We start from the raw sequence: 1,094,739 nt of genomic DNA on the forward strand, positions 1-1,094,739 counted from the left end.
TTCTTTGTTATACGGAGCGTGACCATATACTATTATTATTTATACTGAGTAATGATAAAAATGCAGCTAATAGGAGGTATATTTAAACATCATTGTTAAGTGCATTATATGAGGCATTAGCTCAGTCATTAAAGCTCATGACTAGGTTAAAGTGTTTTTAAAACTGCTGTGGGTGACTCACTAAAGTAAACTAATCAGGTGAAATTACTGGAAGACACATTTCAGCTCAGTATAAACAAGATCTTTCCAGCAATTAGTGCTACTTGCAGTGGAACGTGGCAGCCTCTCAAGACATTGTGTTTCCTGTTGTTGAAAGGAAGCTGAGAGAAGGGGAGTCTAAACAGGCAGAACACATCCGGGCTCCCTGTGTGAAGGGACATGGAACTCACTTCTCTCAGGATGCTGGAACAGCTCGCAAAGGCATTCAATGCAGTCAGTGAGTCGAGCCCTCACTGTCCCATGCCAAGCTTCCTGCTAGTGATTCCAAGAAAACTACAGTGGGAATCTACCTTCAACACAGGAGGCTTTCCCCGGTGTTGCAAGAAAGAAAGAAAGAAAGAAAGAAAGAAAGAAAGAAAGAAAGAAAGAAAGAAAGAAAGAAGGAAGGAAGGAAGGAAGGAAGGAAGGAAGGAAGGAAGGAAGGAAGGAAGGAAGGAAGGAAGGAAGGAAGGAAAAAGAAACTGAATTGCGCAGTACTTAGAAGCTTATAGGAATAAAGTCCCTACAAATCACCTAAATTTAATTAAATTTGCCCCTCATAATCTCATTTTTGCAAATGTCATACACTTCTATCCAATTCCATTTCATCCCTGTCATCAAGGGAGATAAGACCAAGTTTAACTATTATTTATTTGATTCTCTAAAAAGAAAAAAAGAAAAAAAAGAAAAAAAAACAAAATAATCATGACACACTAGCATGAGAAGACAAGCTGTTGCCAAGGAAACATAAGTGCACAGTTCCTTTCCTGAAATCCTGGTGGCAGCTGGTTATAGTCCCTCCCTGTTCTCATCTGACCTCACTTTTGTGTTACTGAAGTGTGAACGTGCTGCATTTCCCCTCCTTCCTTGACAAGTTCTCAAAGTCTCATTCCTTTACTTTCCTTCTGTTCTACTGGCTGATGCTTTGTAACTCGGGCAAACACATTTCTCTGCCTTGAAAGCAAGGATATCTTCACCCTGTTTACACATCTACCTTAAATTTTTCGATTACATTAAACTATATAGTAATGAGGAACAGTTCGGGAGGTGGTGGTGCACACCTTTAATCCCAGCACTCAGGAGGCAGAGGTAGGTGAGTTCGAGGTTAGCCTGGTCTACAAAAACTAGTTCCAGAACAGTCAGGGCTGTTACACAGAAACACTATTTTGAAAAACAAACAAACAAACAAACAGGAACAAATCCCACAATTAAAAAAAACCAAAACTATAATTTACTAAAATGTTTGTTTTGTCTTGGAGCTTGAGGGAGGTTCTTTTGAGCTTTTGTTGTTGTTAGTTTTGATTTTGGCTTTTTTAAAATGAGAAAACAATCATGAAGTAGGTGGGTAAAAGAGGTGGAGAGGATCTGGATGGACTTGGGTAGATGAGAACATATTGCATGAAAAAAATTAAAAGCTCATAAAAACAAAAAAAACCCATTCGTGTACATCTAAAATAATTTAGGTTGGTCAATGCATTGCATTTTTATATCAATATTGAACATCTATTTGAGTTTTCTAATCATTTTTTCACTTGAGAAGTTTCACAATGGAATTTTACTTGCTTCAATATACTTCAAAATGAATGTAATCATTTTTATTTTCCTTTGTGGTGCTAAACTTCATGTATCAGAGCTCTGGAAGCCCTTTCCAAGCCTGGCTTGAATGTTCTTTTTCCATTCATCTCAAATATTCCTGAAATCATCTTTGATTTCTGTTAAGATCAAGATTTTTCTGATATTAAGATAAGGAATTATCCAGGCTTGAAGGCTCATGTCTGCAATCCTAGTCTTCAGGAAGCTGTGGGCACTTTGCAGTGAATTCCAAGGCAGGCTAAGGTAGAGAGCAAGACCTTGTCTCAAAACAACAACTGCCAGAGAAATGAGTAACAGACATGACATCATGTGTTCAGCTATAATTCACAGTGCCCACCTAAGTTTGGAAATAAAGACTATAAGAAGCTACGATGCTTATATGATAGGTCTTATGTGAAATTGTGCCATGTGACAGAGAAATCACATAGGACCCCAGAGGACTTGCGATGGAGTTGCTAATGAGTGGACCGTGCCTTAGCTCATCACAATGGTGAACATGTTATGAGGGTAACAATAGTTCCCAAAATTTTCTTAACATTGAGACTAAATATAGGTGCCTACCAGAGTCTAGAGGAAGTAGGGAATTAGTTAACAATAGTGTTTCCTAGAATTCTACTTTCTACTTTAAAAAAAAAAAAAAGTGCAGCCAGAGGGAAGCAAACGGGCTTTTCTTTTCTAGAAAGTAGAAAATAACAGGATGTTTAAATGAGACAGTCAGTCGGGAAAAAGCTCAAAGGCTCTTGTCTGTTCTTTCTTAAATATATTAATCTTTTAATTAAGTTAGAAACAAAGATAGTAAACCGGCAGAGCAAGCTCATAGGAGACAATCTAACATTTTGTGGCTATAGTTCATGTCTCACAGCGAGGATAAAGGAGCTTTGTGGGTTTTTCTTTGGACTTTTATTTTAAATCACTGTCTAGTAATTAAAATATAAGTTTCAACAGATCAGTCAGCTGGTCTCCTCAAATACCATCTCCAACATCAGCGTCAAAGGCAGTGGAAAGAAAGCTCAATGAAATCTGAGAAGATTTATGCATGTACTTACTTCTGAATAAAACAAAAGGTAATGGTTAGTTCAGAATGACAGCCTTGGAATGTATCTTGAAGATATATTTCTTCCACAAAATAGAACTGGTCTATCTCTCAGGATGTGGCTCTGTGAGTGTAAGAAAAATGCTATCCCTTTTATGACTTCATGTGGAAACTTTAGAGACAGATCAATTATCGCCAGTCCAGTTACCAACCATTCATGTGATACGGTTTGTGATACTTTGCCCCAGAGAGCTTATTAAAGTGTTGCATCAGTCTAGAGTCATTCATAAACCTTAGCATCTTCCAGACCTGGTGATGCTCCCAAGGGCATCAGCTACAAATTTCCTACATCCATCCTCAGACACAACATATGCCGAGAATGCAAAAGGAGTCTTTACTTCCCTTCCACGACTCTTTGCTTTTTAATTATTGAGAAGTTTGCCAACGAAGGGGACTATCTGTCATAATTTTCAATTAGGACTACTGAAAACTTTGTTTTCTGCAGAAATATAATGGTTTTGAAGTATACTGTACCTGGGATGGGGAAATGGCTCAGTTAATAAACTTCCTGCCATACAACCATGAGGTGCTTAGTTTGGATCCCAGTACCCACATAAAAGGCTAACATGGTGATGTGCATGTATATACAGCCCCAGTATTGGAGTGTAGGTGGGAAACAAGTGGATCCTCATAACTCACTGACCAACCAGGTTAGTGAAATGGTGAGCTCCAGATTTGGTGAGAGAACTTGCCTTGAAAATTAAGGTGGAGAGCAATCGCGGAAAATATCTGATGTTGACCTCTGACCTTCATGCACACATGACAAATACAAACATGCAAGTACATGCAAGTACATACTATACCCAACACACACACACACACACACACACACACACACACACACACAAATAAGTTAAAAAGAAAGATGCTGCATTAGTAATTGTGTGTTGGAAGACAAAATCCTCATGGAGACTGTCAATGTGGAATCCATAAGAATTTGTAAACAAAAAAATTAGCATGAAATGCCAGCAAAGCTTACTGTGAGATGCAGAGGCATGGATACTGATCAAATTCTCACCTGTTTTTACTTTATTATCAATAATATGTACGGGAGGAACTTACATTTTCTTAAACAAATATGGGGAATAACTATATAGTATATGTATAGTCTCCAAAATTTATTATTATTGTACTAATCCTGTTAAGGAGACAACAGAAATGAGAATAGAAAAAAATCTGACCTTTCCTTCTAAGTCCAGTACAGCTTGAGGCAAATCTCAAAAGTATAAAAGTAAATTTTATGAAAGAAATAAGCACCTCAGAAGTTCCCAAGCCCACTGGCTCTGTTCACAACAGTTCTGCAAATTGGAACACTCATTTATTTAGGAGTGTAATGTGTGCTTGGTAAATCATTCACTTCATTATAATGAGGTGTCCTTCTTTATCTCTTTTGGTTAGTTTGAGCTTGATATCTATCTTTTTCAGATACTAGGATCGTTATGCCTGTTTGTTTCCTGATCTCATTTGTTTGGAATACTGTTTCTTACCAAAAAAAAAAAAAAAAAAAAAAAGGCTTTTGTTTCTTAATTCTTTCAGCCACACTGTATTTTAATTAAAGAGACCATTATTATTAAAAGTCATCATTGAGAAGTGTGTGTTGATTTTAGTCCTTTTGTTTTTTATCATTTTGGGGTTTTTTGTTTGTATGTGTTCTGTACTGGATATTTTAGTAATTATTGTTTCATTTGTTTTCGTTCTAGACTGTCTTAGTTATACTTATTCCTCTCTTCAGGCTAAAGAATTGCTGCTAGAATTCTCTTTAGGGTTGTTTTTGGGGGACATGAATTCCTTAGACTTGTTTGTATAGTAGGTTTTCTTTCTCTTTCAATTATGACAGATGGTTTTGCTGAGTACAGAGATCTAGATAAGCAGTCATGGATGTTTATGATTTGGAGTGGATTGCTCCAGGATCTTCTGGCTTTTCAAGTTTTCATTAAGAAATTAACTGTCATTCTCATGGGTTTTACATTATATGTGACTTGTATTTAAATCTCTTCTGACTTAAATGCTTTTCTTAGTTCTATATATTTAATGTTCTTAAATTATTTTATGTTCTGGGGATTTTTTCCAGCCTTTTCTATTTCATTTTCTGCATGCATCTGGTATCTGTGTTTCTTTTTTTGTCTTAGTTTGAGAACTTTTATTCTATGATACTGTTGAAGACCGGTTAGTGTAATTTACTTGGGATTCTTCTTCTTCATTTATGACCATAATTTGGAGACTTATTTTTTTCATGGTGTTTCACATGTTCCGTATGTTTCATTCCTCTCTGTGTGTATATGTGTGTATACATATGTGTGTATATTTTTATTTAATCTTTAATACTCTTTGTTTATGTTGCATAATTCCTCTATTTTATCTTTGAGACATGACATTCGATTTTCTACTTGATCCATTCTAGCAAGAATCTCCCCAGAGTTTTATTTTATTATTCAGTTCTTCGACTCCAAATTCCTTTCAGCTTGAGTTCTCTTCACTATTTCTACCTCTTTCAAATTTGTTTCTCAAATACTCGATTGTCTTTGTCATTGTGCTCAACCTTTGTTTGCATTTTCTTGGGCATCACTCAGGCATGCATTCTCTGCGAGTGTTCTCTTTACATTCACTGATCTGTTCATTTGTGGCTTCTTTAAACTCCTTGGATTCTTTGAAGATTATAATTGTTCTTTCTAGTTCTCCATCTTCAATTTCTCTTAGGTGATTCTCGCTGGAGAACATTTGGACTGGAGAATTTGGAGGGTGGGGCATACTGTCGACCTTTTAATTGTTTCTGCAATGAGATCTGGGCATGTGGACTCCTCATATTGGTTACATATCTGGTGTGGATATTGTAGACTATGGTGAAGCACAGAATATACCACCTGGGGCCAACCTGGGGTTTAAGAAGCACCGGTAAGGCTCGCTAGATTGGAACCATGCCTGTGGAATTCAGGGTAGGCCTGGGAATTAGGGAGCATATGGGAAGGATAGGGTGAAGCAGACTCACAAAGATGGGTCAGAGAACAGGATTTGTACCTGGAAGCTGGATCTAGCCTAAATAAGTATAGAGGGTCTGAAGTTTGGGGAAAGGGTGTCCCAGGGGATGCAAGCAGGTTACCTGCATTTCCATGCCATATGGACTGGCTGGACGGTTCCTGAGATTCAAGGCTCAGAGGGTCTCAAAAGTTACTAATGGAGGAAATGGCCCCAGAGAATGTCACAATCCCTTCAAGGAGCCACAGGAAAACTTGAGTTCGGCTCAATATAGTCTTAATCTCTCCTACAAGATTGAGGATGCCAGAGCTGTTTTTCACTAAGTTGTAACTGAGTAAAATTTTCTAAGGTACTGAGCCATGCTGATTTGCGGCATTCTAGACTTAAAGCTGCTGCTGACAGAACTGGGGACAAGAAGGAAAATGAGAACATGTAACTGCAATAGAAGATAGCCTGTATGTTCAGTGTGTAGCTGAGGCAATGGCGTATTCCCCATAATACCATGGGTGTTGACTAGAAATTATCTTCCTAGTACCTTTGATGCTTGCTCTGAGACAGGAGACGCCCATCCACAACAAGGAATGAAATCCATCTTCCATTGCAGAAAAGAGGGAGAGTGACTTACTAAACCAAGCTGTGGAACCATGAAGGAAAAGGACCCCCACATCCTGTACTCTCTCCAGAGTCAATAAGCATCTGGCATTTAGAAAACAAGCCTGCCACAGAGAAGAAGCTGCCAGTAACAAGAGAGAGAGGAGAGTTATCCACCTCGACTGCTTGTGAGCATTTAAGTGCTGTTTCTGCTAACAAATTAAATGATCACCAAAGAACTATGTACAGTCGTCTATGGAAATACAGTTTTAGGTTTTCATCCTTCCTGCTCCAGAACCAAAGTGAAGTCCTTGAAAAGAGGAAAACTAAGCAATGAAAGAGTTTTCTGTCACCATTAACCTAAGTCCCAATCCACTGGACACTGAAGAAACAAAAGTCGGAACGCAGCCCCAGGTCTCGGGTTCCAGCGGAGACAAGACTGCCCTAGCAGTAGTGGGTTGTGGTGTTAGTCTATGTGAAATGCTCCCTCCATCATTTCTTTTTTTTTTTTTTACTTATTTATTTATTTTTATTCTTTTTTAATTAAAATTTCCACCTGCTCCCCATTTCCCATTTCCCTCCCCTCCTCCCAAATATTGCCCTCCCCCCACTTCCCTCCCCCTATCCCCACTCCTCTTCTCCTCCCCCCACTCCATTCCCCCTCCCTCTCGATACTGAAGAGCAGTCCAAATTCCCTGCCCTGCGGGAAGACCAAGGTCCTTCTATCTACGTCCAGAAAGGTGAGCGTCCAAACAGGCTAAGCTCCCACAAAGCCAGTTCATGTATTAGGATCGAAACCTAGTGCCATTGTCCTTGGCTTCTCATCATTCTTCATTGACCGCCATGCTCAGAGAGTCCGGAATCAACCCATGCTTATTCAGTCCCAGACCAGCTGGCCTTGGTGGGCTCCCAATAAATCAGTTCCACTGTCACAGTGGGTGGGTGCATCCCTCGTGGTCCTGATTTTTTGCTCATGTTCTCCCTCCTTCTGCTCCTCATTTGGACCTTAAGAGCTCAGACCGTTGCTCCAAATTGAGACTGTCTCTACCTCGATCCATCGCCAGATGAAGGTTCTAAGGTGATATGCAAGATATTCATCAGTATAGGATAGGGTCATTTCAGGTTCCCTCTCCTTAGTTGCCTCCATCATTTCTTAAAGTTCTTCTTAGCGTGTAATTACATGGGAAAGGTGCTTTTCTCTCTATTCTTGCAATACACTATGTTAGTGTTCTCTGGCTTTCATGACTGCAGCTGCCGAGAAAGTAGTTGTTAATTTGATTTTTCTTGCTTTGTGATGGATCTGTTTTTACCCTGTGATGCTTTGACCAGCTCAACCTTAATGTCTTACTTCTGCTTTGTTTAGTTACATATTTGTTTTCATTTACCTCCTTGGAACTCATGTACCTCCAAAGTTCGATGTTTATGCTCTCATGGGTTCTGGAAGTATAAAAATTTTCTTCAATAGTTCCCTGTGTACTGTGTCTTCTATTATTTAAGAGCTGTCATTACAGGTATCTAAGAACTCATTCCTCTGTCCCCATTCTCATATTTTCATTTCCCTCCCTCTCTTTGATGCATCCTGGATCATTTCTCTGACTACATCTCACATCTAGAAACTCTGTCTTCACCTAGTAAATATGTTTTTCATGAATCATATTTTTATCTTACTTTTGTGTTTTAATTTTTAGAACTATTTTTAGTTTTTTATTATCAATACAATCTTCACCTTTGCTTATATTTATTATTCTCTTCTCTTTCCTAGAAGATTTCATAATCATCCTTTTTTTCCCTGATTGTTACAAAGCCAACAGTCTTTGAAGGTATATAGCATGTTTTCTGTCTGCTAACCTTATTTATTGCTTACTTACATTTTTAATATTTTACTGTAAGATGATAGCCATTTTAACTAAAAAAAAATGTGGGGAAATTGGTTTCCTAAGTTACTTCCTCTGCTGGAGGTTTCAGTTTCATTTTCTTAGGTCTTGGGGTGAACTCCAAACCCCTTCAACTTAATTATTGATTTGTGCAGTGAGATTCTTGTCTCATTCATATCCATGCATGTAATAAATGTCCTGTGACTAGGAACTCTTATGGGACTTTTGTTATTAATTTTACATTCTACTCCACTCAGGGCCAATTTATTTTAATATCTACCTAGGATTTGTTGTGATTAATGGATAAGATGACAGAAAGAGACAACCAATTTGAAGAGGAATTGGCTCCTCACAGTCAAAAGAAAGGGGTATTACTTACACCTCTCATGGTTGTGATAAAATGCCAAGGCAAAAGCAACTTAATAAACAAAGGAGCTATTTTGGCTCATGGTTGAGGAAAGAGTTCATTGTGACGGAGAAGGCATGACGCAAGGCGTGTGAGCCAACTGGTTGTGTTATGGTGACAGTCAGAAAACCAAAATAGGTGAATGCTGGTGTTCAGATGGTTGTCCTCTTTGTAGATAATCTGAACCCCAGTCTATGGAATGCTGTAGCCCACATTTATGGTAAATATTTCCTCTTTAATCATCCTCATCTCTGAGAAACCCCATAGGCACGTCTAGACTCTCCTGCGGGATTAGAGGTCCCATTGTCAATCATATGGTGCACCAAGCAGAGTCATTTGGGGAAGAGCCAGGGTCAGCCAGGAGGCCTCAGGGCCAGACAAGCACAGACTAGATCCTTGTTTTTTTCTTTTTTTTTTTTTTTTGGTTTTATCGAGACAGGGTTTCTCTGTGGTTTTGGAGCCTGTCCTGGAACTAGCTCTTGTAGACCAGGCTGGTTTCGAACTCACAGAGATCCGCCTGCCTCTGCCTCCCAAGTGCTGGGATTAAAGGCGTGCGCCACCACCGCCCGGCTAGATCCTTCTTTTGTGGCTTTTTCAGGATGGAAGAAGAGATGAAAGGAAGGTAAACTGAGTTGGTATATGACTGAAGAGCTTAAAAATTGCTCTAACCCATCAGGGTGATTGTCTGATTCTAGCTGTGGCAGTACTTTAGACCAGAGAGACTCCTGAGAGGTTTTATCCGTTCAAAGGAGGCTGGATAAGAAATCAAGATAATTGGCTTGTGCCTTAAAAGAATGCCCAGAGGCAAAGTGTTTGCTGTCTGTAGGAATTGTCACCTACCTCTTGGAGGGAGAGTCTCTCCAAGATCTTTGGGTCCTCAAGATGAGAAAGATCCATAAAATCTTCTAAAAGCATATTTAATATGTAATACTAAACAAGTTTTCCAGATACTTTCCTTGACAAAAACAGAATTCTCAACCCGCTTCAGATTCTGAGGAGCCCAACAGAACTCTGGGAGATGGAGGTTTGAGCTCACCAACAGCTCTCATCCAGTTTCTGTGGCTCAGGATTCCTGCTTTGCCTCGGGTCAGCTCAGACACAGGGAGCAAAAGACCCAGGGTAGAGAGTTTGTACAGGTGGCTCAGCATTAGCATCTGCGTCAGTCGGTTCACAAGTCTGTCTAACTCCAATTCCAGGGATCCAGTGCCCTGTTCTGACCTTTCTGGGTACCTGCACACATACGGTTCACATACACAATTAGAGGCATGCATAAACATAAAAATAACATAAAAATGTCTCTTAGAAAGTGAAAAGAATGAGTGTTGGGCCTACCAAGGAGCAGATGCCGTGCAAGCATCTCCAACTAGCATTGCTTTCTGCATTCAGGCTTTCCTGTTAACTACACTCCCTTCTAAAACCCTTATGGTTTTTCTTAACTTGTGCCATTTTTAACTATGATTTTTAAAGGGATCATTAAGACTAATACATTATTCAGACATTCAATACAGAGAGTTGAGTCTCTGCTCAGATAATTTTATTTTCTGTATGAAATTTTAATTTTTTTCTACAGTTATATATTCTGTTGTCAGAAGTCTAAATTAAAAATTAAATTAAAATGTCTGCTTCCTTTTCAAAATGGAAGCTAGTTCTTACAAGATATGAATATTTCTTGGTGTACTTACAATCCATTCAGTCTAGCTTACTAGTTACTTTATAATAACAAAGTCTCCAGGGTTATTTTTTTGAATATGCACTATGCCATAGCAAGAAAACATATTAAAACCAGCCAAAGAAGATTTGGCAGACAGTGGACATGAATGCTGATAATTCATAAAATGTATATAAAAACGAGATTTGCAACTGGTAGACTATCACATGCAATTTAAATGTCATATTAATTTATTATTTACTTTTAAATGCAAATAATACGGTAATGGTACTCTATCATTGCAAGAGGAATGTTCAGTAATATACTTAGCTATTCCTGTTTGTACAATAGAGCAGATTTCATTTTAATTCTTTCATTTTTAACTTATTTAAACTAAGTACATCAGAAAAATAATCTTAGTAAATTTTATTTTTATTGTTCCCAAGTTAAACAAATACTATCTTTAATTGATCATTATTCCCATTCTATAGAAATTTTATATACTTTAATCATTGTTAATCATTTTAATTAATATTGTTAATGTTTAATTAATATGTTAATTCTGGGAGTCAGGCTGGACTTGAGAAGGCATTAGCAAGCAGGAAGCTGAGGTAGAGCCAGAATGAGTCAAGGATTTGAAAGACAACATCTTATAGGTAATAGCCACATCAAGGTCACTTGCTAATTAGCGTGTATGATGGAAAAGCTAAAATATTCTGGACTGGTCTATATTAAAACTGGCAGAGAGAGGAAAGAGGAAGAAATAGTTCTGAAAAGTTTGCCTTGGATGAAAATGCTAATTTTCATCTGAACCTCGATGTTAATCATAGATAAGCAATTTAGTACAAGGTATCATTTGACTATCAGTATCAGAAGATGCATAATGTAATACCCAGGTTAGACCAGAGTGGAGGAAACTGGATGTTTCCGTTGCTATCAGCCACAGAGAGACAAATTGGCCAGGATAAACCAGAGTGAAGAAAACTCCAGAATGAAGCAATGATCTTTTCATTGCTACCAGCCAAGGAAGACAAATTCGCATTGCACGTTATTAAAATCCTGAAAATACCCTGTATTCCTTAACCAACTAAATGCTCAGAACATTCTTTTAAAAAAAATTTGTGTGAAAAAAATGTAACTACATAAGTGTTTATCACACCTCGAAGCCACTACCAAACCTTCCTCTGCCTGCCTGGCTAGAGTGAGGTTGGGATAGTTTTCCTTCTCCAAAGGCTATTTCTGTGCTTGATCATCTCAACATAAACTTAAACTTATTACTAATTCACAGGATATTTTTTCCTAATTTTTATTCTCAGTTCAGGGCTTTATTTTTATGTTTTATGAAACAAATGCCTACCTTTGTTTTTCTTAACTTAAATACTATTCTACTTTTTTAATAAAAATAATATGACTTTATTTGACTATTTGAAAACATCCTGCAGGTCTTTATAACCTTATTTGTGAGATAGTTTTCTAAGAACTATGGCTTATCATTATTTATCATATCTACTTCCACACATTTAAATTAAGATTTTCTCTTTAGGATAAGTTCTCTTTTACTGAAGACATTTTTTTTACTGAAGTACATTTTTTGTGTCATGTTCAGACTCATATATGTCTCCGTCTCCATGTACTGCCTTGGTTTTCCCGGGAGAATCCTTGCCCTGTCCAATGCTAGTCCCTTGGTCTCCCTACCTGAAGAGGAAAGCTTGCTATTGCTTCACCCCAGTGATGCCGAACCTCGGCTCCCACTAAAGCATGCCGATGCTGTTTGCCACCTCTGCTGACATTAATTCAAAATGTAATTGGTAACGTATCATTCTAACACAATTCCTAAAACAATTTCATTTGAAAGTTTTGAAATTGGTTGAGGATTGTCTGAAAAGAATGCAGGCCTCCCCAAACTTTCTAGGGACCTCCGAATCCTTGGCTTTAGTCAGACCAGGACAAAGTTTCTGCGTGAAGGACTGTGGTCTGCTTCCATACATAAGTTCTTGAAGGGCTCTCTTTTCAGGTAGTAAGAGATTAATTGACCTAGGAAGAACATTAATGCATTTACTCTGGAGAAGACACTCACAATGAGGTTTCCTTGGAGTTGTTACATCATAATGATTTTACACCTATTGGTAAGGTCACTTTTAGCTTAGTGACCCTCTAAACTGAATGAGCCTTTTTTTTTTTTTTTACTCTTACTGGTTAATAGAGAACACAGAGTCAAAATCATGGGCCAATTCCAACAAGCACACAGTAACTCTTAGCAAGCAAGTTATGATTTCCATGTTTATTTTCTTCTCATTTCAACACAACGTCTTTGCATGATTTTCGTAGTTACATATACTCTTTGGGCAAAAACAGACACGTTATGATATTCCATCTGAATAAATTTTTAAACAAGAGCTATACTGAAAGAAATACAAAGAGAAACAGGGATGTCAATTTATACCTAAGAGGAAGAAGACAGTGGAATGATAGGCAATTAGTTGGTAGCAGACATGGAACTTAACAGGCATCAGTGGGGTATGAAAAGGCTTCAGTTCCAGAGCCCTGAAGACATAGTCTGTGTTGCTATGTTATCATTGCCAGCTTTCCATCAACACCAGGATCAACCAGCAGTCACAAATAGTCAAATTCCTTGTGCTGTTTCTGTACTTTATTTTGAGTAATATTAAAGTTCCATGGATACATCAGCCTAAGCAAAGCCAGTAAGGACACAATCAGCTCTTACTTCCACACCATATGCTCAGAAAAATCTCCAAGTTCAACTGGATGCTTCCTCGGATAAAATCACTTCACCAGTGGGTGAGGGATCAGCTTCAAGTCCTCAAGAACTGTCAGGGTTATCTGAACAACCATAAAATAATACCCATTTCATTATTAAAGTCCACTTTACTGTGTCATACTAACGTTTCAAAGGACACTGATGAAATATTTTAGGAAGTGGGATGAATTACTCTGACAGACACCATTTCTAAGCCACAAAATAGTCTGAAAATCGGACTCTGTTCCATGGTATTCTATATTTATTTTAGAACACTGTTCTGTGTTTGTATTTATTGGAGAGTTTTCTACAAGATTCCTTTTGCTTTGTTTTGTTTAGTGGATATAAAAGTAACTTTGTGTTCTAGAAAAAAATGGAAGGAGTGTAAAGTACAGAAAAAAAGTGAAAATCAAAATTTAATGTCCAGAGAAGTAATTATAATTAACATTTATTAAGAACTGACTTTGTGTACACAAAGATAGCTACCAGTGAACATGTGTGTGTTAATTACTGTCAGTCGTTGTGGGGAGACATTGTGACCAATGCCACTTATGAAATAAATCATTTAACTGGAGGCTTGCTCACAGCTTCAAAGGGTGAGTCCATGTGCATCACGACAAGGATCATGGTAGCAGGCAGGCAGTCACAGTGCTTAGCAGCAGCTGAAAGCTCACATCTTGTCTTTAGGTTATAAGAAGAGGGGGAGGGAAGAGAGACAGAGATGCACAGAAAGAGAATGAGAGACACATAGAGGGAGAGAGACTGATAGATGAACAGAAAGAGAGAGAGAATCACAGACAGAGAGAGACAGACAGACTGACAGACAGAGAATAAGAAAGACAGAGACAAAGAAAGACTGACATACAGAAAGAAAGAGAAAATGAGAGTTAGAGAGACAGACAGAGACACAGAGAGAATGAAAGAGAGAGAAAGAGAAATAGAGATACACACAGAGAATAAGAGATGCACAGAGAGGGAATGAGAGACAGAGTGACAGAGAGAGAATGAGAGATAAACATGGAGACAGAAACTAACAGAATGAGAGAGAGAGAGAGAGAGAGAGAGAGAGAGAGAGAGAGAGAGAGAGAAACTGGGCCTGGCATAGGCTTTTGAAACCTAAAAGTCCACTGCCAGGAACACATTTCCTCCAAGGCTTCACCTTGAATACTTTCCAAATGGTTCCAGTAACTAGAAACCAAGCATTCAAACATACAAGCCTATGAAGGCCAATGTCATTCAAACCACTACAACTTGCTGCATACTTCCCAGGAAGAGAACAAGACAGACACACTGTTTAACTCTGTTTTATACCTGAAGAAAACAAGGCTCAGTGAGGTTCATTAACTGAATAGGACCAATAATAATAAAGTTGAGACATTTGGTGTACTATTTCACAATTTTATTTATTTTTTAATTTGTGAGATGTATAAAAGCATAAACAACAGAGAAAGATGCTTTTCTCATTATTAGTAACATTACAATTGAAATCTGATTCTGCTATATGCGGTTATGAGGTTGTAACTTCTGAATTTTTGTGAAGTATTTAAAATCCTGCTGGCTTTCTCTGGATTGTGCTCAGCTAGGAGATAGATCATTTTAACGTGAAAAACAAAGAAAAAAAAAGAGTAAGTTCCATTAGATGTAGACTGCCTTGGCGGGTCAGTTAGTCTAGGGATTGTAACCCACCTGGCTGGTCAGTTATTCCAGGGTCCCCGAGAGGCGCTACCTGAAAGACATGGGCGGGAGACAGGAAGGAGGCCAAGCAGGGTTTGTCAAAGCCTCCGTTTATTAGCGTCATGGTTGTGGCTTATATAGCCCCTGGATGAGGAATTTGGGTTGGGATGGGGGCAGAGGCAGGAAGGGATCTTGCCGCGATGGTCCGGTCACGAGGTCGTCGGCCAGGAGGTTACAATCGGTCAGGTCACGATTCCTCGGTCAGGAAGTCACAAGTTGACACAACTAGTTCTCTAGATAGTTGGAATGTGAGGTGGGTTTTGCTAACAGATAGCTCTCTGTTAACAGATAATTGGGTGTGGGGTAGGCTCTGCCAATAAAACAGTTCTAAATACCGTTAGGGTGTGGGGCTCTCTGCAAACTCCCCAGGGCAATGGTCCCTGCAATAATTTTGGGGGAAAATGGCTCCTGACAATTAGAAGAATTAATGGGGTAAGCAAAAGAGAGAAGACATTATTTTGGAATGGATGAGCGGCGACCCAGTCATCTTTCTTTTCTGTCATCCTTAACATACAGGTCTTAATCCCCCTGCTGTATTTCTTGCCATCATCTTTTAGGAATGAGTAAAAGAAGGGGAGAAAAGATCAACAGGGCGTGCCTATGGTCTCTAACCCTCAGAAAGCCCTCCACACTATTCACATCTGATTTACATAGTATTTCTGCCAAATGCTGCTGCATAGTAAAGCTCCCAAACACTGTACAGTCAAGAAAATGACACAATTCTGCCCTCTGTGTAGGTGTCACGAAGGGGAAGGTTAGTCTCTAGCCCAGGCAAATGTTAGCTGAAGCAGCAAAGTGGGCACTAAAGGATACAAAATGGCTGCCCCCACAAATATTTCACCCACAGTAAATGACTGGCTGGACTTCTCTTATTCTCTTTGTAATTTATCATCATCTAAGGTTTTTCTTCACTTTAGCCCTTAGGCAGACTCTTCAGACAAGGGCATAAAACAAACAAGGCTCTGGCTCTACCCTAGCACTGCGCTCAATAAGCAAATCATTCATTTTGCGGGCACAGAGCCTCTCTCAGAGCTACCATCCTTTTTGGGATACTGTTCCCTTTGAGCCTGATGCTTCTCAGGTGACTGCTCTTTCTCAGCTCCTGTTATCTTGTGGAGGAATAGATAACGGCCTGAGCCAGTCACTTATTTTTCTGCCTCACCTGTGGAAAACAGGCTGACAAAACCATATACGTTTCTAACTTCTACCAGCAGATGGTTGAATTTAAAGAGTTACACGACATGGATTTCCACAGCTGCCGCCATTTTGTTTGAGCTTAAGAAAGGAGGGAGCCACAGACTTGTGAGATTCCACCCCTACCTAAAGGTGCCTGAAGAAGGTTCTCCACATGAGGTCCCACCACTAGCCAAATGGTGCCAGTGCCAGCAGCCTACTTGATTGCTAACAGGCAAACACACTTCGATAGTGGTTTGGCTGCCACCAGCTACATGATCTGTCACCAGCTACCTTTATTAGTAATGCTTTCTATAACTACTTTTATGCTCTATTGTATTTGGTGTATTTGCATGATGGTTCACCTCAGCAGGGCCCACTGAGGCTCTCATTACACACAAAGAACCACCTGCAGTACATCTACTCCCCTGCAAAAACTCTCCCAATAAAAACGTCAGTTGCCTCTCGCTCACTTTTCATTTAACTTAATACAGTACTTAAATTCAACTGTGTGTAAATGTACATAGACTTACTGTCAAATGAGACTCTGAAAGCAATAAGTTTCAAGTATTCTAAATTGCTTTAATCTCTTACAAAATGCCGTGTATATAATCCAACACTGCTTCAAAATATAGTAAGCTGTTTTCCATTAGTCTAAGCTTCTATTATAAACAATTTTTTTCTTCTTTGTCTTTCACAAGTATAAATTTTTCCTGTTACGTTAAAAACCAGTACAGTCAAGCTTAGACCCAGCTCTCCAGACAGATCCTATATTGTAGTCATAACTTTAAGTATATGCTGGATAAATAGCCCTCAAATGCTCAGAGATCTGGGAATGTGGCATTTAAATGTTTTCTTATTAAAGGGTTTTTCATAACAGAAAAACAGATTTGCTCTTATCAGCAGCACCCCTTCTCCTCCAAAGAAGAAAGAAGACAAATGGGCACAAAGCAACATCCATATGCAAATTGCTTCATCAAACACTGAGCAGAACTGCCTTTCATTTAAACTCCTGAAGATCTCTAGACAGTGGAGAGAATATCTGGAATTGATAGCCTAGCTGCTCAGGGCAAGGCAGGCTTATCTTCCTCCAGATTTCCTGACCCACAGGATTTACTGGAGCCTGGCAGACCCTGCTTCTAATAACAGAAGGCAAATACAAACACAGCTCAAAAGTCCCTGCCCTCACTGACCACGGAAGATCCTGAGGAGTGGCTCTAGGTAGCCAATCAAGTAAGTTCTCTGTCATTTTTTAAATCAATAATTCAAGTAAAATTTTATCCTTCTCAAAGATCTCTGATACAGTTTGACAGCTGAGAGGTTAACACCAATTTTGTATAACTTCTTACTATGTTTTAAATAAAGAATGTTTTAAGATAAAAATCTCAAACCAAAAAAGGTATCCCTGAACGAAGGCCTAGTAGAGAGACCATTGAATGAAGCTGTGAAATAGAAGCCTGGATTGCCTTAAAGAGTTCAAGACATTATAAATGCCAGAGCTGTGGAATACCTGCCAAGAAGAGCTGCAAACGGAGTGGAACCAGCCAAAGAAAAGGAAGTGTGTTGCAGTCAACAACGCTGAACAAAACTGGAGATGTGGAGAGTGCTTTGACATCAGACATAGAGATGCAGAACTTGGAGTTTGCCTGGCTGGCTTTTGGTCTTGCTTTAGTCCAGCATTTCGTCATTATGCTCCCTTTCCTACATTTTGGAATGGTAATGTATATCCTGTGTCATTATAGGTTGAAAGAATGTGATCTGGTTTCTGGTTTTTATTTTACAAGGGATTACAATTAAGAGATTATATGACTCTCAGAAGAAACTTTGGACTTTTAAACACTGTTGAGACTATGAGTTCTTTTGAAGATGGATTGGATGCATTTCTTTGCATTATGATATGGCTATAACTCTTTGGGGGCCAGGGAGTGGAATGTGGTGGTTTGAAAGACATGTCTCCCAAAGGGAGTGGCACTAGGCACTAGTAGAAAATGTGGCCTTGTTAGAGGAAGTGTGTCACTGTGGGGGTGGGCTTTGAAGGCACTTTTTCTCACGCTTCCCTCAGTGTGACAGTCAGTCAACATGTCGTTGCCTTCAAGATGTTAGACTATCTGCTCGAGCACTATGTCTGCCTGCATGCTGCCTTACTCTCCCTCGTGATAATAATGGATTGAACCTCTGAAACTGCAAGTGAGTCACCTCAATTAAATGTTTTCTTTATAAAAGTCATAATGGTTATGGGGTCTCTTCACAGTGCTATGCAGGATGTCTGAGGAGAAAATAATCATTATTCTTACCCAGTTATGAACCCTGAAATCTATAGGACATGCCCCCTGGTTCCATACTAGCACAAATACCATGCTAGGGAGTAGCCAACCTATTTCTGACTGGATTTAAATACCTTTCCCCAGCAAGAAAAATGGAACCACTGTTGAGCGAACAAACTGTGACTGAACAGGCCCTAACACTAGGAAAAAGCATACTACTATTGTAGTGCTAGGCAGGCATAATGTTAAACCAGTTCCTGGTGGCTTAATTATCATTATACCTATAGATTGATGCTTCTTTCAACTTTCATCAGTTTCTATTTTCAGTAGATGGTACTAACACAGAGACCCATAACTAGACAAAGTACAAAGAAAGCAACTGTGGAATTCTGAGCCCTAAATGAAGCTCGTGGATCATTGCAGAAAAGATGGTATAAAGAATGTGAGACCCAGAAGTAGTGGGCGGATGAGAAAAACAAAACAATATATTCTGGACACAACAGGGTAACTGCACGTAAGAACTCACAGTGTATGAGTAAGACCTGTGCATGATCAAGCCGGACCAAATCTCAACATAGAAAGAATAGACATGAAGCCCCACCCCTTGCTGAGGAGTTATTGATGATTGATAGTTACTGGGTATGGAAGAGTCAATTTCCTTTACAAGCATACGCCCGGTAAATAAACCATGCTCCAGTGGCATGCACAAGTAAGACTTGATGAGTGCAAAACAAAACAAAGAAAACAAAACAAAACAAAACAAGATACAACATTGGTTGGGTAAGTAAATGAGGTTGATCTTTAAATACATTGCATGAAATTATTAAAGACCTAATACAAATTAATATTAAAAAAAGAAAAGTGGACGATTGCCACTCTGAAAACTTCTGGGAAGGAAAAATACATTATCTCATTAAAGGAATAATTTTCACCCTATCTCTTTACCAGAGCTTAAGTATCACATGCCTTTCCAGTAGTGAAATCACCTTAGCCAGGTGACTGACCTGCCCAACTGGATTAACTCTTAAGGGAGGCAATATTGGCTCATCACTACTTAGAGGTAGATTCCATTCTTTTGGCTAGAAGCAGCAGTTTTCATTTATTGGGCTTTCAATATTATGACAACAAATTTTTAACATTTCCTGATCTTTCATAATAATAGTTATAACAGAAAATAATAAGTGCACAACTACAAAAGCTAATTTTTGTCTAGTTGTAGACAGAAGTTTCTGTCCTGCCTGGTCCTGCAGACATTCAATCCCAAATAAACATACAGGTGCTTGTATTAATTATAAACTACCTGGCCTATTAGCTCAGACTTCTTATTAACTAGCTCTTACAACTTAAATTAACCCATAATTCTTGTCAATCTTTAGCCATGTGGCTTGGTACCTTTTCTCAGTGAGGCATTCTCATCTTGCTCCTCTACATCTGGCTGGTGACTGCATCTCTCTACCTTTTCTCTTCTTAGAATTCTTAGTCTGGTTGCCACACCTATACTTCCTGACTGGCTACTGGCCAATCAGTGTTTTATTAAATCAATATGAGAAACAAATCACTACAGTTTACAAAAGCATTATCCCACAGCAACTAGTGGAATAGTATCACATTTTCTAGTCATCAAAAGTGGTTTACATAGTTCTTTATAACTGATGATTGAAGTTCTTAATTATTTTCCCATTAAACTATGCAAAGATAAGCAAATATCTATAAATATACAATTATGCTCTTAGAATTCTATTTTACAAGAAATAATACTTTCATTTAAACTTTGACCAGAAGTGTATAAGGCAGTCTACCCACTCACTTCTTCAGCAATACTGAATTCATCTACAAGCCGGGCGATGGTGGCGCACGCCTTTAATCCCAGCACTCGGGAGGCAGAGGCAGGCGGATCTCTGTGAGTTCGAGACCAGCCTGGTCTACAGAGCTAGTTCCAGGACAGGCTCCAAAGCCACAGAGAAACCCTGTCTCGAAAAAACCAAAAAAAAAAAAAAAAAATCATCTACATTTTTTCCCTTCCTGTAATGTTTTCACTGCGAATTTTTATAGTTTGTGAACCTAATATTCTATAAAGGAAATTTTGGCCATCAGTATATACTAACTAAGTAAGCCATTGGCAAAACTATCAGTTTTTCTGTTAGAAACCACAACATTTCTTTCATTGGTCATTAGGCCTTCATATGATAAGCATATTTTCTTGTTGCCTGTAATCCACAGTATTTTTCTAGTCTCTTGTTTGCCTTTATAATGTTTGTTTGAGACAAAAGTTTATTGTTATTGTATTTTTTTGTTTTTGAAGGATATTGATAGTTTTCATTGATATTCTATCTCAGGGCATATATGTTTCCAAGTATACAAGGTGATTTATGAAAAATCAACACTTACTAATTTTCGTATGAAAACTTTTAGTCTGTGTATGGTGGGAATTGAACTCAGGTCATGCACATAACACAGGCACACAAACTTCTGAACTATACCAGTGCCCTGTCTTAAGAAATATTTCATGTCTTTACAGTGAGACAATGGGGATCTTTCCTCTCTCCCTTCCTCCCTCTTTCATTCCTTCCTTCCTTTCTTCCTTTCATTTCTTTCTCATTTTTCTTTTTTTAAAGTAAACCTTTATAATTTTCTTAATGGAGAACATATTATTTATTCTTTGCCTTGTCCTCTTACAGTATTGGGAACGAAATAGCACACTCACTAAGAGCTAATTATTACTTCTGGAAGTTATTGATTTTTCCATTGTTCACATGACTGAACCGTTTATCATACTATTTTCCTCCTATTACAGTTTCTACTCATTTTCTTGGGAACTCTTCCTAGACATCATATTGCTAACAAGCAAATATGTTTGTCTTATTTGCTACAAAAAAAAACACTTTGTTTTTCTAACTAACATCTTATATGTTGACTTGAATCCCAGAACACTATCCTATGATTTCATTCATTCACATAATGGCTAATGTCCAGTTTCCAATCTGTGCTAGAGTCAGATCATTTTCCTATTTTAAAACTTTAAAAGAATTTGACATACTCATCCCATTTTTCTAATTATGTTTCTAGAATTTTTTGAGTGGGAAATCCCTCCCAATCCTCCCTTGCTCTTTCCTTCCCTCTCCCTTTCTCTTCTGTGTGTTGGTGGTGGTATTTTTGTCTTTATGATCCTAACAGCTACAAAGCTTCAAACCTTGGCCATTCATTAGCTGTTTCAGCAGGGGATGGATGAATGACGTAGTTTGCAGTCAAAGACCTCTCTACATAGAGCAAAAGTATGTGTTTGTTTAGTAAAAACGTACAGTGGTTTCCCTGTCCTGTTTATTGCTCAAGGTCACTTTATAGGCAAGAAGTTTCATTTCCTGTGGATGAGAACTCTTACCTTACTTGTTTCCAAAGCTTACTTTATTAAAACAGTAACCCAGAGAGTGTTGGTATCTTTATTCTGAAATACTTAGAAAGAAAAATCAGAGAAATAGGAAGTCATTATTTCCCAAAATCAGTGGGGTTACTTAAGAAATTACAGGATCTGGCTACCTTAAGAGTTCAGATCTAATAGTACCTTTTGTCTTTCTTTTTTTTCAAATCTGATCCATCTCAAACCTTTAAAAACAAAAGTATTGAATAGCAAAGGCCAAGGCAAGCTTCTTTCTCAAGTATTAGGCAAAAAAATGTTGCATAATTATCAGGGTACTTCTGGGCATGGCTCCAAAATATTACTCCTTTAAAGTAGAAAATAAGTGTGTTAGGTATTTATGATGAAAATCTAGTGGTTAATCGCCACTGTAAGCTTGATTGGATCAAGAAATGCCAAGGATTGATGGAGGAAGGTTATTGGTAAAAAAATAAACTGCTTGGCCCTCATAGGTTAGAACATAGGTGGGAGGAGGAAACAGAACAGAATGCTGGGAGGAAGAGGAAGTGAGCTCAGACTCGATAGCTCCTCTCAGAGACAGATGCCATACTCCCCTCTCCCGGGCAGACGCGTGAAGCAAGCCGCCAGGTCAAGCATGCTGAATCTTTCCGGGTAAGACTGGTGCTACACAGATTATTAGAGATAGGTTGATTGGGATATGAGAATTAGCCAGTAAGGGTTAGAGCTAATGGGCTAAGCAGTGTTTAAAAGAACACAGTTTGTGTGTTGTTATTTTGGGGCATAAGCTAGCTAGGCGACCAGGAGCTGGGGCGGCAGGAACACAGCCGGCAGCTCCTACGTCAAAGGATGCTAGCGAAAAGCACTCAGAGTGTACCTGTGATGCCTTCCCTAGGGAGTTGACCCCAGTGATGATTAAAGTTTTGAGCAGAATATTGGGGGCTGGGAAAGGATGAAGTCTGGGTGAAGGAAGTGGGTCACTGGAGTCCTTGGTTCCCAGAACAGGCCTTGCCATTATTCTGCTATGTGTCCTACTGTAATCATGTGAACTTTTTCACATGGCACAGCTTCTCTGAGATGATACCCTGAAACCTCTGAGCCTGCCGTCTTTCCTTCCTTCCTTCCTTCCTTCCTTCCTTCCTTCCTTCCTTCCTTCCTTCCTTCCTTCCTTCCTTCCTCAGCATCAATAGTTTCCCCCACAGCAATGCAAAGCCTAATATGGAATAATTCGGGAGTGTCAGTCTCTGACATGTGAATGGTTTCAGAGGGAAGGAAATCTCATTGTATTTGTTACATATAAATTATTAACACATAGAAGTTACTTTGTATTAATGCTAGTGCTTCAAAAATTACGGTAAGGGAATGTCTACACTGATATGGTGATAGATAATAAATAGAACTTCAAAGAGCAGATCACTCAGGTGTAGGATTTTAAGTTAGGCATACATATGTAGAACTTAGGAAAGAAAGTGGAGGCTAAATTAAGAATTTTCTAATTCTGCATTACCCACCAGAGGGAGCCTAGACAGTCAAGAACAATATAAAGAATAACTAAAGTTGATCAGAAAACTAAATAACTTGTTCCCTGGATTTGGTTCTAAAAATAAGTATAACATTTTCTAACTGACACCGGCATTCTTTCATAGAAACAAAATGTCAGAAGAAATCAGATATCATTTGTGAACAATGTTTCTGTGACTATATTTATATTTTGAATCAGGCCTTTCATCATAACAGATTATAAATAAAATATGAAACTTCTGTTTCACACATTCATAGCAAATACATATACAGTGAAAGCCTAAATTAGTTTTCACTCTGCACAATGAATCCGGGCCTGATATGAAATAAGTACTTGCTATTTTAAGCTCTATAGCCTAGTTTAGTTGAAACTAACACAAGCTGGAGAGGAATAACTTCGAAAAGATGGCAAAGCTCACAGACAGCAACAAAACGTAAAGAATCTCTTAGAGAGCAGAATCTGGCATCCCACCAGCTGATGCTGCCTCCTAGGATCTCTGTAACTCAGTCGTTTCAGTGACTATGGAACTCACTTTCAGAAATTCTAGAAATTCTTGGGTGACTTTCAAGACCAAAACAGAAATAATCTCAGAGCAGTTTTCAGTATTAAATTTTCCTTTTGTCTATATTTGTGTGTGTGTGTGTGTTTCAACTGTGTTCATATGAGTATGTGCACATTTACACATGCATCCACACGCCATTGTCATTCACCCTGAATATTTATCATCCTAGAGCTAAAAAGATGTTGACTATAATTATTAGAGAAGTACAACTTAACACTTGGTAGCACTCTTTTTATAATGCAATATAAAGAGTTAATATATGAACATATAGGGTGTTAATTCTTATATACTGAAATGCTTATTTCATAGTTTTAATATGTAAATGCACATATATATTATATAAATAGGGTACACACTTACTATACTGTGTACCTAAATTATTTTCATGCCCTTTATATATATTAACTAATTATTAAAACATTTCTGTTTATTATTAATAAATATTATTGTTATTTCAGCTTTATTATACAGGAAACTAAAGAACAGACATTTGATAACATGACCAAAGTCAAACACATAGTATTGATGGACCAGAAGGATTTAAATGTAGGCAGTTCAGTGTGCAATATTCCTATATACTCTGTGAATATGTGTCACTATGATTGGCTTAATAAAGAGGCTGACTGACCAATAGCTGAACAGAATAAGATTAAGCAGGAGAGTCAAACTGAGAATGCTGGGAAGAAGAAGGGCATAGTCAGAGAAGTTGACAGCAGATGCAAAGAGAAGCAAAATGGCATGCCTCACCAAGAGAAACCACCAAGCAAATAGCAAAACATAGATAAGAAATATGGGTTAGTTTAAATGTAAGTGTTATCTAGTAACAAGTCTGAGCTATTGGCTAAGCGTTTGTAATTAAGCTTCCATGTCAGTTATTTAGGAATTGGTGAGTGGGAAAGGAATGTCCACTAACTGTCCAATATCAGCAGTATACTCCTCACTACTTAAAAAATGTGTTTTGGGACACACATACATGCACACACATACACACATGAACAAAGTTGTTATCATGTTACAGTTGCTGTTCTTGGTGTTTTCTGTTCAATTGATTTAGTTTCCTTTATGGTTTTTTCTTTTCTTTTTGAGACAGTCTTGCTATGCTGTACCATATATATACTTCTACTCTTGTTTAAGGTATTGTACCTATACAGATAATTTAAAAATGTAATGTATAATTAAGAAATACAGATTACTAATTAGTCATCTATAATAATCAAACTTATAGTCATGTTAAGTGTGTTTTTAAGGTTAAACAGAGAAATATTTTAGACACATAGGTCGTCTTCAAACACTTCAGAAACCTACAGAATATGGCATTTAAGATGTTTTGATATCACAAGGATTTTCATAGCCGGGCGGTGATGGCACACGCCTTTAATCCCAGCACTCGGGAGGCAGAGGCAGGCGGATCTCTGTGAGTTCGAGGCCAGCCTGGTCTAGAAGAGCTAGTTCCAGGACAGGAACCATAAAAGCTACAGAGAAACCCTGTCTCGAAAAATCAAAAAAAAAAAGAAAAAAAAAAGGATTTTCATGACAGTGAGACACATTTACTCCTGGCAGCATCAATTTACTTCACAAAAGGATGATGGGAATTGAAGAAACTCCATATGGAGTTTGCTTTCATTGCGGCAAAGTTAACCACTGGGCAAGAAACTGCCCTTGAGTCAACTGGTGACAGTACGGTGTCCAAATTGGACAGGCAGGATATAAAAGAAAGCGACTGCCAGTTTGCCAAGACAAAGCAAGGCAATCCTTCAAAATTCCTGTTTTACAGTAAAGACTGTCAGCAGCTCTAGGCCTGTAGGCTGAAGATGAACGCCCCAGTGCTGCATAGGAATCTTTGGTGACTGTCCAGGCACCCAGCTGTTTCTGTTATTTTTATAGTTTTGGAAGTTGCTTGTGTTGTACTTCCTATTTATCAGGAAATATAGTATCCTTCTTGGGTCTCTGTTGGGGTTGAAGAATAGGTAGTATAGTTACTATTTTCCTTGTTACCAAATTCAGAAATGAAACTTACATAAGAAATGTAAAGTTTATAAGGTTAAGAAATATAAAAGCTTAAGTTGTTTATCTAAGAAGATCTTTTAAGGTCTAAAAAGGTATTTTTAGGATGGTAATACAAGTAATAATAAAAAATGGCTTTGGTATAAAACTTTAACTTTCTCAAGAGATTATAGATAATAGATTATTTTCTCTAAATATGCCAACTACAAATTACTGGACTTTGCAAATGTGATTCTTAACATGATAGTTGTTCTTATCATATATAGTTTTGCTACTTTAAAGTTAAAGTTTTAAATTTTATATAGACAAAAGAGAAAAAGTTGTGGGATATTTGTACACTGTGTGAAGATGAGTCATTGAGATTGGTTTAACAAAAAGTCAAGCAGCCAATCGCTAGGCAGGTTAGCATATGTTTGACTGCAAGACAGAGAAAGAACTCTTGGAAGAAGAAAGGTGGGTCCCAGACTGACATGGAGATGAGGTAATGAGCCTTGTGGAAGAACACAGATTAAAAAGTTTATGTTAATATAAGTTATGAGGACTAATTAAGAACAAGCTTAAGCTAAGGTGGAGCTTTAATAATCAATAAGTCTCTGTCTCATTCTTTGGGGCTGGTGACACAAAGATAGTCCAACAAGAAAGCTTGCTACACCTATTACATTATTAGCTCCTAAAAGTCTGAACAGCAGAGTATGCATGTCTACATGTGTGTTTTCCTGTACACACATGTCTGCATACACACTTGCTTGTACATTTTTCTGCATGCATGCTTGCCTATACATGGGCCTGCACATGTGCTTGCCTCTACACATGTCTGCATGTGTGCTTGCTTACGCATTTTTTTAGTTTCATCTGTAAAGTGTTTGAAGGTAAACAGAGAATTTTAGGGAGAATGATAGGCTATCTAACTTACAAAGCTGATCAGTTTTTTTCTACCTTTAATGAGAATTTTGGACCCTAATGTCAATTTGCACATTTACATGGACATTCTTCATCCAGTCACATAACCAATTCCTGGATTCAGCCCCTATCCTTCTATGTCCAATCTTTTTTTCTATATCAATTCTCATGAAACATCCTTGGGTAAAATTCATCAATAATTAAGATCTCCTGTCATGTGAAATTGACTTCTACTTTGTTTGCCAATACCGTACAATATTTTGAATTCTCATCTCTTTGCTTAGAACAACAACAAAAAAAAAAACCCTTGGAGGACTTTTGCTTCTTTCTATAACCCACAGAACAAGCTAAAGTGCTTTGTATGAGGAATAAATATCAGTTAATATCATTGTTGTGAGATGACCTGCCTCAAATCTTTCATTTTACTGCATGCTTTCATGTCAAAGGAAACCACACCAAATGTCATTGCTGTCAGTAACACTTTCAAAGTTGAATGTGGGCTTCAGGGCACTAAAACTTGAAAACGTTCTAAAACTTAGGAAATGTATTAAAACAGAAGACATATAAATTACATAAAATAATGGTTTCATTTATGCCTCCAATAACATTTAAATATGGATATTTTATTACACATTAAGTGATATTACTTTTTCTCATTCTTATGCTTGAATTTCATCTCTAAGTAGCCCCTGGGAAAGAACACAGTATGGCCAAATAATTTGTAGAGTAAAACTAATCATTAGTGAATTCTCCAAGGAATTCAGTTCTTAATATTAACCTTTTGTGTCACACATTATAAAAAATAAATCCAATTAAATTGCATAGCCTCTATAAAGTAATTTCCCCTTGGACTTAGGATATCATTTCTTTATCTCCAGAGAAAGTGATATTTTTTAAATTTAATGTCAAACTCAAGATATTATTATTTCAAACCTTATAGAATACAAGTATATAAGCTTCATTTAAAACTGTTATAATCTCATATATTCATAATGTGAAGAGTTCCATTTAACTGAAACAACCTAATAATATGCTCCAATTTCAGTGCATAAACAGGATGTGAATAGCCTCAAGAAAGAAGTGTCTCAAGAAATCTTGAAACTGTCACTCTCTTATTCTTTCAACTCATTTCTCTTTCTTCTGAGGATTGATATCTTTTGATAAGGGGAAATTGGATAAATAAGATGAGTCAAAGAAAAATATGAGCAATAAAGCATAAATGAGAGAGGATTAAATTCTGTTTCAGTCACACTTAACAACATCTTTATGTGTTTTAGGCATTTAATATGGAGATTATCATGGGTTGAACATTAAATTTCCCCAATAGGGTAATGTGTTGAATGTTTGATCCTTGGTAGTGACAGGAAGTGGGGAGTGGTAGAAACTTCAGGAAGTGAGGATTAGCTGGAGGAAGTTGGTTGATTTTGAGCTTTGGAGGAATACACATGGTATGGTGATTTGAATAGAAATGGCCCCTCATAGGCTAGCAGATTTGGACGCTTGGTCACCAGGAACTGGCACTATTAGAAGGTATGGCCTTGTTGAGGGAAATGTGTCACTAAGGGTGGGCTTTGAAGATTTTATTGCTCAAGCCTGTCCCAGAATTCCTCTCACTTTCTGCTTTGTGTTGATCCAGATGTAAGGCTCTTGGCTCCTTCTTTCGTACCATGTCTGCCTGAGTAACACCATGCTTCCATATATGATGATAATGGAATAAATCTCTGAAATGTAAGCAAACCTCATTTAAAAGGTTTTCTTTATAAGATTCGCTGTAGTCATGGTCTTTCTTCACAGCAATTGGACATTAACTGAGACATATAGTCCCTAATTCCTCTATCTGTCTGTCTATGTCTCTCTGTCTCTATATCTCTCTGTCACTCTCTGTATTAGCCTGTCTCTCTCTCCCTCTTTCCCTCCCTATCTTTTCCCCGCTTCTGTCTATCTTGACTTAAAAAAACTTCTACCACACACTCCCATAACCATATAATGTTCTGCCTATGTGCATAATACCAAGCAACTATGGGTTAAATCTTCTGAAGTTATAATACAAAACAAGTTCCTCTCCCCTCAAGTGGTTTATGTGTACGAAAATTGATACCAGATAAATGAGTCATTTCTATGACTACCTGACCACTTGCTCCAGCAGCCTCTGAAACAGGTTTGGAGATGTTAGTTAGATAGACTTGGATAGCTATAGCACAACTTAACCAGTGATACTGGTGTGGGCACAAAAGATCAGAATGCTGATAAAAATACAGGCAGTGAAGTGGAGTTCATGAAATTTCAGATGGGAACAAGGACGCTTCACGTACCTGGACGAGAGATCCTTCATTTTATATTCTGGCAAGGAGCATTGTATCAAGGTCCTGAGACACTGAGGAAGGCTGAATTTGAAGGTGGATTATTAAGTAAGTACAAGAAATCGCAAGACTTTTAAGCTATGACATGTTTTGCTGAGTATTTTAAGACTGGCTCACTTACAATCAAAGTGAGAAGCTTTTTAAGCAGAGGGGAAAAAACTTAAAATGTACAGTCTGGTCAGAAAGCTGGTGTAAAATTGAGGCTATGGAAGGCAAAGTTTCTGAAAAGATCTACACCAGCACAAAGCAACCAAGTTCTTTGTGTTATTACAATAGGAGAGATGCTTTGAAGGCATCTCAGGAATTACCTGACCTGCTGCAACAACTTCCACCCCAGAACCCTTGTCGACAAAACAGCCATGGTCCAGAGTGGCACAGCTCCCATTGGAGATGTCCACAGACTTTGATACACTGATGCCAGTTTTGCAGCCATACTAAAATCCAGCTGTGGAGTCATGAAGATTTAAACTAAAATTTTAAAGGAAAATGTGAGAAATAGTGCAATGTGGGATAGCTTCAGGTTCCTGCAGGAGATTCCTGAGAAGACAATGTGTGATAGCTTCTGGTTCCTGCAGGAGATTCCGGAGAAGACAATGTTCCCAAGAGAAGCCCTAAACAACCCAGTCTGACGCTAAGACAAAGGGTTGCTCTCCACAAATTGACAGCAGGGTTTGCATTGTCTGGAAGTTATTCCACACACTGCTTGTGTGACAAAGGACCTAGGGTAAATACATACACAACTGATATATAGACAGATGGATGGTAGATAGATAAATAATATAGAAAAATTGAAATATATATATAGATGCTTCTAATGATATTCTGCTATATTCATAGATCAGTTCCTTATCCAGTCTTCATAAGAGAGGCTTCCTCTGGCAGCAGATGGGAACAGATGCAGAGAGACATACAAGACATTACAGAGAGAGAGAAAGAGAGAGCGAGAGCGAGAGCGAGAGCGAGAGAGAGAGAGAGAGAGAGAGAGAGAGAGAGAGAGAGGAGAGGCTAACTGTGAGGTCTCCATCAGATCCCTCCCCTCAGAGCTCAGGGAATCTTGAGGTAGAGGAGACTGAAAGATTTTTAGAGCCAAAGAAGATAGAGGACACCAGAAAAACAGGGCCCTGTGAATCAACTAAACCAAGTGCATCTGAACGCACAGAGATTGAAACAACAAGCACAAGGCCTACATGTGTCCACCCCGGTCATTGGTGTATATATTCTAGAGATTAGCTTAGTGTTTTATGGGATTCCTGGCTGTGAGAACAAGTGGATCTCTGACTCTTGCACCTGTTCTTAGGACTCTTTTCCTCCTGTTGGCTTGCCATGTCCAACTTTGATATATAACTTTTTGCTTCATCTTTTTTTTTGTCATCCTTGGTTGCTATTTCTTAGAAGCCTATTCTTTTCTAATGAGGGAGTGGATCACAAACAGAGGTGGAAGAAACTGGGAGGAGCAGCGGAGGGGAAACTTTAATCCAGGTACATTGTATGAGGAAAGAATATTTTTAAAAAGAAAAATCATAATCATATTTTATGTTTGAATTCCAGAGAAATGATTATATTTCAGCACTTGGCATTTAAACATTCTTATTGAATTTTAACAAGTTGAATTTGAGCATTGGCTGTATACTGTGTATTATCTCTGATACAAGTGTACCAAAGTCAGAGTTAGCCAATCCTCAACCTTCAATTTAGACCAAATTATTTAAGTCTTGCATGTGAATCCATAAAATGGGAATAAAATATTTTCTACCCATTTCAGTAAGAAAAGGTCATAATTGTCTTTCTTATTAAAAGAATTGTCTTTCTTATTGAAAAAAAAAACATAGACAGTTCCAGTACCCAGGAGGCAAAGATAGGAAGTTTAAGACCAGTGGGAGCTGTATAGCAAATTCAAGACTAGTCCGGGATACTTGAAATGCTATCTCAAAAAGCAAATGAACAAAATCGGCCCAGAGAGATAGTTCCATGGTTAAGAAAACTTGCTACTACTCTGGCAGATGACTCAGGGTCATTTTCAAGAACCCACAAAGCAGTTCACAGCTGGCTGTAATTCCAGTTCCCACAGATCCAACACCCTAAACTGGCCTTTTTGGGCTCCTGTGTACATGGGATGCTCATCTTCTCATTCAGGATTACATGCGTACACATAGATTTTTAAAAAGTCTTTAAAAAGTAAATAAATAAACAAACATAGACAGATGGATATTATTCTCATACCTGTAATACCATTTATGTCTTGCTTGGTATGATTTTCAAATTTGTTATTTTCTTTTATGTATATGGATGTTTTTCTGGCATACAACTCTGTGCACAACACATGTGCCTGGAAAGCAAGACTGAGTCCTCTGAAAGAGCAGCCAGTGCCCCATTACCTTTGAGCTATCTCTCCAACCCTTTGCTCGGTATTTTTAATCCCTTAAGCTCCTTAGGAAAATGTCCATCATGTAGACTGTGCTTAAAAGATAATGAATATAGAAAGGTAGCTTGAGTTAAAGGACTAAAAAAAAAAATATTGCCAAAATGCTCATACTATAAAAAATACTACATACTATAGCTCCTGTGGAAATCTCTCAATATTCAAATGATTTTTAATTATTTTTATGTATTGATGTTTTGACTGAATGTATGTATGTGCATCAACTGTATGCAGTGTCCTCAGAATCCAGAAGGGCAGTCAGATTCTCTGGAACTGGAGAGTGCTCCTAACTACTGGGCCATCCCCTCAGACCTCCAGTGCCATGTTTCCTAGAAATAGAAAAATAAATCTTACAATTTGCATGAAATGGAAAATAATTCTAAATAACCAGATCAATCTTAAAGAAAAAGAATAAAGCAAAGTGTCACGATAATTTCAAAATCAACACAAAGATGTCATAATCAGAGTATCACGGTAGTGCTATAAAATCAGATACATAAAAACCAAGGAAACAGCATAGAGATTGAGAAACAGACCCATATAGGTAAAATCAGCTGGTTTGAGACCAAGTTGTTAATAATACACCATGGGAAAAGGAATATCTCTCTGATAAGTATTATTTGGAAAACTAGATATCCATGAATAGAAGGGTGAAATTACACTCCTCATGTTACAACATAACAAAGCAACTAAAATGGGTTAAAGTTATAAATGCAGGATCTGGAAATTTACTTCCACCACAAGACATAAGGGACAAAGGAAATTCTTGTGTCAATGTTCTAGATATAACTCCAGAGTCATAGACACAAATAGACAAATAGAGTAATATCAAACCAAAATGTTTCTGCACAGCCAAGGCAACAACAATCAGCAGATTAAAGAGGCAAACTAAGGAATGGGAGAATATTTGAAAATATAGTAAGCATATAAGTATGTAATACACCTGATAAGGGGATCTAAACAGAGACCAATTTAACTCAATAGTTTAAAAAATAAAATGTCAAGTAGCCTGATTTTAAAATGCACCAAAGACCTAAATAGATATTTCTCAAAAGAAGACGAATATCTGGTAGGTATATGAAAGCATGTTCATCACTACTAACCATCACTGAACACAGTTTTAACCACATGGGATTTTATTACACATTCTTTAATGGCTGTTTTCAAAACGACAGAAGAAAAGCATTGAAAAGGGTAAGGAAAAAAGGAACCCTTGAAAACTATTAGGGGAAGAGGGACTTTTAATTTGGACCTAACATTAATGTGGCAAAAGACTTGAGATAGTGGAATTTTTTAAATTTATTTTTATTCTTTAACAGTCTCATATACATCTAACATGCACTTGAATGCTTTTCACTCCTGAATTTAGCAGAACAGCATTAGCACATTTGCATACGGATGTGGCTCAGATTGCTTCTAAGACTGAACCCCTCATATCTCTGCTCACTTTGTGATTGTTCTTTCTACCTAAACAACAGTGGTTTTAACATCAATCAGTGTGTTAAAATACAGTACATCTAAAGTCAGTAGCATGTCCAGCTTAATCATGCTTTGTGCCGGAGAGAAACACATGCTTCCCATATGCACTGGGGTGATGAGTACAGAAAGAGGTCCCCAGGCTCTCACTGCTCTCCTGCTCCTTGGCTCCCTTATTTCCCAGTCAGACGTTTGGCTGCCATTCCAGTTCCAGGCTTTGGCCTTCACTGCGGGATTTGGAACCCTAGCTCTTCCTCCCAACTTCACTGGAAAGTATTAACCAACAATGATTTCTTTTGTGTAAACGGCCCCAGCCCTTCATCAGCATGTGCTGTTTTCCTTGTGGCTGAGATTTCATTAAGCCACATGAGATATTGTTGCCTTGGCATAGCTGCAGCTGGTTATCCTTCTCCACTGGTGGCCTCCATGTTGTAGAAACTGGCCATCTGACCATCTCCAGGCCTTCCCAGGCACTACTCATTATAGAGATCCTGTTTCTGTAAGTGCCCAGATTCACTATCCCTCTCAGATTCCAGGTCATTTACTTTCTGTCCAAATCACCGACTGACCCGGAGAGTAAGAACAGTCACACATTCAAACAGACACACGCCTCATTCAGGATAGTGAACTTATTCACCTCAGAAAATACTTAAACAAAAAGAACAGGATTTGGAAACTTGGCACCATTCAGCACTAAAAGTTTGCCAATCTTTGTTATGCTCAAATACACAAACAATCCAGAACATTGACAGAGACTCCTAGAAAAACCCTTAAGCCTTCATTCTTCAGTTTAAAAACCTGACAAGACCTACATAGAAGGGGAAAAAATGAGGAAAAAAATCCTCTGAAATCAATACTTTTCATCTGCAGAAGACAGAGAGTGAAGGAGAAAAACCTGGCCCTGGGCTGGTGTTTACCTCCTTCCGTGGTTGCTCTATTCCATAGGCTCTAGAGGCCATCTGGAGCAGCAGGCAACGAACAGAACCTGAAACTCATGCAGTTTCTTCTTTCATAGACGTTATAATTTAAGCTTTCACTATGTTCTGGGAACATCAAGGTCGCTACCTTCCCACAGCTTATAATGTCACGGAGGAGACAGACAAGAGGCATATAACTAAGTTTAGAACACAAGGTAAGTTGTGTTAAGTGGTGAGGGAAAAAAGTAAGCAAAACAGATTAAAAAGGAACATCACACATGCTAGTCTATTAGACACTGTACGTGGGGGATGCCTGTCTGCCTTTCTCTTTCTTCTTCTCTTTCTGTCTTCTTGTTTGGTTTTGAGACAGGGCCTTGTGTATAACAGATGACCTCAAACTCCCTAAGCCAAAGAGACGTTGAACTCCTGCTGTTCTGTGATTTACAACGGTGTACCACTTCATGGGCTGCTATGAGGTGCTGGAGATCAAACGCAAGACTCTCTGCTCTCCAACATCTGAGCTGCCTCCCTAGCCTGAGAACATCTTTCTTAGGAGATAACATTGAGTGTGGACAGAGTCAGGCAAAGCTCTACGGATGTATGAGAGGACACTCTGGCAGAAGGAATGTGCCCTTAAGAATGTGCCCCCTAAGAATAGATTCGAGCATCATACAAAGAGAAGCAGGGCATGCCATAAAGAGTGAACATTGAAAGCTGACAGGAAATTTACTTGAAAATTATCTTATTTTAAATTGATTTTTATTGAGCTCTATGTTTTTCTCTGCTCTCCTCCCTGACTCTCCCCTCCCCTTCAACCCTATCCCAAGGTCCCCATGCTCCCAATTTACACAGGAGATCTTGAAAATTATCTTTTTGTAAGCTCTAATAATGTTGTGATCATTTTTCCCTTAAGTGTGAGAAGAAGACATTTTCTGGAGGCTTAATTATAGGGCCCAATATTTCACTTACATGTGGTATAACTATACACTTAAACTCTTGACTACATTCTTTTTTACAGTGTCCTTCCGTAAGCTTAGAAGAGATTCTCCCCATATTCAACAAATGACATTTACTTTGGTGAAGAGAATATTATCAAATGTGACATGGAGACCTTAAATATGCTCACATTAGTTGTCTAGGTTTCTGAGATATTAGCCTGGTGACTACTAGAGATTAAACTTCAGATACTCACTGCCTCTTCAGAAAAAGCTCAGAGTCAGATGCATGGCGCACAACAGATCCATGGAAAAACCCAAAGCAGAGTCAGCCCAACTGTCAATTCTTACTATATACATAAATAAATAAACAAACCTCTGAAGGTTAGGATGCTGTGTTAGGCATTCTTGCTGAAGCAAGAGCTGACTGGTGCACCACAGGAGAGTTTTAATCAAAGGAATAAGGTAGCCCGGGTTATATTTTTCAAAGACTATCGTGAACTGCTGTTAAAGAGCTTTATAACAAAAGAAAGACAAGTGGGGGAGTGGTGTGGTGTGGAGGCTGCTAAAAGGTCAGCGTGAGGCTTGGTAGTGTTTTTGGCCATGGGAAGAGCAATGGAGTTGGTGGGATTTGTTAGTGCTGGAGACTGGAGAGGGGAGGAGTGAATTAAAAAAGCATTAAAATGCTGCCTTCCAGTAATTTTATCATCCAGCTTGTTATTTCATCCCACCAGCCCGGCCTACGTTTCTAAGCATAAAAATCAGCACATAAAGAGTGTTTTTGTCAACTACCATATATCCAGGGACACAGTTGCTATGGCAGCCAAGCAATTCTCTTTAAGCAGCCAGGTGGAAACCAAATAGTTCTGAAGACTCCTAAGCTGAATAGGTTGCTTTTGTCAACATAACACAACAAACTTCGTAACTGCCTTTAAAAACTAAGAATATCTAATTCAAGCGCTCGGCTTTGACATATAATTATCATTGGGGCAAATCATTCTGTTTTTCCATTTTTGCATTTTGTGCAGGGGATTTTAGGCTGCTGTCAATCTGTCCTCGGGCCCTCTAATGGGAGTACAGCATGTCTCTCTTCTCAGCTGAATAAATTCCTGCAATGTACCCAGCCAACGTACTTCACTCCTTATTGGCCAAGGCATTGCCTCAGACCTCTATCCTCTCTCCTAGCCCATGTCAGAGAATATCAGAACCTTAAAGGCCATCTGGCCGCTCTCTGCTACTCTTCCTCCTGGCTCTCCATCAAGGTAATCTCGGGAGTCTCAAGCTCCTTTTTTTTCCCAGAGAGCATGCCTCCACTCAGCTTGCCAGAACCACTGTCTCTCATATGCACAATGTGCACTCAGCTCAAATCCTTCTTCACCAGATGACGAATGAATTGACATAGTTTCCATGATTTATAATCTCTTGTTCATATCATAAATTCTTAGCTTTTAGTTCCCATAATCTGAAGGATGCTTTATCCTGCATTATATTCCACTGTATTCCACTGCATATGGATATGACCATGTTGGGTGCTCCCATGACTGTTCCACAGTGGTCTTCACAGGCATCTGAGTCCCTCCTCTCTGAACAACATAGTATATTAAGCATTACTTTACTGCTTGTGGTGGTTTGAATGAAAATGGCCCCCAGAGGCACAGAGGGAGTGGTACTATTGGGAGGTGTGGTCTTGTTGGAGTAGATGTGGATTTGCTGGAGGAAGTATATCAGTGGGGGGTGAATTTTGGGATTTCAGAAGCCCAACCCAGGTCCAGTCTCTCTCTCTCTCTCTTCTGGCTGCTTGCTGAAATGTAGAACTCTCAGCAACTTCTCCAGCACCGTGCCTGCCTGTGTGTCACCATGGTTTCTGCTATGACAGCAATACGCTAAACCTCTGAACTGTGCACCAGGTCCAGTTATAAGAATTTCTTTTATAAGAGTTATGGTGGTCATGATGTCACTTCATAGCAATAGACCCCATAACTTACATACCGCTGTACTTTATAACATTCAGAATCAAGTTTAAAATACCTGATGTCCAACTTCTAGGCAAAAAAAAGAGTTGGTATAGTAAAATGGAACAAAGAACTAGTCCCCCAAAGCTCTTCGCTATTCAAAATAGACAATACCAATGTGAGAAAAGACAGCCAAACAATCCATTAAACTCATTAAAGTCCTGAGAAACTCTAGAGTACTTGAAATAAATTATATTTTGGCACAGAAATTAGAGAGAAATCTCTCAGGAAGGAGTTTAGAACTGTTTGTTATCTGTGGGACTGTGTTTCCTGTGTTTTAAGAAGCCTTGCAAAAAGGAGAGATTTGTTTTCTGATTTTTATGGAGCCAGTAAGTGCTTGGTAAATAAGATAGCCTACTGGAGAGAAGGCTGTTGCCTGTTCTTGCATTTTGGTAAATGTGAGCTTGCTATTTTATGACAATTAAACATGCATTTGGAAACCTATAGGCACAGAACTTGCATTATCCAATCATATTATTCAAGGAAATGACATCCCCCTGCCATATACTTCATAATCTTCTCCATGCTTGTGGAAACACATATCACTATTTGCTCCTCTAATTTATTCAAATTCACAAAGGACATGTGGCTCTAAATGTCTCAATTAGAATCATTAGCATCTAGATGAAGAATTGATTTCATGATATTCCCTGGAAAACAATATCAGCAACACATCTCCTGATACTCTAGATGAGAGTGCAGAGGTAGATTCTTCAGCATCTTTGGAGAACCACAAGCTATATATAAAAATGTGGGAATTCAGAAAATGTATCTCAGCCCCATCGTGAATTCCCATAATACCTGGAGCAAATTTCCATTTTTGGCTCTGTGGCCCTGTTGCTTCTGTCCTTGAGGGTTGTATACACTCCTCCTCAATGAAGAGCATTCAGCAAAAGAGGGACAAGGAACTTGTGAACTTAACTTTCTCATTCCTGATCTTTCATATGTAGTGCTGGCTATGCTGTAGTTAAATAACGGTAATCATTTCAGGTCTTTGGTTCCCTAGGTGTCCACAAGTTGAGATTGTCTCCAGTAGAATGATAGGAGGTGCTTTGGAACTTTTAATAGATAGAGCCTCCCTAAGAGTATCCGTAGGTCATCGAGGTATCCTTGGGATAATCCTTGGAAGGGATTAGCAGAAACAAGAACAGTGGGTCAGAGAGTGATGATGTCTGTGCTGACATGCCCGAGAGCAGGTCTCAGCTCACACGAGAAACTGACAGTAAGAAGCAGTGGTACTGCCATTAACTTGAAGTCAGCCAAGTCCTTTAAAGTGAGAACCTAAGAACAAGGTGTCTGAGGACTTAAATATAGACAGCTGAAGAAAATTAAGATGAAACCCACAGGTACAGAATATTGGAAAAGTCAAAAGAGGAAAACCATTCCGAAGGACAATGACTAAGACTCACTCAGGTATGCACTTAGCCACCTGCTCAGCCTCACTTATCATGGTTCTCTCTCCTCTTTCCCTGTCCTCGTCAGCCCTTGTGATATCAATAAGAAGAACACTAATAGTAATAGTTCAGTGCTTTTTTCTATGACAATGTAAAGACATGTTTTATCCCTTGATATTTAGCTCATATAATTCCCATGCTTTATAGAAATGGCACTGTTATTAGCCCAAAGTAGTAGAGAAAGAAATCAGTGCTAACAGATTAAGGTATCCTTCCATGATAAGAGTGCTAGTAATACAGCCTAGCTTTTATTTAAATCCAGACATATTTAATGCACTAAACCATTTGCCAGTCCCAAACATAGCCAAGTGTTTTTATGTCTTCCTGACTTTGTACTTGCTTAAAATAACCTTTCTACACCCACCTTGTCTGGTGCAGTTGCATTCTTCCTTAGAAACACAATTTGTGTTTAACAAGTCAAGTTATTTCTTTGATGAAGCTTTCTCTGTGCTACCTTTTTTCAGACAACACTGTCATTCCCTTTCTCAGGATTATCCTTAACATTTCATTCATCCTATAGTCACATGTGTGATAAGAAGGTGGACTCTCAAAGAGATCCTTACTGTAATCCTTGGATTAGAATATGATACCTCACATAGGAAAAGGAACATTTCAATACAATAGTTATCATGAACTACACAGATTAACCGAATCTCATGCCACAAATTCTTAAAAGTAGAGAGCTTACTCTGGCTAAAATCAGAGACATTTGGGGAAAAAGAGAAGTGATAGAAACCTGCAAGGAACATAAGGGGAAAATGCATGCAGTCCAAGGAGGAAAGATTGACAGCCAGCCAAAATAAAGACATTAGACCTGCAAGCAGAAGGGAGACAAGACAGCCAATCACCTGGGTAGTCTTGGAAGCTGTCTTCCCCAGTTCTTCAAGTAAGAAATTCAGCCTAGTCAAACCTGAGACTCTAAGTAAAGGACCCAACAATTTGGCTTATTGAAGTTTTGTATTATCCTTGAGATATTTGTTCTTACAGTTGTGAATAGCCCAGAGAACAAATATAGTCCTGAGTAAATTGAATGGACTAGAAGATATTTAGGATGATCATCTCCATCACAACATGAATCTCCATGTTGTGATTATTTTTGTTCTGGGTTGCAAATGACTTTTCTTCTACTTGAAGATCATCTTAGTACCAAGTAACAAAGAGAATATGGGCTGCCATTACTTCAAGATTCCCAGAATTTGCCACTTAATGTCTGTTCCACCAAGTTGAATTAGTTTGTTTTCAGTGATGGCCCTAATCTGGACCCATTCTATAGCATGCCCATTTTATTGCCTGACTAAGGACTGCCTGCCTTGCTGTCTTCTAAAGCATGAGGCATGTTAATGAACATGGAGTCTGTTATTTTGGCAAGGGCTTGGAAATTCTACTCCACTGGGAGTGTGGTATGCACTGACTGCATGCAAGCTCTTTGACCAAATATTTGGGGCTTTTAGTTCAATCAAGGTAGCATAAAATTAATAGTCACCGTGGTGAATCACTTTAGCTTTTGTAACACAGAGTTCTGATTTGTTCTCCCGATTTAATACTATAGAGAAATATAATTGCTTGCCACAAATCATCTGTTTAACTGTGTGTGCCTTTTAGAATGTTCCCTTCATTCTCTGCCTTTTGTTGTTTTAAAGCATTATTTTCCTCACGCCATGCATATTTATCTAGTGGTTGCTGAACCTGAACCACACAGCTTTCTGGGGAGACTTCAAAAGCATCTCCTTAAAACACATCCAGATAGTCCATGTTCTTGCCCTCGAAGTAATTCATAATGAACCCACCAGAGGATGCACACCAATGGACATCCATTCAGATTAGATTTCACCGCTTCATGATGTCTTGCATACAGTATTACTGTCTAGCTCTGGGCAAAGACAGAGAGGTTCCTGCTGCAGATGATGGAATCTCTGTCGAGCTTTCTACTGTGAGATCTTTTATTTTCCTTTAGCTCTTTGGTGAAAGCCACTGTTGTCATCCATTAACAGACTGTAGGGCAGCTACACCTCTGGATGTTCTGGAGAAAGGAAGTTCCATTTCTTTACTCATCATGCTGTATCTTCATTCTTCTTGTAAGGATCTCTAGAGCCTCTGTCAGTCCCAGACAGTACCCTAGTTTTGAGACTAGTGTCCTACAAAGGCAAATTATTTTTTCATAATCAAGGTGTAGGGTAAATTGGACATCAAGTCCAACAGCATAGTTATTTTCTGACTTGCTAACTAAGGGAAAGTTCTTTTATCTGGGATATTGGTGTTAATTTTAAACATCATTTTTTTTTCAAAATATTTTCAACTGTGAATTTCATAGGTCCAGTGTAGCTAGTGACACAGAGAAAATTTATTAGGAGAAAGCCAATCTTCTCTCACGGTCTCCTGAGGAGACTAACATCAACAAATAGATGTGCATCATCTAACCTTTCCCTAAGGTGAGGTCAACACACAAAGGTATTCTAAAGTTGCTTAATTTTATGAATGATACAACAAACACTAATCCAAAAAATTGATTTTCCTCATTTAACAGTTCTCTCTGAAAAACCCTATAGGTTAACACACATACACACACACACACACACACACACACGTGGTTAGTTTTATCCTGAGTCACTATAAAGATCCAGAGGCAAGAGGCTTCCGTGGTCAGTTTATTTTGGAAAGGAAGCCCTAGGCCAAGAAGTAGAGGACTGAGCCAAGTGAGGCAGAGGAGGCACAAAGTCATCCAGTGTTGATCTCCAAGATGACCATAACTATAAGTAGTAAGGCGTGTGAAGAACAGACATAGAACAGTTTAAATCAACTCTGATATGACCCCCACTCCCTGGTGGTCAGGGCATTACTTGTACCCTTTGCAATTTCAGGTCCCCATGTATACTGGAAAAGCTGAAGTCCCTCCTGCACATGTCACAAGTTGACTGAGCATCTCACTGCACAGTGAAAGATATGATGCAGCTGAAGCAAAGTATTGTCAATTATACCTACATGCAGTTGGTTGCTATAGCAACAGTTAGAGAGCAATATGGACTGAGAGGGATGGGAGATGATGCCCAGAGATGTGTAAAACAATCATGACTATAAAATTTCATGTATCATATTTGTTTAACCATACACAGTTGAGCAGATGCTCATATACTGATTTTATGTTTGCACCATCATAATACTACAATGTATATCCTTATTTCCTAGTGTATTTATACCTATGTAATGTATTTCTCAAAGTGAACTTGCTGTTTCAAAGCACTTTTCATCTATTAATACATCTGTGCCTTCCAGAGCTCAGCCATTATTCTGTCTGCAGTTTTCAAGTGAGGAACACAGGGTGTGAAGACAGTTTGTTCAGTGTCATATGAATTATTAAATTCCAAACTCATCCTTGGACTCTGAAAAATAAAATGCTTTAACACTATTAATTTTTATTCATTCATTTTTCTGTTATTGGAAATTGATCACCAGCTCTGATAGATGCCAGACAAGCACTCTACTCTTGAGCTAAGTGGTGGTTTGAAAAAGTTTGACTCCCATAGACTTATGTATTAGAATTCCCATAGGGAGTGGCACTGTTAGGAGGTGTAGCCTTATTGGAGGAAGTGTGTCACTGTGGAGGCACATATAAGACTTGAGGTCTTGTGTGCTCAAGCTACACCCAGTGTGGGACACATAGTTTACTTCCTACTGCTTGCAGATTATGTAGAACTCTCAGCTCCTTCTCCAGCACCACATCTGCCCTATGTGCCACCAAAATTCCAATCATGATGATAATGGACTAAACCAGCCACAATTAAACATTTTCCTTTATAAGAACTATCATGATCAGTGTGTCTCTTTGGGGCAATAGAAACCTTACCTAAAACAGGATACATCTGTAGCCCTGTGCTCATTTCCTTAATCTTTATTATTATGTTTCCTTTCAGCCATTTCAATATCATAACTCTAGCAAATGGAGGCTGGATACTGTAGCACAAATTCTAATAGATCTTAATAATAAAAGCCCAGAGTCAGTTATAAAGAAAAATGCTGAGAGATCAGAGAAATGAAGAAGCAAAAAACCACAACTACATTATATGCTCAACTTTCCAGCTGAAAGAGACTAAGTTTCTGTCTTCTTCCTCCTTATCACTTCCTGTCTGTCTGTACAGATCTCCAGACCTCTATGGTTAGCTAGTGGCTAGTTTCTGCCCGCTGATCTTTAGACAAGTTTTATTTGTACAAACAAGATATCACCACTTTTCCTTTTTTATCTAAAAATTTAAAAAGAAGGTTATAAATAATATAATAAAAAGTATACACAGTAAGTATTAACTATATACAATATATACAGCAATAAATACATCAACGGTTTCTAGTCCATTAGCAACTGACAGACTCAGAGAAAACACTCCATATCTATCCTGTCTTGGTGAATTCAAAAGCTTTACCTAATTCACTTTCTATTCTAACTTGCATTACAAAATCTATCTTTTGGCTGGGCGGTGGTGGCGCATGCCTTTAATCCCAGCACTCGGGAGGCAGAGGCAGGCGGATCTCTGGGAATTCGAGGCCAGCCTGGTCTAGAAGAGCTAGTTCCAGGACAGGAACCAAAAGCTACAGAGAAACCCTGTCTTGAAAAACAAAAACAAAACAAAACAAAATCTATCTTTTTGTGTCTCTCAATCTTATACACTTTACATTTCTTTAGTGAATTTCTTTTCTGAATCTGGTAACAAGGAAAACTATAATTATAATTATAACATCTCCAACTCCATCAGAGCCATGATAAGAAAATTATGTTACCTGAGTAAACAAGAAGTGTCACCAAATGACTTCCAAAATATGTAAGAAATGACAGAAACAAAAGTCTGCCTGCACAGTCACCCAAGATTCCTCTAAAACGTTGGGGCATCCATTTTCAGTCTATACACCTATCATATCTTACAGACTTTTCTGTAATGCAGGATATTCTGAAGGGCTGTTCTACATTGTCTTGGCAGAGTTCAATAATCCTCTCTTTTGTGTCCTGCTTGTCCAATTTGGACAGCATTCTGCCTTCAATCGAGGTAAGAGCACGTTCTTTACCAGTGCCTTACTTTCCCACAAAGAAACTCAACGTCATATAGAGTTTCTTCAATGTCCATCATCTTCTATGAAGTAGATTGGTGCTGCCAGGAGAAGACATGTCTCATTGTTATAAAAAAAGAAAAGAAAAGAACCTATGTTATGAAAACATCCTAAATGTCATAATCTGTAGATTTCTGAAGTGTTTGAAGATGACATCTGAAATGTATTTCTGTTTAACCTTGAAAACATACCTAATATGACTACAAATTCGATTATAATAAGTGACTAATTGCTAACCTGCATTTCCTTATTATTCTAAATAGTTGGCAATAATAACATTCAAGAGCTAGAAATTTGCATTACATTGTTAAATAAGTTGCAAAGGAATCATTGCTTGAACAAGATTTAAAATGTATGTACAATATGTTCTAACAAAATAATATCAAATATATATCAATATACAAAAATCCAAGGCAATATAAAATAATTAAAACTAGTAATCACTTTTTTGTTTAAAAGTAGATTCAGCAATCTAGCTTTTAATCCTGTTTCTATATCCCCCTTATTTCTTTTCAGAATTGACTCAATAAGCTACCCTTATATCCTATCCTATCTATATTCCCTTTTTTTCTTTTTTTCAAAACAAGAACTCTGAATCTAATCTCCTTTGTTCAACTTTCTTCCTGACTGTAACCAATAACAACTTGTAAACAACTCCCTTAAACAATGACAAATACCAATAACCTATTGAACAATCAAAATCCATCACCCCACCTCTTGGGAAAGTGGATATCAAATTACATTAAATTTACTTCCTCCCACGGAGGGCAAACAGCATCTTTTGGGGAAAAGAAAAATTTGGGTTAATTGTCAAGTCTGAGAGAGGTAGCTCTATCATTTGTTGTCCAGTCTTTGGAAACTAGTTAAAGCCTTTTTCTATAATTATTTAGTACCATTGATATGACCATTAATATCATGATAAAACTTTCAAATTTATATTTTAACCTTATAAATTTTTAGATAATTTATAATACCTCAAGGAAAGCTCCAAAAACTAAAAATAGAACCAAAGAATTATGAGATTACTGACAATAAAATTGTCCTTTAATTTTTTTTTTTCTTCTGTCCCATATCAGGATATCATTCCCAGAAGAGAATGCTATGGTCTAGCAGAACTCTTCAGACAGAAGGATGAATAGGGAAACCCTTGACTGTAAGAATGTTTTCCAGGCAGGGCACCTTACAGCAAGGTGGCGAATATAATCTTCAGCTGAGAACGGCAGGATTGACATCTTGAGCACAGCAATATGTATCTTTTATAAAGGATAAGCCCAATGCCTTATCTATGCCTGGATTATTGGTTTTAAAAGTTAATCATCAGGGTCAGTCTGTGGTAAAACTATCCCTAACAAGTACCCTCTTCTTATCTCCCACCATACACTGAAGCCAAAGCATGCAATCTATTTATAAGAAATAACACCTTTTATACTTAGGAAAATTATCTTTAAAGATATCAAAAATATACACATGAAGGGTTACATGAAGCAGGAATGCATCTTATAATTCTAGCTATAAAATTTTAATAAACCCTATCAATAAAAGCCTCTTACCCCTTGGTCTACTTATGATGTTAAAGATTCAGTAATAACATCTCTTTATTTTTTTATAAAGACAAACAGAACTCAAGATAATTAACTTTTTTTTAAGACCATAAAAAGTAAAGACACTCCAGGGAAATTTTACCAGCTGTTTCCAAAAGGAAATAATTGCCAAACTTTCTGAAAGCATGGATATTATTTGTCTTGATTTAAAAGGAAGAAAAACAATGTTAATAGATTTGTCCAACTGAAAAAAAAATAGAGTAGATGGAGCTGGAGAGATGGCTGAGAGGTTAGGAGCACTGGCTGTTCTTCCAGAGGTCCAGAGTTCAATTCCCAGCAACCACATGGTGGCTCGCAATTATCTGTAATGAGTTTTGATGCCCTCTCCTGGATGCAGGCATACATGCAGACAGAACACTGCATACATAATAAATATAATAAAACTTAAAAAAGAAAAAAATACAGTGGAAAGACTTCTCAAAAGTAAAATACTTACCATAACAAAAACCTTCTTAAGTTCTGAAAAGCAGTTGAAATGGAACTGGAGTTGCACACATTTGTGAACCACCTAACAAGGCTGCTGGAGTCCAAACTCTGGCAGAACTGTAAGTGCTCTTTAACTGCAGAAACGGCTTTCCTGCTCCACAAGTTTTTCTACTGGTGAAGGTGATTCATTTAAATTCAGAGAAGTTTTCCCATCCTCATTGTCACCTCCCTCGTATCACCTAGAAAGTGAGCAATTAAGAGTGTGCAACCAGTGTCCAAAGGCCTAGTTCTGCCACTTGTAAAGCAGTCAAAGTCTTGCCTTGCTCGTCTGAGGTATGGAAGGGGTGTTAGCACCTGCCTCTCTGGGTTCCCGTGGGGAGAAAATGGGATAGTACAGGAAGTACAATAGGAACGAGCTTTGCACATTTGACAACCAGGGTATATCAGGTGTTCCTGTCACCTCGTTCATCACAGAAGAAAAAAGCATAGTTCTCTCAAGGAAGCAATTATAGTTATTGAGGAAGAGGATATTGCCGTAGCTGAGAGCACTGAGCATTTACCTGGCCCAGAACTCAGAACAGCAATAAGTTTTAACTTCAATAGAGTGAAAGAGAAGCTTCCAATATGAATCAGAATGTACATTCCCCTACAACTTCCTTTATAGGTAATTCTAGACCGACTAGTAAATGGTAAGAAAAGAACACATTGAAAAATAGTGTTTTCCAGAGATTTAGTTCATAATAAATTACTATATTTAATGTGCTAGTGTTATAAACTAAAATCTCTGATGAATAGAAACACTGTTCACAATAACCCACAACGTTGCTTAGCACCTTTGGAATCAATCCAAAGGTTTTAGTTACTTAAAGTTCCATAATGCTTTATTAAAATATGATTATAACTGTCAATAGTCTTCATCTCTGAAGGTGGCATTCTAAAGAAATATAAGACCATCATAGAATCATATGATATATAAATTAAAAACTACTGCAGAATTCATCATTCAGTCCTGTTGCTGTATACCTAAGGAAACAGAGACACTGAGAAGTCTACTGTCCAGTAATTTTTTTAATGTAAATACAAAACAATATAACAATGATAGGGCCCCAGTAAGGAATGACTTTTTTCTGAAATGGCATCAGCCTGGTAACAGAACAGGACAAGGCAAGGGTAATGTAATGACCCTGGTGAAGGCATAACAAAATTCTTAGCAGACACATCTGTTCTTTGCCTTTAATCATATTCTGCTGATCACATTATATGTTTGTGTTTTCTTAGTTGACTCAAGCCTTAGCTCTCTCATTTAGCAGTGACCCTAACGGCTGAGTGATGAGTCATGTCGGTAATAACAACTTCCTACCACCAGGGCAGATTCCACCAACATAGCTAATGAAGCTGACACAAGCCTTGCTTCCTGATCATCACAGTTCTAATCATCATGTTTAGCCTGTCTCTGCAAGAAAAACAAGAATAGGAAGTGAAAGATGTCCTAAGTGATGTATGCTGTTGACATGGGCAAAGCCACACAAAGAACCCCAGTGTCTCAGTCCCATTGCGCGGCAAAGCCTTGGCTGAATGAGGCTTAGAGGGATGGCAAAGCCTTCCTTGGATCCACGAGTGGTTATTGATAGTGTGTAGAGAATGTCCACCATAGCTTCTCCATCTGGAATAATGCTCGGAAATCTTCTCTTCTATAGAGATAGCTCCAACCAAACTCAACTAAATTTATATCTTTGTTAATCTGTATGTAATAAACCATGTCTGTGTTTCTCCACCCCAGAGCCCAATCCATCCAAATCCCAGATTTTTTGTCTAAAGGTGTCTGTCTTTCCTTCATTTCCTCACAAGCCCTGGTTAAGGTTTTGGGACTCAGGCAAGGATGCAGCAAATGATAGCATAATAACACTTCTCCTGTGTTTCTCTGTACTCTTAAAGATGATTGTTACATTCCTGGGCTACACTTATGTATAAGTCATCATTGAAAAAAAAACACTTTAAAGCAATAACAAGGTGGGATAATTTAATATTTCCTTCATAGAGATGCAAAACCTGAGGCAAAACTGTCGATTAGAATGGCCTAAAAGCAGAAACTAATATCCACACCCAAGGAATCTCATGTGTGACCCCTTAATTCTACAATAGTTCATTCAACTCCTCCCCCTAAAAAATTGAGGTGTCTTTAACACCATGAAGGATTAGTGAAAAACTGAGGTTTAAGGAGTTAAGTGTAATTTGGGAATTTTTATTTGGGAATTTTTATCCTTAAGCCACTATGTTTCGAGGTAACTACATGAAACTGGGCAAAGTAATCCAGTTACATCCATTTACTCTGCTAACTTCAGAATGCTTTCAATTAGCTGTGTCTGCTCTGCTGTTAATGAACCAGGTGTCCTTGAAATCAGCCTGCATCTTATCATCTCGTGCTTCTGTAGAAGAGAAGTCTAACAATAACATGGGCAAAGCACTAGAAAATGCCCTTAAAACTACTTACCATTATTTGTATGCATACTTGTGGCAAAGAATGAATCATTGACAAGATATTCAACATAAGGCATCAACCAGGTGCTGCCAAGCGTGAGAGAGGTTCCTGGCCTTAAGATGACTTCTTTTTCGTTTTTTTGGATGTCAATGTAGTCTGTATTATATCCCTAATGTAAGATTCTGTCAAAAAAAAAAAAGAAAGAAAGAAACCATTCCTTTGAGTTTCCAATGTGTAATTAACTTTGGTGTGAACAGAATAAATAAACAATTAAGCTAATGCCAGTTCTGAGAGGGCTAATTGTTCAAAACCACTTTCCAACATTAGAATCCACAGTTTTCAAGCCCTGAGTTGCACATTTTCCAGCCATACTGTGAAGGTGTAGCAATGGCTATCTATTTACTCTTACAAATGCACTTTGGCATAGTTATGCAATCATTTTCCAATACACTGTCACCTCTGAACCAGAATGACCTTTCAGAGGTAGATTATTACAATGATTAATATGTTTCACACTGTGTTCGTTTGAATAGGAATGCATGCCCCCCCATAGACTCATGAGTTTGAATGTTTGATCCTCACAGAGTGGCACTAATAGGAGATATGACCTTGTTGGAGTATATGTAGCCTTGTTAGAGAAAGCGTGTCACTAGGACTGGTCTTTGGGGTCTCAGAAGCTCAAGCCATGCCCAGCATGTCATTTTTTTCCTGTTAATTGCCTATGTGGATATAGATCTCTCAGCTCCTTCTTCAGCACCATGTTTGCTGGCAGGCCTCCATGCTTCTCACAATGACTATAATGGACTAAACCTCTGAAACTATAAACCCACCCTAATTAAATGCTTTCCTTTATAAGAGTTGCCATGGTCATAGTATCTCTTAGTAGCAGTAGAGACCCTAGCAAAGACAACCACCAAAACCCTCCTAAATATCATTTTTCAGAAATACATTCATCAAAAGACTTTTAACTTAATCAGACAGGAAAGTTAAAAGATTTTGATATATATCAATTGCATACTTTTCACATTAAAATGAAATATTGTGATTTTTTTAGCAATGCCATGTATATCTAAGTCTCACCATTAAGAATATAAATGAAGAAAAATAACACCATGTGTTCTAGTTTGCTTTCCATTGGTATGGTAAAACACTGACAATATAACAACTTAGAGGGAAAAAAAGGGGTTTATTTGCCTTATGTTTCTAGGTCATAATCTATTATTGAGGGAAGTCAAGGCAGCTTGAAGCACAAACCATGGAGTGGTGTGGGAAGTCCTTCTGTATATGTATTGCTTTTGTTGGTTAATGAATAAAGACACTGCAGTGGCCTGTAATAGGGTAGAATAGAGCTAGGTGGGAAAGACTAAACTGAATGCTGGGAGAAAGAAGGCAGGGTGACTAGATGCCATGTAGCTGCCCATGGGAGACATATGCACTAGAACTTTGTCAGTAAGCCACAGCCACGTGGCAATACACTGATTAATAGAAGCATTTGTTCACATCTCTCCAACAATAGAGTCACACACAGACAGATATCTTACACCTTGAACAGACTCAAGTTTAAGGCATAAGGTGTGACATAGGTTTCAGCAACAGTGAGTCATAGAAAAGACTGGCCTTTACAGCCAGATAAACCTACATATGAATACTGGTTCTTTATTCCTCCATGGGTATCATTGGTCAAGTACTTGTGTTCTTTCAGGCTCCAGATTATCAGAAGCATGTAAGAAATGTGCCTGCTGTTTTGTAATTCTGTTACCTAATCCTGCTACCTACCTTACCTTTTTCCTGTTTTTTGCTAGTCAAAGTACCAGAATCTTAACTATAAAATGTGTGTCATTTCTGTTAGAGTCCTAGAAAAGTCCCACAAAAGATCACCATCCACATATGTGATCAGCAAGAGTGCTTATTTTTCCAATGTGTCGAGGCCAACCATCTTACACAAAGGTAAGATGGTGACAACCCCCAGAGGAGCTCACAGGCTCCTTTTAAGCACAAACAAGGGGAGGTCATAAGGCAGGTTATGTTGAAAGGAGGCTGTTCATTTGTTCCCAGCTGCTTAGACCCAAAATAATGACATACAAACTATATTATTTAAATCACTGTTTGGCCCATTAGCTCTAGCTTTGACTCCACCCTTCTTTCTCCCAGCATTCAGTTTAGTTATTTCTGTTCAGCTCAGTTCCCCTATAGCTCTACTATAAGCCAAAAGCAGTTCCTTTATTAACCAATGGTATTCACAGCATATGGGGGGGGGGATCCCACATCAAGGTTAGCTTGAATAAGATTGGCTCAAGCAAGTGGCAATCATATTAATACATTCTAATTGGCTTGGGCTAGTTAGGGGCTGGTCAGGGTTACAGTTTTCCATTTCGAGGCAGGCCTGGGCAGCTCAGACTCAGGAAACTAAAATGGAGGCCTAGATCTCCAAGAGAAGACTGAACAGCTTGCTATGGCATCTGCTCATTCTTTTCAATTTCATGTAAAAATCTTTATCTAACAGGATTTTTGTCTTAGGGCTTTAGTGATATGAAGAGACACCTTGACAATGGCAATGATTATAAAGGGAAACATTTAGTTGGGGGTGGCTTACAGTTTCAGAAGTTTTGTCCATTATTATTATGGTGGGAAGCAAGGCAGCATGCAGGCAGACATGGTGTTGGAGAGATAGCTGAGAGTTCTATATATTTATCTGCAGGCAACAGGAAGTGACTAAGTGAGCCACTAGGTCTGGTTTGAGCTTCTGGGATATCAAAAGCTCAATCCCAGTGGTGTACATTCTCCAACAAGACCACACCTACTCCAACAAGGTCACACCTCCTAATAGTGCCAATCACTAAGAGCCTATGGGTTCATTTTCATTCAAACTTCAATAATTTCTAAGGCTCAGTTCACTAGAAATTATATGAAAATATTAAAAAAAGATTATTCAATTTAACTGTGCCCACATTCCATAATGAAAAATATACTAATGAAAAATATAACCTTTCTGTATAACCTTAAATAGATGATCCTTAAAGGGTATATCGGTGCATTCCCTGAAGGATTTGCTGATGTTTTCACTAAGAGCTTATATTTCTATGCTTTTTTTGTGGCTCACTAACCAAGTAGATTAGATCTAATGTATCTGCTTCCTTCTTCCAGAGTCTTCTAATTAATAGGCTGTTGTTAGACTGTTTTTTTTTATCAAATTGTTGTAATAAGAGCGGCGGGGCTGCGTCCCCGGCACCCGGCCGCCCGCATGGCTTACTTATGCCCCGAAATAATTACATGGAAACTGTATTCTTTTAATCACTGCCTGGCCCATTAGTTCCAGCCTCTTATTGGCTAGCTCTTACATATTGATCTAACCCATTTCTAATATTCCATGTAGCACCATGAGCTGGCTTACCAGGGAAGATCTTAACCTGCGTCTGTCTGGAGTGGGAGAATCATGGCGACTCCTTCGGCTTCTTTCTCCCAGCATTCTGTCTGTTTACTCCACCCACCTAAGGGCTGGCCTATAAATGGGCCTAGGCAGTTTCTTTATTATTTAACCAATGAAAGCAACAGATAAGATACAAGAACTACCTCCATCATCAAATTATAATTTCGAGGGGAAATCTGGGGAGATGGCTCAATTAGTGATGTGCTTGCCAAGTCACCATGAATACCTGAAGTCATACTTTGACCCCCATTGAAAAAAGATGGGGGCAAAGGTGTGTGCATACCAGCGCTGGGAGGCAGAGAGCGGAGGTTGTCTGGGGCTTGCTGATCTATGTCTATGTGATCCCCAGTCAATGAGAGTTCTGTCTCAAAACACCTCATGTTGATGCTCCCCCACAGGACACCTGGGCTCCCCCACAAGACAACTGGGATCCCGCACAGGACATTGATCCCTGGCCTATGCACATGTACACATGCAACTGCAGAAATATGTGTATATAAACAAACATAGACTCTCACAAGTAACATTGGACTTTCTTTAACAGATATTTACTTAGCCCTGCTATGCATCACATACTGAATGCACCAATATCCTCAGAGTCAACAGGTTTATTGCTCTCTTGATAAGCCCTAACCTGCAAGCTATATAATGTGAGGCCTTGTTTGCACCATAGTCTGGCATCCCTTAAATCATCTCTTCCTCTCGGCAGGGCCACTTTTCTTTCCCATGCTGTGAAACTTCACAAAAGTTTAAATTCCTCTAGGCAAGAAAGTGATTTCCTGTTCGGAGCATAAAATGAAACCATATCCATGTGCTGGATGCCCGTCAGGCTTACGATGCACTGTGTTACCCACTCCCGGAAACAATAGTTCAAAGACATTTCTGTTTAATCATTTCATGCTTGCCTTCTCTTTGTGAGCAGGAACTGTTACAAGGCATAATCCTGGTAAGATAATATTTTAATGTTAAGTGTAAAGCTCTTAATCCCTCCTGCTGGAACTGAGAGACATGTGATGGCAAGTGGCAGGAAGCAAGGAAGCAAGCAATGGATTTTGAGGAATCTGAGGGAGAAGAGACTAGAAGAAGGAGGAAAAAAAGGTGACATTAGAGAAAACAAAAATGAACCTTTCTAAACCAAACTAGAAGGTGTGTGTGTGTGTGTGTGTGTGCGCGCGCGCGTGCGTGCGTGTGTGTAGCATGAATTGCAACTGGTCATTATAATAAAAAGTCAGAGTCAAATCAGGGGGTGAAAGCTGGAGGATCAGAGAAGCAGAGCAGCCACTAGAGTTCTTACTTCAACCAATGCTCAGACCAAAGGGGCCATTCTGTCCCTACAAAACCTCAGACTGAATTCTCAGATTGCATCTGTTTCTATGAATCCTCAGACTGCCTTGAGCGCCAGTCTTCCCCCTCCCCTGCCTTTTATTCCTCTCTCCACCCAATGTAGCACTCCTGTCTCCATCTCCCTAGTGCTGGGTTTAAAGGCATGGGATCCCAAGTGCTGGGATCACCTTTGTGTGAGCTCAGTTTCTCGTTTAGACAGATGCAATCGCCTGTAGTCCACGGTGGATTTGAACTAACACAGATCCGTCTGCCTCTGTCTCCAGAGTGCTGGGATTAAAGTGTGTGCCACCACTGCTCCTGGCCTCTGTTGGCTAAGCTCAAACAATACCTTAGGCTTGTACCTAACTAGCTCTTATATTTTAAATTAACCCAGTTATGTTAATCTCTGTTCTGTCTTGCCGCAATACCTCTTTTCCATCTTACACCTTCTGTTTCTTTTCCATCTCTCCTCGCGTTTCCTGCACACCTAGATTCCTCCTCCTCTTCCTTTCTCTCCCCAGAAATCCTGCCTATGCCACCTGCCTAACTATTGGTCATTTAGCTTTTCATTACATCAAACACAGCTATATATCTTCAAACAGTGCACAAATATCCCACCACTGTTTCTTTAATAATTCTTTCTTCCTTCAGAAATATTTTGAAATTTCAAGATTTTAAACATCATTATGGATTCTGGTACACTTAGCTCGTGAATGTGTCTAACGAGTAAAGGGCTACCATGCCAAGCATTTTGTGAGCAGCAATGAGAATGAAGAAGCCATTAACTAAGATGTTTTTGAAGAAACAGATGAGATCTTAGAAAGACTGGTAGTGCTGGCAGTGGATAGACTTCAAGAATAGGAAACTGTTCCCATATGTGAAAATTATTTTAAAATGTTTTGCTACACAGCTTTCAAAACAATGAGCTCCTAAGTAGGCATGAGATGACTTGAAGCGAACAAAGTCACAGTGTCAGCTCTCTGTTGCCCATCATTTATCTCTCTCTCTAGCACCTAGCTTTTGACTCCAGTATTTGTATATTGCTATCGATCCATCTCTATTTCTCTACCTTGCCCATTACCTCTCTGCGACCCCTCATGGCCTCATATCCAACCACACTTTCTTCTTCAATCAGAATAAACTCTGGATGTGTTAACATCTGACTATGCTAATCAGGCCTGGCCCTCTTCTCTACCAACCTTATAATTCTTTATTCTTTGAAGTTTGGTTTAACTTTTGTATGCTCAACACCTGAACTAAGCATCCTTTCCTCCACACATCCTTGTCTTTAGTCCTGTGCTGTACTGCATGTTTTTTAATTCCTGCTTATAAATATGTATTTACCAGTACATTACACAAATATTTAAGTAGGCCTTGTATATCAATGACATTTCAGCATCTGGTATTTGTTCAGTCCATACCAAGGTATAGGTTGTCAATTGAAATATCGAAAGATAAATTTAAAAGTTCATATATGTATCAAGTGGTATAGCGTTCAGTTAGTTCAAGCTCCCTGGGATTTCTCTTCTTCCTTTGTATTCCAGGGATACCAAAGACGGTTTGCATTTCGTCGTGGGATTGTTAGGGGAAATCACGTAAGATAAGGGATGTAAAGACACTTGATGGCAGCTCCAGAACACAACAAAGAATGACTCTTGTTGTGAAATAAACTGTGTTCTGGCCATGTTGCACAACTGTTTTTCTGTAAAAGTGGGTAAACTTTACCATACTTTGATGATGCCATGGAAAGAAGTAGCTGCAAAAATTTTGACAGGTCGTGTGGAGAATGAAGTCTAACTCTGCCCTAACCTGCCCCCAGTACCAGAATCTTTGGCCTCCTGCCCTTCTCACGTCTTATCCATTCTGCCAGGATGTTTTCCCTGGAATTTTGGCTACAATGCTTTAAAAAGCCAAAGCTACATGGATATGGAGGCCCTCAGACACATACTGTGGATATGGAGGCCCTCAGACACATACTGTGGATATGGAGGCCCTCAGACACATACTGTGGCTGAGACTGTTTTTCGGGTGTTTTAGCTCAAGAATGTGATGCGCATGAAGACAGCTGAAGTGACTTTGACAGATGCAATTCTAGAGCCACCCCCACTGGGAACCAGAGTAGCCACTCCCAATTTGCACTTCAGAATTGCTGGCCCATAGAAGACAAAAGCACAGTAGCAGCATCATTCATGCCACTAAATCTTCATCTTATAAATAACTGGGAAAAGGTTTTAGATATGCCATGACATCTTTACCTTTACTATTTATTTAATGTGTTGCTCAGAACAGGCTAGGTAGCTGAGGAAAAACCAGCAACCAGCGGTCTCGGTGATTTTAAGAAAACTACTACATTCATCCAAATAACAAAATATTATATCTCAGATTATTTAAAATGACTTATATTGCAAATACCTGGTAGGTTGATGAGAAGGCTCACCTCATTCTGGTTAATCAAGGACTCAACAAATTGGCACTACTAATCATTGAGATAACAGGTACCAGAATTGTGTGAAGTCTTATACCAGTAGCTGCATGTTGGACCTGGAAAATATACATGTCATTTCTGCTCACAGTTCATCCCTAAAAACTAAGCCAGTGTCTCTCCCAACCCATCCGCCAGAGAACACCAGAATCATTAGTCTTGTCATGAACTTAAAATAAAGAGACCCAGAAAGACTCCAATATTTCTTTGGTTTTACGTTTTGTTTTTTGCGGTATTGAGGATCAAACCTAGGGCTTCATGCATGCTAGACAAGCACTGTGCTATAGCCACAGCCCCTAGAAATAATTGGCAAATAGATATGAAGATTATCACATAAAGATATTGCAAGACTGGCCATTCGAGCCCAAACCGTCACCTCAATTTCTGGGTCCAAAGTATTACCCGTTTCTCCTTAACAAAACCAGTGCCTTTTTATTGCTACCTTTTTTTTACCATACTGAACAACATCTGCATCTAATCTTACCTATCCTGCGGCACATTGTCTGCATATAAAGCAGTGGTTTAGTGGTCTCCATGGAAACCAAGACGATTTGCTGGTTCTGCTAAACCTCTAATCACAGTTTGGGATCCTCTCTCTCTCTCTCTTTCTCTCTCTCTCTCTCTCTCTCTCTCTCCCTCCCTCCTTCCATCCTTCCACCCCTCTCTTTCTGTCCCTCCCTTTGTCTCTCCATGTCTGTCTTTTTTTTATCAGAGACAAAATCAGATTTACATAAACAATTTACTGTCCTTTTAACCTCATATAAATAATATAGCTTAGGCATACATCCCTAGCATAAGAATAGCTAAGAAACATTAGAATAAAAGAAAAGATTTTCATGAAGATTTTTAAAAAGGAAATATGACGAGTAAAAATATGTATATTGGTGCATATTTGAATGGGAATTCTATGCTAAATTCAAGCACCTAGAGGTTTCACTTACTCACTTTTTAATATTGGAAGAGTTTTACATTTGCATATACCATAGTACGCTACAAAGCTTCTTAATAGTCAGATGGTTGGTTAAAGGGATAAAATGGCTAGGTTAATTAACCAAGTAATCCTGAATTAAAATAAAAAGTACCAAGCATTGGTATTATATCTGCTTTAAAAGAGAGTATTACATCTGCTTTAAAAAATGGTGGCTGCTCAAACGGGTCTCTGATAGGTCTTGAGGGTTTGTAGAAGGGTCTAGAAATTCCCAACCTATAATACATGTCATCTTGATGCTTAAGTGTCTAGCTATAAGATGAAAAATCAGCAGCATAAATGATACAATGGGATGGCCTATCACCAATTAAGCACTTTCAGCAAAGTCTTGCCAAAGGCAAGAAATGCTCACCTGACAGAAATGCCTTCCAACACTACCAGTGTCCTCAATATCTTCTCTCAGCATCTCTTCCTCCTTGAGATTTTAGCAAACTCTGATGAACCCTGTTTCCCAGTTCCTTTAGAAATGTACTATGTCGTATTTACTAATTTATTTTTTTCTAAAAATATTTAATTACAAGTAGAGAGTAAACGTTACTAAGTTTGCAATGTAATTACTACCGAATAAGCCATCCTTCATGTGTTGGCTAGTTCTATGTTAACTTGACACATGCTATAGTCATCTTCGAGGAGGGAACCTTGAATGAGAAAATGCTTCCATAAGATCTGGCTGGGCACAAGCCTATAGAGCTTTTCTTAATTAGTAAACTGATGTGAGAGGGTCCAGTCATCAAGGTGACTGATGCCATCCCTGGGCTGGTGGTCCTGGATTCTATAAGAAAGCAGACTGAGCAAGCCATGTGGAGCAAGCCAGTAAGCAGCACTCCTCCATGGCCTCTGCATCAGCTCCTGCCTCCAGGTTCTTGCCCTGTTTGAGTTCCAACCTTCCGTGATAAACAGTGATGTGGAAACAAGAGCCAAATAAACCTTTTCCTACCCAAGTTGCTTTTGGTCATGTCCTGTCACCACAGCAATAATAGCCCTATTAGGACAATTTGCATGCCTTTACTTTTCTTAATTTACTTATTTTGCTATAGGAAACAAAGTGGTGCATTTTAGAACCCAACAGGCAGTGAATAGATCAAGCTTAGCAGCACCCTTCTCTTCAATTGTTTTGTGTATTTGGAGCTGAGAACTTTATCAATTTACTCTGTCGGCAGCATTAAAACACACAGTGTTAAGTCATTAGCTGCAACAGCTTTCTGTCCGTGGCTCCGGCTCCTCATTCTCCAACACCTTTAAAGGATCTTGCTTGCTGTGTCCTAAATGAGCAAACTTCCTCTGGTGCCAGTCTTGCTTCAATACCAGGCAAAACCGTACTGAGACCCCTACCTTCCTTCGTCGGCAAGTCCTAAACTTAGACTTCTCCCTGCTCACTAACAATACTATTAAAAAAAAAAAAATAGCTGACTGCCAGTGAGCCACAGCACTCTGAGGGGGCTTCATCCACACGATTTCATTTAACCCACACAATTATATTTCAGTACCACAGCTATCTCCATTCTACAGCCAAGGACCCTAAGGCTAGAGAGATGAGGAAATTTTCCCAAATGTGTGGTGGGGAGTAATCAAGCCTGAGTCTCCTTGTGCCTATAAGTAACATTTCTTCTTCTCTGATTTTTTTTTCCCTGAATCGCTGGAAGCATCTCAAAATCAAAAGACCTAAATTCAAACATCTAAAACAAAAGTTTTTCCTATTTCTGTTAATATTTTTACTAATCGCCTAGCTTTATTTATTGTCATACATTCCATAAATATGTTTACATTGTCTTATCAAATCACACAGTTTAACCATATTCAACACCCACCGTCTCCTTTCTCTCCACTTCTTGATCCTTGTTTCTTCTAGATAGTCCCTTTTCTTTCTTCTGCTTTCCTGTCTTATCCACACGTATAAGGAATATATACATCTCAAATCCAGGACCAATATAGGAGAGATAAGGCTCATTTCACTCAATGTGATGATCACTAGCTGCATCAGTTGTCATGAAATTCGCATAATTTCATTTTTCCTTATGGTTGACTCAACTCCACAGTACAGACATGTCACATTTTCTTTGTCTGCTGATCTGTTGACAGACATCTAGGCTGATTCTAGAACTTGCTGTGGTCGATAGTGCTGTGATAAATATGGACGTTCAAGTACATCTGTAGCACACTTGAGGGGGTCTCTGCAGGTGTCATACGGGGAAACGAACCACTCGAACACGTAAGACTAAAAATCGGGTGAGGATTGACTTCATTAACCTGGATCAGGCTTTAAGGAGTCTAATAGCAGGTGATTTACTCCCAAAGTATTTAAGCCCACTATAGTTTGGAAAAAAAAGTTTCTGGGTGTATTACAATCCCCATTGAACACGGAATTATAATGACATGAAACTCAACTCAGGGAACATGTCATTTCTTTGAAGAAGACAGATTCTAAAAATAGGCTACCTATTCTAGCTTCAAGGCCTAAAGATCTGCCCTGGTTTCTGCCATACAGATAGCATAGAGGTCATTTGGGCTGTTAGCCACCTCTGTTCCCGGTTGTGGGAGACTGGATAAGCCTCTGGCTATCAGAACCACTTAGATTACTAGCCATGTCTAATCCTGGTTGTAGGAGCTTGACATGACCTGACCCAAGAGATAACACAGATCCCCAAAATGTTAATCACTTCCAATTCTCAGCTTTCTAGATGGAAGATTAGATTTTTCATCCTTCCCGTTGGAAAGACAATCTTGTATGTTTAATATTCTTGGTTTCTTTTGTTTAAAAAAATATTTACTTATTTTATTATGTATACATTGTTCTGTCTGTGTGTATGCCTGCAGGCCAGAAGAGGGCACCAGACCTCATTACAAATGGTTGTGAGCCAGCATGTGGTTGCTGGGAATTGAACTCGGGACCTTTAGGAAAAGCAGGCAATGCTCTTAACCACTGAGCCATTTCTCCAGCCCCCATTCTTGGTTTCTCTGGGCTCAAGAACCCTTTTGCTATGCTCCCAGTTCACACTGACTTAGAGGCCTTCAGATATAAACCCAGAGAGTAATGGCTGGGCCATGTGGGGCTCGTGGTAAGATTTCTGAGGAAGCTCCACACTGATTCCGTTAGTGGCAGACCTAATTTATATTCTTATACACATCCTCACCAACATTTGTTGGGTTTTGTTTTCTTAGTAACAGCCATTCTGACTGGAGTGAGACAGATCCTCAATGTCGTCTCCACTAGCCTTTCCCTCATGACATGTTTTATTGCCATTGGTACCTCATCTTTTAAAAGCTGTCTGCTCATTTTATTAGTGCAGTTATTTATTGGATTAATTAGGAGTTTTTAATTTAGATTTCAAAGGTTTTTTTTATACATTCTAGATAATAATCATCTCCCAGAAGGTAGAGCTAGCAAAAACTTTCTCATATTTGCAAGGCTGGTCCTTCCCTCAAAGAATTGCTATCTTTCCTGATCAGAAAAGTCTTCATTTTATGCAATGCATTTATCAATTCTTAGTATTATTTTTTGAAGTTTTTTTTTTGAGCCCTTTTCAGAATGGCCTATACCTACACCTTGAAATATTTCTTGTTTGTTTTCCTCCGACAGTTTCTTCATTTCAGGTTTTATATTAAGGCCTTCAATCCTTTTTTAAAATGGCTTTTATATAGGGTAAGAAAGAAAGAGCTGGGTGGTGGTGGCAAAGGCCTTTAATCCCAGCGCTCAAGGAGAAAGAGGGAGATGGATCTCTGTGAGTTCGAGGCAGGCCTTTTCCACAGAGTGAATTCCAGGATAGGCACTAAAGCTACATAGAGAAATCCTGTTAAAAAAGAAAAAAAGAAAGAAAAGAAAAGAAAAAAATGAAGATGTAAAAAAAAAAAAAAGGAAAGAAAGAAGGATCCTACTTCATTCTTCTACATGTAGATAATCCAGTTTTCTCAGCACTGTTTATAGCAGAGGATGTCTTTTCTACTCTACAATGTCTGTTTTTATCACATCTGTCAACAATTAGGCAACTGTAGCTGTATGGGTTTATCAGGGTCCTGTATTCTGTCCTATTGGTCTACATGTCTGCTTTTGCTCCAGTACCCTGCTGTTTTTGCTACTGTAGCTCTATAGTATAGTTTAAGGTGAGAAGTTATGATACCTCAGCTATTGTTCTTTTTGCTTAATAATGGTTTAGTTGTTAGTGGGCTTTTTCACTTTGTTTAAAATTTTAGAATTTTTTCCTATGTTTGTGAATAATGTTAGAATTTTGATGGGGATTGTGTTGAATCTGTAGGTCACCTTTAGTTGGTAACATAGCTGTTTTCATATTAATCCTATTAACCCAAGGCCTGGGAGGAATTTTCAACCTTTAAAATCAATTATTTTCTTTAGTGTATTAACATTTTCACTGTAGGTCTGGGAAGATGGCTCAGAAGGTAAAGCTGTCTGATAATTCACATTTACTGGCTCCCAGGGAAACAGGTGAAAAGTTGGTTTTGGCATCCCAGCATTCCTGCAGGAAGGTGAGACAGAGACAAGAGAATCACTCAGAAACTTGCTAGCTAGTTAGCTAGTGTATATAGTGCACCAATAGCCACAAAAGGGACCCCAGATCTGTCTTCTCTCTCCTTGCTATGTCTCTCTCTCTCTTTGTTTCTGTCTCTCTCTCACTCTTGCTGGCTCTCTCATTTGCTCTTTATCTCTTCTGCTCACATGCACATGCACACATACAGACAGAATAAAATAAAACAACAAAAAAATGAAAACTATAATAAAATTTCATCATAGAAGTCTTTCACTTCCATAGTCAGCTTTATGCTAGGGTGATTATTCTGCTTTTGAAACTTTCATGAATGGAATTGTTTCTACTTTCTTCCTCAGCATGTCCTCTGTCGGCACATAGGACAGCTATCTACTGATTTGTAGATTTTGTATGTCTTGTTTTGCTTAGTGCTCCCTATCTTCCTTCCTCACCACCACTCCCCCAGCACTGCATTCTGTGATTAGGGCTTTTTACTACCCTTCACACCAGCCCATGTCTGGATGTTGATCCCTGTGATTATACAGCATCTGTATTCTTCCTGTAGCTCCTCATGTTTCACGTCTCTTCTGCTAGATACAATTCTCAGAATGTTTCCTTCATCCTCTTCTAGTCCAGGCCCCTACACCGCTGCCGTCAGCATGTGCTCAATCTGCCAGCAGACTTGATCCACAGGGTTCCTCTGTAAGAAACTCAGCTGAGCACATCTAATCACAACAGAGTATTCTTTTCTTACTTCTGCCCTTTTTCACTCCATAAAAATCTATTAACAAACAACATTGGATTACTCAAACACTTGTAACTCCCATATGAGTTCAAGGCTACTACAGGCTGCATACCAAGGTTCTCTTTCACAATGCAATCAAAAGTAACCTGCAACACCCCAGTTTACAATGAGATCCTTCCCACTAGCTGCAACCGTAGTCAAAGCTGTTTCTTCCTTGAAGCCCAACAGACTTTTCCCAACAAGATTCACTTCTCTGATTTCATGACTTTTTTTACTGATACTCTTATGAATGTACTTATCAGGCATGCCTTTGAGTTCTAGCCCTCTGTAGTTACCTCATTTGCTGTTCTAGTACCATGGTCACTATGTAGGAAAGCAATTTGTTTTCTATAGTGCTGCATGTTCATGGTCCTAATGCTGTTTTGCACACTGAGTACTACCTGTGTAGATAAAAAAGGAAACTCAGACTTGAAGCTTATCTTCAGAAATGTGCCTTATACATCACACAAACAAGCAGTTTATGAAGTGGATGGTGCTGTGTGCTGGATGGATACTGTGCCATGCATCACAGTATATATTAGTCATCAGCAACCGCATCCAACTGTCTACCTTCCAGAAGCTACATCTCAAGCAGAAGGGACATTGTTTTAGAGATCTTGTCTTAATTAAACTTTGGCTCTCTGACAGTCAACACTGGAAAGAAAATGAAGTGACTATTTCCAACTCTTTGTATTACATTACCTAATACAACTATGCTACATGCCAAAAAGCAAAGGGAAAAAAATTTAAAAGCATGATGATTATTTTGTGCAAAATGACAAACTGAATTATTTGGCTTATAATGCAGTTGAGAACTAAACTGCTGTGAATCCCAATGCCCAAAAATAGTATTTTGAAATGCTAAAATGTTAAAAATAGATGACTGTCTACTTTTTTATTCAGTCTTCCAACACCATTTCTGAGACATACCAACCTACTCAATATAATTTTTATTATATTTGTTTTTTTATGGGGGGGAGTGATGTGTGCCACAGCAACCTCATGGAGGTTGGGAGACAGTCTGTGGGGTCCAGTTGTCTCCTTTCACCATGTTGGTTCCAGAGTTGGATGGAGGCAATTCCTTTTATCTGCTGAGCCATCTTGATGGCCTCAACCATCCATGTTCAATGTAAAACCTGAGAAATCCATCACAATTTAAAGCTAGGATGAGTGTATAATGCGCCACATTCTACTTTGGGTCTTAAATGTTTTATGGCTCCATTTATTAGATCAGTTATTTTATATGAAAAAATAAGCCAGTAGCATCTTAAGACTTCGGTTGGGACTGTTCAGAAATTCTTTGAGTAATGAAGCAGGAGGCAAGTTAAGAGGCCATTTCAAGCTTGTGGCTGATGCATGAATTTCTGTTGATGCATAGCAGAAGGCCAAAAAGTCTCCATTGCTTTCCACACAAGGTACCTCACAAGGTAATCAATTCTATTTTTATACTGAAGCTGTCTTAGTTAGATTTTTCATAGCTGTAAAGAGACATCGTGACCACAGGAACTCTTATAAAGGGAAGATTTAATTGGGGTGGCTCACGTACAGTTTCAGAAGTCCAGTCCATTAGCGTCATGGCAGGGAGCATGGTAGCATGCAGACAGTACTGGAGCTGACAGCTCTTACATCTTGACTCAGAGGCAATAGGAAGTTGACTGATTGTCACACTGAGTAAAGCCTGAGAAAAAGACCTCAAAGCCCACCCCCACCATGATACACTTCCTCATACAAGACCACACCTACTCCAATAAGGCCATACCTCCTAATAGCGCCACTCCCTTTAACAGCCATTTTCTTTCAAACCACCACAGCAGCCACTGCCAGAAAATTATTTGACAAAATTCTAACCAGTATTTCAGACTAAAGACCTAAGGCTACTTAATTGAATGTCACTTCATTGACTTGAAGACAATTATAGCATCTGCCTTCATCCAGATAAAAAGTGTAAGAGGATATGGGCTTACTTTTAGCTCAAAGGATGTAATTATATTTAGTACCTGCTATTGTGGGAGTTTGATGAGCTTTCTGCAGGGGTTTAGGCTTTAGTCGAGTCTCTGTAGGCATGCCTACAGATATGTTCATAGAGAACAGTCCTAACCCACAGTGGATGCTTTAAACTACAGACAATTATAGAAGTTGGTTGTGGTCTCTCGGCATTTTCCTGCCCTCACTCTGCTTTGTGATGAGATGGTACACTGCTGCACCTGCCACAGGTAATAGAAAAGGCTGGCAAGGGGCAACTAACCATGCTGTGATGCGTTCCTTTTACACGAAACTACTCACTAAGCTCCACTAATGCAGTTGTAGATCCATCTTGTTATTGTCTTCATTCTTTTTTCATGCCACAAATCTATGTCATCTCAGATATATTGATCACTTCAATCACCATCCCATTCACAAGCAAGTCAGTAAGATGCATTCCTCCATGGTTGTTTCTTCAGTTCCTGCCTTGAGCTTCTACCGTGGCTTTGCTGAATGATGACCTATTAAAACGTAAGATGAAATAAGCCCCTTTCCTTACCAAGTTGCATGGGTCATGGTGTTTATCACAGCAACAGAAACCAAACTAGAACAATAGGCATCTCAAAGTAGGGAGAAAGAGGTGGAGAAATAAAAGCTTCTGGGGAGTAGATGAGATCTGTCAAACACTTGTGGGTGTGGAATGGGTGAACACTAAGCAGGAGAAAACTCTTATCAAGGGGGCTTTTGACTCTTAGCATCACGGAGGATCTGCAGTCACCACCAAGCAGCCATGTCCAGGACTTGGAAAAGCCCACTGATGAATGTTTGCTGGGGTGTACTTGAAGAACTGTGGTTTTTACATTTGTCTATAATTATTTGATTAGTGTTGTCTCTGTCCATCTCAGACTAACACCACACAAGAACAATGTACCCTTTGTATTCAGGTATGTAGACTACTGTCTAACATTTAGTAAGCACACAATAAAGGTTTTTTTATATGAATGAAAGATGAAAATAAATGATGCTAGTGTAAGAGAGAGTGTAAAGTCATCGAGAATAAGTAATTAGGTCATTGTAGTCACACTTTCTGCTGTTTCTTATGGAGACAGGATCTCAGGTGTCCCAGAATAATTATGACTTGGTATATAGTCAATTAATTAATTAATGTAGCCAAGGATGGCCTTGAATTCTTGGTCCTCCTGGCTTCACTTTTCACAAGCTGGATTACAAGCAAGTGCCACCATGCCTGGCATTATCTACGCATTCCTAGCTATTGGAGACACTGGCATAGAGTTTACAATCACAGTGCTTGCATTTTTCTTAGCTAGCCATTTTACAGTTAACAGTATTTGCAGTACTCTACTAAGTAATCTTTGCAAACACTGGAAGCCAAAATGGAACAAAACAGACACATAAAGATCTTTGAAAAAGATAAAAAAAAAAAACAATGTGCTACTTGGAGATCACCAACATAGGATTCAGTAGACAACCACAGCACTGGGTCCTGGCAAGAATAACGGCACACATGGCATAGAAACGTGGACTGTTTCAGGCTTGAACAAGCCATGCATTGTGTAATAAGCAACAGTCATCCAGGGCGGGTGTTCCAAAATGGCACCCCTAGATTCTGCTCCAAGCTGGAAAAAAAAAAAGCCAAACAAACAAACAAAAAACATCTCAATGATTTTTCTTTTGTCTTTTCTGCAGCCAGTTTGAACAGTCACACTAATAGAGCACTCAGAATGTTAAAGCTGATTCCACTCCAACTCTTTAGTGATGCACTTAGTTAGCTGATTATATACAGTTTCTTAGAATGGGCTAATTGGAAAAGGATTGAGTGCCTGCGCTCCCTCTGAGGCAGCTGAGGGCACCGTTTTGACCTTGAAGCCTCATGAACTAGAACAGTGGATTGCTCTTCTCAGCAATGGTTCAGGACTGGTAGGACTGGCAGAGATCTCTTGGACTTTCAGAGCAGGCAAATTGCCAGTGCTTAGGCAAATAATCCATAATCCATGCTCCTGTAAACAGCCCTAATTATACTCATTGGTGCCTTCATTAGTGCACACACGTGCACACACACACACATGCAATAGTTTTACTCACAAGCTTCAGAAGCAAGAAACAATTCACAGGCTCTTCATTCAATGAATAAGTCAACTATAGGAAATATGTCTTCTAAAGTGGAATTAAATACTTTAAGAAAAAAAAAACATAAGGATACATTTAAAGAACCAGTGACTGGCAGTGTGTCCTCACAGTGGCTTGTGGATGAGGACACAGAATTTTTAAGCTGTATTCAATCTGCTATTTGACACTGGCTCATCCCTGGTAGCTGTACTTAGTCCCTCGGAACAGTAATACTCCTCCATGATATTTTTCTCATCAGTCAACATCCTGAAATGAAGTAGTCTGTTGAAAAGTAGTTGTGTTATAAACACCAACAGGACTACAATCACAAGAGAGAATAGATCATGTCCTCTATCCCTAAGAATAACTTAATTTAGAAATTAATCTCTATCTAATGATGACAAAAATAAAGTTTATTGAGATTACACTATATATATATATATATATATATATATATATATATATATATTACACACACAGTTGGTGTTTTTACTGTGCATGAGAGAGATGCATTCTGGTGGATGACATCTCTTTTCCTAGGTGGGTATTTTATAGTATTATAAAAATTAGCATCATTAGCACCCATTAGCATCAGGAGGATTGCATTTCCATTGAAGCAACAGAACCAGCCAAAATACCTTTGCCTAGATTAATAGACAATTTATTCGATAATTAAAGAAATTCCTGAGAACATTTTTAACCTATTAAGGTTTAACTTCCAGCTTGTTCTAATTATCAGTTGTATAGTTCTAATCACTTGGAGCTGTTCCCCTGTAAAGACACAAACATTTGACCTCCAATTTCCATTGTCTTTCTCCAGCATGTCTAAGAACATTTGAGCAATGTGTCAGCAGCCTATGCCTCACTTTTCTCTCTTCCTTCAGGATGGCAACTTTAATTAGGTAGTTTCACCTCCTACCATCATCGACTCCATGCTCGGCAATATTTTACTTGCAATTATCCTAGGCCTCCCACTGGTTGCCTTAAAGAGTAAGCAGAACTTCTCTGACTGAAGTTTTGCTTTCCCCTTTGTTTTTCCTGGCAGATACAGTTTGCCTTATAACATGTAACACCTACGGTAATTGCCGCTGCTTCAAAAACTCTGTGAGCTCTTTTCTGAGTGCTACTAAGCCATGCAGAAAGAGAGTTCACAACATAGAGACATTACTTTATTTGTATTTCAGCATTCTCAGAGGGAGAAGAGTGCAAAACCCTTCACCCTGGTGTCTCATTAATTCTGACAATATCCCTGGAGGCAGGGAAGTGACGAGAGCCATTATTCTTGTTATAGTGGAGAAAACATTGAAGAACCCAGAGAGGTTAGCTATCTTGCTGAAGGTGACATGCAGTTATTTAGAGCCCAGAGGGGAATTTTTTTTAATGCACACAAACTTCACGTTTCTGACTCTTAAATGGTTCATCCTTTCTCAGCTCTGCTTATGTGTCTGTTTGTTAAGGCTGCTTCACTTTAAATTAATATGCACAGTTGCCTCTGAAATTTAATGTAGAAGCCCCAGAAAAATCTCAGATAACTCTAAACAACCTGTCCATGTCCAAATTTACCAGTATGAAGAATCCTGTGCCTAAGCAAGTATTCTGGCATTAAGTACAAAAGGCAACTGAAGGACCACACACTAACAACTAGATTGCTAAGATTTTATTCTGTTCTCCTGGTGGTAGCATTCAGAGGTTAGAAACCTGAGAATACATTTTCTCAGATTCCTTGGCAGTTAAAACAAAACAGGCACTGGCAGTAAGATGTCCTTGAACAGTTTGAAAGGCAGAAATGAGGAAGAGGGTGCTTTTTGTTTCCGTGGCTTGCTGTTTCTAGCAAAGATTCTTATGCAGATGCTTAATATTTTACAGAAGAACCCAGTGGTGCAGACTTGAGTGGTGCCTAGGCTGGCCTTGCCAGCCATGCTCTTCACAGAGCCATCCAGTCACTTATTCTCGCAGCAGAAGCAGTTGTCACCACTGGGCAGCTAAGTGTTTCTGAATCCTGCTTGAAAGGCATAAACGGTGTAGCTGGAAAAGGCAGGGACTTAAGAAAAGCCTAGAACTAGAATGCCTTCTGCCATTGCCTCTTATTTACATTTTAGTCATTAGCAACTTTCTCATATGATAAGGCAAGGGCTCTGTAAAACAATAATAATAATGCTGACATTAAGCAGGTATGATGACCATTAGAGAACCTAGACTGAAGGATTAGGCACAGTATCTAGAACAGGCACCCATTCCATCAAATCCAAAGTCACAAGGCAGAAGGAATGACTGTTTTCATCTTCTTTGTGATTGATGTCAATAATATGCCTATGCATGGAAATGTCTAAGAGTAATTCTGGCCAAACAATAAAATATGACCTATCATTTTCTCTATGAATGAATAATCTTGCAGGCTATGATGACACATGTCCAGAAAGACAGCACTTAACAGGAAGAGGCAGGAGGATTGATGTAAGTTTGAGACCAGACAGATCTATGAAGAGAGTTTTAGGCCAGTCAGGATTATATAGTGAGACAATGTCTCAAAAACAAACTAAAATTACAACAACAAAAAAGAATGAATAATCTTATTAGGTATGGGTATAGGAAATGGGTTGTTTTTATATATAGTTCTCAATAATTCCCACATTGCCCCTGTGTTTTGGGGTTGGGAGAGGCTGCTTGTTTGTTCCCAGCTTCTCAGACCCAAAATAATCACACAGAAACTGTATTAATTAAATCACTGCTTGGCCTATTAGCTCTAGCTTCTTATTGGCTGGCTTTTACATTTATAATTAACTCATTTCCATTATTTTATATTTTATCATGACGCTCGTGGCCTACTGGCAAGGTTCCAGCTGGCAGCTTGCATCTTTCCCCTCTGGCAGCTCCATGGTATCTCCTTGACTCTGCCTACTCTTTCTAGATAAATCTCTTCCAGCCTTCCTATATTCTGCCAAGCCACTGGCCAAAATCAGCTTCTTTATTCACCAATAAAAGCAACAAAAATGCAGAAGGACCACCCATACCATTTGTGTGTAAAAATGAGACCATAATTGAATTCTGAAAGATGCTTCAGTGACAGCAGTATGTTTTTTCTTGTCTGGCAGATGGAAGAGTCTTATTGCATGACATTTGCTCATCACCTATGCAAACATCATTTATAGACTGCTTTATCCAGGCCTCTTAATATTATTTTCCTCTGTCCAATGTCCTGAGTTTCCAGTAATCTTCTAAAGATGTCCTTCTCCCTCTGAAATTATCTTATCTTGCTCTCAGTTCTCAGCCATGCTTAGGTTTTAGAGATGATTTTTACCAAGCTCATCCTGCAGCAGCAAGCTGAAACTATAAAGTTTAATTTTTGAAAACAGCTACAGCAAAGTATCTCAGAACACAGGAGAATAACAATGTTATAAGAGTATCTTTAAGAACAAGACTGAATGTAGCCCAGATTTCAGAAATACTAGAACCCAGAAATGCTAAGCAATTGTGTGAATCATAAGAATGCTACCTTTGTGTGTCTCATTCTTGTTCCTTTGCAAGCCAGATTTCCAAGACTCCTAATTGATAGGAGAGAATTTAGCTGTCAACAACCCTGACTCTGGTTGTGTAGCATCTGCATCCTTCTCTAGTTCTGCATCCCACACTCCTAAATTGGAAATTCCAATTGATTCTGCTATGAACTGGGCACATTCACACTGAGCTGTGAAACTCCACAAGAACAACAGCTTCATGCATTTTGCTAATTGTTGCACAGTGCACATGTTGAGTTTCAGTACATTCTTGAAAACTGTGCAAGTATATTTACATACAAACATGGCTGCTGGGAAGTATACCCTTGTGATTTGAGCCTGGGAGTAAGCTAAGAATGTCCTTGTGAGGTTGGCTGGCTCTCTAAAATGTCCCATTGTACATACTTCACAATCTGTCCCCTGGCTTCCTTTCCAATTTCCAGTCACAATATTTCACTGTCTTAGCCCTTGAAAACAACAGCTTTGACTACACAATCCTTTCTAGTTTCTATCCTGCCCAGAATTCACATTTGCCTTTTACACAGTGACACAGTCTCCTCTCAACTGCTAAAACAACTAACTATAGGAGGCTCATAGCCCTACATCCAGTTATCCCTTCATAGAAAACACCAAAATCTATAAGCATCCTCTTAATTTACTTTTTCTTGTCGTTTTCTCTCTTTATGCCTTTGTCCCTTCCCCAGCCCTAATAGCTAGTATAGCTTCTGAGGTTTATAGGGTTCCACACACGCTCAGTGAATCTGTGTGGCAAGATACCAAGCTCTCTCCATGGCTGCTTTGTCTGGAGAAATTACAGAATCAGGTGACCAAAACCTGAACTCATGGATTTACAACAGAAACCTTCAACTTGTGGCAATCAATTCAGTAAATGGTTTTCTACTTTCTCATTATGGATGAAAAATAACAGCATTTTTATACTTTTTCCTCATAGGCTTAAGCAAAGAAGAAATGATATGCTACATAAGATCTTTAGCAGTTAGAAGGTGAAAGGTTAATGCCATGCATAGCACAGCCCTTAGCAGTGGTAACTGACATTCATAGTAAAAACCGTGTCTGTCTGTTTACCAGGTGTCAGGGCTGAAACTGTCCTGAGTTGATACAACAGGAATTTGTGCAATTACCGTAGGATAACACATCATCTCTCCGTGTATTTCTAGAAGGCAAGTGGACCACAAAAGCTGAGGAATTTTCCTTGTTTCCCTAGCAAAGTTTCCACAGACTGTCACCAGTGAAGGGGGCTTCTGTGCACTTACCTTGGCCATTCCCATTTCCCATAATGCTCTTCTTTCCACCTTTGCTCATATCTATCACCATCACCTCAGAGTTTCTACCTGTAAACATTTATTTCCTTGACACTTTATTGGACTTCCCATGGGCCTTTGTTTGTTAGCAGGACTTATGTGTTGGAAGTCTGAGGGGATGGACGAAGGAAGGTGAGCGGGCTTGTGAATTGGGAGTTTGAGAAAAAGGGAGCAGGAGGAAAAGACAGTTTTGTTGTTGCTGTTGCTGGGTTGTTTTTCCCTAAGGAAGAGAGAGAAAGGAGTGGTCAGTGGCAAACAGGAAGGCATGAAACATATCACCTAGAAAAAGAAATGACCCATGGGAACTCTCTATTTTTCAGTCTCTTCTACTCAGCTCCTTTTCATTTTTCCTTCATAAGCCTATGTTCACTTTGCTTTAAAAAAAAATATGTACATTAAAATGTAGAGTAAAGTGACTAATATTCACTCTAGAAGTCAAAAAAGAGTATCTGCTATGTTTTCTGACAAATTTGAAGAAGCACTAAATTTAAAAAGACTATTACCTATCAATACCTTATGTAGACAACAAAAGCATAACGATGTAGCAATCTGCTGAACAACGTACCAAGAGTTTTATAAATATTATAGCCTCATTTAATTCTGAAAGAATTCTATATAGCTGCTATATCCATATTATAGATTAGAACACTGATGCCCATAGATGATGTAGGATTCCCCTCTGTATACTGTAAATATGTTTTGTTACCATTGGTTAACAAAGAAGTCACCTTGGGACTATGGAAGGTAGAATTCCAAGGTAGGAATTCCAAGCAGAGACAGAGGAGAAAAGAGGGCAGAGTCAAGGGGACATCATATAGCCTCTAAAGGAGAATGACATGAGCTACCAGCTAGAACCCTACAGATAAACCATGAGACACGTGGTAAAATATAAATAATAGGAATGAGTTAACTTAAGATGTAAGAGTTAGTTAATAAGAAGGCTGGACAAATAAGCTGAGCAATGTTTTTAAGTAATACACCGTCTGGAGCATGATCCACATCAGACCTAAAAAAGCTTAAGAAAACAAAAGAGGGCTTCTAGAACCACAAAATTGGGAGCCAAGCACAGCTTTTTAGGAGCTGCACTTTTTCACATAGACTCTGTTTGCTGACGGCAAGTAGAGGCATGGCTCCTTTAAGAAAAGTCTTCCTGACTCAGTGTTCGTGGCAAAAAAAAAAAAAAAAAAAAAAGCATTGCTCTTTACGATCAAGCTCTCTCTGGTTCATGCTGGCAGAATGAACTCTGACTCTTTCAGAAAGTCATGCACTTAAATGGGGTCTATGAGCAGCATGCTATAAATTGCTTCAAGGTAGCATAGACCTGCTGTATTCCTGGAGCTGGGGCAGTGTGCATGGTTCCCAGGGGTAGTGAACATGCCTCCACCATATTGGTGTGGTTGAAGCAAACAGGCAGGGCTGCAGAGTTGGTCCTAGTGATGCCCACTTAGCATGCTTATTTATTTTTTTTTAAAGAGGTGTTTTTGGTCAGAAAATGATTACATATAAGCAACAAAGACAAATTCAGATTTAAAAGATCTCTAACTGGGTTTTGAATAAATGTGCTTGGGAGAGAGAAGAAATAGTTATAAAAAGAAGTATTTTTTTTTAAAGAGACCAAGTGGAGAAAATGGAAACTATGATCAGGATGTATTGTATGAGAAAAAAATAAATAAAAAGAAAGGGGAAAACATTGGGTTGGGCTGCATTCATAGCTACCCTGAAATGGCTGCAGGCTGGAGTTGAGGGTTGGGCAAGCCTGGTAGCGATTATTCTCAGCATCAGAGATGGTACACCCTCTGAATGTATGCACATAATTTACCACCATCTCCCTGTCATATTGTTCTTTGTGGATATGGTTTATAAATACGCGGACCAGTTTGAAGCTCGTTTATACTTTGAACAGTCTCAGTTGAGTGAGGAACTTAACTCCACATCCTTTACACCCTCTGTGTATAACTAAGGATTGAAATGTTATGAAAATTAAATTTGTTTCCTTAAACTATTCTGTTTTGTTCATATAAAAATTATAATAAAATTTCTCTTCGTAGTTATGATTATTGTTAATAAAGTCTTAATATGTAGGTATCCAGAAGTGAGAATTCAGGCTGGGCCCATTCTGCCCATTCTCTTTCTTCACCAAGAATTTTGTTGGACTTAGCAGGTGTTAGTAACTAGAAAAAGAAGAACAGAAGAAATGGGGCACTTACTTCAGCAATAATTAGGTTCACTGTAAAAACAGTATTCTTCACGGTCTACTGTGAGAGTTATTTGTAGGCATACCAGTTCTTACATAAAATAGCACTTTTAAATCATTTATTTTTATTGCTACTGCTAGACCTACACTATAGGTATGTCATACTTTTTACATTTCTGTACTTTGCATACCTAGAAGTTAATGAAATATTTACAATATTTATTCTTTAATTATTCAAATTTAATCAGCTTTGTGGGTAGATTGAAATCATGGAAATAATAAACATCTCCTCAGCTAGGGCCTGCATGTGACAGAGCATCAACTCCCATCCGGATGTTGGCAGCTCCTCACATTGCTCCCCCACAAAAAAGCACAGATCTGAATTTTGGTTTTGGGTTTTTGTTTCCAAATAAATAGGTTAAAATTCTTTGCACATACTCACACATAAGAAAGTATGGTACACAAACATGTTGCCAATAAAAATTGATGTAAAAATTAGCACAGAATCTGTAAGGAAGTATGACTAGGATAACAGCACAATAAAAATAGAACAAAGCTGTGGGTAGGTGCTAAAGGAAGCCCTCCAAGAAAGGTAGTCAGCTCACACAATTGCATATTGAAGTATAATTTTAGGATCCATTAAGACGACATTGCCAGCAATTTTGTACTTTATTCTATACTTCCTTCTCTTGGTAGGTAGCAGCCATTTCTCTGTGTGTTCAAAGGTGCACAGAAAGCTGTCTGGTGTCTCTTCTTTTATGAGCACTGATCCGACCAGGAAGTCCCACCTTCATGACACTGTGTCAGTGATCATCTCCCAGAGGTCTAATATCCCAAAGTCATCATTTCAGTATTAGCATCCCAACCTATGATCTCAAGGAAGCACAAGCTTTCAACCTCTAATGTACAAGACCCACATGACTTTAGCCAAGCTTTATTTCATTTAACCTTTACAGTGACCCAATGAGACGTAATCAAGTCAATTGCTTTTGGTTTTCAGAAATAAAGAATCTGTACTCTTGGGGTGAAATTCACTTATATAATATTAACACCATCCATAAATACACATTTTAAGGTCTTCACAAAGAGCCTTTCTATGATTTGTCCACTCATCTAGCTTTAGCTAACCAATTGGTCTACTGGTTGGGTAAGTGGGTGAGGATATAGAAGTTTGGGTTTGTTTGTTTTCCTTTAGCAAGTGTTCTGAGTCTTAAGACATGAATATGTTGTAACTTCTTTTGCTAAGAACGGATTCTAGAGATGACTCACTTTTCCTCATATGTAAAATGAAAGAAATGCTAAGTCATATTCAAGTTTTGCTTCTCTTTTCAAATATTTTTTTTATTTTTAAAGTGTACATACTTGTAAATTACAGCAGCATTCTTAGGAACACACAAAATACATAAATTTTAATTCTATGGATCAAAACTCTAGTTTTTCTATGAACTGATTTTATGCTCTGAAGGGACATCGTAATCTTATGAAGCATACCTCAGATCACAGCAGAGACACTACTGCTTCCTTCGTCTCCATGCCCACTTATCAGTTTGCCCCACAAAGGAAATGTGTTCTAGGGTGCTCTCATGACCAAGAATAAAATATTGAACTGAGAAACAGCGTGGGTTAAGCAGAGTTTGGGGTTGTGTGCTTTTTTGTGTTTATTCAAAGTGTTTCTGAAAACACACACATACACACAAACACACACCAGAGAGAGAGAGAGCACGAGAGCACTAGAACAACTGAGGAAGCCCAGAGACACATAGCATGTCTCCCAGTCAGCCACACTCAGTGCAGGACGCTCCTCTGCTTGTTCCCTTCCCTCAGAGAATGCTGACCCACTGTGTGGCTTCCACCCAATCCACCATACCAAGATGAAGACTTGAGCACATGCTTAATCTACAATATCTGGGAAATTCAAATAAAGCCTGGAACGAAAGATGCTCACCCTTTGCAGAATCCAAGCGGGCCTTGTGAGAGCAAATGTTTTAATGCAGTGCCCCTGGGTCTCCAGGAAAGGCAGAAAATCAATGATCAGATGCTGTAACTTTCCACTTCAGAGGGTGCAACGTGGGTCTTTATTACTGATGTGTGAAATGTCTTAATCTTTAAATGCTGACAAAATGTCCTCATCAAACGGATTGTGATTCAACCTGACTTAAAAGTGGGCCTAACAGACAGGCCCATTGTTCTCCAGCTGCTTTCCAAGCAGTGTGTGAAATATCAACTCATAGAGAAACTTTTGCCACTATTGACCCCTTTACTTTAAACTCTCCCTTTCATTGTAATTCCTTCCTTGATTAAACAAAACATGTAAACAGCTTGGTGTGTGCAAACCATTTCTGAAATGCTACCAGAATGTGTTCATATTTCCAGCACCCTTCGGATGAAGGAAAACAGTTCACGACATGCTGTCGACAAACAGCACAGAAGGAGTCTTTCTCCAGAAGGGAGTGTTGGTCCATTCCTAAATGACTCTCACACATTCATCATGTAGATACCTTATGTTGAACTTTATTCTTGCCAATTTTTTTTCCAACGAAATATCACCAGAAACTGCAAAGCAGAAAATCTGAGAGGGAAACTCAGAGAAAGAACTCTGCCATGGCACATAAAGCCTGCTGCGGCGCAAGGTCATCCCCAAGCTGGTTTGATTTCTGGAGCAGGCAAAATACTACCCTCATCTTCAGTGAAGCCACATCAAGGGCTAATTCTGAGATTTGCTGTCAGGCATTTGGGAGAATTTTGATAGTCTTGTCATCTCAGATCCAAAGGAAGTACAAGCAGAAATATAATGAATTGTTTCTACAAAAAGACAATTTTAGATTTTATGTGATATACTTGGTTGAATAAAAATATATTTAAGAAGTCCTGATTATATGATGCTAAATGCCTTTGCCAGCTCTCTCTTTCCCTGAAGCATTTCCCTGACACTTTTGTTCCCAAATCCTTTCCCCACAGTAAGTACTCATTTCACTAATTCTGGGATGGCTCGGCAGTATAGGTATGAGGTCATCAGCCCAGGCTTCTTTCCAAAGCTCCAATTTGACTCACCCCTTATTTGAGCAACTTTCAAAGAATAAGGATTTGATTCGTGACTTTCATTTCTAGCAAACAGCATGTTTAAAAGGCATCAGGAACGTGGCAACTCAAGATCTAAAGCTCTAGGGGTTCTTTCTTCTTGGGAATTGCTTGCTAAATTCTTTCTATAAATAACAGCATAACAAAGAAGCATATATAGTTGCTGGGCAAGGCAAAGGGGCCATGTTTTCTGAGCAGACGGTAGGAAATCAATCAAGGAAATTGCTTCTAGTGCTGGTTCACATTTACCTTTCATTTGAATTGCAGATCTCACACATGCTGGGACGGAACTGGACCATAGGGCCACACCCCTTAGCAGTACCTTTGGTATCTTTAAATTATTTTTTGAACTACTGAGTTAAAATGAATATTATACGTTAAGAAAATGAATGTTTGTCCAAAAGGGAAATACATTTAGTACGGAAAATGTTGGTTCTTCTCTAAATTATTTCTAACAAGGCGATAATCAAAAGTTTGGGTTACTGAAGTGAGGGTTCTTTTATTTCTCTTATTTGTTGACATTATAATATAATTACAACACTACCCGTTCCCTTCCCTCTTCCCAAAGCCTCCCATACACCACTTCTTGTTCTCTTTCAAATTCATGGCCACTTTTTTTCATTATCATTGCATGCACATACTTATAGACATATACATTCCTAAATATATGAATACAAAATGTTCAGACTGTATGATGTCTCTTGTATGTATCATATCAGGGCTGACCACTTGGCACTGGATACCCATTTGGTGTGTTCTCCCCTGGGGAAGACTGCTTCTCCCACTCTCAACATTCCTTAGTTGCCTGTCGTTCTTGGTGCAAGATTAAGGCCTCTATTTGTCTTAGCTTATGTATTGCTGTTAGCATATGCAGCATTGTCATATAGAACACTACGTAGTGTTGTTGTTCTTGACCAACTCATGCTTGGAGAGTCGTGTTGGTGAGACTGGGTGGGTGTAGCTTCTGACATCCCTAGAAGATACTATCTCACAGCAAACTCCCTGATCCTCTGACTCTTACAATCTTTCCTCATCCTCTTCTGCATTCTTGGGCCTAGGTGTAGATGATGGAATTGCATTGTATATGGATCCATTGAGATTGGGCTCCACGACTCTGCATTTTGATTGGTTATGGTTTTCTATGATGATTTGTCTGCTACAATAAGAAGTTTTCTTAATAAGGGGAGAAACTGCATAAGTGAAGGTTTAAAAAAACAAAATAGTTATCACTTCCCAACCTTTTAGCTGCAATCAATTGTAAGAACAATGGAAAATAAGAGGAAAAGAAAATTGAACTTTCAATATTTGATCAACTAAAAAAATTCAGGTATGGGAATACTCTTTCTTAATACCATTACAGCTGCCTTTGGCCATGTAGATTCTGTCAGCACTGAAAGCCAGTGGTTTCTCTAAAGTTAGTATTCAACTTCAGGATGCAACTCACTTCACTGAACAATAATACACAGTATAAAAATAAATTAAAAACTGAGCACGCACACACACACACACACACACACACACACACTTAATTGCAGTAGAAATCGATGACTCCAGAAGGAAAGGTGCAGTGAATCCTGGAAATAAGATTTCTGGCAATCAATAAATTACATATTTCCATCATTCAATATCTCATAAATCTTCATGCAGCTTTCTCCGTCAGTACTAAGATGAATATTTTTAAATGTATCCTTCCCTACCGCAGCACGATGCTACAAATCAGACTGAACACTTGCAAAAGGAACCCGTGGGTCAGGAACTTCTATTAATACCCAGATAATCACCACTAATGAGGTGATTCTTTAGTGCCATTATAATGAGACCTGCAGTAATTTGAATTTTGTGCTTTCCATTATTCAAATGTATGAATGTTACACATTACTCTGCAAAAAAAAAAAAAAAAAAAAAGCCGAAAAGGGTCTTCTTTTCTTCCCTTTTTGCAAAACATAATAAGACATAAAGAATTCTATCAAAAAATTTAAAGATAGATTAGAATTTATTTTAAACCTTGGTTTCTATAACAACAATAATGCAATAGCAATCCAGACACGGTATTCAAGTTTGGATTTACATTACAATTTATTCTAAGGGACTTTAGTGCTCATCACCCACCTTAAGATGCTATTTAGATGAACAACAGCAGCATTTATTGATGGGAGGGACAGAGAACCAGAGTTGGTCCACCACAATCTCGTCTTTACCCTTTCATGATTTTCTTGAGAATGTAACCAAGACTAAGAATCCTTCACTTTGGGTGATGAAGTCGATTGCACAGTTTTCCTGAATCTTTCCAGATTTAACTTTCCATGACCCTAGAGCTCTTGACACTGACTCACTGGTGAGTTGTAAAATGGAACCTCTAACAGTACGAACTTGGCAGCGAGTTTGAGGCTGGTGCCGTACATAAAACTCTGGTCAGTTTTTTCCTTTTCTGCCTCATGTCAGACCAGTCCTCAATTTGACAACAATAATGGGCTCAGGATCACTTAAAAGATTTTTTAAAAAATTAATCAAGTGAAAAAGTATTTCTTGACAGACTATGCCTGTTGAAGATGGAAAACTACTAGTCCCTCACAAAGGACCACCCTAGAGATTATGGGTGGCGGGAATTACAGCCTAACATTTAGGCTAGCAGATGAGACACTTGGCAAGGACTGCTTAAGAGTATGTAGTTTGGGTATTGGGGAAGCTTCTCAGCATGGGAAACTGGGGAGAGAACTGCGCATGAGCAGGCACTCTGGCAACAGGATGAACTACTATAAGCCTGCCATGATGCATTATTCAGAACGGGAAGAGCCTGAGATCACAGCCTGTAGCAGCGACCTTTCTTGCTTCTGCTAAGGCTTTTTTAGAGTTCCATTTTCAAGGGCATCCCGGTAGCTAGTTGGAGGCAGTCTGTTGCTGGGAATTCCAGCTTCCAAATAATCACACAGAGAGCCATTATCAATCATGAAAGCTCATCCAATAGCCCAGGCCTGGTTTCAACGAGCTCTTATAACTTAAATCAACCCATTTTCATTTATTTATGTGCTGCCCTGGGGCTCGTTTACCTCATCTGTGTACTTCTCTTGCAGCTTCTTTCTGTCTGGGTAGAGACCCCAGACTTCACCTTCTTCTTCCCAGAATTCTCTCTGCTCCAAAATACCTGCCAAGCTACTTGCCAGTTAGCTTTTTTTTAATTAAACCAATCACTGTGACATATAATCACAGAACATAAAGGAATATTCCACAGCTAGTAGCTTTGAGGAAGAAAAATTTCTTTAGCTTCGTAGCTGGAGTTATTTAGGTTTCCTCGAAATCATAATAAACGCCACCATCTTAGTTTTTGTGTTCGTCTGGTTGTTTTTTTTTTGGGGGGGGGGTGTTAGGTTTTTGTTTTCAAATACAGATATCATACAAGGGTAAATTGTGTAAAGAAGACACAATTTATCTCTGCATCCTTAGGGTTTTTGTCTTGAACTGATGACAAAACTAACAGAAGACATTAGAGAAGAAACAGGACGAGAGATATGTCAAACTATGACAAGAGAAAGAGACTTAAATTAGGAGAGTAACTGGAGTAACAGCAACTAGACAGGTGAGATGAGGACTTTAAAAAGATTTATTTGTTTTAACTTTATGTACATGTTTTGCCAGAATATATATTCGTACTTCATGAAAACCTAGTGTACTAGAAGAGGGTATTTGATCACCTGGAAATGAAGTTACAGATGACTATCAGGTGTCATGTGGTGCTAGAATTCAGTTGTGTATGTGTGCACGCACACATGCACATGTGAATGTGTGGGTGTTTTGAGATTAGTTTTATAAGGCATGTTTATGCTGATTTTTTTCAGCCTCATTCCCCATTCCCTGATGTTAACGATGCAACTTTCCTCCCAGTAATGAAACAGCCTCTAACATAAGGTTTTTTATCTTCTGCTTTCAGAAAGCCCTGAAGGTCACCATGCCGTTCTTTTCTGTGTGCTGTTAACTCAATATCCTTCCCATGCCAAAATGTCATATTTTGGACTGGTGTTTTCTGTCACCCTTAAACATCATTCTAAGTTTTATTTATCCTGATATCAAAAGGAAATGGGTGTTTGAAGCAGATGTATCTATCATATCTGATAAAAATTATAGAAAAAAAAACTTTTTCACTTTAGTTATCACTAGAAATTGTCTTCAGTATTAGAAATCATTTAAATGCAGTTTTTTAAAAAGTATGTTTCTTAAATTCTAGTTATTTTATACATCTTCAAAATTAATATATTCCGTTGAAAAAGACTATACTTGTGGGATGTGTCCATGGTAAAGATGCTTACCGACAACTGATGACCTGAGATCACCTTGGGATCTACATGCTAGGAGAAGAAAACAAACTCCTACAAGTTGTCCTCTGAGTGAGTTTTCTTTCTCCCTATGCAGTTGGAGGTTATTCAGTTATTGGCTTTAGGACACCAATAAGACAATCACACGAGAACTTACCAGAGAAACAGGTTCTACTTTGTCCTACATTCAGCTAATGTCCTAAACCAAAGGGATAGATCCAGAGAGTCTCTGACTACACTAGGATTCCAGCACATTAGCAATAGATCTTAGACATTTGCCTAAATGAACTATAACTTTGTAAATACAACCATGAAACCATTGAGAACAAAAAGTAGACCGTCTCAAAAGTTCTCAAAGCCCACTGATGCCTCTTCCTCCATAGGTTTTCACTATTCTGACTTCTACAACCAGAGATGTGTTTTTGATCTCTTTTTGAACCTGGGGAAATTGTTCACAATATTCTATTTATGTTTCACATCTGTCACTCAAAATGATGTTTGTAGTTATCAGCTATTAGTTTGAGTATCCACAGTTTATTCTTTTTTGGACATTTTTTCTTTTATTTTCGAGATCATAATACATCATTTTACCCTTCCTTTTCTTCCCTCTAAACCCTCCCATATACTCCTCCTTGTTCTTTTAAATCCATAGCCTCTTTTTTTCATTGATTATTACACACACACAGACACACAGACACACACACACACACACACACAGGTTTTATTTAGGTCTTAAAACCTGCTCAGTCTATATAAGGTTACCTGGATGTGCTGACCATTTGGTAGTGGATAGCCAGCTGGTGTGCTCTTCCCCGGGGAAGACTGTCTCTCTCCCACTCTCAGCATTCCTCAGTTGCATGCAGTTTCCAAAGTAAGACCGATGGGTCCCCGACTCCGTCCCCAGTCAACTCCAGCATGTCCTCTGCTGTTTACCTTGTTCAAATCATGCTCTAGACATTCATGTTGGTGACACTCCGTGGATTCAACCTTCAACATTACCAGAAGACAAAATCTCACAGAAAACTCCCTGATCCTCTGGCTCTTAAAATTGCTCTGCCATAGCTAATTCTTTCGTTGTTGTTGTTGCCATATTGTGTGTTTTGCCCATACTTCTATTGGTAAGCATGAGTTGCTTCCAGTTTCAAGTATTAAAGTCATTCCAATACGAATATCCTTTGACATGTTGCATTTCATAGGATTTCTGAGTCACTGAATAATGTGTTCATGGTTAATAAGTAATGTCTAAGCATTTTAAAAAGTGATTTACTAAAGTATAATCTCACCAATTCATCTTACAAATTGTCAATGCTTTAGATTAACAGTTTAATTTTGTTTAATTGTAAGCATTCTCACAAAGAAAACTCACAAAGCACTGGGTTCAAGATTTGGAAAGCATTTAATCTTCAAAATAATTGGGAAACAATTAGATTATTTACAATATTGAGTCTTCTGATTCATCAGCCCAGTAATAGATAAATAATACAGACTATACCCATGACAGGCAATATTATCTTCCACAGGTAATCCGTATTTCTAACTTTTTGATCAATGAACAGTTCCTACTCATGTAGGTTGTAGTAGAGATGCTTCACATACTTGGTTGATACATCCCATGGCAATGTTGAGGTTCCTATGTTTACATTTCAAACACTAGAACCAGAAGTACTGAGTGGCCTGGATAGCCTCTTGTTGATTTGACTCAAGTCAGAGTCATCTGGGAAGATGGAAACTCGAGTGAGAAAATAGCTCCATCGAATTGGTCTGTGAGCAAGCTTCTGAACATTTTCTTGATTAATGACTGATGTGGCAGGCCCCAGTTGATTGTGGATGGTGTCACCTCTGGGAAGGTGGTCTTGGGTCATATAAAAGAAAAGTGACCTGAACAAGCCCTGGCGAGTAAGCAGCACTCCTCTACGGTCTCTACTTCAGTTCCTGGGTAGGTTTCTGCTTGAACTCCTGCCCCAAACTCCCTAAATGATGGACTGCGGAGTGTACATGTACAATAAAATAAACCCTTCCCTTGTCAAGTCGTTTCTGTTCGTGGCGTTTATCACAGCAATGGAAATTAAACTGGAACACTAAGATGAAGGAAATTTTATTAACTGTAAGTTTGCAGGTTACTGTGTCAGCTATAGATGACAACCCTAATAATCTCACCACGAATCTATTTGGTTGTATTTTAACATAATTCCCTCTAGGAAAGAATAATTCCTCTTAAGATTAAGCTGTAAAGAGATTGATCGTTGAATTGCACTGCACAAATCAATTGCAGAAGCCAAATGCACGATGACTTCACTATAAAGCCTGATTGATAATCATTGTAAAGATAGAAAGTCATTGATCCTTAAGGCCGTACATACAAATGCTATACTTATTTTTTCCACCAAGCCGTTGACTATTGGTATCTAATATTAACTTCATTTATTACATACAAATTGGGGCTCCTTTCTATCATTCCTGCCCAAAGCACTTTGATCTTTTCATGTTTTTATATATGTTTTGCCTTCTCTAAGCAACATTTCTAGGAGAACAGATCTTAAACTATTATTATGCCTAAATACACACTTTCATTGATTATTGAATTATTGATTATGGAATTATTATTTTACTTATAGTTCTAAAATAACATTGATATGTGATAATGTTTAAGTTATGTAGGGTATATAAGATTACTTTGAATATTAATAACCGTACATAATTCCCAAGAATAACAGGGTGTGAATAAAACTGGGAATGAAAAATAAATTATACTCTATGTCCTCACCAATATTTCTTGTTAAGATTCATATCAGACCAGGATCTCAGTCTGGCCTCATTTGGTGCTCAGGTCTTTATTCTCTGTCAAATGAGTTCAGACCTGATTCAGAATAGGGTGCAGAAGGCAGCATTGTGGGTTTTTTTTTTTTTCTTTCTTGAGGAGACAGTAGCAAACCTCTACTCACCACAGACAGGTGGAGTAGATAATATATGGGTAAATATCTTGTGTTGTTTGATCTCACAGAGAAACTACCTACAGAAGGGGTTTCCTCTCCCATTTAAGACCCAAGCATGTCTGCCTCCAAGTGTCCTTTAGGCCCTTTCCTGGGGTAATGGGGACCTAGCCCCACTGACCCTATGACAGGGAGGGAAGAGAACAATAAACCAGCCCAAGAATAAAACACTCTGTCCTTGAGAACACTTACAGGGTGAACAGTCTTTTCCAACAGTAGTTGTGAGATATTAGTTTAATGATGCAAAGATGTGCTGCATTCTTTCATGTTGCATTTGTTTAACTCTATAAAGCTGTGCTACTTTGCCTGTCTAAAACACCTGATTGGCATAATGAAGAGTTGAACACTTTATAGCAAGGCAGGAGAGAGAAATAGGTGGGGCTGGTGGGCAGAGGGAATAAATAGGAGGAGAAACCTAGGCTCAGGAGAAGAAAAGGGGAGGAATGAGAAAAAGAGGAGAGAAGGACACTAGGGACAAGCCACACAGCCAGCCATAGAGTAAGAAAGGAAGATATATAGAGTATAGAAAGGTAAAAAGCCCAGAGGCAAAAAAGTAGTTAAAAGAGAAACAGGATAATTTCAGTTAGAAACATAACTTTAATGAAAATAATCTTCCCTAAAGCTCTATGTGTTTCCTTATATTTTTCATAATTATTAAAAAAAAATTGTGAAATGAAAACTACCAAAATGCTCATAAATTCACATAAGGATTTTCTTATCTCTGTCACAATCTTAGCTGATGAGGCTTTCCTCTGAGCAAGAAAAGTACAGATATACACGTGGTATGTCCCTGGTAACGAATGCCATAAAATACATATTTCATTTTGGGGCCTTCACAAGCAGCAGTTTTTAATTAGATATCTCCAGTGCTCGCATAAATTTAAAAGCACAACCACCATGACTACGAAACTTTCTGAATCAAAACCTGTGAACCAGCTATCAATATTTTCCTTTTTTAGAACAAGAGGACTCAATGTTATCAGGGAGTCAGGCTGCTAGCCAGCCAGTCTAAAAGTGCTTGCTAAAAGGAGGCAGATTGTTAGGGAGTTTGGCTAGCCATTATAGTCACTGGCAAATAGGAATCATCAACAGAACACTAAAAAAATTGGGTTGGCTACTGGATTTATTACCCAGCTACTCCAGGAATTACCTGGCTTCGTCGAGTCTGATAAGGCCAACAAGTCAGGTTGAAAGGCAGGGAAAAATATAACTTCCCAGTTCTAGCAATGAGTCTTAGCAATATGATACTTTCAAAAAAAAAAAAATAGCTACCTGAGGTCACTTAAAAAATAACTGTCAGTAATTAAATGCATCTTTCCAGTGTCAGTGAACCTTTCCAACAACAAGGGATGTCTTCAGTGTCTTAGCTCACTTCTGGCCTTTGCAAACCTCCAGATATGAATAATGCATTCCTAGGAGCTGCTGCTGTTTTAGTTCTTGATGTCTAGACTGGCAGAGGCAGGAAGCACAGTGCTGCTCTGTCCCTACAGCAGCTGGAGGAGTTCCCCTAGTCTTTTAGGAACCGCTGCAACTTAGTACAAACTGGAATCCGCGGCTTTGCTGCAGAAAGAATTTCAATGCATCCCAGTGTGAAAAAACAATTAAAACAGTTAGAGTTTATGGGAATACATTTTTAATACAGATTTTAAGTGTGTGAGTTAAGTACAGGGGCTGAGAGTGGGCATGAGCTTCTCTGAGAGTCCGACATTTCATTTTCTTTAGAAAAGCTACGTATAAGATATTGATGGGTTAAAGATCTTCCCTTCTAGGGGTAGTTCAGGAACCTAGATAATATCACAGTATCATTCCTGAGGGGCACCTGACAGGATTAAAACTTATAAATAAGGTCAAAGTCGGGATCACAAGGCTGCTAAACGGTAGGAGATCTTACTCTAAGATTTAGAAATCTTGTCTGAGGATTCCCAGAGTATTTCTGGGGAAAGGATTAAGGCCATACCTAAGATCATTTATAGCCAAGCCTGGGCCGTTGCTGTTAAAAATAAAATGTATGTCTAAGAAAGAAAACGCATCAGCAACCTTCACAGCAAATGTTAACTGTGTTGCAATTCTGGCTTCTCACATTGTTACCAAAGGGGGGTTTAGGATGTCAGATGAGACATTAGGTTCTTTGTGTCTTAAAAACTATGCAAGACCTGTTACCAAGGAACTGGGGTTATCTTCCACACATTCTTTGTCTCCTTGATAAAAGAATTTAAAAAGTGACTCAAAGCTTAATGGCCAATTATTAAAGTTTTCGAGCAAAAGCACAGAGCAAATATGGATATGGAAGAGAAAACGTCATGCTTTTGAGTTTTGATCAGAAATAGAGGTCTGGAAGCAAGCAGATTTCTAAGAAAAGCCCACGGTCTCAAGACCAGCAAGGCTGAAGGTTTTGATTAGCATTAAAAGAAGAAATGCTGTGGATTATTTGAGAGCTACAGAGCCTTTCTCTACTCTTGGTAAACATAAATTGAGGGTTAAGGTGCTGGATGATCATGGTCACCAAAGTCACAGTGGTTTCCAAGTTCTTCATCTCACACTCAAGTAAGGAATGAGAAGTAATCAAAGGGTCACACCTCTTGAGGCTAGTATCTAACATGCAGAAGCCTCCTGAGACTGGCAGGGTCTAGGAGACATTGATATGCTGCCCTGACCAAAGGTCATCTGTGGGACTCATGGTGGGAACTAAACAAAGATCAGCTGTATTGGGATTGCCCATTTGTTTGTTTGTTTGCTTGTTTGTCATGGTAATAATTGGGATTGATCCCAGGACCTTGTGTAAGCTAGTCAACCACTCTTCCACTGAGCTATCTCCAAGTTGAGACTGGTCATTTTTTGAGTGCATCATGGCTGAACAAGTAAGCAGTTCAAACAGCCTATGCATGCTTCCTCAGTCCAACCTCCAGCCATCACACAGGACGTGTGACTAGCACATGATCTACTGTGGGCCCTGCTCTTATTGCCAAAGACATGCTAACTAGTCTCCATCACACGGTGGAAGGGGAAAGAGTTTGGAAGAAAGGTCTGAACTGGTCTTGTATAATGGCGTTGATCTCCCCAGTGGGGTAGAACCCTTATAACACAACCACTTCTTAAAGTGGTTAGACTGTTAGGTAATATGGTTACAATGTTAAATAAATTTCACCGTGTTGAAAAGGACAAACCTTCAAACCTTAACACTTTCTTGGAACATAGATAATTTACTCCTTATATTTACCACTTGACTTAAATGTTCAGATTGAAAAACTCTAATGAGACCAGGCTTTTAATTGCCTTTATGTTGCAAATTCTAGCCTGAATGTATGACTATCTTTAATCCTTGGACAGAGGTTTCTAAAGTCTTGCTTGAATGAAAATAACAGCTTTTCAAAGGCAGTAACTTTTGAGCAGGCCTTAAAGAACCTGTAAACCTGTACTATTCCATCTGCCAAGAAAGGCATCCCTGGAAAGAAAAGTAACAGAGCCAAAGGTCTAGAGGAGCAAAGGCCTCGTTCCGTGCAGAACCCCTATTTTATAGCTAAAGACAGGTTGACTGGAGTGGATCTTAAAATGAAACAGCTTCCATGCTGTTGGTCTTGGTTCTTTAAGGTCTGGAGAGCAATACATATTTTTTTTTTAAACAGCAGTAGCACGTGTCAACAATTGGCTACTTACACACAGGAACAAAGGAGTCACATAAAGAAAACAGAAGAGATCATTGTGGTGGTCTGAATGAGTCTGGTTCCCATAAACTCACAGATTCGAATGCTTGCTCACCAGGGAGTGGACTTTCTGAAAGGGTCAGGAGGTGTGGCCTTTGTGGGGAGATTGTGTCACTGAGGGTGGGCTTTAAGACTTCAAAAAGTGCATTCTAAGGCTAAAGTCTCTCTTCTTGCTGTCTGTTGTTGGAGACTGCTCATTCCTTTCCCAGCTGCCCTGACTTAAAATAATCACACTGAAACTAGATTAATTGAAATACTGTTTGGCCAATAGTTTAAGGGTATTTCTGGTTAGGTCTTACATCTTAAATTAACCCATTTCTATTATTTTATATTTTACCACAAGGCTTGTGGACTACCGGCAAGGTTCCAGTTGGTGATTTGCATCTTTCTCCTCTGGCGGCTACATGGCTTCTTCCTGACTCGCTTCTTTCTCCAGCATTCAGTTTAGTTTTCCTGTCTAGCTCTACTCTGCCCTATCACAGGCAAAAGCAACTTCTTTATTCATTAACCAATAAAATCAACACATATACAGAAGGAGCTGCCACACCAGCTATCTTCAGATCCAGATGTAGAACTCTAGGCTTACTTCTCCAGTGCCATGTCTGCCTACAAGCCGCTATGGTCCCTGCCATGAAAACCCTGGGCTAAACCTCTGAAACTGTAAGCAAGCCCTGGTTAAATACTTTCCTTTGAAAAAGTTGCCATGGTCATGGTGTCTTTTCACAGCAATAGAAGACTAACTAAAACAACCATTTAAACAGATAGTCAAAGAACAGTGGTAATGATATTTTAGGCAGAAATCCAACTGAATTTTTTTCATTTAATTCCTGAAACCACCTTTTTCTAGCCAGTAGCCTATACCTTTTGCTAAATATGCATTATTTTGAATTTCTATTTGACTCCTGTGTTTAAAATCAAAATAATTATGAACATCTACAGATTCTCGTCTCCTTCAACACTTTTTATATGTCTATCTGTACTATGTATAAGTCTATATAATGTGGAAATACCAATAGAAATCAGAATGCATTTACCTGGTGTCTATTGAAACTGATGTAATTTTCTTCTCCTTGACATCAGTCTTCTCTTTGTATCTCACTTCTGGCATGATAGATTTTCAGTCATACTTAGAAGAAATTCTTTGAATTTTGCCAAAGAATTTATTTGTTGGGCACAGCATAATTTATTTGAATTGCCAAGGAAATTCTAGGCAAATAGAGTCTGTCCAAAGATGTTATGAAGTAAAGCATGTTCAGCCAGGACAGCTGTTTCTATGTCTGTCCTACAACTTCAACAGACTTCTCTTTCATCATCAACAGGGCAGTAACAGCCAGAACAACCCAAGGAAACAGGCCAGAGAACTGAGCAGTGTGTGTAAGGGACTATTCCAGATGGTTTAATTATGATATAAGTCAAGTTGGATCAAATTGAAGGCTGGCAACTAGTCAAAGACATTATCTAGAGTCAGGAAGACACTGAAGTCAACATAGGCACTGGACCAGCTTCTGAAACCTGGGACCTAAGCCAGTAAGCCAGAAGTCACCACAGTCCAGTCCCTTAGAGAGTTTCTCAAATACACAGATCTAGGAAGGACATGAATGCTTCTCAATAAAGTGACATTTAAATAGAAACAAGGAGAAGGAAATCTTGCCCTGACCATCTATATTCTAGGGAGAGGAAATGATAAGTATAATTCAGTAACCATTTGGTGAGAAGCAGATGGCAAAAGCCAGCAATGCTGAAGCACAGCGAAGGGAATGGAAAGTAGGAGCGCACGAGCCCAGAGAAGTTCGGGAGCAGAGAAGACTTCAAGGATGAGAGACCAGACTTTTGACTTTGGTGGACCCAGGGGGGCGGGGGGGGAAGGCATGATCTGAATGTACTGAAAGTTTCTCATTGTTGTAGAAAGCAAATACCACGATTTTAGGTCAAATGTAAGTAGACTAGAGAAAGAGCCTTAAAGTCACCCAAAAGTTGATGCGGTATTGATGGATCTGAGGAAGCAAGAATGAGTTTGGAATTTTGCTAAGATCAACTGAGAAGATGAGAGTTTTCACTGGCATTACAGTGGCATGTGAAGAGGACCAGGAAATCCTGGGGAATGGGGTCAGAGGGTCTGCTGAAATGTGAAATGTGAGACGCCCAGCTCATGTACAATTGGAAGCACCAAGCTGATATCTGGACATGTAAGATTTAAGTTTAAAGGGGAGATGTAAGATGGAGCTTTGAGTTTTAGAATCTGTGTCATTTAAAGCACAAAATTATATTGGAATTATAGGAAGTGAGTGTAGAGAAGAGAACTGTTGCCAAGATCAAGATTCAGGAAATTTCAAATCAAAAGACTGAAAAAAAATGAAGAAGAGCCTTTTTGAGACAGGGAATAACAAAGGCTGAATGAGAGAGAAAATGGGTGTTTCAATGTTCAAGAACAGGAATTCAGATAAGAGAAGCTAATTAATGGTAATTCTGATTATACAGATCAGGTAATCAGAAGACTGAAAAATGACTGTCGGAATGGTGGACATTGAGTCAGACGGTCTTGAGAAGACTCTGGTGGAATAGGGAAAGAAAACTCAGAGAGTAGATTCAAGAGAAAATGAAAACAGAGAGAATTAGAATACACAACTTCTCCTTGAATGTTTCTTAAAATGGAGTAAAGCACAGAAGAGATGTGAAAAGCGGATGAGGTCTGTTAAGGCAAGTGATATCATCGAAAGTGGTCCAGGGTAAAATCCAGTGCTGTGAGAAGGGTGTGGCGCTTTAGTGCGTGGAAGTGAGTATGGTCTGGAGTAGTCAACAACTTTGTTGAGGACTGGACCCTGCCATGTAACCAAACCTACCAAACTCAAGTTTCTAAAAGCATGCTATAATGTCTTCCCTCTTTCTTTCTCTTTTCTCTGACTATGTGTTGTCCCTGTTACTGTTGTGAGAGCATTCGTAAACTTTAACTCACATTTATCATTATAAAGCCTTCCTCCTCCTTGCAAATGCCCTTTGCCATTACTACCATCACGGTAAAATACCAGGAAATGGGAATATACATTCTGAGTACCTTGAGCAACAGCATATTTGAATTTTACTCCTTTGGCTCTATTGTCAGTCAGATTTGGTCTTTTAAAGGGGTTGACTGTTGACAGCATCTCTAGAAAGACTAATGACAAAAAAGATGCATAAAGACTGTCCAAAATTATGCTGCATGCTGAATACACTCTACACCATGACCCTGATGTTAGGCTACACCCCAGAACCACTGCCAATCCAAGCTATGCTCTTGTGTTCACATTCCTACTGCTCCAGAGGGGATTTGCAACTAGGCAGCAACTGGGGTTTTTACCTTTCTTAGCACAATTAGCACAGTTTGTGTGTGAGGGGGGAAGAACAGAAAAATAAGTAGCTAATATTTCAACTCTCTGTACCTTGGTCTTGGAGTTGGCCTAGTTTCTGATTCCTAACCTAGAAAGTTCCATCAATTTTCTCTCAGTAACACTGGCATGTGCCCTGGGAAAAACAAATGGAAGGACAAGTGTTGTTGGTGTCTAACTTCTTGATCAAGTTTTGAATGTCTGAAGTTCCAAGTTTGTCCCTTTGTTCCCAATGTCCTTAAGGACAGTCAGTTTCACACACACTGTTCCTGGAGCACCTAGTCATACTGCCTGCTGGCTGTGAGACAGTGACCGCAGACTTTCTGCAATCAGACTTTTGTATCCTTTGAGGAACATAGAATACATTTAATACTGCAAAATGAGGCATGCTTAACTGACTGACGAAGAAGAATGGAGGTTATCTCTTGTTAGAGACTGCTGTGATGCCGAGGTGGAGTCAGACACATTTCACTGTTATCACAGTAACCCTTAATATTAAATATTATAAAAGTAACTAAATGAACTTAATTTAATCATTCACATAGTATATGATGGAAATAAAATACAAACCTAAGAATCTCTTTCTTTTTATTGTCTTTATTTTTTTCCTTTCTTTCTTTCTTTCTTTCTTTCTTTCTTTCTTTCTTTCTTTCTTTCTTTCTTTCCTTTCTGTGATAGGGTCTTATGTAACCCATGCTATCCTCCAGTTCTCACTAAGGAGCTGAAGACATTGTTCTTGAACTCTATCTTCCTGATTCTACCTCTGAAGTGCTGGGGCTATTGACATGTGCCACAACAACCAGATCAGAATTCTTTTGGGAATCCTATGTGTAGGAAACTGTCTGACTCTTTGTGGTGGTTTGAATGAGAATGGACCCTCCCCACCCCCAAAGTCTCATATATTTTAATGTTGGTTCTCAGTTGGTAGAACTATTTGGAAAGGATTAGGAGGTGTGGTCTTCTTGGGAGGGGAGTGCTTCTGGGAATGGGCCTTGAGATTTCAAAAGCCCAAGCCGAGCCCAGGTCCAGTTTCTCTCGCTCTGTCTCTCTGTCTCTCTCTCTCTCCTTACATATTTGGATGCTATCTCATAGTTACTGCCCAATACCATGTCTGCCTGCCTGCTATTATGATTTCCACTATGATGGCCATGGACTAACCCCCTGAAACTTTAAGCAACCCCAATTAAATGTTTTTTTTTTTGTAAGTTCCCTTGGTTACAGTATCTCTTCACAGAAATAGAACAGTAACTAAGATTCTCTATACCCAACATCTTATCACTCCATACAAGTCCCCCTGCATCTGGCTTTTACATCTTATTTAAAATAATAAAACTGCTTCAAATAACTATTACTCATGATAATGTTTTATAACTATTTAGATGACACTTTAGACTCTGGCCCCTATTACATGTGAGTTGAAGTACTTGACTCCTCTACATTCTTGCGCTGACTAGATCTCACCATTTTGTCCTCAGCATCTCAGTCTGATGTATTAGTCCTACAATATGGCAGTTCTAAACACTTAATGTTTTTGCACTGTCCTTCTGGTTCCAAGTTGGCCCGTATACACAGTAGCTTGCATTTCTGTTAACCTATTGTCCAACTTCATTCCTATCCAGCCAACTCAAATTTCATCCTATTCCAACACACTCTGTACATTCAGGAGCCATCTCAGTAGGATAGCTGATTTTAGGAAGTGATCTAAAGCTCTGATGAATAGATTCCATAACTAGCTCTGAAGTAATCAAAGACCTTCTGAGAATATCATTGATAACGTTAATAACCTGTGAACAGCCCATGTCTCTTTTTTTGTGAAAAACTTCTGATATTCAAAAATGAATTCTACTGAGATTTGTCTAGCTTTCTGTGTGCATGTGTGCCTCATCTGATTTGTTCTACACTGCAATTACGGGTTATTCAAACAGTTCAGCTAAGTACATCTGAAGGTTGAGAGTCCAGCAGCTTGGGCAGAGTAGTCAATGAGCAGTAAGTACTGTTCTTTCAGAACACTCTTATCCACACAGTTAAACACTAATTTCATCAGCCGGGCCTCTCTGAGAACCACTTAATTTATAATCAACCTACCATTGCCCTGTTTTCCTGTAAACCCCAAGATGTTTATGCAGTAACAAATGAAGTGAAGATTTACCAATTTTCTGACTATCTGAATGTTGACCATCAAGCTATGTAATTCAGAACTTGGTGTTTTATGGACTTTAGTTGTTTCCTTGAATTATTTGGCTTAGCTGGCCACTTCAATCAAGTTAATTAAATACACAATACATTTATTTAGTCTAAAATCTAATAGCATTTTCAATTTCACGAACACACTTGCTGTTGATGCTATTTCTACTGGCACCCCAGGGAGAGTCACCAAACTGTCGCAGAACCGATGCCAGTCAACGTTTTTCTCACTATTTGGGATACTTTGATTTTTCCAGACTGGATGTGATTCTTCTGTCAAAGCCCTGGAAGATAAACAAATATTATTCTTCGTTGTTTCTAAGATTTGAAGATTTGCTAAACTTTTTCCTCCCTCCAGAAGGTCAGAGAGCTGTCTTCTCAGACCTTTTATATGTGAGCTGCTACTAGAGAAAGAACTTGCTAGGATTCCTTCTGCAGATGAGAAAAAAATGAGTAACAACAGTAGTCCTCTAGGACTCTGCTTCAGACAAGTTCTGCATGGACCCTGGTCATTCTTTGGTACTTTCCTTAGGGTAAAAAAGTGTTACAAACTTAAAAGCACATGAAGCTAGTTGGTTTCATTGGGGAAAAAGGTATTGCAATTTTTTATTTTTCTTTTCTTTTTTTTACTTTTTTTTTTTTTTTTTTTGGTTTTTCGAGACAGGGTTTCTCTGTAGTTTTGGAGCCTGTCCTGGAACTAGCTCTGTAGACCAGGCTGGTCTCGAACTCACAGAGATCCGCCTGCCTCTGCCTCCCGAGTGCTGGGATTAAAGGCGTGCGCCACCACCGCCCGGCTCTTTTTTTTTTTACTTTTTAAAGAAAAAAACAAACTATCTTTTTTTATTTTATATACCAATCCCAGTTCCCATCCCCTCCCTTCCTCACATTCCTCCACCTTCCCCCTCACCACACCCCCATTCACTTCTCAGAGATGGTAAGGCACATTGCTCCCTACTATATCTAGGCTGAGCAAAGTATCCATTCAAAGAGAATGGTGATGGAGGAAGGTCATTGGTTAAATAATAAAGAAACTGCCTAGGCCCATTTATAGGCCAGCCCTTAGGTGGGTGGAGTAAACAGACAGGATGCTGGGAGAAAGAAGGCGAGTCAGGAGTCGCCATGATTCTCCCACTCCAGACAGACGCAGGTTAAGATCCTCTCTGGTAAGCCAGCTCGTGGGGCAACACAGAATATTAGAAATGGGTTAGATCAATATGTAAGAGCTAACCAATAAGAGGCTGGAACTAATGGGCCAGGCAGTGATTAAAAGAATACAGTTTCCGTGTAATTATTTCGGGGCATAAGCTAGCCATGCGGGCGGCTGGGTGCCAGGGACGCAGCCCTGCCGCTCATATTACAACAGAATGGATTCCCGAAAAGCTAGAACAAGCAGTAGGGATAAATCCTGGTCTCACTGCCAGTGGCCCCACAGTCTGCCCCAGCCATACAACTGTCACCCACATTCGGAGGGTCTAGTTTGGTCCTATGCTGGTTCCCTCACTGTCAGGCCAGAGTAGGTGGGTTCCCACTAGCTCAGGTAAATTATTTCAGTGGGTGTCCCCATCTTGATCTTGACCTTGTTGTGATGTGGGATTTCCCTCTGTATGCTGTGATCACCATTGATTAATAAAGAAACTGCTTTGGGCCTGTAGCAAGGCAGAATTTAGCTAGGCCGGGAAAACTAAACTGAATGCTGGGAGGAACAGGCAGAGTTAGAGAGAAGCCATGTAGTTCCACTGGAGCCAAATGAAACTTTTCCTGGGAAGCCACAGCCACGTGGCGATACACAGATTACTAGAAATGGATTAAATTAAGATATAAGAGTTAGCCAATAAGAAACTAGAGCTAATGGGCCAAGCAGTGATTTAATTAATATAGTTTCTGTGTGATTATATCAGGAGTTTGGGAGGCTAGGAAATAGATAAGTGGCCTCCCTACAACATCTTTGCTTGTATTCTCACTCTTCCCAGTCTTCAACAAAACTTTGGGAGCTCACCCCAGTGCTCTGCTGTGGATCTTTGCATCTGTTTCCATCAGTTGCCAGATGAAGGTTCAATGATGACAATTAGGATAATCATCAATCTGACTACAGGGCAAGACCAGTCCAGCCACACTCTCCACTATTGCTTAGGGTCTTAGCTAGGGAAGTGTTGCAATTTTAAGGACTTAAATGCAGAGCAGAGCTTCTAATTTTACTCTTTATTTCAAATTTACTGCACACTTCATGACAATTAAAGGTATTTGCATATTTCTTTGGAACTAACATTTGAGAGTTCTTTGACTATTCATAAACAGGTTTATAATAAAACAATATACTTTCCATATTTTTTCTACAAACCAAAATAAAATTTGATTGTATTCTAGCCATTTTTCTCTTTAATTCTAGAAAAACATCTTTGTTTTAATAGTTACCTTAATAAATGAACTGGAGATATAGCTTAGTAGTTAAGTTCACTTGTTGCTCTTCTAGAGGACTGGGGTTCAATTCCCAACACTCACATGGTGACTTACAACTGACTGTAACCCTAATTCCTGAGATTCTGAAACCCTTTTCTGGCCTGTAAAGGCACTGTATGCACATGATATACAGGCATACATGTAGAAAAATGTCCATACACATTAAACAAACAAATAAATGAATGAATAAATAAAGACAATGGAATTAACACCATACATTCATTTTCTACATTTACTCTATGACACTCGTGTCTTTTAAAATGAAAACATGAACAGAGTTAAGATAACACCTACACAACCAGATTTACATAGGTACACCACCTACCAAAATGCTCACTCAGAGGAAACTCTCGACAACTAGCACTAATATTGATATAGTTGATATGGTCTTTGTTCAGTCACTCCTCAAAAACTAGTAACTACCTCATAGGTCCTGAGTTTGTGACCCAGTTCATAGACACTATCCACTCTGTGCCACAGGAAAATCTAAGCCACATTCTGGGATTGAGTGAGTCAGTGCATAACAGAAAAGTCAGGTAAGTAATAATGGCATGTAAATGTCACCCCAGTTGAGAGCTCTTTGTGTACAAAGCTTCGAATTATTATAGAGGGAAGACTGTGGGGCGAACAGATCTGCAAAGGGGTCATAGAACAAGGGACTTCAGGGTTTAAAGGTTCTGGGAGAGATTTTCTAGTTACTAGAGGCACTGAAAAGACCCTTGATAGAAAGGAAAGGTCACTGGGTGACATTCATTCTCTGACCTTTGAGACCAAGATTTCCACATATCTCTTGCTCCAGCATCTCAGGGATGAGACCACCTCCTCCCCCTACTCTTGTTCCAGCTGTATCAGCTAGGCTACACCATTGCACAAGAATGTTATGTGGTTTCCAAAGCACAACCCATGGTGCTTCCAGTGCCAGGTAATACCACCGGCCACACGGGTTCTCCAGGAACTCAGTTTCACAGACGTTTATCCCCACTTTCTCTCCCCAGCAATCAGTTGTTATCAAATGGTATTTAATTTCCTATTAGATGTCAAATACACTGATCTCATTACCTATGAGTAATGCAGCCGCCTCTGTGACTTTTGCTTTTTCCGGATTTTTAATGCCAGTAAATTCCAAATTTCAATTCTTTTGAAGAAGCTATCAGCTTTATCAAAAAGTTGTTGTGATGTAATAAATTGCACAGTTGTAAAGTCCTGGAATGTATTAAGCATCCTCTAAAGGTTATATCCATAATAATTATTATTTAGTACATTCTCACCTCCTGGCTTCCTATTACCAAGCATTTGCTATCCACCCAAGAGGATACTAAATGTGTTGTTACTGATTTATTTGTTTCCTTTGCTGTAGTTTCTCTTCAAAAGAATCTCTTCTAGTCTTCTGCTGACTACTTGTATGCACAAGTACTCTAAAGTTCTCCAATGTTTCCCACCAGATGTCACTTCACTTGCATTATCTTCTGCTTTCCCCATGATGGTCTGACAAATTCATCAAATGATAATTGGAAAAACCTACCCTGATGGTAGAATTGCTTACAATCATTAACTGTTTCATTTTACACAAATTTAGTTATAACACATTTAACATATAATAGCCATGGAGTCACTATGCCTGCTTTTTGGGACCCTAGTCTATTTGGATGCAAAGCTTCCTGGGCCTGGATATAGGGGGGAGGCCCTTGGACTTCCCACAGGGCAGGGTTCCCCGCCCTCTCTTAGGGAAGGAAGGGGAGGGAGGATGGTGAGTGAGGGAGCAAGAGGGTAATGGGAGGAGGGGAGGAAGTGTACATTTTTGAATGAAAAAATAAATAAATTTTTAAAAAGAGAAAATTCACTAAAGCCCCCTGTGAGAGGGCAGTGAGGTCCCCTAGAATACTAAAAGGAATCACGTACTTGGCCAGCCCTCTAGTGGTGGGCATGGTTGCACATTCTCTTCAAAGAGTGAAAAAATTACTTTTACTCAAAAAGGTATTTCTGCCCAAAGGTAACTGGACATTTTTCATACCCTTTAATATGCTGTACCACAGCAGAGGTGAATTCTTCTTTGCACCAAAACCAATATTGGTTACTAATTCCAGTTAATTCTTAAAAGTGATGCTTATCTTTAATAAAGCAGAGAATCATGAAACCATGAGTATCAATCCTTCTTTTCTTGAAAGTTGGCCAAATAGTTTAGAAAAAGAGTAAATTGGCTGGGCAGTGGTGGTGCACGCCTTTAATCCCAGCACTCGGGAGGCAGAAGCAGGCGGATCTCTGTGAGTTCGAGGCCAGCCTGGTCTACAAGAGCTAGTTCCAGGACAGGAACCACAAGCTACGGAGAAACCCTGTCTCAAAAATCCAAAAAAAAAAAAAAAAAAAAAAAAAGAAAGAAAGAAAGAAAAAGAGTAAATTTATAGGTTTTAGGTCCAGCTGTAACCTCCTTATGTATGTTACTCAGAGGAAGTGGTAAAAAACCTCTGTGCTCCCATTTCTAACAGTGTTTTGATTTCGATCATGGCAAAGTTATCCTTGGTAAATCAGCTTGACTGGATTTAGAATTTACCGTGCAATAAGCATCTGAGCACATTGGTATGAAATTTTCTGAATTGAAGTGGGAAAACCTACCCTTTATGTGAGCAATAACACCCAGCGACTTCCCAGATGTAAAACAAGTCGCAAGGAAAAGCTTTTGCTTTTCGCCACTTGCCTTCCGGTCCTGCTGGTGACTTTATCTGCGTTTGGTGACACCACAGCACTGGCTTATCCATTACTGGTATCAGGACCCACTTTCTTCAGCCTTCCAACATGGACTGACAACCCGTGACTCCAGATCTTTGGGCAGATTGGAACTGTTGAGTCAGTTATGGTCTGGGCACGGACCAGTTCCCGTAGCCTCTCCTATGTTTAGTTATCTAGACCATGCGGTGTAAGATAATCTATCTCCTTTAATACATCTACCTACTCAGTTCTGCTTCCCTAGAATCCTTATTAATATAATCATAGTATGACCTGTTAGGAATCACAATCATAATTTGGTTGTTGTGGTGGTGGAGGTTGTTGTTTTCGACACAGGGATTTTCTGTGTTAACATCCCTACCTAGTCTGGAACTCACTTTGTAGACCAGGTGGGCTTCAAAGTCACAGAGATCCACCTGCATCTGCCTCCCAAGTGATGGAATTAAAGGCATGTGCCACCATGCCCAACCAAAAATAACTACATTTATATATAAATTTATAAGTATATATATGTACTAATATATTCCATTAAACATTCAAGTAAGTGCTTATTGACTTACAAAATAATGATGGTGACTTTAGTTTTGAGTAATAAGCAAAAATAAGTTATTTATTTAATTTATTAAGATATTATACTCTTAATAGAAATATGTGAGTAATTCTGAGTTCTCATATATTTCTGTATTGTTAAATAACAACTTTCATGTTGCATGAAATTTTATTAGACACATATCCTTCAACTTTTTAAGTTAAACACCATGGTGCAATTTTCAAAAACTAAAGACCATTCACCTTCCTTAGTTTTGATAACAACAGGCAAAAACAGATGTTCTTTGGTAATCATTTTGTTCACTGTAAAGATGTGTCATTGTAATTGGTTTAATAAAAAGCTTAATGGCCAATAGTTAGGCAGGAGTTGGATTTTTGGGTAGAGAAAGAACTATAGAAAGAAAAGTGGCAGGGAGACACTGAGGAGGTCATATATATGACTCAGAGCAGAGGTAACTAAATCGTGCCACACAATGTAGATTAATAAAAGCAGATTGATTTAAGTTATAGGAGCTACTGGTACAAGCCTAAGTGAGTGGCCAAGCTCTCATAATTAATAAGAAGTCTCAATATAGTCATTTGGGGGTTAGCAATCTAAAGATAGTGCATAATGAAAGCTTGGTACATTTGGTGTTCCAACTTGTGGCACAATCAGGCAGAAAGAGAAGCCACATCAGTCAAAACTGCCACAGTCACCACCTGGGACTATCTGTGAACACTCAAAACAGTCGGCTGCTGCTCACTCATGGGAACTCCAGAAAGTGGGCTCAGCAACTTCCCAGAGATGGGGCGATAAATGTGGCTCAGGGTATTGTGGGGGTGGGGTGGAGACAAAGATAGCTGCTAAAGCCACAAGGCAGAGGGCCTAATCACTACCACCTACCAGTTTAAGCTTTGACTCACATGGTCAGAGAATGCTGTAGGCACTTAGTAAAGCAAAGTCAGGGGAGCAGACACTTCTAATAGATGCAGGATGCTTTAAAATGTGCTTATATGATAAAAAGAAAAGAAAAATAGAAATAGATAGTCATAGAAATAGTTTAAAAATAATAGTAAATTCTTTAAAAATAGAGTAAAATAATATAAAATAAAAAATAATCCACATAAAGACGGGAAAAATATATAGGGTGTCTGGATCCAATATTGTGCTTTGTTGACTTTGAATTTTTAAAATGCTAATGTACAAAAACAATAGCTGCTGAAAGGCATTGGATTATAAAACGTACTAAATTAAACTAGACTTTGTATTTTAAGAATATATTAACTTCAAATTGGAAAATAGAAAATATGTTGCAGTGGTAGAAAGAATATACCTTTGTTTCTACAAGAAACAAAAAGCTATGGACTTCTACAAAATTAATAAAGATGAGATTTGACCCGGGGAGACTTCTTACAATCTTGGCTGCAGACATGATGGGGAAAAGCCAGGAAAGACTGAAGGATGGGTGATGTACGTGATGAGTCCCTCAATATGGAGACAGCTCTGAGATTTGATAAGATATGATAAATATGCTGGGGGGTGGCGCACACCTTTAATCCCAGAACTCAGGAGGCAGAGGCAGGCGGATCTCTGTGAGTTAGAGGTCAGCATGGTCTACAAGAGCTAGTTCCAGGACAGGCTCCAAAGCTACACACAGAAACTCTGTCTCGAAGAAAAAAGAAAAGAAAAGAAAAAAAAAGATATAATAAATACTTTGGCTACAGAGTCCTCATAACTTATTATTACATGCCATCCTTTCATATGACATGGATGGAGATTTATATTACAGTTTGAGTATATAATCCAAGTGGACTTCATAAAATTGACAGTTGACTTTTACCTGCTAATACATAAAACAAAGAAAAATCATCTTTAGCTGACTTGTGTATACTACATATTGTATATTTATGTTAATGCTGATATGTATGTTATTTAAAATTTTGTGTGTTTCCCAAACAAAAAGACCAGACATCAATAAAGACAAGACAAATAGCACCAGGTGATCTAGGATCTCAGAATGCTTCTGCTGCAATTTCTTCAAAAATCTACATCCAGAACAGCTTCAAAGCTACTACCTGAGATGGTCTAGCCTCTCAGACTATTCTACCTAGAACTTCAGATAAGCAGTAAATGTTCCCATCACACAGGGACTAAACAAAACAAAACAAAACAAAACAAAACAAAAATACAGCTAGTTATTCCAGGGCTTAACCATTATCTCAATTTTCTCAGTGTCCCCTAACGATGGCACCATAACCAGATAATAGGAAGCAGTCTAGAGGACACAACTCCCACATCCCCAAGAGATAGGGTGGGTGGTTTTTGGTCACTTGGTGGATGTTTGTCATTGTTTAGTGTGGGTTAGTTGCAAGTTTTTACTGGTAATGGAAAAAAAAAAGCTAAAATAGTTAGATTCAAGGATCTCTTTCTGCAAAGGAAAAGAGGGATATGATTTGTGAGTCTACTTTTAGCCTCAAATATTTTACATTGGTATGGATTTTTGCATATTTATACAAATATAAGGTTATTTTGCTTCACCATACTGTATATATGTTTCTACCCTTGTTAAAAGTACCTATGCAGCTCAATTTAAAATATAATGTAAATTTCTATTCATAAAATTATTATTGCAAACTATTTAAGATAATTAAAATGCAGGTTACTGCAATCAAATGTGTGCATATGTTATCTATACTTTCAAGGCTAAACAAAAATATATTTTAAAAGACAGATGGTCTTCAAACTCCAGATATCTACATAATATGGCATTTAAGATGTTTTAATAACTTAAGACTTTTTGTGACAGTAAGACACACCTGCTTCCGGTTCTAGCAGCACCAATTCACTTCAAAGAGGATAATGGGCATTGAAGAACCTTCATATGGAGTTTGTTTTGATTATGGCAAAGTTAACCACTGGACAAGAAACTGCCTTGCCTTGACTGCTGACAGAATGCTGTCCAAATTGGACAAGCAGGACATAAAAGAAGGCCACTGCCAAAATTTGCCAAGACAAGGTAGAACAGTCCTTCAAAATTCCTGCTTCGCAAAAATGTTTGTCATATATTCTCACTCTGTAGGACAAAGATGGGTACCCCAGTGTTACAGAGGAACCTTGGGTAACCGACTAGACAGCCAACTCTCTGTCATTTCTCTAGTTTTGGAAGTTTTTTGCTCTTCACTTCCTGTTTACTTAGGTAACATTTTGTCCTTCTTGGGTCTCTGCTAGGAGTTGATGACTAGATAGTTATACTGTTTTCTTTGTTACCAAGATCAAAAAAGAAGCTTAAAAATGAGCTGTAATGTTTATAAAGTTTGAGAGACATAAAAAGCTTAAGTAGTTTACCTAAGAAAATGTTTTAAGGTCTAAAAAGATATTTTTAGGATGGTAATACAAGTTATGATAGAAAGTGGTTTAGGTATAAAAATTTGGACTCACTAAGATAGGATATATAATACAGTACTTTCTCTGAATTTGCCAAATTAAAAATGGAATAGATATTGTGGATGTAATTTTTACCTAATAATTATCCTTATTGTATATATTTTACTGTGTTACAGTTAAAAACATTTCCTTTTTATTTAGACAAAAAGGAGAGATGTTGTGCAACAATTTTTTGTACAATGTGTCACTATGATTATTTTAATAATAAAAATAAAGAGAATGGACAATAGCTAGGTAGGAGAGAATAGGTGGAATTTCCAAGGAAAGAGGAAAGGTGGGGAGAAGGCAGGGAGACACTGAGGTAAGACATATAGCCCAGGTAGCACAACATAGATTAATAAAAGTAGATTAATTTAAGTTAGAAGACAAGCCTAAGCGAATGGCCAAGCTTTCATAACTAATAAGTCTTGGTGTCATTATTTGTGAGCTCGCAGTTTAAAGGAGAAAGTACTCCTACACCCAGATTATTTTAAATGGCTATCTATAAATAATTACAGTGATTCTATGTAGTTAATTTAATATCATTACAATATTTGATATAAATACTAGTACGAAAAGTATAAAAATATTAATGGAAGGCTATATCATGTGCCTTATTTCCTCTCTGAAAAGGAAGTTATCTCACATTATTTAATCATATTTAAAAGTAAAATATTATTCTTTCACTATCATTGAAACCATATATAGTACTAGGAAAACAAAGTAACCTGTCATTCTTCTCTCATATTATTTAAAGAAAATCTATAGACATTTTTATTCATACGGAATAACTCCATATCATATTTTAAATTAAGTCACCAATTAACGACTTTTATGTGTGTGTGTGTTTTTATTTTCTTGACTATATCTTCCAACTTAAGCTGGATCTGGAAGTGGTTCAAAAAGGACCAGAGCATGTCCTTTAACAACTATGGATTCTTAATTAGATTGAACTTCTGAACCTAAGGACAGATTAACTAGAGAAAATTAAACAAGAAAAACAGTATGTCTACTTCATATGTGCATGCCAGACACCCAGAGAATGTGTATCTCAGAAAAATGGTGCAAGAGTGTAGCTGTGATATACTGCATGGAACACATTTGCATACATAGTTAACAATTCTCTGAAATTTGCATGTTACTGGGGATATTTCATTTTACCTGACAGCCTTACTGGCTTTTTAAAAATATGTATGTAAGTTGAACTCTACACAGTTACACTCATCATTCACATCATTTTCACAGCTTTTGGCAACTTTCCCACCCGACATAAACGGCAGAAGTAATTGAGTGCTAGAAACGTCTACGTTGGAGAGCAAACTGAAATTGTTCTGAATAGCTAAACTTTCCTTCAAAATCTATACAATTGGCAACCAAAACGCAATAAACTCAAATACCCATACCTTGTAAACAGAAGGAGTTGCACATTCAAACAAACTCTCTTGGGAGGGTTAAATTTTCTTTTCTTTTTTTTTTCTTTAAGAATTTCTTTTTTTAATTAATTAATTTAGTTATTTATTAAAGATTTCTGCTTCCTCTCTGCCACCGCCTCCCATTTCCTTCCCCCTCCCCCAATCAAGTCCCCCTCCCTCGTCAGCCCTAAGAGCAATCAGGGTTCCCTGCCTTGTGGGAAGTCCAAGGACCACCCACCTCCATCCAGGTCTAGTAAGGTGAGCGTCCAAATTGCCTAGGCTCCCACAAAGTCAGTACGTGCAGTAGGATCAAAAACCCATTGTCATTGTTCTTGAGTTCTCAGTAGCCCTCATTGTCCGCTATGTTCAACGAGTCCGGTTTTATCCCATGCTTTTTCAGACCCAGGCCAGCTGACATTGGTGAGTTCCCAATAGAACATCCCCATTGTCTCAGTGTGTGGGTGCACCCCTCGCGGTCCTAAGTTCCTTGCTCGTGCTCTCTCTCCTTCTGCTCCTGATTCGGACCTTGAGATTTCAGTCCGGTGCTCCAATGTGGGTCTCTGTCTCTGTGTCCTTTCATCGCCTGATGAAGGTTAATATTCAAGAAGATGCCTATATGTTTTTCTTTGGGTTCACCTCCTTATTTAGCTTCTCTAGGATCACGGATATATACATATTAACGTACTACTCAGCAGTAAAAAACAATGACTTCTTGAATTTTGCATGCAAATGGATGGAAATAGAAAACACTATCCTGAGTGAGGTAAGCCAGACCCAAAAAGAGGAACATGGGATGTACTCACTCATATTTGGTTTCTAGCCAAAAATGGAGGGTTAAATTTTCAAGTGTATTTATTTGGGGCTAAGGACATGATTTAGACTTAAAATATACAGATCCACGACAGTCTGATGGGGACTCCACTTGGCCATATGCTTCCTTTTAGAAACTGGGAGAAGAGTCCTTTCTAGGTCAGCTCAGCCTGGAGGGTGAGAGTTTAGCTGGCAGAAGAAGATTATGTTTAACTCCCTCAGCTGGACATCCTTTTGCAGTGAGTGAGCCACCTCTATAACCTTAAGGGACAACTTCCCATTTGATGCCATTGAAAACAAAATGTCAAGCTTGGAAAGAAGCACAAGTATGAAAATGTTGATGAATTCTTAGATCTTCGATGCTCTTCCAGTTCCAAATCAGAAACCTCTTTGAGACAAAAGTTATTGCTCCTAATGTTTGCTTCTATCAAGCAATCTTGAGTTCTTATAAAAAGTTCTTTGGTTTTGCTGAAGGTAGTTTTAGCACATTCCTGTCACTTGAGAGAGAAAGAATGATTGCAATTATGTAAACACTGACTCTAAAGTAATGTCTTAGGAATCACTGGGAAAGCCTGGTAAGATTCCAGTAATAACACATATATTGAATTGACATTTGCATATACCAAAGTGTCTTTCTTCTGCGTCTATGTTGGGCTTTTGAAATGTCTTTCAGGTTCTACATCTCTTATGGTTTCAGAACTGACAAATCTCTCTGGAAGACACGGAACACAAAGGATTGCCTTCTACTGCACAGAATAAATTTAACTTTCACCCGCTTCTTGTGTATAATGGGCTCTTTAAGATGGACAATAAGCCGCCTTGTTTAGTATAAAATGTTCTTTCTGTCTTCAGAAAACTTTGTAAATGTAGAATTGAAGAGGTGGTATAAAAACAAGGGACAAGAAGTTTCCAGAACAACACAGTCTAACAGGAAGAAACGAAGCTGGAGGCTAAGGGATAGACAAGCATTTATGATAGAATGATTCAATGTTGAAAATCCCCATCTGGGCAATGGCTTGGGACTTTGTGTTTTTAATTTCTGAAGCTTGCTATGTTCTGCCATATTTTATTTTACTTCTATGATTGTAGAGAAAGCTTTCCTTTTTCTTAATCTAATCTGTGGCATCCCAGGTATTTGACGAGTCATCTTTGTGTACGTATTTACTTTCCTTCCAGCTGAAGAAATAGCAAGTTGTCTCTTATTTTCTTTATCACTGTGCACAGGGGCCAACTCACTTGAGTACATAGTTCACTAGAATGTCTTTTGTACTTAAGTGTTTACAAGCATCCATTTTACGTGACAACTTCCAGAGGCTGCCCCTGCCACCGTTTGCCATGTATTAAATTGGTTTTCTTTCTTACAGTCGTCTTCACACTTACATCTAAATAAATTCTTGGTGACCTAGAAATGACCATCTCTTGAATCGGAGAAAATAGATTTAGACTAGATTAGAGCATTAATACCCATATTTTCATATTAACATTTAATTTTATTCTCTGGCATTAATGGCAGTTTCTGTCCCACCCTGATCCACAGCCATTCAGTCCCAACAAAACACACAGAGGCTTATGTCAATTATAAACTGCTTGGCCTATTAACTCAGGATTATTAATTAGCTCTTACAACTAAAATTAACTCATAATTCTTACCTATGTTTAGCCACGTGGTCTGGTACATTACTCAGTGAGGCATTCTCATCTTGTTTCCTCTGCATTTAACTGGTGACTGTAGACTGAGTCTTTCTTCTGCCCAGAATTCTCCTTGTCTGCTCGTCCCACCTATATTTCCTACCTGGCTACTGGCCAATACACATTTTATTAAACCAATACAAGTGATAAATCTTTACAGGATACAGAACATTATCCCACAGCAACCTTGGATAAACACCATTTAGTATTTGGTGGCAGAGCCACTTAAAAGAGCCGTGAGATTTTTGCTGCTAACACTGAGTCAAGAAGCCTCTCTTAAAGGAGCTGTGCCTCTACTTGCCTCTAGAAAACTGAGTACACCTGAGAAAATGCTTCTACCAAGAAGTCATGCTTAACTCTGTTCTTTTCTATCTAGAATCCCTTCTCAAGTTCTTTCAGGTTTTATGTGGATGTACATTGCCCCACATTAAGCACCATTTTGTAAACAGAGATTGTACCTTCATTTCCTGACTGCCCAGACCCAAATAATCACACAGAAGCGATATTAATTACAACACTGTTTGGCCAATAGCTTAGGTGTATTCCTAACTAGCTCTTACATCTTAAATTAACCCATTTCTATTAATCTGTGTTTCACCATGAGGTTCTGGAGCTACAGGTAAGGTTCTGGTATCTTTCTCCTTTGGCAGTTACGTGGCATCTCCCTGATTCTGTCTTTCTCCCTGCATTCAGTTTAGTTTTCCTGCCTAGTTCTGTTCTGCTCTGTCATAGGCCAAGGAGCTTCTTTATTAACCAATGGCAATAAAACAAATTCACAGCATACAGATGGGAATCCCACATCACCTTAACAATAAAAATGCCTATGGAGTAAATATCCTAGCCTGCTTAATTTTGTTCCAGGAGCTGATTTCTTAAGGTTCAGAATAGTAGACAGCCAGCTAGAGATAGGAGATAGAACTCTGATCATGAGCAAGTCAGGTGGGCAGTCTCCCAAGCAAAGATAGAGAGGAGGGGCTACAGGAGAGGTTCTCATCAAAAGTTTTCATCCTGCTCCTTTACGCAATCAAGGAGTTCAAACTTGCAAATAGAGCCTAGCTCCAAAGGCTAACATCAGGTCCTTTATGCAATAGCAGATTCAAGTTTGCATAATGTGCTTGATCCCAAGAGTTCAATGAGCTTAATGGTGGGCAGCTCATCTCTGCTTCAAGAGTAAGATAGGTTTGGGGGGAGGCTGGCTCTGTTTAAACATGTGTTAGTTGAATGAAAATGAGTACATGACTTGTCCAAGGTATAGTTGAGGAGAAAGTTTTTTATTATAGTTATGAAGGAGAGAACAGCCAGATGCATCTTGAAGAGTCCAGACTGAAAAGTGGCTATCAGCATAGACCAGCTCCTGGGAAGAGGAGCGAGCTCAAGAGAAGAGAGAGGCGATAAGAGAAGGATCCAAGAACTAAGAGCAAGTCAAGAAGGCAAAAGAGAACCAAGGAGTCAGAAAAGTGCCAAAAGAGCACATGGCCAAAATGGCTGAGTTATATAGGCATCAGAAGCCAAGGGAAGGGATGGTCTGGAGAGGTTTAAGAGGGTGGGGGCTAGGGGTAGTGAGAAGTGCTGAGAAAAGCCAGGACTCTGGAACAGGTACCTGCTCAGAAAGCCTGGCAGCCAGGACAGCTTTTGATATGTTAATAGCATTTCAACCCTTTGTTCAGGCTTTCTTAGAAGCCTAAGGTTAGTAGGATATATGCTATCTGTATAACTGTTACATCTTTAACTGAGGGTAGGGGTTGCATGTGTGCTCTGCATGTGAGCCCATGTGATCCCTACAGTGTTCTTCCCCAGTATCTGATTATCCATACCTTATCTAAAAGACTTCAACCGTCTCAGACTGAGTTTCTATGTTTTTCTAATATAGTAGCATAAAACAAATAATTTCATTTAATTAAATAACATTTGTCTTACATGTGTTTCTGAGATTATATATAACTACTATACACTATATATACATTTATACACACACACATATACAATCTCAGAATAATGGGCCTTGAATTAAGAGGCAGTCAACATTCTAGTATGACCACATGAAAACAAAAATACCACTGAGCAAAATTAGTTTGCTCAACTATACAAGTGATAAAATAAGCTTTACTTTTCAAGGCAATCATAAAAAAGATCATTTAAAAATAAACAGTTAAAAAACAGAGATTAATGGGAATATTGCTAGCCACATGCTTAACAAATGCTAAAAACTAGTCACTATGGATGAGCTGTCTATAGCTTTATATCTTAATGTAATCTCATTTTCAATATATAAAGCAACTACTATAATTTGTAGGAGGCTAGAGAACTGGGCTGGTGTTTTGAAAAAGGGAACCCAGTAAATGGAACATATTGGTGACAATGTAGCCCCTGAGTATACTCTCCTCTTAGGGTTTCCATTATGACCAAAAGCAACTTGGTGAGGAAAGGGTTTATTTCCCCTTACACTCCACACCACAATCACTGAAAGAAGTCAAGACAGTAACTCAAACAGGGCAGGAACATGGAGGCAGAAACTGATACAAAGGTCATGGAGGGGTGCTACTTACTGACTTTATCTGCATGGCTTACTCAAGCTGTTCTTGTGTACCTCCCTGGACTACCTGCCCAGACATGACACTACCCACAATGGACTGGGTTTTTCTGCTTGTCTTAGTTATGGTTTTAATGCTACCACCTGAATTCAAGCTATAATTTTTGTTTCCTTATTTTCAAGTCAGTCACCATAGATCAATAAAATCAATAAAAAAGCCATAATGCAATATGATTCAGAAACATCAAGTTCAGCCATTCTTGAGTAGTTTCTCTATCCCCACATCATTGCTTGTACTATTTAAAGGGTTCCCCAAGATCCTCTCCTGCCTACTCCAGTGACTCATTCTCCTCTTTGTACCTTAGCCACACTGGGCCTCCTTCCATTCCTTGAATTTCTGAATTGATATGTTGCATCTCCTAGAATGACTTTTTTTTACACCTCACCTAGTTATTTCCTACTCGCCCTCTAGATCTAATTTTGTTCATCCTTTCTCAGAATAACCTGCTGTGCCTGTTTCACCAGAAAATGCTATGCATACTTTAAAAAGATTTATGCTTATTTATGTGTGTGTCTGTGTGTGTGCATGCATGTGTGTGTGCATTTGTGTATGTGTGTGTGCGCGCACAAGCATGTGCATGTGTATCTGTCACATGTGTGCAGATACCTATATGGGCCAGAGGAGGACATCAGATCTCCTGGAGCTCGACGTATAGGCAGTTGTAAGCCGCTCACTGTGGGTGCTGAGAACTGAATTCGTTAGAAGATATGCAAGTTTCTCCTATTCAAATGTTGAGTCATCTCTCCAGCCCATTTTCCATTCTTATAGATCTTAGATTCTCCCGTATATTACTTAAATTTGTTGTATTAAAAACGATGTAATGCCTATTTGCCCAACTCGAAAGTAAATCCTGTAAAACTGAGTTATCTACTTGTCTGGATACCATATTCTTAGAGTGCTTATCTTAGTAACCCAAGTACAGGCACACAGACACCACAGAAAACTCCTGCAAAACTAATGCCTCTCTTCTCCACGTTTAAGCTCCAGGGAACTCCGGTTTGTTTTCCACCGCTGGTCTCCTTGGCAACCTTTCCCCCTCCCCCCACCCAGATTAGTTGCCCTCCCATTCAAAAACACCTTTTCACACTGAGTTGAGAACACACCTTCTTCTCTCTGTCAGGCAGTTGTGAAGAGCGATGTTGTTCACAAATAACTACTAATTGAGCACTCTCACTTTCCTGCAGATGTAATAAGAGAAAGAGAAGAACAACATTCATTACAAATGAACCCAATTTAAAGTTAATGCGCTTGGTCCTTTTCAGGGATATTGTCATCACTTCTGGACCCTCTAAGTACCCCGTGATTTCTACTGCACGGTAATCTTTGCATGGAAAATACAGAGGGAAAGCATAGGCAGTGAGAAATAGAAACTGATTCTTCATTTAACTTGAGCTGCATGTGGATTTGTTCTGACCGGAGTTGGGTCATTCTCCAGCAGCCAGCTCTCAAATGGCATGCCAAAGGAAACAGGCATACTATGAAAAACATGTAACATGGAGGGAATCCAAACACATAGATCTTTTCAGGTATTAGCTGTAATTTTATCCCTAAATTTTGAGTTAGAATGATAACGCATTTGTCCCGACTTTTGATATAAACCCCACCACACCTCCTGCTATTTTAGATCTGGTAACCTCAAGTCGCCTAGGACACTCAAGTTTCAAGTCCTTAAAGAACAACTTTATGACTTTGGCCCAGAGCGGAGCTTCTGCGTTTGCAGCTTTGCTCTATGAAGTCCTTGCCCGGACTGGCAGCTACTTTTCCATCCTCAATGGGCTTCTTATAAGACTACCTTTGGCTTTACCATACCAGTGATTGAGAATCTGTCAGGAACAGCAAAACCATGAATGGGACGTTTCCACGGGCCAGGTCTGGAAGTGCAGGGTTACTTCTGTTCTCACACGTTTGCCAAAAATACATCCTCAAGTCAGAGATGTCTGCTGTGTATATATATTCCAGCTAAGTATGAAACTCCAAACCTATTTTTGTAGTGGGATGGAGCACATCTTGGTGAATGGTTTAGCAACATGTGTTGTGTGATGAGGCAAACAGATTTTGAAATTTTTTCTGGTTTTTGAAGGAATGAAAGTATAATTATATTACCAATGTTGGAAAACCCCGAAACCCAAGAATAAGAAACATCAGCATCTTGATGATCTAGGAAAGTAATACATAGAACCTGAGCAATAGTAAGTTAGCTGGATTTCTCAATATGCAAATGGGATAGGTTTGCCATAATTATATAGGTCTGGTGAGACCAGATTAAGAAAGAGGTCTTGTTTTAGTCTCATTATGTGGCCGTGACAATTAGCATGACCTAAATAGCTTCGAGGAGGGAAGGACTTATTCAATTACTTTTCCAGGCAATAGTCCACCACTAGGGGTGGTCAAGCAGAAACTCAAGCAGGAACTTCAAAGGCAGGCAAGCTTGCCATGTATTCCATGCAAAATTGTTTCTGACCAGAGAACTCACAACCAAGAGAGCACAGCAGAAACCATGGAAGAATGCTGCCAGATGGCTTGAGTCGGCTCTTGCCTAATTACTTCACTTATAGAGCCTATACCGCCTGCCTAGGACATGGTCCTGTCCACAGTTACATGGGCCCTCTTACATTACTGAACAAGACAATCCTCCACAGTTGTGCCCACAGGTCAATGTATTCCAGGTAATGAATCACTTGAGATTTGCTTCTCAGATAGCTGGAGAGTGTGACGGGCTGATTGTTAAAGCCAACTAGCCCACACCGAAGTAAGGTCTAGTCTCCATCCTGTTTGAATTATCTGCTTGAAACAGAGCATCCAGCCAATTCTGGCCATTGGTATGATGCAAAAGAAAATCTCAGCTTCTACTTTCTTTCTTTTTATATTTTAGGTTTACCTATTTTTATTTTATGTGTATAGGTGTTTTGCCTACCTGCATGTTTGTGCCCGGTACTCATGGAGGCAAGAAGGAGTTAGATCCCCTGAAAATGGAGTTATTGTGTGAGCCACCATGTGTATGTGGAATCCTCTAGAAGAGCGACAAGCGATCTTAACCATCGAGTCATTTGTCCCTCCCCATGATCTTTTCATGAAATTTTAAGTTATTTCCTTTAAAGTTAATTTTTAAACATCAACAGTCATGCTCTGCAAATTAGTAAGAAATTGTCACAAAAGTACAGAAGCCAACAGACAGAACATAATTGAGCACTGAAACAGTCTAGAGCACAAATAAATGCATGATTTCCTGAAAGCATCTTTCCAGTAAAAATGATGGGCTACTTACTTAATGTATTGGCAGTGCTGTGATGCTGTTTGTTGTCATTTGGTTCTTGAATGACAACAAATCCCACAGGTTGAAGGCTGGATTCCCAGCCTGTGGAGCTGTAAGTGAGACCTGTACTGGTATGGCAGGACACGCCTTTATCCTGACACTCACAAGCAGGTCTCTGTGATTTGGAGGCCAGCCTGTTCTATACAGCAAATTCTAGACCAGCCAAGACTACACAGTGATATGTGAGATGAGAGAGAGAGAGAGAGAGAGAGAGAGAGAGAGAGAGAGAGAGAGAGAAACCTACTTAAGCTCCTAGCAAAGGGTTGCCTTGCACAGGCCCAGGAGTCAACCAAACCTGCCCAGAGCATTAGCCATTTAAGGGGAAAAGCAAAGCAGATCCTTACTTACATCAATTCCCACACAAAAACCACAGTCAGGTTTAAATACTAACCACAGTCACTCTAGCATTAAAGGAGGACGTTTTTATGGCTTTTGGGATTTGGAACGTCTTAAACAACATAAGGCACAGACAGCTCACGTAAGGCTTTTTGAAATAGGAAAGATTTTAGTTTCCATGTTAAGATCATCAAAGAGGTGTGTGCAATACTTCAATATTTCAGAAGACAAGAGTCTCAGTTGTGCATAGGAACTGGGGATATGCAGAAGGATTAGTGCACTTCAGACGCTGCTCCCAGAAACTGGGTAGGCAGAGAAATGGAGAGTAGTTACACAATCTAGAAATCTTGAGGAATCGGGGATGGGGTGGAGACAGGAGAGGAGTATGAAACTAAGCAGGGCTCAGACCTCTAAATGCTTGCTTGATGTACTAAAGAAATTTGGATTACGTTCCTAAAGGAGCCAACAATGCTACCTACACTGAGATGGGGGCACATTAGGTTTCCTTAGTGAAAACTTTTGGGGGAAGGTTGACCTCTACATGTCTGAATTTAAGCAGGAATATGTGAAATAGTCTTGTGAGAAATAGTGGAAACATGGAAGACAGAGACCTGCACTTTCACTGAGCTAATGAAAAAGTAAGTCATGTTTATTTGTTTTGGATGTGTTTCACCAGAGGCAGAATATCAAAGAGGAAATTTCCAGCAGGGAGTGAACATAGAACTTGGAGTGCAGGGAGATATTGGAGCTGAGGTATCAACTTCAGGGCCACTAGCACGTGGCTGTCTGCCACTCTGTTGCTGCTGCCCTCCCCACTCTCCAGAACAGAGTTCTAAGACCACATACCAGTTCTGGGCTCACACCACTGTCCTGTGTTCACATCCAAATTCTAGAGGCTTTGCTTACATATTAGGGTAGCAAATCCTGGGGCTACTGTACCTAATTAGCCTGGAAAGTGGGGTGTCTGGCTCTGATATTGCAACACTGAACACTCATCTTCTTCAAGTCCTCAGAGCTGGCAACCAATGACTGACGGACAGGATCTGGAGTCCCTTACATCCCAAGAATAACACGAGGCACGTTTTATCTTCCTAAGAGTCCTTAAGACAAGCGGGCGCTGGCTCTTTACTTGATAACACTTGAAGCTCTGAAGAGCTGTTTCACTTCTGTGCAGTTTCCTGGGCTGCTTTGCTCACTGTCTCTCTTTGAATTTTATTTGGTTTCCTTCCAACCTTCTTCTCTGCCCTTGACTTGAGACTTCTGTATCCATCTTCCATGCCCAGCCTTCTCCCACAAGAATCCTCTGAGGTCAGGCCACCACCAGCATGCTTGCTGAGCCTGATGTTTCTTTCTTAGCAATGCTGCCTCATGCTCTCCATCAGGTCTGCTGTCTTTCTTTCTTTCTTTCTTTCTTTCTTTCTTTCTTTCTTTCTTTCTTTCTTTCTTTCTTCCTGTCTATCTATCTATCTATCTATCTATCTATCTATCTATCTATCTATCTATCTATCTATCTATCTGTCTTTCCTTCCTTCCTTCCTTCCTTCCTTCCTTCCTTCCTTCCTTCCTTCCTTCCTTTCTTTCTTTCTTTCTTTCTTTCTTTCTTTCTTTCTTTCTTTCTATCTCTCTCTTTACTTCCTTCCTTCCTTTTTTACTTTCTTCCTTTTTTTTTTTAAAATTGGTAATTGCTCACTCTCCCCCTCTGCAGTAATTCATATACTCATTGTGATGTCTTTCTGTCTGTACTGTAGAAAGTGTCATTGAGTTAAATGTTCTCCTGGTGCTGGTGAAAAGGAAACTCAGAGATAATAGGATTCTAGAATGGTGAACGCTAGCCTAGCAGAGGGGAACTAGCCTAGCACACACAGTGAACTTATAAAAGTGGTTCTCTTACTGTCAGTCATGACCTGTTGGGGTTGAATGGCTCTTTCACATTAGTCACATATCAGATATTTACATTATGATTCATAATAGTAGCAAAATGACAGTTACGATGAAGCAGCAATGAAGACAGTTTTATGGTTGGGGTCACCACAACATGAGGAACTGTATTCAAGGGTTGCAGCATTAGGAAGGTTGAGAACCACTGACTTGTAACAACCTAGTCCCTCTTGAATAGTGAAAACACTGAAAAAGTAATAAAAGTAAACAGAAATTAAAGACAAAAAGAAGTGCAAGCAACAATCTAGATCCAAGTGCTCAAGTCCAGGGGTAACACAAAAGTGACAGGAAAAGTCAAGGCAACATAATTCGTCCAAGAGTACTAATTCTGAAGTAATGGTATCCAGTGAAATTCCAAGGAGAAAATGAATTCCAAGGAGAGAGTGTGAGTTTGTTCACAGAAATCAGAAAAGAAAATAAACTTCTGAATAAATCTCAAGAGAACATGAATTGTTAAGTGAAATAAAAATATTGGTAAGACAGGGAAGAAAAATTCTAAAAGAGAAATGTCTGGAGAGGTGGCTTAGCAGTTAAGGGCACTGCCTGCTCTTGCGGTTTCACACAAATGGCAGCTCGCTAACATCTATAACTCCAGTTGTAGAAGACATGACCTCTTTTGGCGTCTGTGGGCACTGCACACATGTAGTGCTTATACATCATACATTCAGGAAAATATTCATACATGCACACTTGGGGATGGTGGTGAGGAATTATCAAACTGAAAGACTAGAAATGAACATGTTCAGTCAAACTAAAACTCTGTGGAAAGCCTCATCAGCAGAACAGGTCAAGGTGAGGACAGAGTATCCAAGCTTCAAGACCAGGTGGAAGAGTTGGGACATTCTGACAGTATGATGAACAAATAAGGAATAAGCAGTATTTTTCACAGTATTTAGGGCATTATATAAAGTGTTTGGAGTGCCCAGCACTTGTTCCCACAGATCACCAGAGAAAGAAATGTTAAGCATGCAGGATTGTCTTTATAATAGGAAAGATTAAAAACCCAGTTTTTTTTCATCCAGAAAGCTGGGGATTAGAAATAATTAATAGTCTCATGATTTCTGTTACCTGTTGGGTCAGGCAATAACAACCTCCCACAACCAGGACCAAAAGTAGCTAGTAATATGAATGACCCTTATAACCAGGGGCTCCCCAAGCTCCCACAACCAGGACTAGATATACCTAACAGGATAAAAGACCCTTATAGCAAAGGCTCCCCCAAGCTCCCTCAACGAGGACCAGAGGTGGCTAATAGCCAAAATGAACGCTACAATATCTGTATGACCTCGACCAGTCCCTTCCTAGACCTGTAAACTAGTACTAGTAGTGTATCTCTGGAACCCATACTCTCGGAAGAAATGACATATACCCTGTGTTGAGTTTTGATGTAATAATGCTTCCTTGTGCATTGGGGATTATATTACAACAGGAAACTTTTTTCCAAATTACACTGTATTTGAATTTGTTGGAAATAAACTACCTGAGACAAGACTCCTTAAAGCCTTCATAAAGGTTGATGAAGTCAATCTAATTGAGTTTTTATTCTTACTTCTTTGTCATTTGCTTCCCTGCCATGAAAACCTACAGGGTCCCCCTCAGAAAAGTACAAACCTAATCATAAAAATAAAGTGAAGAATTCAATTCTAAATTCTAAGATCTTCAATAAAATTTTCAGGAAAATGGATGGAACTCTAAACTAGTCCAATATATGGAGGTAACCCAGGCTCAGAAAGACAAATCCAGCATGCTTCCTCACCTCTGCTTGCCTGGCCAGAATCGGATTAGACCTTTAGTGATTGTGGAGAGGTTGGAATGGTGAAGGTCAGGGCCTAATTACACATCATCTTGGGCAATGTTGGCCCTCAATAGCCATTTGTCATTCACCTCTATATGTGACTATTAGATGAATCTTTGAGAATGTACAAGTAGACCCTTTGTTTCTGTCAATCAAAAGGCTAAGAATGACACCAGGCAGTGTCTGAGGCTCAGAACTGAGATTTCCTCTTTTCTGATATCTGCCCACCTGATATGTTCCATCAATGTCCTTGTAAAATGTTTTTATTTATGACTTACTTTGTTCTGTTACCATAAGACTTTATTAAACTGTTATTACTACATTGGAATACGGAATGGTATCCTGCATTCCTGGGCAATGGTCACCCATATCATAAATTCTTTGAGGTAAGATCTGTGTTTCTTGAAAAGTTTGTATGAAGAATAATTAATGAATGCTAAGTCTTAGTATACTAAGTACATTCAACACTTGTCCATTCTGAGAGAACTGAAGCATTGCAGCTTTTAATTCCAAGTACCAAATGAGAGGAGCAGAAGAAAATACTCAGTATTTACACTTCCTGGTCTCCACTATCCTACTTAGTTATAAATCTCTGCTTGTCCTCTTTTGAATCAGAGTTGAAAGATTAGGTTACACCATGGGTCCAGTTTGAATAAAATATCTTACTATTTTAATACCAATGCAGTGGATTATTACTGTGACAGACCTGATTATGCTTTTGGGAGGATTACGGAAGGACTTTGGAACTTTGGGCTAGATGAACCCAAGTGTTAAGAGCTCTGGGGTAACTTGGAAGATAAGAATGTGGAGAGCAGGCAGAGGATAGAGGCCTGGCTTGTGAAGTTTCAGAGGGAAGTTTAAAGACTCTATCAGGGTCATTTGTTACTTTGAATTAAGAGTCTGTGATTCCGGGTGGCTGGAACTGAAGAATCAGCTATGATTAACAATAACAGAAGTACTAAAGTGAAAACTTTACATGACTGGGACACATTTGATGCTGGTCAGGTGGAACTAAGAAGTTAGCAGTGATTAAGAAGATACCAGCATCACTGAGGTGACATCTTTGGGGAAGTGTTTCCTGAGAGCACAGAGCAGCTGTGTTTCAGAGGTGGCCATTGTACTTCATGTTGGCAGCAGGACTTGGTAATGTGTAAGCATCACCTAAGTGGTACTGGTTTTGAAGGCATGAAAAAGTCATGGAGAGCAGCTGAGGATTGGCACTGTGGGAGGTCAGAAGAGGTCACATTGGTGGAGGTGCAGCCTCAATAGCAGTTGAAAGACCAGGATTGAAGGGGTCAAGCAAAAAAGTTGAGGCTTGGCACCATGAAAAGAGTCTATGAGAGGCCATTAGTGAACGTACAGCTTAGTTGCAGCAAGAGACCCCATGTTTTGGAGATGATGGGATGACCATTAAGAACAGTAGCACAGTGGAGTGGAGTTAGCTAGATCCTAGAAGACAAGCAAGCTGTGTGTGTGCAGAGGGCAGAGGCAGAGAAGTGACCTGAGCCCTTTGAAGAGACTAGAAGATTGTAAGTGAATCCCAGATAATTGGATACTGAATTATTTGAAGCTTAGTTTTGCTTGGTTCAGATAAGTGATGGTGCCCTGATTTTTCCTTCCTGAAGAACATATTTAATTTACAATACATTTTGATTTTTAAAGGAGCCCGCATGTTGACAGAGGTTTCTGTCCCACCTGGTCCACAGCCGTTCAGCCCCAAAGAAACACACAGAGGTCTACACTAATTATAAACTGGTTGGACTATTAGCTTCTTATTAACTCTTACATCTTGAATTAACTCATTATCCTTGTCTGTGTTAGCCACGTGGCTTGGACCTTTTATTCTTATCTTACTTCCTCTGTGTCTTGCTTCCTCTGTGACAACTGCAGACTGAGTCTTCTCTTCCCAGAATTCTCCTCTTCTCATCACCCCACCTATACTTTGAGTAAGTCAGGGGAAGCAAGCCAGTAAGCAGTACCTCTCCATGGCCTCTGTATCAGCTCCTGTTTCCAGGTTCCCGCTTTGTTTGGGTTCTTGTCTTGGTTTTCTTTGGAGATGAAGAGCAATTCTGAACTGTAAGCCAAACAAACCCTTTTGTAATGAGCTTTTTCTCTGTCCTACCAGCCAGCTTCCAAATAACAACAGAACTTATTATTAATTATGAAAGCTCAGCCTTAGCTTAGGTTTGTCCCACTAGCTCTTATAACTTAAACCAACCTGCTTTTATTACCACATTTTACCATGTGGCTTTTTACCTTTCTTTCATCTTGTACCTCCTGTTTCCTCTCTGCGTCTCTTGGTATCTCACTCACAACTATGTTCTCCTCCCACTTCCTCTCTCTGCCCAGAAGTCCCTCCCATATCCTGCCTAGCTATCAGTCGTACAGCTCTTTTGGTTTGGTTTGTAAGACATTGTTTCTTGGTGTAACAGTCCTAGATGTCCTGGAACTTGGCTTTATAGACCAGGCTTGAACTCACTGAGATCTCCCTGCCTCCGCCTCCCAAGTGCTGGCATTAAATGCATGCATCACCACCTACTGAACAGGCTCTTTATTATACCTTCACAGCAATATATCTTCACACAGTGTACAGATATCCCATAATACCCTTTCCTCCTCTACTTGCTTTTGATCATGGTATTTCATCACAACAATGGAAACCCTAACTAAGACAACAAGCTTTGTGAATTATCTTTTGGTTTAACACCCTCCTTTCTTTGTTAGTCTTCCTCTCTTCTTTGTTCACTGGAATAGTCAGGAAAGGATGTTTGACTAAATGTAATAACCTCCAGAGTTACTCTGTTTAGAAGTTTATCTTCTAAAAACGTAACTCTGTTTTGCAGCTGTTCCTAAAGTGCTAAAGTAGAATAAAAAGAAAATAAAGTCAATCTGACTAGTGTCTTAAGCAGGTCTGAACTTCAGAAATAACTGGAATAAAGTTAAATAAAAGGAACATTTTAATGAGACCACAATGCAGATCAAACAACAGAACAAATATAGATTAAATACTATTTGTATAAAAATGTGAAAGTTTATCATCTAATAATACTAATTTGTTACTGATATATCAAATGTAGTCACCTTCTTAGTTGTGCTAAAAATATTCTAACCATTTACAGTTGCCATTTTCTAAATAGCTGAGGTAATTTATATAACTGTATGTATGTAGACTTCACTGAAGCAGAATTTAAATAACTGTATGTATGTATGTAGACTTCCCTTGGTTGGTATTTAAATAACTGTATATACATATGAAGATGTCCCTGAATTCATATTTTAAGAACTGTATGTACGTAAATCGACTTCACTGAGTCAGTATTTAAATAACTGTATGTACGTATGTAGACTTCATTGAGTTGGTATTTAAATAACTGAATGTACACATGTAGATTTCATCAAATTAGTATTTAAATAATTGTATGTAAGTATGTTCACTTCACTGAATTGGTACTTAAGTAACAATTCTCTTCCTAGTTGGAAAAGTTTTATTATGTTCATTCTTAAATTTTATTTTTTCCTTTCACTTTTAGATCCAAGGGAGGGATATTTAATTATTACATTATAACCTAGAGCCATATTTTTAAGCTATATATTTAAAATGTTGAGTCAAGACCAAATTATTTTTCTTTCAATTTTTAGCTTAATTGTTAATACTCCATTTATTTATTTATTTATTTATTTATTTATTTATTTATTTATTGTATCATCTTTTTTCTATATTGCTACATTAGTACAGGTGATCTTTGACTTTTATGGTTAGAAATTAAGACTGAAACACATTTAGATTTTGTTATTAAAAATGTTCAAATTAACCAGATGTGTTGGTGCATACCTTTAATCTCAAGGTTGAGGTGGCAGAGGCAGGGAGACCCCTGAGTTTGAAGGCCATCCTGGTCTAGATAATGAGTTACAGGCCATCTACAAGACCGCCCCCTATCACAAACAAATATAAGTGTTCAAATTTAAGGATGTCAAAGATAACATTTGTTTAAAACAAAACAAAAAACCCAAAGGAATCAAAGTTACATAAAAATCAGAGAACTTTCGAGAATCCTCCAACAGTGTTCCACAATGACAACCGAATAACAGAGGTCTCCAGGTAGGATACAGAATAGGCGGGACATGTGTAGACCCCATGTGCTTGGCAATGTCAAAAACCCGCACTAGGAATCTAATGCATGGGAAGAATAACAAAAGATACAAGTAAACCCGAGGGGAAAATTATAGTAAAATAGGCCAGCAATGACATTTTCATGGGTAGAACAATGCAGATATTGCATGATGACTCAACACAAAAACTATTTTCTTGTGGTGTTGAGTGGGAGAGGTCTATTGAAAGTATGAGCAATATTTGAAAAACCTACAACAGAAAAGCATTTAAAGATTTTCTGACTAGCTTGAGTACTTGAGTTCAGGCGGAATAGCATTCTTTAAAACAGGAAATCAAAAAATTAGGAACATGTGTGTCAGTGAGCAAAGAGCCTCTCAGAACTGGCGACAAAGTCTATACAGTCACCATAACTGAAAGTTATCTATCACCTTTCTGCTGTGAAATTTTAAGCGCCTGATGTAATTCTAAGAATGAGCAAATTAGCAATAGGAATGCAGGATTTCATGATATCCTGTAGAAAAGCAGGAAAAATAAAAAGGAAAAGAAAAAAAAAAAAACCCTGCTCATGATTCTTCTGTTTTCTGTAGGCCTCTATCTTTTCAATTGCCATGTTTATTAAATACCCAGAAATTATCCTAGCAACCAGTGACAACTTAACCTATCTTACAAGCTAGTGTTTTCTCCAGGCTAATTTTTAAACAACAGTGGCAGATCTGCCCAAGAGCGGGCACTCTGGCACTCTTTAGAGGCTTTCTGGAGAGCCACTGTCGGGGTGCATTCCTGTGCCCCTACCCGGCCTGCTCTGTTAGAACGTGAAGCCAGGAACTCACAAAGTCCCCTCTCCTTTTCCCTTCTCCCCTAGCAAAGCGAAACAGGCTGGCCACGCTCACGTGACGCCAATGACGTCAGCCCCCCTCTGGGTCGCGTGACCCGCAGCCAACCTTCCTACCGCCCCACCCCCTCGGCAGCCGAGTGGGACGTCTCGCGAGAGCCCTGCTTACTATCAGAACTTGCTGAGGTTACCGGGGAGTTTACTCGGGAGAGGCAGGAAGGTGTGGCGGAGTGCTGGACTTTCTGCTTTCATTATGTTAGGATTTATGGCCAAGCAAGGGCTTATGGGGTTTGCCCCAGTCAGGAAAACAACCGGAGAGCAGGGCGAAGAGGGGGACAGTAAAACCTGAAGTGAAACGTGGCTCCCGGGCCATCCTCGCCCCTAGCTGAGGGACAGCGGGGCGCAGCAGAGGTGGCCAGGGTTAGCATCGCTGCGACCCGGGGGGGACGTGGGACCCGGGTCTGGAGAGCAGTAAACGCCAACCGCGCCCTGATGCAGCGGCTGCATCCCTCCCTCGGCCTCCCCGGCACCGTGGCTGAGTGGCCGGCCTAGACATGTCCACGGTGTGGGAGCTGCGAGTTATCCCTCATCTTCCCGACCCCTCGTGGGTCACTGCGACATCTCGGTGCACCCCGGTCCCCTAAGTGCGCTCCCCCGCCGCTCCGCACATCCCCTCCCTGCGGTCTCCCTAGACGGCTGCAGAAGAGCAGCCCGGAGGGACTCGGCTGGAGTCGCTAGAGGGAGGTGTAGGGCCGGCGAGGAGGGGGCTTCGCAGGGCGGGGAGAGGCGGGAGGAGGCGCCGGGGAGGAGCTGCGGCCGCCAGCTTCGCCCGCCCGAGCCGAGCGCACTCTGTCGCCGCGCGGGTTCCCAGGCTCGCGGCCCCGTGGGGAGCGCGGGCCACCAGCGCCGCCTCCGCTCGTAGGTGCAGCCGGCCGGCTCTGCACTCTCGGTCGCAGCTCGTCCGCCAACCCGGGCGCTGCGCCAAGCTGCTGTGCGAGCCTCGGTGTCAGCGGCCACCCCTCCTGCGGGTCCCCCCTCGACCCCTTTCTGGAGCACTCTGCCCCGCAGCCGCGGCGGCAGGAGGAGAAGGAGGAGGGATCGCGGGCGGCGCGGGTTGGTCTGGCCACCTCGCCCCGCGCCCCGCCCCTGCGCGCACTCCCTCGCGGGCGAGCTACTTTCGGACAAGGAAAGTGAGGGCGGCCCCGGGTGACAGCGCGGCGGCGCCAGTCCCGGGAAGCCGCGTCTGTTCGCGTGTCGCCCGTCGCGCTGCCAGCGGCGCACTGCCCAGACCCCGCCATGGCTTCGACCACCACCTGCACCCGGTTCACCGACGAGTATCAGCTCTTCGAGGAGCTCGGAAAGTAAGCGTCCTTGCCTGGCATCTCCTCCCGCGACCCCCGTGTTCGCCGTGGGGGGAGAGGGAGCCCGCAGGCCGAAGCGGGGTGACGGACCCCTGACTTGGTGCGGGTGGGGCACAGAGGGGGGGAAATCCCTGCCCCACTGTGGCGGGTGCCCTGAAACCCCAGCCCACCTCCTTGGGTCCTCCACCTCTCTACGGGAGACTTAGTGAATTTATGATCTCTGCAGTTGTAGCTGTCATCCTGGGAAGTGTGCGCGCACGCGAGTGTGTGTGTGTGTGTGTGTGTGTATCTTCCGAGAGGAAAGGAGATGCATGCAAAAACGCAACATTTATCACATTTTCGGTAAATAGATGTCTCCTGCTCAGCCCGCGGTCGGTGTGTCTGCCGTCTGACCCAGGTTCGGATGAGCTGATGAGCACTGGCTCTCAGAGATGGTGCCATATTTATCGATGCCGAAAGTTCAGCTTGGCTTGGTGGAGAGTCTGGTTCGCCATCCAAATAGTTGTTCTGTCCAGGAAAGGGGCCACCCAACAGAACCCACGCCCCTGCCCCATATCCGCTATTCTTTGCACTAAAGGATTCGCTCACCATCATTCTTACAGGATTAAGTACGTGCACATCTTATCGGAGATTTATTTATTGAGGCAGCGGGAAAGCCCCCTCTCTGGAGCTCAGGAAAGCGCTTCCCAAGGTAGCCTAGCCTTGTGCTGCGTAAAACGACCTCCTCCACTTAAGTGCCAGAACTTCTTGTTAAGGAGGGACAGGGTACCTACAGAAGATCTGTACGGAGATCCAGCCAGGAATGCTGATTTGCCAAGCATCCAACCTCAAACCAGTTCTTCTATCGCTAATTTCAACAATTAGGGAAAAGATGCATTTCTGTGTGTGCCATGGGTTCCCACAGTTGCATAAAAGGAAGTGTAAGCATTTTTAATGGAATGAAAATGATATCTTTATAGATGATCTGCTGTTGAAACATGGAGACATGTCGGAAGAGCAGCTTAATTCAAATCTCTCCCATCCCCCAGCCTAAACCAGGCAGAGAAATCACCTTACCCCAGGATCTGGTAAAGCACCAGTGAGCCCCAGATTTATGTTTTAATGAAAACAATCACCATATTTACTTACTTGGAGCCACGTTAATTATTTTTCCTACCGAAATAAACAGGCAGCAGATTTTTTTTTCCCTCCCCTGTTCCCAGCTCTACTCTTGCAGGGTTTGCTCTGAGCATTTGGTGTTTTGTGAGTGTGAAAATGAAATGTTTTCAAATTTCGTGTGCAAACAAGAGTGGTCATAACTGGCATTTTCTTTTATTTTGTTGATTAATAATGTGTGTTTCCAGGCAATTAAAAACTGCTTTTTAATCCTCAACATTTAGAAATAATTGTTCATTTTCTAGATAATATTTTTCTTATGCTGATATTTCACAGACTGCTCAAGACTCACAAATATGCTCAGGTTTGTAAGTTTCTAAGTGGATACTGGATCTGATTCTGCTGCTGACTTGCTGATTGTTGGTTTCTAGGGGGGCATTCTCAGTGGTGAGAAGATGTATGAAGATCCCTACTGGACAGGAGTATGCTGCCAAAATTATCAACACCAAAAAGCTTTCTGCTAGGGGTGGGTATTTTAAACCACATTTATTTACACATGTTAATTTTGTATTTGTTGTGTGGATTGGTGTTGTCTTGTAAGTAAATATAGCATGTAGTTATAATTGAATTTTAAGCTTAGGTGTCATATTACCTACTGATATTTTTTCGTTGCCAAGTGTCTCTGGGTCTGTACACTTTGAAAGTAAATGAAAAAAAATGTAATTGTTATCAGTGACTGATCGAAATGCTGTCTTATGAGCAGTAACATAAATAAATATTTTGCAAAGCAAGTAAGTGCCACGAAGTGCATTTTGCTTTTAGTTCTAGTGTGAAATAACTTTCAGAAGGATCTTAGAATGGAAAAAATGTAAGTCTCATAACTGACATAATTCCCTTTCACTTCTGAGATGAAAAACAGGTCATGGTTCAGTTGAATGTATATTGCATTTGTAGTTACAGCTGAACTTAATACATTGAGGTATATTTAACTTCAGTGGCTTTGGCAAGATAAAAAAAGACCATTGCTGTAATCTAGGAAGTTAGCTTTATTTTGATGTGCATAGGTTAGGCCTTTAACTTGGTCTTCTGAATTAAATTTCCCACCAGATCATGCGATGTATTTTATACCTGCAGTTTATAGCCATGGAGATAATTCATACTTAAAGCTGTTGACATAAGTTTTTTAAAAAAGCAACTTGGAGCCATGTGTTCACGTTTTTTAAAAATCATTTTGTTTGAAATCATGCAAAAACATGTATGCTGAAATGTTGGGCGTCACAGTGTCTGCAGGCATGTGCCTAAGGTATTTCCATGAGGATTTATGGTTTGATGGAATTAAACTGAAATCAAAATGAGCAGAATACCATACTGCATCCCATCTCAGTGACCTGGTTTATTTTAAGTAATGAGAGGAAATTCCATTAGAGCTAGTTTTCCTCACTGAATATATCTTTTAAGACATGCCACTTAAGGATGTCTGGATATCATTGCTCTTGTCCTTCGCTGAGGTAAATGGATTTACAAATTCTACCTTTAAGGTGCGCTGTAGGGTTCAGTGTATCTCTTATCTTGATCTGATTTGCTGTAGTTCAGAGAAAGGTATATGCTAAGCTACCCGTGAGCACTATGGAGTCCTGGTATGAAAACGGATGAGGAACAAGCTATGCCAATTACATTTCCCCTTCAGTCTCCATTGGAAGGCTGAAAAGAATGACAAGGGGTGCAGAAGTATAAATGGCAGTTTAAGGGAAAGAAGAAGACTGAAACCAGTCAGACCTTTCCTGGTGTTTGTGTTATTTTCTCTGATGTGATAGGCACTTTGCCAGTGGTGGGCTGTCAGATTTGGAGAGTGTTACCATGCCTATTCCGAGTCTCGTAATGACTTTAAATTTCACCTCAGGACCAATGAGACTGGTAGTCCCTTTTACTAACTTTATTAACTAGAGTCAACACTTTTTATCCTCTTCATCCCATACTCCCGATATCAGACTGGCAGTCTTGCTCACTCTCTTCTCCTCTATGGGAGAAGAGTGCCCCGGACTGATTGGCTCCTTCTCTTTCCTCTCTGTGCCATTCTACCTGTAGAATGCCTTTCCTTCCCTCATCCGCTCAAGCTGAGCTTGTATGCATCTCCTTCCTGACCCAGAAGACATTCTTCCTATCTTCTTTGCTACTCTTCAGTTATTTTTTATTATCTTTAGTTTTATATATGTGTGTGTGTGTGTATGTGTGTATGTGTGTGTATGTGTGTATGCACGCACACGTGAGTGTTAGTGCCCTGGAGGCCAGACACATCTGATTCCCATAGCTGTGAACCCTCAAGCATGAATAGTAGGAACTAAGCTCCTACTCCCTCTTGGAACAGGAAGATCCTTTATCTGCTGAGCCTTCTCCAGCCTCTTCCTCTGCATTTTCTTCCCCTCCTAAGAACATCATCTGTCCTGGAATGATGTACTCTAGGCATCAGTCCTGATTCTTGTAGCTGCTAGCCATGTGATCTTAGGAAGTTTATCCATTTTAATCTGAGCCTCAGTGTTTTCATCTGCAAAATGGGGTGAGATAGAGGCCTTTCTTACAGGGTTTTGATTGTTCTGATTGCCTTAATGTATAGTGCAGAGTGGTGTCTATTATAGCGTATGCACTTAGTGAGTATCAACCACTACTGTCATATGATAGGAGTGTAGTAATGATTAAAGTGCTTTGCTTTTTTTGAAAGATCTTACTTAAAGTGAAAGCACTTGAGAATTGTCTATCTAGTGACAGTTCTGTTGTGGCCCACTTGAAACAGTGACTCAGTTGCCCAGTATGTAAATTTGGTCCAGACATGTACTTTTCTAAGATCTCAGATTCTTCATCAATAAAACAGTAAAACTTATACAATGAGTCCCATGGGGTGTTTCAGGGAGTTAGTGAATTTTGTGAGAACTATATCTTAATTTGGAAAGTGTTTGACTTATTACACTCATATGTAAAGAATATAGTCATTCCTTATCAAATGCTCTGCAACTTTATTTGATAGCCGCATATAATTGAAGGTGGTTATAGAATAGTTTTATTTTGCGCTGTATATATTTGTTTAAATTGTTTCCATATTGAATTACAGATTTTTTTGAAGGAAAATGCCATGCTTTTACCTTTGACTTAACATTCAAGTGTATGGCTTTGAGGACGTTCAAGCACTTCAGGACAAAGCGACTGGAATGAAGTGTGCTTACTACATTATTTGTAAAGTCATTAAGTACTTTGTTCATTTCTGAGAACCAGCCTGTACTGAAATCTGTCAAGTATATCCAGAGACTGTGTTTTAAAAAAACAAATTTTGGAAGCTGGAATGATAGCTCAGCAGTTAAGAGCAGTGACTGTTCTCACAGAGGATCCTGGGTTTGATTCCCAGCGTCCACATGGTGGCTAAGAATTGTCTCTAATTCCAGTTCCAGAAGATCTGAGGCCCTCTTCTGATCTCTGTGAACAATGCATACGTGGTGCACAGACTTACATGCAGGAAAAACATCTACATACATAAAAATAAATATTAAAAATACATAGCCTAAGTTTTCTTTTAATAACACTCCTTTTATAATAATCTGATATAAATGTATTTCTTGCAGGAAATTTTTACAGTGAGAAACATTCAAAGGCAAATATAGAATTCAGTGCAATATAGTATGTTTAATTTTTTCCAAGAAAATAATTTTTTGGGAACTCCATCAGACACTTGTGAAATGGACAGTTTTTTGTGCAACTTTTTGTTTATATTATTTGATATAGCATGCCTTTGTAAATCTAATCCTTAAGGCTGTGTGGTTTAAAGACAAGGATATTTCTACCACTCAACTAATATTTTTTTAAATTCCTTTTGTGCTGGGAATTTAATCTGGGGCCTCACACATGCCAGGCAAACACACTACCATTGAGCTGTGTTATCTGCTCTCAACTAAGGCTCTTTAGCTGTAACAGACAGAAAGAGAAAGTGCCACTTGTCAATAAATCCAGGGCATGAGGGAAAGTGCCAAACATTTGGCCGGATTCCTACACAAATTTGCACATCCCCCTCTCCGCTGTCACTCGGGCCTTTTGCTGTGCCTAGCCTGCACTGGGTTTTCAGCAGACAGTTGCAGTTACATTTTCTCTCACCATTAGTCACACATACCGTGTTTGGGAGACCCAGAGTCTGTTGAAGAATTTCTTTGTGTTTTCATCTGCATATGTGCACAGGACATTTGGTGTGAGTGTTACTGAGGATGTAGGTCAGTGGGCGCAGTATACTCATTTGGTTGCTTGTTAAAAACTTCTTTGAAAAGCTCCTAAGCATAGTCAACATATGATACCGTACATGTGGCTTACAAATCCTGAAGAGTTGTTTTAATTAAAGATATTTAGTATGTACTGAGTAGTGATGGTAGAATGTGTCTTAGTTTTTCATCATAGGAACTGGATATGCTTACATTTTGATCCAAGCCCTTAGGTTAGTATCTATCAAATGCTAGCTTGTTGCAGTGTAGATATTTTGTCCATCATCTGGGCATGTTTAGGGCTGTGAACTGTTACTAGGTGATGGGAAGACAGTGGTGTACACCCCAGTCAGCTGGTGGTGCCGATCCCAAGAGCCTTCAGGGACAGTCCATGTGGTAGATGGTGCATTTTAAAACTCTTCAGTCATGGTGATGATTCCTTGATGTTCGTTTCCCAATACGTGTTTTCATCCTTGGAAAGCCCTCACGACATCATAACCAGGCATGTCATAGTTACTGTTTTTACAAAAGGAAAATTAATTATAAGCTTGAAGTAACAAATGACATAGAAGTTTTTTTTTTACTCCGTTACTAAATTTGGCAAGTTATATTTCTGTAATGTAAATAATTTTAATTTTATTATCCTAATTCTGTTAGTTCCTAATTTCATAGTATTAGGTGGAGCATACATCAGGACCCTAGGAAACTAGTTGACCATGTATGTGAATTCAGTGTTGTATCTATACCCCAAGTAATATTTCTTTTTGTTTGTTTCAAGAAAGATGTCAGAAAAACTGAGGCTTGCTGCTTTTGTTTTGAACATCTAAACAGTTAAGAAATTATCTTAGTCTTAATTTTATGCCTACTTTCTTGAATCGCAAGTAAGACTGAGATTGAATGAAGCCTCAGTTCTATCTTATTGATTTGTCACTTTGGACCAATTGAACAACAACAACAATAGTAAAATATTGAAAATAATGATTTAAGAAGGCATTAAAAGTTGTTCTTGTTCTGTATGTTCGGAAAATAGTGTATGCTATTAGCATTACTTTGTGTCTTGTTACTATGGTTAGTCATACTTAACTTTTTTGTTTGGAAAGATTTTTTTTTTTAATGTGTGTTTTTCTCTGTATGTGTGGGGGTGAATCACATGCCCATCTGATGCAAAAGGCCTCAAAATTTTCTTGAAGCTGGAGATGTTTGTGAACTACTTTGTGGGTACTGGGAACTGAACCCAGGTCCTTTGTTTGAGCACCAAGTGCTCTTACCTGCTAGGCCACCTCTCCAGCTCCGTATCCTTTTATATACTGAAACTTTTTTCATACGATATAATCAGATCATGCTTTCCTTTCTCTTGCTCCTTCCAGACCCTCTACCTCCCCATCCACCCAGCTCCTACCTTTTTCTTTCTTCAGAAAACAAACAGTCAAAAACTATAAACTAGAATAGAATAAAACACACCACACACACATACAGGAACAAACAAACACACAACCCCTCTCAACCAAAACGCATAAAACAGCAAAATCAGAAGCTTCAGTTTACAAGCACAAACCAGTAAGACGAAAAATGTCCAAACAAAGCCATAGTAGGAAAAAGTCTATAAAAATACCATTGAGTTCATTTTGTGTTGGCCGTCTACTGCTAGGCGAGGGACCTGCCTTTAAGTGTGGTTCATCACCCAGTGAAACTCTATTGAAGAAAACTAAGTTTTTCCTTTCTAAGCAGATGTCCATTGCAGGTAGCTTCTTGATTAGGGGTGGGAACCTGTGTCTACTTCCCCCTCTTGGTGCTGGGACCTCCTCTGGCTTGAACCGGTGCAGGTCCTGTGCATGCTGCCAGTCTCTGTGGTTCATATATGCATCACGATTTAGAACACTATTTCCTTATGTCATCTATATATTGTTATGTGGGTCTTAATATTGGACATCTATTTTCTACAGTAAATGAATTAGGTTACTGTTGACAGTCAAACTATTTTAAATGATTAAAATATTTTAGTCTATATCCACGTTTTCTGCTTTCCAATAATAAGAGAGACTTAATAAACACTGTAACACAGGTACCTCTCTGTGATACTAAAAATATTGTCACTGTCTCTCTATATGAGACTGTTCACCAACAAAATACCTTTGTTCATACATTTAGGTGAACACTTCCATTTTCATTGAAATATTAAATAAAATCAACTTGAAAAAAGTTACCTTTTAAAAATATTGTATTTATTATGTGTGTGTGTGTGTGTGTGTGAGAGAGAGAGAGAGAGAGAGAGAGAGAGAGAGAGAGAGAGAGAGAGAGAGAGAGTTCATCCACAAGTAGCAACAGATAGTTCACCTACAAGCATGTGGGTGCTTGTGTAAATCAAACATTCAGGAGTGGGTTCTCTCCTACCAGGTAGTTCCTGAGTGTTGAACTCAGGTCATCAGGCTTGGTGGCAGGCATCTTGACCCAATAAGCCATTTCTCCAGCTTATAAGTAATTCCTTATGAATCTCTTTTATGTTGATCATGATATTCTAGCAATCCTATTGGGATTTTTACCTACATCTTATTTTTAAAAGTTTTGCCTTGAGCAAATGCATAGTGCTCAAGATTTGTCTTTTCCCTTCCTGTCCATTTTATTAGGGTGTAGTATATCTTACAGTGTGGTTTGTTTCTCACTGGCAATTGATTAATGGTTGTTTACATAGGGATCTGTTAAACAGTTTGCTACAAGACATTTAGTGAAATGCCCTGAAACACACTGAATAGATGGGGTATTCGCAGGCTCTTAATACTTAGAACCTGTCTATCTATTGACAACTTATAGTTCACTTCCTTCTACAGGCTATTAAATGTGTTCACATGATTTGCTTAAGCGTTGGATACGTTTCGAGGGTGATTACAGCATAGGAAACTAAAGATTACACACATAGACTTCATAGAAGATACAATGCGTTACAATCTAGTGAGAATAACATACTATAGGGTTTTAAAAGAAGAAAAATGGTTTCTTCCTCGGAAAATCAAGGGAAACTGTTTCTCCTAGAGTAGACTTAAAAGAGGCTTAAAGTCACAACGCCCCACTGCCAGGCCCAGCTCTGCAGTTTGAGGAAGTTGTTGAGAATGCTGAAATATCTGATTAGAAAGAAAATGGCATTGTATTACTGCAGTAGGTTTATTGAAATTATCCACGCATATACAAGTTTTTTTTTTTGTTTTTTTGTTTTTTTTTTAAATACGATCTGTTCTTAGTTTAGTTTACTTTTTGCTTTTGGGAGATTTTGAGACAGGATTTCACTCTGATGTCCAGGCTGACTCGAAACTCAGCACGTGGATTAGGGTAACTTCAAACTTTCGGCAGTCTCCTCAGTGCAGGGAAGATAACTATGAACCCCCACACCCAGCTACTTTATTTGTTTCCTTGTGCTGCTGGGGACTGAACCAGGGGCCTTGAACACACTCAGCCAGAAGATCTCTACACTGAGCTGTAACTCGGCTCTTCGGGATGGAATCACTTTGAGTAGAGCAGGGCAGTTTTCAGCTGACAGAACTGTTCTGATCCCGGTTCAGATGCGTTCTGTAGTTGTACACAAATGCAGGGAATCACATTAGTTTTGGCATTCAGCTGCAGCCCGTGCTATTCTGATACCCTCTTACTCTCCCAATCAATAATGCCATCTTCATCAATAATGATTTAGAAAAAAATAAGATGGTCTTAGCTGTTATTTAAAGAGTACCTTGTAGGTCTCACGGCTGCACATCCATAAGGCATTTGGTTTCATTTTGTTCAGTCTATATTGCAGACTACTAGAAGTATGCTGTTACCTCATTTTTTTTTTTTAAATTGGAAGCTGAACCTGTTGCATAAGGCTAAAGGTAATAAGCTGGGGCTGTTGCTCATTTGGTACAGTGCTTGCCTAACATGCAGGAAGCACAGGGATAAACCAGACAAGACAGAAGAGGCCTGTAATTCCAGGACTTGAGAGGTGGGGCAGAAGAATCTGAAGTTCAAGGCCATCCTTGTCTCTTTAACTAATTTGAGGTCAGCCTGGGCTACCTGAATGGGATCTTGTCTTAAAAACATAGTAAGCGCTAGAGTGAGAATTTCAAGCCGCTTCCTCTTGCTCTGGATGCTGACTCTTTCCATTGTCCTACCCCGTGGACTGCTGGTACCCAGAACTTAAGCCTTCTGTATTCGCTGGTACGTGCTTGGCTCTATGCTAAGCACCACGTCTTACACCTTTTTACATTTCTGTTGAAGTGAGGGCCTTGAGTCATACTTTTTGGAGAATACATTTAGAATTCCAACTTGTGAGAAAAGATAGCATTTTAATCGCTATGGTAACGTCAGATCCAGTTGAAGTTTCAGATGACTGTGTGGTCCTTTCGAGAAGGAAAAATAACGCAGTGGAAATGTTGTCAAATGCTAGGCAAGTGATTGCAGAAGAGTTTCTGATGGCCAGCAATGCGTTCCTAGGATCACTTCTGAACAAGGCACCTTTGTCTGCAGAGAAAACCAGCCATTTAACCGAAGGTAGACTAGAAGACAGGTACTTAGGAAGCCATTCAAGTTCTCTGGTTCATTTTCTTTAACCAGTGAGAAAAGGAAGACAGATTTGTTATTTTGCAGTTTCTTTTTCAGCAGTAGTATCGAGTGTGACAGACTCATACAGAAAGAATGGAGCAATTGAGAGGAAATAAAACATTGTATTCAATGTGCATTGTAAAAATAGGTGTAGCAGGAACAGGACAGTGTCCAGATGACCCACGATGATACTGCTGGTTAACAGTTAATCTACTGAAGGTGCTCAGCGGTTTCCAGATTACATAGGGCTTTAAATGTTTTAGTCCATAAACGTTGGCGCATGTGTGTGTGTGTGTGTGTATGTGCGTGTGCGTATGTGTGTATATATATATATATATATATACATATATATAAAATTATGAAACAATTATCAAGGGCTCAAAAGTCTCTAGTTGACTCTGACTGGGCTGTGTCCTGTTCTTTTGAGGCTGTCTGTTAGCTCCTTGCTCCTCTTTTATCTTTTCTCTGTCCAGCATCAGTTACTGTCCCTTGTGATTTTCGGAGAGAAACCCCTATCAGCCTTCCAGTTGATTTTTAATTAACTGGGAGATCTTCAGTAATGGAAAACTTACACACTCAAGATACAGGTTAATTGCCTTTTGTTTTGTGTTTTATAATATAGACTCATAAAATAAAAGGCATCTTTTTTATGTATTAATGTATCATGTTGGCCTGGTCAGATGCCTGGGTAGTTAAAGGTGCCCGTCCCACAAGCCTGGAAACTTACATTTGATCTGATCCCTTGACTCCATGTAAAGGTGAATGAAGAGAAACAACTGCACAGAGTTGTCTTCTGACCTTCACACACATATAATAATAATAATAATAATAATAATAATAATATTAATAATACTAAAATACCATTTAACCTTTTCCTTTAAGGTCTTCAAAAGATACAAAGTATTTGGAATTTTTATTAGTAAATTCTTTTTTCTACTTTTTGCAGAACTTTATTAATATGATGAATACACATTGAAAAGAATAATTTATATTAAATGGATTTGTTAAATATTAGGGCTGGAGAGCCATATCTGGAGTTCAGGTTCCAGTGTTCACTTTGGATTGTTAGCACCTTCCTGTAACTAACTTCAGCTCAGGGGATTTGAGGGTGACTCCTAGACCTCATGGTACCCACGTGCACGTATGCAGACACTCATATACAGAAATAAAAAAATAAATATTTCTACGGAAGTAATATAGCCAGAGCAAATTTATTAAAATATCATACTGTCCTGTCCTTTAAAGTCTCTGGAAGGTTGAGTTATACCATGTTACATTATTTGTATTTAATTTAAAATATTAAGTTTTGATGGGGGAACTAAACAGTGTGTGATATTTGGAGGACTGTGCTTCAGTACTGTTTCAGCCTCAAACTATGAAGGGGTCATCTTTCTTTCTTCCCTGAATGGTACCTGAATTTCCCCCAGCATCCCAAGCACAGGTGGTTGTCTTTTCCTTACCCCATCTCAACACACTTTGGTTTTTGTAGGGATTCATCTCAACTGCAGCTCAGTTTCCTTCTTGCTACAGCCCTCTTCAGTAGCTTCCCAATCAGGTTTTCTGTCGTTACACTGTTAGTCAGTTCCTCCTTATACCGTTCAGCAGTGACTTAGCTGTGGGCATCTTGATTAGTTCTTGCTAGTACGGAGTAGAGGGTTTCTGTCCTCTAATATTTCCTGGTCTGTTGGGGTGGATGTCAGCCTGGAGAATACAGAATTGTGAGAGGGCTATTAGGAGCTCAGGCCTTTGGGGAAATTGTGCTTAGAGTTAAGATAAGGACAGGAAGGGACTCTGTATAAAGGAACAAGAAAGCGGGTCCCACCCTAAGGTTGGAGTGTGAGCCCTCCGAACAGCACTGAAATCTTCCCCCTTCCAAGCCCAGCCCAGCTGCTGCCTCCCCTTCAGCATCACCTCCAGGATCACCTCTCCCTTCCTCCCCTTCCTAGCTCTAGCCAGAAGTGCCTTTGCCCCCTTTCAGTCTGTTATATTTTGAATTGTTTATAGTGCCTTTCCTTTTATTGCAATAATATATGCCGCAGTTTTGAAGCACCTTGTGGAGATTTCTTCATGAATCGTAGCATGTGCCCGCTGTGGTCACTGTTATTGTAAGAACTTGCCACTGTTGAATGAGTGGAGAAAAGAGAGGGAAAGAATCAATAAAACGCTGCCTCTTAGAGTAGACCTCAGAGAGACGATAGGCAAGGAGCCATGGAGCTGGGGCTTCACGTCAGATGACACGCAGTTATTTCAAAATTTAACTGCTGACTCACGAATTATTTCCTCAATTCTCTGGTTACAAATCCCACAGTTTTGTCCAATCTTGTAATTTTTTGAGCAAACTCCTTAAAGTCTCTCACTGGTGTTTCCCTCTTGCTCTACTCTAAATGTCTGCTACTCGGGAGTGTGGGAGCATTTTGATGCCTGTGAGCCCCATGTCAATACTGCCAGGCTCATGCCATCATTGCACTATTTGAAAACACATGAGCTTGTAAATTTTTGATCCATTCCACAAAGACCAGTAAATACTTACTTCTCCATTTATTCTTTTTTTTTTCCTTGCTGATTTTTTTATTAATTAATTAATTTAATTATTAAAGATTTCTGCCTCTTCCCCGCCACCACCTCCCGTTCCCTCCCCCTCCCCCAATCAAGTCTTCCTTCCTCCTCAGCCCAAAGAGCAAGCAGGTTTCTCTGCCCTGTGGGAGGTCCAAGGACCACCCACCTCCATCCAGGTCTATTAAGGTGAGCATCCAAACTACCTGGGCTCCCACAAAGCCATTACATGCAATAGGATCAAGAACCCATTGCCATTGTTCTTCAGTTCTCAGTAGTCCTCATTGTCCATTATGTTCAGCGAGACCGGTTTTGTCCATTTATTCTTGAAGCTCATTGTGAAAGCCTTTTGTTGAGCTTCAAATCCTGGGTGCTGTTTACTTAAAGTTTTTCTTTTTAATTTTAATTTTTTTTTTAAAAAAATTTACTAATGGCAGTTAGAGGCCAGCTGGTACAGTGTCTTGTCTGTCACTTCAGAAATGCGATGAAAGGAAAATGGCCTTATTTCCATGTTGCTGGCTCCGGAAACAGCTGTGTGTTGGCTAACATTTGTCTTCCATATAAGTTGTAAGACAACAAGAGTCTACTGTGTATTTATGCCTAAAAATTAAACATACAAGCCTAATATATTCTGATACAAATTATATGTTATATCCTGTTGTATATTTAGAGAATAAAAAATACTTTCATAGAAATATTTCAGTAATGTTTTTAGATGGTAACTTAGTGACTGCAGTCATGGGGAAATTTCAGAAATTAGTTTAGGCGAATGAATGTTTTAAGTATTTCTTAGACACTATCTAGACTGAAACCTTTATTATATTAATCAAATGATACATTCTTATATTCGATATATATTAATATTTGTTAAATATATAATTATAAATGTCTGAAAGAAATGATTAATTCTTATAGATACATTCAAAATTAATTATAGCATAGAATGCATATCCTTATGTAGAATTTAGGAAAATATGGAAAAACTAAAAACAGACCTATTTATGTCTTTGCAAACAAGCACTATAATATTTTTTATTAAAAATTAATTACATTTATTTTATGTTGCTTATGTGCAAATGACAATGTTGTATATGGAGGTTAGAGGACAGTTTGCAGCAATCCTGGTTTAGGATTGAACTCAGATCATCAGATTTGAGTAGAAGTTCATTAATCCACTGAGTCATCTTAGGTGACCCTGACCTTCCCCCAAGCACTTCTTTTCCTCGTTTTCTCCTTCCTTCCTTCCTTCCTTCCTTCCTTCCTTCCTTCCTTCCTTCCTTCCTTCCTTCCTTCCCTCCCTCCCTCCCTCCCTCCCTCCCTCCCTCCCTCCCTCCCTCCCTCCCTCCCTCCCTCCCTCCTTCCTTCCTTCCTTCCTTCCAAACTAGACATTTTGGTCTGCATTTTTATTTAAAATTATGACATGATCCTGGGTTGTGGCAGTTCCTTTCAATTCTTAATAACCGAACTATGCTTCACCGAGTGAGTGAACAGATCAGCAGTTCATTATTTGATATCATTGTTTACTCTTCTCCCATAACCTGTGCTCTTTCTGTGTGGACAATGGATACAGCCTAAGGCTTGGTTTTGTAAAATTTTCATCCTTATGCTTTTTCAGGAGTATTCACAGAGGAGAAGTAGTGAGACAGAGGGTTAACTGTTTTCAGAATCCTATATGATATTGTCCTGTTGCTTCATGAAGGCCTTGTCCATTTCCCCGGAGGACATTTAATTATAGTTGTGCTAACTAAATTGAATTTTGAAAATATATATATAAATTTTGTTTTCACCTTAATGAAAAACAGAAGTTCTTGCCAAGTCCCACTCCCTCTGCTAGGTAGGAAGTAAATAAAGGTGCAGGCAAAGTCCTCTGGAGGTGAATGGATACAGAGTGAGCTCCATTGCCAAGGTGTCTTCTGGGCTCCGAGCACCTCAGAGATAACTGTTGGACTGATGAATGGTCATGGAGACTTCTTTGAGGAGCTGGTACCTGCACCAGGCTTTGAAAATAATCAGTTTCGAATAGCTAGGAAAACAAGCAGGTGGGGAATTATGAGAAAATATTTGTGAGATGGAATCAAATTTGAAAGCCCCAGTGAAGGATTTAGCTTTCATGAAAGCACGCGGAACCCGATAACAGGAAGTGGAATTTTTTTTCACGTTCTGTAAGTCCTGAAGTGGCAAGCTCCCTGGGAAGGATGGATGGGGGATCATGAGATTTTATAGCCCTGAGTCATTAGGGATGAACAGCTGATAAGAGAGCCACAACTAACTTCTTATCAACCTCACATTCTGTTTTATTTAGCCTTGGGGCAAAATACAGAAAACAGTAGGCGCAACAAAGTAGAAAACAGAGTACTGAAAATAATTAGATTTTTTTTTTTTAAATCAAGCATCATAAGAGTGCCCGAGAGAAAATTCTGTTTGTGTTTATACATGTGGAAAACTAGTCTGCAGCTGCAAGTGTATTCTGTGTCCGGTTTGAGAACTATTGGAGGACTCTACTTAGAGCCATCTAAAACTGTATTGTGGTATTTCTCGTCAGAATGCTTGTGTCCAGAAGAAGGCCGTGCACTGGTCTTTACTGATGTGATGGAGGAGTAAATGCCTCCCGAAGTCTGTTCTCTTATAGTCTTGCTAGTACACGTTTACGGGATCAGAGCTTTTTCTTTTAGCTTTGTATACACTACACTTAACTGCCATCTTCTTCTTCTTCCTCTTCTTTCTCCTCCTTCTCCCACTACCCTCATCTGTGGGCTACACAGTGAGGGCAATTTTATCCCACAGTTTTGAATTTAGCAAACTGGTTGGAAAATAGGAAGTCTTTATTCCTTATTTCCACCACGTAAATAATGAAAAAAATCATTCATTCACTTAGACGACTTTGATTTAAACAATTAACCTCCCTAGGTTGGCTCAGCCATGCTAATTTTCCTCTGCCTTAAAAACAATAAAAAATTGAATAAGTAAGAGCTCTGAGTTTTATTGACATTAAGGTTTCATGATTTTAGTTAAAGGGGAAAGAAAGATCTTTGTTTTATCCAATACGAATATGTAATTAATAATAATTCAACATTTTTTAAAGTTGAAGTTGGAGCTTTGGGTATAGAGCAGAAAGTCATCTATTCACTGAAAGCACAGTGACTCAAGGTTTACATAGTCATTGGAAAGACCGAAAAAACTGTATTTCCACAAGTAGTGGTGGATTGTGAACAGCCAACACCGTCCTCCGCACTTAAGTAGAACCAAGACCCACTGTCTTTTAATTTCGGAAACAAGTTTTGGAAATAGCTTTCTTGTTCAATTTTGACCATTGCTCCCCATTTGTCTGTTATATGAGCAGGAAAAAGCAAAGTGAAATTTAACCTAATTTTATTTAATTCTGTTTGAAAGAAAAACGTTTGTAATGTTTTACCCTGGCAGAAAACTAGTTCTGAGATGGCCCCATTCCATCTACTCATGTGATAATCCTAATGCCAGTAATTCTCTAGTGGCAAATGGAGGTGGCACTAACATGGGTAAGGATGGCTCATGACACAGAAATCGCTACATTTTAACTGATAACAACTTTAAAAACCGGAACTCATTAGTTTACATGTAGAGGGTTTTTTTTTGTTTTTTGTTTTTTGTTTTTTGTTTTTTTTTTTTTTTGAGACAGGGTTTCTCTGTAGCTTTTTGGTTCCTGCCCTGGAACTAGCTCTTATAGACCAGGCTGCCCTCGAACTCACAGAGATCCACCTGCCTCCCGAGTGCTGGGATTAAAGGCGTGCACCACCACTGCCCGGCCCACGTAGAGGGTTTTAAAGAATGTTTTGAAATTATCCAAACCAAATAACCACACACCTAGAAACAGCGGTATTAGAAATATACCATGGCCACACACAGGGTCAGTTTTAAAAATAACACATAACTTTGAGAATGTCCTTCCTTTTCTCCTTGCATGTAAATGATTTATTCAGATTGTCTATAATAAGCTTAGGGGAAAAGGGAAGGAGGAAGTGAGAAGTGAGACTTTGAGAAATCCTTACAGCCCATACTAGGGCTCATTATGAGCACCTTTCACCCGAGGATCTTAAGACCTCCTCTAGCTGAGATCCACAGTTCTTCTGGAAGGAACAGGGATGCGGAACACTTAGGGAATTCCTGTGCCCACTGCTGTTTGCCTGCCTCCCCTCAGGGACTTGTCGCAGTTATATCCTAACACACCACATTCCTTCCAGGGTCTGGGAACAGATGACATAGCTCCCTACTGAAACAACAGAGGGATTATGGGAGCAAGAGTGTTACCTTGATGGGGATCTCATTGGTCTTCAGATCAGTTATCTTATTTCTGTAAAAAATGTTCTATCCTGGAGATGCTTGATATTCCACTTTATCTCCCCTAAATCAACTGGTTTAATTCTGGAAGACACATTGAAGGGGACATCAAAGACATCATTTAGGAAGTGGGAGTCAGGATGGTAGACTGACACAGATGGTGAAGGACACCGAGATCCAGAATGCTCAATTTAGTAAGGGGTAACAAGCAGTGAACACAAAATGATGAGTGGGGTTTCAAGTCCAAGACTCCTGGGGAGACCGCAGTTTTCATATAATAAGTTGAGAGGTGTCAGCTGATCTTAGCAAGGGGAAATGAATTGTGTTGGGGATACAAACACTAGATTTGTAGGATGAAGTTCCTAAAAGAACATGGGAAACTGGGTGTGGCCCTTTAGAAAGGACTTTGGAGGCAGTACGGTGCACACATAAGTTAACAACGCTGACTCTGAAATCCACTCACCAAGATTCAAGACTGCCTCATGCTCCTTGTGGCTTTGGGGAACCACATGACCTCCCCAAGCCTTGGTCTTCTCTATGGAACTTGAGTGGTCACTTCAGCTGCTGTCAATTATGATACACACAGCTGGAGAGTCCTGTAGAGCAATTCTGTGTTTAGTGGATGAAATGAAGAAGTGGTACTAGTTTGAGGAGAGAAAGGATTTGCCAGAAAGTAGAAAAAATGACAAGCATGAACTGCGCATTCCGAGGGAGGGAGTTACAAAGGCTAGTAAGTGTGCTATATCAATGCCATGAAGACCAGCCTTCAGCAGTGCAGGAATTGAGGGTGATCCACAGAGTCTTATGTGAACTAATCAATTGACTTGACTTTTCTATCTGAGGGAATAAAACTCTCTGGGACTGATGAAAAAGGGATAAAACACACACACACACACACCTTTGCTATGAAAAAGGGAAAACACAAACATATACCTTTAGGGTCTCTCTATTATCTTTTTCTGTTCTTTATTTCTTATTCCTGTCTCTATTGATATCTTCCTTCTAGGTAACTTTATTTTTTCCCTTATAGCCTATATATCCCAGCAAAATCTTTCAAGCAGAATGAAAATTATAATGTGGTTACATTCTTCTTCTAAGTGAATGATTACAATGAATACAAGTAAATTTTTTTCCCATTTCCCTTACATAACTAAACATCTTACATATTACAGAGTTATATGAAAAAACAAATTATCCCAAGAACCCACATACATTCATATCCAAGCAACTTGTCATGGATTAATGGAGTGTGAGCCAGCAAGGTATTTTTCTGAGCCAGTTCTTTCACTGGCAGGCTGCATTTTGGGGTTACAAAGAAAGAAGCGATCATTTTATTTTTTATGTCAAAAGGTAATCTTAGAAAGAATCTTAAAAGAATCACAAACCTAAACTCTATGTATAAAAAACAATCAGTTATCTCTATTTTAAATCCTCAGGATGCATACCCATTCCTCAACAGTTTTTTTTTATTAAGTCATATCAGGAATCTGAGGGCATTAATGGGTACAAGGAATTAATCATTGCCTTTGAATTATCCTAGCAAGAAAGACACATCAGCTAGCAGTAGCCAAGCTACTATTGTTCCTGTTCCCTGACCCCAAGGAGTTCCTCGCTCAGCTATTAAAGGTTGCCTTTCTAAACTTCAAATTGTTTCCCAAGATTTTCTACCTCAAAGTCATTAATAAAAATGTCTTAACCTAAACTTAAGTCATATTTAAATCTTTTTTCCAGTTATGATACTCACCAAAATCCATGAATACATCTCTCAACAAAAGATTAAAAACAATTTGAACTAACTTAGCTTCTGGGCCTCAGCTATTTTTCTTAACCATTAACCTAAGCCACAGTCTGTATAGTTCCTCCAGAGAAACTAGCTGGGTGACATTTCATATTCTTATTTTCTATCCACTGTAGCCCCTGCTCTATCAGGGGTGCGGACAACACCATATCTTGCTTTTACCTATAGGTACTCATATATACGTTTTCTCATTATGCTAACCTCTAATCATAATTCTTTACTATATCTATTAAAGACCCATAATCATCAAAATCCTATTTAAGCTAACATTATTATTCTATAAAATCATTTCTTCAATTAAACAGTACAATTTAAGAGGAAATCATCTTCATAATGATCCATAGGTAAAAGTGCCCAGTAGAATGGGATATTTCCTTGAGATAATCATACAACATTAAAGGTAGTGGAGACTCCCCGATATCCGTTCACATCATGCCAGATACTAGAGAAAAATGACAGGGGCAGACATGTAAAGGCACATCAGTAACAAGAGACATTCTGGGCCTGAAGCCCTCTGGACCTCGCCTGTCAGGCTTTGCTTCCTGGTGGGGCGACCTCACAATCCTCAATTGCCACCTGCTGGTCCTCTGACAGAGCCATTAGCAGTACAGTTTCTGTCACTGGAGGCAAACCAGAGACACCTAGGAAGAGGAAGTTTCAATTGAGGCATTGGCTCCTTCAGATGGGCAAATCTGTGAGGCATTTTCTTGCTTGCTAACTGATGGAGAAGGGCCTAGCCCAAGAAAAAGTGAAGACCAAGAAAAGGCTTTGCACTACCATGTAGTAGAGCTAGAATAGGTTCCGTGGACAAGTTCGTGTGGATTGAGTCCGTCTTAGTGTTTCTGTTGCTGTGAGGAAACACCATGACCACAGGACTTCTTACACAGGAAAAGGATTAATAGTTTCAGAGAATTAGTCCACTATCATTATGGTGGGAAGCTTGGTGGTGTACAGGTAGACATGGTGCTGGAGAAGGAACTTAAGAGTTCTAGGTCATGGTCTGCAGGCAAGAGGAAGTGAACTGTGTTCCACACTAGGTGTAGCTTGAGCATAGGAAACCATAAAGTCCACCCCCACAGTGACACACTTACTCCAAAAGGCCAAACCTACTTTACAAAGACACACCTCCTAATAGAACCACTTGCTGTGGGGGCCATTTTCTTTCAAACCACCAGAGGATCATTAATTAGCCATATGCCATCTTCTCATCCTCAGAACCTAGTACACTGCATGAAAAATACTACTGTTTTTTTGAGATTAAGTAATAAAGTGATATCCTGTAAAAAGCTTACTTATTTATGAAAATGGTGGCTGGGGTGGGGAGCATGAATAGCAGTGATTTCCTAAGTCAGAGGAAATAACATCAAGGATAAATAAAGCTAAAGTTTGTTGTTTGGAAGAGGAAAAAGAATGAGAAAGAGAAATGTCATATGAAAAAGATGAGAATATTCATGGCACAGAATCCTGGAGGAGGTGAGTATAAGAATTTGAAATTTGCCAAGTTGAGAGTTTGGGATGGCAGTCTTGGGGTAGCAATGTGGGACCTTAAAAGAAGTCTACCGGAAACAGCAGTTGTGGCAGCAGCCTGAATGACAGCAGGTTAGGCTGAGATAATAGGATTTGCACCAAAGGGCTCCAGGAGACACTTGCAACTTTGGACTTGGCAAGGTAACTGCAAGGAATCTGGCTCTTTTCTTTTCTTTTCTTTTTTTTTTAAAAAGACTTTGAGAAAACATTCGTTTTCTGTCTTACTTTATTTTCCTTAATTGGGATGGCTTGTGAGAATGAAGGAGCTGGAAATTCAGTGGAAGCCAGGTAACAGAAAAGCATGCCCCCCCCACACACACACACAAGGATGCTTTCTTCTGCTATTTACAGCATGCTCTTAGCGAGAGAGATGAAATAGCAAGAGAGGTGAAATCAAAAGCAGAACCCTGATAAAAAAATAATAATAATGAAGTATGTTTCCCAAGAGTAAGTGCTAGAATGGTGCCTTTGGATTTAAAAAGAGAACAAGAACAAAAACAGTTGTTGCCTCCACCTGAAAGCAAAACCTGGGAGATCTGTGGTTCATTATCTAAATGAGCCAGTTCCGTCGTCTACTCGGCTTCTCTCCATAGCAAAGGCCCTGCAGGCAGCGTTTGATAGGCCAGGGTTGTGCATAATTTCATCAGCAGGAAAGCTCTGTTTGTGGAGGGAAATGATTGTACATCAGGAATAATATTTAACTACTGTAAAGATAGAAGCTGGTTCATCCCGGGCCTGTCGCTCTAGTTCCATAGACTCATTACTCATACTTTATACTGTTCATTCATATTGACTCTCTCCTGGGCCCCCTGGGCCTTTCTAAAATAATTCTCTGGTTCCATACTTGTGATGATACCAACTTTTGATTCAGGAAGTTTTATCAGCCCTCTTGGTACCTTCAGTGGCTCTTAAAGACACTTGGTTCATTTCCACTTTGCTTTTCCAAGTTCACTAACAAAAGCTTGTGTTAAAAAGTACAGAGAAACCCTGTCTCGATAAAATAATAAAAAATTCCACCAAGGATTCTTATTGCTGGAGCTATGATTGAAATATGTTTGATTTTTTTTCTTTTTACATAAAACAGTTAAAAAGGTTTTTGTTCTACCACCATTCTTGACCCACTGTTGTTTATATTGAGGCTAATCATCTAATTATGCCTACGTTTTGCTTCGTGTAAGAACCCATTTCTCATGAACAATACAGGACCTTGAGTTTAGACTGCCATTTTAGAAATGAAGACATCATCTTTCTACTTTTCTTGGATCCCATATATAGCTTCTACAGAGAACTTGATTGTTTCTTATGGTGGAACTGGACTTTGTTTTCCAAGCGATATTGAGCTTTACCTTATCCCCATCATGTTACTCATTATAATCTAGTAGCTTTCTATTGAGCACATCCTAGCTGCAGCTACAGTTTCTGAGTGTAGCGATACAGTAGTGAAGTTAGGTAGGAGAAACACAGTGAGTCATTAGGGCAGAAAACTGCTATTTAATGCTATGAAGGAGAATAAGCAGGCCGTTTAAGCCCCATAGTAACTCATATTAAGATAGTCTAGGTTGGCCTCTCAGAGGTGTAGCATGTAAGATGAAGCATTAATACCGAGAGGGAATAAAACATGAGAAAATAGGAGGGAAGGTCATTCTGGACCAAAGGATGAAGGCGACACAAAACTTGCATAGGGGTATAAGGAAAGAGAACATGGCTGGAGTGTGCTGAGTCAAGAAGAAATGCATGATTGTGTTGGACAGTAGGCAGAGGACGGACTGGCAAGAGGCTCATACTATGGGAGATGTCAGTGTGGAAATGGAGTAACTTTGGGAGGAAGAAAACAGGACCAGCTGTTGGAAAGGAAACACGAGGCTTCATTACAAGGCCAGGATTCACAGGTAAAGGAACTATTACAGTGTGTAACTGTCAGGGAGGCATGAAGAGAGTTGGATTGAGGTGGACAACCAGGAATGCAGTCTTGGCATGCTAGGTGGAAACTTCATCATCCCCCAGAGAGCGATTTCATACTGCTACCTCTCCACTCCAATCTGGGAACTGCTGATCTGTTTTCTGACTTGATGGATTAGAATTATGCATCATTATGTAGTCTTCTGTGATTGGTGTTCTTCATTCTCAGTATAGTTCTTTCAACTCACCGAGGTAGCATGCTTTATTGTTAAACCTTGTTCTGTTCTGTACCATGTGCTTAGTTGTTCGTGTGTTTATCTGTTAGTCTGTTGGCAGTTGAATTGATCCTCCCACCCCACCGTCTGTATAATGCTGCCACAAGCATCTTGTGTACACTTGTAGTCATGGGTCTTTATTTCTCGTGTATATAGACCTAAAAGTGGAGGGGCTATTTTACATACTGACATTCATAAGTCAGGCATGGTGGCACCCTCCTGTAATCCTTCCCTGTTTTCAGGAGTCAGAAACAGGAGAATCTCTGCAAGTCGGAGGTCAATCTGATCAGTTTATTGAGTTTTAGGTCCCATGGGGCTGGCTATGATGCCAGAACTTACCTCAAAACAACAAAACAAAACAGTTAACTGGAAAACAGCACAAATCAAAGCTGTAGAAGATACTTTATAGGACACCATAGGAATTAGTGACCACTCCTGATTCAGTGTCCAGATTCAGTTAAAGCTCTGCAGTTTGCACAGCTTGGTATGTGAGAAAGAAATGGGTTTCAGAGTAAGAGAATGAAGTGTGGCTGTGCCCCTGGGACAAGGAGGGAGTATATTCTTTAGGCAGGGCTTCATTTAGTCATTATTTTAAATTAACTCTGACCGGAGGTGAAAGCACAAATGTCAAGGGTGCATCAATCTAGCCTGTTACTGTAGCAACTCGTCTTTCCCTGACAGCTCTCACTGGGAAGAATTTGGCACAGCCCCTTGTGCCCTGGCTCTTTGTTGTAGTGTTGATACAGATGCCCGCTTTTCTTTCAACTGAACGGGAAGTTGCCTAAGAGTCTCATTCCAGACTGATTCCCCTCCTTTTCTTATTGTGTTGGAGAAGTGTGTGCCTCTGCACAGTGCCTGCTGGCTGTAGCAGAGGTTCACAATATGTTGACACTGGCATAAAATTTGCTAGGCTTTTGCCTTCGCAGTAAGAAGCTGTTTGGGGCGTGATATGGCAGCAGCTGAGAGTCTGTGGACTTTCATTCTCTCAGGCTTTGGATTTGTATGAAAATCATTTTTTTTTAAAAAAAAAAAAGTTCCATTTTAATCATTGAAATTGAAGGGTGAATTTCGGATTTTTTTTGAAGCTCTAATAACACAGTACACTGCTGTTTTACTCTTGATGAATTTCAGTTATTTTGTAGCATTGTCTTTTCGTGGTTGGCCTGACAGAGTGAGATTAACACATCTGTGAAACATTCCATGGAATGTGGTTCTCATTTCATGAGCAGCTTGAAGATAGAAAAAACATAGTTAGAAGTAGATACTTTAATTCATAATTAATGTTTGTTACAAAATTAAAAACTCAGTACTGTTGGCAGGATATTTTTGGAATGGATTGTATACTGTATGTATTTACAACTAGATGCACATTTCCAAAGACAAATAATAAGTATGTTTCTTCATGTTATGTCCATCAGGAGATACTTTCATTAGACTTAGAGTAGAATGGTTTAATAGACCTTGAAAGATTCTCAGAATTGATTCTTCTCAGTAACTTATTCGTGACATGGAACCTTTCATATGGAAAAATTTGTCATTAGGAAATAGTGGGGACTGTGGATACACCTCAGTTGTCCAGCATAGACCTAGCATGTGTGAAGAGACCCTGTCACCACATGTACATGTGTGTGTGGTTCTAGTTACTTTTCGGTTGCTGTGATAAAATATCATGACCAAGGCACTTTATAGAGAACCAAGAGTTTATTTAGTTCCAGAGACAATCATGGCAGAGAATCATGGAAACAGGCTACAGATATGGCATCGGGAACAACTGAAAGCTCACATCTGAAATCTAAGCAGGAAGCAGAGATGATGAACAGGGAATGGCCTGTGTCTTTGAAACCTTAAAGTACGACTCCCGTGACATACTTTCTCCAGCAAGAACATACCTCCTCGGCCGGGCGGTGGTGGAGCACGCCTTTAATCCCAGTACTCCGGAGGCAGAGGCAGGCGGATCTCTGTGAGTTTGAGGCCAGCCTGGTCTACAAGAGCTAGTTCCAGGACAGGAACCAAAAGCTATGGAGAAACTCTGTCTCGAAAATCCAAAAGAAAAAAAAAAAAGAACATACCTCCTAAGCATCCCCAAACAGCATCACCAACGGGCGAACAAGTATCCAAACATCTGAGCCTATGGGGACAGTCCCATTCACACCACAACATTATATTTGCATAATACATGTACGGAATAGGAAATGCCTGTTATTGTTATATTTTACCATTGTGTGTGTGTGTTTAGTATAAGGATAAATATATCCCTTGATCCATTTCCTATAACTGAGATAAAACACCAAGGCCAAAAGTGACTTGGAGAGGGAGGGGTTATTTCATCTTACAGCTTATCTATTCAAGAAAGTCACAGCAGGAACCTGGAATCAGGAACTGATGCAGAGGTCACTGGGAGGTGCTGCTTACTGACATGTTCTCCATGGCTCACTCAGCCTGCTTTCTTATAACGTCCAGGAGTCCAGGACCACCAGCCCAGGGGTGGTAGCACTCACACTGTGCTGGGCCAATTTATATCCATCATCAAACAAGAAAATGTGCTATAGTTTTGCCCACAGACCAATCTGGTACGGTCATTTTCTCATTTGAGGATCTTTCTTCCTAAATGACTCTAGCTTATGCCAAATTGGCAGAAAACTAGCCAGCACAACTGACCCCTTTTGAACTTGACACACAAACATATTATTCTTTAACTGTAACCTTTCGTTTCTTACTCACCCCAAGAGCTCATATTAATAGTGCAATATAAAACTTTAAAAGTTCCACTTTAAAACTCTTAATAACTTTAAGAACTTTAAAAGTTCTTAAAAATTCACTCAAGAAGTTCAATCTCTTTAAAATATCCAGTCTCCAAATTACAAAGTTTCTCTAAAACTCTAAAGTCTCTCTAAAATTACAAACTTTCTCCAAAATACCTAAGGTCTTATAACTCTGAGTTCCCATTAAAATAAAAGAAAACAAAAGTTAAATACTTTCTTATTCCAAGGGGAAGAACAAGAGCACAACCACAATCAAATCCAGGCACTCCCTGTCCAATAGTCCGGACTCAGGGTTAGACTCCTGGAACTCACCACCTTCTGAGCGCCAGAGAAAGAGCTTGCCACAGCACACACAGCTTGGCCAGACTCAGTTGGTTCTACTTCACAACTGCAGTCGTCTTTCTTAACCTTCCAGTGGTATTGGCATCTCCAAAACATTGGGGTCTACATTGCAATTGGGCTGCACTTTCACCAATAAAGCCTCTCCTGGCCTCTCTTTGAGTACCCTAGCCCTGCCACACGATACTGTGCCTCCTCTTCTTCTCTCCATGACCCCTCAGTCCTGGAGCTTCTACTTCAGTTGAAGTTACACATTCACCAGTGGCCACTTTCAGCCCCTCACGGGGTCAAGCCTTAGCTGTTCTCTATGATGCCTTCGTGTCTTAAAAACCAGTGCCACCTGGGAAATTTGCCTACTCATTCCCAAGTTTCATTACCAGTGCTAGGTAAGCCCATGGTGCTCTCTGGTCTACAACTTCTGTGTTCTGACCCGCAGGAAGCACTTCCCAGAAGATTTCACCTCAGTGATGCTTGTCTCTTCTTAATCACAGAGCTTTCTGCAGTCTCAAATGGTCAGCATCCTGTCATTTGTCCCAGCAAAGCAACTTTTTAAAATATATATTACATTAGTGATCCTGATAGAGTCTGAGAGATTTTCGAAACTTTGCTCTAAAACTTCACAAGCCAGTTCTTCATTGTCTGCTGTGCTGTCAGCATTGTCTTCTAAGTTCCTACAGAAGAGGCCCATAAGCTCTGAGCACTCAAGAGCTTTTCCAGCTGAAAGTTCAAATGCTGCCACAGTCCTCCAAAAACACATGGTCTGGTCTGTCAAAGCAATATCCCGTGATCTGATGCAAATTTCTGTCTTAGTTAGCATTTCTATTCCTGTGGTAAAACACCATGACCAAAGTGACTTGGGGAGGAAAGGGTTTAGTTTGTTTTACAGCCTATAGTCTATCATGAAGGCAAATCAGGACAGGACCTCAAGGCGAGAACTGTTGCAGAGGCCATGGAGGGATGCTACTCCTTGCCTGCTCCCATGGCTTGCTCAACCTGCTTTCTTATTTCGTCCAGGACCACTAGCCAAGGGTTGACACTATCCATAGTGAGCTGGAACATTGCCCATCAATCATCAATTACAACAGGCTTGCCTACAGACCTATATGGTGGGGGCAGTCTTTTCAGCAAGGTTCTCTTTTGCTTAATGACTTTTGCCAAGATTATGTAAAGTCAGTATATCCATATGCATACTTGGTGAGTTCTTTTTTTTTTTTTTTTTTTTTTTTTTTGGTTTTTCGAGACAGGGTTTCTCTGTGGTTTTGGAGTCTGTCCTGGAACTAGCTCTTGTAGACCAGGCTGGTCTCGAACTCACAGAGATCCACCTGCCTCTGCCTCCCGAGTGCTGGGATTAAAGGCGTGCGCCACCACCGCCCGGCTTGGTGAGTTCTAAGAAGGAAAAAGTTCATAACTTGGACCAATTCTTTTTGGCCAGTATCCACTAAAAAGCATGATGATACGATAAAAATGTTTTGTATGTGTTTCCTTCTTGCATAATACTCTGCTTTCATACAAAAATAATGAACTGGAAATCCGAGGCTGGCTACGTTCCCCACATTCTTTTCCCCTGTGGGTTTTTTTTTTTTTTTTATGGGTATCTTTTAAAAGCCACCTGAAACTAGTATTTGTGGAGGATCAAGTAGAAGGGAGCATTCATAGAATGTCTTGAGTAATAGTCTGATCTACTTTAGGGAAAACAATTAGACCCCTAACGGTGATTTTTATGGACTTCCTTTAACTTACTGTTCCATGTGGCCTGGTTTTCCTCTGCACAGTAGTGATTTTCAAAGGACATACTTCGATGCTTTACTCATTCTTGTGATGAATAAAAGCTGGGATTTGTTATTTTTTTCCTAAAAAATGGAAACTTTGATTTCTAACATCAGCAAAAACCTTAGGTAATTTGCTTACCTTACTGCTATTTGCAGAAGCTCATTTATTGGAATACACAGGAGATGAGAACAGAAATTAGTACTACCTGGGGGGAAGGGATGGAGCCAATCAGAACTGGGGAGATTCATAGAGGAGGGCATGGTATGTGTGTATGGAGGGCGGGCATCATGGTGTACGATGGGGTTGTGGGGAAGGAGATGAGTTTGAACCAGGTGGAATAGCACGTTTATATGGAAGTGCTGTAATGAAGTAAGTCTATTGCTTAGTGTGCTACTGTTAAAAAAATAATAAGACATAATTTGTGGTTGTGAAAAATAATGAGACTGGAAATCATAGTGTCTTCAGCGTATATATATTTCATATGATTGGCTTCTCAGATGGAGAGATGTTCTGGAAGTGTATATTAGACTTTACCTGAATTCATTGTCCTGCAAGAAATCATCCCTGCAGTGTTTCCTATTACACATTCTCATTTATTAGAGGGCTTGATGTCTTGATTCTGATCTCTTTTCAAGTTCATTATAATAAATATTACTCCGTGAAAAACAGAACTTTATGTCATGAAATATTTACCAATTCATGGGAGAAATGATGTAACTAAAGTGTAAAGGAGAATAAAGGATAGATACAATTAATAAAGATTGTGTATGTGTGGGTGTGAATACCTTATTGAACCTACCGTTTGGCTGTTTGTAAGTGTGGTTCAATGGCATTAACTTACCCTGTCAGACAGTTGTCATTCGTATCGCTCTACAGAGGGCATTCATCTTCCCCTCTTGCCCCCGCCCCCCCGGCCCCTGTGGTCATTAACTGTTAACCCCTGTTCTTCTTTCCCTCAGTCCCTAGTAACCACCGTTTTCCTTTCTGTCTCTTCATTTGACACCTCTTGACACCTTGTATAGGTAGTATCATAGCAAGAGTTCCTTGTTTGTGATTTAACCAGTGACATGCTCTCAGGTTTCCTCCGTGTGGTAGCACATGTCAAAACTTCTCTCCCTTTCCAGGATTGGACAGTCGTGTCCCAATGTCTCTGTCTCACACTCCTTAATCACTGATCTGTTGCTAGGGATTATCGGTGGCAGGCATCAGTTTCTTCCATGTTCTTGTATTTGCTAACAGTAAAGAATTTTTAGAGTTCTGTCTTAAAAGCTGTATATGTTTATTAAATTCAATATGGTAATTGAAGGAAATAAGGGAAACAGGCAATGAAGGATATAAATTGTATATTGTACGCTTTTGATTTCTTACACACAGGAAAGTGTTAGGTATCATCGTCCACTGCTTCCCTTTAGTGTGCCGTCCCAGGGAAGGAGGGATTGGAGTCGTCATCTAGATGCATCCCTTACCTACCAGGGAAGGTGGGATTCTCCCTAATCTGCATATTTGATGATCTGCTGGGTTTGCCAGCTCTCAAATCTCATTTTCGTTTTGACTTCTTAGTATGTGGTGATTTGGTTTAGTACGTCTGGAGAAGTCAGAGAGATTTTTTTTACCCTTTTGTAAAACCCTTCACTTTCCTGCCCTACTCATATTTTTTCTTTTGCCCTTATGGTTTTACTTTAACTGATTTTATCACGTCAGCTTTAACGTGCATGCAGACCAGCCATGTTCGTTATATTGTCAAATCTAAAATACATTGTACTGTTGGGGAAACTGACTTGGTCTGTGGTAGGAAATGCTACCAATGCCCAGACTTAAAGAAGTTCTGAAACTTTATTAAAATGTTTTCAGGTACAATTTTTAAAATATTCATATGGAATATGTGGGATTTCATCACTCTTTTGTTCCTTTGTTTTACTTGTTTTAAAAGTAATAAAGCAAACTTTGCTTGAATCCAGCTGATGAATTTTTGCAGTAAATTGTCTTTCTAAACCCATGGTCTTTAAATGCTAGTTGTGTCTACTAGTTTTGCTTTTGGGGATTCATTTAGGGTTAAAGAGGTGTCCTTATGGCCTTACAGTTTAACACTAATGCACCAAAACTGTATTCACAGTAAATAAGCACTGGAGAATACCATCTAAAGGCTGGACTGGAATTAAGTAGTCTGCCCAGATTTCACTTGGTTTCAAGGTTTCAATGGGAAAGGAGACTTGAGAAAAGCCCTGGAGGTGAAGTTTATGTTTTGCTCTAGTTTTCATTTCTCTGTTTCTAAGTTCTCACATGTTTGAGGGATCATATCACAGTTCCGCTGCCTCTGTACCATAGGGCTGCCATTCAAAGAGAGCAACATGCATGTAATGTGCTTTCTCTAATGACATTAAGCTTTAGTCTGCCCAAGTCTTGTCTCTTTACCTTCCTTTCATTATAACTGTACTTAGAAAATAGAAATATTTCCTGGATATTTCTAATGAAATTGGTGTTCTTTAGTTTGCAAATTGGATGAATTCCCATATAAGAACACACATTCTTTTAAAGGTAGAGTTACATACATTCCTCATTTCTGACCCTCAGTTGACACTGCAATTTCTGTGATGGTCCAATGGGGTTTCATTTTATACCTGTGGTTTCGTTCTTATTCTAGATAAGTTGTGAAATCCAATTTATTCATTTGATTTTTATGAACTGTGACTTAGGACCTTGCTATGAACGACAATGACCATGTCCCCTTTTCCACTTTTCTAAGTCTGTTAGGAACAAAACCGGGTCACAGAATTCTTTTGAGATACTTGGAAATGTTAACTTTTATGAGTGGTTGTATTGTCTCTTTTCCCCCTTTATTTTCCTTTTGTATGAAATGAACCCAATGGTTGCATTTAAAGAAATGTGGTCATACAAGAATGTTTGTTCTTCAGCCACTTTTCAGGTTTGTTTTAAGGTGTTGATTCTGAAGGTGTTGATTTTAGTGCCCAACCTTTGGGGCTGCAGCTGGTTCTTAACATGGGTATCTGCTTCCAGCTTTAATATTTGGGCTCCTCACTCTCCTGCCATCAACACAGAATCCTAGACAATTAGCACCGTTTCTTTCGCATACTCTTTAAGTGTCCATCTATGCCATGTATTTGGAAAAATTACTATGAAATGGTCAAATCTGTGAGATTTCTGCAGAAAAGTAGAACAGCATAGCATATTCTGCTCCATTAGAGCATGATGCAGCATTTTACAAATTTTCAAGACATTCTGCAATCCACACTTCTGTAACTCTCCCTCTAATGTCCCCTTCAAGCGCCATTAAGTAAGAATCAGCAGAGGGTTTTTTAACATGCCCATTTAAAGTTTTATTACCTAAAGCTAAGAGAAAAACAATTAGAAATGAGTGAATTAATAATTGCTTGTTACTAATAATCCAAATAAGATGTTTAAGCTTTACTGATTTGTCTGTGTTTCTTTTTTAGTGGGCTTGTACATCCAGACTTTATTTTTTATCCTGTCTAAAAGCTGAAATATTAAAAAAATAAACAAGGAACTTTTTATCTTTCTGTGTATTAAAGAACTCCAGTGAGACTCCTTGTTTTTAATAAATGAAAGTTATTATTTCATGTAACGGCAGAATAGACATTTGCTCTCCTTTGTACATGTTAGGCCTCATCACCTGGCTTACCAGTGTTTGAATCAGGAACAAAGTGAGTTTATGTAAAACTCATCACTTTATGAAGAGACTCATGGAGAAAATACCACTGATAGAATTCTGTATTGGAAAAGCCATGTAGTTGAGCAGGGCTTATACACCTATATTTAAAAAGATGAAGCAGCTTTTTCTCTTTCTGTGAGAATATACAAGCACAATTTCCCACCACCATAGTTCTTCTTTCAGGATTGTTTCTGAACTTTCAATAGATGAAGTAGCAAATCAATTTCCAATAATTTAAGCATTGATGTATCAGGCTTCTGCACGTCTATTACTTTGACTTTTGTCTTCATATGAAAAACAGCCGAAAAAGGAAGGAAAAAGGCAGAGTTTAGCAATGAAAAGGATTTGTATTTGCTGAGAAGGGGTTTTTAGTTTTTACGTTGAGTCAGCATCTAGTTCCTCTTTGACGTTTCCTTTGTGGTATTTGTGACTAGACCTTTAAATACCAACTAAAGGAAGAGTGCATTAAGTAAGGCATTAGGGACCCAGGATTCCTTCCATAACACAGGAAAATGATGAGAGGCTTGTACCCTTCTCCTTACCTCTGATCCTCTGGATGACAACGTGGGGGGGGGCATTCTACTTCTCTGGTCTGTCTCCCAGAGCCTAGACTCCTAGGGACAGCAAAGTCCTCCCCCAGCTGGGGTGTTACATTGGTGTTTCTAGTGTTACAGGTTGGATTGCTTAGATTCAGTGAAACTTTTTTAATGAATCATAAGTTCAGTTAACTGTTAAACTTTGTAAGATTCTGAAATGCTACAAGGAAGACATGACAGCCCTGACTTAGCTGCGTGTTCGGCTTTTTAAAAAAGTAATCTAAAATTACTGTGGCTTCAAAATTAAATCATTTATTTTCCATTGTCCATTGAAAAGCAATTTTACAATAATTACTGTTTTAAAATCACAACTACAGTATCATGAGAGGCTTTTTGTTGTAACTTACTGTGGCAAGAAATTAGTTTTAGATGAAGAATCATATGTGTGCTTAGCTGTGATTGTGTTAGGCAAGTTCTTTGGAAAGCTTTGATTAGTAATAAGTTAATAATTATAGTGAAAATATTTTAGCAGACTCTATTCCATGCACTGTAGTGTTTTCTATCCTTTATCTTACACTACAATACTGTCATGTATGGCTGTTGCAGAGAAGTTGAGGAACTTTCCAAGGTCACAAAACGAAATTATGTAATCAGAGATTGTACTTTCTGGTATCACAGAATGCTTTAAAAAAAACCCATTGAGTATCTTCGTTGAGATAAAATTTAAATATAAAAATGCACAGATGTTAAATCTATAATCTGTTGAATTTTGGGATTTGTGCATCCCTGTTAGCTACCTCTCCAAACTAAATATAGACTATTTCTGCCACAGGAGAATGCTCTAGGGTTCATTTTCTCTGAGTTCTCTTTTACCCCATAGAGAACTTTTAGTTCATGTCAAAATTTGTTGGTTTTGACTTTCTTGGATTTCATGTGAATGGGATAAAAAAATAAAACATAAATTAGAAATTAATGTGTTGCTTGTTTTTTCTTGCTCATATATAGTATTTCATTCTGTTAGTATAAGTCAGTTCATATGTTGAGACATTTAAATATGCCCCAACCCTAGATATTTTATGTGTGGAGTTGTTATGAGCATTTGTGTTCAAGGCTATGTCCCATTTCTGCTGGGCTTCAGAGCAGAGTTACTGGAGCATGAGACCAGCTGTGTGTTTCCCTTTTGGGGAACTTGTCCAGTCACTCTGTGGAGTGCTGTGCCATCTTACTTTCCCATGAGCAGTATATGTACACCACAGCTGCTCACACTCATACCAACACTGGGCATTGATACTGTATTTTAGTCATTCTTGGATGTGAAATGTTATCTCACTGTGGTTTGAATACCCATTTCCTAATGGTATTTCAATGTATTTATTGGCCATTGGTGTCTCTCTCTCTCTCTCTCTCTCTCTCTCTCTGTGTGTGTGTGTGTGTGTGTGAAATGACCAAGATTGCCTTTAGTGTTTTTAGATTCCTTGATTTTTGTTAGCTATTTCTAAGGCTTCCTCATGCATTGTCAGTACTGCTTCTTGGTAGATGAACAGTGTCCTTAGGCTTGTTTGCCTTTTCATTGCCTTGGTGGTGGACTTCAATGAGCAGAAGTGAATGCCAGTCTAGCTTTCAGCTCTGCCTTCACAGGAGGGATGTCAGGGGCCCTGGGTCTGCCTGAGAGTCACAGGTATTTTCTCTTGTGTTTTCCTAGCAGGTTTACTTCACTTGAGCTTGGTATTTGCACCTTTGTTTTATTTAGAACTCATTTCCCTGTGAATGAAGGTAAAGGGCAAGGCTCTTTTTCGTCCGTGTTTATCCAGTTGTTCTGTTGTCTATGTTGATGTCTATGTCTTTTTGCCATGGGATGTTTTTGCTACCTGTCAGGCCAGCTGACCAGCTTCTAGACACTGCTCAGTCACTGGTCCATCCTTATGCCATCACCTCCTTGTCTTGTCCACTGTGGTGAAAAAAAATTCACTTTTTTGAAGCTAGTATGATCTATCCTAGATTCTTGTGTTTTCATTCAACTTTTAGGAACCGATCATAAATTTCTCTAAAGTATAATGTTTTACTTTTTTTTGCTGGAATAACACAGGATGGTTTTTGAGGTCTTTACTGAGTATTCTGACATAGAGATGTAGTTTCATCTGCATTGTTCAGTAGCCTAGGTTATATTATCACTTTCCTCCCTCAGATGTGGAATTGGTCTTTTTTCAATTCTGTCTAACGAAACACTGATTCTGAGATAACATAATGTGATTTTGGAAAGGCTGTTGCCAGTGAGAAGTGGGTGAGCTCTGCTTCTATATAGCTCCGTATAGCTGTATAGTCTGTAATAGGACTAGTTAGACCTTCAGCACAACACTTGTGTCTTAAGAAATACTGTTTCAAAACCTGTACAATTCTTTGACTAATATTACATACTTTTCTAATAATGCGTGACTTCTCATAGTTTAATTCGCCTATCTAGTAAATCACTTTATGATGATTAATATTATAAATAACCACATATGAAATGAACTGATTTAGGAGAACATAGTCAGAAAGGCTTTTAAAATGGCGAGCATGGCTGCATTCTTTCAACATAGGGGAAGTGCACAACAGAGCTAATGAAAACAACAACTCTCAGGGTGTGAGTTTTTCGGTGGTAATACTGATCCAGAACATTTGTCTTTGAACAGTCAGCTTTGGAGTTGTGACAGGTGTGCCTTGCAGGATGCTGTCAGGCCCTGTGTCAGGTGCTGAGCGCAGGGATTGGCGGGAGGTCCCAGGGTGAGTTCTACCGCAGTCGCTCCTCCCTGTCCATCTGTGCTCCTGTTTCCACATGCTCCTGCACGGCCTCATGCCTAATGGGTCTGCTAAGGTGTTGCATTTCTCAAATACTGCTTTGACTTTGAGTCTTACCTCCTTATTAAGAAGAGAGTACTGTACTATATGCCTGTGTGTGGACTCCTGTGCGCATCGCATGGCACCAGCATCCATTTTACAAAAAGGACTTGTTTCTCCTTTTGCTAGGCTTGGAACTACTGTTAATTTAACAGAATGGAGCTCCACAATTCTTAAAAAAAAAATCTGTGCCAGAGATGAATGATTTTGGACCCATAGCATTTGGTATTATTTTAATATTAAAATATGTATTGTTTTAATTGGTAATCCCTACACTAGAGCTAGGTTTTAGTATCTCCACCTTAGAAAGTAATTTGTTACATCAATTATATGCGTTGTTTGCAATGTGTGACTAATTGATAATATTATTGCTCATTCATAATGTAAATGACCTTCAATCTAGATATAGTCAGAGATAGGAACAAAATAAGGCAAACAGGAGAGGAATGCATGGGGATGGAATGTAATTAGTTTTTTCTTTTGGTTAAGCAATAAGTATTTGCTGCAGTGACAGCTTTCTTTAGATATTAATACCAAATACTTCAATGAGATTATGCATTGTTAATGAAATTAAACTTTCTTTCTGTGCTTAGGATGCGTATGTATATGAGTTCAGCTCCATGTCTTAAACATGTTTGTGCATATTTTGATAATATTGAGACAAGGCTTGGCTTAGCATTTTTTCTTTTTTTGGAACTATGCCACAGGACCCATAAAATATATGTTTTTCTAAATTCTGATAGTATTTGTGCCACAGGTTCTAAATCAAGCCTATTTAGTTTCGCAATTTTATTTTCATGGTTAAAATGTCTCTAACCAGCATTGCAGAGAGCTCTTTTCCAAGGAACTTGGAGTGTGCCAGATGGTGTGTGTGTCCCATCTAGGTCAGGAAACTGGTGATGGGGAAGTGTTGATCATTTCCAAAGCTTTACTGGGTATGGGGGTGGGGTTGGAAGATAGAATTCCAGGAGACCAACCCACCTTCTAGACAAATATTTTCATCAGATCTCCTTATCAGCCCATTGAGATAGACAAGCTATCACCACCTTAAGGAACTCACTTAGCCTGTTTTGTGGGTTCTTTGTTTCTCTTTCTCGAGGTTTGTGTTATATGCTCATAGTTTACTTTCAACATTTTTATATTGTTTTAGTAATAAAGAATTTTTAGGGAAAATCAGCCCAGATACATTCATGACACCACAAAAACCAAGAGTCACTGGAGGGTGCATGTGGAAGGCAGATGTGATGTCACTACAGCTGTGTCAGGCAGAGGTTTTCAAAAATACTAGCTGCTTACTGTCCTCAGTGTGGTGCGGCCTCACAGGGGCTGCCTTTCAATAATAATCAGCGATAGCTTTTCATTTTATCACAACTTGCTTTATAAAGTAGAGTTCTCTTTAGACCAGTGGTTCTCAACCTTCCTAACGCTGCGACCCTTTAATACAGTTCATGGGTGGTGACCCCCCAACCATCCAATTATTTTGTTGGCACTTCATGACAATTTGCTGCTGTTAGGAATTGTAATGCAAATATTTGCTGTGCAGGACGTCTGATATGCCATTCCCATGAAAGAAAGAGCCATTGAACCTGAAGAGTGTCACAACTCACAGGTTGAGAGTCACTGCGATAGACTATGCCAATGTTTTACCAAATAAAACTGAGCGTTAAGCACAGGGATTAACTAAAGCTATACTGGGAAATCAATAGAAAAAGAATGCTGTATTTGTGTGAGAGGGAAGAGCTGTATGCCCGTGAATACATTGTATACACATTATATTCCTGTGAATTCCTTGTTAACATTCGTTTGAAATAAAGTGCATTTTATGAACTTCTTTATTGCCTAAGGAACATTGAGTTTTTATTGTTATGTCCATTTTTTTTGCTTGATTTTTTTATTTGGCAAATGTAACAGGAAAGGCACTGGAGATCTAAGGGTGTACTGTTTCTGTCAGCAGTGTCCATGAAAATAGCTCAGAGGATTGAATTCTTTTAAGCTTTCCTTAACACAGTTATTTAGATTCACTTTGTTAATATAAATGAGGAAGTTCAGTGGCTCCTGAGAACACAGCATGGAATGCTGTGAGAAAAAGGGCACGATGCTTTTGTTTTTAGTAGCTCTGTGCGCTTCTAAGTGAGATGCGCATTGACGGACAGATGAGTTGTAGAGCAGTTTATGTTCAGAGCAAAATGAGTAAAACGCAGCAGGGAGGCTTGAGTGTTCCCGTGTGCACGGTTTCCACGTCTGTTCACTCTGACGTCTCTGTAAAAAATAAATGCCACAGCAGGAAGGCAGTTACCAGGCGGATTCAGGGAGGTATGAAAATAATCCAGAGAAGAGATAATGGTGATTTGTTATGAGGTAGGGAGGTGTTCTAGAGAGAGAAATGTTGGATTTTGATAAATTTTGAAAACAGAGCACATGGGGTTCTTCAGGGAGAAAAGGGAAAGAGTTGATGCTATAACCTCTCAAACTCTTTAGATTATCAAAATCTTATGTTGAAATGTCTTATTTATACTGAGAAGACATTGGTATCTATTAATGTTTTATAAAAAATTAAATTCCAAGCTATGCAACTGCCAAAACCCATGTCCAGCACTCTGAAGGCATTCTAAACATGTGTGTGTGTGATGCATTTAACAGGGGCTCCTTGTAAGCAGATTAACACCATTCGTAGCTTTTATAAGCTGCTTGTAAGCTATTTAAGGCAAGAGAGCTTTGTTTCACCTTGTTGGCTTAGCTAGAGAGAGGGAGGGAGAGGATATGGTTCTTTTCAGGCAACTTGAATTTGAATTAGAGGAGAATTCATATTTTAAAATGCATTTTTATTACTATGCCTAATTTACCTTCCATGAATAAACCACCACGGTGTTAAGGTTGAAAAAGGTGATTTTTGAAAATTGGCTTTATTGAAATGTACAGGTGTACGTATTTAATGTAGATGCTGGATGTTTATATACTCACGTGAAGATCACCAATTTAAAGGAAGTACTCTTTGTCAGCTTGTTTCACTCTGCAAAGATAGCTTTCTTTGTTTCTGTGAACAGTGACTTGCATCTCCTTCCAGAATTGTGGTGGGCATTTATCACCTCACTATTAATTTCTAGAATTTATACAAATAGTTAGATTTCAGTGTGGTTTTGATTCTCAATCAGAAACCCTTTCACGGCCGGGCCATGGTGGCGCACGCCTTTAATCCCAGCACTCAGGAGGCAGAGGCAGGCGGATCTCTGTGAGTTCGAGGCCAGCCTGGTCTACAAAGGGAGTTCCAGGACAGGGTCTAAAGATACAGGGAAACCCTGTCTCGAAAAAACCATAAAAAAAAAAAAGAAAAAGAAACCCTTTCACGTTGTAGCTTCAGAATTCTCACACTGTTCTTTTTTGTGTGGTGTAGGTTTTTTTTTTTTTGTTTTTTTTTTTTTTTTTTTGTTTTTTTTTTTTCTGAGTCAAGGTTTTATGTAGCCCAGACTGACTGTGACTTCAGCCATGCATGGAGTACTTTGGACAGTGTATTGGTTATATAAAAAATAAATTTGAGGCAAAAATCAATTACAAAGGAATAGCAACCAAACCTGAATCACAAACACGAAAGACTGTTGTAAAAAGAAAACCTCTCATAATCTTGAAAATGTTTGTTACAGTTAACCTGGAAGGTTACTGCACTACTGCCTAACTCTACAGTAAGGCTTTAGAGCAACAGAAATCAAACAAGGAGAGTTAGAGGAAACACTTATACAAAGACAGGTCATAGGAGAAACTCCGGGGTAAGTCACAGATCGGCCCCAAAGCTGGTTGATTTATACCGAGTGAGGAAGATTGGAGAAACACCAGCCACCGGGGATATTTAATTTTACTTTATTTGTTCTTCCTGCCCAGGGTCAGGCAGTGCCTGGATGTTAGTACGTCCCCTTAAGAGTTTGCTGATGTGTAATTATTTCTTGCAGTACTGTTTGGTTGCATTTTGCTTTGCTTTGTGCTAATTCTTCTTGTCTTTTGAGACATGAGCTCATGCAGTCCAGCCTGGTCTGGAACTGCTTATCCTCCTGCTTTTTACCACTCAAACACTGGGATTATGGAAATGCACGTGACTAAAGATTTCTTCTATCTTTATTTTTAATAGAATGCAAAATTTAGAAATGGGAATGAAAGAGAGAATATAAGAGTAATTATGTATTTATATGTGACTCTCTGAATTACACTCATAATTTCCAGCTAAAAATGACACAGTAGGTAGTAAAACTGAACATACCAATAATAATGAAGAAAAAAATTATTTGAAAAAATTCAGTAACAAACTGGTACGTTATGATTTTGTCATTGAAGCCTACAGATCTGTGTGAGCAATTCAAGACTTAGAAATGAAGAAAATTTCTGTTTCACTTTATAAAAGAAGTTTCCTAAACCATGAACCATCCTCATGAAAAAGTATACAAGATTGTAAGCAAATGGACACATGACGAGGGTTAATCTAAGGAGTGCACATCTGATTCAGTAGTAGGAATTTAATATATATCTCCTTGTTCTGTCAAAGATGGCTGTAGCAAAGACAATCAGTAATATTTAGTCCTTCGTCTCATAAAGAAAAAAGTCCTGAAACACAAGTAGGATTTAAAAAAGTCCTTTCACCTTGTCCAGCCCCATGAGTGTAGCATTCTGCAAGGTTCTTCCTCATTTTTTTTCTGTGCTGTCCGAATGCCACATAATCTTACAAACTGAGTTAGAAGCATAAACATGATGTTTTTATGAACAGTGTCATTTTCCATACATTGAGCATTGGGTTTGTGAACATCTCACCGTGGTAGGGAAAATTTTGTTTAGTAGATCCCAACACCACTGTTTCCTTGATAGTTAAATTTAAGAACTCTCTAGATTACTGTTAGAAACCATGGTAGATAATTCTTCCTGGTAAGTTTCTTAATTGCACAGCTTAGATTTATTTCTTCTTGCTTGCTCAGTAATGATATTTATAGAAGACTCACTAAAGTAAGTGTATACCTTCCTCCTCCTCCTCCTCCTCCTCCCCTCCTCCTCCTCCTCCTCTTCTTCTTTTTTTCTTTTCTTCTTTTTAATATGGGTTTCATGTAGCCTAAGCTGGACTAGAAGTTGCTATGTAGCTGAGGATAACCTTGAATTTCTGATCTTCCTTCTCCCTCCTGATTGCTAGGATCAGAGACCTGTGTCACCATACCAGGCTCTAGGCTTTATGAGGTTCTGAGGCTTGAGCATGGGACTTTGTATGTGCTAGGCAAGGATTATACCAACTAAGCCACATCCACAGCTCTTTGAATGTGTATTTCTCAGTGGATATTTATCTTTATCTAAACAGCCCACATACAACTAAATGTTTGTTTTGCCCTAGCTTGCCAGAAACTTAAAATATTCATTTATATTTAATACGATGCAATAAATTTTATTCAATAATATATAGACCTATAACAAAATTGGGCACTATATCTGTTTGGAAGAAATAGAGTCAGATAAATGTCATCACTTCTCTTTCATGTAATTGCATATTGAAAATATGACATATTTTGAAATCAGCATAACAGATAAAACTATTTGCATGTGCTTGAAATAATAATAAAGTGTTGATATGAAACTATGATTTTTTTATTGTCCAAATTATTATTCTTTACTTTTGTTTATAATGCTTATTCCACAGAAAGCAAAATGCTTCAGGCAGTAACATACTTTTGGTTAAACTAACAGCAGTTTCTGTGCCCTGCTGTCTAAAATTCTTTCTCCCACATCAACCCCAGGGAACCTTAAATGCTCAGTTAGTGTGCTAAACTTTGTGAGCCATGGATTTAACTAGTCAGCCACCAATTAAGTTGCTTCCTGTCCTATTTCAAAGCACTGATTTCAAGATTGTCAAAAGACAATAAATTTACTTTAATGATCTAAACTTGCCATTAGTACATGCTCATCAAAAAATTTAGAGAGGTTCTCAAGGTAGTGGGATAACTATTGTTTTCCATTTTTGTTGGTTGGTATGTATTAGATGTATAAAGTAATGAGTTTCACTATGACAGTTCTATACTTGCATATATTATACTTTGATCATTTTCACCCCCGCTTCCCTTTTGTATAACTTCCACCTCCCTCTTCCATATCTCCCCCTTTATCTCTGCATCCTCTTCCCCACTTTCAGTTCAAAAGAGCGAAAACACCTAAAACTTATATTGAAACAGTGCACGCCACATGGTGAGCTTCAGTTTCATTTTTCTACAGAGAACGTAATTTCATTCTTCTTTGTAACTGAATAAAGCTCCCATTGTGTGTTTGTCCTCTCTTCCTTACCCCCACCTCTCCCCCTCCCTCCCTTTTCGACACACACATACACTCTCACACATACATACCTACTTCATTTCTTTTATCCATTGAGCCAACTAAAGCCACTTTTTAGAGGCTAGATTGAGCAGGACACAGGAGGCAGCACGATATACAACAACGTGAACGGTGTGACATCAGGTGGCTTTCTTGTGAGGGGTTCAAGCAGAGCTGCTTTCCTCCCCATGCCGGGGACACTGACTTGTTCGTTCAGGAGTTGGTTGATCGCACTCTCCTGATCCTGGGAAAGTTGGATAACAACTTAGTTTTGGTTTCCTGACATGGAGTTTTCGCATTAATAATTCCATTTGGTGCAGTTTGTTCTGTCGGGAGCTAGTGTGGAGAACTCAGTCCAAAGCAATGGCCTTCCACAAATTTCACTTAGCAGGATCAATGGGCATCATTTTCAATGAAATTCTGAGATGACAGATGTGCAAGTCTGTGTCATCTTTTTAATTATCCAGAAACAGTTTGAGTTTGAATAGCCTGTATTTTTCTGTCAGTCCATTTCTTGTTTCAGGATAAATGTTAACACACCGTTTTCTCAAATTGTTACCTGTTACTTTTTTATTCTGAATCTAGACCTCCTTGGGCTTTTCTTAATATTTGACACTATTGTTTACTGTCATTAAAAAGAATCAATTTTATTTTACACTAAGATTTTGTCCAACATTGTATTTATATTCATCTTTTGATTCTATTTTTGCTTGAAAAACAATTCTGCTAGATTTTCTATAAAATGTGAACCATCTTCTAATTAAATCTTTTTGAACTTTGTTTTGAAATGTTAATGTGCACTTTGGAGCTTGCTGTAATATGGTGGAAGTGTAAGTAAATAGGATGTGGATCATCATCCTCTTACCTGGTTCTCAAATACCACCTTCACATGGTTGTAATCACATAGTTACAGAACCACAGGATGAAAGTTTAATTGGTTAAATAGAATCAGTTGTTTAAGATGGAAATAAAGCATAGTTAAGCATATGAGCAGTTTCTTAGCCAATAATAAAAAACCTGGCAAAGACCGACTCCATACTCCTCATCTCTAACTAATTTAAAGCTAGAATGTAGAGATTTAATGCAAGCATTTCAAGTGTTTATGAAAAGGCTTTGACTTTCCCTCAATACTCTCTTAGGAGGTGAAGATTTATTTTTCTTTTGCTTGTCACGGAATACAAGGTCAGTTGAAGTATAGTTTTGTAACTCCAAAATAGGTGGCATGCCACCCCCACTCATTCCAGCTCCAAGGGATCTGATGTCCTCTTCTCAGTTCCATGGGTTCACATGCTCGCATACAGATGACACATAATTAAAGAAGTAAATTTTGTGTGTGGGTGTGCATGTGCTTACACGTGGGTCAGTGGGTGGGTGTGCCCACGTGTATTCATGCCTCCCAGCCATTGGTGACTACTTGTGTCTACTGTAAAAGTTTATACAGAAAGGTGCAGATGACTGAGAATATATGATTAGTCTCATCTCCAAATGATGGTTGCAACTTAAGAATTTTCCAGAACTTGAAGTAAATAACAAGTTTCTAAAATCAGAAGTTAAGGCTTCTTCACAAATCTGTTGCCCCAAGACAACACCCACTTCTTACCTCAAAGACTAAATGAAGGGGAAAATTAATGCCGTGGAAATGACAGTCACTTTTTAAAACTACAAACTGGAGATAAATTAGAAATCACAAACATCCTTTGCCTTGAACATGTTTAGTGTAACATTCCTTGTACCCTGAATGAAGCATTTAAAGAGAAGCGGGTACTGTGATGAATTATTGGGGACCCTGTAATAGATTCTGTTAAGTGAACTGTGAGGTCTGTTTTGGTGCAATGAAAATTAGAAGGAAGTTGCTACATCATTATTCTGATGGAAAGACATGAAGTCTCTCTTTTTCTTTTTTCTTTTCTTTCTTTCTTTCTTTTTTTTTTTTTTTTTTTTTTTTTTTGGATTTTCGAGACAGGGTTTCTCCGTAGCTTTTGGTTCCTGTCCTGGAATTAGCTCTTGTAGACCAGGCTGGCCTCGAACTCCCAGAGATCCGCCTGCCTCTGCCTCCCGAGTGCGCCACCACCGCCCAGCATGAAGGCTCTCTTAATGCTGTTCTGCATCTTTGGTGAATGACCATCTCATTATAAACCAATACGATCATGTATTTCAGTTTCATTTTGTATTTTGCTTTGAGGCCAGAATTTCACTTACATTCAAACAGGTACACCCCTTTAGGTAAAATATATGCTCTTACTTAGACTAAGTAGACAGATTTTAAATTTATTTCTGTGTTAAATACTTTCTTTCAGGCTTCTTTTCAGACAGTTTCTGTAAAAACAGACATCTATTAGTGGTTTAAAAGTGTTCTGCATAGGGTATGTTGAGGTGTTGTAAAGTGTAAGTGAATCATATATGTACATACATGTAGGCACTCAACTTTAAATATCTGTGATAAAACAGTAGTATAATGTATCTTTAGAGATTATAAATATTATTTATATACATATCTTTTCTGTAAACTCAGTGACATGTAAAATTTCAAGTAGGTATTAGAACTTAAAACTACCGTAACGAAACTTTGTATTTCCATAGGATTAGAATTTTAAGGAGTGTGAGCCAGACACACTTATTATTTACAACACATTCAGAACTCGTGAGAGGATGGCATGTACTAGACAGGTGATCAATTTCTTACTACAGAAGCGGAGCACTTGATCAATTCCCTCGATGCTTATTAAGACATTTTCCATTTTTTTTTTTGGTCTCAGCTTGGTATTATCTAAAGTCAATAGCCTTTGAGCCTGTATTTTATCTGGAGACAGCACTTTCTTACCCCTCTACTTCTGATTGCTTTGCCTCACTGCTGAAGCCTTAGCAGTCGCGACACAGAGACAGCAGTAGCCTGTCAGTCAATGCGGTTGCTAGGCTGGAACTGGCCAAGGCTCAATGCAGACAAGTCGGCCTGCTCCACTGGCTGTATCAATGTACTTCCTTATCCCTTGGCTGTAGTACTTTTCCTTCACTCTTTCTTGACTAAATGGGGGTAATGAATAATTGTCATTTGTTACTGATGGTGTGGGTGTGTGTGCACAGGCGCACGCGTAACGGTAACTTAAGTTAGGTGGCTACAAAGCAAAGTTTGTCATCTTTAAGGGGCAGGAAAGCAGGACATCTAGGAACGTAGAATGTCTTTGTATCTATAATTTCAGCTCCTTGGTGTTGTTCCCCCAGTTCTAAAGAACACTACTTCAGTTTCTGCCAGATGTGGTATGTGCGTCCTGAGCTCCGCAGCCGTCCCAGTGAGTGATGGCTTACCAGCGTTTGCCTTGCTTTCCAGTGACTAAACACACCCTCTTCAGTCATGCCATGGCCATCTTTTTTGTTTTAAATGACAGAAATTTAATCAAAAACAGATGAATAAATCTTGCCAAAGGCATCCTAGGCTATAAGTATCGAAATACAGCTGTCGTAAACTCTTTAATCTGAGACTTGGTGGGTTCAAAGAGTGGTGTTTTAAGTGGTTTCGTTACAGGTACACTTATTCCTTCTCTTATCTTAGTTCTCAGATTAAAGTTAATCCGTGGAAACAAAATTAAGGATGGTTGTTTGTCTTATTCCCCTCCGCACATGGAGATTTCTACTTGCATGATTTTTGTTTCCTTTCTGCATGCTTAATATTCTGAGGCTCTTTCCTATCTTCCTGTGTCTCAGATGCCATTTTTATTCTACACATAAAAGCTCCCTTGAAGAATGACCGTACAGAACTGCTGTTTATCTATGTAGCTCGTTATCTGTGATATTGGATAATTTGGAACCAGATGTGTGTGGTGTTTGGAGTGCAGGCTGCAGTGACTCACGAGATCCATAAAAATCATCCTATAAAATATCTCAGGGATTCTACCTCTACCTTCCCCTTCTGAAGTGTAAATAATTACATGGCAAGAGAATCATTCCTTTTTCCAGTAGCTTTGCTGCTTTTTTTCAACTCCGAGTCTGAGATAATTCACATGTTTTAGCTCAGATTACAAACAAGTAACTCAAATTACAAATGAATAAATTCTAAATAAATGTAAATTACAAAAATTTGTTATGGTTTGGTTATGAAATGTCGATTTGATTCAAGTACCATGTGTTGGATGTTTAGTTCCTTGGCCACCACTGATGGCAAAATTGACAAGTGATTGGGTCATGGGGTCACTGGCATCATCAGGGGTTAATCTGTTGAGCTCACAGCTGAATGGGCTGTTAGAAGGTGGGGCATCGTTGGAAGAAGTGACTCACAGAGGGTCCACTTGCCTTCCAAGAGTATATCTTCTCGTTTTCCTCTCTTTCTGTGTCCACATCTTTCCTTCTGCCTTCCCGCTTCTCTTTCCCCCACTTTTCTTTTCTCTTCCCCCCTCCACTTTCCTACTTGCCATGTGCAACCACCTGCAATCATGCCCTTCGACTGTGATGTTTCTGCCTCATCACAGGCTAAAAGTCACAGAGCCAGCCACAGCCTGAGACCTCTGAGATGAGAAATAGAATGTTTGCCCCTTTAAGTACTGTCCCCCTCACATGGACGCGCACACATAAACACATGAACACAAAAGACCACATACAACAGCATAAAACGGACTACCCCAGAGACTATTGCTCTCAACTTCCCATGCATGGGTCGAGATAACATTTCTTTTTTTTATTACAGACTAAGATTTCTCTGAAATGAGCCCTAAGTTATACATCCTCAGACAAATAACGTTTTGAGACAATATGATTCGTTCCATAGATGGCTGGAACTAAATAGAAAGAAACTAAATAGAAACTAAATAGAAAGAAAAAGACTTTTCTGTTGTTATTCCTGGACGAGCTTTGTGTATTAATGTTATTCTGTCCTTTGGTTCATGTGGTTTGACTCCATCAGAAAGTGAGAAAACCATCTTTGAGTCTGAAGGGAAGAAAACAAATTCAGCTTGAGAGCACATTGTGGATTCAAATACAGACTTCTATAAGAGTTCCCAAAGTTTCTCCATCCACCTATTCTCTGGGCGATCTGTGTGCTGGAACGAAGCTGTCACTGCACGAGGTGGCTAGGGGATAGAGGCAAGCACAGTAGCCAGGCAACAAACAGACTAAAAATCTGGACCCGCACCAAAGGTTGCCAGCACTTTCATCTTTTCCTTTGAGTAAAGAGACGCTCCAGCAATGCAGGCCATGGCCCTGGAGTTATTTATAGTGTTAGATGATTCTGGAAGAATCCATTCCCATCGTTTGTCTGCTGACTGCTAGAATACCTTGGAAGCCTTCAGGTTATGACAGCATTAATCCTGTGGACCACCTAAAACATGAACTGTGTTATGGAAAATGTAGAATGCTATCCTCTGTGCAGTACGGTAACTTTGTGATTTTCGAAGCCAAGCTGTTGTCTGTGAACATCAGGCAGAAAGTAGAGAGGGAAGGGGTAGAGCGAGTGAATGAGTGTGAACTGAAATTAGAGAGTCCTTTTTTTGAGGGTCGATACGTGTGCACCTTGCTGCTTTTCAGTCATGTGAATAGTGTTAGCAAAGATTCAGGGCAGGTTTGTGGTGCAAATCTGTTGCTTAGGGAACATTCCAATCTTTCTGCATTAGCTCCATCAGGGAATGGAAGGGAACATCTTTTAAAAATAGAACTCTGAGGTTAAAGATCTTACTTAGTGTCTCATATTATGGTCGAAAGCAATTTTCTTTCAATTGTCTCCTTTAATTCAGAAAAATCAGTTCTGTTCAGTAAAACCTAATGCCTCTTGATACATTTAATGAGCATCTTGATAAAGACTATCCAGATATTAGCATTTAGAGGTACCCTGAGATGCAGTTCTCAGACCTGTCCCTTAATCACCACAGATGCACTGCGTGTCTAACCAGTTTTAAGTGACCTTTGAAGATTCTCCAATTTCCCTTAAGACCTGAATTTGCCATTTCTTTGATTGAAGCCATTTCATTCTGGTTTGTCCTTAGTAGCCATGAGAATAGCTGGTTAGCATCCCCACTACAATACTCCACATCATCTGGAACGTGAATAGGCAGTCCCATCTTTCCCTTCCCAGCTTGGACACACATTGTCGTTTGACCTGTCTTTTCCAACCATTTCATCCTCGGTGTGTGCTTCCCTTTCCTCTTCTCTGCATTCCCTTTCCGATGTCAAGATGGTCACCAGGCATGGGCATCTAGACAAGCAGCAAAGAATAAAATAAGCAGTTGAGTTTAGAGTTTCTAAGCAAGCCTTCTGTTTATGAATCTACTAGTGTGCCTCCTCCCCCCCCCCCCCGCTGCTTCCCTCTTGACATCCACAAGCAACAGCCTTATTTTGACTATCACAGGCTACTGCATTATAGCCTGGGTGTGTTGGTCCAAAGGACCTCTGCGCTTTCCGTTCCTAGAACCATGGCCTGCTTTCATATTTCACCCATCTCTGTTTTGGTTCAAGGTATTTTCCCAACTGTGTTACATTTGTTGCCCACAGCCAGCTCTCACCTGTGTTTGCTGGACGTTAGATTGTGAAACATTTTTGCAGAGTGAACAGAAAAGACCCAGATCAGTATGGTGAACGTTTTGATGAGTAAAAAAATCTTGTAATATTTTAATCCATTATAATAGTCATGTTACAAATGCTTTGTTATCTGCATATACTGGAATGTCAAAGAACTCCATGTATGTCTAAACAGTCGGTATTCCAGCTGTCTCCATCATTTTGTTACTTATGTATTGGCTTTCTGATATCCTAACCCCGTGTTGGAAATTATTGTAATACAGATGATTGTTTCTCTTATTTCTCTTGTGTTCTAAAGAGAATGTGAGAAGCTCACCATCTAGTGTACTCTGTATTTTTCTGAGGAAATGTTAATACGGAGTATGACGACAGGGTTCAATTACACACCCACACTCCAGAACACGCATCTTCCTGGAGTAGCCTCCACAGCCCACTTCAGAACCTTTCAAGTTCTAAATTCACAGTGCATCTTAGCCCCTTCTTCCATTTCACTTTCTCTACTTTATGTCAATAATGTATCTTTTTGAATGGTCAACCATAGTTTGCTAGTATCCCTTCAATTTTTAAGTGTTCTTAATTAATTAATTACCTTAATTGTGTGTGTGTATGTATGTATGTTTGTGTATATATGTATGTATGTGTGTGTGTATTTGTGTATACATGTGGAAGCCAGGACAACTTAAGTGAGTTGGTTCTCTTCTATCATGTTGGTTCTGAAAATTGAACTCAGGTCTTAAGGCTTGGCAGCAAGCACCCTTAACCCACTGAACTATTTCATTGGCCCCTACATCAATCTTAAAGAGAAATTAACTAGTTACTGGATACATCACTGAAGTCAGTCATTGTATAGAAAACATGTGGAAATTCAACACATTTAGAAAAGCCTTAACTAACTCTTAACTCGTACCTGCACTGAAGTTCTAGGTTTGATGAATATATTGCTTACTTTTTCTTCAGTGTGGTAAAGTGCCTGACAAGACACAGCTTGAGGGAGATGTTTATTTTGGCTCACGGTTTGAGGAAACATGGTCCCTGTGGTAGACAAGGCCAGGTGGTGGTTAGGAGCAGGAAGTAATTGCTTGATCACAGGCAGATGGATCAGGAAACAGAGTCATGCTGGTATTTTCCGGTCCCCCTTTTCCTCTTCCAGTTTTTCTCGGCTTCGTCCAATGGGTTGGTCCCACCTACACAGACACACTCAGAAGCGTGCCTCCTAGGGAATTCAAAATTAAATTGATAGTGCTGATTAACTCTTATAGTGGCCCCTTTATGACCCCTTACCTCTTTAACACTGTATAACACTCTCTGATTCACTAACACCTCTTGTTATTAGATATCTACCTGTAACCACTACTAAATACTGTTGGCTATGAAAAGAATTAAATCATATTGATCTATATTCTCATATTTATGTTAGATCAGTTCATATTCTTGGTAACTTGTTCCAAGTGAGTGTCCTTGAAATGAACACATTTGTATGTGTGGAAAACACCATCCCTGTGTTCTTCCTGTCCAGCATGGCAACCACTGCCCATGTAACCAAGTAGCACTCAAAATGTATCTATTTTCAGTTAAGATTAGATTTAAATATAAAATATAAACTCAGGTTGTGAAGATTTATGGGTATATATATATATAATTTTATATTGAATCAATTGAAATGAGTGTTCTAAAATATATTCATTAAACATATCATTAAATTAATTTCTTATGTTTCTTTTTAATTTTTAATGTATGACTGCCAAACAATTTAAAATTGAATCTGTGGTTTGCATCTGTGGCTTATATTAAATATCCTTTGTCAGAGCTGTCATTAACAAAAACTGAGAAGTGGTGAAACATAGGCTGTATCTGGCCAGTTTTCAAGTAGACAACAAGCTAAGAAGAGTTTTTCCATTCGTAAAGAGCTGTTTTTAAAAGTATGAGCAACAGTTACCTCATGTGCTATACAGGACTTACATGGCTACTGTCCGGTCTTTACTATGTGTCCATTGCTTTCTCATGTTGTGAAGAAGTTCTGAGGGTAGAACTTGAGGTTCTCACCCTCCAGCAGCATACAGACAGAAGGAAGTAACATTTTAAATGTAACTTAATTTGGCGATAGTATTTTGAATCTGTTCAGATATGGTATAAGTACATATGGTATAAGGCTAGAGGGGGACAGGAAGGGTGGTCTGCCCGGATTGTGCAGAAGAATGACAGGCACTTCAGACACTTGCTGGTGCAGCATCTGCTTTGTGAAGAGTGGCTTTTCCCATCCGCAGTCTGCTGCCCAGGCTCTACAGGCTGTAGTGGGTGAACAGCAATCTCACTCTCTGAGAATTTAGCAAACAAGGGACAGGGAGGAATAAGTAACAACTTCCCTGGGGATTAGTGAGATTAATTACCTGGGCAGTCAGTGTTTCTGTTTGGAATGATAAGCCATAACGCTGCCAAAAAGCTTCCTCCTGGGGAGAGAGGCGAACCTTTTGGGCAGAATATTGTAGTATGTGTTTAGGAAACAAATTGTTAAAGAATGTGCCTGTTTCTCTGCCATTTCCTTAAACCTGCATCATCCTTAAATCCACGTCAACAGCCGATCATGGCTGAGTGCAGTGCTTAACTAGAAGCTGGATTTTCAAGTTTGGGATTATTCTAAGAATAGATTTGGGAATCTTTCCTCAAGGCTTACTTGAGTTCCCTCTCTGTAGTGTATTTTGTTCCTAAGATAATAAGGGTGACCTTCTAGAGTGTACTAGGACAATTCACAGGGTCACCTGGCATCCACTCATTCCTGGTTACACACAGTTTCTGCCTAGTTACCCTCTTTTGCAAGGAAGACAGTAGCCCACATCTTGGAGCTCAGTGGGAAGCACAACCATGGCCAATGAAGGATTTACCTGGGATTCTGTGTCCTGAATTGCACCATTCTAGCTGCTTTGGAGGGACATGGTTACATTTTTATTGTTTATTCTGAAGGACTGAAGAAGGAATGGCTCTTTAAAGCTGCCTTTTAGAGCTAAGAAGAACCCCTTGTTCCAGGACTGGGAAATATGGCTTAAGACTGGGGTTTAGAAGCAAACAGAATTTATGCAACCTCCTCCCCAACCTGGGTATCAGGCTCCAGAACAAGGAGGAAAAAGTAATACATATTTTTCATCTGTGTGTGCTTATTCCAATTTTCTCAAATAAAAGAACTTTTTCCTCCTGTGACATTTATTACAATTGGTAGAATATAATTTGCATAAATTTCATTGACAAAAGTGAAGATAGGCAATGTTAAATTTTAAACTTCTTAAAAATAAAGGCAGTTGAATGACGCTTTGTTAATAGCATACAGAGTTTTGAAAAGTAGCCTTACCTTTCCTGGCTTTGGTCATTAACTTAGGTAAATTCAGTTTTAGTTGCCTGTTGAATGCTACACATTCTGTTTCCACATCAAAATAAAAAATTAAAATTGATATTCAGAGAGATGGCAGTATTAGAGGTTTCAGTACATATTCAGTTGGAATGAAATAAACAATCCAACCAATTTGTTATTATGAAACATATTTTCTGGGGAATATTTGCATTGTAAATGTGCCCAGTCATTTTATAAATCAGCTACTGCCACTTCTGCATAAATCTTGTTTCTAAAAGTTGGTGCTTTTGGTTTATCTAAATACAAACTTCAGATACATGATATATGGCATAATACATATAGAATGAATATAAATTACATACATGATGAATGAAACTATATATATGATAACTAAACATACACATATATAATAAATACATATTATATACATCATGAATGAAACTTTATATATATGATAACATCTGGGAATGAGCTTTTAATTTTTAGAATTAGTTTTGTCATGAAATTCACATTTAAGCTTACACCTTGGGGGTTTTGGAATGCATACATCACAATCATGATCCTAAACATTTGTAATAACCTCCCATTTCCTTCGTTCATGTTTGCATTCAGCTCCTTTACCCTACATTCTGGTCTTAAGCACCTGATGTTGTTGCTACCTCTTTGCTGTTTCTGAACTTTGATAGAAATGTAAGCCTACAGCATTAACTTTTTACGAAATCTCTTGGCTAATATAATGCTTTGTAAAAATTCAGTGTTGCTGCATGTGTCGAGAGTTGGTTTCTTTTTGTTGCTAAGTAGTGTTCCTTTGTGTGGTTGTGCTATACTTTATCAGTTTCCTTTACAGTGGATATTTGGTTTCTCTGCAGTTTTTGATTATTGCAAATAAACTATAGCGACAGTTCAAATGCACCTCTTTGTGAGGAAATGCCTTCATGAATAAGATATGGTAGTATGTTTCCATAAGAAGTTTGTCATGCATTCTCTTTCTGAGTCAGGGTCTTACTGTGTAGTCCTGGCCATCCTGAAACACACTATGTTGACCAGGCCGTCCTGGAACTCAAAGAGATTATTCTTCCTCTGCATCCCAAGCATTGGAATTAAATGCTGCATTCTTGTGCCTATTTTTGAACAACATATTTGCTTTAATCTCTCAGTTAAAACAAAAAGAACCACATGTCTTTGGATTGTTCCATGACATCATAGTGAATGGATTGCACAGTCCTTAAACATGTCAGTGTTTTTCCGGAGTGCATCATCTGGAACGGCAGGGTCAAGGCAGTTCAGCTTCAGGGGTGGCATTATAAATATTCTAGAAGAACAGGACTTGAGATAAGCAGAGTAAAAGCAGTATGTGCATGATCTTTTGGAGTTTAATTCCAGTATGAGAGTTGGTCCTGCTATTGCCTCTTCCAGTTACTTGCCAACAAGCATTCTTGCACCTGTTAGTAGCTCTTAGTCTACTTCATTAACTTTTCTCTGAAGGTATTTCTGCTGGTAGATAAAGCCAAACGTGACATCATATGTATTTTCAGCTAGTGAAATCCATCCATGTATTTGTGTTCTTATTATTTTCCAATTTAGATTAACTTGTTTTTAAGACTTTAAAAGTATGATGTACCTAAGGAGATTTCGCATTATTATTCTAATTTAAATATGAATGTAACCCTGGATCAAGGAGTAATATCTCTAGGCTTTATTATCAGGATATAATTCCAAAAGGGTGTGTGCTAATATAATATTTGTTTCTCTGTTATTTAGTAATAATCAAAGCTGATGGCTATCAGAGGTTATCCTGCAAAGAAATATATTTATTTAAAGCATGTTGCGGGGAGGAAGCAAATTAGAGAGTTGTTTATACAGTATGAATCATTTTACACAGTAACTGTTTGGATCAGGAACTATATCACATGAGATAAAATATACCTGGAAGAGCATACATGGAGATACCTTTGGAGAACAGGATTAAGAAATGGAGATGAAGATTTTCATGTCTAAATTTTTATCTAATAAGTTGTTTGAATTGCTTCAATATGAATGTGCTCGTAAAGCATTTTAAATTAAAATGCAAACCACTAAGAAAAAGAAGAAAACAAGCGATAAAGACCGATTTTCATTGAGTGCTTCCAGTGAACACAGTGCTGCTCTTCATGTGTTACATACTCACTCAATTGCTATAGGTGCATGACAAGGTGTATCTATTGAGAACTCTTGGTGCATGATGAGTCGGAAGCATAAGATTTTGGTTATATATCTATGTCAATGTTTGAGGGAAAGATTTCATGTAAAATGCTAACTATAGGCATTAGGGAAGATTAGTGATTATCAATGATGTTTTCAGCGTGGCCAGTACAACTCCAGAGATTGTGGCTGTCTCGTTGTATAAAGCAGAGGAAAAGCAAAGATGTGTTCTTTAGCTTCTAATGTCTCCAGGGGTTCATGGGATTTTAATTCAAGGAGAAAATTTGATATTTGATATATTCCAAGGACTCTTATCTGAGAAAGAAAGTTTCAAATGAAAAAAGATCTGCACTTTGAAGTTTGTCTTTTTTTGTTGTTCTCTCCAGACAGAAATATCTGAGTGCCGTCTTACAAGAACTGTATCACTTTAGCTAGAAAGAATTCTCATGTTTCCCAGGGTTATTGTGTTATTGAGAGAGGCTAACAAATGACTTCCTCTTTGAAATAGTTGCCTAACTACAGAAAGGAGAAAAACAGGCCATATGCCAGGACTTTGAATGCATTTCAGATTCTTTTCAATTTCAAAAATATTTGTTTCTCACACCTTTATTCCCAGCATGGCAGAGGCAGGCAGATCTCCGAGAGTTCCTGGCCAGCGTGGTCTACGTAGTGAAGCCAGGACAACCAGGGCTACACAGAGAAACCCTGTCTGGAAAAACAAAACAAAAACAAAACATACTAAGAGAACTTGTGCATACGTTAGTTAATATCTTCTTATAAATAATCTCAGTGTCTCAGTGTATATAGTCTTGAATAACCTCTTTCCTTTTATGTGCTAACTAACCCCTTTGCCTGCTGTTTCCCATTATACTCCCTGTGCATCTGTGATCTACTTGCTCTGATATTGTATCCTCACCCTGAAACTACCTATGCCAGCGCTTCAACTCCTTATCCTCCAGGGCTATTTCTTACTTTAGTCCCAGATAGAGTAATGTCAGTGAAATGAACACATTTCCAGATGTAGATTTCCCCTTCCAATTCTCCAACTCCTTCAGCCCTCAGAGGAAAACCACCAGCTTCCTATGCAGCCTCCTATTGCTGGCTACTGTACCTGATTCATCCTCTTTTGACGTTAACGGGACGTTATACCTACCAATATCTGTCTGTAGTTTCATGTGGTATCATTTCTGATATTACCCCAAACATGAATGTGTCATCTTCCCTGTGCCCCCAACCCTCTGGTTATCTTTCCTTTGAAGAGAATAGTGTAGTTTCTGAAAGGCAGGCCAGTTTCAAATTGCAACTTGTGAGTGCTTCTGTGTCTCAGTATTTTCTTCAGAATGAACCAGGAACTTGCATTGCAGAATTATCGTGAGGACTGAATAATCTTTTACAGCACTTAGAAGAGTGCCTGGTATTTTGTAAGCATGCCTGCATTCTAGGTTGTTTGTGTGCACTGTGTCTTCGGTGCTGGGAAGAGTAGGGGTGCTTTCATCCTCCACAATTGCAGTCACTTAAGAGCTGTTGTGAACAGATTGTAAAGTGAATTTCAGCCTCGAGCAGGAGTAGGGGAGACTAAAGATTCATCATGAGTGCTTGTAAAGGTTTTATGATTTATTTATGCGTTTTATTTATAAATTCACTTATTTGGCCCTGGGAATCAAACTCAGGACCTCGTACTCCATTTAAGCACTCTACCACTGGGCAATACCAGCCTGTACACTTAAAATCTCTCCTGCTTCTCAGCAAGTCCACTAATTGATCAATCTGATAATTATTGTTTGGTATGTGTTATGTGCTGTTTCTAGGACCTAGTGATAATTCAGAGGTTAAAAAAGTGGTATCTTTCATCATGGTGTTTAGACTTAAATAATAGGAAACATGTTGAGTATGTGAGATAGCAGGAATGCGAAGAATGAAGCAAGGAAGTGGGACTCAGGGCTGTGCGTGTATCTAATGGGTAGTAGATTACAATCTTAAGGGCAGATGGCTAGGAAACATTTCACTTAATACGCTTACCTGAGAAGTCCTGCCGGAGGGAAAGTAGAAGCCTTGGGCTCATCTGGGAGAATGGCTTCCCAAACCAGAGTTCAGAAGGCACGAGGTTCTTGAGTCTGGAGCATTGTCGAATGCAAGTGAAGGATGGAGAAAGAAGTTTGTGTTTGCAACCGTTTTACACACAGCACCCCAAACTCCAAGACTGAAGGAGTGGTTTGGAAGCTCTCAACTTTGTGACATCATTGCCCCCTCGGTTTGTCTATTTTACTTTTCTTTCCTGTCCACCCTCACATTCCCACGATCCCAGAATGACAACTTACAGTGTCATTATCCTCTAACTTGGGAGTGTAGAACAGTCTGTTTTCCTCACCTTGAGATGTCATCAATTGATTCCTCTCCTTGAGAGGCCTTTTTAAATGAGGACTCTTTTTGGTAGATGAGGAGCTGTGATTTGATTATATTCTGAATTGAAAGGTGCAAACTTACTTCTGCATTCCTTTTGTGGGTATCAGTTTCTTTTGCATCAGTTATACCACTCCCATCAATTTGCCTATAAACCTGTACAGAAGGAATCTACAGGCTAGTGCTGGATTAGTTCAGCCATGCCTATCTAAACCAACGAGAGCACAATGTTAGATGCTGCCAAAGTGTGCTTCAGGTCTCTTGATATGTAGGGAAAGCTTACTTTTTTTTTTTTTTGACAACACTCTGATGAATTTTCAGTATATAGATAAGAGGTAGAACATGCAGCCGAGGAGACCTGCCCTTCCTGTTTGTCCTGTCCCCACAGGTTCATGTGGTACCATGGGGAAACATTAAAGTCAAACCTGCTTCCTCTGTCACTCCAAACTTAATGAGCATGTGACCTACATTGTCAGAATTAGAGCTTTTGGGAACCTTGATGGTGGCTGTTTTAGTCATAAAAGTGCCCATCTTCTCTTGAAGTTATGTGTGTTTTAGTGGTCTGCAGGTACATTTTTTTTTTTGGCTACTCACTGTCAAAACAAGCACGCCCATGGCAGTTGGAAGGCAGCTTCATCGCGAGGATTGAAGGCATTAGTGGAGGTTAGTATTGAGGCTTCATGAATAACTCAGCGCAGGCTAGAAATTAGATCTTCCTTTTGTGAAGTCTTTGACTATGTCTCCACTCTCATTGGTCTAGAGGTCAGGAAACTCGCAGTTTGAGGTCAGTTGGTATCACATAGCACTTCCATTCCCTGGATACCGGGACTGACTCCTATACTCCTGGTGTATCCACTGGTTCACACATACCCTAGTCAGCTGGTATGGACCATGAATGTCCATTTTGTTTTCATACGAGGTTTTTAAAGACCAACAAGTAGAAGTGGTTTCTATGTAGAAGCAGAGTTTTGACTCTATCTTGACAATATTTCTCCAGCAGCAGTAAGTGAGAGACCTGATATAGTGAGGGAGAGGACTCTCAAAATCATTATTTTTTTTCTTTTAAGTCTTTTGTGAGTGTCGTGTGTGTGTGTGTGTGTGTGTGTGTATGGGGAGAAGTGCACTTGTGGTGTGGCACAATGTGGTCGGAGAACAGCCTCAGGTATCTGTCCTCACTTTTCACCTTGTCCTGTCACTCATTTACCCCAACCTCTCTCTCAGATCGACTTATTCACTGTGGTTAGTGGATGGTGCCCGTCTGCAACATTAGCTTAGTACCAGCATCTAGACAGCTGCTTTAGGCTGGTTTTAGTCAGTCCGAGGCTCACACTTAAGTAAGGAAGTAAAACTGCCATGAACTTTGTGACTTTGTGAAAACTGCCGTGAGAAGCTCTACAAATTATAGAAATGGAACTTCAAAAGATTTATTTCAGATGATCGGCAACAAAGGAAACCCTTGATCAGCCATGGAGGCATTCTACTGTAGTGCTGGCATTCAAGGCCGAGGCAGGAAGATCCCAAGTTCAAAGGCAACCTGAACATGATGAAACCCTGTCTCATAAAGTAGAAAATATTAAAAAAAAAAAAACAGTGTGACTTTTATAGATTTGTATACAGTATATCTATATATAGTTCCAAATTTGTGTATTTGTGTTTCCTGTGAATATCTAGTGCAACAAAAATTAACGCTCAAAAATCAACAAAAATTAAATGTAAATCATCAAAATGTTGTTATTCAACTGTTCACCAACATTGAAGATTATAGACATTTCTTTTTGTGTATGGAGTGACATTACCCACTTGATGTTACATATTTGAAGTGTGTATTTAAAGAGGTCTAAGGATGCCTGTTTTCCTCCCTTATGGATAAGGTTGAATTGGTGTTTTAACATCTGAATGGAATAAACACGATCAACAGAAGCTGTTAAACTGAGACAAGACACCAGGATTTGATGAAAGGACCCTGAGCGCGAGACATAATTTTTCCTTAGAGAACAAGAGATTGAAGATTGAAGCGCGCTGCAAGAGAACTCTTAAATTATTCAGTGACTTCCTTAGTGGCATTTTAATTCTTGTCTATGAGGTTGTTTCATGGTTGACTTTATTCATCTCTTGCCTTGCTATTTTTCTTTGTCTTTCCTCCAGAATATGAAGAAAAGTTCATTCAAGATTATGAATAAAATTGCATTAAGGCGCAGCACAGAATTTTATTTATTGGCCAGGCTTCATGAAAGATGGATCGCACAATTTGGCATTTGCCTTGTCGCCCATTTAAACAGTGTGGCAAATATAATTGGGACTTTCCCAACCACCCTTGAACATTTATTATTAATCTTTTGTAATGTAGACACAGGTCATGAAACTCTGCTCAGCCTGAAGGCATAGCCTATTTCTTCTTTTAACTGTATATGGGTTTGTACATAGTTTTCCAACTTGGACATAGTTACCTTTAACCTCTTTTTAAAAAAACACTTATTTACGTGTGTGTGTGTGTACACGCGCGCACACACATGTGCGTAAGTATATGTGTATGTATGTGTGTGTTTATGTGTATGTGGGTGCATGTATTTATGTGTCTGCGTGGGTGCATTGTATGTGTGTGTGCATGTGTGTGTTCCCTGGGTTGAAGTCAGAAGACAACTTTCAGGATTTAGTTCTTGTTTTCTATCATTTGGGTTTTGGAAATTGAATGCAGGTCTCCAGTCAAGTGTCATAATCCACTAAGCTATCTTTCTAGCCCCCAAAGTATTTGTTTTGTTTTTAAGTGTGTGTGTGTGTGTGTGTGTGTATTTGTGTGTGTGTGTGGTGGTTAGCTGTGTTTCATGCAGGTCAAGGTATAACTGTTGGGAGCCACTTTTTTCCTTCTACCTTGGGTTTCAGAGACTGAACTTAGGTTGTAGGGCTTGAGGCCAAAATCTTTTACCCAATGAACCATCTCACCATCAGCTTAATCTTATAAAGTGTATCCCTTCATTTCTAACTATGGTAGAACCTGTGTGATACTTTAACCTAAGAGTCTATGCTGGAATTCCATCTTCAGGTTTCAGGAATCCTTTTGTTTTTTAGTATTTTTAGTTGGATTGTGTGTATGTGTGTGTGTGTGTGTGTGCGCACGTGTGCGCGCTGATGGTGACTGTCTTCAAAACATCTGGGTTGTTGTGAGTATAGAAGACCTTAGCAGATAATCTTCCTGATTAAAGATGTGAATCTATTCTGATTCTTACTATCCGACATAATAACTTCTTTAGTCCTCTAAATTAATCTAAGCTTGGTTTCTGCTCAAGGGTTTTGGGTCTTGTGGCACTTACAAACACGCCTGTCATATTTCCTGTGTAATCTAGTAGAGAAGTGTTCAGAAAGAGGAGACAATAGGTTGAAGACGGTGAGATAATTAGTATCCAATGTAGAATGGCAGTACTTAGTTTCCAAGCAACTTGTAGGTCACTGTGGAATAAGTGAAGGTGCATTAAGTAAATAATGTAAATTAAAGGCTGCCTAGGACTGACAGAAATGGTTCGCTGTTAGTAAGGGAGCAGTCACTATTTTAAACGGAGGGAGAAATTGCACCTTCATGCATGGGAAAATGATAATTTGACTGTTGGGAAATTCCTAACAATGGGAAAAGTATTGAATGAATACTTTGAGAAATACAATTTTGGTTATAAAATAGTAGCAATTTCAATTAAATAGTTTCTCTGCAGTGGCAGCTTGTTTGAGGACAATTCAGTCTAGGTCTAGGGCCCCAGGAGGCTGCTGCTACCATTAGAGACTCCTTTATTTCACAGGTTGTCCACTGAAAACATCCAGAATCCCCCCGTCATAGTCTCCTTGCTATGTGCCATTGAACAACAGGTGAGATGTGTCACTGGTCAGGATGACAGGGCTGTAGACCTGCAGCCTTTTGTTCTGCTGTAGTTTTCTCAACACCTCTACCAGCGTGAAGTCAGGAAGACAGCTGCAAGGAGATGAATCATAAGTCATGCCGCAATGCACAATAATCTTCTGGTGCCACACTAGGTCATCATAATTTGAAATTTTCAAAGTCCAGCTCTTCTCTTTTTTTAAATTTCCCTTGCTTCAGGTTGTTATTCTTGGTTTGGCCTCATTTTGCCATTTTCATGTTGCTGTTTCTACGTGTGCCCTCCTCCTCTAATGTGACATCTAATGGTAGTTAGATTTAAAGTTAATGCCTATGTAGTATGTTCCTCATTCTTGAAACAATATTTATTGGGCACCTATTATGTGCCTGGCACTATTTTCGCCTTTGGAAGAAGACTGGAAAACACAATTCCATGTTCCCTGTCATTGAGTACTTAATGCTTTAGTAGGAGTGTAGGAATGTTGGAGGTGGCAGTAGGTTCCTTTTACCGAACTAGTCAAATGCGTGTGATCATTTGGGATTGTGAGAAGGGCTCTGATTTGCAGAATGACAGTGGAGCTACCTGAGAACAAACAATGAGGGACAGTTGCTAGCACTGATTCAGTCCTGAATGCTTAGCGGGCACATGGGAAAAGCCAAGGAGACACATATATGCCAGAGAGAAAGGAAGATGGACACTGAGACCAGGGACAACAATAAAGAGTAGGATGGGGTGAAAGAAAGGGTTTAGCTATTCATGAAAGAAGGAGACAACTACAGCGAGGTCAGAAGCAATGAAAAGAACCAACTTATGCAGGAATTTATCTTTGATCGAGTTCCGCACTCACCAGGGCCAGAGCTGGAGGTTTGTGAGCGAAGTGTTATTAGGGAAATTTGCTCTAGATCGATATCACAAGGGACTGATGTGAAGAACTAGACACAGCAAGGGGCTAAATCTGTAATGCGTCCCAAGAAAGGCCTCGGCCTGTCCTACAGTGAACTCAAAGTTAAGATGGCCCTTCCACATTTGTCCTTCGTTTAGAGGATGGGGCATGTCTTTACAGTAGCACAGAAACTACTACTAAATGCAAGAGTGACCTTCATTGAGAGTGTTTCCTCAGCTGGGGCAGGTCTTTCTGGACCAGAGCCTTCCCAGAGAAAAGCTGCGCTGAGAGCCAGCTGCTCCCTCAGCTGCAGCAGTTGGGCAATGAGTTCCCTAGCCCTGAAGACAGATGAAGCCAAGCATCCATCACACCACAGAAGGAGGTCAACGATGAGGCCCCAGTCTGTTTTCCTGAATGCTATTTTTAAATGGTTGGTAAATAATTGAAATGGCAATAGATCATGCTATCTATACACATTATTATATGTGTGTGTGTGGAGTTTTCTCATGTATATCTCTGTGTTTTTAAAGGACAGATGTGGTCTATGGAGCGTTAACTATTGACAGGAGAGTTACAGCTTTGTAACACATATAGTTTTGGACAGGCAGATCTCTGTGACCAGCCTGTTTTATAGAGCGAGTTCCAGGACAGGATCCAAAGTTACAGTGAAATCCTCTCTCAAAAAAAACAAAAAAACAAAAACCAATGTGTGTGTGTGTGTGTGTGTGTGTGTGTATAAATTCTTCTGGAATATAATATATGCAAATATATATATATTGACTTTTCTAGAAGATCTTTGAAGTTAAACTGCTGTTAAGAACTCAGTCATTATTTAGTCAAGAGATTAAATATTTTTTTTCTCTTGGCTGAGACTGTTGTACTCAATGGTTGCTTTATTGAATTAGATCCCTCCCCCCACCAGTGTGATTTTGTTCTTTTATGAATGTCAGCATTATTTGGTCATATCTATCCTGCATGGTCCTGTAACAGAACCATCTGATAATGCCTTGTTTCCGTGATGAGTGAAACAAGAACAGATAAAGGAAACAGGACCTGCTGATCTTCCATCTTGGGGCAAAGGAAGAGTGGACACTTCCTGTCTAGTTTTGGCTGCTCTACTATGACTGATAGGAACTGTCAGAAGTTGCCCAGACCCTCTGGCACAGGGGAAGCCAAAGAATTCTTGAACTTCTCGGTTTTCATAATGCAGATGCCAGTTGAAAGATCTCAGAGACTGAAAAGTTTCCTTGTTCAGCTGTAACAGGAACTCAGTAGTTGCTGAATGAAGCACACTTTGTCACTGCCTGCTTTGGGGTTTTGTGTTACTTCCAAGCTTGTGGACAAATCCCTCTGGTCCATTCCAGACATTCGTGCTCCAGTAAGGGGATTGGTGACTTTTAGGGATACTTCCTTTTTCATTCTTGCAGGTTAGACCTCAAATTGATTTGATTCATGACCTGACTTGCTTTTAAAATATTTTGTGTCCATAGTCTACAGAAAATACCATAGCTGTCCAGTCAGTATTAGGTAAAACATTTTGAGCCAACCATATTATATAGACATTGTACTTCTTGGATGATTCCTATTGATTATAACTTATTAGTGATTTGTAACAGAATACTGTGGAGCATAAAACACTGTGTCTGAATGCTCTTAAGTGTGTCTTCTTCCACTTCAGTGATACATGGCTGAAAATCTAGCATGACAATTATTTCCCTCAAATTGGGGCAGGGGAGAAGGGAAGGGTGTTAATAGTTTCATGAACTATGGTTTGGAAATAAAAAAACAATTGGTACAATTGAAGAAAATGTGAAATGCTCTTGGCTAGCTTTCTGGTGACTATTGTAAACGTTTTAATATATTGTGTGTGTTTCTGGGAAATTTGTATCCTCTCTTCAAGTTTTATATTTTAAAACTTTTCTATTTTTCTGTTTTAAAAAGTCTTTTTAAGATGGGTGGGGGTGTTGCACATCTTGAATCTCAGCACTTAGGAGGCAGAAGCAGGTGGATCTCTGTGAGTTCGAGACCAGCCTGTTCTACAGAGGGAGTTCCAGGACAGGCTTTAAAGTAACAAAGAAACCCTTTCTCAAAATCCAACAAGAGCAAAACAAAACAAAATTCTTTTAAGTTGAAAAAAAGTCACTGTTTGAGCAATTTGGTATATTTCAATACCTCTCATGAGAAAGAGAGCTTAACTAATATTTTAGCAGTTTTAATATTTTTAAAGTTCTCCATGACTAATTATTTAGATATTCGTACAAGGATTTCTATGGGGCACCTTCTGTATATGTTATTATTTGGGACTTAGAAGCATCTTAATAGTTTAAATTGTCGCCTAAAATTAAGCACACTTTAATGACTCAGCATTCGCTGTCATCATCTGTTTTATTTTTTAATTGTCATTTTTGAAATGGAACGATGACACACTGACTTTCAAAGCTGTCGGTTATGCATTCCAGTAAGTGCATGGTTTTTAGGACTATATCCCCATCAGGCTGAATTCTCCGTTTCCTTTGAAGTATCATAATTTTGATTGCTTTATCTGAGTTTTTGTAGTTGGTTAAATGAATCTACAAGCCTTCGTTGGCGCTCAAAATTTCAATTTGATAAGCTGGATGGATCTATTCAGTGATCCGATCAGGTGAAAGCCTTGCATTTGGTGGTGGTTTCAGCTTTAGGCAGATGGCAGATATTAGGAGAGACACCTAGCTGTTTTTGGAAAAACTGCTGGTTTGGGGGCCTTTGCTCTGCTCTGCTCTCCTGGGTGCCTCACCAAAGAGGCCCAGTCCTGGGGAATTTGAGCCTCCATCCAGAGACCTGCGCAGACAGTAGCAGCTGGCCCTCGGCAGATGGTGTCCAAAGTGAGGAAAAGCAGATCCGTCCTAGGGAGTCCTCTGCCCACTGTGGGACAGAATGGGGCCACTGCTCCTGTGGCTGCCACAGCACATTACTTGAAACTGACCTCAAGACTTTGATTCGTTCAGCTTATTTTTAGAAGTAATGACAGTGTAGCATTTTGAGGGTTAGATGTTATTTCTAAACTGGTGAGCAATGTTATTTTATTTTATCTCATTTTTTTGAGAAGTAGAATTTCAAGATTTTGAATGGACTTTTTTGGTAAAGGTTTCTGAACTTTTTCCAGTAATTGAGACTTTGTGAGCAGAAAGCAGAGCTGGGAAACCAGAAGCTACCCCGGTTCTTGCTGGCCACTGTTTCAGGCACTGTGACTCACTCCGTCTCTTAGTGGGTACACCGTCATCCTGTCCCTTATCTGAGAGTCTCCTGATAGACCAAGAAGAAAAAAAAAAAACATCATTTAAGTCATTTGCATTACAACTTACTACATTTCAAATTACTCATTCGCCAGTGGTGCTTTCTAGGTCGTGTCTAGGAAACACGTGTGTTTCATTTGTAAGCTACATTTAGGGCCTACATATGCACAGACAAAGCTGGAATGCACCCATAGCAACTTAGGCTGTATTTAGATTTTGTGTTAATTTTATGACATAATGAATGAGTATGGCTATCTGTACAGAGAAAGGTACTCAAATTCCCTTAATTTTCTCATATAAAATTTTCAGTAGCATCCTAATTGAAATCTTTCTCTATACTCCTTTCCCCTCTGCTTGGTACTCCACAATCAACTCTTTTTCTAAAATAAAATGGTATCCAGAATTTTTCTTTTAAATTTATTTTACTTATCTCTTTACTACATGTATGTATGCACATGAGCATGTGTGTGGATACAGTGTCTAAGTGCAACCTCGGTTTGGTCCTCGCCACCCATGTGGGTTCAACTCAAGTCGATGATGTATGTGGCAGGCTTCTAACTCTCATCTGGGAGAGAGACCCTTGCCTCCTTTTATGTACAAGGGTTTTTATATGGAAATCTCTCTTAGCAATCCTGTGAATAGATGGTGTTCATATTGTCACTTCACAGAAGAGGAAACGGAGGCCTGGTGACGTCAGAGGCTTCTCCTACGGGCATATCTCCTCAGTGCCTGCTAGAGATGATCTGAAAGCCCAAACAGCTTACCTCAGATGTCAGGACACTGAGCCATTGTGTTAGTTAGACTGCCTTGCATACAAAAATCTAGCTACCACATCCTTTCGATTGCATGTCCACTGTCAGTTCCGTGCGTCCTTTTCTGCAATAGAACATCCAGGCTATTTACTATGGGGATAAGTCAACTATTTCTGGTTCACATTTGAGGTTGTGGTCCACAGACAAACATTTCTTACTTCTTACTGTTCTCCAAACCCTCTGAGTGTGTTTCTTCCCGACTATGAGTCACTGTGTGCTTTTTGCCAGAGTTTCACTTCGCCACTTTCTAAGTGGGAAAACCTCTGTACTCTCTTACAAGGCCAAATCCTCCTCACCTATTCCTTGCTTCTAATTTTACTCTCTTGTCCCCACCATGGTTAAGTATGTTCCTGTACTGGGTGTTTCTTACGTTATGTACTGTTCATTGCTCATGCGGCTTTCCTTCGTCATCTCCTGGGCTTCTGTGAGGTAGGGTCTACTTGGTGTTGCTGTAGCTTCAGCACGGCTCACACAGTACATCGATGACAGTTATCAGTGACTTAACCTGTGTCTGAGGGAGCAAGGGCCTGAGCGACAATGTCCTGTATCTTAAGCCTGTCCCACTTGCTGATGTCATTCTACTGTGTGATAACTAGATGTGACCCTGGCCTTACTCCTCCTGCCCCCCATCCTTGCTGCCCCACCGGAGCCTGTCTGGTTTTCAGTCAGAGTTTCCTGTGCAGGTGGTGGAGGATTTTGAAATGCTTGAAACAAAGCCATTACACCCACTTGAAATAGTTTCTCTCATCTGTGTGATAAGAGGTGGGTAGGAAAAACGAGTTCACAGAGCCCATGACAAAGAGCTGAGATCACCAATTAAATGTCATGAATGGTGCATAAAAAAAGCTCAGTATTGGTTGCACTCCGAATATTTTCTCTGACTTCTGTTGCCTTTCATTTTGAAAGGCAGTTTTCGGATGTTGGAGGAACGCTGACTAACTCCCGTGTCCCCGCCTTCTCTGTTTTCTGGGTTTATTGATCATCTGACTCATGTGTGTTTAGGGAACTGGCAGATGACTGGACATGGTGAAGCTAGGAGCCCTTTAGATCTCCAAGGAAAACAGGGGCTCCAGTCATGCTTGTTGCAGCCATGCCCTTCGCCCTTCTTTGATCTAGCAGCTCCGGTGACTCACTTTAGCATGGTTGGCAGAATGTTGGGATGAAAACTTCATTCGCAATGCTAGTAGTACAGGAGCAGTCGTGTTGACTGAACTAGGACAAGATGCTAGAATTCCTCATTTCAAATAAAGCGGGCGCCAAATGAAAAGTCTTTGTGTGGTTCCAGCAACGAATGAGATTATTTGAGAAAGCTGGATGCTTGGCTGGAGTAGAGAAACAGGTATGCAGGCAAACTTGGCCTGTTCTTCACTGCATGCAGGACAAGATAGCAGGGAACTGAGTTAAAAGACCTACAAATTGTGAATATGTATAGGAATAGTAAATGGGAACATTTTGCAGCTTAGAAAAATGTCAGTGTAACTTTTAAAATCAATTCAAAAAATTTAAATACCTGTTTTGCTCATACATCTTGCTTTCTAGACTAGTATTTAAATTTTTTTTAAAAAAATGAATTTGCTGAAACAAAATATTGTTTATTTCTCTAAACTCAAGCTGCTGAAACCTTAGGCTTGTTAACTGTGGTACAAAGTTCTCTCTCTCTCTCTCTCTGTCTCTACACACACACACACACACACACACACACACTCACTCACACATGTTCTCTCTGTATGTGTGTGCTCTTGTTCCATATCTGTTTTGATCTCTAGGGGCTTAAGAACATGGTATTGCTGAGCATCAATTGATGGAGTCATTTACATAGGAGAAAGCAAAGAGACCAATGGAGATAGCCCAGCACACGTTGTAACTACTTGATCTCTTGGTAACCTGTGCATTCCTTTGATGCTTTCCTCTCTCGCTAAGGTGGTGTCTCCAATGACTAAACACCTCCCATCTCGTAAAGGTTCTGCCCTCTGTTAGTGTCAATCTTGTAGTCCAAGTATAGAGACCTTTCTAAGTGTGACCCATATCTGAACCGTAGTTTCCTGTTAAAAAACAAAACTTATTTTGTCTTGTAAACAAGGAAAAGAAAAGAAAGGGCAGATGCAGTTCACATGCCCCTGTAGTTTTTGTGTTTTTTTTCCCCTTTATGGAGACAGGGTCTTGATATATAACCCTGACTGTCCTGAGATTCACTATGTAAACCAGCCTCATGAGCTCACAGGGATATTCCTGCTTCTGCCTCAGAGTGCTGGGATTACATGTGTGTATCATGATACTCCGTGAAAGCTGTGGTTCTGAGTATAGCTATTTCTTAAATTAAGGACACATTTATACTGAAATTATAAAACCAACCAATTAGTGAACTAAAACTCATGAAGGCTGTTTTTTATTCTTTTAAATTAAGTAAAATATTAATTCACATGTCAATTATTTAAATTCCAATAAACCACTTAATTAAATGTACTTCAAACAGGTCTTTAGCCATCCCTTTTTTTTGTCACTCAATTTATGATCACTTATTGCAGGGAATTAACTCAGGATGTAATTTGAGATGAGATGTGTACCTGGTCATGAACTGAATTTTCTGGTGGTTAACGAATGTTCTCTTGGTACTGACTATGTCATTCATGGCATTTGGACTGAAAATAAAGAAAATCCAGTTTCTTGGTTTTTCACCTTGCACACAACAGTATCATACACGACAGGAAAAAAGGTGGAGAAGAGAAGGAACTTACATTCATGGGTCACTGGTAGGAAAGTGAGCAGTTGCTTCAGTAGTCACCAATGAGCTGAGAATTCCCTAGTCTTCCGCCAGCATTCTTTAACCCATGAATGACTGGAGGAAAATTGTGAGTGTTCTTATTGTTGAGGATCTCTGACTGTAATTTAGGGTCATGCTCTTTGTGGCCTACCTAGCTCATGAGGTGAAGGTAAAGATTATTTAGCTGGTGACAGCTGCATGCTTAGTCCCCAAGAAAGGTGTTCCATAGATCAGACCATTCACTAACAGGTCACTCTGTCTCCAGGTCTCAAGCAATGGGGCTTCACTCAATTTTGACCTTAGAACATTCTAAGGGGAGCCCCCCATGCTCAGGCTAAAGGCAGATTTTCCTACGACACCAGGGATGTTTGTTCTAACTTGATATGGCAAGGCTCATTTCCCCACTAAGTGCTATAGTCTCCTCATCTGTCAAAAGCAGCAGCCCATGACTAGATAACATTAAGAGGAACATATTCCAGACATGCCATAATCTATGTTCTTTTCATTCTCTTATCCTACCCATTAAACTACTGCTAAGGTATTTTTCAAAGCTATGCCCCAGGAAAGCGCTGTGACAGATATTCAGATCCCTTTCTAAGGAAGAACCCATAGTAGCTAGTATAGACTCTAGGTCAAGGTCAGTTTCAGGTGCACAGAGCTGGTCCTCAAGAGATCACATTCCTTCTGTGGCATTTCACATCTGCTGACCACAATGGGAACTTCGATTCTACCTGTGAGCTACATTAATGGAAACCTCCTTTAAAGCTCCCAGCTAATGCAAAACCTTTTTGGGTTTGCTTTCAGTTTGCTTCTTATATGGCTTGCCTTATGCTCTCTCTTTCTCCAGCTCGAGGGATATAATTTTAGAGGGTTTTTTCCCCCTCTAAAAATATCGTGCACCACACATGACATTTCAGCATCTGTTTCCACAGAATCTGACCTGTGAGAAGAACTTGAGCAGAATGTAGAAGAGAAGTAGCCGAGGGGGCAGTCTGTGTGCTATTCATTTGAAAACCGTATCTCTAAACTAAAACAAAACAAGACTAACAAGGGAAAAGTCAGTTGCTATTGGGCGCGTGGTACCCACGACACCTCTGGCAGGTGAGGTTGCTAGTCCTCGCAGTGCCGAGTATAAACCTTCTAACGCCTTCTTGATCATGAAATCCATCATTTAATTTTTTTTTAATTAAAAAGTATGTTTATTGAAAGTTTCACATAATTAAATAACGAATTTGGTCATTTGTCATCCCCCACTCCCCACTCTTTTTTTTTTATTCTTTTTTAATTAAAATTTCCACCTGCTCCCTGTTTCCCATTTCCCTCCCCTCCCCCTACCCCCACTCCTCTTCTCCTCCCCCCCACTCCATTTCCCCTCCCTCTCGATACTGAAGAGCAGTCCAAATTCCCTGCCCTGCGGGAAGACCAAGGTCCTCCCACTTCTATCTAGGTCCAGGAAGGTGAGCATCCAAACAGGCTAAGCTCCCACAAAGCCAGTTCATGTATTAGGATCGAAACCTAGTGCCATTGTCCTTGGCTTCTCATCAGCCTTCATTGTCCGCCATGTTCAGAGAGTCCAGTTTCAACCCATGCTTATTCAGTCCCAGTCCAGCTGGCCTTGGTGGGCTCCCAATAGATCAGTTCCACTGTCACAGTGGGTGGGTGCACCCTCGTGGTCCTGACATCCTTGTTCATGTTCTCCCTCCTTCTGCTCCTCATTTGGACCTTAAGAGCTCAGACCGTTGCTCCAAATTGGGTCTCTGTCTCTATCTTGATCCATCGCCAGATGAAGGTTCTAAGGTGAGTACTACTCAGTGGTAGAAAACAATGACTTCTCGAATTTTGCATGCAAATGGATGAAAATAGAAAACACTATCCTGAGTGAGGTATGCCAGACCCAAAAAGAAGAACATGGGATGTACTCACTCATAATTGGTTTCTAGCCATAAATAAAGGACATTGAGCATATAATTTGTGATCCTAGAGAAGCTAAATAAGAAAGTGAACCCAAAGAACAACGTATAGTCATCTGCCTGGAAAGGGAAAGTAGACAAGATTGCCGGGCAAAAACTGGGAACTTGCGGGTGAGGTGGCATGGGGCTAAGGGGAAATGGGGTGAGAAACGTGAGAAGGGGAGGATGGGAGGAGCTTGGGGGAATGGGATGGCTGGGTTATAGGAAGGGTGGATATGGGAGCAGCGAAGTATATATCCTAACTAAGGGAGCCATCTTAGGGTTGGCAAGAGACTTGACTCTAGAGGGGCTCGCAGGTGTCCAGGGAGATGTCCCCAGCTGGTACCTTGGGCAACTGAGGAGAGGGAACCTGAAATGACCCTATCCTATACTGATGAATATCTTGCATATCACCTTAATTTTTTTTTTTTTTTTTTTTTTTAGAGAATTTTGTCAGTCTTTGGAAAGAAGCATCGTACATTCACCATCACCAGATACTTTGGTTCATTTTAGAGATGCAGGTTTTTCAGATCACTCACCCTTTCTGCTCTCCGTGGCTTTGGCTGGTTATTGATGGTTTGGATTCGGTTGTCTTTCTCAAAAAAAAAAAAATTCTTTGACAGATGCTGCGAAGTTGACCTCTAAAGACTATTGTATGATGAGTGTAAGAGATTTGTTTCTTAATTGGAACGGAAGGTTTGTGTATCTTTGCTGCTACTCTTTCCCATTTAAGAATTTGGTATCTTTTTGTTTGTTTTTAAAATGAAAATTACCACACTTTACTGCTTAAAGTTATGTAACTTAAAATATTTTGCTTTTTCCCTTTCCCTGGGTTCCGTGATAAGACTTATCTGTGTTTCTATTTCCTCTTATGTGTTTTCATTTATTTATTTTTTATTCTTAACAAGCTGTATGGAAGTGGCCAACCTAAGCCTCTTTGGACCCCACCCTCTATTCATCTATTCTGCGATCACACAGTAAATTATATTTCTTATACCATGGTCTGAAAAGCTTTACCGCTTTAGCATTAGTGATCATTCACACTGCTTTCTCCTTCTGTCCACCCACACCCCAACATCTCCCAGCCCAAAGCATATATGCACACATGCCACACAGAAACACACACCACCAGTTTGCACCTAGCCCTGGGGCAAATGGGGTCTGGCAGCAATCTGGAAAGTGAGTAGTTGGTGGTAAAAGACTGGGAATTTTAACTTTCTGGTACAGGAGGAGGGGGCAAGAGTGATGACTGAGATAAAGTGGGAAGTAGATCTGCGGCGACAGGAAGGTCAAGGGACCCAGCGGCCGAACACTGGGCCAGTTCCCTATGTTTGTTAAAGTAGCACAGGGTATTGGCAAGCTTTCAGGGAAGTGCAATGCTGGCGGCATGCCAGGCCTTTAACAAATAAAGCAGGCTGAGTGGTGAGCAGTGAGAGATGGAGAACCACTCAGTGTGCTGAATAAGCCTTCTACAAGCCTCAGGTGGCTTGGGCAGCACAACCCCTGGATTCTCAGGGGGATTGTTTCTCCATTTTTCATCATCCTTTGGTTATTATCTTGATTGATCAAAATCTGAACCACAGGAGCTGTCCACTCTTGGTTGTGTATTACAAGGTGACAGGAATTGCATCTTTATTGCTAGCTTAGATCTTGTTGCTTTACCCAAGCAGTAGACACTGATGGCTGTGGCATAGTGATAAATTATGAAGGAAGTTATTCTTAAGAGAAGATGGCATTGTTTTTATTTTTGCTTAAGTCAACAGAATTTCAGAAACTTAATTTGGAATTTTATTTCTGCCACCACAAGGAACCCTCCCTTGTGCCTTATTAATGTAGTAGTTTGTTATCATTTCCTTAAAAATATTCCCTTTAGTCAGAATAATTAATTTTAATTCTACTCCATTTTTTCCCCAGTTTTATAGAGTCAATTAGATTCTGTAAATGGAGTTACACTTGGGAAGCAAGCAGTGAATTGTTATGATATGTTTCGCCTCCTCCCAACCCCAGTTTCAGTTCATGTGCCTTTTAATAGTTCCATCCTGCAGTTTCTCTATACCAAGAAACGATCCAAGGAAGATTTAGTTTACAAACATAAACAAAAGCCCATGTAGTGTGCTGTGTGTGCATAGGGAGACACTGGCAGGGTATGCATTGAAGCTGTCAATGACCATCTATTTACAAAGTAAAGCTTTAGGAGATTTTCTTTTTCATTTAGTTGAAATGCATTCACAATTTCTATGAAAATGTATCATTTGAGAGTCAAACTTCTCAAAGAAACAATAGGGGAAATTTAAACCGGTGTAGGGGAAAAAAATCTCGGGAATTGAGATCTGAAAAGGAAGGAAAAAGATTTACCTTGTGGGAGGCAGGCAGGCTGTAGAAGGTGGACTGTGCAGGTGGGAGGCAGGTGGGTTGTGGAAGGTGGGCTGTGCAGGTGTCAGGGAGGTGGGCTGTGCAGGTGGGAGGCAGGTGGGTTGTGGAAGGTGGGCTGTGCAGGTGTCAGGCAGGTGGGCTGTGCAGGTGGGAGGCAGGTGGGTTGTGGAAGGTGGGCTGTGCAGGTGTCAGGCAGGTGGGCTGTGCAGGTGGGAGGCAGGTGGGTTGTGGAAGGTGGGCTGTGCAGGTGTCAGGCAGTTGGGCTGTGCAGGTGTCTGGGAGGCAGGTGGGCTGTTAAACGTGGGCTGTGCAGGTGGGAGGCAGGTGGGTTGTGGAAGGTGGGCTGTCCAGCTGGGAGGCAGGTGGGCTGTACTGCAGGAGGCTTATGCAGAATGTATCACAGAGACTTCCGTCACATATTTCCAAGTCACCTGCAGAATTTTTAGTCTCGGGATTTAAGGAGCGAATACCCATTTGCACCTCCCTTGCTCTATTCCTCAGAGTTAGATAGTAATGGGTCTGATGTGCAAAACTCAGTGAAGGCCTGGCTTCCTCTGACTCTGCCCCGATGCTGAGAAACCTTATTTCCATCCTGCTATATTCGTGGCCTAACACAGATTAGAGATTGCTTCTGTTGCCATTTGCACTTAGGCAGAGAGTGGCTCTGCTGCTTTTACGGAGTGATTTCTAACTCTAGGACAGGTTCGCGCTTGCTGCCTTAGAAGTTTGCCACCCAGAAGGAAGCAGAGTCAATTTTGTTGACATTGATTATGTATGCCTCCTTATGAACTGTGATCTTGAGCCAGGCAGGGTTGCTAAAAGCTCTTGCTTTAGAGCTAACCCAGTTGGAATGCCACATGAATGTCCAACGCATGTTCTAAATGATGCAGCACTTGCTTGAGACACAACATCCTAGGCAGAAGACGGCTCATTCATCTCCAGTGAGTCAGATAAAGGATCTAGAACAGTGATGAAGATACCATTTTCTTGAGACTGGAAAAATGTCTTGGTGACTAAGAGCAATAGCTGCTCTTGCAGAGGTCCTGGGTGCGGTTTCCAGCACCCATCTGTAATTATTGTTCACAACCATCTGTAATTATAGTTCCAGTGGATCTGGCCCCACACTTATGGCCTCTGTGAGCACTATACATGCATGTGGCATGCGTGCATGTGGACAAAACCCACATTATATAAAGTCAACTAAATTAATCTAAGGGGGAAATGCCATTTCTTCAAGTCTTCTGACTTACAGTTTTAGCTGCTTATGCATTTCACCCTGTATGATTGTTTTGCCTCCGAAACAGACACCCTTGGGAATTGTTCTTTCCTTACAGGACAACCCTATCGTAAGAAACACATATTTTGTTTTTACTATTGCCTGGAAGCGTAGTTCAGCCACAACAGAGACTCCCGGCCTTGCAGTGTAAGAGAGCTAGCCTACCTTAATTTCATCCCTGTTAGTCGGGGGTAAAGTAATCATCCTTGCTCTTCTCAAGCAGCAGGAGTCACACTGATGCGTCTTTCCAGTTGTTCGCTGTTCAGAGCCAGGCCTTCCCGCCAGCTTTGTACCTTAAATAAACCCCTGCCCTGCCAGGAGTAGGAGGGGTGGCAGGAAGTCCTGGCCATTCTCTCCAGAGCAGTGCCCTCTGATGGGCTCATTATCCACTCTTACATAATTGGAAGTGAGCACTGGGTTCCTGATTGCAAAATGATTTGAGCACCCACCCGTCGGTTGGTTCCAAATGAATGATTTTGGGGCCCTATACCAGACAACCATTTAAATTTTACCCTTCAGGGTTTCCACCAAAATGAATGTTGTTTCACTTTAATATCTTGTCTCAGTAGGAAGTTTTGCATTTAAGTGGCTGCATTAGTCTTCCTTTATTTGTACAGGTAGGAAATAGAAGCACTCACAGAGTGTGACAGACCAAGAATGAATAATAAAAATACACAGTTTTTTGAAGTATGGTCTTACATAGGCATAGAAAGTGATGGGGTCCACCATGCCATTTTTATAAACATATGCCATTATACTCTGTTTTGATTTATCCCTGTTCCTCATTCTCCTTCCCCATCTCCCCTGTCTATCCCTTCCATTACCTAAGACTGTATCTTTTTTATAAAAAAATTATTTATATTTAATGCATGAAAGGATTTTATTTTAAAATTTTCAAAGTCAAACAACTTGTAGGAAGTAATCTAGAGAATGCCAAACAGCATTTTGTGTATTGTTGTGGTTTTTCTTCTTTCATTTTTTGAGATTCTAACTAAGCCTGCATCTTACTTACAGTGTTTTACCTATGCATTCTTCAAATACCTTCAGAATTTCAGGGCTTTCCTAACACTGTTTAATCCATTTATGAGTTGATTAGATTTGCAACTAATAAAGTAGGTAAAAGTTCAGTTTTCTTGCACTAACATGGGTAATAAATGCAGTCTGATAAATGATAATTTCACCTTCCTCTGTAGGGCACCTCCCCCACTCTGTAGTTTTCTCTCTCTCTCTCTCTCTCTCTCTCTCTCTCTCTCTCTCTCTCTCTCTCTCTCTCTCTCTCCCTCTCTCTCTTCCTCAACCCTCATGTGTTTGTGTCATGGGATGACAAAGACCGTTGTCACTATGTAGCAGAACCCAAGCTATCCTTCCACTTGGCAATCTTCCTCCTTCAACCTATCATTGTGATTACAGGCTTGTGATCTTATACCAGTCTTGTAAGTCATCCTTATTTAAACTATCACCTTCTGGTTTTATTACTAGTTTGTAAGTATGTGAACCTTTCCAAAACAGTTGTCAGAGGCTGTATTAAGTTGCTTCTCTTATTGCTGTGACAAAATACCCACATTTGGGGAACAGTGTCTTCTCATCCTATTTATCTTAACTTAGATAGTTCCTCACAGATAGGTCTAGAGCTTTCTTTCTATGACAATATTAAGGTCAACCAGTTTTCAATCAAAATTAACCAACACAATATCGTGACTCTGTTTGATAATGTGGTTATGAAGAATGACAGTTGTGAATGTGCTCTAATACCATGCATGACAGAAGTTATTCTCCCACTGATAATGAAGTTATATTACCTCAAATTTGTAGTATTTTAATGAGATAATTAATTTATTCCTCGCTCATTAATATGTTAATATGTTAATGAGCGAGGAATAAATACAAGGTTTTGGTTTCTTTGTTTTGAATTCATAAGGTTTTCTGTCTTTTGCTTTTGTTGCTGGGAAAGTCTTGCTGGAATCAATTTTTTTTCCTCTAAGTTTTCAACTTGGTATTTTTTTCTATGTGGTGGGTCTGTATGTATGACTGATGTAATACAGGATTAGGCCTTTGGTGACTTGTTTGACAAAATAAATAACTTTATTGACTTAAAGAGGACAGCAGATATATAACTTTTGTGAACTATCTTCATGTGCAAATCTGATCTTTTACACTTAGTATTGGAACCACAAGTAATATTCTATCTTCCATCATAAATGTAGCAAACCCTGAGCACTAGGTTTGGGTGGACCTGAAGCAGTGTGATTTATAACAGTCTTTAAAAAGTAAACAACCTGGGACTTAGAAAGTCAATTCAAAATAAATATATATTATAATGAAGATAGACAGAGGAAGTCCTATGTTTTCGTTTATTCGTTTTATTGTTTTGTTGTTTGAGACAAGGTCTCTGTAACCTAGGCAGGCCTCAGACTCACTGTGTATCCAAGGGTGACCTTGAACTCCTGATCCTCCAGCATCTGTCTCATGCACCCTATGCCCAGCTGAGTTTTAATGAGCTGACAAATTTTATGAAATATATAAAATCCAGAAATCATAAAACTAAATGTTTCTAGCTCTCTCCCCGTACATGTGTGGAGCAACCTGTAACGTGGGTCCATAATTATGACGCTATCAATGGGGTGTCAAATCCTCCCACTGAAGGCTAGATGCTGGATGTTATTAGAAACATTCCTACACTCAGCTGACTAGCAATAATTCTGCACAGATGTGGCCTGCAAGTCAGGTGCATTTATTTTGAAATTTACTTGCTAAATATCTTCAGCTCAGCTTCTCTTTGGTTGGCTCTCAAAGACCTTTGCTGTCATCCCAGGGCCACCAGACACAAACTTAAATGTGTTGGGAAGAGAAGAGGAGCAAGGGGGAAAGATTAATTGCTGGCGAAATACCTTGTGCTAAAGTTTTTGTGGAAGCATAGTAGCAGACTATGAAATCACCACATAGGCCAGTGTGGGAGCCCCTGCACAGAAGAGATCTTGCAACTGCAGCTTCTTCCATTCCTGTGTATTCTTAGGGGAATTGGCTGCTGGAATGAAAAACTCAGGTGCTTCAAGCATCATAAAAATTCACATTGCTTGTAGTTCTTTATTCATCTATGTTGTTATTCAAAATCACTTTTTATCTCTATTTTAAGTTGTTAATATTAAAACTACATTAAAATTGTCCCTTAGAAATCTGTAAAAAAAAAAGCCCATGCTTTTCACTTTAGAATAAATTGTGTATATTTAATTCTTAATTAAAGTAAAATACATTTATTTTAACACACACACATACACATGACCCAGAAAAAAAAATACACTCTTGTGTTACTAATCAACTGCCTGTATAGATTGCTAAAGTTGCTGTGAAGAGTGGAAATGTATGGATTATATTTATATTTAGTATGTATTATGTCCATTCTGTGTCCCTTTAATCTCTAGGCAGTCAGAGTTTAAAGGATTTTCATACAAATTATGTCAAACGGTTCAGCTCCATTGTGTCTAACATGAAAATGGAGTGGTATCTTAAAATCCCTCCAGCCTCACCGGTAACACCACACTGGAGGATTCTGGGAAACAGCAAATGTGGAAGCAAGGTAAAGTATTACACGGGATTTATCACGTAACTATTTATAGAACTGCATTGCTGGCGTAGTTTAAATACATACACAAAAATAAACCACTTTAATCTTAATAGGCGTCCCAATTATTTCCTCCTGTCCTTGTTTTTAAGGGCCTGTTTTTAAATGATATTGACAATCACTTGAGATGATAGTTTATACCATAGACAGACTTCTGGGTAAACACTCTCACAAACAAATTGTACTATAAATGCTCCACTTTCACCCCTCATCCACCTTCACCTTGGACTGACCTTGATATGACCTTCAGTCCACTGTTTCTCTTTCCCCTGTAGGGCCATGCCCTGCTTTGGGCCTGTCCAGGACACAATGCTCCTCCCATCAGAGTCTGTGACAGCCTTAGAAAGTCAAGTGCCCTGTGACGAAACTGCCCAAGATGCAGCCATGTTAGCAGAAGGCAGAGGAAGTCACTGAGGGGCAGTAGCAAAACCCTTCAAGGGACCCGGGTCAGGGTTGGCTAATCAGGCAGGGCTACAAGTTGTGAGCAAGACACACCACACATCCACTCTCTTGGTTTTATAGAGCAATCTACAGTCTGGTACCTGGTCCTTTGGACCCTCCTGTCTGCATTTAACTATACAACAGTGTTTCCACTTTGTTCCTACTGGATCAAAGTTGCTTCTGACCCAGAGTTCATCATCTAGAGGTAGTGATAGGCTTCCGTGGAGGTTCTCCTAAGGCTTGTTAGGTCCTGGCAGGTATCTTCATCTTCATATGTAGATATGCTTATACTCTATCTAGTCAGACCTTAAATACATGGCCATAGAAAAATGTTTTATGAGTTAATGTACACAGTACTTAGAACATTAAAGCCCAAGATGTACCGTGTCATTTGAATCGCAATTGAATAAGACCCCTAAAAGATACGGATTTTGCCATGTACCACCTCCCAGCTAAATAAAATCATTAAAAATTACATAACAGGCTTATATATGACATACATCAATTTAATTTGTTTAAAAAGCTTCACACATAGACTAAGTATTTCCCTGGTTTGGGATTTGCTTAGGAGGCAAAATATACTGTAAATATGAATAACTTTTTTAAAATGTTTTGATTTTTCTTTCTTGTTTTAATGGTGAAAAACAGAAAAATTATTTATTCAATGTGACCAAAGAAATCCAAGGAATATCCAATCTATTCCCCCAGCCAAAATCAAGGGGGTATTTTGCCCCTCACTGAACCATCGTTTTTTATTTGTTTGTTTGTTTTTGTTTTGGGTGGTTTTGTTGTTTTGAGACAGGGATTCCCTGTGAAGCTCTGGCTGTCCTGGAACTCACTACCTCTCTCTTAAAATCAACCCCAGATTTCCAGTCATGATTCTGATAATTTTGTAGTTCATGGAGAACCTACTTCAACCTAGGTGTAGTACCTGGTGCTCCATATGTCATGCCTATTTTGTATGTGAATATATATTTAAAATATACTTTTAATTAATACATGCTTATAGGTTTCAGTGTGATTTTTTATAACGTATTCAATGTATAATCATCAGATCAAAGTGATTTTCATATTTGTTATCTCAGAGATTTATTATTTCTCTGTATTGGGAACATTAAAAGTTTGCTCTACTCATGATTTTTAATATCCTATAAACTATAGTCAACTACAGTTGTGTCTTATATCACTGGAAGTTCATTCTCCTATGTAAATAAGCTAGCCCACAGTTCATTCGTCTCTAAGTCATATGATGTGTCGAGTGACTGAGGTCTATGGTGCCTGGTACAGAAACCAAGTTGTCTAGAGACCCTTCCAATCTCATAAGTAAAACTCCACATAGAAGAAAGCACAATACAGGTTAAATGGTGAAAGCTTCGGGGCAGGTCATTGAGGTATTCAACTGTCAATCAGTGCTAGAACCTGGGTAGCAACTCTTGTTCACTCTGCCCTGAAACCTTCTTCCCATCTCTCCGAGTTGCATTTTTTACCATGTGTGTAAGGTTGTACAACATCAGGGACTATATTTATCCAGAGTTAGTCCCTTTTCCTTTAGAGGCAAACATGCAGAAATAAGGCAAATCAAACAGAATGCCTCCTCCTTCTCTCCTTCCTCCTTCTTTTAATGAAACGAGTTACTAAATAAATGGAAGGGAAGACATCTCTATAAAGACTATAGAATCTGTTTAGGCTATGCTGATGTTGGATTGACATCATAACTCATAATTTAGTGTTTGTATGAACTTCCTGTGCAAAGAAAACACAGGGAGAGTTCACTTCTAAATCAGGAGAAACGAACATAGGGTGCAGGAAGATTCTCATCCTCATCATTGTAAAAGTGTCACTGACATGGTCAGGGTGTCATTGGAAATAATGAGGGTTTGTTGATACTCAGTGTCAGGAAGAATCTAGATCAGACGGTTAAGAGTTTAAATTTGTATTGTAACACATTCACAATAGAAGAATAAAATGAAAAACATTAATGGATTTTAAGACCTTTAATTACATGATGACTTTAAATCCATATTCAATGATGTGTTTTTTAATGTGACCTATTTAAATAGGCAAAATTTATATTCTTTCCAGAGGACTGCCTTAATTAGTGAGATAATTTTTTTTTCACTAGGAAAGCCTGTTCAGAATGTAATTCTGGAGCCTCCAGGAGTAAGGCACTGTAATACAGAACTATTTCTAAGACAGCTTCTCTCCAGGTTTCCAAACTAACAAGTTTATGTTTTGCTAACCTTGTCTGCCTTCATTTTAGCTCACAGAAGTTGCCATTAAAGAGTGGAGCATCCATTTTTTCCCTTTAAAAAAAACACCAAAATATTTATTTAATGCCTATTTTGTGCATCTGAAACTCTCTTATGTGTTTAACATACTTATAGCAGTTAGAGTGGACAACAAAACTTTCTTTAAATTTTTTACTGTTTTTGAGAGTATAATTACATTATCATCCCCCCTCCCCTTTTTCCTTCTATACAAACCATTCCATATACCTCTCCATTCTCTCTTTCAAATTCATGGTCTCTCTTTTTTTTTTTTTATTATTATTAACTGTTGTTACATTCATACGTACTGACACACACACATATCTATACATATACATACATATATTTCAAAATGCAGTCTGCCCAGTGTATATAATGTTACTCCTATGTATGTTTTTAGGACTGACCATTTGTTGCAGCCTCGTGGGCTTTCCCCTTCCACCTTAGCACAACTATATTGTCCTTGCCCACTCGTTCACACAGTCACGTTGATGAGACTTCATGAGTGTAGCGCCTGGCATTAGGAGACACAGTCTCCTAGGAAACTTCTTGATCCTCTAGCTCTCTTACATTCTTTCTGACTTCTCTTCGTAAATGTGCCTTAGGTGCAGGAGTTGTTTTGTAGATGTATCTGTTGGGACCGAGCTTCACAAATCTGAATTTTTAATTTAATTTTATTTATGTTTTAAAAAACAATATTTTCTCATTTTGCATACCAACCACTTCCCACTTTCTCCCCTCCTGCCACTCCCCCCACCTTCCCACCACCCCATCCCCCATCCACTCCTCAGAGAGGGTGAGACATCCCAAGAGGCGTCAACAAAGTCTGGCACATTATTTGGGACAGGACCAAGGCCCTCCCCACTCTATCTAGGCTGTGCAAGGTATCCCTCCATAAATAATAGGCTCCAAAAAATCAATTCATACAGTAGAGATAAATTCTGATCCTACTGCCAGTGACCCCACAGACTGCCCAAGCCACAAAACTGTCACCCACATTCAGAAGGCCTAGTTTGGTCCTATGTAGAGTCCCCCACTGTCAGTCTGGAGTCAGTGAGCTCCCACTTTCTCAGGTCAGTTTCTGTGGGTTTCCCCATCATGGTCTTGACCCCTTTGATCATATTATCACTCCTCCATATCTTCTATTAGACTCTGAGAGTTCGGCCCTGTGCTTAGATGTGGATCTCTCTCTGCATCTGCTTCCATCAGTTGCTGAATGAAGGTTCTAGGATGACAATTAAGATAGTTATCAATCTGATGACAGGGGAAGGTCAGTTCAGGCACCCCCTTCACTTTTGCTTAGGGTCTTAGCTGGGGTCATCCTTGCGGATTCCTGGGAATTTCCCTAGTGCCAGGTTTCTCGCTAAGCCCATAATGACTCCCTCCATCAAGACAACTCTGCATTTTGATCCATTGTGGTTGTCAGTAATGGTCTCTGTCAGACAGCAAAGCTTTAAAAGTAGGAAGATACACAGTGAACACATGCAACAGCACAGCCTTTGAAGTCCACATCACTTAATCCCCCCTCTTCTGGGAATGACTCACTTGCCACATTTAGTTCCTAGGAGTCAGGGGTGTCTCCTCTTAACTGTGTCTGTGATTGGTGACTAAACAAAGGCAACAGAACTGAAATTGGAGCCAGCCTAGTTGACCAGAAGCCAGAGGAGCATGGATAGCCTGAGCTCAAAACAGACAGACCCAAGAGATGAATCCCAGACTGGAGCATAGGGCCTCAGAAGGTGAGGACCAACCTAGGGAGTAAGCAAAAGAAAGGCAGACCCTAGAGCTGCTGTGTGAAAAGTCATTGGACAGAAAGTGGTGATGGAGGTAGATGTTCATCCCTTCATTTTCATGGACCTGATGGTTGAGATGAGACATCCACAATTTCATAGATTTGGTAGAAGTTATGTAAGAGTGAGCTTCTCTTTGTGTGGAGGGGGAGCTGGGATAGGTAAACCCTTTTGGCTGTGGCAACCCCAAGCCTTTTTCAGACTGCACATTCATATAAGCATGTAGTTTGTGTCTTCTGTGTATGTGCTGGCAAAATGGATGGTAACTGATGATCACGACAGAAGGCCAACCTCTTCCTCTGCCCGGCTGTCCCACAACACTGTGCTAAGATGCCCCACTGGACAAAGCTGTTGGTTGTCACACCTAAGATCCCCAGGGCCTATGCTGGATGAGAACCAACTGATCATGTTAAGTGATGACGTCACAAAGCAATGTGAGAAGTCGGTGACACTCCCGTCCCCCTGCCAGATTAGCACGTGGTCGTTTTCTATAGTTCTCATGGCACCGGTGTTGCTGCGGGAAAGTGGCTGAGGGCTAGCACTGACGTGTTTGATTAGTCCGTTTGCAACATACTAAAATTTCATTCTTGAACATGTGAAGCAGTCACGACTTCATGATGTCTGAATTTTAAGTTTTCATTTTGTTTGACATTAAGCTATCCTATTACAATATCTTAAGCAGGCAAAGGTAGATATGGGTACTCAGATTCTCAGAAACTCTTTCCCAGCCCATAGGTCTGTTATTGGTGGCGCTATTCCCCACCGCTTCTGTGTCAAAACTGGATGAAAATATGTTTTCTTTATGGAATTTTTTATGACAGCTCCTCAGTCATGTATTGATAGTGCTATGTGTCTTATCATATCGGAAAGAAATCACAGCCTGAAAGATTATATGGTTATTCATAAAAGTGTGGGTTTTAGCTTCACAGGAAGAGGGAAGCCCAACTGTTACCACTAGTGTGCTTTAATAAATATAGAATGACAAGAAAGACAGTTCTATATTAGCCTCGGGGCCTATGGCTAATAACATCTTCAGGTCTAGGGATGGAGCTGAGTCGATACAGTGCTTGCCTGTTATGTGCAGAGCCTTGGGTTCCATCCCGAGACCCACACACCTGTAAGTCCTGCTATGGAAAAGTGCTGCGAGTATCAGAAGGTTAAGATCAACCTCAGCTCTATAGTGAACTGAAGGTCAGCATGGACTACTACGTCTCAAAAAACAAAGCAGAACTTCCCAAGTTTTCAAATAGTGCTAAACAGTATCCTGAGTCTCTTGCCTTTTACAACCATCCGTGTCTGTTGCCGTTGTAGCTGTGAGTGTTGGGAATAATGAGGCAGGATGTAGGAGTTTTGCTGCTGACTGACTTAAAATAAAGGAAACTTTAAATGTATGATGAATTTATCTCTTTGGCAGGATAAATACAGACGTGCTTTTGAAGGAATAGGTACTTAATCCCTCCTCTTCAATTGCCTACTGTCTTTAAACGTAAAACGGTGAATTTGAATCACACCAGGTGATATGCATATCCATTATTATTAAATTCTCATTTTAGTGAAAACTAGGATTTACATAGATCATCATACTTTTTGGAGTGTCAAAACACGCTCCGGGTGGGAGAGTGCAGAATATCTGATGATTCACAGGAGAGCTCTAGCTTGATGACTGGGTAGGAGCAAAAAGTCAGGGAAGCTGCTCAAGGAGTGAAAGTGTGGAATTACAGTGTTGGAGAGTGAGCTGTGGTGGGCAGGACCATAGGAGAGTCCTCCCGCCGTTGCCGCCTGTTGTCTATGCCCTTGTGTATCCTCATCTCCATCATGAAGTTATGAATCTTGTAAGCATCTGACTTCCGTCTGCTTCCACATAAAACATTCTACTTGTGGAAGATAATGATAATAAGTACATTTTCAAAATTTGGTGTAACTTTCTGTGTTTACTTATATATTTTTAAATAATAATGTTTACATATAGTTAAGAATCAGAAGTTATTCAAGGCATCACAGCTTGAAGAATTTCCATTGAAAGATACAATGCTTTAGGTAGCGTAGACTGCTGTTTGTCGGTCTAGAGATAATGGTTTTAGTGCTCTCCGTACAATGCGGCTACTTCATGAAAACACTGCTTTTCTCACGTATGCATGTGCACACAAACACGCATGTGTGTGTACGCATTATTTTCTACAACTAAAGAAGAAAGTTTCTATGGGCAACAGCAGTTGACAGTTCTCAAAATATGACGGTTCTGGGGGAACGTCTGCACTTAGTGGATTTGTAGGGTCACATGTATTTTTAAATAAAACTAAGACCGTATTTATTTGCCTTTTGCAAACAAGCTGTGAATGTGTGTGTGGTGTGTGTGTTGACATGTGATGTGTCATGGATGCATAAGAAATGGCTAGCAGCATTGCTGGAATTTGCATGTCTTAAGGCGGTGGTACTTAACCATAGTTCCAATCTTGGTATATTTAGCACCGTTATCCCACTATGATAGATAGAAGAAGGGTTGATTTTTTTTTTTTTTGTATTATCTATGATGAAGAAATCAAAAGTTGTTAAGCTTAAACTGTTGCTGGTGCATCTTTGTAACATTCTACATGACGGCTGAACTGTATGAGGGAGCTCGGTGTTTGCTCAGGCAGATGTTCCACCAGCTGTTCCTTCAGCAACATCAGCGTTACTGGAGAAAACAGTTGACAAGCTAGCTGTGCTCAGTCAGACTCATGTGGACAGACATGATCAGAGAGCCTCTCATGTCAAGGAAGGCAACTGCAGCAGGCAGTGTTCAATGCTTGTATCATAAGCTTTAAAAAAAATTAATTAGAACTTAGGGATAAATGTATCTATCCGTGAGAGCTGACTGGTACCCCAAGCTAATGGTTCTTCTCATGAGAGTGGTGGTGATGTTAACAGATTCTACCTTTATGAAGGCCTATAATGAAATATGACATCATTAGGAAGATCTATATCATTTATTGAACCACTATTTTCCAATGAGAGTGATATCATGTGCTAATATTGTGTACGTCTTCCTAGGTTAAGAACCAAGAACAAAAACAAAAGATTTTAATATATTGGAATAAAATTTAATTATATTAGACAATATGTAATGTCGATAGTCCATTAGATTTAAACATTACATTTATAACCTCATTTGATAGGGGTCATAAATTTAATTTGTAAAGTGTCACCTTTCACATGACACCTAAGCTTTAAAAACAACAACAAAAAAACCTACCATATGTTGAATTTGGGTCTAATATTGAAGAACAATATTCATAGTTATCTGAGAAGCCCATTAAATTATGTTCAGTATATGCTTGTAAAGTAAGATGTTGGTCATACATTGAAACACCAACCAAATGGCACAGCAGACTGAATATCAAAGCTAACACGATGGTGTGATTCTTCATTTGTTGAACAGGAATCAAAGGGACTCACAAAAATGTAAAATGGATTCTCTATTTTCATTATTATATTTACCTGAGAAAATGGAATATGTTTCCCATGAAAAATATGGTGAACCGGCAGAGGAGGGTGGAGCTGAGCAACAGATGTGGATTGTTGGGAGTGTTACTGGCAGGGGGAACAGCTCACACATAGTGATGTAGCCAAGCCACTGTAGGGAGAACTCTTGATCACTCAGGAGCATCTGTGCTCTGCTAGGTGCTCCTCATCAGCACTGGTGGCATTGAGATGACTGCATCCTATACAAATTTGCTTATTTTGAGTGACTTCAGGTGTAATGAATGCTCGTCATCCTGGCACATGAGAGGCTGAGGCAAGAAGATCTTGAGCTCTAAGTCAGCCTGGAGTACAGAGTGCAAACCTGCCTCATAAAACCAGCAAATCCCAAACTCCCCTATAGAAAAAATAAATGCTAAACAAAATTCAAAGACAGAAGTGTTATTGTCTTGTGCCAGCTCCATTCTGTCCAACATTCCAAGTGTGCATTCCGCTGTGCTTTGTACCTTAGTAAAACACCCAGGCAACACAAGCTACACAGCACTAGGTTGCTGCAGTAGGTACTTTTCACCTAAATGCGGCTTCAAATGATCACTGTTTTCAAAAGAAATCAAAAGATGAATAAGAGCAAAAAGCTTCATGCCATCTGTAAGCTGCCTATTATGCCTTGACTTACTGTTTTTGGTTTTCTTGTAATTTCTAGTTTCTCTGTCATTTTTCAACAGATCACCAGAAACTGGAAAGGGAAGCTAGAATCTGCCGTCTTTTGAAGCACCCCAATATTGGTGAGGAAATATTTTCAATGCTACTTAAATGATATATGTTATATACTGTATGAAACTAAAGTAGAAATGTTAATTTCCATAATTAGAATATTTACAACTACTTACAAATCTCTTGATCTAATCTCTTGATCATGGTTACATTTGATTCTTCATAAGTTTATAAATGCATCTATATATTATTGAATCATTCTTTTTGATACAATTTTTGAAGCAAGATTGAAATTTTTAAAAAATATTTCAGTTAATTAGCTTCACCTTCTTTTTGGGAAATAAGCATAACAATGAAATAAATATTGTTTATTTCCTGTTGTACTGAACATTGATTGCACATTATTAGCCAATGAGCGTGCTGAGAATAATTTAGTAATGCCTGACTTTACTATTAATATTATTATTATTAGAAGAATAAGTAATGTCTGACTGTGACTTATTCACATTATTTTAACATGTTTTGATGTCTGCAATGTTAGCTCATAGTTTCCCTCAGAACATCTCTGAAATAAAAATGATGACCTTTTACCCAGTTAGGAAAGAAGTTGTAAAAACAGGTATAACTTGTTAAAATTTGTAGCTATATTTTTTTAAAGAAGTAATGATTCTACATAGACAAGCAGTGTAAAAACAATCAAACAAACAAAAACCCCACATCTGTTAAAACCGTTAAAGAGTTTAAAATTGAGAAAGAAGAAAAAAAAAGCACAACGAACAATGATACTATTTGGAATCTCAGTTTATGTGTGAGTGTAATTAAGAATTGTTCAGCCACTGCTGGTGAAGGATGGAGAGAAAGAGGCTCAGTTGCCTCTCACTTGCCCTGCCCCACTGAGAGATTCCAATTCAGAGATGACCTCCTGAGAAGGAGCTAGTCATGTGGCCTGCTGGAACTAGGAGATAGTCATTATAAAGAGAGGGGGAGGGGGTAAATAGCGAAGGGGAGGACCCGAAGGCAGAACCCTGCCCTCTGAATTCCACCAGCGTTTGTTTTCGAGTTGGAGGAAATAGGAGCGATTGAGTTTTTTTGCTCTATCTTAACTGTTATAATTGCTGGGTCCCTAATTACCTAATCCAACTCTCTTGTATTTGCTTATGTGAAGAACAGTGATTTAGAAACAACACTAGCAACTATCCCAGGGGAGTAATCGACTGCCAACAAACAAGGGATGTTTTAGCCTGAAAGAGGCATCAGGGTGGAGCAGGCCTTAATCCCACTCAGGAGTCAGAGGCAGGTGAATTTTTGAGTTCTAAACCAGCATAGGCTGCATAGTGAGACTTTGACTCAAACCAGCACTAAAGTAAATAAGTATGAGAGAGCACTTGAGCTGGAGAGAGCGGCGGGGTGGTGCCATCCAGCAGAGCTTCCTGCAGCTGCTGTTCCCTGCTGTCTAGACTGCACCAGGAGGGAGGCCCAGAGAGTCCTTGATTGCCCAGCAGCTGAGATGCTTAACCTCAATCTTATTACTTGCTCTTTTTCACTGCCTTGTTTATTATATCATTTAAAATTCTGTTGCATTTTGAAATTTCAAGAAAACAAACACTGTTTTTGACAGTTGTGAAATTTTTCTTTTTTCATTTCTTTTCCTCTTTTTATTTTTTTTTCCCTTAGACAGGCTCTCAATGCATGGTCTGAAGCTCACTATATATAGACCAGGTTGGCCTGGAAGTTACAGAAATCCACCTCCTTTTGCTTCTCAGCTTTAGGATTAGAGGCATATTCCACCAGAGAGGCAAGGCTTGAGGACTTAGAGTAAATAAAAGTGTTTTGTTTTTCCCTAAAGAGAAACATTTTAAATAACTTCAAGTCATTTAAAGACACAACCTTTCTTCAGTGCTTTTTAAAACACATGTTTTTTTCTGATTGTAAAAGTAATTTATAAACTTGGAAATAATGTCAGGAAAATATAATGATAATTAAATAAGAAACCAGAGAAAACAGTTTGTAATATTTGTTCATGTTTCTGACTTTTTATATGAACCTTCCGCATGGCTAACTTTCAACCTTCTTCAGTGTGCGTTCTCTTAGATTGTCATCATATTGTAAGAAGTGTCCCACTCAGCATGGTGTCTGGAGAAATGAGTAATAGGCTAGCAGTGTGCTGGGCTGTCACAAAGGCAGGGAAGCAGTAGTCAAGAGACATAATGTCTCTGCCTCCCAACCTCTCATTTGAGTGTGTAAACAAGCCAACCTCCTGATAATGTCATAGAGATTCCTTATGCTTGCAATTGATATAAGGTAATTGGATATGTGGAGACTGAGTGGCTCCGGTAACAAAAAAAAAAAAAAAAGCAGAGACAGATGCAAGGTAGAGATGAAGACAGATTTTACCCAGAACTATTATACTATGGGAAAGAAGTGAGCTGCACAGTCACATGCTAACATGCAGCTTGACTGACCGGATTCTTTTTTTTATTTTTTATAAAACAATATATTTTTCTCCACTCCCCTCTTTTCTTCCCCCCTTCCCTTTTACCCTCTCCCATGATTCCCATGTTCCTAATTTACTCAGGATATATTGTCTCTTTCTACTTCCCATGTAGATTTAGGTACATGTATGTCTCTCTAAGGGTTCTCTCTTTGTTGTCTAGGTTCTCTGGGGTTGTGAATTGTAGGCTGGTTTTTCCTTGCTTTATGTCTAAAAGCCACTTATGAGTGAGTACATATGATATTTGCCTTTCAGGGTCTGTGTTACCTCACTCAATATGATGTTTTTTAGATCCATCCATTTGCCTGCAAATTTCAAGATGTCTTTTTTTCCCACTGTGTAGTACTCCACTGTGTAAATGTACCATATTTTCCTTATCCATTTTTTGGTCGAGGGGCACTTGGGTTGTTTCCAGGTTCTGGCTATGACAAACAAAGCTGCTATGAACAGAGTTGAACACATGTCCTTGTAATACAATTGAGCATCCTTTGGATATATACCCAAAAGTGGTATTGCTGGGTCTTGAGGAAGGTTGTTTCCTAATTTTCTAAGAAATCACCATACTGATATCTAAAGTGGCTGTACCAGTTTATACTCCCACCAGCAATGGAGGAGTGCTTCCTTTACCCCACATCCTCTCCCTCATAAGCTGTCAGTGTTTTTGATCTTGGCTGTTCTTACAGGAGTAAGATGGAATCTCAGAGTTGTTTTGATTTGCATTTTTCTGATGGCTAAGGATTTTGAGCATTTCCTTAAGTGTCTTTTAGCCACTTTAGATTCATCTGTTGAGAGTTCTTTGTTGGCAGGGCAGTGGTGGCGCACGCCTTTAATCCCAGCACTCGGGAGGCAGAGGCAGGGGGATCTCTGTGAGTTCGAGGCCAGAAAAAAAAAAGAGTTCTTTGTTTAGATCTGTACCCCATTTTTAAAAATTGGATTATTTGTTTTTTTGATGATCAATTTCTTGAGTTCTTCATATATTTTGGAGATCAATCCTCTATCCTTTGTGGAGCTGGTAAAGATCTTTGCCCATTTTATAGACTTGGGGGAAAAAGAACATATTCAACAAATGGTGCTGACATAACTGGATATCAATGTGTAGAAGAATGAAAATAGATCCATATCTATCACCATGCACAAAACTCAAGTCCAAACGTACGAAAGACCTCAAAAAAAAAAGAAAAAAAAAAAAAACCACACTGAACCTCACAAAAGAGAAAGTGGGAAGTACACTTGAACGCATTAGCACAGGAGACCACTTCCTAAATATAACCCCAGTAGCCCAGATACTGAGAGAAACAATTAATAAATGGGACCTCCTAAAATTGAGAAGCTTCTGTAAAGCAAAGGACACCTTCAACTGTTCAACTGACAGGATTCTTTAGTCACAGGCAGTCCTCGGATGAGCAGCATCGAGGACAGCGCCTGTTTGAAAAGAAGAGTTTATCTAGGGTTTGATCAAGGAGAGCATATTTGTCACTGCCTGAAAATGGCTTGTCCCGCAAAATATGACTGTGGTGATCACATTGAAAGTAACATGTAAACAACTGTGGAAGCTTCATGAGCACACCCAGGGGACAGTTCAGAAGAGAGACCTTCTCTTGTCAGCAAGAGTGAAGGGAGCAGCCAGAAAAGAAGGGAATGAGTGAGCGGCTGCGTGGGTGTCTAGTCTCATGGGACTGCATATGCTGGCTTAGGGAGCTTGGCTCTCCTTCTAAGTAAGTACAAGGGGAGGCCAGTAGGCCAGTAGGAGGATTTAAATCTGATTGCCTTTGCCTTCTGTGTGGAAAGCAGATTTATAGCCAAGTGCTATATATATAGTCAGAGATCATAGTCTCCAATGTGTTACAATTCTAGCTTTCCAACAACAGGCCAAAGATTATGTAATATAAACTCATTTGTTTGTTTTCATAATTGAGGAAATATTGTTTGAGTCTCTGATATAATAATTCAGTCATAATTCTTAAATGAGTCTGAATTCTCAATTGCCTAAGTCTTCAATTTCCTTTATAAAGAGGCACTGGCATTTAGAGATGCTAACTCGAGGATTACAAAGATATAGGTGGTTTTGTTCCCTTTTTAAGCAACAACAACAAAATTGAGGTTGTGTACTTCATATAAGTTCCTCTATTTATAAGCACGGCATTAAATAATAAATTTCAGTTCCTAGGTAGGCACTGTGGAGCACACCTTGTAACCCGAGTGCTTCGAAGGTGGAGGCAGGAGGATTAGGGGTTCAAGTACATCTTTAATTACATAGTGTGGTTCAATGCCCTCCGGGGATGCATGACACACTGTCTCAATAACATAAGTAAACTAGGTCGAATACTGAAGAAAATCATCTTAATATAGAGCTGTTTCAAGACATGTTCTGTCGCACAGGTATTACAGGACACATACAGCAGGACAGGAAGTTCTACTTGCTGACAAGTGTTGACTTAATAGAGAGATGTTCCGCTCCCTACAAAAATGTTTTAAAAGGCCTCCTATTGCTAAGTACATTGAGAATCTACATAATCTTATTTTCCTAAACCATAAGCCTTGAAGTTTCCTTAGGAATGGTTTAAGCCTACTTTAGGTTCTTCAGATAGAGACTGAAGGTTCTAGTACCTAAGCATATGCAAAGGTCACACACACAGGGCCCTCATGGGAGTGGTTTGTCTCCTCCCTCCCCTGCCTCTGCTGGTTGGAGGCTTGCACTGCAAGCTGATGCTGTGACCCTCCTCCTCCTAGACCTTCGTGATCTTCACATCCTCCCATCCCTCAAGTTCCCACAAGACATTATCAGCAATGGTTTTTGCGCGTGTGTCTTCTTGCTGTTTTAGCAGATCACTTCGTCCAACTTGTAAATTCCATTTTTCCATTCTACTCAGCCAGCATTTGTCTTCCAGCTTCCTCAAGTTCTGTGGAGAACTAGTGCGGCCAGACACTGTGACTGTCAAGCCAAAATAATGCTGTCATTACTTTAAAAAGAATAAATAACCACCACTGTGGTATTTATAACTTTGAACCCTTTGGGAAAAAAAAGTAACACAGAGAAGACAAGCAGAGTTGAGTAAATACTGATTAGTCTCCAAGAAAAGGAATAAAAATGATAAAATTCCAGTGGTCCAGAGGCAGCACTGAACTTTTCCTTTTGGATGATTGAAATTCAAAATCTCCAAAAGCAACACTTCCCGGTCTTTCCCGTGTGATCATTCCTTTGTTATTGGTTATTTTAATATCCAAAGCATTTTATTTACACAGTGGGAATAATTTGTACTGCTGAGCTACTTTCTCTAATGATTTCTGACAGGGAAAAGAAGGTCACATATTGCTTAGTATAGAAAACAAAGCTTACTTCTTTTATGCTTAACTTTTATTTGATTAAATCTCACCTCTTTATCTTGATTATTTGGTGTGAAGGGCAAATTTCCTATTATATATTACTGTCTGAAGAATTGATTGTCTTTTCCAATAAATGTGAAAAACAGCAGGAAGAGACTTTTCCCCTTAAAATAAATGTTTTCAAAATTTATTTTTATCTGCATGCTTTCTCTGCCCTTCCCTTCTTTCTTCCTGGCTCCCAACTGCTCCATCTCCTTCCATTTTTCCTTCCCTCCCTCACCTCCTCTCTTCCTCCTTCCTCTTTCTTTTTCCTTCCTTTCCTCTGTCTTCTCTCCCTCCCTTCCTTGTTTATATCATGTTGCACCAGCGTTACAACCTTTATAATACTTGATTGAAAGTGAGATTTGTCATCCTTATGTAGTCAATTCAGTAGAAAGGCAATCCGAATAGAAAAGATACTCAATATGATACTTCAAAAGCTATTAAATGATAATCTGTTAATCTGAATGTGAAGTTACTTGCTTCTTTGTAGAGAAAGTTTTTTTTTTTTTTTTTTTTTTTTTTTTTTTTTTTTTTTAATTTTGGATTTTTTCGAGACAGGGTTTCTCCTAAGCTTTTGGTTCCTGTCCTGGAACTAGCTCTTGTAGACCAGGCTGGCCTCGAACTCACAGAGATCTGCCTGCCTCTGCCTCCCGAGTGCTGGGATTAAAGGCGTGCACCACCACCGCCCGGCATTAATTTTGTATTTTTATAAAAATTCTTGGAACTGGTAATATAATTTATGCATATTAATATTATTGTGGCACTGCCCTACCAATATTTCTGTATTATTGACAGCTAACAGAATATTACCTCTCACAAACTATCACACTAAGATTGGAAAATGGGCTTAATAACCACAAATAAATAGTGTTGTGTTGGAATTCCAAGGAACTTTGCCGCTAGAATTAGTAATAAAATTGTGTTCCTAGGCACTGATCTAAGGGCAATCTTCTTGTGCATTCTGCCCTTTAGTTTTTATAGCAAACACATGCTGTTGTTGGAGGTCTCTTGTTCATTTCCCAGACTCCCAAAATAATCACACAGAAACTATATTATTTGCAGTACTGTTTGGCCAATAGCTTAAGTGTATTGCTAGCTAGCCCTTGCATCTAGAATTAACCCATTTCCATTATTTTATATGTTACCATGAAGCTCATGGCCTATAGGCAAGGTTCCAGCACATCTGTCCCCAGCTGTGACTGCATGGTGTCTCTCTTAACTCTGCTTTCTTTCTACCTGCATTCAGTTTATAGTTTTCCCGCCTACCCAAAGCAGTTTCTTTATTAATCAATAGCAATCACAGCCTACAGAAGGAAATCCTACACCAACATGCCATTATTTTCTCAAATTTATAGACAAAAAATAGGAATGAAAGCCCTTAGAGATTGCAGAGTTTAACTTTGTCAGGTACAGAGGGTTGGAATCCACACGTCTGTACTCTAGTTTCACAACTCAGATTTTCCATGTTCCACGTTGGTGCTACCTGCTGTAGCAGTCTGTGTTAGTCACCCAAATCCACACATCTGTGCTCTAGCCTCACAACTCAGGTCTTCCATGCTCCACTTTGTGCTACCCGCTTGTAGCAGTCTGTGTTAGTCACCCAAATCCACACATCTGTGCTCTAGCCTCACAACTCAGGTCTTCCATGCTCCACTTTGTGCTACCCGCTTGTAGCAGTCTGTGTTAGTCACCCAAATCCACACATCTGTGCTCTAGCCTCACAACTCAGATTTCCCACGCTCCATGTTGCTACTACCCACTGTGGTAGTCACCCTGTCCTTTCAGACATATAAAAAAGAGTCTTGATCGGGGGAGGGGGAGGGAAATAGGAGGCAGTGGCGGGGAGGCAGAAATCTTAAATAAATAAAAAAAAAAAAAGAGTCTTAAGATTTTATGGAAATTGTTTGGACCAGTTCCTTTGCATAGATAAATTACTGATTTGGGTCTTTATCTTTTGCCAGAGGGAAATACCAGCATTAAATTATTTAGACACTAATGATAAAGACAGATTCTATAGACCCAAGTACAGTCAGAGGAATGGCTTCATTTCCTCTCTTGAAATATTCTTTCATGTGTTTCACTTAAGTAACATTTAAAATTCATTTTCTGTGAATTGACATAAAAATTATTTAGTATACTTATATATTACATTTAAAATCTTTTATAATTCGTTTTTTAAACTTTAGAATTTTGGTAATGAGTTTATTCACTAAATATTTTAAAAATAGTAAGAAATTTTTAGTAGCCTGAAAACCAAAGAATGTGGAAGTTTTGTGAGTATATTATTTTGAAGTATTTGTCTTTCATCTGTTCTTCTGAGAAAATAAATGAGTCTTTTGTGGTTCTTTTTACAATTATCTAAGAAATCTTGCATTCTTTAAATATTTCCTTTGTAAGCACATCCAAAATTATTGCCTTTGAAGCATCAGTATTTTGCCTATTTACATGCATTTGTATGGGACATTTATTATTAAAAAAAGCTTTTATCTTATCTATTTTTATATACATAGAACTGGTGAAACAACATTGTATTTTAATTAGCTCTTAAGTGTTTCTTAAATGATTTCAAAAATGCAATTTCACCACTTGTTAATTTGTTTATAATTTATTAGATACCATTAGATGGGTTTTATATACACATTTGATTTGGGAATTAAAGAAAATTAGATCTGTGTGAGTAATGGTACAAATGTGGCAAAAAGCAAACAGATGAAAGTGTATAAATAGTTTCAGAAACTGTCAACTGTTTCCAGTGAATAGAGTTTTGATTGAGTCTGGTAGCTAGCCAAATCACTAACTCTTACTGCTAAAGTACTGAAAGACCAGGAAGATAGAGGGGCATATGCCTTGATCCCAAGTAGAGAGCCAAGAGTTACTTATGGAACTATAATGTAGTAACAGTGACATTCTATAAAGAAGCTGTTAATTAGGTGTCGGTGAAGTTGATACAGTTTAAGAATATTAAAGTTGTAAAAGTTCTTATCATTCCCAAGTACAGAGAACTGGAATGATTTATTTTTTTTTTGTCATCCATGATGGTTGACTGGAAGTAATAGTGGAGAAATTCTACCTCCTAAAGGAAGGGATTTGATCTTTAACCTGTAGAAACTGGGGAGTTTACTAAAAATGTAACAAATTATCACTTTTTCAGAAGAATGCATTGGTAGTAAAAGACCAAGGTGTTTGGCATCAGGAGAAACTGATACAGAGCACACCACACCACATAACTGCTCAAACTTCTGGAAATGGGTGGCAACAACTATGATTGTCCCTCCTGGGTCAAAAGTGAGAGCTCCTCAGTGAGAGTCAAGTCAGATGAGTCTCAGTATAGATAAGGAATGCGAATGCATCCATTTAGATTCTCAGTGTAGATAGCGAATGCATCCAGTCAGATGATTCTCAGTGTAGATAGCGAATGCATCCAGTCAGATTCTCAGTGTAGATGATAGCCAATGCATCGAGTCAGATTCTCACCATAGATAACAAATGCATCGAGTCAGATTCTCAGGGTAGACAGTGAATGCAGAAACAGCACCATTCAGTCGTGACTTAGTATAGTCTCCCTGCTCTTCCATGCCTTTGCAAACTGCGTCTCAAATTAGCATAGTTGCTTAAATGTGTATGTTTGCATACTTGTGTTTTATTTCTGTGAGGTAAAATTGCACGGAAATCTAGAGAGCATTAATCTATATTTCCTGAGTCCCCATTACATACAAGAGGCAGTGAATGTGGGTAAGTTCATCAGCGTTGTAGTATAATTAGGTTTTAGTACAGACCGTAGTCAGATAAGAAGACTGATTAATAAACAAAAAGTTTTATAAAGAGCAATAGCAACATTTTTCTTAGATTGCTTTCATTCTGGATATGCTTAAAGCAGACTTTAAAGCACCTATTTTTAAATTTTAAATATATATGCTTGTTTTCCAACCTTCAGGGACGTTGGCCCCTCCACTTTCTTCTTCTTCTGCAGGCATTTGACAAAGCATGGAAGAATTTTTTAGTGTCACAACTGGAGTAACCTGATGACATCTTTGGAACATGCTGCAGGGCATCCTTCCCTGCACAAGACAGCATATAATAATCATTAATTATTAGGTCCACGGCTGCAAAACCTGGACCTTAAAAAAAAACTGCAACAGTAATAGAAAAGCAGCTGACAGTGTATTTTTTTGGTATACCTCCAGAATCATGAATCTTCCTTACGTATCTGAAGAATCAGTCAGTAGATCTCTCTCAAGTGAACAGAGTGAACTGGCTCAGAATAATATTCATTCACTAATTAAACTGAAGCGTAGAAAGTCCGGTGGAAGGCGAGAGCGAGGGAGCACAGCTGGGGACTGACATACTCTGACTCTATTTTTGCAAAACAGTCTAATTACAACCATACCAAGCCTGACTCTGACTGTCACGTACCAAATGGTGACAGCATTAATTTAAATAAAGTAGAATAATTCAAACTTCTGCCTAATTTTGACATGCCTTCTCCTCAGTTCATCTGAGTCAGTGGCTTGTCTCTGCAGTGTAACTGGGTGGATGGGATGAGCTACCTCAAAAAAGAAGAAAAACAAAAAGGGCAATGTGAACCTCTATGGGATATTTCTTTTTCTATAAAACAAAAACTATTAAATTTTTTGAGACAGAAAAGAGGCACAGTAGTTGAATGCAGTTATTTGCTTTTCCTTAGGGGAGATTTTAGTTTGAAGTGTGAGATGGCAGTGTCCAATTTAATTTTAAAAGATTGTCCTGGCTACTGAAGGCGTCACCTCAGTCACCCTCTGCTCAGAAACTCCCTACAGCACTCAGAACAAACCAGAGTCCTCAAGGGATAGCAAGACCACGTCCAGTGAATGGCTGCCCTTCCCCCTAACCATCCTGATATTGCAATCTTCGGTTTTTGACTGGTACTCCGCTCCAGTCCCTGTGAACGGCTTGTGTTTCTTTAGCTATAATTGAGTTCTGTGGCAGGGCAGGGCCTGACTCTCTTCTTGAGCATATTTTTCTCTTCCAGAACCTCAGCGTCACCTCTCACCTGGCAGGTCTGGGCTGACCCCATCCTGCTGGCAACGAAGGAAGGCTGCTGCTGGTAGCTCAGCTCGCCTCCTAGCCTAGGCGAGCATTGCCAACCAACCTTCGCATTTCCATTCCTTTTCTCTGTCACACTTACTAGGTTACTTTATAGTTATTCTTGATTGTTTTCCTCCTGGTTGCACATAAATCCCATGAGGGAGGAATTTGCCTGTGTAGTGTCATCTAAGTGACTTCACAGGCATGTAGGTAACAAGAAGTTCTATTAATACAGTTTAAGAAGTCACACAAATTTTGATTTATGACATGACCAGTTTATGCAATCACAAGAAAGACTTCTTTTTTTCTTCTGGCTACAGTGAATGCCAATGGTCTAAGTCTGAGCCACACCTAATAGAAGACTATCTAGTTTCGCCCTTGAAGAAGGATGGGTGGGTGGATGTCAGCATGCTTCTTTCATAAATCTGATCTTCAACAATTACTCTCACATTCCAAGAATCTGTCTCTCTTGGCCAGATTCTTGTTCTTTTTGCTGTCTCCTTCACTGTATAGAGAACCTGAGTCCTCTTGTCAGGAGTGTAAATAGTTCCTTGTCTCTTTTGTCTGATGGGCAACTAAAGCTGCTAACTGCTTCCTCATCCTTCAGGGAAGTGATTAGATGATCTCTCAGAAAGCATAACCATAAATTAAAGTTATGGACTTACCCCCCCTTCCAGACTATCTTTGAACTCAGCCTCCAGATTGTTGGGATTATAGCCTGTACCACCATGCTTGGATAAACATTTCTTAAAGACTTAGCATTTAAATAGACTGCCCTGTAATTTAAAGTCAAAACCTACTCCAGATGAAATCACAAAGCCAGTCACTAGAAAGAGGGTTGGTTGTGTCTCCCTGCTGTTAGCACCAGCTTGTCCTGCTGCATGTGATTCCTGGAAAGGATCTTGGAAGTCCTGGTGTGAAATGAGCATTGCTCAGTTTTCCAAGGGAGCCACTCTTACTAAACATCCCAAGCTTGGGTGCCTCGGCTCTCCAGTCTCATTTGTGTGACTTGGGTTGCTCAAAAGCTGTCATACCATTTTATAAAGGAAGGCATGAGTGATGGTGTCCTGGCAGAATCATGAATGGGCATTGAAAGCTGAATTTAATTTTTATATGTCATAAAATATTATTCTTCGGGGGCTGAAGAGAAGGCTCAGCGATGAAGAATGTTTGATGGTTCTTATGGAGAACCTGAGTTCAATTCCCAACACCCAAGTAACACATAGTGGCCTGTAACTCCAGTTCCAGGGGATCTAACATCCCTTTCTGGCTCCTTAGGCAATTGCATGCATATGGAACATATAAACTTTTGAAGTTTTATATACATATTTGAAAAAATAAATAAATCTTTAGAAATATTGTTTTTGATTTATTTCACACAATTAAAAATATGAGCCCATTGCCAGGCCACATCTAGAAGCATGGGTGGTGAACTGGGTTTGCCTAATCCCCGCTTCAGAGTCTAGAAGACTTTCCTGTGTAGGTTTCTTGAATCTGGGCTATGAGCTGACTCCTTGACTCTACAAAACAGCTCAGTAGCTCCTGGCCACTCCACATATTCCAAGAAGATAAACTGATGACTGCAGTGGTAACCTATCTGGCTTTGTAATTTGGAATTCTTCCTTTTCTGGAAGATGGTTCCAGTTTGTACATTAGTTCTGCTTTAGAGTCTCAGTGTAATGTGATCTGAAAGGCTTTTCCTCAATCGCTCAGTTTTTATTGTGTCTCAGGTTGATTTGCACTTACCTGTCCCAGGATGAAGTTATAGATGTCTGTTTCCCATCTCTTTATGCATCAATACTCAATTTCCACCCCTAGGTTACCTATGGCTTTGGGACTTAGTTTAGAGCCTAAGTTAATACCACTCCAGGTTCATCTCTATTTGTGTTTTGTTGTTGTTGTTTGAGATAGAGTCTCCTGCTATGGCCCTGGCCAACCTGGAACTGGCTTTGTAGACCAGGCTGACCTTGAACTCACAGAGATCACTTGCCTGTACCTCTCTAGTGTGGGGATTAAATGCATATGCCACCATGTCTAGCCCTCTATTTTTGTTTCTTACAAATCAACTATTTGATTCAGATGATCTTTGAATTTATACCTGATAGCACTAGGGTAATTTTGACTCTGGACTTTTTCCTCATAGTTTTAAGCTTTTGGCCTATATATAACTGAGACCAACTTTGTTTCCCGATTTAGAATTCATTCCCACCTCAGGTAGGAAACAAAGAAGACAGTTATTTATTTTCTCATTTCTTTCAGTTGTATTGATGCTGTCTTTTCCTTCCTTCCTTTTTTTTTTTTTTTTTATCTCTCCCTTCCCACCTTTCCCCAAATACCCTGAGTTCTCCAGTTGCTCCTCTTATGGAATTGACCTAGAATGGCCCCCATTGAGAGCTTGTCTTTATATATAACAAAAGCTAGTCTCAAAGCGATGGATGTACACCAGAATGAAATATCTTGCCACAATAAAAGCCCTTTCTAGGAGAGTACAGAAGAAAACATATTCATCTTCATTTCTTATGAGGCAATTCTTACTATCTTTTGAAAGTATTATTTTTATTTGTGAAGCTGACTTTAGTTTGTTTAAAAGCTCGTTGCAGTTTAATCAAGATGTGTAGTATGGTTGCAGGCAGAGACAGAAAAGAGAGAGAAGCAGTCAGGGACAGAGAGACAGAGAGACAGAGGTAAGGGATAGCCAGCTCTGAATGTGTCCACCCTTACCAGGTATAAACAAATTTCCCAAATGAAAGAAATAAGCAAATCCTATTGAGGCACAGAGCCAGAGCCAGCAAGTTATCAAGATGGTCAGTACAAGGAAAGGCTGATGGTGTCACTGCCAAGCGTGAGAGACTCTGACTCATAAACCTTCATTGGCTTAGGCATAGATAGGAACTGTGAGCTGCCAGAAAAGGAACAAGCCTTGCTTTGTGTAGGCAGTACAGCAGAGTCCCAGGCCTCATCGGCTGCCACTGCTCCAGATTCTCTCATCCTGCTAGTGATTGATACTGCTGTCTCAGCTCATGCTGGAGGTGTATGTCTAAGGCTCTGGACAGTTTATTCCATACAGTGGCAGGTTAGGCCCCTGAGCTCCTGTGCATGACTTCACAAACAGCCCTGTGGGTGACCTAGATCTGTGACAACTACTCCTGACCCTGTTCTTTTGCCCTCTGCCCTTACTGGACTTATCTGCCTTGTTTGTCTCACATCCTCCGAGATAGAATTCTTCCCTTCCCCTTGAGACGTCACATTTTTTTTTTTACTACTAATTGGGATGAATGTAAACTGAAGAAACACAGTATAACTTATCTCCAAGCAATGTTTTTCATTTCTCTGGATTTCGTAGCACTTTGATTGTTTCTCATCCTTGCTTGTATAGCGAAGAGATGCCCACCCCCCTCATTTTTTTGTGATAAATCTGTCTTAAAATAATTTACAGTTCTGTTCAGGTATTCTCATTCCTTGTTCTTAATTTTAAAGTGGAGTCTATTGCTTTTATTTTATGGGAATATCTTAACCTAAGCCAAGTGTTCATTTTGTAAGCCAAGAAATTTAGTGATCACTGTGAGTGACTAATTGTATAACATTTTCAATAAGTGGTCAACAGCAACCTATAGCATTATTCTAATTATTAGAGTTCTTGGTAGTATTTTGTCTTATAAATAACCTTTTAAATATAATTCTACAGAATACCAAACTTCCAGTTCTTTATTCTGTTTGGAAGATAAAAGCTTTAAGAAAGATAAGTATATTTTTAGACATTAGTAACCTGAATCTTATTGATTTTGAACATTTATTTTAATTATCTTACTGTTTTTCCCAATTACTCTTCAAGTCTTGGTAGACTTAATCTCCTTTTTATTTTTTTTTAACTATTGGTAACTGATTGTGGGCCTATATAAATGGAGACTCAGTGAGTTTCAAAGATGTTAATTAAATTTGGTTGAGCTTGCTTAGTTTACAGAGGGTGGAACCAAGATTCAAATACGTTTGTTTGATTCCGAAGTTCACATTTCAACCTTACAAACCTTCCATTGTTTACTTCCTCATCCATACAAATGCCCTACAGCTCTCTGTGTAAGAGTATTGCTTTTCATTTGCATAAAGTACTAACACACGGTACCAGCCATGTCATGAGGTTCCACCTTGTGAGTGATGTCAGGACAATTATACATGGCACCAGCCATGTCATGAGGTTCTGTCTTGTGTGGGAAGCTCGGACAGTGCATGGGAGCACGCAAAGGAAGTGCCTACATTAGGTATATGAAGAGGGTATGTCAGCTGTGGAAAGTTTTCTACAAACTTGACTGTCTCTAAGGACAGGAAGGGAAGAAACAACAATATAAAACAAACAAGTGGTGCTCCTACAACAGACCCCAAATCAAAACTATGCCTGTGGTCACTACCAGGTCATCATCTTTACCTTCAAAACGTCGCTCACTAGTTTTCTGACTCAGGCCCCCACTGTTGCTGAGTCAAAGAGCTCAGGATGACTCCATCACCTCCTGGTTACCAAGTCCACTGGAACCTCCTTGGCTCCAGTCTTCCTCAATGTCCTTCTAGATTTGAAAAGTGAGTCCCTTTCTCAGGCTTTTGTATAATACTTGGGTTTTTTAAGCTTTCATCTTTGTCTCTAACTTCTTATTTCCCATCTTCTTTATGAATTTCCCTTCCTCTCTCTCCCTCTTAAATCTACCTAGGGTATTTCATTAACATGCTGGTTTTCCTGATTTTCCTCTAGACATGGTCCTCATTGCCTACTGGAATATTCATATGGATTTGTATCAATACCTTCCTAATAAGACTGTTTGAAATGGTTCTTGATATGCACCGCTACCCAAGCCTGCTGCTGGGCTACTATTAGCTTGCAAAGCTTCTGCTTCACCTTAGAAACACTGCAGACATGGTGTCCTCTTGACCCCTCCTTTTTCCTGGGACTGAATAAGCATGGGTTGAAACTGGACTCTCTGAACATGGCGGACAATGAAGGCTGATGATGAGAAGCCAAGGACAATGGCACTAGGTTTCGATCCTAATACATGAACTGGCTTTGTGGGAGCTTAGCCTGTTTGGATGCTCACCTTCCTGGACCTAGATAGAAGTGGGAGGACCTTGGTCTTCCCGCAAGGCAGGGAATTTGGACTGCTCTTCAGTATCGAGAGGGAGGGGGAATGGAGTGGGGGGAGGAGAAAAGGAGTGGGGATAGGGGGAGGGGAGTGGGGGGAGGGGCAATATTTGGGAGGAGCGGGAGGGAAATGGGAAACGGGGACAGGTGGAAATTTTAATTAAAAAAGAATAAAAATAATAATAATAAAAAAAAAACAAATTTCTCTCCCTTTAACTTCCCCAATGACTTGTAAAGGGCTGCTTCTTCTTCTTCTTAATGCACACTCATTAGCCCAATCTCTGCTAAGCCCTTTTTAGAGCTTCCTTTGATTACTGAGTAAGGGATCTTTTATAAGGCAGACTCAATACCAGTTTTCTTAATGCCTTTCTACAGGTCCTTAGTTCCTCAAGGTAAATTCTAAAATCCTGACACTGAAAGCTTCTAACATTCTGAGTTCCTAAAGGTGTTTTCTCTATATATGTCTCAAGACACCCACAGCCGCAATTTCTTCTTCTCCTATCCTTTCTCAGTGCCTTTTTACTTGTACTTTTTGGGTGGTAAATATTCTTTTGTCCTTCTCCATCTCTCTAGTTGATTTATATTCATTCATTCTTTTTTGTTGTTTGTTTGTTTGTTTTCGAGACAGGGTTTCATTCTTTCTCTTCTTCCTCCCTCAAGCTAAGGACCACACCCTGGTGTTGTAGGCTTCCATACGTGTTCTGATGCCCTTGAGCAATACCACATCTCCCAACCTGTGTCCTCCTTTCTCTCTCAGACTCATCTCTTGACATCATCTCCAACTTTTTTGGATATCCCTAATTTGGTGTGTGGGTCAGAGATAGGAGGGAGCTTCCTTTTCTTATTTGTCTAGAGGTGTTGGGTATGTTGAGGTGGCTTAGGTGTCATGCCATCTGTTACATGTGGGGTTGCCCTAGACCAGGGATAAGCTCCTTGACCTGAGGGACTTTGCTTATGCTCTAGCTTCAGGGACTATCACACAAGTTGTCCTTAAAAGTATGGTACAAACTATACCAACCCTTTGGACACCTATGTTTAGCTTCAAAATTTACTAAACATTTTGATGGTTTGTTGTTTTTTATTATTATTATTATTTCTTTTTCTGAGTGTTACTAAGAAGTCTGGGAGAAGGGTAGGAAGGAGATTAAAATGGTACCTTTTTAAGTCACTTGAAAAGTTCTGCCCTCTTCACTGTTTGGTTCATAACGCAGCTCTGCATCCTTGGAATGTCTTTGTACTTATCTGTTATTTTTCCTGGTGGATGAAATTAGTACGAGACAGATTTGGAGGGCATTTGAGTAGTACTTTGCTTAGAGTTTCTTCTACAAAATGAGAGCAGGAACAAAGCCTTCCTGAGTGCTTATTAAAAGCCGTAACTGCTCACCGAGGTAGAATCCTAAGCCTCACTTTGCAAATGTCATAAACCAGCCCAGTTGCCTTTTACCTCTAATTCCAATCTGTTTTCTAAAAGCGCAGCTGGCAGAACCCAGAGCACATTCTGTATCTCGTAAGTTCCTAACCTTCCTTCTTGGGCGTTGCCCTCTGTGGGAGTCACACTGCAGAAAAGACAACAATGAACTTCCTGCCTGCTTCTCATTATTCACATATTCACATTGTCCAAATATCCAGCTCACTCCCCCTTACACATGGTGATTCTTGCACCACCCCCATACATGTAGGTACCCCCTGTGTGTGCACGCATGCACACACACACACACACACACACAAATGCAACTGGGACTTTTGGTCTAGGCAGAACTTTTTCTGTGTTTCCATTCAAGGTCCATAATTTTCAACATGATATGCTTAATCAGGCATACTCTTTCTTATCTAAACTTGTTTTTTTCATATTAGGTTTCAACAAATGTATAAAGTTACTTTACATAGCTTCTGCTCAGTGGACTGGTGTATCTAGTCAGGACAGGCACTGGGATTGCACTGGAATTGTATGGCAGAAGTGAATACACGACACAGTTATTTTCATGAAAGCAATAAGAAAAAAATAGCCCATGCTAGGTCAGAGGAGTAGGGAAGAGAGAGCAGAGTGCAGTCTGTCTGGGTTCGAGTGGACCAGGATGGGATGGATAGTAATCTTTTTCTATTGGTACCCTAACCATCGAGACCTAGGAAACCAGCCCGAGTGCTTGATTCCCTGTGATGAGATGTGAGTATTTCTAACTGCTTCAGAAGCACTGAGCTCTGGTTTACCTAGGCAGCCTGTCTCAGCCAATTCAGTAAAGGTTGGGAACAAACCTAGAGACTAAAACCAAGCAATTTTTATCCTTTTATATGTTTTGTGAAGAAGGATTCAGATGGTTTCTTTCTCAAGGGTTATTTTGTTGGCATCCAAGTTCATGACTCCGTAAATCTCGAGATGATGGATTTCAGTCTGCTGAATAGTTGGATTATTGTGTGCTTGCTGCTGAAATTGTTGGTTGTGTGCCCACACTGAAACAGAAGGATACTCTTAGCTTCCTCAGTGAGGGACTAGTGTAATCAAACACAATTGAAACCAAGGGAAGAAAGATAAGGGTCTGTGAGTTTCTGGAACTGACTAATGGTATCCCCCGTGGACTTTGCTCTCACTCAGCTTTCTTAACTCCTCTTGATATTTTTTTAAGACAGGCTCTCACTATAGAGTAAACCAGTCTGACCTCTAAATCGCAGAGGTATGTCTGCCTCTACCTCTCCAGTGCTGAGATTAAAAGCACACATCTTGTTCCTTGTTTTGTTGTTGTTGTTGTTGCTTTTATAAACCAAAACATGGGGCTTTACTCTATTCTTCATATAGAGCTTCTTACAGAAATACAGACTGTTCATTGTGGATTTAGAATTATATTATTCTTTAATAATATAATTATTATATTATATAATATAATCTGCAAAATCATATTATTCATTTCTCATTCATTTGTCATTTTAAAAACTCTGTCTTCCAGACACCGCAGTACAACCGTGACCCAAGCTGACAAGCGAACAGATGATAAAGCCACTCCTTGGTTAAATTGCTATAATGAGCCATAGTCTGAGGAAGGAAGGGATGGGAGAGGCTTTGCAGGCACTGGAAGTCATGTGAAATGGAGCCGGACTGGCTGGATGACGGTAGACATAGACACTGAGTAAGGGGATCAGAAGTCCTAGTAAAGGTAGCAGAAAGGCGCCAGAGTCTCTGCACCCTTTGAGAGAATCACACCTTTCTGTCTGTCTCCGTCAGATAGTACATGGAGTGAACATTTGCCCCTGCTCATATGTTGAAGCCTTGACCCCCAATTTGGTCGTCTTTAGAGGTCAGACCCATGGGTCTTCTGAAGAAGACTGGACCTAAATGAAGTGATCACAGGTGGGGTTATTCTTCTAAGATCAAAGAAGAGGCCAGAATGCCTTTTCTTCCATCTGAGGATGCAAGAACCACCAGCAGCCTGCCAGGAAGGACACCTTTCCTTTAAATCTTAGACTTTCCAGCTTCAGGCACTCTGAGAACTAGAGTGTTCTGTTTAAGCCACCAGCTTCTCCTTCCCCAGCTGCCCACACTGATTTGCACAGCCAAGAAGGCTTTGACTATTGTGAGGAGAGAAGGGACCTGCTCTGGGTTCTTGGTTGAGATGACTCTAACCACTGCGGTCTAAGGAGATGACAAGGGCCACGGCAGAGGCTGGAAAACTACTCAGAAGGCAGCTGCCATAATTCCTGACTCAGGCCGAAGAGGCAGCAGTGGAAATGTCTCCATCCTCAGATGCAGGGTGTGTTCTGAGGGTAGAGCTGAATGTACAGATAGAGTGTCTAGGACTTGTCGCAGGAAAGTCGGGGAGAGCATCCCAGAAACTGGAAGGATGGACTTTCCCAAGAGTAAATTGTGAAGGGCAGAGAAGAGCATTAGCTACTCATCCATTAATCTCTAAACACTGTCAGACCTCTTAATTGAGATGCCAAGAACGCTGGATACGAGTCTGAGGTTTGGTGGAGGGAGGGCAGAGCTGGAAATGCAAAAGCAGAAGCTGTCAATGTGCAAATGGAAATGCTATTTAAAATATTGACCAAATTGGTGTGGTCTGAGTATGAATCAATCAGAACAAATGCCCGCCTTGCCAAGAGACATGGCAGGACAGCTCTCTGTAGGCATAGTACTGGTCCAGCATGTGCTGGCATTGGCTGAGGACTTTGTTCTCATCTTGTCTAGTCTGAGTGCTTACAGACTACAGACTCAGAGTCCAAACCCAAAATGCGAGTTCCTCATTTAAAATGGTAAGAGGCACTGACATTTATGTCCTGTGTCATTATATTTCTCCACTTTTAGACTATGCTCACTTTCTGTTTTTATGTAGAGTTCAAATACAATGTGTTATATTTTTAAGACCAAGGACCGATTTGTAATTGCTAGCTTTGAGTACCTAAGAACTTTGAGTCCTAGGCCTTCTATTTTCTACTCGTTTTTACAGAAATAAGTGCTTTTCCTTCCCTATCTCTGAAAATCAAACCTGTGTAGATAGAAGGAACTTGAGCTCACATTGTTAAGAGGATACGAAGTTCCACATATGCAGGATTTACCTACGTGCCTACTAGCTGTGAGCAATAGCTTTTTGAGCTTCTAGTTGTATTCACTTTATATTTTTAATGATAGCTATTTCAATGATCTTAATAGTGTTGATGCCAGAGCTGAGGTATGGTTTTGTAGCCCTTGCCTAGGATACAGGAGGCTCTGTATTCAATCCTAGCAGTTGCAAAATCTAAAACAAGCAACAAAATGGCAGGGGATGGGAGGCGAAGTTTGTCTTACATCATCCAACATTCTATGTTGGTTTCAGAGAGAAAGAGAGAAATGTTCAGACTTAAACTTATACACATGTCCACTTTTATTTACTGAGAAGAAACATAAGTCATTATCAAGGAAAAGAATGATTTGGGTTACCCCTTTTTAAAAGTCATGTTGAAAACTCCAGTAAAAGTGTTTTCTCATGCTGTGGGATGTTTCGGTTATATTGTTCACTCCCCTTTCTCCAGGCGAGTGGCAGCCGTCCCCTTTATTGACATGCTCCTACAAGACAAAGATTCCATCTCTTTTCTCTGATTTTCTAGAACCCAGCCTATGTACTGTTATGTGAGGATGATTGCAAGTAAAGTTTACAAGTAATTATTATGTAAAACGTATAAGCAAATGTGTGTGCTTGGAGACGGAGAGCCTTGACCACCCACCAATGCCTGTGAAGGTCTGGTGCTCTCGGGGATTGATGCTTTTTGTTCTGGATAAAATGGAGAAGGCCTCCGTTGCATACTTCTCATGTAAATTATTCCCAAGGCTGTTCTGCTTTCAATTTATTCTCCTCATACCTCGAAAGTTTCCCAACATGCAATGCTGGGAAAACGCTCAGGGCACTCATTGAACTGATACATGGAAACAAAGCATTGCGGTTGTAATTATGTAACAGCGTCTATAGATTTTTATAGGAAACAGACATCACCCGAGCACCTCATTTCTGTGAATGCACTCGTGATTGATTTACAAATGGCATCCCTTGAAGCTGTGACAGACGGTATTGGTTTTGGTGTCCTGTTGCATTCAATATAGCTCTTTGTTTTTTCTCCTTGTTAAAATTGTGGATTTTGCTTACCAACTTTGCTCCACATCAAAGGAATGTAGAAGAAACTGTGCTCTCCAGGTTTCAATGAGTCATTACTAATTGTCTACTTCACATTTCTTTGAAAGCATTCTCTCCTGGGAGGCATCTCTGTCACTGTTACGGGCATTTACCTTCATTTTTCAGACAAGCTTGAATGAAATTGTCAGGAGGTAGAAGTGGATGGAGCCCAGAGTCCAAACTTTGTTCTGAAAGACATGCAATAAAAATGTGGGTAGACATACAGGATCAAAGAAGGAAATAAAATTTGAAAAATCGAACCCTTCTTTTTTTCTGAATGACATTGTAGAAAGCTAAAGAATGGCTGCCAATGTTCTTTCAAACTTTATTAATAGAGTTGAGACTCTGCTTTTCTATTTTTTTTAAAAGTGAGTAAAAGGGCATTGGTAAGATGAGTCTTCCAGAGGACCCAGAGAACATGGAACATGGGTTCCATTTACTACGCCCATATGATGGCTCACAACCTTTTGTAACTCCAGTTCCAAGGTATCCAACACCTTCTTCTTGCTTCTAAGGGCAATAGATAGGTATATGATTCACAGGCATACATCCAGACAAAGTACCCATACACACAAAATAAAGCTAAGAAAAAAATGAATAAATATTTTCTTTAAAAATATTCTCATATTCCTCTCTATATATCTCTCTGTGTGCGTGTGCGTACATGCATGTGCAGTCATGCATGTACTTGCATTTGAGTATGCATGAACCTGAGTACAAAGTCAGAGAACAACTTAAGGAATCAGTTCTCATCCTGCCATTTAGGTTCTGGGGATTAATTCCAGGTGCTCAGGCATGGAGGTGAACACCTTTACCCATGGCCCTGACTCTTGATTGTTTGATTTTGATGTTGTTGTTCTTGTTATCTTGGCACAAGCTAGAGACATCTGGGAAGAGAATCCTCATTTGACAAAATGCTTCCTTAAAATTTCCTATTTGAGTCAAATTCTATTAGTGATTGAAGTGGAAGGGCCAAACCCACTGTGAGTGGTGCCACCTCTGGGCAGGTGGTCCTGGGCTGTATAAGAAAATAGATGAGCAAGAAACAGGACCAAGTATGCAAGCAGCATCCCTCTGTGGTCTTTGCTTCTGGTCTTGTCTTGAGTTTCTACCGTGACCTCCCTCAGTGATAAACTAGAAAGTGCACGCTGAAATAAACATATTCCTCTCCAGTTGGTTCTGGTTGGTGTTTTGCTACAGCAATAGAAAGTAAACTAAAACATATACTGAGCCATCTCTCCAGCCTCCTAAGTATCTTTAATGAAATTTGCCTAGTAACTCTTTCCAGTTTTTTTATTCTAAATTTTTGAACCAATAACAACACTAAAAATGTTTAGGATGCATATATATGTCTGTCTGTCTGATATATATATGTATATGTATCAGCCAATGCTGAGTGCTCTATAGGATTCTTGAGTTTTTCATATCTAAACAACTGCCTAAGCAGGTACTTTCTATTACATTCATCTATATAGGTACAAAAAAGATGACAGAGGTACCGAATACTTTGCCTTCAAGTATTGTGTACACAGACCAGCTGGAAGTACTGCCACTACTGCCAGGCATTTTGCTGTCAGAGTCATACTCACGTCTGTGCTCTGGCTTTCAGTGACAGCTGAGGAAATCTGAGATGGTTTTGTTTATCCTATTAGAAATGACAATTACAGTAATGGCCAAACATACTGTGACATTAATTCCCCCTGGAAGTGTAATTTGATTATGTTTGGTTAACTGAATGAGTGTGTGGTATGTCTGGATGCTGCTTTTAATTGATTTACAAATGACATTACTTGGAGCCATGACTGCTGTATTGGACTGGGAGCCATGGCTGCTGTATTTATTGGACTTCGTGCTCAATGATGTACTCTGCATTGCTGATTTTGGTCTCCCTGCATCAGCAGTGGATTTTTTGGTGTTTTTTTGTTTTTGTTCTTGTTTTTTTTTTTTTTGTTTTTTGTTTTTGTTTTTTTTTTTATACTTTTTGAATCATAGACTTTAAAAGTAGCCATCTGAAGAGAACTAAGTCACTGTGGTACCCATGGTGAGCATACATTTGAGTGTGAGTAGTCCAAAGCATTATTTAAACTCTAAGTGGAGAAAATAAAGAAAAGGTTGACCACTATTGTTTTGTGAGTCAAAGATCCAGACAGAAGACTATAAGCAGGCCTGCTGATCACACTCTGAACTCCAAATAATACTGTTTCAACTATGTAAGTAGTGTATCTGCAAGTCCAGCATTGGGGCCCTGTTATTTTATAGTCTTCTTCAAAATGCCCAACTAAGATTAAACTCTAAAGGCATTTTGCTGTCAGCATTGTCATAGAAAAGCTTGCTGTCATCCAGGATGCTTGTCCTCTCATTCAGTGTTGAGGAATGACTGGCTCCCATGAAAATTATTTTTCAGATTCTTGATAACTGCCATCACGTCTATGGTCCACACTTTCGCGTTACCCTCTGTACTAAACTCAGCTCTGACACTGTAACTCCAAGGAAAAGCGAAGGCAGCATTGGTTTTGGCCTAGACATTTTTCTAGGACATTCAGTTTATTCTTGTGCATTTGAGTTGGCAGAAATGAGTAGAAGCTCATCATATATTCCAGAAGCTTGCTAGCTTGTAGACAGCATACAAAGTCACGAGCTAGCAGATTCATAGAGGTGAGAAAATGTTAGCCACTGTTGGATGTATTGGCTGCAGTGATTATAGGTACTGTTTAAAATCGTCAACTGGTTGGCAATGTGCCCCAGAGGGAGAGTTCTTACCAGGCATATACAAGACTCTGGTTGATGCCCTATACTGTGCTACATACACACATGTGCATGCACGCACACATGCCCATGCACACACACATACCAAGTATACAACCACTGATATAGTTCCATATGTTTTTGGTTGAGCCATTCTCTGTTGATAAATAATACTAGTGATAGGAGATAGTAAACCTCAGTTTTTACTAACCCAATAAAAGTATTACCTGCTTTATAATAAATATCAACTTATGCTGGAGAGAGATCTGTGTTTGTAAATACTTGCTGAACTAGCATGAGGATCCCAGTTAATCCCTAACACCCATATCAAACGGTGGGTATGGTGGCATGAACTTCTAATTCCAGTACTGGCCGAAGTGGGGCAAGCCAGGTGGATTCCTTGGGATCATTGGCCAGTCACCCTAGCGAGGGAGGCCTATATCCCAGTGAGAGAACCTGTGCCACTCAGTAGTGTAAATGGCTCATGAAGAATGGCTCTGCTTGTATATTTTATGTGCTCACTGTGCACACACATACACCTGTGCATATACATACCTACTCAACCACACACACTAAATAAATCCCTGTTCTTTAAAAAGAAAGAAAGAATACATCAGCTTGTGCTTTGGTTTCAGTTAATAAACAACTCTCCTAGACTCATTTATATAGCATGGAAATGAGTTATAATTGTTTGATAAGGTTCCTGTCAAATTTTATTTGCTGAGGCATTTTCTTTTTGATTTTAAAAAAGAAAATATTTTGTGTTTATGACATGATGCACAAAGTACAAGTAAGGTAGGCAAATTGCCATATCCCATTATATTATGAGTAGGCTATCTAAATTTATTAAAAGTAGAGCATTGCAACTCCTGTTCTCTTATTATAGGCATCAGAAATCAGTTTCCCTGAGTCGGGCATGTCATCAGTCTGACGTCCAATCTAGCAGTTGTCCTATTCCATCTGAAATTTGGTTAGTGCCAGAAAAAGGTTTGCATAGGTTGTCTTGCCTGTCAATGAGTGTGATGCTTCACAGCTGGTTTGAGACATCAAAGCTTTAAGCTCTCATTCTCATTTCACTGATAGCATTTGTTCTGATGACACTGACAGTTGGGGTTATCACTGGTGTTAGTGACTGGTGATCTGTGGTTGCTGTCTTCTCATCAGCTTTCCTGGACCCTTTAATGCTGAACTGGCCCAATGATGTAGGAAGATATTTGATATTAATTTAGGAAATTTATTAGACTAGATAGACTCATATCAAATGTTTGCTTTCAATATAGTGACCTGGAGACCCAACTAAGCAAATGCCTAAGTCATTTTCTCTAAAATTGCATAGGGTTAATCTTGATTAGAATGAATTAATGGCAGATTCAAAGTCACAATGGATAATGAGTTTATGGAGCCTCTTATTGGTAGAATTGTAAAATGTTCATTTCTTACGGGTGTTTATAACCTTCTATTTATACTTCTTCTCCCATCTCCCTACAGCCAAACAACATATAGGACTTTCCACTGAATATAACTAAACAATTATATTTTGCTATCTACAAAATGAATATTTGGTGTAGTAATGAAATTATGTGACAAGGAAGAAAGATAGTGGTATTGGTTGTATGTCTTCATTGTCTGGCTTTTGGATAGTTTAGAACTGATTCCTCATGATGCTAAATAAAGTCATTCCCATTAGTTAACATTGTGATGTCTACTTTTTGTGACTTTTTGTGAGCTCTTCAAATGTTGTGAGATATGCATCATATCCTCCATGGAAGTCTTCCAAAGCAAAGTTGCATTCAAGAACTACCAAAATAAAATTGGAGCATAGAGAGTTTGCTTTTTCTCTGTCTCTTGAATCATTATTCGTTTGTTTGCTTGTTTGTTTTAGGAACATAATTTAAAAGCCACTTATGAGTGAGTACATATGATATTTGCCTTTCTGGATCTGCGATACATCACTCAATAGGTCCAACCATTTGTCTGCAAATTTCAAGATATCATTATTTTATCTGCTGTGTAATACTCCATTGTATAAATGTACCACATTTTCCTTATCCATTCTTTGGTCAAGGGGCATTTAGGTTGTTTACACATTCTGGCTATGACAGGCAATGCTGCTATAAACAGAATTGAGCACCTGTCCTTGTGTACAATTGAGCATCCTTTGGTTACATTTCACAATCCTAGAGAACCTAGACAATGGTGAAGACACTAAAAGAGACATACATGTATCTAATCTACATGGGAAGTAGAAAAAGACAAGATCTCCTGAGTAAATTGGGAGCATGGGGATCATGGGAAAGGGTAGAAGCGGAGGGAGAGGAAGGGAGAGGAGCAGAGAAATATGTATGTCTCAATAAAATAAAAAAGAACATAATTTTTTTTTTGTTTGTTTTTTCGAGACAGGGTTTCTCTGTGGTTTTGGAGCCTGTCCTGGAACTAGCTCTTGTAGACCAGGCTGGTCTCGAACTCACAGAGTTCCGCCTGCCTCTGCCTCCCGAGTGCTGGGATTAAAGGCGTGCGCCACCACAGCCCGACTTTTTTGTTTGTTTGTTTGTTTGTTTGTTTTTAATTTATTTGACAAGAGAGAATTTATTTGACATGATTATCATCTAATGAACATAAGAGATATAACATTTTTCCATTATTAAGTAAATTCAATAATGCTAATACTGAGGGCCTGAACTTTTGAGTAATTATGTATAATGTATATTATACTTAAAGTCATTATTTGTGCTACAATGCCCATGTTTAGGTGAGATAACAGCCTTAGGCATCTATCCTCATTCTCTATTCTTTGTTTTTCATACTGGCTGGCCTGGGGGCATCAAGAGATCTTCCCATCTCTGCTTCCCGTCTTCCACAGAAGCCCAGGGATCACAGACACACACTGCTGCTCCTGTCTTTCTATGAATTATGTGAATTCGGGTCCTCATGTTTGCACAGCAAGCTATTTACTTCATAAACCTTCTTTCCAAACTATAATCGTTTTTCATTGAAAAAAATTAAGTTAGCAAGTATGAGTTAGATGACTGAAAAGAACTTTTGTCAAGGTACTTCCATCTTTGCCTTAAATGTTAAATTTTTGAAATTGTTTCGTGCCTGTTTTTGTTGTTTTATTTTGGTTTCAGATTGTATATGGCTCAAATGGTCACCTCAGAATTGTTCTAGTATTTTCTAATATAAATGATTTTATTTAGATGACTCTGGTATGTTTGTCATGGAATATCACTGTTCAGTTTGATACTTGGCAGTCTCTATCTCATTGTGTATCTCTCTCTCACACATGGGTATGTGTGCATGCGTGTGTTTAATGCACAGTATCACAGGGGAATCACATGCTTCACATAATGAACCTTAGTCTCTAATGGTTGTCAATATTCTTTCACTGTTTATGTTTTATCCAATTGTAGAAATGAAGACACTTTAGGCTAGTGGGAAGCTATTCCAACTGACTGTGCTGTCACTAAGGGTAACGTGTAGGGGAAGCCCGGCCCAGCCACTGGACCCGAGTTCTCAGAAAGTTTGCTGCTGGAGAGATATTTTGAATGTTTTTTTTTTTTTTTTCCCAAAATGATGCTGAACTAACATTTCATTTTCTAAAATTTTATTACCCTTTCAAAAGAAAAGGCAAAGGGAAATTCACCTTTGCTGGACAGAGCGTGGCCTTCATTCTCATTGTGTGATGGATCTTTCCTTTCCACCGCTGTCTTTACAGCATCATCTTTGGAAAGGTGCTTTTTCCAGCGAGCCCTAAATCTGTCATGAGATGACGAATGATTTGAACACGTAGAGGCTCTGTAGCAGGGAAGATAAGTCCTCTGAGAGGATCAGAGGGGGTGATAGATACCAGACTCATGGCGGACCTCACTGATGCGAGGCAGAAATCCAAAAGGGAGGTCACCTGAGCCTTCCATTTTTCTGCTCATTTTTAAACATAATTTACACATTAATGTTAAAGATAGTTCATATTCATATTCAAGGTGACCTTCTAATATTATCAAGGATATATCATATTCTATTTTTATGTGCCTTTCCTGTATGAAAAGTAATCTTAGAGTAGGTTTTAAACTGTAGCTTAATTTGCCAGTAATAGAGTCTTTTTATAGTGTTTATGATTATCCATGAAAAATTAAATATTTAGAAATTCAAATACAATAAAACATAAGTTTACAAAGCACATGGGTTATGCAGTAATTTACTTATAGAAAATTTTGTTTATGAATAGTTAACCCACCCTGTTTAATTTTTTCACCCACAAATAAGTATTTGTATTTATTAATTAATTAATAGTATGCTGATCATTGTGTCCAAAGCCAGAGAACTATGGAGAGCTAAAAGCAATGATCATGTGTGTTTGAACAGAAAACATCTGCAGGGTCACCTGTCTTGAACTTATTGACAGCTCTGTTAGTGTGTGAAGGGTTTTGATTGACACTCATGGGCATTCACAGACAGGAACCATGAAGTGCCGAAATATCCCAAATCTGTGTCCTTTTTCGTTGAGTTCTAACCCTCTGCCTTGTGTTAACTTTAAATAACACATCCTCTCTTTACTTGCTGTGGAATACAATGTGTTTTTGTCGGTATCTTTCTATTTGAAGGGGGCACCATGCATAATGTTTCTCAGTTCAAGAAGGCTTCTATGTGCTTTATGGAGGAAACAGATATGACAGCTAAGTTTCACATGTATAACTTATGGTGTTCTTGCCACAGAACTCAATGTCAGTGTGTCAATAATTTGTGTTAAATGAGCTATCTTTGTACAGAAACACAAATAAAACAAGTCTATATATTGATTAGTTGGAAAAAAATTTATGATGCAGGCCTATAGGATGCTAATCATGTGTTTTTCCAGAAAGCTGCAGTTTAGCATTGCTAATTCAGTGTTCATACTGACTATGTAGAATTTCTATAGACAACTACATGCACTAAAGGTCATTAAACTATCTGAATTTCTTGTAGTTAAATGTGATGGAAAATAAGGATTTGAGCCAAAGAAGCAGATTTACCTTCACTTTCATGGAAACAATCCTTTTCTCTTTCTCTCCATTGCCCAATATGGTTCTCTCTCTCTCTCTCTCTCTCTCTCTCTCTCTCTCTCTCTCTCTCTCTCTCTCTCTGTCTGTCTGTCTCTGTGTGTGTGTTTTTCTGGAATAGAGCCCAGAGCCTCCAGCATGCTGGGCGAGCACCCTATTCCAGAACTACACTTGAAGACTGCAAGTGAATATGTTTCTGTATAGAAATGTGTATATATTCATTAGCATCATAATTATTTTGAAAGAAATTTCTGTACCTCCTTTATTTTTAAAGTGAATATCAAAATACTACCAGTAATTAACAAAAACTAATGGATGTGGAGCAATGGCTCAGATAAGAATATTTGCTTTTTTGGCAGGGGGCCTGGTTTGGTTCCCAGAACCCACACTGCAGCTCACAGATGCCTGAAACCTTAGTTCCAAGGAGTCTGAAGTCCTCTTCTGGCCTTCATGGGCACAAGGCACACATGTGGTGCACATACATATGTTCAGGCACTCACATAGCCACATAAGATAAAAATAAATCCTTATGAACAAAAAAAGTGAAAAGAACTGATGTAATTTTTCCAGATGAGAATTTTCTACTTTGATTTAGGATGAAACTGCAGGTTGTTATTTAGAAACTTTGTTTTTAAAACTCCACAGGAAACTCAACAATTGCTTTACCTGTTTGGTACTGTTAGAAACATTGCTGAGTGAAGTTAGATGCCAGTGGATTGTTTGTGCTTTGTCCTCCTAACTCTGAGTGAAGAATGGATTCACCTATATTGTCCTGAGATTAGAGACCACGTCAGGACCTAAGAATGCTTTCTGACTCAGCAGCCCTGGCTTCAGCTCTTCCAGTGTAATAATTAGGCTAAGACTCCTGAAGCCATCTTATTAAATACCCCACCTCAAGTCTGCTGGGAGGTCTCATCCGCTAATCAATTCTGTATTTTGAGTTGTAGGGAGAGGAGATGGAGAGACATGAATGCAGACTCTTGACATAGGCACAGCCATGTTAAAGACCCAAGAACCTCAGACCCACGAAGAAATGGCAAAGCCGTCTTCCTGGGCGGAGGTTCAGAGACATAGAAAAGCCTTCCTCTGGGACCAGGTGCTAGTGTTGACAGTGTGTGCAGAATTTGTCCTTCACTGCATTCCCTCCTCCTGGATGTTTATGGCCTGGAGACTGTTTCTACGAAGAAGAGATAAAACTGCCTTTGCGAGCCAGCTCTACACCATAAACCGCACCTCCTTATTTATCTGTTGCCCTGCCTTCTTGTCTGGATGTATGCAATAACCCCACATCTGTGTTCAGCTCTATATAGGAAACATGCAGAACCCTGGTGTGTTGTGGTTTCTCCAGTTGAGAGCCCAGACTACCTAATCCAAAATGTTTCTGTCTGTGTTTCTCTTTCTTCATTCCCTCACCCCACCCTCTTGGTCAGGTCCAAGGAACATGGATACCACACTCAGGGTTACTTCCCTTCCTGAAGCTGTTACTCTCATCTGACACTTACAGGTGTCCCTGCTCCTCACAGTGTACCTTCAACACTTCTGTCGTGTTCTTCTTCTTGTTGTTGTTTTGAAAGAAGCAAAATACCTCATCTCCTCCTCAGAGCCCTACACCGAATTGCCATTTACCCCGGGGAGAAGCTAAAGCCCTTAATAAGACTCCCCACAAAAGCCTAGTGGATATCCTTCCACACAGGAATAGCTCTGACCTCATCTCCTGCCATCGCCTCTACTGCAAAGTGCTGTCTCCATTTCTCCATCGCGTCATACGCGGTTTTGTCGTGCACCTTTGCACACCCTTCCCCTTCCATCTAGCTTACGGCTTGTCTTCTCAGAGGCATCCCATAGCTTGTTGTCTGCATTTCCTTCTGTCTCCCTTTATAATTCACTTTATCAATGCTTTATTTTCCAACTACTTCTGTCTGCCTCCTCCCCATACGCTCTTTTCTCTTGCTTTATTGATGGCCAGACCAATTACACTCCTACCTTTATATTCACTTTAGTCAGTCTTTCCACATTTGAACATCAGCTTCATGGCATCAGTCACTATTATGCTTCCCACTATGTATAATATTTTACACAATCTGTGGGCTCAGTAAATAAATACTTCTTGCAGGAATTAACGAGTTCATCACCAACGGCTCATTACTGAGTTCCTGCAAACCGTCTTCATTATTCTAAACTACTTATTCCATATTAAAGAAGATGTGCTCAATGAATCGTAGGATAAGACTGATCTTGCTACACTCTCCTGTGTCTGCCCCATTGATCACCAGCCTGGGATTTGGCAGGACAGGCAGCTGGCCCTTTCCTTGTTACTCCACTTGCTTGTCCTTCTATGAAGGACATCTGTAAAACTTCTAGATAAGGCAAGGTTTGATAAAACATTTTTGTAGATGGTAGGATATTAATAATATTTATAAAATTTAGACACTTTCTAGGGGATTCTTAGCTTACCTGTATGATAACTGTAGGCCATTCCAGGATTGAGTTTCCATTTGTTTTGAGAAGCATGAGTTTATTGTATACAAACATAAAATTTGGTAAGGAATACTCAGAGCAAACCCACCAACGGACCAATATCTTATCAATATGTTCCTTCATAGTGCATTTACCTAAAAGGTTATATATGCTAAAATATACTATTCACAGAGAGTACTGATACCAGAAGTACAGTACCAGGTTTAGGGGCTCAATAACTTTGAGTGCCACTATCTTGACTGCCCAGTGAATTCTCTTGTGTGTACCAGGCCAATAAAGAACAGAAAGATGCTTAGTATATTTATATATTAAAATAAAAGCATAAAAAAAGGCAGCCAGCTTTTCTTGCAAAGTAAGCAAAAAAGTTCATTTTTACTGATTAAATAAAAACAAAAACCAGTTTTTTTTCCTTTTGTATTTTGTTTGTTTTCTTTTGGGGGGAGTTTATATATATATAGTTGATATATACAAAATCAACTATATTGTAATATTTAGTTTTTACATTTGTGTGTATCTTATATTCATTACATTGTTCTATTTGGTACTTTCTGATTGGGATTTGATGTAGTTTCTAATTTTCTTCTTTTCTCCCATCCTTCCTTCCTTTCTTTCGTTTTTTTTAAGATAGGCTCTCATTTAGCCCTGCCTGACCTAGACCTCTCTTTGTAAACTAGGCTGTCCTCAAACTCTCAGAGATCTACCTGCCTCTGCCTCCTGAGTTTTGGAAGTAAAGACTTGTACTACAATGAATAGTCATTTTCTGATTTTTTAAATCCTGGTTATATATTAGCCCAGCAGAATTTGTTACCTACAGGATGGTTCAGAATGTCATGGTTTTACTTCATTTAATAATTTCTACTAACTCTCCTTCCTTCTGTCTGAATGGAGGCCTGATGGGCAGGAATGAACAAGGGAAGAAGTCCTTCCTGTAGATCCTTGAATGACTGGCTATTGAGTTTCAGGAAGGTAGCTGGCTGGTTGGCTTTGTGAACTTGAGACACATAGGGTCATCTGTGAAGAGGAACCTCTATTGAGAAAAATCACTCCATCATTGCTTAGAGACAAGTCTCTGGGGGCATTTTCTTAATGACTATTGTGGGAGTAACAGGCAATTGTAGGTACCATTCCTGGGTAGGAGTTCCTGAAGAGAGCCATGGAGAGCAAGTCAGTGAGCAGTGTTTTTTCAGGATCTTAACTTCAGTTTCTGCCTCCAGTTCCAGCCTTCAGTTCTTACCCTGACCTCATTCATGATGAACTGTGATCAGGATGTATAAGTAAAATAAACCCTTTCTTCCCAAGTTTATTCTGGTCAAAGTGTTTGCCACAGCAACAGAAAGCAAACTGAGCAGAAGATTTCCAGAGTGACATTCTAGGCCTTAAACTCTGTAACTCAGTGATGGTATATGCAATTAACAGGTGTCATTAACAAAAGCAAGGTCCTAGGTTAAGTCCTCAGCACTAAACAGTTCTGATAACTGGCTAAGTGGACCATAGTACATCTCTATAATGTAATACTGCTCCCCAATTAGAACAATTGAACCTGCATATAGGTCTACATAGAGAGATATGAGATGCACAGTTATATTACCTGTTACATAAGACTCACTTAACTGATTTTTGAGGGAAATCTTGGGATTGTACAATTATAGGAATATCAGAAATGCTTCCAATCTCCAGCAGAAAGCAGGCCAGCACAGGATTGCTAAAAACTAAACTGATCATGGCTTTACACGCTATAGAGCTATAATCCTGGACAGTTGTTTGCTTTATCATGGACTTCCCAATTGTAAAATATCATAATCTAGACTTTTCTTTAAAGAGGTAAATATTTTAGGCTTTGTTGGATGTGGACTATTTTTTGCTTTGTTTTGTTTTCTGATTGTTTTACAACTCCCTAAATATGAAAAAGAATATCACGAGCATGATTTGTATAAAAGTAGGCACTAAGATTATAGGCCTTTGTTATAGACTTCTGATTAGAGTCTTAATTGATGACGAATTATGAAAATACATCTAAAACAAGATTCTTTTTCTAGAGAAGCTGTCCTCAGTCTGTGGTTTGGAGCCCCACAGGGTTGAATATCAGATACCCTGCATACCAGATAGTTCCATTACAGTTCATAACAGTAGCAAAATTACAGTGATAAAGTAGCAATGAAATAATTTTATGGTTGGCGGTCACCACAACATGAGGAACTGTATCAAATGCCACAGCATTAGGAAGGTTGAGAACCACAGGCCTAGAGATTAAATAATCCTTGGATGATCAAGTCAAACAGTTTCTCTATGACATTTTAAAAACATATGTTTATTCTGCTACAGCTTTTGAAATATATATATATATATATATTGCTCATTTTTTTTAACAGAGGTGTCTGAAAGTATTCACTAGGTTGCATGAGTCTTGTGAAAACAATCATATAAGGAAGACAATATTAATTAAATGGCCACAGGATCAAAAGTATTTCAGTGTGTCCAGTTCTATAAAAGACAGATGTCAGGGCAATGGAGTTGGTTCAGGGAACAAAGAGACGCTCCAGAATCAGCAGTACGTGGAAGATACGTTTGTAAGCATAGACAGGTTAACTTGAGTGGAAGACCAAGCCAAAGAACGAGCAGTGGAGGTGTGACTTAAAGCCAGAGGGGCTGAGAGAACCTGTATGGTGAGGGCCCTGATGTTGGAGGGAGCGTGAGTTGAGACCAGAGGACAAAAGGCAAGACTGGGTGACACTTTCGCCACTCTCGCAGGGCCCGTCCTGCTTTACTGATGTAAAATTAGTCATTCTTTTGCGCTCTCATAGTGTCCCAGTTTGGGTGATAAACTGAAGCATAACTGGGCCATGTTAAGGAGTTCATTCCCTGCCTTAAGTCAATAGGAAACAGAATTGTGAGCCCTGCTAGTGAAAAGTACAATCTGTGTTTCAAGAGGACATCTACTTCATGTTCAGTGAATCCGAGGCGGGTCACTGAGGACACCAAATGGCTGCTTACCATTATCTTTCAGATTAAACAGTTTATTAACTTTTCTAAATGTCAAGCTAATTCAGAAGCAACAACATTGAAAGGCTATGAAATCATTTGATTGAAAAGTCCTTATCTGTGGGTAAAGGCATTTGATATAGCAACTACATGAAGATATTTTTCTAATTCATTCAGCTATAGCTTGGCTATGCAATATTGATGCTCTAGGAAGATTAAAAAATGAAATTACTAGAAAAAGATTAAGCTGCAGATGTAAGAATATAGAATTTATAATCAAAATTATTAAGGGCATTTGTCCCAGAGACTGTGGAGGCTGAGACTTTACTCACTTATTGGTATTACACACCACAACATAATCCTCAATTAAATTTTCTGAATGACTGGAACAGTGTATCACCCAAGAACTTTACTTCCAATGGATGTGCTACTGTTCCTTTTTAAAAATCTTAGCTGTGACCATTTGTCCAGCTCATTAAACAATTTAATCCAGAGCCTTAGGGGTGCTGAGTGGAGAATCTTCTCAAGACTCCAGAGCTAAAATAATTCCTTACAATACTTAATACTCCTATTAATGTTGTTTCTTTAGGATCCTGACAAAATAATTTGTTTTAAGAGTAAAGATGATATTTTGAAATTTGCGGGCAAATGAATGGATCTAGAAAACATCATATTGAGTGAGGTAACCCAGACCCAGAAAGACAAATATAATATGTACTCACTTATAAGTGGCTTTTAGACATAAAGCAAAGCAAAACCAACCTACAATTCACAGCCTCAGTGAACCTAGACAATGAGGACCCTAAGAGAGGGATGAATATAAATAGAAAAGCCAAAAAGACGGGAGAGAGGAGAAGGGGAGAGGGGAGGAAGGAAAGAGAGCAGAGAAAAATGTGTAGCACAATAAAAAGAATTTAAAAATAGAAAAAAGAGTAAAGATGAAACATTTTCTTTTGTTGTCGTTCTTTTGGTGAGAGGTTTTTTATTTATCGCAGGTGTCCTCCTTTGAGTGCTGGTAGTATAGGCGTATGCCAACACATCCAGCGGCAAAGCAAACCACCATCTAAAAAAACCAAAACCAAACAAACAAAAAAAAAATTAATGTCATATGAGCGTTTTAGTGAGAAAAAAATGAAAATGTATTTTTTTTTCAGGCAAATAGGAACCAGAAAAAAAAAAAAAACGAGCATTGAGAAAGTATCAAGACATTAGCATCTTTATAACGTGAATGTTGACACCGAGTAAACACTGTGATAAAGTGATGCTGTGGGTACATGTGCTCAAAGGTGTAAAACTCTGAATAATACTTCAGTAAGACTGAGATTCCCCCAAGGCTTTACGGTAGTCAAGGGGCCCTCAGATTTTACGTTTCAAAGCGTATCTTCTTCAAAGAGGAAGTAATTAAAAAAAATTATCTGCATGAACGAATCTTTAGCAATTTTTCTAGACTCTGAGGAAATTGCTAAGTTTTAGCGACTCTCACCTCCCTTAAATTTTGAAATCCTGAACCTGACTTAATAGTTGTAATAGTTACTTCTCTCATTGCTGTGGCAGAATGACTAACAAGAGTTGCTTGACAGAAGAGGCTTATTATGGCCCACAGTTTAGGGGATAGTGCCCGTCTGGGAGGAAGTCACGGAGACTGGGACAGTCTTCTTCTGTTCTGTGTCACCTGTGACATCCCAATGGCAAGTGTGAAACAGGATGCTTGGGTCCAGGGGGCCTTCAAGGTCTGCCTCAAATGTGAGTCCCATGGCCTCCCCCAACAGTGGCACCAGCTGTGAACCAAGCATTCAAACACATGAGCCCTTGGGGTGCCCTTCACATTCAACATACAGAATGAAGATAGACTCAGAGTTAGTCCGTTTTATGCTGCTATTATATTACACGAGTCTGAGAGATTTCTGTTGATCAGAAACTTCCTAGCTCATAGGGATGGTTGTTGGGAAGTCCAAGTATTACATGACAGAAAGGCAAAGGGACAGACAGTGTGGAACAGCAGGGGCATTTAACTCCATTTTTAAAAGCAAGAATATTGTCCTATAATAATGGCGTCAGTCGCCGGGCGGTGGTGGCGCACGCCTTTAATCCCAGCACTTGGGAGGCAGAGGCAGGCGGATCTCTGTGAGTTCGAGACCAGCCTGGTCTACAAAGGGAGTTCCAGGACAGGCTCCAAAACCACAGAGAAACCCTGTCTTGATGGCGTCAGTCCATTCTCTCCACCTTCATGGCCTTCCCATCTCTCATTAGGCTCCACACGCTGTAGTGTTGCATTGAGTTTAAGTTTCAATACATTGGGGAACATATTTGCAGACTTTCTGGATGTCCCTTCCCGAGTCTCTCTGACTGGGCCTGCCTTGGCCTTGACTTGGCTGCTGTTTCTGCAGTGCTAAGCAATGGATACTGGTTTTCTCTTTGCTCTCCGCTCTTCTGTCCAGGGATGGGTGGCTGTTTCCTCGCAGTGCTTTGCTTTTGTAAAATAACTGCTAGCAGCCCCTCCCTCGGCCTCCTCGCCACCCATCCTTCCACCCCTTCTGAAGCACATTTGCTCACTTAGCACGTACGATGTTTCTTAGTACAGCCGTTTTCCGCCATTCTCCCAGGAAGTCCCCTGCTTCGTTTAATTGCACAGCAACTGACTGCTCCTACTTTCCGTCTTCTATCTCTCGTTCAGTGTGCTAACCATTGCAGGACGGAACCTCGCTTTCTCCCGCATCCCACCATCATTTTTTAGGGGTAGAATTAGGCACACAGGTGGTCATGCCTCTCCATAGCCCCTCCCAGACTTCCTTGGTCTTTCACCCGTTCTTGTCTTCCCTTCGGTGGTCAACATGCTCTTACGTAAAGGGCCAGATAATTAGTAGATTGCTTCCTGGAAGTAAATCTTCGCTGCACAGACTAAACTTTGCCATCCTAACTTGAAAGAAGCCGTATGTAAAACATATACAAATGGACACAGCAGTGTCTCAATGAAGCCATAAGAAGCAGGTCTTATGAAAAGCTCAGAAGTGGGAGCTGGAAGGGAATGAGACAGAAAGCCGTGGAAAAATATCAGGAAGAAGGATTTTCAGGAGGGAGCAGAAAGTTTAAAGATGTTCATCAGTATAGGACAGATTCTCAATTTGGAGCAACGGTCTGAGCTCTTAAGGTCCAAATGAGGAGCAGAAGGAGGGAGAACAAGAGCAAAAAATCAGGACCACGAGGGATGCACCCACCCACTGTGACAGTGGAACTGATTTATTAGGAGCCCACCAAGGCCAGCTGGTCTGGGACTGAATAAGCATGGGTTGATTCCGGACTCTCTGAGCATGGCGGTCAATGAAGACTGATGAGAAGCCAAGGACAATGGCACTAGGTTTCAATCCTAATACATGAACTGGCTTTGTGGGAGCTTAGCCTGTTTAGAAGCTCACCTTCCTGGACGTAGATAGAAGACCTTCGTCTTCCCGCAGGGCAGAGAATTTGGACTGCTCTTCAGTATCGAGAGGGAGGGGGAATGGTGTGGGGGGAGGAGAAGAGGAGTGGGGATAGGGGGAGGGGATTGGGGGGAGGGGGCAATATTTGGGAGGAGGGGAGGGAAATGGGAAACGGGGAGCAGGTGGAAATTTTAATTAAAAAAGAATAAAAAAATAAATAAAAAAAAAAAAGAAAAAAAAAAGAAGAAAAAAAAAAAAAAAAAGAAAAGTAATCTTAAAATTAAAAAGAAGTCTTAAAGGAAAAAAAAAAAAAAAAAGAAAGTTTAAAGATGAAGCCAAGGCCTGTAAGTTCTCTAGAGACACCCAGGAGACCAGGAGCATACTTGTCCAAGGGAGAGCAGTAGGGGTCAGCAGGCCATAAAGTACTGGTAACATCTCCCCTAAGGATGAATAATGGTCTAAGGAAGAGGGAAGAGTCTGTCATAATCATTCTGGGGAGTTAAGGTGAGATCTGCCTCTATAGTAAAAGGTGGGTGAGGTCTGCCTCCACAGACAGCAGAAAGATCACCAGGTCGTTAACAAAATGCATTCTTGGCTTTCTGGTAAGGTTCCCAGCTTTCTGGCTGGAATGCATGTATTTGAGTTTTGTCTCCTCTGTTGAGGAGATTCCCCTGTGTGGTTAACATTCCTGATTCTTTTAGTGCTTTTCTGTGAGTACAAGGATCTCTGCCCCCTAACAAGCCACTCCAGGAATCATGTTCAACTCCACCCTTTTTGTATACTTCTAGAATAACTTGTAAATTAATGTGCATTGAACTTCCCACCGAGATTTCGTGTAACAGTTGAATTGATTGCTTCAAAAAGTGCTCAATTACTTTTCAGTCTTTGTTCTTAAGGTACCAAATTGCTTTTAAATATAAGTGAATATTGGTTGATATTAATTCATAATTCTAAACTTTTCCTGGCACTACAAGAAAAAATGAAATTTTATTAATATTTTTGTTCTTTTGGAAGTAGAAATAACTTTAGTTGTTTTTTGGCATTTACTAATAACATAATACCAGATATTTTGTCAAAAATTTTCACTTTTTCGTAGCTTTAGAAAAGTATGTGTTCTCGTGTTGTCTATGAAGATGCGTGTCATAGTCTCAAGACTTTGGACACTGAGATAGGAGAAGTCTAATAGTGAGTCCTAGGCTACCCTGAGGTACAAAATAAGACCTTGTCTCAAAAATAGTAAGCAAAAAAAAAAGTTTAAGAAGAAAAAAGAAGTCCATGTGTTCAGATATCCAAATTTAGCAGATTATGGATTTTGTGCCTAACCTTAACCAGTGCAGTCAAAGTGCCAATTTATAAATGTGATGTTAAAAAAAAGAAACATAAAGGAAATCAAAGTGCAGATAGATGTTAGTGACTTAAACCACAGCCCCAATACAGCAGCAAACGTGTGTGTGTGCTTGTGTGTGTGTATTTACATCTAGCTATATTTTACTAACTAAAAATAAAATAAGGCATGTCCTTGGACCTGTATGCCAAGGAAATAGATTATGTATATTTTCAAACATATTTAATTAAAATCTTTTAATTAAGAATATAAAAAGTGATTCTATTTTGTTAATTTATATTGCTTATATTATAGAAAGATGGAGATTAAGTAAAGCAAGATATATTTGCAGATCTACCTACAGGGATTTTTTTTTGACAAATGTTAGACTTTGAATAATTTTTCAGTGTTTCTGTTTTGTTTTTGAAAAGTCTTCTTTCTAAACGGAACAACTTTATTAGAAGACCTGTTAGGAATGACTGAGCTGCAATTGCTCTAGAGTACGTCTGTTTGACTGTTAAATTTTCTCATATTAGCATAATTTTAAAAATTCACAGACGGACCAGGGTTGGCATCCCTCTCGTGGGGAAGGCCTGGCGTGTTGCATGACCTGACTTGGCTGGGACTTGCTCTAGCTGTGAATTATAATTAAACCACTGAGGGGACTCTAAGGAGGCTCTGGCTTACAAGCTGCCATTTTTACATCTCGGTATGTGAACCGAATCCAACTCCCTCCATCCTTGCACCACAACAAAGCTAAAAATGCAAAATCTGCCTCGTTTATAATCAGAACTGTGAGTCAGAGCTGACAAACAGTGCTTACGAGAACGCAATACAATCTGTTAGCTATGAAATTCTTTATTAGTATTGTGCTAACATTGGCAGCGTGTTGCCCTACCATGCTTAACTTCAGAGAGCTGTAGTAATTCGGGCTAGTTTTCCAGGCCAAGCTTATTATTCCTCCCTGAAAACTGCTTGTGATATGGAACCATCATTTGAGGGCCGTTACATGTTTCAGATTAAATATTTCCTACGTGTTTGTCTACCGTTGCTTAACTATCTGCATCCCGGACTCGGTGGTCTGAAATAGTATCCTCTTGTTATTTGCCATGGTTCTGTGAGCTGACTGCTTCATCAGATGGCTTTCTGCTCAGTTGGAGGTGAGGTCACTCATGCGGTTACATTTAGCTCTGAGCTCTGCCAGGGATGGAATGTCAGGGTGACCTCTCTTTCTCCAGGATATCTGTCCACTTGGCCTCTTGTCTTTCAGTAGTCTAACCACACCTTTCTTTTAGCACAGCAGGTGCTTTCCAAGAGGTCAGCTGCCATAGATAGAGCTCAGGAAGGCTCTGCTGCCTTCACACGTGCTTATCATGTAGAGCAGACTTCATAGCCGGACTCCGAGGGGTGTGGGGCACTTCTGGAAAAGACACAAACATGGATGAGTTCACTCGGTCCACCAGTACGACTGACTGCTCATCTCCATAATGGACGTTCAGCGGGGAAAAGTCCTGAATTCACGGTGTGAAGAAGAAGTGTGATAATAACAAGTTATAGTCATTATAACTTGAGCCAGAACAAGTTGCTTGAGTAATTTCACAAAATCATAATAATGGATGAATTTGATTTCATCTCATCGAGGATATGAAATGTGGGCATAAGGAAGTAGTACTTAAATGTTAACAAAGGATCTCATATTCTGTCAGGGATTTCATTAAGAAAATGCATCTCCCTAAGATAATATGGTAGTGGATATATTTGTGGGCTTGGTGGAGATTTACCCAAGAGTGCTGCACATGCTCAGTATGTTTTATGCCACTGGGCTACATGCGAAGCTGCTGTTCCTTCCCTTGACCAAACTGCTCTGTGTTTTAGTATGATGTGCCTAACAAGTAACCTTGACACGCTTTCTATTTAGACTAGAGTTAATTCTCCCACTTTCCCTCTTTCTCTCTACCAGGAAAAATATGGGTCGTGAAACAATATTATGTTCATAATACAAAGTATAAAAGTAACACTGTTCTTATGTATTGAGTGATATACGAAAGGCCAATGTGGCTTCACTGGCCCTGTATCTTACATGTCTTCTCTACATCTTCAAGCAGCATGTCAGCACATCGTAAACTGTCGCTCAGAACGACTTTCTCTCTTTGTGAAAATGTTCTTCACTCAGCACCACCTTTGCTTCTTTAGTCGCTGGACTGTTTTTCTTTTTCTTTTCCTGCTGTCTAAATAGTGTTGCACACTGACCTATTAATTTGCTGCAAGATAGTGAGGAGTTTGCTGATACACGAACACACACATCTGCACAAACACATAAGTACACACATACATATATATGTATATACATATATATATATATACACACATAAACAATACATTTGGACATAAATGCATACACACTAATAAACACACACACAAACATGTTTAACTATATACAGGTATGCACATACATATGCAAACAAATTTATACATAAGCACACATGAACATATAGTATGTGCACACAGAAATTCATGCATACACTTATCCACACATACATACAAATACATACAAGCATAGTAACATACAAACACAGGAAGCAATATACATACATGTGTATTAATACACACACCCCTCATATATACAGACATACACACACACACACCCCACACTCCTCACCCTTACACACATCATTTCTCATTCTACTAGAGTATCTGTGTATATTTGAGGAATTATACACAGTATGCTGAATTTGGGCCTAGCTTGGCCACATGCTAGCCATAACTGGATTTTTTTTTTTACTATCTCTTATACTATACACATTAACTATAAAAATCCATCACATTTATAGTTGTGATCCTTTCATACACCAAATACAATAACTCTTAAGAAAATCATTTGAATTGTGCCTGACATAGTAAGAATTATAACTACATTTTATCTTTTATTTCTTAAATAAAATTGATTCTTAAAATTAGTAGAAAATGTTACTTGTATTAAAATTTCCTTTTTCGGCCAGGCGATGGTGGCGCACGCCTTTAATCCCAGCACTTGGGAGGCAGAGGCAGGCGGATCTCTGTGAGTTCGAGACCAGCCTGGTCTACAGAGCTAGTTCCAGGATAGGCTCCAAAACCACAGAGAAACCCTGTCTCGAAAAACCAAATAAAATAAAATAAAATAAAATTTATTTTTTCTCAGCCCATACAGGGACATGGTCTGATATGGGCCCTTCTATCGCTCAGCTGGAATTGCTCTGAAATTACACAACAGCATAGGGCAGAAAGAAGAAATAGCAATGCCACTCTGAATGCAAACCATCAAATTTATGCAGTAGAGAGACAAAGAATATTAGGCCATAAAAAGAATTTTAGCTTCAGTAGCATTTTGCTCAAGTTCCATACTTAAAGTTACAGAACTTAAATTTTTATTCCCGGCAATCATAATACTGTTTTGCTTTATGAGAATTCATCTATTTATTCTTACACTTGATGTTACTTTTGAGAAAATGTCAAAAAGCAGTGACGTATTTTAATCTGTTTTCTCAAATGCTTTTCTCATGATCTTTAAAATTTCCCTCTTAAAAACGTTCAATTAATGTAATTGTGTGTGCCCATATGTGCGGCGTATGGCAGTTATAGAGCAGTTGAGGCAAGAATGGGATACAATCTGGTCCGGCACACAGCCGCCATCCTGCTTTGAGAGCCTGCATGCAATCAGGCACAGGCTAACAGCTGTGTGAACAGAATGCCATGCAATTCCTTTAGTTTGTAAAGGAATTAACTGTTATTTATAGGGAATAATTAATGTAACATTTTATATGGGTAAACACATTTTCAACCCTTGAGAATCTGTTAAATTTTATTTTTTTTTTAAGTATGGAAGATGAGGAATGCTCTCAGATGCCAACAAAAGGATGAGAACCAGTTTATGTGTAACTATAAAATAATTCTGCAGACTGTGGAGACAGATCAACTCTAACATGAAGCCAAAGAGTTCACAATTAGTGAAGAAAACTGACCCATTCTCGTATTTGTAGCCATATAAATACACTCATGAGAAAATTCACACAGCTCTGCTTAGAAGGGAAAATGCCAATGATTCCATGTGCTTCTGTCTTTCTATTTTTTTTAATTCTCAAAACAGAATGGACAAGGAACAGAAAGGGCATAAAAAATGAAAGAAGGAGAGCTACATGCACAAGTTAATCCGAGGAAAAGACAATGCTGATTTGTCTACCATAAGAGTAAGGTCATTTATCAACATTAATCGCCAAGCATCAAATTACTGGGTACTTTGGATGTGTGTGATGCTAAGCACTAAATTTGGGCAAATGGTTTGTCTTGATACACCATCACGTTTGTCGGCTAAATTCTTTGTGATCATAGATTTGATAATAAGGCTTTGATCTACTTGTGTGACCCGCTGACCTCTGAATAAGGATCATTTGCAATGATTAGATTACCTTTGAGATAGCAGTGAATCATTCTATGAGAACATTTCTTCTGCTGTGATCAGAAACTAGTAGTGTTTCTCAAATTGCACCTGAAATAATATTCTCCGAATAGTTTTTCAATCATCCAAATATCGAAGAGCTCACCTCCCCTTGAAGCTTTTCTCCGAAACAGCGGGAGAAAATAGTGGTGGTCTGCCGACGTGCAAGCTTTGAGTCAAGGAAATGCTATTGTAGTTTCTAAAGTAATAAAGACTTTTTTAAAGTAACCATATCATTGATTCAGTTTGTTTAAACACCAGCTGTGCAGGTATCTCAGGCACTCTCTTTGAAGAATTAATATTCTATGAATACTAATTACAATTAGTGGCCATGGTCTGTCTTCTTTCATTGTGCCAAATAATCATGGACAGGACAGGCAGTTCAAATCAATCTCTTCCTTTCCATCAGCAGGGGACATTTAAGCAATGGTATCTTTGGAAAACTGAAGAGCACTCTTGACACAATTAAAATTATAGGACAATCACTTTCATATCTGTAATTTTAGAATTATAGGAACATTGAGATTGGGTGACAGTTTTCCTCCCAAATCCTGATATGACTGTGAAAGACAGGGAACTGTGTGCTGACTTTCGTGGTGAGATGCAGGGATTTAGGAGTATGTTTTCTACTCCATGATACCAACAAGAAAGAGGTTCTATATTCTGAAGATGGAAAAGGTCTTTGATTTAAACAAGAATAATTCAAGAGTAATGACAAGCTGCTAAAATGGGAAGGACACCACAGTGTCTGTTGCCCTTCCATGCACCAAAGAGTAACATGTGTTGAGGTCTGGGACTGAATTAGTGAGCTCAATTTGTTGTCTCCATTTTAGGTTACATTCATGCTAATGACTATGGGAAATCCACATTTTTATAGATAATCATTTGTAATTTAGTGTTGGAAGAAAAGTTCTTCTTCCTCTACCTCTAGGGGCTACTGGAGAGGGATTTAAAAAAACAGTGGTTGCACATTGAAGCCTAAAGTGGATGGAGCAGTGTTATGAGGAGTGGCCATTGTAGTAAGTGTGTGGATTAAGAGTTACATCCCTAGTGTAGATTCAGGATCTAGATGCTTGTAGTTTGAGTCTACTTAAGTACTCTTCCTGGTGCACTTTTTCCATGTGACCACCATTGTCAATGAGGCCTGCGCAAAGTGTCTTAGTTAGGGTTTCTATTGTTGTGATAAAATACCACAACCAGGGGGTTGCAGTCTCTGCTTGTGATCTCCTGGACCTGCTCTCCCTGCCCCCTATTTCCCTTGGTCCCGGGCTCATTGGGGCCACCAGGAATCCCTGCATAGGTGCTGAGAAGTCCCATCTGGATGGGTGAGTGTGTGCTATCCTGGGGCGCACTGTCCCGGTAGAGAGCACAAACGCCCCCCCCCGCCCCCCAGCTCCTGCTGCAAGGCTTTCTTTCCTACACACCCGCCCCCCACCCCCACCCCCAAGCCTGCCTTGTCTGCAAGGTCCTTAGCTGTGGAACAGTTTCCTGCCCTTTCACTAAGGCTACCAACCCAGAGCAGTGAGGGCCTGACTAGAGGGCAGGCCTCAAGGTCCCCGCCAGGGAAAGCGGGCCCCCGCTGCTGGGGCTGCAGTCTCTGCTGTGATCTCCTGGACCTGCTCTGCCTGCGCCCTACTTCCCTTTGTCCCTGGCTCATTGGGGCATCCAGGAGTTCCTGTGTAGGTGCCGAGAAGTTTCATCAGGACGGGTGAGTGTGTGCTATCCTGGGGCGGACGGTCCCGGTAGAGAGCACAAACGCCCCTCCCCCAGCTCCTGCTGCAGGGCTTTCTCTCCTACACACCCGCCCCCACCCCCACCCCCAAGCCTGCCTTGTCTGCAAGGTCCTTAGCTGTGGAACAGTTTCCTGCCCTTTCACTAAGGCTACCAGCCCAGACCAGTGAGTGCCTGACTAGAGGGCAGGCCTCAAGGTCCCCACCAGGGGAAGCGGGCCCCTGCTGCTGGGGTTGCAGTCTCTGCTTGTGATCTCCTGGACCTGCTCTCCCTGCCCCCTATTTCCCTTGGTCCCGGGCTCATTGGGGCCACCAGGAATCCCTGCATAGGTGCTGAGAAGTCCCATCTGGATGGGTGAGTGTGTGCTATCCTGGGGCGCACTGTCCCGGTAGAGAGCACAAACGCCCCCCCCCCCAGCTCCTGCTGCAAGGCTTTCTTTCCTACACACCCGCCCCCCACCCCCACCCCCAAGCCTGCCTTGTCTGCAAGGTCCTTAGCTGTGGAACAGTTTCCTGCCCTTTCACTAAGGCTACCAACCCAGAGCAGTGAGGGCCTGACTAGAGGGCAGGCCTCAAGGTCCCCGCCAGGGAAAGCGGGCCCCCGCTGCTGGGGCTGCAGTCTCTGCTGTGATCTCCTGGACCTGCTCTGCCTGCGCCCTACTTCCCTTTGTCCCTGGCTCATTGGGGCATCCAGGAGTTCCTGTGTAGGTGCCGAGTAGTTTCATCAGGACGGGTGAGTGTGTGCTATCCTGGGGCGGACGGTCCCGGTAGAGAGCACAAACGCCCCTCCCCCAGCTCCTGCTGCAGGGCTTTCTCTCCTACACACCCGCCCCCACCCCCACCCCCAAGCCTGCCTTGTCTGCAAGGTCCTTAGCTGTGGAACAGTTTCCTGCCCTTTCACTAAGGCTACCAGCCCAGACCAGTGAGTGCCTGACTAGAGGGCAGGCCTCAAGGTCCCCACCAGGGGAAGCGGGCCCCTGCTGCTGGGGTTGCAGTCTCTGCTTGTGATCTCCTGGACCTGCTCTCCCTGCCCCCTATTTCCCTTGGTCCCGGGCTCATTGTGGCATCCAGGAGTTCCTGTGTAGGTGCCGAGAAGTTTCATCGGGACGGGTGAGTGTGTACTATCCTGGGGCGGACGGTCCCGGTAGAGAGCACAAACGCCCCTACACTAAGGCTACCCAACCAGAGCAGTGAGTGCCTGCCTAGCGGGCAGGCCTCAGCAACCCCCGAAAGGGAGTGCAGGCACCTCCAGCTTGTACTGCAGTGTCGCCTGTGTTCTACTCGACCCCGCCCGACCCCTTGCATTCGGCCTTCTTTACGCGGGTCATTGGAATACCACGCATCCATGTTTTGGTGTTGAGGAGTTCATCTGGAAGGGAACGGTTCCTGCCCCTACACTGAGGAGATACACCTAGAGAGTTAGTCACAGCAAAGACTGGTCCAAGACATCAGGCCTCTCCTGGCTCCATTTGAAGGAAAAGATGGGCAGGCGCCAATGCAAGAATTCCCCCAACAACTTGAAAGGCAACGTGACATCACCAGGATCCAGGAATCCCGAAATGAGAAGTGTACACCCTAATCCAGAAGAATTAGAAGAATTCGACTCAAAAGTGAATTTTATGAAAATAATAGAGGACCTTAAACAGGAGGTGAAAAACTGCCACAACCAATTAGAGATTACAAACAAAAAGGTAGAGGAAATGAATAAATCTCTCAAAGATACCCAAGAAAATCAAGAGAAACAAGAAAAAGTAATCAAACAGGTAAGGGAAACGGTTCAAGACTTGAAGAATGAAGTGGAAGTAATAAAGAAAACACAAACCGAGGGAAGGATGGAGATGGAAAATTTGAATAAACGAACAGGAACTACAGAGACAAGTACCACCAACAGATTACAAGAGATAGAAGAAAGAATCTCAGACACTGAAGATACCATAGAGAAAATAAACACTCTCATCAAAGAAAACAGCATAACCAACAAATTCTCATCACAAAACATTCAGGAAATCTGGGACACAATAAAAAGACCAAACCTAAGAATAATAGGGATAGAAGAAGGAGAAGAAGTACAGCTCAATGGTCCAGAAAATATATTTAATAAAATTATAGAAGAAAACTTTCCCAACCTTAAGAAAGATATTCCTTTGAAGGTCCAAGAAGCATACAGAACACCAAATCGACTGGATCAAAAAAAAACATCTCCTCGTCATATAATAATCAAAACACAAAACATACAGAATAAAGAAAGAATATTAAGAGCTGCAAAGGAAAAAGGTCAAGTTACCTATAAAGGTAAACCTATCAGACTTACACCTGATTTCTCTATGGAAACCATGAAAGCCAGAAGGTCCTGGATAGATATACTGCAGAAACTACGAGACCATGGATGCAAGCCCAGACTACTATACCCAGCCAAGCTTTCATTCACTATAAATGGAGAAAACAAAATTTTCCAGGATAAAAACAAATTTAAACAATACGTAGCCACAAATCCAGCCCTTCAGAAAGTAATTGAAGGAAAATCACAAACCAAGGAGTCCAACAATGCCCACAATAACTCAGACATCTAATGACCCTTCACCAGCACAACTTAAAGAAGGGAAACACACAAACTCTACTACAAAAAGAAGGAAAGAAAGAAAGAAAGGAAAAATGACCGGAGTTAACAACCACTGGTCATTAATATCACTTAATATCAATGGACTCAACTCACCTATAAAGAGGCACAGGCTAAGAGATTGGATACGAAAACAGGATCCAACATTCTGTTGCTTACAAGAAACACACCTCAACCACAAAGACAGACATCTACTCAAAGTAAAGGGCTGGGAAAAGGTTTATCAAGCAAATGGACCTAAGAAACAAGCAGGTGTGGCCATACTAATTTCTAAGAAAGTTGACTTCAAACTAAAATCAATCAAAAGAGATGGAGATGGACATTTTTTACTCATAACAGGAACAATTCACCAGGATGAAGTCTCAATCCTGAATATCTATGCCCCTAATATAAAAGCACCCACTTATGTAAAAGAAACGTTACTAAAACTCAAGGCAGTCATCAAACCACACACACTAATAGTAGGAGATTTCAACACTCCTCTCTCACCAATGGACAGGTCAATCAGACAGAAACCTAACAGAGAAATAAGAGGATTAAGGGAGGTAATGAATCAAATGGACTTAACAGACATCTATAGAACATTCCACTCAAATAAGAAAGAATATACCTTCTTCTCTGCAGCTCATGGAACCTTCTCGAAAATAGACCACATACTCGGCAACAAAGCAAACTTACACAGTTACAAAAAAATATCGGTAACCACCTGTGTCTTATCAGATCACCATGGATTAAAGTTAGAATTCAACAACAATGCTATCCCCAGAAAGCCTATGAACTCATGGAAATTGGACAGTCAACTACTGAACCACACCTGGATCAAGGAAGAAATAAAGAAAGAAATTAAAGTCTTTCTTGAATTCAATGAAAACGAAGACTCAACATACTCAAACCTATGGGACACTATGAAAGCAGTGCTAAGAGGAAAGTTCATAGCATTAAGTGCCCACATAAAGAAAACGGAGAAAGCACACATTGGAGACCTAATAGCCCACCTTAAAGCTTTAGAAAGAAAAGAAGCAGACTCACCTAGGAGAAGTAGAAGACTGGAAATAATCAAATTGAGGGCTGAAATCAACAAAATAGAAACACAGAAAACAATCCAAAGAATCAATGAAACAAAAAGCTGGTTCTTGGAGAAAATCAATAAGATTGATAAACCCCTATCCAAACTAATCAAACGGCGGAGAGAGAATACGCAAATTAACAAAATCAGAAACGAAAAGGGAGACATAACCACAGACACAGACGAAATTCAGAGAATCATTAGATCTTACTACAAAAACCTGTATGCCACAAAATTGGAAAATGTAAAAGAAATGGACACTTTTTTAGATAAGTACCATATACCAAAGTTAAACCAGGACCAGGTGAACAATCTAAATAGACCTGTTAGTCGCGAAGAATTAGAAGTTGTTATAAAAAACCTTCCCACCAAAAAAAGCCCAGGTCCAGACGGCTTTAATGCAGAATTCTACCAGAACTTCCAAGAAGACCTAATACCTATACTCCTTAATGTATTTCACAATATTGAAACAGAGAAGTCATTGCCAAATTCCTTTTATGAAGCTGAAGTTACTCTGATACCAAAACCACACAAAGACACAACCAAGAAAGAGAACTACAGGCCAATCTCACTCATGAACATCGACGCAAAAATACTCAATAAAATACTGGCAAACCGAATCCAAGAACACATTAGAAAAATTATCCATTATGATCAAGTAGGCTTCATCCCAGAGATGCAGGGCTGGTTCAACATACGAAAATCTATCAATGTAATCCATCATATAAATAATCTGAAAGAAAAAAACCATATGATCATTTCATTAGATGCGGAAAAAGCATTTGACAAAATTCAACATCCCTTTATGATAAAGGTCTTAGAGAGATTAGGAATACAAGGGTCGTTCCTAAATATAATAAAAGCAATTTATAGCAAGCCGTCAGCTAACATCAAATTAAATGGAGAGAAACTCAAAGCTATTCCACTAAAATCAGGAACACGACAAGGTTGTCCACTCTCTCCATACCTCTTTAATATAGTGCTTGAAATTCTAGCAATAGCAATAAGACAACATAAGGGGATCAAAGGGATTCAAATCGGAAAGGAAGAAGTTAAACTTTCATTATTTGCAGACGATATGATAGTGTACATAAGCGACCCCAAAAACTCCAGCAAAGAACTCCTTCAGCTGATAAACACCTTTAGTAGCGTTGCAGGATACAAGATCAATTCCAAAAAATCAGTTGCCCTCCTATACACAAAGGATAAGGAAGCAGAGATGGAAATCAGAGAAGCATCACCCTTCACGATAGCCACAAATAGCATAAAATATCTTGGGGTAACCCTAACCAAGGAAGTAAAGGATCTATTTGACAAGAACTTTAAGTCAATGAAGAAAGAAATTGAGGAGGATACCAGAAAATGGAAGGATCTCCCTTGCTCTTGGATAGGGAGGATCAACATAGTAAAAATGGCAATTCTACCAAGGGCAATTTATAGATTCAATGCAATCCCCATTAAAATCCCATCAAAATTCTTCACAGATCTTGAGAGGACAATAATCAACTTTATATGGAGAAACAAAAAACCCAGGATAGCCAAAACAATCTTATATAATAAAGGATCGTCTGGAGGCATTACCATCCCTGACCTCAAACTCTATTACAGAGCCTCAGTATTGAAAACAGCTTGGTATTGGTATAAAAACAGAGAAGTTGATCAATGGAACCGAGTAGAAGACCCTGATTTCAACCCACAAACTTATGAACACCTAATTTTTGATAAAGGAGCTAAAAGTATTCAATGGAAAAAAGAGAGCATCTTCAACAAATGGTGCTGGCAGAACTGGTTGTCAACGTGTAGAAGAATGAAAATAGATCCATATCTATCACCATGCACAAAACTCAAGTCCAAATGGATTAAAGACCTCAATATTAGTCTGAACACACTGAACCTGATAGAAGAAAAAGTTGGAAGTACTCTACAACATATGGGTACAGGAGATCACTTCCTACGTTTATCCCCAGCAGCACAGACATTAAGGGCAACATTGAATAAATGGGACCTCCTGAAACTGAGTAGCTTCTGTAAAGCAAAGGACACTGTCACTAAGACAAAAAGGCAACCCACTGACTGGGAGAAGATCTTCACCAACCCTGCAACAGACAAAGGTCTGATCACCAAAATATATAAAGAACTCAAGAAACTAAACTTTAAAATGCTAATGAACCCAATAAAAAAATGGGGCACTGATCTGAACAGAGAATTCTCAACAGAAGAAATTCAAATGGCCAAAAGACACCTAAGGTCATGCTCAACCTCCTTAGCGATAAGGGAAATGCAAATTAAAACAACTTTGAGATACCATCTTACACCTGTCAGAATGGCTAAAATCAAGAACACCAATGATAGCCTTTGCTGGAGAGGTTGTGGAGAACGAGGCACACTCATTCATTGCTGGTGGGAATGCAAACTTGTGCAACCACTTTGGAAATCAGTGTGGCGATTTCTCAGGAAATTTGGGATCAACCTACCCCAAGATCCAGTAATACCACTATTGGGAATATACCCAAGAGATGCCACATCAAATGACAAAAGTATCTGTTCAACTATGTTCATAGCAGCATTGTTTGTAATAGCCAAAACCTGGAAACAACCTAGATGCCCTTCAATGGAGGAATGGATAAAGAAAGTGTGGAATATATACATATTAGAGTACTACTCAGCAGTAAAAAACAATGACTTCTCGAATTTTGCGTGCAAATGGATGGAAATAGAAAACACTATCCTGAGTGAGGTATCCCAGACCCAAAAAGAGGAACATGGGATGTACTCACTCATAATCGGTTTCTAGCCATAAATAAAAGACATTAAGCATATAATGTGTGATCCTATAGAAGTTAAATAAGAAAGTGAACCCAAAGAAAATCATATAGTCATCCGCATGGAGAGGGGGATGTAGACAAGATTGCAGGGCAAAAACTGGGAACTTGCGGGTGAGGTGGCACGGGGCAAAGGGGAAATGGGATGAGAAATATGAGAAGGGGAGGATGGGAGGAGCTCGGGGGATTGGGATGGTTGGGATATAGGAAGGATGGATACGGGAGCAGCGAAGTATATATCCTATCTAAGGGAGCCATCTTAGGGCTGGCAAGAGACTTGACTCTAGAGGGGTTCGCAGGTGTCCAGGAATATGTCCCCAGCTGGTACCTTGGGCAACTAAGGAGAGGGAACCTGAAATGACCCTATCCTATACTGATGAATTTCTTGCATATCACCTTAGAACCTTCATCTGGCGATGGATCGAGGTAGAGACAGATTCTCAATTTGGAGCAACGGTCTGAGCTCTTAAGGTCCAAATGAGGAGCAGAAGGAGGGAGAACAAGAGCAAAAAATCAGGACCACGAGGGATGCACCCACCCACTGTGACAGTGGAACTGATTTATTAGGAGCCCACCAAGGCCAGCTGGTCTGGGACTGAATAAGCATGGGTTGATTCCGGACTCTCTGAGCATGGCGGTCAATGAAGACTGATGAGAAGCCAAGGACAATGGCACTAGGTTTCAATCCTAATACATGAACTGGCTTTGTGGGAGCTTAGCCTGTTTAGAAGCTCACCTTCCTGGACGTAGATAGAAGACCTTCGTCTTCCCGCAGGGCAGAGAATTTGGACTGCTCTTCAGTATCGAGAGGGAGGGGGAATGGTGTGGGGGGAGGAGAAGAGGAGTGGGGATAGGGGGAGGGGAGTGGGGGGAGGGGGCAATATTTGGGAGGAGGGGAGGGAAATGGGAAACGGGGAGCAGGTGGAAATTTTAATTAAAAAAGAATAAAAAAAAAAAAAAAAAAAAAAAAATACCACAACCAAAAGTAACTTGGAGAATAACGAGTTTATAACAGTTTATACTCTCAAGTTACACTCCATCACTGAGGAAAGTAAGGACAGAATCTCAAGGCAGTAACCCTAGGGCAGGCACTGAAGCAGAAGCCATGGAGAAATGCAGCTTATTGGTTTTTGCTACTGGCTTCCTCAGCCTGCTTTCTTACGGCATCCAGGACCACCTGCTTTGGGATGGCACCACCCACAGTGAGCCAAGCCCTCCCATATCAAACATTAGTCAAATCATATCCTACAGATTAAACTACAGGCCATGCTTATGGTGATATTCTCAATTAAAATTTCCTCTTCCTAGATATGGCTATGTTTCTTTCTTGGGATTGATTGGGTAGAAAACTTTATGTTCTCTCATGACTTTTGTGAAATTCGTTGTGTCCTTCACATTGGTTGTTTTTCTATCCTTCTTGGTCCCCAATAAAAATCAAACAGAAAGAATTACCACCAATGAGAGAAGAGAGGAGAAAAGGAGGACTTTGACAAACTAAATAGTAGATAGATAAAGCAGTAAGTTTACATGTGTGGTTTGAGCAAATAGTGTTTTGAGTTCCTTGGATTCGTATATAGGTTTAGCTAGTGTCACCTATGAGCCTACCCCACTGGGAAGTCTTCATGGAGTAGAGAAACTGGTTTATTTTTTTTTTTACCAGAAAATTCTAAGAGATGTATTTAGCTACTTTTGGTGACTTAAATAAAGAAGGCACACTGGTCATGGAGGAACTCAAGGACAAAGAGAAGGTCAGGGCAGGGATACCTCTTTCAAGACTTCCAATGTCCATCTTACTGTTCCTGGTGTGGTGGTGATCAAGACATGTTGATGAAGACTTGGATAAGGGCAGCATCAAGAGGAAAGACAGGGAAGCATAAAACGTTTCTAAACCTAGAAACTTTGGATGTATATTATAATCGCCAATGACATTTCTACAGCATTTACCCAGCAATATATGGATTATCTTTCTTTTATTTTCTCATTTAAATTCCAGCAATTTAGTACATATATGAATGTCATTACAACGTAAGTACATTTCTTAAGCTCAGATAGTTAATAATGATCAGAACCAAAGCCCAGATCTTGGATCTTTCTTCACCCAGACCTTGCTGTAAATGATATTGACATATCACTAGTTTGAAATAAGGGGATGCTCTCATCATAAGTATGACTTTCTGTATTGCGATTGCAATAACAACAATACAAACTTTCTTCTCTTTTCTTTTCTTCAGTGAGACTTCATGACAGTATATCGGAAGAGGGCTTTCATTACTTGGTGTTTGACTTGTAAGTACATGCTTAATATGTTTATATATTTTTGTCATATAATTGAAAACTATTTTGGTTCCAACATGATTCTTCTCATTACATAGTCCAAATTAAGGACTACTATAATATTTTAAGTGTTTTCTCAAGTGATTTTCCACTTTAATTTTTTTTTTTAAAAGAGAGAAGCTGCACCAACAGCGTACTGTTCACATTTCAAACTTGTGTGTGTTCTGCTTTGCATTGTCCATGGGAGTCTTACATGGACTGACATGAACAAAGTTTTCCATTGAATGTTCTAAGAGCTTCTAAAATGTATCTTCAATAAAAAGAAGAATCCAGAGATGCAACCCTGATATTTAAGGGTCATTTAAACTAAGTACAACTTAAATCAAGGTCCTGCCAACAAGAGTCAAGGGGAGATGTTGACTCTTGGCAGGCATATAGCAGAACAGCCCACAGGTGTGACTGGCAGGAGCTGAATAAGGACACACTTGAAAGCTGCTTGATACTAATTATTTAAGAGATTAAAAATAGTCGTATAATTTGATAGTAATTTGACTTCTGGAAAAAAAAAGTCTACAGAAACTATATCCAAAATCCAAGTAAAGTTTTATGCCCAGAGATATTCTGGGCATAAACTGTATCATGTTTATAGTGTGGGGGAGGGGAAAACCACTTTAAAATCCAACCATGAAAAAGAATTGTGCAATTACAGTACACTTATTTAATGAATGTTCTTTTGCATTGTGTTGTTTTGATCACAATGTATTTGAAAGTACACAACAAAAACAAAAAACCATTTCATATTAATCTAAAAGTAGTTTAGTAATAGGTTTAATTAAGTCGGATTTTACTGGTTTCATGAAATCATACTTCTATCTGACTTCTGTAACATGTGGGTTTGTCTTCATTTTAAACTCTACCTGTCCTCCAAAACTGATGGCTTTATTTTCAGGATGATGTCAAAACTATTTTATTCATTGAACAAAGCTTTCCCAGGAAGAGAGCTGACTCCCTGAGATCTTATGATATAGGCTATCACAGAAGGACAATTTATTATTGTTTTATTATTGTGATGATAAAAATTAAGACAAGCATGGATAGGCAGCCATGCACCCCCTTCTGTGATACTGGGATCCATATGTATTTAGAAAAACAGTAGTCAAAGCCTGCATAGACACATCTCTAAAATACAGGCTTGTCCTCACAGGCACAGGCGGTCCTTGGTGTCTATCCTCTGCCTCTTCCTAGGGCTTTTCATTCTTAACCTTTTCAGTTCTTCCCTCTGGCTTCCTCTTCCTCGTGGACTGAAGCCCTGCTTTATACTTTTCTCTCTGAACTCTCTTTGGCCATTCTTTTTTGTTGTTGTTGTTTGATTTTGATGAGGTGTAAATATATAGATTTTGCTCTCTGTGCCTCTCAGTTCCTGTATTACAGAGATGGTCCAGAACACCTTCCCCTTCAGTATTCCTTGAGAGCAGCATGCTAGCAAGAAATTCATAATTTTCTCTTTTTCGAATCTCTCCATTTGTTTCGTTTTCTATGATTATTGTTCATTCTCTCCCTCCCCCTTCTACACTGTGAATTAAGTATAGTGTCTTATGTGTGCTAGACAAAGACTCTACCCCAGCCCTGTTTCTTCAGCGATGTGGATGTGCCACTTCCTACTCTATATGTTACAAAGGAGAAATCCCATCATCCTAATAATCATCTTTCTCAAGAGTCTCCTTTTCTCTTGTTTTTCTGAAATGTGATTGTGTTCTGTTTCGACTTGTACTTCTGAATTTTTCTTATTTGTGGTTGGTTTTGTCTTTTGTGGGTTTCTGTCTGCCAGATTTGCACATTTTTTAGGCACTGTTTTTTGAATACGAAATTCAGCCTCACTTTCTCCTTTGCTCTGGAGCGCTGACAACATAATTGTTGGACTTTGTTGGTGTTCGTCTTCTCCCGTTGGTTTCTCGGGCTCTCCCTGTGCCAGTTTGTTTGCAGTCTGTTTGTTCACTTTAGTAATTTTTTTCTGTCCTGTCTTCAGATTTGAGGTTGATTTTCTGCCTCTTTCCTCTGTTTTGTTTTTCTTTCTTTCTGTTGTTGAGCTTATCAATTGAGTCTTTAAAAATTGCAATTATTCTGTAGTTTAGTTCTATGATGTGTTTTGGGGTTTTCTGTATATCCTTTGCTTTGCTCCTGAGGCCTCCTGTTGTTCCTCTTTGTTCCAAGCATGTTCTTGTTGAGTCATTAAAGTACTTTTATTTGACAGATTGACAGATTGACAATTCCTCTCTGTAATTGCTAGCTTTGTAGTGACGCTTTCTGCATCAAATTGAGCTTTTCTGATTCCTGATATGATTAGAGATTTGAGATTATATTCTCATTTTGTATTATTTTCCAAACTCTAGATTGACTTAATCTAGATATCACATGATATCACAGCAGCAGGGATGGGAGGAGGGGTAGACAATGGTAGGCACCTACCCTGTGGCATAGTTCTTTGCTATTGGTCAGGGATTGTGCTAACAGTAGCTTTGGAACAAAGTTGGGGCTATTTTTTTTTTTTTTTTTTTTTTTTTTTTTTTTGGTTTTTCGAGACAGGGTTTCTCTGTGGTTTTGGAGCCTGTCCTGGAACTAGCTCTTGTAGACCAGGCTGGTCTCGAACTCACAGAGATCCGCCTGCCTCTGCCTCCCGAGTGCTGGGATTAAAGGCGTGTGCCACCACCGCCCGGCGAAAGTTGGGGCTATATTTACCAGGAGCAATGCATCTATTTTATTTTTTCTTCCCTCAGTATGTGATGTATTGCTATTTATTGATGACTTCATTAGTCAATAAGCTTAGTTACATAAGACATGGCGTCGTGGTTTTCCTGTACTTATCCAGTTACTGATATCTGTGCTATTTATTTTATAGGCTTTTATATTCTTTATTAAATTAAAGAGGTGATAAGAACCTATTATTTCTCATAATTAATTTCCATAATTCAGAAAAATAACTGACAAAACATATAAAAACAGTTCACATTAAAACAATGCTTGTTATTAAATGCAGTTAAGCAATTGTAGTCTTAAAGGTATATGAACTCCTGTGGTATAAGCACTTGGGCAGTTGCTTCCAACATTTAAAAAAATTCTTAAAGAGGGAGTATGCCCCTTTAGATCCACTTTTTGAGGCCACTTCACTTGACTACTTGAACATTCATGCAGGCATGGATAGAACTCTATGTTCTCTATATAAATTAGAAAGATTATGTAATTAATAAGTTACATAATTCATTAGTTGGGGTCCTGTAATTTCCACTAACAGATAATTTAAGGACCTAAAAAAGCAAAAAGAATTTTGTGAACATGTATATCCCACGCCCAGAGACGAATAACTCAAACTGTAAACTTTTCTTCAAAAACATGCTCATTCGGCATCTCAACAATATAATATACAGTTTGGTTTTATGAAACATCTTGACAAAATAATCATTTTTTAGGAAGTCATGACAAAGGGAAAAAACATCTTGTGGGGCAGCAAGTTAGATGTCGGGAGAGCTCATGGCACATGAAGGTCACTCTAGTAAGTAAGGTCTGTTAAGGAGGTTTTTCAAGTGTAGAGTTCAAGCTGATTAAGACTGAAGGAGTAACAGGGCGAGACATCAAGGAAAACAACTTCACGAAATTATATCCTGCTCCTAGGCCAATGGAAAGTCAGAGACATTTCTTCTCAGTTGCATTCAATTCAAAGGAATTGCTATCAGTATTTAGAATACAGTTGGAAATGTTATTTGTTTATAAAAATGGCAATAGTAGGTTCTTTGGGGGCTAGGACCTCTCCTGCTATGGGTATTAAGCTAAGTTTACAGTATCAGGCATATTCTTTCTTCTAGATCTGGCCTTGAGTCCAGTTAGACAGCTGTTGGTTATCCTATGATAAAAGGGCCACTCTCTTTCCCTTGGGGTCTTTTCAGGCAGGTCATTATGTGATTGACCGGCTTTGTAGCTGCGTAGGACTCTTGGCTGCTCTTCCCTCTTGGCAGTTTGCATAGCATCTTCAGTCCTTGGGGAAGAGGCTACCATGTCAGTTCCTGCTCAATTCTTCCAAGTCCTATGTCTGAAGAGTGTGGTATTTTCAACAGCAGAATATTAATTTCAGGCTTACCAGAAGCTTCTTTATGCAACATATTGATACTATGACAGAGATACGCAAATGGTCAAAATATAGAGAGTAGGTGAATGTTGACCAAGTACCAATTGGTAACACCTGTAACCAACACTTACACTCAAGACTTAGAGAAAATTGTGGAAGAGGGAGTAAAAAGGTTGCAAGAACCAAAGGATCAGTTGCTAGATAGTCTCTTCTAGACATGATAGAGAGGCTGTACCCATGAAATCTCAACAGCACAGCTACCTAAACCATACCTGCATAATGATAACACCACTTGACGTGCTGAAGTGGGTGAGGGTCACTAGGTCAAGGTCACACCCCTATATGAAGAGCTATAGGCAATCAATGGCTTCTGAGAGAAAGAGAGTGAGTTTTCTTTAGGGACATGTTACCTGATAGGTTATCAGGTTCAGAGTGGTCAGCCTAAAAACATGTAAATATGAGCAACATTAAATGGACTCAGAAGTATGTGTGTATGTACGTATTTGTGTGTACACATGCATATGTATATATAGCAGTAATAATTACAGAAGAGGTCATGAATGTAAAAGGAAGAATCAGAATTCAGGAGGAAACGGAGAGGGAAAAGGAGGGGTGGAAATGATGCAAATATAATACAAATATATGAAATTCTCAAAAATTTAAATTTTAGATGAAAAATGTTATGACAGAGTGACATGTGTTGGGCGTTATATTTTCCTCATCTTCATTTGAGACATATGTGTATCGGGAACTGACAGGAGGCACACGCATTGTACGTCTGTGGATATGCTGTGTATGTATATGTTGGAATACACATTTGTCACAGCACTGTAAGGCATGGGAAAATGTGGTAGAGAATAACACTGGGGTCGAATATTTGCCGTCTTCTTACGAAACTACGCAGAGAGAATTGAATAGGTTTATGAAAAAGAGTCGATAATGAAAACTTAATTTTTGTTCTCAGAGACGCCCACGGATAACCATTTAGCATTGCCAGTCCTCTAAGCCCCTTCGTTTTTATAAAAAACGTGCCGGTGGGGCTCACTGAGAAACGTGAGACATCTCTGTCTCTCAGGTCCGTTCTGTTTTAGGAGCCTGGGAAGCTAGTTTCATTTTTTAGGCTTGTGGTATAATTAATAGGAACGCTTGGTGTCCTTTACAAATAGAAGAACATTTATTTCTTACATTTCTAGGCTATTAGAGAAAAATGCTGTTATTACTTCTAATGTACAAAAGGTCACTTTCTCCCTAGTGAAAACACTGCTTGGAACATAAAGTCCTCTTTATTTCTCTTATTTAAAGTGTTTCTATCAGTGTACCAAATATGAAGTTTTCTTCAATATGCAATGGCAGCCTATTAAATGCCTTAGTTTCCCTCAGATGTCTATAATAAAAGTGCCGTTTTCAAAATTTCGAAAAGGAGAATTTTAAGAGGCTGTGACACATTGTTTCTGTCTTTCCCATTTGATTTTTTTTTGCCATCCAAAAATAAAGCTCGTTTGGTTCCTAGTTATTAGGAAAACATATATTTTTCATTCTTAACAATAGAAATAATTTTTGAGTCACACTCTTGAAGCTATGGAACAGACGCTTTTCTTGGTGATATTAGAAAGAGATTAGTTGTCATATTTTTCAGGCTGCACATATGAAGTTCTGAAAGTGATTAGGTGACCTTTAAAATCCCAAATCTCAGGCTTAATGACTGTTTAATGATGAGAGCCACCACTTATCCGGTCAGAGTTGTTAGAAGACAACAGAAGGAGGGAAAACTGAGGTGAACACACTCATGTCCTTGGAAGCATTTCTTCACTGAATAAACATGTTCTGAGCATCTCTTCCAGTAGTTCCTGTTTCTACCTGACACAGTTCTTGGACCTTGCTGTGGTTTGTGTCCCCAGAGGGTCCATGTATTGAGATTTCATCTACCTTTTAAAATGTGAAGAAGGTAGAACCTTATTCCAGCCACAGTGTTTGGAAGTGATGGCTTTGGGAGCCACTTAGCATTAGATGGGTTTGTTGGGTGGAGCTTGTGATTTGATGCTAGGAGGTTAAGAAGAGGGATGGTCCAAAACAGGCTCATCATGAGACACATTGTCTATCTGTACTCTCTGCACCAGAGGGCCATCATCAAGTAGGGGTCTTTGAATACAGAACTGTGTGCTAAAGAAATGCCTTTCTAAAGTTACCCAGATCCAACTATTTTATTATAATGATGAAAAACAGACCAGGGAAAAGGTTAAGCTCATCAAAGTTTACGGAGACTTTAGCGAGACTTTAAAGATTGTGTTCCCGTGGAGTTTTTAATCTACTAATACTGCCTACCATGAACTTTACTAATTCATCAAAAATTATGATTTCTGAATTTACACTGGATTTGAGGAAGTGTTAACTGTCAGCTTCTGGGGTGGTAAACAATAATGTGCTATAGTCATTTGTCTGACTTTCCATACATAGAGCATGGATTTACATTGTAATTTCACTTTCAACGTGTCTACGAAGAGTTGTTCATTTCCCAGTTTCTTTATCTCTTTGTTTGTTATTTCAAAGTGATGGTTTCTAAGCTCTTCACACACTGGCCAAGTAAGTGGAAAGTTTCACAGTGTTGCTGTAATTAGTTAAATCTATTTTCTTCAAAACTTATAAATTGTTCTGATTCAAAAATACAAAGAAAATGTAGTTATTTATTAGCTAGATGTAAGAAATGAAAACCAAGAGTTTGAATTTTTACAGCTAATCTTAGTATATAGAAGACTAGGCTATATTTTCTCATACACTAAAAAGAATCAATGCTGATAAAATAGGTACTTTTTGTATTTCTGGGCAATAATGGAAACTAATCATATTTAAAAGCACACCAACACTGGTATTCAATTTCTAGATTCAATAAAGATGTTTACTCCTTCTTTGGTGCAGACAGATTCTGAAAGCACACTGTTCTCAAAAAAAGTTAATTAAATATAAAGTCGTGGATGGTTATTAATTCTGTCTTACTAAATAATCTTACTGCAACTCCTCCATCCAAAGTTTCACCTTGAAATAGACTAGAATTGTTTGCTATACTAGGTATAATTGTCATTTTTGAGGACAGTGTCTGGGGACTGTCAGTGATATGCTGCTATGTAGAGGATCTGGAAAAGTTACAGTTTCAAAGATGTTGGACTAAGTTTAGCAGACACCTTCTTCAGTGTGGGATATTTTCTGCTATGTGTTCATCCATTTCATCTCCCAGCCTGGACGCTGTGGCAGGAAGCCCAGCTCCCACCTGATCTCTGCTTACTTTTCAGTTCTTCTTGAGCCACTCAAACTTGGCAGGTTCTACTCTTGGCTCATGATTCAGAACCTCCCCCCCGCACCTCATACCTGGGTGCTTTAGACATTCTCCACAAATAGATTTGCTATTATAATACATTCATTCAGTGAATACTGACTGAGTGCTAATTGCGTGTACAACACTTTGCTAAATACTAGGGATAAACCAGTGAATAAGACACAGTCCCTGCCTAAGAGGAACTTACATGTAACCAGAAGGGGAGGCTTCAGGCTGTGGTGAGCCCCAAGCAAAGTAAATGCATGGGCAGCACCCAACAGCACAGGTGCTAACAAAAGCAGCATGTGGAAAGTACCAAAGAAGACTGGAAAGTTCTCGAAATGGGTTGGTCATGGTGGGTAAACCATTAAGTCTGAAGGTAGAAGGAGAGAACACCAATAAGGCATTGAGACTAAAAGGAAAGCAGGCTATAACAAGTTCCAAATGCTCCTATTAGATTATCTCTTCTTGCGCTAAAATTTCATCCCAACTTAAAAAAATAAAGGTAATAATGCAATATATGTAGGGGAAAATTCTACATCCAGTGAGGAAAGGTGTTGTCAATCTGATGCAAGTTTATAGATTATAGGGTCAAAATAAGAAAGGAGAATGATGGCAAGCAAACCATTTTTAGTAAGGTGGTAGAAAATAAATGTAAAACAGTGCATTAAAGGTGATGATCCAGGGAGTACACACTTACTAACAGTCACACTTCAAGAAAGAGCAAGAATGTAAACAGCACTGAAGCACACGGAGGTTTCAGAAGGATCCCCTGGATAAATGACTTGACGCTTTAAATAAATCAGAAAAAAAAAGGAAACAGTTGTAGATAACACTGCTTATGTGATCATATGCATTAACTGGCGATGCACAGACATCCTTACATCACATGCTTTCTCCTAGTGTGATGTGCAGCCGTTCTGTGAGGGGCCATATGCCCAATATCCAACTGAGCAGAGTCCTTTGTTCCTGGTAGTTGAGTCAAAACTTAGCACAATAGTACCATTCCTCATTTATTTGATTCTAAAGATAGAACCAAAATATATAAAAGAAGAAAAGTGGTTCCTGCTGGTTCAGAAATATCTCTGTGGTGAGTGCTGATAAATAATAAAGTTTTAGTACGAGGTAGTATTCATGCCTTTACATCCTTTTCATATGCTTTCATATTCATCTTTTAGTCCACTTGCTTGGTTGGTTGATTACCAATCTCTTTATCCATAGAGCAAGCCGTTTGTGTGTGTGTGAGTGTGTGTGTGTGTGACTATTATTGGTCTGTATGGTATTGTATGTTTGTATTCTTAAAGTTTACTATTTCATTTGGTAACATCAATTATTTTAAGATGTTTCTTTCTCTTTCAAAGAATACTTGGAAGAGAAATGCTAATCTGATTTTTCATAGGTGTTGCTAAATTAATAAGGTAATGTTATTTAGGACTTTCACTGAGCCTCCAAAACATAAAGCTTTCAAGAAGTGGGGAGTGGGACAAGACCAATGCATGTTATAAAAGTAAAGTATGTGTATGAAAATGTCATAATGAAATCTATTAATTCATACAGTTAATAAATGCTAATAAAATAGTGTTCTCAAAATAGAATTTTAATGAAAAGCCATAGCTTTTCTTCTGTCCCATTTTAGCATAATAATGTGCTTATGTAAAGTTTTATGTGACGTAGATTTAATGAGCTGGGATTCATGGCACAGTAGTAGAACACTTGCTTAATATGCGCAATGTCCTAAATTCTATCCCCAGCGTATGTGCATCACACACACACACACAAACACACACACACACGTACACACACCATACTACAGATTTTCAGTTGTATCATGACCCTTCGATGGTTTTCCGTATTTTATACTGTGTTTATTATATCTCGTTAAATGAGAAGGTGGGAAGTCAGATCTTAGCAAATGATATTTAAGAAGAAACTATCTGTTCCCTAATGCACATTCATTTTCATCTATGCATAGCATTTTTATATTAGCTAGTCCAATGCTTCCTTCATAACAAATGAAAGCGTGTTTTTAAATTCAGATATTGATTTTTCTTAATTTTTAAGATGCTTGAACATCCTGGTTCTTCATATATTTTAATTACCTGTGTTTAGTGAGCAAGCTAAACCAAACATTTAATTACCCTGAGAGCCTGACACTGGTGACTGTAATTATTGAAGCAATGCAAGTTGCCATTCTGGTTGTGAGACCCACAGAGTACTAGGGTGCTGGAAACACACAGTGTAAACAAGGCCTGGTATGATTTCCTCTTTGGTTGCATTTGTAATTGGAAAACATGGAAAGAAGGGTATTTAGGGGTTTTTGTTTGTTTGTCTGTCTATTTTTGGCAGCCTTTTATTTCAGAATTTGGAACCTATTCAAGTTTTTCCAGAAATGCTGACCCAAATGAGTCATTTTCATTTTATGGTCAATAGGAAGTATTTTGCCTGCTCTTGCTTGAACAAGGAAGCCATGAACATTATGATCGGCATTTGGTTCCTGCCTTAACATTGGATATTTAATTATTTGTGATACAGGCTTCTTCTGAGCCTCATTGCTAGGCAAAAAACCCATGGGAACTATATGCAGAAGAAATAGTGATGATTAGAAAATACAGTACCAGAGCTATGTAGCATTCAGACCCTTAAAATCATGCCTTGTGTACCAGCTAGCCTTCTGTTTCCATGACAAAATACCAAACTGAGATAACCAACTTCTAAGGAAGAGAGGGGATTTTGGCTCAGAATTTCATAGGCTTCAAAATCCTTTGGCAATTGACTCTGTTGCTGTGGTTCTTAACCTTCCTAACGCTGCGACCCTTTAACACAGTTCCTCAAGTTGGCGTAACCCCCAACCATAAGATTATTCTCATTGCTACTTCATAACTATAATTTTGCTACTGTTATGAATTGTAATGTAAATATCAGTGTTTTCTGATGATATCAGGTGACTCTGTAAAAGGATCATTCAACCCCAAAGGGTTGAGCCCCTCTGCTCCATTGTTAGACTTCACAGAATTCATGTATGTAAGAAATAGGTGATAATGTGGTAGCACAGTAGGAGGCCAGATTCCCTCAAGTTCCTCAGGAAACAGAAAAAATAAAATGGCGAGAGATCAGAAGGCCAATGACCCCTTCATGGGTGTGTGTGGCATGGGGGCATACCAGTGACCTAACTTCCTTCACAAAAACCTCTTTAAAAGGTTCCTGTCTTCTCAATATTACATTGCAGAAGAGAATTTTAAAAATTGTAATCTAAGGTTGATCCCCGATAAATGCAAGCCTAAGCCATGCAAATGATACCTAGAATTAAATGATGTTTGCTCACATGAAATTGTTAAGTGAATGCTATTGAACAATCCCTATCAACACATTGTGTTGTGGGAAATTTAGTTTTTGTAAAGGAATTTCTGGCTTTAACAAAAACTAACATTTGCTGAATAGTTAATCATGACTACTCTTTCCCAAACTGTTATAAGCATATTTCCAATGTTGATTTTTTTATAGTAACTCTGTAACATAATGTTGGTATACTTCTTATCTCTGATGGAGCGCTTGAGGCAAAAAAGCTAGGTGGCTCACAGGCCAAGTAGTTAGATTTACTTGGGTTTCCCTGACATGGAACACAGTGCTGTGGACTATTGAAGTCCTATTTTTTATTTATTCTTGATCAAAATTTAGATGGATAGTATCTTATATTTGCATTTAGTTTGAGTGATCTTATTTTATTTTGGTACACAGGTGAACAGGGTGGCTTTCTGAAACCTATTATTTTTTAATTCTTTCCACTTTTCGTATCCTCCCCTCCATGTGCCTTCCTACTTATCCCTGTGCCTGAAATGGAGCTAAAAGAAGTTCCATTTTAATTTCCTCATTTTGTTTCTTTAACAAGGAAATGTTCAAAGAAGTTTTCTGTAACTTCTGGATGTTACAGACCCACAGTCATTAGTATTGAAAAATACTTATTAAAACAAATCCAAATGATCCTCCTTAATCAGGTTGTTGGGTAAAGGAGAGCAGAACTAAACCTCAAAGTCTACACTGCTTTGTTGAGATATGGGAAACCCTCGGGAGTTGGAATGACATGGTAGACAGTCTTGAGGTATGTTTTGATGGAAAGTGATCCTTAAAGAGAAGTCACAGTTGGCGACTTTTCCAGGAGTGGTTATAGTACAAGAGGGAGTCATCCAAAATTGCTTCAAACAAGAGTTAACTTACTACCTTAATTAACTAAAATATACACAAGTATGTTTGATCTCTATTGTAGCCTATAGGCTGCTGAAGTTCAGGGGTATATTTTTCTTAATTTATCAACAGGCAAAGCCTTGCAAACATATACCCCAGCAGTTCAGTGATTAGGGCTTTTTTTAAATACATTTTTTTTTTCATGCATTATATTCTGATTGTAGTTTCCCCTCCCCTAACTCCTCCCAGGTCCTCCCCGCCCACAACAGGTGAGTATCTTTGCAAAGAGAATCTGTATCCAGTCATCATAGCATTTTCCATCTTTGAAATAATTAATTTGACTAAAGGAATTAACTCTCTGCCCATGGAGCTAAAAATGTGCTACAAAAACAGGATGGGCCACATGGGTCAAGAATTTGGGGTGGATGCATGTTGTGGGGAAATGGGGAGCAATTAACTCAGGAGACGTGATTATCTGGCAGGCAAAACACCCAAATCCAGGAAGATGAGAGGCTGATAGGTTTAGTCCATTATCATGACGGGGAGCATGGTGTCACATAGGCAGACATGATGCTAGAGAAATTGAGAATCCTACGTTTGACAGGTAGTAGGAAGAGGAGAGAAACACTTGGCCTAGCTTGAGCTTTTGAAACCCCAAAGCCACAGTGGCATACTTCCTCCAACAAGGCCACGCCTCCTCATTCACTCAGAGTCCAGCCTCAGGCTTTGTAATTAGTGCTGAGCCCATCAAAGCTTTTGGGACTGTTAGGCAAAGAAATGAGAAACTAGAGGACTTTCCCTTTTTTGTTCCATCCGCTATCTCTTCTTCTCCACTCCCTTCCCCCTGCCTTTTTCCCTCATTTACCCAGGAGAGCTCATCTGTTTTCCCTTCCCAGGGAAATCCATGGGAACGTCTTAGAACCCTCCTTGTTACCTAGCCTCTCTGGGGCTGAAGATTGTAGCCTGGTTATCCTCCACATCACATCTAATATCCACTTACGTGTGGGTCCATACTGTGCTTGTCTTTGTTGGTCTGGGTTATCTCACTAAGGATGATTTTTTTCTAGTTCTATCCATTTGCTGCACACTTGTTCAACTATGTTCATAGCAGCATTATTCATAGTAGTGAGAACCTGGAAACAACCTAGATGCCCCTCAACCAAAGAATGGATAAAGAAAATGTGGTACACTTACACCATGTAGTATTACTCAGTGGGGAAAAAAAAAGATTTTCCTATTTTAGAGATAGAAGTAGGTATCATGGATACCTTTGTTCTTGCTAGACTTCTGTTCTGTTGTTTTGAAAACAACAAGTTAACTAGGAGTAGCCATTTCCCTCTTTGTATAACTTGGGGCTCTGTTCAGATATGTTGTGTTCTCCCTTATCTAATGACCTGACTGAGCCATGAAACTTAGAGACTGGAAATCCTGGCTAGTGCATTCATGCTATGGTAGCCCATAAGAGACATCTGTGCTTCCCCTAGACCAGAAAGCATCCCTGCGTTGTGTGTTTCTCTGAGATGCCCGGTATAATGTCAAGAATCCCCTTCCTTTCTTCCATAAGCCACATACATTCCCTTTGGCTACAAATCCCTAGTTGAAACAGACACAAAATCAAGAAAAAGAAGAGGGGAGAATAGAAAGAAAACATTAAGAGGGCAAACCAACCCAAGATGCAACAGAAAGGACTAGGAGGGGCCTCGGTGTGATCTCGGGTAACTATCCATTTTTTGTTTTGTTTTTCTAAGTTTAGGAGGCTTTTACCTCTGACAGAGATGTTCATGTCAAATTAATGGCATGGTTGTTAAGCTGGAATCACAGGCCTGCAGACACTTGTGTAGATTTGGTCTCTGCTTCTACCAATTACGGCTATTCTAATTTTAAGCAGTCTACTCAAAAGCTCTTAGACCCTCAATTTTGTCGATTATTTAATCAAAATAGAAATACCACATGTTGTCTAGAAAAATTAACTCCACTGATGTAAAATTTGCCAGAGAAGTATTTGACAGAGAATAAGCACCGAATAGGTATTACTGTAGTTTAAGAATTCCGAGTTCTGTGAAAATAGAGAGTATCCACTCAGTTCATACCCTAATGTTTCAGAAATAAGTGTTGGTAGCCGATGGAATTGCATGCGATGAAGGAACTGGGAGTAAGCAAAATGAGTCCAAGGAGTCTGGAGAAGGGAAAATCCTTCCCAACTAGTAAGTGATAAACTGCTCTGCCCATGACTGGTCATGAAATATGCATGAATTTTTACCAACAGAGCACAGTTAGAGTCAAGATCTGCAGTCTTTGGACAATAAATAGCCTTTTGGGCTTTACACCCTTTCTCCTCTTCCTCAGAACCATAACAACAAAGCACTTGCCTCTACTGTGTTTTCTGTCCTGACTATCATTACTCAGAAAGAAGCCCAGAAACAACTTATGTCCGCTCTTGTCCTCCAACTCTGTGTCCACCGTGTTACAAACTCTTTAGTGCTTAAAGCATGCCATCTAGAAGGTGTGCTCCACATGAGGAGCTCGAACAACTCCTGAGCCACATTCTGTAGATAACAACAGGCTTCCATTGCCAATGGAGGGGCTGTGGGAAAGAACTGAAATTGGGCCTCATGGGAAAAATCGTTTCAGATCTTCAGGTCTAAGAAAATGTCAACAGCGTCTGCTGTTAGAATGGTGGTGACTGGTTCAGACCTTTCAGTCTGTCTCGTGTACACAAGAGCAGCTAATCTGGTAGTCCATGGTAGTAATAAAGGACATGACCAGATGATGTGAATCTTCCTTTTGAATTCCACAGTGCACTAAAAAGTAGTAAGGAGTCATGAACAAGTGAAATAACTGCTTTTGCTGGTATGTTTTGCCTGTATCCTTGTTTTATATAAAGTTAACTGTAGCAAGGAAAAGTGAAAATTGCATTCTTTATCCCCAAGTGTTCCCATTTCAAACCGCAGGTGCTTTAAACAGCAGTTAATAGATTGGGCTTTCCTGCTGGCAAAGTTAGTAGAAAATGTTGGATCTGGGCAAAGTTATCTGGAAGAATCCTACTGCCTAGCCTTGTAAAGGAGTTGAGTTTCAAAGTAGATGATATCACCCATTTTTGTGAGTCATGCCCCATCATAACGCCATGGCAATGCATTTCTCAGTGGCATTTGAAGAAGGATTCTAGCTTGTTATTCCAGGAATAATTGGTTATATTTTTTTTAATTTCCTTTTAGTGAGCTATTTTTTATCATAGAGAGTGATATCAGTTATGTTAGAATATTTAAGTTAAGTTCTCACGTGAAACATATCAAAACTTGATAAGGGAAGCTTTTATTCAGGTGCTAAGTCAGTTCTTATTGCTTTGTGACCCCTGTGGGCTGCCTATCACAGAGCGGACACTGGAAGTTACTGCCCTGGGAAATTCTTGTGTAAAACCAGAGGTACATCTGAACAAACTGGGCGGAGCTTCAGGGTGACACTTTGGAGAAAATTTAGCATGCAGCAATTTAAAATTAGAAGCCCTGATGAAAGATGAGCTCTGTCTGAAGCCACTTGGTGAGCCCCACCTTTTAAAGGCGAGACCAGACTCCAATGGATTGCTGACTGTCATGGGAGGACACTCTGTCTCTGCCCAGAAGGAATCTCTCTCTCTTCCTATTCAGTGTGCAATGGTGTTAAATAAAGCTGCGACCTCTGATTATCACCCAAGCGTTTCCATTGGCAGAGTGCCATGAAATAGTGCATCAAGAAGTTGGGTCTGAATTCAGACACCGTCTGGGCTCAGAACGCTAGCTAATGCATGTAGTGTACACGCAGTAAAAGAGACATTTTCCCTGAGGAGTAAGAGAAATTGTTGGGATCCCTATGCACCAGCAACCTCTTACAGATTGCTGGTTTCCTGAAGTCTTCTCGAAATTGGTTCCCTGAGTGTTTAAACGAGAGTAGGAGGGTGGTGCCGTCTAATCTCTTAGAATCTCTCAAGTATATTACATGTAAGCTGCCCCTTAAAGGAAGATTTTAAGTTTTAACAATTTTATTTATTTAATTTATGGGCAACTGAATGTGGACTAGTGTGTATATGTGGGTATCAGAGGACAGGTTGTGGGAGTCATTTCTTTCCTTCTGCCGTGTTGTCCAGGGCTAGGGGTGTGGAGGTCAGGTTGCCATGCTTAGCGGCAAGCACCTTTACTGGCCTGAGCCATCTTGCCAGCCCTGACTTTTGTGGTTGTTGTTGTTTATGGAGATGTACTAAAGACAGTATTATATTCTGTCTTAAAAGTGCAAAGGGCGATATTTAAAATATGTGTCCTTAAAAATGTTAAGTTATGAGTTTTCTGAGTTGGTCCCGTGATGACTGCACAACCACATGTTTTTCACACTTCATAGGCATGTACCCTGAAGAGATCATGTAAATTGTTTCTTAACAAATGAAGGTCGTGCAGAAGAAAAATCAATATGGGCCAGAAGCATGGGTCTTCAGTTAAACACTTTTATTTACTTTATGACTTCTAAACAAATTTTCTTCTTCCCGTCATTCTCTAACGTCCTGAACGTCACGTGATTCCAACCTCTAGACAACGTTTCCTGGGTCAAATGGGGAAAGCTTCCTGGCCAAGCTCAGTTAGAACTAAGATGCAGACTAATATTCCAAGAGCTTACAGACTTGGGAAGAGAGAGAAAAATGTATCCATGCCCCTAATGGCTGAAATGGAAGCTGCAGGAAAGGGTTATGCAAAAGAAGCCATGAGGAAGTGAGGGCATGGGACCAGGTCTTCTGGACAGCTGAGCAAACCCGTGCATTTTCATGTAAAAAGAAGGGAGAGGTGTGGTCTCATCACTTCCCATGTTCTCAGAACCTGAGCTAAACTGGGAACTGAATTCTCCGACTTGCCCTTATGAACCCACTATTTCTGCTTTTTATAGCTGGTGTGAGTTCCAGTTTTCATGTTAAGAGCAAAAAAAGATATATTTATACATTTTTTCTAAAAACTAATTTCTGAAAAATTGGCATTTGATATTTTAAATCAAAATTTATAGGCTTTATTAGTTACTTTTCTGTTGCTGTGATAAAATACCCTGACCAAGACAATTTATAGAAGGAAGGGTTTATTTGCGCTCAGAGCTCCAGAGGGACAGGCGTCCATCAACATCACGGCAGGGAAGCTTGACAGCGGAAAGGCAATGGCCAGGAGAGGAGCAAGCTGAGAACCCACTTCTTAAACCACCAATACAAGTTTGTCCAGAGTCTTTAAACTCTCACTGTCCACCTCCAGGGATGCACTTGATCCAGCAAGGCCACACCTCTGAAATCTCCCAAATAGCACCATCAACCAGGGACCAAGTATTCAAATGCCCAAAACTACGAGGGACATCACATTCAAACTACCATATAGCCATTATCCTCTCTCTTTCTCTCTCTCTCTTTCTGGCTAATGTCAGCCTTTCTATTCCTAAACTACAATAAACTACAGGCACTAACTGTGGAAAGAATAGACTCTCACAGAGAACAAAGTTATTTTTTCAACTCTGTTTTCACATGGAATGTACTTTAGTAGTAACCATATGTCCAAATAAACAGTTGTTCTTTGATGTGGGATGCCATCTGTATACTGTGAATGCTTATTTCCATTGGTTAATAAAAAAAAAAAAGCCGCTTTGGCCTATGGTAGTGCAGAATATAGCTAAGAAGGGAAATCCAAACACAAGGAGAAAGAATTCAGAGGCAGAGAGACACCAGCAGCCATCACAGAGTCAAGATGTGAGGTAACAAGCCATGAGCCTCATGGTAAAATATAGAATAACAGAAATGGGTGAGTTTAAGTTGTAGGAGTTACTTAATAACCCTGAGCTCATAGGCCAAACAGTTTATAATTAATATTAAGCCTCAGAGTGGTTATTCAGGAACTGATGGATGGGACAGAAACCTCCAGTGACAGTTATTGGTCCTTTCTATTTCTGGTATACATAAGCCTGACACTCAATATAATGATGTCAAGTTAAATGGTTGGACTCTATCAACCAAAGCAGATTTGTTACATGGAGTTATGATAACTGTAACAAATATTCACTGAGCACCTGTTGTGGACCTCATGCTGTTTATATTCTAATTTAATCTTCCATCATCAGTCTTTGGTATCTTTTTACCACATTGTAGAGTTGGACACTGAAGCTCAGAGAGGCTAAGTCACAGCTACATGGCCAAGTGACAGAGCCGCGATTCTGCTCCTAGCTGATAAGTTTTAAGTTAGCATTCTAACCAACTTCACGAGTTACAGTAAAAACATTAGAGTGAGGGGTGAGGGAGAATAAAATAACGTGGCAGTCAGAGGACAACTCGTTTGAATCAGGTCTCTCTCCTTACACCATGTGGGTTCTAAGACTGGGACTCAGAGCCTGGGGCCTGATGGGGAGCACCTTTCCCCCTGAGCCTGACTGGCCTGATTTTAACCAATTTCAAATTTTACCCAGAGTTTGTTTTGAGACATATAATAAATTGGCTGTGTTTAAACTATTATGAATGATAAAGTTAACAGCTGGAACTCTCCCTTGGACACCGGAGATGTTTCCCTCACTAACAGGTCAGTAGATAAGAGATCTAGCAATCTCACTCGTGTGTCTTGGCCCTGGTCTGCCTTCTTCACAGTTTCAATGTCAGTACTTCCGGCTGTGCATCATTAGCTAAGAAACACATACAGATGCTGCTAATGTTTATACTCGGCAAACCCTGGTAACACAGGCAGGAGAGGATGGAACTATGCCCCCAACCCAGGGAGAATGGATAAAAAATAAGTAAATATCCAAGTGAATCCACAGAAATCATTTTGGGTATACTGTGATTAATACACTTGAGAGATCCAGAGGGTGATGACGTGCTGATGGATGCTTAAAGGGGTACCAGGGTTTGGTCACCATGGAACATCAGGAGCACAGGCCTTCATACTGAGCTCTGTCCCTCAAGATTCCTTCAGGGTGAGCTACAGGTGCAACCCTAAGAGGAGCCTAAGTGAGGGTCATAAGAAAGGATGGAGTAGGGGACCAAGATATAAAACTGATGAAGTAGTCATGAGGCAGAATGCAAAAGGTCTCAAAGGCCAGGAAAGTCAATTTAAGGTTATCCTGTGTGCTGTGGGAAGCCATGGGCAGGCTTTTAAAATGGGAAAAGAAATAATCCGATTTCATTTCTGCAAAGCTCTTTCTTGTGGCGGTGTGGCAAAGGGATTACAGGAGCCCAAAATAGAATGAGGAGGGGAGGGTACTGACAAACTCAAAACAAACAAAAATTTTAAAAATGAATGCAATTCAGACATAAAAAGAGGAGCAGAAAAGACTAAAACTTTGCTTTTTATCTTAAAAATAAGCCAGACTTAAACCAGACTTTAAAAAATGCTCAAACTCTATGTGTATAACATAGACACTATGGATGTTGTACACCCAGAGCTTTGGAACAAAAGAGGGACTTAAAACAGGCTTTCCCAGTCCTGGAGCAGAAATACCCGAGCTGACTCTCAAGATGGCGGCCTCAGCTACTTTTTCCTCAGAGGGGAGAAAGGCTGAATCTTTCCTCTACCATATCAGCTACCCCTCTCCAGATTAGATCTATTCTCTTATGGAACTAATGATAACATTGGAAAGAAAAATGAATAACAAAGAAAATGAAAACATATTTTACAATGAGGAAAGCAGGTTGAATTTCTACTGATCATTCAATGTGCCAGAAAACACACACAAATGTCTTCTAAAGACCCAGAGCTCATTGAAGCCTCTGATGAACTGGTCACCATTCTGCTGAAAGTCACTCAGCAACGACACTTAAAAAGTCTTCAGGGTTCAGGGAAGCTCTTCTGTAGGGACACAGACCTCAAGTTAAGGTGGCTTTGTTATCCTCCAGCATCCTTGTCCTGTTTACGTTCATTCACTCTATGTCATAACTTCTGAGTGAAGAGCATTCCTGATTTTGACAGGCGTAAAATAGAGGCATTGTACCACATTTTGAATGAGCCTTTTAGAATTTGTGATATATTGGTGGAGTGGCTGCAGTCCGATTCCAGTCTCCAACCCCATACACAATGTGTTTGCTCTTCTGTACACTCTGGTGTGGGCTACGCCTATTTCTAGTCAGAGCGTTCATGGTACCATACTTGCTGTCTGAGTAAAGACTCATCACATTCTCTGTGTTAAAGCAAAGCTTTTGATGACTCTTTTTGTTGTTATTTTGATTTTATTTTATGTGCATTATGTGTATCTGTGCACCTTTGATGTGTCTTGTGCCTGTGGAGGCCAGAAGAGGGCATCAGATCCCCTGGAACTGGAGTTACAGAAGATGGTGGGTGCTGGCAATCTAGTTCAGGATCTGTGAAAGGACAGCCAGTGCTCTTCACTCATGGGCCATCTCCAATCCTTGAAGACTCTTGAATTATCTTAGCTGTTCTTTAGATGTTTAACTGATCATTCATCAATATCATTTACACCCTTATATACTTATATATACTTATACTTAAGCATGCATGGGCAGCTTGTTTACAGCCGTTCTCCAGTTGTTCCTATCCTGGGCAATCTTAGATGACTGTGTTATTGTCATACCCAGGGTTCCACAGTCTTCCTTTATGGTGTCTATCCAGTGTTTTTTGACCCCTCCTCTTCACATTATCCCGTCCACTCCTCCAAACAGTGTCTGCTGTCATTCATTTTCATAACATGACCAAAGTATCTCAAGCACTGTTCCTGTATCGTGTAGCTTACTTCCTTCTGCAGATGGAGATGTTTCTTAATGTCTTCCTTGCACAGCCTATCTCTTCTTGTGACGCCTAGAATCCTCCTAAGACATAGTCTCAAGCACGTTCAGCTGCTATTCTAAGGAGCGTTTCATTGCCCAGGTTTTGTTCAGAGTTGCAAAGAAGGCAGTCAAGACAGGTGCCTCATATACTTGTAATTTTGTCGTTGACATTATGTTTCTAGCGGATCAAACCTTTCCTAGTGCCTGGAATGAAGCTCTCAACGACTCTTGAATTATTTTAGTTGTTCTTTAAGTGTTTTAACTGCCTTTTTTTCTAATAACTAAATCTTTATCTTTTGAAGCATGAGTGAAAATCTTTTTATAATATCCCATTTCACAGTATATTTTGTTTTCTTTTATTTTATTTATTCATTTTTGTTGTTGTTGTTGTTATTTTTGAGACATGGTTTCTCTGTGTAACCCGGAACTAACTTTTGTAGGCTAGGTTGACCTCCCGAGTGCTGGGATTAAAGGCATGTGCCACCACCACTCAGCTCTTCACGTTAAGTGAGTGTAAGAGGAATGAAGTTGTGAATAAGTATGAAGGTTAAAATCCCCTCATAAAGGAAAATATCAATACTGAAAGTCCCCATAGTTTCACTTCCCATTTTAACCACTTTTATATTTGCATTGAACCTTCACACCTTAAGCTAAACAACGCTTACTGAGCAGCAACTGTGACTCAGGTAGTTCGTTAATTTTGGAAGATACAAAGGACAAATAAGACATGTCCCTGACCTATTCTGTGGCAAGAGGTATATAAACACATGGTCTCAATGTCCTGTGAAATATAAGTTCAGGAAACACAAAAGGTTGTGAGCATCTGGGAAAGGAAGTTTCAGAGACTTCCTGGAGAAATCCCAGGCCAGGCTCTTCCTTAACAGATAGGCACTAACATCATAATTAGGTTGTTTCAGCACTGCTAGCAGGAATTGCATTGAAAAGAAATACATGAGACTGGGCATGGGGACACATGACTGACATAAACATCCTCTGCAATTTCCAGACCAACCTCGTCGGCAAAACCAGCCCCTGTCCAAAGGAACAAGTAAATTAGTTAGGTCATGAAGATTTAGTATGTTACAGTAACGATTTAGAATCCATACTGTGGGAAAGTACAATGTGTGCAAATACACCTTATTCTATCACCAACTCAGGAATGAGTATGCATGTAAATACTTTAAGCAGGAACATGACATGGTCCGTTTGCCTTTTTGCAGTAGTAACATGGCAAATGACATAGACACGGAAAGAGAAAGGTGTTTTATAAATGACAGAAAATACATTCTTATTTATTTACGTTTCCAGTCATATATACTAGCTTGTATACATACGAGCTTGTATATGGACTAGCTTGTTGTATTCTCATGCTTGCACTTCTGTTGTAAACACATCTTTCATGGCTGCAAATGAGCCCCATAATCAGGTCAGTGTCAGCATCATGTCTCGTTGTGCTGTATCAAAATTACTAAATCAGTTTGCAATGATGAGTGCTTATATTACTTTTGTTCTTTATTAGAGATGAGGATTGTTGTCCTATACTGTAGGCAGTCCCTGTGCTCTAATCAGGATGCCCTCTACAGAAGCATTTTAGGAATTTGCAGAAGCATGTGAGGTTCCATTTCTCTCTCCTGTTTTACAGATTCTTGAGAGAATTGTTAAATACTGGGGTAGGGTCCTCCAATAGCATCATAATCTGTACTATTGTCTACTCACCCTCCTTTTCCTCTCAAGAATTACTAATGTTAGAATTTCCTTATGAAAAGCATGAATTTTGATCCTGTGGACATGATTCTGTGCCTGAGTATCTTGTTCTCACTGGGCTTCATACAGCAATAGGAGAGGACAGACCCATTCCAGACTCGAGTAAAGTAGCCGCACACACAGCTTGCAGGTTCTCAAGTGGAGCAGAATCCTGCCACATTTCTCCCCTTTATAGATTTGTCTTTCCTTATCCAAGATGAAAGGTCTGTGGTATGGCATCATCATCTGTGCATCCATCATCCCTCCACCTTCAATTTGGAACGTGGTCAAAACCTGAAGCATTTGGGGCTTTGCTATATAAGGTTCTACCACATCCTCTCCCTGTATTTCTGGAGAGGGGAAGATGGGAAGAGTGATACAGGAAGAGCCAGGAGTGAGACATGGAAGAGCCATCACTGAAGGGAAAGCCCAAGCCGGAGCCCTTCCACATGCATGCATACCCCAATATGACGCTCGCCCTGCCCATGCGGTCTGATCTGAACTGCAGCAACTTGACATCTGCATTCCAGGAGTCAACTGCTGTCAGTAATGGTGGCTAAAATACCTACGCTCATGGCGAAAGTGTGAATGCGTCTCATATTTGAACTCATCGCTGAGGGCTATATTTTTTATGGTTGAGTGGGTTGAGTGGTGACAAAACCACTAATTCTGTGCTGAGTAGATGAAGAAATTGTGTAATAAGTTAAGAACACAGTCTGTTTTTATAAAACATTTATTTCCTAGCAGGGAGTCTTGTGCATAAGTAATAATTATTTTCACACACACACACAGACTTATGAACAAATTAGTTATTAAAATCGGGCACATTTACACTTGCTGATCCTTATAAAAACTTAGAGCACTCGACAGTCACACAGATCTTCGTAAGTAGCAACTGAGCACAACATCTGTTACTTTTTTCATAAGAACCTATGCTTGGGGGCGTAGGAAGATGGTTCCAATAGTACAGTGAGTGAGAAAAGTTGGGTACACTAGTGCATCTATATGAGCATGGGCAGACAGAGAGAGACGGATCCTGGTGCTCTCTATCCAGCCACTCTGACTTCATTAACACCCTGACTTTGAAAATAATGCAGAGAGTGCTTGAAGATACTCTGACTCAAACTCTGGCCTCCACACGCACACACATGCACACTACATACCAAACATACACAGCCTCACACACAAATGCACAGGGAGCTCAGGTAAGAGAACTGGATAATTTGGAGACAATAAGCTGCTTCAAATCTCTTAAAGGGAACATATAATTTTTGATTGTAAAAATTTGCATACAATATTTTATCATGTTTCCCTCCCCTAGTTCCTCCCAGACTCACCTCATCTCTGTACCCATCCAGATTAATATGTTCTCTTTCCCTCTCCCCCATCTCTCTCCTTCATACCTCCATCTGTCCCTCTAAGTCAACAAAAAAGCAAAACCAGTAACTTTTTAAATGATAATGATTAGAAACACTTTGCATGTGGCAGGCTGACACTAAGCTATTTCTTAATGGAACTCTGGTAGATCTTTTAATTTCTAAAGGAGACTAAGTTCTCTGTTACATTTACTTTAGAAGAAGTAATACTCTGTTTTCTTAAGAGAAAATCTATAATTCAGCAACACAGATATTCAGACTAACTTTCTCTCTTCTAATTACCCTTGAAATAAAGCAGCATTAATGCAATGCTTATTTTTCATTTTGAAATTTATTGAACCCTCCATAGCCAGTAAAAGTCATGAAATTACTAGAGAAAATATGACTCTTTACTCTTATTAAGGAGCTATATGTGTGTGTGTGTGTGTGTGTACATGAATGTGTGTGCAATAGACCATGTAATTTGTAGCTTTCCAGACAGACAACTGGAATGTCCCTGAAAACAACCAATCTATTATCTGAGCACACTCAGGCTGCAGCATGGGAAATTTGTGGCTATAAAGACGTCAATCCTAGAAAGAGTTATTAAGTCACTAATTTGTTATTGAGTAAATCAAAAGCTTGGAAATAAAACAAGTGTTCCTCTTGATTGATATTTAAAGATGAAATTGCTCCCCAGGCATCCCTGCAGGAAGCATTATCTCTGTACTTCTATGTGAGAATTAATCTGTCAATGTCTTGATCGATTTAAGCCTTTGTTCACATAAATGAGGAAACATGATACCAAAAATGAGCGTTCTGCAGAAGCTCAGCTACTTGCACACACCAGCAAGATTGTTGATAGAAAGTAGGAAGCTGAAAGCATTTGAGAGAAAGTAGTTTCTAGAATGTTCTTTAGTAGTAAGACCTCAGAGACTCTGATTTCCAATCATTTTGTTCCCTTTTGCCCATGTTCCTCTCAAGCTGTTTCTGTCTAACCAGCTATTCATGTCTGTGGGGTCACCCTGGAACAGTACCTTCTTGAAAGAGACTCTGACCCCCATGGAGTACTTCCTTGTTTCTTAATCTTTGTGACTTTACCACACCCCCTGGGTTGCTTGTTTTGCTTTTGTTTCTTTTGTTTGTTTGTTCTTGGTTTATTCCACATATAGTATATGCTGTGGGACAATGGTCTGTACCCTGTCATTTGTATTACTTTTAACAAAATGCTGATTGGCAATAGCCAGGCAGGAAGTATAGGCACGGCAACCAGGCAACGTGCTATCTTAAAGGCTGAAGGAGTCGAAGGAGCTCCCATAGCAAGTATAACTTTTAGACAGTGATGTTCTAGAACCCTCTGTGTCACATTCAAAAATGGTGGGAATAACAAGGATTCTTCCCAATCTCTAGTTAAGTGACCAAAAGGGACAGAAGATGGGCCTTGTTGGCTGATTGGCTGCCCCCTTGGGACAGTGTACCAGGTGCTCCTCGGCCTGTTAATGCTGGGAGAGCTACCAGAGAGCCATTGGTATTTGTTTTCCTTATCTATCATGCCAAAGGGATGAGTGTAAGGTGAGACACATGTGCTCACAGTTATGTGTACTTCCTCATAAACAGGATGAATATCTAACTTGGGATTTGCCAGGCCTTAAGGATTCTGACTACAGAAACAGACCTATGCTTTAAACAATGTTCCTAAGAAACATTTGCAGTTGTTATTTTTCTCAGCCTCCTTGTGTTTTGTAATAGAATTCATAACCCAGTTCTCTATGCCCATCTATTAACATTGCCAAACTCATATTTATAGATACCATCTAGGAGCTTTGACAGTAATAGAATTAGTGTAAAAATTTCTACTCTACAAATAAGATTTGGGTATGTGTGTATATGTTTGATAGTAAATTACCAAAAATACTGATATTAGTAAATATTAGTGAATCTACTATATAACATTGTGTTATAAATATATAAAGAATAGCAAACTGAATAGTATGTGCAGTTGACTTGGGTAGCTGACGTAGGAAGTTGTGACTATAAATGTTCAGTTTGTCTCAATGGATCATCTAGATTAAAAACCAGTGAAGTCATCATCTCTGCCTTCGCCTCTTCCTCCTTATTTTTGTGATATGTGTTTGTGTGTGTATTTGCATGTATGTGGTGTTTGCATGCTCACATGTGCATGTTCACCCATGTTGGTATTTGAAGGCCAAAGGTTGATGTTGGCTTTTTTTCCTCAATATCTTCTTCGCCTTATTTCTTGAGACAGGCTTTCTCCATGGACTTAGTGCTGGGAGTTCCCTATTTTGTCTAGAATGGACAGCCTGCAAGTTCCAGAGATCCTCCTGCCTCTACTCCTCAGTTTTGGGGTTACACATGCATATTCCATGTCTGAGTTTCTTTCTGTGGGTGCTGGGGATTCACACTCAAGTCCTCATGCCTGTTCAGCAAGTCCTTTACCAGAGAACCATTTCTCCAGCTCTGTTCTTTCTCATATTGTCTCACTTTTTTAAATGGAAGATTATTGTTGTGCAATTTAGAGCTGAGACTGTACCAGACTCCAGGCAGATCCTTCACCTGGACAGGAGTGGCTCCCTCATTTGAGTGTGAGAGTGGCTTCCACTTCAGGACTAGACATCTGAAGGACCCAATGGAGCTTGGTGACCTGGATAGACTGTCATTGTTTACTGATGTTGTTTTTATATTTTACATCATAAAACACATGTATCTTCATATCAACTGTTGGGTCTTCCTGCAAAATGTTGTATATTTTTGTATTGCTTCATCCATGTTCATGGGTCCATCAGGATTTGGATAAGTTGAGCTAAGAGGAGGATATATAGTTAGAAGCCACAGGGTCCCTAGGAGGTAATATCTGAATAGATTGTCAAAAAAGTCGTGCTACACTCTGAGAAGACCTGGTCTACTTAGTCTTCAATATATAATAGCCCTAAATTCAATACTAAGATTTCTATGAAGGTTTGTGAAAGCATCTGTGAGTGACTCACACCTTAGAGACACTTCACCTACACCACAGAAACACCCCCCAAATACCCTTTGGTGTTGTTGTGGTGGTTGTGTTTTTCCATGAGTGTCTTATCCTTATGCTTATGCAGCAATCACATTATTGACTGACCCAACTCCCTAGCCTAAACTAAAACCACTAATTTCCAAATTCTATGTTCCCAGAGAAAGAACACGTTGCCTGCTTCCGTGAGCATCCTTGGGACCATAAAGAAATTCTGGGGCAAGGCTAGAGTTATATCTTGATGAGCTGGGGACACAGAACTAAATTATTCATGGAGCTATTTTTCTTTTTAATTTGTGTGTCACACATTTGGAAGTGCGAGAACAACTTCTGAAAGATGGTCCTCCCTAGCATGTGGGCTCCAGGCATGGAATTCAGACCATCAGTTTGATAGTAAATGTAGGCATTTATCAGCTGTGCCATCCCACTAGTGGAACTCAATTGAAAGTGGATGGAGTTGTGTGGTAGCCTATTTGCCGATTCGTTCCATGATAGATGGTTCTTGGTAAGGCCTGGCTTAGAGGGCCTGTGTCTTAATTACATCATGTCCACTGTGATTCTTAGTCTGACTCGGCAGACTAAGATCATTGAATCATACAATGATCAGTAAAAAAGAACTTGGGTTATTAAAGAAAACCTGTGGCCTCTTAAAAAAGGTATATTTTATTAGTGTTAATTATGCATATGTGTGTCTGTGTAGGAGCATGTATACCCAAATGCAGGTGCCCTCAGAGGCCTGAGAAATCAGTGTCCCTGGAGCTACAATTAGAGATGGCCATGAGTTGACCAGCATAGGCCATGGGACCTGAACTCAGGTCCTCTGCTAGAGTGATATGTGTTCTTGACCTCTGAACCATGTCTCCATCCTGTCTCTGTTGCCTTCTTGATTTTCATCACCCTACTTAGCATCCATCATGAGCATTTATCTGGACACCCTCTGGTAACCTACTACCTCTGAGGTATTGTAGAATGCTGGGTATTCAAATATGAAATAACTTGGCTGATCTTAGGTGGGGATGGTATTGGCTATGAAGCTAAAGAGAGCTGTGTTTAAAACCTTCCCTCTTTGCTTGTGTGGGACTCACACACCTGCTCCTGCAGCTGGTGTAGTACAGGCTAGCACACCTGATTCTGGCCTTAGCTAGTGATATTGCATGATACATGTGGAAAATCTGATTGTTGACGAAGAATGTTGAAACTTTCTAAACACATGAAATAGGCCAAGTTTCAAAGAGTCATTGAGTATAAAAGTTTTCTCTCTATATATATTGGGACATACTAAAAGAGACATGGGTTCCATTCATTAAGAAATTAAATATAAGCAGCTAATTTTCTTCCCAGCATCATAGAACATGTTCCCAGCATCATAGAACATATTGTTTTTTCATCTTGATCTATAATCTAAGGACGTAGCCTGTATTTGATATGATTTATGGTATGGGTGACCCTGTCAGGTCCCTCGGTAGATGGGAGACAGTGTTGGGTGGAGAGTTTTATTTAGTTGATATTGAGGGGGCATGGGAGGGTAGGGGATATTGGGGGAGAGAAAGGGAGAGAGAGAGAGAGAGAGAGAGAGAGAGAGAGAGGGAGGGAGGGAGGGAGGGAGGGAGGGAGGGAGGGAGGGAGGAAGGGAGGAAGAAGGAGGGAGGGAGGGAAGGAGGGAGAGAGAGAGAGAGAGAGAGAGAGAGAAAGAGAGAGAGAAAGAGAAAGAGAGAGTAGAGAGGGAGGGAGAGAGAGAGAAAAGGACAGAGAGAGGGGAGGAAAAAGGAGGGGGAAAGAGGAAGGCAGAGGTTACCTCTTCAGAAGAATGAACAGAGAAATAAAAAAAAAAAAAGGAAGAGAGGCAAGATCGGTTTGACTTGGCAGGAAGTGGGAGATTGGGAGTAGACACAGCTTGTCGCGTAAAGGGCCAGGGTACCCAGGTGACAGGGCAGGCCAGCGTAATTATAATTATAACATTCCCATCTTTTTCTTATGATAAAAAGGCAAGGTGCTAAGCATGGCAGATTAGGGAGATAAGGGCATCAAGTTCTAGAGACTGCTTCCTGCCGATTTGTGGGCATCTTGGGGGAACCTGAGACAGCTGGGATGCTGGTCATGTTCTGGGATATCTGGTTGCCTCACTCCTGTCCAGGATTTGTGGTGTGGAACTCTCCAGTGTCTGTTGGCAGAGCATAGGACAAGGTTAAGTTTAAGAAGAAAAAAAGTTTTCTTTAGGTCTTAGTAATTGAAGAGGAGGGTGTCGGGACCATGGAATTGAGAGAGGGATGACCTGTTTAAGGTGAATCCTTTAATTTGGCTCCCTGGACTCACAAAAATTCTTTGAGTTTGTGAAAACGTAAGTTTTAGACACATACATTGTATAAACAGCAGCCAGAATGACTGTAACAGATATTTTTGCACAATGAAAAGTATCTTTAGAAAATGATGAAGGATAATTTAAAGTCTTTTTTTTATTTTAAAATAGCTACAACACTTTTATTGAATGTTATATGAATTTTCATCATATGGGAAATTATTTTCCATACAACAGCTTCTAAGGACTGTTTTTGTAGTTGATAGTTCTAAAGTTTCTGTAATTTTCTTTTTCATAGGAAGTTCTTTTTTACCAAAGAAGCTAATATTGTAAATTTAAATAAATATTCACAAATTAATGAAAGTAGTTTGTGCATATCCAGACATCTACAGCATAAAAATTTACATGTAGCTCGGGACACCCTGATTTCCGAAGTGCATGATAAGTTGTATGTTAGGTCTTCCTTTACTCCCTTTTACTATGTCTTAGTTTCTCTCTTTGTGGCTATAATAAAGTGTGCTGACAAAATCACCTTTAGGGAGCAAGGGGTTTATTTGGTTTATAATTTTAGGTCACAGTCCATCATTGTGGAGAAGCGAAGGCAGGAATCTGAAGCATCTAAATACATCCAAAGTCAAGAGTACACAGAGAATGAATGTCTGCCTGCCAGTGTTCCACTAGCTCTCCTTTTCCCATTTAGAATTTGGTCTTCATACCCCAATTAATCAAATTACAAACTCTTTCTAAGGTACATCCTTAGATTAAATTTTATTATTGGTTGATATAAAATAGAATTCAAATATATAGCATTTAATAAGAAATGAAGGAGAAAAATTATTATATAAAAAGAAAGCATAAACAAAATCCAGAGATAATTATGTATTTGTTGTTTAAGTGAATTCTATGAGAATTACAAAATTAACAGTTTTTACTACTGACAGAACTCTCTAAATTAGGCAGGTATGTATCTCAGTGGATTTTAAATATTTTTAAAGTTTTAAAACATAAAGACTTCTACTTAGTAATACTGAAGTATTGTAGTTATTATCTTTCACTCAGACAACACAGCATCAGCCTTTAAACAAATGGTGTTTTCATGTTTTTTAGATGGTTTTTATTTCTTGTTTCTAATCATTTATAATAGATACATTAGTATTTACTCATTGTGACCCAGAGAGTAAATTTAGTTTAGCAGTAACACTAATTTTGTTTAGTAATTTTTGAACTTATATGGACTCCTCATGAAAAACATCACTTTTTGGTTTATTATGAAACTGTTTATTCTCTATTGTTTTTTCGAGACAAGGGTTTCTGGTTGTCCTGGAACTCTGTCCTAGAACCAGGCTGACCTAGAACTCATAAAGATCAGTCTGCCTCTGTCCCCAGCCCTGGGATTAAACACATGTGGTACCACACCTGGTGTTGTTTACTATCTTAAGAGAAATAGCCAGGGGGTGGTGGTGGAGGCCTTTAATCCCAGAACTTGGAAGGCAGGTGGATCTCTTTAAGTTTAAGGCGAGTCTAGTCAAAAAGAGATAGTTTCAGGACAGGCACCGAAGTTATTCAGAGAAACTGTTTCAAAAATTTACATACACACATACATGCATACCCACACATGCATGTATGTATGTATGTAAGATCCCTGAGTTTTACATATGCCAATAGCTTTTATTTAGAGTTCTTGTTGATCTTGCAGTAGTGGTAGTACTCTGCCAGAGTTAGATTAACTACTCATCAGTATTTTATTGATGTTAAAACTATGAATGGCATCATGAGAGGAAATGTGATAACTTGCATTTGTCCTCAGCAGGTACACACCTTAATAACTTGCATTTCTATACATTAAAACACCTTCTTGTTTTGATCTTTGCATCTTAAAGCACATTTCATTTAAACATGGTAAGAAGTTATGCTGAACTCTGTTTTGTGAGGTTGTCCTTTTTAAAATGGCAAGACCTCTCAGCCATCAAACTGCATCAGAGATCTTTGAAAAGGATAAAATTCTACTTGAGTTTTTGATTTAAAAAAATGACAGAAAATTCACTCAGTTGGCTACCTAGAGCCACTCCTCAGGGTCTTCCGTGGTTGTTGAGGGCAGGGGCCTTAGGACTATATTTGCTTTTGGCTGTTAGTGGCGGGCCAGCCAGGCTTCAGAAGATCCTGTGGGTTAGGAATCTGTAGGAAGACAAGCCTACCTTGCACTGAGCAGCCAGGCAATCGATTCCACTTCTCCTTCATCCACTGGATATCTTTAGCAGTTTGGATGCAAGGCCGTTCAGTGATTAGTGCTTTCACTTGCTGAAGCGAATTGTGGATGGATGTTGTTCTGTGCCCATCTGTCTTCTGTCGTCTTTGAAGGAAATGGGGTGGTGCTGCTAGAAGCCAACCTGTCTCTCTGTTACGAAAAGCCTTTCAATGATTAAACATTTAAATGTCATATTCCCCAGATCTCTGAGCACTTGAGGGCTGTTTATCAGATAAATATAAGTTATGACTACAGTATAGGATCTGCCTGGAGAGCTGGGTTCAAGCTTGACTGTACTGGTTTTTAACGTAACAGGTGAGATTTATAATTGTGCAGGAGAAAGAAGAAAAAGCTGTTTGCAATAGAAGCATAACAGCAGAACTGACAACAGTGGAGAACAGCTTACAGGAAAGCCTGTAGGTTCGTTGCATGTCGGAGAGAGCAGGTTCACTGCAGAGGTGGATCTTTGCATGTATTGGACGTCTCAGCATGCCCTACCAAGGCAGACCATCACGCAAATACAACATATGTAACAGAGCATAGATGTAATTTTTAACAGCATAGCTGATGACTTAAAGGCAGCTGGTGGCCAGTCATGTAGATTTAGCTAGGAGTCAGATAAATCACTACCAGAGTGCAGTTTCCTGTTAGCAGGTAAGCTGGCTGCAGATACCCTTTGGCTAAGAATAGGGAAACTCACATCAAAGTCTTTGGCTCCTCCCTTTCTTAAACTCAAACAAAATGGTGGCAGTTGCCCCTAACAAAGATAGTGGTGAGGTCACATGGCCCAAAGCATGGAGGAACTACGGGAATTGTTACCACTAATAAAGATAGCGGCAGTCATGTTATGCAAAGCACAGAAAAACGGCGGGGATTTTAAATAGATAGAAATAACAAGAGAGACATATATGACACATAGAACATACATTTAAAACAGAATCACATCCATGTGGCCACACCATTCACACATTCTTTTATACATGATGTGAACAGGAAACTTTCAAGCGCCACCAGCCACAGTGGAGTGGGAACAGGGACCCACTCTCTGGGCTAGATGGTGCTGCAGCAGCGGTTGTAGAGGCAGGGTAGGAGAGAGAGGAACAGGAGAGGGAAAAGGAGCCTTTACAGGTTGGGGAGGGGGAGTATCCTGCCCCAGACAGGCTTAGTATGCTGGATTTTGCACTGGGGATGAAAGGCAGACACTGGCAGAATGTAAAATGCCCATCAGCTGACAAGCAGCTATGCTATGTGGCTTTGATTTTTTTTTTTTGAGGGGTTGGAGTGGCTCAGTTTTCCATGATTCCAGTAGAAGGTCTTAAGCAAGTAGTCTTGGCATCCCAGAGACTAAAGGGAAGACAGGACATGATTGGCACAAACTGCCCAGGTGGATCCTCATTTATGGAACATGGCCAGGGGAGGGGGAGGATCTTACAGCCAGTGTGTTGTGGAATAGCAGGATCCCAGAGTGTCTCAGCCCGTGGGTAGGAGGAAACAAGAGGGAGCCTGACTGAGTCATACACCAATGTTATGATTTATGTTGTGGGTGACCCTGGCCGGTCCCACAATAAATGGGAGATAGCAGCTGGTGGGCAGTTTTGTTTAGTAGGTATTGGGAGGGTAGGGGTTATGGGGATGGGAGAGAAAAAGAAAGAGAATGAGTAGGAGGGGCAGAGAGGGGCTATGGGGTGGCAGGGAGAAAGGGGGGGACAGGGAGAGAGAAGAAAGAGGAAGGAGGAAGAAGGGAAGCAGAGGCTGCCTCTTCAGAAGAAGAATAGACAGAGAGAGAAAGAGAAAAGTGGTGCCCACCTTTAATCCCAGCACTTGGGAGGTAGAGGTAGGTGGATCTCTGTGAGTTCGAGACCATCCTGGTCTACAAGAGCTAGTTCCAGGACAGGCTCCAAAGCTACAGAGAAACCTGTCTTGAAAAACCAAAAAGAGAAAGGTAGGGAGAAAGAGAGAGGAAGAGAGGCAAGATCAACTGGCCTTGGCCAGGGGTAGATTGGGAGTGGGTGTAGCTTATCTCTTAAAGGAACAGGGTAACCAGGTGGCAGGGCTGGTCAACATAATTATAATTATAGCAGTATTGAATAGAACAAATAATTTCTGCATTTATAGTCAGACATGACTTTTTTCATAGATATACTTTGAGAGAAAACTCAAAATACTTGTCTGATCCTGGTTTATTTTGCTCAAGATGATCTCCAATCTTATCCATTTTCCTGCAAATTACATAATTCCATTTTTATTTGTGACTGAATAATACTTGGTCATGTGTGCATGCGTGTGTGCACACACATATGCGCGAGTGTGTGTGTATGTGTGTGTGTGTTTCTCCATTATTCATCTCATGACAGACATATAGGCTGATTCTATGTCTTATTTATTGTGAATATTGTAGCATTAAACAAAGATGTGTGTGTGTGTGTGTGTGTGTGTGTGTGTGTGTGTGTGTGTGTGATATTTATTCTTTTGGGCATATACCTAAGAATGAGCTAGCTACATTATGCAGTAGTCCTGCTTTTCATTTTCGCCGGAACTTCCATACTCATCCACACAATCGCTGGACTAATTTACAATGTTCTTTTTATATTCCAAAATATTTCTTGAGAAGTACATTTACAAAGTATAATGCATGGGACATGGGACAATTGCCTTCAAGTAGAAACTGATTTGGAGCCACATACAATGGTTTTTATGATAGCCATTCTAACTAGAATGAGATGGAATGTCAATGAAGGTGTACATGGGCACAGATGTACAAGGGCGGGCCTGCATGCTTCTGAAACTCAAGTGGCCTAGAGAACAGCAAACAGGCCAGTGTCTGAAGTCCATCCCTCTCTGGCCTATCTCTGCCTTCCAAGCTCTGAGATTATAAGTGGGTTCTTTTTTTTTGAGACAGGGTTTCTCTGTAGCTTTTTGGTTCCTGTCCTGGAACTAGCTCTTGTAGACCAGGCTGGCCTCGAACTCACAGAGATCCGCCTTCCTCTGCCTCCCGAGTGCTGGGATTAAAGGCGTGTGCCACCACCGCCCGGCTATAAGTGGGTTCTTAGGATGGAAATCTTTTCCACATATTTGCAAGACAAACACCATATCAACTGAGCCACCGAGCCAGCTCCCCCGTCCTCCCTGTAACTTTACTTGCATTTCCGTCATGGCTAAAGGTATTATTTCTTGAACACATTTATTGTCCATTTGTCCTTCTTTTGAGAATTCTCTCATCAACTCAGTTTTTCATTCATTGATTGAATTATTTGTGTCTTAGGTGTTTGATTTTACATATGCTGAATATTGATTTCTAGTCAGATGAATAGTTGATACTTTCCACAAGTTTTCTCCCATTTGATCAGCTGCCTGTTCACTCTGGTACTTGTTTCTTTTGCTGTGTGAAAGGTTTGAAATTTCACAACAATCCCTGTTGTCAACTCTTGCTGTTATTATCTGAGATTTTTGCCTCTTATTCTGAAAGTTTCCCTATATATGAAAGTGTTGTGGCTAATAGATTCAGAGTTTCAAGTCTAACTTTAAGGACTTTGACCCATTTTGTTTGAGTGGATTTTTATTCTGGTTAGTAGGTAGAGATCTCAACTTTCCAATCTCCTGAAGAGTCTTTCTCCTCTCTAGTGAATGGTTCGAGTGCTCCCACCAACAGTTAGAAAACTGCAGCTATGCAGCTCGTTTCTGAGTTCTCTGTTTCATTCATTTGATCTACTAAATGCTTTAACTTGTGCCAGTACCCTGATGTTTTCTTACTGTGACTCTGTAGTGTAATTTCAAGTCTAGCATTATGATACTTCTCACATTGCTTCTCCCCCCTTCAGGGTTATTTTTTTTTTTTCTATTTGAGGTCTTTTGCGCTTCCTTGTAAATGTTAGGGTAGTCTTGTCTCCTGCTGTGAAGAGTTTTGTAGAAATTCTAATTGCATTTAATCTATAGATAACTTTGAGTAATGAATGTAACTGTTTTCACAACGGTAATTCCTCCAACCCACAAACATGGGATGTCTTTCCATCTCCAGTGTCCTCTTCAATTGCTTTCTCAAGTGCTCTATAGTGTTAAGTGTAGAAATCTTTCATCTCTTTGGTTGAATTTATTTCTAGATAAGTTTGGAATGTTTGTAGCTTTTGTTGTTTTCTGTTTGAATAATATTTTCAGAGAGTCATGCTATTATGAATGGGATTCTTTTCTTGATTTCATTCTTACTATATTTATTATTGGCATATAGAAAAAAGTACTGGTTTCTGTCCATTGACTTTATTTTATAATCTGCAACTTTCAGTAAATGTTTATTAAGCTACCTCTAAAGGCTAGCCAGACACTATGTACAATACTAAATTTACAATGTCTCCTTTCTATGTCTTCCTAAAAGATTCTTATTTCAATGTTTTACTGGACTTAGTCAACATCTTAGATCTAACCTTTCCTATTGAATCTCCTCAGACTTTGCTTCCTTTGCACAGTGTTTCTTCAGAGGTTCTCAGGGGACCTTTGAGGTAACTGGGATTAGGTGGGATTAACACATTGGTTACGACATGATACTATAGTGCTGCTGGCACTCAGTGTGGGGACTGGGCTGACAGTCTTGCCATGTTGGGAACAGACACATGAAATAAACTCTCATCAGCTTTAGTCTGACCACTGACTGTTCTCCAATTCTACTCACAGTCCAATGGGCTGATGTCTTCCCTATGCATAACTGGGCCCTGATGTTACTTCATGTTTTCGAACTCTAGCCCAAGACTTCTGGCTTTCCTTCTACCACACTGGGAACCAGTTCTGATCTCCAACTCTGCTTTTTGGATCACTTTATCTTATGGGACCCCACTTTGATCTATACCAACTGTCTAATCTTGTTGTAAAAGCCATATTATTCATGAAATGTTATAAGTCAAGATGAAATTACTTTTGATCATTTCTAGAGAAATATATAAACTAGAAACAAAAGAAAAATTAATTCTGAATAGTAATACAGCATGAATCAAAATCACTATAAATAAAACAAATAGCAAATATATCTTTTTTATACACAGAACCTCCTATTTTGAGAAGTAAATTATCCTTTTTCTCTGTAAGTCTTCATGTTTTTAAAATTTATAAACAGTTATTAGTGCTTCAAGCCTATAATTGGTATGCTTCAGATCACAGCAGAACTCTGGCATTATTTTATTCACAAATGTCTAATTGGTTAATTAATCTAGCAGTTTATTTATGGAACTGATTTAATTTTTGGCATTATGAAATCTTACATGTCTCCCTAAAAATTTTCAAAACTTCAATAGCTTAATTTAGTGCTCCATTAAACAGTGATGTGAGTATGGTAACAGTATCTCTTTAGGACACGACATTTCATTATAACTCCCTTATTTTTCTTTTGTAGATGTTTGTCATGTGTGATGCTGAAAGAATAATGTGGTTTCATTGACAGAAAAATATTTTAAGGAGTGCAAAGGAGTGTGGAAAGCTGATAAAGAATGCTTTCCGAGATAGCTAACTATATGATCTAAACTCGACATTAAAAGCTCAGCATCTGACAGGGGATATAATAATAATAGCAGTGGAATGCACACGTAGCATGGGCAGGGTGCTGCATTTGTATCTATATCCCAACACCCCTCACAAACATTCTTCATTTCTGAAAAAACTATAACTGCTTAAAGCTGTCACCAAAGATTACCAGGGTGTCAGCTCTCCTGACTCTTTAATATCCCCCCTTAAGTACAGATCCCTTAATAAATAAAATCTATTTCAATACATAGCCAACCTTTAGTGTATGACGATGCCGTTACCCCATTTCCTAAGCCCATGCAATGGACTGACTTAGAGTAATTGGCACAGATAGTGTCCTTCTAACTCAGTTAGTTGATTTGATTATTATTCAAATAGTTTTTAATTAAACAGGCATTTTGTGTTAATGCTGGAGGGTACTAATGTAATAAATATTGAATAGATTTTATTAACAGAAACAAACTTTTCAATTTGTTTGTGCTTCTTGTCTTTTATCTTTTCCTTTCTGAACCCAGGGCTCAACATATGCTGAGCATGTGTCTCACCACTGTGCATACTACCAGCTCCTAGATTTTCTAACGAGTGTTTAGTGAGCACTTTTACCATCAAGTTGTAAGCATAGACAGAAAAATATAAATAAAAGTATAATTATATTATCCTTGATCATAATGCAGGAATAAAGTCCACAAAGTCTTACTTTACAACAGTAAAAGATTTGCAAGAAGTGCTTTTGTGTCTGATCATTTTACACGACTTTTTTCTAGGGCACATTATAATTGCATTATTAGAGATTCTAGCAGAGAGAAAAATAAGTATGTTAGTGAATTAGATTACATGTACCATTGTTTCAAGGGGAAAAATGTTGCTAGGGTACGCCATATATTATTGTTGGACCTCAAATGATATCTATGAAACTAAAATGAAAAATTTCTTAGAAACCCTTTTATATAGAAGATTTTGCTGTATGTATTTAGAAATAAACTCTAGACCTATTGATAACACAAGTGTGAGTACTAGGAAACTAAATGCCATACTGTTTTAAAATAGTTTGGTTTAACTTAGTATTGAAAAATAACACAGGGGAAAAATTCTGTGTAAACATAGAAACTTACTGATGCCCAATTCTTTTCTTCCTTCTATTTAAAATGTGTTCCTCTTGTTATCCCAGAGTGACTGGAGGTGAACTCTTTGAAGACATAGTGGCACGAGAGTACTACAGCGAAGCTGATGCCAGGTAAGTGGCTTGCTCTGAGCAAGATAAACTCACCCTTCCATCACTGACACTTGTTCTATATACACATGTGGAGCTTTGAGTACATCATGACCCAGCCATTATGAGAATCTCATATCCCCACCTTGGATTCTCGTTATGATGAGCCCTTCATCGGGGGCGTTTCTCTCCTCTAAAGATTTTCAGAATGACATTCAGAAAAAGGAAAAACTATAGTCTGTTTTAAATCTTATTTTTAATCAATTTCCACTTGAGCTTCCATGTTGTGATGGCTTAATAGCCACAGTAACTGTCGAGTGTGAGTGGAACAGAGTTTCTGTCACCACCGGAAGTTCCCCAGTGCAGCACAGGTCTAGTCAGCAAAGAGAAAGAGGCTGCAGACAGTCTTAGTGGCCCCTTTATGGTATATGCTAATAGTAATATTAGCATGCAACGCTGTTGGAGGTTTCATTAGAACCTTTGGAATGCTGATGTGAAAATTCATCTATTTTTCTATTTCTGAGGATTCACAAGTAACTTCCTGAATTCATTAATTAGCAAAATTTTCATGGAAATTTTATAAAGGGCTAGCATTTTATCTAATTTTAAGTTCCCTGGGTTATTAAAAAATGTTTTTGGAGTAAAATAGCATTAATCTACTTACCTAGACATATTAGACTTGGTGATGTTAATTTTCCTTCTGTATTCTATAATTTTTATTATGTTGAAAACCTGATGAAGAACAATTAACTTGCCATAACATAATTGATGCTATGAAACTTCAATCATAGGCTGTCTGCCCCATCTCTACTGCTCTCCAGGTTTCCCCAAGTTGTAGGGAGCCTCAGTGATACCCAGATGATTTTGAGTATCACATGGTATGTAAAAGCTCACCTTTCAACTAAGTGTGGTACCGGCATATAACCCTAGCTCTTTGGATATGGAGGCTGGAAGGTCAAGAATTCCAGGCCAGCCTGCACTGTAGAGTTGAAACACCGCCTTAAACTAAAAACAGACATAAATAAATTACTTTCCGAAAAGCTTAGCTTTCACTTTCTAATTTTTCATGGTTTTATGCCACTACATTTTCATGGCATAATACTAATGTTATGGTATTCTGTACATTTGACTGTACATGATTACACTTTAATCTATAGCATTTGTGTTGCTGTCAAGGTCAAGTAGAAAATTCTGTTTGACTGTGCTATGTTGATTAAATGCTTAGTTGCTTAATATACTCAAATCCTCATATTTATCCCCAGAAAAGGAACCTAGAGCCGTTCTAGAATAGCTATTTGCCCATTTGCCAAACAGGACCAATAATTTTAATTAGAGAATCAGTTGAAGAGAAGATTTAGCATGATTACTAAAACCTGCAAGACAGAAATTGGGGTTCAACCTGAAGGTCATAAAACAGAACAACTGATCAATGACTCCTACCTCTACCTCCATCCAAAATGGCGATCCTGCCTCCGAGAATCTCAGAATAAGACTGTGTGTGCAAGCTGTATCCTCTCTTTTATTTCTCTCTAGCGCTGGGATTAAAAGCATGCTTTTCTGCCACCAGCTTTCTAGTGTGGCTACTAGGACTAAAGATGTGTGCCACCACTGCCTGGTCTGTAAGGCTGATCAGTATGATGATTTTACTCTCTGGACTTCAGGAAAGCTTTATTTATTAAAATAAAAATGAAATATCACTACAAAGTTTAGCAATTAAGAGTACTTGCTGCTCTTGCAGAGGTTCAGTGCTTGGTTTCCAGAGCCCACATGGTGGCCTACAACTACCCCTAACTCCACTTAACAGGGATTTGATGCCTTCTTCTGACCTCTGTGGGCACCAAACACACATGTGCACATGCAGACAAACCTTCATACACATAAAATAAAGTAAATAAATCTGGAAAGTAAAAAGATCTCTAAAGGGAATTTTATCTACTTTGCCATTCTAAGTAAGAGAAACATGTTCTGTTTGAAAATTTGTGGTTGAAGTGAGATAGAGACTATCATAACTGTTGGCAAACAGTATAGAAAGCAAGACAACATCCACAGGTTGGGCCACATCTCATGTTGGTGTATATTAGTTGAGGAATTAATTATGGAATAATTTTATACCCAGATATAAGCACTAAGAGGCTATCTTTTCATATTTTCAGACTTTGTTTTCTCATTAGCCCTCAAGAGCTTAGGCATGAAATCCACCCTCACTAATAAAGAGTAGTGAAATTAATTTAATATGAATTATTACTTCTTAATTTTGGCCATAAGCCAAGTAAGTTATTTTTATTGTTAGACAAAACAGAAATGTTCCAAAAAGACTATGTGGATTTCACATTATGAGATGAGAACCACACAGTTGAAAAATTATGAGTAATAATCCAGGGAACTATGCAGTTGGCACCTCCAGTTTGAGTCTGTTTCAGTAGCCATATCAATAGATTTGTTATCAAAAAATCACAACCGTCATGGGCATTTTGGTGTATGTATTGTTAAAAATTAGACAGCGATTGGTTATTTTCAGTTCCGTATTTCTGGCAGAGTACCATGATATTGCACACCAAGTGTAGTTTCCTGTAGAGTATGTGTCATGTTTTTACACACCAAGTGTACTTTCCTGTAGAGTATCATGATGTTACACACCAAGTGTACTTTCCTGTAGAGTAAGTATCATGATGTTAAACATCAAGTGTACTTTCCTGTAGAGTAAGTATCAAGATGTTACACACCAAGTGTACTTTCCTGTAGAGTAAGTACAATGATGTTTGTTGAACACCAAGTGTTTTGTAGAGTGCCATGATGTTATACACCAAGTGACTGAAAATGTCTTTATCAGGTTATGTACTTTTCCATTGATTCAGGGAATGCACTTTTGTTCGTACTCAAGTTTGAACTACACCATAAATATGTAGAAGACTTGTCAGTATGTGTTCTGCCTTGTTGTGTATCAGATGGCAGCTTGTCGGGGTCTTGCTGCTGACAGTCAAAAAATTTCTTCTCTCATTTAATTAGCCATTAATTTGGTATCAGTAAGCTTCTAATAAGAATAGCATTAATGGTGCAATTTAACATGATAGATAATAAATTAAACTTCCTTTGCTAAAAGGTATGAAAATGGACTTAGCAAATTACCTGTCCCCAGGGGATTGTAAGCTTATTTGAAAGCATCTTAGCCCTTCCCTGGACTCGTCTTACTGTGAAAGGGGTTTATTTTATGTCATGGGTCAACTCTCGATCTCCCCCACCTCCTCCCTGTCCTCTTGAGCTTATACTTATTTTCTTATTCCTGTGTTACACAGGAGACACCCCTTCTAAATCACTGGTACATGTGTCTCTTTCTTTGAAATTCCTGTTTCACCTACCACTTCATCTGTGTTTACCCTCTTGTTTCAACATATTTAATTGTGACCTCAGATCTTAAACAGTTTAGATTGTGTATGACAAACACAATGAGATTTTTATATCTCTAGATAATCTTCCCAGAACATTTTGGGAATTAAACATCAAATTTTCTTCCTGAATATGGAGATCCAGACTTCTATAACAGATGACTTAATCTGTAGACTAACAAGAGGAAACACAGCTTAAATTGTTTTGTCTGAATATGTCACAAATTCTATGTTGGATGTCATTTTAGTAAAGATTGGAATTAGCTTTCTTCAGCATTATTTATTCCCAGTGTAAAGCTAAGAAGTGTGAATAAATATAATTTTGTCCGTTTGTTTTGTTTCATTTGAACCTTCATTTTATTTTGTATCCAATGTGATTATGTGCCTTTAAAATGTTCTCCCTTCCATTCTGCCCTTGTATCTTTGCAGTCATTGTATACAACAGATTCTAGAGAGTGTAAATCATTGTCACCTAAATGGCATAGTTCACAGGGACCTGAAGGTCAGTATATGGAGTCCATAAATCTGAATCAATGAAGTTTCTTTGGTTTGGTTGTTTTTCCTGGGGGGAAGGGCCAAGGTGGGGGGTTTCGAAAATGGTGTTGAAAATGCCTTTCCCAACTTGTTCTTGAAATGCATAATGAAATGACAATGCATGATGCCTCTTCAGTTTGCTCATCTACAGGCTAAATATACATCATAGCAGGAAGGGGAGAGCAGCACCAGTACAATCTGCTACATTTCCAAGCAACAAATTCCCAGAGTTGGTTTGAGGGCAGGCTTTCCTGAACTGTCCAGCACTGACCTGGAATGACCTTGGCCTGTGATGTATGTCTGCCTGTAGATTCAAAACACCACTTCTGTTCTGAGACCACGGGTTGCTGAAGCAGGACAACTGGGTACACACTGCTCACTTGAGCCTGACGAACCCTAGGCACGGGGTAACAACGGCCAGCCTGATGATTGTCAACAATTCGCTGTGTCCTCATTTAAACCTGATGGTTTCTTGTGTGCTAACAGGATAGCTTTGAAAAGAAGGATCCTGGGAAAATGGGAAATGAATGGGGAAAGAGTTTATGTGTGTAGGGTAGCGGCAGAGCAGAACAACTTCAGAGATTACATTTGTGTTCCCATTCATTTCCTGGAAGAATTTATAACCAGGAAATGAGCTCCAGAACAAAATGAGATATTGTCCAAATGGATCTTTTTTAGAACAAGTTGATGCACACCATGGCTCACAGCTGGCAATATCCTGATTGTTCCCAGGCAGTAGTCACTCTCCTTGAGCAATGTGTTACTCTGACTGAAGGAGGTGAATTCAACACTAGTTGTCCGCTAGCTTTGCTCTGTAACCCGGTCTCTCTAAGGGTATACAGACAGTGAGTGTACGCTTGGAACTAACACACGCCCCCTGGTGTTTGCATGCAGTCATTGCATTCAGCAGATCCTGGAGGCTGTGCTACACTGCCATCAGATGGGCGTAGTCCATCGGGACCTGAAGGTGAGTAATGCTGTTGGAGAAGATAAAGGAAGAGCCACAGAGTTGTTAGTGACTGTTCAGCTGCAGTTATGCCCGGAAAGGCAAAAGTTCGAATAATACAGATACGTGGACCCATTGGAACACACGTACCCTAGTGCTTCCCCTCACCGTAGCCTCTCATTTCATCTCCTAACATGTGCTTGAAACAGAGAGAAATAGTTCCTAACATTAACAATAAATAACTTGCTTCATTTCCATACTCCAAGGAATAGGCAAGTAGTTTAAGATGATAGTTTACATTTATACTGTATATCTAATATTGTATAAATGATTTTAAAAATTGTAAGCATAGACTTAGCTTCAGTGATTGAGTGCCTTTTTGAAGTCTGAACTCTTTCCCATACCAGCAGTTCTTGGACTTCTAAGACTGTAGACTTCCTGCTTCTTTTATTTGTATTTCTAGGGGACATACTATGATCTCATAAGAAATACATAAAAAATAATATCAGATCAAGCATATGAAACATGTTTGTATTTTTCCATGGGGGCCCACTAATAGCTGTAAGAGTTTACGCAGTTCCTGTTACCACCAAGAAAAAGAAAATTAGATTGCTTATAATGAGATAGTTTAGGGGACTCTTCCACTTATTTCCTGTTTCCGTTCTATCTTGATTCTAGTTTCACTTGTTATATTTCTGAGAAATACAGAAACGTACAATAGCAAATAAAATAAAGCCACAGAGTTAGGAGAAGGTAGCCGGTGTACATCACTGATATTCTAGTTTCAGTTATTTGTTTGCAATCTCAGCATTCCAGTTATTACTACAGAGGCAATGTAGTGGCCAGTGGAAGGGCCTGGACATTCTCATTCGCACTCTTCTGCAGCTTTAGAAACTATGAATTTGTAGTTTCACTGAATGTTCAACAAGAATATACATCAGAATCCCTAGTGCTATTAGTATGTGGAGGTATGATGTGTACCAAAACATTGACTTTGTTTTCCAGACACCTTTTCAATTTCAGTTGATTCTGAGAGTCTTAACTATGAAAAGCAAAGCTATGGTTAAGGGTATTTTCTTTGGAAGAGTCAGGATAGAATACTGCACATTTTCTAACACTTACCACATATGTATATTAGGATAAAGAGAAACAACAACATGTTCCTTTGAAAAGTCCTGTATTGGACAACTATGTCAAAAATTCATTAGTGGTCAAGGGAACAGTCAGAAGCCCTGTGTTAGCTGTCAGGACCCATAAGACTTTTTACCTTTCCAGGGGGCTTTCATGGATAGGCACATTCTTTGTACTGTTTATCAGATGCTGAGACCTGCTTGGAACATTTTACTGCATTTATGTGACCAAATGTATATTCTTATGCTAAACATAAAAAGTGGGAATTCTCTTCCCTCGGTTGTATGATATGTTTTATGGGGTCAGGATATGGATTGCTGCTATTGTGTCCAGACTTAGCCAAACCCTTCAAAATCTGGAATTTGAATCAAAGATGGCAGAGGTCCTGGGGCATTGGCTGTAAAGGAAACAGTTTCCTGATAAAAAGATCTAAACTCAGTCATCAAAATTCCAGGCAAGTGCTTTCTAGCAAGGCTGACTACCAAAAGAAATCGTGTACTATATGCCTTGGTTTCTCCATCCTGCCTCTCTAATCTTCAGAAAGGATGGAGATGACATTTTGAGAGCATGTTCTGTAATTTCTGTAATTGCTGACCTAGTTCTGTCAAATTGATGACTAGGGTAGACTCCTACAGAGTCTGCTTCCCAGTGCTTGTCAGCCAACCACTTCCTAATCACACTAATGGAAGCAAAACTTGTACAATAAAAACATCGTGTATACATGTAATCGTGTTAAACCTCTGACTTTGTTTTGTGCCTTTTTAACCAAATGAATACATTCTGTGTGATAAATACACACTGGAAGTGTCATATTGACCAATGTAATCAAATATAAAGGCATTCACCACCAGGTTTTAAACCAAGTTTCCCTCCTGGTTTCCATACCTCCTGTCTTTATTTCTTTATACTGATTTGTATGTTAGTTCACATCTAATTTACTGAATGTATGTGGTTTAGTTCATCTAAATCACTTAGAGAAGAACATAGGCTGCACTGTGTTTATTATCATTATCAAAGGTACTTGTGACTGCTGTGCATTATGTACTCCTAGACTAACATCCATGCCTAGCAAAGGACCTTAACCTAATCAAGGCTTACAACATGCTTCTTAAATTCAGGAACAGATAAAATTCAAACAAAAGAATAAATGTATATTAAGTACACGTTTATAATGTAAGAGTAATCATAATAGATTATCCATAAACTAGGAGGATAACTATATCTTAAAATCACTATAACACTCACTATTTTGAATACTTGATTAACTGCTAACCTCTTTAATCTAAAATTATGATACAAAATTATTCTGTCTAAGGCACAGAAGGCAAATTGGGGAAAAGAAACAGGAGATGGCTCAAAGATGGGGAGAGGAGATCAGTCACCACCAGACTTTTCTCAGTGGACATTTGGACAACAGTATTTTATGTCTTCAATAATGTTGGGGACCTAAATATTTTTTAAAAAAAATTAGGGGCTGGAGAGATGGCTCAATGGCTAAGAGCATTGCCTGCTCTTCCAAAGGTCCTGAGTTCAATTCCCGGCAACCACATGGTGGCTCACAATCATTTGTAATGAGGTCTGGTTCCCTCTTCTGGCCTGCAAACATACAGACAGAATATTATATACATAATAAATAAATATTTAAAAAATAATAATGTTGGGGACCATGCTTTGACAAGTGTACCACTTACCAGGAAGGGGGCATGGGGATTAGAAAAATAAGAAAAGAGAGCAAAGATATAAGTAAAAATAACAAACAGAAGCACAGGATAGCATCAGAAGTGAGTTCCAGTGAATACTGAAATAGACCTGTGTTTAATTTTCCATACATTTTATACCCCAATACAAAAAGGGGGAAGAAGGCAAAAGACTGCTTTAACATGATACAAAGGACAACCAGAACAGTTACGTGCTTCCTCAGTACTTGAGACATCAAGTCACTGGTTCTTGAGAAAAACAATCTTGTTTAGGCAGTGAACCCACACTAGATCAAATATCCTGAAGGCAGCCACTTCTTAGGTCAAACCTCTTAATTCAAAAGAAGGAACAGAAGTATGCTTGAATTTCCTGACCTTTGGTAATGATTGAGTGAATCTACCTGTATGGACCATCTTCATGTCCAAAACACTAAGCAACCATACCCTAGGTCAGGTTGTGTGGCCACACTTGTCAGCAACTTTGAACAAGCTAAAACTCTCTGACCTTCAGACAAGTTGGAAATAGGCTCACATTTTTGGGCATCCACACAGTAGTGGGACCATTGGTTCACATCTAGATAGGATTAGAGGTTCTAACAGTAATGCTCATATTATTGTGTTATTGGATAAGTAGGAAGCTTCGTGGCACAACTGAAGCTATTAACCACAAAAACGAAACTGTGTATCCGTCAGCAGAGGATGCTGATTTTCTATTGGCCTCTTTTTTAGTAGCAGGTAATAGAAGAATCATCAAGTAGGTAGATAAACAGATGAATGGATAGATTGACAGAGGGATATTAGTTAAGAGATAGATAAATGATAGATAGATAGATAGATAGATAGATAGATAGATAGATAGATAGATAGATAGATGATAGATGCTTTAATTCTAGAGATGTTTATGGCTACCTCATAGAAATTCATAATTGAATAGAAAGAAATTAGTTTTCAGACAGCATGGATGATGGAAAGCATTCAGTAAGTCTTTGCTAGTTATGGTATGTAAATAGAATTTACATCATATTGCAAATTCTAAATTTTGAATAGTTAGAAAATCCTGTTTTTCTCAGATCTGCCTTACAATAAAGTTCTTTAGATAAAGATCTGTATATCCTGTCTTTTTCAGACCTGTGAGTTCGAGGCCAGCCTGGTCTACAAGAGCTAGTTCCAGGACAGGCTCCAAAACCACAGAGAAACCCTGTCTCGAAACAAACAAACAAAAAAAAAAAAAAAAAAAACTTAAAGGACAGTCATTTCTGCATAACATTTGTCTAGTTATCTAAAATCCAGTACATGGGGGGTCCATTCTATCATTTATTGTGTGTCTGGGGTGTGTGAGGCTGTAGAGAAGCAGTGGCTGGAGTACAGTCACACCGGTGTCCCTCTGCTTCTTTTGATCAACTCGGCACACTTTCCTAGAGCACAGAAGTAAAGTAAGAGAGAAGAATGGGGTGCAGAGTGCTTCCAGTGAATCTGACTGTCTGTGCGTGATACTAGAAGTATGGTTCCTGAATGAAACTCACTTGCCTACATCAGTCGGAAGCCCCCTGTTCTCAATACAGGAAACCAGGAATTTGCTCCTGGAAAAAAAAAAAATGAATGAAAGCTAAAACCATCTGCCCTGGTGCACAAATGAAGCAAGTGTAGATGGCATTCAGGCTTTTCAACTCAGGCTAAATCCCACTGAGTTGTTCTGGGAGCTTTGCTCACACCGTCTCTGGCAAAAGAAAGAGTGACTGCAAACATACCAAAGCAGAGAACAGCCAGCTTCTAGTTAGATTATTGAGATTCTAAAATAAAGGGAAGGAAACTTAAAAGACCTTTAAAATTCACTGTAGCCCAAATAATAAAAACCCAGAGACAGATATTAGGGTTCAACCTGAAAAACCATGAAAGCAAAGCAGCCAAACCACTAGAGAAGACTAGAGAAGCCTTCCCTCTACCAAGGCTAGGCAACTGCAAGTGAGCCCCAAGCCTCTGTCTCCTCCCATTTTATATTCCCAGTTAGTGCTCAGATTAAAGGTGTGTGACTCTCTAGCACTGGGATTAAAGGTGTGAGTCGCCACCACCTTGATTTGTTGCTGCCTTGATCTTGTGTAGCCTACAGTGGCCTTGAACTCACAGAGATTCATCTGCCTCTGCCTCCCACATACTGGGATTAAAGGTGTGTGCCACCACTGCCTGACCTCTAGTGGCTTAGCTTTGCCCTTCTGATCTTTAGGCAAACTTAATTTATTAAACATAAATAAAATTTCACTATAATTCATTACAAATAATATCTAGGGGAATTTGACAATCAACACATCACAATAAAATCATGTCTTTTTATGATAAAATATAAAATATTTAGAGTAAACACTTATTTGTCATGTATCACATGCATGCTGGATAAACTCTGTGTCTAATGCTCATGTGATCACTGTCTTCCGATTAATCTCTTAATAAAGATGGTGCTAATTAAAGACTCAAGATTAAGATCGTGTCTTATGTTTCTTCGGTTTTCTCTTGCTTTATTTAGATATAAATGGCAATTATATTTTGATTACTTCAAAAGTGTCTTAAAATACCTACCAAATAGACTGCCTTATGAAAATGTACCATTTTTATATCATCAGAATGGAATACCAATACTTTCTTGGTCAATGTTCTAATGCTGTAAAGTCACCACGAGCGTAGGAACTCTTATAAAAAAGAAAGTATTTATTGGTGCTTGCTTACAGTTCAGACGTTTAGTTCATTATCATCATGGAGGGAGCATGGTGGCATGCATGCAGTCATGGTGCCAGAGAAATAACTGAGAATTCTACCTCCAAATCAATAGGCAACAAGAAGAGAGTGACTCTGGGCTTAGAATGAGCTTTATGAGACCTCAAAGCCCACTCCCAGTGACACACTCTGCTAACAAGGTCATACCTTCTAATCCTTTCAAATAGTGTCACCCCCTGATGACCAATTATTCAAATCTGCGAGCCTATGTAAAATATTCTCAATCAACCCACCACAAGTACTAAGTCTATAAATTATGGGGCTAAAGCGATGTCTCGGTGGGTAAAGTGCTTGCTGCCTGAGCATGATGAACTGATTCTGAATCACTAAGACCATATAAAAGTCTGGTTCTGCACTCCTGTGGTTCTACAGCTGTGGTGCATAGACAGGAGGATCCTGGGAGCTAACTGGATAGCCAACGTAGCCACTCACCAAGATTCATGTTCAGCGAAAGACCCTGTTTCAAAAAGCAAAGTGAGGTGTGATAGAACAAAACACTCCATGTTGGCTTCTATGTGAGCATGTACATGTACCCATACCCCCCCCACACACACATGTACACACACTTATGTGCTCCAAAACTGGGACAATTAAGATAACTAGCAGCAAGTCCTGGACTCTTTATTTTGGACATTTCTCCATTTATAAACTGAGGGGCTTGAGATTTATTTTCGTTTCCAAGTTTCCACTAGTTCTGAAGGCGGTTGCACAACTTGCTTAAGTAATTCAAGATATCTGAATAATTTTAATAACTCTTTGCATTCTCCTGGAAGCTATTGCTTTCATATCCATATGGAAACACAGAACAAAACTTGTACACAGTTGCTGCTCATTGCAGCTGATATGCTATAAATGGTTGTTGACACTGAGACCAGATGTCACGGAAAATCCTGCACCATTAGGAAGAAATGGGGTGGGGAAGGAAACCTATGTGTGAGAATGTCAGGAGACGCTATTTTAAAACCAACCTAAAAAGTGATCACATTGTAAGAGGGTAGAGATCATTGTAAAGTATACAGGCTAACCTAGGGATTAATATGAACATTTCTTCAGTTTTAAACACACATTACAGATTGAAAATGTTTCTGCATGTTGAAATGACCAGCCCAGGGAATTATAATACCTGATCACCAACATGTATATTGCTCTACAAAGTATGGTGTTCTTATGATTCACATCCACTAGCTATTGCCATGAGATACAATTCAGTAGCTTCATGATACTGTTTGAGAGACGAAGGAAGTGATCAGTCAACAGCAGGGATCCATGGGTTACCCAAGTGTGCAGCATCAAAATGAAAGTGAGGACATGAGTTTTGAATTCACATATTTTTCTAATTCATTGTTCTACCCACTTCACTCCTGTTGCTGAGTCAGTGTTCATATGCAGGTGTGTGGGAAGATCCCTGCGATCCTGCCCATCACATTCATCCTAGGAGGTCAAAACAATGGGATAGTAGCAACTGTTATGTGGTAGAAATCCTTCCTAAGGATTGCACTCACCACCATTCTGGTTGTTCTGTTTTGGTGTAACCTGGTAACAGATAATGTTCCTTTCTTAGGCATTTCTGAGTAGTCTTAACTACTCAGCAGTGGACTTTTATAGAACAATATAGTTTCAAGATGAAAGTTAGGAGTGAAAACCCAAAACAAATGTGCCAGTTCCCATTAGAAGTTTCTTTAGAAATTATTAGTGAGTCAGCCACCTGCACTCCCACAGACCATGACAGACAAATTATTCTAACTGCCCTTTCTAAAAAGTCGAAAGAAACCCTACGGAAGTAAAATGGAGTGACATTTTAAGGGTTTTATTAAAGCTAGCCACTTAAAGCAATCTTCAAGTGAAATAATAAAAAGCAGATTCCTGTAATAAAATCAAAAACTATTCTAACTTTTCAGCTTCCATTCCATATTCTCTATGTTATTTTTCCCAAATGATATACACAGAGGCAAAGCTGTCTGATTTAAAATGTATCTTAATTTTAATTCTTAATTTTAAAATGTATCCCATCCCTTGGAAGTAGGCCTGCCTTCTCCTGTCCATAGCTGCTGCTGAACAGTCTTCATGGGTGCCAGGTGAAACTCATATACAAATTCCCATTTTCTTGGATGACTCATGCGTCCTAGAGTGAGGCCTTTTAGGTCATCTCTAGCTAGGAATACTGCCCCAGTCAGAGACTTGAGTTTTCAGGGCATTGTGCATAAAGCCCTGCCCAGAAAATTTTTAGTGTAGTGGGGAGAGTAAAGAGTAAATTTTAAAAGGCTTTACTCACTAATGACACTGGCATTTGCTCAAGTAGCTTCTATACCAAAGGTTCTAAAACGACCTTGATTTCTTAAGTGATTGGACCATTTTCCTTGAATGAGTCTGTGGTTGGCAAAATTAGATTGGAGTATTATGAGCAGGCTTTTCTGAATTTTCAGTCCTTTGGAATGTGAAAGTTCCAAAGAAGGGGAATCAATTGTTGTCTACAGCTCAGTGTGCTTGGTCTAAGTTGCTTATCCCATAAATAAGTAGTAGAAAATTCTATCGATGAAATTAGAAAATGGAAAGGTAGTTAGTTGACCATAAATTTTTGTTATGAAATTAAAATGTCAAAAGTAAATAATTTAGCCTGATTAAATACATTGGCGCACTGATAAACTTTCAAGGTTCCAATTTCAAACATTAAATCATAATAAAAGTTACATCAGCTGAAGGGCTTTCGTATTCATGAAACATGTTCATATCAAACTCCAAATTAAACGATGTTTTTGATGTCGACTTAGTTCAAAACCACACTCAACCCTGAAAAGCTACCTAGGTCCTTTCACATGTCCAGTGGTCACAATAGTAGTGAATCTGATGGCAGTGGGCAGCAATTGCCTGAAGAATTCTGGTATTTAACTGAAACTTGCTTGCTCGCCCTCTAATTTCTTATACATTTAACCTAATTTCTTCTAAATTCTGCTTATGAGTGTTGCTGTCTTGCATGGCTGGCTTGATTAATAACTACTGGCTTAGGCTGTGTTTACACAAGTCCAAAACAACCATGAAACTGACAAATCCAACGAAGAGAGAGAAGTCAAATTGAGGAAACTTGTTTGTCAACATATAAACAAAATCATTTGGCTGACATTTTCATATTTATAGAGAACAGTTTTGGTACTTGGAAGGACCATTGTTTCCCAACTGTTTTGGTGGAGACATAGACTCAAAATTCATGGGTTCTTATCCAAAGCAGGAAGACCTTGGACCATTCTCCCGTGTGTATCCCTATCCAGATACCTGGGTGGGCAAGGCTTCATAATATTCAATACTCTTCTCCTAACCATATCCCCACTCTGTTCCTTAGAATCCATGAGGACTACCAGGGAAATTGAAGGCTCTATCTCGATGCTAGTTTTCAAAATTCCAGTGTGGTTGGGAAACAACGGTGTAGACACAGCCTCGTTCCAAGACTGCTTTGTCAGTCCTTGAGGAGGGATCAACAACAAAGAAAAATGTTTCTTTCCCGCAGTATTTTAGGTGGGAGAATAAGTATCTGCATAATATTTTAGTCACACTTTAAAGGAATGTAAGTTACACTATAAAAAGTGGCTTATAAATTTGTGTTTAAAGCTAACTATAACATTTGGCAAACAGTATATTCTTTCTGCCTTTAAGAATAAACAGATCCTTAAAGACAGCCATTTCAATACATAATTCAGAGTAAGTCTCTAAAATTTGTGCAGAAATTGTTTGGAAACATTGAGGAATCAAAATCACTGCATTTGAGTCCAAACTCTTACAAATCAAGTGGGATTTAATTTGCTGTTTCATTTGCCAAATGTCTGTATGTTGGTCCAACTCTGGTTATCATCTTGCCTGGTTTCCTCCTGCTGAAAATGTCTGTGCTTTGTTAGGCTTCTAAGTCCGTGTCAGTGGCCAAATGTGCACTTGAATGGTCCCTGGAGGCATGTGAGCAGGTGAAGCCAGCGGCTCTACTAACTGCGTCCCTCCCCATTGCCTCTGCAGTACCCAATGCATCTGTCTGAAGCCTGCATCCATGGTTCTTCTCCATAGTTTTCTAACCATCCTTTCCCTGGGATTTAGGAATGGAAATCTCCACAACAGACAACAGTGCATGAGTTTGTTTCCCAAACCCCCACCTCCCCGTTTAATCTTGTACAAATGTCGGTCATTTTAAGTAGTTGCTTAAAATAGATTCTCACTTTAGTCTCTCTCTCTTTTTCTTTCTAAATAAAGCCTGAGAATTTGCTTTTAGCTAGCAAATCCAAAGGAGCAGCTGTGAAACTGGCGGACTTTGGCTTAGCCATCGAAGTTCAAGGCGACCAGCAGGCGTGGTTTGGTGAGTAGGGCTATTCTCCTTCCTGTAACTGTGCTCTCCCAGCCTGGAACTCCAAGTTCCTGACACCACTTTCTAGCCAGAGGACAGGAGCAATGGTCATCCAGCAGCTTCTCCACTAATTCTAACACATGGAACCTGATATTAAATTAGTCATAACCAGAAAATATTGTAAAAACAAGCCATGTATACCTTTTCAAAAAGTTCACGGTAAAAGGGATTCTGTTCCAAGACTCAGTAGGAGGGTTTTAATACAGAATGTGACCTCCACACATGTGGTGCAGATGCATGCACTCTCTCGTCACAGTAATAATAGATAGTGTTTTTCATATTTAATCTAGAGATGGCAGTTCGTGTTTATAATCCCCACACTAGGGGGAAAGAGACAGACAGCAGGACCCCGGAGCTCACTGACAGGCCAGCCTAACCTCCTTGGTGAGCTCTAGACCATTGATTCACCCTGTCTCAGAGAGCAAGGTGGATGGTACCTAAGAAACTAAGTCTGAGGTGGTCTTCTGGCACACACATTATGGTGCATACTGAAAAATATAAATAAACCATTTATTTTATATTAATTCTCATTTTTAGTTCTACCAATTTCGTTCCTTTTATTCACTTTTCACTCTATAATTCTGGTCTCTTTAAATAGTGAATGCTATGAGAATTAGCATCCAATGTAGCGCATTTGATAAACTGTAAAATAAAATAAATTTCCACAGAAATATTCACGTACATCCCAGTTATCCTAAGGAACTGGGTGCAAAAGGTACCTACAATATTATTTTAGCATCATATTGTTGCTGTGGCAGCAGAGGCTCTACCAGAATCTTGCATCATAGAAGATTTTCTTAGTTACTATCATGTCTCTCATTTTAAATATTAAGTGATTTTATGAATGAGAAGACAATCTAATGGATATATTTCCGACAGGCGATATTTCTGTTTCTTTCTTTGTCTGTTTTGATACTCCTATTAGTTCTTTAAAGTAATAGTCATGCTACCTCTGGAGAAAGCAAGTTCTTATTAACCTTGATAGCATTTATCATAGTGATCCTACATTCCTAGTGCTACGGACCGGCTCAGGGGAGCCACTCAGACCGTGGGAGAAGCAGGGTCCTGGTAACAGGAAGGCACAAGTTCGGCGAATGACAGACAGACACAACACACAAGAGAGTGGTTGGAATCTGCTGCGATTTTACTGAATTTATGTTTTCATTATATAGTATTCAAAGAAAGAACAAATCAGAAGGTCATGTGTCATTGGTTGGCACAGTATGAAAATTTCTTTTAGTCACATCACTGATATTTAAGAAAAGTATATTATCAGGAACAGGTGTTAGACATAAAGCATCCTTAGAAGAGGAAATCTTGTCCTTGGGAATGTAAACCTCAGGCAAGTGGTTTCATCTTATGAATAGAAAGTTTCTGTCTCATTATCGCTATCATGGACCTTCCTCTTTCTAACCCTTTCTTTATCTCATCTAGTGACCAAATATGCCTAATCAGCTCTCTGCACCTGCTGAAATATACTTTTTTGCACCTTCTTATGCAGCAGACACCATAGAGGTTGGGTTCTAGCAAGCCTATCCATAAAGTTCAAAGTATAATATAACAGTCTTTGTCCATCAACATTAACCCATCTATTCCCTTACTGATCATACACCCCGTATATGACAAGAGTTCTGCTGTAGTCTTATACATTCCCATACTGTGCTTCCCTATCCCGGAGCTGTTCCTGAAGAGAATGATCCTTGTCTTGTATATATAAAGACTATCATTATTATGAAAGAGATTGTGCAAAGCTCATATCCTGCATAGCCAGCTAATCAAGAATCCTGTCTATGCCTCAAGGGCAGCCAATACCAGGCTGTCTGCCATTGACCTCCAGGAAGCCTGGTCCCATGGGACACGTAGCTCCCGTCCGGCATAATGACATATGTCATGTCACACAGACGACACTGGAGTTGGTGTGGCACCTAGGAGCTAAATTCCCTGATGAATAAGACCTTGTCTACTGTATTCCAGATGCTGTATTTATGCGGTCATTGTTCAGTGTATTGTGTATGATTTTGAATATTCAGGACTAGAACCAACAGGCAGCTCAAGTGATGGGGGTTCTCAGTAAGGATGATAATGATAACATTCTCATGGCACTTCAGTCTCAGACTGAGGGTTCAAATAGTTTATATCTGGAATACTTAATTATTTATCTCTTTATAACCCAGGTTGTCTTGAACCTACACTCCTCTGATCTCAGTACCCCAAAATACTGGGATTTTATACATGTGTGTTGCCATGCTCCACTTGGTCTTTTTATTTTTTACTCGCATGTAGTAATTTTCTTCTATGTTTTTTTTTTCCCAAGGAGAATATCATTAATTCTCCTGCACTTGGCCAGCTGTAAGGCAAATTGAAGTTGACTAGTCTTTAATTGTGGAATATATGTATTTCTTATAAAAGTGAAATCAAAGGACATAAATATACACATCTAATGAGACCAATGATGGAACAAAAAATGAGATGCAAATATTAGCATCATTTTAAGAATGAGAAGTTCATTTCCAAGAGAACCAAAAGAGGCTAGTCAGGTCATATGCTCAAAATCAAACCAGTCTGTGTGTTTTAGAAAGATCTGAATGCACATACTCAGGACACTAGTCTTCATCAGATTTTAGATAATTTTCTCATTGGATTCTCAAGAGTTGGAAAGGAGTGGTGAGCATGGAAAGGGTAAGAACCATATACCTGATCATTTTAAAATCACTTGCAACAATTGTACCCACCCCTACTTTGCAATGATACCGCATTATGCCTTTGTGTAATCCTTGAGCTACAGGTGGTGGAACCTCAGTGAATTCATGATGCCTTGTAAAACTTACACTGCACAGAGGGACCCTATTCTGGAGCCCTTTCTCATGGTCCATCACTTTCTTCCAAACAGATGAGGAAAGTACTAAAATGAATGAAGATTAGGCAAAAGAAAATCCTTTGGCTTAAATTCAATCCAATTTTGCTTGTTTCTGTTTTAAAGTAGCAAGTATAACTTCATTGCAGAAATGAGGACTCATTCATTTCTTGGATACTTTGCCTCCTGGTAAATAAACTGTGACTTGGCATTAGTTTGTGGTCAGAGGAACTTCTGATTGTGTTTTATTTTAAAAGAAACTTTCCATTTTCCATTTTTTGCCTTTTAAAAGAACACTTCCAAATGAACATAGTTACCTTTGTTATTTTTTTAAGTATTCTCTACTTGAAAAACTCATTTTCAGGAATAGAAAATATTTTCCACTTGAGTCTGTTTACAGATTTTATTGTTGCTCAAGCATTCCTTATCAAATTCTACACTGCTTTATAATAACACAAAGCTTTCTCTGCCATCAGCCGTCTTCATTGTGTCTTCTGGAGTCAGCAGTCTCATTGGTGTTCAGTGGTGATTCATCTGAGTGTCCTTGAGTCTCCTCTTAGTTGCCAGTTATTTATTAGTACACATTGAACTGATTTATTTCTGGGCTTATTTCTTCTCTGAATGTGAGTCTTTCAGTTACTGGTAGCCCTATCCACCTTCATGGTCTTGTATTAAAGGATGTCTCTTTTAAAAAATATTTTCTGAAGATCTGCTTTTGATTTGTCCATAGTATGTAGTTGTTCCGTCCCCATCTTTTATAGGTGACTGATTGTCAGAGGCATTTGGGTGTCATCTTTTGTGAAGAACTGATCTGCCTCCAGTTTTCTCATTATTTCTTTACAGTCATAGTTTAAACTTCAATATAAGTGATGTCAAAACATCTAAACAAAAGTAGTGTCAGCGTATTATAGTAGATTGACCTCCATACCTCCAGTGTGTGTGTGTGTGTGTGTGTGTGTGTGTGTGTGTGTTTGTGTGTGTGTGTTTTAAATAATCTACAAGGTAGGACAGACAGAGCTTATCTTAAGTTAAAGAAGTCCCTAAATCATTCTTTCTTAGCTGGCCATTTCCCACTGATGTTGTCATGCCAACCCTGACTCATGAGCATCTCTTTTTCCCTAGGTTTCGCTGGCACACCTGGCTATCTTTCTCCAGAAGTCCTGCGTAAAGATCCTTATGGAAAACCAGTGGATATGTGGGCATGCGGTGAGAAATTGTATTTTCAAGCAAATTTTTTAATAGTCCATTCGGGGTACAATAATAAAACATGAAAGACTAACTAACTTAAACAGCTAAAAAGTATTTGTAATGGTTCTAGAAGCTGGACAGATTATGGCCATGGTGTTTATGACTTGCTATCTAATAAGGGTGTACTTCTGGATTCATAGATATCCATCTTTTCTATGAGGCCACACATGGTAAAGGGGCCTTTCTCATAAGAGCTTGCTCTGAGTCCTGAGTCCTTTTCTCTACCAAAGGCTTCACTATTGACTTCATCACAGTAGCAATGAGGATTTCAGCATGGGAGCTGGGGGAAGGCACAAATGCTCTGTAGCAAGAAGAGCTGTTAGGCTTGAACTCAGTATGTCTCAAACTTTAGGCTTCTAAAGATTCATGGATAGGTGGGTAAGGGATAGATCTCTGTTTTCAATGAGGTCTGGAGTGGGCAGATTGACACTCCTCTCAGGTTATCAAGGAACCCTGAGGACAGAGATGTGGAGAGCCTTGTTTGCAATGTTGCACACTTACTCTCCTGAGCCACCCAGTCCTTCAGAAAGAAACCATCTGGCTAGGATGCTTGGCGAGAAGTACTGGAATGAGAGTCAGTCTTGAACATAGTGAATGAATGAGGTTTGATTCCAACCCTAACCTGTCCAGCCCTAATTTAAAACGAAACAAAACATCCTGGCCAAACCCAACCACACAATGGGGAGAACTGCAGCATCATTTCTTAAGAGTAAATCTCTATGTGTTGACTCATTTTTCAAATAGACAGAGGATTGGAATAAGAGGATGCTGCCAGTCATTCTGAAATGTTTTTCTAGTGAGGCTCTCTGCACAAGCCAGTGTCCCGTGCTCCACAGTCTCCTTTGTACTCTCTACAAACAAATATGAGCTGCTAACGTTTGGGAATAGCACTCTGTAGGCTTGTTTCAGTGCCCTCTTTGCTGGCAAACCAAGAAGACGTTGATTAAAAATTGATTCATAGGTTCTGGAAATAACTTCCTTGCTTCAGTTCTGGTTTAGTTTATGTTGGAATGATGAACTATACCATATTCTATTCCTTGTCAGATTTCAGATTTCCATTCCCCAAAGCAACTTGATATTGAATGCAGACTGATGGGATCCTGTGTGTTCTGAGTTCCCTCCATATCCAAAAAGGCAGCTACAAGGAGCTGGATTTTTGTCATACATGGCTGCCGGTCTTTGGTTCTCATAGGCTCTAATATATGAGCTCCCCCGCCCCATTTTGCTTTAAAAAAATATTATACCCTCCCAGAGTTGTGAGAGGGCCAGACAAGGCACATATTAAGGGAAAATGTTTTATGGTGGATAAAGCAGTATGAAATGCACACAGGTACCATTATTCTTGAGATTTAGAAGTGATACTTAATCAAAGACTAAGGCCTTAGATATATCCCAAACGCTCTCTTCCCCCTGCCTTCCTCAAGCTGGACTCCAAAGTACCTGTGAGCGAGAGCTGGTGCAAACTGTTCTTATCCACGTCTGAATCCTAATGAGGTCAAAACTCAAATATTTCCCTTATACTGAATTAACTCTGAGCTTAGATCTGTTTCTGCTGATGAACTTCCAGCATATTGGACCAAGATTCAGACTGACTGTCAATGGCAGGCCTTATGGAGTATAGTCATATTTTTGAAATATTTTAAAATATAATAGAGTCATGTTTTCATGAAATACGGGGCTGTGGAGAGGAAAGGTTATACTCTGATGTTAAACTCTATAGTGACTGTGTGGTCAGTTACTGGTCCAGAACAAGCAGAGAATTATTTCAGTATTAGGGTCAGGGTCCCTGTTCTGGGAGTCCTAAAAAGCTAGACTTGGCCACCTACTCTAAACGTTAGTTAGAGACTACTAGATAGAAAAGCATAGTAAGCATATTTAACCAAGGTGACCATGCTGACAAAAATGAAAAACAGGGGTCTGTGATCCCAGGTCTGTTTGAGGTGTTGGCATGAACTTCAGTTTAGGAGCAGGAGAACTGTAGCAAGAAGCAAGATGGATGCATGATTGAGAACCCTGGGTCAAAGTGTGTCTCGTTTACTGTCTCGGTTCTGCTTTGGCAGTGGTTGAAGAACTCTTTATTCTTAGAGGGACATGTTGGTCCCGTGAACTGCTTCAGGATGCAGTCTGGTCATCATGGATAATTGTCTCCCTTTAGGGGTAGTCTGTCCTATTGGACTTTGCTGCAATTGGAATCCAAGGTAACTGGAGGTGTAAGACAGTGGCTCTGGTTTGTGTGGCATTGGCCTTGATGAAGAAACATCTGGGTTGACTGTGGCAAGTTGCTAGATAGATATTCCACGAACAATTAACATACCTATGAGGAATTAAATGGGACTCTGACACATAGCACAGAGTAGAGATAAAATAGAAGGGAAGCGATGCAGGCTTTTATCCTGCTTTCAGTTACCTTGTGTGCCCAGAGGAGGAGGAGCGAGTGCTTTATAGGAACAGTAACCAGTGGTTGGCACAGGTGTATCAAGCTTTTGTGTGTGTGTGTGTATGTGTGCACCCGTTTCAGTAGATACTCATCTCTGGCTTGCCAATCTCATGTAATTCTTCCATCCTGGTTTTCCTCCATACTCTGCCATTTTGGTTCTCCCTCCCTCCTGTTCATTTGGTAGCATATGCCATGGTAGGAAGAACACACACATCTCTTCAGCTGCTTGTTGTAAGAGAGTCGAAATTCTTTGTTCTCTTTGTCTCAGCCTACTCTTAAAAATGGAGATAGCATAGGGCTTGACTCAGCACTGCCAAGAAGATGTGAGAAGATCTGCTTAGTGCATGCTCATTACTCTTACTATTGCTACTAGAAAGTTATTTTTTGTTTTTGTTTTGTTTTGTTTGTTGGGATGAACTTTCTGGATAACTGATGTAGCCTTATTTTAGAAACAAATTTTAATAGCTAATTTAACATTACAAACAATTCTGATAATTGGTTGAATACTATAATGACCTCATGATTTTCTGAATATCAAATTCTCTCTCTGTGTTTCTCCTCTCCTCCCCTTCTTTTTCTCCCGTCTTCTCTCTTTGTCACCTCACAGGTTTCAACGTCTTACTTTCTGTTCCCAGAGTCCCCTTCTGCTCTCCTCTGTGCTGTCCTTTGCTTTCTTCTCCCGGCTTTTTGCAAACAGCAGAATGCCTTTGCAATAAGCAAGGTTTCAGCTGAAGCATGAATCTGTAATCAGTTCCCATTTCCTTCAGAGACTATGGACAACCTTTAGTTAGAAATTCAATTTGATACTTTCATAGCACATATTTAGGGAAGTGACCACTACTGTACATAGCATAAGTATTATTATTATTATTATTATTATTATTATTATTATTATTACTACTACAACACTTCTGGGCCATTGTTATTAGTTTCAGCTGACTGCTTCACCATTTTATTCTGTCCTCTCACTCAGGTGACATGACAAAATGTTAAATTTACTTTAGTTATAAAATGTTGTCTTCTCCTTGCTTATCTTTTTTTCAGCTGATGGTTTACCTTGAGGGTAAACTTTTCATTCATCAGGTCTCACTTGCCAACTTGTTCTTTTCAAAAATAGGTACTGCATTGTGTGCTAAGAAGTGATGCTAGTCAATTTAAAAAAAAAAAAAACAACAACAATTCCAGAGACTAAGCTATGATTTTATGTGAACTAAGCTATAAACATTGGCCAAAACAGGTTTTTTGTTTTTTGGTTTTTTTTTGTCATACTAGCAGTTGACGCAGAATGGAGTGTCACCCAGCATGGGCACAGGGACTAAAGGAAGGCTGTGTAGTATTCGAAACATGCACTTATCTGCACTTGGGAATTCTCAAACACCGTCATTACCTTGCTTTTATGATCTCAGAGTATGTCTGCCTGATAACTGGTCTTTGAAAGCAACCAGTCCATTAGTGAGATGTAAATTGCAGACACGAAGGAAACTAGAACATAACACTGTGCTCTGCCATTACCAATACTAAATTGGTTTTAATGGTTTTCCTTGTATGAAGTGGCTTCCATAATTCCCTACTGGGATGAGCAAATGTTTATAGACAGCACTGGATTGCTGGATTTTAGTAGTGCTCCTTCCCGAAAAATTCCTTAAAACTAAAGAAGAGAAGGAAGAGGGGCAGGTCTGTAAGCATAGGCCTGCCTTCCAGAATATATTTATGCTTCTTACAACTTTATCTGTCTCATTAGATGTCTCTCTGAATGGTCATATATAACAGTATGTCAGTGACTGTCACAGAATGTACCATGACTTTGGCCAAACCCTTGGACTACTATGGAATATGTATCTTCTTTTCTTGCATAGTGAACTGTGTTTGTAACCACATAACTCCAGGGACATAGCCTTGTCAGGCTTCAGCTGAAATAAACTAACACTGGGCATTCGTTAGTCTGGCATCCCAACCCAGTTGATAGCACGCTACTACTGTCAGCTCTGTGACATCCTGACACTGGGCCACCCCTTGAGAGCTTGACTGCCTCACTGTTTATCACTATCATCAGCAGTCACCACCCAGGGGACCTTGCCTTCAAGTATAATCTCTACCGCCGTCCTCCTGCTCGTAACACACAGTGTTTTCTTAAATTTCTCTTAACTGAGTATGTGCAGTTTCCTGAATTTGGTGCCCTTCAAGACGTGAACCACAGATTATGCTTAAATGTGACCTAAAGTCTTATCAACACTTCAGCTTTCTGGAACATGCCCCAGAAATACTGGATGAAACTCTCTGAGGTCATATGATCCTGTAGTCCCACTCTTGGGTGTATATTCAAAAGGCTTGGAAATAGAGTCCTGTAGAAACGGTGTCTGCCTGTGTTCATAGCAGCGTTATATCTCCACAAGGTGGTGAAGATATCTATCGGCAACTCTATCAATTAAGCACAAAGTCATACACAACAGAATATTATATAGCCTTAATATTTATAATTATATAGCCTTAAAAAGAAAGAAAGTGTTCACAGGTGCTACCGGATAGATGAACACCAATGGCATTATCTTAGTAAAATAAAAGAAAGGTATAAAAAGAGAAGCCCTGCATGATTCTGTTCAGGTAAAGTATCTGGAGCACTCTCATTTACAAAGCCCGAAAGAGGAAAAGTTTCCCTGTTGCAAGACGAAAGCCTTCTGGAGAGATGCTCTTCTACTTGGCACCACCGAACTGCACCCTTGAAAACCATGCATCTAGTTCTTGTACACTTTCATATTCTGTTTTTAAATATAATGCTTTCCTTTGGAAAAAACTGTGATATAAAAAGTCTGCCAGGTAAAGTCCAGGATCTTGCGTTTTCCAAGCTTGCCACAGGATTCTGATGATCACTACATCTGAGTCAGCCAGAGTCTCCTCTGAGACAGCAGCTTTTAGGGTTTGTACACAGCACAGCAGAGGCAGCTGGCATCCAGGTTGCTGGGAGGAAGCAGCACGGAGCAGGGTGTAAACGGCACAAATGTAGGACTGACTAGTAGTTTTGGAAGCTGGGAGGCAAAGATGAGGAAGGTAGCATGGTGATTCTAGTAAGGACTCTTCCAAATTATATGTTATCATCTTCTTGCTCTTATTCTTCAGCTAGTCTTTGACCTACCTCTGAAGGGCACCAGTTCTTTTCCTGGGGTCTCGCTACCTTTCACTTCCAGAAAGCATCACAGAGAGGTTAGGGTTTCAACATATAAATATTTTTGAGAGGACTCGGGCATGCAATCCATTGTATGTCCTCCTCGATAATCTTGGCCAGATACCTGGACCTTCTATTTGGGGAAATACTGACACTTATTATTAATCTTTGCCAACCCTATTCCATGGCATAGATAGTTCTGTCCTCTGAGAAATGGCTTTTATCCTGCTGGCTTTCATTTTTCTACGGCATGTTCCACCCATCATTTCTGTTGAGCGCTTTATTTCCTTGAACTGTAGGTAGATGTTTTTTGCTTTTGTTTTTCTGGGGTTTTTTGTTTGTTTGTTAAGAGCATTGCAAGATCTGTGTGAGCCAAGCTTATCCCTTTGGCTAATTGTGCATGTCTAAATTTTCCTGTGGGCACAGCGAATAGTGGACTCCACTTGCCAAGATAAAATAGATGTCTTGGATGATTTCTCCCTTAACTTTTCCCAGCTTCTCAACTTTTCATCCTTTTTTCTTCCATGATGGCAGTCTTTAGAATGTGTGATCATTTGTGTGATTACAGGCTTAATCATTTTTTTCTAACATTAGCTTTCATTAAAATAAGTTTGGGATGTTCTTGATAATGTAGGCTTTCTGCCTAATCAGTAATCAGTGCTTCCCCAAACTCTAATTACTCGAGCATCTCTCATCTCCTCCAAGCACAAATTAACACATAAGCCAAAGAAAAATAGGCAGCGTCATTTAACAATGTTACATGAAACCGATTGTATCTAAAACAGTTCTTAAGATGTTGATTTTAGGACTATCCGAAAGGAGAGAGTAGCACAATGAACAGATGGCCAAGGTTACTTCATCTTACCCTCAATTATTCCACGATCTGAGATTGTTTTATTTTAAATCTAAAAGTCGTGCCAATGTATCTGTACAAAAAAAGAATTCATTTGTAAGTGTAGAAATAATGCAACTTGCTAAAAAATTTCACAGTAGGCCGGGCGGTGGTGGCGCACGCCTTTAATCCCAGCACTTGGGAGGCAGAGGCAGGCAGATCTCTGTGAGTTCGAGACCAACCTGGTCTACAAGAGCTAGTTCCATGACAGGCTCCAAAACCACAGAGAAACCCTGTCTCAAAAAACCAAAAAAAGAAAAAAAAATCACAATAATAGCTAGTATAACCATCTTCACATTTTCCCCATCACTTTCTTGGCTCACAAGTTTGTTATTCATTGGTTATCTTTAGTCTCTTCCATCTCTCTTGATACGTAGGTTCCACCATTGTGTCTCTCTTCACTCATTTTCAATGTCTTTGTCTCTCCACAGAGCACACGGAAGTGACCACCCTTACTACTATATACCATTTGCCCTCCTATCATTTACACTAGCTGATTCCACATCTTGGGTCAAGGAGAGTACAGGAGTATCTTGTCACTCGGAAGACAAGAAAAAAACTTACTGGTGTTCACCAGACCTAGGAGGCAAACTCATTTCCACCTAGGAACAAAAGTACCTGCAGGGATTTTGAAAGTTACTCTTGGCAAGCCTGCTAGTAACTCAACCTCTTTATCTCCTTTCCTTTGTCTATAAAATGCTATTAGTAGCATATCTACCATATGTAGGATTAAATGGAGTAATGCAATAAATAAATATGGTAAACATTACTTATGAAGAAATTTTATGAGGTAGCGTTATAATTATGCTACAACTCTGCTAACCATTCCTTATTAGACCAGAACGATGATTCAGAAACCCTTGAACTCTACTGAACAAACCCAAAGAAGTTTGCAGAATACTTTAAAGAAGCATTGACAATTTCACCTCAGTTATTCAGTAGTACTTTCTTTTCTACACCTTCAAGTCTAAAGCATTCTTTTTTTATTTCTAAGGTTTATACTACTCTATCAAAGGTCTATTTTCTGTAAAAACCCCGCTTATCATTAATCAATGGCTGAATCATGAGATTGTGTGACTTTCTGGGGAGTTTTCTAGACAAAGTTATGCTCAACTCAAATACAGCGCTAGTCACAGATGAAAGAAGGAACTACACCAGAGTCCAACTGGTGAACCGGTGAGTTTACTGGTACTACCTACATGAGCGTGGATGACTCAGAAGCATGTGCATCACCAAAATCTCACAAAAGCTGCAGTCCCTGAACTCTGCACCATGTGAAGGCGACTTGACCAGTGGGAGAGTCTCCTCTCCACAGCAGTGCTCACTGCTTAAATAACGTTGGCGAAAGAGGGCCTTGGGAATCTTTTAAGTTTTAGGGACTTCGTCAGATACGATTTGTGAGTTGCTTTCTTCCTGACCCTTAAAGAGCCTGCTTCCAGGATGGAGAGTTTTGATAGAGAACTTCCTGAGCCTTAGCAAGCCTGCCTGCAGTGTGGAGTGTTCTGGTCTTGAGGAAATTGGTGCAGTCTGTGCAGAATATACACTGGCAGCTCTCCCTTGGGCAAAAGGCCTCCCTGAGCTCCCGCTACCCAGAGAAGTGATGTCAAATGCCAGCTGAGTACAAAAGCCCCAGGAAAGAAAAGTCGGAATCAGAGTGCAAAATACCTCAGTTATGAAGTTGACTAATCATTTTGTAACATCTTAACTCTATGTTTATATGAGAAATTGTCCAGATACACCAGACTCTGTTGACATTACAAAGCAAACGTTTTTCTTCACTCCTTGAACTGTAGGTGAGACCTAAAACTACTTAAAGAGAGCTTCTTTTCCACTCATCCTAGAAAAATAAGTATGGTTATTGGTCATCACTGTCACCATCATCACTGTTGAAGCATCTGCTCCATGAGATAATAAATACAATATGAAAATTAAGTTTGTGCACATTAGTTCTATAATAGTACAATGTATGAAATAAATTTTCAGTCTTTGTGTAGTTTTTCTTAAATCAATATTATTTAAAATATTTTATTCCATGCTAGTGACCTTCCCATGACTAGGACAAATTGTCACAGATAATCAGCTTACAAGGATAACAGGTTTATTCTGGATTAAAGTTCTGTAAGTTGCAGTCCATGAAACAGTGGCCTCCAAAGCATTTGGGTCTGCCTATGGTGAGCAAATGGCTCGCTCATGACCAAAGCACATGGCAGAACAAAACCACTTAACTAATGAACAGAGAGAAAAAGAGGAAGGTGACCAAACTCCAACATACCCCAATCACTTGGAGATCTCTGTAAGCCTTACCTCTTAATAATAGCTCCTCAGGGACCAATACTCTCCACCTGGTAACATTCAAGATAAAGACCATCTGTTGCAAGGAGAGGGATGCTTGTTTGTCCCTGCCACCCAGAACCAAAATAATCACGCAGAAACTGTATTAATTAAATCACTGCTTGGCCCATTAGCTCTAACTCATTGGCTAACTGTTACATCTTAGTTTAACCCATTTCTATTAATCTGATTAATCTGTATATCGCCACATGGCAGTGGCTTACTGGCAAAGCACGTTTATCTCTGGCAGTGAATCCATGGTGTCTCTCTCTGACTCTGCTTTCTTCCTCCCAGAATTCAGTTCCATCTTCCCTGCCTACCTAAGTTCTGCCCTATCAACAGGCTGGGGCAGTTTCTTTATTCATTAACCAATGAAAGCTGCACATGGACAGAAGGACCCCCCACACCAGCCACCATCCTGCCGTGTGACTCTATAGAGTGTTGCTGTTCGGTTAGCTTTGCATGCATGGTTTGGTTATTTGTTGGTTTGTTTCACAGTTCTGAGCATCAGACCCGGCAGGGATTCACACAGCTAGGCAATAACTCCACCACTAAACTATTCTCAGGCCAAGTCTAGACTCTAAAAATCAACTTCAAACTCTATTCCTATGAAAGTCCCAGGAGATGAAACTGTTTCTTCAAAGCAATTTTAATTCAGTGGTGATTTTTTTTTTTTTTTTTTTTATAATTACGTCCAGACTAATTGACAAGAGCAGGGATAGGCCTCCTCAACCACGAGTTCTGGAAACCAAGGGACCACAGAACCCAAGGGGAAGAACATCTGAAGGCCCTGCTCCTCTCCCTTGGCCTTCCCAGGCTTGAGAAAGCAACAAGGTTGGCGCTCACAGGAGCAGCCAAGGGACCTCAGACTTTCCTCTAGAATGAAAAGAAACAAAACCCTTAGCAGGTTGGAAGTGTGTCAAAAGTAACAGAAGGATATTCGAAGGACTATAATTCTGTTTTTAGGAGAGCTGTATCCATATGTGGCTTCAGGTAAAGTTCTAAGTCTACAAGTATATTTTTAATTTAAAAGTTGTATCACATATTGACTGTTGGTGCAGTTACTCTTCGGTAGATGGGTTCTACATCTGCAGACTCAACCAAGCATACATAAAATATTTGAGGGGAAAAAATACAATCACATCAGTGATGTGCACAGATGTGTTCCTTGCCTCTAAACAGCACAGCATGGCACAGCAACTCTTTCAGAGCATTCGCATGACTTTCTAGGTTAAGAAGCCTATAGATTATTTCATATACACAGAATTGCATAGATTAGTGAATTCCACAATTCTATTAAACAGACCTGAGCATGCACAGACTTTGAGATCTGTGGGGTGATCCTGGAACCAGTCTTCTCTGTGTACCAACAATGCCTTTAGTTGCATATTTTTGCAATAAATTGCAAATTGTAGTACAACTGTGTACACATGACTTTGGACTTTTCTTGCAATTTCACCCTTCCCTTTCCTTTCACTTTCCTATAATATATGCATCTTTGGTGAATTCTAACTATTTAATAGAAAAAAACCTTTTAGTATTGAAAATTCATATTATTGAAGAGAAGACGGTTATGTCTTTTTATATAATATCTGCATTCTAAGGGGAACTGGTTATTTAGAGCATGAATTTGTAACCAGGACAGTACATTCAACAAAGGTCCACATTGTCAGACAATTAAATGAGTAGGAGTAGACAGTAGAAAGTAAAGCATCAACCTGTATAGAATCTATATGGAAAAGAATTCAGGGAGGCAAAAAATTTGTCCTTCAAATTGACAGAAGTATTCCACATTTAGGTGTTGTCATTTTACTTTACCTTGTTCCATGGAGTGGACTGACCTCAGGACAGGTCACGGTGTGTCTCTCTGGAGTCATCCCCACTTCCTCAATGTCTTAACACCACATCGGTCAGCCACATTTGACTCATTGTCTCTTATGATCTCCTCAGGTGTCATCCTCTACATCTTGCTGGTGGGGTACCCACCCTTCTGGGATGAAGACCAGCATAGACTGTATCAGCAGATCAAGGCTGGAGCTTATGATGTATGTAATAAGTATTCATACAGCTTTGGACAAGGGTTGGTTGGTTTACTGCCAGGGCCAAGGGTTGTCATTCTTGTTTCTTTTTAATAACAATTTTATATTCTGTCATTTGATAATCATTGTGAGGTAAATATCTCTTATCTTGTAAAGAACATTATATCTAATACAAAATATACTTATGTACAAGGAAGATTAACTATGAAAGTTAGTTATGACAAGCAATGGATTGGTATAAAATGTTTATAGTTTCAGACCACAAATTTAAGTCATTATAACTAAAACTCAAACACATCTTTGTTAAACAAAACAGGAGCCATTATAAGCAATATTTTTGACAGTGGGAAGTAAGTTTATTTTTGTTGTGTAAAATTCATGTTTCAGGAGTCAATGAATTTTGAGGAAGTATTTCTGTATTGTGTTGCTTGTAGAAGTGTTTTTTGGATGCCTGAAGATGTATGGTCAGTTGGGGAGAGTCCAGGTGGCTGAAACAGATGAGTTAACACGTCACAGCCCAATTTGTTCAACTTTTGAAACATTGTGCCATGTGTGTCAGGTGGGGGTTGTCATAAAGAATAGAGTAGCTAGAGGTACTGCATTTCTGGGGGTATCTCGTCAATTTTCTGAGCATACTTCTTAGATGTAATTGTTTCCTGGAGTTCAAGAAGTTGTAGTGGATATGATTGGCATCAGATGACCAAACAGTGACCACAGCCTTATGTTGGGGGGCGAATTTGGCCTTGGGATATGCTTTAGATCTGTTTCTTGGTACAACCACTGTTCAGCCAGTTCTTGTATGCAGTCTATACCCTTCTTCCTATCACTGTATGATGAGAAGTGGTTTCTAGTTGGACAGAATGAGAGATGATGGCAGCTCAAGATAATTTCTTTCTCCAGTCAGCGCATGGGGCCCATTTATGATCATGGCTGTCTTGCAAGCATTATTTCTAATTAAGTGTTTTAGAAATTCACACATTAATATTTCATACATGCTCATGTAAAAGCCAGTGGACCAAATTGAAAAAAAAAAAAAAAGAACCATGACCAGCTTTATCTTATTAGTTATTCTTTTTGTAGCACTAGCCATTGTTGTGAATTGATCTTTTTTTTAATAATAAGAAAATTTATGAAGCAATACACTGATTGCAGAAATGAGGAATATGTTTGGCTTTTCTCTATTTGACTCAGGGTGTGTGTTTGTGTGTGTTGTTGTTTTTTAAGACAAGATTTCATGCATACCAGGTTGTCCTTGAGCCTGAACTCTCTGTGTAACTGAGGCTTGACTGGAAGTCCTGGTCCTCTGCCTCTGCCTCTGCTTCCCAGTGTTGAGATTATAGACCTGTACCTACAGGCCTGGTCTGTATGTCTGTCTCTACAAATGTCTTACTAATTTCTATCTTTGAAGTTTCCATCACCAGAATGGGACACAGTGACTCCTGAAGCCAAAGACCTTATCAACAAAATGCTTACCATCAACCCTGCCAAACGCATCACAGCCTCTGAGGCTCTGAAACACCCATGGATCTGTGTAAGTCACTTTCCCATATGCCCTGGGAGCCAAACCAAAAAGTGAACTCTTAGTCGGTTTTTATAGATTTTAAATAATCTCGCAAAAAAAAGGTGAAGCTTAACGCATTTTTTGTCCCATGATATTTAAGAAATGAATTTTATAACAGTGAAAGCCACCCTTGCCTATAGCAAACTCAAAATTTTATAAATGGCTAAATAAGTATTGTTGGCAGTAACAGGAATGATTACATGCCAATTATTGATTAGACTCATGATCAGGGAATAAGAAAAGGATACTAGGATATTGTATCCTAGAAAGAAAATTTTGACAGAGTCCAAATATTTATCATTAAAGATCTTTAAAAATGTGTGAGGTTTAGAAGCTAGACGTAGTTTTAGGTAGTCTGAGTTTCTTGCAGAAGCCCTAAGGAAAAACAAATCATAAGGGGATCTATTTTGTTTTTTTTTTTTTTTTGGTTTTTCGAGACAGGGTTTCTCTGTAGCTTTGGTTCCTGTCCTGGAACTAACTCTTGTAGACCAGGCTGGTCTCGAACTCACAGAGATCCGCCTGCCTCTGCCTCCCGAGTGCTGGGATTAAAGGCGTGCGCCACCACCGCCCGGCCATAAGGGGATCTAAAAACTCCAGTAAGTTTCTAGGGTTGAGAATCAAATACTTAGGTAATGATAGAATGCTAAGCAGATGGAAAGTATTCTAATAGAAATGCAAAGGAATGCTTGCTGAAATGATGATCTGAGGAGTTAATGATCTTCATCTCTGCCCCTTCTCTTCATCGGTGTTTGATCAAAGTCATTCATAGTCTTTATGAAATCATGCTTTGTTGTAGGTAACTTGGGCAATTGGATCCTTGCAAGTTGCCTGTATGGGTGCAGGCGCCCTTAGGAAAGATTGGAGGAGACTCTTTATTGTCTTTGGTATGCTTTAACTATCCTTAAGTTCTCTCTCCCCTCTTCTTCCAGCAACGTTCTACTGTGGCTTCCATGATGCACAGGCAGGAGACCGTAGACTGCTTGAAGAAATTCAATGCTAGACGGAAACTGAAGGTAAGAAATTTGACAATGTTGTGTGGTGGCGTTGGGAAGATTGATTTGGTGAGGTAGGGAGAAAAGTATATAAGGGAAGTTTTACCAGAGCTCTTGATATTGTTGACCTCAACAGTTAGTCCTGCTGAACCTGAGGGAAACTGAGGGTGCTCCATAATCAAGGCCGGGGTGAGAAGTGGGCTGGATGTGGTAGTGTGTGCTGTGGTTTCTTTCCTTGGAGGAAACAGCTGTGCAGTTTGATCCAAATCTGACTCAGACCGTTAGAGCTGTCCCAGCATCCTGAGAACCACAGACTAGGGCTCTCAGGAAGCCAAAAGGAAAAAAACAAAAAGCAGACAGTCTCAAGTCCTGTATCAGAAAATAAAGCCAGGAGATTTGTTATGTATTTTTAGGTCAGAGATTTGTAGAGGCAATTATGATCTTGATCTCTGTTTTCTTTGATAGGGTGCCATCTTGACAACTATGCTGGCTACGAGAAATTTTTCAGGTATACATATTTGAACTCTGCACTTTGTCTTCGGTTCTTCTCTAGTATTTGTGTGAGTGTGTCTTGAAAGGAATTTAGAAAGTCTAGTAACTACAGGTAGTTATCACACACACACACATATACATACATACATACATACACACATATATTTAGAAAGAGAGAGGGAGGGGAGAGAGGGAGGGAGGGAGAGACAGAGAGAGAGAGACAGAGAGAGAGAGACAGACAGACAGACAGAGACATACAGACATACAGACTCCTTATGTTCCTGTGCCTGTCTGTAGGACTCCACCAGACTGAACATCCACTTGTCAAATGCTGGGATTGCACAAGCTTATCTATGTCTCATTTTAAAGCTGAGCATTTCAAACCTGGAATTTATTATTGATTGATGTTTCATAAATAACTATAAGGGTGTTTTATCTCTGGTTTCTATAAGGAATTGCAATAAGAAAGACTTTTAAAATAAGGCATCTTGTGGAACCCCATTCTTGTAAGCCTAATTCTTTTTGTGTCTTCACATTCCTTAAGACTAATTACAAGGGCCGAAACTGCCTAATGAGGAATTACAGGGAACCGACCACATAGGCACATGGGGGTGATATCCAATAATAGTATTCCTCAAAGTGATCACATCAGGGGAGATAGCAGGGAACAAAAAAATAAAAAGAAAAACTTGCATATGAACTAAATTCAGTCAAGATATTTCTCTTCTTTAAATATCTCCAGGATGGAGACACAGTGTGTGTTACTTCTAGAAAAATATTTTTAAGTTTCGGAGCCTTCTTTGATAGATTATCTAAAAGCAGTAGCCATCCAAAGTCAAATGTTAGTAGGTGCTAAGCAGACACGTGTGGAGTAGAATGAAGCAGCAACTAAGATCCTTTGATAAATTTAAAATTGGGGATAGGTCGTCAGGTGGTGCATATCAATCCCAGCACTCAGGGGGCAGAGGAACACGGAACTCAGTGAGTTCCAGGCCAGCCTGCTCTACATAGAGAGACTCTGTTTAAAAAACAAAAGGAAACCCTTTTAGTTCAGATGTTCAGTCTTAGAACAGTTATCAAAAAACGCGTAACTTTTGCTTTTGGATAGTGATGTGCAGCATTTGGTGACCTGTTCTGACTTCGTTTTGCCTAACCCGGATGTTAAAGAGATAATCAGATAGCCATCATCATATGAGTGTCAGACATCCTTCAGCCGATTCCTAGGTATTGCTTAGACCTCTGTTAACAGGTCAGCCCCCCTTCCTACTTAGAAGCAGTGTGAAACAATAGGCTGGTAAGCAGCGATCTCTCCCTGCCAGCGCAGTGCTACACATTTAGGGGCCGTGCTGCCCAGCTGTTACACGTTCTCTCTGATGTGCTTGGGCTGACAAGCCAGGCCGCTGCCTTTATCAAATCACGTGTTTTATAAATAGTTGGTGAACGTGATTGACATTTATATGAGTGAGTTTAATGTCAGTTCATTAAGCATTAACCCATATGTATATATGACCTTAAACTAAATAGATATTTCCCTATGGCCCGGAGCTCAGTGAATCATAGAAATATGCATTTATATAGTATGTATCATTTATATAGTGATAGTAAAGAACTGCCTTTTTAAAGATTTTTCCAGAATTGAAATAACATAGTTGGCTGAAGTTTTAAATACTACAGCCTTAAATTTAAATTGGGTCTTTATTAGCCGGGCGGTGGTGGCGCACGCTTTTGATCCCAGCACTTGGGAGGCAGAGGCAGGCGGATCGGCGGATCACTGTGAGTTCGAGACCATCCTGGTCTACAAGAGCTAGTTCCAGGACAGGCTCCAAAACCACAGAGAAACCCTGTCTCAAAAAAACCAAAAAAAAAAAAAAAATGGGTCTTTATTAATAGTGCTTATACCCATTGGTAGATGCTATAGTTTACCACATGTGTTTCTTTTCACCAATTCTGCAAACTAAACACCATGACAAATATGTGGACTTTGTAATGTCTCTGAATGGTTTTGCATGAAAAACCAACGTTTGTGCCCATTTCTTCTACATCAGCTGAACAGCACGAGACTCCGTTACATCTTCTAGTCCATCCTGTAGTTGCATTTTAGTCTCGAGTATCGATTATGTTCTTCATTCTGTTCATTGCCAAATATGCTCTTTAAAGTAACCGTCCATATTATGTGGTTGTAAAGCTGTTTTTATTTCTTCTTTTCTCCCTGAATGTGGAATATATTTCTTGTGAGGTAAGGCAGTAGTCACACAAGGGTTGGCTCTGCATCTCCCAAGCCAGACTGCTTCTTACCCCAAATCATTCTCTTCTTTTTGCTTGCCACTTCAATTCAAATTATCCTGTTTGTTTTCTAACTTATTAAGGGCTGCGGGAGTTCACTGGTGCTCCTTTTTAACTACAGGCAACTAGTACCATAACCAAGGCAACTAGTGAATCTCCATTGATAAAAAATTAATAGCATTGTTGCTAGAAACCAGACGAAATCCATATTCGTGTCTTTTAAATAATTTAAAGTGTTGCCAGATTGAAAACTAAAAGGAAAAAAATCACAAAGAAAAGGAATATAAATAAATGAAATGTTCATGTAGTTTAGTTACTGTTAGGTGGTTCATTTCAAATGTGCTCTGTGTGCTTAAATGACTGCACATTAACATTAAAGGGAACTGTGTGTACTTTGTCCTCCATATCTGTGAGTGCTCTGCACCAGTGTACTAATTATCATTACGGCTTTAACTGGCTGTTCACTGTGTATGTGCACATTTTTAAAAGGATGCTGTCTAGTTCTAGTAGACCAAAGAAATTTGTTAACGATGGAAGCCATGTTTAAGCCCCCTGGGAAAAGAAAGTTTCCTATGAGAACCTACACCCTAAAGATTTCATTTTATTTTAGATCTTGTTTCAGATGTTATGGTTTTTAATTTTTCAATTCAAAGACCTTCATTTAGGAAGCCTTTGTATTCTGATTTTGAAGTCTAAATGAACACAGAATGCATTTTTTTAATTATCATATGCTAAGCATTTAAAAAATTTGCTCCTGGTCAATAAGGTACCATTTGATGTTATATCGATATTTGCATATTCGATCCAGCTGAAGTTCTCTGATTTCAAAAATAAAGGAAGTACATTGTTTAGCCAGAGCAAATTTTTGTGAATGAGATTTCAACCTCTGGCAAGAGGGGCTTCAGTGGCAGAACTGACATGGTCACCAGACATGGCAGGAATGAACATGTAGTGGGTCTGCTGGCTGGTGTCTAGAGACCAAAGCAACTTTCTGGATTATGAAGGATGGTCCAGTAAAAGTTCCAGTATCCTTTTCAGGACCAACAGTGACATAAAGTCCAGTGCACAACTGGCAAAGTGTTCCATTTCGTGCCATGAACTATGTAAGAATTGATCTCTAAATTTGCTGTGGTTAAACCAGAAAAGCGATACTGTATTTCCGTGTCCTGTAAGCTCTTGCTCATCGGTGTGGCCTTGGAGGCTTGGTGTATGTTGGTCGTAGCTCAGCAAAGGTGGCAGGAGACGATAATGTGATTTGTCACCTCACTGTGGCTTTGTGGATAACTCACTGAGGCGATTTTTACTCTCATTTTGCAGCAGCCAAGAGTCTGTTGAAGAAACCCGATGGAGTAAAGGTAAGTTAAGTGGCTGTCTAAACCATCTCTGGCTTTCAGATGCTGGAGAGTTTAAATGTTACCTGCAAATTCCAAGTCCGTACAGCTTCTGTACTTTATGGTTCCCTAAAGAAGGTACAGGCTGAAGCACAAGATAGTTTAATACACAAACATGATTATCATTGATGCTAGCATTCAATCATTTCAATAGATTATATATTAAGTAGAAAAAGCAATACCTACTCTATAAACTGATGTCTAAGTATCTCTACCTCTCTACAGTTCCAAGCCACTCTGGTGACCTAAGAATCTGCAAAAACCAAATGCTTTTCTGAGTAATTATGATGTGCACTTGAAGCCTTCCAAGACCTGGGAACAAACTCAGTTGGCCTGAGAAATCAGGGTATCAGTGACTAAGTGCCCCTATTTGGGAAGAGTTTGTTTTAAAGCCCATAACTTTCTTGTGTTTCAGTCATAATTATTAGAGATATATTCAAGGTAACTACCCTGTACAAATATGAGGAAAGCCTTCCAAGAAAGATGGCGACAAAATGTTTTTACTTTCTTTGATTTCTAACCAATATAATACAACTTTCTTTTTAATGATAATATCTTTAATAGAGAGTAGCCTATTTTCATAATAATATTTGTTATTTTTCCAAATTATCACCTAAATGTCTTGTTAATGGTTTTCTCTCTTTTCCAATGGCAGATGCATACATTCTTCCACAGGTCAACCCTCCTGGGAATTAGTTAATAGTCTAACCGTTGAACTGGACCCAATCAGGTGGCCAGTTCATATGGAAAATGTAGCATAGAAAACCGTTTGTCAGTTGGTTCCTAAATTTATATGGAGTCATTGCTCTAGCACCTGTTTGTGTGTGACTTGAGAATTTTCAGCTCTAAGGTCACTATGCCCTGTGCTTGCTAGGTCGCCATTTTTTTCCATTCTTCAAGCTAACTGTACCTTCCTTCTGTTTTTGTCACTCAGTTTAGATTCCAATAATGACAGTGGCTCTCTGTCTCTTTCACAGTGTGACACTGGTGGAAATTTTAAATTTCCAGATGTTTCCCTGTGATCTTTCTATACTGCTCAGGGCTGGAGAGTTCACAAGTCCAATCGACAGTTAGTCCCACTGTGATCCTGATACGAAAACCTTTTGAGAGCAATTTCCCTCCAGTCAACTGACAACAGCTCTTCCACAGCAAAATGATTATGTATTCCCTGCTTTGGTCATGCTTTTGTTTTCTCTTCCTTTCTCTTTGACTGGTCAATTCAGAAAAGGAAGTCCAGTTCGAGTGTTCAGATGATGGTGAGGATCTGTGTCCGCCAGAGTTCTCCTACTGGGAAAAATACACACTTAGAAATGAAACAGTCTCATTTACCTGAGTTAATGGAGTAGAAAAGAGTAAGAGCGTCATAGGTCAGCGCTAATCGGCACGCGTAACATGCTCCTTTGCTTTCACATTACGTTGTGTTCTCTGATAGAATCTTTCAGGTAAATAACAAGCTGAACCCTTTTCCATACTCTGTTAATGAGTTTCATCATCTGTGAGATCAAAGCCCAATTTTCTCCTTGAGAATAAAGAAGCCAGGACACAGGGAATATTTCCTCGTACAGGAAGAAACGCTGTACGGTTATCTTTTAATTGATACTCATAAACAAATTCAGATATAACTTAATATACTTGCCATGAATTTACAAATAATGTGAAAGTGATTTCAGCATGGGTCCATTCTAGCTAAGCTTCTTTAAAAGGAGTATGTGTTAACTGAATGAATGCAACACCTTGTTCATGCCTCCTGAGGGTAATACTGTATCATTTAAATATCCGATTGCATTCAGGTTTCAAACAACAAAACTCCATTGCTTCCATAATATAAAGTACATAAATTTACATGTACATTTAAAAGACAACTATGGTTGAACATGGTGCTTGATAACTGACTCTTTAAAAGCTAGTTCTTCTGGCTTTTACTTAGAAATTAATTTATTATTTCAGAATAATATCATATATATCTCCAAAGCATGATGGTGTGTCTGTTTTCATGTATGAACGTGCACAGTGCTTAGAGTAGTCGGGCACTTTGACTGATAAGTTTGTGTGCGTTTAAATACAAATAAGTCACATTTTTCACAAGCAGTTCTTAGCAGCTATATCCTAGGGAAAAGTCTGTCTCCTCTCAAAACAGGAAGAAGAGTATTCCAGAGACTTTCTATCTCATTTGCATCTACTGATAAACCCTAAACCCATTAAGGACACGTGGCATTTTCATCACGTGTCCTCTTGGCTGGACAAAAAGTGGCTGTGCTTCAAGTACTCTTTCTGAATAGGAAGCTACTTGTGGTCATCCTTCTAATGTCTAATGCAGCCTGTAACAACATGAACACATTCTGGTCCCTCTGTAGCCGGCTCCCTTACACCCTTACCTCCCATATCTTTTGGACTGTTGCACACACAACAGCCTAATCTTCAATAAGTTATCTAAGCAAAGGGAATTTTCAACACTTTCTCTCATTTTGTGTAATGCAGAGCACTGTTTCATAGCTTAGTAAATAGTGCTCGTACCAGCAACCACACAATATGAATGAAAACAAAAGCCAAGCATATACCTGCTTTAATTTCTGTTCCCTTGTGTCTTTCTCTCAGTGACATCCCCCAAACAGCCTATAGGCCTAAGGTTAAACTAACGAGTAAACCCAAATAATGACGTGTTATAACTTATAAATAATCATTTGCTATGCACTCCATGTTCCTCTCTAAGCCCCCAGGTATATTTTCATTCATATTAAAACTATGGATGGATCCCTTTAGAAATAATATACAATGCAAATGCCTATATAACTTGATATGCAAAACTGGATGTGAATTTAAGTTTCTGTCTGATAAACATAATGTAATATGTCTTGCATGGGTTTAAAATAATATCGATTATTCCATCTCAGCATTTTATTCTTTAGTGTAAAACTCAACAGAGCTCCAAGCCCCCACATGTCTACACAGAGTCTCCTCTGTGGGCCATTGCCATATTTATCGGTCCCATGAGCTTCTTTGGAAACGTTGTTCCCACGGAAGCAACCACATCTCCTTTAAGGATAAACTCGCCTGTGTTGATGCAAGGGTTTGGTCCCACCGGATATACTAGGCAAGAATAACGGAACAGTCACAAGCTGCTGAGCTGTCTCTTGGGCAGCTGTGGACAAGAAAGTCCCTTCACACTCAGGCTACAGAATGCAGTTTTATTTCTTCCACTTATCAAAGAAGATGTATTCCTAAAGGAACCTAAACTTACCATTTTCAATAAAACAGTTTAAAATCCACACTTTGCCAGAAGAGTCAGGATTTTAATTGGATACCTGGTAAACAAAGTAATGGTAGCTCCCCAGGGAAAGCTGCTCTGTGTGTGACTTCAGGCTCAAGAAGAAAAGGAGAAGATAAAACTATAAGATAATAAAGGAACGTGTTCGTAGCAGTGAATAACTGGAAATGTGGAGACAGGATAGATCTAACTTGAAGAGTATGAAAGCGGCTACAGCCTCCTCATACTCTGCAGCTTGGTTTGGGCTTGCTGAAGCCCCGCAGAGGAGGCAGCATGCTCAGAGCAGCCACCGCTGATCTCATTCTCTCGTCGGAGAGTCCCAGGCTGCGTGGGATCTTCAGGGACTAGATGTGCCCTTTCTTCGTGTCCGTCATTCATCTCCAGTGGCTCTTTATTTTCATGTCTGTATTTCCATGTAGACATGCTCCTTGTAGACATTGGCTACTCAGAAGATTAAGGCATCTCTGTTTCTATTTTCTGCATATCCACAGATAAACAACAAAGCCAACGTGGTAACCAGCCCCAAAGAAAATATTCCTACCCCGGCGCTGGTATACCTGGACTCTTGTACCTTTCTTCAGTTCTGCACTGTTTGCTGTTGTTTCTCTCGTTTGCTTTCACTAAATCAGTATCTGTGTATCAATACTTCATTTGTTGTTAGGTTGTTTTGTTTTTGTTTTCTTTTCAAATTCAGAAGAAAAGTTTTACATGGTTTGATTTCCTTTTCTTGAGCTAGTTGTCAAGCAGTGTGCTTCTAACATGAGCCTTCTCATTTCATTGTGGGACCTCATGCTTTTCTCTGCAGTTGGAATTCTTGCATGCTGGCTTGGAAACGCAGCAGAATGCGCTTCAGTTACTCTTAGCTCTTCCGGTGATGGTTGCTACTGATCTTGCAAACAATGGTTTCTCTTTCTGCCAAGAAAGTGTTGACATCAAGGAGAGCTAACAGGATTCTTGCAAGAGGACATAAAAAGTAGACCTTATTCAGAGTTCCCATTTCTTTCGTACTGAAAGACAACATGGCTTTGCAAGACTTTACTTTCTGAGATAAAGAGGCACTGCATAAGTCAAAGCTTTCTGTTTATTGTGTTTCCAATTACTTGTCCAATTAAATTGTTCACTTTCTTCCACAGAATGAGAGGGTGTAACACAGAAGTTTAAACTATCAGTTTTGTCCATTTAAATCAAATATAAATAACTAGCAACTAAGTCAGTCAGTTCTCCACAGAGGAGTAGTGTTATGTTACAATGCAAAATCTGAATACTGGCATTTAGTACATAGGGATGTAAAAGATTTTCTTCAAATGTTTTCATAATTTGTCTTATGATTCCTAGAGATTATTTTTACTCATTACTATGCCCAGACTGGTATTGTCATTGACTTAAAGATGTTAGGCATTATGTTACTTGAGTTAGCCAATTGGAGATTTGATTTAAAAACATTTGAAGGAAAAGACAAGATAGACGGTTATTGGTGCTGAGAGCATAGCTTAGTGGGAGAATATTTTCTTAACTTAGAAAAAACCCTGGGGTTCAATCCCTACCCCTGTAAAAGGGAAAAATGTTTTCTTAAAAATGGGTAATAAAAAAGGGGGCCAAAAAAATAGTGACTTATCTACTAGTAAGGTCAGTTTCACAGCTTAAACCACAGAAGGGAAGGAAAGAAGCAACACTTGTGTTTTTCTAAGTGTGCAGTGCAAGCTGTCTCTTGGGGACATTCCTGTGGAGAAGGTTGGCCATGGTTACAGCCACTCACAGGTGCTAAAGTGCCCGTTAATGTAAGCACCAAGCACGCTGTCACTGTGTGAACACTCCGTCTATTTTTTTAACATCGGTATTTGAATATACTTTCCACTTAAGAATTTTTTTCACAGAAAACTATATGAAAATAATAGTTGCTTCATGGACAAAGATTACCTAACAACTTACTATTCTGCATATGAAGCTCATAAAGCAGAACTTTTCCTTTCCATGTGAGTAGTATAGAATAGAATATATCAACAGCATTACTAATGATAATGTTTTATGATTAGTTTTAAAAACACTTAAACTTTATAAGTATTCTTTAGATTTTTTTTTCATGAGCTTCATAATGTATTTGTTTGGACAGTTTTGTAGGGGTTTTTGTTTGTTTTGTTTTTTAAAGTGTGGTCCAGTATTTCAGGATTCTCCAAAGGGTATTCAACTATGAGTTGATTATAATAACCTCAGAGTCCAGTCCCAAGGCAATACAGCTGAAAAAAAAATACCTTCACAAAGAATTTGATGTCTTCTGAAATACTTCCATCTATGGCATCCTTGGCCAATTTTTGTGAGCTAGACAGCAACAGAGTATTCAATAGAGAAGAAAAGACAGCTCTACCTGGCTTAGGGCCTGGTGAAACAGCAGGTGCCTCTTTAGATCTCCAAACTGCAAAGCCCTGCCTGTTTGTTCATCTATCAGGAATAAGGTCTCCTGCATGCTGCTTCTGGGTAGGGAAGTGCCTGATCTCATAGGCTTACCAGGGAGGCCTCCCCAGAGATCCTGTCGACTGTTGACAGCCCTTGACATGGCTTTAGCTCTTATCACTCTTTAGTCTTGTCTGTTGGCTCACTCTGCTCTGTCCCACAGACTAGTTAGAATGTACTTACCAATACGAACTGTTTCTTTCTCTATTTTCTTCTCACTCAGGAGCCCCAAACTACTGTAATCCACAACCCTGACGGAAACAAGGTATTCAGAAAGAATCAACACCATTTGCTTTGATAAGATTGCACATCTCATCAAATGCCCTCTCCAAAACTGATTCATGATCTCAAGTGGGAAAGAAAAAGTTGGCCCTCTTTCCATCACGTGCTCTTTTGTGCCTAATTAGTTGAGAATTATACATAGAATTCTTTCAGATCAAAAAGGATGGCATCCTGAAAGAGAAGTCAGTGATCCCTTAGTTAATTAAAAAAATAAGGGTCAGGTTAAATCTTTCTGTTGAGATGACTGTACCTTAGGCAATTCCATGTGGTCTTTTTATTTCTCTGTGCCTGTTTGCTCATTGTGTGATAAACACTCATAGCATGAAATTTCAGAATTTCCTGCTATCCTTCCATTGTCTTCAAGTAGAATGACTTTGTTTCTTTTGTCCTAAAACTTGTTTCTGAGCTTTTCAATTGTCTTCTGTTGTCGCAGTGGTTGTGTTGTTGCTGTTGTTGTTTGCTTGTTTTTCTGTTCCCTGTTATTGATGACATTGTTAGTGGTGTTACCGTCTGCCATGAATGTGAAAAGAATCAGGCATTCCATTTCTTGTTAAATATGTTTGTTGTCTGTCTATACAAATTATAGTAACAGATATTAAAGGATTATGCTGAATGGAGACTAATGTGTTCTACTGTTTATAAATTATGTGTATACTGTGTTCATGCCAAAACTTGCATACATGTCTGAGGGATTAAAAGAAACATTTTTTTATGTGTGTTTTCTGTCCAGCTTATCACTTGCTATACACTATCATATCTAAGGGGAGGAAAAAAAGCATGACTTTTCTAAGGTGCTGAATACAGTCACAGGTCTTTCCCTTCCTGTAATCAACAATGTTGGAGGATCAGGAAATACATTTCATCTGTGGTTCAATATTTCATTGACCCATGTTGAAAATGAAATGTTTTGTGTCTTAATCGGAGATGTACGTTAGTGTCACGACACTGGAGGTGTTCTAAGTCCCCAGAAAGAGTTGAGGTAGTCAGGGCCAGCACATACGAGAGCAGTCTCCATTAATGACACTATCAGATGGAAAACCAGGCGTAGCAGCTGAAGTGGACACTGCTGTAGTTCTAGCTCGGGCATTTGTAAGAGTTACTGCATGGTATTATTGCCTACATGAACTCATTTCTTTTTATGTGCATGGTTTAACCTTCATTTTGTGTTTAATTCTGAATGCCACGTCACATTGAAGAAATGCATGAAGATTTTTTTCTTGGTTTTGTGTGCGTGGAGACTCTGGACAGTAGCTAGTTTATCTCTTTAATTTAAATATTACATAGGGGATTTATATAAACAGATAGCTTTCCAAAATTGCCCAATCTATAAATGGACACTGGCAGAGATTATTATTATTATTATTATTATTATTATTATTATTATTATTATTTTATTATTACCTTCCGAACCTGTTTTCCATTCGCTGAATATACAGCTATTGCCTGGAACTTTGGTCCAAATTATTTTCAGCTCTGGTCTTCAATCATTCCAAGTGAAAAATGAAAATTAATACTTACGAACACTGTAGCATGCCTTTGCTGGAAAATACTTCACTGGTACATTTTAATGTAACTACTTTAAGAAATGTATTTTAGCCAGCAGCGTCTGCAGCACACTTTAAGTGCTTATTACTCTTCACCTTTCTGTAGTTTTACAAAGAACTTTGTCTTTTCATTGTGGAAAGAGATTTTCTTTTGAATGACTGATTGTTTCTGAGTTAGAAAGGAATGAAATGAAAAAAAGTCTCGCTGACCTTGAAAATAAATGATTTACTATGATTCCACTGTCCTAAACATACACCCGAAACAGTTTCCGACAACTCTGATCAGCCTGGCTCAGCAATAGCCCCAGCTTCTGAATCAAATGCTGGAAGAATGTCTTTTCTTTACAAAGCGGGAGGGTAGACAGACACATAGCCCCAAATTCTGTGCTTGACATAGTGCCTAACACAAAGAAGGTGCTCTTCACTGATTGGTCTGTTAGAAATAAAACTATGCATTCTAAGTTTCAAGGTTATTTTTGCTAAAATATTCCATTTTTCCTTCTAAAAACACAGTGTGAGACACTAGAATATGAACTCATCTCACTCAATTCTTTCAATAAAGTACATACTTCTTCTCCTGCTTCTGCACCTCACCTGGGTTCATCCTGCATCAGTGACCAGGTGGCCAGAGTACTCCCTTTGACATGTCTGCAGCGAATGACATCTTGTTTCTGTTGAAAATCATGTGGTGCATTTGTCCATTTGCATGTCAGCGTATGCACACAGCCTGCTGAAGAAATTTGCATGATATGTATGTCCCACCAGCCAAGTTTGTCAGAAGAATCAGCTCTGTGTTGTGTGATGCTCTAAACTGTCTTTTCTTCTGAACAGGAGTCAACTGAGAGCTCCAACACCACGATTGAGGATGAAGACGTGAAAGGTAGGCTGGGGCCAAAACCTGGGAAAGCCCTAACTGAGAGCTCCACGTGCATTTAGCAAAGCTTATTCCAAGTGATCAATAAGTGTAGATCACACAGAAGGCTTATCCCAAAAGAAATTCGTTTTTGTTTTACGAATTCATTATTCTGAATAGTGAACCACTCACTATGAATATGTCAATGTTTTTCACATTTTATGTGTTTTAAATTGAAACATGTGATCTGTGAAACAAGCATACTGTTGACATCACAGCTAACGATGAGTGATGCTAAACAAATCAGTCAAACTCAGCATACAATTTGTATACAAGACTGTGTTCAAGATTATATTCACAGGAAGTGGTCGGAAATATACTAGTATTTTCTCAAACTTTTGACTGAATGACATTCTGTTGAATTCCTGTGGAACTTTATTTTTGGAAGTCTTTTGCCTAGGCTTTATACACTTTCTTTTTTTTATTTTTATTTTTCCATTCAAATATTTACACTTCCTTCCCTTCTCCCAATCCCTTCCTGCTCCCCCACTTACTCTCCTCTCCCCCCCCCCATGCTTGAGAGAGGGCAGGGAACCCTGCCCTGTGGGAAGTCCAAGCCCCCGCCCCACATCCAAAAAGCTGTGCATCCATACATAGACTAGGGTCCCAAAGAGCCAGAACATGTCATAAAAACAAGTCCCAGTGCCTTTATCAATGGCTTCTCTCTCAGTCAGCACCCATGTCAGCCACAACCAGAGAGTCCGGTTTGATCGCATGCTCGTTCAGACCCGTTCCAGCTGCATTTGGTGAGCTCCCATTAGAACAGGCACACTGCCTCAGTTGGTATACCAACCCCTCATGGTCCTGACTTCCTTGCTCATCTTCTCCCTCCTTCTGCCCTTCAACTGGACCTTGGGAGCTCAGTCTGTTGCTCTGATGAGGGTCTCTGCCTCTATCTCCATCTGTTGCCAAACAAAGATGATATATGGTGATATTCAAGATAATCATCAGTGTGATAGTGGGACAAAGCCAGTTCAGGCACCCTCTCCTCTGCTGCCCAAGGACCTAGCTGGGGACATCCTTGTGGACACCTGGGATCCCCTCTAGAGCCAAGTCTCTTGCCAACCCTAAAATGGCTCCCTTAATGTAGATATCTTCTTCCCTGCTCCTATATCCGCCCTTCCTCTATCTCCACCCTCCCACTCCCCCAAGCTCTAGCATATTCTTGACTTCTGTTTCATTTTGTTTGGCAAAACTTTCTAACTGTTGAAATCTCTCCATAAACACACTCGATATGCACTCCTACTTACTCTGCTTCCTTTGACTGGTTGTAAAGTGTTAATTTTCCTGCAGTTTTGTGTTCTTGTATTCATTATTTGCAGCTTCACCTTCAGTGGTCTGCTTGGCTAGAATGTATTCTGAAAAAGAATTATAATGATAAAGATATTTAAAATAAAAATTTTAAAGGATTAGAAATATTTTTGAAGAATTGAGAGGTGTGGTTCGTCAGTTATCTAAATCTTCACTTGGAAATACCTTCCCTATAAACATTACTAAATGCTGTAATTTTTAGGTGATATTAATATAATAAAGTCCCTAAGGGAAAAAATGCCCTTGTGCTATAGAACAAAGAAACAAGAAATCTCAGGTCAAGGAGAAATGTAGAGAGTTTAGGGAATGAAAATGACTGCAGAGTACAGTTAACAGTCACCTCTGCTGACTGTTTTCTTCTTGGTTTAGTGGAGTGACTAACACTATTAACACGCATTCTTTATATTATCAGTGCACTGCCCTACCTCTACTACAGGAAGCCCCTCATTGTTTCTTGGAGTGCAAAAGTGGATAGTGGTGTCAAGGATACGATTAAGTCTATTCATCCCACTTTAGCCTCTGATCTAAAATTTGAACAAAAGTAATCTTATGAATGTGTTAGATAAAGACAGTTTTGATAAAGTAAACAGATGTACCATTTAGCTTTCCAAGGAGCATCATCTTGTAAGTGTTTTAGATTCATCAGCTCTTCAACTAAATGAAATGTCTTATATGGTTTTGGTATCAGCTTATATAAGTGTTTGTGGGGATACCTAGAGAGGTTCTAGACTATCGTGTATCCGAACAAAGAATTAAGCAAAGGTTGATGCAGCTGAAATAGAAACAGAGAAAGTAGATCATGGGAGAGAAAGCTCACAGCTCAAATAGCCCTGCTTTATGGAGGATGGGAGTTTGTATGTCACACAGTGTGAGCTTTCAGGCTCATCTGCATACTCTAGTCTGTTTCACATATAATCTATTACATGCAGTTCTACATACAGCTTCATGCATTCCATGTTTCACTGGCGTCTGCAATCTCTGCTTGAGGAGGAGTGCTTTAATATTATAATAAGCCTCAACACTCTATGGTGTTCTGTGCCTGTTCAGTGCCAGGGTACAGTTGGCCTCAGCTAAGAGTACTCTTCAGCCATCCACTTTGCCAGCTAGTTTTTCTCATATGTTCATTGTTTTTAGCCTTTTTTGTGACTTACTAGATCTTAGTCACCACCCAATGCTCTGGCCTCAATTTTTCACCAAGTGTCTGAAAACCTATCCATAAGCCTCCAGAGGAACTGAATCGTTAAATAACTGAATATAATAAGGGGAATGCCAACACCTCAGTATATGGAGCTTATCCATCTAGGACGTTTTCACACCTTGGTAATTATGAGAATGGCTTTAATTTGTAATGTTTCTCATCTGAATTTGAGTGGAGCTACTAAATACTTGCTCAGGATAACTTACTTTAATTTACATAAATACCAATGTCTAATATGAGTCTCTCAGTTGGGCATGATAGTACACATCTGTAATCCCAGCACTTAAGAAGCTGAGGCAAAAGAATACAGAGTTCCAGGTCAAGTGTCCATATAAAACAAGTTTTAGATCAGCCCCGGTGGGCATAGTGAGATGTGCCTCAAAGAAATAAATCAAAACCAAACAAATCAAAGATTCCCTCGGGAATTTGAAAAACTGAAGAATGATTTTTTTTTAGAGTAATACTGAACTCACACACACACACCAAATCTTAGAGAAATTAAGTATAACATTAAGATTAAAAGCATAATATAATATTAAAAGAAATGCCTCGTTGATAATTGAACACAGGGTTTCATTTGTACTCTGGAGTCTAGTGAATAAATTACATTTCCTCGTGATCGTACTGGTGTAGAGCTAGCCAGAGGCATAGATAGGCAGGCATCACTGTCTTCTCTCTAAAACATGTGCAGCTGTTTGATAGCTGATCCTTTTAATACTGACAGACTCTGGAAACCAGTAGGACTAGAGGGTGCTTCAGAAGACCTCAGGCATCCTAGATGTAAGGGAGGTAGAAGATGAAAGACTGGACATCATTTTAATTTGTTTGTTTTGTTGATGATCTGCTTTTGCAGGAATCTCCCCCTTCTGTTAAGTCACTGCATAATTCCCCAAGAAAGGCCTGATATCCTTAATTCATGTGGTTAATTTTGCTCTGCTCACCCCAGGATTTGCCATATCTGTCTAATTTAGTAGGAAGTATGCTTATTGTTTTGCTCTGTTAGAAGACAAAGTTACATAGATATCTTCCATGTAGGAACCTTTAAAGACTATTATATAATTTGACCAAAATCATGTCCCTTATGCCTGATGATATCACATCTAGAACATTCCTTTCCTTCCTTCCACTGCTTATGTTGTCTGAGCAAGACTGAATACAGCATTGTTACTCAGGTGAAACCCCACACTTGGCATCTAGACCTTTCCGTAGCATAGTCCTAAGCACTAACACCTGTTCTCCCCTGAAACACATCTGGCAGCATCCCCTATGCCACCAATGCTGCTTCACTGAGGCGCATGGCCCTTGCTACCATATCACAGGACCAATGTGTGGTCCTGACCAGTTACCCGGGAAATGAAAGTTTCCCTCTCCTCTCCACTGCAGAGAGCTTGGGTGGCTCACACATAAAGTGGCCTAATCAAAGAAAGAAATGAAGTATATCAACAACACAGTTCCTCCTCTCAGGATCTTAGGGGTAGCTGGAATGTTAACCACCAGGCCAGCTGTTTGCATAATAAAGTCAGCAGAAGTAGCAAATAGATGACTGGAACTTTCTAGGCAAAGAATATGGATTATTCTAGAAGCCAGGTCTGGGAGAAAGAGTAGTTTCTTTTAGGTCTACTTGTTCAGTTTTCTTTAGTGGCTTGGGTTCTCCCAGGCTCCTGCCTACTTGTTACTTTTGAACTGCCTAGTGTAGGTTATCTGGGTCTCTTCACTCACTCAGCAAATACTCAACTGAGTATCTACTTTTCACCCGAGCTCCTTGTAAGCTAGTCATGGTCAAGGGATTTCAAAGATGCAGAGCCAACACCTCACGTATGGTGTACATGAAGCTCTTTTTCTGGAAGGCAGGCTCGTTTCTCCTAACTCAATAAACAGTAAGGGAACAAAAACAAAAACAAAAACAAAAACAAAAAAAAAAAAAAACAAAAAAACAAAAAAACAGTAAGGGAACAATAAGAAAGTGAGACTCAAGATCTCCCCATGATTGAGCCAAAACTTTTTTATTTGTTTTTTGGTAGGATTTTTGTTTTGTTTAGACGTAGTTAAGAATCTGAGTATGGTGACACCTTCCCGTAATCCCAACACTCGGGAGGCTGAAGTTGTAGGATCGCTAGTTGGAGGCCAACCTCTGCTTTGTAGAAATAGCCTGTCACAAAACAAAACAAATCTGAACAAATGAACAAAGCTAAAATATTACATTACAGCTATTTGTTCCTTCCCAAGCATGCAGTCATCCTGATGACTTCCCCTCTGAAGTGATCTTACAAATCTCCCAAAGTGCACTGTCCTCCCTCTCCAAAGGCAAAGTGCTCACATCCTAGTGCTGACATTTTGCACAGCTTTCTAATATTGTCTTGTGTTTGGAAGTCAAATATTATTTTTGATGCTGCATCAAGAAGTTCAGCAGCTGTTCATTGTCATGGAGAGTTAGCAATAGTTTGGAAGGTAATGGCATCATAACCATGGGCAGTTACTGCCATAGACATGAAGTGGCCATGGCCCATGCTACAAAATAAAATTTCTGATGCTAAAATTGAACTGTCTTCAAAATTTAAACTATTAGTCCAAAATTGTTGAACTAGCTGTCTGCATTTTGAATACATTCCTAACTTTACATTAATTTTCTAGTTTTATCAACCAGTGTCACCTGTAACCTTTCCCTAGTGGCTGGCACATCTAACACTGCTCCTTTCTATAGGCATGAGGGTGCGCTTCCACACTGTCTGCATGTGAAGACTATTCTTTGGTTTGTGGCTGTGGCCACAGTTTGCAGGGCCTGTCACTGTATGCCCCATTGCCTCTCCACCTCCTAATGCACCCAGCGTCACTGCTCAGCGCCAGCTCCTTCCTGATGAGCACACGTCTGTCTGCTGCACCCGATGCTCTTTCCCAGCATGCCAGAGTTGTGTGTCACCTATGGAAGCTGGGCTTCTGTATGTCCTTGTCATCTGCCATTCATCCTGCTTCCAGCATGTCACTTCAGCTCACCACTCAGCAGCCGCTCACTCGGATCCCTTGCTGCCTGTCATCCACCTTGCAGGTCTAGCCCAATGCAGCTCAGCACACAAGCAAAGATCCCTAGTTCCGGGGTCAACTGGCAGGGACTACATTCTTGCTCAACCCTTTCTCTATTTCCTGGGGTGGTGGTAAAGAAACTATATAGGATGCTTCCAGAAAGCCCTGTTAAAGACAAAGATCTTGAACCCTTTTCACCTGCATGGGATCTGGTGCCTGGTAACACCCCCTTTTCAGCTCCTGAGCTAATCTATCAATCTCCTGGAGAATGAATTTTGTGTATGTGTCTTTTAAATCTGCACATTAGTATACAGTGTGGTCACCAAGTGCTTAGACTCAACACCCAATGTGGACTGTTACCTTGAGGAAAATATTCCTTTCTGTGTGGGACTTCTTGAGGTAGACGATCAGATGCTGCTCTTCTTCAGATTTGCATCCTGCTTGTCATTCAGGACTTGTCTTGCTTGAACATCCCACTTCCAGAAGACATGTGAATCAAGAAACACCTTTGCTCAAGAGTGGGGGTAATTGCACCATTTTATCAGCCTAAAGTGTCTTAGACAGTTTGCAATATATATACTAATTTCTTTCAGATTTCTAACCTACAATTTCATTTTTGATGTCTGCAAATATGTACTTACCTGCTAGTCTTTAGCTTCTCAGAGGATCAGAAACGTAAGAGGATTCGTGCATGACTTGGCTCTCACCTGCCGCGCATAAGCCTTCTCCTTTTCTCTAGACGGCTCTTCTTTCAGCACGCTTCTGATTTACCTACCCCAGTGTGGACTCACTGATTTGCTCAGTACCAGCCGCCTGCTATCAAGTTTGTATCTTGAGTCTGTCAGTGACTGCCTTGTGCTTGTGTAAGTAGCTTTTCTGACAAAATGCAGGGTCAAAACTGCTGCCAGCCCAGTTCAGACAAAGAGAGAGGCAGGGAGAACTACATTTCTATAATAGAAAGCAAACGCACTCTATATTTTAATAAACTGTGGACTTAGACGTTCTAGAAATAGCTTTTCTTGCAATTTTATAAAACTCGATTATAGTTTAAAATAGCTATAGAGAGGCTGAGGACTTAATTCAGTGGTAGAGCACTTGCCTAACCCCGTGAGACTTTAGGTTCAACCCACAGTACTGGGAAATATATACATTTTGTGAAATTATATATATATATATATAATTTCACAAAATATTCTATGAATCATAAACAACACATAAAATCATAAGTCAGGTACCACACTCACATGGTACTCATCTGAAAATTCAACCAAGGATTCAAAATTTCTGGGGACCGGGGGACTCCATCCCAAAATAAAGTATGCCAAAGAAAATGAGACAAAACCAAAGTGAGCATGCTCAATGACTTCATCCTCTACCAGTGGTCCTCAGCTTCCTAATGCTGTCACCCTTGACTACATGTCATCATCTTCAACCTGTGGTCCCCAGCTTTCTAAAACTGTATCCATTGACTACATGTCATCATCCTCTACCAGTGGTCCTCAGTCTTCTTAATGCTGAGATGCTTTAATACAGTTCCTCATGGTGGGAAGACCCCAGTCATAATTATTTTTGTTGCTACTTCATAACTATAATTTTGCTACTGTTATGAATTGTGACCAAAGGGGTCAGAAACCACAGGTTGAGAACTGTCCAAAGACAACATTGTGGGTACAGAAAGGTTACATTTAAAATTATCCTGCTTTATATGGAGACCTTGGGCCTCCTCAGATTTCCTCTGCAGAAGTCTAGGAATTTCCATGGATGTGTTTTAAGATTCCATCTACCAGTTTCTAAACTTTGGTTAGGTTATGACTTATAAACTTTGAACTCATTTTAATCATTCAAAAACTTTGAATTCTAACATTTATTATTAATAGAAAGTAATCTATCTAAGTTTTAGAAAGATGTCGGATGTCATGGTACACACCTGTATTCCCAGCACTCTGGAGGTACAGGTTGGAGAGTACCAAGTTCTAAGCCATCCTGATCCACATAGGCAGGTCTCTGCCACCCTGGGCTACAAAAGGAGAACCAGTCTATAAAGAAATAAATAATAGATCAAACTCACCATTCATAGCATTAGACATTCTATAGGCAGTCCACTATCAGTTATTTATGATATAGTTGTATACATGTTTTATTAAGTACAAAACTTTCTTGGAGTTAAATTTATATATATTCATAAATTAACTTTCATCACATTCTGTCTCCTCCCTCAGTTCTTATTGTATCCTTACCACTGTTTTTAGGATATGAAATATAAATGGTCAGCAGTAACCTGGCTGGAATTGGGAATCTGCCATCTACTTCTAATTCCATCCTCCATTAAACTTGCTTAGAGCAGGTCTCTTAACTTCTCTGTTATTCCAGTTGTCTTCTGAAAGTACAGTTTAGATACTGAAATTACTAATACAGGAGTTTAACCTTTCCTCTACACTCCTGTGGTATAATACTATTATCAGATTGTTGTCAAATCTGTGGCGGCACATGCCTTTAATCCTAGCACTCAGGGCTGGGCAGTGGTGGCGCGTGCCTTTAATCCCGGCACTCGGGAGGCAGAGGCAGGTGGATCTCTGGGAGTTCAAGGCCAGCCCGGTCTACAAGAGCTAGTTCCGGGATGGGCACCAAAGCTACAGAGAAACCCTGTCTCGAAAAACAAAACAAACAAAAAAAAAATCCTAGCACTCAGGAGGCAGAGGCAGGTGAATCTCTGTGTGTCTGAGGTCAGCCTGGTCTACAGAGTAATTTCTAGGATAGCCAGGGCTTCACAGAGAAACCCTGTCTAAAATAATCCTAAGGATGAATGGATAGAGAGCTATAGAGATAGGGAAATAGATAAAGAGATACATAGATGATAGATTAAAAATATCGTAGATGTTAGTCATATAAGCGGTCCAAAATGACCATAGAAATTCATTTAATTCTAAGCTGAAAAGCACAAACAATTGCAATAAATTAATATAATTGTAGAGAATGTATTTATAATTGGAAGAAAGCTTCTACTGACATATATACATGTTATCAGTTGCACTATACAGTGAGTAGATACATTCTAGTACAAGCTCTCACGGGGAAATATTTCATTTTCTAAAATTATCAACCATGTAAAACTATAACAAAATCAGGGGCTAAAAATTTGGATCCGTGGATGATAGTGCTTACTGCATAAATGTGAGAACATAAATTTGAATCCCCGGAACCCACAAAGAAGCAGACACACAGGACGAACATCTGTAATTAACAGGGAAATGGAAGTTGATGACAGGAGAATCCCCAAAAGCTCTTGGGCCAGCTAGCCTGGTATGCATAGCTAAGGAACAACAAAGAGGACCTGTCTCAAGCAAGGCTACAGAGAGGACCAAAGCCTGAGGTTATCCTTTGACCTCATGCATAGCCATCTTATAAATGAAACAACTTTTCTGAAACCAGATATCTAAAAACACGAGTTGAATCCATTCATTTGTATATAGGAGTTCAATCTCAATAACTTATTTTTCTCACTGTAAATTTTGTATAATTCTTAAATTACTTGCTATAATGCAGTAGTTACTTAAAATGCCATCTTCTGATTGTGAACTGTTTTCTTCTTATAAATGTATCTGAAAATTCTGTGAAACTATATGATTATATTGTGATTCTTCCTATAAATTAAACAGTCCAAATTTATTTTCTACTATGAATTTCTGGAACGTTCTTTTTTCTATTTATTTAAAAATAATTACCTAGTTTTCCCCCTGCCACTCGTCCCTCCTGCCTCCCTCATGTACACTCCCCCCCCTCACTTGCCTTCCAGTCTCTCTTCTTTATCCATTCCTGTTACACATACTTATCAATGAGTGGGCATATAAATACAACCTGCCAACTCTGTTCAGTGTTGCCTGCACGTAAATGTTTCTAGGGCTGACTACTCAATATTAGGTAACCAATCAGCAAACTCATTTTTGGAGAAGACTAGTTCTCCCTCTCTTGGGAGTTGTTAATTGCTTGTAGTTCTTCATCTAGGAGTGGATCCCTGCTAGACTTTCTCTATCCATTTTAGGATGTCAGCTGGTGTTGGAAATATTCAGGTCTGATTTAAGCAGCCATACTGTTAAGAGTCGTGATTGGAACTTCCGTGCCACAGCTAGAAGGCACAGCCTTACTGCAGATTTCACGATCCTCTGGATATTATAGTCTCTCACACCCCTCCAAGATATTCACTCAGCCTTTGGTACTGAAGTTGTTTTCAGTTTGTTGTTCTCTGGGTTTTGACTTAGTTGTAGTTTTTGGCAATGGTCTCCTGCTGCTGCAAAAAGCAAAAATTTCTTAGTTTTATTCGTGTATGTTTTTCCCACTACCTAATTTAAAGCATGGTCCCATTTAATAGAAGCTAAACAGAGTTATATATAAATTATAAACTATTTTATCATGTTTTGTCTCCTCTGTCATTGTATGTTGTATTCTTATCACTGTTTTAGTGCAAAATGCAGCTTCATTCATGAGAGGTGATAGATACATTAACTCCTGAGCAAGCTCCTTGAAAATCAGACTTCTAAACTAGAGAAAAATAAGTAATTAGAGCTGGGTGGTGGTGGCTCACGCCTTTAATTCCAGCACCTGATAGGCAGAGGCAGGGGGATCTTGTTGAGTTTGATGCCAGCCTGGTCTACTAAGTGAGTTTCAGGACAGCTAAAACTGGTTACATAGAGAAACCCCACCTTGAAAAACAAAAAAGAGAAAAAAGATAAGTCATTAGCATGTAGAGAGAAAGTACACTGTTTTAGGAAAGCGATGATTGTAGTTTCTCCTCAGAGATTCTCATGGAGTTGCCTAGGTTTACAAATGGTTCGGGCTAATCTGGAATAAGTTCTGGAGACTCTAGTCTACTGTCAGTCAACAGGGAGTGAACTGGAATCAGAAGGTCTTAACTGGACCACAGGAGTTGTGTGCAGTTAGAGGAGAAGGCAACTTTCCTAAACATCTCCAAGCTTTAGAACGTTCATTGGAAATGAGGTCAGTATTGGGAAGTGCACGTTGTGTGTGAGGAATCATGGGAGGCGTCATAAATCCAGTCTCAAGATTTCCGTCCATGGATGAAATGGGTATGGTCACTATAGAACCCACAGGTGGCATGGCTTTAAGAAGCAAAGATTTTGTGTTTATTTGGCTTTGAGTTTTGCATTGCAGAGTTTTCTAATCTGTCACTGAACTACAGGATTTCCTTAAGAGGACTGCTGAGATAAGAATCGTCAAAGGAGAAACTGTTTAGTTTATTCTTTTGTGCTTTCCATTGGAAAATCGAGTCTGTAGGAAATCGCTGTCCTCTGAGGGCATTCATAATGCTCACTCCTCATTTCTTTATAGTAACTAAGGCACGGTTAATGTCACCAGTTTTATTCTTGGCCCCATCACCTACTGACTACAGGAGCTTAAAGAGAACTAAATTCACTGAAGCTTGATTTCCATCTGACAAAAGGATACAGCAGCATTATTTTCAGATTATGAGAACTAGATTAAAAGTACTTGTTCCTTTTGCAGAGGACCCAGGTTTGGTTCTCAGTATGAACACAGACATGTACAACTATCCCTAACTTCAGTTCCATGGCATCTTATCCTCTTGTCTTTAACCCAGCTCTAGCCATGCAAGTGATGCATGTCCATACATGCTAGCAAAAGGTTCGTATGCATAAATTAAAGACAAGTATCTGAAAAGAACTCTTTAACTCAGACCTTCAGCATCTAAGTAGTTTGGGTTTTTTTGGTTTTTTTTTTTTTTTTTTTTTTTTTTTTTTGCAACACTGAAGCCACAACAGCATTTTGACATTTTGAAGAGTTAGCATCAGTTCTGAGCACTAAGTTCTGTGTTAGGGAAGAGACATAGATGCAGCAATGCCACTATGTTCAAGATCTTCACAGGGGGTTGATGACACACTTACACTCAGTGTGTTATGCAAACACAGAGCCCAAACTCTTATTCAGACTGCAGTCTTCCCGAACAAGCTTCTTGAAGATCTGAATCCTGTTCCTAGCTTTAAGGGGTAAGGAATTCTCTTAACCAGAGAGGAAGTGAGGGAAGAGAAATGCATTCATGCAGAAGGCATAGGAACAGAGCACCATATGTTCAAACTATTCAGAATGCTGAGGATATTACTGCAGAGTGAAGTTCAAACCCAAAACATAATAGATGAAACCAGAGAGGAGGGAAGCTGTAGCCACAGGAGCACTGGGCCATGCTGAGGAAGACAGGCGACACACCCGGGGACTTGTCAGGAGGTTCCCTCAGGTGAGTGGTACAGTATGGTGTCCTTAGGGCAAACATTCTGGAGCTTTGTGGCATATGTGTAAGGGTGGGAAAAGGTGGGGGGAAAGAAGGACACACACAGTCAAGACAGAGTTGGTTTCTTTTGTTTGCAGGATGAGGGAGGTTGGATCATACTTGTAGACTGGTGAGAGCAGGCAGACAGAACGATAACACTTCCTGGTCTTTCTTGACTTTTTCACTCAGCTCCTCTTTCAGCAAGTGTGTATTGAAGGCCAAGGCCAAGCCCCGTTCAAAAAAAAAAAAAAAAGTAGGTAGCGCATTCCAAAGTGAGTATGAGTAGGAGCTGCACTTGTACAAAAATTGCCCTTTGTTAGGGAAAAGTAAATAAAATAAGATGGTTCATAGTTTTTATCTGACACAACCTTGTCATAAAGATGACCGCAGAGTGTCTGACTTTGCCTGACATTATCTTGCTGTAAATGCACCAGTAAGTAAATCTTTTTTTTTTATTATTATTATTTTTGGTTTTTTCGAGACAGGGTTTCTCTGTGGTTTTTGGAGCCTGTCCTAGAACTAGCTCTTGTAGACCAGGCTGGTCTCGAACTCACAGAGATCCGCCTGCCTCTGCCTCCCAAGTGCTGGGATTAAAGGCGTGCGCCACCACCGCCCGGCCCAGTAAGTAAATCTTATCAATGCGGTCTTTCAGAAGAACAGTGGGAGCTTAGGAAAGCTAGCTATGTGGCCTCAGAGCTGCAGCCACACTGTCAGCCGCTGCCCTGAATCCCACAGTTCTGAACATCTAGGTTTCTGAGCCTAACACGATGCTGTGTATTTGGAATAGCATATGAAACTCTTCCCTAAAGTGATGATGAAGACACATGCTTGGTAGGTTTTCTAGCAAGCATAAAGATTTGTAAGAGCAAACACTGGCCCAGGTTTTACAAATCTAAGCTTTTACAGGTAGAAAGAGAAATGTTAAAACCATTGCTGGTATAATAGTCTAACAGAAATGGGTGTAGATACTAAACTACCCATTAGAACTCTGCCAGGTTTGTTACTCTATGGCTGGTGGAGTAAGTGATGTATGATGTCTCATCAGAACCCTGACTTTAGGTTGAAATAGGAAAGGAGAGAACCTTGAGCAGACTGTGTACACAGGTTCGGGACTTACCTGCTTCAGTAAGAACTCCATGATTGGCAAACCTGACGCTGACTTGTCTCAAAATGCCTTAAGGGCATGAGCATATCAGTAACTTCCCCACCTATGCAGTTCAGATCCTGTGGAATCTTGCTTCTCTTGGTTCCTGCGTGTATTTCTGCCTTTAGTTTTGACATTTTGCTGTTTGCCTTTTAAGGCTTATTTCCGGCATGCAGTTTAGCCTCAAAGGACTTGACCTAATATTAGAGCTCGGAGTCATGAAAGATATAACTGCCCTTAACCATTTTTGGTCTCCTCTCATTTCTGAAAATGATGCATCTTAGGATGGGACAGGGTGGAATTTCCCTTTAAATATCCACAGCTTGTCTTTTATTTTCTAGTTCTCAGTTTCTGGATAATACTGAGATAAATCTAAAACAAAGAATAATACAGGCATTAAAATTTTAACCAAAAAAAATCTGGTGTTGTGGTGAGTCCTAAAATCATAGAACCATAGAGACTGAAGCAAGACAATTGGGAGTTGGTGGCTAATCTTGAAAGCCCAGAGAAACTGTCTCATGTCAAAAAGCAAAAGCAAGAAGTTCACATGAGGACATAACTCTCATCACATGTGAAAAGTCTAGATGCTTTGTAATTCCCACAGAGGATCCTATATTTAAACGATCTGAATTCATTCATTTTTTTAATGACTGAAAACCCCATGTGTGCAGGAAACAGAGAGGTAGGCAGGGGCAGGAGGCTGAGCTGTCCTGTTGGTCCAGCCCTGGACCCTGCAGTTCCTCACAAATGACCTTTTTGTTGTTGTTCTGCATTAATATTTTAGTCAGTATTAAAAATTAACTATTCACTCTGGTGTACAAATAAGTGTTTTCTTCCTAAAATTTGTGTGTTTTGCAGAGCATCTTCATTTCTTTTGACATATGCAGTATTCCGTTAGCCATTGCTGGGCAGAACTGACTGGTCTGTTTTATTGGGGGGTGGGGGGGTAGGACCGGTACAGAAGGGCTGGCTTAGTGAGGAGTGCTGGGAGTCACTTGACTGTGGCAGAAATAATACCTCTGCCAGAGCCATATTGTCCCTCTGATCACTTACATGTGATTACATTGGCACCTGCAAGACAGTGTTAGCAACATGCAAGTTTCTTTGCATGGCTGGTTTCATCTCTTTTGATTAGAACAGAAAAGTTTACAACTGTACTGAAATCAGACCATTCCTGAACTTTTCATTATTATTTTTGTTGTCTGTCTGTCCTTTCCTTCCTTCCTTTATTCCTTCCTTTCTTTTTTTCTTTTTTATCCAAGACAGAGTTCCTCTATGTAGTCCTGACTGTCACAGAACTAGATCTGTAGACTAGGCTCCTTGAATTCAGAGATACACCTGCCTCTGCCTCCTGAGTGCTGAGATTAAAAGGCATGAGCTGCCACCACTGGGCCTCCTTATTAATTTTATAGATACATAGGTAAGTAGTCAGTGTGGATGTATTTCACACCACATACACGATACGTAACACATTTTCAAAGTGCCAGTGTACATTGACACCCCACAAAACCACTCCCCATTCCTCCTTCCTCACATTATGAACTTGTTGCAGTCTACATGGTTTTGATCACATTTCATTATTCTGAGACAGTAAGTCACCAACCATTTCTTCCATATCTGTGTCCAAACGCATCTATACATTATAAATTGAATTTGACATAATTGTGTTACAGTCTAGGTTCTTTAAAATAGCTGAGTCATCAGTCTTGCTGATACCCCACATCCAGTCTCTGAGCTGGTCCTCTAGTTCCTACTTTATACCTCAGGACACATACTGTGGTGTTTCAGTTTTGTTAGTTTGAATTGGCTTTTTTTCTTTGCAGACTTCTCCATTGCTCTGGCCCAAAGTAACAGCGTCTTTTGCCTGCTTATTGGCACAGCTTCTCCTCTGCATTTTCTGTCCATAGTCTATTCTCGACACAGTATTCCGAGTACTGCTTTTAAAATATATCTGTGTTCTGCTTAGCATTCTCCAGTGCTTTGCCAAATCCATTACAATCCATTAAAAGCCTCACCCCAACAGCCCTCCCTCCCTGGCTGATCTCTTCTCTGTATTCCTGCACCACAAGAACACTCTTCCTGCTGTGTGAAGCCAGCTTCTACTTGGGTACCTTTGTGCTTGCTTTTGCTTCCTAGTGCATCCTAATATGCATTTCCTTTCTAGTCTCTCACCAGAGGTTGCCCTGGTGAGACCTTCCAACAGAAACTCTGATTACAGGGGAATGCCTCCAAAACCCAGCCTTGCTTGTCCCCTTTTCCCTTCCGCTTTCCTCCTAATAATGTATGATTATCAGAAATACCAGTTTACTGATTGAGTGACTGTCTCTCTTCCCCATACTGCAATACAAATTTCTTTATGGTCAATGTTTGTTTGTTCATTTGTTTTTGTAGAATCTGGGTAATTTTGGGTAGTAACAAGAATAGTTACTTAACAGATAAAGGAGGAAAGCAAATTATATACCAATTAAATCATGTCCTAGCAGCCATTAAAATATCCAGAACTTCTCAACTGTTAAATGTACATAACAGTATTTACTTCTCCAGGTTTTTGTATACTTGGCACTACCCCTCATAATCTTAGAGCTAAATCACAGAAGGAATGCTGCGATGAAGTTCAGTGTCAGAGCATCTGCTTAGCCTGCGAGTCCCAGAGTTTCATCTCAGCATACACACCAAGAAAGAACAAAAACTAGAAAGCACAGTTTCAAATAATAAGTTTAGGATCTTTTGCTTTAGGATAAAGCATACACTTTGGTGTCTGTTATGAGTGTGCTATGTCCAAAACGTAGGTGTACATGTTTGTGTTTTTCCACAGTATCATAATGTATTTATGAGCAATAAGTTCACAAGGTGTGGTGATTTCCATGGCACAGTACTTGCCACACTTTCCTTGATAGCCCAGAAGGCAAACACGGGGTGTTTCATTTGCATCTTAATTATTAACATCAACGCTCAGATCTATTTCACCCTGTTATATCTAGGTATCTATATATGTATAGGCTAAAAAATGCAAGGGTTAAGAGGCAACAGTTGCAAGGAATCTCCAAGAAGCCCGAGAGACAGAAGCTGGGAAAATAATAAAGATGCTAGATCATCGTTTTTGATGTGATGATAAACCAAACCAAGCTGGAGGTCTTGTGGGAAAAGCTGCTGTGGCTGTTGTCTGTAAGGTCAGGCAGATAGTGCTGCTGCTGCCGCTGCGGCTGCTACCACAGCCTGGGGTGGAGCTGCAGCATCAAGCCCAACTAAGGAGGAAAAACAAGACAAACACAGAGAGACAAACAGGTAGATAGACGGATGGTGTTTCCAGATGAGGCAACAGAAAAACAGACAACGGGATCCTCAACAGTGGGAAGTGAGTGGAGCGGAAGCCCCTTAACAGTCATTGTGTACACTAGAATGCCTGACAGGTCATATACATCAGACCTCATTTCTCATTGGCCAGCATGCTTGTACTAAGCCTGAGCCCTGTGAGAGACAGCCTTACAGGGTACTCTCACAAGTTCTCATCAGAAACTCCAAATAAGTGTCAGTCACCATGTTGTCCCAAAGTTCTTCTCTGTAGGGGACTCCTGTTATTACCTTACTCTCCGTTCATGTCAGGTGGACATGAATTTCCTGTGTGGAATATTAATCATTTGCCAAACAATGGCAGGGATATCTGATGAATGCTTGTCCTTTTAAATTTTATTTGTTTTTTATTTTTAAATTTTTATTGCATTATTTTTATTGCATTTATTTGCTTATTCATCTATTCATTCATTTAGTGCATGTGTGTCTTTTTTTTCCTATGAAAATCTCTGTCACTACTTTATACATCCCTTTCTTTTGTTGTTCCCTAAGAAAAGGATTCACCAGTGGCCCTTGCTCTCCTGGAATTTGCTATGTAGAACAGGCTGGCCTTGAACTCGTAGAAATCCACCTGCCCAAGTGTTGGAATTAAAGGCTTGTGCCCCTAGGCCTGGCTATACATCCCCTGATTTTTAAAATAGTATATATTTTGTTTTGTTTTTAGCTCAAAGATAACTTTAGGAATCTTAAAACTCTAATGTACACACTGTGTCTGTCATTTGTTGTCAGATCATGAAAAGCTGAGAGAGAGAAGGTGCTGGTATTTGCTCTTAAAGTTGAAGCTACTGTGTATTCTAGAGAAAATCCCAAGGATCCTTTGAGTAATTTTTCTGTTATTTTTGGGAGGCTAGAGAGATTGAAACACTGAGGAATTTTCAAATTTATCATCATTATCGTTATTAATGTATATGGATGTTTTGCCTGCATATATGTCTGTGCACCATGTGTATGTCTGGTGCCCTCAGAGGCCAGAAGAAGGTGCCCGGGAGCTGGAGGTACAGAAGGTAAATGAGCTGCCATATGAATCAACCTGGGTCCTCTAGAAGAGCAGCCACTGTTCTTAACCACTGAGCCATCTCCCCAGCCCTGAGAAGTGGGCATTTTAGCTGCTTCTATAGTAGAAGCTGGATAGTAACTTTTGAAAACATTCCTATATATAAATTTGAATAAAATCTTATAGATTACTAAACCAACCAGTCCTACCCTTTAATAGGTGTGATTTTTCAGTGATAAAATAATAGAAGTTATTTTCTGCAGTGTTAACTAACACAAAATTGCTGAAGGGAAAATAAAGTCATTGAGAACCAAGTTGTTAATTGCACAGAGAAGGCTAAGCATAACTGGGCTTATGAGTACCTTTTCTATGAAACCACCAACAGCGTGAAAATGATCCTAGTTTGTGTATTTGCCTAAAGTAACTGTTCCCAAGGGTTATTTTTGTTGATGGCAGCATGGAAAAAGACAATAAAGCCATGGGGCTCCCAGATGTGGGAAACTGGCACAGTAATTAATTGCAAACCTGGCCCAGTAATTAAATAGTCAGTCACCTTGTCAGAGTGAGTTCAAAGACATTTAGCTGGCTCATTTAGGTTTATGATTTCAAAATATTGAATTAAGCACTGTGGGCTATAAAGAAACAGAGGTTAGAGATTTGAATAGCAAGGGTGGGGGGTGACTGAGCCACATCAAGCTCAAGTTCTGGCCTAGTCTGAATGTACTGAGTGGCTTTAGCAAGTCCTTCTACCTCTCTGTCCTTCAAGCGTCTGGGAGCCAAATGAATTCCCGCTGAGAAAGATAGGCAAGGGTTAGACTAAACTGCAGTACACGGGTGAGAAAGACAGGGTAGAACTGCATAGTGTCCCCGCAGAGCAAAGACAGCTCCGGACAGACCCAACCACCGTTTTTACTAGGCAGCTTTTGATGACTGAGTAAGTAATCTTTAGACACAGCCCAGTAAAGCGTTTCAACGTGTAACAAATCTGCAAACATCCGGGAGTGAAAAGCCACATTTGCAGGCAGTTAGATGCCTGGGTCTGTTTAATCACAAATGTAAACAAATAAAAATCTCAAACCCATATAGTTAGGAAGTTTCCTTTCCGCTCCTTCTTTTCTTGAAGTGAAACATCTTTCAACATTGCCTGGAATCCCCTAGCTTTCCCTACTGTGCCCGTATGCACTGTATCTTCTCTGGCTCTGTCATGGAAACCCTGCAGCCTGATCTTTGGTCCTTCTGCTGACTCTGACATCCAGATTACTCTCAGAGCAGCAGCTGGGCATCTTCCAGGTGCCTGACATCTCCTTAATGGTTTTGAATGTACACTATATTTTTATAGACTGGGTATGTGTACACAAATACATGTGCATTTGGAAACATTAGCATAGTTCCAAGTGTTCAGAATATAAAATGGTCACATACTCATTGGGGAATGCAGCACAATCACAGTGAGATAAAAATAGCTGGGGGTGGAGCCCTCAGGAACAGCAGCCAGGCGGAGAAGGTAACCTATGAGCGGGGCATTGGAGAAGACATCCAGTCAAAACTTCAATGTGAGAAATAGAGGGAAGACACAATGTCATCAAAGATGAAGAGCTCAGTAAAGAACAGAGCCCCTGGGGTGGCTGAAGAATGGGTCAGAAAGCTGGAAAAGTACTGAGTGCACAGAGAAGGTCAGCCTTTGATTTATGAATAGTAAAGGCCCTGAAAAAATAAAGGGATTGGGGTGGACGGTTCTGCTGCAGTGAGGGGCAGAATGGAGAAGACTCTGGAGATGGGAACTCGTGAGAGCCTAGATCAGATCAAAGGCATGGGCCCAGAGAGAAAGGACTATCAGGAAGATTCAGCGGTGAGGAGACCCTCGTGTTACATTATATGAGGAAGTGATCCAAAGAGAGGTACCAAGGCTTCTAGCTGGAGCAACTCTAGACTATGTTGCCATTAGCCAAGGTGAAGGGTGCAGAGAAACAGCAGCTTCAGCCAGAAAGTGAAGCGAGTCTGAAATGCCCTACACCTAGGGATGTTTAGAATATGGCATGCCTACTGGAGAGATGGCTCAGTGGTGAAGAGCACTGGCTGCTCTTCCAGAGGACCCGGGTTCAATTCCCAGCACCTACCTGGCTGCTCACAACTGTTCAAGGGAATCCGGTACCCCCACACAGACATACATATAGGCAAAACACCCATACACATAAAATAAAACAGAAATAAATTCTTAGAATATGGCAAGCTATAAGAAAGAGGAACATCGAGGCTGGAAAGATGAGGACTCCGTGGTGGAGATTGAGCAGTCCTCAGAATGAGATTAAGGCGAGAGGAGCGCATGAGCTTGTCATGCGATGTGAAGGTTGAGAATATGCCCTGGGAAACATCACAAGTACCGAAGAAAATTAATGACTCATGGATGGTTGTGTATGAGGATAAAGGAACAGCAGATGCAAAAGTACACCCAGCTGGGAGCCTTGGTAAATTGTGGTTCCATTAGTAAAAAGGAGAAAATATGGAAAAGGAAAGGGGTTTAATAATCACTCCATGTGAGTCAGAAGGAAAAATCTCTTCTATCATTGTACAAAACAGGCTGCTTTCATCTAAATTGATTTCTATTAGGTTCTTATATTACGGATTTGGTTTTGGTGCTGAGGATTGAACCTGGGGCCTCCCTGCATGTTAAGCGCATGCTCTATTACTGAGCTGTAGCCTCTGTTCCCACTTTAAATTGATTAGAGGATTCATCAGACACCAAATAAGGCAATATTGTGCACTGGAAAGACCATTGGACTGGGGATTATAAACCGGGTTCATTCATTCAAATACTCACTGGACATTTCCTCTAAGACAGGAACTGTGTTAGATGCTGGTATTGCAATGGTGTCGTTAGAGACAGAGGAAGCTGACTAACTGGGTGAGCCTGTAAAGACAAGGGCACTAACTGATTTTTAAAATCAAGTATAACTGGGTGAACGTGTAAAGACAAGAGTACTAACTGATTTTTAAAATCAAGTATAAGACACGTGTAACTGTATAATATCCTTTTAACCTGACGTAAAATGAAGGCCAAGGAAGTTTTATTTTATTTAAAATATAATTAAATCATTTCCCTCTTTCCATTTTGTCCTTCTAACCCTTCCCATCCACACCTTGCTTCCTGTCAAATTCAGTCTCTTTCCTCTTCATTCCTGTTTTGTACACACACTCATACACACGAACATGTAAATTCAACCTATTTCATTCATTTACTATTACTTGCATGTCACTTGGTGTAAGATCACCAGTTGGGGGACTCCTCCCTCGAGATGACTGTTTCTCTTCCTGCCATCATTCCTTAGTTGTTTATGATTCTTTGTTTAAAGGTAACGCCCCGTGAGATTCTCCCTTCCTTATGACCATGCCTGTGGGTGCTATCGAGTCCTTTTAAAGGAAAACTAGTTGAGATCTGCTTTTTTAAACAAATGTACAAGCATGGACATGGGACAAGTTCACTAGGACCAAAGGACAGCGCATGTGCAGGGCTGGGGGTAGGAAGAGGTCTGATTAAAACAGCCTTTGATGAGATCTGGTGAGACGGGCAGGATTGAAGCTGTGGAAAGCTTTATGGTCTCATTTTGAATGCTAACAGCAGTGAAAAAACTCTAGAAGACTTCAAAGGGGACATTCTTCAAGAGATATGCATTTATAAGCATCTGAATGCTCCTAAAGAGAAAGGTGATGGTCTGAATTATTCACAGAAACTCAGGCAGCATATTAGGGAACCTGAACAGGAAGAGTACTCGGATTCACTGTGGTGCAGGAGAAATGGACCAATGTGGAACACTAGGAGATGAAAGCAGCATCATTTGATGGACTGGAGAGAAGGGGAGGATATGCCCTCTGGTTCTCAAGCTCTTTGTTTTTTATACATCTGGATAGAGACCCATGGAAAACCAATTATGTCTGTGTAACGGACTATGGTGACCCTATTGCTTGCCACCAGGAAGCCAATGAAGAGGCAGGAATTGAAATCTGTAAGCTATGCTTTCTTCAGTGTTAGTGACCTGAGACAGCAGCAGATCAGTATCACAATGACAACTAAACCTGCCCCTCTCTCCAACCAGCAGATTCTACAGGGAAGGAAGAGCTGAGAAACAAGGAAGGGAGTCACTGCTAGCTTGTTCCTCTGGTCAGGTGACCAGCTCTATTTCCTAGATTCACAGCACTGGGGTGTCTCTCCCACATCTCCTGCTTGGTTCCTCTTGTGCTCTCCCTCCTCAGCATCTCTGTGCACTTGGATTTGTACTCTCTCTTGAGACGTCACGTTCTGTCCAAGACATGAGCTTGTTAGAAGGTAACTCAGACTAAAGCAATTCATTATCCATGTGTAGGTGCTGAGATATTTCCGGTGTGCATATCCAGGCTTCTTTCCACATTGTGAGATGTGATCTCATAATATGAAACACACTCTCTTCTATCTGTCCTGCCTGTCTCTTCTCATTGGTGGTGGTTGAACTTGGCAAACTTAGTCCAGGTAGTTTGGTTTGAAGTGCATGATATATTCAAGGGAGACTTTGAATATAGACTTTAAGGTATAGATCTGAAGGAGAGAATTATGAAAGAAATCACAGACAAGAAGAGTACCTGTGAAGATACTCTCTCCTGTGAAGGCAATCTCTCTACACTAGATGCTAACAGACAGAGCTCAAAAGAAGACTGGAGTCTCTCACATAGGACAGCCTTTCAACCACTGGGGTGGGTACACAATCTTTAGGGGATCATTGGGAGAGACATCGCATTGTACAAGAGGCAACCTGTGAGGAGAGAAGGGCTTCTGTCACAAACCTGGCTAGACGCTTAGAGTGGAGGAGTAGGAGGCACAGCCTCCAGGTGCAGCAACAACTGAGCTCTTGAAAAAAGATATAGGCACTTAATCTCCACTCAGAAAACCGGGAGAACAAAAGAAGTCCTTACTTCTGTAGGTTTTCCAAGGGGTGGGGTAGCGAAAGTTCCACTCCATCTAATTTAGTCTGGACTAGTCTGAGCGCTAAGGGGCACAGAGGAGAAGGCGGATTATGATAGGGCCACAGACTTACCCTGAAGTTGCCACGGGGTGGAGCTGCCTTGCACCCCTCTGCTAGAGGGCTGTCAGATCTTTTAAGGGGCCAATGTAGGGAGGGATCTAGGGCCTGGCCTGATTTCCCATAGGGTGCTGTGCCTGGTCTCAGAGCATCCGCACCTTCAAGCTGTAGGTTCTTTATCAAACAACAATAAAATTTGCTCCACTGTAGTTCTTACACAGAAGTAACCCTGAAATCACCTGATGCTTAGCAATCATTTTTCCAATATTCACTTTGTTCTCTTCAGACAAGGAAGTAACTTTGAAATGTCCAGTCTTTGTCCTAGGGACTGAAGATTTTTTGATATCTAGATCAATAAATAAGTCAGAAGAGCTGTGACTTTGGGTAGGGAAAGATGCCCAATGTGTTTGTATGCCGGCATGGAAAGAGCCCTGAGAATCTGAACCATCTTTCCTGCTTGCTTCTGCCCTTCTATTTTTCCAAACTAGAAATCCTCAAACACTACTTTGGGTCCTGCTGACTGACAGTCAGCATTTGGAGATTAAACTGGTAGCATCCTACAGGTGGTGGGGAATGCCATAAGGCACTGCCCTCTCCTTTGGTGATATTTCCAACCTTGCCTCAGGGCTGTCACTTCTTACTTTTAGGAAGAAGGGAGAGCAAGGAGCAGACCCTCTTCATAGAAAACAGCTAGCCAGGGACCTGGCACAGTGACTGTCCCGTGGGCTCGCTGCTGTTGGGGAAGAGCTAACTGGCACCCACCCCACCCTCACACCCTAGGTCAGATGTTGAGCTTGTGGCAACAGCTCTAACTTCTAACCTTGGAGCCTTGTACAGGAGTGATTCATTTTCAGCCTTCTGCTTTCCTTCCAAGAGTCAGCTGTCATGTGCCAGGCCCAACTGTGACTCACTCACACGCCTTTGCCTGGAAGAAATGAACACTTTAGAGATTCCTGAGTTCCAGGCCCCTCCTAAATCAAGGCTCGGCTCATACTGCCTCCAGGATGCTGCAGCCCAGAAGCATCCTGCTTTGAGCCCTGTCCGCTTGTTGCTCGGCCAGGCCAGCTAGGAGGCCATTGTTTCCGAGAATGAGAACTAATCTGGAAGACAGTTTACATGACTCTGATATTGCAAAAACAAGCTTAAGCCACCGTAGCAAAACTCGAGAAAGTGAGAGAATATTTGGGCAATGGTGGTTCTGAGTGAAAGATGGTCACTCACTGCTGCTGCTCGTGACTCCATCCTGTGCTTGTGAGAGATTGTGGGGTTTTCGGGACCTCAGGAAGTGTTCCAGAAGTTTGCACACTCTGTGAATTGCCCAGCCTGCTGAAGTAGCACAGCACTTGACATTGGTCTTTATTTTCTCCTTTTTTGGTTAGTTTTTAAAGATTGTCATTGTTTTCTAATTATACTTTTCCACCCGGCCATACATACTTACTAAAAACATTATTAGTTTTAAATGCGGAGTCTTGTGTGAGGAGGGAGCTTGGGCAGAGCCAGGTCCTTACACTCCCCCTTTCTGAGCAACTTTTCATGGATGCTCTTCAGGCTCCAGAGTCAGGTTAGCTGTCCGGGCCTTTGCCAAAGCTTCACACTGCCAAGGCCACAGACAGACAAATCACCTAACTAAACTGAATGTGTCACTGGCAGTCTCCCTACTACAGAACTCTCGGCTGTTACCACTCCATCAATAAATCCTGAGGATGGCTGTGATATTCATACCAATCAGTCAAACAAACAAACAAACAAAAAAAAACCAAATATTATGTGTGTAAGAGGAGCTAGGAACGTTCATGTTCTGCTCTTGCATACAAGTAAGAAATTACACAACTACTATGACCTTCTAATAGTGATATTACAATATTTCATATTATCAGCATTTACATTGTTAGTATCCACTGTATGGGCTAATCGAATAATCATTTTATAAGATACCTGACTGATGTGTTTGGTATGAGATGGTATATAGTCTTCATGGAGTCAAATTAATCTTACAATTTTATTCTTCATTAAGAAATGATTTCACCTAGATCACTTGGATTTTGAAGGTGAACACACACTAAAGTTTGTGTTAAAGTATGAAGAACAGATTCATTTTAAAAAGTGGTTCCTGTAACCAATAAAGAATTAAAAGCAAAGGTTAGCATCTTCATGATGAATGAGAATGTCGCAATGCCTCACACAGAAAAACTGAGAAAAACTTTGAACCACCAATCTGATTCTGATGATGAACAGTGATCCTAAAATGAAACCTAATCAACTTAATATTTTTAATATAATTTATATTTAAATATGATAAATATTAATATTAGAACATAATTTCATGAGTAAAAAGCATTCTGAAATTAAGAAAATGTTGTCAGTAATCTCAATGGATCAAATTCACAAATATATTTAACATCTAAGAGCAAAAGTTTCTTAGGCAACTCAAAGAAATAACATGTTCTTTGCTCATAAGGAATTTTCTATTTAACTAGGAGGGCACAGCTGACACAGTTAACAAAGCTTAATAGCAACCAAATAAGCCATGTGCTTTAACTTAAGGAGGTGCCAGGGATACCCAGGGGACAGTTCAGGAACTATGGGTATTCAATAAAAGGGTAGGAGCACTCGAAGCACATGCAACTGGAAAAGAATTTGCTGAAAGAGTGATGTCTGAGCCAGACCCACCATTAATAATTTTACCAATCCTAGGTAGGAAAAGACACTGATGATGTTTGATGTTTGTTGGGTTTGATAGTTTTGCAAGGGGCTTCTGTCTACATTGGCAGCATTCCTATGTCTCTGTCTCAATTTTAAGAGTGTACTAATAGCCATTTACCTAAATACAATGGCCTATCACAGTGTTAATGCCCTCTTCTGGAAGGGCCAGGCAGGTTGACCTGAAACGTAAGAAGTCTGTAGTCACCTAATGTTGGACGTCTTGGTGCAACATACCATCTTCACTCTGAAGCTGGGTGTTTGTTCTTTGGTATTTTTATAACCTGACTTTTTTGGTGACACATTTGTTAACAGAGAGCATGTTCTCTAAGTCACGGTGATAAAGATAGCAAAAGTAAATTCAACCTTCCGGGTACCTGTTGTTTGTCATAAATGAGATGGAGTAGTATCTCCGAGACGACTGAGACCTGAGATCCCTGCTACAATCTAGATTCTGAATCTTCTGGTCTGGGCTGGGGCCTGGACCTCTGTGCTTCTAAGTGCTCCAAGGAGTCATAGTTGTTGTTGGCCTCCCATTTTGAGCTAAAGACTGTGCAAAAGGAGCGGCCATTTTTTTCCAGGAGAGATGGTTTATATGATACCCTCATTTAGCAGAGTAGCTGTATCATTGGCTGAAATCATGTGTGATCCTTGTCCTTTGTTCTCATTCAACTCTGTCTTTGCTTTTAGCACGAAAGCAGGAGATCATCAAAGTCACCGAGCAGCTGATTGAAGCTATCAACAATGGGGACTTCGAAGCTTACACGTGAGTAGAGACAGACACATTTGCTTTGCTTCCACACACTGGCCGAGTGCATTCTTTCCGCCGTTGTATTTTTCAGGGTGCCTGAAGTCCTGCCTGTTTAAGCCCTGCTTTAACATGTTGACAAGAGCTTTCTGTCGTATAAATGACAAAGGACACTCAAGAAAGAAACAACTTGTTTATAATTTCAGAGAGATGACTCAACTTCTGATCTAAAAACCGAGAACGGCTTTGTGAATGACGCTTCTTTGTAATCACCCACAGTTCTGAGCAAAAGTAGGCCACCAGAGAAATCCAGGAAGACTAGGATTTACAAAGAGTGAAAGCAGAGAAATTTGTTCCTTTGTAGTTGGGCCAGGGATTGAGACAGAAAAAGATGACAAACATTGATGTCAAGGGTTCTTTCCCCTCATGAATCAGTGAAGCTCAGCTTCATCTCCATCAGTTCAGTATGTTTTTGTATTAAGAAGATTTTTGACTGAAGAGGAGGATTTTATGCTTAATTTCAATAGTTACAGACTTCTGGGTTACATTTTTATCAAATGTGATTTATCAAAGGAAATCACTTTGCTTGGAAAAAAATAAAACATTTTATTTAAATAATATATGAAGTGTCGTTGCAATGCTATTTGGTGATGTAAATCCATGGTTTTTCCTTATTACATAATCCCACTATGTGAAAGTATTAAATGCAAAAACATGAATAAATAAATAAATAAAAAGAAAAGGATTGATTCTGATCTCTCGTTAGAAAAATGTTTCTCAGTTTAACAGCAGGAAAAATGATCACAAATGAGAAGATAAACTAATCTCCCGACTGGTAAAATTTGTACGCATCACTAATTTTAAAAGGCGAAACCAAAACCAGAGAATCAACTTAGAAAGGCGTTTACAAAATGTGTCAAAAGTTAGCTTTTATGCTGAGTGGATAAGATTGGAAAGAAACAAAATTTGAAAAGAATATGAGCTGGACTTTAATAGACAAAAATATCAATGACAAAATGAATATGGCCTGCTCGTGCCCCCTACCTAAGTGTGTGCCCAAGCAAAGCCTGTGATAAACTGAAGCCCTCAAAAACCGTGAACCCAAATAAATCCTCTTCCCCTTAAACTGTGGCAAAAGTAAGTAATAGAAGGATGTTCACTGTCCAGACACACACAAAATAGGCAATGTGAAATATGGAAAAGAATCACTCAGTCTACAGACTAAGCTAGTATCTTACACATACAAACATGTGCATACACCTGAATATGCGTGTGGGCAACCGCTCTTCATTAACATCTAATAAAGGACACTTGGTAACAGAAACACAGGGGTTGGAGCTTGGATCCCTGTTGTCCCCGAGCTCTCTCAAAAACTGTGGCTGATAATGCCTCCTTGCTGTATAAATTGCTTTTTTAAAAAATTATTTTTACCATTAAAACCTTGTGAGTCCTCTCTGCATCTCTTAAGAATTCTAAGACTCTTAAAAAGCTCTTTTTTTGTGATAGCCATCCTCTTTGGAAGACAAAAGTTGTGTCTTGCTTTTGTTTCACTGATAGGGTATAATTGTAACCAGTATATATGAGGTATTTACAGTTCCCACACAGTTCAAAGTAGGATATTTAAGTAACTCATTGTCTTAATAGCCCATCACCTCTTCTTTGCCTAGAGAGGCCTGTCATTTGGCCTAGATTTGTACTTCCAGGACCCAGGATAGATAATCCAATATTACTTCCATTCTTAAGCTTCTTAGGTTGAAGAACATGTTGGTGAGGCTCTGGCAGCTGGTCCCTAAGTTTTCCTCACAGTAACACCCACCAATATGTCAAGAATCCTGTCAGTCTTTATTAATCTGAGACCTATGATGAGAGAAAGAGTAATAGAGAAATGGTGGATAAGTGATAACTGTAGATGATAGATAGGTGGGTAGATGGAAGATTGATAGATGATAGATAGATAGATAGATAGATAGATAGATAGATAGATGATAGACAGATAGATTGATAGATAGATAGATAGATAGATAGATAGATAGATGATAGACAGATCGATCGATAGATGATAGACAGATAGATAGATAGATAGATAGATAGATAGATAAACAGATCGATCGATAGATGATAGATAGATAGATAGATAGATAGATAGATAGATAGATAGATAGATTATAGATGATAATGAATGACAAAGAAGCGAAAAAAGAGAATAACACTTGCAAATGCCAATGTGAGGTAGTATGGAGTTTGGTTTGACAGACTGACAACTAAGCCATATTTTATAGAGGAAATAATAACACCTGGCAGAATAAATTTTTGTTGCCATAGGAACACTGTTCTTCCCGCTTCACTCCTTAGGAAGAAATTATATATATTTGACTTGGGCTTAAAAATACCTGCCCAGCAGGCAGTCGGAGACAAAGTTCATTATTTCCCCTCTACCACCGCCTTCCTCGCAAAGGATAATTGCTGCGGTTTGAGACCTCAAAGTGTTCTCTCCAGGCCACCAGCTCTGCATTCCTTTGTTTGTGTTTTTTGAAGCAGGGACTCGTGGTGCCCAGGCTGGCCTGGGACTCCTGCTGAAAAACATGTGTGCCCCACCATTCCTGGTGTGCCAGCACCATGTTCCATGAACTGTGCTAGGCTCTGAAAAGCCACAGGGAGTTAGGCTTGCAAATTTGTTTCCCTGATGAACAGTTAAGAAAGTTTCCCTCCAGTATTGAGCATGTCCATTTGAAATTAAATGGGTTCCCACCCACTGCATTTCTCATTTGCAGCAAATTAATAAATAGGCCGAAAATGTTTTTATTTGTACCCTGAGTCTTTGCTGCCTTCCTCCAACTCGGGACCTTCCACATCCCTGCAAAACTCTGACTCATCCCTAAAAACCCAGCTCTAATTTTCTTTCTTTCTTGTATCATTTCCATCCATTATAACCTGCCTTTGAAGCATGTTGTGTTAACTTCTATTTTAGTATCAATGACTTATAGTTGCCTTTTACTATAGATCACATTTAATAGTTTGAATAAATAAATTTCTCCAAAGAAAGCCTATTGGTTTCTTGTGAATAGTTTAGAGATGCACACCCCTTTGCTGAATTCTGCTTCTGGAATTAAAGGAACTACTATGCCCATTGAAACACCTATTACTTTTCTTTTGAAAGTGAAATGAGCTTTAAGCATGTGCTTAAAGCAATCTTACGGGCATTCCCGGGAAATTCAGACTGACATTCTACTCTTCAAGTCACTTACAACGTGGATGTTTGAGAAGGATAGACAAAGTGGGTCCCTTAAAAGTCATTCCAAAAATTATTTCCCAAACCAAAGATGATTTGAAAGGACTTAGAGTATGTCCTCTACTTTGAGAAAACTTGAAACATAAGAAACTTAAGTCAAAAGTTAGAAAACTAAAGCATTAACTTTGGGGATTAAAAACCAAGAAATGATTGTGCTTGAGCTGGTTAACTTGGTTTTGTGCCTCTACAAAATGACAATTTGGAGTCTGCTTTTTGATCACCTTGTCAAGGTCTATGGTAGAAATTTCCTATTTGGGGTTTTTTTAATAGAATCTCTTTCCTTCACTGACCATAAGCAAGAATGCTTAGACTTAAAAGAACAAACCTGTCAGCACAGTTACTCATGAAATCTTTCTCTTGCTGCAGAAAAATCTGCGATCCAGGCCTCACTGCCTTTGAACCTGAAGCTTTGGGCAACTTAGTGGAAGGGATGGACTTTCACAGATTCTACTTTGAAAACGGTAGCTATTCTACGTTCTTTGCCAACTTCTCCTTGAACTTCTCCCAACACAGACTCTTTGGCTCTTTCCTGCAGTGGGGATTTTTACTGACATATATCCACCATGAAAATTGTGCTTTGGGGGAACCAAAAGATATGCACTTCATACCTAAATAGTCCTTTATGTTTTGGAAAATATGGAAACACCCATTAAGACCAAGTGAATGGACAAGATAAGCCATATAATGTTATGAACATGTATTACTTTGAGCTTTTGTCATATGGTTAATATGGGGAAGAGAAACCACAGCCATGATACCCACAGTGGCTGAGCACTGCTGGAAAGTCTAGAGGTCACTTTCAAGTTATTGCACGAACAAAGATGAACAATCAGGAAAATAAAGATAAAACTGAGCCAAAGGCCCGGCATTAGCAAGAATTCCCTCCATCATTTTACTTGGGCCTCACAGCCTTAAATGTATGTGAAAGGTACCTATTTCTATGGTATGTGAAAGGAATTCAGTCTTTTTGCCATGAGATCCTGTTGAATTAAGGAGGACTTGCATGATAATTAAGGTAATTAGGTTCACTTCTAGTGATCAAAAGCATTGACAAGTCTACATGGCATGTGTTTTTAGTGCATGACTTTCTCTCTCTCTCTCGCCATGTGTTAGGTGTTTGCAAACAAATAAGCAACAATAAGTAATTTAAATTAATTTGTGTTAACAAAGCTTAGTTAAATATTCTCATATTCCATATATTTTAGCATTTTAATGGAGGCATCTAATATTCTTTAATCTGCCTGTCGATCAACACCATTTTATTTCTAGTAAAATCGTTAATTAATCCATTAATATTTCACCCATTTCAGCATTACACTGTGCACTATTATTTTCCATAAGTGTGTTCTGTCCATAATGGGGTATTTTTTTATGTCACTAACATTTCAAGTAATTTAAAGAAGCATTGCCTGAGAATGAGAAGTGTTTGGGTAACAGCTAGAATAACACAGCCTCTTCTAATCTACAGAACACCATCAATAGGAATTGTGTTCAGAATCCACAAATCTCTTGATCAAGTGATTAGAATGGATATAGGTATTATCCCAACACCAGAGATTGGAGCCTGGTGAGGAACGTCTGTTCATAACCAGCTGTGTGATGAAGCAATGGATTGTGAAGTGTGACTAGCTGATCACAATTGTGTACATTCTGACCAAACTGAAGAGGCACCGGATTTGATGCAGAAACATATCTATTCAGGGAAACAGTGACTGTAAAATTGACACTTGGGGTACTTCCCTCATCCCACATGCTACTGAAGAAATACCACCGCAAGTCACCCCGTCAACAGCCCCAGTGGGAGTAGCTCAGGGTACCTGAGCCAGGGTTTCTCCTCTCTCCATAGGGTGGCTTCTGCTTCTAGCCCTTGCTTTATAACTGCATCTGTGTAGCTTTTCTGCCTAATTAATGAAAATTTCCAGAGTAGTACATATTACCTCTTAAGGAAATCAAAGAAGATGAAGATTATCCACTTTTGTTTCATTGTTTGTACTTTATACAACACCCAGCACTCAGCTGCTGCAAATTGGCTAATGCATTAAGACATGGATGAGTACCATTCCTCGTCGATCCCACCTGAAGTTAATCCTGATTTTAGTTTACTACATTGTGAGACCTTAATTTGTTTTCTTTTTATATCGTTCTCTTTCAGCTTTGTCCAAAAGCAATAAACCAATCCACACTATCATCCTGAACCCTCACGTGCATCTGGTGGGAGACGACGCAGCCTGCATCGCATACATCCGGCTCACACAATACATGGACGGCAGTGGAATGCCAAAGACGATGCAGTCGGAAGAGACGCGCGTGTGGCACCGCCGTGATGGGAAGTGGCAGAATGTTCACTTTCATCGTTCGGGGTCACCCACAGTACCCATCAAGTAAATATTTCTAGGCTGTCATATCTTGTTAATGTGCCCCTTGTAGTAGGCAAATTTAGAAAACAGTATTCAAAGAGAAAATATCAGGTGTTATCAGTATTCTTCCTCAAATGTTTAATTCCCAACAGACAGAAAATAATAATAATAATAAGACAGATAACTCACAACACACCTTGTGAGTGCCTCTCCTATGCTAGATGCAGGGAGAAAAGGCATTTTCCACGGGAAACATATATTCTGTTTTGGGAGGCAATTATTCACTAAGAGCGTGGAAAAAAATAAACTATGCGCTTGACTTGAGAGTTGGGTGCAGTGAACAACCAATGCATCAAAACATCCATACTCTGCCTAAGAGACTAAATTCTGAGCAAAATTTTACACAGGGAACAGAATCTGAAGATACAGAAATGGAAAAAGTACACAAGTGAGAGAGTCCAAGCTAGGGAAACATTGTGAAGTTACAGTGCTAGGACTTAGAAACATTAGAAAACAGGGCAGAACAGGACAGGCTGGCTTGCTGGCGTGTACGGGAATGATAGGAAATCATTTGAATCAGTAAAATGGGATGAGCTGAAAGTGAGAAGAAAGCAAAGTCGGGTGAAGCCTGGCCCACCGATCATCTCTTTGCAGCATCCCCTGGCACTGTTTGAAGATACCTGGTCTGGAGCCCAGGTCTCACAAACAGCCACTCAACACGCCCCAGCAAAGCCATTTCGACTTCTCAGTTTGAAGGCAGATTATCAAACACAGAGCTTTTCAAAGGTCCTCTCTGTCATTTTAGCCACCATCTAGCACTGTTGGATATGCAAAAAAAGGAATAAAGAGGATCAATAAAGAGAAAAATAAATCCTAATAACAAAAAATAGGTTAAAATACATTTAAAATAACGTAGCTATGTTATCAAAAGGAAGACACAAAGGGAGTGAAAAATAAAGTTTGTGTTAGTGTTTTTGTGGTTTTCACCCCAAAGAGGTAACCACAAATTGCCAGCTGTTCTAGATAGGATGGATGTGTTTTGTATTGGGCAAGGGGCTAGTTTTCTCTGCAGTTCTCTGAAGTGTTAAGGGATAGAGCCTATTTAAGAAAACTTCCTTTTATGCCAGGTGGCTTAAATGGGGCTTCTCTTAATAGGCCACCCTGTATTCCAAATGGGAAAGAAAACTCAGGAAGCTCCTCTTTGTGGCAAAACATCTGAAAACCATTCACATTTGGGTCTTGTAAGTAGCATCCTGCCCCACAGTTCTGTGTGATGTGGCTCTTGCCGGAAAAGCTGCATGGCTGGTGTTCTTCCCTTTCTGGACATTGGCTCAGCAATCTACTCAGTGGAACACAGAGGAGGTCTTTGGAAATCCATCGTGGCTTTGCATGAGTCCTTAGTTCTAGCGTTCATTTTCTATCATCACCACTATTTGCAAGGTAACATACGCCAAGGAGGACCTTTTCCCAACAGCCGGATCACACCACTTTCACATCCCGGAGTTCTCACATCATATCTGGGTTAATGCAGACAACTCTAAGTTATCCACAGCAATTTCTATTAAGCATTGAAATCCCTTGAGCTTTGCTGTCTTTCGGAAGTTGCAATGTTAGCTGTCGACGGGTTAATATGTACATGAGCTCACTGTGTCTGACTGAATGGAACGGCGGGAGCCTGGGGGCAGGGGCACAACTGAAAGTCCAGCTGAACTTGAACTTGAAACAAACACAAAGGTCATTCTGATAACAGACAGTTGACTGCAAGTAAATCCATGCTTGTGTTGTTGTTTTTAAAGGTTTAGGGTACAGACGTGAGTAGTTGTCACTGTTTCTATTTTCTATTCAAGATTAGAACCTTATGCCGGGCGGTGGTGGCGCACGCCTTTAATCCCAGCACTTGGGAGGCAGAGCCAGGTGGATCTCTGTGAGTTCGAGACCAGCCTGGTCTACAAGAGCTAGTTCCAGGACAGGCTCCAAAACCACAGAGAAACCCTGTCTCGAAAAACCAAAAAAAAAAAAAAAAAAAAAAAAAAAACCTTTAAGAAATGGTGCTCTTGGTTATAGCTTTAAAGACTTGAATAATAATAATCATTCTCTACTTTTGAGACTATATTCCTTGCTGAACTGACTTTTAATTTTGATTTCCCAAGGAATTTACGCATAATGAGCAAAACGCACAGAGTGAAGTTGAACTTTGATTCTGTTTCAACCAAATACTAATATGAATTTATTAAATTTGTCTAGTAAATATGAATACTTAAAACATATATTTATATTTAATAATGTGATTGAAGCCTGTGACCCCTTCTGTTCTTTTTTTTACAGCTTAGCTTTGTTTGAGCAAATACATAATATTGATTGCCTAGAATTGTCTTTGTTAAAGTGTGTTATTTTGTCTTCCAAAGATCACAGGCAAAGATCTCATACAACGTATTTCCAATCTGAGCTTGAGCTACGTTATAAAAATTGCACCTTAGTAACATCTGTGGCAAAAAGTCTCGTATTTTATAGAAAGCAATATAATTTATTTCTTCCTCCTTTTCAGCTAACTGTCAACAGTGCCACTTCTGCGTTCTGTTCTCACGGCACCTGGCGGGAAACCCTGGGACGTCCTCTCCTCCTCTTCATGCATGTTTCTGATGCATGAAGTTGTGAAGGTTCTCCATGTAATGCACATGTGACCCATCATCATATCATATATTCCTTCCTATGCGTTCTTTAACTGGCTACTGGATGGGACGCTCCATGCAAACTTAAATCACCGTTGGCAAACCATAGAGGGAGGTCAGACGAGAAAATTTCACAATATTCCAAGTTCAACTGATCCATCAGGTTTCTCTGTTTATGCCAAGATTTAGAAGGTTTCATTAAAATTATTGTTCTCGGAATGACTGTGAGAGAAAAGTAAATCTTTTTAAAACGCTGCCATTAATCTTTTGGAGCTTTTTGTTGGGATTTTGGGTTTTTTTTTTCTTGTTGTTTGTTTTTAAGGCTAATATGTATGTACCTTTAGTTCCTGGTGTGATCCTGGTAGAAATGAATGCTTTTCTCTGAAAGTGTTGGTGTTGTGTAAATGGAGTGGTTAGGTGGGCAGAATCTTGTGTGATTGCAGGGGCAAGAATCAGTTGGTGTTCTACCATCAAAGCCATGTTAATTTGAGTCAAACTGAATACTGGGAAACATTAACATCATTTACAAGTTTGATTGCTTTCAGATAAGCACAATTCTGGTGAACACTTGACACTGATTTTGCTTTTTTTCTTTCTCAAATTCTGTTGTTTTCGTTTTGTAATATTTGTTTTAATTTCTCTCTCTCTCTCTCATCTGTTGGTCTGTCTGTCTTTCTGTAGCTGGTAATGTGTAAAAATAACAGTAAAATTTGCATATGAAAGTAAAAATAGAAATCAAGGTCTTTTGGAGGAAGCTAAAACTAGCACTTCCTGTCTTTTCAGGGCCCGCAGAGTTGTTATTTTAAATAAAGGTTTTTAATTCAGCTTAGGCCACCACTTGTGCATAGGTATCCCACTAGGTTAAAAGCATTGGGAGTGTTGAGACTTGCGCTGACAGCAGTAAGAACCTGCAACAATGTCCTGGTTCTCTATTGACTAGGTACATCATCTGAAGACCAAGTTGAGGGTGACCAGGGTGATATGCAGAGCACTTGCTTGGACCTGGTGGCATGTGAGTGCCTTGACTGCCTGGCTCTCTCTAGCTAGTACCGTGAGGGATATTCTTCATTCTCCATCGTGTTTGAACTTGATCTTTATGACGTGTGCAGTCCTAGCTTCTCTCTTGAGTCACAGTGTCAACTTCCTGCCAGGAGCTAGGGGTTTTCCAGATTAAAGCCAAGAGGAACAGGAAATGCCCACGTTTTCTTTGTGGTTCTCATTTGGTCTTTGTTGATTCAGTCCCGGTGAGGCTGTTTCCCCACCCCGAAATGCTTTGTGGTGCATGGACTCTCCATCAGCATTGAACAACCGTAGCTACTCACAGTCCTCAGAAGCCTATTTTTAAAGCGGAAGCAAACAGCAAAAAGAAAACACACCCCCTACCCTCTTTTTTCTCATTTCACCTTTTGGTCTTGATTGCTAATCACTTTAGATATTGTTGCTAGTGAATGTATGGTAGATGGGTTGAAGCTTTTTCTGATAATTACATGATTTAAAACAATATATATTTAAAATGAATATATACAGTAAATGTATTGAGCCGTGTTAACCTGCCAATGAGATCTGTGAAAAACGTAATAGCCTCACTTTTCCCTTTTTAATTTCTTTTATCTTTCTGTGAAGCAGCTATACGTGGCATACATGTATTTAAAGACACAAATAGTGGTAGGATTTTTTTTTCTCTTTTTGTACACTTTGAACTTAGCATGTGGTGTTGAAGTATTACATAGATCCAGTCTGTCTTCTGCACTAAGATGCGAGGAAATTGTGACTTGCTCTCTCCAGCACAGTGGAATCACACGTTCATCACCTTCCATTGTTTGGAAAATACTGCAGTTTACCATGGGACACTGTATATATTTCTTGCCATAATGGTAAATGACTGATTGATATATTTAAGAGTTAATAAATTTGTGATTTCTGCTGACAGCGTGTCCATCTTTATTTCTTAAGGAATACTATATGCATGCATGGTGCTGGCCACTACCAAGGACATTATGTCCTGCCCTGGTCTCCTTCAGGTAACAACTTGCTGTGACAATGACAAGCTGTATGTTCTCTGCACACAACAGTGCTGTCTTTCCACAGAAAAGTTAGCGGAAAGGAAAGTGGTTGGCAACTGAGCATCCTAAAAGTTTCTCTATGTGCTCCGTTCCGTCCACCTCTTGCTAAACTGCTAGACCGTCTCCCTCTGCTAACACGAATCTGACAGACATCCCCAGGACACAGCCCTACCCCTCCACAACTACAGATTGGAAGAGCACTGTTAGTTAAATCACCACATGCAATTTCTCAAGTCCACTCATGTGATTTACTTTCTCACCGAGACTATTCTTCCTTCGTTCGATGAACCCAAACCTTGACTCATCCATTGAGGTTCAGAATAGATTTGTGCCTCTTCCAGCTATTTGCCTTGGCAGCTTCTAGGCTCTTGTTTGGTCTGTCGTGACTTGCATGGCAGCCTGCATTCACCATCCCTGCTAGCCACACTGCTTTGACAGTGTATTTTTTCATTGTCTTTACTGTGGCAGAGAAGTCGATACAGACTGTGTATTCATCAGTGTACCCCTCCAGCCAAAGCAGGGCAAGGAAGGGAGAGAGTGTTAATAAGCAGCTGTTGAACTGAGGCTTACCATACATGGCAACCTCAAGGTGAGATCAGACAGTCTAGGGTTGGGTGCTGGACTCGGTCATCATTATCTTCATATTTTCTGCAAGTTGCTTCTTCCCTCTGAACTTCAGTTTCCATAATTATAAGATGAATATAATTATAAAAGTTAAGTTATAACACCCTGAGCATTAGAAATAAACTATACAAAATGCCTAGAATACTATTTGGCATGTATTCAATGGACACCATTGGGCGTGGTATAAATGACTGTAATCTCAGCAGTTTTGAAAGTGGAAAAGGGAATCTAGAGTTCAAGGCCAGTGTAGGCTACATAGAAAGACCCTGCCTCAACCAAACTTACATATGAACCCTTGCTACTCACTGTGCACCCCTACTCTGGTGCTCATTGCTTGTTCGAGTTCAGGTGGGTGTGTAACTCTTGCTTTGCCCTGAGAAGTTCTCTTCAATTGAGGCTACTGTCATTGCACTAACAGTTTAACAGGATATGCTTGTATCCCAATGTCTCATCAAGATGAAAGTCACAGAGGGAGGGAGTCATCTATGTGAAGATGAGAAAGAGGAGGCAGAGTTGATTGGTACATTCTGGGGAGCCTTTCAAGAGTGTTAGCTTCGACTCGCTACAATTTTGAGTTTCTATGTAAATAAAAGAATTCAATCTAAAGTGAGGATAAATGTAGAAAACACAGCTTTTGTGTCATTTCATTAAATAAAATCCTGACTTCAAACTTTTCATGTCCTTTGTGTCTTCCTTTGTGTGATTTTTTTTATAATGATAACCTTATTTTAATTTTTGTTTTGGGGGTTTGTATATGTGTGTGTTCACCTGTCAATGTCTAGTAGGTTCCTTCACTGATCTCTGCCTAGTTTTCTTTTTGTGTTTGAGGCAGGATCTCTCGGTGAATATGGAGCTTACTGTTTTAGCTAGGCTCACAGGCCATCAAGCCCCCGAGATCCTCCTGCTTCCTCCTTGTTAGTGCTGGGGTTACAGTTGCAGGCTTCTAGACATGGCCTTTACAGGCAGGCTAAGGATCCAAACACAGGTCCTCATTAATGTGTGCCTAACCCTTTCCCCACTGAGCCATCTCCCAGCCCATTTTGACCTTTTGCAAATGAGTTTCCAACCTTTTATAATGAGACATTTCAAACAAAAGTCGTGATTTGAGCCTTAATTAGTTTCAAAAGTCATAAACTTCTGGCTGTCTGATCCAGTGCTCACTCCAGCATCCTCACAAAAGCTGATTTCCCGTGAAATGTCGGCCAGCTGGACTAGGCTGCCTAGCTAGCAAGGCCTAGGGGTATGCCTGTCTCCTTCTTACTGGTATTACAGGCTCCCACCACCACACCTGATTTTTATTTAAGATTTACCTACTCTATGTGTATGTGTGAGGGCCTGCATATTTGTTTGTACACCATGGGGGAGAGGCTGGTACTTGTGGATTCCAGAAGAGGGCATGAGAGCCCCTGGAACTAGTCACAGATGGCCGTGAGCTTCCGTCTGAGTGCCAAGAACTGAACCCAGGTCCTCTGCAAAAGCAGGAAGTGGTCTTTACGGCGGAGTCAGCTCTCCAGCTTTTCTCTGTTCAGGAAGCCTCCGCAGCTCACACTCAGATCACAGACACAGCCACTTTCCCTACTGTGTCAGCATCAATGTCACAATCAGCCGCAGTTCCTGAAAGTCTATGCTTGTCCAGGCCACGCCTCTGCCCTGCATAGCTCAAGCTGGCCTCAAATGTGTGACAGATTCCCTGCTTTGCCTGGCAATTACATAGGTCTCCCCCACTCTTTCTGTCTTAAAGATTCCAACTTCCCATCTCACACTGTGTTTTCTTTTTTCAGCCATAGTAACACAGTGACCATTCTGTTGCTAAAGCGAGAATAGATTTTTGGTCTTAATTTTACTTAACTATCTCAGCGGTACCTCACCCAGTGACTCACAGTCTCCATTGTGAAACACATGCTGTGTAGGTGACATTTGTCTGGAGCTCCACCAGCCTGGGTAAATGCTGCTTCTCGCTCTTTGGTTAATCCTTTTATTTAATTTTTTTTTCCGTTCTGAATTCTTCACTTATTCCCAGAATAATTGCATCTAATCACCATGACTGTTAGTTACTTTAATGATCCTCGAATATATTCTCCTCACCTAGATTATATTTCCCAACTCCAAACATATATGCCCAGCTTCTTATAGGAAATCTACATTATAGGAAATCTACATTATGCTCAGATAGTCTCAAGTCAACATTTTGTCCCATCATTCTGCTCAGACCTTCTCTTGCTGCTCATTCTATATGTCAAGAATTGACAACTTAGTTCTTACTGATCAGACTAGAAACCTTGCCTTCAATTCTAACTCTTTTTCCACTTTAAAATCCATCATCTTTCAAATATACACCAGACTGTGAGCACTAGCATCTGCTGTCTGCTGTCCTGGAATCCAGTACCATCATCTGGTTTATATTCCTGGAACACAGTCCTCACTGGTCTCTCCACTTCTGGTCTTACAGTTTCCCCATACCCAAAGCAGCAGTTGGAGTGCTGTGTTAAAATAGAAGTCAAAGTGTGTTCCTGCTCCATGCAAACCCATGGGATGGTTTAATGCTCTCATTCAGAGTAATCCCCTAGTACAGTCCCTACCTGACATGGATCTCCGTTGTCTGTTTCAGCACTTTCTTCCAGGATGTTCCTGTCTCAGCAGTTTCCTGTGCATGAAATACTCGTTCTCAGAGATCAAAGCAGATGGCTCCTTCATCCCTTTGCATACTAAACTTCGCTTCTTGGCAATATCACCCTGCTGATCCTGAGATGCTAAACTCCCTCCACTTGGACACTTCACATCCATCCTCTTTCCCTGAACATTTTCTCCTCAACATTTACTCTTTTTCATACCGATTTTCTCATTTGTCTTATTTATTATGTATCTCCTCTGGTCTGATATGCCCCAGCACTGAGGACAGGCATTCCCAGTTCCTAGAAATATCTGAACTATAAGAAGTGATCAACAGATGTGGCTTAATGAGTGAATTACCTGCCCCTCCCCCATCTTATACTCAATGTGTATTCCCTCATAGTAATCTCAAGGTTGCAGGTTGCTTGTATCACAGTTAATTGGGAGAAAATGAGGGGAAATAAGTCATTATTGTACAAAGGTAGAACACTGCAAAGAACAGAAAACTAACCTGAAAATATCATAAATATCATAGGTAAAATGATTTACCTTTCATTTGGTTTTCAGAACCCGAAAAGGGCTTGGGTTCTGCTCTTTTCTCTGAGTTAGGGAGTGGTTCCTCTGGATTACATGCTGATTTTAACTCCCAGAAATATTCCTACCTCAACCTCCAGAGATTCAGATTGCATACACCACCACCTGGTTCTGTTTTTCCAATTTGTCACTTCAGGGTGTGAACTATATCCCTCAGGTGAAGAATCCCCGTGGGTCTAGAATGGATCACTTGGTTCCTCATGTCAATACCCAGATAGAACTCAGCCCTAAAACAGGTCCTCTTGCCCTTCCTTCCACATGCTTCCCCTTGAGTGAGGAAACATTTCTGATAGCCCAATGGCCCAGAGCAGGGTTGCAGGCTGTGCCCTATTTGCTTTAGACTGATAAAGACCTCCCATGAGCTAGCTGGGCTACTTCTCCTGAGCCAGAGTGTTCAGGAAATAGGGGGAGGGGTTATATAGTCAGAGACTGGGTGTACTTCTCCTTGTTAGGAAGAGTTTAATAGGTGCACAGGCACAGTCTAGTAGTACGATAGGTACATAGAAATAGTCTAGTATGATAGGAACATAGGAACAGTGTAGTATGATAGGTTCATAGGAACATTCTAGCATGATAGGAACATAGGAACAGTGTAGTATGATAGGTACATAGGAATAGTCTAGTATGATAGGAACATTGGATAGTCTAGTATGAATGATAGGTACATAGGAAAAGTCTTGTATAATAGGTACATAAGCGTGGTCATTTATGATAGGTACATAGGACCAGTCTAGTACGATAGGTGCTGATTTAGTTCCCTTTCTATTGCTGCAGTAAAGGCCATGGTCAAAACTAATGTAGGGAGGCAAAGGTTTATTGAGTTTATATATCCTGAGTCATAGTGACATTAAAGGAAGCTAAGGCAGGAACTGAGGCAGAGACCATGGAGGAATGCTGCTTGCTAACTTGCATGCTCCTTGTGACTTGCTCAGCCTGATTTCTTATGCCATCTAAGATCATCTACTCATGGGTGGCACCACTCACAGTGGGCTAGGCCCTCCCACATCAATCATTAATCAAGACAGTGCCCTACTGACTGGTCTGCAGGCAACCTGATGAAATTCGTTTCTCACCTGAAGTCCCTCTTATCAGATAACCCCAATTTGTGTCAAGTTGACCAAAGAAAATAATGAAGGAAGGGAAGGGAAGGGAAGGGAAGGGAAGGGAAGGGAAGGGAAGGGAAGGGAAGGGAAGGGAAGGGAAGGGAAGGGAAGAGTACAGCCAAATAGAAAAAGTCAGAAAAAGCATTGTTTTTATTGTCCATTTCATTACAAAAAAAAAAATAAATGCAATAAAGGGTGAGCAAATAAGTCATTTTATCCACTCAAACTCTTCTCCCCTGATGCGTTTTGCTCTTCTTGGTGCCTTGGGCCACTTCTGTTGGCCAGCGTTAGGAAATGCACTCACCTCACAAAGTTGGGTCTAGGAATTTGAGACATTTTCCTCAGTTTGAAGTTATACCCAATCCCATCCCAAGCAGGGCCCTTTGTCCATAATCACACTGTGTTTCTTTGCTGATCTGTGCTCGTCGGTCATGTCAGGGGAAAGTGTTTAACAAAGACCTCTCGGTGCTTGAAACTATACTCCATGATCAGCCTTCTTCACTCCTGCTTTTCTTTCCTTTTCTGTTTTTCCTTTTTTTAAAATCAAATAAGTTTTTTATTTGTTGTTTGTTGCTTGTTATTTTTCTTTGTTTTGTTTTGTTTTTGTGGGAGGTAAAGGATTAGCAAGTGAGGGGCTGTTGAGATGGCTCGGTGGTTAAAAGCATTGCCTGCTCTTCCAAAGGTCCTGAGTTCAATTCCCGGCAACCACATGGTGGCTCACAACCATCTGTAATGAGGTCTGGTGCCCTCCTCTGGCCTGCAGACATACATGCAGATAGAATATTGTATACATAATAAATAAATAATTTTAAAAAAAAAGATTAAAAAGCGACAAACATAACAATCTCATTCACCATCCAACTAACGATTCCTCAGATGCAAAGCCAGGAACTGAGAGTTGGCTCCTCTGCAGAGCTGAACCACCGCACCCCTGAAGAAGCTTGTTACAGCAAGGGAGTGGTGTGTGAGGTGGTGTTCTGTGCGCCGCTTTCTGTGTGCTGTCCCTGCTCATCACAGGTGACTCAGAGGCTCCTCTGGGAGCTGTTTAGTCACCACAGTCTGGGAAAAGCAATCGTCAGTCTCATGATTTACTCTGCACTCATCTGAGTCCCTTCAATGTTATTTATTACTAGCAGCCTTTTTACCCCCATGCCACCCACAAAGGATCAGCCACTCCACTGTTTAAAACTCCCTGCAGGTCACAGACTTAGAGGACTTTTCCTCAAAACTGACAAAAAGTGTACTCTCCTGCTTTCCCTCTCTGCTAAGCAAACCACTCTACTAAAGGATGCCTTGATATACAGCTTCAAAGAATCTGAAAAAACGCAGGAAACTGGGTATTTGGGGATGCTGCACACGGATTTGGCTGATGCTTGGAGATGATGAGTATGAAAGATAACATAATGCCCCTAGTGTTAGGAACCGAGAACAGGAGGTACTGATGGAGCTTCTGTGACAGGTATTACAGGGGAAATGTGTACTATGGACTCGTGCCCGTCATGTCCTGTCCTGTCTGAGTCATGCTTCAGTCACAAATTCAGTAAGCGCTAAACAGATAGATAAGTTCTGCTTATGGAGGAGTCAAACTCAGCCAGGAGCAGCGGCTTAAGCAGACATCAAATCCTACCACACAACTCATTCCCCAAGAGATATTCCAAGGTTTCAGGGAGAGGCACTCAAGGCCTTGCACAGGATGTCCACTCTGCTGATGCCATGGTTCCGTTTAGAGGAAGTGGGCAAAGGGCATGAGAAGAGGGACCAGAGAGTGAGTTCCAAAGCCCCAGGTTTACCAGAAAGAAACAGCAGTGTGTCTCCATCAAATTAATCTAACCACTGAGGATTCTTTAGGACACTGTGGGTGTGTTCCTAGGAGGAAACTGTGGAACCCTAGCCTTTTCTTCCTTGTTGCTTCCTGACTGAGGTGAAGGGTTTTGCATTAGACACGCTACCACCATGCCAGGGGTCCAGAGCTTGAAGACTTCAATCTGAAAACTGCAAGTAGTTAAAGCATTTCTCTATATAATTTTCTCAGATTTTTAATATTGATGGTGAGAACTTGATTTGTCTAAGTATTATAACAGTGAGTTTTGATTCAGGGAACCTAAGGATGTTTTTAGGTCACATTTTAAGAATGTCTTACAGAGATGTTGGAAGGAAGACGCGTGGTGCACAACCAGAAGGGTGTTGCTAAAAGCATGACAGCCAGCAGACTAAGAGGAATCCACCTTCCACCCCCACATTTGGAATAAGAGACTGTAAGCAGGGATTGGATATTAAAGAGATAACTAAATGTAAGAGGAGAACAAAGTACAGGCCACCAACGGTGAGTTGGATTAAAATAGATTTGGAAAGAAACAGGGAGGAAAACACAGGAATTGGTTGCATGAGCTTGACATTCAGTAAATGGAAGAAAGGAGACAAGGAAACAGAGTCTTTTTGAAGAGCAGCGGTTCTCAACATGTGAGCCATGGCCTCTGGAGGCTGACTAACCCCTTTCACAGGGTCACATAGCAAACCCTTTGCATATCCGATATCTACATTCCAGTTCATAGCAGTAGCAAAAATGTAGTTATGAAGTAGCTACAAAAATGATTTTATGGTTGTGGGTCACCATAACATGAGAAACTGTATTCAAGGGTCCCAAACTTACGAAGGTATTGTGCTAGAGAGAAAATAACTGCTCGCCAGTGATGAGAAGCTTGAAGAAGGGCTTCTTTGAGTCTTCAGCTGAGAGCTAGTGAGGGAACCTAGGCAAAAACATCAAACAGATGAAAGGAAAACAAATGCCCCCGGGGCTCACAAAAGCCAAGAGAAAAGTTGTGCTTTCCCTTCCTGAGAGGAAGCGCTGTCCTGAGATGTGGATTTTTCGGTTTGCAGGACAGGGAGTTGCCATTTTCTTTCCTCTAGTTCCTCCTGACTGGTGCCCCTGCCATAAGGGTCAAAAGTGATAAAAACTTTGTTGACGTCATCTTTTACTTTGGAGAACAAAATTTTATCTAATTTCTTATGGATATTTTCTGTGTTTCAGGTGAAGCTAGCTTAGATGGCATAACTCAGGCAGAGTGAGTCAAAGAAGACTGAAATATTTATTTGGTGAAAGTATTAGGGGAAAATTAAGAATCAATGCTGCTTACATATAATACAAAAGTATAACCAATAAAAGTAAACTTGTTAGTCAATGGGACACATGAAGAAAGTAAAAAGGCAAATATGATATGGAAGAAACCATTTCCAATCTTGTGAAGGTCTGGGACACAAAATGTGCTTTTATATGCACACATATACTCTTACATCTCAAAGAAAAAACTCAGTTTTAAATGTGGAAAAGAATTTGAATGACCTGTGAGCACATGAAAAATTATCTTTAGGGAAATACACATCAAACAGACAAGATATCATAGTGTCACAGGTATAGTCAAGGATACAAAGAAATGAAAAATCCTTGTGCATCACTGAGGGGATGTAAAGTGGTCCAGCCACTAAGAAAAACAGTATTACAGGTTCTCAAGATCATAAGACGGTGTTTTATGACTATTGTATCCAGTCATTTTATACCAAACTCTTTACCCCCAAGCACTAAAAACATACATACATATAAAAAACCTGTACAAGTAATAATCACTATTCAATAGTAATATTCTTAGACAAAATATAGAATAGAGCATTGTGAAAAACTTAACCAAATGTGGCACAATCAACTAAAGGAGTATTATTCAGCAACAGGAAAGATTGTATTTAGTTAGGTGTTTGTTGCTGTGAAGAGACACCATCAACACAACAACTCATAGAAGGAAGTTTATTCAGGATTACATTGTCAGAGACTGAGTCCTCAACCATCATGGCAGAAAGCATAACAGTAGGCAAGCAGGCAGACACAGCGCTGGAGCAGTAACTGAGCGCTTACATCTGATTCCGAGGCAGGAAGGAGAGTCAAAGCTGATTTCAGAATGGCATGGACTTTTGAAACCTCAAAAGCCACCCCCAGTGGCACAGTTCCTCCAACAAGGCCACATTTCCTAATCCTTGCCAAGCAGTTCCAACAACTGGGGATCAAGCACTCAAATATGTGAGCATGGGGCAATTCTCATTCAAGCCACTACAGATTTTAAGAGCCGAAGAACTAAAAAGTCTGATGTGAGATTATTTTTCCTAGAAATGACAGGGAAGTCACACCCATGATACCTTAACAATATGGCTACCTAAACAATGACAGTATCAGCAGACATGCTAATATTGAAAGGGAAACTATCATGGAGTCTCACTCCTAGACAAAATAACTATAGGCAATTGATTACCCACAATGGGAGAATTGGCAAACCTGGGGGATGAGTTTCCTAATTGGTCACCCAATAGAAAGTGGTCAGCACTGAAAGCATGTACACACAGGCAAGAAAAACAAATTCAGCAGGCTATAATCATAAGTTGTGTGAGTGTGTGTGAGAAAGAATGTCATAAATTGTGTGTGTGTGTGTGTGTGTTATAGCAACTTTCACAGTGATTGAAACATCCTGCAAGGGAAGCTCTTTAAAACAAAAGATAAAAACTCAAAATAGCTTCACGAAGTCCCTGTAACTGACCAAATTCACCAGGCACTTCATTCCCGAAAGGAAACAAAAAATATGCCTGAGAGGCACTCTCAGACAAGCAAGACCTGAGACCAGACCAGCTGTCTGCAAGAAGCAGAAACCAGCCCAATTGCCTGGAAGAGGTTTAGACCAACTGAGTTGCTTGGAAAGGATATTCTCCAACCTGTTGGGATGCCTGCAAGCTGTGCAGTGTGCTTCTTTCTGATTCCCAGCTTTTGTGAGATTTCGCCCACATTGGGTTGGGCATTGGTAATGTAGCTGTGTTTCAGTAAGTAGTCACTCACTCATATTCCTATAAATAACCTCAAAAAAAGTCACTGGTTTACCAAATTGAACTTTGGTGATATCTATACTTTGGTACCTGTTGTGTGTTCTTGTATTGGGATGAATAGACATGCATATAGTGTTTCCCCAGAAAAGGTTTCATCACACAACAATATGTAACAATAATTATCAAAGAAGTTGAGGCCATCAGTTTGAGAGGGAGTGAGGAGGAAGATAAAGGAGGAGATGGCAGGCTGAAAGAGACAGGATGAGTAATTTAATATTTTAATTAAAATTAATGAATAAAAAATTAAAAAGAAAAAATATACTCTTGTCTCAGAGCTTCTCTTACTATAATAAAACACCATGACCAAAAACAGCCTGTAGACCATACTGAAGGAAAATCAAGGAAGAAACTCAGCAAACCTAAAGACAGGAAATAAAGCAGGGGCCATGGAGGAGAGCTGATTGCACTTCATAGCTTGTTCCATCTGTTTTCTTATAAGCCCCAGGACCATGTGCCACAGGGTGGACCATCTGTAGTGGGCTCTACTCTCCTGCATCAGGAACTCATTTAAAAAATGCCACAGAATTGTCTACAGGCAATCTGATGGAAACATTTTCTCAGCTGACGTTTCTCTTCCCAGATAACCCTCACCTGTGTCAAGTTGGCCAAAACCTAGCCATGGCTATGCTAAACTATGGATGAACCTTGAAAACATTACACTAAGTAAAATAAGGCAAGGGCAAAAAGCCATATTCTCTATGAGTTTGTTTATATAAAATATGTAGATTAGGCAAACCCACAGAGAGAGAACTTAGATAGTGGTCTAGGAATGGTAGAGGGGCAATTTACTCAAAAGCATTGCAAACATTGTGCACATATGATAGGAATTTAGGAGATGGTAGGTTTCTTAATTGATGCTAGAAATGTTCCAGAGTACATACTAGATTGTGTATTGTATAATGTTTACATTGGTGCATTTTATGGTACTTGAATATAATATAAGCCATGTTTGGTGCCCCAGGCCTTTAATTCTAGCACTCAAGAGGAAGAGGAAGGCAAATCTCTATGAGTTTGAGGTCAGCCTGGTACATATAACAAATTCCAGGCAAGCCAAAGTTATCTGATGAGATCCTATCTCAAACATAGAAAAAGGGTGTTGAAAACATGGACTGGCGACATGGCTCGCTGGCTAAGAGTGCTGGTTGATCATCAAGAGGACCTAGGTTTGATTTCCAGTACCCAGTTGAAAGCTCACAACCATCTGTAACTTCTGCTTCAGAGATTCAATACCTTCTTCTGGTCTCTGTAGCAAAAGGCATGTTGGTGATATCCATAGGCCAAACAGCCATCCATAGACATAAAATAAACTTTTTTTAAAGTTTTGAAAACCTATAATTCTATGGCTACCATCTTAAAATTCAGAATGCTCACCTGGAATAGAAAAAAATACTACTTGAAATGGTACAACAAAGAGGAATGGCACATCTAACATTCTAGAAGAGTCCTCTTTAGTGTGAGGTCTGGACCATTGCTCCCTGAGAGCGTTCACCTCATCACAGTGTCTAAAGTTTCATCTGATGTCTTTCTGTGGAAGACGACCTAAGAGTTTTCCTCAAGTGAGAGTAAGAATTAAGGTCAAAGATGAGCTGTAAGTGATGGTGAGGAAATATCGGGGAGGAAAATCATACAATCACAAAATTCAAGTCAAAGACAAATTCATCCAGCACTTCAATTAGGGAATTAAAAAGTCACCAGTGTTACACTGTTAATTGAAAAATCTGCACTTCTGTGAAAACATTAAAATTGATTGAGTAGCAGACACCATAGTGAAGAATAGGGCTAGAAAGATAATTCAAAGTAACCCTGACTTTTCTGTAATAGTTTTATTGTTGTAAAACTGGACAAAAGCATATGAAAATGCACTCTCCATATATTTCCATAATTCTCACAGAAGGACTGAGGGACTTTCCTCAAAGTCATCCCAGATACAGTCACTTGGCAAGGGCATGGAGCCAAGATCAAAAGAATAACTGTGGAATTCAAATCAGAAAGCCATTTTCTCTTCTAATCAAGGGCAATACAAGTAAAATTTCAAGTGAAAAGGCAGGTTTAGAACAAACTACAATGAAAGAGAATATGACCTTAATGGAAGCTAGCGTGCCTAAGGAAACAAGTCACAAGTGGAGTATTGACCAAGTTTCAGGGTCTCCAATCAAGCCATTCAAGCAAAGAATTGCTTCAGCAGAGCAAAGTATGCAATATAATAGGTAATGAACTACAGAATAATTTAACAGTATTCTATGCAAGTAGGAACAAGGTCCTAGAGCGAAGCCTCTGTGGGTAAGCCACTCTTGGCAGGTGAGTTACTTTCCCAGGTGAACAGATAATCCTAGAAGGAGAACAGTGACCTGTGGAAATTTCCTGAGGCAAGCCATAAAATTATTTCTTGATTTGCAACTTTTAAATCAAGTCTTATAAGCATTTTCTGATCAAACATTTTTCCAAACAGGCAACATTTGCGGCTCGCAGCATTGCTCTAAAGCATTTTGACAAGTACAATCTCAGATCTCACTATTCAACTCTCCTGCAAGGCTCTTCCATCCTGTGGGTGTTGGGATGCTTTGTAACCATTTGTTGGCATGACTGATAGAGCTGTGCTCATGGCCACAGGGCAGGACTGAAGAGTGTGAAAAGCAGGGGCAGTAGAAGCAAATATATTCTGTGTACTTTGTACATGGTATTGACTGCCCCGTTGAATGGAGTGTGCATAGAAACATTTAGAAACATTTAATAACCAACCTTGTGTGCTTCCATTCCCTTGTGCAGCATTATGAGTGGGAACGAGCTGCCCAGAAACAGACCGCATTTCCCAACTCCCTGCATGAGCCAGCAGGGCCTTGTGTACAGTTCCCAGCAATATGGACAGAAAGAATGTGGGTTCCTTTTAAACCTTCAATCTATAAAACAGATGTGATTTTTCTGTTTTTGCTTTCTCAATTTGGCATGAGAAGCAGAGGGATTTTGTAACTCTAAGGGGAGGCAAAACCACATGGGGACAAATTCTGGATCTACAGACTTCCACGTGTGAATGTTCACAGACCACAGCAACCCACACTGGTTATTTCATTTTTACTGGCCTGACTCACGGAGACTTGGCAGAAATTTATAATATTTATGATGGTGAATATCATGAAAAGTAGAATATACATGCAATCTAGTCATTTAAGCTGACAATTGGTGGATTAATTGAAGATGCAATTAAAGACATTTCAGAGTCACACTATTTTGATAAGAAAATGTATAAACAGGAATAATAAGAATATATAGTCCAACCCACCTACAGTTCCTAAATTCAGTCTCTAGGTACAGATCCAGGGTTCCCCTAGTTTTTCCTGAAAGCCCCATCCAGTCTTTCCTTCCAGCCCATCTCCATTCCTTTTTGACTCCCAGATGTTTTACAGAGCAGTTTTCTACCAGGATCCCCATAACCACCACACTTGGCTGGAATGTAGAAACAGTTTCTACCAGGGATACCACAGTCACCACAATTGCCTGGGACTTGAGGCTTCCACAACCAACGCACTTGGCTAGGACCCAGAGTGCGCAACAGCAGCTAAAGAATGGAACATCCACCCAACAAATCTGACACCAGATATCGATACCAAGAAACACTTCAACTATCATATTCTATCTAGGTACTGGGATTCCACTGTAAAAACAGCTACATGAAATAACAACATTCGCCTTCCTCAAGAAGTTCAGAAACAATAGAAGCAATTTTGCTAAAGTACAAGACAAATACTTCAAAATAGCAATTATGAATATGTTCAAAGATATTGAAGAGGATATGAATAAATGCCTTAATGAAGACCATGAAAACACAAACAGTTGAATGAATATTGAAAAAAATCAATACATGAAAGCACAATTTACCAAAGAAATGGAATCACTAAAGAAAATCAACGCTGAAATAAAACTGGAAATGAAAAACTGAGTACATCAGGCAAAGTAAGTAAGCCTCACAGGTTAAAAGACATGAGAAAGAGAATTTCAGATCTTGAATAAAAGATAGGAGAAATGGATATCTCCGTCAAAGAAATGTTAAATCCAAAGACATTCAGGATATCTGGAATACTATGAGAAGACCAAACCTATGAATAGTAGGCATACAAGAAGGTCAAAGGCACAGAAAATATTTTTAACAAAATCATAAAAAATTTCCTTACTTTAAAGAAAGAGATGCTTATAAAAGTAAAAGAAACATATAAAATATCAAATAGAAAGGGCCAGAAAAGAAAATTCTATGATATATAATAAACAAAACACTATGTATATAGAATAAAAAAAAGATACTAAAAGCTAGAAGGGAAAAAGATCCCAGTCACTTTTAAGGCCAAAAGAGCCTGGAAGGATATTATACAAGATATGAGAGGTCACAGATGCTAGCCCAGACTACTATACCTAACAAAACTATCAAGCACAATCAACAGAGAAATAAAAACATTAATAAACAAAATTTAAGCAATTTCTGTCTATGAATCCAGCTCTGCAGGAGATGCCAAAATGAAAACATCAGCCTAAAAAGAAATTTAACTATGCCTAGGGGGACAATGTGGAACAAATAATCCCCAAACAGTTAATTAAAAGGGGAAGAAAATCATACAACAATAACAATATAACGAAAATTAATAAACACTGCTCATTAATAACTTAATATTAATGGTCTCAATTCAACAATAAAAAGGCATAGGGGAACAAAGGGAATTGGAAAATCTGTTTCATCCAAGAAATATACCTCACCACCAAGAACAGACATCTCATTAGGGTAAAAGGAAGAAAAAGTGTATTCCAAAAAAATAGATTTTTAATATCTGATGAAATGGACTTTAAAGACTAATCAGAAGAGATAAGAAAGGATAATATATACCTAATAAAGGAAAAATCTACCAAAAGGATATTATAATTCTTAACATTTATTTGCCAACACAAGGGCGTCCAAGTTCATAAAAAGAAACACTACTACAGTGAAAATCACAAAATGACTTTAACACAATGATGGTGGGTGACCTTAACACCCCACCCTCACCAACAGACAAGCTATCCAGACGACAATTAAAAGAAAAACACTGGAGTTAATAAGGCAAGTGGACCAAAGAGATCTCTAAAAAAAGATTCCATCCAAACTCTGAAATATATACTTTTCTCTCCGAAGCTTTTCAAAATTTCTCCAAAATTGACCACAAAAAGCAAGTCTCAAGTGATAGAAAATAATTTAAATAATAAACTGAATCTTATCTGACCATATAATCAAAGCTGGACACCAACAATCATAGAAATAGCAAAAAGGAAACAAAGTCATGGAAACTAAACAGCACCACAATTAAAAAAAAAATGGGTCAAGATAGAAACCAAAGAAGAAATTAAAGCCGGGCGGTGGTGGCGCACGCCTTTAATCCCAGCACTCGGGAGGTAGAGGCAGGCGGATCTCTGTGAGTTCGAGACTATCTTGGTCTACAAGAGCTAGTTCCAGGACAGGCTCCAAAACCACAGAGAAACCCTGTCTCGAAAAAACCAAAAAAGAAAAAAAAAAAAAAAAAAAAAAAGAAAGAAAGAAAGAAATTAAAAGTTTTTTTGAACTGAATGAAAATAAAAACGCATTGTATCCAAAATTTGAGACATAATGAAAGCAATTCTAAGAGGCAAGATCATAGCACTATATACCTACCCAGAAACCCTGTCTCGAAAAAAACCTGAAAAGATCTCAAACTGATAACTTAAACACACACACTTGAAAGTTCTAGAAAAACATGAAATAATATTACACAGAAGGAGTAAATGGTAAAAGGATAAAGTCAGGGCGGAAGTTAATGAAACAGAAACAACAAAATGACACAACACATCAATAAAATGAGGAGTAAGTTTTTTGAGAAAAATAAAAAAGATTGGCAAACCTTATGCCAAATTAGCAAAGAGATTGAGAAAGAAAATCAAAATTAATAAAATTATGAATGAAAATGGAGACACTACAACAACACTAAAGAAATATACAACATAAGGACACACTCTGAAAATCAGTTTTCCACCAAACTAGAAAACCTAAGAGACAGGTAGATTTCTTGATCTACCAAAGTTAAATCAGGAAGAAATTAACAATTTAAACATGCCTCTACCCCTGATGAAATAAAAACAAAAGTGAAAGATCTCCCAACCAGAAAAGCCCAGAGCCAGATGAATTCAATGAGGAATTCTGCCTTACTTTCAAAGAATTAAGGCCAATACTCCTCAAATTATTCCACAATAGAAACTAAAAGAATATTTACTAGTTACTTTTACAAAACCACTATTACCCTAATAATAAGCACACAAAGACCCCCCCCAAAAGAGAAAATTATAGAAAAATATCCCTTTTGAGCATAGGTGCAAAACTCTAAATAAAATACTTAGAATTCAAGAACACATCAAAAAGATTATCCACAATGATCAAGTTAGTTTAACACAGAGATACAGAAGTAGTTCAATACATGCAAAGTAATAAATGTAATCTATCTTATAAAGAGACAGAAACAAAAAATTATGATCATCCCATTCAATGGATAAAAGACCTTTGACAAAATCCAACGTCCTTTTATGATGAAAGTTCTAGAGAGACCAGACTACATGAGATAATATCTCAACATAACAAAAATAATTTATAGTAAGTCCATGAGCAACATCATCCTAAATGGAAAGAAACTCAAAGCATTTCCACTAAAATCAGGAACAAGATAAAGATTTCCACTCTTTCCATACATATTCTATACAGTACTTGAAATCTTAACTAGGGCAATAAGACAGCCAAAGAAGATCAAAGGGATATATCATATTTAATAATAAGAATAAGAATAATGGTTCGAGGCCAGCCTGGTCTAGAAGAGCTAGTTCCAGGACAGGAACCAAAAAGTTACGGAGAAACCCTGTCTCGAAAAATCAAAAAAAAAAAAAAAAAAAGAATAAGAATAATGGTGATGATGAAGGAGGAGGAGGAGGAAGAAGAATAAGGAGAAGGAGAAGAGGAAGAAAGAAGGCCAGCAAGTTAACTCAACATGTCTCAACATGTAAGGGCTCTTGCAACTCAGCCTCAGTGCTTGAGTACATCCGCTGGTGTTCTCGTGATAGAAAGAGAGACCTATCTCCCACAAGTTGTTCTGTTACCTCTACAAAAACAGCACAGCATTTGTGCTAGTTGTAGTTTTGATACAGATGCCCCCCCCATAGGCTCATATATTTGAATACTTGGTCCCTAGTTAGTGGAACTGCTTGGTGTTTGAGAATGACTGGGAGTATAGCCTTGTTAGAAGAACTACATAACTAGGAGCCCATGCCAAACCCAGTCTCTCTCTCTCTCTCTCTCTCTCTCTCTCTCTCTCTCTCTCTCTCTCTCTCTCTCTCTCTCTCTCTCTCTCTCCCTGTCTACAATTTGTGCATCAGATATAAGCTCTCAGCTACTGTTCTAGCCCATGATTTTCTGCCTGGCATCACCCTCCATACTATGCTGATCATAAACTTACCTTCTGAAACTGTAATCAAGTACCCAATTAAATGATTCCTTTATAAGATGCCTTGGCCATGGTGTTTCTTCACAACAATAGAACAGTAACTAAGATGTGTGCTCTCTCACCACCAATAAATAAATGTAACAAAAACTTCTAACTCATTAAAATAATAAAAACAGGACTCTAATACACTGTATTAGCCTTTAGATTGGATTGAAAATGTCACAGAAGCAGAAGGTTTTATTAATGTTATTTAAAAAAAAACGATAATGTCACATCATTATAAACTTTCTAAAGCAAGCTAAGTGTGTAGGCTGTAACAGCAGCTTCCCAGACATGACTGACCTAATGCTGTGTCTCATAATTAAGAACTGTCTAATTGGTGTAAAAATTGGCTCCTGAAATCACTTGGGATCAGCATGGCATTGCAGATGATGGTGTCATTCCCCAGAGGAAAGCTGAAGTGCCACCAACTCTGACTACCTGTGCAAACATGCTCTCTGTCACCATGGCGACAAGACTGATGTCGTTATTAAACAGGTTTCTGTTCTCAGTCCCATAAGAGTAAAATCAGGTCTCGCAGACACCAGATAAATCGTTGCTTTAGCCTCGTTAGCATGCTATTGTCCCTTCTGTCTGCTAACAAAAGACATTTAACCTGATGGTTAAAGCAATGCAGGCAAGCAGCAAAGATCCCAGTAAGCAATACCACAGCCAAACTTAGCTTTGGAAGTAGAGGCAATGAAGTAAACAGCAAAGCAGATGAAAGCTAGTGAAAAGTAGCATTAACCCTTTAAATGTGCATATATTTTCTAAGAGCCAGAACCATCTAGTTATGACAAGTTAACACCAGGGTGCCGTATACAGAACCCCACAAGAATTTCACTTAGTCCTGAAGAACGGACAAGGTTTCTGGGACAAAGAACTCATTCCTGATGATTTCATATGGTTTCTTCCAAAGCAAACTGGAGCCAGAGGAGAAAATGTGTCCTCTCACTGCTGAAACAGAGGGCTGAGTGGACAGGAAGAAGAAAGTCTAGTGCCTACTTTTGTATGGAAAAGAACAAATTAAAACACTTGGTGACCTTCTGAAGTAACTGTTCATTTTTGAAACTGTAATCATTTTCCTAGAAGACAAATGATATTAAGCTGGATGCTAAGACTAAAATTTGGATCAGGTTTTCCCATAGTCTATACACATACACAGAGAGAGAGAGACAGAGACAGAGACAGAGACACACAGAGAGAGACACAGAGAGAAACTGAGACAGAGACAGAGAGACAGAAGAGCAAGACTTGAAGCTTCATTTTTCTAAGCAACATGCTACAATTTTGCAATCTTTAGATAGCAAGTCTTTTGACAGTCTTATATGTAGAGTGTTGATGAAAATCCTCATTATGAAGAGTCTATTTGGAATATAGTACACTGATAACATTATGTTTCTTCAATGCAATGGAAGGCAAGTCTAATGACTTGTCTATAGGAACTCTGAAGCGCTGGGGCCAAGGAGAGGGCTCAGGTGGTAAAGTGCTTGCTATTTAAACATGAGGACCTAAGTTTGGACCACCTGCACATATGTAAACACTGGGCAAAGTGACCACATCTGTAACAGATGCACTGGAGGAGGAGGAGAAGGGAGGCAAACTGATCCTGGACACTTGTGAGCTCCAGGTACAGTGGGAGACACTGTTTTAAAAAATTAAGGTTGAAGAACAATAGAAGACAATACCCACACAAAAGGCTCTTGTACACATGCTTGTCTCTGTATACATACACATACAGAGCACATATAAAAGTATTATTAGAGCTAAGAATACCTTATATGAATATGGTTGTCTTGTTAAAAAGAAATAATTTTTTATAAAAATTAATGACATCTTGAAATTTGCAGGCAAATGGATAGAGCTAGAAAACATCATACTGAGTGATATAAGCCAGAGCCAGAAAGACAATTATCATATGTACTCACTCATAAGTGGTTTTTAAACATAAAGCAAAGAAACTAGTCTACAAATCACAACCCCAGAGAACCTAGACAGCAATGAGGATCCTAAGAAAGACATATATGGATCTAAACTACATGGGAAGTAGAAAAAGACAAGATCTCCTGAGTAAATTGTGAGCATGGGGACCATAGAAGAGGGTTGAAGGAAAGGGGAGCAGAGAAAAATTATAGCTCAATAAAATCAATAAAACCACAATACACCAAAATATGTTCATAAAATAGCAATACTGAAGGAAACAGATTCATCTGGGACAGAATGGAAAGCTGAAAGGAGCAACTTCACTTGCAATTGAAGGTCAGCTCAGGCTGCATAGGTGCACTGTAGATGAACAACAGCAAGTGAGTCTGGGTTTCTCTGAACAACAGCCATCTTAGCTCCTCAGAGCACAGCACTGGAAGAAATCCAGTAGATTACACAAAGTAGATTTAGGCTCCAGAGAGTTCCTAACCAAATCGGGTTGCTAAGGGGAAGACACTCAACAGCCAATTGTATACTAACAAGGTCCGGAAATAAAGAGCCAGAGAACCCAGTTGGCCTGAAATGTACTAGTCAATTGAATTTCACAGTCCCTAAAACAGCCTCGTTTCCTGACTTACATGGGTACATGATTTTTCACCTACAGGAGCATGCCAATTGTTGTTAATGCAGCTCAGAGAAACAACGTGAGATTGATGGCAAAACCCTTAGGGCCTATAAAAATGTCTTTAAAATAAATGATACCTAAAATGTACTAATAGCCCCTTTCATTGTGTGTGCTAAAGACTGCTGGCTAATCCTTCTCTGATTTCTTTGGGAAATATGCTTTACCTAGGAAACAAATATGGAAATTTGTTAACAGTCTCTGTCTCTTTTCATTCCCCTCTTCATCTTAAATACGGTTCCTACTCGAATTCACTCATGCTTGTATGTAAATATTTAAGGCAGTGTTCATTACAACCCATAATTGAGGCCAACTCAGATGCCCCTTACCTGATGGGTGGATGAATAAAATATCTTGTGTCCACACCCTAAAAGAACATTTGGAGATAAGGTGAGGTCCTAATAGACAATCATTGGTGACCTTGAAGAGATTATGTAAAAGACCATGCACTCGAAGATTCCATTAATCCAAAAAGACATGGAGAACAGACTAGAAGTTTCCTGGACCTGGGGTTGGGGTGCTAGTAGATATGGGGTTATTTTGAGGGATTAGAACATATTCTAAGTTGGTGATGACACCCACCTCTAGATATAATACAATTATTGAATTATAATTTAAAGTGGCGAAAGTTTCTGGTATACGAAATGATTCTCAATAAAGAGATTCTTTTAAAAAGCCAGCATTAAAGTAAGGTAGGAAAAGGTACTTCCTACTCTGCTTTGAATATATTTAACTAATCACCATTATCACTACCAATATCGTTGTTATCGTTAATATTCATTAGGCATTTGTTCAGGGCACTTATTTAAATTTTATTGCATTCACTATCTCACCCTACAATTCACTCTTGCTATTGCCGTCCTATCCATAACAGAATATGTGATAGTTCTAGAAAGAACTGAATAAGTTGCCTAAGACTACAGAGCTAATGATATCAGAACTATGAAGTTTATAATTACAAACAAATTTTATTTCTATTTTTTTTATTTTTGAGGCAGCATCTTGCTATGTAGCTCAGGCTGTCCTGGAACTCACTGTTTAGCCTAGGCTGGTTTCAAACTCATAATCCTCCTGCTTTGGCAACCAGAGCACTAAAATTATAGGCCTGTATTCCTATATACTGCTAATAAAAAACATTTACATTATGCCAGTGACACTGCCCTATATAAACCACATGTGTCGTAATGATTATATATTTATATGTCCTGTGCTCCACGATGCTTAAAAAGAGAGTTTAAATCACATCTTCAATCTAATTAGTCATTTGACTTTAATTTAGATTATCAAGTTAATGTATCTCTCTACTAATGGGAGCTGATTAACAATCCTGCCCCAGTAAGATGGCTTCTACAGGTTAATCAGACAGTAATGTGGGGTGCTTTCTGCTGGAAGTTGCTACATTTTCTCCACATACTGGTATGACAAACTGTCCAGGAGATAAGGACAATCAATAAAAATGGGGGGACAGCAAAGAGTGTTTTGGGTCTTGCCGAACACACATATCAGTAATTGAGGGTTTATTTTTAAAGACAGTGGTAAAATGCTTAATGTGTGATAGAAAATGTTCTCCACATCAAGGATTTCTGAGTCCAGAAGTTAGACACTGAGTGAATGGCTTCCTGGAATACAACCTTACCAACTTCAGTTAGGAAGATGATAACTTGCGGATGGAGGAAGACTGCTGGAAAAGATGACTGCAGAATCTGTTTCAGGCACGTGTTTCATGCCCAGGAACAAAATCTGGTCTGGGCAAGAATCTAGATAAAAGCCTCATCCATTGATGAGGCTGACTCCAAGCAGCTTTATTTATAAAATAAAACAATTTTTGAACATTAAAGAAAAAGCTGATTATTTTGGATAAAAAGTTTTGATCTTTCCGAGTTAAAGCTATTGCTGCCAAGGAGGAAGAAAAGGTACACTATCAATGTCACAACCAGTGGTCATCGCTACGGATGCCCTGGATATCAGAAGCCCAATAAGGTAAAGCCATAGGCAACTCTGCAAGACTGATGGGAGAAACCAACAAATTGAAAAACAGAACGGACTACCAAAACTCAAATAAAGAGATGCAGATAATATGACTAATTTCGTATATATTAAGAAATTGAGTTAGTAATAGATAACTTTTTTAAAGTGACACTGGGGCTGAAGACATGACTCAAAAGTTCAGAGAGGCAACTGCTCATGCAGGGACCCAAGTTTATTTCCTAGCCCCCATGTGTGGCAGCTCACAACTATCTGTAACTCCAACTTCAGAGGGATCCAACACCTCTGGCCTCTTCAGGCATCTGCACAAGCACACATACACGCTCACACACACACATGCTCACACCCACACACATACAAATAATAAAAGTACTTTGCTCAGAATATTTTCTTGGTAAATAGTGTTAAACAGGGTTTCTGTTTCTGGAATAAAACACCATGATCAAAAGCAACTGTGGAAGAAAGAATTTCTTTCAATTTGCAACTATAATCCATCATCCAGGGAAGTGAGGGCAGGACTTTAAGGTAAGAACTTAGAGCCAGAAGTTGATTTAGGAGCCATGAAGGAATGCTACCAATGACTTGTTCAGCCTGATTTTTTTTTCTACCATCCAGGAGAACTTGCCCAAGGGTGACACCATTGCCTGTGAGATGGGCTCACTTACATCAGTCACAATCAGGAAAGTGTCCTACAGACTTGCCTATGAGTCAATCTTATATTGGCATTTCCTCCACTAAGATCCCTTCTTCCCAGATGACCCTAGCCTGTGTCAAGTTGACTTAAGAACTAGTCGACACAAACAGTTAAAAAATAATATACTTTTTCACAATTTCTTTGGTAAAATAGGAGTTGAATTTACATATTACATTATGTTTTATAAGTTCAAATTTATTCTAACACCAGAAGCAAATAAATACACTTGAAGAGATAAACCATATACCAATATCACTCAGGAGCATAGGTGCAAGAATTCTCAAAAAAAAAAATTAGAAAATGAATGTAACAACTAGAAAAAGAAGTATATGTCATGACAAATTGGGATTTATTTGGGGGTATGAAAGACTGCTTTAGTATTTAAAAATCAATTGAAGTCAGGTGGTGGCGCACACCTTTAATCCCAGCACTCAGGGAGGCAAAGGAAGGTGAATCTCTGTGAGTTTGAGGCCAGCCTGGTATACAAAGCAAGATCCAGGACAGCCAGAAATACACAGAGAAACCCTTTCTTGAAAGATCAAAACTACATAGATAGATAGATAGATAGATAGATAGATAGATAGATAGATAGATAGATAGATAGATATAGATGATAGATAGATAGATAGATAGATAGATAAAAATTAGTTGATGTAATTGAGCATACCAGTATACATATGTTTACAAATTATTTACCCGACTATTCAGAAAAATCTCATGACAAAATTCAATGTACAGCCCTGATATTAACCTTCAGCAAACTAAGAACAAAAAGACCTTTCTTAAATTAATAAAAACCATCTACCGAACACCAGCCCCTAACATCAGTGAGAAACTGGGCAGTTGCCAAGACAAGAATGAGCCACAACATCCTCTCAAAGCCTGTTGTCAGCCTAAGCAACAAAGTGCACCAGGACCAGGAAGGAAGAAGATGGAAGATGTCTGAAGACTGGACAAGAGGATCACCTTTGTCACAGATGACAAGGTTGCCTATGTCCCAAGCTTTAAACCATCAGGCAAACTCCTGGAGGAAGAAGAGAGTTCAACAGTTCCATAGGGTACAAGGCAAATATAAGAAGTTCAATTTTTTGTTTATATTCCAGCAACAAAGAACTGGAATTTTAAATTATAAGTATTTTAATAACATTAACAAATTAAATTATATAAGAATAAACCTGACAAAATACATGTAGAGCCTATTTGCCAAAAAATCTGTAATCTAGCCAGGCGGTGGTGGCGCACGCTTTTAATCCCAGCACTCGGGAGGCAGAGGCAGGTGGATCTCTGTGAGTTCGAGGCCAGCCTGATCTACAAGAGCTAGTGCCAGGACAGGAACCAAAGGCTACAGAGAAACCCTGTCTCGAAAAATCCAAAAAAAAAAAAAAAAAAAAAAAAAAAAAAAAAAAAAAAAAAATCTGTAATCTAGCAAAAGAACTAGTCAAGAAATAAATAATAAATTCACAATTATTCTTCATAGAGTTGAAAAACCAACTGTACTAAAATGTCATTTACACACAATTTTTTTCAAAACCATCAATGGCAATTTCAATAAAAACAGTCCAGGAGGCTGTTTTGTGGACATAAAGAAAATAATTCCTCAGTTTATATGACAAATCAAAAGGCCTAGTCAACTCAATATCCCTGAAAACACATCTCCAAAAAATTTCATTCCCTAAGATTCCATAGCATTAATTATATAGTTCTCCATCACATAATCAGTATCAACAACATATTAGTAAATGAAGTAACATTGGAACAGATTAGGGCACCAATAAATAGACCCACACCAATACAGGTCCCTGATCTTTGCTAGAAGGGCAAGGCAAGCAAGCAGGCATGAGCAGTCTTTCCAAAAAAATGATAGAGAAGCAATTGGATTCCCTGAAACAAAAAGACAAACTTAGACAAAGACTTCATGCAAAGTGAACTATAAACTTAAATGTAAAATACAGCGCATTAGTACTTTTTTTTAAAGAAATCATAAGAGTTGTAAAAGAAAAATAAATCTATGTGATTCTAAAGATCAATAGTGATTTCATTTCCTTTTTTATTTTTTTAAAAGGAAAACAAACTATCTTTTTTCATTATATATACCAATCCAAGTTCCCACTCTCTCCCCTCTTCCCATTTCCTACACATACCCTCCCACCTCACCCCCATCCACTCTTCAGAGAGGGTATTGCTGAGAAGAAGGTATATTCTTTTGTGTCTGGGTGGAATGTTCTTTAGATGTCTGTTAAGTCCATTTGATGAATGACATCTGTTAGTTCTCTTATTTCTCTGTTAAGTTTCTGTCTGGTTGACCTGTCCATTGGTGGTAGAGGAGTGTTAAAGTCTCCTACTATTGGTGTGTGGGGTTTGATGTGTGATTTGAGTTCTAGTAATGTTTCTTTTACAGATGTGGGTGCTCTTGTATTAGGGGCATAGATGTTCAGGATTGAAACTACGTCTTGATGAATTGTTCCTGTTATGAGTATAAAGTGTCCTTATCAATCTCTTCTGACTGATTTCAATTTAAAATCTATTTTTAAGGTCCATTTGACTGGAAAACCTTTTCCCAAACCTTTGCTCTGAGGTAGTGTCTGTCTTTGAGGTTGAGGCATGTTTCTTGTATACAGTAGAAGCCTGGATCCTGTTTTTGTATCCATTCTCTTAGCCTACGTTTTTTATAGGTGAGTTGAGTCCATTGATATTAAGAGATATTAATGACCAGTGATTGTTAATTCCTGTTATTTTTCAGCAGTACTGTTTGTGTGTTTCCCTTCTTTGGGTTTTGCTGATGGGAGTTATCTGTTGCCTGTGTTTCTGTGAGTACACTTAGATTCCTTTAATTGGGGTTTTTCTTCTAGTACTTTCTGTAGGGCTGGGTTTGTAGATGCAATCTGGTTTTGTCATGGAATGTCTTCTTTTCTCCATCAATGGTGATTGAAAGCTTTGTTGGGTATAGTAGTCTGGCCTTGCATCCATGGTCTCTTAGTGTCTGCAGTAAATCTGCCCAGGACTTTCTGGCTTTCATGGTTTCCACTGAGAAGTCAGGTGTAATTCTGATAGGTCTACTTTTATATGTTACTTGACCTTTTTCCTTTGCAGCTCTTAATATTCTTTCTTTATTCCATATGTTTTATATCTTGATGATTACATAGCAAGGGGACTTTTTTATGATCCAATCTATTTGGTGTGCTGTAATCTTCTTGTACCTTCATAGGGATATCCTTCTTTAGGTAAGGAAAGTTTTCTTCTATGATTTTGTTGAATATATTTTCTGTGCCTTTGAGCTGGAGTTTTTCTCCTTCTACTCATATTTTTATTAGGTTTGGTCTTTTCATGATGTCCCAGATTTCCTGGGTGTTTTGTGTAAAGAATTTGTTGGATTTAATGTTTTTTTGACCAATGAGTCTATTTCCTTTATAGTGTCTTCAATACCCAAGATTCTTCTATTCCTTGTATTCTGTTGGTTATGCTTGTCTCTGTAATTTCTGTTCATTTATCTGGAGTTTCCATATCCAGAACTCCCTCGGTTTGTGTTTTCTTTATTATCTTTATTTTAGTCTTCAAGTCTTGAAATGTTTGCTTCACCTGTTTGTTTTTTCTTGGTTTACTTGGGTTTCTTTGAGGGATTTATTAATTTCTTCTATTTTTTGTTTGTCTTTTCCTCCATTTCATAAGGGAGTTTTTCATTTCCTCTATAAGGGTCTCGATCATTTTCATAAAGTTACGTTTAAAGTCATTTTCTTGTGCTTCTTCTGGGTTAGGATGATCAAGTCTTCCTGTTGTGTGATCACTGGATTCTGGTGTTACTATGTTGCATTTTAAGTTGTTGGATAAATTCTTGCATTGGGGCCTACCTATCTCTTCCTTCAAATGAGGTTGGCAGTGTCTTTGCATCTTGGTCCAATCCTTGCAGTGGTTGTCTGAGTGTTTGGGAATTTTTCTTGGTCTACTCTGTACTGTCAATGTCTGTGTCTCAGAAAGCCTCTGAGGTCTCTCTAAGCCTGCTCTCTTAGTATTCTCTCCTGGATATCTCTCTTGATCCTCTCTTAGTCCCCTCAGTGTTGTAGTAAGCTCTTAATCTACTCAGTATTGTAGCAAGCTGTTAAGTGCCCTCATTATTGGAGCAAGCTGTGTTTCAGAGTTCTACTGAGGTTGCAGGAGGATAGGCAAGTTTGGAGGTGGTGTTGGGCTAGTAACTTGGAGGGTCTGGTGGATGGAGTTGAGTTTTGGGGGAGCCTACCTGCAGGAACCTCTCCTGCTGGCTGGCTAAAAAAGCCAAAGGAGTTGGGGGAGATCCTGGAGTTTTGTCCCACTGAGGAGGTCCAAGAGAATGGGGTGTCCCACCATGTGGCTGTTTACCCACTTCTTAAGTCCCCTCAGTATTGGGGCAAGCTATGTTTCAGAGTTCCACCGAGGTTGCAGAAGTTGTTTTTTTCTTTTGTTTTTGTTTTTGTTTGTTAGTTCTGATTGTCATGCTTGGTCAACACTCTGCCACCAAACTGCACTTCAACTCAGGAGACAGTCAGATACAACACAAGAAAGACAAAAAGAAACCTGTTCAGTTATACTTCTGCTTTGCCAAAGGACACTATGGAGAGGATGCTCAGACAAGTCTGAGTGGAAGGAAACATTCTCCAGAACACACTTTGGATAGAGGACTTGGATGACATACATATGAATAAATCCAAGAAGATAACAAGAAAGCAGAAAAAAATTAAAATTTATGCAAAATAGCTGAACAAATGCCTCACTCATAAATATGAGTAGGTGATAATTATGAATATAAAAGGATGGTTATTGTCATATGTGATTATAGAACTGGACTGCAGTGTGATTGCATGACAGGTCTATTAGACTGGAACAAACATCCCCAAGGTTTCCAATACCTTTTGCTATTGAGTAGTCACCTATTCAGCAAATGCAACTCTGAATTCTTACTTTGGGGAATATAAGAATATAGAGTGAGTATGGAGGACAGTTAGACAGTTTCTCCTCACCGTGCCAAATGCATTTGAAAACATGGTTGAAAGTTAAAGAGATGAAAATACCAGAACGCAAGTATTTATGGTAGCTGTGTTCACAATCTTCTCCAGCTGGAAACTATGTTATATGTAGGTCAAAGGGGACTAGAAGAGAAATGGTGGTACATACATGGAGTGATTTGAGGGGGGAAAATCCAGTCATAGAAAGTATATAGTCTACATGACAACTTCTTATTACATAATATAAAATTCTATTTGTGATAATAAAAATGATTTCCAGAGCCTTTTGGAGGAATTGTTAAAAGGTAAAGAACAATATTGTTACAGTTTGTAAAAGCAATCCAGTATACCACTGTAATGCTAGACACGTGACCATGAGAATGCGCCCAACTCAGTATTCCACATGACAAAGAACGAATCTTGATGTAGTTTTAAAACATCATATAGGGATCCAGAGGTGGAGCGAAAAATCTATAGGGAGAAATAGTGCTGACTTCGCAAACTCCGTAAACTCACCTCTCAAAAGACAGATGAAACCACATGCAAATGTAGAGCAGGTAGCTGCAAAGGCAACACTACGGATTAGAACTGGAGACAGCAATATCAGTTTATGCTTATCCTAGTAAAGATGCACCTGATCCCATACAACACCATATATGTGTGTGTGCACATATATGCATAAAACATGTATGGATTATGACATATGTATATTATTTCTTTCTCTATAGGCCAATGCTGCCACTGAGAAGCCAAGTCCCAGCGAACACTGAACCCGATATTCTTCCCTTTTCGTATTAGCTAATAAAAGCAACCAGAGATCTTCAGAACATTAGTTTATTCCAGAATTGGAAATAAACAAAATTTAAAAAGTCAGGAAAATATTTAAAACAAAGGCCAAAGCAGACTCACTCACAGAAATAGGAATATGTCAAAGGTTTACTGGAACCAAATGGAAAAATTCCCAGGAGACAAAACTAAAAGAGCTTAGTTGTCAAAATCGATAATCATTTTGGATCATAACCTAGGGTATAAAATAAGAATGACTGTTTTTATGCTGATATGAATAACTGGGAAAAATAGGCAAACGTTCTACACACAAGAATTCCAAACAATGTAGGCAGCTCTCTCCTTCAAAGAAGTAGAGCATCATTTTCCGTTCCTTACCTGTGCTCCGTGTTGGATGTCTTTCTTCTAAAATCTAGAGAAGGTCACTTAGTGGAGAAATCTGCCACTCACTTCCTTAGCCAGTGGCTGGAGACTTAATCTCAGTAATAATGTCATGTGATACAAATCATCTTAAACACAAAGTGATTAGATATCGCATACTCCCTGTGGAGTGTCCCCAAGCAAATATTATAGTATAACCAGGAAAAAAACCATGAGACACATTCTTATTCCAGGAAATTGTTTGAATGGTGCTCCTCAACACTGTTGGGGTCCTAAAGGAGGAAAGTATGAGAAATTGCCAAGAGGAGGCTGAGTGGTTATCAATAAATTTAATACGATATTTTGGGAAAGTGTCGGTCATAAGGTAGTGAAGAAATTCTTAATGAAGTCTGAATTTTAGCTAACACCTTGTTTGTGACATTGAGGCACTGTAACAAATGCAAGCTTCTAATATAATGTAATTTAATAGTCGGGGACCTTGCATGTGGCCTGACTAGACACACACTTCATGCTTCTCTAAATCTAAAGCTGCTTCCAAATTAAAAGCAGTTTCAAATTATTGCTAGAGATTATGAAATTTGCCAGTTGACACAGATGCAGAGCCTTGACGCAACTGCATGGGATCATATGTGCAGTTACTAGAGAATGCTGTTTTCTTCAATACCCAAACCAGTGATATCCGAGAAGAAATGCTTTTACTAGCTTTTACTGCCTACATTTATTGCCCTGCATTAAATCAACCTGCCCCTTTTATCCCATCTTTCATCTTATTAATGGCATGGCAAACCACAAACCGTATTTCTTATATCAAAGCTCCTAAAAAATTAAGGCAAGGTCACATTTGGCAGTTTTAGCTTTCTGGTTAAAAAAAAATAAAAGCTAAAACATTCCATCTGTGTGGTGGCACAGTTCATGAGTACTGATCTTCAGTTCTGATAGGAAGCTACCGTCCATATTAGGAGACTGTTGTATCCTGCATCCATATTCAACAAATCTTCCCAAACATGGAGACCTTACTATATGAGTCATGTTCGCCATGAAAGCATTGAAAACTTCCTATTCTCCGTTGTTATATAGAATCTTCTACTTAATTGAAGATTTTGAAAGACTCTTCTACATTTTTTCTTAAGTTTTGAGAAACTCATACATGTGTACAATGAAATATCCTACCTACTGCCCACAGCCCCTCCAATTCCCCATATTTCCCCATCATAAAAGACTTCAATGCTGTTCTCGTGGTTTTAAGTCACATCCCCCTTGCCACTTGTATTATTTTGCATTTTGTCATTGTGATGATACCTCAAGAAAACAGCTCATGGGAGGGAAGGTTTATTTTGATTTACAGTTTAGAGTGTGTGGCCGTGGTGAGCAAGCCTCACTACTGCGGGGACTGAAGAGAGGCAGAAGCCGGTAGTGGAACGGTTTGGCAGTCAGTCAGCAGAGACGGTGACAGCAAAGGACAGGATAAAGATACTCTTCGAGGACCCTCACCTAGTAACCCTCTTCCTCCTCCTTGCAGGAATGTCACGAACTGATGACTCCATCAATGGAGCAACACAGGAACGACATCAGAGCCCTTAGGATCTCTTACTCATTTCTAAAAAGCCCTATCAGCTGGCAACCAAACTTTAACACAAGGACCAGCAGGGGGCATTTTATATTCAAATCATCAGATCACCTAATAATAAGGGAGAGAAAAGAAGAAAGGAGGCAAGGGAGAGAAGAGGGAAATCTACATAAAATTTCTGAATCCAAGATTGATTGGCATTTCTGAAGTTGGTTGCAGTTAGGAATTTTCAACAATGGACAGTCTAGTTGAACTTCAGGGTATTACAAGACAGAAATATCAGGGCTGTTCCTCACATCCTGAACATGGATTAAACTCCTGCCCCCTTATAGTCTGCCTATTTCAAGAAACTTTCTCCTTCTTTCTTCCCTCCTTCTTTTCTTCTTTCCTTCCTCTCTCCCCTGCTCTTTTTCTTGCTTCCTACAGGGTAGCCAAGGGTCTTCTGAGACTCATCATATAGTCCAGGCAGACTTTGACCTCATGACAACCCTCCGGCCTCAAGCTCCTGAGTGAAGAGATTATACACATGAGTCAGCATGCCAGTTTACACTGCTTTCTCACACGGACCCTCTCCAGCAGTGCTTCCCAAAACGGTAGGTGAGGAAATTACTGAGAAATGCTTTACTATTTTTTTGTGAACAGCTAAGGGCTCTCCCCACAGACATTCTAAATCAGTAGTTTTTAATTGGGGCTGACCTACAGGTTCAGAGATTTCGTCCATTAACATCATGGCAAGAAGCATGGTAGCCTGCAGGTTGACCTGGTGCTGGAGAAAGAGCTGCCATTTCTACATCTGGACTGGCAGGCAGCAGGAAGAGAAAAAACCCTAGGTCTGACTTGAGCATTTGAAACCCCAAAGCCGACCCCAATGACATATTCCATCAACAAGGCCACACCTATTCCAACGAACACACAGAAGTAGTCAGATCTGAACCTATGGTAGCCAGTGTCATTCAAATTGCCATACAGACTTAGAGCACCGTGTCACTGACACTTGTCAGGATCCCATAATTCTCTCTCCTGAGGACTTATTCAAGCCATACCGATCTCCACTGCTCTCGGACAAATGCTTAACATGAGTGGACAATAAAAAGTAATATTCTAATAACTATATCAATAACCTACTGGGAAAAGTCCAGTTCTTCTCTCCTACAAGCTTCTGAGGAAACTCCTAGCATGTGTGATGACATGCAAGCCACACAGAGGTTGCATCCTAAAGCAAGGTGGCCTCTGGAGTTCAGCCTACATTGCATCTGTCTTACCAGAGTTGATATGAGGGATTAGTTGTACATAAGCCCCACATTTATAATCAATCACTCTCCTGCCTCTGATTTCTTCTGCACTTCTCAAATTCATGACCTCCTATAATTATTATTGTTACACACACACACACACTTAAAATACAACCTATTGACTTCATTTAGTTTTATTTGTATGTATATGTGATTAGGAAGGACTATTCGGGATTGGATCATCTATGCTCCGATCATAAGGTTGCTCTATAAACCTTCACACTTAAGGACACGTTTCTAGTCCCCATCCCCAGCAGCAAAAGGGACAGAGGACCCATTACCACCACAGCATCTTCATGTACCATTCCTGTACATAATGACTGTGACAGTTGGGCTATTTTCTACCTTTAATATAAAATTGGTAGGTTAAAAAAAAAATGAAGCTTCTACCTGAGGTTCTAGCTATAAATAGAACAGTATAGGTATAGCAGGAAATAAAACGATTATTCTTCACAACTGACCCTAACACCTAGTGGTTGAAAGCTCTGATACACAAAGGTGAAAAGGAACAGCCAAAACCTGGGAGAATTTAGAAGATTTTCTAAAGTGTGTTCTTCATTATAGATTCCCTCTTGATATTAGCTCAGACCAGAGCATCCATGAACCCTCCAGCAGCTAAGGGTTTGGTGATTCTAACGAGAACTTCTAGGGTCAGACAAAACTAGCCAGCTCTTGGAACTTCAGTTTTATTGCCCAGGAAAATGCAGGTTAAAATATCTCACAGATGAAAATACCTCCAGCTTGTGCCAGCAAGAACAGTATATCCCTAGATGAAAAACACAGACCATAAGGCTGTTTAGAGAGATCAATTGTGCACAGTTCATTGAAAACATTCCACAAAATCAGACTGCATTACATTTTGACAAATGCAAAAGACACAGAATAGACAAGGCTTCTGGATGGCCACTTACTGTGTTTTAATTATGTGTGTGTGTGTGATATGTGTGTTTGTGTGTGTATGTGGTATATGTGAGAGATGTATCTGTATGTGGTGTTTATGTATGCTGTGTATGTGTGATATACATGTTTGTGTATGTGTGTACGTGGTATATGCTGTGTGAGGGTGTATATGTATGAGTGTACTGCATGTGTATGTGGAGTATGTGAGGATGTGTGTGGGGTGTGTATGTGGTGCTTATGTATGGTATGTGTGTGTGTGTACATGCATGCCCAGATGCACAGAGGTCAGAAGACAACATTTAGTATTCAGTGTTTGCACCGCACAACGCCTGTCTGCACCCTATGCACTACCATAGGGTAAGGGGCTGGAAGTTGAAACACACAAACACACACAGACACAGAGAGACAGATACACGGACCTCTAGTCACTGGTAAAAAAGCCTTTACTCAATAGCACCATGGAGGCTTATATACCCAACAGTCAAGTGAGCCAACAGGTGAAAACCTTATCCTCTGATCCTCAAGGCCAAGGCAATACATGCTCGTGAAGCAGAGCTGGTAAACAACTTTGACACAGCTTTTAGTAACTCAAATCAGAAAGAAAGTAAAGATCTCTAGCAGGGAAGAGCAGCTGGAGGCCAGGACTCCAAATGGTCCCAACACATGTTGACCTTTCACACAGAGGCTGAGTCTCCTCTGCAGTTTCTACTGTTGAGATGTGCACCCCAGGCTGGCCGGCCCATGAGCTTCCTGGTGTTCTCCTAGCTCTGTCTCCCATCTTACTACAAGAGTATTGGGGTTGCAGGCACACCCCAGTTTTGATGTGGCTTCCGGAAATTGAAGTACGGTTTGTGTCACTGGGTAATTTAGGCCACTGCATTTTTTATTCTTTTTTTATTTCCTCCACTACTTTCAGTCTTCCATTTTGAGTCAAACTTTATGAAACTACCGATATTTCTGCATTTTTAACCTAAAAATTTATTGTACATGGTCTAACCAACTATCTTTATGCTGGCTAAAATTTATGGTACTTTTTTGAGAATTTTTTTCAAGCAAATACGCTGAATGGACTAATTATTTTCAGCAGGCTGAGATCATATCTGATTAGCTTACCTACTGAGTGTAAATGGTCCCTAGGACATGACATTCTACTCACTCATAAAAAGCAAAAACAAATACACAAAACAGCCCTCTTTAGGGCAATTTTCATGTTAAAGCACCTGTGATGAATCCCAGCAAAAGACTCCTCTGTTTCACAATCGAAGTATTATAGGAAATTACATGCGAGCTAACTAGGGATTTCAACAACACTTTTTTCTATATAGAATCCCAAACCGCTTATTTTGCTTTATCATCTATGAAATCAGAGAACTGCAAAGAGATTGTTACAGAAAGTAAAACCCTCCCAGGCAGCAATCACATATAATAGGAGAGTAATCTGATGGCGGCAGGAATGGCCCCTTGGAAATAGAAACTCATTTGTTTTGCGTTCTCCTGTTACAGCCTCTGGTGATCAGGGAGTGAGAAATAGAGAGAGGAGACTGCAGAGAATTCTTAAGGACACACTAGACAGAGCTCACCCGGTTAGAGACAAATCACATGGTGTGGTTTAGATTAAAAGTAAACAAACACACAGAAACAGTCAGGTCTGAAGTCATTGCTGAAGAGCGTGTGCTCTGTCGGAATCCTGACAGATTCCTGAACTCTCTACAAAGAAGAGAGGCTGTTTCCGTGCTCTCGTTCAAACAGTCACATGTGTTAAAGGAGTTAAAGGGGGAAAGGGAGAGAACACAAGCTCTTGGCTAGAATTTGGAAATGTCAAGTGAGACTTTGAAAGCGTCTGGTGGCTCTCGACACCACGGCTTTCAAGGGATGGGGCTTCTTCCAGCAGAAGCAGAACCTCTGTGGTCGATACAGAGCTGAGCACTCTGTCTGATCTGGAATTTTCTGTGCATTGCCAAGGCTTTCTTTGTGTTGTCCACTTAACATCACAGAGTCAATGCTTGAACTCCAATGAATCACTGTGTCCACATGGAAGAGTTTTCTGAATTCTTCCTGAATGTCAAACATGACCTGATTTTCAAGAGACTTGCAGGTGTGATGTTCCCAGGGCAAAACCAAAATAAGCCAGGGTACTTGGAAGACTTATGATAAGTCCTAAGGGCACCATCTTCTCTTTCTGGGTGATGGGGAGTGCTACCAGTGAGTGAAAATACACACTAGCATTACAGTTCACTCCCTTCCTGCCTTTTACCACATCTGAGAACAAGATTATGATTGTATAGGAGTTGAAGGTTTTTCCCATGGGATTTTGTGTTGTTTTGTTTTTATTGATTTTTATTGAGTTCTACATTTTTCTTTGCTCCCCTCCCTGCCTCTCCCCTCTCCTTCAACCATCTCCCAAGGTCCCCATGCTCCCAATATACTCAGGAGATCTTGTCTTCTTCCATTTCCCATGTAGATTAGATCCATGTATGTCTCTCTTAGGGTCCTTCTTGTTGTCAATTGGAATAACGGCATGAGATTTTTTGAACTAGAAACGTTTGACTAGTTTTCCTCATTCACACTAAAACTAGCTCAAAGCATTTCTTATTAATAGAGGGATCAAAAAGATGAATTATTTCAGACTTTCAAAAGGAAAGTCTCCTGAATTGTTAGATTTGATTAGCTTGATTAACAAAAGCAGGGTAAACAAAGGTTGTATGTATTTGCCATTGACAAAAGACTTTTGCCCGGATACATTGCTGACTGAGAGAATCATATCTTCTTTACATTTTCTCTGCACACAGACTCTTTCCTCTTGCAGCAAACGTAAGGATTCATAAATGGCATGTAATTAAATCAGGTATTTGTTAAAACCTTTTTGGTTTTATTTTATCTCAATGCAATAATGCTTTGAAAAAAACTAATCTGTTTATGCAAACAAAGCCACTTAGACAAAAGCTCTCGAGAGGTCTTCACAATATGTTTGATTCTGCAAAACCAGTTACCACAGTTAAATGTCCAGTCTTAATCAGAAACAGGAGTAGTCATTGGACAGCTAGTGTCTACAGCACAAGGGTGAACTAGAATCAGCTGGCTGTCCATCACCACAGTAGCACTTAGTCTGCTCAGATTTTCTCCCGAAACATTACTTTGTTCCCTGCTGCTTAAGATCCACACTCTGTCTGTGGAAAACTAGCCTCTGAGGTCCTACGGGGCCTCCTTGATCAACACATCCCAATCGGAACTTTATCTCATGTACTGTTATGTAAATATAAATTCATTGTATTTATGAAGGCGTCTACAGAAGGAGGGAGTCTTTGCCTCTGTTGTTGTATGAGTTGTAAGTGACAGGCAGACGGTGAGTGGTAAATAGAGCCTTGCTGGATAAAGCAGGGAGAATTATGCCCCACAGTGTGCTTTGCAGCCATCTCTGAAAACACTCAATTTGAATGGAATTAAATTTATCTCTGAGAAAATTCCTCATTAAAGACCTCTTCAGGAGAAATCAAATGTACTAAAACGAAGAGTGATGGTGAATGAGATCTGCTAGTTTGGGCCATTAGGACACAAAGCAGGAGAAAGCATTCCCTGGGGCAGAGACAGAAAGTCTCTGGAGGGACACACTGTCCAAAGTGCCCCGCAGTGCTCAGGCACTATAATCACCTACAGTGTGAGAGTCTTGAATTGTTCCGAATGAGAGGAAGGTGTTTCTGTCTCCCAGCACTTGGGAGGCAGAGGCAGGCAGTTCTCTGTGAGTTTGAGGCCAGCCTAGACTAGAATGAGAGTTGCAGGATAGTTAGGACTGTTGTATAGAGAAACCCTGTCTTGAGAGAAGAAAAACAAAAAACAGATCCACGTGTAAAAATCTACCTGAGCAAACAGGCAGTAAACCTATGTGTTAGCGATCAGGGCAGCTCCTCTCATAGGCAGGTAAAGAAGGGGAGGACAAGATGGGCCTGTCAGGATTGTGTGGTTCTGTTTCTTGACTGTATACTGGCTACAAGTTCATTCTCATTTTGAAAATTTTATAAGAGTTATATTTACATTCTGCAGTGCTCTTTATTTGTGCTTCAGTGATGAAGTTTATATTAAGGCCTCTGGCTGGAGTATACACTTGTAATGTTTTTTTTTTGTTTTTGTTTTTGCTTACCTTGGCCTTAAGTTGGTGTTCTGTTTGATGGTCTCTATTGTTTCATGTGTGAAGGTGGCTGCATTTCAGAATTAACCAGCCAGTTAGTTGCATCCCTTAGTTCAATCCCATTTAGCACAGTAAATGTTTGTAGAGAATTCTGGTTACAGTGAGAGATCAGCATTCTTGGTTGCTTTGCAGACTTTTCAGACCTCGGCATTACCAGTATTTTCCTGTTCATCTGTCAATGAATATCTAAGCTAGTTCCTTTTTTCAGCTATTGTGAAGAATGCAACAATGTGCAAGTATCTCTGCCATATCCTCACACAGAATCCTCAGTTGTACACCCTGGGTTGTATAGTAAAATCCTATAATTTGATTTTAGGGTTTATCTTTTTTTTTCTTTATTTTCCACAGCCTTCCTTGCCATCCTCAGTGTAAAGAGTGTTTCTCTCCCCGCATCCATGCCAGCATTTGCTATCACTTCTTGACTGGGTTCAGACAGAATCACAAAGCTCATTCTAATGTTCTGTTGCTTGTTCTTCCCAAGACTCAAAGAACTATTTTTAAGATGCTTAATTTTGTAGAGCAAAGTGTGTTAATTGCCTTCTGGAAAATAAGACACTGAATATTCCCGGTGATTATTTTCAGCTCTTTGTCCCTTGAAATGAAGAACTTTCTCTCCACATATTTCTTCATTATTGACCATACTCAGGAAGATTCAAGTTCAGAAAGACAGGAAAGACTTCTATTATCGCAGGAGCTGGGGATGAATGGGACTTTGAACATTTTGAAGAGATAGAGTGAAAGAGCCCTTTTTCCTCCCATTTTTTTTGGGGGGGGGTTATTAGTGATAAGCCTTCCCCAAAGCTCTCTGGCCTTGATTCAAGACAAGATTCTTGTCTTCTCATGGAAAACTCTTAGTACACAGCAAATTCTGGCTCTCTACACAAAAGCTTGGACAATTACTGAGGACTACAGTCCACACAAACAAGGTCACTGTACATTCTTGTCCCGGTGCTGCAGAGCTAACGTTTGTTTCATTCAAGGGTAGCTCAGCTGTCAAATCTTTCTCCAATAGGGAAGCAGAGGACACCACAAGAACCTGTCTAATCCATTAATTCCTGAGACAAACAGGAAGAACAATAAGCACATTTGTGCAGATTTTTTTTTGTTTTTGTTTTTGTTTTTCAAGACAGGGTTTCTCTGTGGTTTTGGAGCCTGTCCTGGAACTAGCTCTTGTAGACCAGGCTGGTCTCGAACTCACAGAGATCCACCTGCCTCTGCCTCCCGAGTGCTGGGATTAAAGGCGTGCGCCACCACTGCCTGGCTTGTGCAGGTCTTTTGAATGAGGGTCTTTATTTTACAAACCCTCATGATCTCCTCCTTTCATGCTGATGCTTATTAATTGAACTCTTTCCATCCAAAGCAAAAACAAAACAAAAAACAAAACATTAATTCTTTAGCAAAGTACTATTAAAAGAAGAACCATATAACAGACATGGTGGTGCAGGTCTGTAACCCAGGCACGTGAGAGAATGATGGAGAAGGAACTCATGCTTAAGCTGGAACTACATAGTGAAACCAGGTCACTAAAATCAAAAGCAAAAGAACCACCGGATCATGAGAGACATGATCCATCAACCATCTCATTTTACCTGTAGAGTAGGTAAGGGATGCTTATCAGTAAGCATGACATTTATTACTGTGTTAGTTTGAATGAAAATGGCCCACATAGTATCATATATTTGAATGCTTAGTCATCAGGGAGAGGAGCTATTTGAGAAGGTTTAAAAAAGTTAGGTCATGTGGTCTTATTGGAGGACGTATAACACTAGAGGTAGCTTTGAGGTTTCAAAAGCCCACACCATGTCCAGTATCAGCTGCTTCCTATAAATTCCTATAAATTAGGATGTAAAACTATCAGCTACTTCTCTAGCACCATGCCTGCGTATCCCACTGCCTTCCTCTCCACTAGCATGATAATGGACTAACTCTCTAGAACTAAAAAGAGGCCCCCACCTAAATTGTTTTTATGAAAGTTTCCTTGGTCTTTCTAGCAATCAAACCATAACTAAAAGAATTACTCTCTTCACATTTTCAAGAGATAGCTCTTGGTATAATTAGGATAACGCAGTGGAAGAATATTCAACTTCATCCCCTAACTCACCTGTAAGCCTGGTCCTTTCTTTGTTTCCTACAATGAATCTGATATTTACTTTACAAATTTTTTTCTATTTGGCTCAACAACTTTTTTCTTTTAAAACTTTCCGCTAGATGGATCACACAATCATAACACACAGGACAGAATATATTTATGAGCATCTTCAGACCACGTAGTAACTTGGAAGAAAAAGGAACAGATGGAAGAGGAATAGCAACATCCTTGGGCATAAATTCAAGTTTAGACTGGGTTTATAAAATGCATTTTAATCTAGGCATGGTGGAACCTTGTGGTGATATTTTGTTTGTGCTGTTACAAATAAAGCTTGCCTGAAGATTAGAGTGCAGAGCTAGCCCCACTAGTTAGCCATAGAGGCCAGGTAGTGGTGGCACACACCTCTAATCCTAGCACTTGGGAGACAGACAGATTTCTGGGAGTTCAAGGCCACCCTGGACTATATGAAATTGATCAAGTCTAAAAGAGAAACAGAGTCATGAAGTGATGGCCCACACCTTTAATCCCAGTACTTAGGAGTCACAGGCCTTTAATCCCAGCAGTAGGAAGGTTGGGACAGGAAAATATGTGGCTGGGTGGAGAGAGGTGTATAAGGCTGGAGGAGACAGGAGCATCACATTCAGTCTGAGGATTTGGAGAGACAGAGCCCTTTCCATCTGAGATAGAGGTAAGAACTGGTGGCTGACAGCTCTGCTTCTCTCATCTTTCAGCATTTACCCCTTTATCTGACTCTGGGTTTTTATTATTAAGATCAATTAGAATTCATGCTACAGGACTTGCCTGTAATTCCAGTGCTCAAGAAGCCAAGGCAAGAGGCTTGAGAGCTCGGGGCTAGGCTACAAAGGGAACCCAGCCATATGATACCGCCTTTGAAGAGTTAATTTTGAATGTAGAAACTCCAGTACCCCTTCAGAATGACCTATTGTATCTATGTTCTTCAAATTCAGGACCACCTGTGACAGAGTGACAAAGTGGATGGTTGACACCTCAGGTCCAAACTGAGATTAAATCCAGAGCACTAGTCTTGTGATGGGGAGAATTTCTTAATGTATGAGTCATGTATTTTATTGATACATGTGTGATTCAAAGTGTATTTTGTGATTATTCAGAGAGAAAAGAAAAACATTCAGTATTAATCAGATTCCGAAATAAATATTTATGAACCCAAACCACCTTGAATGAAGTAAAATGCTCCAAAGCAAACTTCAAATAGAGGTAAATCACATTCTTGCATGGCAACATTGTGAAGATGCATTGACTTTAATATATAACCAGTATTTATGCAAGGTTAGGAATAAGACTATAAATCATCATGACTAAGAGGGAACCTAATGGGCCATTTAAAGAGGAAACACACTTTCTCTGAGAAGCTTTATTAGATTGCAGCATGAGGAATACACAGTTTGCTTTGCTTATAGCTTATCTTGTAATATTTCTTGCTGTGTTCTGTATAAAAGCAACATATTTTTAAACATAATTTTTATTGATTCTTTGGGAATTTCACATCATGCATCGCGATACCACTTATTTCCCAGTCCCTCCATGCCTGCCCTTCACTCGTCAAGCATCCCTCCATAAAAAGAAAAATCAAATATATATCTATCCTTCCTACTTCTCCATTACCTCTTCATTCATCTTAGTGTCATTGGGAGCTGCAATATGTCGTGCACCCTTCTGTTCAAACAGCTTTACTTGCAATTGTTCATTGTAATGAGTTGTTGGTTTGGTTCAAGGCCTCTGGCTTTTGGTACACCATCAATACTTGGCCTTTGCCATAACTCCTCTTGGGTATCCTGCTGTTGCTCCAGGCATGGAAATCCTGCATGGTTACACAGGCCAGTCCCTCACACTCTCCAACAGGTCATACATAAATAGGGTAGATGTTGAGGTGGGCCAACGCAAAGCCTTGGATGTGGGCCTGGGTGAGAGCTGAGTTGGTCAGTCTGGGCCTCTGCGGGGACCACTCTCCCTCAGGTGAGGGGCAGAGTTGACTCTCCTTTGCCCATGGTGAGGGCTGGGCTTCTATATGTGCATCTTTTCCTACTGCCTTCTTTGGCAAAATAATGTTTACTTTATATCTTAGGAATATTTATTTAAAATTAAGCATGAGACAGCAAACCTGGCCACTCAGACAGATCCGCAAAACCCTTCTCCAAGGTCTATCTGGGTGGATTCTCCTGATCCCTGCTCCACACATACACACGAGCCCCCAGATCTATCCTGGGTCCCGCATCCAGTCGAGTATGGCCACCTCTCTCGGTATCACAACCAAACTCTAGGTTTCTACCATGAGCTTCCCTGGCTGTCACTGGCCCGCAGGCTACACCCATACCACATCCAACCTTTCCAGACAGCACATCTTTCTCCAGGGTCTGCCTCAGTGAGTCTGCCTGATCCTATTCTCCACATATACCCAATAACCCCCCAAATTCTAGACTTGAACCAACATCCACATCCCGCACACCATCCCAGGCCCATGTGTCGACCTGACTTCATTCCACTTAAGCCTTTTCAGCCCCTAGGCCCAACTTGACCCACAAATCCTTTCTTTTGGCCCAATCTACTCTACCCATATCTGATATAAAGCTAATAAAAGAAGTCCACATGCCAAGATTTCATCACAAAAATAGAAACAATATGAAAAATTAAGCCAGTATCTCATCTACAAGACCTACCAGTCTTATATAAATGTTTGCCAGTGAAATTACCTAGATGAACTCCAGAGCAATGAATTTAAAATAACAATTAATTATAAACTTCATCAAAGAATTAAAAGAATTTAAAAAAAGAAACATTGACAATATGGAACTGAAAATCCCATAATCAAACATGATAACTCAAGCATAATGAATCAAGCAAGAATATAGAATATCGGGACTTCAATATAACGTAGAGGATCTAAATAAAATAAAAAAGAATATGAAACTTTTTTTTTTTAAAAAAAGACCAGATGCCATCAAATCATAGGTATAGATGGGTGATAAAAATCCCAAGTCAATGACATAAACCAGACTGTCAATAAGATCGTGGGAGAAAACTCATCCAAACTAAGGAAAGATATAACTTCACAGGTACAAGAAGCACAAGGAACACCAAATAGATAAGATTAGAAAAGAAAATCCCCACAACATACCATAGTCATGATGCTAAGTATACAGAACAAAGAAAGTGTATTGGAAGCTTCAAGAGAAAAAAAGTCACATGTAAAGAAAAATTAATCAGAAAAACAACTGATTTCTCAATGAAAACTTTGAAAGCCAAAAGGGCTTGGGTCAATACATGCCAAGTCTAGATGAAGGAGAAAGGAAAGCTTCCAATGATCTAAACAAATTATATCCAACAAATCAAACTTAAGGAAACTACAGGGCACAATATTTCAGTATAAAAAGGGGAATGAGCACAGCTAAGAGATCGTAGAACACAAACACTGCTGCCAGAATCCAACGACGCAATGAACGCAATCTACATACACGTTTCAATAAGAACTTTAAATATTAACGACCTCAATTTTCCAATCAATAGAAACAGGTTAGCTGAATGAACCAAGAAACAAAGTTCATATATCTTTGTATATAAGAAAAACATGTTAATTTTAAAGATAGGAACCACGGTAGGGCAAAGGTTGGACAAATACTCCAATCAAACGGGACTCAGGAAGAAATCAGGCATCACTATCCCATTATCTGACAAAAACAGGCTTCAAAAGAAAACTATTTAGGAGAGATGAAACAGCAAACTTCATTCTAATCGGGGGAATAATTAGCCAAGAAGACATTAATATCCAAATTATATATGTACCAAATGATGGTATGCTTAATTTTATTTTTACAAAAGTCTACTGATTTTTTTTTTTTTTTTTTTTTTTTTTTTGGTTTTTCGAGACAGGGTTTCTCTGTAGCTTTGGTGCCTGTCCTGGAACTAGCTCTTGTAGACCAGGCTGGCCTCGAACTCACAGAGATCCGCCTGCCTCTGCCTCCCGAGTGCTGGGATTAAAGGCGTGCGCCACCACCGCCGGGCAAAAGTCTACTGATTTTAAAGACACAGACTGACTATTAGCATTCAGGCATTACATTGGCCTGCCCCCATCACCTGGCAAGATGCACCTAGCCACCCCCAGAATCTTACAGCGATACATGCACTTGTCACTATTCAGGCAATTATGTAATCAGTCCAGGGCCCTACATCTGTACATCATAGAAAGATAGTAAGTTCTCCCCTAGGACCTTTAAACCAATAGAAGCTAGCAAAGTGGACCCAAAGGAGATGTGAAATAACCAGTACCCAGACATCACACTCTTCAGACTCCTTAGGCTTTATGAGGACAAATAATCTGGTCATAGAATTAGCAGATATTTTTAATTCAATAGCTATTCAAGTAGTCAGAGTGTTATGAGGTTCCACTTCAGTCATTTGTTTAGAAACTAGTAAGGAAACATTGCCTCATGCAACTAAGTTATAATTCTGTTTCTCAGAGTTGCTTGCTGTAGTTAGAGACTTTTTGTTAATAAAGTATACAGTATTCTCTGATATCTGAGACAACACCTAAGATGGCAAGGAGAAACTTGTACCAGAGTGGTACTAACATCATGGAGTAACCAATCACTTTCTAATTGTATTTAAGGCCTATTCTACAAGATGAAAGCATACCTACACTATTATCTGGAAAAGAAGCTGTAGCTATGTGGGTTATTGCCCCTAGGGGAGAACTTACTATCTTTCTATGAAACGAACATAGTATTCAACTAACTTTTAATGACTTATTGCTATACTTACAGATTAATACAACTCTTAATCCTCATAAGAAAAGCTTCTATTTTCAGCAGATGGTGACACACACAGTATCTTACAACTGGTCAAAGTACAGAGAATAAGAGAGACTGTGGAATGCCTATCCCTAAATGAAACATATTTACTGGACCCCCTCCTCATAAGGCTCAGGAAGTGTTGCAGAAGAGGGGACAAAAGGACATTACAGCCAGACGTAGTGAATGAGCAGGGACACAGCATCCTCCGGGCTACAGGGCAGCTGCACATAAGAACTGATACAGCTTGTAACACACAACATGCACAAGACCTGTGCAAGATCAAGTCACACCAAATCCCTCCATGCATGTAGTGTGAAGATAAAAGTTTCCAACTTGAGCTGAGGAACTGCTGGGAACTAATAGCTACCATGAGAGGTCGTTGGTTTTCTTGAGGAGTGTAGACCCTGGTAGGTCAACCACACTCTTGTAGAAGACATTTGAGACTATATAGATAGCATCAGTTGGACTCAATGGGCATAAAAATAAGCAAAAACAGAAAACAGACACAAAGTTGGATGGGTAGAGAAGAGGGTATATATCAGGAAGGGGCTGTGGGAGAGGTAAGTGTGATAAAAACATTGTTTAAGTTTTCCAAAAACTAATAAAGCTTTTTTTTTTGAAAAAAAAAAAGAGATGAGCAAATCAAAATACAGAAACACAAAAAGCTGCGTATGAGGGTGTAAATGTTTTAATCCCAAACTCATGAAATAAAGAAAAATTGCTGTATTTTAGGACCAGCATGGTCAAGATGATATAAATAACCACGAGCCCATAGTGACACCGCTGCTTCTTCACGGGTATGGAAAAGGTGTGTCCCAGAGCAACTCACTTGTGAACTGCACTGAGACATAAGGAAGCAAGCTTTGGAGACAGGAGAATACCAGGGACACCCCCAGGCCTGTGTATGCTGTGTACGTATGGGATGTATATATGTGTGTTTGTGATGTGTGTGGTGTGTGTATCTGTGTGTATGATGTGTGTGGCATGTACATGTATGTGTGTGGTGTGTGTGTGATGTGTATGCGGTGTGCATGTATGTGTGTGTGATATGTGTGTAGTGTGTGTCGTGTGTGATTATGTGTGTGTATTGTGTGATGTGTGTGGTGTGTTGTGTATGTGCTATATGTGAGATGTGTGTATGTGATATGTGTGTGGTGTGTGTGATGTGTGTATGTGTGTGTGGTGTGTGTGCACTGTGTGTATGTGTGTGGTATGTGTGTAGTGTGTGTGTATATGTATATGTATATGTGATGTGTGATATGTGTGTGTGCTGTGTGTATGTGTGTGTGCTGTGTGTGTATGTTTGTGTGTGCTTTGTTTATTTGTGTGTGTGCTGTGTGTATGTGTGTGTGATGTGTGTGTGGTATGTGTGTGTGGTATGTGTGGATGATATGTGTGTGGCGTGTGTGTGGTATGCTTGTGTGGTGTGGATGTGTGTGATGAGTATATAGTGTGTGTATGATGTGTGTATATGTGTGTGGTGTGTGTGCTGTGTGCGAATGTATGTATGATATGTATGTGGCATGTGTGGTATGCATGTGTGGTGTGTGTGTGTGTGTTACATATATGTGTGAGGTACGCAGTGCCTGTGTATGTGAAGGAGAAGGAGGGAGGTGAGTAGGGATCAATAGCTGCCTATGTATGCACATCACTGTTCCTATGTCAAGAACATACCACTTAAGTAACCAAGTATGAGGTCCAATATGCAAAATGACTGTATTTCCTTGAAAAGCTCCCAAGAAAATAATTTTCCATAAAAGGAAAACTAAGGGTCAACAGACAGAAGCAATTATTAGCATTTGTTAGACATTTAGGTTGGCTTTTCCATTGGAGAGGCAGTTTCCAGGAGACTAGAGCCATGGGAACAGAGCACTGCTACTCTGATCCTACCCCTTACCTCTGTAATAAAGGAAATGACTGCTGTGCAAAGAACAACAGAAGCAAAGTGCTTGAAACAGTATCTGACTGACAGGAAGGTCTGAATAAATGCTGTGTATGTGTGTGTGTGTGTGTGTGTGGTGTATGTGTGTGTTTGTGGTGTGTGTAGTGTGTGTGGTGTGTATGAGTGTGTTTGTGGTGTGTGTGTGTGTGTGTTTTGCATGTGAATGTCCGAGGACAACTTGTTTGAGGAGTTTGATTCTCTCCTTCCATCAGGCAGGGTCTGGGGATGGGTCTCTGGCTGTCAGAGCTGGCAGCAAGTAGTCTTACTCAGCCTCTCTTAGCCCCCAGCAGTGCAATGCTTATTAAAAAGAGCAACTAGCTCATCCCATCAGATTTGAGCTAAAATAACATTTGTTGGTTCAGTGGTTAAACTTCAATAGTCAATACGTGAGTGTATTTTGTGTTTAAAATACAGCCTGTAGGCAAAGATGTTCAAGCTATAGATCTACAAATCACTCCATATTTTTAAGATAGAATTGTAAACAGGAAAGGTCCAGCCACGTTTCACAAGCCTGTGTAGTGGGTGATTTTGTCATTCCAGAGTCATGCATCTTCTACAGATGCCTGATCCCCTGCTGTCCTCTAGTGGTAGAACCAGGGATAACTTCACTTATACAGTAAATGGCGCTTTTGTGTCAATCACGTTGGTCTTCATAGATTGTACAACAAAATTAAAACTCCTTGCTACCTGTATTTGTACTAGCTAACATTCATTTACTAGAAATCATATTGCACGTGGTCCTATTTGGGGGAACAATCTATAAAGTTTTGCTATATTTAACTTATCTCTACATTGGTCAGAAACCAAAATATTATTCATGAGCTAATAATACCCTATCAACAGTATTTATCTTGGGCTTGCTCACCTATATAATGAATGGAACATATTCCCCCATCATACAGTATGTGGTAGGAATAATCAAAAGGAGGGAAAGAAAGAGAGAAGGGAGAGGGGACAGAGGGAAGAAGGGAAGGAGAGAGGAAGGAAGGAAGGAAGGAAGGAAGGAAGGAAGGAAGGAAGGAAGGAAGGAAGGAAGGAAGGAAGGAAGGAAGGAAGGAAGGAAGGAAGGAAGGAAGGGAGGGAAGGAAGGAAGGAGGGAAGGAGGGAGGGAGGGAGGGAGGGAGGGAGGGAGGGAGGGAGGGACGGCAAAGCATCCTCCATTTGTAGGCTGTGGAATCTTCCTGATGAACCCATGTGATTTCTTTTGTTTACCTTCTGTGCATGAGAATGTGACTGAAGACCAGAAATAAGTGTTTTCCCCTATTGCTTACCACCTTATTTTTAACTGTTATCATTGGTCTTTTTGTTCCCTTTTTCTTTCTACAATTTTACACATAAATGCTATGCAGACTAACCTTTCTCACCTCCTCTGCCTCACTACTACCCCTGCCACCCTTCCCCCAGATCTCTTTGTCACCTTCATGTCTATTCATTTTGTTATGTGACCCGCTGAGATAACCAAGGCTATCAGTGTGACCACAGGTTTGGAGTTAGCCATTGGATGCTGGATGGCTCAACAGCGGATACAAAATTGAAGACAGAGATTCTACCTCCACCAGATTCTATCAGGTGATTCCACCTCCCCTAGATTCTATCAGGTGATTCTCCCTCACCTATATTCTATCGTGATTCTACCTTCCCTAGATTCTGTCAGGTGATTCTACCTCCCCTAGATTCTCTCCGTAGCCAATAATTCTAAGAAGTGTAGAACCCCTTTAGCTGTTTCCCCTACCTTGCTTCCTGCAGTAATTGTTAATATGACCAGTTCGGGCCCTGCAGGCAATGGCAGTTGTGTGGTAGTCATGGCCATGGCGCCATTGAGTCTAGAGGCTCAGCCCTTCACCCTGTCTTCCGCTGCTCACATCCTTCCGGCCCTTTCTTCCACAGTGTTCTCTGAGCCACAGAGGGGTTGGTATCAGTGCCTGTTTATGGCTCGGTCCACAACTCTTATTTATTGTTTGTCTCTTTTGAGCCAATATTTCTCTCTGAAGCTGAAGCCACTAATTGAGCTTCCCAGTGCTCATCCTATCCCAGGTCCCGCACAGCTCCCAGGGTTGGAGTTAGAACTGCTACACCCAACTTTTATGGAGGTGCAAGGGTTCCAAACTCAGATCCTTACGCTTGTACAGCAAGTACTTTACAACTGAGCCATCTCCCCATTCTCTCCTTTGAAAACTGTCTTTATAGTAAGCATACAAAGTAATGAACGGGCTTTATCACAGCATTCTCAAACACATTTGTTACTACACCTTGTTCTCAATCGAATGCCTCTCTTACTGCCCTTCTCCACACCCAGTGCGTGACTTTTTAAAAATATTTTAATCATTTTGTTGTTTTTAGGATTTTTGCATTTTGATTCTTTAATGACAAGTTCTTATTCAGAAATATAAGCACAACTAACATCTCATTAATCTGGGGAGTCATACTGAAAATAATAAATCAACACAAATTTCCTTTCATTTTCTGAAATTACAATTAATCACATCATTTCCCACTCCCCATTTCTCCCTCATACCTTTCCATGTACCCCTCCGTGTTCTCTTTCAAATTCGTGGCCTCTTTTTTTTTCAGTAATTGCTGTTACATACGCTTACATGAGTGCACAGGGGAAGACTGTTTCCCTGACTCTCATCACTGAGAGCCAAGAAGGAGGGCAAATTGCTCTCCCTTCTCCTCATGCCATCAGTAGGGGCCAACATAGGACAAAGCAACTGAGAAAGACTCTCCTGTCCTAATGGCCTTCGGCTTTTCCTGTTGGGCTAACACAACTCTGGGGTGGGCAACAACATCAGCTGCCCTTGATCTCCAGTTTGCTGACTATGGAGTTAAGGGTTCTCAGCCTCCATAATCATGTGTGCCAATTCTCTACCAAACCCAAAACAGAAAATCCTCTTGATATCTATATATACATATTGGTTCTGCTTCTTTGAAGTCATTAATGGCCATTGACAATTACTTTCTTATAAAAACAAAGTCAAGGCCTTCTGGGAGCGTGACCCTGCTGTTTACTTGTTTTGTTTTGTTTTGTTTTGTCTTTATCGTCAGTTGGATATGATTCAGAGTCGTCTGGGAAAGGGAACATCAGTTGAGAAAGTGCTTCTATCAGGTTGCTCATAGGCAAATCTGTGGGGTGTATTCTCGATATTACTGAGATGGGGAGGCCTAACCCGCTGTGAGCATTGTCACTCCTGTGTTGGTAGCCCTAGCTTGCTGAATGAGCCATGGAGAACAAGCCAGTCAGAAGCTTCCTCCACGGGCTCTGCTTCAGCTCCTGCCCTGGCTTCCCTCAAGGATGACTAGACAGTAAGGTGACAGAAGACTTTTCTCCCTGAGCTGTTTCTGATCAGTGTTTTATCACAGAAAAACAGATTGAGGCAATGATGCAGGCAAGAAGTAGGAGGGCAGTTTGAGAACAAGGAAGGGTTTGCGTTCCTGTTTTAGGTTTTGTTTTGTTTTGTTTTACACAAGGAAAGTTAGAGCTAGTGAACTGGGCCCGTTCTCTTGTACAACAGCTATTTCTTCTGAAGAAAAGTTACTTTTCATTACTTGTGAAATGACTGCTTTGCTGTATTCTTTGGCAGCATTACAGATGGAAGGCATAGGACCTGTGACTTTCAGGGACAAAGGGCACCATTGGAGATACAGACTGGGGTTCTCAGCCCAGTTTTGTCATCTTCCAGCTACATGACTGTGGTGGTTTGAAGTAGTGACCTCTAAAGGGAGTGGCACTATTAGGAGGTGAGGCCTTCTTGGAGTGGGTGTGGTCTTGCTGTTGGAAGTGTGTCAGGGTGGAGGCGGGTTTTGGGTCTCGTATATGCTCAAGACACACCCAGTGTCTCCGACTACTTTTTCTTATTGCCTGCACACGGTGTAGAACTCTCAGCTACCTCTCCAGCATCATGTCTGCCTGTACATCACCACGTCCCAACATGATGATAATGGACTGAAACCACAAGCCACCACCTCAATTAAATGTTTTCCTGTATAAGAGTTGTCGTTGTCATGGTGTCTCTTCACAGCAATAGAAACCCTAAGACAATGATCTTACGCAAATTATTCAATTTCTCTGACCCCATTTCTCATCTGTAGCTTGCCCATTAAGATTTTGGTGGAAATCATAGAAGTTTCCGGGACACTTTGCAGTAGTAAGCCAGCAGTGACTGTGACTCACTGTGAGGATCCTGGCTCCTGCCTACCTGAGCACTTAGAACAATGGGTGGGGTCATCATGACGCATGAGTCACCGAACAGAGGAACACAGTGGTTCCCGCTGAGTTCCTGTTTAGTTGCTGCCCACCCAACCAGGCATTTCCTCTCAGTTTCAGTCCGCCAGCACGCTATGGGAAAGGCTTCAGCAGTTCGACAGTTTTGAACGCCTTTCCAGGGGCGGTGTGAATTCAGTTCTTCCAGTGGAAGATACATCATTTGCTGAAGATCCAAAAGTGAAGAGAAATAAAAAGGGGGGGGGGGAAGCCACTCAGAGGCAGCTGGAGAGGGGGTGTGCATGGCAGGTGTCCTTGGCAGAAGACTCATGGATGCTTTTGTAGGTAAAACTGGGCATTGCCTAAAGAAACACATATTTTGCTACTGCCCATCCCAGCAGCTTGAGCCCACCCTGGTAGCCTGGATTTCTGTGTGCAACTTGGGTAGACTTTCCCAGAGCAGCTTCCCTGGCTTTATTCTTAGAGGTTTTCTAATATTTTATGCAAACTTAAAATTCCATGATTAACTCCTTCCTGTTTAAAATGGCTAGACACGTCTGTATTTTGGGCACATCCCAATAGTTAGAGGCAGAAATGTCCCCCCCCCCCATTCATTTACTGAAGACCGAATAGTGGCTGCCCTTGAAAGGACTGCATTTAGAGACAAGGTCTTCCCTAACGGGCAGCTGCTGGTACCTTCACACAGTCTTTTCTCCGTATTCACACTTCCTGGAACCATGAAGCCTCTTCCTTTTGTTATACAGCGCCCAGTCTTCTAAAATCAGTATCTCTGCTGTGACTAATTTAAATTTAATTACATATTAAATGCCAAATCTTTCAGTACTATCACCTCGGGGAAACTCCAATTGGTTCATAATAATATTTAAATATTTTCATATGAAGCAATGCAAATCATTGCTAGGGCTCGTCCATTGTTTATTATTGCTATTAAATGCATTATACCAGGCAAGCTGTCTGTCATTTCTGATGGTTGGCAATTTCCTCCTTGTCTGTGGCCCTAAAGGTGTCTGCTTTGAAATTATAACCTCACAGAATGGAAAAGTAAGAATATCACCAACTCCAATAAAAACATTGAATTACTTGCTGTTATTAAAATGTACATATTAAGCTCAGACATTAACTTTATATTATATTAAAATTAGAATCTATGCAGAGATACAGATGACTAGATGCTAATTACTTTAAGATATGTTTTTGTAATACGGGATGCAACAATTCATTAGAAATGACTTACAGTCCTTATAGTCAATGTGCGTACCTGATAAAGTGGCAAATAATATATAAAATATTGTTATACATAGAGAGTTTGCATGAAACTCAATTTTATTTCATGTACTTATGGGTACAGTTCCTATGAGAAATAAAGCATTTTTCTTGGAAAAATAAATGTTAAGATAAAAAATGAGGGCAGGCCCTAATTCAGTCTGACTGGAGACCTCACAAGAAGAGGTACTTTGGACACTCAGAGACACTGGAATGGACACGTACAGAAGAAAGAGGCTGGGAGGTTACAGTGTGTATGTCCCAGGGAGGCTGCAGAAGAACCCAATCTTGCCAACACCTTGCCCGTAATTAGTTTAGCTTTCAGACATATAAGAAAATTGCAATGGCAATTCTGTCTAAACACCCACTGTCGTGGTCAAACTACATATCCTCTAATTGTCCCCTATCTTTGGCTGGGATTGGGGTACTGTGGGCAGTTCTTGAAGGTTCCACCTGTTTGCAAATCACTTAAAAGGGTCCTATAAAATCCTTCGTATGCAGAGGTTGTGGGTCTACAGCACTATGAGGAATTCCATCCTGAAAGATGTGGGAAGGTGGCACAGAGAAAAGGGCAGTTGCTGCATCATCGTGAGGACTACAGTTGCAAACCCCCAAACCCAGGTACACAAGCTGCATGGAAGTGGTGGTCCACCTGTAATTGTAGGCCTCCAGAGGTGGAGATGGAAATCCTCAGGGCAAGTTATTAGATTACCCAACCAGCTAGCCCAGCTTCAGCAAGAAAGCCTAGGCATGTAAAATAGAAGTCAAAGGCAGCATCTGAGGTATGCACACGTGTGTATCAGCATACATGCAAGCACACATGCACATAAGAGACATACGTGCACTCTCTCCCTCCCTCCCTCCCTCCCTCCCTCCCTCCCTCCTTCCCTCCCTCCCTCCCTCTCTCTCTCTCTCTCTCTCTCTCTCTCTCTCTCTCTCTCTCTCTCTCTCTCCTGACCTAGATGAGGGCTGGAGTTTTAATACACCCCAGGGAAAGGGACACAGGGTCCACTTTGTATGGAGGCTGTGCTTCAGTTGGATCTATCTAACTGTAAGGACTACTGTGCACATATCCACTTCCAGCCATCCTGGCCCGCAGCTCCCTCCTGGGGCTACTTTGTGGGGCTTATTGTTGTGAAGCACAGCTATTTAGGCAGGGATGTGACAACTTTATCCAATTCTGTACTCATTCAGAAAGACAAAAACATAAAATAAAAAACAGAGCGGTGAGTGCTGCTGGCAAGGGAATAGAAACGAGAGCTTCTGAGCACTTTGAGAAAGAACTCTTGGGGTCCCTCCCTGAATCACAGGAGGGTGACAGTGGACATGTGCTGCTGTCACAGGAAGTGGTTCAGCATTCTAACCAGGTCGTCAACACTTGCTCCGAGCTTACTCTATCCCAAGTGTGGACAGGCAATACGTGTGGGTATGTATCAGAACAGAGTCTGTGGCACACTGGCTTTTGTGGTATCAGGTCAGAGCTTACAGCTCTTGCTTGCATCTGCAGGATGATGCCCATGGAGGCAAGAACTATCTACTCTTCCTGGTGAGGAAATCATTTTCTAAGAGGTAGCCTTCACAAAGGCCAATCGGTGGGCAGCATCGCTGACTGGATTCCAACCCAGGCCTTAGGCAAAGCCACACATGAGCCAGGAAATCCAAACACGTGACCATAAACAACACATCTGACTGTTTTGTCGTGTGGCCTCTAGAACTTTCAAGTGCTCTCTGAATTCAACATCCCAGAATGCCCGAATCTGCCACTCTATAGAATTAGAAGAAACATCACTCCCAATGTGCACGTATGTCACAGAGAAGCACGGCACCCCAAGTACAGCTTTATATCCCAAGTACCTTAATATACTATTTGCTCCATCCTCTGGCAATAACAAAAAGTGACAGGGAATTTTTACTATTCCCAGAAAATCGGAGTATAAACAGGAATTTAATTTGGATAAAAGAAACTGGGAAGCAGGTCTTCTTTTTTTTTTTTTTTAGGTATTTAAAAGATTTTCTTAAGTGGTGTTTTTACACCGAGATGATGTTGTACTACATATTTAGTCATATGGTTCACTGGAAGACTGCAGCTGGATTCCATCTTGATTAGATAAGACGCTGAAATGGCAGCTCACCCGAAGGGAAGAAAGTACGGGCTTTCAGCAGAGATAGCCAATGACGCTCACAAAAAGCTTTGATTGGCTTTTATACTAATGAAGGCAGGCAGATTATCTTTATTCTGTTACTCAAGAAAACCTGGCAGTGATTTTGGTTTGCATTAAGTATTTGTTTAGTTTCTCTTCATCTGACTGATTCTCATGCCTGGCATTTGCCCACAAGAAGACTGTCCACGCCGACATAAACTGAATGACTCCCACGAGCAACCTTATTTTCAATGGATGCTGGCATCTGAGCACTTGCCTGCGATTCACACCTCCGTGTGACAAATGCAGGTCATTTACAAGCCATGCATCATCTTCCCTCAGATCGGAGCTTCTCTCCACCCACTTCTAAATATATTTCAGCAAAAGGGCATATGAGTCACCAAAGTTCATTTTTCACATTGGGGTTTGCACAGGAGATGATTAACCAGGAGGAGATACAGTGTTTCTCTTGCTGTTTAATGTTCTCCACAGAGACACAGGCAAAGCCCGCCTTGCCATAAGCAGGAAGCACAGCACAGTAAGCAAGTGACAGAGACACATTCACTGTGTCCTTTAAAAAAGAGAAGAAAAACAAAGCCAACTTCAATACTCTGTTTTCTTAGAAAAAACTGTCAGGCAGAATTGTTATGTTAATGAACCCGAAACAACACAGATCTAGTTGGCCTGCTGATGGTGTAGTGAGATTTAAACAAACCCACTTTGCTTTAAACATTTGCTTTCATTGTCCATACACACGAGAAGCATAGACACACACACACAGAAAGAGAGAGAGAGAAGAGAGAATGATAAAGCATTTTTTCTCATATTTTTTTCAAACCCAACCACTCCTCCACAGGATATCAGTTTGACATATTCCTGCCTTGTCTTCGTATGAATATATTCAATCAATTTCCTGTTCCCTGGTTGCAAAAGAGAAAGAAAACCCAGGGCTAACTGCTGTTCCCAGAGTCTCTCATGCCACTGTCACTGTACAAACACGAACCCAATCCTAGTGGCCTTGCCACCTGTGCTGCTGACGAGATCACCCAGTGTCCATGCTCCAAGTCCTTGAAGGCTCTGACTTTTCATTTACTAGAGACATCCTCGAAACAGACATATGTTCTTGTTTTCCCCAGGTGGGTGGCAGCAAGAATGAAAGTTCCTTGGGGCTATGACACACTAATCCAGGGCCTGCCACCGTCTGGGATCACGGGATATTCACCACTAAATAAAAACACTACGGAAAAAAAGGCAGTTGATGTGTTTCTGTTGGCTTCATATCTGCTTCACTGAACAACCTCGGATTCTCCTAACATCACAGACTGGTAATAAAGAAGGACAGAGCACTGCCGCCACATTTAACACTTGTACATTTTATTTAGTTAAATCAGCCATTGTACAACATTGTAGCTATGTATTGTTAGTGTTGTATTGTTTTCCATTAACTAATACATGCCCTCATAGATATATTCAATTAGTGTTATCACCATGGGAACAAGATGCTGATTCATCAACTGAAAATTCACTTCTTCTCACAGTATTCAAGTTTTTTTTTTTTTGATAACACAGAAAAAAAAATCAGAATCGAAAAAAGGTGAGTAACCATTATGTTGCTACACAGACATCATCTGCACTGCAAATAACACAACAGAAAGGCTTTTCATGAGCTCCGGTGAAAGTCTGACAAGATGGCCAGGGCATCTCTCAAAAAGGGCTGCCACCTGCTTCTTCTCTTGTTCTGGATGCCAACGAATGCTTTGTTTCTACTCTGGGGGCTCGGGAGATTTGGCTGATGGGAAACCTCTCTCCCAAGCAAATTCCTTTCTTGGCAATGTTACTTTAAAAGATGAAGTGCCGTTGTTTGTCTTGTTTGTGTTTGACATTCCGAGCAATGAGTCAGTTCTGCACACAGGAAAAGGCCAGATAGGATTGGAAAAAGTTCAATCTCAGGAGAGTACACTGTTTCCTTTCTTTTTTTTTAAATTTCATCTTCATTGAATATACTTTTCTTTAACAAATAACTGATTCAAAACGTATACTGTTTATATGAATATATTTGTGAATATATATATTTATATGTTAAAATGCTACACAGCTTCAACCACTAAAGGGATTAGACATGGGGCACGGGGATCACTCAGACTGTCGTCTCTTCTCTGAAACAAAGTTACACAACCGCACTTCAGTTTCCAAGGGTTTCAAATAAATATATCAAATAAAAAAAAAGAATTAATCAAAACCAAAACCAAATTTTCCAACGATTTCTCAATCTTGTCTGCAAGCTGAAAAGCAGACATAGCTAGAAAGTGAAAGCCCAGGATGAAAACCATTAATATGATAAGAAGGGCTTGTGTGTGTGTGTGTGTGTGTGTGTGTGTATGTGTGTGTGTGTGTATGTGTGTGTGTCTGCTTAATGCCACATGCAGGTACTAGAAAAGAGATACATCTGGAGGTGGGGTGAAAAAAAAAGAAAAAGAAACCACTCCAACATGGTGACAGCATTTAACGTTTTCTGTGGTGCGTACATCTTGTTTCCAATGAATTATCTACAGTGCAGTGGCCAGGAGAAAGTACCACCGGTAAGACAGCATGGTTTGCTAAAGCAGCAATGAACACTGGAAAACTACAGTAGTTATAGCTTTGAAAATACCCTGCCAACGTGTCCAAAATCGAAAACACCTGAAAGTGCCAGAACACCACCCGTGCAGCTTCTAGCACCAGAATACCTCATTGTTTCCATCCGCGTGTCTGTGCCCCCTTCGTCCCCTCCCTCAGGGTGGCAGTTGGAGAGCCATCAGCCATGGCTGACCAGTACTAGAGACAGCTCCTTGGGATCATTCTCCAAGATTATGACCTTGTCTTTCGGAGCAATGGCTACTCTGGAAGTGCTAAGGACGTGTCTAGGTCTGAAGTGTTCCCTCTGGAGAACTGTGTTAGCCTTCGACTGTGTTAGCGCTATCTTAATGAACCGCAGCTCGGCAATCCCGAGAGGCTTCTAGTCCGTGATGCCCAGTGTAATTATGACAGGCAGTGGTTTCAGTTTTACTGTTGTTCGTCTGAGAATTTCAGCTATGTACATTATACATGGATATCCTTGGGCGGATCCCCCTCTGTCGCTTGAAGAAGTCTGCAGGTGAAGTTCTTCTGATTAGTGGATTTTCATGGAGCTGGGGCAGAAGCAAAGAACAAGGGAGGCGCCAGTTCCCAGGTTAGCACAGATGCTCAAAAGAGTGGATACAGCATCCAGAATGAAGGATGCTATCTTTGGTCACAAATTAGCTTATAGTTAGAGAGGGCATGGGAGAAGGAAGCAAAAGAAAATGCCGTGTATTTGCCGAGACTGGAAATGTCACGGGATCCCAGGAATTAATTAGGTCACTTAGGTTACTTCAGTGAGGAAATGGGAAGTTGCATATCGAGTAGGTGTGTGGTTTCTGCTGAGAACTGGGCAGCTCCTCATTTGGCCTCTTGCGTTGTGTTCTCCTTGCAGAAATGTCGAAGGAGTTGCTGGAGATCTCTCTGGAGGTCGTCTTGGTCTAGGGCTCCGGGGACATCCTCCAGGTGCTCCAGGCTGATGCGTTTCCCCTGCTGGTCCTTCACCACAGCCCTCTTCTGTGTACTGGCTTTATTCATTGTTGTCCTACAGGGAGCAGATGAGAGAATCAGACCCCTTCCCTGGATGCCCGTGCACTTCCTGCCTTAGCCTGGCATCTATTCCTATTAGCTTAGTGACGGCAGGTCATTAAGACAGGTGTGCTTCTCACATGTGTCGTGAGTGAGACTCTCACGATAGGACTACCAGAAGCAACTCATGAAGCTTTAAAAAGTGTGTTTTGGAAAAGACATATTGATTTTTAATTTTTTTTTTTTTTTTTGCAATTACTTCAAATATAAGACACTATGCCTTCGTTACATTTTCTCAAAGAGAAGCCAGGCCATGACTCAGATTTTGGTCAAGAATCCAAAAGATCCTTGTTTAATCTGAAGAAATGATTCCAAAAGCACCGTTGACAAGCTCAGAAAATCATTTAAAATTCATTTAACTTTGTCCAAATTTTGTTTTACTAGAACTTTTCTATGAGGTTTAGTTCTCTAAAAATGGAAATATTCTTTTCTTTTATCTTTTTTTCTTTCTTTTTTTTTTGGATTTTCGAGACAGGGTTTCTCCGCAGCTTTTTGGTTCCTGTCCTGGAACTAGCTCTTGTAGACCAGACTGGCCCCGAACTCACAGAGATCCGCCTGCCTCTGCCTCCTGAGTGCTGGGATTAAAGGCGTGCACCACCACTGCCCGGCTTTAAAAATGGAAATATTCTACCAATCTTTGAAACAGGGGGTACCAACAAGAAGGCTTCTGATAGTTCCTTGAGAGTCAGCAAGAAAAGGCAAGGAGCTGGAAATGACTCCCAAGGTCAACACTTCTCGAGCATCCTCAGGATCTCAGCATGCCACCGTGCCAGGTAGCAGGCTGCTTTCTTCCCTGCCTCCTCACCCCTGGGGCGCCTGGAGAAAAGATGCTGTCACTTGCTATTTTATTTCATACTCTTATTTTCTTAGAGTCCCCATTTGAAAATAATATTGTAATTCGTTCTTTATTTCTTTCAGGCATTAGGAGAGGGTTCCATAGTTCTGGTGTCAGGGAGCAGACCTACAGCCTGGGACTTTTAAAAATGTTTGCTGCAGATGTGAGCAGATGTTTCTGCATAGGCATATATACAATAAAATGACTTCAATAACATATGCACTCAAGTGAAAGTTGTCCCTCACTGTCTGCAGCTTTGTGCCCACCACTGCAAGGAGACAGGGAGTCAACTGCCCTCTGAATCTAGTCTAGTTCAAAGATCCTGGGATGCCAAGGTTTGCAGAGGCTGTCTAGTTTCATCCAAATGATTGGGCAAAAGAGTTTAACATTCAGAATGGAAGAAGCATTTTATCCTCAATTCATTTGGCATTTGAAAGCTCTAGGCGACCAATTACGTTCTTTCCAATTCATAGCTGCTACTGTTTTTCACATTTGAGCAGAAGGCGGGACTGTGACAGAACCTTTAATTTTGCTCTTTTAATTATCATGTTCCAGAAACCTAAAATAGCCTGGAGGAATACTATAAAGGACAGTCTCTCTCCCCTTTTCAATGAGATGAGAAGCACAACAATAACTTGGGTTCCCATTGCATCTCCCACTGAGAAGCTGGGGGAGAACGGATGCTGACAGTGGCGCTAAGGGACCAAAGACGTGAGAGAGCAACCACGGAGGCAATGCCTGGTTCAGACAGAAGATCTGCAGTGGAGCAGGCAGCTCACCTACACACGTGGGGAAGGCTGCTTACTACTTGCGCATGCTCTTATGAAATCAGCTTTTGGCAACACTGTACATTCAGGACCTCGAACATCAAACTTAGGCTCCGGTTTCTTGCCACACACATGCAGCATCATGGGACTTGATAAGAGTGAAAAGCAGCTACCATCCAAAGCCAGAATAGAGGAAGCCTGAGCTGGATAGAGTTAGTTGCCAAGTTAATCAGTGTGCCATTAATTAGACTTCTCTTTATCCGGTCTTCAGATCTGACAACACAGTGGTATTCTCCACCAGCTTAGCTCCAACTGTATTAGCAATTTGCTTAAACCCAGAAAGTCAAGTTATATAAACAAATGGCTCACCACCGCTGTGTCTCAGTATTAATTTGTAAGTATCAGTGGACATGCTAGGAGGAACACGCTGACACACCCACACCTGACCCATGCATTTTCATACAGAGCAGTCGGCAGCCCAGAAGGGCACTACCTTTCCTTTCTAGCATTAGAAACTCTCTGTATCATGTTAGTTGGCAAAGCATCACCCCATGCTAACCCAAACCTCTTAATTACTGATCCATCCTCTTTCAGGATTTCCTTCTCTACTAAACTGGGGAAATGGACCTTCATGTGGCTACCTGTGTAACCCAACGCCTGAGGTAAGAAAGAGAGAAGACAAGACTTGACTCATAGACCATGGACGTTTAAGTAAACCAGTCTACTGCTTTACTAATTAGCATATTGCTTCACTAATTAGTCTACTGCTTTACTAACTCTGGTGGTACAGAAAGAGGTATCTGATGGGGCAAGTAACAACTCCGAACTCATATGGGTATTGAGTTTATTTAACACATCCTAAAATTTCCATTTGTGTCACAGATATTATTACACTCCTTGTCAAATGCTCGTAACTTACACCTATACTGACTGACTCTAAATTTTCTCCATGTTTGGCCACCTTCCTTCTGATTGTGGAGACATGAATGATAAATGAGGTGATCAAAGACAAAACCAGAAGTAGGAAATAGGGTCCAGTGTACCACTCAGACAGTTCACCTTGTGGACATCCAAGAAGTCAAATGTGCAGAACCAAAAGTATTTAAAGAAAGTTCACTTTTAAGATGCAAATACATTAAGGTGCTATTTAAATATAGTTGTTAATATTATTATGGTTGTTCTAGTAGCTAGGGATCAAACACAGTGCTTTGTGCGGGCTACACAGCCACCCTAAAATACAGCTGGATCCCCCAGGTCTATTGTGAGTAAGTAGAGGGCACAGATTATAGCATTTAACGTTAAGAATTTAAGATAATTCTGCAACTATTATAATTTTATTTATCCAGGCTGGCCTGAACTCATCTTGTGGCATAAGTTAGCTTTGAAGATATGGCATCCTGCCTTCGCCACTGCAGTGCCAGTGTTTCCAGCCTAAGCTACCACAGCTGCCTTTATAATTTTAACAGACATAGAAAATCATGCCCCAACTCTGGAGAGTCGGATTCTGCCCCAGCAGGAATGAATCTTAGCAACCTGAATTTTAAAGAGGCCCCTTAGTGACAGGAATGAACACTTCTGGGCTGAGGAAATACTACTTCACCACACAAATTGTCCAAGAAGGAAATCTGGTCTCTGGAATTATCCTAACCTCCCATGAATCTGGGCTTGAAATGACACAGTGACAAATGCTTTTCTTTCCAGACATAAAGCAACCATAAAATGCACATCGAAGAAAAACAAACACAAAATGAGACAAGACTTCTGTACCTCTTCAAAGTCATCTTTGGCTGAAGGAAGGTCAGTGGCTAAGCTAGAGTCCCCCAGGCTTTTCTCCATCCTTTCTCCGTGTACCACTGTTGTTTTAACAACTTTGCTCACTCTACGGCCTTCTACTGGTTCGGCCTGAAACTGTGAGGTACTGGACAAAATGCTGGGTTCAGCCAAGGTCATCTGATGAATGAAGGACACACAACAGACAATTCCCAATGGCCAAAATGGAAGAAACAATGACATTTCTGTGAAATAAAATGATTGTAATACTGGCCTTCTTAAAAAATAAAAACAGTAATTAGGAACAAATCTCATCAATTGGTCTCTTTAAGGATATATCACTACTGCACTGAACCAGTTAATTGGCCATTTGAATCAAGTCTTACCAACCACATTTTTTAAAGGCTGACAGTTGCAATGTAGATTAGCAACCTAAGCTTGGTTCTCTTTCCCACAATTAACTTATTTCTTTGCAACATGAAAATAAAGTCAACCCCTGAAGGGAGAGCTTGAAAATCTATAAGAAATGAATGTAGATTAGTATACAGCTTCGCGTCTATAATCATATCATTTTGAAGATGTAAGTAAAACAGAACCTTAAGAATTTCAAGTTCTGTGTCTAAGAAATCCAGCGTATGTGATGGTCTCAAGCCTTCAAACAGAAAGCGATGAAGTGATAAATCAGAGTCTCAGATCATAATTTTTTTTTCAGATTACGATTTTAATGACCCTGAGATACAAAAGCTTGGGCATCAAACACACATCTAAAGTGACCAGCGGAAGGCTGGTGTGCCAACGAGGACCAAGAACTCCAGTACATTTGGACACTGTTTCTTCACGACACATGCCTGGCCAGAAAATAGATTTAATTCTCTTAAAAGCTGACCTCGGATTCCTACCGTAACCAACCACGAATGAAATACAAACACAGAAATGAAAAGAACGAAACAAAGACAATGAATGCAATGACCACATCAAATCAGACTCGATGGGGACTGACACGCTTTGGCCTATGTTTTGTCTTTCGCTACAGAACGAGCTCTGCAGAGCTGGCTGCCCTCACCTCTGACTGCTGGGTGTCACTCTTCAATACCACACGCTTTATGACTTTGGAATAACTGTCCCCATCCTCAATGGTGACAGGCTCCTGTGGCGTTCCCTGCATTGTGATCTCCTCTTTCTCCACGCCATCAGAGGATATGTACCGCCTAATGATTTTCCGGGTAACCTGAAATACATTCCACGTGTCTATCTTATGTTTGAGTTAGGGTACCACACTAGTGATGGCATTTACATAGGACGTATAAAAACAGCCCCGTATCGAACCATGGGCCAGTACCTTCTTCACCACAGTGTGTCCATTCTCATCAACATATTCTTCTTCTGTGACAGTTTCTGGGGGTATGTCAGGCATATCATCTCCCTAAACAATAGGAGAAAAAAAAATGTTAATTGGCCCGGTCCTGGGGAGCTACATCCAAGTGTTTTTGATGTGAGGAATGTTAGAAAGCCAGAGGTCGTGTTGCTGCTGAGATGCAAAATCCTGTCAGTTTGATTAATTTTAAAAAAAGCAGGTAGAAAAAAAAAAAAAAAACAAACCATGCTCAGGAAAATCTCACCAAAGTTAGATAAAACTTAATCAAACAACAAAAATGAACAAGCAAGAAGAGAAGCAGGTGGATCTAGAAGCCAATCCTTCTTCTGCATGTTGGCTCGTGGAGGAGGGCTGCAAACACCCTTGGCTCTGCATTTCCTTACAAACGAAACAGGAAGACGGGAGCAACCAGCCATTCATGCACAACCTACAGAGCATGCTCAGTCTCTGCTGTCCCAGATCTCTCTTAGTAGAAGGACAGAACTGTCCTGATGTGCAGCAACTTAATAGTGGGTACCTGGATAATCACTCTCCGGCGGACAACCCTGGTAGTTACCATGGCCTCCTCATCAGAGCTGGCCTCCAGCTCCCCTAATTCCTCTGTTAGCTCCTGGTGGAAGCATGTAAGAATCATTGTTTGGGTTTTTTTTAATTAAAAAATACTTAATAAAATTTTTTATTTTATTTGGTCTTTTGGGACAGGGTTTCTCTATATAAAAACCCCCACTATCCTAGAACTCACCTTTCTTTTCTTTCTTTTTTCCTATTTATTTATTTATTTTTGTTTTTTTAAGACAAGGTTTCTTTTTGTAGCTTTGGAGCTTGTCCTGGAACTTGCTCTGTAGACCAGGTTGGCCTTGAACTCACAGAGATCCAAGTGCTGGGATTAAAGGCGTGCACCACCACCACCCAGATTCAAAAGTAATGTTTAAGATAGGGTCTCACTTGGTCGACCACCCTGACTTGAACTTGCAATCGTTTTGTCCCAAGCTTGTGAGTGCTGGGTTTACAGATGTGCGCCACTACACCTGGCTGCATCACCTTGTTTAATTCGCTATTGAGTGTCTTTACTGCTCGTTGCTTTATTTAGCCATATCATATTCTGAAATTTTATGCGGGGAGATGTTGGTGGAAAATCATCAGGAGAAATAAATGAGCGGTGATCTCAAGCCTCAACAAGTATGCAATCTTACTGTTTTCAGAATCATAATGAAATTCTGCAATCTGAGAGAAACTGGAGAAGCTACCAGTCAAAACTGGTCCCAAGGAGACATCCTTTCCCACATGAGTCCCGTACTTAACAACGGTTAATAAGTTAGGTGAAAATACAGAACTAAGTAGCACACCAAATACTGTGTGACCCAGGGACTCTAATCCCACACAGGGGACAGCTCCTATTTGCAACAGAGCTTTCTCCAATAAGTCAAATTTCCTGTAGCTATTGGTTAATGGGACATTTTCCTGGCATCAAAAATTGTAGGCTTTGAATAATATTAGACTCATTTTTCAGAGAAGCTGAGAGAATACTCGCATTTATGAGCCTGATCAAAAGCCAGACATGAGGCTAGCGACATAATTTTAGACCAGAAAATATGCCTTAGGAGTCCTAATCAGAGTCAGTTTTTCCTAAGGGAACATGATTTCCTTCCTCCTTTTCCCTCCCCTACCTCCACTCTCTTCCTCACTTCTTCCCTTCCAAAATTTTTTTTGACAAAATCAAGCAATGTTGCATCCCACACAGGTTCTAAACTTATGATCCTCCTGCATCAGCCTTCAGGGCACTGGGCTGACAGGAATGATCACCACACTTAGCTTGGCATGACATTTTTTTTTTAAGGGAAATAATACATTCAGTTGGCTTAATGTCTCAAAATACACAAGATATAACTCTGCAATCTTCTTTCCTAAAGAAAAAGATATAAATTAAAAACCAAATTATATATTAAATAAAGTCAGGAACCTACTGCTAGAAATATGGTCAGCAAGAAGAGGACCTGAAATTACACGTTCTGGTTAGTGTCAGAGGAAGTTAGGGGTTCACAAATGAAGCAGATGAGGGACAACTAGAAATTCACTGAGCTAAGAAGAGGCTGTGAAAACCCTAGGAGGCACAGTGGCTCGTCCCAATACATGTCTGCACAATCCAGATGGTAGGACTTTTGGGATAACCTTCAAGTCTGTATTTCACGTTGCCCATGACTTTTTCCATTGAACTTTGGTAACTTTTTAGCCTGACAGATATACAAACCTTTTTCTAGTATTCAGTCAGGACAAGAGCTTGAGATGGTAGTTTTGTGCAAAGACAAATGTGGAATAAAACTTCCCTGGCTGAATGAGCACATTCTTTAAGACAAATGCCAGGAGCCTGTGCCCGTGCACCCAGATCTCGCATTACTGTAGGTGTGGTTTTCGATGAATCCTGATCTCAGAGGTCACCCTCTGAGTGAACTCTTTTTGATAACGATAAAAGACGCACTATAATGTGCTCTCTCACCACAGGCAAGAATTTGGACAATAAAACATGTCAACACACTTAGGCACGATGTTATTCTTCTAGGTTATTCCTAAAACAAACCTGAAGAATCCTAATTTGAAAGCTGCACTGGTAAGATGGCTCATGTGGCACAGGCTCTTCTGTGGAGGCCTGAGGAATGGGTCTCCACACTCCTCAAGGGAGCAGGAAAGGACCAGCTTCAACTTCCATACTTGTACTGTGGTGTGTACAATGTACACACACACACAAACAAACACACATATGCACAAACTCAACCCTCACATACAAAAAAAATTAAAAGAAAGTTATTACTTTTTGCACTGAGGAAAGTTTGGGGGCTAGCCCACCAGGTGTGCCAGTGAGAGCTCTGATCTCTAGATAACGCACACAACCTGAGGGCCCAGCATCATACTGGCAGACTTTTGGTAGCTTTGGTCATCAACACCATCACACAAAACCCTACTAGTTTTTTAACACCAGGCTATGTTGGTGGCTACTACAGTTCATTTTTCTTAGCAGGATTTGCCATGATGAAATCTGGGCCTGCAGCACAACACTGGGATTGTGTACTGTTTCCTCTAGATCGACAGGTTCGCAGACAGTCACAGCTTAGGCATTTCCCGTGTCCCAGTTTAACTTATCTGACAAATCTTTTTATGTCCATATAAAAAAATAAAAAATTAAAGAACCATCAATAGAAACGGAAAGTTTAGAGCTTTGGCACAGGTGAGGAAGGACACTTGGAGGAAGGGAAGCCTGACCTTTTGAAAAGCCGCGTCCCCATCGAGCCTTTCCAAGACCTGGGGCTGGTCATCTGCTGACTCGACTATCACCAGGCTCGTTTTCCTTGGAGACCTCTCCTCTTTGGGCTCAGGAGCCTCCTCAGGTTCTTGCACAATAGGAGAACCACGCTCGCTAGTCACCGGGGTCTGGAGACAAGACTTTGCGTCCTCAGGAGGGGTCCTGGTATCCTCAGGAGGGGTCCTGACATTCTCAGGAGGGGTCCTGGCATCCTCAGGAGGGGTCCTGATGTCCTCAGGAGTCTTACAGAAAGAGTCAGGAACCTCTGTGGCCTTTTGAGTCTCTGCTCCTTCTGACCCTGGTGTTGTCACACTGAAACAGAAAAGTTAACTTGCCACTCAGGCACACTGGAAGGGAAAATGAAATTTCTCTTTGTGATAGCTAAGACGGTATGTCCTCAAGGATGCTCGCACACAGAGATGCCCATATGTGATAAGTATGGAAAAACAATTGAATTTCACAGAACAAATATTTATAGATAATGCTTTTGAAGAAAGCAAGAAAATTAGCAGAATGAAATAAACCCGTGTTAATGTAGTTAGTATAATTACAAACAAAGGGGAGCATAATTGTATATCTATTATTTGATGGAAGGACCTGTTGACACTGACACTTTCTGGTAGCCTCTGCAAACCTGAGAACTTGTTGCCCTTTTCTGCTCCTTTCTTTGTATCCAGCCCCCTTCTGTCCTGAAAACAAATGACCCGAGAGCCTCTCTGGCAGTCCTGGTGTTCCCTCATTTTACTTCCCCCAGTCTTCTTTCCTGTACCTTTTCTGAAGGTTGTCCCTTGGACCCTATAAGCAGGTGAAGGAGGAAGGGGCCTGGGAGGAAGAAAGCATTTCGTATCTATTCTCATGTTCTGGTGACAAGAGACCAAGACTCACTGTCAACGGAAGTACTGGGCTGTGAGCTCTTGACACACTAAGGTTGCTTCTCCTCAGCCGTTCTCTCTCCCCAGGCAGCTCTCCCCTTTACCTGCTAAAGTTCTGAGCTAAACAACTCTCCAGGGCTTCTTCCAGGCAGGCAATGCCTCCCTATCCTTACTCTAACTCTGCCCGGGTTCGAACTAGCACCACTGGATTCTGTTTGCGTGCTTTATACTGTGCGGATGGCTTTATATTCAGATGCTGCGTAGCTTTGCTGAGCACTCATGGGCTGCCTTTCCCACACCGTCACTCTTCAAACTCCTAGGCAGCCACGGCACCATGTGAAAGCATTCCAAGAAGATACAAAAATCCTACAAGACTGTAGTGACTGTGGTCTGCAAGGATCATTCTGCTAAGATGACTCACGCGCTTATCCCTGGCCTCCGACCCTGTTAAATAAGTAACCTGTATAAAATTTTCATGATCTTTAGATGTGGATATGGAAACTTGGAGCACCGAGGATTGTTCAAGGTCAGAAACTAGAATCTGGCTCAGGTAGGACGGTGCCACACAACACCATCACAATTGTGTATCTTGACTGTTTCACTTTTTCTACAGCACAGGTGAGTCACTGTGAGATTATTGGAACTTCCCTGTGTAGAACCATGCTCGCTCCCTGTCATGGCAGCTTTTCTTTGGAAATGCATTTAACAGGCTTTCTTCTGAAACTCACTAGCATTCCTGATGGTCTTGTATTTTCCCTGAGAAATCTTGTTGAACTGGTTCTTGGTGCATTTGGGGAGAGAGCACCGCTGCTGGGCTGTCCCCCTCAGTTTTGGGGATGCAATCCTGAAATGTGGAATAACCAACAGAAATGTCTTCTTCGGAGACCATAGGTGGGTGGTCGCTGGACTCGCTTTCTTTGGAAGTCGCTTGCTCCTCTTTCTGCTTGTGCCGGGCTGCACAGAGCTCCTCTTGAAGTACGGAAAACCCTGTAGGGAAGAATAATTGAAAATATTCAGAAATCTTACTCACACTAGGGGTCTGTTTGGTAAGGAATGCTTTGCTCCACACCCTGCTGGAGGAGATGTTAGAGAGATGAACAAGAGATGCTGCTGTGACTTTGGAAAGCTGACCACTTAGAGGAGCCCAAGGAAGATGCATGGTGCCTGTCAGTGAACTATAAAACCACTTCCTCAGTGATGTGTCTGAAGGAGCCCTAGTGGCAAGCAGTTATCTCCTGTGACAGAAGAGTCATAGAGTCTAAGCGGGAAGAAGAATCCATAACACCTTGCATTCAGGGCTTTTTATGTAGAAGTGCTCACGTGGGGCTAAGGAATCCCACGACATCCAGAACAATGCTGAGTCACTGAGAGACTGAGACGGATTGGGGTGTGGAAAGGAGATAAAAAAAAAAAAAAAAAAAAAACATCAAAATTGGGTTTGGAAAAAAAAGGAGAGAGATTAATTATTTTCATCATATGCTACCAAGGTGTGAAGGAATTTGAACATGGAGGATTTGGTGATGAGAAAACAATTACTGGATTTTACAAAGGGATTGGAATAGCACACAAAGGTCTCAAGAGACAGGAAGAAAAAACAGGACATCCCAGACTCTCCCTTGAAGAGATTTTCTACAAAATGGACAGAGAAACAAAGCAGACCCAGGGAGGGGGCTACGCAGGGTCAGAAGACCTATGCACTTTGTTTTCCCTTTAAAAATAGGACTCTTAAAGTGCAATGGCATTGGATATATCTCCAACTATAAGAGCCAAATGGATGTCTGAAGGAGTGAAGCCCTCCATCAGATAGAGGATAAAATTCAGCACAAAAGATGCAGCAGCTTTAGCAAATAAGAGAACTTAGCGTACTGTGGTGGGAAGAAAGGTAAAGTGTGCACACTTAGACACTTCATCTTGGTGGATTCTATGGTGAAAAAGTGTAGAGATTTACTTATAAATCTTTCTAGGAAATCTGAAGGGTTGCCCATCAAGTAGGAATAAATAAGGGGAAGAGAAATGAAATGTTGAGGAAGGGTTGAAGGAAGAAGTGAGAGCAGAAACCAGAGAGAAGGAGCAGAAGTAAGAAGGGTCGAAGTTGAGAAAGAATGGGGGAGGAGAGACAAGCAAGTGAGAATGAATTCAGTATAAATTCATACAGAAAGGTCCCATGGCTAGTGTTCAAAGGCTCCAGCTGGTCTGAAGAACTGTCCACTCAGAAATAAAGACCAAAGTGAGATGCTGATGTACTGTAGTACTTAATAGCTAAAGGGTGACTGGCAATGATGTTTTAGTGCAAAACATAAAATTCAGTGGTTAAAATAGATCAACCGATGTAAGCATCAGAAGTGTTCTTCAAGGGACTGAGGAAAAAGAAACTGGGTTGGGGCACCCATGGTAGGGAGACAATAAAGACTGAGTAGAGGGAGTACCAAATGGACAGGGAGAGAAACTGAGGTAGAATGGAAACAAATACATCGTCACCAAGGGCTATAGTCTGTTGCCTAAAAACAAACAAACAGAAAAAATGCAGGCAGCTCCTGAATTATCCCCTACCGCCAAGAGACATCACTTGACCTTCACTGTTGTCCAGTACAATGGTCTGTTCCATTTCTGCATAGCTGTGGCTCAGGCGCTCCTGGAGGGGTTCTGTGTTGGTCTCCAGGAGATGGACAATATCCATCCTGTTGATCTTGGTGAGGCATTCAATGAGGATAGTATCTGAGAGATTAGAGAAAAGGCGCATTCCTTACATGTGAGAGGTCGTCTCTGGGGGATCTTTCACTCAGTGGCTATACTAAGTTCTTGGTATCTATATCAGAACCTGGCGACGCCTAACTAGGCCCTTCGTAAAGAGAGGCAAATAGCAATGAGCGGACCCTACATACTCTAAACCCTGAAAGCAGAGTTGCAAGATGAGCCACAGGGCTCAGATCCATGTGAACTCTAGGCAGAAACAGAGACTTTAGCTCTATCTCAGAAACTGTGTGAAATTTAGTTATATTAAACTATATTTGTTGATCATATGGTTTCTTAAGTTCAATCGAGTACCCTCTTGTTTTTATTGGCTAAATATCCCAGTGCTGCTAAAAAGGGATATGGGAGAAAAACAAGCAGCAAATGATATGAAGGCAGATCTCCACAGAGACTTGAGAGAAAGGGCTGAAGGTGTGTGGTAGCCATGGTCTTTCTCCCTTAACTATATCATCATTAGAGTAGCTGCTTGCTTCCCTCCCCATATACGTAAACTGCGAGAGAGGAACAGGAACATGAGCTGCTGGCAGCACACCACTCATAAATAGCTATGACCACACCACTGTTCCCATTAACCAATACTTAGGACCTGCTAGGTCTCCGTGACCCTTCCGTTGGCAGCTGGCGCTGGTAGCATTGCCAAATACTTGGCATTGTTTGCAAACATACCATGCAGGGTTTCTCACGGAACAATATTATTCTACAAAATGATAGCAGCCTGTTGTCCTTCCCTAACAGTGGTTTTTAGAATGATGACATTCAGCAGTTTATCTTACTGATGTTGTGAGAATGGAATCTTTGGGTGATCCACTTTCGCCTTGGGATAACACCTCTAGCTGAGCGTTTCCCCACCTACCTGTGGCATGCTTCCCATCCCTCTCCAGCCAGTACTTCAGCAGTGCATGGCTCTGGTCTTGAAGGGAGTTGGGGTTCTCAATTCGAATTTGGTGGATCTGCTCCTCGGTGAAATCCAGTTCTCTTGCTAATTCTAAAACAACAACAAAAGGCTACATTGTCCACATTGTTAACACAATGACTCTTCATGTTTGATTCTCCACACCTTGCTTCACGATTTGTAAGTGATACTATCCTGTGTTGCTAAGAGCATTCAGGTTAGAAGTGACTCATACACACCTTTGATACATTAGCATTAACAATCTCTCTCCCTTAAAATTGGATACAGAATTAATTACAAAGGAGTGGTGTAACATGTAAATGGAGATCAGAACATTATCACTCATTTAGATTTTAATCGAGATAATGGAAGATAAATGACTGTACAGGAGAAACCGCATTTCCCACTTTTGTATACTTCCATCTTCTTCAAATCCTGTTTCTGGAAATGTGCGCAAACATTTGTTGTAGCTAATTTATAGTGGTCAGGTATGCTCCTTTCTTTATTTGATATCCATGAAGGGAAGGTCTGTGAAACATTAAACTGCCATAGGGTAGAAGTAAAATAGATTTTTTTCCAAGCTGGGTATAGGGGTGCACACCTTTAATCCTCCCCAGCACTCAGGAGGCAGAGGCAGGCAGATCTCTGTGACTGAGGCCAGCCTGGTCTATACTGGGAGTTCCAGGATGGCCAGGGCTACATAGAGAAACCCTTTGTCAAACGTATCTTCTACAAAAAGTTTCTTTATTTTACTATTAATACTCTATATGAATACTTGGTGCTTGTGCACACTATTGTAATGTGTAGGTATGCATTTGTGTGTAAGAGCAAATGACTTCTATTGTCTACCTGGTATCTTCAATATTAAAAATATCCTTGATCTAGTAATTCTATTTTACTGATTATTGGCTTTTTCTTTTCTTTCATTCTGTTTGGTTATAAGGTTTACATTTTTGCTACCTTTATACTTAACACACTTAGTACGTGTTATTACATACATATCCAAGGAAAATAATATATATCTAATATGTCAACAAGGGATATTTTGGTATCATTATCTCCTCCAAATCCTTACAGAATTATTCTAAAATTACCAAAAGTGAGAAAATGGCCATTTCTACTGCTTCCAGTCATTTATTCCAAGTTATCAATCGTCTTTGAGAATAGGTAGGTTCTTATTCTTTTCCAAATCTTTGAGAAACTGATAAAAGAGTATTTACTCTGCACTGTTTGTCTCAGTGAAGCATATTCAAGTAATACTTAAGAAACCAAATCAGAGTTTAAAATAATACATATAAAAGCAAGGTATACTATAATATTGCTGAATATTAAGTCACAGGCAGATGAAAATATATTTTAAATTTATAAACCATAATTTGTAAGTAACAATATAGATACTAGAATTCATTTTCTTTTAACAAATTGCTCAGCATATACTCGATACTTCAATACCCCTACTGCAAAAAAATCACATCTCATTTGTATGTGCTTTAACATTCTCCCACAACACATGCTAGTGTTATTTACTATGAAGACACTTGACATCAAACATCAAAAATAAGCAACCCTGGTGAAATCTCAAATGTTCCAAAAATTGCCAGACTTGGTAGCTCACATCTGTATTCTCAGCACTGAGGCAGAGGGGTTTACAATGAATTTAGGCCAGTTTAAGATATTTAGTGAGTTCCAGGTTGGCCTGGAACCCGTCTCATGAAAAAAAAAAGATTATAAAAATTGAATCTAAAATTGTGTGAAAAGTGGGAATCTTCCTGCAGTTTAGCTAACTATAAGAGGATGGGTAAACAGGGTTATTCTCAAAGTCTTCAAATCTAAAGCTCTAAACTCCAGAATTGTTGTGAACCCTACGCTCAGGCTGCACCATTAGTTATGGCATTGGATTCTTCAACTCATAGATTTCTCCTCACACTATTCCTTATAGTCTTCCTCAAGAAAGATAAAAAAAAAAATCTTTAACTGGGTGTTTTTTTGTTAAACAAAACAAAACAACAACTGGATCACATCTATTACCTGTCCAGCTGAAGCCAAGATGATCAGCAATATAAGCCAGTCTCTCTTCAATCCGCTCCTGCTCATCTTGGGGATCTACAGAAGGTCAAAAACAGAATGGCCAAAGAGTATCTGGGACAGCAAGGCAACCACAGTATTGATCATTCAAGGAAGGGAGTCACTGATATCTGATAGTTGCACAAATTAGCTATCATGGTTTCGGTCATATGAAGTGGTGTGTTTTCTGATTTCTGGGGTAGAATGGGAGAATGAATCCCATGTGGTGAATCGTGGGAACCATCTGCTTCCATATCCCTTTAATGAAGACTAATAACTGAGCAGAATGTCTAGTTATCTCAGGGCTTTCCTTTTCCAGTTTTGAAAAAAAAACAGCAAAAAAAATGGCCCATGTAAGCATGCTCATTTTGCACACGAAATACTAGAAAAGAATCACAAATGGGATATAGAAGTGGAGTGACTGGCTGGGCTCTACTAGTAAAGCCCGTGGAGGTATCAATCACCACCATGTCCCGCCTGAAAGAAAGCATGAAGAATTATCTTAGTTATGGTTGGACCAACCAGCCTGTCCAGGAACAACACTGTCCTACTGACCTTGAAAGACGACAAGATAAAGGCACTTTAACTTTGTTTGTCAGGCTGGTAGGATATTTGCTTCTGAGGCGGAGTTTCTGGCACCTGTTCCTATGTAAGGGCATGAGCGCTACCTCTCACAAACCAGAATTCATCCTAGTCCATTGAACTGCTGTAGATTGATGGGCAATATTGAGAAATTCTATGTCACCCAAATTTAGGAGTAAGTCTTCATTCAGAGATAGTGGAAGTCTGCCGGTGACCTCTCAAAGTCACCCATGGTTTCCTTTCTTCACAGTTTCAAGAGCCATCATTCCATTACATCGTGCAAAGTTTGAGATTTTGTTGTCTGCTGAATCTCATCTAAACACATTCACCATCTGTCTACTTCACAAATAAAGAGCGATTTTTTTTACCTTAGGTTTGTTTGTTTAATATGGTTACCATGGTATCTGAAAGCCAACCTCTCTGAATTGAAAACCAGACCCACAATAATTAGAATTTCAGGATGTGAGCAATCTTTTTGAGTAAAGGGCTTCCTAATCATGACAAAATTGAATGTACCAATTATTGAAAGTACATAAAGATAAGAAATTCGAGCATTAAGTCCTTGTGCTGTGAAACCCATATGCTCAGGTGTAAAAGCGAAAGTATTTAACTTGAGGTTAAGCCTGGAACTCCAGAACAACAAAACTCAAAGCTTGTATGGCTTTACGTGCAGCAGCTAAAGAAAGGCAAGGTCCCCGGTGCTTGGTTATGTTTATGTTTTTGATAAGCATTCTCATTACTCAATCTTGAGATTGTTTCATAGACAAGAGTATACAGAAAAAGCACAAAACACAAAAAGGGCTTACACAAACACATTAACCACTACAGAAAGCTTAAAGAAAAATGAGACACAAATCACAAAATAAAACAAACATTACACACCAAAAAAGAAAAAAAAATCTCTATTGAATTTATGACATGCGTAGCACAGGGAATTCCAGCGGCTGGCAAATACCTTCAGTACGGTCATGGCCATTTTCATCAGGGATGCGTTCAATCATAGTCTCAATGGACTCATCCCAAATAGGCCTTGTGTCAAAGATGTCCTCAGGAACTGAAAGCTCAGTCTCAATAGCTGGCAGGTTCTCAATGACTGACACTTCCAGGGCACTGCTACTCTCATCGTCTGAAGGAGGCTCCTGCTCCCTTTCCGACTGTGTGAGCCTGTCCACTAATTTGGAAGCCTCGTCACTAATCTCCTCAAAGAATTCTATGGAGTTTCTATAAAGGTCAAAGAAATGCTCCCTACTCTCTTTTGTGGGGCTTGTGCCTGTCCTGCTGGAAGATGGGGTGCTTGTGCTTTTAACTGGCAATCGGGAGGCAAACAACTTTGGTTTGGTGGACCCTTCTGATTCTGACTCAAACCCTTCTGCCCTCTCCCGACTCTCTGTTTCTGTCTCTATGTAACTTCTGGCTTTTACTGGGCATTTGGTCTTAGCGTCCAAAGGACTAGCATCTGATTCAGATTTGCTTCTACCATCTGGGGCTCTGCTTAGCATGTCTTGTCCCTGGGGAACAGCTTTCTTCTGGAAAGATGTGTCTGGATGGGAGAGCTGCCACTCGGTTCTTTGGGTGGGTGCTTTGATGGGGATTTTGGACTTTGGTTTTGTGTCATCCTCCTTACTTTCCTCATCCATACCAGATGAGAAATCATCAGAAAATGCGCTCTCATCCTCTGCAGATGGAGGGACTGGGACCGAAGCAGAGACAGTCTGCATAGGAATTTGAGGTTTGCTTTCAGCAGAAGGCACATGTTCCATGGGTGCAGTAGGGATCTCAATCACAGACTTCTGTTCCTCTGGAGAAGAATCTAGGGACTCATCATCCCGGTCTGAATGAACAGACCTAGTGACTGTGGAAAAGTCCATCTGAACAACAGGCTGAGGGAACGCAGGGCAAGACAGCTGCTTCACAGTGCTCAGGGAAGATGTATCACTAGACTGCATGGTGGGGAGGTCCTCCGCTGCTGTGGAGACGGGCTCTTTTGCGGGCAGTTCAGAGGAAGCGGGAGTCATCATTTCGGCATCAAGGTTAGCATCTGAGGCAGGTGATTCCTCTATTTCTTCACTCACATCATCAGGAAGTAATTCTCCCTCATCATCTACGGCTTCTTTGGAGTCTGAAAGTTCCAGTGACTCACTTGTGTTTTCCAGCTGTGGCAGCTCGGCCCCCGTGGCTCCTTCCTTCGAGTCTTCAGAGACAGTCTCTTCATTGGACTCTTGACCAATCTGGAAAAACGGTAAGCTTTCATCCGCATAGGACCTTTTTGTCATATCAATAGCACCACTTCGGGTCATCTCAAACAACTTGCCTTCCTGGAAGAGGAATGGGTTTTGCTCACTCGTTGGGGTCCCCTCTTCAGTTGGGGTCCTGGCAGGAGTCGTATCGGGAGTGGTACCCTGGGATTGTCGGTCTACCATCAAACCAAATATCTTCTGTTCCTCTTCCTTCACTCGAGCTTCAAAGGCTTCATCATCTTCGCGGATTTCACTCCAGGAGTCAGCATCCACATCGGTTTTGGTGATGATGACTTTGCTCACTTGCTCACCAGCGACGGCTGGTGCGTTTGGTGTCACAGGGGCTACAGATGAGGGAGGCTCGTCTGCCTGCATGCCCCACAAGGTACTTTTTTGCTCGGGTTCAGTTTCTAGGCCACGGCTCTCAAAATTTGACTCTTGGCTTGAGACATTTCTACTAGAGGAGCTTGTCGTTACTGCATCCTCAGCAGAGGACCTGATGACAACAGAATACACTTCCGGTGAACAAACAACTGTGGCGTGACAGGTATCTGTTTGGATTTTGCTCTCCTCACCAGAGAAAAATGATGAGGAAGGAACGTTTTCATACGGGCTGGTTATTTGAGGGTCAGGACTGTCATCGGTCTCAGCTAAGTCGGACACTGGAACGTTCATGGCAAACCTATCCTTTTGAGTTGTAGGAGAAAAATCTTCAGTCGGACAGTCCTCTGACGTGCACTCCAAAGTCTGAGTAGTTATTGTGACCTCTGCTTTTACAGTGGAAGATGGAGAGGGTATTTCTTCAGCTGATTCCTTTCTTTCAGACACTGCACAATGCGACAAAGACAAGCAAGAGCCATCACTGGGGAAATCTGTTTGCGCAGATTCCACTCCAGAAGGATCAAGCTCTCTTCCTTTTGGGTCATTTTCACAAGGCTTCTGGAGAACCAGTGACTCTTTATCAATGGCCAGCTGTTCCTCAACATCATTATATGCTGAAATCTGAACTCCTAAGGAGATAGGGGTGGCTGAGTCACCAGGGCTCACAGCCTCACAACCATGGCCATCACAGGTTTCTGACTGATGGGTCTCTCTGTTCAGATCATCGTAAGACCTATCAATACCATCAGTAGAAGGAGTCTGACGGTCTTCAGCTAAATGAGATTTGCCATCTTTGTCTTCTTCTGACTTACCCGGCTCCTCTTGAATATCCTCATTCATCTTGAAAGTGTATTGTTTGGTAACGATAGGCTGGAACTGGGATTCTTCAGGGCTGGAATTAGAGTCTATGCTGGATGGAAGGGGAGATGGAGGTTGCACTCGAATAACCGGCTCTGTCAGAAGTCCTGAGTCAGCACCTTTACTTAGGTGTGTCAGCTCAGGTTCACTTTCAGAGGAGGAAGAAGCTTTTCTGCTCTCTGAAGTCACCAGTACAGGGACCTCACCCTCATCAGCCACGCTCTCCATCTGTTTCTGTTCATCCACTTCTACTGAACAGTCGGCCTCAGGGTCTGAGGCCGAGGAGGATCCATCTTGCCTGGGTTCTTTCTTATAGTCCCTTTTCTGCTTTGCCTCTTGCTCAAGTTCATCAAACGTTTTAATTTTGGTTACCATTTTGAACATTTCCTCTTCTGGCGTGAATCTCTTTTTCTCCCCATTTTCAGAGTCCTCCTCCTCTGCGCATTCATGAATCACAGCTGGTTTCGGTGTGCTTGAATCTGAAGTCTTGGGTGTGACCTCATAGCTAACCTCTTCAGAGCTGGGTGTGTCAGGGGAGAGGGGGCTTTTCCCGGAGCTCTCCATGAGGGACGTCTGCTCAAGACTGTCATCCTCAGCACTACCATCAGGGTCTCGGAGCAGCCGAGAACGCATGGAAGCCACTTCAGCAACAAGATCTGTTTTGGTCATAGCTGCAGGGAGAGGAAAGTGACTTGGGAGAATTCCTGCTTTCATTTTAGGCTCCACTGGGCTGCTCTCAAGGGAGTCCCTGCAAGGGGACTCTTTCAGAGGACTGGGTTCCAGAGAATCGGGAGTCTTGTGTGAGGAGTTGTCTTCCAGCACAGGGCTGGCTTCTAGAGAGTCTTTGTGGCTTACTGCTAATGATTCATCAGCCACTGGGCTGAGGATCTCACTATCCCGGCTAGGGAGTGGAAGTTCTAACCCTTGGGGACTTCTAACGGCTCCCTGGGGCTTTGGTTCTGTTCCCTCACCTGTCTTCACAGAAGCATCTGATGGTGGGAAGGTCTTTGTCACCTCGGAGGGCATTGTGGATTCCTGAGTTTCACTTTCTGGTTGGGTCTTATAAGCTGAACTAACAAGTGGGAGCTGACTTTCATCACAAGATCCTTTCTCAGTAAATGCCTGGCGTGTTTCATTGGCTAATGATACACCGTGGCCGCTAGGGCAAACATCTTGTTTGGAGTATGCATCTTGGGAAGCATCTTGGGTGACCTCCTTCTGACCATGCTCAGTGGAGGATTCTGAACCCCCAGTTACCTCAGCACCTTGTGTTTCAGAACTATCAGGAGTGTCTTTAGCTACAGGAAGCTCTGTTTCTGAATGACTTTCTGTGGGTGTGTCTACCTTGGTTTCCTTGATATCTCCAATTTGTTCCTCACTTTTCTTTGGTGAAAAAGAAAGACTCTCTGGACTTGTCTCGGGGGTTTCTGCTAGGCCCTCATGTTTGTAGCTCTCTTCCGAACTGATCTGAGGGGTGCCCTCCATTAGGCTGCCACAAGGGGAGCCTGCTATAACTTCCTGCTTCAAGCTTTCGGAACTGCCACCCAAAGTCCCGCTCTGTAAAGACAGAGCTGGCAGAAACTCGTCTTTCATGTAATCTAGCGGAAGGGTTGTGTTGAAAGGACTTGTGATTATTTGGTCTAACTGAATCTGAGCCTTCTCTGTCTCCTCGGTGAGGCAGAACTGCTGGTATTTGTCATTGTCTTCTAACTCTTGCTTGATGACGTCAGAAAAGTCAGTGGACGTTTTCCTGTCTGGGCTGATCTGAAGATCCATGTCTCCTTGCTCATCTACTATCTTGTCTTGAAGGGTCTCACTGCCCCGAGGGCTTCCGTCTGCCACTACTGATGGAATTGGCTCAGGTGTTTTAATAACGCGGGCTTTCTCAAACCTTTCTCTAACTGGATCTTCTGTCCTGAGCCCAACAGTGATGGTGGAAGAACGGAACCTTCTGGATTCAGTAGGACCTGTCACTGGAAACCTCTGGCTACGCTTGACTGTCTGGCTTTCTGCTCTCTGAGTTACTGTGTGCCCCTTTTCTTTTTCTACCCGAGTTTTACTTTTGTCTTGTGGTTGCTTTTGCTTTGTTGATTTGTGCTCAAAGAGTCCGGTCTTGTGTTTCGATGGGTCCTGACCTGACTGAAATGCTTTCATCAACTCCCGGACAGACATTGTCTCCTCAATTCGTTCTGTTTTGGAGGTGGGAGATACAGGTGGCTGCTTTTCTGTCTTCCCAGGGGACACAGGCAGGTGCTTATCATTTTTCCCAGTAGTTGACATGGGGGCCTGCTTCTCTGCTGTTCTTGCAGACGGTGAAACTGGCAAGCGTTTCTCTGTTCTCCCGGGTGACACAGGAGGGTGCTTCTCCATTCTTCCAGATGACGGTACTGGGGGACGTTTGTCTGTTTTACCAGAAGGTGACACAGGTGTGTGTCGCTCCGTTTTCACAGATGACACAGGGGAATGCCTTTCATTTTTTGTTGACGGGGATCCGGGTGAGTGTTTCTCAGGCTTACCTGAGGATACTGGTGAATGTCGTTCGGTTTTTGGCGAGGGTGACACGGGTGAGTGTTTCTCTGTTTTGCCTGATGGTGACACTGGCGTGTGTCTTTCAGTTTTTGCAGAGGAAGAAAGGGAAGAGTGCCGGTCTGTCTTAGAGGAAGGAGATGACTTTGAAGAAGGTGACACAGCTGGCTGTGTCCTGGGCGTGGTCTTTTTAGGCACATCCTCTTTGCCTTTGACTCTGACTGGCAACTTGCTTCGACCTTTCTGCTCATCTTCTACTCGCTTCTGAAGGGCCTTTACTTTGTCCTTTATGGAACCAATAGGAGTTTCTTCTATCAGAGGAGAGGTGGCCTTGGCAGTGGGAACGGGTTCGGGGGCCAGGCCTCGCTCTTCATCTACCGACTCCTCTGAGCTACCTTTCTTAAGTTCAGTCGTTCCTTCACTGCCTTGGGAGCTTTCATCTTTTGGTTTCTGCTTCTCTTTTAGTTTCCTCCGCACTGGCTTCTTTATCACCAGGCTCGGTTTGGACTGCTTCTGGGTACTCTGTTTCTCCTCTGCTGCAGCCTTCCCTTTGTTATTCTCAGAGCTCTTGCCAACAGCTGAGGCCTGACTCGTCTCCCCTGACTTCTCCTGAGCTGTTTGTGGCTTCTTTTCATGAGAAGCATATGAGTTTAGGTCATCTGTAAGGTAATTCACTAAGCCAGTGGAGTCCTTCTCTGATTTGACCTTGGTCCCCCTGTCTATTCTGACTTCTACACATGGGCGTTCAGTGATTTCTACAGGTGCGTGCAGCTTGGCCTCTTCAATTTCCTCATCACTGACAATGACCCATTCCTCTTCTAGCTCTCGCTCAGACTGAGAACTCTGTACTCTGCCTTCATCTCTGACACAGGTGCCACTTCGCAGGATTGCGTTCACCTTCTCTAAGTCCTCCTTAACTCTTTCAACAATTTCGAACGGTTCGCCTGGCTCCTCGTCAGCAGCCTTCGCCAGCTCTTTCACTTTGAGGGAACCTGCCTTATCAGACACATCTGTGGTCAAGATGGCCGTCATTTTGATCAGATCTTGTTTCATCTCAGAAACTTCAGAGAGCAAGTCCGGACTGGCTAAGACGGGAACTTCATTAACCAGGTGGCTTTTCAGGACAGATGTTTCTGTCGACTCTGTCTCATCATCTTTGATGTGAATGAAAAACATTGAAAGTAAAATGGAAATCAAAAAAGATATCGGCAAAATGTAATCAGGACCAAAACAACACAGCGTCTTTTCCTGGTGGTGGAAGGGGCAACAGAATGGGCTGGGGATGGTGGATCCACAGGTCTCAAGGAACAAGAGCAAAGCAAGGCTAACGGAAAAAATAACTGAAAAGGAAAATGAGCAGGAAATAACTTGCTTAATTTTCTCACTTGTAACACATTCATACATACAACAAAGCTATCACAGATACTCAAGACATACATTTAAAAAAATCACAAATCAAAAAAGAAGAGCGCAGTGAAATTACACAGAGATATCTCAAGATTGTCCAGATATTACAGATCAATGCCAGAAAACAAAACAAAACAAAAAAACCATGGGTTAAAAAAAAATTAGGAAAAAAAAAAAGCATTGGAAATTGCAGAAACCCGATTTCCTCTCTGAGAAAGCCAGTCGGAGCCAATTCAGAGTTGCACCCAACTATATCCATACATTTTCAATCCCACGGGTCTGGAATTTGGTCAGTACCATCCTGCCAGCATACAGCAACGGCAGAACACACATCTGAGTCAGCTGCAGACTGGCATTTCATCGAAGGGAAATCCACACCTGACGATGACACACATCTTGTGCGGAGAGGCATGGCCCTTTCCTCGGAGGGACCTCCTTGTTTAGAGATGTCGTAGACAGACCAAGGAGGAGGATAAAGGAAAGGGAAGGACAAATGACGGAAACAACAGCTGAGACGGAACGTTTACGTGAGGCCAGAGTTAAAAGGTGATGCGTGGCAAACCCAAATTAGAGACAGTCACACAGGACACACACATAGTTGATGTAAGCCAAGTTATTTCCATGCAGAGCAAAGGTGGAGTAAAGCTGCTGGGCAGGGGTCACCTTGCAGGAAAGTGCAGGCAAGGAGGGAGGTGAGAAATTAGAACAAAATGGAAAACGTTACTGTGATGAAGCATAGTTACTCCCTACCAGTCTGTGCGGGGGTCTGTGCGGAATACTGGAGTCACAGGTGGGGTGGGGCTCCTTTAATCACGACAAACGCAAGAAACTCTCGGTGTTGGCTTACATAAAAACTTCAGTAAAGGCCTTACTAAAAGAACCCTTCTTTGGATGTTATTTTATGGCCATGTGAAAACTCTGTAGTGGTTGTCTTTAAAACAAAACCAAGCATGAATCTGCCTTTGAAATCTGGAAGATATTCTAAGTATCTAGGTGTCATTCAAGAGAACCCATGGTATTATAGCAACATGGGAACATTACTATTTTTTTAACTGACCCATACCAATAATTTTAACTCTGACTAGCTTGTACAAAGGAGTAAATGAAGGCGCCACTTCATTTACATTTCATTAAGTCAATACAATAGCCCTATAGAAGGAAGAGGAAGAGAAAATAAAAGCACTTAAAAAAAAAAAAAACCAATGAAGGCAACAATAATATGTGGAATAAGCAAAATTGTCTTCTCTAGAGAGAATTTGTATGTGTTTAGAGGCTAGCACATTTGATTAGACACATGTGCTATATATAAAATATATTAAAATCAATTTATAGTAATGCTGATATGTTTATCATATATATATATATATTTTTTTGTTTTTGTTTTTGTTTTTGTTTTTCGAGACGGGGTTTCTCTGTGGTTTTGGAGCCTGTCCTGGAACTAGCTCTTGTAGACCAGGCTGGTCTCGAACTCACAGAGATCCACCTGCCTCTGCCTCCCGAGTGCTGGGATTAAAGGCGTGCGCCACCACTGCCCGGCTTATCATATATATTATTGAAGACATCAGAATCTCAGAGTTTCGTCTTGAATGAGCTGGGACATAAGGATAAGCCCCAGTTAAAGTCAATCCAACAGGACACCAGTAAATTACAATGAACTAAGACTTCAAGGAGAACAGGCCTGTAGGTCGCCAGCGTGATGTTTTGAATGAGACCTGCCTTTATATAAAGTTTGGGGTACTTAGTCTCTAGGTGACGTTTGTTTGGTGAGGCTTAGGAGGTATGGCCTTGCTGGAGGAAGTGTGTCACTAGGACCAGAGTGCTCTCTCTGCCCGTTGGTGGTTTCCAGAGTCCAGCAGTCTGCCACCTACTACCCCTGCTCTGCTATCACAGACTCTAACTCTCAGCAACCGTAAGCCCCACAAAAGACTTTTCATTGTAAGTTGCTTTGTTCATGTGTTTTATAGCAGCACCACAAAAGTGACTAACCTAACCATCTAGGGCAAGATGACCACGACATAAGACTCTGTGTACTTTCCTTTCGGGAATGCTACCCTGGGGTAAGATGAATCAACATAAATCTTAATACTTAATAAGATTAAAAATTAGAATATTTTTCTCAAGTGTTTAAGGCATATGGTGGGAAAAAAAATTCAACTTGGGTTTCTACACAAGTGGCTAGATCATTACAAACCTCTGGTGAACTCAGGAATGCTACTATATTAGATCTTGTTGGGATTTTGAATTGTTATCTAAATATAACCACGCTGTGATCAGTAATTGCACCCAGTATTCTTTAATTTTTGCATTCTTTTCTTTTTGTGTCCCCCCCCTCCCCTTTGGAAATTTTCACAAAATTCTGTTAGCTCTCACCTAAAGACTTAGGTATACTTCACCACAGTAAGAGGGCAAGGAGGGTGGGTATGGCGGGGGGGGGGGGGCGCGTGAGCTTCGGCTCAGAACTCTGAGACAGTATCGCTTTTGTAGGCGTTCTTCCAGAGGCAAGGCTCTTTACAGAGGCCACTGTAGCTTTATGTAAAAAGTAATACTGTCATGTCAGTGCAGGAAAAAAAATGAGGTGGCAATGTTACGCTAACAGATGGACAAAACGGTGGGGTGGCTTTCTAAACAAGCTTGACAGCAATGCCAGGGTTACAGGAATGTCAAAAGAAAGTGAATGCTTAATGAATAATCATTGCATTTAATGCTAATTAATTCACAAATTAGGCATAGTTATGATTTAACTGGCCAAGCTGCTTTTATAAGTAAACATTAATGATTAATAAGAACTATATAAAAATGTAATTATTATAGTGGTTAGTAATGGCAACTAGCTTGCATCTTAATTCATGCTACTTTTCATTACAGCCAGCTTTCAAACAAACTCAATTTTATTCAAAGTCTTACTTTTTTCTGATGTCATACCGATCTGAAAGAAAACATACACAAATTCAATGGTTACAAACAGCTCTTGGCTCAGAGTCGCTTATGTGCATAGTAAAATCCTATTTGTGGTTATGCACATAGGAGTGACAACATATACTAAGAGAAAGTCAAAGACATCGGCTATAGTTTTGTATATATAAATAAACACATATTCATACATCATTTCTAGAAACTACAGGAAGAATATGTTACTCTTGGGAAGAGGCAACCCGACTGTGTTTGATGTAAGAAAATGCATATTAGGGAAAAGGTCATGGAAAAGGTGAAGTCAGTCTTAAGCAGTAAGTTCCAATTTAATGAGAAAAAAAAAAAAAGAATGGCAAAGCATCCTGGGTGATAAATTCTACAGAAGTCATTTCCTAACAACACTGCTCCAAACTGCTCCAGAGCTGTTCACACGTTCCTTTTAGGAAAAACAGAAACTTCCTGAAAGTATTTCACAGGAAACAACCACATATCTAATGGAAATGGCTCAGTTGTGAACATAGCAAAATTGGTTTCACCATTTTTTTTTTTTGTTTTGTTTTGTTTTGTTTTTCGAGACAGGGTTTCTCTGTGGTTTTGGAGCCTGTCCTGGAACTAGCTCTTGTAGACCAGGCTGGTCTCGAACTCACAGAGATCCGCCTGCCTCTGCCTCCCGAGTGCTAGAATTAAAGGCGTGCGCCACCACCGCCCGGCTGGTTTCACCATTTTTATGCTCTTTAAGGATGGGGTGGAGGTGTCACATCTCAGGAGCCAGGGAGACAGAACCCCTGAGCACAGAAGGACATTGTGTATGTGACAGTGACCCACACAGGAAATGACCAGTCCCACATCTGTTGGCGCATGTGACTGCCAGTTCACCTCTATTCTCTAGCTTCCTATGACAGAAGGGGGTAATGGTGGCAGTCCTCTGGACTAAGGCCATGCATTTGAAGTTGGTGGGCACAGAACATTTATTGTGCTTTTCTTTGTATTTTTACATTTCGGGCACATTAGCATAAACATTTAAAAATGAAGGCATATTAAAAATGTATGCACTAGTGATAATTAGTTTGGAAACAGTTGAGCACAGACAGGAAACAGGAGTTCTTATATTCATGGATGAATATAAGGAGTTTTTCAATAATTTCTTTCATTTCTGTTTTAATAATGGGTGTTTTCAGACTGTTAAAAAGAAGAGAAACATATATTTGCTTTAAGAATCTATAGGGATATCACTCAGATATCTACTTGTTTCAAGATGTCACCTTTAGAACTTGTTTTCTACATCTGTATGTAACTTCACACAGAAGATAGGTGAGAGAAACCCATGCTGGTGAGGTGGGTGGAACACTGAGGTCTGCAAATACACTTTATGAGGGATGCTAATTATAAATATATGTTTGTATCATGATCGTGGAGTCTAATGAATGGACTGAAGGTTGGCTAGTCTTGGTGATTCTCGGCCATGGTGTTAGGACCACAGTGCACTCGTAAAAGTACTAACTTTAATTTACATAAACTACACATGAACAAATCTGCACACTGCAGATTAGAGCCGAGAAGATTCAAGAACCCTCAAAATACACCAGCACACACCCTAGTAATTGCCAGAGTGCTGATGTCATCACAGGCCCCGCTTCAGGAAAACTTTGCTGCTAGTGAGGTTATGAGAGCTACAAAGCCAACCATGTGTCTGCTCACTGTCACCTTCAGACACCATCAGTCTAGCCTTTGTGTGTCACCAAGACAACGGCCTGGCCTTTAGGAGTGGCAGAGAAATACATACTATTACATAGAGAGTTAAAATAAAAACAAAAAAAGGAAACTGCGGTTCTCTGCCATTCACAAGATGAAAAAAAAAATAGGAGTAGGGAGGTCGACTAAAATTCTGCTCGTCTAATTGCTAAAATTAGCTGCCTACTCTCCAAAACTTAGAGGTCAACCACATGCTCATCTTAGCGGCTCCAGCAATGACAGAGCCAGGAATACGTGACGCTGTTGTAAAATTACCTCTTCCTCCTGCTCTTGATCTGACTCAGACTCCTGGATGCCCCAAGATGCCGTGCAAGATGGAAAAAAGGGAGAAGGAAGAAACGTTTAGAGGAAAAGAGTAAATACGTCCATCTGCAAGCATCAAGGCAGGCACACAGTACACTCAGGCTGCTTTCTTAAATAGTTTATAGAAGACAGCTAAAGAAGATTGATCAAAGTTTATACATTCAAAGACACACACACACACAAATGACAAATATACCAATTCCTGACCTGCAGTTACCAACAGCCCAAAGCTTGATATTTAATGTGTCTGGTGGAATTGATTCACAGGAAAGGTGATGATGACATTACCCCAGTTATAATGGGACTGACTGAAACTGTCAAACAGCATCAGTAAGTTTATGCTGCAAGTGTTTTCAATACTCGGGCACTACACAAGTTTTATTATCTACTACATTTTTAGTATATCTTAAAGATGCAATGTTTGGCATTTTATTCTTTTCATCTTGAGTGACTAAATAGAAAACCACCCCTGACCACCATAGCATTAATAACACTGTGTACTGTATCTCGTCTCAAAAAATACAGAATGAAGTAAATGCTTTCTCTCACAGAACATGGAGAGCCTGGAGACCCATCATAGCATGTTCATACTATATCTCTGGGTGGCCTGTGCAGCTCTCCTGTGGCTCTTAACTGCTACTCTGCCTCCAGAGGCTAAACACCAAGGTGCATTTGTGTCACGGGATTGCAATTAGATCACATTTCATGGTTGATCTATCTGCTGCTACATTTCAATGGCATTGGAACATCATGAATATCATATATGGAAATAGATACTCAATTTCTGTTTTTAATTATTAAGAAGAAGTAACAACATAAAACATACGCTAAGTGCCTTCTTCTATAAAACTGGTATCTATTTCCAAGACTGAATATTTAAACCAATACATTCTGTGGCAACTATGAGGAGGTAAAAGTAATATAGAGAATTCTTGGTTCTGCAGATTCAGGAGTGAAAGTTTAAGCATTTCCCTACTTCCCATCCATCACCCACTATTCAGTCCTTTGCCAAGTGCAGAACAAACTGAACATCTGTAGCAGCTACACACAGACTGCCGTCTGCAGCTGGCTATTTAAATGGTATTAGTTTAAAGGGGGGAAAAAAGCTTTCAGAATAAGATTCCCCATGTCACTTAACTGATTCAGCCACCTTTTTTGATACCCTAGTAATAGTCAACATATAATGCCATCAAGAAAGGGTTAGATTGAAAGTAATATTAGGTAGACTTGCATCAGAAATTAACGAAAGTCTTTCTGGTGTTGCATCAAATGTACTCCTCCTGTCAAGAGGATATTTTTATCCTGCTCATGTTAAATTAACTGAAAAGTTAGTTTAAAATTCTTACTCCATTTAAACAGGACAGGTTATAATATAAACAGGTAATTACTTCAGGCAAAGCTAAAACACGAGTCGTATGCTTCGAACCTTTAAGCTGACCCAGCTGAGTGGGTAGTGAGCAATAACTAGCACACTAGCATCCTGGTGGGAGGTAAGGCACCATGTGGTCTCAGGAATGCACAGAGAAACAAGAACAGAAAAATTGCCAATTGCTTTTTCTTTAAAACCCAGCTCAAAGGGCATTAAAATTAAAACTAATTTTTTTCCCTGCCATAACTACTATATAAAAATAAAAGCCTCCATAAAAGTGCATTAAATGCCAAAGAAGGCGAGAACTGATTTTTTCTTTACTGAATTGAAAAACAAAATCACTGAAGGGGCAGGATACCAAAAATAATGTGTACATGTTCTTGTGCTGAATATCTCTTATAAAGAAGTTGAAACTCAAATTTCTGGACTGCCCTGAGAACACTACAGAGTTCACAATACCTTCGCATAAATCGGCAGGGTGATGTTTAGGTTGCAAATGGCTTGATGCACCAGGCCTCTTGTGGATTTGGGTTCCTTCATGAATGAGAGTCGCCCGCAAGGTTCCTGAGTTGTATCACGTACCTTGAACAAGAAAGACATGGGTTTCACTGACGTCTGACATCAGATGAGGTTGAAGTGGGGGGTGGGGACATAATTACAATGGAGTGACACTTCAAGGAGGGACATAGGAGCCACAGACTCCTAGCTCTTCCCCTTTCTATTTTGGTATCATTGTTTGCAATCACACTTTCAGGCATTGCTGCTTTATGAAGTGTGACTGAAAAAAGTGTATTTCTACTAAGGTGGCTACCAGGATGGTTAGATATGTACGCAATGTCCAATGAAGCTAACCGTCATGCTAAGTCACATGCATGGGATTCCCTTCAGACCTTATATAAAGTTTCACATACAAAATAACCACTAACTGTGGTTACTTTTCTGTATATCAGGTTGCCAAAATGAATTTGCATTTCTTGAGATTGTGGTAAAATATACCTGTCATACAACCATACATTTCTATGATCTTTAAGTGCTATGAAGCGCATTCATGAAGTTGTACAATCACCACTATTTTCCAGAGCTTTCTATTCACCCAGATAGAAACTGTGCCCAGGACACATTTACCTACCACTCCTTGTCCCTGACAACATTCAAACAATTTTGGGTCTCCATGGATTTCTCTGCTTTGTAAAGTGGACTCATATAGTATTTTCCCTGTGTTTTACTGACTTAGGATATTTTTAAGTTCATTGCAACATCAGAATTTCATTCTATTTTAACTGTGGTTTTGTAATGGGAAACATCATTTCAGGTGTATTTAACCATTTTAGGTGTATAATTCAGAGGTGACAGTGCATGCATTTTGCTGTATAGCTGTCACCACCATCCATGTGCATGCAGAATTGCTTCTCAAACTGAAAGTCTCCATGTATTAAGCAACAGCTCCTCTTTCCCCGGACCCCTTTTCCATGATACCCACCCTTTTATTATCTGCCTTTTTACTTCCCTGGGTATCCCTTAGTAAATGGACCCATTCAACAGCAAACTTTCTATATGTTGAATTGATGAAAGTACATGGAGTTATAGCTCTAACTAGAATGATTTCTTATTGGACCATGAGATTCTGGGTCTTTGGAGAAATTACTACAAAAAGTTACCAGTGCTCTTTTGGTCTCAACATTAGTGATATCCATATACATTTAAAATTTAAGTATGAATATCTAAAAGTAACAGCAGTGAACAAACAGGAGGGGTGGGAGTTTAAGCCACCAGTAGAGTCACTGCCTAGTAATAGCTAGGAGTGAACCCTAAGTTTAATTCCCAGCAACACAGAGAGATGGAGACACAGAAAGAGACAGAGACAGACAGATCAGGCTCCATCTGGGGAACAGTTATTAATGTTTCTACTTGGTCATACTTTGTCCTCATTTCTCTCATAAATGTGCTCTCTCATCAAAATACACAGTTGACTTTGAACTTCAAGAATAAACTAAAATGAATGCTTTTTGTAAACATTTGTAAAATGTGTTTCAAAATCACTGGAACTGTTTGGAAAGCGCATATTCTCATTATGAAAGTAACTAAAAACAACCCTTGGACTTTATGTATGTATGTAAATGCATAATTGATTTTTGGTTTTATGTATACATTACCTTGACAAAGAGAGGAAGTCTGTTTTCTTTGAAGGCAAAAAAGCTGAATATATGATGTTGGCCACTCTTGGTTAGTGGTACCAGGTTTCCAAAACAATCAACATAAATTGGTTTTCCTTCTAATACCTAAGATAAGACAGAAAACCAACATGGACTAAGATAGCTATAATCATTTTCATGTTATTTATAACAAACAGGTAGTAAGTGTACTTGGAACCTTCAGTTCTTAGAATATACATACAACAATGTTCACACTGCTCATTGCCATCTGTCATATACATGACAAGGCCCCAGGATGCAGCAAGGCTATATTCTTACCTCCACATCCCTGCTCCTGGCCACCTCAGAGAAGTTTTCTTGTTGTTCAAGGGTCTTATCTACTTTATCATCTGTCATACAGAAGCACCGCAACCTGGCTTCAATGGGGTCGTGTGATTTGGCAAAGACTACAAATTTGGCCATATATGGTACACAGATAATTTCTCTATACACTTGCGATGCAAAGGAAACAGATTCCTGAATCTGTCGACAATCTATCAGCCAGAACCTACAAAAAGAGAGAAAACAAGTTACCTAAAGTTTAAAGTATGCCATTTGAAAAAAATTTAGTTCCTTTAATATGATCAATATAGCCACCAAATGTTTCTTGAAAAAGAAAGGAGAGAGAAAGAGATAAAAAAGAAACAAAGACAGAAATGGCAAGGAAGATAAGGGATGGGCAGTAAGTCTGGAGGCATCAAGAAGGAGAGATATATCAGATTTTTAAGATTGGTTACGATGAAGAGGGAATATGCTCGATGTACAATAAACACTTAGAACTAAAAGCCATTATGTAGCATACTACCATGCATAAGTAATAAACCCAGTAGAGATTATATATCTCCCAAAGCAAAATAAAACCAAACAAAAAGATTGACTTAAATGTTCTAGCTGTGTTTCTCTTCTTGAAAATTCTTCTTTATAATTAATTTCTTGACATATAAAGTGATGGCTTTTAGAATCTTTGGGAATAAAAGTTCAGTATCAAACAGTATGATAAAGATTTCTCTGAGTGAGCACTCTTTCCCTTGATTCCACTGCTATTCATTTAATCTTCTGACGATTCAACGCCATGCCCTCACTGCGTCATCATCCAAGGGACTAACTCGCCAACAAGACTGAATCAGAACAACCAGAAACTTGAAGATGTTGATCTATCCATCAAAGACTATACGAATAAAAATAAATATTAGAATTCAAATACTGTATGTAAAAGAAATAATAGAAGAAATAATGGAAGATACCTTCAGTCTCTTAAGGGTGTGTATCACACAAATGTGTTAGTGTGTATAACACATTGTAACTCTTTAGCCACTAAGCAAGGTACACTGACTATGTGTTTGTCAATCTACTGAAAAAGCAACTCTTCATATGTATTGTTGGCTAACAGGAAACTTTTCATTCCTTGGGGACTGGAAGTACCAGGAGCGGTTGCCAAAGCTAGCATCAGAATCCTACCACCAGAGCAGATAGACACGTGTTTTCCAAAGAATCTAATCTGAATGCCTGCAGGACTTGGTTATTGTAGTGTTACTATACAAGTCAAAATAAATGCAAGCCCAACTTAATATTAAACAACCGCAACCAAAATTCCCTTGAAAGAATTAAGAAACATCAAACAACAAAAATAAAAGATCATTTTGGGGAGGAAGAAAGAAATTCAGTGAGTGGGCTTTTCTGGGCTGCACACACATACCTGGCAGACACGTTGGTTGTAAAGGAAACACATTCATTGACGAATGTCAGTGGCGTTGTTCCTGTGATGTCTTCCCACTGCGCAGGCGTGGTTCCACCTGAAAGAGCATGATTGTGGAAGATGGTTGGGCAAAATGCCAGATACTAGCTTGTAAATAAAGTCTTTTTTTTTTTTTTAACATAGTTCTGACTATTTGTTTGTGTGGTTCCTCCACACACAAAAAGGCACAATGAGACTAGCATGAACTGGGATACAGGTTAGCAAACTTATAGGTTAGAGCATTTGCCTAGTGTGTGACCAGCCACATGTTCAATCCTCACTGCCAAGAAATAAAGAAAAGAAAAAAGGGAGGGAGGGAGGGAGGGAGGGAGGGAGGGAGGGAGGGAGGGAGGGAGGGAGAGACAGAGACAGAGAGAGAGAGAGAGAGAGAGAGAGAGAGAGAGAGAGAGAAGATAGCCAAACAAAACAACTTTCAGGGCTAAGAATACGTAGCTCAGGAGTAAAGTGCTTGCCTTTTCTAGCAAATAACATGTCCTAGGTTCAATCACCAGCACCACAAGCAAAAAATAAAATGAAATAAAATAAGAAATAAAAAAGTATATTTAATTAAATCAAAATGAGAGTACAAACTCTCAAAACTACATACTAAAAAAATGACACTTCAAAAAAGCAAATTTATGGGAATTTATTTGAATATCTGTTTACTAGGCATTGTGTATCTTGGCCTGCTAGAAAGACTGCTGAAAAAGAAAAAAGAATCAATGATTTTATCCAGTGCTGAACCCCACATGCTACGAGATTGATCTGGCAGGCACGATGTGCCCACTGGTGCAATGGTGACCAGACTGTTGATGGGGAACCAGCTGCTCTCTTGGTTGGCTTGAGACTGCTCCACTGAAAGAAATGCATGTATAGTTCCCTAAACATGGTCACAGAAAAGCCATAAGCCCTAGGAGAAAAACTATATCATCAAACGGCCTTCTAAATAGTTCTGTTTCTATCCAGAGCTGTAAACTTTGGTCAGAGAAGCTCCTTACTGGTGTAGGTCATGGTTAAGGCAGAGATGCATACCTTCTCTCAGTGCTAAGAACAGGACATTGTGAGCGGGACAAGTACATCACCCCGTCTCCCCCCCACCCCCAGGCAAGGGAGCATTGCGGAAGAGGAACAAGAGGAATAAGAAGAAGGAGGGATAAAGGGGTGGGAGGAGTGCTGTGAGATGCTGGCTGCTGAACACAGGCTGTTGGGCGGCTCAACTCTCAGAACTGGGTCACCTGTACTTGATTACCCCCAGGAAAGTTCCTGCATATACAGGAAAGAGCCGTCAAGACAACACTCATAAATGAGGAGATGCTGGCAATCGATGACTGCTGGAAGGAAAAAAGGTCACTTTTCTTCTTCGAGGGGCAGTCACTTGGTAGATTGGGTTGCCCACGTCTATCAGCTAGTGGGTGGCTCTATACCATGTACATATGGACAGCACTAATAACTCAGTAGGTTACAAATATTAAATTTAAAACATTTATTTTAAAATGACTATGCATATCAAGTATATATGCTTGATACATACATATATACTTGATATATACTATTATAATAGTTTGATATACAAATATGGCTGAGAAAATATTTTTTTAACCTTTTGTTCACCTAGTTAATTAAACATGCTTTCCCTGAATTAATGTATCTAACCACACAGCTTTTTGATACAAGGTCTTGTTATATTGTCCAGATAGGCCTTGAACTCATAATCCACCAGCCTCAGCCTTCCAAATACTGACTCACAGACATTTGCCTACATTCTCAGCTTTCAGGGCATAATTAACCTGGCATGTCCTTAGTTTTTTTTTTTTTTTTTACCATTATTTAAATGTCTTCTAGAACTCTCCATGCTATAGTCACATATGCTTCACCTGTAATGCTGCAGAGTAATCTTAGGGTTGGTGCATCTCCCCCAAAACCATTCAGCATGACATCACTTGAAGCTTTGGGAACAGGAATCGTCATGGTGATAGGCTTATGAAACTTCCTTCTCCTGGGTTCCAAAGTGACTATGGGACTGAAGGTGGCTTTATTGCCTAGGATCTTCTTCACCAACTCACTGTGCATGGGTTGAGCCTTTCAAGGGAAGAAGAAGAAGAAAAAAAAAACATTGAACTATATAGTATCCTACATAATGTCAACAAACACATCCAGACAAACATTGCTTATTATTTCACAAATGAGGTGAATGGATTTCGAACGTGGTAGCTGTTAAGTTTAGCACTATTAATCGCTCACAATTTAGAAAAAAAATTATTACATTTTATTTTTATTTATTTATTGCATGTTAGAAGTGTGTGTGGCTAAGTTGCATGCTATAGCCCACATACGCAGGTTAGAAGACAACCTGAGGAAGTCATGTCTCATCTTCCATCGTGTGGTTTCCAGAACTGCATTCAGGTAGTCAGGCTCAGCAGCCAGCCCCTTCACCAGCCGAGTCATCTCACCTGCCCAACCCTCACAATTTTGTGGCTCTTTGGTCTCTTGTGTTAGCCTTTGTTCACTCACAGAAACTTTATTTAGGTGATATTTCAACTCTCGTGTGAAAACCTAATTGCACCCCGGATAATAAAATCCCACAGTATCATCTGCCGCCTACATGTACATACCTGCAGACCTACACGGATGCGCTTGGTGAGCGCGCCCTCGGGGAAGACAGCTTGCACCTGCGACACCACGGTGCTGCTTAGCACTCCGCCCTCTGGGCCAATCAGGTTGCTGTCCTGTTTGATGCGCGACACCACCGCAAAGTACTGTGGGAAGTCACGAGTGATGATGCGGCAGATTCGTTTCTTTTCCAGGTCCTCCGGACTGTCCAGCACTGAGACAAGAAATGATCCATCCTCATGAAAATAGTGACTCCTGAGAACATTCTAGCAGACTCAGGGCACAGTTAATAGTAATCAGGGGGAGCAGCAAAGCTCCCCTTTGGTAAATGTTAAAACACAAGGCCATCCTTACACTAAATACATAAATACTGGGATCTTTTCTCAACTCTCGCAGTTTGCAGGTACACTTTGGGGGAACCTAGGCCTTTCCAGAACAGTGGGAAAGAAATGCATCTCGGGCCAGATGCGCCTGTGCAGTGCCGTGTCTGTGAGGGCATTTGCAGGCAAATCTGTAGCGGAAATGAACATATGTTATTCTTGGTTCACGTGATAGAGAGGAAGCTGCATGGGAACTCCTTTTCTTTGCAAATTTCAAAGTTAGTTCAAAGACCAATTCTTGTGATCTTAAGAAAATACATGGTCCTTTAGGTTCTGGGGGACCAGCCTAGTAATAAACGCTGCAGTGATTGGGTAAGTTTTCTGATTACCTATTCTGTCTCGTGACTTGGTTTGACTCTGTGATTGGCATCGGTAGTGACATCAGGCTTTCAATATTTCTCTGATGCCAATGACTTACCAAATACTAAGAGCAGAAGGTGGGATCATGGACTCTATGTTGCTCTAGTGTAGGTATTTAGAGAAATACAGAAAATTAGACTAAGTCTCCATATGAATAACTGAATGAACTTAATGTTCCTTTCTCTTTAATAGTAGAAAGCTGAAAGGTTTTGAGCAGAGTTGTTTGTGATGAAACAACATCTATTCTCCTGTTAGTTTTAGAGTCAACAGAAGTTTGCCTTAAAAGAATCACGCTGACTATTCTTGTTAAAGTAAGATATTTAATACTTTAAAGGGCTTTATTTTCCTGAATTGATCATAGACGCAGTTAAGAAAATGGATGGGCTGTGCATTGAAACTTGCTGCAGTCGGAGCCCAGCAGGCAGTGTGCCAGAGTAAAACACCCCAAGAGACACGCGTGTGCGCACAAGTGCTCAGACAGCTAAGGCTCTGAAAGCAGGGCAGAGCTGGCATGTCTCCACCTGAGATTTCTGTCAGTCCCCTTCACCCAGAGATACCTTCATCCATGCCATTGAGGATTTCGTTCAGTTCATCCTCCGTGTATTCACAGAAGTGTTCTTTCCAGCTGTCCCCATTTTCACTGCGCAGAACCACCAGCTCCCTCTCCTTTCCTCGAAGGGCAGCAAAGTGAGGAATCTCCACGATCACGGGGCTGACATAGCAATGCAGAACACTCAGTGTAGACAGGGTAACCCATTCCAAGACAAGCACCTCCACACTGTCTGTTGCAAAGTGACCTGGAATTCTGCTCATCCTGGGGGCAGGTACACAGTGGGCCTTCCTCCAGAGCCCAGTGACTAACAGAGGGTGACACAGGGGCACTGGTCCTCAGGTTCATGCTGCTACCTTAAGCCAAATGCTGTTTCTCTGTGAGTGCATGTGGCATTCTGGAACGTCTCCTTTGATAAATGTAGGTGTAGCACATTTAACCAAAAGAAATGTACATGCAGGTCTATGATGTATGCCAATCTCTTAAAACATGTTCTACAGGTGCAAAATGACAACATGAGTTAGGAAAGAAAATGGCTCATACATTGCGTAATTCAATGTGCTATAAATGAGATGTTAGGGAGGTAAACTACGTGTGCTCGTGAGCCATGCACGTGTGACTTTTGCTCAAACTGTCTTCATTCAGGAAAACAATAGGCATGTGCACACAGGGTGGCCCTAAAGAGCCACTCAGCCGAGAGTCCAGTACTGTCCAATGCCTATTATGCTCAGGATCCAGAACATGCACTGTCCTGTGATTTTTTTTTTTTTAGGTCACATTCATCCTCAACATAGACAGAGGCTTTCATGTTTGAGTCCAGGTTGCTTTGATACAGACTCCAAAATCGTCAGAACCACATCAGGACTAGCACAGAGTACAACTAGGCAAGTCTCATGCTTGAACGAAAATGAAGGTCACAGCACTTGAAAAGGAGAAGATATAAAAACGTCACTCGAAAATAAAAGTCACATACCACAAGGGTCAGAAATGGTCCACTAGAGATAGGTCATACAGAGTTCAAATCATAGAGAGGGACATGTCATGGGCACAATGACGAAAAGAGAAATCATATCGCAGAAGAAGGAGAAGAATGGGGGCCAGCAGCCATCAATTTGTTTTAAGTCGCTCCTACCCAAGGAATTTGGTTCCAGGAGGCCCCAGCTGAAGGATGCGGCTGACCAAACTTTCTCCCTCATTAAGTGGGGGAGGAGCCGTTGGCAGGTGAAGTTTACTGAGTACATCCAAAGCAGCAGTGAAAGAAAGAACAGAAGTAAGCTTCAGGTACCGTGTCCACAGAACCCCAGCATCACAGGGTGAAGTTTGCTTTCACACTGCGTTTGGTTCTGCCCCCTCCATTGGTCACAAAGAGCAAGGAAGCAGGAACTGAGACCCAGAGTGTACAATGGAGGTGCTTCTGTGCCAGGGGAGCACATGGCTGTCAAGTCTGTTCCCACTTAGGTTCACTGCCGGGGCACTAGCCAAAAGAAAAAAAAATGGAGGGGAAAAATGTCTCTCCTGGAAGGACAAAACTGTTGGGAATATAATAAAAACTCTGTGCAGCAGCCTGCTGTTTTCATAGATATTCCTCAACAGCTTTGAGGGTTACCGAAAGCCTTCAACTACCTGAGCAGGGGGGAGCTAGGATCTAAACGGAACAGCAAGAACCTCGAGAGAATCCAACCATAGTGACATTTTCTGAGGCAACCCAGAACTTCACAGGCTCTTTCCAAAGCTCTGTCTGATAAGACGAAGGAGAGGTGCCTTCTACACCTGGGAACTAGCAACACACCCCTTTTTAATTTGGAGCAATCTCTTAACAGTTTGTCCCAAATTACAAGCTTTAGAACGTTTTCAGAGTTCTAAAGCAAGAAATCTTCTCCCCCAGGGTGATGTTGACAACAATCAAACGGAATCCTGATTAGTAAGATTTTTTTCTCTCTCTGTTTTAAGCACCAAGACTTAAAGACAATTGATTTATTTCAAAATGATTTGAAACTCATTTCCCCCTCCAAAGTCTCATCATTTTGTTACTATTCAGTGGCAACTTTTCACCTGATACACTGAAGGGTCACCTCGTATGACAGTAGCCATACAAACAGACAGAAGGAAGAAGAACTGCTAATTTCTGCTCAAAATTGCCAAAATGAGAATGGCAGAGGTTAAATCTCAGTATTTCCATCTTACACCATGGCTTCAAGGCTGAAGGTAGCAGTTTTGATGATAGAAAACGCACACACCATTTAGACGGAACTTTAGATATTCTATGAAGGCAACACTCCGCTCCAAAGTGAAGGTGGCAACTGGATTCATAACCACACAAGGCGGTAAATGTGTGTTTCAAACAGAGCACTTTTTTTTTCTTTATACTTTGCCTTTTAGTCTCAGACAAGAAACATAAATACTTACCAAGGTCTAAAAACCATGGCTATCCCATTTGGGAATCTGATAGTTATTCCCACATTCAAGAAGCAAAAATACTAGCAACCTGCATTTTTCACTCACTGACACCTTATCATGGAAGCATGGAAGTGAAGTCAGGCATCAAGGCACTATGTCCAATGTTAAAAAAAATGTCACAGGAGCCTATTCGTTTTCAAAATGGCTTAACGTACCTTTGGCGTTTCATCCCATTGGTCTCGGGGTAGCGGGCATAAGCCCATCGGAGACTAAGTAGGAGGCTTATGGGAAACCCTTACCCAAGGAACTGAGCTCCAGAAGGTCCCACTTCAATGAGGCGGCTGGCCAGGCCTTCTCCTTCCACCATTGGCGGCATGGTTGCCAGTCTATGGCGTTTCACCAGGCGGCAGGTGACTCGCGTTGGCGCCGTGCATTTCCGAGGTGGGATAATGATTCTAAGCCCGTTGTGCCTGCATCCTCGCATGGCACCACCACGGGCATCCACCATAAAACTGACCAGGAAACTGAAAATTGAAAGAGAAGATTAGGCATGCTTCGAAGAAATATGGCAGATAAACACAGTCTGTGAGTTTGTTTCTTTTCTATACTCTTTAGTTCTTCTCAGAACAATTCTTTTAAATGCAAATGCCCCGTGGAAAAGTATCTCTCAAGTTTATGCTTAAACCTATATTTGTATTACTTATTTTAATTTCCGTATGATCTCCATATGCTACTGAAGAATAATTCAATTTTTGTTAGTAAGTGGCATTAAACTGCAAAGAACGTGGGCAAGCCTTCTCTCTTCTTATATATCCTATGTAATTCGTGTGTTCAAATAATATAAGGCTAGATCACACAGGAAAGACCAAATGTCATATGTTTTAAGTTAATTCAACTTAACTTTCCAAGATTACATCTGTCTAGATGATTTTAATATTATCTCATGACTGAAAAACGACCTTAAAGACTTTTTCTTAAGGTCAAATCCATGCCAGTGTGTCCTGCCCACAAATCATCATCACCGAGGTGCCGACTTGTTACAAGATGGGAAAACTGGAATAGGACTGATTTTCTGGTTAAAGCGATAGTTGGACTTTTAAGAGGTCTCAGAGATCAGCTATTCTAACTGAAACAGAGGGTGAAGAGTGGAAACAAACAGAACACCCTCTGCTCTGTTTTCTGCAGGAGAAGTCCAGCATGGGATGCCCGGACTCATGCTGATAGAGGCATGGCATGGTTTTGCCCAAATTATAATGAACTGGAATTGAAGAAATTCGTAATTTAAATTTGCAAAAGCATCTCTGTAACTTTGGCTTCTCGACTGGTCATCGATCATGACAAAAAGAATGGTAATCTCAAGTGACTAAGGCTGTGGGCTGTGCCGAGAGAAAGTTTAATGTCTCTTTGGGGTGGTCACAAATCCTGGAGCAGCTTAGCTTAGAATGCTTGTTCCTTCATTCGTCGTGACACTCACCAAGGTCCCTTGGGCACGCACCTCCTATAGGAGCAAAAGTTAAATAGCATAACAATCTAGCTGTCCTGTACTTAGACACGAGGACACATGTAAACAGCGTGTAGGCTCTTCTACAATCACGCTAGTGTTCTCCCATTTTCACTGCATTTGCAAAGTCTTGACAACAGCCACAAAATGGAAGCAACATATAGGTGTTTAATAGATCAACGAATAACCGCGCCAAGCCAGATCAACACGCCTAGATATTACTTCCATGACAACACTGAAAACATTTGCAAGGTATTCCACCCAAGTAAGTTGTGGGATAGAAACACGATACACTTAGGTTATTTTTTTTTTAGGCGAGTGAAATATCATAGCATCCTCTTGGCAGCAGAACACAGAATGCATTAGACATGCCATTAAACAGAGAACCTGTTGCTAGTAAGAGAAATGGGTGCGGAGGAGCCCAGAGAACCCTCTGAAGCACGTCATGCAGCGGAAACCACAGGAGCCACAGTCCTCCCACATGCAGTAGCCAGGCTGGGCCTCCCATTCTCCCCTAGCAGCTGAGTTTTCAGTAGGGGTAACAACTGCTGAGTACAAGCAACAGTCCATATGGGATTAAAACACCCCGAGGGGAAAAAGCTGTAGCTTTTCTCACTCTTAGTCTTTCATATGAATTCTGAAATATTTTCTTTCTGACTTTTAAATATAGATAGACATTCACTCAAGAAAAGAACTGGAAATACTTCCAGATGAATATGCGGATTTTCCTCTCTTATTTTTATTTGAGTACGTTTATGTTGATTTTCATTTGAAAGTGGAAACATGCTGCTGTTTCAGCTAGCAGTGTTTCCAGACTCGCTGCACTATTTCCAACTTATTTATAGTTAACACTAATGGTTCCTTTGATTTTTCTCCCTTGTCAACTTTTTGAGATAGGATCTCGTGTAATACAGGCTAACCTTGAACTTTCTACATTCAGGAGATTAACTTTGTACTCTTGATCTCCTGCCTTTAACTCTAAAGTTCTGCTACTATAAATTATCACCACACCAAGGGAATTTTTCAAGTCTCGGCTACTATGTGCTAAGAATATAGGTGTTGAAACTAGAAAAGATAATTATTAAGCATCTGCCTAATGTTACATAGAGTATCTATGTCTTTTGAAGAAAGAAACAAAGTTACTCATATCCCAGGCCTTTATATGTCCATGGTATTTTTTTTCCAGTGATGGCCTTTAGCCTCCAGGATATCAATTCTCTACCAAAAAGAACTTGTAGGATACTCTGGTGGTCTACCCCCAAAACAGAGAATCAGCAGCTAAGACCTTGACATATTCTATTACTTTCCCTGGCAGGCGCCACTAAAGCCCCTTTTTTCTGTATGACTTCCTCCCTGGTTTCTGCTTCCATAATCCTTTTGTGTGATCTGTTACTCTACCATAAATGTCAGGAGCTGTGCCAAGAGACTCACACTCTAAGCCAAGATGTCACTCTGTGCTTTCTTCCTTGCTTGGACCTCTAACTTCTTTGGTCAATGAGATTTGATCTATGGAGGTGTCATCAAAGGGCTGTAGCAATAGTGAGCCCAGTCTCAGCCCCCTAGTATTCGCTACAGTATGGATACAGTGCACAGTATGGAGTCATAAATAATTTTTGAGTAAGTGAATGAATCTAAAGATGAAATGTTAGGCTATGACAAGTGTGTGCACTTACAGGGATCAGAGAGGACAAGACATGAAGCTAGTGAATTCTTTGATGTCTGGTCAGCTATTATGATCAAGCATGACTCAAATCCCTACCTTCAGATGTAGCAAAGCAGCTGGAAAATACTGTGTCTAATTTTAAAGAGTCTACCCCATACTCTACCAGGAAATTTGGTGTAGTTATTTCCCTGGGTAGAGGATTAGTAGAAAATGAGAGATTATGAAAACTAAGAGTTTGAATCTAACAAAGTGATTTTTTTTTAAGTGATAAGATTGTATGAAGAAAGACTGTGGAAAAGGAGAATCAAAATAGCAGAACTTGAGCCGGGTGGTGGTGGCACACGCCTTTAACCCCAGCACTCGGGAGGCAGAGGCAGGCGGATCTCTGTGAGTTTGAGACCAGCCTGGTCTACAAGAGCTAGTTCCAGGACAGGCTCCAAAACCACAGAGAAACCCTGTCTCGAAAAACCAAAAAAAAAAAAAAAAAAAAAAAAGCAGAACTTAAAGACTGAGACAGCATATAGATACACTTCCCAGCAATCATTCCTGTGTCTTTACTGATCTAGAAAACAGTCCTAAGTACTGAATCAAATACAAAGCAAATTGGAAGAATTAAGAGCCCAAAATGCATAATCCAGGGGAAAGTGGCAAACTCCAGGGAGGTGAAACCTCCGTGTTCTACCAAGTAATGGAAGAAATGACACGGGCTACCAGAAAACTACAAAGTCCAGTGAAGACATTTTCCTGAGAAAGTGAGGAGAGAGAGGAGGGGAGGGAGGGAGGAAGGAAGAGAGGGAGAGAGAGAAATGAAAACTGCCAAGAAAAAGAAAGGTCTGGAAGACACAAAACAACTGTCATCATCAGAAGAAACAAAGGGCATTGTAAGTTTAGCCTAGCAGTAAACATTCTAGGCAAATTTGACTCATTATGTAATCATCAAATGACTAATTAAGACTGAACTTCACAGTGTATTCCCAGAGCTTCTCCTCTATGCAGAAAGAGTAGGAGAAACAGTGCCTGAACTTTGTACCTAGGTACCAATGGAGTTTACTTGTAGAGCCAGAAAGCTAAACAGTCAATCCCAATAGTTTCTAGCATAAAACTGGGTAAACATTTGAAGATTTTCATCAAAAGTGGAAGAATACCAAAAGGTGCCACTACCTGGGTGACTAAGGGAATTAAGAGCCAGTTACTCTGCCGTGTCTAAAGCAACTGGCAACTCCACAAGAGTCTTTTCCTTATAAGGACTGGTGGGAAAAGAGAGAGGACAAAAGGAGTGAGCAATGCAAGGCTTCAGTGCATCAGCTAGCCTGCTGGAGTGAACTGAATGAATACAATTCTCCCACGTTTGGGGGGGACATTAGAAATGAGACAATGTGATTCATTAACAGATGAAAAGAACGGAAGGAAACCAAAGAAGGCAGCTATGCGCAAAGAAGGTGAGAGAAATGTGAACTAAAGTTCAGCTCTGGAGTGTGGCTTGAAAGCATCCTAGTCTTGAGGGCTGGCCCTGTCATCATTTACAGGTATAGGGAGAAATAAATCATGAGTGGGTAAAGAATACAGCTTTACTAAATGGCTGCTCCCATGATCTTCTTTTTCCTGCCTTTTTATCTTTTTAATGTCATGATCATTGAAATGTACATCATATGTCACCTAAAACAGTGAAAAAAACCTTATTAAGAACCTTCAATGCACTCACACTTGCGCTACGGAGTTTAATATGATCAATAGAGTTTATGGTTGCCTTATGAAATTGATTATTCAAATAGGCTGTGAGAATTCTGTTACTACATACAGCACAGGGCGCTGTGGTACCATGTTCTTTCCAAGTCTATTATGAATTATTTCTGTAACCACAGTCAAGCAAGTTGAAAACTTCATTAGTTTTTATTTTTTATGCATCAATTAAGAGATTTAGGTGAATAAACTCTGTAGTGACTGCCTAATATTACAAATTTGATGCAGCTAATGGCTAACTAGATCAGTCAACCTACGTAAATATTTGATTTTAGCCACTCTGGAGGGTTTCCTAACTGGAAAGCAAACTGTTACTACTCCAATAAATATAGTTTCTGACCCATGGTTAAATAGATACTTTCTTGAAAAATGCATAGGCATACTGCATTAGACATGGACTTAAGACTACATAGAGTTGGGGGGGATAACCAGAGGACATTGGCTCTGATGCATCTAACTCTTCAAATGACAGCAGTCATGCAAAGTAGAAACTCTGAAGTTTTCTAAATTGTGAGATACAATGTTTTCACAATTTAAAAAGAAATAAAAGCAAACATGATTCACTTTTATTAGGTAGATGACTTGCTGATAAATATGCAATTTGATTAGCTGAACAGGTACATGCTTCAGAGGAGAGCGCAGAAAACAAGGATTTGGACTTTGAAAATGACTACACTGTACACCCCCAGAGGTACTGATACTTCGAATTTCCATTTAACTCATCTAGGACCATGGACTGGGAACAGGGAGGAGACTGCAGCATTCGGAGTTAGTCACTGGGTGAAGGACAGGAGAAAAGATCCATCAGGGTGCTTCAGTGATGCCGTGTGCACAGCAGAGGGCCTGACATCTGCTCTGATTCTCAGCGTGGTCTGAAACCACACCAGGAGCTGCCTGCTCCATCCTTCTCCAGTCGCTTCCTAGTTCTCCAAATCCCACAAACTAAAGCATGGGTTTAAAAAATGTCACTGGAAAGGGTGATTCAAATTTGTTCAAATCACTCAGTAATTGTTCACAAATTGCTCTGTTCGAGAATAGAAATGCAATATTTAGGGTGTGCCTGAGAAGACAGGAAAGGATGCTTACAACCTTCAAAACTGAAAATATACAGCCATCTTAATTTAGAGGGATAACCCATATTATCATCATGGATGGATAAAGAATATAAATACTATAATTAGTAGCCCAAAGGGAACTTTAAAATAACTTCATCTAAATAATACAGACCGATTGCTATATTTAGAATGCAGATAAGCCATTCTATAGCACAATTCCAAAATATCAAAAGGTTGAACTTGAAACAGAGGAGCAAGGATATGTACTATTATTAAGCTTTTAGCCTTTGGCTCACCTAGAATATGGCAAGATAAGAGCAAAACAAAGAAGAAAAGGTCTGTGCTACTAAAAAAATCACAACCTTTAATAAAACTTCAAAATAGCTCTACCAATTTGCGTAATTGTGGGAACATAAGATTTTACTTGGATGTAGCACTTTTCCTCACAAAGAAGCTGAGATGTGGAGGCCATGACCAAAACAGGAGTCCATTTTCATTTTGATCCAGCCAACGTCATACCAACTGTATTAAATATACCCACTTTTCCTTGGAAAAGTGAGCAATGACCTTGATTTGGAGAACGTAAGCCTCTGTCTATGTTTCACTAGACATCATCAAAACTAAAGCATCCTGAGGTGCGGCACAGGCAGAAGGAGATGGTGAGGGAGAGGAGAACATGAGACATGTTCAGAGAAGGAATTACGCAGAGGTTCACCTGCTGTTGTCTCGATCAAGACATGGAGAGGCACGGCTGCAATAGAATAGATACTTTAGCACAGAGAAGGAGTGGATAAGGAAATATAAAGAATGAAATTAGATGTGACTATGATTCAAATATTTAATTCATATACCAACACAGTGTTCACTGAAAAAAAAAAGATGGAAATACAAGTAAAGTATCACTCTATGCAAACATAACTGAAATGTCACTCTATGTACGCAGAGAGAAGAACAAGCTTTGGAACCTTCGAGGCCACTCCCAGCTTAGGAATCTAGGGATGGTACATAGTCACTCATAGGGAAGTGAAGCCTTAGCATTGCTTTGTGGGGACACTTAGCAAAGACGAAGTTTCCAAGAGCTAGGAAACACCACGTGATAATATAATGACAAGTACAAAGTCTTGGATTCTGTAGCTGTAGCTTCGATTCAACTGATGTCCATCTGCAATTCTTCTGAGACTTTTCTGGTAAGATAATTCCCTGTTGGGCTACAGCAGATCAAACACAAACTGTAAAGGAACAGTGTCAATGATAGCTTCTGTGACAGAGTATAAAGTCTACGGCAGAGTAGGTAACATTAATCACCTACTAGTGGGTAGTAAAGATCTATGCAGACTTTGTCTTCGTGTTTTCCTCAAGGTACAATTGCCTGCTTTGAGCATTGCGGTCATCCTCCTAATACCTAATGTCTAGTCCCACACTATAGCCCTACTCTTCACAACTCTTTTCCCCATGGAGTCTGCTTCCTTAACCCCACCCCCCGCCCAGGGTTTCAGAATGTTCCAATATTTGCTGACACATGTAAGTATATTTTATTCAATGAACCAGAAATTTAAAGTTCCAGATCAGTTGATTTGCTACTTTATAAAACAACCTTCTTTATCTGAAAAAATTAGCCTTTGTGGATATAAGAACTCCCAAGGTATTTTAAGAAACATGAAAAGCTAAATTAAACACTGGAAGAGCTTCTGTAAGTGCTTATATTATATTTGTCCCATGCAAAAGAAACTTGGCTGCCTTATGTCCTCAAACATTCTGTGATTTGAGCAAACAGTTTTGAAAACAGCTTTTATGACTTTTTTTTTTAAGTGTCGTGCAAGGTTCACAACAAAGTTGTCTTCAGTATGTTTTAAAAGATCATATTCTTGGGACTTTATTTTACTGTGTCTAACACCTCATGAGTTGGTATTTAATTAGTAGTACTTGGATATCACTAAAACATTACGAAGACTTTCGGAGTGGCAATATATAAAGTGAGTTGCAAAACAAATCATTGGTATAAACTGCCTTATATCAGACAATTTATTATGCATACAGTTAATTAAGAAGAATCGTGAAGTTCATATTTTCTTGTAAAAACTTTACTGTCATGACCTCCACTGGGAGCCTCTAAGAATAACTGCTTCTTGGAATCATTAGGAGTCAGTTACAAAACTCAAATAATAACAAAAAGTCAAGCCTCTCATTTGTCCAAATACTAAATGCATCCATGCAGGAAGCAGGGTTTAATCATTGACCCAGTCCTTTTCAGCCAAGAACATCTCTTAAAAATGAAGTAGAGTGAAGGTAAACAATCAGTACTGATTAGTGGTAGAAAATGCAGCTTGAATTTGATGCAGTATTATCCTCATGTATAAGCTAGGTATAATCATAAGCTCTCTTCACTGTTCCCTTACCGAAAAGTCACCTTTTCCTTACATTTTAAGTGAATTAAAACTCAGATCCTTGAAAAATATCTACTTAGGAACCTGATATATTATGAGTGATTAATAATAAATATTACAAGATACGATAAATGCTACTCATATATATTAATATGACAATTACTTTCAAACGTCACAGCTCTTAGAATCCTTAACTTTTCAAGAGTAATTTTCCCGCTCCCTAGAGTCATCTGTAGCCCCATGTTTGCTCAACCAACAGATCACCAACAGATGATGCTACCTGGTAGAAACGAAGCCATATTGCCATCATAGGCTGCATGCATGTGTACTGTCATTCAGAAGACTTGGGCATGTCTGGTTTAACTGATTTAGAGATTGTGGGAAATGTGGGATGTATCTAGGGAGAATGTAAAAATAGTGAAAGTTATTTTAGGCTGAGTCCTTATTGTTTCTAGGTAAAGTTTGAAGATATCAAAAGCGTTTACTTTTTAAAAATCCCCAATAGAATAAATATATAACACTCATTTTATAGAGAAGTAAACAGAAACTCAGAGAACTTTTCCCATAATATGCCCACTGCCATATAGCGAGAGTTGGTATCAGGGTCTGAGTTAAGACGGTCTGATGCCAAGGCACAGAGTTACCCAGAACAATCCTCTCAGTCACATGGTCTTTTGACTTCATAGAACACTCCCTGAAGTGCCCCTGGAAGGGATGCGGCTAGGTTTTCCTTCTCTACTTGACAGTTGATAGAGTCTAGCACTTTGCAGAGTTTAACAAATATGTAGAGAATGAATATATAAGTAGAAATGAGATGGATGAAATGAGGAACATTACAGAGAACCAGGTGTGTACTAACTACTCTTCCTGACCAAAGCGTCTTTACTGAGCAAAGTTTTTCCCAAACCTGGACTCACAGAAATACAGAAGCCTGAGATTGGAGATTCAGGCAGAATCCATCTGGGATGCGGCTTGGACTTTGATGTCTTTAAGGCCCCACAATGATTTCAATATACAGTCAGTGTCGAGTAACTGCGATCAGTATAATAAACGTTTGTAATGCACAAAAGATGGTTTGCTGCAGACCAATTTTTATAGGTTCATATCTTTTTTAAAAGGTGTGTATCTTAACTTATTAATCTTTAGCTGTTGGATGCTGATGTTTCATTACCAGTAGTCCAGCACAATGATGTAACCATTAGCCATGATAAACTCACAGATGTTAGTTTGGTGAAATAGATTGGATATTGATGAACTAATGTGTTTTTATGACCTTCAGTAAAAAGCTTAAAAATTCCCTTTTTAAGGCTAATAATTAATTTGAAAACTAAGCTATTACTCTTTTTGTTACATTCACTCTTTTTAAAAATTCAGCTATTGTTGTTATATTTTACCTAAAATAATGTTTTTATTTCGTGGTGTGGAGTCTGGATTCTTATCTTTTGTCATTAGAGGTCTAGACCTCTCTTCTCCCTTATTCATCATGAGGGGGACCCCAGTAGTAGAAGGCAATACTATTGTTGTTTTTTGACCAATTTATAATAGAGATGTTAATTTTTCCATTTTTCAGTTAGAATAATTAAATTTGAATGGAGTTTATTTTTTTAAAGCCTCCGAGCAAGTTGTACTGTACCAAGTAGTTGCAATTACTTAACAAGGAAAATAGGGTGTTTATTTTCAATATCTACCTAATTTTATATTCTATGGCATTTAGTAGACTATTAGACTAAAAAGTCCAAAGTGTTTACAATGTCATGGAGTATTTTCCTGGAAGGAGGCTTATTTTAAAACACTTCGAACAAGAGAGGACCCATTGCTCAAAACATTTACAGAGATTATACATAGGATTTTGGGATAATAATTAAAGCCAAAATAGTCCCTTTTGTTACATAAAATATAGGTAGAAATTTCACTTAAATATTACTAAAACATGAGGATAGAAAACTATTCAGAAAGTATTATATTTTAGATCTGTAAGAGATGTGGCCTGTACTTAGTTGATCTTATACTCCAAAGGAATCTCTAAAACCTTGAGAATGCTGGGGAGTCCTGTTCCAAGTATGGCTTTAACTCTTAGAGAGTGACAAGCAGGCAATGTGGAAAGACATTGAAAGGACATCTGAGAAAATCACCACTTGAATGTGAACTCTTTATTTCTACCCCTCATTGAGTGTATGGATCCATCTGTGTGTGCCTGTGGTCGTAACCATTGTATTAAATGTGTCACTATGTGAGGAAAGGCGTTTATTTCAAGGCCAGTCATTCCCCTTAGCAGACTGAAACTTTCGATCCAGCAGCTGGCCTGGCCTCCTTTTGAAAGACGGCTTTAAGGACTGCACACACAATTTGTGAGAAGGTGATTCTATTCCAGTTGGTTATGCTAAAACACCAGTTTTCTCTGCCAAACTCAACCTCATTTTGCTGTCTCATTGGTGCGGCTGGAACCATGGTGGAAAAAAAGCAAAGTCAGTCACAAGTTGAAACAAAGGTCACCTCCTCAGTAAGCTAAGCATCCACTAAAGCCGCTGGACAAAGCTGTGACTTTTCTCATCTCTTTTTACCTCTTGATCTGGATACATAATATTGATTCACTCACCCTGAATGAATAGGGCTGGAAGAAAGAGCCACGTTGTCTAAGTTTTCCGTGCCCCAGCTCAGACGATAAGAATTCCTTTCTGCCTCCTTGGCTAGAGCTGACACCTACACACAAAGAACATCAGATTTAATGAAAAACACTGCTTCAAAACTCAAGTAAAATACAATGAATTCTGAAAGAGCAGCAAACAATAGGTGCTCTGACAGAAATTTTTTATTTAAAAACATAAAATCAAATCATCTCTTCTAGAGCATTCCCTTCTGAATTATATTATAGCAAGAGTGATTTTGAAGAGAGCTACTGTTCCTCTATTCCCCTATATCCAGTCCATCAAGGGGAAAAACATTATACCTAAAGTTAATAGATTTCAAAATAAACTTTAAAGCCTTTTCTCATAGCTCCTTTAAATATGCAACAAAATGTATTTTACAAGGTACCATTCATCATATAAACATGTCCTGATTTTTTTTTCATAATGAAGATACTACTTATACAACACAAATTTTTATATAAAAATCTCCATAGAGGAATTCAGTGTGGCTAAAGAAAGAAACAGTGTATTATTTAGGGACCAAATGTTCAGTGAAAAATCTGGTGAACATTTGCAGATTGTAGGACACCCTCAAATCTCTTACCCTAATTTTTTTGTTAAGAATGAATTCAGGTTTTTGTTGTTCTCTCTCTCTCTCTAGAGCCCCACCCCCACCCGGCTTCCTCGGGATATCTGCGATACTAGGGCATTTGGAATCAGACATGAAGACGGAAAGAAAGTCATGTACCTGGTGGCTGGGAATCACAACCGTGTCGTCGATCATGGCACTGTCCCTCAGGTACGATGCATGGCTCAGGGTGTGAGACCTGTCGGAACTGAAGGATCGGAGGCTGGTAGGTTGGCAGGAGGTCATGATCATGAAGCAACAGCGGTGGAGGGTTGGGAAGATGAAATGAGCCGAGCAGGAGAGTGAAAAAAGCGTGCTATTAGCTAAAGTGCAACTTCCAGGGGACACAGGTCTCAGCGTGGCCCTAACTCTCTGCCCAACAGCTTAGGCACATCCTCAGACTCTGCTTCACAGTGAATGGCAAGGGCACAGGGGAATCCACAAGTTAAATGTGATACTCCTAATCTGATTTGTTTTCTTTCCAGAAATATTTGAAACCAGCATCCGTCATTTATTTGCCAGTAGAAGCAATCTATCTATACAGGTAAAAATTCTTCAGTCTGGGCAAAATAACCTGCCTGAAGCCATGGGAAAGTATTTGGTGGAAGGCAGACAGCGCTCAGAGAGCAAAAGCAAAACGAAAAGGCAGGTTTCGGTTTTTGCCCTTGACTTTCCATTCTCGTCCCATGCGTCTTTTCTCTCCACACTGGGAATGGCTGAACGTCAGTGTCCTCCCCTGGAAGGCACAGAGTGAAATGAACTGCAGCCAGATGTGTGCTTCCTGTGGAAGCAGAGTTCCTCTTGTTTATCTCCGGAGAGTCCAGCAGTGCTGTTATTTCAGAGGAGAGCAGTGTCCTCTCTGTATGCCCTGAGTGTAGTGCAGGAAGTCCTAAAGAGTGTTCGTTGCCATGGGGATGAGAGGCAAGAGCAGGGGGAACTCAGCACCAGCCCAACCAGACACACGCCAAAACATGGACAAATCGCCAAAGGACACTGCCCAAAAGTGATGTTGGACTTCAAAATGGAATTATGGCCTTGCTAGTCAATGCTTTATAATTTTGATAAATCTGAATTTTGTTATTCCAAATTATAGACTCAAATGTAATGGACAAGAAATTGTACTTTGCATAATTCATTCATTCTAACCAATCTTTATACTCAAATGGCATTTGGTGTTATCTTTTTTATTTTCCTGAAGGAGGGTCTTACTATGTCACCCAGGCTAGTCTGGAACTCACTATGTAACCCAGACTGGCCCTGAACTCTTGGTAGTCCTGCCTCAGTCTCCCAAGTGCTGAGATTACAGGTCTAAGCACCATGCTTAGCTTATAGATTGATATTTTAAATACTGTATCACATATAGATTTTATACATAGCCCAGAAATTAATAGTTTACATTCAAACTATTAGCCAAAAACCACAAATGGGTAAAACAAAGGATAAGCAAGCTTTCCTAAAACTATAGAAGCAAACTTCCATTTCCTTTCACCTAGTAGATACTGGTCGGTGAAGCATGGTAGAATTATGGACTGACTGGAAAACTCGCATTAAATAAAAGGAAAATAAGCGTGTGGATTAGTAGAAACAGTGTGATCTTACAAATGCATCAAAGTTTGTAACCATGTGCTCTGATACATGAGGTGTCGGTGATAACTGGCTATTTGAAGGATTAGTCATAGTAACATTTTCCTGTGGTTTGTCAGTAGGTTTCCAGAGCTCACACTTTAAAGAGTAAGTGATATGTCTAAAAGAAATATTGACTGTACTGTAAATCTATTTTTTCTTAATAAAATGAAACAAAATGTAATTTGAACTCCGTTCTTCCAGGCCTTTGGGGTAGACTGAGAGTCATAACACAGGGCACAGGCAGCCTGGGTGCCTTGGTAACTAATCAGCTGAGGTTTAAACTCTAGCAAGAGGCAGCAACTGAGCGGACAGCTGACTTTATAGCTGTGGAATTGGCTTTTGATGGGGTCTTGCTGAGGTCTTAAATTTAGGCTGAGATAGGAATTCAATAACCAGGATAACAATCTTTCAATTTAGCAAAAGTGTGTTTCTGCTGGTGGACTAAAGTGTTGCTCTTCCTTGCTTTAAGCCAGAACGACAGCAGAGATGCGCCAGAGCGTTTTGTCCCCAGCAACAGTCTGGCATGCTTACATTCTACTCTTTAATTTGTTTTGACTTTGGCCAAAGGCAGAGGGCCAAACTTATGAAATGATAGAGTCTGTGGGCTCAGTCATCTTCTTTTCCCATCAAGTGCCATCTACTGGGCCCAGATTTAGTAATCACATAATCTCTAGCCATGGTTTTATAATCTAAATATTCAGACCATAACTTTGCATAATAGAGATGTTAGCTGTGGGTGAATTAATACTACAAAAGATATAAACCCGCTAAGAACACTTGGTTCCAAAGGCCAGCTCATTTGCTAGGTAAAACTGACCTTTTAATGCACCCTAGGTAGAGAAGAAACACTGGTTTAAAATGGAAATTTATACTGTGAAATTAAACAGTGGTAACAAAGGCATTACACATAAAACCCTGTGACAAAGCTATCAGGATTGTATTATACCTAAACTGTGACAGAAGGCACTGGGTCTCACTGATCCCGGGAGCGACAGTGCCCAGTTGACAGGTCTATCTGAAGAGAGTGGCATGAAAGATCTCAGTGGCTCTAAGTGTAGCATTCCGCCCCCCAGTTAGCACCAGTACCAAAGGTGAGTTCCTGATGGCCAACTCCTGATTCCTGGGTCTGTCTCTCTGTCTCTTAATTGGTTTATTTACAAGAGGTAGCAAGAGAGTCTGGTGGTTTTACTCACTTTGTCTTGCCTTAAAACTAACAAGGAAAAAGAAAACGTATCCACAAAAAAGTGACTACAAAATAGAAGGGCAGATGTTAGGGTATATCGACTGGGGAGAAGGGCAAGGCCCCTTTCTGACCGTTCCTTTCTTCGTGGAACCTATGGAGCTTTCTCTCTCTGCTGCCAGCCTTCTGAAATGCTAACTGGATGGTGAACCAAGCTTTGTGTTTCCTAACTGTTCTTTTCTTCTTGATGTGATCACAGAATCTGCTTAACTGAAGTAAATATGGCTGGGATATTCTAACAGCAGAGACATAATTCTCTCTGACAAAATAATAGCAAGAATAAAATGTTGGAATACTTTGATGCTCTGGACTGTAAGTTGCCCACATTTGGCAGGAAGCATTACAGAAATGTTTTAATATTTTACAACAGAGTTACCATTAAAAAGAAATGACTTCGGGAACCGGGAACTCATTTTCAGTTAATACACCGAGAGTAATATGTCCAAGGAAATTAAATCTTACTTGTTCAGTTGGGGGATACAAGGAAGGACTCAATCACACTTTCCCCTTTACACAACTGACTTAGGGATTTAAATAAATGTAATAATTACTAGTTTATTAAACTATAATGGTAGATATTCAACTTATGGAGTTTGAATCTCTATTGAACAAGTATATACAAAATGTTTCTGTGGCTTTTCTGCTGTTTGGAGTTTTCTTTTTGAATTTGGACAGTATTTTTAAGTTGCAAGAAATAATAATAATAAATGAACTAAAATCCAACTGATTATAATTTAATTGTGTTTTCGTTCAGTGCACATTAAGTTGAATGTGTTTTAGGCACCAGAACGCTTTCTCTATCTTCTCCAAGTATATATAGATAGGATGCTTAGTGTGTCTGGGGAAGCCATGCTCCTGTGTCATTAGCCACAAGGTGGCACTGTAGGAATTAGACTTGGGCCTGGTTCTTGTGGCCCTGTCGTTCCAATAACAGAGCATCTCTTCCAACTCCAGCAGTTACTAAATTTAGCACAAAGGGGCAAAGATCCATAGTTCTAGAATGTAAGAAACTCTAAGCACCACACGCACACACACGCACGCACGCACACACACAAGTATATACACAGTGAGCAGTGAGCAGGGAATGCGGATGTGTACAGGCAGGCCATGGTTGCATGCTATGTAATACCTACCTGGGAATGGTACTATTGAGAGCAGACCAAATAAAGAAATAAATGAAAAAGGAGAATGGTTACCAAAAAAGTGGCGTGCCGAACTGCTCAAGCAAAACCAAAATAGTAACTAATAAAACATGAAAACGAGATGTTGCCCATACTCTGTTGTGGACTTGTTGTGTACATGTGGCGGTCAAGAGATGCAGGTGGGACCCTAAGACAAAAACATGCGGTATTTGTTCCATGCCTCTGTCTTTAAATGCTGGTAAGTTTCTTACTCTATGGAAAGGACACTATAATTCTCAAATCTTAGTTTGAAAAGGGAAAATATGACTGAATCAGGCATTTTTTAAATAATTAGAAACTGATAAAAATAAATTATTCTTTGGTTGGAGTGTAGAATATTGTGAATTCACACAAAGTCACAGAAAATGTTTCATGTTGAAACATAGTTTTGTTTTGTTTTGTTTTGTTTTGTTTTTTAAAAAAAAAACCTCAGATTATAAATCCAAATTTGTCAGTAGATGAGAATTTAATGTATGGAACACAGGTTCAGTCACCTCTTCCCCACATCCCCTAGCGGCTCCTCCTTGTTACCCTGACCTTAAGGGTCACCATCTACCTAAGTCACCAAAACCAAGGAGTCACCCTCCTTTCTCAGCTGCCCCCATAAAACTCTCCAACAAATCTCACTACCCAGGTTTCAAAATTGTTGCTGCTGGATTCTTTCCACAGCTGGCCCAGGGTTAGAATTCAGCTGGGTCGTAACCACCGAGCAAACAAACTCTGCAGTTGGGTGGTCTAGCCCCAGGGCCACTCTCCACGAGGGATTCTTATAAAACACAGGTGTCACTACCTCCCTTCACGCCCCCACTCCGGCCCACTGTACCTGTGTGTCACCGCTAGCAAAAGCCTTAGCTGCTCCCACAGTTAAGTGTCCCCTGCCTTTCCCAGCATCGTTGCTCTGTGTTCTGCCTGTGTTTGGGCTTCTGTCTGTCAGGAAGCTTGAACCTCTGTCCTGCAGAGGCACTCTATGCTCTTGTACCCTGGCCTTCTAGAGTCTCTCTTAGGTTATAAATTTAGTGCATGCATTTTAATCAGGTTGGTACCTCCAGGACTTACCAGCATGCTCAGCTCAAGAATGAACTTAACACAGTAAAAAAAGAAAGGAAAAAAAAAAAGGGAGGTACAAAACAAGAGGGGGAAAAATGAGGTAGGGGATCCTGGTACTCAAGGAGTACCAGATAGGTTGCCTTTAATAAATTATCAATGTAGAATTGATAATTCTGTAAGCTGCACATAGGTGGGAAATTCATAACGTAGCTGGCAAAAGAACCAGCTTTGTACCACGAGCATGCGAGTGTTGATGGGAGAGACATTACAGTAACATGGACAGGCAGACATGTGACCCAGGTTAGCAGCCATACTTTGGAAGAAGTACCTAGAATAAGCTTATTCATCTTGCTGTTGAGAGTAGCAAGAACCAGGTGTATTAGTTAGTGGTAGCCAAGATAACACTGAATTTCACAGTTCAGAATATTAGAAAGCCTCCTGAGATTTGTCTATAAAGTCGGCTCAGTGCACCTCAGAAGATCATGTCTTTGTTTCTTAATGGAAACATTAACTACAGGGCAGCTTCCCTTTGCACTGTTTTCTATGAGTCTTCGTTATTTTGTTGACACAGAAATTACAGCACCCATAGTTAAGTTAGAATTAGAGGTACCTGGAGATGCTAAGCACATCTGCCAGGCAAAACCGTCCTTAGAATTTGCCTACAGAACCATGTGGCAGCTGGTTAAATATATCACTTTGAAAGGCAGGGCCCCCTGCTCACCCTCACTCAGCTTCGCAGTAGGTGAACGACTCTACCACATTAATCGGTGTCTCTGAACTTGTTTCCTGTCCTTCAAAATAGGCTCTACTTAAAGGGTTAGAGACATGAACGAGATAGCATGTTAGCTGAAGAACATGGTGAGCTCCCCATTAAGTGTTCAATAACTGTGTCTACGTTAATTATCACCACTAGAAAAAGTAAGTGGTCAGCCAGGCAGAGTGGTACCTGCCTGTAATGCAAGCCCAACACCCAACAAGTTGTTCATCTGAGAAAGTTCCATGCCATTCTGGGATGCACAGTGAGACCTTATCTCTAAAAACCAAAATAAAAATAGGAAAGGGAAGGGGGTGTTGAGTTTTAAAAAAATGTGTTGTGCACACTTCTGTTGGACATTCAAAGGAAGTTTGGTGGATACCTATCAGATCTTCCTCCTTCCAGGCTGTACCGCAGGTAGTTCATGCCGTCCAAGAACTGGCTGCTGGGCAGCGAGTCATCACCAAGTTCTTTGAGATCTTCTGGCCTAAGGTATTCTCCTCCATCGCCGGTCATTGTGTCATCACCTTAAGGTAACCAGAGGATGGGGCAAGAAGTTACTTGTTGAATTTAGTGCCAGCAATGAAATATGCCCATAATTAAGAAGGGCCTTCACATGGCAGCTTGGATAACCGCAAAGCACTGCACAGCAGGAAGACACAGAGTACATGCGCATGTCTACACGGGGTTAAGGAATTGATCCATTTCCCTAAAATGCACCAAGAAAAAATAAATCTCTGATTATAATTAATTCTTTGAATACCTCTCAATGGACGTTGTTCATTATGTTTGTTATCACAATGGCTAGTTTAGCTTAAAGGTAAGCCTAGTGTGCAGACTACTAAAATTCTCGCAGTAGCTTCAATAATTCTGGGTATGATCCAGTATTAACAGACTCTTAATGCCATTGACAAAATGCTAAGAAATATCTATTGTTCTATAATAAATGAGAGATTCCAAATTTATTTATTTAATGTATATGTGTGTGTTGTTGTGTTTTGTGTGTGTATTTGCTTCTCTGTGTACGCCTCTGTTTTGTGTGTATACACAACACGTGTGAAAGAGGTCAGAGGAATGTGGTCTCTCCTTCCACTGTGTGGGACCCAGGATTAATTCAGTTTGTCAGGCTTAGCAGCCATCAAGTTACCTGCTAAACCATATTGCTGGTTGCAAATATGATAATAGTATTTTATAAGATTAAATACACACAACAGCAAAAGAGCACGGAAGTTGAAATAAATTCTAAGAACAGCACTACTAAAATCTAGGCATGCTCTAACTTGGGCATAAAACTAATCTTCTTTTAGAGAGTTTAATTAGCATTTGGGAAGACAGTCTGTGACCTATTTTCATGTGTGAGATGCAAAATCCATCACACAACAAAAGCTGTATCTTACATATCCCTTGAACAAGAAGCCAAACATCACTAAATTTTCAAAAGTTGACTTGCATCTTCCTCTTGCCCTTCTTCCCCTACCCCAACCCAAGGATCCAATACAACTGAACTTGACTTAAGTCCCTACTACTACACAGATTAGGGCACCCTGCACTTCCCAAGTCAGCTGTTTGCAGAAGTCAACCTGTCTCTCCTGTTTCCAATTTTGACTCTAATCACCCAGCAGCCAAGGTGGTCACAGGGAGCAAAGTTAAACTCAAAATAAGTTTCTGTTACTTGTATCTTCAAACTTCTCAATACTTCATAATAAAACAGGGCTGGCATTTTAGATTTTCTTACTCAACCTCTTTCTTGCTATGTCCTGGTGAGAAGAAGGTTCAAGAGGTGCAAAGAAATACAGGGGAGGGAAGGCAGAGTCTAGCTGCAGAATTGCAGTCTGATAGAGCAAGGCACTAGGTTAGCTGATCTGTGAGACCCTGGGAATGAACACATCCCTAACCTCCCTCTCTTATGATTATGGAATTGTGTTACAAATAGAGAACCAGCCATCTGAACAGTATATTTAAAATAAAATATATCCTTTTAAAAACTCTGATGACAAGCCAAGGCACTATTTGAAACCCTCAGATCATACTGAGTTCATGACACCTGTGGCTGTCCTTAATATTCTCCCCAATTCTCTGCCTGATGATGGATTTTGTGAGGAGAATGTCTGGCTCCAGCATCTGATATGCTCAGTGTATTAAAAGTGAGGCTTCAGAGTTTTCAAGGCACCCATAGTGAGCCTTAGGAATAGAGCATGACGTCCTAGTGCTAGTGAAACTGTCTAGAATCTCACCAACACTGTTAAACAGAAGGGGTACTTGTCTCCAGCTAAATCTTCTTGATGCTGCATACAATTTCTCTCCAGGTTATTTGCACATAAAAATACCATTGTTTTACCTATCATCACTGAATGGTAGAAAGTATGTACCAGGAGAAGTAGAAGAACTTAATGCTCATCTACCTCCATTTCTAGAGCCTTCGGGCTCCCATCTTCCTGAAAACCTGGTCTAGAATCTTATCCATATTGCCCTCCTCGGCCACCAATCCCACAAAAGAGTCTCCCCACCTGTAGTAAAACACTAACCTTTCTTTAGCCAGTGTTAGCCCTTTTCTACATCATACTTGGTCTCCTCTTCCTTTTGTAACCCAACTAATCAAATGAACGCCTTCTATTGTTAATAATTTTAATAATTCAACAGTTACCAAGAGGTAACTTCATTGAAAAACAATCTTCAATGGTATCTCTGACAGAAATCTCTTCAGGACTTTTTCCTATTGCTTTAACTCTTTCTTCCCAGGCTCCCTTGTCTGAAGTGCTAGTCCTACATGATCCCTGTTATGTCCCATTTACCACACATTATGAAAATTCAAGGACTTTATATACTATATATAATGTGTTCACAACTGGATCCATCTCAGATCCTTGTCAAACTCCACATCCGTATTTCAATCTCCTCTTCGAATTCCGCACCTGGACTTCCTGTAAGCACCTTATATTTAGCAGGTGATAAAACAGAACGCACCTTCTTTGTCTACTTCTTCCCCAATCAACAGGCTTCTCGACAAACTCTATGTGCCAGCAGTACAGCTGTCTCCATGCTTGGAGTCAGGGAGCTGGGAGAGATGAGGGTCTTTTGCTAAAATTAATTTATTTGCTTATTTTATGGATATGAATGTTTTGCCTGCATGTGTGTATGTGTACGTGTGCCTGCTGATCCTCTGAAACTGGGTCTATGAATGTTCGTGAGCCACCCCACCATGTGGGTACTGGGAATCAAACCCAGGTCCTCTGTGAGTGGTTAAGTGCTCTTAATAAGTGAGCCATCGCTCCAGCCCCAGGAGGTCTATTCTGCACAACATAGCGATTACAGAATAATTGCACACTGATATACTCTCTTTTATTACCATATCTGATATAGAAGGATCAAATACAACTATATTCCTGCATCATGTAACAAACTTAACGTGAGTTTCCCTGTTGTTTCCTGCACTTGGAACAATGTCTTCCTAAATTATAGATGTATTCATTTAATAAAACGATGACTCTCAGATTAATGAGTTCACTTTTTTGTTTTATTATGCAATTTTGTTATATTTTTCCAGACACATTTTGGGCAACTCTTCCCGACTAATTGTAATTCATCAGCATACTGAAATTTTGTTTTTTTGTTGCTTTGGTTTTTTTTTTGTTTGTTTGTTTCAATTTGGTTTTGTTTATCTTTCTTTTGTGTTTTTTTTTCATGGGGGGTTGTTGTTGCTTTGAGACAGTGTTTCTCTATGCAGCCCTGGCTGTCATGGAACTCACTTTGTAAACCAGGCTGGCCTCAAACTCATAGAGATCCACCTGCCTTTGCCTCCTGAGTGCTGGAATTGAAAGCATGTGCCACCACCATCAGGCTCATACTGCAGTTTTTTAATGTAAGATTAATTTTGGTTATTTGGAAGCTACAAGATTCTATATGAGGATGACTGGTACATCAGCCATGCCAAGACTCTGTTGAACAAAGAATCAAAAACTTGGGGATAAAGGAAAGTTAAATGGTATGGGTTGCCTATCTTGGTATCCTCTGTGATGCTCAGATAAAAAGACTCTCCGAAATGTCATTGAGCCGCTGCCCTTGCCCTTCCTACTGAAATACAGGGAGAAGTGAAATGAGGAGGAGGCTATGTGCTCACAAAAGAGAACATGAAAAAGCTGAAACTGGTTTCCCCATTTGTCTTCTCAACCCCTTCAAAACTTCTGCCGTTTGGAAGTTCTCTTGTTTGCTGGAACATGTTGATACAGGGCACTTGTGGAGAAGTGTGCATGAGCTGTTCACTAATTGATGGTGAATCTCAAGGATAAGTCATTTGTATTTGCCATCATACTCAGTAAAGGATTTCTCTAGCCTCAGATACATGACTTCTTCCTGTTCCCAATAAAACATCCTTTCTATGGACTACTATTGGATTAATATTCATAAAAGAGGATTTACATTCATCATTAGTTGAAATCTTTATGATATTCTAATTTCTCTAGACTCAGCTAAGAATTCAGAGCTCAACTATCCTCATAACCAGTTGTTATGCAACGGAGTGTGTGACTGAATCATTTTGCCACTCATTGTCACTCTGCTGCACATTCTGACATTGAGACCCCTATACTGATTTTTCTCTACCCCTTTACAACCTGGGCCACCCTCTGGTTAATCTCTCATTTCTTGGCCAATGCATCAGATTGTGTGGGTGGCCCCAGCTGTAGAGCTCCCTGAGAAGATATAAGAACTGACAGCACTGTGCCTTCATTTATAGCTCTTCATGCACTACTCCCCATATGTGCTTGTTGAAGGCTGGCCCTGTGCTCACCTTTGATTCCCTGTGATGTGAACTATCAAGCTCCCCTATCATAATATCACATTCACCAGCGATGTTTTCGCTGCGTGGGAGGATAATACCAACTGCTTTACCACATGCCACATTAGTCTGAGCAGGCATCTAAACTCATCTTAGGAATGCCTTTAGGTATTTGTTACCACCAGTAGATGCTGGAGAGAAAGGGGGTTGGCTAACACTTTCTGAACATACGTGGCTGCACTCCGTCCATGTGGATGACAGTAGGTTCATGAAAACATTCAACTGCACACAATGTTAGAGTTGGCAGTCAACTAACATTACCCTGACCCTTTGCATAAAAAGCAACTTTGCACAACTCAAATACATTATTTATATAAAAGTTATTAGATTTAAATTCTCTGCTGGCAATAAAAATGCTGTTACTTTTTTATTATTTCTAAAAATAAAACATTTTTCTTATCACAAGATGTTCTTGTTAACTAGTCAGTATTTCTGTCACAAGAGTTTTTAATCACTATCAAATGTCATTGTTTTACAGTTTGATTTAAAAAATATGTATCTACATCTCATTTTATATATCAGGCAGACATGAGAGTCTTACAAATGAAGTTTCTAGTAATTCCACAGTAAACACTTTAATTGTATTAGGTAATAAGTCCTTTACCAACTATTTTTTAAATAGTGATCTGTTTTGAAATCAAATGTATCTAATGTATACACTGGGTTTTCGTGTAATAAACTTGCTATGAAGAGATACCACATCATCTCTGGAAAGTGCATATCATATAGAACATTTTACGTCATTCATTTTTTTTCTCCAAATGCCAAATTCACACTGAATGCCTTTTAAAAATAATTATTTTGTTTTTATGTGTGTGCATGTGTGGGGGTGGGGTTGGGTGTATGTGTGTGCAAGTATATATAGTTGCCCCCAGAGACCAAAAAAGGGAATAAAATCCACTGGGGCTTGAGTTACAGGTGGTTGTAAGCACCTGACATGAATGCTGGGAACACTTGGGTCCTTTGTTAAGAGAGCAAACACCCTTAAACACTGGGCAATCTTATCCCTAGCCTTCTCCTCCCTGGATGATAGTTAGAGATCATTTTTAATCATGTGACTTACCTCTACTCTTGACTCTCTTTTAAAAACCAATCACATTATGACACTTAATTATATATTTGTTTTAAAAAGGATCTCACTGCATTGCTAAGACTGACTTTTTTTTTTTTTTTAAAAAAGAGATTCTCTCTACATAGCATAGCTCTGATTGACCTTAAACTCACTGCCTCTGTCACCTGGGTGCTGGGATTAAAGGTGTGTGCCACTATACTCGGGCTGACTTGAAAGTCTGTTCTCAAGTTATCATCCAGCCTGTGCCTCCTGAGTAATCATGACTATAGATACGTGTTACCATACTTGGCTTCTAATTTTTTTATATTTTTGCCTCATATAAAAGGAGTAATGTGAGCATTTGCCTCAAGCAACCTTAGCTGAAAGTGCATACCGTAACTAATAAACTAGTTACCAATATGTCATGCTTACTTTTGTATTAATTTACCAAAGAATTACTTTTCCTCAAAATCTCTATCCTAAAAAATAAAGCTATGCCTCTGGGGAAACATTCTTATAATGTACCTCAGATAGGGTAATGTTGTTTAGATGGTCTCCATATAGTTGCTAAACTATTACCAGAATAAGCAAACGTGGCTTTAAACTTACACAATAATAAAATGCACACATCCAATGCACACATGCACAATTCTACCCAGACTATACAAGCTGTTTCCAAAGAAACATTAGTATCAAGCACAAAGATTTAAGAATTAACAAGTTGCTTCTAGGTAGTTAAGAAAAATTAAAAGCAAAGAAAGGCAATCACTTTGAGTCCCTTGAATGGTACCTGAATCACTAAGCGTTTCCCCATCAAGAAAGTGGTCACCAAACTGCTTAAGAGCTGCATAACATATGAATGAGAATGAGAAAGAAAATCGCTTCTCGGCCTTTTGGCTAAGATCAAGTGGAGAATGAGAAAGAAAATCCCCTGAAATATGGCGTGCATATACAAATGCTCGAACTCAGCTGGCTGATACTAGAACAAAGCTCAGACTTATAATAAATACTCAGAATTACAGCCTTTGGCAGGACTTTTAAAATTACTCATCATCATACATTGATCCAACATTTGTTCGTTCTTGTCATAATTCTTATGTGAACTGACACAGCTCAGCGCCTAGTGCCAATAACGAAACAAGCTGGTTCCAAGAAAGACTTAAGAATATAAAGCTTGGCCTTGAGATTTCATGTCAAAGAACCTAGAGACATATTTAATATTTTTCATAGAGTCTTTTAATATCAGGCCTAGCACTGCCTTTGTGGCAATGATTTTGCAAAGGTGTGGATGAATGTTCCATGCACATATACATGGCAATAGGTTTTTTTAATCTCATATGCTGGTTCTACTAGTGAAGCTTGCATACTCTATGAGGGTAGTAGGTTCTTTTTTATTATTATTCAGAAGAAACAATACATGGAAATTTAAAATATGGAACAAAGAAGTCACTGGTAAAGTAAATAAAGAACCTCTCTGTGTCGAGCCTGGCTTCTGACCTCTACCCCCGTTAGTCCCTAGCACATTTTAGAGAAACAGTCGTTTTCAGGACTCTGAAGTCCACTGTCTAGATCAGCAGTTCTCAACCTGTGAGTTGCAAGTCCTTTGGCAATCACATGTCAGACATTCTGTATATCACATATTTACATTATAATTCATAACAGTGGAAAAATTACAGTTAGGAAGTAGCAATGAAATAATTTTATGACTGGGGGTCACCACAGCAAAAAGAACTGTACTAAAGGGTCACAGCATTAGGAAGGCAGAGGACCACTGGACTAGATAATTTTTATCAATTCTAAAACCATCATGAAAGTAAAAATCTTTCCTGGCATAAAGAATGTCTTACTCAGGTTGGGACTATTTTGTGCTGAGGTCCTTTTGTGCCTTTTCTAAGGTTCTTTTCTTCTGGGTTTTATATATATTCTGGATGTTTGAAATCATCAGACAGCAGAGATTTCTTAATATACCACTAATAAAAACTGGTTTAAGGTCTTTCAAGACATTTGAGTATGAAATATATTGGCATAATTAATATATGTATTAGTAATAACTATTATATCAGATAACTCTTTTAGTACATGGATAATTAGAAGCTTCTTTCTCATTCCCTAGTCTTACTTGGTACCAAAGATTAAAAAAAATGGGAAAAAGAAGGTAGACCTGACCTGCCTACTTCCTCAAAGTCAAGAGTAAATACAGTAGACATAGTTGGTGGCTGGGTTTTTAAATATTAGGATGCTATAATCTATACTACCACCTTTATCTCAAATAAAAACTTTCGTTTCCTCGTGTGGAACTTGGCAGCTGTTACCAAAGACTTACCCTCTTCATCAGAAACATCAAGAACCTCCGTCATTGTCTCAGGAACATTCAGCTTATGTTTTTCTGTGATAGTCTGGAAAGACAAAAATCATTCGGTGCAAAGTTTAAAATAAAATCAAACAAAACTTGAATGGAGTCATGGAGGTGCCATATGCTACAGCAGCAGCAGCAGCAAAGCCATCGGACCCCAAACATCGCATCTTATCCATGTGGGTGTGTTGAAATCTTACTCGCTTTCATGAAAATCCCTTTGTTCTTTCTGAAGACCAATAACCAGTGACTCCAGGAACATTGTCCACGAGAAGATTCATTACTGTTCCCAGTTGAAAAATGAAGTCTTTAGTAATGACATTAGTAATTAGTCTTATTGAAAAGGCAAACTAATGTCTTCAAGACGTCTCTAGCCGTTTCCAGCAAAACTTTACAATGAAGTAATAAACATGCAATGTATTAAACGCAAAGCTGTTACAGAGACGCTGCAAAAAAAAAATGGGGAGCATATAAATTATATGTGACACGTGTGGTCAGGGGTTAGAGGACCAGCAGTAGAGAATTAGTCATCTCTATAGTATTCAGACTGGTTTATTGCTCATGGGCCTTCTCTGGTGCTCCCTGAGTGGCCAAATCCAATGATTTCATTACTGATAGAGGATAAAAAGCTGAGAGAGCAGGCTCCGTTGGCTGCATGGCTTCCACTTCCAGATTCATCTTAGCTGTAAGGCCTCTGCACGTCCTTGAACTCAGCCATGCCTCAGTTTCATTGTTGGGAAACCAGAGAGCAATGTTTTATAAGCTGTTATGAGTATCAATGCAGGAGCTCCTAGGGAATAGTCCTTGGACTGTGGACTCAATAAGCATCAGCTGGAGTAACTGGTGGCTGTAATTGAAAATTACATTCAGCCTAGGCATGAAGGGTCTCAGAACATTTTAGTCACGTATGTAGCACGGAACGGGATGATTGTTTTACCCCAAACATGCCATAGTGATTTCCAAAATAAAAAAAAGCCAGACACAGAGAGACGAATATCATATGACTTCACTAATCTTCGAAATTGTTTAAAAGTCCAAATCCTAGAAACAGACAGTAGACTCCTGGTTACCAGTGGCTGAACCCAGGCAAGGGGGATGTGGGCTGGTTCCCAAAGGGTACCAAATTTCAGTCGAGTAGGGAAAAAATGCAAGAAATGCATGGTACCGTGAGGATCATATAATACTTTAGAGTATTGTATACTTGAAAATTTCTTTTCTCCATTATTTCCCTAAGACGCTATCATGTCCCCGAAGCGGGCCTCAATCTCCAACTCGCAAATCTGCTATGCGTAAGGACAGCCCTGGACTTCCAGACCTTCCATCTTCCTCTCCCAAGTGCCTAGATTCCAGGTGTGTGCCACCATAGCTTGTATAAGAGGACTGGGGATTGAGCCCAGGGCCCTATGAATGCTAGGAATGCACGGTATTAACTGAGCTACATCCCTATTCCCAATATACTTGAAAAAATTTTTTAGGAGAATTTAGCTTTTCTCATCATAGCCACTCACAAATGATAAGTTTATGAACTAACTAGTTTCTTTAGCTATTTTCACAATGTACATACATCTCACATCAGCACGCTGTCCATCATAAATATGTAGCATTAAAAGACTAAACTCTTGACATAAGCGGTAAATCTTCAACTAAAACACCAAAGCGCCATGAGTAGGTTGGATAGACTACCACACTCTGCTTTACAGATAACAAAGACTTGTTTCAGTGAGCACAATTACTCTACACAGGTCTTTCCCAACAGAAGGGACCCTTCCACAGACTGTCATACCAAGTAGCTATGAATGGATATAACAGATTTGTACTAAGAGCAACTGGACTGATTCAATCGTAACGCGCTAATGCATACGTCTTTCACCGATTGCTTTTCAGTGGACTTGACTTGTTTGTTTTCAGAACAAAATTAAAACAAATGGCTCAGAAGACCTATTGTGAGGACGCATACAGGGACAGGTAAGAGGCCGCACAGCCAGGTCGCTGCTAACCCCATGCTGGATGGTTTGTTTTATTGTCACATGGGTCCTTCCTCTTGTCTGTGGAGATTTTTTTTTTTTTAACACATTCCTTTCTCTATCAAAACCTTTTCCTTGGACAAAGGTTTTCTTGGATTACCACAGAGGAATACTGCCTGATGTTCCACCAATAACTTTATTTACTGAACTTTGCTACATATATCACACACAACTGTGTATGGCTCATCTATTTCTCTACCTCCCACAGAAGAGTGGGAGTCATTCCAGAGGTGGAGTGTTACCATGGAACCTGAAACAGAGTAGATGCCTCTCTCACATACACGAAATGATATAAAATTATGATGCTGTAAAATTATGTTAACATATACTTAAAATTCACTAAGTGGCAAAACAGATTTTCTTTTGAGTGGAATCTTTGTTTAAAGACAAGGCAGAAAGTACAATGCTAGAGAACCTTGTGGTGTGTAGGTGAGGGCACAATTGAAGCCCTCATCAATAAATCCAACTTGCCTACGTTTCTTGTGATATTTATGTAAGGCAACAGGTTTTGACTCGATGAGAGCAAGCTAAACACTGCAGTAAAGATAAAGCAAAGGCCCAATGATCTCCCACAGACTAGACAGCAGATAAATATTTGTGAAATGAACAAATTTAAAGGGCTTTCATAAGACACTGCTTTATTATTATTTCAGTATTTCAAACTTGAGTTATAAATTTAACTCAGTTAAATTATAATCTATATATCATAGAATTCAACTCTAGCAGTACACTAGAATTGCCAAAAAGTATTTTAAAATATCAATGATCTGAGCTGATAATATGGCTCAGATGGTAAAATGTCTGCTACATAAACATGAGGCTCTGAGTTCAGACGACTGGCACATGGTGACCAAGTGCACATAATTGTCACACTAGTGCTGGGAAAACAGGGAGACACCTAAAGCTCACTGGCCATTCTGAATCGCTAAATAAATGAGCTCCAGGTTCAGTGAGATTTTGCCGGAAACCTAAGACTGACAGTGATTGGGGAAGACACTGGATACATGGACCTCTGGCCTTAAGTGTACACACACACATACACACACACACACACACACACACACACAAATACTGTTACTTGTGTCTCAGCACAGAATAATAAGTCTGCATCTTGGGGTCCAGCTAACAGTATTTTTTATAAAAGTCCCATTTAGCTTGAACTCAGCCTGGCCTACATAGTGAGTTCTCGAGCTACATATTGAGATCTGATCTCTAGGACAGATGTTCCATTTTGTTATATTATACAACTCAATTTGAGGCTCATATTTTAGCCTTAGGGAGACAGTCATACAACAGGCATATCCTGTTAAATTTTCTTGAAACATTCTAAATAAGTATCTAAATGTAAATAAAACGATTTAATAATGTGACTATGTCTGTTGTGTTAGACTACTCAGGAAGTTCATTTCATATGAGAATGTTCTAGAGCAATTTCTACACAAAGAAGTGTCTCCATTAGTAAGTAAACGACTGTGTGGCAGCCCATGGTCCATTGCCAGAAGCTGGTAGTGTGAGTATACGTTCTTTTTCCTTGCCAGAATGAATAGCTAGGCTGCCTTGTTTGGGATTAAGTGCTATCTGTTATATTAGAAAATGTATATAGCAGGATAAACAGCAGCACACAATAATCATGTTGCTCACAGATGTTTTCCTGAATAATACTCACAATGCCCTCAATGTACAATGCAATATGTAGTTGCATTTGAATCTAATATTTGCCCAATCTTCACAAGGCATCAGTAAATGTTTGTTGAATGTATTACAAACAGATCTTTCTACTCACGAGGTATATAATTAGATATAATATACAATTTTCTTTTAAAATGAAATATCCTTAAGATATTTGGTTACTGGAACATAGCTTGCTTAAACAACTGCATTTGCACAATAGATGGAGAACAAAGCTATAATTCTAGGCTCATGTACTTTTGCTTTTGTTACAGAGTCTAAGATGTCATGGTCAAGATCTGAAACAACTTTAAAAGTTAAAATAAAGAATATGTTATGCACAAGATTAATGAGATATAATTAAGTCAGACAATGAGTGATTCATCATGCTATGGGAACACATAGAAAATTAAATATAAGCTCTTATGATGTTTTATAATTAGTGGATAATATCTGGTTTTCCCTGTGGGAGGAAACTGTACGCTAACTGACCCCACTTGGCCAACACCCCCTACCTAGTCATGCCTTGTATTCACAGACCTCCCAAGTCATCAGAGCATAGACAATGATCTCAGCCACCATGTCACCTTTCAACACCTTCACCTGTGGCTGTCATCAGAGCACTTGTAGGCTACCCTTGTTTTGTTAATGCCAACCATATTTGTCAATATAACTGTTGTAACTAGGCAAACTATTAAATGTATAATTGTTTTCATTTTTCTAGAAAGATAAAGGTAAGTACTCTAGGAAGTTTCAACAAAGACGTGTCCCCCCCAAATAACTGCTATCAAATTAGGTGTGGGTGAGACAATGATAAATGATTTTAAAAAATATATCAGACAAAGTTAAGGGTTCTGTACTCCACATGTTTCTTTAAGAACACACAAAGAATGCATAAATGTTATATAAAACTTTTGAAAATATTTGTTTATAATATGCATGAATATTTGCCTTTGTGTATGTACTTACATTGCACGTCTGGACCCTATGTAGGCAAAAAGAGGATTTTGGATCTGCTGGAACTGGGGCAATAGGCAGCTATAAACTGCCATGTGGAGAGCAAGGGCTAACCACCAGGCCATCTCTTGAGCCCCAGGAAGTGATAACTAGGTGTTATAAAGCACATACACACATAGTGACTATTGATAGTGTTTGTGCAAAGATGACAATCCAGACATTTGATCAAGGAACTATACTCACAGAAAAAAAATGATGATCAGACAGCATCAAAGAACATTATCTGTATGCATTGAATTTTCATTTCGATGATTCTTTTAACAAACATGGTATCAAATCAAATTTTGGACTTAGAATTACATTTTCTTTACTGCTTTAAAAAGCCTACCTAATAAGCGAAGGAAAATGTATCTAATACGATTTATATGTGGTGATTTTGGGTAATTTATTAGATAATTATGTTCTTTTTAGCAATGACTCTTTGCCATATAATACATTACTTTAAAATTACACCAATAATAAAAAAAATAGCTGATGATAGCAGATTGACAGGTGGAGGAATGAGTCATTTTTCATAGTTTTTCCAATCTTACTAGACTAGGACTGTTGGCTATTGCTGTTGGGAATACGCCCCCAGTTTTGTGATGACCATTCCTGCAAACACAGAGAACTTCATCCTAAGACAATGCTGAAATGTCCCACCTTCCCTGCTTAGTCTCTCAGTGTAAATTTAGAAATGCCATGGTTAAGGAAACAAGCCACAATTCCACAGTGTCTGGGCGATCTCGGCTGCCCCAGCCTCTCTCTTACAATCCACTGCCTCTATCAGCTCAATCACAATACCTTCATTCATGCTTTGGGGTAAAGGACTTGGGGAAGAAGTTTCTTTTCAAGAGACCTCACATGACTGTACAGCGGCACACCCTAGAAATGCAATGGGTGGTAAATGAGCCCATCACTTGTGTAGCTACAATTCAATGACTGCATCCAATGGATGCATCTAATCTCATCACATGAAATTCGATCCCCTTTATCTCATTATAAAATGCCGTGCACTGCTGGCTATCACTGTGGTGCTGGGTTTTGTTTTTGTTTTGGCTAGTCAGTAAACTTTAGAAAATGAAGTTAAATAGGACATAACCATTGAAATCAGTAAAGTATACATCTTGTGTGGCATTTGTGTGTCTGTGTGTGTGTGTGTGTGTAAAATTAGGCAGGAATAGTTCTTTCACAGAATTCTGGTTAAGCTACTTTTCAGCAAAACCAAGATTAATTAGATGGGAATGGTTAGGAAAGAGGCCTTTGCGATCCAGCAGCCTGAACTGCATTCCAGATGCACAATACTAATCTTACATATTAGCTATTTGAGATATCACAGATAGCGCCCTATAGGAAAAAGAATGACTGAGCACTATTTCCCACAGAGAGGTGTACTGCATGAAGACTTCCGCACTAGAAGAGAATGCATAGGTACTTTTTAGCTACAAAATTTCATATCTCAAAACAAACTCACAATTCTATCAGGAGCCAATTAGGAGAATCAGAAAATAAACATAAAGCAGAATCAAATCATGTAGCCATTGAGATAGAGAGATGGCTCAGTAGGGAAAAGCACTGACTGCTCTTCCAGGGGATACAGGTTCACTCCCCAGCACCCACTAATAGCCAACAACTGTCTGTAACTACAGTTCCAGGGGATCTGATGCCCTCTGTAGGCACCCGGCATAGACATACATACAAGCGAACTATAAATAAAACAACAACCCGCCACTAACACCACCCTCCAGATAAAGGGAATTGGTGGGAATGGTGGTTTATTTAATGTGAGTGACACACTGAATATGAAATCTGACATTCTATGTGTGTTATTTATGGCTTATTGGGTTTTTCACCTAGAAATTTGAATTTCAAATATAGTGAGTTTTTTTCAAATAATGCTCAGCTTTAAAATGAATATAAATAATAATATAGTAGTGAAAAATATAATTAAATATAAATAATTCAAAAGCAAAAACTCATAAAACATCCTAAAAACAGTTGCCTTGTGTTAGAGTTAACTGTCAGGGATAAGACTTTCCATATCCTCCCTGTATATCTGGTTTCTGGCAAACCATCTGCCTGCTTACTTAGAGATGGTAAATATTATTTTTTTTTAAAAAAATCAGCATGTGTGTATGTCTTTGGAGTTGGAGTGTGGCTCTCTCCTTCTCTAAACCCAAGCATGTTTAATAAAGTGAAATAAAAAAATCTCTGTCTCATGTCAGAAGAGCACCTGATCTGGGACATAAGATAAACAAATATTTAAGGACTACTTTATTGCCACTAATCTTATAATCTTTTGGTTTATATTGACTCTTTAACAGCTTTTCTTAAGGTTTAAAATTTATGATTATAAAATTTATAAGATGAATATATATCAATCTTATAAATATATTTTAAACATTTTTGTCACGATATTAATGGTCATACGGAGTACTAACAATTAAAAAAAATGTTTCACCTACCTTCCTGTACATGATTTCTGGTTTGAGTATAGTTTTCCACAGTGAATCATGAGCCTGCCTAACAACGACCTTTGTAGTCTCCATAAAGACACTGGGGCCTCATATTGGATGCCATGTAGCTGCCCAAGAAGCAACACGTGAGGTAACAAACCAACCACGAGCCTCATGGTAAAATATAAAATAATAGAAATAATAGAAAATAGGTTAACTTAAGACGCAAGAGTTAGTTAATAAGAAGCCTGAGCTAATAGGCCAAAGAATATGTAATTAACATTAAGCCTCAGAGTGGTTATTTTATAAGCGGCTTCAGAAACAGGAGGCAGAGGAAACTTGGTCCAGGGGGACCAGCGGGATAGAGAATATTTATAATTGTGTGTGTGTGTGTGTGTGTGTTTCACCTGTGTGACTGCAGAGCACACACACCAGTTAGAGAACAGCCTGGGATTGTTGCTCTAAACTTTCCACTTTGTTTGGAGATAGGAACTCACTGCTTGCTGCTGTGAAGCTCATGTTATATGGCCCTCCAGCTTCCAGGAATTCTCCTGCCTCCACCTCCTATCTGTCCACAGAAAGACCACAATTGCAGATGTACAGTACCATTGTGTGGTTCTGGGGTCCAGTCTTAGGTTCTCACACTGGTGAGGCAAGTGTGTTAGCCACTGAGTCAATCCCCAGCCTATTACTTAGAATGGTTAGAAACAAATTACCAAATGTTAGCTGCTTCTGTTTTAAAATATGGATCTTTTGCATTTAAAAACATTTGCTCTAATATTTATGTACCAGAAATCTTAATGAGATGTATAAGTTTCACCATGTTGTTGATGTAAAAAAAAAAAAAAAAAAAAAAGCATTTTCCTGTGGGTTATAACTCTCTTCTCCCCTCCCACTACGCTTGTGCAGAAGAACTCTTTCAACCACTGATGCTCTTCAGCTGATAGCACAGAGGCCCCACACATCTTTCCTTCCTTAAAGAAGAAATGTTACTTAGCAAACTGAATGAGAGCAAAATAAGACCGAGGAAAAGAGCCACAGCTCGCCATCTAGTGGCCATTCAGTAAAAATACACATCAAATTATTTCCAGCGTGGAAAAAGTACTGAAGTTAACAAAATCCAAGACTCTGACAGCACCCATGCTCAGCCAATCTTCTCACAAACACCTATGTTTCTTTGTGAAGTGCATGCCGCTCTGAGGTGAAATAGCTGTTGAAGTCTTCATACGAAGACTTCCCTGTTACGAAAAAACATTAGTTTTTAAAGTAATTAAGATTCAGCCAAAAAGATTTTCAAATATTTTCACCATAAGAAAATGAAAGTTTGTGGGGACAGGCATATCTATCTTCATTTGAGCAACACAGAACGGAAACACGCACCATACTATCCTGAGCAATCACAGAAGCCTGAGCATTTCCCACTAACTGATTCCAAATGTTTAAATAGAAGAAAATTAAAAAAAAAAAGGCCATGGCCTTATATCATGACCCGTAAGAAGAATGTTAAACATTGACAAGACTTTTCTCGTTTATAATTTATCAAATCTATATCTTTAAAACCACTGTGTGCGCTGGCTAAAGGAGATGGCTTTGCTTGCAAAATGAGCAGAGCAGCTGCCTCCCATCAAAAAGTTCAGGCGATATTGTTCAGTTCATTAATTATTCATATGCCACTCTATTTAAAACTGCATGTCACATCAACTGTGTTTCATCTACCTCAATGGCTGTCCATGGGGGCTTTTCGCTGGCCTGTAAAACAAAATTCCTTTCTTTTCCCTCCCCTCTATTTAAAAGAAACCAGTGTTCCCAAACTCTGTATGCAGTGGTTCTAGCTTGGAACATTTAGCACAGCCTTACTCTGAATACTTGGTTGATTTGTGGTGTCACTGTTTCCATGGAACATCTCAGATCTTGTTGCTTTTCCACTTTACAAAGATAAATTGAAAAGCTATTGTTCATAGAACTCGGGCTTAAATTAAAGTTTAAAAACTCCCCCTGGAGCCTATGCAGAGATAAGGATGCAGCACTCTCTGGATTTGCTCTTGGGATTTTCTCTGGCAAGGAGCCATGACTATCACCGGTCCCTTCTCAGGCATCATTAGGTGTTTTAAAGCAGTGGAAATAAAGGATCTTAGGCATACACCAGATACCTGCAATTTTTATTCTAAAAAAAAAAAAATCATCAGACATAAGAAGGAAAAGAAGAAATTTGAGGAGACTTTGTTGTCTGTAGAAGTGCATTTGACCTAGCCAGGGTCTCTTTTGAGAAGAAGCTGCTGACCTCTAGGCCAAATTCAAGTTGGTGACAGTGTGTGATACCTTTCTGCCAGTGGTAGGTGTCACACAACCAGAAGAAAGAAGCAGAAGAACCAGAAAATAACTCATAGGGTAAAGCACTTTTCTATAATTACAAAGCTATATTCATATATTTGATTTGGAATTATACGGACAGAAACCCTGCACCCATTGGTAAGCATATTTATAGCTGCATATTCCTGAGCCTATTCTACCATGCATGCAACAACAACAACAAAAAAAAAGTTCAAGCTGCAGACACTGAGCAAAACGTATGTGGCGGGAAAAGCAAGAGGACAGGAACAGACGGGTCATGGGTACTCACCGTGGTGGTGGTGGTGATCTCCTCAGTCACAACCTTCAGGGTATCAACCACAGAGATGTAGCCCAGCCGCTTAGCAATCGCCAGGGCTGTGTTACCATTCTGAAGAGAGAGAATGAGGGAAAGAGTGAGGAAGGCTACGGAGGACTGCCTTGGGAGCCAATGAGCTCAACCGGGGCTCGGCATGAGCCAGCACTTCCTTCCAAAACAAGGCAAGCTCGGGAAAATCACTAGTTTTTACCATTACGTCTAAATCTGTCTTTGTAACTTCTTTAGACTATAGCCTAGGTCACCATGGTAACACAACAAGCTTGCATCTGCCTGCTCTTTTTAATAAGAAGCACTTGATGCTTAACCCTGAGGTTGTCAAGCAGCTCCAAAGGCTGCCCTGGTCTTCTAAAGCCACTCCTGGAACTGAGGAGAGTGTCTGCCAAAACTACCAGGGTGAACCTGGTATGCTCATTGCTCACCAAGGGTCAGGCCATCTGCTGCAGGTAAGATGTTACCATAGGGACCCAGTGACAGATTTAGCTTCTGCTCCGTAGGAGCTCCAGGGCTGCAAAAACTACACAAGCCAGCAATTCCAGCCGCCTCCAGCCCAGGCCACTGGGGACCCCGTTTGTTTAATTACACCGCTTAGTTTACATTTCAATGGCTCCACATCCCAATGAGGCCCGTTCGAAGCCAGCAGCTCAGAAACTGGGCTCTGTTAAGAAGACGGGGGAGGGAGGAGCGGATATGTGCTCACATCTGAGAGCCAGCTGTAAGCAAAGCCCTTCCAGCAGTCCAAGTGGAGGGCCCCACTCCCCAGAGCCCCAACTGACTTCCTTCCCAGCAAACACTCCCCAGAAATCACAGACTACTAGAAAGGATTTTCCCCAAATCTGGGGCTTTCCACAGCCTGGGAGTTTGTTTGAGAGGATGGGTCACACTTAATCTCTGACTATAGGACACAGAGCAGGGCAAGGGAGGAGAAAGACGAAAGCCCAGCGAAGGGCCATAGGCATCCTTACCGCAGTGGTGGCATTTGGCTTGGCCCCATGCTGGAGTAGGACATTAATGATGTGTGTGTGGCCCTGTTGGGCAGCTTGGTGCAGAGGTGTGTAGCCATTCTGTAGATCGTGATGGCGCCGATTTACAGAGGGAGAAGAAAATCAGGTTAGCCTTCAGTCTCAGTTCAGTTGTCTTATTTACAGCAAACCCACCAAGCACCTCATCGTTTATTTGGAGCACAATTTTCCCAGCAACCCATGTCTCAGCAGCAAACACTCCCTCACACCTTATGGCGGACTAAACAAGAAGAGACGAGATGATGAAACACGAGATAAACAGACTCAATTTATAACTGTTATTATATTCTAACCAATTGACATTTAAAATGATCCTGCAGAGAGAAGATTTCAAAAGGGAAAGAACAAGAAAGCTGTGATATATCTCCTCAGGGAAGATGAAGAGTAACTTGGTGCTTCACCGAAGGCTGCTGAGGGTCACACAAACTGCTATCAACCCTCGAAGTTAGCTTTAGAAGATCTACGACAATAAAAGAATTTAACCTCAAGCTTAACCCAGGAGATAGCTTTGGTTAGAGAAGACTGCATGCGTAAGCTTCTGAATAGAAAACTCCGTTAGAAGCCCAATGCCCTGCCCCAGGAAAATGTGTCTAAAAACTAGAATTTTGACAGTGCGATCAAAACTTTCACGGAGATGAAAGTCGCTGGCTTGGAGTTGGTGTTGGGACTAGCATGAGGCCAGCCTTGAGCAGAGCTGTCGTAGATGGCAGGGGTGGCACAAATCTTTGATGCGGGAACGGGAGTCATCCCTTGGGCATTCATTTTGTGCTGGACCTTAGAGTGCTGTCCCTTCTAATCAACACCATCACCCTGAAATGACTTGCAGTGCTTAGTATATAAAAAGAATTTTGCAAATATTAGTTGACTAAAAGAATAGGGAACAAGTGGTTTATAAGTGTGTTTTTTTTCTCCCCATTGCAAAAACAACAAAACTGAAAATAACAGGGCTAACCTATTCCTCCAGTCGCTCTAGGTACAATTTCTATGCAGAATATCATGGACATCAGTGACTACTTGGCAATTCCCTGCAAAAAAATAATGATTTGTCTGTATGAGAGTCCACTGCATTAAACTATAATTTCTGAGTGGTATACTTGTATGTGCTTAAAAGAATATGCACACCTGTGTGGACATTTCCTGCAATGTCATAGCAGACAACATGCATACTTGGTCATTCTGACAATACAAAATGTCTGATTATATTCATGAGTGTAATAGGACCCCTTCCATACAGTCACAGTGGCCTTTCTGTGTATGGGAATGTCATCAAGTATAAGAGTCTTGCCGGGTGGTGTTGGCGCACGCCTTTAATCCCAGCACTTGGGAGGCAGAGGCAGGCAGATCTCTGTGAGTTCGAGACCAGCCTGGTCTACAAGAGCTAGTTCCAGGACAGGCTCCAAAACCACAGAGAAACCCTGTCTCGAAAAAGCAAAAAAAAAAAAAAAAAAGTGTCTTTCTGCCCAGGTGTCCTTAACTCTGTCATGTCAGGAGTCTGACAGCTGCTATAGATCCCCACAACAAAATAAACCCAATGTCCTGGAAATGCAGTCTATCTAAAAATACTCTTAGAATCCTACAGTTATTATAAGACCCTGTTCTCAAATCAGCCAATCCATGGACATTTCAGAAGGATAAAGTAAGTGGTATTTATTTTTCTAAAAAGTTTTCCTTCCCATTTGATTTATAAGATTCAGCCAAATGAATTTGCCTGTCTTTTTCATTATCACTCAAGTTAGTTTATTTAACAAGCCTTTACTAACCATGTGCTATGTGCTAAATACTTTGTTATATAAATAACATTCCCTATATTAAATAAACATGAATATACTTTAAAAGATAGATTGCCCACATAAATAATGCTAATATAATTAGTCATGGTGTAGACCATATTGAATGGAGTCCTCAGTGACAGACCGCTATGGTCTGGAAGATGACAACTGCGTGTGATTCAATCGGACCTTTACCTGAAGCTGTGATGACTGAGAATGTCCACTGGAAGCTGGAACACGTCTACAACTTTACCTTGACACTGACTTCATGTTTATGTGACTCTCCAACTCACTGGCACACCAGCCTCAGATCTACCCCTTCTACTGAGGATGAACAAGACTCCAAATCCTCCATGCTTCCATTTTTCTCACTTGTAATACAGAAATGGCTGAAGGTCTAAGCTCCAAGAAGGACCAGAGAAGTTTCCCATGAAGATATGTGTAGCTCATAGTAGTTATGTAAAAATGCCAGCAACCTGTGCCATTTCCTCATAGACAATCTTTTATCTTTGCAGTGTGTCTGATCAAAGAAATTTTCAGTTTGTACTAGAGTTTAAACACTTTTCACAAGTTAAATCCCTTTAAGTCCAGTTTATTTCAATCTAATATAACAGAGTTTTATTATAATTCTAAGAAAATAATGATTTCATTTTTAAAAGCTTACATTTCTTAATCTTTACATCAAATTTTATAAACAGTTATAGAGTAAAGGTAGTACATGTTTGCATTCTAAAAGCAGCTAAACATCCCTTTTTAAAAAATATTTATTTATTTATTTATTTAGTATACAATATTCTGTCTGTGTGTATGGCCAGAAGAGGGCACCAGACCCCATTACAGATATTGTGAGCCACCATGTGGTTGCTGGGAATTGAACTCAGGACCTTTGGAAGAGCAGGCAATGCTCTTAACCTCTGAGCCATCTCTCCAGCCCCTAAACATCCTTTAGTAACTATGGTAACACATAAACCATCAGGAAGAGAATGAAATTCCTGCAACATAGGTATCATATCATTCCATGTGAAAGAATTCTCAAGAACTTATTAACAGATTGCCTCTTAAGACATGCATCTGTCTACTACACTGAAATACACAGCAACAAATGTCACTGTAAAAGTTATATCGTTCACCTAAAATGTTAAAATTAGATTTTGTTTGTCTCTTAATCAAATGCTTGCCTAGTATAGATCTAATTCCACAGAGGCCCAGACAGTACCACACAGTGCTTGGCATCTAAATGCTGAAGCCATCTCAGTGGACAAACACCGCCACCACAGACTGTTGCTGACACTGCCTGTGTTCCCGATCGCATGGTGCATTTGTCCAGTTTACTCTGTCGTGACTGTGCCTCTGAGCCGGCTCAACAAAAAGGGTGCTAGAAAGGAAGCCTGAGGAGCCGCAAAGAAACCCTACAGTAAGCACCAACGGAAGCTTTGCAGAATTATGTAGGTCAGACACGAGACAACGGCCATCGTAGGACAAGCTCAGAGGTTTGAATCTTAAGTGCCCCAGGACTATTTATAGTTTACAAAATAAGTTTGTGTTAGATTAGTTTAGGAACATGCTTTTGCGCAAAAATGATGGTGTTTCTACTTCTAGTGATTTATTTCTAACTAGTACCACCTTGAAACGATGCCTCTAAAACCCTTCCGTGTGCTCGCGCTAATGCACCTGCGCTGCGGTGGGTCTTCCCGATGGCTGAACTCAACCCCACCGAGCCCCCACTTCTCCGTGGCAGTGAGTCACAGAGTCATACCGTCCATCAAGAGCAGCAGTTACGCCATGCTTTTCTCTTGAACATGGACCAATCTGCGTGCACTAAGATGCACTGACTTGCTTTGTCCAGCTGGACCTTTGACCTACATTGTGCAGCACTGTTAGAGACGTGTTATCCCTGAGAAATCCCTGAGAGCCTACAACCCAGGCATTTCATACTTTTGTCACTAAGCACTAACGCGCGGCGTTCCCGAAGAAATAGTTTGTTCAAAATGGGATCCATGCTGTGTGAGCTGTACAGGTCTGTATTTCCACAGGAGGAAATGTGGAGCTAGGGGACTAGGAAGTCTGGCAGGGCTTCAGGATGATCTCTGAGGATCAGCTGTATCCAGCAGCAAATTGGTAAGCCAAAGCTGTTTTCACTTTATAACACAAGAAGTTCTGAAGCTGACCTCCATGGCCACTGAACGCTATTAGAAGGAAAAGCTCGAAACAGGCAGAAAACTACACTGCCTCTTCAAAATGACTGTGAGAACTAAAAAGCAAAATTAAATTTAAATCAAAAAGCAACTTGCGGCTGTTGTCGAGCGTCCTTATTGTACCCTAGACAGGACGAGTTTAATTGCTGAGAAGGAAAATGAGTATATATTTTACCTTGGTTTTTGCATTGACATTAGCTCCCTGCTTCAGAAGGAAGTTGACCATTTTCACGTTCCCATAGTGACAGGCCACGATTAATGGGGTGTAACCAAGCTGCAACGACAAATCCCAAAGTACAAGTATTATACTTCTGGTAGTTAATGAACAAAGGAAGGTTCCAATTACTGCACTTGGTATCCTTTGGGTGCAAACACAGGTTGAGCAGCCCCTAACCATGCAGAACATTACAGCAGCAAGGGAGATAAGACACACAGGTAATTCAACTTAGTGAAAAGAACTGACCAGTGCAAAATGATAGGCTATGTCAACGGGAGGAAGAAGTCTAGAAGAAGCAGGTGGAGGTGAGCAAAAGGTGGCGGGGAGAATAGGAAGATGGGAAGATGTACAACAGGGAGATGTCTTCCGTCATGACATAGTCATAGCACTCAAACTCACGGAGGCTGTCATATCCGCACAAAATTTACACAGTATTGGACCCATCAGTATTTTCTTCTGAATGAGAAAGGGAGCCCCTGAGGCCTCATCCCTCCCAGAGGGGCTATCAGCAATTAACACTTGATTGGGGAACACTGTCACTGTCTTTAGTAGTGTAGCTATAAATAAGCTGCCCTGGCTCCATGGAATAACTTCCCACCTATGCTCAGAGAAGTTAGTCTAATTAAACTCACCGGTTCCCACACCAAAAGAAGGCAGAAGAGCTGCAGGGGGGGCATGTGGAGGAGAAGGGGGCTGGTGGGAGAGGGAGGGGCATGATAGGGAGGAGTGAAACTTACGACAACTCATTATAGAAACAATAAGAGGCACTGAAACAATAACAAAAAGAAGGGGAAAGAAAAGATAGCTCAGAGAGAACCAATCCTCCTCAAGTTCAAGGGCATGAAGCAGAACAAGGGCGAGGCAGATGCAGGAGTTGAAACTTAAGTGAGAGAATGGGCAACAACCTGCAGGACTGGAATCTTGGGCTGAGTCCTGAGGCCATTTTCTCAACTCTAATCTGATCCTAGCGGACACAGGTCAGCACGAGGCTTATACTTTGGAATGAACTTTTAAGAAGAGGGATCTCAGCAAACCAAGAATCAGCCAAGCCTGAACTGGGGACAACAGGGACAAAAGAAGTACTGTACCTTTGTGCAGGCATCCTGGTCAGCCCCGTGTTTGGTGAGAATGTCAGCGACGTTCACTTTGTCTTCTTGGGCTGCAAGGTGTAAGGACGTGAGCCCACTCTGCAGCAAGAATGGAAGCAAGGGAACACATCAGAGAGGGAAAGACTGTCATCTACAGGATCGTGTCTTCAAAGGAGCTGGAAATCTCATGGCCTCTCTCCAGACATCCATTTTCTCACATTTTAGACAAATCCTTAGAGCAAATGTAAGTTTTCAACCAACGTGGAGTCTCTGTAGCAAATGACATTTTCTGTTTTCTTCATTTGGTATGTATAATTTGAGTCTTTAAAATAGTTCAGCTAATAAACTCTCAATATTCATTTCAAACCTACCTATACCTCCTCATGAGTCTACTTATTTACTTAAATTAATGGAACTACATAAATATTGTTGCAACTATATACCTTGGCAATAATCAATATTTTCATCAATAAAGTATCATATTAATGTTTAAAATATATTGAGTTACTGGAAGTAGGCTCAGAATATTTTTTCCAGCATTCAGTTTATTTGGGGGGTTAAGGGTTGTCTTCTAGATGGTAAATTTTTAAAAATAACCCTCTCTCTCTCTCTCTCTCTCTCTCTCACACACACACACACACACACACACACACACATACATCACTGTAATATTTAACCAGTTTTATGGGAGGGGAGGTTTATCCTTTGGGCATCTAGTAATCAATGTGCTAATTTGAATACATGACTTAGGTGCAGTTTGAATTAATTTCTTTTAAAAAATTAATGGCTGGAGAGATGGCTCAGAGGTTAAGAGCATTGCCTGCTCTTCCAAAGGTCCTGAGTTCAATTCCCAGCAACCACATGGTGGCTCACAACCATCTGTAATGAGGTCTGGTGCCCTCTTCTGGCCTGCAGACATACACACAGACAGAATATTGTATACATAATAAATAAATAAATATTAAAAAAATTAAATAATAGAAAGGGGAGAAACAGTTTATTCACCCAGTGCCGCATCCCAGCAGCCTCACTATAGATAAGTAGCTCCCTCAAGCAAAACTTGATTCAAGGGTATCAAATACAGTTTTAGCAATTTTTGAGTATTTTTGCTATACAAGAAAAATCTCCCATGGTGTAGACATAGCTGTGAGCCACGTTCCTGCCTATGTAGAGTCTACAGTCTAGTTTAGAATACATGCATGCTATGTCTTCTACCTCAACTAATACTCCAATATCCTTAGTATTTTTTTTTATCTTTTTCTATTGTCAGTGGGTATTGGTGATTGAACCTAGGGCCTCCAGGATAGCACATAAATACTTCATTATTGAGTCAAAACCCCAGTTCCCTTTTTACTTTTTATTATAAAACAAGTTCTCACTAAAGGGACCAGACTAATCTCAAGGAGGTTTTGAGTGTATGCGTCTCCTGATTCAGCCTCTCAGTAGCCATGAATACAAGCCTATGCCATCAAACCTAGCAATGCTGCCACCTTGGTCAAGGTCAGTTAGCATCCTGGCTAATTGGTCAGCCCTATTGACCATAGATGGAAAGCTCATTTTCCCCATTAGCATGACCTTCAAAGCCCATTGCTTCTAGCATGACACTAATTCTAGAAATAGCCAGTCTGACCACTAAAAACAAGGGCGGCACAGATAGAGAGGAATATTCTGGAACCCTGCAGGGCTTTCAGTTGAGGGCATGATGCTTATTAATCCTTGAGCTACTGAACTCAGCTTTGAGTTTCATAAAACATCAGCCTGAGAAAGAAATATTTTTTAACATTAAAATTCTGTCAGTTATAAACAAATATCATTTAATCAATCAGCATGAAAACCTTAATATTAATAAGGAGAGGATACTTAATAATCTGAATATTGGATAAAAACAGAAGATTCTTCTTAGAGTTGATTTTTTTTCTTGAGGGAGAGTCTCTAGCCCAAGCTGGTCTCAAAGTCGGGATCTTCCAAAAACTGAAATAATTTTCTTCATGGTTGGGTTTGCAAGTCAAAAATCTTAAATATTTGCTAGCTGGCTGCTTAAATTCTTTGAAAGCAAGCAGTAATACATTGAAAATGGTACCATCAAGGAGATCAGAGTAAATCCACATATTTATTTTAAGAATTAAAAACCATACCATCGGAAGTATTGTGATTAGTTTCACTACCATCTAGAATGTTTCTCTTTGAGTTGTTAATAAGAAATGACCTGAAGATACCCTAAACAATACAGGATATTTATCTTGATTGATCATCAGAACTTGATGATGAGACCTTATCACTAAAGATACTACATACTTTGGTCACAGGACATGAAAAAAACCAAGTTGCTACTGGCCAGAAATATTCCCCTCTGATGGATAGTTCTCACAGTATTGAAGGTGTTATGCAGGCTGCTGGGGATGGCATGAGTCATCAAAATGCTCAGCCAACTGGGAACCTGTGTGTAGCATGATTAATACAAACTCAAAGACAAAAATTAGGGTTCAACCTGAAGACCAGCCACTGGTTCTTACCTCTACCTCAGTCCAAAATGGCAATCCTGCCTCCAGGAATCTCAGAATGAGACTGTGTGTGAGCGTTGTCTCCTCCCATCTTATATTCATCTCTAGTGCTGGGATTATAGGCATGCACCACTACTGCCCAATTTCTATGGCAAACTAGTGTGGCTACTGGTATTAAAGATGTGTGCCACCACTGTCTGTTTTTCTCTCTGAACTTCAGGCAAGCTTTATTTATTAAAGTACAAATGAAATATCACTACACCTGTGAATCTGTGTATTAAGATAAGTCCACAGGTGCAATAGTGGCACAAGTGTTATGAAGGTCACCAATTGCTTTATGAATGGATTTAAGGCTCACTCTGTAGGATAAACATGCATGCTTGGTACTGAAAAACTGTAGCTGGGTGGGGTTAGCTCACAGGCGCCATGAGTGAATTCATTATTTTGCTAAATGGACACAATATCAAATATCTATCTATATTATAAATGCACATTTCTGATCTCACCAGAGAAATTTTTTTTATATAATAGATATCGGTTAACATAGAAAATAATAACTGATTAAAGTGCACAAAATAAGTATCTGTGGATTGCTCAGCCACAAACAGGATACTGATAACATCCCTATCTCCAATATTCAGGGACTATCATGGAAGAAAGGACAAAAGGAATGTAAGAGTCAGAGGTTGGTCAGGAGTAGAGCAATACAAGGTCTTCTGGAAATTACAGGTCTATTGCACTTAGGAATCCATAGCAGCTTTAGATGCCAGCACAAGTCCTACACAAGTTATAGCTAACCCATACTCCTGCACAGAAACAGAAGAGGGACTCATGAGCCCCTAACTGGGGAGATATGGACAGTTTATAGCTTCTAGGGATGGGTAAGTCAGTTTCCCTTTTGGGCTATCCCTATGGGTAGGTCAACTCCCACCAGTAGATGGTGTCACACCCATTGAGTCTATGGGCAGCACAAATTGAACTCCATGGTTATTTATTTATTTATTTATTTATTTATTTTAAAGAAAAAGATAAGCGATTAGGAGGGGTTGGAAGACGGGAAAATAATGGAAGAAGAGTGAGGGGTGAATATGACCAAAATATATAGAATGACATTCTCAATGAATTAATAAAATATTACATATAAAAGGATTTTATTCTACTCGAGATAGTACTTAATATTTAAATAAGTTTCTCCTGACTATTTTCAAATGAATATGTTTTTAGTCATATTATAAACAATTGTATGCCCCGTATCACGAAAACCCTCACCAGATGCCACAGATGTGCTCACAGCATCCTGCTGGACTTCTCAGCCTCCAGAACCACAAGTCAATTCAAGCTGTTATTCCTTATAAAATCCCCAATCTCAAGTACTTTGTCACAACAAGAGACCACAGCATGACACATTAAGAAAGGATCTGGAAGGACTTTCAACACGAAGACGAAGAGTGCAATGGGGGCACTTCTGAGGGATGAAGTCAGGGACCAGAGCTCTAGACACACTGGAGACAATCTAAGGTATCACAGTTCCTCGAAAGGGTGCATGTTATCCAACCCCGCTGATGTTAGTAAGCAAATGTGTACTTGATATTCCAAAGATGCTGGTTAAGTTACTAGCCACACACGGAAAGCATAGTGCTTGCGAAAGATCCTAAGAAGTTTAATTTTTATCTTGCCCAATCACATGGTACAAACAAGAAGCTCCAAGAGATTCAAATAGCCAGGTAGGAAGCATAACTATAATTTTCAGTTTCCCAGCAGGTGTTTCCAGGTTAATATAAGTAAGTCAGTCTATAGTAGGCATACACCTTCATGTTTGAATAATTTTACCCTTATATGCTTGACTATTACATTATAAAAAAATATGGTCATCTACGAAGGCTATTCACTGGGAGGGGAACTTAAATTATTGTGGAGCTTTCTCTAAAATGGATTTCTAACCAGATCCACTATCTAAGGTGGGTTGAAGGTGCCTTGAAAGTCTGTATTTTACTAAGTTCTTGGGCCACAGTGCAGAGGTGACTGTCATTTGGCTTGGGTGGTAGACAAGGACCTGTTAACTCATATTCACCTGTTGAAGCCCAACTTCAAGTTGGAACCACTCTCTTATCTGTCTCTGTCCCTGGATCCCTAACGACTTTCTTACTGCAATTTTCAATTACAACCAGCAAAAACGAGGGCACTCTGGCTGCCAAAGTGCTTAGTTCTTAGAAACTATGGGCTAGCCTCTTGAGATGTGCACACCACGCTGAGAAACTGTGAACTCAGAGTGGTACAAAGAGATAATGAAAGAGACTTGAAAAGACAAGTATGGACCCACAATGCACCTTTGCACACACACACACACACACACAGCTCGTTTCTTTGCTTGGCTTCTGTTTAAATTTCTCTAGCGGACTTTATTGCAGCCAGGGTCTAGGAAACAATACCTTGGTTGACATGTGGATATTGGCTCCTTTTTCTAGAAGCAAGGTGACCATATCTGTGTGCCCCTCTTGTGAGGCCAGATGCAGTGGGGTGACCCCTTGCTTCGTCACAGTGTTAGTCTCAGCTCCGTAGCTCAGCAGTGTGGAAGCTATCTGCATCTGGTTCTTCTTGGCAGCAATGTGTAAAGGAGTGTAACCATTCTACAACAGAAACAAAAAGATGGGTGTGACACACACAGTACATAGACACACAGCACACACACAGCACACACACAGAGAACACTTAGTTAGTACTCAAATGTTTACCTCCAATGGAAATAATAAAGCATAACCAGCCAGAAAAGATAAATGTAAGCTTTTTAAATTCAAACTCTTACTTATGACATTTCCATCTAACCATACTCATCTTTGTAACCAAAGACAAAATAGCCCCCATTATACTCTAGAATAGATACAGACATAAAAGCATTATCATGTCTCTTCATTATTACATTCTCTTCCAAATAAGAAAGTATGGCAGATACCTCTTCTACTTCTTTGATAGTTCTTAAATACCTGGAGGTGGATTTCATCTCTAGCTAACGAATTCTCTAGAGTTTTCTCTCTTCTAGGCTAAGCATCTTATTCCTTCAATTCTTCCTCACTCTTTGGTCTCCCTGAAAGAAGACCTGCTCTGAGCTGACTATGATCTGCCTACACTGCTTCCAAACACGCAATTTCACACCACTGAATTCTATATATCAGATCCAGTTCTAACCACACAACTTCTATGGTATTGCTACAATGCTTGTATTCTAACTGGAGTGTTCTTTCCACTCCTTGAGCAAATGCTGTTGCAGTCCCAGAATAAGCCAGGCTCTGTGAGGGGTAAAGGAACACAAAGGCTGATAAGATTTGTGTTGTTAGGAACCTGATGTGACATTACTCTTTTCCAGTCATGATCAATATTTTAAAGATGTGATCCTAAAATATACTTTTTTAAATAAGTGACTGAAAGATGTGACATCGTGTATAATTTTCAACATAAATACATATTCATAAACAGCACAAACTAAGATAGTCTGTTGACAGGCAACCAGGCTTGGCAGGAGCTGTGTTTGAGTATAGATGAATGATATGCACCAAAAAGGGGCTGGTAGTCTAGAGGCCCACTTCAAAAGATCCACAATGCAGCTGACCCAGATGCACATTGAAAAGGCAAAGAAACAAGAGACTCTTTATAGGGGCAGAGTGAGAAGTTTGGTGCTAGAAGGAACGGGGAAATGAAATTTCTGTTTTATGGGCAAGAAGGAAAAACCTATATTGCCCTTGTCAGGTTACATTTCTGACTGCTAGGAAGAAGATTCATCTCCACAAACCCCTCTGCACTCTCAATTGATAACTTCCAACTCTAAAAATTGAAAAAAAAAAGGTTTTAGACAAAGCAATTGGCAATTGGTAGAAACAGAAAAAAAGGAAAACGTTATCAAAATTATAACTATTTCATTGCAGTTATTTGAAAGCAAGGTCCATGTATACTCAGATTATAGCTACATGGCAGCTGGGGCTGTGGTCCTCACCTTGGCAGTGGCGTGAGGGGAAGCACCCTTCTCCAGCAGCAGCAGCGCCACCTTCTGGTTGTCATAATGAGCAGCAACATGGAGCGGGGTAAGGCCATTCTGTAAGGGGGGTGTTTAAATCTCAGCATTAATACGTTAGCGTCAGCTGCTCTGAAGCTACCAGGATGCATGGACGGTGCTATCAATTAATTACATGTTAATTAATTAATATGGCCAATGGAAAGAAAAAACATAATATGATAATTTTCATATTAGAAACACAACTAAAATGGAAAATGTTTGTGCTGAAAATTAGCAAAGGGCAGCTTTCTTCTGGTCATGGCAAACAGAAGTTAAATTTCTGTGTACATCACAAGGATTCTTCTTGGCATAGAGGAGCCGTGGGCTCCTTAGGATAAGAATACACATTAGAGACACTGCAAGAAAAAAAAAAATGCTTCTAAATTGTAGTGTCCGACAACAGTCAGACCATGTACGTGTGTATTTGCTGTACATTTGCCTGGAGCATTCATCTTCTTTTTTGATGACTGTGGTGGCGCACGCCTTTAATCCCAGCACTCGGGAGGGAGAAGCAGGCAGATCTCTGTGAGTTCGGGGCCAGCCTGGTCTACAAGAGCTAGTTTAGGACAGGCATCAAAGCTACAGAAAAACTTTGTCTTGAAAAAACAAACAAACAAACAAACAAAAAAGTCAACAGAGTCGATGATTAAAACATATTATGGAAACTGTTTACCTTTCCTGCCGAGTCTGCGGCTGCGCGGCGCTGCAAGAGAAGTTTTGCCACATCCAGGCTTCCATACTTGGCTGCTACGTGCAGGGGGGTGAAACCTTTCTATAGTGCAACAAAGAAATATGAAAATTAGGTTTTATGGGTCTCTCTCTTTTTTTTTTTTTACTTCAAGTCTTTATAGAACTTTTGTTAACCCATTAAGCAAACACTATTGATTCTCCATTTGCAAAAAAAAAATGATTGCACGATATCTGTTACGTGGATAAGTAAAAGGGTTAGGAATGAAATTTAAAGCACTTAGGAGGCAGAGGCAGGCGGATCTCTGTGAGTTCGAGACCAGCCTGGTCTACAAGAGCTAGTTCCAGGACAGGCTTCAAAACCACAGAGAAACTCTGTCTTAAAAAACCCAAAAAAAAACCAAAAACAAACAAAAAAAAAGGAATGAAATTTAAGAGGAACTGGTAGAAGCTCTGTTAGACTTGATGGGGTGAACAACAAATGTATCTGAAGTCCTGGAGACTGAAACTTGCCGTTAACAGATTTGAGGTTCATAATATGCTCTGGTGTCAGTATACTGTTCTGATTTATGAATGGAAAACAAAATACCAAAAAGCCTGCCTTTCCTCTTGCCCCTAACGTGAACGCAACCAAGTAAAATGCTGCCTTTGATTTCTTTCTCTAATATTTTTCTTTAAAAATATTTCTTTAAATTTTAGAATATTTAGGAAGCTTGAGTTAAAAACAATTATTTGATTCAACTGACCTTTTTTTTTTTTGCAAAACTGGCTAGATTATCTACATAATAAAAATATTCTATCAAAAATATCTTTTTTAACGCTCTAACATTTCCCCCCTTTCCCAGAAGACCATGCTGTCCAAAGACCAATTTATCTAGTCAAATCTATCGTCCTGGTGTTCCATTGGCTGACCAATACCAGATACTTAACCACACTAAAGCTTCAACAATGTGCTTTTAAAGGATGCCTGTCCAAGTCTGGACCGACAACCAGGGAGCTTGCGTGGGACCAACCTAGGCCCTCTACGTATATGTGACAGTTGTGTAGTTTGGTCTACTTGTGGGACCCCTAGCGGTAAGAGTACAAACTGTCCCTAGCACTTTGGCTGGCTTTGGGCAATCTATTTCTCATTTTGGGTTGCTTTGCCAAGCCTTAATACAAGGGGCGGGGATAGTTTAGTCCTACCAAAACTTGGTAAATCATGCTTTGTTGATACCCATGAGAAGCCTGCCCCTTTCTGAACAGAAAGAGAGGAGTGGATTAGGGAGGGGGCAAAGGGAAGGTGGAGGGAGGGAATGGGAGAAGAGGAGAAAAAGGAATCTGCAGTTGAGTTGTAAAATAAATGAATAAATTTTATTAATAATAATAAGACGCCTATGCTATACATTTATATGCACACACTCATTGTCCTGTGAGCCTAACCAACAGGGGTACTTCAATGAGTAGCAAGTTATAGAGTCCCAGTCCTGAAACCTCCAGGTGGCACAGGTCCTGAGCTGTGATGTTGACCCATCCTCCAGGGCAGACACTTCAGTCACGTGCTTTTCTGGAACAGTAGTGGGAGTTGGAGAATTCTAACACTGACCAGGGTCTAGAAAATAAACCCAGAAAATACTTCTGCACTGAGCACTATTTAAGTCCCCGTACTGGCTGACTCTGTGTGTCAGCTTGACACAAGCTTGAGTCATCAGGGAGGAAGGAGCGACAGTCGAGAAAACGCCTCCATAAGATCCAGCTGCAAGGCATTTTCTCAATTAGTAACCAATGCAGCAGAGCCCAGCCCACAGTGGGGCCATCCCTGGGCTGGTGGTCCCGGCTTATATAAGAGAGCAGGCTGAGCAAGTCATGAGGAGCAAGCCAGTAAGCGGAACTCCTCTGTGGCCTCTGCATCAGCTCCTCCATCTAGGATCCTTCCCTGTTTGTGTTCCTGTCCTGACCTCCTTCAATAATGAACAGCAGTATAGAAGTGTAATCCAAAGAAGCTCTTTTATCCCCAATTTACTTTTTGGTCATGGTATTTTTTTCAAAGCAAAAGACCCTAAGTCCCCATCAAAATCTTTATTCAATGATTCAAATAGTCATCTCCCGAGAACCAATACTGCTCTTTCATAGTGTCATAAGACAAATTATTTTTAATTAAGATGTTTTTCTTTCTATCAAAAAAAGGAGAAAAAAATGGTCTTAATAGTTGTTGGAAGAGAGTGGATTGTCTGGCCTTTCTCCTGTGTGGGACAGATGTGGGAATTACTTCTTCCTCGAGCATCCATCCACAGAAATTATACTGCCGCCAAGGCTCCGCTCCATGAACCCTGTGCACACCAGGGCTGGATAGCGCTAGCCTGGGGTGAAGTTGATTTCTATGACACAATCTCACAGGGAGGAAGAAAAAGAAGCTCCTTGTCCTTACAATGCAGCTGAAGTTGGGCTGACCCCTTTATACAGCTGGAAACCCTTACCAGACAAAACTGCATAGTGGTGTCACTACACAGTAATGGGCAGGGGCAGGGGGCATCTCTTGAGTCACAGGGCCACTTCTCCCCATGTAAATCTCAGCAGCGCGTCATCTCCCTCTGGTTAAACACTTTGACGGCTTTAATGATGACGAGTCACCAACATCCAGCTGGCCTCAGTCACTAAACTGTTCTGTTTAACAACCGCTTCTATTTTATTACCCTACTGTACTATGGCATTGGTTATTTTTTAAATCCTAAAAATTCTTAAAAGACAAGAGACTATTTTCCACTCTTCTACCTTTACACATATTAATTCTATTCCTCGTCCACTGGGATGGCCGCCGTGTTTCATGGGTTACCATTATCCACCGTACATTTGTTGCTTAGGGTCTAAGTTCTGATTTTTTTTCTTTTTGAAGAACTTTTTTTTAACATTTGTTCACTTTTCAGGTGTCATAATTTGAAATCTTATCAATGTGTTCTGTCAGAACATTTTTAAAGATATATTATTCTTATTCTACATATCAGAGTGCATGCCTGAATGAACGATAGTGTACCACATGGCACTTCAGAGGGCAGTAGAAGGCGCCAAATTCCCTGGAACTGGAGTTACAGGTGGCTGTCCATTTCTTTGTGAGCAGCAGATCCTCTGTAAGAGCAGCAGGTGCCCTTAACTACTGAGCTATCTCTCCAGCCCCATTTCTGAACATTTTTGACAGTCATGGTCCAGTAGGCTTGTATTAATAGTAACTACTGGGCAGCTCTCACTTCTGAGGGCTCAGAGACCACACCGCTACTGCAGTCCACACTTAATAGCTTCCTTCTAGTCATGCACAGTATTTACTATGTAATTTTAATGCCATTTTAATGCATCTGAACTGCTACTGCATGTGTGGAAAGTGTTTTGCCCTGGGACAAGCTCATGTGTTCTAGGATTCTATGTGCCTCCTTTTTCTGTTCTTCTGCACTAGCTCCGTCTAATTTGCTCCAGCTATGTGTGCATGTTCACACTTTATTGTAACTCATCTCCATGTAGTGAATTTCTAGCAAATAAATCCAAGAGAAGGAAAAGCAGCCCTGCATCACCATGGAGCCTTATATTACAGTCTTTGTTTTGTATTAGTATCTGTGCTGATGTGCTCATGAGCTGATGTGCAAACCGTTTCTGTCTAGACACTGAGGTAACTTGGACAAGACTGAAGGCAGGAAAGGTTGCTGTGGTGGTTTGGATAAGTGCCCCCCATTGTCTCAGGCATCTGAACACTTGGTCCCTAGCTAGTCACACTCTTTGGGGCAGTTATGGGACCTTGAGGAGGTACAGCCGTGCTAGAGGAAGTATATCACTGGGGTTACCTTCTGAATGTTTACAGCCTGGCCTTACTTCCCATTCTTTTTCTGCTTCCTAGTGTGCTGATAAAATGTGGCCACCTAGGTTCCTTCTCTGGCTACCCCCTGCCATGTCATCCCTGCCATTGTAAGCATTGACCTTCTGGAGCCACAAACCAAAAGAAACTCTCTCTTATATAAGCTGCTTTTGGTCATGGCACTTTATCTTAGCAACAAAAAACTAACTGATACGGTCGGAGACTACAAAGGAAATGAGCTACCAAATGAGAGGTGATGGGGCAAATACTGGGAAAGGCGGGACGAAGCAAAGGGAGCTGTCACTCGGCTCTGTTACCCAGCAGAAAACAGTGCTAATCTAATGCAGTATTTTCTACTTCATCATTGATGCCATTTCAACATATTAGGGACCCCCCCTTTTTCCCCTAGAGAATATGTTTTATAGCTTTTTTACTATGAAAAGAAAAAGTAAGCTTTGCTTTGTGGTAAAGAAGTTAAGATAATCACATTTCTGGATGCTTATACCAAAAGGAACTAGCACTTTAATTAGAAGATGGGAATATGAGACTTTTCCTTGAAGATGTTACATAAAATTTTGCAATCCCGTCTCATCATTTAGATTACAGTCTAAACAACTTGAGGAAGACACAAGTCAGAGGCATGGCAGAGGTTTTCTCCTCCTAAAGCTTCTGCAGTTGAGCACGGCCTGGACTTGGCACTTGCGCTCTCTTAGCTGGCCCCTTACCTTGGTCGCTAAGGAGTGTGCTGCTCCCGCTTCCAGCAGGACAGAGGCCACGTCAACCTGTCCTTCCCGAGCAGAGATGTGCAGGGGTGTGTACCCATTTGTAGTGGCTGCATCTGGATGAGCCATGTGTTGTAGAAGTAGCTGGACAATTTCTGTCTTACCCAGTCGGGAGGCAATATGTAAAGGCGTCTGTTCCTCCTACAACTCAAGGCAAGAGATCAGTTAGCACCTGGCAAACCCAATCTTACTAGGAATGTGTGCTTCTCAAAACACTCAGTGATACCTTCTTCGAATCTCTACTCAGAAACAAAAATTGTTACTACCCTCCCATGGCTTCATTAGTATTTGTTGTAGAGTGATCAATTTGGTTACAAAATCTCCCTTAAGTTTTTAAAATGATTTTATATGTTTTTTTTTAAAGATTTATTTATTATGTATACAACATTCTTCCTCGACGTATACCTGCATACCAGAGGAGGGCGCCAGATCTCAGTACAGGTGGTTGTGAGCCACCGTGTGGCTGCTGGGAATTGAACTCAGGACCTCTGGAAGAGCAGCCAGTGCTCTTAACCTCTGAACCATCTCTCCAGCCCCTGATTTTATATGTTTGTTTGTTTATGTGTATGAGTGTACATGTATGAAAGTGCAGCATGCATGTGCAGTTCCCATGGAAGTCAAAAGAGGCATCAGATCCCCTGGAATTGGAGTTACAGACAGCCATGAGCCCCATGTGAGTGTGGAAGCTAAAACCAGTCTTCTGGGAGAGCAGCAGGTACTCTTTGACTACTAAGCCCCCCCTTAGATTTTTAAATAGGTTGTACTCTCATAAACTTGGTCATTGCTTGATGAACACCCAAAGAGCATCTCTTAACTACTTAAGTCTTCAACCCTATCTTATGCTTACTAGTATGCGAACTCGTGGTTTTGAAGGAGAAAGAAATTCAGTCGAGAAATCCTAAGACCTAGGTTCTCCTCCTCCAAGAGCTTTCACTGAGAGGCAGGATTTATTCTGGGAATGGAACCAAGAGAAAAGACCCAAGGAAACTGGAAAATGCTATTCCTACTTCTCTCCTGAGCCAAGGACACAACTGCTGGTCATTTTGTTCTAGGAGAACTGCGAATAAAGACAGCATTGTGACATGATTTAAAGAGAGGCTCTTCCAGGAAGCACCACATATGAGCCCACACCACACATCTAGGACCTCAAAGATGAAATGGAACGCTGGCAAAATGAAAATGGAGGGAACTCTCTGCCAAGTGTTTTTTTGTTCTAAAAGCAGAGAGGATGGAGCTGAGTAGAAGGGATAGGAAAAACATATCCAGCAAGGCTCATAAGATCACCTGACTCTAACGTGTAATCACAGATAATGTTCTCAGGGTTATAGAACTAGGAAAAGCCACTGTCTCTTATAAAAGTAAAACGGAGCATGCTGTTAGGAATGCAAAGGGGTGTATCTTTATAATCTTCCCCAGGGTAAGTCATCATAAAAGCAAGGAAGGAAAAGCTAGGGGAGCTGCCAGGAATAAAAATGAAAGGAGAAAAAATATAATAGATCCTGTCCAAATAAATATAATACTTTAACATTATTTTTAAAAAATATATAGGAAGAGATGAAATAGAATAACTCGAATTTCACAGAAGGGAGAAATTAATAAGTAATAGCAACACAATTATTTTACCCATCAAATTCAAATTCTATAAACATCCTCAGCTTATAAATTTCTTTTATGCATGATGCATATATGACTTGCCATAGTAGGCACCAAAAGGAAGCATAAAATGTACTATTTGCTAATTTTTCCAGTTAAAATGAACAAGAATGTAATGGGGTCAAAAGAGATACAGTAAGATGGTCAAGAAGAAAACAACCAGGACAAAGTGAGCAGGAATGAGCAGAAGAAGAATAAATGGTGAAGAAGCATTAGGTCAGGATGCTGAGAAGAGACTCAGCGACTGTCTACAGCAAGGGTCTCCTGTAGACCTCTGCCGGGAGAGCCCAGTGGAAGGGGGTGCAGAGAGGGACACACTCAAATGTAGATTTAAAAACTATTCTTGAAAGAGTATTGATTTTATTTTACATGTATGGGGAAATTGTGGCTTTCAGAGAGTAGGGAGAGGTTGGCAGATGGTGACGTTTGGAGCCCTCTCTAGTCAAGTGACAATCTCTAACTGGCAGTAGTTCCTGGATTAGTGATGTTAGTTAATTAACCAGTAGTTACTAGTTAAATGATTTACTGTGATTCCCTAGCCCTCAGACCCCAGAGTGGGAAGGGCTTGTCTGTTCACTTCTTTGTTGGTTTGTTTAAATAAAAGTTAATTATGCTTTATCTACTTTAAAAATGTTTTTGACATATTTCCATCTGAAAGTGAAAAAAATAATATAATTTTGTTATTATGAAAATCCTTCAATGTTTAAGCAGGTATATAAAGTCTTTTCATGCTTGGGCATTTATTTTTTTGTTGAATGGCAAAACTTGTATCTGCTTCCTTGGGATAAATTTAACCGAAATCAAGGCACAGAATTGGGAAAGCGCAGAAGACTCAGAAGAATGATAAAATTACAGAGGAGTTCTGGTCCCCTGACCCTTTCCAATACAGCCTTTTCACAAAGCATAAGGGACTGGGCCACAGCCCAGACGGGAAGCAGGTGGTCTCTGCTTCACTATGGAAGTCTACTATTTACTTTGCTCCTAGGCAACCAAAATTAGGGAGACTTGCTGAACCCAAACTTTTTACAAAAAGATAGAAAGAGCAGCAGCTGGGCCAAGGTTTAAACTTTTGATGAGATTCCTGCCACTAATGCTCCCCCAAACCATGTCTGCTGTCAGCTGAGCAAAATTTTAGGAGTTGAGCTTCAAATAAGCTTAAACCTGAGGATCAGGCCATTGCTCAAACCTAAAAGCAAAGGCCAGGCCCACAACTGTGCTAACAGAACACATCTCTAAACAAAAGGGATTCCAGAGGGCAGACCTTGATAGGCTTCTGACTTAAATCCACGAAGGACAAAGGACAAATAGGGACTTCCAGAAAGGACTGGCCAAGGTCAACACATTGGCTTACCAAGACACAAATGCATAGTGACCCCAAATCTGTCTAGAAAAATATGCCTCATGCCATGGCCTGATGAGAATGGAATACCTGTATTTCTGCTTTTTTGGGGGGTGGTGGTGCTGGGTAATAACTTGCTAGTCTATCTGGGTCCTCTAGCAATGAGCTCTACCTTCAGCCCCAGCTTACAGTTTTAAAATTAAAAATATTAATGTGATTACATGCATTTTCTTTTGTTACATATTGGAAGTAGGAAAAACATGACTTAGCCCCTGGCTATATGAAGATGGCATATTTCTTTTAAAAATCCAAGAGATAAAACTACATACCAAGAGTTCTTGAGCATGAGCCCAATGTAATAAATGAGCAGAATTTTAAAATATTTCCTCTTTGGGAAGGGATGAGTTCCAGAGAAGTGGTATCAGGTGAAGAAAGGTATTTGTCATAAACGTGCTTCCTCCCTGTCCAGTACCTGCCCACCTTCTTCTGAGAACTGTCCTTCCCCATTTGGATAAAGTAGACATCTCCTGGTCTTGTGGCTCTATAAGGGATGTCAATCATCACCTTCCCCTCCCTAAATAGGCTGATTCATGGGCAGGGCTCAGAGTTGATCCCAGGCTCAATATAGAATAGGATGAAAAACTACTTATTTTCTTGGGTAGGTGGGGCAGAAATGAGAGCCTAAGATCATAAACACAACAGTTTGTTGACTTCCTTCAGCAAGCCACACCCCAGTAAGCGGGACTTTGTTGGAGAGGAATTATTGTCTCCTGGCAGAACCAGTTAGGAGAAAAAAATCAGGGGTATAGAAAGTGTTTTATTTACTCTAATTATGTGATCAAAGTTCATCAATGAAATCTTGAGAAGTGGGCAGAGCCAGTTACTAAAGCCACAGTGGAGATCCTAGCCATACCACATACAAGTCAGTTTAAAGTCTCATGCACTCAAAAAAAGTTAAGAGGTATGCAGTAAAACAGGTCCAGATGGAGAAAATCTCGAAACAGGCTAGAGTGTGTTTAAAAATGTACATAGGCTTAAGAAAGAAAAGAGAAAGAATGTAGACAGATAAAGAGAAAAATAGCTTTAAATGATAATATATATATATGTATGCACGCATGTATGTATGTATAAAAACTAAGCATGTAAAGATAGAAAATACACATGGAGACTGGACCCTATACAGTATTATGTTGATTTTGAAATTTTGGATTGCTGATAAACAAATGACAACTGCTAAGAGAAATGGGATTGTGAATGAGACTGCTAAATTGACAAATTTAGATACTCTAGTGCTCTCTTAACTTTAAAAAAGAATTTTGAAAAACCGTCAAATGGAAGTCAAAAATGCTTTGGCAAAGAGATTTTGCATTTGTTTCTACAGGAAAGGAGAGGCTGTGGGTTCCTTCAGAATTAATATGGATCAGGTATGATTGGTGGGATCTTCTGAATCTTGACAGGTGATGTATATCAGCAAAAGTTATAGGTGATCTTCCCAGGACTTGACCAATATCTCAATTTTCTCTGGGACCCCTAAAGATGTTTTCTCCCACAAGCAACAAGAAGCAGGTTGGGAAACATAATGCCCACATTCCCAATAGATAGAGTGAGTGGCTATTGGCTACTTGGTGGGTTATGGATGTTTGTTATCATTTGGGGGAAAGCAGGAATATAGGATAAAAAGACTACTATTAATCTCAAATTTTGCATTGGCATGGATTTTGGTATATTGATACAAATTAAAAGTTGTTTTTGTTATACTGTATATATGTTTCTATTCCTGTTTGGGGTCTTGTGCTTATGCAGCTTATTTAAAAATGCAATGTATAATTAAGAAAGGAGTAGTTAATCATAATAGTCAAACTATTCTGTAAATTTAAATTATGTAAAATTAGTCACATGAGGTATGTTTTTAAGGTTAAGTGGGTATATTTTAGACAGATGTTTCTCAAATACTTCAAAGTCCTCTAGAATGTGGCATTTAAGATGTTTAATAATCCAAGGTTTTTCATGTCAATGAGACACATCTGATCCTGGCAGCACCAATTTGCTTCATAAAAAGGATAATGGCTATCAAAGAAACTCCATATGGAGTTTGCTTTCAATACAGCAAAGCTAGCCATTTGGATAAGAAACTGTTCTTGCCTTGACTGCTGACGGTATGCTGTACAGACTGGACAAGCAGGGCACAGAAAAAGACTGTTAAACTTTTCCAAGACAAGGTAGGACAGTCCTTTGAGATTCCTGCTACACAGAAGAGTCTGCCAGACATTCTTTAGGACACAAACAAAACCAACTGAAGAACTTTGCCAATACAAAGAAGGATAGTATTACATCATTCTGGGGTCTTAGACGGAGTTAAAACTAAATAAAGTTATAGTTTTCCTTAGTTAAGATAAAAGTAAATTAGTTACAAAACTTTGGAATGCTAAGATAAGACAGATAATGGACTATTTTCTATGAATTTGCTAAATACAAATGGACTGAATATTATAAATGTAATTCTTACTTGATAACTGTTTTGTTGTATATAGTTTTACTTTTTTTTTTTTTTTTTTTTTTTTTTTTGGTTTTTCGAGACAGGGTTTCTCTGTGGCTTTGGAGCCTGTCCTGGAACTAGCTCTGTAGACCAGGCTGGTCTCGAACTCACAGAGATCCGCCTGTCTCTGCCTCCCGAGTGCTGGGATTAAAGGCGTGCGCCACCATCGCCCGGCTAGTTTTACTATTTTTAAAGTTGAAACTTTTCATTTTTATTTGGACAATGTGGAAAAAGAAATAGAAAATATAGTAGGGCAAGGAAGCCTAGCTGTAATTAGGAAAGATGCAACACAAAGGGAGGGAATTAATTTTTTAAAAAAGAAGGAAAAAAAAACAACTATGAGGAAGTTAGAACTGACTGGAAATGGACAAATGTTACCAGGTGAACTTCAGTGCCTATTATTCTGGGAAAATAAATATGCAGAATATTCAAATATATAAACACCAAAGTAGAGAAACAGGCAGACATCATAACAAAAATAGAAGAAATAAAACAGGGAAAGGAAAGCATTATAAATTTGAAGCCATTTTGTTTTTCGGTAACTTGGAAACAGCAAATCTGATTGGCTCTGGTAGAAAGAAATAACGTTTAGTATGTATAGTGCCATATGATATAGACAAGACTATAAATTTACAGAATAATAAATGTAAAAGAGATTTTATTTGTTTTTCTTTTTTTTTTTTTGTTTTTTTTGTTTTTCGAGACAGGGTTTCTCTGTGGTTTTGGAGCCTGTCCTGGAACTAGCTCTTGTAGACCAGGCTGGTCTCGAACTCACAGAGATCCGCCTGCCTCTGCCTCCCAAGTGCTGGGATTAAAGGCGTGCGCCACAACCGCCCGGCTGTAAAAGAGATTTTAAAGACTAAAGACGGATAAAGTCAATCCCATACTTCTTGCATGCCAAATGTATCAAATAAAGCTATACTCCATTCCAATGTTCCCATAACTTCAATGTATTTTTTATTGTATGCACTTACATAGTATTTCTTTTTTCTATAGTATTATTGATCTGATGCTTTCAATTTAATATCCTACGGTAACTCCTACTGACTGTTAATTGAGAGATTGAGAAACACCTAGAAAATTGGTTGTGCACACTTCAGAGCATTTGTGGGGATATTCCCAGAGATGATTAAGATATGGGGAGTAAATCTTCCCTATTTGTGAGCATCAACATCCAATAGACTGGGTTCCCTGGATAAAGTGCACTAGCAAAAGCATGTGCCTGCATCCTCTTTGCTTCCCCAGTCATTGTGAAGTGTGTAGCTTTGCTTTGCTGTGCTAGTTAGCTTTACATCAAGCCCAGAAATATAGATTCATCCAATCCTAGTCTGTGAGCCCTGGTCCAGTTAGCCCCCAAAATTCTTTCCTTCCTCCAAGTTATTTTCTCAGGTATTTATCGCATTAATAAGAAGTTGATGGATATGTACACAGTGGAAATTTAAAACCAAGGAATTAAAGAAGACACCCCATCTTAATAAGGGGATCACGTGCTGCAATAGAAGAACGCTGGTGAGCTAGCACCTACCCTGGCTCTGGCGTCCACAAGGGCACCATTCCTCAAGAGACATCGGACCACTTCCACCTGCCCAGCCCGGGCCGCCATGTGAAGTGCTGTTTCACCACGCTGCCAGAAAACAAAGATTGCCCAATCATAAATAAACTCACTGCTCTTGATAGCAAAGAATAAAGATGTCCTTTTTGGTGAAATTCAGCAAGACATCCAAGTGTATAAATGATCTATGAGGAGGCATAATTACTCGGTTTAGAAAAACATAGGATTGCATCTTCTCTATCTTTAGAAGGATAAACGTTTATAAATGTTTTCCATCAATGGCAAACCAATGAACTTACCCAAACATCCAGGATGCCCTATGGTTTAACTTCAGGACAAGTTTTGTGTAACTTACATGGGGGTTAGGTGAAGGTGTGATCTTTCATCCTACAAACCTAAAATATTTCATCCATCCTATTCAATGAGAATCTCCAGATGTCAAAGGTCAAGTTAATACATTGCAAAAATAAATCATATCACTTATACCATACATAAATAATTTCCTTTCAAATTGCAAACCTTCCTTCTGAACAAAATCTCATGTCGATTTGTCTTTTTGTTCTGAAATTAAATCACAACTACTCATAGGAGAAAACTAATTTTTCCAGGAGGTACCCTGCTTATTTTAATGGTTGTATTCAATTATAAATGGTGATGCAGAAGGCTACCAAGAGGTAAGGGAGGCAGCTGTTAACAGTTTCATTTGCTGCACAGGCATCATGTCAGTCCTCGGTTGTCTATGCCACAGCAAGGTCTGACATATTCCTCAGGGGAAGATGAAGGAAGTGGTTAGAGACAAGGGATTATTCTCATAGGGGAACCTGTTATCATGGAAGGGGACAGGGATCTTATCATTCAAATAATCTCATAGTTAGACCACGATATTAGAAGAAGACAGGTTGACTCAGCACAACTGTTCTAGAGGGTAAGCCAACAATAAATAACCAAGCAGAGGAACACATCCAACGGGAACTAAATTGACTTCAAACTTGCCTATTTTGGGATGGGATATTTCTGAAAAAAAAAATCCTATGAATTTGCGGAAAACACTCTTAAATTTAAAAGATATAGTGTGAAATTAGTGGGGTTCATTGCTCACGGCCCCCTTTTTGCACCATGATGTCCTTTGCTTTGGGAGGCATGAGAAACTTGTGTCAAGTGATGTGATTAGAAAACATTGACCTAGAAGTTGACATGAAAATTCTCTTCTCACTGACAGTTAACTTGTCTTCTGTAGGCCTTATTTTCTGATGCAAAAATTTTGACTTTTAAAGCAAATGTATATGAAACTTGTTTTATAAAATGACATTAGTCAAGTTTGTCTGTAATTCTCCAGATAAAGAGTGAGAACTTTCTTCTTTAGGCAACCATGGTATTATTCTTTTTTCTTCTGTAATCCACACATATTATAATTATATAACTTATACCTTATAATTAGAGAATTTTATAATTGCAAAAAAAGAAAAATTCAAAATTTCATTTTTAGGTCTGATAAAGATTTGCTATTATTTCATTAATTTTTAGTAGAAATACAGGCAAGATGATTCTTTTTAGAAATTAAGTCAAAGATGCCCTTAGGAGTCTGTTGAATTTACATGTTTATTTTTAAGCTATATTTTATTATTATGTTTTCAAAATGTAAAAATATTTCTAATGCTAGTCTTAATATTTAAAAAAAAACTTTATTTTTATACCTATATTAAGTTGTCCTCTGGCTTCTACACATTTGAAGTGATGAATATATATATGCGCTTGACATAAGCCTGAGCAGTTGACTATATACTCACAATGGGTCACCCTACTTCATAAGGATTGTCTCCCTTAAGTCTCATTTAAGGACTCTGGAGTAACTGACATTTACTATAAACTGGTGATTACCTCTTTAAATTTAAATTCCTAATGTTTGTGCAGAAGGATAAGGAAAAGAAACTCAGCAAATATTGCTTATTGCCTTACTTGGGACCTTCTGTTTCCTGATTGTTAGGGATAGTCTGATATCCTATTTAAACAACTTAACTTTAGAGATTTGTAAATAATAATAAAATAATAATAATAATAATAATAATAATAATAATAATATAAAGTGGGAAATTAAGCATAAATCTTCCAATTGGTTATAAGGCGATGGAAATCCTTAGTGACCCATGTTGTACTCTCCAGAGCCCCCAAGTGCTTGCTGTTGTACTCTCCAAGCTGTCAGTGAATATGTCAGGGAGTTTTATAGAGCACAGGATACCAGTTAAAGTTCACATATAAATTTTATGGGAAGGGAATTTGTCAGGAAAAAAAATGTGTCTGCAAATGTCTGAGTTCTTGGTGCATCTTAGACTTGGTGTGGATTTTCAGGCAAAATGAAACTGCCAGGAGAATGCACATGTTCACGTCCAAAGCGAGCACCAAGAGTCATGCCCTCTTCCGCAGCTCTGAAACTGGCTCAGCAGACAGCTACATTGACTCCCACTTTGGTTGCATCTAATTGGAAAGCATCAAAGCACAAAAGACAGAATTGCATTCTGGATGCAACACGATGTCAGCAACACACAGAGGTGCCAAGGGTGGGCGCACTGGGGTCAGGACAGGACTGACACTGTCACAGCAAGCAGGCAGTCTGTGTCCACACAGCTCTGTAATCAAATCGCAAAGTTCTGGGTCCAGTAGCAATGTCCTAATATCTGGAGAACACACAAATCACAGGCACCACACTGCTATAGAAAATGACATTCTGTCTCATGTAGGGTTGCCAGATTTAGCAAATAAAAAGTTCAAGTGTTCATTTCAATTTTAATTCCAGACAATTGAGTAATTATTATTATAACACATTTCAACAGTTGCATGACATCTACTCACACGCAAAAAAAATCCAGTGTTTATCTGGAATGAAAATTGAACAAGGAGTTTTATATTCTGACCAGTAACTCTATACTGTCTCCTATCAGAAGGATATAGCTTTTAAAAACAAAATGAACAAACAAACAAACAAAAAAAAATCCAGGGATCCTGTAGAGAAGGGTGTGGGGGTTGACTGGTGTGTCCCAAGTGTTTGTTTGGAGGGGGCAGAAGAGAAACAATATAAAAGACAAAAGAAACCAGTGAAGAAATTTAGGACAACTGTCTTGTGAGAGCTAAAGAGTCACACGTCATTGCCAAATCCAACATTCTTACAAAGACTAAAGGTTGGGAACACTGGAAATCTGAGGGCAGTCTTACTTTCCGTGTCCCCGAGGAGACCACACGACAGTACAGTAATCAACAAATTATTCAGAATTGGTCACTTAAAATGGTTGGTTGTGGATTATTTTGTGCAGAATTTTCAAAACTGTCTACTAAAAGAAACTTCAGCTGGGCAGTGGTGGAGCACACCTTTAAACCCTGCACTCAGGTGGCAGAAACAGGCAGATTCCTAAGTTCAAGACCAGACTGGTCTACAGAGTGAGTTCCCGGACAGCCAGGGCAACACAGAGGAAACCCTGTCTTGGAAAACCAAAAAAGAAAGAAAAAAAAAAAGAAATTTCATCCATGCTCTCTGCTTAACATAATTGCAGACATCATTGCGGTGATATGGTGATATATTTTAACATATCACTATTGCTTCTGTGATTCCTGTAGGTATTGAAATGCAAGCAAGGAAAGTGGAAAAATACCAGGGGGTAAAAATAAAAACAAAAGAGCAAGAGTGGGCCGGCACACAGGAGTGCTTTTCTTGAAAGTTACTGCGCTGTGTGCAAGACGGTTCAGGTTCAATTTTTTTTTTAAAGAGAAAATAAAAATGAAATGAAAATTAAAAGAATTTATTTTTTAGGAAATGACAAATCCATGTAATGTAATTATAAAAAGGGAGAATTTGATATTGAGAAAAATAATTCTCACTACTGATCTGTCTCTGTAAACTTTTGATAAGAGTTTTTGAAAATAAAAGTAGCAAAAGGATGATTTTTTTTTTCTTTTTCTCTCTCTGTGTATGTGTGCGTGCACACGTGTGTGTGCCAGGGATTCAGATGACTTCCTTAATTGCTCTCCACTTATTTTTTTGAGACAGAGTCTTACAATAAACTTGAAGCCCATCAATTGCTAGACTATCTGGTCAAAAACCCCAGGAGTCCTATCTGTCTCCATAGTGAGCTCTAGGACTGCAGAAACACACAGGACATTTATGTGGAGTGACATGGATGGAACTTAGACCCTCATACTTACATGGCAAGCACTCACTGATTGAACCATCTCTCTGGCCCCATGATTCTTTAAGCATTCAACAACTATTCAACTCAAGTTGGCACATTAGGAAATGACTCTTGTACTTGGTGGTTAAAAATTGCCATGTAATGTTATATTTTTATAAGGCCAATATGTTATAATTAAGGAAACATATAAATACAGACCTTACGTTCTTTAATGGTTTTATATTCTCACTCTTGAGTAATATAAAGAGTATATCAAATTAATTGGGTTCTCCCATAAACTCTGTCCCAGCACCAGAGCCTTCAAAAACTGCATAAAGTACTGAGAAAGGAGAACACGGGAAGAGAGTGGTAAGAGAGAACCCAGGCATTCTGTTTCACTGCACACACGGGGAGAGCTAGCCCCAAATGAGCACACGCTGCAACCAACAGCTGCAAGTAGGTAAACTTTTGTAGTGACTGCTGATGTTCGTATGGGGAGAATTATTCTGTTGCATGTGCTTTTAAAAAACTGAATCCTCCTGCAGTCCTGGAGTGTCTATTATCTGAATAAAAACACACGGTGGGTTCTCCTTCCTTGGGGAAATTTTGTATCAGGTTAATTGCGATGAAAAAGTGGCCAGAGATAGTTTAAAGGGTGATTCAAGACAGCAAGAGAAATGCACATATCCAGTGAAAATCCTACTTTAGGCTGGACAGAATTCTGGAACACCCAGTACTTAGTGGCAAAAAGAAAGGTGTCCAGAAACTAGCATTCATTTCACAATATTGTTGATACCCACTTCAGGTGTGAGAAACCTTCACTGCACATATGAATAAGACAGAAGCTAAAACTCACTAGGAAATGGCGACTGTCATGTAGAATAGAGGATACTCTGATATGAAGAGCAATTATCCTCATTGGAGCTTCTGTCTGATTAGTCTTTGCCAAGACTGATTATGGAGCTTACCTAATGGAAATTACCTGGAATACAATGCATTCAAGCAAGCTAGGGTGAACCCTGCAGACTGTTTTGCAAGCCATCCTTCATTCATTTTCAGGGTGTGGGTTTGTGTGGGAAGCACACTGTCAAGGCTGCCTCAGACTCACAAGACTCCTGCCTCAGCTTCCTGATGGCCAGAGACCGCAGATGTGTGTTCAACCACACGCAGCCTCAGGGGAGTTTTAAAAACATACTCTGTTCTCCTATATGCATTAGATGAAGGTTTACTTCATCTGCACCAGGAAGCCTAAGTCATGTCAAACCCAGCTTCCATTTATTTTCCGACACCTGGATTCTGCATTTAGGAAAGTTCCAAATGTTAGGTTACAAAATGTCGTTTCAGAGGCCCTTCTCTGAGCTCTGATGACACACACACAGGCCCACACACACACGCCCACTCTGAATGTCTCATCCTTTCTCCCTGTGGTTATTCTGACCCAAGCCATACTCACAATGTTAGTGACATCTGGAGAGGCTCCGTTCTGCAGCAGAAGGAGGACAATGTTCAAGTGGCCCATGAAGGCAGCCACATGTATTGGTGTGAGGCCAGACTGCGAAACAGAGCAACAATAGTTTTACTCCTCTGCACGGTGGGCTTTGGGGGGCTTCTTCAGATAAATAAGACGAGTGAAGAGGACAGAGGATGGGCGAGAGGAAGAGGAAGGTGTAAGAGAAGGAATGTTTGGTGAGAAGCTGGAACACTTTTCTACCTCTGTTATAGCTTGGATTGAAGCCCCATATTTCACCAGCAGTTCCATGACTTTGATGCGGTTTTTCTTGCAGGCAATGTGCAGTGGAGTAAAACCATTCTGTGCAAAAGACAATCGAGTTAGTTGAAAACATGCAGAAACAATCCTCACGCAACTCCATGCTGGCACAGCACAGGCAATAATGTTGGATCGTCACATAATGTCTCCGTCTCTTCAAACCGTATTGAAGTGGAAATTTGGGAAGAGAAGTGGCGGTGTATGTGTGTGTGTGTGGGGGGGGGGTGAGCTGAATTTTGCTTCTGTCATTCTGAGTGCAGACAGTGGAGACAGACAAAAGCAGAGGAAAGTATGTGAGCCTACTTTTCACAGGAGAAAAAAAAATAGAGGGCATATATGCTTTAAGTGGCCCTAAGGTGTTTTAGGCTGTCTCGACTGGTCAGGTGAGGGAGAAAAGATGGGGGGAGTAGAAGAATATTTGAAAAGTGGAGGTCCATTTTCTCAGGGCATAAGAATTGTTCATCTACTTTCAAAACAACTAACAATATGACAGCTTTATAAAAAGTGTTTCAACTTTGCTATTTTTTTCCCTCGGGGAGAGTTTCAAATTAGCTGAAATCATTATGCTGACAATATTTATGAAGAGAAGTTAAGTTTCATATTATAACATACATACCAATCGGATGCATTCAATTTTATAAAGAAACAATTAAGTTCCCGGATATATTTTATTTTATGTGGAAATCATTACATCCCAGAGTATTTTCAAGAATGATATGGTGAATTTCGGGAATGGCTGTCAGACGACACCTAAAGCTAAGTTCAGTGATGCCTCTGAAAGGCACGTGAAGTTTTGTAAACTAGGCTACCGGTTCCAGAAACTGGAGAAATCGCATCAACATTTACCTAGCTCCGGGCTAAATTGTTATGTATTATACCTTTTGTCTTTTATTTGAACAGTTGCTCTTTTACAGAATGACACTTGTCTTGCCAGTTAACAGTTTTAAATGTCCTGGGGGACAGAGTGTCATTTGGAGTTCCCCTATGTTACCAGTTCTCAGGCGAACATATGGTCTCACTTAAGTGGTGACTTTGTGTTCTTCACAGTGGAGTGATGAGCAGAGTGTGTTGAGTCATGTTCCCTGTTTATAAACTATGTCATGAGCCAGAGATCAGTAGCCAAGTGGACAGGCGGCATTAAGATACATGCAACTGATCGCCTGTCGTAGTTTCTAAGCTCTTTCATCACTATCTAGTAAAAAGTGTTTTCAACTTCTTATGAGAAATTTAAGGCCTTTACGTATTTAAACATGACCTTGAAAGTATAATCACTTGATAAGTAATTAGTAATAGGTGAATTCCACTGAACTTTTTCAAATAAATCAATATGCTCTATTTTTCTTAATTTAATAGATCGATTATTTTGCTTGGTGATCACATGATTGATTGACTTTTGAGAAAGGATGATCGCATTTATCCCAGACTGGCCTCAAACTTACAATGTAGCCAAGGATGACCTTGAACCTCTGATCTCCTACCTACAGCTCCTGAATTCTAAGATTATAAGCATGTCCCATCATGCCTCATTTTTGTGGTGCTGGGGATGAAGCCTGCCATTCCATAGATGCTAGGCAAGTATTCTACAAATTCAGCTCCTATTCTAGCCCAATATTTAGTCATTTTAACAACAGACTCTCAAAACTGTTTGAAGGGAATTTTAGTTGACATAAATCATGTGAACATATGGGAAAGCAAAACAGTGTGCTTAGAGTGAGAATTAGAAAATGAACGACATAAATTAGTGCCTGCCTAACGTACTAATTAGTTAGCTATAAGTGAAGCAAGAAAGATTTGTTCCATATTATTACACCATGGGAGACACAAAGCTGCTCTGGGAATGGCTTCCTACAGGATCTCTTGAGCAGGTCCTGGAATGCTTTATTTACAATGCCTTGCAAAGCAGTAATATACCAAGCATCACCCAGCCCATGGTTGGGTAGTCCATCCATAAAGAAAATGTCCAAAGGACTCTCTCCAGCTTCTGTCTTAGACCTCCTCATAGAGTCAAATATATTCACCATTTTAAAATCTTTATTTTCCTTAAGAGATTCATCAAGATCAAACTTTTTATACCTGTATCCTAAATCTATCTAGAATTTAGAGGCACCTAGAAAGTACGTTTTCTTTCTTTCTTTCTTTCTTTCTTTCTTTCTTTCTTTCTTTCTTTCTTTCTTTCTTTCTTTCTTTCTTTCTCCCTCATGATGGGCTTTCCCTGTGTAGCCCTGGATGTCTTGGAACTAGTTCTGTAGACCAGGCTGGCCTTGAACTCAGAGATCAGCCTCCCCCTGTCTCCCGAGTGCTGAGATTAAAGGAAAGCACCAGCACACCCTGACATTTCTTATTTTTTTTAACATCTAGCTTCTATTTTAAAACACTTATCATCCCAGAGTTTTATACCATTTGCAACTTGTGGGTTTCAGAAATGACAATCTGGTGTTCTCCTAAATCTGCTCACGTTCATGACCACTTAGGAAACTATGAAAGCATAAAGTAGGCTGTCAGCTCTCAGGGAGTGACAAGCTTGGCAGTTATTAACTGTGGATCTATAACCACACATTGGTGTAGGTGCCGTTGGCCAATCAATGTGATTTTGCTTTCTCAAGCTATATTTGGTGAATGTGGACTGGGCCAGGTTTACCAGGGCTCTCGCATTCGGGTTGGCTCTCTTGTCCAGAAGGAGTTTGGTGACACGGTAGTGACCACAATGTGCAGCAACGTGAAGGGCCGTCAGGTAATCCAGGGTGACATCATCTACAGGTGCCTTGTGCTGTAGCAGGTGCTTCACACATTCCACGTGGTCCCCCTGTGCAGCCATGTGAAGTGGAGACAGCCCGTTCTGCACATCAAAACAGAAAAACCAAATCCATGTTCTGTTTGCATTCCTTTTATGTTCAGGACCCTTACAAAGTCAGTCTTGATCCTCAACACAGTTGGAGGCAGGGGAAATAACTCTTCCTTAATATTCAAATGTAAAGTAGATTATGTTAGGTAAGAGTGTATTTAAGTTTATAACCATAATAATCTTTAGGAAAAGACACTACATGCTTTTCACAGTATGTGTCAATTCAGCTTGATTTTACAAATTATGAGAACAGTATTAGATATATAGGAATGATGACTCAGGCATAAATCATTTGCATTTTATACTATAAAAAGCAGTCTACATTAAATTATCTCCCTACCTGCATTTCCCTTCCCACATAAACAGAGGAGTACTTGGATAAAGAAGGGAAAAGTGAATGCATTGGGCAAGAAAATAGAAAAAAATTCACCATATCTTAGGTTCAGGCTTTAGAAAAATTCTGAGATGCTTTTTTTTCCCAATAATAATACAAGACTTACATTAAAATATGAATGAAGAGACAGGTAGGTGTTGGAAGAGCATGAAGCCACTGAAGATCATGTATCAATGACCTCATGGCTCTCAATCTTGAGGACAGTCTAGATTCACGATATTAATATAGACTCAAACAGTCTTCACCTTTACTGGGAAGGCAATCAAGAGTAAAACTTAAAGGATAGGGTAAGCCATTCTTCATAATCAGTGTAAGTCAAAAACAACTTCCTATTTTGTGGAGTTCTATTTTGTAGTTGTCTCCTTCCACCTTTACATGGGCTTTTGAAGACTTGCTTGACAAGCGCTTTTTAACCTGCTGAGCCATCCTGTCCCATCCCCAATTTCTCCCTCCACCCCATTTTTTTTAAGTAGGCAAATAAATGCCAAAAAGAAGAACTCACACAATGTTTAGAAAAAAAAAATAGAACATTGTTCTTTCAAGAGACCATACTATTGCTAGTGCTTAATAACCACGCAGGAGCCATCAAATATAGTTTGTTGATCAAATAACTATTTTGGTAATCATGTTATCAATTCAAAGAAGTAAAAATCATGTTTACAAAAAGATATAAAAGGCCCACAGTCCAGTATTCTCAATATGAAAGGTGACTTCGAGAATGAGAAATAGCTACAACTAAACATATAAAAATCTTAACTGTAGTTGTTTATGGGTGGAAGAGTTCAAGGGAACTGAAAATTATGTTATTTGTTCCTGAAATGAACGGCATTAGGAATCATTGTTTTGATATTTAGAAATACATTAAATGGACTTTGAAAAGAGGAGCAGGTAGGTAAGAAAGTACATATTTCAGAGAAAGAAAAATGTCTAAGTACAGATAAAACAAACTGGTGTAGTGCTCATCTGAATTTCTGTCATCCATTGTTGCTGCTTGAAGGTTATTGATCCACTTGAATATTATGTCTGAAATTAGACAACATTTCAGTCTTTGTCTAACCTATAGTCCCCCAGTTATTTTCAACCCTCCTTTTCAACCTTCCCTTCTAACACATCTCCATTTCTTTGTGTTAGCTACCACCCTCAGGAACACTTTCTTCCACGGACCACCAGTGCCTACACTGGGCTGAGAAACAGTTGATTTTCACTATCTTTCCTGTCCTCCATTTCAGGACTCTCCAAAATTACTCATAGTCCTGCAGCATCCTGACTGCAGAAAGCTCTCCTCCAACCCTACTTCTGCTCCCTGGGAACTCTATCTCTTGGTCCACAGACCCAGGTCCTTCTAGCATTTTCCTGCTGTCCCTCTTGGCCTTTCTTCCTAGCCCCTCCACTCCTTTGTGCCAGTCACTGACCCGCAGAAATGGTCTTCGCCAAGGACCCCACAGCCACTACACTTGCTTCAGATCCAGAGGGGGCAACAGCAATGAACAAAACATCCACCCAAAAACCATAAGGACAGATATCTACAGCAGAACACAACTCACACCATTACACCAGATGCCCGGATCCCAGCACAAAAACACAAGCATGAGCAGCCAAGACAATACACCTCCTCCAGAAGCCAGAAACCTTATGGCAATTCTTCTCCCCACCCCAAATGTGATTTAGCTGAAGCACAAGACAAGGACTTCAAAACGACAATTATGAATATATTCAAAGAACTTAAAGAGTATGTAAATAAATGGCTTAATGAAGACTATGAAAGCACAAACAGTTGAATGAAATAACAAAAAAAACATTTCAAGAAATAAAAGAAATAGAATCACTAGAGAAAATCCAAACTAAAATAAAACTGAAAATCAGAACATTAGGATACCAAACAAAAACCTCAGAGGTAAGCCCCACCAGAGAGTACAAGCCATGGAAAAGAGAATTCCAGATCTTTAAGACACGGTCAGAGAAATGGATAGCTCAGTCCAAGAAGATGTTAAATCTAAAAAGTCCAAGCACAAAACATCCAGGATATCTGGGACACCATGAAAAGACCAAACCTATAAATAATAGGTATAGAGGAATAAGAAGAAACCTAGGTCAAAGAAGACTATAGAAAAAAAATTTCTCCAGTCTAAAGAAAGATATAGCGATCATGGTATGAGAAGCATATAGAACACCAAACAGACAGGACCAAAACAGAAACTGCCCAGGACCCATAATAATCAAGGCACTAAATGTTCAGAACAAAAAAAGGACATTAAAAGCTGCATGGGAGAAATATTAAGTCATGTATAAAGTCAGACTCATTACAATGACACCTGACTTTTCAGCAGGGACTATGAAAGCCATAAGGAGTCATATTATACAACCTCTAAGAGACAACAGATGCCATCCCAGACACTATACCTGATGATCTGAAGAAAGAATCCTATAAAACTATAGAACAGAGGAAACACAAAGGCAAGCATTCCATGATGGGAACACACGTGAAAGACCTCAACAGACAGGAAGGAAGCGGCTGTGTCTTAAGGTAAGTGGATTAGGAGGGTAAATAAGGAGAGGGGTTCAAAGGGATAAGAGACTTTGTGAGAGAGGTCTGGCATGGTTGGAAGGGCTGGGACAACATGATTTGCCTTGGGTAATGTGTTCAGAACAGCTGGGTTGCAGAAAAAACGAACAGAAACCAGTTAGGGATCTCTTCCACCATCCAAGTGGGACATGTGGTGGCGATGCAGCTCTTTAACAGCTTCTGGTCTAATGATGCATATAGAAGGAAGAGGCAAAGAACGGAGAGAAAGAAACAGAGTCTTGCATGATATGAAGGATCGGAGCAATTGAAAGAACGAGATGCCCATGAAGGAAGGTACAAGACTCAAGAGAGCTATATTTAGGGGTGGGCAAAATATCGCAGAATTCTAGAAATATCCACATGTGTGTCACTAAAGCGCTGGAACTGTTTAAAGATAAACTTCAGGACACGTCAGAGGAAGTGTGTATGGAGAGAGAGAGAACAAAGACAGAATGGGACCTCTACCACAGGATTGCTAACAGCCAGAGAGCTGAGGGATAGAGAAGAAATCGTCACGGAGACTGGGAAACAGATGCCTGCAATACAGAAGGAATCCAAAGAAATATGATGTCCTAGAAGGCAAATGAGGGAAGCGTTTGGAGAGAGGAGGAATGGGAAGTGGTGCCAGGTGACAGAAATAGGAAGGAACACAGATTCCACGGGCTCTGATTCATGGGCCCAGAGAGCTGGGAAAGTGGGAGTTTGCGGACATTGTTTGCTTCCCATCGTGTCCAGCTTGCTTCAGTTTTTCTCAGGGTTACATGAAGAAAAAAAATATGTCTAAGCAATTTAAAGAACAAAATGTGGCTTAGTTAGGTAGCAGGGAGCGAGATGAATCACTATGGAAATTGCAGTGTAATGTGTCACTGGGCTAAGCTAAGGTTAGTGACCACAGTCTGTAGGGACTACATCACTGTTGCCACACTCAGGTACGGGAATGTGACATGGATTTAGTCCCCAGAGGCCACAGGGAGTTGTTCAAGGGAGCACTAGAAAGGGAACTTCATTGTTCAGAGGTAAGGGACCAGGGGGAGGATCGAGACTGTGCAAAAGGCACAACTGCCTGGGGTTGGAGGCTCAGAGTGAGCTGAGACCTAGGAGGGTGGGTGGAGAATGTGAGGTTAGAGATGAGAATGACAGGGACCTTATAGTCAGGACACTGAGAATTCGGCATGGATTATAGTGAGGATTCATTCTGCTGAGACCCATAGCTTTCAAAGAATGGGGGGAAATTGCTTTGAGGAGGAAATCTGGATGACTCAAAACTGAGAGCTGAAGTGGGGAGAGAGGGAGGGCACGATGCTAGGCATGTGCAGTGGCTAGTCCTCCTCCAACCTGATCAGTTCATCCACTCAGACTCCTTTACCCTCACAGAGCTCTGCTTTTCCCAGTCTCCTGTCTCTGCTGCCCTGGAGAGTCTAAGCTTCTTCAAGATACTTTTTGATGAGAATTCACCTTGCTAGTTCCTTGGTAACCAGAACAGCACCTGGCACATTGCATCTTCCTCATACGTGATATATCTGGATGCAGGACTGGATGGGTTATAACCATGTGGTCGCCAATACTCTGTGCTGGACCCTTAAATTTAAATGACTCCTCCTTTGACAGGAAGCTGACCTTAAAACTCACACTCAGGTAATCCATATTCTCGCAGCTTATAAATCCATTGTCAGTGCAAGGTAAAGAAGGTAATTTGAAATTTTTCGTGTAAGATCACATAAGCTTCAGTTTTATAAGGATCTTTTAAAAATTGGGTGTAACACGACTGGACTGCAATTTTGTTTCCATTTAAATTGCAGCCTGTTCCTTCAACAAGCTCTCCATGATATCTCTGCAGAACCCAGTCTAAACTGTAGCATATTTTTAAGATATAATTTTGCAACATTCACCATATAGAATGATAATGAAAACAATGCAGGAAACTTATTTCACTTTGTGTCTTTCATGTATAAAGTCAATTTCTCTAGTGGCTGGCGGGGCTGGCTGGCGGGGCATATCTTTTAGAGAATGACTGAGTTCTCTATAAATGGTAAGTGTGTATGCTGGTTCCCTCCAAATGATACCAAGGAAATTATCAATTAAAGTAGAAATTGAGCCAGGCTTGGAGGCACAGGCCTGTAATCAGCACATGGGAGGCAAAGGCAGGCTGATTTCTGATTTGGAGGCCAACCTGGTCTACAGAGCAAGCTTCAGGACTATATAGAGAAACCCTGTGTCAAAACACCAGCGCATCATATACATATGGGAATTTATCTATCAAGGTAATACCATTAACATTTGGAAGACAAAGCTTTGCATTTCTTTATTCTTTTTCTTTTGGGTAGTACTAATTAGAACAATTACTTAATAGTAGAGTTGGCTGACTATATTAATTATATACATTATTTCCATTATCATTCTATGCTGTGTGTGTGTGAGTGTGTGTGTGTGTGAGTGTGTGTGTGAGTGTGTGTGTGTGTGTGAGTGTGTGTGTGTGTGTTGAAGATAAGTCATGCGAGGCCAGTATCCTGGTTTTCTTCATCTTGCCCTATTGCTAGCACCAGGGAATATCAGCATTATTAAGTGGTAGGAACAGGGTGGAATCAGGAGAAAATGCAAGAGGTTCACATCAGAATTTTTATTGTATTTAAGGATCTAAAATTTGTCTCATAGCCCATTAAATAACTCTGGGTGATTAAATGTCCATTTATGCTTCATAGTATTTTCTGATAGATATTAGAGAAATGCACAACAATAAAGTTTACACATATCGATAATGCAAACCTCCAAACAGTTCACTTACTGTGTGATTTTTTTTGTTATTCACATGGAAAAGGGTTTTCTTACCTGAACACTGTAATAAGGTGAGGCAAGAAAATGCTCATTGTATTTTACCATAAAGAATAGAATCAGCTTTAGCCTGCTTTGCAGTTCTTTATACGTGACTAATCTTAAGGTATGCTGTTCCTATCACCGTTAAATATCCCTAGTATAGTCAAACAGCTCTACTATTCAGTAAATATTCTAATTAGTGTTAACCAAAAGAGAAGTATTTAATAAATCCATAGCTTTATCTTCCAATGTTAATGGTATTGCCTTGAAAAATAATTCCACATGTGTTATATACTCATCTTAGAAAGTCATAAAAATTTTAGCTTATGCAATGTAATAGTCTCATATATATTAATATATTTAATATAATATTGTTAGTCAAGTTTCCATCTACGGTAAAATAATAGGTTTTAAAAAACAGTAGGAACCTAGAGGTATCCATTTAGCACATCTTGATGTATGCATTTGTTCGTTTTAATAATTTTGCAAATTTGGTATTTATTTCTTATTTTTAGCACGTTCAGTAAGTTTTACTGGTGCTTTAGTTTTAAGAAGAGAGACCACCCAAAGTGCCTTAAGTGTCCTCGGATGTCATCTTACTCACAATGACTCACCTTGGTCCTTGCCAGCAAGGGGGCACCCCGTTCCAGCAGCAGCTCCACCGCTTGGTCATGCCCACTTCGCGCAGCACAGTGAAGTGGTGTCAACCCATCCTGGCAAGAGAATGAAGATACTAAGCCTGAGTTCACACTCCTTTAAAAAGAAACAAATCAAAACAAGATTATGCCTTTTGCCACTGATAGGAAAGAGGCTGAAATTTGATCCTGATGACCTGATAAAAGCATAACAGGATGGCAGCAGCTTACCTAACAGAGAGAGGGGAGTGAAAGAGAGAAGACAGAAAAAGATTATGATGTAGAATTAGAAAGGGGAAACAGAGGCTCCCCGCAACTCTGCTCCAATATAGGCAGACTGTCTGTATTGGAACAGGTTGAATTCTGGTCAAATGTTTGCACATCCCAGAAGACGAAAAGGCACAGAGCACATTGATGTATAGCCTACTCGCTGGAAACCAAAGCTGTTGTTGTGCTGTTATGCCCTTTGATTCTGGTTTTCTTTGCATCAACAAGAGACTGTGTCCTTTGCTTTACAGAAGCTTCTCAGTTTCAGGAGGTCCCATTTATTATTTGTTGTTCTCAGTGTCTGTCCTGCTGGAGTAATATTTAGGAAGTGGTCTCCTGTGCCTATGTGTTCAAGGCTATTTCCCACTTTCTCTTCTATGAGGTTCTGTGTTATTGGTTTTATGTTGAGGTCTTAGGCATAAACCCAAAAGATGCTTAATCATACTACAAGGACATTTGCTCAACCGTGTTCATAGCAGCATTATTCATGATAGAAAGAATCTGGAAAAAACCTAGATGCCCCTCAACTGAAGAATGGATAAGGAAAATATGGCACATTTACACAGTTGAGTACTTCTCAGCAGTCAAAATTAGATTTAAAAAAATGACATCTTGAAATTTGCAGGCAAATAGATAGAACTAGAAAAAAATACTGAGTAGGTAACCCAGAATCATAAAGACACATATAATATTTACTCACTCATAAGTGGCTTTTAGATATAGCCAAAAATAGCCAGCCTATAGTTCACAACCCCAAAGAAACTAGATAACAAAGAAGACCCTAAGAGACAAATACATGGATCCACCTAGGAAGATCTAGACAAGATCTCATGAGTAAACTGGGAGCATGGGGGCAAGGAGGGAGAATGAAAGTGGAGAGGGGAGGAAGGAAGGTGAGTGGGAGAAAACATATAGCTTAGTTAAAAACAATAAACTTTAAAAAAAAATTAAAAACACCTTTGGACACAGTTGTGCGGGGAGGGTTGCCACATTATTTTCAAGATTTCCCAGCAGGAGATGAAAGGGAGATTGAGCTGGGAAAAATGGAAATGATAATGTTTTTTGTCTTGATACCAGCACCCTGTAGCAGCAATATAAGTTGTATAGTAAATGACATAGCATGGTTTCTCAAGTGCATGCTTGGTGGGCTTCATCTGTCTTCAGTTTGAGGAATGTCAGACAGTAAGCACAGGACTCTGTGCCTTGGACTCCAGAGACAAAAAGCCCTGTGGTGAATCAAAGATCAGAAGTCTTTGACCAAAGTCTACGCGGCGAGGACCCATGCTGTGCACAAAAAGAAAGCAACTTCTTTTTTTTATTATCTTTTTATTTTTTTTTTAGATTTATTTATTTATTATGTATAGTGTTCTGTCTGTATGTATGCTTACAGGCCAGAAGAGGGCACCAGATCTCATTACAGATGGCTTTGAGCCACCATGTGGTGGCTGAGAATTGAACTCAGGACCTCTGGAAGAGCAGCCAGTGCTCTTAAGCTCTGAGCCATCTCTCCAGCCCCGAGAAAGCAACTTCTTCTGTTTGTCTTAGAGCCTTAAGAGAATGGCAAAGGGAGAGATGCTGGTTTACATGCTTCAAGTAAAGGGAGATATATCATTTTGTATGAACTGCCTGAAATATGCTCTTTGTAAATAGGGAAAAATCCCAAAAATACCCTTCAGGAAACAACAGGAACTCTGTAGGGAACGTTTAGCATTCCCACAAGAGCATCAAAGAACTAGTGAGGACTAAGTTCTCAGTCTCGTGGTTAATGATGCGATGCACCTGCTCACACGAGAGCCCAGCAACTAGTGATGCTAAATTCATTGTCTTCCATGCTCACCTTGGCTGGAATTTGAATCTTTACTACAAAGCACACCATCAAATTATTGGCAATTCTTGTCCGGGTTTTATATTCCGGGACCTCTAAGTTATAGTTTGAAGGCTAAATTTCTCTGCCCTCCAAAGTTCCCTTCTTCATTTGCCCTTTCTTCTTCACTAAAACCAGACAGACACGCTGGCTTCTCTGCTGTGAGTGATTTGGCAAAGGCTACTCAGTTAACATAAGAGAGGCATCACCTCTCCAGCTGGCAGCTCAAAACTGCTTTGTTCAACCCTTGCTTCCCTTATCTTTTCCATTCTTTGCTCTATGACTGTGCTATTTTTTCCAGTAATGGATGCTGAAATCAGATCGTTGTTATAAAAATGCTGCATGTCCTAGCTCACGTTACATAATGGTGCAAAAATCCATTTCACCCTTTTAGCAATCTCATTTCTCAAATGAAGACCTTCATATTTCTCAGGAAAATAATGTTTCATAAGTTGTTGAGAAGAGGAAATACGGTGATATTTCTAGTCTATTTAGCAAGATGCCTAGAACAGCACTCACATATGATCGCTGGTAGCTGTTACCCTCTCTAATTGCCTCTTCTGATGTGTTTTGTTCAACATTCTTCAGCATTTTTGTGTACTTCTATTGGTGACAATGAAATATGTGTTTCAATATTTTAAATATAGTTCTCCTATGGGGGTAGCTCTGCATTTAAATAATAAATAAGTTTTAAAACAGGAAAGAGTAATGTTCTTAATAAAAACCAAATTATTAGTCTCACTTTAACTATCTATAAAATTTATAGTTCAACATTAAAGTCGGGGGGGGGTAGACATTATCAAAAGGCTGTGATTAAAACGCCTCTGAGTTGCACTCTAAGGCCTTCCAATGGTGAGGTTTCCAAGATGCCCAGCGCCTCAGTGGTTGCCAAAACAGAAGTGACAGTGGAGAGGAAAAGGCACAGATTCATTTTTATGCCAACAAAAAAACCTCTATAAATTTTGCTTTCCTTCAGATAATGGGACCCTCAAACATGTGAAAAGGAACCAGCAAATGAGGGAGAATTCTGGACAGAATACGTGATATTCTAATGATTTGTGAATATCTTTATTGTTAGAACTGAAAATAAAGATAATTAAGACTTTGAAATTATGTGTATAGAAACCTGTTTATAATAATAGTCAAACAATTAAGCATTTTCTATTTCAAAGATGCTTTAAGAGATCTGAAAGCAAACTTTACTTCATTATCTTCCGTTAACTTAGTAATCAAGTACTGTATTCCAGAATGGGCCTCTCACTCCACGTCACAATCCTTGAGTTCAGGCTTCACCTCGGCTTTGGTAAGAGGCGTACGATCCTTTTAGCTGTGGCCAGGGTATGGGACTCTAACAACACTGTAAAGCAGTGCTACTTAGGCACGAGGGATGCTTAGCTCCTGCTTGAAAGGCGTACCAGAGCAACACTGTGAACCATGCTACATGTGCTGAATGAAGCTAGCCCACAAGGAGCTCACTTTCTCATTCCATGCCACTTCTGCCTACAGCAACACCATGTTACCATCTCTCGGCAGATAATGGAGAGAATGTTTATACCACAGAAATCAGCAAGGGGAGACTACAGACTAAGCCATTTCATTTTATCTTGTTTTTAAAGAACCTGCTATTAAATGTTCACCAGCATACAGTATCCCTTGGGTACCAGTAGTCAATCCTTCCTCCCCACCACTGTGTGTGTGTGTTGTGTCTTTGACTCTGCCCCACACCTGCTCTCTCTTCTGCCCACTCTACAATACTAAGCATCAAGTGTGGCCTCAGATATACTGGGCAAGTGCTCTTTTATGAGCAATGCCACCAGCCCATGACTTGATCTTGGAATAGGGAGAGATGGTCTGGCTTGTTCAGTGTTGGGTCTCCTGAATTCATGGCACGAGCAGGAACTCAGAAAATTGTGCAGAGGATGAAAGAACAGAATGTCCACACTCTATACAGAACTAGAAAATCTGCTCTTTGCATCTTAATGCTTGATTCAAATTCCATTTACGTTCTCTCTCCAAAAGCTACAGAGGACAAAATATGGCCCCAGATTCACTTCCCAGTGCTTCCAAATTGACAACTTTCCTAAGAATAATTAAAGGCAAGACTATCATAAGAGTCCATGTCTCTTTATGTCTGAGCACTGTGATTTTTGAAAACAGTGCTATCGGTGTTAGACTTTGTTTATGCAATGCGTGCATGTGACCCTAAAGACAAGAACATCTTTGAAGAACCCAAGAAGTACTATAATGGCAAATGGAAACAAACTCAATTGTTCACTAATGAGTATCTAGTTCAGAACAGCATTAACAAAAGTAGTGAATATCCTTAATAAGCCGACTAGGATTTTTAAAAATTATTGCACTAAGGTTTAAAAACAAGGGATGAACTGGGGGAAGAACATGGACAGCAAGGCAGGAAGCAAGAAGCAGGCACAGCCTGAGCATGCCCAAATTCTCAAATTGCCCCCTTTCCTATCCACAGCACAGCAAAGGTTGGAACCAGGCAAAACTCCTATGCAAGAATAGGATACCACACTCTGGACAGACAAAAACCTCCCAAACTCTCACATGGCATGATGCTGCTACCCTGGATGAGGTTTCTTTGTTTTGTTTTTTAGCATCATTTTCTGAGTCTTTGATCTTTGTTCCCAGTAACTGAGCATGAAAAACTACTACACTGAGGGGCTAGCAGTCTGTTGCTCTAGGCATTTATGAACAAACATTAATTTTATTTTATCAGCTGAAACCTTTACATGTTGTATGAGAGTGATATCAAACCCAAGAGCAATCTCCTAGCAACACACTGCTTGTATTTGCTGTCTAGTGTTAGAAGGTACGGTGTGAGAGGCAGCAGGGCTTAAAGGGATGGAAGGCAATTCAAAGTGCAAAGATACTCACCCTTGTTTTGGCATCAATCTGACCACCTCGATCCAGTAGGAGCTTCACCATGTTGGTATTGCCCCTTTTGGAAGCCACGTGCAGGGGAGTAATTCCATTCTATACCGTAGAAAGAGCAAACAGAACAGGGTGGATATGGCAGGGTTAAGAGCATGGCTTCCTAGTAAAGAGTACCAAGGGGTTGTGACTTGTGTGTGGTGATTTGACCCATGATATCTATGGTTCAATAGGTTTGGTCATAAGAAACAAAGAAGCCCTAAACCATGGGAGACAAATAATTAGAAAATGAAAAATGTAATGAAAATGCATATTTGTCAAGAACTACCATAGACACATTGAATGTAAAACAAGAGACAGATGGGGGATGCCTGTGTGGCAGAAGCAAAGCCTCCAATTCTAATAGAGAGCCCAGTAAATGTCTCTATATAATATTCATATACTATAGAGTTTGAGATCTCCAAGTTTTATACGTTTAAAAATGGGGGAAAATACATGTATTAATATCCTGTTGTAATTATTCTTTAAGAGCCCCTCAGAATAATTCATAGAGAAAAACAGCTGGAAAATAATACAAGGTACTTTTAGAACAAAAGTTTTTTTTCCCCCAAACAGGATTTCACTACATAGCTCAGGATAGCCTAGAACTTGCTATATAACCTAGGCTACTGTTAGAATGGAACTCCTCCTATCTGAGTGTCCAGATTCCTAGGATTACAGACCTATACCACCACACATACAGAAGACTTCCAAGGACTATAATAGTGCACGCAAAATTTAGTTTGTCTTATGAGATATCAGGTGTCATCATAATGGCATGGATATGTGTCTGAGTTGTTTGTGTGTCACAATTTTCCAAGTATTTAAATATTGTATCAGTTGAATCATGTTAAAAACCATGCTACATGTGAATCTTATACTATCATGTAAATGAAATTTTCTAACAGAAGCAGACCATTATTATAATTCTATGTACTGTCTTACAGTAACTTTTACAAAGACATCAGAGTAAATTTTTAATTTTTTAGACCAAGAGAGGGAAAATCAAAACTCATCCCCCTGTTTGCCTACTTGTTAAGAATTGACCCTTACAGAGTTCATGCTCCCTATTTTAACACTGTAATCCAATCACTGGACATTGAGCATTTATGATTTTTATAATGTTTTATAATGTAACAGTTGAATGTCATTTAAAAATTAGCCTCCTCAACTCCTGACACAGTCTTTATTTTTTTATTGATTTTCATTTTCTGCGTGTTTGAGTGTTCTCTGCCCTTAGAGGCCAAAAGAGGGCACTGGTTCCCCTGGAGCTTGAATGTGGTGAACAACTCAGGAAAGGGTAGGAGTCGAACTCCGGCCCTCTGGAAAAGCTGGCTATAAGCTCATCCTTGAGCCATCTCTCCAGCTCCCAGGTTCTTGTTTAATTATTGGGTTATGATATCATCCTGTGATTAAGACAGTGAAAACTTCGGAATCTTTAGGATGGCGGAAGGGGATTAAATATGAGACCTATGAGAAGCCATTAATGTTCATATTTGCTTTCTTGAAATACACGTGCTTTACCACGTACCCTGGCCGTGAAGTCCACCGAGGCTCCCCGGTTTAGAAGAAGAGTCGCCACATTGACGTTTCCATAGTGCGCAGCTATGTGCAAAGGGGTGAAGCCACTCTAGGGAAAGAGAGAAATCGTGGGTAGGAATGTGCCTCACACTGCGGAAAGTGATCCCTAACTAACCAGAAATCTTACAGCGAAACCACCTGCCAAGTGCATGAGTGATGCCACTCATGTAACAAACGCTTTAATACAACTCTATCGCTTAGTGCTGTAAGGGAAAACAACGTACCCTACACTTGCTGGCAAATTTATTTTTAATTTATGAAATTAGTTGTCTATCCAAAACTATGTGCCTTGAGTCTCTCACAAAACCTGGATTCAGCTGGCAACCAGTAAGCATGCGCAATCCCGCTTCCATCCTCTTAGCAGAAGGGTAACAGGTTTCATATGTGGCCATACAAGGCTTTTTTGTTCGTTTGTTTTTTGTTTTTTGTTTTTCGAGACAGGGTTTCTCTGTGGCTTTGGAGCCTGTCCTGGAACTAGCTCTTGTAGACCAGGCTGGTCTCGAACTCACAGATATTCACCTGCCTCTGCCTCCTGCCAAGTGCTGGGATTAAAGGCGTGCGCCACCACCGCCCGGCTCACACAAGGCTTTTTGATACAGCTTCTGGAAACTGGAACTGGGGGTCCTTATGTTTGCACAGAGAGTGCACTTACTTACTGAGCCATCTTTCCCACCTCTTGATCTTAATTGTAAAAGAGCATTGGTTGGTGTTTTACCTGCAGGAGTGTGACAATTTCTCAGGAAAAATGTCTACTTCATCCTGCAGTATCAACGCTGACTTCCTATGCCCGTCACAACTGCTTAGATTTATAGTGAAAAAGAACTTAAAAACCAATATTAAACAACTCTTCCTCCTATTGGGTTGCCTCATCTTGCCTTGATATGAGGGGTTTTGTCTTGTCTTATTGTATGCTGTTTTTTTCATTTTTTGGTTGTTGTCTCTTGGAGGCCTCTTTTCCGAAGGGAAATAGGTATGGGGGAGAGGGGAGTTGGGATAATATCAGGAGGGATAGAAAGAGGGGAAATTGCAATCAGGATATATTGAATAAGAGAAGAATCTATCTTCAATTTAAAATATGTTTGGTATCAATATGATTATGAAATAAAAAATGGTTCAACTGTATCTAATTTCAAATATGAATTAAATATAATTTTATCACTAAAATAAAATATGTTAAAAATAACCACATCGATGAAATGATGTGGGCATCCGATAAATATTTTATTGCCCACATGCTTCAAAAACAAAGCCTGAGAACCAAATAAAGAAATCCTTTCTTTTTCTGATGAAGATGTGGTTAGATCTTTTTGCTGTTCTTCACAATAAATGCATATTAGCTCTTTCCTTATTGAAGTGCTCAAACAGCTGGTAATTTTCCCTACTCTGTAGTTTTCATAACTTAATAAAAATATGGGGAAACAAACAGCATTTGTTAGTTAACACAGACCACAGTTTGCAGGCTATTTCCTATTCTCTTGGACTTGGAAATGGATTTTAACATGTAACCAGTTGCTTAAAGAAATATTCTACAAGCCACAGTCAGTTTTTTTTTTATAGGCTTTGTGTATAGAATTTGGTTTTACTGTTTTCAAAATGCCAAGATAAGCATTGAGATGGCTCAGGTAACTGAAGGCTGCCGATGTTAGTTGCAAATAATTTTGTTTTGTTTAGCTTTGTTTTTTCAAGACAGAGTTTCTCTGTAGCTTTGGAGCCTGTCCTGGAACTCATTCTCTAGACCAGGCTGGCCTCGAAATCACACCTGTCTCTGCCTCCCAAGTGCTGGCATTAAAGGCATGCACCACTATCATCCAGCTAGTTGCAAATAATTTTTAACTGTAGAGAAGTGAGATATGAAAATAAGAACAGTAACTGTGAATTCTATCTCCACAAATGTGATCAAGATTATTTTACTCTGCATGGAGCTGCGGCATTCATGCCAAAAGTAAGGGGAAAATCACTATACAACCCATAATTATTTTATAAAATGTCAAATCCGCTTTCTATTTTCATTTTGAAAGTTCCTGTCACCCAGACATATTCTGAATATGTGTCTATTACTGTTGCAACAGTTATCTCAGAGATTGAAACATTTCAACTTGCAGGGGAACTCCTTAAAAGCAGGTAGGTACAAAACTCAAATGAGTTCCACGAAGTCCCTGAACACGACTAGATCCACAAGGCCACTCCCAGCCGGAGTAAGCAATAAAAGCTGAGTCCTGTGAGACAAGCTTCGAAGAAGACTGAGACCAGCAGCCTGGGAGAAGTGAAACCAGCTGAGCTGACTGCAAGGGGTGCAGATCAGAGCCACAGAGAAAACACTCCAGTCTACTGCTCCGCCTGCAGGCTGGGCAATGTGCTCCAGTTTCTCTGGTTTTGTGAGCTGTCGCCCATGTTGGGGTGGGCTCTGGTGATGCAGCTGCCTCTGGGTCATTTCTGCTCCTTTAAGTATCCCCTAGCCCAAATTCTTGTAAGTAGCCTCAATAAAACTCATTGGTTCACCAAGCTAGACTTCGCCAGTATCTGTACTTTGCTTGGATGTGGGATCCTTATCTGGGGTGAGTAGTCATGTGTTCTGTGCCTCCCCAGGAAAACTTTTGTTACACACAATTATTCAAGTTATAATTTAATTTCTAATAACTTTATTGAATGCTGGAAAATCATTTCCTAATTACTCAAGTATGCTAAAATTATTTTATCACTTATAATAATTAATTTATTTATTTATGCTTTTTCATTGGCCTTCATGATCATAATGCCTCAGGCTGTCACACTGCACAACTCTCTGCTGGTTACACCCACCATAATGCATAAAAATAATTCCCAAGGAATACATAAGAAAATAAAGTACTAAAATTAGTAAATAAGATCAATTTGTATGATTCCATTCCTGAACAATTTTACCAAGCATTTGAGTTGAAGCTCCTTCAGCCCCCAATGTCATGCACAAAAAAAAGGAAGAAACAAAAAAGCAGTGCGAATAATTCAAGTAGATTGCATCTCAGTAGATGAATGTGTTAATAAAGATTTGAGAAATATGATATTTTCTGTGAATGCCCAAAGACCTACAACTTCTCCAGAATTATTCTAGAGACCTGATCCACCAGAACAAAAGTCAACCTTTATAAACAGTCCCTTGCTTTTGAGTGTAGATTATTTTTATAGCATACTTTCAAAATGTTTATATTGTGACAAAAGAGAGAAAACACATACCCACTAGAGGCTCCCAAACTTAATGTTCTTATTTATAATGACCTATTTTATAAGAAGAAGATGATTTAATGGCAAGTATTTTAAGAGTTACAGGAAAAAAGCAATTGCTTTGCTCGTGATGCACAGAGCCATTATTGGTCATAAATAATGCACTAAAGGAAAAATGCAGGAAAGGGCCTCTGCTATTGAATAACCGAGAATCCGCCCAAATTTTTACTTCCCTAAATTCTAATCTGTACATTCTCATTAAGAGGAAAATTCATATCTCTTTGCAAAAGTTTCAGAATAAGGCTCACTCATTAAATTATAAGCAACAATAGTGTTTTATTTCATGCTGGACTCACAAACTATTTAAATGGTTGGTTTATTAATATATGTTGCATCAAATATATGTTGCATTAAATATATTTGAGTTACCAATCTCTCTCAATTACAAGAATTTTTCTCTAAATTATTTCCCACTAATAGAACTTTAATCATTAGTATGAATTAGTGAGCATTTATTCTGAGAAAAAACTAAAAATAAATAAAAAAAAACAAGGTAAATGTTGGTATAATGGCAATACTGTACCTCGGTTGTCCTATTCACCATCATCTGAAGCAGTGTTTGGTGGGAAAAAGAGGGAAGATGTTACACAATGCAAAATGAAAGAAACAGTAGATGTGCTGGCTGCAACTGAGTACCGTATCCCAACAAGACAGAGTGAGAAAAGCCAACTCCATTACACCGGAGTCACTCTTTCAGACTCTCTCTATAATTAACGGTGTAAACAGAATGTCTAACTAAATGTCTCAAAGATGGAGACTGGCTTTCTAAAGAAAATCGTTTAGCCCTAATATTTATTAATATTACTATCTCCCAACAGACAATCCCCTTCCATCTGAAGTACCCATGGAAACAATTTACATGTTTTCCTGACCAGGATGCTGCATTATCGGCAGACTGGGCCTTGATCATTACCCAGGAGGATGCTGGCAGTCAGAGGGGACCTCTCCACAGATACACCAGCTCTTACCTTGGATTGGACATCAGCGTTGTGATCATTCTGAAGCAAGAGGGCAGCGGACTTGGTGTCATCTTTCCGAGCCGCAATGTGCAGAGCCGGCAGCCTCACCTTCCCTTTGGTGTCATTCTCCAGGAGGATGGCCACTGCCTGGTTGTGTCCCTGCTGGAGTGCCACAGCCAGAGGAGTGAAGCCGTCCTAGAATATAATTTTCATGAATGAGTGGGACTAACAACCAGGGTGGAAAACTCACTGGAGGAGCAGAAACAGAGTGGACTCTGCCTTTCCCATACAGTGCAAAGGCTTTATCAGATTGCTTTCGTGATTTCTATTCTGCATCATAACAAAGCCTGCTGATTATAGAATGTGGCCATTTTACAGGAGTGGGCTGAATGTGCGTTCGTAAAAGGAAAATCAAAATTCGTGTCCAATCAACAGCGCAAGATAGACGACTGTCTCTGCATTGTCTCTGGGAAGGTGATAACTGCTGTGGATAGAGTAATTGATCCTATTTATGTAAGGATGCTGGAGATTTAATGGGACCTAAAGCTTTTTGGTAAATTAGAGTGGCATTAATTTTGCAATTACTTACATTTTAGATCACTAAGATCATTTCAGTATGAGTTTTTTATGCCATATAACATTAAACCCCAATCTCTCAATTGTCAACAAGAGAAAGAGAGAGAGAGAGAGAGAGAGAGAGAGAGAGAGAGAGAGAGAGAGAGAGAGAGAGAGAGAGCACTCATCTCCAGAATAAGATAGAAAACCATCCTACAAAATTTGGAAAGTCATCTCTATATCTTCATAAGCAAGTATTTAAGTCCTGAAAAGATGGCAAGCGTAATCCTCCTTAATTTCCTGAAGTCCACAAGCAAATGTTATAAGTACTGTTCATATAACAAGAATGAGGTGTTAGGCAAATTTAACTATTCAATTTGTTTTCAATATTAATTGTTTATGTGATAACTGTGGCCTTTTGATGGAAAATTTCTACTCAAATGTATTATACCATGTATGTAGCATGAATCGTTTATGCAATATGAACCATGTATGCAGCATGAACCATATATAAAGCATGAATCTTGTATGCAGCATGAACCATGTATTCAGCATGAACCATGCAACATGAACTGTAGTAATATTTTGGCTGTCCTTTGGAGTAAGTTTGAATTTTGAATATGGCACACTACTTCACAGAGTGGAGGAGGAGTGCAGTGTCTTACGGTAGAGGCCAGCAAGCAGCTGCAGTGTGTAGGTGTGTCTGAACAGGAGACTCTGGGAATGAAGGGCACACCCATCCTCGTGAGCATATTTGGGTTTCTTTTCCTTCCCACTCTGCAGCATGTGGACTTTGCTTTCGTTCTGTGTTGTTTTTCCTTAGAGACACGGTCTACGGAATGGACCAGTAAAAAAACTGTAGCCTAACTTTTGGCAGAATTCAGGAGGAAGGAAGGGAGAAGAGATCAATAAAAATTGTGCTGGCCAGACACCAAACTAACTCCCTCTGGAGGACTAAAAGCTGGATCCCAACCATGCAGAATTCATTCTCATCTCTATTTCAGGGAAGAAGGCTAAAAATGTGTAATAATTCATTAAAATCCCTCAATGAACTCTGTGAAAAACCAGCTAAGTTCAGCAGTTTTGGGTTCATCATTTATTTACTAATCTTATCTATAAAAAATTTTCAAACCAAGCATGTCTTCATGTGCATGTGTTTGATTACCATGTGAAAGGATTGCATCATTATCTGATTTTTTTTTTTAAAAGTGGTTGTAGTGGGCTGGAGAGATGGCTCAGATGTTAAGAGCACTGGTTGATCTTCCAGAGGTCCTGAGTTCAATTCCCAGCAACCAAATGGTGGCTCACAACCATCTATAATTTGATCCAGCTCCCTCGTCTGGCATGCAGACTGAACACTGTGTAATAATAAATAATTATTTTTTAAAAAAAATGGTTGTAGTGTTTGTTGGCAATTGACTTTTACACATTATTGCTGCTCACGAGCACAGAACTCCTGCTTGTGCATCTCACACACACTCCAATGGAACCAACGAAGATATTTCATGACAAAGCATTGGCACATCAGCTACTCGTCCCCGAAACAATATTCTCTGTTACAGAATGGTGCAGTTAAAAGGCAGCATACACAGGTTAAACCCATGTGAACCTGGGTAACTATTAGGATAGGTTATAGGCTCAGTACATTAAGTTTATAAATTTCCAATCATTATAAGAAAGTGGCTTCAGTTATTCAAAGATATTTTTTAAATCAAATGTAAGTCACACTCATGTCTAGGCTAGGCTTCAACCCCTACCCTGCTTTGTTGCCTTTGAAAAGTATTGTATTTGGTTAGAAAAGAGAGTTCTGCAGGCCACTCTACAGTATGGCCTTGGCTGAGGCAGTGATTACTAAGGGCTGTTTTGGGAATCACACTGCAACACTGTGATGATGAACTAAATCAAAGCAAATCTTCTGAGAAAGCCATGAACTGAGTTCAGCGAAAACCCATGTTAGACACACTAAGTCTCCTGGGTGGGTGAAAGAATCGTGTGAAGGTTTCATCTGATTAACGATTCAGCCTTCAAGGAAAATGAGGACAGATGGGTTCCCTGATGCCGGAACGTTTTTCTGAGATACAATTCCTTGGTTAGCTGAGCATTGTCTTGAGATAGTCACACTCTACGTGCAGACAAATTTACTGTCTCGAGGGACATAAAGGCCCCGGGTTATTAAAAAACTACATATCTATACTGCGAGTACATAAATTATGTCTGTTTTACTGAATACAGAACACTGATGCACGTCATAGGGGAAGTTGTGTTTTTTAGTTAGATGATGTAACTTACTTGATTGGTAACTTACTTAGCATTGAGAGTGACTTCCTTGTTACTGAGAACAAGCTGCCAGAAAGTGATGGTGAGTGGTTCCATTAAAAGTTAATACTCCCCCCCCCAAAGAATTAGAAGTAGATTTAATGCATTTCAGTTGACTTTTCCATCCAGTACAGCGTGGAAGGAAGTTTGTGTTCACTTTACCTAAAGACTTACATGTCAGAAAAAAGCTAGAAGCTATATTGAACATTAAGAAATATCAAGATGGCTTCTGGGTGGCTATCATGTTTTTCTGTGGACCAAGAGATGAGAAGCAGAAAGGCATTTCTGCATCAGAAGAAGGTGTGCATAGGAAAGAGGGGTGATGAACTGAGCTCCTCTTCAGATGTGCCGAACCCTCAGAACCCAAGCTAATGTCAAACATTCTTGACATCGTTTCCAGGATCACAGTCACATGTGTGTCATGATTTCTATTTTGTCATAAATAACATTGCTGTGGTAGAATCCCTAGAAAATTATACGAACACAGATAGCTATAAATTATTTCTGATGGTCAGAAATTGTTCCTTCAAGGAGTGCTTTGGATCTTATGGTAAAATATTGACAAAAAGCAACAAGGATAATTTAATTTTAAAATGCTGAAAACCCCAAAAGCAAAAAGTGTGATTCAATGATGTGTACTCCTATAATCCGAGGAGAACTGCAAATTCAGCCCTGACATGGGTTTCACCAAGAGAAAAAACAAAAACAAAAACCCAAGCTTAATGATAATGGAAATAAGAATGCATGATCAGGAACCTAAAATGAAGGTACGAACTAATGGTGGTGGCACAAGCCCATGTCCCTCACGGCCATGACGGTCGACTGTGAGAGTAACGTAAACTTTTCCAGCTTGCCATAGACAAAACAGTGAAGATCCTTTGCAACTGATAGAATGAACATGGACCTTAAAACAAAAGAGCCAGAGAGCAAGACTTACCTCCGTAGCAGTGCTCTGGTTAGCTCCGTTCTCTAGCAAATATTTTACAACATCGATGTGATTCTCCTGGGCAGCCATGTACAAAGGAGTGAAGCCATTCTGAGGACAAACAGCAAAGGCAGAAATCTCAACCATTTGTAAAGTTTTAGCAAAACTAAAGTTACACCTTGAGGGAATTCACACACTCTATGAAATAATGCCCACGTAATATCTTCTGTATTTATGATAAATGAAGCAAACCATATGAAATGCTTAAGATACAAAAAAACATGAACTCTATGGAATATATTTCTATAACAGATCCTTATTATACATACATATAACAGTATCTATAAAATATCTTCTGTATTTATCAATCCACAAACCATTTACAGACTACTATTGTCTTGGCTATACAAACTTGCTTTGCATTTTTTGGCGTTTCATTTATTATTCATAACAGATAATGCTGAAGGGATTATGAACCTGAATGAAGGTGAAAAAATCTATACTTTTGATCACAGAGGCATTGCTTATACTGAACACTTATACTTTATTTTTTAAGCTACTCTGAAATTTTATTATTCATTTGCTCGATTATTTACTGAAGTGCAGCTACCAGGAGCTGAGCCATCCCTAGGAAACAGTGATAAATAGGACAAACACATGCTCTCATGAAGTACATATCATAATAATATTCAATATTGTGTACTTATATAAAAAATCAGCAGAAATATTACGCCAGGAGTTTTAAATTATGTTTAATTGTCACATTTCTTTTTTATTTATGTATACTTAAAATATACCAACTTTGTTAAGGGGGAAAAACACATTTTTAAGAAATTCTCAAAATAATTGGGCAATTCTTTTGTCAGATTATTAAACATTGATGTTCATACTTCCCCTATATTAATGAAAATTAGTAAAAATGAGACAAACATGTGATTATCAACCACCCGCAGAAAGTAGCAAACATAGGTTTTAAGCTACTTTGTTGAAATAAAATTCTTTTGCATGCATTGTAAAAGTGAAAACATTACTCAAAGCGACCAATAACCACCAAAATACAAATACAAAAGGACAATAAGTAAAGAAATTTAACTTTTGTTTATGAAATAAAATATACAAGGTGAAAGTAATCTTTGATTTAAAATAGAAATCATCTCTAGTGTTATGATTTGTGACTAACTACTGCTAGCTGGAGAGTATATTTCCCAAGGCTTATCAAGCAGGTGAAACGCGATGTATTTTAAGAACACTGAAGAGGTGGCGGAAGGATGGAATTAGAGATTCGAAGGAAGGGAAAGCCAAGGAAGACTGTTCAAAACAACGAGTGGGTGTGGAATGAGGATCTTTCGAGACAAGTAAGAGGTAGGGATGCAGTAAGAGAAAAAGAACCTTAACAGAGCACAGCCATCACTAATGGTTTTCCTCTGATGGAATTCTCTAGGCAGAGCAAGAGAAAAAGACACAGAAAGAGGTCATGAATTCCTCAGGAAAAGAGCCACCATGCTTAGACCTTTGCCAGTAAGAGATTCGCCCCTGGGTCTTGAGCTGCAGAGAGACTTTTTTGCTAAACCATTTGAATTGTTCAAACTACCCAAGATTGATAGATATTATTTCTATAAAATATCATTCTGTGACATATAAATTCTCAATGTATATAGGACCAACATAAAACAGTATCTATACAATGTCTTCTGAATTTATCAGTTCACAGACCATTTCAATAGACAACCATTATCTCAAATATGTATAACTTATACAGCACTCTTATGTCTCAGACTACTATCTCTAACACATTAGACTAGACAGTACTACACACCTGACTGAAAATAGATAGGTTCAGCTGAACCAGGAGCCCCATGTCTCCTTGGTGTCCAGACTATGGTGGAGATGACCTGACACCAGACGCCTCATAGTGTTCCTAAGCATAGTCCCAGTCCTCGCTCAGACTGCTCTGTCGTCTGTTGTGGAATATTCCTTTACACTGTGTGAAGGTATGTCACTGTGATTGATTTAATAAAAAGGCTGACTGGCCATTATCTAGGCAGGAAGAAATATACATGGGACTTCTAGACAGAGAGAACGAAAGGCAGAGTCGCCAGCCAGATCCGGAGTAGCTAGGATGAGCATGATGAAGAAGAGATAACAAGTGCGAGGGAGAACATAGATGAAAAAGTACAGGCTAATTGAAGCTGCAAGTGCTAGTTAGAAAGAAGCCCAAGTTTCTTCATTAAGATAAGCCTCTGTTTCGCTCTTTGTGAGCTGACAGCACAAAGAAAAGGCCAACTGCAGTTGTCCTCTCAGACGGCCTTCGGCCAGCACAATGACGGCCTTACATATTCTAATCATTAGAAGCTGAAAAGTCTACAAAAAGAACTTTGTAGATGTGATTAAGTTAAAGATCTTGAGGAGCAGAGATGGCGATCCAGTGGGCTAAAGGTAACTATGAGAACCTTTACAAGACTTGTAAGGTAGAAGCAAAAGCTGAGAGCGGAGGGAGCAGCTCTATCTGCTAGATATAATGATGGAGGGAGGGACCATGATCCAAGGAATACAACTTTAGAAGATGGAACCAGCCAAAAAATGGATTATCACCTAAAGCTTCCAGAAGAAAACAGCCTTGTAAACACTACAATCTTAACCCTGGATTATTAATTTGCAAAACTAAGGGAGAATAATTTTCTGTTGTCATAAGCCACTGATTTTGTTAATTGTGTATGTTAATTTGTTACAACAAAAAGAAGAACCAAATGTCTTGGCTTGGGGTTATAGGAGACCAGAACAGACATTGGCCTTTAGTCAGATTTTGTAGCATCTGCAATAGTGTACATTAAAGACGGAGAACTGGAGCCATGATGTCCATGGTTAAGAGATGAAGAACTGGAGTCATGATGTCACCATAGTTATGATATGGAGAACTGGAGCCATGATGTCACCATGGTTGAGAGATGGAGAACTGGAGCCATGATGCTTCTGTAGTTATGAGATGGAGAATAGAGCCATCGCCCTATGCTGCCATGGATATGATGTGGAGAACTAGTGCCACAATGCCATCATGGTTAAGGAATGGGGGGCATCTTATTGTAAAACATGTTGAATAAGGAAATACGGATTTATTACAGATCCCAAATACTGGAAATATCCTTTTCTTTCCATACAATATTTATCAAGAAACATCTCACTTGGGAATAAGGACTACTCCTCTGAGCAATTAGGACAGAGCAAGGCTGTATACTCACACCTTTGTAAACTGTATAGGAAACTGTTCATTTCCACTCAGCACAGCATTCCTGGTCTCCTCACATCACATAAAAGTGCTATTAAATATATCATGCCCCTGTGGTTTTCTAAAAGGGTTTAAGTTGAAATAGTTATGAAAACATTTACAATTTCTCATTGCTGATATAAAGCGTTTCTGGCTTATCTTAGATGCAAGCAAGGAGAGTCGTATACAGGCGTTCTGGAATAGTGCATTCATACCCCTAGAATACAAATGGTTTCAATCCATATTATTTACTGATCATTGTTCGTGGTTCTCAGATTAGTTATAATGCTTTTTCAGACCCAGAAATCATTCTGAACTTTGGAGAACTCAGCATCAAATAGGACTCTCATCTAGAAGCTTTATTTTATGCTTACAGAAATGCCTTGCAGATGGATGCGCGGGTGACTTGACAGGTAAAGAGCTTACTGAGTGAGCAAGAGGACCTGAGTTCAGATCCTCAGCAGTGACATAAATGTGGGATACAACTGTGTGCCCTTGCTTATTAAATATTATGAGCAGTACCCCTGTCTATAGAAAAATATCAATTTTTTGTCATTCATTTATATTTATTTAACCAAAAAAAAAAAACGTTTGGTAACTATTTACTGCTTGGCATTGTACTCAGAGAGTGACTCAGAAACAAATACAAAACCTCTTTGTCACATCCAGAAAGACAACTTGGTCCTGGAAACTGAACTGGGGAAAAGAGGGAGTGAAGTACAGACAGACACAGAGACGCAGTTACAGAGAGCTGCCATCAGCTAGTTCAGGCTTGCTCTGATGAACACCACCAAGGAATGCAAAACCTCACGGGGATTATGATGTACAATCACTACCTACACAGAGACCAGAGGAAGACTTTGCCTACTCCCTCATCCTGGCCCAAGGAAGGCTTTGCCATCTGCCGTGGGTCTGAATCACTGGACAGACACCTGGTAACAATCCATATTCACTAGGAGTACAGCCGCTCTTTCCACCTTCATTCAAGGCTTCCTCTGCTTTCCACACTTCTTTCAATGAGAATACCCAGTCCAAAGCTGAGAGAACCAAGATTAAACTACCATAGACAAATTTAGGGACATATCTCACTACTGTTTTTTATTACATGTTATATAAAGAGAACACAGATAAGGGACACAAAACTCAACGGTGTGAGGAAATTCTGCCAGCAGGAAGTCACTGAAGTGACTCAGTGTAAAGAGTAGGGGAACCATGGAAGTGCAGAAGCAGAAAAAGCTTCTGAGATGAGAAAGGAGAAGGCAAATGGGTCTTGCACATCAATCAGTGCCAGATGGTGAGGGAATTGGGTTCGGCAGGACTTAGCCCTATCTGCCTCACTAAGAACTGGGCTCTTTGTTTTAAATGGATTGAGAGTCACTTGGGTTTTTTAAACAGGGATTTGGCAGAAACATATCTGCATTTAAGGAGATTACAATGCCAAGAATAGAGAGGAAGAACCGGAAAACACTATGATTACATAGTTACTTACAACGAAAGGAAGGGTTTTGTAATAATCTTGATGAGAGTTGAAAGGGAAAAATAATGAGATAATTTTGGTTCATCAAAGGCAAGCTTGTATTCAGATATTTATATTACACTCCATGACTAGAAGGGGTATAAGTGGTTTCAATCCATATATTTATCAATGTTAATAGTTTTCAATTAGCTATAACTCTTTTCTAGATCCAGAAATCATGCTAAACTTTGGAGACTCCAGATATCAAATAGGATCTATATTTTATGCTTATAGAAGTGCCTTGCAGAGGGATGGGTGGGTTGCTTGATGAATAAAATGTTTTCTGTGTATGAGGACCTGAGTTCAGATCCCCAGCTGTGCTACAAAAGTGGGGTTCACCTGTGTGCCTCTGCAACCCCAACCCTAGGGGTGGAGAGAGAGAGTGAGAGAGCGCTCTGGATCCCACCAGCCATTCAGTCTAGCTACCTGAGGAGCTCTGGGTTCAGTGAGAGGCCCTGTCTCAAATATAATGATGATGGTGATGATGATGTGGAGATCAACAGATGAAGGCGCACAATATCCAGCTCTGGCCTCCACATGTCCATATTCCCACATACAATGCTTATCCCACAGCAGGTGTTCAATTCATATGCCTTAAATGGACAAAATTAACAGAGCAAATTTCTTTTACATCTGTAGTGTTTTCAATTTATGTCAAAATTAGTCTCAAACACATAAGTCTGGTCCCTTCTTTTTAAATGCAGAATGTCTTAAGAGTTTGGTCTTAAGGCATCAATTAAGGAGGGTTTGGTGGTGGGTGGCTTCTAAGTCTAATACTTAAAAGTTATTGCTTTTTAGGATTGTGCCCTCTTCTAGGTCACCTTTTTTTAGGGAGAACGAATCTTTCTCATGATATCGTTTAAGCAGCCACATGCGACCCACAGGAAAAGGAACTGAGATTTCCCACCAGGGTTATCTTGCTAGCCATTGAAAAGTACGTGGAGAGTATATGCTCCAGCCCAGAAATGCCTTCAGGGACTGCAGCTCTGGGAGTCCTCACTGTGACCTCACGAGAGACTCTGGAGCACAGCCACCCAAGCTAAGCCCCTGCTCAGAAACTATGATGATAATACATGTGTACCATTTCAAGTGGCGAAGTGTGGTCACTAAACTATTTAGTGGCAATGCTTAATAAGCACAATGCCCAGCGAGGGACGTCCCACAAGCTCAGAGTTGGGTCTCTCTTGCCAGTTAGACCTCTTGCTTCATACTCCTTCCGTTATCTTGAGGAAAGAAATTATCTTAAACAGCTACCCTAAAATATTTTAGAAATATAACTTTGAATGCTAAAAATAAAAATCTAAACACACCGATCTTCTTGAGGATGAATGAGGTATAAGTGTCCTTCAGTATCCACCAACCCCCTAACTAAGAGGACAATGGTATTTAACTGTGCTGGATTCCGAAAAGGCACATGAGGGGATGCTTCCAGTAGGACCCTGGGATCTGGGTAAGCTATGAGTGAAAGAATTATGACCCAACAGCCATTGTATTCAGTTACCATCTATAGAGTACTTTAAAGTCAAAAGATTAGACCTTTGCATTGATAAGAAAGAATATATGGTACAGATAGCTAGTGTGTATTTGTCTATGTCAAACCACACACAGTCTGAAGCAGTATTTAAAAGAACTATAGCTTTCCATATTCATAATGCCCTAAATTCCAGTGTGTTCTTTGGATTTACTTTCTGTCCTCACAGGAAAACTCAGTGAACAAATCTTATAACCATCTCTAATAATAAAAAATAGGAATGGATACACATAATCTGGAGTCAGTGAAAGTCAAATCTCCCATCTGAAGAAGTCGTTTGTCTTTTGTAAGAAGGTGACATCAAGATTGAGGGTTTGGCATTACTTTTTGCACAGAGCAAAAAGTATCTTAGCTCTGTGCTAAGAGATTCTTCAGCACCTTGACAGTCTTTCAGTTAACACACACCAGGACCGGTTGGAAGTTACTCCCATGGTCATTCTCAGTGCCTCACATCCTCTTCTTCTATTGAAGCAGAATATGAGATGATGTAGGAAATAATCCTGAAGTTATCAGCAAGCTTGAAGGTCAGGGTAATTCAAATCCTATCCCTAAATACACCACAAACACCCAGCTGTGAAGGATGCAGGAAACCAATCTGGACTAATTTTAGTCATGTAAATAAAGCAGACTTTGGGTATTCTGGGGGTGTTCTTAGGGAAGAAGAAGGAAAAAATAGGATTGCAAATTATTTGATAGTAAAGTTCAACTGCTATGCCTATCTTCTAGGTTCAAAAGACACTCAGATCACTGACGCCGATCAACCCAGGGCATTCTCTAGGATAAGGTGGCTTCAAGTTTACACGACACATTTGAGCCACTCCCCTCAACCAAATTTAAGATTATTTTTTAGAAAATTGGGACAGAGGGACAGCAATTGTCTCCTTTTATACAGTGAAATTATCTAGAATAAATCAGATGTTCCAGGAAACACAGCAGTGACAGAGGAAGACTCTGAACCTTTGGCTGTGGAGGAATCATTCAGTGGCGACTCACTGACACGTCTAAAATTTATACCAAGAAAGTCAAGAAAGTTTTCTTTTTATTTAATCAAGGACAAGGTGATCTATTTTCTTATTTGCAATTGGAAACATCTTAATTAATACGGCATCTAGATAAAAATGCAGTTTTCAATATCACCATTAGTTTAAAATAAAGCACCCTTGGTTGGAGACATGACTCAGCAAATTAAGAGCACTTATTACTATTCAAGAGGGCCTAGGTTCCATTCGCAGCACCCACACGGTGGCTCACAGCCATCTGTAACTTCCAGTTCTAGGGGCCCCAGTACTCTCTTCTGGATTCTGAGGGTATCAAACATACACATAGTGTACAGACATACATACATACAGCAAAATACCCAATACACACAAAATGAAAATAAGTTAGCCTCTTTATTTTTTAAAAAAGTAAAATAAAACATTTTATCCAAGAAATTGGAAGAGTACATGAAGTGTAATAAATCACCTGGTGCAAGCAATGAAATTGATTATTATTATTTCTTTTAGTTTTTGAGATTAAAATATAATTACATCATTTTCCCTTCTCTTTCAACACTCCAAACAAATTCATAACCTTTTCACTAATTGTTGTGATATATTATATATGTATGTATATACATATATATTTTTTTCCTAAAATTCATAATGACAACTTGCTCAATCTGTAATGTTACTTGCATATATATGTCTTCGGTGCTGATGATTTGGTAATAAATAACCAATTGGCTGTTTCCTGGGGAAGACTATTCTTCTCCTTATGGTTTTCTTTGGTTGCCTGTCCACAACCTGAGTAACTTCGAGAATGAGGGAAGGGGCCATTGCAGGAGAGGAGTAATAAAGAGGACAATAGCAATGTACAAGTGTTCTGAATGGGAAAATGAAAAAAAAAAAAAACAAAAAAAAACAAGAGGCTCTAATTGGGGGAGGAAGGAGATAAATACAGAAAAAGAAAGGAGAAGGGTAAAACAATAGTAACGGTGCCTGGAAAAGTCATACAGAATCACACTATTAACTATCTAAAAATACCTATAATATATATACCTAGCAAAGTCATGGATCTTGGAGGAGAATCTACAAATTACCACTTTACTAAACCAGCATAATGCCTAACTACCTTCTAAATATTATCAAAATATATCCACAGTTAAAGATAATCATTACGCCTCAGCAAGGAAACGTCTCTTTGCAACAGTTGGAGACCATTACATAAAATCACAGTCAATCAAAATGCAGAGTTGTGGAGCCCAGTCACATGATCTGCTACACAATTCCTCCACCTAAGGCTCAGGGATCGCTGGGAAGAGGAGGGTGGAAAGATTGTAAAAGCCAGAGGATCCGGAAGTTGGCTGAGAGATTGTGTCTCCTAGGAAAGTCAGAGCCACACTCACGAATTCTCACCAACACGACTGCTACCACACACAAGTGGACAGGGGCTACACCAATAGAAATGCTAACAGTGGGAGAAAGAAAGGCTCACCAGGCCTCAACCAGGCACAAAGTGGGAAATTTTAAAATACATTTTTATCTGGTAGTGGAGAACACAAAATTCAGTAACAGGTTTGTTTCCATTGCTTTTTTTGACATATATAATACTAATTTTTATATAAGTTGTCAGTGATATGTTAAGCTTGGGCAGAGATGGTTTAGTAGATAAAGACAGATCGCTACCAAGCCTGAGTTCTGTCCTTGGGAGCCACACACTCTCAGGAGAAGACTGGCACCTGCACCTTACATCCTTCTCTGACACACACACATGCACACACACACACACACACACACACGCACGCACGCACATACGCACACACATACGCAGCCTGAGTACACTTCTTTAAAGAAATGTTATATTCATCTTGCAGTAAGTCCCTCTTATGATCTCACATTCATCTTTATAAGTACATGGATAAATTCCTTTCTAATGTGTACAGAACAAATACTTTTAAAGATATAAACTAGAATTATATCTTGCAGATGTTGAACCTGAGAAATGATAAGAGGAGCAATGAAAATGTCTGAGTGTGAGAAGCAAAAAATTTTAATGAAATCACTAAATATACGAGTATTGAAACTGGGTGGCCATTTATCCTCTGGCACGTTTTCTGGATTTCCAGATGAGCAGTACAAATTATAAGATCCAGGGGGTTTTTGTTGTTGTTGTTTTGGGGTTTTGCTCCATTTTGTTTTTCCTTTTCTTTTTTTCTTTCTTTTTTTTAAGTGTGCAATGTTCTCTGCCTAGCATTGTAGCAAGAGCTTTAAAATATCTGGTTTTGTACAACATCCTATAGGAACCTATGTCATATATATATAAAATCATCCATAGTAACCTATGAAAGAGAATGTGTTATATTCAAAAAGCAAAATATTGACTGCTCTACATATGCAATGAGAAATTTAAGTCAATAGCAACCACGGTAGGGTACTTTAATTTCCCCTACCAGAGTAAAAGCCCATTAACCTGAAATTCTCATCTTGAAATAAGTCACTGTGCTAATTTAATTAGTTATCATTATTTTATTTTTAAGTTGATGAAATGAGCATCAAAAATTTAACTTCAAAGATTAAATAGTCAAAAGAAGCTATGGCCCTTTTTCTTCTTTCATCCACTACACACACACACACACACACACACACACACAGATACAAAATTGCTTTTAATGAGTAACTGTTAAATGTGTTTCCTTTCATTTCAGAAAATAATATGCTGGTCCAAGCCTCAAAAGGCACACCCAGCATAAAGCCACTGCAGTATTCATGGAGAACAGCTCACAAACAGACTCGTTTCTTATGGAGCTGTAAACTGCAGACAGTGGCTAGGGCTTTGTCAGGAAATATAGCTGGTAACAATGTAGCTTTTCTTCCCCCTGAGATATATCCAGAAAATCTGAATCGTCACTCAAATAAAATTATTGCTTCCTCCAACAATGTCAATCATTTTGTCATTTAACGATTACTATCAACCTGAGAGAGTACTTGCAAACCAAAATTTACAATATGTGGTCTCACACATGCAGACACACAAACACACTGGGGATTCAAAAATATCTTTGAGTTTTTCAAAATAAAAATTCCCATTTTATTTGCATAATATTTGCTGTATCTTTATTTTCTGAGTCACATAAAAAGTGGCAGAACCATAGATATATTCTTATCCTACGTCTGTTATTAAAAAGCTTGGGAAGGCTACGACTGTGGTGCAGGGGTAGAGGCACCACATGTGTCTAACATGTGTGAGGCCCAAGATTCATCTCTGTACCGAGCCAAAAATCAAACAGACAAGAAATCATTTTTGAATATTACCAAGGTCCCATTTTATGTCTTTTTCCATGTGTTAGAACACCTGAGGATATTAATATAAATGGTTCAGCAATGTTTGAGGAAACTTTGTAGTTTAAGGCAAGGAGCCTTAGTACAAAGACTTTTCCAGGGTAAGTATTGGGACTGTGCAATGTGACCCGTTCAATTAGATTGCACCATCAGAAGCACGGAGACAGAAAGGGGCACCAACTCCAGTGGATACACCACTTCACAGCTGTTTGACTGTTTTACTTTACAACCTGTCACAGACAGACCCTTCAAGTGATGGATATGTTCAATAAAAATAATCCAAAAACTCTGGGGCTGGAGAGATGCCTCAGTGATTCACAGCACAGCCTACTCATTTAGAAGACCCAGGACAGATTCCTAGTATCCACATGATAGCCCACTGCTGATGTGGGATTCCCCTCTGTATGCTGTGAATAAAGAAACTGCCTTGGCCTGTTGACAGGGAAGAACTTAGATAGGTGGGGAAAATTAAACTGAATGCTGGGAGAAAGGGGACAGAGTCAGGGAGAAATCATGTAGCCCCGCTGGAGACAGAAACTGGGAACTTTACCCAGTAAGCCACAGCAACGTGGCAATACACAGATTATTAGAAATGGGTTAAGTTAAGATATAAGTGTTAGCCAATAAGAAGCTAGAGCTAATGGGCCAAGCAATGATTTAAATAATATAGATTCTGTGTGATTATTTCAGGGCTGAGCAGCTGAGAACCAACAAGCAACTCCTGCAACATACAACCATTTGCAATAACAGTTCCAGGCGATCTGATGCCTCTTTGGGCTTCCATGGGCACTGCACTTATACAGTATGCAAACATACATGCAGGCAAACCATACACAAACATTAAAGGAAAACCTAAAATAATTTTTAAAAAGTCCAAAAACTTGTATAAAGAACACACATACCCAATCATGTACTTATATTTTGTATCCTTTGGGTTGTATATTTATAATTTACAACTTGAAGTATATTAATAAGGGAATTAAGCCTCCTTAAAGTACTTTATACATACACATAATAAATACCCGTGTACACAGTACAGACACACACATACACACACTTAAAATAAGGGCATAAAGGTATACTTCAACAAATTTACTTTTAAATGTGTCAAACTGATAAACTGGCCAGAATGATGAAAACATAATAGCTAAAGAACTGGAACTCATCAATCACAAAAAGACAAGAATTGTGATTGACGGGTAAGCTGACACACTTCTAAGAAAAGAGAACGTGTTGATTCCATGTGAAGGATGGAGAACACACAGAAGCTAACACACTTAAGTATACTAAGTGCCCCAGACTACTCCCTAGTTCACATGTGAAGAGAAGATCCCTGGCTGGTGAGGCAGATAAATCCCCTTTCAGGCAATGAGCTCAGATCAGCTCATTATAATAACTGCAGAGTGTGTTGCAGCCATCCAGAGACAGGCTGCCCCATTCCAAAGAGGCGGTACTTACGACATCCTATAAATAAAGTGCCTTATTTACTTTAAAAACAAATCTGATATAGAGAATTTTCAATCCCAAAGTAAAAGCCACAGCTCGGGTCCCAAAGCCTAAGGAATTATGTTCATCCATGAAAGGACATATTTACACCTAACTAACATCATATCTTTTCATTGAAAGTCAGAATTTTAAGATGAACAACAATCTATTTTGATTGCCTTACTACTAACCAAAGAGATCCAAGGGGAGACTCCTAACGGACACTTAAACAGGACATACAGAAAAATAATTAACAGTGGTCAGCTTAGACAACAGCGGTCTTTCCTGAAGGACCAGATGAGGACCCTGGAAAACTGGAAAGCAACCCTAGCTGTGACAAACCAGCTTCAAGGCTTCCTGCCAAGGGAACATACAGTGTAGTCACTCTTCCTCCTAGAGAAGTTTTTAACTTTAAGGTCCTTAAACTCCTACACATATTCTTGTATCTCATAGTCTAATTATAACAGACTGAATTCAAGGTAAAATAGACTTCCAAGAAAAGCACGCCCCATTCCTGAGAGAAAGGAATAGAAAGGATAACATGGAACTAAAAGATGGGTCCCTGTCTCCTAGAATCAGGCTGCTGCTGCTTGGCTCAGCTCCCTCTTTTTCTGAAGAGAGTTCTTGAATTCTTCCTTTGAGAAGCACCAAAAGAAACACACACACACACACACACACACACACACACATGCATCAACAATGCTCCTGACGTCAGAATAAACTATTGATCGCCCATAACACTGCCTGGATGTACCAATGCCAAAATATAGCTGTTTCCAAATACAACCCCCCCACACATACACATACACATACACACACACACACACACACACATACACACATCTATTTAGATATAATTTCTGTAACATACCATCTAAGACAATAGTTGTCAAAGCCAATGAGACGATAATTATTATTATGCTTTCAAATGATGATGCCTGCATGGGGCCAGTTGTTCACAAGCCCCTACCCTTGTTGTTGGGCAGGATTTTTATCATGGATTATATGAATTCCATGAACACCAGTTCTCCTAAGGGACGACTCTGTTTCAATGTAAGTACTTTTACAAAGTCTATAATTGAAATTTGATCTGTCAATAAATAATGCTTCCCTGCCCCAGTGGCATAAACCACGCATGTAAACTCTTGGGGGAAGTTTCAGAGACTGTGACAGAACCCTGCAGCACGACCGTAGACAGATTCTGCCAAAGAAACACAGGGAGACAATAAAAAATGACTCTCAGAGATTTACACTGTTTGAATAATTTTCTCAATAAAACTGAAAGATTGTGAATATTAGTAATGAAACAGTTATCAGAAAATGCTTGCTTGTCACATAATGTATGGTAATGGGAGTTAAGAATTGAAATATATCTAGAAAATCTCAAGACAGCAATCTGGGCTAATAGTTGAGAGAGAGAAAAAAGGGAAAAAAAGGATTTTCCTCTATAAGGAATCTTTGATTTACATCTTAACTGTGCGCTCATATGAAAGAAACAAGAGGTGTCTTCATTCCCATCACTGGACATAAGCAGTTTGGCTCCTCACATACAAGGATTAAAAAAACTCTATGTGACCAAATCACAGAACAACTATAGGCAAGAAAACCGGGGCAGCCACAGAGGAAATAAGGGGAAGAGCAGGAGAAGGGAGACGCGCAAGAGGGCCATGGGGTGAACATGAGCAAAGGCGCAAGACAAAATTGTGTGTGAGGATGTCATAAGGAAACCCACTATGTTGTGTGATAATCTATAAGGTCATGATAATATTTAACAAATAAAAACATAGGTTTGATAAAGTGATAAAAAATTTAAAAATCAGTTATTAGAGATAACAAAATAAAGAGCTAACATCTTTTTGGATCTGTTGGTTTAACTACCAAGAGTTAATTGATAAGGGAACTAGAGAGATGATCCATTGGGCAGAGAATTTGCTATCCATGAAACTGAGGACTGGGGTTCAAATCCTCCATAGCCATGTAGAAAGCTAGGTATAACAATACACCTATGTATACATACATACACTTATGTCCCCAGTTCTGGAGGGGCTGGGGACAGAAGGATCATTAGGACTACCTAGCTGCCAGCCAGGTTTAATAAGAGACCCTCTCTCAAGGGAATGGAGTAGAAAATGTCAGAGAAGGATACCTAATGCTCTCAGAGGCTCTATCTTGCACATGTGTGTTAGTTCCCACACCACATGCATGCTACACATGCACATGCCTATATACCAAAACACACACAAACACAAACACACACACACACACATACACACACTTAACCAGACAGACCGAGAACAAAAGTAAACTAACAGAAAAAAATTAATAAAACAGAGACAGTATGTTGTACTTCAATGGTGCTTGGCACCTGGTGCAAACACTGTGCTCAGATCTCTCTACCTGTTTGTACCAAGTGCTTTTTTCAGAAGCTTTGTGCCCCATGTTTCAAAGCTGTTACCCCAAGGAAAGTTCCACACTCCTCATTACTGAAAGAAAAAATAAACTTCGACAGAGCTTTGTCCATCCTACCCCAGAGAAGAACAATCTTTCAACTCCAAAAGAACCATTAGTAAAAAATTACAAACGGCGTTATCCACAGCTCAAAGCCAATGATCTCTTTTCTGTAATGGAGCTAGATAACACGATCTGCCTAATAATTACATCTGCAGATGATATTTATTCTGTATTTTCTGTGAGTCAGGAATCTGCATCTATCTCATGTTTGCAGAAACTCTGTGTAGCAAATATTACTACCCATGGATCGGAGGTAAGATACAGAGCCGCTGAGAGCTTAGGAAACGGGCTTAACCACCCATAATACAAGCAGGTGAAACCACGGTTCTCAGCTGCTGGACCACAGGCACTTACAGAGAGCCTCCGTCTCTGGTGCCACACCCCTGGAATTTGCCTTGCCACTGTTTATCTCCCCTTGGTGCTGCCTTTCTTTTGCTAGTCTCTGAAAGGAGCAACCTGCCCCCTTTGACGTTGTTGTGTATGTGATTGGATAACTTAGGCTACTTGTCTTTGTTGGTGTCTGGTCCTTTTTTTCTGAAAACACAAACTTTTAAAGATAATATATAAATATACATATTAGGATATATAAGAATATATATTTTTACAGATATATGGATTGTGTGGTATGTACAAGACAGCTAAAGATATTTTTTTTTGTTTTATGTTTAAGCAGGTAAAAGGCATCTGTCAGCTTTACTTGGACTGTATAACCAAACCTCTAGCCATGCCATATGAAAAGATCCCATATAATAATAAATCATGATGATTCTGTTGCCAAAAAGATTTATCCTGTCTCAGAGCTACTCCCATAGTAGAGGTATCATCATATATGTCACCTGTCTTATAATCTTTTTTAATTTATTTTTTCATGTTTGCAGCCAAATATTTTAGTTGGTATCCCCCAATCAAATCTGATCTTCATAATTTTAATGAGAATCATAACTTTTTGTTTCCTGTGGAAACAAAGGCATAACCTATCCCCCAATGCAGCATATTTTTCAACTTCCATTTTAAAGTTAAGACATTCTTAAATATATAGGTTGGATTAACTGAGCAGTTTCATAATCCAAGGTCTCTCAGTACTTATTGATTTTCTACATTCACATTAAAAAAATTCAAAGTTAACAAAGCACTATATAGGATACAGATGCCCTGTGTATTTCCCATCTTTACATGACAAAATATTTTTTAATATTACTTTACTCTTTCTACACCCATTTTCTTTTCTTTCTTCAGTATCTAAGCACATTGTAAAACATACTCTACCTTTTTAGAGGTTTTCTCTGTCTGGACCTGACTTTACTAAGTGCCTGCAGCATTCTCTGACTGCATGAGAAAAATCTTAAAATGTCATGTCAGCCACTGTGCATCTCAGCTTAGTGCATGGCACTGGCACATGGCATTGGCAGCTGACTCCAGCTCACATGCCATGACTGGTAGCCCCACCTCTGTATGCCACCTAGTACCAGCCCTACTGAGAGGCTGAAGGTCTAGAAATCCACATCTGGCTCCTTCTCCAGAGCTTTTCTTTGCTTTCTTGGACCCTATGTTTGGATATTCAAGCCCCATATTGGGTGCATATGTAGGTGGATTTTTCTTTGGGCCACCAACTCACTTCCAAATAATGACATGAGAGTTTTTTTTATTATGAAAGCTCAGCCGATAGCTTAGACTTATTTCTAACTAGCTCTTATAACTTAAATTAACCAATTTTTACTAATCTACATTCTATCATTTGGTGTTATCTCTCTTCCTCTTACACCTCCTATTTCTTCTTCATGTCTCTTGGTGTCTCCTGTGCATCTAGATTCCTTTTCTCCCCATAAATTCCATCTATACCTCCTGCCTAGCTATTGACCATTCAGCTTTTTATTACACCCATCACAGCAATACACCTTCACATGAGTTACAAATATCCCACAACACACATCTGTAAAATCCAATTTTACCAAAAGACCCTGTAAACCATTTCAGTTCAAACTCCCGTCTTTGATACCTCATCACCCCCAGAAAATGAAGAGGTTATTCACACACCATATCCTCACACATGAAGAGGCCCTTGCTTCCTTCAGGAAGAAGCATGCTAGTCAGTTTAGCCAACCTGTCCTCTACCCATGATATTCCCACATAGTAATGATCTGTCTACTAACCACAAATTCCTTCTTGACTTTAAATTCTCACTTGCCAACTGATTTGTTCAGAGTCAAGACTTTTCTCTCTTCCATTGTATAACCGTATTGTAGCAATCTCCAAGAGTTTAATTTACGACCCGTTAATATAATATACATGGAGGTGTCATGCAAGCCTCAGTTTACATGATTAAATGCAGAAAACTCTAGAAATGCATACTCCTCCATAACTTATGAACTCTAGCAAGTTTACCAAATATTGATTGTTTGGAATTTTTTTCCCCTTCATATTTCAAAAGTAATTTTATTAACCTACTTTCAAATGATTCAGGTTAACTTCAGATGCTATATTTTGAATTAAGTTTTTAGAAAAATATAGAATACATATATATGTACATATATATGTATATATTGAATATAAAATTTAGGATTTGTGCTGTGAATCTGGCATCCCTACATCTTTTTCATGGCTCTTAAAAGGAAGTGGTGGTTCTATTTCCCTGAGTATGTTCCTCCCACCCTGGCCCTGTTAATCTAACACCAAAAGTTGGATACATAAGTCTATGTCAAGAGTAAGTAAGATAGAAATGAAGAAAATAAAAAGTGATGGAGGGTTCATATCAGCATCCATGACTTTAATCCCGTATCTTTTCAAATTTTCTAAGACACAACAGCAAGATACTTAACTTGCCTATATAAACATCTATTTTTAAATCAATCATAAAGTCTTAGTCAACTGATAATGGTGATTATCTAAATTCAATAATACCATCAGCCTCACTAAATGACTGAGGTATTTAGAAAAGTAATTTTAAGCAGGACGGTAGTGATGCAGGCTTTTAATCCCAGTGCTCAGGGAAGTAGAGACAGGAGGATCTTTGGGAGTTCGAGGCCAGCCTGGTCTACAGAGTGAATTCTAGGACAGTTAGAGACACACAGAGAAACCCTGTCTCAGGGGGAAAAAAGAAAAGAAAAGAAAAGAAAGAAAAGCTACTTTAAATTTGATTGTTTCCTCTCATAAATTTTCCCACAATATATAAAAACCATTTGGAACTGCTTTTCAGGATTCCCTGCCGTGTGACTCTTACAATGAATTAACAATGTGCTGTACAAATAAGGATTATTGTAATCTTGTAATGATGCCATCACCCTTCCTTTAAGGCCTGTTATAAGCTGATATGATTAGGACCACAAGGAAAAGCACCAGTGACTCCGAAAGTAAATGAATGGTGAGATGGTTTTAGTTTATTATCCCTGAGCTATCTCCAAAGCACATCAAGCACCACGTGATAACTAATATCACAGCTTCTAACAAGCATTTACTTTGCAACATTCGCCACGCGTCAACTTCTATCACATCGCTAAGTTCAATGAATCATTTGGAAACATACAACCCTGTTCTTTTTGTAGACTGAAATCTCCGCATTGCAGGTTAGCGTCCTGTCATTCTAAATGAAAGCCCCGGTGCCCATTCAAACATAATTTGCTTTCAGCTCCATGTTTTCTATGTTCACTACTGATTGAGACATAGTCTGGGGTAAATGGCACACCGGGCTTCTCTAGTGCCCTCTGTAGCAAGCGTGACTCCCAGACTGGCAGCACCCACATCATCTGAGAACTTACTGCTAGAGAGAACCCAGAAACGTAATTTAGCAAGCAAGCTATGTGGGTGACCACAATTCAGGTGAATGTTTGAGAACTCCCGCTCTTGAGTAAAAGGATGCTATTTTGCTATACACAAAAACATCTGTTTTGCAGGGCTAGGGAAAGAGCCCAGCGCCAACTGCCTGCAGTACAACTGCTCTGTCACTAAAGGGACACTTCTAGCTCACACCCAAAAGTTGTTATTGAAATAGTATAATTTAGTAGCATCCTGTGTTTCCAAGCCTAAGATGTTGTTGTACTGAACGGAACATACCAATGTTTCTTACAATGCTATCAATCTTTAAATAAAAAAAAATATTAAAGGTTTATACTAAAGTATGTGGCAATTACTAATAAATCATTGTTACAAATTTAGCTGAAAGTTTGAGTTGCAACCAAAACTGGAAGTGATTGATTAAAACTTCATATCATTACACAGTCAAAAATGGATGTCTCATCTGTCATAAATAAACTTACTAATCAGTGTAATCAAAATGAAAGAAGAAAACTAAGCTGATTCCATCATTTATTTTTAGTATTTCCTGGTCTGGAATGTGTGTCATCGACACAGTCATATGTCTGTAGACACGATGAGAAATGAAACGAACAGCATGGGGAGCAGGTCCTGCTACACAAAGGCAAGCTAGCAGGGATGTTCCAGCAAATGGATCAAAATGAGCTGCCTATATCGCCTGTACTATAGTCTGTGTGATTAGCATGCTAAAAAGAAAGCCTGAGGAAATAGAAAGATGTTTTTTGTTTGTTTTGTTTCTTAGTGTGGTATCAACCCCAGGACTTCCCACATGTGGAAGGAATGAATTTTATTAAAAAAGTTACATAGTGCAATTCCTACACAAAGACATCATAGACACCAAGAGTAAAGTGATGGCTAAAATATCATGCATACACACTTTCTACCAAAAGATATAGAAATCAGGCCTATTGTGTGATTTATATTGTTTCTTTTTTCTTAATTTCAATAGAATGATGAACTTTCTTTTTATGATTATATTTATCATAAAACTGTAAGGTTAGAATCTGTCAGTTTCCCTCAGCATTTTAATAAAGCCACAGTTGGGTATGAGATAAAAAATAAGGATAGGGAGTCCTGTACTGTAGTAGACACCTCCTTTTGGAATGGCAGTTTTTGATAAAGTTTCAAATTTATAGGAAAAAGCACCATCACAGAGCAGCACAGAACTTACATGAATTACATTTCACGTGCGTCACCGCCACCAGTTCCTCTTCTTAAAGGCCATATTTACTTACTTATTTGTTTTTTTATTTATTTTTATGTGCATTGGTGTTTTGCCTGTGTAAGGGTGTCAGGTCCCCTGGAACTCTAGTTACAGACAGTTGTGAGCTGCCACATGGGTGCTGGGAATTGAACCTGGGTCCTCTGGAAGAGCAGTCAGTGTTCTTAATTGCTAAGCCATGTCTCCTGCCCCCTAGTTCTTCTTTTTTAAGTACATAAGACAACAATGGACTAGCATTTGCCAACTATTTGGAAATAAGAAACTGAATTACATGATTTCATAGAATATTTCAGTTAAAATAAGAAAAAAGGAATTCAAAAGAATGCGAACCCATCAAATCAGTATCACAAAACCACACTAAAAACCTCTTCACAGCAGAGAAAATGCAAATGTAACAAATACCTGAGACTGTGCATTGATATTGGCTCCTTCTTTAACAAGGACTTTGACAACTTCCGCTTGTCCGGCCAGTGAGGCAATGTGAAGAGCAGTGTTTCCCTTCTGTTTTGACAAAGCAGAATAGAAAAGCGTTACAGGCTTCCAAACTGGGTGGAAACCAAAATGTACAAGCACTTTCAAGCTTATTCATATTTCAAGTTATTAAAATCTGGTATTTTGCGGAGGCAAAGCATTCACACTTTTATCAAGCTCACTTTGTAAAGAACTTTTTAACCCCAAAAAGATGGTTATAGCCGGGCGGTGGTGGCGCACGCCTTTAATCCCAGCACTTGGGAGGCAGAGGCAGGCGGATTTCTGTGAGTTCGAGACCAGCCTGGTCTACAAGAGCTAGTTCCAGGACAGGCTCCAAAGCCACAGAGAAACCCTGTCTCGAAAAACCAAAAAAAAAAAAAAAAAAAATTAAAAAAAAATTAAAAAAAAAGATGGTTATAATCTCTTCCAGCATAATACTGGGGCCGTGTTGAGAACAACAGAGGGCTGAATTTTAACCAAACCACAGTTTGTGGGTATGTGTGGATGTGACATTTCCTGTAGAATTCAAGGAATTTTACAAAGGAAAAAAAAAAGCCAGTACTATTACTTTAAATAAAAAAATACCAACTTGAAAATGTTCCTTGGAACATTGCTTATTTAACTGTACAAAAGTAGGAAGGCTGGGGACACAGCTCTGTAGTTAAGAACATATGCACACAGATCCCATCACCCACATTAGGATGTCCTACTATTGTTTCCTCAATGGATGTCCTGTTAGAGTCTCCTCAGGCACCTGCACATAAGTGCAGATATGCACAAGATGTGTACACACACACACACACACACACACACAATTTATAAAAACCAATCTTTCAAGAAGGCAATTTGGGGTTCTCAGTGAGTGAAGAAATTTTGCTCAGAGTTAGGTTTTGACCTACAACGACACATGCTTTTGCTCAAATCATTTCAGAAATTCAAAAGTAAATTCTCTATCAACCATAGAATTACTTATGATTTCTACCACTTGCCACATCAAAATTTATGAAACGAGTCAACACTCATTAAAGAAAATAAAAACGTGGTTAAGAGAAAAAATGAAAATAGGAAAATTTAAACAGAAACACAGATTTTTGAACCATAAAGTTCAATTCTCTTTCCCTTCTGCTACTAGATCACTGAGAGCCACGATCCACTCAGAGAGACTCCATCTGCTACTGGATCACTGAGAGCTGTGATCCATTCACAAGAGACTCCATTTCCTTCTTTTAAAAATCTCTTCTTCTCCAGAAAATTCTACAGCTCCATTATAGAATTAAAAGTAAATCTGAGCTGGGAGTGTTGGTGCACATCTTTAATCTCAGCACTCTGGAGGCAGAAGTAGGTGGATCTTCGTGAGTTTGAGGCCAGCCTGGTCTATAAGACCTAGTTCCAGGACAGGCTCCAAAAGCTGCAGAGAAACCTGTCTCAAAAAACAAACAAACAACAATAAAAAAGTAAACCAGAGGGGGCTAGAGAGATGGCTCAGAGGTTAAGAGCACTGGCTGCTCTTCCAGAGGTCCTGAGTTCAATTACCAGCAACCACATGGTGGCTCACAATCATCTGTAATGAGATCTGGTGCCCTCTTCTGGCACATGGGCATACATCGAGGCAGAATGTTATATACATAATAAATAAATAAATCTTTAAAAAAAAAAAAAAAAAAAAAAGTAAACCAGAACTGGGTGTGGTTGAACACACCTGAAATCTCTGCACTACCGAGGATGAGGCAGGGGCACCCAGAGTCCCAGAGCACCTGGGATCCGCAGTTGGAATCTTTTATCTTAAAAAGGCAAGAGCTGCAGATTGGTGGTAACACAGCTTCTTGGAATGTGCAAGACCCTGGGTTTGAACCCAAGCACTCAGTCCCGCCCTGCCCCACTGGTAAAAGTGAACACAAAAGAACAAAAACAAATCAAACAAACAAACAAAAAAACCCCGAGAACATTAAAGAAAAAAGAAAAGAAGAAGGTAGTGGAGGGGGCTAAGAAGAGAATAATCTATAATATTAAAATACCAGTAGACTTAAGAAGGAAAAATGGTGATAGGTTTAATGAATATGTTAGGTTAATATGGACAATTCAAGGGAGACAAATACCTTGACCTATATTAAAATCAATACTTTAATAATCCTAGTAATTGAGTCCATGACCCCAAAGACCCAAAAGTTCTCTCACAGTAGAGCAGAAAGGACCTGATATAGTCATATCAAACAGAATGAAGACGAGGAAGGAAAATCAGTTTAACCAAAGCATGAAAATGACCTGCTCATCTCAATTGAGAAGGTGAACTGTTTGTTTGTTTGTTTGTAATGAATTGATTTTAGGAACACAAGTGCAAGTGTCTACAGAGGATCATTTTGATCTAGGCCTCTTTTTGAAACAAAGGAAGAAAGTACATTAGCAACCAGATCTAGGGTTCCAGACTTCTTGAGTCTCACATCTAAATCCTCAAACAAAATGATCCAAATGCTGCTGGGTGATGAAAAAGGTTTCAGTTATATTCCTGAGCATTCAATAATCCCCAGAAATCTTGTGAATAACTGGAAAAGGTTTTAGACCTCTTCCTTTTCAAAACTGCCCAAATTACTATAAATTAAAAACAAACAAACGAAAAAGCCTCTTCCTCATTGTTACAAATCAAATTGTACGGGTAGGAGCGGTACCTTAGTGGCAGAATCCACGGAGGACCCTCTTCCCAGAAGCTCCTGCACGAGGCCCACGTGGCCTTCCTTGGCTGCCAGATGGAGAGCATTGAGTCCATTCTGAGAGAAGAACAAGGCAGGCTTAGAGGCAGAGAAATGAAAAGGAGATAGTGTGCCAATCATACTCAACTCAAACACAATCCAGAATAGACTCACACTCATATCTATCTCTACTTCCCTTTTCTTTCTGTTTTGTTTTATTTATTTACTTACTTTTTGTGTTAACTGGAGTCTATTCCCACTCAGAGAGATGAATTTCCAGAGACAGAGGTGCAGTGGTAATACACGTTAGGAACAAGGTCCAGAGAACTTCATTTCAACAAGCTTGTACTTCTCTAATTAAGAAGTGTAAAAACGTGGGGCTGGAGAGAGGCCTCTGTAGCAAGGGCACTTGCTGGGAAAGTGTGAGACTCTAAGTTCAGATCCCTGTCCCTCCAGCGCACACATCAAAAGCAGGGTGTCCGGACTAAGGATATGATTCAGTGGGTAAGAGGCTGCTCTTCCAAAGGGCCCAATTTGGTTTCTAGCACCTACATAGTGGCTCACAGCTGTCTGTAACTCCAGTTCTAGGGTTTTCCATGTCCTCTGCTGGCCTCTGTGGGTACCAGGTATACATGCAATGTACAGAAACACATGTAGTGTGTAGACATGCGTGAAGGTAAAACACCCACATGTTAAAAATTATAACTAAATATTAATATTTAAAAGCTAGGCAATACTACATACCATCTGGAACCCAAGTATTCATAGGGGACAGGACAAGGGGATCCCTAAGCTAGCTGGTGAGGAGCTAGCACCAGGGTCAGTGAGAAACTGTCTCAAAGGAATAAGGCAGAGAGTAGTACAGAAAACACCAGATTTCCTTCTTTGGCCTCTGCAGATACATAAGCAATCACAGGACACACAAATGTGCACATATGCCATGCACACACACATATGTGTGCACTCTCTCACACACACACGCACACACACACATATATATACACACAAAGCATAGAAGTGTTTTTCTAATGAGAAAATAAATATAATGATTCTGTATTATTTACTGTTTTGGCTAAAATCAAAACTCTGTCCAATTAAAGATAAGGTTTTTCAAAAAATGATAGAAAATCCCTTTTATAAAGTGGGTAAAAGACAAAAGCAAAAGACCATGTGTAAAGTTACAGAACTCTGCAATGATAGTAGTATACGTAAAATAACTTTAGAACCTAAGCACCTTTACTTTTTTAATATTTGTTTATTTATTATGTATACAATATTCTGTTTGTGTGTGTATCTACAGGCCAGAAGAAAGCACCAGACCTCATTACAGATGGTTGTGAGCCATCATGTGGTTGCCAGGAATTGAACTCAGGACCTTTGGAAGAGCAGACAATGCTCTTAACCACTGAGCCATCTCTCCAGCCCAAGCACCTTTTCTTTTCTAAAAAAAAAAAAAAAAAAAAATCCTAGGATCTCTGGTAAACCTGTTAAATCCAGTTTTCACCTACCTAAATCTCTAAAACCTAACTCTGTACTACAGCACTGAAAAAAGTTACCTGAATTGCCCTATAAATTCAATATGGTATTTGTTAAAGCTCCAATGGCATTCTTCACAAATAAATCCACATTTATTCAAATCTCCTAAAATTCAAGAAATCACAAAAGACCAGCATAGCCAAAACTGACCTCAAAATATATAACAGGGTTCAAGCAACCCAAACAGCATGATACGAACATAGAAAGACACATGCATTAACAGGACTGACTGAATAGAGAGCCCAGGAATGAATCACACTTCAGTCAGCTAATTTTGGACTAGTGAATCAAGAACACACATTTGGGAAAGTGAGCCTTTTCAAGAAATCGAACAAAAAGATTCAACAACACATAAATGAGTGAAGCAAGTCCCATATATCTCGCCCGTTAGAAAACAACACAAACGGAATTGAAGACTTAAATGTAAGACCAGAAACTATAAACCAATTAGAAAAAGTGTGGGTAAATGCTTTGTGACCTTGAACTGGACAGGATTGTTTTGGTAAGGATTATTTTTTGTAAATAATAAAAACTGATGTATTTGAAATAAAAAGATAATAGCCATTATAGTGATAAGATTTTGTATGCCAGGGTTTCATCTAAATAGGAATAGATATTTGGGGTTTGAAGATATTTTTTTCAGATACTTTTAGGTCTATTAATGAAACAAAGACTTGCTTTGCCAAAGACATCTCCTCTCTAAAGCATGAGGTCACACAATTCAGTAAGCCTCTAATTTGAGGCCCATCGGTGTGTTGACTCACAGATCTCTCACTGCAACTTTCTGTGATGGTCTACTCTGTGAATTTCCTTTCTGAGGACAGAGAAATGAACTATCACTTCCTTTTGTTTGCTCTCCTGACACTCTGTCTCTTTTGGTTTAAATATAGGATCTTCAGACTAGAGAGATGGTATGAGATCGTTCATTAAGGATTTGTCCTTAGCATCTATGCAAGAAGCTGTGTGTACCTGAAATCCCTCTGCTAGTGGAGAAGGGGTGGGGAAAGGAGGCTTCTCTGGAGTTCATAGGCCAGTTAGCCTAGTGAAGTCAATAAGGTTCAGTGATAAAACAGGTCTCAAACAGTAAGGTGACATCAACTAAGGAAGAAACCTAATGTAGAACTGCGACCTCCATGCACATGTGCATATACCACACACACACACACACACACACACACACACTGGTGTACTAATTATATTAACTCAGTGTTAATATTTTCAAGTTTAAGTAGCTCTTAGATTTATTTTAATTATTTATATTAAAATTTTAAGGATTTCTTTTAGCCAGAGTTTGTAAGCATTTCATTACTACCTTTTTTAAAAGGAGTCATCATATTGATAAAGTATAATTACTCAGATTATCAGCCCTAGGGAGCAGGGCTCATAACAAAACCAGTGTGAAAGCACAGCACATTGCTGGGCTGAGGTGAAAAAGGACCACAAAAGTCCTCAATAAATTATTGACATGTTTATAGTATGTATATATGCATGCTCACCGGTATTGTGATTATGATATCATTAAAAATGAAACTCAAAAAACAAGATAAGAAGTAGGAAGAGACAGAATACGGGTTCCTTAATTCAGACTGTATTCCATTTTCTAATAACTAGCCAAAAAGACAAACATTAAATTATGCTCTCTTTCAAAATGAAAGGACAGAATAAAGAAGCAGAGGGCCTTCTGTTCTCATTTTGGAGCACAGCAATAGTTAACCGAGAGAATGAACTGTGCACACAAAGCCATGAATGTTGCTCAGATGAACGTCCTTATCCACCTTATGTAAAAACCAAATGTGAAGTGCATGATATCCCATAATGCAATGAAGCCCTTTCTGCAGGGAATAGAGATAACATGTTCCAGACACAGAGCTTTCTGATGGCCTCACTTTGTGTCTATACTGATATCTGGGGAATGAATCTTTAATGTCTCAGATAAATAAATTGTCCCAGAAAATTCTTTGTCTCAGCCAAACTCAATAAACTTATGTTGAATGTTCTAATGAATGCAGAGACTGAATGTTTTGATGTGGAAAGAACAATTAGTCCTCAAACATGCGCATGAACCCCTGTTGGGAAAGTTCTAGGGCTTGCCTTGTGTTTCTTTCCAAACATGAAGGCTGTCCAGTCACTTTGTTGCTCTCCTTTCTGATCCCTGAGCAATGTGAAGCATATTTAGCAAAAGTGAAAAGTCCTGCAAAATGTGGCCAGTGTTGCCAGGTGTCTGTGCTGCACTGCAGAGGAATGAAGGCTCCTGCAGGACATCTGGTCCTCAGGAGGATGATCTACAGGACGTACAGCAACATTAGCAGCAGTGAATGTATTCACAATAAATTAACTGAGCTGTACGATTAAGTGGAATTCATCACTGTGCACTCTGATAACTTCAATGCTACCTCATGTTCATAAGATAAAATAGATAAATACTAGGTAGTTATTTCTTGTGCTATCTTGTCTGTGTATGTATGTATGTATGTATGTATGTATGTATGTATCTATCTATCTATCTATCTATCTATCTATCTATCTATCTATCATGTGTGTGTGTGTGTGTGTGCGCGCGTGTGCATGCACAAGTGTGCCACAGCAAACCTGAGGTTATCAGAGAACAGTTTTCAGGACTGTCTTCTTCTACTACATGGAACCCAGTGATTAAACTCAGGTTGTCAGGCTTGGTAGCAAGCACCTTAACTCACTGCGCCATGTGCATGTGCTAAGTTGCTATTTGTGGCAACATATATTGAACAAAAGCTGTTTCTGATTAATTCTACTTTTAGCTACAAGTTCCAATGCCAAGAGATCAGTGTAAGGGCTTTTAGCATCTACTTGCTATGGTTAAACATTTAAAGAGCTTGTGGTGAGAAATCCTCCTTCATTTTGTCTCAGCTGGTAATGCCATTTTAAAAATTGTGGGGGAAGGAGAAGCTGTAGTTTGAATGTTTAGCATGAGAGATGATTAACTAAAAATTTCAAAATAAAAAAATGTTTACCACTGGGAAAAAACCATTTAATATACTACAGCAAATCTGAAAGAAAATAGATGAATACACAGTAAAAAGAATTTCCAAATAATGATTGAAGTGCCAGCTGCTGCTGAGTTCATAGGAAAGGATAGGACGTCTTTCTGTCTCTGTTTTAAAAGGACAGTGGTTTTTTTATTTATGTGCAACTATTAAGCTTTTATTCTTTTTCTATCTTTTCTTATTTCCTCTTTTTTTTTATATTTCAGAAGTAGGAAGATGTTGCTGGGTTAAAGCAAAATTGCAATCTTTCCCTATGCTCCTACATACCAGCACTGTGGCTTTGGGCAACCTGGTCCTCTCAATTCTCTGCCTGCAATGTCTGCTGGAACATCTGTAAGCATTGGCAGTGGAAACATCTAACACCAGAGACCCTCTTTTCAACAACAAGATGGCAAACATAAAAGTGGAAGACCACCAGTTCCATGCTTCGTGTCCATTGTTTTGGACAGGGAAGGATGCAGGCGTTTGGGTCCTTGAGCTACCTGTTGGTCCACATGCTGCTGGACAAACACTAGCCCCTTCGTGCCCACAGCTGAAGCAGTCTGCACCAGGCACGGTAGTGCAACTTAGCCATAAAAATCTAAAGGAAAGGGATGGCTGGGCGGATGGCAAGGGAGGTCAAAATTTAGCCCACTTTCCTTAGGATAAGATCATAATATTTCCTGCAGTGATACATTGTTGTGAAAATATTCCTTGACCTCCAAAAGACTAAATTTTTGCTGAACTTTGTCGTCAAATTAATAAGTTTTGAGATCAATCATGACTATGTACTTAGCCTGCTATAGTCAGCCTGCTTAAATTTAACTTGCCTTTCAGAGAACAATGTAAGCAACGTTACTATGCCTTAGATTTTCTGTGCAAACAGTTTTCATAACCCCAGCACAGCTTTAAAATATTCAATTGTGTACTCTTCCATAATCTCAAAACAAATATCTACCCTAAATGTGACTGTGACTTAGAAACTCCTGTTCTCAGTGATGAGTGATATTCAGGGTCAGCTGGGGTCAGTAAGATGACTGTTTCCCTTGTAAAACTCTGTTAAAGACTTCTATAGAGCCCCTCCTCTCTTTCTTACAGCGTGTTTTCTGGGGCAGTCAATGAATGCCTTTGGTTAGGGGTGGGCATGGCAGATTTCTGACTTATAAATCAGGCAACGGGAACAGACAGATCAGACAAACAGCAGAGAGATGGCAGATACACCAGCAACCCCAACTACAGACTGCAGAAGGCAAGGCGGAGATCAGAGAATTCCAATTCGGGCTTGCTCTTGTTTAAACTAATCCCAACGAGAGCAATCTTTATGTGACATCAACGCATTTTGGTGCCCTCTAAGGTTACCTTTAATGAGTTAACTAGGGCAATTGGCACTGAATAAGTTTTCCACACACAAACTGAAATACCTTCTCTTGTACAAACCACGTAAACAGAGCAATCTAAAAAATGGTATTTCATGAATAATCTGAGGCTCAGAGTAATTAATTAGTAAGTAATGGTAAATGAATATAAAAATGACTTATACTATATCAACACTTATGTTCAAGAAATATTTACTTTACATACTTTATTTTAAAGATTTTTTTAAAAATTTATGTGTATGGTTGTGTGTCTGACTATATGTGCACCATGCGTGTGGGTGACCCCAGAGGCCAGAAGAGAGCATTCGATTCTCTGGAACTGGAGTAACAGGCAGTTGCGAACTGCCTGACACGGACACTGGTAACTGAACATTTGTCCTCTAAAAGAGCAGCAAGTGTTCTTAACCACTGAGCCATCTCTTTGGATGCTATATACTTTATTATACAAGAATATTTACATAATAATGATTGAGTGATATGTTAAGAGATAATGTAGCATTAAATCCTAACAAGGACAATAATAGTCCATTCTTAATAGTCCATATGACCCAGTCCACCAGGCAAGAGACTAAGTCTTATGATGCTGGAGTCAGGGATACAGGATATTCTTAATATCTGTGAGGAGAACTGCAAGTTTGAACATAAAGGAAAGAAACAGACACTGGCATGGAGTCTGATCAGTTGTGTGGATGCGGTAGTGATATGGATGAGACTCGTGCTGGATAAATACTTGCACCAGAAGACTTGTAACATGACTGGAACACATCACCTTAAGGTGTAGCTTCACTTCACCAATTACTTGTTCAGCTGTTGGTTTTACTGCAGCAAGTATAGATTTATTTCTAGCAACATTTTGAGCATTTGTCAATCATATTGAACAGGCACAATTACGCAGCATTCTCAGGATAAATCATTGCTAATGGTTTCATGTACATCGATGCTGATGAAGTAAAATGAACTGGGTTTTTTAAACAATCAACAAAGATTCACCGAGGTCTTACTTCAAGTCACTGGGTTCTGCAGCCCTTTGATCATCAAGAGAGCTGTCATTTTTGATAATGCACTTTTAGAATAATGCTATTTCTATACATCATGTAAAATGCCTAAATATACCTCTAGCAAGTGGTTAAACAATAAGAACATTCTGCTTCTCTGTAAAAGCCATGCACACATGGTTTCTTTGAGGCATCTCTATTTCTCTAAAAAGTAATATCATTACAGTATAATTATATCCATATTCTGTCTTCATGGAGATGTTGGTCATTTCAAAATGACTTAGTCTATTGCTTTTCTGTGTGTGTGTTAGAAATGTAACTAACACCCAGAGGCTCTAAAATTTTTTATTACTATTTATTCTTCTTGAGGTTTTATCCAGTAGTTTCATGCAAACAAAGAAAAGCAAGAAATGGACAAATAACTCATGAAGTCAGAAAGAGAAATAGTGAATAGGACATAGTGAAAACCCAATAGCAAGCAACGTGTTACCTACTGTTTAAGATGTTTGGTGGGTGTTCTAAACAAGAAGACAATATAACATAGTTTCTATCCCCTGGTAGCCTGTAAGTGTGGTGGTTAAGTAATAAAAATCAACTAACTACTACATAGACTTGTTAATAATTTCATTTCCATATCTTCGGATAATTTACTTTGTTAATCTGACAAGCCTTCTACTCTGGCTTTTACATATCAGAAAAACCCAACTAACTTGTATAATTTCTTTAATTATAGTAAAATGTAAACGCTTGATGGGAAACAATTAAAATGTATGCTTTCAAGGGAAAGTTCAGAAGAAATGGTCACTTGGTCATCATTGTTGTTGTTGTTTTTCCAGACAGGGTTTCTCTATGTAGCTCTGGCTATCTTGGAACTCATTCTGTAGATTGAGTTGGCCTCAAACTTGGAGATCCGCTTGCCTCTGCAGGACAATAATGGCTCTCACGTCCTCCAACTATGGGCATGGTACCTTGTCTACACTGAACAAGCTCTCTCAGAGCTACAATGCTAGTTTCCATTATGATGAGTTGAGTTGGGCATTTCTTATTTCCGATTATGTTTACCAACAAAAGTATTCATTTATACAAATATTTATTTTTTTAAAGTTTCTGAATTCCAACAGAACTGGGGAAGCAAGTGTATAAGAGAAGCTCAGTCCCAGGAGTAGTCAACTACTCCATAATTCAGAGTGCTGATGTCTGACCCTGGGAATCTGAATGCAGTTCATTTCCTTGCTAGTTTCACATAGTCTTACTCTGTGGTTAAATGATTTTTTTACAAGAAATTAATTATAGATAGAGTCTTTAGTGAATATGAAGTGTTCAAATAAAATAGTCACATGAATCTCAAAGGAAAACTACTTTATCTACTTATAAATGCCACATTTTAAAGAGTTTTAAATATTGAACTTAAAAAGAACACACTATTTGAATAATAGCCAAAGCTTACTCTAGCTTTCTCTTATGATTCAAGCCCTATGTTAAGCACACAATTGTATTAATTCATCTAATCTTGGAATTAAACCTAGACAATATGAACTAACTGGTGACCTGTGGTGAGGGACCAAACTCAGCCTATCCCTCCCTGGTATAATCCTATTTCACTCTTGAGAACTCAGTTTCTCCTTATCCCTATCTGCAATTCTAATTACTGAGAAGTAGCTCAGACTCTGAAAATTATTTCTTAAGCTTTTAGAATTACACCGCTCAAATGTGTCAATGTGATAAAATGGAATATTAAAGTGGATTACAGGGTTCTGTGGTATCAAATGAATACTAAACTTTCATTTAAAAGAAAAAAACGAAAGAATGGAGCTGAGGTGGCTGATTTCTTAGGTTTCTTACAGTAATCAAGTACTATGGTTCAAAGGTTAGGTGCTAATCAATGACAGCATCCTTCTCCACTTTTTAAAAAAAATTATTAACTTCAGTATTTGAAAAAGATGCAAATACCTAAAGACATCATTCACCAAATCTAACCAGTCCCAACTGGTTATACAACTCAAAGAGCTTTTCCACAATTAGAATAGGCATTCAAAATGGAAAATGTCTTCCATTTTATGTATTAATTTTATGCATTCACTGTCTAATATATTTTATTCACTTGTTCTACTCCAAACATAAAAAATCCATGATACTAGAAAACAATTAGCTATTTATCTTCCTTCATAACTCATGTCAATTACCAGCATTTGATCCTTCCTCATCTCCTACTATTTAGCCTTTCTTATTTTATCTCCACGTTTCACTGTACCTATCCCTAGACATAATTCATTAGACACTGTCTTATATTTGTCCTAACTTTTAGTTTATCAAGCAAAGTGTTTAAAATAAGGGCATTGAAAACCCGGGTTTTCTCCCTGTAAGAGAATCTATCAAGGTTGACAATAAGAGGCAGAGTGTGCATCTGCCTAGAACCTTCCTACTGATGGGAAGTCTTACCGTGTATAGTAGAATGACCAGATGTCTGGAAATGAATATTTTTTAAGAACAGTTTTAGAAAAATTTGGGGGAAAATGTATTAGCACTTGTCTGAAATCTGTACATCAGTAATTCTAGAATGAGTGCACTATCTACTTTCAGCCATCACAGTCAGGATTTGTTCTCCCAAGTGAAGGTGACTACAGCGAGATGGGTTGTTGTGTAATGTAGGAGAGGCCTGACATCCTTCCTTTAAAGAAGATCAGGATGCTGTGAACCATTTATGGTGCGTACAGTACAGTAATGAGTATGTAGTAGGCATGTAATAAAGATAATACCATTTGATATCATAGGTATTGTGGCTGCGACTCCATAGATATGTCATTTATTACTCAGAATGAGTTAAGCCAATGGTCCAATATCCAGGGCTGATTCAATCATGAATTTACTGAATATTAATTGGATACATATTATACATCAATACTAGGTCATTTAACAGTATACTGTACACTAAGAGTAACTTTTAATCTGTAAGATTTAGCTTATTAGTCATTGCAAGCTGATTGATGTAAGTCAGAGCTAGCCTCTCCCCACAAGTTTCTCTTTACCCAGATTTATATTGGCATATTCCAGAACTTTTCCTCATCAATCCCTCAATCTTCCTGTGTTGTTAATGTTTCCTTTTCCCAGGGTGAGGCACTTGCATCCTTTTCTGTATATTTCTACAATTTTAGCATTGGGGGCTGAAAAGTTGCCTCAGTGGTTAAAAACGCTGGCTGCTCTTCCAGAGGACTCCAGTTTGATTCTAAAAAGCTACATGGTGGCTCACAACCTTTTGTAGCTCCTGTTCCAGGAGAGCCAATACCTTCTGGCACCAGGCTAGTACACGATACACAGACATATACACAGGCAAACACTCATACACATAAGATAAAGAATAATAACAATAAAAAGAAAATATAAAATTTTAGCAGTGGATGAAATTTGTTAATAAGACTGAAAGCTTGCACAACAGTTTGAAAAGGAGAGCTGTGTGCTTAGTGTCTGGATAGCTAGTTCTAAGGAACTGGACTAACACATCTTTTGAGAAACTCCTTGCTGTCTTGGATGAGCAATTTTATTATTCCCAACTCCCTGGTTCATTTTTCTCCCTACTTTCCTCCTCAACCTTCACGGGCACAATTAGGCACTTTTCCTTATTTCTCAAAGGAAATATTATGACATAAATTATCTGACAAGCCTCTTCACAGGGGCAGAGACACCCTTCACTCAGCCCACCAATGACTGCACATCCACTAATGTTCAAGGATTCATTTCAGACCAACCATCACCCAGTACCCTGTACAAAGAGTTTCCTCAGGGTGTGTGCTGTACACACACACAGGCATATGCACACCCTTATACTCCAAGGTGTGCCCGTACTCTCTGAATTTCTCTCATTCTGCCCTTAAAGACCTTCCATTTCTTTTTTTTTTTTAAACTTCAGTTTAGTGAGGCCTAGTGTAACTTCCTGTGCCTGGCTTAAGTTTGGAGACCTGTCTCTGGCTACCTGACCTAGACTTGCCTCTGCCCAGCCACTGCTAGCATGACAAAATATTATTGGCCCTTATTCCTTATTCCACCCCAACCCATCCCAAGCTTCTCCACCCCCATCACAACCTTATATAAGGTCCTGCCTGATACCATTAAATGAGATCCTGCTTTGACAGACTCCGACTCTGTGGGTGTGTGTCTCCCCGGTGGAGGGCTGGGTTGTTCTATACTCACCATCCTGCTCAGCCCCAGGGAGTCTTTGGCGGGTCCAGCTCTGCCCCGCTCTTTCTGCCAGAGAATGTGGCACTAAATGTCTTCCCTGAATGTTCCTCTAACCCTTGTTTCAATAAAGCCTGAAGACACAGCTTTCCTGAAGACACTGAAGCTATGGATACTTATTTGACCCTATTGCTACTCACTGTGCTTGCTCTTTATTCTATCCTGTCTTCCTAATTCATCCTCCTTCTTCCTAAGCCTTCATGGGTGTTCGGCCTGTGTTCCCTAGCTCTCATTCCTCATCTTTCCAGAGATTGACATCACTTCACTGTTGTGCTTTCCCACTTACTCATATGTGAACTTACCAAAATACTTTAAGGTTCTAGAATTTCTCTCTGCGGATGATAAGTCTTCATCCTTACCTTGTCTACTCACTCCAATATCACACCCTAGTCCTTGCCATGTCAAAAAATAAGAATTGTCCTTCAAGATCTGCTTTACCATCGAATCCTTTGATCTTCACTCATCTGATGTCAACAATCCTCCCAGCTCTGATGTCCAGAATTCATTCATTTGTTTACCACAGTGTTCTCTTGTCTCTGCTCAGGACAAATTCTGTGCATGCTCTTTGTAATGATGTCATGCATTTCCTTCCAAGTATCCTAAGTTCACTTGCATGTCTGTAGCTTTCCCATACATGTTTGCTTAAACCACATTCCCAATCATAAGCAATGCCATCTTCTGCCTGAACTTGACTTCAGAAGAACACACATACATGTCACCTAGACTCACTAAAAGCACATGCTCATGAGCCTCAAGCAGGTCCTTAGCATTATTTGTCAATCACGACCATCACAGTTACCCTTGGGCATTCTTTCCTCCTTTCCTGGATCAATCATTTCACACCTTTCTCCACAATCCCCATCACCTCTCTCCTATAATTCAGATAACAACTTCAACTCATTTCACTGAAAGACCAGAAGGCAGCTTAAAGCTCCTACCCCACACCCCCCTTTCCAGCCCCATAGTCATTCTACTTCCTGCTTTACCCACATGCCCTTTGCCTCCTTAGCTAGCTACAGCCCCAGGAAAGAACAAATCTCCATTGTGTGCCAGCCCTCATCAATCAAAGAGCACTTGGTCCTTCTCCCATCTCTCTTTAGTTTCCAGCTGTCTCTTCCTTAAATCACCAATGGCTTTTCTTTCCCTGATGATCTTTTCCATCAATGAAACAAACATGCCGTCGCTTCTTTTACATAAACAGAAATGTCTCTCATGACCCTGTTTTCCTTTACAGCCACTCCCTTGTCTCTTCTGTGCTTTACAGAAAAGACCTGAAGGAATAGTTGGCCTGACCATTGTCCAGTGAATGAACTCCATCTGCCTCACTCCACCCGCCACTGAATTTATGCTATGAGATCATCTCTTACTACTACAATGCTTCAGATATTATTCAGTTCCTCAGCATATTTTCTCAAAAACATTCTATGAAGCTGACCATTTCATAGACCTGAAAATAGCTTTTTTATGTAGTTTTCAAGACATAAATCTCTTCAGGTTTCCCTCCTCCATCTTTGAGCACTCTTGCCCATTCTCACCCCCTGAGTGACCTGAGGTTCATCTGTCAAACACCCTTATTATCCATAGACACTCATAAATACTTCTCTTGGTAATCTCATCCAGTATGATGTTTTGAGAATTGTGTAGACATTGACTGAAGTAAAGCTTCTATCTTTGACCAAAGCTTTTTTTCTGAACTTCAGACTCAATGTGTCCAACTGCCTAATCTTAGGTACCACAACAACAAACTTAAAATGTGCAAAATTGGCCAATTCCTTCAAGCGTACTCATCTCACAGACTTCTCCATCAATAGTTTATGAAAAATCAACCCTCCCTTTTCCCACGGCAACCCCAAACTTCATTCTTCACCCCCTCCTCTGCCCTCATTTTGTATCAAATCCATCCGGATGGAGGACACAAGGTCCTTGTGCTTACAGATGGGCACTAGGGAAACCAGGAATGTTAAACATGTGACATCGTCTCTTCAAAAAAAATAAAGAGATGTTTGACCTGTTTTCTGCCCAGAAAGTTGGTAATGGATGTGCTTAGCAGATTAGTGACCTCTGTGCTGTCTCTATGACCAGGCCATACCTGGCTTCCCCATACAAACAAGGCTCACCACTTCTGTATATTGCCCTAATGTAAAACAACTCCTTGCTCACCTAAAGCAACTTAAGACCTTTTCCCTAGGCTGTCCTTGCTTGCTTCTGTCTGGGTGCTACTACCAGACCTCAGCTAAGTCAGTTTCTATCACTTCTTTCCTAAAATTTCTCTAGTCACTTTTCTTAATTAGAATCAAAGCCAAGGTTATTTCTTAAACTAACCTGCAAACATTCACGGCTGTAGCCTTCTGCTCTCCTCAACCTCCTGCTGTTCTTCTCCCTCATTTTATTTCAGGCAGGCTGGCTGACCTCCCTGCTGATCACAGGACACATCACCATATTCTACGAGCTCTCTCCTCAAGGATTGTAAAATATGCTCCTTGAGAATAATGCATGCCTTCACGTTTGGCTCTGCTGAGTATTCATTCGGCCATCTTGTCAGCCATGACACACTGCTCTCACCCATACTCTCCTCTCCTACTCTACATTCCTTTTCCGTGTCTTTTTACTGCTTTTGGTTTTCTGTTATTTTCCTTCATTTCAATATGGATTTTGTTATTTATTTCTAGTTGGCTCTGAGTTCACAGATATCCACGTGCCTCTGTCTCCTGAGTACTGAGATTAAAAGTACACCCCAGCACACCCAATGATCTACTGCTTTTCCTCTTTCCCTGTATATTAGTTACCATCCTATTGTTATGAAAAAAAAAACACCATGACCAAGGCAAATTGTAAGAGAAATCATTTTCTTGGGCCTATGGTTTCTGTGGGTTTTTGTGATGATAAGAGTAAAGGCATGTGGCTAGGAACAGCTGAGAGATCACTTCACCATCCATAAGGAGGCAGCAGAGAGATGACACCCTGGGAATGGAGCAATTCTTGATATTGCAAACCCTGCCCCGGTGGCATACTTCCTCCAGTAAGGCCACACCTCCTTTTTCAAACAGTTCCACCAACTTGGGACTGAGTAGTCAAATATTTGAGTCTATGGAACCTATTCTCATTCAAACTACAACACTATATATCTTGCTAACTTCCTTGCTCTTGTCTTTCTCATTTGAGGGTTTGGATTATAAACTACAAGATAGCAGAGGTCTTTCTTCCTTCTGACTACTGCATCCTCAGCACCAAAAATTTGTTTAAATAAACAGATGAACAAGTGTTGTGCCTGACATCAGATTGGAATACAAGAATTCTGTGGTTAGGATAGCTGAAGCAAGTTAAGGAGAAGGGTGGCTGCTGGGAAATCAAGCATTGCAATCCATGTCCTTTGGTCACAGGAAGAGAGGACTCAAGAGAATTCCCGGAATATAGAGTATTCTGTTCCAATCTAAACCATGCAGACAGTACTTAAGAGCACAGCCATGGAAATAATTTGAATAAGGTCACCCCTACATTTCCAAAATGAAAGAGTCATCACATTTCAAACCTCTTTCTCAGTACCGGGAGGTACAAATACAGTCAAAACCTTTTAGTGCTGGGGATGAGAACTTAATAGAATGTCTCCTAGAATTGCTTACCACTGAATAAACATCAATGCTGAACTTCAAGAGATTAGAAAGACCATATTTAGTTTGAATTTGAGTTGAAATCGTCTAATATAATATATTGCTTCTATTAAATGAGGTATCAGCAATAAACACGGGTTGGGTTTTGTCAACTTGATACAAGCTAGGGTCATCTAGGAAGAGGGAATCTTGACTGAGAAAATGCCCCCATCATATTGATCTATAGGTAAGCCTGTGGGGGCATTTCCTTAATGATTGATGTGTGAGGACCCAAGCCACTGTGAGTGTCCCATCTTTGGGCAGAGGGCATCTGTTTTCTAAGAAGGCAAATGGAATGAGCCATGTGGAACATGTCAAGGAGTCTTCCTTCATGGCCTCTGCTTTACTTCCTACCTCCAGGTTATTCCTGCCCTGAGTTCCTGCCCTGGCTTCCCTTCATAATGTAGTGATCCAGATGTGTAAGCCAAATAAACCCTTTTATCCACACGCTATTTTTGGTCTTGGTGTTTTATCACAGCAACAGAAAGCAAACTATGACAATCAAATTGATATTTGGCTATGTTTTACAAATATATTTACATCTAATTTAACTATTTCTAAAACTGTAACATATTCTATTGCTCTAAATTTTATGAATTCAATTATTTCTTATTCATTTTTATTGCCCTTATTAAGACCCAAACTAGTATTACTGTTCTTGACATTTTTAAAGACAGGGCTACACCAGATGAATCCAAATAGCATCTGTGAGAAACATTTTAGTTGCAGAAAAACATCTTAGTTTAACACAACCCTCTCTGATGGCACAGACCATGGACATGCACTTAAGATTCTGTCCTGTCTATGAAAATAGTACTGCTTCTGCCAACAGGAAGATTGAGAATCAATATGAGATGACTGCCCTAATCTATTGTAGACTGTCATGTTCAATAATATCCATGGAGTGTTTATTACACTAGGAATTTCTCAAGCATTCCCTCAAGTTATTTACAACCCTGACTTCAGGTGGTTATGATCAGTGGGGATAAGCAAATTCAGACATGAGGAGGAAACTTGCCCAACATCCTTTAGCCTGAAAAAAAAAAATGAGAAAATGGATTCTGATACCCACCTTTTTAACATGACTTCCAAAACTAGTCAGAGTCCCATTTGCTAATGCTATTATTGAATGTATTAGCTTATTGCTGAAGGCTTGTCATGCTCGAAACATCAATATTGCCTTAACATGAAGTTTTTTAAAAATCTGATCCTAATTTCAGTTTAAGGACCCTTAGCACGCCAACACATGTGATATTTTTAGAAAGCTGGTACAGTCCAAATTGTCTTTCATTGAGAAATACAACAGGGACAGAGAGTCCCGGCTCTTATACTGTATGTCACAATGTTTCCTGGAAACCCCAGCTTAGAAGACAAACACGGAATATGCTTTCTTCTCTTGGTCTCTATACCATAGCATGTGAATGTCACCTAATTAGAAACAGGATAATTTGGCTTCAATAACTGCAGCTTCCATCCACATATGTATTTAGAAATTATTTTCAGTTTTACATTTTATTTGAATTTTAGTAGAATTCTCAGTAACTGTGGTAGAATTTCTGGTGATGTCCCCTGCCTGCCACCATGTGGCAGATGTCCATGCCAGCTTAACTCTGCATGCCCTGCCCCCTCGTCTCTGAACACCTTCCTCCTGACAGCTGGATTTACAGCGTGCCTCCCTGAGCTTTGTTGTAACTGTAATCAAAGTGTCCAGGAGCTGTAGCTGGAGCCTGCTCCTGAGTTCCTTCACTAACAGGATGAAGACCCTAGAGGACACCTGAATGGTGACATGTAGCAACTCCCATTGGGCTCTCCCAATGCTTCAGTGACACAACTGGGGAAGAATAAATGGGAATTTAGGAATTTAATAATTAGTGAATGATAAATAACCAGGCTACATTTTAGAAAGTATTCAAGAGATTTATTGATTTCAATATTATAGAGCAAGACTTCTTAACCTTCTTACACCTTTGACTCCTTTCTACTCAAGTAATTTTCATGGAACTCTGAGTGCATATAGAAATATAAAGTGAGTACATAAACCAAGCATTTCCTAATAATGAAGCATGAGGAAATTTATTTTAAGGTAGTTTTGTATGTTACCATTTACTAAAGATGAAGGCACATCTGTGCACCACCGAGACAGATGTGCTTCTTTATGTTTACAGAAAAGCTAAATCTTGGCTGAATATTTGATAAATGAAGATCTTTAGATACTCTGGTTTTATCTATCATCTATCTATCTATCTATCTATCTATCTAATCTATCTATCTAATCTATCTATCTATATCATCTATCTAATCTATCTATCTATCATCTATCTAATCTATCCATCTATCTATATCATCTATCTAATCTATCCATCTATCTATCCATCTATCTATCTATCATCTATCTTATCTATCTATCTATCTATCTATCTATCTATCTATCTATCTATCTATTTGATTTTGGGGGCAGGGTTTCTCTGTTTGGCCATGGCTGTCCTCAGAACCTGCTTTGCAGACCACCTGCCTCTGCCTCCCATGTGCCACCACCACCTGGCAGGTACTCTGATTTTATAGTCGCCACTTCTGACAGCGTCATCTCACATGAGTATATACTGGAAAATTGGAGAAATACATTTGGTACCATTTCTGAAACCATTGAAAATTCTGTCCCTAAACACAGCTCAAAAATTCTTTTAATGCGTTTTTTTTTTTTTAAATGAAACTAAGGTCAGGAATTCATACAGCAATTTTAAAAACCAAACATTCTCATACAATATAATCCACAGACATACTAATTTGACACTGGCATGCTGAAGAGATAGCGGTAGGGAAATATTTAAAGTCTTCTTTTGATAATTAAACTATTATATTTCTTTATGAGAAGAAAACTTTGCATATGTTCAATGACGTTGCAGGCTGTGGCCGCTCCAGAGGCCAAAGTGCTCATGCTGTGTGTCTAGGACCAGGGCTGAAGAGAAGCTCTACCGCAGTGCAGAGAAAGCGTGAGACAAACGGCTTGGGTTCGTTATCATTTGATTTCAGTTGATGCTGGTTGTTTCACATCCCAAAGCCTTTTCTTGTTAAGGACTTTTTGTGACAACACATTCACTTCGATAAGCTTGCACTGGTCACAAGCCACAGCTTAGGGAGCTTGTGTCCAGAGATTTAAGAAAAGTGGCCAAATGCATAGGAGGATGGAGCAACAGCATCCAACCACTCCTGGGTCATTTGAAATAAAAAAAAATGAAAATGACCTCACATAAACATGATATTGATACTTAGCTTTGCCTCTCTCTCTCTCCTTCTCTCTCTCCTTCTCTCTCTCTCTCTCTCTCTCTCTCTCTCTCTCTCTCTCTCTCTCTCTCTCTCTCTCAGACACACACACTACCACCACCACCACAAACAACAACAACAAAAACACCACCAACAACATCAACATTTACAAACCATAGGATTACTGGGGTCTTCTAGACACTTTAACTTATGGTACAAAAACCTTCAACAAAATGTCAAGAAAATATCAGTACTCTTGGGGGGAAAATAGTATCAAAAATAAATAATTTTATCCCTAATTAATAATCCAGACACTTGATTTAAACTAATACAGTAATTTTCTATAGCCTCAGAACTAACCATATTTCTAAACCGGTGTTGTTTTAAGTTTTTTTGTTGTGTGACTTTTGTTTGTTTGAGACACTGTCTTATGTAGGTAGCCCAGGCTGGCCTTGACCTCACTGTGTAGCTGAGGATGAACTTTAACAAGTTATAATACATCATTCTTGACTAATTAATATATCAGATCAGGAGGGTCGCATCATTTCAGAAGAAAATACTGATACTGAATTTATTTTTTTTTCTATACTTCACTAGAAATAGCAATTCTAAAACCCAACCTTGACACTTCAAAATTGCTAAAAATTGGCTTGGATCAAGACCGACTTCCTGCTACCTCAGTAAATCGATATGAACAGAAAAGAGCCCTGTGCTCTGAGACTCTGCCTGGATCTTGGGTGCTTCCTGTTTCACGGGCCAAAGCCTATCCCCCCCCCCCCCCCGCTTACCTGGTTGCAGGTGTTGATGTCGATGCCCCCCTTTAGGTACTCCACAACTTTGTCCAGGTTGCCTGCTCTGGCAGCACGGAGGAAGCTGGCATTGCTGTCAGACTGGAAAAGAAAGAAAAGGCCTTTGGTGAATCAAGCCGAACATCAAATGCACCAGCTACAGCAAGGGTTGGTACTACACATAGGACAAGCTTTGGCTGAGAAAGGCTTCAGTGCCAGCTTTCAGACCCTGAGCTACCATTCACAGCATGAGGCAGCAATCACACCGTGGCTTGTGGATGTTGACATAGATGGGAAACACACTCTGTACATACAAGAATACAAAGGAACCGTTAACATGAAAAAGACCATTACTGCTTTGTTCCCAACCTTCGGCCAGTTCAAGGATGAATTTACACTATGCAAAATTCCACTAAATTCCACTGAATCTAAAAAATTATATTATTTTTCCATGCTTGAGTGTTGTGTGCAAGGGTGTTTACATGTGTATGAGTGGCCCTATGAACAGGTCTGCACAAAAAAATATGTGTTCACGGAGGCCTGGATTTGATGTGAGGTGTCTTGCTCCATCATCACCACCCTATGTTCTACTTTCCTTATGGAAGAAGGGTCTGGCCATTGAACTGAGAGCTCACCAATGACTTAATCAATCAAGCCTGCTTGCCCTGGGTTCCTCTGTCTCCACCTCCCCAGTACTGGTACTCCCATCATGCCTGCTAAGATCTTTATGTGGGTTCTGGGGATCCTAGTTCTGGTCCTCAGCTAGTGTGGCATGAGCTTTGTGCACTGGTCTATATCCACAGGCCCTGTTCATTTGCTTTCTCACTGGGTTTTTAGTAAATGCATAGGGAGCCTGATGGAAAATCGAAAACAAAACAAACAAACAAACAAAACAAAACAAAACAAAAATTCAGTTTATAACTAGATGCAGCGAAAGCTGTTCGGTTTCCTCTTTCTTTCTTTCTTTCCTTCCTTCCTTCCTTCCTTCCTTCCTTCCTTCCTTCCTTCCTTCCTTCTTTCTTTCTTTCTTTCTTTCTTTCTTTCTTTCTTTCTTTCTTTCTCTACTGTTAGATTCCAGATGACTCAGCCGAAGGACACTGAGTCGGGGTCACTCCAGTCATCCAGCCTCACATGGGAAGAATAAGGAGCTTTGCAGAGGAGGAAAGCATCAGTAGGCAGGTGTGGACTGAGCTGATGCAAATTTTGTCCTCCTAGTGATTCAGGGAAAACACTATTAAATGTAAACCAGCTGACATAATACCAGACTGAACTGTCCTGGTAAAGATGATAGCTCTCTGGATGGAGATTTTTGTTTTAAGGTTTTCATCTTCCCACAGTCTCCGCAACTCTGGTCCTGGGAAAATCAGCTGTATTTGCCTCGTGAAAAGTCTAGAGAACTGTTCCAAAGGCAGAGTTACAACCATCGCCCCGGGCTTGGATAAATATTCTGACTTTTAAACCTTAACATAATAATGACAAAAAACTTTTGTCAAGGTTAAAGACATTTATATAACTATTATAAATTTCTTGTGGTATAATATCTGACCAAGGAGAAGAGAGGCCTGAAGAGGGATGTAATTCACATATTTGGATGCGAGCGCTGAGTTTGATAACTTCTGTTTTCTTTCAGGTTTAACAACATTCCCCTTAGCAAAATGCATAGCCTCCTTCCCTCAAAGAAGACGACACTTGGCAGGGATTCTTGGCATACTCTGTCAAAGCTGTTTTTTAAATTTGTGAGGATGGGCAGGTAATAGAAATGGGAACATTTTCTCAGGGAGTTTCAAATACATGATTGCTTGCACATTGCTAAGTGATTTACACTCAGGAACCCTGAAAACCCAAGAACTGAATGATCTCACATCAGTCTGAGTATCTTTGGGTTACATGTTTCCGAGCCAGCCAGATGCTTAAAGGGGGAACAGCATGGCCGAAATCCAGACACCCAGAATCCATGTTCTGTTTCTTTGGAGATGCCTCATGGTGTGACTAGTGTGGGAACGTTCTCCTTCCCGGGATGCCTCGTTCTACATCCTTCCTGAAAGTCATGCCCATGGCAGAGTGCCCTGAGTCCATCTGCAATGCAGGGACTGAATTATGACTCATTTCAAAATGCTTCTTCTATGAAATTATTTTGCTGTTTTTAGCTAATATTAAAAACTCCTATGGGGTTTCCCCCTCTGAGTTTCTTGCTACAAGTAAGTAAAACTTGATGTGCCACGTGGCACTATGAAGAGCACACAATAAATCTTATTTTTTGCCATAAATCAATGAAAATAAAATAACATGAAGTCCCACATGTAAACTCTAAAAGTACTATTATGTAAACAAAAATTTTCCAAATTAGATTCATTATAAATTGTACTAAAAACTGAGCAAAGGAAATACTTACAATTTGTGCGAGAAGCAAACTATTGTAGATAATATTTACTGAGTGTTTACTGTGGGCCAAGAAAAGAGCTAATGGAGCCATATGCATTGAATAATCAAGATTCATAGTAATATTCTAAAGAATGGTGTATCATTATGAGGGAAGAGGTCTAGAAAGTTTCTTAGGTCATAGGATTACTCGGGGATGGGGGAAGATTCAAGATTTATTACACATTTATCAGACTCAGAGTCAGAAACCTTCTCTGCTATTACATCCCCAGCAATGCAAATTTCCGAAGTAGAAAGCAGTACAGATTCCCTACTTCAGCAGGACCACACACGACCTTGGTCTACAAGTCCTCCATAAACCCTGTCATTTATGACGTAAGTGCTGCACAGGAAATGCCTCCTGGCTTCACCTTGTACTATTTGCAACTAGCAAAAACTCAAGATCTAGGTGAGAAAGCCCCAGAAACTCCTGCATTTGCAAATGAGGGGGAAAGTGGGAAAGTAAAAGGGAGTCGATGGGGCTGGAGAGAGGGCTTCCTACTAAACAACACTCGCTGCTCTTCCAGAAGACCAATGTCTGGTGCCCGGCACCCACATTCGGCAGCATACAACCGTGACTCCCGTTCCCAGGTACCCCGTACCCTATTCTGGCCTTTGTGCGCATACACACACACACAGGGCATATACTCACACAAATACACATGTATACATAAACACAAATTAATCTTTTATTTTTAGGAGACATCTGTTACATGTCTCTACATGTCTCCAGGGCTCCAACACAGCAAAAGATCAAGCTGTTTTCTGTTCTTAGAGAAACAAGCAATAAATGTGGTAAACAAGCTGGGGCAGAGGGAGAGACCATCGCGAAAGCATAGGACATCAGGGCAGAAGCTGAGATAGACTGAAGACCACAGCGAACACCAGGAAGTCCACAAGGCCCTCTGCCAAACTTCTCTGAAGAATGGGCAGCTGGCAGGTGCTTTTGTTGTTACAGAGTATCAAGTGTTCTTAACTGGTTCTCTTTTCCCAGTTAAATTTTTTAAAAAGGATACAAGTTCAAGACTTCGAGCAAAACTCTGAAATCTTAGCAAATAATATTCCTAGTTTTAAATGTAACATTTGTGCCATCCTGCCAGAAACCTCTAAGGCAGTTTAATACATGCAAGATTCTCCTTCCACCCCATTGAAGAACTTAGTTTACCCCAAGTGAGGAAATGCATTAAATGAAACGGTTATTATCATATGGTTTAAGAGCATGAATTTTAGAGAAACCCTGTCCTGAAAACAAAAACAATAAAAACATGAATTATCAGGACAGAATTAAAATAAACTTCCAAAATTTGTATGTAGAAAAAAACTATTCTGAAGTTCAAATACACACCCTTACACAGAAATATGTATTCTCTTTCTTGCACAACACTGACAAATACACATGTCAATACACTGTGTCCTACAATGAGGTCAATCTGTTATTACAGTTCTTGACAAAATAGCTTTTGACAGCAGGAGCATGGTTACCTTTAATCAATAAGGAGATAAAAGAGGATTCAAACACACAGAGAGACAGAGACAGAAAGACAAGAGAGGGGAGGAGAAGACAGGAGGGAAGGGGAGAGAAGGGGGATTTTTGTCAGTTTGTCTGTCCCATCGCTTATGAAAAGAAAAGTAGAGTTTTTAAATCAAGGATGAGCATGAAGAAAGCAAACTTTCAAGACTGTTTACTTTATTCAGTCAGGAACATTCTTACATCAAAGCTCAATAAAGGAAAAAGGAAGCAATGGCAACTCCTTTGGGAGAAGGTCTAGACACACCAGGGACTAACCCCTCTTTCTGCTCTGCTACTTTGTGTCTGTCCCTAGGACCCTTACACCCTACAACCAACTGTACCTCAGCCTGTAAAGCTCCACTCCCGGGAAGGAAGTCAAATGTTCAGTTCTGCCTGAATATTTTAATAAGCAGCATATGGTTATCATTAAGTGCACCCGCTTTGTAACTCTCATGGGACATCTCCAGCCAAAAAAGAAAAGCTTCCTCTCCAATTTGTCTTGACACAGTTCCATTTTTGTATCTGAGCATCAGCAAAATAGAATTTTTCTTGCACCCAGTATGAGCATGAGGAAGAATGTGTGTTCCCAAGGCCGATTATATCCTAAAGGAATGCTCCAACAAAGGTTTGGAGCCCATGACTACCCAGATTTAAAAATAATTTCACTTATTATTAGATTATTTCCCAAGGAAAATAAAGCATGCTGCAGGTCATGTCGCTGGCTAGCCTATGACAGAACACAGCCAGATTATTTGGTATTTGTGCTTCTAAATCAGTGCCTAACAAGAGAAATCTAGAGGGCATATGTGGATGGTTTTGGTTTTGTATTCATTCATTCATTCATTCATTCATTCATTTATATTTATTGTGTGTGTGTGTGCGTGCGCGTGCACACATGTTTGTGTCTCTGTGTGTGTTCTATGTAAAAAGTTTTGCTGTGGTACAAAGAGAGAATGCTCTGACAGTCTGGTCCTGAGACAGGGCAGGATAGTCGAGAACCTGACAAACTGAAAGAGTCGGAAGGAAGTACAGCAGAAAGTGTGCACCGACATCAATGCTGACGTCACCTCTGCATGGGCAACTTGCACAAACTTAGCAGCAAGGGCAGAAGAAACCCTCTGAGAAACGATTCTCAGTTTCAACTTCTACTTAGAAGCTGCTTGGGGTGAAACTCCTGCTTGACAGGTATGATATTCATTCTCTGTACAACCTGTCTCACCCCTGGACACAGCTGTAAACAAGTACCCTAAATCAGTAGGCACCTTGAGTTCCAGGAACAGCCAAACCTGCCTGCCTGGAACGTCCAGAAGAGCGCAATGATCTGATATGACAAGAAAGTGCCCAGAATTAGAAAGTGCGGAATCAGAATGAATATCCTCAAGCAACAGCGATGACAGCTTTTGAGCCACCTTACAGAACTAGAACCAAGAAAATGATCAGTGGGGTGGTGACTTGACCAGCCCTTCTTAATTACAGGACCTCTCACCCCAATACGACCCCGAATTAAATAAAAAACAGGTGTTAGTACCTTGAAGATGAACTTGGATCCCTATTTTTTCCTGTACTCAAGTATTGATTAAATACCTCTGTCTGCTTTTGCTCTTTTTGTTTAGTTAGCATAGAAGGGCAGGAACCTAGGCTTAGGGGTGCAGGAGCTCAGGCTGTTGCCCGAAATTCAAGCTACCATCGAGTTGACTGAGTTTCATGGTTTTAATATTCAATTAACACTGAAATAACACTGGGGATCATAAATGGTCCCTTATACTTTAAAATGAATAAATCCATTACTTAAGACTGACAGAGACTGGGATAAGAGTGGGACTCAGGTGGCAGTCTTGAGCCTTAACAGAAGGACAAAGAACATCCATCCCCCTTCCATCTCCAGTAGGGATACATCCCACCACCCACATGCAAGTCTGTGCCGACTGAAGGAAGTCACGCTGTTTAAATCCTGTGGAATTTCACTCACTCATTTGAGAAATCATTATAGCTTAATAGAAAGACAGCCATTTACCAGGCAACCCTATGGTCGATGGCAACACAAAGTCAAGAAAACTTAGTGAAATATACTGGGAGGTAGAGGATAACAATGTGAACACTGAGAAAATGAGCTGTACAGTTAGGATTCTTGTTGTAGGTTCTTGGGTCTCTGTTTAGAAACAGGGTCAGCTAAAACTCCCATTTAATGGATGATGAATTGTATGATATTGGTTTTTTTTAATATACTTGTTTTATTTATGTTTATATGTGTCTGGGTGTATGAGAGTATACCACAAACATGTAGGAATCCTCAGAGGTGAGGTCAGAAGAAGCATCAGATTCCCCGGAACTGGAGTTACAGACAGTTGTGAGCTACCATGTGGGCACTGGGAACCCAATCTGGGACCTCGGAAAAAGTGGTAAGTATTCTTGACCACCAAATTGTCTCTCCAGGGCCCATGATGGTACCAATTTCTGATCAAAAAAACGCACTTCCTAGAACTGCAGGGAGGATGTAACAGCACATAGTCTGGCTACAGGCACGGAAGAAACAAGCTGTTTGTTTCACAGTCTGTGGCTTTTCCTGAAGGGGATGAGTGCAAAAGAACACAAGGAATCACATCACAGGCGTGCGTGCATGCTCTCATTTAAGTCAGAAGGTTTTGGCCATGACCAAAACAGAGCACATGGATACACTCTGAGGTATATGGGTACAAAGAAACGAAAGGGATCTAGAACACGGACTCTCTCTCCAGTAGGGACGATTCCACACACTCTCTTCTTAATATGTAGGCATACATTTGCACAAGGATTATCACCAGATAAAGCTGCTATGTTCAATGTTTTTAGAAACTGGGAGTGATCAGAATACCTAACATTTACGTTTGAATCCTTATGCAACACTTGAAAGTTTTGACTGAACTCAAAATGCTGTGTAAAGACAAGTAAAATGTACAAGTCCTAAACTGAATGTCATGGATTTCCTATAATACTCTCTAAGAGTTAAAATAACATGGAAATTTGTACTTCATGTACCAACACTATAAAAAAAATGAGCCTCACATTTGGATTTTTTTCATCTTTCCTTTCTTTATCTCTTTCTTTTTTGTTTGTTTCTTTCTTTCTCCTTTCTTTCTTCCTCTCTGCCTCTCTTTCTCTTTTTTTTTTTTTCCCTTTAGACAGTGTCTCCTTGTGTAGCCTCGGTTGGTTGTCCTGGAACTCACTATGTAGACAAGACTGGCCTCAATATTAAAAGCATATGCTACCACACCCAGATGGAAAAAAAATTGTAAGATTTCTTTTTATTTCTAGTGTAATTGCTTGCCTACATTTTTGTATTTGTAGCACAGATGTTCCTGGTGCCCACAGAAGGCAGAATGGGGCATTAGAGCCCCTACTAGTGGATTTTCCAACAATTCTGAGTTACCATGTGGGTGCAGGGAACTGAAAACAGGTTCCATGCAAGAGCAGCAAATAGCCCGGTGTGGGGCACTCGTTCGTAGTCCCAGCACTGAGGAGGCAGAGGCAAGTACACTTCTGTGAGTTCAAAGCTAACCTGGTTTACATAGCAAGATCCAGGTGGGCCATGGCTACAAAGTGAGACCCTGTTGTGGGAAAAGGGGTTGGCCTGCCCCGCTGAGCCACCCCTCTTGCCCCTATGCTGAAAGTTCATTAACATATCTACATTCTGTTGAAGTCTAAACAGCCCTCTGACATCAGCTAAGGGTTTTCAATTGATATTCTTTGGACAATAAGGAAATGTGTCTTTTTTCTTTTGTTTTAGGATCTTATGTATTGCAGGTTGGCTTTGAACCTATTATGTAGCAAAAAAAAAAAAAAAAATGCCTCCACTCCTGGATTGCTGGAGTCATAAGCATGGGCCACCTCACTTGGTTTATGGATTCTGAGACTAATCCTCATTACTCCTTGCATATGAGGCAAGCAGTCTATCAGCTGAGCTATATCACCAGCCCTTGAAATTATATATGTACAAACCCTATTCTTAATCATGCTCCTAATTTCTAATCAGTCAGGCATCTTCGCTAAGAAAGTTTTTACCAGCATCAACCCAACATGTATTGGATGAATGCATGAAAGTGTCCATCCAACTTCCATGAAGTGTATACAAATGTATACAAATTCAAAGGAATTCCCTTTTGGATGTTCACTGCTGGTTTTGTAGATGAATACTAATCAACTGTAACAGCTCTTGGTCAGGGATAAAGAGAGTTATGCTACAACAGTCGGCTTGACAATCTAAGATACGTGCGAATGAAATGCTTTCTGTTCCCTGACTAATCAGTGGGCTAAGATATTGCAGCGTATTTCCCAGACAAGACAATAAAGTTTACCCCAACGCAATACTTAAAGATGAGGCTAAATGGACCTAAATTAAGCTTCATCTCCCTTTATGTGCTTTACAATTCTCATGATATGAAAGAAACAGACCCAATCAAGTGAAAATATCTTTCATGGGTGTTTTATTGCACTAGACGTCCTGCGGTGCTAATTCACGACCGCCCCCTTGAGACAGGCAATGTGATTTGGGTCCCCGTTGGTCTGATTACTCTCTGGCTTCAGAAACCATCTGCTCCAAAGCAGACATCCATAGGCCTTGTGGTGCCGACCGTGCCCCACACACAGCTCAGTCTAACCTAGATTGCTCTTTTCACATTGAATTATTCAAGGTTGAACCAAGCATCAAGCTTGAACTTTTCTTGAAGGAAAAGTCGTCCAGTGACTTCCCTCACATTATCATCACCATTTTAAAAGAACCTGCACAGGCTTTTCCATTGCAATACATTTTCTTAGGTTCAGATTTCATGTGGCCCCAATGAGATGGACATGGAAATACAAACAGACTGAGATCTTCATTTATAACACCTGGGAATCTGCCTTTAATTACCAGTGAGACTGCCTTTTCTTGAGGGTATCACTTAATTACAGCTGAACAACCACTCATCATAATTGCAAGACTCAAAATAAAATTCTGAACTTAAATTTTAATCTTTGACAGTATTAATATTTACATTATTATATGCTATATAATATAACATAAAAACTCAAATTCATTATTTTTATGATATCATTTCTTGTCCCATAAAAATATTTTATTTTCTGGGAGTAATGAACCCACAAATTGTTCATGCAATATTTGGAATTCTTGACTTTTTAACTCTTTCTAATCATTAGGTATCTGAAGTTTCCATATGATAATTATGCTGTTTATTAGAAATCATTTGTCTCTAACCACATTCATGGAACTGTTATTAAGTTCATTACCTCTATAAAGTGTCGAGAGCCCATCTTTCTAATGTTCATTTAATTGTTGGAAACTTATTCATTTATCCCATTTTCCAAAGCATGCGGGCTTTACAGGAGGATGAATGGCTCTGAAATATTTCTACAAATATGCAAACATTCAAATACTTGTAACATACATATTTACATACTACAGTCCACATGGATGCTCAATACAAACAATGAAGACAAAACCAGAATCCTAGCATTGCCAGAATTATGGTAAATTAAACATATAAAATTCCTTTCCATCAGTTTCTTTACCTTAACCACATTACTCCAGTACAAAGAGATCTAACGCTAAGTTTAAAACAAAAAAAGAAAATCGCATACATGTGTTCCATATGACAAGGGAACTATTCTCCAGTGTGACTCACAAGTTAAGGTGTATAAAATTCCTGACAGGATTCATAGTTGTACCAATCTAAATGTACGCACATTGGAAAACAAGAGTATCCCATTTAGAAATAAAGAAATTAAGTTAATCAAGTAAGTATTTCAAGAGTAAATGGTTAAAGATAACTAGTCATTAACACCAAGTTATTTTGCCAATAGTTGATTATTTCCAAAGCATGTACTCTGTGCCAGATGGGTACATGCTCGAGGCTAAATGAAGAAGCGAGAGGATCCATCCTCGTGATGATCTGTATTTTCACATACATAAAAATAGGGACAACAACATTGTATTTGATTCAGGGTTCTGAAGATGTTGGGTGAAATCACGGCTGGCACAGAACCGGCAGGTGCAGAGTCACAGAAACAACAAAGGACTCACTGCACTGCCTCTAGAAGGGACCGCAGATGACCTGCCCGTACCTATAAGAGAGGCGGAAAGTTATGATTGACAGAACAGAAATTCTCCACGTGGCGGTGTGCATGTGTACCCGAGAAACTGAAACTCAGAACACACTGGGATTGCCACAGCTGTCATTTCCCCGTGAAGCCACGACATAACTGAGATACCACTTCCTCCTCATGGGGTGGAGCCTTCTCACTTTCCAAGCTTAACCCCTGTGCCATAAATTTCAATCGTCAGAAATGGCTTGTACAATTTAAATTTTACTCTATGCTGTTCCTGAAAGGGGGAGCATGTAATCTTACTCCCAAAGTGTAAAGGATAAAATGGGAAATTGGTTTAGAAAAGAATGTGTTTGGTAAATGACAATATGTAATACACGCAGTGGGTAAAATGCTTTGAAAATCCAGTATCCTAAACTCACAAAGCCTTCGACACCCCTCTCCTTTTAACATTTAGTTTATACTACAAAGCTAATTCTGTTGCAACTCAGTAAAAACCCCTAAAGTTTCAGTAGAAGGTTGTGGGAGGGGGTACTTGTTCACAACTAGTAACAAGCAAAAACTACACTCGAGGCCAGATTTGACTTAGTTGACATAGCTCATTTTCATTATTGAGCGCAGATGGAGAACAAGACAGTAGATCCGCTCTGTCCCAGTATTTTGTTAAAGTAAGAGATACTGAGAACTTCGCAGAGAGAGTACCGCAATCCTGTTATTTCTGGCCGGTGGCGTGTAAAAAGGGAAACCATCATGGGAAACATGGCCTGGCAAGGTCACAGGGCCACTCTTAGGCCTGTGCCGCTAGGCATGAGCCACTTGTATTTTCTAAGTTTCCTCACCAGTGGTATGCATTGTTTTCTAACTGTGTTTCCTCACCAATACAGCCATTAAGTCATTACTGACTGTGTCCAGCAGACACTAACATTAGTAAGATTTATCCTAACCGGTGCCGTCCTTCTGGGGTTTCAATTTTAAGCATAAAAATGAGAATTAATTACAATGTGTTTTATGTACTGAACTTGTTTTAAGGTAACACTCGCCAAACACCAAATCGAGCAATCATGTGTAATCACTTTATAAGACTGTGTGGGTGTGTGCAGATACAGATATATAGATGTAGATGCAGTTTTAGTGATTTGTTCGTGTTAAATATTTTCTCCACAAATGTAACATCCTGATAGAAGTCTGTCTTCCCTATAGCCCTCTATCTATCCCTGAGACTTGAGACGCAACCTGTTTAGTGTGCGAGCTTTGGCTATGCCACTAGATTCTCAGCACCTTGACAGAATAAGCAATACACACTCATGCATTTCTTTCTAGTACCCTGTACTATAACGTGAACAGCTAGTCTCACTACATGGAAATACATTCATAATCTTATTTAATCCTCATAAGCTTCTCAAGGGAAGAAGTTCAGACTCGGTGGAATTATGCCACTTGCCCGTGGATTGGAGTGGGGGTAAGAAAATGATAGAACTGAGATTAAACCCAGTCTTGCTGGAGGGACCCCCCATTCATCACCACCATCTCCAGATCCCTGCATAAGTTCTGACCATTAATCATCTGTTGACTGGGGAACAGGTGGCTACTACCACATTTCCTGGCTCAGCGTTCATTCTGATCCTCTGGTGCCTGATTCCCTTTCTCGTCTTGAAGCAGAGTCAGCAATTTCATCTGTATCCAGAATGAAAATATTTCCTTTTTTGTGATGAGGCTAACCCGAGTTGGAAATCCAAAGGACCCGATTGCCTTATCTCAAAATGCTACTGCGTGCTATGCTCACACATAGAACTAGAATGTTACCATCACAATTATCACTGTTACCCTGGAAAGAAAAACTTTTCCCAACTGTGTTGCACTGGTGGCTTCAAAGGCGCCAGTTAGTCCTCTGCTTCGGAGGCAGCATAATTTCTAGTGCACACGCAGAAGTGTTTTCCTGAGTGGGACTGCTTCCAGAAGCGTCCAGAACCTCTCTCAGCTGTTCTCAATTAACCGCTCCACCTGCTCCTTAAAGGTTGGCCACACTTTCAAGAAATGATAGGAGTAAATTTCCTTTTCTTGCTAAAAAATAAAAATGTATTTCTGTTAGTCATTCCTCCACACCAATTGAAAGTCTAAATAAAGGTGACATTAAATGAAATGGCTTGTTACAAGCATAAGAAAATATTTAAAGGCATGTCCTTAAAAGAATCTGTGAAGCATAGAAACAAACTTATTTCACTCACTTTTGCTTTTAATAATCTCCCATATCTCAAAAAGGGTAGATAATTATAAATATGCACACATACATACACACACCACTCATAGAACACTTAAAAACTGAATTTTTAAAAAGTGCCTAAAGTCACAATAGCCTATGACCTAATTTTAACAATTTATATCTTCATATATTCTTTTGAAAATTTTCTATAGATGTATTCTATATGTGTATAGTGATGTTTTCACAAATTTGGAGTGATAACATTCCATCTTTTACTTTAAAAAAATAAGTTTACCAAACAAGTAATGTATCTTCTATGTAAAAGCGTTGGAACATATTCTAAATCTCACAAATGTATTACATACAGATTATTATTTTTAGCTTTCTGCGAACATTTATACATAACTAGCTACTCTCATTGACTTTTATTATTTGAAACAATTTAATGACTAGAAAGTACTCGTAAGTTTCTCTCTCTGCTTGACTGTAGCCTCCTGACATCCTAATGATGCGACAATGATGTCAAGGGCTAGGGATGTGCACATTTCTGACCGGCCTTGAGCTCGTCCTAAGAAAGGCAACCTCAGCACAAACTCACATTGCCTTGCCCCACTGACATTACAGTCTTGTGATCTGACAGGGCCTTCTCATTTCTGAAACATTTGGAAACTTAGTCATAAATTTACTGTCAACTTCGTGTGGCTTCTTTGATTTTTGTCTGTTTCCTTAGAGTTTAAAATGCCTTTTGTTTTGAAAATATTTACAGAGACATTGTAAAATTCTGTTTTTTTATAACCAAATTAATCTGTTTGTTATATAAACTACAAAGGGTAAACTTCAACTTCTATGGGAGTTTGGTTTTTTATTACTTTTATATTTTCGAGACCTGAAATCAGTAAAACATTTCTCTATTTTCTTCTAGATTAATTTTTCCTCATTCTTATTTCTTTAACTCTTAATTATGTGTGTGTAGAGAGGGGATGAGTTACAAACATGCAATTTTTCAAATGGGTAGAACTTTCCACTGCCCACAAATTACACATGCTGTCTACTTTCTCTAACGTCTTCCTTCTTCCATTGCTCTTTGCTTAGAGGGCCAGCACAGCAGCAGGGCATGCTGAGAACAGCTTTCCTAATCCTGCTTCTGTCACTTTCCATGAACTGTGTGACTTAAGTCACCAAGTTCCAATAATCCTCACTTGGTTTATGATAAAATGGAGGGGGGGGCTGTGAGAATTAACGTAGTTAGTATATCTCAATCCTTGAGAATGTAGTTCTAGTGTAGTAGAGAACCATGAAGCTATGGTTTAAAACACGACTCACAAGGCTTTTGTGAGGAGTTATGAAAATTTATACTTGTTTAATTCTATACAGTGTACCAGAACAGAATCCAGGGATAACCAAGAATCAATAATCTGTAATTATTATGGTGCCCTACACACATTCCCACATCTCATGTTTTTATAATTATTTTCTTTTTACTTTTCCTATTTTCCACCTCTAGGTCACCTTGTGATCCTATGGAGAATAGATATAGTCTCAGTAACAGATCAAGATCTTAGACACAAAATAGGTGAGCACACTAACAACTTGGCTGAGCAATGCTCATGGCTGGGTTCTGGCACACAGCTGTAATTGAATGAATAATATGCAAAAATGAGAACGGCAACTGGCATGCACATCTGGGTTGCTGTGTCATTCCTTAAGCATCACCAAAGCCAAGATTAGCTCTTTAATGTATGTCTGTACAAAAGGGAGGGAGGGAGGGAGGGAGGGAGGGGGGGAAGGGAGGAATAAAAGGAGGGAAGGGGGCACTAAGGAAAGAGGGAGAGAAGGAAGAAGACTTAATGGAATTCAATATTTATTATCTTGTAATGCACTGATTCAGTATTTACTCTTACAGGCAATTAAAATAAATTATACAATTTAAAAATATATGGAATGGAGAATTAAGTAGAAAAGGGAATGGAAAGAGCGGGTAAGGGAGACAGCTAAAACTAAAGAAAATTTGAGAAGCTCATATGGAAACCTACTAAAGTAGAGGCATTTTAAAATATAGACATATATGCCTGGGAGGTGATGGTACACCCTTTAATCCCAGCACTTGGGAGTCAGAGGCAGGTGGATCTCAGTGAGTTCAAAACCAGACTGGTCTTCAAAGAAATTGTAGGACAGCCAGGATGGTTATACAGATAAACCCTGTCTCAAAAAAATCATCATCATCATCATCATAATAATATATATATATACATAAATGAATCTAACTAGAACCACCAAATAATAGAAGAGGTGTTGCCCCAACTGAACATCTCTTGCCACCAAATGAAACCTTCAGTGCCAGGAATGGGCTATACCTAATCAAGTTGTTGGCCAAAGGAGCCTGGAAACTCACAAACTGAGCTATATACAAAGCTCTTGGTTGCGCTCCACAAACTGATGGCAAAACCCTACTGCTGAAGTCACCTGCATAACTCAGTGAACACAGAGAAGTTGAGCTGATGACTACATAGAAGCTTCACTCTTACTGACTAGTCTTACCGGAAGCTACTCTGCACTCTACCAGGAGAAAAAGATAAACACCAACACAGCTACAAATCCTCACGTACAGTGGTGACCTGCATGGTACATTAGTGTAACGGTGACACAAAATGTGTGGAAATAACCAACCACTATCTGATTGAATTTAAGGTTTGCTCCATGAGATAGAACCCATACCCAACCCTGCTAGAGTGGGCCAAGAACCTAAACTAGACAGGTTACACAGACCTAGCGGGAAACCAAACACTCCTGCTCTGCTAATAGGAACATGGCAATAAAATGCCTCCTAATAACATTCTGCTATATTCACGGATTTGTGTCTCACTCAGCTTCACACCATCAGAGAAGCGTCCTCTTGCAGTAGGTAGGAATAAATACAGAGACTCACAGCTGCCTAGCAGTAGATAGCCAACACAAAGCACACTAAATGGTAGTTGTAGAAGTTTTTTTGTCTCATAATGCTTTGTATGTTTTTTTTTATCCTTATAGGTCTCCTGTTTATATATTATGGTTTTCAATTGTGTCTTTTTGTGGCATTTCTGTGTGTCTCTGTAACTGTATGTGTTTCCTATGCTTTTGGTTCTTTCTTCAATTTGTTGTTTGCTTGATCATATACAGGTTTATTGATGTTTTTATTTTATTATTATTTTAGGTCCCCATTTATTTTCTAATTATAGAAGGAAAAAAAGAGTATTTGGTGGGTGGGAAGGTGGGGAGGAACTGGGAGAAGTTGGTAGAAGAAAAAGCCTATTCAGAATATGATGTGTGTGTGTGTGTGTGTGGAATACTTAATATTTTGTTTCATATTATTTATATTAAATAAAGTACATTTTTCCCAGAAGTTTGTCTGAGAACTCTCTACCATGAGTCCCTCTGTAGCAAACTGGGATTTGTAACCCCCAGATAAAAACGTAGCTAACAGTATACTCTTAGAGCAATTGCCAAGTCCAGACCAAATGGCAGCTAAGTTTTACAGTCTCAGATCACTAACTAATCCAACCATGACCAGATGAGCAAAAGGCTCCTTCCATCGGACTCAAACAAGACCAATGCAGAGCTGTAGCCTTTTCCATACATGACCTTCTTTTTCCGTCCATACTTCCTGCCTGCCTGGTCTTCCTTCCAGTCCTGGCTCGGGGTTGATTCATCAGCTGTCTTTTGCTGGAACAAGCTGCTAACTCTACTACGTCCATGGTTTTGCTTTTAACAGTTCACGTGCTAAGAACTTCTAATGAGGCCAGAGATATTTGTTAATCATCTCTCATGTGCCATGTGACTTTTTGAGAAGTAGTATGGAGAGCAGCCAGGATAACGAACTGGACTTCAACTCAGAGGGAATAACGGGCAATTCTGAACAATCTTGTTATTCAAAGTGCCCGACAGTGGAGTCAAATTCTAATTCTGAAAGGTTGGGAACACATTTTATAACCTCTTTGGTGCCTCTGTGCCTGTACTTCTGGTGACAGCTGGCAAGGTCAAAGCACAAATAAAGGAACTTCTCTCTGTAGGTATGCATGAAATGAGTTGCTTTGGAGAGTGGGACATAAATGTCTTCGAAGTGCCGTGGTTTCAACCTCCACTGCAGCACAGCACAGAACCTTTCTGGCTGTTAAGGGGGATGCACAAACCCACAGGGGTGCAGTGGCGGAGCATCCTCTGTTCCTACATGTCCCGTGTGGCCTTGGTTTCTTTAATTACCAATAGAGTGTTGCCAACAAGTTCGACAAGAACGGCCTATTAACATTCTTGTGTCCTTGTGTGCTGACAGTACACACCCAGTCTGTCTCTTCGGGAAAATCAACCCACCCCACTTTCAACACCACGTAGTAGTTATCCTGCCAGATTTAACTTGTGAATTCACTTATGAGCTTTTTAGAGATCGTGCTTCAGCTAGTTAAACATATATTCCTGGCTACCACCTGAGATTCATGTTGAGGAGGTCTCCAAAGGTTCTGCCAAGTCTAAAACACCACAGGTGATTTTCAGATATGCTACTCATAGAATACACTTTGAGAAGAGCTACCTTTCACGGATTAATTAGACTTTTCATGCTGTGTACTTATTACACAATACCAAATAGGCTTTATCAACTAAGCCATCATCAACCATCAAAAATCATCCTGTAACGAAGCACAAGAAGTTAAATACCATGTGCCATTTCATTATGGTCTGTTTTGGTCTTTTTGATTGAAACAGGGTCTCACTATGCAACCCTAGCTGTCCTGAAACTCTGTAAACCCTGCTGGTCTCAGTCTCACAGCGATCAGCCTGCCTCGGCCTCTCAAGAGCTGGGATTAAAGGCATACACTATTACATTGAACCCCCATAATGGAAACGATGACTGCTCGTTCATTTCCCAGCCACCCAGGCCTTAATAATTACACAGAAACTATATTAATTATATCACTGTTTAGCCAATAGCTTAGGCATATTCTAACTAGCTCTTACATCTTAAATTAACCCATTTCTATTAATCTGAGTATTGCCATGAGGCTGTGGCCTACTGATTCCAGTGTCCTTCTCGGCAGCTACATGGCATCTCCCTAACTCTGCCCTCTCTCTCTCTCTCTCTCTCTCTCTCTCTCTCTCTCTCTCTCTCTCTGTTCTGATTTCTCACCTGGATTTACTCTGTTAGGCTAATGGCCCAAACAACTTTATTCATCAACCAATAAAAGCAACACATATACAAAAGGACATCCCACATCACCATAAGCTATTTTTGAAAAGAAATAATCACACAGAATACTTGTCTGAACAAATCTGTAAAATATTCACATTATTAACAGAAAATTGTTGATCATCTTTTACTCCTAAAAAGTCTATGGAGGTTTGAATAAGAATGTTCCCCATAGGCTCATGTACTTGAGCTCTTGATCCCCAGCTAGTGGTACTGCTGAGAAAGTTTAGGGGTTGTGGCCTTGCTGGAGGAAGCATCCACATGCGGGCTTTAAGAGTTTGAAGACTTGAGACACTTCTACTTTGTAACCTCTGCTTTATGCATGCAATTCAAGATGTGAGTTCTCAACATTCAGTGCCTGGCACTTGCTACCATGGTGGCGCCTTATCCCTTTGCAACTGGAAAGCTAAATAAACCCTTCCTCCTTAGGTTTGCCTCAGTCATGGGATTTTTATCTCAATGGTAAAAAAGTAATGAGCACACATGCCTTTTTCTTTATAACTCAGGGACCTATGTAACAACCGGGGCTTCAAAAATGTTTCAGAAATTCTCCTGGCCATGAGAGCCCTACCAGGAGTCACAGTGGATGCTTCCTCCTTTCCCTTAGGCGGCCAGTAATCTAGAAAGGTAAGGTACTGGAATAGCAGATTACAGGAAATAATAATACATTTTTTCCATCATAGCATAATTCTAGTTTCTTATATTTTTCCATGATAAAGTGAGACTTCTTCATTAGATCATTTATCAATCTTAACATTTAAGTTTAGTGTACTGTGTGTTTATTTAAGAAGGGAAACTGTGCCAGGCGGTGGTGGCGCACGCCTTTAATCCCAGCACTCGGGAGGTAGAGGCAGGTGGATCCCTGTGAGTTCGAGGCCAGCCTGGTCTACAAGAGGTAGTTCCAGGACAGGAACCAAAAGCTACGGAGAAACCCTGTCTCGAAAAATCCAAAAAAAAAAAAAAAAAGAAAGAAGAAGAAGAAGAAGAAAAAGAAGAAGGGCAACTGGGCAACTGTTAGACTGTGGAGACATCTACACTGTCAGACAAAAAAAAAAAAAATCTCAGATTATTTCCAATCCCCTTTTGTAACACATTAGTGTCAGGTAGGTAGAGTGGAGAAAAAAAAAGAAAATTAAGATTTTTAAATAAACTATATGTCAGCAGCACATATAATTCCTCAAAAACCAGTTTCAATGAATAATGTCTAATACTAAATACTCAGCTTTCACATAGCTTTAATACATAATTGACTTGCTCGGGAATGTCACTGCAAAGATTTCATGTCAGGTAATCATGCTGATGTTTGAGCTCTTACATGGGAATATTACAGAAAGATGCACAAAGACTTTCCTGTGCTTACAAAAGCCCACACAAATACGATGTGAATATAAGCATTGAAAAGTCAAACTGCTAAGATTTTTATAATGAAATGTGATATACAATGGCATAAATTTCAAAGGCACCCTTAGGCTGAAAATAAAGGAATCACAAAACAGGTGGATGTTTCCTGTGGCATAATAAATTTAACTAAGGAATTAAATCAGGAACTGGAAATGAGTAAGAATCGCAGCAGATGTCTGCTTGGGAAGGAAGCAAATGCTCAAAAAATAGGAGAGCTTTCTCTACAGTGAATTTCTCAGCTCCATCCCAGGCGGGTGACCTTGAAGAGACACTGTGGGTGGAGTGGAGTTCATCTTAGGAAATTCAGCAAAAGAAATGGTGCTTGAAAAATCAACGCGTAGCTCAAATAAACACAAATGTTTGGTTTGGACGTACTCGTCATAAGACAGATATAGAGTGATGTTCCAGATACGGAGTTAGATATTACTGTTTGCATTAAATTATTCCTCTTATAATAATACAATCTTTAAACACGTCTTAAAAATGCAAGTATTGATCTTGTTTGTTACCCAGGTAAATAACTGCCCAAGAACAGATCTATTTATTATTTTACAGGATAATACGTAAATCACTTCTTGAACTTAAGTTGACAGCAGAAACTTCTTAGTCCTTTACGTTTTTGTTTTTATCATAACTCTACCACTTTACCATCTCGGCCAGATTTGAGGACATGTTGCCTGCATCTAGAAAGCATCCACAATAAGATCTGCTTCTTTGGCTGACTTTCAAGCTAATTCTAACCACTTCTCCCCGTAAACGCCTTTGGTCTGTGATCTCCCTCTAGTACATAGTCCATGCTTTAAATCTTGGTTTATATTACAATAATGATAATATAATAGTATAATAATAGTAATATAATATTACTAGTATATAATTATTTTATATAATATAAAAATATAATATTAGTATAATATAGTAATGCAATAATAAAATAATAATAATAAAATTCTATGATTTTTACCCAAATTTCCTTGTTTCTGTGCCTGACAAGCAGGTGTTATAGCTAGAGAGGGTACATGGTATTTCTAAACCACTCTAATGTCACACCACTGACTCCAAGATTAACTGGATGGTCTTTACACGAGCTAAGTAAACTTCATATCTTTGTAGCTCTTATGGAAACTGGGTTGCCAATCTCAGAAGCTCCGTAGTACCTTCAAATCCTCTAATGGAACGTTTACTTTGTCCATCTTAGGACGTTCCTTCAGATCAGTGCCTGGCTCACTCATGCGTACTGAAAGCAGAAGTGTAATTTCTTCACACGGCAATCCAAACTCTACTTTCCAACAGCTTCCAAGATCTACTCCAAGTTCTCCTCCTCCATTATCAGGAGTGACATTCTGCATATTAAGAGTTAATTCCGTGTCAGCTTCATTGGATTTTGACACGATCTGCTAAGGCTCCATCGAGAACACTGTCAGAGAACACCATCTTTGCTTTGCCCTATATTCTCATTGCCCTCACTTATTAATTTACATATTGGTTTACATATACCCTATGTAATGTAATGTTATACCCTATGTAATTACATAATGTTTTGCATTATGATCATTCCTTTTGTACTTCATTACATCAAATTGATTTTTAAATTCATTCTAAGAGGAAACCATAAATGTGGCACTTCATCACGAATGTTGTTTAGATTACCCAGCTCGGTTGAGTTTGGAATCATCCTCACTTTAATGTGTTCCTTCTCAGAGGGTTCCATTTCCTTGCTTCATTTATTTTCATACCTTGCCCCAACTATAGCAGAAACATTTCAGCTTTTTATTTTGCACTTTGCATCGTTCCGTAGTCTGCTTATGACGTTGTACTGTGAGCAGTGAGCCCTGTGATATTATAAAAAACAAGCCAACACTCTTCTATTAGGTTGATGCCAAAACCAAGTCAACAGCAGCTCTTTACTGAGCGAGACATAGTTATTATAGGGCAGAACGTGTAGCTACAAGATGGAATCCTGCAGTATGGGGAGCAGATTCTAACCAAGCAGGGAGACACAAGCATGCTGCCTCACTGAGAGTGAAATGACCCAGTGTGTTCGGGGGGGGCAGGGGCGCAGAGGAGAGAGAGAGAGAGAGAGAGAGAGAGAGAGAGAGAGAGAGAGAGAGAGAGAGAGAATATTGTGAATCCTATTAGTATGTCAAGAGGGTTAAACTTTTCAGGTTTTTTATACAAAAGGAATAAAATAGGCAAGTTGAAATTATATAAAAGATAAGAAAAGTTATTCATGTAGTTAGATAGTAACTCCAATAAGAGCTAAAGATATAGTAAAAAAAATCCCATTAAAGTATTTCAAAGAATAATAAATGATACAGAGCATGGCCATGTACCTTTGGGATATATTATTTAATGATAGAGATCAGAAGTAAGACTTAGACACATAAAATCAGAGTGTAAGACAAAATTAAGCAGTGTCATAAGGGATGAAGTAGATCCTCTTAGGATGCTGACACGGATGCTGCAAGGCCTTCAGGCGATGTCCCAGACAGAAACATCCTGGGGAGCAGACTTGCTACATCTCTCACAACTGAAATTAAAGGATGCAAAGGCCACCTAAAAAGTGGGACTAGAGATGAATCTGAGAAGTGATACATTTCCCCTTCTGAAATAAAACATGAAATTAACATGACACAAAAATATAAAGAAATGAAAATCTTGGGCTGGAGAGATGGCTCAGCGGTTAAGAGCATTCCCTGCTCTTCCAAAGGTCCTGAGTCCAATTCCCAGCAACCACATGGTGGCTCACAACCATCTGTAATGAGGTCTGGCGCCCTCTTCTGGCCTTCAGGTATACATGCAGAAATAATATTGTATACATAATAAATAAATATTTAAAAAAAAAGAAATGAAAATCTCTACAGGACCTACTCTATATAAAAATCTATAGTAGTTGCTTTTGTCTCCACTCTCTCCTGCCCTGAATGTTTCTTCTTTTCAGAAGCTGAGAAGACAATGATGAGAATGGCAGATCTTCGAGCCCTATGTAGAGTAACGCAATGTAAGCAGCAGCACGATTCAGAGGAAATCCCTGCCATAAGCTAAGGAGGGGTGACATCTTCATTAGGAAGGCAGCCATGTTCTCAGTAGATCTGGAGGGACACTTTCACAGGTGGGTGATCTCTTGGACCTTTGCAGGATGAGTAGCTGCGGGAATGAATGGTCGGCTGTGTGGAGTTGGATGTGGTGCGTCTGTCTAGCCGGTGAGTCTGCCTTCATTCTCACTGCAAATACCTCTGGGTAATTGAGTTCTAAATGGCATTGACTAAGTGAAAATCAAGAATTGCAAACGAATGTTGGTATGTTTTCCCAAACTGCTTTCAAAATAACTTCTACAATTTATGTACCCAGAATGCCTTTAAGTCTGCACAATTTTCCAAAACTGAAGATCATTAGATTGTATACTTTTAATAACATAATAGATATATAGTAACTTTTAGTTTTTACTTTTATAAATGAGCAAAATAGTAACTAAAATCATTAATTACTGATTGCATCATTCAGTCAAAACTTTCATAACAGAAGGACTTTGTCACTATGTGACTATAGCTAAGTCCATTTGTGTATCTGTCACTATGATGACCAATGTAGAGAGGCATAATCTAGTCTACAATGGAGACCCTGTGCCAGAAGACTAGAGCATTCACTCACTGGACCTTTCCAGAGAGAGTCTGATTAACTGTACTCTAGATTTAAGCCTCCATCTATGGAGACCTTCTAACAATAATATACTACTTCCCAAATACAGAATTTTAAAAAGTTGATATCCCCCCTTTTTTTACTTTAATTTTCTAAAAATTTGCTTTAAAACTGAAGAGTTATCATCCAGCCAAAATAATGCTTAGACTGATGTTTGCAATTACTTTATATGTGTCCGTGCTTAATTAAACTAGCATCTGGCAATCATTTTGCTCTGACTTCCTATTTCTTAACACCTATGTAGGAAATCTCAAATGTAAATGCATAATAATGGTACTGAATAAGAATGTATTGTTTTTCACTATCACCAATATTTGGGAAACGAGGTCAGCCTGCAAAAGTCTCCTGAGTTTGGGGATTATAGGTGTGTTCCAGAAAAAAAGCACAACACTCTGAAATATCATTTGAGTGAAATTTCGAAACCTGAACTCTGGATGAATTTCTCATTCTAGCCCTGGAGTTTCAAGATTACCTTGTCACTTCCTCTTTACCTCAAAAATGATATCAACACCATAGAAACTCAGGAAGTTATCCCTTCTCCATCCTCTACATGTAAAGGTTTACCTTTGCTTCACTCTTGCATTTTAATTCTCTAGCCCTTATACTTAAAAGATAAATGACATATACATATATATAACTTAAAGGCATCAATGTAATTATTAACCGGTATTTTGAATTTCCTAAATTCTAAACTATTTTGAAAAGCTCATGAACATACAGAATCTAAGTAAGGTAATTAATTCTTACAGGATATATTTTTTATTCTGGAACAGGCACGCATGTGGTTACGTCTCACCCACCTTGTTTTGCCCCTTAGCTCCGTAGCATTAGAAGAGATCACTGTGGGATCCTCAAGGATCTTCACCTGGATGTGATTAATTTCAACTCTGACCCAAACGAAGCAACTCCCTGCTCTTGGCTCCCCCTCACTGAGCAACCTAGGGCCATTCTTGTCCCTATAGGAGGCTTTTGCTTCCCAAACCTCGCACTTCCTCCTGTCTGGGTGACTCCCTCACTCCGGGGCTTTCTGCTCTCCTTGGCCAGCTACAGCATTGCTCTGTGATTTGTTCTCAGTGACAGGCTCTAAGTCGAGGTTTCATTTTCAATACAATCTGACAGTTCCCAAGATCCAGGTCAGAGTAAAAGCCAAGGAGCCAGGCACACCTCACAGCCGGTGATCACTCCTGGAAACCCTTGTGCCAGCACTCTGAAATTCTGGTCAACATGTGACTCTTCCAGCACACTTGACAACCCGGGCAAACACTGACTGACCTTGAAGTCAGATTACGTCTTTGCATACCATGTTAGAGAATTATTAAAATCTGAAGGCCAACTTATCTTTCATCTCCCTGTTTAAGTTTTTTAACAAACTAGTATGATTCTACCTGGACCTTTATCTAAAGGCCTCGTGGAAGTTACTCACAAATAGCTAGAACGGGGATTCTAAGTTAGCACAGGTTTGCAAAATGTTCTCTGGCCTAATGAAAGAATGAAGTGTACAAGAATAGATAAATAGGAAAAAGAATTTGGCAGCCTGAATGTGAGTCTTTACAATACTACTGAAACTCACTTTATAATGGTGTATGTGTGCAAACACACACACACACACACATATCACATGTTCAGCCTTTCCGAGAAACTCCAAGCTAAGGAGACTATGCAATGTTCCTCTTCTCGTGTTAGTTTGTAACTACAGAGAAGCAAGAAGAGATAAATGCATGGCCTACTATGGCATACGGACCACACAGCAGCCGGGCCCTGAGTCCCAGACAGTCAGGTGGTGAAATCACTTTGATTTCACGCCAGCTTCCTTCCAGGAAGTTGAGAGATTTGACCAATGAGCACCACTGTGGAGTCTTAGACCGACATCCTCCCATCTTCCTCATCCGTGGCCTAGCACTTACCCGTGACACAGGTTCTTTGGCTTCCTCACTGTTACAGCCATAGTAGTCTGGAGCTGGATCCAGCTCCAGCATGTTGCCCTGTGTGCTAACGCTCTTGTTCGCATGGCAAGACGAGCAGAAAGCAGCATTGCCCATCTCAGCTCTACAGTGGTGATCTGTGGGCCTGCCCTGGCCCGGGGTGCGCTGGCCTGGGCTCCCGGGTATGCGCTAGCAGGATCAATCCATTCTCCGTGACCCGACTGCTCAGCTCTCCGACATATCCCTCGCCAGTTCTCCCCATCTGCTGCTCGGGTTTGCTGGTGTCAGAGAGAACTCAAAACCCCAGCAACTGTAGCCCGCATTCAGTGACCATTTCCAGTTCAGAGACTGCCGGTCTATTTTTACACCTACCAGGCCAGCTATGCATGTCAATGGAGTGGGGGGGGGGGGGCGACCGAGAGCAGGGGAGGGGGCGGCGTTGTTTTGTTTTTCACCATGCAAGCAGCCTGCCTCACACATGGGCTGAAGTCCCTGCTGTGTAAAGCGTCTCTCCATATGAGAAGTTTTGCATTCCTCAATAAATTCCTGGTAATCCTTTGATTTTTTTTTTCTCTGCATTCTTGTACTCACACAAAATACAAACTCTCTTAGTGATTTTGCTCCACTGACATAACAGACAACTATTATTTTGTAATGGCTCAAACCACGTGGCATCCAGAGTGGTCAAGAGCCCCTACCTTTCATCGCCAGAAAAGAATTAGCGCCCCCTTTAAATTAGTCGTGGAAACAGATCGGTCAAAATGGTTCATTTGAACCTTGTGTGGAGGTTTTAATTTTTATAAATAGTGCACAACTTGTTATTACCCTCTAGTGTCTGCGTGAGAGCCAACACTTTGATTCATTTGTAATTCTCGTTCGTTTTTAATATTTGAAAATATCCTCACAAACTGCATAAGAGAATATTCAACATGGCACAATCTTAGAAATCGTAATATAGGTTTTTGAAATATTTATTTTAATTCTCACTAAGGCAAATACTGTGAATACATGAGGATTTAGGGGGACCATTGGGATAGGATTTGAGGAGTTGTTTGTGATTACCGTGGAGTGGATACCTCTGACTCCATTAGGATTCCCGTATATAATGATTAGAATTAGTCCACCCCTTTCTTATCTGTCACCTGGTAGGATTGTGCACATGTGTGGATAAAAACCATCTCCAAATAACTACAAGTTATGACAAGTGGAGATTATTGTTTTGCATAGGACCTCAAGCTACCTCATTCCAGAGCCATGGGGATAAATTACATTACATATTATAAAGATCTTATCCCTCTACTCCAATTACTTAGAGGCATCACTAGTCAATAATATTTCTTTACTTTTCAACTATAAGAGAAGGTATCTTTTAAAACCAGATTTTTTTTTAAACTATTGACTGATGTAAAAGTACTCTAACAATCTGTGGGTCACATTCCCCACTACATTAAAGGGGAGTGGAGTCCAAACACTGTCAGTGCTAAAGCATTATGAGAATACCTGAAGACAGTACCTCGGTTTCAGCAACAAGGTTACACTGGGGGCTGAGCTGTGGCAGACAAAGGCTTTCGTGTTGCTTGGATAATTGGGGTCAGTTGAAATGCCTGACTCACAACAACACTGTAATTTCTCACCAAATGTTCCATACACTTGAGGCATGGGCTGCAGGAATCAAACAAGCTATGATGTTTAATTATGTGTTTAAAGTCTCTTCTCCAAAGATGTATCTTTCCTTTTTCTTTTTCTCTCAGGTTCTCAGAGCCTGGGGAGCATCTACAGTCAGCCCACAAAGGCTTCCAAGGGCTACTTCTTACATATGTATGAGCTATTCAGAATATAAGCCAAGATTTTTCTGGCTCCTAAAAGAGATGCACTCCCCCACACTTTACAATGAACATTTTCGAAATACAAAATTTCAACATTTGACCTAATGGTTAACATAGGATTATGCAACTCACAGGGTTGGAAGGAAATTCTACAAACCGTCTCTAGGTCTGTGCCATTCTGGAGCTGAGTTCTGGATGTGCACTTCTATAAATAAATGGACGGTTAGCCACTCCAGAGAGGGGCACCTGAGTTGTTCCACCTGGTGCCTTGCTTTTTTTTTTTTTTTTTTTTTTTGCTGCTTCTCCTCCTCCAGCCCCTGTTCACTACCCCTGCCTTCCTCCTCGGCTTACATTTCACACTCGCCTGAAGTTCCACACCACACCTTTGCACCTGTTGGCTCACATTTGTTCTAAAGTCTTCTGGAATAAGGTTGGAACCCTATCAGATTTAACTCCTTGTCCTACAGGCCTCTTCTCTCTCACTCGCTGACCCCTTCCAACCTAACGAAACACATTAACGCATTAATTAACACATTAACGAAACACATTAACGTGAAGCAAAGAAAAAAAACACAGCCTCATCGCACCTATTTTTCACTTAGCGATACTGACCTCAGTTTCTCCTCTCTGCTACAACAGTAGCAGACAGAATGATTTTAAGCGTGACAAAATTTTCAGTTCACTTCCTGCCTTAACAATAAACACCCCCCTTTCAGTATTTGAAAACTATTAACACTGTATGGGGCAAATTTTACTAGAAAAGAAATTACAGTACATTGTTGAGTCTTTTAACAGTCAGGCGGACAGTTGAAGCAAGAAATTTTAAAGGAGCCAGTTGCCAACTCTCAGATCCTTTCCCACAGAGACATTTTTATTCTTTTTTCAACAGAGAAACTTTCTGCTTCTTGAGTATCTCTATTCCTATCTCTAGGGTCTCCCAAAAGACAACATATGCCAGTCCCCAAATCCCACTGCTGAATAACAGGCAGAGGAGAGATCCATGAGTTTCTGTCATGGCTGAAATTCTCTAGTTTCTACTCATCAAGTTTAAATGATCAGCTCAGAAGTTCCTTGATACCTGTGAAAATGAAATTGCCAACAAGTAACTTCCTATTCGAAATCACTTAAGACTTTACCAAAAGTTCTAGTGCTTTCTAAATGACAACGAACCTGTGAGTGGCCTGCAGAAAAGCTCAGATAGCTCTCATTCTATAGCTTGGTAGCCAGCAGCTCAGAGCCAGGCAGGCATGTCTCCAAGGTGTCGGTGATACGATAATCTACACCCAACACTTTGTCAAGTAGAAGACAATGTTAATAATGTAACACCATGCCTTCAAACCACCCTGGCGAACTGTTTTCATCTCTCAGAGCATCTGACAAAAGATGTCCTTGCTGCCGGGGCAGAACAATGCCACCACTGTTCCTTAAAAATGTTTCCAAGTCATTAGGGCAAATTACTCCGAAAGCAAATATTAGAATGTTTGACCATGCTTGGAGAAGGATACATGAGCTCGATACATGATTTTGAAGGTGAAATTCAAGTCCCTCATGATGTGACATTTGCAGTATCCTCTCAAGTTCCTGGGCACTTTGCTGTTATTATTTCATCTGTATTGGTCTTTTGATCCATCACAAGAAGAGAACAGTGATGCACCCCAAACAAAGGCTGGCTTCTTCTCTTATCAAAGTCCTTGCTCAAGTCCCTAAAACAGCAAATCTGAAAAAAACAGCCATTGCTGTTTTCAGTTTCACCTTTTTCAGTGAGGGGGTCCCAGTTACAGAATCATCAGGAAAGTCACACGTTGGCGAAGAAATCAATGTCCCAATTGTGTCATTTGACTTAAAGACTTCTGCAGGGAGTTTTGAAAAGCTCTTGGTAGGCATTACTCATTGAAGTCCTGGGTCAACCACTACCTGACCTGGGAATTTGTAAAACATTATCAAATCTGCGCTTCAGTTTTCTGCTGTGGGAAGTACAGGGCTTCAACTAGATCCAACCAGATCTGTAAAACATTATCTGCCGTGGGAAGTACAGGAATCTGACTCAATTGCTAAGTTCCTCTACGGTCCCAAGGCTTTTGTCTTCTAGGACACAAAACCTGTTAACACCGAACCACTACTTAACACACAGTTAACACCAGAGTGGTAGCTGAAGCTGAACATCTTCTATTCAGACTCTCTTGTGGCTGGGGACATAGAATTAATTACATGGTGTGTTGCATCCGGTGCCATTTCCATGAGCTGTCTTTATTTACTCAGCTTTCTCTGGGGAACCAATGGCTATGATAGGACCGTGGTGGAATAGAATGGGCTCTTTCTGGGTCCACAGGAGGATGCTCTCAAGGAGAGAGCCTTCTTGCCCTGCCTTACTTAAACATTAACCAGATTGACAGTTTTGCTACGGTTCTCGGAGTCCACCACTATAAAATAATGGTTATATTGGCCTAAAGGTAGACTTCCTTTTCCAGACTGATGACAAAACATTACAGGACACAGTAAGGCAGGCCCCCAAAATCTGTGAAGGCTAAGTGGGGCCTTGGTGCCCCTCAAATATTTTGATTAACTTGTCCACAAAGTGTGAGTACTATCACATTAAAAAATATATATATCTTTTAAATTACCACAAGTCTGCTAAGGAGCAAAATAGAAAGAACGCTTCACTTAGAATTATGAAATTATTTTTTTCTTGGTGTTGGAGATATGGCTCAGCAGTTAAAATCAAATTCTGCTCTTTAAGAGGATATGTATATATTATACACACATACACACATGCAGGCAAAACACTCATATGCAAAGTATAAAAGATCTTTCTTTAAAATATATAAATCTTTTTTTAAAAAATCTGCTTATATTACAGTCTTCCCCCCCCACCATATTTTTAGTATAATTTGAAGCTGCTTTACTCAAATGTATCCATCTGATTAAACTAATATTTTGTCATTCCACTGCATGCAAATTCTCCCAGAACACTATCACGTGAAACCAAGGACAAGTTAATCCAACTTTCTGAACCACTGAACTAGGGAAATAAAGCTAGCTGTTTCCTTCAGCCCACTTGGTAGAATTTCTTTGGCTAAAAATGAAACCTAACGATTTTTGTCAGCTGCATCTGTTATGTAATGGATCAATAAGGAAAAGTGCATAACGTATGGATTTCCACTGGATTCCCTATATCAGTGGGTGGCTCTGCTTCTCTAATTGAGGTCAGCACAAATGACTTCTGTTTGTGCTTAAAACTCATTAACCAAAGTGAATATCACCAAGCTATTCCCGGGCCCACAAACATCAATTAGGCGGTTTCCTTGTACAATCCTTCCAGCTATTATTTCATTCCAGACTGCTGCCTCTGGGCTTGTGGCATATCAAGGACAGCATTCCTTAAAAGAGAGGCTAACAACTCATGAAGTTTTCCAAAGGCCACTCCGCTCTATGCCCAGTACAAAGTGGGCTTTCAAGAAATGTCACTTACTGACATTAAAGAGCCCTTGAGGCAAGAAAGGTAGGGTGTCCAGAGAAAGCCGTTTGAATAATTCTGTGTTCTGTGAAGGGGGTTTTGAAATGCAACACGGATAACAATGCAACCATTATGCACCCCCTACTCGGTCTGACGAAAAGATACGCACAGACAATACTTAGAGAATAGCCTGACATGGGAGTGTCCGGTGAAGAATCCAGAAAGTGATTAAAACCAATAACCAAAAACAGGCTCTGCCACAATATAGTTTTAAAAGATATTTTTAAAAATCAATCCAGTTTCTCTTTTCACTTTTCTAACCTTTTTGAACTAAGGGAAACAGCTGAGAGGAAGAAGCAGGGCTCTATGCTCTATTCAGTTAAAGCAAGCTTAAAAGGAACAGGAGGTGACATTGCTCTTGGTCAGTTCATGGGGTGGTGGCCAAAGGACCTCCATTCTTAGATAAGGTGACCCACAGGGGGAGTTAGGGAGAAAGCTGCCCGGGTGCGCTCTGACCTGCATGTCACAGCTGTCAAGTCCCCATCAAAAAGGAAACTAGAAAAACACATACAGCAGTAGCTAACCACACTGGGTAACAAAAATGGGTAACAGTTCCTTACTAGTGAGGGTTTATAGGGAATCAGAATCCCTGGAATAATGCCTTACTGTTATGTGTAAACTCAACTGAATGACCCATCACTGAGACCAACAAATAAAACCACCTTAGTTATTTACTATCCATTGTCACTTCACATCGTATTTGCTTTCCTTCAAGGTTCCTAGGCCTTGAGCCATAAGCATTGACACGCTGTTTGTACATGTATTTCGTCAAGAGAGGTCATTGCTGGTACATAATTTGACCTACGCCACAAAAAGCTTTTTATTATTTTGATCAATTTGATATTAGTAAAATTTTCTTTTCAGTGCAAATACAATGAAATTATGTATGCATAATATGTATTTCAATCTAACGTTATCAAAGTATTGTGTGTGTGTGTGTGTGAGAGAGAGAGAGAGAGGGAGAGAGAGAGAGAGAGTTCATGTGCATGAGGAAGTAAGAGGTATCAGGTGTCTTCCTCTACTTCCCTCCACCTTTTTAAAAATAAATTTTATTATAAAAAAATTCATAGCACTCCAGGGTAGGCATCATGTTCAGGAGTGATTGGCTAACATATAATGGACTCTACAGGTTGTTTGTGTGTGTGTGTGTGTGTGTGTGTGTGTGTATGGTTACAGTTTGGTGTTTGGTTTTGTGTTTGTTTTATTTTAAAATGTTATTTTATTGGTTTGTATAGTTTCTTGCTGTATTGGGTTTTTGTTTGTTGAGAAAGAACTTGAGGTTGGGAGGGTAGGGAGAAGGAGGGGCTCTGAAGGACTGTGGGAAAAGAAGAATATGACCAAAATAAACTTACACATAAAAATGGTTTTAAGTAATTAAAAAATACAATAAAAATTCACAGATAGACCTAAAATCTATATATCTCAATGAACCTCTATAATTTGAATAACAATTATGAAGCTGTGGAAGTTCACATTAAACTCTACACTTTCATTATTTTATGCACCTGTCTACCACTGAAACCAAAAACTTCATGACAAGGTTGGACCTAGAAAAACAACTAGCTTGGCAAAGCTAATTGGTTAGGGCTTTTGTTTTGGGTTTCCAGTTTTGCTTTTGTTTGTTTAATCAGTGTTTCTCATTGAAGCCGGACCTCACTAATGAGCTAGATTGGCTGGCCAGTCAACACTCAGGAATCCATCAGTCCCCACCCCTTTCCACGTTTTTCCCTGAGTACTGGGAAGCCAAACTTTGGTCCTCATGCTTAGATAGCAGGCACTTTACCAACTGAAGCTGACACCCTGGCCTCAGTTTTTGAGTATGTTAAGATAACAATCTCCCAGCAAAATACATACAAACCCACTTTTGAAATCAAACAAAAGATACAGGTGTTTGAAATATGCAGCATGCTGGACTAGGGACAGACTGTTTGTATATCGTGCACAAGGCCCTGGGCTCAATCTCTCGTACCACAAATAAATAAGTTAAAATAGAACAGATCCTGCATACAGCTCCCAAGTATTAGCCAATCAATAAAAAAATTCAGGTTCAAGATCAACCAACGTCCAATCTTGTTTGCACTGGACACTGGGAATATCCGCAGGACACTCTCTGGTTTACTGTGAGGAGAGCCACCATTTCCCTTGTTCTGTGTAATACAATGAGTCAAGCGAGTGTCTCCCACACTGCTCACTTTAGTGACTGGTTGCAAATAGGGTGTCTTTTATTTTAAATTGTGCATTGAGCTGGCACCTAATAGAGAACAGTAATGCTGAGACAATGGATTGATAGACTAAATTCAGTTTATTACAAACATGAGAACACAGAGTGCCAAAAAGAACCTGAATCTCACAGTCCAACCACTTTACACACTGTTTCAAGGTCTCTTTAGAACAAGCACATTTTGTGACTCTTTTTGTTTTGGTTTGTTTTATGTTTTTTTTCCCCCGAGACAAAATTTCTCTGTAGCTTTGGAGCCTATATTGGAACTCACTTTGTAGACCATGCCTCTGCCTCCCCAGTGCTGGGATTAAAGGCATGTGCCACCACCACCTGGCCATTTTGTGACTCTTAAAGTATAAAGAATTGTTTCTATTCCTTATACATATTATTCATTGTAGTATAACGATCATGATTATATATTATTTGTTCTCCCCCTGGAGAAGGGCAAAATTATTTTAAGTTTTCAATTACACTCTTCTTTAGCATTGAACTCACTTTACAGGCAAAACTCTGAGAATATACTCATAAGGCATAAAATATTATAAAATCAATACTGTCAATTTACTCTTCTAAAATTATTGCCAGTGTGGTCTCTGGTCTCTGAGCTAAGATATTCTGGGTATATGTTGTAAAGGGATCCATTTTGAACTTTAGTGTTCCCATCTGTAAAATCATGAGCCATAATATAAAAAAAAAGATTTCTGCTAATGTTTGTATTTAATCTTTAAGGTCAGATATTTATAAATCATGCTGTTAGATCAGCTTATACTACACCTTCTCTACAGGAAGAGGAAGGAAGGAAAAGGGGGAGAACAGGAGAGACAGAGGTAGTAAGAAAGATACACGAAAACGAAAAACTAACACTGACAACTAGGGGGTTTGTATTTTAAGAGCATTAAAGAATATTTTAAATGAAATGTTTTTCCTTTCCATTAGGTTTTAGGACTATTTAAACATGGCTTGTGCTTTCGTAGGTCAGTAGAGAGCCTGTCCCCTAAGCTGATGCCCTGCCCTCACCCGCTTCTGGCACAGCCTTCTCCAGCTAGAGAGGCAGTACAGCCTCTGTCTTGCTGCCTCAGATGGAGGGTGTGATGTTTGGGCGGTCCCTTCCCCATATACCCAGTCCTACGGAATATATGCTTTCTTATTCCATTGCTAGTTTAGGTCAGTCATCCTCCTGCCAGAATTACTGGGATTATCACCCAAACAATTTCCTGCTGCAGCCCTGCTGTATTTCATCCCATTCCCCCACACTGTAACCAGAGAGATCTTTCGAAGGTTCAGCAGTGTGCAGGACTGTTGTAATATCTGTGGCAGGGCTGTGTCCCCAGCACCCAGCCGCCCACATGGCGAGCTTATGCACCAAAATAATTACACGGAAACTGTATTTTTTTAATCACTGTCTGGCCCGTTAGTTTTAGCCTCTTATTGGCTAGCTCTTACATATTGATCTAACCCATTTCTAATATTCTGTGTAATACCACGAGCTGGCTTACCAGGAAAGATCTTAACCTGCGTCTGTCTGGAGTGGGAGAATCATGGCGACTCCTGACTCGGCTTCTTTCTCCCAGCATTCTGTCTGTTTACTCCACCCACCTAAGGGCTGGCCTATAAATGGGCCAAGGCAGTTTCTTTATTAAATAAAAATAACTCCTCCATCACAGGACACCCCTAAAATCTTCATGGCAGAAAACCTAATGTAGTACAGACCTGGTCCCCAATAATCACACCAGTCCAGAATCTCTGTGCCTTTTCTTCCATGCAATTTGCTTTTTGGGGCTTTTGTCAATGGTCCTCAACCTGGTCCCCTCCCTTTTCTTGTCAATGGGACCTTTGCTTTGATGCCCTTCTGGGCCAACGAGAGTAGAGGTCAGCTGTGGACACAGGGACAGCACGGTCATTGTTAATCCATATGCAACCATTTCATGTGTTTGGCTACTTCACTAGAATATGGATTCATGATATACATCGTATTTTATTATGCCTGCTTGTCCCTAGTACTTTGAACAATGCCTCTGCATAGCAGGCATGCACAATTACAGAAAAATGAAGTGAAAATATTCCTTCACATGTTTAAAATGATGGATTTCTACAAACATTTACTTCATTTATCCCATAAATATTTATTCAGCACTGCATGCTAGGTCCAAACCCATCATCTAAATAAAAAGATGAAAACGTGTGGTATTAATGATGTTCACACAGAAGCGCTTCAATGGATCTCTGAAAACAGCAATCTGCGGTAATTTATCCAATTACCATTAAACGTCCCTTTGTTTTGTTCTCATTACCATCCTGTCAGTTCTTGTTTGGCTATTTTTTTCAGAAGCTTGATTTTGTTATGAGATGTTCCAGACACTGAATCTATTGGTCATCATCTGAGTGTGAGGAATAATGAAAAGATCAAACATGTAAATGACCACAAGAGCAATAGCAGGCCCTGAGAAGGTGGTTCATCAGGAAAGGATGGGGTTGCTGAGTCCACGGTGGCTAGCAGGATAGCCTCAATATACACAGGAGTGGGGGATGTAGTCACTGTTGCTAACCCTGCAAATACAGTGTTTGCTATGTAAAGGATTATGGATTACTCCTACAATAAGGACACACGCTTTTTGAGAATTGGCTATCTGTAAAGACATTGTGTATGTTAAAACTCTAGTCTTTGTAGGGCTGTCCTGCGTTCTTTCATGGCTGGCTCCCCTCTGCCCGCCACACCCCATTAGATCAACAGGTCCTCCCTTACTGTTCACGCCCAGCACCTCCTAGTCCCAGTCACCATCTCTGTATGACCGCCACTTCTCTAAGATTGCGTCCAATTCCTAACCCTTTCCTTTTCTCCACCATTTTCTTTGTTTAACGTATTTCTTTACTTCCAACATTGTGCCTTCTATACAAATGTTAGCGGCTTACGCAAAACCTCCATCAAGAATGTAGGAACTGCACAAATACATCATAGTCATGCTACTGCTGCAAGGGCCAATAGAAAATAAGTACCTTTCTCATTTTGTCATGGATCAACAAAGTTACTCGCCGAAAGCCTTCTCTCCTTCACTATTGGATGTCATTTAGATGTCTACCTGCAGTAACTAGCCCTCTGAAACAGTGCCAAGTCAGTCTTGCTTCCTTTTTATGATGTTATAGTTTGAAATTACAGTTTTCAATTTTAAAATCCCTATGTTTATAAAACTTACTTTGAAAATACACATTGTTTAGGGGCTGCCACTCTGTAGCCTCAGCTGGCCTCAGCACACACAGAGGCCCCTTCAGCCTCTCAGAGTGGCTGGAATCACAGACACGATCCACCACAGCTGGCTCTCTGTATTCACATTTGATCACTCGGCTGGTTTAATTTGATTTTGCCCAGATTTACTAAACACATAACTTAAGTTCTATCTAGTGGGCCAAGAATATCATGGTCCTTTAATTTTCCCTAGAAAGAATCACCAATACGAGTGACTGTAGCTTCCATTAACCAGTGACATTTTAAAATGCCAATTTTGCTGAAATGTTTGATTCTAATAACAGCTGTTGCTGGTTGGGGTATCAAATGCCATAACCTATTTCTGAAAAAGTGCTCCCTTCTGCTCATTCTGGGACCTGATAGGGCTTCGTCTATTATTATCTCACTTTATAATGCAGGCAGATTATCTTCCCATGGTGCCAAGGTGTCGATAGAGCCTTGATCTCCCTCTTTAGCAGGGCCAAGGTGCCATTTGGATCCTTATATATGGCCCAGCATTTTATATCTATGCCTAGCAGCCTTCCTTTTCCTGTTTGTCTTGTGTTCTCTCTAGTTTCGACAACAGATAAGCAACACTAACAGTCAAACATCTCACGTGTCTACCTGTAGTCGGACGAAGTGTATACAGACTAACCACGCAAAGTAGATACCTTTATGGCTGGAGTACCTATTCACCTCTCTCTGGACTCTTGACGATTCCTATGGAAGATTTCTAGGATTTATATGGAAAACTTGCGTGGAAGCTGTTTAGGTCACTATAGCTACAGGTAATGCTGGCTCCAGAGCTGATAATTCTAAGTGTTCTATACTCCCTCCTATGACCTTATTATTGGAGACCTTGCTGTAGTATAAAAATACATGACAAATCACGAGACTGTCCTATAGTCTGCTTGTTCTTTTCCTTGAAACAGAGACAACACTTTTCTGTTTACTGATATACTTTCTCTGTTTTTATCATCTTTGCTTGAGCACTATAAGGTCAACTGGAGAAGCACAGAGGCAAGTTGTCCTGAGTCTTATTTGTGTTTTTCACTATTAAATCTCACTTTCTGCTTTTGACTGAAGAGTTCCTACGTTGGTGTCCCTGAGAAGTGCAAATAAATAGCACTGGGCCTTCTTGGACCAGTTCCTGATCTGTGGCTCTGTCCAAAGAGTCAGCTTAGATCACTGTCCCTCTGCTTTAATTTTCATTCTCTTTTGGAATCAGATGACTCCAAAATTTTGTTATCTTTTCTGCAGGTAATAATTTTAAAGTACAAAACATCCTATGTTTCATCTTCACAGACTAGGATAGTCTGGAGAAAAGACACAGGCTTTCAATCCAACACTTGTGACCTATCCTTTAAGACATTTATTTGAGATTTTGGGGGAAATGAATCATTTTCAGGCTCATTTTCCTCCCTGCCCCCCTCCCAAATAAAGGGAAGTTAAAAATATCCACCTCGCGGTGGGAACTTCGTGATACACTAAAATGCACAGTGCCAACATCTGCACCCAGTCTTCTCTCCAGGTCTCCTGATGCACCCCACCCACCACACGTCTCACCCCTGATTTCAAAATAAGTGGGGCGAAGCTCTTCAGGCTTCGGGTCGGTGGTGACTCACAGTGGGCTCATCCCCGGATTCGGTGCCCCCTGCTTTTCTATTCCACTCACAACCACTTAGATACAAGTCATTGTACCTTCGCCTCTGTCTAGGGACAACCAATAATTAAGTTGCTGATTCTCTTTCCTTGGTGCTAAGGAGGATTAACTCGTTTCTAAATTCAGCCCTATCCTGCTGGAGGGCTGCCATCCTGAGGGCTGTGGGGAGGATGACCCTTAATGCAATTCAACAGTGTGCTTTCTTTCCCAGTACTGAACCTTGTCCCGTAATAAACATGAGTTAGCAGTGATTGGCCAAGAGCAAGCATTAAGTCCCTTCTTGTTGACATCCAAATAATGCCGGAATTCCCCATTTCTGTAGTCCTCCCTGCCTGAATGAAATCCCAGTGTTGATGATTTCCAACAAGGACCAGGCAAATATGTAACACTATGATGAAAGAATTCATTTCTTCACCCCGTCCCAGATGTCCCCACACATGACACAGGAAGTAGTTCTGTTTCCCTACTGTAAACTGATACCTTTTAATTGGGAAGGTGGTGATGGTGGTGGGAGCAGAACAGGTAGATCTCTGAGTTCAAGGCTAGCCTGGTTTACAGAGTGAGTTCCATGACAGCCAGAACTACACAGGGAAACCCTGTCTCAAATAACCAAAATAATAATAACAATAATAATAATAATTTAATAATAGTAATCAAACTTTTCCTTTAATTGCTCATATTTACCAAAGGAATCATTCTTACTGATAAATCTTATTAAAATTATCACACTGATAAGTACATTTGAAATACAAACTATAATATAACTGCAGTATTGCAACTTGAATATGTTGAAAACTTAGGGAAAGAACTAAAAGGACAAACATAATTAAAACACATATTAAACTGAAATATAGGGCTAGAGAGATGGCTCTGCAGTTATTAGCAATGGCTGCTCTTGCAGAAGACCTGGGTTCAGTTTTCAGCACCTACAAGGCTTATTCTAAGTCCAGTCCCAGAGACTTCTGACTCCATCTTCTGGTCCCCTGGAGTACCACTCACTTGAGGTGTACATACCTACACAATTCAGGCAAAACCCTCACACATATAAAATAAAAATAAATAAACCTTAAAGTAAAATGCATTTAAAAATTATAGGCCACAACACATATCTATACATACACGCATATATCCATTATACCATATGAACAGAATTACAAAGATTTTTTTTTCCCCAAGAATCTGCTCTGATGTGAACTAATGAAGAAAGAAAGAAAAGATGTAACCAGGCTGCACAGATCATTAACACAAGTGAGAGGAGTCAGCTAGGCACCATTTTCTGTTTTCTCTCTCACATGTTGAAGATCTTTTCCTAGTCAACTTTATTACTCTGCTGGGTCAAATTCTTGGTCCCTAGGACCCACGACATTAAATGGTAATTGAGCTCAAAGAGGAAGGGGCATAAAAATGAAAGGAAAAGACTTTGAACGCATAAGCCTTTGTCTATATATGCCACTTTAATATCTTGCCAGATGTTTGTTTCTCTCCATCTTCTATGAGATTTCACATGATTTCACACAGAGAGAAACTGCTCCTTCAGGATAAATGGGACCACAAAGATCCCATTGACATCCACTGCGCTCTACTGTGCAAGAACGCCAGGGCGTTGAAAATCAGTCAATACTCTGCTTGTTACAGTGCAAGTGTTCCTTGGGTGCTCTCCTTTGCAGGTCTGTCTTCGCTTAATTGTCTGTTAAAACACTGACACGCCACGGCCACCAGAGCATGGTGAGCTCTGCACTCCTATTCCCTAAGTCACTGCTGAGTTCCAATGATGCACATGCTCCTTAGCAGCTTCCAAACAGGAGATACCCGCGGCCATCATGGACTTGAAAGTTTTAGAATTTGAAACACTGATATGTTTGTATCACAACATACAAATGAATGAAGGTTTGTATCACAGCCGACCCTCCGATCATCCTCATGCCTGGGTCAAGCAAGTGCTTTTTCATGAGAGAAGCTTAGGTGGCATTTGTCAAATCAGAGGAGAAGGAAGAGAGAAGCAGCAGAGCCTAGCAAAGCTTGGAGCGTTAAACATGACTGGCAATGTGGCAAACAAGCCAGGTTAATGAGAGAGGAGAGGAAGGGCAGAGGGAGTGGAGGGAGGACTGCCAACCTGTGGTGGTGGTGTTCACGCACCCCAGAGGAGAGGGTCACGTCCTGCAAATGGGAATTCTTATTAACATTTATAAAATGAGTAAACATGTTAGTGTTTTTACATACTGGTGTGACTATATGAAAGTGGAATATATTACATTTAAACTGATGTTATTGACAAAGACAAAAATAGATCTCGAGGGAAAATCTGTTCCAATCTTCAAATGTCTCCAATTTTATTTTGCTAATTTATAACATCAAGAACAAGTCTACATAAACAGCCTAAAGATTCTGATCCAGGCTGCTTGTGAAATGGCTGTTTATGCTTATTATTATCTGTAGTTTGCCTAGGAATCCTTTTTTCTCCAGGCTTGATTCGGAAGATTAGCCCACGACAATTGGAGTTTAGAACAGGGAAACTAGATGTTTAGAATCAGCCGGGTATCTGTGGCCTCTGAGGCAATGTTGACATGATATGGGGGAAATAAGTAATCATGGCATGATCAGGTCTCGGCACAGCAAGGCTTCATGTGACGCTCTGGGCAGACAGCTTTTCTCTGGTACATTTAACCTTCAGAGGACACGGGCTCAGAGGGACTTCCTAGGGCCTCTAAGGGAGACATGTTTAGCTATCTAAACCCCATCAGTCATTTATGGAAGGAACACAAATGTAATCTATATATGTATGTGTGTGTGTGTGTGTGTTTTCAAGGGATGTTAGAGCGATACATTTAGTTACAACTCAGAAATTACGCTCCAACGTGAATGAAAATAGCATATCTAAATATTGTACTAAGAAAAATTAATACGGACAAGTGAAATATTAATTTATATTCTAGTACTTAATAATACTGTATTAGTTATAATTTATATATTTTTGAATATCTGTTCATTGAGACGCTACTATTTTTCTTCCCACCAACTTTTTATTTGTTTACTTATATTAGGAAAATCTCCTTTTAAAAATGTGACTCACAATTTTTTATTTGTGCATTTGCTCGTATTTATCAAGCATCACCAAGAAGCTTTACAGACTGATGTGTCCCATCATCGTCTCTGCACTTCCTTACTTGAATCAGGCATTTTAAGATCTGGCTCCTTCTGGTGGAAATGGCATTTAGGAGCCCAGGCTAGGGCTATGTGGACTCACTACTGTCATCATATCAAAACTTCTAGAACTCTGAGTGTACAGAGACAGGAAAACAAAGCACATACACACACACATCTACAAGTTTCCTTTATATTTATCTGGACAGAATTTTAAACAGTAAGCTCATACTGATTCTTCCATGGACATTTTTAATATCTTGAATGCATTTTCTTTTCTCTCACAGAAAAGGAGGGGGGGAAGAACCTGTTGATATAATAATATTTAAAAAATATAGTGCATAGTGCTTTAACACTTTCATTTCAGTCTCTACAACTGCACTGTTTCATATATATATTTCATTCATATATAAACTATCATATCATTTATTAGCAGTTTATTGATAAGAAAGTTGTGACCAACAATCACACACCCAGAATGTGGTTTAGTTGAGACCTGAGTTAAGGCATTCCAACTCTAAACTATTTCTACTATGCCAAGCAGAAAAACAAAACACTTTTCCATGTAAAGCCTCTGCCATTGAAGCATGACCACCTGGTGCCTGTTCACACTCTCGCTACATAAAGTGATGTAGTCTTTTTTTCCCCCTGGCATCTTCTTGACATTCATTTGGGCAGATGATTGCCTCTCCTGACATCACTGAAATGTAGAGCCCTGCCATCATACCTTTTATTTAAAATTTTTCATACAGTTGATTATATTCTTTCCCCTCCCCCAGGCCTTCACTACCTCCCACCTATCCAACTTCCATGTTCCTTCTCTCTCTCAAAACAAAAACAAAAATTAGAATAAAAAAGTAAGACCGAAACAAACAAACCAAAAAAAAAAAAAAAGAAAAGAAAAGAAAAAGAAACTCACATACATACAAATACACACAAACACAAAACAAAAACAAAAACATGAACCTGGTTTGTGTTAGCCAGTTATTCCTGGACATCGGGACTGCTCTAACATGGTTGATACATCCATTGGAGAACACTAATTTTTCCTATTCTAGCAGCCATCAGTTGGAAATGTCTCATTGGTTAGGGATGTGTCCACCTCCCCTTCTCAGAGCTGGGACTTGACTGGGCAGGTCTTATGCATGTGGCCACACACAGTCTTTCGAAGTTCACACATGTGTCAGTCACGCTGTGCCTGGAAGACACTGTTTCCACAGAGGCCCCTATCACCTCCGGCTCCTATCATCTTTCTGCTTCCTTTTCTGTACAGATCTCTGAGCCTTGAGTGGAGAGGTGCAATACAGACATCTTAGAGATGTTCTTCCTTTCCCTAGAAAACCAACTCTGAAATAGACTTCCTAGCGATCCTCCTACCTGTCAACTGTGGTATGAGGCTCACAGTTGGGAAATGCTGCCTCCTGTGAGTGCATGGTTAAACATGCCCTGTTTCATGTACATAGGCCCGGCACACTTCAGCAGAGCACTGCAGTGCAGGTTTGGTGCCTTCTCCTTGCTCCTCTGTCATCTGCCTTCTTCCCACTCACGGTAATGTGTACATTTCTCCTCTCTCGCCCACACCTGGGCCTTGATGCCTGCTCCTCTGAGCCCACACTAAAGCCCTGGGATTAGCAGGTGACTTCCTCAAAGAAAAGCTCCTCATTTCCCAAGTTACTTCTATCCCAGAGGAATGACAGCTTCCAGCATGCCTGGCCCACTTGCACTTGGCTGACTGCAATCATTTTGTGATGCGGCATGCTTTAATTAAGGATTCTGACCCAGTATGAGTTAGGGGCCAGAAGGGAGGAGTCTGTGTCATCACCCTAGATTTGGAGAGTCCTTATGCTCACACAGTTGAGTGGTCCACGCACGCCTGGGTTTCTCTTCACGAGCTTACAAAAGTGCTTATCAGCGTGGTGTCATGCGAGTTCGAAGGCAGCCATCATTCCTGACGTAGATCTTTGTAAAGTGATTAATACCATTACAGTGATATTTCTCTGTGGGTTTTTTAACCTAGCATTATCAGTCCACAGGTCCTCTAATAGAAAGTAAAAGAACCACAATAAACTTCCTCCAAGTGACTAAGATCAACACAGGAGACACAAGATAACATCGCACACTTCACGGGGTGATCTCATTTTCTAAATGAGACCTCAGTAACTTTCAGAGAATGCCTAACACCACGGCAGGAACCATTTCTTCCCACAACATCAACTGCCAGGTAAGACCTTTTAAAGAAAATTTGCATCATACATACCAAAATAGACAATTGCAAACCAACTTAATGGCCCAAATGATGCTCTCTTCCTGCACTTGTGGAAGGTCCCATCACCACAGGTGGTCTGGGGGGATCTTCCAAGGACAGTAACTGTGTCAGGGACAGAGAATTCACTCAAAAAGAAAACATCATATTAAGTGAAGAAAACTTTGAAATACCACCAAACTATCTTACTTACAATAGTGAAAGAGGACAAAGATATCATCAAATATGTCACAGAACCACCAAAAACCAAAAGTGATGCTAATATATCTCAGGTCTCCATCTTGGCACTGTTTAAACTACAATCAGGTAAAAGAACCAGGGTCACCATTGGCAAATAGAACTGAGCACAGATTTCCCAATTTTGCTTTTCCGAAGCTTTATGGAAGTTTAGATGATCAGTCCTAAAGTAAGTCACAATGGACTGGTATGATGTCTGTTGTTCTGTTCACTGTCTTTGTTTTATGTGTATATGTGTGAGTGGGTGTGCACATGCATGCATGTGAAGATGAAGGTTAAAGGTCAATGATTGGTGTCTTCCTTAGTGGCTCTCCACCTCATTTTTGCAAGAGAGTCGCTCATTGAACCTGGAGGTCACAAGCTCTGCCACACCAGCGGGACAGCTTGTTCCAGGGATACCCTGGTCTCTGCTTTCCTAGGGCTCGGAAATTCAAACTCAGTTCTTCATGCTCTGCACAGCAAGTACTCTTTACCACTAAGCCATTTCATTTTGCAAGCCCCTGTTGCCTATTCTTTATAATCCTTTTTTTTTTTTTTTTTTTTTTTTTTGGTTTTTCGAGACAGGGTTTCTCTGTGGCTTTGGAGCCTGTCCTGGAACTAGCTCTGTAGACCAGACTGGTCTCGAACTCACGGAGATCCGCCTGCCTCTGCCTCCCGAGTACAGGGATTAAAGGCGTGCGCCACCATCGCCCGGCCTATTCTTTATAATCTTAAATCCCACATCCATCTCTCATTTTAAACAGTGTTTCAGAAGGGGTAGCAGCTGAACTTTATTCCAAAAGCACTTTGCATTTGAACTTTAGTAACAAAAGTAGATTCTTGGTCATCATCATTTTTGAGAGGTTGATACAAATTAAAATGCCCCTGAAAATCAGAAATTTTGGAAAACAGCCTCCTTGATCAATGGAAATTACGAAGCAAGCCAGGGCTTAAGGTACAGTCCCACAAGCCCACTAGGAAAGAAAGACTGTAGAGTCAAGGTCACTTTGAGCTATAGAGGAAGTTCAAAGCCTATCTGGGTAATTTGATAACACCATGTCAAAATGCAAAGCAAAAGGAAAGCTGGAGGTATCCCAGGGATAGAAGTCCTTGTTTAGAAAGAATGAGACCCTAGATCCAATTACCAATACACAGAAGAAAAAGATAAATTATTATATGCACAAAAAGTGATGATTTTAATTTAAACTTTTCTAACAGATATGAAAGACAAGTGAGATAAATTAGTAATGAACAAGTCCGTTTGCATACATACATATAACCAAGAAATGCATAAAAATAAGATGTAACACCATATTCATAACCAAATAAGATGATTCAATTTGGAGTCTTTATTTATAACAATTGTTCCCTGATGAGTCTCTTCCTTAATGACGCTCCTGTTGAAATGTTCCCCATGACAGAAACAGCACAACAATGGCAAACAATGAGGGGACCACAGTGGGTGAGGTAGAAGATATTTTCCTCTGACAAAAAAGCTAATGACAGAAAATGGGAGGTAAGGTTTCAAGTGAACATGCCCAAAAGATACATTCCAGAAGCCCGTGCAGTACAGAATCCCTTTCTGGCTGCCCTGGAAGCTGTCATAGCCAGTAAGAGAAGGAGAGAGCAGTTGAGAAAAAAAATATTCATGAAAAACACTAAACCAACAACAAAACAGAGAAGCCCTCACTATAAGAAGCTAGTGGGGGGTGGGGTTAAAGCTAGTGAGGGGCGGGGCTAAAGCTGGAGGCGGTCCTCCTCAGAGATGACCCACTTCTCCCTTGTTCCATTTGTACCGTTTTTCTCTGATTTCAGGATCAGCCAGACCCAAGCACAGGAAACAAAAGGCAGTTACTGACTTATGTTAGGAGCTGGAGGAACGTCAGCGCCTCTAAATATTTGAGGTCTCCCAGGCTGCTAAGTTAACGATTAAATCCCTAGGACATTCCGCCCAGTCCCTTCAAAACAGAACCAACTGTTGCACACAGAACATTTAAATCACGATTCAGAGCACTCCTTCTACTACACACACACACACACACACACACACACACACACACACTTTTGGACCTGAAGATTATCCAATTGAGGCAAAAATAGATAAAGTGGATCCTGAAGCCTTTTGACTTAACTCTTAAAAACATATTTCTTTCTCTCTGTGCTTAGAATTAATTGGTTGCTATATACACCAATTAGCCTTATTAAGCTTTTAGCAGCTTTCCTATTACACATGGAAATTTTTTCTCAATGGCAATTTAGAGTCACGCTAACTATTAGAAGGAAATAGTTGCTGATCTAGATTTCAAGATGAAGAACATAAGTTTGTGGAGAACTGAAAATGTTGATTCTCGTTTTAGCCTTGGTTTGCTATCGCTGAGGAGATTCAAAAATATGTAGGTTATAGGGCTGAAAAGATGGCTCAACATTAAAAATACTTGCTGCTCTTCCAGAGAACCCAGGTTTGGTTCTCAGTACCTACACGGTGGCTCACAACCATTGAAAACTATTTCCAGGGCATGTGATGCCCTCGCCTGGCACATCTGGGTACCATACACGTACAGGGTGCACAAACATACATGAAAACAAAACATCATATACATGAAATAAAAATAATGTTTTTGTTGTTTTAGTTTTTCAAGACAGGGTTTCTTTAGTAGTGTTGGCTACCCTAGAACTAGCTCTGTACACCAGAGTGGCCTCAAACTTACAGAGACCCACCTGTCTCTGCCTCCTGAATGCTGGGATTAAAGGCATGGGCCACCAATGCCCTGCATGGTTTCTAAGTGGAGGTTACGTTCTATCTTCCCTCACACCCCACCCTAAGGATGAGATAAAACCAGAGTAGTGTGAGTAGATACAATAAACATTTGAAAACATATTTCTCTCACATTTCAACTAGCTGATTCCACTAGCAACGTACAGAAGCCTCTAGGACTTGAAGCGCCTTCTTAATTATTTTCTATTTCAATGTATAATATCCCCCACTGAGAATAAAGCTAAGTGGTCTTGGTAAAGAATTTATTTTGAGAACTAAATGAAAAAGAATGACTTAGAAATAAAAACAAAAACAGTCATAAGAGATGGTGTGAGCAAGTCTTAATTTCCTGGTGTTTCCACAGCTCAGTGCACAGACAAAACATGCTCACTGTCCTGTTTGGATGGCAAAGTCGCTTTTCTAAATGAAGATTTTCCTTTTTCTTCAGTACCTGAATTTTTATCCCAAGCCATAAAGTTGCGACTATTTTTCCAACCACATGGATTTGGCAGCTGTAACCCTCAGCTGGCCACCCGCTCAGTGACTGAAGGAGGTTCTTCAGAAGTAAAACCAATAAAATCTCCAGATTCACAGGGCTGGCGGAGGGCACTCTTGTAAAGCCAAGAAGGGACTTGTGAATTAGGCAAAGAGAAAAGGCACAGGATGAATAACAAAGAAGAAAATGTATGCTTTCTGTGGATCTGTGGGAGTGTTCACATTTAAATAGCTCTCTGAACATTTTTAGTTAGACTCAAACGGGAAAGTGAATGCAACAAGATTTTTCCATATCCACTTACAAGTGGACACTAGACATGAGAACGGCATCTGTCCAGCAGAGTTCAACGACACCTCCAATCCACAAGCACCCCACATATTGAAGAGAGCTGTAGAAAGTTACAGATGACTGGATGTAGTTCTTTGAAAATGCTGATTGGAATTTTCCATGTGTGGAGAGTCTAGAATATAATGCACCATGCAGGGTCATGTTATTTGTTGTGGTTTGAATCTTTAAACCTATATTTAGTTTGTTGTCCAGAAGTCTCTGTGCATTTACAGTTCTGGACTAAGTGTGGCTGCTTCCAGGATGCAGCTGCCCTTTGGAACCTGGCTGCTTAGCGCACGAGCAGAAGGCGCAGGGACAGGAGGGATGACGAGTTTCCCCATTCTGCTCCTACACACACAGCAGCAGCTCTCACCCACAGACGGCGAGGAAAAGGCAATGCTGTTTGTCACTACGGTTTATGTTTATAGTCTCCCATTATCTTTGGAGAACACAGTCCAGTGGACACCTGAAATTAGGAGAGCACTAAGGACTATGCACACTGGAAATTTCCTCTACATGTAGACCTAGAGCAAAGGTTGGCTGATAAAGTGGGTTCAGTAAGAGACTGAGAAGGATGAATGATCAAATGAAGGCATTGAAACAATTCGTTTCAAGGAAGGTATGTGAGATTATCTTCACCGTTCTCTTAAAAAAATCACAGCGTATCTGAACTGTTGGCATCACAACTATTGCCCTTTGGGATCATTGTTAAGTAAGAAATTGACTACTAAACACAGACGTGTGATACACTGGCAGTCATCTAACAGCCCAGAGGACTAGCACATAGCTCACAGGCAGAAGTGAATAACAGGTGCCATGGACAAATGTATTCTCATCCCAGGAAGGGCAGGGCAGGATTCTGGAAGGTTTCACCACATCAATCAGAATAGCACACAACTGACAATTTATGAGCTGTTTGCTTCTGGAATATTTTCAAGTCTCATTTGACCTCTTGTAACTGAGACCATGGCAAGGCAAAATGGGCAACTGGGGGACTACTGAGTCCCAACGTATTCGTGCAACACAATTTAAAGTTCTAGAAAATATTCCTCTCAACTTACAAATAAATAAAGCATACTTCAATTTAAAAGACATCCCAATACCCCATTCAGAAACCTTCCTCTCTCCATATCCCTTCAGGACCTGATGAGTGACCCATTGCACACACCCATTAAGGAAGCTCATTGTCATCGAGTGCATGACCAAATGGGGAATATGGGAATAAAGACCTTAACAGGGGTGTTCCACTAAGGTAAGGGTACAAGCAGAAAGGCTTGTTCCTTCAACACCATAATTATGTATACTAAAATAAAGATAAGACTTGACCAGAACCTCTCCTGCTCCTGAAGAATTTGTTGAAAAGGACTTGATTTTAAATTCTCTTGGGTCTCACTTTGAAGTTTAATACATATAAATATGCAAGTGCAATGTTTAGATGGAATTATATTGAACCACAGTCTTAAATTTATGTAATTTCCCTAAAATACATTGTTTAATAGATCCTTAAAATGCCTAAATTTCTTCAATTGTAGAATGTCGCTTGGGGGTAAAAAAAATTTACAACATTTGAAGATTAAATGGTTTACTTACAGTCTTCATTGCTGGTATAATCATACTATCTGTTTCCCTGGTGAAATTTGGACTCAGACAGATCCGAGTTCAAATCCCAACTCAACTACCTAATAGCTGTATATGACTAAAGAAGTTCCACTTCTAGGTCTTGGCTTGCAGGTCTGTGAAACCAAGAGAATGTCTAATGTATACAATTACTATTAGACCTAAATGGCCACATGTATATATGTGTGTGTCCAATATCAGATCCATTGATACTTAATAAATTACATTTTTAAAGTTCTATAAGGTCTAGCAATTTTAACAATATAAATCAATAAGCTGTTTATCAAAAATAAATAAATACCTGGATATGGAGGTGCACCTGCCTTTAATCCCAGCACTGGGGAGGCAGAGCCAGGTAGGTCTCTGTGAGTTCAAGGCCAGCCTGGTCTACAAAGCAAGTTCCAGGACAGGTTCCAAAGCTACAGAGAAACCCTGTCTCAAAAAAAGAAGAATAAAGGAGGAGGAGAAGAATTTGATAAAGAGAATCTTGTATATGTACATAATTGAGTTTTAGAGAGAGAGAGAGAGAGAGAGAGAGAGAAAGAAAGAAAGATATGCTGGCATATGTACATGTTGGAAGGGTGTCGTACAAGCAGAGGCCAGAGGAGGACAATAAGTACCCTGTGCTACCTCTCTCTACCTTATTTCCCTCAGGCAAAGTCTCACTAAACCTAGAGCTAGGCAGATCAGCAACCCTCATGGACCAGAGGTCCTCATTTCTTTCTTTCTTTCTTTCTTTTTTTTTTTTTTTTTGGTTTTTCGAGACAGGGTTTCTCTGTGGTTTTGGAGCCTGTCCTGGAACTAAGTCTTATAGACCAGGCTGGTCTCGAACTCACAGAGATCTGCCTGCCTCTGCCTCCCGAGTGCTGGGATTAAAGGCGTGCGCCACCATCGCCCGGCCAGAGGTCCTCATTTCTTTGCCCCCGACAGTGTTAGGTTTACATATACACATATGGCCAAGCCTAGGTAATGAGATCAGAAACCAGGTCCGTCTTCATGCCTGAACAGAAAGAGGCTCTTATCCTCTGAGCCATCTCTCCAGCCCCTACAATGAAATTTTACTCAGCCTTAAAGAACAAGTTGTGCCAGGAAAATGGATAGAAATCATCGTTTAACAAAAATGAAGTAGACTAGAAAATACAAATAATTTTCTTTATGTGAAAGCTTTAAAAAAATGAGCTAGAACTCATTTAAAGCTATAACTTTAAAAAATGAGAGAGAACTACGGGGGAAGAGGAAGGAACTGTTGGGTCAGGGACAAGAGAGACAAATGGGGAGGGAGTGGATATGATCAAAGTACATGCTAAGCATGTATGAGGAATAGTGAGCAATGCAGACATGACGGATGAGAATGACTTGTCTATGCTGAGAAGCGGGAAATACAAAAGTTTCTTTGAAAATTCATAGTAAACTTAAGATTTAATGAAAATTATTTAAGTACATATACTTTGCTTTCAGCAATGTACTTGTGTTGCCACTTCCACTTATTCCTTATAAATTATTTATTTTCAAAATTTAAAAAGCACAGATGGGAAATATTATGCAGCTATAGTAAAAAAGATCTTATACTCGGAATCACTTTCTTTTTTTTTTTTGGTTTTTCGAGACAGGGTTTCTCTGTGGTTTTGGAGCCTGTCCTGGAACTAGCTCTTGTAGACCAGGCTGGTCTCGAACTCACAGAGATCCGCCTGCCTCTGCCTCCCAAGTGCTGGGATTAAAGGCGTGCGCCACCACCGCCCGGCTTTGGAATCACTTTCTAGGGCTAGGACTGTCTTGCCAGCATGAGAATTTTGGTCTCTCACTTAGCAGGTTCATTTGGCAGCTCAGGTCTCAAACTCTGGATTTCTAGTATAGGAACTAGACTTTGTACATATAGAGATTACTCAGTTACTACTAAGGTGATAGCAAGAACAGAATAGCCTCCTACCCCATGAATGGTAGATCAGTGACCATTTTACCAAACAAGTTAAATTACTTTGTTTCAACTACTCTTGAACTTGGTTCATTAGCTTAAAGCTTAGATTCATTGTATAGCTACTTAGTATTCACAAATACAATGGACGCCAGCCGGATACTATATTTAAACATTAATTACCCAGAGTATAGCCAAAGCAGACTGAACATTTTGTTTATTATGGGGTTGAAGTGAAATTCCTTAATATACCAACAGTTGCCTTTTTAAAAACACACAAATGGTAAGTTGGTGTGAGGGTTACAGTCAAGACAGGGTATGATTGAAGTTTACAAATAGCTAAAAATTAATTTAGAAGGTTTATATAATGTAAAATAAGTATTCTTTTAATTAAGAGCAAGTTTAGAAAGGCAAATTAAAATGAAGCCCAAATACAAGGCCACCTCACTGAATTATTTTAATAATCAACAACTGTATCTTAGTAAAATTTCCTTTTCAAAATCAGTGTATTTTCCCCCAAGCTCTGTAGTTTTATCTACACTGGGGATGGCTGGTCTCTGAACTCTTTGCATAAAGAGGTTTTTGGGTAAGAAACCTTCCACAGACATGAAAATGATACTCTATATACTCTTAGACTTACAACTGATACATTCCCTTACAACTATGAAATGGTATCAACTGAAAACATGATCTTTTAAAATGATTTTCTGAAGATGTTGTTCTAGAGTCCAGTTAGGCATTTTCATTTGTCCATGACCTGTCGTTTTCTAAACCTTAAGAAATAATTAAGAACTAGGCCTTTCTTCTTTCAGATCATATTTGAAACTGGGTTGGTTCAGAATGTGTATGTGGGGGAGGGAAAACTGTCTGTCTAGGAAAGAAATTTGATATAGTTCAAAAGTACGCCCATCAATTAGTAAACCTTTACTGTGCTATGGAATCCTACAAGCATTTGCAGAGAAGTAAGTGTATATGAAAACAGAAGAACGGGTATAAAGACTATCAGTTACTCTGGTTCTAGGTTAATGATATCTAAACGTGCGGAGATGAACTTGTCCTACGACCACTATGACACTACTAACCAGCAATCTTGTTGACAGGCTAGATTCAAGCTAAAGCAAGACAGCATCCAAGCAACTGAAGTTCTCGAGAACTACTGACACTTGCCATTTTAACAATGTAACTTTTCAAGCATAATGGGGTTTGGGGATATAGCCATGGACTCCATATGGAAACCCATCAGAGCAAAGGTTCCCCGTGAATGGAGTGCATGATGCTTGGTGGATGTTGTTCAGGCAACCCTGGCCAAGAACTAATACATGGTAATTGGCGGGGGGGGGGGATGATTTAAAAGGATATAAGTATAAGACAATGCTTTAAGCAGCAATATTCTATTTAGAAGATTAAAAACAAAGCTAGGGGAGCAGTAAGGGAAGTAGACAACCTAACAAAATGGCCAATAAAGCTTGGATACTGTAAAAAGAATCAAAGCACTCTTGAATCAAGGCATTTTAAAGGTCAAATAAACAGCATTGACTTTTTCCCAGAAGGGAAACCATTAAATATACTAATTTTATTTGTTTCTAGGTACCAATGATTTTGGAGAAGTAAAACAGAAACAGGATGAATGTCTATGCAGTAAGATCTCAACTCAGTGTGGGTTTTTAAGTTCATCCCCCTTTCCTCCAAAAAGAGGCAAAGACAACACCTCTCAAATGCAAAGGTGAATGAGGCTATTATGGAAAGAAGAAGAGGAGGTCCATGGAGCACATGGGTTAGTAAGCATGTGGGTCCCTGGTGCATCTCTAATCCCAGAGCTGTTTAAAAACAGCTTGTGTACAAGGCACTATTTGTACAATCTGCTAATATAAAATAGCATTTATCATCTGAAATTATTCAGTGGCCTACTTTGTTAATTAACATGTTTACATACAACAACTTCCTTTACAGATCTAGACCACTGGCTGGGTGAGTATTTCATTACTGTTGGCTTGTAAGATGTATGCTTTTGGAAATTTTAATTTAAAAAAAATGTTTAAGGTAAAGAGAGAGATTTGATATGTAGTGTTAGGAGAATCGATGATTCATTGCCTTGGTTAGCTAGATATTTCCATTTGATTGCCAAATTGAAAAAGTAAATTCCAGAATTAATAACAGAAAACAGAATTCTAAAAATGCAGAAACACCGCTCATTGCACCAATGTTTTTAGTCTATTCTCATGTAGAATAATGTCAACCCTCAGGAGGGCAAGGGCGCATACAGATCCTGTGGCTCTTTCCCAAACCGAGACCGTTATGGAATCCAGAGTAAGTGAGAAAGTGCCAGCGGTCCAGAGACAGAGAAGGTTGCCATATAGCAACCCTTCCTTCTGTGCAAGTGCTCAGAGGAAACTGGAAGACCACAGAACCCGGTTTAGAGATGGTAATAATCTGAGGTTAAAAAAAAGAGAGAGAGAAAATGAACTGAAGACGGCTTTTGCTCTGCTTGATCAAAGCAGAGGAAATCCATCCTGCTCAGGCATCTCCTCCCAATGCAGCAAATTCAGGCAAGAGCTCCGAGCTGCAAACTGAGCTTGGAAATGGTGCAGGGGAGTGATGGGAAAAGGGAGGATGAAGTTGTCAGTTCTAAAGGCTGATGATTCTACACAGCGCTGTGAAGCGGGGAGGGGACGGGGACAACCGGAGGCTTTCCATACCTTTCTTTTCCGCTCCATTCGATCCCTGGGGATTTTCCGTTGTTTTTTTCTCTCTCTCTCCAGATTTTTTTCCTTTTCATCCAGTTCAGCCTCTCGAACTTTTTTGATAGAAGCAGCAGCGTGAGCCATTTTTGCAGGCGAAATCAGCAGAGGATCACTTTCCACTCCCCAGCAATACAGGTGATTTTGCTGCTATGTGGAGATGTGATTTTTCCCAGCAGAGCAATGGCTGGCAGCCAGAACACTCACAAAATAATCCAAGACGCCCACGAGCTAGGTCATAATCTTGCTCCAGCCTCTGCAGCACCCATAATTCACTCGAGTGTCCCCCAGGTTGCCAGCCGAGCCCCACAGTAGCACACACCTACACACAGGCATGCACAGGTGAGCACCCAGGTTCAGCAAAGGTCCCAAGGGAGGGCGGGGCTCTGGACCCGGAGCTCCTCAGCAGTTGGGTGGCCCCGAGCACAGACCAGCATCCTAATAGTTGCAAAAGCCTTCCTCAGGCTCTCATCACCAGTTGGAACGGTCTTGGGGGACTCCTCCAGACAGTCTGTCTTCAGACCGGAGCCAGGAAGAGGCCACCTCGTTGAAAGTCCTAGGGGGTGGGGAGTTCGCCGCCGCTTGCAACCACACCTCTATGCAGGGCGAGAGAAAATGGTGCAGTCTCGCTAAGGACTCGCCGCCGCCGCGGTTGCTACGGGCAGCACGTGACATGGATCCCTGCGTCTTAAATCTCTCAGCCCTTCCCTTCTCCAAGGTACATTTCAAAAAAAGAATCAACGCTGTGGGGCCGAGAGGAGAGGAGCAGAGCTGGGAGTGACTCTTCTCTTACAAGGCAATGAGGGGAGAACGCGTCTGAAAAGGACTGGGAGTAGCCCGGGCTTCCTGATGCGGTTTACAGACACACGTGAGACAGTCTTAGCAGCATGCTTAGGCAAGGACTCAAACCCAGCTGTATGCCAGTGAGCACCGTGGCGTGGTTATCCTGACGGGCAAGGGTTGAGGAAGTCAAAGAGGAAAACGGGTACCCGGAAAACCATCTTCCATCTCTCCAAGAGGCGCTCGCATTGTACCCTCGGAGGCGCCTTTGTAATTCGCAAAGGTGTTTTTACCCACACATTAACATGAAGAGCAACGGAATGAAATTATGTAAAATTAGAGTTTCTGGATGTTCTCTTACATAGTCAGTAGGGAAATACAGTAGAAGACAATGTATATTATTATTATTCCCAGGAGGGAGCGAAAGAAAGAAGACAGAGAACGTCACCTGTAAACTCAAGATGGAATTCTCCAATCACATACACTGTCTAGTTTTCAAAGTTTGTTAAAATCAAGGACTAATTGACTACTGAGAATAGCACTCACTTCTCAGTGTCTCGTTTTCAGCTAGACAGTCTCAACGCTGTTAATCCAAGTGGATTGTCAAGGCCCTTCCTTTACAACCTTCATGTTTTAGAGGAACCGTTACGACTACTATAACAAGTGAGAGAAAACCCATATAATATGATTCTACATGTAACCTGTAAGTAGGGGAAAAAATGTTCAGGGCTCTTTAAAAATGTTTATAATGAAACCCATCACTAAGCTAACTTAAAATTTCAATAATAAATGATGTGTTTATGTTGCTAAATAAGACTCCAAAGGTCTCAATTTCTCCAATATGTGAAGAGAGTACAATAGTGAAGTTTTTGCTTTATTTTTTAAGAGAAAATGCTAGTTTAATTTTTTTTGTACTTTGGTCTTACGTGTTTTAGCTTATATAATGTACAATTTTGTTTCCTATTTGAACTCAGTTGAAGGCAGTGGTTGCTAAACGCAATATGTGATAGTAGAGAGACTTTAGCTCTTCATCTGATTCAAATGTTGTTTGGAAGCAGAGAATTACACTTGCAGTGGGCCATGCTGTATTAGTGTTGTGGTGGTTCCGGGTCAACCAGCTTACAACAGATTAAGTCGAGGGAAGGGGGGGGATCGGCCCTCTTACGTAAGAGGAGCATCATCCATTTTGCACCCCACAGCTGAGAATTCAGATCCACAAAACACAGAAAACCTTACCCACCTCATCATGCCTTCAGCCCTCCTAACCCTTCCCGGGAAAGTCTTTCATATATTGGCATAGAAACACGCATGTTTATCCAGGCTTCTTGGGAAGTTAACATGCATTTGGGGGAAGCTAGCTATCTCCTTGGCAAAGTCCATGGTTGTCCCCTAGTTATATCACACTCCATACATGCCCTCTACTTGGTCATGAAATCAAATCCATCACTACTCGAGGGTACTTCTGGGAAACAGCAAGAACTCAGCACTGGCTGTCTCTGGTGCCATCTGGCATTCCTTTTTCTTATAAATCCTCATTTTTAAAAAAGGTTTATAGCAAGCAAGCCACACCTCAGGCATGGATGTTCTTTTAGCTTTATAATTCGAGTCCTGATGGGATGTGGTTGAGCCTCCTGTAGTGATCTTCCCGTTGGGGAGGGTGCCTGGGGATTCTTCTAGGATGCATACATCTCTTCTGCTGTTTCAGTAGGGTCTGTTTCCACCATCTCAAACACCCTCTCCCTTTTCAGACTTCTCAGTAGAAAAGCCAAAATCACAACATGGCTACAGCAGAAGGTGAACAGCGCCTGTCGCCAAAACCATTTGCTTATTTCATTAGCTCTTCAGAAGCTCACTGCAGACCCACTTGGAAAATCAGCCAGCAGCAGTTTCACTATGTGTTTCTCTTATACCAGGAACATGTCACATTTTAAAGCTTCGATCTGATGGCTAAAAGCAAATCTCAGATATAGTTAACACTTTAGCCCCCTGGACTCTTTCAACTCTTATACTCTGTCTCGTCAAGAAAGAGCATGATCAGATAGTCATTAGCTTGAGTGACAGAGACATTACAGAAAGAATTGTATTGGCCAGGTCTTTAAAACCAATATTGACACAATTTTGCTTACGTTTTTCCTGGTTATCTTTGCATGTGACACAGAGAAGCAAAGGTACTGGGTATTTGCAGATGCAACTGGAAGGCAAATAACATTCTAGATAGCTTTCCTCAAGACACCATGCAATAACAGCAGGAAGGTTACGCCTCTGTCTTGACTGCCAATCCACCTCAGGGAAAGGAAGCGCCGAGAGAGCCACCAATTTCCAGTCATAGAACCAGAAATCTCAGACAGTTTAGCAAACATACTTTTAAGTAAAACTGATCCCAAGTCCTTTTTGTGTGTGATATTTTCATTTATCTTTTTCCCAACTAGGAAATGCATTTTTATTTTATTTTACTTTAAATTGCTCCCAAATGAAATGATTAGCAGAAGGCTATCCTTTCAAGAAAGATTCGACATGCCTATACAGTGCTATCTACCTACAGCTGACTTATTCAGCAGTGAAAACTGTTGACTTCTTAAAGACATCCCTTCTTGTTGCCTTGCTATTGTTCAACCTTCTTTATCATTTCTATTTGGGTGGGAAAAAAATCCCTCAATTTTCTTTGGAAAGGAAGCAATGCACACTCACCAGCTGACCTCTGCATAGACAGGGCACCAGGTTCCAGTCCCAGGAGCTCACAGCCATTTAAATGATGCATACACCACATTAAATGGGATCTTCCCCTCAAGCCTCCAGCAGAGATACAATACTGGCTGCATTTTGAATGTGTACCAAAAGCTGATTCCTTCCACAAAGCATCTTGACCGGTAATGAGAAATGCTGGTGTCTTGCCTTCAAAGGTGAGGAACACACGGTGGCCCTGTCGTTTACATTTGAGAAGCAGACTTGAGAGACTGCCCTTCAGAGAGGGCATGCTTCATTTTGAAGATAGGAGAAAAGCAGCCATTTGCTGTCCTCACTGTACAGCAAACCATTGAACAGAATCCAAAGAAAATCCTCTGCAACATCGGGCATCAAGTAAGGGCAGCGTTCAATATCAACTGAGCTGGCCATATGCAACTTAATCCCTTATCTCCCTCCTCCCTCTACAGCTCCACCCAGGAGAAGCAGCCATGCAACTGAAGAGAATAATCACTCTGTACAGCCCAATTGTGGGAGGCAAGGGGGTGTCGTGAAAATGAGCTGGCTAATCAGATGATGTTGATGATGATGATGGTGATGATGTGCCCACTTGGGCTGTGATCCAAGAGCTGATTCTTCACAATTTCATGGTGCTAGTCCATCTTTGAGAGTCTGTGTGTTTTCGGCAGATGATGAGTGATTGCCATAAGACAAAGCAAACTGAATGACTTCAGCGACGCATCACCTTCGATTTGTTTTACCTGAAGTCAAAGTCAGTTTTGATAGCCCAAGACTACTATGGTACAAAGTTTGTGTAAGGTCACATGACCCAAGAGGTACTACTTTCTTCTATTTCTGCCCAAGGAAAGAAGCAAGGACTCCAGTCTAAATCAAGGATGGAGAAGCAGCTGATTCAGGCCCATTACCATCTTGCCTCAGAAACATTCCAAGTTACACAGCACATTTCTAGCTAGTGACATTCATCAAAAGACAAGGCTGAATGGCTTCCCCACCTAGGCCTTTCTACATAAGGAAGATAAAGTCACACAATCTGGGTCATAGACAGTTACCATTCTGTCACAACAGACCTCTCTCGGCTCAGACCCTAACACTGGTTTCCATTAAAGGCTAGAGCTAAGTCTGTAAGGGGCAGAGGGAAAGAGAAAGCCAAGGAAGCCACAGCTTGGAAGGAAAGGAGATTGCTGGGCAAAAATCCTTGCACCTTCCCAAGCTCATCTCCAGTGCTAGCCCCTCAGCCACAAAGTGTGAGCCTCAATAGACAAGGAGCAAGCTCCATCTGTTTGTGGGAACAGGCTTCCTAATTAACAGTGTGTGTGTGTGTGTGTGTGTGTGTGTGATTTGACCGTTGATAAATTTAGCAAACAGAAACAGTTACAAAGAGGAAATCATTCTCTTTCTTTCAGCTTACACTGAAAACTTGGGAGTAACCATATAATTTTTTCCCCACTAACATTCTTTAAAATTGAAGCCTTCTGGCTGCCCTCATCTCATTGCTGTGCAGTCTCTAGCTGTGCCTCTGTCTTTAATCAAGCACCGTTCCAGGAGGCCCACAAGGAGGCATCTCCATCCCTCCAGAGATGAGCACCCAGCCTCTCCAATCTCTTGTGAGCAGAGCTCATATGCAGATCTTGGACAGGATGCTGTTTCAGAGTTTTTAAGCATCTGGACTCAAGTTTCAAATTACTTATAAATATCTTCAAGTGTTCTCAGGACTTCTCTCTTCCCAATAACGACATCTTACTCTATGACTCAGAGACAAATAAATATCCATAAGTAAATATAAAAAGATGTGCTGATTCTGAATAAAACTGTGACGGTGATTGTTAAAGGGCTGAAACTTTGACGTGGACCTCAACTCCTGTTGGAGATTTACTGTTACACCTGTTTTTGGTTTGTACACGATTTTTCTAAAAACTCTGGGGTTTGTTTTTTAGCTGTTTTGTTTGACCAAATAAAAATCACTGGGGCTGGTAATATATAGAAGCTCTTGGCACACAAGACTGGTGACCTGAGTTTAGTCCCAGAGATCTGCAGCGGAAGAAGAGACCTAACTCTAGGGTCTTTTCTGATTTCCACATGCCCAGATCCCCTGTCTGTTAAAAACCCAGGCGCACTCCTGTAATCCCAAGACTCTGAGGAGAAGACTAGTGGATCCATGGCACTCACTAGTCAGCCTGGTTGACTAGACCAGCCCTAGGCCAATGACAGAATGCCTCAAAACAAAAGCTTTTGAGGAATGATACTCCAGGTAATTCTCTGGCTCATACAAATATGCTCACCCCTGTATTCACACATCATAGAAAAAAAAAGAATAACTTCAGCATCTCAAAGGAAGCTATTGGTAAGGAAAAGAAAACAGGATCAATACTTGTACATTTCACGTTTATAAGTCAATTCAAAGTATTATTTGGATAAATGGCTTGCAAGATCCTCCAAAGAGAAAAAATTACATGGAGCAAAGTTATTTTTAATTTTTATTATTTATGTGATATGGAAGTTGTCAGATATGTTTTACATTTTTGTGAAATGTAAAATTGTAATATTTAAAACCCACTAAGTAAAGAATAACTGAGTTACTGCGCTATATTTTATAGAACATGAAGTATAACCAACCCTCTAACAATATTCTTCCAGAAAACAATTAATTGAAATATTTCAAACTTCTTCAAAATTAAAAATATGAATACAAAAATGTAATCTTAGAGTATGTCTGAATCTCCTGAGTTTAATATCAACTTTATGGTGATGTCACCAGTCTCTGATGTTTTAATCCAAATCTCATATCACTAAAATATGGACATAAATATTTTCAACAATTTTAGGAAAATAATTCTGTATCAAATAGATTCTCAATCTAGTAGAAACTCCAATAAATGTAAAAGATTTATTAAAAATATGTTTTAATTACACAACCACCCCTAAGCAGTCTCCTTGAAGGGGATTTCTCTACTGTTGACACCAGAAAAATGGCATTCTGTCACCTGGTCACTTTTGCCTTGTGGAAAAGACAGTCATATCCATGAGGTGCTAGGAATGAAGATATGAACATGTCCATTAGTTCTGCTTCTGGGTTCTTCCACAACCTTTTTTCCCTCCCAGAAATGCTTCCAGATCCACTTTCATTTCTTTAGTAGGTAGAAGATACTCTTTTTCTTGCAACCATGTTTAACTTACAATGTTATCATTTCTGGTTTTTTTAGATATGACAATTGTTTTTATGTTACATATTTTATGTGAATTCATATCCCATATGGAAACCAAAACTCAAGCCTTTTTTTGGAAATTACGTTTTCTGAGAAAAGCATCCTTGAATCTTTCTAATTAATAATCAAGACACAAGCACTAACATGCATGGTTTTTCCAGCTACTGGGAGAAAATCAAACAACATTATTACCGAAAACTAGAAATATAGAAGAAATATAAATAACGCCTTTAATCAGGTTTTTGCTTCACGTGAGTGCCTGTAGAGGCTAAAAGAGGGCATATGATTCCCCTTGAGCTGGAATTACAGGTAGATGTCAGTCACCTGATGTGGGTGCTGGGATTTGAACGTGGGTCCCCTAAAAGAGAAGCAAATTATCTCTTAACCTCTAAACCATCTCTCCTGTGCCCTAAAATGCAAACAACTTCTTAAGATCAATACATGGCTAACATGATAATTAGGGATTTCTGAGCAAGACCGAAAGAAAATGGAGCCACTAAGAGATGAGCAAGCACAGACAGTGTGTTTGTTTCCTGGGTGTATTTCCGTAGCAAATGTGCACTTTCTGGGGAAAAGGGCAAAAACCAATAGCCAGTATCTACACAAAGTGCACAGCCAGGTAGCAAGGCCCCTCCACAATCACCCGACTGGGAAGAGAGATTTTCAGAACGAGGACACAATGAAAGGCAGCCATCCCTCCAGCAGATCAACCACCACAAAGCCAACCTGAAGTCCCTGCACATCTGCTTGCTCTGAAGGGGTTATTACCATCCACTCCCAGAAATTATCGGTTTAAATAACATCTTAAGTACAGTGATCAGTATCCAAAATGACTGGTTGTGGGGCAGGGCAGGGCAGCAGATCTGTGAAGAGTGCCAGTATTTGAGTATGGACAAGACACGCATCACATAAGCGACACAGTTCTGATTCCCAAAGTGGGGTCACTCAAGGAGGAAGCTAAGGCATCTCAGTTCCTGGAGTGCAGACTGCTTTAGTGAGCCTTTCCCTTCACTGTTTTTAATAAGCTACACAACTTTCCATAGGAACAGAGAACAGTATCATTAAACCTTTAAGCAGCATGAGGATTAAGTGAATGGTGGAAGCGATATGTACTATGGCAGAAAGTCTTTCTCTTAATAAAAGCTTTAATAATGATACAGTAAATCTTCATTATTTATAGCTGCCTTTTAACCCCATACTGCTCTGGGAAAAGAGGATACCACGGAACACAGAGCCATTTGGGCTCTTCTCAAGGATCATGTGAACAGCAATGGGAGGCAGGCTTTGCAAAGCTGGGCAGGAGGACTCTCCAAGACACCTAAAGGAGGATGTGACAGCTTTGTCATAGAATACTGTGATAGGCAGGAGACAAAACTCACTACATGGGCATGAACAGGAACAGGGTCTCATGGCTCAGCTATGGAAGGCACCTAAGTAGGGCACCTGGTTCATTGGAGTGAGTGGGCAGAACTTCCCATTAGGTCATGTAGGTGCCTCTTAGTTCACCAGATTCCAAAGCCACACCTAAGACTGAGCTTTAACTTTTGGTCTTACACTATGGCATTCCATCACAGACTTGCTAGGTCAGTGGCAGCTTTCCTTCACAGAGATCTAGATGTCCACCATAAGCTTGCCATCAATTGCTTTCAGTCCACAGCAGATGAGAGAAGAAAGGCAGCAGACGTAGAACATCACCCGCTACGCTTATTTTCCTCCCACTGGACAACGGTTTGGGGAAGGTAGGCAATTGAATTCAAAGTCAATTCTTGATTGCAAGCGTCTGTGCCTTGTTCCTGGACTATCAACCAACCCGTCTAGCCAGCATCATCTCACTGTCTCACTATATTTTCAAGTAAATTATGAGAGCCTCCCAGCACTGTAAGAAATTGAAGTTTATCCAGAGGTAGATATGAAAGCAATGAAGAAAAAAAGGAATTACACTTGCAATATGAAACAATGCCTTTCATTTTTTAGTATTTTAATTAACACATAACTATACATGTTTATAGGTTATGACATAAATGTATACATAATATATTTTCATAGAAAATTGAAACTTTAAACCCTTCAGAATTCATTTTCACTGAGATAAACATGAAGTAGTAGAAATAAAATAGATTTTTTTCTCCGAAATTATAAATTTTATATGAAAAAAGACGGACTAAGTAAAAGCTCGGATCAATATTTAACTCAACTAGCCTTCTAAACTACAAACATCAATAGAGTCCTTTTCGGTTTCAGGTACTTTAATCATATAGCTTTCAATGTCTTCACAGAAAATGATTGGTTCTTTCCCCTGATTTACAGGAAAACAGAACAAAAAGCTTTGTCAACAAATGAACAAAATGTCCCCGTCTCCTCTAATGTCCACACAGTAGAAGCTTAGAGCTTGGTAACCACTATATATTCTGTGTATATTTTTCTCCTACTGTTAAGTTATAGTTTACCGTGAGTCTGGCATGTTTATTAAATTTTTTTGTCTCCATTGCACTTCTTATTTTAATTACATAAGTTAAGCAAGTTTTCAACTATCTAAAGAAGTATGAGTTGGAAAAAAAATGTTCTTTTTCAAAGAGCTTTCAAGATGGCTCTTTACCAATAGGTTGCCACCAAACCTATTGATCTCAGCTCAATCCCTGCAACCCACACTGTAGGAGAGAACCAAATTCCTCAGGTTGTCATCTAACCTTCACAGAGATGCCATGGCATGCATGTACTCATGCACATGTCAAAATATACAGATTACAAAATGTTTTTTAAGTTGATTCATGAAAAATAATACAAACATTTTGTAAGTACCCACTAAATTTAGTTCCTTATGCTATTGAAATACAATGACAGATATGATGAGATCCGCCGCCACTGGGGAGGCAACATCCTGGGTCCTAAATCTGTGGCTCGAATTGCCAAGCTGGAAAAGGCAAAGGCCAAAGAACTCGCCACTAAACTGGGTTAAATGTACTGCTGAGTTTTCTGTACATAAATATAATTATAAAACTTCAAAAAAAATCTGGGAAAGCATGAAGCAAATGTAGCATACTGATGTAGACCCATTAGAAACATCTAGAAATTCTACAATAAAATTACTTTCCAAATATCTTAACACATCTACTGCATTTAATAGATACCAAACCAGAAAAGCAAGGTAAGACCCAGGTGTTATTGTTTACAAAGAAGACAATGCCGCACCTTAAACAACAGAAAACTCTCAAATGTCAGGTGTTTTCACAAAGATCCTGATCTCAATCACCACTGCAAGACGATCCAGTGATGTGTGTTAGATTAAACAAAATGCTATGTTTCATTTTCAGACAAGACTGGTCTGGAGCTTACTATATACCCAAAGATGATCTTAAATTTGTAATCCTCTTGCCTCTGCCCCCTGAGTCCTGACCCTGCAAGGGTGCACACTCATGCCTAATTTAGTATTGCTGGGGATTGAACCTGGTGATTTCTGCATGCTAAGCAAGCATTTTACACACTGAACTGCATCTCTAGGCCTTAAACAGAATACTTAAATATATCATTTTTATCATTTTCCTTTCTAAGCATCCTTTTTACTAACTGAACATCACGGTTTTGATTCCATACTAAAAGCAGGGCTTCTTCATCCAATGACCTCTCTTTTGTCTCAACTTGAGCCCTATGTTGAATGTATTTTCTACACTACTTCAATGTCTGTTTACCACTAATGGGGATGTCCAGTTAGCAGAACCAAGTAAATGGGATGCTTTGTATATGTGCTAGGAACTCAGCAAATATAAACCTATAACTATTATTTTTTTAGAGGAAAACATGATATAAAAATGTAAAAGGGGGAAAGGCCAAAAACCGACAGTGAATGGACTAGGAACACAATAGAATCATAGCCCAAAATATTATGTAAGAGACAGCTGATGGCTAGCCATCACCTTTCTTCCAGTAGTCAACAGCTGTAAATTACTGGGTAAAGAGGAAACCTGGCATAACCTGCCTGTAGCATGGTGGACTTAGTCTTAAAGAAAGGCCAACATAAATGGGAAAACAGGCCAATCAGCCCTGATGGAGCATAGCTCCTAAGACACACTGGACTTATATGATTTCAGAATCAGAGATTTAGAGACAGCCTCAATCACAATAAAGGGTTACATCACAAAGCTTTGTTTGGAGTGAAAAAACAAAGAACAATTGCCATTTGACAATCACATAGGCATAATTCCAAGTGGAAGGTTCTGGAACAAGTTCTTTTTACAAACAGTGACAAAGAATCAGGCAGTAGAAGTCCTTTTCATTCCTATAATTGATCCCTAAATTCAGGTTTTAGTAAAAATCCTTCATATGGTCCCTTCATATAGACTTTACATTCACACCTATGAGATATTGTGAAGAATGTTTGTTAAAATAATGTTTTCTCCCTCATAACCCTAGAAATAAAATGCCACCTTTCTCTAAACCACAGCATAAGCACAAAATGGCTCGAATCACAAATATAGTGGAAATCAAAATGCAGCATGAGAAACCACTCTATTTATGTACTGGTCTATACTCTCAGATTTAGGGGGTGGGGATGTTCACTGCTTAATCCACGAAGATCTGACATTAGAGGTGGAAGGGTGCTTTTAGATAAATCAGAGTGAAGGGTTCCTTCTGGAACCTTCTGGAAAGGCAACTCTGACCTTTCCACATAAAGACACTGGTTTTTGGTTACAAATTATACAACTTCAAGGAAAGGTTCTGCTAAAACAAAACAAAAAAAAATCTGAAAACTAGCAAATAAACTCGAAAGCTTGACTATCATGTGTGTTCTTGGAAATTAATGGAGGTTGCTAGCCCTCTACTGGATGGAAGATAGTACAATTCAGTTGCTCTAAAATCACTTGAGATATTGTATCTTAAGGTTTAAAGGAATCCCTTTATTCTTGCTACATATATATTTTGTTTAGTGAGTATTTTGTTCTCCGTTCTACAGAAAATAGGTAATGTATTTTCCAACAAGTCATACAATGTGACATTAAGCTGTAAAACTCTTAATACAAAATATAAATTAATTACCATAATTTTCCAAGTAAAAAGGAACTTGAAGCACAGTGAAGCAAAGCCATGTAGTTACATGTAGTTATAGGATCTTGGGTATGATATATCTGCTTAAGATGTCGTTGACCTCATTTTAGGTTACATCAAAATATTTACAACTAATGTTAATGCGACCTCAGACTATACACTAATTTGCATAACATCAGCCCTCAAGTGTATACCCATGTGTAGAAAATACATTATGATCAGACTTTTTTGGATTAAAAATGTCCAAACATCACGGGAGAGTTAACTTAAAATAGTCAACCCCTAATCTGCATGCACAGACTCAATTTCTGGAGCTATAAAGTCCTCAGAAATTGTCTCCGTGAAGAAATTGTCTCACACATTGAGTCTTGGTGCTTATCTCAGACCCGGTGGGAAAATTAATATCCTGACATAGTCTCCAATGACATAGATTAACTTGGGGTGAGGATTATTCTACAAACGTAACTGTCTCAAAAACTTCGCTTCTTAATTATTCCAGCTCTGACTTTAGACCTTGTTCCTCTTTTTACAGTAGCCTTTGTCACTGTAGCACCCCAAACCAATCAACACGGCTTACCTGGTTTAGTCCTTCAGCTATCCAATTCCCACAGCAAAGCCCATTTGATACTCACTTAGGAATTCTGCTAAGTGATTGCAGAATTGTTTTCACAGTTTCCAAAATGCATGACCAACTCAATGGAATCTGTTCTGATAACTGGGTTAGACTCTGTGGTCAAGACTTAATTCCTACCTGAAGTTAGTGACACCCCAGCACTCCTCCACTTGATAAGACTGATCTGTGATCAACTACCAGTAATTGTACTGAATACAAAGACACCTCTCCGTGGGATTTCTACATTTTGCCTGCCAGCTGGGAAAACCTCACCCTGTAAGGTTAGAGCTTCTCTTCCTGATTGGGTTAGCATCTCTGTCTTGGAACCCTTTCTCCCCAACCACTGAGTTCACCAGCTCTAGCTAGCTCCTTCTCTGCTGTTCACTGTAAATAGATCTGCCCGGAGGAAACCCAAGGTTGACAGAATGATGCTCCTTACCCTCATCCGTCACCCATCACAAGTCACAGATGACTTTCTCTGTTTCTCTTTGCCTTCTCTTATGGTTTATATTCAAATTTAGATTTTTACAATTTTACCATCCTTCCTCTTCATCAAAGTAACTTAAGATCTCTATGGGAAAATGTGCTTTTCAGGTTTGTTTGGGTTTTTTTTGTTTTTTTTTGTTGTTGTTTTTTTTTTTTGTAATTAGAAGCAGAACAGCTGTATTTAGTACTCTAATTTCTGAGCCCAGGAACCTCATATGTCCATCAAAATCAAAATCGCAACACACACACACACACATGCACACACACACACACACACAGTGAGAGAGAGAGAGAGAGATACAAACACAGCATGTTTTTTTAAAAAAATACTATGTGTAGCATTTAATATATAGAATGTGAGCATTAAGCATTATGTTCTCTATAGTTTGTCTCTTAAATGTCCTCATAAGCCCATCTGTTGAACACTCAATCCCCAGCTTGTTCGACAGCTTGTGCTATGGAGAGATGCTGGAGTATTGGAAAGGTAAGCCAAGGGAGGAAAATGCCCTTGAAGGAGCTATCAGAACGGCACTTCGCTCCTCTGCTTCGTGTGCTTCCCAGCCACAAAGTGAGCAGCTTGACTCTGTCACATGAGATCGTGATGTGCTTCCTCCCTCATTGGCCTAAAGCAACAGAACCAACTGTGTGTAGACTGAAACCTCCAGGGTCATGAGCCCAGACAAAGCTTCCCTCTTCCTAACAACTTGGGATTGGTGGAAACCTGGCTAACACATCCTCTCGTTTTTACTTAAACCAGGGTCATGCTGGTGTATGATAACCTAAGAGGTTATCAGCTAAACTGCCAGGGGGTTAACTAGCACATAGCCAATACCAAGTTTCTGGAATTTCTTTGTACTTTAAATCATACAGCCTAACAGAATAAGAAAAAGGAGAACAAAAGTTATAATTGATATATTTTTAGTTTATTAAAATCAAAATATAGGTCTTTCATTGTAATATAAATCTCGGGTTAAGCATCCAATTCTTATATCTCAATAGACATTTAGAGGTGTGCTCATGCTTCACAATGAAGAATGACTAATGAAAATGTCTAATATGGACAGTGGTCAAATCGAGACAGCTGGCTTTTAAAACACTGACAGTAAAAGCCTCTTCTTTAAATGTTGATGCATCACCAAGGCACAAGCGAGGTTCAGTAATGCATTTTCAGAGTACCACCTCCCTCAAAGGGTCTAAAGCCATATTTTAACTCGATTTTGCTTAGTGACTAAGCAGGATGCTGAATTATTTTAATTTAAAATAAATTCATAGTGACATATCCTGGGGTGTTTTTTGACTACTTTGAAAAATGACCATTAAAACATCACTAACATTCATTTCTCTTATTTCCAAATACATTTTCCACTTGAAAGAAATCTGTAGTCTTGGGTGGTACAATTGTCAAAACAGTTGATGTTTTTATGTTGAGAAGCCTCTCAGTTTCTGGACATCAAAACCTGTGTTTGTTAGCATCTCGTGCCAGAGCTCTCCTTGCATGACTGTTATTTATTACAAAATAAAGCAAACAAATAAGGATGGAGTTCCCAAGCACATTGAATTAAGATGATATGTAATATTTGCATTCCATATGAATTCTCTATATTGTAACAAATGCTCTACTTTGGGACTAAACCACTTCACTTCAGGAGTAGACAAAATAAGGAGTGCTGTCTATGGGAACTTGATGCAATGGGTGACATAAAACATATATATTTATTGTGGGGGCTTTGGGTATAGTTCCATGGTAGTTCTCATTACACCACACTCAGCACACAGCAAATAATAGCAACAGTAGCAGAATCAATAATCAATATATGTTCTGCACCACACCGTGAGCTCCTGGCCAGCTAGGGCTGCAGAGCTAGCTGTCTCAAAACAAAAGCCAACATGAGGGAATCCCACCTGTGATCCCAGCACAAAGGGCTCTGAAGATCCAGTCTGGTCTGAGCTACAAAGTGAAGACCCAGTTTTCAAAACATAAATAAATTGTAGATAGATAGATGATAGATAGATAGATAGATAGATAGATAGATAGATAGATAGATAGATGATAGATAATTTTCCTAAGTAGGCAAAAGTATATATATATGTGTGTGTGTGTGTGTAGAAGTACAATAAAGACAAAAGCAATTGTATAGACTCAACAAAATTCAACTTCAACACCATGCTTTGGTAACTTTTTCCTTCCTCCTGTTTTCTACCCCTAGTCTTCTCCCTTTTCTACATATAATGCTTTCATCTTGGTTCAAAAAAGAACTACTACACAGACAGCAAAACCAAAACAAAAGCCTAAAGGAGAAGAAGGGAGTAGAGAAAGCCATGAAATCCAGGGACAAGGCAAACAAAGGAGAAAAGGAGAGAATGCCCTATAAAGGTGAGTCAAAAGATGTAGAAATACCTTGTCAAGCAACCAGCTACCAGATATAATGGAGATTTGTCAGTCCTTGTAGTACGTGACCTCAAAACCACTTCCCAGCTGAACATTCTGCCTCTCATGAAACTCCCTCACTTAACTCTGATACTCAAAAAATCTGATGCTCTTAATTTATCATTTTAACAAGCCTTCTCTTTCATCAGAACTCAAATGTGCAGCATTGTCCCGGTGAGGCTGGAGAGACAAGGAAAATGAAAGGGACATGGGAAGGAGAAAAACCCTTCACTATGGCTCCAGTCAGAAACTTCAACACAACTATTAAAACTGAAATTGCTATGGAAACCCTGCTTATCCTAAAGACGTGTCAAGCAAGGATGTTCTTTGGACTACAGCAATTGTGACCTTAAGCTTAACACTTCTAGCTTTCTTCTCACTCCCAAAGCTAAACAATATACCTCGTAAGAATACCTTATGTCATTTACAGGAAGAAATTCTTTAAGAGAATTAAGAAAACCTAAATTTTAAACTCTACTTAATTTTAAATAAATTCCTTTATGTTAAAATGTGTTATAAGTTTCTACCTTGTGAACAATACAGTATTAGGAACATACAGAGTCATATACACAACCATGACAAAGATACCTAAGCAAGATTTGGTCAAGAACCCCACCATGACTTGAGGGTGTGCAGTATCTTTCTTGTACATCTGTCTAAACTTACTAACTTTGCCTCACTGAGGTAAAACTCTCTTCCACAGCCTAGTGAAGGATCTGGCTTTGCCTAAGTGGAGGACACTACATGAGGGGACTAACAAGGCTGCTGGTGACTAGACTGTGTCTTCCATCTGCTCAATGTCAACTGTCTCCCTCTGTACATCCTTTCTATTCTTTCCAGCTGTAACATCCATTTCCACAACTTTACATCTCCTATCTGTGCCAAATATATAGTTCCTACCTCTGACTCTCATTTCTCTTCAATTACCAACTCCACATGCTCATTTGGTCAATCTTAGGAACCTGTGGATCTTTCTCCAAACTGCTTCCCCTCCAGACTTCAAATTTCACTAATGAGAACCCAGGCAAAAACCTAAGAATTAGCCACACAACTTCTTTTCCTGAATCTTGTAAATTTTGCTACTAAACTGTCTTCTATCTATACTTTCTCTTCATACCTTCAGACACTATACATTCCTCCTTCTCACTTGGTCTTTAACAAGAGCTTCCTGTCAGTTCCCCCACTCACACTTTACCATTCCTCCACCCTCCTCACTACAAAGATAGAAAAATGAATAAATGGCTACATTATAAATCTGTTTCTTCTTAGCAAAGGCCAAGACAAATACAATGAGTTTCCACTATGCTGAGAAACAATTCTAAATCCTTCACTATCTGGTCTCTCTCTGCCACCATCTCCTGGTCATGTATCAGCATACTAAACTTCCCCACTTCGGGACTTGCATGCATGCTTAGACTGCCATCATAGATAGACAGATGCATGAGCATATGGCTTGATGATAAAGAACACTGGAAGAATGTTGATGACTGAAAGTGTTGACCTTGTATGTATCTTGGAAGATCAGTCAACACCACTAATGTAGCTAGAGTTTTTGACGTCCCTTGACAAAAACAGAACCACGCATCCTCTAAATGATTATTATAGAATTGCTTCACTTCCCTAAGTTTCGAGTGTGGTGTTTAATATAAATGGGAGGAAGAGGAGTCTTGATTTGCTCCCAATTATAGGGGAAAGCCACTTGTTTTGCACCATTTTGAGTAATGTTAGCTAGAGGAATTTGTTTTGTAGACAATATTTGGCAAGTTGGAAAAAGCTCCCCTGCATCCTTAGTCTTCTGTAATTGCATTTTAAATCAATAGTAGGGGTATGTATTGGGAGCTGAGGGTATAGTTAGTAGTAGAATACTTTCCCTGCCATGCCTTAGACCCCCAAGTTCAATTCCCAGTACCACTACTATTAAAAAAAATGGATTTTGTTATTTAGGTTTTTTGTACAAATTCATAAAAGCAGTGCTTCCTTCAACCAATTCATTTATATCATAACACCTGACTTTCAAATGTTGAACTAGAATAAATTGATTTTGATAGTGGTGCAAAACCCTCTTTCATACAACATTGTATTCCGCGTGTTAATGTTTGCTAAATATTTCTGTATCCATTTCAACAAGAACTGTTGTCTTTGGTTTTCCTTCTTCCTCAAGTATCTGGTTTACTTTTAATTTTTTATTTGTCATGCTTATTCACTATGTGATATAAACAAGTGGTATCATTTTTTCTTTAAGTGTTTGATACGTCTGGGCCCATGCTTTCTTTAGGAGATTAATTACTGATTCAATGTCTTTCATAAGCATGAGCTTACTGATTAACTGTCTCTCTTCCTATGGATCTTGGTAGGTTGTGGCTACTAAAAACTGGTGCATTTCATCCATGCTGATTGCATTATTTATGGTCCTTCTAACGCCCATGATATCAGTGTTAATGGTTCTTTTCCCATTTCCAACATTAGCAATTAGCATTTTCTCTTCTTGGTTATTCTAGCTAGAGTCATGTCATTTTTATTAATTTTGCAAAGAACCAACTTTTTGTTTCACTGACTATTCTTCTCTGTTTCAGTTTTCTCAAATACATTGATATCTGTTCTCATTTGTTTATCTTCTCTTTTTTGCTTAAATTTTATACTGATCTCCTTCCTCTGGTTTTCTAAGATAGAAATCCTTTGGGTATTGGATTTTGGATCGTCTTTTCTAAAAATACACTCATTGATGTAAAATTCCCTTTTTAGGGAACCATAGAAAGGAAATATAAATTCTGAAACAGCCTGCCAAGCATCCTATGAGCAACATTTATTGACTAAGAAAGTATATCAGGCTTTAGTCATCATTTTGTTCAAATCATATCTGTGTGTATATATATGGCTATGCAAAAGAGAAGCATCAATAGATATTTTTCCTTTAAACAATCACCCTGATTTCAAAACTAGCTTCATAGAAAGTCAAATAACCAGTGGTGCTCAAATATCTGCATATGTGTCTCTTCGTTTTCTCTTCATTATATATAAAATATCAGTCAGAGCTAAACATGGTACGGTGCTCCTATAATCCCAACACTTGGGAGTCACCTTCAGAAGAGTCACAGGTTCAAAGCCAAAATAGACTATATTTAAGTTTCTATTTCAAAAATAAGTATATAAGTAATAAGCAAACAAGCAAACATTCCCACCAATAGAGTTAACCCTCATTAAAACACAGGAGGCTTTTCAACTACATAGTGCAGTAAATAAGCTTATATGAAAATTAGGTAACTTGAAACATGAGCTACCACCAATCAGGCCCATATTAGTTCCCTTTTGTTTAGGAAAATAGTAAAACTTCACTATAATAATAAACCACATACATCATGCATAATTTACATATCAAATCTATTGCCTTTACACATCATTCAAAGCAGCCATACGGACCATGCACAAGAACTCTAGGACTCAACCGGAAAAGCAAGAATTAAATTGCCAAGTGTCCTGACAAAAACCATAACCAATTTCTGGGAGTTCTATTAACTTAGATCCAGCAGAGAAAGTTCTGTTAGAAATAAACATAAGCTCATACCTTCTACAGGCAGAATTTAGGAGAATACTTATAATCAAAATACACGGTCTGGAAAAATTATTACAAGAGCCACAGTATAGACTATACCATCTCAATAGAAAAACTTTAAGGCTTACTTTGAGAAAAGTCCAATGAGATAAAAATGGTGAATGAGACTCTTTAACTAGAATGTGTAATTCAAGGAATAATAATGTTTGCATCAGAAAGGCCAGAGGACCATTCATCGAGGTTTTGGAAACAATGCTGGTTTAGCCCACATCACAAGCTATTGTAGCAAGAAACAAAATTAAATGAGGAGATAGACAGTACATTTAATTTGAGTGGCCTGGTGTCCTGGTTTTCCAGAAACTCACAAGCCCCATAGCAAGAGTGGCTTATCCCCTAAGAAGTGCTCACTGTGCTTCAAAAAATCATAACAACAACAATTGCACATGGGTCACTAAAGATTGTGATCCCCAATCTCACCAAAAGACAAATACCACATAATTATGGGACAACCAGGAAAATAATTTTTAAAGGGTTACTTATAAATTTTGGGAGTGTCCTTAAAGACATACATGAATACCACCCTTCATATAAGAAAGAATACTGTTCTTTGCTTCATATAAGAAAGAATACTGTTGCCTTGGGTGTTCATTAATTCAAGTAACCAATCAATGATCCATTAAATCAATTAATCACAATTGATAAAGACACCAAAAGCTTTTGGGGGATTGAAGGACCAATGCTGTTGTTTCGTTTTGCTTACTCATGTTTGGAACGGAACCCAGGATCTCTCACACGCCTGGCCTGTGTTACTACTACGGACTCATATATTCAGCCCTTCTGAATCCCTTCTGTGAAGACCATGGATGATGAAGCAAGTCATGAGAAGCGTGTTATCACACTCTTCATATTTCAAGAAAGACTGGCTCTCATAATGGGCATTTAAATCCTCTCACAGGCCAGAGGACCTCATAGTTGGTGAACTTTTATAGAGTTCAGATGAGCCCTGTAAGGCACACAGACAGGCCACTTTCTTGGCCTGTCAGCACAGTACCATGGGGAAGGTGAGTTCCTGTTAGATCACACGGATCTGTCATAGGTGCTGGGACCACAGTTGCTCCTGGTAGCAGAGCCGTGGGCAGTGAGAGAAAATGAAAGAGTCCTCAGTCACTGTATAGAGCTGGTGAGATGCCTCTCCAGACTTATCCATGGACACATACAAGACTGACCCGGAAGAGTTCTCTATAGACCAGGATGCTGAATGGAGACTTTCCCAAAGCAGACTTGTCTGGAGATGGAAAGCAAGCCACTATTAAATTAATTTTCTTTATATTTATTATAAATAAGGTCCAAGAAACTTCTGCATGTTTTGAATAATCTGAGTTCACAAAAACATATGTTGAGTATTGCTCACTAACATGACGGTGTTGGAGAGTGTTGGACCTTCAGGAGGGGTGCGGTCATAAGTGGGGTTAACACCCTTTTCTCAATAGCAGATGTTTGATATCAAGGAACTGTATTAATGAGTTAAAGTGAGTTAGATTTCCTCAGTGGCCCTCTAGTTTCACTCTTCATATGTGATCTCATGTTAATCCTTCTCTACCATCCATAAAGGAGCACACAGACTCTACCAGGGGCCAGCAGATCCTGCACTATGTTTGTAACTTTCCAGAATAGTGAACTAATAGAACTTCTTCTCTCTCTGAATTATCTGCCCTTGAGTACTATCTTCATCTTCCATTGCCTAAATCACAGTATTATAAGTCAATATGGAAACCTTGAGAACATGAATAGAACCATGCATAGACAGTGAGAAGCATAACACACATAGACAAAAAACTGAGGCAAAGAGTAAAGGTTATATAGTTCTTGGCACAGGATGGAAGACAAAGGAAAATGCAGACTAGGAGGGACCGGCTAGTTAAAAAAAAAAAAAAAAAAAAAAAAAAAGACAGGTAGAAAGGTTTAAGAATAATGTAGTATTCAAATTGTGATGTCTATATCAAAAACAGTCTTGGCCAATGCAAGTATTTGAAGTCTTCCTGTTTGTGTGAAAAAGAATTTGATTCTCTATGGATGAGCATCTTAGTAAGTATAATAACTAAAAGCACATGTCTGCTTCATTCTAAACTCCTTTCCTGGTCCTCATCATGTTGATGAGTTCTCTTCCTTTACAGAGGACAACAGGAGAATAATAGGAAGACATGCTAATGGATGTGCTAAAACATAGCAAGTCGAGATCTGGGCACCTGCTGTCTGTCTGCCTGACGCTAATCAAGGCAATTCTCACTATTAGAATAGCTTTACATTAAAAACCAATCAAATTGAAAATGCCATTTTAAGTACTTTCTCCAACTTTGTGTACAATTCTTCAATACAATTTCCATTTGTATAACTTCAGAGTTCTTGGAATATTTAGTCAAAGCTATAAGAAAAAAGGCACAAATCAGAAAAGCTAAAAAATATTTTGGAGTACCAATACCGTAGAAAGGAGAAAAGAGAAAAGAATCTACTTTCATAGAAAATGGAAAAGTGCATATAAATCATTGCAACTGAACGTGTAAAGTCCAATGTAAATCTCCACAGCTTCAGAATGGCCATTCTAAATACACAGAGCTCACTGAAATATATAAACATTGAGTTTGGCTATTCTCACTGTACAGTGCTTTTTTATTTGAAAGTTCTTTGCCACTGAATTATAAATTAAAAAGTAAAAACCAATATAAATCTGTGTGTTTTTTGCAAGAAAAACTCCTGAGTAATGTGTGCGTTAAAGCATGATCAGCCTCAGAATGTGTCTGCAATATAGGGCAATCCCAAGACAAGGGAGGCAAATCCCACTTCCTCTTATGGAGATCTAACTGTCTATTTCATCAGCCTCCACCAATTAAATGTGCGGCATGTGATTTTGATTTTCCGCTGTAGCTTCAGATGCAGCAAAGATGCTGTTCTTCAAAGCTGCCACTGGAGGCCACTCATGCTCTAGTATGTATCCCAGCCACACCCTAAATTTTTAAACAAAACAAAACCCACTCAGAACTACAGCAACAAAAACAATATTTTTTGAATAAACACAAATCAATGTACACAAATTTATACATATGTCTTAAAGTTTAGCATAAGGATAAAGTTTGGCTGGGAAAATACAGAATCTAATTCCAACCTATCAATTAAACACATCTATCCATCCCAAAGTAACTAAATATAGTTCATCTTAATCACAGTGATGGATTTACGGTGTATATTTAAATATTAAATCGTCCACTATATTTAATATAATACACTGAATATTTATGTCAGATCCATCTTACAAAACATGTAAATATAAAAGATAAGTGGAATCCACTGTCTTTAACTTTACAATAGCTATAAGCTCCTGTTTATAGCAGTAAATTCCTTCTGGTCCTCTTAATGCTAGAAATAATTGTTTTGAATCTGTAACCAAAGCTCTCCCTTTAGATCCATGACCACATTTTTAATCCTTATTATGTGGCCATGGTTCTCTCGAGACAGTCTCTTTCCTAATGACTTGGAGTCTTTGTTTCAGAGGTGTGTTGATAAGAAAGGTCATTATCTATTTATAAAACCAATGCTTAAGCAAAATAGCAGTCCCCAATTTTTTAAGAAACTGCTCTCTTTCTTCTTTCCTTTCTTCCTTTATTTTAACATGACAAGCCTCCTCAGTAGGATGTGATTTTCCAGACACAAAAGCAGGGGAAATTTTTGCTTAATTTAATTTACATTCCCTTCAACATGCAACTCAATTTAAATATTTATTCAATGTGTTGGCTGCCTGCTCACTAAGAAAATTTATCATCATCAATAAAGAACGAGAAACAAAACACATCAACTGGAGAATGGTCCAAGTAGGTTTATTCTTCTTTAAAGCATCCTAACACACATTAAGTCCAAGATAACTCGGAATTGGGAGCAGGTTTTCAAGCAAAGGAAGATTATCAAGTTCTTGGCTATCATAGAGTTGATACTTTGCTACAAGCTCTACTACCAAACAAGAGAAGAATCCAATCTTAGTGGATTTTTATTTTATTTTTGTTTTGATTTTTGAGATCAGGTCTTACTAGATCTCAGGTTGGCCTCAAATTTACTACATAGCTAAAGATAACCATGAAGTTCTTTTTTTGTTGTTGTTGTTGTTGTTTTTTAATTTATTTTTTTTATTTTATTTTTAATTAATTTATTTATTAAAGATTTCTGCCTCCTCCCCACCACCACTTCCCATTTCCCTCCCCCCAATCAAGTCCCCCTCCCTTGTCAGCCCTAAGAGCAATCAAGGTTCCCTGCCCTGTGGGAAGTCCAAAGACCATCCACCTCCATCCCGGTCTAGTAAGAGGAGTATCCAAACTGACTAGGCTCCCACAAAGCCAGTACGTGCAGTAGGATTAAAAACCCATTGCCATTGTTCTTGAGTTCTCAGTAGTCCTCATTGTCCACTATGTTCAGCGAGTCCGGTTTTATCCCATGCTTTTTCTGACCCAGGCCAGCTGGCCTTCTAATCCTCCTGCCTCTACCACCGTGGTGCTGTAATTGCAGGCACACACCATCCCACCTCTTCTATGTGGTGCTGGGATTACAGCACACACCATCATACCTATTCTATGTGGTGCTCGGGAAGGAAGCCAGGGCTTCCTGTATGCTGGAAGGACATTGTTCATGGCATTCTACCCCAGTCCCTTGAGTGAAGTTTTAAACGAAGAGTACTAGAGTGAAGTCCCTTTCTCTCACCCTGTCAGCCGTGATTTGGGAGAGTGCCTCTCTACCACGCAGAAAGGTGGTTTTCCAGAGAAGGCAGCAGCAATCTTCTTGAACAATCTTTTGTTCTACTATTTATTGAGATAGGGCCTCAGTGCATAGGCTAGGCTGGTATTGAACTCTACAAGTTGCCCAGGCTGGCCTTGAACTCGAAGTGCTTCTCTCAGTCTCGTGAATGCTGGGATTACAGACGTGTGCCACCACAGCTGACCTTTGTCTGAAGCTTTAAAATGTGTGTTAACCTCGTCACACATGGAACAGATATTCAAATAGCAATTGCTTCCTGTAGAAAAATGAACTCGGGAATAGAAACGAGCAATTTGGGCATGTGTCTGTGGCTAAAGCAGAAAGTTGATGATCTGAACGATTTTCTGGAACTTCTAAAAGTGCCCAGTCTAATTCTGTGTGAAACCTCAAGGTATCTGACCCTGCATCACTGTTCTTACAGATTTAGATAATGCATGCACAGGGCCTGGCCATTATTCCCCAAGAGACCTATAAAACTGTACTAAGGCAACCTTAGATATCTTATATGCTATACAGTGGTCACCAAACCTAAAGAAGGTCAGTGACCAATCCAGGGTCAAACGAACTGAGAAGGAATGCGGCTGGTTTAATCTGGCTCCAGGGTCTGTCCTATTGGGCCCTTTAAGTCATCTCAGACATCTTGCCTTCTCTTAAGTTTTAAAAAGTCAAATGTATGTATCTGCACATGAAGTTTGGAGACCAATTTCTTAATTCATTTGTCCTGCAATCTATAGGATAACATTGTGCACAGAGAAATCATAGCTAAACTAACCACTGCACATAGTTATTAGCCATGTCCTCAGTATCCCACATTCTTTTCATTTATTTCATTTAATTCTTACAATAATGTGAGGTAGACAAGATTATTTCTCTTTTTTATACAACTAAACGACAATATCAAATTAATTATCCCAGAATTAGCATTTAGTCAACAGCAAGTGATGAAGGGAACTGAACCCCATGATGTAGCGAGTAACTTAGTAGAGGTTACCCAGCCAATTGGAGGTGGAGTCCAGTCTCCTGCCTGGGCTTCTCTAACTTCAGTGGATATAGGATTTGCCGTGGGTATAAACAGAGATTCTGAGCCTGTAGCTCTAGCGTCTGGAGCCTGTCACATCTCAAGCTCCAACCCAGGTGCTCTCAGACTGCTGGTTTGAGAACAGTTGAATTAGTAAAGATTTATATCATTGCCATCCCCAGGGTGGCCGGAAAGCTTCTTCCCAGTATCACTGCTCACATTCACACACTCAGGTCTCAGCGTCAGACTATATTGAATGTTATAATGTGTTTGCTGTTTCACACAGTGAGACTTGTATCTTGTGGCCAGATGCCATCCTAAATAAACTCAAATATTCTCACCCTGATTTTCATCCTTGTACATCCCCACAACCTAAAAATACCTTTGAGTACGCTGACACAATTGAGACAGCCGAGATGAGAGCAGCCATGACAACACAACATATGTTTTTGTTTTATAAGGAAATTTTAATTTCCACCTATCTTTACTCTGGTTAATTTTGTTGCCTGTCATTATAATATCTATGATTATAAATTCTAACATTACTTAGACTATCAGAAAGCTCATTTAAAATGGCTGAAAAAGACAATTTTGGAATTTGGTGGCAGCCGTGATGTGTGTTTCAGAGTTGGAGGAACAGACCTGGAAACAAGGTAATGGTAAACAAAACCCTGCTTGTTTTTTTTTTTTTCAAAGTTACCCAAGGGTCATTGTGTCTCTGTCTTCCAGTGTCTCATCTAAGGACTGCTATCTATCTCAGGTGTTGGCACAAACACAGGTACTCACTGACATTAGTTACTGTAGACAAAAACAATCTGGGTAATTTTTCTATAATATTGACCCACTCCATTTCTCTGATTTCAAAACAGAAATAGACTTATTTCTATAGATTTACTTACTTTATTTGTTGAGGGTTTTTTGGTTTGGTTGTTTTTATTTATGTATTTATTTTATTTTATTTTATTTCTTTCGAGACAGGGTTTCTCAGTAGCTTTGGAGGCTGTCCTGGAACTAGCTCTTACAGACCAGGCTGGTCTCAAGCTCACAGAGATTCACCTGCCTCTGCCTCCCGAGTGCTGTAAATTAAAGGCATGCGCAACCACCGCCTGACAGTTGTTTTTTTTATTGTATTTTTTATTGTTTTTCTTGAGGGTAGCAGTGAAAAATGTATAGCTCAGAAGATTTACTTTTTAATCAGCATTAAATTTTCCAACTCCTATGAAAATGATAATTAGATTTTAGGTAAGTTTAATAATGACCAAGTTGTGGAATACACAATTTAAGAATATAAATCAGGAGGCTCAGCGATTAAGAGTACTTATTCTTACAGTTGTATGAAGTTCACTTCCCAGCACCCACACACTGGCTCACAAACACCTACAATACCAGTTCCAAGGGATCTGGCACCCTCTTCTGGACTCTGCAGGCATGGGGCATCCACACCGTGCATCTACACTGTGCATATACATTTATGCAAGCAAAACATTCATATGCATAAGTTGAAGTCAGTTTTTTTAAAAAATACATCATATATCAAAACTCCTAAAGATTGTGCCAGCCCAACACTTAATCAAAAGATTTGCTTATGATTGGTTTAATTTGTCTAAATTATTGAATTCAGAATTTAAGGTAATTTGGAATACCAATTATTTCCCCCCTCTTTCTAGCTTTACAAGGACATTAAGGGAAGTCAAAATTTTCAGGTTGGGTTGGCCGCAATAGCAACGTGCTGGTAAAGATGACTGATAGGAAGGATTTTTTAAGCAGCAGGTACAATCTGTGCTGGAGTATCACTGCCAAGACCGGCTTCATGATCATCTGCAAGCAATCTACAGCACTGTTTTCAGAGCTTGAGGAGGCAGAAGGTTCTGAAATTCAATCCTTTCCCCCCCACTCATCTACCTGAGAGTCTCCATTCTTATCACTGAGGTAAAATCAACATCCGTAATAGCAGTTCCCAAATTATCTTTAATTATTAAGCATCAGAGTCGTGTTTGGCTCTTTCTGGCCATTATTATTGCACCATTGGCTCAGACTCAAACACCAAACACAGCCAACCAGGTTATGTAAGCATGGGATGCAGGCGATGGTGACCGGGCTGTAAGTATCCCATCTCCATCGGAATCAGCTTCAAATTGTTATGTTCAAGCCATAAGGCTGGCTTGATGCTGCAGTATTTTTATACAGACACTAGAATTTCAAACATTTTTTATAGAAAATCTTCTGATAGTAAATTGGTAAACTCAAATTTAAAATATATTTTGAGCCGGGTGGTGGTGGCGCACGCCTTTAATCCCAGCACTTGGGAGGCAGAGGCAGGCGGATCTCTGTGAGTTCGAGACCAGCCTGGTCTACAGAGCTAGTTCCAGGACAGGCTCCAAAGCCACAGAGAAACCCTGTCTCGAAAAACCAAAAAAAAAAAAAAAAAAAATAAAATAAAATAAAATAAAATAAAATATATTTTGAGAAAACTGGAATGTGTTTGTGGTTTGATGTCTAAGTTTTTTTTTAAGCCCCAGGCTTCCTGGTAAAGGATGTAATTTGAGCAGATATGCATATATAACAACTCATTAAACATAACAAACCCTGAAAAGCCAGCTTTCTGTCCTTATGATAGTTACAGGTTTCTCCAGGTAATTGTGCAGAATCTCTTCCATTAAAGCTCTAAAGTCTCACCTACCCCTTCAAATAGGGAGTCCTGAGGAGGAGACCAATTTGATTACAATCTTTTAAGATTTTCTAACTCAATTTATCATACTGTAATAGTATTTTGATTTTTTTTTAAAAAAAGAAAACAAATCTTTTTTATTTTACATACAATCCCAGTTCCTCCTCCCTCCCCTCCTCCCATTTCCTCTACCTTCCCCTCCATCCACTCCTCAGAGAGGGTAAGGCACATTGCTTTGGGGGAGGTCCAAGGCCCTTCCTACTATATCTAGGCTGAGAAAGGTATCTATCCGAAAAGAATGGGTTCCCAAAAAGCCAGTACAAGCAGTAGGGATAAATCCTGGTGCCGCTGCCAATGGCCCTGCAGTCTGCCCCAGCCATAAAACTATCACCAACATTCAGAGGGTCTAGTTTGGTCCTATGCTGGTTCCTTCCCTGTTTGGCTGGAGTTGGTGACCTCCATTAGCTCAGGTAGACTGTTTCCGTGGGTGTCCCCATCATGGTCTTGATCTCTTTGTCCATATTCTCACTCCTCCCACTCTTCAACTGGACTTTGGGAGCTCAGCCCAGTGCTCTGCTGCAGATCTCTGCCTCTGTTTCCATCAGCTGCTGGATGAAGGTTCTATGGTGACATTTAAGATATTCATCAGTCTGACTACAGGGCAAGGCCAGTTCAGGCCCCCTCTCCTCTATTGCTTAGGGTCTCAGCTGGGCTCATCCTTGTGGATTCCTGGGAATTTCTCTAGTGTCAGGTTTCTTGCTAGCCCCATAGTGGCTCACTCAATCAAAATATCTATTTCCTTTCTTTCATCTTTGTCCTTCCTCCATATCAACTATCCCATTTGGTACAGAACTAAACAGAGAATTCTCAACAGAAGAATCTCAAATGGCTGAAAGACACTTAAGGAAATGTTCAACATCATTAGCCATCAGGGAAATGCAGATCAAAACACCTTTGAGATGCCATCTTACACCAGTCAGAATGGCTAAAATCAAAACCACCAATGACAGCTTATGCTGGAGGGGAGTAAGGGGAACACTCCTCCATAGCTTGTAGTAATCCAAACAAGGACATTTGTTCAACTATCTTCATAATAGCATTATTTGTAATAGCCAGAACCTAGAAACAACCTAACCCCCCCCCCCCAATTGAAGAATGGATAAAGAAAATGTGGTACATTTACACATGGAGTATTACTCAGCAGTAAAAAACAATGACATCTTGAAATTTGCATGCAAATGTGTGGAACTAGAAAAAAACAATATCCTGAGTGAGGTAACCCAGACCCAGAAATATGAACATCGTATGTACTCACTCATAAGTGGATACTAACTGTAAGGCAAAGTATAACAAGTCTATAGTTCATGGACCTAGAGAAGCTAACTAACGAGGTGAGCCATAAGAAAAACATATAAATCTACCTGGAAAGGAGAAATAGACAAGATCGCCTGACAAAATTGGGAGCATGGGGGTGGGGGAAGAAGGGAGGGTAGGAGAAGAAGAGGAGGGGTGAAGGGGAGGAGTGAGGAGAACTTGAGGGAATGGGATGGTATAGATGCAATAGTATTATGGGATGCCAAAGGGAAGCAGATTTTGGAAAGAGAGAATGTTAAGAGTAGTAATATATGATATAAAATGATTGCTTACCAGAGATCTTTATTTTTATAAAAATTATATTCAAGGCTAGAGAAATCTGTAGAAAGAGAAGATTTAAACTGAAAGTTTTTTTTGCGGGGGGACCTTTATGAGATAGCAGTGTATCTATATTAGTCAAAGTCTCTTTCAACTAGATGACTACAGTGACATCTTGTATGAGTGCTCCTGGTTCTAAAACTATTAATGACTCAAAAACGGAGATTCTTCAAACAATTCTTACTGTCTGCTTGATTTTACACACAAAAAAACTACCACATCATAGTGTATTTCAGAAAAACATTATTAGGGCTTTTCTTCCTTAAAAAAAAATCTAATTTTCAAAATCAATGGGGCTCTCTCTTCAACTAGGATCCTAGCACCTTTGAACTGTAATAACCCCTTATGTTACAGGTGGCTTCGTTGGTAGAGTTTTCAAAGCACTTTCATGATTATTATCTCTTTCCAAAGCATTGTCTTCTTCATAATGGTAAAATTAGGAACCACACTTTATGGATCAAGAGTCTATGGATTTTTTTAATATATAAGATGTTTATTACAGTTTGTTTATTTATTTATTTGCTGAGCGCATATATGGAGGTCAGAGGACAGCTAGCTTGTGGGAATTGGTTCTCTCACCATGTAGGTCAGGGGTTCAAATTCAGGTTTAGCAGCAAGTGCCTTCACTCATTGAGCCATCTCACCTCTTTGAGCACAAAAGTTTTATTTCCTAGCATTCTTAAGTTTGGACTAACACAAAATGGCACAACGTATTAGCAATTAAAATCAGTAGAGAGTCACAACAGATTTCATAGATCGTGAAATATTTACAAGTTCTTCCCATCAAGAAGGATCCATTTTTCACCAGGTGAGTTCGGGGTGGGCCTATGATTTCTGCTGGTTAGCAGATTGTGGAATTTCTAGAAACTTCCTCTGAGAATGCTGCCCTGAGCCCTGCATAAAGCAAAGCCAACCTAGCCCACAGAAGAATGAGAAAAGATGAACTGCCAGGGTTTCAAGCCATGGATGTGTCTGTCGTGTTTGGGGAATTAAATGGAGCAGAGCTCCGGCTCAGAAAGAGTCGGTGTTTTGGCAGAGTTCACCTAGTTACAGGAAGAAAGAAGTCACCAAAGCCGTGGCCCACCCACTTCCCTTAACCTTCTTACTCATCTCTAAGGCGTGATGCTCATGCTTCTGTGTGCCAGACAGAACCGACACCAAAGCTACCACTACAGACCAGTGACAGCTTCCTCCACCGCAAGTCATTGGATTTCTGCTTCATTTGTTTTGAAATTGTATTTCATGAAATTAAGATACCAAAATACTCAAGTTTTGTCATGAAAAGCTCACGAAAATGGGACTACAAGTAATAAGATGCCAGGCAGCTATGGCTTTGGGGGTCACAGGCGTTCACAGAGCACCGCACAAATCTTTGCTCTTTGAAAGTTGCTACTGACACTTTAAATTTATGCTTGAAGGGGTTGGGCAGATTGCTCGGCCACTAAAAGCACTGGCTGTTCTTTCAGAAGCCCCAGCTTCTTTCCCACTTGGTGGTTCACAATCATCTGTAACTCCAGTTCCAGGGGGACAGATACCCTCTTCTTGACTCCGAAGGCACCAGGCATACACACGGTGCACGGACAAAACACCCCAACACTCACAATTTTTAATTAAAAATATGTAAATAAAATTATTCTTGAGGAATCCATGAGAAAGCACCGCTTTCTTCTCATGAACATGTATATTCAAGAATGTTTGTGCAACCAGCCCAGCTCTTCACCGTTACTCCTAAATGAATTGTGAGGGCAGCCAGCCCCTAAGGAAAAGCCTTCAGCGCAGCCAGAACGGCACCTGTAAAAATTCCCAAGGGTGCTTCTCGGGGCTCCTTCAGAGCCCCAGAGCCTCCGGTTCCCATGGCACTGGCTCCCCATTCTAATCAAGGGAGCATCATCTCATAATTCATTAGTGAACAGCACTCCTGAGTCTGCTTCGGGTACCTAACAGAAGGCATCCCATGCTCTTCTAGGAAATTTAGAAACAAGGAATCATCAAAAGGAGAACCAATGGAATCAGTATGCAGTCTGTCTTTGATGGTCAGAGATTAAAGCAACATGTTAGGGATACACGTAAAACCTAGTATTTAGGGCCCCAGAGACGCTCAGCCGGTACAGAAAGGTGCTAGTAACCCAAGCCTGACATCAAAACTCCAGACCTGGACCCATAAAGGGGAGAATTAACTCCACCAAGTTGTCCTTAGACCTCAATCCATGTGATGCTGCATCCACACCCCCTACAGACAATCAATAAATGTAATAAACTTATAAAATATAGAATTTACCTATAATTTATTTTTTTAAAAGGTTCAGCCATAATGCAAGGCAACAAAGCAAGTTGATTTTAAGCAGTAATAACAGCCATACAAAATACATGAAATCTGCCAAAAGATTCTAAGAGCATGAAATAGTCACTAAGTTCTTTATTCTAGAACTCTGGAACCCAGGAAGGCAAGAAATCCTAGACACTTCCTATTCATTTTCAAAAAGTGAATAATTATCAAATGACATTGGTAGAATGTGGAGATTGAGATTTTTATCTCAAAGCCTAAAAATGAAACGGCCCTGTAAGTTCTGCTTAGAAGCACTGAGAAAATACACAAGCCGTTCCCTTGGTTGTTAGTCATTCTCCCTCCTTAGAGGTGTCACAAACAGTACAAAATGAAACAATCATTGAGTGTACTGGAATAGAGCCTTCAACCGGGGAATAAAGCAACTCAGATGCAAAAGGAGAAATGGTGCATCTAAAAGATTTTTCCCTCCCGTGGAACTTCCCTGTTTGGTTACAATTGATTTCCTACCCTGACTTCCTATATTTTTCCAGCGTCTTCAGATGGCTTTTATTTGATTTGTTGTTACATAAAACATTTTGACAAACACTGCAAAAGCCAGAACCTCTCACAACTCCTTGACCTTGTCGTGTGCTGCTCTCTGTTGGGAAAGACTTTTCCTCCTTGCTTTTCCTGAGCCCCCACCCCAACCCTTTACACCCTGCTCCATAGCATTCTCTTAGAAATGCAGTCGCCTACACTGCCCACTGGGCTTCACCTCCTTACAACAGCTCCTATCACAATTAGTTATAACCTATGGCACATTCATCTGGACATACTCCAATACAAACAACTCCACCACTACCGTTGCTGCCGCCACCGCCACCACCTCGTCCTTCTCGTCCTTCTCCTCTTCCCTTCTTGACCTCTACTCCACCCTTCCCCTCCTCTGCTCTCATTAGATAATCCCTAGCCCCAAATGTACAGTCCTCCTGCTTCTCCCCTATAAGCGCTGGATTACAGGAATCCACCAACATGCCCAGCCTAATACAAAGTTCTTGACGCTAAGGGCTGCTTCAGTCACCTCTGTTTCTACACTTAACGGCATTCCTCTGACTTCATCACAAGACTTCTTGCTCTCCAGACTCCAGAACTGCTGGCAATCCTACTCCTCGCTCACAGGACAGGCAATTCCCTCCGAGGGAACCCTGAGCTTGCCCAGTCCTTCACCAAGAAGCCACTCACTATGCCATCACAGAGGTGATTCCCTCCTGTTTCTCAGCCTCTAATCAAATATCACCTACTTGAAGAGGCTTCCCTCACTATCCTAGTCCACACAGTCACCCAAGATCTCTCCTTCTGCATTTGCCCTTTATTTTCTACACACACACACACACACACACACACACACACGTTGACATCTGTCAACTAAATAAAGGCATCTTTGAATATTTTTTAATCCAAGTTCCTCTAGAAATGCATCAGTAAAGCTGTGGGCTTAAGTAGGACTAGATCGAAGCTCCTGGTTTGATGACTTACACATCTTAATTACCTAGTCTTGACATTTTACTCAATACCCTTTAGAAGCCAATACATAAACTATGACTGTACCAGCAAAATGAAAACCCCACCAGGCTGATCTGTTGGTTTGGTCACCTTGGTAACTCTCACATCACTTGCATCAGTGGTCATTCTTACAGACTGTGTAAATGAAAAACCTAAACTAATGATCCTTTCCAGGGTCCAGATGGGGACCACTCATCACTGTGGGAAATGAAAAGAACATTACACAGTGTAAGCTCTCACTTACCTAACCTTGACCATCCAGAGAATTTTAGGCTAGTGATGTAAACAAGAAGGCTCATATTCTTCATCTAATGTGGACGGCTAATAATATCTATTCTAAGTAGTCAAAAAGTCATTGAGGGCCTCAAGTGCCATAGGGCTTGAAAGTACAAGTGTAAAATACAATAAAAGCATAGTTTCTGTTTTCTCTTTACTTTAAAAAAAAATGTTCAGTGTGAAACAGTCTACCTGAGCCAATGGGAGCTCACCAACACCAGGCGGACTGGGAAGGAACCAACATAGAGGCAAACTAGTTCCTCTGAATGTGGTTGACAGTTGCATGGCTGGGGCAGACTGTGGGGCCACTGGCAGTGGCACCAGGATTTATCCCTACTGCTTGTACTGGCTTTTGGGGAATCTGTTCTCTTTGGATGGATGCCTTGCTCAGCCTAGATATAGTAGGGAGGGCCTTGGACATTCCCCAAAGCAATGTGCCTTACCCTCTCTGAGGAGTGGATGGGGGTGGGTTTGAAGGGTACGTGGAGGGGATGGGAGGAGGGGAGGGAGTGGGAACTTGGATTGGTATGTATAATGAAAAAATGTTCAGTGCCTGTATGTGTGTGTGTGTGCATGTACAGGAACACACACATGTATCACAAGTGGAGGTCAAAGGAAAACTTGCAGGAGTTGGCTCATTCTTCTACCATGTGGGTTCTTCGGATCAGTTTCAAGTCGTCAAGGAGGATCACAAGCGCTTTTACCCCTGAGCCATCTCATAGCTCCATGGTTAGTCTTCAACACAGGAATGTAAATTAGCATCACAGAACACACATGCATTATAATCATTGTAATGAGGTGATGTGTTGCAAACATATATGTTCACAGAAAAAATGATCATCTCAGCAGACTTTTTCAGCAACTACAGAAAGAGATTTTTAGCTCTTTACTGAAAAAAGCACCACCAGAGGGGGAAACAAGGAAACAACTGCTTTAAATTTCAGACAACCAAACGCATCTCCCTAGTCATCAAAATGAGATTCTACTAGGCAGCAAAACATTTCTGCATATAAAGCAATATTTCTAAATTTATCCAATTGCGGGTTTAATACTTTTCAGTTCCATTTTTTTTTAATGGTCGCATTTCCAATACCGTCACCCAGGGATAATTTTCATTTCTGTCTAAATACAATAAATAATCACAGTAACTCTCCTCCCATGGCGAAGGAAGTCAGATGTCCACCAAAACTTCACACTGCCTTTCACAAAGAAGTATTGTTTGTGGTGTTTTCTATGAAAGACCTCATTTTCTAGCTCTTTTGCATTTGACTTGACCACATATTGGGGTTCAGTACATAAGCAGAAGGCACATCTCCTTCAGGCATGGCCTGTCGAAGTGTCCTGCGCTCTCTGTACTCTTACTTCCTCAGAGAGCTCCCTGGATGCCAACTACTGGGAAGATCACAGAAGCCAAATGTCTGTGGAAGCAGTGGACTGTCGACGTGTCTCTCAACAAACCAATGTAAACTTGACTCCACCGACAACTAACTACTAAAGAAGACACAGGAGTTGTTCATCTCCCTCAACACCGTCAACAAAATTAATCATCTTTTTTGCTAAACCATGAAGTTTCAGCCCTATGTGTTACAGCAGCCATAAACTGCTCTTATATCACCTAAATCTTTCCAAAACAAATAAATAAACAAAAACAAACTCAGCATTCATTAGACAGACATTCTCAGAAGAAAAAAAAAAACAGCCTAAGTGAATTAATTCAAAACACTAAATATAGTGCTGCAAATAGTGGCTGACTTCTGGTACTGGCTAGTTTATGTCATCTTGGCACAAGTTAGAATCATTTGGAAGACAGAATATCAGTTGAGAAAATGTCCCACTAGGTCGTCATCCAAGGTTGATCCCTCTCCTACATGCTTCCAATGTGTTAGAAACTTAATCACCAGGGCAGCCCTGGAGGTGTGTTTGAGAAGAAAGCAACTAGTAACTATTAGTTTGGGCAATTTTTGCTCTGATTCAGAGCTGGGCATGATGGCACACACCTGTGATCCTAGCACTTACAGTATGGAGGCAGGAGGATCAGAAATTCAAGGGCAGCCAGGAGCTAGACGAGACTGTGTCTCGACGGAAAATAAAGAAGCAATGGAAAAGAGAAATCAAGAGTGTGAGAGAGAGACTGAGTGACTCCTGGGGCCAACGGGAACAATTGTTGAGTTGGGCATACGCGGAACACTTAGCACAATGCTGGCACATAGCAATTGTTCCCTTCTATCTGCTGGATTCTAAGAGCATTGAGAGCCACTTCCTAGAGTTCCCCAGCTGTCGAATCTATGAGTCTAACGTCATCTTTATCCTTCAACCTACAGCAGTTGATTTTACTTCCAAAATATTTGTTCAATCCTTTATCTCCTCCTTAAAGAAACTCTGTCTAATGTCTGATACATGACTCCAACCGCCCACCACAAAGCTCTCAGAGTGGTTTTTGCAAACTGTAAATATTACTGATACTTTCTTTTTTATAAAAATATTTTAACTGTATGTGTGAGTGTGAGTGTGTGTGTGAGTGTGTGTGTGTGAGTGTGTGTGTGAGTGTGTGAGTGTGTGTGTGTGAGTGTGTGTATGTGAGTGTGTGTGTGTGAGTGTGTGTGTGTGTGTGAAAGAGAAAGAGAGAGACCCCATGGAGACAAGAGGATACCCAATTTCTCTGATTGAGAATTACAGGCAGTTATAAGGTTAGAAGCCAACAGATGAGGGTACTAGGACCCAAACATGCCTCCTGTGAATAAACACCACCGATTCTTAAGCTCTCAGCCATTTCTCCAGTCCCCATTACTCCCTCTCTTGATCAAAATTTCACTCCCTGAAAGATGATGCAGCTCAGTTTCTAAGGCTTTTAAACCACATAGTGGCCACCAGCTTCTCTTTACTCACGAAGCTTCAGAGAAAAAAAAAAAAAAAACATAAATCTTCTCATACAGAGAACCAGGAAAGATTTCATAGTGAGGCAGCATGAAAACCGAAGCAGTCTCAAATGTCCTTCCTCCGTCCGAAGAGTAACACTGATCTAGAGACTTGGGAACAAACAGTTGAACAAGGGCAGATGGCAACATGAACTCAGGCTTGGATATTTGGGGGGGGGGAGCCCAGGAGGTTTATCCTCTAGAAAGTTAATAAACTTTTTGAGGTTGAAAAAAAAAAAAAGGTAGGACTAACTCTCTGAGGTTTAGGCTTCATTTTGGAAAACTGTGATGTGCGTACCTCTGACAGGGTGTGCCTCTCAGGCACTGCTCAGCCACAGTTTCACCTGACTTGGCTACCTCAGACACCAGGGAGACTCTTGACCAGCAGCACCAAATCTGCCAAAAGAACAACATGAAGAAAAGTCCCTGGCAGTTCTGCCTTCTGGAGGTGCTGCTGCTGCCAATGGGATCACAGCTTGTTAACGCAATATGCCACCTGCACATGGGCTCAATTGGATGGCCGTAATGGATAGCACTGTTCTAGTCTTATTTAGCTCAATCACGGTGCACTCATGAAGGAAAAGGGATCACAAGAGAACTGTGAACATAAACAACTGGCAATAAATACTTTTCAATTTTCGTTTGCAAACCATGTATTGCATCCTTTGCAGGAGAAAACTGGCTCAAGTCATTATGATTCCTACTTTAAAGGTCTATATTGATGTCAGTTGAGCTTTCCAACTGTGCCAATATGAAGTGATCCTTGACATCCTTCATATTTCAGGAGTAGAAGCAGAAACACATGCAACCAGTCTGGGTTGTATGTGCTTTGTGTGAAGGCTTACACAGATAGATTGTTTGAAAATTGGACTTGAACCATCATCCCGTATGATAGCATGGTGATCGGCTACTGGCTTTGATTCCTTAGCCACTTGTAAAATGTGAACAACACTTTCACAGAAGCAAAGTAGAATGCAGCTCTCCTGGAAGAGAGATTGAACTCAATAACTAGCTCTATTTGTTTAAGGACAAACGTGTATGAAGATACAGAGAACCCACAAAGGCAGTTTCTCTTTCTACCCTTCCTAATTGGATCTAGTTCTCTTGGTGGACTGTGGTCGACAGGCATAGGTAAGAACTGAAGGGACGTGTCTGTTCACTTGAGCTATGCCTAATTCCTCTTAAGTAACTCAGGTTTTTAAGAATGCTCCTTTAAAATCTTTACATATTTACAGAACTAGCATATTCTCACTGAAAATATTTTGAGCCCTATAGAAAGCTATAAAGAAGATATTTTAATCATTTATATTCAACAGTTCAGATATGACCATTGTAGTGGTTTGAATAGGAGTGGTCCTCATGCACTCATGTGTTTGAATGCTTGGCCCATAGGGAGTGACACTATTAGGAGGTGTGGCCTTGTTGACGTAGGGATAGCCTTGTTGGAGGAAGAGTGTCACTGTGGAGATCGTGTGACAGTCTCCTTCTGCTACCTGCAGATCAAGATGTAGAACCCTCAGCTCCATCTCCAGCACCATGTCTGCACACTGCCATGCTTCTTGTCAGAACAGCATGGACTGAACCTCTGAAACTGTAAGCTAGCCCCAACCAAATGCTTCCCTTCATAGGAGCTACAGTGCTCATGGTGTGTCTTCACAGAAATAAAGTCCTAACTAAGACACCATTATGTTTTTTTTCTTTTTGGAGACAAGATCTCAGCCTAGACATGAGCCACCTGGCACTGTTGTTAATTGTTATGTATCTACCCAATGCTCATGTAGCTATTTTCATCATTGTCAAAATTCAACATTTAATATCCTATTTCTTCATATGGTAAATGTATTGCCTATAAGTTTTCTTATATTAACTGGCTACATTTTCCTCTTCTGTGGATGTCACAAAATACATGTTTGCTCATAATCCAGCAGGGGAATTGAGATTTTGACAAAGAATAAATAGGAAGGCTGGAAAGGAAAAAAAAATTAATCAAATAACAAACACCTCTGTTTGCAGATGTTTGTTTTGCTATTGATAAACAATGTAGCAATAATCATTTAGTGAAATAAATCCCCTACTCATAGTTATTATTTCCTTAAGACAAATGCCCAGGGACAGGGAATTACTGAGTAACAGTGTTCAGATTCTCCGACTTTTACTAAAATACTATTTTCTAGTCAAAAAGTATTTTTAAAAACATCTTATTCTAGCCATATTGAATATTCTTGTATTTTTAGATTGACAATCCAGAAATGCCTAAGTATTTTGAAAGATTTTATTTTTAAAGACATCCAGACAATGAGACTTTATTGTCGTTGTCCATTGACAAATCACTGTATGACTGATTGTAACTGGAGTACCACAAAAACTAAGACACTGCAAACACTATTGATGAAAATTTAAAAACACAAGGCAAGGTGATACAGAACATGAAGGTAATTTATCATCATCTGGTCACACCGTAAACCCTCAAACACGCAAACTGAAGATTTAATGGCAACTCCAATACCTAAGAATGTTATTCCCACATTTATCCAAAATGCATTCCAAGTTTTTCAAACTAAATATTAAACTTCATAGTTACATACATATACAAATATGTGTAACTTCACTTGCCCTATTACACAGCAGGAGTATGATGAAGTCAAGAGCCGCAGGTGCAGACTCCAGTAATAAACTGAGCATAAGAACTTACTGGAAAACAAGGTAAAAAGTTGCTGGCAGGACTGACATGAACTCCTGTGGAAAGTTTACAGCGAGACGACTTTGTCATGAAAAGCCAGGTACATCCATTACTTCTGTTGTTATCCCTCATATCTCTAATGCCATATGGCGGTAACAGGACACATGTTTCAAGTACCAAAATGTTGAAACTGCTGGCACTTTCCTCCAACAATTATGCCCTCAACTGCTCTCTGTAGATTATGGTTTTCCATAACAACCTCCAATTTACTTTTCTTTCCCTTTTCAAGTTGAACAGGTACTACAAACCATTTGTGCAATTTTCAACATCAGAGTACTCGAAATAACCCAAGGTAAGACATACTTTCTGCCAATATCAAAGAAAATAAGTCACACAGGTATCCAGCATCCTGAGTACGGGCGACCTGGGCACCAGGGAACAGAGTCTTTGTACATGCTATGTACCAGTGCTATCAAAGGTTCAGCTCCGCACCACTTCTTCCCCTTCTGGCCTCCATTCTTTTTTTTTTTTTTTTTTGGTTTTTCGAGACAGGGTTTCTCTGTGGTTTTGGAGCCTGTCCTGGAACTAGCTCTTGTAGACCAGGCTGGTCTCGAACTCACAGAGATCCGCCTGCCTCTGCCTCCCGAGTGCTGGGATTAAAGGCGTGCGCCACCACCGCCCGGCTGGCCTCCATTCTTATATGTTTCTGAAGGAAAGCTTCCTGGCATGGGGACCAGATCTATCCATGGAAGCAAGAGAATGGGGATCCCCTGGAACAACCTACTAGGAAAGGATTTATTTCAGCTCACGTTTTAAGACACACCCAGACAGCGAAGTCAAAGCAATGGGAGCTTGCAGCAGCTAGTCAAATCTCATCTACATTCAGGAAACAAGAAAGACTTCTAGCTCACCTGGAGATTGTTTTTTCTACTCTCTACAGCCCAGATTCCAGAACCAAAGAGATAGTCCCACCCACAACTAAGAGGGGTCTTTTCATGTCTATTAACATAAAACCCTTCTAGGCAAACCCAGAAGTCCCTCTCCCAAGGAGATTATGGATTCTGTCAAATTGACAGTTGGCATTACCCATCACTCTATGTAAAGATTGTTACAAATGCCATGTTTCATTGACTCCTTCACATCTTGGGCCACCCTTGAGTTCTCATGAAGCCAGAGTTCCACTCTTCTTGTATCAGCAAAAATAAAGGAAAGGAACAAACACCTGTGGGGAAATTTAACTCTAAAGGCCACTCAGGTACTTTCCTGTCTCTACTCTCCCTAGCCTTAGAATGATGCTCTCATCCAACATGGGGGAAAGATGTGTGCCTACTACCTAAGTCAGAGTAGTAATGTACTAATTATTAGGAAGCAAATAGAAGGTGGCAATGGGTTCTGATAGGATCGCGTGCGGTGAGTAGATATTCTAGTTTCATTCCATGGCTGTGATAAACACCATGATCAAAAGCAGTCTGGGGAGGACAGGCTTTATTTGTTTTCCACTTTCAGATTACAATCCATCATTGAGAAAAGGCAAAGCAGGAAGTCAAGGCAGGAACCACGAGGAGACAGAATCACAGAATCATAGAGACATGCTGCTTGCTGGTTGGTTCTTTGGTTTATGCTTATCTAGCTACAGTAGACAGCCAGGACACCCTACCCAGGAAATGGGGCTACCTACACAGGGCTGGGCCCTCCTACATCAGCTAAAACTATCCAATCAAGGCAATCCCTTAAGGAATGTCCATAGGCCAACCTGATAAAGACAAATACTCAATTAAGATTCCCTTTTTGGTAGTGTCAGGATGTGTCAATGATAGTTAATGCTAACTAGGACAGGAAGAAAAAGTTGAACATGCTAATAGTTAAAGAAAAAGGAAGTCTGGAAAATGTAGCTGGAGTTTATTTACAAAGGAGGTCACAGTGGGCTACAGTCCAGCTAATGCGTAGCCAGGAGCTATATGGGATGAGTTTATAAGATCTGTGCCTTTCCATTTCATTCTCTAACAAGATGCACAGTGCTTTTCTCACACTGGGATGCTGTCCCTATTACGCCTGGAAAGGCATCAGCTCTTATGTACTGCCACCCTTTCTCACAATGAGTTGTTGTCTCTCTTCTGACCTGAAAGGCATTTGTTCTAAGTTTTTGTTCACTCTCACAGCATTCAGACAAGTAAGTCATGGGCAAGATCATGGTAGAGGATGTATCATTTTAGCACTACAAGTTAGCTGTATCTCCTCTTAAAGTGAACCCAGTTTTATTCTGAGGACTTATCCTGTTACTTCAGGCCTATATAAATCTAACTTGACATTGTGGGCTCATCACTTCTCTGGGGTGTGAGGGTCCTCCTTATTCATCACTGTTACTGTCATCCAGATGTATTGTGACAGTGAGTAGTAGGGACTCATCAAGCAAAAGAAAATATCTCAAAGGGCTTATCACCTGGAGCTGAAAAGACCAGGCATAAGGGCTACAATGACACAGACCATAAATTAGTGCTTCAGAGTCTTCAAAGGACAGTCCATTCAGTGGCATTGAGTGCAGTCAGGGAGGTTGCACAAGGGATTGGGGTTGCTGGATATCCCCTGAAGGAAAACGTAGTATACTCTGAAGCTGAAGGAGTCAAAATCACGTTTCAGGGATTGATTACAAAACCACTAGTAGGACTAATAGAAAAAACAGACTATCTCCCATTGAACATATTGCTTTCAAGTTAGACCACAACCAGATTAAAGGATATTTTTTATATAAACTGAGACTGAGGTTCACCATGTTCTAAGGTAGAACAATGTATTTACGTGACTGGCTTTGAGTAAAGGAGGTCAAGTAGCCCAGTCCTGAGAGCATTCCCCAGCCCTTTCTGAGGAGAGCACCAAGGTTAGTGATCTGCCATGATGGGAACGGTAAGACTAGATGTCAGCAGGGCACAAGGGAAAACTCATCAGCTTCCTCCAGCAGGGAGCAGAGCACAGTGAGAACTGAGACAGAAACTAACAAAGGAAGCAACATCTCGTTTAGAGAAACAGGAGATGTAGTCTTTCAGGCAGAGAGGCACAGAGAGCAGTTAACACACCATTCCGGATAGTGTTCACCCGGTGTCAACAAAAAGATCTACAGACGGTGCTAAGACTGAGCGTGGACCAAGCTTACGCACACCGTGAAAGGACAGGTTGAACAGGACACCTCCCAGGCCTCAGGATTAGACTGTTCTGGTCAAGTGCTAGCTAACAGAGCAAGGGGAATATCAAGTAACATGATATTTCACTTCAACCTAGGTCTGGAAATTGAGATGAGGGAAGAGCTGGAGGCGCCTTCGGTAGCAGTAGGCTATGAGCTTACTGGAGTGTCAAGTGGCCAGAGAGCAAGACTGAACAGGAATTGTGTCGAAGGTACAAGTGGTGACTTCGAAACATCACTGGAGATTCGGGACCCAAAACGGCAGTGACTGTCAAGAGATCCCACAGGTTTAAAAGATGCAGGATTTCCCACGCAACTTTAGCTTAACTTTGTGACACAGACAGGGCATCTCTTTGGTCATCCCACTTAGTTTCATGTGTCAGCAGGGTGCTCAGGTTGAGACAGCACGCAGCTAAGCCAAGAGTCAATGGATTCATTAACTTTGAAGAGACTCAGCTGTGCCAGGCAGTGGCTACTGAGTGCTTGCCTAGCACATATGAAACCATGGGTCCTGTCCTCCACAGCACACAAACTGGACCTGGTACATATATCTATAATCCCAGTAGTCAGGAGATAGAAGTGGGTAGATCCAAAATTCAAGGTCATCTTTGGCTACACAGTTAGTTTGAGGCCACCTGGATAACAAGAGACCTTATCTCAAAACTGATTTTTTTTTTTTTGTACCAGGCAGGATGACAATTGCCGGTAACCTCAGCACTCAAGAGGATGAAACAAGAAGATGGGGAGTTTAAGGCCAGCCTGGGCTACAGAGAGACCTTGTCAAACAAACAAAACACATTCAAAAGACGGCTCACAATGTCCAGCACTCATAATCCTACAGTGATCTTCCACTTGCTTTGTGTTTCTTTCTGGAAACCTGTTCTCTTCTCTCTCTAATGCCTAATGGTCACTGCAGCCTGAGCTGGAGACCTGGAAGGCAGCCTGCTCTAATTTGGCTGACTCGATGGTTTGTGCCAAAAACAGTTGTTAAATTCTGCTCTCCAGGCGGCAAGGTGTTTTTATAATGAACTGCTGGCTAATTAGGGCATCCATGTTCTTTCTTTCTCCTTGACCTTGCCCGTTGCCTCCTCGCGGCTTCCCTGCTCCCGCCACTGTCTTTCCAATCTTTTACAGTCTCGTCTGCTCCTCACCTTGCTTCTCACTTCCAGGGCTTTTATCCCCATTTCCAGCTTTCTGCAGCTGTTGGGTCTGATGCTTCTTGTGTGGCTCCTACTTTTATGCTTCCTTAATTCTAAAGTGATTACTTGAGCTGGAGAGATGACTAGTGGATAAAGTTGATTGCCGCCAAGTCTGGTGATCTGTGTTCAATACCGGATCCCACATTAAGGTGGAAAGAGAGAACTAACTTTATAAAGTTGTCCTCTGATCCCCACAGGCATGCTGTGGTACATGTCTGCCTCTCCCAGACTCTCACACACAATAGTGACACAAAAATGTAATAAAATGCCAACTTATTTATCTCTTATTGTCTTTAACTTTTACTTTTAGCTATATCACTATTCTTCCTATAATACAAATAGATAATCTCATAAGTTATTTCTAGTTATTTTCTTTATGTGATATAAAATCCTATCTGAAACCTAGACAACACATTTAAGTGTTCCACTAGACAACTTACTAATGACCTACTAAAATGCTTTTATATTTTGTTTTAACCATATGGTAGAAAGTTGGAAATTTTTTCATTTTCTTTTTTTGATGTCCTTCATTATTTGGACTACTTGTTTGTTTTGAGACCAGGTCTAACCCTGTAGCCTAGGCTGAACTAGAACTATGTAGCAATCTCCTGTCAGCAATCCTCCTGCCTCAGTCTCACAAGTCCTGCCATTCCAGACTTGTACTACCATGCACAGGCTAGTTTCCAAGTTTTTAATGGGTTGTGAGTTTATATGATATACACAACCGATTAGGTAGTAGAAAACAAGTCTATCATACTTTGAAAGATCTCTAGAAATCTCCAATATGCAAATGATTTTTTTGTTTGTTTGTTTTTGAGAAAGGGTTTCTCTGTGTAACAGCCCTAGCTATCGTGAAACTAGCTCTGTAGTCTAGGCTTGAACTCATGGAGATCCGCCTGCCTCTGCCTCTAGAGTGCTGCTCATTTTTTTACCTATAATCTAACAACAGAGCATTAACACAGAGCACACTGTGTCAAACACTAGTCTAAGCATTTGACACTTGGTGACTTACTTAGCTCTCACAGAAACCCTCATGGGCAGGTCCCGTAATATTCTCCATTTTTATAGATGAGGAAACTGAGGCACAAAAACTTGGCTGTCTCTACAAAGTTGCAGATGCAACACAAGACCCCAAGTCTGTGTTCTACCTGGTATACCCTTCTTTGTTCAGTGTGATCCTTCTCTCTTTGCGGAGCATAGATCATACTCAGTCCTCTGTTAAAATGCTTCTTTCGTGATGTGCCTAGCTTCTCTCCCACCCATCCAGTCACGGTAGCTTGAGTTGTAGCCTAGCCTCTTCCCTTCTCAGAGGCCTTCCCTGTGCCACAGTAATAAGCTCTGTAAGCTTCCACTGCTCTAGTTCCCATGTGATAGAGCTTACAAGAGATAACACCTATTGATGTGCTCACCATCCTCCATAAACTCCCTGAAGCCAAGAATAGGTTTCTCTCCTTTTGATGGTTTATATTTGACCAGATATGAAAACGCAGAGCCCTTGAAATGGGTCATAAAAATGTGCTATGAGAAGAGACCATGATGTACAGAGGATAACGGCGACCTATCCACAAACCTCCCCAATAATAGAATCATAGTAACTGAACTTCAAGGGCTCACGATGAGTGTAACAGTCCCTGCAGTTAGCATAAGAAGACTGCAGGAGGCATGGGTGTGTGTGCTCCTAAGATATCTCGATAAAGGTAGAAAGGAACCAAAAATACAACTGCACACAATTAAACTTAAACCAAGCACCTTTAAATAATTAGGTATTAGTCAATAAGCATATGTTGTTTTGCCAAAATATTTATACTTCAACTACATTTTTAGTTTATTGTATGATTCTTTTTTTTTCTTTACGTATATTGACTTATTCCATACATACTGTATCAGTTTGCCCTCTTTTTTTAAATTTTACTGATTTTTATTGAGTTCTATATTTTTCTCCGCTCCCCTTCCTGCCTCTCCCCTTCCCTTCCTGCCTCTCCCCTCCCCTTCCTGCCTCTCCCCTCCCCTTCAACCCTCTCCCAAGGTCCCCATGCTCCCAATTTACTCAAGAAATTCTTGTCTTTTTCTACTTCCCATGTAGATTAGAGAGATCCATGTATGTCTCTCTTAGGGCATTGTTGTCTAGGTTCTCTGGGATTGTGATTTGTAGGCTGGTTTTCTTTGCTTTATTTTTAAAAGCCATTTATGAGTGAGTACATGTGATAATTGTCTTTCTGGGTCTGAGTTACCTCACTTAAAATGATGTTTTCTAGCTTCATCCATTTGCCTGCAAAATTCAAGATTGTATGATTCTTTATAGAGAAAGTGCTAAGGTATAAAACACACCTGAACAATAGTCCAGGAAGGCAGTTCTCACACATGACAGCTGAATGGAGACCTTCAGTTTGGGAGCACTTGCATGACAAGGTCTTCAGAAATGATCAAATAGGAAATGTAGGGAAGTGACCTTTAATGATGTGGCCTCACCCAGGAAATCTCAGTACACTCATATGTGCTAGAAAAACAGCTTGTCTTCTTTAAGCGGCTTCTGTGGCCCTTACCCGGGGAATTTCTGAAGCTGAGAATTATCTCTCTGAGAACCATCTCTTACATCCTCTTTGTCACTGCCGAGCTTTGACTGGATTCTACGATGATCACTAAGCAATAAGACTCATGTCTAGAGTACCCAACAGCTTACAGAATCTGAGCACTTGGCTTTTCTGAATCTCAGTTTCCTCAGATAAAATAATTGAATCTCAAGATTTCACACTACATCCAGGTCTGACAATGCATGCTCATAGAAGAAATCAGTGTGAGTCAGATATTACAATCATATTTGTGCACAGTATACACACACAATGTATTCACATGTACATTAACTTTGCAATAAGAAAAATATTATTTCCTTTATTACACACAGAATGGGTGTTAGGTGTTCCCCTAGAATTTGAGAGGTGCTGCACTTGTTTAAACATAGGCAACAAAATTTGTACATGTAAGGAGCTCTACATATGAACAAGAAATTTAACAGTCATTCATGACAAAAGTCTTAAAGTCTGCTTCTCAAAAAACCCAGGTGAAGCAGTAATGCATATAATAGTTCAGATTTTCCCTAACGAGCAGAAACGGTATTCTATGACACCACAGATTGGTTTTAGAGTGAGGTGGAGAAACTGGCACGTGGGAAGGAGAGGGATTTCTGTAGAGTGAAAAACAGGAGGTGGCTGTAGACCCAGTGGAAAGCACTGCCCCTCCTTTGCCTCTTCCCCTCCTCCCCTTCCCTTTCCTCCTCCTTCCCTTTCCACTTCTCCTCCAGCTGGCTGAGCCCCAAATGGCACCACCTGCTGTTTTGGGTGTGCTCCCATAACAATTGGCACCTGCAGATGAGAAAGGCAACTAGAGTAGAGGCAGAAGCCCATCCTCAGGACGGGAGTAAGATTCCTGGGGACCCACAGAGAGGATGAGGTCTAGGAGGAAAGGGCTTTTTCCACGATTTTTCACACCAGGGAAAATGTACTTAAAAGAGTACAACAAATTCTGGAAAAGAATTATGGAAGCAAACTTTCTCTACAAGGGCTATACAACTTTCACATCTGTGGGAAACTCAGCAATTAAGCTAGACCATACCACTGAAGTCTTCAAAACTGACTTTCAATGAGAGGAAAATTTTGCACCTGTGACTAAAGAAAACTATCCTTTTGTTTTTACAGAAAAATCAAACATGAGTCTTGGGGTTTAATTCAATCCCAAATAAAAAGGCAATACTGTGAAGTCGACTGAGTGATGACTTTTCCATGACATTTAAGTCACCAGATGAAATAAGATACTAGCGCATTTTCCCACTGCAATCTAAATAAATCAAAATAGACTGGGTCAAAATGATCAAGAAAACACCATGGGGTGCATGCCTATAACCCCCCCCCAACTTGAAGCTGAAGGCTACAGAGTGAATCTGAAGGCAAGTCTGGGTTATATAAACAAATCAAAACTTCCACAGAGTCTAATAAAATCACCCTGGCATCAGCTTGCAGCCTCACTTCCGTACTCACGTGAAATTCAGTTCCTTTATTGAAAATGCAGTCGTATGAGAGAAAATGCCAACTTTTACATTTCAGCTCCTCAAGTTCTACGCTTGCTGTTGATTTTCAGGTATTTTTAGAATTAAGTATATATAAAAAGCAACCAGCCACAACTTCTGGCCAATGAATGTAACCTGATGTCATTATGCATTCATTTACTTGGTCTCCAAACTAAGATTGTAGCTACACAAATACAGTACATCTTCTATGAGCTGGACAAAAAGCAATTATTTTTAAGACAGAAAACATCTGTTTTAAAATGTCACTGTGGGAATAGAACTTGAATCAAGCAAGAGGAAAAAAGGCAAACTCAAAATGTTTTCTAAGAAAAGGCAATACTGAGTTCTGCCTTTCCAAGAATCTCTCATTTTATTAATGACTATTATCAACTTTTTTATCTATAGTGTTGGCTTCAGGTATGAGACGTTTACACAGCTATAACCAAAGGCTTTCATTCCAGACACATTGCAAAACTGATGGTCTCTGTTTCTGTTTGGTAACATCCAAGTACAAATATTAGATTCCAAGGAGATAAAAGAACCAGAGCCATGGGTTAGCCATCACACAGGCACTTCTCTCTGTTGCCTAAATTGGTTTTAGTGCAGTAATTCCTCCAGGTCATTCTGGGGTCAACAGATACAATTATAAGAGTAAGCTAGGATAAATAATCAAATTTGCAGAGAGAAAAGGCAAAATATTCATCCAATTATTAAATGTCATAGCCATACAGCCTTGTAATTATTACTGGATAGAAAACAAATGAGCGTTTACTAGGTAACTGCTGGTGAACAGATGTCTGGGATCACTCTCACACTCAGTGAACACCCAGTGAATCAAGAGTGTTAGCCATAGCCGCTTCAGTGTTAATTATCGTTGGGATGCAACTGTTTCTATCAAAAATCTCCCAGCGGCCTAGCATGTGCAAGAACCTCTGCTCAATCTACAGTACAAACTCTCTCTCTCTCTCTCTCTCTCTCTCTCTCTCTCTCTCTCTCTCTCTCTCTCTCTCTCACACACACACACACACACACAAAGACACAAACACAGAGACACACTTCTAAAAGGGCCAATTTAATCATGCATCTTTGCTTTATGGAATTATTCACAACTGGTATCCAATTTACAAAGTATGTGATATCTACCTAAACACAGTTCTATGTGTTACCAAAAATACTTTCTGAGAGTATGCTGTAGAAGAACAGTAATTAGACATACAGCAATAGGGAAAGCTGGACAGTCAGAAAAGACACAGACCATAAGAAGGGCTTGTCCAGCACACTCGAAGCCCTGGGTTCAATTCCCTCACCACAAAAACCTAACTTGATAGCACACAGCTGTAGTCCCAGAACTGGAGAGGTGGATTGTCTGGACTGCATAGTGATACCTTGTCTCATAAAACAGAAACAGACAGAGTGATCTTAAAGCTGTGACTTGGAGGAACCTATGAAGGGGAGGAAGTTCACTATTTTGTGTGATGGCCCATGATTTGGTACTTCCTAATCTAAGCAAGGTGTTCTGTGAAGCCACACACAACCTGTCACTTGTCACTGTGATCAGGAAATGCCCTGAAAAGTCAAGTGTGGAAACCACTTCAGGTCACCAAGGCCTCTGACCCTCTCAGGAACATTCAGAGTACTGGTTCCTCTGTAGGCCAGAACACAGAATGGATGAATGCCCCACGTAATAAACCCGTCAGTCCCACTGACTTCTTAACAACTGGGAAGGGGCTCCTGGTGTGTAATGAAATTACAGAGCACATGATGGATTGCTGACCTTTCGATTTAGGACAAGCATCACGAACTCATTAACAAATTCACCCTTATACTGGCCAAGCTACGTGAAGAGAGTCAGGCATTTGTCAAAGGCAGTTGAAGCACAGATGGAAATACCAAAGCATAAAGTTTCATTCTCCAGTGTTCCACTTCAGAGAGTGGGAACTCACATCTGACTTCAAAATTCTGAAAGCTTCATGGTTGCAGTCAACAAGTACATGAAGACCACTCTCCCCATTGGGTTTCTACTTCTGCTTTGACTAGTATTTGAAAGAGGGGTTTTAAAATTAGCTTTTTAAACTCACTGTCTTATTTACTTTCCTATTGCTGTGACAAAACACCATGGCCACGCACTTTATAAGAGAGAGGGATTATTTAGACTTAGGGTTCCAGGTGGGAAAATAGGGCAGCAGGCTGGCATTGTGGCCTTGAACTGAAATCTCAGAATCTAGGGCTCACGCCTCAGCTAGCAAACAGAAAGCAGACAGAGTACACTGAAAACAAACAGTGCATGACATTTGACCTCAAAGCCCACACCGTGACATACTTCCTCCAGCACGGTCATACCCCCTAAACCTAATCCCACAGTATTACCAACTGGGGACCAATTACGCAGATGTCCGAGAACATCAGGGATGCCTAGTTTATTCAAACCTCTATAACGTGTCAATGAGATGAGTTTCCAATGTAAAGAAAGCCCCTTCTGTGACACTTTATTTCAGTTGTATGACACATGGAGCGTAGGGTGGGAGAGACCAGATTGTCAGTTTGGCCAGGAGTCATACCACAGCTCATCATTTAGTACCTTGATGGGTTCAGTCAGGGAAGATGTTTTAACTCTGTCTCCTCACTTTACGTAGGAGGATAATGGCTATAATGCTATATGAGGATAATGGTGCGTCTATGCGTGCATCCTAGAACCAAGGAGGCTGAATAAGGCAGGAGGGTTGCAGATTGAGACCTGTCTGGTCCAAAGAACTAGACTCTTTCTCAACCAAAGAAAACACACAACCCTCCTTACTAAAGAAATATGGTAGAGAGATAAGAAAGTATGCTTGATAAAAATATATGAAGATAATACAAGGCCAAATTAGATATTGAACTCAGCATATATATCAATGTATATTATCTATTGTTATCATAAAATAGTACTCCAATAATTTTTATCATTAAATGTCTCAGTCCATTGAGCAAAACATAATTTATTCAAGTATAAAGTAATGTAGGCCCTCCATCTTTCTTTAATTGCATTACTCTTTTGAGTCTTCCTATGTACCTTCCAAAAATATCAAAGTTCTTTCTTATATTTAGAAAATGAGTGATCGTGGAATAATCTCAACAAATAAAGAAGTGTCACAGAGAATTGTTTTAAAAATGTTTGTTTTAATGCTGAAGTTAGGTATGTCTATGCTTAGCATAGGTGTTTCCTCACTTTGACCAGCGGCTCTCTGCAGTTGACAGGCAGGCATGGTGAGTGGCACCTCTAACCACAACACTGGGTTCAAGGCCAGCCTATTCCACACAGTGGGTTCCATGCCAACATGGTCTACCCAGTAAGACCCTGTCCCAAGCAACAACAACAATGGAATTATAGTGGAATCATGGTATTTGAACAAGAAAATGATGTTTGATGAAACAAACATCTGGACAATATATTATATACACATGTATCAAAACATCACATGGCCTGTATCACTAATATATATAATTTTTGTTTCGTGTGTCCATGAAAATTAATTTAATAAAAATACTTGGAGCACTGCCATCTAAACAGACTCAAACTGCCACATGGAAATACTGATCAAAAATGAACAAAAGATGAACAATAACTTAAAGGGTTACACTATTGCCCACAGCACTGGCCAAAGCATTCCAGGATGATGCTCAAATTATTTTGGATTTCTTCAGACTCTCGATACCAACACAGGCCCTAGCAGTTGGCTCTGGTTCTGTATTTTGACTTCTAAAATATCTTACTTTCTCTCTCTCTCTCTAATCTTGAGTGTTCTCTGAAGAGGGGATAGATACATGCTCTTGTTTGGAGGAGTAAAGTAGAAAGGAAAAAATGGCCAGAGGTACAAAGATTACACATGAGTCACTCTGCCTTCCACCGAAGGTAAACAAAGAAGAATGCAAAATTTGGAGGCCAGATCAAGAACTACAGAAGAGGGAAGAGTCATTTGTTTCTCACTCAAAGATCATCAAATCCAACACGAGACTCAGGAAGAACTCAACCATATACCACAAAGGCACACTGTAACCAATAGTGTTTAAGTAATACATTATGATAGCATATGCAAACGGTAGACAAAGTCTTATATGAGTGTTCCAGATAATTGCCATCCTGGATTACCATGTCCCTTTTACTAAGCATCAACACTAGCCTGGTTAATCAGAAGATTCATTAGCTGGAATTTACTGCTAATTGCATGAGTAGTTTAAACATATAAATATATAAAAATATATTTGTATATACAAAACGTATAAATATACACAAACTAATAAGAAAATGAGTGACAGGTATTTTAGGAGAGGGGCACAGAGCAAGTTTCCCAAACAAACTGGATTCTGCATTGGAAGCCTGAGCTGACCCAGAGCTCAAAGCACACAGACAGCCATGTGGGAGTGCACCCACCCGTCTTACAATTCACCCACCCAATTTCTACATCTCTATATTGTAACTAACATTTCTCTTCATAGCTCCCTAACTCCTAAAGTAGCCTGGGAATTGTGTGGTTAAAAGGTGTCTGCATATCCAAGTTCTTCAAACTCAAGTATTTGTCAAAATCCCAGCGTTCCGCACTATTGCTCTTCCATTGAGATTGCCCTTTTAACAAATGCCCACGGACCTGTTATTCTGCAGAGCTCTCGAGAGTTTGTTACTCGCAAAGCACAACCAAGTGCTTGTTTATACTATCAGTCATAATACTTGTGACATTACATTTCATGACAGTATAATATTGCTCTGGATTAGTCATTATTTTATTTTTGGATGGTAACATCCAGTCAGATTGCAAAGTTCACGGAAGTATCTAATCAGTGACTTTCAGTTAGGTCCATAGCGCCAGTGAGTTACGCCCAGCAAATCAATGTCAAATTATTGTATCGAGAGGGCTTTCTTACACATGAGGAAGAAGCACCTACATTGGACCAGTTATGACGGACTGATTCTTGGAATTTTTGCTCATTACGCAAATGTTAGAAATCAAGGTCTTCATCCTAATGACTACAAACACAAACTAATACGTAGAAGAAAATAATGATGTGTGAGCTCAAAGAAAAACAGGAATAAAAAAGAAACAGATTTAAAGGGTTGGGTTTGCTAGCACAAGCCTGTAACTCCAGTGCTTGCGAGACAAAGGCAAGCAGATTTCTGTGATTTCAAGGTAGAAAATTTAATCCAGTCAAAGCTATGTAGTGAGACACTATTTAAAAAAAATAAATCAACAAACAAACAAACAGCCAGATCTGGGTTGTAGATTACTGGCAAAAAAAAAACAAAAACAAAAACAAAAAAACAACTTGTCTCACATACACAAGATCCTGAGTTTGAACCCCAGTACTGAAACAAAAAAAAATAAAATAAAAATAAAAATAAAAATTAGCTCTAATGGTTAGTATTTCACCCCTCAGACATGTGTGTGTGTGTGTGTGTCTTAGACAGAGTCTTACTATATTGTATAGTCCCAGATTATCTGAAAATTACTATGTAGGCCAGTCTGGCCTCTAGTTTACAGCAGTCTCCAGGCCTCTGCCTCCATCCCAAGTGCTGCTGTTACAGGCATGCCCCCACCATGCCCAGCCCTAGATTACGGAAGATATTAAATAGATCATATTTTACCATGTCACTCTGGTTTAAAAAGATTGACCTTCCTTCAAGGGATAGGAAGTACTAGTGGAACTCAGATAAAAAGAATCATTTATAATATTTACTTGTCTCGATTACACAAAAGATTTTTTTCTATAAAAAATACCTTATTTTGTGGCAATGCTACTTTGTCTTATCAAGTAAAAGAAAATTCAAATCGAAACTTTATTTGCTGTCAGGAATTCTTCCAGTGTCCACTGAGATAAAAATAAGCAGTGGCTTTGTTTTTGTTCCCAACAGAAATTATAAAAGAACACCCACAGGAAGGCAAACAAGCCGTAAGTGTTTTCATGATTCGGCATGCTCTGCACCATGACAAGACAAAGACATGCAGATTAAAAACGTGAAGCCTCTTTCAAAGTACAATCACGTGACTCCGTAGGGCGTTCATGAAGAAGGTAAGAGACCCTTAACACTTCAGAAGAGAGTGGGTGCAAAGGAACGGGTAATAGAACAAACACCGAGTGCCATGCGCACAGAGTTCCTCAGAAGAGCCCGAGACCTAGAGTCATGAAGGTAGTGTTACCCTTATAGGCTAGTGTAAGCGGGCGTGCCTAATCCACGCAAAGGTACCCACTTATTTATCTGTGCTGTTCTGCCTGTTTTACGTGCACATTCCGCGTCAAGCATGTCGTCTGTCTAGGCCAATTCCTAGGAAAATAAATAAGACTCGTGAGAACAAATGTCAATCCTAGGATTCAGACATAAAGAGAGGGGAAACTGCTTTCTTCTTCCTTGTGTCTGAATCTAGACAAAGAAGAAAGGTTGACTGTGAGAACCATGGAATAGCAATATAACAAATGTAACCAGAGATTCTTCTTTTCTTTATTCTCTAAATGTTAACTAACTGATTTTATTTTATTCTGACTGTCTTGACACAGGTGGCCTTCACTGCTACGGTAGCTGAGGTTGGCCTTGAACTACAAATCCTCAGTGTCTATGACAGATATGTATCACCATGCCCAGGTAAAGCATTCTTCTTATGAAGACAAAGCATAGTCCCTATGAACAACTCTAAAGTAATGACTAAACTTGAACGAGAGAAGAGATAGGAGCCTGGTAAATATCCCTAAACATTCTGATAACAGCAGGTTTGCAGATGGTCCAAAGAACAGAATTCTAGCAGTGCCCAGGTAGTCCTGGTAATTGTAGTGAGCAAAAAAATACTTCAGCACCTACTGCTTTTATCAGGATAGTATAGTATAAATTACTACCATAATATGAAATTGTCATTGCAAAGTGTCATAAAGATGAGTAGACAAAAGAAAAAGACACAGAAAACCTACAGAGGACAAGTAAGAAAGAATTTTTCCAGTACCAAAATTTCATCACCCCAACAGATGGTCATTTTAAATACCTTCAGTGACAGAGAATTGCTGTCTTCAGGCAACATAGACCATTTTGTCCTATAAATTGATGTTCTGTGAAAGGTCAAATTTTAAGTTATTTGGGAAATAAGAAATGGAGATATTACTCAGTACAAAGTATGCATGAAAACCTCTCTATGTTTGACTGAAATAGGAAGACCCCAGATTTAATTTAAAACCAGTTTGAGCTCATGAACACGTGAACATTCAAATGTTGGATTTGCTATCTGATCCATCAAACCATGCTCTGTGTGGCTGCTGTAAAAATAAGATCTTTAGCGCGTTCCTCATTGTGATTTCTATTTTCACTCACATAAATTATCTAAGGCTCCTTCAGCCTCTTCTGGGGCCAAGTCACTGCCGTCTTCTCACTATCAAGTTGGAAAGCATGTTGAGCCGAAAGACAACATGCTTCTAGGTTGTTTTTAATATAATCAGACAAGATACTACATGGAATAAGAAGTTCACTATTCTCTTCCTTTCCATACTTCTTTTTTTTTTTTTTTTTTTTAGATGCGGAAAAAGCATTTGACAAAATTCAACATCCCTTTATGATAAAGGTCTTAGAGAGATTAGGAATACAAGGGTCGTTCCTAAATATAATAAAAGCTATTTATAGCAAGCCGTCAGCTAACATCAAATTAAATGGAGAGAAACTCAAAGCTATTCCACTAAAATCAGGAACACGACAAGGTTGTCCACTCTCTCCATACCTCTTTAATATAGTGCTTGAAATTCTAGCAATAGCAATAAGACAACATAAGGGGATCAAAGGGATTCAAATCGGAAAGGAAGAAGTTAAACTTTCATTATTTGCAGACGATATGATAGTGTACATAAGCGACCCCAAAAACTCCAGCAAAGAACTCCTTCAGCTGATAAACACCTTTAGTAGCGTTGCAGGATACAAGATCAATTCCAAAAAATCAGTTGCCCTCCTATACACAAAGGATAAGGAAGCAGAGATGGAAATCAGAGAAGCATCACCCTTCACGATAGCCACAAATAGCATAAAATATCTTGGGGTAACCCTAACCAAGGAAGTAAAGGATCTATTTGACAAGAACTTTAAGTCAATGAAGAAAGAAATTGAGGAGGATACCAGAAAATGGAAGGATCTCCCTTGCTCTTGGATAGGGAGGATCAACATAGTAAAAATGGCAATTCTACCAAGGGCAATTTATAGATTCAATGCAATCCCCATTAAAATCCCATCAAAATTCTTCACAGATCTTGAGAGGACAATAATCAACTTTATATGGAGAAACAAAAAACCCAGGATAGCCAAAACAATCTTATATAATAAAGGATCGTCTGGAGGCATTACCATCCCTGACCTCAAACTCTATTACAGAGCCTCAGTATTGAAAACAGCTTGGTATTGGCATAAAAACAGAGAAGTCGATCAATGGAACCGAGTAGAAGACCCTGATTTTAACCCACAAACTTATGAACACCTAATTTTTGATAAAGGAGCTAAAAGTATTCAATGGAAAAAAGAGAGCATCTTCAACAAATGGTGCTGGCAGAACTGGTTGTCAACGTGTAGAAGAATGAAAATAGATCCATATCTATCACCATGCACAAAACTCAAGTCCAAATGGATTAAAGACCTCAATATTAGTCTGAACACACTGAACCTGATAGAAGAAAAAGTTGGAAGTACTCTACAACATATGGGTACAGGAGATCACTTCCTACGTTTATCCCCAGCAGCACAGACATTAAGGGCAACATTGAATAAATGGGACCTCCTGAAACTGAGTAGCTTCTGTAAAGCAAAGGACACTGTCTCTAAGACAAAAAGGCTTTCCATACTTCTTAATGATCATTTTTGACCCAGAATCTAGCCCAGAGTTGGCTAAGCCACTTATCTTTCTTCCCATATTACCCCTGAACATCAACCTCAGTTCTTCACCTGGTTAATACTGAGTTTGTGTGAAACAAGTGTGTCTTAAGGAAACTGTTCTTTGAAACATTAGTAGCATTACTAGCCACAGCTTATTTTACTCGGACCTAAATAGCAGGTAAGGATAAGCAGATCTGTCTCTCAGCAGAAGCAGCTTAGCGTTGAAGCTTGAGAGAGAAAACAGGAGCCACCAACTTCCAGCAGCTGGCCTTGGTGTCTTATGGAACAAGGGCAATTCCAGGAGCATCAACATCTCCCAAGGTTACTCTGTGTCCAGCATGGAGCGAGACAGAAGTAGCACCTCCCCGGTATCGTGTCTAAACACAGACAAAGCACAGACACAGCCCAAGCCACAAAATACCAAACACTTAAGATAAATGAAAGTGGTGTCTTTCATTAGTAACATTAAACTGTACCTACTTTCCGACAGTACACCATCCAGAGAAAGAACTGCTACTGCCTGGGAACCCGTTTATACTGTAAATCTGCCATCAGGGCCAATCCATAGCCTATGATTTCCTGGGTACCTCTCACTGCAACGATGCACTGCCCCTATGTTGTGTTTCTTCCTGCCCACTGCAGTAGGGCAAAAGCACCCAGGTCAACCTCAAGTCAATTCCTAGTGGTCACAGAGTGGAGGAGACAAACAAGCTCAATTGCTGAAGCCAAACAAGAAAGTCCCTGAAGAATTTTCTGTCCTTAAGGTACTGCCCAAAATTCTGCTATAAACAAACACTTTATTGAGCCTATTTTCTAACAGGCTCTTACAGTCAAAGACCCTCTGGTCCTTTCCCTCAGAACCACTTTTCATGATGTATAAAGATGAGGTCATGGCCCATCTGCCCTTCCTTTACTAGAGCAGAGGACCATTTATAAGAAACATAATGAGCAGATGGATCTCTACCTAGGCCAAGGCAAGCTGGTGGCCAATCATCCTGGAGACTCAGAATTCCACAACAGATCACAGTGAACCTCTAACAGAAAACAACAACATAAACAAAAATCCACTGCTAGGCAGGAGGGCTTGGCATGGCCTTCACTTCAGCTCTTGTTTTTCTCTGCTTGTATGTCATTCCCAGATGCTTATGCTTTGATTAGTATTTCCTAACCAAAGAACATTGGATAGTCTAGTTTTCACACAGGAAAGGTTTAGCAGCTGCTATCCAGTGGTAGAGAGCTTACCTAGAACACATGCCCCAAAGGCTAGCACCACAGGAAGAAAGCTAGGATAGGAAGATGGGGCTGGTTCAGTCAATAAAATGCGGCCCTGCAAACATAAGGACCTGAATTCAATCCCCACAGAGTTTTACAATTGTGTGTGTGTGCCCTGGGGGTGGGACAAGAGACAGGAGTAGCCCTTGGGATTACTTTTTAGTCACATCATTAAGAAGCACCAGGCCAATGAGAGACCTTCTAAAAGAAGTAGATAGATAGCCTTCCTAAGACACCACAGGCTCTTCTCTGGAGCCTATATGTGGACACACGTGCCTACACACACATACATGAACACACACCAAGTAAATAAAAAAGAGAAAGATGAGGGGAAGCGAGAAAAAAAGGAGGGAAGATGGGAGGAAGGGAGACATTTAAGTTACCTGCTACGCAAAATAATAGGAGACAATAATCAGCTCCATCACACACTCATATACATCTCAATGATTTAAAAATACATATTTTTTAAAAATAATTTCAAATTAGAGCAAATAACTTTCAGTATTTAAAAGACTTCTGGCTTTTCATCACTAATATTCTGTCATTTCACTTCTTTTAAAAGCACAACAGACTTCCTTCCCTTCTTGAAAGGCTTACTACAATGAACACCCATTAAGAAAACAATAACAACACACAATTCTGTCAACTACACACTACATGGTGTCCAAATAGTTTTGCATCTGTTATTTTAAATCCTCACAAGATACTCCTGCATGTGTACAACTACCCTGTTTTCACAGATGAGTGCTGATATATGTTCCAAATTCCAAGGGAGGCACGGAGGGTCACACCTACTTTCATCAGACTTGACATACGGAGGGTGTGTGGGCACCTCCTCTGCACCATGTGATAATGTTTCCAACAGCAATTCTTAGGTGAAATGGCTTTCAACACTCAATAATTCAGTGTTCAAGTGCATGCACATACAAACACACATGTGTGTACACACACATATATCTTTAAAACTTGCTACTAATTGCTACATTTTAGCTATAAAAAGAATAAGCTCCTAAAATCAACTGAGAAAAAAGTGAAATCTAAAAGAATATTATACTTGTTACACGGAGGGTCTAGTGTCTCACCGTCCTGTAATACTTTGAGATGGCTTCTGCCCTGTGGATTTACTATCATCTACGAGAGCTTAAAATTTCCTCCAGACACATTTCCCACCCCCTTAGCAATCCTGAGGATACTGCATACAATGCAGCACAGGGGCTCCAGAGAAGAACTAGCAGAATCTTGAAAAGATAGTGTGGATTACAGCAGATCCACACCCCACCCCCCAATCAGCTAATCCTCTATGAAAACACCCTGCTGTGAAGGGAAATCCAGAACTCTCAGGGACTGACAGATTCTGTGCTCACATCTCCCTGAATTATTTACTTGCCTCCTATCAAACATCACTGTCTTCGTGCTATTATTAAAAACTGTCATGTGTGGGCACGCGTGTTTCTAAGGCATTACATGACCACATGACACCATCCGACAAATACACCACTCTCTGGTTTGTTGTGTCTTTTGACTATCACAGATTTCAAATTATTTAGACTTTTATTAGGAGACATTTATTATACCACAGAGCTGTAGTTTTGAGACAACAAACACCATACAAATCCAACAGTGGTGAGATGAGAAACAGTCATTTGTTCAGAACTATGATTTTTTTGTAATCTGCTCTTTCAAAATCCAAAGACATCAAAGCGGTAGAAATCATCTCTGGGAGAATCAGAAGGAATACCCCGCCCATATTTTTGCTCCAGGACATGAAGGGATCTTAGAAGGGATCTGGGAAGCCTCTCTTTCAGAGGTGGGGCTCAAGAGCTCTGGAAGGCAGCAGTACACCAGGAGTCGGGCCATAAAGAAGTGCTGGCTTCGGGTGGGGCTGCCTAGTTTGTATTCCCCCCACCATACACATTGGTGTCATTTCCCTGAAAACCAAGGATGTGGGATTGTATCAGAGTAAGAAATCCTACAAACTGCTTTGTGTGCCCAACCCCTCGCCCAAGCCCATAATATCTTTAGCTGTTTATCTTAATCTTTGAAAGAGCCATCATGCTAATGTCAGAGTAAACTGTAGAAGGTCTAAGAAAGCAAAGAAATAGCATGCTGGGGAATCTGGTCACCACTCTTTTCTGCAGAGGAAGAACACACCAAGGGTGGGACCAAAAAGGCATCCCCTGTCTAGCCATCTCCAAGACTGTCGCCGGGCAAACACAGCTGGCTAAAAAATCTGCCTTCTGCTTCCAAAGCCACCTTGCTAAGCATTCTGACTCGGAATCTCAGTTATTCAAAGAAAAAATAATAATAACAAACGACTTGTAGCCAGTGAACACCCAAAGCATAAACAGGCGATGGAAAGCCTCAGTAATGCACCGAACACACCTTATCTGAGCTCACTTCACCGTGCGAACCTTAGAATCCCCAGAAAGCAGGCGCTTGCACCTGCCTCTTCCTAGACCAAGGCTTGGCACTCTTCCTGTCTATAGCTAGTTACTCCTAAGCCCCCACAGCTTCCCCAGCCTTGCAGTGGCATGTACACACATACACACACGCGCGCGCGCGTACACACACACACACATTTATATACAGACGTTCTGGAGCCTCCAATGCACCTTCTTGGGTCTTTTTCTTCTCTGACTATAGCCGTTGAACTTCTCGCCACTGTCGCTTTTCTGAGCTGCATCTTCGTTCATCATTTTCAGCAGTTTGGGAAGAAAATAGCTGTGCCATCCACCCCGGCCGCGGGAACAGACCACTGGCGAGCATGCACTTGCAGGAGGCAGGCAGGCGGGAGGAGGGGTGGGGAAGGGGCGCGCGCTAGGAGGGCGAGGACGGTGACGTTGCCATGGCAGCAGCTGCCACAACTGTTTATCTGACTGCATTGTTAAATCGGATTCAACCAATTACCATCAGGGGACAGACTACAATAAAGAACGCTGTGGAAAAAAAAAAAAGGAATGCCTGGGACAGAAGCAATTTGGGGAACCCTGCTGCTTGCCTTTCGACACACCCATTACAGGATCGGTGCCTGCCACGCATAAAACCTGCACTTCATTTTCTTCCTCCAGGTACTTCAGTGGGACAGACCCAATGCATACAGAGGAAATGATGACACTTGAATGTCTGAACCCAAAGGGGTGCATTGCACGTCCAGATAAGGAAATGGAGGTTATTCATATCCTAAAGTAATTATAAGAAAGTTACATTTTTACCACGCTATTCTCTTGGTTCAAGGCTATAACCTTTGAAAACCCTTAAAGACGGTTTCTCTCATAAAGCTTGCTAACAGCTTCAACAGCCATCAGCAACCTGACCACTCCCTCCTGGGCCTCCTGGCAGGGCAAGCTCTGAAGGCACCTGTAACACAGGAGCCCCACCCACTGACCACTTGACACAGGAGGATAGCGGGTGGGGGGATGGGGGAAGATTGTTGATTTTCTCAGAACCTTCCTTAACAGCAGTTGGCCAAGGTCTATTAAATATATAAGATGTCATGGAGGTAAAACATTTCATGCCTGTTATAGAGATTTTCTGAGCACAGTTCTACTGGCTGATGCATAAAACATAAGGTCTAATCTCACGGACCTTTTCATCTGATTTTCCACAGTCTTGGCTTGCTTATGTAACAAGAATCCTAATTTCATCTATTGGATCAAGGTGGCTATTTCTATATTTAATGTTAAACTGTGGCTGCAAGCAGAGCCAGATATATTTTGCACAAGCACACATGCTAAATACTCATCCTTATTCCTAGAAAACTCCAAGTATAACATGCAGAATAGTTAAGTGTAAAAACAGCAAGGATGAAACCAGGGAGATAATGTATGTGCGTGTGCTGGGACGGCTGAGAGCGTCTCTGGGTTCTCATTAGGAAGCCCATTACCACGGGCAAATGGGGTGTTTTCAACTCAGAAATGTCTTTCTTAAACATGGTTTCAACGTGACAATGAAGCCGCCTGCCAAGAAACACCTCAACAAAAAACACTCACACTCTTTTCTCAGTTCTCTTTCTCTCTGCCTCCTGTCCCAAGATGCTTCCACACGCCACACACAGCCACACCTTGGTGCCCTCACTCCCTCCCTTGCTTCTGTACCATCTAATCCATCCCACAAACACTGTGCCACAGACAGGGCAAAGACTCTAAGCGTCCTTTGTTCTTTGTCTACAAAAAGTTTCCAGAAGTTGCTTCCACTGACTGTTATCAGAGTCCACACCAAAATGTCCATGATGTCCCCTCTCTCATCCTTCCTTATCCCCCCTCCCCGCTTCCCTAGGGGAATTCCTTTCCTTTCCTTTTCTTGGGAGCAACTTCAGCTTCAAAATGTTTTCCATGTGGCAAAAACTAAGAACCAGGGAGACTATATCTGATCCCCCAGGGACACGGAAGTAAAACAAAACAGAAAGCATGTTTGTCACTAGATGGCTTATATTATAATAGGGAAATTAGACAAGAAACAAAAATATTAGCTGTAAATGCTATGTGGAAAAAGTAGAGCAAAGGGTGATGAGAGACAGATGCTGTTTAATAAAAGGTGCCTGGGCAGGTTCCCCAGAAACCTGAATGAAGTGAGGGATTAAGCCAAGCGACTCTCTGAAAGAAAAATATTACAGTCAAGGAGAATGACCATTGAAAGGCCCTCAGGGGGAAAAAAGACAACGTCTATGGTAGCTAGATCTACCAAAGACACACAACGAACAGTCTTCATTCACAGATTCAGCTTTTCAATCAGTAGAGTCAGTAGACAAATCAGAATACTTATTGCTCATTTCTGTATAAACCAGAAACAAACACACTGCATATTATAGCAGTTTATGAACTGATAACTTGTGAAAACATTTGGCCAACCTCTTGTGACAGTGCCTTCCATATCGGCAGTGAAGAACTTTAAATACCCAGGTTCATTCAGTCCTCTCCCTCAGAAAATCAGCCAAAAATGCCAGGGTGTTTGTGCTACTCCTTTTCTGGTATTAGATGATTCATAAATAATACAAATGTACACCTCACAGTTCCAGAGACTAGGAAATCCAAGATTGTGGCACAGTGTGTTTGGCTCTGGAGAGGGCCCGGTAGCTCCTTCCAAGACAGTACCTAAATGCTTTTGCTGTGGATACCTGATGGGAGGAACAGAAGGGCAAAGGAGAAGGCCCAGCTAGCATCCTTCTGAAAGTTCCCTGATCCCATCCACAGCTCTGTCTTTGTGATCCAGTCACCTCTTGAAGACTTTCCTCCCCCAAGACCATCTTACTGGGGATGATGTTTCAGCGCGAATTTTGGAGAAAGCACAAAAGTCCAATGCATAACATGGTTGTTACAGAAATAGAAAGCAGAAATAGAAAAATAGAAAATCTTACACACGCTTGTTTTAGAGAGAGAAAGAATGGCACTGTTACAATGCCGGCTCCTGACAGAGGTAGACAACTACATTAACCTACAATAAATATTTCACCCAGAAGACGATGTACAAATGTCTAAGGGAGTTGTTGTTCTTTAACCTTCTGAGGTTTTCAATCTGTGCCTCTCATCCAGAAACCCTTCCATTTCCACCATAATAATGTGTAGTGAACATGTTGTCCAAATGGACTCTAAACTCCTTGAAGGCAGGTTTTTTTGTTTTGTTTTGTTTATTTGTTTGTTTGTTTTTGTTTTTCGAGACAGGATTTCTCTGTAGCTTTGGAGCCTGTCCTGGAGCTTGCTCTTGTAGACCAGGCTGGCCTCGAACTCACAGAGATCCGCCTGCCTCTGCCTCCCGAGTGCTGGGATTAAAGGTGTGCGCCACCACCGCCCGGCTAAGGCAGGGTTTTATATGTACTTTGACATTCCATGTGAACCTGATACAGTGTGCAGTATCTGGTAGAGGCCAAGGAACTAACTAATTCTAAATACAATTAAGAAATACATTCAATAATGAGCCAGACATGGTGGTGCATGGAAATTGTCCCAGTGAATGGAAGGCTGAAGGAGAAGGATTGATCCAATTTCAAGGCCAGCCTGGGCTACAGAGTAAGACGAGCCTAGAAGAAAGAAAAAGGAGTATGGGGGTCCACTCCTGTAATCACAGCAGTTGGGAGGCGGAGGCAGAAGGGTCAGGAATTAAAGGACAACTTTTATCATTTGGGAAGGACATTTTCAATATTTACCATGAGTTTCAGTTTATGACAGGGCATATGTTTTCAAATCTTAGATTTCCCTTTTCTTTTATGCTCTTCTTGTTATCTAGAGGGTGTAAAAAATTTTCCAAATAAGATTTTTTAAGAATATTTGAAAATTGGAGCTGATGGATTCAGAATAGCAATGATAATAACACCTTAAACCTATAACACAGTCATAATTCATAAACTACTTGTTTTCTTTAGGGATGGAGCCCCACGAGCACTGGGCTCTCTATTCTCCCTCTACTGCACCCAAGCATCCACAGCCATGCACACAATAAGTACTTAGTCATTTTTAATGAGGCTCTCATAATCACAAAGGGAGAAGACTCATTTTAATTCCAATATGGATAAGAAATCCAGGGCACAGGCAGTTTGACTGACTTGCCCAAGGTAACAAAGTTAATACAACCTAGAGATTACATTCCTCTGGTCGAAACCCACTATTCCTTTACTAAATCATGATGACTTTCAATGAAAAGCAGCCACTTTATACAATAAAGTAAGATAGGCAAAGACTAAGATGGAAAATGCCAGAAGCAGACACCAGTCACATGTCAGCAACCCACAGAGAGAAAGCATAAGTTCTTGATTGGTTTTATACCACGTAATTTAAAGGCATGGAGATTTATAGATGCTTCTATTAATTTTAGTATGCCTGCTCTATTTTATTAAACCATTAGAGCTCAAAGTATTTTACAAATCTAACTCAGACCTTTTTTTTCTTAATCATAAGACTATCTGAGTGGAGTAAAGTCCTTTGGAGAATAAGCAATCATACCATCGAGACAAATCACCTTCCAAAGTTCATTTGTGAGTCAGAACTGTCTGACGTTGCAAATGCATTTTCAGACACAACGCTTAAAAGGTTCACTTCTAGGAAGTTCTAAAAATGCTTTGCTCCAGGGACTGAAACCCTTAACAACTTGGCAGACATAGGACGGGAGTTCCCCAGTCCATTTTCCACCTGGAGGAGCTATACAGGTATACCACTGCTACGAATAAAACTGTCAATCAATATCTTCATCTGTGAGGATGTGGCTGCATCTGGAAACTGGGTCTTTACAGAGCCGGTCACTCTTAGAGGAGGCTGTGATGGTTTGGAGGAAATCCTAATCTGCAACGGCTATCCTCTGTGAAAAGAGGAGATGCAAGGTGAGGAGGTGTGTGAGGACGGGAAGAGACTGGAGGTAAGCAGCTGCAAGGAGAGGAATACCAAGAAGTGCCAGACACCACCAGAACTCAGGAGGAGGCGGAGAGGCATCCTTCGGAGTTTCAGAAAGAACGTGACCTGACTACTGCCCCCCCTACCCCTCCTCCACTCCCTGCAAGGTCTTATGCAGCTTAGAATGGCCTCAAATTCGATTCGTAACAAAGAATTACCTTGAATTACCTAGGGAATCCTCTTACCTCTACCCCTCAGTGCTAGGATCAGAGCATGGCCCACCACATGCAGTTTTATGCTGTGCTGTGGGTGGGGAGGGGTCAAACTCAGGGCTTTGTGCATGCTAGGTAAGCACTCTAGCAACTAAGTTGCATCCTTACCCCCCTCCCCTTCCGGGGCACTGCTTAACTTTGGACTTCAGATTTCATAACTGTGAGGACAGGAGTTATAATGTCCTACTATTCTGTGTCATACATGGATTACCCCCTCAGCACTGAGGTGACAGACACACAGTCCTATATGCCTGGGTGCTGGGGATTTGATCTCACGTCCTCAGGCTTGTAGAGCAACCACTCCTAATCACTGATCCATCACCCCAGACCCTTGACAGCATTTAGAATTAATTAACCTAGATCAACATCTGGGTCTGTCTATGAAGGTGTGTCTAGAGCACATTAAAGGAGGTAAAAAGACACATCCAGAATGTGAGTGGCGCCACCTGTTGTCTGGAATCCTGAACTAGGTAGAAAGGAGACCGTGTCAGATTCCTGACTGGTAATGTGAGCCTCATAAGCCTGCTGCCCCTGCTACAGCAGTCCTCAACACAGCATCCCTGCCGTGATAGACAGCTTTCTCAACCTTAATGAACTCTTCGTTCCTTCAGATGCTTCTCTCGAGCATTTTTCCACCAGAAAATCCACTAATTTTACCTGTCTTGTAAATAAAGCATGCCCCTTTTGAGGCACTCTTGGGGTTTCTTGGTTCTATGTTTGTTTAATCTTTTTTTCCCAGAGGGAGAAACATAGCAAAATTCACACTAGTAAAGGCCCTGGTGTATGTAGTGCTTCCAGCTCCCAGGGCTGCCCACCTCCAGAGTTTTGTCCTGAATTTGCCTGCTGTTCTTACTCCATCCTGTTGTGCAGTGCTCCTCTTTGAGAGATGATCTGAAGACTCTGTACAGTATCACATCTACTCAGGAGCGAACGCCAGGCTTGTGGACCAGGCAGGGAAGCTCCCACGTTTCACTGGCTGTTTGTAGCTTCATTATCACCACCAATGGGAAGCAGCTCCTCTCTCTCCTTCGCGCCTTTCCCACCTCTCACTGTGTCTGACCCTTACACCACTCACTTATAATTTAATTCAAGGATATCCTAATGATGAGATGCACACATTGGGACCTTGGTGTGAATTAAGCCACTTTTCCCCCCACAAAGAATGCCTCTTCTAAACACGAGAGTCATCAGGGAACTGTGGATGGCTCTCTTTGTAAGGTGTAGAAGCACAGAGCAGGACACACAACCCAGACAGAGTAAAATGGGAAAAGCTGAGAGGAAGGAAGCTCCCTGTAAATGGAGAATATCCGCACCGAAAGTTTGGACAAATCTATGTGAAGAACAACGTTCGAGATGGAACAATGTGGGTGTGTGCCCTCTAATGGCTGCATCCTAAGCCTTAAGACATCACCATGTGTGACTCTGTAGGAACCGACACCGCCATGTGTGGTTCTCTGTCCCATCTCCCCTGGCCCATGTGGTTATTTCTGTGCCTCCATGTTGGTGATGCTTCAACCTTGGAATCCTAAGTGAGGTGGGCGCCACTTTCCAAAAAGTCTTCCTTACAGGCAGCTGCTGGGTGAGAGCTGAGCAGAAGAGTAGGGAGAGCTGTGCTTGAGTCTATAACAGACAGAATCCTGGGAGACATGATGGTGATGGAGTGGACAGACGCGTTCATTAGTCTGTCACCATTAAAGGTGTTACAATCACAGTTCAGAAAGAAGTGAGAAGGAAGAGGGATGGGCAAGAGGAGCCTTCTGGGAGACATCTTTGAAATCCATTTCATTTAGGAAAGGTGAGACCAGGACTCAGAAACATTTGCTACTACTCCCTAGATGCCAAAGCCGGTTAGAAGGAGAAAAACCAAGCCCAGCATTCATGCTACAGCCTGAGGTGCCTGACTGTGGGAATCTTCTTATGGACACATGTTAAAAAGCCTGAGTTAGACTTTTTCTGTGGCTATTTGAAATGAAGGAACCCTTAATTCTTACTTAAATAAGTACAGTGAATGGCCACTTGCCTTAGACAGTCAAAGGAGCATAAATCGTTGCTTCTGATACACTTACAACAGAGTGTGACCTGTCCTGATGAAAGCAGGCTCGGGAACCAGTTCACAGAGTGAATGCTGTTGTCTTCTAGACAGGATCTCACAAAGAAACTGAGGCTGCCCTCGAACTTTAGATCTTCCTGGCACAGTATATTCATAGTACTGGGATGCCAGGCTGGAGCCACCAAACCCAGCAAGATGAATTTGGAAGCAATATTACAGCAATAAGAAGCACGTTTTTATGTTATTCCAGTCAGGCATAAGATTTACCAAACAGGTATTTGACTTCAAATTTTATCTTTTTGACCTAAAAATAAAGGCTTTGGAACCCATGCTGTATAATCTGAGCCTTCTACCTTACCTCCAAATCCACAGTTACTGAAATCAGTATGAAGCTCGTTTTATGTCAATATTAGCCACAATATTTTAGATCAAATGTAGACTTTCACAGAATATCAGAATGTGGGTGAGCTCTCCGTGTGCATTTTCCTGGCTAGGTCAGTTTTTTAGGACGTACTGTTACCTGCTTGCTCCACTGTATCTCCGGTCTCTGGTGATATGAGTTCTTGAAAATAGATGTTTTAATTGGGTTTCCCTGTAGGTGCAAAGGAGTGGGGCTCTGAGGCAGATTGTGTCCTTGACAGACATTGTCCCAGGGTGACTTGACCATCCCTGTAAAGATTTGTAATCTCAAACGAGTTTCACTATGTGACAAAATCTTTTTCCTCTAACCTATAAAGAGAGGAACTGTGTCCATTGATGAAAACCCAGCACACAAATAACCCATAGCCTCCACATTTAATCCCTATATAAACATACATCATATGTTAAAAGCTACATGAGAACATGACATCCAAAGGAATGTGGACCCTCAGACCCACCCCTTTTCCAACATGCAGTAAGCTAGAATTCGCAAAATTAGGCTATCTATTCAAGGTTACACATTACAAGCTTTCTCATTCTGAATCCAGTGCCCACATCTTCCAGTAGGTGTCATTTTGCTAAAACGACCTTTGGGATTCCTCAACCGCAGCAAACATACAAACCCTTAAGTTGCTTAGATGTGCCAGGGTGAAAAGAGAAGCTATATAAATCACTAAGCCCCAGGCGCAAATGTTCGGTATTACACTCAAGTATAAGCAAAAGGTCAAGAAAGCTATTATTTTAAACTTTAGAAACATAGAGGCTGGGGCTGTAGCTCAGCTGGAAGAGTGCTTGCCTATCATACACAGAGCCCTGAGTTTGATCCTGGGTGGTTCCTGCCTGTAATCCCAGCACTCCCAAGGCTGAGATGGAAGAATCAGGTATTCAAGGTCATGTTCAGGTACATAGTTCTAGACTAGCCTGGGCTTAAAGAGTCCCTTTCTCAAAGATAGATAGATAGATAGATAGATAGATAGATAGATAGATAGATAGATAGATAGATAGATGTAAAATAAAAATAAAGAAAACAAAAGAAACAAAAAGCTAATAAGATAATTCCGCACCCCCCCCGCCCCCGCAGGCTCAAAATACTGGAAGAATAGGTGAGGGATCACTGACTGTGGTAACCAGATTGGAAAAGTCAAAAGAGAATTAACGTAGCGGTGAGCTAAGAGTTTTATATTATTACCTTTCCCGGGAAGAATACTGGGGAATCCATGATAAACAATACAGCTTCAGTCTGTATATAGTTTAAATAAATTTTAAAAAGGCAAGGGGTAGTAAAGAAAAATCAGTCTGCAATTTTACCCCTCTGATTGAATAACTAATCTTAGTGTTTCTAGTGCTGTGAAGAGAAGCCGTGACCACAGCAATTCTTATAAAGGAGGACATTTTACTGGGGCTGGCTTACAGGTTCAGAGGTTTAATACATTCTCATCACAGGGAGAAGCATGGCAGCACAGAGGCAGACAGGGTGCTCGAGAAGGAGCTGAGCATACTACATCCTGACCCAAAGGCAGCAAGGAGAGAGAGAGAGTAAGCCACTGGGCCTGGCCAGAGCTTTTGAAACCTCAAATCCCACCCCCAGTGACACACTTCCTCCAGTAAAGCCACACCTACCCCAACATAGTCACACCTCCCATTCCTTTCCAATAATGCTACTCCCTATGAGCTTATGGAGGCTCATTCAAACCACACACTAATTATGGGCCACTACTCTCCCTCCCGTTTAAGATTTGTTCAAAATGAGCTTCTACCGCCCATCAGTCCAAACTGACACTAATCCATTTATCCATTACTGTCACAAATTACTTCATAAACCTACTGCCTTTATTAATGCTTTTATTTTGCTCACAAATTTGTGGGTCAGGGACTCAGACCAGGATCTGCGATCTGGCTCATTCTGATTCATGTTATGTGTGCTGAGCCCAAGGCTACAGTGGATCCTTGTTAACTCTCCAGATCCTCAGTACTCATTACTCTGTCCTGCACATCAATTTGTTCCTCAGAGGTTCCCCAGATGGCCTGAGCATCTCTCTGTTTAGTGGTCCCAAGGTAGATCCATTCCTCCATGACAGCTGGCTTCCAAGAGGTAGGCAACAGAAACGGACGTACCATAAAAAGCTCTTCTATATGTTATTGGTCAAAACAGTCATATGGTGCACTTGAGTTCAGGGGGTGAAGAAGCAGAGTGTCCCTGTGCATGGTGTGGTAGGAAGGTTATGTCACAGAAGAGCAAATAGGATGGGGGCCTTCATAGATGTTTTCTTTGGATTGACAAATTCTTTCTGGGGAGCAGAGAGAATTTCCCAAGACTCGGGAAGTTCATGAGCTTTTGAGACCCAGGAGGCCCCTTTGCAGGTATGTAAGTGCAGTCATTTCTGGAGGAGCAGCCTGAAAGCTGAACAAGGAACTCTAAATCGCAGCTTCCCTGAGTTGTCATCCATGCATGTGTGCGCCGGTCCAGGATAGGGCTGTTTTGGGGTCATGCATGCTCCAGTGTTTAGCCTCTTCCCTGGGTACCTGTAGGTAACGCCAATAAACTCACTAGCTTTGCAAGCTAGACGAGGTAAGACTTGTTTCTTTAGTCTTTTGTTGGAACGCTATGTGGAGTGAACAGACATTTGTTCCAATCTCCCCGACAAAAAGTTAAGCCAACAAGAAAATTCTCTTCTTAAGAGAGCATTCCAAAGACTACAGGCTGCTCTATGTTTCTGCAATAACATGCTAAGCTGTCCTTTGTGCTTTCCTGTAGCTAAGAGGAAAATATATCTTTCCTTCACATTTTGTATTCTACACAACTGTAAACAATAATAATAAAAATAGGGCTGAAGAAATAGCCCAGTGGTTAAGAGCACTTGTTGCTCTTGCGAGAGGACCCAGGTCTGGTTCCCAGGACCCAGATCAAACAGTCACCACCACCTTTAACTCCAGCCCCAAGGGATCCAATACCCTCTCTGGCAGTCACGGGAACTGCATACATGTGGAACACATATAGGCAAGCAGGTATGCACACATACAAATTAGTAAAGTAAATAAATCATTCTTTTACACACAGTGAAGGGGACAATAATGGTCCATTTTCAAAAGTACCCAAACCAGCTTAGGTCCAGCTACAGATAAACAAGAAACACTTGGTTCTGCTGTCAGGCTGGTTTTGTTTGTTTGTTTGTTTGCTTGCTTGTTTGCTTGTTTGTTTTCCTTCTAAAAGTCGCTAAATCTATGAGCTTATGTTGTAAAGTAGGAGAAAAGGAGACTCACACAGAGATTAAAGTAGTTAAAAGACCAGTGCTCTACTATCAGACAGAACCTAATGGGGCTGCCTTTGCTTTAAATACCTTGAAGTTTCTTCCACTTGGAAAACAGGTGTTGGAAGACATAAGACATGGAAGAATTTCATTTTTCTCAAGGTCACCAAATAAGGCTAAAGAGTGAAGCCACACGGTGATGCTGACAGTAATTTAGACCTAGAAAATGATTTTGTCAGCTGACCAGGTGCTGCAGGGGCAATCAGTCTGGACAGAAACAGCCAGTGAGCCTTGAATTGATTACTCTTCCCTTTTCTCATTCCCAACATATCCAGGAAACACAGCCTTTTGCTTCTGCCTTAGGAACACATCAGACGGACCCCTTCTACTCTCTGCTGTCCCGTCTCTTTCCTTCCAGATTTGACACCAGACCCAACAAGCTGGGCCTTCCAGTTCTGTGCTCCCATCTAGACGGCTGTGCATTTATTCCTCAGGAACCCGTATTTGAGTCCCCACTATTTTCAGAATAAATTTCAAATGCCTGCAGCAAGTGCTCAAAAGCACCTATGCTTCTAAGCATTCTACTCAAAGGTATCTATAGAGGAAGATTGAAAGACAAATTAAATCAAAATAGAATGTATGATTACATTTTGTTAAGAAAAAAAAAGAAACGAGAGCATCCAGGAGAAATGCATATCCTAATTTGGTGGATCAGTAAAAACTCCCAAGATAAAAATTCCTATTCCTGCTGGGCGGTAGTGGCGCACGCCTTTTATGCCAGCACTCGGGAGGCAGAGGCAGGCAGATCTCTGTGGGTTTGAGGCCAGCCTGGTCTACAGAGTGAATTCCAGGCAGGACAGGCTCCAAAGCTACAGAGAAACCCTGTCTTGAAAATAAAAAACCCCAAAACAAACAAACTAACAAAAAAGACTCCTATTCCTGTTTTCTTTATTCTCTCTACAGTCTACCCTCTTCAGGCCTTACAATTGACTTGATTCTTTGGACGTATCAAGTGAATATTTTCCTTTTATGCTGTCTAAATGTCTATTATTACTGGGCACCGTGCCTGCTACAGAGAGTATGTAGAGGCCAAAGGACAGCATTTGAGAGTCACCTCTCTCCTTCCACTGTGGAGCCAGGGAATCCAACTTAGGTCATCTAGAGTTTGTGGCAAACGCTTTTCCCGCTAGCCTTCAGGTGGAATCTTCCAACAATGACAAACTTTGGTAAAAGCCTTTTCTAAGCCCCTCACTCTTTCACATCTTGTTTGCATTGATCACACAAGTTAGTATCTACTTAATGTGCATCTGCCTTTTCTTCCCTTGCAGATAAACCCAGAACAACTCATTCTCCTGGAAGACACCAAAGAAAATCTCCCCTGTTGATAGGCAGTTTTGTTTTCTTCAATGGTAAGATCAAACCCAAGACTTCTTGTGAGCCATGCAAGCTTTCTACCTCGAGCTACACCCTAACTCTAATAACTGTCTTTCCCATTTTGAGTTAAAGCTTCTGCTGTTGTTGTTGTTTGCTTTGGTTTTGTTCCCCCTTCCGCCAACTTATAGCATCTACAATGATAGGAAAGTCTGGTTTCCTTTTTTTAAAAAGTAGATGTCAGCCTGACTTAGAACAAAGGATGAGGATGAGTCCCAGAAGTTTGAAATGTTTAGTCTGTGAGATATTCGACATTAGTTCTTGGATGACCCACAGAAAGCCTTTGTGCCTCTCCACAGGGTTCTCAGATATGTTGCTAACATTTTAAATATTTATACAAGAAGATGAATTTCAAAATCCAGAGATGCCAAAACAACTTTTCTAATAAGGCATCTTACTCCAGAACTGTGCTAGAGAAGAGAAGGATATCATTGGGCAAAATGAATCAAGCAGTATTCTTGTTTTCCACACGTGCTCAGAAACAGGCCAATATGCCTTCAGCGAACACCACCATGAATTGCTGAGAGCCTGTCTCTGTCCTCTGCTAATCCTCCTCCTCAAACTTAAGCCACATTCAGGGTCTTTCTATTCTGGCACATAAGCCAACTCTTCTATTTGAGTTGAACATTTTTTTCCTCTTATTTTTTTTTTTAAATTGTCCCCAGCAAGCTACTCATTCCACTGTGTTAGCTGACTTGGCATAGCTACTGTCACACAAAAACGAAGTGAGGAGGACAAAAGGGAAGTGGACAGCTCCAGATTCATTTACTGGGACCACGGTCCTGGCAGACACTGCAGGCTCATCCAGCAGGCCAAGGAGCACTGTCAAGGATGGCGATGATGCTCGTTCTATCACTCAGGACCCCGAGCATCCCTGGAGCAGAGGCAAGGCAAGACAGCAGAGAGAATCAGGCCGATGACTGCTGGTGGCTGTCAATATCAAGTTAGCAATAAAAGGGTGGTGAAAGATTCTTTCAGCTCTCTGAGAAACCACCCTCTAAGAACAAAACATCCATCAATTTGGTTCTCAACATTCCCAGTTCGTTGCAGGATGAGATTCTTGATAATGTTCACAAAGGGTCCTAATAAAGAGAACCTCCGTCTTACCAAACTTGAACACAAAGGTGTCTTTCTCAAACTGTCAGCCATTAAGAGGAAAGACAGAAAGCTCACTTCTTCAAATCCACAATTATGCACCATTGGTGCATTTGATGGGTAAAGGAGAACTTTTGCTCTAACCTGGAGAGTTCTTAGTCCTTGCTATGCCACTGGAGACCCTAAGCTCAGGATGTGCTCCATAGCATAAATTACTAACCACACAACGACACCTTTCCTGGGTGGACCACTAACTGAATTAGTGACCATGGCCAAATAACTTTGCCTAATTTTAGTACCTTCCAAGACAACAGTTTAGACTCTACCTGCGGTTTCCAAGGCTCTGGCCCCAGCACGTGCTCAGCCATGCAGAGCACACTCATCTTCACATAATCCTTTTTGTTAAAGATTTGTCTTAAAAAGCTGAGTCGTGGTGTCGTATGCCTTTAATTCCAGCATATAGGAGGCAAAGGCAGGCAGACTTCTGTGTGATCAAGGCCAGCCTGGTTTACAGAGTGAGTTCCAAGACAACCAGGGCAGTGACACAGAGAAATCCTATCTTTAAAAACACAAAAAACAAAATCTTGTCTTACATCTTGCGTACAGGGAGACATGGGGCTGCCCAGAGGCATCAGATCCCCCAGAACTGGAGTGACAGGGAGTTGTGAACCATCTGACGTGGATGCTGAGACCTGAGCTCAGATCCTCTGCGTGAACTCTTACCCACCCACTGAATCATATTGTGATCCTGGGAATGTGTCTGACTTCCATGTGACTAGAAGTTATTTTATAGGGTATCCAATGTCAACTGAACTTCCAAATTTCAATTCCTCTGATGGAACTGCAGCTGCAAGAGTGTTTCAAAAAAACAAAACAGAAAAGATACTAATGGATATTCTTAGGAGACGTCTGTCTATATGGATTTGAGTACTAGGAATGCCACACCAGCTAAAGCACACAGTGGGTGGTTTGCTTGGGTAACATAAAACAAATAAGGCACATTTAATTGGAAAAAGAGTACTTCCCTTCTCGCTAAAAGAGTTTTAAATCTTTCATTGGTAACACTGACCTTGCAAAATAAAGGGAGCTATTTTGGAGCAATATTTCCTAGACATATCACAGCCTAACTGAAAGATTTGGGGCTCATACAAATATTTTCTGACTATTTCCAAAGCCCAACACCATCAGGATTACATTGGGCAATGTAAGAGTCTACACTGTGGCCATGGGATTCCTTCAAACTAACACTTAAACAAGTAAAAGTGAGAATGGAGACTATAGAAAAGGGCTCACGAGACAATGAGGATTGATATTTCATTACTCTGGAATCCATTTTAAAGCCCACTGGGGAAACCAGCATTCAATTTCCCAATGAGGAGGCAAACTGGTACTGCATTAGGTCGACACCTGACGTTCACAGAACGTCTTTATCGAGATCATTGGCCTCAGCTCTCACCATAGCCCTCTGTAAGAAACCATCTGAGGTTCTCTCTGTCTCTCTGTCTCTGTCTCTCTCTGTCTCTCTCTCTCTCTCCATAGCCCTCTGTAAGAAACCATCTGAGGTGCTCTCTGTCTCTCTGTCTTTCTGTCTCTCTGTCTCTGTGTGTGTGTGTCTCTCTCTCCATAGCCTTCTGAAAAAAGTCATCTGTGACTTTCTCTCTTACGATAGCCCTCTACGAAACCATGAGGTGCTCTCTGTCTCTCTCTCTGTCTCTGTCTGTCTTTCTGTCTCTCTGTCTGTCTGTCTGTCTCTCTCTCTCTCTCTCTCTCTCTCTCTCTCTCTCTCTCTCTCTCTCTCTCACACACACACACACCATAGCCCTCTGTAAGAAACCATCTGAGTCAGTCTCTCTCTCTCTCTCTCTCTCTCTCTCTCTCTCTCTCTCTCTCTCTCTCTCTCACCATAGCCCTCTGTAAGGCGTCACCTATGGCTCTCAACCTGCAGACAGCTAAGCAAGGTAAGCCTCGGTGTGTGGCAGAGGACGGCAGCCATGTTTTCCACCCCCGTATGTATTTAACCCACAGCCTTGAGTTTTCATACACTTTGTCCTCATGCCTAGACCAAACCTATCTAGCAATACATTTTCTATATGTAGAAACAGTTCAAAATGCCTAAAAAGGAGCACGTCAAATCATTTAACATTTTTCTCTCTCCAAAAACTCAACATGGTTCACACTGCACATGTCCTACAAACAGTATGTGTAGCTAAATACACTAGGCAGAACTATTGAGTGGAGCCCTTCTAATGCTTTCATCCATGCCGGACAGAATGGACATCCCTGCTGCAGATCCAGGATGCTTTAGTTTCAGGAGGTCTTAAAATGCAACTTGAACACACGCTCACTACATGCCATTGTCACTCCCTCAAAACACACTTGACTTAGCTTGAAAAAAAATACAAATATTTTGTCTTAGAGAAGAAAGGGAAGGAAAGAAAAGAGACATGCGCACAAAAGGGTACACGGTTTTCAGAGGCCTGAATTGGATACCACGGCCCGCTGCTTATTCATTCCGTGTTTCACATTTACTAACTGAGAGCACAGGGCTGTTCCAGAGGGATTTCCCCACCCTCCTGTAATGAGCGGCTTCCCTTAGCTGCCTCCTGCTCAAGACTGCAGTTACATCTGTCCTGTCCTGATAACAAAAGAACAAAGGAACAAACCCCCATCTCCTTAAGGTTCCATCAGGGATAACGCGGTCATCAAATGCAACCAGGATTAAAAAATAAAAGAGAAAGAGTATGGGAGAGTGGAAAGTGAAATCATTTCTTCATTTTTAATTACATTTTGGTGCCCAAGTAAATCTCATTGTAAGTGACTGCAATCCCTTAGGATGAAGTTTAAAGTCAAAACATCCCAGCTAACCAATAGGCACAAAATCAGCCCATCTGCCCATTACTGTGCGACAGTCCCCAAGGCATCTCTCTCCCCCAAGGCAAGAAGAGAGGAAGTCAGAGAAAGACAAATATCTACAAAAGAGAGGAACTACAGAGAAATTGTGAGCAACTTAATAAACTGATTATAAAATTAGTTCTTTCTACTGCATCTCTTACAGAAGTCTCCTAAACAATAATGTCAATCAGCTCTTCTTTGCATTTACTGGAAATTTCAAAACCTTTTTGGCCAATTGTGAATTATAGTCACAGAGCTGGCACACAACCTGAGCCATCAAATAAGTAAGTATTTTTCAAGCAAATGAATCTCTTGGGCCATAAGGAGAAACTAAGGGTGTCTTCGCCCAGCTTTCTATTATTGTTCTTGACTTTTTGAATATTTCTCACCCTTAAAATCCACAACAAAAAAAAACACTTTCCTTCTGTCTGTACAGAAAAGACCAAGACCCATCCCACTAAGAAATCCTTCTGTGTTTAAAAATATTTATATTTGCCACTTTCCAATTTACATTCTTTTTTAACTTAGAACTACCTGAAATGGTCAAACCTCTATGCTTTCTTCTTTTTTTAACATTTGTATGATTATGTTCACAGGTGTGTGCATGCATGCATGTGTGTATATGGGTGTGTATGTGCATGTGTGTGTTTTTGTGTGTGTGCACGTGTGTGCATGCACATGTGTGTGCACGTGCATCTATATGCATGTGTGTGATTGTGCATGTGTGTATGCATGTGCATATGTGTGCATGGGCATATGCGTGTGTGTGCATGTGTGTGAGTATACATGCACTGGCATATGGAATTCATAGCTGGATGTCAAATGTCCTCCTAATTGCCTCCCACTTTATTCACTGAGGCGGGCCTCTTGCTGAACCAGGAACCTGCAGCTTGACAAATGGAGTTAAGCTCACTTGTTCTGTGTCTTCCTCCTGCACTCTGGGTTTGTAGGTGGCTACCATGCTCACCAAGCTTTTATGTAAGTGCTGGGGATCCAAACTGTCTCTCACGTTTATGTAGCAAGTGCTTTATCCACTCAACCATCATCCCATCCCCTAATCTTTTCTTTACAATTATTTCGATTACCTTTTGTGGTAGTTTAAATACTTGAACCATAGGGAGTGGCACTATTAAGAGGTGTGGCCTTGTTGGAGTAGGTGTGGCCTTATTGGAGGAAGTGTGTCACAGTGGAGGAGGGCTTTGAGGTCTCAGAAGCTCAAGTCAGTTCTTTGACTGCAGATCAAGATGCAGAAATCTCAGCTCCTTCTCCAGCATCAACTCTGTTGTCATGCTTCTCACCATGATGATATTGGAGAAAAATTCTGAGACTATAAGCCAGCCCCAATTAAATATTTTCTTTTATAAAAATTGCCTTAGTTAGCAAGGCAGTGGTGAAGTATATCTTTAATCCCAGTATTTGGAAGGCAGAGACTATTGAATCTCTGTGAATTTAAGGCCAGCCTAATATACAGAGTGAGTTCCAGAACAGCCAGATCTACACAGAGAAACCCTGTCTCAAAAAGAAACAAACAAACAAAAAAAAAAAAAAAAAAAAAACCAGAAACAAAAAACAAAAAAGAATTGCCTTGGTCATGGTGTCTCTTCACGGCAATAGAAACCCTAACCAAGACACCTTTGAATGCTCTCCAGTTTTATTTTACAGTTTTTTTGGGTTTTTTGTTTGGTTGTTTGATTTTGGTTTTTGGTTTTTCAAGACAGAGTTTCTCTGTGTAACTTTGGAACCTGTCCTGGAACTTACTCTATAGACCAGGTTGACTTTGAACTCACCGAGACTTGCCTGCCTCTGCTTCCTGAGTGCTGGGATTAAAGAGATGGGCCATCACTGCCTGACTGCTTTATAGTTCTTTTTTTTTAAAGATTTATTTATTTATTATGTATACAACATTCTGCCTCAATGTATGTCTGCACGCCAAAGGAGGGCGCCAGATCCCAGTACAGATGGTTGTGAGCCACCATGTGGTTTCTGGGAATTGAACTCAGGACCTCTGGAAGAGCAGCCAGTGCTCTTAACTTCTGAGCCATCTCTCCAGCCCCTATAGTTCTTAAAGTATATAGACTGCTGTCACTCACACAAACAATACAATCCACACTCATTATGGTACAGACATAGTGCAAACAATGGCAGTGAATTGTTGATTCATATTTTGCTTATAATAGATTTTTTTCTTGTTCTTTTCCTCTGTTTATTGTACCAAATCTTATCCTGTATTTGCATCCCTATATTGGGCTATCATTCCTTATTTGTAAAGCTAACCTTATTTCTAGTTTTTGGATACTTGCCTAGTAGGTGCATGAAGGAAAATAGACATAGGCTAGATTGGTTTTTGCCAGAATGCTATTCAATCAGGCGGACCCAGATGCACTGTTCAGTGTTCCACAAGAAGGAACTAGAACTATTCCATCTATTAAGGCTTCAATGGTCTTTGCCTTGGGCCAGGCTAGAAGTGACCATATTCATTGGGAAAATATCAAGTGAGCCAAATGGAAACTAGCTGGCTGATCCCTTTCCTTATGTGATTTAAAAGACTATTCGATTTTGACTTTATTTTAATCCTACAATTGAAATAGTCTATTTTCAATGTTATCTGCTAGCTTTTGAATATATTTATAAATCCTAAAGTATTCTATACTTCTTCATTTGCATTTTATTTAAAAAAAAATAAATATTATCTTTTCATGTGAAAAGCTGTGCCCTTGTAGCAAGAAATCCAGAAAGTAAGTCAGATTATACATTTCAACTCTGAATAAGACAATGAGGAAAACATGAAAAATCATGTGGGTGTTGATTAAATAAGAAGATACAAATGTGCTACTACTTCTCAGGTATAATTTGAGAACAAATGAGCAGAGATATCCTTATACTTCTTGGCCTATCAAGATATTTGGACAGTGGTTGCTTGTTTGGTTTCTTGTTTGGTCTATTTTTATTTTTTTATTTTTGACTATCCAATTAAGTAAGTCATTCTTCATTAGTGAGGTTCAGAGGAAATGGTACAGAAGGAAATGAGGAGAGGGCATGGCAGGCTTTGTTTGGGACTGAGAAGGCCGTTCTGCCCATTCCAACCTATCAGTGCTCAGGGGACTTCAGACACACTAAACACCAAGCTTAAGTCCACAGAATAACTGAACAAACTGGTGTGTTTGCTTTCATGTGCTGTTCAGCTCAGTTCACTTCTGCCCTGTTCTGCTTCATTTGAGAAAGGGTCTCTCTGTGCAGCCCTAATTGGCCCAGAATTCACTTTGTAGATCAGGCTGACCTCAAACTCAATATCCTCCTGCCTCTGCCTCCCGAGAACTGGGCTCACAAGGATGAAGGACCGGTCTTAGCCTTGCAAAACACATCTCCAACCTTTCTTATAACCTGTATCAGAAGCAGCTGTTCTTCCTTTGACTTAACTGCATTCTCGGAGCATGGCTATGTTATCACTTACATAGACATACACCATCCTTCAATTTTTTAATGTGCCAACCTTATGTCCCTTAGTATTAAATATCATATGATAATCCCTTTACATTTTATACTTCCCGGTGTCTATCACTGTATTCAAAACAGGTGTGCAACGCATTTGCCTGTTGGATGAAGATGGACTAACAAAGGTCCTGCCAACTGTCCTGACTGGCTTCTGGGACATCCCCCTGCTCTCCCTCCTGTTCCTTCCTGCTCATTTGTTCAGCTATTCCAGAGGCCTCTTAGCTTTCAGGACACTTTGAGAAACCTCTGTCCTCTTAGGAGGGTAATTTACCTACCATCAGAATATTCTGTATTTCTCTAGCATGTCCCTTATCTCATTCTATTGCAGTTGCTTGATTGCCTGGCACCCTGCAAAATTTAAGCAAATCGTTGGCCATTAACAGGAAATCAGAATGTTCATAGCGAGTACTACATAAACACGTGTTGAATAGATGCCCCTCAGTTGCTAATGGAGAACAGCTGGAATAAGCAAATCAACAAGTCAGGAAACACGCACCATGAAGCTTCATAGTTTTGCTATATTTAACATCAATAAAATTGGGCACAACATATGGCAATATGATAGTTTATGGAAAACAATGATATAAATTATTTTATCCATGTCACCATTTCCAATTAAGTCCCCCAATCTCCTTCCCCTAGGAGATGTGTGTTTCTGTATTTTTAAGGAAATTTCAACAAAAAGACTTCGATTCATTCTCTATGCATGTCTCAAAAGGTAATTCAATGTCATTTTCCTGAGACCACAGACTTAAAGGAATTTTTAAGCTTGTAAAAGTAAAAATCTTTTAAACCATTCAATAGAGATGAAAGAAAACAGCTGTCTGACCCCTGGGGAAAAGAGCTCCTCTTTAGCTCTGGGTAACCTGATATAATGTTGGCGCCCCAGGGTCAGGTACCTGCTGTTCAGCTGTGGTAATGGTAGCCCCAAGAAAGGGACACCCACTAAGTTAAGCAGAAGTGTTGCATTCAAGCAGATAGCGATCAGGTTCTGTACAATCAGCAAAAACCACACATTCTTTGGGCTCAGAGTGAACCTGCAGTATTATAATTGGAAAAATAAGCCACAGTTAAGGAAATGCTATGGACCTGGAGCACTGTCACAAACTAGAGTGACATTCAAATACATTTTTTCCTGCAATCATTGTGGTAGCGATGGCACTGAACTTCCAAGCACCTGCAGATAGAAACTCAGAACTTTATGAATTATCCCACACAGAAGTTCCCAAGAAATGCTTTAGCTATTCCAACTACAGAAGAGTTTGCCTGTCACCAGATACTCAAGTCAGAAGAAAAGAATCACTTACTTTCCAGGGAAGCAGCAACCATGAAGATGTCGCATCACTGCCCAACTTCAAGCAAGTCCAAATACTCCCCATACCTGGCACACCATTCCTCACCCTCCCTGGCACAGATGGCTTCCTTCGATCTCAACTTTGCCTGCTTCTCTTCCTGTGAAAGGCATTGAGAAAGTGGCCTATCTCAGAGATTTCCACTTTCTGACCTCTATTGCTTCTCCAGTCTGGCTCCATGCCAACCATGGCAAAATGCCACCCCATCCAAGGTTTCTAATAACCGACACTCAGCTAAATCAAACTGGGTCTTCCCTGAACTAAGACATTCACTTCTTCCCTTCGGAAAGTCACTCAGCACGGCCCAGCTTCGGAATAGACTCTCTGCCCTGGCTTTTCATACTCCTGCATTTCCAGACAGGAGCCTGCCCTCCATGGCTGTTTCTTACTAATTCTTTTGCATGCCACTAAATTACTAGCCAGATTTGCCCTTTGCACAGCTTAGCATGTGTGCCTCTCATATAAATATGAGCCATCCTCATATTTACCAATGTTCTCTATCCACCGAAACCCTTGTAGCTCAAAACTTCCAGCTGTAAGTCAATACGATCAAAGCTCTGATGTGGTAAATATGTCTATAGTTGAGAATCGATAGTCCCAATGCTTGGTTGCTAAAAGGAGGGAAATTTAGACATAGCTACTGCTATCAGGGAACTTAAAATGGTAGCTCTCCTATGCACAAAGTGTCTTTAACTGGCCTGTCACCAGAATGCATATGGTGGGGGTCCTTGGGTTGAATACAGCTTGATTGTGTGGCTTGCTTCATCTCGTGGAGTTTGCCTCACACACTTGTTGTGGTGCTGTTAGAATGCACGTTAAAAATAAGATTTTATTTCAAATGTTTTACTATTGACTTCTGAAAACTCAGGTCTGGCAATAGGGTGCTACAACATACAGCCAAGTTTATAGTGACCTTTTAAGATAGTATATGTGCCTCCATGCCAGGTCCCTGGTGTCAGTGGTCACTCATCCTGGCATTCAAGCTGTTAGATTTCTTACAACAGGGTTGTAAGAACTCCATCAAATACTCGAGTCCAAATTGATGGAGAAACAAAGAGAGTCCTCTAATTCCAAGGGAGTTTCGCTCATTTAGTTGAACTGATTATTCCTGTTTTAAAGCTCGAATACTAGAAAATGAACACATGCAAAGGTTAACTAATCTACCTTAGCTGACCTTCATTCCTCTTCCTTAAAGCCACCTAGCTATTAGCAAGGCCACCTGTGCCCCCACATTAGCTGTAGCACCCATGCCCCTACAACTCCACAAATTTCAAAAGCTGCTGTTTTTTATTTCCTTTTCTTTATTTTTGGGGGAGGGTGTTTTGATTTGGGGGGAGTCTTGCTATGCACTCCAGGTTGGACTGGAATTCATCATGTAGCCAGGCTGGCCTCCAACTCACAATTTCTCTGCCTCTTTCTCCCAGCTGCTGCAATGATAGATAAGCCATGTCTGGCTAAATACTGCTTTTCCACCAAATGGTACCTCATCTGAGAGTGGGACCCCTTCCTTTAGCCCTTGGATCTCCTTAGCAATTTATAATTGCAAGTTTCCCAGAGAAAACCAAAGGTACTCGTCAGCTCTTCACAAGGAGCCAAGAAACATAACGTACAAAGCTAATTACTGCTGCACAGGACACAGGAGCATTCATTTTGAAAGCCTGAAGACGTGATTGAAGAGAAGCTACAGAAAGCTTCCCAGAGACTAATTTTAAGTAGGGTTTTTGAATAGAAGAATGTTACATGCATAAGGTACTGAAAGAAAAATACGTTCGCTTAGATAAAATGGAAAAAAATTCAGTGTCAATGGATCTATCAGAAAAGTAACGTGTGTGGAGGGTGTAGAAAGGACACGGTGGCTAAGAATCCTCCAGGAGAAGGAGGGTGTGGAGCTCCTGGGTCTGGAGGCAAAGGCAGAAGGATCAGAAGGAAGTTCAAGGGCATCCTCAACTACAGAGCAAGTTTTAGGCTAACCTGGATTACATGAGGCCCTGTCTAAGACAAACAAAAAAAGACAGAAGGAATCGGTGTCCAGGGAGATCCCCACAGTCCACACGTGAAGCCCTCCCTCCTCCCGTGAAGGTTCTCACAGCCTACGCTGAGGCGAGGGGTGGGACAGTGGATGGAGGCAGCCACTCTGTGGCCTTGTCGGGGGGAAAAGAAATGGAAGGGAAAAGTAAGGTGACTGGAGTAACAGCCAAAGACTGGCTCTTATTGTAATTAACGTAAATCAAGGCAAGCGGGACAGGAAAGAGCAATATGACAGCTACTTTGCCTAAGGATTATAAACTTAAGAATTAGGGGAAAATGTTTATCTAAAGAATTTTGGTTTTGCATGATGGTAGTAAAAAATTCTAACAGTAAAAAAAATCTGTTATAGGCTCTTATAATGATATCTAAATCAAATGCAATATATTTCAAATTTCCCTCAAACATGATTTTACTGTTAGCATGAACTTCTTTGGGTTCAAAGCATAAAAGAAAACACTGTTGGAAAAGATAAATCTACACCACTTTAACGAAAGTATCCTCCATACTTTTTCAAAACTATCACAAGGTCTGAGGTTCTGTGCCCAGCACATATTTAGAGAAATAATGAATCATGCTGTCTTTTAGCCACTGGATGCTGTTTGAAATGCCAGGTGGCAAAGATGTGTCTAAATTTGCATAATGTGATTGAAGTCTATGTTGGTCACTTTTGGCTGCTGTGATAAACATCAGGATCAAAGCAACTTACAGAATAGATAGAGTTTATTTGGTTTATGGTCTCCAGAGGGTGAGTCCATAGTGGTGAGGACTGGGAGAGGGGAGCATGGTGCAGGCGGTGAGGGGTGGGCAAGGGGAGGGCGAGGGGAGCATTGCGGCAGGCGGTGAGAGCGGGCGAGGGGGGCACGGCAGCAGGCGGTAAGAGTAGGAAGCTTAGAGATCACATCCTCAACCACAAACACAAAAAGAGAAAGTGAACTGGAAGTGGAGAATGCTATAAATTCTCAAAGCCTGCCCCCTATTGATGTAATCCTCCAGCAAGCCAACACTTCCCTATAATGTCTCCAAATACCAAAACTACCTGGGGATGTGTTCGGATGCATGAGTCTATGGGAGACATGTCTCATTCCAAACAACACAGACTCCTTTAAGAAACAAGCCATGTGGGGGGAGGGGGCAATATTTGGGAGGAGGGGAGGGAAATGGGAAACGGGGAGCAGGTGGAAATTTTAATTAAAAAAGAATAAAAATAAATAAAAAAAAATGAAACGTGCAGTGACTGGTATGGAAAGTGCACATGCTCCCTAGCAATGCAGAGTGGGAAACCCTGTGCAATGTAGATGTTAGGCCACAGCAACAAACACAGGCTATTTTAGGGTCTCAAATAAAAATGTATTTTCCAAAAAAAAAAAAAAGAAAGAAACAAGCTATGAGGGCTTTCAGAGACACGAGAGAGCAGATCCTCTTCACTCAGCTCAGGATTCTCAGGCACGCCACAAGCCATGTGACTATGGCCTTAGTTAGCTACAGAAACAGCAAGAATAGTTTGGTTGAATGACCTAGTTGCCTTGGAATTTTCCCCCCTTTTAGTGTTTCATTTGTTTATTTTTGTAGATCAAGGAAAAAAATTAATGTTCTGTTGAGCTTCTTCTCTGAGGCAAGTTGGCAACTTTAATGAGGGATATCTAATAGCCCCCAATTCAGCAAGGTGTCTCCCTGTGTCTGACTGAGACAGTATCTTTCATGTTAGTCATTTTCAGTAAGAGGAAGCCTGATTAACAACACTGCTGAGAATGAACTCCTGTCTCTGCCATGGAGGGGGATGCTGTGTTGGTAAACAGACCTCTTAGGGCTTAGGAGCCACGCTGAGGTAATGAACTAGAACACACGTGACATCACTACACTAGAAGATTAAACTTGATCCCTAGCAAAACAAACAAACAGAAAACAGATCTCAGTCCCATGAAAAAGAGGATTTCATCAGCTCCCTTCACTGCTCTTTTCCCAAATTCCTCCTCATGAAATCAATCCGTTGCATTTCTCAGAATTGCTCGCGACAAGTAGCCACTGAGTGCCAGAAACTGATCCAGGTGCTTGAGCTGCGGCATTGAACAAAGACCCTCTCATTGTTGTGGGAGGGACATGGAGACAGGAGCCTCATTTAAACAAGAGAGCGGGGAAGATGGCTGGGAGTGATACAAGTGGAGGTGACGGGTGATGTGGAGGTCACAGTATTTCATACGCGAGTCTCTGAGCGGTCACATTTGTTTAGGGACCTAAAAGGAGTTGGGGTAACCACATGCATGTTCAGAGTGTTCTAAGCAAAGGAGAACATTCAATGTACACGGAGGGGACCTGGGTGCCAAGGCCTCTGTGGTACCGTATGCATGTGTAAGGCCCTCGAGTAGCATCTGAGAGAAACAGACTGGAGCGTGGGAGGCTGACATTGCCCTTGCAGAACCAGAACCTTGCTCGATTAGATTATGTATAGGGAGGTTGTGAATTGAGACAGGGACTTCATGTTTCAGCATGAACCAAAGCAGTATGAAACTTAAGTTTTGACCCGATTTCTCCATGATAATATATTAGTCTTTGGTTTACATCTGTGAAATCGCTCCTTCCTCTCTTCTTCTCTTGGTCATACTCTAAATGTTTTTTTAGTATCAGGCATTGTGGTGATTTGAATAACAATGGGCTCCATGGGCTTCCATATTTGCCTGCTTGGTCCTCAGTTGATTAACTGTTTGGAAAGGATTAGGAGGAGCTGTCTTGTTGGAGAAAGTGTGTCACTGGGAATGGACTTTGAGGTTGCAAAAGAAAACAGCAGGACCAGTGTCTGTCTGTCTGTCTGTCTGTTTCTCTCTGACTACTCACTAGATCAGGGTGTACAGCGCTCAGCTACTGCCCTGGTGCCATGTCTGTCTGCTTTCTGCCATAATGATCAAGAACTAACCCTCCAAAACTGTAAACAAGGCCTCAATGAAATGCTCTCTTTTATAAGAGTTGCCTTGGTCATGATGCCTTTCACAGTGATAAAACAGTAACTAAGACATCCCCAGGGGCATAGATATGTACTTTTAAAAGTTCAGTCCTGACATTTATTCCTTTTACTAAAATTAAAGAAACAGAGGGAGAAGCCTTCCCTCTCTCTGTGCCTTCATTGTATTAGTGAGGCTATCCTGTAGATCTTCGGTAACATGCTCCCTCCGGGATGGAAAAATACAACAATGGGAACGTGCCTCAGTTCTCTGTCATCATTCTTGCGTCAGTCAGCCAAAGGAAAGTGATATGGCGGCTCCCCAAAATAGGCATGACTTTTATTACACCCAATCTACTCTCTAACACCCTCAAGGTTAAGTGAATTAGAGTGTCATCCAGAAAGATAGGGGAGGGAGCAACTTTATCTTGAGTTTAAAATTTCTCTATCATAGTTCATTCCAAAGAATACAACATACCCCAACTTTCTATATGCACTCAGTGCTGACCACAGGCAATGGCCAGCTGACCTCAGGAGATCACCTAGACTCTAGGGCCACCACCAGCAAGGCACTGGATCAATGTCTGAGTTGTTCTGAGTAAGTGTCCACATTGTGCAAAATGTAGTGTTTGAACTACAGCCACTAACAGATGGAAAACACTATTATCCCGGAGTTATCACACATAGCAAGAAATGCTCAGATTAACAATGTGAAACAAAAGGCTTTAAGAGAAATAATTCTTTTGCTCTTAGTTTGCAATCTAGTAAAACATACATTTAAAAAAATGGCAAGAACCGCATTGCTGAATTTGCCTAAACTACCAATTTATAAACATGTTTATATTTAAAAAACATACATGATCAATAACACTGTGCTAATGAAACTGACAATTTATCCAATTTTCTTCTTGCAGGGAAGGAAACACACACACACACACACACATTTGTAGAAACAACCTTGACCACCAAAGAATTTATTAATACATAATAAAATGCCTCACTTGGTAATTACAAATATTTATCTATATTTCATGAAGTCCTGTCTTTATACAGCTTTGGAGCTTAGACCACGATGCCCTGCAGCGTGGTTGGCGTCTTGTGCTGACAACTTTGCAGCAAAGGAGGTGGAAAGGCATGCGGAGTGGCCCCAATAAAACGCATGGCAAGACTGGAATTCTTCTCTGAAAGCTAGAAATACTTACAGCGAGCCAGTTCTAGGGCAGTCCCTTCCGGTTCCCTGGAGACTCATTCTAGAGAGAGTCCATGGGGAGGAGGGGATACTATAGAAAAGAAGTAACAGAGACTCTGACACACAGGCCCTATGGGCTCCCCATCTCTCTCATATACTCCATCCATCTCAGTTTTACACAGCTGATTATTGCTTTCGAAATCAAAGCACAAAAGCAGGCGGCTTTTTCCCAGCTCTTGGATATCCGTTTTTGAAAGCCCTACAACATAAAACAACATAAAAACTAGGGATTAAGTAAGTGTGTGTTAGACTGGTCCCTTGCTAGCCCATTGCTACAGGGGTGTTGGCTGTGATGGTGAGAAGGGTCCCATCATCCTGTAATAGCAAAGCTCCTTTCTGAGATGATTTTCTTGTTATCTGTAAAACCTACACTAATAGGAGCAAGGGATTTGACTCTATGGTAGTATTTCACCATGTATGTATGTATGTACAATAGCTTTCTACTGTAGCATGGTGCCTTAGTCAATGTTCCACTGCTGTGAAGAGACACCATGACCATAGTAATTAAGCATTTACTTGGAGCTTGCTTACTGTTTCAGAGGGTTAGTCTAATATCCTCACGGTAGGGAGCATGGTAACATGCAGGCAGACATGGTAGCCGAGAGTTCTACATCCAGATCCTAAGGCATCAGGAAGATAGAGGGCCGCTGGTGCTGACGTGGGTTTATGAAACCTCAAGTCCACCCCTAGTGACATACTTCCTCCAACAAAGCCACACCTTCTAATTCCTCTCAAGTAGCTCCGCTTCCTAATGGCATTCAACCACCACACACGGTGTATATGAAATAGAAAATTAGGCCTGATAACAACGTCTGAGTTAAAAATTAAGTAATTAATTAATTAATTAATAAAATGCCACAGCCTTTGTCCCTGTCCTCTTTGGGCACCCACCATGTACCTATTTGCTACAGCTTTGCTCTGATGTGTCATTGTTTTTTCCAGTAATGAGTGGTGACCCCAGCGCCTTATAAATATTAAGAACGTGAACTTCTAGCTATATCCCTAAAACCGCCTTTCACTGCTTTGTATTTTAAAACAGGATTTCACTAAGTTAAGACTAACCTCGAACTCTCCATCATCCTGCCTCAGCCTTCCAGGCAGCTGGCAATGGGTTAGCACCTACCAAGAGCTCTGCCGTGAATTTGCTTCTAAACCAATGCCGTCATGGGCACTCCCAGGATAACTTCCCCTGACAATGTAGAAGACATGTCACTCGCAGAAGGCATAAGTTTCAGCAAGTTAGGTTTATTTTTCTATTTCAGTACTAAGAAAGAAAATTCTGGCATGATGCCACTAATCTATAATCCTAGCATTCGGGAATTGAGCAAGAGAATGAGGAGTTCAAAGTCATCCTCAGTTCAAGGTTAATCTGAACTATATGAAAAAAAAGGAGCAGAAAGAAGTGAGGCATAAAGATGTATATGGGTTGGCACCTGGAACTGCCACTTGTCACTTAATGGAGGGTAGAACCAAGACCTAGTCATCCTTGTGGGTTCCACAACCTGCTACCCTTGACCTCTAATGGAAAAACTTGAGGTGCTTTGACTTCATCTATGGGTCCCTTTGTTTTGAAAAGTTCTTGACTTCTATAAATACATAGGGGAATTTTTTTTTTTTCAAATCCACGTTGTCTTGAAATGGGAAGGGAAACTGAACAGAAATTTATGAGACTCCATCACTGGCAGTCAGTCACATGTAGGAAGCTGGTCTCATTGGGACGGCTGGACAAACTGTTAACTCTAACCTGCAAGCATTTCAGGGTGCATTGAGGCAGGTTGGCCTGAATTCTATGGGTGGCCTAGTTACTCATGAATTATTTGTTTAGAGATGAAAAGCTGTGTGATTTTGACGTCAGTATTAGCGAGAAGTTTCAGAAAAGCCAACCGGCCTTCAATCGAAAAATCAAGAGAGGTTTTTATAAAGTACATCTGGTCTCCATCTTAGCCAGAGACAGATCAACAGCTGTCCTGGCAGCTGCCGAATCCCAGTGTGATCCTACACCAGGTGGAATTGCCGAGTGAGCTGTCTTTTCTACTGGGAATTGCCCTGGGAGAAGGACTTCAAATATTTTGTACTACAACATTTTTTTTTAATTGCAGCTTTAAAGAACGAGGACAACAAAATCAGAAAGCAGTGGGGGGAGGGAGATGCCATTTGGCCTGAGACTAAACTTGCTTATGGTGCTTCCCCCACGCCACTGAGAAAGAATTCATTTCCACTAAGGCATTACCATTCACAGCTTACTGACACCATTTCGTTAGCTTTTCTTAGAAGTCCCCATGAGGTAAGTAAGTGATGGCAGTAACACAGAGTAGGACTGGATTGAAACCCACAAACACCTCCTAGTTCTGCTCCTGGGACACTGATGTTCTTTACAGTTACTTCCAAATTTGTCTGGTGACCATGCAGAAAAATTATACACTGTATAATCTTGTCTACTGCTTTATTTTTCTTTTCTTTTTGGGGACTTAGCATAGCGCTCCACAATATAGTTTATTTTTAACGATTTTTGTTCCTTCCTGTTCCCTATCATAATAGAAAGCCGTAAGGACAGGAATTCTGTGTGGGTCCAGCTACACCTCCAATGTCAGGGCAACGGCTATGTACGAGGCATTCAGTGGGTGCCTTTTAAATTAGCAGGGTTAGATGCTTTTCTGTACTTTTTTTCCTATTCTGTGTAATGCTATAAGGGCTCCTCTCAGCTAAGGTGTCAGAATTTGAGAAACTGAGATACAGGAAGCACTGGGCACAATAGCAGCCTGTAGCTCCAGACAGGCAGCTAGCAGGGCATCAATGCCACCATTGTCTCATTGAAAACAAGAGAGGTTACTAACCTCTTACACCACACATCTGACCAACATCTGGTTAACCTTCCATCCTGGTACTAAATTAGTAATAGACAGGGTGTCACGTACCCAGGTTTGCCTCAAGGTGGTTATATATGTAACTGAAGATGACTTTGAATTTCTGACCTTCCTGCCCTCACCTCCCCAGTTCTGAGGTGACAGACTGGGCTGCCGCCATACCTGGTTTGTTCAGTGCTAAGGCTCAAACGTTGTGTTCACTAGGCAAGCCCTCTGCACTGGAGCCAGATCCCTAGACGGATCCTCGCGACATTTTTAAACAAAGGATATTTAATAGCATGTCTCTTTCTGCACACCAACCTTTTACAGAGTGGTGTTAGGACATAAAAATAGCCACCGCTTATTCAGTGGCTACTAAAAATCAAACTCTCTTTCCATGGATTCTTTTCTGTGACTCTGTGAAGTCAGTTCTATTGTTCATACCCACTGATAAAATAAAAAAAAAAAGTCTGAGTTATAGAGAAGCTGTGTGGTTTGGTGGATGTCAGAGCTGAGAGTTTCTCCTGTAACTCACAGAGATCCGCCTGCCTCTCTGCATCCCAAATGCTGGGATTAAAGGTGTAAACCACGTGAGCTGAGGGCGGCAATAAAACTCTTGCAACTCCGGAGTCCTTTAGTGGCACACCCCTACTCTCCACTAGCTCCGCCCAGATTTTCTCCACCTGGCACTGCTGTCTGTTTTCACCTCTGATGAGTTGCTGAAAACAGGTCCGGCACCCCATTTTGACTCTAGAGGGCTCTGGTTATGAGGGATTTGTCGAGTGACAGATTAAATAGCCATGTGCTACCAGAAACCCAAGAAGCCACGCCCACTAAGGACCCCCGAGGAATGATAAGAAGGGAAGAAATGAGAGGCTGCTCTCAGACTTGCTCCTCTGTACAAAAGACTCTTTTCATGGGGCTTAGAGAGAAGGAACAATGCCCTCTGCTCTCTCATCCTCAGAAGACCTTACATCACTGCTTCTCACATTCCAAGAATTCAGCAGAAACAGCTGTTCTCTGGCAGGCACCAGGCCCCGCTGCGTTCCAGAGAAAATGCTGCCTGCCACTGTCAACTATCAGCCTGTGCTGTACCTCAGCTTTACAATAAAAACCTGCAATAACAATAACAACAACAACAACAATGATAACATAAAAAAGAAGAGAAATCTCTTGAGTCCCCAATACAGCGCCCTGGTCTGGTATTCCCACCCTTCAAGGGAACTGCCTCATCACTCCCCTTGTTTTTAAATACATTCATTAAGATTCTTGCTTGTTCTCACACAGCAAGGTCTTTACAAATGTGGACATTAAAACTACTCAGGGCTACCAGATGGCTCCAGGGGCACTAAGTGCACAAGCCTGGAGACGTGGGGTAGATCCCCAAAGTGCACATTAAAGTGGAAAGAGAGAGAAGACCACACAAGTTGTCCTCTGACTTCTGCATGTGCACAGGGTGTCACAGGAATGTGCACATGGACACACACACACGCACACACACGTACTGACACATTAATCAACTAAATTCCCAACACGGAAAAAAAATAAAGTAAGATGAAATAATTTAAAAACTACTTTGAGACAAAAATGTAGGCTCTTCTTTGACTCATATAACTAAAAGATATAAACAAAAAATACAAAATGGAAGAGTAGATATGGGAGGAGTTAGGAGGAGAAGCAAATACTTTGTATGAAATTCTCAAAACAAAAACATTATTTTTTAAACGCTAAAACTAGGGAATGTCTTAATATGAAATTATTATTATACACATTTAAAATAACTTCTGTTCTACCCTTGTCACTCTGATTCCAAATGCTGAGCCCTGCTCACACTTCTGAAGCTCAAGGTTCCCATCTTTCCTGTGCTGGGCAGCGTCTAGTGAGCTTTGGCATCGACTACAGGGCAAGGTGGAGTTTTGTTTTGTTTTGAGACAGGATTTCTCTGTGTATCCCTGACTGTCCCGGAACTCACTCTTTAAACGAAGCTGGCCTTGAACTCACAGAGATCCTCCTACCTCGGTTTCTGCCTCCATTTAAGGCATTTGACACAACTACCCTGCACATTTCAGCTCTTACAGCAAACAAAAAAATCTCTCTCTCTCTCTCTCTCTCTCTCTCTCTCTCTCTCTCTCTCTCTCTCTCTCTCTCTCTGTATGTCTCTCTCTCTCTCTCCCTCTGGAAGATCCAAGTGTCAGATCCTGGCAGGCACCGGCATCATGTTGAATGCCATTATAACTTTTTCATGCACAGATGGCCTTTTATGCTAAAAATAATCGTTAATCTGTGTTCATAAATAACTCACCTCCTAGTTCATATCTGAGAATGAATTTATTCTTTCAAACAAAATTTAAAAACTAATTTGAACAAAAAATGGCTATAATTACACAGTCATCAAAAACAAGTCTAATTTTTTCCCTGGGATATTTTATGTGTTGACTGGTTTGTTTTATTTATCTATCAAAGGTAAATGATGCCATTTAATTGAAAACATAGATAACACTATTTAACTGAAAATATCTTTTTTTTAAAAAACTGACTTTTATATACCTAGGCTAATTATAAATGTAAAAAAGATAAATTCGCAACTTTATTTACATATGTAGTTTTTTTCAAATATTCTCTATGTATCGATTTCACACTGTAATGTAATGATGGAGAATTGGTAAGAACTTTTTATTTAATGTTTTTGAAAAATACTATGTTTAAACAATATGTTAAAATAAGAAAAGGCTTGCAGTGGATGGCTAGCCATCTTACAAATATAGCACATGTGTGTATATTCATGTATGTGTATTTAAATGCAAGAATAAGCAAAGGCCTTAAATGCATTAAATTTAAAATCCCTGAACCCTTATCTGAAATGCTCAAGGGAAAAGTACTGTACAGTTTTTCTCTTCCAAAATATAATTTGAGCAAGGGTCTCATAATGTAAAATATCTAGCTTCAATTTATAAATGTGTCCAAAAATAGAACTTTAGATGAGACATTTAGAGTTATAAGAGTGGGTCCCAGGGGACTATAGAAATGATGAATGAGACTGTTGTAAAGAATCAGCAGTCAAAATCAGTTATCCGATTGCACTTATTCCTACCCAACAAACCGGAAGACACAAAAGAATGGTGCCCCTCACCAGTCGGCCCTTAAGAGGAGGACAAGAGAATGCAGCTGCTTCCCTTAGCTGAAACACTGTGGGTAACGGCTGAAGGAACATCCTCACTGCCTGTCTAGGTCCTCCGCCCCTCGGGATGGCAGGAGGAGAAACTGCGCAGGCGCAGGGTCTGTATTTCTTAAGAGCATTGGCTTGGGCTGGTCCTGGCAACGACCCTGAAACTCATCTCACACACTGCATCTCAGGGACCTGAAAAAGGTGCTAAATTCAGGTCTGGACTCAAATTTCTGAAATGACAAGCTATGAAATAGTAAAAAATGATTTAATCTATCTCGCCCTTGCCCTGGCTCTTAAGAGAATGTGCCCAGCTCCTGTGACATTGATTCTTAACACAATGGTCCCTTAGAGATTTTTCCTTCTGAGCAAAACTAGGCATTTTAATAGTAAGCTGGTGTTTTGATTGATGCTCAGCAGCTAATATCTCTCAAACTATGGTCCTCACTCCAGAGCAGACTTCATTTCAAATTTTCTCCTACTCGCAACCACTAGATCTGGGAAATGACTTCCTGCCAAGTAGCCTGTGTTTTATATCATTAATTTTGGTCACTTGCCTTAGGCTACAGAGCACTAGTCTTGTAGGTCTGAACACAGAGGTGTCGAATCTGACTGACACCTAAAGCTCTTTGAAAACCGAACACATTGTACATTTTATCTTGTTATTTTTCAAGGGAAATAGAGTTGAGAATTGTGAGGAACCCCCACTGTCCTCACACCGAGCATAGAACTTTCCCTTTTTCCTATCCCCTTACATCCACAAAAGAAAGAATGTCTCAGCAGCCCTTTGCTCTTCTGCCCACCACAGCCAATTATTCAGAAAATGTGTGTCCTCAATAGCAGAGGATCAGGTCTGATGGGTCACCTGACACTAAAATAAATGGTAGAAGATAAAGCTTCTCAGAGCAATGGATCCCACAACATCATACGCCATTGCTTCAAAGTGTCCAGTTAATAGGAAACACCGTGAAAATGGAAGGCGTGAAGAACACTCCGCCTTCGCCAGCCAAGTTTTCCCAGTACATCTTCGATTGCACTTGATACAATTGGTGCATTAAAAACCATGTGAAAACCTGCATGCTAATGAGGGGTGCAAATCAACATTTGGATGGAAGACAAATAGCTTTGGTTTCTAAAGATTCATAGATGCTGTGTGCACCAAGAGAGCTGGTTAACACAATCATAGACTGGAAGAAAAACAGATGAATTACAACCCTAATTTTTCAGTGTTGGTTTAGTCTTCTCTTTGTATGACGGGCCAAATTAGAGACTTCAGCTTACACAATTTGTCCATCAAAGACCATGAAACTATATGTGCACTTGTCTGAAATTCACCTATTTTTTTAAGTAAAGAGTTTTTGCAAGCTGGGGGTAGAGAAACATATCTGTAATCCTAGCACTTGAGGGTAGAGGTAGGAATATCTGAGATATATCAAAGACAATATTATGACACTGGGCAGGCCAGAGGGTAAAGACACTTGCTGCCAACTCTAAGACCTGAGTTCAATTCCTGGATATCACAGTTTAAAAAAGAAAGGGAGGACAGAAGAAAAGAAGGAAGAAGGGAGGGAGAGAAAAAGGGAGGGATGGATGGAGGGAGGGAGGGAGGGAGGGAGGGAGGGAGGGAGGGAGGAAGGAAGGAAGGAAGGAAGGAAGGAAGGAAGGAAGGAAGGAAGGAAGGAAGGAAGGAAGGAAGGAGCACAGCCGTATGAGCAAAGTACTGGCCACTCAATCATGGAGATTTGAGCTGATTCCCCAGCACCTATGTCAAAAGTTGGGCTTGGCAAGGTGCCCTTGTAATCCCAGTGTTAGGGAAGTAGAGACAAATAAGATCCCTAGCACTTTCTGGCCAGCCAGCCTAGCAGAGTCTGTGAGTCCCTGGTCCCAATGACAGATGCTACCTCAAAAAATAAAAGATTGATAGTTCTACAGGAGTGATACCCATCTCCTATCTTTGCTTAAAAGGTTAGGGGTAAAAACAAGGGAAAAATGGCAACTTTAAATGTCATCAAAATGTCAATTTACACAACCCTTAAAGTAAGGGTCTGTGGTCTCCACACTCAGGAGGTAGAGGCAGGAGGCTCAGAAGTTCACCGTTATTTTTAGCTACACAGAAATATAATGAGTTTGAAGCCAGGCTAGGATACATGAAATCCTGGGTTTGGAGGTTTTGGTGTATGAGAAAGCAGATCGTTAATAAATAGCATGATTTTTCAACTTTCAATAAACTAGTATGTGTCAGTATTTTGAGTGTGCCTTTAAGTGGGGAGGGTGTTCTTTTGTTGTTGCTGTTGTTTGGTTTTTGTTTGTTTTTCGAGATAGGGTTTCTCTACATAGCCCCTGACTGTCCTGGAACTCACTTTGTAGACCAGACTGACCTCGAACTCACAAAGATCCACCTGGCTCTGCCTCCCAAGTGCTAGGATTAAAGTTACATACCACAACCACCTGGCAGGGGGAGTGTTCAAAACCAGAATAAGCATGCCTGAGATCCAGCTTGTGGATGCGGTGTAGCTATGGTAGAGTGCTTGCCTAGCACAAACAAAGCCTTAGCATCAAATCCTAACATCTCTCCCCATTTATGGCACAATTTTCAGTTCTGCTGGCTGAGCATGACAGCACTCATACAGTCCCATCGTCTCAGGACCTAGCAGGTAGTGTTCCAATAGCAGCCTCTGCTATTGAGACTTGGAGGCCAGCCCGGGATACATGAAAACAAAGCAAGACAAAATAAATAGCTACAAAACATGTGAAAAACCCATAATTTTGCCCTTTTTAAGACTGCCAAGACCATATGGGTGTGTATACATTTAGAAACTATAGACATACATAATTTTACAAAATGTTAAAAGTAGCTAACTAGAGATTTTTTTGAACTATCCATTTCATGCTTTCTAAATTGTTACTGCATTTTGAGTGAGTATTAAATATTACTATTGAATGAAAAAAATGATATGCTAGATATGCTAGATAGGAGGTGTTTTGTAGCTATGAGAGATAGCAGAGCCAGAGGCATCTGGAATGGTTCAGATGGAACCGGGCCATGAGGGGATGAAAGAGGGAACAAAGATAGTACCTGGGAACCCAGAGAACAAGAGACCACGTAGCCAAAATGGCCAAGGTTATATAAAAATCTGAGAAGTGAAGCTGTGTCTTTGTCACAGCTTCTGTCCTTCTGATTGGTTTAATAAAGACCGATTCTCCAGAGTTGTGAGCAGACTCAGAGAGAAGATGAACGAGCCATGCTGAAAGAAGGTACTGCCATGTGGCAGAAGGTAAATAAGAAATGTGAGTGTATTTAAAATGTAAGAGTTAGCTAGTAATAAGCCTGAGCTATCAGCCAAGAATTTATAATTAATAATAAGTCTCTGAGTAGTTATTTGGGAGCAGCTTCTGGAGACACAGAGAAACTCTGCATGAAGAGAAGCTGGAGGAAGGGAAGGGAAGCCCAGAGGTTGGTAAGGTTAGAGGCTGGGTGAGAAGTGTTGAGGGGAGCCAGGATTCTGAAACAGGTAATAGTGATATTGAAAGAAACTGGCTCCAGCGTCTGCATTGACATGTTAAACAGGCACCTCAGTCAGTCATTTGTTCTGAGTTTGAGACCTAACAACTATCAGTAGAAAACTGAAGCTATTTTTATTTCATAAAAGGAATAAATACCAACACTAATAAAGAGTTTTGGTTCCTTGAGTGTCCTGTTCTGTGACATTCACATGAAATTATACTCTTCCTTTTAAATAATTGATAACTGATGACTGATTATCCAGCAGCTTGATGAGCCCCTGGAAAAGTCTGATGAAATAGCCTTGAACTAACTAGGCTTTAGAAAATCAATGCACTTATACTGGAGATTGTATGTACTTAAGTAACGATAAATTGAGGTATACTTAGTATGTATCAGTTCCTTTTCAAAGTATAGGAGTCCTGCCTTGTGCTAGATAGGATCATGTTCAACAGTGTCTCTCACTTATGAATTCTGATTGTGGGGAAGCTTTAAAGTCCTAGCAACACTGTTGCCATAGCAACGCAACCTGATTAGCTATTCTTAGCAACCAGCCACAACTCACGCCCACACAGTCCCTTCATTTATTCCAAGAAGAATATTGTTGACATTCCAATTTCTAAAATATACAGATCTCAGTGATAGACATCCACAGATGAGAAGCCTGTGAGAGCCATTGGAATGGTGTGGCAATAAACATTGCCTCTTGGCCCTGACGATCTCATGCATACATCCAATAAACACATAGGAAAGTACACTTTGCACAGCTAGAAACTGCAGGATTCCATGGGACTCTTGAGGTATATGTAAATAATGCCAGACTCTTCGATTTCCTACTACTGTAGGAAATCAGCATGCTTCTCAAATAAACTACACATTCCTTTTTACTCAGCTACCAGGAATAGTGAGGAAAAAAATATTGTGTTCATCATTAATAATGAATTGGTTTTCTGATTCTAAACCGCCATCAAAACTGGCACCTCCCTCGGAAACCCACAGGTACTAGACACAAGCAAGGGCATATGGTTTAGCGAGGGGGTACAATAGAAATATGGCCTCAAACGTGTTTAGGACAGCTGGTGCCAGTGCAGACATACTATATTCTAAACAAAATTACCCTTGAGGATTAGATTCTGGAGCCAACCAGACAGACTTTACTCGGGAAGGTCAAATGCATGACCAGACCTACAAACATTGAGAAAGGACACTAACCCAGAAATGTGTCAGTGTGGCCCATCATTCTGCAATAAATAGAAAATGGTTTTCTGGATGTTTGGATCCCAAATTGTTATACTTTGATGAGAAAGGAAACACAATCTCCTTGTCAATGAAGCTTCTAATACAGGCAGAACAGAAGGGTAGAAAAGAATTAAAATTTTGAAAAACATGACCCCAAACATCACGCTTTGTTGTTCTTGGTTTTAAGGCTTATTAATTTTGAGCTATGAATTTAATACATTGGAACCAAATACCTTCAGTGTTATCATTTTAATAAATTATTTTAAAATACCAATCTCTATTTAAGAAATGCTCAACAAAAATGTGTTTATATCCCAGCCAAGCACTGGTAGTAATCCCAGAGCTTGGGAGACAGAGCCAGGCAGATCTCTGAGTTCAAAGCCAGCCTGGTTTACAGAGTGAGTTCCAGGACAGCCAAGGCTATACAGAAAAATCCTGTCTTAAAAATCAAGCTAACAAAAAAGTGTGTGCATCCGGATAAAGATTGACTTCATGAAAGGACTGGAGAACTGGCATATGGTGCTTACATAGTACCCAAGTTTGGTTCCCAGCACCCACATGGTGGCTCACAAACCACCTGTAACTCCAGTTCTGGGGGATCTGGCACCCTCTTCTGGCCTCTATGGGTACTGTAGTGACATGCACAGATACACACAACTAAAAATTAATAAAAATAAAGATGAAGTACTATAACACAGAACATGTCACTTTAGCTGAGCATGGTGGCACACACCTTTAACACCAGCACTCATGAGACAGAAGGAGGTGGATCTTTGTGAGTTCGAGGCCAGTCTCATCTACATAGGGAGGTCTGTGACAGCCAGAACCACATAGTGAGACCCAGTCTCAAAAAAAAAAAAAAAAGGTACTTTAGCATAAATATCATTTTGAGATAAAAGCATGTAACATTCATCAGGTAAACAAGGCTTACTGGTACACCAGTAACCTCAACTGGTCCAGAGACTGAAATGGGGCTCCCAGAGCCCCAGGCCAGCAGGGGCAACACAGTAAGACCCTTACCAAAAAGATAAGCTTAAGATTGACAGACAAGTAGATATGCTTTATAAAATAGCAGGTAGAAAGGCTCCCTAAATTCCAATTTAATTCTAATAAACAGGGTACCACCACACCCCGTGTGATGCCCTTTCTATACCAGAAGGAAAGTAGATTTCTTTAGAGTGCAGACAGAAAGGTCAGTGCTTCTGCCCCTGAGACCGTACAGATAAAGCCCATTAAACTGAACCTTTAACTCCCACGACGAGCTACCCTAGAGCAAGTCTTTAATCGTGTTTTCAGACTTTGCTAACTACTTTCATTTTGTTTGTTTTTTTGAGACTGGGCCTCTCTATGTAACCCAGGTTGACCTGGAACTCATGGGTAACCCTCATGCTTCATCCTCTTTGAGTACCTAGCAATTGTCCTTGCCAGCTATGCAGATTCTTGCTTTTCTAGGCCACTCAAGTTCTCAGCATCTAACACAAGTCCAGGTCCATAGTTTGTTGAATGAATAAAGGAGCAGGTGAGCAAATGAATTTTTGTAATCATATTGACCTTAAGAGAATTATTTTAAGTTCAATATTAAAACACTGGTGAAAAGGTCTAGCAGAGATGGGCTGAACTTGCCTGTAATCCCCATGCCGGAGAGGCTGAGACAGAGGATTGTGAGTTCAGAGTTATCCTGAACTACATAGCTACCACATGTCTCAAAAAGAAGAAATTAATAATAATAGTCCTTGAGGGATGGAAATACAGGTAATTCCCCCCTTTGCTTATCTTTACATTGAAAAGGTTCTGTAGGAGAAATTAGTTTTGGAGTTGACCAATTTTAAGTAGGTAGCACACATGGGACAGCATTGCCTCCTTCAGAGGACTTATTATGAAAATAGAGCCCTCAAGTTCAGTTCACACAGTAAGACTCCCTTAAAAAGAGAGATAGCTCATTAATTAAGAGCATTAACTGCCTTTCCAGAGGATCTTGGTTTAATTCCCAGCTCGCGAGTGTCTGTAACTCCAGTTCTAAGGAATCCTGTGCCCTCTCCTGACTTCCATGGGCATCGACAAGTGGGCACATACACACATGCCGACAGAATGTTCATACATACAAACATAAAAATAAATTAATCTGAAAGGGAGCAAGGAGGGTGTGTGTCTCAGGGTATTAGAAAACAGTCTCACAAAAACTTTGAAGGATTGAGGATGTAGCTGGCATAGTGCACACCTGTGCATTTGCGAAACCCTGAGCTCACTCTCCAGCAGGCGAAGATAACCAGGTGAGGTGGTACACACCCGCATTCCAAGCATTATCAAGGCAAACTCAGGGGTCAGCAATTCAAGTCTATGCTCTACTATATACCAAGTTTGAGACTAAACTAGGAAATACTTTCAAAAAAAAATGGAGCAGTAAATACATTAGCAAATAAATATAACCCTAAACTCACTTATGAGTATGATGTGGGAATTAGAACAATACAACTACTTTCCAAAACGCTAACCTATTTATTTTCTTATTTATTTATTGTAGAGATAAGTCCTGCCCCTTAGGGGGCGTGTTCGCCTTGGGCTAATGTTTACTGCGCTTGCTTCTGCTTTCCTGGTCTCCGCTGGAACGGTGGTTCTGTAAGTCTATTTCCCCATTAAAGCTGTATATAATTTTACAATCTGTCTGCATTCGTTTACGCCATTACAATTTATTTATTTATTTATTTATTTATTTATTTATTTATTTATTTATTTTGAGACAAGGTTTCTCTGTGTAACAGCTCTGGCTATCCTGGGTTTGCTTTGTAGACCAGGCTAGCCTCAAACTCATAGAGTTCCACCTGCCTCTGTCTCCCCAGTACTGGGATTACAGGCATGCACCACCACTGGCAAGCGCTCAAACATTTTAAAATACACAATTTGTAAAACTGGTTTCTCATACCACCGAGTTAGTGTGGATTGCTTTACAAAACACAGAGTCAAACGATTAATTCCAAACTCATGATCGCACACACAATCCTCCGTGGGACACTAACCAACCTCTAGCTAGAAAATAGGGAAGGGATTTTCAGGAATGAGGTGGAGCTGGTAGGGTTGAGAAGAAAATCAAAGGTGATGGGGGTGGGGAGGGGAAGAGGCAAAATACATAAGTGCAAATGTATAAAATTGTGAAAGAACAAAGTTTACTTTAAAAAAGAAACCTAACAAACAAAAGAGTCCTCTTGGTTTAGGAATGGCGGAGAGTCACTTCCCAGACGCCTGCCATTGTCCCTTCGTGGGCAGATGTGTGGCTTTGTCGTTCAACCCACACTGCTCATCCCCCTAAGTGAGGCGGCCACAGACCAGCGGTTGCAGACTTCTGTCCCCAGCTTGCCTTCTGTCAGCTCCAGTCCCTAAGCCCTTTGCCTAATGAGCAACCACAGCCGTGGGGCAGCTGTGGGGTAGCCATAAAGAACCTTCCCCAATCACCACCTAGACACAGACAGCAGAAGCACAGTGCTGCCTAGGGCCCTCAGTCAGCAAGAACCGGCCTTCCTCCTTTGGGGCACATTGTCTGCTCTGTGAAGCAGTAATGGGACCCACTAACAGTGTCAAATTGAGATGCGCATCTCCCTGTGATCTTCATGTCCCATCTGGGTGAATTCATGCGCCATACCTTTCTGCAGAGAAAACACCTGATTTCTTCTCATTCACATAGAAATATCAAAGATGTATTTCAACAGTAAGTCAAGCACAAATTGAACTGAAATTCTTATTTCACTTACCCTAATTTAATTTGAAATAAGCAAACTTCAGAACTTTAGTCTAGTAAGTAGCTTACAATCTGGGGGTCATAGATACGCTTTAGTATGTAATTAGATTCCCTGACCATAAGTGCTATTAAAACTAAACTAGTTTACATTTTAAAATTTATTAATACTGTGTGCATGTGTGCACATGATGTGTTTGGGGAATGCAGATACCACAGCATGTGTGTGGAGAGCAAAGGAGAACTCTGTGAAATGAGTTACAAGGCTTCCAAGTATGGAACTCTGCTGCCTGGACTTGTGCAAGCTAGTGCCTTTACCTGCTAGATCATCTCAGGCTCACCGACCCCTAAAATAATATTGCTATTGCTACATCTGTATGCCAGAACTAGATCCTAAAGCAACATTTGCAAAAGTAAATGGATTGTAGTCACGTGAGGTTTTTTTCCCCTAACTATAAATGCAAGACTTAGAATAGACCCTACACAACTGCCTTTAAAAGCCAGTAACGTGCAGTATGACAGACTTCCTGCAGGGTTCTTTTTTTTTTTTTTTTTTTTTTTGGTTTTTCGAGACAGAGTTTCTCTGCAGCTTTTGGAGCCTGTCCTGGAACTAGCTCTTGTAGACCAGGCTGGCCTCGAACTCACAGAGATCCACCTGCCTCTGCCTCCCGAATGCTGGGATTAAAGGTGTGCGCCACCACCACCCAGCCAGGGTTCTTTCTGTGCAATCAGGAAATTACAACCTGAGTCTATTTCCATCACAAACTTAGTCCATAAGGAAAAATAAGATGATTCTATCAAGGGGGTGCGGATGGGAAGACTTGGAAAGTGAATGGCATAGGCGTCATATGGTCAGAGTAAATAAACTCCCATAAAGCACAGCAATTCCACTCTACTGTGATGAGGGGTAGTTCCGGGAGATCTCCAGACTGAAGCTTGACTCACTGGTGTGGGTTTACCTGGGCTATGCAGTTTCACCTCAATGCCACGTCAGATGTCACCTCCTTCATGACTCTACAAGCCACGGCCACACGGGTTTTGCTTTAGTCGGTCTTGTTCGTAAAGCATGGCTTGATTTGTTCAGTTTTTAGCTTGTTTGCCTCTGCTTTGTTTTTGGTTTTGTTTGAGCCAGGGTTTCTCTATTTTGCCTTGGCTATCCTGAAACTCACTATGTGGACTGGGCTGACCTCATACTTACAGGGATCCACCTGCCTCTGCCTTTGAAGTACTGGGTTAAAAGTATTAAAAGTATATACTACCTATCAGCTGGGGTATCTGTCTTAAGACTCATTTAATTTTTAGATTCTCTCTCTCTCTTTCTCTCTGTCTCTGTCTCTGTCTCTGTCTCTCTGTCTCTCTCTCTCTCTGCAATACTGAGGATCAAACCCAGGATCTCCAGCATGCTGATAAAACACTCTACCATGGAGGTATATATCTCTAGCCTGCAGTGAATTTTAAAACGAGGGCAGACACTTGTGTGTAATCTGCCTCTTCCTATGAGCTTCAGATCTGGACATGCTTCCCATGTCCTCCACAGAGACCTGTGAGTCCAGGATTAAAGACATACCAGGGGCACAGTCCATTAGTATTGGTTCACAGTCCTTCCACAGAAGTGAGGTACAAGTAGAGAGTGAGTTCGAGTAGAAATAAGGACATAGAGGATTTGACTTGCTTCAGGAGGAAAAAAAAAGTGGGTGTGTGTGGTGGGGGAGGGGACAGAATTGCATTTAAAGGTATCCTGCTTTAAAAAAAAAAGAGTAAAATTACAAAATTCATCACCTGTCATTGGTAAATCAACATAAAAGGCATTACAAACAAGATTTAGCTTGGACAATGCTGACAAAATTTCTCTGAGTTATCCATGTATAAATACGTAAATATGCACACTACTTTTGCAGCAACAGCTTCTGAAAGAGGCAAGACTTCTTTGAAGCCCTTGTAGCCACGTTCCTTTCCATTCCAGCTGTAATTACCAGGACTCTCAAAAGCTGCCACAGCTAGGTCACTTTCACCCCAGCCTCCTTTCTAAGGCTGTCCCAGAGGTGGAAATGAGGTAGATCTGCCTCGGCCCTGATGCTTTTCCATTAATTCACTTCTGGTTGGAAACTGTGGCAGGTCTTCTACTTCAGTGCCGTCAGCCATTTCTATCACCTCATCCAGAAAAAAAGTCTTTCTTATGACTGCAACTCAGGAAGAGGTGGTTGGCCAAGACCATGGATAGGGAGAGCAACTGGTCCAGGTTTTATCGGGTGGGTCTTGTCGTCATGCCGATGGAGCAGGATGAACTCTATGCACGGTCTCCTGCTTTGGCTCTCTGAGTAGCAGCAGAATTGCTAAGCTAGGAACTGAAAACCAGCTCCTTCGCTGCATAGTTGCGTCAGCACCCACTTGCCCTCATGGTTCTTGCTGACACTGGCACCGAGGGTCACACCAGCCCCTTCCTTACGTCTTGATTCTGTACGTCAAGCTACAAACTCCCTCACTTTCAGTAACTTTAATGAAAATACACTTCGTTTATGGATTAAATAGTACAAATCTAAGTGATATTTCCTCATCTTGAAGTCTTTCAGAACTCTTTTTCTTCTTTGAGTCATGGTGGGTTGGGTTTTTTTGTTTGTTTTGTTTTGTCTTGTTTTTTTCTGGGGCTGGGCAAGCAAGCCAATATTAAAAAAACAGATGAGGAAAACTACAAACTATTGTGTCCTGGGAATCTGGTGCACCAGGCTTTCCTTTGATGGACTGCTGATTGTTTACAGTTTGTGAGGGCAGTTGCCAGGTAAGGACGAATGTTCAGTCACCAGTGGCCAGGACCTGGATGTTCACCCGCTTCTCCAGAACAACCTGTGTGGCTACATATGAGAAAGCTCCCTCCTGAAAAACTTAGGGCTTACTCTGCTCCACAAAGCAAGGTGAAGAAGAACATATTCATACCCACTACTCCATAGCTGACACTTTTCTCAAATGTGAACATTTTGTCTTGGGCACATGTACCCATGAGGGAGAAAGGGAGGAGGGAGGGGCGATAGATCAGACCTACATCTATAACACAAATATTTCTGAATTGTTGATTATTTCTTAAATTTATTTATGTTGATTTTTATATGTAGAAATTCTTGATTTTTTATGTCATAGCTGACAATATTCTCATTCTTCTAAGACTATGAAAAACTGTCTCCATGGCTTAGTAAAATATTTTCTTTCACTATTTCATTCTTCATATTTGAATCTTTTGGAGCATGGTGTAACACAATGCTCATTTTTCAAGATGGACCAGTTGTTCTATCATAAATTATGGATCCCTACATATCTATGTTATTTTGGTCATATACTCAATCCTCATTACATCCTCATTATATGTCCCAGTTTATTCTCTCTCTCTCTCTCTCTCTCTCTCTCTCTCTCTCTCTCTCTCTCTCTCTCCCTCTCTCTCTCTCTCTCTCTCTCTCTCTGGAATGGCAACCAGAGGAAAAGGTGAAATAACATTCAAGTGATTTTTCACCTAATCTGAGACATGAGGACACTGAAGTACTTTCCATCTGTAGGTGTGGAGCAGTAAGTCTAGCTGTAAATATTTATCAATCTTAAACTTTTGCGACTATTGAGGAATCTATAACCTTTTATCCCTTGGGTGATTTTTCTGCATAGTTCTTGTTTTTCTTCCTAAGAAAGGTATTCTTTTCTCTTTTTCTTTTTTTAAATTGTTTTTATTGAGCTATAAATTTTTCTCTGCTCCCCTCCGTGCCTCTACCCTCTCCTCTACCCTCTCCCATGCTCCCCATGCTCCCAATTTACTCAGGAGATCTTGTCATTTTCTACTTCCCATGTACATTAGATCCATGTATGTCTCTCTTAGGGTTCTCATTGTTGCCTAGGTTCTCTGGGATTGTGAACTGTAGGCTGGTTTTTCTTTGATTTATGTCTAAAAGCCATTTATGAGTGAGTACATATGGTATTTGTTTTTCTGGATCTGGGTTACCTCACTCAATATAATGTTTTCTAGATCCATCCATTTGCCCACAAATTTCAAGATGTCGTTATTTTTTTCTGCTATGTAGTACTCCATTGTGTAAATGCACTACATTTTTCCTTATCCATTCTTCAGATAGAGGGGCATTTAGATTTTTCCAGGTTATGTCTATGACAAATAATGCTGCTATGAACCTGTTCTTGTAGTATGATTGAGCATCCATTGGGTATATACCCAAAAGTGGTATTTCTGGGTCTTGAGGTAGATTGTTTCCTAATTTTCTGAGAAATCACCTTACTGATATCCAAAGTGGCTGTACCAGATTGCATTCCTACCAGCAATGCAGGAGTGTTCCCTTTACCCCACAACCTCTCCAACATAAGTTGTCATCAGTGTTTTTGATCTTGGCCATTCTTACAGGTGTAAGATGGAATCTCAGAGTTGTTTTGATTTGCATTTATCTAAAGGCTAAGGATGTTGAGCATTTCCTCGAGTGTATAAAGGTATTCTTATTCATAGAAAAGTTCAATGCTTTTAAGGAAGAAGAAAGGAGAGATGATGAAATGACAAGGAAAGAAAGAAAATGTTCAGTGACGCATCTGACATCTTGATTGTCAGACAACAGTTCAGAATTTCAGATAAACCATTGCTATTAACAATTGTTTCCTTCCTGTCTTCAATGACCATGACTTGAGCAGGAGGAAGACATCAACAATGTTACTACCATTGTCAGTGATGAGAACCATGACTAGGAGACACATCAAGGGGTGTGGCGTTTTGAGGTATCCTCTGGTCAACACTCTGGTCCCCTTCACCCCCTGGAAGTTGCATCTCCAAATCCAATTTTCCTGGTGTGCTCAGAACAGTTCCACTCACTGCGGTCAGCTCTTCCCAACTTCTATTTTCATGACTTTTTTTCAGTGTTCTACGTCCCTGGAAACCTCACAAACACTTATTAGATTATATCTCATCATAAGCCTTGGCTGGTATACTACGGCTGAGGAAAATATTGGCTAGTGAATTGAGACGTACAGAGTTCCTGTCGAGGGATCCAGACACAACCCTTCTTCACTGTCATGTGAATTACGTGGAGCTGGAGGCCGCTGGAAAGCAATAGATTCAGGAAGAATCCTGTTCGTTCTATCCCACTAGAGACAGAACATGAGTTCCCCATTGCAAAGCGTCCCTCAGGTTCCCCAGAAGACAGAGAGACGCTTACCCCAAGAAAAAGGCATCTCCCAAAGGAGCCTGCCCAAGCAGCCTTTGCTGAAATTTTTCTACCAGACTCTTTGCCTCTCTCACTCTGCAGTGTTACTCAGAGCCAGGCCCTGTCCGTTTGTTAAAGGTCACATCAATTCCTAAGTTTAACCTCTTCGGCCTGTACTTTCTTAAGCTCATGACAGGAAACGTGTGGACCTTTTCTTCTGCTCTCCTATCAGTTAAGTTTGTAGGCTCTTCCAGTAAACCCAAAGGGATAGAGGGTCTGCTTTCTCCCTGCCCCTCACAATCCCCACAGCATTATTCTGTTAAGGAATACTTCCCTTCATCTCTCTGGGCTTTGGGCATTAATCCTAAGCACTAGATATCCCGAGAGGCTGCCAAGAAAAATAAACATTTCCAAGGAGTTCCGAGCTGGCATTCTGAATACAGGGGATATTGCCTCTTTTATATGTTTACTTTTATTGGTTTTGAATCAGGATAGCCTAGGCCAACGGATAACTTGTGATCCCTCTGCCTCAATCTCCCACATTTAACCCATAAAGACTTTAAACACACATTTTGTCCCTTCCCTAATGTCAGATAATAGGCAAACGAGCAGACCTGGCTAAATAATGATCCTACAGCTGTGTGATCTTCGCTGAGTCTTTTAATCATTCTGGTCCCCATTCTTCAATGAGAGAGGAGGTCATGTGGGGCCTGTCTACTCTGCAAATGACCGTCACACTAATGAGCTCTGGGCATCTAGCTGTAGCACGGGAGAAGACAGGAGAGGAACAAAGCATGATCAGACGCTGAGTTTTCAATATTTAAAGGGCCAGGCATTATACACAGTATTTTGCGTGATATATACATTGCCATAGTTCATACATGTATATTCTTTACCCATATTCATGAAAACAGGGATATCCTGGCTAACTTTATAGCTAGCTTTTGAATATTTCCCTTTTTGATTTCTAATTAAAATGTATATTTAAAAAGATGCACAGTAAGCATTCTCTAAATTCATTTAGAACTATTTTTCGTTTTTGAAAAGTGGCATTTTTTAACTAAAAAACAAAGCACTATGATGAAATATCTTTAGACAATGCCATGTATTGTACGTATCTTAGGTATTCAAAAAATTCACAATATTTGAAAGGTTCTGAGGAATCCAGAAGCAAAGCCACCTACTCCACTTTAACATACTTTTTCCAGATTTATTGAAGCACAGCAATCTAATTTTTTGACCATTCACCTTTGAATATCTCATGAACCTCTGGTATCCACATAATACAGTTTTGGGGAAATCTGACAGATGATTTGAAGTGAGCCCCCACCTTTCCTATGCAGTAAGCATAAACCACCTTCCTGCCATGTATTTCTACTCTCCCATTCCTTCCTAAAGGTTTTCCCAAACCCCTGGAAAATGCAGCAGAACCGATGCTGCTGTGCCGGAGGATGAGAGAGAGGCAGGGACACTTCTGGCAAACTGCACGGCCGGCATGTTATGATCATGAAAGACTGTAGCTAATTTTAGGCACAAAATCTCTTCTGAATTGCACCCTAAGGGTCTCAAAGGTGCAGAGAAATCAAACTGACAAGAGGCAGACATAATTGACCTCAGGGTGGGAGTCAGCTTGCCTTCAGCAAAACAGTGAAATGTATCTTGAAAACAGCAATTATCCGTTGCCATTGGGTTATCTGCAATCCATGAAGAACATAGTGTGTCATATTCTGTATAAAAATTAAACTCTATTCATGGATGTGTTATCATTTCAGTGACTTTTGAGAACAAAATGTGAGGAATTAAAAATCTATCTTGTTAAAGAAGATATCCACATGAGATGACATTTGCATAGGTTACAATGTCCCATGTTCCTGTGCCATTATTAAAAACAGCCAATGACTTGAAAGTTTTGTGAAAACTGAATCCACAATTTGAGAATAACAGCCAAAATGCATAGTATATACATATACCAAAGTGTCTCAGTGTCAGTACGCAATGTCACTTGTCCATTTAAGTTAAATGAGTAAAATACGGCCAAAACTTCCATGTGCACATATTCTGTGACAAAAGAAATACTCATTTCTCCAAAGCCAGGGGAGTCCTGTCCAGTTTTTTAAGTATCCAACCTGAACAGGCTTCCAACAGTGGGAAACCCAGAGATGTCTCTGCACACAAAAGGACTGGAGCAAAGGAGATGTTCTTGGAGCATTGGTTGAACACACAGCATGCCAGGAGCTCCGAGGAGAGAGAGAAGAAAGACTGAAAGAAGGAAGGAAGGAATGTAAAGCGCACAGATTTGTCAGTCAGAGAGACCCCAGGCGCAGGGACAAGGCACAGCTCCAGCGCAGAGCCCTTAACCAGCACACCTGCTCGCCTGGCTTCCACCCCCAGCAGAATCTGTAAAACGTAAAAAGATGAGGATGTGGCGTGGTGGCAAAGGGCTCAGCCAGAACATGGGAAGCCCTGGGTTTCAGCCAAAGCATCGACCACAGTCATAAGACATCCTTGAAAGCTGAGCGTGGATTTGGGGGCTAGTACCACGAAGTACAAGAACATGAGGTAGTGTGTGTGTCATGTAAGTGTTTAGCTGCATCACAGTACCGGTCACTCTCAAACATCATCTTTTATATCACAAACAGAATTTCTGTTTGTCAATTTAAAAGACAGGGATGGCAAAAAGCCTTCAAAAAAAAAAGTGAAATCCCACCAAACACCAAAGCATATTAAGTCTGAAAAAAAAAAATCTTTGCACAATCTAACTTAGGGAAAACTAATGTCAACATAACCATGATTAAGAAAGACACCAGTGTGCACAAGCATGTAGAGAAAACACTGAAATCATTGCATGTGAGGGACAGAAGGACAAATACTGCTTCTGGAAGCCTGGGATGTCATGAGCAAAATTAATGCATGTTTCCCTTTCTTTGATGTAAGTTTATTGAGATATAATTGATAGACAGTGACTCGCATATATTTAATGCACAATTTGATGAATCTTAATACATGAAGATGCTCAGAAGCCATCACGAAAGTAAATAATGACCACATCCATCATACCCCAAAGTTTCCTCACTCCTCCCCTTTGTAGCCTGCCCCTGCCTAATCCTATCCCTGTTCCCAGACACACAGCCGCAAGTATAATGGGAGTCGGTCATCTATGCTCTTGTGTATGTCAGTAATTTACCCCTTCCTGTCTATCTCTTCACCAGCTAGTAGACATATACCAATCTCTATCGGGATTCACACTTTAATTTCGTTATAAAGGAATGACTGGGTAGGATAAATGTATGTCCAACTTGGTACAAATAAGTAAAAGGAAGAAAGAAAAACAGACAAATAGAGCCACTGAATCTTGACTCCAAACGGTAGGAGGAGCGTGAGTGAAGACTGCATTAGTGGTGGAGAATATTCCTAGCGCATCTCTGGAGACAGGCTGGAGCCATCATGCCATGGTTCCAAAATGCCCAGCAGCAGAACTCTGGGCAAGCTAGATATGGGGGCATAGGCTGAGGTGGGCTGGCACAGGATGATTGCAGCGAGTCTGAATTGAGCCTGAGACATATATATACCAATCTCTGTCTGGATTCACACTTTAATTTCAGGAAAGCACAAGCTAGTAGGGAATGTAGCTCCACTGGAAGAATACTTGCCTAGAATACCGCAAGCCTTGGATTCCCTTCCCAGCTCTGCAAAAATCAGATGTAGTGGCACGTACCTCGAGTCCCAGCCCTGAGGAGGTGGAAACAGGAGGACCAGAAGCTCAAGGTCATCCGTGGACTCTAGCAAGTTTGGAACCATCCCGAATGTGCCTCCAAAAGCAGAAATTAGAAATGCATACATACACAAAGTATTGTTTGCCTCCTCAGCAAGAGCACATGGCTATTGTGAAACCTTTTCTCTCCCATCAGAATTGTGGCTACCTTTTCATTTTGGTTACTCGGCAAAATTTTGCACTAGTCTGGTGAAAAGCTGTCACTTGTACAAAAAGTCTAACCTTCGTGGCACTCACAATTAGATACACATTACCTTTCCTTTCACCTAAATAACTGTGATGTGTATTGAACATCCCCTTTAAAACTCCTGCTGAAGTTCAATTGACCTCGGGCTTCCTGCCCTCCAGAGACAGAAGTCAATAGATTCCTGTTTATTATAAATCACCGGGTGAACACAGAACAAACCAAGACAGATTCTAATGAGGTTCTAATAAATTAAGGTAAGTGGAAGAAGACTTAAACTTTGGAGCAAGATGTGCACGTTAGCTGCTGACATGTGACTAAAGAACGGAGTCCCAGCCAGTCAAGAACTGTCTCTTTAGATAGATACTTTCAACCCATTCCCATCCTTGAATCTGGGAACTGGAGATGGCTACAAGCTGAACCATCTCCAGTAAAAACACTCTAGAAACTTTTATACACTCCTCTAGGCCAGACCTCTCAACCCAACCTTTCTTCTTCCCACTGACTTCGTAGCCCCTTGCTGCATTCTCAGAGTCCTCGCTGGAGGGTGTTGAGCAGAAGATAGAATGACAACCGTGTGTAGTAAGAAATGAGTCATCTACTTAATTATCCTTCAGCCATTATCCCGTAAGAGATCCGTAGGGTCACTAGAATAAGCACTGAAGTTCATGAAGGCCACCTTATCACACAGTCTTGGTGTGGAGAAAGCAAAGTTGTCACTGCTTTAAGACCCACTTGTTGAAACATTGAGACTGTGCCCAGCAGGCATGCGACAGCCATCATATAGTGAGAGGATGTATGAGCCACGCCGTCTCAATGATGTTTCCTCAATTTCTACATATTTTTTTGACATAGCACCTTTATTCTTGGAGCTGTTGTTGGCCAGCACATCACTGGAAACTGCTGTGCAGATTGAGTTCGGTTCAGGAAGACCTGGCAAGGGTAGTGCCATGATCCAACCCTTATCCTAAATGGAGCCTCTTCCCCCCTTGGTCATTATAGCTCTGTTCTGGAATTTGAGTCACCTTCAGCTTCCTACATGGATACTGTCATTTCCTGGTGTTAGAACAGATTATAGGAAATAACCTACTTGGAACATACTACATCTCTGAAAAAATGGTTCAGTGCTTCATGTTTGAAAGCTGGGCAACAGACAAGCATACTATAATTGCTTAAGACAGACAAAAACGATTTTAATCTGGGCAATGCTCTGGGATTAAGAGCATTGACTTCTCTTGCAGAGGACCTGGGTTCAGTTCCTAGAACCCACGTATTGGTTCACACCCATCTGTAACTCCAGGGATGTCAACCTAGTATGATCAAAACAGATCCAGCCATGGACCACAGCACCTAAAAACCCTGAAGTTGCCAACAAAGAGGAAGTTAGGAGACTGTGTATGCCAGATCCCTGTAGTTTGCCACAGCACACGTCAAGTGAAAAGCAAACTTACAAGGTTGAACACAACGCAGTCTTATCTGTTAGCAACATTTACTGAAAACTGCTATACCTACCTGCTACTTACAGTGCTATTATTCTTCTAGCAATTTTTTTTTCGCATCTGATATTTCAAAAATCTGAAATGCAGGCTGGAGAGATGGCTCAGTGGTTAAGAGCACTGATTGCTCTTCCAGAGGTCCTGAGTTCAATTCCCAGCATCCACATGGTGGCTCACAACCACGTGTAATGAGTTCTGGCCTACAGGGGCACATGAAGGCAGAACACTAAATACATAATAAAAAATAAACTTTTAAGAAAAAATCTGCAATGCGGGTAATGTGCAGCAGTGAAACTCCTCCAAAGCAAGCACTCTGCTGCTTCCCTCTGTAAGAATGTCCCCAGCAAGTTATCTGTTCCCATCACACGGAACGAAGAGCATGTGAGATGTGCTGGTGGCTCTGTGAATGGAATCAACAGTGCTTTACCACAGTCAAAAGCCATTTCTGCGTGTGTGCTTCTTGTGCCTCAGCCAAGGTCCCTGACTTGGGAAACTTGAGGCGAGAGTCTCTACTTTCTGCTATTCTGTAGATTGCACAGTTGGCCAGTTTCAAGAGCATGCATGTTGCCAAAACAAAAAACAAAAACAGCAACAACAAAAAATATGGCTTTGTAGAAATTCCTATTTCAAGAGCTTTGGGTTCTGTAAGCTTCAGTTTTTCAGATGAATGCTGTATGTGTTAAATCCTCAAATGGACTTAACATACACAGGCATGACTGACTGCAAGAAGAGCCTATGTTTTCCTAAACATAGTATGCAGTCCAATTAGTCAGAGAAGCTAAGGAGTTTGGCAGGCTCTCATGAATCTTGACCCCTGGTGATCCTATTAGCCCAAACCAGAGAACATCTCTTCGGTCACATCCTTGTACCTCTAGGCTTCCGCCTGACTTTCAAAGGAAGAGCTGTGGTTCTTGACCTGAACGTCTAAGGTATGCATCTAGACTGCTCAATTAGATGTGGATATTGTCCCTTTCCACTATTCCCATCAAGGAAGTGCTTCTAAAGCAACCAGGTCCGTGGTAGAGCTATGCACCCATAGGTCGTCAGATGAGAACTGCTTTATAGATACAGCTAATAAACGCTGCCCAATCAAAACTTAAGCTCATATCTTTCTGAAAAGACACAGGAGGGATCCGCTGCCATGAGTGACTTGCCTGGTGCTCTCGGTGACTACTTCTCACCCATCAGAAGTTGACTTGAGAGAAACGGGGAGAAGAAAACACTTCAAGCTGGCATGCTTAATATGTTAGCTCAGGTGGGTGTTGTGGGGAGCTCGATTGTAATGCAAATCTCTTAGGTGTCAGACTCAAACACAAGTTTGCTAACATAGTCAACTGATTAATACCTAGAAGAGAATCTCAGCTGAAGTGGTTTAAGGGCGGAATAATATTACCAAGTACATTTTAAGGGAGCCCCTTAAACAAATACAGTTGACATGCTAGAGAATCCATGCACCTCTACCTTCATATCAGCAGGCACAGCAACACAGCTCAGTTCGAGCAGCAGCAGCAACAGCAACATTATTTTTAAAGAGCAAGCCATATGACAACTTACTCTTTTATGGAGAGATGGCTCCATAGTTAAGAGCACTGACTGCTCTTGCAGAAGACCTGGGATCAGTTCCCAGCACCAACACGGTGACCCACTGGCACCTGGCAGTCTCTAATTCCAGGAGACCTGACATTCTCTTCCGTCTTCTACAGGCCTCGGGGATGTACATGGCGCACATACATACAAGCAAAGCACTTCTATCCATGAAATAAAAAGAACAGTTTTTAAAAGTTTAATTAAATAGAACTGGGCAGTGGCAGCACATGCCTTCAATCCCAACACCTCAGGAGGCAGAGGCAGGCAGGTCTCTGAATTCCAGACCAGCCTGGTCTACAGAGCTAATAGTATATGCTAAAGCTACAGATAGAAACCCTGTCTCAAAAAATAAAAAGAACTCTCCTCTCAAAGGAGTCTTTCAAATGAGCCACAGCCTTTATAGCCTTGAACGTATAATGAGTAAGATCCAGCCAATTACCCAGATGCCCACAAAGAACATTTCCTACTGCTTATATGCAAAATACATGCTTTCATTTAATGACACTACTCCTTCTAAAAAACATGCCTCACTCCTAGATTTGCCTAGACTTTTGTGAATTTTTAAAATATTGTTTTTTTATTCCTTTATGAATACCCTCTATTTTTCCTTTTCTTCTAAGGATATTATTTGTTTCCTTTCTTACTTAATTCTTTGTGGTTGCCTAGAGTCTACAGTTACTTTATATTTGCATAAACTATAATAATCTGCAATCAATTCTAGTATCATGTCTGGTTATTCTACCATATATCATCTATTAGATTAAATAAGGAATCTAAAGAGAATGAGAAAAAAATGAGGAATACAATTTTAGAAGAATCACAGAATTTAGTCTCCTGATTTTACTGTAAAACCCATGAAAGTGAGGCAGCCTTTCAGACTGAGTAGCCTTGAGCTTTCACTCTCATTCTTGTTCATGTCAGATGTATATCAGGCTTTAGTTATTGTTGTTTCACTAGTCCAGCAATTTAAACAGCTTGGCATATTAGAGCACCATAGTCTGGATTAGTTGTACAGACAAATGAAAAATGTTTAATTCTCAGAGTTCTAAATGCTTCCCTGGTGCTGGGCCATTTGGCAAAGATTTTGTCTAAGTACAGAAATCCAGGTACTCAGACACCAGTGCACCTGTGATCCAAAGGGCAAAATCTATTGCTTAGAAATTCACTGGAGCTTGTCATCATGAATTTGATGTTAGCTTTACAATCATACAGAATGAAACAATTATGGAGTCATTGTGACTTTCAACTAGGTTTCAAAGGACAGCCAGAGAAGGTAACACAGGATAAACATTGACATTCCATAGCAAGAAGAAGAATGGAGATGTGAGGGTAAAGGTGAACACACCCTGTAGAGATGACAAGAATGTGGTACATTTGCTAAAGAAATTTTTTTTTAAAATCAAGAAAAACCGTCTCACAAGTGGGGCCACCAATGGAAGGGGCTTCCAAATCATGTGAACTCCACACTATAAAAACATAATGCAGAAAATGAATATGGAAATAGTTTGAATGCTGTCCCCACTGAAAAAAAAAAGAAAAAGAAAAAAAAAGTTCAACTATAATGTCTGAGGGGTGGGCATTGGGATATTCACTACAAAACCATTTTAGTTTTCCATATTGTTATTCATAACAAAATTGTTATGAGGTTGAAGGAAAACTCAAGCTGTATAAGAGGGTTAGTCATTGAGCTCAGTTTATCACGTCCTACACATGACTAGCGACATCGCTGGTATAGATCTCACCTAGATTCAGATGGCCCAAATGTTCTATTTAAGGTAGGCGCAACAGCTCACTCCTGACCACTTTAACAGCAAACACCAAGCAACTTAAACATAGGTGACAGAATCATGAAGTTGTAGTATTCTGTAAAATGGGCTCAGGACAGAGAGGATCTACAGCTCATAACAATACACTCATATAATTTATGGATAGCTAAAAAGGGGGAACTCCAGATCTCTGAGCACAAAGCAATGGCAAGAAAATGGAAATGTGAATTATCTAGATTTAATCAACACAGAGAGAACACACATATGAAAATGTCATACTGTATCTTACAAGTGCACGTAACTGCTACAGTCTAATTATGCAAATGACCTTTATTTGATCACGGCATGCTGTGTACACATACCAAATTATCATAAGGTACCCCATAAATGTGTACAAATCAAAACTAACAAGACTGCACGCAAGTCCACTGATAGAGCATGTGCCTTGTATGTGTGGAGTCTTGGAGGTAATTTCCAGCAATAAAAACAAGCAACAATGAAGGAACCCCAGTGGCAAAAAGACCATAGTTAACCTCCTGTTATCAAGTGACTGTCTTAAAAGTCACTTTTAGCCTGCCAGATTTATCCAGATTCCTTTATACAGAATGCTGGAGAGACGTATAAATTTTATAACTGTCCACTAACATCACTGGACAGATCTACAGGGAAACACAGGGTTGTCAAGTGACAAGCTGCAAGCACATGCACTTTCTGAGGTGTGTGTTAAATCAGTTAAGTGCTGGGGATTGCAAGGAAAGAGGGCCGGCCGCTTGCTTTGCTCATGAAATCAGTCTCCACCTCAGCAAGCTGCCTTTTGTGCTCATCAGGACGTGGAGAAAGAAAAGCAAGCAGAAGACGCACTCTAAAGGGGATCAATTCTTCTTCAGCTCATACTTGGTCCTGTAGCATTAGAAACCTGCAGACTCAAGAAAGAGAACTGACAACCATCTATATTTAAGATGCTACCAAGACAAATATTTTTGTAACTATGTAATTATTTTGAGTTATGTATGTATGAGAACATAAAAAGTCTTGTACCTTCAATAAAAAGAAATACACAACAATGTGAGAAAATGCATTCATTATATTCAGAAATGCATGATAGTTTAAAATTCAGCATAAGGCTAGAGAAATGGCTTGGTAGCTAAGAGCACTTGCTGCTCTTCCAGAGGTTCTGAGTTCAATTCCCAGCAACCACATGGTGGCTCACAACCATCTCTACTGAGATCTGGTGCCCTCTTCTGGCGTGTGGGCATACATGGAGGCAGCATGTTGTATACATAAGAAATAAATTAACTCAAGAACAATGGCAATGGGTTTTTGATCCTACTGCACGTACTGGCTTTGTGGGAGCCTAGGCAGTTTGGATGCTCACCTTACTAGACCTGGATGGAGGTGGGTGGTCCTTGGACTTCCCACAGGGCAGGGAACCCGGATTACTCTTAGGGATGATGAGGGAGGGGGACTTGATGGGGGAGGGGAAGGGAAATGGGAGGTGGTGGCGGGGAGAAGGCAGAAATCTTTAATAAATAAATAAAAAATAAAAAAATAAAGAAAAAAAGAGAGAGAGAGAGAGAGCCAGGCATAGTGACCTATGACATTACTTCCAGCACTCAGGCAGAAGCAGATGCCTGTGAGTTTGAATACAACATGATCTACCCAAGTTCTAGGCCAATCAAATTTACACAGTAAAACTGCATATGGGGGGGAAGGGGGGGGGACTAATTGTCTGCAGAGTCAAGAGTAAATCCACAGGAATGGGCACATTCTATGTGACCAGACCACCCTCTCTCTAATGAAAAAAAAAAAAAATCCAAGGACTAATGAAATACATAGGTGTTAACGCATTTTCAAATTGCTTAAATTACAGTCCCAAAAGAATTAGGTACTGGGAATATTTTATACATCTGGAAATAACCTATATGTCTATCCATAAGTGAATAGATACACCAAACAGAATACACACACACACAAAATGAGACATAACGCGGCCTTTAAAGGAAAGAAAGTGATTACATGGCTCTAACCTCCATGAGCCATGCCACAGAAACGACAGGAAGGATGGTGGATGCCAGGGTATGGTAGGTCAAGAACTGAGAGTCTTTTGCTGTTTCAAGGGTCAAAGTTGGGATGTTGCAAAACTTGTAGACACGGGTGGGAGGGTGGCTGCTTAGCATTGGGAGTGTAACTTTTTATGTTGTCTTGGGTTTTGCTGTTGTTGGTTTGTTTGCTTTTGAGACAGGATTTTGCTGTAATCTACATTGATCTCAAATCTCTTAAACTGGGGTAACAGGCATGTGTCACTGTTTCTGTAAGAATATATTTGAGCCACTAAACTTTACATTGAAAATGGCTAAAACTATAAATTTTACATTAACTGTATCTTACTGTGGTTAAAAAAAAAATAATGATATTATATTAAAAATCAAGATTAAGGGTTCTGTTGTTGTTAGCCTGGTGGTAGTGGTGCACACCTTCAATCCCAGTACTCGGGAGGCAGAGGCTGGTGGGTCTCGGTGAGTTTTAGGCCAACCTGGTTTACAGAATGAGCTCCAGGATAGTTAAGGCTGTACACAGAGAAACCTTGTCTCAGGAAAAGAAGAAAAAATCATTTATTTTAATTTATTGTTTTTGTTGTTGTTGCGGGGGGTTGTCCAGGAGTGGTAGTTTCAAGACAGGATCTCACTGTATAGCTCCAGATGTCCTGGCACCGACTATGTAGACCAGGCTGACCTTGAACTCACAGAGATCTGCCTGCTTCTGCCTCCCAAGTGCTGAAATTAAAAACCACTAACCCAGAAAATGTTTTTAAAACATTTTTAGATCAGAGTAAAACAAACTGGCTTTTAGAGACTAGGTATTTTTCTCAGAATCTTATGAATAAAATCAGTGCACCTGTGTTTATTAGATATTTAAAGAGGAGCAGTACAAACAGATGTTATAAATCATCACAGTATTGTACCCCATGACCCAATGCACGCACGCACGTACACACACACCACACACACACAAAGCACTCATTCCACCACTAAGCTCCCCTCCTTGGCCTTCAAATTTACATTAAAAGTTCTTATTTCAAAATTTGTGTGAAACACTTCTCCAGCTGAATTTTTCAACGTATGTCTAACTAGTTTGAATCTTATTGGGCTTTGCTATTGTTGATTTCAACACCATCCTTTAAGAAAACAGGAAGCTGGGTGATGGTGGTGCACACTTTAAATCCCAGCACTCTGGAGGCAGAGGCAGGTAGATCTCTGTGAGTTCTGAGGCCAGCCTGGTCTACAGAGTTCCAGGACAGCCACAGACCTGTTATACAGAGAAACCCTATCTCAAAATTACAAACAAAAGAAGGAGGAGGAGGCAAGAAAACAGAAAAGTTTTCATAAAAAAAAAGCAATTGAAAAATATTTTCTGTGCTAAAAAAGGGTCAAGTACCTTATTGTTGGCTCATTGATTCTTTAAAGATTACAATAAAAATGAAAGGAAGGTATGGTATATTTTATTTAATTCATACTTATATTTATTCCTTTTGTAAAAATCAGAAAGCATTTTACTAATTGTGAGCTATTCTTTAGGAAGGCCAAACTTGCTGTCCGTTCAGGAAAGGAAAGCCAGCTGCATGACCCTGCTTCTTCATCTTCTGAACTAAACACATCCCAACCAGAGCTCGCATGAGTGCATGTGAGACCACATGCAACACAAACTCTAAGGCAGTCTATGAAGTAGCAACAAAAATAATTTTATGCTTGGGAGTCACCACAGCATAAGGAATTGTAATAAAGGGCCGCAGCATTAGGAAGTTTGAGAACCACTGCCTTAAGAATAGAAGATGACTAAGACCCCCTACACACACACACACACACACGTACACTTTCAAGGAATGAGTCCAGGAGGAAGAAAAGCTGTACTTAGATTTGTCTCTGTACTATGGACAGACTCTAAGAAATAGATTTAATACAAGTAGATAGAAAGTTTCACAGCAAAGCTGTTGACCCAAAACAGAGTTCTCTCTCCAAAGGAAACAGGAGGTGTTTTGTCATGAGCCAAATCTAAGTCACCATGGCCCAAAAATGCTAATGCAGGTTGCCCCACATGACGTGTCTCCCTATGGAAGTGATCATGGAAATTTTTATAATCACAGAACAAAAGAGCAGTCATAAATAATGCATTTGCCAAAGCCATTGGTGGGAACAGTAGATAATTGGGTTACAGGGAAACAAAAATAGTGTGCAAGTCCACGGCAGATTTCAGAGGTTGTCTGATGGCCTTCTTCACTTCTGGGTTTGTGGAAGGTAATGGTCTGTTAAGGATACAGTTCAGAAGCCGGGCGGTGGTGGCGCACGCCTTTGATCCCAGCACGTGGGAAGCAGAGACAGGTGGATCTCTGCACACACACACACACACCCACTCCACTTACACAAGTGGAACTGAAGAAAACCAAGATAATCTTGGCTTCTGAGATGTATCATTCCAACTCTTCACAATCAGGAAGCTCTCATCAAGCAATCCATCTTCTGATCTATCTATTATTTAGCTGGCTGATTTGGTTGGTTGGTTGGTTGGTTGAATTGTTGGTTGGTTGGTTTTAAAGACAGGGTTGCCATGTATTCCTGAACTTACAATGTACCCCAGGGCTTAGAACTTACTATGTGCCCCCAGGCTGGCATGTGATTCATAGTACTCCTCTTGCCTCAGTTTCCCCGGGACTGGGATTACAATCTGGGCCACCACACCTGGCACCGAAACTACAGTTAATCCATCCGAAGATGAAATAGTGATCCCCCTCATGGCAATTTCCCCATCTTTCGATAACTCTGCTTCCTTCCTCAGAACACCCACAGGCCACACCTACTCTCACTTCCTTCTTCCTGTTTGTACTTTTCCCAAGGCTAGGATGGGAGCTACACTGGAATGTAAGAGAAAAGAAAGAAATGGTTTCTACCGAGAATGAGTTCTCCATAGAACATTAACCAGATAAACTAATCAATTTATTAATCATTCTACACTACACTGCCGCCACCTCCAAAGAGAAACTAAGACATTCCTAAGGTCCAGGAGGAGGATGCACCTTCAATTCCTGACACCTCTGAGATGCTGCAAGCAGCTCCATTGTTGAGTATCTGGGGCAGAGGGGAGGGAGGGGCAGCACCCAGAGCTCTCTGCATCCTCTCTTTCTTGCCTTTTACTCTGTTTCCCTCTCCTCACAGACGTTTTTGCAATTCCCCTGCACACTGGAGTACCGAGTAGCATGCCAAGTTTAGATTAGCATTTGATGTTGTTGTTTCTCCCGTACCTCCAGGTCTCTAAATTGGACACAGGGAAGCAGCAGGCCACCTTTTAATGGGAGACGTTTCTCTTGCTAAATTTGTATTGCTTTCCAGTTTAAGCCCTTGCCATTGTGTTCCCACAAATGACACAATTTAACAGTGCAGGGGCGGATTCACTGGAGACTGAGCTGGTTCATGAAAATATTCATAAGAGAGGTGTGTCATTTTCCCTCTGCACTACCCACTGCTCCCAATTTAGAAAGACAAACTCTCGGCAGATGGGGCTCCTGGCCTCCTTCCAATACGTGATTTGAATTGTTTTTCAGACATCACAAATCAAGAGGCTGACTGAGGCTGCGAATAACTTTTTCTGTTGTAGAGACTCAAGCGACATGTTGGGGTGAGGCAGGGCGTGTGTTATTTTGCCTCTTAATGGCCTGTCAAAGAATGGGAGCTGGTGAAGCGAGCTGTTCGGGGGCTCCTCGGATTGCGGTCAGGTTCTTCTCATTTCCACTTATCTCTCCAGTCAGATGGACAGGGGCTGACCCCTAACAATAGCGCAGTGGCCCGGAAGAAATCAGCTTCTCCTTTCAGTCCAGTTCCTTAATGGTGAACCACCGACATTACATAGCCCCTCATCCAAACCATGACTATTTGGACAGAAGGAACAATGGCCAGCAGTGGGCCCCAATCTGCACTACTGAACATGTTAATCAACGTCCTTGGGGACGGCGCAAGGAACACGCTCATTAAGTTTACATGAGACGCTGGCTCAGAAGAGGCAAGGGCAGCCTCTGAGGAAATGGGATCAGCTCGCTGTGGCCACATCCAGCTGGATCCTTTGTCAACAGCAGGGTGACAAAACCTCAGTTTAAGGAAAACAAGGGCCACATCACCAGGGAGGAGAGACGCCATTTTGTCATTTCTGGGGCACAACAAGGTCTCAGGAATTAAAATGCCTCCAGTAAAAAAACTATGGGGGATATGAAGATGAACCACCCCACAAGAGCCCTGATGAAGCATGTACCCAGCAAATAGAAAAAAGGTTCCTTTTGCTAAAATGCTTGGACTCCAGTGAATGAAATACTGACACCTCCACCTTCTCTCTGTGCCTGTCTTCTTTCCTTAGGCTGACGACACAGAGACGCATCGTCCTTAGTCTCTCGAGTCACCCAGAACAGCAGGACAGACTTCTCATCCCACATACTCAGGAAGTTATCCCTAGTACCTGGGGTCACAGCCTAACATAGAAGTGATTAGCTTGTAAGAGTCAGGTTAATGGACTTTGGAGCTATCTTCCAGAGTGAGAGTTGAGACAACCCACATTTGGACCACGTCTGCTTAACTGGGCATAAGACCCCATGCCTCCTGCCTCATTTCTTCCTCTGGTTAAGCCTAAAGCTCACGAACCAGACCAATGACTCATTGTGATGATCACTTGCAAGTAAAGTCGATTGGACGAAAAGGTGTCCTGTGTGACACACCACAGCTCCCAATGCCACCAGGACTAATGAAGAAGCGGTATTGGAGAGGGCCGAGAGACAGAGGAGTGAGGAGGTTTTATATAATGCTTTGAAATATTATCCGTTGAGGACTCTTTTTTTTTCTTTTGAATGAAATAACTTAAGGTACCCTTCCTTAGCCATCCTCACATACAAGGTGCATTGTTTGAGCTCAGCCACCAAGTGGAATGGAATGTCCCTTTCTGGAGATTTTATTTCTTTTTATTTTATGTATATGGGTGTTCTGCCTGCATGTGTGTGTCTTAGTATCATGTGCACGCAGCATCAGAAGAGGATGCTGGGTCCTCTCGAACTAGATGTACAGATGACTATGAGCTGCCATGTATGTTCTGGGACTTGAACCCAGGTTCCCTGGGAGGAGAGGTAGAGCTCGTAGTCCCTGGATCATCTCTGACGCCCCCAATATTCTCATTGACTTCTTTCTTTTAGCTGTAATTTTGCATTCGTTTAACAAAATCTCCCATAGTCGTCTTTTCTTGTTTTGTCAGTCTGTTTGTTTGTTTATTTGTTTTGAGCCAGGATCTCTCTTCACAGTCCTGGCTGTCCAAGAACACTCTATGCAGAGCAGGCTGGCCTCAAACTCATAGAGATACACCTACCTCTGCCTCCCATGTGCTGAAAAAAAAGTATGCACCACTCCACCCGATTTCCAGTGCCTTTCTTGTTCTGTGTTTTTCTGAAAAGCTGGCCTGAAACATTTGAAGAAAGAAGCCACATGATAATAAAGTAAAATGAGATGGAATCTATATATGGACAGGTGAATATGTGTCTTTAATAGTATAATACAATATGTTGTTTATGTTTATGTCCTATAGTTTAGCAATTTAGCGAAAGAAAACAATATGGCAGGTGTTTGCCATTGAACAGTATTAGAATTAGATATGACAACCCTCATACCTTGGGAAGCTCCGCAGATATTATGAGTTGCTTCTTTGCCTTTTGGCTAAGTTCATTGCGGTATCTGAAGTACTACAAAGGGGTCAGCTATGAGAACTATAATATTTATCAAATATAAAAAAGGCTGCGGGGCTGAAGATGCAGCTCAGTGATGGAGTTAGGAACAAGGTTTAATGCTAGCACCGTGGCATAAAGGAATGGAGGGTTTAACTAAAAGAAACAGCTGTGATCCAGCTGCCCTTATTTACCAAGAACAAAACGAGAGCGCAGTATCTCCTTGCAAAGGCACCGTCTGGGTTACTTGGAAGAAGAGCACTCTGTAAGCAAGCTATCCTGGTCTTGAAAAGCCAGCCAGACGAGTTGTTCTCTTCTGTGCCATTCAGTTGGAATCCTGCTGTTCAGAGCATTGAATGCACACCGTTTCTCCCTCTTTCCCTTTCCCCTCCAATTCTTCCTTGTGACTCCTTTACCTTCAAACTTTCCCCCAAATCACCCACCTTACAACAGGATACAGCGTAAACATCGAAGTCCTTGGCCAAACCAACAACATTTCAGAAGTTAGCCTGGACTACATAACGAGACTCTGGGACAGTCAATCAAACAGTCAATAAACACATTTTTTTTTAAGTTTGAAAGAATAAAGGTTTATTTATTTATTTATTTTTATTTTAAGAGAGATTTGGAAGTAAGAAAAACTTGAGAAACGGCTCACCTAGACAAACCTATACAGGGCTACTCAGCAAGGAACAGCCTCTTTCTCGGGAGAAACACAATGTCACTCAACCTGATTAAGGACTATTCAGGGAGCCAATGGGCTGTAAAACTAAGTGGAGCCCCAGGTAGTTCTCACTAACTGTGGATTCATGAACAGTGCTACTGTCTGGCATGTGAAGGATTTAGATACTCAGTCTATTACCCATCAGCCTTGAGCAAAGCCTCCCAGACTGTGTGTTCTCATCTGCGGGATACAGGTCGTCACACCCACCTGCTATGGATTAGACAGTGTGGGCAGAACCTTCAGCACCCCTCCTGTGGATCACGCAGTGTCCTCGCCAAATGACCCTGCACTAATTACTGTTATGAAAGCGTGCTTTTCAGAATTGAGACTGTAGTGTTTAAAGACTGTTTCTCCCAGGGAATTACTGAAAAGGTATGGATGGGATACTTTTTTCATCTTTATTATAACAAGCACATTTGTATTCCTTATTGTAAAGAAGAGATTTCCTGTGTCTGCTGTTAATAGTTTAACATGTACACACTGTTAATGGTTGGGTTGTTCTGAGTGAATCCCCAACCCCTGTGTATGTCCCTGTGCCCAGGGCGGAGTAAAAGATTGAAACCAGCACACACAAACTACACTTGGCATTTCAAGAAGTGCCTCCTGCTTTGTGGGAGATAAAGATTAGGGGTGGAAGACATCAAAATTAACATATGAAAGAATCCAGTTAGCAGAGAAAAGGCCTGTGTTATGTAAGCATGGGAAAGACAGATGCTCTATAAATGGCCTATACAGGTCACACCTAATACTTTGGGGGCATTACCCTCAGTTACTAGCCCACTCCCCTTCTTAGGAGTGCTCTCTCTTCCTTATGAACTGTCCATACTTCTAACCATATACCCTGTTCTAATTCTTTGCTATGGGACACAGGAACCTGGACACTTCAACAGGCATCTTCGGGATATCCTTGCAGGTACTTGAGACTTAGATCTGGACCTGTTACTCCGGAGCCTAGCCATCCAGAGAATGAGGGAAGACTGGTACAAATGATAATGAAAGAAGCCCAGAAACATGGCTGGCCACCTGACCAGAGGGACAAAAAAACGAGAGAGCATGCTGGAATGAGCCTTTGTTCCCTACAGCCACCCCTGTAAAAGGCGCTGGTTAGAGAGGAGATGGCAGGCAGTTTTGCTGCTTATGTTTTTGTTTTTAATGCTAATCTGCTGCCTTCTAAGACCACAGGCCAAATTCAGTGCAACTGAAGGCTTCACTTCCTGTCTCTGCTCTTTGACCTTCCCAGGGACTGGCACCGTGAGCGCTGCCATTCCAAGTTACATTATTTGAAGGTTAGCGTGACAGAAGCAATCAGGGAAGATGGATTCTCATGGAGAAACTTTAACGGGCTTTTATAGAAAACCAGACACTCCTCATTTAGGACTGCAGGGTACCTAAAATCAGGACGGAAGTCTGCCTCCTTTACAGGGGGGCAGGCATAGCGAGAGTCCTTAATTTCATTTCTTGAGTCCCACAGGCACTCGGATGAGGCAAATCGTCTGCGGTGGTGATGCTGCACCCTAATGGAAATGACTCCGACCCTCTGACTCCCCACCCCTGCAACACATTTTCCCCTCAAGCAGACAGGACTTCTTCCTGGAAGATCCAAAGTTGAGACAAAGATGGGCGGCACTACATTTTGACCCAGGCTGCTTGAGTATGCAGACTGCTTGCTCCTTGCCCCAATTATTATTACTGAAATAGCTCAAGTGGGTACCCAATGATGGGCTTGGGGTCACTGGGCCCTTTTAGCTGTTCCTTTTCATAAGGCAGCCACGTGGACCAAATCTCACTTTGTGTTGCTCTTTTTCTGGAGTATCGGGACGGGTGGCGAAGCCTAGCTCACGGAGGCTGCTGGAGCCCAGGTGCTTGTCCTCAAACTTCAGATACTCAGCCACTAAAGGGCAGGGAAGGTAGCTCAGTCAATAAAGTGCTCGCCACACAAGCATGAGGACCTGGCTTCAACCCCCAGAGTCCATGTGGGCTTTCTGTTGCTGCAGTAAACCACCCTTGTTGGTGGAGACCCGAAATAACCACACAGAAACTATATTATTTGCAATACTGTTTGGCCAATAGCTTAAACATATTTCTAGCTAGCTCTTATATCCTAAACTAACCCATCTCCATTAATCTGTGCATCACCACGAGGTTGTGGCCTACCGGCAAAGTTCCAACATCTGTCTCCTCTGGTGACAGCTACATGGCATCTCTCTGACTCCATCTACTCTCTATTATACATCTTTTCCAGCCTGGCTATATTCTGTTAAGCCATTGGCCAAAAGCAGCTTCTTTATTAACCAATGGTATACAGAGGGGAATCCCACATCACACCCTGACCAAAAGCAACGTGGGGACCAAAGGGTTATTTCATCTTCAACCTTACAGAACACAGTTCATCACTGAGGGAGGTCATGACTGGAGCCCCAGCAGGAACTAAAAAGGGTTTCTCTTCAGCTCACACTCTTCCATCCTCCAGATCTACTGGCCAAGGGAGGCACAACCCACTGTGGGCTCAATTAGCAATCAAGAACCAATCACAGACCAAGCTGATCAAGGCAATGCTTCAACTGAGCTTCCTTCTTCCCAGGCAACTCTACTTTATGGCAAATTGTTATCCATTAACTGAAGGGGTGGAGACAAGGCGGAGACAGGAAGATTCCTGGGGGCGGGGTTCACTGTCTAGCCAGGCTACCCTACTCAGTAGCTCTCCAGGTCAGTGAGAGACACTGCCTCAGAAAACAACAGAAGAAACTACCCTTGAAGTGACCTCCGGCCTTCACATGAACTTGCACACAGGTCATATGCATCAGCTTACATGCATGTACTCACATGAACACATGAATGCATTTGCACACACACACCAAGTACACATTCTAGAACAGAGTTTTTAATTCTTTAACCCTATGTTAAGCTAATTAAATAATGAAAGATTATGTTACTGCCTAGAAAAGACATGGTTTCCAATTTTAGATCCCCTTACACTGTAGTAAAAAAACTTCTGTGGATGTTATATGTGGTTGTTATAGCAACCGCTGTCACATGCAATGACGCTAACGGGGAATTTGTTGTTGCAAAAATTTTCCATACCCCTTTTTAAATTTGGGTGGTGGGATAAATTTACCAAAAATGAGCAAGAGAAAAAACCTATCCCAGGATTTCATGTGCAACTCTTCAATCAAAGCCTCTATCTCCTCATGTTGGCCTTCCTGTCAGCCAAGGGTGTGGTAAAGCAAGCTGTCCAAAGAAACAAAAGTCTTCCTCACCAGCCTGATCTAAGGAGCCTGGTACATAAGGAGCTGACAGAACTTGCCAGATCACTCTGAGAGTAGATAGAGCTTATAACTGGGAGCCTCGGGGCTTCCAGTGTCCAGCTGACTCACGGTCTTTGAGCCTATGCAGTGATATGCATTTCAGTCCAAACACTAATGGCTCATAAGAAAGTTCCTCAAATAGATCATCACTGGAAGAATATTTGATGCTTCTGAGTTTGTATATTCTATGGGTAAATCTCCCTGAAATTAAAAATAGACAAAAGATCTGAAAATATTATAAAAATCACCTCAGTAGTCTATTCCCCCCCGGGAAAATTTTATGTATTATATATGAAATGGTACATTAGATTTCTCTCTGTGAGGGACAATGAGCTCCACAATTTTCCTTGCTACCCTCACAAGCTCCTTTGTCTACTTACCTCAAGCTGAGAGTGAAGTGATTAAATATTAAAATAAGCAAGCTGCTACCTGTTCCTGCCACTTGCACCAAGCTTTCTGTGTAAGGTCTGTTAGATGAAAGAGCTAAAACGGAAGGTTCTAACTAAAATAACATCAATATTGATGTTAAAATTTTAAACATCAAAAGATATGTGGATTTGACAGATTTTTTTTTTTTTTTTTGAGCGAGACATTAAATCACTAAACATTTCTTGGCTTACTACAGAATGCTATACTCTTGGTAATTGTTACTGTCCCATGACTCTGGAAGCGTAGGCTTTTCCACAGAAAACAAAGGACATGATGCTCAAGGGGAATTTTGGTCATCTTGAGTCCTACTTGAGCATCAAAGGAGAGGACCTCCAAGTCCTCTTACTGAATGTCAAAGTGGTTGTCACCGAGGCCCTGCAGATTCAAGGTTTAGCTCTAGCAGAGAATTGTGCAATCTGAGTAATCTAAATTACTTAAGCCTTCAGCTTCCCTGTGCTCACTTGTACGAGGAAAGACTTGGATTTAAGAATCAACTAGTCCTGACTCCATTCTCCACCCGAGGAGAACCAGGCCATAGCCCAAACTCTTCATCCTTGGAAAGCAACCCACCACATTCACTTAGAACTCAGGACAGTACCAGCCCTTGCCAGTATCAAACATTAACAAGCACCTACTTCATGAGGGGTTCAGTTGAGAAGCTTCTGAATTCTCTGTAGGAAGCCTATTCCCTCCCACCTCTTAGGATTAGCTAATATATTTTAATGGCATCGCAAATGGCTCTGATACCAGAATCCAGCCAATGCCCTGGCCCCCTGGCCCACGGTCCCCACTGAGGGTCTTTCATGTGTCAGCTGTGCTCGTTCAGGCTGCAAATGAAAGGTGGCAACCCAAGCGCATAGGATCAGGAGGGAAGCTTCAGTCAGTAAAGATTTGCCAGGATTGATGCCTCAAACACCACAGACTGAGAGGCATTAAATATTTATAAAACTTCATAATGGTGTAAAAAGCCGATGTGCAACATCTGGTGGAATACCGACCATCTTCATGGCTAGGGTCATGACTGATATTCAGTATGAATGTCATAGCTGCCTAAAACAAAACAAAACTCTAGTCCTTATGAACTGGGTATAGATATAGATATATAGATATAGATAGATACACTTTAAAAATTTTAAATTTTATTTATGTGTGTGTATGTGTGTTTGTTGTGGTCTGTATGGGCTTGCATGCCACAGTGTGTATGTGGAGGCCAAGGATGCCTTTGGGGAGTTGGTTCTCTCATTCCCTTTAACATGGGTTCTGAGGGTTGGATTCAGGTCTTCGGGTTTGTGTTGCGAGCTCTTTACCCACTGAGCCATCTCACTAGCACTCCCAAATAAGTAACAGTAATGCTTCAATCATTCAGAATTGGTTTTATTTAGAGATAAAAAAGACAGTGAAAATCTCACCCTGCCTACTAAACCTAGGCGCAGCGACCGCCTTAGATCCCATGTCATTCTGAGAATTTGAAGTTAGCAGGCAATAATAGATGCATGAAATAGACTGAGTTGTCAAAAGGAGAAAGTGTTTGCCTTACACATTACAGTTATAAAAGTGGACATGGATTTAGTGCAGCAAGATCATCAGAAATTGCTGTGCATGGTGATGCCAACACTGGGGAGGACGGGGATACAGTAGAAGTTCCAGAAAAGGCCATGCTGACCTACACTGAAAGACCCTTCCTCAAAAAAAAAAAAAAAAAAAGGAAAGAAAAGAAAGAAAGAAAAAAAACATGAATGAGCAATAGCACTATCTATGGAAACACACATATTTTTGAAAGAGAAAGGATGAAGTCTAAAAGCATTCTCCTGGGGTCTTGAGGAAGGGTTTCCTTGGGAAATGTGAGCCTGTGCGTGGCACAGAGGTAAAGCTAGCAGAACCTAGGGACATTCGGGACATACCATCACCTACAGAAGCATCTGCTAGCTCACTGGCTATCTCAGTAATGAGAAACAAGTCAATAATGAGAAAATATTCACCTATTAATTTAAAATATAGGATAGCAAATGAATACTCCATCATAAAAATGATGAGCAAGAACTACCCGGAGCGTCCTAGAGTAAATAACTCACTTCTCCGTCCTTCAGTGACTCCACACTAAAATTTATTCAAAAAATAATTAGTGGGGCTGGGGTTGTGGTTCAATTGGTAGAGTGTTAGCTTAGCACACGGCCCTGGATTCAGCACCACAGAAACTGGGTGTGGTGGTGCACACCTCTAATCTCAGTGCTTGGGAGGTAAAGGTAGGTAGATTGGGAGTTCAAGGTCATCCTCAGCTATATAGTGAGTTTGAGGCCAACCTGGGCTACATGAAACCCAGTCTCAAAAACAAAACAGAGACATGGTGTATCATATCCATCATCCTCATGCCCAGGAGACAGAGGAAGGAGAATGTATAGAAATTCAAGACCAGCCTGGCTTACATAGTTCACATCTTGTCGTAACACAACCCCTACACCTATGGCTCAAGAAACTTAGGGAAAGGGGGGTAGAGAAGCAATAAGAGCCCGAGGACCAGGAGAGTTGCTGGGAGACGGTGTCTCCTAGAAATGACAGGGAAGCTTCACACAACAACATACCCCAACAACATGGCTGCCTAAACAAGACCCAAAGAACACAATCAACAGACAGGCTAACCCAGAGGAGGGACACCTTAAAGGTCTCACCCCTTGACAAAAAACTACAAGCAACTACGGACTGCTGAGACAGGGACAAATTCTCCAGAGATGAGCCCTTGTATTGGTGACCAAAACCAAGAGGTCAGACCTGAAATCGTGTATGTACAAATAAAAACGGATGAACTCAGAAGGTTTTATATGTGTGTGTGTGTTTATTTATATACTTATGTGGAACAATCATAATTAAAGAAAAAGAGATTATAAATTTGATGGGGAACAAGAGTAGAATGGGAGGAGTTGAGGGGAGGATAGGAGAAGGGGGAAATGATAGTACTGTATTTTAATTTAAATAAATAAAATGTTTGTAGATGGAGCCGGAGATATAGATAACTCAGTAGTTAAGAGCACTGACCGTTCTTCCAGAGAGCTGTGTTTCCATGCCCAGAATCCACACAGCAGCCCATAACCCTCTGCAATTCCAGTTCCAGGGCATCCACAGCCCCCTTCTCACCTCTGAGGTCAGGAGGCATGACCATGGTACACAGACATACACCCATACACATATTTTAATCATGTAAATGGATCTGGAAAGTATAATATGGAGCAAGGTAACCCAAACTCAGAAAGCAAACACTGCATGTTCTGTCACGTGTGGACTCTAACCTGGCATTTGTACCTATATATACATGGATGGATATAAACATGGATAAGGTTTAAAAACCCAGAGAGGGCCTATGATGAAATGGCACCTGACTGCTGAGTTGTCATAGACAAGCTGACTTGTGTAATCCAGAAAAGCCCTTGATTTTCTTCATACACAATCCCCTGTCACCACAGGACACAAATAACATTCCCCAGGCTCTTAGCCCAAACAAGGAAATAGCTTCAGACTAGAGCTTTGGAATCTTATTCGTAGTCCATTTGTGTCCATTAGGCTTTCTATTAAAAATAATCATAGTTATGGACATAATTATAACATGCTTTTAAAGGTGATGCAAGATTGTGATACACCAGATTGCTATGGAAATGGAGTAGAACATAATCCTTACAAATAGTGGCACTTGTGTAAGCATTGGATGTGGCAGGGAGCAAACAGGAGAACCTAGAAGCAGTTTCCTGAGGGAGTGGGTTTCTAAACTTCAGTTTTATCTATAAAACTGGACTGATGACGAACTAAATACCCTGCTCGGGACGCTGTGAAAGTTCAAAAGAGCAAGGCACGCAAGGCAGCTTGGTGAACCAAGGTATTAAATCGATTGTTTTCTTACTCTGAAAATGCTGCAGTGAAAGCAAATGATGGCAAATGAGACTTTTTATATTAAAATTATCACTATTTTATTATTTAAAGAATAAACTTTAAGGGAGTATGGACTGGGGGATGCAGGTTGGTTGGTAGCATTTTTATTTGGCAAGTACAAGGCCCTGTGTCTTGTCTGTCTGTAAACCCCTCAGTCAGAAGGAGGATCAGAAGTTCAAGGTCATTCTCTGACACAGCAAGTGTGAGGCTGACCTAGGCCACATGAGACACTGTCTAAAAAAATTTTTTTCAATGTAAGGGAATTGTATTTAGTTATTATTGAATTTACTTAACTCTAGCACTCAACTGCATTTCATCTAATTTGAGCAAACACAGTATTCTCAAAGATTGAAAGTGACTGAGTTCTTTCTTTCTTCTTTAATTTACAGATTGTGGTGCTAGAAGTCAACTCAGAACCTTGTATGTAGCTTCTAGATTGCTGGGCCACATCTAGCCCCAGGAGATGTTTCTGGTTACAACATAGTGGTATTTTCATTCAATACTTCAGAACTTTACAGGTTTCTTTTACACTTTCTACTTTCTTAAAATCAGGGATATTGAAAAGCTTAAGAAACATATTGCACCAGGTTGTGGAGCACACACCTTTAGCCCCAGCACATGAGAAACAGAGGCAGGTGAACCTCTGAGTTCAAGACAGCCTGGTCTGTAGAGCAAGTTTCATGACAGCCAGAGCTATACAGAGAAACCCTGTCTCAGAAAACAAAAAGGAGGAGCAGAGGAGGAAGAGGAGAAACACCATCTTCCTACCCTGTACTATTTGTAGATGACAACAAATCGTATGCTACTTGGGTACAAGTTCAAAACTCGAAGAATAACTGTCTTCAGGGTTCTACAGTTGCCCCCGAACAATAAAGAGAATTCTGAGAGCAAAGGTGACGACTATGTGCAGTGGGAATGGGCTCTGCTCACACAAGCTTGTAAAAGTCATGTGCTAAACTCTCAATAATACTGCAGAGCAGTTGGTCAGCAATTAAGTTACAGAAAATTATAGTTAAATTATATCCCTATTGGTTTTATTGCATCGCTGTATTTTACTATGCTTTTTAGATCATTATCTATCACCCACACAGAGGAAAAACACTACGCAACTGGGTGCCTCGTGCCCAAATCCAGTTTGCTGCTTTGAAGCCCAAAAGTAACCATGGTGGGACTATCTAAGCAATAGAAATTAATCAGAGCAAGCCTTGGATAGCCTGCCCGAGGCATTCACAATGGCGAGGCTTATAATGGTTACTCATAAGGGCGTCATTTGGTGCTAATGCTGAGTGGAAATTGTGGGTAATATAAAATTTGTACGATGATGGGGAATGATGGAACAGTAGACGTTATCAGCTCTGATGAGCAGAAAGGTTGTGCGTAGAAACCTGGATATGACTCCCCCATCAAATCACAATTGCACTACAAGCACAGCTTGCTAACGGGCACAGAGTCATCTTGTGATAAATTAGTCACATGCGATTTTAAGGCAGAGTATTATGCTCTCATTTATAATTTTGCACGTTTTTAAATGAGACTTTTACAAATGTACAAATAAATGTTTGTGGAGATGTTACTTTTGGAGAATGGCTGTTAGGCATTTGCTAACATGCCAGTGAGTTTGCTTGGTCTTTTTGTTTTCTTTTTTTATTATTTTTTTCCACCTCTGAAAGAGCCATCCGCAGGGGGAAAAACAAAAAACAAGCTACAATTTCAAATAGTAAAACAGTAAAGGAACCATCACCCACTAGGTGGCAGTAACAACAGATAAAAATATCAGGGAAAAAAAAACGAAAAGGGAAAAAACAAAAAAAGCAATTACTTTGTTTTCTTTTTTTAAAAAAAAAAAATAAGCATTTCTTTAAAAGGAGATTGTGACCTTTAAAATAAATCTGTTTGGGGGGCTGGTGAGCCAGCTCAATGAGTGAAAGTGACTGCCATCCAAGCCTAGTGACCTGAGTTTGAACCCTGGAATGTTTGGTAGGAGAGAAGTGACTCTCAAAAGTGGTCCTCTGGACTCTGCATGTATGTTGTGTGCAGCTTGTGTACATTCCCATCATGCACGAGCACGCACACATGCACACACCCACATATGCACTCGTGTTCACATACACGCACATGTGCGCACCACACGCATGCACGCACACACACACACACACATTTGAAAGTAAATGCCCCCCCCAAAAAAAGTGATACTAGTGGGAGGTGTGGCCGTGTTGGAGGAAGTGTGTCACTGTGGAGGTGAGCTTTGAGGTCTTTTTCTTTTTTTTTTAATTAATTTATTTATTATGTATACAACATTTTTTCCATGTATGCCTGCATGCCAGAAGAGGGCACCAGATCTCATTATAGATGGCTGTGAGCCACCATGTGGTTGCAGGGAATTGAACTCAGGACCTCTCAAAGAGTAGTCAGTGCTCTTAACCTCTGAGCCATCTCTCCAGCCCCTTGAGGTCTTTTTCTTAAGTATTGTTCGGTGTCACAGTTCACTTCCTGTTGCCTGCATGATGTAGGGTTCTCAGTTACTCCTCCTGCCTCCTTGTCACCATGCTCCCCGCCATGATGAAAATGGACTGAACCTGTGAAACTGTAAGCAAGCCAGCCCAATTAAATGTTTTCTTTATGAGTTACCATGGTCATGATTTCTCTTCACAATAAAAACCCCAAGACAACAACTCTTCAAAATCTTGTACTAGCTGCTTATTCGAACTTCTATGATTTCTATAAAATGTTCAGACTGTGAAAATGAGCACATAAAAGTGGCCACAAAAATTTACTGTGGCTCCTATTTTAGCAGGTGACATTATTTTGCAGATTTCTTGCAAAAACAGAATTAAACTACATGCTGAATTTTGAGATGGGGTCTCATGTAGTCCATATTGTCTTCAAATCACTATGTAGCTGAGGATGATCGTGAACTCCAAACCCTCCTGCGCCTACTTCCCACGTGCTGGATTACAGGTGTGTGCCATGATATCTGATTGCGCAAATACCTTTGATAGCAACAGATATTGTTCTATAAAGTCACTTTTAATGACTAAGCAATATTTGATTGTCTTGTAAGTGTCAATTTCTGATTTATTAATAGGTGTTCCACTGAATAATAATTTTCCTTTAAAAATAATATATTATTAAATAACCAAGTGTACCTTTGTATACTTTATAATAATTTTTCTTAGGATAACTTTCTCTTTTAATATTCTATTCTGTGTATGGTTGTTTTGCCTACATATTTCTGAGTACAATATACATGCAATGCCCAGGAGGCCAGAAGAGGGCATCAGATCCCCTGGAGCTGAAATTACAGGCAGTTGGGCACCACCACGTGGATGCTGGGATTTGAACCCTGGTCCTCTGCAAGAGGAGCCAGTGCTGTTAACCAAGAGCCATCTCTCCAGCCTGTCTTAGAATAAATTTCTAGACATGGAATTATTTGATCAAAATGGTGCACCTTTCACTGATTTACACAACAAGAATGAGAACACACTAATTTTCCCACGCTGGTGTTTTCAGTTTTAAATCTTCTTCGATACAGAATGCAAATATATAAGTATTTCAATTTACTTTCTGTGAATTCTTTCATTTATATATGCATTCATCCCACACATGCATGAACATCTGCTGTGGGGAAGCACTGGATACGCAGTGGGGGACAAAATAAAGATGCTGTCTCTTGGAGGGAGGACAGTGTGACCCAGAGAGCGACATAAAGCTTTAGAATGAAGACTGCGAGAGGAGAGGAGGCAAGTGAAGTAGAAAGGTTATTTTTAGGGTTGAACACGCGATCACAATTGCTTGTGGAACAACTGATAGTCTCCTTTTTTGAGCTATTTATTTTTTATCCTTTATTCAATTCTGTCATATCTTCTTAATGATCTCGTTATATACTGAATACTATCAAGTACTTTCTGTACATTACTCTCACACTGTATGATTTATCCTTTGCCAATTAGTTTAGTTAGTACATTTGAATAAGAATCTAGCATAAAACCCTCTTAGCTCAGGAATTAAGCCAAAGCCTTAGGCAGTGAACATGGCAGACACCCATCCTGTGAGGAGTTCTAAAAATACTTTACAGAATCCTTTGGGATACTGTTTCAATTTTAGGTAGAGAATGCTGTGGGCTCACAAAGTAAGCCTCATGGGACAAAGAGGGACCAAACCTCTTTGGAGAAGTTTGTAGGTTTTCCCAGCTGTAAATAATCCAACTTCTTTCAAGATGAAAACAATAAAACTAACTTTGAGCAGTTACCGGGGCATAGGTCACGTGAGTGCTCACGGCTCAGAAGCTGCTGAATGCTGAGAGGCAAGCATTGTTTTGCAGCAGGAAATGACTATCAGGACCCGGCTGACTCTAAACGTACCAGAAACACTCTCACTCAAGTCCAGTGGCCTTAGCAAATGGACAGGAAAAGACAACATCTTGGCCTCCATTTCTCTAAGCGTTATCTTCGTGTCTCCACAAAAGACCCAAAAGCAAAAGGATGGGCAAGGACTCAGAAGGTGTAATGGCGGCTCTCTCAGTCTGACCACGGTCAGTCACAGGTCAGTTCTGAAGCATGAGGGAGACAGGACTTTTCAATTAGACATTGGAATAAAGGCTGGGTCTATTTGGCCAAGACATCTACTGTTTACAAATGAGACCATTTTATCACATTAAAGTGACCAAAAAAGGTAGAAGATTACTTGAGAAAATATCCAAGTCAAGGAAAGAGAAATGGCAGAATTTATTTAAATTAAATATTGAGACATAATCAAAGCTGTTTCCTGTTTGCACCCCTTCACTTATTCCAGATAGTTATTCATGTATCATATAATTTGATTCCTTTATTGACTCTAATATGGCTTATTAATTTGTCTCTTCCTTCACCAGGCCCATGAAACTTTAATTAGATATCACTGCTAGTTTTCATTGTTTAAAGACAAGAAAACAAAGCAGAGTAAATTTTAATCCAAGTAAACTTTTATGTGGTACCACTAGTTTAAAAAATAGGAAGATAGAACATAGACAAGTTCATAATTTCAAGATCTATATAAAATACATATATTATATTGTATATAATATGTATATATCTATAAATTATTTCTCTATCATGCTAGTTTTTGTGTTTGTTGGTTTGTTTGTTTTTCTAGCAGGGTCCTTTTGTGTAGCCCTGACTATCCTGGGACTCTCTGTAGACCACCAGACTGGCCTCAGACTCAAAGAAATTCACCTGCCTCTGCCTCCCGAGTGCTGGGATTAAAGGTGTGTGCCCTAGCGCTCGAGAGATAGCTCAGTGGTTAAGAATCCTGGCTGCCCTTCTAAAGGTGTGTGCCCCTACCACCCACCTTAAGATGCTGGTTTTTAACATAAGCCAGGGCAACTGTCAACCCCTAAATAACTGTTCAGACCACCAGTACCTAAGTATTGCATGGTCTGTGTGATCTACGTGATCAGTTTCCCCGTTACCTTCAACCTATAAGTATATCATCTCCATCTCCATCCCTCGTTTCTCATCTTATTTCTGATTTAGGTAGAAAAGGATGTGAAGACAAGAACGTTCGATGTGAATATACAGGTATACATTAGGAAATGCATGTAATAAAACAGTAAGAGTTGGGCTGGGAATGTGCCTCAGAAGTAGAACACTTGCCTTGTTTGCTTGTGGCCCCATGTTCAAAAGACATGTTCTGTGACTTTTCCTGGGAAGACATGAACAAACCTCTACTCATTCTTAACAGGGTTACAACAATGGACCCAAGTCTAATTTAGGGAGCCACTGGGTTTCTTGGGGTGACTCTAACTGACATCATCTAAAGTCCACCTCATCATGGGCAATAACTACTGAAAGCTGCATCCCTCTGGCTTCACACGGCTCTGAGGCAACTCTGCTGAGATGTCTCCTCCTGCCTCAAAACATTACTGTATCGCTGGAGGAGCCCTGTAAATCATGTACATTTCGGGAACTTCCTAACACTTGTAAATGTTACTTCCTGAGGCTTACTTAGTGAAATGTATTAATTTGGAGGGATAGCTACAAACTGACCTGCACCACAAAAGAAAACCAGTGCTGGGAAGGTCAGTGAGAGAGGAGTGATTCAGAAAAGGAGGAAACTAAGAATTTTAAATTTTCCACACAAGATTAGTGGCTACCATAAAAATCTGTCCTTGCCACAGTATGGTTTGTAGATATAAGGAGAATATGACATCTGTTCTAGGTTTGGCTTTTTGTGGCCCTGAAGACTGAACCAGAATATCACATGCTAGGCAAACTCCATCATTCAGCTATGCCTTCAGCCCTACAGTACATCTGCTGATATAGGAGACCTTAGTCCTGGTTCAGGGGCTTCGCCATGCTGAGGATAGCCATCCCTGCTCACACCAAGTCTACCTATTAAAATACATTTCATCCTCAGAAGACACCTACAAGTTAGGAACTCTGAACTCCATACAGTAACTATCCGGAAGTCGGTTTCTAAGTGATGATTTAAAGTGTTGAGTGTCTCATGGCTACTCTTGAGACGCCGTAGACAGGAACCAAGTCTATGTGACAACTTTGTCCCGTGTGCCTCACGGCTTCTCCCAAGTTGTCTTCCTGGGCACCAAACACAGCACCCATTTATTTTCATTTGATAAATTAATGTTTTGGAGCTCATCAGAATAGCAGCTTTGGAAAATACATGCCTTCAAGCTTCCTGGAACCAGCTAGCTAAATTATAACCTCTAATGTTACAGGTCCCAGCTGGCAACAGCCCTAATTTTGTAGGTTCCTCCTTCCCACATTTTAAAAGTGTGGAAGTATAGTTAAATAACTCTATACATTTGGGGGCCTAATTCAGAGCAAACTGTAAGCACCCTATATGATACGTGCTCATGAAACAAACACTGCCATTAAAATTTAAGGCATATGTCTTCTCTTCATGAGCAAAATAAAACGGCTAACCATAAAATAGGTGCACTTCCTAAAACCAGCCCTTAATTAAAAGATACCACATCGGGAGTAATGGGTCTAAAGCAAATGTTTAATTGTGGTTTTACAGAGGATCAGGTATTGTGTGACAGCAATGTGTGCTTGACAAACCTAAAGCCACTCATAAGAATGCTGCTGGGCTCTTTCTGCACCAAACCATACCGGTACTGACCAGGAACGTGGTCTGAAAGGGGGGAACAATGGGTGGAGATTTAAAGTTTTACATTTCAGTTTGTCAAGAGCCCCTCAGCTGAGCACCGTCACAGATAAGGGGTGTTTCTAAAGGAAGCAGATGTCCGACACAGAACACCGCTGTCACCAGCTCCACCGTTTAGGGGAAATAGGTACTCTCGCTGGAGTTCAGTCTGCCTCCCTCTAATTGAGATAATGACACCTACCTCCCAAAGCGGCACTGAAGATTCAATAACACAATCTGGGGAAGTGCTTGGCGTGGTATCTGGCACGCTTTAGTAGTCATTTCTAAAAGAAATTTAGAGTTTTATCGTCATGAGCCCACAAATTAGTTGACCCCATGCTATCCCTACTGTGCTAAGTAGACCTCACTTTTTTCATAAGTTTTTTCACAGCGAGTCAACTTGGTCTGTGACTGAAAATGCCATTGTCTGCCTTCTGTTTGTCTGAAATGCCACCCTCTGAATGTCATTGATTTTAAGCACTCCTTTCAGACCCATTAGACTCGGGGCAATGCAGACTAACCACCACAGGCCTGTGAACTTCCCCCGGGTTTGGACTTCTAAAAGCTGATGTACTCTCCACATTCGGGCATAGAGGCAGCTCTGCCGGGAACCCACCCAGAAGGGCTCTGGTGCCTTCTGGATAACCCTCAGCTCCCACCTCTGACAAAGCCAAGAAAAACAAGGATCACCAGGCTTCTAAAGCCAAAGCCCAGAAAATCATTAACAAAGTATTTGCTCACTCTGCTGCGGCTGTGTGCAAGATGACCACAGAATGCTCAGGTCGGAGACTCCTCCCCAAGGTCTACTGGCTAGCTGTTTAACTCTCTCCCAGTCATCCTCCTGAATCACGTGGGGTGCGGGCATCCAGCACCTCGGAGTAGAGAAGACAGCGTGCTTAGGGGTTCTGGGTAAAGCTCCGTTTGTCAACATCTTTTCCGTTGCAGTTTCGGTGCTCCAGATAGTGGAGGCTGTGCCAGGTCATGAGTCAGATGACAAGAGAGAGCAGAGACCACCAGCCCAAGGTGCACCCGTTGAAGAATTTTAAGCCAGGGAGCTTGTGGTTGTTACCACAGCGTCTGACTCATTCTCGCTGGTGTACAACTGCTTAAATGTTGTAAGTAAATTCTATGAATTTTTAATTGGCATACTCCTGACTCACAAAATACTGCTCTCTTGGTAAGATACTTTTCCCTAGTGGTAACCAACTCTGGAAGGTGGAGCTCTATGCATTAGATACTATTTTTTTCTTATGTCTAAGATGTCATCCTCTCCAGGCCAAGGACAGCTGTGTCACTCCAAGGGTGGCATTTTATGTCCTCTATTCTATGCTATCTACCTCAGTCCTACAGTAGAAACTAGCTAATCTAGTTAGTTTAGTTTTAATCTAACTAGCTAATCTTATTAGTTAGAATTAGCTAATTCTAGTTTTACTATGCTAAAATTGTAATCTTGGGGTTGTCATGTACAAACCACCCTCCTACTCAGGGACTTACCCATTCAGGTGTCTAGAGTGGGGGGAGGAGACAGACATAGTAAACAAAACTAGGCTTGTAAGCTCTGAGACTCCTAAATATGGAGACCTTTTACAGAATAGTCACTAAATAGCCCCATTATTCGTAGTCACTTGCCATTATCCTTCCCTTATCACAGAGAAGTCATATTTTATGACACATGATTTCGTGCAGCCCTAACTGGCCTCAAGTATGATATATAGACAAAAATGATCTTGAACTCCTGATCCTCCTGCCTCATCCTCCCCAGCACTGGGATTAAAGACATATGTCACCAGACCCAGCTGATGTATTTTTTTTTTAATTCCTGATAGTTGAATGGATAGTTGAATTAACCCAAATTAAAGGAAAGTACTGTCTGACAGGCCTGCCAACTTCAAAGGTCATTTCCTTGGTCTATTAACTACAAATAAAATAATTGTGCAGTAGTCTGTGGGTGAGATCATCTGAATAAAGAGATAAGAGGCTAGAGCAGAGCAGCTAATGCAATATATCATTTCTTATTAATTAGGAAAATAAAGAGATGCATGCTAGGCCTTCCCAGAACCATTAATAGGAAGGCTTGGCTGCCTAGCAGAGGCGGTTGATTTTTGCAAAGATAACCCTTACACATGTGTTCCTTGGCTCCTGTTAGATAAAAGTATTAGTGCAATGGACCAGAAAATAGACCACAGACTTCGCTATCAAGGCCACTAAAATCCATCCTTGTTTGCCCTATGTAGTCCGAAGCCATCTAAATCACATCTGACATACGAAATAGCTTTGATCCATAAGGCTTGTAACTAAACACCAATCTGAGCTCCCAATGAAAGCCCTTTACCGGGAAGTGCCAGGAGAGAAATTAAATTATATCCTTTCGCACTCAACTCCTTTCCCCACCCCTCAGATCCCGTTTTCTAAATGTCTACAATAACATGAGGTAGAGGAAAAAGGGGGGAGTACAGGTTCCATTTTACAGTGCTACTTTGTGGAATTTTATGAATCCCAACATTGTCACTTTGTCTACATACAACACACTCAAACCCCAAGATACAGAAGACATTTAGAGCCAAGAGCTCCCTGGGATACCTACAACCATTGTTTTGAACATGGGGAACCAGAATTCTACAGAAATGGAATCCAGGACTGCATAACACCAGATGTGATGGACAACCTGTAACCTTAGCAAGGCCGGTGGGTGGAGAAAGTTCAACCTGGGCTACATGAAACTTTGTCTCAAAAAAATAAACATAAAAATAAAGCAGCCAATTGTCTTCAAAGTATGATGCTAGTGATAAAAACATCAAAAGTAGCTATCATTATGCCATCCACTCTTCTAAGTGTTTTATTAATATTATTTTTGTTGGCTTTAGAGACAGGGCCTTGCTATAGACTTATAGAAATCCTCCTGCTTCTGTTTCTCAAGGGCTGGGGATACAGCTATAAACCACTATGTTTGGATGTTTTATTTATTTTGGGAAAATTTATAGTGTCACATCATTTCCCCCTTCCCTCACCTCTCCCATTCTTCTTTCGCTCCCTCTCAAATGCACAGCCTTTCCTTAATTGTTATTGTTGTGTGTGTGTGCATCCACATAGAAATGCAACCTGATGGGTTTGGTTAGTGCTGCTTGTGTGTGTATGGTTGCAGAACTAACCACTTGGGACTGGATCACCACTAGGGGGCATCCCTGCAGAGGACAAATTCTCCCACTCTCAGCAGCCCTTGGTTGCCATACTTCTTCGTCTCGGGGAGGGCCCCATGAGATTTCTCCCTTCCTTGTCTACCGGTGCTGTCTGTCAGGTCCTGTTCACTGTCATGTGATTTTAGAACAGTATAAATGAAAACTTAGATGTCTTAAAGATACACTGAACTTTGATGCCAAAGCAGCCAAACTCTCTACGCATCTCAGCATGCTTTCCCAACCTTTAAAACAATGCCAAAGTTCTGTTGCCAACAAGAAGGGCTTCAAAGTCCCCATTCCTCCTCCCAGGGACCTTAGATTCTAGAAATGCATCAGCAATTGCTCCACACATGAATTGCTCATACTCTGCTTGGCTAAAGGCTCAGGTCAGAAGCTGCATCTCAGGGACAAAGCAATCTACTTGAAGATATCTGACCACAAAATACTGTTCTTCCATGAGGAGTACATGCTCAAAGATAGCAATACGAGCTTTTCTTTGAAGTTCTTGAAAGGTAAATCCTGAGCTGGTGTCTTAGCGGTCCTGCTGTCAAATGGTGGCCCATCAGTCGGAACATATGGAGACCCTGCTCTACACTGCACAGAGTCTTGGACACCTGGAAAGCCCCTGAGACCTGATCACATCACTCTGCATTATAATCAATATTAGAAATGACCTCCATGGTAATATTTGGTAAGCAGTTAGATCTTCCTCGTATATGTTCTGATAGAATCAATTTTTAATGTCACTAATTCCTCAATATTCTCTGTCCTGCTAATGTTCTAAACAATTGGCTCCTTCTCCAATCTCTACCATACATTCTGGTTCATGAGAGTCTTGGCAAATGACCTATGGGTTACTAAGCTATGGTTTCTCTTTATCACTTTCTTAAAAGAAAAATAAAGAGGTGGATTTTAAAAATTTACCTGAGTAATGTTGCAAGGAAGGAGGCTGCTTGTTCTTCCCCACTGCCCAGCCATGAAATAACCACACAGAGACTGTATCAATTAAAACACTGAATGGCCCATAAGCTCTAGCGTTTTATTGGCTAACTCTTACATCTTAATTTAACCCATTTTTATTAATCTGTATATCACCACGAGGTCGTGACCTACCAGCAAAGTTTATGCATCTGTCTCCATGGTGGATCATGACATCTCTGACTCCGCCCTTTTTTCTCACAGCATTTAGTCCAGGCCTCCCCGCCTACCTAAGTTTTGCCCTATTAACAGGCCAAGGCATTTTCTTTATTCTTTAATGGTAATCACAGCACACAGGAGACTCCCACATCAGAGTAATGGGCAAGTAAATATTTTTAAAATGTAAAAGAACACACACAATGTTGTATATGCCTAACAGTGTTCCATTCCCAAACAAACATTTGGTACACAAGTCAGGAGTCCATGATTGTTCTGCACGTTTGCTGCTACGATGGTGACTGTTACTAAGGCCCTGGAAACAGGGGCCAGGAAGGTTACAGCCTCATAAAACTATCAGACCACAAAATGGGAACCTGTGGCAACGACTTTCTCTGCAAACATAAATCGACGGTTTAATTGGGAAGGTGACAGCCGCAGGCAAGGAGCAAGGCTCCGCAGGGAAGGGCGCTTGCTGCCAGAGTTGACGGCCCGAGTCCAGTCACTAGATGCTGCGTGGTGGGAGAAGGGTAACACTTCCAACAGGCTGACCTCTGACCTCCACACGTACACCGCAGTACAAATGTGTGTGCGCACACACACACACTCTAAATATAAAAACAAAAGTTTAAGTTTCCGGCTTTTTAAAAAAAAGAAGAAGAAGAAGAAGAAGAAGAAGAGGAGGAGGAGGAGGAGGAGGAGGAGGAGGAGGAGGAGGAGGAGGAGGAGGAGGAGAAGAAGAAGAAGAAGAAGAAGAAGAAGAAGAAGAAGAAGAAGAAGAAGAAGAAGAAGAAGAAGAAGAAGAAGTTGACAGCAGACATGGAGCTGCAACCCAAGCAGGGCAAAGACTGGGGCAGAGTGATGATAAAAGCCAACCTGTCCTATGTACAAACCAAGGCTGTGATGTACCCAAGTTTGAAATTGCAGATGTCACCACATAGGTCCAAAACTACCACAGTGGGTTTTTTAAATATTTTAATTTCCAAGAAGTATTGGCTCACTCACTTTGCAATAGGAGCTGGGTACAAAACTCAAAAATGAGCCTGGCATGGTGGTGCACTCCTTTAACCCCAGCACTCAGAAGGCAGAGGCAGGTGGATCTCTGTGAGTTTGAGGACAGCCTGGTCTGCTACACAGAGAAACTCTGTCTTAAAAAACAAAACAAAAAGCTTCTAAAATGCACAGGTTTTAAAAACATTTTTTCATATTTTTCTTTTATTTCTGATATTCTATTCTCATAGACTATTCTTCAGGAAGAAGTAAAAAATATGAAATAGAAATAAATTTTCATAGTTAATTCATTCATTAATTAATGAGTTCCTAGGGAATCCGCAGCAAACAGAAAGACCCCACCTTCAGGGATCACCCCACCAGGGTGACAGTCCACCTAGGGGCTTTCTTTATGCTCAACTTTTATGCCACCAGATTTTTATGGTCGCTGATATCTGAATGAAATCCACTAGGTGGCAGTGTTTCATCAACCAGAATAAAAGAACGTCCACGTTTCTACAGTAATTACTCTGTAGATTTGCTCGATTTTTAAATCACTTCTAAAGGACGAGAAGCTCTGTTACACAGCACAGGCATCTGGTAATCCCCACCTTTGAAGCCTTGAGATGCTCTGTCCTCTTCACTGTGAGTGCTGACCAAACCCTGGTAGCAGTGCTTGGCCATTTTGGTTTCTCTCTTGAGGTGCTGTACATGTCTGGGGATCCCATTTGTTACTCTTGTCTGCTGTCCTTACATATATTCTTGCACATTCCTGTGCGCACACACCCCACACACATACACACATATAGTTAGCACTCCGAGGCTTTCCTAAGTGATAGTCTTGCTCCCCCTATTTGTGATTACTCCCAGACAGAACTTTTCCAGCAAACAAGAAGGTGCCTGTAGAAGAGGGCTCTCTCCTTCCTCACAGAATCTTACTCCACTCTCGGTCCTCTGCTCCTTCACCACATCCTTCTCGCCAACTGTTTCACACGAGACTGGAAGCAATGACGCCCATTGTCTATCAAAATCAAGATGGTCATTCAAAGACACTGCAGTCCACAGGTCAGAGACCCCACCTCTTCCTCCTCACCAAGACACCTCTACTTACAGTAAATTTAGTAGGGAAAAGTTTCCCCTAACATTTGAATAGCTTGCCACTTCCTGAGAGCAAAGGGAAGAGCCTACCACAGCAGCCACACCTAATAGAGGGGAATTGTTAGGTCTATGATCCTCAGAAAGACAGAAGTCTGAATCTCAGGATAGACCTCTAAGTCTAGACTAATCAAGGAAGAGTCTAACTCGGAAAGCAAAATAGTTTCTCACCATAATCCAGGACTGCCTCTGCCTTCACCTGAAGACCATAACTTAAGGTCAAGAGACAGACGATTTCTTAGAGAACACTTAGCATGAGCAGCTGGTTAGTGCCCATACTGGCCATGACAGAAGCAAAGGAAAGATTAATGTGCTGGGCACACAAACCCAAAAGTAAAACGAATCCCCAAAATAGGACGAGCATTTGTCACAGCAAACCAGCTCGCTCCGGAGCGGCTGCCACGTGGCTCTTTCCGTTTCTTCCCTCTCTCATAACCTTGAAGCAATTCATCTTGTTCTTTGCAAGGCTGCGTTAGAATACACTTGTGTCGAAGTAGTAAATACGACGTGAGTTATTCTTAAACTGGCCACGATAGCTTATAGCACAAATTAGAGACGTCAGGGAACCAGAGGACTTTGAAGGAGGGAGCCATGTATATTTTGACCAGAAAATATACATTACCAATGTCCTATCATTCGATTTTTCAAAAGAAAGAAGAACTAAAGCTAGCTGCTTTAAGCAACAGACAGTTATTTTCTTACCATTCTGGATGCTCCAAGTTGAGGACCGTGATGCTGATAAAGCTGGCTTCTCCCGAGCCCTCTCTCCACCTTACTTCCCTCCTTCCTGTGTCACCATAGAGTCTTCTCTATGCTTGTGCTCAGGCCTCTGTCCTCCCCATGTCTGAGTCTCTCTCAAGTCTACTTCTTACAAAGACACCAGTGATGTGGGATCAGGACTCGTCCTGATGACTCATTTATTTAATACCTTCTTAAAGAGCCATATCCAGGTATGCTTGCCTTCTGAGACACCAAAAATGTAGACTTAAATATACCAATTCCAAGGAGAACCCGCTACAACCCCTAACAATCGTTATGGCCAAATAGTTGCATCTTTTAAGGAAAATGTGCATTTTATAGATGAAAAATGGGAATGTCCAGCAAAGTCTTTTCCCCCCTTTAATCAGAAGTGCTAACAAGATAACATATACATTTAAAAAACATGTTGTGTTTTTTGTTACAACATTTCCTAATTGCATCAACTTAGGAAAATAAAAGGGGCTGGTTTGGACAAATATTACTTCAGCTAGGTGTGAGGGCAGTTATGAGAGGCCAGGAGTTCAAAGCCAGCTTCAGAAACATAGTAGGTTCAAAGCCAGCCTAGGTGATGTGAGAACCTGTCTCAAAAAACAAAAAGCAAAAACAAACAAAGAACTGGAACAAGAAGATAATGCAAACTTCATGATTACTTCAAATCCTAGTTGAAAAAGCAGAACACTTAGGAAACGTATGTCCAGTCCTCACGACCACAAAATAAATTTTAAATATATAAGAACACACCGAATAATACTCTTTTCCCTGTATTTGTACTATTCTTTTTTTTCCAAAACAGGGTTTCTCCGTAGCTTTTGGTTCTTGTCCTGGAACTAGCTCTTCTAGACCAGGCTGGCCTCGAACTCACAGAGATCCGTCTGTCTCTGCCTCCCGAGTGCTGGGATTAAAGGCATGCACCACCACCGCTCCTTAAAATATGATTGCAATCATTACTTAGGAGAGAGCTTTTTATGATTTTAATTGCTATTATCAGTGCTATGTGTCTAAGGGTGTGTGCTGGGTGTGCGTGTGTAACTGGAGATGTGCGTGTGTGAAATCAAAGGACACTGTCAGGAAAGAAATCAGTTCTCCTCTTCCACTGTGGGTCTGGGGTTAAACTCGGGTAGTTGTGCTTGCAGATCGAGCTCTTTTATGGCCCAAATCCTCTTACCAATCCACAGTCAATATTTTAAAGCATAATAAATAAGTGAACCCAGACGATTCTACTCATTGAATATAGGATGATTTTTTTCTGATACCTTCCGAAAAGATGCATGTCAATTTCTTCTTTTTACATTTTTCAAACAAAATGAGCATAATGGGCCATTAGAAAAATCAGAAAATGCCAATAAACTTTATAGGGTAATGGCTCAGCAGGGACCTTCTTAATTAAGTGTGAAGAGGGTCTAGAGACAGCCTTGTCTTGCTCTGGTTATTTGTGATGAGAAAGTTTATTGGCCTGGAAAACACGTGGGAATGTGTTTGAATGATCTCAAGAACAAAGTCACACACCTACACAGTGAGCCAAAGAAATAATCACAAGTTGCACATAACTGTTACTGAGTCTGCCACTGTGGGCAGGCGACATTTTAGAGAGAATGACTACAGCTTAGCAAAAGATGGCAGCGTGACCACGACGCGATTAATGATGCCAGCCTAGCTATGGTGAAATTAATAGACTGCAGTGTGACTACAATGCCATCAATATCTGGAATATGCTTGACTTTCGTCAGCAAGTCTACAACAGACATGACGTATAATTTATAATTTGTTCTGGTTTCTCATGGTGTGACAAGAGAGTAATTTAGCAATGTATCACACCACCTTCCAAAAGAAGCAGGCTGGCAAGGAGGCTTTATCAAAAGTCCCCAACTTGGGCTGACTTCATGTAATCCAGGAAGGACACTCATTTTATGCTCTATAATTTTAATTAAACTACTCATTATATTCTGTCCCAGCTAGCTCTTCCAAAGTTCTTCAAAATTACTTCACCCAAATAGTCCCAAATGCTTACAGCATTCCTAGTACCTCATGATTTTTTGAATGATAAATTCCATTCAGGAACTTCCTTCTGTCCTCTTCAACACTATCCCAGACGGTCTGGTCTCATTCTGTCACTATTACAGGCACAAATGAAATGCAAGCTACGATCTACCACTGATGGAAGTCAGGGCGAGAGACCAAAGTAGACACCATGGGGAAATGCAAAGGCCAGATATTTTGTGCAGTGAGAACTCCCTGCCCAGGGCATGATGTTGCCCACATCAATGAAGAGTCAAGACAACCCCCATCCCAGAGAATCCCACCAGCCAATCTGATCTGGATAAGATCTCAATTAAGGCTCCCTCCTCAGATTACCCTTGTCTGCCTCAAGTAGACAGTTGATGCAAGCTAGGACACCATGCTTCATTTTATCAGGGGCCCATCAAATTAACGTTATTATTTTCTTTAAATCACATGAAGTTTTTATTCTAGAACATAACTCACAGTTAATTGGATCTGCAGCAGGCAGGTGTGCCTTCTATGTTAATAATAGAGCAAAGCTACATATTCCTAAAGCTGTGACACCACTTCTCATGGCCAGACGGAAAATGGCTGGCTGCTACTCTCCTAAGATATGGATTGCTGCACTTGAGTATGAGTCAAATACTTTCCAGAGAGTTCCAAGGTTTACCTGGCGCTTTCGCATCCTCTCAGCACAGTACTATCAAGACCTGGCCCTGCTTTGGAGATCTGACAAGATCAGGTGTGGTCTTCATTGCTCTCCACGTATTTCAGAATGAGTTTCTGTCCTATGCCATTGACAATCATTACAGTAGGGGCTGGAGAGATGGCTCAGAGGTTAAGGGCACTGGCAGTTCTTCCAGAAGTCCTGAGTTCAACTCCCAGCGACCACATGGTGGCTCCCAACCATCTGTAGTGAGATCAGATACCTCTTCTGGTATGCAAGTGTGCATACAGATAGAGCACTCGTATACATAAAATAAGTAAATATTTTTTTTAAGTTACAGTAACCTTGAAAATAAGTGCAGTTTTTTTTTAAGCATAGCTTTTCTATGAATTCAAGTAACCTGGGTGAGAACACGGTGGACAAGCTTTTGTTATTGTTTCCTGATTCTTACTTGTTTGCTTGTTTTCTAACAGAATCTCTTGCAGCCACATGTGCATCCCTATCTAGGCAAGGATGACCTGAAGTCCTGCCTCTGTCTTCTCATGGGGGACTGGGGATTGACCCAGGGCTTTCTACATGCTGAGCGAACATTGTACCAACTCGGCTACATGGAATGTTTTAGTTAGTAAGTTGCAAAAAATTTCATGACACTAAATTTCTCTTTAAACTACTTTGGTGTGTGTGTGTGGGCGTGTGTGTGTGTGTTTAATTCCTAGATTTTCCATAATTTGTCAAATGACTTATTATGTTGACTGTCTGGCAATTTAAGTCACTATAATTATGATAAGTCAGATTTTAATTGACTTATTTTTGTAAATTATTTACTATTGTGCACATGCATGACATGGAAGGGTCACGCAAGGTGTGCATATGGAAGTCAGAGGGCAGCCCTGTGCAGTCAGTTCTCTCCACCTACCATGCTCTCCCAGGACTGAACGCCGGCTTGTAGCCTGTCCTGGTAGCACTTTTACCTCCTGAGCCATTTTTGCAAACCAGTTTTCCCACCAAGCAGTAGCCAGAATGTGCACTGGTTGTCTAACACGAATGTTAGCCGCTAATACACAACTCAAATCTTTTGATGTTTCAGAAGCTCTACAAAGCTGCTAAACATCAATATAACCACTTTGTACCTTAATTTAAAGATTGATTTGCATATGTCACCCTTTTATTTTTTACACCGACGCTTGAGAGTACGGTCGTTTGAACCCTTAAAGCAGAGCTGTGACTAAAATAGTTCACAGCAGGAAGAGTCGTTTAAAGTCTATGCTCATGGTCAGAGATCCTTTCCTTCTGGCTTGAACCAAATTCTAATAATTTGGGCATTTTATTGTATTGCTTCCCAGATTCCTCTTTTCTCCTTACTCTGGTGTCTAGTAACAGAATAATGAGAATGACCAGGATTCCTCCAATTGCTGTACTCAAGACATTACTTAATGCTCATATTTCAGTTCCCATTTGATTCCTTTTACTGTTCAAATTCTAATACATGGCCCTTTGGGGTACCTAAAATGAACAGTCTAACTCTGAAGTCGTTATGAATTGTTGTTGAAGATCTAATTCCTATTAATCAGTGTCTATATCATATTGTTTTTTACCCAAATTAATTACCCTCCTCCCTCCAGGTGCTATGAATTGAACCCAGGGCTTTACACACTATAGGTAATCAATTTACCACTGACCACACCTTAAAAAAATAGAAAAAGAAAAACTGTCAACATTATTCTTATTTATGTTTATGTTTGTATTTCTCTGTGTGTGTGTATCTGTCTGTGTGTGTAGAGGGGCGTGTAAGTACCCATGGAAACCAAAGAGGGTGTTCCATTCCCAGGAGTTAGAGTCACAGGCAAATATGAATTACACAGTGCAGATGCTGGGAGCTCAGTTTGGATCCTGTGGAGAAGCAGCCTGGCTCTTAACGACTCAGCCGCATCTCCAGATCCTGAGTTTCCTTTTTAGAGTCTAGTAAAAACAACTTGTCTTTATAACAAGAAGAAAACAAAACAAACAAAAACAAACAGCTACCACTTCGAATTAGAATCAATTCACTCTTCTTCCTGTCACATCTCAGGTTGGGCTAAGTTGCTGTCAGTCATTTGCAATCATCAATATTTTTCTGGGGATTGTTTGTTTGTTTTGGGTGCAGGTGATGAACCCAGAACCTCATGCAGGGGAAGTATGTGTTCACCCACTGATCTGTCCCTTCCTAAGCCATTTTTACAGTTTTGTTGATTCTTACCATCAACATTGATCTTGTACTGTCTGAACTGATTCATGCATGAAGTAGATCAACATCGGACTTCTTTTTCATATTCAAGTAGGTTCTTGACAAACCCTTTGCTCAAAACAACAAACTTGAGTGCGTGAGGTAGCTCAGCAGGTAAAGTCAATCGACACACAGGCCTGGTGACCAACCTGAAATCAATCCCCAGATTGCAAATAAGGATGGAAGGAAAGAAGCCAATTCCACAAAGTTGTGCTCTGACCTTCAAACTGTTGTTATATGTGCAGTCCCCAACCACACACACATCATACACACAAAGAGACATAGATAGATAGATAGATAGATAGATAGATAGATAGATAGATAGATAGATAGATAGATGATAGATAGATAGATAGATAGATAGATAGATAATGGATAGATAAAGATAGATAGATAGATAGATAGATAGATAGATAGATAGATAGATAGATAGATAGATAGATAGATAGATAGATATTTTAAATAACTAAGTTATCCTATGTCTGTTTATCATACCAGGATCAACTTCAAACACTGCTCAGTCAAACTGAATTATTCATTTTGCACACCATTATTGTTAATTCTTGACTTGAACAAAAGGCAATAAATGTCAATGCTATGTGACATTTGGCAATGAAAAGGTAATACATTTTTCTTAGCTGCCATGGTAACAAACATTTAAACATAGGCACAAATAGAGGGACTAGCAAAGAAACGTATTTTAAATTCTACTTTTCTCCGGAGTGCTAAGCACACCAGTGAAGTTCAAAGCTGTCCATCAAACTGCCTAGCTAGGCTAAATCAGATAACCCTTCTGAATCCTTCCAGAATGTTAAGCAGACTTCATGCAGGTAGTAGGCAGCCCAGTTCCATACTGAGCTGTTGTGCTGCTTAATTTTATGTCACTTCGATACAGGCTAGAGTCACCTGAGAGGAGGAAAGCACATTTGAGAAAATGCCTCCATAATATTGGGCTGTAGGCAAGCCTGGATGGCATTTTCTTAATTAGCAATGGATGCAGGAGGGCCCAGCCCATTGTGGGTGGAGCCATCCCTGAGCTGGTGGTCCTGAGTTCTATAATAAAGCAGATTGAGCAAGCCATAGGGACCAAGGCAGGAAGCAGCACTCCTCCATGGCCTCTGCATCATCTTCTGCCTCCAGATTTCTGCCTTGTTTGAGTCCTGTCTTGACTTTCTCCAAAGATGATAAACAGTGATGTGGAAGTGTAAGCCGAATAAACCCTTTCCTCCCAAGTGGCTTTGGTCATGGTATCTCATCACAGCAGTAGTAACCCTCACACAGACAAGCATCAGGGATAGATATCAGGCTCTATAAAAATATGACTAACTAATCATCGTGAGTGTTGCAGTGCTGGCACAGTGTGTTGGAATATAGACCTACTCAAATATCATTCCCTTTCCAAAATCCTCCCCAAAAATAATTAGCCTCTCCTTGAAGCTTCATTTAAGAGGAACAGAGGTCCTAGGGCTGGGTACAGGACCAAGATCCGTCAGAGAAATCCTTCAATTTCATTCCCTGCAGTATTTAATTTAAAAGAACTTTAGAACCTTCAAAGTCATCCACACATTTTGCTTCTGTATTTATCAATTCAAGAAACTGAGTTTAGGGGCTGGAGAGATGGCTCAGAGGTTAAGAGCATTGCCTGCTCTTCCAAAGGTCCTGAGTTCAATTCCCGGCAACCACATGGTGGCTCACAACCATCTGTAATGAGGTCTGGTGCCCTCTTCTGACCTGCAGACATACACACAGACAGAATATTGTATACATAATAAATAAATAAATATTTAAAAAAAAAAAGAAAGAAACTGAGTTTAGGCTGCCTGTCATTGTCCACGGCCACGGTGCTAGCCAGTACTGGAGCTGATGCTAGCAGCCGTCTCGTGGTTTCTAGACAGTTCTCTCACTCTGCTGCCAGTCAGATAACAGTTCCCAGGCTGACACACCCAAGGGCAAAGATGCTGTGCTGAATTGCTATAAACCGAAGCGCTATGTGTAGAAGATCATGCTATTTGACACTTAGCCATGAAAACCTAATATATTTTTCTTAGCTGCCATGGCAACAAACATTTAAGCATAGACCCAAATAGAGGAAGTAAAAATGAATTGCCTTTTCTAATCTTTTCAAAATATACAAGCGCTAAGATGAAATGAAGCATGCTTGTGATCCCAGCACTTGAGTGAGGAGAATTGGATGGATGGCAAGGCCAGCCTCTGCTACATAGTGATTTCAAGGCCAGTCCAGACCAAAAAAGTCCTTGTTTCAAAACAACTGGAAATAAAAAAGAATAACTTGGATAGATGGCATCTCATAAACCTCAAAATGATTTCCTCATAATAACAAATTATAAAACTAAAATAATAAAGATATCTGTTGCAGATAAATGTTCCATAAGATTACATATAGAATCTTAAGAACCAGTAAAACATCCTGCTGATAGCATGTGTGTAAATAGTTATGGTTCTCAGAATAGTTACTATCCAGAAATTCCTGCTTTTAAATATAAATTTTGACTAGTTAATACTTGAAATTAAGCACAATATTAAACAGAAAATGGGAGATGGGGCAGAAGAGAGCATCCTTGATCCTCAAATGTGTGTGTGTACTAAGAGCTAAAGAAGAACTACAGAATGACCACAGCAACGCACTGGGTAAGATCTCCCCATGGCAAGAGGAAAATAAACAGGAATGTCTTCTTTATGTTAATCTACACATTACTCATGAGGAGTATGGGAATTTTCAAATTGTATTTCTACAGATGAAAATAAAGGATGCTTGATGTTATTAAAGACCCACAGCCAAGCACTGGGCTGAGCTCCTGGAGTTCAGCTAAAGAGAGGGAGGAGAGATCATATGACTAAGGGGAAGAAGTCAAGAGCATGATGGGGAAAACCACAGAGACAGCTAACCTGAACTAGTGGGAGCTGACAGCTGGGGAATATGCATGGGACCAAACCAAACCTTCTGTATGTGGGTGATAGTTACGTGGCTTGATTTGTTGGGGGGGAGGGCTGGCGGTGGCACCAGGACCTATCCCAGGTGCATGAACCAGCTTTTTGGAGCCCATTCCCTATGGTGGGATACTTTGCTGAGCTTTGATATGGAGGGGAGGACATTGACCCTGCCTCAAATTGGTATGCCAGACTTTGACTCCCCAAGGAAGGCCTTACCCCCTCTGAGGAGTGGATGGGGGATGAGAAGGGGGAGGTAGAAAGTGGAGGAAGTAAGGGGAACTGGGGTTGGTATGTAAAATGATATTAATGTCTCGTATCCCTACATGCATCCCGACAGACTTCTCTCTTCGTGGGAGTGTTATACCAGCAGAATTTTGCCTGCTATGTCTTCATGGAAATGAAAGAATCCAAAGCAAAACTGTTTTCAGCACATTCAAGGTTTGACTTGTCTGTTCATCAAAAGGAACTATGTTTGAAAGGGCCCCATAGCAGATTTCTCCTTGGGTGTTTTTTTTTCTTTGTCTGTCTGTCTGTCTTTTTGTTTGTTTGTTTGTTTTCAGAGACAGGGTTTTTCTATAGCTTTGTAGCCTGTCCTCGAACTCACTCTGTAGACAAACAGGCCTTGAACTCACAGAGATCTACCTGTCTCTTCCTCCCAAGTGCTGGGATTAAAGGCATGTGCCACCACTACCTGACCTTTGCTTTTTTTAAACATATAATTTTAGAATATTCATCAAAAAAGAGAAAAATATTTTGAACTAAAAGCATTTTCTGTTTTTAGCCCCTAACACAAAAATACAGATTTTTGCACAATAACCAATTAAACAGAAATATGTTTAGCTCGCTCTCTTCAGAAGCTTAAGCTATTTTTCTATTTTAAATAGTGCTCCAACTATTTGGCTCTCGTACCATTTTTCCTGTTCTTTAACCTGAATGAGCTGGAAGAAATACCTAGAGAAAGGCAGGTAACCTTCTCTCTGGTGTCACTGGCAGCATAATGGGAAAATAACAGTGTGATAATTTGTTTTAGACATATTAATCACAGTACATGACTTATCACAATAAAAAGTTATGTTGAGTTATCATGGTGGTACACACCTGTAATGGAGCCAGCATGGTGGCACACGTGGTACTGAACTAACATGGTGGTACACACGGTGCTGAGCCAGAATGGTGGTACATACACAGTACTCAGCCAGCATGGTGGTACACCTGGAACAGAGCCAGCATGGTGGCACACACGGTACTGAGCCAGCTTAGTGGTACACACGGTACTGAGCCAGTTTGGTGGTGCACACGATACTGAGCCAGCATGGTGGTACACATGGAACTAAACCAGGTAGCACACACTGAATCCCAGCACTGAAGAGGCTAAGGGAAGAGGATTATAAACCCAAGTCTGTGCTATATAGTGAGACCCTGCCTCATAAAACACAAGGAAAATGCTGACTTTATATGCAAGAGTCACATGACAAGGATTTATGGTAAACCCAGCATCCCTCCGGGTGGATGCTGATGTACATCCTCTCATAACAGGGCATTCTGTGAAATTCTTTAACTGCAAAGACTTGCTGTGTTGCTCACTCTGACTTATTGAGAAGATGCTAAATATTTGTGTCTGGATTTCAGACCATATTCATAAATCGCTCGCTCACACCTGGCCTCAAATGTATACAAAGCTTAGTTAACAACACACTTTTAGACAATTATACAGGTATCCATTGAGAAAAGTTAACAGATTTAGAAATGCACAAGATGTAATCAATCTTAGAGCCTGAGTAATTTAACCCATCCAATCAATCAATCTTACCCTGTGGATGATCTAATGAGTGCCCTTTAAAGTAAGAATGAGATCACTCCTCCTTCCTTTCCCACATATCTAATGCACATACCCTTTATTTCCACACCAAAAAAAACACTATGTGAAATTTTAAAACGTGTGAAATTTCAAAATGATTTTTGTTATATTACTAAAACAAATATGTTATTTACTAGTACTTTCCCATTATTTTTTACATTCATCTCCTGCGAATCCAATTTTGTTTATTCATTCAACTTTTCCACCTCACTGATGACCTACAACTTGTCCAGTTTGATTTTTTCCCTCTGTAGATTTTGTTTAACTCAGCAGAAAATAAAAATAAAATGTGATCAAAAAGAAAGCAAAGCCCTGAGTTACACAGTGTACAGTTGGCAGTGCCAACCCAGAAAGAATGTAAGTTCAGCCTGAGCATCAAAAGATTGAGATGAAAATCAGGTTGATCAACTTTGGTCCCGAAATCTAAGATTTGAAAATGCTCCCAAATCCAAGGTTTAAAGATCTGGTGAAAAATACTTCATCAGGAAACTTTGTTCTGTGCACAAAATTAGTAAAAAGTATTGTGTTAGTTAGCTGCCCTCTGGGTACACATACTTTAAAAAGCCAACACTAAATAATAAACCAAACTCTTCAAATCACAAAGATTTTGGCTTGGGCATCTGTTAATTATTATAAATAATTTGGGGAGCACAAACAGGTATTTCCAACTCTCTTTAAAAAGAGGCACACAGTAGGTTTGTCTTTAAACAGTTTTCAAACACTGCCTCTAAGATCTGTCAGAAGTATAGTGTCCTCCAAATATTATTCTCCTTCTAAAGTGAGGAAGACAGAGGATAATTGGTTCCTTTTGAAGTCTCAGTATTTGGCTACTCATACTGGACAGAAATGCATGCATTCAAATCTGGGAAGTTCAACGTATTTTAATGAATAATTCCCAAAGCATTGAATCCTTGACCAAAAGTTAAGTTGGGTTATTTCAAGTACTTTTTCATCCATCTGCAAAATTCTGCTGTCTCCTTCTGCTGGCTCCTACACACCCATGAAGCACACACTTATCCCCTATCTGCAATGAGTGTGCCCTGCTTTTGAGTCTTACTCAAGGGTAGCTCTTGGGAACTGGAGGACGCCATACCCTGTGGAGCTGAATAAAGCTTCCCTAAGATGGGCACTTCCTATAAGGTTTGCGATGCTTACAATTATTTGAGGTGCTCAAAAGCACTTCTGAAAACTGTTAATATTTGATAACATTTTCTTTGCACCATTAAGCAACTACAGCTGATGGAAGCAAAATGAAGAGGGCCAGATGCATGCTGAGGAGGGCATGAACTCTTCCACGAGATCTCTATTTCTGGTTTCTATCCTCTGATAGGCTAAAGTCATACTTTCCTCCTATGCTTTGTTCTAAATATGCTGCAGACTCAGGACTCGGAGACTTCTGTGATTCATATAAGTCCGTGGGAAAGTCCTTCTAATACGCCCCAAAGGGACATACATATTTGGTTATTTGTTTGCAAAATCAGTGAAGAATTTGGTTGGCAAGTCACACAGATCTTGTTCTTATTCCTTGTCTAATCATAAGACCAACACAGTAGCTCGTCACTAGTTCCTCTTAGACTACCTAACAGACAGGAGTTACGTAAATGAATTGTGGGCCATGGGAACGACTTTTGTTTTGAAAAAGTCATCAATAAACTTTTTAAAACTCTACTACAAACCACAATCCCAGAGAATTTAGACAACAATGAGGACCCTATGAGAGATGTACATAGATCTAATCTACATGGGAAGTAGAAAAAGACAATATCTCCTGAGTAAATTGGGAGCATGGGGACTTTGGGGGAGGTTTGGAGGGGGGAGGGGAAAGGCAGGGAGTGGAGCAGAGAAAAATGTAGAGCTCAATAAAAATCAATTTAAAAAATCTGAAAAAACTTCATTTCTTTCATCAGATCCCTATATTTTCCTTTTCACTTTGTGTAGATGTGTGTACATGTTCCTCTGTGAGTGGGCGCATGTTCGTGTGTACACATGCATGCACATCCACAGTCATGCACTTGCCAGAGGTTGATATTGCACCTTTCTCAATCATCTCTCCACCTTATTTTTTGAGACTGCATCTTCACTGAATCTTGACCTTGCCAATGCAGTTGGACTGGCTGGCCAGTGACCCTCTGACCTTACCAGTGCAGTTGGACTGGCTGACCAGTGACCCTCTGGAATTTACCAGTGCAATTGAACTGACTGGCCAGTGACCCTCTGACCTTACCAATGCAGCTGGACTGCTGGCCAGTGTCCCTCTAATTTCCACCTGTCAGTGTCCTCTTGCACTGGGATCAAAGCACACGGTTCTGGACTGAAGTTACTAGTGTCAATGGTTGTGGCACCAGCAGTGATGGTGACGGAACTGAAGTCTTGGTGCATGCATGACAAGCACTCTACCACCTGAGCTTTCATCCCAGTCCCTGCTTTCTCTGGATTCTCTCTTATACACAGCTTCACAACAAAGGGTTGGGGTCCCGGGTACGATAAAGAAAAACTCATCATAGAATAAATGCTTTTCTTTAAAAAGTCTATTCTTTTTCCATTTGTAAGAGTAGGTGGTGATCTTTAGCTTACCAAATTTTTAATTTTATCTTTTTTCCACAACAAAGAAAGAACACATTTTAATGAGGATTGTGAATGCCTTTAGCCCCAAACAGCGGGGGGGGGGGGGAATAAGAAATGAGAGTATTATTTTCTCTAGTCACAAAAACTAGATGTAAAATACAATTACAGTGTCATAGAAATGCTACATCTAATTATATTTAATGAGAAAACTATGTGCTCCCATTTGATTTATTGGTTAGAAATACTTAAATCAATCAAGACAAACAAATCTAATTCTATCATTATTAGCAACGATGTATGTGCTTCGGGGAGAAAATAATCACATAAAATGAACAGTTTGCAAGATGTAGTTACCTAAAGTTCAAACAGATTATTCATGGGTAGAAAGAAAGGTCAATGTCCCATTACTTTGGGACATGTCTCAAGGACTGCATCTGATTTATGTTTAAAGATACAAACTGGCATATTGACTTTTAGATGAAAATTTTTGGTTATCATGAGCAAACAAACAAAAAAAAAAGGTGTATCAATGACCATGTCAGTATAGACTACCCTACACCCTAATGGAGGAAAATTTTAGTCTTTGATATTTTCTTCCAGTTCTTAGATGTTAAGTAGGCCTTTTTAAAAAGGCATCTGAAGTCGATGAACGATATATCTGGACCACCTGGGTTCACACTTAACCATCTTAATTATTTCAATTTCCTTTTACTGCCTTCTGTATAACTAGACTAGACTTCACACTAAACATAGATTCTAATGTGGAAATCAGGGACATATATCTAAAATTTAGGTCCTAAACAGAGGTCAAGGACACAAGCCAGAACTGAGAGACGTCTCCCGTGGAAAGGGAAGCATAGGATGAAGGGATAAAGCTCCCCTACTGAGTGGGCGAGCCTTCCAAAGTCAGTTCCCGCGAAACAGTTCTGAAACGGTCATTCCCAAAGTCACCACAAATCCCTCGACTGCCCCACGGGACTTTCTCCAGCTCTAACCTGTAGCTCACACTGGGAAGGCTCGCTTGCTTGTACTTCAAGTAAATGAAATGATATTATTGGATCCTTTTACAAACCCTATTAGTCATCAAACAAGACAGAGTGCTGTCCACCCTCCCTGAAAACAGCCCAAGGAGAACGGTGTTCTCTCATTAGCAACAATAATAAAACTCTTCAAGAACTGTGTATAAAGCAATGCAAAGGATAGAAATTTATTCTAATTAAATGTCATCAAAGAGTATAAACATTCCGGCGTGAGGTTATTTCCTAAACTTTTTTTCTTTCAAACACGGCCTCAGACAATGCCTCCTCAGTGGCCAAACTTTTACAAGAAAATTTCTCAGCAAAACTAGAAGTTCTTTAAAATGGTAATTTTTATTAAAAAAAAAAGAACAGATCTTTTTCCCTCTTCTGTATCCCCGACATCATCTAGTCATTTGTGCTTAGTTATTAACCTTGTGTGCAGAGACATCACATACTTTTTAATAACCAAAACACTACAGCTACTAATGCTGTGACATACAGCTAGCCTGATAGTTCATAATGTAGATTTTTTTTTCTCTGTAATGAGATTGAGATAGTTTCTACACTATTTTGAAGATTGCTTCTAGAGAAAAAAATTCTCCTGGATATGATCATGTCTTTTAAAAAGAACATAATTCCAAACACCACATGTGGGATGTCCCAGAGTGAGGAATTTCACACTCTGTGGTTTCTCCATGTGATATGTTCCCTGTTTCCCTATATTTTCTTTATCAAAAAAATACAATTTCTGCGCACATAGTTCTTCCCCTGGAGAATTCTCCATAATGATGCGCTCTCAGTTAATTATACAAAAATCAAACACCCCTTAAAGCAATGAAAGCTGTCATTCTGAAGACAGTTTGGCCCCAGAAAATAAACCCTAAGAACATAACTGAGAGCTGAGTATGGAATAAATCCCAGTGTGACCTGTTCCACCTATTACAGTCAGAGAGCTTCCTCCTGCATTTCCCAGAAATGAGGCTTGAGGAAAAGACGGTTTCCCTTTCCATGCCCACGTAATATTAAATTGATAATAACTTCTCCAACACAGAAAAAGGGATCATCGTACTTACTTTCTTCATAATTTAAAATGATTAATGATATATCTTTATATCTGATTCACAAGATTTTCAAGCAAAGGAGTAGTGAGTTATATTCTAGCCCCCGTGTTCTTTTGATCAGATTCTTTTAAAATAACATTAAAATACCAAAAGTACCTTTTGCAACATGGTTGTCATTTGAAATGTCAGTTCTTCATGTCCCTGATCAGTTACTTACCTAAAAGGAAAAGAAGAGAGGAAACATTAGAAGTTTGGAATCATATGTCATTAATAGTAGTTAGATTTGAACTAAAAGTAAGTTTGTAGTGCACACTGAGACAACTCTAATGCAAAAGACTAAAACAAAACCATTATTTCAAGTACTCAAAAAGCAGACAAAATATAATATAAAAATAGCATATAATATGCCAGAGGCATAAATTCCAGAATATATGAGAATTTCCATCATTATATGAATTGCTAGGGGAATGTTTGAGGGGATTATGAGCAATGGAAATATTTGTGTTTACTCATACAAATGGCTCTCTTGGCTCAAGTTTAGTGTAGTAGGCAACACGGAACCATATACCTTGATTGACACTTGGATCACTTCTATGCACCCAAAAATATGTTAATATAACTTTAAAAACCCTTTAGGTAGCCAGTTCTGCTACTTTCATGCTTGCTGTTCACTTTGCAGTGTACTACAGAAAATTAAAACTTTATTGTTGAAGCACTCTAACAATTGAACTTTAGAAAAATTAAAATCTCTTATTCCACTGTTTAAATCCAACACTGCTTTTCCTTACTCATCTCCCTTCAAATCTATGAGTATTTCTATGTATTCCCTTATGAACCTGGTACATAAGCTTACACAGCATGTGATCAGTCCACCATAATGTATTCCACATTCTACACGACCTGCATGTCACTATTTATGATGTGTATGTGTGCGGTGCATAAGCACATAACTGTGTGCATGTGTATATGTATACGCCCTTTAAAATTCAGAAGTTCTTCCTGAACTTCCCATATGTGGCTTAACATCATGAAGCAGGCCGACTGAGAGACGCTGAATGATCTGGTGCTGGGGACAGTGAGGAGACCCAGATAATTCACTGAGAACAATACAAAAGCAAGCTTGGATTCACTGTGTGCATCCACTTGGAAATTGTGCTGCTTGGCACATTATATTCAAATGTTTTATACCTTTCAGAAGGAGCTTGTACATTCATCAACTTCAATGCTTTTCCTGGACAGAATCTCAAAGAAAACTCACTCCACAGTCACATCATTTGACTTCAGAGAAAGCTTTTTCAAGAGTATTTGCCTTGTGAGAGAAAAAGGGCAAAGCCTGTGGGCTGAGGTTTACCAGGAAAGGCCTGGCAAGGGCATCGAACTGGCCCAGCTTCAAGACCTGGCACAGCCGCTAGCCAACTACAGGCCTTGTACAAATTACTGAGCACCGAGCCACCAGTGTCTGCATGAAATGAAGTTACTTAAAGAATTATGGATAGTAAGTAGACTATGCCTGGCATAAATTAGGCATGCACACATCAGATATGTATTCTTAAATTGTTAGATTTATTGACATCAGGCTAGGTCTAAGCCTATCCCAAAGCATATCCCGTGTATGAACTCCTTTAGTCTCACAATGACCACATGACATAGTCCACATCTAGTCCATGGGGAGTAAATCGAGTATCTGTCTAGTTCACCACAATGAGAATGCAGGGTGTGGCTGGCAGCCACTGCTACTCTAATGCTAAGCCAGTTCTCTCCTTTGCGGCCTTCCATCTTCTGTCTCCTTTCCTTTTCCCCAGTAAGACTCAGTCTGTCACACTAAGATTTCCTTGTCATTCAAGATGCTTAGAAAAGAATGCCTTTACATTTACTAGTGAACAGCATCTATAATCTGCAAACTGTCTTTGAAAACCATAAATTGGAACATCTTCCCAATAGAATCTCTTTCATTCATCTTGCATCCAGACCACAGCTCCTTCTGTACAAGCACCTGATCCTATTTTCCTGTGCCTTTGATTCACCTCAAAGCATTGTTGTTGCTGTTGTTGTTGTTATTGTTGTTGTTGTTGTTGTTTGACAAAAGAAATGGCTGCACGTGCTGGTTACTTCCTAGCTCCAACCCAAGTGCATGTCTTTCGATCTGTGTTTACTTTTCCTCCTCTGACCTGCTCTTGTCCTAGGATGCTGTCCCTACAGATGTCATCACTTGAGCTCCGCTGCCCACTGAACTCCACTGGGTGTGACCAGTGGGCTGACAAGGCAGCAGATTTCTAGATGGAAGGGGAGAGAGATGAAGATATTTATTCATTTGTTCCCTCCTGCTCACACATGACTCTGGCAATGGCGGCATCTCTCTATCACTGCAGTTTCTATCAAATGGTCCCCCATCCATCCTCCAAAAGCATGCTTTTCTTACTGCAGTCCTTCTTGCCTAGGATTGATGATGGATGTCCTAAGGTAATGTACCACACTCCTTATTGGTTTCTACAATTTGACTACTTTGTATGTTCATTAAAGTTCCTTCAACAATCCTAGCTGAGTCTGTCTGTTCTTCCTCAGTGAGGAAAAAAGAGGAATGGAGGAGTGTGTTAGAGAAAAGGAGACTCCTTGCAGTTACCAAGCTTAAAAATGAATGCCAGAATTTTTTAATACACTCATATAATCACGAATTTTCAAATAACATATATTGATTTGGAACTGGCTTTTATTATTCTTATGGACTTTGGCCAAGACAAGATATACAAACACACCTTATTTTTTCAAATCTTTCATTAGCATTCCAGAAAATATGCATGCACCATGCCTGTTTGATATAGAAAGGAATCCTCTCCATTGCACAACATCGAAAAAAGTTGTTTTAAATTTTCTTTAATTTATATCTTCAAAAAGATTCCTAAATCTTACAGAAAAGACTCTTTTAAACTTAATCAAAATCCTTTCCAATGCTTTTGCTGAAATTGCTAGCTGAGGAGTATGATGTTGGACAGCAATCTTCACCTGAGAGTCAGTGGTGCAAACTAAGAAATGAGAGGCGTGTTATCTACCATCACTTCTTTTATTGGAATGTTTGGGATGACGTGAATGAGAACGGTTCCCATAGGCTCATATCTTTGACAGTTAATGGAACTGCTTGGAAGGATGAGATATGGCATTGCTGAGGTGTGTCACTGCAGAAGGCCTTTGAGGTTTCAAAAGACTGGCACCATTCTCTGTGTGTACTCTCTCTGCCTCAGGGCTGTGGATGGAGATGCGAACTCTCAGTGATTCTCGGTTCCACCATTATGAACTCTAACCCTCTAAAACCATAAGCTCAGTCAACCAGTCTTTTTTGTTTTTTGTTTTGTTTTTGTTTTGTTTTGTTTTGTTTTACAAGTTGCCTTGGTAATGGTGTTTTATTATAGCAATATAAAAGTGACTAAGACAATGGTTTTATTAACTCTTTGAGAATTTCATACATGTATACAATGTACTTTGATCCTATTCACTGCACACTCCTCCCCTGCCTCTTTGTTTTATAACTGTCTTATGTAACGCTCAAAGTGCATCGGAATCTACGCCACACATCTGACACATATAACACTCTTACTCTTCGCAGTGTGTGTCAGGAATTGTTATTTCTTTCCAGAAGAGAAAACCAACCACCACACCTTACCCAAGCAGTGTAAGTAGCAGAGTCGGTATTTATCTACCTCGAAAGTCTCTTCTTTTTCCATCACATTTTACTGTCTCCATTGAAAAACTTGGTTGACTTGCGAGCAGGTGGCATCAGATTTTTGCTAACCCTCATATTGAATCACAATTCGTTATGCAAAGTTATGAGATGTGATTTAGCCTATGGCACGATTAAGCCATTAAACTATTATAATGTTCCCACATGATTTTCTCTCACCCTTAAAAGATACTTATGAAAACATGAAGGGCTCATATCTAACGAGCTGTAGATATTCCTGCAGCTTAAAGTCTTCAGATCACTATCCTTGAGGCTGAAGTACCAGAATCACCATAAGGCTTTTTAATAGACATGCCAAAGGGTACAGGGGAGAACCCATGAGATCTCAACCTCATGTAAAGAACTACAGGCAACTAAGGAATGCTAAGAGTGGAAGAAATAATGCTCTCCAGGGATGAGAACATCAATTAATTATCCCATACCAAATAGTTAGCCCCAAAAACATACTCACAAGTAACATTATACAGACTGAGCAGGCTGTATTCAGGAATATATATGTATATGCATATGCACATATGCATGTAAGAATAATTAATAAAAAAGAGGCCATGAATTTTAAAAAAGAAAGAATATATGTGAGGATTTGGAATGAGGAAAGGGAATAAATAAATTATGTAATTATATTATAATCTCAAAAATAAAAGAAAAAAGTTATTTTTAATGATTTTTATTTATTTATTCTTATTTTATATGCATTGCTGTTTTTCTTGCATGTATATCTGTATGAGAGTGTCAGATCCCTGAAACTGAAGTAACAGACAATTGTGAGCTGCCATTTGGGTGCTGGGAATTAAACCTGGGTCCTCTGGAAGAGCAGCCAGTGTTCTTAATGGCTAAGCCATTTCTCCAGCCCCAAGGGGGAAAAAAATTAAATCACTGACTCTTGAGTACCATGAGATGTTCTTGATGGAGACTTTCTGAGCTCTCCAAGGTGATTCTTCTGCATAATAAATCATGAGAATAATTCTTATTTCAGAGGTCTCTGGATCTGCAAGATTGGCACAAGCATCACCTAGGAATTTAGACATGCGAGTTCTTAGCCAGCCCACCCCACTTTCATCTCTCGAATTAGAAATTCTCAAGTGGAACCCACTGCTGTGTGTTTTGATGAAGGCATCAAAAACATTCCACAGAGCACTTGTCCAGATCCTCTCTTCTATTCACTCTTTCCTATACAGACCATTAGGAGCCACCATGGAGTCAAGGACTGGTCATTCTCCCAGTTCCCATGGTGTCTCTCTGAGCACCCACAAGCATGCCCACCATTTGTCTTTCCTGGTCTATTTTATCTAAAATAAGACAACAGTTTCAACAGATGTAGTGTTCACATTCACAAAACCTTCTCGGAGCCATCAAAATCACAAACAAGTATTCAGATACTTAAATCACAACCACTCTTTTGAATTTCCTGGAACTGTGACCATGGATTTCAGATGGCTAGTCTTACGTTATTTTACAAAATGTTTCCACAGTTCACTTTGTATGTGGTCAAGAACCCTCTGTGTTCCTTAGCACCGATTTAGAAAGTGTAACACTTAGGCATTCACAAGGAGTTTCCATTGGTGGGGGAAGGTAATCACGGGGTGTGTTTGGGGGAGCATGGTCTCTGAGGATGAAAAGGATAAAACAAGTTCACAAAAACTTGCTCAATTAAAGTCCCAGGCATACTGGTAATGACATCACATCACAGAATCTTAATTGTGGACCAAGTTGTTTTTTGGCTCTTGTATTGGTGAAGTGCGGGATTCTGCATCTCACACAATAGGCCTGGACACAAGAGGAAAGTCGACACTGTATGCTGGCTGCTGGGCAGCGTTGCATCTGACATTTAGAACTTTTGGATGACTTTTAATTTTAGTTCCAGCTTCCAGAGGCTGACAAAGATGCAGAGACACTGCTCGAAGTCCTTGCTTTCTGCTCCCAATGTGCTCCCCATTGAGCCACATGGCAGAATCTCTGAGGGCTCGTTGCCACCAACAGAACAGGCATTATTCCTGTTATTTGCAGAATACCAGATAAACTCCGTCCTGGTCTTTCATACATATTTATTCTTCTCCGAGAGAGACTTGGGAGCCGAAGGACTCCCCTCTCTACCGTGAGTCTGTAACTCTCTCTGTGTTGATGTTGTCTTACACTTAGCTCCATTAAAAAGCTGCCTTTGCCTCCTTCAGATTTCACTATTCAACTCCACTCTCCTGCTTAGACTGGGAATTCAGATTCCATGGGAAAACTACTTCATGTCTCTTCATTTTCATTCTTCCTCACCAGAGATTTTGCTGAGTTTGGCAAAGATGAGACACGGAAAACCTCTTGCCACTGATGAAACATTAACTAGACACACATTTTCACCATCAGCAACAGTTTTCTCAGTATCTCCTCTAACCCTGAGCAAAAGAACAAAACAAAACAAAGATCACAACAAAAAGCTAACTAAAAAGCCAAGCAAACAAACAAAAACCCACCTCCCACTGAAAATGAAGACTGGCTGTTTTAACCTAGTTTTCCCCATCCCGTTATTTTTAGCAGCTGCCGGGATAGTGGCAATGGGCACAGTTACTGTTGCTGACTCTCCTTCACGGTCATTTCCAGGACAGGCTTCCATTCACACCTTAGTTGTCCAGCCACAACTATTAAAGCCCTAAGAGTTAAGGGATGCAGCTCGGTGGTAAGGTACTAGCCTAGCAGGTACAAAATCTTGGGCCAAAAATGACAAAAACCTCCTATTGGACCAAGTGAATGAATATTTAGTTGACTTTGTGGGGACCGCAGGAGCTGGAAGCACCATTACTGGCTCCCTTCCCTCCTTGATTCCCATCAAAAAGACATACAGTACTAACAGTGTGTAGGCAGTCTTTGTGTTTCAAGCTAGATAGAGATTTCACAGTTAAATAAAAAAGGTAATTATTATTAATAATAACTGTTGTTGGATATTTGTACACCATGTGAAGCCGTATTACAATGACTGGTATAATAAAAAGCTGAACAGCCAATAGCTAGGCAGGAGGTATAGGTGGGACTTCCAGGCAGAGAGTGAACTCCTGGAAAGAAGAAAGGCGGAGTTGCCAGTCAGACACAGAGAGGAAACAAGGGGAGCAAGATGGAAGAGAGGTAATGCTATGTGGCAGAATGTACATTAATATAAATGGCTTAAATTAAGCTATAGAATTGAGACAAGCTTAAGCTAAAAGCCATGCTTTCATAACTAATAAGTTTCAATGACATTATTTGTGTACTGCACTCAAAGATAGTCTGACAAGAAAACTTGCTACAAATAACTTACAACTTCTATATTCCTAATATTACCGAAATTATACTATGTTACATATATTATCCTAATTATTATTCAAAACAACACTATGAAACCCATCCTATGGTCTATATTCTGTAGAGATGGAAAATGAGGACGTAACAATACATACCCAAGACAACATTGCTGTGAACAGCAAACGCAAAGCAAAACTCCTTGCCTGGTGATGCCTGTTTTTGCAAATGTTTTCCCAGTCAAGCTACTATAACTACAGAAAGTGTCAGTGAACCAAGCATCCAAGAGCTTGGTGTTAAGGAAGCTGAATTTTAAGGCAGTTGAGAGAAGAAAACAACTGGAATGATGGAGAAGACTGTGAGGACCCAAATGGAAATGAAGCAGTATCACTACCTATGTAGACAAGTGCACGAAGCAGGACTTCTCAAGAGGCCAGAGAATATATCACTCAGGCTGAAGCACTATTCACATCGAGGTAAAACTGAACAATAAAACAGCTGGAGCTAGATCCTATATTCTTAAATTAAAACTATCAGCAATGGTAACTTACAGTGTTATAAGCTGTGCTGTTTGACCGTTACTGGGAGATTGCCAATGGTACCCAAGATGTTTAGATAAACGACATGATCAGTGGGGAGCTTTGAGGAAATTCATTACATGAGTGAACAGAGTGAACTGGAGGGGAAAAGAGATGTGGAAATAGAAAACTAGTGTTGGCCTAACAAGCTGGTGAATTTGCATCTCTGTTGCTTGGTGTGGAAAGTCCTTCTGTCTATGTGTTGCTTTTATTGGTTAATGAATAAAGCTGTTTCTGCCAGTGGGTTAGCAGACTAGGGCAAAGCGGGGATTCCAAGCAGATAGAGGGGGAGAAAAACTCAGAGTCAAGGAGAAGCCATGGAACTGTCACAGGAGACAGACACAGGAGATTGATGCCAAAAAGAACCTTACTGGTAGGCCACAACTAAGTGGCAATACACAGATTAATAGAAATGGGTTAATTTTAAGGTATAAGAGTCAGCTAGCAATACACTTAAGCTATTGGCAAAACAGTATTGCAAATAATATAGTTTCTGTGTGATTATTTTGGATCTGGGAGACCAAGAACGAATGAGCAGCCTCCCACAACAATTGCTGTGGGAAACCCACGATCCAAAGCAACTTGGGGAGAAAGAGCTTATTTCATCTTATAGCACTTAATGCCATCATCAAGGGACACTAAGGCAGGAACTAAAGTGGAGACTATGGAGGAATGCTGCTTACAGGCTTGCTCTCCATAGCATGCTCAGTCAATCTCCACAGCCTTCTTATACCAACCAGGACCACAAGGGGTAACACTGCTCACAGTAGGTCAGGTCCCACTGTATCAACCATTAATCAAGAAAATGTCCCCACAGATCTGTAGAGGCCAAGGAATGGTTTTGAGAAAATGCCATTTTCTCAATTGAGATTTGCTCTTCTTAGGTGACCCATGTGTTGTCATGCTGACAAAAAAAAAAAAAAAAAAAAAAAAAAAAAAAAAAAAACGCTAAACACACCAAGACAAAAAGCGTAGCCCCTGGCTCCTAAAGGACAAATGTGGTCAGTTAAGCCTCTGGGTTTATAGCTTACTTCTTTTCCCCACGTCAAAGCTGATGTCAGCAACAGTAGGCACTGAGCTGTGAGCTCCACAAAGCAGGGAGCTCCACAATTCATTCCTAACATGAATCCTGGTGTCTAGCCCAACAGTAGCCATAAACTTGGCGTTTGAGCATATTTACTGAATAACAGAAAGAAGGAATGAGTCAAAGTGATCATGGAAACACCAGATTCCAGCCTTAATGTAGTGGAGGTGGAAGGAAACCACAGAGGAGTAAAAATGGACATATATTCATTGCACAGACCATCACGGAACTTCATCATAAAGCAACCTCCCCTAATAAGAAGATTAAGCAATGTAATCTAAGGCAATGAAGAGACTGAATGGGGATGACTTGAACAAACCAGTCATTCAAAAAAGAGGCAGGCTTGAAACCATTAGGGAGATTTGGATGTATTTCTTAAGAATTATATTAAAGAAGTTTGAAGAACTGGGGAGATTGCTCAGGGGTTAAAGCACCTGCAGTGCAAACACGAAGAGTGGAATTTGGATCCACGGAACTCATATAAATGCTCAGCGGGGAGGGTATGGTGGTTCCCTATTATTTTAGCACTCATGATGGAGGAATGGGATCCCTAGAATAAGCTGGCTAACAAAACCTGATGTAACAGGAAGCTTGGGGCTCAAGTAAGAGAGTGAGACCTTGCCTCCGTGAATAAGGAAGAGAGCAATGGAGGAAGACACCTACCATCAGCTTCAGGGAGGTTTCTACACGCACAGACATGTGTGCATGCACCACCACATGTATTCACACCCATCTAGACACATACAATGGGCATTTTGGCACAACCTGTACCCTCAGTGATGGGAGAGGCAGAGAGAGGAGGATCCCAAGGGCCCTCAGGCCCACTAGTCTGGTCAATCAATGGATTCCAGGGTCAGTGGCATCCTGGCTCTTCAGCAAAATAGAGAGGCCAGGCATGTTGGCATAATAGCATTGACTTTGAAAGTGTGATAGACACAGGAATGTTTAAGATGCAATCTAATGCACAGACATCTTTTAATTTACTTCCACTATGAATGAAATAATTCTAAGGGGCCTACCAAGTGCCTAAATTCTAGAAAGAAAATTGTGTACTTTTACCCTACTGTCTATGTTAATGGCTAAGAAAATGTCTTTTTATAGGGCATGTGTGGGAAAAGAGGTTAATTGTACATGTGTGCTTATGTAAGTAATAGCATAAATGTTAAATTTCAAAACAAAGGTAAATGTATGAAGAAATAGATACATAATTTTTAAATTACTTTGCATGTCACTAATGAAATAGATAAATGCACATTAGTTTATGCAAAAGGTTTGGTTTAAAGGGAACTCCTTGGACTCAGATGCTGAGAACCCATCTATACAGTCCACTAAGGAAGTGACTTTTCTAGCTCCACTAGTATTAAAAAAAAAAAAAAGACAAATACCAAAGTCAGCATTACCTACACTACACTAAAATGCACTTTCCAGAATTTTTTTTTCTTTTTTTTTTTCGGTTTCTCAAAACAGGGTTTCTCTGTCGCTTTGGAGCCTGTCCTGGAAACTAGCTCTTGTAGACCAGGCTGGCCTCAAACTCATGGAGATCCGCCTGCCTCTGCCTCCCGAATGCTGGGATTAAAGACATGTGCTACCATCGCCTGGCTCCAGTATTTCTTTCAGCTGTTTTTGCTGTTGTTTTGGTTTGGATTTGCATGGCTGAAGAAGGAACCCAGAGCCTTGCACGTTCTAGGCTGGCGCTCCACCATTGTGCAACCTCCTCTGCCCTTCTTTTTGTTTTGAGTAAAAACAGCGACTCTGTGCCCAATGCCCAGGCTTTGCAATCCCATCCGTTTGGGCTGAGTCTGCTAGAAGGAAGTCTGCTAGTGAGAGTTAGGAAATATTTTTTGCTCTCTAAGCAAGACTTTCACAAAAGCTGAAAATGCCGATGGTGCTATGTCAGAGATCTCAGCGCCGGGGGAGCTATCGGAACTGACAAGCCTAGGTCAGTGTCCACAAGGCTGCCATTCCTCCACGGAGCTGAAGCATTCTGGAAGAAAATGTCACATCCCCCCTCTCCCTGCCTCCTGAGTGCTGACTGCAACCAGGGAGGCTGGCCTCCTATAGAGAGTGGTGGGAGAGAAGTTGTGAGCTTAGCTAATGAAGGTCTACGGTCTTCAGACAGAAAAGCGGGTGGGAGGGGCAGCATTTCAATCATTTTCATTATTCTCAAGACTATGTGTGTGTAAGTTTCCAAATTAACTTCTAAATCTGGAATCTAGAATCTTTGTTTGAAATACTAGTCAAGAATGGTTTCAAAATGGTTGACTTCCCTGGAAAACCCTCACTCACAGACAGTGTTTCAGCCAAACGGCCAGGCTCACATCAATGGGTGAGTCACATCAGTGAAGTTATCTCTAATGGGATGTGATGGAGATGAAACTCTGTTCTGGGATCGTCTTCCCCAAAGCATAATGTGGTCTTATTACGAGGAAAAAAAAATCACCCCACAAATTCTGACCGAGGGATAGCCCACAATGACCTCATTGCCTCAGCACTCCTAAACTGTTAAAGTCATTGAAAACAGGGAAAGCAATACACTGTCACAGCACGGGAGCCACTAAAAAGACAGGACCAAAGTGGCCTGCTGGAACAGAAAAGGGCCTTTAAGTTAAACACCAGGGAAAGGTGCTTGCCATGCAAGGTCACAGTCTGAGTTTGATCCCCGAAGCCCACATAAAGACAGGAGGTAAGAGACGCACACCATGGCATGTCCACACACAAATCACACGCATACACAGTAACAAATAATTTTTTTAAAAAAATAATATTCAAAAAAATTCACCCCAAAATGTCAATCAACTGTGCACCTTAATCATCACAATAAACTAATAAATGTAATGGTTAGTAAAGTGTGCCAGTTATAATATATGCACTAGATTAATGTGAGATGTTATCTATGGAAGCAAATGATAAAAGACATAATAATAGATGTTCAATTTTGTTTCTCTGTTATTATGATTGAACACTGACCAAAAAGCAACTTGAGGAGGAAAGGGTTTCCTTGGCTTACACATCCAGGTCACAGTCCACGATCAGGGATGCCAAGGGCAGAACCTGAGGCAGAAACCAGAGAGGAATGCTGTTTCCTGCCTTGCTTTCCCCCTTCTGGCTCAGCCGGATTTCTAATACCATCCAGAACCACCTGCCTAGGGGTGGCACCGCTCACCCTGGGCTGGGCCCTCCTCACTGAAGATCAATCAAGCCAGGGCTCCTCCATCGTGCCCACAAGCCAGCCTGATGGAAACAATTCCCCAATTGCAGGTTCCCTCTTCCCAAAGAACTGTAGTTTGTGTCCATTTGACAGAAACTAGCCAGCACTCTCAAACACCCCTACTTTTCCATCAACATTAAACTGCTTTGGAATAGAGAACAATAAAAGAAAAATGGTTGGCTTATTCCTTCATGAAACAAATGGAAGTATTTTCACCTTTTAAATCTGTGTTTTGATGTATGTTTAATAAATTAATGCTCTGATTAGACAGTCAATTTGAATATACGTAATTTGTCCATCACCCCTAAATAGAATCCCCTCTTTCAAAAAGAAAATACAGCAGAAATTAGCTGTCAGAGCTGTTGGATTACTGAGGCTACGGAAATTCCAAGCTACTGCAGAAATGTCAAGTTGAGTTGCCTGCTGGAGGGGCATTTTGCTGCTCCAAGCTAAAAGGGAGTGCTCTGGGTACTACAGGGGATGGCTCTTAGCAATCCCAAGCAGGTGTTCAGGCACTGACCAAGAAAACGCAATCTATGGGAAGACAGGCTTCCATATGTCCTCCCCTGTCCAAGGAAACAAAAGCTCATCTGTGCGTAGACATTTTTAGGGCTAGAAAAATCCCACAGAGATCATTGCTTCCATCCATTTCCACACACAAGGGAATTTTGCCAGCTAGTTCATCTCTTAGAACTTCAGCAATAGGTAAAAATAAAAGATATAATATATTGTGATATTTAAAAGTCAGCCTCTCTTTTAAATCATGTATCCAAAAATACTTGCTCGATAGAGATGATCTTCTCCGTTTAAATTCTGTCTTAGTTAAGGTTACTATTGTTATAGTGAAACACCATGACCAAAAGCAAGTTGGGGAACACTTTTTTGCCTTACACTTCCGGATCATAGTCCATCACGGAAGGAAGTCAGGACAGGAACTCAAACAGGGCAGAAACCTGGAGGCAGGAGCTGATGCGTAGGCCATGGAGGAGTGCTGCTTATTGGCTTTCTCACTCTGGCTTGTTCAGCGTGCTTTCTTTTTTTTTTTTTTTTGATTTTTTTTATTCTTTTTTAATTAAAATTTCCACCTGCTCCCCGTTTCCCATTTCCCTCCCCTCCTCCCAAATATTGCCCCCTCCTCCCAATCCCCTCCCCCTATCCCCACTCCTCTTCTCCTCCCCCCACACCATTCCCCCTCCCTCTCGATACTGAAGAGTAGTCCAAATTCTCTGCCCTGCTGGAAGACGAAGGTCTTCTATCTATGTCCAGGAAGGTGAGCGTCTAAACAGGCTAAGCTCCCACAAAGCCAGTTCATGTATTAGGATCGAAACCTAGTGCCATTGTCCTTGGCTTCTCATCAGCCTTCATTGTCCGCCATGCTCAGAGAGTCCAGTTTCAACCCATGCTTATTCAGACCCAGACCAGCTGGCCTTGGTGGGCTCCCAATAAATCAGTTCCACTGTCACAGTGGGTGGGTGCATCCCTCGTGGTCCTGGTTTCCTTGCTCATGTTCTCCCTCCTTCTGCTCCTCATTTGGACCTTAAGAGCTCAGACCGTTGCTCCAAACTGAGACTCTGTCTCTACCTGGATCCATCGCCAGATGAAGGTTCTAAGGTGATATGCAAGATATTCATCAGTATAGGATAGGGTCAACAACTTTGAGATACCATCTTACACCTGTCAGAATGGCTAAAATCAAAAACACCATTGATAGCCTTTGCTGGAGAGGTTGTGGAGAAAGGGGCACACTCATTCATTGCTGGTGGGAATGCAAACTTGTGCAACCACTTTGGAAATCAGTGTGGCAATTTCTCAGGAAATTTGGGATAAACCTACCCCAAGATCCAGTAATACCACTATTGGGAATATACCCAAGAGATGCCCCATCAAATGACAAAAGTATCTGTTCAACTATGTTCATAGCAGCATTGTTTGTAATAGCCAAAACCTGGAAACAACCTAGATGCCCTTCAATGGAGGAATGGATGAAGAAAGTGTGGAATATATACATATTAGAGTACTACTCAGCGGTAAAAAACAATGACTTCTCGAATTTTGCGTGCAAATGGATGGAAATAGAAAACACTATCCTGAGTGAGGTGTCCCAGACCCAAAAAGAGGAACATGGGATGTATTCAGCGTGCTTTCTTATGGAACTCAGGACCACCAGCCCAGGGATGACAATGCCCACAATGGGCTGGGCCCACCCCCTTCAATCACTAATTAAGGAAATGACCTATAGACTTGCCTACAGCTGGGTCTTGTTGAGGCTTCCTTTTCTCCAGTGACTTTAACTGGTGTCAAGGTGACATAAAACTAGCCAGCATAAATTTTGATTATAGAGATGGGGAGAAATGAGGAGGAGAACTTAAGTAGAGCAAAGGTACAAACAAGACAGAAATGGCAGCATTGAGTGCGTTCACACAGCAAAGCCAGGAAGGTGAAGGGTTTTCCCTGAGACCAGGAGCTATGGCCATATGGGAATTTTGAAAACAAAGTTGTCACTTTGCCTAGATGCAAATTTAAACAATCAGTCATTTCCTTAGTGCAGGGACTCAGAGAACTCAGTGAGAGCATTATAAGCTCACTAAGTCAGGTAAAACACATCCAGTTAGGCAGCTGGAAGAGAAAGTGTGAGCACACCTTCCTATTCTGTTCTATTTCTAGTGTGAGCCAAATGTGCTGTTGGAGAATAAATGGTTTTGCTCTCAACAAAACCTACAATCTGCAGTCTATATCATAAACAGTAAAATGAACAAAAACTTTGGAATTGTATTGCAACTCCTCCCCTGGTGGCTAGAAACACAGACACACCCAGCTAAGCACTCTGAAGAGCCAAGGGACATAAATTAAGGCAGTCATGTCCTGGGTCCAGGCAGTCTGCTGATCCTTTCAGGCACTCCAGGGTGAGTGCCTTTTCTCCTGGCAGAGTTGAGCAGAAAGGCCTGGAACTTAGGCAGTGGGGTAACGGGTGAGGGGTGATGAGACACTGAGAACAAATGCTTCCTTTGTGCAACTTCTGAAACGAGATGAGTTTGACTCACAAATGCAACACAGTTGCAAGGCTGCAAAGCTATGGTGCACCAACCCTGAACCATGGACAGTTCAAGTGCACAGTTCAAATGCTTTCTCTTTCACATATGCTCTCAGAGGTGAATGGTTTTCTCAAATTACTGTCAGCCAAGGATATTACTTTTTCACTTGCTAACACTTCTTTCTTCATCCATCCATTCATTCATTATGCATTCATGAGGTGGGCACATGCGCCTTGGTGACCGCAGGGGTCAGAGGACAACTCATGGAGTTTACGAAGTTAGTTCTCAGCTCCACCCTATTCCTGAGATAGAACTTGAATTATCAGGCTTGGAGACAATCCATGCTGACCCATCTCACTGGCCCACAAAACTTATTTTTAACCCGCTTTTGTTTGTATTTTGATTTCGGGGATTATAAATACTCAGGAGAGTGAATGAGGTCATTAGTCTGAGGGCAGGCTTTGCAGGACCTTAGGCAGGATGTCAAAGGAAGCAAGCTGTGGAGCCAAGATGTCCTTGCGTTAAGAGGGTTCCTTTAAGGTCTGCTGATGTGTACCTTGCCTGAGATAATATGGACACATCCACATCTGGGAGACAGCTGCTGCCTGAGCATCATGGAAAAACTGGGACCTCAGCAGAATGGTGAAAATTACCCCTGTGATTCTCTAGAGTAGACACCCACTCTTCAGAGAGAAATAGGGCACTCTGCACCAAAAAATTAAGTTGGTGGGGAATGTAATACTGACTGTCAATAATAAATGAAAAGTCCTTCTGAAAACCCCACTTGGAGTGCTTTTCTTTATCTAATTTGAAAATGGACTTGCCTACTGAAAAGTCTATGACAGACTACTAAAAGACTTTATGGTAAGTGTATCAAGTTCTCTCTAAGTACTGTACTGATGTCATCCACATGGTATTAGCCTAATAGACCTGTTTTTGGTGTTATTTGTATTTTTACCCAGACAAATGGAATATGGGAGCAACAACGATGCTAAGTGCTTCATTGCTTATCTTGATAAAAATTTCCACTAGGAAAATATGTCCTCCACCTCCCCAGGGCTGGGATTCCTAACAGGTGCCACCATGTCCATGAGATTTTACGCCTTGAATTCCACCCCAGAACCACATGCCTACTGCTCTCTGCTACACTCTGCTCTACAACTGAGCTACGTTCCCACCCTTGAGAGTCTCTGTGACAAATTAGGATCCCATGGACTTATGATCATAATCATACACTCACATCTGTAGGTGTAGTGGGCTTTTCTCAGCATTCGGACAACTTTATTACATTAATCCACTCAATCACTATAAGAAAAAGAGAACCTTGATTACATATGAGAAAATTGAAGGCAACATTCTTGTTGCTGCTTACAAGAATGTAGTTAAAATTAGTGCAGTTTTTGTTTCATTTTCCAGCCCCAGAAATTGAACTGTCTCCCATTCTGGCAAGGATTAGGCAAAGAGCTCTACTACTGAGCTACAACCCCAGACCAAGATAAAGTTAGAATATCAGAATGGACTTTTAAGAGAACATAAAAGCAATTAAGTAAAAGAAAAATTTTCCAAATATGTAGTTAATATAATCATACCCCAGGTATATCATCAGCTGTAATAATGAATTCATCATCATTTGTTGAAGCAAGGTGCCACTTGTTTGTATCACCATGAGGTCATGGCCTACCAGCAAAGTTCTGGCATGTCTCACTCTGGCAGTGGCTCCATAGCATCTCTCTGACTCTGCCTTCCTCAGCAAATTCTACCAGCGTGTGCCATTGGTAAACTATTAAAACCCCATATTCTATGAGCCCAGGACTCTAAAAAGATAAACCAAATACAAGCACAAAGAGAACAGTTATGCTTTACAGATTAACCTCAATACCCCCCCCAGCACAACCTTGATTGTAAATCTTTGCTGCACCTGTCGTGACTAGGAACCACTGCTGTTTCCTTGCTCCAGGGCACACAGGTCTGTGTATGGCCCTAGAACAGAGCCAGCATTCCCAGCCAATGTTTTACATCCCCAGAGCTTTTAAATACCTGACTTCAAGATTCTGAGTCTGATAGTGGCTAGATGTTTTCTTCTTGTTTTCTTTTTCTTTTCATTTTTCAAGGCAGGGTCTCACTATGTATCTCTGCCTGCCCTGAAACACGCTATGTAGACCCAATCTGTCCTTGAACTCATAAAGATCCACCTGTGTCTGCATCTAACTTTTCCTCTGCCTCCTGAGTGCTGGCATTAAAAGCATGCACCAGCGTGCCTGGTTAGAGCCTCAACAACTATAAAAATTGCCATTTGTTGAGTTTCTATTATAAGTAGGGAATTATATACATGCATGCACATGTACACATGTTTCATTCTAACTACTAGACCACCCTTAAAGATAAATACAGATAGGGTGGGGAAGTTGAATAGTATAGCACTTGCCTGCCATGCACATGGCCACAGGTTCTATCAGCAGCAGTGAAGGAAGAGGAGGAGGAAAGCAAGGAAGGAAGGCAGGAAGGAAGAAAGAAAGGAAGGATTATCATTCCTAGTTTACCAATGAAGGAATTAAAGCCACTTGCTCAGCAGATTTACCAAGATTAATAAAGATAGCGTAACTCCAAAGGCGAAGCTTTCCTCCCATACCAAAGTTACTCCCCTTGTCTAGCAAGCAATACCCTGATATCTCTGAGAAAACAGCGTCTGGCCAGTGGCTTCCTCCATTTCCACCTAGAGTGTCAATGAGTTTCTTAGCCCTGGCCTGTCTGGAGCTCTCACATCCCATCCAGCTGTCCTGCCAGGAGCTCCAGGTACAACACAGGAACAGTGCCTTAAACAGCACTTTTTTTTAATCAAAAAGATCACTGCAATGATTCTTTGGAACACAATTTTATTGTTCCTATATGCTATCTTCTGCCTTAGTGAAAATAAATTGAGGATTTAAGCAGCCTTTGAGTAGGCATACAGTGCGACAGAGCCCGTGGAAATGTGTATCAATTCCTGCCCAGTCTCACTCTTTAGTGCAAAGAGGATTATACATAAAATGAATCCATTTCATAATTCCATGCAAGACAACCCGTGTCGACTGCTGTAGGTGGCCTCACACATAGGCTTGGATAGTGGGATGACAGCACAGTCGTACATATTTATTTTCATTCCGGAATTTGGAACTTCAAAAAGCCAAGTTTCATGACTCACGTTGAGGGACTAGGAAGGAAATCCCAGAACAGTGATGCAACATAAAGGAAGCTCTTTCCCTCTCTCCCACCATGAAAGAACGAAACTGCTCGGCAAGAGATGCTGTGTTTATTTATATGCCTTGCGTTTAAAGGAAGAGAAGGAGAACGGAGGGGGATGCACGAATTACAACCCATAAATATTGGTACTGTCACGTGTTCTAAGCCCATCGGATGCTTGTTTCATCTCTTGTTAGTCTCTTCCCATGGTAACTTTGCAAGGCAGCAGTGAGGCAAGCTGCTGAAGAATGATGTGTTCTTGCTCAAAGGTTACAAAAAGGGTAAATAAATTTACATCTGCACTCAACTAGGCGAACACCACAGTCTCACCGAGAGTCATAACCCTGCATCCTTGAAGAGGGCAGCTCCATTCAGCTCTGGCTAACATAGAGAGTGAGTGTGCTTCCACAAATGCAAATAATTCCAGCCGATTACATAATTCACACAACTCCCAGTGGGCTTAGTGATTCCCAAACAGCTGGGACACGAAGTGAGGCCATTAACTCAGTTCTTCCCAAGGATAAAATAAAACATTTAATTTGTGCTGTATCATCACATGCTCTACTAATAAGAAAGCATCATGTTTCATTTTCTCATATAATTTTTCAAGGTAAAAATAGTCGCTTTTTTAAATTAAAAAAAAATCAGGAAATCAGAGGGGAAAAACAAATCTGGGTGAGGAGACAAAAAGGAAAACATGTCCAAGCATGATATTGCATATCTGTAACTCAACTTTGGAAGCTTCTACAAGATGTTCATGAGTTCAAGGCCAGCCTAGACTACCTAGTGAGACTCTGACTCAAAACAAAATCTACAAGAAGAAATAACAAAGTAACTGAAAGAGGTATCATCAACAATGCTGAAGAAAATATGCACGTTACCAACTCAACAGAATCACTGAACTCCAGGGTAGCAGAAAGAATCTAGCTGGTCACAGGAGGTGCACTCCTAAGTGTATAGAATGGTCTATAATAGTCTGCTGGTTGCCGAAATGGCACCACATGCCGCCAGACCTTGATGGTGAGGCCCTATTGCTACAGGCACCACAGATTTTGGTCACAAGACAAAAATCAAACTAGAACTGAACTTAAAGCTGTCTCCCTGATGGCTGTTTTCATAATGTTCAAAGGGAAGAAAATTCATCAACAGCTGTACCAAGCTGTGGGCAACAACACGGCCTGCCAAGATACGTGTCTGGTGCAGCTGTGGCATGACTCTTAAGGGGATAACCACTTGTTTTCTGATTGGAATCGAGGCCCATGCGATAAGAGGGAATCCCGATCTGGTGCTAGACATCTTGTCAGGAGTCCATGGCTAGGGAGGTCTCAGGGCATGGAAGGAACCTCTTCCTATTGTTTGCTAAACGGTCATGTCGTCAAACTGCCTTCCAAATATTCACGGTAAAATCCATAGATGAGTCCTGTGCTCAGCCTTCAGAGGGGTTTCTTCTCGCATGTGGTTAGTTCAGAGACTCTCAGCTGGTTGAAAGGCTCAGACCTCAATAGACATCTCTATCACTCGCTTCCCCAAGGCACAGAGAATATCATGGGAGAAAGGGGTGGAAAGAATGTAGGAGCCAGGGGAGGTCTCCTTCTGACTTCACAAAGACATCGTCTGGACATGATGGGCACTCCTAAACTCACGCAGCCATTGTTATCTGCACAAGGCCTGAACAAGATTGTGCCTGTCAACATCTCATCATGGATGAGGGAGGAGCTGATGAGGCCCCACCCTCCTCTGAGGGTCCATTGACAATGAGGCAATGAACTCCTCTTCATGCTGGGAGGAGGGGGTTGCTTTCTTCTGTGGTGTAGCCACTAGTAAGTTGCCTACACTCCAATAAAGAACTGCCCCATCCATCCTCATGCAAGCAACCCTAATCACAGGTAGTGAGCCCCACAAGAAGACGTGGGAGTCAAAGAGGAGCTTCAGTGGGAGTCAGTGGGACAGAAGACAGATGAAACAGGGTAACAGAGGAGAAATAACTAAAATAAGTACATTCACATATGAAAGTGTAAAAGAATAAAAATAAGTGAAAAAAAGAGCAGCATTCCCATGGAAGATGATGAACGGTGAGCATTATTTTCATGGGAACTTAAGGATCATTTTTTTATGAGTATCTTTTATAGCAAGATCATCACAGAATCCAGGAACTGTAGGTGTTCTAGTTTCTAACAAATAAACTCTAAAGGCTGACTGAAACTTATCTTGAGGACATCTTCATAAATTGAAATTTACAAAGCTTGAGATCATAACTCACGGTTTTATGACACGCACAATCCTAGCAACCGAATTAATGTGAGGTTTAGGTTCTGGCTTCCTTTCCATCACCTTAGCAAGCAAACCTTCCAAAGTTCCACCAGAGTTGATGAACTATACACCTCTCTGGCCAGAACACTGGGTCAGCACTCTGGCTCAGCCCTCTGGGTCATCCCTGCCTTTCTTTGGCTGTTCTGGCATGATGCATCTTGGTACCACAGAGACCGCTGACAATGGCTCTTCTTGTTTTGAAAGGACTTTGCCATTCAACTCGGACCAAAAACTTGGGCAAAATGTGGGCAGTGAATTAACTAAAATCAGCCCAGGCCATGGCGGTGCCAGCAAAAGCCAGACAGGACCTGGTGGAACAAAAGCTGACTTTTCCTCCAAGCACTGCTGGCTTATTTCTTTGGGAACAGAAAGGGAACGAGACGACTAGAGAATGGATGAGACTTCTGTGTTGTGTGAAGTTAAACGAAGAAAATCTAAGAGAGCTGTCTTTTTTTTTTAATTATGTATACAATATTCTGTCTTTATATCTGCAGGCCAGAAGAGGGCACCAGATCCCATTACAGATGGTTGTGAGCCACCATGTGGTTGCTGGGAATTGAACTCAGGACCTTTGGAAGAGCAGACAATGCTCTTAACCTCTGAGCCATCTCTCCAGCCCCTAAGAGAGCTGTCTTAAGCTATATGTTCTACTAAAACTTGACTATCAAAAGAAGATATTTGAATGTTGACTAGCTATCTTTTAAAATACAAACTTTCCTATTTTTAGATTCTAAAAGCTCCCTTATATTATTGGAATGAAAAGTAGATTTTAATTATATATGAATTTATTCTGACTTTGGACAATTTCCTTTAAGTTTCTGGAATGCATTTTTCATCATTTCTGGTCATTGGATACTCTAGCTTCATTCTAGCTATACAATATGATGACATTAAACATTTTGGCAGGCCTGCCAAATTACTCAGTACATACATGAACTTGTTATACAAGCCTGATAACCTGAGACTAATTTCTGACTTCCACAACTTATCTTCTGCCTTCCACATGCATACATGAGGTGAGTGCACTAGCACACACACACAATAAACAAATGTATCTAAACAATTTTGAAAAGAAGATAAAAAGATCCACTCTTTTAAAAAAAATTAGTGATGAGCAAGTGAAGCTAGGCATGGTAACACATGCCTTTAATTCCAGCACTCAGGAAGCACAGATAGGCGAATCTCTGAGCTTGAGGCTCCAACCTGGTCTACAGAGTGAGTTCCAGGACAGTCAGGGCTACACAGAGAAACTCTGTCTCGAAAGAAAAAAAAAATTCAAGAGTAAGAAAGGTGGGAAATAATTTCCTTTTCAAAACCCCTGACACAGCTAAATATTCATTGACAATAGTAAAGAACCATCACATGTTTAAAATTAAATATAAGATACTTCAAATGTTCATGAATAATATAAGCTGTTCATAACCTACTTAGACCTAAAACAGAATTTTAAGGCAATTTTTAGATTTATTTGTTTGTTTGTTTGATGTGTATAAGTGTGTGCTTGAGTTTGTGTATATGTAGCACACACATGGATGGACCTCAGGCCATCAGAAGAGGGAGTTTGGATTTTGCAGGATTGAAGCTACAGGCAGCTATGAGCTCCCACATGGATTCTAAAAATTGACCCTGGGTCCTCTGCAAGAACAACAAGTGCTTGCTCTTAGCCACTGCAAGCCATCTCTCCAGACCCTATTTCCGTTTTTATTTAGAAGGAAAATAAACGTGGCTTATACTAAAATAGAAAGCATTGTTTATTTTTAGTGCATATGTACCTGGGTTTTTAATCAATAAACTCTTGAAATCTGAAACAACAGTTGGAAGTGTTCTCTAGGAAAAGAAGAGGGATCATCCTGCCTTGCCCTTGGATGTGAAGAACCTCTTTAAACCCAGTAAGCTCTGAGGGAATTATTACAAAGTCACCAATCTCTGGTCTAAATAATTAAGGGGAAAGAGGAATATGAATGAGAATTAGAGGACTCAGATAAAGGTGCCCTTGTCAAAGTGGCATCTGCTGATTCCATGAAAGAAATGACCCTTTTGCTTTATTTTCCTCTCTCCATCAGACAAGCCCCTCTCCCCACCTACACAGCTAACTTCTCTCCTTACCACCAGGAGCTAATTTCCTGGAAGGAGACGGTGTTTTCCATTGGTATGTGACACCCTGTGCAACACTATGAACTTGGCATAGCTCTGCCGACCCAGCAGAAAGATCTCTAAAGCCCATCAGCCAGCTAATCCACGATGATCAGTAGAAAGAATTGTTTTCCTGTACTGTGAGGTCCTGGTGCTCACTGACTTCATAAACAACTGGAGGGTTAACTACAATGAAACAAAACAGGGTATTCTTCACAGCAATGATTCAATTCCCTTCCAACAAGAACTTCTATCATTATGGAGTTATTCTAGCATCTCTCTAGAGAAGTACTCTGAGGCATGAGGTGAAAGGGAAGGAGAGATTATAAAAGAGAACACAGGGAACTTTCTAGAATAAGAGATAAGTTGGAGATAATGATGATTCCCACATTTATTCTTAATTTGCTGAAGTATACGTTTTAAATATGTGCTGTTTATTTTACATCAGTCATAGCTCTGTCAAGTTGTGAACACATATGTGTGTGTACACAGAAAGGGCATCATGCTACAGATAAGGAGATGGTGCTTTTTGCTAAGGAGATTGGAGTTTTGTCCAATCTTTATTTCTGGAACTCAAAAGCCTTACAACATGATGGCAGTCAAGATGCCCCAACACTAAATGTCTACTGATTGGAGACAGAACAAAGAGGCAGGTGCCAGGCTGCTTAAACCGGGGAGGTAAGAGCAAGGAATCCCCTCCACCAACCCCCAGACAGGCTTTCTCTGTGTAACAGCCCTAGTTATCCTGGAACTCTCACTCTGTAAACAGGATGACCTCAAACTCACAGAGATCCACCTGAGTGCTGGGACTAAAGGTGTGCACAACCACCACCCAACTCCTGGAATTTCTATTTAATAAAAATAAGAAAGTAATGAAAAACCATCGAAAAGTTCAGATAAAGATTATATTTTCAGCCGGCATGGTAGGTAATACAAGCCTTTAATTACAGCATTCAGGAGGTAGAGGAAGGCAGATCTCTGTGAGTTCAAGGCCATCCTGATCTACAAAGCAAGTTCCCGGAAAGTTAGGGCTACACAGAGAGATTGAGTCTTGAAAAAACAAAAGAAAAAAAACATATTTTCAATTTTCTTTCTTTGTGGTATTCATTGATATATTTTATATATATATATATTACATATATTCCTATGGTTCCTATGGCTCAGAGGTTCAAACAGATGAGAATTTCTCTCTGCATTAGTTAGCTGCTGCTATAGAACCAGTAGCCACAAACTTAACAACTTAGAGCAATGGCTCCCAACCTTCCTAGTGCTGCGACCCCTCTAATACAATTCTTCGTTTTCTGGAAAACCTCAACTACAAAATTATTTCCGTTGCAACTTCATAACTGTAATTTTGCTTCCGTTATGAATCATAATGTAGATATCTGATATGCAACCCCAATGGGGGTTGTGACCCAAAGGTTGAGAACTACTGGCTTTGAACAACACCAATTGTTTTTCCCATTCCCTATGGAACAAGAGCTCAGAAGTGGCTTGGCAGAGTGGTTTCTAGCAGGAGTCTTTCCAGAACATACTCAAGATATAGGATGGGACTGCAAACACCCAAGGGCTTGTCTTGGGGGGACAGCTAAGATGGGATATACATATGGGCTGTTGTCTGGACAGGAAGGAACTTGTTGTCTTAAACAAAAATCTCTAACAAAGAGCAGAATCTCCAGACCAGGGTTCCAAGAGAACAGAGTAGAAGCCAAGGTATCGCTTGTGACTAAGCATTAGAAGGTCAAACTGTTTTGTCTCAGTGATGTTTGGAGACTGCACAAGTCAGCCCCGTTCGATGAGAGAACCAGTAAGAACACAAACATCAGGTCAGGCATGATGGCTCACCTGTAATCCCAGCACCCAGGAGCTTCAAACAGAAAGACTGTCATGAATTTGAGGCCAGCCTGGACTACGCAGTGGGTTCTAGGCCAGCCTGGGCTACAGTGTGGCTCATGAATATTCTCAGCACACACACAAAAATAATAACAAATGTCTGAAATGGTAGCTATGCCAATTAGCCTAATCTATCAATTGCATGTTGTATACATGTGTAGAAAGGCCCCACTATAACCACACCCTGTGGCAAGTTAAAGCAAAAATGTATTTTAAAACTAAAAAACGGTTGCTGAGAGGGAGTCTTCTCCGGGATGAGTCCCCTGTTGTTAGCCAATCTCGAGAGGTCAGCCCTAAGTACATGTGAGCAATACTAAATGATTTCAGCAGGTTGTATTTATAAATTATATAATATATTGAACAATTATAATTCAAGAAAAGGAAGCCATGAATTTGGGGAGTGAAAGGAAGGTAGGATGGAGAATGATGTAAATTACAGTGCACGCCTTTAATCCCAGCACTCAGGAGGCAGAGGCAGGCGGATCTCTGTGAGTTCGAGACCAGCCTGGTCTACAGAGCTAGTTCCAGGACAGGCTCCAAAGCCACAGAGAAACCCCGTCTCGAAAAACCAATAATAATAATAATAATAAATTAAATAAATAAGTGAAAGTGGAAAAAAGTAGCCAAATTTAAAAAAAAAGAAAGAAATGAAATCTATAGAGACAGCTCAGTGCTTAAGAACATTTGCTGCTCTTACAGAGGACATGAGATGGGTCAAAACCGTCTGTAATTCCAGGGGACCCACAGGCACCCAGATAACCATCAAGCACACATGTGCACACACACTCGTGCACATGAACACACACACACACACACACACACAAATAAACCTTAAAAAATAAAATAAAAATGAACCTTCCTAATGTATTTTCAATGTGCTAGCAATTTCCTGTTAGATATTTGATTGAAACACTATATAGTCTCACAATGACCCCTCAGGATATACACAATAGCACACTGATCCAAAGAAACATGTTTCAAGACTCAAAAGGAATTCCAAGCGGGACTCCCAATTCTACAAAGGAGACCCAGTGATTAGCTCCATGGTAAGTCCCAGGAAGCTGCTTTGTGCTTAGTGTATAAACCGCCTTCCAGTTTTCTCAAATTATAATCTTATCTGTAAAACAGTCTTAATGGCACTCGCTCAAGGAAGTAAATGGTTGGTAAGGCACAGAAAGTTCTACAGAGCCAGGTGCGGTAGCATAGTGTGTAATCCCCGCACTTGGGATGTGGAAGCGGGGGAATAAGGAGTGTATGGTCACCCTCATTTTCAAGTTAGGGTTTCTATTGCTGCGAAGAGACATTATGACTACAGCCACTCTTATAAAGGACACATTTCATTGGGACTGTCTTACAGTTCCGAGGTTTAGTCCATTATTGTAATAGCAGGAAACGTGGTGGCATGCATGCAGACATAGTGCTAGAGAGGTAGCTGAGAGTTCTACATCTGGATCAGCAGGCAGAAGGAAAAGCGTGAGACACTGGTCCTGGTTTGAGCATCTGAAACCTCAAAGCCCTTCTCCTTTGACACATTACCTCCAACAAAGCCACACCTACTCAAACAAGGCCACACCTTTAAAAAATAACTCTCTGTGAATCAATGGGGACCATTTTCATTCAAATTTACCACAATTCAGAATATTGCAAGCTGAAAACCTATTAATACACATAATCTTCCAAACATCAGAGCCTAGCAACACAGGACATCAGGGACATTTGTGGCTTGTCCTCCTGATCAAGTGGCTGACTGCACCTTGCAAACTCAAGAAAGAGTACTGTGAACATACATTTCTAGCTAATAAAAAAAAAAATCAAAGTCTCTTTCTAGTGAATGTATACTATATTCACATCACTATAAAATGGGAAAACTACCGTAATGTCATAATTGACTACACGAGTTCCCAAGTTTAGTAATACATAAAAATTGTACATCATAACTGTGTGGAATCTATCCCTGAAATGTAAACCTGACTCTATACCTAGAAGCCAATCAGTATAATATGCCACATCAATGTAAAAAGTATAAGCTAGATGACCATCTTAATTGATATATTAAAATTACTTAATAAAATTTTATACCTTGCATAATAAAAAAAAAACACTCAGGAAACAAGAGTAGCTGGAAAATCCTAAGCCTGAAGAAGGGCATCGATGAAAATCTCACAGCTAACATCAAAGGCAGTGGTGAACTGGTGTGAACTTTTCTGACTGGGGGTCTGGCAAGGGCCATTTGGACAGAATGGAAAGAAAATACATTCGGGCTGGAAGAAAAGGAAAACTATCTCTGTTTTCGTGTGTGTGTGTGTGTGTCTTGGCCACTTGAAGTGCTGGGGTCACGTGTGTGGGTAACCACGCCTGTCAAATGACAGACTCTTATGAATCAAACCTCCTAAAGAATCTACTTGTGTTCCTTTGGCTTTTGTTTAATTTTTTCAAGACAGGGTTCCTCTCTGTGGCTCTGGTTATTCTGCTAAAGCATCTTTAAATAAGTAAGCTAGTAAAGTTAAGAACAGCAGAATTGTTTCTGTGTATAAGATCATTCATTCCAGAGTATCAGCCACAGCCCCACCCATTTATGAATAATGAACAATTATGAACATTACTTCACTTATCAGCCTAAAAATAAGCAGATCTTTAAAATTAAAGTTCTAAGTTAAAAATAAATTTTTATGTAAGAACTACAAACCTTTTATGATTTTTTTATGTGTATGGGTGTTTGGTCTGCATGTATGTCTGGGCACCATGTGTGTGCAGTGCCCTCAGAGTTCAGAAGGAGGTATTGGATACTCTGGAACTGGAGAAAGAGACGGGGATAAACCACCATGACGTACCTACACTCATGGAAACACAACCACACACATATGCATAATTAAAAATAAAATCAAATATTTAAAAATAATGTAATATTTAATAATTAACTTGAAAACCATCTCTCACAACTGTTCAGCTCTAATAAAATATCTTGATGTCATGTGCTCCAATTTCTTTTAACTATGTATATGGGATTGTGCATGTGAGTGCAGAGCCCACAGAGGCCAGAAGAGGGAGCTAGGTACAAGTCATTTGTTTGCTTTGTTTGTTTAGATGAAAATCAGGGGACATGGCTTAGTGGTAGAAAGAACTTCTTCAGCACATGTAAAATACTGGAAAAACAATTTTTTAAGCTATTCTTTTTATAGAATAGCAAAATATAGGGCTGGAGAGATGGCTTAGAGGTTAAAAATATTGACTGCTCTTCTGGAGGTCCTGAGTTCAATTCCCAGTAATCACATGGTCAAAACCCATATCTAAGGAAGTCACAAACCCTAGGGAAGAACTTGCTGGTGATATTTTGCTAAATGGTCATGTTGCCAAACTGCACTCTCATTAAATAACTCGTGTCTTTTGGAACAAACATTGTTCATCCACACAGGATACTTTTAGCTTACAAACTAATGTGGTTTCCTATGGCCTCTCTCCCCACCCTGTTCTTTCCCAGTACACTCAACTGTTGAACTTGGTTTATATCCACCTCACAATTGCAAAAGGTCTCAATAGTAATGTTTACAGTCTAATTCAGGCTAAGATGTATTTTTGTTTTGTTTGAGGAAGGGTCTCCTTAGGTGGCCCTGGGTAAGCTGGAACTCAGAACATGGACAGGGCTGGCCTAAAACTCACAGATCCTTCTGCTTCTTAAGTGTCGGGGTTAAAGTCATGCATCATCACACCCAGTTTTAAAAAGTATTAACAGGGACTGGATAGATGGCTCAGAGGTTAAGAGCACTGATTGTTCTTCCAAAGGTCCTGAGTTCAATTCCTAGCAACCAAATGATGGCTCACAACCATCTGTAATGAAATCTGGTGTCCTCTTCTAGCCGGCAGGCATACATGCAGACAGAACACTGTAAACAAAATAAATAAATAAATCTTTAAAAAGTATTAACAATAACAACAACAGCAAAGACTTCTACATCCTGACTGGGTCCATGCCCACCTTCCCAGTACTTGAGTGGTAGAGGCAGGGGCATCAGGAGTTCAAGGTCATCCTTGGCTAGGGAGGGAGTTTGGACAGCCTGAGTTACTTGGAACCCTACCTCTAAACCAAACCAAGATATAACTAAAACTATTTCTAGCTTCCTGCAAAGCACCACGATATCATATGAGAACGCTATATTTGGTCCAAAGTTTTGACTTAATTACTGCCAGTTCATCAGTGGGAAGAAATTAATAAAGCACTCACAAAACAGACTGACAGTAAATATGGTGTGAGTCCCGTGATTTCCTGCTGCAGTTAAGAGTTTGGAGAGTGTCCTCTCCACAGTGATCTCAGCCAGTATCACCTAGGAGGGCATTTCTGCAAAACTGGAGAATGACAATAAAAAGATTGTCTGAATAAACACATAACAAAATGTCATTAGTTTGAGAATTCTCCAGGCACCTCACACGTTCTTGTTTACATAAGCTAGATTTTCTTTTTATTCTTTTATTGATGCTTGGTGTCATAGAAAAGAGATAAAACATTAACAGAGCAAAGGAAATGAAGGTAATAAAGTTGGGTTATTATTTAACCACTCAGAAATCAAATCAACAAGCATGGAATGTGTAGTGTGTACAATTCAGCTAAAGATGATTTTTTGTTCTATATTTGGGAAGGTAAAAGGCATCTGTCAACTTTATATCCATTTGGACTGTATAACCAAATTGTAATATACATCTCTATCCATGCCATGTGAAAGGGTAGCAGGTAACAATACGCCATGAGCACTCTGTAGCCAACAAGATTTATCATGTCTCAAGATCTCCTGAGTAAATTGGGAGCATGGGGACCTTGGGGGAGGATTGAAAGAGGGAGGAAAGAGGCAGGGGCAGGGTGAGCGGAGAAAAATGTAGAGCTCAATAAATATCAATAAAAATAATAAGACCTGATTTTTGTATGTCTGCAGTCTCCTCTGGCCCCATGGACCAAATCTTAACCTGCTAGGCTACTACTGCAAGGCTCGGCTTAGCTCATGGCATCCTGATGGCTGGGTCCACCCACCTCAGTTCTGTGAGAGCTTAGCCTCATACCAGAGGGTACCATCCTGGAGCTGCAATTACCCGCTCTGGAAATGCTGTGTGCACCTGCGGCAGGCATTTGTACCCAGGTCTACATCTCTGTTGTCCAGGTCTACATCTCTGTCGTCCAAGCCTACCCTTGGTCCCTAGGAAACCACTTGTTCAGAAGTTTATTTCACAGCTTTCTCAGGCCTTATGTGCATATGCTTGGCCAGTGTTGGATACCATATATAACGAGTCTTTCTCTGCCCCACCAACTCCAAAATAACGACACAGAGACTTCTTATTAATTATGCAAGCTCCATTTATAACTTAGGCTTGTTTCTCACTAGTTCTTATAACTAACCTGTTTTTATTAATCTACATTCTAACACGTGCCACGTGTTACCTCTCCTTCTGCACACCCTGCTTGCTCTGCGTCTCCTGGTGTGTCCCACATACCTAGATTCCCTCTCCTCTTCCTTTCTCTTCCCAGAAATCCCACCCACACCTCCTACCTCACTATTGGCCTAGCTATCAGGTTTTTATGACAGCAGACACAGCAAAACATCTTCACACAGAAGTACAAATGTCCCACCACAGCTGTGAAATATGTTGGCTTCTGGACGGGCCATGGCGGTTACCCACAGCTGGGGTTACCTGCACTGATCGAGCCAGTACATAACTCCAGCAAGGAGGGGAACAGGCTCCAGAGGAGCTAGCAGCAGCTGATGGCTGATGACAGAGGGACAGTCATTCTTCTTTGGGGAGATGACCATCAGTAGGTTGCCTATGCCCCAGTGGATGGCCCCACTCAGTGGGAGAAAGAAAGACAACGTGAAGTTGGAGGGGATTTGTTGTAGGGAACAGGAGTAGTAGGAGGGAGAAAGAGAGTGGTGAATATAACATAGATACATTGTGTAGAGGTACAGATTCTTCAAAAAATAAATAATAAAATTAAATTTTCTTCTATTTAAAATTTTTAAAGCTGGCCAGCACATGAAGAACAACATACAAGTTATCCTCTGGTCTGTAAACACACACACACAAACACACACACTCACACATTGCTCTGACAGTAGGGCAGGCAATGAAGGGTGTAACCTTCCTACAGACACTCAGACATGCCATTTTTTTTTGACGTCTGTATTTTCCTCTTCACAGTCACCTCAGACTATCATCATCTGCAACATTTTAGATGAAGAAGCCAAACTTCTGGAGGCACACAACCTGTCGCCATCACTCAGGAAGTAGCACACTCAAGATGTGAATCGTCAGCCAAGACGTGGACATGGTACCAATTCTTGAGGCCTTTAAGTACAGACAATTTTTCTTAAGTCATGTTTTTCCGTAAGAATTGCAACCCTAATTCCCTGGCCCAGGCGAAGACCACCCATCTCACCAATTTTCACTTCACTTGCATGTTTGTTTTTAACAAAGAATTAACTCAGTTCATGTCTATCATAAAACGCTACCGTGCTGTAAGAACCACAGTTTAAAACAGTATACCATGTTAGGGTTAGAAGCCCTTCAGTTCTCTGGGGCATTAACAATATCAGTCAATTTAATTTAGTCTTCAACATTCCACACATATCTCACTTTATACAAAAGCTCAGACAACTGGCCTCAGAACAAATATCCATTTATTATACAGATGAGCCCTTCTACAGCTGAGTCAGAAACCCACGGATGATTTACTGAAGAATCTATTTCCCACAGGATGAAAACATACTAACAAACTAGTATTATCGAAGAAGAAGTCTATGAAGCCCCTGGTATATCAGAGGCAGTAAATGTCTGGTTGGGTCTCCATCTAAGTCTGAGTTAGATAGCCCTAGCTTTCAAAAGAATTCCGCACTCATCAGAAAAGGGTTAAGATATGCCCGATTCCTTGGAATTCCAACACAAAAGGTGGCCCATGTGCAATTTCTACTTGTCCTTCCTCTAACAAGATACAAGCCCAAGAGCCTCAGTGCAGCCCGGCTAATTAGCTCTTTGCTAAACAATAGCCCTTTTCTTGGAGTCCGTAGCTTCTCACCCAGATGATAAAAAGCTATTTCAGTTCAAGACTTTCACTTAATTGATTTGCACCCTCACAGGGAACCCCTGGCACCTCTCACATACATACCCTACATCAGAAAGGAGCCCCAATTCTCTGCCTCCCAGCAAAATGCAGATCTCCTTAAGATTTATGCCCGACTTTCACGTTCACCCACTGAGTTAAATCCACAGCTCTGCTCCTTCCAGCTTCAACTACCTTCCCCGAGGAAAGCATGACTTTGGAAACTTGGGAAAGGAAGCTTGTTTTCCCTTAGAAACGTCCAGCGAAATTAACAGTGAAGCATTCTTTTGTGCCATTTGGCAGCCCCTATAGCTAAGGACTCCAAGTCACAATAGCCCCAGTCACCCAACCTTGACGAGCAAGACTAAGGCTCCCAAATAACAATATCTTTCTGCTTTAAAATGATGGGGTTTTTTTCTATACGCCACTGGCATTCATCAAAACCATGCCAGTCAGCAATTCCACACTAAGCAGCAACTGTCTTTTCCGAAATACAAGGTGACACAATGTTTAGATCTAAGGATATTAGATGTCATTTTTTCCAAACACTTCATTTTTCCAGATACTTAATTTAAGGCCCAGAGGGTTCAAGTGTCTTTTCCAGTTAGCAGCAGGGTGGGTCCCACTAAACAATCTTCTCAGTTATTTTCTAGTGTTCACAGAAAAACTGATTTAAAAGGAGAGCATTATGAGAGGAAAAAACAAAAAAAGAAACTTGGGTCACATTAAACGGCAAGTCTGGCTCAAAGTGACTGTGTGGATGAGAGCGTGCACAGGACAAGAATGACACTTAACCAAACGTTTTGTTCCCCGAGTGACAGTGCACAGCAAGGATACCACACTGTGAATTCTGTCTCCACTAGAGCTCTTTTTCACGTGGGGGTGGAGCCAATTTTCTGATGTGTGCCACCCTACCAACTAGACAGCGTCCATCCTTCTACTACAGACAACATCACTGTGTTGTTGGCAGAGCAGCGATCTCTGTGCGTTTGCATCTACTAGATTGCCAACAAGCGTCAGGCAGACCAAGACAAATTTAGCAAGCAACTGAAACTTCAACTTTTTATTCGTGTCTCTCAGGTAGTAAGGTCACCAAATCAGGAAATAAGATTCAATGAGCCAGTCTTCTCAGTCTCATGCGAAATCAGTCAAACATGGGGGAGCCTTGGGGAAATGTTATGCAGTACCGGTAGGGTGGCCCAGAGAAGCTACGGTACATCTATACCCATATAGACAGTACCATCTTATTTCTGAAATGGAGACTTTCTGGAAGATACTCTGAGCAGCAGAGCGTGGTCCTCTGCCTTTCTTCTTATGTCATTATGTTGTGAATTACCTTGCATAAACTGTTTAAGGAGTGCCACATATATCTTATATATCATGAATATTAGAGAAACATTACCAATCTTCACAGGTATTTATTCTTGAAACAGATAGCTTCTGAGAGAAATAGTTTATATTCCACAAAACTGAGAGGTTAAAAGCATGCACTACTCATACAGAGGACCTAGGTTCAGTTCTCAGCACCACACAGCAGTGGACAGCCTTCTATAACTCCAGCTCTAGGGGGCTGATGTACCTGTCCTCTTCCCTGAGAGCCCAAACACACACACATACACAGACAACACAGCACAAAAGGGGCTTTGTAAGCCAGGTGTGGGGACACACAGCTGTCCTCCCAGCCCTGGGGGAAAAGGTGAGCAGGCTGACGAAGGAAATGGAAATTTCAAGCTCAGCCTGAGCAATAAAGTAAGTTCCAGACTAGTCTGGATGACATAGCAAGACCATGCCTCAAAAAATAAGAACAGCCGGGCGGTGGTGGCGCACGCCTTTAATCCCAGCACTCGGGAGGCAGAGGCAGGCGGATCTCTGTGAGTTCGAGACCAACCTGGTCTACAAGAGCTAGTTCCAGGACAGGCTCCAAAGCCACAGAGAAACCCTGTCTCGAAAAACCAAAATAAAATAAAATAAAATAAAATAAGAACAAAAGGAAAGGGAAGGGGTGTGCTTCTGCAAACAGTGAAATTTATCTACATTGATAGCAGGTTCAGAAGTTTGTTTCCATACCTCCAAAGCACCTCCTCTCACCCAGAGTCAAACAGCATTTTACCATCTAGCTGCCTTAGTCCCATAACAATGGTGGTTTAGTCATAATTCACACAGAAAAGACGAACATATTAATCTCCTAGCTAATAAATTTCCATTTTAAAATGAAAGCCTGGAGGAAAGAATAATGAAACTTGCCCAATTATTATATATCTCGGCAGAGTTGAAATTCATATTTTTGTCCAGAGTTAGCAGCCCTCCAATTAATGTTTTGAAAGATTAAGGAACTAAATGGCATTGGGCATGGCAGCGTACGCCTTTAATATGGGAGGCAGAGCCAGGAGGATCTCTGTGAGCTTGAGGCCAGTCTGATCTACAAAGTGAGTTCCAGGACAACTAAGGCTGTTACACAGAGAAACCCTGTCTCAAAAAAACAAAAAGAAAGAAAGTAAGCAGAAGCCAAGGATTTGGCCCATGGATACAGCACTCGCCCAGTCAAGGAAGAAAGGGGAAAGAAGGAAGGAAAGGAAGGAGGGAGGGAGGGAGGGAGGGAGGGAGGGAGGGAGGGAGGGAGGGAGGGAGGGAGGGAATGAAAGAGACTCCATCTCACCCAGATTTTTCCTATTCTAAAACATTTAAAATGCTAATAAAGATGGGAGAGTCCTTCGATTATCTAGTGATAACTAATTTTTAATACTGAAATTCAAGAACAGCACAGGGTAGGGAACTAAGCACTTTTATTAAGTGAAAACCACTGAGGCAGGTATGGGTAATATAAAAGGTTTCTTATTGAAAAGCAGATTCTGAAGAGCTTTGTGGAGGTTTGTTCACTTTGTTTTTAGAGAACTGAATTATAGTAGTTATTTCTAGAGGTCCTGAAGAATTTTCCATCCTATGCTTTATACACAATCAATCCAAATTTTCATATACATCTTTAGACAACTCAGGGTAATTCTAAATAAATAATTTATTTTCTAAGAAGAAAGCCCATCAACAAAATGGCTTTAAATATTACAAATATTTTGTTTTTAAAAATCAATGAACCCAGATGACAATCTGTCTTTTTTCCAAATTCCTGCCTGATTTCTCGCAATGCTTTTTTGATGAACTCCATGTGTTATCTTAAGAGTATTTTCTTTTTTGTCAACATTCCACTCTAATTCTCTCAGCTGGGACTTAACAACAACAAGGTTCTTGCTATCCAACAGAAATGCATTAGGATTTTTAAATAAAACACAGGTAAATATCTACTCATTTATAGAAATTCCAAACTAGAAAATATGGGGGAAATTGTGTTGTTGTTGCTGTCTTTTCTAAAAAAAAAAAAAAAAAAAAAAAAAAAACACTCATATCTTAGATTCTTAGATTTGGGATTTAATTTAGAACGTATTAAATTATTTACATTACCCTAATATTCACTGCTGACAAAACTCTTCCTCGTCAAGTATTTACTATGTGCTTAACCTGTGTCACACGTGTTAGGAAAGTCATGTTAGTGAGCAGATGTATGAAGCAGAGAATTCCTCGTAGATTTAATGTATTAGTTAGAAATCCTTCTTAAACATCAACAAATAAAAAAAAGGTCTTTTTTTTTTTTTGATTTTTTTTGAGACAGGATTTCTCTGTCTCCTCGGCTATCGTCTAACTATGTAGACCAGGTTAGCCTCAAACTCACAGGGCCTGCTTCTGCCTCCCAAGTGTCGGTATTAAAGGTATGTACCAGGACACTCAAAAACTAAGCTCTTAAATTTAAACATATTTTTTAAATGTGATCAAACAGATGTGGATAGAAGATACAGCCATCTGGGGGAGACATGAATAAAGAACAGGAAATAGAACGTGAAAGGTCACAGTTTGCTTTTTAGGAAAAAAAATGGTCCTCGGGGGCCATAAAATGAGCATAATACCTCAAACATATCACCTTCCCCAGAGCGGTGCTGGCCTGCGCAAGCGTGTGTAAGAACGTGGGAAATCCTCGGAGATGGACGTGGACTTCAATGCCTGTTTCCCATCTAATCCAAAACACTGGATTTAAGAACAATCTTCTTTAGGAAACCAGAAGCCAAGGAAAACACAATTGAGAAATGTATTCCACCAAAATTAGTGATAGGCCTGGGCTGTAGCTCAATGGGGAAGCAGTTGCCTAGCTTGCACGGGGCCCTGGCAACAACACACACACACACACACATATGACAGAAACACATACACACACTCACCCACCAATCAATCAATTTACACACTCAGTCAAATAAAATTGACAGAAATGAATAAATAGGCCATGCATGTTGATGTAGACCTCTAATCCCAGAATTTGAGTGCAGAAGCAGGCCAGTCTCTGGGGGTTTTAGGCCAGCCTAGTCTACATAGTGAAATCCAAAGAAGCCAGAAATACATAAAGAAACTCTCAAAAAAAAATTTTTTTTTAAGTAATAATTTTTGGTTATGAGTCTATCCTTTAACAGATGAGCCATCTCTCTAGCCATGAAGTAATAATTTTTAAAACCTTATTAACAAACTGACAATGGTGGCACACACCTTTAATCACCATTTGGGAGGCAGAGGAGGGCAGATCTCTATGTTCAAGGCCAGCCTTGTCTACAGAGCTAGTTTCAGGGCAGCCAGGGCTACAGAGAGAAACCCTGTCTCCAAAAAGAGCAAAACAAACAAACAAAAACACACCTCATTAATATCCTACAGATGATGACATCATAGAGAGATGATTCCTTGAGAGGCAACAGACAGGTCAGAGTTGAAGGTCAATTCCCTTTAGTGGGTACAGAGGGCTAGGAGCTGGTGGTGAAGGAGGACTGGGTAGCCAGCTACTAGAGCTTCCCAGTGCCTCTCAAGGAAACAGACCCATGTGCAGAAGCCAAAGACAGAAACCTGGGGGAAACCCTTGGGGAGAAACTCTTTATTACTCCTCCAGAGAAACAGAGCTCGGGGATGGACAGATGGGCAGACATGTGTGAGGAGAGATGTATTATGGGATGTGGCCTACAGGTGTCTAAGAGCTAAGCAGTCCCATGTTTATATCATCTGCAAACTGATGAGCTATTAGTCTAAAGGCCCAGAACGCTGGTAGATTTGCTCCAATATGGAGCCAAAGGCCTAAGAATGGGAATGAGGTGGGTGCTGTGGTCTTAGTCTTGGATTCCAAAGGCTCAATAACAAGGGACTTCAGTGAGGTGAGTAACATAATAGTCTAGAAATAGCCCATTACCTAGTCTAGAGGCGGCATATTACCCAGTCTGCAAAGGCAATGGAGATCAAGGAAAGGCAGAAACCTAGAGACATGTGTTAAAACAGGTGGTAAATTGTGTGTGGGGGGGGGGTGCAGGGAGATTCAAGAATTACTTGGGCTTAGGCAACAAGTAATTATAAGGAAGAAGCAAGAAGAAAAACATAATTTCAAGATTTTTGAACTTGGATAAGACAAGACTAGTGATGCCTTGAAAAAGAATAAAGAAGTAAAGAGGAGGGTTTGTGTTAGGGACAGGGAGCTGGTGCTGAGCCTGATTTTGTAGATACCCACTCTGTGCTTAGTGCCAAAACGTCCTCTATAAAAACAGCAGATTGTGTTGTTGACTCCGAGTGCTTGAATATATCAATTTGTCTTACATGTCATTTTTTGGGACAGCGCCCCACTTTAACTCTGGCTCCCAAGCAGACGCTCCTGTAATCCTTTCCATGGTTCAATAAGCCTGGACTATGAAGCGACACTCTATCCCACTGATGCGAACACAAAGCGCTTCAGGAAAAAATGCCATTTTGCAGATTATTTCACAGTCCAGCAGCTGCAATCTCATGCTCAGAATCAGGAGACTGCTCCTTTTATTACAGAACACTACATGTGCATCCATCAAAGTCTTGTTCCACCCTTTATACAGAGGGCGAGTCGGAGCTAAGGAAGTTGGTTGGTATTTATTTTTTTCAAGTTTAAGCCCATTTTGTTTTAATTCAGATTGATACATAAGACTTTAACAGAAATCTGAAGCAGCCTATTTTTGTCAGGCACTGAAAACCAAAGGTGAGAAAGTCAAAATGCCTCCCTTTGCAGAGCTCAAAGCCTTGTAGATAGGAATAGAACATCACAAGTTAGTGATTGGGATGCAGTTCGGTAGGTGGAGCACTTGTTTCATTGAGCGTGAGCCCCAGCATCACTAGGAACAACAACCCCCAAAAAATACATAATAGAAATATTATTAAAATGCTGTAAAAATACAAGACTGGAGAAGAGTACTTCCTGCAATTCTCAAAAAGAAGTTACAGGGCTGGGCGTGGTGCACGCCTTTAATCCCAGAATTCAGAAGGCAGAGGCAGGTAGATTTCTGTGAGTTTGAGGCAAGCCTGGTCTACAAGGCCCTGCATCAAAAACAAAATAAAGAATGCTGCAGAATAGAGGGCATTTGAGGAAAGGGAGAGATCTCTCTCCTTCTGAGGCTCAGCCCTGACCAGGTGACTTTATGCAGATCCCCTTATTATCTTTTTCAGACAAGGCTTCACTGTGTACCCGAGGCTTGCCTTGAACCTGCAATCCTCTGGCCTTAACCTTCTTCAAATTCATTTATTTGCCTGATCATTTATTTGTTTAGAATCTGGGTCTCTCTACATAGCTCTGGTGGTCCTGGAGCTCACTATGTAGACCAGACTGCCCTTAAGCTCATAGAGATCCCCCTGCCTCTGCGTTCTGAGTTCTAGGATTAAACGCCTGGCTGCCCTTAACCTTCCAAGTATTTAAATTTACTTCTTTTGGTTTTATTTGTCTTTTTATTGTTTACTGAGACATGGCCCCATTCTGTAGCTCAGGCTGACCTAGAATTCACAGGTATCCTCCAGCTTCAGCCTCCTGTGTGTTAGGATTACAGATGTAATCTTAATCACCAACTTGGCTCACATTTTTTAATATTATTTGTTTTGTGTGTGTCCGTGGTGGGGAGGAGTGTGGCAGCACACACATAGCATGTGTGTGTGCACATCTTGCAGGAACCAGATCTCTCCTACTATGTGGGTTTTGGAGGTTGGACATGGGTGATCAGCCTTGACAATAAGCATCTTTAGCATCTGAGCCATCTCATTGTCTCTGGCTCATTGTCTTGATAAGGAAACAAAGCCTCAAATGAGCTCATCCCTCAGATCTTCCAAGCTCCAAAACTCATGTGTTTTATTTGAGCAATAGTGAGCTCAGTGGGAAATGGACAGTCACCAACTGTGACTGAAGGAATAAGAACCAACACAGACCCATGCCTGTGTAGAGCAGGGAAATGATGGGAACCCTGGATGACGGTGTTTGGAAAGTTTAGCCGAGACTACATTGGAATGGCTATGTAATGACCACAATCGATTTGACCTAAAACCCTGGAGGCCGGTGATTTTCAAACTATGTGGACTGGACAATGACCACTCAAGAAAGCCTACATTCATTTAATTTTTATAGACTGGAAGGGTTTGAGTAAGATTTATTTTAATAATAAAAATGTACCATTTCCAAAAATAATATTAAAAGAATATCCAGTAACAAAGGAAAGGTTGTTATAGATTAGCAAGAATGAAAAATGAAGCCTAGCCGGGCGGTGGTGGCGCACACCTTTAATCCCAGCACTTGGGAGGCAGAGGCAGGCGGATCTCTGTGAGTTCGAGACCAGCCTGGTCTACAAGAGCTAGTTCCAGGACAGGCTCCAAAACCACATAGAAACCCTGTCTCGAAAAACCAAAAAAAAAAAAAAAAAGAAAGAAAAATGAAGCCTGGGGATCTAACTCAGTGATAGAGTATTTGCTACCAAAAGAGAAAGAAGAGAGCAGAGGACAGAGCAGCAGCATCCCACAGATGCTTTAGGATACCACACATGACCACTGTACAAAAGACAAATGGAAGGAAACAAATAGATAGCTTCTGAAATGACACAAGGTAAAGCTTGTGAGGGCCACGAGACACCAACCACAGTACTGTAACAAAGCCAAGAGTTCAAATGAATAGGGTGGATACGTAGCTCACTGGTGGAAATATCATCTATCATATTCTAAGGCCTGGGAAAATAAATAAATAAATAAACAAACAAACAAACAAGGGGGGCCTGGAGAGACGGCTCCATGGCTGAGAGCACTGACTGCTCTTCCAGAGGTTCTGAGATCAATTCCCAGCAACCACATGGTGGCTCACAACCATCTGTAATGAGATCTGGTGCCCTCTTCTGGCATGTGGGCATACATGGAGGAAGAATGTTGTATACATAATAAATAAATAAATCAAAAAAAAAAAAAAAAAACAAGGGTCAACCAGAGGGTTCTATGGGTAAAGGCCCTCTCTATGCAAGCCTAGCAAACTGAGCTGGCTTCCCAAAATCCATGTAAAGGGGAAAGGAGAGAACGGACTCGACAATGTTTTCCTCTGACTTCCACACATGCATCGTGGCATGTGCACACAAGCATGGCACACGCACACATAGCAAGAATAAACTTCTCAAGTAAAGCAAGAAGAACTCAGCAAAAATTCGTTTCAAGGGCTAAGATATAAAGCAGAAACACAAGTAACGAGTTCAGACATCCAGGCAGCACAGCACTAAGCAGGGGACATAGGAAGAGCGAACGAGGCGACCATCAGCTTGGTTGTCGTTCTGTTCGGACACTGAGTGTGGGGTGTCTTCAGGGTCCATGGAGCGAGGCACCAAAAAGCAGTCAGATCCACAGGTGTGGAACATTGGAGAGTAGAGCTGAAGACATTTAGGAGAAATCTATCACTTTGCTCATTTCTGTCTTCCAGTGACTGAAATCAGTGTCCACGCTGTGTGTGCCCTCCCAGCCACCCTCGAGGCTCCATCTTTGTCCACACCTTTGTCTCTTAGTGTGAACAGATCTGTTGTTCACAACTGCTTTGTTACTCCTTAGATGTGAGGTCTTGACTTTCACTTCCTAGGACACGTCTTAAAGCACAGGCATAGAGATATAGAACAACGTGGGGATGTGCACACAAGAACACCTCTGGGCTGGGACTCCATAGTACAGTACTTGCTTAGCATGGATGAGGTTCTAGGTTCAATGCCCAATACCACAAAAATGATGTTTAATAATTTTGATAGCCAGTCATAGTAGTTCATGCCTTTAATACTCAAGGTTGAGCAGAAGGATGAGGAAATCAAGGCCACCCTTAGCTGGTGAGTTTGAAGTAAGCTTGACTTATGTGAGACCACCTCAAAAATAATAAATAAATAAACAAACAAACAACACCTTAGAGCCAGACATGATGACAGATACCTATAATCCTAGCACTCAATGTGCAGATGCAAGAGGATCACAGGCTGATATATATATATATATATATATATATATATATATATATATATATATACACACACACACACACATATATGTATATGTATATATATATATATATATGACAATGGATAGTGCCTTAGTAGGGGAGGAGGGAGAGAGAGAGAAGTTATTTGGTGAGCTCATGATACAAAATGACCCAGTTACCTCTTTGTCCAGCTCAAGCTGAGTCTGACCAGGACACAAGTCATTAGCCCATAACTAAAGCACAAGCCCAATAATAAAGAAGGAGAATTTAGGGGAGGGCTGGTAGTATGGATAGCATGCACGTGGTCCTGATGGTCCCATCCCTAGTGCGGAGATAGGGAGAGAAGATGAGATGAGAATGAACAATAGTTATGAACTTCATGACTGTATCCAAAGCAGTGCTGACATAATAATAAGGCAGAACAGAGTTTATTGAGAGTTAAACAAACATGGAGGCACACAACCATCATTCTAGCAGGCCAGCCTGGGCTACATAGCAAGATTTTGATCCAAAAGAAAATTTTTTTCTTTTCTTAACTCTGAAGGGAACTATCAGAAATAGCTGAGGAAGCCTGCCATGCTCAGAAGTAAAGAAGAAATAGCTGGAGAAAAGTCTCTTAAATGACTCCTGAGTCCAAACTGTGAGAGAAAGCCTGGTGATTCAAAGGAACTACAAATCAGTCCAAGAGATGGCCACCTGGATCTGGCTGGACACCCTGCCAGCCGCAATGTCAGAGTCAGGAGGCGCAAAATCAATTTGCCCTTGTTTTTGTTTTTGTGACATTAGCCCTGCTGGAGAATCTCACTTACTGTCATTCACAGCTATGTAAGTCCATCACCTATATTCAGAGCCCCCAACTAAAGCTTCAAGACCAAGCCCAGAACCTCCAGTATTAAGACAACAATCCCAACCCCCCCAAAAAAATGCCTCAACATTTAAAAGCAACTTTTGGAAATCCACATTTTTATAAACTATTTCCAGCAAACTTTTGACAGAATTCCCAAACTGATACTAGGGATAACTCTCATGCATAAAGTGATAACCTAAAATTGAAGAAGATTCAAATGAAAGGGAGAGGAGATGAATCTCCCAGAAGATGAACGGGCTCCATCGATCACATCCTCGCTGTCACAGCGCTCCTATCCAACATACCCAGCCCCAAGGGAGGGCTCCAGGTGCAGGCCTTTCTCTAATTGGTTTCTATTCCCACACCTTCCTTTTAGGTCATTCGTTTCTGGGATAATTGGTACCTATACATTCTTGCAAGAGTCAGTTTCCTTTTATTGAAAAGGTGCTTATATTGCAAACCTAAGGAGCAATTATAGCCTATGTTTAACTTTGCTCCTGCCGTTTAATACCTGGTGTCAGTTGCTGCACCCTGTAGTAATATTTCTAGAAAACAGACGGGAATACACCCGACTAAGTGATGATAGTCTTTGAGTCTCACTTTCAGAAACATTATCATACTAATAGATCATAATTTACTTATTCTAATTTGGCAACATATGTTGCATTACTAATCTATTAGTGACAATGTATTCCCCCGTGACTTTGTTAAGTGAACATCTTGCCAAACTGTTTGATAGCTCTTTTGTATTTTGTGAGCGTAACAGGATTGGATGTGCCACGGTTAACATCTTCCTACAGCAGCACTTCTTATTCGAGTACCTTCTGATGGTGGGGACCGGAGCTACCATAAGAAGCCCTTCTCTGGAATGCATGGTTGTGTTCAGTGGAAAGAAAAGCTAAATATGTTTTCCCTTACATTACGTGGTAAATTCCTTCTGCTATCCCACAAGATAAATTCTTGTTCCTGGTTCTAGAGGCGGCTGTTTCATTTAATCAAGTGGCATCGTGATTTTATGCACACTGCAAAAGCAACTTCTTGGTCTGCATATGTTGGCACAAGCCTTTAATCCCAGCACTCAGGGGGCAGTAGTGGATCTCGGTGAGTTCAAGACCAGCCTGATCTACATAACAAGTTTCAGGCCAGGCAAGGCTGAATAGTAAGACCCTGTCTCGAAAAGAAAAAAGAAAAAAAAAAACACAAGAAAGAATATCAATTTTTTTCTTCATTAGCTCTTAGGAAGCTTAACACCAACTCAATGTATCTCCCTGCAAATGCATAGAACTTTCTGGCTATATCTTTCATAACTCAGCTCACTTTTAAATCTACTTCATCTTTACCTTGGTCATCTTACCTATTTTTAACTTGCTTTTTAGCCCTTCTCTGAAAATATTATGATTTTCCTCAAGCTTTAAGCAAGTAAGAACATGGATGGATGGATGGATAACTAACTGAAAAATACACCTGATGTTGAATTGCTAGGATTCCCTTCCTGAGTCTTTTACCTGAAAACACTGCCTCAGCTCTAGTGATCAGGCATGCTTACTCTTGAGAACTTGATGTGTGATGAAATGCGACTCTCAGTGTAATAAACCAAAGAAGTACTATTAAAGTCTTACAGACCCACTAGGCCTGTGCTAAGGGCCAACCAAGAGCCCAGAAAAGAAGCAAGAGATCTCTGCACACCATGTCAGGGCTATTGTGAGTCAACAGCTATCAAGTTCTGTTCTGATCACTTTAGAACCAGCACTGTTCTCCACGGGGAAAAAGATCGTGGCAATATGTAGATGCTCTTCAGTCTCGTGGTTCCCAGATAGTTTTTTCATCAGAGATTGATGCTGAGCAGGTATTGACCATAGTCAACTTTCCAGCCATCATCCAACACATTCAAGATCCTATCTTACTTTTCAGAACAATTTTATGATGACAGTCACAGAATTGTTGCATATGTGTTATTCTAACTATGTTTTACATGCATGCGCTTTTCTTGGAGCTGGAGAGACAGCTCAGCAGTTAAGAGCACTGGCTGCTCTTACAGAGGACCCAGGTTCAATTCCCAGCACCCATGTGGCAGCTCACAGCCTTTTCTAACTCTACTTCTAGGGGATCAGACAGGCTCTCCTGGCTTCTGTGGGTACTGAATGCCCATAGCACACAGACATACATACAGGCAAGACACCAATACACAGTCAATAAATAAATGTAAACATGTATGTATGCACATGTGTGTGTGTATGTGTGCTTTTCTTAATGTGATGTTGGGAAAAATTATGGCTTCAAAGTCTAAAGAAACCAAGTTCCATATAAGTAGAAAAAGAAAACTAGAGAGAGGGGATGGAGAGATGCTTCAGCAGTTAAGAGCTCAAGCTGCTCTTCCAGAGGACCCAGGTTTAACTCCCAGCACCCACCATCTGTAACCCCTGCCCCAGGAGACACAACGCTGTCTTCTGGTCTCCTCAGGTACCAGGTACAGGTGTGGTACACTGTCAAACATGCAGGCAAAACACCTCTACACATAAAAAAAATAGCAAAAGAATATTTTTTAAAGACTTGAGAGAATTATCACTTAAGAGATGTACAGAATCAGCTCTAATATGCCTTCTTGATTTACTTTTTTAGGGACAATGTATTAAAGTTTTAGAGTGAAAAAACTCATTAAAGGCAAGATGCTTCAAGAATAAGACATCACCTTTGGCATAATCTTCATTTATTTCTTTTTCATTTATTTCTTTTTTTTCTTTTTTTATTTATTTCTTCTTTTTCATTTATTTCTTTTTAATCTTTTTATTTCTTCTTTTTCATTTTTTTTAATCTTTTTAAGCATATGTGTGTGTTTATGTGTAGGTGTATGGATGCAAATACAGCTGCACACAGAGACAAGAGGAGTCAGAGCTAGAGTTATAGGCAGAAGAGGAAAAATGGGCTAGGATATTGTCTAGTGTTATAGTATCCCACATGCAACTACATTCCAACCACAGCAACACACACAAACACACACACACACACAAACATGCACACACACATACACACACTTTGTAAGTGTGACAGGAAATATTACTCTAGATTTCCTTGTGACCCAGCCTCACCAAGGTCCTTGTGTGAGGGAAAGAAAAGAAAAAACTGGTATCTGGCCCAGAGGATGAAAGAAAAAGGGCCCGGGGCCAAGAAATGGGAGCAGCTTTCGAACCTGGTAAAAGCAAGGAAGTCTGTTCCGCTGAGGTCTGTTCCCACTGAGATCTGTTCCCACTGAGGTCTTTTCCCACTGAGATCTATTCCCACTGAGATCTGTTCCACTGAGGTCTTTTCCCATGGAGGTCTTTTCTCACGGAGGTCTATTCCCACAGAGATCTATTCCTGTCGAGGTCTGTTCCCACGAAGGTCTATTCCCATGGAGGTCTATTCCCACAAAGGTCTATTCACACTGAGGTCTATTCACACTGAGGTCTATTCCCACGGAGGTCTATTCCCACTGAGGTCTATTCCCACTGAGGTCTATTCTCACTGAGATCTATTCACACTGAGGTCTGTTCCCACAGAGGTCTGTTCCAACTGAGGTCTATTCCTACAGAGGTCTATTCACACCAAGGACTATTTAGGTCTGTTCCCACAGCTTTCAGACAGAGAAAATCTGAGAGTTTTAGCTCTCCAGAATGTACAATAATACATTTGTTTTATTTTAAGTGACTAATTTTTTTCTTTTTTATTTCTAATTTTTTATTTTAAGTGACTAATTTTTTTTCTTTTTTATTTCTTTTTTGTTGTCATTGTTGGAAGGTTTTTGAAATACGGTCTCACATTAACGACTCAGGCTGGCTTTGAACTCATGGCAACTCTCCTCCCTCAGCCTCCAAAGTGCTATGATGATGTCTGTCAGTACTCAGACTGGGAACAAAGAAAGAAAGGGCTGGAGAGATGGTTCAATCATTGAGAACACTTAGTGCTCTTCCAGAGGACTTATACTCAGTTCCCAGCACCCATGTAGCAATGCCCTATCTCAAAAGAAAAAATAATTCATGAAAAAAATAAAATAAATGAACTACCTCTTTGTTCTTGGATCTTTCCCCTTTTAGATTAATAATTAATTTTCTTCTAAAGTGCTGGGGATTGAACCCAGAGCTTTGAACATGCTAGGTAAGCACTCTACCACTGAGCCACACCCCAGCCCTCTCCTGTCTGCCATCTATAATTTCATTTCTATTAAGAAGCAGTACCATTTGGTGAGAGTTTGTGGCGTCCCATGTCTCAGTCAATCTGCCGGTTGGTACACATCTTTACCAAGCCACACTGAGCACTGCAGGACGGCCGCTCGTGTTTGTCAAAATATTTAGCACCAACCACTCGTTAAAGTGTCAGCACACATTTAAGATAACCTCACGTCAAAACAGACAGAAGGCACACGCTGGAATGATCAAAGGGAGCACTTGCCTTGCAGGCTGTTCCTAAAATATGTGTGTGCTCCTGAAGCAGACGCCACTAGGCCCAGCTTGATCCTGAGTGTCGACAGCCACCTGCTCTCTCCCAGTCCACAGGGCTGGCTCTCGGTCATCTTCAGCATATCCTTGCCAAGTCCTAGCCCTTTCTGAATGCTGCATACCTGAAACCCGGGAATGCTGGAATGAAAACCCAATACTTCCCAACTATTATGTAGGCACACAGGGAAGAGAAGTGAAGTAATACTGAGAAAGGCTGGCTTTATCCATTATACAGACAATGTTCTCCAAGGAGGAGCATAAAACTGCAGGTCAATTCATGGGCAAATGGAGCTCCTGAGAATTGAAAGATGAAAACAAGACAGTGAACCTGTAAGAGCAAGAAATACCAAGAAGGCGGGGACCTCCGGTTCTCATGAGTCATCACAAGAAATGCTGTGCCGTGCCAACTTTAAAGCAAATGCCACGTAGTCCCCAGGAAAGTTTGCGGGGACATTAGCACCTTGTGATCCCTTTGTGCCTGAGTTCCCACACTAGAAGAGACAGAACACTAGGGGAAAAAAAGCAATTCAGGTTTTTCTCAATAACTTTTGTATTGCGGAAAATGAGCCAGGAGCCATGATGAAGCTGGCGTGCGAGGCAAATCAAAGAGGAGGGACCCTCATTCGGTAGCCATGCTCAGGGGGAAAACAGTGCTGTCTGCATTCTACCTCTGTCTGTCTGAACCAAAGCATCCAGAACAGATGATATCAAACTCTAATCTGTTAAGTACTTGCTCTAATACAGGCATTTAACACAGATAGACGGGGATGATCAGTGAGGATGCTGGGAACTGAATAAATGGGACTGTGCATGCTAAGTATCCAACTGAGCATTTTATAGGATAGCTTAGTCCTTTGTTAACATAACAATTCCTTAACGTAATGAGTGCTGCCAGGAGCAGATGTGTCTCATTGTCATGAAAAGTTCTAAGTTTTTAAAATATTTTAAATGCCATATTCTGAAGTCTTTGAAATGTTTGAAGAATAACTATCCATCTGAAATACATTTCTACACATCTAGAAAACCTAACTAACATGACTGCAAGCTTGACTAGATGATTATCTGTTAACCTGTATTTCTTATAATGAGTGATTTTTTTTAAAGGGCTTCTGCCATATAAGTCCACGCTGAATTTTGTAGGTAAAATGATATATCTGAGCTGTTTGGGGCTTTGTTTTTGTTGTGCTAAGGAGCAGCCTGGCCCTCAATAGTATTCATTTTTAAATACTCCAGGAAAGCACCTCCAAATAAAGACACCTGTTGCCACTCCTGACAACCTGAGTTCGATTCCCAGGACTCACACAGTGGAAGGAGGGAACTAACTCCTGAGAGTTTTCCTCTGGACTCCACCGGTCGGCTGTGGCACATGTACACGCCTTTGCAAACCCACTAAACATTGCTGGGAAGTGAACTCAGGACCTCTGGAGGAGCAGTCGGTGCTCTTAACCACTGAGCCAACTCTCCACTTCACACTAAATAAAATGTAATTAAAAATTTGAATAAATAAACAAGTACTCCAGGAAGGAAGGACAGAAAAGGCTGAGGAGAGAGAGAGACTGAGACAGAGAGAGATGACAGGTGGACTCAGAAAGAAGATATAAATGGCACCAGAATGGCGAATGGATTCATTATTGTGGAAATTTTCCAAACTAGGAGACTGTTAGCTGTAGGCCAGTGTGGTCTACATAGTGAGCTCCAGGCCATCCGGGGCTGCATAGTGAGACCCTATCTCAGTAAATAAGCTAATAAGTCATTGAAATATGAATAAATTGTACCTATATTAAAAAACAGCTATAAACCAAGCATGGGGCACACATCCATACTCCCAGTACTAAAGTGATAATCAGGAAGGTCACCCTCAGCCATAACATATTCAAGGCTCCATGAGTCTCTGTCTCAAAAACATCAAAAGTAGGGTGAACAAGATGGCTTCACAGGTAAAGGCAACTGCCATGAAAGCCTGGTGGCTCGAGTTTAACGCTCAGAGCCCACATGGTAGAAGGAAAGAACAAATTTTCAAACTTGCCCTCTGACCTTTATGAGCACAACAGTGGCACACACAGCCACACTTACCTACACACACCAAAAGAGATTAAAAATCAACATAAATATATAGAAATTTCTTAAAAATCAAAAACAACTACCAATGATTGCTGTGTATGTATAATATATAAAAGTGGAAGCTGGCAGCATGGCACTGGAAACTGTTGCTGTCTTCGAGGAAGAAATAAAACTTATTTATCTTTTGCATTTTGAGACACTCTCTAGCGTGTGTTTTAAAATATAAATTATTCATAAAAGGCAGGGCATCCAGCCACTTGTGAGCATCAGGTGTCATCAGAACTAATCATTAACTAATTGATCACCAGGAATTGATGGTCAGCCACTTGGTACAGCAATCTCCTTTTGGTGTCTTGTTCCATTTACTTTACAAATTGCCCTGGCAACCCTAAAGCAGAAATCCCCAGCCATCTGTCCTGGCCTGTATTCTAGTGTTCCAGGCTGTAGCCATACCAGGGCCTGAAGATTGACATTCTGGGTTCCTGTGTTGTTCCCTTACCCTCTACCTCATGTTTCATTTATTCTGATTAAAACTTTTTACAGTTCTGCATCACTTGGCAAAACTGCTGGGGATTTTCTTCAGTGGGAATGGCAAAGGCACTCTCTGTTTGCTTTTCTAGTGCCTTAAACAGAAACTAAGACCCCTTCAAAGCCCAGATCCAAATGAGGCTTGTCACACCAACCCAGACACTAGGGATCACTTTGTGTCCTTCCAACCTAATTGTCTGAGCAAAGTCCTGAGGAGTTGGCAATAGCTGCTGGCTCACTTTAGGGAGATGTTATCATTTTTCCAACTTAAACTCTGAACACAAAAGTACCTGAAAACACACAGTATTTACTTATTTATAGAAGAAGAAAAAAAAAGATCAGACTGAAGCGGCATACTGGCATTTATGCAATGTACATCCTTTTAAAATATTTTTTTCCTGAAATTCTTTTTTCAATCCCAAATGGAAAATGAAGCAAGCCTGCATAGCAAATGCAAGGGCTGGAATGTTATTCTCTGTGTGAAATTTTACAGCAACTATTATTTTTAGTAACATCTGGGCCAAATGTTCTCACTGGACTTGGTTTATTCTGAAATTGGATACCATGCAATCCCAGGATGAAGCACACAAAGCTGCAGGTCGAGGCTACAAGTGCCGCTAGAATCAGAGCCGTGTGCTTTCCTGCATGACAACTAAGCTGCCGTGAGAAACGTATAGCGTGAGGCGGTCATCGTCTTTTCTGCGCAAAACAAAATATTCCTGTGACTAAAAAATAAGGAGAATCTACTTTTCAAGTGTGCTCGCTTCCCGTCGAGGAAGGTGTAATATTTCTTTCATTCGCTGTTCTCTTATGGATGGTTTAATGTCCTATTTGTTATAAAAGCCAATAATATCAAGTCCCCAGGGAAAGGCACAAATTACAGCGCCAGCACTTCAACACCAAATGGGGACATTCGTGTCCAATTTCTACAGCCTATTTTTCTCATTAGCACTTGAGTACCATAATTATGCTTATTCTAAAAAGCGATGCTGGGGATAAAGCCCAAGACATTGCTGTGGCTCAACCCTTTCATTTCTATGATGCAGAGTCTTGCTATATAGCCAAGGCTGGACTTGAAGTCAAGATTCTCCTGCTTCTGAAGATATTATTTCACATATCTAACATCAAGAGTATATTTTGCTTGTTTGTTTTTTCGAGAGACAGGGTGTCTCCATGTGTCCCTGGCTGTTCTGGAACTCACTCTTTAGACCAGCCTGACCTTGAACTCAGAGATCCACCGGCCTCTGCTTCCCACCTCATCAGACTCCAAAAGTACTTTGAAATGTCTAAAACAAGACCTCAATAAAGTGTGCTCTGAATGCATGGCCTGACAGACTTGAAGAAACTGAACTGGTAATAATAATAATAATAATAATAATAATAATAATAATAATAATAATAATACCCAAGCGGTCTGGTTCAAATCACTTAAGTTTTATTTTCTATTTTTGCTTACAATGGTAAGGACTCCTGGGGTAGAGTTTCAGCCCTCACTTCTCCAACTGGACTCTCAGTGTGGCCGATTTTGCCAACAACCAACACCCTAGCTCAGGTACTCTGGAAAGCAGACATTTGACCCTATCCAGAAACCTAGGGAAGCGCAGGGTGAGTGGGCAAGGAACTATTCGAGCTCGGGGAAATGGGGAACACTGACAAAGGAGGGAAATGGAATGAGCATGGCATTGCACCTCTTCAGACTTAACCAATAAGTATTTGCTCAGCATGTCAGATTATTTTGAGAAGTCTGCACTGTGAGCTAACTTGATGATAAAGCTGCCATGTTTCAAGCCCGGCAGCAGTAATACATGCCTTTAATCCCAGCATTCAGGAGGCAGAAGCAGGTGGATCTGAGTTCAGAGCCAACCTGATCTATAGAGTGAGTTCCAGGACAACCAGGGATTCATGGAGAAACCCTGTCTCAGGGAAAGGGGCGGGGAAGGGGGGGGAAGCTATCATGTTAGGAAGGCTGCTTAAAGAAGTCCCCAGGACACATTTATTTAATTCTATTATTTTCTTTTTTTGTAGGTGGGTAGGCTTTGTTTGTCTGTTTGTTTGTTTTGTATTGTTTTGTTTCCAAGGCAGGGTTTTTATGTATAACAGTCCTGGTTGTCCTGGAAATCACTTTGCAAATCAGGTTGGCCTGGAACTCACAGAGATCAGCCTGCCTCTGCCTTCTGAATGCTGGCGTTAAAGGCGTGCACCACCAATGCCTATCTGATTCTGCTATTTTTATTAAGACCATTCTATGCTGGAGAAGGAAAGAAAAAAGCCAACCCCCTCCCCCCCCCAAAAAAAACCACTAGCCATCCTGAGAAGAATCTTTTAGACACACCGAGAGCATAACTAAGATGCATATTTACATCTAATGACTTTCCATATATTTTAACAATATCATACTATAGTTTATTAGTCATGAAATCTAATCCAAAGGAAAAGCATTTTCTTCTGCAAGCCAACACCTCTTGCACTGCCCTCAGGAAGCAGAGGCAGGCAGAGCTCTGTGAGTTCAAGGTCAGACTCAGAACGGTTTACAGAGAGAGTTCTAGGACAACCAAAGCTACACAGACAAAAGAAAAATCTCTTGCACAAAACACCAAATGCATACTACACATGAAAAGGGTGCCATGGCAACTTCAACTTTGTGACTACAACTCTACAGCAATTTAGAATTGATAGGAATGGGTCTTAAGAAACGGAGTCTTAGCTGGGTTTAGTGGGGCATGCCTTTGAAAACAGAAAGATCCCTGAATTCAAGACCAACCTGCTCTACCTGGTCTACATAGTGAGTTCAGGACAGCCAGGGCTACATGGAAACACCCTGTCTCAGAAAATAAAATAAAATAAAATAAAATAAAATAAAGAAGGAAGGAAGGAAGGAAGGAAAGAAAGAAAGAAAGAAAGAAAGAAAGAAAGAAAAGAAAAGAAAAGAAAAGAAAAGAAAAGAAAAGAAAAGAAAAGAAAAGAAAAGAAAAGAAAAGAAAAGAAAAAAAGAGCCTTTGACTTACAGGGGCCTGTGTGGGATGGCTACTAACAGTCATGTGGCCAGCCAAGTCAATCTATCGTCTGTGAAATGACCATTAGAGTGAAGTGCTAAAACAGTATTTTGCAATTGGAAGTGCTAGGTACCCAACAGTGATGAGGCTCAGGAGACACAACCCCAAAATATAACACCTTGACATTTGAGGAAACCAAAGCAGAGAGTGTGTTCTCTGATATCGAGCCCATCTCCCTCCCAGGGAGGTTGGAGAAGGGAATTCTGTGACCTTCCCAGTTAGGTCTTAATCCTCCCTTGTGAGAGGTACCCACCCTGTGCCTGAAGGAAAGAAACAGTCTTGCCTTTGAAGGAACTTTGAAGGAATGAATCTTGTTACCTTCCCCAGGCCCACAACCTTCAGCCTGTACCTGCTGTGTCTCCCCTGCTTCTAGGCATCATTGAAGCTCTCCACATTTTCCCTTGTCACACAGCAAGGTGGGAAAGCACGTTTACCTGCTTCCTTGGGTCTTAGTTTCTAAAGCTCCTGTGCCATGTAAAACTTTTATTTATAAATTGGGTTTAAGCAGTTTCCTTGTTGGCTTATGTTTTGGTACAGGTGTTCAGTCATCAACCTATTAATAAATAGGGCAAATCTTTTCTCAAATCATTATTACTACCACTAACTCGTGATGCCTCCATGAAAGACCACTTAGTCTGATGCACAGAACTGGTGGAATAGAGTGAAGGATCTAAATATGTCAATGAAGTCAGTACTGAGTCTTAAAGGGTGGAATTGTCTTTCCAAAGGAGGACAAGGGTTATTTCTCTAAATCAATATGCACAGAAATATTTTCCTACCCAGGCATCTCAAAGGTCATGTTGTAGCTCATGTAGGAGTTTGAATGCCTTCTACAAGGACAAAGGTCAAAGGTAGGCTAAAGACTTACAGCACACCGAAGGTCCAAAAAGCGATAGACAGTCTTACAAGGAAGGACTCCATCTAAACAATCAAGACAGTTAGGTGTACATGAAATTTAAGAAACTGTTAAAAAAAAATCAACACTAATCAAAATAGACATATATATGGCACCTGTAAGTCCTGTTGATCCCAAACGCTAATCTCAGGTTTCAGGTTGAATCTGGGGAAGTCACCAGCACAGTGAACATATTTGGGAGCGTTGGGCTCTCACGTGGGATACTGCAGACAATGGGCTGATCCATAACTTCAGTCTACTCTAACACTTGGATGGATGGGCTAAGAGCCCAGTGTGCTGTAATAACCCTGCAAAGTTTTTGGCTCTGGCTGTGAACACATTAGCATGAACTTAAATCTGTTCCTTTGTTTGCAACAAGAGATATTTGCTTGCACTTTCTGCCCAAATGGATTGGGTAAAGAACCTAAGACCTCAAACAGCAAAATTCACAACTGGTACAGCAGCCAGTCATAGAGTTGAGCCCCAAATGAACTTTTTTGGGGGAGCGAGGGTGGCCTTTGTCCTTAGCTGTCCTTATTAAAATAAGCGATCTCTTTACGGGGTGTTTCTGTCCACATTAAGGAATTTGTGTTTTATTTTCCTTTTCCTGGCCCCCCTCTGCTGTAATCTAAACCTTGTTATATGTTATCATTTGGAGGGGTCCCTAACGATGTCACCATTTAGAAATGTCACACATCCAGCCATTTGTTTCTGAGCTAGAGTGCAGGCTGTTTAGAACAGGGTTTCAATCATTCTTACTAGGACTACTCAAAGCCACTAGAATAAACTTCTCTCAACATATCACTTAGCTTAATGTCTAGAATGAAAGGGAGTCCCTCACTCTCCCAATAAAAGCGAGTATTTACACAACAAACAGATAATCAGAGAACCTCTACATCGAAACTGAGGTTTGTATAAAAGGTAATTAAACAACATGCAACTTAATTTTGTGTTCGTTGTTTTTACATACACACAGATGAGCTACATGTGACACTGATTCATATTTACACTGATTGCGATGCAATAAGTGAATTTCACTCTGGCTAAAATTAGATTGAATAATTATCAGAGGGATGCTTATAACATTACGGAACACCATTTAGTCTTTGCTATGTAGGCCTGGCTGGCTAGGAACGATGCAGAGCAGGCTGGCTTTCAATTCATAAGGATCCACCTGCTAAGGCCTCTACCACCACACCTGGCGACCTCTCAAATGTCACTAAAGACGAGCATGTGGCTTAGCGGTAGAGCATGTACCCACTCAGCATGTAGAAGGCCTTGGGCTCAACTCCCAGCACCACAGTGAATGAGAGAAATACAGAAATGGCAAACTCATAAGCCGATATTGCAGTGTTGAATATATTTGTTTCATTAGTCAGTCAACAAGTATTTTTTTGTCCATTTTAGACCCAGCATAAATTTAAAGAGAGAAAAATTAGTCTGAAACTTTACAGCAAATTAAACATCATTTAAATGGTTTTAAATAAGTTGTCACCGTGACAGAGCTGCATTAAATGAAGAATATTGTATAACTCAGAGTACTATCCAGATAGGAGGCTCACAAATGTTGGTGGGTGTGGCATTTGCAGTTATTGTGGAATGATGCTTGAACTCCTTAATCAGGGTGGTCCACATCCCTACAAAGCCAGACCAGAAAACATTAAGGAGCAGGTGTGTACAATCTCATCTTCAGACCAGGAGAGACGTTTTTCCTTTCTTTCGTTGGTTGGTTTTGCAATTTTATTTTTTTCTTTCTTTTTTTTTTTTTTTTTTTTTTTTTTTTTGGTTTTTCAAGACTGAGTTGCTCTGTGTTACAGCTCTGGCTATGTTGGAACTTGCTCTGGCTGACCTCAAACTCACTGCCTCCCAAGTGCTGGGATTGCAGGTGTGCACCACCACCACCCAACTCTATCTTGTATTTTTGTTTTTCGAGACAGGACTTCCCTGCATATCCCTGGGTTTCTCTGTGTAGCCTTGGCTGTCGCGGAACTCCTTCTGTAGACCAGGCTGGCCTCAAACTCAGAGAACCCCTGTCTCTGCCTGCCAAGTGCTGGGATTAAAGGCCTGTGCCACCACTACCCAGCTAGTCCCATTTTTTTAATAAAGCCTTTGTGATCTTTTCCAAGACAACATTTGGGAAGGAACATGAAGTTTCAGTGATTTTACTATCCTGGGAATATATGCTTTAATAAAAGGCAAAATAACCGAAAAGAGAAAAACCATTTTTTTAGAGGGAAATGCTCTCCCCTGCAGCTGAGTTGGTGAAGAAGCTGTCCTAAGCTGGAGTCATGCACTCTGGATGCCAGAGCTGTCCCTCATCTTCATCCTCCCTGTAATATGGAGACGACTGTAGGTCCTCAGCTCTAGTCTAGTACCTTCCCTGAGAAGTAGAGTGTGGTATGTGTGCTGGGCCCTGATCTCACCTGCAGTTTCCTTAATCTGACAAGACAGCTGTTACACAAAGCTTACAGGAGACTGAAAAAAATTGATAACTTTCTTCCATCTTTTCATATTAACCTTTTTTTTTGGACCATGTACCCCTGCCTGCCCTGAAATTTACCATGCAGACCAAGCTGGCTTCAGACTCACAGCTGACCAAGCTGGCCTTGCCTCTCAAACACTGGGATTCAAGGTGTGCACCACCATACCACACCCAGCTATTAACATTTTTTTAAAAAAAAATCAAAAATCTAAAATACCCATAAGTGAGCATCTCCCTGAGGATCAGGTAGTAGGGTCTGGTCTGCAGGCACGTGAGGGTTCCTCAGCCTTATGCTTGGGGCATTAATGTGTTGAACGGTGGGCATTATTTTATCAGGCCCCCACATTCAGAGAGATTGTCTTGGCATGGGACCAAAAAGGGGGGTGTGGTTTCCAGCTTATCTCAGGAGGCAGAGAGAGCTGGCTTAGAGACCTTCTTCGTGTTGGGCTCCCCCGAGTGAAGTGGCTCGTGATGACCAGTAGAACCCTTTCCAGAATAAATCCACCTTCACTCCTTAGCGCGGAAGCAGGAAAAACCTTCACTTTAGTCTCGATTTTCTCTTGTCATAAGGCTTACACCTGTGGCACACCAGACTGGGAAGATGGATCCTAGCCCTGTTTCTGCGTTAGCTTATGCAATTCAGGGGGATGCGATGGGAAGGGAGGCCTCCATGTTTCACAGATCGATGGGTGGGGCAAGCTCCTGTCTGCTGTTTTGGTGTTCTGTGACTGAACCTACGGAGTGCAGAAAACTGTAGAGGGGGTCACCCACATCTAAAGAGACCTAGGCTTCCATGCCCAAAGTTTATCCCGTGCCTACATGCTTCTGGAATCAGTCTTTTGGCTCCAAAGTGTCAAAGCCTGTTGCTTATAAGAGGTTATTCCTTTATTTATTTTTTTTAATTGGGGAGGGAGGTACCATTGCTTAAACACAGAGCCTAATTGTTTGTGTATTGTCTTTCAAGGAGACACCATTCAGCTAGATCTAAAACTCTATAAAAAAGCTCACAGGAAAAAGGGGTCTCAGGCCAGAGCAAATAAACAAGCTGTTCTCCTAAATTCCCCTCCTATTGCCTTCCAAGGACACATGTTTATTTCCAGTCTCTGAAAGAGATTGAGAGTAATACGCCGGAAGGAACAGTAAGATGGTATTCCATCTCTGCTCTCCTACTCCAAAAAGACCACACCTAAGATGCTGGAGAGCTGAGGATAGAGCCTGAGGCATGAGTTAGCATTGCACTCCTGACATCAGGGGGAAAAAAAAAGAAAAAAGAAAAAAAACACTAAACAGCAGTGCTTAGAAATCTGCACTTCTAACTCTGCAGTACCTTAGTGGGGCTTTGGAAGCAAGAAAAATAATTTGTTTGCTGGGAAAGAGAGTGAGACCTCCATTTTTCTGCCGTTGTCTGGGTTCTGCCAGCTGACAATCCCTAATGCAAAATTTAACCATAAAAAAAAAAAAGAATCTCCTAGCAGCCCCACTGTTCACCAAAACTAACCAAGTGTCCTTACCACTGCTCCACCCTGCTTCTTTTTTCACCCACTCGCCCAAAGCAAGGATGGGTGGCAACCACTACATTTTCCTCTGGCATAACCACAACCTGAATCTTAAGCAGTGATGTTGAGGGAGGGAGCTCCCACCCTCTCCGCACCCCTCGCTTGCCACAGAGAAAACAAGTACACACAAGGTTAGAGAATCCAAAATCAATTCACTTTAATCAGGTCTAAACGAAAAATCTACCCCGAAATTACAAAAACAAAAACCAGAAACTGCAAATCAGAAAGAAAAAATAAACATCACATGAAGAAAAAAAAAAATCCGGACTGGGGACCATCTGCACATCGGGGCGCTGCCTTTGACCTCCCGGGATGGCATGTAAAGCCATGTTGCCCAGCCCAGATCCTGAGCACGATTTACAAAGGGCTTCCAACATCCCCCCCATCCACACGAACACTTCCTCCCGGCTTCCCAAACGCTCGGAACAAAGACCTTCTTGAAGCACTTACTGGAGCAGCAGCTTCTCTCGGCGATTGCCTGGGACCACGCAGCAGGAAGGGCCCTGAGCAGGGCGAGTCGGAGTCCCCAGCTTCCCCGCCCGCTGATGTGTATGAGACAACAGCCCAGGAACCGACTTTCCCATCACAGCCTCAGACTGTAATCCATGTGCTTCCCGCGGGCCAGTCCCAGCTGCCTACAGAGCACCACATGATCTGCTCTGACATCAGATCAGCCCGAGACAGCCCATCCGCCAGCCCCTTCCACGCTTGTGGGTTGCATCACTCCCCGTGCCCTGGCTCGCATCGAAGCAGGTGGTACAGAGTGGGGAACTGTTTTCTTACAAAATATTTTTTTGGTGGCCTGGTCCCTTCTGGTAGAAACAGAAGGGGAAAAAGCAGCATCAACTGCCTTCGGATTTGTTCGCAGCCTGTGTGTAGAAGAAGCACGGCAGTAACTGGAGACCCATTCCTGGTCTAGACAAGAAGGGGAATGAGTCAGGACGCCAAGCTTATGGGAGTGACCACATCTGCACAACCCACGGCCACTGCCCAAACCACCTTGCAACAGATCATTTCCTGAACATAAGTTTATGCCACAGGTGTATATGTGTGTGTGTGTGTATCTGTGTGTTTCTGTGTGCGTGTGTGCATCGTTTTAAGCAAGTCATCACATAGTATGGTTCATGGAGGACTCAGGGACATAAATTGGACTTGGTGCCGTATGAAGTTCTCATCGTGAAAGAGCTCACATTCAGTCTAACTAAAATACACTTACAGACCCAGACAGACAGACGAGCAGGGAGGAAATCAAGGCAGCCTATTCTCACTGAATGCATTCATTCCAGAGCCATTTATTTATCACCTATATTCAGCTGACACAAAAGGAGCCCATCCTCCTCCCCCCTCCAGCACCGAGGCCACAGATGTGCTGCCACACCCACATTTTATATGGGTGTTGGTGACTAGAACTCAGGGGTTCATATTTTCATAGCAACCACTTTCTCACTGAGCCATCTCCCCATTCCCACCCTGCCCCGCACCGCGCCCCCGTGTCTGTGCTCTGTGCGCTTGAACCCAGTTACCGAGCTTCGGGCAAGGGGGCTGGAAGATAAATACACAGACACACACAAAGAGACAGCAACACGGGTCATCCTTGAATTCCCCAAGAATGCCCCCTTTATTGTGTTCAGGGGCAGATTATATAGAGATAGCCATGCCCCAGTCAAACCCACCAGAAACCACTCTCCTACCATCAGGAACTCCTGAAGGTCTCGTGCTCAGAGCAGCTGTAGGCACTCAGATCAGGGGATTACAAGGATCTAGGGTCTCACTGCTCCCAACACCACCCCACCCCCTCTCTTTTTTGTTGTTTTTGTTTTTTGTTTTCCAAGACAAGGTTTCTCTATATAACAGTCCTGGCTGTTCTGGAACTCATTCTGTAGACCAGACTGGCCTCAAACTCCAGATTCACCTGCCTCTACCTCCTTAGTGTTAGGAGCCACCACTGCCGGACTCTCCAGTCCCTTCTTATCTTGGTTCCTTTGAGACAAGGTTTTACCATGTAGCCCAGGAAGGTCCCCAACTCCCAGCAACCTCCATGCCTCCACCTCCTGAATGCTGGGTTACAAAGATGAGCCACCACAACTGGCTTTGAATCGGAAGGTTTTTAACCAAATGGTTTTATCCTAATTTTATTACGGTACATTGCAATGAAAATAAAAATTTAAGGTAAGAAAATCCAAAATCATTAAGGTTTTAATGAAGCAAAATCATAGTCGAAATAGGCAGCGGTAATCAAAATGCAATTCAGCGGGAACTTCAAAGTTGTTCTTGTTAAACATGACACAAGGCACAAGCATGAACATCTAACATCACTACCTCCACCTCATCTGTCTGTTTCCTTTAGTATGGCTGAGAGCACAGAAATAACTCATTGTCCTAAAGCCACAGTCACCTTGACAGGACACACACCCTCCACACGAGGCACACATCCTGGTGAGGCCACAAATGGAGCAGAAGTGCTCATGTCCTGAGAATCCTCTGCCCCCTCAGGAACAATCTCTTCAGACCGCCATGAGGGGCCAGCTCTGACCACACCCTGACCGGGACTGCTTAAGTAAGCATAGCTCCCATTCTTGGCAAACCTAACCCTCGCATTGGTCTCTTAAAATTGGAGTTGGGGAGTCACCAGACCCCTTTATCATTTCTTCTTTCCCATGTGACCATACCAGTGCAATCTCCTCTTGTCAGTTTTTGCTGGCTAGCATTCCATTATTTCACTCTGACTGAAATGCTGGGAAGGGTGGCCAAGCCTCACCTGTCATGACTGCCAGAGACCAGGCTTGTCCCTAGCAAAGAATGCCACCCTCTATTCTAACTACATTTCCTCCCCTGCAGTTCAGGCATATGTGTGGAAACGGTCATAAAATCATTGAATTCCTTGTTCCCTGGTGCCATTTTTATTGACTTCCATATAACAAATGCCCAACGTATAGTAAGAATAAGAGAACTGTGAAAAGACAGTTATCAAAAGGAGAAATACAAAGATTCAGTAAATATTGTTTAAAAGTGTTCAACATCCCTCGTCATCAGAGAAATGTAGATTAAAACTACGTTGACATACCGCCTCACTGAATTCAGAACAGTGAATGTTGGTTTTCGAGAAACCTACCAATAGGCTGGACGGTGGTGGTACATGCCTTTAATCCAAGGACTCAGGAGGCAGAGGTAACAGGATCTCTGAGTTTGAGACCAGCCTGGTATACAAATCTAGGTCCAGGACTACACAGAGGAGAAACCCTGTCTCGAATCCCCACCACTAGTGTATGAGATCCTTCTGTCTGTGTTGCTTTTATTGGTTAATGAATAAAGAAACTGCCTTGGCCTGTTGATAGGGCAGAACTTAGGGAAGCAGGGAAAACTGGGCTGAATGCTGAGAGAAGGAAGGTAGAGAGAGGGACACCAGCGGAGATAGACATGCTGAAACTTTGCTCAGGCTACAACCTCGTGGTGATATACAGATTAATAGAGATGGGTTAAATTAATATATAAGAGATAGCCAATAAGAAGCTAGAGCTAATGGGCCAAGCAGTGATTTAATTAATACAGTTTCCATGTGATTATTTCGGGGCTAAGCGGTCGGGACAAACAAGCAGTTCCTCCTACACACCAACAACAACAAAAAGAAAAATACCAACAAATTCTAGTGAGGATGTGGGAAATAAAAACTCATATTTTCTGCTGGTTAGAGTACAAATGGGCTGGAGAGATGGCTCAGGGGTTAAGAGCATTGTCTGTTCTTCCACGGGTTCTAAGTTCAATTCTCAGCAACCACATGGGGGCTCACAACCATCTATAATGAGATCTGGTGCCCTCTTGAGAAATAGACCTGGTCAGTTGTCATCATCAACTTAGACCATAAAACCCAACATGAACATATTCAACAGAACCGCCATATCAGGCTGCCCATGCACGCCTCAGCACTGCTGGAGCATAAATTTCATTTTTTTTCCAATTTCAGAGTATAAATGAGTACAGAAGTTATGAAAATCAATTTGGAGGTTTCTCAAAAAATTAAAAATAGCACTACCATATGACCCAACTCTACCACTCCTAGGCATATACCCAAAGGACTCCTCCCTACCCTCAGAGACATCAATCACACCCACAACTTTTGCTGGTTTGTGCATAACATCAAAGAAATGGAACCAAGAGAGATGAATGGATAATGAAAATGTAACATGTATGCACAGTGGAATTTTATTCATTTAAAAGAAAACTAAAGCTTGTATGAAAATAAATGGATCTGAAGTATAATATTGAGTGAAGTATAATATTAAGAAACTCAGAAAAACAGATACAGTATGTCCTCTCTCAAATGCAGGTCTTAGCCTGTAATGCGTGTGCATATGTGTGCCTGTGGATGTGTGTGGAGATGTGTGTATGTGAGTGTGTGTGGAGCCTGAAAACCTAGGAGACCAAGAGACGGTAAAAATGGGCTATGAAGATGAGGAATGAGCAAAAGGATGCATGGGACACGCTAGAGAAAAAAAGAAACTGTGTGGAGTGAACACAAGAGAGAACCAAAAGGCAGCAGGCGCTGTGTAAGATGGCAGGGGAGGAGAATCATGAAAACATTTGATTGAAAATGCTATACTGATGTCTAAAGTCTTGTATACTGAATTTAAATCTTTTAAATGTCTTTAAGTTATAAAAAACATGAGTGTGGCTGGTGTGGTGAGGTGAAAAGTATATACAGTTGCCCTCTCGTCCTGGCTTCCAGCACAGAGAGCCTCAAGTCTTGAATTTCCCAGACGATGGGGTGAAGCAAGCATTTTGTTCTTTTTAATAAGCCCCTTTCACACAACCCTGTGTATTGTGCCAATGGCAGGACTGGAAAGAGGGGGCAGCCACATACAGCTACAGGGTGAGAGCCAGCAATCAAGGGATCTATAGGACTGAGGTTGGAAACCTTTCTATCTCCAGGAAGAAGACAGAGACTGGAAACTGACTGACTCACAGATGACCAGTGATTTGGTAGGGCACACGACGTCATAAGTCTCCCGGAAAGCCTAAATGGAGGGCCTTGTGGCTCCTGCCCCTAATCCCAGCAATGGAAGGCTGAAGCAGAATTGCCACAGTTTGAAGTCAGCCTGGGCTAAGCTGTAAACTTCAAGCAATCCTGAACCTGAGACCCTTTCTCAAAAAAATAAATACCAAATAACTGTAAACTTCAGGGTCAAGGGGCGTCTGGGATGGCAAAAACATTCATATTCCACAAGTTCACAAAGGTGCAAACCCTACACTAAAGACCCTTCCTAGGTCCAGTGTGGGTAGCGTACAACTTTAATCCCAGAACTTGAGAGGCAGAAGCAGGCGGATCTCTGTGAGTTTGAGGCCAGACAGAGCTGTTATACAAAGAAACCCTGTCTTTAAAATAATTAACTAACAATTTTTTAAAAAGACCCTTCCTAACATCAAATTACATACTCTTCACCAAGGTTTTTGTTGGTGGCCTTACTGGTATTTTTCATGTGTGGGGGACATGTTTACATGTGTGCATATGGAGTTAGAAGTCTCTTACCCAATAGCTTTCTACTTGTTTATGTTTTCTACATTTATTCATTATTTGTGTGTATGTGTGTGTGCACGTGTGTGTGTGTGTCTAAATAACTGCCACAGCATGTGTGTGAAGGTCAAAGAACAACTTGCAGCAGTCAGTTCTCTCCTTCTACCAAGTTCTTCAAACTCAGGCTTGGTGGCAGGCACCCTTACCCACCGAACCATCTCACTGCCTTATAATTTGAGACACAGTCTATCACAAAGCTTGCCATGTCGGCTCTACTCATTGAACAATGAACCCCAAAGATCCTCCCATCTCTGCTCCCCCAGATTTGGGGTTACAGGTCCCCAAACCTGGCTTTCATGCGGATCCTATGGATCTGAACTCAGGTCCTCATGTTTTATGGGCAAACACTTTATTGACTGAGCCTGCTCCCCAGTTCCCCTAATACTCTTTATGATAAGCCAGTAATGGTAAAGAAAGTACTTCCTTGGGTTCTGAGAGCTGCTGCAACAAATTAGCAAATGAGGGGAACCCCAATTTGTAGCCAAAGTGCACAGAAGTGTGGGCAGCCTAGAGACCCATTACTTGTCATTGCCATACGGAATTGAGAGCAACTTTGAGGGTCTGAGCTCTTAACCTCGGGTGCCTGCATTAACTCTTGGTAGTTAGCGTCAGAACTGAATGAAATTTTCAGACACCCAGTGGGGACCTGCAGAGAAATGGAGCAGTTCATGGTGTGAAAAAACCCAGAGGTGCTGTGCGGATAGAAAACAAAAATTACTGCAGTGGGAAGCTCACAAAGCTTCTTCTTTATGTGGCCAATTTCCTGTAGTGATCAAATGGAAATTAGTTGTCCCAAGGAACCTCAGAGTGAATCCCACAGTCAAAGGCATCTTCTTAGCTTCCTAAAAAAATACACTATGTGCTTGGTACATCCAAATTGATGCCTTAAATATTGTATGTATGTACGTATGTGTATAGATGGATATATATAGAAAATAAGAAATCAAATCTTGTTGATAATTACATACAAAATGTTATTTCCATTGCATAAGTTACCTGAATAAATGTTATTTAAATATGCCAGTAAGTGGTGGCGCACTCTTTAATTCCAGCACTCGGGAGGCAGAGACGGGAGAATCTCTGTGAGTTCGAGGCCAGCCTGGTCTATAGAGAGAGTTCCAGGACAGGCTCCAATGCTACAGAGAAACCCTGTCTCAAAAAACAAAAGACAAAAAACAAAAACAAAAAATGTTATTTAAATATGGATATCATAACTTTGATTGGATGTACTATAAAATACCATACTCGACTCTTTTATGGTGCTGGGGACCAAACAAGGGATCATGTGTGCTAGGCAAAAGCTCTTTCACTCAGCTACACCCTCAGTTGTTTATTTGCTTTTTCTTTTCTCGTGTGTGTGTGTGTGTGTGTGTGTGTGTGTAAGGGGGTTGTCAGCAAGTATGCCTGTGCACCAAGTTCATAGTGTCTGAGGAGTCCAGAGAATACACTGGATCACATGGAACTAGGGTTATAGACAGCTGTTAGCAGTCATCTGGGTGCTAGAAATCAAACCTGGGTCCTCTGCAAGACCAGTCAGTGCTCTTACTTCTGAGCCCTCTCTCCAGCCCCGGCCACTCACTTTAAATGCAAGGAGCAAAGACAACGGAATAAAAAACAAGGGTTTGCATTTTCTGTGATTTTTCTGTAAAAGACCTAATTATTAAGCAAAAATTTTAAAAAAAATTAAACTACAAGGAGTGTGTTTGGTTTGAATATCTTGAGATCTTGTTAACATTTATCTCATACATCCAATTAACCTTGGACATTTAAAAAATAATCCTTTTTAGATATCTGCCTGATTCTGTGATCTTTTGACACACTTCCTTAGCCAATGAGCTAAATCATGTGGGAAACTTAGCTCCAGACACAGAAGACTCACCCAAAGCATGTAGTTTAAAAAATCTTGAGTATTCAAAAGTCTAATCGTTATTTCTACTCAGAATCCCTAGTTTACTCTGTGATCCCTGTCACCTGGACTCTAGCAACTGCTTCCACTTGTCCTCCATACTGAGACCCCACTAAGGTTTCCTTTCTCATTTAATTCCTTGCTGGGGTTCTTAAAACTGCGTCAGTAATACTGTGCAGATGTTTCTCAGCGAGCGTCCTTCTCCAGAAAGCAATGTGCTTAACATCACTCTTTACTGAGTTACTGGGTTTTTTTTTGTGTGTGTGTGTGTGCGCGCGTGCGCGCATGTGTGTGTGTTCGTGTGTGTGTGTGTGTGTGTGTGTGTGTGTGTGTGTGTGCCCGTGCTGCGACGCACTTGTGGAGGTAGAAGACAGCTTTCTGCAGTGAGCTCTTGTGCTCCACTGTGGGTTCCAGGAATCAAGCTCAGGTCGTCAGGCTTACGCACAAGTGCTTGCACCTGCTGACTCATCTCATTGGCCTGAGTAACCTATATTAAATAACGAACAATTTTTTTTATTAATTAATTTATTTAATTATTAAAGATTTCTGCCTCTTCCCCGCCACCACCTCCCATTCCCTCCCCCTCCCCCAATCAAGTCTTCCTTCCTCCTCAGCCCAAAGAGCAAGCAGGTTTCTCTGCCCTGTGGGAGGTCCAAGGACCACCCACCTCCATCCAGGTCTATTAAGGTGAGCATCCAAACTACCTGGGCTCCCACAAAGCCATTACGTGCAATAGGATCAAGAACCCATTGCCATTGTTCTTCAGTTCTCAGTAGTTCTCATTGTCCATTATGTTCAGCGAGACCAGTTTTGTCCCATGCTTTTTCAGACCCCGGCCAGCTGGCCTTGGTGAGTTCCCGATAGAACATCCCCATTGCCTCAGTGTGTGGGTGCACCCCTCGCAGTCCTGAGTTCCTTGCTCGTGCTCACTCTCCTTCTGCTCCTACTTTGGATCGTGAGACTTCAGTCCAGTGCTCCAATGTTGGTCTCTGTCTCTGTCTTCTTTCATCGCCTGATGAAGGTTAATATTCAGGGGGATGCTTATATGTTTTTCTTTGGGTTCACCTTCTTATTTAGCTTCTCTAGAATCACGAATTATAGTCTCAATGTCCTTTATTTATGGCTAGAAACCAAATATGAGTGAGTACATCCCATGTTCCTCTTTTTGGGTCTGGCTTACCTCACTGAGGATAGTGTTTTCAATTTCCGTCCATTTGTATGCAAAATTCAAGAAGTCATTGTTTTTTACTGCTGAGTAGTACTCTAATATGTATATATTCCATACTTTCTTCATCCATTCTTCCATTGAAGGACATCTAGGTTGTTTCCAGGTTCTGGCTATTACAAACAATGCTGCTATGAACATAGTTGAGCATATACTTTTGTTGTATGTTTGGGCATCTCTTGGGTATATTCCCAATAGTGGTATTGCTGGGTCGAGAGGTAGGTTGAACCCGACTTTCCTGAGAAACCGCCACACTGCTTTCCAAAGTGGTTGCACAAGTTTGCATTCCCACCAGCAATGGATGAGAGTGCCCCTTTCTCCACAACCTCTCCAGCAGAGGCTATCATTGGTGTTTTTGATTTTAGCCATTCTGACCGGTGTAAGATGGTATCTTAATGTTGTCTTGATTTGCATTTCCCTGATTGCTGAGGAAGTTGAGCACGATCTTAAGTGTCTTTTGGCCATTTGAACTTCTTCTGTTGAAAAGTCTCTGTTCAGCTCAGTGCCCCATTTTATAATTGGATTGATTAACCTTTTACGGTCTAATTTCTTGAGTTCTTTGTATATTTTGGATATCAGACCTTTGTCAGTTGCGGGGTTGGTGAAGATCTTCTCCCATTCAGTGGGTTGCCTTTCTGTCTTAGTGACAGTGTCCTTTGCTTTACAGAAGCTTCTCAGTCTCAGGAGGTCCCATTTATTCAATGATGTCCTTAGTGTTTGTGCTGCTGGGGTTATACGTAGGAAGTGTTCTCCTGTGCCCATGTGTTGTAGAGTACTTCCCACTTTCTCTTCTATCAGGTTCAGTGTGTTTGGACTGATATTGAGGTCTTTAATCCATTTGGACTTGAGTTTTGTGCATGGTGATAGATATGGATCTATTTTCATTCTTCTACAGATTGACTTCCAGTTTTGCCAGCACAATTTGTTGAAGATGCTCTCTTTTTTCCATTGTATACTTTTAGCTCCTTTATCGAAAATCAGGTGTTCATAGGTTTGTGGGCTAAAGTCAGGGTCTTCTATTCTATTCCATTGGTCGACTTCTCTGTTTTTATGCCAGTACCAAGCCGTTTTCAGTACTGTAGCTCTGTAATAGAGTTTGAAGTCAGGGATGGTAATGCCTCCAGACGATCCTTTATTGTATAAGATTGTTTTGGCTATCCTGGGTTTTTTGTTTTTCCATATAAAGTTGATTATTGTCTTCTCCAGATCTGTGAAGAATTTTGATGGGATTTTGATGGGGATTGCGTTGAATCTATAGATTGCTTTTGGTAGAATTGCCATTTTTATTATGTTGATCCTCCCAATCCAAGAGCAAGGGAGGTCCTTCCATTTTCTGGTGTCCTCTTCAATTTCTTTCTTCAAAGACTTAAAGTTCTTGCCAAATAGATCTTTCACTTCCTTGGTCAAAGTTACCCCAAGGTATTTTATGCTATTTGTGGCTATCGTGAAAGGTGATGCTTCTCTGATTTCCCTCTCTGCTTCCTTATCCTTAGTGTATAGGAAGGCAACTGATTTTTTGGAGTTGATTTTGTAACCTGCCACATTCCCAAAGGTGTTTATCAGCTGTAGAAGTTCTTTGGTAGAGTTTTTGGGGTCGCTTATGTATACTATCATATCATCTACAAATAATGAAAGCTTAACTTCTTCCTTTCCAATATGGATCCCCTTGATCCCTTTATGTTGTCTTATTGCTATTGCTAGAACTTCAAGCACTATATTGAAGAGGTATGGAGAGAGTGGACATCCTTGTCGTGTTCCTGATTTTAGTGGGATGGCTTTGAGTTTTTCTCCATTTAATTTAATGTTAGCTGTCGGCTTGCTGTAAATAGCTTTTATTATATTTAGGTATGCCCCTTGTATCCCTAATCTCTCCAAGACCTTTATCATAAAGGAGTGTTGAATTTTGTCGAATGCTTTTTCAGCATCTAATGAAATGATCATATGGTTTTTTTCTTTCAGTTTATTTATATGGTTGATTACATTGATAGATTTGCGTATGTTGAACCAGCCCTGCATCTCTGGAATGAAGCCTACTTGATCATAATGGATAACTTTTCTAATGTGTTCTTGGATTCGGTTTGCCAGTATTTTATTGAGAATTTTTGCGTCGATGTTCATGAGTGAGATAGGCCTGTAATTCTCTTTCTTGGTTGGGTCTTTGTGTGGTTTTGGTATCAGGGTAACTGTAGCTTCATAAAAGGAATTTGGCAATGACTCTTCTGTTTCTATATTGTGAAATACATTAAGAAGTATAGGTATTAGCTCTTCTTGGAAGTTCTGGTAGAATTCTGCATTGGAACCATCTGGTCCTGGGCTTTTTTTGGAAGGGAGATTTTTGATCGAGGGGATGCAAATGTGTGTGGGTGACTGAGGTGGCCATAAGAGGGTGCTGGATCTCCTGAGGCTCAGCTATAAGAGCTGGTAGGCTGACCCACTTACAGAAAGACTGCCTTCAGACCCGACACACAGACTCTAAGGCAGGCTTAGCTGATGTTTTCTACCAAAAAGCAAGGGAATAATCTAGAGCGCTGAGATGAGGTCAAAGGTCAAAAGTGTTGCCTTAGAAGGTTCCTGAAAGCCAGCTTTACCACAGCATCATTGCAGGTACTATGACCTTTAAAAGGCCACACCAAACAAATTAAAATAATATTTCCTTTTCTGCCAGACCTGCAGTCAGAGCGTGGCTCAGTGAGTAAGCTGGTTTCAATTCTCTGTATCTCCGTACTGGCTTCATATACTCTGTCCACCACAATGGATTTAGTGGTTGGGTTTCACTAAAAGCCTGCTCCCAGGAGAATGTCTGGGAGAAGTGACAGAAGTGTCAACATTACAGTCTAAGAACATATGGGACATACATATTGCTGTCTCCTGCTTTGCTAAATGCAATCTGTCCCAGCATCACAAAGGAATTATAGCTGATTGACTTGCTTCAATACCGAAAAATTAAATGATGGCGAATAAAGTCGTGGCTTTATAATAGACAGCTACCATCATTCCACGGCTGACCTCGGTATTATAAAACTATCACAGCTCATATTGTACAGCTCTTTATACACTATAACACGATAGTTGCAGCACTGTGTACAGATTCCTTTGGGGGAGGGGAATGATGTGTGTATGTGTGGGGAGTATACATGTGCATGTTTAGGAGGTCATAGGTCAACATCAGGTATCGTCATCAATCACTCCCCATGCTGTTTTTTATTGATTTTTATTGAGCTCTACATATTTCTCTGCTCCCCTCCCTGCCTCTCCCCTACCTTTTAACCCTCCCCCAAGGTCCCCATGCTCCCAATTTACTCACAAGATCTTCTCTTTTTCTACTTCCCATGTAGATTAGATCCATGTATGTCTCTGTTAGAGTCCTCATTGTTGTCTAGGTTCTCTGGGATTGAGTTGTGGGCTGGTTTTCTTTGCTTTATGTTTAAAAACCATATATGAGTGAGTACATATGATAATTGTCTTTCTGGGTCTGGGTTACCTCAGTCAAAACAATGTTTTCTAGCTCCATCCATTTTCCTGCAAAATTCAAGATGTCGTTATTTTTTTCTGCTGTGTAGTACTCCGTTGTGTAAATGTACCACATTTTCTTTATTCATTCTTCAGTTGAGGAGCATTTAGGTTGTTTTCAGGTTCTGTCTATGACAAACAAAGCTGCTACGATCTTCATGCTATTTTTTTTTTTTTTTTTTGGTTTGTTGTGGTTTGGTTTTGGTTTTTGAAGACGGTTTCTCTGTGTAGCTCCTGAAACTATCTCTGTAGACCAAACTGGCCTCAAACTCACAGAGACCCACCTCCCTCTGTCTCCTGTGTGCTGTTATTAAAGGAATGTGCTGTCACCACCCAGCTTTTTTCTTTTTTAAACTTTGAACCTGGAGCTCATTGCCCCTCCTAGACTGGCAGTCCAGCAACTCGAGCAATCCTCCAGTCTCTCCTACTCCCAAGCACAGGTATGCGCTGCCATGTATAGCTTTTACAGGAGTAACAGAGATCCAAATTTGAGTCACGTTTGCAACTGTGCCGTGTTCCCAGCCCATGTTTTTTTGAAACATGGTCTTGCTGGGCAACAGTGGCACATGCCTTCAATCTTAGCACTCAGGAGGCAGAGGCAAGTGGATCTCTGTAAGGCTGGTCTACAAAGCAAGTTCCAGGACAGCCAGAGTTGTCACACAGAGAAACCTTGTCTTAAAAAAAAAAAAAATGAAACAGGGTCTCATTTAACCCTGATCGGATGGTGTTTTGACCTGATTTAGTCATAATTTTTATCAAAACTTCTAGCCTATAGGAGCTATAGTGTGAAGTTAATTAATGACAGCCAGAAACAGCAATCTTAAATCTACAAAGGAAAGTGTACCAGAAAATTTGCCCAGTCCCTTCAACAAAAATGACGAGACAAAAGAAGGGAGGAGGGGGTCGAGAGAGAGAGAGAGAGAGAGAGAGAGAGAGAGAGAGAGAGAGAGAGAGAGAGAGAAAGTAGGAGGGAAGGGGAGAAAGAAGGAGGGAGGAGAGTAGACCAAAACCATAGTTCTGCTGTGAGACAAAGTTTGAAGGATAGAAATCACTTAATGGAATCTAGTTCAAGCAACTTAGTTTTAAAAAAAACAAAAACACATTTTGGAGACAACTGAGAAAAATCTGAATGTATGCTGGGCATTAGAAGATATCAGAGATAGATGTAGTAATGATAACAGTGGAAAGCTTAATGAAGAAAATATCCTCATCGTAGAGTTATGAGGGAAGAACTAAAGAATGCAAGAGAAAGAAGAGCACGTTTGTAAATGCTTTCAAAAGAAAATAGAAAGTCAGGCATAAAGGTTCATACCCAGGAGAGGCGAGAGGGTGCTAGCATGGGGTAAACCATGAGTCTGAATTCAAGACTTCCCTGGGACATATAATAAGTCCTTTCTCAAGAAGCAAGCCAAAAGAAAGGAGGAGGGATTGGAGGAGGAAAGAAATATGGCAAGATATTAACAAATGCCAAATCAAAACAGACCATATATGAATTTGAATATTGTGCTATCTTCATAACTGAAATGTTCTATATAATGAACAAAAATTTATTTCCAAATTTACGTTTCTCTAAATAAACACTTCTAACTTTTTCTAAGTTTCATGGCTTAACTTTTTTAAAAAAAACTATTTAAGTGTTAATTTCAATGACTTGGAATATTTGGGGAGTTATTTTCTCTGTCCTCAGTTGTCTAGGCAATTTATTAAATAATCCCTCTGTTTCCCCATTTATTATTCTTTATTAAATTATTAATAAGGCAGGGCCCACTTCCGAGCTAACTGTTCCATTGGTTTGTCTATATCAGTGCCATTTTAATATAATCATAGCTTTATTAGTAACAGTAACAAACTAACCTCTCTTCAAATCTCAAAGCCATCATTATCAATTTTCTAAGTAATATTTGGAGCCTTCTTGGTGCCCCTCCAAAATCACATAGTCCTTTCTTTCTTGTTTTCTAATATGTTGTGATTAGAATCAAGCTGGAGGAAGTGTCGCGTCTAGAATCCCAAAATCCTGGTCTTTATTGTCTCTTAACTGTGGGTCCAGTTTGCTCTATTCAAACTCCCCAGACCACTGGTGTTCTTCCTGCTCTCCTCGGTGGCATAAAAGTTGTGTCCTCCTTCTTCCCACACAAATCTGAAGGGGACAATTTCATGGTCAGGGCTTCTGCTGCCACTTCCCCACTGACTGGGTTCCCACTTCATTATACTGTTCAACACTTCCGGATGTGCTCCGTTTTCTCTGCTTTCTTTTCAAAAGAACTTGTGTGTGTGGTCCCAGACTCACACACACACACACACACACACAGAGAAAAAATAATCCTCAAATTATTATTTCCCTTATTCTGGGCATTCAGCTGATACTTCCGCAGGCTATGTCTGTAGCCGCTCGTTCTGGCAACCCTCTTCATTGCTGGTCGCAAGCGTTTGAAATCACCAGCGTTTTCATTGATTCCTTCCTTTAATTTCCCAACGCAGGCACAGAGTGTGGAATCTCTTCCATACGCATGTATGGTTATCTGGACCCTTGTGAAGCAGTGGTCGGTCGTGTCAGCCTAATTCTTACTCCAGCTCCATTCTGCAAGTCATTAAAACTGAGTCATCCACACATTTAATAGCTACATACTTTTTGGTCCTGATGCAAAAGGTCAGACACAGAGTAAAGGACAATCTCTGTGGTGTGAGATCAAATGCCGCCTCAGCCGTGAGATCAACTGCTCCCTTCTGGGAGGATGTTCATCTGATTGTCTCATCATGATTCTGAGAGTTGGAACTTGCAGCAAACCTGTGAGAACTCATCAAAACTCTTCGTTTACATCAAAGTAGGACTTCGAAAGCTTACACTGCAACTCTCATGGGGAAAATATAAATTCTAAAAACATCATCCCTCCATCATTCCAGGTCTGCACCAAGCTCCCTGGGTGGGAGTCTTGTTTGGCTCCCTGTGATCCACATAGAAATGTCCATCACTCTTTAATGCCTCGATCCATGTGGAAGGATGTAGCACTCTTACCCTGTGCACACACATCCAGGCACCGGTAGCAGGTAGCGGAGCAGCACCACCAGAGGTGGGCTTTGGAGCAGGGCAAATATTTTAAAACTGCAAATGTAGGAACTGCATGATGGACATGGGGGAGGGCCTTGTACTCATCTCTCAACTGCTTAATATCCTTGGGGATTTCAGAGTTTAAAATGGCTTATAAAATTATCACATGATCCTGCCATTGTCCTAAGCCAATACGATTTCGAACTATATTCTTTTTTTTAATCTATTTTTTTAATATTTTATTTATTTATTTATTATGTATATAATATTCTGTCTGTGTGTCTGCCTGCAGGCCAGAAGAGGGCATCAGATCTCATTACAGATGGTTGTGAGCCACCATGTGGTTGCTGGAATTGAACTCAGGACCTTTGGAAGAGCAGGCAATGCTCTTAACCACTGAGCCATGTCTCCAGCCCTCGAACTATATTCTTAATAAGTATTTATTAATAATTATATTTATATTCACAGAGGAGTGCAACTCTCACCCCTCATCAAGAAAGCCCTTTGGGCAACAGACGGAGACTGCTACAGAGACTCACAATCGGTCAAAGTTCAGAGAACTGTGGGTGCTGGTAGAATAACACCCCTTAGGCATGGCAGCGAAAATGCAGTTATGAAATCTCAGCAGTGTGGTTGCCTGAGCAACACTGGCATCACGAATCTACTAGTTGACATACCAATGTGAACAGGGGACATTCCACATGGTCCCACCCCGAGATAAAGAGCTACAGGTGGTGAATAGATGCTGAGAGAGGAAGAATAGTTTCTTCCAGAGATGATGGTCAGTCTTGGGCAACATACAAGGTATGTTCAATAGACTCGGCACAATGCGCGCGCGCACACACACACACACACACACACACACGTGCATACATGTAGCAATAAAAAGACCATGACTTGGGAAGTGGGACACAGAAGGAGTGTAAGGGAGGTGGAGGTATGGAGTGTTGTAGATGCAATGCTTATGCATGATATTCTGAAAAGAAAAATAAAAGATTTAAAAGTATCAGGGCTGAAGAGATGGCTCAGCAGTTAGAAACACTTGCAGCTCTTGCAGACCTGGGTTTGGTTCTCAGCACCCAGAGAGTGGCTCACAACTACATGCAACTCCAGTTCCAAGGAATCCTAGCCCTTCTCCTGGGCTTCCTTAGGCTCCTGCATGCCCTCTGATGTATAGAAACTCATACAGGCTCACACATATATAAATAAGAACAAATAAATAAAATATGTGACTTATTTAGTAACCCAGTGTTCATTACTAAAAATTAATACAGAGATGGTTAGAAGCTGCTCTCTATTGAAAAGCCTGCCCTATTAAGTTTGATTTTCAGATAAATAATATGTAAATCAGTGTGACCTTGAATTCGCAGATAGCCACTGCCTCTGCCCTCCCAAATGTTCTGGAATTAAGGACATGGACCATCATACTTGGACTGGTATCATGGATTTTGGGGATGGAGTTGTTTTGGTTGGTTGGTTGTTTGGTTGGTTGGTTGATTGATTGGTTGGCTGGTTTGCTTTGGTATTTAGTTTTTCAAGACAGGGTTTTTCTCTGTAGTCTGGCCATCCTGGAACTCACACTGTAGACCAGGCTGGCCTAAAACTCAAAGATCTGCCTGCCTCTGCCTCACAAGTGCTGGGATTGAAGCTGCCTAGCCCAGGGATATTTTTTAATATATTTATAATGTTGTGTGTATGAGTGTTTTGCCTACATGTATGTGTGTGCACTGCTTAGTGCCTAGGACCCTCAAAAGGCAGAAAAGGGCCTGTCCTAGTTAGGTTACTATCAGTGTGATGAGACACCATGACCAAAAGCAACGTGGGGAGGAAAGGGTTTATCTGGCTCACACTTCCACGTCACTGTTCATCACTAAAGGAAGTCAGAGCAGGAACTCAAACAGGGCAGGAACCTGGAGGTAGGAGTTAATGCAGAGATCATGGAGGTTTATTGCTTACACGCTTACTCAGGTTGCTTCCTTACAGAACTCAGGACTACCATCCCAGAGGCATCACCACCACAAATGGGCTAGGCCCTTCCCCATCAATCACTAATTAAGTTCCAGACAATTATTTGGGCTATACAATGTCATACTCTAAAAAGCTAAAATTAAAAATGGACTTATCCGATGACCTCACAGTTTCACTACTTGGGATAAACTCCAAAAAAACTGGAAGCAGAGATCCAAGCTCATACTGGCACACCCATGCCCACAGACAGCAGCATTATGCAAAACAAGAAAAGATGGAAGCAACCCAACTACCACTGCATGGATGAAAAAATACACATGCTGGGGCTGGAGAGGAGGCTCAGTGGGTAAAGAACATGTAGTGTTCTTGCAGAGGACTCAGGCTCAGTTTCCACCACCCATATGATGACACATAATCTTCTGTCACCCCAGTTCCAAGGGATCTGATCCCCCCTTTCTGGCCTCCACAGGTCCTAGATGCACACGGTGAACTTACATACAGGCAGAGCTCTCATATACATGCAAATAAACGGGAAAGAATTTTTAAATTTACACGCTGGCATTTATTAGTTAGCTGGGAAAAGGAAGTTCTGGCAAAAGCTACAGTGTGGATGAGACTTAAAGAGAGATGCTAATTCAATCAGTCACTAAAGCACAGAATCTGTACGACACCCCCTTATGTGAGAGAGTGGGTGCATCCATATTCAGAGAGTGGAGAAGAATAGAATGCAATAATAGAACAACCGTCATGTAGCCCTGGTTCATACAGCTCTTTGGAAGGGAAGGAGGGAGGGAGGGAGGGAGGGAGGGAGGGAGGGAAGGAGGGAGGGAGGAGGGAGAAGGGAGGAGAGAGGAGGGAGGAGTGATGGAGAAGCAATTGCAGCTGGGTAGGCAGGGATACCCCTCCCCATCAGCCACGGGAGAGTAAGGGCTAGGCGACTATGTAGCAGCCCTGTGTTCCCTGCCCAACTCCTCTTGTCTCCAAAGAGAGACAAGATGGATTTGTAGGGGACGGAAAGTACACACGCAGTATGTGTGTACTGATCCTGCCATGGATGCATGACACGCATGTTCTCATCTGCTTCTCATAGCAAACATGTATTACCTTCATTTCATAGATAGCCAGCTAAGGCCCAGAGCAATTAGTACTTCCCAAACTCATAGTGCTTGCAAGAGTTAGGACTAGGATTCCAATCTACTTATTTTGTACGGTGTTACTCAGGCTCATCCGACTGTCTGGTACAGCCCACTGTGGTCTGTAGACTTGGTGCCTGTCCCTGCCTCCTCCTTGGAAAGAACTGTATTACCCTGAAATTAAAAATCTATGTCCAGACTCCCTTGCTGGCAGACAAACGAGACGCTTGGCAGAGGTTGATTACTGCATGAAAGCACTTCAGAGAGGAAGGAGGGCCCGGAGGAAGAAAGAGCCCCTCTCCTCTGCACTCAGCACCTCCCTGGCTCAGACAGCAAATGTATACATGAAAAATAAAAAAAATGAAACCCGCTGACTGAAAATTACTTGGTGCAAATCCCACTTCCTCCATGCAAACTTAGTGATACTTCTCCTTCAGGAGTGTTTGTTACAGGATTCACTTGGCTATATTATCTAGGAATAGACAGGGCAATAAACAAAATAACTATATTCCTGCTCCTATTAATCATTCAATCGGTGAGATTTCTTCCAACAAATGGGCCCAATTTTTCCAGACAGCCAGGAGACTTCTCTACCAAAATAGCATATTAAGTGCATAATATTCCTACATATGAGATGATAATAAACATCAACTTATTTTATATGATACTTAAAGCAAAGGCCTGGAGATATAGCTCAGTGGTAGTGAATTTGCCTATCACATGCAAGGTCCTGGGTTTCATCCTCAGCGCCACAAAAAGAAAGAAAAGACAAAGCAATAAGATTCTCCAATTAGAAATCAGTGCAAATGAACCATTACTTGTACAGAACCACTCCAAAGCACTTTGTTTAGCTTGTCTCAAAAACAAGTCACTCTGCCCTTGCTCTAGTTTTCTTTCTGTTGCTGCGATAAAATACTCCTGACCAACTCAACTTAGAGGAGAAGAGTGTTTCTTTCATTTACACGTTATTGTTTATCACTGAGGGAAGTCAGGGCAGGAACCGTGGAATCAGAAACCATGGAGGGCTGCAGCCTCTGAGTGAGCATAGGTTATTTTCTTATGTAGCTCAGGATCATCTGCCAGTGCCGCCCACAGTATGAGCCTTTATACATCAATTAATAATCAGGGTCGGCCCCTCTCACTTGCCATAGACCCAACCTGATGAGATTAATCTTTTTTTTCTAAGTGATTCAAAACTGAGTCAGGTTGATTGCTAATGCAAACCAGCAGTCAGAAAAGCACTTCAGGCGTCTGTGTTTGCATTGTTACGTGTGTGTGTTCCAACACATTAGAGGGGAGGAATGTTCAGGAATCCGTTACCTTAAACTGCACAAATAAAATCTGACGGTGCAGAGGAGGGAAGCAGCTAATTGCCCAATGCAAAAAAATTATTTTCATTTCTCTTTCATCTTGAGCTTTCTTAATTATGAAAGATAGAATAATCTCTAGTAAAAAAAAAATTCTAATGTATTGTAGTCTTGGAACTTCTAGCTTTTTGTTCCTTATTTTTTGTTTTCCAAAATATCAATTCATTTCTAAGATGGACCTAGTGATACATATCAGCAGCCCCAGGACTTGGGAGAAAGAGACTGGAAGGTTCCAAGTTCAAGGCCAACCTCAACAACGTGATGAATCGCAGGCCAGCCTGGGCTACATGAGACCGTGTCTCAAAAATACATAAATAAGATCAGGGGTGGCTAAGTCAATGAAGCACTGGCAACATAACCCTGATGACCTCAGTTCTCTCAACCCCAGAACCCACGTAGAAAGCAAAATGTAGTAATGTACGTCTGGAATTCCAACACTTCTACCATGAGATGGAAGGCAGAAACAAGAAATTTTACAAAAACTCACTGGCCTGCTAGTCTGGAGCATGTACATCCCAGCAGCAGAAACAACAAAAACCCTGCCTCATCAAGTTGGAAAACAAGAATCAAAGTATCTGGACTGAAGAGATAGCTCAGCAGTTAAGAGCACTGTCTGCTCTTCCAGGGGACCCAGTTCGATTCCCAGCACCCACATGGTAAATCACAACTGTCTTTAACTTCAGTTCTAGGAGATCTGAAAGACTCACATCAATGTACATTAAATAAAATTAAAAAGAAACGAATAAAGGTATCCCCCGGCCTCCACATTTGTGCTGTAGCATGTACACACATACACAAAGAACAATAAATAAATAAATAAAAATGGGACTATAGCTGAGGTGGCCGGCATAGCTTAGCTGCTTGAGGGCTTACACAGCATGCATAAAACCCTGGGCTTGGTCTCCATCATGACAGAAACCAGGTAAGGTGATTCACCACTGTAACATCAGCACTGGGGAGATGGAGGCAGGGAGAACAGAAGTTCATGGTCATCTTCTACAATATAAGAGTTTAAGACCAGCCTGAGTTGCCTAGGATTCTGTTTCAACAAGGCTTCTCCTTTGGCACATTTAATCTTGTTATTTACTTTTTTATTATATTTTTATTATTTAAAACAATTTTCAATTTTAAATATACTTTGATCATATCCTTTCCTTCCCCCAAATCCTTCCAGATCAAGGCCCACACTACCCAGGTCACTTTAAGTTTTTTCTCAAAAAGCAAACAAAACCTAAAAGAACAATAACCCTGCCATCCTTGACATTTAATTATGATACTTAACAGACATCTTTGCAATTTAAGATGACACTTTTAATATAAATTCTGTGATTTAAAAGTCTACCCCAGGCTGAGAGATGACTCAGTGGTTAAGAGCACTGGCTGTTCTTCCAGAGGACCCTGTTTCAATTCCCAGCATCCACATGGAAGCTCACAACTGTCTGTGACGCCAGTTCCAGGAGACTGGACACCCTTACAGACATGCAAGCAGGAAAAATAGCAATGCACATAAAAAGAAAAGGATTTTTTTAAAGTTTACCTCAAAATAAAATAGGATATAATAAAAAGGTTTCTAATGTTTAACAAGTAATGATATAATGAGATAAAGATCTTATAATATTTTCAAGATAAATAAAATTATTGAAATAGCATAATTACTTCTTTTGAAAAAAAATTTTCTCAGGGGTAGGTCAAGACAGGGTCTCATATAGCCCAGGCTGGCCTCAAAATCCTCTGACCCTCCTGCCTCCACTTCCAGAGTCCTGGGATTACAGGTGTGTGCTAACCCCCCAGATTAGTTTTTAAGTTATTGCTTAATAACTAATATGTCTTTAATATAATTGAATTATTTGAATAAGCTACTGATATTATTCCAGTGTTATTTTGACACTAGTTTGTCTTACCTTTCAAGTATAAGTTTTACTCGGTGAGGATTTTTTTAATTGATAGGACAAAAAGGTTTAACCAATAGTAACATAAAATGTAAATTTAATTTTTTAAATCTTTTTTGTTTGTTTCTTTGTTTTTTGAGACAGATTATCTCTACATAGCCTTGGCTGTCCCGGAGCTCACTCTGTAGATCAGGCTGGCCTGGAACTCAAAGATTAATTTTTAAAATCCTAACACTTCCGAGTTTAGGGGGTTTTGATTTTGGTTTTTTGCTTTTGTTTGTTTGTTTGTTTTGTTGTTTTTTGAGGCAAGGTCTTACTATGCAACCCCGGCTGTCTTAGAACTCGCTCTGTAGACCAGGCTGACCTCAAGCTCACAAAGATCCACCCTTCTCCGCCTCCTGAGTGCTGCAATGAAAGGTGTGCGCCACCACTTTAAAGTTTTTAAAAAGCAAAATTGAAACAATCCTCCAACAGAACCACATTCTTCTGTTTTCATTTTAAAATTGTGGTTCGAAAGGAATCATGAGCTCCTATTATCCAAAAGAGAACAAAGAAAGCTAGTTAAGAAGTAACAGATGGGAGTTTAAAAATAAGGTACTCATTTAAAACATTCTATAATAAGCGTGTATTGGTTTTATAATAAAACAATAGAAGCAATAGAATAGCATACTAATTAAATCCCTGTCTTCCTTTATATCAAGGGAAAATTCTTCCATTTTTCTGCTCTCTTTGGCTCTGTATTTTTCCATGTTTCTAAAATAAAAGCAAGGGGCTGGAGAAATAGCTCAGTAGTGAGGAGCACTCATTACTCTCTCAGAGGACCTGGGTTCAATTCCCAGCACCTGCATGGTGGCTCAGGATCTCCCATAACTCCAGTCCCAGGGCATCTGACTCTCTCTTCTGACCTCAGTGGGCAGGAGGCATCCATGTGGTGCAGCAGACATACTTGTGGGCTAAATCCTCATATACATACATAAAATAAAATAAATAAACCTAAAAATTTTTAAAGTAAAAAATATGTATCTTTAAAAAAAAATAACAAAGTGAAAGCAAACTGACTAGGCAGAGCTACAGTGTACGTGGATCGACTGAGCAGAAAAGGAAGAGGCATGCTTTGCATACTTTGGCAAAGCATTTGTTCTGCTGTTATTACCACAATGCATTTATTTATTTGTTTGTTTTGTGTGTGGTGCTATAGATTGGACCCAGAGCTTCTGCATGCTAAATGAGCAATGCTGTAAACCTCCAACCCCACGTGTGGACTTAGTGAGACTCACAGTGATACCCCAAAACCTACAACCATCCGCTACTGCTAGTAGCCATTTTAAAACTGCCAGCAACAGTGATCACTATAAACTGTCAGATCTCATCAATGCAAAATTTTAAAGTTTGCAGTGATACTAGCCTGCATATCATTAAGGGTGTCTTACATGTTTAGTTGTGCATTGTTCCAGTTCTGATACCCTGCCTGTTGCGAAATTTCTATCATCGCCAACTACAAAAGGAGTTAGTTACATGTTAGGACATATTGCAGGACGGAAGAAGCGAGTCCGTGATCCCTGAGAGTAGTTATCAGTGTCTATCCGTTACACAGGTCATCTGCAACATTATTCCAGACCTATCTTTTAAAGAGCCAGTCTCATATCAAAACAGGTACAGACATCTCTGGGAGCAAGAGGCTTGCTTCCTCTCCTCTTTCATTTTTCCGTCATCTATACACTCATCCCTAAGAAGCTCACAAAATAAATTCAAATCTCTTTTTCAAAAATGTGTACCCCCAGAGATGTCCATCTCCAGTGGCAGTGAGCTTGGGAGACCTTATGCCTCCCTAAATAATAAATTAGTCTTTATTACACTCCATTCTGGGCTAGTGTGGGACTGTTTTATTATAAGCATAACAGACCACTGAGAATTGATGGCTACTGGGAAGGAGGGAGTCGTTTCCTTCATTGGTATAAACCACTAGTTACTGGCCCGTGTGCCAGGAAATTGCACACACCACCCCCACCACATGCAACCCTAATTAAACTCAGTGTCTCAATTTAAAAAAGATATGATGGGCACGTCCCTGAAATCCTTTAGGAAGGGACTAGCTAATTGGCACCATGGCTTAGAAATCTCCAAGGCTGACTTGAGACCAAAGTGGAAATCTGACACTTCCTGGAAACAAGTGGGCGTCACCTGTTAACAAGGAATCCAGTAACTCCTTCCCAGGAGTCCAAGTTAATTCAGTATTTTATAGTGTCCCTCCTCTCCAAATTAGCCAGAGTATTCTCTGTCTCTGTCTCTGTCTCTGTGTGTGTGTGTGTATGTGTGTGTGTGTGTCTCCCTCCTTCCCCACCACACTTTCTCCTACAGACAAACAAGGCCTACAGTCAGCTTTCCCAACTGTGTTGAAAAAGTAAACAGCATTAATATGAGACCTTCTGGGGAGCAACCTTGCCTGCCACTCTCATGAGTAACTCTAATGCTACCCTCACGGATCAAAAAGACAAAGCCGTTCTTTTTTACATTGTGATAAAAGGCACAAAACATAAAATTTGCCAATTTAGCCATTAGTTTTCTTTTGTTCTCACAGAGCCCAGGCTGTCTTTAAATTTGGTGTGTAAAGAAAGCTGCCTCACTGTCAAAGGTGTTGGGATTACAGGCATGTACCATTGCCCACTCAACCAATTTAGCTTTTATTTTGGTTTGCGTTTGATTTGGGTTTGGTTTGGGATTGGTTTGGTTTGGTTGAGAGACCCGAGTCTCAGTTTGTATCTCAGGCTTGCCTCAAACCCACAACAATCCTCCTGTCCCATCCACAAGGGCAGGGATTACATATGTAAACCACCACACAGGGCTTCCAACGTAACCATGTTTTTCCTGTAAAGGCCCTTATCCATAAGCCTGTCTTACAGCCCTAGAAAAGGAATCTCAGGACATTTTCTCCTGTGTGTTTTCATCTCACTCTATTGTACTCCGTGATGCCAGCTCAGGCTGTCCATACAATGAACCCACACTGACAGGACGGGAAGAGATTAGCCATTCATTTTTCCAGATCTTTGAGCTGCACATCAAATCCGGGGATCATCCCACCATGATTTTTTAACCTGCCTGTGAGGGTCACAGTGATTTTTCCCAGCTCTGTGATCATCAAGGATTTCAAATTTGCTAACATAAACATGCTTCATCATCACAGCTAAGATCCAATCGTGACTTTGGATAAGGACCAGCTTGATAAAGACCTGGTGTTTGATGCTCTTGAGAGCATTCGCCAGGACCTTCATGAACACCATGATGACACTGTAGAAAGGTGGAGAGGGCTGCAGAGATGGCTGAGTGGTTCAGGGCATTGCCTGCTCTTCCAGAGGTCCTGAGTTCAATAGGAGCAACCATGTGGTGGTTCACAGCCATCTGTAATGGGATCTGATGCCCTCTTCTGGCATGCAGGAGTACGTGCAGCTAGATATACATAAAATAAAAACTTAGTTTTAAAAAAATGAAAGAACGCACCAACTTAAACATTTTTTGAGCACATAGATCAGCAGCGTACACTTCCACACCATTTAAGAAACAGAACACACCCCCTACCCTTCACCGTAATTACAAGCTACTTTCTTTTTCTTTTGTTTGGCTGGATTCTGTTTGTTGCTTTTTGAGACAGGGTCTCACTATGAAGCTCTTGGTGTCCCACATACATGCTGTATCTTTAAATTTAACCACTTTGGGTACTAGAAAGATGGATCAGTGGTTAAGAGCACTTGCTGCTCTTGCAGATGATGAGTTAGGTTCATGAGCTACATGGTAGCTCACAACCATCCAGTTCCAGAAAATGGAGGGAGCTTTTTTTTTTCACATCTAACTTCCATGGGCAACAGGAATGTGTGTTATAAATATACATACACGCAGGCAAAATATTTATACACGTAATATAAAATGCATAAATTTGACTACTTTGGATACCTCCTAAGTGAAACCAGGCAGTATTTGTCTTTATTAATTTATTTGGGGGTGGGAGCTAGGAAGCAATGGACACACGCCCCTATGTACTCGTCGAGGTTAAAGGAGAACTTTTTAGGGTTGGTTCTCTCCTTCCACCTTTATGCAGGTTAGATAGATTGAATTCAGGCTGTCAGATTTCGAGGTTAAGTGCTACCCCACCTTAATCATAGTGGCTAGAAAACAGAGTGGCAAGTACCCCAGGGAGGATGTGAGGGGAAAACAGTCCTTAGCCACTACTGACTGAAATGTAAACTGACTGAATATCAGAATTGAAGTGCCTCAAAAGATTAAAAATTAAGCTAGTCAGCACCACCACTCCCTGGCAAATTCCCGGCAGAGATCCTGGCTCATTTGTGTTCATTGCTGCCCTACTCACTAGAGCCAGGGAAATGAACCCAGCCTGTTTATCAACTGATGAACGGCTGATGAAAACATGTGGTGGATGTACACACAAAACGGAATTTTACTCCGCTGCAAAGAAAAGTGAAATTATGAAAATGTCACAAAATATTGTACTAACTGAGGCAATTCTGACCCAGAATATCAAAAGGCCCTCTCTCAGCTTAGATTTACAGGAAAGGAGACATACGAGAAGTAGGGGGGACCCCAAGCGGGGTAGTTTTTAAGCATGTATCAGTGTAAGAAAGAGGGGAAAGGCAGGGAATATAAAACTAAGAATATATGAGAAAAAGTCCTATAGAGAGCTACTGATCTGTAAACTTATTAGTGACACATTTTTTTAGAGCATGAACTAACCTTCTATTTAGTTGGGGGCTTCACCCAGCCCCCTGACATCCGTCTTTGAAATGCTGGGCAGAAAACTCCATTCCAAGCTCCCTCCCCTGGGAGTTGCCTCAGTCCAAACTCCACCTCCGAGGAAGCCCACCAAAGGGTGACCCCTCCCCAGGGAAGGTCAAGACCAGTCCCACAGACTACTTAAATTGCCCCCCAGAAAATAAACACATGGTCTCCCCTCTTCCTCTCTGGTGGTCATGTCAACTTTCCTTCCCCCCGCCCACCACCGTGTTTTCCCAGGACCACCCAAGAGCACAGGCATCCAATTAAACTTGGATATCATTTAATTCGGTTTGATTTGGTCTGATTGGGATTATTTGCATCAGTGGAGAGATTTGTTGGCAAGAAAATACTTAACACTACTATGAATGGTTCATTAAAGTTACCCTCACAAGACAGAAGTTATTAAATCAAAATCCCAAAGATAGATATGGTATCTCCCCCTATAAGTTGTTGCTTAGGGAAGCTTCAGTGCCCCTACCCCCCAATGATACAGGATATTGCCACTGCTTTTTATGCCCACCAGAACCAGATGGCAAAGACCCTATTGCTGAAAACATCACACACTTTGCTTCCAGGGTGCAGAGAACTCAACAGAACTGAACTGGGATTTCCTTTCTGTTAACTAGCTTTTGAAGTGCCAAGAGATGCCATTCAGGCTCCTGGAAGAGAAAAGTCAAACAGTCTTATCTAGCTGTGGACTCTGAGCTGCGATAACAATGGCAGGCAAAATGTCCCCACTGCACAATAGTGGCAGGACTTGCGAAGGGTAACCAACCACTTTCTGATCGGATTTGAGAACCACTCCATGGGAAGGAATTCATACTTGGCACTATAAACCTAGTCCAGAGTATATGACTGGGGAGAAGACAGGCCACAGAGGAATATCAACTATGGTTCTGTTAAATGGACATGATGTCAAGCTGTCTCTAACATTTATGATTATAGGGGCTGGAGAGATGGCTCAGCGGTTAAGAGCATTGCCTGCTCTTCCAAAGGTCCTGAGTTCAATTCCCAGCAACCACATGGTAGCTCACAACCATCTGTAAAGGGGTCTGGTGCCCTCTTCTGGCCTGCAGGCATACACACAGACAGAATATTGTATACATAATAAATAAATATTTTAAAAGAAAAGAAAAACATTCATGATTATATCCACAGATTATTGCTGCTTTCGGTCTTCACTGGAGAAGCTTTTCATTACTCCCACACCTCCAGTGGGCAAAGTCAATGCAGAGACTCATAACCAGTGCTGGAAAAAGCAACTGTTGAGTGTTCAGCCCTAAGGGAGACCTAGAGGAGGGGATAGAAAGAACGTCCAAGACAGAGAAAGATAGGAGCCCTGTAAACCATGCCTCTGGGTTTGAGAGGGCATTGCTCTCAGGAACTCACAGCAGCTGTGGCTACCTGCATGAGACACCAGTCAAGACCAGCCATGGTAAACCACACTTTCAGTCCCAACACTCAGAAAACAGAGGCGAATGGATCTCTGTGAGTTCAAGGCCAGCCTGATCTACATAGTGAGTTCCAGGACAGCCAGAACTACATACAGAGACCCTGTTGCAAACAAGCAAAAAGCACACACAAAATGACACGCCAGTCAACGTTTTGTCATCATGGACCTGAGGGGCACGAGAGGCCCCATTCCTCTCTGAGGGACTATTGGCATTCCCTACAGTGGAGAAGCCACTGACAAGTTGCCCTTGTTCCAGTAAATAAGCCTTCACCCATATTCATACAAGCAATCTGCATTGAACTCAGTGGTTCATAAAAAGGGTGGGGGGCTTTTGGCAGAAGTGGGGGTGGATAAGAACAAATAACACAAAGTGAAAATGACCAGCATTCATTATATACATGAATGATTATCAATAAACAAATAAATTTGGGCATGGTGGCTCACATCTTTAATCCCAGCACCTGGGAGGCAGAGACAGATGGCTCTCTGTGAATTTGAGGACAGTTTGGTCTATATAGTGAATTCCAGAACAGTCAGAGCTACATTAAAGAGAGACCTTGTCTCAAATAAATAAATTAAATAATAAATATTGTAACCATATAACTCAGCTATATTACTCCTTAGCATATATCCAAAGGACGATTTTTTAGGTATATAGCTGTTTCGCCTGCATTTATATCCATGAACCACATGTACCACGAGAAAAGGGTGTTAGGTCCCTTGGAACTGGAGTTGTAGATGGTTGTGAACCACCGTGTAGGGCTGGGAACTAAATCTGGATCCTCTGTTGAGCCGTCTCCCCATCCCCAAAACTCTGTACTTGCCGCAGAGACACCTGCACATCCATATTGATTTGGAGACTATTTACAATAGCAAGGAAATTGAACCAGACTAGATGTTCATCAGGAGAAGAATAGGTGACAAATATGTAACATATACACATAATGAAACTTTACTCAGTTCTAAAGACAGGTGAAACTGGAATTTGCAGGAAAAACAGGTAGACCTGGAGAGTATTATGTTAAATGAATTAACCTAGACTCAGAAAAACAAAAAACTATGAGTTCTTGCTCATATACAGATCCCAGCTTTTAAGGTTTGTATGTATGTAAGTGTGAGTAATGAGAATGAATACAGACTCTGAAATGAGAGAGGAGACCATGAGGAGAGAACAAGAGATACTGAGAAAAACGGGGTGGGGAGGGCATGAGGACCCATGTACCATGAAAGTGGAGAGAAGGCTATGGGTATAAGACAGTACAGGGAAAGAGGGCTGGGGTGGAAATACAGGGAGATGGAGAAACAACAGAAACAAACTATGTTTGAAAAATACCAGCCAGGCGGTGGTGGCGCACGCCTTTAATCCCAGCACTCAGGAGGCAGGGGTAGGCGGATCTCTGTGAGTTCGAGGCCAGCCTGATCTATAAAAGCAAGTTCCAGGACAGGTTCCAAAGCTACAGAGAAACCTGTCTCAAAAAAACAAAAAAAGAAAGGAAGGAAGGAAGGAAGGAAGGAAGGAAGGAAGGAAGGAAGGAAGAGAAGAAAGAAAGAAAGAAAGAAAGAAAGAAAGAAAGAAAGAAAGAAAGAAAGAAAGAGAAAAAAAGAAAAATATCATAACAAAACTTAACCTTTGTATGCTTATGCTTATAAAAAAAAGAAAGAAAAAGAATCAAGCCAGAAGGACTGGGAATTCATCAAAACCAGCCCAGGCTACAGAGATCAGAGAGAGAGAGAGAATATCAGAAACAGATAGCAAAAGAGTGAACACTAAAAAAAAAAAAAAAAAAAAAAAGACTAACCATTCCCAGCAGGGCAGATCCACAGACCTCCCATTGCTCATATCCACAGCCCAGGGGAGCCTCAGATTTATTCCTTTCTACGGCAAGCATCTGCTACACCAAAGTTACACTGACGTCACTCGTCATAACTTATTATAAGTGTCAGGAGTCCCTGCCCTCCCACGATTCTGGTTGGTTGTCTCTTGTTTGATTGTGCTGGCTCCAACGTCAAAATGGAGGCATCGCTTTCCAGCTCACTGTCTGCCTAGCCGCTGCATGCTTCCAATCGCCCTGGAAGGGAGCTAGCTTTTCCAGAAGTCAGCACACACAAGAATCAGGGAGAGTTACTTGAATATTTGGGTGGGGGTGTTTCAAATAAAATCTAACCTAATATGTTCTAAAAGGAAAATAACCTTTCAGATTTTTTTTAGCCTTTCATTTTGTATTGGTTTGAATAAGAATGGCGCCACTAGGCTCATTGGGAGTGGGAGTGGGCTTTGGGGTTTTAAAACCTGGTGCCAGCCCAGTCTCTCTCTCTCTCTCTCCGTCTCTCTCTCCCTCTCTCCCTCTCCCTCTCTCTCTCTGTCTGTCTCTCCAGTTCCAGTGCCACGCTTGCCACCATGCTCCCTGCCAGGATAACAAACTGACCCTCTGAAACAGTAAGCAAGCCCCAATTAAATGCTTTCCTTTATAAGTGTTGTCGTGGTCATGGTGTCTCTTCACAGCCACAGAACAGCGACTAAGACATATTTTCGTTTCTAAGTTGCCATTTTGATAAGGCTGTGTGAAGGTGACACGCTAACATGAGCATGTCATGTATAGTTGCAGGAGCATTGTCGTAACACAAGACTGGAAACCGTCAATATGGCTATCCGTAGGAGCCATAAAGCTGAGGATGAACTAGAACCCCTGAGCTTCCTGCCTGTACCTCACATGTGCTGAAATGATAGCTGACTGCTACACACAGAAACAAGAGTCCTCATATGTCAGTCCACTATGTATGTGGCATTCAGTTATGTGAAACAGCTGCCATTTGTCCCGGAGGAGTCATTATTAGCTCTGTGAGCTTAGAGACGCTACTTGACTTTCTTTCCCCATCTGTAAAATGAGGGGGTGTATGTATATGTGTATGTGTACATGTGTATGTATATATATGTGTGTGCATATGTATGTGTGTGTCTTTATGTGTGTGCCTGTATGTTTATGTGTGTGCGTGTATATATGTATAAGTATGTATGTATGTATGTACTGTGTGTGTGTATGTGTGCACGTGTATGTGTGTTGGGAGTACTGTGAGAGTAAACAAGTTAAGAAATAGAAAGGGCTTAGTCCTGGAACGCGGACAAACACAATTTGCTTTCACTGCTACTCTTTCCGTAGTTTTGCACAGCTTGGCTGTGTCTCGGGCGTGGTTTCCACTCTCAGGAGGAAACCAACTGCAGAGAAAGTGGAAGGAGAGTGAGGCGCTCTCACGCTCTCAGGCACTTAACCTTCCGCTTCAACAACCAGCAAATCCTGGCAAGAGGTGTTTCCAGCCTTCTTAAGCCCCCTGCCCAGAAACGTATTCGATCATTTCTGAAGAAAATTCTAAATTCCTTCATAAATATTGCAGTTTGTAAGTTTAGAACATAAGAACTTATAAAACAGCTGACAGTGGTGGCGCACGCCTTTAATCTCAGCCCTCGGGAGGCAGAGGCAGGAGGATCTCTGAGTTCCAGGCCAACCTGGTCTACAGAGCCAGTATCGGAATAGACAGGGCTACACAGGGAAACCCTGTTCAAAAAAAAGAAAAGAAAAAGAAGGAAGAAAAGGGAAAAGTCATTGAATGCTGAAAACAGGTTTAATTTATGATCATTAAAGTATGCTAGTTATAGACCCTCTGAATGTGGGTGACAGCTGCATGGCTGGGGCAGACCGAGGGGCCACCGGCAGTGGCACCAGGATTCATCCCTACTGCTTGTATTGGCTTTTTGGGAATCTGTTCTCTTTGGATGGATGCCTTGCTCAGCCTAGATATAGTAGGGAGGGCCTTGGATCTTCCCCAGTCGATGTGCCTTACCCTGTCTGAGGAGTGGATGGGGGTTGGACAGTGGGGTATATGGAGGGGATGGGAGAAAGGGAGGGAGTGGGAACGGGGATTGGTGTGTAAAATGAAAAAAAAAAGATAGTTTTTTTTAAATAAATTATATAAAAAGTATGCTAGTTATATAAGCATATATTCTTTAAATTCTACAAATACTTAATACTATCATCATATTTTATAGCTAGCTACTGTACAGAAAAGCCAATAGTTTGATTCCTCTTAGAACCCCTTGTCTCTTTCATAATTATAACAGCCTTCTTCCTTAACTACAGTGCCTCTGTCACTTAGGTTCCCAGGCTTGAGTCTAAATTGAAATGAAGGAGTTGGATTGATGTGCCGGCAATAGGATTTAAAAGTCTTTAGTCTGTAATATTGCAGTTTTGCAGACCCTAATGGCCTGCCCTTGAGTGGATGCCCAAGCAAACTCATTTCCTGTGGGGATCTCGGCTAATGCACTTCTGCCTGCAGCTGCGACTGAGGTCTAAAGCCTCCACCGCGGAGCGCAACGCCATCTTCTGGCGGACTTTCTGGGAGGAAAGAAACCTTGAAAGACCCACGGCAAGGAACTCCTGGTTCGGGAAAAGACACCGTTGGACTGCGTTGTAACTCTCATTTTCCTCCTGCTTTAGGATTGTGGCCATCTGAAGGCAAAAACGATCTAAAACAAAAATAGGTATAATGAACAGTTGGAATACCTCACATTCCAGCACGAGGAAGAGAATGCTAAACCCCATTTCAATTCTGAGACCCTCAGAGGCTGGAGAAATGGCTCAGAGGTTATGAGCACCGGCTGCTCCAACAGAGTCCTCGGGTTCAGTCCCAGCATTCCTAAAGCAGTTCACAACTCCGGCTCCAAGGGACCTGACATCCTCTTCTGGCCTCTGTAGGTACTGGACATGCACATGGTGCAAGTACATACATACAAGCCAAACACTCATTTACGTAAGATAACATCTGAGGATCTCTCTAAAGTTTAAATGATTCTGTAAGTAAATGAAAAAATCTGTATATTAAACTCCACTGTCAATAAAAATTTTAATTTTTGTTTTTTTACTTAATATAAATTTTATTTTGTGTATATAGTTATTGTGCCTGAATGTATGTCTGTGAACCAGGTATGTACCTAGTAATGACAAAGGCCAGAAAAGAACATAAATCTCCTGGACTGGAGTCACAAACAGTCATGAGCCACCATGTGGATGCTAGGGTTGACCTCAGGTCCTTTAGAAGAGCAACAAGTGCTCTTAATCACTGAGCCATCTCTGCAGCCTTAGTAGGTGATCTTAAAAAATAAATAAATAAAAAGCGGGCCGTGGTTGCATACATCTTTAATCCCAACACTCAGGAGGCAGAGGCAGGTGGATCTCTGTTAGTTCAAGACCAACCTGGTCTATAGAGTGAGTTCCAGGACAGCCAGAATTACACATGAAAGTCCTGTCTTGAAAATTAACAAACAAACAAATAAGCTACCAGGCTAGACAAATAGGTCAGCACTGAAGAGCACTAACTCCTCTTGCAGAAAACCAGAAGATCAGAGTTCAGTTCCCAGCGCCCATAACAGAAGGTCCAGGGGATCAGACATCTTCTCTAGCCTCTGTGGCATGTATACACACATGGCAGGCACACAGACACAGACACATACAAAAGTAAAATAAAAATAAATCTTAAAATATTCTATTTATCTACCCAGTTACTCATTTCGTGTTGCTATTATAAGGCATGCATAACTATGGACACTGCCAGGTCCCACCAGGAGGCTTGCCCCACAGTCCGGAAACAGTGCTGGCAACTGGGGACTACAGATCACTTGCACTGAACGATGCTAGGGTAAATTTCCCCAAGAGCAGACTTCAATTTCTGAACACTTTGGTACAAATTTGATTTCTTTAGAGGTTCCTGCGGGCCAGGAAGCAGAGGTAAGTGCCAGAATCGCCTACCAATGATAATGTTGAAAAGTCAGATACCATTATCAGAAGCTATTACGCATCCAATTTCCTAAACACACACACACACTGAAAAAAATTCAACAACCCAAGGTAGGTCCAGGCCACAATGCACTGAGTGATTATCTAAGAGACACTCCTCCATGGAACAGTAGCCCCTGAGCAAGCACACAAACAACACAGCTGACATACTTTTATGAGGTGTGTCCTTTCTTAAAAATTGGTTCCCAGGCAACACGCATAGTGCCCCATATCTAGATAGATAGATAGATAGATAGATAGATAGATAGATAGATAGATATAGATATTATGTACGAGTGCTCTGCATATACACCTGCAGGCCAGAAGAGGGCGCCAGATCCTATTATAGGTGGTTGTGAGCCTCCGTGTGGTTGCTGGGAATTGAACTCAGGACCCCTGGAAGAACAGCCAGTGCTCTAAACCCTTGAGCCATCTCTCCAGCCCCAGTGGTGCAAGCCTTTAATCCCAGCACTTGGGAGGCAGAAGCAGGAGCTCTGTGAGTTCGAGATCAGCCTGGTCTACAAAGTTTCCAGACAAGGCTATTACACAGAAAAACCCCTTCTCAAAAGCAAAACAAAAGAAAAGAAAACAAAAAAAAAAGACAAAAAACGAAGAATTGGTTCCCTGGCACTTGCTCCAAGGAGACTATCAAAGCACCAATATTGGCCTCCCTGCTCCAGGGGAGCTAGACATGACACACTCTGTAAGGCCATGGACAGCACGTTTGTCTGCCTCCCGGACCTCAGTGTCCTCCCGGACCACAGTGTACGTGATTTTGAGTCACCCACGGATGTTTGTCACTATGGATCATAAATTATATCTCAGTTTTATTTAGTTAGTCACTGCAGTAGCAAGCGCTGGCTGGCAACGTTTAACTAATGCATATTTGTAGCACAATAACGTATTATGGGTTCCTCCCCATACATACTGATGATGATTTTTTTTTTTAACTATAATCTTGAGAGCTAGGGAAGTTGTCATTAGACCAATTGACAGAAGCAAACTGGGAAACTTTACTAAAGACCCTGACGCAGGTTGCAGACATGGGTCTCAAACCGTGGGACTCCCTTGTCTGCTGAGCTTTTCTCCACACCTCATCTGCATTAAGTGATCCAATTTCAGCAACCACAGAAAAGAGGGCAGCTGATGTCTGTCAGCTTGAATGGCTCTCCCAGACCTCAGTGTGAGGGACTGGAGGGATGACGTGATATTTAAGGGTATGGAGAGATGGCTCGGCAAGTAAGGGCATTGGCTGCTCTCCCGGGGAACCTGAATCTGATTCCTAGTACCTACATGGTGGATTACGACCATCTGTAACTCCAGCTGCAGGGACTCTGTCTCCCCTTTCTATCCTCCAAGGACACCAGGCATGCACATGGAACACACATGCAGGCAAAATACATGTACATAGGTAAGTTTCTCAAAAATCTTGGCGTAAGTGCTGGAGAGACGGACCAGTAGGTAAGAGCACTTGTTGCACAAGCCTGAACTGGGTTTGTTTGCCAGAACTGACAAAAAAAAGCAAAGGTGCCTATTGGCACTTTGGAGAAAAGAGACAGGGAAATCGCTAAGACTCACCAGCCACCAGCCTACACCAGGTTTAGTGAGAGAACCCACCTCATAGTAACAAGAACAATGAAGACACTAGACACTCAGTGTCTCCATAGACGCATCCCAACACGTGATCACACCCCACTTTTGGTGACAATTTCATCATTGTTGATGGAGTTCAGAACACACTACTCCCAAATATAGCACCTGGGCAGATTGAGTATTTGAAGCTGGAGGAATCTAAAGACCATCCAACAAGAATTTTCTGACCTTCTGCTGAAACAGGCCTAAAACTTTCCTGTGAAGGATGACTTCCTAAGGTCAAGAGAGAACCACGCTGCTCCCTACAGACAGGGGACATGAAAGGAACCATACGGCAACACACTTGCTGTATCTCCCAACCTGTTCCCACTAATTCTGTGTTCTTCATCCTTTCATAGTCCTCCATGACTTTCCAATTCCCACCAAATCTAGCATTAAAGACACCAGGCTTAGGGCCAGTGAGATGGGCTCAGCAGATCTTAAAGGTACCTGCCACCAAAACAGATGACTTCAGTCCAATTCCCAGGAGTCATATTGGGGAAGAAGAGAACTAACTCTCACTAGTTGCCCTTTGACCTCCTAATACACATCACGGCATGCTCAAGCCCACAGATACACACACTGATTAGTTAATTGGTTCATTAATGTAATAAAAATCTCTCTTAAAAAAGGAGAATCTGAGGGCTGGAGAGATGGCTCAGCAGTTAAGAGTATTGCTTGCTCTTCCAAAGGTCCTGAGTTCAATTCCCAGCAACCACATGGTGGCTCACAACCATTTGTAATGAGGTCTGGTGCCCTCTTCTGGCCTGCAGGTATACACGCAGACAGAATATTGTATACATAATAAATAATAAATATTAAACAATCTTTAAAAAAGGAGAATCTGAACTGGGCAGTGGTGGCACACACCTTTAATCCCAGCACTCAGGAGACAGAGGCAGATGGATCTCTGTGAGTTTGAGGCCAGTCTGGTCTACAAAGTGAGTTCCAAGACAGACAGAGAGGAGAGAGAGAGAGAGAGAGAGAGAGAGAGAGAGAGAGAGAGAGAGAGAGAGAGAGAGAGAGAGAGAGAGAATCTCTGTACAGGGCTCAGCAATCTATTTTAGCAGCCCCTCCTAGTGATTCTAAAGCAGGTAAAGCTGTGTTCAGCAGCCACTTCTTTGGATTGGACATGATCACCACCATTTTGAAGCAAAAATGCCAGGATGACCCACACAAGGTACTCAGGAGATCAGGGCTGTTAACACCCCCCAGTAGAAGGAAACGGGTGAGTCGCGTGACTCAAGGCTTCCAAGACAATGAGATCCCCATGAGCTCATCACTCTCCAAGCTTCCAGGTTCCGGTAGCCACTACATAAGAGGCAAACACAGCTGCTGTGGGACTTCGCTGAGTCACCCGTGCACCGTAGGTAATGTCACTAAACTCATTGCTTCACCTGGCAGAGCCTGGATAGAATCCTTTCTTTGTCGGTGTCCTCTCTTCCTGCGATGAACAGATATTTCTTTAAGTCTATCCAGGAAAAGTCATCCAACGGTTTGAAAAACAGCACTAAAGGTAATGAATGGTGACTTGAAATGACGTATTAACTTGTGGTCTACGGCCAGGTGTGGTGGCGCACGCCTTTTTATCCCAGTACTCTGGATGCAGAGGCAGGTGGATCTCTGTGAGTTCGAAGCCATTCTGGTCTACATTGTGAGTTCTGGCATAGCCAGGGCCACACAGGGAGACCTTGTGGTCCAGAAAGAAGCTCCAGAAGTATAAATCAAATGCAGGAGAACAAAAAGCAATCAAACATTCATGAGCACACACAATGTATTGATACCCTGGCTCATTATGGGTATTTATGTCCTGCCAGGACACAGCACCAATGAGGCATTCTCTGTTCAGACACCGAAAAGCACCGGGGTTCTCCTGTCCATGGTCCTCCCAGTTTCCCCCTCTGCTGATCACTTTCAAATCACCCTGTCCTGTTCTGTCTAAGACACCTTGACATTCGTCTCCTGTATCTCGGGGCAGCAGACAAAAAAAGGCAGTGTGCAGAAAACTCATTTTCCACACAATTAATAAGCACTAGTAAACATAATTGCCAAAAAAAGATTTTGACATTAGATGTGTCACTTGCTCACCCCACCATGATGGGCCTCGGGCTACAGTGTGACCAACACCACCAAGACTAGATGGAAATAGAACAATAAGCTGCCCAGGGTTTTGTCCCCTTGGAAATGTGTCCATGCCACAAGCTTCTGTCCTACAGGAAGCCTGAAGGATAAACAGCATCAGTAAACCAACGCCCCAAAGGAAACATCAAATCACTGAGGTGATGTTTCCCAGCCAATGCTCCTTTGGTGACATTTCAACAACCGCAGAAGAGTTCTCCACTATCAGTTCCCAATACTGGGTCCTCCAGATTGCTGCCCCTATGTGTTCCCTGGGAATCCCATTCAGCATCATCCCCCTGCCAGGGATACAGAGAATGAGGCAAAAGCAGCTGGAATATTTTCTGATACTCTGTCCATTGTTAAAGGGACAAGCAGCACGAACCAAACACATTCACACCCGAATTTGTTTCTGTACAAGTCAGAGGGTGTGAGTGGAATAGGAAAGACAAAGAGACAGAGAGGGAGGAAGGGAGGGGAGAAGGGAGAGAGGGAGAAAGAGAGAGAAGGAGGGAAATAAACTACCTGTTGTTGCTACTTCAAATATCATTGGCTGAAAGGAGAGAAGACCTAGTACAAGCACTACTGTAGTCACCCAGGTAAGCTGTGCTAGCCTCAGTTCTCCAGAGAAATAAAATCAGTAGGAAAGACATACATGGGTGCACAGATGCAGAAACAGGAGTGAGATCGTGTGACCATATGAAGACTAGGCCCCAGAGACTTCTGTCTGCAAGTCAGAAACCCAGGAAAGTTAAGAGTGTAAATTCTAACCCAAATCCAGAGGACAACTCAAAAAGTCACACATTTCCCTAAATTCCTCTAGGGGGCAGTCTCACTCCTGGTCCGAGTGTAGCTTCGAGGCTTTAGGCCAGGCTTTCTAAGACCTGTGAACAGGAAGGTCCGCTGAAATCCTTGGGCTGGAAGGGGTGAAAAGGGAAAGGGAAGGGGAAGGGCAGAACTGACTTGCGCTGAGCCCCTTTCCTTCAGATCAAAGCATTCACTTTCTTGAGCTCTGTTTCGAGCCCAACATATGTCAGAGGTCCTATTAAGGTAGGGGAAGAAATAGAGAAACAGGTGTGGGCTCTAGAATTCAAATGCAAAAAGCAAATATAAATTTTAATGGACTTAAAAGAACAGGCTGAGTAGAGGATGTTTTTAAAAATAGCAAATAATCAAAGACCAACACAGACACACACACGAATAAAATAAAAAAGTTTTTTTTTTTTTAAAAAAAGTCTTATTCCTGACAGTTTAGCAATCTAGGGGATGGCAGCCCCATCCTCTCTCAACAGAGTCTGATCAAGGGTCTGGTACCCACCTATCGTCCAGGACTTGTATCTGAGGAGCACAACTTCAGCAACGGAAAATAAGATGAACTAGAACGGAGGGTCTCTCATTACATCCTAGGGTCCACAAAGATGTCGTGAATCATAATCTCTGATCCTAGTGTGGTCATTATCCTAGCTGACTTGATTCTGTAGGAAGAAGTGAATTTGATCGTCTGGCTTTTAGCAAAATGTGGAGGGAAGAAAAGGTGTATTTCCAAGAATCTGATACACCCTGGATAGTGCCCAGCAGACTGTACCAGAAATCACTGTCTACAGGATCTATCAGGACTGCTTGCTACAGCTCCCTTCCCCAGTACAGGAATCATGGCTCTCAATATGTTTTGTGTGCTGTAACCTTTACCTAAAGGTGCACATACTGAGTGTTAACCACTTGTTCAAGTTTCTTGACTGTGTCAAGCACTGATGTAGCTTTGCACCCATGGATCACTTGCATAGTCTTCACTGGTTAGTTGTAAGTTCAGGATCACAAGTATCATAACAAAAGTGAACATCTGGATAAGGCAATCAGACTGCATACAAGTCAACTGTTTGTCTTCCCCTTCTTTTCTTTCTTTCTTTCTTTCTTTCTTTCTTTCTTTTCTTTCTTTCTTTCTTTCATTCTGCCTCGGCAATACTGAAGCATGCCTGGGCAGTCTGTATATGGCAGTTCTGTTGAACTTGTCCATATTGGGTTTCATGGTCTGTTGATGAGAACGACTGACTAGGTCTCTCCCTCAAGAGGGCAGCAGATCTCACTGTGAGCCACCCCACAGGACCCTAAGTCTTCAGGACATTTACCTTGTGGGCCAGTCTGTAGAAAGCAGGGGCACTGTGTGTGCCAGGAAAACACACACCACAGGGTTACATCTCCAGGCCCTCACACATTTTTTTAAATGCTTTATTGTTGACCAAACTTGATGGGGAGGACTGGGGTAAAGACAGGACCTCTTGTAACTTGGGCTGGCCTGAAAGTCACTAATGCAGCTCTGGGATGATTCTGAACTCCCGGTCCTCCATCCTTCATAACCCGAGTGCAAGGGTAACAGGTGTATACCACTGGACCCAGTTTCTGTGACCTGGTCACTAGCCACTACTTTAATTTAGAGCTGAAATGGGAACTCTGGTCCCAAGAAGTAGTCAGAAGAGAGTCTTGGCATTTCCAGTGAAGAAGTGGGCTGGGAAATACCGGGAGACAGAAGAAAAGTGAAAGAAAAAATAACAATGCATTTAGATTTCAGTTTTGCCCCAGGTATGCTTGCAACTGCTATGCCCTTAACTTAATGATACAAATTATCTTTTTTAATATTTCAGTTTTTATTTGTGTGTACACGTTTGTGCAAATGCACGTGGATGCCCTGATATGTGACAGATACTCTCTTTTTTTAATTTTTATTTATTTATTTATTTATTAAAGATTTCTGCCTTCTCCCCGCCACCACCTCCCATTTCCCTCCCCCTCCCCCATCAAACCCCCTCCCTCATCATCCCTAAGAGTAATCCGGGTTCCCTGCCCTGTGGGAAGTCCAAGGACCACCCAGCTCCATCCAGGTCTAGTAAGGTGAGCATCCAAACTGCCTAGGCTCCCACAAAGCCAGTACGTGCAGTAGGATCAAAAACCCATTGCCATTGTTCTTGAGTTCTCAGTAGTCCTCATTGTCTATTATGTTCAGCAAGTCCGGTTTTATCCCATGCTTTTTCAGACCCAGACCAGCTGGCCTTGGTGAGTTCCTGATAGAACATCCCCATTGGCCAGAAGAGGGCATCACATCCCCTGGAGCTGGAGTGGCTGTGAGCTGCTGATGTGGGTGCCAGACACCGAACTCAAATCCTCTGCAAGAGTGGCAAGTGCTCTTAACCTCTCAGCCATCCCTCCAGCCCCAAGGTCAGTTCTTTTAATACTGAGACACAAGCAGGTCCCTGGACTGACTTCTGAGCTCCAGCTGAGCCTCCACCCACCCTTGTGCCCAGGTTTTTCATTAGTGGCATCAAAAGGAGCTGAGAGTGTGGTCACAAAGACTATGAAAGAGATTCAGGAAACGGCCCAGAGACAAGTCTGTGAACCCAGAGGGGATGTCAGGAAATAAATCTAAGTGAAGTTGTAACTTCAGCTCCTAGGTGAACGGACCTGTGTTCCCGAAGGCACTGAGGGTTAGCTCCTGACTGTGTTGCCTCCCATGGGAGCAGGTCGGTAGGAAGTCAGGCCTTACTGGCTAGATCCTCTATAAATTGTGGGAATGAGAAAATCCCTGTAAGATGCACTTTCGCAAAGTCCTAAGGATGATTCCCAGAGGAAAATACAAGTTCTACAGCTCCATGATGAGAACCCAGAGGAGACTATGAAGACAAGGCAACAATGAGCAGAGGGGTGGCCCCTTTGCTTTGAGAAACTAGACCCCAGGCCTGTCTGCCTTTCAGACCTAGCTGACTCTTTGCTCTACAGTCCTGCCCAGAATTTAGTGAAAACAACCACTCTAAATGGCTCTCAGTCTCGACAATTAGCAAATGCTGAGTGTGGTGGCACACACCTTTAGTCCCAGAACTCCGGAGGCAGAAGCAAGAGGATCTCTGTGAGTTCAAGACCAGCTTGAGCTATGTGGTGAGTTCCAGTTCAATATGGGCTGCACAGAGACTCCTTGTCTCAAGACAAAAACAAACAAACAAAATTTAGCAAATGTTTTAACTATACATTTTACTTAATTTGCAAGAGTGATAAATGGTAAAGGGTTAGTGTCCCCCACTCAACAAATAAGAACACTGATCAGCAGAGACTGGGGCCACAGCCAGCCAGAATCTCTCCTGCTCCTGTAACAAACACAGAGACTGACCTTGAACCAGAGTCCAGGTCTTCAAACGCGCTGAACTGCACAAGTACTTTTTCTTTATGTGTTTTCTTAAATGAACACTGTCGTCAGTGTTCCAAAATGATCCCACAAGTCATTATTTAAGTCCAATTGAGCACTTCCTTTCTATAATTTGCAAGTTTAATTTCCCCTCATGAGATATTGAATATGCGTAGAATTAAACTATATCAAGTAATTAAGCATTTGCAAAACAAACTTCATTTTAACGGTAAATTCCTGCCGCAAGATGGCACTAGAAGGTCAAAAGGCATCTAAAAAAAAAACCATTAATTTTCACAAAATCTTAAGAACAAGTTAGTGTCAAGTGTCAAAAGATATCGCCAGGCAGTGGCACAGGCCTTGAATAACATCCTTCAGGAAGCAGAGGTAGGTGGATCTCTGTGAATTCAATGCCAACCTGTTCTACGGAGAAAGCTTGTTTCAAAAAAACGGGGGGGGGGGGTAAATATTTCGGAACCCTGGAGAGATGACTTAGTGGTTAAGAACACTGCTACTCCTCCGGCAATTCCCAGCCCTCACACGGCACCTCATGTGGGGATCCTATGCCTTCACACAGATATACCTGCCCGCAAAACATAAAATTAAAATAAATACATTTTAAAAACTAAAAAAAAAAAGATATTTAGAACGGGGCCAGGTAGGAAGCTGCATAACATAATCCAAGCATTAGCATTCACTTTGGAGGTGGAGCCAAGGGGGGATCAGCACTTCAAGGTTATCCTCAGCTACACAGTGAGCTTGAGGCCACCTTGGGCTGCTTGAGACCTCGCATCTAATGATAATTAATAATAATAATAATAAATTTAGAACTGCTTTCATGTTACCTGATGTCTTTTCCAATCAATATTTTTATAAACTTATTTGCAAACACAGCCAGTAACTGTCATAAACTTACAAACGTGCACAACCTATTTCTTCGTATGCACTGTATGTCCAGTGATGTGTCTTTTATGGGGGTTTAACTCGGTCTTAGAGCAATGCCTGGAGGCACAGTAACCTGGATTTGACTCTTACCCCCCCATACAAAATTTTTAAAAAAAGAGAGAAGGAGGAAAGGAGGGGGACAAGCAGATTTTATGTAAGGAATACTTTGAATTCTAAAGAAACAGACTATATTGGAGGTCATTCTTGGATGCATAGCCAGATTGAAACAGGCAGACCTTGAGTTCAAGGTCAGCTTGGTGGTCCACGTGATAAATTTCAGACCAGCCCAGGCTATACAGTGAGACCCTGTTTAAAAAGGAGAGAAATAGCCGGGCGGTGGTGGCGCACGCCTTTAATCCCAGCACTCGGGAGGCAGAGGCAGGCGGATCTCTGTGAGTTCGAGACCAGCCTGGTCTACAAGAGCTAGTTCCAGGACAGGCTCCAAAACCACAGAGAAACCCTGTCTCAAAAAACCAAAAAAAAAAAAAAAAAAAAAAAAAAAAAAAAAAAAAAAAAAAAAAAAAAGGAGAGAAATACAACAATAGCAAAGCATGTATTTAGTTCATTTAAAAAGTGTCTTGGGCTGGATAGGGCTACAGGGCTGGGGTATAGCTCAGTGGCAGAGTGCTTACCCAGCATGTGACACCCTTCACTGCATCTCCAGCTGATCAAAGAGGGAAAGGAGTATATATAAGAAACCAGCTTAAAACACTTTGACCCAAGGCATCCTAGAAAAAGATGGGACATAAGAAATGACAGTCCAGTTTTGTTTGATTTAGTCAATCGTTTGTTTATAATGTTGGGGATCAACGCCATGGCTTTACATAAGCTCAGCAAACATTCTCCCCTCAGCCCTAACCCAAAGGGTACAGGAGAACATTTTCTTCTCATGTCTACTCAGACAGAATGAAATAACGGGAGGAAACAGCACTCAATCATCAGTAATTGATTTGTGGTCTGGAAACTAGGGAGTCACGACAGGGAAGATGGAAAATCTGTAATCTTACCAAAGTTATAACCTCATAACCTCATCAGATCTCAGTTTCTTCATTTACAAAATGGGAATCTTGTGTTAAACAGCATCTAAGGTTCTCTCAGTCCTTCTCCTTGCTGTAAATAGAGCAGTTGATGATAAAATACAGAGCTGACAGGAGCTTAGTGGTAAACTTAGGATGACAAAAAGAAGGGGTGCTGGGGATATAGGTGGGTGGCAGAGTCCTTGTGCATAGCATAGATAAGGTCCTGAGTTCAAGTCCCAGGACTGTCATTAAAAAAAAAAAAGAATAAAGACAAACACAAAAATATCATAGATATGGGGCTGGAGAGGTGGCTCAGTGGTTAAGAGCACTGACTGCTCTTCCAGAAAATCTGGGTTCAATTTCCAGCACCCACATAGCAGTGTACAACTATCTATACCTACAATTTCTGGGGACATGACACCTATGGCTAAACACCAACTCAAGACATCCATGGCTACACAGAGAATTCAAGGACAGCCGGAGCTGCATGAAATCTTGTATTAAAACATGTACGTATGGGGTAAGGAGGGGCTGGAGAGATGGCAAAGCAGCTACGAGTGGGACTGGAGAGATGGCTCAGTGGTTGAGAGCACTGGCTGATTCATCTTCTAGAGGTCCTGAGTTCAATTCCCAGCAACCATCTGGTAGCTCACAACCATCTCTAGTGGGATCTGGTGCCCTCTTCTGGCATAAAGATGCACATGCAGATAGAGCGCACACATGCATAAACCTTAAAAGAAAAAAAAAAAAAAATCAGCCAAGGGTGTGTGCTGCCCTTTCACAGGACCTAGGTTTCTGGCCCAACACCCATGTAAAGCAACTCACAACTGCCTGTGACTCCGGTTCCAGAATATCCCACTCCATGGGCACCCATGGGCACATATACACAAAGTCAAATATTTTTTGAAAAAGCATAAGTAGGAACAGCAGGTAAGCCAGGCCACCCGAGGTGAAGCCTCACAATGCATGGGAACACGGAAGGACAGAACTGACCCCACAAAGCTATCCTTGACCGCCTGACTCTGGCACTCTGATAGCCAGTGTGAGCTTGGGGCAGTCGGTTCTCATCCCTACTCCTCTACTTTTCCGTTCACAGAGTCGGTGAGATTAAAATGCAGACTTCAGAGTCAGAGCACTCAAGTAAAGACCATTAGTTCCTGTTTAGCTACACGGCCCATGTCGAATGATTCAGCCATCTTTCCAGCACTTTCCAGTTTTCTCCTATGTGAAATGGGATAATAACTTTATTTCTTGCACGGGGGGAAGTGAGAAAGAAACTTTCCAACTCTACCTAGAGCGGTACATTGTACCATCAATTTTTTTTTAAATATTTATTTATTTATTATGTATACAATATTCTGTCTGTGTATATGCCTGCTGGCCAGAAGAGGGCACCAGACCCCATTACAGATGGTTATGAGCCACCATGTGGTTGCTGGGAATTGAACTCAGGACCTTTGGAAGAGCAGGCAATGCTCTTAACCTCTGAGCCATCTCTCCAGCCCCCAATTTTTTTTTTTTAAGTGCTTAATAAAATTAGCTTTTTTGTTTTGTTTCTGTGTGAGGAGACATGGAATCACTCTGCAGCCCAGGCGGGCTTGGGATTTACTATGTAGCACAGCAGGCCTCAAATCCATGGCAGTCTTCCTGCCTTGGCCTTCCAAGAGCTAGGAGTACAGGCATGAGCCATAGGCATTGTAATGCCCAGTTCATCCTTACTATTCATCAGATGGGATACAGGACATGATCCCGCAAGACTTGCAACCTTGATATCTAAGTTTTTGAAGTGAGGCCCACTAAGTAAACTACAGAAAACAAAAGAAAAATCCTCAGGCGAAGTGTGGCCGCGTATGCCCCAAGGGGAGGAACGGCACACAGAGGGAAGGAATCTGAACAGGCAGGTCTTCCTGCATTGTCACCTGTCTAGGGCCATGGGTCACATCCCCCACCTCGTCCAACCATATCCCCTCCCTCTGTCCACTCTTCACCCCCAAAAGCATTAAAAAAAAAAAAAGTTTTCCTGGCTCTTTGAGCCTTCATCCCTAATGTCTCTTACACCATGTTAAACTGTTTGAATACATTTGCTCTTTCTGTTCATCTGCCTTTTAGGATGCACCTGATAAGGAAAAGATTCTGATTTTTCTCCCCTGCACGTCTAAGATTACTAATTGGAAAGAGTCTTCCGTTTCCTCTCTCTTCCACAGTCCCTGTTTCCTGGGGCCACTGATCTTATCTTCTACCATTGCACCCTTCCAGCTGTCTCTCTGGTTAGTGGAGGGGTAGGCACCTTTAGGACAGGGGCTGTGAACTCAGCGCGGGTCACAGGGCCTGTGAACTGAAGTGGGTTGGTCCTGATGCGTGGGAGTAGGGGAGTTTTCTCCAAGGAAAAGCAGGCTCAGAGCGTAATATTTTTCTTGACTGCAGCTAGACAAGAATACCTCCAAATAAAGCACTAAAACAATAAAATATAATAGGTTATATTAAAAATAAAAGATAACCTGGATCTACCTTCTGCTTTTGACTTGCAAAAAGCTTTATAGGGGTGGGGGAGAGCGGCTGTAGAGATGGCTCAGAGGTTAAGAGCATTGCCTGCTCTTCCAAAGGTCCTGAGTTCAATTCCCAGCAACCACATGGTGGCTCACAACCATCTGAAAGGGGGTCTGGTGCCCTCTTCTGGCCTGCAGGCATACACACAGAATATTGTATACATAATAAATAAATAAATAAATAAATAATTTTTTTTTTAAAAAAAGCTTTACGGTGGCTGGAGAAATTTAGAACCAAGAATCACTGACGTCAAAATTTTAACAGGAAAAGTAAATGGGCCAGAGGGAGGCTGTGGGGCAACGGAACAGTGCTAAGTGGGGTCCAATTACCGTTCCAGGCAGAGGTGGGTGAAGGTTTAGGGGAACAGAGAACCTATGACTATTTGGAAAGCAGTCCTAACTACACCCACACAATAATAAAAGACTGGACAAGGTGCAGAAATAGAGCAAGGAAGGCCGCAGCAATTCCCTGGCAACCATTTGAGTCTTTCATTCTAACCTGGGGCTCCAGTTCTCAAACCCTGAGCTCCAAATGCTGTACCACACTGCCTGGACATACTACCTGGAGCTAGGCCAGCCCCTCTGGTCATGAACTGTGACAGCAGGCTACGGAGGGCAACGAGCAGCATGGAGAAGGACATATTCTAGTGTCTGGCAATCTTTGGAATGGAAGAAACACTGACCTTAGTGACTGACTCCCAGGCCTTCGCCCCTGAGCTAAGCATCAGCCTGAGTCCTTTGTCATAAGAATACAGAAAGTTGAAGCCTTAGTGGAGAGAATCAGACATGGGTTAAAGAATGAGCTCATTATGCAAACCGAAAAGGTTAGACTAGAAAAGGCTTATGGTGCTGCCAATTTGGTGATTCTAGAAGTTTTTATGGCCGACCTCACTAAAGCTCAAAGAAGGAAGATAGCACTGTGTGGTCAGGAAACGCTAGAGAAAAGTTTGTGGCAGTCAGGATTAAGTTAGTCACCAAAGGATGAGAAGGATTAAGTAGCAGGGGGTAAAAGGAATGGAATTGGGGGTTGGGGGGGGGGAGACGACAGGAAAAAAAAAACACTTTAGCAAAACCCTAGGGACAAGAATGCACCCAGAGATATGCTAAGAGTGGAGGGGCTTCACACCAGATGGCAGAGATCTTAGGAAGTGACATCCATCTGCATATGGAGTCCCGGCAGAGGTGTTGGGGGAGTTTGGGGAGCTTCGCTTATGGGGGGTTGTGGAATGAGTGCTGGGGTCTCAGCCAGGAATGCTACAATAAGGTTTGGAAGGGCAGATGAGGTAGACTGAAATTTTAGCTGTTTTTAATATCAGTACAAAGCTTTTGTTACTTCTTGGAACCTAAGATAAAAAGCCACTCAAGCTAGAGACACATATATCTCCCTTTTTCTCTTCATCTCTTTCCTTCTGTCTAGTGCTGCGGGTAGAATCCGTGGTCTTCTCGACTCTAGACAAGTACTCCAACACTGATTTACACACACACACAATCAGAACATGACAGGGCAAAACAGGCCCCCTTACAAGGAATTTAAGCTTTGGTTTTTTGTTTTTTTTTTTCTTTGCTTTTCTTTTTTGGGTTTTCAAGACAGGATTCCTCTGTACAGTCCTGGCTGCCCTGGAACTCACTACGTAGACCAGACTGTCCTCAAGGCCAGAGATCCACCTATCTCTGCCTCCCAAGTGCCAATTAAAGGTGTGTGGCCCCACCACCTGGAAGAATACAGGTTTTTTAGGAGAAAGTCGGCATTTTGCTCTTGGGTCTTCTGAGTTTTGATTGTCTACCTGCCCCTGTGTCAGGAGCCTCGAGCTGTTCCTAGTCTTCAGGTCTTTACACATTAGTCAGTTCTTCACCAGACATTCACCCCACCAGCTCACCTCCCCGGGAAATACGCGAGGACATGCTCCCCCAGCAAGCACTAGCTTATATCCAAATGCAGGGTCCGGATAGCCAGGAGAAAAGATGACAACCCTTGTTTTCTAGGTCATCAAATAGTAAGCAATAAGGCCATTTTCTTTGAACCCCAACCCTAGAGGACACAGAAACTGGGCCTTTCTCAATCACTCTTCAAGGCTGGCTATGATTGTTCCTTCCCACTGCTGCCCTTCCTTTCATACGGGTACCACTGCTCTCCTTGGGTCTCTATCCTTCCTCCAGGTGTGGGCCTACTGCTTTAAATGCCCCCAGGGCTGCTTCTCCTAGACACAAAGAGCACTTTCCTGGCCTACTGCTTTACATTCCCCTGGGCTGCTTCTCCTAGACACAAAGAGCACTTTCCTCTCTTAAGTGTAGATATGGAAGGACTGTGTCAAGTGATGTGCTCAGCGCTGGGGACCACAGAGTAGGACAGAGTGAAGAGATTGCACTCACAGATGCTCCGGGTGCGCGTTTATAAGCACATGCATGGAAAAGGCAGTAAATGACTGGTTACATGGCACTCGCTGAGATTTCCGTTCACTGCCATGATGACTCATCAGATTTCAGTGCATAATCTCTGAAAGGTGGCTGGTGGGTATTTCCTACCTAGAGAGCATCTGTCTGAGACAGTCCAGGCTTTTTTTTTTAACTATTTTTTGTTATGTTCAGTCACAAACACAACAGGAAAGGGTGGTAGTGGGAGGGGGTCGTCCTGCAGCTTCCCCCACTCACTGATCCCGTCCTAAGATTGTTCCTTAGCTTACCTGAGATTTGCCTCTTAAATATTTGCTTCACTCTAATAGGAAGAAACATTCTCCTGATGAAACAAATCCCCAAGGCAGAAACAAACAAGGGTTTAAGGCTTTACATTGTCTGCTTGCTTGCTTACTTTTTATTGGAATTAATTATCCTAATGAATTTTGCTCATTTATAATCGCTGAGTGATATGTAATATTGGATTGAGGGCGATTTCTCTTTAAGTTTCTAAATCAAAAAACAGAAAGAGTCCACTGTTGGTCCTGTTAGGTGTTTGTGGTCTGTAATTCAGACCCACGGCCTTGAGAACACTAGGCAGGTGCTGCAGATGGGATTCTGTCCCAGCCACAAGCACTTCATTTTAAATCACTTTAATCACTTCAGTTCTGTCTTGATGGACTACCTGCAGTTCTTGATCATAGCAATGGAGAGTACTTAGAGATGCTGTGATAGCTGCACATAGATGAACCCGGCTTCTCTGAAGACTGAGGCTGGAGGAGCCAAAAATAGAACTCCGTTTAGGCAACATACAAAGACTCAAAAAAAATTTTTTTTAAACATGGCACGTGTTTAAAAGGCCTGTGAGGCAAATAGCTGTCCGTGATCCTGCTCCATCACACAATGAAACATATATTTTGAGTGGCTCACTGTTCTCAGGACATATCCAGAACAAAAGTGTGCTATGAGAAACTTCAGTCCCACCATCTGCAGGGGGTGGGAAATAAAACCAAGTCAGAATATTATCTACACATCAAGTTTATGTGATCTTACTGTTGGCCATGAGACAAAGGGGAAGCAAGCTGTAGAAGGAAGGGTTTCAGGAAAGAGGACTCTTATCCCTGTGAATGAACCCTCTTCAGAAAGTGAGGACCGATCATCATGGGCACAGATATGTTGGGCTGAGGATGGCTGAGACAGCAGAGCACTTGCCTAGCAGGTATGGGGCCTGGGTTCTTTCTGCAGCTATGGGGGAAGGGACATATGCCAGTTTTCTGAGGATCGCTATTGCTCCATTCCCGTAGCATGGCCAAGTCTTCCCAGTCTGAATCAGATCCACCAGTGCTAAACAAACTTGGATTTGGTTTCTAATCTGTGTCACTATAAAATCCATGGTGAGAATGTATCTTTTAATAATTTTTATAGGAGTATTTTTAGGCTTATTTTTATTAATGTGTATGTGCCTGTGTGGGGCACATGTGTGGGTGACAGAAGACACTGTCAGATCCGCTGGAACTGGAGTTCCACCACAAGGACCACTTAAATTTGCTGTGTCACGGTTAGTGTGTGGTCAGAATGCTTCTCCGTGGAGACAAATGTGGTAATGTGACTTTCAGATGAAAAACCCTGGAATTTTCCTCAGGTACACCTTGTAAATTGTGGACTCTTGGGGGAAAAGTCTTCAAAAACAGTTCTTGGGGGGGTAGCTTTGAACCCTAGCACCATCACGCACACTCAAGAAAACAAGTCGTTAATTGAAAGTCGGATTTAGATCCAAAATTGAAGACATTAAAATAATTTTAATTTGGAGAGGCGTTTTCAGTCTTGTACATTTCACAATATGAATGACATTTTCCTGACTGTTACCGATACTGATGAGTCATGCATAGGATGGCTCAACAAACACTTATGTACGAAAAGAGCCTTGACTGTAATGGCCGATGTAGAGCTCCGTTTATAGATTGCCAGGTCTGTTCAATGAAATAAAAACGAGTATGTCCATAAGATACGGAGCTATTGACCAGTTGTGCCCAGAATTTTCAGCCTTGGGAATTCCCCAGCTGCTTCCTTTTCTTTACTTCCTGCTATTGCTCCGTTCCACCCTAAGGCACCAGAGGGTTGAAGCCTGATCTGTCTTCCACTTCTTCTGTCCTGCATTTTTAATTCTCAACATCAGGAAGTTAGATTCCAAGAAACGGAAGCAGACATTAGCGAACCACCATTAAAGCAAGTCCCTTCCCATCAGAAGCACTTTGCTTTGCTATCCACACCTAATATTTAATGTACAATTTAAAAATAAACCCACGCTTTCGGTTTTAGTGCTTTTTCATGAAACTTTGCTCAGCTCCCCAAACCAACTGTTCCTCCAGCCCCAGTCCCCTCCACAAAAGGTATTCAGCTCACCAATTATGCACACACACCATCCATTTTCACATGCAAATACACAGCACATTAGCCCATTTGAATGTGATTTTTACATTTAAAATCCACTGGCTAAGCTTTAGAGATCCCAGCCAGTGGGCTACGGATTAAGATTTCTAATTATCATTTCCTTTTGGTGCTAATGTGTTTGTTCCTTATTAGTGCCACTCACTGGCTTGGACCTAAATCAGATTAAAAGAAATTCCTTTGATTTGCCTGGTTTCAAAGATACAAAAGAATTTCTCACTTTGCAGAATCCCCATGGAGTTTTGGGTGAAGAATGTATCACCTCAGGGTGTTGATGCTTTTCTATAATTTAGCCTGTTGGGAATTCCTCGACCTTCAAAGCTGTGTTTGGGCAGCTCCCTTTCTGCTAGGGAATGGGAAGGTACGCCGCTGTGAATCTCAGGCCATTGTTAACTGGCCTCAATTCCTGAAATAACAACACAAACTGCAATTGTTTTAGAAATTCTACAAGACTTTGTCTATAGCTGTAGCAGCCCTCAGGACTGCTTAGCATTGGCTATCTGAGCACATTGGAAGTATCTGCAGAAACAACAAAAGAATCATCTTTTGCCAGTGAATAAATGAAGGAATCATTTTATGAAGCTTCCTATTGTTTTTGGATTATGTACAATTAAAATTTAAATTAGCCCATTCAAACTATTTTGATTATAAAACTGAGAATCTTTGTTCAAACTTTTACAAATCTTCAGAATATTATTTAACATGAGAGCCTAGGTTTAAATGAGGGAGCATGCCATCTCTGTTGTGTCAATATAAGAAAAATAAAGATGTCCTTTACCCACAAAGAATGGAGAAGATCTAAACTTGGTTTCCAAGTCCCTCAGGAACTGCACCCCCACCACCTCAAACAACAATGCGTTTGGATACTGTTGTCATATGCATTGTAGGTGGCTGCTTTAAAAAAAAAAAAAAAAGCAATCTTTCTTTTCTCTCTCTTTTTTTTTCATACAAGTTTTTTATTGGTGTCTCAGAAAAACGGGGGTGGGGGGTAGAGATGGCTCTGTGATTAAGAGCACTTGCTGTTCTTCCAAAAGCCCAAGTTCCCACAGCCACATGGAAGCTCCCAACCATTTTAACTCCAGCTATAAGGGATCCAACACCCTCTTCTGACTTCCAAGGGCACCACACACAAATTGCATGGACACACATTCAGGCAAACCACGCATGCATATAAAATTAACTAATAAAATCAGTTGTATTGAAAAAAGATTGAATTATGGAAGAAGCAAAGAAGAAAGGAAGGAAGAGCAATGCTGACTCTGCTTGTTAATTTAGGGGGGACGAAGAGGAGGCAGGCGGTTCCCAAGGAGTACAGCTGAGAAAACTGTTCAACCACAGGCGAGGGGGAAAAATTCTGCCAAGTCAACAAACAGTAAAATACAAAGGAAAAAGCAAATACTGAGAACCAGACACTCACAAATAACCAAGCAGCAGGACTGACAAACTCCCAACTCATTAACCCAGTAAAAGTATCTTGTATTCTTTCCCTGTTTGTGTGTGAGAGAGGGTATTGCTGTGTAGTTCAAGCTGGCCTTGAACTCCAAAAACTCCTGCCTCAGCCTCCCCATTGCTGGAATTGTAGGCCTCCCCCTCTTCCTCCCTTTTAATTTAATTAACTTATTTATTTATATTTTATTTATTTTTGTAGTTGTTGCCATGGGCAATACTGGGCTCCAACTTAGGGACTTGTGCATGCTACCTAACTTTCCATCAAGGAAGTACTTCTCTAGCCCTAAAAAGTCTTTTGAACTATCAGATTGGCAAATACAAAACAGAAAATAAAACGATTTAAAAAAAAAAAAAAACTTGACATTAGTAAGTATGTGTACGAACATGTGCACACCCTGTAAGAAGCGTGCACACACATCCTCCCTGGCCCAACCCTAAAGGTGCTGATGCTGCAGACTGTGACATCCCATCAGGCCCCCTCCTCCACCCCATCCCCACACCCACACCCATCTCAGCGAGTCTCTGCCTCTGCCTCCCAAGTGCGGGGATTTAAAACCACTGTGTATGGCTGGAGAGATGGTTCTGAAGTTAAGAGCACTGGTTCCTCTTGCAGAGGACACACGGGTTCAATTTCCAGCACCCACATGGCAGCTCACAATGGTCTGTAATTCTAGAGCCAAGGGGACCTGATACCTTCATACCAATGTACATAAAGTTAAACAAATTAATTTTTTAAAAAATCACTATGTAAACCAGGTGGTGGTGGCACACGTTTTAATGCAGCACTTGGGAGGCAGGTGAATCTCTGTAAGTTCAAGGCCAGCCTGGTTTACAGAGGTAGTTTCAAGATAGCTAGGGCAGGCAGTAAAACAGAGAAACCCTATCTTGAAAACCCACACACCCCCGCACCGCCAAAAAAAAAAAAAAAAAAAAAAAAAACCCACTATGTAGCGAAAGATGACCTTAAACTCCTGATCTTGCCTCTATCTCCTGAGTGCTGGGATTACAAGCGTTTGCCATCATGCATAACTCAAATGTCAATTTTAACATCTCTTCCGTATATAGATCAAAGGAAGAATCATGAAATCTGAATGGGACACAAAGGGACACCAACAATTATAGAATTACATAACTAAACTAAGCTTATATTAATTACATGGTCCAGGCACGAGAGAGCCAGCAGTGGTATGCCGAGTGTGACGAACTGACGTGCCTCCTGAGGGCTGAAGGGAGCTCCTACTCATCCTAGACACAGGGCCCAGTTCCAGATCCAAGACAAACTATGCATCCAGCAGGCTTTGTCAAGATGGCCAGTTGAGAAGAAGGAAGCTCACTGGGGAGGTCTGAAAGGATGGATGCCCAGCCTGCTGAGAAAAGGAGAGCCTGCTAGTTAGAGAGAAGAACAGCTTACTGAGGGAACAAAAGTGTAGATCGCTCCCTGCATTTTGACAGGGTGGGTAAGACAGAGCAGAAGCTCTGGAGACAGAAGCACACAACAAACTGGTTGCTAGGGAGAAAGCCCCATTCCATGTAATAATAACCCTTAAGAGAATGATGATTTTACCCTTTGATAATAGCTGTTTGTCTTCGGTTTTTGGTTTTGTTTTTCTTTTCTTTTCTTTTCATCAGAACTACAACATTGATGGCCAAAAACATTTTAAAACAGCAGGCTGGTGGTGAGAATTTAAGAAATAAAATATGCTAAAAGAACCAGCATGCGACCAAGATTTTTAGGTGTTTAAAAGGCTCTCTCTCTCTCTCTCTCTCTCACACACACACACACACCACATACACACTGCTCCTTCATTTAACAATTCAGAAAGTGCATTTTCTGCCTTCCAGGCACTGTACTGGACACTATAGAGTAGATGAATGAACTACGGCCCATGCTCTACAAAACACTGCAGGAAAGCTGGGGGTGTAGCAGAACATTTTCCTGGCGTGCACAGGGCTCTAGGTACAATTCTTAGTACTAAAGCCGGCATTTTCTAAGTAATGAAGCAATTACTTATCACATTGGCAATAGAGATAAACGATTTTTTATGTTATAGATATTAAAGAAGTAAGCTAAAGATGGATGCAGTAGTGCACACTTGTAATCCCAGCACTAGAGAAGCAGAGGCAGGAGGATGAAGAATTTGAGGCCAACCTGCACTAAATAGTGAGATCACATATAAAAAAACGTAACAAGTCAGTTAAGCTGTTGCTGTTCGCTAGTAACAAGAACATCTGTTCAACCTGGGAGACTCGGCCAAAGCTCCATGCCAGGGTGAGAACTGAGATGCTCCAAAAAAGACAGGTAGCTACAGTTAGTTCTCTGTGTAAAGTACTCCCTTCTGGTCCTTCCTTGCTTGCTTCCGTGCTGAGGGATCCAGAGTTGTACATGCACCATCTCTTCTCCTCTGGTTCCTGAAAAAAATGTAGAAACCACCCAAGGATGCAGCTGCACCACAGAACTGATTCATTCTGTCTTCCTGTAATTTGGGACCCCTTACCCAATTGATCTCTGTGCCCTCCTCTCTGCATGTTTCCCCGCCTTGTACAAACTCCATTCTGCTCTCTACCTGCAAATGATTGCCTTTTCAGCCTTTGTTTGCGAGTTACAAGGGGCCCTGTGTTTCCACGGCTGGGATATTTCATCTAACACAATGTCCTTCAGGACACGATGTCCTTCAGGACCAACCATTGCTGAAAATGACAGGATTTCATTCTTACAGGAGAAAGGTCCAATGCCCCCCCCAAAAAAAATAAATAAATAGAGAAATAAATTTAATGTGTACTTTCCATTGATACAACCTTTTTGTTTGAGGGCTTTGGGAGTTTTGCTGCTTTGCTGTGGTCCTGGGGATTCAACCCAGGGTCTCAGACGCTACTTCTAGGCTGTACTTCCATTCAGCCCTGTACAAGGAGGGTTTTGGTTGTTTGGTTGGTTTTGTTTTTGTTTTTTTGAGACAAGGTCTCCCTGGGTAGACCATGCTGGCTTGAAACTCAAGATCCACCTGCCTTAGCCGCCTGAGTGTTCAGCATGCCCGGCTGCAGTACAACGCATTATACTTACTATTATTGTATGTGCATACATGGGTGCTCATGCCAAGCATGCAGAGTGTCAGCCAGCTCTCTCCTTTCATATATATGTGTGTGTGTGTGTGTGTGTGTGTGTGTGTGTGTGTGTGTGGCACACTTTCCAGGAGACAGTGCCCAATCTCATTACAGATGGCTGTGAGCCACCATATGGTTGCTGGGAATTGAATTCAGGACCTCTGGCAGTGCTCTTAACTGCTGAGCCATCTCTCCAGTCCCTCTCCTTCCATCTTTATGTCAATTTCAGGGCTAAAGTTCAGGCTCTCGGACCTGTGCTGGAAGCACCTTTATGCGTTGAGTCATCTTCTGGGCTCCAGTTATAATGTCTAATCATCCAGAACGTTCAGGTATTTCTAAACTTACACACTGAGTTTTCTCTCTCTATCCCTTCTTCCTTCTCTCTCTCCCAGATCACATGCCATGAATCCAACTCAGGACCTTATGTACTCCTGATCTAACACGTATCACTACATAACCCAGGCCAGTCAAAAACTAGAGGTCCTCTTGCCTCTGCCTACGGGTGCTAAGATTATAGGTGCCCACCACCAAAGCCTGAATATTTACATTAGTCAACACTGTAAATTATTAAGACATGGTGACCTTTCAGGAGATAAAGAACGTATGAGGGGAAAATATAAACATCATAACTGTATATCCTCCCTCACCTACGATACCAGTCAGGAAGTGTGTCAATGACATCTCAATTCCCTCTATACAAACCCCATTTCCCAGCCTCCCCTGATGGTGCTGATGGTCCCCATTAGACCTGAGGTACAAGGATCTTCATTCTTGTCAGCACTCTACTCAGATTCCAGCTCATCCCCACACATCAGCCAGAGTGCTGCTTGGTTTTAAGAACATAATGCAGATGACATCACCATGTGTGTCCTCGCGATCAACGTGATGGCTGACAGCTAGCAATCAACTCTACAGAACGTCTCCATCACGACAGTGACCTTCCCTTCCGTTCATCAGGATAACGGCTGCGGTGCACTTGTCGGCCCACGCGAGTGCCCCTCCCTTCTAATGTTCCCGCCTCGGCTGTTTGGTTTCCACCCCATCATTTTACTTTACAACGGATCTGAAAATGATTTGACCACAGGAATCTCACGGGTCACAAACTCCAACAGCGTTTTGATTTTGATTCTGGCTGCACGGCTGTTATTTCAAACGATAACCATCCAGGAAATCAGTATCTAAAGTGATCTGTGCATGTTATATACATTCAAACCCAAATTCCTGGAAGACCCTTGCTAATACACCTATAGGGGTGGTAGTTTGAGGGACTTTGACTTGTTTTGCTTTTTTTTTTTTTTTTTTTTTTTTTTGGTTTTTGGAGACAGGGTTTCTCTGTGTAACAATCCTGGCTGTTGTGGAACTCACCATGTAGACCAAGCTGGACTGAAATTCACAGAGATCCAACAGCCTCTACCTCTCAGGTGCTGGGATTTAAAAGCCTGCGCCACACCATCTAGCGATTTGTTTTGTTTTCCAAGGATGGAATTAATTAAAAAAAATATTCCTTGCTAAATTTGTTCTTTGACAGTTTCCTATGTGTACACAATGGTGCTCTCGCTCTCTAGCCTCTCCTGTCGCTCCTACTAGCCCTGCTCCTCTCCTAAAGGTCCCTCTCTCCTTCATGTCTTTCTGTTTCATTTTATGACTAGCTGGATGTAAACAAAGCCATCTTTGTGACCACAGATAGATTTGGAAGTGTGCACTGGAGCCTGCTGGACTCACCTGTACACAGCCTACAATGACTGCTCCCCTCCCCCAATCCACTAACAGCCAGTCACTTAGCAGGAGAGGACTGCGTCTCCTGAGCTTATCCCCAGTTCATCACTAACAGTGACAGGCCCAGTCAATGCCATTAACCGCAGCTCCTGGGAGCTCCTGACTGGACAGTTGTGTCATAGCCAGAAAACATTTCCCAGACTTTTCTCCCTGTCTATTTTCTGGCTTTTATATTCTTTCCATCAATGGAGGCCCCTGGGCGCATCACCTCTTCTATGATATTCCCTTAGCCTTAGCTAGGGTGCTAGAAAAGTCCTGTGCTAAACAAGTATTCCTGTGCCAAGAATGCCCAAGGAAGTATCAGAAGCCAGAAGAGAGCATCCGATCCCCTAGGACTGGAGTTAGAGATGATTATGAGTGGCTGTGTGGTTATTGGGTATTAATCATATCCTGGTCCTCTGGAAGAGCAACCAGTGCTTTTAACCATTGAGTCATCTCTCCAGCCCCAGATTCCCAGTGAGTCTGGAAGCAAAACCATCTGCTGAGAGGGAAGACGAAGAAACGTTGCAAGTTGAAGAGAAAGGTGATGCTAGCAAAGGATAAAGTATTAATCCAGAAACGGGGAAGATGTGTGGTCTAGGGTGCAGCGAACATGGTGCCCGTGTCAGCAGCACCTGTCTTACCTGCTAGCTACTAGAAATTATAAATGCCCACTCTGGGCCTCCCACGTCATGAACTTGGGAGAGGATATCTGCTCTCTGTTTTAACAAGGTGAACAATGGTGTTAGAGTCAAAATTTGAGTATCAAGGCCTGCTACATGGACCAGTGGATAGTGATGCTGGCTGTCAAATACAATGACCCTGACCCACATGTAGAAAGAGAGAAGTAACTCTGAGAGCAAATTATCCTCGGACATCCATACACAACTCAGCATGTGCATAGACACACACACATAGACACACTCACATGAACACAGAGAGAGACACAGGGACGACAGAGAGACAGAGATTAAAAATAAAGTACAGGTGTGTTTGATATATATTTATTCAGACACAAGTTCTCACTATTACAACCCAGGTTGGCCTTGAACTTGTGATTCTTCTGCCTCATCTTCTGGGGGCCTAGGACTGCGGATTCATTTATCAATTTTTTTTTTCTGTGCTAAGATCAAACTGAGAGCATGCTAAGCAACTGTGGTAACTGACCTAGCTGCAACCCCGGTCCCCATCATTTCTTTCCATCAGAATCATCCAATTGATGAGAATCCCTACTCTGAATACAAAATCAGGTGAGATATCCATTCCATGATGACCACTGGCTACCACTGGCTACGAAGCCACATTTTCTGGGAACATTTCAGCATATTTAATTGTGACACTGTCTCTTACCATTTTCTTGTAACAAAGTATTCAAAGTCAGTTTCATATTGAAAGGTATTAAGAGATAGACAGCGCTATGCTAACACTGTGGGAAGAAAAACAGATTTGTCAGGAAGACTGGAGGAGAAAACAGAGGAAATCCCAGCCATCACCCCAACACTGAATTAAAAGGGAGAGAAGATGGCTCAGGTGTCTTTCTCCCTGAGGAATTCCTTCATTGTTTTGCTGATTGCCTCAAGATTAAAGGTTAATCATAGATTCACTGGTAGTCGGTGAGCACCTTCCAGGTGCTGTTTGTATTGACTTGAAGTGAGCAAACAGGAAAGAGCAGCAGCGCCAGACCACAGACCACACACACAGGCACGCTCGCACGCACGCACGCACACACACACACACACACGCACCTACACAAACTTCTAAAACCAGCACTGGATTCTTTCTTCCGCGGGGTTTCTGTACTACATGTTGCCATTTTGAGCACTTCGTGTCCTGACAAAACGGATTTTTCCTTGCTTATTCATAGCTTAACGCTGGGCTGGTGAGATGGCTGGATGGGTAGGGCACTTGTGCAGCTGGCTGGATCGGTAGGGCACTTGTGCAGCGACGAGTTTGAGCCCTGGAATCTACATAAAGGTGACAGGAAAGAACTGGCTCCACAAAGTTGTCTCCTGACCTCCAGACTTGGTGCTATGCTGCAGCACACACACTAATAATTGATTTAAAAAAAAAAAAGTTTAACAGTTCTCCCTCCTTTTCCCCCTCCTGTTCAGAACTTTCCTGAAGGTGCTGTGTTCTGCCAGCAGATAGCCCTTACCGCTCTCACAGCACCCATGGTCATCACCGGATACAGAGACCACTTCAGTGTCTGTGTGCTCCGTCTGGACAAGGATCTTTCCCTGTGGCTCAGCTGTATCTTCTCAGTGTCTACTAGAAGTAACGGTACTAGGTGGACGCTCTGTCAAACATCAATAGGGGCTGAGTGTCTGCCGGGTGAATGATGCGGCAATCCGTCACGTCTCCTAGCTAAGTGCTTGTGCAAGGCTCCGAGTCTTGAGACACTTTAACCAACAGAAGACAAGACGAGTTACCTGTTCCGGCCTCCCCTTTGAGAACACTTGGGAGCTTTCTCTCTTGGAACAATTTGAAGTTAATCCCCACATTCATAGGTCAGCTACCTTGAGTCACCAGGCTAGGGAACACGCCCGAGTTATCTCCATACTAAGACCACAGGGAAGATAACAGAGAGCCACACTGACAACAAACGCAGAGGAAGTCAGCTAAGTGGGACCTGAATCATTACCAGGATCAAACTCCTGGCTAGGAGCTGGCGCCAAGGGACCAGTGGGAAAGGGCCACCAGGCGAGTGGCCACTCCAGCTGCCTCAGCTGATGCTATCTGTTGTCCAGATGAGTTGTTCTGCTACCCTTGCATGAATTAAAGAACAACTGCCAAATGATTGCTATTATTTTAAGCCACTAACTATTTGAATGGTTTGTTATGCAGCAGTTAATTACAGAGCAAGATGATAGATAAGCAGACAGCATCTGTTTATTTGTTGACTTTTATTTTTTGCAGGAAACCTTTGAGTAAACAACAGGTCTTTAATATCTGTGAGAGATTGGTTCCAAGATACCCGAAGGATGCCCAAACCTGCAGGTGCTCAGGTCGCTGTGTAAAAAGTGTGGCATTTGCATAGAGTCTATCTTCATGCTCTCTGATACCGGCATACTTACATTTCAGTGCTGGGGATCAAATTCACACTCCATGTATGACAGTGAGGCACTTCTGCTGTAAAGCTCCCCTCAATAAGATTTAAACCATTTCCAGATTGATTATAATCATATGGAATAAGTGGGTGTTATACTGTAGTTTACAGAACAGTGGCAAGAAAACTCAATTTAATGTAGTTGTAATTTAAAGAAAAAGAAAAACTTTATTAGTAGTAGTATTACTTTATTTATCTATTTATTTATCTGTTTTTGGTTTTTTCAATACAGGGTTTCTCTGTGTAACAACCCTAACTATCCTGGAAGTAGCTCTTGTAGACCAGGCTGGCCTTGAACTGACCAAGTGTTGGGATCAAAAGCATGCACCACTACCGTCTTGCTATTATTATCACATCAGTGCTTGGCCTGCATGTATGTGTGTATGCCACACGTGAGCTAGTGCTGGTGGAGACAAGAGGAGGTTATCAGGCTACTGGATCCAAAGTTACAGACAGTTGAGAGCCTCCATGTGGGCACTGGGAGCTGAACTCAAGTTCTTTGTGGAAAGCAACAGGTCTTCTTAACTGCTGAGCCATCTCATCAGCTGCCCCCCCAACCCTACCCCCCAGGACTTTTTTTTTTTTTTGATCTTTTGTTGTTTGGATCATCAAGTACAGAATCCATAGATTCCAGGGGACAGTTCTATGCTCAAAAATGTTGAGTGAGAGACAACAAAAACCATAGAAAAAATGTGTACATATATTATGAAAATAAAACAGTTTGATATGTTACTTGATTAACCATTGTGAAGTATTTGCCTACTCCCTCCTCTCTCAGGTAAACAAACAAACAAAAAAACCTGTTTGCTTGTTTGTTTTAAGTTTTTGTTGTTTGCTCATATTTTGGAATTTTGAAAAAGGTCTTACTATATAGCCCTGATTGGCCTGGAACTCAGAAGATCCAACTGCCCATGCACCACGCAACCAACATTCATCCTCTTTCTCTCTCTCCTCTCCTCTCCTCTCCTCTCCTCTCCTCTCCTCTCCTCTCCTCCTCTCTCTCTCTCTCTCTCTCTCTCTCTCTCTCTCTCTCTCTCTCTCTCTCTCTCTCTCTTCTTCCCCTACCCCTGCCTGAGTCTCACTGTGGATCCCTGGCTAGACTGGAATTTGCTATGTAGACCAGGCTGTCTTTGAACTCACAGAAATTCACTTTGTCCTTGCTCAAAAACAAACAAAAAAAGGAGAGAGAGAGAGAGAGAGAGAGAGAGAGAGAGAGAGAGAGAGAGAGAGAGAGAGAGAGAAAGAAAAAACTTAAAAGACCAACACTTATGAAGTGTTTTTTTGGGTTTTGTTTTGTTTTGTTTTTGTTTTTAGAGACAGGGTTTCTCTGTAGCTTTGGAGCCTGTCCTGGAACTCTCTTTGTAGACCAGGCTGGCCTCGAACTCAGAGAAATCCACCTGCCTCTGCCTCCCGAGTGGTGGGATTAGAGGCATGCGCCACCACCGCCCAGCTTATGAAGTGTTTTGTGTTGTGCATCATTCTGTAATGTGTACATCTGCACGCGCCCGGGGAGGATAAAGATTGATATCTAATGTCTTTATCAATCACTCTGTATCTAATTTTTGGAGTCAGAATAGAATCTCTCAATGAATTCAAGCTCACTGGTTCAAGCAGGCTGAGTAGCCAGTGAGCTACAAGGAACCAAACCCTGGTATCCACCTCCCCAGCACTGAAATCATAGATCCTGGAAGCATAAATCATTTTACAGCCATGTCGAATAACAAATTCAGTTCCTCAGGCCTGTGTAGCAATATTTCACCAACTAAGCCACTTCCCCAGGTCCCTTATAAAGTATTTTCTAGGTGGCAGTCAGTTTACAGCATTATACAGTTCTTACAATAGGGCCAATGAGTGGGCTTAGCCAGTGAAGGAGTCTGCCACCAAACCTGACAACCTGAGTTCAAGTCCCAGAACCCACAGAACAGAAGGTGAGAACTGACTCCTGAAAGTTGCCCTCTGACTTCCACACATGCCCTGTGACATGCATGCATACACATGCCTGTACACACACACACACTAAATAAATAAATGTAATAAAAGTGTTCACAAGGGTTCTGTATTACACACATCCTTTCCAATTTACAGACAAGGAGCTGGGAGGCATGGTAACCTGTGCTGCCAGAGGTTGAGCAAAGATGGGGGTTAAACCCAGATGACACATCTTCAGAAGATGGGATCTTTGCGTGTCTTTCTTTTCTTTTTAGACAGGGTCTCATTTATCCATTTACCCCTGGCTGGTTGGCCTTGAACTCACCACGTAGCTGAGGATGGCCCTGTACTTTTCTGATCTTCCTGACTCTACCTCCCACATGCTGCTGGGATGACAAGCCTGTGCCAGCATAGCCAGCTTATGCAGACCTGGGTACCAAAGACAGGGCTCATGCACGCCAGACAAGAACACTAGCATCTGAGCCGCAGCAGGATTTTGGTAAGTAGAGTGACTTTGTGAGGAGAGCCTCAGCTACCACCAACACCACAGGCTAACGCCATTTACTTGTGATCCTTAAGGAAAGGGATGCTGGGAAGCTGGAGAGATGGCTCAGCCATTAAGAGCATTGGTTGCTCTTCCAGAGGACCTGGGTTCGATTCCCAGCACCCACATGGCAGCTCACAACTGTCTGTAACTCCTGCCCCAGGGGAATCCAGTACTATTTCTGGCCTCGGTGGGCACTACAAAAACATGGTAGACACACACACTCTCAGAATACACATGAAATAAAAATAAAGGTTGGAAAATATTTGAAAAAAAAATGAAAGAGTTGCTTTCTCATTTTTTCTTCCTTTCTACTTTCAGCAGAGCTGGCTCCAGCTAACTGATGAGACCAGCAACCTCTCTGCAACACAGCCTCCATCAGTACACAGGAATGGAATAAGTCAGCCACCAGCGGACAAGCTGTAGAAGCTGGTTCTCTCCCTTCACCATATGGGACTTGGAGACTAATCTCGGGTCCTTGGACTTGGCAGCAAGCACCTTTACCTGCTGAGCCATCTTACCAGCCCAAGTTTCAGTTTTAGAAGATGAAGCTTGTGAGATCAAGGTATACTGGTGAGATTATACTAACATTACCAATTCATACACTTAGAAATGACTAAGTTGGTAAATTTTTGTTGTCTTGATATATTTTTGCCACAGCTGAAGAAAGTAAGTGGCTGAGAAGATAGCCCGGGAAATAAAATGTTGGCTGCGCAAGCATGAAGAGCCAAGTTCATCGCCCAGGCATAGGGGTGCACACTTAGACTCCCAGCACTGGTGAGGGAGATCCCTGGTGTTCACTAGCCAGTCGGCCCAGCCTCAGTAGCAAGCTGTTTCAAAAAATAAGGCAGATGTCTTCTGGCAAATGGAACCTAAGGTTGACTTATTGAAGCTGAACACACATACACACATTCTGTCACACACACGCACAGGAACACACACCCACCTGTAACATATACACAATAAGTAAACAGAAATAAACGTGGTAACAGCCAGTACTTAGCTCAGTGGCTCAGATGAGATGTGAGAGCCCTCCTCTGTGAATGAGGGGCTACGAGAGTAGGAAGCTTCCATGTATGAAATAAGATTGATATCAATACTTGAAGGTGACTGTAAGCTTTGAAAAATAGATGAGAAAAGTTGAAATGAGCAAAACCGTAGAGGTAGAAAGAGCCACAGCATGGGGAAATGGGGAGAGACACTGTTTCTTTTTGTTGTTGTTGTTGTTGTTTTAAAGATTTATTTATTTATTATGTATACAACATTCTGCCTCGATGTATGCCCGCACGCCTGAGGAGGGCGCCAAATCTCAGCACAGATGGTTGTGAGCCACCATGTGGTCGCTGGGAATTGAACTCAGGACCTCTGGAAGAGCAGCCAGTGCTCTTAACCTCTGAGCCATCTCTCCAGCCCGAGACACTGTTTCTTTTTCACACAAGCAGAATACGCAAAGGAAGAAAACCAAGCTTAAAGCCCCACAAGCCAAGGACTGGATTCATTGTAGAGTTATTGCCACTGCTGATCCTTCAGACCAAAGCACTGTATGAGATTGCCCTCGGGACGGAACTCAGTTGCTTCAGTTCTAGACAGCAAGTGCATTATGATATATCATTAGTAACAACTAATAACAGTAATAATCTAATAAATGCAACAAAATCTACGACACTTCACAAATAAACAAAAATTAAACCAACTGGGCACAATGCCCAGATGACTTCCCACACACTCCAGCAAAGTACTACAACTAAATATGGAAGCAACTGTCTTACAATAATGGGGAGAGTGGGGTGAAACAATGGGAGACACCCCTTCTTTGTATTACTGTTTATTTCTATTTAAAAATTTAGAATAGAGACTGGAGAAATGGCTCAGCAGTTAAGCACTGGCTGCTCTGCCAGAGGATCTGGGTTCTATGCCCAGCTCCTACAAGGCAGTTCATATCTGTCTGTAACTCCATTTCTTGGGGACCCGATGCCCTCTTCTTTCCGCGCTGAGGCACATACGTGGTGCGCCAACACCCATGCAGGCAAAATATTGACACATGTAAAATAATAAAACAAGTTTAATAATATTTAAGTCCAGGCAGTGGTGGTGCACACCTTTAATCATAGCACTGAAGAGGCAGAGGCAGATTGATTTCTGTGAGGTTGAGGCCAGCCTGATCTATAGAGCAAGTTCCATAGCTAGAAGAAATCTTGTCTCAAAAAAAGTAATAATATTTAATAATGTGAAAACATTTAATAAAACAAGTTGCAATTATTATCAGTGACAACTATTAGTGAACTATTCTTTAAAGCCCTATCAATTTAAAAAAAAAAAAAAACGAGAATCCCGCGTAGCTATGATGAAGAAAAGTTGGGACTGCCACTGGATGGGGATGACTAATTTATCTTCAATTGAAAATAAACTCCCTTAACTCAGTTCTTCACAGGGTTTCTCAGCAACTTCCCCTGACTGTTAGTCACTCTAAGCACTGCAGAAGGAAAGGCTCCCTCGGTGTATCCAAGACAGCCACACGTGTGCCAAGGTAGCCATGCGTTTGATCCAGCACAAATCATCAACTTAGTAGATTTTTCGTACTTTATTTATTTCATGCAGCCCTTACTGGCCTGGGATTTGCTATGTATACCCAGGTGGCCTCAAACTCAGAGATCACCTGCCTCTGCCTCCTGAGTGCTAGGATCAAAGGCATGCACCACCATTTCAGGCTCAGTGCAGCTTTACCATGCAATTAAAAGCCAAAACAAATAAAACTTCTCTTAGTTATAGCACAATGTATAATATTGAAGACAGCATAAGATTTAGCCTGAAGCCAGGCCCGTGATAACAACACATCGTTGATCTCAGCACTCAGGAGACAGAGGCAGGCCTGGTTCACATTTCAAGCTTCTTTAGGCCAGCCAGGGTTACACAGGGAGACCCTGTCTCTAAATACATAAATAAAGAAAAAAAAAAAAAAACTAGGGGCTGGAGAGATGGTTCAGGGTTAAGAGCACTAACTGCTCTTCCAGAGGACCTGGGTTCAATTCCCAGCACCCACATGACAGCTCACAACTGTCTGAAGATCCAGTTGCAGGGGATCTGACACCTTCACACCAATGCACATAAAATAAAGTTAAATAAACCATAAAAAAGAAAAAAAAATATAGGAGTTACATAACATATAGTGTATTTTATAATTAATCTATACTGTATAACAGTTATTCTCTGAATTATATATTATTTAATTTTACATAAAGTCTATAAACATAAACTGAGTATTTATAAACATCGAAAGAACACCCATCTCATCATCTATGCATAATTCTGATAAAGAAGTTTAGCTTTAGCTGGATGTGATAGCATACCTCTTTAATCCCAGCACTCAGGAGGCAGAGGCAGACAGGTTTCTCTGAGTTTGAAGCCAGCCTTGTATACAAAGTGAGTGAACATCCAGGGCTATATATACAAAGAAACCCTGTCTGGAAAAACAAAGAAAACAAAGAAACAATAACAAAACCAACAACAACAAGGAAAAAGATGTTTAGTTTTGATTTCTGTACTTTGGAAGTTTACTTTTACAATAATAGAATTCTTTTTTTTTTTTAAAGATTTTTATTTATTATGTATATCGGTTTCTTCCTTCATGTATCCTGCAGTACAGAAGAGGACACCAGATCTTATTACAGATGGTTGTGAGCTACCATGTGGTTGCTGGGAATTGAACTCAGGACCTCTGGAAGAGCAGCCAGTGCTCTATTCCTCTGAGCCATCTCTCCAGCCACCTAATAGAATTCTTAAGTAAAAGTAAACAGAGAACACATGTTCATTTCCCAGCTGACCAGACCCAAATAATCACACAAAAACTATATTAATACAACATTGTTTGGCCAGTGACTCAAGCACATTCCCAGCTAGCCCTTATGTCTTAAATTTTACCCATTTCTATTAATTTATGTATCACCACAAGGCTGGGGCCTATCTATTGGTTCTGGCATCTTTCTCCTTCAGCGGCTACATGGCGTCTGCCGGAGCCTGGCTTCTGTCTCCCAGCATTCAGTTCAGTTTTCCTGCCTAGCTTTATTCTGCCCTGCCATAGGCTGAAGCAGTTTCTTTATTAGCAACAGTAATAAAACATTTTCACAGCATACAGAGTGGAATCCCACATCAAGTCAGTTTAATTTCTGCCTCTAAAGATATGAACACAATATTCATTCTGTATCTTAAAATTTTTGCAATCTCTTCCTTTAGAAAAATATCAAGATAGGAGAAGGGGAAGAATAATACTGAACATAGTTTAAGAGCTCTATTTTGGGGTGGGAAGGATGGCTCAGCAGTTAAGAGCATTGGCTGCTCTTCCAGATGACCCAGGCTCCATTCCCAGCACCCACATGGCAGCTCACAACCATGTGTAAGTCCAGTTCCAGGAGATCCAATGCTCTTGTCTGGCTTCCTGACACACATGCAGCACAGATATGGATGTAAGCAAAACACATTTGTATAATAAAGATAAATACATCTTTATTTTGGTTTTTTGAGATAGGGTTTCTCTACATAACAGCCTCAGCTCTTCAGGAACTCACTTTGTAAACCAGGCTGGCCTTGAACTCACAGAGATAGCTTGTCTCTGCCTTCTCCGCCTCCTGAGTACTGGGAGAAAAGGTGTGTGCCACCACTGCTTAGCAAAAATAAGTAAATCTAAACAATGTTTTCAAAGTATCGATGTATGTGAATGTCTATATTCACATGTTAATAAAGATTTTAAGATTTTTTTTTTTTAAATTATAGCCATGTGGAGAAGGTGCCCTCCTGAGGCAGGGGCAAGCAGATTTCTGAGTTAAAGGCCAGTCTGGTCTACAAAACAAACTCTGGAACAGCCAGGGAAGAAGCCTTGTCTCAAAGCATGAAAAAATGAAATTAAATTATGGTAAAATTAAGCTGAGGATGTAGCTCAGTTGGCAGCAGGCTTGCCTAGCATACACAGAGCCCTGGGTCCTAAACCCAGCATGGCATAAAACTGCTTGTGGTGGTATATGCCTGTAAGTAATCCTAGTCCTTTAAAGGAGGAAACAGGAGTTTAAGATCATCCCATACACCAAGTGTGATGTCAGCCTGGGTTGTAAAAAGACTGACTCAAAAATAGATAAGTAAGAGGAGTAAAATAGGGCTGGGCGGTGGTGGTGCACATATCTTTAATCCCAGCACTCAGGAGGCAGAGGCAGGTGGATCTCAAGGAGTTCGAGGCCAGCCTGGTCTACAAGAGCTAGTTCCAGGACAGGAACTCATTACTTTTACGTTTACAAGCAATTGATAGCACTGTGCATTGAGTTCCCAAACATTCTTTTTTATGGGCTGAAGAGATGGTTCATGGGGGCTGGAGAGATGGCTCAGAGGTTAAGAGCACTGACTGCTCCTTCAGAGGTCCTGAATTCAATTCCCAGCAACCACATGGTGGCTCACAGCCATCTATAATGAGATCTGATGCCCTCTTCTGACCTGCTGGCATACATGGAAGGAATGTTGTATACATAATAAATAAATAAATAAATATTAAAGAGAGAGAGAGAGAGAGAGAGAGAGAGAGAGAGAGAGAGAGATGGTTCATGCAGTAAGGTGCCGCTCATGCAATCAGGGACCGAAGTCCAACTGCAGCTGCTATAGAAAAGCTGAAGTAGACAGGCATGGGGGCACGCATCTGTAAACCCAGCACTCAGAAGGCAGACACAGGCAGATCTCTGTGAGGTCAAGGCTAGTCAGGTCTACATAAAAAGTTCTAGGCCAGCCCAAGCTACATAGATAGAGCCTCTCTGAAAAATAATAAAGAAATAAAAAGCTGGGAATGGTGGTATGTTTATAGAACTCGTACTAAGGAGACAGAGACAGGAAAAACCCACGATTTGCTGGTCTGCCAGCCTAGGCAATCGGTAAGCTCCAGGTTCTTGTCTCCAAAGAAAGACTAGGGAGAAGGCTCATCCATCAGTTAAGATACATAATGCCCTTACAAAGGAGCCACGCCCAGTTCCCAGTACCCACACTCAGTGGTTCACAACCAGCTGTTTGTGACTCCAGCTGTAGGCACCTGCATACCCCCATAGACATACACATAATTAAAAATGGGCCGGGCAGTAGTGGCACACGCCTTTAAAATCCCAGCATTCGGGAGGCAGAGACAAGTGGATCTCTGTGAATTCCAGGCCAGCCTGATCTATGAAGCAAGTTCCAGGACAGCCAGAACTGTTACACAGAGAAACCCTGCCTTAAAAAACCAAAAATAATTAATTAATTAGTTAATTAATTAAAATGGTAAAATTTTTAGAAAAATAATAAAGCAGGGGCTGGAGAGATGGCTCAGTGGTTAAGAGCACTGCCTGCTCTTCCAAAGGTCCTGAGTTCAATTCCCAGCAACCACATGGTGGCCCACAACCATCTGTAATGAGATCTGATGCCCTCTTCTGGCCTGCAGGCATACATGCAGACAGAATATTGTATACATAATAAATAAATAAATATAAAAAAAAAAAAAAAAAAAAAAAAAAAATAATAAAGCAGAAAGCATAAGAGAAAGACACGGGATCTCAACCTTCTGCCTCCACATACAAACACACACGCGTGCACACATATGCGCACACACATAAATGCATGCATGCTTGCACACACACATATACTTGCACACCAAGCACATGCACGTGCACACACACACACATACACACACCTATGCATGCACATGAGCACATTTACACACAACCCATTAAATCACAATTCTCCACTCCCTCCCCTCATTAATTCCCTGGCAATTGCCACTTTTCTTTCTGTATGTTGTGACAGGGCAGGATAGAGGTTCCTCCATCTTGCATTCTTGCTGAAGCCATTTTAAGTTGAACTAGAATTGATCTCCATGATGGAGAATCCCATGGAAAATTACCCAGCTCTGTTCTAGGAACTGGAAGCCAAGATGTCTCAGCTAACTTAGCTTATGGGAAACTGCTTGGTTGCATAAAACCTCCCCCTGCAGCTGCCAAGGGACATACCAAGATGCGTTTTTTGTTTTGTTTTGTTTTTTTGCCTTTAAAAGCTTCGTTCTCTAAACTGTCAGGGCTACACTAGAGTCCCTGAATACCTGCGTGTAGTCCCAGCTGACAGTTGGCTATAACCTGTGTCTGAGTGCTCATCTCTGAAGGACTCCCGTTTTCTCTGAGCTCACCATAGAATGTAAGGCCTATGAGTGATAAGATTTGCTTAACACTTTGTCATTGTATAGTCTCAGAACGTTTAACGGTACCACAATCACCCCCAGAAAATTACAGCTTAAATATTCTAGGTTAGTATAACTATTCAAATTGAGAAAGAATAGCTGCTGTAAGAATTTCTTTATTTACCACCTTTAACTAAATCACATAGGAGTTTTATAGTCGACAATAAAAGCTCTTTCTTTAGCAGTTACATTCAAAAACTTACATACAGGGCTGGTAGAATGGCTTGTTATAGCCGGGCGGTGGTGGCGCACGCCTTTAATCCCAGCACTTGGGAGGCAGAGGCAGGCGGATCTCTGTGAGTTCGAGACCAGCCTGGTCTACAAGAGCTAGTTCCAGGACAGGCTCCAAAACCACAGAGAAACCCTGTCTCGAAAAACCAAAAAAAAAAAAAAAAAAAGAATGGCTTGTTATATATAAAGATACTTGACAGCAAGCCTGATAACCTGTTCAATTACAGAAAGCCACGTGGTAGAAGTGAACTGACTCCCACAAGTTTTCCCATCCGCCACAAGAGTACCTAACTCCTAACATACACACATGCAAACACTCACAGAAATCAGCAAATGAATGAATAATTTTTATTTTAATTTTTGTATCTCAGGTTCCCACCATGTATACAAGTATGCATTAGGTGTGTGTGTGTGTGTGTGTGTGTGTGTGTGTATCTCTGCGGAGCTATGTTTCAGGAAATTTCACAAAGAGATACACATAGCTGTCATACATTGTAGAGGCAGAAGAAAGGCTAAGTTAAAAGAGAAACGAAAACACCAACAAGGGATGGATCACAGCTACACAGTAGTCTTTGCTAGAGGTGACCCAATCAGGCTTGAGGCAATTATATTATACTAAATCAGAAGCTCTTTACAAAAGCTCACACTATATGACTGCAGAACCAGAAGATTTAATGCAATGAAATATTTTATGAGTTTACTTTTGTGTATTAAATTTGAAAGAGCTAATAATTAACATTTGATGAAAACACAGGCAAGGTACGGAAACTCCCTCTCTCGTGGTTACACTTCCCTCCAGAAGAGCCCTTTGAGAGATCTCTCTAGAGACCGTGGCTTTGGATCTGCATGATCCCAGGTGCTTTTGACGTATCTTTTCTGTTAATGACTGCAGTGTGATTTCCATCACACCTGCCTCTGAGTCTCTAGCTAGATACAACCGGCCTGCCACATTCATTTCAGGACTCACGATTGCATTGTTCCCCTCTCCTTAGAAAAACAGCGATAGCTTGAGAATTATTCCCCCCCTGCTTCCTGTTTCTCTCCTTCCAATTTGGAAGCTCACAGCCTTTCTCCCCTCCCTTGCCATAGCGCTGCCTTCTTAGGGGGCAGCCAACTCCCCTTGAGTCTGCTCCAGGATAATAAGAGTCTATTATCTTCATCACAATGGTGCAGCCCAAGAGTTAGGATGGAATTTTCCATCCTCAGTCCCACCCATTCCTCAGCATCCTGACTCCCTCTTATCTTTTTTTTTTTGGTTTTTCGAGACAGGGTTTCTCTGTAGCTTTGGAGCCTGTCCTGGAACTCGCTCTGTAGACCAGGCTGGCCTCGAACTCACAGAGATCCGCCTGCCTCTGCCTCCCGAGTGCTGGGATTAAAGGCGTGCGCCACCACCGCCCGGCTTCCCTCTTATCTTTTGTATACCCATCCCAGAGCTTGATCTGGAAGGATGGGCTTCTGGTTTCTCTGCAGCAGGAAAGGAATAAAGGGAGCCAATAGACTCCTACGTGGGGGCAGTTCCTAAACACCGACACACCTGGGAGCACTTAAAAATAAAATAATGATGATGATGCTAGCCTCTGTCCTCCACCAAAGACAAGTCCTTCAGTGCACAATAGCTTTTGTAATTTGTCCACAGAGTCTCTAGGCAGCAAACACTTGAGCAATGCAGCCCACAACAAAGTGCTGGGAAATACCTTCATTTTTAAAAGTACACTATAAAACCACCTATGTGCTCTTTCTACCCAGTTGTATGGGTGACTGTATTATCGGTTTAAAGATTAAACTACTCAGCCGGGCGGTGGTGGCGCACGCCTTTAATCCCAGCACTTGGGAGGCAGAGGCAGGCGGATCTCTGTGAATTCGAGACCAGCCTGGTCTACAAGAGCTAGTTCCAGGACAGGCTCCAAAGCCACAGAGAAACCCTGTCTCGAAAAACCAAAAAAAAAAAAGATTAAACTACTCACTGAGCACCTGTGATCAGCCATCCTGTTAGGCACCCGCTGTCAAAGAGGCTTCCTAGTATCTGAGGAAGCACACATGTGATTCCATTAAGCAGAAATGACATGATCAGACACGATTGGAGAGAAGAGGGCTTGTAAAGGGAGGGGCTAAGGGGAATAAAATCTATTGGGAAATATGGCAATGTAGCTGCAAAAGGGACAACGTAGGCTTGAACTTGAACAGTGAAAGTGAGATTGGAAGAAAAAAAAAAAAGCAAAAAGGAGGATAGGCCGGGCAGTGGTGGCACATGCTTTTCATCCCAGCACTTGAAAAGCAGAGTCAGATGGATATCTGTGAGTTCGAGGCCAGCCTGGTCTACAGAGCGAGTTCCAGGACAAGCTCCACAGCTACAGAGAAACCAAGAGGGAGAGAAATCAAAGGTAGTTCCAGGTTTCCTAATCAGATAGGTGTCTTCCATGAGGGTACCACCCAAGATGGGGAGCAAAGACGACAGCCAGAGTGGAGTCCACATAGTGAGTTCTATTCGGCCGAGTTCTGTCTGCAGGACCTGATGGAGAAATACACAGATAAAAAGCCTCGGTACAAAGAGGGGATGTCACTGAAGATACCTACTGAAGGGGACAGTAGTCTGTCACGATCACAGAAGCTGCAGGAACGGATGACTGGTCTGAGGAAAGGATATGAAGCCAAGATAAAAAGCAGAACCCGGAAAGACATCACCGGTTGGTGGTGACGGGGATGAGCGATAGTGCAGCAGGAGAAACTCTGGTGGGAAACCAGGGACCAGTCATGGTGACAAACACACTCTTTAGGCACTGGCCCCTCTTTGTGACTTCTGGATTCACCAAGCAAGCCAAGGGCCCCACTGGATTGGACCATAACTGGCACTATATCAAATCATGCACACTCTGTCAGTGTGTTCGATTTCCCGCTGCTGAGATATTTGCGTCTGTGTTTCTGGGCTCCAGAATGACAGCTGACATAAGGTGGTGGCATTCCCTGTGCTATTTAAGGATGCAGGCTCTCATGTCTAACATGTGTGGGTGTGGATCGCTTTTTCTGCAGTTTGCTTGTCTTTGATCTTGACAAATCTGCTAAGCCTGGGTTTCTTTTTTCTTTTCTTCTTTTTTTCATTCGCTGGGGATCAAACCCGGGGCCGTGCACAAACAAGGCAAGTATTCTAATGGCAAGTCGCATCACCATTATTCCTTTTTTGAAACAGGATCTCACTATGTAGCTTAGCTGGCCTCAAAAGGAAGATCAACATGCCTCTCTCTTAAAAGCTGGAACGGCAGGCTCTATTTTGTTTTATATTGATTTTTCATTTGGTTGGGGGGGGATTTTTTGTTTGTTTGTTTTGTTTTTTGAAGATGAGGCTTCTCTTAGTAGCCCTGGCTGTCCAGGAACTTTCCCTGTAGACTAGGTTGGCCTCGAAGCCCTGTGCCACCATGTCCAACTATTGTTTTCCTTTTAAAACAGGCTCTTGTTCAAATGGGACTTGAACTGGTAGCAATTGTTGTGTCTCCCAAGTGCTGGGATTATAAGCAGGCCTTATTACGCTTGACCTTTTTAGCTCTCTCTTGTGATAGCTATCATGGCTGAGAGTGAGGAGATAGTCCACATGGAGAGCAGAGCTTGCCCCAGAGAGTCAGACGCATGCCAGCTAAGGAAGTGCAAGCATCGGACTTCAAAGGGAGTGGAGGTAATTGCCTCATAATGAGTGGTGTCTACAGTCTTACCATCCTGAACCCACATTGATCTTATCTGACCGGATGAGTGGCGTTCTCCAGCCTCACTGGGGACAGCTTCAGGAAGGAAAGATGGTTCACGAAATTGAAACAGCTAAAGGTCTCATAGGATGAAAGATGTTGGCAAACTTTTTTTTTTTTTTTTTTTTTGGTTTTTCAAGACAGGGTTTCTCTGTAGCTTTGGAGCCTGTCCTGGAACTCACTCTTGTAGACCAGACTGGCCTTGAACTCACAGAAAGATTCACCAACCTCTGCCTCTTGAGTGCTGGGATTAAAGGCGAGCACCACCACCACCCGGCTGTTTGCAAACGTTTCAACCAAAGCATCCCTCTTGCTGGTTTAATCTCACTGTCAAGCTCGGTCTTGGCCCAGGTTCTATGAGAAATGAAGACCAACGAGTGGAGGTAAAAAGGAAAGAAAGCACACACAGCACCGCCAGCCTTGTGGGAGTCATTAGTTCGTGTGGTTTTAGAAGTGTACATACTTATACCCCTATTTTTAAAGATTGATCCTACTTGCCTTTGTGGAGTCTGTGTACCTGTCTGAGTGCATGGCACGGGTACGGGGCTGCCGCCAGATGCCAGGAGAGGGTGGACTGGGTACGAGGAGGGGGGAGCTGTCGCCAGATGCCAGGAGAGAGTGGACTGGGTACGGGGAGGGGTGGGGGGGGCAGCTGCCGCCAGATGCCAGGAGAGGGCTTCATGTCGGCTGGAGTTGCAAGCTGCTGTGAGACAGACTTGGTTGTTGGGAAACAAACCTGGGACCTCTGAGAGAACAGCGAGGGCTCGCGACTGCTGAGCCAGCTCGCCAGCCTGACCACTTCATTAGTTTTTAGAAATCATCTCACAGCATTGTTGCCCAGGCAGGTGTGGGGCTTGTAGACTCACAGCATCCTCCCACTTTACCTCCAAAGTGCTGTTAACTACAAGCCTGTCTCTGGGCCTGGTTCAAGTTCACATTTCAGGTAATCCCATAAGTTAGCATCTTCCTTCCTGTCTTGGCTACTCCACGGTGCAGCAGAACGCTTTCACCAAGCAACCATTTCAAGAGAGGGCTTTATTGAGCATGTTCCATCCCCAAATGAACTAGGGAGAAAGGACCTTATGGTATGAAAGCAGAGACAACTCCAGATAAACCCAATTTCCAAAAATTCTCTAAAAAGATTTTAGTTTTATTAGCCCATCTTTGGACAATCTTGGGGGTGAAAGGTCAGTCGAATCCAACTTGTACTGGATCATAAGTTGCAGAAAAATGACACGATTCTTCTTTATTAGAGCTGAATAAAGGTTAATGGATTTGAAAAATTGCATTTCCAGGAGTCTGGCTTTTAATGCCAAGTGCCTGGCAACAGGCCATGCATTCTATAGGAAAACAACAGATGGACAAGTCTGTGTAAAAGATGCTGTGGAAGATTCCCGGAGATTTGGTACGTCTTCAGTGAAACAAAAGATTTCTTTTTTTTACTTTTTTAATGACGTTAGAAAAGATTAGAATACAAAGTAGCAGGCTTCATTAAGGTGTTTCCATACACAAATGTTCATTATTACATACGTCCTTTTCACATGCCTTCCACATTCCTCACACCTCCATATCCTTGACTCCAGGAGGCAAGACAGGGATGGGGATCTGGAGGAGGTTCGGGGGCCCTGGAGCTAGTTCAAGCCTGGCCACCTTAAGGACAGTGTCTCAAAACAGTAAAAAGACAACCAGGGAAGTACCTCGGGGACAGAGTGCCTGCCTAATAGCTTGAGAGGCATTCAATCCTCAGTACCTTATTGAAGAAAAAAAATGAACAAACAGTTTTCAAGGACAATCAACAAAAGCAAAGTCATTGTGAAAAATGTCAAAACAGGATTCATTACTTTCTGTAACTCCAGTTCCAGGTTTTTCAATGCCCATCTCTGGCCTTTGAGTGCACCAGACGTATACATGGTGCACAGACATACATGTAGGCAGAACGCTCATCCACATTAAAAACACAACAACAAAAACAAACTATCTGGGGCTAAACAGATGGCTCAGTGGGTACTCCATGGTTATTTGCAGGGCCAGCCATGCAAGCCCAACAGCTTTGAGTTCAGTACTGAGGACCTGGTGGAAGAGACAACCAACTCTGCAAGGATGTCCTCTGACCTAATTTTAGCATTAGCAATTGAACTCAGCGTCTATCACTGAGGTCCAAGCCCCATCCCAACAAGCAACATTAAAGAGGAAGAAAACAAATAAGGAATTAAGAAATATAATTGTATACCTAAGTATATAGGTATACTGAAAATTGTATACCTAAGACCAAAGGTCACCGTTCAGTTTATCACCTTGAGTTTTCCACATTGCTGCAGTCAGGTGAGTAAGAAGTAGCCTTTGATGGAACAATGTCACTCCCAGGAATGATCTACCTGGTGACTCTTTCAAAGACCTATCTAGGGCTGGAGAGATGGCTCAGTGGTTAAGAGCATTGCCTGCTCTTCCAAAGATCCTGAGTTCAATTTCCGGCAACCACATGGTGGCTCACAACCATCTGTAAAGAGGTCTGGTGCCCTCTTCTGGCCTGCAGACATGCACACAGACAGAATATTGTATACATAATAAATAAATAAATAAATAAATAAATAAATAAATAAATAAATAAATATAAAAAAAAGACCTATCTATACGCCATTCTTACACAGTTCTTTTTGTTTTGATTTGAGACATGGTCTCACTGTGTAGACTAGACTGACCTTGAACTCATAGAGGTCAACCTGTTTCTGCCTCCTGGGTGCTGGGATTAAGACCATGCATCACCACACACAACTTTAGAATAGATTTTTATTTCATTAGCACAGTCTAGAGCACAGTAAAAAGCAGGTTTCTCCCTGTGTAGGCAAAGGGAGGCTTGTGCGACAATGAATTTTTCCACAGAGCACACTTTCCACGGGGATATTTGCAAAGTGGCTACCCTGGGACTGTGGGGTTGTAAAGACTGGGATTGGAGCAGTTTACTCTTCCCATTCACAAATTTGTAAAGTTATACCACATCCTTCAATAACTCCTTCAACTTAAACATTGCAGTAAGCTGGGCAGTGGCACACGCCTCTAGTCCCAGCCAGCATTTGAAAGGCAGAGACAGGCAGATCCTAGTCAGCCTGGTCTATATAGTGAGTTGTTTTTTACTCTTTGACTCTTTTGGGGGGCCTGCCACCCAACTCTCAAGTAAATGCACACGGAGACTTACTTCTCTCTTGTGAATGTCCAGCCTGGCTTGGCTTGTTTCTAGCCAGCTTTTCTTAACTTAAATAACCCCCATCTATCTTTTACCTCTAGGTTTCCACCTTTTTCTATGTCTGCATACCTTTCTTTACTTTTTACTCCATGCCTGGCTGGACCCCTGAAGTCCTCTCTTTGTTCTCTTGCTCCTCTCCTTAGCTCTTTTTCTCCTTCTACTTATTCTGTCTGCCTGCCAGCCCCACCTATCCTTTCTCTCTCCAGCTAGCTACTGTTGGGCTCTTTAATAGACCATCAGGTGTTTTAGACAGGCAAAGTATCACAGCTTCACAGAGTTAAACAAATGCAGCATAAAAGAATGCAACACATCTTTGCGTCATTGAAACAAATGTTCCACAGCATAAACAAATGTAACACATCTTAAAATAATATTCCACAACAGGGAGTTCCAGGACAGTTAGAGCTATACAGAGAAACTCAGTCTCAAAAACAAAACAAAACAAGCTGGATGTGGTAGCACATATCTTTGATCCCAGCACCTGCGAGGCAGAGGAAGGCTGATTTCTGGGAGTTTGAGGCCAGCCTGATCTACAATGTGATTTCAGGACAGTCAAGGGTGTTACACAGAGAAACCCTATCTGGAAAAACAAAACCAAAAACAAACAAACAAAACAACAAAATAGAAAAATAAAAAGCACAGTAAAATTGTTTTAAAAAATTTTAGTATAGTGAATGACAATTGGTTAACATAAGAATCAAGTAAGACTCAATAGTAAAAACTATGTGGGTTTCTTTTTTCACAACATTGACATGCGCAATGTTCATTTGTTGTTTGTTATTTGGAGATACGGTCTGTTGTATCCCAGGCTGGTCTCCAACTCTCTCTGTTCCCAAAGATGACTTCAAACTTTAACATTTATTTCTATTATATGTGCATTGGTGTGTTGCCTGCATGTATGTCTGTGTGAGGATATGTGATCCCCTGAAACTGGGGTGCTGCCATGTGGGTGCCGGGTATTGAACCTGGGTCCTCTGGGGGAGCACCCGATGCTTTTAACCATTGAGCCATCTCTCTAGCCCTGACTTTAAACTTTTGATCCTACTGCCTCGACCTCGAAAATGCTGTTATTACAGGCAGATGTGCTACCACTTCTGGTTTAAGTGCTGGAGATGAAAGTCAAGGCCCAAGGCATGGTGGGCAAACACTGTACCTGCCACCAGAGCGGCAGTCCCAGCCTGTACTATTACACTATTTCTAAATCTTTATAATTCTATAGCATTCAAGTATTTATGTGCTTGTTTTGTTGTTTTGTTTTGCTTTTTTTTTTTGGTTTTTGGTTTTTTATTTATTTATTTATTTATTTATTTATTTATTATGTATAGAATATTCTGTCTGTGTGTATGCCTGCAGGCCAGAAGAGGACACCAGACCTCATTACAGATGGTTGTGAGCCACCATGTGGTTGCTGGAAATTGAACTCGGGACCTTTGGAAGAGCAGGCAATGCTCTTAACCGCTGAGCCATCTCTCCAGCCCTGGTTTTTGGTTTTTCGAGACAGGGTTTCTCTGTAGCTTTGGTGCCTGTCACGGAACTAGCTCTTGTAGACCAGGCTGGCCTCGAACTCACAGAGATCCGCCTGCCTCTGCCTCCCAAGTGCTGGGATTAAAGGCGTGCGCCACCATCGCCCGGCTTTGTTTTGCATTTTTGATAGAATTTTTTGGAAGTGCTAGAGGAAAGGTGGATTAGTCAAGGCCACACTGTTGCCTATTATTGAACTACAAGTTCCATTCTTTTTGGTTTAATCATTTATCTCTGAGATGAATTATTAGATTACTAAGTGAATGTTCACAATTTACTGAGACTTATTCAGACAGCAACAGGCGAGCTGTACACCCTGATGCTGACTTATGTCTACTGCCCAGGAGAATACCTATCCCTTTTTCTTGTGTGGTCCTTGGGAAAGTGGAGAACCGAATATTTATTGAGCATTTATTCTATAAACAATAAAAAAGAATATTTACAAGGACCCAGGTATTAAGCTAAATTCATATGAATGCAATACTGTTTCATCCTTAAACAAATTGTCTTCAGTGAATACCAGTACGACCTCCACGTCCAAAGTGAAGTTAGGCACAAATTAGTTATGTAGCTTGCCTAGAGTTACAAAACCATTAAGTAGTGAAGCCAGATTTGAACCAAGATGTGTGGATACCACAGCCTTCGCTCTAGACCCAACAAACGACCACCACTGGGTCCTCGGGTATACATACTGGCCTCACAGGCTGCCCTGCGAAAACAACAAAGGGAAAGAAAGGTTCTCTACACCCTTGAGACCAGTTTGACAGGAATTCCATGTCCTGAGTCCTAGGGCACACCTGAGGAAAATGATGGAAGTCACACACGAGCGAGTCTCCCGTCTCTAGACACTCCTCATTCACTCAGCAGGAAAGGACACAGTCCGAAGAGACCCACAGTGGGTGGCTGTATATACAGGTGCTCTCCCACTTGAGCCTAAGGGCAGTACAGTCTAACACTGCCCAGAATTTTACCAGCAGACCCAAGTCCCGGATCTCTGGCCTATTAAAAAGATGGCCAAAATCAAGCACAATGATTCCTGAAGGTGTGAGAAAGTATCTCCGATGAAATGGTTTTTGACTAGTTCTTGTCACAAGGGCAAGCACCAGGATGAGTCTTGTTTGACATCAGCTTACTTTCAATCAGCTTAGCACCCACTATCTGCGGTAGAGCGTACTTTGAAAGAAGGCTCACACGTCATCCCACAGGGCTGTTCTTACGATGTAACATTACTCTCCACCCCTTTTGCATATCAAGCATTGACGTCCAGGTCCTTCTCCTTGAATCTAGATGAACTTGGACCACCTTGAGCAACAGATTAAGGCAAAGTAGCTCCAGAGCTAAGGCAGAAAGAGGATTTTCACCTCTGTGAAACTTTCCTGGAACTCTTACCCTTGGCGCTCAGTCACCACGCAGTGGGAGCCACGTGTCTACTTAGAGAAGATTCACCCAGGTCTGCTCCGGCCCCATCCAGCACTGGCCACTAGACGTAAGATGTGTCAGTGGAGACAGCTTACATGGTTCCTGCCCCAGCTGAGGGGTCACCGCAGCTGATCCTTCAGTCTAACCGAGCTGCAGACTAGTGATATAAAACCCAGGGGAACAGGCTATTGAACTCCAAGCTGCTATGTGTCACTAGACATAGGTAATTAGTTCCTCAATGTACCATGATCTGACCATCTAATAACTACTTATAAGACATAAAATGCTCATTTTCTTCACACTTCACAGTGAATGAAGCCTAAAGTCCCTTCTTTTTTCTCATTAATATTCAACAAAACTAACTTGGAAATTTTTTTTCCTCTCTCTTTTTGTTTTTTTTTTCAAGGCAGGGTTCTTTTGTGTAGCCCTGGATGTCCTGGAACTCACTCTGTAGACCTGGCTGCCCTCAAACTAAGAGAACCACCTGCCTCTGCCTCCCAAATGCTGGGATTAAAGGGCGTGGACCACCACTACCGGACTGGAAGCTCTTACTAAGCTAAACACACCTACTATATTGTCTTAGTTAAGGTTACTATTGCTATGATTAAACATCATGACCAAAATTAAGCCAAGGAGGAAAGGGGTTTTTGGGGTTTTGGGTCACATTGTAGTCCATCAGTGAGAGAAGTCAGGACAGGAACTCAAGCAGGGCAGGTTCCTGGAGACAGGAGCTGATACAGAAGCTATGGAGGGGTGCTTCTCACTGGTTGATCCCCATGACTTGTTTCACGTGCTTTCGTATAGAACCCAGGACCACAAGTCAAAGGATGGCACCACACACCATGAGCTTGGCCCTCCCACATCAATCACTAATGAAGAAAATGCCATACAGCTGAGATATCCAGCCTCGTTGACTGAACTAGAGGATTCTTGGATTTTCTTTTGGTAGACAGCTGGTGTTAGATTAGCTGGACTTCAACATGTAAGCCACTCCAAATAAATCCCATATATCTATATATGTAAAAAAAATGTATTAAACTATCAAAATGTTAAAAAAAAAAAAAGAAAAGAGAAGGAAAAAGAAAATGCCCTACAGGCTTGACTACAACCCAATCTTTTTTTTTTTTTTTTTTTTTTTTTTTTTTTTTTTTTGGTTTTTCGAGACAGGGTTTCTCTGTGGCTTTGGAGCCTGTCCTGGAACTAGCTCTGTAGACCAGGCTGGTCTCGAACTCACAGAGATCCGCCTGCCTCTGCCTCCCGAGTGCTGGGATTAAAGGCGTGCGCCACCATCGCCCGGCTACAACCCAATCTTATGGAGGCATTTTCTTAATTGAGGTTCCCTCCTCTTAGATGACATTAGCTTATGTCAAGTTGACATAAAACTATCCAGTACACATATGATCCAGCAATCCTATTCCTAGACAAAAACATATCCAAGAGAAACATAATCTTACACTCACACAAAATCCTACATACAAATATTTAATACCAACTTCATTCATAATTGCCCTAGCCTGGACACAACCCAAAATATTCATCTAGTGAATGGCCAGGAGTGTTAGACCACACAATAGATACAGCTCGGCAACAGCAAGGAATAAAATGTTGACACATGCAATAACTTAGAAGGCTTTACAGGCTGAGTGAAAAAAAAATCAATTTCAACTGGATATATTCCAGATAAGTCTACTCATCTGATGTTCTGGGAAAGGCAAAAATGTAAGGTCTTAGACTGCAGATATAGTGCAGTGGCTGAGCCCTTGTCTTCTTTCTTCTACTTCTTCTCCAGACATGGTTTCTCTGTAGCTTTAGAGCGTGTCCTGGAACTCATTTTGTAGACCAGGCTGGCCTCGAACTCACAGAGATTTGCCTCTCTCTATCTCCTGATTGCTGGGATTAAAGGCGTGTGCCACCACTGCCCACCCAAACCCTTGTCTAGCATAAATCAGCCCCTGTGTTCAGTGTCCAGCACTGCAGTAAACACACACACACATACACACTCAGAAAACAGCCTCTGACTACCAAGTGTCAAATGTGTGTGGAATCCTGGCCCACAAGATTAGCAGATGAAATATTATAGCGACAGAACTACTCTGTACCCAGATGGTGATCATTACACATTTAATAGTTATCAAAACTTGTTACGCTATATGTAAAAGAGAATTTTACTATACACAAATTAACAGCAAAATGTAAAACCTGGCATGGAGACCATGCTTGTAATTACAGCAGTAAGAAAGGCAGGAAGGTCAAGAAATCATGACCCTCCTCATCTTCATAGCGAGTTCTAGACCACCCGGGCTACAGGAGGCCCTGTATTCAAAAAAAAAAAAAACAAACAAAACCAAAAAAATTAATTTGAAATATAAATTTAAATGTTTAAATATTGCTATATTCATTTATTGTTTTTTCTCCCATCCTTTCACCGTCCAAACTCAATCGTCCTCTCCTAAAATGCAAATGTTTTGTAGAATATGAAAATTCAAAATTTAATATCCTTTTGTTCAGTTATGGGGGCAGAATATACAAGATGCAAGTGTGTGTGTGGGTGGATGGGGGGTAGCATGATGTGGGTGGGTGTGTTCATACAGATATACAAATATACACACCCAAATATACCTCAAGATACAACATCTTCATCTTGACAAGTCTATGCAATAATAGAAGAAATAAAAAAAAACAGAAAGTCTTGATGCTGAAAGTATAAGCACTTTAGGGGGAAGAGAGAACCTGTTCGAGAAGCTTCTCCATAAACCCAAATTATTCAAACTTAACATTTTTTAGGAGCGCAGTACAGAAATAACTGGGTAGTCCCCACAAGAGACAAAAACAAAGTGTGGCAGTCTCTGTCCTCAGGCACCCCGACACTGACTGCTGAAATGCTCTTTGAGAGAACAGAAAAGTGGAGAGAGAATTGAAGTTATTCTCATTTGATGGATTTGAGTAATTTCACTAAAACCCACAGTCAAGACAAGGCAGCTCAAAAGAGAATTTCATGAGAATAATTACGCCAGCTGGGAGCGCCGAGACGGCTGGAAGGGGCTCCCTTAATAGTCTCAGTGCTGGAATCAGAAGAGCAGGGCAGTAAACAGTGGCCGTGAGCTAAGCCACCAAGACCCATTTTAAATCCCCAGGCTAAAACTCTCTGTCTGTGAACTTCAACACATAGTACAGTTTTCCTGCGCTCATACTTCATCAACATGAAAATGAGAATAACAATATCTCTTTCCCAGGACTAGTGTGAGCTGAGCACTCCGACTGGTTCCTTGTAAACACTTTATTATTGCCACAGAAAATGTCTCTAAATCATCACAGCATAAACAAAAAGAATACCTTTTGGATGGGTGGTGGTGGTGTATGTCTTTAATCCCAGTACTTGGGAGGCAGAGGTGGATCTCTGTGAGTTTGAGGCCAACCTAGTCTACAGGAGTGAGTTCCAGGACAGTTAGGGCTGTTACACAGAGAGAAACCCTGCCTCGAAAAACCAAAAAGAAAAAAAAGAAAAGAAAAGAAAAAAAAGAATGAAAAACAAATACAGGGCCCATAATATGTATTCTCCTTGTCCCAGGTCTTTAGGAGACTGAACCAGCCAGAAAGTTTACCAGCTCAAGGCCAGCCTAGGTAATTTAGCAAGATCTGTCTTAAAATCAATGGGGGAGGGGGAGCATGTCAGTCCTGAGAGACTAGTTAATAAGATGCCTACCACACACAGGGTTTTGGGTTTGGTCATCTCATAAACTAGGTGTCTGGAAGAGAAGTTCAAGATCATCTTCAGCTGGAAAGCAACTTTGAAGCTGGCCTGGGATAACAAACAGGGCGGAGCAGGGATGGGAATGAATAGCTCAGCGACACAGTGTTGCTAAGCCCAGCAAAGCTGTGGAGTCAGTTAGCAGTACCAAAAAGAAATAAATAAACACACAAATAAATGCATAAGCAAACACAAGCTGGTGTGCAAGATATGTGTCTTCCTGGTTTGGTAATAATTTGGCTTATGAGTTTGAAAGGAGCAAATAACACTTCTGAATTTTATTTATTCTGAAAATAAAATAAGAGTTTTTGGTTTGTGGTTGTGGTTTGTTTGTTTGTTTAAGTGGAAACTCTAAAACTGGAAGCTAGAGGTTGTCTGCACTAGTTATACCTCAGGCACCAGCCTCTGTTGGAGCTCCGTCTGGAGTTCACTAGGTAGGCTACTGAAGCCGCAGATTACACCTGCCTCCACCTCTCAGGTGCTGGGAACACAAGTGTACGTAACATCTCACCAAGGTTTCTCTCTCGTTCTCTCTCTGTCAACAGGGGTTGTGCATATGGAACTTGGTCCCTTGGGAGCATTACAAGCACTTTACCAACTGAGCCCCCTCTCTAGCCCTGTTACTGAGCTAGGGTCTCATATAGCCCAGGCTGGCCTGGAACTCAATGTATCGTGGATGATGATGTAGAAGTAATGATCTTCCTTGATGCTGGAATTACAATTAGTGCTACCACACCCTACTTATGCATTGCTAGGAATTGAACCCAGGACCTTATGCATGCTAGGCAAGAATTCTGCCAACTGAGAGCTACATCCTCAGCCCTAAGATATGACTTTCATTAAAAGAAGGAAGTTGAGGGGCTGGAGAAATGGCTCAGTGGGTAAGAGCACGGGCTGCTCTTCCGGAGGACCCAGGTTCAATTCCCAGCACCTATATGGCAGCTCACAACTGTCCAGAATTCTCGTTCCAAGGGACCTGACACCCATGGCAAGATACCAATGTGCATTAAATAAAATTCAAAAAAAAAAAATAAAATAAAAAAAAAAAAAGAAGGAAGTTGAAGGTCACTCATCCTTGACTCTCATTTCATTTTAAACCACTTTATGTGAAAATAATAAGTATTTCAGATATTTCATGTTGTATCAACATTTTCTAAAAGCTCTTAAAAAAGAAAGAAGAAAGAAAGGAAGGGAGGAAGGAAGGAAGGAGGGAGAGAGGGAGGGAGGGAGGGAGGGAGGGAGGAAGGAAGGAAGGAAGGAAGGAAGGAAGGAAGGAAGGAAGGAAGGAAGGAAGGAAGGGATAAAGGAAAGGAAAGGAAAGGAAAGGAAAGGAAAGGAAAGGAAAGGAAAGGAAAGGAAAGGAAAGGAAAGACCTCAGTCTAAAAGTGGCCAATGGTTCAGCCAGTCAAAGCACTTGCTTTGCAGGCTGGTGAGCTCAGCACAATGCTCACAGCTGACTTAAAAGTGACCAGAAAGAAGCAACTCTGCACATGTGCACCAGAGTATGTGTGTCCACACTTACACTATGTGCATGCACAGGCACCAACAAACACACACATCAGTAATAAAATATAACCTTAGTCCAAAAGACCAAGTTTTAAAAATAACATCTGATTGATAAACATTCCAATAATATATCAAATTGTTAAACAAGAGCATAAATGTAACAAGTAGATCAAAAAATGAATTCAGTTACACTCGTACTTTAGATCTATGCAACCTTAGATATTATTTAGATATTATTCTCCTTACTAGAGAAATGATTAAAACAATGCTGAAAATATCTATTTTATCTAAATTTAAAGAATACCCCATAGACAATTCAAAATTCAAATACTGCTGGGGCTGGACAGATGGTTCAGTGGTTAAGAGCACTGACTGCTCTTCCAGAGGACCCAGATTTAATTCCCAGCCCTACACGGCAGCTCACAACTGTCTGTAACTCCAGTTCCAGGGGGATTTGACATAATACCCACATACTAATACACATAAAATAAAGTTAAATAAATAAAAAAGATCAAATAGTTCAATGCTTTCATTATAAAATTTAAAAATCCATACTAATAATGAGAAATTGTTTTGCCTTCTTTTCTTGCTTTCTTTCATTTTTTTGAGACAAGGCCTTGCTATCTAACTCCTGGTTGTCCTTGAACTCACAGCAATTTTCCTGCCTTGGCCTCCTAAAGGCTGGGTTTTCCAGGTATGTGCCCCATGCTCAGGTTGCCTTCTTCATTTCTCTACCTTAGGATAAAAATATTATTTTGCAGCATGATTGTTAATTCATCCCTGGACTCAGGAGGACCAAGGTCTTCCTCCATCAGATAGCAAATTGGAGGCTACCTGGGTTCTCTGAATGCTACCTTAAGAAAAAAGAAAAAAAGAAAGAAGGAAGGAAGGAAGGAAGGAAGGAAGGAAGGAAGGAAGAAAGAAAGAAAGAAAGAAAGAAAGAAAGAAAGAAAGAAAGAAAGAAAGAAAGAAAGAAAGAAAGAAAATGGAGTGGAACACAGGGAATATGCTCAAAGCTCAAAACAAGAATTTTTCTAACTTAAAAAAAGGAAAAAAACTTATGAATGAGTGCATTAAGTAAGTGAATTTCAACACAGTATATTTTCTTTCTTTGGTTTTGGATTTGTTCTGTGAAAACAGTGTTTCTCTGTGTAGTCCTTCCTGGTTGTCCTGGAACTCAATTTGTAGACCCTCACAACTCAGAAATCCACCTGCCTCTGCCTCCAGAGTGTTCGGATTAAAGTCATGAGCTATTACTGTCTAACTGCATAGCATATTTTCTTTCAAATAACTAATGAAATATGTTAATTTACCAATTGTACTTGTTATAAAAGAAGACCTACCAGACCTTTTCTTAAAAAAAAAATTAAATTTTTAATTATTTTTTTTCATGTGCTTTGATCTTTTGCCTGCATGTATGCCTGTGTGAGGGTATTGGATCCTCTGGAACTGGACTTACAGACAGCTGTGAACTACCATGTGGGTGCTGAGAATTGAACCTGGGTCCTCTGGAGGGGCACCCAGTGATAGATCTTAAATGCTCTTTCTAGACCCTCTAAAGTAATTCTATTTCTGAATTTTTATCATATATTAAAATTATGATTGGTGAGTTTATTGCTAAAAGCCATTTAATGTGCTTAATCATCATTTTGACTTCTTTGGACTTCAGTGTTTTTAGTTACATTTTTCTCTCAACATAGTTCAGAAAGAGGGAGAAGGTTTAGATTTTAAGTTAAGTCCAATTAAACCCAGAATCCACTGGAAAAAAAGACTAAAAGACACAGAGAACCCTGTCCAGCAAACAATGACACAGTCACAACACAGTGGGACTGGGACGTCAAATAGCTCACCGCTTAGCAGGACAACCCAGCTAGACCTTCTGTTTTGCTATTTTTAACTTGTTCCGAATAGCTTGCAGGCAAACGGAGGAGATTGGATTCTGCAGCCAGAGGTTGGCGATGTTTCTGTTCTACCTGACTGGGTAAGTCAGGTAGAGGGCAATGACCAATGTGAACAGCCCATTTCTACATCCTATGCAAATTAATGCACCAATCACTGGAAGAGTGCCGGAAGGTCAAAAGCATGGAACCCTGGACAGAGGACACCAGTTGGTGACTTCAGTGTTGCAGCATGATATCTTTTAACACACAGCTTTTAACGAGATCTTCTCAGGAAAGTGTCTACTTTGCAGAACAGCAATGACCTTTCATGCAAATTTCTCCAAGTAACTATTTTCATCCCCAGTATAGCTAAGGTCAGTAAAAGTGTTCTAAATATAGAAAAGACTTCACAGAAATGTGTGTGCATGCTTATATTGTATCTAAGTTAATCTATTTAACATTTTACTTCCTATAAATATTCATATCTGAGTGTTACACACATATTAACATATCTAGCCAATGCTGTTATAAAAATGATTTTTGCTTACAATGCGATTTCTCTTACATGGCAAAGAAAAATATCACATTCATTCTTCCATGCATAACTATCCCTAACCCAAATGTAATACTTGCTCTCACAATTTGAGAGGAAAAAAAAATAGCTTCAAGTGCAGTTTCAAACATTACTGTCATAAAACTGGAGTCCTGGTCCCCATAAGAATTTCAAATCCTAGCAATTGCTTTGGAAACAGACGGCCATAAAAACGAGTTTCACACCAATTTTTAGACATTGGATTTTAAATGCCCATTAAAGAAAGCATACCATCATACATAATACAACTCCATCTACAGATATTAGGTGTCAAATGAGACAAATTAAATGTCAACCAAATTTTACTATTACCCATGCATAAATTATGGAGTTAGGTGTTCTTGGAAATTTTCACACTGCTAGGGAAAAACATCATTTCTTTCTGTTGGGGGTTACCTTTCTGCCCAGATAGTAACCATGTTTTTACTGTTTCTAACTAGGAATCCCGTTCTCTCTGTTAAAAGAGCGCCTTGCTTGCTGTTAGCAAACCACGTCTCAGAATAATAATACATCATCGGAACACGGCTGGAGGACAATCGCAACCACTGTGATAAAATAATCCAACGCACTAAGGGTGGGAGTCCCGGCTGTGGCAGCAAGTAAAAGGCCTAGACACCTAACCTCAGATCCCTAGTGGATAGAGGACCACTTCCCCACAGCCGTACCACCACCACCACCACCACCACCACCACCACCGTGTTTTATAGAGACAGTGTCTTACTAAGCAACTCCCGCTGGCCTGGAATTCGCTATGTAGACCAGGCTGACCTCAATTAAATTCACAGAGATTCTCCTGCCTCTGCCTCTGCCTCTGGAGTGCTTGGGATTAAAGGCGCGGGCTGCCATGCCCGACCACTACTGCCTTTTAAAATTCTTAGCATGGAGACAGAAATCAGGACTTATTCAAACAGTCAGACAAGTACAAGAGCCCTTCTTATGAGGCTGGAGTGCTGGGCAAACTGTGTGAGCATAGATGTGGGCAAGCACGAACGTTTTTCCGACAATTACATGGCTGCAATGGTAGGGAATAGCTGTATTGAAAGTTGTGGTCCCTTCTCTCCTGTGGGTGAAAAGCCAGCGTTTGCAGCCACCCCTGGCAAAGGTCCTCAGGGAATTCCATTAGGGGGGGTACAACCCCATCCCAGCACCCTGAGTGGCTTCTAACGGTATAGCTCTGCAGTGGGTCATGTGACAGCTGGGTGTGTGCCTCGGTGCTGCGCAGAGGGAGCAGTTTGCGGGTGTGCCTGAGTGTGTACGGACAGAAGTTACATGCCTGGTTGGGGAAGGCGCGCGCCTGTGTGTGTGTGTGTGTGTGTGTGTGTGTGTGTGTGTATGGGGCGGAGGAGCGTGAGTGCATTGCAAAGGGGACTGTGAAATAGAGGTTTCGAGAATACTCCTGGGTCAGGCGAGCTGTCCAGGCGCGCCTGTGTGAGTCCCCTGCGGGGCCAGCCCCTGCCCTGAGGTCGAGGTCCCGAACCTTGGGGGAGGCGAGGACGTAGGGGGCGGCGGCCCATCACATCCAGCACCCACCTGACGGATCCGCGGTGGGTTCGTCGGGGTACAGGCCCCGCCCTCCGGGCCGGGGGAGGTGGGAGAAGCCATGTCCGCGCTCTCGGGGCTCTTTGCCTCGGTCAAGCCCGGTCGTCCCTCGTGTCCTCGGCTCCTCGGCTCCGGGCCTGCAGCGTTCGGGCTCACACGGAGAGCCGCGTGTTCCTGGGCGGCCGCGGCAGAAGGCCGGCTGTGGCCGCGATGGCCCGTGGGGCACAGCCGATCGCGCCCACCTACCTCCGCGCGGGGAGCCGCGGGGCCATGGCGCGCCGGGTGGGCTGCGGGCTGGGCGGGCGACTGGAGGCGCTGGGAGAAAGAGGAGGGCTCCTTCCCTCGCCGCGCGCCGGGAGGGCGATGAGCTCATGGACAGCTCCCAGAAATATGTCTATATGCACCACTGCCTGCCGGAGCTCGCGAGGTGGGTGGGGATAAGAAGCTCGGCGGCGCTCCCGCAGCCCGGGAGACGTCCCCCGGGAGGCCCGGCTGCGGCTCCTCCCTGCCCCGCGCGGGCCCGCTCTGCTCCCATTCACTCTGGCGCCCGCTACACGCCGGATCTCCAGTCGGCGTGGGCGAGTCACCCACCCACCTCTAGCGCCCGCATTCTTTGTCCTTCCAACCACTCCCTCCTTATGAGGAAGAATTCATTTATGTGGAGTGACCAGAATGGAGACTGTCGCTGTGACCTTAGCTCCTGTCAAATGTGGACTGAGGGGGCGGCGGGGTGTGTGTGTGTGTGTGTGTGTGTGTGTGTGTGTGAAATGTCACAAGCTGAGAATCTTTCTGGCTTTGGGCGTTTCCTCTTTTCCACCTTTTTCTCTATTCAAAAAAAAAAAAAAGAGAGAGAGAGCCTTTTAGCTTCCCTTCGGGGTGGTGACTTGGCTGCATCTTGCCTAAGGCACCCTGAGCACTTTCACAGATCCGGAAGGAGCTTGAATGAGAGGACCAGGTTTAGTGACCTACACAAGAGTTTGTGGTACAAGTCGTGCATACTGCAGGGGAGCTGACCTAACGTTGTTAACTGAGTAAAGCTGAAACTATCACTAGTAGGGAAAATTGCCATCCAAGACCTGATCGTTTCCCGTCAATGACTCTGCTGTCCCAGGTGAGGTAGAAAGTTTGTTTGTTTGTTTGTTTGTTTGTTTGTTTGTTTGTTTGTTTGTTTTTAAAAGCACCAAGGACTGGGATATATCTCAAAAGATTATCTATTTGTCTGTTATGAATGAAGCCCTGAGTGTCAACCCCAGCAGTAGGTAAACCAGGCAAGTCTGTAATCCCAGTACTTGGAAGGTAGAGGCAGAAGAACCAGGTCAAGGTCACCATCGTTGGCCGTACAGTGATTTCGAGGCCAGCTTGTGAAACAGGAGACCATTTATAAACAAACAAACAGATAGATAAATAAATAAATAAAGGAAAGAAGGAAGGAAGAAAATAAGTCTATCCAGGTGGCCTCCATGAGACTAAGTATCCCCTTTCCTCTTCCTTTTCCTATGAATCTCCACACAAATATATCTTCACCGTTCACAGCCAAGCTCCATATCCCATGTCTATAGTGGCAGCATTGGTAGACTGAACCAAGAAGATGCTTGAACACAGGAGTGGGGGGGCAGTTTAGTTAACATAGGAAGACAGAAATGGTCCTGCACCAGACAGACAAATCCTCAGAAATCTCATTAGTTATTGATTATTCTCATGTCCCAATTTTGATCATCAGTAGATCATTTTGATTTTACAGTTCAGGCTCTTCTGTATTTTTTTTTCTATTCCTCTAGTCCAAGCCACCATCACAGCTTAACATGCTAATATTCAAAGTCTAGCCAATCTGTGTGTTCCTACCCTTGTTCCTCACAGCTTAAAACAGGTCTAGAAAAACGAATTCCCTCCAGGAAATGACAGTCTATTCTCTGCCTACCATATACATCCGTCCCGCACACTTTGCTCCTGGTGACGGGGTTTGTGTTTACTTCTTTATTCATCCTGGCTCTTCCAGTTCTTCAATTCTACCGTTGAAGGTAGAGTCCGTGAGAACCTGGTTCTGTTTACCATTTCAAACCTAACACCTTGGCTATTATGTCCAATAGACATTGAATATCCAAGTATCTTTGCTAAGGTTATTTAAAAGATTGGAGAGCCATGATTTGAATTCTCATTCATAACTTAAAGTTCACACTCTTTCTACATGTGACAGTTTTCTCAAATGTGCATTAGAAATTATACATAGCTGGAACTGGAGGCATAGCTCATTGAAAGAGTGCTAGAGTGTGTACAGCCCAGGACTTGAATAAAAGAGCTGTACTTATTCAAAACAACACATTCATAATTAAGAGTAAGGTATATTTATATTCAAATATAAAAAAACTTCATGGTGTTGCATCATAAAAACTGGTTTTAGCTGGCCAGTGGTTTGGTACACACCTTTAGTCCCAAACTAAATCTCTGTGAGTTCGAGACCAGCCTAGTTTACCCTGGACAGCCAGAGTTACACAGAGACACCATGTCTTGCAAAAACAATAAATAAATAAAATAAATAAATAAAATATAAATAGATAGATAAAATAAAAACTGGTTTTAATCCCCAAAAGTCATCTTCTAACTCACCCAACAGGACTGATTTTCTGTATGTGCTTTGGAACAGGAACCCATGTAGCCCAGAATGGCCTGGGCTGAAGTCTGCTCCACTATGTAGCTGAAGATAACCTTGCACTTGTGATCCTCCTGCCTCAACTTCCCAAGTGCTGTGATTATAGACATAAACCACCCACTCCTATTCATGTGGTACTGGAGATCAAACCTAGAGTTTTCTGATGGAAAACTTTCTACCAACCAAGCTCTGTCCCCAGTCACAATCTGACCATTTGCAAGGCAGCAGCGTTACCTGATTTGTACCATGAACGGAAGTCAGTTCTTAACTCCGAGATCCTGATACGCCACAGCTCTATATTTTATTTTTCCTTATTTGCGAAAGAGAAATAGCAATCATACTTACTTTGTACAGAGTTGCTATGACTACTAGTAAGTGAATTGTATACATAAACACTGTAAGCATATTGTATAAATACTCAACAAAGGAGCTATTGCTGTTTATGGAACGGCATCCACCCGAAAATATGAGACCAGGGATGAAGGTGCTTAAAAAAAAAAATTAGTCACTTATTCCATGAGAAAATTAAAGGAAACAAGGAGCAAATTCTGAGAACTCTGCTATGGCCCAGATGCTGTGGAGTGTGATGGGACTCGCACAAGCCCCAAATCAGCATCTTCCATTCCAAGTCATTTGTGTGCCTTATCCAATTCGACATCAATAAATGACATTTAAAATATTAATGGACATGACGCTGGGCTGTAGCTCTGATTCATCCTTGCTCACAACTGCTTGTGTCTCCTTTTCCACTACAGAACTCAAGTCCTCATCCAGGTTTGGTGGTGGCATACACATATAATGCCACCACCGCCCCCCGCCCCCCAGTACGCACACGTTCAAGAAGTGGAGGAGAACCAGAAGTTCAAGGTCATCCTTAATACTGAGTTTGAGGTCAATCTGGGCTACGTGAAAATCTATGTCAAGAAAAATAAGTAAAAAGTAAAACCTACACAAGCAATGTCATGCCCAGTGGTCTTGGCCTCCAGCCCACTCTAGACAGCTGTTATCCTCTTCCATGGTGATACCCTGGAGTTATTGATAACTACATATCTCTGACCTCAGCATTAAGCATCCCATTTTCTGATCACTATTTACAAACTTTCCAGCTGACCTCATAGATATCAACAAGAATTTTTTTGGAGATGGTGAGGGATTAAAGGCAGGATGTCTCTGTGTAGCTCTAGCTGTCCTGGAACTCACTCTATACGCCAGGCTGGCTTTGAACTCACAGAGATCTACCTGACTCTGCATTCAAGAACTAGGACTAAAGGCATGTGCCACTGTGACCTGGCTTCACCAAGAATTCTTTAGTCTTATTGAAATCTCTACTCAATTCTACTTCCTTCAACTTATCTCTTTTTCCTTTTTTTTTTTTAAATATTTATTTATTTTATGTGTACAGTATTCTGCTTGCAGCACCAGAAAAGGGCCCCAGATCTCACTACAAATGGTTGGGAGTCCCCATGTGGTTGCTGGGAATTGAACTCAGGACCTTTGGAAGAGCAGTCAGTGCTCTTAACCTCTGAGCCATCTCTCCAGCCCTATCTCTTTTTCCTTACGTGTCCTCCTTGTCTTACTAATTTATTGTGATTCCATGTACCGATGTTATACTGTTATAGCCATAACTGTGTATAAACTTCAACTTGCCCCATTAGTTTATGCCATAATCAAGGGGCTGGAGAGATAGCTCAATGGCTATTAATACATATTACTCTTGCAGAGGATCCGAGTTCAATTCCCAGCACCTACATCAGTTGGCTCACATCTTAATTAAATTGAACTTTCTGTCTACCCTAAGCACAAAACCATGCCTTGTGTATCTGGAGAAAAATGAAGAAATCTCTGTTATCAATGGTCGTTCATTTCAAGCACACCTTTGGTAGAGTGTGGCAAGCCTACCATGCTTACTGATCAACTTACTCTCCTGCGCAATAGTTAGCAAGTTCCCACTCTTCGAATTTCAGCTTTTCCATTCTCAACTATTGACCTTCCTATTTCACTGAGCAGACAAGCAACCCAAACACAGTCCCATCATCATTTCTCTCAGTCTGCCAATATTTTGAATGTCATCTTCTATCCGTGTACTATGATGAATTAGGCATGTTGTCGTGTAATGTTAAACCCTCCACTTGGACATTTGAGAGTATGTACTCTCATCCTTTCAAACATACTTGCTGATATCGTTCTGACAGGCCCCCTTCCTCTCTCTTCCTCTCCCTTTCCATCCCTCTTTATCTCACCACGTACTTTCCCTCTTTACTCAGTCATTTCCCACACCCTGCATTAACAGAAAACCTCTGAAAAGCTGTCTGCACAGTGCTTGGCACCTCTCATTCCTCCCCACTGAGATCTCTTGAAACCACCCTATTAGGGTTTTCCCTTAACATTTTGCAAAAGCTAACCTTGTCAGGGTTGCCAGTGACCTACTTGTTGTCCTATGCTTGGGTGGATTTGGCGAGCTATTTCCAGTTCCTTGACTCCCAGGACTCCTTCCTGCCTTGGTGTTTCCTGTAATGGAATAAAGGGGGACAATGAAAGAGCCCCACAGTCCAGTATTCTTCCTCTCTACTTCCCAGCTGCCACCCCATGCCAGTGGCTCTACTCTGCCATGCCCTCTCTCCCCTCCAGAAGGGAGAAGGCAGAATCCTCTATACCGTGAGCCAGGTATTTGCTCGCCCAGATATTTGTCTCAGTGCTGAGAGCTTTAATCCCGGCTTCCAGCCACTCTCAATATACTGTGATTTCTTGATGCTGGCTCTCAAAGCTCTTCCTATCCTAGAACATCCTGCATAATTTATTAAGAATATCTTCCACTAAATAAATAAATAAACTCCCACTTAAAAAGCTTCAACGTCTTTGCCTTGCATCCCTTTGCTTTGAAATAAAAAGCCAAGCCCTTCTCGATACTTACATGCTTTCGCTGTTAAGGGAAGCAGGGAGTATAGTACTGAGATGAACAGCTCTAAAGGAAGGATAGAAAAAAAAAGATTATTTTACAATAAAAAATGCATATCATCTTCATATTAACAATTACCCAAGGGCCAGAGATCTAGCACAGCTGGCAGAGTGCACGTCTTCTTATGCCCTGGTTTGTCCTCTTTGGCCACACAACAACTTGTTCTGTTTTATTTTTCTATTTTATTTACTTATTAATTAATTTATCTGTTTTTGAATTTTTTATTTTATTTTATTTGCGTGTGGTGTGTGTGTACATGTGCGTTCTTATATTTTTGGTTGTGAACCTAGCTTTTAACGGCTGAGCCATCTCTCCAGCCCACATGTGCATTCAGGTATGTGTGTGAGAGTGTGTACATACTACGTTCATGCCACAGAGCCTGTATGGAAACCAGAGGACAGCTGGCTCAAGTTGTTCTCTCCTTCCACCGTGTGGCTCCCTGGGATCAAACTACATCATTAGGCCTGGTGACAGGCACATTTACTCACTAAGCCATCTTGCCTACCATTTTGCTTGTTTGTGAGATTGCGTCCCATGTAGTCTAGGTTGGCCTCAAACTCACTTTGCAACTGAAACTGCTGTCCTTCATCTCTCCAGCGTTTGAATGACAAGCATTCACCGTCATGCCTAGTCTGTGTGGTGCTGATAATCAAACTCAAGGAAGGCCTTGATGCTATGCAAGAACTCTGCCAACTAAGCCATATCCATCTGCCCACACAATTTCTCCAACCTGACTATGAGCAATTATTTTGTGATTCCCAATGTGCATGACAGTTCTTGATATTTAACAACTGTGAAATAAAACTTACGATTTGAGAAAACACAAGTTGGGATAATAGTGACCCCCCAGCTAGGTGCCAGTGACCGATTCCACAATAGCATATAGATTAAATGGCACATGAATTTGCATGTTTGTATAAATAATTTGGAAAGACCGTTGTCTGAGCTTTGAAGCAAAGAAACATATCTTGCATTTCAGAGAATTTTCAAATTCAGCCAAGGGGAGGGATAGGTGGTGTGGTGGTTTGAATGAGAATAGCCTCCATAGTACATTTGGATGTTTCTTTTTCTGTTAGTATACCTGTTTGGGAAGGATTTGGAGGTATGACCTTGTTAAAGGAGGTATTTTACTGAAGGTGGGCTTTTAGGTTTCAAAAGCTTACACCAGGAGGCATCTCCCACCACCCCTTACTGCATAGCCCATCCCTCACCCCAACCCCACACATCAGGATGTAAAGCTCTCAGTGACTGCTCCAGAACCTGTCGGGGCCTGGGGTTATAATCATGGTCTAACCCCCTAAAACTGTAAACAAGCCCCCAATTAAAGATCTTTTGCTTGGTTGGTTTTTTTGGAAATTTTGTTTTGTTTTATGTTGCTGTTTTTTTTTTTATTTTATTTTATTTATTTATTTTATTTTATTTTATTTTTTGGAGGCAGAGTTTCTCTGTGTGACAGCCCTAGCTCTCCTGGAACTCACTTTGTAGACCAGGCTAGGCTTGAACTCATGAAGATCTGCTGGCCTCTGTGTCTCAAACTCTGGGATTAAACACCATACCCTGCCCCCCTTTTGTTTTTAAATAAGAGTTGTCTTGGTCCTGTGTCTCTTCTCAACAATAGAACAGTAAGACAGAAGTCTCAGTGAGTAAGAACACTCATTATTCTTGCAAAGAACCCAAGTCTTGTACCCAGCACCCATATAGCTACTTAGAACTACTTGTAACTCCAATTCCAGGGAATCTGACACCTTCTTCTATGTTCTATGGGCTCTTGTATGTATATGGCTAACATGAATTTCTGCAGTCCCAAACAAATACATATAACATCCATATTTAGCCAGAAAACAGGCTAAAGACCTTCTTAGCCTAAGACATTCTCAATGGAGTTGCCATTGTGGGTGGGATTTGTAGTTGCTTAAAAGCTGTAGCCCTTGTTCCATCCTACAGCCCAACTAAGTTTTAAAACATTGTTATACACTACAGCTTCAGACAAAAGTGAGAGGGGTAATCAATCTCCATGGAGAAGTGGGCTCGCTCCCAAATAAGCATCTGAGATCAAATGCACCCAGTCCAAAGTCATATGAAAACTCATCAATCCAAAGGCTTTGCAGTCATATCTATCAAATCGATAGTTTGAAATGCAGTATTCTGGCTTACCTGGATCTTGAGCCAACTTCTGTTCATACTGAACGGAGACTGAACATTAGGAGACTGAAATTAAAAGTCATCACATTAAGGCTCTTTCTTTCTAGTATTTCTATCTTTTCTTTCCATAAACCTTTTGTGTAGCTATAACAGTCTACTCAGTCTTAAATGAAATATCAATCTTATTTCTCTAAACAAAGGAGTTATTGGATTTCCCTAGACTTCTGGAGTTACCTTGTCCTCTGCTCATTTTTAGCACTTATTGTCTGTAATAGTGATCACATATAAATTATAATTTATGTATTAGTTACACAAAATACATAATATTTATGCTATATCACATGGTTACTTACCTTTTCTCTTCACATCCTATTTCTCAGTAGCTATGCTATTGACTTTTTAGAGTCAGGGATTGCATCATGTACTTATTAGCCCAGTATGTGTTCTATAAATAGGAGAAATGAAATAGATGACTATTGATCATTTGAGGAATTCATCAGAAATGGAAAAATCATTAGAAGTGGGAATTTTGTTCAGAAGAACCTTTAAAAGAAAATTTGTGGTATAGAGGTACATGCCCATATTCCAGAATTTGGTGAGTTGGGCCAAAAAGGATCACAAGTTTGAGGCTAGCCTGGGATACCTAGCAAGACTCTAACTCAAAAACAAATAACAATCACCATTTATTTCAGTGATGACTTATTGGTACCATACTATGAACAGTGATTCCAAATATTATTATTTTTTTAAAGATTTTTTTTATGTATTAAGCATACAATGTATTGCTGGCAAGGAGGCACCAGGTCTCATTACAGATGGTTGTGGTTGCTGGGAATTGAACTCGGGACCTCTGGAAGAGCAGCGAGTGCTCTTACCCTCTGAGCCATCTCTCCAGCCCCCAAATATTATTATTTACCGCCCTCTCCTCTGGACAATGGCTCAGTACTTAGCAGCACTTACAGAAGATCTTAATTCTGTTCCCAACACCAGTGCTAGACAGCTTACAACTACCTTTAACTCTGGTTCCAGGGGATGCAACGTCCTCTCCTGCCTCTGAGGAAAGGAAGCAGGTGCCTATAAACACATGGCACATGCATTGCACAGACAAAATAAATAAATAAAAATAAATTTCAAAAAGAACTGTATTTATCACACTTCATATTTGCAAGTATATCATTGTTTCTTAAAAGTGTTTAGATTCTAGAAGAAAAATGGAAAAGGGGTTGGGGGACGACTGGAGATTGGTCTGGGAGAAGGATCAATAACCCCCCTTAAGAATTCTAGCTCCATTGCTATCTCTAATCTAAGTCACTCCATATTATATAAAACAGTGGTTTTTCAGGCTGTGCTTTGCCCCTGGAGACCCCATTTTACAAACAGCTTTGAACTCCATTCTTAGGAGAATGACTGTAGACTTTGGGGGTGCACAGAAATTATACCACTGTCTGGAGCCACTCATTTAGTATAGACTAATTGGTGAATTATTCCTGGGGATTCAGTTGGGCTCCCCTATAGGTTTATAATGATGTGACCGTAGGACTACATACGTTCCATTAAAATCATAATTTATTAGGCGTGCTCTACTAAGGAAAGGTTATAACTCCCCTCCTAGACTCCCTAATACTGTGCTGGCATGGTCACACACCACCAATTTATTATCTGATACCTGGTGTGTGCTTTAAGGACAAGGACTCTCCACCTGTTCCTTGAGCTTGGGGCTCAGCTTGGTGGACCTGTGCCGACTGCCTGCTTGAGGATCTGCTCACCCACCTATCTGCCCATTTGAACCTGATCTGCCATTCCCTTGTTCCTGGTGTGTTTCCTGCCCTTAGATCCCAGTCCAGGCTTCAACCACACAGCTGAACTCAATAGCTTTGCTCCCAAACCTGACTGCGGTGGTTTCCAAAGCTATTCCACTCAGGCACTGGTCTAGTTCATTATCATGTCAATCCAGCCCTTCTTAGCCCACTTCTCGCCCCTTTAGAACTCTGCTGCAGCCTCTTTAAGTTGTAATCATCCCGTAATGCATACATATATACATACGTACATACATACGTACGTACATACATGTGTGTGTGTGTATGTGTACTCTGTGCTGTGTGTTTTGTTACATGACAGGTTGTTGTGAAATATTTGTAAACTATGTGAAGATGGGTCACTGTGATTGGTGCAATAAAATGTTGGATGGCCAAAGGTTAGACAGGAGAGGACAGGTAGGATTTCTAGGGAGAGAAAGGAAGAGAAGAAGGAATCTAGGCCCACAGGAGAGGGCAGGGAGACGCTGAAGAGGTCGGACATACAGTACAGAGTAAAGGCAACCAAGCCATGTGGTAGAACATAAATTAATACAAGCAGGTTAGTTTAAGTTATAAGAGCCAGTGGGACAAGCCTAAGCTAAAGCTAAGCGTTCATATAAGAAGTCTCTGTGTTGTTATATGCAGACTAGTGGTCCCAGCAAAAACTACAGCTACAAGAGTTAGTATTAGTAATTAAGATTAGAGCAAAAGAACCTGGGCAGTGGTGACACATATCTTTAATCCCAGCATTCGGGAGGCAGAGGCAGGTGGATCTCTGTGACCAGATCCAGCCTGGTCTGCAAAGCAAGTTCCAGGACAGGTAGGACTGTTACACAGGAAAACCTTTTCTCAAAAAAAAATCAAAAACAAATAAATAAGCAAGCAAACAAATAAATAAACTGAAATTTTAAATTAAGATCATTGTAGAGTGCCATATAGTTTTAACACGCACGCACAGAGCCCTTGTGAACATTCCCCAGCAACTCCTATTACAGCACATCTTTAAAGATACAAATATAATACAATCATGATAGAGACACGTTACAATCCACTAGTCTTCTTCCAAATTCCCTTTGTTACTTTGTGGCTGAACGACTTTGTCACCCACGAGTGTGTGTGTCTGTGTGTGTGTGAAGTCCTATATAGAGAAGTGTAGCGACAGATGCCTATAATCCCAGCTACTTGGGAGCATAAGGCAAGATGCCCTCAAATGTAGATAGATTCACGTCTCCACAACCACAGACGGGATTTTGAACGGTTCCTTTCTCACCCGTTTTTATAAACACCTCCTCCAAACACTAATTTGTCCTCCGTTTCTAAAGTCCTATTCCAAAAGTGTCCTGTGAATGGACTATCGGCATCTATAATCTTGTGAGGTTGGCTTCTTTTGCTCAGCAAAAATCTCTGAAGATTTATCCATGCTCTTGCATGCATTAACACTTCATTCCTTTTTATTCTAGACTACTGGAAGTTGTGGTCTTAATCCCAGACAGCGGAACGTGTCCCTCTGTAATCCATTTTAAGACTCTAAACACACGTGACTCCCAGTGAAGGAGTGCCATGAAGCTAGTACCGGCTTAATGTCGCATCCAGGAGCACGGTATGAACTTTCTGAATATGGCCCAAGATGATCTTGTTAATGGGAAACCTATAAACTTAGGAAATACTACTGGATTTATTCAGTCACTTGGCCAGCATGATCTACTTCGACCTTGAGGGACGAGGGTGGTAATCTTAGCTCGACTGAAGCCTCCAGAAGCAGCTTCTGACCTTCTTCTCCACTGGGATAATTTCCAGGCTTCACAGGGCACTGTGCCCCGTGCATGAGCAGCCAGTGTGAAAACAAGCTGAGTGAATCAACAGGATGAAGTCGTCCTTTATGAGCCTGAGCGAGGGTTCAGAGAGCTTCCTATCGAAGACCAGACAACCAGGGAGTGTAGTAAGAAAGTATCACTCAGCCGGACAGTGGTGGCGCACACCTTTAACTTCAGTACTCAGGATGCAGAGGCCGGTGGATCTCTGTGAGTTCGAGGCCAGCCTAGTCGACAAGAGCTAGTTCCAGAACGGGCTTGAAAGCTCCAGAGACACCCTGTCTCAAAAAACTAACTAACTAACTAACTAAATAAATAAATAAATAAATAAATAACATATCACTCCTGCGGAGCCTCTAGGAAGCTGTGAAGGAAAGGAACACTGAGGAACACCACCAATTCAGGCCACCTCGGGCCTCACCCCTACTCAAAGGACTCTATGAGGTCCTTCAGAAAACATGTAGTACTCTGCAGGAGTCCTGCCTCTAAAAGAGGAAACCAGAATGCAAAATGAGGTTCTTTCCTTCGCGATATTAGCTCTTGGTAAGGTCATGAAGGGAAGACAGAAAAGGAAATAGATATGTATATTGTGTATAGGTGGGAAAACACACACTTAACCCTGTTTGAGTTTTATTAATTAAAATATGGACTAAGGATCTGGAAATAGAAGCAGAATATTCAGAAGCAACCAGGAAACATTTGAATAGCAAATTTCATTGGTTTGCAGATGGTACGTAAATGTGACTTTGCAAAAATAGACCAGAAAGAACAGGGGGAAATGAGAGAAATTTATTTCAGAGACCGAGAAAAAAAAATCTAGATGTCAGAAGTAGAACAACGCTTTTCTTACTTTTGCTAAGAAATGCCTTCTATGCTCATGTTAGAGATAGTTACCGCTATGTTTCTTCTTCTGTTTAAGACATAAACTTTCAGCTTGTGTCATTGAGTTCTTCCCCTCTCTCTTATTTGAAAATGAGAATATGAAGAAGGCAAAGAGAGCAAAATGAGGAAAAAGAATTGTGTACAGGGCCTGACAAGCTTGTGATGTAATCCCTGCACTCTAGAGGCAGAGGCAGGCAGATCTCTCTGAGTTCAAGGCCAACCAGGGCAACACGATGTACACAAGGAGATCCTGTCTCAATAGATAAATAATTAAATAAATGGAAATTTAAAGATAGAATCGTGTACAGGTCAGCTATTACACCGAGCATTTCTAAGCTGAGTTGCTTCTCTGTTCTGGCTGAGAACCAGGGGCTCAGGATGTCCATAGTTCCCTTCTGTCTTCATAGTCTTCTTCACTTCAGCCCCCCAGTGCTTTCACATCACTTTCCTCCTTGTCAAACAAGACAGCTGCCTCTGTCTTATTTGGGGGTTTTCACCCTTTTTCTCCTTGTTTGCACAGCAGGGTCTTCCTGATGGGCACCGATGACGCCGATCTTGTGGTCGGTCCTGTTCTAAAGTAAGCCTGAACAGGGGGGTCACTGTTTCCATTCTTTTTTTTTCCCCTTTTTTAAAAAGATTTATTTATTTATTATGTACATAGTATTCTGCCTACATATATCCAATAGTAGAGGGCACCAGATCTCATTACAGATGGTTGTGAGCCACCATGTGGTTGCTGGAAATTGAACTCAGGACCTCTGGAAGAGCAGTCAGTGCTCTTAACCTCTGAGCCATCTCTCCAGCTCCCTGTTTCCATTCTTCTAAGGTTCTTTTTGTTTGTTTGCTTGCTTTATTTTATTTTGTTTTTCATGACAGGATTTCTCTGCATCTATCTGGCTTTCCTGGAACTCATTCTGTGGACCAGGCTGGCCTCAAAAGCAGAGATCCTCCTGCCTCTGCCTCCTGGGTATTGTGATTAAAGACATTTGCCACCTCCTCCAGGCCTCTTCCAAAGTCCTGGACAGGGATAAATTTTGTTTTCCGCAAGTCATGAGCCCCTGGGCTTGACCCAGAACATTCAAAATAAATAATAAATAATGGTACTTCATAGTAGTTGGGATAAAATCCAAACTCTTCATTTAGTTTACCGGGCAAGGGTCTTCACAATCTGGTCCCAGTCTTTGTGGGAAGTCATGCAACTTCAACAACCACTGTATATATGATGGGGCAGTTTCAAATTATTTTTGATGCTCAGTTAACTAAAAGACTCTATAGGCCTTTACTTGCCCTTTCTTCCTTTGCCTTTTGGTTCTACCCACCTAGTCAGCTGTCTTCCTTTCCTTAAAATTGTTTGTTTCCTTTTTTTACGCTGAGGGTTAAACTCAGGGCCTCATGATGCTGAGGATGCGCTCTGTCACTGAGCTCCACCTCCGGACTCTTTCATTGAATTGGCCACTCTTACAAAGGGTCTTGAGTTGCCTCCAAGAACACAGCAGGCTTGCGCTCATGGTGGACCACAGAAATGCTATGTCGTAGTCCCAAGCCTCTGACCAGTGAACTTTTCTCCTGCAATGCTTTCACCTAGCCTTGTAGTCTAGATTGTGAGTCTATACTAGTGAATTTAATCAAGGGAGATAGATATTAACATCAAGCACATTTTACAGTGAGAAAGCTGTAGTGAAGGTTGAAGTCTGCACCATCCAATATCTTAGGCAACAGCACATGTGGCAACTGAAAGCCTGAAATGTGTCCAAATGAAGATCTCAGTGTAAAACACGCCGTAAAACAGCACAAAGAGAACAAATTGCCTCGTTAAAATTGACTCACATTAATTATACACTGAAATGTTTTTGATAAATTGCTTAAGTGAAATGCAATCCCCTATTTCCTTTCTTTGCCTTTTCCAGGGCTGGGGAATCACAGCCAGGCCTTGGCACGTGCTGGACCACTGACCTACACTTCCAGCCCTCATCTGTTCTAGTGTTCTTTAGCCTGACACTGGAGAATGTATAATTCCTTATATGAGGGGAGCCAAGGGAGTCCTCAGTGAATGTGCATTGTTGACATGGGCCCAGTCACATCAAGGACTTCATCATCATCACAGGAATGCGCCCCCAACCACCGCGAGTGAGGCTCACAGGGAGGGCAAATCCTTCCTCTGATTCAAGTGTCCAAGTGTGAATGAAAGTAGTATGTGTGTTAGTTAGGGTCTCTACTGCTGCAATGAAACACCATGACCAAAAAGCAATTGGGGAGGAAAGTATTTATTTGGCTTGTGCTTCCATATCGCTGTTCATCATCAAAGGAAATCAGGACAGTAAGTAACTCAGGCAGGGCAGAAACCTGGAGGCAGGAGCTAATGCTGAGATACGAGCGATGGTGTGTGTGTGTGTGTGTGTGTGTGTGTGCACTGGCTTGCTTCACATGGTTTACCCAGACTGCTTTCTTATAGACCCCAGGACCACTAGCCCAAGTATGGCACCACTCATGATGCACATGATGGCACATGATGCACATGATGCACATGATGGCACACTATTGATCTCCAATTAAGAAAATGCCTCACAGCTGTATCAATGGAGGCTTTTTTTTTTCCTCAATGAGGCTCCGTTTTTATGACTCTAGCTTGTTTCTAGTAGGCCAAAAACCAGTCAGTACAGTGAGCAAAAGCCAGCAACTGCAGCTGCCTCCTCCAAGATGTTTCCAGCCTGAGATGGCTACCTATGATGACCTCTAGTCGAGCCTGGCCAGCTCTGTCTCTGTGCTGTGCTGTGCTTGATAAATTCGCTGAGGTTCTCGATTGTTTCATAGCTGCGGCTCCATCTGAGCACGCGCAGCCCACCTGACCCCAGCTTGCTTTCTTCTCTCCCTTGCTGGTCCTAGTCAGGTTTCCCGGTCCCACATTGGCCTGGCCAAAGAACTTACATCCCACATCATGCGTCTATGGGATGGAGGAGCTTGATTGTACAAATTGCTTCAGGTCACCTTGCTAGTGTCAGAGGCAGAATTAGAGCCGAGTGGTCACAGGATATCTATATTATGAATTAATGATAACTGGAAATTAAGAGATTTTAATAATGCCATCAACCAAAATGCTATCAATTAACATGTTCTTAATTTGTCTTGCCACGTACATTGTTGGGCAGACGTGTAGTTATTTCTAGAACACAGCCAATTTTTTTTTTCAAGACATGGTTTCTCTGTAGCTTTGGTGCCTGTCCTGGAACTAGACCAGGATGGCCCCAACTCACAGAGATCCACCTGCCTCTGCCTTGCAAGTGCTGGAATTAAAGACATGCGCCATCACCGTCCGGCTAACACAGCCAATTTTACCACATTATAGGATTTAGAAACTATGATTTTTCAAAGTTGAGGTTAAAAAGGAAATGAATTTAACGTGTCCTAATTATAGATGTGTGAGATGCTACAGGGAGAAGAAGAAGAATACACTACTTTGTGCCACCAAGATGGCACAGTGGGTAGAGGCGTTTGCCATCAAGGCTGATAAACTGGGTTCCATCCCAGTAGAAGGGAAGGACCAATTTCCATCAAGCTAACTCTGATCAACATATGTGTACCTCCCCTTCCACAATAAATAAACATTAAATACCTTTTAATTAATTCATTTACATTTTAAATTAAAACATAATTAATCAGCTCTCCCCTTGCCTTTCCTCCCTTCAACCCCTTTCTTACCTCCCCCCTCAAATTGGTAGTTTCTTTTTCTTCTCTCTTTTTTTTAATTCATTTTTAGTTTATAAACATTAGTGTTTTGCCTGCATGTATGTCTGTGTGAGGGTGTCAAATCCCTGGAACTGGATTTATAAACAGTTGTGAGCTACCATGTCGGTGCTGGGAATTGAACCCGGGTCCCTTGGAAGAGCAACCAGTACTCTTAACTGCTGAGCCATCTCTCCAGCCTCTTCTTTTCTCTTTTTTGGACTTAAGATTTTTTTATTGAAGAAAAGATTTTTATACAATATATTTTGATCATGTTTTTCCCTCCCCAACTCTTCCCATATCCTCTCTACCTTTCTATAATTTAACTCCATACCCTTTCTTTCTCTCTTTTTAGTTGCCTATAATTCTTTGTCTAGGGGTTAGACCTCATGATAATTTTCATCTTCTCTGTTAGCATGTCTAATGATTTTGTCTCATTCAAGTCTTGTTTATACAGTCCTTTTTAAGAGAGGCTCTTCCACAGCATACTTCCTGGTATTCTGGCCTTACAAATTTTTTGCCTGCTCTTCCTCAATGTTCCCTAAACTACAGGTGCAGAAGCCTTGCTGCAGAGATATCCATTGGAGCTGTGTAGGCAGAAGTTCTTGTACCACCTGGTCCCACAGCCATATAGTCCCAAAGAAATACACAGAGGCCTACATTAATCATAAACTGGTTAGCCTATTAGCTCAGGATTATTATTAACTAGCTCTTAACAACTTAAATCAACCCATAATCCTTGTCTATGTTTAGCCATGTGGCTTGGTACCTTTTTTTAGTGCAGTATCTTCATCTTGCTTCCTCTGTGTCTGGGGATGACTGCAGATTGAGTCTTTTCTCTTCCAATAATTCTCCTAGTCTGGTTGCCCTGCCCATACTTCCTGACTAGCTACTGGCCAATCAGCATTTTATTAAAGCAGTATGAGTGGCAAATCTTGACAGGGTATTAGAGTATTATCCCACAGTAGGACTGGGCTCTGTTGACCTCTGCATTCTGTTCAGTTATTTTTTTTATTGATTGTTAACGGTTTCCATGTGCTGTAGAGAGATGCTTCTTCGATGAGGGTTACAGCTACACTTATCTGTGGGGATAAGAATAGGATTTAGAATGCAGTTAAGGAATTATGCTGGCCTAGCAAAGTGGTGATAATAGATTCTCTTCTACAATCCACTACTCACTAGCCCAGGTGGTTGGTTGTCCTGTTGACTGGGCCTTGTAAACGTCTTTTTGAAGAATATATCATAACCTTTTGACAGAACGTGTGTCTTCACTAAAACAAGAATAGTTTTAGGGTCAGGAATAGAGCTAGTCTGTCTAGCATGCACAAGGCCCGGGGCCCCAGGTAGGAAAGCAGGTATGAGTGATGCATGCCTTGTAACCATAGCACTTTGGAGTGAGAGGCAAGAGGATCTAGACTCCAAGGCCAGCCTCAGCTAGGAAGCAAGTTCAAAGCAAGCCTGGGCCGTACCTTGTCTCAAAACAATAACAAAAATTAGTTTTGAGGAATTAATTTTGTATATATATATATATATATATATATATATATATATATATATATATATATGTGAGGATGGAGGGGATAGAAAAAGTCTTGCTCTGATAGAACTGACATTCCTGTCACAGGTTTGGGAGAGGAGACAGATATTAAACAAATCAATCTATATTAAATTTAAAAATTACATGGGCAGGCGGACTTAGCATAAGAGGACAGAGCCTGAGAAGACGATGGTGGAGGTGAAGGGTGCTGTTTCTGAGAGTAGGACCTGAGAAGATGTCTCCGAAATGCTGGCATTTGCTCTGGGATGTAAATGAGGCAGTGGAGCCCGACGTGAACTTATTTTGGGGATGAGCATTCCAGGCAAAGGCAAGCAGGTGCCACGGACAGAAGGCAGAAGCAAAAGGCAATTGTGGTCAGAGTGGCAGGAACAAGGGTAGGAAATGAAGTCAGAGAGAAGTGGGGCAAGGGTGTTCACGGAGGGCTCGATAACACTGGAGGAAATTTGGATTTCATTTTGATGGAAAGCGACAGGCAATTTTAGAGACAAGGAGTGGTTAAGTTCTGAGTCGCACTGCAGGTTTTATGAGAAGAGGGTGTAAGACACTGTGGACATGGTCCGGTTGAATCTATTCATGTTGATTCTGATAGTGTCAGTGCCGAAAATGACAAACGTCCACTAAGGCTGAAAAAATCAGAGGGTAGATTAGAAATGTGGCAAAGAGCCAGGTGGTGGTGCACGCCTTTAATCCCAGCATTCCCGAGCAGAGGCAGGTGGATCTCTGTGAGTCTAAGGCCAGCCTGGTCTACAGAGTGAGTTTCAGGACAACCAGGGCTAAACAGAGTAACAAACAGAAACAAACAAACAGAAGGGAAGCATGACAAGGAAAAACAGCAATCGTAGTGACCCGAGTGTTGGGGTTTCATCTGTGTAGCCCTGGTTGTCCTGAAACTCACTCTGTAGACCAGGCTGGCCTCGAACTCAGAGATCCACCTGCCTCTGCCTCTCAAGTGTTGAGATTAAAGGCATGCACCATCACTATGCAGCAAAACTTGTCGTCCCCCCCTCCCCCCCCCAGACAGAGTTTCTTTGTAGCTTTGGAACCTGTCCTGGAGCTAGCTCTTGTAGACCAGGCAAAACTTGTTCTTGTGTGTAGTAATTTCTCTTGCTTCAAGAACTGTTTGTTTCATTTTGATTTGAGACAGTGTCTCACTTTGCGACTTCTGATGGTCCTGTCTCACCCTCTGGGCTGATGAGATCACTGATCTATACCACCCAGACTGCCTATTAATTGCAAGTTCCTTTTAAACTTTATATTTATTTATTTTGTGGGGTCAGTGGCCAACTGTGGGGTGTTGGTTCTCTCCTTAGACCTTAATCTGGGTTCTGGGGATTGACTCCGGTCTTTTGGCAATCACCTCAACCTGTTGTACAGCCATCTTGCTGGTCCTGACCATTAGCATCTACACAAGGCTCGAGTCGGGCTTGGTAATGTGTCTCAGCTGCATGGAAGTCTGAAAAAAGCAGAGAGTTCAAGGCTGACCTAGATAACATAACATAAAACTAAAAATAAATAAATGAACTTGACTGTCACCTGCTCTTGTCATTTTTTTTTTTTTTTAAATCATCAATGATGGAGAAAAATCTACCTCTCCATCTTGGAAAAATATCAGTAACACTGCATCTTTTAACTAAAGTTTCTCAATCTTATGGTTTTCTCAGAAGGACTTAGAAAGACTTACCTATTCTGGGATGTGACACACAGAGAGAGGGTTTAACGTTACAAAGTAAGGTGGAACAAATGAGTCAAGGTTGAAGAGAAAAGGCAGCGTGGAAAGGACTGGTCCCTCCTTTTGCCGGGGCCTCAGCAGCTGTGGCTTCTCATTTTGCACTTGGCCTCCAGCCCAGCACCAGTTGCCCCCTCCATTGGCATCCTGCATCCTGCCCCAGACACACATGCTCAGGCCTATGTTCCTACCCTTCCGTCCTCTCCCTAATGCAGAAGTTTCAGGACATCCCTGCTAGACAAAGTGTGGCTCCCACCAGTCAACATCGCCTTAGCAGGATTCCCTGTGTTTGGACAACATGCTCGGCTGAATGAGAGATCAAAAGCATTGGTCACCACGAGAATACTCACCGTGGATACTTTGTATTTTATATCTCTGAGAATACTGAAACTTCGAAATATACTTGTTATTTACATCTTACCATCTGTGCTGGGCTTTCCTATCAGATGAACTTTAAATCTTATGCCTGGGTTGGTCACTTACTGGTTATAGAAACTTCATCTGTTTTTATTTCTGTGCTACAGGTACCTTAGCCAGAATGAGGCTAGCATTATCTGACTCTAATGTAAATGATAAATGACATCATGTATTAAAAAAAATAATGCAAAACTAGGCAAATACTTTTAAGTGTTTTCTTATCAGGCCACAAATGGTATCTTCTGTGTGTTTGGGGCAGTGAATTAAATAAATGAGCTCATAATAAACATGACTCCAATTCTTTGCCCCCACAGAAATCTGAGAACTTTGCTAAGATATAGAATAGAAAAAGCTTGGTGACCTTCCTTCCTTTTTCTTTCTTTTGTCTTTTGAGACAGTGTTTCTGTAGCCCTGGCTATCCTGGAGCTCATGCTGTAGACCAGGCTGGTCTTGAACTTGGAGATTTGCTCTGCCTCCCTAGTGCGGGGGTGGGGGTAAGTGGTGGTAGGGAGTGGAAGGGTGGAGGGGTAGGGAGTGGAAGGGTGGAGGGGTGGAGGGGAGTGGAGGGTGGATTACAGGCATGAGCCACCACACCCTATTTGCTTGGTGGCCTTTCAATACAGTATAATGACACTTCAGACTGCCATTCACTTAGGCACATTCCAGATTTAGAATCTCACTCAGTGTTTGTCCATGAAAAGGAAAGGAGAGCGGCTAACAGTACCTGGATCTTAGAGTTACAGAATGTTGCCAAAGAGTCTGCATTATTGAACTAATAGGTAAGTTATCCAAAACTTGAAATCTGAAATACTTATAAACTTCGTGGGCACTCATATCATGCCAAAGAAAGAAATTCCACACCTGACCTGAGGTCACAATCAAAACATAAAGTTGGGAACTGGAGAGATGGCTCATCTGTTAAGCAAAACAGTATGCTGGTTTAGCATTCAAAAAGTCCTGGGCTTATTTCCAGCATCATACATGTGCGCGCGTGCACACACACACACACACACACACACCCCACACCTAACCAAGTTCATCACTAAGCTATTATCACTGATTTGTGTATTAGGGGTTGGGATGTGAACTCAACGATATAGTTCTTCTTCGTTTTGTTTTGTTTTGCAAGACAGGGTTTCTCTGTGTAGCTTTGGAGCCTGTCCTGTAAACTAGGCTGGCCTTGAACTCACAAAGATGCCTGCCTCTGCCTCCCAAGTGCTGGGATTAAAGGCATGCGCCACCACCATCAGGCAAATGATATAGTTCTTATCTAATGTTCTTTAATCCCTGAATTCAACCCTAGAACCTAAAAGTAAGTAAGCTAGTCAGTCAATAAGTAAGTAAATAAGTAAATAGATAAATAAATAAAAAAATCCCATACAGCAGTGTTTCTCAACCTTCCTGATGCTGTGACCTTTAATGTAATTCCTTCTGTTCTGATGACCCCAACCATACAATTTTTTTTGTTGCTATTTCATAACGGTAATTTTACTGCTGTTATCAATTATAACGTAAATATCTGTGTTTTCAGATGGTCTTAGGTGATCCCTGTGAAAGGGGCATTCAACCCCCAAGGGGTCACAACCCACAGGTTGCAAACCACTATCATACAAGAACAGGAAAATGAATTTTGTATCTATGCTTTCTCATATGTATACATAAAACTTTTTTAAAAAATTGAGAAATCTGGGACTGATGAGATGACGCAGTGGGGGAAAGTTTATTGCTATACAAGCCTGGAGACCTAAGTTCAATTCCCAGAACTTACTTAAGGGGGAAGAAGATAACCAACTCCAGAGTTGTCTTCTAACCTCCACGCCATGCTATGGCACACACCCCCATCACACCATGATGTACACAAACTTACAAACAATAATAATTTTGTTTTGGTTTCTTTTTGTCTGTTTGGTTTTGGTTTTAGTTTTGGTTTTGCTTTTTTGAGACAGGATTTCTCTGTAGCTTTGGGGCCTGTTCTGGAACTCTGTAGGCCAGGCTGGCCTCGAACTCACAGAGATCCGCCTGCCTCTGCCTCCCAAGTGCTGGGATTAAAGGCGTGCACCACCACTGCCTGGCAGAAGTTTATAAATCATTAAAAATCCAAATTTTAAAACAGTTCTGATCCCACCTGCACAGGACACTAGTCGTCAGCTGTAGACCTGGTCCAGACTGACAGCTTAGACGGGAAAGACCTGAGAAGTGGCTGCCCGTCTCACTCAGCTCTCCATGATGGGAAAGCTGCGCCTCGGTCTGCAGCTGATAAAAGATATGCTCCCCCAGGGGACAATGCCTCCAGAGCAATGTGATCTGAAACATCTTTTCTATGTTCCTTATTTCACTTCTTTTCACTGAAAAATAACCTTATTCTCATATCACCAGCAACATGACGAGCATCGCCCAGATAGTCTTGCCCATGTCTAAGGGAAAATGAGGTGATTTCAGGATAATAGGTTCCCCAACTGAAAAGATCTATCATTTCCTGAAACTGGTACAGAAGCCCTCTGTAAAATGCTTGTCTTGGACCTTGCACGTCTACTTCTTCTAACAACAAAAGTTTAGAATTGCCGCCATATCATACTTAATGTTGTACGCTGTCATTTTCTCTTTACAATTTTGCAACTCAGAAAGGAACAGTATTCTAGGCTTTTTATCAATCTGCTTAAATTGTTTTGCTGATCATGGTGGTTGGCGCCTAAAATCATACTAGTTGAAAGGCTGAGGCAGGAGGACCATGAGTTTGAAATCATCTTGGTTACATAGTGAGACCTTGTCTCAAAAAAACCAAAACCAACCAAACAGTCACAGTCCCCAAAGGTCTCTCCACTCCTTCAGAATCAAGATTTAACATTTTTATGTCCACCTCCCAAGACCGTGTGCCTTCTGACCTCCAGCTTCAGGACTGTCTTCTGCCACTAATGCCTGTTCCTCCAGTACTAGCCAAACGGGTCTCTGGATTTCATCTCAGTATCCGGGGCATGCTCCCTCCCAAGGCCCTCACCCTCAGTCTTAGACCTGAACGTCTCTCCACTGTGCCCAACTTTGGATCTTCTAGTGCCTTGCTGAAATGTTATTGCTGTCTCAGCGAAAACTGTGACATTTCTAGCAGCCAGGCCCTGTACGGAGGCCAAGAGGGAGCATCCTTACCCAGGAGGAAGAGCCAACCAGCTTGGATAGCACAGACTGTCGAAAATAAAACAAAGAGCCGGGCGGTGGTGGCGCACGCCTTTAATCCCAGCACTCGGGAGGCAGAGGCAGGCGGATCTCTGTGAGTTCGAGACCAGCCTGGTCTACAAGAGCTAGTTCCAGGACAGGCTCCAAAACCACAGAGAAACCCTGTCTCGAAAAACCAAAAAAAAAAAATAAATAAATAAATAAATAAATAAAACAAAGAAAGCAGAAAGGAAGTCTCAGTATACCTCCCCACCACTTCCGGGTGCTTCCTCTTATTCTTCCTGCTATCTGATAGAGTACGTGTAGCTACCTATGTATTGCTATCTCCTTACACTCCACTATACCCTCAATGAGGGTAGATACGTAGGGCTGATGTTTGTCCCTTGGTAGCTGCATATCTAATATGAATTAATGAATGAGAATGAGTGATATGCAGAACTACCGTGGTTATTGATTGTTGTTTGGTTGCTTAGTTTCAGGCTTTTTGTTTTGTTTTGTTCTATTAGATTATTTATTTACTTTTATATATATGTATGGGCTGTCAGAGGAGAGCCTGCAGTCTCCAAAGCTCGTCTCTACCACGTGAGCCGTGGGGATTGAACTCAGGGTTGACAGGCTTGGCAGCAAGTACTTTTACCCTCTGAGCCTTCACTGCCTGTCTTTGTTTTTGTTTGTTTGTTTTGTTTGTTTTCGGAGACAAGGTCTTGTGTGTCCCTGGCTGACTTCAAACGTGCTTTGAAACCAAAGATGGCCTTAAACTTCCAGCCCTCCTGATTCCGTCTTGTTTCTTCCTGCATGCTCGGCAAGCATTATGCAAGCCAAGCCCCACGGCCAGCCCCTAAACCATTACTCTACAACAGCTGATTTAGGAAAACACTTTAATAAAAGTACACTCAGAGAGCAAGAGAAACAGACAGGGGTTGAAGGAGAAAAGAGGACCACTGAGAGTATCTAAGGACAGCTTTGGAGCAGGCTAGCCCCTTCCATCGCCTTCACCAGCATCAAAGCTCAGATCTCGGCAATTCAGGAAAACTCAGACCTCAGAAATCCCGTTGACTTCTAAAAACCCTGTCCTTGTCATTTCTCATTCATGTTTATAGAGCTCTCCGCTTCCTCTCAGAGCAGTAGAGCCAAAAGAAATGACTTCAAGGGCCTCGAAGAGAACAACTAGCTAAATATAGCCGCATGGTACTGTAAAAAACACCAGCCATGTAAGCCTGCCAAAACTGGATCGCATCAACAAGAAACACATCGTGGCGTTCTTTGTTTCAACCTTGATGTAGAGAAGGTTAAGGAACGAGGAATCTCGACTCCCTGTTTTATATAATAGTTAGAATTTTAGGGAACAGGGTCCAGGGTTTCAGGCATGTTAGACAAGCCCTCTGCCACTGAGTCACCCTCCAGCTCCAGAATCTCAAGTGACCTAGCCTTTAACTGTCCTTTCAAAGTGCAACCTGGATATTTAAAGGCAGGGACTATGTGACTCCAGACGAAAATACACTGTATCACCCTGGAGGCTGTGTATGCCTTCCCAGCTGCTGCCAGGACACTTGTGTGCTAATGGAATCTGCCGCTCTGCTAATAGCTCACTCACTGACCAGGCTTTTCAAGCACACTTTGAAAGAAGAGCGTGAAGACCAGCTTAAATCTACTTTTTCAGGCCAGTTCAAAGTATATCTTCAGTAGAGATCACAGGTCAATAATAAGCAGCTTGAGGCCAGAAGGATGGAGAACCCAGACGGCTCTTCAGGTCGACACTGGGTCTCCCAACACCAGGCTTGAGCATCAGCTTTAGGATAAGATAAACAAACAATGATAGCTACATCAAAGCCAAGCAGCCTTGTCTGAATATATGGCTTCCTCTGTGCTGTTTGCCAGGAAGGGATGAAAGGAGAGGTCCTGTTGTAAGAGAATGGGAGATCTTTTTTTGCATAAATGCAGTAGGTAGAAGATGGGAAAATGAGCTCAGGAAGGAGTACACTGGCAGAAGAGAGTAGGTTTGTTCACAAGAGAATACGATACAGAGCTAACGGGAGTGGATAAAGCCAAGTGGTGTGGAATAGCTTATTCTCTGTTATAACACAGGCCTGCACCTTTAGGCCTTGATAGGTCCTCATGTGACTTTTTTAAAAAAATATTTTGAGCATTCCCTATAGTTAAAATAAGAGAAGTCTACTTCAGTGATGACCACAGTGTAGAGCCAGGGCCTGGAGTCATCCTAAAAGCCTCAGGTCCACTGCAGACCCACTGTGAGCAGAGTTCAGCAAGCATGATGACATAACACTTGCCTAGTAGGCACCAGGCCCTAGATTCAATACCCAGAACTGAAAAGACATTGCCAAACGGGACTCATCCCCCAGCACCAGGTCACTACTTCTAATGCCCTGTGCTGAGTGGGTACATCACCAGTTCCTGTGGACTAGGGAAGGGAAGGAAGAGAAGCAGGACAGACATACAGACACCCGGTACACCAGAAAACAAGACATCACTGCCACTCATCTCTTTTTTTTTTTTTTTTTTGGTTTTTTTTTTTGGTTTTTTTCGAGACAGGGTTTCTCTGTGGTTTTGGAGCCTGTCCTGGAACTAGCTCTTGTAGACCAGGCTGGTCTCGAACTCACAGAGATCCGCCTGCCTCTGCCTCCCAAGTGCTGGGATTAAAGGCGTGCGCCACCACCGCCCAGCCTTGCCACTCATCTCTTATGTACGAAATTTTTGGGGGGCATGGGTAGGGTTGTCAAGACAGAGTTTCTCTGTATAACAATCCTGGCTATCTCAGAACTCGTTCTGTAGGCCAGGCTAGCCCCAAACTCAGAGATCCGCCTGCCTCTGCCTCCAGAGTGCTGGGATTAAAGGCGTGCGCCACCGCCAGGCTTGTTTGTTTCTTTTCTTTTTAAGGAGGGGTGGGAGAGATTTCTTAGTGTGGTACAACCAAAACGTATTTTAAAAGTCTTAAAAATCAAACCAACCAAACAAACAAAAAACCATAAAGCAGAATCTTCCCCAGGAAGCTAAGCAGAAAGTAGTTTGCTTTTTGTTTACTTCAGCACACACATGAAATCGAGTATATAGTCCATGCGGTGGACACATTTTCCAACATAGATGGTTTACAGTGAAAGTGGAAGATTAGGGCACTAGCAACATTCCCCTTGCATCAAACAAGTGTGCCTCGCCGGGCGGTGGTGGCGCACGCCTTTAATCCCAGCACTCGGGAGGCAGAGACAGGCGGATCTTTGTGAGTTCGAGGCTAGCCTGGTCTACAAGAGCTAGTTCCAGGACAGGCTCCGTAGCTACAGAGAAACCCTGTCTCGAAAACCAAAAAAAAAAAAAAAAAAAAAAAACAAGTGTGCCTCCTAGATATTTTGCTGGGTTAAAATGAATGCTTATGTAATATTTTGTGATATGTGGTATGATAGTTTTCAATTCTGTGTTGCAGCGAATTAAACTGAAGGCATTGTGGAAGCATGTATTTTACCACATAGCTGCTCAGATGTGTGTGTGTGTGTAAGTCACATATATGTAGGATCTTCTGCTTATGCTTTATAACATTTAGGGTTACGATATAGCACTTCTATGTATTATATGTATCATTTTAGGTCATAGTTTTGTTATTCTCATGGTTTATAATTTCTCAGTGGGTCTTTTCTCTCTACAAAATGACTAACCTGTGATTTTTATATGAAAAGCAGAGATAGTAATGTTTAAAACTGCTCTTAAAGGCAACATTGAGAGCCACCCAGCAGGGAAATTCAGTTCAAATAGCAAAGAAACAAAGGATTGGTCCCTGCTTAGAGAATTAGCAAGGACCACACTGAGAAGCACCAAGGAGCTTATTAAGTCCTTGGGGAATGGGAAGTGATGGCCTGAAGACAATGGGGAGTTTCTCAGGAGAAAGGGAAGCTTTGATCAACACAGGCAAAGCCATGGCTAAAGGACACCTTGGCAAAGAGTGGGGAAGTCATTCCAGGTTTGGAGAATGGCCTTTCTAGGGGCCCAAGGAGAGGAACTAGCAAGTCATGTGCTGGGTGCTATCTGCCAATTAACTTGGCTCCAGAGAAAGGTCATGTTAGGGCATAACAAAAATGAGGCTGACAGCAAGCCCAGAATGCTAAACCCAGAAATACAGTGACCAGTAAACAAGGGATCTCAATGCATTCACGAAGAGGCAGTGAGATGAAAACTACAATATCCTTAAAAAAACAAACAAAACAAAACAAAAAAACAAACAGTTGACATCAAGTAAACACAGTTTCAGAAGTAAAATCCATGGGCACGGGCAAAGGAAGCCGTTTGGAGCAGTATTTACTATTACTGTCGTTATCATCAGTATTTCATCATCACTGTTAGTATTCTGTTTTGTTTTATTTTGCTTTGTTTGAGACAGGTTTTCTGTATGCAAGCCTGGCTGACACGGAACTCACTCTGTAGACCAGGTTGGCCACAAACTCAGACTCTGCCTCCAGAGTGCTGGGACTAAAGGTGTGTGCCACCACGCTCAGCTTGAAGTAGGGTTTTTATGAACAAGATATATAGGAAGCGAAGAGATGGCTCAACAGTTGAGAGCACTAGCTGCTCGGGCAGAGAACCTGGGTTAGGTTCCCATTGCCCACGCTGCAGCTCACAAATCCCCTGTAATTCTGGAGACCCAACACCGCTCTAGCTTCTGTGGGCACTAGCACACAAACATGCATGGTGAACAGATACATGTAAGCACACACACATACACAGAAAATAAAAAATATTTTATTTTGAATTTATTTATTTATTTATTTATTTTTGAGACAGTAACTCTTTCTATGTAGCTTTGGCAGGCCTGGAACTTTTTTTTTTTAATTTATTTATTATTTATACAATATTCTGTCTGTGCTTATGTCTGCAGGCCAGAAGAGGGCACCAGACCTCATTACAGATGGTTGTGAGCCACCATGTGGTTGCCGGGAATTGAACTCAGGACCTTTGGAAGAGCAGGCAATGCTCTTAACCGCTGAGCCATCTCTCCGGCCCCCTGGAACTTGATTTGTAGACCAGACTGGCCTCAAACTCAAAAGAGATCCTCCTGGCTCTGCCTCCCAACTGCCGGACTTATAGGCGTGCACACCACTGGCTGGCTAAATCTTGTTGTTAGTTTTGTTTTTCGAGACAAGGTTTTTCTGTGTAACAGTCCTGGCTGTGCTGCAACTTGCTTTGTAGACCAGGTGGGTCTCTAACTCACAGAGAGCCGCTTGCCTCTGCTCCCCAACTGTTGGGATTAAAGGCATGCACCACCACTGCCTGAGCAGGCTAAATTTTTTTTTTTTTGAAAAATGAAAAATATGCACTATTATGTTTTTCTTTTCTGTTTTTTTTTTTTGTACTTAATGTGCTTTAACAACTCTATCCTATTACCCCAACATCACAATGAGAAATGATTTAACGTGAATTATTTATGCTAAGCAGTGACTCTTGCCACATAATTAGCTTAGCCTTTCTTAAGCAAATTCCTGTGACAGTGGAAACTAAGATTTTGTTCATTTTGCACTGAGGTTAAGGCTGTACCATTCAGGCTCAGTCCAACTAGAGAAGTCTGGGCCTGCTATGTGTTTTCACACAAGCCCTGAGCTGCAATGAAGACAACTGTACCTTCATTCATGTGGCACTGCCTTTTTTTAAAAAATTGTGTGTGTGTGTGTGTGTGTATGTGTGCGTTTGTGTGTGAATATGTATCTGAGTGGAGATGTGTGTGCTTATGTGTGAATATGTATCTGAGTGGAGATGTGTGTGCTTATGTGTGAACATGTATCTGAGTGGAGATGTGTGTGCTTATGTGTGAATATGTATCAGTGGAGATGCCCACAGAGGCTGTATCACACCTCTCAGACATGGGCTTACGGGCCATCTGGTATGAGTACTGGGAATCAATGGAACCAAACTCTGCCAAAGTAGGGCTGGAGAGATGGCTCAGCGGTTAAGAGCACCGGCTCCTTTTCCAAAGGATATCAGCTCAATTTCCAGCTCCCACGTGGCAAGTCACAGTCATCTGTAGCTCAAGTTCCAGTGAACCTGACACTGTCGCGTGGACATACATGCAGACAAAACACCAATGCACATAAAAACAAACGAAAAACCAAACAAAAACCCTGCCAAAGCAGTCATCACTCTTAACTGCTGAGCTATCTCTCCAGCCCATGAATTGCATCATCTTTAACTACAGCATGACCATGCTGAAATAGCTCTTCAGATCTTGTGGTGCTTTGCCATGCAGCACCAACCCGGCATTAAAATCTACAATCATAAGAAGCTATTTCTAATAACCTATAATTGAAGGGCCATGGAACTCAGGGATCCAAGAGTGATTTGGAAACAAGAACAAAGCCGCCAGATAACAGATGCCTGCAGGAATTTTGCAGCAGCTTTGATAGCCCAGGGAGTGATTGATGACTAAGTGAAACCGGCCAGGGATCAGGAGCTGGAGACAGGAAAATCCTAAAAAGCAGAGTCCACAGTTTAGCGCTGCGTACTGGACTTTCTGAGGCAAACTGTTAAGTTTTGAGAGATAAGGAAGGAGAGTGAGTAATGGAAACGGGAGAAAAGTGTAAAGATTTCATTGTAGATAAAAACCAAAGAAGATCACTTAGTTTCTTCCTTAGCGGCACTTACAGCACGGCACTGACGGCTCTTGCATTTCATTTCTGTTCTCATTTAGCCTGATTCTTCTTGTCCCTAAGTGGGACCATAAACTACCAGGGATTCACAACATACACTTATTTACTTTAACTAGCAACCAGTGTGAGGCTCACAAAGAGAGAGAGGAAGTAAATGGAGACAAGGACGTGATGAGGGAAAGTGGGATAATTTAATTGACCTCAGAAATAGCCTAGTTAATGGGGAAGTGAAAACACTCCCTTTTCATGGCTGGCGTCTTCTCTGAGTGTGAACATTAAGCTCCACTGGAGTGTGCTTGAATCTGAAGATGCACATTTCTCCTGACTTGACCTCTATATGTTGGTGTCCAGTTGAAGGAACAGAAAACTGTTTCTAATAATGGTGAGAAATTGACTCTGTTGGGCTTAAGGAATTAATCTTTTCAGCTGTTTTAGTGGTCTCATGCCTATAAAAGGTGGGAGGCTGAAGTGGACGGCAAGAATGTTTCAGAGAGAGAGAGAGGAGAGAGAGAGAGAGGAGAGAGAGATTTAGCCTATTTTAAATTTGCTACTTAAAGCAAAAAGGGAGTGTAAAGGATCAAAAATATTTAATATCATGAACTAATACATATACTTTTTTTTTTTTTTTTTGAGACAGAGTTTCTTTGTGTAGCCCTGGATGTCCTGGAAGTCACTCTGTAGAGCAGGCTGTCCTTGAACTCACAAAGATCCACTTGCCTCTGCCTCTCATAGGCTGGGATTAAAGAAGAGTGCCACCACTACAAGGCCATATTAAAAATTTCCGAAGTTGTGGCCTGGAGAGATGGCTCAGTGGTTAAGAGCACTGATTGCTCTCCTAGAGGACTGGGGTTCAATTCCCAGCAGCCACAGGGAGCTCACAACTGTCTGTTACTCCACGTCCAAGGGACCCAACACCCATGACAAAACACCAATGCACATAAAATAAAAACAAAACAAAGAAGAGATTTGTTTAAAAAGATATTTTTTTTCTAAAGTGATGGCTGAAGGTGGTTCAATTGGTAGAGTACTTGCTTAGCACAAAGTCCTGGTTTGTTCCCAAAACCAGGTGTGGGTGTACACACCTGCAATCCTCGTTCTCAGGAGGTGGAGGCAGGAGGGTCTTCTCATCCTTGGCTTCATAACAAGTTCAAGGGCAGCCTGGGATATATGAGATTATCCAAATAAAATAAAATAAAAATTTAGCGTGTCTCCAAGTGTATTTGGGACCATTGTTGCCTTTTGTGTTTTATGTTGTTGTGTGTTGTGTTGTATTGCTGAGAAAGGATATTACTATGTGGCCTACTCTGACTTGAGGTCCTTAGGCTGCGTCCTGTGTGCTGAGATAACAGATTGTGCCATCATGTCTGGTTAGGTAGTACTATTAATGAAGGAAATGCCCATGTCATAATACTCTTAAGTACCACATACATTCTGGTAATTATACATTGCTGTGTTCCAAGCCGAGGAAAGTAATAGGTTTTTCGAAAACTCCATTGTCTTCAGATGTTTTCTGTTACTATCTCTGTGAGACAGTTCTACTGATGTTTTGTGTTTTCTACTATTTGTTTTGTGCTTCCAAACTGCTTTGTTAGGCAAAGGCACAAATGGGTACATTTAGGTTATTCAGATGGTTCGTGATTGAATGCAAAATGTCACATGTCAACTGCTCTACCATGGAATGTACAACTATATCATTGCCACGCTGGGGACCAGAAATAGGAGCTGCATTTTGGCACGTGAGTACGCTGTGGCTAGTACTTCAACCATGAAGTACTGAGTTACTCTACTACTGAGACCTCTATGTTGGCTCAGGCTCCTGCACATCCCAAGGGTGTATAGTACTGAAATCTTGATCTATTTCTTCCTTGGATTTCATAAGCCTATCGTGAATTCTCACAATAATCTTTTTCCTTCCTTTAGTGTAGCAGTTACTTTTTGCTTCTTGCAGTCAAAAGTATAAACAATACAACTTTTCAGATGGTCTTGGATATTGAACAATTTAACATGTGTTTATGTGCATGTGTATGTATGTGCATGTGTGTGTGGAGGGAGTTGGTCCCATGCTGGGGAGTACACGTGACAGTGTAAAGACAACTTGTGGGAGCTGCTTCTCTCCTACCATCAAGTCCCAGAGACTTCAGATTTGGCAGCAGGCGTTTTGTACCTGTTGAGTCATTTTGCCTGTCTGCTGTTGCATATCTAATTTTGTAAATGCATTGCTGTGCCCAGCACTAATCTATCCCTGCTTTGATTTGACAGGATGGAACCCAACAATCACCTAATGCTAACTTCAGAGGTTGAACAGAACTGTAAAATTCTCATTATTTGGGGCCCTGAGCATGTTTCAGAAGCAGCATGAGACTTTGGGGACAAATGTGCAGGAGCAACCAGGATGGATTTAGATTCAGGACAAAGCTGAACAGTGGACTTCTCAGACAGGTTATTTTGGGTCCCCCAATGTGTTATTAAATAAACCTGAAATTTCCACTTCACTCTCAGATTAAAGGGATCTAAAATCTGAGTGACAGTAAAGTCTTTGTGGGTTTTAGAACTTGAAAGAGGTTAAGTTGTATTATAGAAAATAATATACTTTTTGAGACAGGGATATATATATATATATATATATATATATATATATATATATATATATATATATATATATAAAATCATTGGCTGTCCTGGATTTAATGTGTCGATGAGGCTAGTCTTGAACTCACAGAGATTGCCTGTGTTATGTTTTATGGCGGTGCAAAGCAGAAATAGGGAGACTGGGGGTGGGTGGAGCTTGTCTCTTAAAGGGACAGGGTACTCAGGTGACAGGACAGGAGAGCAGAATTATTACAGTAGCCTGTCTCAGTCTCCAGAAAGCTGGGATGAAAGTCACATGCCAGGTGCTGGGCGGTGGTGGCGCACGCCTTTAATGCCAGCACTTGGGAGGCAGAGGCAGGCGGATCTCTGTGAGTCCGAGACCACCCTGGTCTACAAGAGCTAGTTCCAGGACAGGCTCCAAAACCACAGAGAAACCCTGTCTCGAAAAACCAAAAAAAAAAAAAAAAAAAAAAAGAAAAAAGAAAAAAAGAAAGTCACATGCCACCACGTCTAGCTAAAAACCAAACAGTCCAAACAGTTATATCTTCTCATCAAAATTTCTTCTCCTTTTCCTCTTCTGATTTGGTTTTGTTGTTGAACTCAGAATCTCTGGAAGAACAACCAGTGCTCTTAACCACTGAGCCATCTCTCCAGCTCCGAAAGAAAAGTCTTGAAAGACAGACAGACAGACAGAAAGAGACAGAGAGAGATTATCAATGGAGTTTAGGCACAAAAATACTCTCAGAGTCAGGAGATGGTGGTGCTGCACGCCTTTAATCCCAGCATTTGTGAGGCTAAGGCAGGTGGATTTCTGTGAATTTGAGGCCAGTCTGGTCTATAAAGTGAGTTCCAGGACAGGCTCCAAAGCTACACAGAGAAACACTGTCTCAAAATCAAAAAAAAGCTCCCTGTATCTCCACATTACCTAAGCCTTTTGGAGTAGTTTTAGATATTCTCATTTGATTCAGTCAGTAACTGTCAGTATAATGAGATAAACAGTCATCAATTCCAGTTGTACGTATTTCCTAAATCAATGTTGTTCAATAAAAACTTAATATGGCGAGCCCGGATAGCTCATTTGGTAGAGCATCAGACTTGGGGCTGGAGAGATGGCTCAGCGGTTAAGAGCATTGCCTGCTCTTCCAAAGGTCCTGAGTTCAATTCCCAGCAACCACATGGTGGCTCACAACTATCTGTAGTGAGGTCTGGTGGCCTCTTCTGGTCTTCAGGCATATATATAGACAGAATATTGTATACATAATAAATAAATAAATAAATAAATAAAAAACTTAATATGAAGCTGGGCATGGTAGCACACATCTATATCCTAGCACTTGGAGGCAGAAGCAGACACATCACTGCAATTTCAAGATCAGCCATGGGTTCATAGCAAGACAAAAGTCAAAGACATGTACACACATACTTAAAAATAAGATAACATAAAATTAAACCCACACATAATCCATTCGGTCCAGTAGACAAGTGATTAATCCAATATAAAAAGATTACCTTTTTTTTTTTTTGAGACAGAGTCTCACAGTATATAATCTTGGCTGGCCTAGAATTTGCTTTACAGAGCAAAGAGATGAACCCATCTCTACTTCCTAAATGTTGGGACAAAAGGTATGTACCACCAAGCCCAGGTTTCTTAGAATGATTATCTTTAAACAAATTTCAGGAAGGGCATATTCTTTATTTATACATACTTTTATCCATTCAGATTGGCTACATTTCTAGTGCTCATTAGATATGTTGAAATAAAGTTGAGTAATTGCAAATTTATTTTAAAATTTCAAGACTAATTTTTAAAAATTTTATATGTATGGGTATGTTGCCTGCATAGATATGCGCATCACAAACATGCATGGTGGAGTAGAACTGGAGTTACGGTTGTGAGCTGCCATGTGGGTGCTGGGAATTGAACCCAGGTCCTCTAGAGGAGCAGCCAGAACTCTTAACCACTAAGCTATCTCTCCAGCTCCTTCAAGACTTATTTTTATGCATGACATGCATGTATGTGCACCATATGCATGACAAGTACCTTTTATTTTTTATTTATTTTTTTTTTGGTTTTTCGAGACAGGGTTTCTCTGTGGTTTTGGAGCCTGTCCTGGAACTAGCTCTTGTAGACCAGGCTGGTCTCGAACTCACAGAGATCCGCCTGCCTCTGCCTCCCAAGTGCTGGGATTAAAGGCGTGCGCCACCACCGCCCGGCGACAAGTACCTTTTAAAAAACATGGTTTTTTATGCATGATAGGGAAAGAGTACATGTATGTAGTAATGGCCTATCACATGAGTTTTAGGGACTGAATCTAGGTCAAGCAAGTAGTTTTTACCAGGAACTTTCTAATAATCTTTCATTTTTAAAGCTTGTCTTTATAAACAATAGAGGTTTCATGAGAAAGAAACCTTGTTTCGTCCACTAGAATCTCTCAAGTGCTACAGCAACATGTAATGATACTCTATAGTAAATGTAACATGGCTGTCCTAGACTTTGTGATTAACTAGCCTTGAACCTACAGAGATCCACCGACCTCTGCTTCTATCACACAGAAGACAGTCCGGAATGTTCAATTCTTTATTTATCTCAGCTCCTTTAGTTACAGGATATAACAACTATTTCCAGGTTTTCTGTTGCTGTAAGTGCAGACAGGTAAAAGAAGGCAAAGGCAACTTGCTAGGTACTTATATTTGGCAGTGTTCAGCTGCTGTTCCTCAGCTAGTGACCCCTTCTGTAGGTCACAGAGGTTAAGATGCCTGACCATAGGCCTCACATAGTACACAGAAACTGCCACTCTGGCAGGCAGTGGTCAAAGCCAGTGGGAGCAGAAACGATATATTACCTCAAGGAACAGAGACAACTTTCAGGGGATTCTGATGGAGATGCCGCTCCTTCATAGCAACTGTAAATAAACTTCTGAAAACAACTTAATTACTTAAGTCTTATGAATTTCTGGAAAACAGACTTCAGTTTTCCTCAAGGTCAATTCCTAGACTCCCTCCAAGCTCATACATAGTACCTGGCACATCATTCAATCAAATTAAAATGTCTTATTTATGAAAAACAAACTCAATGCTTTTAAAATTCAATAGTTCATATGATCTGTTGCTCAAAGGAAGGGAAGATGAGAAAAAAATAGAATGGAAAACTTACCACATCTGCTTGCAGCAAAAAAAGAAAAGCAAGTTAGTTTGCACCTGATATTCATGCATTTTTATAATCATGTTGCTTTTTGTAAACAAAAACAAAACAATAATTTTAAAAACACATTTATTTATGAAATCACTTGAAGTTGACTGCATAATTTCAACATGAGCATCACTGAAAAAAATATGACATATAATATGTTTGTCTCTAAGAAAAGTCTTAGTTCCACACTGAGGAACAAAGGTTTTCTTTTTCTTTAAATGTAGATCTCAGCAGAACATCCATCAAGCAGTCCCAGCATTCTTAGAACACTCTGGCAAGGAAACCCATAGGAAACTCATCTTTCTCAATCATACTCAGAGAATCGAATGTGCTGACTGGCTTGTTGAGTCTTGGCCAGTCTAATCTTCTCAGCTTTGGTGATTAACTATAGAGAAAAAGTAAGAAATTAGAATGTCTCAGAAACTCCAAAATTGAAAAAAAAAATACAGTTCCCACTAGGAAAGTCTTATGTTATCAGGTTGAATGACATTTTTAAAAGCCAGGGGTAGAATGACAAATAAGATCATTATGTTTTGATCTAATCAGTTTACAGAGAACTGGAGATTTTTATGCAACAGATCCTAAATATTTGAAACCTCTATCTCCCTCCAATTATAGTGCATAACTCAAAATCTTTCAACTGAAATGTAGGTCACTCATCACTGAAGAGTCACAGCTTAGCATTATTTTGTATATTCTCTGGACTTGGTTATTAATTCCTAAGACTAAATGGTATGGGGTCCTCAATTACTTTGTGATTAAAGATTTACATACTACTTGAGTGAGATTTGATACCTGTGTACTACTCATATTTGCTTTACAAGCTGCTAACTGAACAGGCAAGGTGCCACATACTTTTAATCCCAGCACTCCAAAGGCAGAGAAAGCTGGATCTTTGTGAGTTCAAGGCCAGCCTGAGCAACACAATAGGACCCTTTCTCAGGAAACAAATCAAAACAACTGTTTACTGGAGAGATGATCCAAGCAGAGTGACACATGGCCATTCTACACATTTATTATTATTTTGGTTTTTTGAGACAAGGTTTCTCTGTGTAGCCCTGGCTGTCCTGGAACTTGCTCTACAGACTAGGCTGGCCTCAAACTCAGAGAGTACTAAGGATAAAAGGCATATGCCACCATACCCAGCTTATTCATTTAGTTTTGAGACCAAACCTTACTTTGTAGTCCTGTTGGGCTGGCTTCTAACTGGAGAGATTTAGCTGAGTGCTGCCATTAAAGGTGTGCACCACCATACCAGGCTTAATTTTTTCACCCTACCTCATATATTACACAATTCTTTTTTGGTGTTCTGTTTTGTTGAGACAGGGTTTCTCTGTGTAGCCTTGGCTATCCTAGAACTCACTATGGTGCCAGGTTGGCTTTGAATCCCAAGTGCTAGGAATAAAGACATAAATCACCACACCCAGCTCATGTTACAATTCTTTTGTACCAATTATACCTCTTAAAACGTTTAAATTTGCTTTACAAATGAAAAGTTAAGATTTCAAATAATAATCTACTATTAAAATCTGTCTTTATTAAATAAAAATGTAATATATTACAGATTATATAAAATATGATTTTATATATACATATATGTATACAGGAAGAAAATAAGATTTTTTGGAAACACATAAGACAACAGATTGAAACATTCCCAAAGCAGATGCTGCTGCTTTTCTGAAGTAGGTCTCTGTAACCCAGGTCATACTTCTGTCTTCTGAGTAGCTGTAATTGCAGGCACAAACTATTGCACCAGCAGCCAAAAGCTTCCTTACGAGAGAAAAAAAAAAATTATAGTGTAGTCTTATTTTTCTCTTAAAAAAATTGGCTCTGGAGGTAGGGATGTAGCTGAGTTGGTAGAATATACAAAGTCCCAGGTTTGACACCTAAACACCACATAACTTGGGTAGAGGGACCGCCTGCAAGTTCAGCACTCAGTTGGCAAGAGCTGAGGAATCAGAACTGTAAAGTTGTTGTCAGCAAACAGAGGGATTGAGGTAAGCAAGATACCACAAACCTTGTCTAAATCAATCAATCCATGAATCAAATATCATGCCATATCTGATTGGCAGGCAGTCATGACATAATTAAATGAAAATACTGTTCACAAATGTAAGAGTAAAAAATCATGGCACCCTAGCACACCAATGTTGTTCACAAACAGGAATTCTGCCTTTGTCCAGAAACAGACAGCAGTAATTTGCATTGAAAAGGCCACTCTGATTAAAAACAAAAAGTGGGTGGTGGGAGATGCTTTAGGGTTAAAGGCACTTGCTTTAAAGCCTAACAATCAGAGTTCCATCCTTAGGACCCACATGGTAGAGAACAGAACTGATTCCAGCAAGCTGTCCTTTAATTACCAAATGCACTCTGTGCCACAGACACATTCACATAAATTTAAAAATATAGCTTAAAGATTTTACAGAATATTTAAACAACTCAAGGGAAGAAATAAAAATTTTACTTTTGGGCTGGGAGTGGAAGAACACTCAACTAGCACCATTAAGTCCTTGGTTTGGAATTCCTGACTTATAAGGGCATCCTACCAAGAAAAAACAAGTCATTTCCCTTTGGCAGATCCTTCCTTAAGTTCCCAATTCTTTATGAGTTCATTTAGATGTCACTGATTTTCATATGTAAACATCTATGCAAAGTATACTCTGTACTGATTTAGTTTTCTACGTTCAGTCCTCATAAACTGAACAGGAACGAGGTTCTGAAATGTGTTCTACCCCACAGCATGAAACTAAGAACTCTGGGGTTTTAAGTTAGGTGCTTTTCTCCCACTGGAGGTGCACCAGTGTCTAGTGAGGAAGGAATCATGCCAGAATCACTGAAATTCTTCCACTGTTTTTTATACACTTAATTCCCATTTTTTTTAGCCTACAGTGATGCACTTCTGAACTCTCGGGTGGATGTAAAAGCTCCTGTGCCACGCTGAATGCTCAGGCCAGCTGAGGGACAAGAGGATTTATCATCCATGTCTATTATTCTACTTGCAGGAATGGGGGCTAATATACTCAGACTATTATCATGCACTAGTTCATTGGCAGACCACTTACTTAATCTCCAGCACTAGAAAAAAACAACACCAACAAGATTGGCAAACAAGTTAGCTGTGGTTAAATTTCTTATAACAAGATTCCAATACCATTTACTAGGTGTGGAAGATTCACTGCATTTTAATCCATGAAGTCAGCTGCTTCTACCTAGATCATGCTAACAAGTTTGATAATAAAGCATGGGAAAACTGGAAAATGAGTAACTTAAATTTTTGTTGTTCTAGTTTAATTTTATAAAATACTGTGGAAATGCTTATTTCTTTGCCTGAGACTAAGATGAATCTTGATAAATTTATAAAGTGTTAAAATTACTAGGTAAGAAAAATACAGACAATTTAAACAGAACTTCACACCAATTAGAAGAATAAATATTACTGACCTGATTACAGTTCATTTATCTGTTCTGAATTACTGACTTTAACATCTGACCATCTCAAACAAGCTTTGAAATTAACACCTCCAAGACTCAAAAGAGCTTTGAGAGAGGAAGGGCTGCCTTCCCATCTCAGCAAGATCAGGCTCCATTCAAGAAAAAAAATTCACAAAGACCAATAGCAGCAAACGTCCCTGTCAATCATCATAAATGCCAAAGGAGCACTGATAAAAAACATACCCAAGCCAACAAGCATAGGACATTTCAATCAGGGCTTTCAAAGTTCTTAACAAGTTGTTTTAAGCACTTTGGCATTTAAAAGAATAATACTCTGTTTGCAAAGAATAAACACTATTCTTGGTGAGCAACTAATTATATAAATTATCATAGAAATAAAATTGTTGATGATTGTTTTAATTATTTTAGTTTGCTTGGGCCACTTATTTATTATTAGAAAAATAACAATTTTTAACAACAACAATAATAATAACAATTCTTATTGCCACTCAGAACCACATTATTCTCCAACTACAAAACACAGCAGTTACAAATCAAGACTGTGTATACTTAACATGTATCACTGCTTCAAAGCACAGAAAAATTCTAAATTACAATTATGGATCCCTGTGAGCAAATGATCTTAATTTCATCTATTTTGAAGCCAGGAGAAAACTGCATTCTTTCTCCGTCTGAAACAGTACTCTAATAGGAAAGCCAAAGTAAATTTATCCTCACTTATTACTGTCAGAAGATGGATTTAACGGCTGCCCTTACCTTCTCCGTGCCTCTTTTCTTTTCCCGAGGTTGATTAAGTTTGGCCTGTCTATCTACCAATATCTTCTGCCAGTACCTCTGCTCGTGATCACCTTAAGAACAAACAATAGCTCTGGTCACCGAGTAGAAGGATATAGATTCTAATCTTAGCAGGAGAATGTATGTGGGTGGGAAGGCTAGTTCCATTAGCCCATCGCAGATCAAGAAAAATTACCTACAATAATAACTGTTTATTAAAAAAGAAAAAACAAATTAGGTTTTACCAGAAAGGACCTCGAGGTTCCAACAGTGCTTCTTTCTAATTTCAGTCTGAGCATTCATTATTGCCTGCGCATCCTCAGGAGTTTTGAATCGGGCATGGCATTCAGTATCTCCTTCTAGCAAATCAACGTAAACAACTTCTGAGATTGTGGCCAAAACATCCTATATGATTAAAAAAGTATAAAGATTTAAAATCAACACCTAAAATGGCTCACAATTAGTAAATGTACCCACAAAAATTGTCAAATGTATCAATAAGTTACTCTGTAGTTGTAGGGTAAATACATAAACCACTTCTAAAATACACAAAATTACTCTTAATTTGGACAAAAATGAGAAGCAATCTAACAATTCACTGCAAATTACTTTCTCTCATCTTCTTGGAAGTCTATTCTTTAAACATGAACTTACATGGGGTGCGGAGGATCAGCTAAAGGCAAGATTTGCAGAGTGGAATATAAATGACCCCTCCCCCAGCAACCTAGCCAGGTTAGTACAAGAAAGATGAAAAGAAAGGACTTGAGAAGTTTATTTTCACTCACCTATACAATACCATGTTTGACTTAGAACACAAGGAACCATCTTTCAACATTTTACGACAGGAATCCTAGGGTTCATGGGTAGATTTACTGGAACACAGCTGACAGCTCTCAGTTTCAGATAAAATACATAAGTAACCCTTTCTAAGCAAGCTGAGGTACCCCACAAGGGGGACAGTTTTACCTATAATGTCCTGCTGTGAAGACTAATTAAGAAGATTCCTGCATTCTTAATCTATTTTTTTTCTCACAGTAGGTTCTCTACAGAACACAATGCATTTATGCAGGAATGTTACAGTAATCTTACCTGCCAAATTTCCGTCATTAAAGCAAAAGAAATAAATACAGATTTCTAACTGGAAAGGAAGTATTTAGACCAGAATTTTCTAGGCACAAAGAACTAAAATTAATGTAATGAATTTCCAGAGTCACAGAAGGAATTGAGGATCTTGAAATATTACTTCATTGTAGAATAAAAATAGCTTAATAGCAGTAAAGGCTAATAGAGATTTGCGAGCTTTTAGAAGATAGAAAGTAGTCCTACACACAATACACTGTAACATAAGAACACCCTTAGTAAAAACACTTGCTTAATAAATCAAGACAAAAAAAGAAGTGGAGAGAATTATAGCTGAGATGTCTTCACAGCTTTTAAATCAAGCTAATCATATTAATTAGGATACAGTAAGAGATCAGTCCGTAGTAAGTTGATGAAACTGTAATGTAGCCCCTGATAGTGGTAAGAGTTTAGAGTACCATAGTTCAAAAGATATTTACTATATATTCACTATAAAGTCAGGCTAATCTCTTCATGTGAAACCTATAGAATGACCGACAGTCTGGTAATCAGTAACAAGAGTGCACGCAAATTACAGGGAAAAAACCTATCTCACTGCTTCTTTCAATTAAAATATGAGATTGGTACAGTTGTATAGAAAACAAAAACAACATAATGTATAGTTTTAAAACTCCTAAGATGTTAAAGAAGTAATTAGAATGTTATAAAAAATTTTATACAGTATAAAATAAAGTGGCTAGGCTGGAAAGTTGAAACAGGAGGATTGCTGGCCTGGACAAATAATGGGTTGAGACAGCCTGTGCTACAACAGAAAATCTGTCTTAGAAAAACAACAAAGGAACTGTCATTTGGGAATCTTAGTCCTGATGAATATAAATCCATAAATACAGCGGCTGGCTTCAAAACAAAACAGTAGCATATGGTTACATCTTGCAAAATAAAATCTTTAACAAGTATATTATTAAATCCAGTCTTAAAAAACTATGGCACCAAATATCTTTGTAAAACTCTCACAACTGACAAAACTTTCAGAGCACAACCGTGAATACTTATTCTCAAAAACTGCAACTTAGAATCCCTGCACCGCTCTCCCTGAACTGCACTGCAGGCATTCGTGACTCGGAAAGGTAAGGCATTCAGACAGTTAAATGTGTATCTCATTTCCTGAAGAATTTGTATTCAGATTGAACCTACGAGTTATCAGAGTTCCCAGAGACTCAAACTCTAAAGAATCAGAGGCCCAAATTCTAACTGGATTTGTTTTGATTTTCATATTCTTTTAAAAACGTTTCACACATAAACATTACCCTGACTTGTTTCCTGCCAGGTAGAGGCTCTGTGCTCATGATCTTCACAATCACTCCATTCACGAACTGTGGGCCCTGGGCATTAACCTTCTCCTGAGGGCAGCACTCTGTGAAAAGGAAAAGGCCAGAGATAACTTTCCCACACCTGACATTAACATGAGGCGCACCACTCTACAACAGCAGTAGTGATTTCTCAGGCTAATGAATTGAAATAACTTAGTACTCGTACAATTTAAAATTACTATTAATGCATCACACTGCTCATCTGGAAATTAACATGAAATAAAATGTATCATTGCCCGAACCAAAGAATAAAACTCTAATAAATGAGAATGGGGAATGAATGGGGAGGAGGGGCTGCAAGGGGAGGATGGGGGGAGGCTGCAGCTGGGATGTAAAATAAATAGATGAGCTAAAATAAACAAATAAAAAATATTTACAACAAAAAATCTTTACTAATGTTACAATCAATATGAATAATTCTTTAATATGTTCACGATCAGAATTTATCTTCCACTGAAACTTCAGTTTTCATTGGTATGTACAGGCAGTTGTGAGTAAACTCGCTGGTGATGAAGAGAGAGTACAAACACTTCAATTTTCTCTCCCTTTCTTTCAGTTTTCTCTGGTAGCGGTTCATCTTAAATCTGGGGAAAGCACTCTATCACTGCAACACAACCACCCGGAAATCCTCTGTCGACTAGACCCGGTCCCCAGTGCAGCACAACACTAAAGCTACTGTTATACTGACCTTCACCTTTGCCGCTCCTCTCTCCAGACTTGCTAGGCACTGCACAGTCTGTGTCCATTTCTGATTCCAGTTTCATTTGAGATATTGTTTTTTTTAGAGAAGCCATACTGGCTTTTTGCAGTGCCAAATACTCTTTTTTCAAATCCATCCATTCAGTTCTGTAAAACAAAGAAATGAATTACTGAAATAGTGACATGATGACTCACTGAGAACTCTGAAATTCCCAGTCTTCCCAAATCTCCTTTCTTTTAAAAGCATACACTTAATTAGTTTTTAGGCCATAAATCTATCTAGCAAACACACAAAGTTCCTTTTCATTAATAGTAAGGTAAAATGCCTTCATTTCCCAGCTAAGTTCCTGATGTGTTTTTAGAATTTTTAATTGCAAAAGCAAAATTCTGAGTTACTTCCTCTAAGTAACATTCACTAAAATTAGGCAACTTTGGTGGAAAATGAGACACTAAAATTCAAAGATTTGTTAAGTTGCTTCCAATTTGAGAGATAACATTCCTAAGGATTTACGTAAATCGAAAGGAATTTCTAAGAAGAAAAAAACACCCCATGGAAGCAATTTATTTATTTACATACATTTACCATGTAGATGTCTCTTCAAACAGCCAGGGCTCCTCCAGAGAGAAGCACAATGCATCTCCTGGCTCTGTGGGAGTGCTCATTGTTACCCTAATCTGTGCCATCAAACAAGCAGATAGGAGATTTTTTTTTTTTAAAGAGAGGATATCTTGTGGTAATGGTTTTAGCAGTTAACATTGACATCTGTTTACTTCAAAAAAGAAAAAAAAAAAATCCAGCCCTACCCAGGATCCCAGGATCTACTTTCCCTGAGAGCTGATACATTAAAATAACAAAGGCTCTTGTAATGATTCTCTGAGATAGAAAGCCAAAAGGAGTTCAGGAGTTTAGGAGTAGTATAAATACAAGTGTCTAAAGTTCCTCTCTTTCACTCTCCAAGCAGAGAACCGGATTCTTTGGCCGCTACTTCACAATGGTAAAGTATCTCTGTAATGCGTGTCATTTCTTTTCCTCCAAACTTTTTCCTATCTTTTTATAACAGCAGCCTAGTGGGTGGGTTCCCTTCAACTTTAACATGGGAGTACTTTCTGTCTTATTTAAGAAAGAGTAAGTGCTTCTCTGTTTTAGTAGAAGTGAACTCAATGTACCCCTTTGGAGTGGAAAAACCTAACCGCTTATGAGTCTGAAGATCAGTTTCCTCTATTCACATGGGAATACCTGGTGTGGTATCAACCATTCAGCATCTTAATTTAAAAATGCTACATATTAAGACTAGAACTTATAAAGACTGGGCTCCCCATCACTTAAACGTGGATGTACTTGCTTTGGAATTAAGAAAGTAAGTGCTCCCATGTTTTGGTGATGGTAAGTTTTCCTGTTATAATCCTGTGCCTTTAAGAGAACTTCACTGACTGTTTAAGGGGCCTCCTTTACTTTAACATGGAGCCACTTGCTGTGACTTTGTAAAAATAAGTGCTTCCATGTTTGAGTGTGGTGGCTCCTACTTATCTTCACTGTGTATTGCAGATGGACTGACCATAGGCCATCACTGTTGCTAATATACAACTCTGTCGAATAGAAATTGGAATTGCACTTTAGCAATGGTGATGGGCTTGTGTCAACTGCCACGGAGAACGGGCACTTACTTAGACAACACTCTCAACGGTATAACCTCTTCTCCCATCTTATGTCTCTCCTTGTGCTTCTTCTTGTGCTTCCTTTTCACTTTTAGGAGAGAATCACCTTTTCTGTCTCCAGTGTCCTTCTCCTCTTCTGTAGAGCAGAATTCTAAGTCTGAAAGGAAGATTCTCTTAAGACAAGTTTTGGTTACGAAGTAGCTAAAATGTTTGCTGTCTATCCTAACACCAGTACCTCTGCTTTCTTTGGAGACTTCAGAAGCAGCCTCGCTAATGCCATCCTTCTGAGCCCTTTTTTTGGCTTTTGGCTTGGGGGGAAGGCAGTCTTCGTCCTCAGCACTGCTTCTCTCCCTTTTCCCTGCTCTAACTTCAGGCAAGATGGATGTCTCCACCTTTTCCCGTTTTTTCTTTTTCTTTGCAGGTTGCTTTGGAGCATCAGGGGTTTCTGCTTCAGAGCCCTCGGAAGCAGTCCTTTGTCTCTTCGCTTTAGACACTCCCATGCTGCTTGTATCTAACTCTTTAGCCTGCACACTGTCTTCCTTCTTTATCCTGCCTTTTTTCTTTTTCTTTTTTTTCTTCTCTTCTGTAACAACAATGTTGGAAAATTATTTTATTTTTTCTGCTAATTCAATATTTAATTCCTGAATACTAGGTACTCACCAGCTACTCTTAAGGAAGGGATGGGTTTGTTTTTCACTGTCTTGGGAAATATGCCGGGTTTTCTTGGTGCTTCTTCGGGTGGGTTGTTAAGGAACTGAAAAAACAATTGCAAAAGGGAATGCAAATTTATTCATACTAACCTCGTTTTAACTTTTAATTTTTAGGGCCCTACAGACATACCTCAATGGCTTTTGCTGCTTGCTCTTTTGTTTCAAACTCCACAAAGGCAAATCCCTTTGGATCCCCAGTAGACTTGTAATGTGGAATACTTATGTAAACCACATTGCCACATTTCCCAAATACTCTTTCAATCCAGCTATGGGTAACATTTTTGGGAAGTAACTCCTGTATAAATCAGAGTGTCATGAACGTTTAAGCATTTTTAAATTCTACATTTTATCAATAAAAATGAGTTAAATTTAAATTTGTTTTTCTTACCACGTACACAGTGCGTTCCTCCTCATCCTTTGGTCTCTCACCTAGGGGCTTTTTTCTCCGGATTCTGGTTCCCTCTAAGTCCAACTTTTAAAATATTAATAAACTTGGTGTTTTCATCTCCTTTTTAATTAAAATTATGCATTTCAATTCCAGTTTACTCTCCACTTTTCCCACCTCCCCCCATAAGGGGTTATGGTATCCTACCATAGATGTTCCAAAAAGCCTCAGGTATGGATACATAAAGGTCCCAGTGCCAGACCCTTCCCTTGCCCAAACAGATGTGGTTAATATGTAATGAAAAAAATTTACCTCTACAACAGATGAGCTTTTCAATGCTCTGGCTATTAACTTCCCATCAGTGGTCAACTTCTTCATTTTGTTAAAAGACACCAAAAGAGATATGTCCACGTCTAGTTGAAATGCAAAATGTGAAGCATAAGATGTTTGTTTTAAAACTGGGGTGGGATGTGTGGTAAGAGTAAAATTTAATATAAACAAAACTAGTTCTCATAAGACCTGGGAGTTATCTTAAGAGGAAGGAAACTTACATCCATCTCTAGATTTTTCAATTTGCTCTCGAAGAAACCTGTCCTTGTGAAGGTTTGCATCTCCAAACCAGAAGTCCACTTGCTTAGCAATATCTGCAAGCACCTGTTTAACCCTTGAGCGCTTCTTTTTTTCTTCTTTTCTCTTCTCAGTGCTTTCTTCCATAGTTTTTTGATTTTGAGTTTCCATTCTGTAAGTTAATATAGAAATGTACACATTAGCTTTTGATAGGGAAGGCACACATCTTTTATGTCTGAGGTCCTACATGGGAGGAAGTTGCTGTACCTACTGTGTGTACTGTACACCCTCAAAAGAATATGTACGATATTTAAGCATCTGTCACCTGTGCCTTCCTACTGCCAGGCAGGGGCTGGAGAGATGGCTCAGCAGTTAAGAGATTAGTCTTCCAGAGTAACCAGGTTCAATTCCCAGCACCCACAAGGCAGTTAACAAATGTCTGTAACTCCAAGTTCTGACACCCTCCCAAAGACAAACATTCAGGCAAAACACCAATGTGTATGTGTGTATATATGTATGTTTGTGTGTGTGCATATCTATATCTAAAACCCTGCATGTGTTCCTAAAAAATGAAAAAAATGTTTTAAAGTGAGAGGGTAGCAGTAGCAAGGCCTTGGTGCACCTCACAAGTAATAAAACATTTACCTGATAGCTGAAGACATAAAATGCAGGTAGGGATTCATTCCTACCATTCTAGTGGAACCCTGATATTAGTGCTCAGTGTCTGACCCACTGCACGGCTTCCCTGACCTCCCAGCAGCTCTTAAAGTCAGAGACGCCCTCCTTGTAAACATTTTCTTCATACAGCTTTAAATGAGAGTTTCCCTTTTTGGTTCCTTCTACTGTGTTTTATCTTCCTATGTTGTCTATGACTAAAGTCATATCTTGGCTTCCTTTCTCGACTTGTCCTTTCTGAGGGTCCTGGCTAATCAGGACTTCACAAACCACAGTCTCGTATTAGTTCCACATTCCAGTAGTCAGTTGTACATTACAGGATATCGTAACCTTAACATGATAAACACAGAAGTCTAAAATTTTAACAGATTTTTAACCACTTCAAAAAATACGAACTACAAGACAGAGTAAGAGCAGAAAATAGTCTCAATCCCTCCTACTGAAGTCAATTCATTAGCGGTTGTACTAGCATTGGCTTTAAAATAGAGCTTGAACATTAATTCTTCTCATGCTAATGAACCATTTGGCCCAAGTTATTATGTCTCACTTAACTATCCAAGATATTCCTTAATAGCCTACCTGTTTCTACTACTGCTTTCTTATAATCATTTTTTTTTACATAGGACAATAACTTAAATATGTTAATCAGGCAATTAGTACAAATCCTCTCACTACATTAAGCATAGAGTCGAAAGACCTTACAAAGGTTTATTAGGTCCTATTCAATCTGACCTGAACATATTTCTTCAACTTTATCTTCCACAAGTCTTTTTTTTTTAAAAGATTTATTTATTATGAATATAATATTCCTCCTGCACAAACACCTCCATGCCAGAAGAGGGCACCAGATCTCATTGCAGATGGTTATGAGACATTATGTGGTTGCTGAGAATTGAACTCAGGACCTCTGGAAGAGCAGCCAGTACGGGTAACCTCTGAGCCACCTCTCCAGCTCTTCCACAAGTCTTTTCAGCAGGCTTATAACATTTCATCTCTAAATTTCTAATGTATGTTAAAGCCCTTTCTGTCTCCAGGTCTTTGTTATTTCTGCTGTTTCTTTTCCCAGTACACTTATACAGTTTAATCCACCCAGATCTGGGAATGTTACTGTCTCAGAGAGGCCTTTTCTTTTATCCAACATAAAACAGTACCCTTGATGCCAATCTGAACTGTACCAAGCTTTTCTTCTTCTGCTCATCACTCTCTGCAATTAAGAGTTCTGTTTCTATCTACTCCACTATAATCTAAATATATAGAGGGAGAAACTTCAATCTGGTCATTATTTATTTGTGAAGTAGTTAGATACATTTAAAAGTACTTGGAGTTGGGCATGGTGGTATACACCTAAATCCCAACACTCATGAGGTACTAGCAAGTGGACCTCTGAGTTTGAGGTCAGCCTGGTCTATATAATAAAAATAAGGTACCATGTATTTCAAATTCTTTTCTAAGGTGGTAAGGTATAAATATAAATACAGATTATAATAATCACATAGCAGTTCTATAGTTAACTGTTATAAGGGAAGACTTCAAACTCTACATTAACTTTCCCATTTAAAGCCCACCATCTAAAGTAGCAGTTCTCAATTTGTGAGTCAAGAGTTGGGGTCACATATTAGATCATTATGATTCATAACAGTAGCAAAATTACTATGGTATGAAGTATGAGGTATGAAGTAGGAAGAGGATAATTTTATGGTTGGGGGTTACCACACCATGAGGAACTTGAACTAAAGGGTCAGAGAATTAAGAAGGTTGAGAACCATTAATCTCAGTCATGCACAGTGGAATCTATAGCCACACTACTCTACATCCACTAGATTTAAAGCAGAGCAGACAGAACAGTAAAAACATGGTAGAATGTTCCAGTTATCATTCCACTCTCTCAGTCCAGAGGCCCTCACTTCCTGGTTCTATTAAGGGTTACTTTTGTAGCTTAGCATATTCCAGGTCAGAACAATCAAACACACCTTCAATTTAGGGCAAGATACAGTTAAATAGAAAGTCACAAGACTGTAGAACAATTTAGCCTCCTTACATCATGGCAATACCTGGTTACAGAGCCCCCATATCTTTATCCCTCTTTGTCTTTCTCCGATACTGATGGTCTTCCATATCCTAGGCCAATATCCTACCACTGAACAATTCTTTAGTCCTTACTATACTCCTAATGCTATTTGTACTTTCCTGAGGTTCTATGGCAATAACATTCCAAAGGAAATGTATCCTTTCCTTCCAATGCCTATTTACTCTCATTACCGCTACTCACAGAGCTGATTAAGCAAGCTCTGTATGCTTCTCATCTCTGTGGTCCATAAAATGTAGACATAAATGTTGCCTATATAATAGTTACTGTGAAGATTAATTAAAGAAAATGCAATTTAAGGACTTAAAATGCTGCTGTGGAGAGGTCTGCAGAGATGGCACAGTGGTTAAGAACACTCATCACTTATGAGGACACAGCTTCAGTTTCTAGTATTGACATCAAAGTTCTCAACCTCCTATAACTCTAGCTAGAGGATCCAAAGCAGTCTTCTGGCCTCTGTGGGCATGTGGTACGCATGCACACATTTAGACACATCTATTCATAATTTAAAAGATTCTCAAAACAAAACAAAAATAGCTGCTCTGGAGAACACAACAGGCAGCCAGGCTGTTTTTTACCAATTTGTCATTGAACACTACCAAACTGATCTTTGAAATGGCTTTCATCCCCCTTTAGTGTTCCCCACAATTGGAATTAGAATAGACAGGTTTATAACATGCGCTACAAGTCATCTATTCTTTACAGAAGTCTATCTGTCATAATATTGACATGGTTTGTGAAGGTTATTTATTTATTTTTTCTTGGTTTTTTGAGACAGGGTTTCTCTGTGGTTTTGGAGCCTGTCCTGGAACTAGCTTTTATAGACCAGGCTGGTCTCGAACTAACAGAGATCCGCCTGCCTCTGCCTCCCGAGTGCTGGGATTAAAGGTGTGCGCCACCACCGCCCGGCTGTGAAGGTTGAAGGTTATTGCTAAGCTTGCAACATCAGTAACTCCTCATCAGGTTCTCTGTGCTGTCCTAAGTATTAAAGTACTGTTAAATGGGTGACAATGGCGCACAACTTTAATCCTAGAACTCAGGAGGCAGAGGTAGGCAGATGGGCGAGTTCCAAGAGTCAGGGCTGCACAGAGAAACCCTGCGTGGAACCCCCCCCCCCCCCAACACCATGGTTTTGGAACAAAGAATAAAAAAATTATTGTGAAACAATGCCAGTTACTTTATATACATTGTTCTAAATCTTGACAATCATACTATGCAGTTTCTTTCAACTTTTTAAAAGGAGGCTGTTAGGTTATGCAACTTAGTCAAAGTTAGTTAGGTAAGCAAACATTGGTATGTTTGACTTTTACACGGCCACTTTTTAGTAGAAACTTCTACAAGTTGTTACTATTCATATTATAGTCTGACCCAGGAATTCTTAGTCTGAAGTTCTATGACCCTTCAGGTGAGTTTCAAGAAACCTCAGGAATTCAAGAGATGGTTACAAGATAAATTTTAAAGAAAAGGCAAAATGTACAAATACAAAATGAACGGCAAAATTTAGTGCCACAAGTTCATTTAAAGGAGCAAAGAGCAGATCGATGCAGGAGAAAGTAGAAATGAATGCTAACAGACCCTGGTCAGCGCAGTAACTAATTACATCTTACTCGGGCAAACATGGTTTCCATTTTTATCTTCTTCTACAAGTTACAAAGTTGTAACATTGTTCGAAGACAGTGAATGTCATATTTTCGACTAGATGTAAACATTTTGCTTGTAAAAGCATACACAATATGTTTCTATGGGTACATGTAAAATTTTCAAAGAAACTTGGCCATGATACTTATTATTATTAAGAACAAAAAGAAATGTGCCCAAAAGATTGAGAACCAAAGTTGTAGTCATGACAAGACTATCCAAAGGGAGCAAAAGACAGTGGCCTGGATCTTTGCTCCGAATGAACCTTCTAGTGTAAACATGCTTTCTAAAGCCATTCGATTTCCCACTAAAGGTAGCCTTCCAGAGGCCTTCCAGTCTCAGTGAACTGTCCTAAGCGCGCTCGGAACTTAACACTCATCACTTAATGCCAGCTCCTCCTTAAAACGGACTTTCTATAGGAGACTAAAAGGCCGGAAGTCTTGCCAAAGAAAAGCCTCAATTTTAGAATGCAAGTCCTCACAACTGCTGTGTTCTGGAAGCCGAAGCTCAACCCCAAGCTGCCTAGCGTCCAGAGCACCGCTCAGCCACTGGACAGCCCCCCAGAAGCCGGGCGTGCCCCAAACCTCCCAACACTGAGCTCGGCCCGCCCCCTCCGTCCCGGGATGGGAACTGCAAGCGGCGCCAGAGCACTGCGCGTGCGCACTGAGCAGCCGAACCAACGGACTAGGGGCGAGGGGGGCGGGGTGAGGCGGACCACGGCGGGTGGGCTGGACCGCAGGGGACCGGACGCCGAGTGTACACCTCACCGCGTCCGAGTGGCACTACCGGCCATCTGTGACTTACTCTGTTCACGTCCCCAAAGCCACGGTCAGCGACTGCCTCCTTCCACGCTTTCCGCCTCCCGGTCTTTCGGGTCGGTGTAAATCGCGTCATCCGACGAGCGACGCGCTTCCCTCGGCCCCCTGTGGGAAGCGGCGTCCGAGCCGGGACTTCCGTCGTGACGTTATGGGTGACGCCCCTCGGGGGCGGGATCTGGCGGGAGAGCGAGGCGGTGACCGCTCTCCTATGAGGAATTCCATTGGTGCTTTGCGGACGGCGGCGGGGCTGGGGGGCGGGGCCCTCAGCAATCCGTCCCTGGCTGATGACGTCGCGCGATTTCGCGGGAGAAATTCGAAAGTGGATTGTGTGTCCCTGAGGAGAAGTGAAGACTCTCTTCTACGGAATGTAGGGTGGAGAGGCCGGGCGACTTGGCACGGCTGGGAGAGCCTGGACCCACGGGGCGTCGTTCGAATGCCGGGTGAGGCGGGTCACCATCGAGTCCCAGCCCGGTCATGGTTGTCTTAGGGGCTGACATAGAACCAAGGCTCCTGTTATTTTAGGGTCACAAAACTCTGATCAGTCCAAAATTCGGCAAGTGAAAGTAATGTTCCTTGCAGTTATTTGTCCTGGTGGTGTCTTAACAGGATGCTCGTGGTTTGGGCGGTGCCGGGGGGCGAACCTGGGACTCGGGCGAGCTCGGGTGCGCTCTCATTGAACTGCTGTAGCAGCTTTTCTCAGAAAGCAAGGTCACGGCACGGCTTCCCGTTGCCTTCACGGAAAGCTCTCCCTCTCGGCCTAACAGAATAAGGTTGCATACATCCGATTACTGATGACTCCAGCCCTGTCGCTCACCTCGCCCTCAGGCTTCTGCGCATTCTGTTTCCGGGTTGGGCGTCACCACCATTGAAGAGGCCTTGTTAGAGCCGTTTGTTGAGCTCCAGAACCAGACTTTCTAATTCGATAGGCAAGAATAGGACCTAAAATGTTCATTGCTGTCTAGTTCTCCTGTAGTGATGAGGTCATGGCCACGGAACCACTTGAAATGTACTCATTTGTGTGCTTTTTTGACATCTCTATTCAATTCACCATCGATGATTTCAGATTTCAAAATTTGGCCTTATTTTTAATATTTAATCCAGTAACAGGATAGTTACAGTAGCTGCTGCAACACTATTAAAAAGAGTTTTCTTCCTGGACGTGGTGGCCAACTGCCTGTAATATATCCCAGTTACTCGTGTGCAACTTGGCCAAGTCCTGTGACAAACAAACAGAAAGAACTGGGCATGTATTATTACTTAGCTTACATAGGGCCCTGTTGTCAGCCCCTAGAAGTGGGGAAAGAAAAGAAAGATGTTTCCTTGCAGAGGTATTATAATAATGCATGCTTGGTCCTATGGTGGATTACATTGGCTAAGGTATAAATCAGCCCTCTGTAACTGGATCCAGCCAGCTGTGAGTTGGAAATATTCAGAAAAAAATTGGCAGTATTGAACATGTAGATTTTTTGGTTACAATTTCCTATCTCCTTTTTTAGACAGGGTCTCTCATCTATGTACTCCTGGCTGTCCTGGAGCTGTCTATGTAGACCAGGCTACCAGGCTTGCCTTGAACTCACAGAAACCCACTTGACTCTGCTGCTTCTGCGCTGGAATCAAAGATGTGTGCTATCCAGCACTTGGGAGGCAGAGGCAGGCGGATCTTTGTGAGTTCTAGGCCAGCCTGGTCTACAGAGCTATTTCTAGGACAGCCAAAGCTACATAGGGAAACCCTGTCTCAAAAAACAAAACAAAACAAAATCCGAAAAAAGTACACAAAAAGGTGCGTGTGACCAAGCCTGCCTACTTTCCTTCCTTCCTTCTTAATTTCCTTTCCTTCTTTCCTTCCCTCCCTCTCTCCCTCCCCCCATCTCTCTTTGAGACAGATTTTTTTAAACAATACAGTTTAATCATTCTCTCTTTACATATCACTTACAATGCATTAGATATAAGTAATCTAGAGATAGTTTCATGTATGTTGGAAAATATGCACCTACTCCTATATTATATACAAAAAACTATGACATTTTATATGTGAACTCATGTAGCCCTAGATGTTGGTTATTTGTGGTCCTGCAACTAGGCCCTGGATACTAAGGAACTACTCGAACAGGAAAAATGTAAGACACAAGGGGGCCATCTTGTGGTGAGTTTAATGCGTTAGGAAAATAATTGAATTTGAGTTCCGAGGAGCAAAACATTATTGAAGGGAAAAAAAATCCACTTTCTGATACATACTAAGGTACCTAGAGAGATGTTTACAGATCATTAGAAAGTGTAGTAGTTCCATCCTCATTTTCCATTATGTGGTGTCACTCAGTTGTGTCCTCCCCGACAGATGCACTTTTGGTTCGCGTGGTGGCTAGACAGACTGATAGTCTTGAAATTCTTTGGTTTCTGTCTCGAATCAAATTTGTTGAGAACCTTTGTATTTGAGACTTATTCTTTTTGTCAGGGCTGATTGACCATTCTTTGCTGTTTTTCCTTTTAGAGGATATAAATTGTTGAGTAAAAACTGATTGCTTTCTGGACCTGACTGGTTTATAATTTCAGAAGGAACAATGGAAAGTCAAGAATTTACTGTGAGTTTTAATAATTTTCCTTTTTGTGGGGAGAGGGGTGGGGGATAGGACTCATGTATCCCAGGCTGGCCTCAAACTCTTGATGAAGTTTGATGAAATATTAGTGAGTATTTTTTCTTTGTACCAGGAAACAACATTTTTTGCTTTAAGACCTGTCACTGGTGACATTCCTGCCTATAGTGACACATAATTTGGTCTTAAAACCTTTTTGTACTCAAACAATATTGAACACACTAAATAGCTTTTGTACATAGAACTTCTATAATATTACTTATGTTAGGCATAGAAACAGTTTAAAATACTATAAAGTATTATATGTTACATTATAATGTAAAGTACATTTTTTTTTTTTTTTTTTTTTTTGAGACAGGGTTTCTCTGTGGCTTTGGAGCCTGTCCTGGAACTAGCTCTTGTAGACCAGGCTGGCCTCGAACTCACAGAGATCCGCCTGCCTCTGCCTCCCAAGTGCTGGGATTAAAGGCGTGCGCCACCACCACCCGGCTTGTAAAGTACATTTTTAATGATAAGTAGCTAAATTTTCCAAAGAAATAACTGCACTAGGAGATAATATTAACAAGGGTAGCATTCTTAGATTTTGAAGACAATTAAGGCCTATGTATATGCATATGTGTGTACGTGTGTGTGCATGCCAGCCTTAGAAACACCACCCACCTCCTTTGAGATAGGGTCCCTTAGTGGTCTGGAGCTTACCAATTAAGTTAGATTGGCTGGGATCCTAGGTGTTTTCTGTGTGCCTAGAATACATTATCATGTCCAGCATTTTATGTAGATTCTGGGACTCAGAGTCAGGTCCTCATGCCTATGAGGCAAATGCTTTTCAGCTGAGCTATGTCCCCAAACCTCTGCATTGCTAGGCATTTTTTTTCCCCTAAATTTCTTTACCATTTGATTTAGTAATAGCTAGATTTTCATACTTGTTTCTCTATTCAGTCTGTGATTGAATCTGGCACCATATATAATGCTTGGAAACTCCATTCTTCCGCTAAAAGAGGGGGAGTGTAAAGGCAGAGGTCTGTCCTCAGGTGCTGTGAAGGTGGGGTAGACTGTCCAGAGTCTTTGGACTGTGTTCAGAGAGCTACATGAATAAGGAATGTGTAACCCAATAATTGTTTTTCCTTCCCTCTGATGATGTGGCAGTTTAAAATTATTTTTGATGCTCAGTTAAGACTCTATAGGCCTTCACTTGCCCTTTCTTCCTTTGCCTTTTGGTTCTACTCACCTAGTCAGCTGTCTTCCTTTCCTTAAAATTGTTTGTTTCCTTTTTTTATGTTGAGGGTTGAGCATCAGGGCCTCAGATGCTGAGGATGCGCTCTGTCACTGACTTTGTTATTGTGGTGATGCCTGTGCTATTATTTTGATACAGGGTGTTTTGTTTTTCTGTGGCCTATAAACTGTAATATTAAATGTGTAAATAGCAATGATTTCTTCTGTACTTTTGGAAATAAGGTCCTATATACTCACCAAAAGATGAAGAAGTCAAAAGTGTGGCAAGATGGCGTTCTGAAGACCACTCACTTAGGCAACAAGGTGAGTGCCAAGCAGTTGACTCTGGCATGTAACAGCTGTGTTCTTGCCTTTTCATTGAGCATTAGGATAACCCTGTTGATAATAAGATGTCAGTTATGGCCATACAGTGCCATGGTGTGAAAAAGAAATTTTCAGATCATTTTCTTATGTTCTTTGTACATTATGAAAGTTCAGTAAGTGAGCATTACTCAGTCTGTTTTGAGTAGAGAGACTTACGATGTGCGGTCATAAAGCTCTTAGTCTACCAGTTTAGTCTGCACCAGTCTCCTACGAGTTAGGCGTTTTGTTATTTAACCGATGATCAAACTGGGGGGCACAGGTACTTCTTACCCAGGAGTTCCAGCTGAAAGTGCCAGAGTCATTCATGACTTTAGAGATGGCTCCAGGGCCTGTTTTCTAGGTAAGTCCCTCCCTCATCCTTCCACCCCCCAAGGCAGGATTTCTCAGTTTAGCCCTGGCTGTCCTAGGAACTTGCTCTGTTTGCCAGCCTGGCCTCAAACTCAAGAGATGCCCTGCTCTGCCACCTGAGTGCTGGGATTAAAGGCGTGTGCCACAACATCGCTGCTCTAGCTAAGTCTTTTTTAATAATAACCTCTTACAGAAACTTGGTTGTGGGTTTATATCATGTGCATACTAATGACAGTCATGGCTTCCTGATGAAGCACATGCTCTTAAGTGATGCTCTTCAGGCCCTTCACATTCTGTCTTTATTCTGCTTCTGTCGTTGTAAATCAGTGCTTCTCAATCTTCTGAATGCTGGGACTCTTTAATACAGTTCCTCATGTTGCTATGACCCCAACCATAAAATTATTTTTGTTCCTACTTTATAATTGTAATTTTGTTACTGTTATTAATTGTAATGTAAATATTTTTGGAGATAGAGATTTGTTAAAAGGGTTGTAACCCATATGCTGAGAGCCACTGTTGTAAAACTATCACTTACAGAAGCTTTTCAATAGGGAAGAGGTTATTTATTGTATTTTTTTAAAAAATATTTGATTTGTTAAAATAAAAATTAGCTTAGCAGTCTGGAGAGATGACTCAGTGGTTAAGAACACTAACTGCTCTTCCAGAGAACCTGGGTTCAATTCCCAGCATTCACATGGCAGCTCACAGCTGTCTGTAACTCCTGTTCAGGGGATCCAATACCTTCACATACACATACATACAGTCAAAATACTGATGCACAGCTGGGAGATGGTGGTGCATGCCTTTAATCCCAGCACTCGGGAGGTGGAGGCAGGCGGATCTTTGTGAGTTTGAAGCCAGCCTGGTCTACAAGAACTAGTTCCAGGACAGGCTCCAAAGCTACAGAGAAACCCTGTCTCAAAAACAAAACAAAAACAAACAAACAAAAACCTGATGCACATAAAAATAAAATAAATAAATAATTAAAAAATTAGCTTTGACTTAAGTCTGCAAGTTTAATGTATGCCTGCCTGTATGTATGTATATATACACACACATATAGATACGTGTATTATATATATGCACACACACAAAATATATTTTTGTTTTTGAGACAGAGTGATGTGGGGTTTTCCTCTGTATGCTGTGAGTAGTATTGGTTAATAAAGGAACTGCTTTGGGCCTATAGCAGAGCTATAGGGGAAAAGAACTAGGTGGGGCAAACTAAATGGAATGCTGGGGAAAGGAGGCAGAGTCAGAGAGAAGCCATGAAGCTCCTGGAGACAGATGCGCTGAAACTTCGCTAGTAGGCCATGACCTCATGGTAATGCACAGATTAATGGAGATGGGTTAAATTAAGATGGAAGAGTTAGCCAATAAGAAGCTAGAGCTAATGGGCCAAACAGTGATTTAAATAATATGCTTTCTGTGTGATTATTTTGGGGCTGAGCAGCCAGAAGCCAACAAGCGACCTCCTCCTCCTCCAATAGAGTCTTAGGATATAGATCAAGCTGGCCTTAAACTCACAGAGATCCACCTGCCTCTGCTCCCAAGTGCTGGATTACAGGCATGAATCACCATACCTGCTTTTATTTATTTATATGTTTATTTTGTAAATTTATAAAGAAGACATTGGAGTTGTTTTAGGCAATTGTGAGTCGCTGGACATGAGTTCTGGGTATAAAACTCAAGCCATCTGAAAGCAAGTGTTCCTAACCCACTGAACCATCTCTTCAGTCCCTGATCTCATTTTTTATTGGCCACACTCAATGCATTCTAATTCTATTTTGTTCCCAATTCCGTTCAAGTATTTTTCTGGTAGGAATTGTGTTTTTTTATTTTTCTCTCTTTTTTTAAGGGTGTTGGGAGTGAGTATGTATGTGTTCTTGAATGTATAGAGGCTAGAAAATCCACATTGGATGTCCCCTATCCACCTTATCTTTTGAGACAGGGTCTTTCACTGAACTTAGAGCTAGCTCACCAATTGCTAGACTGGCCTCCTGTCTCTCCATCTCCCTTATCTCTCCTAGAAATATAGGCTCATACCACCATGTCAGACTTCTACGTGCTGAGAACTGATTTTTCGGGTCCTTTTGCTTGTCAAAAAGTTCATTACTGAGCTATTCCCTGAGCCTGAGTCCTTGAATTGCTTCCTCTATTCCTAAGCTCTCATGCTCATTGGATGCAGTAACATTTGAAAGAAGTGTACTTACAAATCCAAGTTATAGAATGTATGTAATTCTTTTATTACATGATTTACTTATGTGACAAATTTGATTTGCTATTGAAGATATTAAGAAATGAAAAGGAAAACTTTGTAACTTTTTTCTTGTTTTATAACAGGCAATTCTATATGATGACAAAGGAGCATGTTTGGAAAGTCTATTTCTTAAGAGCCTCGAGGTATTTTAATGTATTTACATTACTTTCCTTGAAATTTAAAAATTTACTTAGATACTTTATTATGAATGTTGTTAATGGCTTAGTTATAGTACTAATGCTGATTAATTATAGCCTGTATTATTGTTCATTTAATATAGTTGTACCTTGTGCTAACAGCTTTTAGTTATTTCATTTTAATTTTTGTGACAATGTTATGATGTGTTTATATTAGGAATGCAGCACAGAAAGGTTTAGTAGCTGTTTATGCTCATAGAATGCTAGTTGCAGGACATATTCAAACCCAGGTTGTGATTCTAGAATCTAATAGGTGAGGATTTGTTGTGTTGGGCATGGGACGATAGACTTCATGCACATGAGGTTGTGTGTTCCACTATTGAGCTCTGTCTTAATTTATTTATTTATTATGTATACAATATTCTGTCTGTGTGTATGCCAGCAGGCCAGAAGAGGGCACCAGACCCCATTACAGATGGTTGTGAGCCACCATGTTGTTGCTGGGAATTGAACTCAGGACCTTTGGACGAGCAGGCAATGCTCTTAACCTCTGAGCCATCTCTCCAGCCCCCTTGAGCTCTGTCTTTAGCCTTCATGGTTGATAGTCTTTGAAATTATTCCCATTTAAACACTTTCTCAAAAAAAAAAAAAATTACACACATAATGTACTCAGTGTTTTTCTTGTGTTTGAAGAAGGAAAGGAATTGAAGGCCTTAGAACTGCTTTTGTCTCTTTTCAGACTCTGAAACACCTTTTATGCAGCCCGTGATCTGTGTCCACTCCTCAGCTAGAAACATAGATCAGTATTGTTCTGAAGATTAGAAATTACCTATTATAATGTCATGCGTTAAAATTCATACCGATAATATCACATTGTGACTATTTGGCCATGAAATCTTATATCATTCATAGTGGTTGTTCCTTTAGATTTATGAAAAGAGGGTCAAGGGGAGACATTTTCTTGGTAGGTGCTTAATTAATGTAACTACTGTTATTTTTATCCTAGGTAGTTCATTACTAAATGTTTAATATGATAAAGATATATTTTCTGAGCTGATAATCTTAATGTTTTACCTAGAGTTGGTAACTAATAAAATGACTGAAAAAATACTCTTTTTTTTTTTCAAGGCAAGTGGTATTGTATGTAACTATTTGTGATAATTGTGAAGTTCTGCTTCACATACATTTGTAAGGATACAGGGTTGATAACTAATGGCTTTGACTTTTTTAAATACTGCATTTAGTTGCGTGGACTCTAAGTGAGTTATGTGAAAGGAAGCTTTCCTCTGTCTTATGTTCTTAGCATATGACAAAGGGCCTCTGCAGCACCACAGAATGAATGGCTGAAGAACAAATTAGTGACACTTTTATTGCATTATTACCATTTTCTATTTTTGATGGTTAATTGGTACATAATAATGAATAGTTGAAGAATTTAGTTACTGACTGATTTCTTTAGCAAGAAGGTTGAATATTTGTTGGGTCTTGTTCATTGCTAGTGAGGCTGCTAGTGAGGAAAATAAAATGACCCAAATGCAATTTTGATGTTTATTTTTTAAAATGTAGGTGAAACCTGGCGATGACTTGGAAAGTGAGCGTTACTTAATCACAGTTGAGGAGGCTAAGGCTGCTGGAAGTAGAGGTGTTAAACTGGATGGCCCTAGAGAAGCTCTGGAGTCAGGTCCAAGGACATTTATATCCTCGAGCCGGTCTCTTGGGTGTCAGCCGTCTGGCTTAAAAAGGAAGGCTACTGTAAGTTTCTGTGTGAACACTAATATTTCAGTGTATAGTTAAAAAGTTATTTTTGAAACTGGTAAATTTTTATGATGGTTTGCTGGTAAAATGGTACCTCATAGTTTATTTAAGTGACAAGACAGTAGATCCAAATTAGGAAAGTCTTACTAATGGATGTTTATATTTTAATTCAGCAAAATTTAAATACTATAAATGTATACCTTGGGCAAGATATACATATCTTTTATTCTTTTTAGAAAATTTATTTTACATTTTCCTTAGAAATAATGGTATCATTAACGATTGTTTTAATGTCTTTAGGGTTTTCAAATACCATATAAGGCACCAAAGAAAGTGACTGTTACAGAAAATGATGAATCCGTTGCCTCATTTGATGATTTGAAGCCTGGCCCGACACTTCCTCTCCCGTTCTCTAGCACATTTCCTTTGTTTTCTACTGTTGGTGAGAAAGATATGAATTATACACTGGCAGTCAGTGAGAATACGTTCAGGAACAGAGAGAGAAGCGACAGGCCTTTTCCCCTTGTTTCTTCATCCTTCAGTGTTAACTCAGACATACTAAGGAGAGAGGACAAGTTTTACTCTCCTGTCACCTATGCAACCCAGCATTCAGATGCTCTACTGGGCAGTGAGCCCACAAGAAGTAATAGTTTGGAATCTCACTGTCCTGGAGTTTCACAAAACCTCAGGAGCAAAGCACAAATATTAGCTCTTCTGAAGTCCAAATCAGCCAACATGAGTAAGAATCTGACTTTTGAGATACAACCACAGGGGTGCTCCAAGACTACTTCTAAGCTAGAGGAAGAGCATGCTGAGAGAAAGAGCACAGCGAATTCACTCCGTGAGCTACAGGCAGAAAACCCCACAAGAGCTACAAGCCGGTGGACCGTGTATTTACCCTCCCAGAGATCGCCTCCCTGTTCTCCTAGAGATGAGAATGGTACAGAGGACAAACCTGAAGCCCAAGGAGATGTGAACATTTTTAATTTGTCTGAACTTTTGGTGGAAAAAAAGGCAGAGCTCTTCGAAACATGTGCTGAAAAGGGAGAACTGTACCATGAAGACAAGCCAGTAGACAATAGTTACCAGAACTGGAATCACGAAGAAAACTTCAGAGCACCTCTGTTCTGTGAGAACAACAACTTACTGGTTAACTGTAGTAGTGAAGAAAATGTTGATTTATTATTAGAACCTGACATTCAGAACAATAACAAAGTAACTTCTAATCAAAATGACAAGGAGTGTATGGAAGCTTTGCTTTGCACTGGAGAAAGTATTCTGGTGGCAGATGCAGATGCCACACTGGATCAAGAGTGTATGTCCTGTTTATCAGTGTCACCGTTGCCAGAAGAAGAGCATAAACACATTGAAGTCGAATCTTCTCCAGGTAAGAACTCTAGCGTCTCTGATGACATTGCAGACATGGGTTCTAAAAGTGATGCTGATAGAGGAAGTCTGGATACTATTCATAAATCTTCACAACCATTTCTGGAAGTTTCTTTTAATCTGAGCAATTTTGAGGACAGTGACACTGATGAAGCATCACAAGAGGACGACAAACTTTCCCAGGACTCAGAGAGTAGAGAAAAGGAAATTTTGCCTACAGATGATTCATGTGTTCTAAAGAGCTGTGGGGGTATAGGCTGCCAAGAAACTGCACGGCAACCCTTGCCATTCCCATCCTCTGCCAGTGGCAAGCCTAAAGATGTCCTTCCTGCTAATGAGACGCTGCTGTCAGAGTTTTGTGATAGAACCTGTGTTGGTTTTTACACAGGACCTCATGAAGATGCAAACCCTAGAGAAGCAGTGCTGGAGCGGGGTGGTGACACAGGGAGCAGTCTGGACTCATCGCAGGAGTGGAATGAGGATGTGCCAGGAGACAGCAAAGACGATGCTAATAAATCTATCCAAAGAGATGGGACTAATTATGGTATTGTTTCACCCTCAAATACACCCAAAGGTATAAATACATGTTCACATATTCCTTATTTTTTAAACACAATCACTACTCTGGCTCCTGAAAACAGTGACCTCTTCTCAGAAGGTACCCAGCCTCAGCCTTTTACTTTGGGAAGTCACGGAGGTAATGAGCAGCTTTTATCACCAGTCTCTACCAGTGGCGTTAGTATCCAGCTATTGAAAACCACTCAGCGTCACTCTGAATGTCGTGAACTAGGTGAATCCAACACCCAGGTTTCTAGCTCTTTATTTTACCCGGTAGGAAGAGAGCATCCTATTTATAAAGACACTGAAGCATACATTCCTGAATGTGAAGATTTAGGGTGGATTAGAAGTTTGCCATGTGATCATTTTGAAGTAGAAACTACACAGAGAGGCAAACAATCCTCAGCTACTTCTAGAAATTCTTCAGAAATTTCTGAAGTAATAAACAATATGTCCCTTTTAAAGTCACTGTCTGAGCATGGCACAACTTTAGGAAGCTTGGCAATACTGAATGAAAACCATGCCTCCCAACAAGAAGCTCAGCACATACAAGACCCAGACGTCAGTTCTGAAGGTTAGAGTCACCTGTCTTATTTTGGTTGTTCCCTTTGTAGCTCAGAAAAAGGGAAGATACTAGCAGTCTGCTGTATTTACATATGTGGTGGCTGAGCATGGTGGCTTATTCCTGTAATCTCAGCACTTGGAAAGCAAGGCAATATCAAGGGAATTTAAAGTCATCTTCAACTAGAATGGGTTTGAGGCCAGTATGCTACGAAGACCATCTCTCAGCAGAGGGGGTTGGGGATTACAGAGTGTAACCCATGTGTTTGGTATTGACAACTTTAATAGAGGATAATATAGTGATGACTGAGTCTCCTTCCTTTCACAGTTCCCCAGTCTACTTAACATCAACCAGTATGTGTGTTTGGTTTTTTGCTGGTTGGTTGGTCTTTATAGACAGGGTTTTCGTGTAACCCTGGCTGTCCTAGAACTTGCTCTGTAAACCAGGCTAGCTTCAAACTCAGACATCTGCCTGTCTCTGCCCCCTGAGTGCTGGGTGTCACCACCCAGTTTGTGTGTGTGTGGTTTAATTTTTTAAAAAGATTTATTTATGTGTGAGTGCTCTATCTGCATGTATGCCTTTATGCCAGAGAATGGCATCAGATCCCACTATAGATGGTTGTAACCCTTCATGTGGCTGCTGGAAATAGAACTCAAGACCTCTGGAAGAACAGCCAGTGCTCTTAACCACTGAGCCATCTCTCCAGCTATAATGTGTGTATGTTTTAAGACAGCATCTTGTTGCATAGCTCCGACTGATCTATAATACATGACAGTAAATGAACAACACTCTGTGATACCCAATGTTAAAATTAAACCTTATTTTATGTTATTTTGGTTTTTCAGACAGCATTTCTCTGTGTAGTACTGGCTGTTCTGGAACTCACTCTGTAGGCCATGCTGGCCTCAAAGTCAGAGATCCACCTGCCTCTGCGGGGGTTAAAGGCTTATGCCACCACCACCCGACTTCAATTTTAAATTCTTGTTCATATATGTTAGGTCATTTTTACTAAAAGTATGAGAAAATTATCATACATTCTGAAATTCTTTGAAATGCTAAATTTGATAGTAGTTGCAGTTTATTTTCTAAAAAATTTATAATAAAAAATTAAAATAAACATGAATAGATATAATTGATCTATAAACTGAAACGAGCATAGCATTGTAATATGAAGATTTGAGAAATGCAGTATTTGAGAACATGATTCTTTCATCCATTTGGAAGACAAGATTCCAGTTACTTTATGTTAGTTGACATCATTGTGTTCTGCGATGAACTTAAACACCAAACTTTTGACTCACTGGTCACGCAGGACATGCAAGGTTGGCTTCCTGCACATCTCTGGCCGGAACATTTTTATCTACTCAACATGTAATTAATTATGTCTTTATTTAAACACCACTTTATTTAATGTTTTTGATTTATTAACATTGAATTAGTTGCCGGCAGCGCTATGAGTTGTGCATGATCAAAACAATCCATACACATTTTGTCTTCAGCAGACACACTTAAGAACAATAGATAGTGAGCCAGACGGTGTGGTGGCGCATGCCTTTAATTCCAGCACTTGAGAGGCAGAGGCAGGCGGATCTCTGAGAGTTTGAGGCCAGCTTGGTCAACAGAGCTAGTTCCAGGAAGGCTCCAAAGCAACAGAGAAACCCTACCTTGGAAAACCAAAATAAATAAACAAACAAACAAATAAAACAAGTAACGCTATGTAGCACTAACTCTACGGGACTTTAAAATAGTGAAATCATCAATTTTGGTACTAAATATACTGAAAAACCACTGAGTGCAGCATGAAGTTAGGTTGAGTGTTGTTGGGAGTGTGCTCATGCTATGCTGCTGGTCGGCCACCTTGTCAGTCTTATCCCCTGCTTTCGTTTTCACACCTGACGTGTAGCTTAGCCCTGCTGTAGGTCTCAGTAACACGTCATTTTTCTGTATGACATCCCTTCCTATTATACTCTGACTTTGGTTTAACTGTGTGGCTGTCTTCTTTATTGTTCCCTTTTTATTACTATATGTTCCCCAGTGCTGGCCGGGCATTTCAGTACCTGCCTTAATTCCAACACTGCGTGGCCGATTTCTGCTCTACATAGTGGTTTGCAGGCCAGCAAATATAGCAAAGTTCCCACAGTATAGTCAGATGGATTTGAGAAAGGTTTGGATAGGCTGGTGCCCCTCTTGCCCCACTGTGGTTGTGCATACAAACTGTTAATTTTAGTTTTCTTAGTTTTCTTGTTCTTAACAATTGGGCAGTTCTCAACAATTTTTAACATTTGTAATATAGGTGATAAATATATTCTGATGACAGAATATATATATATATATATATATATATATATATATATATATATATATATATATTTTAAACTAGGTGCCAAAAAAGTTGCAAGAACATATCCCCACTAAGATATAGTGACCAGTAAGGGAACTGGACAGATGGCTCAGCAGCTACAAAGAGCGTGCTGCTCTTGCAGAGGATCCAGATCTGGTTCCCAACATCCTCCCTGACCTCTGCAGGACCCAACATGCACATGGCACATATATATGCCTTCAGACAAATACTGCAAAATAAAGAAATTTATTTATTTATTTATTTATTTATTTATTTATTTATTTATTTATTTATTTAAATATTTGAGCCAGGGTCTCTCTACTTAGCCCTGGCTGTCCTGGAACTCACTTAAACAAGGCTGACCTTGAACTTACAATCTCTCTACCTTTGCTTCCTGAGTAAAGGAATTAAAGGCATGTGCCTGCACCTGGTCTTAATTTTTTTTGAAGTAATCACTAATGTTTTCAATTTAAATATATTGAATTTTTTGCCTTAAGAATGTACCAGTCTATATAGAATAGTACTCGGAATCTTTACTCATACTCCAGATTAAATCTTTTTAAAATGTATTATTTCAGTTTTAGAAGTAAATATTTTTGGAAACATTGTGATCCGTATGATAAGTAAGGCTGTTTAATTTTTCCATCCTAGCCAGCAACTTACCTGTCACGGTAGTTTCCCATATGCTAGAGCGTCCTCTTGAGCAGTGGACTTCTCAGCAGGTACATTTTTATCTCTCTAAACTACTGTGTGTTTCTTTGATAGAAAATAATATTTCTGTAACTGTATAGCATATATTTTGATCATACTTTGTACTGCCACCTCTTATGCCCCCTTCCTAGTATTTATGTGTCTCTTACCATATAGTTGATAAGAGTTTGCTACGATGAAACACCATGCCAAAAAGAGAGAGAGAGAGAGAGAGAGAGAGAGAGAGAGAGAGAGAGAGAGAGAGAGAAAGAAAGAAAGAAAAGTAGGGGAGAAAGGGGCTTATTTGGTTTATACTTCTTCATCATAGTTCTTCATTGAATGAAGTTGGGGCAGGAACTCAAACCGGGCAGGAGCTGATGCAGAGGCCATGGAGCAGTACTGCTTACTGGCTTGTTCCCCTCAACAATGCTCATGCTTTCTTATAGAATGCAGGACTATCAAGCCCAAGGGTGGCACCACCCACAATAAGCTGGACCCTTCTTCATCAATTATTAGTTAAGAAATGCCCTACAGGCTCTTTTATAGTTCAGTCTTACAGAGACATTTTCTCAACTGAGGCTCCTTCCTCTCTGATGACTCTAGCTTGTATGAAGTTAACGTAAAACTAGCCTATAGCATAACTGATCCCTACTCAGCTTGACACATGAACACATTACTGCTAAGCTATAACTTTCCTTTCTTGTTAATTTCCAAGATCATATATTAATATAAAACCACAGTATGAAACATTTTAAAAACTTAAAAAGTTCCATAGTCTTTACAAAGTCAAACACTTTATAATCAATCTTTTTAAACAATCCAAAATCTCTTTTAAAATACAGAATCACCTTAAAAGTTCAAAGTTTTTAAAGCATGGGCCCCTGTGAAAGCAATAAAAAGTTAAATACTTCCTTACTTCAGGAGGGAAGAACCAGAGCACAGTCACAATCAAAGCATAGCAAAACAACAGTGTAAATACTCCAGTGTCTAATATCTGGGATCACTTCTCAGGCTCCACCCTTGCAGCTCATACAGCTTGTCGTCTAGGCTCAGGTTGGCTTCACTTATACTTGCTACTGTTCCTGGGGGCCATCCCATGGTACTGGCATCTCCAAAGTGCTGGAGTTGCCAGCAATTGGCAAAAAGTTACAGCGACTGGGTTGCACTTTGATCAATAGCCTCTCCCTTCTCTGCATGACCCCTTTAATCCTGGGCCTTCAACTGCTACTGAGGATGCACCTTCACCAGTGGTCTCTTGGCTCACAGTGCCAAGCCTCAGTGCTTCATGCCTTCACAACCAGTACCATGGGTGATTCTTATACTACCAAGTTTAGCTGCCAGCACAAGTTACAACTTTGGCCCACTTCTGGAATACAGCTGTGTGCTGACTCTGAGGAACCACTTCCCGGAAGATTTCACCTCAGTGATGTTGGTTGCCTTTTAAGCACAGCTGATTCTTCAGCATCAGCTGACCAGCATCCATTGTCCCAGCAAAGCAAGGGTTTACTTTAGTGGTTCCGGTCTCTTGGTGATCACAGCTCCAGCTGACCAGACACCACAGATTCTTCACACATCTGAAACTTCACAAGCAAAGTCTCCACTGCCTACACTGCTCTCAACATTCTTATTTTCCAAGCTCCTTTAGAGCAGCCTACGGAGGTTTGAACACTCAATGGCTTTTCCAGTCCAAAGTTCCAAAGTCCTTTCTCTGCCCTCCCCAAAACAAAATAGACTGGGTCGGTCCTTACTCATCAGTTACTAAGAAAATGTCTACAAGCTTGTTTACAGTCCAATCTTGTAGATACATTTTCTTAATTGAGGCTCCCTCCTCTCTGATGACTCTAGCAGGTGTCAAGTTGATATAAAACTAGCCAGCACAAGAATGCTGTAATTTATACTAAAATTGTAGCAGTACACAAGGTCCCAAACTCTCTGGATTCATGACTCCCCTCACAAATAAGTAATTTTTTAAAACAATGTTTCTTGGCCCAAAGAAATCCTGTCCATTTGTTGAATGCTAGCATTGAATGGTAAGTATGCCTGTCCTAGTAACTTAGCAATTCATTTCAGGTGAGCATGGCTAGAAATGCAGTGTACGCCGCCAATCAGGTACTATATGGCATTTTTCTCATCTAAAGCTCTGTGAAAAAAAGCACATTAAGTTTGATTGTCCTTTCAAATGATCTTTAGGATCTTTATTTCTAAGTAATATTAGATTCAGAGTGTCTATAGTTATCATTTTGTTAATTCATCCATCCATTAGAAATAAATCCTTTAAGGACATTCTTTTGGCCCTTTTAGCTGTTTTATTTTCCTGTATCCTAGGTAGGCTTCGTTAAACCCTGTGTGGCATAAATGCTAAAATCCTCAAGGGGGCAGCAGAGAAAGCCATTTGGAACCTGAAAGCATGGCATAGATAGGCATGAAGTTACTGAGGGAGTAACTCTGCTTTGCAGTCACACTTCAGAGCAGAAGATTCAGATATATAGGACTGCAGAGATCCCACTGTCTACCTGATGGTTAAGTCTGACAGTGTGCAGACTTCTCAAGCAAAGCAAAGTGCTTCTTCATTTCTTCTCTTTTATTTTGTGTTTATTGGCTCATTTCTGTATGAAAGATAATACATTACATGGTGGTGATTCTTAGACAAAATAGAAAGGTCTGTGCACTCAAAGGGCTTAGTGTACAATAAGGAAGAACATTTCTGTATGTATACAGTATGAATATTTGTGTCATATGCTTACAAAATTCTTGTTTTTAATACTTTACCCATAGCCTGTTGAGTTTCAAGGCCATCAGGTGAAAGGATCAGCTACTAGTGGTGTAATGGTGAGAGGACACAGCACACAGCTAGGATACAGGCAGCTTCCAGATAGTGTTGAATATGAAAACTTCATGACATGTGCTCCAGTCTGGACACCAGAGTTGCCTAGCGCTTGTGTGCAGACTGACTTCCTACAGGTAAAAGTCATTTTTATAGTTGCATTTCACCAAGTTGTTTTCTTTTACTACATTTTGTAAATCCTTATAGAAAAGGAGTCCATGCGATAGTTAATGCTAGGCCAGCTCTCTACCACTGAGTTATCCCCCAGTACCATTTGCCACTTTCAGATCCTATTATCTTACAGTCTCTTGTCAGATGAACACTTTGCCCATACTTCTTCCATCCTGTATGTGGTCTCTGTTGATCTCTTCTTTTTCTATGCAGAAAGTTTTTAGTTTCTTAGAACCCCTTTTACTAATTTTTCCTTTTATTGTCTCTATGCTTTTGGGTCACATCATCTCCAGAATGGAGTCTGTTATTACTGAGCCCTCCAATAAAAGGGATATAGAAATATGTCCCATTTCTTTCTTTTTTTTAAAAAAATATTTATTTATTATGTGTACAGCATTCCTTCCATGTGTGCCCGCAAGCCAGAAGGGGGCACCAGGTCTCATTGTAGATGGCTGTGAGCCACCATGTGGTTGCTGGAAATTGAACTCAGGACCTCTGGAAGAGCAGTCAGTGCTCTTAACCTCTGAGCCATCTCCCCAGCCCCCCCCCCCCTTTTTAATATGTCCTATTTCATTAGCTACTTGGAGATCATGGTGACCTTGGCAAGAACAATTGCAATGAAATAGTATGCGTAGTGGCCAATTCAGAGGGAATTAAAGAATGAATGAGAGATAGGAAAGTAGAATTATGGCTAATTCCTAAAAATGTATATGTTTGTCAACCATTCAACTCCCACCTGCCACCCCTTCCCCACCCAGGGCTGTGAATCAAATCAGGACTTCACACTTGCTGGGCAAGTGCTCTATCATTGAATTGTATCCCCAGGCAACAAACATATTCTCATGAGCAACTGCCTACTTCTACCGTACTGTCAAAATAGGCCTGTGAATAAAAGAGGCAAATTCTTGTCTTCATAGGACTTACATGGTAGTAAAGATAAAGACATAGTACCTGGAAGGGCTTAAGTGCTCTGAGTAAGGATAGAGCCATGTAAGGGGTGGCAGTACAGATGGTCCGGGCTTCTGTTGTATGTAGGTAAAGTCAGCTGTCTCTGATAGCTGACACTGGAGTAGAGATGAGACTGCCATGCCAGTATCTTGGGGGAAAGGGATTTGTGGCAAGAAACAGTTGGCCAGTTTGTAGAATAATGTGGAGTGAATGAGGGACAAGGAAAGTGACAGAAGTGAAGCCAGAGAGCAGGCCAGGGGCCTGGTCAGGTAGGGCCGTGTGAGATATCACAAAGCAGTCTACATTGGAATAGACTGGGAGCAATTAGAGGGTTTGCATCAGTGAAGAAAAAAGATTTAGCTTAATCTTTAGAAATAACTCTGGCCAGTTGTGGAGAATGTACTAGGTAGGGGAATAGGGTGAAATACTTAAGAATTTCTTCTTTTATGTGTATGAGTATTTTGCTTGCATGTTCGTCTGTGTACATGTATGTCTTGCATGTCTGGTGCCCAGGGAAGCTAGAAGAGGGTGTTGGAGTTCCTGAAACTGGATAGTTGTGAGCTTCCATATCAGTACTAGGAGCTGAAAAACAAACACTACTTTTAATTGCTAAGCCATCTCTCCAGCCCCTTGTTTGGTTTTTTAAATCATGGCCTCACAGTGTAGCCCTGGCTGGCCTCACTCACTGTGCAGACCGGGCTGATCCTGAACTCTCAGAGCTCTGCCTGCCTCTGTCTCCAGAATGCTGAGATTAAGCGTCTGTGACACTGTGCCTGACAGTTCTTTATTGTTATCTTTGCAAAGCCTAGAGTCACCTGGGAGGAGGGAACATCGATTGGGGAATTACTCCGATCAGATTGGCCTGCCTGTGGTCATATCTTTGAGGAACTGTCTTGATTGTTGATTGATGTGGGCAGTGGCATTCCTGGGCAGGTGGTCCTGAGCTGTGTAAGAGCCAGCAAGCTAGTAAGGATTCTTTCTTCAAGGTTTCTGATTCAGTTCCTGCATGAGTACTTGGCCCAGCATCCCTTAGTAATGGGCTGTTACCTGAAAATGTAAGCTGAAACAAACCATTTCCTCTCCTAAGTTGTTTTTAAGTGTTTATGATAGCAACTAAAGGCAAACTAGAACAGCATCAAGTGTGACTGTCATTAGGTTTTGATTTTGGGCAAAAACTGCGACACAACTTAAAACTATTGTTCTAGTGAGAATTGTGACTGTTCAGATTTGAATATATTTAAAAAGTCCTTGCACTTGGAAGGAATATCTTAAAATGTATATCAACTATGCATAACCCGAAATCCACGAACATAAGAGAAAACTGCTCAGACCTTGTGTATGCAGAAATATAGTTTGCATACATGAGATGAGACTTGGGTTGATCCCATTAGAATGGAAATTTACCCTCAGAACTAAATCTTCATAATGGAATTAGTCTAAATCAGAATGCCATCCACTTCACAATAAATCCTAACCTTTTTTATACTTAAAATTATTGTTTATATTAGTAAGTTTTTGCTAGCCTGTCCTTTTTGTTGAAAATTTTATAGTTCTTTGTTCCCAATGTGCTTAGAATAGTGACTTCTGGAAGAGAGGTCACCGGAATTCAAACTAATAGGAAAGGGCCCTGTAAAAACATCTTAGTGATTTTCTTTTTTCTGGACAGGTGATTTCACCAGAAAAAAAGATCTCTGCATCGAGCTCTGCACCTACTTTTTCTTTCAACACGAGAAATGAAGACTCTGTGCTTGAGTTCTCTGAGGAATCTCTGAGAGCAAGGACTTTCCCTGGTGATCTTCGTTTTCTCTGCTGTTATCTGTGAGAGTGTTACTGGTCTAGAAGTGTCTCTTCCCTCAGGCTTTTTTCTGTTATGGATGCTCTTCCAAATGCATTTTCCTTCCTTTCTAGTTCTTATTCCCTCCTCTACTGTTTCTTCACTGCCTCTGAAAGTGTCTCTACTGTCGAAGGACTTCTTGCAGCTAAAATGCCAATGTGCTAGACGGTGGCATGTGCCTTTAATCTCAGCACTCAGCTGAGGCAGGTGGATCTCTGTGAGTTTAAAGTCAGCCTCATTTGCAAAGCTAGTTCCAGGACAGCCAGGGTAATTACACAGAGAAACCCTGTCTCAAAAACAAAACAAAAAAAACCCAAAAAACAAATGAAAAACCACAGGCATCATATAAAATGCCAACACTTGGCTCCTCTTTTCTGTTGTGAAGTAGTTCGTAGCAAATGTCTCATGAACACCACTGGTTGACCTTGGCGTAACTTCTTCATCTCCTCATTTTGCTTTGGGATACTGTCGGTATGAGGAACTCTTCAGTGGCTGATGCCATCATTGTTCCCAGGTCTCAAGCTTTTAAATCTATTTTGACTTTTCTTATAAGTCATTTTCTGCTTCTTGAAAACTGTATTGTTTAATAGGATCGCTTCCCACTAACTTCTCTTTTTCTTGATAATTTCATTTATGTATTTTTTTTCCTAGTCTGCAGTTATAGGTGATTAGTGGTTTTTTGGTTGTGAATTGATAATTAGTATGAAAAAAAATTTAATGTGAATCAGTACTTGAGTTGGAGTTGACTTCACGGTTATGTCTGATTGAAGGCAGGTGAAAAAAGGGAGGGTAGGAGGAGATGTGAATGGGGTGAGGATGGGTGTGAGATGGTCTTATAATCCCAGCTCTCAGGAGACAAGGCAGGAGGATCAGTACTTAAAGGCTAGCTTGGGCTACTTGGGGATAAAAAAAGGATGGGGAAGAGTTCGTATGGGGGGAATAAATCTTCTGAAACAGGCATGAATCTTTAGTTCTGTAATGATGTTTTAATTTTCTGTCACTGTTACTCAATTAGGTTGTTGGATCATAACATAACACTTCATCTAGGAATATTCATTGACTCACTTATTGCTCTACTACTTCCCAAGTGGTCGTCAGAATTTAATCCCTGTAAAATAGAGACTGTGTCAAATAAAGTAAGAATCTATATTTTTAGATAAAGACTTTAATACTATTCAATTCCTATGCAGTTTTGCTGATTCATTAATCTATCAAATACGTACTTATTACTTTTTACACTTTCAGCAACGTCTCTATTCTAATAGCTGCTTCTAGAAAGAAGAAATTCCAAAGCTCATTCAGACAAAATCTGACATGAGTTCACTATCCCATCTATGATTAATTTAACATAGAAAGCTAAAAATTTTTGTTATGAAAGGTATCATAATTCATAAATATAATAAACAGTTGCAATCACATCATATTAAGTGAGCTGTTAACTTTGTCCACAGAAGGAATGTGAATAGATATCAACTCATTCTGTGTTCTTTCTACTTGATAGACACTGTGAGCTCTGGACTCTGTCACTTCATCTGTAAAATGAGAGTGAGGCAGCTTTTCTCCGATGTGAATACTTTGAAAACTTAGAGGTTCTATAAATATGAATAATTAAATTAATATTTAGTTCTGGAGAAGAAAAGAGGAGGACTTATTTGTTAGCCTTAACAGAGTCTTCAGATCTATACATTAAGTTTTGAACCTTTAGATTTTGATATTAAAGCATTTACTTTGGGAGGGGACAATAAAATAGTGTTATCTTCTTTTTCTATACAGCAAGACAGAACCTTCTGCCCTTGCCCATGTACCCACTGTTTTCTAGAATCTGGGTGATAACTGGTTAAATATTTGTATTGAATCAGCAATATGTTTTCTTTCAGGATTGAAAAACATTGGGTTTTTGGGGAGTAAGAACCGTCAAAGGTTTCCATGTGCGACCAGAGCCTCAGTTCCCTTCATTACTTTGCGTCCCGATGATGGGCCAGCAGTCTTAGATTCCTGTTCGTTTACGGCTGATGACGACACACGAGAGTCCTCTAGTTCTTCTGTGTTGAACCTGTGTGAGGAATCAGTTCTTTCATTTGACCTTGGGCCTGAGGACCAGGGTGAGACTTCTCGCTGGAAAGGAACTGCAGGAGATGCTTCACTGCTTCATAAGAATTCTGTGCAAAGCAAGTGGCTGAAATATCAAAACACATCCCAGTGCAGCTCAGCTGCTCTAGGCAGAATTGGCGGTGAAGAGGCAGAGGACAGCTTTGCTGCGGTTAGCTCTGGGCTGCATTCTAGCCACACAAGTGAGCAGCAGAGGAATGCTGTGAAGGAAAGCTCTGTAGACCCTGTGCACTTGCAGAGGATGAAAGGCATGCTCTATCAACAGCAGCAGGACTTTAGCAGTCGAGAGTTGGCTTCCAGAAAGAAAGCTTTTTCTCTGAACTCAAAGCAGACTTCCGAAGAGAAAATTCAAGCTATGTTAGGAAGCCCCACCAGCTACAACTTCAGAGGCAAAGATTTACAGGTGAGGGAAGTCTCCAAGCTCTCGGTGCGTTTTCTCCCGTAGTTACTTTGTGAATTCCAGCAGAAGAAGGCACAGATTGTTTGGGAACGATTTACTTTTTGATCAGGTAGCTATTTGTTAGATGTTTCCTAGTAATTATGAATATTGAATTATGTATTTAAAAGTCTTGGATATGCTGTTGAGCATGTAAAAGGTATTTAATAAATATTAGCTCTTATTCCTCTTTCTGCCACTCCTTCTAGTACTGAGCTCACTATGACAGTTTTTATTTTTGACTATCAAATCAATTTTGCTGATTGGATTATTAAAATAAGACATGCATCTATTAAAAATTTGCGATAACATATTAAAATCATATTAAGAGACCAATGAGTCTATGTAGTTTATGTAGATATTCACACTTTATTTTGTTTTTTATTTTAGATCATAAAACAATTTTCATGGATTCTAAAATTCAAAACTACAATTAGTGTTTTCTTCATTTTATATATATGAAAAGCAATTTGTTGGTAAACAGTGATTTTTTTTTTTTCAGGAGATAAATGGTTCTGAGCTGTGCTTCCCAAATGGGCAGAAAATAATATCAGCTTATCTCCCTCAAAGGCAAGTTTACGTACCAGCTGTTTTCCAGTCTCCCATTCACTATAAGCAGATCTTTACATCTTCTATTATAGGTATGGCTGTTATATTTTTTTTTCTGATGATTACCTATTGTGAGTATTAGAACTATAAAAAGGAATAATACCTTATGGATTTTCATAGTAAATTTTCTTCTGGAAGTTTATTTTAGAAATTATCATTTCTTTATTTGAATGTCAGATCAAAAGCTTTAAAAGTGAGAAATTGCAATAATTTTTAAATTATGGCTTTTTATCTATTAAAATAGGAACAAATGAGTCCATTACATGTAAATGAAACTGTTAAATATGATGCATGCTTAGGTCTGAATGTTTTTTTTTTTTTTTCGAGACAGGGTTTCTCTGTGGCTTTGGAGCCTGTCCTGGAACTAGCTCTTGTAGACCATGCTGGCCTCAAACTCACAGAGATCCGCCTGCCTCTGCCTCCAGAGTGCTGGGATTAAAGGCGTGCGCCACCACCGCCCGGCTTAAGTCTGAATGTTTTGAGGTATAAGAATAAAACTTGGATTTTGAAAGCTGGATTGTTATAAGGTGTGGCAGTGCCTGTCTGTTATTCCAGCACGTAGAAGACGGCAGGAGAGTGCGAGCTAGAGGTCAGTTTAGACCACATAGTAAGACTGGCTGCTCTTCCAGAAGTCCTGAGTTCAATTCCCAGCAACCACATGGTAGCTCACAACCATCTGTACTGAGATCTGGTTCCCTCCTCTGGCGTGCGGGCATACATTGAGACAGAATGTTGTATACATAATAAATAAATAAATCTTTAAAAAAAGAAGAAAAAAAAAAGGAATGATACAGTGAAGTCTTTTAATATATACAGTTAATTTGTAACAATAATAAAAAGTGTGGATGACTTTCAGAGGGAGCATAAGAGAATCTGATAGATAAGGGCTTAATACAATAGTGTTTGCTTTGGATGAAAATGAAGCTGGGTTGTTTTTTTTTTGTTGTTGTTGTTGTTGTTTGTTTTTGTTCCAGTTTGGCAAAATGAGTACAAAAGGGATAGTTAGGGGGCTGACTCAGTGGTTAAAGTACTCAGTGCTCTTGCAGAGGGCCCAGATTCTGTTACTGACACCCACATGGAAGCACAACCTTAGGAACTATTTGACCTCTGTGAGCACTGTACAGACTTGGTGTTGGTCTGAGTATATACACGCAGGCACTCACACACATAAAATAAAAACAAGTCTTTAAAATAATGGATTTTATAGTACTGTGTTACAGTTGATTGTTAAAGGGCTGTTTTTTTGGGGGGGCGGGGTTTCGAGACAGGGTTTCTCTGTAGCTTTGGAGCCTGTCCTACAAATAGCTCTTGTAGACGAGGCTGGTCTTGAACCCACAGAGATCCGCCTGCCTCTGCCTCTGACAGCTAGGATTAAAGGCGTGCACCACCACTGCCTGGCAAAAGGCTATTTTCAAATTGGCTAGGAAACAGTGAAATTGATACTAATATGAAATAATTTTGTATATGATTTTCAGTTCTTTTTTTTTCTTGTAGAGCATCTGAATATATTGCTATTTGATTTGTCACAAAGGTTGTACAAAGCACTTTCCAAAGTTGACATATCCTTTTATACATCGTCAAAAGGAGAGACACTAAAAAGTGGAAAAAATCATTTACCATCTTGCCATCATAATCAACCTGCCAAACTTGTCATGGTTAAAAAAGAAGGCCCAAATAAGGTATTGCTTCTGCTCCCTCCCCACACTTTCCTTATTCATAGTTTAGGTACTGTGGAAACTGAGACGTGAATTTTCTTTGTGACATTAGTAACATAATAAGCTCTCAGTACTTTTCTAATGAAATGAATGATCTGTGTTCCAGGATACAAAAATAAGAATTAAAGTTAATTTTCAAAAAATTTAGGAGCTTATTGCCTAGTAGTGGATGGAAACTGATACAGGGAAGAAAATTACATCTGTAAGGTAGGAAGGGTGTGCCTACACAGTATCAGCACTGAGAAAGGGGTCTGCTTTAGGGTTTAGAAAATGCTGAGATGAGACTGAAAGAAATGAAGCTTGGAAACTGAACCAGAATTAGACAAGGCCAAGTGAGTAGAAAAGCATGCTGTCCTAATGTGTATTGTGGGTATCACAAAGAAGGGTTCGTAACACATTGGTATTGGTAGCTTTTACTCATTTGTAAAACTGCTTACACCTATAGTAGCAATTAAATAATTGCACTATTTGTATGTATCATTAGTTGGATATATAAATTTGACCTTAAAAATTCAAAAGCAGTCAGGCAGTAGTGGCATAATGCCTTTAATCTCAGCACTCAGGAGGCAGAGATGAGTTCTGGGACAGCCAGAGTTGTTACACAGAGAAACTGTCTCAAAAAGAAAAAAAAAAATCAAAAGCAAGAATTCATAAATAATAGCATAGCTATATAGATTGAAATATGTAGCCACTAATATGTTGTTTTCAAGATTATTTGATAGTATGTTTGCATGTTCATGCTATGTTGTTTGTTTAAAGGGTTAGGTCATAAAGTATAAGATGCATCATTTGGTGAATTAATTTGTTTTACAAAATCTATGTATATGTTTGTGTGTGTTTATGTGTGTATGTAGAAAGAAATGCACAGATATCGCTAGTAGTTGTTTCTGGGTCAATGTCAAGTTGTCTAGTGAACATTTAACTGGTGAAAAATAAAATTATAATTTATTACTAATTTTTAAATATATCTCTATATCTACATATATATTGTCGTTGTTTTTTCGAGATAAGGTTTCTCTGTGCCGCTCCTGGAACCAGCTCTTGTAGACCAGGCTAGCCTCGAACTCACAGAGATCCGCCTGCCTCTGCCTCCCAAGTGCTGGGATTAAAGGCGTGCACTACCACTGCCTGGCAAATTTTTAAATATATTTTAAAACAAGAGGTTTTTTTTTTTTAATGTGTATGTGTGAATGTCTGCATATATATATGTTCACCACATGTATACCTGGAGCTCATGGAAGCCAGAGGAGAGTGCTAGATCCTCTAGTCTAGGACTGGAATTACACGTAGTTATCAGTTGTCATGTGGTTGCTGGAAACCAAGTCCAGGTTCTCGGGAGGAGCAACAAGTACTCTTAGTGCTGAGCCAGCTCTCCAGTCTCTTGAATTAGGTTTTGTTTTCAGGATAATATACTCTCTTGATGAAGAGAAAATAAATGGAAAAATAGGTACTTTATTATTTTAATGTATTGCTTAAATTAATAAGTGATTTGTTTTTTTGGAATATATTAATAACAGGCAGCTGTTATAAAATGCTTGACAAGCATAGTGCAGAAAACAGAAAAATAGAAATAGTTTTTCACTATTCTAATATGCATCCTAGGCAAACACTGTACATTAAGTTCTTTATATCTTTTTCCCCCTTAGGGTCGTCTCTTTTATACATGTGATAGGCCCAAAGGTAATCAATGTAAATTTTTCAAATGGCTTGAGGAAGTAACTCCAGGACAGTTATCACAGGATGAGTCTCGGCCCAACATGGTTTTTAATGATGTTAAGAGTATTGGCTCATATTTAAGAAGTCAAAAAGTACCGGTCTATGAGGAATGCCAGCTTTTGTTGAGGTATGATTTATGGTACCATAAAATTTCCTGTAATTATGTCATAGAATAGCAGCCTTCGCAGAATTCACCAACGAGTACTCTGGAGTTGATTCTGTAATTATGTCATAGAATAGCAACCCTCACAGAACTCACCAACAGGTACTCTGGGGTTAGTCCCATAGTCTTTCACATGCTTGACTGCTATTCTCCTAAGCTATATTCCAAACCCATCAGTGGTTTGAAAAGAAATTGAGATGGTGTCTTAGTTAGGGTTTCTGTTGCTGAGAAGAGACCCCATGGCCATGGCAGCTTTTATAAAGGAAAACATATTGGGACATAGTAGCATGCAGGCAGCTGGGGAAGGAGCTGAGAGGGAAGGAACTACATCTTGATCCCTCAAAGTAGCAGCAAGAGGTCTGAGACACTGGATACGGCTTTAGCATATATGAGACCTCAAAACCCACCCACATGGTGACACACTTCTTATAATAAGACCACACCTACTCCAACAAAGCCACATCTCCTAATAGTGCCACTCCCTCTGAGTTTATGGGGGTCAATTGCATTCAAACCACCACAGATGGGGAAAGTATGTATCAAGGAGACTACTCTCAGTCCTATACTTTTAAGTGAAAGTAAGGCTTTAAAGTTATTTTGGTTCTCTCTAAACATCAAGTGATGTCAATAGTATCACGACAACTGGCAAAAGGTAGTTTGTTTTTTCCTCCCTCCCTCCCTCCTTCCGTCTCATAGTTACTCACAAACCTAAGGGAAACCCTATTTATAAAACCACAATAATAATTCTTTAACAGAACAGGAATAGGTCATTCCCAAGCCTGAATTATAGAGCTGATGGGATGAAAGTGGGCTCAATAACAACTAAACATAATGACAGTTTGCATGGAAATTTAATAACTTATTGCAGGCTTATAGATGCCAGGGTCTTTCCTAAGGATTTTGTGTATATTATTTGCTCATAACAATAATGTATAAGATAATAGTAATTAAGATTATTTATTATTTTAATTTTGCAGCTATATAAACGTAGATGGTCTAGATTTTTAATACTTTTTCTGTCTCGATGACGATGATGATTTTGGTTTTTCAAGACAGGGTTTCTTGTGTAATAACTCTAGCTGTCATGGATCTCTTTGTAGAACAGGCTGGCCTTGACTCACAGATATTTGTCTACCTCTGCCTCCTCAGTGCTGGGATTAAAGGAATATACCACCTCTGCCTGACTTTGATGATGAGGATGAGGATGATGATGATTATTCACATCTGTGAATCAAAATCTCTCTCTCTTTCTCTCTCTCTCTCTCTCTCTCTCTCTCTCTCTCTCTCTCTCTCTCTCTCTGTTTTGGTTTGGTTTTTCAAGACAGGGTTTTTGTGTTACTTTGAAGCCTGTCCTGGAACTCACTCTGTAGACCAGGCTAGCCTTGAACCTACAGAGATCCACCTGTTTCTCCCAAGTGCTGGGATTAAAGGCATGTGCCACCACCACCCAGCTAATAGATATATTTATATATCTATTTATAATATTTATATTTTGCAACATCTCTGAAAGTAAATGAACACACAAAGTTTGGTTCTTACTGTTATGTTCTGTGTTAAAAATTAAAATAATTCCTTTTTAAAAGATTTTTATTTATTCATGTTGTGTCTATGTGTATGTGCATATGTTTGTGGGTACTTGTGAAGCATAGAGGTTATTGGATCTATTGGAGCTGGAGTTACAAGTGTTTGTGAGCTGGCAGATATGGATGTGGGAACCAAAGGTTCCTGGGAGACCAGGGAGTTATTCTTAACCTGAGCAGTCTCTTAGCCCCTCAAATTCATTTGAATCTTTTGTTATTTTTTTCAGGAAAGCATTTGATTTTCAGAGGAAACGGTACGGTAAACTAAAGACGTTTGCAACTGTGAACCCTGAATTTTGCAGTGAAACAAAAAGTAGGATTTATCTTAAACTGAGTCGGAAGGAGAGCTCTTCAATTTATAATAAAGGTAGGTGGACCTGAACATGTTCATGATTGAGTTCCATAGCTCTGCAAATCCTTTATAGTAAAGAGAATTTTTAAAGTATAATTTAACAATGCCGTATAGTGAAAATTGTGGTGTTGTAGATCATTTCTAAAAAGTATACTCAGAATTTTTAGAGTTTTTAATCCCAGCACTCAAGAGACAGAGTGAGTAGAGGCCAGCATGGTCTACAGAGCGAGTTCCAAAACAGCCAGGGCCACACAGAGTAACTCTGCCTCCAAAAACTAAAAACAAAAAAATTTTAAGAATTTTAAAAAATTTTATTCCAGAATCCACTTTATTGAAAAATTGCACTAAATTTTTGATACCATATAAATAATAAAGTAATTTAACTCTGTGCCAGACCTATTTTTTTTTTCTAAGACAGGTCTCTCTGTGTTACAGCCGTGGCTGTCCTGGAACCCACTCTGTGCACCACCACCTCTCAGCGTCCATGACCTATTCTTACCCCAGTCCTCCCATAGCCTGGTATGGAACTCTTACACTGTTTTGTAGATATACAAAAGACTTTTTGAGATACAATCCTTGAAAGGGAAATGTTGTATTACAGATCATGAGAATGTAGCATCCATCTTTATCTTAGAATTCCAAACTGATTTCCGTAGTAGTTTTTGCCAAGTGTAGTCTTAGTACAAGAGAAGCTGTGGGTCAACCTACTCAAGTGGGTGTACAGTGAACCTGTAGTTTGGTTTGCACTTTTCTCTTCAAAATGTTCTTTATGTGTTTACTAGCTGTATGTGTTTCTTATCTACTTTACTGCTGAATTTTTAGCAATCCTTTTTATAAAAGTTTTTTTTTTTGTTTGTTTGTTTTTTTGTTTTTTCGAGACAGGGTTTCTCTGTGGCTTTGGAGCCTGTCCTGGAACTAGCTCTGTAGACCAGGCTGGTCTCGAACTCACAGAGATCCGCCTGCCTCTGCCTCCCGAGTGCTGTGATTAAAGGCGTGCGCCACCATTGCCCGGCTTTTTTATAAAAGATTTTTATGTGTTCATGTTATTGCTTTGTTGGTCAGGTATATTGTGAATATCTTCTCATGTACCAAGTCTTTTTATTTCAAGCCTTTTCTAAACTTCTTTTATACTGTAAGTGGGAGAAATCAAACCCAAGGCCTGGCATATGTTAGGAAGGGAATTTATCACTGAGCCACATCTCTTTCCTTTCTTAATTTTTGGTTCATTGAAACAGTGTCTTTCTGTCTTAAATTCACAGTTTCTCTTGCCCCAGCCACCTGAGCGCTGACTGGGATTAATGGCAGAACTACCATGCTGGGCTTCTATGATATATATCTATATCATATAGATATATATATATCATATATATATATCTTTGTCCCAGTCCCGCAGTGCTTAAATTGCTGTAGCTTAAGTCTTAATAGTCAGACTATACAGAGTTCCCCTCACTTCCAGAAACTGCTCTTGCCACTTAGCAATTTCATATGCATTTAAAGGCATCTGGTGAAGTTTTATGAACAAAAGCCTGCTGGAATTCTGATGCAAGTTGAATCTCTAGATTACATTCAGACCCATCCCAGTATGCATGTGGAAATAAGGGTAGCTGAGTGAGTTAGTTTTCTCCTTTTCACCATGTGGGTTCCAGGTGCTTTATCTGCTCAGCTGCCTTGCCAGCCTTAGAGACTGACATCTTGTTTTATTATCTCTCAACTCAATAAATAAACTTTGGAAACTTTCGTGTTTGTGGAGGACAGGATCTCACTACCTCTTTCCTCATCCTCTGAGGGCTGGGCAAACCTCTGTAGAAGTCATTGGTTCAATGTATTAATACTTTATATTTTCGGAAACTTATGTGGATTGTATATTTTGTTTTCTTGATTAGTTTTGCCTGAGATTTGTCTGTTAGTTTTGTGAATCATCTTTTGTTTTCATTGATCGAAATATCAGCAAATTGTTCTTATATTTTTGGTTGTGAGCCTAGCCTTTAACGGCTGAGTCATCCCTCCAGGCCTAGCAAATTGTTCTTTAATTTTTTTTTTTACAAACAATAGAAACACATAATTTTTAAGATGTATTTTTATTTTATGTACATGAGTACCTGTCTGAGTATATATGTATTCTGTTGTGAGTTTTAGTGATCTAATTTCTAGCATCAGCCAATCATAATGTATTGTTTACTTGAAGTCTGCAAAAGGTGGAGATCTTAAGGGTTCTTAGCAGGCACACAGTAGTAACCATATCAGGTGATAGATAAGTTAATTAGTTTGCTTGTGGAAACCACAGAAGACATATCAAACGTGTCGTGCTAGACTTGTAGTGCAGGGGTAGGATGGCTGCGTACCATACACAAAGCACCAAGTTCAGTCCCTGCTACCACCCACAAAGTGCCATGTTGAAATCCTAATGAGCTGTAGTTTTGTTTTGTTTGTTTATTTGTTTTGGTCAAGCTTACCTCAGTAAAGCAGGAATTTGAAAATGTTTTACCTTTCAGGTGATCTTTGGGTGATTTCAAAAACCCTAGACTTCCAACTAGATACCTTCATTGCATGCAGTGCCTTCTATGGGCCATCTTCTGTCAATGAAGTGGAGCTGCTGCCTTTGAAAGGCTATTTCCCTTCTAACTGGCCCACGAACAGTAAGTATCATTATGTCCACCTAATTTCTATTTAAACAGAACAACAGATTGTATGCGATATGATCCTAAAATATGTATTGTTTCTCTGTTGTGTCAGAATACTAATCAAAAGCCACTTGGAGGAAGGAAGGGTCTATTTTGGCTTACTGGTTATGGCTGGTCATCAAGCCATGGCAGCTGCTCAAGACAGGAACACAGAGGCAGGAACTAAAGTGGAAATCACAGAGGAGCACTGCTTCCTGGCTTGTTCTCCTTGGCTTGTTCAGCCTGCTTTGTTATACAGCCCAGGGTCACCTACTCAGAAGTAGCACTGCCTACTGTGGGTTGGGCCCTTCTGTCGTAAATTCAGAAAATGCCCCACAGGCTTGCCTACAGACTAGTCCAATGGAAGTATTAGTATTTCTCATTTGAGGTTACCTCTTCCTGGTTTGTGTCAGGTTGAAATAAAACTAACACATGTATGAAAGTTGAATTTGTAAATATTTCTTTTTTGGTTTTTGTGGGTTTTTTGTTGTTGTTGTTGTTTTTGTTTTTTTTGTTTTTGTTTTTTTGTTTTTTGTTTTTGTTTTTTTTTTTTTTTTTGAGACATGGTTTCTTTGTAGCTTTGCTGCCTATCCTGGAACTAGCTCTTATAGACCAGGCTGGCCTCTAACTCACAGAGATCCGTCTGCCTCTGCCTTTGCCTCTGCCTCCCGAGTGCTGGGATTAAAGGTGTACGCCACCACCGCCCAGCTTTGTAAATATTTCCACAGTTCAAGTCCCATAGAACTAACAATATAATGAAATCTTGAGGGGCTTGAGAGATATATCAGTGGTTAAGGCAATTATTGCTCTTGCAGAAGACCCAGGTTTATTCCCAGCAACTACGCAATGGGTAATAATCATCTGTAATGACAGTTATGAAGATCTAGTACCCTCTTCTGACCTATTAAGGCATTGGGCACACATGTAGTATACATATACATGTATGCAGAAAAAAAAAACACTTTTACACATAAAAAAAGAAATCTTGAACTAACACTTAATATTTGGTTAGGATTAAATGTTCTATATACCTGATGTTTTTAAAAATGTAAACTTCGGACATGAGTCCTTTTTCACATAATTTTATTTAGATGAATTCTAATTTTCTTGGACTTTGAAGGTATATTTAGTAAACAATGTATCTTTACACCGAGGTTTTAGAAATTTGATATTCAGCCGAATATGATTTGTATCTTGATTATCTAAGCCATTTTGAGAAATTCTCTTTATAGAATTTATTTTTATATGTCTTAAGTGTTTTGCTTGCATGTATTTCTGTGCCATACATGTGTGTCTGGTGTACACAGCAGCCAGAACATGGCATCGGGACCCCTGGACCTGCGATTACAGATGGTTGTGAGCTGCCATGAGGGTGATGGCACTCCAACCCTGGCCATCCGGAAGAGAAACAGATACTCAACAGCTGAGTCATCCCTCCAGTCCCTCTTGAGAAGTCTTTATGAAGTCAGACTACCCACCTTATTTTTCTTTTAGCAAGGAGAGTTTTAGGCCTGGGCTACATAATATTTTTCTCAAATAGAAAATTACAGATTTCACTGATTTAGGGTCCTGAGAGTCTCGTAGCAGAAGAGACTTTAGTCAATTTATTTCCATCTAGTTATTGAATATGGAGGTTTCTGGAGACCGCACTATACATTTCAGTCTCTCTTTCTGATGCTTGAATTTAGTCCATAGTGAACTAAAGACACAGCGTTTAATGATCCCAGATTTCTAGTAGTTCATATTTTTTAAGCTGTGATCTCCAACAACCCTCCAATCCCCTTCTTTTTGGTTGAGACAAGATCTTACTGTGGAGTCCAGGCTAGCCATGAACTCATAGAAATCCTGCCTCTGGAGTGCTAGGATGATAGCCTTGCATGACTTGCTCTTTTACCCCCTTTATTTTCTTTCTTTATTTAATGAGACCTGGCAGGTCTCAAACTCAGTGATTGACTTGCTTATGGGATAAAGGTGTGTTGGGATTAAAGGTATGCTTTTTTATACTCAACTGATCTATTTGTTTTTAACTAGCTAAACATAGTCAACCAGTATGACTCTAACAAGGGCCCAATTAACAATTCATCACTTTTCATGTGGACAATTTTGTTTGTTGCAGATGCTTTCTTAGCAATGTTCACATTCTAGTTTTATATGTTTTAATAAGTGATTGAAGAAGAAATACTCGCAAGTTTGAGAACTTCGTAAGCATATCTCTGCAGCACAAGCGCTGTGCTGAGAAGAACTGCTGCTGTTGATTCTCATTTCTTGTGTGTTGTAACTTAAAAAGCAACACGGGAGAGAAAGACGCCATGCAACAGGACTCACATGGAGGAGATTTTATTAGGGGAAAGGGACCGGCTTCTGAGGACAGAAGCACAGAAGTGGAGAGAGAGGCAGAGAGATGGGGGTGGGGGGAAACAGGCAGAGAAGCAGAGAGAGAGAAAGGAATAGACAGAGAAAGAGAGAGATTGGAGGTGGGCGAGGCCTACCTTTTAAAAGGAAACGTAAGAGTGTGCACAGAAGGTGCTCTTAGTGGCTGCAGCCCAAGAGCAGGCCAGTACAGATGCCTAAATGCTAACACTGTTGATCGTTCCAAGTGTGATTTCAGTTACGCAGTTTATGAGTGCTCACACTCAAAATAAATGACTGGAGAGCATAGAATGTAAAAGACAGACATTTAAACACCTCTGCATGGCCTGAAAATTTCATTTTCTGTCTTCTGACTAGTTCAGAAGCTAACCTCTGAGTTACAAGGACATTTAATCAGTTTGTTTGTGTTGGTTTTATTTACATCTAATATTCATTTTCTACGTTGTCTCTGTAGTAACAGTCCATGCATTATTGGTTTGTAATGCCAGCACCGAGCTGACAACACTGCAGAACATTCAGGACTACTTTAACGCAGCAACTCTTCCCGTAATGCCATACCTGTTAGCAATGTAAGTCATCTTTTATCCTTGATCATTGGTTTTAAATTATGGTGTCCTAGTTTGCTTTCTGTTGTTTTCTGTTGCTGTGATAAACACTATCATCAGAAGCAGCTTGGGAGGAAAGGCTTAATTTTATCTCCCAGTGTATAGTTTGTCATGAAGGGAATACAGGGCAGGAACTCAGTGCAGAAACCTGGATGCAGGAACTGAAACAGAGACCATGGAGGAACATAGCTTACTGGCTTGCTGAATCTGCCTTTTTTTTTTTTTTTTTTCAACTCAGAATCCCCTGCCTAGGGGTAGGGTAGCATAACCTACAGTGGGCTGAACCCTTCTTCATCAATCATTAATCAAGGTTTTCCCATGGGCCAATATGATGGAGTTGTTTTTTTGACTGAGGTTCCCTCGTCCCAGATGACATGAGCTTGTATCAAAAAAATTAAAAAATTGACAAAAAAAATTAATCAGCCTAGATGGTAACTGAAAGTGCAATAACATTAAATATATTTCACCAACAAAATTTTAATTATCTTTTAGATTAGGAGATTATCGTGTATTAGAAGTTAAGCATAAAACAGATGTGGCTCAGTGGTAGAATGCTGTCAGCATGTGGGAGGCTCTAGCTTTGATCCCTAGCACCAAAAATAAATAAAATTTGTAAGAGGAAAGGAAAAAAGTATGTATTACTTTCCTTCCATCTGTTTATTTATTGTGGTTTGGGCTCATATTGAAATTTATTTCTCTTTATCTTGGGGACAAGTTTTTAAAGGATCGTTATAGTGCATAATGATGGAGGAAGGTCATTGGTTAATTAATAAAGAAACTGCTTGGCCCTGGTAGGTTAGAACATAGGTGGGTGGAGTAAACAGAACAGAATGCTGGGAGGAAGAGGAAGTGAGCTCAGATGCAGGGCAGCTCCTCTCAGAGCCAGACGATGCAGCCAGCCGCCAGGTCTGACATGCTGAATCTTTCCTGGTAAGCGCATCTAGTGGTGCTACGCAGATTATTAGAAATGGGCTAAATTAACACGTGAGAATTAGCCTAGAAGAGGCTAGATATAATGGGCCAGGCAGTGTTTAAAAGAATACAGTTTGTGTGTTGTTATTTCAGGGCGTAAGCTAGCCAGGTGGCCGAGAGCTGGGGTGGCAGGAACGCAGCCCGTAGCTCCTACAACATAATTTTATTCATCTATATGGTTTTTTACTGTGTATGGTGTATCTGGTGTTTTGCATACATGCATGTGTGTACACCATGTGTATCCCTGATCTGAGGGTCAGAAAGGCTATTGGATGTCCTAGAACTAGATACACAGCCAATTGTGTACTGCTGTGTGGATGCTGGGAGTGAAACCTGGGTTCCCTGGAAGAACAGCCAGTGCTTTTCACTCCCGAGCCTCTCTCCAGCCTCTTTTCTGTATCTTTATGTTATATATTGCTTAGCATCCAAAAGAACAATCTGATAGTGTTGATGTTGATACTATTTTTGTTCTAATTACCTAAATCTCACATTTTAATTTCTCTAATATCAAAACTTTTTTTAAAAAAAATCAGAAATGGGGCTCGGCTATAGCTCATTTTGCCATATCCGTGAGACCCTAGGTTTCATATTTATTACCACATAAAGCAGCTGTGGTAATATATTGTACTCTTGCCATTTCAGAGGTGGAGATGGGAAAATCATGAATTCTAGTCCATCTTTAGCAACGTTGAGAGTTTCAGGTCAATCTGGGATACATGAGACCTTGTTTTAATAAATCAAAGAATGGATAAATTAATTATAACAACTGGAAAGTGAATACATTAAAATGAGAATGTTTTCTTGCACTAGGCATCCATCCCCATACGAGTGCTTTACCACTGAACTCCTGTCTTCCAATTTGGATTGTTATTATCTTACAGCATTACCCTTTTCTTTGTCATAATACCCTAGGTTTTTGTTTTGCTTTGCTTTTAAAGCCTTATAGCTTCACTTTTATTTATTTATTTTATTTATTTATTTATTTATTTATTTTGTTTTTCGAGACAGGGTTTCTCTGTGGCTTTGGAGCCTGTCCTGGAACTAGCTCTGTAGACCAGGCTGGTCTTGAACTCACAGAGATCCGCCTGCCTCTGCCTCCCGAGTGCTGGGATTAAAGGTGTGCGCCACCATGGCCCGGCATAGCTTCACTTTTATATTTTAATTTTTTATACATTTTAATTTAGTTTTATTTTATGTGCATTGGTATTTTGCCATGGGTGTTAGATCCCCTAGAATTGGACAGTTGTGAACTGCCATGTGGATGCTGGGAATTGAACCTAGGTCCTCTGGAAGAGCAGCCAATGCTCTTAACCACTGAACCATTTCTCCAGCCCATAACTTCATTTTTATATCCTACACATAACAATACAATTATTTGTCTATTGTAATTTTGCCTGAAGTAGAAGCTATGTTAATTATCTAAACCAGACTATTAATTAGTGCTGTGATTTTTGTGGGAACATTTCAATATTTGAATCTCTCTACTTGGGGTCATTATTTTTTTGGTGTGAAGAGTATATAAATTAATGAGTAAACTACTTAAGTTCATGCCAGCATATAGTATGTATTTCGTAAATATTAGTTTTCTTGAAGCCTATCCTCCAGAAATGCTCTGACAACTGTAAAATGGGAGCTAAGTTATGAATGAGTCCAGTCACACGTCTCAAAAGTCCTGTTTCTGATGTACTCTCTTTTTACTAGGTCTCGGCCAGCTGCAGTTAGCAATAAAAATGTCAGTAAAAGAAAATTTATCCCACCAGCCATTGCAAATATTAAAACAAAATTTGAACTCCTGAACCTGGGAGCCACCCTGCAGTTAGCTAGTGAGTTGATTCATATACACAGGCTGAACAAGGATCAAGCTACAGCACTAATTCAGATAGCTCAAATGATGGCCTCTCAAGAAAGTGGTGAAGACGCCCTGGAGCCCTGCACCCCTCCCCTGCCTATCACAATCATTCATGGTAAGAAAGAGATAGTCATAGTAAATGTAGACATTTATAGGTTATCCTGCTCTTTTGTAGTTTTCTAGTGGGTAAGAATGTAGAATCTTGAATTAGAACACTGCTTTCATATTCTGGCTCCATCACTATTTATTGACTGTATGATTTTGAATAGGAAACTTACTTCTTAGCTTTGATTTCCTGGAAATGTGGATTAAAAATAGCATATATCTCATATGTTTGGATGCTTAAATGATTAAATGTAAGTAGAATGCTTAGAGGAGTGCACAGCATGTGGGTCCCTCAGCACAGTTAGCATTTATTATGCTGATGCTTCATTGTAGTCTCACCTTTTCCACATTTGACCCATGTAGTCTGCCTGCCTGCCTGCCTGCCTGCCTTCCATTCTCTCTCTCTCTCTCTCTCTCTCTCTCTCTCTCTCTCTCTCTCTCTCTCTCTCTCTCTCTCTCTCTCTTAAATGCTTTTCTGAGACAGTGTTTCTCTGTGTAACAGCCCTAACAATCCTGGAACTCACTCTGTAGGCCAGGCTGGTCTCAAACCGCCTGTGTCAGCCTCCCAAGTGCTAGAATTAAGGGTATGTGCCACCACTGCTCAGCTTCCACATAGTTTTTCTAAGACACACACTCTTACAAGTCAGTCCTGTTGTTTAAAATCCTTCAGTGTCTGCCTACCAGCTTCCAGAGAAATTTCAAAAATTTTAGCCATAGTAGACTTATGATTTATCTTTGTTTGACATAGCCTGACTGGCCTGGAACTCACAGAGATCCACCTGCCTGTGCCTCCCAAGTTTGATTTATCCTCTGTGGTTTATCACTTTGCCTACCCAAACCTCCATTCTTGCCTGCTTGCTATAATACCTAGAAATTTCTAAGAATACTTTTAACATGCTTAGCTGACATTTTGTAGACTGTTGGTGTGGGATTCTGGGAGACTTAGTTCTGCGACTTCTTTTTTTAAAGGACGTCTTTCCATCTCCACCAAGGCAAAGATAGTCTTCCTTCTCTGGTTCCATAGCAATCAATGTTACTCTATTACCATACATATCTTTACCTGTTTATCCTGTTGACTGTAGCCTTATTGAAGATGATAATGTTTATCTGTTTATCCTCTTGCGAGCACAAGTGGACATCGTTTTTGAATAAATTAATTAAATGAAGGGGGGCAAGATAGAGAAAATATTGCTTGTACATTCATGAAAGTTTTTGTGATATTTTAGGTGTTTTTGGAGCAGGCAAAAGCTATTTGCTGGCTGTGGTGATTTTGTTCTTTGTACAACTGTTTGAAAAGTGTAATGCTGAAACAGTTGGAAATGCAAGGCCTTGGAAGCTTCTCATTTCTTCTTCCACTAATGTAGCTGTTGATAGAGTGCTTCTTGGGTAAGTATGATAGGCGGATTTAAATAGCTGATATTTTAGATTATTCCCAATGTCCATATGTATTTTTGCTGCCTGACAAGAATGCAAGGCCATTGCTTCTGACCCAAGAGCTATGAAGTAGTAACAGTCTAGTTTCTTAAGTAGTAATTGTTCATTTATCTGACAGTTTGTCATAAACAGTTTAGAATAACCCTCTAAAATGCAAGTTCAGCCAAGAGCATGTAGGGCTGAAAGTGTGGTGTTGGGGGAGGCCATCTGGTGTGAGCCTTGAGCATTCCTGTGAAAGGCATTTCTCAGGGTTGCAAGTTGGACTAATGAGGTAATATCACCCTCTGAAATTAAAGGGAGGACTGCTCATTGCTTGTTGCTAAGAGTGGTGTATATCCAACCTCAGTGCTTTTTAGCTGTACTGTTGAACCCATTGCATGTGCAGGCATCTGCCAGGATGCTCTACATCTCCTGGTGGATTTTGGGGACCAAAGGACTCGTACACACCATGGTGCTTATGCTATTTCTTGTCTTAAGTAAAAATCCTTTGCCTCTGACTCAGAGGGTTGGGTTTATTATTTTAGATGTAAGTTAAAATCCAATCCCCAAACCAACAGTTATAGCCCATTCTCTTACTCATGAACCTGTATAAACACATTAATATAGCTGAACAATGTAAGTTATAGCATTGTTTTCATAAGAGGGATACAAAGAAGGCAATAACAATAATAGTAAATACATAAGAATTTTTAATTTACTCTCTCTCGGTGGTACAAGTGTACACCTTTATATGTACAGAGCTCAGAGGAGAATGCCATATTCTACTTTATCACTCTGCCTTATTACTTGGAGACAGGTTCTCTTTCTGAGCCTGGATCTAGTCTCTGTTTCTCACAGTGCGAGGTTATAGGTGATTGCATGACTGTGTCAGGTTTTTGGTTTCTAATGTGGTGTGCTAGGGATTTGAGCTCAGGACTCAGGCTTACATAGCAAGTGCTCTTACTTTTTTGTTTGTTTGTTTGTTACAAAGAAGGACTGGTGAGATGGGCCAACAGGTAAAGGCATTTGCTGCCAAGCCTGATGAACGTAGGCATGTGTGCCCAAATTAGCATGAGCGTGCACACATAAACAGACAATAAATAAATACAGTTTTTAAATACCAAGGAAATGCTGAATATTTACCAATAATTTAGTATTTATCTGAATATCAGAATAAATAATGGCTTCTATTTTAAAAATCCATGACTCATATAGCTAGTCTTTTTGTTAAATATCTATCTATCTATCTATCTATCTATCTATCTATCTATCTATCTATCTATCTATCTATCTATGTATATGTATGTGTGTGTGTGTGTGTGTGTGTACCACAGCATACATACATGTGGAGACAACATTTTACATTTAAAGATTATTTTAGACTGGGGATGTAGCTCAGTAGTGAAGCAGTGACCTAACATGTACAACACACATACATGTGCACATACACGTGTATTGGAGCCAACTTGTAAGCTAAGGAAATCGACCTAAGCTAGGGTAAAAATTAGACGCATCCTAAGCTTCTTGATATATTTTATAAAATTGCCCACCGGGAAAGTTTTGCTATTGTGCACCTCATAAGAAATCTAAGAGTGACTAAGGATAGCATTTTTTAAAAATCTAAGATAATGAGGAATTTCCTAGCACTTCAATGGAAAGAACAAACTTAGATTGCTTAGCCTGAAATGAAAATTTACTGTTAGACTGTTAGAAAACATGTATTGAGAGATTAGAATGAAAAGGGCAGGTAAACATCCGATCTAAAAATACAGGAAGTCTGTGCACTCTCTGTCTCCCTCTGTCTCGCTCCCTCTCCGTGTGTGTGTGTGTGTGTGTGTGTATGTGCACAGTGCTAGGGATAGAACCTGAGGCTTTGCGCATGCGGAGTGAGTGTTCTTCCACTGAACCACACTCACAGCCATTTTAGAAGACTATTTAATACTTGAATCTCTGAAAAGGACCTGAGAAATGTGACCCTGTGAATCTTACGTGTCTCAATTGCACATCGGCTGGGTTCCTCTATTTCTTCACAGTGAAATAGCATTCTTCTGCGTTGGAACAGACATTGTCTAGTGTGATAGACAGAATAAGACAAAGGGATTTTGTTTTTCGTTTGTTAGTGTTTTAGAAAAAATGAAAGCATAAATATATAGTACACATTACCCTATTACCCTATAGTAGCATCGCTCTGAGAATACTGCCCCTCATTATTACAGATTTAATACAAACTTGTATTGAAAAATGACCACTAACTATTTTGGATTGAGAAGTACCTAACTTTTCTCTAAACAGAGGCCTATTAGTTACTTTTCTTCATATGCTGACAAAATGATGTAGGGAGGAAAAGGCTTATCATGTCCACAGTTCCAAGGTGCAGGGCCTCCTGGCGGGGAAATCATGGCTGCAGAAGCATGGGGCAGTTGGGCATATACACCCATACACTGGAAACAAAGTGTGAGGGGGGCAGAGGCTGGGGCTTTGCTTCCTTTCTCCTTTTTAATTAATGTGGGACCAAGGAGGGGGTGCCACCCACAGTTAGGGTGAGACTTAAGTTCTACAGTTGTAATGAAAGACTTAACCTCCAACTGCCTGAGTTAAATATGTTCTTAAATATGTTTTGTGAGAGATCTTTCAATTACATTGCTTTACTTTATTTGAGTTTATATATTTCATATTGAATCTATAGCTCTTAGAACACAGTTCTATGAAATAATAATAATATACTTGAACATGTTTGTGTACATCTGTATGTCCAGCATTAGGAAACCTAAGTAGAAATTCTAACTAGAAAGAGGCTGAGCATTGAGAGTTTAAGGATAGCCTGGGCTATATACTGGTACACTGTCTTTAAAGAAAAGTTCAAAGGGTTGGAGAGATGGCTTAGCAGTTAAGAGCACTGATTCCAAAGGATCCAGGTTCAATTCCCAGCACCCACATGGTAGCTCACAACTGTCTGTAACTCTAGAATCCAACACTCTCATAATGATATACTTTCAGGCAAAACACTAGTGCATACAAAATAAAAAATAAATTTTACACACACACACACACACGAAAAACCCACATGAAACTGTTTTACACGGTGTTTTGTAAGTAAGGAGAATTATTTTTGTCTCATTTTCTTTAAGGCTTCTCAGTCTTGGATTTGAAAAGTTCATCAGAGTTGGGAGTGTTAGGAAGATTGCCAAGCCAATATTACCGTACAGGTGAGACTGCTAAATCCTAAAAGTTACAGAATATTCTAAGAAGTATGAAAATGGGTCCACCCCTACATCCATTCCATCTGTGATCTTCTGGAGCATTGGAGGCTGGGTGGTGGATGGACTCAGGGCTCCAGGATCTCCAAAGCACAGGGCAGCGGTGGGATGTCCAGGAAGAGTCCCAGTGAGGGCTCACCATTGATGGTGCAAGGGCCTCGAACCAGACCAATGATTCTTTGCAATGAATGCCTTCATGTAAAAAATGAGGGTTTACTGCGTGATTCACTGTGTCACACTTGCAGCATCCACGATGAGATTTCCCTTTCCCCTTCTTCCTTTTTCCCCCTCCTTTTTCTCTTAAATTTTATTTTGATTTTATTTTGGGGTGTTGGGGGAGAGAGATGGGTGGGATTGGGAGGCATGATGTGAAAGTCACAAAGAATAAATATGAAGAAAGTTTAAAAAAGGAAATATGAAAATGTTTTTCAGCCTGAAATTTGGCCTTTGAGAAAGAGATAACTTTAGTTAGATTAGGAAACCTAAGTAGAAATTTTAACTAGAAAGAGTAAGCCAAAGTAGATGTCGTGGTGCATGCCTTTAATTCTGGGTCTTGGGAGGCAGAAACAGGCGGTTCTCTGTGAGTTCGAAGTCAATATCATCTCCATAGCTAATCCCGGAACAGCTAGGACTAGACAGTGAGATCTTGTCTCAGAAAAGCAAAAACAAGTAAACAAACATAAAAAATCTAATTTACTTTATTCCCTGTTGTGTATAAGAGTATATGATGAGAAGTGAAATAGGGACTGGGGAGATGGCTCAGAGGTTAAGAACTGTGGCTGCTCTTCCAAAGGTCCTGAGTTCAGTTGCCAGCAACCACATGGTGGTTCACAACCATCCATAATGAGATCTCATGACCTCTTCTGTCCTGCAGGCATGTATGCAAGCAGAACACTGTGTGCATAATAAATAATCTCTTTTTTTAAAAAAGGAAATGAAATAAACAAGGAATATTCTTTTATGTTATTCAATTTCAGCTTGCATGCTGGCGCAGAAAATGAAAATGAACAATTGAAAGAACTCCATGCATTGATGAAGGAAGAACTGACTGCTATAGAAAGGGTTTATGTGAGAAAAAGTATCGAGCAGCATAAACTGGGGACCAATAGAACTCTGCTGAAGCAGGTGAGGTGAAATTGCATCAGTTCCTTTCTTGATTTGTCTCTTGTGCTCAGATTGATTCTCTTTAGTTGTGGGATGGATGATCTTTGATTCAACAAGGTGTGGGCCTTCTGTGTCCTTACACACCTTACCTATTGCATCTTTTTATTGCTGCAAACATTCTTCAAGTTTGTGGTGAACATCTTACCATGCCTGCAGCATTCTTTATTTTTCCTTTACATAGAAGCCTGAAGACAAAAATTGGAAGCTTTGAATAGGTTCTCGGTGAACCCAGTAAAAATTGTATTCCGGGAGAAAGAAAAAAGTTTTTACTCTGGGTGAGATATCAAAGTGCAGATTTGTCTTTGATGTACTCCTAGAAAGCCAGGTCCCTGAGGATCTGTCTATGCCCAAGAATCCAAGTAGCACTCCACTTGCTCCCAGGCATTGGGTGCTAGGCGCCTGGGCTGTAATAAGTATTATCTCCTTGGTGAAGGGCTTTTGTGGGTAGAATAGAAAGATTCAATGGCTTCATCTTATGAAAGTCAAACCTGAGGAACAGGACAATGGGTAAAGAAAAAGGAAAGTCATTGGCTCTCTTGGACCATGTGGATGTTGATCAGTTTCTACAAAGTGATTTTGGGAAACCAGCCTATCCAAGACCTTGTCTTGGTCAGCTGTTGCTGAGATCATGCTGCTGAACAACAGGATCTCAGGACAGCTTATGACTCCATGTCAGCTGCTGTGTCTCAGCTTAGACTGGGGACCAGGCTTTTTCTTTGTTCAGTTTGCAAACGACCTTGTACTTAAAGCAGCACATGAGAGCAGGCTAGACCTTTAAAGCTTCTGTTCATGTCCTGTCTCTAACATTCTGTTTGCTCTAACTTATCAGGCATGTGTCAGTGAGGCCAGGAAGCAACCTCCACCTGCCTCTCTGGTGGTGAGCAGTGCAAGTGTGGTGGGTGTCATAAAAACTTTACAGGGAAAGCAAAGTAGGAAGTAATGACCAGTACATGTTAGGTTTGCATTCTAGGAGTTCCCAGGTTACTGTTTTTGTTATGGGGTCTTACTGTGTAGTCCTGGCTGATCTGGAACTCAGCGATCACCTGTCTCTGTCTCCTAGTGTTGGGATTAACAGAGTGAGCTGCCACAAGCAGCTAGAAGTTCTCAGAGCCCTTGAGATTAATTTTCTATGACCAGAGTTGTAGAACTTACTTTATGCTGCCTCTCCTCAACCAAATACTAAATTTGGTTGTTCTCAATGAATACAAATTGCCAATTATGTAAACTACTCAACTTGTTATAATAACAATATATATGAAAAGCTGCTGCCAGGCAGTGGTGGTCAACTCCTTTAATCCCAGCACTCTGGAGGCAGAGACAGGTGGTCTGTGAGTTCGAGGCCGGCCTGGTCTACAGAGTAAGTTCTGGAACAGCCAGGGATACACAAAGAAACCCTGTCTCAAAAAAGAAAAAAGAATAGCTGCTGATAATTTTTAGTGAAAACCCAGTTACCTGCAGAGAACAGAAGAGAGTTCCTGCCTGGCTACTGGGCAATCATCGTTTATTTAAAATATAATTGACAGAATATAGAATTGTCCTGCACCAGCTATGGAAGGGGGAAATGATGTAATTATAATCTCAAAAATGAATTTTTAAAGATTTATTTATATATGTATATGTGTATTCAGGTCACAAGGGACTACAGTTACAGATGGTTGTGAGCCTCCATGTGGCTGTTGGGAATTGAACTCAGGACCTCTGGAAGAGCAAACAGCTAGTGCTCTTAACTGCTGAGCCATCATCTCTCTAGTCCTAAAAAGAAGTAATTTTTAAAAAATAGATCTTCTGTTTATTTGGACTGCTCTCGCTATCAGGCATCATTATACTATAGATAATAGGAAGGGAAATGGATGTGGATATATTCATAGCATTCAAACAATATATATGTGTATAACTCACAGATAATGGATCAATAACAATGTATAATTTTAAAAGTTCGTAAATTTTTCTATTGCATATTATATAATTTTTCAATATTAACCTTTCGAGCTTCGTGCCTTGAACTCAATGATGTTTTGATGTAATGCTTAAGGTTTATATAATTCAGATACACTAACGGGTAAAAAAGTACATTTGAAGTTTCTTTTATTTGAGTCAAGGACTCACTGTTTAGCCCAGTCTACCCTTGAACTTCTGGTCCTCTTGCCTCAACCCCTTGAACATTGGAATTACAGGCATGCCCTGCTTAGAAAGCTACCTATTTAATTAATCACAGTGCTATAGCGTTCAGAAGTTAAGCAAAGGCTGATTTTGTTAACATATTCTGTGTTCTTTGTGGTAAACATGGGTGAGTGTTAATAAAATATGTGTTGTATTAATTCAGGCACACCTGGAAGATAAAGGAAAACATGTCACTCTTGAAGCTTCCTGAGCCCTTCATGCTTTAATATGTTTCTTAGGTTGTAATGTCAGAGTGAATGTGTTCTTGTTATTGACCTTATAAAGTAGCTTGTTTTCTGTAACACCTACTTTGTATGTGAGAGTAATGAAAATGTAGCAATAAAATGACAACTGATTTCTTTTTTTTTTTAATATTTATTTATTATGTATACAATATTCCATCTGTGTGTATACCTGAAGGCCAGAAGAGGGCGCCAGACCTCTTTACAGATGGTTGTGAGCCACCATGTGGTTGCTGGGAATTGAACTCAGGACCTTTGGAAGAGCAGGCAATGCTCTTAACCACTGAGCCATCTCTCCAGCCCCCGACAACTGATTTCTTATGAGCAGGAATCATAGGTTTGGTTAATCATCTGACTTAACCTTCAAGTTCTCCAGTAAATTCTTGATTTACTTTTAAAAGCTATTGATTAGGGATATTTTTTGTTTGTCTGGGCATGGTGACTCACAACCATAATCTCAACACTTTGGAGAGAGGCTGAGGTAGGTTTTGAGGCTAAGCATGGGCTACATAGTGCATTGTAAGCTAGCCTAGGCTATCTTGTCTTTGTCTCAAAAGCACATTTTTTTCTTTTTTAAAATAAAGGTTCGAGTTGTTGGCATTACCTGTGCAGCCTGCCCATTCCCATGCATGAATGACCTTAAATTCCCTGTGGTTGTGCTGGATGAGTGCAGCCAGATGACAGAACCAGCCTCACTCCTTCCTATTGCAAGGTAACCCAAAAGACTTCCCAAAATACACACAAGTCAGTTATTTCAGACCTTTCCTGAGTTCAGTCCCTAACAGACACTTGTCAGAATTCTTAGCAATTCAGTTACTAACATTAGTTTTGTAAATAATAGAGGGAAACTTTTTGAAGTAAATATATTAAAATTTTGTAGACTTATAGTTTAGCCATTGGAATCACACAGTCCTTAAAGCCATAAGAGGATTAGTGCTAGGACCATTATAGGACTTCTCAGATTGTTAGCCAGGTTAGTGGCTCCTAACTCTACTGGGCAGTGTCCTGATTTCCTTTCTCTTGTATGATTTGATGGCTTAGCTTTTGAAAGTATTTTTTAAGCTTATGAAAGAATACATAGAAAAGCATATTGAAAATGAAAATTTTTCACCAGAATTTTTTAAAAATGTTTATTATTATGTGTACAGTGTTCTGCCTACATGTACGTCTGCACACCAGAAGAGACACCAGGTCTCGTTAGAGATGGTTGTGAGCCACCATGTGGCTGCTGGGAATTGAACTCAGGACCTCTAGAAGAGCAGCCAGTGCTCTTAACCACTTGCCTTTGCTCCACCCCCGTCTCTAGAAATTTAGGAGTGTGAAATCTAAACATTGTTAATGTGATTTCTGGGTTTAATCCCAGTACCATGGAGAATAAAAATAAGGCACCTCTAAGGAAGAGTCCACCACTGTAGGACCTGGAGACCTTGCTCAGCCCCCAGTTGATCAGTCGGTAGGACACCAGCTGTTAGGGCTTGCCTGGGACTTGGGAAACTCCCAGACATTTAGCTTTTCACTGAAATGGCACTGGGCAATCAGGCTGATTTGGTTACTCTCCAGCAACCAGGTGGAGGGTCACTGAGGCCCTGGGTGGAGCACAGAGTAGTAACACAGTTCTGCTGTATTCTAAGTACATTGTGGCCTTCATTTGGTCCTTTAAACAGCCACGTGAGGAGTTTCTCCCTCCAGGAGATAAGAGCGTGAAGCAAGGAGAGCCACAGATATGAAAGATAGGGTTGAGATTTGGATACAGGTTTGTCTGTGAACCTAGGACTTTCCCACACTGTCTTGCTCTTACTTAGACATTTTGTCCTACAGGCCTTGTTTATCTCACTTCTAAAATAGTTGAAGCCAAAGAATTCGATGACAGCTTTAGAGTTCCGGCATCTTAAGATCACTGTTTCTCAAATGTGTTCTGTGAAACACTAACTCTATGTAGAAGCAAGGGACACCTAATATATTTTATGTGAAAAAAAATGTATGTTAAGTGAAAGTGTGTCCGTCCACATGGGTGTGTGTATCAGTGTTCACCCATGTGTATCAGATAGATGCGTATACATGTGAGGCCAGAGTAGACATCTAATGTATTCCTTTGTAGTTCTTTACATTCTTTTCCTTTTTTAATTTTAACATTTTATTTTTTTACTCTATTTTATGTGTGTGAGTGTTTTGCTCATATGTCTTTGTATCATGTGTGACCTGGAGTTGGTGGACAGTTGCTGACCTGTGGGTGCTAGGAATCGAGCCTTGTCCTCTGCAAGAACAAGTGCTCCTACTCACTGAGCCATCTTTCCAGCTGTCTTCTCCTTATTTTTTGAGGTAGGGTCTCACTGAAGCCATGGCTCACCATTTCAGCTGGTCTGGCAGTGAGTCCCAGATCCTCCTGTCTCTCAGCCCCCAGCACTGAATTTATACACTGCTGCTGTCCAGCAGCTATATGAAATTCCAGAGATCAAAGGTCTTAAAGCACTCTTCTACTCTGCCTAACCCGAGATTCTGTGAGGTAACATTTCAAAACCTTTAATATGCCGGCTAGCACCGTTGAACCTTGCTAGTTCTTAGAGCACTTTCTACATTTGAATTCTAAGAACACATTTCAGAAAGAGCAATGACTGATGTGAGTATACCTTTTCTCTTTGCTTAGATTAATTTTCCATATTGTTTCTTTTTAGGTTTGAGTGTGAAAAGTTAATTCTTGTTGGAGACCCCAAACAGCTGCCTCCTACAATTCAGGGTTCTGATGCAGCTCATGAAAATGGATTGGAACAAACTCTTTTTGATCGACTTTGCTTAATGGCATGTACTCCTCACTACTTTGAGTTATCATTGATTGTATACTGTGAGGGTGGGTAAAGGATACGGTACCTTATCCTTGTTCTTAAATAGTTTGTAGTTGGAGGTCTTTGAAAAGTATTCATCTTATGGGCAGTGGAATCCTCTTATTCTAACATAGCTTTAAATACAGAAGTGTTTCTCTGTGTATGCCACCTTCCATTATCCATGAGTGTGAAGAGGAACAGTGAAGTGACATTTTGTCACAGTACCTAGCAACCACTACCTAGTTCTAATTTTTTCCCCTAATGGAGAAAAAAAAGAGAATTTTCTGTAAATACTTAAACTTTCATTTATTTTTGTTAGCATGTAAAAATGCCTTTCACCTTGACATTTCACTCATATGTGTTATGGTGGTCGGACGCTTAAAAGAAATCCCACACTAGCTCAGAATCGAGAGATAGTCATTCAGGGGTAAACTCACAAATCAGAATCCTCTGCTTGACCGCTTGAATCACGTGATCCAAAAGAGCAGCCAAGCAAGGGGAACTACAGAAGGGCCACACGCAGGTTCGGCTGGCCACACGTGTAAATAGTATAAGAGGCCACACCCCAGTAGGCTGGTAAATATAAGCTGTAATACTTCCTACAGCACCCACAGAGCTCCGCCTGCCTATGCCTTCCGAGTGCTGGGATTAAAGAAATGTACCACCACCGCCGAGCTGTGTATTTATATTTTTAAATTTATTTATTTATTAAGGAACTTCCAAACTGAATTTTTATAATTGCCAAATCTCTTTTCACTCCTACCAACATGAGACCAAAGGGTGTCCTCCACATGCTCACTGGCATTTATCACCATGTGTTTGCTTTTCTTTTTCTAATTTTGTTTTTGAGATTGTATTTGTTTTTATACACACTGAGTGTTTGCCTGCATGTATGTCTGTGCACCATGTGTGTGCAGTGCCTGCAGGGGCCTGGAAAGGCCTTGGGACTGGAGTTAAAGTCGTTAAGCTGCCATGTGGCAGCTGGGGATTGAACATTGCTCTTAACCGTGGCAGTGCCTCTCCAGTCCCCTTCATGTGTGTTCTTGATGATAGTTATCCTGACTGTGAAATGGAATCTCAAAACAGTTTTAATTTGCATGTCCCTAATAGCTAAGGATAATATATGCTTTTTTTTTCTTTTCACGTTTATTTATTTGGAGGGCAAAGTTGGGGGCACACATGTCACAGTATAGGTGAGGTCACAAGACAATTTATTACCTAAGTTATCCCCTACCATGTTTGTTCAAGGGACCAAAATCAGATCTTCTGACTTGGCAATAAGTACCTTTACTTGCCAAACTATCTTACTGTCCCGGGATGTTGAACACTTTAAATATATTTGTTGTAACGTGTCTTTCTCTTGAGGATTGTGTAGTCAGTTTGCTCATTTAGTGATTGGGTTAAGGTTTGAGTTTTGGTATTTTGGGAGAGCTCTGAAAGTTTTGGATATTAATCCCCTGTCAGGTGTAGAGTTGGCAGATTGTCTCCCATTCACCAGACTCTTCACCCTGGTCATGGTTTACTTTGCTATATAGAAAACTTTTTAATTTCATGCGGTCCAATTTGTCACTACTGGGTATTATTTTGTGTGTTGTTTGCATCCTTGCCCCTGACCATGCTTCCTTAGTAGGTGCAGAGTTTCAGGTTTTCTCCAAAGGTCCTGGATCTGTTCTGGATTGGTTTTGGTGTAGGTTGCGCGGTTGACAGTATGTTTCCCCTACTCCAGGGCTGAAGAAGCTGTGTTTTTCAGTATACATTTAGACACCTTTGTGGTTTCCTTTCTTGGTGCTTTATTCTGTTTTCCTGGTTTGTTTGTTTCTGTGCAATATCGGCTGTTTTTGTTACTGTGGCTCTGGCAGTTTGAGGTCAGGACTGTGATGTTCCCAGCATCAATCTTCTGCTTGGGGTTGCTTTGACTAGCTGGGATCTTCTGTAGTTTCATTTGAAATTTACAGTTGGTTTTGGGTTTTGTTTGTTTTTCTAGTTCTGTGAGGGATGATTGGAATTTAGATGAAGAAAGCATTGAATCAGTATATTTCAGTAATATAGCTGTTTTCGCTATTTAAATATTCACTATTTGGTGTAAGTTGGTTGTAGGTTTGTGTGTGTAGCCTTTATTATGTCCCTTCTCTTTCCAGTTTCTTCGTCCTTTAGCACCAAGAGGTGCTGACTTTGCCTCTGGTGAGGTGAGCCTGTCCTAGTTGGGTTTCTATTGCTGTGATAAATACAGCCAGCGATAGCCGTCTGGGAGGGAAGAATCTATTTAGTCTATAGCTGTAGTCTGTCATGAAGGGAAGTCAGGGCAGGAATCCAAGGCAGAAACCTGGAGACTGGAGCTGAAGAGAAGGCAGGAGAGCTGTTCACTGGTTGCTCAACTTGCTTTCTTGTACACAGGTGGCACATCTCATCTGTCATTAATGAGAAAATGCCCCACAGATGTGCTATGGGCCAGTTTGATAGAGCAGTTTTCTCAATTTAGGTTTCCTCTTCCCAGATGATTGTGGCTTGTGTCAAGTTGACTAAAACTAACAAGCATAATGCCCGTATGATTGCTGCTCTGAAGTCTGTATTTGTACTGTATGACTTTATTTACTGGTGGTGTATGTTGACTCATCCTTACATCCATGGGATGAGACCAGCTTTGGTATGTTGTATGACCGCCCTAATGTGGTTGAAGTTTTAAAAGTATTTTATTGGGAATTTTTGTATCTGTGTTCATTTATTTACTTGGTTTTGAGACAGGGTCTCTGTCTGTGTGTAGTCCTGGCTGGCCTGGAACTCTGTGTAGACCAGGCTGGCTTCCAGATCACAGAGATCTGCCTGCTTCTGCTTCCTGAGTGCTGAGATTAAAGATGTGTGCTACTGTGACAAGCCCGAATTTTTATTTTAATTATATGAAAGCACATGTGTGTATTTGTGGGGTTGCATGTGTAAGGCCAAAGGACAGCGTGTGGGTGTTAGTTCTGCTCTTCTACAATCGTGCTGGGGAGCAAACTGAGGTTGTTAGGTTTTGTGGCAAGGGCTGATCCTCTTAATGGCCATACTATGTTATTTTTATTTATTTCCTTTAAAGTGTGTGTGTGTGTGTGTGTGTGTGTGTCTTGTCTGTCTGTCTGTCTGTCTGTACTCATGTGGAGGTCAGAGGACAGCTTATAGGAGTGGTTCTCTGTTCAGGTCATTAGACTTGATAACAAATGCCATTTACCCACTGAGCCATCTCATCAGCCCACACTGTTTTGTTTTAAATCATCCTGAATGGCAACTTTGTCCCTTCTAAATAACAACTTCCAATTCCCTCCTCCCTCCTCCCTGCCGCAGCCTCATACCTGGTAACCTCTGGTCTTATTTCTGGGAAGGCTTCCTTCTGTTCCCTGAGCACTCGGCTCCTGTCCCCTGACACAGCTCTCTTCTCTTGGCTTTGCTTTGTTTGTTTTAGTAACACCAGGAAGTTTTGCAGATAATTTTCTCCAGAAGCTCACTGGAGCGGTGAGACGGGGATGCAAGGGCGCCGTAGTGAGAGCTGGAGCTGCTTTGCATATTCTGATGAAGCAGTGGCTGTACCAAGGAAGAAAGTGAACAAACTGTCAGTAACTTGCTGTGGTAGCTGTGGTAGCAGGTGTTTACCTAGGGCCTGGTGGATAGTAGGCAACACTGTTGCCTTGGGCAAACACCACAGCCCTCTTTTCACTTGGCATTTTGAGACAGTGTCTAAGTTGGCTTTGAACTCCTTGTTTAGTCCAGATAGAGCTTGCACTTGTGATCTGCTTGCCTTAGCTTCCCTAGAGCTGAGATCACAGGCTTGTATACTAGGCCTACCTAATGTTAGAAGACCTTCACTGTTAGACCAAATTCCAGGAGATTATAAAAGCACAATGTTGGTTTACTCTGCATTTTTGGTTTTATAGTCTGTGAACATACTTTATAATTTGTTTTAAAATATTTTATCTGTAGTCTGTTCTCTCTTTGTTGTAATTTATCTAAGAACATGATGTAACATTAAAAACTTTTAAATATGATTTCTCTTTCTCTAGAGAAAAGAAAATACTGTCTTTTAATTTTTGTTTTCCCCCATCTAAATTTTTTAGGGTCACAAACCCATTCTGCTGAGAACCCAATACCGCTGTCACCCTGTCATCAGTGCCATAGCTAACGATCTGTTTTATGAAGGAAACCTCGTGAATGGCGTTTCAGAGACAGAGAGGAGCCCTGTACTGGAGTGGCTGCCCACACTGTGTTTCTATAATGTTACCGGAGCAGAGCAGGTGAATGACATCAGTGTTGATGGGAATCACTACTTAATTTCTGGTTAATTTTATTGTTGTTGTTTGCCTGGTTTCACTGAGTCTTCCTGTGGCCTTTCTGGGAAGATAATTTGAGATCTGTTTCTTACTCCAGGTTGAAAGAGAAAACAGCTTTCAAAATGTGGCAGAAGCTGCTTTTACACTCAAGTTAATCCAATCACTGATTGCAAGTGGAATTGCAGGCTCCATGATTGGGGTGATAACATTATACAAATCACAAATGTACAAGGTGTGTGCTACATAGGGTGATATTTGTCACATGTTAAGCATCATATTCTATAATATTTGGTTTTACGTTTGCAGTAGTTTACTTTGGTGCCTAAGACCTTTGGGACTGTCATGTGTATACTTACAAAAGAACATTCTGATGTATTTTTCTGGCCTGGATTTTTTCTGCATAACTCAATGTAAACCTAACAAGGTTTAATTAAATTCACTTTACAGCTGTTGGGACAAAATGCAAATAAACAGATTAGAGGAAGAAAATGTGGTGTATGCTTTGTGTCTGGGGACAGATGGAACTGAGACTCTGTTTTTCAAAATGTTCTTGCATTATTATATTTCATCAGTAAATTAAGGATGTACAAAAGAGCTAGTTACTTCTAAGTAGATTTTTATAATCTTCTCTCTCTTAGTATTTTTTCTTTTTCATTATTAGCTTCTTATCAGTTCAAATTATCATATACAAATAAAATCCATGCAATAGGTTAATCATCACTTGGTTATGCTTCATAAATAATAATAATGTCATTTTTAATTTTAGAGGCTTTTTACCTAAATCCTCACAAGTTATAAGAAAGATGTTCCTGAATTAGTTTGCTTCAAATGGTTGTGTTGACCAGTTTGGGGACTAGGTTCTTCATAATCTCTGTACTTTATGAGCCTGCTTCTTTCTCTGCAGATTTGCCATTTACTGAGCGCTGTGGACACCGGCCATCCTGATGTTAAAGCTGTACAAGTGTCCACAGTGGATGCCTTTCAGGGCGCTGAGAAGGAAATCATTATTCTGTCCTGCGTGAGGACGAGACAAGTAGGGTTCATCGACTCAGAAAAGCGAATGAATGTTGCGTTGACCAGGGGAAGAAGGCATTTGTTGATTGTGGGAAGCTTATCCTGTTTGAGGAAAAATCGCCTATGGGGGTGTGTGATCCAACACTGTGAAGGTAAATAAAAATGTACTTATTTCAAGCATTTTTAATCAAAACTGACTTTGTGGGCTTAATTCCTGGATGGTTTATGAGGAAAAACTGGGGCCCATGTCCCTTGGGAGATGCCTGAGGGGACAATAACATGGAAACCCCTGTAAAGAACAGTTCTTATGTTCTGTATCTCTTCAGGAAGGGAAGATGGATTGCAGCATGCAAGCCAGTGTGAACCACAGCTGGACCGTCTTCTTAAAGATTATTTTGAAAAACAAGCAGAAGAAAAACAGAAGAAAAAGGAAAAAGAAAAATCTAAGGATAAATCTCATTAACAAAACCCGCAGCAACAAAAAACATGGCCAGGAGTGTTGGTATTGTAAATTCAGACAATTGTTTTATACTGTATATTTTTAATATTTTTCTTTATTATAAAACCTCTGATACAAAAATGTTGCATTATTTAAACAACATGCTGAATAAGTGCATGTAAGAATTTGTTCTTTAAAAAGGCCTGCATTTTATATTAAGATAGGCAGATGTTTGTGTGACAGGCAGATGTCTTGTTTGTGAAAGAAACCAATTTTAAAAAGGTCAGAAAACCATTCCTGAGAATATCAGTATTCATAAAAAATGTACAGCAGTATCAAAAGTTCATGTGCCAGACAGCTCCAGTCCAGACCACTAGCAGATTCTTTTGAACTTGAAATACATGAATTGTTCCACCACTTAAAAACTAAAACAATTCACAATAAAAACTTTAAAAAAAAATGCAACAGAGAAGGTGGGCACAGCACTATACTGCATAGATACTTCTGCAGGGGGGTGGACAGGATGGGCCACCGTTAGCGCTTCCAAGTCCCTTGTGTGATTATTTGCATGGTACTTACTTGTATATAAGTAGAATAAACGGATAAAACCCTTTTTATTTTAAAGCTAACATATTCTCCTTACAGAAAAATATGCAAAATACAGAAGCTATGTGAAAGAAAAGAAAATTACTTAGAAATTCACTATTCACCAATCATTAACAAATTGCTTTAGTCTTTCTATATTTATAGTTACTCTATACATATATACATATAAGTATCAAACCACTTGAGTCCACATGATTCTTGACATTGTTTATAAAGGAATATATTGATATCCAGATAGAAAAAAATGGCAAAGTCTTGATCATAATTGATATCATTGTGTTTATTTATAGCAAATAAAACATTTTAGTGACTGGCCTGAGTCATTCAGTATTTATTTAAGAATTATTTTAGAATTTAGAATACAGAAAAATGTTTCCTTGAATTTCTTAAATTTTCTTATAATAAAAACTTACCAGTCTAGGGCTAGCAGGATGGTGCAGTGGGTAGAAGCACTGTGCACCCAGCTTCACAAGCTGAGTTCAGTCCTGGATCCCCTACTTGGTACACGGCAGGGAGAGCTGACTCCTGCAGGTTGTCCTCTGACCACACATGTGCCGTGACCCACAGGGTCCACCCTCACACAGATACTAAATAAATTAATGTAATAAAAATGGTAACTGATTTGTTTATATTAAAAAATAATTGTCCCTGTGAAACTCTTATGTGAAAGAAAAAGCAAATCCAACCACACTTGTGGTAGAGCAACAGCTGTTTCTTTTCATTTGTGTGTGTAGGTGTGTACCCATGCTCTCGCATATGTGTGTGAGTGGGTCAGGTGACAGCACGTATCTGCTATCACCCCTACATTATTCCCTTGAAATAAGGTTCCCCTGAACCTGCAGCTCATGGTTTTTTGGCTAGATTGGCAAACAGCAAGCCCCTTTAATTCTCCTACTACTCTTGGTCTTTCTCAGTTCTGGACATGGGAGATCACACACAACCTGTCATGTAGGTGGTGGTATCCAAATTCTGGTCTTCATGGCTGCTCAGCAAGTGTTTTTACCAACTGAGCCGTCTCCAACCCAGGAGTTATTCTTCTTAAGTGCTTGTCCACTTGTGAAGTAAAAGACTCCCCACCTGTCTTTACAGTGCATAAGGAATATTTGCATATATCTAGCAAAATTATCTTCTAAAATTGACAGAGAAATTAACAAGCATTTCAAGACAGGCACAAACTAAACAAACACATGACCACCAAGCCAGCACTGCAGAACATGGTAAAGGAATCCCACACAGAGGAAGAAAATCACAATCATGAGAGTACAGAAACGAATAAAGCTCAGGAGAGGAATAGGTGAACAAGAGCAAAACCAAAACAAACCAAATTAGTGAAGAATCAATTGTGTTCAACTCAGAGAACTCTAATACCACTAAGGAAACAGACAATAAAAACAATCAGTAATTGAAGCAAACAGAAAAACAACAAAAGTACAACAACCAGTCATTCCCTCTCAGTAACGCAAAATGTAAACTGCCATTAAAAAGACCTGACTATTAGGCTGAAAAACACCTCTTAGGAGACCTTACCCCTCTGACGAGTAGAGGGGGTAAGAAGAGTTAGGGACAGGAGAAAGGGAGGAGGAGGAACTGGGGTTGGTATATAAAATGAGAAAAATTAAGTAAAATAAGAAAGAAAAGAAAAGCATCTCTCTGACAGACATGCTGAGAGAGCACCAAATGATGGGAGTTGGTGCACCAAAGTTATGACTAACTCTGGTGAGGTAGACCTCAGGCAAAACCATAAAAGAATGTCGTTGCATGTTACTGATGGGAGTAATTCATCCTCAAGATACAATAATGGTGTACTTAAGTTCACAAACATAGCAGCCACTCCTAGTTATAAAAGGCAGGTCTGTCCAGGTAAGGAATAGTGGACAACTTCAACTGCAGTATCCCATCCTCATCAATCCAAGGATGATTCAACACACAAATTGGTCCGTGTAAGACAAACTCATAGGAACCACGTGATCATCTCAATAGAAACAAAGGGGTGTTGGTTTTTTGTTTTGTTTTGTTTTGAGACATGGTTTCTCTGTATAGTCTTGGGTGTCCTGGAACTCACTCTGTAACCTGGCTGGCCTTGAACTCGGAGATCTACCTGCCTCTGCCTCCCAAGTGTTGGGATTAAAGGTGTGCGCCACTAATCCAGCCTTATTTTTTGCACTTTAATCTGTTATAATGCTTGAAATTTTAGTTAGAACAATAACCCAATAAAAAGACACAGAAGAGATGAAAATCATAAAAAAAAACAAATTATCCCTTTTGCAGATAATCCTTAAAATACCCAAAGACTCCCAGAAAACTTAGATCTGATAAACACTTTCAGCAAAGGAGCAGAATACAAATCAACATTAAAAACTTAGTAAATTTTCTTTATATCAGTGAGAAAGCTTTCTAAGAAGTTCCAGTTTTTTTTTTTTTTTTTTTTTAAATCCCATTCACAATAGCTTCAAAAACCACAAGGTATCTGGCTGAAGAGTTGGCTCAGTGGTTAAGATCACTTGCTGTTCTTGCAAAGAACCCAGAGTCTGGTTCCCAACACCCCCATGGAGGCTTACCACTTCCTCAGGCACTAGGCATGCACGCGGTGCACAGACATACATGCAGGCAAAGCACTCATACACACAAAATGTTTTTAAGAGCATCAGATTTCCAGGAATAAACCTAGGGAGTCAGTTTAGATCCAATCGCTGGATAAAGAAATGCACATGCACACACGTGCACAGACAATGTTATTTCACTCATCAGTAAAGAAAGAAGAACAAAATTATGACATTCCCAGTAAAAGAAGAGGACTGGAGATCATCGTGTTAAATGAAACAAGCCAGATCCAGAAAGACAAGCATTTTTCTATTATAGCAGAATTTGGATTTTTAAAATAAATGACATGAGAGTTGAAGGTGGACTCTGTAGAACTATGTAGCAGAAGGTGTTTAAGGGGAGAAGGGAGGAAAACAAGAGGGTAATAGGAGAAAGCCAAATATTACAATTGTAAGATGTTATGTGCTTTATTTTGAGGCAGATCTCTACCTATCTGATATGGAAGGCCAAGGAAGACAATTTGGGGAGAAAGGGCCCACAGAAGAAAAGGGGTGGTGGGTGAGTAGATATGAGTGAAGTTCAGTGATAAGTATGCATGGGTTTTTCATAATAAGCCCATTATTTTGTATACAAACAAAAACCAGTGGAGAAAATACAATAGAAGGAAGGGAAGTCTGCAACGCTGTGATCCAGCATGCTACTTAAAGCAAGGAAGAGTGGCTAACTGGAGTGTATTGGTTATTCTTACAATTCTCAGGATTTGATAATCAAGTGGTTTAAAGACAACATGTTTGTTTTATGATTGTCTCCGCAGCCAATCCTGTGTTTGGAAGCATATATTACAAGTTAAATTCTGAAGTTACAAAGCACAGTTTTACACAGCAACATAAAACATAACTTTTGGCATTATTCTTTCACGTTTGAGCAAACATGATTGGTTTGAATATGCCAAGGCAAGCCCCCGAGGCTGCGTGCTCTCAACTACAGTTTAATTTGAAGGCAGCTGTGAAGTAGCTTTATACTAATTAGATTTTTTTTATATTAAATAAGAATGAACTGGAAATTGGTGATTTACTTGACAGATAATTGGGCTTTGAAAATTAAATAATTGCTCTAAAAACATTAACTCAGCACTGATTTGAAATGCCTGCCTCGTTATTACTCATGAGCAGAAAGTAAGTTTGGGCCAAGTTATATTAATATGACTTGATTATACAGTCAAGGAAAAATACTGCCCACTGCTCCCTAATCCTCCATTCTTTCCACCCGGAAACACTAGTTGTGTCAATTAAAATCTAAACCTTTTCTGTTAGTCTCTTAAGTTATTGGTTTTCCTTAATTTTCTGCTCTTTAATTAGAGAAATCTGAGTGAGGATAAATGAGTGTGTGTGACTGTGTGTTCCACGTGTGTAAAAATTAGGAAGTGTGCAACAGAATAGTGTAGTTCAAGTCTCCATGGCAGTCTGTTTTATGGATCAACCTAGGCAGTGAGGGACTGGTTACATGCTACTCTAACCTCAGCACCTGGGGCAAGGTATACTCTCCCTTACAGAGAGACTTCCAAGCATTCTAGAAGCACAAATTCTGGGCTCTGTTCCCTCTTGGATTATGCCCTTCTTTTCCTCCTCCTCCTCCTCCTCCTCCTCCTCCTCCTCCTCCTCCTCCTCCTCCTCCTCCTCCTCCTCCTCCTCTTGTTCTTCTTTCCCATTCTATAATATATATTGCTGGGGACTGGAAAGATGACTCAGAAGAGCACTGGCTGCTTTTCCAGAGGACCCAGGATCAATTCCCAATACCTACATGGCAGCTCACAACCTTCTATAACTCCAGTTCCAAGGCTTCTTACGCCCTCTTCTGGCCTTTGTGGTCACATGCACATAGTGCACAGACACACATGCAAGCAAACACTCATGTACTGTGAAATTAATTCATTTTTAAAAATTGCTCTGTGTATGTGAGAATGAGAGACACACACAAGAGAGATTAAATAGAGATCAAATGGCATCTTTTATTGTCCTTGTGGCTCCTTTTAGGTATTATAGGACCTAGGACGTATCTGGTATTTTGAATGGATGATGATAACCTTCTTGGGCAACATGGTGTCATTAAATAGATACAGAATCAGGGCATAGCAAAAATGTAATAAACAGCAAGCAGGTCAGGGAGATTTGATGATCTCAGCACCCTTGTCTGAGATGGTACTTGCTGTTACGTGCCATACCTGTGGAAGAAGCAAACTAACTGAACGAGGTACCAAGGATAAAACAGGCTGTGTGTTGGTGAAGGAACAATACAGCTTTAGTGCCAATGACTCTTCAGATTGGCACTAGCATGATAAGTGAGCAGTAAATGCTATCCACCAAGTCATACAAGAATTAAGAACGGGACTGGAGAGATGGTCCAGAGACGAAGAGCACTGGCTGAGTTCAATTCTCAGCACCCACATGGTGGCTCACAACCATCTGTAATGAGATCTGGTGCCCTCTTCTGGTGTGCAAGCATACATGCAGGCAGAATACTATATACGTAATGAGTAAATAAATCTTTTAAAAAAAAGAATTAAGAATGGGGTTGGGGATGCAGTTCTGTAGTAGAGCACTTGGCCACATGTGCAGGCTTTGGGTTCAATTAGCTTTGCAGAAAAAAATGTAGAGTGACCAGACAACCTGTTTGCTTTAAAAATACCACTTTCTTCATTACATTTTCTATATATTTTGTTGACTTGTTTTTGAGACAGGATCTCATTATATGGTCTTGGCTGCTCTTAAACTCATAGAGATCCATCTGCCTTTGCCCCCAAGTGCTAGGACTAAAGGTATAAAGTCAAGAGGAAGATACTGAAAGTTGACTGGAAACACGATTTGGGCTGCACGTGTTGGTGTAGAAAATGAGCTTATCCACGGGTTTCACCGTCAGGCCATGGCTGCCTTTACTTGGTATTACAAGTCTGAATGAGAAATAGCATGTTTGTGTTCATTACACAAGACAGGTTCTCTTCAAACTAAGCTCCAGTAAACAATTTAGATCCAAATCAAGTAAAACTGCCCAATTCAAATCAAGCCCATGAGTCAGGTTCCGATTAGGAATGCACAGCTCAATCTAAGAAATTCAACAGGAGAATCTGAAGAACCAATTATGAAGATAACGTGAGAACCAAAACCCAACCAGAACAGTGAGGCAACACAAATTAATAAAGCTAAGGCAGGAGGTACCAGAGTCCCAGAGCTGGGAATGTTCCATGGGATCAAGGGAAGCAATCTGGTAGGCACTGGAATCATAGCAGTTCTGCTCGGGAGACGGGAATGATTGAGTTTCAGGCCTGAATACCATTATAACAGACTACAGCTGTTACAGAGATGTTGGCCCTTATTAGACAGGCAGTCTTCAGCAAAGACTACCTCATGTAAAAATAATAATAGACAGAGTTTTTCTGTCTCCGAAGCCACTCCCAAAAAACCACACAGAAACTTACCATTAATTGTAAATGCTCGGCCAATAGCTTAGGCTTCTCTCCAGCCAGCTCTTACAACTTAGATCATCAACCCATTTCTGTTCATCTATGTGCTGCCCCGTGGCTCATGGCTTGCTACCTCATTTTGTACCTGTCCTGCTCTCTCTGGGTCTGGCTGGAGACTCCTCAGACTCCGCCCTTCTTCCCAGCATTCTCTCTGTCCTGAATATCCTACCTTCCTATCAGCTAATAATTAGCTTTTTATTATCAATGAGAGCAACACGTTCACAGTGTGCAGGATTATTCCGCAGCAGATACTGGCAGTAATGTCCTCTTTGGGATCTACGTGATGGAGTCATCTGCAGAGTCCTATCTGGTGCAGTTCTGGCTCACTGTGTGTCTGCTTTCTTATAGAAGTTCCTGGATCACTGGGTCTGCTTTCTTGCTAGGAGTTTCTCTGACCTTAAACATTTTTAGTAGGTATGTGTTAGAAATTAGCCTAAAAAAGAGTCAGAAAACAAACAAATAAGCAGGGTGTGATGGTAATCACCTTTAATCCCAGAAGTCAGAAGACAGAAGCAAGCAGATCTCTGTGAGTTCAAGGTCAGCCTGGTCCACAGAGGGAGTTCCAAGGTTACACTGAGAAAACACTGTCTTGGCGGGACGGGGAACTGCATTGTCTAATTAATATTATCCAATGACAAAATGGCAGAAGAGGGAAGGTCACCGTGTCCACAGGCTGCCATGAACTCTGATTTGGTGCTCCCACTCTGACCAAATCGTTGATGATTAAAGAGACAACTGCTTGGTAGAGACAGACTTTTCTTCTTCTTTTTTCTTTATTTTATTTTATTTATTTATTTATTTATTTATTTATTGGTTTTTCGAGACAGGGTTTCTCTGTAGCTTTGGGGTGCCCGTCCCGGAACTAGCTCTTGTAGACCAGGCTGGCCTCGAACTCCCAGAGATCCGCCTGCCCCTGCCTCCCGAGTGCCGGGATTAAAGGCATGCGCCACCACCGCCCGGCCAGACTTTTCTTCTTAAATACGAAATTCGAGAGAAGTTCCAGCTCTCAGTGAACTGTGGCTGAAGTTGCTGTCCAGCTGTACCTCTTTGGCCTGATGCTTGAGACGGAGTCTAGTGGAATACTTGTGTGTATTTCTGTGACCCACTTCATAAGAAAGGGAAAAATCACGCTGGGGAAGGCAAGGCTGTTACCTTAATGAAAAATCATTTTTTTTTTTTTTTTTTTTGGTTTTTCGAGACAGGGTTTCTCTGTGGCTTTGGAGCCTGTCCTGGAACTAGCTCTTGTAGACCAGGCTGGTCTCGAACTCACAGAGATCCGCCTGCCTCTGCCTCCCGAGTGCTGGGATTAAAGGCGTGCGCCACCACCGCCCGGCCCTGAAAAATCATTTCTTAACAAGTGTCTTGTGAGTAAATGATCTGTGTCTGAGTAATAGCATGGAGAAAAGTGTCACTAGGAACAGTGTCCTGAGATAGCGGAAGCCAAAGGAAGCCAGAATAGAAGCCAAAACTCTGCAGTTCTTTGGGAGTGGCTAGATATTTATCTTAAAGAATGCCCTTTCCTCTAAAGCAGTGTCCTCAAGCCTCGCAATGCTCAGCTCCGGAGAACGAACGTGTTTTTCCAATAGAACTCAAACGACTTGGAGGATTTGCCAAGCATAGAATTTAAGATTAACAAAAACAACAAAACTGTATCCCCCACCCCTTTTTTTTGTGGTGAATTAGATTCTCCCCTGGAGGGGAACTTGAAGAAACTGTGTCTCATTTGCAACAATCAATGAGTTCAGATTTAGTTAATATCGGCATAGAGTTTTGTTTGAGTTTCTAGTTTATTTTGTGCTTACAAAGTTTCTTGGTAGACTTTTACCACAGACTTAGAAACTATCTTTTCATTTCTTCCCCTTGATTTTTTTCCTACACAATATTGCCATCGTGAAATTAGTCTTTCTCTTCTAAACAGACTCTAACAACCCTCATAAGAAGAAAATGGTTGACTCTCCAGGAGCTGTCAATTGCAACATTTTTTATTTATTTACGACTTATACTTATCATTGTATATGTATCTGTGTCTGTGTGGGCACAAGCTTCATAGTGTTTGTGGCTGCCTCCAGGAGTGGAGTGGTAAGCCATCATGGGCCTGGAGACATGACTGCAAGAGCAGTGGCCATTTGCTCTTAACTAGCAAGCCATCTCTCCAGCCATGTCACTGACACTTTATACGCATGATATCTAAAAAGAAAGTTAGGCGCCAGTGAAATGGCTCCATGTAAGGGAGATTGGCACCAAGCCTGATGAAGGGAATTCTACATGTATATCGCTATTCTTAGCAATCATCATTTGCTAATAAAGCCTCAATGGTGTGTGTGTGTGTGAGAGAGAGAGAGAGAGAGAGAGAGAGAGAGAGAGAGAGAGAGAGAGAGAGAGAGAGAGAGAGAGAGAGAGAGAGAGAGAGAGAAACCAGCAGTCTGGAGAGTCGCAAGGACAACATTTGTTTATCTACGCACACACCATATGGATTCGCTGAGCAGCACAACTAAGCCCTGTTCACTGTCTGGAGTCGAAATCTTCTCAGCCTGTTGGGCCTCGTGGCTTCTGGTTAAACTGAGAATTTCTCAGAACAGTCACGTGCCTTTGTTCTCAAGCTTGGCTGTCATCAGAACCCCGAGGGGAAGTGTTGGTAAGTCTATCTCGTTATTTCCGCCGTGTGAAACCGCAGCCTGGGTATCGAGCATCTTCACGGTGGAGACCATGGAAGCGTGTCGGGGGAGGGAGGCGTCGCTTTGGTCCCTGTGGGCTGGTGGACGCTGACCGCGGGGTTTCCCCCAGGCCCCGGGAGGAGTCGTACTGCCAAGTCCCGCCAGGGGGAGCCGCGACCTCGCCTGCCAGCCTAGCGCTCTGGCTGCTGTCGAGACTCAGGTGTGGCCCGAAGGTCGCACCAGCCCCCGCCGCCCCGGGCTGCTGGAGCCCCGTCCCCACCGCTGGGCGCTGGAGGAAGGCCCGGTGTTGTGTTGTAAAAGCCTTCTCCGCCCCGCACGGCTCCTAGGCGTGAATGAGTGAGGGGTGGGAGGGGCGCGCGGGCGAGATGGAGAAAAGAGGCGCTGGCGGACTGAATACCTCCTTTAAATTACTGCTGACACCTCGGTTCCAGGCCCCTAAAATCTCAATCAACAATCCATTAGAACTCAACAGGAGTAAAACTAAATCCTCGTTTAAGTGTATTTATCCGATCTCCTTTCTCTCTTTCAAATGCTAAATCCATTTCAGCATATGCCCCTTCTTTCTCTCGCCTTTTTCTCAAGACTGGCAGCCCATACCTCTCTTGTAAATATGAGAGATGCTAATCATATGACATATCACGTCTCCGTCGGAGCCGGAATAAAGCCTTCAGATTTGGGATCATTGCCTCCAGACAACAGCTTCATCAGCCGGAAAGTTGGTTTTTTTCTCCTTTCCTTCAACTCTCAATCCCCTCTTTGTCTGGAGGAAAATGCAGCCGACTTGAGCCACCCAGGCCATATGGTTCACTCTGTATTTTTTTAGTTGAATTCTGAATTGTTTCTGTGACTTGCGAAGTTTTTTTTTTTTTTGGAAGTGCATATAAAGAGGTAGGAGAGCTACTTGTGCGGGGAGCTGTGCCGGGTGCGTCGCGGCCGCCCCCTCCCGGCCGGGAGACCCAGCTCCGCCCAGGCCTGCTCCAGCAGAAGCATGATTTCAATATTGTGACCCACTGCGGAGTTCGCCCCAAGTGCGGACCCGGCTCCTCTCTCCTGGCTTGGCACACAGTATATGTGAATGAAAGAGTAAAGAAATCAGCTTTGTAGGTGTATATACCTTGAATGGTTAAGGGGAAGGGGCTTGAATATCTATCTCCTTTCCCCTGCCTTGCCATGCTGTATTGCATCACACTTTGGCATTGTCTTATAGCACATATCATTTTTAGACGCCTGTAGTTTAATCAAAATTCTGTTTGTTTAAGTGTAAGCTCCATGCAGCTATGGAGTGGGGCCCATGTTGTGCACTCCGGTATTTCCCCTGGCTAGCCCAGTGCTTGGCAGGGATTGAATGCTCTTAAGAGTATTCTTGAACGGGCCGGTGGTGGCGCACGCCTTTAATCCCAGCTCTTGGTAGGCAGAGGCAGGCGGATCTCTGTGAGTTCGAGGCCAGCCTGGACTACAAAGCGAGTTTCAGGACAGCCATGACTGTTACATAGAGAAACCCTACCAAGAAAAAACAAACAAACAAACAAAAAACCAAAACAAAAAATACCCTTGAATGTAGGAAGGAGGGAAAAGGCAATAAGTAAATTAAAATAAATATCTTACTCCCCTGAAATGTAGATTAAGAAATCAAATCGTGCCTGCTTATTTACAACCCAGCCTCACTACATAACACGTACCAGCAAGACAAACACTCTTGTTTGTTTCTAGAAGTGTTTTTAGGTTTTTGTTTTTGTTTTCCTTACTGGGAAAATGAGAGCGGGAGGGTGGTGGTGGTGGTGGGGATCCGCTTCCAAGATCTTCATCCGTTTCTCTGCGTAAGGTTTGTGCTTTCCAGGTTGGGGACAGTTCTTGAAGGCAGCGGGCTGCCAGATTTCCTTTCTGTCTAACTCCTAACACAAACCCCAAAGGGTCCTTTCACCAAATCATTGCATTCTACAGAGGTGGTCAAGCTAGCACTGCTTTTCATGAAATGGAGAAAGAAAAGGGTCCTTGAAGTTTAGAAGATGCCCAAGGAAAGTCCTTGAATGACATCAAAAGAACGAGTTTCCATAGCTGTTGAAGCGCGAGGGCAGTGTATCCGCACAAAGGGGGACGGGGTACCGGGACGGGCCCACTGCTCTGTCCCAGGACAATTGGGTCACTGAAATAGGGAATTAATCACCATTGGAGAGTGGGCAACCCATTCACTGCTGGCTGAGTTTTATTAAACGCCAATATAAATAACAAAACAACTCTTGTGGCTGCACTATTCCTACACGCCAAAGGAAGGATTATGCCGAGGATTAACATCTTAAAGTCTATGAGACTTTCTGACTCAGGGCTCGGGGCTGGTAATCGCGTTTGTCTCCTGGTTCAGCGATTAGTGCTCTTTCTTGCACTTTCTCTGGATAGCCAATGTCCCTTTTTGCAGGCACACAGGCTTGGGGAGGCGTTCTCTCTCCCTAGAAGGTCCCCCAGCTTCACATTCGGCTCTTCTTTGCCCCTCACCTGAGTAAAGCAAAGCAGAATCTCCCCCAGCGAGTTCTTTCCTTCTTGGGGAAGAAGAGAGAAGCATCAAGGACAAGAGTTTTGCAGGCCCTGCCTTCCCCAGAGCTGGCACCGGACCCGGTGAGGCAAACCGGGTCACCAGTGTGTTTGACTTGAGGGCACCCAAAGCACGTTTCGAGGCTTGGAGCAGAGGTCTCAGGCCTGGGAGAAAGTCCTCTGAGCTCAGTTGTTTCTAACTGGTTCCTCCGAAACAGAAGGAGGGGCTGGCACTGGGATGAGCTAGCGCTGCCACGTAGTGGGGACCCCTCCAGGACTTGGTGGAAACCACACCCTCCCCTCACCGGACCTAAGAGGGATGAGGGCGTGAGACTCCCAAACAGGAGCTGGGGGGACCCAGGACTCAGCAGGTGTGAGTTTATGCTACTTCCCGCGGCTCCTTGGCTCCCGGAGGAGAGCAGGGAAGGCGGAACTCTCCTGCCTCCACCACCAATAACTAACCTTAAATCGCAGGAATGGGCCGGGTGGTGATGGCGCACGCCTTTAATTTCAGCGTTTGGGCGGCAGAGGTAGGCGGATCCCTGAGTTTAAGGCCAGCTTGATCTACACAGTAAGTTCCAGGACAGTCAAGGCTGTTACACAGAGAAACTGTATATGCACGATTATTTTACAAAGAAAGCTGACTGTTCCTAAGCCAGGGTCCCGAGTTCTGGAAACTGCACTTTTAACCCGCAAGGAAGCCCCAGACACCCTCCATATACAAGATCCCCGGGATTTGCTGACTTAACTTTCTTGCCATCTTTCCGCTTTTCTTTCGGACAGCTCACTCGGAGGGTTAGGATTAAGGCTACACAGCAGTCTCTTTCTGCAGAGGGTAGACACGCGCCCTCTTGGCGTCGTCGCGGGATAGCAACGAGCATGCACAAGGAGGGCTCCCTCCTTCACGCCTGGATAGTCATCTGTCGAAAGTCTGGACCATTTGTCCGCTCTCGCCACTTGTGAGGTCGAAATGCTGACCTCCCTACAGAAACACCTACCCTAAACTTTAGGGCTTTGGGCCATCTCAAAGTTCAAGCTTCTCAGAAGGAACAAAGGTTTTCTAAAGATCTCCACCCCTTCACCCCTCCCCTTACTTCAACTTTTTTCTCTAGCTATGCGCAATCCGCCTCCTTTCTAAGGCTTGGTTGGGGATGAGTTTAAATCACCAGGCTCCCGTTTCGTAATAACAGCATGCTTTGGGCTTTTGTTCTCTTAAAGTAGGATTGCACACTGAAAGAGGGACTGAAGATGAACAGTTTGACCCTTTAGGACAGTTCACGCTATGGACAGGCGCGGCCCAGGGTCGCCAGCCTCGCCCGGGCTATTCACGCTCTCCCCGCCCCCTTCACACAGCATTTCAGCCGGGTTTCATCTACACAAACTTTCAGACCACACAAGTACCTCTTGAATTTATTTAAGTTAAAAGAGTGCTAGAAGGATCTAGCTAAGGATGGTTGGCGTTGGTCACGTCTTCGCAAAGCTGAGTACAAACCGAAGTTGTCTTTTGGTTTTCCCAGCAAAACTGTGCACAACGTTGAACAAATAGAAATCTGCTATTCAGACAACTGCACAGGATCGGTTAGGTGACCTCTGGCTTGCACAGTACTGATGCCAGCTTATCTTCGGGCTTGTTTCTTTCCTTTTGCTAATATTGTTTTTTACAGCGAGAGCTAGCGGAAGGTTGGACATTGTGACCCAGAACCCAGGAGGCAGAGGCAGGTGGATCTCTGAGGGTTTAAGGCCGGTGGTCTACATAGTGAGTTCCAGGCCAGGCAGTGCTACTTGGCACGACCCTGTCTCAAAAAATTAGACAAAGAGAGAGAAAGAGGGAGAAAGAGAGAAATAGAGAGAGGGGAGAGAGATGGAGAGACACACAGAAAGCAGCTCTTGAAAGCAAAAGCACACGCATAATTCTTAATTTCAAAATGTTTACATCTGTACTTGACACATTAATCTAACACAGACCCATTAATAAACCAAACACGAGTTTCTTACTCAGAAAGAGAAAATCTACAAGCCCATGACATCTTGATATTTAAATGAATTAGGGACTGATAATATCAAAATCTGAATATGCACACAATTCTAAGTTTCTTGACTGTTTTGGAATGCATTTTGTACTCTTTGAAGAAAACTTCCACAATAAGAAATGTGCAGTCACCTTTCACCCTCTTCCCCCATTTGTCAACAGCTGCTCAGACAATTCCATGTGCATTGTTTGCATGAACCACAGACATAGTGTGGACTTGTCCTTTTTTTAGAAAAAAAATTATTGCTGGGCATAGTGGCACATACCATTAATCCCAGCACTCAGGAGGCAGAGGCAGCTGGATCTCTGTGAGTTCAAGGCCAGCCTGGTCTACAAAGTCAGTTCCTGGACAACTGGGGTGAATTACACAGAGAAACCTTGAAAGATTTGTTTATTCTATTTTATTTTTACGAGTGTTTCTCATGCATGTAAGCATAGACTCTATGTATATATGCCTGGTGTCTGTGGAGACCAAAAGTGGAGGGAAAAGGCCAGAGGGTTGACAGATTCCCCGGAACTGAAGTTATGGGTGGTCGTGAGCCACAATGTGGATGCTGGTTACTGAATCCAGGTCCTCTGCAAGAGCAGCAGGGGCTGTGAAGTGCTGAGCCTTCTCTCCAGCCCTTTAGGCGTGGATTCGTCAAAGGAAGGCATGTACATACTCGGGGAATTATAACATCATACAATGATAGCAGGATTTTAAAAAGTGGAGACTCAAACACCCCAGTATTGCTAAGAAGCAATGAAAGAATTCCATTGTGCCTTCCACTGGCACCAAGTGTTAGTTAGACCCAGCTTGATGTTGTTATTTGGGGCTACACAAGACTCATAATGTTTCCCTTTAAAACTTGTATTTAACTGAACTATGATTATGTTCTGCCAATATTTTATTTTTAAGTCACCCAACACTCCCTGGTTAAGAAAAAAAAAAAAAGGAAGCAACTTGCCCAAAAGAGATGTATTTTCTACTGATACCCAAATAAGCCTTCCTTTGTTTTCTACTGCATTAATTTAGAGGCTTCTCTTTCCTTGCAGGCAGCCCCTGCGGGGAGGTGGAGCTATCCCCAGGCTGACACAGCAGGTTCCTCTCATCATTCTGGTATTGGTTTCTAACAGTCTTTGATCATTTCACCAGATCCTACGGTTCCCATCCTTTATTCCATTCAAGTTTATGACCAAACACAAACTCTGCATCCACTCCCACAAGCTCCTTCAATTCCCATCCTTCCAGCCAAGGCCAAACAGACCCTTAGTGGGTTTTCTTTTTTTTTGGGGGGGGGCTTTGAAGAGCGGTTAAGTGTTTGGCTTCAATGATCACTACTTATAAAATAATGATCACGTGCACCTGCAATCATGTGGCCCATCCCACATCTTTCACTCTGAATCTGTATTTTGCATAGATCACATTGCCTTCCGGAATGTTCTGCTTCTGAGGGGTCCTAGACAGAGCCAGAGACCCCAAAGAAGGCATTCTGAGAGGGACAGATGCTGTATGCTGAGGACACAATGTGTCTTTCATGTCTTTTTGTCATTTCAATCCTTTCTACAAGGGAAATTCAACTGTTCTGAGAGGCTCTAGTGGGAACTAGATGCAATAATGCTTTTAAATTTAGGAAATTTGTTTTTAAAGGAAGAAATGAAAGCATATATCAAAAAACAAATTAAAAATCATTTCCAATTTGACAGAAAAATCTGAAGGTTGGAAAGCTGCAAAGACCAAGTGTCTTTCCGGGGACCTTAATTATCCTTTTCTTCACCCTATGCACTCCGGTCTTGCTCATTAGCACTCTGGGAAAACCGTGCGAAGACGAACACCCCCTGGCTGCGTTCTTTTCGGAAATTCAACTTATTTTCAGCCCCTACAAAACAAGGAGTTGGTGACCTACAGATAATCTCTTTCTCTGGGAGGACTGCTAAATCCACTCCCAAGACACTTCTAGTTTAAAAGTCTTTGCAAAAAGTATCTCAGGGGACAGAGTCCAATGACATCCGCAAACTCTCACTTCTGGGCCTCTGGTTGTGCGTCTGGGAGAAATCAGTAGAGTGGCAGGAGAGGACGTGCGTGGGGGGCGGAACTAAGGGGCAAGGACTGACCATCAATTCCGAACAAGTTTCCTTCCAAGTTCTCTGTCTCTGTCTGTCTCTCTGTCTCTCTCATTGAAAAAACAGGAGAACTGGGAGGACGGGCCGGGTTCCAACAATGCCCCCCCCCCCCCAGCGCGCAAGCAGAGCAGAGGTCACACAAGTGTCAGCGTGGCCCATTCGCTCCTAGAAGCAGCAGCCCTCCTGCTTCTGCCACCCATACAGGAAGCCACACTAAAGTATCATCAGGTCTAAGCTTGTATTGTCAATACCCAATCCCCCCTACACCACAAGCCCTCCCCCATTACGTCAGCGCGTGAAGCCTCACTGTGTAGGAGGTAAAGCGAGTGTGTCAAGAAGGCGCGTTTATTTCTTTAAATGCCTATCAATTGCTCTGCGGCCGATCTTCCCTTCTAGGGGACGTCTCTGTGAACTCCCACCCCCCATCGTCCTATGTGAGTTTCTCTAAAACTCAAATATAGTCGCTCACAGAGTGCCTACTGCCTGCCACTCGTAGGTACCTCTTCCCCCTCTTCCCTTCCCGAACCAATCGAAGGCGTTTTAAAATACCGGCTACTCTTTGATGCAGCCCCAAAGAGGTTTTGCGGAGACATGGTCGGCAGCACCACCCGGCCTCCTACTCCGGGATTTTAACCTCTCCCCTTCACTCCCCGCTAACTATTTCCGAGGCTCCCGTCGTCCGCGAGGCCAGACAGCAATGGGTAGGACGTGTGTGCGCGCATCCGGGCAGGGGCAGCCCTTGCTGCCTTGAGGACCCGGGCGGGAGCAGTAGTCCGGGTGTACCCCCACCCCCACCCCCCGCCATGGGCCCCCAGCGCTCGGGCCCCTAATGAGTTGCTGAAAGGGAGCGGGCTCCGGTGCGCGTGGCTCGCAGGCCTCCCGGAGTCCCGGGAACACTGATTGGCCAGCTGCGCCTCGCGACCTCCTTTCATTAATAAATTAGCGGCACGCTCCAGCCGAGCGCGAGCCACCAATCACAATAGACAGCGGCGACGACAACAGCGGCAGCTTGAGCCGCTGCCGCCACCGAGGCTTCGGTAGCTTGGGCTGCAGCCTGGAGCGCCAACAGGAGCTTTAGAACCATTTTATGCTGATTAGATAAAGGGGGGACGGAGGGGAGGGGTGATGGAGGAGGAGGATGGATGGCCCGGCCAGGGGAGGGGGAGAGAGACTAAAGAAAGGGAAAGAAATGAATGATGATAATACGATGAAAAGAATAAGCTGGGGAGGGTGAGCGGGGGACCAGAGGGAGGAGGAGAGGGCGGGGGAAGGGTAGGTGAAGAGGGGGCCCCGGGGCAGATCTGATTGTTTTCTAGGTGGTATATAAGGGGTTTTAAGGAGAGTCGTGTGCCAGACACGCAGCCACTGAACCACAAGCAGCTCGGCTTTAACTGGAGTGCCTGAGAGTCGCGTGCCAGCAGCCTCACGGCCAGGGACTGACTGACAGACAGACACGCACGAGCACCACAACACACGAGACCCGGGCGGGTTGCCGCGGTCGCCGGGGCTCTTGGCAAAGTCACCCAGCAGAGAGGCCCCCCGCAGAGGTGCGCCTAAGGAGCGCCAAACCCTCGGCGCTCCAAAGGAGCGAAGGACAACGCACTTGGTTCCCAACTGTGGGGACATTCCCGGACGCACACCAGAGCAGCAGCTGTGCCGTGACACATCTGGAGCGGAGTAGGTAAGTGTGCGCTCTGCGCTTCCCAACTTCGCAGGCTATTTCCCCGCACAGGCTGACTTTCCTTCGCTTTAGAGGCAACGGTTTCTGTGGCCCGCAAAGTGCAGGGCCAACTGGTGGCTCAGCCAGCGGCGCTCCTCCCCAGCTCCATTCTCGCCTTCTTCACGGGTGCACCTTGCGGAGACACGACAGAGATGCTTCTACCGGTCTGTTCTTGTAGTAAATTTCATCTGCCTCATCTTTCGCAGGATGTTCGTCAAATCCGAGACTCTGGAGTTGAAGGAGGAAGAGGAGGTGCTGATGCTGCTGGGCTCGGCTTCCCCGGCCTCGGCGACCCTGACTCCGACGTCCTCCAGTGCGGACGAGGAGGAGGACGAGGAGCTGCGGCGGCCTGGCGCCGTGCTTGGGCAACGTGGGGCGGAACCCGGGCAGGGGGTGCAGGGCAGTCCGGCGTCGAGTGCTGGGGGTTGCCGACCACCGCGGATGCTGGGCTTGGTGCATGAGTGCAAGCGGCGCCCCTCGCGCGCCCGGGCCGTCTCCCGGGGAGCCAAGACGGCGGAGACAGTGCAGCGCATCAAGAAGACCCGCAGGCTGAAGGCCAACAACCGCGAGCGCAACCGCATGCACAACCTGAACGCGGCGCTGGACGCGCTGCGGGAGGTGCTGCCCACCTTTCCGGAGGATGCCAAGCTCACCAAGATCGAGACGCTCCGCTTCGCCCACAATTACATCTGGGCGCTCACCGAGACCCTGCGCCTGGCGGACCACTGCGCAGGCGCCGGTGGCCTCCAGGGGGCGCTCTTCTCCGAGGCGGTGCTGTTGAGCCCCGGAGCCGGGCTCAGCGCCAGCGGGGACAGCCCTTCGCCCTCCTCCTCCTCCTGGAGCTGCACCAACAGCCCTGCGTCGTCCTCCGCGTCCTCCACCTCCACGTCCCCATACAGCTGCACTTTGTCGCCCGCCAGCCCCGGGTCAGATGTGGACTACTGGCAGCCCCCACCTCCGGATAAGCATCGTTATGCACCTCACCTGCCCGTCGCCAGGGACTGTATCTAGAGCCGCGAACCTCCCCCACCCAAAACGTCCTCTACCTGGCCCTCCTCCCCCATCCTCCTCCTGTCCCCACCCTCCAGGCCGTGAACTCCGCTTCACAGAGCAGAGGTAGCCCTGGCAATCGATCCTCGGCGGCGGCTGGTGCATTCAACTGTGGGCTAACTTCACACAGACCGTCTCTGATTTATTGAAGATGTGAGGATTTAGGGTCAAAGAGGATTGTGGCGTGTGGGCTTGGGGTGAGGGGCTGCGAGGGGGAGACTTCGTAAAAGTATAAAGACAGACGCTGAGAAAAGATGCCGGTGCCGTAACTAACGAGTTTGCAGAGCGGACTGGCGCTCCTCCCCTCTCTCTGAGCTGCTGGAGGAGAACTCCGTGTGAATCTCACAGAGGGAATGCAACTGGTCCCTGTGATCTTTTCACCTTCGTTTCTACATAGAGATGTTAATGTCAGTCGAAAGAAATGTATGTTAGCATCTGAATGAATTTACCGGTAATAATATTATCCACACATTTGCAATGGCTGGCATCTGCTCTATTCCCATTGCTGTCTGCAGGCTGTGGGAATTTCACCTGTCAAACCAAACTTTCCCTCTCTGATGTGCACTTTGTTCTTTTTCCCAGATTCGTCACAATGCCTATTGTCCCGCCCTTCTCTTTCCTTTTTTTCTCCATTTTGCCATCTGTCTCTTATGATTTATAAGGGGAAAAACTTGTTTTGTTAGAGGGCCAGGTTAGAAGTCATTGTATAATTTGTAGGCTTTTGTAAGGACTGAATGCGAGCGTGGAAATTTAGGCTGAACTCTCTATCAAAAGGAAAAAAAAGTGGAGGAAAAGGGAAAAATCAGGAGGGAGGATTGCTTCATGTATTATTTATCTCGACCCTTTAGGGGAGAAGGAACTCCCCCATCCTTTCAAGAGATTAAAAATAAATCAACAGTCTGACAACCTAAGCAGACACGGGGCATTCCAGGACCAGCCACACACGTGTTCTATTTATTTTGAAGAAAAATTTCATGGGAAAAGTATGTATTTTTTTGTATATTCTACAGAGTTTATTCTAGTATGTATTTACATCTTGAAGAACAAGAAAATGTTTTGTGATTAAGCTATAAATAAAGTATCTAATTTTCATAAGTTTGTATTGAATTCCCCCCCCCCCCAATGCGGCCTTTAATGCTGAATGAACTGTATTTTACTAAAGTTCTTGACATGTTGAGTTGAGTAAATTTGTATTTCCTGGGTAATGTTTGGTGGGGAATTTCACTAGGAAATTACAAAATATGGAATCATATTTGAAACACCAATACTGAGATAAGAATGGAATTCATCACAAACCCAAATTTGCCTTTAAGAAGTCACTTCTTAGAGACAGGCAGAGCTCCATAAGTTCAGAGCCAGCCCGGTCTACATAGTGAGTTCCAAAACAGTCAGGGCTACACAGTAAGACCCTGTCTCTAAATAAATGAAGATTTCACTTCCTAAGCTGGTAGTGTGTACAAATTTATTTCTTCCAGTTAAACTTCTTTTGGATTCACCCTCCTTCTGTAGGAATTGTATATTAGTCCCCAAACTCCCCCTTCCAGCTCTAACTTGCATAATATAACAATATATCTTTAGTTTGTTATGGAAGGCTATTTTTGTACTAGCCACTTCAACAAGCTAGTTAGCTTCAAAAGGCGAAGTTCCAGAGAAAAGGAGACATTCAGAGATGGTTCAAATACAAAGAATCAAAGAACATACTGAAAGAAACAGCTCTGCTTTCTAATCTTTGTTAGAGTCATTTGAAGAGGAGGCCAAAGTGACGTGACTTACAACTCACCCTCCGAACACTCCCGTGGCTGAAAAATGACCAAGTAAGAGTTGACCACACTCAAGAATTAAGCCCCAGGTGAACAGATGAACACAGCAAAAATAAAATCATGTAACTAAAACAGTTAGTATTTCACTGTGCTTTCTTCCTGCAATTGTCATGTCCGGTTTTGTCATGGCTAAATCCTCAGTACCTTTGCATAGAGAAATAATTGCTTCTTCTGAGGTTTCTGTTTGAAATTCTTCACTAACAGGGAATTTACGGTGTTTAATACCTTTGAATTTTTTTTATTATTTTATACATAAATAATTTTTTTTGCCTGGGTATATTTGGGCACCACGTGTGTGCAGTGCAGAAGAGGCCAGAAAGGAGAGTCCCATGCCATTGCTGGAAACTGAATCAGATCATCTGGAAGAGCAGATAGTGCTTTCAGAAGCCACCTTTCCGACTCCAGGGTTTAAGATCTTAATGGCTACATTGTTTTTTTTCAATTAAAGGAAGAATCGGTCCAAAGATTTCGTTCTGCTTTCGTACTGGACAAAAGAGGGTCTGTTGGGCCCGCCCCCTTCCTGTGATAGGCTAGGAATTGAACCCAGTGTGTCCTGGAAGCTAGGAAAGCACTCTATTATAAGTGAGCCGCTCTTCTGCCTCAAAAACAGTTCCTTGTAGTTCAAACCCTTATTCGTGGTGCGATGGTACGTTATGGGGACAAAGTGATACTTTTCTTATTCGTGCCTGTTTTTTTAGTACTGGAAAAGCCAACCAGCGGCAGAGGAAGAGCAGTGTGAAAGGCTGAAAATATCAATGTTTTGATGCCAAATATGTTGATGATGATAGTCGTCCTACATCACAAGAGCATCCCATAACCAGGTGTTCTAAGGTGTTAAGTAGTAGACGGTAGAGCCATCAAAGCTTTGGGTAACTCACCAACAGGTAGTCTAGCCTCCACAGTGTCTCCAGGCCCAGAAGTTTGTCGGCTTCCTGAAGGTGGGGGCGCTTGCAGGGAGTCCACAGGTAAGCATCATGTGCTACCTGCCGGGGTTCTTGCCTAGCACCCCCAGAGGCCTACTGTAGCTCTTCCTTCCCCATTTAATCATAGGCTATGACACACCAAATTTGGTGCCGCTGTTTTTATGACACCTACTCATATTCAATAGCTAAGAACGCAGGTCGCAGGGCAGTGAAGACAGCTCAGCACAGAAGATGCTTGCTGTATAGTAAGGCCTGCATTTGGTCCCTAGCACCCAAGTAAAAAGAAAACCAGGCATGGCAGTTCTGTGGCAATCCCAACGTGGAGAGGCAGAGACAAGCAGACTCCTGGGGATTACTGGCCAGTCAGCTAAGCCCCAATCTGTGAGGCTCAGGTTCAATGACAGATCCATTTTTTCCTTTCGAGATTATAATTGAATTGCAGTATTTCTCCTTTTCCTTTCCTCCCTCCATGCCCTCCTGCATACCCCTCCGTGTTCTCCAAATCCATGCTTAAAAAAACATTGTTAGTGCATGCGTATATGTATAAGTAATATATATTCCTAAATATAACCTGTTCAGTCCGTATAATGCTAGCTGTGTATATGTTTTCAGCACTGACAATTGGGCACTAAACAGCCAGTTAGTGTGTACTTTTCTCACCCATAAAGTCTCACCAATGTGACAGCCCAAATGAGGGCCTCAACCCTACACACAGACTCGGTTTGACCCAACACACACACACACACACACACACACACACACACACACACACACACACACACACTCCTGTTCTTACTGGCTCAGTTAGACCTGGGAGTTCTCCATGTCTCACTGTCACTCCCAAAGGCCCAATCGGTCCCCTCTTTTCCTTACAGGAGGAACACCAGCACAGGCTAGAAGTCCCAGCTGCATCTGCAGTTGGCACCAAAGAGCTTTCCCATTCTCCCTGCTCTGCGCCCTGAGATCTTGGTGAGCTGTGTCTGTCTGCACTACAGGTCTCGCCGATCTGGGACTACGTCATCCCATCACAGCAGGCTCTAATGAAGACAGATTTCAAACAGCGCTGAAACTAGATCTTTCTAGCAAAGAGGCTTAGTTTCGGTTGGTCCAGTCCTCGAGGGACAGACACTAGGAAGTTCGACATTGGGCCCATTATTTGTTGTGAAGCATAAATCTGAGGCTAAGAAGAGGGAGAAAGATCAGGACCTGGACCAGAGAAATACCCTGGTTCAGAGGTGCAGCTGGGGGTTTATGGGCAGCGGTTCCAGGCTTTGTAGGAGGAGAGGGTCGTCGGTGGCCTTGGCCGCTAGGGCTGGGTGGTCAGAATAGCTCGAGAGGCCTTCATGCCCACGCCGGTCACCGCAGCGCCACCGGGAGGTCGCGGTCGCAGGTGCTGAGGCTGCGGAAGGGCCTTGCCCGCAGCCCTGAGCATCTCCTGCTTCCCACAGCCGTGGGCTGGTGGTGACTTCTGGGCACCGACACCTGGAACCCGTTAAAAGCTACTTCTCACGCGGGTCCAGGACCTCCCCCCACTCGCCTAGGGCTCCCAGGCAAGCTTTGAATGTATTAATTAAATAAAGCAGGCT

General features: G+C 40.6%; 5 protein-coding genes across 66 annotated transcripts; 3 read left to right on the plus strand and 2 right to left on the minus strand.

Annotated features, from left to right (window-relative positions):
- The first annotated feature begins 121,140 nt into the window (after positions 1-121,140).
- Positions 121,141-379,185, plus strand: Camk2d (calcium/calmodulin dependent protein kinase II delta). Of its 13 annotated transcripts, none has more exons than XM_057793575.1 (21): positions 121,141-121,354; positions 122,881-122,975; positions 205,816-205,875; positions 260,393-260,447; positions 298,128-298,193; positions 301,982-302,054; positions 312,854-312,956; positions 316,981-317,064; positions 327,877-327,971; positions 329,374-329,496; positions 330,456-330,539; positions 330,984-331,026; positions 334,611-334,648; positions 338,441-338,500; positions 340,621-340,662; positions 343,055-343,103; positions 368,886-368,961; positions 372,599-372,693; positions 374,385-374,613; positions 375,745-375,830; positions 377,135-379,185. In XM_057793575.1, exons 1-20 carry the CDS (start codon positions 121,290-121,292, stop codon positions 375,806-375,808), a joined length of 1,599 nt encoding a protein of 532 aa, XP_057649558.1. In that variant the 5' UTR covers positions 121,141-121,289; the 3' UTR covers positions 375,809-375,830; positions 377,135-379,185. The 13 variants fall into 13 exon arrangements, with proteins under 13 accessions (XP_057649558.1, XP_057649560.1, XP_057649559.1 ...); XM_057793577.1 differs by having other exon boundaries at positions 334,614-334,648; XM_057793576.1 differs by lacking the exon at positions 301,982-302,054 and adding an exon at positions 302,981-303,053.
- Positions 379,186-433,886: 54,701 nt separating this feature from the next.
- On the minus strand, positions 433,887-966,635 carry Ank2 (ankyrin 2). 50 transcript variants are annotated; one of them, XM_057793936.1, is made up of 50 exons: positions 719,728-719,956; positions 607,550-607,651; positions 588,697-588,795; positions 585,965-586,063; positions 565,922-566,020; positions 562,123-562,308; positions 561,678-561,701; positions 557,847-557,945; positions 556,280-556,378; positions 551,233-551,331; positions 544,647-544,844; positions 541,952-542,050; positions 541,694-541,792; positions 536,057-536,155; positions 528,947-529,144; positions 524,391-524,489; positions 523,658-523,756; positions 522,102-522,299; positions 517,172-517,270; positions 516,042-516,140; positions 511,846-511,944; positions 510,836-510,934; positions 501,042-501,114; positions 493,216-493,360; positions 487,106-487,208; positions 486,327-486,430; positions 482,062-482,097; positions 475,687-475,911; positions 474,123-474,221; positions 472,998-473,152; positions 471,703-471,914; positions 470,965-471,169; positions 469,052-469,148; positions 467,635-467,863; positions 467,317-467,442; positions 465,623-465,745; positions 463,747-463,779; positions 461,734-461,755; positions 452,376-458,576; positions 450,803-450,877; positions 448,736-448,867; positions 447,703-447,846; positions 445,860-446,118; positions 444,220-444,571; positions 441,482-441,574; positions 440,929-441,012; positions 440,653-440,817; positions 439,587-439,769; positions 438,385-438,476; positions 433,887-436,173 (listed from the first exon to the last, which is right to left on the minus strand). In XM_057793936.1, exons 1-50 carry the CDS (start codon positions 719,830-719,832, stop codon positions 435,990-435,992), a joined length of 12,447 nt encoding a protein of 4,148 aa, XP_057649919.1. In that variant the 5' UTR covers positions 719,833-719,956; the 3' UTR covers positions 433,887-435,989. The 50 variants fall into 50 exon arrangements, with proteins under 50 accessions (XP_057649919.1, XP_057649889.1, XP_057649871.1 ...); XM_057793906.1 differs by lacking the exons at positions 438,385-438,476; positions 441,482-441,574; positions 719,728-719,956 and adding exons at positions 820,377-820,437; positions 877,431-877,615; XM_057793888.1 differs by lacking the exons at positions 438,385-438,476; positions 441,482-441,574 and adding an exon at positions 490,985-490,996 and having other exon boundaries at positions 487,106-487,193; positions 719,728-719,955.
- A 34,693-nt stretch (positions 966,636-1,001,328) lies between these two features.
- On the minus strand, positions 1,001,329-1,017,727 carry Larp7 (La ribonucleoprotein 7, transcriptional regulator). The gene is made up of 13 exons (XM_057794211.1): positions 1,017,582-1,017,727; positions 1,012,363-1,012,550; positions 1,012,124-1,012,224; positions 1,011,815-1,011,898; positions 1,011,557-1,011,721; positions 1,011,377-1,011,470; positions 1,010,952-1,011,299; positions 1,010,726-1,010,873; positions 1,009,050-1,009,207; positions 1,008,299-1,008,405; positions 1,006,157-1,006,316; positions 1,005,894-1,005,985; positions 1,001,329-1,002,066 (listed from the first exon to the last, which is right to left on the minus strand). Exons 2-13 carry the CDS (start codon positions 1,012,547-1,012,549, stop codon positions 1,001,986-1,001,988), a joined length of 1,725 nt encoding a protein of 574 aa, XP_057650194.1. The 5' UTR covers position 1,012,550; positions 1,017,582-1,017,727; the 3' UTR covers positions 1,001,329-1,001,985.
- Positions 1,017,728-1,020,084: 2,357 nt separating this feature from the next.
- On the plus strand, positions 1,020,085-1,071,675 carry Zgrf1 (zinc finger GRF-type containing 1). The gene is made up of 25 exons (XM_057792998.1): positions 1,020,085-1,020,174; positions 1,021,642-1,021,722; positions 1,024,474-1,024,533; positions 1,026,094-1,026,279; positions 1,026,583-1,028,800; positions 1,031,781-1,031,851; positions 1,034,595-1,034,780; positions 1,037,429-1,037,552; positions 1,039,474-1,040,108; positions 1,040,644-1,040,782; positions 1,042,245-1,042,429; positions 1,044,112-1,044,308; positions 1,046,152-1,046,291; positions 1,048,769-1,048,912; positions 1,051,761-1,051,875; positions 1,054,585-1,054,847; positions 1,056,064-1,056,223; positions 1,059,379-1,059,456; positions 1,060,485-1,060,632; positions 1,063,658-1,063,785; positions 1,065,746-1,065,869; positions 1,069,978-1,070,154; positions 1,070,288-1,070,422; positions 1,071,095-1,071,356; positions 1,071,531-1,071,675. Exons 1-25 carry the CDS (start codon positions 1,020,154-1,020,156, stop codon positions 1,071,665-1,071,667), a joined length of 6,114 nt encoding a protein of 2,037 aa, XP_057648981.1. The 5' UTR covers positions 1,020,085-1,020,153; the 3' UTR covers positions 1,071,668-1,071,675.
- A 17,892-nt stretch (positions 1,071,676-1,089,567) lies between these two features.
- Neurog2 (neurogenin 2) lies at positions 1,089,568-1,090,604 on the plus strand. The gene has a single exon (XM_057794120.1). It carries the CDS (start codon positions 1,089,568-1,089,570, stop codon positions 1,090,369-1,090,371), a length of 804 nt encoding a protein of 267 aa, XP_057650103.1. The 3' UTR covers positions 1,090,372-1,090,604.
- The last annotated feature ends 4,135 nt before the right edge of the window (positions 1,090,605-1,094,739 follow it).

Source organism: Chionomys nivalis, chromosome 18 (genome assembly GCF_950005125.1).
Source record: "Chionomys nivalis chromosome 18, mChiNiv1.1, whole genome shotgun sequence".
In the NCBI taxonomy this organism is placed as follows: domain Eukaryota; kingdom Metazoa; phylum Chordata; class Mammalia; order Rodentia; family Cricetidae; genus Chionomys; species Chionomys nivalis.

What these genes read in the sequence shown, in the direction of transcription:
- Camk2d (XM_057793575.1), top strand. Translation starts at nt 121,290, where the DNA reads ATGGCTTCGACCACCACCTGCACCCGGTTCACCGACGAGTATCAGCTC. An exon ending in TGAAACACCCATGGATCTGT is followed by an intron (nt 329,497 to 330,455) that starts GTAAGTCACTTT and finishes CTCTTCTTCCAG; the next exon opens with CAACGTTCTACTGTGGCTTC. An exon ending in GGCTACGAGAAATTTTTCAG is followed by an intron (nt 331,027 to 334,610) that starts GTATACATATTT and finishes CTCATTTTGCAG; the next exon opens with CAGCCAAGAGTCTGTTGAAG.
- Ank2 (XM_057793936.1), bottom strand. Translation starts at nt 719,832, where the DNA reads ATGATGAACGAAGATGCAGCTCAGAAAAGCGACAGTGGCGAGAAGTTC. An exon ending in CAATCCAAGCTATAACAGAG is followed by an intron (nt 541,793 to 541,951) that starts GTAGAAAAGTGT and finishes TCTGTTTCGCAG; the next exon opens with TCTGGCCTCACACCAATACA. An exon ending in ACCAGGATGCCTGCACAAAG is followed by an intron (nt 516,141 to 517,171) that starts GTACAGTACTTC and finishes TTGTCGTTGCAG; the next exon opens with CTTGGTTACACCCCATTAAT.
- Larp7 (XM_057794211.1), bottom strand. Translation starts at nt 1,012,549, where the DNA reads ATGGAAACTCAAAATCAAAAAACTATGGAAGAAAGCACTGAGAAGAGA. An exon ending in AAGCAGCAAAAGCCATTGAG is followed by an intron (nt 1,011,471 to 1,011,556) that starts GTATGTCTGTAG and finishes TTGTTTTTTCAG; the next exon opens with TTCCTTAACAACCCACCCGA. An exon ending in AGTCTCCAAAGAAAGCAGAG is followed by an intron (nt 1,010,874 to 1,010,951) that starts GTACTGGTGTTA and finishes TCTTCCTTTCAG; the next exon opens with ACTTAGAATTCTGCTCTACA.
- Zgrf1 (XM_057792998.1), top strand. Translation starts at nt 1,020,154, where the DNA reads ATGGAAAGTCAAGAATTTACT. An exon ending in CCACTCACTTAGGCAACAAG is followed by an intron (nt 1,021,723 to 1,024,473) that starts GTGAGTGCCAAG and finishes GTTTTATAACAG; the next exon opens with GCAATTCTATATGATGACAA. An exon ending in ACAAATCACAAATGTACAAG is followed by an intron (nt 1,070,423 to 1,071,094) that starts GTGTGTGCTACA and finishes CTTTCTCTGCAG; the next exon opens with ATTTGCCATTTACTGAGCGC.
- Neurog2 (XM_057794120.1), top strand. Translation starts at nt 1,089,568, where the DNA reads ATGTTCGTCAAATCCGAGACTCTGGAGTTGAAGGAGGAAGAGGAGGTG.